At 40.2% G+C, this 1,011,669-nt stretch overlaps 3 protein-coding genes, 1 non-coding gene and 1 pseudogene across 16 annotated transcripts; 3 read left to right on the top strand and 2 right to left on the bottom strand.

The window, feature by feature from the left end:
- Nucleotides 1-33,437: 33,437 nt before the first annotated feature.
- Nucleotides 33,438-158,936, bottom strand: CNST (consortin, connexin sorting protein). 9 transcript variants are annotated; one of them, XR_012122760.1, is made up of 13 exons: nt 158,670-158,900; nt 125,558-125,986; nt 94,500-94,705; nt 87,131-87,161; nt 85,182-85,268; nt 84,639-84,753; nt 82,557-82,578; nt 82,302-82,398; nt 65,552-66,435; nt 55,639-55,774; nt 52,232-52,467; nt 43,129-43,171; nt 41,401-42,410 (listed from the first exon to the last, which is right to left on the bottom strand). XR_012122760.1 is itself a non-coding variant. In XM_037013620.2 (12 exons), the coding sequence occupies exons 2-11, from the start codon at nt 125,934-125,936 to the stop codon at nt 52,262-52,264; spliced, it is 2,163 nt and encodes a 720-aa protein (XP_036869515.2). In that variant the 5' UTR covers nt 125,937-125,986; nt 158,670-158,900; the 3' UTR covers nt 33,438-33,790; nt 52,232-52,261. The 9 variants fall into 9 exon arrangements, 8 of the variants coding, with proteins under 8 accessions (XP_036869515.2, XP_036869513.2, XP_036869514.2 ...); XM_037013620.2 differs by lacking the exons at nt 41,401-42,410; nt 43,129-43,171 and adding an exon at nt 33,438-33,790; XM_037013618.2 differs by lacking the exon at nt 43,129-43,171 and having other exon boundaries at nt 158,670-158,899.
- A 109-nt stretch (nt 158,937-159,045) lies between these two features.
- On the top strand, nt 159,046-176,937 carry TFB2M (transcription factor B2, mitochondrial). The gene is made up of 8 exons (XM_017669547.3): nt 159,046-159,501; nt 160,807-160,895; nt 164,941-165,094; nt 165,407-165,555; nt 169,609-169,698; nt 172,192-172,254; nt 174,922-175,082; nt 176,307-176,937. Exons 1-8 carry the CDS (start codon nt 159,189-159,191, stop codon nt 176,482-176,484), a joined length of 1,197 nt encoding a protein of 398 aa, XP_017525036.2. The 5' UTR covers nt 159,046-159,188; the 3' UTR covers nt 176,485-176,937.
- Nucleotides 176,938-200,720: 23,783 nt separating this feature from the next.
- Nucleotides 200,721-981,043, top strand: SMYD3 (SET and MYND domain containing 3). 5 transcript variants are annotated; one of them, XM_073216721.1, is made up of 13 exons: nt 200,721-201,031; nt 333,863-333,936; nt 399,244-399,307; nt 429,372-429,479; nt 430,209-430,266; nt 431,936-432,072; nt 800,470-800,537; nt 802,042-802,144; nt 810,071-810,181; nt 849,889-849,976; nt 854,530-854,704; nt 969,419-969,527; nt 980,728-981,043. In XM_073216721.1, exons 3-13 carry the CDS (start codon nt 399,257-399,259, stop codon nt 980,827-980,829), a joined length of 1,110 nt encoding a protein of 369 aa, XP_073072822.1. In that variant the 5' UTR covers nt 200,721-201,031; nt 333,863-333,936; nt 399,244-399,256; the 3' UTR covers nt 980,830-981,043. The 5 variants fall into 5 exon arrangements, with proteins under 5 accessions (XP_073072822.1, XP_073072823.1, XP_036869597.1 ...); XM_037013701.2 differs by lacking the exon at nt 333,863-333,936 and having other exon boundaries at nt 200,722-201,031; XM_073216722.1 differs by lacking the exons at nt 429,372-429,479; nt 430,209-430,266; nt 431,936-432,072.
- Nucleotides 258,375-258,477, top strand: LOC118971611 (U6 spliceosomal RNA). Its single transcript, XR_005060117.1, has one exon. It is a non-coding gene; the product is annotated as a U6 spliceosomal RNA (small nuclear RNA).
- Nucleotides 840,326-841,487, bottom strand: LOC140844290 (mitogen-activated protein kinase 9 pseudogene; annotated as a pseudogene).
- Nucleotides 981,044-1,011,669: the final 30,626 nt, after the last annotated feature.

Genomic DNA, 1,011,669 nt, shown 5'->3' with positions numbered 1-1,011,669 from the left:
CAATCAAAATACATAGAGTTGCTGAATGGATAAAAAAACAAGACCCATCTATATGCTGCTTACAAGAGACTCACCTCAAACCCAAAGACATGCACAGAGTAAAAGACAAGGGATGGAAAAAGATATTTCATGCAAACAACAGGGAGAAAAAAGCAGGTGTGGCAGTACTAGTATCAGAAAAAATAGACTTCAAAAAAAAGAAAGTCACAAGAGATAAAGAAGGACAATACATAAAGATAAAGGGGTCAGTCCAACAAGAGGATATAACTATTATAAATACATATGCACCCAACACAGGAGCACCAACATATGTGAAACAAATTCTAACAGAATTAAAGGAGGGAACAGAATGCAATGCATTCATTCTAGGAGACTTCAACACACCACTCACTTCAAAGGACAGGTCATACAGAAAATAAGTAAGGACACAGAGGCACTGAACAACACACTAGAACAGATGGACCTAATAGACATCTATAGAACTCTACATCCAAAGGCAACAGGATACACATTCTTCTCAAGTGCACATGGAACATTCTCCAGAATAGACCACATACTAGGCCACAAAAAGAGCCTCAGCAAATTCCAAAAGATTGAAATACCAGCAACCAACTTTTCAGACCACAAAGGTATAAAACTAGAACTAAATTGTACAAAGAAAGCAAAAAGGCCCACAAACACATGGAGGCTTAACAACATGCTCCTAAATAATCAATGGATCAATGACCAAATTAAAACAGAGATCAAGCAATATATGGAGACAAACGACAACAGCACAAATCACCAACTGCTGTAGGATGCAGCAAAGGCAGTTCTAAGAGGAAAGTATATAGCAATCCAGGCCTATATAAAGAAAGAAGAACAATCCCAAATGAATAGTCTAATGTCACAATTATTGAAATAGGAAAAAGAAGAACAAGTGAGGCCTAAGGTCAGCAGAAGGATGGACATAATAAAGATGAGAGAAGAAATAAATAAAATTGAGAAGAATAAAACAATAGAAAAAATCAATGACACCAAGAGCTGGTTCTTTGAGAAAATAAACAAAATAGATAAGCCTCTAGCCAAACTTATTAAGAGAAAAAGAGAATCAACACACATCAACAGAATCAGAAACGAGAAAGGAAACATCACTACGGGTCCCACAGAAATACAGAGAATTATTAGAGACTACTATGAAAACCTACAAGCTAACAAACTGCAAAACCTAGAAGAAATGGACAACTTACTAGAGAAATACAACTTTCCAAGACTGACCAAGGAATAAACACAAAATCTAAACAAACCAATTACCAGCAAAGAAATTGAAGTGGTAATCAAAAAACTACCCAAGAACAAAACCCCCAGGCCAGATGGATTTACCTCGGAATTTTATCAGACATACAGAGAAGATATAATATTCATTCTACTTAAAGTTTTCCAAAAAATAGAAGAGGAGGGAATACTCCCAAACGCAGTCTATGAAGCCAACATCACCCTAATACCAAAACCAGGGAAAGACCCCACCAAAAAAGAAAACTACAGACCAATATCCCTGATGAACATAGATGCAAAAATACTCAACAAAATATTAGCAAACTGAATTCAAAAATACATCAAAAGGATCATACACCATGACCAAGTGGGATTCATCCCAGGGATGCAAGGATGGTACAACATTCGAAAATCCATCAACATCATCCACCACATAAACAAAAAGAAGGACAAAAACCACATAATCGTCTCCATAGATGCTGAAAAAGCATTCAACAAAATTCAACATCCATTCATGATAAAAACTCTCAACAAAATGGGCAAAGAGGACAAGTACCTCAACATAATAAAGGCCATATACAATAAACCCACAGACAACATCATACTGAACAGTGAGAAGCTGAAAGCTTTTCCTCTCAGATCGGAACAAGACAGGGATGCCCACTCTCCCCACTGTTATTTAACATAGTACTGGAGATCCTAGCCACGGCAATTAGACAAAACAAAGAAATACAAGGAATCAAATTGGTACAGAAAAAGTTAAACTGTCACTATTTGCAGATGACATGATATTGTACATAAAAAACCCCAAAGACTTCACTCCCACACTACTATAACTGATATCAGAATACAGCAAAGTTGCAGGATACAAAATTAACACACAGAAATCTGTGGCCTTCCTATACACTAACAATGAACTGATAGAAAGAGAAATCAGGAAAGCAATTCCATTCAGAATTGCATCAAAAAGAATAAAATACTTAGGAATAAACCTAACCAGGGAAGTGAAAGACCTATACCCTGAAAACTATATGACACTCTTAAGAGAAATTAAAGAGGACACTAACAAATGGAAACTCATCCCATGCTCTTGGCTAGGAAGAATTAATATCGTCAAAATGGCCATCCTGCCCAAAGCAATACACAGATTTGATGCAATCCCTATCAAATTACCAACAGCATTCTTCAACGAACTGGAACAAATAGTTCAAAAATTCATATGGAAACACCAAAGACCCCAAATAGCCAAAGCAATCCTGAGAAGGAAGAACAAAGTGGGGGGGGAATCTCACTCCCCAACTTCAAGCTCTACTACAAAGCCACAGTAATCAAGACAGTTTGGTACTGGCACAAGAACAGAGCCACAGACCAGTGGAACAGAATAGAGACTCCAGACAGTAACCCAAACATATATGGTCAATTAATATATGATAATGGAGCCATGGACATACAATGAGGAAATGACAGTCTCTTCAGCAGATGGTGCTGCCAAAACTGGACAACTACATTTAAGAGAATGAAACTGGATCACTGCCTAACCCCATACACAAAAGTAAATTTGAAATGGATTCAAGGACCTGAATGTAAGTAATGAAACCATAAAACTCTTAGAAAAAAACATTGGCAAAAATCTCTTGGACATAAACATGAACAACTTCTTCATGAACATATCTCTCCAGGCAAGGGAAACAAAAGCAAAAATGAACAAGTGGGACTATATCAAGCTGAAAAGCTTCTGTACAGCAAAGGACACCATCAATAGAACAAAAAGGTACCCTACAGTATGGGAGAATATATTCATAAATGACAGATCCGATAAAGGGTTGACATCCAAAATATATAAAGAGCTCACTCACCTCAACAAACAAAAAGCAAATAATCCAATTAAAAAATGGGCAGAAGAGCTGAACAGACAGTTCTCCAAAGAAGAAATTCAGATGGCCAACAGGCACATGAAAAGATGCTCCACATCGCTAATCATCAGAGAAATGCAAATTAAAACCACAATGAGATATCACCTCACACCAGTAAGGATTGCCACCATCCAGAAAGACAAACAACAACAAATGTTGGCAAGGTTGTGGAGAAAGGGGAACCCTCCTACACTGCTGGTGGGAATGTAAATTAGTTCAACCATTGTGGAAAGCAGTATGGAGTTTCCTCAAAAAGCTCAAAATAGAAAAGCCATTTGACCCAGAACTCCACTTCTAGGAATTTACCCTAAGAATGCAGCAGCCCAGTTTGAAAAAGACAGATGTACCCCTATGTTTATCGCAGCATTATTTACAATAGCCAAGAATTAGAAGCAAACTAAGTGCCCATCAGTAGATAAATGGATAAAGAAGAGGTGGTACATATACACAATGGAATATTATTCAGTCTTAGGAAGAAAACAAATCTTACCATTTGCAACAACATGGATGGAGCTAGGCGGTATTTTGCTCAGTGAAATAAGCCAGGCAGGGAAAGACAAGTACCAAATGATTTCACTCATATGTGGAGCATAAGAACAAAGAAAAACTGAAGGATCAAAACAGCAGCAGAATCACAGAACCCATGAATGGACTAACAGTTACCCAAGGGAAAGGGACTGGGGAGGATGGGTGGGAAGGGAAGGATAAGGGTGGAGGAAAAAGAAATGGGGCCTTATGATTAGCATGTATAATGTGCGGGGTGGGGCATTGGGAGGGATGTATAACACAGAAAAGACAAATAGTGATTCTACAGCATCTTACTATGCTGATGGACAGTGACTGTAATGGGGTTTGTGGGGGGGACTTGGTGAAGGGGTGGATCTAATAAACATAATGTTCTTCATGAAATTGTAGATTAATGATAACAAAATGAATAAAAAAAGACATGTGTGCATTTCTATCAAACCTGTAAATATGCTGTCTCATTTAATGCCGTTCAGCAAGCATTTCCAGAAAGCCTATTATGTGTCAAGCCCTGAACTAGATCTTGAGACTACAGTGATTAATAAAACAAGGCCTTCAACCTCTCTAATTGAGCGATAAATAGTTTAATTGTAGAACATGTGGCAGATAAGGAGAGGAACTATCTCTGGGGTAAAAGAAACAAGAGAAGACTCTTGTCCTATGTTATACTGAGTAGTGATGCCCAGCACACCTGCCTGTGTGGTAACAGGTACAGCTGACTAAAGAGGGAGTCTTCCAGAAGAACTTGGCCTTGACTTAAACTAATAGGGCTTAGGCAGAAGAGGTTTGAGGGAAGGGTATTCATTTATTCATCACATAAGCATTCATTAAGTGTGTCAAATGCACCTGGTGCAAAAACTAGGGACAGATTTTTTAAAATTCATTTTGTTATCATTAATCTACAATCACATGAAGAACGTTATGTTTACTAGACTCCCCCCTTCACCAAGTCCCCACCACAAACCCCACTGCAGTCACTGTCCATCAGCATAGTAAGATGCTATAGAATCACTACTTGTCTTCTCTGTGTTGCACATCCCTCCCTGTGTCCCCCCACACACATTATACATGCTAATCATAAGGTCCCCTTTCTTTTTCCCCACCCTTATCCCTCCCTTCCCACCCATCCTCCCCAGTCCCTTTCCCTTTGGTAACTGTTAGTCCCTTCTTGGGTTCTGTGATTCTGCTGCTGTTTTGTTCCTTCAGTTTTCTTTTGTTCTTATACTCCACATATGAGTGAAATCATTTGGTACTTGTCTTTCTCTGCCTGGCTTATTTCACTGAGCATAATACCATCTAGCTCCATCCATGTTGTTTCAAATGGTAGGATTTGTTTTCTTCTTATGGCTGAATAATATTCCATTGTGTATATGTACCACATCTTCTTTATCCATTCATCTTCTAATGGACACTTAGGTTGCTTCCATTTCTTGGCTATTATAAATAGTGCTGCAATAAACATAGGGGTGCATCTGTCTTTTTCAAACTGAGCTGCTGCATTCTTAGGGTAAATTCCTAGAAGTGGAATTTTCTGGATCAAATGGTGTTTCTATTTTGAGCTTTTTGAGGAACCTCCATACTGCTTTCCACAATGGTTGAACTAATTTACATTCACTAAGGACAGATTTTGAAGTGATATTTTAAAACAAGAAGAAGTCACTTGTTAAGATTCAACATCCACTCCTGATTTTTAAACCTCTCATTAAAGTAGGAAAGATAGTTGACTTCTGGACACCCATCCCTGAGCAATTTCCTTCCCTATTACCTAGGTAGGTTGCCACCTAGGGCAAATTGGGTTGCCTAAATTTGTTGTTTTTATCATTCCTGCTCTTGTTTTTTTATTTCTGCTATGTATGTATGTATTTCTAAACATTATAGTATTGGTTTACATGTTGGCTTTTTTTTATAAATGCTAATCCTTCCACAACTTTACTTGGTCATAGTTCTTCAGCTTATTCTCAAATGGTTCAGCACAAAAAATGATGTGTCATATGCATGTGTAGTGGGAGAAAGTAATATACAATGCTATAATGCTTTTCTACAATTTCATGTGCTGCTTTTATACAGTAAGAAATGCTATAATGAAATTCTTGTGCATGTCTCCTTGAGCACTTGGTCAGACTTTTAATTTTTGTCCATCTGGTGGATGCAAAATGGTAGGCATTTGAGTGTTTATTGAACACCTAGGCGCTAGGAATAAAATGCTTGAGACACTACAATAAATAGAGCCCCTGCCCTCATGAAATGTATATTCTAATATAGAAAAAGTAAAAATAATCTTACAGATAGGAATGCAAAAAATATTTATGCAAGAATGCTCACTGCAGTGTCAATAAACTAGAAACAACTGAAATGTGCTTCGTCAGAGGATTTGTTATAAAGTGTGGTTTCATATCCATTCAATAGAGATTATGCAGTTTAAAAGAATGAGGCAGGTCTGTGTGCAGTGACATGGAAAATTGTCCAACATACATTGTAAATAGACAAGTTTCCTAACAATATGGAAGCATAAGTCTTTTATTTAGGATGAAAAGACTGTCTGTATATGCATACAAAATATTGGGGAAAATACTTGGTAAATTTTAATTAAAAAATAGCTGTAAAATGCTTAGAAACATGGCTTACGCATAGTAATTGCTCAGTAATTTTAATTATTAGGAATAGTAATAGTGATTATCATTGCCAAGTGGGTTTGTAGGAATTCCACAGGAAGAAAGGAACTTGTACTTTTTACTTCTTAACCTTTCTGTATTCTTCAATTTTCTGGGTTTTATTAATAAGTATGTACTAGTTTTAAAATAATTTTAAGAAAGAAGCAGGGGCTGACTTTGCAGAAGGGGCTGAAGAGTAGCTGTGGGAATAACCCCTCATCATCTGCAGTCCTGCCATGGAGGCCAGGTCCTGTTGCAACCAAGGCATGTGTTTTGGTGTGGTGAGCAGGAAGACCCCTCACCGAACACACCCGCACATGCATGCACACACACATCGCAACTGGGTCCAGGAACCCAAAAGGAGTTCACAGTGTGGAACACACCCCTGAAGTGTCTGCCTAAGAAAACTCAAGGCTGCCAAAAGAGCTGTTTGTTCCATCCAGCCCTGTCTGCCAGCCTCTGTGAGAGAGGGGGAGCCTAGTTTTGGTAAGCACTATTTAGCAAACCCAGGTGAGGTTCACATGGGTCATCCCACATTTGTAAGTTTCCACTCCCTGACTCTGCTGCACCCCTGCTTACTTCCCTCCCTGCTCCTCACCCTCCCTTTAAAATGCCCAGTCACCTCTGCTGAGTTGAAAATGTTTCCCTATATCAGCAATAATATATTTCTAAGTAAAATCTGCCCTTATCACTTTAACTAGTGTCTGGCTTTGTTTATCTTTGAAATATTAAGTCAGAAAGAGATAAATAAAGGAACATGGAGGTAATTGTAAGGGTCCATTTCAAGCCAAAAGAAAGAACTATACTTGGAATGTGTATGGTGTGTGTATGGAACCCAGGAGGCAGAAGGCAGGCATGGGCAAGCCCCACATTTGGAAATGGTATGGAAATTACAGCTAAATGTGAAGGGAGAAAGTAATGGGGAGTTCCTTATAAGCTTTTCTGATCGCAGAACTATTTGCTGATCTCTAATGGATAATGCCATGCCTCTAAATGTAAACAGCAGGAAAGTAGCTAATACAAGTCAGAGATTCCCTAACGTGCTGTCAACTTTAGAGCACTTCGCTGGTCTCAGCAGACTCAAGTTGCAGATGAAGAGGTATATGGAACGCTGTCAGGAAGGGTCCAAGCTCAGGGGCTTCTGTCCCTATGGAGCTGGTGTGTGTCACCCTCTTGGCATGTGAATGCTCAACACAGGTGCATCTCCCAACAGCCAGTCTTTCTACCAACATCTGCCGAAAATGCTAAAATTACTCCATGAAAGGGAATTAGTCTGGGTTGATCTATTAGGAGAGTAACAAACACTAAATCTTTTTTAGGTCTCTTTCCATTTTTTCTTCCCTTCTCTTTTATGTACCATTTTCTCCTTTTTTCTAACTAAAAATCTTTGTTAATTAAAATTGCTTTGTTCAAATCCTCAGAAATCAACACATTATTTTTAATGTTTTTATCTTTAAGAAACGAGGTATCCATGGCGCAATGAGGCCACTCTCACTGGCTCATGAGATCCAACTGTCGAATTTGCAGGAATTTTGTGAGCCGTTTGAAGTCACACTGGTAACTTGAAACCTGCTGTGGTGGGAGTGTTTAGTATTGTAGACCACACAGGTTAAGGGCTTGTTCCCAAAGACAGACACCCCCCCCACCACTTCAGATGCCAGTGGTGGGTCGTGGGCCTCCTGTACTTCTTATCTACTGGCTATAAACTGGGGGTTCTCCGACACCCTCCTCAGGTTCAATAATTTGCCATAATGTTCCCAGAACTCAGGAAAACATTGTACTTGCTATTACCAGTTTACTGTAACAGAGATTATAAAGGATACAAATGAACAGCCAGATGAAGAGGTATATGGAACATCGTCAGGAAGGGTCCAAGCTCAGGGGCTTCTGTCCCTATGGAGCTGGGTGTGTCACCCTCTTGGCATGTGAATGCACTCGCCAACATGGAAGCATACATAATTGATGAAATCATTGGCCATTCCTGGTGGGACTGAAAGTTCCAACTCTTTAATGACAAGGTTGGATCCTCAGGCAACTAGGCCCCATCCAGAGGAAGCTACCTAGGAGCCCTCCAGTCACCTCATTAGCATAAACTTAGGTTGGGCTGAAAGGTGCTTATTCCGAATAACAAAAGATGCAAACTTCTGTCTCTCTGGAAATTACCAAGGTTTTAGGAGCTCTGCCAAGAACCAGAGACATAGTCCAAACATTAATCGCTTATTGTATCAGAAGACCACATGTCAGAGGCACCTTTCAAAGTGCTAAGACCAGGATTAGGGGCTCTCTTGGCCTTGAATGCAAAAATGTAAGGAACTAGGAAAAAAACTCAGTTATCAAGATAAATAATATTTTTAAAAATAAAAATTAATGTACAAAATTCATGACAAACAAAATATGAACATTTCAAACAAAGATAGGACCAGTGTTACTGATTTTTTCCTTTGCTTCAGGCTCCAGAACGGCTCAGCTCAGCACTGTCACTGATGCAGCCTCCAAAACACACCTGATGGTACAAACATCAATTGTTGGACCCAGGTCTCCTGCCTGCCTTTCCTTCTTCTTTCTTTCCTTCCTTCCTTCCTTTCTAATAAAGGCATCAAGCCCTGTTGTAGGCCCTGGGAAACAGAGATGACCAAGACAGTCATAGCTCCTGATGGCATGGAGCTCTAATCTAACAGAGGAAACAGTAACAGTAAATTTTTTAATTATCAAAAGAATTATGCCTACCATCCCACCAAAGATTAACAGTAGTTGTTTTTGGCCCCTTCTGATCTTGATCCACACATGCATAGTTTATGTGGTCAGAAGTAGAATGTGAATATAATTTTGAGTTCTACATTTTTCTCCTTATGTTTTTGATGAGCATTTTTTCTGATTTCATAGGGTAGGGAAGGAATTTGGTTTGGAGGAGCAGGGAAGTCAGAATGAAAGATAAGGAAGGAATTCATTAAAGCGAGAATAGCAGGGAATGGCAGCTGCCTTGGAGAAAGGAAGAACAGAGGGAGGAAAGGGAAGCTCATTGAACTCCTGCTCAGCATAGGGCAAATACCTTGCCAACTCCTGAAGCTAGGGTCACCTGGCATCCAATGTCCACTTGAATCTGCCCAGTGTGAGAACTAAGCCCCCATGGGTAAAACTGCAATATTTCCATAATCTCTTGCCTGGCCTCAGTGTGTCTCCACATCAATAGGTGTTTCCAAGGGGTGGAGAGAAGTAGTCCATCTCCATATCAATATGTAATTACAAGGGCAAGGGAGGACTTATCTGGACCAGAGAGGTTGGGTGGGGCCTCTTCTACAACCGGGTCACCAGAGATGCCGGACAACTGCTTGCAAGAAATAAACGGGTTTCTCCCACTTTATTTCTCCCTTTGACTGATTTTGATTTCAAAGGTACTTTACTCTGGGATTTTCTCCCTGGAGTTACAGCCCCTAATATCCCAGTATTTGAGGGACCCATAGAGCACTGGATGGAGTGAGATTATGTTCTGAGAACTTCCCAAAGGCAAAGAAAGGAGACTTTCAGGCAGGCTACTAAAGAGCATGATCTTTCAGCTGCAGTCCTGTCTGGGTCACCCAGGCAATGGAAACTTGCAAGCCCAAATCAGAGACCTCAGTAGCCCCTCTCTACTTGTCTGAAGTAGGTCAGAGAGTGAAGGCTTGTGCTTAAGTCTAGAAAATAGAATGAAATAGCAAAGTAACAAAGAAGCTTACTACTGGAAGAGCACAGAGACAGAGCATAATAATTTGAGCAGTAAGAAGTCTTCATTTAAGGCAAAAGGTACACAGTTGAAGAAAGGGGAGTGTGGGTGCAAGTCCGGGGAAAGGAAATCCCAGGGCAAAATACCTCTAAAACCAAAATCAGTCAAAGGGAGAAATAGTTTAAAACCCATTTATTGCTTACAAACTGCAGTCCGGGCCATATTTCTTTCCTGCCCCAGTAGAAGCAAAACCAGCATTCCTCCTCGCCTCTCAGGTTCAGATAAGCCCTCAGTTGCCCAGGTAATCACCCACTGATATGAGATGAACTGCTCTCCACCCCTGAGGAATGCCTATTGATATGTAGATGCACTAAAGCCATACTTCTCTCCACCCCTAAGGATGTAGATGCACTAAAGCCAGGTGAGATATTCTGGAAATATTACAATTTTAGCCACAGTGGAAAACCTTAGGAGGCACTAAGGTAGGACAGGCACATGGGACAAGCACCTTGATTAACTTTTCCTGCCTATGATGCAAAATGCTGAGATATAAACCATATAGTAAAAACATGAGGGACCCCCATCTTAAGGCTAAGATTCCATTTTAGAAAGCAGAGAGTTAAGAAGTAAAATTCTTAACACATTCTTTAGCAACTAGACAATAACTCAGCCCACCTTGGGGGCAGGGCAGGCAGTCTTCATTGATATGTTCCCAGAGGGAACCTGCTGTCCTGGGAAGGAACCAGATCAGTATATTTCTTGTGTTCATTTTGCAGAATTACCCAGAGGACTGATAAATAGAGGAAAGAAGACATGGTGTCTCTCACCAGAGACAAGCATCTTGAGACCACAAGTCAAGCCTATGCCCAACAACAACCTCCTGCTCTTTGCCCTGTAGGACCCCAACCTCCCTGAGAAATAAGTTAGCCTAAGAGTAGCCATCTTGAAGCCCAAAAAGCCATTCTGATATATGACTCAGAGGGAACAACTGAAACCAGGTAACTCCTCTGGAAAAACAAGTTAATCAATCATGACTGCTGGCAGCGCTAACCTTTCGGTTAGTTAAGCATAAAAGCTGACCCTACCTTGCTACACCCCCAGGACGTGGCACTAACCCAGAAATCGTAGGTTTGAAAAATTACTGCCTTTGTAGTATTGTTATCTTGCTATGTAGTATTGTTATCTTGTTACTACAACATAATCTGTAACCATGGTAATTCTCTAGGGCTGAATGCCTCAGAAAATCCTATATAACCACTTAGTTGTAAGTACTCAGGGTCCTCGTTGAGACCTGCTGCGAAGGGCTGACTTGGACCCCAACTAGTTGGCTTCCGAATAAATTCCTCTTGCTTGTTGCATCAAGAAACGTCTTTGGTGAGTGATTTGGGGCGGCGCCTTCCTCAGGGGAATCCAACATTTGGGGGCTCGTCCGGGATCATGCGCTCACCCCGCTTCACTCCCGAAGTCGCTCTTGGAGGAAGAGGTAAGATTAGTGGCGCCTTGAGTTGTATGTGTTCTGTTTTCTGTTTCAGTGAGACCGGTCGGAGTTCTGAAGGGTACCCGCTGTCTGGCAGCCGTCTCAATCCCGTAAAGGGGCTGTGACTGCGGTCGGTAGACGTACTAGAGCACCGCAGGCTGCAACCCTGGGGGACGCCCCAGGGAGGTTGGGAGGCCAGGGACGCCTGGTAGCCTCCCGTCTGTTTTTCTGGCAAGGTGAATCTGATGAGATAGGGTTGATTTTCAGGCGCCAGGAATATCAACCCTCTGATTCCTTTCGGTTTCTGTTTGAAAATCTGAGAAAAAACAAAAAGCGGCCGCTGTGTGTCTAATCTGTGTGTGTCTCTGTTTTTTGTGTCTTTCATGTGCCTAATAATTGTTATACTGACAATGGGACAGACTCAGACAACCCCCTAAGTGTGTAAATGAATATATCTTTCTACCTCCGGATGGTATTAATGAAATTGATTTAAAGACAAGCGCTTGTGAAAATTGAGTGTTCTAAAACTTCCAGAAAACCTGATAAAAAAGTGTTAAGCATTAATGCTAATTTGAGTTTGCCTGAGGCGGGCATGTCCTGGTAGTTGTCGGCTGCCTGAGTTTACCTAGAGTCATTTGAGTCATGTTATCTGCTAAATCTTTTAAGAATAGAATGCTTAGAAGCTTGGCTTTGTCTAGTGTTCAGTGGGGGTCTTGTGAGTAGGCTAGCATAGTTGTTGCAGGTAGGTGAACTGGATAAGTGTGGCAAGTGAACACCTTTTTAATTGTGTGTTGCAGTGTGTATGCCTACCTGCAGCCTGAGAATCTTTGTAGTAACTTAAAGCCTTAGAGTTTTGTTAAGTTGAGAAGATGTGCTCTGTGTTTGCTGGGAGATTGTGCTGTGAAGCTCATGGTTGCAGAAATTGTAGAATGTGTTCGTAAGTTTGTCAGTCTAGGAAATGTTAGTTTGACAGTTTGCAGTGTCCTGCTTCTCAGTGTTCACTGGAGCTTGAAGTTTCTAATAGTTTTGAGTTCTGGTTAGAACTGCTTAAAGTGATAGAGAGGGCATTTCTCTATGCTAGAAGATGCATGTTTTAATAAGAAAAAGTATAAAAAATGAAAACTCTTCTGCATGCTAAAGAATGTGTTTTGTGATAAAAGAAAGTAACTTTGTTCTAAAGTACAGCTATTTATTTAAAGAGAGACAAAGAGAGAAAACAGCGTGGTGCCTTTTGTTGTGGAAGATCCGCTCAGCCTGTTGCTTTGGGGGAAGGGTTAGGGAGATAAACCCAGTCAAGCCGCAGGCAGGCCCAGGCATAATTCTCACCGGCTTATGTGCTTGGGACCATGGGGCAAATGAAGAATAAATTACTATATTCTTACAGATATAGTCGTGCCTAGTGAAATTAAAGCAAGTGAGTCTTGATATCAAGTGCACAGCAAAATTAAAATCTCATTTCCAGTTAAACAGTTTTCTTTAACTGTTAGTCTGCTCTTAATGTTGAAAGATCACAGCAGTTTCTCATGCTTAAAGTCTCAGTGAGTTGCCATGAAATCGTAAAGTTAAAGAGACTAAAAGCTAAAGTTTGTTAACAACTGTATAACCTTTATTTGCCTTTGAAATATTTTGCTATTAAAATTGATTGCATGGCCTGAAAAATTGAATTCCTAAGCAGAATAGTAACAAAGCTTTTTTCAGCTGATTAAATGCACTTAGTTAACAAACCAAAATTTATTAAACTGTAGAATCTGGACAAGATTATGTTTCTCCCAGAAAAACAGGTTTCACTGTAAAGGTTTAGATAGACGAACGTGTGACCACTTTTGAGAAAAGTTGTAATAGATTTTTTGAGAACCACCAGGTCTTCTTGTTTAATTTATATGCTGTATGTTTTAAAAAAAAAAAAAAAACATGGGGGACTCTCCATATTTTTTAATGCAAATAATCTTAGAGCTTTTAATAGAATTTGCATAGCAGCTTATATCTACTATTAAAGAGTAAAACATTCTTGAAGCTTTCAGGGAAGACCTGTAAACTTAAGCACTTTCTCTGCTTTTTTGTATCTGGTCTTAGACACTTATGCTGAGTTATGTTCTTATTATTTTCACTGTTTGTAAGCTATTGATTGTAAGCCAAAGGTCATCATTTCTCAGTCCCTAAATGAAGAAGTAAAATGCCTGATCTCTTTCATCTCAAATCATATTTCTGGTCATATCTGAAAATCTGTGTGAAAGAAAGAGACATTTAAATTTGAGATTCTGCTTAAACTTTTAAGTTGAATTTGACTATAGCCATATTCATTCTTTGTATGTATCTCTAACAAGTCTTTTGTATGCCTGGTGATATTATACTCTGCCTTGAGTTTAGACAGTTCTTTCAGCTAAATATGAATTCTTATTGTAGCTTTTTTCCCCTCCTGAAGATGAAAGCAGAAGAATCTACCATCTGCTACCATTCTCTCAAGAATGCTTAGTAACCTAGAATTAGTTTGACTTTCTGTATGTTGTCTTTAAAAATTGACAGCAGCAGTCTCCCCTGCTGCCCCACTTTTTAAGATACCTCGTTTACTGTGCTGAGTATATAGACAATAAATGTGTAATGATAGTTCTAAAAAAATTAAATGCAAAAAGGTGCTTTTACCTCTAGTTAACTCTGATATTTTCCAGAGGGCCCCTGGAACATGTCAGAAGAATTTTTTCTCACTAGAGAAAGTATTTGACTAATTTGGCTTATTTATCTGATATATATATATTTATTTACCAGGAAAGCACTGTCAAAGAGAATGATGCTAAACTTTGTTACTAAATGTTTTGTATTACAGAAATATCAGAATTTCCTTATGTCAACTGTTTTACAGTAAGCTCTCATCAGATCTTTAACCATTGTCATTTGTAAGTATTTTGTCATTTATAGTATTATCCCTAAACTGGTAAAGAACTAGATTTCAGCAGAACAGGTATTAGTTACATAAGATTACATAAACTAAAGAAAATGATTTTGTGTCTTTTTGTTTCAAATGTTGCTGGTAAAATGTTTTAACCTTGTTCTCTTAAACTGACAACAGTTTAGTAAATGACTATCTTTATGAGCAGAATTGAAACATCCTTCTCTCTACTTGATCCCTCCAGAGTTTAAAAACTTTCAGTGACTGTTTTTATATTCCATGGCAGTATGTTTATTTGCACGAGTTCAATAAGAATCTGCTTTCCTTGTGAGAAGACTACTTAAGAACACTGGTTATACTACCAGGGCTTTGACTGGAATGTCGTACCTGAGAGACATGTGCATAGACTCAGATGTGAACAACTTTAAAGAACTAAGATTGACTTTATAAAGCCAACAAAGCCCCTTGGAAGAACTGGCCTAGTACCTTGCTTACAGAGTTCCCAGCAGCCTTACCAGGTGAGTAAAGAAGGTCACTTCCTGGCAGGTGCAGAGACCTCGAGAAGAGAAGAATTCATCCAAATCTACAGGTACTGCAGGTAAAGCCTGATGGCAAGTCTGGCTTGGCTGTCTGGCCTCAAGAGGCCTTTAAAAGTTCAATCTGAAATTCCTTACAAAAAGTTCCAGCAAAGCATATTTAAAAGAGCCTGTGTAATCAATTGCTCTTCTTGCTGCACCTGTGCAAATAATCAAGCCAGCTGTTAATTATTTTCTTAACCTAGTTACTTCTAGTAAAAATGAGAGTGATTTTAGAGAGAAGTATCGTTTCAATAATGTAGCCTCCTTCCAGAATAAAAAATCCAACTCCAGATGTTGCTACATAACCTAATAACACAATTTGTTTTATCTTGCCTAGAAGCCACAAAACTGCAAATAGTAATAAAAATGAAACCCAGAATAGAAGCGCCAGCCTTCTGAAGCTCTCTCAACTGACCAGTGATGGAGACCTAGCTGCACCCTTTACTGCGCCCCCTTCTCAGCACGAAGCAGCCAGAGCGGTCATCGCCCCTTTTCCCTAGCAGCAGCTAGAGTATCTGTAGAAGAAAGAATGAGACCATACCCATAGCCTTCCCTGGTAAAAACAGGTATTTAATCCCTCCTCCCAAGGGATGGTGGGCTTGTAACACTGGAGTGACCCCATGTGTCTCTACTTCTGCCTTCAACTCCTCCCGTGATTTCTGTATCATAGTCCAGTTAGTACCCAGACTAATGTATCATGATGACTTATCATTCGTGGCAGAATTAGAACCTAAACTAAGGTATAAAAGAGAGCCAGTCTCACTCACTCTAGCTGTATTACTAAGAGTAGGAGTCGCAGCCGGAGTAGGACCAGGGGCAGCTGCAATTATACAAGAAAACCAACATTATGAAGGACTAAGAATAGCTATCGATGAAGATTTGAGAACTATAGAACAGTCTATTTCTAAACTTGAAAAGTCCCTAACCTCTCTCTCTGAAGTAGTGCTGCAAAATAGACGAGGGTTAGATTTACTATTTCTAAAAGAAAGTGGATTGTGTGCAGCTCAAAAAGAAGAATGTTGCTTCTATGCAGACCATACTGGAGTAGTAAGAGACTCAATGTCTAAATTAAGAGAAAGATTAGATCAGCGAAAGCGAGAACGAGAAGCTAACCAGAGCCTGTTTGAATCCTGGTTTTCTAGATCCCCATGGCTTACAACTCTAATATCCACTTTGGCAGGACCCCTGCTTATTTTTATATTGCTCCTCACCTTAGGTCCCTGCATTTTAAATCGAGTAATAACCTTTATTAGAGAAAGAGTAAGTGCTGTGCAGGTGCTAATGCTGAGACAACAGTACCATACCCTCACACATCAAGAAGACACCAACATTCCATGATTAGAATGTTCAGAAAAAGAAGTGGGGAATGTAGGACCCCAACCTCCCTGAGAAATAAGTTAGCCTAAGAGTAGCCATCTTGAAGCCCAAAAAGCCATTCTGATATATGACTCAGAGGGAACAACTGAAACCAGGTAACTCCTCTGGAAAAACAAGTTAATCAATCATGACTGCTGGCAGCGCTAACCTTTCGGTTAGTTAAGCATAAAAGCTGACCCTACCTTGCTACACCCCCAGGACGTGGCACTAACCCAGAAATCGTAGGTTTGAAAAATTACTGCCTTTGTAGTATTGTTATCTTGCTATGTAGTATTGTTATCTTGTTACTACAACATAATCTGTAACCATGGTAATTCTCTAGGGCTGAATGCCTCAGAAAATCCTATATAACCACTTAGTTGTAAGTACTCAGGGTCCTCGTTGAGACCTGCTGCGAAGGGCTGACTTGGACCCCAACTAGTTGGCTTCCGAATAAATTCCTCTTGCTTGTTGCATCAAGAAACGTCTTTGGTGAGTGATTTGGGGCGGCGCCTTCCTCAGGGGAATCCAACAGCCCCATTCTTGAAAGCCTTAAAAGCCAGAATCACCAGCCTTTCTGTGTGCTTCCTCCACTCTGAGAACACCAGCACTTTCCTATCTCTAAGTGCATACTTTCAAATAAAGCTTTCTCACTGCTCAAATTGTTGTGGTTTGTCTCTTTCGTATTTCATTTTATTTCCAAGTCTTCACTCTGTCTCCACTTTACTCCTAATAAGTAGGAAGAGGCTGCTAAGAGTTCAGATTTGGACCTGCATGTTTCTGTTGCCTGGGTGACGCAGATGAAACTGCAGCTGTGAGATCTGCTCTTAGTAGCCTACCTGAAAATCTCCTTCCTTTGGGAAGTTCTCAGAACATAACCTCACTCCATCCTGTCCTCCGCGGCTCCCCCAAAATCCTGGGGTAGTCCCCAGTGCTGTGCAGATCCAGCGGACACAGGATGTCAGGTGACCCAGACTTCAGGAATTGGCAAGGGAATCTGCCCTAGGCCAAGGACTTTCCCTCTGCACTTACCAGTTCTCTGCTGCCTGCAAGGCAGCTGCCATTGCTTTAATGAATTCCTTACCTACACTCTCCTGACCTGTTGGAGAATTCTTTCTCGTCCAGAGTCAAGAACCCTCCTCCATCCAGGTTGAGGTTTCTCCTCCTGATTCACGTAGTGCACAGGGAGAGACCTCCCCAGATGCAGCTGCCCAGCAACAGTGCCCTTAAGGGTTTAGGGTTTGGGGTTCAATAGGGCCTTTTGGTAGGGTTCCGCATAAGGCATGATATATACAGGGGATTCATAATTCCTTTGAAGTCTTGTCTTAAGAATGGGGTTATTTAAGTGACTGTTGGTCCAGATCTCAGTGTTCTTTAACCACATAGGTTCATCTTTACTTCAAAAGTCTATCTCCTGTCCTGGTTACAAAGTTGCTTAATTGATTAAGGAGCTGGAAGAAAAGGAAGAACAGCATATAGATTAAGTTAAAGTATAAACTGAGCCTTTTCCTCAGGCTAAGTAGATTTTACAATGGTATGACCCTTGTCCCACTTCATGGGGTAGGGCAAAGAAATCCTTGATTGACGACCTTTGTCCTTGGCAGTGTGATCTAATTGGTACAATGAAGACATGGGCTGTACTCTGATGTTTTTCTTTATTTGGGGAATTATTTTTCATCTGCGGAATATCTGGGCATTCCAAATCACTGCTGGCCTTTGAAACTTCAACTACTTAACTAATTAACTCTGTGAGTCCCTTCTGGCTCTGGTTTTATCTGGTTAATTCTTTGAGGTCCTTTTAGTGGGCTTTACTGGCTTGATTCTCTCTTCACCCTGCTTATGTCTATCTTTTTGCCTAACAATAGTATATTCAGATTTATGAAAAAATTCCACATAATACTGATAGACATAATTTAAATACATTTGTTGCTATTATAACTAATGGCCCTATGCACATATTTACAGATAAAACTTTTTCATTCTTTTAAATAATTTTATTAGGGTAAATTCCCAGACCTGAGGTTACTGAGTCAAAAGCTCTTGATAGATATTTTCTGCCTGTGCTGCGTAATTAAGGGTCCCTACTAGGAATGGCTAGAATTTATCTACACATATCAGTACTATACGAACCTGAGTTGCTTTGTATAGCCTGTGCAAAAGATAAGGTCTGCCCAAAAGCACAATATTGGTGAATGTACACTGTTTCCAGAATTAGGAGAGGGTTTCTTTGCATATGAATTTTAGCAATGAGGAATCGGCTATTTAGCTTTGCTAAGCAGAAAAAAAGATTCTGATTCATGCTTTATGTAGGGGAGAAGGATTCCCACAAAAGACTCAAGTATTGTTTGACATTGTTTAACTCACCAGTGCTTCGTTCAGTGCTGCTTTATTAGAAAAAGAGCTATTTTTTAATAAATCTTTTTTATTAAAGAAGGAGGGGGGGGAAAGTCATATCATTAAGATATTTTTACATTAAATTATTCTTCCCCAAACACTTATTTTTGGAATCTTTCAAACCTGCTGAAAAACAGTAATTCAGTAAATAAGCATATACCTTCTTCATTCATAAATTAACATTCTGCCACTTTTTCTATTCTCACATATGTGTATTTTTGCTGAATCATTTGAAAGTAAGTTGCAGACATAGCAAACTTCACCCCTAAATTTTCCAGCATTTATTTCCCAATAACTAAGACCATGTTTTCCAACATAACCATACACTTTTATCACACCCAAGAAATTAGGATAGTTACATAATATTAGCTAATATTTGGGACCTACACAAATTTCAAATTATCCCCAAAATGTCTCATAGGGTTTTTTAAACTTAAGATCCAGTTGAGGATCATGCCCTGCCTTTGGTTGTCATATTCTCTGTAACCTCCTTGATCTAGAAGGGTCACCTTGCCTTTTTAAAAATCTTTCATGACTTTGACATTTTTGAAGAGTTCAGGCCAGTTATCATGTAGAATGTCACACAATTTGGATTTGTCCGAGTATGTCCTCAGGCCTGGATACAGGTTTTTAGCAAGAATATTATGTTGGTGATTTTGGCAGGCAGAATTCTAAGATGATCCCCACGTGACCCTTGCCCTTGTGTTGTTACTGCCTCGAGTGTGGGCAGAACCTGTGAATATGAATACCTATCGCTCCTTTGATTACATTATCTTTTGTGGCGAGAAGGATTTTGCAGATGTAACTATGGTTCCAATCAGTTGACTTTAAAACACAGAGATCATTCAAGTGGGTCCTGATCTAATCACATGAGACCTTTGAAACTGAGATGGGAAACCAAAGATGTACATCACTTGGTTTTAATGCTGAAATTGGCTAGTGCTCTTGAAGCTACTTCTATACCTTCTTATTTTAATGAGGCAAATGTTATATAGAGTGAAATGTATACATCTTAAGTGTACAATTTGAAATTTAAAAAAAATTTTTTTTTAAGTGTATAACCAACACCCAAACAAGGCACAGAACATTTCCATCATCCCAGAAACTTCCTAATTGCCCTTGGTCAGTCAGCCCCTTCCTCAGTAGGTAGCCCTATTGTGATTTCTTACACCATGAATTAGTTTAGCTTGTTTCTCCTTTGTCTGTTCACATGTCCCCATTGTAAAGGAGTGCAGAGAGCATTAAGAGTCAGGAAAAAGAACTAATAAAACTTAGCTAAACCTTAACAGCAGACCATTCCGGAATAGTAAGAGATTCAATGTCTAAACTTAGAGAGAGACCAGATCAAAGGAAGAGAGAGCGAGAGGCCAGCCAAGGGCTATTTGAATCCTAGTTTACTAAATCCCCATGGTTTACAACCCTGATATCCACCCTGGCAGGGCCCTTGCTTATTTTTATACTGCTTCTCACTTTAGGTCCCTGTATCTTAAACCGGCTAATAGCCTTTGTTAGGGAAAGAGTGAGTGCTGTTCAAGTGCTAATGCTGAGACCGCAGTATCATTCACTCACACAGCAGGAAGAAACAAACATTCCATGATTGGAATGGTCAAAGGAAAGTGGGGAAATGTAGAATCTAAGCATTAGTAAGATTAGTAAATTAGCATAAGCATAGCCATCTTAGAAACCTAGAAACCATTTTCTGAGAGTGTGACTCAGAGGAAAAAAAAACAAAACAAAAAAACAAACCCTGGGCCTGGGTAAGGCCTTGAAAAACAAGTTAATCATGAGCACCGGGTGGTGGGCAGCTGTGACCCTTGGTCAGCTAACCTTGGTCAGTAAATCTTACATACCAAGCTTATCGTGCAGAACCTCCCTAACCATTGAGGAGTAGTCTTACCCTGCCCTTGCTTAACCCCAGGATATATGTCTTGCAAGAATAATGTATAGTTATAGAAAATTGCTATGAGTTAAGTGCTTTGAAATTGCTATATAAACCCTTGGCTCTGAGTGCTCGGGGTCCTTGTTGAGACCCGCTGCATCGGGCTGACTTGGACCTCAGCTAGCTAGCTGAATAAAGACTTTGCTTGAATTTACATCTCTATGCCTGTGTAGTTTGTTCTCTGGGGAAGCCTCGGAAGCCTGGACCCTAACACCCATTAGTGTCTGAGCATTTCCTTCATTCTGGCTGGAGATGTTTCAGGTTCACCTTGCATTTTTCTCCATCCCAGCCCTGGAATCAGCCATTTTTCCACGGATCCCTGTTTCTTTTAGAGAGAAAAATTAAAGATCTGAATATTTTCCTTGTTATTGGGACAACATTGCCCGTAAGTCTATTCAATGGAAAGACTTAGGAAAAAGCACTTATAGAAGAATGAGAAGTACATTACAAAACCAATTGAAAATAAGTTGCTGGCTTGATGTTGCATTATCCTGAATATTTTTGTGTGTGTTTTCTGCAAACGAGAACGTTCTTCTATATAACTCTACAACCCGGTAAAATCAGGAAAGTGACACTGATTCATCACTACTGTCTAATCCTTAGATCCCATTCAAATTTGGCTACAAGTCAAAAACCACCAGAAGCTGGAAGTGGGAAAGAACAGAAATATCACAAGATATATATGTGTGTATGTGTATATATATATATATATATACACCTTCATATGACAAGTTCATACTGATACTTCCACTTAGAATCCAATATCACAGGGGTTTCCATCTATGAAGGGTTAACTGCTATGGGAATCATTCTCATGCCATAAGCAACTAGGAAACAGGACAAAATACACTAAATAATTGCTCTTGGACTCTGGAAAACAGACAGGACAGGACTATGAACCCTGAGAGAAGGGGAACAAACAAGGCAAGCCAGACCATTGCCTTGGCGCACTGCCTGGGAGCAGCTTCCAGGCTGCAGCAGAGGGCAGGGGATTTGTCTTGCCAGTGGGTTTCAGCCTCTGGGAGACCAAGTGAGACCAAGAAATGACAGTGGAATGTTCTTGGGGTTAAAGGGCTTATACCCAGCTTTATTCCCATCGTGGTAGGTCAGTCACTAGAATCTGGTCCACACAGAGCAGGTCTGCATGCAGCAAGCCAGTCTCTGCCTCTGGGCCTCTCTGCCCCCATAGCCGTCTCAGTCTCGTCACTGCCACTCCTCGAGTCTTGTCTCTGCTCTCCTGCAGCTTTACAGCCATGCCACTGTGTCGTCCAGAGCACTGGGCAGAGCTCTTTATATAGAGTCAATAACGATGTGTTGCCCACACATGTGCAGTGAGCCAGCTGACCAGGGCCAGGTGGGAATTCTGGCACCAGGAACCTTCACTTTCTCCACAGGACTACACACAGAGAAGAGAGCTCAGGGGGCTGGGCTTAGACACAAACACTGTTCATTGTGTTAGCTATTTCTGATAGTAGCTGCCTCATCACAGTAACTCCAAATAATACACTTATACCATTATGTCTTCATTTATTAATTTTGATCATTATCTATTATCCTCCTGCTATGGCATAAAAATTAACTTACACCCTTTTCTCTCCTCCAGCCCTCCAACATATAGAATTCTTTTAAATTCCTCAATTGGTTAACATATCTGTTTATTTATATAACATCTATGTATGATTTAAGGAATTACAAAATTTATACCCACGTACTTATGGAGCTAAAAGAATAGAATATCACCATGGTCTTTGAAGCTCTTCCTGATGACATCCATAGATGCTTTGGTGTGTAACTCTAGTAGTTAAGAGATTGTCAGGAAAGGTGCAGGGAAGAGTAAAGGAAAATGTAAAGGGTCCCTACATGCCTTTTACCCAGATTCACCAAATATTCACATTTTGCCTCATTTTCTTTATTATCCTTTCCTTCAATAGCTATACATATTTTTCTCCTGAAGCATCTGAGAGTAAATTGCAATATATTCCTTTAACCCTAAGTATTTCAGTGTCGATTTCCAAAGGACTAGAATATTCTCTGACATAATCACAGTAGAAAGGTCAAAGTGAGAACATTAATACTGGTGCAATAGTATTGGCTCCTCAACCAACTGTATTCAAAGTTTGCTAACTGTCTCAGCAATGTCCTTATAAGTAGAGAAAATGAAATCCAGAATCACAAGCCCATTCTGCAGTTCCTCTTTGGTCCCCTCTAATGTGAAACAGTCCGTCAGTCTGTCCTTGTTGTTTGTAACCCTGACATCTGTGACGAGTACAGGCAAGTTATTGTGTAGAATATCCATCAGTAAGTGTTTGTCTGGTGTTTCCTGAATAATAGATTTAGGTTATGCATATTGTCAAAAAGACCCCTGAATGATGTTCCATTGATTTTTAGGCCTTGGTTTATCCTACTCCTGGCACCTTTGGGCTCTCACACATACACACAGGCACTCACACAGGTGCCAAAACATGAACTTCATTTCCAAAGTAGTATTTATTCATTTTTCTATATTTTGCATTGTCTCTGAACCCAGTGATATTGTTTTGAACAAGACCTTTTGTGAATTCTAGTAAGAAAAAACCCACAATTACTGCAAACTGGAACATTTCAAATAATAAATATTCTATAACTACAGAGATGATATGACTTACCAAAGTGATAAATACATTAGCACATAATATTTCACATAATATGGCTTTGTGTGAAAAAACTGAAGGTTCCTGTGGCCAGAATTCTCACGTGGCTCTGGTTGACTGGCTCAATACACACGTGTGAGCAATGCATTATTACTGACTCTATTTGAAGAGCCCCGCCCAGTGCTCTGAGCTGCAAGGCTGCAGGAGAGCAGAGGCTGGAGTGGTGGTAGCACCAAGGACAGAGACTGAGGCAGCTGCCGGGGCAGAGAGGCCCAGAGACAGAGACCGGCTTGCTGCATGCAGACTTGCTCTGAGTGGACAGGATCCTAATGATTGACCTGCCACTGTGGGAATAAAGCCCTTTCACCCCAAGAGCATTCCACTGTCATTTTTTAGGTCTCATTGAATCCATAGTGAACTTGTCTGGGGCTGAAACCTACTGGCAAGACACTCGGGATTACTAAATTAATGGAGATTATTTAATTGCCACTTTTGTTTTATGAACGCAAAACATTTCATTTTAGGAATATGATTCATTTAATTAGCAGCACTTTGTGGGTGATTAAAAAGGATTAAAAGGAAATAACTCATTTAACTAGCAGCACCTGGCAGGTTGGACACTCGGATCTCTGTTTTACACCTGCCTAAGGTCCCTTGGACTGTGCCCTGGCACTTCGTGTTTCATGTCCAAAGCCTTGGGTTTCTTTCTGGCTCTCTCCCAAGAAGAGGGTCTTGATTTCTCATGACTAAACAGTTTCGTCAGAATCAGAACTGGTGGTGGTGGCCAGGTGGTGCTTTTGGGTTCCTCTTGCCCAGAGGCTGCGTGTTCTGATGGGCTTGTGTGTTCCCTGGATAAAAGCAGCCCTGGGCATTCTCATAACTCTTCCTACTGTTCTGTCTATATAAACAGTGGCTCTGCACACTGCAGCAGCCTTAGTCGGGTTTGAATCCTAGGAAATCTGTTTCATTCTCTTCCAGAAATCATTCTTGTAAACATAAAAACAAGCATTTTTAGACCAGCAGAAACATTTACCAAAGATGAGATCTCGCTAGCCTTCCCCATACGTTTAGTTTGATACCGCGGAAACGCACATTGGGGCTGTAGGAAGACAGTGCAGCGCTGCAGCCTCACGTGCGTTTTTGTTATGGTTGCATCTCCCTTGCTTGTCCTACATCATTGCAGGAGGAGCACGGGTGGCCTGCCCTGTCTTCACCCCAGTGGGATGGGGTCTCCTAGCAGTGTAAAAACCCTTATTAATATCTAGCAGTCAACAGTAACATGAAAGAGGTTTATTTGTCCTCTCTCTGCTCCCCTCTGAATAGTGAGGGTCAGGCAAGCAGGGAAGAGTCTGCCGGAATGGCTGGAATGCAGCAGGCTGTGGGAGGTGAAGCTGGTAGGCAGAGAGGAGGAAAGGAAGGGGGGCTTCCTGCCCATCCACAGTGGTCTGAGCACAGGGTAGAAGGTCATCTCAAAGGAATAGTATAGAAATATTTGCACCATCCTCTAGCCCTTGAGTGTGTCCTTGGTCATCAACAGGTAAGAATGAGTGCTGAGTGCTTTGCCAGTACAGGGACACAATAATACTGAGGGATAACTGCCATTCTCCTTGGCTGACATTCTACCAGACCGGTCTCCTGCAAATTCCCTCTCTCTCCAGCCACACTGCTTGGAATCAAGACTGAGAAACTGATATGAGTGGCAAAATCTAGGTGAGCCATCTTCAGACACATTTCTGAGTTATCTGGAGACCCAAATCATCCATACTAGGCAGAAAACATCTGTTTGTATATATGACTTAAGTAAGGACAAGAATAAACCTGTGGAGGAGTGACCTCATCCAGGTGGAGACATAGATGGCTCAGGACTTCAGTCCCCCTCAAAAGAACACCAGCTGGCAACTAACCATGGACAAGACACAATTGTGGAAATCTCAGCCTGGGGCTGAAGCACCCTCCAGACCACAGACACCAGGGGGTCACATTAGAAGGGTAAGGGGTACAGCCACACTCTAACCATACCACCTCCACAGCCAACACAGCCTGCACCAGAGGGTCCTCTGGGCCTGTGGTTTCTCTGAGCCTAAGGTGGGCATCCAACTCTCCTGGGGAGAGGGGAGGCTTCTGGGGAGGCCCCCTTGGGTCTTCCCTCAGGGGGATCACTGGTGGAACCTGTGGGTTCAACCAGGGCATCAGATAGAAAGGAAGAAGGAGGCAGGGCTTACAGCAGCCAGTGCTTCTAGCTGGAGGACCTCACACCCCCTCTGGTAAAGAAACCTCTGCCCATCTGCAAAGTGGGGAGCCCAGTAGGCATTCCTGCCTGATTTAGATCCTCCATCACTTGGACTGTAGCAGACATGAAACACACCCTACCACCCTGTCGGGGCAGAAGCAAATTCACAGTCCCACCCAACTGCTCAGCATGGCCCAGCCTTGCCCTTCTGGGAAGCATGGCCACAGATGCCTGGCAGCCTCAGTGGACATTCTGCAGCCCACTGGGGCAGGGAGCCAAGCCAGCAGCCCTGCCCAGTGGCAGAGCACAGCCAACAGCCTACCCGACTGTGAAGCCCAGCTTGTGGCCTCCCCTGACTTTGGGGCACAGCCTATGGCCCTGTGACCTGAATGCAGATCTGGGCCAGCAGCAGCCAGGCAGAGAGCACAGTCTGAGACCCACCAGGAGTGATACAGGACATGAACCACAGCTCTGCCCTGTGGTGGAGTCCAACCAGGGCACAGCCATGCCAGGACACAGTGTGGCAGAGCCCAGGCGGCAGCCCTGTCCAGCCAGTCAGGGAGCTCATCCACTTGAACGTGGAACTCAGCCTCAGAACATGGCCAGTGGCCTTGCCCAGTGAGACATCCCTGTAGCCCCACCTGCCGTGAATGCTCCCAGCTGACCCATTCAGCACACCTGAGCTGACGAGCTGACAGGTGAAGATCCTTCCCTGCTGAAACAAACCTATAAAATCTAGAAAAGGAGAGAGAGTATGTAGTCAGATGCACAGATACCAGTGCAGGCATAAAAGGATCAGAAGAATCAGGGAAATGATCCCACCAGAAGAAACTATTGAAATCCTAATAACTTACCCAAAGAAATGGAGATCTGTTAGCTGTCTGACAAAGAATTCAGAATTGCTCTATTAAAGAGGTCAGCAAACTACAGGAACACAGACAACTAAACAAAATTAGGAAAGCAATGCATGAGCAAAATGAGAAGTTCAACAGAGAGAACCATTAAATGAAAAAGTAAAAATAACCCCCCAAAAATCCTAGAGTTGAAGACTAGAAGCACTGAACTGGAGAACTTAATAGAGAGACTGGCTTTGGGACTGAGCCAGAAAGGGACTTTCCATATGACTGTGGGGCTCCTAGTGTTCCTGGAGAAGGTGGCTCATTTCCGCTCAGCCATGTCCTCACCTCCGGTTCCAGGGCCGTGTTCTGCCTGTGCTTGAGCCCTCCTGCCCTCACCCTAGGCCTGCCTCTTCCTCTCTAATTTCTGAAGGAGGTGGAGAGGTGAGGCTGGGCAGAATTGTGGGCATGGGGAGCATTGCTGTGTGTGTCTGTGTCCATCCTTGCTCATCAATGCCAACAAATGTGGGGTTTGTCCCAGTCTCATATGATTAGTTAATGAAAATGTGGCCAGAGGATCTCATCTGTTTAACAACAATGTGGTTTCCTGGTTTATAATTTCCATTTGTATTTTTCACAGGATTCTCCCCATTCCCTGTGGGGATGGGACCATCTTTTTTGTTCACTTGGTATTGTTTTCCTCCTGTGAGGCCGGGAACCTCCGTAAAGTAGACAGGTAAATCACCAAGGTGCTAAGGCCCTAGGAGAGGTCTGCAAAGCAGCCGCAGTGTTTCTAAGTGGGCCCTCCTCCAGCCCCTCGCCCCGGGTCAGCCAGGACCCGCGCCTCTGAGCCCCACCCCACAAAGTTCCCCTGGGAAACCAGCAGGTGGCGCTGCTGAGCTCCAAGGCGGGAGCGCGCCCCCACCCCACGGCCTGCGCTAAGGCCTCAGCATAGCCTCTTTTGGCTGCCGGCTGCTGCAGTTCCGGGTAATTCCTTAATTTTTCCATCTCTTCAAACAAACGTTTGCAGAGTGCCGCTGGGGACCAAAAACTGGAAGCTGATGGTAATTAACAGTGGTATGTTACCTGACCACTTACAAACCCTTTCTCGGTAGCTACCAGTCCTGCAGGCAGAGCAGGGGAAGTTAGGAAAACTAGATTTTGAGGCATGAGCAGGTTTTATAGGCAGCTGGGAATACGGAAGGCTTGTGGGTGAGAGGCAGCCAAGCCTTGGCAAAGGGTGAGACTGAGAGTGGAGAGTGGCCCAGAAGGAGCTTCTCTGGGCCTCAGTGTCCTCGTCTGTAAAATGAGGGCTGGCTCTTCTCAGGAGCCCCAGCAGGTGCCTCCGTGCAGACCCACAGCCTTCACTAAATTGAGGGCAACAGCCAAGATGCCCAAGTCTTCAGAAGCTTCACATGTGTTTGCCTTTCTCTGGTAGGATGAAAGGTACCTGGGACAGGCTCTCAGGTGTGATGGGAATGCCTGAGATCATAGCATGGAGGGACCAGCATTTAAATCCCAGCTCAGCCAGAAGACAAGTCACTTACCTTCTCTGACCTGCAGCTTCCTCTTCTAGAAGATGGCATTGATGATATTAGCTTTTATTTGGGAGGAGCTATTCTGCAGGGTTTAAGAGCCCCAGAGGCCTGGGTTCAAGCTCTGTCTCAGCCACTCACTGACAGTGTGTCCTTGGGAAGTCACGGAGTTGAGTCAGGGTTTCTTCCTCTCTAATAGGGGGATATAAGATCTACCTCATAGGGTGGATGGAAAATTAAATAAGGAAACGTTTTTCATCCAGGGCCTAGAACACAGTAGGTGCTCTAGCAGTTACTTTTCCCCACTCAACACAGCACTTCTACCAGCAACACAGCTTAGCAATATAACCTGTCCTGCATTGCTCACAAACATCAGACTTGTACGATTTTGAGCTTTATGAGGTCATGGATCGTGTTGCCCAGCACTGCACCCAGCACACAGTAAGTGCAGAATAAACAAAACTCCCTGCCAAGTACCTGTGTCGGATACTCAGGCTTTGGTCCTTTGACTTAACCAGCTGTTATTTGAGGAGCTACTATATTCAGGCTTATAAATTCTGAAACTTTTCCTTTTCAAGACGTAAAGTTTCTCTGTAACAATACTCTGTCATAGAAGATGCTGTTGGGATCAGAGTCATTCTGTGGCTGCTACTGCTATCACTATTACTACTAACAATAACAGTAATACTAGCTAAACTTTATTGAATGTCTACTGAGTACCAGACAATGTGGTTTATATTCATTGCCGTATTTAATCCTCATAACATAAGATTAGGTGATTTATTATTATTCCCATTCTTCAGACAGGAAAACTGAGGCTCAGGAAGGGCAAGTAACAACCTGAGGTACAAAGGTGTGAGGCCTGGGATTCAAGTCCAGGCCTTCCAGGCACTGGAGCTTTGCGCATGGCTGCTCTGCCACAGAGCCTCCCAGGCAATTTGCATACATGTAAGCACCTCACAGAGTGCTGGGCATATAATAGGCACACAATAAAAGCTGGCTCTCTTCCTTCAAGCATGGTGTGTACACATGGACTCTAGGATGACACGGGCTCTGTGGTGAATAGGGTGGGGATGAAACCCCATCCCTGCCCTCAGGTGATACCCTATCAAGTTGTGAGTTCTAACCTGCTGCAGAAAAGCTCAGCTCATTGGAATTTTTCAGCCGAGTGTCTGGAAGACGGCTTTGCTTTGGCCAAGATGGGAGAGGGGTCATGCTGTTCGCATCCAAGCATGCGTGTGGCACACAATGGTGTCGTCATTAGGTGCAGCCTTCCTGGGAGGACTGCTTCCCAGGGGAGCACCCGGGGAGGCGAGGAGAAGTCAGAAGGGTCCCATGAGGATTTGGGAGCTAGGCTGGGGTCCTTTGTCCCAACCTGAAACCCAAAGCCTATGAGCCATATGTTGGTCTTTGGAACCTCTTCTTTGGGAAAACTAATGCGTGCCTGTCACAAACATGTTTACAAAACAAACGCAGAGCTATTTTGAGCAACTATCCCCAAGGGTCATTATAGCCCAACCGTGTAACTGGAGCTAGGTCACCCTGTAATCTCACCAGAGTCAGAGGACTGCATCTGGGAGAGAGAACACAAACTCAGGGAGGGGAGAGGGAGCCCTTCAAGAGCCCTTATAAATCTGTCCACATGACTGGGGAAACCCAAGGATGGGAGAGAGACAGGAGCTAAATGGACTGAGCATTTTCTTTTACAATTGGCCATAATCTGACCACAAAATAGGTAAAATCTACCAAGTCCTCTGGTTTTTGTCTTGGTGTTATCATGGCTGCTGAGGGTAGTCATGGAAACCAGCAGAGGTGTTAAATCACAACAGCTTTGAGAGGAGAACCTGAATTACTCTGATTGATAGGAGATTTGTAAAAATAGAAAACTGTCTTGAACCTGGACGAACAGACCTCAAAATTCTCCCTTTGCCTAACTTGAAATGTTGGTTCTGTTTCTCTTTTCTGGTCACACAGAATCTAATGATGCATCAAGAACTGGCTCTGGTGAGATCTATAAAATGTTAATTTAGGTCTCTTTTCAGTCACCAGAGGAAGAAACCTAAGTCAGCCTAGGTTATGTAAGAAAAAGGGGGGAGGAAAGGACTAAGCTGCCCTGAAAGGGCTGGAGGCCCAAAGGCGGGGCCTCCCATCCTGCCGCCTCGTCTCAGCGCTGTCTGTGGACCTCAGGCTCAGGCTCAGGCTCAGGCTCCTCCATGGCAGGGCTGGGACGGCGAGCAGTTCTGACATCACACCCTCACGTTCCTCCTATTTCTGTTCAAGGGGGAGACAGTAGCCGCAGGATGAAAAATATCTGTGTTGGCTCAGGTTGGGCTGGCCTACTCCTGGGCCAGTTGCCACCAGGGACATGTATGTAGTGGGACCAGCCAGGTCCTGGGATGAGGTCAGCCCACAAAACCATGCCAGTGGAGTGAGAAGGGCCACTCCCCACCCAAGGCTGACCAGCCTCGTCCCCGAGATCTCTCAGGCAGCCTGTGTTATGAAGCGTCTAAAGAACTAGTTTGTCTAAGGTGTGTGTGCGGATGGGGGAGCTAGCATCATCCACGTCCAGTCAGGAGAAATCACACGGTGATGGAAACAGGAAACATTCGATGTCAAAGTTACTCACCATACCGGGTCCAAGATAATGAGGGACTGGCTAGTGAGAAACCAGAGAACTCCAGTGAATGTAGAAATAGGAGATGAAAGGACCAGCCTCTTCCCATAGGACCAAAAGAGACCCTGGGGAGACCCCACTTCCACCCTGGCTGAGATTCCGCCTGTGCAGCTGCGACTGCCTGAATGGTGGCGTTACGGTGGGGGCTGCAGTGAAGGGTATGGGAGTGTGCTGTCCACGGTGTGGAGGAAAGCAGCTCTCTGGGCATGGACCTATCACTGGGACACTCTGCTCCAACACTGCAGGGCTGGGCCAGGCGGGTGCTGCTGGCTGCCATGCACCGCCCAAGCTTGAGCAGCGGAAGCTGCCAGCATGGGAGCCTGGTACCCACACCGCAGGAACCCTGTAGCCAGCACGCTGGAACCCGGACGCAAAGAAACCTTCTCTCCTTCTACAGTGCCTGGAGCCAGATGCTGACAAAACTTCAGTGCCAGCTCTGCAGGTCAAATATGTAAAGGCCAGATCCATTTCACAGTCCAAAAGAGTGAATAATTTGGAGTTATAGTCAATAAACTGATAAGCTGCACAACTGCAGATAATGACTCTGTTGGGGACATACATACTTAGATTTAGATTTAAAACCCATAAAGCAACTAATAAATATTTAATACCTTTTATGTGCTATGTTTAGATTTGAGTCAAATGAGAACAGGGCGCTGTAGGTCATTTTGACCATAATGTGATAAAGTGAATGTAGCTCTACCACATGAAGACTATTTTTAGATACTTAAAATTATCATATAGGAAAGTGTGCTTCCTCCCTGGTAAAAGAAACAAAGTTTAATATTACTTCATTGTACCATTTTTACATCTACTGGCAAACACAACTAAGATATGAAATCCAGTGGTGGGCAGAGACTGAACAGACACAGGCACACACTGCTGGCACCTTCAGTTTACTGCAGATGTACAGTCTTTTGGAGGAAAATAACAAAATAGCTTAAAAATAACCACATCCCTATCTTTTTTCAGTAAGCCAACACCTCAAATATGACATATTCCCAAGGAAGTGGTTCAAACTAAGGATTTATCTACATAATAATGTTTATAGTACTATATTAATTCTTTTAACTAACTCTATATTATATATTAAAATTATTCCTATTGTGATGACTACTGTAATTATACTTACTTACATCATAAATATGATTAATAATTATAGTAGGAAGCCCAAATGTCCAATGAACAGAAAATGGTTATGTAAGTGAAGGTATATTGACATGATAGACTGTTGTCTCCCCAATTTAAAATAAATGTGACAACTTCCTGGAAACAGGAATATGAGGATAGGGTTAGGCAAAATGAAGAAAAAGAGCAAAAAAATGCTTACATATCATGATTATAACTATGGGGAAAATTTTATGCAAACTTTTATACCTACTAAATGAATATACTAAAACCCACTCTACTGTACAGTTTAAATGATTAATGATATTTTCTTTCCATTAAAAAAAGTGCTAAATGAGGCTGCAGAGATAGTTAAAACATTTCTGTGATAAGGTAAGGTGATACCTTAATGTTTTCATCCAAAGTTGTTTAAATGTAAATTTTTTTTTAAGTTAAAAGTTTGACTCAGTCTCTGCCCTGGTGCTTGTATTGTGTCAGAGATGTCCTACTCACCTCACAGCCCTAGTAGGGTCACTCTGAGAGGATAAGGGGTCTTCTCCCCTGGTATGAGAAGTCAGGCGGCAGACGCTGAGCCCAGATCCCGGCTGATGAGCAGTGTTCCCTCAGCCTGAGTCTGAAGCTCATATGGGCAGTGTGGCCCTTCTCACGCAGAAGGGTTCCTTTCATTCCTGGGTCTGTCTGATGCATGCAGTGAGGAGCCTGGAGCCATACTTGGGCAGAGCCGGTCGCTGCACTGGGAGAGCTTAGCAGGCAGAGAGAACCGAAGGTCCCCTCACAAGACACCCCATATTTGCACATAACAGGGAGGTATGTTTACAGAGACTTCCGGAGACAGGTACCCTTTGGCTGGGTTGTACCATTCCCCGAAGGGCTGCACATCTACGTGTGAAATCTTACAAATCCCTGTTTGCAGTGTTCCTGCTTCTCTGCCAGGGACAACGTGAGGAGGGATGAGATGGTAATGGTGATCGAGAGCTGTCAGTCCCTGGAGAAAAGCTAGTCCACAGGCTCAGTGTTTACAGACAACACCCTCCCTCCTGTTCCAGGCCTGCAGGCTGTCATGAACACATTGAAGGTCCCCAGAGCCACTCCTGAGCAAATGAACTGCCCTAGTCACAGACTTGTGAGGTTTCTGCCTCCCTCCAAATATCCATTTTTCTCTTCTCCAGACCCTTGGGCTCATTAGTAGGGTGACTGTATGTCCCAGTTTACCGGGAAAACCCCCGTTTACATCTATACTGTCCTAGTGTAAGTGTGCCAACTCAAAAGAATCCTGGTTTGTATGATAAGCTGCAGGCCTCCCCACCTAGAACTTACCATGGAGTCAGTCGTAGCCGTGCTTCGAGTTAAGGCTGCCCTCTGGTGCTTAGGGACGCGCATTACACGTGCTCCAGGCACAGATGGCCCTGGAGGACCCCCCACCCCGGGGGGCCCCAAGCTTGTGGGGTAACGTCTGAGGTTGACTGCAGGGGTATGAGGGACAAGTGGGAGGAGAGGAGGTGCTGGCTTGGGGAATGGAGCGAGGGCCTGCTCCCTCGGAAAGCCCGTGATCACCAACAGGCAGCCCCCAGAAGGCAGAGCGCAGTCACAAAGGCAGGCAGTGGAGGACACAGACAAACAGCCTGGACGGCGTGCGCCAGGTCCACGCAGGCGTACATTATTGTTTATTTACTCAGCCAACCCTGAATGAAGTGTACTGGGCCAGCTGCCGGGGATATGCCGCCTTGTGTGAGTTACACTCCGGTTGGTAGGCACCGTAAGCCAGAGCTGTGCGGGGCTCACCAGGCCGCACTCCAAAACTACCTTGCAAAGATCTCACAAAACCCATTCCATTAATTTTCACATGAGAGTGAAAAGCATCCAACCCAGCCTCCTGGTCCGGGTGTTGGAAAGGAATGAACCCTCACGGGTTTGCTCGGGGAGCGGGACTCTGGGCGGTGAGGCGGGCCGGGGTGGGGGTGCGGGCGGCGCAGGGATGGCGCCGGAGCGCGGGACTCCTTTCCAGGAAAGTTTCGTTGCCAGGGAAGCCTAGCCTGGCAACTCCTTCAGGGTGCTCCACGTCTTGCGATCTCTGAACGTCCAAATGCTGGGAAATAGTAATAATTTCTCAGTAAGTGGGTAAATGAAAAGCCCCACGACACCAAAGCGTCAACTAAACTGTCCTCTGCCACCTGTGAACATTAGGAGGCAAGGGGGCAGGCAGCAGGGCCTGGTCTGGCTGCCAGGACGTGCGGAGGCCTCACTGCTGGCCGTTTGCTCCACCACAGGCGGAGGGCAGCTGGCCACGCAGGGTGCGCTGCGGCTCAGGGCCCAGGGCCGCGCATTTGTTCTGACCCTGAACCCCTGGCCCGCACAGCCAGTCCCTGCGCTCAGCTAGACAGAGCGGAGCCCCGTTGGAATGCCCCAGTGGAGAGCAGAGCTCAATGAGAGACATCTCAGGAAGATAAAGATCCACTGGAAGGGATTCACACGGAAATGTCAATGAGCCTCTGTCGAATTTAAAACACTGTGAGCTCTCTGAGCTGACTGGTGAGTGGAGGAGATTCTAATGCCAAGCATGTTCCCTGGGGAGGTGACCCTTCTCCTGGTGGATACTCAGATCACGAATTTGTACAACTGGGTCTACTTGTTTCCTTCGGGGTTTGAGGATCCCTCTGAGACATCCCACTTCTCTTCCCTGGCAGTGACCTGTCCAGCCACTTGCTTGGTGGAGATCAGGGCTGCCTAAAATGACCACAGGCATCTTCTGACCCTTCCTCTCTGTCCCCTCGACCTCACCGTGCTTCTCCTCCAATTCTGCGCTTCCCCCAACCTCTGTGCCTTTCTCTCCCTCCCTCCTCCCTGCCCATCACCCTCAATCCCTGTCCCACATCCCTTCTCATTCCATGCTTCTCTCAACTCTATTACCTAGTTACTTCCTCTATTTTAACCCCACACTTGGGTTTTTAACTATTTAAAAAGTATCGCTCATTGGAGAATTTTGGAAAATACAAAAGGGAAGGAAAAAATATCTATACTCCATTATCATAAGACAACCACTTTTAAATTAATAGTTCTTTTAATGCCTAAATTCGTGGGTGTGTGCATGTGTTTACAATATACATCTTCATAAAATCGGTAGTAAGTTGCATCTGAGCACCCCCTCAGTACCCCCCTGCTTTTCCAAAAACCCTCTCAGGACCTCCATCCAAACTGGGCCTTATCATTTAAAAAAATAGCTAATTTAGTTCTAGCCCCATGTTCTCACCTATTTTTTTCTTTATCTCTTGTCATTTGACAAGATCTCAAAGCTTTCCTAATCCAAAACTCCTTTTTAGTCCTGACCCTCCCTGTCCTTTGATGAGCTTTTGTTGGCCTCCTGGGGCTCCCCACCCCACCCTGCCTGGTGCCCTAAAGTTAACACCCTGCTCGGAATCCCTGTAGCCCTGCAGAGGGCCTCATTGTCAGCCTCCCCCATGTGCTTGACTTCTGGATGGCTGAGTCAGATTCTAATACACCCCGTGTCTGGATGGATGATCAATCTGTGTGCTCTGTCTCTGGCCTTTCCTACACCCTCTGCAGCCCTGCACTGACATGTGCCCCCCTCCCTAGCATGCTCCTCCTCCACCCCATTTTGGTGCTCACATCTCTGGGGCTCGCTCCCGAGTCACATCTCTAGCCAGGGACTCAACCTGAGGCCTGGACAATTTCCATGTCTGCTGAACATCTCCCTTTGGATGTGGGGCCACTGTGTCCATTCCGGTCAACAACTCTGATATCAAATTCAAGGACTCCCTCTTCCTCCAGGCCCCTTGGTGGGTAAAACTGCATTATCTCCAGAATCTCTCTCCTGGCCTTAGTACATCTCCATATCAATAGGTGTTTACACAGGGTGGGTGAAAAAGCAAGCAGGCTCTGACAGGAGAGGTTTGTAGGTGTCCCAGCCAAAAAATGGGAGAGAAATGGGAAGCAAGGGTGGCAGCTGGAGAAACGGGTGAGGGGGAGTAGACGGAAGGAGCCAGGATTCTTGTAGGCAGTAAAAGGCCTTCTCCCACCTAGTTTTTACCTCAACTGATTTCGGTTTCAGTGGTTTGTGTTTTATTTGCCCCAGGCTGGGAACACATTTCCCCCCCTGAGTTACACCCTCTTTATTCTTTCTGTACTTCTGTTTGAGGCTAAGTGGCCACGACGTATTTGACTGACTCCTGTGCCCTCTTGTTTTCTACCACCAACTGAGAAGAGCACCTTGCTGTGGGCCCCTCCAACCACAGCCCCTTGCCGGCCCCTTGGCCACTGCCTGAGCTCAGGTCCTCATCCTCTCTCCTCCAGTCAGTTTATCTGCTGCCTTCCTGCTGGCCTCCTCCCTGCCCTCTCCCCACTCCGGGTCAGCCCATCCTCCCAAGGGTACTGAACTGGCTCCTGAACCGCCTCCTTGAAGGCCCTCTGATGCTCTCTCACTTGGCAGGAGTTCCTCACTGACTCCACACCAGCTTCCTCCTCTTCAGCTCATCTTGTAAAGATGCTTCATGTCTTAGCTTCAACCATGTCCTCTAGTCTTAACAGCCGCTGCACCCCAGCCAAAGGCCCCATCCCGCCAGGGCACCTTCCTGCGGAATGAGCATGCCCTGTGGCCGGCCTTCCCCACGTCCTTGTTTACCTCATTCCTTTCACTCGGACTTGCTGTCCTGCAGGGACCAGATTAAATCTTAACGTCTTCCACAAAATCATTCCTCATTCTTAAAAAAAGAAAGTGACCCTTTCTCCTGCAGAATCCCTATGTTACTTACATGAATGTCCTTTAACATCCTGATGTAGGTTTTCCAGTACAGAGTGTTGTCCTGAGATGGAGGAGGGGAAACTGGGATCTGTTGGTCTCCGTGCCCTCAGGGTAGGTACCCACACACTGCCTTACTAACAGCTAACACTCATTGCGCATTTACAGGAGAAAACGTGTTGCCTGCATCCTCTCATTTAATTTTCACAGCCTAGAAGGCAAACTGGTACTTTGGAGATTTCTGGGTAGGAGGGCCTTAAGGGCTGCCATCTGATTGGAAGAGGGGTATGTGAACACCAAGTAAACATGCTGTTTTTCCATAGATTCCATACTTAACACAGGCAGCTGTGGAGGGTGCTGATGACAGTTACGGAAGATGGGGAAAAGCTTCCCCAAGACACCATTTGGGGGTGCCAACCGATAAGGTAAGTGTTACTATTATCTCCACTGCATGAAGGAGGAAACAGAGGCTTTTAAAAAGGCTGGGTGATTTGGTCAAGGCCACACAGCTGACTCAGGAAGGAGCCAGTCCTCATGACGATGAAGCCGTACTTTAGGCATCATTATAGCAGCTCAGCTTGTCTGACCCAAATGTTCCCTTTGGGGGTGGGATTTTTATTTTTACAAGGTTGGTTTTCCCAAATCAATTAGCACGATGCTTTCCATGTAATTGGAACTCAAGGAATATTGTTTGAATGGATGAGTAAATGGATACTGAATGAATCCAAGAGGTGAAGCCGTAACAGCCTTTTTCTTTCTGTACTCAGATGTTATCCCCAGAAAACCCAGTTACCTTATTGTATCTACAAAGGCCTTGTCCCTTGGGTATGGAGTATGCGTTTGCATAAACATACATTGGTGCAAATGTGTGTGTCTGCTTTGACTCCCCTGGCCAATGTTAAGCCTACCTAGATAAAGTACTGTAATATAATGGTAGCCATAGCTACTAGACCCAGGAAGCCAGCATTATTTCAAAGGTTACTAAGTGACTAATTGTTTAGCAGTTAAAATTCTGTAACTGTATGATTACTCCTTCAAACACAACTTTGGCCAACCCTGTCTTGTGTAGTTAAATAGTGAATTTGATCTTTTATAACAACATTGGGCAGGATGTGTGCTAAAGAGTACTATGTATCTGGTATACAATAAAACCCTGGAATATTGTTAAGGGCTGATCGGTGCCCCTTTCCCCATCCCCCATTCACATGTTGAAGTCCGTACCTCAGAATGTGACTATGTTTGGAAATAGTGCCTTTGAAGAGGTAATTTGGGTAAAATGAGGTTATATGAGTGGACCCTCATCTATCACAACTGGTGACCTTAGAAAAGGTGAGGACTCAGGGACAGGTAGCATCTGCAAGCCCAGGGGAGAGGCCTCAGAAGAAGCCACCCTGCCAACACCTTGACCTTGGACTTCCAGTCTCCAGAAATGTGGGAATACTCATGTCTGTTGTTTAGGCCATGCTGATCGTGTATTTTGCTTTGGCAGTTCTAGCAAACTGATAACACATGTTAAGGTCTTGATGTAGGAAGGGACCTTGTCCAGTCCCTCCACTTAGTTTTTTTCATTTCACCCCTTCACCCATCCCTCAGCTTTCCAATAGCATTTTTCTCGACCATCTCCTCACCCTCACAGGATGACTATTTAATTTCAGGCAGCTTTGACAAATAGAAAGTGCTTCAGATTGAGTAGAATCTTTGTCCCAATCCTGGGCAGCACTGCACATGTGATCTAACTAATACAGAGCAGAGAACTGGCATGAGTTATTTGCCGGCTGGGTTCCTGGGAGGCAGACTCTGAAGTGCTGTTTCGGTTGCTGGATGTTTATGAAGCAGTGTCCCAGAGTTCAGTCCCTGTGGGAGAGGGGACCAAAGCAGGAGTGGGCAGAGGGACATGCTTGGCCGACCCACAGGCATCTGCAGGCTGGGATGCTCTCCAGGGATGTCCTGATTTGGGCTAAGAGTGGCAGGTCTTCATACCCTGGCTTTGATCCATCACTGCATGTGGGAAGCTCTGGGGAGAGGGTGGTCCTGGAGAGGCAGCGCTTGGAAGGTGAGACAGTTCTGGAAGCCTACAACCAGCATGCAGCAGAGCAAGATCTCAGTCAAGGCCTGGTTTTGGAATCTCATTTGAGGAAAAACAATGTGAGCTTGTCACAGAGTTTATTTATGAAATAAACCTTTAGAGCTATCTTGAGTGACTGTGCCTAGGAATCCTCGTTCCCATGGAACTAGCTGAGTCACCAAGTAATCTCACCATGTCCGCAAACCCAGCTGTTGAGGCAGCAAGTCTTTCCTCCAGTGTACAATCCTGGCTTTATAAAGTAAGTTTTTATTAATGCAGCCTAAATCACGTCATTGGCATATGGAGTCATGTATCATTATTGGCTTTTGATGGCTGTCCTTTTAATGCCTAATTCTGTTTCACACATGCAGATCTCCACCTAAGCATAAGTCCTAGAAGCCAAAGCAGTTGTAAGACTTACTTTCTTAGAATAAAAATTAAAATTTTCTTTATAAAATTTATAACCTGCACATGTATCTCCCCTTTTCTCATCAAACTCCCCCAAACTAAAACTTCAATTGTACACCAGTATTATTGGCAATGACTTAGGGCCTTTAAATGGGGGCAGCAGTAGACAGTTTTTTTTTTTGATTCGAGATTTCCATTTCAAGGGGAAGTAAATTCTACTCACTGAACGGGATTAGGAACAATTTTCTTGCAGTATCAGGAGTCTCATGAACATCTAAGTTAGTGTCATTTTTTCAATTAATGTGCCTTCTTATACAGTGTGCAGGATGGGAGGAGTGATTCCCACCTGCCTCTCTTCCACCCTGTACTTTGTACTCTAAACACACAAGAGAATTAAAAACAAAACAAAAACAGCCCTGTTAAATTTAAACTCTAAAGATTGTCCTACCTTGTCCTGCTCTCCTCTGTCTGCTCTCCTCTAAACAACAGGAACCTAGTGACAAGAGACCTGCAGGCCCAACTCTCCAGGCAGGGATTTACCGTCCAGCTAGAGGATGAAGTGAATCCACGTGGGCTTTGATGACATCATTCTTTGTCTGAAGCCTTGATTGGTGACTAGTGGGAAGCTTGTCTCTGTTTGGCCTGGGCAGGGCATGGGGGAAGGGCATGGTGGTGCAAGCCTTGATTGGTGGAGAGGAGGGGGAGTCAGGCTCCGATTGGCTGGGAGTTCTCCAGGCAGCCAGGTGCATCTCTGTGCCTCTGGATGAGAATTCTCCTTCCTCTTCCAAGCATCCTCTCTCTGACTCCCCATATCTCCAGCATGGGGTCCACCTTGGACGCGGTCTGGGTGCCAGTTCCTCCCTATCCCAGAGGTGCACTGCAGGACCCTCTCCTGCCCTGTTTCTTCACTCAAGGAGGACTGGCTACGAGACGCCAGGCCTGTACCTGCTCAAGGATGAAGGCCCAGCTTGCCCCCAGAGATCAGCCACAGCTGCCCAAGGTGACTCAGTGACCACAGGAAAGACGACGAGCATTAAAATGGCATGTCAATAAATCTGGTGGCAACATATTAGAAAATACGAAAACTAACACACATTCTTCCTCATCATAGGTGGTCTCCAGATTTTAGAAACACTGCTGAGGAAGACAAAAGACTCTCCAGTGCCTGGGTTCTAACTGGTTTAACGGACATTTGGACAATGCAGCAGGAATTGTTGCAGGCAGGCTCTGTAGCCTCTCCAGCCACCAGCTCTAGCCCCTCCTCCAGCAGGCCACGTGCTTGCAAGGGGTCTCCAGTTCAGACTGGTGTACCCACAAAACATTCCTCCTTGTAATTTTGTGAGGCAAGAACTTAAGTCTCAGAAGGGATCCAGGAATTTAAGACGGGGGTTCTCTCTTGCTAAGGTTTCCTGAGGCTTCTGATTGTCCCGATTAGTCCTTACTTGAATAAGAAAAAAACACTTCATTTTTACCATATTATCCCACCAAAAAGTCCTATTGAGTAGTAAGTTAAGGAGGGAAGGACAAGGGCCCACATCTGGCAACCCCAGAACTCCCACAGTGGCAGGCTGTGCATTCCATTTCTGCAGCTAAGACAGCACTCAGCTAGGGAGGCTGCGGGAGGGTTGCTGTGGAAGCTTCTCTGGAGAAGTGCCTCTGGGCTCTGGGGAAGGGCAACCCAGGCAAAGGCCGTGGCCACGTGTGCAACTTCTGGAGGGAGGCTTTTGCAGACAGGTGTGTTTCTCATCCCCCAAGACCCTGCCCCCTCTCAGGTCTGCATTTGGTGAGTTTCGTTGTTTCACCATTTCAGCGTTTCCCTTGAGCAGTGTTATTTAAATTATTGATCCCAACTCAGTAGTAGCTAGCTAGATGGGAAAAATGTATCCACACACACACTCATCAATATACATAATTTCTAAAGTTCTATTATCTTTTATTGCCTTTCCTGCTCTTCTTTCATGCTTTTTCCTGACAAATCCAGGATGTTTTGCAGATGTGCAGGCACACACAGCATTTCCTGTGTCCTGTATTAAAATCTGCAGTGGCCAAGCAGCTCTGGGGAGGGTTCTTTCCAGGACACACAGAAGCTCACTCTGCACAAGGAGCCTGGCATCTGAGCACACAGGCTGTGGCTCTTCAGGGACAGGCTGCCCTGACCCTTCTCTTCCTGCCCTTTCGCCAGTTTATCACTCTGCACAGAAGGGAAGATGGCTTTGGCCACAGCTAACACTAATGCACTTCTATTTATGAGTAATCATTTTTAATAGAAAATGGGGTTTGCTGTCCTGAAGACGTCAGACAGAAAGACTACAGCTGTCATCCTGAGAAGCTGGTCTCACTTTTGAGAATAAAAAGAGTAGAAAATCCTTCTTTAGCTGTGAACAAAAAGGTAGAGGGGCCAATGGTTGCTGGTGAAAAGCAGGAGCAATCGAAAGCTAAGCCTAGGAATACATCAAATGAAAAATCCGTCTTTTTTCATGAAAGGAGGAAAATAATAATTTAATTTTGGCGAGGTGCAGCAAGCAATCTTTTATCTGGAACAAGGCCTGAATGAAAACCAGATGACCCAAGAGCTAAAATAAAGTGGGTATTATAGGTCATGTCGCATGTTTGTGGTATTAGCTGGTGCTAGCTGAAAACTGGGAGTACATCCAATGTAGACGGTGGAGTGAGATGGGCACTACGGCACACAGCATGCAGATTGGCATTTGGAATATTTTTCACTTCAGGTGAGGTACTACGTTAATTTTCTGCATTACATTCTAAGCTCTAAAGGCTTACTTTTGCAAAACACTACCAGCTTAAATTCTACAGACCCAGAGTTTTGAGTAGCACAAATGCCATCAAATTCTGGCCCCATTCTGCCCTTTGCAGATTTACTGATCTCACAGCTGTGCTAATGCCAGGCCTTTGGCTTACAGACCCAGACATTACAATGCTTAGCAAATCCAGAAAGGGGAGCAGAGCTGAGAGCTGCTCCCAGAGCTCCTTGTGTGCAATCAACCCCCTCTACCTCTCACTCTGATGAACCCCTCCCTCTGGTCCTGTATCTGTACCCACTTGGGCATTGATAGGACTGCCACATGCAGCAAGAAAAATATGGGATGCCCAATTTGAATTTGAGATAAACAAGTACTTATTTAGTATAAGTGTGTCTCATGCACTAACTGGGCATGCTGTATTTACCTGTCATCCCCAGGCACTGAGTGGGGACATCAGGGAAGCCCTCTGCCTTGCTGTTAGGACCTCCCAAGTCACTCACACAAGCAATGGAAGGGTTACACACCAACCGCCCCAGTCCTGTGGCTTGCAGATGTGGAGAAACTGCCTCTGCTGTCTTTTCTGTATGTAAGACCCAGACGAATGGTGAACCAGGCACAACAGTGTAACAGAAGAGCAGTAGGAGGAGGATGTAGTGGCAAATCCAGAGAAATACCTTATTTCCAACTTCTTGTTTAGAAGTAGAAAATCCTTCTTTAGCTGTGAACAAAAAGGTAGAGAGGCTAATGGTTGCTGGTGAAAAGCAGGAGCAATCAAAAGCTAAGCCTAGGAATACAGCGACTTACTGAGAAGGAACCGCACGTGGCAGTCTCTTCCTCAGAAGGGGCTTTGGGCACAAAGCACAAAGAGATCCTGACCTTAAGGAAGTCATGAAAACTCCCTGGATCCCAGCTTCATTTCTGAAACAACTAAATTAGTGTCCATACTGGCTAGTAACTCTAAGAGAACATGGATTTAAACAGCCAGGCAATAATTACACACAAGATCTGCTATGTAGCTGGCCTCTTGATTTGTAGGAAATAAATCCTTTCCCAGGCCACCTCATGTAATCAAGGATAATCCCCCAGTGCCAGGCCGCCCGGAACTCTGTTTGGGACATAGATCTTGGTGTCTCTTAAGGGTCAGACTTTCCAGCTCCATTCTAGAGGCTCTGCTGTTTGTGGGACTCCAGGCTTAGCTGTCTCCTGGTGTCCACTGGACATTTCCTCCTTCCTACTGCCAGGATTGGGTGCAGACTGCCCAAAATGCAAATGATCTGAGAGAGGGCCTGCTTGAGCAGATACTATTTACTAAAATTCCCAATTCTACATTGTTTTGGAGACTCAGACCTCTCCAAAGAACCCGTTCTTGTCCAGGTCACTTTCCTCCCTCATGTTCAGGTTCAAGGAGTGCATCAGGTGAGGCTATAGCAACTTACCGAGAAGGAACCACATGTGGCAGTCTCTTCCTCAGTAGGGGCTCTGGGCACAAAGCACAAAGGAAGCTTCGAAGTCTGTGGTGTTTTCCACCTCTTACCTCTATGTACACGTTCAAAGAGCCCCTATGCAACTAATCTGATGATTTCATTTACCCACCAAGTTGTCCTTTCTCAGTGACGGAAAGTAGAATGCTTTTGGATGTTCAAAAAATTGGAGAATTTTAATGTTTGAAGTACTCTTAGAAATTACATAGATGAGGAAACTGAAGTCCAGAGAGACTGAACAGCTAGTTAATGTGATCTCATTCACCACTGAGATTCCAACTCTAAGGACTTGCCTCCCTTTGTCAGCTCTTATGTACCTCCTAACTTTCCCATATCCTCAGTCTCTTCTCCAAGATTGACCAAATTACTATTCCTGTTCCAATAACTTAGTTTTTTCAATCAAGAAAAAAATGAAATGGAAAAACAAAAAAGCAGATTGCCTATATTTACAGCCACTTTGGTACAAAGTTCCTATCTAGAACAGAAGCTTAGCCAAGGACTTTTTTCTTCTTTAATTTGTATGATCTTGTCAACCCCCAATCTTGTACTTGGAAAAATAAGAACCAGCCTTTTATGGGCTGTCGTCATTCCCTTGAATGATGTGAGCTTCTCTGCTCCCTAAGTGCCTATCTCCTTCCTGACCCTTGATCTAAAGCAATTAAGAAAGGCAATAAAATCACAAAACTTCACTTTTGATCAATGCATTCCGGCCAGAGGGAGACTGGGTTGTTCTTACAGAATATCTGTAATTAGATTGGTTTTGGAATTTGAACTGTTATATTGAATAAAGTATAGTTTTAAATCATCATCTCAGTATGTCAGAAGGAACTAGAGGGATGTAAAAGCTTTGCACAGAATTAGGAGTGAAATCAAGGCATTCTGAACCAGCGACCTTATTACCAGACTTTACTAAGAAACAATAACAGAGGCATAAGGCATTATCAAAGACACTAGACCTTTGCCCCTCATAATACCTTGTGATGTCATGTAGCTACAAACTGAGCATTTTTTTCTTCCTGTGGTATAATTTATGTACATAACTGCATCTATGTAATGTGTATAACTTAATGCATTTTGAAAGACGTATATACCCATGAAATTATGACCTCAGTCAAGATATATAACATTTCTATCAATCCCAAAAGTTGTTGTCATCTTTGCAGTCCAACATCCTGCCATCCTTTGCCCTTTAAGGAACCCCTGATCTGTTACTGTCATACAGATTATTTTGCACTTTCTAAAATTTTATAAAAATGGACACATACGATAAATACTCTTTTGTTGCTGGTTTCTTTCATTCAGAATAATTACTTTGAGATTCATCCATGTCACTTGTGTATCCATCAGTTTGTTCTTTTTCATTGCTGAATAGTATTCTATTGGATTAGTGATGGACATTGGGGTTTTTCCACATTTGGGCTATTACAGATAAAGTTCTATGAAGATTTGTGGAAAAGTTTTTGTGTGGACACATTTTAATTTCTCTTAAGAAACCAGGTTTGGAATTGCTGGGTCATGCAGTAAATGTGTACTTTATAAAAAACTGCTAAGTTTCTTATATAAAATTATATTCCTGCTAGTTATATAATTTGGTTGTTCCACATCCTCACCAACACTTGGTAGTGTCAATCTTTTGGTATGTAACATAAGATTTTCCATTTTAGTGATCTTTAAGCACACAATTCAGTGGCATTAAGTATAATCACAATGTTGTGCAACCGTCACCACTATCTTTTTCAAAACTTTTTCATCACCCTAAACAGAAACACTGTAAACATTAACAACTCTCCATTTCCCCCTTCCCTCAGCCCCTGGTGACCATTGTTCTACTTTCTGTCTCTTTGAATTTGCCTATTACAGATATTTCATAAAAATGTAATCACACATTATCTGTTCTTTTGTGCCTGGATTATTTCATATAGCACAATGTTTTCAGGGTTCATCCACGTTGTAGTATGTATATGTATTCCATTCATCGTATTATGGTTTTGATACTTAATTTTCCTAATGATCAATTATGTTAAGCATCTTTTCATGTGCTTATTGCCCATTTGTGTATTTTTTGGAGAAATGTGTATTTAAGTCCTTTGCCCATTTCTTCATTGAGTTGTTTTTATTTTTTGTTGAATTGTTGAATTGTAGATGTTACTTATATATTCTGGATACTAAGCCCTTATTAGATATTTGATTTGCAAATATTTTCTCCCACTCTGTGGGCTGTCTTTTCATTTTATTGGTAATTTCTTTTGATGCACATATTTTTAAGTTTTGGTGAAGTCCAATTTATCTTTTCCTTTGTTGCTTGTGCTTTTGGTGCTATATCTAAGACTCCATTGCCAACCATAATCATTAAGATTTACCCTTATATTTTCTTCTGAGAGTTTTATGGTCTAGCTCATATTTAGGGCATTGATTCATTTTGCATTAATTTTTGTATATGGTATGAGTTAGGGGTCTAATTTCATTCTATTGCATGTGGAAATCCAGTTGTCCCAGAACCATCTGTTGCAGAGAATATTCTTTCCTCATTGAATGGACCTGATATCCTCATCAAAAAACAACTGGCCAAAGATGAATACTTCTGGATTCTCAATTCTACTCCACTGGTCCATATCTGTCATTATGCCAAGATTACACTATTTTGATTCATGTGGCTTTGTAATAATAATCTTTGAAATTGGGAAATATTTGAGTCCTCTAATTTTGTCTTTCCTTTTTTCAAGACCATTTTGGCTATTTGGGTCCCTTTGCAAAGCAATTAAATTTGGTAATTGGATTTTCCATTTCTGGAAAATAAAAAAAGGACTGGATTTTTATAGGGATTGCATTGAATCCATGGATCATCTTGGGTAGTATTGGCAACAATACTATCTTCCTATCCATGAACATAGGAAAATTTTCCATTTTTCTAGATATTAATTTCTTTCAGCAATACTTTGTAGTTTTCAGTGTCCTAGTCTTCTCCTCCTTGGTTAAATTTAGGTATTTTATTATTTCAGATTCTATTGTAAATCAAATTGCTTTAATTTCCTTTTTGGAATGTCAATTTCTCGTGTTAAGAAACACAACTGATTTTTGTGTGTTCATCTTGTACCCTGAAACTTGTCTGAATTCATTTATTTGCTCTAGTAGGTTTTTTGTGGGTCTCTGGGATTATACATATATGTAGTCATCTGCAAACAGAGAGTGTTACTTCTTTTTTTATTTAGGATGCCTTTTTTTTTTTTTTGGTCTGATTCTGGCTAGAACTTCTGGTACTGTGTTGAATAGCAATTTTTAAAGTAGCATCCTTGTTTTGTTCCTGACCTTCAGGGAAGAGCTTTCAGTCTTTCACCTTACTCACTGTGGGTTTATCCTTCTTCATGTTAACTAAATGCCCTTTTATCATCTTAAGTTCCCTTCTATTTCTGAAAAGTTGGAGGGTTTTTACCATGAAAGAATGTTGGATTTTGTCAAATGCCTTTTCTGCATCAATTTATATAATCAGGTCATTTTCTCCCTCTTACTCTGTTAATGGGATGTACTACATTGATTTTCTCATGCTGAACCACAATTGCATTCCTGGGGGTAGTGTCAGTTTAATTTTAGTCATTCCAGCAGGTGTATGATGGTATCTCCTTGTTTTAATTTTCATTTTCTGGATTACTAGTGATACTCAGCATCTTTTCATGTGCTCATTAGTCATTTGTATGTTTTCTTTTGTAGAGGGTGTTCAAAGTTGACTGGGTTGTCAAAATATCAAGTTGAAAGAAAACTTTTATATTCTGAATACAAGGCCTTTAGCAGAATAAATGTATTATGGATATTTTTCTCCAATCTTCAGGTTGCTTTTCCCTTTTCCTAGTCATGTTCAAAGACCACAAGTTTTTAAAGTCCAGTTAATTTTCTTTTATGCTTTGTGTATTTTGTGTTCTAAGAAATCTTAACTTACCCAGAGGTTACAAATATTTTCTATTTTCTTTTATACATTTTAATTTTACCTTTTATATTTAGATCCATTTATTCCAAGTTAATTTTAATGTGTTGTTGTGAGGTAATGTTCTAGGCTTATTTTATTCCCACTGGGATATGCAGTTGTTCCAGCAGCATCTGAATTTCCCCACTGAATTACCATGGCACTTTTGTAGAAGATCATTTGAACATATGCATGTGGATCTACTTCTGGATTATCCTTTTGCCACACCACAGTTTGATTACTGTAGCATTCAATCTGGAAATCAAAAAGTGAAAGTCCACCAATTTTGTTCTAACAGTTTCACTGACTATCTTCCAGGTCACTTACATCTCCACACAAACTTTAAAGTCCACCTGTCAATTTCTAGAAATTGATGGAAATATCAGGATTATGTCAGGTCTATCTATGGAACAATCTGGGAGAACTGACATCTTAGTAATACTGAGTTTTCCCATCCATGAACAGATCACATCTCTCCATTTATTTAGTCATTTTTTTCTTTTAGCAATGTCCGATAGATTTTATTGTACAGATTGTGCATATACTTTGTTAAATTTAGAAGTCTTTCATGTTTTTTATGTTAAGTGGAATAAATCTTTATTCATTTATTCATGAATTTTCAATTTCATGTTCAAGTTGTTCATTGCTGGTATACAGAAATACTACTGATTTTTTGTATATTGACCTTGCATCCTATGACCTTGCTAAACTCACTTTTTCTAACAGCATTTTATAGATTCCTTAGGACTTTCTTTATTACAGTCATATAGTTTGCAAAAAGTTTTACTTCTTCCATTCTAATTGGTATGTGTTTCTTTCTTTTACTTGCTATACATAGGACATCCAGTACAACACTGAGCAGAAGTGATGAGTGCCTTGTTGGAAGAAAAGCATTTGGTCTTTCTCCATTAAGTATTTGACATTATTTGTGATTTTTTTCAGAAATGCCTCAACCAAGTTGAAGAAGTCCTAATTCGCTGAATTTCTATCATGAATCAGGTATGAATTTTATGCATCTACTGGCATGACAATATGTTTTTTTCTTTTTTCATTGGTTAAAATGGTGAATTATATTGAGTGATTTTTGAATGTTAAAACTATTATATTCCTGGGATAAATCTCTGGGTCATGATGGTGTATTATCCTTTTTGTATTTTGCTAGATTACATCTAGTAATATATGTTAAGGATTTTTGTGCCTGAGTTCATGAGTGATATTGGTCTTTAGTTATCTTTCCTTATTGTCTTTGTCTGGTTTTGATATCTGAGTAATATTGGCCTCATGAAATGAATTGGTAAGTATACTCTCCTGAAAGAGTGTTTTGTAGGATGGGTGTTATTTCTTAAGTGATTGATTAGAATTTTTACTGGGGAAGCACCTGGAGTTTTGTCAGAAGGTTTTCAATTGTGCTCTTCAGAATTTCAATTTTGAAGAAGGCTTTTGCTGAGAAGCTTTTCACTGCTGGAATGCCCACCAGCTTTGCCACAAATGCTAACTTGATGCAGAAACTAAATTACTAGAACTCTGGCTGTGAGAAAATATTCCTGTCTATCAATCTGCTATACAGGTGGCCTAGATAGTATTTTACTTTTATTCCTAATAATGCATGCCACCCGGTAAGACAGAATGAACTTGTCCACTCTACTGGTAGCATGATCCTTGATTTCTTCATTTTTATTCCACCTTCAAATACATTCACCTCACCAGATACTTCTTTACGTTGGTACCATTTCTTGCTTCTGGAGCCCCAGCAATGATCTCAGGGCAACAGATAAACAGCTGAGTTTAGGAGTAACTCTTAGAAACAGGGAGAAGAGAGGCGCATGTGTAACCACACCTGTTCGTTCAGTAGCCTAAACCCAGGGAGATTTAAATTGTTCTAGAATTCTCAAGGAGAATTTTAACTCACTGTAGCTTTTACAGGGTTAGTACATGAGGCTTGATAAACATTTATTTTTGAGGTTGTTAAAATAGCAGAGAGCACTAGAATTTGTGCCATGAAAAATGAAATCATTCATTTTGAAGATGCTTTGAAGCAATATGACAGAATGGGAAGTATACTAGATTTGGGAATTTAAGACCTGGACTTATGGGATGTGTGTTTACTGAACTAAGCATCAAACAAATAAATATGAAACACTATGTATACTGCATAGAACGTATACAAGGGTGAGTTAATACTAACTGAGCCCATAGAAATGAATAGAGTCAGTGGAGAGACAAAAATTCAGTCTGTCTCTGGATTGGAAGTAAATGTCAAAAACCAAGCTTCAGAAAAACAAGTTAGTAGCTAAAGGATTTCTATGTTCTTTTCCCACCTTCCTTTGTTTAATTCTAAATTCTTACCCTTTCTCCATCCTGCCACTCCAGAAGGATTTCACATCTGTTCTTTCAAAATAAGGCCTACCTTCAAATTTCAAATCTTCTCAGCATAATATACAAAATCACAGCTCCCAGTGGATTTTGATTTTTAAATAGAATTTTTAGAGCAAATTTCAGTTACTACATCAGGCAGACAAGGGAGGTATTTAGAAGCAGAGGAGCCATTATGTAGAGATCAATTAGACTTCCCAAAATAGATAGCTATCTACTTGAGGGACCAGACCAACTTTTGAAAGTATTTTATTTTCACTTTAGAGCAGTTTTTCTCAACACCCCAGTTTCAAATGAACTCTCTGAGATATTTTGTTGATGTAGATTTTAAATTATGAGCTTGATCTGTTACCCTCAAATACAGTTCTTAAAGATGATTAGTTACAAATAGTTGTCAGTACTACTTTCAAATGACAGAAAAAATTACATTATAGTAAAATTGGATGAACTTTTTATGTGTGAGATAACAATTTTTTCATCACCAGATGGAATTACCCCAATTCATGCAATAAATGACTGTTATACTTTTAAAAGTTGCCCTAATTTTTCTAGTTGAGATTTCATGCCTATTTTAAGTCAAGAGATCAATATGCTCCTTGAGCTCACCTTACCCACCCTGGGGAGTGGTGTGGACACACATGGTTTTTCTGAGACTTAACTGGGCCCATGAGTACATAAAAAGGTATTATCTCAATCCTTTCATCTCAGTGTGAAACCAGGAAATCTTCCATTACAGAAGTAGTGGCTCTGGTAGCCTATAAGCAAATATGACACTACAGACTATTTGATATTCAATAGTGATACTAAAGCAGGAGGGAAATTTTTACTTATCTTGACAGAAAACCAGCAGGTATGGACATCATCAGATTCCTATAACTAGAAATCATGAGGGTAAAACAGAAGAGTTTGTCTAGATGGGGATACCCCTCATAGAGGACTTTGTGAATGTCTTTTCTAGAACCATGTAAGTCAGTACCATCAACATTTTATATACAATTTAAGTACAAATTCTTAAAATTTATAGTAGAACATTAAAATAATCTTCTAATTATAAGTATAAGGAATCTAAATTTCAGTATCTTGTATACTTCTAAATAAATATCTTTGATCTATAATCCTTGAAAATATTACAGTTTATGGTGACATGACAGAGACAAGACAAACAGTATTATAAGTGAAAATAAAACATCAACTTACAAACTAACAAGCCTAAAAACACACTGAATTGAAATTATAAAATATCAAACAGTATGGACATAGTAATTAAATATCTAGCATCGGGATAACCAAATGCATGCCTAACAACACACTGTCAACTTACATAAAAAGCCCTTTAAAAATTCATAGAACCTACATAAATAAGCAGAAATGCAAAGGGAGGTACTGTACCAGCCAGTAACAACTAGAAAACAATTTCTCCCTTTTTCTTTCAAATGATCCTAACAGAAAACTATGAAATAATGACCACTTGCTAAAAAACTATAATTCATGTGTTTTGTTTCTTTTAAAATGCTGCCTGTGATATAAAAAGCCAAAGCAAGGCCTCCTAAATGTTGGACAACTGTGTCTAAGAAAAGGAAATTCCACCTAACTGGCAGATTAAAACAAAAATCAGACATTTGCCTGTTTAAGATATGATTGAACTTTCGCTTAATGACCCCGCAAATAGGTCTAAATCAAGTCCAGGATATGAATGCATATTCAAAATCTGAGTGCATGATCTGTTAATACTGAATCATATGTAGTGATTTAATTCATGTACCCAAGTATCAGTTTATTTTATATAAGACCAGAATTAAAACATCTAGAGCAGGAACTAACATCTTATTTCTCTGGGTATTCTGGTTCTGAGCGGCTCAGAGCGTAACAGGTGCACAGTAAGTGTCTGATGAGCCGAGCTGAGTCCAGCACTCATCATGCTCCAGGAAGCACCAAACCCCTGATGACACGGTTGCCTGAGACTCAGAGGGAGCTCTGTAATTTTACCTCTAGGCTATGATTAATTTCTGGCTAGTTAATTGAGTTAATTGTCACAGATCTCTCACCATTTCTCTTTTCAGGACCATGATTTGTAAAATTTGTTCGTTCCACCATTAAGCCTTTTTTCAAAATTTGTGCCTGCACATCTATAATCAAGTTACAAGAATAATCTTTGCCATTTTATGTTGGGGATTTGCTTATAACTGAAACACACATGCACGCATGCACACACACATATGCACACACCCACACATAACCATTTCACAAATGGAGAACAGAATCTGGAAATAATGCACAAACCCTATATTACAGTCTCCAAGGTTAACTAGAAAAAGACACAGAAACCGTAAGGTACCTCCTTTTGATTATACACAAACTTATTGCGTGATGGCTAGAAGCAATGTCTTTGGACCAACACATGTAAACCAAAAGTGTACTTTACCCATTAGCTTGACAAGATAGCTAAGAATTGTGTGGCTCCAACACTGCCCTGCTCAGTTCTGCTTGGTGTAGCTCACTACACCAGGAAGCAGCAAGGAGATGGACATGCTCCCCAAAGATCATTCCCTCCATCCACAGTGCTCAGACTAGTATTTGCCTCATTATGTGGATTATTCTAAAAGTTCCTCTGGATTGCCATTTAAAGTTGCTGTTTCTGATATCTGTGGTTCCTCACTGGGGGAAGGGGTTGCATGTTACAGAACTCCTAAAATAAAAGCTGTTTAGAAAGTCTGACTCTTTGATTCTTACCGGCAGTGTGCCTGTCCCTCTTGCACGCTGCTAGGAGAGGTAGACCCAGTGTTTAAGTTCTGCCATTCCCTGCAGTAACTTCGTGTAGTAGAAGTCCATGTTATCTGCAAAGTCTGTGCAAACAGGTGACTCCATGTCACCAAAAGTGCAGTATAATGCAGTTCCTCCCACACTAAGGAAAACCGTTGCTATGCACAGCAGGACCAGTAAAATACAGGAACCACCTCCAACTTCATCTGCAAACATGAGAACAGAGTAAGGTTAAATTGCACAAAATGGAAATCCTAGCATCTGCTGCCTTCTCACTGATTAAGCCAAGTATGCATTTCTGGTGTGAGTCCTCTGGGGATAGGAGTCATCCATGGGAAGCCAGGACACCTCAAGACTCTGCAAGGACCTGCCTGATTTTTACAAAGCACATTCTTGTGAAGCCTGTTCAATGCTTAAAGTAAAACTAGCTCATTTATATGGTGAATATAATCACTTCCATAAAAAAATGAAGAAAGACAGTACTTCTCTGATGTGCTCATAGCGTGGTTTTAGGGTACAAATTACAACTTATTATAGTATCTTTGGTGTTCATACCAGGGGACCTTAAAGCAAAATTAATTTGATATTAAACAATAAAAACGGTGGGTGAGATCACTCTTACTTCTTAAATCTCAATTTTACTCATCACTTAGTGGAATAGTCAAGTTCTAGCTAGCACAGTGATTTCTTTTTATTTTGCTTAACAACTCTACCCAGTTTGATTTTTAATAAAAATGTCCACATCAATCTTTCTATACTGAAGAAAATAACTACTCTCTGGTTGAAAGTCTTAATGATAATTCAAAATTAAATAAAAAAGGTATTTAGAAAAGGCAAAAAAGTTTTGTGATCAACACAATGAGGGTGCACCAAAACCTTCTTGGAAAGTAACTGACATATTAATTTAATTTATCCTGTTAGCATTTTATTCTTTTGACTGTAACACTTTTGAAAGTGTAACTGACACAATGTTGAGACAATGGGTGTAGACCAGGCGTGCCTCAGCTGGTACCTACCGTTTAGCCCAGAAAACCTAGCTTCAGGAATTAGCCAACAGATTACACAATGTATTTACAAGCATTTTCACTGCAGCAAAGCTCATTATAAGAAAAGTTGAGAATAACTTAGTTATTCTAGTTATGGAATAGCTAAATAATTATGAGACACTTATATAATGGAACACTATGCAACTGTTTAACAGAATGAAGTAAATTTAATGTTTTCTTATAGGAAGATATCCAAGACCAATGGTTAAATTAAAAAGTGACCTAACAATGAATAATGAACCCATTTGTGTTTAAGAAAAAAAGGCACATAGCAAAAAAAAAAAGGCACAGGATGGAACAGTGCAGGCAGACACACACACACACATAAATATATACAGAATGTGCCTTTAAAAGACAATAAGAATCTCCAATCAATAACTGAGGGAAACTCTCAAGGGAGGGTTGAAGGGCTTACACTTTTTTGTTTCATTACTGTTTTGAGTTTTTTCATGATTTGCATGATTTACTTTTATGATAAAGAAACATTTTCTAAAACTTAGGAAACATCAAATAGACTTTATTTGGAAGATTTTACAGTAATATGTCGATATATTCTTCCTATGAAAATTCAAACACAAAAGTATCTGAGATTCTAAGGTACTCTCCCCTTTTCTGCCTACCCAGTCACATCCCCCTGCCACCCCAGAGGCAAATACTGTTAAATTTGGAGTGCATCCTTCCAGATCAAATGTGTGGTTTCAGGATTTTTATATAAATGGATTATGTCATCATATTCTTTTGTGATTTACTAATTTATAGTTTAATAGTTAATAGGTGCAAGTTTACGTGTATGTACACACATATATTTTTTATGCAAATGAATAAATATGATAATATCATTCATGTTGTGTTTTTTGGGTTTTTTTGTTTGTTTCTTAGTTTGTTTCTGTTTTGGGCCAGTTCAGTATTTTCACCATCTTTTCTTTTTTTGGCATGATTCCCTTCCACCTCCATCTATATTAATAATCTAGTTTATGTAGCTTCCTATATTTTTCTTCAGAATCATATATTTATATACAAACTCTTAAATACAGTTTACTTTAAAATACCTATTTTGTTTGTTTATCTACATGCATCGAAACTGTTGAGAGCTGCACTGCCCTATGTGGAAGCTGCAAGGCACAGGTGGCCCCTGAGCACAGGTAGAAGGACTTGGCTTAAGATGAGGTGGTTACTAATCAAAATAGGACTGTCAGTTCTAAATCCAGGGTTCCTTCCAGTAAGCCACAATTCGATGCCAATTACTTCAAACAAAGAATTGACCATTTTTTCTGGAGAAGACTGTGATAGCAAGGTGCAGAGGTAAAACAATGGGTGGGAACAGATTATTTCCAAGTCTCCTTTGTAACTGTAAAAACTTAGAAACCTCAACTGCAATCACTTTATGACACACTTAGAAAGCATGTCTACTCTTTACAGTGTTGCTGTGGGTAAAATTGTAATATTTCCAGAATATCTCTCCTGGCTTTAGTGCATCTGCCTATCAACAGGCGTTCCTCAGGGGGTGGATTGAAGTAGTTCATCTCCATATCAATGGGTAGTTACCTGGGCCACAGAGGGCTTATCTGAACCTGAGAGGTTAGAGGGAGGGCTGGTTTGTTTCTGTTGGAGCAGGAAAGAGAAATGGCTCAGACTGCAGTTTGTAAGCAACAAATGGGTTTTCAATTTTATTTTTCCCTTTGATTTCAGTTTTAGAGGTATTTTGCCCCAGAATTTCCTTTCCCCAGAGTTACATTGCTTAACAATGCAGTTGCTATATAAACACAAGAGACAAACAGGTTCTTGGCTACATTTATACTCACCCTTGTTTACCTAAGCCTCAGGTAAACCTAGCAACCACGTTGAATATAGACACAAGAGGGGAAAGTCAAACAATAGCAACAGTGTTAAATTGCTGCTCTTGAAAGACAGATACTTTCTTCTACAGAGTCAAGAAGAAATCACCAAAGATAACAGATTTGTAATGGTAAAAAGGCTAATTCAACTCAAAGACAAATATTTCCACACCTGTAAAGAAGGAGTATTAATTGCCACTGAAAAGATGACAAAGAGAACCTTAAACAAGGAAACTGAGCTACAGAAATTGAGGACTATCTGTTCTCAACAGGGGCAGGGAGGCCATGAGTTGAATTCTGCAACTTGCTTGCTTATTTGAGCAAACAAAAACCTTAGGAATAATTTAAGAGCTGATAACAGTGTGATTCTATGTATTTCTTTATAGAAGATAAAGAACGCCCATGTGTTTTTTACAAATCCTGTTACCAAACATCTGTCATACATTAATTCATTCTTGAGCAAAACACTGAGAATCAACTCTGGGTCAAAGTTTACCTTGATCTAAGGTATCATCTATTTCTTGGAATCTCACTCTTCGCTTAGATGGTTTCTGTTGCATCTGGGCAGAATGATCTCCTACAGTATCATTCCTCTTCTTTAATATAGAGACCAATCCCTCTGCAGGAACAACCTGTCAGAGAGTGTAAGAACCATCTGTCACCTTGTGGTGGGATGTAGCAATGTTTCACATTAAAGGTAAAAAGGCTAATTCAACTCAATGGTTAGTTGAATTTCCATTATAGGTTACCCAATTCCTGCAGGAAAAACATCACAATTAACCATCAACATCTAACAAAATAACGCTTTTACTTCTAGGCAGATGACTGCCAAAAACACACATCTAAAACTCTAACTCCTTTCCTAAAGCCATGAATGTGTGACATGTCATACAGTAGGCTGGAAACCAGGCGTCTTTTAACCACCTTGCTTTGTAGCACCACTTCCCTGGAAGTCATCTGTAAAATGATCACTTATGGCTCCACTTTGCTTAATTGTTAATGCTGGGTTTTGCTTTATAAGAGAGGCTGATAATCCACCACTGCTTTTTTCATTCACCACCAATTTCTAAGCAACGAACATGTGAGACTTAAAATACTTGAAACCAACTTTTAACATCAAAGTGAGTGCTGCCCTCAGTTCCTCTGAGAAACTATGATTTACTAAATAATGTTCTACTGCACAGAACAGTTGAAGGACTCCTCTGCCAGAACCTCTCTCAGACCCAGTTTACTAGGAACATATTACTTTGTAGTATGTGGAAGTCAGCAGACTATGGCTGGTAGATCTAAGGCTCAATGCCTAGTTTTGTAAATAAAACGTAACTGGAACACAGCTCAGCCCATTCATCTACTGACTGTATATGGCAGCTACAGTGGCGGAAACTGAACAGCTGCAACAGTCCAAAAATCCAAAATACTTAATTCTTGGCCCTGCACAGGAAAAGTTTGCTGTCTAATGTCTCTTTAGTCCCCCACTTCTACCCATTCCTATACTGTGTTCTGGTTTTCAATTGAGACACCTCTCTCCTGCCTCTGCCCTAGCCCTTATTAGGAACAAAGACAAAAAACAAAAACCCTTGCCATTGAGAAGTTAAAAGACTCCAAGATGTAGGAAGAGAAGAGGATCAGGTGGTAGGGCCAGTCTGGAAGCAGGGGGCCTTACCAAAGGCCCCCCCTGCCCCATACAGGAGACTGACTCTCAGAAGCTAACTTGGGAGTTGCCTTGCTTGGCTGAGCTGTAAGTGATGACACAGGTGAGCACTGTGGGTCTAACAGTGGAGATGCCAGTGATTTGCTGTATCAGCTACTGCCAGGCAGAAGACTGCCTGTAATGTCATCTATCTTATCGATGGAATAAAATACTTAATATCATTTCCAGTGCCACTCAGCCATCTCCGATAATGTGCTTTGCATAAATATTATATATCTATTAGTTCTTTTTATAACTCAAGGCTTTTAGGGCCAAATAACTCTATTATTAGTCTTTTTCTGGGCTTCCCTAAACATGAGTCTATAGAAAACCATTATCTCAAACAAAACAAAATGTCAGCAATTTATTCTTTTTATAGGAAATGTGTATCTGAGATGATGTCCTTCTTCTGAGAAAACAAAAGTACTTAAGTCACATTGAGATGGTAAGTGCAAATATGCAAAGGAATAATCTTTCAAATCTTTCTTTAAAAGCAATAATATTAAAGAGCTCTTTCACAAAACAAAGAAAAATTATTTTATAAGTGCCTTGCTGAAACTGGGAGGGAAAGAAGTCCTGATAATATTCTCAAGAACAAGAGATGGAAAATAGAAATATTAATGAATCTATTACTACTAAAGATGTATCACTGACATTTCTATTTTCAGTAAATGTAAAAAAAAGAAGGGGGGTCTAGTTTTCACAGACTCATTTGTTATTTTCTCCATAAAATAAAGTCATATATGTACATTTACCAACAGTGAATTCACCTACCACAGGCACTTTCAAGTTGCTTTAACTACTTAGAAAAAAAACCAGTCCTATTAAGAATAGTTCTGAGGGTGAGCCCCAGAAAGGCATTATTGTTATCTGTATATCTTTGTGATATGAATTTTGACCCAAATCATAAAAACACATTGCAAATATAAATAAATGGAATTTGAAAGGCTGAGAGAAATTCCCAAAGTCATTTGGAAAGGCACGGAATGTGCTTCTAAGACCTGGAAGACAGTTCTGGTGCAGCAGCGGTCATCCCCACCTCAGCTTCTGCTTGGCCTCAACTGGGGTGTTTGGCTGTGAAAGTAATGTGGTTAAGGGGTACAAGCCTTCCCAAGTGGCTCCACCTTATTTACTTTGGTTGGCAATGAACTTTGGCAAATTCTTGAAAGAGGGAAGAAGTAGGAGAAATTACAGTTGTGTGGGATGGACCAATAATTTGTTTTGACACCCTGCCCTGCCCCACCCTAAACCCTTGGCCCAAAATCTAGTCACACCTTACACTTTGCCTCTTCCTCTCCCACCAAACCCTTCTGTTTCAGAGGTCTGCACCAGTGTCTGAAGCAGAGGACCTTGCTCTTTTCCATTATTCCCCTTTCAGTCTTGCCCAGGGATCTTTTTTAATTGCCCCGCCCCCTGGTTGAAAGTCTGGAGACAAAGAACAAGGGATGGCAGGACTGAGTGTCGGCACAGGAGGTGCAAGCCAAGTGGTAAACTCTCAGAACACAGGTGGGTGTGGTCCTTTCTGTTTTGGCAAGAGTCTGGTCAAAGGTCATAAAACCTACTTCTAGCATAGAAATTCCTACTTACCACACCCAAAGCAGTCAAACATAAAAAGCTTAAGAAATTACTTTGGAAGAGTTGACTTGAATTTCTATGATAAACAGGCAAGCCAAAACAAGGGCATGGTTTTGGTTTGGGGTCTCACGCAAAAGACTGCCAAATGTTTCTAAATAGTTTGGGAAGCTGATCTGGGACACAAAGAAATTTGTCTAGAATTTTTTTTTTTTTACCATAATGTTGGTATTAAAAGGTTAAGAATGTTTAAGCTTTAAAAACTAAATTTAGTTTCCCACCTCAATTAACAAATTTCTTTCCTATCCAAACAAAATATACCAAGCCTTTCCACTGAGAACATAAAGAATCTCTAAGCTGTAATTAATGTAATTGTTCCTGGTAGTACTCTATGAATGACTGCAGAAATAAAAACCACCACAGAAACATCTACTGGCCTAGGCCTGTGTATTTGCAAATAAATAGTTCTTTTGCACTTCCCCTCAAACATCAATTATGATCTCAAATAGCATTTTAAGAATGACCTGGTTCAAAAGCGAAATTATTTTGCAATTCTACTGGCATAGTAAATGCTAATGTGATGGAAAACTGAGGTAGGGCAGGGACATGGGAGAAGCATCGAAGCATCATGATTGACTTTTCCTGCCTATGATGAAAAATGCCGAGATACAGGAGGGACTCCATCCTAAGGCTCAGACTCTATTTTAAAAACGAGGGAGTTAGGAGGTAAGACCCCTAACAGATTCTTTGTTAATCAAACAATAATTAACCCTATCTTAAGGCAGGGCAGCAGTCCTAATTGCTATGTTCCCAGTGCTTGAGGGAAACACTATCTTGGAGAGGAATCAGAGCAGTAAGTTCCTTTTGTTAAGTTTATTTTACAGAATTATCTATAGGACTGACTGTAGATGGTAACATAATGTCTCTCATCAGAGAAAGACATGATGAGACTACATGTCAAGCCTACACCACCCACCCCACTTCATCCCCCCACCCCTGCCCTTTGCCCTATTCTTGAAAGCCTTAAAAGACAAAATCCTAAGCCCTTAAGGGCGCCTCCTCTCTGAGGTTGCCCATATTCCCCTTTCTTCAAATGTGTACTTTTAAAATAAAGCCTTTTCACTGCTAGACTTACTGCATTTTGTCTGTGCTCTTCCAGTGGTGTGTCTTTGTTACTTCATAATTTCAGTCTATGTTCTAGGCTTACGTGCAAGTCTTCACTCTCTCTTTCCTACTATAGCTTCCTTGATCTCTGCTGCCTACAAGGCAGTCATTCCCAGCTACTCTCGCTTTAATGAATTCCTTCCTTACCTATACTCTTCCAACCTGCTCAAGAGTTCTTTCTCATTCAGAGCCAAGAACCCTCTCCCATCCACATTGAGGGTTCACCTGGTGCGCAGAGAGAGACCTCCCTAGATGCAGTTGTCTGGCAACAGAACCATTCAGAAAGGTCTTGCTGTCATAACTGCCTCCTCACAAAGTTAAAGGAGAAAGTAGACACTAAATAGTACTCTTTTAATAATGATGTAGACTTTACTCAATCCAGAATTGATAAATTGGTTTTATCTTACCTCAAAATTGGTAAACTTTGAACAAGTACATATGGTTTCCAACTAACTTGAGAATTAACATTCATAAATCATATTAGTGTATCATAAATAACTTAAATGCCAGTGATTTCACTGTAGAAGCATATGTCAAACCTATCACTATTGTTCTTCACTGATGGGACAAGTTATGTTGTCTGCCTGCTCCTTTAGATTTTGGTTCCATAATAAGAACCATAATTTGGTGAATCTTTATACTTTATGTAAAGACATTCACATAATAAGTCATGTTTAATCTTCACAACTCTATTTACACAGGTATACCAGTCCCATTTTACAGATGAAGAAGCCAAGCTTAGAACATGATTACATTTGTAGCACCAGTTACTGGTAGAGTTTAAATACAAACTCTAGATTAAACCTCTTGCCATTTCCCTAATTTAAAAATATTTTATTTCCTATGACTATTAAAATTTTGTTTAGTGCCATCTATTGTAATATATATTACAACTACAGTGAGATGAACAGTTCATTAAACCTAATACATGTCTTTTCCAAAGTACTTTGTATCTCCAGCAACAATCCTTACCTGATAGATAGCATAAACAGTGTGGAAGATAGCATATGTGTCCTATAATAACATGGGAAGATTACCCCTGGACAGGACTCTGGGAGGAATGATGCTCAAGCCCTTCCCTCATCTGAAGTTCAGAGGAGTAGTTTGAAAGGACTAAACATGGACTTCAGTGACCAGGGGAAAATGGCAGCAGCTGGTGTTTACTGAGTATTGCTTACAAGTCAGGCTTTGGGGCTGGCACTCCTCATGCTCAAAGGTATGACCTATTATCTTGAGGGTTGAGAAGAAATACGTATGTGGAAAGGAGGCCCATCACTCCAGAGCAGATCAACAGAGAAGTTAAGATCAGAGGGGATAGTAGGTAAGGTGTATCTGGGAGGCAGCGAGGAGGCCAGGTTGACTACAGCACAGGCTGAGGACAAAGGGACAGGAGATGATGGAAAAGTAGAGTGGGCCAGATTACCAAGTGTCCTGAATAGCAAGCCTCTGAATACCAGATTACCAAGCTCCTGAATACAGTCTTTATCCTGGAGCCAAATGTACTCTCAGAAGAGAATGACAAGGCAAAAATATTTCATGGCAGAGGTTTAATCTAATAGTCTATGTGTTAGACCAGACCATCAGGTGTGTTTGTTTCATCTATATTTCATATTTTAAAAGCTGAATACCTCTAGACAAGGTGTGGGAGCCTTCTTCCTACCATTCTACAACTAAGTCATTTCATTTACTTTTATTACCTAATTGGCCCCGTTGCATATCAGTTGGAGACCTGAAGTTTATATAGTACTAATGTAAGAGCATTTGGATGGGGAGAAGATGGTACAGCAGATGGGGAAACTTGTTAAGTAACTATTGTAAAAGTCCAAGAAAAGGCAGTAAAGATGTAAGTTAAAAGAATGATTAAATGGAAAAGAAAAGGAGCTGAGCACAATCAAGAGAAGCATTAATTAATTAGAAAATTTAGAGGACAGAATAAAAAAGAAAGGCAAAGATGAGACCATCTGGCACAAAGAAAAATTGGGTAATTCCTAGATAACCCTTTGGGGGCTCTTTAGACATGAGCATAAATCCTGGGTCAGCCATTTTCCATGAACCCTATGCTATTGGAAGACTGCATTTGCTCTATTCAAAGGAAGCTGGATGGACTTCCCCTGCTCTCCTCAAAAGAGCTATTCTGGGAAGATCAATAATGGCTGTTGCTTCTAAGACCCCTCCTTTGTAGGAGATCAACAGAACAGCTACCTACATGATTTCATAATCCTGCTACTTAGTCTCAAGCCTCCCATCTCTTGGTAAGGGAGTCCCACAGTGTCTAGTCTTAATGTAACTTTACCTCCCTAATCCCAGCGATCTAGATAAGAGACAGGGATGAAGCCTGTCCAGAAGTCACTTAGATTCTTTGAAGACAAGCCCAACAGCAATTCTGGGCTGTCATCTTTCTCCCTATCAGAAAGTTCTACCTGTGACACAGGTAGACCTGAAAATATCTAAGTAAATGTTGCCAACATAGACGGAGGGTGCCATGTTTTGCCCTCCTTCAGATTAGAAGCTTTCTAAAGACTCAAGCAGAGGCAAATCACCTGATGACATTATTCTAAATACAAAAGACACTTGTTTCTGAAGCATTTAATACATATGACAACTCTTCAAAAAGATTACACACGTGTATGTTAATGAAGATAAATGAATGGTTCATCTCCATATGGCATATCTTCTTGCTAAAACATGCTCACAAAGTAGATCTCTGAATTACATACTAAGATTATTTTCAATGTGAAAAGATACATTTCTGTAAAATTTACCCAACATTTGATGTGTCACTAATTTAGAGAATAAAACAACTCCCCTCCTCCCACGTACGTAACAGTCCACTGAGTAGACTTTTATTAGCATTATGGGGTTGGATTATAAAGCCACCATGAATTTGCAGAGCATATTTCTTCTCCCAGGTTTTCGTGCTAAGAACATCTGAGGAATTCAAAGAGACAATAATGCAACCCTTCCAAGTTCTAGAACCAAGGAAGTCAATGATTTATTAGTATTACCAGGTTCCTGGGTAAAGGGGTTTGAATTCTCATTAATCATGTCAGCATATTGTGGGTATTGCAATAAAATGTAGTCTTTTTTCAAAAATCAAGATACTCAGATTCAGCAAACAGAAAACACTTGCAGTCAGATGTGTTAGACTGTAGGCTTTATACACATGTGATTATGTGTGTGTGATTAAGTGATTATGACCTTACTTTTTAATCACTGTATCTTTAATGTTGTGACACACACACAGAAGCTACTCAAAAATTAATGAATAAGGGCATAAATGAGTGAATCTCTCAAATTTGCTATCTGACACTGTACATGTTATACCCTCTTTTTCTTAAAAATCTGTGAAATGAGCATGTTTTTTAGGCTTTTTTTTTAAAGCAGTGGAGGTATACTTTTGATGATAGTGTGTCAATGCTTTTCTTACATAAGGAAGAACAGCCGTGCTTCAGATATTGAGCTATCATTCTACTTGGCAAAATTGTTCTGGATTTGAAAAAGCTTCCCAAACCTAGAAAAGTTTCATTTATACATGCCTCTGTATTAATGAATTAAATTAGTACAGACACTTTTAGGTCTCTGTAGATTTTGCATAAATTATTTCAGTTTATGTGATGAATCTAATTGTTTAATAAAAGACACACAACAAATGCTTCTACTGGGCTGGTGATGGTTATCAAAGCCAAGTTCCGATGAACCCAGACCTGAGCGATGAAAAATACTTAAAAAACAATTCTGGTAAAATTAGCCAATGGTGGCAGCACAGAGTGAGGCCCCAAAAGGCCAAAACTTCACCTGCTTCCTCACTCTATCCTTAGCACCAGACATCCGGAAGATTTCTTTAATAAAGTTTTACTGAAAGCATGAAACAAACAGTGTTTGGCTTAAAAAAAATTTGCACTTATAAGCAAACCCACTATTACTTGGACATTTTGCTTAATCCCAAACCTCATTCTTAAGGTATTCAGAAAGTAGTTTTGAAAATTTAAAAACTCTTCCTGACAAAGTTAGGCATATTTTATTAAAGTATATTTCTCAGAATGCTGAAGGAAGTATTCAGAAACAACCTGTTCAGCACTATCATAGGAAGGCAAATAAGTTTTATTAATCATATGTAGCTTTTGGGGTTCTTAAAACAACACAACAGACCAACATTTTAGGAAAGGGGATCACTGCATATGAAAAATAACCTCACAGGAAAGATAAGTTTAAAATGTAACTACATAGTTTTCGCCACTAGGTACTACCTAATAGGAAAAACTGATATTATGAGTTTGGGGACGGGTATTCCACCTACTTGGGATACAGTGTTAATTCAACAGTAATCCCCAACAGAAATGGTCTTTAAGGGAGGGAAACTCAACAGGAGCCAGATGATCCTTCCAAACACTTTATGCACAAAAAGGTGGAACCACGTGTCTTTTTTCTACAAGGCCAACTGGGTTATTGGTGTGAAAGATGCATCGGATAACGGTAGTCTTTTGGTATTACAGGTAGATTTGAATATGGGTGTGACTTGCTTTGATAATTCCCCGTACCAGAGGTCTGCTGAAAATAAGAGAAGGAATATTGGGTCTGATGCTATTCTATCAGCTTCATTTAACCTTTTTTTTTTTTTTTTTATAATTTTTAGGACATGGGGTAAAATACATCACATAAAATTGCCATTTTAACCATTCTCAAGTGCACAATTCCATGGCGTTAATTACACTTGCAATGTAATCACCATCAACACTATTTATAAAGTTTTCATTACTCAAACCAGAAACCCTGTACTCATTAAGTGCTGTTAAATAATTTTAAGAAAAAAATTTAGAAGAAAAATCACAGTTGATGGAGAATTGCCTCTAAGTGGCAACAGAGGAAGCCAGGGATGGAACAGATATTTCAGAAAGCTCTCAGGGTTCTGTTTTCATGCATATTTTATTGTCTATTTTGGCTTTATTACTTTCCCATTTTCCACTGAGTGTTTTTTTTTTCCCCCAATAATGCAGAATTAGAAAACATGGATATAAATGGGACTTAGAACCTCACTTAGATAAAAATATACGATGAAGAAGAAGAAAGTTAATTAGGATTCTAATTTTCAGAGGAGAAAACAGGGACTTAGGTAAAACAGTACCTACATCAAGCTAGTAACTTGTGGAGTCAGTGTGTGAATTAAGACTATTATTACACTCTGCTCTTTGCACTCTACTAGCCTCCTTCCTGAGCAGGTATAGATTTGGTATGGCTTTCACCTTTTTTTCTTGAAATTTAAAAAACTGTAGTATCAAACAAAAGAGGATGGATATCTTGATCCTCTCTTTTTAACCTTGGTTCTGATTAGCTTCATTACTGTTAAGAGAAACTTTATAAGTTTGAATTATTTATAGTATTTGACTTAAACAAGTAGTAAGCATTAAGTCTGTTCAAACCTAAAGCATACAAATGAACACTGAAAGAGAAGACTCACAACATACAACTTAATGGCTTAAAAATCCATCCAATATCTCCTAGTCTTACTGTATTTTAAAATGTTTCCTTTACTCTGTTATGCTGTTTTAAAGATAGAAAACATATTAATAATAAGAAATAGTGAGCATATATTATATTTTATCTTCTAAATGTATGAGAAGAAAAATGAGATTTCCTTACCAGCATGTAACTAATCTTGTCTTGATCATAATTGCCAGGACTGCCAAATAAAAGTCACAGGAATATAAAAAGTGGTGTTCATAATGCTTACTGTACCCAGACAAATGCAATATAACTTCCTGAAGTATAAACATCTTGAACATGATGAATATAAATAAAAAAGCCATTTTATTCAGTACATGTAAACAAATAAAACTGCTAATGATTAAAAGCTTATGCTAACTAAAATTTCCTCCCATGTTTGAGATCTGGGAAAATTAAAAAAAAACTGCAATATTTAGCATACATGTACTTAACAAATTTTCACTTTAATTTTAGCTGTGCTTTTATGAAATCTCAAATTTACCTCTGCAATCTCTATCCTTTTTGCAAGATCATCGAGAGAAAGACAGCTATCATCCGAAGGCAGATTCTCCCGCAGACTGTAGGATGCTTCTTCAGGGGAAAGATCTTGAAGGAGATCAGAGTCTTCCTCTTGGTTATCTTCACAGGAAAGGGGCTCTTCAGTATCTTTTAAGCATCCTTCTAGAAGGCTGTTCAAATAGTCTTCGGTTTCTTTGCTGACGTGTTCCTCAGCTCCCTTTTCCTCTGGGGCCATATACACCTCTGGAAGCAGTGTACTTAACTCAGATAGTTCATTATTTCCACAAAGCACACCCTCAGAGCACTCTGAGTCAGCCTGCCCCTGTGGTGATTTTCCATCACAGTCCGTGAGGCCAGGTTGCTGCAGCTCATTTAATTCATTGTTCTCAAGCTGGTCCGTGGGCCATGCCTCAGAAGCACCCTGAAGTGGCAAGTGGAGTTCCTTTCTTTGAGCCTGTGAGTATTTACCATCAGAAATCAACACAGAAGATACGAGGTGAGAGGCTGGTAAAGTCAATGGCTCTAACATTGACCCCCTGGAAAGCGACGCCTCAGGGTCCTCAGCAATGGCTACATTGTGGCAGGCCTCCGTCTGAGCCAGCTGCAAGCTGCTGTCATCCTCACAAGCATTATCGGAAGAGTGTGGCACAGCCCTGCTCCCAGCAGTCTCCAAGGGCTGGGCGTGGAGCTCTGGGGTGGCTCCGGTGCTGCAGAGCAGCTCCTCCGTGTGGCGCTTCCCTGCAGTTCCCAGAAGGCTGCGGAGACCTGCCTGCCCGTCTGTCTGCTGAGAGCAGGGGCTGCTCTCCAGGGTCTCCTCTCTGTGTTGGCTTTCTTTACTTGGTTCCATGCCAAGACAAGCTTCACTCTCTGAAGATGAAGAAAAACAAGTTGTTGTAAGATCCAAAACAATACTTTCTACAGGGGGGGAGAAAGAACCTATGAACAATATGTGTGACATAACAATGTTCTAAACATCTCAGGTAGAAATTCTATCTGGTGGATGACAGGGTCTTCAGGTAGAGGAAATACTGTAAATATTCAGTAAATAGTCCTTTACATATAAAAATTAACAGAGATTATTTGAAATATGTTAAGAATATATATACATAGTCTTCATTAGTACTGAAAAACATTTTTCAAGGGTTTAAGAGATTCTCCTGAGCTTTATTGACCTTCTATATTTAAATACGTATTTTGAAGTACAGAAAAATTATTTTGAGCATATCTATGAAATGGCATATTAAACATTTTCACATAATGAACCTTTGTCATATATTTATGTACTTCAAAGTGTAAGAAAACAATATTGGTTATGACCTATTAAGACTAACCTAAGGAACATACATCTGTCATGGTCAAATTTATTTAAGCATGATATCCTTAATAACAACATCCTTAATGTGTTTGAAAATTACTTGCAATTTCTTAAAGGGAGGAAGCATAAAGCAGTGGTATAAAGCATAAGTTTTGGCACCAGGCAGAAACAGGTCTGAATTTTGATCTTTCAGCTTCTATTTTATATAAAATCAATTTCAACTATTTTTCTTTCACTGTAAAACTAAAACAGTTAAGAGCCTTCACACATACACTAGTGTATAGAGTGGCAGGTAACAGAGAAGCTTGTTCATGATTCAGCTAGTTTATTGGTCCATTTAAGCATTCCTTACTACCATGGAACTTGTAACTTTTTAAAAACAGTCATTTTAGTTAGTTTTTGTTTTACTGTTTAATTTATATGAATAATGGGCCAACGTTAAAGACAAAGGTGAAATAAAGAGATAATTACATTCTACTTGGGTTTTTCATTTATTGGTACTTCCATAATTACCAATCGACAATGGAGGCACATACCATACCAAAGAAAAGGCAGTACTTAAATATCACCTTCTGATTTTGATGCCAGGGTTCTTGTTTGTGGAGCCGAAGAATGAGCTTCACAAACAGTCAAGGTAGGAGAGCAAGGTACAGGCTTTTATTTAGAGATAAAGTGAAAGGACAGAGCTCCTGGAGAGTCCGCAGTGGTGCGTTGTCTAGGGGGTTTTATAGGCAGCTGAGGATTTTTCGAGAACATGAAAAAACTTAGGGGTGTGGACTTGTTAAGTGGTCCCTGAATATTTAGAATTAACTTAATACAAGTAATTTCCTCTGATGGTTTCTCCCTGAGATACCAGCATCTTGGTCTGGGAGCATATGAAACAAGGCCACCTGCTCAGTCCCAAGGTGGGCCGAGGTATTGTTTGCTAAAGAGTAAGTTAAGAATATCTAACGTCTTAACTTCTTGGGTATTAAAATGCAATCTTATCTTTAAGGTGGAATCCTTCCTGCCTTTTACTGTGTTGTTTATGCCTGGGCTTACTTGCTAAATTAGTTGCCCAGTTTGCAAAATCACTTCATCAGATCTGAAGGAGGAAAGACAGCACATAGGCCTGGGCCTTTTAGTATGCTAAAGAGAACCTTACACATGATTATAAATGGTTAGCATAATAAAATATGTGCTGCTCTTCTTTATTTGGGGAACATTAACTGATTTCACTGAAGAATGATTCTAGAGCTCAATGTTTAACACAGAGTTTCAACAGGGGGGTTTCCTTGCATGTAGTTACATTGCTATGACTGCAAATATCTTGCCCTGCCCCCTCCGGAGGCCCTCACCCTACTCTGACTACATCCACGGTCCCTGTCTCAATTTGAGAGTCAGATGGAGGACAGTCACCTGTACTCTGGACTGCCGAGTTTGGAGGGTTTGTATTACCATCTTGCATACCTTGACTCAAATATCAGAGGAAGAGAGGACAAGGAGAGAAAGCTCACATTTGGGACAATACCACATTCCTTCTCTCCTGTTACTCCAAAGAATCACAAAGTTTGGGAGACTAAGAAATCATGGGGACATTTTACCCCCTAGTTGTCTGCTTCTCCACCGAGCTTGCTGGTCTGCCTCTGTCTGAATGGTGGAGGGAGAGCAAACAGCACCATAGCCAGAGGAAAAGGCCAACCCCTTGTCTACAAGTTCCCTGTGCTCACAGAAGATGGCCCTCAAAACATACAGGAGGCAGAGAGTAAATGAGATGGAGGGCCGTGGTCTCATAGATACTTTGTTAAAGCCCAGGAAAAGAGAAGATGGGCATGCTGTCTCCAGCTGTGGGTCAGTTACCTAAGGGACTGAAAGTATCTAGGAGAGCGAAGTGGAAACAAGCTCCTCTTCAGCTGGTCCTGCTGGAGCCACTATACATTCCCAAAGAAAAACCTGGTTTTAGTCTCATACTCTAGTCTAGCTAGCTCCACTGAGAGAAGACCGTGCTCCCAGTTCCTGTGGAGCTGGAGGGCAGAGAAGAGCTTTGAATAAAATGAGATTTACGTGTTAAGATGAAGTTAGGAACTGAAAATGACTGAGTCTTAAGGAATCAGAACAAAAGTATTTAACAGCTATGAGAGAATGAAAAGCTGCAAAGTCAGCCTGAGATTTCATGTATGAGTGGAAAAGTGAGGTGTTTGATGGCAGTTACTACACAAAATAGAATAATTTTAAGTACTGTTTCTTATGAACCAAGATACCCTTTAAGTGGTAAGTAATAAAGACTGCATGGGTACAATGTGTTATTTACAAAATACCAGCCTGAAAACAGTTGCTTTATTCCATTATTAGGAACAATACAAACTATGGAAAACAAGGTACTAATTAAAAGGCAAAGGGCAAGAGTTCCATAGTTAGATCAGAGTAGTTCCAGTTCATGTTTGATGCCATATAAAATCTAAGTTATTACCATTTACAACAACATGGATGGAGCTAGAGGGTATTATGCTCAGTGAAATAAGCCAGGCAGAGAAAGACAAGTATCAAATGATTTCACTCATCCGTGGAGTATAAGAACAAAGAAAAAACTGAAGGAACAAAACAGCAGCAGACTCACAGAACCCAAGAATGGACTATCAGCTACCAAAGGGAAAGGGATTGGGGAGGATGGGTGGGAAGGGAAGGATAAGGGGGGAAAAGGAGCATTATGATTAGCAGACATAATGTAGTGGGGGGGCATGGGGAAGGCAGTATAACACAGAGAAGACAAGTAGTGATTCTATAGCATCTTACTATGCTGATGGACAATGACTGTAATGGGGTATGTGGTGGGGACTTGATAATGGGGGAGTCTAGTCACCATAATGTTGCTCATGTAATTGTATATTAATGATACCAAGAAAAAAATCTAAGTTATTTTTAAAACATATTCAGTCTCCAAGTCAAACATGATGTATACATTTTATAATTGTGTCAAATTATGCTTTTGGAAAAAAGCTAAAATTTGTTTTTATAGATAAGGAAAACAGTTCCTTGCCTCACCCTCCCATCTGTATGATTCCTGTTCTCTAGGGGCAGCCACTTTTCAATTCTTTTAGCAGTTCCCTCTCATTTTTACCTCCCTTTCTAGATAAGACTTATATTGTTATCTATTGATTTTTAAGTTTCAGAAACCACCTACTGACTTTCTCCTATGGAAAAAATAATTAGTTCTCTTAGTTCTTTTTATCCTGTTCCTCCCATTATATATTATTTCAACACAATTCTGGGCAAATCAATATTCAAATTGATTTGATATATTACTATGGCTTTATAAAGATTATTCACAGCTGACCCATACTGTATATTATAATACATTTTCCTTTCTCATTTATGTTTGATTTTCCTTGTTGTTGGTAACTGTCTCATTACTTCATTAAAAAATGTATCTTTATGTACCTATGTATCTCTAAACTCTGACAGATATATACAACTATGGCACATATACCAACAGAGCTATCAGTTTTAAAACATATCCTTCTTCAACCCTGATGAGGAGCTGCTCTCCAGGCCTGCCATGCAGGTATTGCCCTGGAATTCCCCTTCCCCGTGATGCTAGGAATTCCCCTTGGCTCTGTGTTGGAAATCTTGTTTTCTGAATCCCAGGTGTTCCTCTTTGCTTATTCTCTCTTACTAGAACATTCCCTAAGAAAAGGTACATAGAGGGTAAACTTTCTAAGACTGTTCACATGTGAAAGTCTTTATTCCTTCATCCCTGACTAAACCTTTGGTTGTAAGGTTTCCTAGGTTAGGAATAACTCACTCTCACAATTTTGAAGGCAGTGCTCTATCATGTCTAGTTTTCACCAGGGCTGTAAAGAGTCTGTCACCATTTTGAATACAAATCCCTTAAAACTTCCATTTTTGCCATAGAAGATTTTGGTTCTTTATTTCTAGTGTCCTGAAACTCTGACAAGTTTCTCATTCTCTATGTTGGGTACTTGGTGAAATTTTCAATCTGGAAACTTATGACCTTCGACTCTGGGACATCTTCATGCATTATTTCTTTGATAATTTGTCCCTTGCAATTTTTGTTCTCTCCTTTGGAATGCCTGTGTTTGGATTTTGGGCCTCATAGATGGATCACCCAGACCTTTTCTGTCAAACTGTTCATCTCTTTGTCTTTGGATAGTCTTTGTGGGATACAGCCTCAGTTTTATCCTTCAATGGTTGTAATTAATTTTTTATTTTGGCCATCACATTTGTTAATTCCTAGTTTTCTTTTTAATTCTCTGAATGTTCCTTTATTTAACAGCATCTTATTCTTGTTTTCATACATACAATATTTTCTCAATTTTCTGTGATAATATTCTTGAATTATTAAAAAGTTTTTATTTATTTATTATTTTTTATTTTGGTATCATTAATCTACAATTATGTAACGAAGATTATGTTTACTAGGCTCTCCCCTTCACCAAGTCCCCCCCACATACCCCTTCACAGTCACGGTCCATCAGCGTAGTAAGATGCTGTAAAATCACTACTTGTCTTCTCTGTGTTGCACAGCCCTCCCCGTGCCCCCCAGAAACTATACATGCTAATCATAATGCCCCCCCGTTTTTTCCCCGCCCTTATCCCTCCCTTCTCACCCATCCTCTCCAGTCCTTTTCCCTTTGGTAACTGTTTGTCCATTCTTGGGTTCTGTGACTCTGCTGCTGTTTTTTTCCTTCAGTTTACCTTTGTTCTTATACTCCACATATGAGTGAAATCATTTGGTACTTGTCTTTTTCCGCCTGGCTTATTTCACTGAGCATAATACCCTCTAGCTCCATCCATGTTGTTGCAAATGGTAGGATCTGTTTTTTTCTTATGGCTCCGTAATATTCCATTGCGTATATGTACAACATCTTCTTTATCCATTCATCTATTGATGGACATTTAGGTTGCTTCCATATCTTGGCTATTGTAAATAGTGCAGCGATAAACATAGGGGTGCATCTGTCTTTTTCAAACTGGAGTGCTTCATTCCTGGGGTAAATTCCTAGAAGTGGAATTCCTGGGTCAAATGGTATTTCTATTTTGAGCATTCTGAGGAACTTCCATACTGCTTTCCACAATGGTTGAACTAATTTACATTCCCACCAGCAGTATAGGAGGGTTCGCCTTTCTCCACAACCTTGCCAACATTTGTTGTTGTTTGTCTTTTTGATGATGGCGATCCTTACTAGTGTGAGGTGATATCTCACTGTGGTTTTAATTTGCATTTCTCTGATGACAAGCGATGTGGAGCATCTTTTCATGTGTCTGTTGGCCATCTGAATTTCTTCTTTAGAGAACTGTCTATTCAGCTCCGCTGCCCATTTTTTAATTGGATTATTTGCTTTTTGTTTGTTGAGGTACGTGAGCTCTTTATATATTTTGGATGTCAACCCTTTATCAGATCTGTCATTTATGAATATATTCTCCCATACTGTAGGATGCCTTTTTGTTCTATTGATGGTGTCCTTTGCTGTACAGAAGCTTTTCAGCTTGATATAGTCCCACTTGTTCATTTTTGCTTTTGTTTCCCTTGCCCAGGGAGATATGTTCATGAACAAGTCACTCATGTTTATGTCCATGAGATTTTTGCCTATGTTTTTTTCTAAGAGTTTTATGGTTTCATGACTTACATTCAGGTCTTTGATCCATTCTGAATTTACTTTTGTGTATGGGGTTAGATAGGGATCCAGTTTCATTCTCTTACATGTAGCTGTCCAGTTTTGCCAGCACCATCTGTTGAAGAGACTATCATTTCCCCATTGTATGTCCAGGGTTCCTTTATTGTATATTAATTGGCCATATATGTTTGGGTTAATGTTTGGAGTCTCTATTCTGTTCCACTGGTCTGTGGCTCTGTTCTTGTGCCAGTACCAAATTGTCTTGATTACTGTGGCTTTGTAGTAGAGCTTGAAGTTGGGGAGTGAGACCCCCCTAGTTTATTCTTCCTTCTCAGGATGGCTTTGGCTATTCGGAGTCTTTGGTGGCTCCAAATGAATTTTTGAACTATTTGTTCCAGTTCATTGAGAATGCTGTTGGTACTTTGATAGGGATTGCATTGAATCTGTATATTGCTTTGGGCAGGATGGCCATTTTGACAATATTAATTCTTCCTAGCCAGGAGCATGGGATGAGTTTCCATTTGTTAGTGTCCTCTTTAATTTCTCTTAAGAGTGTCTTGTAGTTTTCAGGGTATAGGTCTTTCACTTCCTTGGTTAGGTTTATTCCTAGGTATTTTATTCTTTTTGATGCTATTGTGAATGGAACTGTTTTCCTGATTTCTCTTTCTATTAGTTCATTGTTAGTGTATAGGAAAGCCACAGATTTCTGTGTGATAATTTTGTATCCTGCAACTTTGCTGAATTCCGATATTAGTTCTAGTAGTTTTGCAGTGGAGTCTTTAGGGTTTTTTATGTACAATATCATGTCATCTGCAAATAGTGACAGTTTGACTTCTTTACCAATCTGGATTCCTTGTATTTCTTTGTTTTGTCTAATTGCCATGGCTAGGACCTCCAGTACTATGTTGAATAACAGTGGGGAGAGTGGGCATCCCTGTTTGGTCCCGATCACAGAGGAAAAGCTTTCAGCCTCTCGCTGTTCAGTATGATGTTAGCTGTGGATTTATCATATATGGCCTTTATTATGTTGAGGTACTTGTCCTCTTTGCCCATTTTGTTGAGAGTTTTTATCATGAATGGATGTTGAATTTTGTCAAATGCTTTTTCAGCATCTATGGAGATGATAATGTGGTTTTTGTCCTTCTTTTTGTTGATGTGGTGGATGATGTTGATGGATTTTCGAATGTTGTACCATCCTTGCATCCCTGAGATGAATCCCACTTGTTCATGGTGTATGATTCTTTTGATGTACTTTTGAATTTGGTTTGCTAATATTTTGTTGAGTATTTTTGCATCTATGTTCATCAGGGATATTGGTCTGTAGTTTTCTTTTTTGGTGGGGTCTTTGCCTGGTTTTGGTATTAGGGTGATGTTGGCTTCATAGACTGCGTTTGGGAGTATTCCCTCCTCTTCTATTTTTTGGAAAACTTTAAGGAGAATGAATATCATATCTTCTCTGTATGTCTGATAAAATTCCGAGGTAAATCCATCTGGCCCGGGGGTTTTGTTCTTGGGTAGTTTTTTGATTACCGCTTCAATTTTATTGCTGGTAATTGGTCTGTTTAGATTTTCTGTTTCTTTTTGGGTCAGTCTTGGAAAGTTGTGTTTTTCTAGGAAGTTGTCCATTTCTCCTAGGTTTTCCAGCTTGTTAGCATATAGGTTTTCATAGTATTCTCTAATAATTCTTTGTATTTCTGTGGGGTCCATTATGATTTTTCCTTTCTCATTTCTGATTCTGTTGATATGTGTTGACTCTCTTTTTTCTCTTAATAAGTCTGGCTATAGGCTTATCTATTTTGTTTATTTTCTTGAAAAACTAGTTCTTGGTTTCATTGATTTTTTTCTATTGTTTTATTCTTCTCAATTTTGTTTATTTCTTCTCTCATCTTTATTATGTCCATCCTCCTGCTGACCTTAGGCCTCATTTGTTCTTCTTTTTCCTATTTCGATAATTGTGACATTAGACTATTCATTTGGGATTGTTCTTCCTTCTTTAAATATGCCTGGATTGCTATATACCTTTCTCTTAAGACTGCTTTTGCTGCATCCCACAGAAGTTGGGGCTTTGTGTTGTCGCTGTCGTTTCCATATATTGCTTGATCTCTATTTTAATTTGGTCGTTGATCCATTGATTATTTAGGAGCATGTTGTTAAGCCTCCATGTGTTTGTGGGCCTTTTTGCTTTCTTTGTACAATTTATTTCTAGTTTTATACCTTTGTGGTCTGAAAAGTTGGTTGGTAGGATTTCAATATTTTGGAATTTACCAAGGCTCTTTTTGTGGCCTAGTATGTGGTCTATTCTGGAGAATGTTCCATGTGCACTTGAGAAGAATGTGTATCCTGTTGCTTTTGGAAGTAGAGTTCTATAGATGCCTATTAGGTCCATCTGTTCTAGTGTGTTGTTCATTGCCTCTGTGTCCTTACTTATTTTCTGTCTGGTAGATCTGTCCTTTGGAGTGAGTGGTATGTTAAAGTCTCCCAAAATGAATGTATTGCATTCTATTTCCTCCTTTAATTCTGTTAGTATTTGTTTCACATATATTGGTGCTCCTGTATTGGGTGCCTATATGTTTATAATGGTTATATCCTGTTGTTGGACTGAGTCCTTTATCATTACGTAATGTCCTTCTTTATTTCTTGTTACTTTCTTTGTTTTGAAGTCTATTTTGTGTGATACAATTACTGCAACACCTGCTTTTTTCTCCCTGTTGTTTTCATGAAATATCTTTTGCCATCCCTTGACTTTTAATCTGTGCATGTCTTTGGGTTTGAGGTGAGTCTCTTATAAGCAGCATATAGATGGGTCTTGCTTCTTTATCCATTCTATTACTCTGTGTCTTTTGGTTGGTGCATTCAGTCCATTTACATTTAGGGTGATTACTGACAATATGTGCTTATTGCCATTGCAGGCTTTAGATTCGTGGTTACCATAGTTCAAGGTTAGCTTCTTTACTACCTTACTGTCTAACTTAACTTGCTTATTGAGCTATTATAAACACAGTCTGATGATTATTTCTCTCCCTTCTTATTCCTCCTCCTCCATTCTTCATTTGTTGGGTGTTTTGTTCTGTGCTCTTTTTAGGAGTACTCCCATCTAGAGCAGTCCCTCTAAAATACCCTATAGAGGTGGTTTGTGGGAGGCAAATTCCCTCAACTTTGGTTGTCTGGGAATTGTTTATTCCCTCCATGATATTTGAATGATAATCGTGCTGGATACAGTATCTTTGGTTCAAGGCCCTTCTCTTTCATTGCATTAAATATATCATGCCATTGCCTTCTGGCCTGTAAGGTTTCTGTTGAGAAGTTTGATGATAGCCTGATGGATTTTCCTTTGTAGGTGACCTTTTTTCTCTCTTTGGCTGCCTTTAATACTCTTTCCTTGTCCTTGATCTTTGCCATTTTAATTATTATGTGTCTTGGTGTTGTCCTCTTTGGGTCCCTTCTGTTGGGAGTTCTGTGTGCTTCTGTAGTCTAAGCAACTATTTCCTCCCCCAGTTTGGGGAAGTTCTCAGCAATTATTCCTTCAAAGACACTTTCTATCCCTTTTTCTCTCTCTTCTTCTTCTGGTACCCCTATAATGTGGATATTGTTCCTTTTGGATTGGTCACACATTTCTCTTAATATTGTTTCATTCGTGGAGATCCTTTTATCTCTCTCTGCATCAGCTTCTATGCGTTCCTATTCTCTGGTTTCTATTCCATCAACGGCCTCTTGCATCTTATCCATTCTGCTTATAAATCCTTCCAGAGTTTGTTTCATTTCTGTAATCTCCCTCTGGATGTCTGTAATCTCCCTCCAGACTTCATCCCTTAGCTCTTGCATATTTCTCTGCAGCTCTGTCAGCATGTTTATGATTTTTATTTTGAATTATTTTTCATGGAGACTGGTTAGGTCTGTCTCTGCAGATCCTCTCTCAGGTGTTGTCTGAACTATCTTGGACTGGACTAAATTTTTTTGCCTTTTCATGGTGATAGTGGTGGCTGTAGGCAGGTTGTGGGTGTGTCAGCTGGGAGAAGAAAGTCCTTTCCTGCTTGCGTGTTGTCTGAACTATCTTGGACTGGACTAAATTTTTTTGCCTTTTCATGGTGATAGTGGTGGCTGTAGGCAGGTTGTGGGTGTGTCAGCTGGGAGAAGAAAGTCCTTTCCTGCTTGCTGGATGCCTTGCCCTTCTCTGCTGCCTCTGTCGGTTACCCACACTCCTGGAGCAGCCACCAGGTTAGTCCCCTAGGCTGCTGTGGGTGGGGTCTCCATCAGAGCAGCACGGAGCCCTGCAGGGAGTGGCAGGCATGGCAGGTGCGCTCCTCTGTGATAGCGGTGCCCCTGCCGGGCAGCTGTGTGCCAGCAGCAGCCTTTGGGTTTGGCCCGGGCGGCTGTGCGTTGGGCTGGGATTTCGGTCGGCTGCTGGGAGCACGGCTGCTCCCTCTGGCACTCTGCAGGTGTGTGCGGGCCTCTCCTGTGCCCCTCTGGCGCTGCCGCCACTGGCACACGGAGGCCGCTCCTGGGCCACTTGGTCACCGCTGCTGCAGGCTTGCGTGGACCTCTCCTGGGCTCCTGTGGTGCCACTGCTGCTGGCGCACGTGGGCTGCTTCCGGGCTGCTTGGTTGCTGCCACGGCAGGCTTGCATGAGCTGCTCCTGGTTCCCTCTGGCGCCGCCAGTGCATGTGGGCCACTCCCTGTCCCCTCTGGTGCCGCTGGCCCCGGTGCGTGCTGCTATTCTCCCACTACTGGGCCACTGTGTCAGGGTCTGTGCCAGTTGGGGGAATGACTGGCAGGCTGCTTAGTGCCGTGAGGGGCTTCAGAGCTACGCTGCTGCCCAGGGATTTAGGGTGCCTAAAGTTCCCCGGGATTCCCAGCTGCTGGCTAAGTGTGCCGGGACGACTTTGGCCAGCTGTGTGGTCCCTGTCTCTTTAAGAGTTGCAAAAAGCACTTGCTTTTCTTTTGTCTCAGGGGCACTGGTTGCAGGCACCTGCCTGCAGGTTTTGCTTTTCCATTTCTCTAATATCCAGCACCCCATGCACCTTGTGTCTGCGATCTGGGTGCGGATTTCTAGAGCTGGTTGTTTAGCAGTCCTGGGCTTTCACTCCCTCTCCATTCTGACTCCTTTCTTCCTGCCGGGTTGGGGTGTGGGGGAGCGTTCGGATCCCGCCTGGTCATGGCTTGTATCTTACCCCGTTCATGTGATGTTGAGTTCTCGCAGATGTAGATGTATCCTGGCTGTTGTACTGTATCCAGTGGCGTCTCTTTTAGGAATAGTTGTATTTATTGTATTTTCATAAATATATATGTTTTTGGGAGGAGATTTCCACTGAACTACTCATGCCACCATCTTCCCATGATCCGCTATTAAAAAGTTTTTTATCTGTTCTCTGCATTTTATTTCCTTCAAGTTTCTTTTGGTTTGTCTGATTTGTTCTCTGTCTTTTTTATTTGAGGTTTTCTTAAATGAAGCAACAAGCTGCTCTGTGTTTAAAGGCAAGCCTTCTCCAGAGGTAGTCCTTGTCAATATGGGACAAAAAGGGCTTGGACAGTTTGTTGGGAGGCTTTTAATGTGTGTATCTCGAGGTTTTTTCTCCTAGACTAGTACCCAGTTTTCCAGAGAGGAGGAGAGAGACTTAGCTGCCAGAGTTCTAGATGCTAAATGTGGGAAACAGAATAAGGGTTTCGCCTTTCAGTTGGTAAGGTTTTCATTCAATCCTCATTTTCTATATAATACCTCCTCCTTGAGTTATGCCTGATCCCTGAGTCCATAATTCCTCTAGTTCAAGTTCTCTAAAAAGTAAACCTTCAGCTTGTTGCTTGGTAGGGAGGGAATATAAAGGCATAAATTCTTCTTGTATAGTCTCCCAGCCTAACCTCCTGTTTCCAGTCCAACCCTACATCCTCGACTTTAGAGGGACCATCTGTGCTTCCAAGTCACAAACCAGGCAGGAATCAGTATTTTCCCTGTAGACATTTAGCTTTCAGCTTTCTCTGGTGTGTTAAGCCAGTTGCCTCCCATCCATCTGCTTTCCAGCTTCCAAATTGTCTGGCTGTCACATCTGCTGCTGTTTCCTTGCCTGTTCTATCCTTGTAAATTTATGCCTTTTAAGAATCCCTTTGACATTCTAATGGTGTCCTAAGAAAAATGACACTATGTTTAACCAAAAATATTTTCTGAATTTTCTACAAGTATGTATTATATCATAAAACATACTACTGCTAATGTTTCTGTTAATCTTAACATGAATTTATTTTAACTGGCTCCTCTAAACCCAAAGATCTAGTGAGGTAAGTGTGCTACTCCCTACTGCATTAGCTTCACCCATAGAACAAAAACAACTCTGATGAAATAACAATAGAATAACAGCTAAGTGTGTGACAAATACTTAACAAACACCGAATGAAAGAAGTGGCTCTCAAATGGGAAGTTGAACTTAACTGAAGTTCTAGCACATGCTCCACAGAAAAGGATATGCCTTTGAGTTACTCTTTCATCTCCCAATTTCTCCATGAATTCTCGTAGGGGAAAATCTCACACAAAATCCATGATATGACAGTAAAGCATTCATGAATTAACATATTTCCTATATGTTCAGAGTATCTCACTAATTAAGTAACAACATATGAGTAGTATCAGGCTTGGAAAACATTTTCACAGTTATTTATTTTAGTAGACTGAAAAAAACACTTAAGCTAAGTCTGAAATGTTGATAAGTGTATAAATTAGTACAGTTTCTACTGAGGTTAATTCAAAACTAAAAATGTACATACCCAGTCATCCTAACTTAAAACCACAATGACATTCATATCCACTAAAATGACTAAAATAAAAAAGACTGACAACATTAAATGTCAGAAGGGATGTGGAGCAATTGGAATTCTCATTCCTGGTGAAGTATAAAATGGTACAACTACTTGGAGAACTGCTTGGTGGTTTCTTATAAAGTTAAGCATGTACCCTCCCCATGTAATTCCACCCTCACTTCTTTACCCAAGAGAAATGGAAACATATCTACAAGAAGACTTCTTAGTGGTTTTACTCATGATATTCCCAACATGGAAACAACCCAAAAGTTTATCAAAAGTATAAGGATAAACAAACTGTGGTATAGAAAAAAATGAATACTACCTAACAATGAAAAGGAATGAACTAGATATAGACAATAATATGGGTGACTCAGACACAGTATACTGAGCAATTCTATTTATTTTAAATTCTAAAACAGGAAAAACCCATTGATAATAACAGAAAGCACTAGGTTGCCTGGGACTGGAGGTGGGAAAGACTGTAAAGAGGACTGGGAGGAAGATTCTGGGTTGAGGAGTATATTCTGTATCTTGATTGGGGTAGTATTTACATGAGTGTATACAATAGTCAAAACATATCACATTACATACTTAAAATAGGTAAATTTTATTGCATGGAAATTGTACTTCAGTAAAGGTAATAAACTATGGAAAGAAATGACAAATATAAAACTCAGGAGAATCATTACCTCAGGGGTGAGGGGGAAACAGGGATGGGACAGAAAGGAACATAAAAGCAGTTGTAATAGAACTGACAACAATTTAATCCTTAGTTGGGTATTAGGTTCCAACTAATGATAAATTTTGTTATCATTTATTATAATGTATGCATGTAACATTATTTTTACATATAAAATATTACTTAATAAAAATAAATAAAAATATGAATTAATAAAAACACATGGACTTCAGGATCAGAAATGCAGGATCTGGATTTAAGTTCTAATTAGGTCTCTTCCTGAGTAAGTCACTTAGCTTCGTTGAGCTTCTTAAAATTACTCAGCCTATATTATACTGGTTGCTAAGAGGAACAGATGAAACAATACACATAAGAGCATTTTGAAAATATAAAATACTCTACATTACTTGCAGACTTTAATAACGGTGGGTTAATTAGAAAAGTAGCAGTTATACAGAGAATATTGAAACACTGATAGAACACTACTGTAGGGGTAGTTATGACAAAAGGCAGAGGAGGGAGAGCAATGAGCCTATACTGAGCTCTCACCTTGTGCCAGGGACTGGTCTAAACTTTTAACATGAAATTACTTATTTAATACTCCTAAGAATTCTATGAGCTAAGTACTATTACTGTCCATATTTTGGAGCTGAAGAATGGGAGGCACAGAGAAGTCAGGCAACTTGCCTAAGGTCACACAGCTTTAAGAGGTAGAGATAGGATTCAGATAAGTTTGGCTCCAGAAACAATTTCTTTAACCTCCTCACAAAAAAATAGCAAGTTACATATAATATAAGGAGCTTAAGACCAAGGAATGTAGAAAGAAAGAAAAAGGATAGGAAAGTCTAGATTGCACTACATTTCAGATTATTAGACATGAGGGATATGAGGTAAAACAAGAAAAAATACATTGAATACAAATCATTTCAAACAGTATTTTCATATTTCTTTTTCTCATATTCTAACATTTCTATGTATTTATTCACAGAATAACCAATCTGAGGAGACTAATTCTGAGAGATTTAACCTTTTTCTTTAAAAGATACTGTCTTATCAGACTTGGCAAGATTTCTTTCCCCACAATGTAGTCCCCACCCTCCTCACAGAAAATGGCTATCAGTGAGATGTCTGCATCGTTGAAGTCTCTGATAATCCATGCAGGTTACTTAGCAGAAGCATGCTGCATGCAACCAGAAACGTACTAAGTAAGGGATTTAAACATGGTGTCTCAGTTTCTCCATCTGTATCACCTACCTCATAGCAGAGGCCAAGTTAGTAGTGCTGAGCTGGTGCAAAGTGTCAAATCAATCAGCATGTGACTGCACCTCCCTATGTGCGAAAGGAGACACACCCACACCCAAACTAGATGGATATTTTGTGACTTTTCCTTCCTTAAGATTTTTATGAAGGTCTTTTTATTCTGATTTCCAATACAAAAATGACTGGAAATGAGGCAGGGAGAACAGAATATTATAGCAGGCTTGACAGAAAGCAACAACCCAAATTTGCCTCTTAAGAGAAGACAGGAAAAAGTAAGATTTTGGAAAAAGAAAAAGACTTTGCAAAGAGAAAAGGGCAAATAAATTGAACGAATCACCACCACCTTAACTCTTCAGGTGAGAACACCTGTTGCTCCTAATGGGTACCAGGGCTCTCAGGCCCAGGAAAACAAGCTCGGGAATGGAAGCACTACAATCACATGGGGGAAAAAATATACAACCTAAAATGTACTTATTTAGCTTTATTTTCTAAGTTTTTATAATGAACATACTACTAGTGTAAGAAAAAAAGTTTCTAAATGTTTTTAACTTTAAACATAAGACAGAAGTGGCATAAAATATATCAAAAGCTTTAGAATTGTATATATGCAAATTAGAGCACATCCCATGTTTGTCAACAAAAAAGGGGAAAGAAAACAGTAAATTGCTGTAGTATATTATCAAGATACACAGCTTTAAAATATCAAGGTTTACAGAGAAAATTTCTGGTAAAGAACATATAGTAATTTTTGATTTTTAAACAGAAAAGGAAGTCTGAATACACCAAAACTAATTCTATTTCAAAGCATTTTTGTACAGTCTTGTCATATTTTGTTAGATACATATTACCACTTACTGAAAACAGAAAATAACTATGTTTTTATAAGAATTTAGATTTTATAATTTCTACTACTAGATACCTAAAAATAGAGTATATAAAAAAATCTCACTTTGCTATTTGTCTAGGAGAGGTATATGCAAAACTGTACATAGAGAGCAATTCCTTCACAGTAATTCAGATATGGCATTTGTAGTATTATCAGAGGCATCTTACATCCCTTTCTAATTTAAAAACATACCCGGCTCTTTGGCTGTAGCTCCTCTCTCCTTTGGATCTTCAGACAATATTAACTGCAGAAGGCATTTCCTTCCCAGGGACTTTTCTACAGCTGCTATCTAAAAAGTTAAAAAAAAAACTTTTGGGGAAACTGTTGCATTAAATTAGGAAACTGAAAATAATTTGAGAAAGGTCTCATTACTTTCTAAAACAGTCCATACAATGGACTTATATTACCATTTTTCTTATAAATATTTTCAAAGAAACAATCTCTTACCTTATGTTTGGATAAAAGAGGACTGTAAAAAAAAATGAGAGAAAAAAAGAATTAAAAAAAATCACAGCAGCAATATGCTTCCAAACAAATGTTACTAAAATGGCTGTGAAAAAAAATACAGCTTCTCTGGATTCTAATATTAGCACAGAACATTTCCACTGCTGAAACATTACCACTGGTTCACACAGTTCAAAGTGCAGCTATATCATGTGTTAATCTCCTTAGATAGCCAATTATTATTGAGAAACCCCAAAGAAGCTACAATTGCTGAGATCCAGAAAAAAAGGATGTTGACCTTTTGGTAATAATATACTTAAAAAGTATTTCACACACACATATTTTTTAAATTTTGGTTTATGTCATTATAGTCTAAAATAGATTATGGCAAAATATAATTATATTGGCATTAGCCATGGAAACAGATAACAAAAAAAGTAACTTTTTGAATATTTTATTTTAAAGAATGCCCAAGATAACACAGAATGTATATACTCACCAAAAGGCATATACAAATTGTTCACAGCCACTTCATGCATAATATTAAAAAACTGGAAACAATTTAAATGTCTATTAACAATATAATGGGTAAATTGCTATACATTCATATAATGAATGAAACAGCAAATTACCATTACATGCAACAACATGTAACACAGACATAATGATGGACCAAAGAAACTAGATACAGAAATGTGCATTCTATGTCATCAGTCATATGAAATTACAAAACATAAACACACTGTTACAGAACTTAGCTGGTGGTTACTCTGGGGGTGGGCACTGACTTGGTACATGTGTGAGGGAGCTTTCTGAGGGGCAGGACTATTCTGTTTCTTGGTTACAGTGTAGTAACATAGACATACGTGTATGTTAAAATTCATCAAGCTTTTGTACTTCATGTATAACTCAAAATTATTTTTTATATTAAAAAAACCCAGGAATAATAGTTTGGAAGAATTATCCAAATTTAAAGCATAAAAATGCTATGCTCACATTATGCTCAGTAAATATTTTTAAATAATTAAAACATTTGTAACACATTAAAAAATTATTAGTTCCATGGAAAAGGCAGGGAAAGTATCTATACTGAATATTTTGCAATTAAGAAACAATCTCCTTTAACTATTTGACAATAGTCCATTAGTTTAAAACTCTATGAAATTGAAAGTTAACCTATTTAACATGCTAAGAAATTAGGTTATAATGTGGAATCCCTAAAAATACCGTTTTAAAGGTTCAAATTGATTAAAACAGGAAAACTGTCATCATGAGAGCTGAATGAAACCAGAATCATTCTTCAAAGGCTGGTCTCTAAAATAACCAAACCCAAAAGCAATGAGCTAAGCAACATTACTTGAGTCTGTTTCACTGTTAACAGATAGAGCTTAGTTTAGTCTTTGTAATTCTGAAGGAAAAGGAAAAAAGTTATCAACAGAATGGAGTCTTTTAGCTTCTGTACTGAAGACTCAAGTTGTACATCCCAGAAACCTGCACAAGTTTAACCCTCTCACCTTCAGAATTCTGAGTCTTCAATAATGAATTCAAAAAATAAATTTAAGTGCTTTATTATTACTATAATTTAGTTCAGAAATCCAACTCTCTGATAACAAATCAAACAATTTAAAATTATCTGGTAAATGGAGTTTTCCTTCTGTAGCATTTTGGTTAAATACGATACTGTTTGTTTTCCAATATTAGACTACTCTTAAAAATATGTTTCAAAACAACATACAAACACTGGCAAATGAATACAATAAAAAATCTTAATACACAACTTTTTCCATCTGAATTGCCTGATCTCTTACCCAAAAAGAGATCAAAATTAGAAGATACATTTAAAAATTTCCAATTAGAAGTTCCAATTTGGACTTGTGCAAAGTTGACCATTTACTAATAAAATCAGTGTAAGAAACAGATAAAAACTGACACAGGAACCTAGTCATTTTATTTTATCCATTTTAACTTCACCAGTGAAAACATGAACAGAACAAAGAAATGGACCTTGCATTTCAAATATTCAATGCTACAATGCTTTTCAATATTCTATTACGACTCATTCTAAACAATTACTGATGTACTTACTATTGATGTGTTGAACAAAATTTAGTAAGCTGTTCAAAATCTTCACCATTAAAGCCTTTTTCTGAATTCCTTAGAGATGTAACTGTATGTGGTTGTACAGTCTTCCATTTTGTTTCTAAATTTAAAAGATTTGTTAGTCACTGGCTATTACAAAACATATTTAGGAGGGAAAAAATAGTTAACTGGCACCACTGACAAAGATCAGCATGCAAATTATCTTTTCCAACAGACCAAGTTACCACAGAATTAGCTCTGTGATTACTTTTCAATACAAGTAAATATCACCCCAGAGGCTCAATGAGCTAGCAGAGCATGCAAAGAAGAAACACAAATAGTTGGCTTTGATATGAAGAGCAAAAGACATAGAGAAAATTTTTCTCACAATGACATGGACTTGTGGTAAAAATTCTACTTCCTTTGCAACATTAACTTGACTGTAGGAACATCTACTTCCTGACTTACAAAACCAGGTCAAATACATTAGTTTCTAGACAGCACTTGTTAGATTACTGATAATTCCATATTCTAACATAGAATACTCACCCCACTGTTCCTGAATGGTAGAAAGATTTACAAGCAATTGCTCATGATACAGTCGTTCAAGCTGAATGAATTTCATTGCTCTCTCATCTGAACAGAAACTTTGAGGAAAATAGAAATCCAGACTATTTACATTTAGCCTCAGTTTTGAAGAAGAATGTCCTATATAAATTGAGAAATTTGAAGCTTACCAAAAACTGAGAGGACTCTAAATATCTTTAAACTTAAACAAATCTTACATAAGTTTTCTTGAAGTACATAAATCTTAATGTGGCATATTATTCAGTGGCTATTTGGCTTCCATTCTATCAGCAAATAGTAGAAACTAGAAGAAGGGTTTAATGCTCAAGGAATGCCTGCTTGCTAATATATCTCTAGCAAATGTAACTTAATTGGATGGAAATAGGACTCACATGGAATCCTGGAATCTAAGTGTTCCCCTTTTTTTCCTCTCCTTAAATTATTTTCTGTCAAGCAGCTCTGTCACCCTCAAGTCAAATGTTTCTGATTTCAATTCATATTGATCCTTGACTTGTTTCTCACTGCATTTCTCTCACAAGACTAAAGGATTACATGCCTAAAGAAGGACAGAGCAAAACATTTTATCACGCTTTGGTAAAAATTTAATTAACTCACCACAGTGATTTTCATAATTATGTGATTTCACTTTTTTTGTAGATTTTCTTATAAACTTCTGCTTTCTCCATCTGTATCACACATTTTGCATCAGATGAGGTCATGATAAATTGTCCAACTGTCTACCTTCCTTTGGGCCATGTCCTAAATGTTGACCCATTTAGAAAGAAGGAAAAGAAAAAACTTGCTGTTTAATGCTTTGTCCTTCGCATGCTGTCCCCATGTCCTTCCCAGCACTCAGAGGCTCAGTTCTCTCTCTTCATTTGTAGCCTTAAAGTCATGCCAGGGATCACAAAATAGGCCCAGAAGAAACAGGGACAATTCCATTTCCCTCTGCCCAAAACTTAAAGTACACCAATGTTTCTCAAACTTTAGGGAACATAAAAGTTATCTGAAAAACTTGCTGAAATACAGGTCATGGGTGCGTCCCCCAGGAGCCCGGATTCCAAGGGATTTCTAAAAAGCTCCTTAGGATGCTGATGCTGGCCTGCACCACACCATACTCAGTATTTGCTTAGAAAAAAAATAATACAGTTCTAGCTTCACGTCCACAAGAATTAGATCTCATACAAACTCAGAAGTGAACTGCCTTTGTTTGAAGCTGTTAACCACAGTGTGCTTGACAGAGTTTAGGATAGTAACTGCTTATCTCTCGCTCTGCTCAGAGATGTGGTGAAAGTCATCAAGGTTAGGAGGAAAAACAAGTCACAAAAATGGGGAAATACAGGTGTTTAGGACACTTTCTACAGAGCATATATTGGGCTAACCCTGAAAAAGAAAAGCAATTTTAAAAAAGGGAAATTGAAAAACTAAGGAAAGAAATCTCACCTTTACAAAAGTTAATATGCAGTCTCACTTGACAGCATTTATTCTGTTTACTACTGGTGAAGAATGCAATCTTCCCTTTGCAGACAGATAGCTGTCACAAGACAGTTGCCAGATTTACTATGTGTAATATGCTTGACAGCCTGTACTGAATGAATATTACTCAACTCACACTTCTGTTTAATTCAGAAGAAAGAAAGTCCAATGGATTAAAACTATTTTTTTTGGCAACATGTTTTTTTCCCTCTCATAACATACAGCTACTTAGATCTGATAAAATTAGGGCTTATTTATGGAAGGTCAAATTTGGTGGTTCCAGAGAATTTTCTGGAGTGACAAAAATTCCCTACATCTTACTTTCTGAGGTGGTTACACTGTGCACACAGCTGTTAAAACCCACTGAAAACAGCAGATTTATACATTTCATTGTGTGTAAACCTCAATTTTTTTAAATGGGCAGTTCTCTAAGAGTTTAATTAAGAAAAGGATACAGTCCTCCTCCTGGAAATAGGACTCTGCTATCTGTTAAACAAAAAAACAGATTAAATTAAGTTAGCATTTGGATGAAAAGACAAATTTGGAATAAACAACACCTTTAAACTCTCAAAGCTTTGATATCAAACTAAGAAAACCCTTACTTAGCTACATTCACCAGTTCAGAAGCAATCTGACTGTAGGCATGGGACACATTTCAGAAGCCACTTATATCATGTAAAGCAAACACAGACCCTCTTTGCTCTTTTTACAGCCTCATTCTTCCTATTGTATTTCAAGTCAAAGCAAATGTCACTGGTTCGTCAGAATTGAGAACTCTAAAGAATGAAGGAAATGCTGAAGGGGTTTATAAAGGTATAACGAGTGAAAGTATGACTGGTTACTGTAAAAAGTTGAAATATGTCACGTTACATGAGACCTTAAAACCCCACTCATTTCATTTCTGTTTCACAAACTACCTCATGGGGCAATGACTTCTGGTTCTCTTTTGATATTCCAGAAAAAAACAAGTGTTAATAATTGAGCAATAATGTCTGGAGTATATATAATGTGGTGCACAGTATAAATGGCATTGGATGGGGATCCAGAAACTCAGGATCTATTTCCTGTCGAGGCTTATCACTTATCAGAGTCATTCTAAGGCTCATTTAAATTAAAAAATTCTTTGATTCTAAAAAATTTGACATCTTTCACTTAGATCTTTTAGATATAACATTTATAAATATCGCAGTAAAACTGAAAGTGTTCACTGAGAAATATTTGCATAAGTTAACTGTTACCATATTCAGAATATTTCATATATGTAATTTACACTTCTAAAAGTTTCCAAGGGTTCTTGCTAAGTGTCTAGTAAAAGAGATGTTCCATTTATAGATCTCCATTTTCCAGGTAGCTGCCAATGCAAAGAGCAATAAAGTGCTTGTCAAACCTACCAGCTAGAAATAGTTTTCCCAAGTCCCGCAGTGGAAACAGCACACTTTTAAAGGAAACTATTAGCTTAAAATTTATCCTACAGATCTATCATTTTTCTATGAGCAATATAGATAACTGGACTTAATCACCTCTTTGTAAACTTTTTGTTTGAGTCCATACTGATTTTCTATTCTGAGGACAGGATAGAAAGGATAAATTTCATGATTCTGATTGTCTTTTATCATCTCATTGTTCTAAGAGTATGTGATAATAATACTAGTTTGAACCAATCAAATTGCTGACCACTTTTTTTACTTACAAAATGAGAACTTCATATACTGCAAGGAGAGTGTTGATAAATATTTCAGGTGAGCTCTGATTTGTAGTATTTGTTCATTTCTGTGGTGTTGATACTCCCTTCATAGCCAATTTCAAGCTACCAACGTGACAGACATCCCTGAATATGGTTCTCACAAGCTAGTACTAGCAGTTTCCAGCACACCACTGGATCACACCTAATAAAATCAATGACAACATTTCATCTACCAACTTCCACTGAAAAATCTATGGTGCTCCATAGAATTTCCCTACTGTGCATGGCATGAGACGTAGCTTCAGGCCGCCCATTGAGGTTGGATGTCTGGCTCTTCAAAGCCATTGTCCTTGCCTTTCTGTGTCTGCGGGCCATTGGCACAGAGTCATTTATCAATAGCTCTCACTGAAGGAGTATTGATGGGATCTATACCTATTATGAACCACATTTTCTGGCCCTACAGAAATAGAAACTTCAGTTACCATAAAGACAGGATTATGAAACCCAATGCCTCATAAGTAGTAAAAGCCATTTCCAGGTGAAAGAGCAGCTTAAAAAGTAAATATAAAAACCTATCCCTGGCAAGTCTGGCAGGGCAAGGGATGTGATTATCTTTGACATCTCATTACTCTAAATCTGGGAGGGAGCCTCGTGGAGCAGAAAGAACATAGGGTGTGGAGGTGAATAACCTGACTACTCCTGTTCGAACTTGGCGACTACCAGCTGTGTGACTTTGGACACATCATTTCACATCACAAGTCTCAGCTTCCTTATCTGTAAAATAGGGACAATACTGCTGACAATTCCATGAGGCTGCTGTAGGTATTAAGTGAGGGAATGTGTATTGAGCACAGAGCCCAGCACATGGCAGGAACTGCTTAAAATCGTTTTTGAGTCTGAGTCTGAATGAGAAGCACAAGACGCAGAGCAGAATCACGTGAAGATGTTATATTGAAAATCACTTCATTAAGGCAAAGCTTGAAGGGTATCCTGGCTTCAGGATTCTTTTACCCAACAGGAACCAAACATAGGGAGTTAGGAAGGCGTATTTTGGGGGCACAGTCTAACAGAGTCGTTTTGAGAATCCCAGGGGACCCATTTCCTGCCTTCGGATGCTCGCTTCTGCGTGAGCTCACCAAGCAGCGGACAGTGCTTGGTGGTGTTCCTACCTGCGTGTGAAAAGCATCCAAGTTGATGACTTCAGCTACACACTTCATGCTGACCTGTAGTCATGTGAGATAAATTGGTGTATGAAAGACTACTCATACCTACAAACAGGATTCTTAAATGGAATCCTCAAGAGTTCCAAGAGCTAAAAATACAAGGATTTACCTAAAGTGACTGTAGGCTTACTTCCAACCACCTTTAGCACATATTCATCCACATAATATCATTTCAAAAAACACTGTCCTCAAATTGACTCTTCCTAATTCCTTAGTTCTGTCAGTGGTACTACCAGTCCTTTGAACAGGACATCCTAGAGGCATCTCTGCTGCTTCTCATCCCCTCTTTACTATCTACATCAAGTCCCAGCGTGCTTCCTTTGAGATGGCAGACTCCCTCTCCATTTCCACTGCCATCAATGGAACCTTGATGCTTTTCTGACCTTATGCTTGAGTTATAAATGTCTTCTTTCTTATCTTTATTAAAATTACACATGTACTTGGTCTAAGGAGTTAAACAGTTCTCTAAGGTATGTAAAGGAAGCCCCAGCCCTCTTAACCCATTCTCCTTCAGGGGCAAGCACTTAGATTTCTTTCACATGTTCATTTTTTTTAACTTCCATACCTCTAAACATTATGCTTTTATTGACTATTTCTTGGTTTTTCAATTTTAGAAGACAAGGGTTGAGTCTTTTGCTCTCCCTGCCCCAGCCCTACAAACACACACCACATACACTTCCTGTCACACACACACTGACCCCTTACACTCTAGTAATGGGTAGACAAACATTTAATGTTTCCCTTATTAGGAGCCAAGCCATGTAGAAAAATCATTTATACAACCCCAAAAATACCACCAAGAGTCTAAATCTTCTCAATACATTCAGACGCAGCAAATATTAGAAACAAGAAAGTGATATAAAAGTTTCTTCTCAGACTCTTTTGATCAGCTCTAAACAAAAGTGGATACTCTTGCCTGTTGGCACAGAGAGCTCTCCTACCTTCCTGCCCTTTGGTTTACTCCTTTCTTTTGGTGGCTTCTTGACAAAGGGCAGAAAGGAAATACCAAAGGCCCTAAAGTAGGAACATCCTTGATATATCTGAGTGGACCTGGAAAGGATGAGTCAAGGAGAGTTTTAGGAATTAAACTCTAAGAGGTAATAGCACCAGATCATGTAGGGTCTTTAGGCCATGGTATGGATTTTGGCTTTTACTCCGGATGAGAAGAGAAGCCACCAGAGGGCTTTGAGAAAAGAAGTGACGTGATCTGCCTTTTTATCTGGATCACGATGACTGCTGGATAGAGGGAAACAACTAAATGGATAGAGGGAAACAACTAAATGTCAGTAAGAGTGAAAGCAGGGAGGTTTCTACAGTGAAGAGTTTACTGCAAGAATCCAGGTGAGATTTGGTGGTGCCTCATTCTGAGATGGTGGCAGTGAAGGAGGTGAGAAGAAGTCACATTCTGGATATATTTTGAAGTGGATCTGCAGGACTTGCTGATTGGAATTGGATGTGGAGAAAAGTCACTAAAGGATTAGTGTTTGGTCTCAGCAATCAGAGGGATAGAGTTGCCACTTAACAAAGGGGCAAGATTAGGGAACAGCTGATTGCGATGAAAAACTAAAGTTTGATTTTACACATCTTAAGTTTGAAATGCCCATTAGACAGCTTGGAAGCTGGATATTTAAGTCTGGAGTTCAGGACTGAACCCTGAAGCACTCCAATGTTCAAAAATTAGTAATATTTGGAGGACTCAACAAATGAGTCAGACAATTCATAGCTAGTGAGGTAAGACATAAAAGCCAAGAATGAGGAATCCCAAAAGGAAATAAAGAAATTGCCTCAAAATAGAGTATGTGATCAACTTGTCAAAGCTTCTAATACCTCCAGGAAGATGACTGAGGACTGAGTCCTGGATTCATATGGATGGGCAACAGGAAGGTCACATGGGACCCTGACAATGAAATTTTGGTGGCTTATCAGGGGCAAAAGACAAACTAGAGCACATACAAGAGAGAACTAGGTATGGAATGTTACCTAAGTGGAATTCTTACCCAAAATGTTTTAACCTGAATCAAATCACAAATACATTCTCAGACAAATCTTAATTATGAGACATTCTTCAAGAATTCTTTGGCTCTTCAAAAGTGTCAATGTTATGAAAGTTAAAAAAAAAAAAAAGGAGGGGATTATTTTGGATTACAAAAGACTCAAGAATCTTGACTTGACAGCCAGATGCAATGTATGATTCTTCACTGGGTCCTGGATTAGGGGAACATTTGAGGAACAACTAGAGGGAATTTTAAATATAGGCTGTGTATTAAATAACATTATTGTACCAATGTCTCATTTCTTAGAGTTCATAATGCATTTTAGGTTATGTAGGAGCATGACCTTGTTCTTGGGAAATACATGTGCAAGTATTTAGGGGGAAGTGATAAAGTAATTTTTCTTTAAGATGTTTCAATGGAAAATATGCATCTGGAGGTGGGGAGGACACAGAAATTTGGCACAATGCCAACAACTGGCAAAATCCACGTGAAAGGTACAATGTGAGATGTTGGGAATTCTAAAGTGAATAAAATGTCACTCCATTGCTCCCTGATTTGGGTCTTCCTTGGGAAGTGACAGGATATTTTGTATTCTTGGTCTGAGGAGGGCAACCATCAGCTGACTACTGTTGCCCCGGTGTCTCAGTTTACTGCAGGCTTCAGCATCTCTTTGGTGACCCTGGCCTTCATCTCTAACAAGCAATCTTTGCGTTAGCGACAGTGAGGAAACAGTTATAATGCTTCATATTTATTCAGCTTTTTTCTGTGTACCAAGCCCTATGTTAAGTGCTTTTACATGCATTATTTCACTTAGTCCTCTACAACTTAAGAGATGAAACTGAAAGCCACTTAGCTTGTTAGTGGCAGGGCCAAAGCCCTCACTTCTAAACCACCACTATACTCCCTAAGCTCCTTTGTCAGGAGAGGACAGATTGCGGAGATATTTAAGAAGCATGACCTATAGAACTTGGCAAATTGGTATGTTCCTGGAGAGTGGAGGTGGAATTTTGTTTTGAAAAATAAAAAAATTAAATGATCTACAGGCCTGTTCAAGATTGTTATCATCTTCCTGCTTAAAATGTGATTTTCTACTAAATATGCTTTCGCTAGAGGATCCCTGCCAGTGGAAAAAGCATTCTTCTTACCTTTAATGTAACAACAGCGCAGAGACATAAATCCCTTGAAAATGTCTGACCACATGTGCTCTTTCCATCTTTACTCCAAATGCCCTTTTTCCCAACTTTTCATTGCAAGTCTACAGAATAATTGGAAGAACAGCACAACCAACAGCCATATACCTTTCACCTAGATTCCTCAATTGTTGATGTGCCAAATTTGCTTTCTCTCTCTTGCCTGTCTTACATTTTTTTTCCCCCTCTGCAATACTTTAAGTTGTAGGCATTATGTCACTTCACTTCCAAGTACTTGCATATGTATCTCCCAAGAACAAGGGTTCTCTCCTATATAACCCACAATTCCGTTATCAATCCCAAGAGACTGGACACTCATGCAGCAACACTATTTAATGTATAGCCCATGTTCAAATTTTGCCCAAGTTGTTCCAAAAGCAGGTGCACTGAACAGAATAAAGAAATTCTAGCCCCAGAATTATGAGGAACTTGCTTTGCAAGGGGTCTTAGTTTCCCCATTTGTAGACAGATGATGGTAATACTTGTCTAGGTTTTTTGGAGGATAAATTAATAAATGTGAATACCCTTTGCAAACTCAATTCACTGTACAAATCCAAGGAAGGCTGAAAGATCAGAAAGCTACCCGGGTGCTGGTGCTTTCTTAACTATGGCAAAGTTAGTGTATTTTAGAGGTCAAAACACAGTACACATTTTCTCAAAGGCATTCCTAAAGTCCACAAAGGAGGTATCGTAAACTTATCAGAACATAAAATTTTCTTGCCTTGTAACAAAAATTATTTTACTTCTTAAACCCTGAGTGACTGCACACTACAAAAGTTAAAATGAGACAGAAGTCAGTGAAATAAAAAGTGAAGCTTTTCCCATTTCCATCTATCAATTATTTTCAATTTAAGGGAAAATAAAATGCAGCTCATAAATATCTTAATTTTTTCTGAATTCAGTCTTGTGTAGAAAAGCTTCCTCATCACGGTCCTAAATGCCTCTTAGTCTCAGGCTCTCCATTTCATAATTTACCCCCCAATCATCAGAAGAGTACATTTCTAAAATTTAAATTTGATTTGACACTCCCTTAATTAAAAACTCCTAGACCCTACAAGTAAGGCCTTAATGTCTGTCACCAGGTATTCAATCTCAATGCCCACCTATATTCCATCATAATGTCCAACAATATCCCCGCCATGCTTTGAGAGGCAGGTCTTTCCTTTTGTACCAACTTACTTTGTTCATACAATAAGTGCCTATACATCTTGCAATACCCAGCTCAAGGGTCACCTTCTCTCTCCCTAATGCCCACAGAACAGAGTTAATCATACATTGTATGCTTTTGCTGAGCTTAAACATAGGTCTACTCTAACACTTAATACAGACTTCCACAATCATTTATCTATACAACTGTTTCTCCTATTCTACAGTAACTCTCCTAAGGACATACATTTTTAAGTAATCTTTGTTTCCCCGGGGTCTAGCATAATTTTTTGCATCTAGATGGTATTTACTAAGTGCTTGCTACACTGACTCTTATCCATGCACAGCTTCTTCACTAAATAAAAGAAGTTAGGTTATTGCTTGAACCACAGATTGATTATTCAAGGCCAATGTGTGACCACCAGTCAGTAATATGCCAAACTTCCCACAGCCACTGATTCAGGGTCACCTCCTGGGCTCACCAATGACAGGTAAGGAGAATCAATTACAGAGAATTGGATTTTAGATTATTACAAACACTGGTTCCACAACTTCATTGGGGCTGAAAGAGAAGGGTTTAACAGTACCTGATGAAGGCAAAGGGGAAGGGCTCTTGAATCCAACTGCTCAACTTCACCTCGTGTAAGTGAGAACAGAGATTGAAGAACTAGCTTTGGGGCTTCTGGCTGATCATTAGCATTTACTTCTGCAGACTCTTCATCACTAACTGCATGTGTGGCTGCATTTAGTATATTTTCTTTCATTAAAGGTGTGGCATCTCCTGAAGAAAGGCCTTTAAGAAATAAAATGACTATGTTAGGATAAATTTCCATCATGGTGGAATACCTTAAAACAATTATGCCTGTTAGCCATAAAATTTTCTAATAAAACTATGTGGAAAAAAAAATCCCAGAAACCACAAGTTATTGTCTTCATTAAATTAAGATTTTGCTGACATCTAATTGCTTCTATTAGCACACACATAAACTGGTTTTTTTTTTGCAAATAATTAAGAGTATTAATAAAAAGAGAGCTAAAGAAAAGTATGCAGGTTAAAACTTGATTCTCCTAAAGGAAAATGGATTAGCTGTATTTTGAAGTCCTGGCTTGCCCCAAATAAAACAGAATTGAACAGGAAGATAAATGCATTTATTATATGAAACAACTGAAGAAATTAAGCCTTCCTATTTAAACTATGGTCTGATAACTTTAGAAATACTTCTGGATCACAGGAGACCAGCAGGAATTCAGATGCCAGAGTTAATGGACACAGAAACTTTTCTCCTAATGAAAGGAGGTAACACAAATTTCTTTAAAAAAAAAAATCAGTGAATATATGATTGGCCCATTTGTCTGAAATAACACTCTGAATTTAAAAAATGTATTCATTGTGCATTTTAATTCTACCCTTTGCTGAAACCTCAGTATCAGTTCTAATTTTCATATTCAAATTTAAAAGCTGTCAGCATCTATATATACATTCAGCCAAAATGCCTCAGAAAAGATCTTTTTCAGTAATTTAGTGTATGTACAACAATGGAGGATACCCCCTGCAAGCCCTCCAGCGTGTGCCCAGAACCCGGTCTTCTACTGCCTTCTAAATAAACCCACTGCTCTAGCCAGAGTGGCTAGTTCTTCATAACTCTAGTAAAGTACTCTGTACTTTTCTGAGCAATTATAGATTCTAACAGGTGGAATATTTTTCTCCCATCTATGCCTATTTATGTTTTACTCTAACAAAATCTTTGTATTTCTCTATGAGCCTGAAGTAAACTTATTTTTCTCTGAATCCTGTATATATTATATTAAGCTGGACTGCATTATAGTAATTGGTGAAAGGTCTTATCTTTAATTAGATCATAACTCCTGCAGCACAGGGATTTATGTTCTTTGGTTGCGATTCTATCCAGCAGTATCTTTAACATTAACATTCCGAGTGCTGTGCTTTCTAAAAATGATCATCTACAGTGATTTCTTATATTTTAGAAAATCCTCTTCTATGAATATTATCACTTGGGCTCTGAAGGTACAAGGCCTGGTGATGGCCTGCTATTTTGCAGGGACAGTATTTGTGAAAACATAGATTGTTCTTCTGCTTTCTAATTTTCTAACCACAATTGTAGTAGTGCCAGTGTGGGACGAGAAGCTTTCCACAGAGGACTACAAAGAAACTAAGAGAACCACTGTTTTTCTTTCCCTTTCCCCAGCCATGATACTATCCCCAAGACATTTCATCTCATACAGACTGCGATAACACTAGCCTCCCAAATTCTATACTTGACTAACTTCTTCCCACATAGTTATCAAATATTACTCCATGCTCTTCCTTCAAAAAAGGTGAAATTTTATAATGCTTATTTTCAGTAAAGGGAAGTTAAATAAAATTCTTGAAGAATATTACCAAAGGACAGAATTATCAAGGGTCAGAAAAAAGGACAGAATTTATGATTCCCTTATCTAAAGGGACCTTGTTTTAAAACTCAGCAAGGTCAATCACATTAGCTCTGTATGTCCCTAACAGTGGATTTGGAGTTATATGAATTTTTAAAAAATGCACAACATAAAACTTACTACTTTAACCATTTTGAAATGTATAATTCAGTGATATTAATTATATTCACAATGTTGTGTAATCATCACCCCCATCCAGCTCCAGAACGTTTCATTACCCCAGACAGAAACTGCTCCCATTCAACACTAACCCCCCCACCCTCACCCCCACCGCCCCCCGTTCTGGTCCTGCTTCAGCCACTGGGATCCTCTATTCTACTCTCTAACTCAATGAATTTGCCTATTCTAAATACCTCACATAGTATTCCTCAGGGCTGTACAATTTAATTCCATACCTCTGGGCATAAGTTCTTGTTAATGGAAAACCTAAAGTTAAAAGGCCTTGAGTGACAAAAGCAAAATCAATAGAGTAAGCCACATCAAACTCCCATCCTTCCAGAAACATAAAAAAAAAATGCCAGAACGACCAAAGTCAATTTTGTCAAAACTCAGGAAAAATAGCCATAGGTATACAGCCACACAGTAAATGCTGAATCAAGAGAAGGGCAATGTGAAACTGGTAGGGAATCTTTGTGGCATTTTTAAATCCTTGCCTTAGCCTCAGCCCCTCTCCAACTCAACAACAGCCTTTATGACACCAGCACATGCTCCCCATGTGGGACCCTGGTCTCTGGTTCCAAAGGGAGAAGAGCAGACTTTACTTGCAAATTGATTGAGTTTGTACACTAAACTGTATGCTTAAAATGGCAAATTTAAGTTATATATTTTACTTTAATAAAAAAAAAGAAAAATGCCTTCCTTTCTGTAATTTCATGTTATGATTCTCTAAGCTACTGTATAACTGAATTCTTCAAACTGCCTTACTTGTTTATGCTTATGGAGTATCTTGGCCATAATTCTGGAAGATGGATCAGAACTAAATTTTAATAATGGTTTATGTAGTTCGTATGCCAGACTCTCTGGGCTTTGCTCCTAGTTTTCCTGCCAAATCTCCTCACTCTAAGATTCTGGTTAGTGAGTGACATGAAAGTAGACAGGAGCTTACCATTTAGTTGGCTGAACACAGTTAAGTAGTAAAAAGGAAATATTCCTTCCTCTTCCTCAACACTTAAGCACTAATATTATGGGTCAGATAAATCTGAAATGAGCCAACATCCTTCTGACCTGACCTGGGGTCAAAGGCATACCTTATGTAATTATAGGGCATAACTTGCCCTTTGCTTCACAAGGCATGGTCTCCTCCTGTGCCCTCTGGCGGCAGCCTCTGCCTTCAGAGGGAACAGCACACTTAGGAACTCTGGCTGCAGTCAAGCTGGCCCAAGGCCTAAGGTAAGTGACCTGACTCTTCTCACCCTGGCTGTTCATGGATTAATGGTGAAGGTGAAGTACACCTGCACACACAGTGCACTCAGCACTGGGAGGCACTCAGAGCAGCAGCACTGGTCTCTCCACTGAGCACTGGGTAAATGGTTTCTATGTTAGTACAGGGATGGAAAGACTTAGAACAGCTCCTGGACTTTATTTTAGGCAGCTTCTTAACAATTACTATTACTATTTCAGGACTGGGTGGAGGGACACAACTCAAACAAGGCTGAAGAACCACTCCTTTGATTAACTAAGGCATCTATGTTTAAGTGCTTTAGGAGAAATGTGCCATCACAGCAGACTCTTAAGGACAGCAACATATAAACCTTCAAAAGAATGTTCTTATTTTCCTATCAGGTAGATGCCACGAAAGGCATCTTTCTTGAGTGGAAGGAGTGGCCCATTTCACAGCTTGTTTGCTTTGATGAGCTCTAATTACTCATTAGAAATTTTAATGAACCACACTCAACCCCTGTCTAGATCTAGAAGCCTACATTTAAGTACCTCTGCCTCCAGCCAGACTGTCTAGAACTCAAAGACCATAATTTATTTTCTCCTTTCATATAAAAGGCTCACTTAGGATACACACTGAGTATCCTAAACTCAATATTTAGATTTATGGATACACAGTGGATCTGAAAAAGCACTTCAAAAAATGAACTTGGTGCAACACAAAGGGAATTTAGCAAATACATGCCCATAAGTGCTCCCCAGGCTTGTTTAAGGCCAGAGTCTCTGCATGTGTATCACTCTAAGTGGCCACTCCCAAGGGCAGTTACCCCCTTTCTATCACAGCGCTTATAGCTACTCCCTCAGGTTTGACCACTGCCTAGAGTTGCTCCAGGCTGTTTTCAATTCATATGCAAGGCACAGTTGGCACACAGAAATACTGCTGGGATTTAGGCTCTAAATTATGTGTAATATGTCAAGTGGCATCAATGTTCGGATTCCCTAATTTTCCTCTTAGAAGTTTGACTAGACCTGCTTTAACACATTTTATTAAAAACTAAAAATATGCAAGGGATTCCCTTAAGCATGCAATTGATTATGTTAAACTTCTCATCCAAATATACAGACAACTCGAGCACCAAAGTTTCCAATGCAATTAAAACATTAGTTTTCCATGAGAAGTGCTTCTAACACCCAAATGGCTAAATTTTACTGTAGCTTCCGGTTTATTCCAAGAACGCTGAATCTATCAGCTATCAAATACAATATATACTTCTTGGTTCTTCAGGACAAATAAAGATAAATAAAATTACCAATTTGATGTGACCTTATAAGAAACCTATCTTCTTATACATTGAATTACACATACTTTGTTTCTCTAACAAATATAAAGGCATACACTTAAATTCAAAACTTAAAAATAGTGTCTATCTCTGGAAAAAGGGGAAGAATCTACATATCCAAAGTGTAACGTTATAGGCACCAGAGGGAGGAGTGAGCCTGTCAGACACTGATGACCTGCCAAAGTCCCCAGTTGTTGCCCCCTCCCAACCTGAAAAATGTGCCTTAGGCTAGCCAATCCTTGCGCCGCTGTAAATCTAAGCTCTGCCTCCCCCTACCTTCTTTAAAAAACTTGCTGCCTGCCCTGCTGAGTGTGACTTCCCCAGCCTCCATTTCCATAGACTGGGGAACATTGCCCGGGAATTGCACTCAAATAAACTGCCTGGCCCTTTGTTGCCGCTCATCGCCTGCTTATTTCGGCTAGAATTTATCTTACATTTGGTGCCGAAACCTGGGAAGGAGTGTGAGCATGCGGCCCCAACCGGCCATCGGCGGCCCTGCCCCCTCCTTCCTCGACCCGGGACCTCAGCCTGCTCTCCACTTCGTGGACTATTTTCCGGTGAGTCCCTCAGTTTTCCCCAGTCTGTCTCCCTTCCTAACTCCATTTCATCTGGTCCATTCGAAATCATAGCTACGTCCAGGTTAGGGCAATCGGCCCACCCTCTGTGGGCATCTGGCCTGCCCCTGGCCCTGCGGTGTGGGAGACGTCCCTAACCCAGGCCCCAGGACATCTGTGGGAATCCGGCCCACCCCTGGCCCTGTGGTGTGGAAGTCCCAGGCTCCAAGGACATCTCCCCTGACTTGGCGCACTTGGGTCACTGGGTGCTCCTCTCAGCGGGATTAGTTGGGAGGGTGATACAGACATGGGGAACCAGCCCTCAAAAGCAGAGGCTCAGACCCCATTGCGGCGTCTCATTTCTAATTTGGCTACTCTATATTTCTCCTGGGAAGTTTGCAAATGGAAGCTACTCTTTCTTTGCTCTGAGGTTGGGCCTCAGTATCCCTTGGACAATCAATCTCACTGGCCCCCTGAGGGAACTTGCAGTTTTGGCCTCCTCACCGACTTGACTAATTATTGCCACTGAAGCGGAGAGTGGAGTGAAATCCCATATGTGCAGGTTTTTTGGACTTTGCGCTCCCACCCAGACATTTTTGTTAAGTGTTCAATGCCTCATGTTCTCCTGGCCCGATCTCCAGTTAAAGATTGTCAGCCCCTTACTCTGCCCAGTCCTTCTTCCTTTTCAGAACCACTGGAGGACGTTAGTCTCCCACCTCTCTCAGCTCACTACCCTCACCCCTCTCCGCCACCATCTTTAAGTTCTGTGTCCTCCCCCGCGTCGCTACCATATTCAGGTCCTTTGTTCCCAGCCATGCTGCCTTCCTGCTCCTCTCCTCTTCTGGTGGCTGCAGCACCCCCTCCCCCTCTCCTTCCACCTTCACTACCCTCTTCCCCCACTGGAACAGCTCCTCTCACCCTCCGGTTCCAGAAGCCATGGACAAGAAGCTAAAAAAGAAAGAAAGCAATTAAATATCAGTAACTCAAATCTTTATATCAGTTTGTCTGTCTGTGTATATGTTTTTATATGAAGAGTGTTGCTAACTGTAGTCGTTATGTCTCAATTTGTATGTTTGTGTGTCTAAGTGTGTAAATGAAAAATATTTTCCTACCTCCGGATGGTATTAATAAAAATTGATTTAGAGACAAGCGCTTGTGAAAATTGGGCATTCTAAAATTTCTAGAAAATTCTAATAGAAGATATTAAGCATTAATGCTAATTTAAGTTGAACTGAATAGACGTGTCCTTATGGTTATCAGCTGCCTAGGTTTACCTAAAGTCATTTAAGTTGATGGTATCTGTTAAATCTTTCAAAGAAAAATGCTTAAAGTGTAGCTTTGTCTAATGTGAGTACCTATTTAAGCAAGTGCCTTAAAACTTTTAAAAGCTTCCCAAAATCAAATTCAAAAAATTGCTTTTTACATCTAGTTCACTCTGATATTTTCCAGAGGGCCCCTGGAACATGTCAGAGGAATTTTTTCTCATTGAGGAAAATATTTGGCTAATTTGGCTTATTTACCTGCTTAATTACCTAGAAGGCACTGTCACAGGGAATGATGCTAACCTTTGTTACTGAATGTTTTGTGTTACAGAAATATCCAAATTTCCTTATGACAACTGTCTTACAGTAAGCTTTCATCAGATCTTTAACCATGGTCATTTGTAAGTCTTTTGTCATCTATACTCACTGTTTTATTATTCCTAAACTAGTAAAAAACTAGATTTCAGCAAAACAGATATTAGTTACATAGGATTAAGTAAACTAAGGAAGATGATTTTGTGGCTTTTTTTTCAAATGTTGTTGATAATGTGTTTCAAGCTTTTTCTCTTAAGCTGACAACAGTTTAGTAAATGACTGCCTTTATAAGCAGAATGGAAACTTTATCTTTCTACCTAATCCCTCCAGAATTTCAAAACTCTCAGTGACTATTTTTATATTTCATGGCAGTATGTTTATTTGCACAAGTTCAATAAGAATCTACTTTCCGTGTAAGAGGACCAATTAAAAACACTGGTTATATTACCAAGGCTTTGACTGGAACATCATACTTAAGAGACATGTGTGTAAACTCAGATATGAACAGACAGCTTTAAAGAACTAAGATTGACTTTATAAAGCCAACAAAGCCCCATAGAAGAATTAGCCTGGTAGCTTGCTTACAGAGTTCCCAGCAGCCTTACCAGGTGAGTAAAGAAGGTCACTTCCTGGCAAGTACAGGAACCTCAGAAATGTCTTAGAAACCTCAAAAAGAGAAGAATTCACCCAAAATGTACAGGTACTGCAGGCACAACCTGCTGGCAAGTCTGGCTTGGCTTTTTGACCTCAAGAAGCCCTTAAAAGTTCAATCTGAAATTCCTTACAGAAAGTTCCATCAAAGCACATTTTAAAAATCCCATGTAATCAATTACTCTAATTGCTACACTTATGCAAATAATCAAGCCAACTGTTAATTATTTCCATTTTTTTTTCTTTTTTGGAAATTTATTTTTAATGTTCATAGTAAGTTTATCTTTGGTTTTCCAAATCGTACCCTGTTTGTGGGAATCTTTTTTTTTTTGAGAGGGCATCTCTCATATTTATTGATCAAATGGTTTTTAACAACAATAAAATTCTGTATAGGGCACTCAATGCACAATAATTAATCAACCCCAAGCCCAACTCTCAACAGTCTCCAATCTTCTGAAGTATAATGAACAAGTTCTTACATGGTGAACAAATTCTTACATAGTGAATAAGTTCTTACATGGTGAACAGTGCAAGGGGAGTCATCACAGAAACTTTCGGTTTTGATCATGCATCATGAACTATAAACAATCAGGTCAAATATGAATATTCGTTTGATTTTTATACTTGATTTATATGTGAATCCCACATTTCTCCCTTATTATTCTTATTCTTATTACTCTTATTAATACTTTTAATAAAATGCTGAAGTGGTAGGTAGATGCAAGATAAAGGTAGAAAACATAGTTTAGTGCTATAAGAGGGCAACTGTAGATGATCAGGTGTGTGCCTATAGACTAAGTATAAATCCAAGCTAGACAGGGGCAACAAAACATCCACAGATGCAGAAGATTTCTCTCAAAACAGGGGGCGTGAGGTTCTGAGGCTCACCTCTGTTGATCCCCAATTTCTCACCTGATGGCCCCCCTGTGACCGTGCCTGTCTTAGGTTGTACCTCCCTTGAGGATTCTTACCTGTCTCTGGCTAAACAGTCATCTTCCAGGGCCATACAGGGAAATATAAAGTTGGTAAGTGAGAGAGAAGCAATATTCTTTGAAAAGGTTAGCTTTCTACTTCTTTGCAGATTTATGCCCTGTGGCTTCTATGCCCAGCATTTGTCTTGAGGTATCTTTACCACTTGGAAGAATTATGATACTCGGTAATTTCAATATGAGGCACGAATTCTACTTAAGAGTTGTAATTAGGAAGGAAGAAGAAAAGCTATAGAAGTAGAAGATGGAAGAAAACATGGGAAGATTGATTATTTCTTTGACATATGTTCTTGTAGAGTAACATAAGCATCTATGGGTTTTAAACTACTAATTAAATTGCGTACACACATTAACATAATAGGAATACAGCTACATAACCAAAGCAGACCTACAATTACAGGCCATCTCCAGTGAAACCAAAAAAACCAGTTAGGCACCCTAGGCATTTGTGAAAACTTATCAATGATATGATGGATATTGTCTAACTGAATTTGAATAGTTTGAGAAAATTCAGACAAATTAAAACAACACATTCCTGGGAACTGTTCACATCCCATATGTTCTTTTAACAGTAGATAGTCTATAGTCGCAAGATTTTGGAGTGCTGCAACTTGCACTTCTCCTAGTTCTTGGTTGAGTTCTGACAGTAGAGATCCAGTCAAATTTGTTTTACTGTATGCACAGGACAGCTTAGATATCTCCTTCTTCATTCCAATGGCAAGTCCAGGAACCAGTGGGATGAATGCAGCTACAACTGCAACAGCGCCAGGATCTTTGTTGATGTTTTTTGATGATCATCTTCTGGAATGACTCTTCCAGAGAATGTTGATGTTGGAAGTTCTTCTTCATATCGTATCTTAATTCATTTTCTGAGTAGCCAAATTAGGCTTTGATCCTCTGTATAAACACAAACAAACCCTTTGCCCAACTTTGATATGCCCTTTATACCACTGTGAAGAAGTTACTGGAGATCACCACACAGGAACTGCTTTTTTTTTTTGTTATCATTAATCTACAATTACATGAAGAATATTATGTTTACTAGGCTCTCGCCTATACCATGTCCCCCCCACAAACCCCTTTACAGTCACTGTCCATCAGCATAGCAAAATGCTATAGAATCACTACTTGTCTTCTCTGTGTTGAACAGCCCTCCTCTTTCTCCCACCCCCCCACTACACATGCTAATCATAATACCCCCTTTCTTCTTCCCCCCCTTATCCCTTCTTACCCACCCATCCTCCCCCGTCCCTTTCCCTTTGGTACCTGTTAGTCCATTCTTGGGGTCTGTGATTCTGCTGCTGTTTTGTTCCTTCAGTTTTTCCTTTGCTCTTATACTCCACAGATGAGTGAAATCATTTGGTATTTCTCTTTCTCTGCTTGGCTTATTTCACTGAGCATAATAACCTCCAGGTCCATCCATGTTGCTGCAAATGGTAGGATTTTCCCTCTTCTTATGGCTGAGTAATATTCCATTGTGTATAAGAACCACATCTTCTTTATCCATTCATCTACTGATGGACACTTAGGTTGCTTCCAATTCTTGGCTACTGTAAATAGTTCTGCTATAAACATAGGGGTGCATCTGTCTTTTTCAAACTTGATTGCTGCATTCTTAGGGTAAATTCCTAGGAGTGGAATTCCTGGAACAAATGGTAAGTCTATTTTGAGCATTTTGAGGAACCTCCATAATGCTTTCCACAATGGTTGAACTAATTTACATTCCCACCAGCAGTGTAGGAAAGTTCCCCTTTTTCCACAACCTCGCCAACATCTGTTGTTGTTTGTCTTTTGGATGGCAGCCATCCTTACTGGTGTGAGGTGATACCTCATTGTGGTTTTAATTTGCATTTCTCTGATGACAAGCGATGTGCAGCATCTTTTCATGTGTCTGTTGGCCATCTGTATTTCTTTTCTGGAGAACTGTCTGTTCAGTTCCTCTGCCCATTTTTTAATTGGATTATTTGTTTTTTGTTTGTTGAGGCATGTGAGCTCTTTATATATTTTGGAAGTCAAGCCTTTGTCAGATCTGTCATTTACAAATATATTCTCCCATACTGTAGGGTCCCTTTTAGTTCTATTGATGGTGTGTTTTGCTGAACAGAAGCTTTTCAGCTTAATATAGTCCCACTTGTTCATTTTTGCTGTTGTTTTCCTAGCCCGGGGAGATATGTTCAAGAAGAGGTCACTCATAGGATTTTGCCTATGTTTTTTTCTAAGAGTTTTATAGTTTCATGACTTACATTCAGGTCTTTGATCCATTTCGAATTTACTTTTGTGTATGGGGTTAGGCAGTGATCCAGTTTCATTCTCTTACATGTAGCTGTCCAGCTTTGCAGCACCATCTGTTGAAGAGACTGCTATTTCCCCATTGTATGTCCATGGCTCCATTATAATATATTAATTGACCATATATGTTTGGGTTAACGTCTGGAGTCTCTATTCTGCTCCACTGGTGTGTGGCTCTGTTCTTGTGCCAGTACCAAACTGTCTTGATTACTGCGGCTTTGTAGTAGAGCTTGAAGTTGGGGAGTGAGATCCCCCCTACTTTATTCTTCTTTCTCAGGATTGCTTTGGCTATTCAGGGTCTTTGGTGTTTCCATATGAATTTTTGAACTATTTGTTCCAGTTCGTTGAAGAATGTTGCTGGTAATTTGATAAGGATTGCATCAAATCTGTATATTTCTTTGGGCAGGACAGCCATTTTGACGATATTGATTCTTCCTAGCCACGAGCATGGGATGAGTTTCCATTTGTTAGTGTCCCCTTTAATTTCTCTTAAGAGTGACTTGTAGTTTTCAGGGTATAGGTCTTTCACTTCTTTGGTTAGGTTTATTCCTAGGTATTTTATTCTTTTTGAGCAATTGTGAATAGAGTTGTTTTCCTGATTTCTCTTTCTATTAGTTCATTGTTAGTGTAGAGGAAAGCCACAGATTTCTGTGTGTTAATTTTGTATCCTGCAACTTTGCTGAATTCCGATATTAGTTCTAGTAGTTTTGGAGTGGCGTCTTTAGGGTTTTTTATGTACAATATCATGTCATCTGCAAATAGTGACAGTTTGACTTCTTTACCAATCTGGATTCCTTGTATTTCTTTCTTTTGTCTGATTGCCATGGGTAGGACCTCTAGTACTATGTTAAATAACAGTGGGGAGAGTGGGCATCCCTGTCTTGTTCCTGATCTCAGAGGAAAAGCTTTCAGCTTCTTGCTGTTCAGTATGATGTTGGCTGTGGGTTTATCATATAGGGCCTTTATTATGTTGAGGTACTTGCCCTCTATTCCCATTTTGCTGGGAGTTTTTATCATGAATGGATGTTGAATTTTGTCAAATGCTTTTTCAGCATCTATGGAGATGATCATGTGGTTTTTGTCTTTCTTTTTGTTTATGTGGTGGATGATGTTGATGGATTTTCAAGTGTTGTACCATCCTTGCATCCTTGGGATGAATCTCACTTGGTCATGGTGTATGATCCTTTTGATGTATTTTTGAATTTGGTTTGGTAATATTTTGTTGAGTATTCTTGCATCTATGTTCATCAGGGATATTGGTCTGTAGTTTTCTTTTTTTGGTGGCATCTTTGCCTGGTTTTGGTATTAGGGTGATGTTGGCTTTATAGACTGTGTTTGGGAGTATTCCCTCCTCTTCTATTTTTTGGAAAACTTTAAGGAGAATGGGTATTATGTCTTCTCTGTGTGTCTGATAAAATTCTGAGGTAAATCCATCTGGCCCGGGGGTTTTGTTCTTGGGTAGTTTTTTGATTACCATTTCAATTTCTTTGCTCATAATTGGCTTGTTTAACTTTTGTGTTTCTTCCTTGATCAGTCTTGGAATGTTGTATTTTTCTAGGAAGTTGTCCATTTCTTCTAGGTTTTCCAGCTTGTTGGCATATAGGTTTTCATAGTAGTCTTTAATAATTCTTTGTATTTCTGTGGAATCTGTCATGATTTTTCCGTTCTCATTTTTGATTCTGTTGATTTGTGTTGATTCTCTTTTTCTCTTAATAAGTTTGGCTAGAGGCTTATCTATTTTGTTTATTTTCTCAAAGAACCAGCTCTTGGTTTCATTGATTTTTGCTATTGTTTTATTCTTCTCAATTTTGTTTATTTCTTCTCTGATCTTTATTATGTCCCTGCTTCTGCTGACTTTCGGCTTCATTTGTTCTTCTTTTTCCAGTCTCGATAATTGTGATGTTAGACTATTCATTTGGGATTGTTCTTCCTTCTTCAAGTGTGCCTGGATCGCTATATACTTACCTCTTAAGACTGCTTTTGCTGCATCCCACAGAAGTTGGGGCTTTGTGGTGTTGTTGTCATTTGTTTCCATATATTCCTTGATCTCTCTTTTAATTTGTTCGTTGATCCATTGATTATTTAGGAGCATGTTGTTAAGCCTCCATGTGTTTGTGAGCCTTTTTGTTTTCTTTGTAGAATTTATTTCTAGTTTTATACCTTTGTGGTCTGAAAAGTTGGTTGGTAGAATTTCAATATTTTGGAATTTACTGAGGCTCTTTTTGTGGGCTAGTATGTGGTCTATTCTGGAGAATGTCCATGTGCACTTGAGAAGAATGTATATCCTGTTGCTTTTGGGTGTAGGGTTCTATAGATGTCTATTAGGTCCATCTGTTCTACAGTGTTGTTCAGTGCCTCCATGTCCTTACTTATTTTCTGCCTGGTGGATCTATCCTTTGGGGTGAGTGGCGTGTTGAAATCTCCTAAAATGAATGTATTGCAGTCTATTTCCCCCTTTAGTTCTGTTAGTATTTGTTTCACATATGTTGGTGCTCCTGTGTAGGGTGCACATATATTTAGAATGGTTATATCCTCTTGTTGGACTGAGCTGTTTATCACTATGTAGTGTCCTTCTTTATCTCTTGTTACTTTTTTTGTTTTGAAGTCTATTTTGTCTGATATTAGTACTGCAACCCCTGCTTTCTTCTTTCTGTTGTTTGCCTGAAATACGTTTTTCCATCCCTTGACTTTTAGTCTGTGCATGTCTTTGGGTTTGAGGTGAGTTTCTTATAAGCAGCATATAGATGGGTCTTGCTTTTTTTATCCATTCTATTACTCTGTGTCTTCTGATTGGTGCATTAAGTCCATTTACATTTAGAGTGACTATTGAAAGATATGTACTTATTGCCATTGCAGGCTTTAAATTCGTGGTTACCAAAGGTTCAAGGTTAGCCTCTTTGGTATCTTACTGCCTAACTTAGCTCGCTTATTGAGCTGCTATATACACTGTCTGGAGATTCTTTTCTTCTCTCCCTTCTTATTCCTCCTCGTCCATTCTTCATATGTTGGGTGTTTTGTTCTGTCCTCTTTTTACGAGTGCTCCCATCTAGAGCAGTCCCTGTAAGATGCCCTGTAGAGGTGGTTTGTGGGAGGCAAATTCCCTTAACTTTGGTTGTCTGGGAATTGTTTAATCCCTCCATCATATTTAAATGATAATCATGCTGGATATAGTGTCCTTGGTTCAAGGCCCTTCTGTTTCATTGCATTAAATATATCATGCCATTCTCTTCTGGCCTGTAAGGTTTCTGTCGAGAAGTCTGATGATAGCCTGATGGGTTTTCCTTTATAGGTGACCTTTTTTCTCTCTAGCTTCCTTTCAAACTCTTTCCTTGTCCTTGATCCTTGCCATTTTAATTATTATGTGTCTTGGTGTTGTCCTCCTTGGGTCCTTTCTTTTGGGAGTTCGTGTATTTCCGTGGTCTGTTCGATTATTTCCTCCCCCAGTTTGGGGAAGTTTTCAGCAATTATTTCTTCAAAGACACTTTCTATCCTTTTTTCTCTCTCTTCTTCTTCTGTTACCCCTATAATATGGATATTGTTCCTTTTGGATTGGCCACACAGTTCTCTTAGTATTGTTTAATTCCTGGAAATCCTTTTATCTCTCTCTCTGTCAGCTTCTATGCATTCCTGTTCTCTGGTTTCTATTTCATCAATGGCTTCTTGGATTTTATCCAGTCTGCTTATAAATCCTTCCAGAGTTTGTTTCACTTCTATAATCTCCTTCCTGGCATCTGTGATCTCCCTCCGGACTTCATCCCTTAGCTCTTGCATATTTCTCTGTATCTCCATGAGCATGTTTATGATTTTTATTTTGAATTCTTTTTCAGGAAGACTGGTTAGGTCTGTCTTCTTCTCTGGTGCTGTCTCTGTGATCTTGGTTTGCCTGTAATTTTGCCTTTTCATGGTGAGAGAAATAGTTTGCAGAGCTGGCACGAGTGATGGCTGGAAGAACTTCCCTTCTTGTTGGTTTGTGGCCTTCCTCTCCTGGGAGAACAGCGACCTCTAGTGGCTTGTGCTGGGCAGTTGTGCGCAGACATGGCTTCTGATTCTTGACCGGCTGCTATGGAGTTTATGTCCCCTGTTGCTATGCGCGTGACCTGGCTCGGTCTGCTGCTCCAAAATGGTGGAGCCGTGTTGGAGGGGGAGTGGCTGGGAGGCTATTTATCTCCGTGAGGGGCCTCCGTGCTCCCTGCTGCCCAGGGGCTTAGAGTGCCCAGGGATCCCCAGATTCCCTGCCTCTGGACTAAGTGACCCGGGACGGTTCTGTCCGGTTTCGGGGTCCCTGTCCCTTTAAGACTTCCAAAAAGCAGTTGCAAAAAAAAAAAATTAAATAATTAAAAAAAGAAAGTTGCTCATTTTTCTTTGTCCTCAGGCGCCGGCCTCAGGGACCCACTCATAGGTCTTGCTGCCCTGTTACCCTAGTATCAGCAGCTCATGCATGCACTGTGTCTGCGCTCTGGTCCGGATGGCTGCGGCTGGGTGTTCAGCAGTTCTGGGCTCCCTCTCCTTCCCTGCTGCGACTCCTCTCCTCCCACCGGGAGCTGGGGGGAGGGGCGCTTGGGTCCCGCCGGGCCAGGGCTTGTATCTTACCCACTTCGCGAGGCCCTGGGTTCTCGCAGGTGTGGATGTGATCTGGATGTTGTCCTGTGTCCTCTGGTCTCTATAGTAGGAAGAGTTGTCTTTGTTATATTTTCATAAATACATGTGGTTTTGGGAGGAGATTTCCGCTGCTCTACTCATGCCGCCATCTTGGCTCCACCCCCTCTAATTATTTTCTTAATCTAGCTATTTCTAATAAAAATGAGGGTGATTTTAGAGAAAAGTATTGTTTCAATAATGCAGTCCTATCTATACTGAATCCTAATACTAGTCATTGAGATGTAACCTCGATCCAGAATTCTAGTTTCCCCATGATACCTGGTTATGTTTCTCAATTAGACTCTTCATATTTCTAGTTCTCATATTTACCCATGCATTCTTAATCTCATCAAATTTGTTCTTCCAGAATAGAAGCGCCAACCTTCCGAAGTCCTCTCAACTGACCAGTGATAGAAACCTAGCTGCTCCCTTTACTGTGCCCCCTCTCAGCATGAAGCAGCCAGAGCAGTCGTCGCCCCTTTTCCCTAGCAGCAGCTAGTCTCTATCTGTACAAGAGAAAATGAGACGAAAACTGTGGGCTAAAACAGGGTGAAGTGAGAGCCTCTAAAAAAGGCAGAGCAAGATGTTTGCAGTCAGAGCAATGTAACTGCATGCTAAGAACCTCCCCCACTTACGACGCCCCTTGTCAGCCGGAAGTAGCCACATCAAGTCGTAGCCCATTATGACCAAAAGGCTGGAATGTGAGGTTAGAGGCACTATAGGGAGGAATGAGCATTTCAGACACTGATGACGTGCCAAAGTCCCTGGCTGCTGCCCCCTCCCAACCTGAGAAATGTGCCTTAGGCTAGCCAATCCTCGTGCCACTGTAAATCTAAGCTCTGTCTCCCCCAACCTTCTTTAAAAACTCGCTACCTGTCCTGCTGAGTGTGACTTCCCCAGCCTCCATTTCTGTAGACTGGGGAACAGCGCCTGGGAATTGCACTCAAATAAACTGCCTGGCCCTTTGTTGCCTCTCATTGTCTGCTTATTTTGGCTAGAATTTATCTTACATAAAGAAAATCAAATTGCTAGATTTTCCTTACAGCCACCCCCCTTAATATTCTATAATCTCCCAAAGCTACTAACCCCATAAATTCTCTTTGCATTAGTGGAATCATAAGGAAGATTAAGAAAACTAGGAGTTAACTCTGAACTTGCAATAAGTTAAAACACAGAGAAACATGCTAAATGGCATTTAATTATTACATCAGTGTAATTCCAATACAAATTCCATTACATCAGTAATCTTTAAATTTTGCAAAGACAGAAGACTATATCCCAACTGTTTATCACCAAGCCAAATACCACCCCTAGTTGTGAAACAGTTTTATGGAGATACAGTATACATAAACGCAGTTCACCCACTTAAGGTGTACACACGGCTCAACTAGCATACTCAGTGCTGTGCACCCATGCCCACAATCACAGTTAGACTCTCTTCACTACTGAGAAAGAGGCCATGCACTCCCTTCAGTATCACCTCAATCTATTTCTGCCAACTTCCCCAGCCTGAGGCAGTCACAAATCTACTTCCTGTCTCTACCGACTTATCTCTGGGCACCTCATTCCAATGGAAGCATATAAAATGTGGCCTTTTGTGACTGCCTTCTTTGACTTGTGAAGTGCTTTCACATTGTAGTATGTATCAGCTTTATTCATTTTTACTGGCAAATAAGATTCTATTGTATAGCTGTACTCTCTACCTGCTTTTGATTTGTGTGGTTACATTTTTCACATGTTTACTTATATGCTTTTTTCAAAATTAGGGAGTCAGATGTATATAATAACTTCATGGAAAGTAAAACAATAAGGGAAAAACACTTTTAATGAATTATAGCTCTGATTCTAGGAATGATGTTTAGAAACTATTATTTTAAATAAATCAAGAAGATATCCACTCTTCATAGAAATCATGATCAAGCAAAAAGTTGCAGTTAAAAAAAAAACCCAAAAGGAGACTAATCAGAAAATTATTTAACATAGGGAAGCTGAACTTTAACAGTATAGAATTGAGAATCTCAGCCAAAGTCCCTAAACATCCCACGTAAATTTATGCTTCCATTAAGCTGAGTTCCATGAGATCAATAACAAAATATTCTTGATTTTTAAATAAAATTAAGACAAAGTCTTCATTCATGCCTGTGTTAATATATATTTAACTGTACTAATACTGAAATTTTTGGAGGTGCATTATTTCTTAAATTTTTAATATAAATATCACCTTTCTATATAGGCATCACATTTAAGCGCATGACTGAACTCGTGAAAAAATAACTAGGCAAGGAGCAGAAAACTGTCTGACTGTCCTGCCTATACCACCATATGTCCTGGGTTCCACCAGGCACTCTGAGAAATATAATGTGACGAGAGCTACCGTTACCTTCTCTCAGGGTGCTTGCCACACTCTGAGACATGGCCAGGCCAGCTGCGGTAGGCAGCCTCTGTGGTGCCCCTGGGACCCCTGCCTCTTGTATTCATGTCCTTGTAAAACCTTCTTCCAGTAAGTATGTACTGGACTTAGTTACCTGTTCTAACTGATGGAATATGGCAGAAGTGATGGGATGTCACTTTGAAAATTACATTGTGAAAACAGTGTGGCCTTTAACTGGAATGCCCTCTCTCGGATTGCTTGTCCTGGGGAAAACTACCTACCTTGCTGTAAAGCACAGTAAGGTATTGTGAGGTCAGCCACATGGGGAGGGACTGAGGCCTGCCAAGTGCCATGCGAGTGAGTTGGAAAGCACAGTCCCCAGGCCCAGTATAGCCTTGAGATGACAGCAGGCCTGGCCAGCAGTTTGGCCACAACTTCAAGAGAGACTTGGGACAGAGGCACCAAGCTAAGCCATGCCCAGATTCCTGACACAAGGGAATCATAAAATAATAAATGTTTGTTGTTTGTAGCTGCTCAATTTTGGGGAAATTTGTTATGCAACAATAGATAGGTAATATGAGATAAATAATATATAAAACAACTAATACACAGACCATGCAAAATTCTTCAGTCTTCTGCTTTTTGATTATATTCTCTTCTTCCCTTTCCCTACATGGTTGTGTTTTCACTCACAATGAACAGCATGCCAGGAGTCCTGAAATGGAGTGGTCTACTGCAAAGAGCTAGAGAATATGAAATTCCACCATTCCAGCTATCAAGCTGGGATCATTCTGAAAAGTAGGTGATATGTTAACCCAAACTATTAACCCTTAACTGAGCTTTCCAGTTTTTCTGGAAAAAAGGGTTTTCTTTCTTTAGCAGTCAGAACACCCAGGAGATCATACTTCAAGTTCATCTCCACCATCCTCCAAATTCTTCTCTCTGGTCCACACACAATGACCTGGTATCCATTCTACAAGCAAGTGGTGCTCCCTCCTGCCCCAAGGCACACCTCTCAGAACTGACTTAAACGTATTTTGCACTCCTGTAATGTTATTGTTTAATGCCTGCCTTCCCCCTAAACTCCATGAGTAGTACATAGGGTTAGGGCAAGATCTGTCTTGTCAGATTCAAACATTTGCAACAGTAGAAACTCAATAAAAGTTGGTGAATCACCATCATCATTATTATTAATCTTATCAAGAGAACCTCACTGCATAGCAGAAGTGGCACAGAAAACACATTTGGCTCATCAGGAGTCCTGGATTCACATCCTAATTCTTACCCTCTCCTCTGCAAAGAAGGGCAAGTCTCCTTCTGGATTAAAACCTTAACTTCCTCATCTGTAAGATTTATAGGGTTAAAGTATGTCAACTTTAAGATCCTTTCTAGCTTTCTAAAATCTACATCTTTAGCCAAAATCACAGTCCTGAGATCTAAACCAACTGCCTGTCCACATGTCCACTTAGGTGCTAAAGGACCTCAAACACCTTACCTCAAATCAATGCCTTCTGCCCTCTTCTCCCCAGACGTACTCCTTGTCTCCCTGTATTCCCACCTTCAATAAAAGGCATTAACATGCATCTGGGCATACACTAGACAACTGGAGATTATCCCAGACTTTTTTTTTCATACCTAATCTATGATTCAGTCCAGTCAATTCTACCTTTTTAAAAACTCTGAGTTCACTTACTTCTTTCCAGCTCCATAGCCTACTCCGTTGGTGCAGATCACCAGCATCCCTTGTTTTTACGAAGGGATTTTTTACAAAAAAATACTCCACTGATTATTACAAAAGCCCCTTAACCTGTTGCACTACCTCTGATCTATTTCCCCTAGATTCATCCTTCCTTTTATTCTGCTCCAGCCAAACTGCATGCTGACAGTTCCAAAACCCACGGTCTCTCCTCATTTTCTGGGTTTTAGTCCATGGTATGCCCGCTAATCTCTTATGTCCTTCCTCTCCTTGTTATCCCCAACTTCTACACTTGGTTAGCACTTATTTGTCCTATCTCAGCTTAGATATTGATTCCTCCTAGAGCCTTCCATAACCCTTCTTAGCATGTGTTTCCACAGCCATGTGCTTACTTGGTGCCAGTCATGATTCCCATCTTGAGACTCTTATACTTAAGCATACAAAACTCAAAGTCAGGATCAGCAACAGTTTAAAAGTGCCTGGCATACATTTCTCAACCACTATCTATTGACTTAGTAACCCTGTATGCTTATACAAAATAATGTATGAAAAAATTTTATAAGGGGAAGAATTCTTCTGTTATGTAAAGTCATCATCTAGTCTGTTCTAATAAAATCTTTTTGTGCTAGGAAGAACAATGGACCCCAAAGACATCCATGTCCCATTCCCCAGAACCTATAAATATGCTACATTTTTACATCACAAAGGGGGATTAATGTTGCAGATGGATTTAAGTTTGCTAATCAGTTGACCTTTAAAAAGGGAGATTATACTAAATTATCTGGGTTAAATCTACTGTAATCACAAGGGTCCTTAAACGTGGAAGACTTCAACAGGCATCTGCTGGCTTTGAAGATGGAGAAAGGTGCCACAGGCTGAGGAATTCAGGCAGGAGCTGTAAAGGGCAAGGAGGCTGATTCTCCTCTGGAATACTCATGTAGGAATACAGCCCTACTGACACCTTGATTTTAGCTAGTGAGACCATGTCAGATTCCTGACCTATAAGGTGTAAGGCACATCTGTGTTGGTTTTAAGCCAATAAACTTGTGGCAATTTATTACGGCAGCAATAGAAACCTAATACACTTCTGATACTGGGGCTTTTAATTTTAAAGAGAATTTTAGCTAGTTAGCTTAAGTCCCTTCTGATTCTAAAGTTTTTTGAATCTATATAAATCAGAAATTCTTTTATTCTATTCTTACATAGGAAACAGCTACCTTTCAGAGGATATATGATTTGTCTTTACTGATTAATTCCTTAATGAGGGAAGAGTAAATAGAGGCTGTAGGACCCCAACCTCCCTGAGAAATAAGTTAGCCTAAGAGTGGCCATCTTGAAGCCAAAAAAGCCATTCTGATATATGACTCAGAGGGAACAACTGAAACCAGGTAACTCCTCTGGAAAAACAAGTTAATCAATCATGACTGCTGGCAGCGCTAACCTCTCGGTTAGTTAATCATAAATGCCGACCCTACCTTGCTACACCCCCAGGACGTGGCACTAACCCAGAAATCGTAGGTTTGAAAAATTACTGCCTTTGTAGTATTGTTATCTTGCTATGTAGTATTGTTATCTTGTTATTATAAAATAATCTGTAACCATAGTAATTCTCTAGGGCTGAATGCCTCAGAAAATCCTATATAACCACTTAGTTGTAAGTGCTCAGGGTCCTCGTTGAGACCCGCTGCAACGGGCTGACTTGGACCCCAACTAGTTGGCTTCTGAATAAATTCCTCTTGCTTGTTGCATCAAGAAACGTCTTTGGTGAGTGATTTGGGGCGGCGCCTTCCTCAGGGGAATCCAACAAGGCTACTGTTTTAGAAGGTAATTTTCCAAAGAAATTTTAGTCTAGAAGAGCTAGAACGTCTACTAGGAGGAGAGATAAGGTAAGCCAGGACTTTGGAGTTACAGAAGTTCAGTGTATAGTCTGTTAAGAGTTAAATTATCCACTTTACCTACTTAATGAACAGAATGGGTTACAATCCCAAAATACCAATCCCAGTACCTTCATTCTTCCTACAGGAGTTTAGCCAGGCTTTTACATTTTTTTATTTGAATGCACTTACGTAAGGTCTGCACAATTCTATCCATCAAAGCCCACATCAATCCCAGCAATCTTAATTCTGGCCAGAACTACCAGTGTATAATTTACTGGACTGACTCCACGAGGAATTCAGTTTAGAGGCCACATATAAAAGTTTTACTGTGGTTGAAGTCAGGTATGTAAAAATGCAAATATGCCTCGAGGTTTCATACTTTATGGCATTACCAGCTATTACTTTAGATACCAGTCAGCATGCCAGCAGGCATGTTATACCAGAAATTCTACTAGGATGGCACTGGAAATATGTTTTTAGGAATACATATTAGGCGAGAGGGGCAAGAATAGGTAAGCCTGAAAACAGAGTATTAAGAAGTTCCCAGGAGATAAGAAAGATCCTAACAGAAGAGGTAAGATGGACTTAAAATCAAATTACTTAATTTTCTTAATTTTGCTGAATATTGCTCCTACCCACGCCATTCAAAAATCACCTTGTGACCAAGTGCTTGGGCACATGACAAAGTGCTTTATGTAAAGGATTACTCACTGTAAGGACAGTCTTTGCAAGACATGTAGAACCAGGTCTCCTATAGACAAGGAAAAAAAGGCTCATGGAAATGGAATTATTTTTCTAAGGTCACATACATAGGAGAGGCAGAGCCAATATTTAAAACCAAAGTCTTCACTCTTCTCACAAGCCTGACTGACTCCAGGCCACAGATGCACTGCCCTTGTTTTCCTCCAGCTCTCATGCTCTCTCTGGCATCTCCCTGCTGCCACATTGTGAAAGCCTCCCAGGAACAAGTCAGGGCACTGAATAGCATCTGGAAGGGTCTTCCTTTCTCAATTTGCATCTGCTGCCTATCTCTGGCTTCCTGCCACTTGGTGAGCTGTTAGGTCAAATGCTTAGATACTATGGTAACTAAATAAATAACTGAAGTATGTTGTTATGGCAACCAGACACTTAATCTGAACTTGTCTCTTCCCACCACACAGAATGTAAGGGTTAGTGGTTGCCAGGAGCTGGGGGGGAAGGGAGGAATGGCGAGTGGCTGCTAATGGGTACAGGGTTTTGTTGTAGGGAAATAAAAAGTTCTAGAATTAAATACTGGTGATGGTTGTACAACTTTGTGAATACACCAAAATCAGTAAATTGTATACTTTACATCAATGAATTTTATGGCATGTAAATTACATATAAAAAAATTGTAGCTAATAAAGAAATCAGATTTTAACAAGTGTCAGAGATGTAGAAGAATTGTAACCCTCATATATTTGCTGATGGGAATGTAAAACAGCATAGCCACTTTGGAAAACAGTTTGGTAGGTCCTCAAAAAGTTAAAAATAGAGTACTTATGACCCAGCAATTCTACTCCAAGGCATATAGAGCCAAAAAACCCCACATATGTCCATATGAAAATTGTCTGCAAATGTTCATAGGAGGACTATTCATTATAGCCAAAAAATAGATACAGCCCAAATGCACATAAGGTAATGAATAGATAAATGAAATGTATATCTATGTAATGGAACATTATTCAACCATAGGAAAGAATAAAGTACTGTCGCATGCTACAACTTAGGTGAACTTGAAAACATGTTAAATGAAAGAAGCCAGTCATAAAAGACCATATTATATGATTCCATTTATATGAAATGTCTTGAGTAGGCAAACCTATAGAGAAAGAAAGTAGATCAGAGGTTGTCTATAGCTGGGTTGACTCGGTGGCAGATGGGGAATGATGACAAATGGGTATGGAGTGGTATGAAACATTCTAAAACTGATTGTAGTAATGGTTGCACAGCTTTGTGAATTACTAAAAATCACTCCATTGTACATTTTAAGTGTATGAATTGTATGATATGTGAATTATATTTCAATAAGGCTGCTAAAAACTTACAGGCTCATTTTCATTTGTTTTTAGGATAATATTTACCTAAAGCAATGCTGGATTTAACTATAAGGCAAACTTGATATAATGCAGCTTGAGACCCTGTTTAGTCTATATCAAAGGGATTTAATTCTCTTAAGGAAAAAGAAAATCTCATAATATAATGACAACTGGACATCCCTGGGGCCCAGTTCGTGGTTATAGCAGGTCTACAGAAATTCTGCCTCCAGAAAACCTGTAAATAATGACATGTCTTCTAATACTTTGTTCAAAATTTTTCCAAGAACCAGCTTTTGGACACATGAAAAATTACTACAAATTAAACTAAGCAAGCATAAAAGTAAATAAATTCACTAAATGTGTGTTTCAAAAAAAAGTTGTGAGAGAGCATTTACCTATAAAAAACTAATTTCTGGTTTGGAATTGATTATCATGTTTTATATTTCATTTCACATTTGACAATCTATTTTATTATCACAAACGTACTCACCTGCAAAAGTTTGAAACTTTATTTGCTTAGGATCACAGAATTTCACAATAAAAAGAGTAAATATGCCCATGTTTAGACCTATAAGCATAACGTCTCTGCACTGTTAGTTTGGATTCAGATAATGGATTAGGGAGAAACAAGATGGAAGACATCTTTAGGGGGCTTTTGTAGTACTCCAGCTACAGATCATGACACTGAAGAGTGGCAACAGAGATGGACAGAAATCGACCAACTAGAGAGATCACAGGAAGATACAATCACTTGGACTTGGTGATTGGCTATGTACTGAGAAAAGACAGGCTCCAGTGATCTCTTGGGATAAACTGAGGAAAACTCCCCAGGCAATCCTAAAGCTTCCATTCTGGGTCTAGAAAGGGTAGTTCACTCTCAAAAGAATCTTTTTACTCAGTTTAAAATTCTTTTCCTCACCCAAACCTACTTTCTTTTAATTTAACAACATAACTTAGAGTACAAATAAAAATGTACCCCTTACACATTAAAAAACCCTACAGATATAAAAGTGAATTATCAAATAGTAATAAAGTTTACACTCTACCATCTCTATTCAGAAATTGAAGAAATTCACAGCTCAGAAAGGAATTTAATAAATAAATGAAGATGAACATTATCATTATACAGATGAGGAAACAAATACAGAATAGTTTAGTCTCACCAAGTGACCCAGAACCAGAAATAAAATTTGAATTTAGGTTTTACAACTCCTAATTCAGTTTTGTTATACTCTTAAACTCACTTTATATAAGATACATAAAATAATTTTTAAAATATTCTGTATAAAGACTATCCGTAAGTTATATAAATCATGTATTTCAAATATACTAGGGTAAAGTAATTCTATACCTACCTGCTCAAGGGATTATAAATACTAAATAACTAAATTATATAAGCACAGCTAAGGAAACTGGAATAAGGTCACAAGAAGAATGAATAAAAGGAGCCATAATCTTGATGCTATGACTGACCCTAATATGTATGCAGCTAGGTTTCAGGTATTATAAACATCACAAAAATAAATCAGATAGGCACAAATTGTCCTTGAATTAGTTATTGAATAAATTAATTTATATACAAATAGCACTATATACAACATCTGTTTACCTCTGAGTCTTTTTAAGAAAATGTTTTCATATCTTGTCAAAAATTATTTTAATTTTCAGTCCATAAGGGAAAGCAAAGACAAAGGGATAAGATAACTGGAAAGCCAAATTATAAGACACATTAAAAGTTATCAAATTACCTTACTGAATAAATAAGGATTTATCTGTAGAAACTGTAAAGTCTCACCTTTTACATCAAATAAAAAAATACAGATTCTCAAGATGGTGGTGTGAGCAGGGTGGCAGAAATCTCCCAAAACCATATATATTTTGAAAATACAACAAATACAACTATTCCTAAAAAAGTGACCAGAAGATACAGTACACCAGTCAGGCTACATCTACATCGGTGAGAACTCAACATCCCACGGAAAAGGGTAAGATACAAAGCTGTGACCCTGCGGGACCCAAGCACTCCTCCGACCTCAGCTTAGCAGCGGGAGGAAAAGAATCAGAGTGGGGAGGGAGTGGAAGCAAAGGACTGCTAAATAACCAGCCCTAGTAATCTGCACGGGAGCACAGACACACATTGCATGGTGTATTGGATATTAGAGGAATGGAAAAGCAAAATCCGAGACAGATTGTGAAAAGGTTGCCACAGACGGCTGCCCTGGGACAAAAGAAAAGCAGGTGCTTTAAAAGTCTTAAAGGGACAAGAGTTTAACAGGTGGACAAAATTATCCTGGTACACGAAGCCCAGGAGGCTGGGAACTTTAAGGAACTTCAGGCGCCCTAACTCCTGGGTGGCACCACAGCTCCAAAGCCCCTCCTGTCAATAAGCAGCATGCCATTCATTACCCCACATGGGCACTGCAAGCAAACCAGCTGACCCAGCATTGCTGGGGAACAGCAGGGGAGCAGCCCCGCTCACAGAAACCACACAGAGGCTTCTCCCTGCGCATGTACCCAGCCCAAACCCAGAAGCTGCACCCTGAGCGCGGTGGACCAGCACAGACAGTGGAGACAGCGCAGAGTCCCGGAGGCACAAAGGGGCTTTGTTCCCACAGGGAACACATGCTGCTCCCTGCCAACACCCGCCAATGCCCTAGGTCATCCCGAGGGCTACCCCATCTGCAGCAGCTCAGTGCATTAACCCAGAGGCGGCCCCCTGCACGTGGTTCACTGGCACAGGCAGCAGAGAAGGGCAAGGCGACCAGCAAGCAGGAAGGGTCTTTGTTTTCCCAGCTGACACATACGCCACTCACCAGCAACCACTCCCATCAGCATGAAAAGACAGAAGAACCTTGTTCAGTACAAAATCACTCAAACACCAGAGAGAGGGCATGGTGAGACTGAAATCACCAATCTTCCTGAGAAAGAACTCAAAATAAAAATCATAAGCATGCTGATGGAGCTATATAGAAACATCTAAGAGCTAAGAGATGAATTCCAGAGGGAGATAACAAATATGAAACAAACAATGGAATGACTTAAGAGCAGACTAGATGAGGTGGAAGAAACTGTTAATGGAATAGAATTCAGAGAACAGGAATACAGAGAAGCTGAGGCAGAGAGAGATAAAAGGATCTCGAGGAATGAAAGAATATTAAGAGAACAGTGTGACCAATCCAAACAGAACAATATTCACATTACAGGGATACAAGAAGAAGAGAAAAAGGGATAGAAAGTGTCTTTGAAGAAATACTTGCTAAAAACTTGCACAATCTGGGGAAGGAAATAGTCTCTCAGGCTATGGAAGTCCACAGATCTCCCAACACAAGGGACCCAAGGAGGACAACACCAAGACACATAATAATTAAAATGGCAAAGATCAAAGACAAGGACAGAGTATTACAACCAGCCAGAGAGAGAAAAAAGATCACTTACAAAGGAAAACTCTTCAGGCTATCATCAGACTTCTCAGCAGAAACCTTACAGGCCAGAAGGGAATGGCATGATACACTCAATGCAATGAAAAAGAAGGATGTCAAACCAAGAATACTGTATCCAGCAAGATTATCATTTAAATATAAAGGAGGGATTAAACAATTCCTAGATAAGCAAAAGTTGAGGGAATTTACCTCCCAGAAACCATCTCTACAGTGTATTTTAAAGGGACTGCACGAGATGGAAGTAAGCCTAAGGCTAAATAGCTGTCACCAGAGAAAATAAACCACAGCAAAGAAAGCAGATGAACAAAATACTACCGAATACAAAATAAAATCAACTATCCACAAAATTAGTCAAGGGAAACACAAAGAGTACAGAATAAAACACCTAATGTATAGAGGAGGAGGAAGAAAAAGAAGCAAGAGAAATAAAGATTCATTAGACTGTATTTATAATAGTGTAATAAGTGAGTTAAGTCAGGTGGTTAGATAGTAAAGAAGCTAATCTTGAACCTTTGGTAACCACAAGTCCAAGCCTGCACTGGCATTAAGTACATATCTATCGATAATCACCCTAAATGTAAATGGTCTGAATGCACCATCAAAAGACACAGAGTAATAGAATGGATAAAAAAGCAAGACCCATCTATATGTTCCCATCAAGACACTAACTTCAAACACAAAGACATACACAGACTAAAAGTGAAGGGATGGAAAAAGATATTTCATGCAAACAATAGGGAGGAAAAGGAGGTGTCGCAGTACTTGTATCACACAAAATGGACTTCAAAACAAAGAAAGTAACAAGAGATAAAGAAGGACATTACACAATGATAAAGGGCTCAGTCCCAAAAGAGGATATAACCATTATAAATATATATGCACCCAATATAGGAGCACTGACATATGTGAAACAAATACTAACAGAATTAAAGGAGGAAATAGAATGCAATGCATTCATTTTAGGACACTTCAACACACCACTCACTCCAAAGGACAGATCAACCAGACAGAAAATAAGTAAGGACACAGAGGCACTTAGCAACACACTAGAACAGATGGAACTAACAGACATCTACAGAATTCTACACCCAAAAGCAGCAGGATACACGTTCTTCTCAAGTGCACATGGAATGTTTTCCAGAATAGACCACATACTAGGCCACAGAAAGAGCCTCAGTAAAGTCAAAAAGACTGAAATTCTACCAACCAACTTCTTGGATCACAAAGGTATAAAACTAGAAATAAATTGTACAAAGAAAACAAAAAGGCTCACAAACACATGGAGGCTTAACAACATGCTCCTAAATAAGCAATGGATCAATGACCAAATTAAAATTGGTCCTTTTTCTCCCTATTGTTTGCATGAAATATCTTTTTCCATCCCTTCACTTTTAGTCTGTGTATGTCTTTGTGTTTGAAGTTAGTGTCTTGATGGGAACATATAGATGGGTCTTGCTTTTTTATCCATTCTATTACTCTGTGTCTTTTGATGGTGCATTCAGACCATTTACATTTAGGGTGATTATCGATAGATATGTACTTAATGCCAGTGCAGGCTTGGACCTGTGGTTACCAAAGGTTCAAGATTAGCTTCTTTACTATCTAACCACCTGACTTAACTCACTTATTACACTATTATAAATACAGTCTAATGAATCTTTATTTCTCTTGCTTCTTTTTCTTCCTCCTCCTCTCTTTATACATTAGGTGTTTTATTCTGTACTCTTTGTGTTTCCCTTGACTAATTTTGTGGATAGTTGATTTTATTTTGTATTCGGTAGTATTTTGTTCATCTGCTTTCTTTGCTGTGGTTTATTTTCTCTGGTGACAGCTATTTAGCCTTAGGCTTACTTCCATCTCGTGCAGTTCTAAGAGGAAAGTATATAGCAATTCAGGCCTATTTAAAGAAGGAAGAACAATTGCAAATGAATAGTTTAATGTCACATTTATTAAAACTGGAATAAGAAGAACAAGTGAAGCCCAAAATCAGCAGAAGAAGGGACATAATAAAGAGCAGAGAAGAAATAAATAAAATTGAGAAGAATAAAACAACAGAAAAAATCAATGAAACCAAGAGCTGGTTCTTTGAGAAAATAAAACAGAAAAGCCCCTCGCCAGACTTAAGAGAAAAAGAGAATTTACACACATCAACAGAATCAGAAACGGAAAAGGAAAAATCACTACAGACCCCACACAAATACAAAGAATTATTAGAGAATAGTATGAGAATCTATATGCTAACAAGCTGGAAAACCTGGAAGAAATGGACAACTTTCTAGAAAAACACAACCTTCCAAGACTGACCAAGGAAGAAACAGAAAATCTAAACAGACCAATTACTAGCAATGAAATTGAAGTGGTAATCATGAAACTACCCAAGAACAGAACCTCTGGGCCAGATGGATTCACCACTGAATTTTATCACACATAGAGAGAATACATAATACCCATTCTCCTTAAAATTTTCCAAAAAATACAAGAGGAGCTCACTGACCTGAATGAAATAAAGGCAAATAATCCAATTAAAAAATGGGCAGAGGATCTGAAGAGACACTTCTCCAATGAAGAAATTCAGATGGCCAACAGGCACATGAAAAGATGCTACACATCGCTAATCATCAGAGAAATGCAAATTAAAACCACAGTGAGATATCACCTCACACCAGTAAGGATCACCGCCATCCAAAAGACAAACAACAAATGAACATGTTGGTGAGGATGTGGAGAAAGAGGAACCCTCCTGTACTGCTGGTGGGAATGTAAATTAGTTCAACCATTGTGGAAAGCAGTATGGAGGTTCCTCAAAATGCTCAAAATAGAAATACCATTTGACCCAGGAATTCCACTCCTAGGAATTTACCCTAAGAATGCAGAAGCCCAGTTTGAAAAAGACATATGCACCCCTATGTTTATTGCAGCACTATTTACAATAGCCAAGAAATGGAAGCAACCTAAGTGTCCATCAGTAGATGAATGGATAAAGAAGAGGTGGTACATATGCACAATGGAATATTATTCAGCCATAAGAAAAAAACAAATCTTACCATTTGCAACAACATGGATGGAGCTAGAGGGTATTATGCTCAGTGAAATAAGCCAGGTGGAGAAAGACAAGTATCAAATGATTTCAACTCATCTGTGGAGTATAAGAACAAAGAAAAACCTGAAGGAACAAAACAGCAGGAGACTCACGGAACCCAAGAATGGACTAACAGTTACCAAAGGGAAAGGGACTGGGGAGGATGGGTGGGAAGGGAGGGATAAGGGGAAAAAGAGGTATTACAATTAGCACACATAATGTTGGCGGGGCGGCACGGAGAAGGCAGCATTGCACAGAGAAGACAAGTAGTGATTCTATAGCATCTTACTATGCTGATGGATAGTGACTGTAATGGGGTATGTGGTGGGGACTTGATAATGGGGATAATCTAGGAACCACAATGTTGCTCATGTAAATGTATATTAATGATACCAAAAAAAAAATACAACAAAAAACAGGCTATGGATAGAATGACTATATTCCTAATCAGCCAAAGCAGCAGAAGAGAGCAGAAGATGCAAGGAGGCACTCTGTGTCGGTCGGGGAAGGCGGTGGTGCTACACTACAGGGTCTCAGTCCAGGATGTACCAGAACTCTCCAGTTCAACATGCTTCTAATCCAAAATAACAAGGCTGCCTTTTCCTAAGGTTGCCCTGTGATTTAGGCAAAAACTCCATAGCTCCAAACTTTAATTGCCAAACTATTTACCAAATGATAACTACTCTGAATTACTTTGCAACTGAAGTGATATAGTGGCAACTAAAGGTAGATGTCTTATTCAACATTAGCATGAGATGTATATTAATATATGTTAATATATGTTATTCACCTACTAAGTGAGATGGAATATCTTATAAAGAGTTGAGTAACACTGTAGTAGCACAAAAATTCACGGGCTAGAGATGGAAGCCACAGTGATGACAGAAGGACAGTTTTAAGGCCAATATTGGTAGAAAGTGGTCTAATTTATAGAGGAAAGAGAGTGTACATTTAAAGTATCCAGTGTGAAAACATGCACAAAGAGTGTCAATTTCAGCACATCTGCTATAGCAAAATATTGGGAACAGCCATAATGAGGTGGTTAAATAAATGGTGGTGCACTTATTCAATAAACACTGTGCAAAGGTATCACATGCATGGCACAGCACATGGCTGGAGCCATATGTGCTACTTTAGAACCAGCTCCAGAATATATTCAGAGAAGCAAAACAAGATGCAGGACAGTGTACAGGGTATAGATGGAAAGACCATTTACTTTTCATCAAAGAACAGCATAAATGGTAATTTTCTAAAAGCACCTGCTGGTGTCTTCTTGGCAGCACCCCTTTTGCTTTTTGCACTTTTCTTTCCAGGTATTACTCTGTCCTTTTCCAAAAAGGCCTGTCCATCTCTGGGGCCTTCACGAGAAATGCTTTTCGAATTCTCTCCCGCAGCCACCTCACAGGGTGGTGTGCAGCCATCATTATTGTTGAGACTGTCCTGTGCAGACACTTCAGGCCTGCCCATGGCACTGTCGCTGCCGGTCAGAGGCTCACGCCCATCCCCACCAAGCTGATTCTCATTTTCGTCTGATGCAGAGGGCAAGTGTGTTACTCTACTTTCCACGCCGTCACCAGGATAACACCCATCTTGTGGTTCTATCTGCAGATTATATGTAGGCGTTTCGCTGTCATCCATTAGAGCATCTTTTGTTGAACCATTTATGTTTCATTAGAGTCCTTCCATGTCTACAATGACAAAAAGAAAAAAAGCAACTTCATTTCCTAAACCCTAGACTCTCAGTGATCTTTCATTTCCCTTTTCTCTTGGGTTGTCCTGATGTAAGTAGGGAAGAGATGGAAATGACCTAGGCTCTTCCCCACTGGCAACCCTACCCAACCACACCTAGTTCTTGCTCAAATATGGTTGTTCTCAAACCTGGCTGCAGGCTTATTACTTGTGGAGCACATCCAGATTCTCTCCTAGACCAATTAAGCCAGAATCTCTGGGGACTGAGCCCAGGTATGGATATATTTTTTTAAGTTCTCTAGGTTATTTTAACGTGCATTATGTTGGAACCACTGTCTTAACGGAAGAAATTACTGACTAAATAAGCTTATCTGCTAAAATCAATCACTCATGTTATCCCTGAGGACTTATCAGGCAAGTGAAAGTTGTATAAATCCTTGTCTGGCATAACAGGAGCAATATTTGCAAATGAAGACATTTAAAGATATTTTTAAATAAATTGCAAAAAGGCGTGGGGGGGGAAATTTAGGTAGCATATATTATTTATACCATATTCTCATTATATCTTTCACTTCCTAAAAATAAGCCCTGGAAAGTAACTTAGAATTGTCAGTGAATTCCTTTCATACAATAAAAAGGGGTGGAGGTGGTGGGAACATGGTTAACCCTAGACTATGGACTTTAAGACTTAGAAGAATCTAAATCTGAAAAGATACAAATAGATTCTAGGGACTTTATCAGTCATCTTTTATACCCTTTTATCATCCAAAAGTATGTTACTATTTTAAGGAAAATTCCGGCAGCCAGATTTAGAAATATTTTGCTTTCCAAGCATTGTTTTGGATTTGAATAAAATATAATGTTCCAGTAATTCTGATAAAAACCTCAGTGATAGAACTTTTTAAGTTCTCCAAGTTAATAAATAGAAATGCTTATTTGTGCTTAAGAACATGTAAATAAGGTACAATTCTTTAAAAACATGAAAACAAAGTATAAAATAAATATTAGCTCTGCACTGATTTTATCATATGCTTTCAATATATTTTGTAACTGAAATATCTTACTTGATTCAGACATAAAAGTACTACTTGGTAAACATAAAAAAAGTATCTAAATCTAGCTGGTTTAATTTCTTTAAACTATATACCACCTACCTCTACTAATAGGCATGTAATATAAAAAGTAAAATGATTTAACTTGAGCAGAATAACTTAGTTTAGCCCTAAAATAAATTCTTAATAGAGTATATATTTTAATTTAAAAAAATAGCTATTATTTTAATGAAGTGTCTTCAAGATCACTATCATGAGAGAATCCAAACTCAAATGACTTTTAAAGTGCATGAGGCTAATATGGTGCTAACAACCCAAATGTACAAAAATGGATGACCAAATAAAATGTGGTCTATTCATATAATGGAATATCATTTGGCCACGAAAAGGAATGGAATTCTGATATATGCCACAACATGGGTGAACCTTGAAAATATCATGCTAAGTGAAAGGAGCCAGATACCAAAGGAGAAGTGCTGTATGATTCTGCTGCACAGATGAAAGAGCTGTAACCGGCAGAGGTAGGAAGTAGACTAGGGGGTGAGGAGAAAGAATATTTTGATCCAGCTGTGGGATACCTCAAAGAAAAATCACCCTACAGCAGAAGACACATCTCAAATGACCACAATGTTTAAGTTCTTTTAAGTTCTTTCCTTCCCTGGGAACTGCTAGATCCACGCACGATACACTTTTCCTGCATGATCCACCTTACTCTGCTGAGAACTTTAATAAAAAAGATATACCAGTATACTATTTATGTAGCCATTATCAGTAAAGTAGGTATTCCTTCCTTTGGTCCCTAAGACATTTTGCCTTCTACTATTTTGTGATGATGTAATTAGTTTAATTCTCCAAAGGTATCTTTGTAAACTACTTTCTAATACTAACTCTTATGGTCTTTCCAAGGTGTAAATGACCTGTAATTATTCTTACAAGACACCTACCAATTCTTGCAGGCCTGGCTTAAAAATCACTCCAATCTGCCTTTCCTAACTTCTCCATTCCAAAAGACCTATACATAAAGAATCCTTCTGCAACACTCTACAACACACAGAGTCCTTCCCAACACCGAGCTGCGCTGTGCATTTTTGCATTTAAACCATTTGAATACCCTAAACCCAGCCAAAAACAATTTTTATTCTTCACAATGTCTAGTCCTAGGCCTTGTAACACATAAAACAGATACATAAAGTAGTAACAAGGGAACCAATTTTCTTCAATTTCTGAGAAGGGGAAAGCTAGGCATATGGATTCTCATCCACTCCTCCACTCCTACTCTAAGAAATAAAGGGCCAATTACATAACATTTCTATCTACATATTCCTAACACATTTCAACTGGAATACATTAGGCAATAGGATGACTTTCTTAATGGGCTTTCTAAACAGTATGTACTTAATGCTTTTGGAAATGATTGCTATTCTTGTCTCTTCTTCCTCCTCTTTCCTTTCCTTCAATGCTACAACAATAGCATTTCAAAAGGCTGATCTTTCAGTAGACCCCTATCTCCTTATATAAAAGCACTTGGGCAAGAGAAGGAGGCCCAGCTGATACACAGTATTTTTAAATATATTCTAACATTGCATGGGACCCTACAAGTTAGAAGTACAGTTGAAATGACATCGAAAGTCATTAGCTGTATCTCACTGTATGTCTACTTTGTACGAGTCCTTAGTCAATACCAATTCTCATGAAGGAATCAGCAACACACTGCAGTCACTGCTCAGCACTGACTGTCATATTTTGCCTTTCAAAAGAATGAGAGTGAATGTTGCCCAAGTCCCCAGCCTCTGGTGGCAAAACAACATTCCAAGTATGTACAGTGTATACAAGTTATTTGGCATGTTGACTCTGTATAGATGAAGAATTTCAAGCAAACATATTCAAGTGAGGTTTATACAAAACCAAAAACCCACAAAACTTTGAGAAAGAAGGCTTAAATAAACAAATAACTTAAGAGTAGCTGGACTAACAAAAAGAAATCTATATTTTGTCAAAAACATAATCTCAATCCCAACTATGATTTGACTTCATTTTTAGATATATCTTAATAGATATCTGATGAGATTAAACATCAGGTGTTACTAAAATTAAAAATGTATAGGAATGGTTAAATATATAATATTATTCAATTATCTTATTAAATGCTTTAAGGAGATACTGAGTGCTATTTTCTGCAATCCACACAAATTAGGCCAGTTTTACTTTTGAAAGAAGCCAAGATTCTTAAGAACTAAGATGTAACCCCAAGTTTAAATTGATGATGTATAGCCAACCCAAAACTTAGAGGAAGAACAGTTACCAAACCAGTAAATTATTCTATTAACTCCAAGTTCAAATTTGGCTACTCATAGTCCACATAGAATTAAAGAAGCAAGTCACCATACCCCTATGTTGTTTATTATGGTGATTATACATGACTTTACATTTTACCATCTTACTCACTACACATGTTTCAGTACCACTTACATCTCATCACAGGTCTACTGTTTTCTGTGATTAATGCTTTGTTTAGATAGATGTGCTTGTAGGTAATATTCAGAATATCAACAATCAAAAGTATGCTGATAGAAGAATGATTCTCAAAAATTTACAACCCAAAAGAAACTCATTTTTCACTGAGATCTTGTACACACAAAATACATATATATAACTGAAAACAAAGGTTTCTCAAAACGTAAACACACATGATACATTCCCTTATTCAATACTGTTTCAGATTTTTATAAAAATGCTTATCAAGGTATAACAACAAAGCAAAACTGAAGGAACAAAACAGCAGGAGACTCACAGATGCTATGGTTACCAAAGGGAAGGTGTTGGGGAGGGTGGGTGGGAGGATGAAGGGGATTAAGCAGCATTATAATTAGCACACATAATATAGGTAGGTCACTGCTTATGTGAAACCTTTGTAAGATTGTATATCAATGATACCTTAATAAAAAAATGCTTTACAAGATCCACTAGGTTGACTTCATACCCTGCTAATAATAAGCATTGGCACAGCAATATGTTATAAGGCAGTTTTTAAGAATTAATATTATCTCAACCTGAGGACCAGTATCTGAGGACCAGTGAAGTCTGCAATTGTCTCCAAGTTGCTTTCTGAAAATGATGCAGACCATATTAAACTCAGACATAAATTTCACTTAAAATATTGCCCCCATAATTTCAATATAATAATTCATGCTAATTTATATAATTCTCTCTGGTTTAATTTAGCTAAAATATTAAGCTTGAATCAGGGTCACTTAGCTGTCATGTGTAGCTGTGAGCTATGTTCTATGCCTATGCTATCCAATGTGGTAGCCACTAATCACCTATGTATTTGAAATATGAACAGTAAGACTGAGGAGTTAAAGTTTTATTTTTATATAATTTTAATTAATTAAATTTAAGAACAGATATTGATTCAGTCATTGAAAAACATGTTTGGAACAAACTGGGTATGTGAATCTGCCTTTTCACTGTAGACTTTGGGAAATCTAAATATAGACCAAGCATTTCCAAACAAAAATATGTCCACATTGACATGTGCTATATTTATAAATACACACCCTATTTCAAAGACTTACTATGAATACAAAGAATGTAAAATAGCTTATTCATGATTTTAAATACTGATCACATGTTGCAACATTATTTTTATCTATTGGGTTGAATAAACTCTATTAAAGTTAATTTCAACTTTAATCTTTTTTTAATACAGTTACTAGAAAACAAAACTCTATATATAGCTCACATTATATTTCTACTGGATAACACTGCTCTCCGTTCATGTCACAGTACTTCCACAGAAGCCAAAGTCATGGTTTATGGTGAATCACTCCATTCCAAATTCTTTCTTGCTAATACAAGTTATGCTGTAGGCATTTCCTTGCTATAGACATTATTATTACTATAATTAAACAAGGTAAATACTTACTGAAGGAAACAGACACTATACGCTTTCAAAATTAATTTGTAATTACTTGTTTATATCCTATTTTCAAGATATAAACCCCATAATCATGCTGTCCCTTTTCTGGGTTACCCCCCCATATTCAAAATATTAATGGCATTTCAAAAATGGTGAATAATGATAACTAGAAAGACAGCCTTCAGTAATCTTTCCAAATACTTTAATTTCTACATAGTACAGTACAAAAGTAAACCAGATTGTTTAAATTTTAAAATAATAAACAATTTTGCAGTAAGTAATTCATTCTTTAGGAATAAGAGAAAAGTCACAGAAGAGAAAATTCATGCCATAAGGATAAAAATATGACAAGATAGGTAACAAAACTACAAGAATATAAAAGAAAAAATCTAGAAAAATAAATGATCAATTATACTCGAACGTGAAGGTAATGATTCAAAGGTACAAACAAAGATGGATTTTTATGTATACAGAGAAAGTACTCTTAAAATATGAAAAAAGGAACTGAATCTATGTGACTCATAAGCCTAAAGCAACCACAGGGCAGATGAGCTGCATGAGAAACATAATTTGTTCATTTTCCTCAGTCCTTTCTCATAATAGGGCTTGGTTGAAGACAGCTTACACATCGACAGAGACTCTGAGTTCAAAAACTATTACATAAAATGAAGCGACAAGTTAAAAGCCCCATTGTGGGGCTTTGCAATCCAAGCATTGCAAAGATAGAGTCATCTCTCTAGTCTTCTGCCACTCTCTAACATATAGACATGTACAATTTTAAAGAAACAAAAAGAAGCAAATTTCTAAAACAGTTTGAGCTCAAGGACATCTTTAGGCAGCCAGAAATGTGTTTTTAGCAAAAATTTCTAACAAATTTTTCATTTGGCAATTGCTAATTAGAAATTTTGCCACTTCAGAGTGACTGACTTTATGATTCATGACATTCCTAGAAATTAATGACTTCTATATCACTTGAAGACAAAGGGTGGGCAAATCATAGTACATGAAGTTATCAGTAGCAAAACAATCATTTTCTAGTTAGTTTCACAGACTTAATACCACACACAGAGAGGGAATCATAGGTAGGAAGGAGGAGCCACAGCCATTAAGTTGTGTTTATTTGGTTTTAAATGTTTTTTTGTTGTGAAACATATTGCCATTCTTTGAAGCCACAACCAAAAGAAACTAAGAACTTGAAAATACTTTTTGGGTTAGACCATAATCACCCCTTTTAAAACAAAAATGATGTTTACTACATAGCTTCATATAAACTATTTTACTAATTTTAAAACTTTGAGCACTTGACTAAACAGCTAGCAATATAAAGCAATCTACCTACACTTTAATCATTAAATATACACATAAGACTTAATTTTGTATTAAAATGTTAATTCTTACTAATACAGTGGCAAGAGCAAACAGTTCATTAAAACCTTCCCTTAAAAGGTCTGACCACACAGCATTATCTGAATAAAAAGCTAATTATTAACAGTAAAAAACAGCTACTGAATATTTACTAAGTGTCAAACAGAGGCCCTATAAAGTAGTTCTATAATTATATCTGTATTATAGGAAAGGAAATAGAAGCAGAAAGATTAAATAAATAGGTCAAGGTCAGAGCTAGTATGTGACATCAGGATTCAAACTCAAAGAACCTGACTCTAGAGCCTGTACCCTTAACCAATATAATCATTTTTATATTAATTTAAAAATCAACTATTCTCAATGTAGTATTATTCAGCCATAAGAAAAATACAAATCCTACCATTTGCAACAACATGAATGGCGCTAGAGGGTATTATGCTCAGTGAAATAAGCCAGGTGGAGAAAGACAAGTATCAAAGGATTTCACTCATCTGTGGAGCTAAGACCAAAGCAAAAACTGAAGGAACAAAACAGCAGCAGACTCACAGAACCAAGAATGGACTAACAGTTGCCAAAGGGAAAGGGACTGGGGGGTGGGGAGGAAGGGAGGGAGAAGGGGAATAAGGGGCATTACGATTAGCACACATAATGTAGCAGGGGGCATGGGGAAGGCAGTATAGTAGCACAGAGAAGACAAGTAGTGATTCTATAGCATCTTACTATGTTGATGGACAGTGCCTATAATGGGGTATGTGGTGGGGACTTGATAATGGGGAGAATCTAGTAACCACATGTTGCTCATGGTATATTAATGATACCAAAAAAAAATCAACTGTTCTCAGATGTATGTTTTATAACACCAAATTGTTAGCTTTAAGGGGACAGCAAAACAATTTCTAGTATCTTGAAATATTTTTCAGAAACATGTTTTTTAGAAAATAGGTTGTGGCAAAATAAAATAAAACCCACGAGTAAGACTATTTTTGCTGTATTCCTTAAGTGTGATTAACTCATTTCTTTAGGTTTAGACATTAGTCTATGTAACATCCTTGTTAGACATCATCCTGAAGAATTTTACATGTACCTTCATACACACTGAATGATTTCTACTAGGCAGATCACAGCTCCAGAAGGGGAAATAAAGAGCAAGAGTCTCCATACTTTGAGAGTGTACCGCTAATGAACAAAGAAGTTGATAATGCATACACCATTTTATGTGAACTTGTTCATAATTTATATGGACACATCCTAGACTAATACATATGTATATATTCATTTTTAAACATATGAAAATAAATACTAAGAAAAGATTGAAGAATCCTACCTCTGGCAAGGGCAAACTAGTTCACTTCAAAAAAACCCCCCTACTGATAAAACTAGAAAAGCTGGCAATTTGAAGGCCAAAAAAAGCTCAACAGAGCTTTCAGCAGATGTTCAGAGCTTGTGGAAAAATGAGTATGGGGCCTGCCAAGAAGGGGGTAACCTTGGCTTTCAAGTGGGACCTAAAAGGGCTACTTCCTAGTGGTAAAGGTAAGTAAAAACAGACCAGTCTTCATAGGGAGAAAGCCCAGTACAGTCATCTTCATCTCTGGTTGAATTAAAGTGATCTGCCTTAACTTGGTTGCCCACCAGCAATTTATTTTTTATTTTTTTTAATTTTGCTATCATTAATGTACAATTATATGAGCACATTATGGTTACTAGACTCCCCCTATTATCAAGTCCCCACCACACACCCCATTACAGTCAGTGTCCACCAGCATAGTAAGATGCTATAGAATCACTACTTGTCTTTGTGTTATACTGCCTTCCCCGTGTGCCCCCCACTACATTATGTCTGCTAATCATAATGCCTCTTTTTCCCCCTTATCCCTGTCTTCCCACCCATCCTCCCCAATCCCTTTCCCTTTGGTAACTGCTGGTCCATTCTTGGGTTCTGTGAGTCTGCTGCTATTTTGTTCCTTCAGGTTTTTCCTTGTTCTTATACTCCACATATGAGTGAAATCCTTTGATACTTGTCTTTCTGCACCTGGCTTATTTCACTGAGCATAATACCCTCTAGCGCCATCCATGTTGTTGCAAATGGTAGGATTTGTTTTTTTTTCTTATGGCTGAATAATATTTCATTGTGTATATGTACCACATCTTCTTTATCCATTCATCTACTGATGGACAGTTAGGTTGTTTCCAATTCTTGGCTATTGTAAATAGTGCTGCAATAAATATAGGGGTGCATATGTCTTTTTCAAACTGGGCTCCTGCATTCTTAGGGTCAATTCCTAGGAGTGGAATTCCTGGGTCAAATGGTATTTCTATTTTGAGCATTTTGAGGAACCTCCATACTGCTTTCCACAATGGTTGAACTATTTTACATTCCCACCAGCAGTGTAGGAGGGTTCCCCCCACCAGCAATTTAAATAAATCCTTGCTGGAAGAAGAAATCCAAAAAGGCTCAAATTGTCTCCTTAAGTTTTCCTCTATAAGGCCCAGTACATACATCCAAAATAACCAGGCATATATGAGATCAAGATTTTACAAAAAACTGGAGGAACCTAGAAGATTTTATGCTAAGTAAAATGAGTCAGGCAGAGAGATACAAATACCACATGATTTCACCTCTACGTGGAATCTAAAAAACAAAACAAATAAACAAAACTGGCTCACAAACACAATAGACTGGTAGTTGCCATAGAAGAGGGGCTTGGGGAATAGGTGAAGTAGATTAAGGGGGAAAAAATTAGTGTGAACATTTGATATCTTAATCTGGGCGATGGTCAAAATAGTGTATACACATGTCAAAATCCATCAAGTTGTACACTAAGATGTATGCATTTTATCATATATACCTTAATATAAAAAAAAATTTTTTAAGGGAAAAAAAAAAACTGGGAGGAAGAACAGTTTCCAGAAACAAACTTTATGAGATCCACATATTGGAGTTAACTTATGGGAACTTTAAAATAACTATTATTAAAGTGTTCAAAGATTTAAAATGGATAGGAGAAAAGTTTTCAAAAGAGAACTAGAATTTATAATATAGTGGCAATATCAAATAGTTTATTTTGTTTTTTAATAAAATCACTAGATTTGATTTTATTTAAATCACTAGGTTTTTTCTAGATTTAAAAAATACAACTGAAATTACTCCAGATATGGAGCTCAAGAGTAACATTTATTAATTTCTAGAAGATTTTAGAATAATGAGATTAGTGCATGACTTTTGAAATCATTCAAAATGGTGTCTAATAACTTTTTAATCAATTTGAGAAACTTTACTTAAATGAGTTGCTAAGGGGAAAAAAACAAGAAGTAACTTTTCTAAACTTTCTTCTATTTTTTGAATCTAATCTCTGATATGCATGAGGCCTAGCTTTAAGCACACTGTACCATCATAAGCACATTTTTGCCTATAATATCTATTCCTTGTCATATACTGATTTATGAATATTTTCTCTCCAAGGTAGTTTTAGAATAAATGTGAGACTTAATGAGAATTTAGACTCCCAAACTTCTAAGCTATAACTAAATTAATGTGAGTTTAATACCAAATGCAGTCATTTAACACAGACACAACAACCTATATATTTATACTACTGTCACCAGGCCTGACATGTAAGAGCTGATACACTGCTAAAAGGCCCAGCTGTCATGTTTGTTTACTTATTTCAAATCTCTTAGGTATTTTAAAGTGCTATCTTTCAGTCTCATGGTTTATTTTGCACGTACTAAGAAACAGAACTAACACTGAATTCAATGATAGCAATGGATAGCATGGCATTATATTCAAAATAGCTGAAAAAAATTTTTTCACTACATTTAACTTCTAACAAATAAATAAATGTGGTGCTGTACTTTATAGGGAGAGAAAGTAAGACAAAAAGAAGTTGGCTAATGGCTACAATAAAACCATAGCTCCAAATCATTAATCATTAGTGGTAATCATTAAACATATTAGTAGGGATACTCTGAAAGATTTTAAATCAGAGGAGTGATATGATCAGCTTTACTTATTATAAAAATCACTAAGTTGATCTTTAATAATATGAGGTTCCTTCTTCTCTTTCCAGGATGAGAAGTTAAGGGTACAGGAGAAAGAACACTAAAAAAAGGGTGGTGCAAAGACTTGAGGAGGTGGGATGGCATGCAGGAACCAGGCAGAGGGTCAACCCTTAAACAGGAGAAGGGGTATGCTACCCACTGTGACCCACTGGAGTTAAACTGGAGGTACTTCCATTTCATAATGTATTTTTCTCAGGGAGTAGGGAGTAGGATATCTGCTGAAGGGGATGGGAGGGAAAGCTGAGCCTTGGGAAGCAAAGATGTTTTAAATAGCCAGTGGAAGATTACAAGGCTGCTCTGAGCTGCACTGAAATTAGTTCCACTGTAAATCCAGTTTCCATTCTACCTACCTGGTTATATACACTGTCTTCAAATCAATCTCAAATGTCTATTTTGTTGCAAATAGACAAAAAATAGCAGCTAAAAGGAGACTTTCACCGTAACCTTCTACATACATACAAAGTATCAACAGAATGCTGGGATTTTCTCAGTGTAATGGTGAGAGATTTCTTCAGTCTGTCTCAAGATCAATTTTTACTTGTACTCATGTTCTTTGTTCTGCACAATCCTGCCATTCTTTTTCCTGCCTTCTTAGGGAATGTAGGAACAAACAAGGGAATGGTGTTTGTAAAATCCTTGCCTCTGGTTTATTTCACTTAAAGGAAATGAATTCTTAAAATCCTGACCCATCACAATTTTAAAAAAATGTAGCACTCATTTTAACCTGTCACTTAGATTTCAGATGCTGTTCACTAAACTTCTGTGCTTTGCAGTTTACAGATGCCATAATTCTAACATGTAACTTCTTTTGTTAAAGTTAGTTTCAAATTTCATTTTATTTCTTTTTAGCAGTTTGGAGTTTTTCTAACACAGATAAAAGACTAAATTCTTACCTACATAAGAAAGTCAACATATTGATTTAGTGAATCAGAAAACTTGAGTTCTGATATTATCTCATTTCCTGGGATGTAAATTTCCTCTATGATTCCTCTAAACTTTAACATTTGATGATTCTGAATATTTCCCAAGTTCTCTGTTACATGTATTTACCACTTCAAGTCTACAACAAAAACACCATTTTCTAGTTCATTATTACATGAACTGAAATCACTTATCTACTCAAAAAGTATAGTTATAGGGACAGGCAAACACACTTTCTTCTGTCACTTTTATTTTTACCTTTCCTTATCTTGAAAAAGAATGATATAAAGTTGCTCTCTGAAAAGGAATATGATGCTCCTGCCCCACACCAAGAGAATACTAGTTTTGACCTTCTTATACAATACAGGTGCTAATTCTTTGCTTTTTATCCAGTGCTCTTTGTAATCAAAAGCAGATATTTGGCCAGCATCAACAGTTTAGTATCATGACATAAAACAAAGCAAGTAAATCTCACATAGAGACTGAACTTGGACTTTGGAAATGGAGTGCTTTAACTGAGCTAATCTGATGTTAATATAATCAATCATACTGTCTACTATGAACAAGATATACTTACTATATCTAGTGGGGGAAACAGAGAACAGATGAGATACAACCTGCCCTTAAGAGTTTATAGTCTAAAGGATTAGTATCCAAAATATATAAAGAACACATACAACTCAATAGCAAAAAAAAACACAAACAAAAAACAAACCAATTTAAAAATGGTCAACAGAACCTGAATACACAATTCTCCAAAGAAGGTTTATGAAAGGCCAAAGTACATGAAAAGCTGCTCAACATTACTAATCATCAGGGAAATGTAAATCACAATGAGATATCACCTTGCACCTGTTAAACAGTGTTATAAAAAGGCAAGAGATAACAAATGCTGGTGGGGATGTGGAGAGAAGGGAACTTTTGCCAGGTATCCCAGGTTGTGTTGCCAACCAGGGCCAGTTTTTATATTATTTCTCATCAGAGGAAATATGAAACCCCAAACCTCAAGGTTAATAGACACATGGTTACAAATTCTTAGGAAAGCCCCTCTCTTCAACAGAATGTCAAGGCAAAGGCAGAAAAACTTATTAACTCTTTGCTTCTAGGCAGAATCTTCTCCCAAATCCATCATTTTTAAGAACACAGATCTTCAAAGATCCTGGCTGTATGTGGAATTCTCAGTTCTAACACCACACTTAGGTTCCTTGGCTCAGTGCTAGGATTGTCTGCCGAGTGAACATATACTCCTTCCAATGTGTAAGCTTGTTATGGGAAATCCTAAGAATAATTAAGCATTTGATAGATCTCTAAGAGAAGAAATATTGGGTGTTACTTCCAGTCATGTTTTATACTTGAATTACAATATTAAAATGTCTGATTTATTATTTGTGAAATCATGAATTTTCTAGTGATAGCAAGATACATGGCATTAAGTGTTCAATAATGTTACATGTGTCATCCTTGTTCTCCTCACCATCATCAAGACAGAATCCTTTCCTGAGAAGAATTTATAAGCTAGAGGAAAGCACACAATGTTTAACAGAAAAATGCAAAGAGCGAAGAGTATAAGCTGATTAGGGTTGGCAAAGTCACAGGATGACAAATGCACATTTTCTGGTAACATCAATTCACCCCAAAAACTGAGGAGGGCAAAGCAGACACCATTTTTATGCTAAAACAGACATTATGGAGTACAATATAAAAAATGTAAAATTTCAAAAAATCTTTAGGTTCAAAAAGACGATCTCACAGAATATTTAAGTTTGTTGTCGGAATAACCATAATGACTAAGTATGAGAATAAAAGCAATTATTTACACTATGTTTACTCTGTGCCATGCATATATTAACTCATTTGTCCTCACAACAATCCTGTTAGGAGGTTATTATTAGCACCACCATTTTATGGGGAAGCAAACAGGCACTGCTAGATTAAGCAATTGATCCTAGGCCAAAGAGCTGTTGGAACTGGGAAGTGGACCTAGGTTGGCTGGCAGCAGAGTCTGCGCTGCCTCTGGTGGCCACACACAAGACAGAATTTGAGCTAGGTGTTGAAGATGAGAGTGGACAGGGTAAGAAGAGGAAGAAGGGAAATTGTGAGAGTCTTTATCCTTTGGCCCTAGAAAAGCCTAATCATAATTTGAGACAATAGCAAATATAAAATCTACACTAAAACGTTTTCAGAGTTTTTTTTTTTTAATTAAATAAGCACTGTAATTTGTAGAGTATCTAGTGGACACTGTCTCGAGTTTGCTTATTCATTTGCTTTAGGCTTTTTCACAAGTTATTTCTGCTTGTATATTATTTCCCAAGTAGAATTCAAGCGACTGAAGCAAAAGAATGCATGTTACTTCTTTCACAACTCAGCCCTAGGCATGTAATAGGTACTTAATAAATGCTTGTTTATTTGAACTAAAATATTAAAGTTTCTCACTACTTCTTACCTAGGAAATAAACTTAGAAAAAAGGTTACATCCCTGAGGGTGATGTCTAAAATTTATTTAACAACAAAAACCATAAATATTATCTGGTAGAAAATAGAAATAGAGGAGAAATTCTAAAACAGAGAGTATTTTTGTCACTGAAAGATTGAATATCATGATGACAAGTCAGGAAATTCCAAAAATGCATGAATTGGTTCAAAAAAATTAAACAGGCCCACTCCACTTTCTGACCTAGAAAATTTTTAGTCTATAATTACAAATCCTCACTGTTCATGCTATGCTAGTTAAAGGATAAAGTTTAAATATTGAAAGAAAATACATAAGAACTATTTTATCTGTTTGGTAAATCTGGTAAAACCTAAGCTTGACTAGCTCAGCCATGTTCCTTCTCTTCCTTCCTCAAGTGAGCCTGCCCACAGAGAACACACTCTGATCGCTTTGTTGTTTTAGCTGGGCAGGCCTCCTGGGCAGGAAAAGATACAGAGGAGGTAAGACTGAATCAAAAACAGAAAGAAATACTAGATAGATGGAAAACAAGGAGAGGTGGGATGGGACAGGTACTTCAGTGTAGACACAAAGACCAGGAGTTTTTAGAGGATACTGAGTGTGCCAACTTGGAGGGATGGGAGAAGCGTGAGGAGGAGCTGAAAGGCCTACCGCAGGTGCCTTTTCACACTGCGCTACTCCAGTTCACGCCCACTCCCCCCAGCCTTTCCACTATCTCGCAACAACCCATCTCTGACTTTATTCCCTCCTAGTTGTCTGCAAAACCTCTGCCCTAACTAAAATGGGCAATTCATTTGCCTCTCAAATGAACAAAGATTTTACAAAATGAGATCCATTAAACTGGTGAGGGCTCAGTGAAATACACATTGTCACACGCTGCTCAATTTGAATGTAAACTGGCACAACTTAGAGCAATTTCACAACACATGGCAAGAAAATTAAGACCTAGTAGTTTTATTTCTTTAGGTTTATGCTAAAGAAATATTCTGAATACCAACAAAACAGGAAGAAAAAAAAAGGAAAACCTTCTGTGTACAAAGATGAACACAGAGGCACTATTTTGTTCCAGGGACTGTTCTATACATTCTTTACATTATCTCGATTAATCCTTGTAACTCCTATGAAGTATTATTTCCCCCATTTACAAACAGAAAAACTAAGAAGGCAGTTAAATAGTTTGTCCAGGGTCACTGAGTAAAAAACTGGAAACTTAAACATTCAATAATAGGGGAACGAAAAAGTGAATTAGCTTATGGCCCAAATATTACAAGGTCACCAAGTATGTACATTATGAATTCATAAAAAGTTAGGGAAGTAGAATCTAAAACAAATAATAAATATGACCCCAACTATGTTCACACATACTCCATAGAGACTGAAAGTAAATAAACAAAAATGTTTACAGTTCCTGCTCTTGGCTGATGGATGTACATGTTAATTTTTCCCCTGCTTTTCTATACTTTGCATAAACATGTTTTTAGACTCAAAAAAAAAATTGAAAGCATGGAATCAAGGACATATGTTTATTTAAATCCCTAAAAATGTTAGTTTACCTAAATATTAATATCATTCACTTCTTTGAACAAAAAATAATCCAAATAAATATGAGGTTATTACAAAAGTTAAGGAAATTAAAAATAAAACACATCATTTACTGCTTTCTGTGTGCCAAACCCTGTGGAGGGATAGCCACTTCCACATGTATTACCTCATGTAATAAACATGTGGGGTTTTCTTTTGCAAAGTGTTTATCCACCATTTCAGAGGTCACCATTGCCCTGGGACCCCATTTTAGAACATAAGTCACCTGATTTAATTGCCAATAACCTACAGAAGCAAGAGTTCCTACAAAGGCAGTTGTCAGGGGCACAAAGTAGAGACCTCTATGGTGATACTCTACAGATATTACACAGGAACTCATCTGAATTGTTACAGAATTTTCTCTTGGTGTTTACCAAACCCTAGGTCAAAAAAAAGGGGCATTTAAAATTTTGGTAACGAAGAAATAAAAGTCTATACAGTATTTACTGAATTATTTATAAATGATACTAATAAGTTTTTAATGTATATTTCCTTTCCACTCTAAATAAATTTTTTAAAATCTGCATAAAGCTGTCATGACATTAAGAGATATAAAATTATGTATAAATATTTGGGACTTGTATTTTCATAAAATGTTTTGGTGAAAGGGTTAATTTCCACTGCAATTTTGTTCTTAGCACAATGCTGATCACTTACAGACTCAAACAGCCATTAAACTGATAGGAACTAATGCTAGAGTCAGCGTCATTCACGAGTCACCATATTTCAAAATTATTCACCAAAATGTCTATGGATGTTGTAATGTTTACATACATATATATATTGTAATGTGTAGGTACATAGTGATTATCAGTAAATGAAAATTATGAATTCAACCAGGATAAAGAACATAATAATCAATATGGCATCAAACACAATTATAGCACTATTTTTAAATTACAAAACCTAAGCTGGGACCTAGCTTACTTTCTATTCTTCTTTTGAACAAGTAGCAAAAACTCATTAATTCTATCATTTCAGAAGTTATGAAATTTCAAAATGAGTTTGGACTGACATGTTTACTATTAATTAAAGTTCTCATCATCTCACATAGCCTTTCAATCCATCCTGCGCACCATGGGCAGATTACTCTTCAGAAAATACTAAAATGTATTTTAAATAATAAAAATAGTGACTTGATATATTGTGAAATGAATATTTCTTCATATTCAAAGATCAATAATGACATCTGTCTGGTCAATTTAACAGGTGTCTGGTCAATTTAGCAGGTTTTACTCCGGTCATATTTTTACTGAGCTCAAAACAATCTATTTATCTCTGATAAGTCTCAACATTTCCATCATCTGACCACCACTATTCCATTATCTGGCTCTAAATTCCTATTTTTCTCACTCTCAATCCCTTACTCCCAGCTGCCGCTCTCTAGTTCAACCACATTAACTCTGGACTCCCGCCTTTTTCTTCACACTAGTCAGCCTCCTCCTGACATTACTTTTTTATCTTGCACCAAATCCTTGTATCATCTCTAGCTACTTCCTTAGGCCTCTTACTTCTACTGTGCCCACCCTGAAAAACCCCAGCCCCGACGGACCTAACTGCTTCTTGGTTTTATACTTAAGTTACTATCTATTGCTAAAGAAGTCACATCTATGAAGACTGGTAACACTCTATGAAAGCAGTATCTATCCAATCTCAGGTAGAGCCTTCAAAGTGGCCAGACAGCCTGCCTCCCAGGACCACATCTTCCAAAGCTATACTAACCCTTTACCACCAGCCTCCAGTCCCCTTCCTATTCCTAGCTCAGCAGACAGTCTTACCTGTACAAGTAAATAGAGATATGAGATGTTAGCTGGTAATCAGTATTTCCCCCTCTTATCTCAGTAGAAGAATGTCTCTATCTGCTATTCAAGGATACTCTTTTCTACCTGTACCCAGTCTCCTAGTCTCTTCCACTTTATCAAAGTTGTGTCGTCAACCTATCTATGGACTCATTCCTCTCCCTGGATAGGGAATCCTTATAAAACGCAGGTCTCCTTTACCTGATCCCAAGTGTGTCAACAACTCTTTAGATTTCCAGGAAAAATTCAACTGCAATAATTAATTATCTTTCTGTAAAATGTACAGAGGGCAAACAAATGATAAAGAACAAAGTATCCTGCAAGGTACTAAATAAGTATAAAGAGTAATTCTAAAGGTATAAAGAAAAAGGTAAGATATTTGAGGGAGCTTTGTTTTTTGAAAGAATCACTATGTTTTTCCTTATAATCCTTATTCTGATTGTTTGACATAATAGTGACATACTGATCTGTATCTTGAGCACACTGAAAGCTAACAAAAAGGCAGGAAAGGAGACAGATGTAAAATTGAGTATATTTTATTGTAATTAGCTATTCAAGAGAATGCATTTTGATGGAGTTTGGGAAAAAGAAAAAATTCCAGAATAAGGCAGTTTATTCTAGGTTAGAAAGTCTTAGAACAGAATAAGCCAACAGAGAAAAAAATTTGTCCTTTCCAATGCTTAAGACTGTGGTAGAACATACTTTTCTCCCAAAGATGTTTTATTTCAGTGTAGACTATTCCTTAAAGAAACATACATGACAAAAAGACACATTCTTAAATATATTCTACTATGGTCTCAGAGGTTTCCTTCATTCCAAGCTTCTTCCTGGCAAATCCATTAGACAGTGTAAGAAGAATGAGAGAGATCAACGGATTTTGACTGCTAAACTAAAGTTTCTGTTGAACATTCATTAAAGAAAAGAACACTAATTTTTAATAATCATATATTCTCCAAGTTGAAATTTATCTACTTTTTTCTCTTTTGCAGCATTATATTTTTGTAACAGAGAAGGAAGGAGAAGGAAGCATTAAGCTTTATACTCCTCCCTGCCACTATTTCAAGTTTATAATAAAAAACCATGACCTGTTCTGACTATTGAACTTTCCATGCAAGACAGAAAAGGAAAAAAAACAAAAGGTGAGGTAAGGCAGAATAAGATTTAGAGGCATCTTGGATAGCTTTTTACACACTCTGAAGAGCTACAAAAAATGGAAACTCTCCAGCAAAGGGTACACGAAACACAAAGTTTTATATAAAGTATTTACACAAATACATGGAAGTTTTAATTATAAGACAGACATTCTTAGAATATCTGTTTCCTCAGCCTAGAGAAGTGCTCCTGCAGCTGAATTTTTTCTCTTAAGTTTTTGCAAACCTATAATACTTTTTGAGACTGTCAGGGAGGGCAAGCCATATACACAAAGGTCAAAGCCCTGTTAGAGTTCACTAGGAAATCCCCAGACATTCAGTTGAAAAAGGACAAAAAGCCTGGAGGCATCAAAGCCCACAAAATTACAATTAACTGCTTGATACTACATAAACTATCTCCTTAATTAAATACTTTTTTACTTTAGGTGAATTTGAAATAGATCTCTCTCTGACTAGTGAAATTATGAGCTTTGGTGGACATAAAGACCTATTAGATCAATTTTGAAGCTGGAGTTCAAATGTAAAACTAAGACAAACCATCTTTCTTCTCCTTAGTCACAAAACATTTACTCTATGATTAAAAGAAGGAAGTCACATGACAGACAATGCTTCTAACTGTGGCTCTTCACAGCTTACCCAATGCTATAGGTGTAACTCTAATGTGCATGCAAAGAACTCCACAATTTTTTTAAAAAACTATTGGAGGAAAAGGAACCTAGTGATAACTTTGTAAATGTTGAGGAAAAAGTCTGATGACTGAATTTGGGTTAAGAAGTCAGAAATGGATATAAATAGGGCTTATTTCAGAAAACTAAATTTCATCATTTTCTAATCCACATAGTTTCTACAAACTTCCACTCCTCTTTTCATAGGAGTTTAACTTAAAGGGATAAATCATGTTGGTTACTTGATATGAATACTTTTAAGGCCTGATTTAAGTAAAACTTTTTCATACTCCACAAGTGGAAAAATGAAAACTAATCTTTGATGGTTCATAAGGTAAAAAAGAAATAAATCCAATAAACATCAATAAATAAAATACATTTCAAAAAATAAGTCCTCATTAAAAAAAGTTAAGCAATACTTTTTAATTCATCTAAAATTCTTTCAAAATTTACTTGTACAGTATAGTAACTACAGAGGAAAGAAATTGTGAGCAAGAAAAACAATGTATGCATAAAATTAAACTATTAAGCGATATGCTCTAAATACCCAGGAACAATAACATTCTTTATCTTATCATAAAGTCCACTTATTTTAAGGAAATTATTTCAAAATCTGTAATTAAAAAGGTGCTTTAAAATGTTTGCTTGTTCAAATTAGAAAACCACAGCCACCTAATTCACTGTGATTTCAAAATCCAAGTGATGTACAAAAAAATGTAATTATTTAGTCATGTAGTAGTTTTCCAGGAAAAACATACTAAGTATTCACAAAAGATAATTTAATAGATACAACAATTAAAAAATACTGTTAATTCCTAAATCTCCTAGCTACCATCAATTAAAATGTCAAATGCCCAAATGTCAACAAATCTATCAAAATTTGTTACTTACTGCTTCAAAATTCTTCCTACAGTCAAATGGGAAAAATAAACTTCATTTGTCAGTATTTTGACAGACACACAGTATAACTTTTTTTTCATATGACTAGTGATGAAAAATGGGAAGTCCTAAGAGATAGCAGGGAGGAGTGGTATAATGGCAAAAATTTTCCATCTCTAAAATGTGTTAAAGAGCAGAATCTCAGAACTGTGACTAAAGCAATTTAAGAAATCTCAGGGTGTTATAAGATCCAGAATTTTTTAATGATGTATTTTTTTTAGATTGTTTAGACAGATCTTTTTTAACTGAGGTAAAATTGACTAATGATATATTTCTTTAAAGAATTACAAATGATTTATTTCAAATGCAGGAAAAACAAAAGTATTCCCTGGTTAAAAGGAAATATTATTTCTCCTAAGGGAATGACTCCTAAGTAAAGGAAAGCCTGTATTCATGTGAATCTTTAAGGTGCTAACTGGAGAGCTCCATAACAGTAATCAAGACATATACTGAATACAGAATTTCTCAATAAAAATATAATCCTTGGGCGGAGCCAAGATGGCGGCGTGAGTAGAACAGTGGAAATCTCCTCCCAAAAACACATAGAGCTATGAAAATATAACAAAGAAAAATCTTCCTAAAATAGAGACCACAGGACACAGGACAACATCCAGACCACATCCACACCTGCAAGAACCCAGCGCCTTGTGAAGGGGGTAAGATACAAGCCCCAGCCCAGCGGGACCCGAGCGCCCCTCCCCCCAGCTCCCGGCGGGTGGAGAGAAACCGGAGCGGTTTTTTTTTTTTTTTTTTTTTTTGGCGAGTGCTTTTTGGAAGCCTTAGAGGGACGGGCCCCCGTTGCTGGGGAGGCAGGGTGGCGGGACCGGTGAGGAGGTGCCTGGGAACGGCGCCGGAGGACAAAGAATATCCCGCGTTTCTCCCTGCGGGACCTGGGGGCGGGTGCCTGAGACCGGTGCCTGAGGACGGAGGAGGTCGCGCGTTTTTCCCCTTTTTTTTTTTTTTCTCTTTTTGGCAAGCGCTTTTTGGAAGCCTTGAAGGGACGGGGACCCCAGTGCTAGGGAGGCACGGTGGCGGGACTGGTGAGCGGGTGGCTGGGACCGGCGCCTGAGGACAAAGAATATCCCCCGTTTTTCTCTGCGGGACCGGTGGGCGGGTGCCTGAGACCGGCACTTGAGGACAGAGGAAATCGCCCGTTTTTCCCCTTTTTTTTTTCTCTTTTCTGCGAGTGCTTTTTGGAAGCCTAAAAGGGACAGGGACCCCGGTGCTAGGGAGGCAGGGCGGCGGGACTGGTGAGCGGGTGCCTGGGACCGGCACCTGAGGACAAAGAATATCCCACATTTTTCCCTGTGGGACCGGTGGGTGGGTGCCTGAGACCAGCACCTGAGGACGGAAGAAATCGCGCGTTTTTCCCCTTTTTTTTCTCTCTTTTTGCCGAGTGCTTTTTGGAAGCCTTGAAGGGACAGGGACCCCGGTGCTAGGGAGGCAGGGCGGCGGGACTGGTGAGCGGGTGCGTGGGACCAGTGCCTGAGGACAAAGAATATTGAGCGTTGCTTCCCTGCGGGACCGGTGGGTGGGTGCTTTTTGGAAGCCTTGAAAGGACAGGGACCCTGGTGCTAGGGAGACAGGGCAGCAGGACCAGTGAGCGGGTGCCTGGGACCGGCACCTGAGGACAAAAAAAAAAAAAAGAAAAAATCGCTTGTTTTTTCCTTTTTTTTCCTTTTTTTTTTTCTCTTTGTTTCTGTTCCCTCTCTCATTGTTGCTGCTGTTGTTTTGGTTTGGAGAGTGCTCTTTGGAAATCTTAAAGGGGCAGGACAGGTCACTTAGACCAGAAGCAGGGAATCTGGGGATCTCTGGGCACTCTAACCCCCTGGGCAGCAGGGAGCACAGAGGCCCCTTACGGAGATAAATAGTCTCCTGGCTGCTCCCCTCCAACGGGGCTCCACCATTTTGGAGGAACAGCCCCAGCCAGGCCAAGCCCACAGCAACAGCGGAGATAAACCCCAAAGCAACTGGGCAGGAAGCAGAAGCCCTGTCTGCGCACAGCTGCCCAGCACAAGCCACTAGAGGTCGCTATTCTCCCAGGAAAAGGCTACAAACCAACAAGAAGGGAAGCTCTTCCAGCGGTCACGTGTACCAGCTCTGCAAACTATCTCTATCACCATGAAAAGGCAAAACTACAGGCAGACAAAGATCACAGAGACAACACCTGAGAAGGAGACAGACCTAACTAGTCTTCCTGAAAAAGAATTCAAAATAAAAATCATGAACATGCTGACAGAGATGCAGAAAAAAATGCAAGAGCAATGGGATGAGATGCAGAGAAAAATGCAAGAGCAGTGGGATGAAGTCCGGAAGGAGATCACAGATGTCAGGAAAGAGATCACAGAAGTGAAACAATCCCTGGAAGGATTTATAAGCAGAATGGATAAGATGCAAGAGGCCATTGAAGGAATAGAAGCCAGAGAACAGGAACGTATAGAAGCTGACATAGAGAGAGATAAAAGGATCTCCAGGAATGAAACAACACTAAGAGAAATATGTGACCAATACAAAAGGAAAAACATTCGTATTATAGGGATACCAGAAGAGGAAGAAAGAGGAAAAGGGATAGAAAGGGTCTTTGAAGAAATAATTGCTGAAAACTTCCCCAAACTGGGGGAGGAAATAATCGAACAGACCATGGAATTATACAGAACCCCCAACAGAAAGGATGCAAGGAGGACAACACCAAGACACATAATAATTAAAATGGCAAGGATCAAGGACAAGGAAAGAGATTTAAAGGCAGCTAGAGAGAAAAAGGTCACCTATAAAGGAAAACCAATCAGGCTAACATCAGACTTCTCAACAGAAACCCTACAGGCCAGAAGAGAATGGCATGATATACTTAATGCAATGAAACAGAAGGGCCTTGAACCAAGGATACTGTATCCAGCACGACTATCATTTAAATATGATGGTGGGATCAAACAATTCCCAGACAAGCAAAAGCTGAGGGAATTTGCTTCCCACAAACCACCTCTACAGGGCATCCTACAGGGACTGCTCTAGATGGGAGCACCCCTAAAAAGAGCACAGAACAAAACACACAACATATGAAGAATGGAGGAGGAGGAATAAGAAGGGAGAGAAGAAAAGACTCTCCAGACAGTGTATATAACAGCTCAATAAGTGAGCTAAGTTAGGCAGTAAGATACTAAAGAAGCTAACCTTGAACCTTTGGTAACCACGAATCTAAAGCCTGCAATGGCAATAAGTACATATCTTTCAATAGTCACCCTAAATGTAAATGGACTTAATGCACCAATCAAAAGACATAGAGTAATAGAATGGATAAAAAAGCAAGACCCATCTATATGCTGCTTACAAGAAACTCACCTTAAACCCAAAGATAAGCATAGACTAAAAGTCAAGGGATGGAAAAACATATTTCAGGCAAACAACAGTGAGAAGAAAGCAGGGGTTGCAGTACTAATATCAGACAAAATAGACTTCAAAACAAAGAAAGTAACAAGAGATAAAGAAGGCCACTACATAATGATAAAGGGCTTAGTCCAACAAGAGGATATAACCATTCTAAATATATATGCACCCAATACAGGAGCACCAGCATATGTGAAGCAAATACTAACAGAACTAAAGAGGGAAATAGACTGCAATGCATTCATTGTAGGAGACTTCAACACACCACTCACCCCAAAGGATAGATCCACCGGGCAGAAAATAAGTAAAGACACACAGGCACTGAACAACACACTAGAACAGATGGACCTAATAGACATCTATAGAACTTTACATCCAAAAGCAACAGGATATACATTCTTCTCAAGTGCACATGGAACATTCTCCAGAATAGACCACATACTAGCTCACAAAAAGAGCCTCAGTAAATTCCACAATATTGAAATTCTACCAACCAATTTTTCAGACCACAAAGGTATGAAAGTAGAAATAAATTCTACAAAGAAAACAAAAAGGCTCACAAACACATGGAGGCTTAACAACATGCTACTAAATAATCAATGGATCAATGAACAAATCAAAATAGAGATCAAGGAATATATAGAAACAAATGACAACAACAACACTAAGCCCCAACTTCTGTGGGATGCAGCGAAAGCAGTCTTAAGAGGAAAGTATATAGCAATCCAGGCACACTTGAAGAAGGAAGAACAATCCCAAATGAATAGTCTAACATCACAACTATTAAAACTGGAAAAAGAAGAACAAATGAGGCCTAAAGTCAGCAGAAGGAGGGACATAATAAAGATCAGAGAAGAAATAAACAAAATTGAGAAGAATAAAACAATAGCAAAAATCAACGAAACCAAGAGCTGGTTCTTTGAGAAAATAAACAAAATAGATAAGCCTCTAGCCCAACTTATTAAGAGAAAAAGAGAGTCAACACAAATCAACATAATCAGAAATGAGAATGGAAAAATCACGACAGACTCCACAGAAATACAAAGAATTATTAAAGACTACTATGAAAACCTATATGCCAACAAGCTGGAAAACCTAGAAGAAATGGACAACTTCCTAGAAAAATACAACCTCCCAAGACTGACCAAGGAAGAAACACAAAAGTTAAACAAACCAATTACAAGCAAAGAAATTGAAACAGTAATCAAAAAACTACCCAAGAACAAAACCCCAGGGCCGGACGGATTTACCTCGGAATTTTATCAGACACACAGAGAAGACATAATACCCATTCTCCTTAAAGTGTTCCACAAAATAGAAGAAGAGGGAATACTCCCAAACTCATTCTATGAAGCCAACATCACCCTAATACCAAAACCAGGAAAAGACCCCACCAAAAAAGAAAATTACAGACCAATATCCCTGATGATTGTAGATGCAAAAATACTCAATAAAATATTAGCAAACAGAATTCAACAGTATATCAAAAGGATCATACACCATGACCAAGTGGGGTTCATCCCAGAGATGCAAGGATGGTACAACATTCGAAAATCCATCAACATCATCCACCACATCAACAAAAAGAAAGACAAAAACCACATGATCATCTCCATAGATGCTGAAAAAGCATTTGACAAAATTCAACATCCATTCATGATAAAAACTCTCAGCAAAATGGGAATAGAGGGCAAGTACCTCAACATAATAAAGGCCATATATGATAAACCCACAGCCAGCATTATACTGAACAGCGAGAAGCTGAAAGCATTTCCACTGAGATCGGGAACCAGACAGGGATGCCCACTCTCCCCACTGTTGTTTAACATAGTACTGGAGGTCCTAGCCACGGCAATCAGACAAAACAAAGAAATACAAGGAATCCAGATTGGTAAAGAAGAAGTTAAACTGTCACTATTTGCAGATGATATGATACTGTACATAAAAAACCCTAAAGACTCCACTCCAAAACTACTAGAACTGATATCGGAATACAGCAAAGTTGCAGGATACAAAATCAACACACAGAAATCTGTAGCTTTCCTATACACTAACAACGAATCAATAGAAAGAGAAATCAGGAAAACAATTCCATTCACCATTGCATCAAAAAGAATAAAATACCTAGGAATAAACCTAACCAAGGAAGTGAAAGACTTATACTCTGAAAACTACAAGTCACTCTTAAGAGAAATTAAAGGGGACACTAATAAATGGAAACTCATCCCATGCTCCTGGCTAGGAAGAATTAATATTGTCAAAATGGCCATCCTGCCGAAAGCAATATACAAATTTGATGCAATCCCTCTCAAATTACCAGCAACATTCTTCAATGAATTGGAACAAATAATTCAAAAATTCATATGGAAACACCAAAGACCCCGAATAGCCAAAGCAATCCTGAAAAAGAAGAATAAAGTAGGGGGGATCTCACTCCCCAACTTCAAGCTCTACTACAAAGCCATAGTAATCAAGACAATTTGGTACTGGCACAAGAACAGAGCCACAGACCAGTGGAACAGATTAGAGACCCCAGAAATTAACCCAAACATATATGGTCAATTAATATTTGATAAAGGAGCCATGGACATACAATGGCAAAATGACAGTCTCTTCAACAGATTGTGCTGGCAAAACTGGACAGCTACATGTAGGAGAATGAAACTGGACCATTGTCTAACCCCATATACAAAGGTAAACTCAAAATGGATCAAAGACCTGAATGTAAGTCACGAAACCATTAAACTCTTGGAAAAAAACATAGGCAAAAAACTCTTAGACATAAACATGAGTGACCTCTTCTTGAACATATCTCCCCGGGCAAGGAAAACAACAGCAAAAATGAGCAAGTGGGACTACATTAAGCTGAAAAGCTTCTGTACAGCGAAAGACACCATCAATAGAACAAAAAGGAACCCTACAGTATGGGAGAATATATTTGAAAATGACAGATCTGATAAAGGCTTGACGTCCAGAATATATAAAGAGCTCACACGCCTCAACAAACAAAAAACAAGTAACCCAATTAAAAAATGGGCAGAGGAACTGAACAGACAGTTCTCCAAAAAAGAAATACAGATGGCCAAGAGACACATGAAAAGATGCTCCACATCGCTAATTATCAGAGAAATGCAAATTAAAACTACAATGAGGTATCACCTCACACCAGTAAGGATAGCTGCCATCCAAAAGACAAACAACAACAAATGTTGGCGAGGCTGTGGAGAAAGGGGAACCCTCCTACACTGCTGGTGGGAATGTAAATTAGTTCAACCATTGTGGAAAGCAGTATGGAGGTGCATCAAAATGCTCAAAACAGACCTACCATTTGACCCAGGAATTCCACTCCTAGGAATTTACCCTAAGAACGCAGCAATCAAGTTTGAGAAAGACAGATGCACTCCTATGTTTATCGCAGCACTATTTACAATAGCCAAGAATTGGAAGCAACCTAAATGTCCATCAGTAGATGAATGGATAAAGAAGATGTGGTACATATACACAATGGAATACTACTCAGCCATAAGAAGTGGAAAAATCCAACCATTTGCAGCAACATGGATGGAGCTGGAGAGTATTATGCTCAGTGAAATAAGCCAAGTGGAGAAAGAGAAATACCAAATGATTTCACTCATCTGAGGAGTATAGGAACAAAGGAAAAACTGAAGGAACAAAACAGCAGCAGAATTACAGAACCCAAAAATGGACTAACAGGTACCAAAGGGAAAGGAACTGGGGAGGATGGGTGGGCAGGGAGGGATAAGGGGGGGGAAGAAGAAGGGGGGTATTAAGATTAGCATGCATGGGGGGGAGGGAGAAAGGGGAGGGTGGGCTGCACAACACAGAGAGGACAAGTAGTGACTCTACCACATTTTGCTAAGCTGATGGACAGTAACCGTAATGTGGTTGTTAGGGGGGACCTGATATAGGGGAGAGCATAGTAAACATAGTATTCTTCAGGTAAGTGTAGATTAAAAATTTAAAAAAAAAAAGAAAGAAAGAAAGAAAAGGGGGATTACTCCTTAACAGGATAAAACTATTGGTAAATCAAAGATCAACGCATGCTTTAAATATCCTTAATGTTGATCACTTAAAGGGTGTCAGATGATCAGCTATGGAGGTACTCTTTTCTGATAATATTCCTTTCTCTTAATTAAAAAAAAAAAAAAAAAAGCAGTTACTGTGTGCTGACCTCCAATGAGTTCTGCACAGTGGTATAGAGGGCATGTCAAAGTGTGGGCAAAGGGTCTGTTTGTTTCTACGCAGAAGATCAAGGCCTAGCTTGGATACCCAGAAAATGAACTAAGATACGATATGAGGAGGAGCTTCCGGCATCAGCACTCTCTGGAGGACTCGTGCCGGGGGATGATCATCAAAAAGCCTCCACAGGGATCCGGACGATGCTGCGGTTGTGGCTGCATCCAGCCCACCGTCTCCTGGACTTGCCATAAGAAGGAGAAGGGAGATGTCTAGGCTGGCATGTGCATACAGTGAGACAACGAATTTGACTGGATCTGTACTGTTGGAACTCAACCAGGAGTTGGGAGGGGTGCAAGTTGTAGCACCCCAAAATCTCATGACTATAGACTATCTATGGTTAAAAGAACATATGGGATGTGAACAGATCCCAGAAATGGGCTGCTTTAATTTGTCTGATGGTTCAAGTACAGTTGGACAATATCCATCATATCATAGACAAATTTTCACAAATGCCTAGGGTGCCTAAATGGTTTTCTTGGCTTCACTGGAGATGGATGGTAATTATAGATTTGCTTTGTTTATGTCACCGTATTCCTATTATGTTAATATATGTGTGCAAATTAGTTAGTAGTTTAAAACCTATACATACTTAAGGTACTATACAAGAAGATATGTCAAAGAAATAATCAATCCTCCCATGTTTCCTTCATATGCTACATCTATAGCTTTTCTTCTTCCTTCCTAATTACAACCCTTAAATAGAATTCGTGCCTCATATCGAATTTACCGAGTATCATAATTCCTCCAGGTGGTAAAGATACCTTGAGACAAGTGCTGGGCATAGAAGCCACAGGGCATAAATCTGCAAAGAAGTAAAAAGCTAACCTTTGCAAACAATATGGCTTCTCTCTCACTTACCAACTTTACATTTCCCTGTATGGCCCCGGAAGATGACTGGTTAGCCAGAGACGGGTAAGATTCCTCAAGGGAGGAACAACCTAAGACAGGCACAGTCGCAGGGGGGCCATCAGGTGAGAATTTGGGGATCAACAGAGGTGAGGCTCAGAACCTCACCCCCCCTGCTTTGAGAGAAATCTTCTGCATCCGTGGATGTCTTGCTGCCCTTGTCTAGCCTGGATTAATACTTAGTCCATAGGCACACACCTGATCATCTGATCATCTATATTTGCCTTCTTACAGCACTAAACTATGTTTTCTACCTTTATCTTGCATCTACCTACCACTTCAGCATTTTATTAAAAATAAAAATAATAATAATAATAGGAGAAATGGGGGATCAACATATAAATCAAGTACAAAAATCAAATGAATATTCATATTTGACCTGATGGTTTATAGGTCATATTGCATGATCAAAACCGAAAGTTTCTGTGATGAATGCCCTTGTACTGTTCACCATGTAAGAATTTATTCACTCTGTAAGAATTCGTTCACCATGTAAGAACTTGTTCGTTATGCTTCAGAAGATTGGAGACTGACGAGAATTAGGGTTGAGATGGATTAATGATTGTACATTGAGCATTGACCCCCCTATACTGAATTTTATTGTTGTTAACAACCATTTGATCAATAAATATGAGAGATGCCCTCTCAAAAAAAAAAAAAATATATAATCCTTATACAGGCTACTTCATTCTGAAAGAGCTTTGTTAAAAATTGAAAATTGACAGACTATTAATTATCCTTCCTCAAAAAACTAGAAAAAAAGATTTTGTTAAGACTGATTCCAAGGAGTAAAACAATGTTTTCTTTTTCAACTAACATGGTTGAAAACATACAAATGAAAACATCTACTTTCCTACATTACGTGTCTCATGCAATAAGCACCATCCAATAACTCCTCCTTTCCCTAATTCTATCTTCCATCTTTTAATATGCCACATACTGCCAACACTGTGCCAGGTCTATAAGTTACTAGATTTTACAGATGGAGTTTGTTTACTGACCAAGTAATTAAAGATTTCTTTATATCATAAAGGTTGGGAAGGGGACCTTTTCTTTTACTAGATTACACTAAATATTAATTAGGCCTTCAGGTGAATTTTGATACTGAATTTTGAAATTAAATGTAGATGTACAACAATACAGCTAAAGTAGTGTTTAGAAAAGTTTTAGAGTACAGAGATCAAGGTAAGAACAATAATGGGCCCTACTGTGCCCTAGTGAGGTCAGTTAGCTGAGAAGTTAGCTTTCCAACAGGGTTACCTTTCAGTTTTGACAGCTCTGAACAAGAGATGGTACCATAAAAATCACCACCCCTGCTCCAAAAACAACTTAAAGCACATATTAAATAATGTGTCAGTAGCTTTCTATAAAAACTGCTTTATTTCCTTTTTAAATGTACCTAAACTACCATACACATGTTACTTTCACCATATTTAGGATCTCAGCATTTTAAAGCCAAAAAATAAACCCTCTTCCTTTCTAAATTTTGTTCAAAAGATTCTTTCCTTTGATAACACTATCATATAGAAAAGCACATTTACAAAATTCTTAGCCATCCCTGAAACTTACTCAGAAAATAAGTCTACAACAGCAGGTACTCTACCTGGATACTGTGAAAGTCAATCTTCTTAGAGGTCCTCAAGTTCTCCCTACTTAATACTAATACAGTAACAGACACAGACTCACACAGTGCCTTGATACACTGTTGACATGCAGATGTAAATAACTCTAACAATGACACCCCAGGAAATGACTGAGCACTCTACTCATCTTAGAACCTCACTAAACAAGAACTTGGGCATCTGTTTATTCTCCTCAATATTGATACAGTCAACACAACTAAAAAGAAAAGACTCTTCGGAACTTTCCTCCTGCACAGAAATTTTTTAATACTGCAGCCCTTCAGGAAAATAATTTTTAAGTTTACCCCATAGAATTTACCCCAGAGGAGAAAAACATCTTAAGAATCACACTCTAATCCTATAGATATGTGCTGACTAATGCGGTCCTAACCATTTTAGTGAGCTACAGGTAGCTACTGAGCACTTGAAATGTGGCAAGTCCGAAATTCAGATGTACTCTAAGTGCAAAACACAGACCAGATTTCGCAGATTTAGTAACTGTAAAATATCTCATTAACTTTTAAAAATGATTACATGTTGAGATTATACATGATTAAATAAAATATATTAGTAAACTTAATTTCGGCTCTTTTTTACTTTGTTAATGTGACTAGAAAACTTTAAATTGTTTATGTGGCGTGCACTATATAGTTCTATTGGACAGCACTGCTATAGATCTACACAGCCTTAATTCTGACAACAAATAAGAACTATCACATGACATTTCCCCCATTAAAACTGCCATTTAAAAGCCAAAAGAAAAAAACAGTATTTTCCCTTTTCTACCAATTGAGATAACAGTTAAAAAATAACTTAAGACGGGACTTGATGATGAGGGGAGTCTAGTAACCATAATGTCACTCATGTAATTGTAGATTAATGATACCAGAAAAAAAAAACCTTGAGTGTAAAAATAATCAGCAAAATCACTTTGCCCTGACACGATTTTAAAGACAGATTACTTCAAAACGGCAAAAATAGCACAGGATGCAAAAACCACACCTCTCAAGATGGGAAACATACAAAACAAAATTTTTTCTAATAAAGTTAAGTCTAAGAGCAGATTACAAGGATCATCCTTAAAGTGAAATAAACATTTATTTCATTTCCAGCACCTGGGGCCTCATAAAATGAAGCATATTAAGATTCTATTTATTATTCATGCAACCTTCAACCACAAACAAGCCATGAACACTAAGAAAATATAAATAATTACTACAACCTAATTCTCTTTTACAAAGCCAAAAGCAAAGTAAAAAACTACATCAGTTTCTCTAGGGCTGAGCAGGCTCCCTTTGGTGCACAAATAGTATGAAACAGTAAAGTATATTTTAAAATATGTATTTTTAACCACAATTTTTAAGTGTATTTTAAAAGTGAGATATTTAAACAATATATTTCTATGAATGAGCCATTTCTTCCTCTAGCATAAAACATCATTCTGCTTTATTTGATTTAAAAGTAGACCTCTAGGGCTCTTGGGGGGAAAAAATCTACTGTATTCTTGAATCTATGAAAATATTTTTTTAGGGAGACAGTTTAGTAAAGAATTGAGGCGTTGGAGATGAGGGAGCTTTCTCAGGTGTTCAGAGGATGCAAAAGTCACTTATGGAAAATTGTCAATGGGGAAACTATACAAAAAAAGAATTTAAGGAAATTTAGACCAATGAGTCCTCAGGACTTCCACAACAGTTGACCAGATATTTCCTATAATGTCCTAACAAATTTATAGCCCAAAAAAGGCCATGTTTGGTTGTCAATTCTTTACCTATTGGAAATTTGTCAGCTGAGTATAATCTTCAGACTTCTATTTGCTTTGCGATGCATTCCTTAGAAACCTTTTCCTTGTGCATTTAAACGTCAAGCTCAATTATGCTCCCAGTAAAGTAAACAGAAAGGATTGTACTTATTTTAAAATAAGGAGTTGATTGGCTGCAGTTTCCTGCCTTGGTGGAAAGGGTAATAAAGCTCTTTCTGAGTATAATCCTTAAACATCGAAATCACTCTCAAAGAATCAAGTCTTCGAACGTTGCCCAATAGGTAAAGAGACTGCCAAAATTTCCATTAGCACATCCTATTTTTAGAGTCTTTGTAATTAGTCTTTTAAACTGCATTCCACAGTACGTGTTTAAGTTAGCACCGGGAACTAAATAAGCATCCTAAGGTATTAATCTTTTTAAGCTTTGAAAGGAATTTTAAGCTTTTAAATCTTAATTTTTTAAATCTTCACTTTAAATCTTTTAAACACACCAAGTAAAAATAAAAACTAAGGCAAATACAGGCACAGAAGGAGGAACGAAAGGGAGACACTAGGCGGTTCGTAACCTAAGTGGTGGGGGGAAACGGGTGTGAGGGAGGACGAGCCCACCAACCCGGTGGAGGCCTCGGCGGCAGGACCCAGGCCAGAGGCAGAGGGGCGCGAGGCGCTGTCCCCAGGGGCCGAGCAGTGGGCACGCTCGCACGGGCAGCCCTCGGGGACCGGAGAGGAGAGGACGTGGGGCCGGAGAGGGGCGGCGGCGAGCATGGGTATCTGGCCGGGGACAGCGCGGGGCTCCGAAAGGTCCCCGGCCGGGAGCCGCCGGCACCCGCATCCCACTCTTTTCTCCTCACCTGGGAGCTCAGGCGCAGGAGCTACAGCCAGGCGCAGAGTCGGCCTTCAGCCCCGCTCGCTGACATGGCGGCCGACGAGCTGTCACAGAGCCTGCTCAGGTCTCCCGCCGCTCGGGCCCTGGGGAAGCCTCCGCCGGCCGCCCCGCCTCCCTCCGCGCACTCCTCCCGGCCGGCGGCTGGCAGCTGGCCACCCGCGACCGCGGGGCATCGAGCGTAAGCGGCTAGAGGGGCAGCGCAAAGAGAGCACGACCATAGAGTACTCGTCCAGTCGCAAGCCAGAAGGCCGGCTCCCCGCCCCCGGCTCATCCGTCCACTCACAATCCGCGGACGTCGCGGGAAGGAACCGGAAGTGGGGGTAAAGAAGGAAGGGGCGGTGGTGCGCTTGCGTAGCTTGCAGTGATTGCTTATGCCCGGCGTGGTCCTGCGGCGGGGAGGCCTAGCGGTTGGGGTGCTCTGGACAGAGTTTGCTGGCATTGTAACGACTAAGGGAGACACTGGGACAGACCTCGGAGGGTGACTATGTGGGCCCCAGTGGCCGGGCTTCCTCCGCGGCAGACGTTGTCAGCCTTGACTGGAGCTGTTCGCTTTTGCATTTTGGGGTCCGGCGTGGCGAGGCGGAAGGACGCCTCGCAGTGGAACTGCCGTGGTCTGTCAGACTTCCATCCTCAGCTATTGCCCAGTCTGGACCTCAGAGAATCGCCCTCGTGGGTGTTCAAGTACCGTTCAGAGCCCAGGCGTTATGTAACCAGTCCGAGACTGGCTGAGACCCTGGCGCAGGTCCTGCGGGGGAAAGGAGAAGACGCTTGCCAGCTGTTGCTGGAGTGCAATCCAGGTGAGTCCGTCGTGGATTGCATTTTCTTGGAAGTCCAGCAAGCTTTCATTGACCACCTGTGCTAAGGCATGGCCCCTTCCTTTAAACAGTTTATATGGCCTGTATTAATCGTGACGCCACAAAATATTTCCGTAGCAGTTTGCACTTCACGTATTTTTACAAAACATGCTCTTCCGTCTCCCCCCGCAAATTGCAGGCTTTATCTCCCAAAAGAACTTTTTTCTTAGCCTTTCCTTGCATCTGCTGTAGACCATAGGATGCTTGAGAACACACGATTTATAGGCGTTTTGAAAAAGAATTTTTTAAAGCACCGTTTACCATCATAAGGAGTTAGTTCTGTCTAGCTTTGACAGTATCTTCGAAGGTTAAAGCATCCAGATAGTCCATGAGTAAGTTGTAGGCTAGAGGCAACCTTTTTTTTCTTGGGAGGTGGTGAAACATTGTTTTTTAAAGTACAGGTATTAACCCCGCCCACTCTCCGCACTGCTGCTGGCCCCCTTCACGTTGCAGTTCCAGTTGGTGCAAAGCCCATCACAGCGGTAGCCTCACTTCTTTCCACCCTCCCAGTGCTGTCCCTACAGTCGCCTTTGGGAATCAAAACCAAGGGCGTCGTCAAGAAGTGCAGTAAAGACTGGTAACACGTGAAGAGAGGCGTGGGTGGCGGCACATCCTTTGCAGAAGGAACCCAAAGCACAAGCGGAGACAGGTGTAGGTCCTGTGAAATAATGGGCAAAATTGTATCATTTCCTTGGGAGGTGGTGCTACTTATCGAAAGAAAAATAAAATTTAAGCATTCTACTGTCTAAAACAAATTGACAGGAGCAGAAGGTAGAATAGTGGTTGCCAGGGGCTAGGCAGGAGGAATGGGAACTGTTTAATGAGTACAGTTTCAGTTTGGCAGGATGAAAAGTGTTGTGGAGTTGGATGGTGGTGGTGATAGCACAGCAGTGTGAATGTACTTAATGCCACTGTACACTTAAAAAGTGGTTAAGGTGGTAAATTTTGTGTTACTTAAATTTTATCACAATTAAAAATAATTTTTAAAAAGAAAAAAATGCAGGTTTTTCAGTCTTTGACGGATGGATTCAGATCCAAGCAGCACCACTTAAAAGTCGTGATGTTGGAATCAAATAACTTTATCCCCAGTTCCCTCATATGTAAATAAATATTCCTCAAAGTAATATCTACTTTGGGGATGTTGTGATAACGTTAGGTAATACATGTAAAACATCTAATTCCTTTGATATGGAAAGAATGTATGTTGTTTCATGTGCAAATAAACTTTTCCTTCTGTTGCTATACCAGGTCCTGGTATCCTGACTCAAGCATTACTTGAAAGTGGTGCCAAAGTGATTGCCCTTGAAAGTGAAAAATTTTATATTCCACATTTGGAGGTACATTTCTAGTTTATAAAAATGATTTGTTCTATCAGTTACCTTTGAGTGATTTAGGGAAGTTAAATTAAGCACACAGTTTATTCTTACAGAATCACTTTTAGGGACCAGGCCTTAAATATTTGCTTATCACCAGTGGCTAAACCATGGTTAGTGTCAGTGATTGTTAAATAATTAAAGATTGGAGTTCTGAGACTTGTTTTCTAGTTCTAGCTCTATTGTGTAACTCGCATCTCTAGGCTTGTTTCTTCATCTCTAGGAGGCTGTGCATTGCCCCTGCTTTTTCTGATCTTAGAGTCTTATTGGCATGCTAAGCTTAGGGAGATAGGACTGTGTTAACTCTGGATTTAAGGGTTTCAGAAGCAGGAAAGGTTTCTTACATTCTGATATAATTGCATGGAGTGAGGGCATTATTCAGATGGGTGTTTTGGTTAACTCTGCTTGTTATATAGAAAACAAGTGCACATTAACAGTAAAGTGGAAATTCCTTGCATCTTTGCCAGCCTTTTTATCTTTCTCTTCCTCCCTCCTTTATAAATCAATTTAGGAAACTTAAACTTCTGTGTGCCAACTTCCTGAAAACATGCACAGCCTCCTAAAGATGAGGAAACAAGCCTAGAGATGCGAGTTAAAAGTGCAGGATAATGACAGGAAAGCTATGAACATGACTAACAAAGCCAGCTATTTGTTTATTTTTAATAAAATTATGCACATTAGATGGTGGTTATTCCATAACCCACTGCTTTGAAAAGAATTCGATGTTTTAGCCAGGTCATTTAATTGATGCTAAATCTTCTGGAATTTCAAAAACATGAAAAGAAAACATGTAAAATGGTTCAATGATTCCAGGTTGTGAAATGTGATGTAATAAACCTAGTCATCTGTCATTTCAATTTACGAATTAAAAATAAAGTAACTTTTATCTTGATCTTTTAAAAAAGGCCTGTTTTTGGAGTTCTGCCCAGTTCACAAAATAATTAAGATGGCATTAAAATGTCTTTCTGCTTACAGTTTGTTACCTTGTAACTCAATAGTTGCTTTTCTATAAGATCAAGATAACAGGGCTATAAGATTTAAAAACTGATTGATTTAATGAGAAAAGAAGGCTTAGAGGCTAGAGAATTCTCCATACTTTTCAAGGGCCTTATAAATGGTGCTCTTAGCAGACAATGCATCTAGCCACCCAAAGGCTCTCAAGTTTGCTCCTAAGAAAATGAAAGAATTTTCAAGAAGGATGCTTGACTCTTAATTATTATCTAACTTTGACCTGCCCTCCCCAGCCTTCCTAGATAAAATTCCTAGGACTTCCAATGTTTCAAGCAGAAACAGTTTGTTTTATCTGGCTTTGGTAGAGATACTCATGTTGCAAATTGTATTCTGTAATAATAAATCATGATATATCTCTGTTTGAAAACTGTTGTAGAAAAAGCTGTACATGTTCAGTTGAGAAGGCATTAGCTTTTGTGGTAAACTTCTTTCAGCAAGGCTAGAATACAGTCTTTTCAAATCAGGCTGAATCTCAGCTCTAACAAATACTACCTTTAAAATCCTTGGGCAAGTAAGTAATTTCACCTGCCTGAGCTCCGTTTTTTCTCACATGTAAACTGGAGACTGTAATGTTCCACCTTTAAAGGATCCTGATGCCCTTTGATAAGATGACCTATGTAAAGGGCTTAACATGATGACTAGTGGAGGCTTAGGGGTTACTTCTCTTTCCTCTGTACTTTTGCTTACTGTTTTTGAATTTGAATCCTAAATACAGTCAAGTATTAAAATGTGATTTTACTATTTTCATATGAGTTCTTTATTCTGGAATTTGGGCTGTTAACTGTGTTTGAATTATTGAATGGTAAGTGACAGGTGCTAAAACAAAAATATATGTGCTCTCAGAAAAGTGTAATAAAGTCTTAAAGTATACATTCTTTTTAGATTTGATTTCATTAGCTTCCTTAATTACAAAGATTAAAGTATGACTCTTGGAATAACTTTTGAGATTATTTTATTGCTATACATGTAGAAGAATTTGTAAGAGTTTAAAGATAATCAGTTTTTAAGGTATGCATTATGGGTGCCCTTTTTCTTTAGTGTACATACCACCACATGTGTCTTGCCAGTGAGTTTCAGCCCTGGACAAGTTCACTATGGATTCAGTGAGACCGAAAAAATGACAGTGGAATGTTCTTGGTGTGAAAGGATTTATACCCAACTTTATTCCTACAGCGGCAGGTCAATCACTAGAATCCTATCCACTCAGAGCAAGTCTGCATGCAGCAAGCTAGTCTCTGTCTCTGGGCTTCTTTGCCCCCGCAGCCGTTTACCCTGCCCACCACCACTATAGTCTCTGCTCTCCTGCAGCCTTGCAGCTGTTCAGCTGTACAGCAGCCCCGACACTGGGCAGAGCTCTTTATATAGAGTCAGTAACAACGTATTGCCCACACGGATGTAGTGAGAAGCCGACGAGGGCCAGGTGAGAATCCTGGCCACAGGAACCTTCACTTTCTCCACAACACTCTTCTGGTTTCCTTCTGTACTGTTTTGGCTTATTCTTAACTTCTTGTCATGAGACTTTGGAGTTACTGCATTGTAGAGAAAATGAAAGTTCCTATGGCTAGGATTCTTACCTGACCCTGGTCTACTTGCTTACCACAAACATGTGGACAATATGTTGTTACTGACTATGTAAAGAGCTCCACCCAGTGCTCTTGGCTGCATGGCTGCAGAGGAGCAGAGGCTGGAGTGTGGCAGCAGCGAGGACAGAGACCATCTTGCTGCATGCAGACTTGCTCTGAGATGGATGTGATTTTGTGCTTAATCTGCCATCGTGGGAATAAAATTGGATATAAACCCTTTCACCCCAAGAGTGTTCCACTGTCATTTTTTGGTCTCACCAAATCAAGAGTGAACTTGCCCAGGGCTGAAACCCATTGGCAAGACATCCATCCTCAGCCTTGGTCCTCTGTACTCCTGCCTAGCGATCCATCTGCACTCATGGCTTTAATTACCTTCAACAGCCCAGATTCTCACAAATTTTTATATTCAGCCTGAACCTTGCCATTCATGTCTAGAGCTACCAATCTGGCATCTCCACTTGGATTCCCTAATCGGCATATCAGAATTGACATGACCAAAAATGTGATTTCAACTCTCAGTCTGTTCTTTCCACTATTGTTTTTCAGTGGTCCCCTTACAAGTGATCATTACAATTTACAAGACTTAGAAATAGAATAATAATTAGGTTGAACTCAAATACTAAGAAAAAAGGTTTTTGAATTCATAACTTTAAATTGCAAATTTGTCGAAACCTTGATAAATATTGATAGAATAAAATATTCCATCAATATTCTGTGAATGAGAACCTCAGTATGCACATCAAAACATACTATTCTCTTCTGTTGGATTTTCTGTAACTTCGAATTAAGTTTATGGAGTCTGCAGGAAATACTGCAAGGTGAGCGCATCAGGGCAGTGAAAAGATTGAGGTTTGTTGGACCTCTTCCCAGTGAACAAGGTCCTTTCCTTTAGCTGCTTCTGTTTTTGGAAAAAGTAAAGGAAAATGAAAGGGTAAATGGAGAGTGGCCTACACAATGAACTAAGTTCATTTGGTGAAGGACTAACTAAACTGCTCTAGAAAAAATAATCTGTTGAATCTATCCTTTGTTCACTTTAATATTTTCAGTCTTTGCCCAGGGCTCCAGGCAGCCACTGCTAAGCAATAAGGGATGAGTGTAAGGGAGGTTTTTTTGTTTTTGGGTGTTTTTTTTGACCAACTGAAGCCATTGAGATAAAGTAAGAAAGTAAAAGGGTAAGAATTTGTTGAAGGTTTTTTTGTTTTGGGGGCTTTTTCTTGGTAATACTGTATTTTCATAATTTTACAGGCATTGATTTCTATTAACTCTGTTAAATCTTAGGGTACAATAGTAGTGTTTTCTTTACATCTTTACTGAGGTAGTAATATTTTTATAGAATTATTTTTGAAGTAGATCTTTGAATTGTTAGTCTGCATAACACTGAAATTTCTAAACATGTTATTGCCATATTTCTTTAGTCCCTAGGGAAAAATGTGACTGGAAAACTCGAAGTGGTCCACTGTGACTTCTTTAAACTGGATCCTGTAAATTGTGGAATAGTAAAACCTCCCATTATGATGTCAGAGGTGCTTTTTAAGAATTTGGGAATAAAAGGACTTCCGTGGACAAATGGTAATTTTTGTCATTCACCTTGTAATTTGCCAGGTCTCTCTAGTAGTACAGCTGGTTTATTGAAGAGATTTGTGTACAATTTTTATTATATAATTTACTGGCAGTTGCTCTGAAGTTGAATATGGCTCTCCTCACCTAGACAAAATAATCAGCAGTTCCACAGAGGCCAAGTTCCATATCAAGGAAAGATGCTGAGGCTTCGTTCTAATTGGAATAAAATTAATGTAGTTAGCTTCATTTGATTCAATAATGTAGGTTCTTAGGAGAAAGTGTTAGGAACTTACTCAAACATTTTTGCTTGTGTCCTTACAGATATCCCTTTCAGAGTAGTTGGAACATTCCCAGTTAAAAATGAGAGAAAGATACTGTGGAAACTTTTACATGACATATATTCTTGTACTTCTGTATATGCACATGGACGAGTAGAACTAAATATGTTTATTAATGAAAAGGATTACCAGGTAGGTTATTAACAATAGGTTTGAAAGAGTTCTGCAATTTTTATCCAAGTAGTCTTGTGATTTTAATTTGGGCTCATGATATTTGAGAGTACTGAGAATGTTTTTAAAGTTCTGTAAAGCCATCTTTATGTTTGATTTTTTTAAGGTTTCTTTTTTAGTATTATGGTAAAATATCCATAACATGCAATTTACCATTTTAACTATTTTTAGGAGTACAATTCAATGGCATTAAGTACATTCACATTGTGGTACAGTTATTTCCACCATCTGTCCCAGAATGTTTTTCTTCCTTCATACTGAAACACTGTATCTTTAAACACTAACTTCCCTTTTCCCTCATGCCAAGTCCCTGGTAACTACTGTTCTACTGTCTGTCTCTGAATTTGGCTGTTCTAGGTACTTCATACAAGTGGAATTGTACAATATTTTACTTTGTGTCTGACTTACTGCACTTTTTTTTTGTCTTTAGGATTCATTCAGATCATAGCATTTGTCAGAATCTCATTCCTTTTTAAGGCTGAATAATACTCTTTTGTATATATACACACCACCTTTTATCCATCCATCAGTGGACATTTGGGTTGCTTCCATGTTTAACTATTATGAATAATGCTGCTTTGAACTTTGATGTGCAAGTATCTCTTCGAGTCGCTGCTTTCAAATCTTTTGGGTGTATACCCAGAAGTGGAATTGTAGGATCATGTGGTAATTCTATTTTTAACTGTTTTGAAGAACCAGCATACCATTTTCCATAGCAGCTGCACCATTTCCTGTTCCCACCAGCAACACACAAGGGTTCCAGGCTCTCCACATTCTCCCCAGCGCTCGTTTTCTGGCTTTTTTATGATACCCATCCTGATGGTACAAAGTGGTGTTCGCATTCCACTGTGGTTTTGGTTTGCATTTTCCTAACGATGAGTGATGTTGCGCATCTTTCCATGTGCTTGTAAACCATTTGTATCTCATCTTTGGAGGAATGTCTGTTAAAGTCTTTTGACTGGTTTTTAATCAGGTTCTTTTGTTTACTGCTGAGTTTTTTAGGAGTTATTTATATATTTTTGGTATTAATCCCTTCTCAAACATATGATTTTACAAATATTTTTTCCCCTTCTGTGGGTTGTCTTTTTACATTGTTGATAGTGTCTTGATTTTCAGAGTTCTTAATTATGATGAAGTTTACTTGGTGTTTTTCTTCTTTTGCCTGTACGTCTATACCTTTGATGTCATATCTAAGAAATTATTGCCAGATCTGATGTCATGAAGCTTTCGCCTGTGTTTTCTTGTAGGAATTTTATAGTTATAGCTCTTAGGTTCAGGCCTTTGAGCCATTTTGAAATACCTTTTTTTATATGTTGTTAGATAAGGGTTCAGCTTCATTTTTGCATGTGGATATTGTTTTCCCAGGATCTTTTATGGAAAAGACTGTCTTTCCACATAGAATGCTCTTGGCACACTTCTTGAAAAGTCATTTGACCATATACATGAAGGTCTTTTTTTGGGTTCTCTATTCTGTTGGTCTATATGTCTATGTGCCAGTATCACACTATTTTGATTGCCATAATTTTTTAGTAAGTTTTGAAATCAGGAACTGTGAGTCATCCTATTTTGTTCTTTTGAAAAAATTTTTTAGGCTATTCACTCAGCATTCCTTGAGATTCCATATGAATTTTAGAGTGGATTTTCTATTTCTGCAAAAAAATATCATTGGGATTTTGATAGGATTTGCATTGACTCTGTAGATCACTTTGGGTAATGTTGACATAACGAAATTGAGTCTTCCAGTCCATAAATAAAGGATGTTTTTCCATTTGTGTCTTTAATTTCTTTCAGCAAAAATGTTTTGTAGTTTTCAGTGTATGAGTCTTTCACCTTAGTTGATTGCTGAGTATTTTATTACTTTTGATGCTGTTGTCAATGGAATTGTTTTCTTAATTTTCTTTTTAGCTTGGTCATTGTTAGTGGACAGAAATACAGCTGATTTTTGCATGTTGATTCTGTAACCTGTAACTTTGCTGAATTCATTTACTAGTTCTACCTGGTTTTTGTTTGTTTTGTTTTTGGTGAAATCTTTAGGATTTTAGACTCTGCTCTTTATTCTGGGAAATTGAAGGCCTTCTGAAATCCTTTATTAGCTTTAATAGTAGTGTTTATTTTCTACCCACAATGCTTCAGATCATTAATTGTTTAATCCAGTATAATGGGAGTTGCTTATTTGTATTTAAGAAAGCTATGGGCAAGGGAAACAAAGCAAAGATGAACAAGTGGAACTATATAAAACTGAAAAGCTTCTGTCCAGCAAAGGACATCATCAATAGAACAAAAAGACATCCTACAGTATGGGAGAATATATTCATAAATGACAGATCCAATAAAGGATTGACATCCAAAATATATGAAGAGCTCATGCACCTCAACAAACAAAAAGCAAATAATCCAATTAAAAAATGGGCAGAGGTTCTGAACAGACACTTCTCCAAAGAAGAAGTTCAGATGGCCAACAGGCACATGAAAAGATGCTCCACGTGGCTAATCATCAGAGAAATGCAAATTAAAACCACAATGAGATATCACCTCCACCAGTTAGGATGGCCACCATCCAAAAGACAAACAACAACAAATGTTGGTGAGGATGTGAAGAAAGGGGAACCCTCCTACACTGCTGGTGGGAATGTAAATTAGTTCAACCATTGTAGAAAGCAATAAGGAGGTTCCTCAAAAAGCTCAAAATAGAAATACCATTTGACCCAGGAATTCCACTCCTAGGAATTTACCCTAAGAATGCAGCAGCCCAGTTTGAAAAAGACATATGTGTCCCTATGTTTATCGCAGCACTATTTACAGTAGCCAAGAAATGGAAACAACCTAAGTGTCCATCAGTAGATGAATGGATAAAGAAGAGGTGGTGCATATACACAATGGAATATTATTCAGCCATAAGAAGAAAGCAAATCCTACCATTTGCAACAACATGGATGGAGCTAGAGGGTATTATGCTCAGTGAAATAAGCCAGGTGGAAAACGACTCAAGTATCAAATGATTTCATTCATATGTGGACTATAAGAACAAAGAAAAAAAATACTGAAGGAACAAAACAGCAGGAGACTCACAGAACCCAAGAATGGAGTAACAGTTACCGAAGGGAAAGGAACTAGGAAGGATGGGTGGAAAGGGAGAGACCAGGGGGGAAAAGGGGCACTACAATTAGCAGATATAATGTAAGGGGTGGGGGCACGGGGAGGACTGTACAACACAGAGAAGACAAATAGTGATTCTACAGCATCTTACTACCCTGACGGACAGTGACTGTAATGGGGTATGTGGTGAGGACTTGATGATCGGGGGAGTCTAGTAGCCATAATGTCACTCATGTAATTGTAGATTAATGATACCAAAACAAAAAAATTAAAGAATAGCAAAAAAAAAAAAAAAAAAAAAGCTATGGGTTAGGATAGTGGGGCAAGAAATAAGGGATGATTTATTCACCAAGTCCCAAATAGTAAGTAACTGCTTATCCATGGAAAGGGAACAGGGGGCTTAGAACCTTGAGACTATACACACAACATATAAATGAAAGGATGGAGAAAAATAGGAAATGCTTCGTCAGATTTCGCATTGCTACTAGGAGAATGTCCTAATACTTCTTTAACCATGGACCTCTTCACATGTGGTTTCTTCTTTCTGTAATGGTGCCCTCTCAAGTGTCAGCCTAAACAACTCTTGACTCAAAATTTAGTAGCCCACTTGGTACATACTTCTAACACACTTATTCTTCTCAGTAATTTTACATTTTTGTTTCAGTTTTTCTTTAGTGAGATGTTCCCCTGAGAGGTGATGTAGTTAAGGGAAATCAGTCTCGAATAGATTGTGTTTTGGGTGTTCATGATAATATAGCTCAATATGAAAGTTTAAAAAGACTTTCTCTTGAAACAGTTACAGTTACGATTTTGCATGTAGTTCTCATTTTTAATTTCTAGATACTGTTCAGATTCAACATTAGATTTTGATTGATTATAGTTATGTATAACATGTAACTTCTGTTTTCCTTTTACTAGAAAATAACGGCAACTCCTGAAAATCCAAAGTTGTATCAAGCATTAAGTGTGCTCTGGCAAGTAGCTTATGAGATTAAGCTTCTGCATGTGGTGAGTAAAATCCTTCTAAATGTAAGCAGAGAATTTTATTGTTTTCAAAGAGGCTACATTTCTGTGACCAGTAATTGGAGAAAAATTAAAGATTAATTTTATTAGTTTTTCCCAATGATTGCAGATAACAGAGCAAGGTACCTTTGTGCTGATTTTTTGGTCATAAACCTTATATTATCTCTGATGATAAAAATAACATAGGTCCCCTGTAAATATGTGAGATAATGTTACAGAAAGAAAGAAAAGAATTTTTAAAAAAATTGCACTAGAATTCCACCATCCAGAAGTCATGACCATTGACATTTGTGGCATATTTTTAGTCTTTTATTTTTCCTATGGGTTTTTTTTCTTAAGGTAGTCGAGATTATTTTATATCTTATTTTTAGCTAATAAGTACAAGTTTCTTCCTTTGTCACTGAACATTTTTCTTAACATTTTAATGGCTGTTTAATATAATACCTTATTATATAGCCTTTCCCTTTTTAGCTTATTTCATTAGGTGAGATGAGTTTTCTAATAGAAATATAATGTGAGCCACATAACGTAATTTTAAATTTTTTAGTACTCACATTATAGAAAGTAAAAAACAGGTGAAATTTTTGTATTTTATTTAACCTTTCAATTCATAATATTCTCATTTCAGTGTATAGTCAACATTTTAAAATACTTATTACATAAAATACATTCTTTTTTTGTGTCTTAGGCCTTCTTACTACATAAAATGGTCTTTGTGTGTGTGTCCTAAGCCTTTAAAATCCAGAGTGTATTTTACAGTTACAGCATCTCTCAATTCAGATTAGACACATTTCAAGTGTTCAATAGCCACATGTGACTAGTGGTTCCCATATTTCATAGCAGCAGGCTAAAAGTGCAAGAAAAAAGAATAAGTGCCATTTCTTTCATACTATTATTTGCTCATTCTCTTTTTATTCTAGTACACTAGAGTATATTTCAAGTAGTTATTAATAGATTATATGTTTATATGTTTTATGAGCCCTTGTTCTTTCAAGGATGGATTGGTTTAATTTTTAAATTTTGCAATGTGTACCTTCATGTAGTTCTTCATTGGTTTTGTCCAGGAACACATCCAGCCCTTCCATGTGCATGCTTAGTGGTTAGAATGTTACTGCATTTGATTTTAGCTTTTGTTCTAATTCTGTTTTTTTCCTCCCAAACATACAAGGCTCTTAGGTTGTCTCTCATGGCTATCATGCACTCCTTGTTTTTCTGTGTTCCCAGAAACCCCTTCACACTCAGCCTTTACAGCACTGACCCTGCACTGCACACTGGAATTTTGGCACCACAGTTCTTGATCACCCCATTGATGTCTCCTTCTCAGCCTTTTCGCTCCTCATGGCTTTCGGCTGGTTTCTTATTAGCGACCTCCTGAGGACTAAGCTTTCAGGATGGTTTTCTTTTCTTGTTCTGCAATGTTTTTTTTCAAAGGCCCTGTGCATTAGTTTTGCCATTTACTAACCTGCGGAAAAGAGAGGTCTTTCTGGTCCCAGCTTTTTTAACATTTGTCTGATAAATAGTCTACAGCTGGAGGGTTGCTTGTGGAACTAGATTCCCAAGTTGTGCAGGTTTTCCTCTCCTGTGGCTTTGGTACGTGGGGTGAGGTCCTGTCTGTGCCCACTCCCGGGCCCTAAGTTACTGCTGACAGACCCTGTGTGCAGGAACCTGCAGTGCCTGCCACAGCTGTTGCTTTACCACATCCACTTAGTCACAGGCCTAGAATTGCTTTAATTTCAAAGGTGGGCATCAGTTGCATTTTCATTGCATTTTAGTTGCCACTCTGTACTTAGTAATAAATTACCATTCTGACAATAGTCTTTCAAACCTTACTTCCAGTGTTAAGTTTTAGTCTTTTAAGTCTGTGTCAGATGCTGTTTGAATCCAGTCTCATTTTAAAATGTAATATGTGTGTGTTTGACAGTAATTTTCAGATGGGTCATCTTTTAAAATTGCTTCACATACTAAATTATAGGTACAAAAGTTAGATACCAAAAAGTAAAGGATCCTTTTTAAAATTGACACAAGGATCTTTATTTGTGTATCTCTTTACATGTCCTAACAGATTCAAATGAGTTTGATTTATATGTGTTACCACTCAGGTAGGGCAAAAATATCCTCAGTATTGATCTGATAGCTCCTAAACTGATTATGATTCTAAAATGTAAATGTTGGCTGTTAAAAATTACAACTTAACCTATTTGTGTAATATATATTAAGAGTAACTTTTATCTAAGGAAGTAATAGAGTTACAAGTATTGGGGTAGGTCTTTGATTATCCTTTTCTTTAAGAAAAGCAAGAAGAAAGGCGAGAGATGTATATGATTTAATACTGTTTTTCTTAAATCCAGTTAGACTGGTGACTGGGAATTAATTCATGATGTTGTTTAGGCAAGACATTTTTAAAGGCAGAAATAATTTGGGGCACTTTGACCAAAAAGAATTACAAGAAGTGTTTTGTTTTTGTTTATCGTCCCTCAGGAGCCTAGATCATCATTTGACATATACTCCCAAAATGGACAACTGGAAAAGCCAAAGCGTAATGTAAGACTGAGTGACACCTTCTCTTTTTTTCTCTAAGTGAAATATCCTGTTTTCTTTAAGATTATCTGGTGTTCTGTATTTATTTAAATTCTTAATTTTAGAATATCTAGAAATGTTCTTGTAACACATCTTACTGTTTTTAACAAATTTGACTTCGGAAGAATCTTTTATTTTTCAGTGCTTTACAGTGGTTGGTAGCATAGTTAATAGGGTTAAACAGGGAATCTGACTTCCATTTTAATCTCTCTGGAAATGAAGATACATCTCAAATTTGAAAATACAATCATTTTAATATTCATCTAATTTGATAAACTAAAGATAAAATTTTGTATCTTACTAATAATACAGAAATTTGTAATATTACTAGTTATGATGGTTGAATTCACCAACAGGTACATTTTGTTTCTTACCCAGGGGTAGTGCTTTTATGTTCATTCATTTTTTTCCCCCGTTTCTAAAGAACCAGTGATGATATTATAAAATCATCCTCCATTTAGTTTATGTCAGGGCTTCTCATTGTGGAAATTGTAATACAACAGCTGAAAGTTTCAAAGATGATTTTTGGACTCAATTCAGTTTGCACTTCAGAATTAAATGCTGATGGTGCCCTAATCGCAGCTTGTCAGCTCAATCTGAGGTTTCCATTTGCTTGCTTCTTTGTTTTTCTCACTCTTGCCACTAAAGGAAAAAAGGAAAAATATCAACTTAGAAATATGATCTGATTTTAGAGTGATCAGTCATTGTTATCATTGTGATTATAGTTGGATTTTACTGTCATAAGCATAATTTATACAGCCTCACAAAACAGTATAGGAGTAATACATTTTGGCTTGCAACCATGAGGAACTTACCCAGATATCCCCAAAATGAGCAACCCTATATACATAAGATACGTTTTATTTTCTCAATGACAAAAACGCTAAAGCAGTGTTTTGACCAAATAAATAAATCAGCTTTTAGAGATGGAGATGAAATAAGCAAAGTCCATATTTCCTCTATCTACATAGAGAACCATTAGGCAATGTTATTTGTTCTTCTACCATCAAATTAAAAAACTAAAAGGAAAAAAAAAGAAATAAGCAAAGTCATGTTTTGTGAGAGAATTGTATGCAGGTATTTCACATGGATCCTTGATGTCAGCATGTTGATAATTGCTACGGAAGCACTTTGCAGCATTTAAATTTCTTAGAGCATATTGCCTTCGTCTGCATCCAAGTTGAGATTTTCTGCTTTTTGAAGCCATGTTTTTATGCTCTCCCTGGACTTTTGTTTAAGCAAATAACCATTCGTTTAATATCAGAAAAATTGTTTTCTTCCCTTTTTATCAGGTAAATCTGTATCTGTTACCATGTAGATTCCATCTATATCTGTATCCAAAACTGTTTACCAGGTCACATTTTAATGTTACCTTTAAAAGACTTGGTAACAGTAACATAATGAATACTTTCAGTTGCGAGGTTCTCCCTCTCCTAAATAATAATTACTAAATATTTTAAAATTTCATTGCCACCTTTTTTTACCATTCCTTTCAGCTATTGGCATCAAAAACTAAAAACTAGAATTAATTGCAGTTTTCTTTTTCTGGCTAATGTTCCCCACAAAGCAGTATTTATTTATTTATATTTGTGTATGAAATAAGTAAAGAATTACTACCTGATATGTGAGATTTCTTAAGGACTCAAACATAAGGCTTCTCCTTTTTTGAGGAATAATTTTGGGGGGGATATCTTAACCTTACATCAAGTTTACAGTTTTTGTTTAAATCTACATAGTACTGTATACTAATCTTAATAGTAGTATATACTAGGGTAGATTGGCAACCTTTTTCTGTAAAGGTCTGTAGATAGCAAATATTTTTTGCTTTGTACGCCACACATGGTCTCTGTCACTTATTTGTTGGTTTTGCTTTTTTTAAAAAAAACAATCCTTTAGAAATGTAAAAACCATTCTTAGCTCCAGACTATATAAAAGCTGGTAGGCTGTGGACCATAGTTTGCTAACCTTGTAGTTTTTTTAGAATATCCAATTAAAAATTATAGGTCATTTTAAAATGATATAATTATAAGTCATTATAACTATTTTAAATCAATTATATAATTTATATGCAAATTATAAATTATCCTTAGGATCTGGTATATTTGCCTCAAATATGGAAGAGACTCAGTACATGTTAATGTCATGTTTGGGATTTGAGTTTATCCCACTTACCAGTTAATAAGCTGTTACTTTTTCATGGGTGCTGGCCAAAGACACAGCCTTCTGGATCAGACAAAGGCTTTTATTTGCCAGTGGGGTCCTGTGGTGGAATGTGACATGGCTTGGTTTGATGCTGTGCATGCAGTGGGTTTATATTGTGCCTGAGGAGCACAGAGTGACGGAATCCACCTCGTGTGTATAGCAAACATTAATCAAATCTGCTTTTTATACTGGAGAGAGAAATTACCTCACCTCTCAAAGTGGCCACCATAGACAGCTGTGAGAAGTGGCCCAGGTAAGGAGCACTAGTACCTCGTGTTGTGTTCTCCGCACGCTCCACAGGATCATCCCAGACACCCAGGAGCGGAGGTAGTCGCCTCTTCCAGCAGGCAGCTGGAGTGAGTTAGGTGAATGATTTCGTGCCCTGGCAGTATTTTATGACTAACACAATCTATTTTCCCTTCTTTCCAGGAATCATTAGACCAAGCACAACAAAACCTGTGTTTTGTTCAGTTGATTCCTCGTAGAAACTTATTTACAGAAAACTTAACACCTATTAACTATGATGTATTTTTCCACATGGTAAGGCATTTTTTTATGAAGCGCAACGCCAAGCTGATAGACCATCTACAGTAAGTAAAAGGAACAAAAACAAGTATAAAAGTAGCAGTTGAATGTGAGGTTATACGTTCATGTTAGTCGTCCATTTTTTATGTCTTGTATATCTTGATTCCCAGTAAGGTACTGTGTTTTCATCTGTTTCATCAAAATACTTCCTTCTTCCTGTTGCACATTTAGAGTAAAATCGAATTATATTTTCCACATAATCAGGGATGCCTACAAGTTGCTTATCTTTGTCAGAGTGTGGCTCAGGGTTAACCCACACGAAGAACTAGCTGTTTGCCACTGGTGGGGTGGAGAAGGTCAGCACTGGTGTTGGCATACCTGCCCTCTCCCTCTTGTGTTGCCTGTCCTTGGTGGCTCTGTTTCCTAACCAAAGTAGGCATGAATCATAACACTCTACTCCTGCCCCGGACCAAACTTTATGTTTCTGCCTAAAGCTTTATAAAAAACATAGCTGTTACTACCTACTTTGTATCTGTATGATTTTTACATATGGCCGATGTGTATGGTTTTTTTTGTTAATGCTTTGCACTTCATAATGAGCAGCGCATAGTCATTCAAAGTGTTGTCAGAGGATGGGCAAAATGGTATAATCATTTTGGTTAATTTGACCATTAATAAATAACTGAGTTATTTATGTCAACAATGGACAGTATTTATGTTAAATGTTAAAAATGGCAAGTCTGGGAAATATTTTCCACCAGAATTTTTTATTACAGTTTTTAACTTATTATCAGAGGCTCACTGATGGTTTTTTGCTAGGCTAATATATAAGGCAGTTTTCTGCTTTGTCATTTACTCACCAGTAATTGTTACATAAAAATGTGAAAACTCCCTCCTTGAAAACTGCCAAACCGCAGTTTCTTCTGTTTGTACTTATTGAACTTTTACGTAAATCTGAATGGAGTTTGTTTTTGAGAGGAGAGTTAAAAGATGAAGTAAGTGAGAAAAGTTTTTTTAAAGAGCAGCATTAAAGTATAATTTTGTGTAAGAATTGATTAGAATATGCTAAAGCCTCAGTCTGCTCTTTTCATTACAGCTAAGCCATGATACTTCAGGAATAAGCAAAAGTTAAAACTATGTATTTATTATGTGCAAACTCTTAAACTAAAGAAGATTAATTATATATAATAAGTTAGACATTTTAAATTGGGCTTAGAGGCCATCTCTATAAATATTAACAGTTGGTGTGAAAAAGAATTAAGCAAATTTACTTTGTATTTCTTTTGCAGGTTACTGAGTCCAATTGATGCAATGGATATATTGAAGCAAATAGATGCAGATAAAAAAACAAAAGTAGTAAATATGCACCCTCAAGGTTTTAAACAACTTTTTGAAACAATAGAGTCTTCCAAAGAGCATTCCTGTAACTGGCTGTATGATGACTTCATGGAATATGTAATCACTTAGGGAAGTGGGCTACCAAGACATTATTAGCTAGAGCTCTTTATTTATTTGGAAATTATGACACAAATGAAAAAGAACAAAGTTTGAATAGCTCACATCTTTTCAACAGAAGATAACTGTTCTTTTGCACAGACTAGGCAAATCATTTCTTCCGGAGTTGACACCATTAGTATATTGGATTAAAACAATGGCTGCTATTTTATTCACAGTTGAATAAAATGAAAACTTTGGATTATATTAATTTAAATATACCACTTTCACTATTGATTTTTGCATCCTCCCAGGGTTGGGATGGGGTATGAGGGGCAAAAGAGTTTGTATATTATTAAGCTTAAAAAGTAAACTGATTTAAGTGGCTTTATTTTTTATTTTTTCAAGATATACTATCAATAACTGTCAATTATTTAAATTTTAATGTGGTTTAAGCTTTATTCGAAATTAAAACATTTTAAGTAACAGGATTTTGTCATTTCTTTTTTGTCTCTAATGACACATTAAATTGACCCCAACTTATTCTCTTTAAATTCTGTCATGTTTAGTCATTGTACTTTAAGTGAGTAATTGAGTCTGTGTTATTCAGAAATCTAGCTTTTTTTGTTCCATCAAGAAAGTTCATCTGAAGTGAGACCTTTACATGAACCTAAGTGGAATTAAGAATATTTTCTTAGAACATTGAAGAAGCTACTAGATTTTCTTCAGTTAGATTTGTTTGCTATTATTAAACTTCATAAGACCTAAGGCATATCAGTAAGTTGCTCTTTGTAGGGCACATTCTTAATAGCACTTGGCCAAACCGGTCCTTCCTGATTTCTCTTGTTATTTATTTACCCTTCAGTCTGGCTGGAAATCATGTTCTTTCTCTTGTAATTCCTATCCTGCCATCACATAATCAGCCTGATCTTCCTAATTTTGTTCCGGTCTCCAATTTCCTTCCTAATCCTGTTCCTTAAGTTCAAATTTCTCCCCAAGCTAAACTACTCTCCCCCCCTCTTATTTATTACTGCCATATTAATCTTTCTCAAACATCTCTCTGTAGACTCTTCTAGGGTCTTGGTTTCCAAGTGGGTAATAGCATCTGTCTCTTACGGTTGTTGTCAGGAGTGAGGAAAGGGGCTTAGAGCAGCTGACGTTGTAGTAGCTATACATTTCAGTATAATATGTCTTCCCTCACTCGCTCCTATATAGGCAGCCAGAGGTCTCTCTATTCTCTCCATTCTGCGTTCAAAAAAGTGGAATTTTAAAAGGAAGTGTTGGTGGCGCATTGTGAATGTTCCTTGGTCCTTCTCACCACCGCAACAAAGAATTGAAGGGCAGAGACATGGTAGTGAAGTAGAGTAAAAGTTTTATTTAAAGTTACTTAAAGAGAAAAAGTACAGGCCACCTCAGCAAAGAGAGGCACCCTGAAAGGTTTGGAGAAAGTTTAAGATTAAAAGGTTTCACACTTAGAAAGGGAGAGAGGAGTCCTTAGAAAGGACCTCAGAGAGAGGAGTGCCTGGAAAGGTTGGGGGTTCCCCCTTTTAAGGATTCTTTAGGAATGTGACTAAGGCCTGGGGGTGCAGACCTGTTAAATGGTCTTTGAGAGAATTAACAGCACAAGCAACTTCCTACTCTTGATTTCTCCAGAGTCTTGGTCCAGCAGTATATCAAACAAGACCGCCTGCCCAGCCTCCAAGGTGGGCTGAGTTATTGTCTGTTTGCTAAAGAGTAAGCTAAGAATCTTAAGTTTTTAACTTCCTGGATATTAAAATGCAATCTTTAAAGATGGAATCTTTCCTGCTTTTTACTGTGTTGTTTATGGCTGGGCCTACATGCTAAATTAGTTGCTTAGGTTACAAACTACTTAATTAGGGCTAGAAGGAGAAAAAAAAAACAACATATAGGTAAAGTTAAAAAATAAGTTGGGAAGGCAGAGCCAAGATGGCGGCATGAGTAGACCAGCGGAAATCTCCTCCCAAAACCACATATATCTATGAAAATATAACAAAGACAACTCTTCCTAGAATAAAGACCAGAGGACACAGGACAACATCCAGACCACATTCACACCCGCGAGAACCCAGCGCCTCGCAAAGGGGGTAAGATAAAAACCCCAGCCTGGTGGGTCCTGAGCGTCCCTCCCCCCAGCTCCCGGTGGGAGGAGAGGAGTCAGAGCGGGAGGGAGAAGGAGCCCAGGACTGCTGAACACCCAGCCCCAGCCATCCGGACCAGAGCACAGACACAGTGCATATGCAGGGCAGCAAGAACGGTGAGTGGGTACTGGAGGACAAAAGAAAAGCGAGAGGCCATCTTTATTTATTTTTGTTGTTGTTGCTTTGTGGTGGTGAGTGCTTTTTGGAAGTCTTAAAGGCACAGGGACTCCAATACTAGGGAAACAGGGCAGCAAGACCAGTGAGCGGGTATCGGAGACTGGCACCGGAGAACAAAAGAAAAGCGAGCTGCCATCTTTTTTTTTGTTGTTGTTGTTTTGGCGAGTGCTTTTTGGAAGTCTTAAAGGGATTGGGACCCCAATACTAGGGAAACAGGGCAGCAAGACCAATGAGCAGGTGCCTGAGGCTCGTGCCGGAGAATAAAGAAAAACGAGCAGCCATTTTTTTGTGTGTGTGTGGTCGTTTTGTTTTGGCGGGTGCTTTTTGGAAGTCTTAAAGGGGCAGGGCGGGACACTTAGTTCAGAGGTAGGGAATCCGGGGATCTCTGGGCACTCTAATCCCCTGGGCTGCAGGGAGCACAGAGGACCATTACGGAGATCAATAGCCTCCTGGCCACTCCCCCTCCAATGCGACTCCACCACTTTGGAGCAGCAGCCTGTGCCAGGCCACGCCCACTACAACAGTGGAGATAAACTCCATAGCAGCCAGGCAGGAAGCACAAGCCCTGTCTGCGTGCAGCTACCCAGCACAAGCCACTAGAGGTCACTCTTCTCCCAGGAGAGGAAGGCCACAAACCAACAAGAAGGGAAGTTCTTCCAGCGGTCACTAGTCCCAGCACTGCAAACTCTTCCTATCACCATGAAAAGACAAAATTACAGGCAAACCAAGATCACAGAGACACCAGAGAAGGAGACAGACCTAACCAGTCTTCCTGAAAAAGAATTCAAAATAAAAATCATAAATATGCTCATGGAGCAGAGAAATATGCAAGAGCTAAGGGATGAAGTCCGAAGGGAGATCACAGATGCCAGGAAGGAGATTACAGAAGTGAAACAAACTCCAGAAGGATTTATAAGCAGAATGGATAAAATCCAAGAGGCCATTGATGGAATAGAAACCAGAGAACTGGAACGCATAGAAGCTGACATAGAGAGAGATAAAAGGATTTCCAGGAATTAAACAATAGTAAGAGAACTGTGTGGCCAATCCAAAAGGAACAATATCCATATTATAGGGGTACCAGAAGAAGAAGAGAGAGGAAAAAGGGATAGAAAGTGTCTTTGAAGAAATAATTGCTGAAAACTTCCCCAAACTGGGGGAGGAAATAATCGAACAGACCACGGAAATACACAGAACTCCCAACAGAAAGGACCCAAGGAGGACAACACCAAGACACATAATAATTAAAATGGCAAAGATCAAGGACAAGGAAAGAGTTTGAAAGGAAGCTAGAGAGAAAAGGTCACCTATAAAGGAAAACCCATCAGGCTATCATCAGACTTCTTGACAGAAACCTTACAGGCCAGAAGAGAATGGCATGATATATTTAATGCAATGAAACAGAAGGGCCTTGAACCAAGGATACTATATCCAGCATGATTATCATTTAAATATGATGGAGGGATTAAACAATTCCCAGACAACCAAAGTTGAGGGAATTTGCCTCCCACAAATCACCTCTACAGGGCATCTTACAGGGACTGCTCTAGATGGGAGCACTCCTAGACAGAGCACAGAACAAAACACCCAACATATGAAGAACGGAGGAGGAGGAATAAGAAGGGAGAGAAGAAAACAATCTCCAGACAGTGTATATAACAGCTCAATAAGTGAGCTAAGTTAGGCGGTAAGATACTAAAGAGGCTAACCTTGAACCTTTGGTAACCACTAACTTAAAGCCTGCAATGGCAATAAGTACATATCTTTCAATAGTCACCCTAAATGTTAATGAACTGAATGCCCAAATCAAAAGACACAGTAATAGAATGGGTAAAAAAGCAAGACCCATCTATATGCTGCTTACAAGAAACTCACCTCAAACCCAAAGACATGCGCAGACTAAAAGTCAAGGGATGGAAAACATTTCAGTCAAACAACAGTGAGAAGAAAGCAGGGGCTGCAGTACTAATATCAGACAAAATAGACTTCAAAACAAAGAAACTAAAAAGAGACAAAGAAGGACACTACATAATGATAAAGGGCTCAGTCCAACAAGAGGATATAACCATTCTAAATATATATGCACCCAACACAGGAGCACCAGCATATATGAAACAAATACTAACAGAACTAAAGGGGGAAATAGACTGCAATGCATTCATTTTAGGAGACTTCAACACACCACCCACCCCAAAGGATAGATCCACCGGGCAGAAAATAAGTAAGGACACAGAGGCACTGAACAACACACTAGAACAGATGGACCTAATAGACATCTATAGAACTCTACATCCAAAAGCAACAGGATATACATTCTTAAGTGCACATAGAACATTCTCCAGAATAGACCACATACTAGGCCACAAAAAGAGCCTCAGCAAAATCCAAACCAACCAATTTTTCAGACCACAAATGTATAAGAGTAGAGATAAATTCTACAAAGAAAACAAAAAGGCTCACAAACACATGGAGGCTTAACAACCTGCCTCTAAATAATCAATGGATCAATGAACAAATCAAAATAGAGATCAAGGAATATATAGAAACAAATGACAACAACACAAAGCCCCAACTTCTGTGGGACGCAGCAAAAGCAGTCCTAAGAGGAAAGTATATAGCGATCCAGGCACACGTGAAGACAGAAGAACAATCCCAAATGAATAGTCTAACATCACAATTATCAAAACTGGAAAAAGAAGAACAAATGAGGCCTAAAGTCAGCAGAAGGAGGGACATAATAAAGATCAGAGAAGAAATAAAATTGAGAAGAATAAAACAATAGCAAAAATCAATGTTCTTTGAGAAAATAAACAAAATAGATAAGCCTCTAGCCAAACTTTTTAAGAGAAAAAGAGAATCAACACAAATCAACAGAATCAGAAATGAGAATGGAAAAATCATGACAGACTCCACAGAAATACAAAGAATTATTAAGGACTACTATGAAAACCTATACGCCAACAAGCTGGAAAACCTAGAAGAAATGGACAACTTCCTAGAAAAATACAACCTTCCAAGACTGACCAAGGAAGAAACACAAAAGTTAAACAAACCAATTACGAGCAAAGAAATTGAAATGATAATCAAAAAACTACCCAAGAACAAAGCACCCGGGCCGGATGGATTTACCTCGGAATTCTATCAGACATACAGAGAAGACATAATACCCATTCTCCTTAAAGTTTTCCAAAAAAATAGTAAAGGGAATACTCCCAAACTCATTCTATGAAGCCAACATCACCCTAATACCAAAACCAGGAAAAGACCCCACCAAAAAAGAAAATTACAGGCCAATATCCCTGATGAATGTAGATGCAAAAATACTCAATAAAATATTAGCAAACAGAATTCAACAGTATATCAAAAGGATCATACACCATGACCAAGTGGGGTTCATCCCAGGGATGCAAGGATGGTACAACATTCGAAAATCCATCAACATCATCCACCACATCAACAAAAAGAAAGACAAAAACCACATGATCATCTCCATAGATGCTGAAAAAGCATTTGACAAAATTCAACATCCATTCATGATAAAAACTCTCAGCAAAATGGGAATAGAGGGCAAGTACCTCAACATAATAAAGGCCATATATGATAAACCCACAGCCAGCATTATACTGAACAGCGAGAAGCTGAAAGCATTTCCACTGAGATCGGGAACCAGACAGGGATGCCCACTCTCCCCACTGTTGTTTAACATAGTACTGGAGGTCCTAGCCACAGCAATCAGACAAAACAAAGAAATACAAGGAATCCAAATTGGTAAAGAAGAAGTTAAACTGTCACTATTTGCAGATGACATGATATTGTACATAAAAAACCCTAAACACTCCACTCCAAAACTACTAGAACTGATATCGGAATACAGCAAAGTTGCAGGATACAAAATTAACACACAGAAATCTGTAGCTTTCCTATACACTAACAATGAACCAATAGAAAGAGAAATCAGGAAAACAATTCCATTCACAATTGCATCAAAAAGAATAAAATACCTAGGAATAAATCTAACCAAAGAAGTGAATGACCTATACTCTGAAAACTACAAGTCACTCTTAAGAGAAATTAAAGAGGACACTAACAAATGGAAACTCATCCCATGCTCGTGGCTAGGAAGAATCAATATCGTCAAAATGGCCATCCTGCCCAAAGCAATATACAGATTTGATGCAATCCCTATCAAATTACCAGCAACATTCTTCAATGAATTGGAACAAATAATTCAAAAATTCATATGGAAACACCAAAGACCCCGAATAGCCAAAGCAATCCTGAGAAAGGAGAACAAAGTAAGGGGGATCTCACTCCCCAACTTAAAGTTCTGGTATAAAGTCATAGTAATCAAGACAGTTTGGTACTGGTACAAGAACAGAGCCACAGACCAGTGGAGCAGACTAGAGGCTCCAGACATTAACCCAAACATATATGGTTAATTAATATTTGATAAAGGAGCCATGGACATACAATGGCAAAATGACAGTCTCTTCAACAGATGGTGCTGGCAAAACTGGAGAGCTACATGTAGGAGAATGAAACTAGACCATTGTCTAACCCCATATACAAAAGTAAACTCAAAATGAATCAAAGACCTGAATGTAAGTCATGAAACCATTAAACTCTTGGAAAAAAACATAGGCAAAAAACTCTTAGACATAAACATGAGTGACCTCTTCTTGAACATATCTCCCCGGGCAAGGAAAACAGTAGCAAAAATGAACAAGTGGGACTATATTAAGCTGTAAAGCTTCTGTACAGCAAAAGACACCATCAATAGAACAAAAGGAACCCTACAGTATGGGAGAATATATTTGAAAATGACACATCCGATAAAGGCTTGACGTCCAGAATATATAAAGAGCTCACATGCCTCAACAAACAAAAAACAAATAACCCAATTAAAAAATGGGCAGAGGAACTGAACAGACGGTTCTCCAAAAAAAGAAATACAGATGGCCAACAGACAGATGAAAAGATGCTCCACATCACTAATTATCAGAGAAATGCAAATTAAAACTACAACGAGGTATCACCTCACACCAGGAAGGATGGCTGCCATCCAATAGACAAACAACAACAAATGTTGGCGAGGCTGTGGAGAAAGGGGAACCCTCCTACACTGCTGGTGGGAATAAATTAGTTCAACCATTGTGGAAAGCAGTATGGAGGTACATCAAAATGCTCAAAATAGACTTACCATTTGACCTAGGAATTGCACTCCTAGGAATTTACGCTAAGAATGCAGCAATCAAGTATGAGAAAGACCAATGCACCCCTATGTTTATCGCAGCACTATTTACAATAGCCAAGAATTGGAAGCAACCTAAATGTCCATCGATAGATGAATGGATAAAGAAGATGTGGTACATATACACAATGGAATACTACTCAGCCATAAGAAGAGGAAAAATCCTACCATTTGCAGCAACATGGATGGAGCTGGAGAGTATTATGCTCAGTGAAATAAGCAAAGCGGAGAAAGAGAAATACCAAATGATTTCACTCATCTGCGGAGTACAAGAACCAAGGAAAAACTGAAGGAACAAAACAGCAGCGGAATTACAGAACCCAAAAATGGACTAACAGGTACCAAAGGGAAAGGAACTGGGGAGGATGGGTGGGTAGGGAGGGATAAGGGAGGGGGAGAAAAAGGGGGGTATTAAGATTAGCATGCATGGGGGAGTGGGAGAAAGGGGAGGGCTGTACAACACAGAGAAGACAAGTAGTGATTCTACAACATTTTGCTATGCTGATGGACAGTGACTGTAAAGGGGTATACAGGGGGGACCTGGTATAGGGGAGAGCCTAGTAAGCAAAATATTCATCATGTAAGTGTAGATTAATGATAGATAAAAAAAAATCAGTTCCTGTGTGGTGACCTCCAAGGAGTTCTACACAATGATATAAAGGGCATATAAAAGTGTAGGCAAAGGGTCTGTTTGTGTTTATACAGAGGATCAAAGCCTAATTTGGCTACCCCGAAAATGAACTAAGATACGATGGAACTTCCAACATCAGCACTCTCGGGAAGACTCATTCCAGAAGATGACCATCAAAAAACCCCAACAGAGATCCATGCACTGCTCCAGGTGTAGATGCACTCATCCCACCAGTTCCTGGACTTGCCATGGGAATGAAGAAGGAGATATCTAAGCTGGCCTGTGCATACAGCAAAACAACAAATTTGACTGAATCTAAACTGTTGGAACTCAACCAAGAATTAGGAGAAGTGCAAATTGTAGCACTCCAAAATCTTACAACTACAGACTCTTTACTGTTAAAAGAACATATGGGATGTGAACAGTTCCCAGGAATGGGTTGTTTTAATTTGCCTGATTTCTCTCAGACTGTTCATGTTCAGTTGGACAATATTCACCATATTATAGATAAGTTTTCACAAATGCCTAAGGTGCCTAACTGGTTTTCTTGGTTTCACTGGAGATGGCTGGTAATTACAGGTATGCTTTGGTTATGTAACTGTACTCCTATTATGTTAATGTGTGTGTGCAATTTAATTAGTAGTTTAAAACCTATACATGCTGAAGTTACTCTACAAGAAGGTATGTCAAAGATATAGTCAATCTTCCCAGGTTTTCTACCACCTGCTACTTCTATAGCTTTTCTTCTTCCTTCCTAATTATAACCCTTAAGTACAATTCGTGCCTCATACAGAATTTACCGAGTATCATAATTCTTCCAAGTGGTAAAGACACCTCAAGACAAATGCTGGGCATAGAAGCCACAGGGCATAAAATATGCAAAGAAGTAAAAAAGCTAACCTTTTCAAACAATAAGTCTTCTCTCTCACTTACCAACTTAACATTTCCCTGTATGGCCCCGGAAGATGACTGGTTAGCCAGAGACGGGTAAGATTCCTCAAGGGAGGAACAACCTAAGACAGGCACAGTTGCAGGGGGGCCATCAGGTGAGAAAATGGGTATCAACAGAGGTGAGGCTTAGAACCTCCCCCCCACTGTTCTGAGAGAAATCTTCTGCATACGTGGATGTTTTATTGCCCTTGTCTAGCTTGGATTAACACATAGTCTACAGGCACACACCTGATCATCTACATTTGCTCTCTTACAACACTAAACTATGTTTTCTACCTTTATCTTGTATCTACCTACCACTTCAGCATTTTATTAAAAAAAATAATAATAATAATAATAAAGGGAGAAATGTGGGATCCACATATAAATCAAGTATAAAAATCAAACATATATTCATATTTGACTTAATTGTTTATAGTTCATAATGCGTGATCAAAACCACAAGTTTCTATTATGACTACCCTTGTACTGTTCACCATGTAAGAACTTATTCACTATGTAAGAATTTGTTCACCATGTAAGAACTTGTTCGTTATGCTTCAGAAGATTGGAGACTGACGAGAATTAGGCTGGGGGTGGATTAATGGTTGTGCATTGAGCATTGACTCCCCTATACAGAATTTTATTGTTGTTAACAACCATTTGAACAATAAATATGAGAGATGCCCTCTCAAAAAAAAAAAATAAGCTGGGCCTGCATGATTAACACAAGGACATGCACTATGCTGAGGTACCCTTCTTTATCTGGGGGAATATTCAAACATTCCAGACCAAGTTGCTCCTGGCTTTTTGAGCTTCAATTGATTAACTTTGGGTCTTTTTAGGGGACTTTTCTGGCCTTTTTCCCTTTCCACTCCACTCATATCTATTTTCCTGCCTAACAGAAGATTTACAATTGTCTTTGCATTAAAAGATGTAAATAAATGAAGCTTAATATGTGGACATAGTTGTTTAGGGTAGTAGTAAGGTACCCTAAGAATTTGGAATTACTAGCTTTCCTCTTAAATACTAAAAACTCACAGGAGTTAATTATGTCCAAAGCCTTTGGAGAGGTCAGCTAAGTTAACTAAAAATGTGTGATCTGTTACAATTTAGCAATTAAGAAGTCAAGTTTCAAGGAAGTAGTGAAGGCACAACCCTGATGGGGGTGTGTGATATCACTTGTGATAACCTTGGCACTGTGAAGAAAGGAAAAGAAATGCAGAGTTCAAAGTAGGTTTCTATGTTTTGATTTTTTAAAGATGAGACATCTAAGCATACTAGTTAAAGTCAGCTGATACATTTTAAATACAACTTGGAGGGAAAAGGGTTACCTCCAATGCTGTTGGTGGGAATGCAAATTGTTTCAGCCACTATGGAAAGCAGTGGAATGTTAGCCATAAAAAATGAAGTCTTGGCATTTGTCACAGCATGGATGGACCTAGAGGATATTGTGTAAGATAAGTTCCAACCGAAATAAGCAGGTGATGAGAGGGAACAAAGGGCCAGGCAGTTTATTTGAGCACAATTCCTGGGTGATGTTCCCAGGTCTGGCTATCAGGCCAGGGAAGTCACACTCAGCAGGGCAGGCAGCGAGTTTTTCAAGAAGGTAGGGGGAGGCAGAGCTTCGATTTACAGCGGCACGAGGATTGGCTGGCCTGAGGCACATTTTTCAGGTTGGGAGGGGGCAGCAGCCGGAGACTTTGGCACATCATCAGTGTCCAACGTGCTCACCCCTCCCTCCAGTGCCTCTGACCTTACATATCGTACTAAGTGAAATAAGTCAGACAGGAAAAGATAATACCGTATGAGTTCATGTAAGGGTGGAATCTAAGAAATGAACAAAGAAGTAGAACCATAAACAGAAGAGACTGGTGGTTGCCATAGTGGAGGTGGGTGGGAGAACGGGTGAAAGCTGGAATTAAGAGGTACAAACTTCCAAATATAAATTAACCACAGGGATGAAAGCATAGCTTAAGAAATAGAGTATCTTTGATGATGGTAACTTGACTTAAGTGGTGGGAAGTTAGTAATGTATATAATTGTAAAAACACTGTTGTATGCCTGAAACGAATATATATCAACTATACTTCAGTAAAAATATGGCCCAGAGGGATTAACTGATGGTTTTAGGAAAGGGAATGTGGTCAAAAGACCAGAGAAGTGGCTCATAGATAAAAGGAGTTGAGTATGGATGCTTACATATGTAAGAGTCAAAAGGTGAGTTAATGCCTTATAAGTGGTATATGCTCTGAGAAGTATCAGGTATGCATACAGTGGAAGAGGGGACTTGGGAATGACAGATTTGTTAACTGCTGTGGGCAGTTGGAGTTAGGGAGGGCCACTAAATGATATGGAAGGTCTAGCTAAGGATGGAGGTAAAATTTACAGTGGCATTCTATTGTACATACTATTGTCATTTTAGTCCTGGAACAATGGAGAGCATGGATGATTAGATTAAAAAGGTAAAACTGTGTTAAGGAGATTAGCCTTTAGGTCGGTGCATGTGAATGATTTCCATTATGTGTAGGATGAGAAATTAGTCTGATGTTCATTGTCTTTAAGATGGGGTACAAGCAGCCTGAAAGCAGTGGACTTGGGACCAGATCTTTTGCAGGGAGCATAGCTGACTGACGTTCCCAGCTTCCGCACTGAATCTACCATTATGTATATGCCAGGGCTACACTTCTGCAGGCTGTCCCAGACAATGACTAAGCATGGTGGAGGTACTAAGATACCAAAGGTTGAGTGATTCTTGGTGATGACAAGGTCCAGTACCAAGTAGTTCAAGGTTAAGCTTTTACAAACATACTTTGCCAAAGGACCTTTCATTTTTGCTGGTGGTTGAGGGTAATGGATGGTCATTTAGTTCATGGAATCCCCTGAAGCTGAAGAGATTAGTAGAATGGAATATTGGGAATGTGGCCTGGTTTTCTGAAGAAGTTTTTCACCAGAAGAGATAAATAACTGTCCATGCAATTAGTTCTCCATGAGATCATGGAAACTAGAGAGGGCCAGGAGAGCTAAGAGCTTGTGTTAATGGCTGACTCTTTCCATGGTATTTAAGGATTTTTTTTGGGTCTTATTTTTGGAACACTGATAACTGTCCAATAAGAAAACAGATGTTTTTTCTCTAGAATGTGCAAGAATTTAGCAGTTTACTTACATGGACCTTGGCTTTGCATGTGCAAAATGGAAAGGATTTAATTACACGATCTTATCTGTGATATCCTATGCTTAATCTTTCACTGTTTTAAAAAATGTACCTCCTATAAGGCAGGAAACTTCTTATTTACCCACCAGATGGGAAAGATCTTCTGGAGAATGAAGTCAAGGTAAAGAAAGCAGAGCTAACACATGGAAATAGGGAGATATCATTCATTCTTTTTTTTTTATTAAAGTATCATTGATACACAATCTTATGAAGGTTTCACATGAGCAACACTGTTACTACATTCACCCATATTATCAAGTCCTCCACGACATACCCCATTACAGTCACTATCCATCAGTGTAGTAAGATGCTGTGGAGTCACTAGTTGTCTTTTCTATGCTATACTGCCTTCCCTGTGCACCCCCCTACGTTATGTGAGCTAATCATATTGCCCCTTACTCCTCACTCCCCTTCTCCCTCCCTCCCCACCCACCCTCCCACCCTCTTTCCCTTTGGTAACCGCCAGTCCTTCTTGGAGTCTGTGAGTCTGCTGCAGTCTTGTTCCTTCAGTTTCTTCTTTGTTCTTATACTCCACAAATGAGTGAAATCATTTGGTACTTGTCTTTCTCCACCTGGCTTATTTCACTGAGCATAATATCCTCCAGCTCTATACATGTTGCTGCAAATGGTAGAATTTTTCTTCTTATGGCTGAATAATAAATACTCCATTGTGTCTATATATCACATCTTCTTTATCCATTCATCTACTAATGGACACTTAGATTGCTTCCATGTCTTGGCTATTGTAAATAGTGCTGCAAACAGGTGCATAGGTCTTTTTGAATCTAGGTTCTTGTTTTCTTTGGGTAAATTCCTGGGAGTGGAACTCCTGGGTCAAATGTTATTTCTATTTTCAGTTTTTTGAGGAACCTTCCACAATGGTTGAACTAATGTACATTCCCACCAGCAGTGTAGGAGGGTTCTCCTTTCTCCATATCCTCACCAGCATTTGTTGTTGCTTGTCTTTTGGATGTTAGCTATCCTAACTGGTGTGAGGTGATATCTCATTGTAGTTTTAATTTGCATTTCCCTGATAATTAGCGATGTGGAGCATCTTTTCATGTGCCTGTTGACCATCTGAATTTCTTCTTTGGAGAAGTGTCTGTTCAGATCCTCTGCCCATTTTTTAATCTGCTTATTTGCTTTTTGGATGTTGAGGCATGTGAGCTCTTTATATATTTTGGATGTTAGCTCCTTATCAGATATGCCATTTATGAAAATATTCTCCCATACTGTAGGATGCTTTTTTGTTCTGATAGTATCCTTTGCTGTACAGAAGCTTTTAGCTTGATGTAGTCCCACTTGTTCATTTTTGCTTTTGTTTCCCTTTCCTGAGGAGATATGTTCGTGAAAAAGTTGGTCATGTTTATATTCAAGAGAGTTTTGCTTGTTTTCTTCTAAGAGTTTCATGGGGTCATGACTTACATTCAGGTCTTTGATCCATTTCAAGTTTATTTTTGTGTATGGAGTTAGACAGTGATCCAGTTTCATTCTCTTACATGTAGCTGTCCAGTTTTGCCAACACCAGTTGTTGAATAGTCTGTCATTTCCCCATTGTATGTCCATGGGTCCTTTATCATATATTATTGGGCCATATATGTGTGGGTTTATATCTGGGTTATCTATTTTATTCCACTGATCTATGGCTCTGTTCTTGTGCCAGTACCAAATTGTTTTGATTACTGCGGCTTTGTAGTAGAGCTTGAAGTTGGGGATTGTAATCCCCCCAGCTTTATTCTTCCTTGTCAGGATTCCTTTGGCTATTCAGGGTCTTTTGTGTTTCCATAGGAATTTTACAACTATTTGCTCTAGTTCATTGAAGAATGCTGTCTCTATTTTGATAGGGATTGCACTGATCTGTAGATTGCTTTAGGCAGAATGGCCATTTTGACAATATTAATTCTTCCTATTCATGAGCATGGGATGTATTTCCATTTATTGGTGTCTTTTTTAATTTTTCTCATGAGTGTCTTATAGTTTTCAGGGTATAGGTCTTTCACTTCCTTGGTTAGGTTAACTCCTGGGTATTTTATTCTTTTTAATGTAATCGCAAATGGTATTGGTTACCTGATTTCTCTTTCTGCTAATTCATCATTAGTGTATAGGAATGCAACAAATTTCTGTGTTTAATTTTGTATTCTGTAAGTTTGCTCAATTCAGTTATTAGTACAAGTAGTTCTGGAGTGAATTCTTTATGGTTTTTAATGTACAATATCATGTCATCTGCAAACAGTGACAGTTTAACTTCTTCCTTGCCAATCTGGATGCCTTTTATTTCTTTGTGTTGTCTGATTGCCATGGCTAGGACCTCCAGTACTCTTTTCAATGAAGTGGGGTGATTGGGCATCCTTGTGTTGTTCCTGATCTTAGAGGAAAAGCTTTCAGCTTCTCACTGTTAAGTATGATGTTGGCTGTGGGTTTGTCATATATGGCCTTTATTATGTTGAGATACTTGCCCTCTATACCCATTTTGTTGAGAGTTTTTATCATGAATGGATGTTGAATTTTGTCAAATGCTTTTTCAGCATCTATGGAGATGGTCATATGGTTTTTGTCCTTTTTGTTGATGTGGTGGATGGTGTTGATGAGTTTTCAACTATTGTACCATCCTTGAATCCTTGGAATGAATCCCATTTGATCATGATGTATAATCTTTTTTATGTATTTTTAAATTTGGTTTGCTAATATGTTGTTGAGTATTTTTGTGTCTATATTCATCAGGAATGTTAATTTGTAATTTTCTTTTTTTGTGTTGTCTTTGCCTGGTTTTGGTATTAGAGTGATGCTGGATTCATAGAATGAGTTTGAAAGTATTCCCTCCTCTTCTACTTATTGGAAAACTTTTAAGGAGGATGGTATTAGGTCTTTTGTAAATGTTTGATAAAATTCAGCAATGAGGCTCTCTGGCCCAGGGCTTCTGTTTTTTGATTTCCAATTCAATTTAATTGCTGGTAATTGGTCTGTTCAGATTTTCTGTTTCTTCCTGGGCCAGTCTTGGAAGGTTGTATTTTTCTAGAAAGTTGTCCATTTTTTCTAGGTTATCCAATTGGTTAGCATATAATTTTTCATAGTATTCTCTAAAGTTCTTTGTATTTCGCTGGAGTCTGTAGCAATTTTTCCTTTCTCATTTCTTATTGTGTTTATGTGTATAGACTCTCTTTTTTTCTTGATAAATCTGACTAGGGTTTCATCTATTTTGTTTATTTTCTCAAAGAACCAGCTCTTTGTTTCATTAATTATTTCTGCTGTCTTATTTTTCTTAATTTTATTTATTTCTTCACTGATCTTTATTATGTCCCTCCTTTTACTGACTTTGGGCCTCATTTGTTCTTCTTTTTCCAGTTTCATTAATTGTGAATTTAGACTGTTTATTTGGGATTGTTCTTCTTTCTTGAGATAGGCCTGTATTGCTGTATTTCCTTTTAGAATTCCTTACTTTCCTTTTAGAATTGCCTTCACTGCGTCCCAGAGAAGTTGGGGTGTTGAGGTGTTCTTTTATTTTTCTCCATATATTGCTTGATCTCTGTTTTAATTGGTCACTGATCCATTGGTTACTTAAGAGCATGTTGTTAAGCCTCCATGTGTTTGTGGGCTTTTTAGTTTTCTTTGCACAATTTATTTCTAGTTTCATATCTTTGTGGTCTGACAAGCTGGTTGGTACAATTTCAATCTTTTAAAATTTACTGAGGCTCTTTTTGTGGCCTAGAATGTCATTTATTCTGGAAAATGTTCCATGTGCACTTGATAAGAATGTTTATGCTGTTGCCTTTGGGTGGAATTTTCTGTAGATGTCTGTTAGGTACATATGTTCTAATGTGTTGTTCAGTGCCTTTGTCTCCTTACTTATTTTCTGACTGGTTGGTCTGTCTTTTGGAGTGAGTGGTGTGCTGAAGTCTCCTAATGTATAGGGATTCTTCTGAGTACTAAACATTAGCACCATCCCAAAATGATTATTATGGTTGGTTACCTCCATGCCACAAGCCTGGGCCTTTGTATTAACAGAGAAGGAAGGGATTAGTTTCATTCTGTGCCTTGTGAGTATATTATTTGCATCATTCTAAGGCTTGAAAGAGTAATTCTAGTTCCTGGGGAGAAATGTAATAGACTTAAAAAATCCAGTAATTCTTGGTTAAACATTCTTTCCCTTTATTACTAGAACTGCTGGGTAATTCTGTATTAAACATTTATAGATACTACTTCATTTGTGTCTTGATAATAAAATAGTGTGTTAAACTTCCAATAATGGTTCATGGGGAATTGAGGCACAACATTCTATACTCTTCTTGGTTTTTATCTGCTTATTAAAAATGAGTCTATGAAAGTAGTGGAACAATTAGGACAAGGAAGCATTTATCTTTTGTGTATTTTTAAAATTCAACAGATTCCTGATGAAAGCTAATTGTGAAGCAAATTAGTAAAGGTTTTCATTGGGAACATCAAATCTTCTCCAAGACTTGGGTAAAGATGGTTGGTTTCAGGATCTTACCCAGGATGTCCTTAATATTTGTGGTATAGAGACCTCTCCTCCATGTATCCCTCTCTGAACATCCTTTATTCCCTTTAAAATAAACTTTTAATGTTTGCACACAAGAGAAACCTTGAGAAGAATTTGTTGAGTGCAGGACAGGACTGAGAGCCTTGGGATTCTGGACTTCTATGTTTATAATACATTTAAATCAGAACACAGGGCCTCCCCAGCACTTTTTAAAGACATGGTATATTATTATTATGGAATTGTTTATTCCATTAGTGGGAACAGATCTAAGTTTTGTGGGTCTGTGGCTTATACAGCTTTAGGGAGCCCCCTTTTAAAATCATGACTATATAGATAATCACAAAACTTATCATTTAAACTACTTTTCTATTTTTAAAATATTTCCAGATTTGTTTTTTTGTGAGATACATACAATAAAATGTACATATCTTACTCTACAGCTCAATTAATATTTAAATATGTATACACTTGTGTAGCCATCAGCCAGATCAAGATATCAAACACTCTGACTAATTTTTTCTCTTTCACCTGTTTCACCTATCTGCCCATTCCTCTCCCTTAGGGCAACCACAAGTCTGTTCTCTGTGTTTATGAGTCTACTTCTGTTCTGTTTGTTCATTGATTTGTTTTGTTTTAGAGTTCACATAAAAGTGAAATCTTACGGTATTTGTCTTTTTCTGTTGACTTATTTCACTTAGCATAATTCACTCTAGGTCCATCTATGCTGGCAGAAATGGCAAGATTTCATTCTCTTTTATGGTTGAATAATATTCCATTGTATATATTTAACCCATCTTCTTTACCCACTCATCTATCAATGGACACTTAGGATGCTTCCATATCTTGGCTACTGTAAATAATGCTGCAATAAACATAGGGGTGCATATATCTTTTTTAATTAATGATTTTGTTTTCTATAAGTGAATTACCAGAAGTGGAATTACTTTGTCCATATGGTATTTCTATTTTTAGGTTTTTTAGCAACCTCTCTACTGCTTTCCATGGTGGCTGTACCAATTTGCAAGCCTACCAGCAGTGCACAAAAGTTCCCTTTTCTCCACATCCTCACCAACACTATTTATTTCTTGTCGTTTTGATATTAGTCATTCTGACTGGTGTGAGGTGACAACTTACTGTGGTTTTGATTTGCATTTCCCTGATGATTAGCAATGTTGAACATCTTGTTATGTGCCTGTTGGCCATCTGTATGTTTTCTTTTGGAAAAGTGCCTATTCAGGTTCTTTGCCCATTTTAAATCAGATTATTTGTTTTTTTGGTGTTGAGTTGTATGAGTTATTTATATATTTTGCATATTAGCCCCTTATTGCACATATCATTTGCATTTAAACCATGTTAAGTCTATAATTTAGTGGCATTAAGTACATTCATATTGTTGTGCTACAACCACCATTATATGTTTCCAGAACTTTTTCATCATCCCAAACAGAAACTCTATACCCATTAAACACTAATTCCCCACTACAGTCCCACCCCACCCCCCATTGTCTCCAACCCCTGCTCCATCCCCTGCTAACTTCTATGTTTTGTCTCAATGAATTTGTCTGCTCCTCGGACCTCATATAAGTGGAATCACACAATATTTGTTGTTTTATGTCTGGCTTATTTCACTTAGTATCATGTATTCAAGTTCATTCACTATATAACAGGTTAGAATTTCCTTCCTTATTTTAAGGCTGAATAATATTCCATTGTATGTATATACTACATTTGTTTATCCTTTCATCTGTATATGGACGCTTGAGTTGTTTCCATCCTTTGTCATTACTGTGAATAATGCTGTTATGGGTGTGTGCATCTCTTGGAAGCCCTTCAAAATTCTTTTGAGTATTGGGGAACCTCTTTTAAGAAAGAGGATACAAAACAATGAATACAAATTTAAGTATGAAAGGGAATATTTGGAATGAGAAAATAAATCACTACAAATTACAAATTTTAAAAAGCTATATGCTAAATACCACAAACATCACAAAATCCAGAAAAATACCATATTATTATTATTAACTGTGATAAAGTCATATCCTACTTCCTTCTTACTGATATGTGAAAAGCCATATGATATTACTTTCTTACTTATATTTTTGCTGTATACTCTGATTATTTATTCATAAGAGAATAATTTTATAATATCAGTTTCTACAGAGAGAATGAAAAGATAATTCAGTCTTTCCTCTAACATAGTTGATTTAAATCGGTTTTTTCTTATTAATAGTTTGAAGCTTTTCTTTCAGCCTCTCAAGTAATTATTGGTGATTCTGTCTCTAACTTCCACTGCAGTGCCTCACACTGGCGATGCTTCCTGCTTAATGGCAAGGCCCTGGGAGCTCCAGCTGTTTGGTCTTCTTCCCCACTGTCACAGGTCCAGCTCAGCCAAGTCCTTGAAGTGTTAGGCAGGAAAATAGATATGAGCAGATGGAAAGAGAAAAAGGCCAGGGAAATCCACTAAAAAGATCCAGAGTTAATCAGTTAAAGCTCAAAAAGACATGAGCAACTTGGCCTGGAATGATTGAATATTCCCCAGATAAAGGAGGGTACCTCAGCATAGCTCATGTCTTTAGTGTGTTAAACATGCAGGCCCAGCTTATTTTTTTAACTTTATCTATATGCTGCTTTTTCTCCTTCTGGCCCTAATCAAGTAGTTTGTAACCTAGACAACTAATTTAGCATGCAGGCTCAGCCATAAACAACATAGTAAAAGGCAGGAAGGATTCCATCTTAAAGATTGTATTTTAATACCCAGGAAGTTACAAGTAAGATTCTTAACTTACTCTTTAGCAACGGACAACAACTCAGTGCACCTTGCGGGCTGGGCAGGTGGTCTTGTTTGTTATGCACCCAGACCAAAATGCCAGTTATCTTTGGAAGAAATAAGAGCAGTAAATTCCTTGTGCTAAGTCAATTTTTAATATTCAGGGACCACTTAATGAGTCTGCACCCCCCAGCCCTTTGTTACATTCCTGAAAAATGCTTAAAAGTGGTATACCCCAACTTTTCAGGGTGCTACTCTCTCTGAGGTTGCCCACACTCTCTCTCCAACCTTTCAGGGTGCCTCTCCTTGCTGAGGTTGCCTGGTTGTACTTTTTCTCCCTTTAAGTAACTTTAAATAAAACTTTACCTGCTTCACTATTGTGTCTCTGCCCTTCAATTCTTTGTCATGGCAGGGACAGGGACCGAGGCAAATATACAATGCTCTCCCAACATAAGTACCTGGTCTTTCTCCACTCCCTGGACTCTACCTCTGCCAGGTTGGTCCTGGGTTGGTGAGTGAAGCCAGGGTCATAGTGGCTCCAAAGCAATGATATATTTAGATCTTTCTCCTTGTGGTCAAAGATAACTGGACCATCACTGAGGGCTGGTGGATGTATAGGTAGTGCTGGTAACTTTGAGACTGTCACCAGGGAATGGAGGTGATCCCCAGGTTAGGGCAGGGCTCCATAGCTTGCACATACCTAAGGCTGCTGCTTCCTTCCTTTGTCTATTGAGGAAAACAGAGGTCTGTGGAAAGGGGCTTTTACAGTGAGGGCCTCTGATTCTGAAGTTTCCTTAGCTTTTGTTCACAGGGTCATGCATGGGACAGTCAGTGACCTGCTTGGTAAGAAAAATGCTAGGCTTGGAGTAGCTTCCCAGTTCTCAAAGCCCTCTTCTCTCCCAGAATTAGGGCCCAAAGATCCTCAATTTCAGGCTTAGTGCCCTAGACCCAAATCAGGAAATGTTTAACTCATTCCAGCTTTACATTCTGTGGCTCCTCATGGTGTTGTCCTGGCCTCACAAAGCATCTGGATAACTGAAGCCCTACATTCTTTTTCTGCCTTGAACCTCCAACTGGGGAGCTCATGCCTTTCTTGATGGTGCACTCCTTAGTCACACAGTGCCACACCCAATTCCAAGACAGATAACCTAGAAAAATAGGGACCGAGCCCAGCCATTCATTCATTTGTTAAATCTCTACATGTTAATTGTGAGCAAAGCACCATTTACTAGTGGAAGAAGATGGGAATTTTCACACCTGAAATTGTCCCCCATGTCTGTAGATATCTGCTGATGGAAATTCCTGATGCCCAATGTTCGCTTCTGAGATCAAAAGCCTTGGGTCCCTGTTGTAAATATGGGTCCAAATAGAGACCTCTTTTCACAGCCTCTTGGATACAGCTTTTCTGGCAGTACATGATATTTTCTAGTGCAAGTAGCTGAATCAGAGTCCTTAACTTCTTTCTCTTGGCTCTGTTGAAAAAACTTGGCCCTTGGTTCAGGCATCTCTTTGCTGTCCTGGGTCCTACTGTACCCCCAACAATAACAATGAGCAGGGAATGAAAAAACAATAGCAAAGATATATAATATATTAACCACATGTGGTGTGCAAACCTCATTTGAATTCTGAATTAAACCAACTCTAAAAACATCCCCCAAACAAACCATTGATGAAACTATTATAAGAATTTCTAAAGGTGATATATTTTCCCTTCAACATTTTATTCTGAGCCTTTTTAAACATACTGTAAAATGGAAAGAATTTAGAGTGAACACTGTATTCCATCACAGATTCTGTCTGTATCATTTTACTCTACTAGCTTTATTCTATGTCTATCCATTTATCCATCTATTAATCCATTTTATTTTAGGTGCATTCAAAGTAGTTGCTAGCAACTAGAATTTTCAGAGCTTCTCAAGGTCTCCACAACTCTGAAATGGGTGGGTTTGATGGGCAGAGCTCAGGTCTTGTACTAGCACCCTAGCTGCAAAAGAGGCTGGCATATGATGACATTTGTTCTGTCTCTTTAACATAGAACAAAATAAGGGTTATTTAAATAAGATGTGTTTCCCATGGAAAGGTCCAACCAGGTGAAAAATTAGGGGTATAGGGATCTTCCTTTCTAATTCCATCACTTTCTGAGATAATGCGCTTTTCTTCATGGGAAATGGCTCACCACCATCCCTATATCCAAGTTCCAAGAAATGGGAAATGAAAACCACATATATGCACAGGCTAGGAGGTTAGACTGAAGGAATAGGACATTCCTATACAATTTGGGCACTTGGCTTTCTGGGTCATGGGGAGGGGGAGACAAAACATATAGTAGGGGATATAGTCCTGTCTAGGTAGCTGGAAATCACACCCTGGAATATAAAAGACTGGGTCATCTCATCTCTTAGTACAGGGTCCAGCATGATGTTTTCCTTGAAAACTCTCTCACACTCTTTAGTAATTAGAAATATTCCATGGTAGAATTAGCCCCTGGTTTTATGAAACTCCATATATATATGCTATTTATATTTATTTCAGTAAACAATTTTTGAGTTCCTTCTATATAATGCTTAACACTAAGAATGGGTATGAAATGATTATACTAGTAGTGCTGGTAGAATATTGTGTGCAGGCATTATCCTATACTTACAGTCTTAAAAGTTTTACTCAAAACAATGATTCCTTACATTTGTATAGTGCTTTAAAGATTTTTCAAAATACTTTCACAGGATTTATTCTCATTACTCTGAAGGTATTATCATCTTCATTATAAAGTTAATAAACATGATTTGAAAAGTTAACCTAAGGTCACATGGCAGAATCAGGACTCACTTCTATGTTGCTTGAAATCCTGGTCCACTCCTCATTCCACTAGACCACCTCAGGAAGTGTCTGTCTCTCCAGGTGGTTGGAATCAGACTATTCTTAGTGCCAGAGTATCACCCCACAGACTACCTACAAGCTGCAATGGTAAAATGTACCTTTACAATTAAGGCTTCTAGCAGCACTGCTTTAACTAACTGATCATACTTAGTTTTATTAATAATGGGGCAACCTAACATCATGCCCATTCGGATGTGATGTGATGTAGTATGAAGTGAATCTGTACAGCTAAAAACAAAAACAAAAACACACAACCTGAATCAACTGAGGCCTCAGACTTCAATGCATAGCTCTGGCTTGCAGTTTCCAGGAAATACAGGGAATAGAGGAACAAGTTAAAGAACACCAGGAGAAAAGAACCAGACCCACAGAATGTGGAACATTTTGCAAACTCCCAGCTTAGAATTGTTAGGCAGGAAAATAGATATGAGCGGGGTGGAAAGAGAAAAAGGCCATAAAGTCCACTAAAAAGACCCCAAATTAATCAATTAAAGCTCAAAAAGCCAGGAACAACTTGGCCTGGAAGTTTGAATATTCCCCAGATAAAGGAGGGCACCTCAGCATAGCCCATGTCTTGTGTTATTCATGCAGGCCCAGCTATAAACAACATAGTAAAAGGCAGGAAGGATTCCATCATAAAGACTTGTTTTAATACCCAGGAAGTTAAAAATCTAAGATTCTTAACTTATTCTTTAGTAAACAGACAAAAACTCAGCCCACCTTGGGGGTTGGGCAGGTACTCTTGTTTGATCTGTTCCCAGACCAAGATGCCAGAATCGCAGGGAGAAATCAGAGCAGGAAGTTCCTTGTGTTAAGTTAATTCTAAGTATTCAAAGACCACTTAACAAGTCTGCAGCCCCAGCCCTTAGTCGCATTCCTAAAGAATCCTTAAAAGAGGGAACCCCCAACCTTTTGGAGTGCTCCTCTCTCAGAGGTCGCCCACACTTTCTAAGTGTGTAACCTTTCAATCTTAAGCTTTTTCTCTCCAACCTTTCACGGCACCTCTCCTGGCTGAGGTTGCCTGCTGCTCTTCCTCTCTAAGTAAGTTTAAATAGAACTTTTACTCTGCTTCATTACTGTGTCTCTGCCCTTCAATTCTTTCTTGCATTGGGGACAAGGACGAAGGAAAATACAAAACTCTTACCCAACAGAATCTTAGAAGACTCAATGTCATGAAAAAGAAAATGAGTGACCTTTGACTGGATCCTGGTTTTTAGTAAAAAGTTACAAAAGTCATTCTTAACATGAATATAGTTTTGCTTGCTAGTAAAGAATAATTTTCTTAGATGTGATAATATTGTAGTTTTATAGGATATCATTCTTAATCTGAGGAAATGTATGCCCCAGTATTTAATTATGACATGTTATGATATAAAGTGTTAGTTATGAAATGTTATGATGTCTGCCACTTTTAAATAACCCAGCAACACAGAATTAACTTTCCAGTGTTTCACCAACAATACAGACTGGGAGAGAAATGAGCAGAAATAGCAAAATGCTGATAATTGCTTGATTTACATGGAGGGTGTACACTCCCTCTGCACTGTTCTCTCAACTTTTCATCACCTTAAATTACCATAACAGGAAAAAATTCCCGCCGCTCCTCGCAAAACCGCCTAGACAATTGAGGCTAGGTTGGCAGAGGAGCGTCATCGTCCCAGCTCCGGGTAGCCCTCTAGGTCCGCTCTCCGACTGCGCATGCTCAGAGCGCTCCAGCCCGCCCATCTCGGCCTCATCTGGGCATGCTCAGAGCCTTCCAGCCGGCTCGCCTCGGCCCCATCTGGGCATGCTCAGAGCTCCGCCGCCTGCCCGTACCCTCAGCTACGTGTGCGCGCAGGGGGCCGGTGCGCTACTGCCGCCCGGGAGACGCGAATTGCGTACGCTTCGGACGCGTTGGGAGCGGTGCTGCAGGGCGATGGAGCAGTTGAAGGTGGAGAAGTTCCGTACTGCCGACCGGGGGAACGGGCTGCGCGCCGTGGTTCCGCTGCGCCCGGGAGAGCTGCTGTTCCGCTCAGACCCCTTGGCGTACACGGTGTGCAAGGGCAGTCGCGCAGTCGTCTGCGACCGCTGCCTCCTCGGGTAAGTACGGAGCGCTCTCGCCCCCGGGTCCCGAGCGGCGCGGGTCTGGGGGCGTCGTGGGCGCCGCCCCGGGGCCCCGCCTGGCTGTGCCGCACGGGTGCCTAGCGGCGCGTCGCGGTAACAGCCGGGGGCTGGAGCCCTGGCCCCTGCAGCTCTACCCCGCGCCGCCTGCTTCGGCGGGAATGGGGGACCAGGGGCAGACTTCAGAGGAGGGTTGGGCAATTTTGCTGGGGAAAAAGTCTGTCCTGCTCTACAGGCTTCACTGGAGAGGCTGTGGAAATCTCAGGTGGCGGGGCGAGCGGGAGCAGGGAAGGATCGGCTTGCGCGGGGCCGAAGACCTGCTGTTGGGTACACTTTCTAGGGTCCAGGTTCTCTTGGGCCTGGGGATACGAAGATGAATGGCGTTCCTTAAGAATCCTTAACGAGCAGATAAGCGAGGGAGAGAATTAACAACAGTGTATCAGAAGGGCTGAAATAGATAGGCAGTCCTGTGCTGTGGGAGCAGCAGTTACTAAATTCCGCGGTGTGCTTCGCATTTAATGACTGACCGGCAAGTCTAATTCTCAACCACCCATCTAGGTGTGAGAACTCACGTGTAACTGTTTATAAGCCTGGAGGCAGTGGCATAATGTAAAGTGCTATGTGAGAGCAGTTTATGGCAACGTGTCATATATATATGCACAGTCGTAGGAATTGTATCCAAGCAACAAATGTTACTGCGCTCCTTTTGTCAGCCAAGGAGAAGGGCGCTTCTTGAGACGGTGGGGGTGATTTTTGCCTGACTGCTCTTCCAGACTTGTTAGTCTGGGATTTGGGTAGCTGGAGGTAAGTGCAGCGCTCCTATCAGTAGCTTGACTATTAACGTCCTTATTTGATTCATACTTGACAGATTGATTTAAGTTTGTATTTTAAACCAACCGAATAATAGTTGTATCTGTTGCTTCCTGAAGTAATCATTACAGCAAAAAAAAAAAAAAAAATTATGTTGAGGAGTGAGCACTGTAAACTGCTGTTAAAAGCAGCTCATTCCGTTCAAGAGCTAACTTTTGCTGAGGGCCTCCAGCATGGAAAGTCATAGGTCTTTGATTCTAATTCATACAAATGAGAGAAAGCTGGTCTCTTTATCCTGTTAAGTCCTTTGCAGGTGGATCTGGAGTCAAAGTCCAAAGTAGGGAACTTACTGTTACTTAGGTCCTATAATATAAATTGGTGGAGAAGATGTGGGTCATTTTGCAGGTAAAAGCAGAGTGCCAAGTTATTTAGTAGTCGGAATAGAAAAGTTTTGGAGTGAATAGTGGTGGCAAATTAGTAGCTGAATTAACAGAGCTATCATAGGAGACTTGGAGTTGACCAAAACAGACTACACAAACCTAACTCTTGGTGGGTGGGGTATGTCTTGATTTACCATACTGTTTCATTACTGCTGTCCATTATCCACTTTTTTCATTAGCAAGACAGGTAATGATTTAAGCCAAAAAGGTCAGTGGTGGGGGGATTGAATGAAAGTATTGGGGCTTTCTCAGCATTGCTTTTAATTCTAGAGGCAACCCAGCTCTGAAAATGGGCAGGAGCCAAGGAAAGTTCCACTTTCCGAGGAAAGTCATAATCGCACTTGAAAAAAAGCAGCTGGGCTGGGGCCAGGGGAGTACAACACTTTCGCTGCCTGGTAATGCCGGATTCTGCAGCATATATGATCAGGACTATGACAGCAGACCCAGCTGCTGCCACTGCACTGGCCACCACTGCCATGACCACTGTTTTGCTGCTCGGGAAGCTGGTTATGGCCGGGAAGTTGCTTTCTTAATCATGCTTCTTTGTGATCGCATTTATTAGCTTCTGATTGGACTCCTCAGTGGGTGTCTGGGATTGTCTGCGTGCACCCTAGCTGTGAGGGAAGTTGAGAAGTGAGTATGGACCTTTTTGGCTTTTAAGAATGGAGGCAGGCTCTACTTCTCACCAGTATTCCTATAGTGGGAAATCAGCACACCTAAACAGAGGCAAAGGGATAATCAGTAAATACCAAGCATCAGAACCAAACAAGCAGATTGGTTTTTCATACCAACAAACACTTATTTATGAGTACTTTACACAGAAAATACACTTGCATTTGTTAGGGGTTGGGAGGGTGGAGTTCACCTGTGCTGTGGTAGGAGGCTCTTTGTGGAAGTTTCACTTCAGTGATTGTGTTTCTGAAGTGCCTACTTGGGAATCACTGAAGCCTGAAAATAGCGTTGGAGAAATCAGACTTCTGTGCATTGTTTCATGTGGTTTTCTACTGCTGTTGAATGCCCATCATTGGGGGATACAGTTTTGTGTGACTTACCACCTCCTAAGTGAAAACAGTTGTGAAGTTCTGAAGAGTAAATAAGACATCAATGTTAGTAGCCCCAGTACCTGGCACATAGTAAGCTCTTCATAGTGTGAATGTCTGGCAGAATTTTCCTCTAGTTCTCCTTGCCTTTCTGCCCTTCCATTTGAATTAAGAAAGGGAAAGAAAATAATGAGTTTGTAACAGTTAACAGCTCTTCTGTGTGTGTGTGTGTGTGTGTTGGTGGGGGGGATAAAATAAAGGCAAAGTATTACAATTCATTAGTCTCCAACTGATTTATTTGTTATGAGATTCTGCCTGACCTCCTTTAACTTTGCGCTGGTTTGATTAGTGCCTTAGTTCTTGGATATTTACCTTTATTAATAGAGAAATTTGAACCTGTTTAGTGGCTTCTCTCACTTTTTCCCTCTCGTTAAGGCTTGGCGTCTGGTTTTTCCTGTTGTGAGTGGAAAAGAAAATGATGTAAATTGCAGAAAGTTTAAAGGGCAGTGAAGCTGTGACCTGAAATGACTTATATTATCCTTTATCTGCTGTTGCACACATTTTTAGATTCATGGAGCTGGAAAAGATTGACAGAGGGGCTATTTGTGTTTTCTGTTTGTTTTGGTAAATGTAGAACATAAAATTGCACTGTAATTATTTTGCTTATAGGTCTCCATACTTTAGTGACTTGATGTCTAATCTTTGCTATATCCCTGGAGCCTAGTACACAGGAGATGCTAACTGTGAAGTTGTGTAGGGTTAATATTTTCAAGAATTTTAAGGCACCGTGTATTTGTTTTTGGTTTTCTATGAAGTTCCAAGTTGCCTGCAGTTTTCATATCAAGTGTTAACTCTGCTAAACTCTGATGATAGTTTCTTCTGTAGGGTGAAGAAATCTCTTCGATCATTAAGGCTAAGCTTGAGCCTTAGTGCCTCTCAAGAGGAAGGAGGATGACTTGTAAGTGGAAAGTCTATATTTTTGAGCTCTGGTAGATTGTGAGAAGGAAGGGGACAGAGGTAAGGAGAACAGAGTGTGAGAAACAGAAGTTTTGTCTCTCCCTGTCTGGCCAAAGCTGTGGGGTTGGGGTGAGGGTGTTAGTGGATTGAGGGAACTGTCAAAAGTAGGCGGCCTTTGGCTCTACTCCTTATGTGGACTCTTGAGAGGAGGTAGCTATGTAAGCTGGTGCAGTGCCAGATGGGAGCAGCAGTGGCTGAAGGAAACGTTTAGGTAGGTAGCCATGGTAGCAGGAAATTCTGAGATGCTTTCCTACCACTATGAGGGATGTAGGGGGGAGCTTGCAGGCCTGCTGAAGCAGCAGGCTTCATGACAAAGGGCTATGTGAGTCTAGATGGATGCCAGAGATGGGAGTCAGCATGGTGTCCCAAAAGGTGAGGTGGCACTATTGCAGCCATGAGACTTGATCACCTCCTTGTAGCAGAGACTCCTTGTAGCACACCAAGTCTCTGTGGTCTTCCAATGTCTCCTTGCCACCAGTGTTCCATAAGCCCCATTTGGAGAAACACTTAACCTGAGAGCAGCTATTTAACCAGGTCCGGTAAAGAGTTAAACTCAAGTGTCTGAATATTAACTGGAGGAGACTGAGTTATTATTTGGCAAATTTAAAGTTTCTGGCTATTTACTAGGGTGAGTGTTCATGAGGAAGATCAATTATGTAGAAAACAGCCCCATGTTCAGGAGACAGATTAGATCAAGCACAGAAAGTAAAGCAGCTACATTTGAGTTACAAGGCGGGACCAGGCAACAAGGGCAAAGAAGTCTGTGTTTGGTGAGATGATGCGATGCATCTTGGCCACAGACTGAACCTGGGTGGGCAGAAGGGAATACCTTCACGTTTTGGGATAAGGAAAAGAGGTGCCAGAGAAGGCAGAAGTAGTGATGGAAAGGTTTGAGGACCGCTAGGCAAGTGCTCAGTCTTAGAGAGGAGAAGGTTTGAAGTATTCTAGGAGACAGGGTGCAAAGTAGAAGGGTTGCTGGGAAGTGCTGAAGGCCCACTGAAAACTTGTGTGCATTAATTTAAAGTGAGAGCAGTTAGCCAGGGGTGGGGTGGTGGTGGTGGTGGTGGTGCTGCTGCTGCTTTTCTTCTCCCAATGGTCAGCTACTTGACTGTGAGAGTTAGGTTTGCCCAGGATTCCAGGGTAGTATGATGGATGGAGAGAGAAAGAAGGAAGTGGAAGTTGTAGGCAAGGGAGGGTGTAATCAGGAACCACAACTTCTGAGCTAGGGGCTGAGTCATGAGGAGAGTGTTGGACAGTGAAATGTGGTACAATCAGTGGATTAAAGGAGCAGACGTGGTCAGAGAAGTTGTGGAGTGGTCAGAATGGGATGACTTGACACACAGGAGCTCTAGAAGTAATGTATGTGTTGGAACGAAAGGTTTACAGTGTGGCAGAAAGTGACCTAGGTGGGGAATAGGTAAAGATTGTTGCAATGATCAGGGAACTGAGAGATAAGATGTTAGATGCGTTTTTCTAAATAAAGTTACCAAGAATGTTAGGCACTGGAATGAGTAGAGGGATACCTTGTTTATTGTGCCCCCAGATACTGCGTTTTTTTTTTAATCAACTGAAGGTTCAAGACTTCAGTGAAGATGTGAAAATAGCAAGAGAACCAGAATTAGAAGTGGAGCCTGAAGATGTGACTGAATTGCTGCAATCTCATGATCAACTTTAATAGTGAGTTTCTTCTCATGGATGAGCAAAGAAAGTGGTTTTTTGAGATGGAATCTACTCCTGGTGAAGACGCTGTGATGATTGTGGAAATGACAGCAAAGGATTTGGAGTGTTCCGTAAACTTAGTTGATAAAAGAGCAGCAGTGTTTGAGAGGATTGATTCAGATTTTGAAAGAAGTTCTGCTGTGGGTAAAATGCTATCAAACTCTACAGAGAAATCCTTCATGAAAGGAAGGGAGAACTGATGCAGCAAATGTCACGGTTGTCTTATGTGAAGAAATCGCCCCAGCCACCCCAACCTCCAGCAGCCACCACCTGATCAGTCAGCAGCTGCCAACATGGAGACGAGACCCTCCACCAGCAAAAAAGATTACACTTGCTGGAAGCTGAGATGGTGGTTAGCATTTTTTTAGCAGTAAGGTGTTTTTAAATTAAGATATGCACATTGGTTTTTTTTAGACATGATGCTATTGTACACTTAATAGACTACAATATAGTGTACACATTAACTTTTATATGCACTGGGAAACCAAAAAATTCATTTGGCTCTTGCAGTGTTTGCTTTATTGCAGTGGTCTGGAACTGAATCCCAGTATCATCAAGGTGTGCCTGTAGCTTAAAAGCAATTCTCAAATTAGCTCCCTAATCCAAGACTGAAGTGCTGAGAAAGAGCCAAGTGGAGACAGGGAGGTACTTCTGTTCAAACAAGGGCTAAAAGGCATTCTGTGGGTTTGCAGCTGATCTTGTGAGCTATGTCAGCACCAGGTGCAAGTGGACTGTGGCAGTGTGGTAGACTCCTGGGGGGTGTTTGAGGGGCTGGACCCTGAAGGTGGAAGGACTAGTGAAATCTTCCCGGAGGGAACCTTGAGAGCTTGCTTGAAGTCAGGATTTGTGGATTCCTGGGCAATGGTAATGGGCTTACCTGAGGACTTGGAGTAAAGTGGAAGGATTGATAACAAGGTGGGTTGGGAAGGAACTCTATGGATATGACTTCTATTTTTTCTGTTTAAGTGGGAGTTATAATTCCTGTTTCTTTTGCTTCTTCCTTTTCTTCTGCAAGGAGGTTTGGGAAAGGGCTGTATGGCAGAGCCCTGAGCCTGAAAACATTGGGTCCGTATGAATGCCCCGGCAGAGGACTATCTTAAGCAGACAGGATGGCCTGCTCTGTGGATAGTAGTACATTGTTCTCCTTCTTCAGACAGCCTGCTGCTTGCTCAGAGGGCTCAGGAACAGCAACTGTGGGGACAGGGATGGAGGCTGGTGTCCAGAACTCAGCAGTACAGACTGCACCCCCACCGTGGCCATTGTGGCTTCCCCTGGAACAGAGTGCCCTGTTTGCTGCCAGTAGTAAGGGATCCTGAGTTCTCCAAATGGCAACACATCTTTGGGACCGGCCAGCCAACTGTTTTCGGGTTTTTATTTTAGACCCTTTGTCATGGAGGGATCACTGATTTGTTCTCATTGGAACACTCATTTTTTTTTTCTGCCCTTGGATTTGTTTTTTTTGCCTGAACTACCATCTCTGAGACCTACTGAAAATCTTCTGTAGAGCTGAGGTGTTCCTCGCAGATTGCTTCTGACCTTCACAGAGAGAGAATTGAAGCGATGGGCCAGTGCCTATGGCTTGACTGCTCTTGACATGTACTGTCATTTGAGGCAGCTGGTTTCATAGATGGGTTCTCAAACATTTCAGTCTCAGAATCTCTTTATACTCATAAAAATTATTGAGGATTTTGTAGAAGGGGTTTAAAAATGTTATTTGGGACTCTGAAGAGGTTTTGCTTATGGTTGTATCTGTTGATTTTACTGCATAAGAAAATTGGTAAGTTTTCAAATATGTATGTAAAAATAATAAATTATTACATTTTAACAGTGTTTTTAATGAAACAAACTATATTTCCCAAAACAAAAGAAAACTTGCTGAGAAAAGTTTTTTGCTTTACATTTTTTGCATATTTCTTTAATGTCTGGCTTTAATAGAAGATTTTTGGGTTCTCATAACTGTTCTGCATTCACTGTATTGCAAAATCACTTGTCACATAGCCTCTGGAAAACTCCATTTTATACTGAGAAGAGAATGAGAATAAAAAGGGCAAAAATGTCTTAATATTATTATGAATATTGTTTTGACCTCACAGGTCTCCTGAAAGGGTGTCAGGTATTCCCAGGGGTCCATGGACCCTACTTTGAGAACCGCTGTTATAAAACACAGGACATGTCTTTTGTATCATTTTGAGAGGATGGGGTTTGTTCTCTAGTAGATGTTGTGAACCAATGAACAATATTTGGTTCTGGTTTTCTTATAACCTGTCAGGATATGTATTGGGGCAAGGAACCAAGGTATAGAGTTAGTGCCTCTGAGGATGAATCACTCAATTTTTGCTTCTCATCCTCTAACTCTGGGCTGTTTCTGGTTGTTTAGGAATCAAGGGAGAGATATTCCTCTGAATTGCTTAGGGTCAAATATGGGATGGTGATTAACCCTGATTATCTAAAGAGAACCACTTTCCCTTTACTTGTTACCACAGTACATGACAATTGAATGTTATTATTCAGTAGCTAATATTTATTACTATTTACTGAGCAATGCCAGGTATGACTGTAACTGCTTTACCTTGTGTACTACTTAATTTATCTCATCATAACCTTACAAAAGTGTCTTTTCCTTATAAATGCAAACACAGGCCAGAGAGCAGCTGTACACTTGTAGGAGTATGAATTGGTGGTGCTGCTTTGGAGGGTATTCTGGTGGTATTTATCACCAAATTGAGCACTATGTTTTCTTGACCCTATCTTTGGGATTCTGACAAATAAAAATCACATAGTTGCAGAGGATACTTAGCATACCATTTTGGTAATTAAAAAAAGTGGGGGGAGAGAATTTTTAATGTCTACTAATAAGGGACTGGTTAAATTACAGTGTAGCCATATTATAGAATACAATGCAGCTGTTAAGATTGAAGTAGATTGTACAGATGTGGGTGGCTTTCCATGACATTGCTGGGTGAATAAAGTTGTAGAACAATGTAGGTATTTTAAATAAATCTTTGTGTATGTATACATGTACTTGTGAGTATAGGTAAGGTCTGGAATAACACTCTAGATTACTTCTAGATAATGGGATTTGGAGGGGGCAGGACATCCGTTTGTGCTTCATATATTTTGTATTATTCCCCCAGTAAAACCTGTATCATTTTTTTGTAATTAGAGATTTAAATAAATGTCTTTCTTAGACTCTATTTCATTTGGAATTGTATAAAAAGTGTGAACTGTTTAGGAATGAAGATGCCTTTGAAGTGCTTGCCAGCTTATGTCCACTTTTTTTTTTGATTGCTAGCTGATTAAACCAAGAGTGAACCTCTTGATAGGAGATGAGTCAGTTTACTTGGCAGGCCATTGGCTTTAGAACTGAACTGAGAGGTAGAACTCTGTTAATTGTCCTAATTCTAGCTCTGCCTTTGCTCAGGCCTGGTTATTCAACTTTCCCTTGGTATTTCTGAGACATCACAGTATCCATTAGTAAACGATTAATTTTCCTCAGTGGGCACACAGGACAATTACATTTCCCAGCCTCCTTGCAATTGGATGGGGGCCTGTGATTCAGTTTTGGCCAGTGGAGTGTGGGCTTGAGTTATGCAAGCCATTTCCGGTTCTGCTGTAAAATATTCTGTCATCTTCCTTGTTCTCTCTTACCCTGTCTTGATGATGTGGAGGCCTTGAGTTGAGATGGAGAGACAAGAAATGGGTCATGGCATGGAGAAGGGCTCTCCTGGAGAATTGCCTTACATGCGTCAGATTTAGTGGGAGCTAGAAATAAACTTGAGTTAGTCTTAGAGCAGAATTTTAATGTGTATATGATTCATCTGAAGATCTCGTTCAAGTGCAGATTCTGATTCAGTAAGGTCTGGGTTGGGTGTGAGATTCTGCATTTCTAATAAGCTCCTAGGTGTTGCTAAAAGCTGGTTGTTGGCTGATCACATGTAAGTAGCAGAGAGTTAAGAGTTAGGTGACATGACATACAGCCCACTGTAAGCACTTACCAAATGGGTATTACAGAATCCTGAAATAGCACTAACTGTGATGAAAAGGAATTAGGGACTATACATACATACCCAAATTTTAAATTATTCCTAAGCACACATCTACTCTTTTATGTATGATGGACTAGGATTTAGTATAAGTATTATGTGTGCAGAAAATTATGTGAAATTAGAACCTGGAGTCATTTTAGGGTAATTTTGAACATTTATCTTTAGACATACCATCATTTTGAAATAGTAATATGCTTCTCTAGGTACCTTGATGGAGAAATAATCTACCCTCTTCCTACTACAATTAAAAAAAATTAAAAACTTTCATTTGGAAATAATTTCAAATTTACAGAAAAGTTGCAAGAATAAGAATATTACAAAAGAAATCTGTGTACCTTTTTTATATATATATTTTTATTTTGGTATAATTAATCTACAATTACATGAGAAACGTTATGTTTACTAGACTCCCCCCTTCACCTTGTCCTCCCCACATACCCCATTAGTCACTGTCCATCAGCGTAGTAAGATGCTGTAGAATCACTACTTCTTCTCTGTGTTGCACAGCCCTCCCCGTGCCCCCCCCACATTATACATGCTAATTGTAAGGCCCCCTTTTTTCTTCCCCCTGCTCCTCCCTCCCTTCCTACTCATCCCCAGTCCCTTTCCTTTTGGTAACTGTTAGTCTTTTCTTGGGTTCTATGATTCTGCTGTTGTTTTGTTCCTTCAGTTTTTCCTTTGTTCTTATATTCCACATATGAGTGAAATCATTTGGTACTTGTCTTTCTCCACCTAGCTTATTTCACTGAGCATAATACCCTCTAGCTCCATCCATGTTGTTGCAAATGGTAGGATTTGTTTTCTTCTTATGGCTGAATAATATTCCATTGTGTATATGTACCACATCTTCTTTATCCATTCATTTACTGATGGACACTTACGTTACTTCCATTTCTTGGCTATAGTAAATAGTGCTGTGATAAACATAGGGGTGCATCTTTCTTTTTCAAATTGGGCTGCTGCATTCTTAGGGTAAATTCCTAGAAGTGGGATTCTTGGGTCAAATGGTATTTTCATTTTGAGCATTTTGAGGAACCTCCGTACTGCTTTCGACAATGGTTGAACTAATTTACATTCCCACCAGCAGTGTAGGAGGGTTCCCCTTTCTCCACAACCTTGCCAACATTTGTTGTTTGTCTTTTGGATGATGGGATTCTTACTGGTGTGAGGTGATATCTCATTGTGGTTTTAATTTGCATTTCTGTGATGATTAGCGATGTGGAGCATCTTTTCATGTGTCTGTTGGCCATCTGAATTTCTTCTTTGGAAAACTATTCAGCTCCTCTGCCCATTTTCTAATTGGATTGTTCACTTTTTGTTTGTTGAGGTGCGTGAGCTCTTTACACATTTTGTATGTCAAGCCTTTATCAGATCTGTCATTTATGAATATATTCTCCCATACTGTAGGATACTTTTTTGTTCTATTGATGGTGTACTTTGCTGTACAGAAGCTTTTGAGCTTAATATAGTCCCACTTGTTCATTTTTGCTTTTGTTTCCCTTGCCCGGGAAGACATGTTCATGAAGAAGTTGCTCATGTTTATGTCCAAGAGATTTTTGCCTATGTTTTTTTCTAAGAGTTTTATGGTTTCATGGCTTACATTCAGGTCTTTGATCCATTTCGAATTAACTTTTGTGTATGGGATTAGACAATAATCCAGTTTCATTCTCTTACGTGTAGCTGTCCAGTTTTGCCAACACCAGCTTTGAAGAGGCTGTCATTTCCCCATTGTATGTCCATGGCCCCTTTATCATATGTTAATTGACCATATATGTTTGGGTTAATGTCTGGAGACTCTATTCTGTTCCACTGGTCTGTGGCTCTGTTCTTGTGCCAGTACCAAATTGTCTTGATTACTGTGACTTTGTAGAGGAGCTTGAAGTTGGGGAGCGAGATCCCTCCCACTTTATTCTTCCTTCTCAGGATTGCTTTGGCTATTCAGGGTCTTTGGTGGTTCCATATGAAGTTTAGAACTATTTGTTCCAGTTCATTGAAGAATGCTGTTAGTAATTTGATAGGGATTGCATTAAATCTGTAGATTGCTTTGGGCAGGATGGCCATTTCGACAATATTAATTTTTACTAGCTGAGAGCATGGGATGAGTTTCCATTTTTTAGTGTCCTCTTTAATTTCTCATAAGAGTGTCTTGTAGTTTTCAGGGTATAGGTCTTTCACTTCCTTGGTTAGGTTTATTCCTAGGTATTTTATTTTTTTTGATGTAATTGTGAATGGAATTGTTTTCCTGGTTTCTCTTTCTATTAGTTCATTGTTAGTGTATAGGAAAGCAACAGATTTCTGTGTATTAATTTTGTATCCTGCATCTTTGCTGTATTCCGATACCAGTTCTAGTAATTTTGGAGTGGAGTCTTTAGGGTTTTTTATGTACAGTATCATGTCATCTGCAAATAGTGACAGTTTGACTTCTTCTTTACCAATCTGGATTCCTTGTATTTCTTTGTTTTGTCTAATTGCCATGGCCAGGACCTCCAGTACTATGTTGAATAACAGTGGGGAGAGTCGACATCCCTGTCTTGTTCCCAATCTTAGAGGAAATGCTTTCAGCCTCTCGCTGTTCAGTATGATGTTGGCTGTGGGTTTTTCATATATGGCCTTTATTATGTTGAGGTACTTGCCCTCTATACCCATTTTGCTGAGAGTTTTTATCATGAGTGGATGTTGAATTTTGTCAAATGCTTTTTCAGCATCTATGGAGATAATCATGTGGTTTTGTCCTTCTTTTTGTTGATGTGGTGGATGATGTTGATAGATTTTCGAATGTTGTACAATCCTTGCATCCCTGAGATGAATCCCACTTCATCATGGTGTATGATCCTCTTGATGTACTTTTGAATTTGGTTTGCTAATATTTTGTTGAGTATTTTTGCATCTATTTCTGCAGTTTTCTTTTTTGGTGGGGTCTTTGCCTGGTTTTGGTATTAGGGTCTGGAAGTATTCCCTCATCTTCTATTTTTTGGAAAACTTTAAGGAGAATGGGTATTATGTCTTCTCTGTATGTCTGATAAACTGCTGCGGTAAATCTATCTGGCCCGGGAGTTTTGCTCTTGGGTAGTTTTTGATTACCGAATTAATTGCATTGCTGGTAATTGGTCTGTTTACATTTTCTGTTTCTTCCTTGGTCAGTCTTGGAAGGTTGTATTTTTCTAGGAAGTTGTCCATTTCTTCTAGGTTTTCCAGCTTGTTAACATATAGTTTTTTGTAGTATTCTCTAATAATTCTTTGTATTTCTGTGGGGTCCATCGTGGTTTTTCCTTTCTCATTTCTGATTCTGTTGATGTGTATAGATTCTCTTTTTCTTTTTATAAGTCTGGCTAAGGGCTTATCTATTTTGTTTATTTTCTCAAAGAACCAGCTCTTGGTTTCATTGATTTTTTTTCTATTGTTTTATTCTTCTCAATTTTATTTATTTCTTCTCTGATCTTTATTACGTCACTCCTTCTGCTGACTTTAGGCCTCATTTGTTCTTTTTCTAATTTTCACAATCGTGTCTTTATGAAATGCTATATACGTTCCTCTTAAGACTGCTTTCACTGTGTCCCACAGAAGTTGGGGCTTTGTGTTGTTGTCATTTGTTTCCATATATTGCTTGATCTCTATTTTGATTTGGTCATTGATCCATTGATTATTTAGGAGCATGTTGTTAAGCCTCCATGTGTTTGAAAGCCTTTTTGCTTTCTTTGTATAATTTATTTCTAGTTTTATACCTTTGTGGTCTGAGAAGTTGGTTGGTAGAATTTCAGTCTTTTTGAATTTACTGAGGCTCTTTTTGTGGCCTAGTTTGTGGTCTGTTTTAGAGAATGTTCCATGTACACTTGAGAAGAATGTGTATCCTGTTGCTTTTGGGTATAGAGTTCTATAGATGTCTATTAGGCCCATCTGTTCTAGTGTGTTGTTCAGTGCCTGTGTGTCCTTACTTATTTTCTGTCTGGTGGATCTGTCTTTTGGAGTGAGTGGTGTGTTGAAGTCTCCTAAAATAAATGCACTGCATTCTATTTCCTCCTTTAATTATGTTAGTATTTGTTTCACATATGTTGGTGCTCCTGTGTTGGGTGCATATATGTTTATAATGGTTATATCCTCTTGTTGGATTGACCCCTTTGTCATTACATAATGTCCTTCTTTATCTCTTGTGACTTTCTTTGTTTTGAAGTCTATTTTGTGTGATACTAGTTCTGCAACACTTGCTTTTTTCTCCTTGTTATTTGCATGAATATCTTTTTCCATCCCTTGACTTTTAGTCTGTGCATATCTTTGGGTTTGAGGTGAGTCTCTTGTAAGCAGCATATAGATGGGTCTTGCTTTTTTATCCATTCTATTACTCTGTGTCTTTTGATTGGTGCATTCAGTCCATTTACATTTAGGGTGATTATTGAAAGATATGTACTTATTGACATTGCAGGCTTTAGGTTAGTCCTTACCAAAGGTTCAAGGTTAGCTTCTTTACTGTCTTACTGTCTAACTTAACTTACTTATTCAGCTATTATAAACACAGTCTGATGATTCTTTATTTCTCTCCCTTCTTATTCCTCCTCCTGCATTCTTTGTATGTTAGGTGTTTTTTATTTTTGTGCTCTTTTGTGTTTCATTTGACTGCTTTTGTGGGTAGTTGATTTTATTTTTTGCCTTAAATTAGTATTCGATTTTTCCGCTTTCTTTGCTGTGATTTTATTTTCTCTGGTAACTTCTGTTTAGCCTTAAGAGTGCTTCCATTTAGAGCAGTCCCTCTAAAATACCCTGTAGAGGTGGTTTGTGGGAGGCAAATTCCCTCAACTTCTGTGTGTCTGGGAATTGTTTAATCCCTCCTTCATATTTAAATAATAATCGTGCTGGATACAATATTCTTGGTTCAAGGTCCTTCTGTTTCATTGCATTAAATATATCATGCCATTCTTTTCTGGCCTGTACGGTTTCTGTTGAGAAGTCTGATGATAGCCTGATGGGTTTTCCTTTGTAGGTGGCCTTTTTTCTCTCTCTGGCTCCCTTTAATACTCTGTCCTTATCCTTGATCTTTGCTATTTTAATTATTATGTATCTTGGTGTTGTCCTCCTTGGGTCCCTTGTGTTGGGAGTTCTGTATGCTTCCGTGGTCTGAGAGGCTATTTCCTTCCCCAGTTTGGGGAAGTTTTCAGCCATTATTTCTTCAAAGACACTTTTATCCCTTTTTCTCTCTCTTCTTCTGGTACCCCTATAATGCGGATATTGTTCCGTTTGGATTGGTCACACAGTTCTCTTAATATTCTTTTATTCCTGGAGATATTTTTATCTGTTGCATCAGCTTCTGTGCATTCCTGTTCTTTGATTTCTCTTCCATTAATGGCCTCTTGCGTCTCATCCAGTCTGCTTTTAAGTCCTTCCAGAGATTGTTTTATTTCTGTATTCTCCCTCCTTAGCTCTTGCATGTTTCTCTGCAAGTCCATGAGCATGTTTATGATTTTTATTTTGAATTCTTTTTCAGGAATATTGGTTAAATCTATCTCCTCAGATTCCCTCTCAGGGGAGGATGTCTGGGTTAGTCTGGTCTGTATTGAATTTTTCTGCCTTTTCATGGTGGTAGAGGAAGTAGTAAGCAGTTGGTGCGTGTGTCAGCTGGGAGAACCAAGACCCTTTCCTCTTGCTCCTTGCCTTCCTTTCCTGGGAGAACGCGACCCCTAGCGGCTTGTGCTGGATAGCTGCATGCAGATGGGTTGTCCGATTCTTGCCTGGCCGCTGTGGAATTAAGCTCCGTGGTTGCTGTGGGCGTGGCCAGCCTCAGGCTGCTGCTCTGCTATGGCGGGGTGGTGCCGGAGGGGGAACGGGTGGGAGGCTGTTTATCACTGTGAGGGGCCTCCAAGCTGTGCTGCTGCCCAGGGGTTAGGGTGCCCGGAGTTTCCCGGGATTCCCGGCTGCTGGGCTGATTGTGCCGGGACGCTCCTGTTCAGCTGTGAGGCTCCTGTCCCTTTAATACTTTCAAAACGCACTCGCTTTTCTTTTGTTCCAGGGCACCAGCTGTGGGAACCCGCTCGCAGGTTTTTCTGTCCTGTTTCCCTAGTATCCAGCACACCACACACACTGTGTCTGTGCTCTGGTGCAGATGGCTAGGGCTGGCTATTTAGCAGTCCTGGGCTCCCTCTCCCTCCCTGCTCTGACTCCTCTCCTCCCTCCAGGGAGCTGGGGTGAGGGGCGCTCGGGTCCCGCTGGGCCGGTGCTTGTATATTAACCCCCTTTGTGAGGCGCTGGGTTCTTGCAGGTGTAGATGTAGTCTGGCTGTTGTCCTGTGTCTTCTGGTCTCTCTTTTAGGGATAGTTGTATTTGTTGTATTTTCAAAAATATATGTTTTTGGGAGGAGATTTCCACTGACCTACTCACACTGCATTCTTGGCTCCTCCTCCTGTGTACCTTTTAACCCAGATTAAATTAACATTAACATTTGACCTCAACTGTTTTATCACTTGCACACTGTCTTCCCTCTCCTCCTTTGAACCCCCATCTTTATTTATACACATCTTTATTTATACCTTTCTTTCTGAATATGTAAGCTCCATATATCCTGGCCCTTCATTCCTAAACACTTTAAAGTGTATATCCAAAGAATAGTGGAAGTTATCATACATATCTATGTCAGTAAATTTAATGTTACTATAATACTTTACTGTCTGTATTTCAATTTTTTCAAGTCACCCAGAGTTTATGTTTTTCTTTTTAGTACAGGATCCAGTCAAGACTCAAGTATTTAATTACCTTATTTCAGTTCTCTTTTATCTGGAACATTTCTACAACTTTGTCATGTGTAACACTGACATTTTTTATTTTCTTTTTAATAGAACTTTCCTCATTTTGGGTTTACTGAATGTTTCTTCATGGTTAGATTCAGGTCATACATTCTCAGCTGGCATAGTACATGGACGATGCATCCTCAGGGTATCACATCAGAGAGGTTCACAGGGTCCAGTTGCCTTTCAGTTGTTGGTGTTAATTGTGATCATCCAGTCAGGCTGTTGGCCTATTTTTACACTGTGCACTATTTGCAGCCCCACCCACCCCTGTAATCTGTGGGGAGACAGACCATGGAAATATCCTGCTCATTAAAATTTACACTTAGATTTAGCATCCATGGATGATTCTTTCTTGGTTGAATCTTTGGTGTGATAGTTGCAAGATGCTGATTTTCCAGTTTACACCCCTGTTCCCACCCCTCTGCCCTGCCACCTACACCTGCCACCAGTTGGCATTCAGCTCAGCATTTTACCAGGGCAAGAGCCTGTCTTTATTCTTCATTATTTATTTTAATTTATCAGGTGGTCAAACTTAATGTTACTAATAATAGACAAACTTACATCATATGTCTCTTGTTATACACTGAGTGGGACACAGTATTACTTCTGTGATGGGCAGATGCCAAAAAGTTTGTACAGCCTGATCAATCATAAGGAAAAGAGACAACCAAATTGAGGGACAGTCTGCAAAAATAACTAGACAGTATATAAGTGTGAAATCAGTATGTTGTGTACTTGAACTCAATATAATACCGTGTATCAACTATACTGCAATAAAAAGGTATGCAAATAACTAGACAGTACTCTGCAAATGTGTCAAGGTCATGACTGACAGAGACTGAAGAATCTCCCGATGAAAGGGGGCCAAGGGATCATGATAAGAAAATGCAGAGTTGGTCCTGCATAAAAAATTGGACATTAGTGGGACAATTGATGACATTTGAATAAAGTCTAGATTAGATAATAGATTTGAATCAATTTTAATTTTTTTATTTTAATACTTTGATTATTTAACATATTAACATTTGGGAAATTCTTGTGAAGAATGTATGGGAATTCTTTACTATTTCTTACACCCTTTTTTATGAACCTGAAATGATTTCAGAATGAAACATTAAAAAGTAATAACAATGACAGGTTTTATATTTTGAGATAGCTAATGGGTGAAGTGACAGGTTGGGGTTTGCTTTGAAATAATAAAGTTGGGAGGTATTGTTGGGGGAATTGGGTTATGAGCTTGGCCATATGTTAGTAATTTCTGATGTTGGTTGATGAGTTTTAATAGATGGTGGGGTTTCATTATATTGTTCTCTCAACTTTTGGCAATGTCTGACTTTTCCATGAAAAAATGGAATAAAAAGGATAAAAAGGCTATCTGTCCTCAAGTGACTGGTCATTTTAGGAGTGAAGCACTAAAATTCTTAGGTTAAAAAAACCCCAATTCTGGGCATTTGTACAGATTCTTGCCTGGGGGTGGGGTGTCTATATACACATAATCACCTCCTGTCTCTCAACTGTCAGGGCTATTTTCAGGGGCTGGTCAGTTCTTCCAGAAAGGGGTTTTGTCAGTTAAGGTTTGACCAGAGAAGCTGAATCGCTGAAGGACAAAGGAAGGGATTGCAGAGATTAGACCTTACATCACTGTGGGACTTTGTAAAGATGTTGGTGCTCTGCATTGGCTGGTGGGCCTGAAGACGCTGTAAGACAGCTGAGCTGGCAGAGAGGTGAGCTGGATATCAGCTGGGGGAAAGTAAGTCCAATTTGAAATCCAACAGGAACTAGTAAGGACCACTTGGAACCTGTGTCTATCTGCCCTTTCAAGGACAGTGATGGCCTGCAAAAACTGCTAATGCCCTTTGCTGTAGAACTGAACCCCATGAGTTGGAGAGGGAAGGTACACAGCAGGAGCTGGAGGAGCAGAGGGCTAATGGGGCCAACAAGGAGAGCCATTAGATCAGTGGCAATATACATAAGCTGCAACAGTACCTGACTCTATGCTGCCTTCAGAATATCACAACAGTTGCTTCACTTCTGCCTTCCAGACTGCACACATTTTTTTGTGGCCAGCCTTAACCTAGAATCACAGAGAGGGAATTTGGGGAAATGCAACTCCAGCTTGCTATGTTGATCTACTGTAGAAGCTACTACAAGATTAATCCCTTGTCAACTATACACTGTTTAACTATACACAGCCATACTTAGTGACTGTCACTAAGCTCACTGTCACCTATCCTTCGCATAACCAAAAACACACACAAAAAACACATCGCCTGGAAAGAGTATATCAAATAAGGAGGATATGAGAGGAATCACCACCTTTGTGTCTCAGATCATTGGTGGTGGAATTAAGCCCTCCAGAAATGCAATATTGGTTTTGGTTACGGTTTAGGTAGTTAAAGGCAGTTCTGAGTGTCTTCCACTGGGACTTACATACACCATAATAGCCATTATGGGTAAAGGAACATGAGAGGGGATTCTGACAGTTGCTGAGGATGTCTGTTCCAACTGTGCATTCTGGAACTGGACAATACAACCATAGGGTGGCTTGGGTGCCTACTGAACCCACAGTGAGATGAATCTGAGCCTGAACCCAAATGATCCCCTGACTTCCATTAGTTCGTATTCCTAGAGGTGGGATCATGGTGGTGTTTGGGTCTTTAGGAATTTACTTTACCTCAGAACCAATGTCCAGTAATCCTTCCAAGGTCTGATTATTTCTTCTTCCCCACTGCAGAGTCATCCTTGTAAATGGGCGTAGGTCCCTTTTGGGAAGCCTAGAAGAAAAATTTGTAGTATCCATATCTAACCCTACGGTAGAGTTCTTCCTCAAGGGGTCCTGACCTTCTCTTCATTCAAGAGAGTCTGTGTCTGTGATGTGGTTCAAATCTGGGAATTGGTAGTGGGGCACAACTCTTAATTCTTTTGGTGGTTTAAGTCATGCTTCTGTTTACCAGGCAAGCTTTTCCACTTATACTAACCAAGGTTTAAGTAGATGGCTCATCTCCATCTCTTCCAGTTCTAGTAACACTGTGATTAGGCAATGTCCAGAATCTCTGTAGTTCCAACCTCTCTGGTTACTATTCTGGCTGGAATATGGTATCTGCCCCCACCCAGTCTGTGGTGATCCAGTGCAGCTTGGTCCCTGTCACCATGATAGGGGGTCCCATCATCCACTCGATTGAGGGGGCCCAGTTTGATGGCAGGAGTCTCCACTTTGATTCTGGTACAGAGAAGAGCCATCACAGCTCTTAGAGGTTGCCAGGGTGCCTCCCATCTCCCATAGCTTGGTGCATGGAGTGTTTTGGGATCTGCCCAGCGACATGGTGAAGGGGTGGGTAAGCAGGACTTGCCTAGTAAATCAATTGCTCAGCATTCTGGTCTCCCTAAGCCATCAGTATCTTCTTATTCAGGACACCAAAGTAGTTGTGGTGGTTCAGTTCATCTTTGGGTCCAGCTTTCAGTCAGCCAACCAGGCGAACTGTTAGAGCCATTCCCAGCTGCTTGAACCAACATGTTGAATCCACAGTTTTTGCTCACTGCACCCATATTAGTGAATTCTGATTAATGCAGCATTACCTTCCACCTGAATGCAAACTCCACCACCCTTAGGATCCTTTCCCATATATGGCCCCTCAGTTTTGTTGACATAAGTCAGCAGTATCTTGCAGTTCTTCTGGTATGTAATGCACCTCATAATGGGTTTCACTTTTTAGGTTTATCCTTTGGGGACTGCCAGGACTTGAGTCTGTTCGTACATCTAGAAACACTGAGGTGATGAGGGTAGTTTCTGAGGAGGATCAGCCATTCACAGGGCACTGAGCTTAGGAGCTGCCATTCTTCAGGCAAAGGGAGACCAGCCTCTTCAGAGTGCTTTTACTGGTAAAGGGAGTTCAGGATTTTGGAGCTCAGGGGACCGAGTTTCTTGGGTACTTTCCCAAATGTCTGCTCCAAATGTAGGATCCCACTCCTTACCAGTTTCCTAACTTTATGTAAGAGTTAAACATGTGAATCTGAAAATTCAGTTCACATTGTCATTCAGTCCTAGCTGAACCAAGTGTGGTCTGTGGATGAGCAGCATCTTTATCAACTAGGAGCTTGTTAGTGAGGCAGAGCTTTATGCTGCCCACACACAGACTTACTGAATCAAATTATATGCATTTGCTGTCTATTTCAGATATGTGCATAGCTTGCGTTTACATTAAATGGAGACAAACTGATTTCTGTAAGTACTTTTTAAAGTCTCAGCATTGTAGTCATTTGATAGATATTTCCTTTGAGAATCTTTTGAGGATTCTGTGATTTGATTTTACATTTAATTCTATTTATGCTACATCTAAGGTTTTTGCAGTTCAAGGTTTAGACAATTTCGGCTTTCCATCTTGGAGATTTCCCATGAAGTCGTAATTAGATGTGATACTCCCTCTGGTGGACAATGGGAAGAAAAGCACACAAACATTTCCCAGAATAGTGACCTGGTTTTCAGCTGTTAAAACTTGTATCTGTGAGTGATCATCTTCATGAACCTCTTTTCCAAACCGTTCTCAACCTCTGGCTATTACCATAACTTTTGTTTCGAATTTGAACCAAAACAAGCCAAAAAGTCAAATTTTGTCATAAATATCTATATAAAACTCACTATAATGAAAGAGCACTGCACAAATTCATGTGGTAACAGTGTTTTATTAATAATGACCATGTTGTTCACATTAAGAGTCAAAACTCATGTCTGAAACTGATAGATAGATTTGAGTGTGTGACAATCTTGGGGAAAAATTGTACCTGTTGATCCACATACAGTGGGATTTATTACTGCAAAAGGTTTTGTTCAAATGATTCCTCACCCTTCCCCCACCCGCCTCCAATCCCTGGTTTTTGCTATAATAATAACTTGTTAGGATGAAAATAATAAATGTGACTGTGTAGAATAAACTTGTCTTTTATATCTCACTCTAATCTTAGAACTCATGTGATTGTTTTCCCAGCAACACAGCTCTATTTCTGAGTAGTTCCTGAAAAGGCACATAACCCATGTGATAAACACCTTAGACATTTTATTTTTAAAGTGAAAATTGACAAAGTTGTTAATTTTACTTGTTTAAATACAGTAAAACCAAGAAAGTATACTTTTAAAAGTTAACTTTTTGCTACTTTTACTACTTTTACTATTTTTTTTATTACTTTGACTATTTTGCATATGGCCTATTCATGTTTAATTTTAAACATTTAGGGGGCATTTATACTTCTAGGTTAATATTGCTTTTTTATTCTTTATTGTGGCTTAGAATCCTAATGTCAGGAGGTCCTTTGTTTTTCATTTTGTTTTTATTGTTGCGGTTAACCTTCAAGTTAAAATTATAAGAGCAGCCACACAAGGGAAAAAGATCGATGGAGAGACTGACAGATTTCACTTCATAAAGGTTAAAACATCTGTATGTCAAAGAACTCTTTTATAATGAAAAAGCCAAGAAATTGGAAAGTATTACAACATAGAAAGGTATACATATCCTTAATATATAAAAATCATTTGTAACTTAGTAAGAGAAAGCAACTTACTCATGAAGTAGTACCTGCTTTCTGGAACTTTTTGCCCTTTATCTCTGAATACTTTTGACCTTTAGATAGTTCTCTGAGAGATTCTCTTCTGATTCATTGGTTCTCAACATTGGCTACATATTGGAAGTCCCTGGAGAGCTTTAAAAAATACTGATGCTTGGGTCCCAGAGATCTGGTTTAATTGGTTTAAAGTGTGGCTTGATCATGGAAATTTTAAAAGCTCCCTAGGTTATTGTAATGTGCAGTCTGGGTTGACAACTACTATCTTTCTTTTTCATTCTAATTGACTCCCCTCTCTGCATCTTTATATTTAAGGGCTAAGGTGAAGTTGCCACAGCTGGGTTCACTTATGCTACTTATGATATCCATAAACAATTCTGCATGTTGAAGTACAAACTGGACATTTACATCAGCATGTTGTGTTCCCATTAAAATGCATGTCATATGTAGGGCAAACAATATTAAATTGAATTTTTAATTTGATTGGTTGTGATGTTTCTCACAAGTGAATTTGATGAGTATATCAAAATTCAATTGCTGTTAGCATTTTTCAGCTACTGTGTTTACCTCTTTATAGGAAGTAGATGTTAATTAGAAAGATTTATGATACATATGAGCAGGAAAAGAATGCTTGGATATTTAGGTAACAGTTTCTCTGTGCAGTTTAATTTTTTTACTTTTGGACTATATAGGATAATCAGTTTAGGTGCTGCAAAGTTATCCATCTTAACAAAAGATTTTCTTAAAACTTATGAATCATTGGTTTTCACTCTTTGTGCAAATTTACCCACAGAATTTTGAAAATATCCAGATGTTTGGGCCTCATCTTTAAAGCTCCACAGTAAAGCTAAGCAGAGCCTGAGTTGAGAACCTTTGGGAAAGGATAAAAGAAAGAAAAACAATATGACATAATAACTGTGGGGGAATAACTAGTGGGGAAATGCAGACAGGTTCTACAACAGACCATTGGACTTCATCAGAATATTGCTTGTGTAGGAGGTTAAGGGGATAGGATTGGAGTAGATTCTGGAATACAGAAGGCCTTGACAATCAGGCTAAAGAACTTGAACTTTATTTTGAGAGTATGGAGGAAACCATAAAGATTTTTGAGAAGCAATATGAAAGACCATAAAATTATAGGTTAGTGCAGGAGTACTGATATGGTGAATGTGACTGGGGAGAGAAGTTGAAAGGTGAGGATGAGCATTCCAGTAAGGAACATCTGCTTCCTCAGGGTGGGAAGAAATGAAGGCTGAGTGAGGAGGGCCTGGAGGTGGAACCAGTTCTTTTGAGAGAAGAGTTGACCCGCTTTGCTGACTGGAGGAGTGAAGGAGGCATATGGGGTTTGGAGGTCAAATTGTTGGAACAATGGTGATACTACTGCTCCTGGAAGCTGTTATGTGTGAGATTTCCAGTTGCTACAGTACTTGGAAAAAGATGGTGCTGCTAAGGACCAGGTGAAGAAAGCTCTCCTCAGGATTGGGAGACAAGAGAAGGCTTTAAATAAATTAATAGTTCTCTTTTTTTTTGACTTAGGTTTTACTGTGTAGGTCAGTTGGGTAAGTAATCTAATCTTCTGAGCCTCAATTTTACCTTTTTTTGAAAAAAAAAGGGATTGAAAGGGATTGAATGATTTGATACCCTTTAATTTTCTACAGTTCTTATGATGACTTCTGTATTTGCCTCCTCTTCATCCCTTTTTGTAAAAGCTTTATTGAGATATAATTTATACACAATACCGCTCACCCATTAAAGTAACATAAGGTAACATGCAGTTTACCATTTTAATCATTTTTAATTGTATAATTCAGTGGCCTTAAGTACATCAAAATGTTACGCAACCATCCCGGCAATCAATTTTAGAACATTTTCGTCACTCTCCTGAAAGAAACACTCTACCATAAGCCTGTCTTCTTCTCTAAATAAACAGAATAAAACATTAGATAAAACCCTTGAATTTAGCTCTTTACCACCTGACTTACAACCAAGTGAGTACAGAGCCCCCTAGAAATCACTTCCAGGTCAAATCGGCTCCTTGCCACCTTGACCCACTAGATGGCAGTGTGGGAGCTCCAGGTAGGAGAGCCGCTGGAGGGACCCCTTCTGCAGTCGCAGCCCCTTGTGCAGGGACATCCCTTTGTAGCAGTGGGTGTAGTTATTATGCAGGCAGCCTCGGAGGACTGAAAGTCTCCTACCTGAAGATTTTGCTAATGCAGAATGTCATCCTTACCAGTTGACTGGGGCCCCAGTCATCTAAACCTACTTAACATTCCTGTCTGGTTTCTGCCTCTCACTTCGCGGTGACCCCTCATCATTTTCATTACTCTCACTATATCAGGGAATCCTTTTCAGTCTTCAAGCCTTTTCAGTTTTATGCCCCAGTAGTGTGTCTCTTTCCCCTTGTTCTGTTGCTTTCCCTTCTTCCTCCCAGCTGTGAGCCAGGGGCATTCTCTGAGATACTGATTCTCCTCTTGGGCTGCACCTTGGAATCACCTGGGGAACTTTAAAAAACCCCGATGCCCACGCTACACTCAAGATCTATTAAACCAGGGTCTTTGGAGATGGGACCCAGGCATCATTATTTTTTAATCTCTGAGTTTTCTAATAATATTTTTCCATCTTCCATTTATTCAGTCTGTGAAAGATGAATGAATTTAACTAGACTCACTCTATGTGCATAATATTTCTGATGTCATCTACTCTCCCAAGTGGTGCATGAATTTGACTTTTTTCCCTCTATTTATCTGTAACTAATTATTTTCATTCTTACCTGATAATGTCTCTTTCCTCCACTGCTACTGCCACCAGCCTAGTACAGGCTCCCATGTCTGTCAGTGCCCTCTAGTGAAAGTCTACCAGGAACACACCTGTGGTTGAACAAAGTCAGGTTTATTTCTTATTGCAGTGAGAGAGCTCACACACCATGGCGAATTATGTGGTGTCTCAAGAGATGTTAGAAGGGATTTATTATAGGATGTGGCTTGTGTTAGGTGATTTGGGGAGGGTTTGAGGAAGTAAGGTTTTGCTCTGGATTGGATGCTGCCAAGAAGTGGGTGTAATTCCATGACTGGGTGTGTTAATGAATCTTAGCTAGAAGGCAGGAGAAATGAAATGAGGCCAAAGCTCTGATTGTTGAAGAAACAATAATCACCTATATTAGCCAGGATGGCAAATGTTTGATCTTTTTGTGGCTTGGACAATATTCATGTTTGTGCATGTTTAGGCATGATTATGGAGAGGCCTTGATTTTGTCTTGATCCATCCTGGCCACAGAGTGGCCTTGTCTGATGCCAATGTTCTGTGAAGTTTATGTTCAACAGTGGAACACCACAGCCTAACTGTGAGTGTCCGCCAGCTCCTAGCAGCACCAAAGCATAACTGGTAGTGCCAGGCCAGACAGTTAGGGGCAGCTTCTTTCCAGAGCTGTTTTATAGCTGGTTCTCTCTCTGTCAAAATCTTCCCAACTTCATCCTGTTCTGTGAAGTCCTGCCATATGAATCTTCCTTAAATATCTCTTTAATGAATGACTCCTATCTCAACAAACATAAATAATGGTCCTTTCTAATGTGGCCCACCTCTGGCCAACGTTGTTTCCCACTGTACCCCGGGTTAGTCCCTCAGGTTTGCTCTGCACCTTGTGAACCAGTCACCTTCGCTTTGGAGCTTTCCCTTGTGTTGTCTTTGCTGGTTATGTGGGTGGGGACAAGCTGCTTGGCTGCTCTGAACTGTGTCTTCTTCCTCTTGAACCCCACCTCTCAGGGCTCTTAGGAAAGAGAACACATGTGAAAGCCTTTGGTATATAATAGGCACTCGTACTTTATGAATATTCTTCCCTTGTTCCCCTTTGTTCTCACTGATTTCCCTCATTGATCTGTGGCATTAGGTCATATTACATAATTTTGGCTTTAACCTAGTCTTATTTTTTTTGTGTATTTCCAGAGCCTGCACCTTTCTGAGCATACACAGATGCTCAGTAAATGTTCAGTGACTGAGATTGGTGGGCTTATCAGAGCACTGTGTCTGCAGATAACATCTGGAACATTTCCCCGATACTCTTTGAAACTTCTCTTAATTAAGTATGACTCTTGATCAGTTGGTAGTATTGGTCAGGCGAGCTGGTATAATTTGGGACACAGGCCGAATTTGTAGTTTCAAAACTATAATTCTATGTAATCACCAAAAAGTTTATATCAAAATAAATGTAGATTAATATTTAATTCACCTATTAAAAATGACTTAAAGCCCAAAGAACGTAAATTTCAAACATAGATAACATCATACCAGTGTGCGTTTACCTCAGCCTACGTGGAGCTAACTACAAACATTGTAGAGTTGCATTTTAAATAAGTATTTAAACAGTTTTTTATAATTTCCAGTAGTGGCCTTTTAATTCTCTGTACCTTTGAGTGACACAAAGAATGAAGCTCTTTCATCTATTGTTATCTTTATTTTTAATGATTTTTAGAATGCCAGCTTCTTTATCTCGGTTACTCTGAAGTTGCTATCTAATAAAGCAAATTTCTATTCTGTCCTTTTTATTTCCCTTTAGTTGTTTAACTTAGGGCATCATTACACCTGTTTCCTGTTTCCTCCTTCATAACATCAGGACATCTGCCTCTTGTGATTTTTATGAAGATTAAATGAGAGTACACACGTGAGAGGACCTAGGATAGTGCCTGGAATATTGCATCGCTTCTCAAAGAAATGACCCACATTCCCTCCCTAAGAATTAGATGGGGGCAGTACTAGTAAAAACTGTTTTCCTGGGCTTTCCTCAGAATATCTACTATTAGACACAGGAATCTACACGGGTGGTGCTGGTACACAACATATTTTGAGACCTGCTTACCTACAGGAAAATACTCCTTTTGGAATCTGACCTTTGCCCACTTTGTCTTATTGGCACTAAAGTTTGAGAATACTGGGGTCAAATAAATACTACTTCAGTATGAATATTTACAGAAGTTCTCATTAATAGCCTGATTAAAGTCTTAGTACTTTTTCAGAGCTTAGTTCAGACTTAGCCAACTTCACTTCTTCCTGTCTTATATTTGCTTTTTGACTGAATTTCCTGAACTTGACCTTTTTATATCAGAGATCCCCAGTAAGATCTTTCTTCTGTTGGTTTCAGTTAGGGTAAACAACTCAAGCTGACAGATGATTCTAGAAGCCTATTTTAAAATGCCCAGACTTATTTTGAATTAAATTATCCCCATAATAACTGTATTTAATTATTAACTTATCAGCTACAGATCAAATGAATTGATTTAATTAATTTGGAGCCCAGCCCTTAATGAGAAGGACTTAATGAGTAGTGTACCTGCAGAAGATCAATACATTAAGAGGTCAAATGATTCGTGTAGCATCTGTCCACAGGAAACGGTAAAAGACTAATAAGTAGAGCCTAAGTCAGAAACTGAGCATGGTTTCCTCCTGTAGCTATTTTTCTTGTATTTTGGGGCATCCTCTATTTCTTCTCCTTTTTCTTTCTGTAGATGAACAAATTATTAGATTATCCTGTTTGTTTAGAGTTGTACGCTGTCTTGCATTCACTCATAGCATGTATCTTTAATCCCATTTACTACATTATATGCAATTAATTATTGGAACCAATAGTTCTTAAATAATTTTCTGCTTCCCCTTGGAAGCTCTGGATGCAGGAACTATGTCTTATATTACCACCAATATATGCCAGTTCTGCTGGTTCTTCCTTATGTGGATTAAATCCCATCAGTATAGTTCTAAGCAACATTTTATTTTAGAACAAATAGATAATTTTATTTATTTCATTATCTTGGAGACTATCTTCTCTCTTCCTTCTAGGCCCAGTTGCCATTCTTTTTAAACAGTGCTATGCTTCTCTAAATCTGTTCTTTCTTTAAATGTAGTTAGGAAAACTTTGTCTCTAAGGCTTTGATCATTGATGAGGATGAGTATGATGTGTGGATTCCTTTTTTGTTGTTGTTGTGGGGGTAGCTTACTTTTTTTTGAAATTAGTTTTTAATTAGTATTTTTAATCTGTTCGTCTACATTATTCTTGGAGCAAAAAGACTTAGTTTTGAGTCCTTCCTCCATTATTAACCAGATTTGTGAACTTTCTTTTTCTCATCTACAAAATGGGGGTGATAATTCCTATGTGTACCCATGGGATTGTAGCAATGATCTAATTAGTTAATAAACCAATGTATTATATAAATGTGATGTACTATCATAATCATCACTCTCATCCTTTAAATAGCTTTTAGAAAAGAAAAATTGGTTAATAAATCCAGAGTTGGAATTGGGTTTTGTTTTTTTTCTTTTTTGGCTGAGACATTTAGAAGTTAGTGTAGTTGTTTGTAGAATAGTATCACCTATAATATCTTCTGGGTAATGAACCTTGTGTGACCCCTTCTGGAGGAATCTGAACCTGTTAATACTTAGGTCATGTCTGTTATGGAGCTTTGTTGTCAAGTAGATTCTGGTTCATGTTCTGGGTATGCTGTTTACTAATTGTATGACTTGGAAACTTACAAGCTGAACCCAGTTTCCTCATTGATAAAATGGAGTTAATAATAATAGTAATAACAACAATGACACCTACCTGACAGGGTTACTGAAAGGGATGAATGAGAAAATCTATAGTAAAGGATCTAGCATCCTGTGCAATGGCTGGGATATTGTTTGTGACAGGTAAGTAAGTAGTTAATGGCAGCAGTAGCCAGAATAGGGACTAGCTGATCGTCAGCCCAGTACTTGCTTTGGGTCAGGAACTCTGCCAGGGGCTTTAATGTGTATCATCTCATATAATCTTGCAAAATCCTGTGAGGTCTTTATAGTATACTCATTATTCCCATTTATAGATAAGGAAACTGAATTTTAGGTAAGGTATAACTTGCCCAAGTTATATGGGTAATTTGACCTGAATTCAGAGCCTGTGATCTCTATTACTAATAAAGTGTTTCATTCCTCTTGGAACCCTGTGGATGTTAACAATAATTATACATTCTGCAATGCAATAAAATTGTTAATAAAATAATATATTTCTTAGAGATTAGAAAAAGTATGCAGATAAGAGTGAATATATAAAACCCTCTCTGGTAATGTGTAGCTAGTCCAATAGTTTAGAGATTTAGGTTGAAACTATGTATTTTTGTGTTCTTCAGTATCTAACATTTTTTGGTGAAAGGCATCTGTTAAAATAGTGAATAAATAATGGTAGACTCATTAAAATATCAAATGTCTTGGAATTAGCCACAAAGCTACTTGGACTGCATTGAGACTTTCTTTCCTTTTATCAGAAAGGTCCAGAATAACAGAGTGGGTGAAAGGGAGAGAGAAGAGAGAGTGTGTTCTGTGCATGCTTATTGCTGGTGTGTATGTGTATTTTTCTGTATTGTGCCATCTTAATTGCTGCATGCTCTTGTAAGAAAACTGATGTGAGAATCACAGTTGTATGAAAGGACATAATCACATAATCACACATCCCTCTTTCCCACAAATGATCCTTGAAGCCTTTAGGTCAGAAATAGAGATAACTTAGTGACTGTTCTTCCAAAGAAGTTCTTCAGTTTCATTTTTAGAGAAATAATTCTTTGTATTTGCATACAGCTGTGCTTTGATAAATGTTGTGTATTTTAGGGGAAGAATAGGGTACCTTTGAAGGCTCAGGTAAGTATTTTGATGTTAGTCTTAAAACATATTTTCATGCTGTGAACATTAACTTGTGATGAACTTATGCTCTGGGTGTCTTAATGGTTGTTCTTTTCATTGCCATGTTAGTATGACTCATTATGTAATGCTCTTTAATGTTTTGCTTGAATTAGTGTGAATGTTTTATGAGAATACCAGATTTCAAGGGCTTATCAACAGCTTAATTCTTAGTTTGATGTAAAGCACATCAGCTGAGGTATACATATCATCAAGGGGGAAATCCTCCTTTGATTACCTTAACTTGGTAACTTTAAAAGGAACATTAAAAAAAGTCATGTGGGTGCAGTAGAAAATCAGTTTTGTTGCTGTGAGCAGTAAATCCTTTGTAAGTGCACAACTGGTTTTGTTTAGGTTCAAGAGGGGCAGTGAGATCAACCTGGTGGTATAAGAACTTGTGGTCTAAGTTAGAAGAACCCTGACATTTGGGGTGACTAGTTTTATCCCTTTGGGAAATTTACTTATAACTATAGACTCTTGGGAATCTTAGAGACTGTCTGGTCTGTCCTTGCTTGTGGTGCAATGTTTGCTTCTCTTTGTCCTTGGCTGGCAATTTTGTAGGATCTTACTGGCCACAGCCCCATGAGAAGTACATGGTTTTCGTTTCCTTGCACCTGAAATTGGAGCGATACTTTCTTCTCACTGTGTCCTAAATTACTTTGTTTTTAAAACACATGAAACTTATTCCCTTAATTTTATTAGCTAAAGTTATGTGTCTCTCAGGGGCTGGCCACATCTTTAGAAAAAGTTGCTGTACTGAGATTGAGTGGCTGTTTATCCCTTGATACGTGATGGGGCAGGTGCTTGAGCCTCCGAGTGGGGGTTTGGAGAGCCCACTGCGGCTGCTCATCGGAGGCAAGGGAGGCAGTTTGTACTTGGCCCTGATCTAGGCCAGGAAAGGGGATGGGGTGGCTTCCATCAGACATTGTAGCTGCGAAAAAAATCTGAGTGACAAAATACCAGCTTGTACTACATGCATGTGATGGATACAGGTACGTGATGACTGAGTTTATAGGGTGATAAGTGCCAGATGTGTGTCTGCACCACTGAGGACTAGATAGGTGAGGACTGCTGTGGCTGCACACACAGCACCCTTGAGTGAGACCACGAGGGTGAAGGGCCTTCGCCCCGGCCTGCCCCAGAATCACGGCCTCTCCACAGCACTCTGAGAATTGCTTTGATGAGACAAGTTGTGCAAGTTTTTGAGCTCAGAAACAAGATGGCATATTGACCTTGAAGGCATTTGAGGCACAGTTATTACATCCATATTCTATATGTAACACTACTCCCCTATTGGTTATTTAAAATCTGAAATCCAAAGAGATGTTTAAAAAAAAAACAGGGTACTTGGGTTGCATTGAGATTTGCTCATTTTATCAGAAAGTCCTCAAATAGCAGAGTGGAAGGGGGCAGGGAAGTACTGAGTACTATGTTTTCTGTGAATGCTGATTGCTAGTAAATTTGTGTTTACCGTGCCATGCTGTCTCATAGAGAGAGCTCATTTGAGAGCCACAGTTGAATCAGAGAACCTAAACACACACTTCCCCCTTCTCTTAGCCTAGGAAGTAATAGGTATGTCTGAATAGGTAGGTGTTTATTAGTCTTACCTTGCTAAGGTTTTTGAAACACCTTAATACAGTAAAAAATGTGTTGATAATTGTTGAAGCTGGTTGATGAGTGCATGAATTATGCTTTCCTTCTTTGTGTCTTTGAATGTTTTATTCTACAAAATGCTCAGTTAGAAGTACTTTGAACATGAGTGACAGAAAATCTCATGTGGAGTCTCTGGAGCTGTGATTTCTAACTCTTATTAAAAATAAGAGAGGAGACTGAACGTTGGGCAATGCTTACAAATGCATATGCTTAAGAAGGCAGGATCCAAACAGGGATCTGGGGGAGGGGATAGTTTCTGACCCACCTGACACTAAACAGTTTATTCCGTATTTACTGCGAGCTTCTGCGTGTCAGTCTGTGTCCTCAGCGCTGAGGGCATAGCAAGGACAGCTTGGAGAAGAATGTCAGCTTTTTGTTGATGCAGGTCAGGCACGTTATATGGCTTTACTCCTAATCCATGGTGCCCGGCAAGATGCCAGATGGCAGGGTGTGGTGGCAGCAAAAGTGTGCTCAGTGAGTAACCTTGTAAGCTGTGTGTGATCTTTCTCCTCATCTGACAGTTGAGGTGACTGAGGCTTAGAGAGGTTGCTTGACCAGAGTCCCACAGCTGTGAGTGACAGAGCTGGGTATTAAGCTCAGGTCTTTGTAACCTCAGACTTGAACTATGAACCATTATCCTGTCCTGCCCCCAGGAGAGAGGACAGGTGTGCACGAACACTGTCTCACCCATTTTTATACAGAGCATCTTTAGTATTTAGCTGTACTTTTAGGTGAATGTCCTGAGATGCAGTTAAATCTATCATATAAAGCATCAGTTATTAGATACTCTTACTGTGTTTTAGGTTAGTTTATTTTTGTTGTTTTAAGTTGTCCTGATCTTTATTTGGTCTCAATCCCTGTCATAATGTGTGGTAAAGTATAACTCAGCATCCAGCACCATGTTCTTACAGTTGGTTTTCAACAGATGTTTGTTAGAATGAAAAACTGGGGGCGCCTCAGCAGTTGATTTTCTCAGTCATCTCTGTTCCTGGCTACATGTATATATATTAGATCTCTTGAGATTGACTTGTATATTTTTTTCCTCCAGTTAGTTGATATTTAATAATTGGTTGTCTCACCACGATAATGTAGATGTAGGTGGCTTTTGTGTTATAGCACAAGTGTGGGCTTTATAAAATTAGAGATCCATTCTTAGTGTGAGAAGGACTTGTTATCTCAGTTAAGCAATCAATAACTCCACATTAGAAATGTAATATATGAGTCAGAGAAGAAATCCTGGGCTTTGGAGTCAGAGCTTGACTTCAGCTTTTCCAGTTACTGTATGACCTTCAACAAGTCGCCTAAATTCTATGAGCTTTAATTTTTTCTTTTTAATATCTGTTGCCATAACTATGTAATTGAGTGTTTAGTATATGCAAAACAAAGAATTGTGACATAGTAAGTTTAGATAAATCTGCTTGTAAGCCACCCAGTCACAAAGAGGGAATGTAAACCCAGAATGTAAATCCAGGTCTGACTAAATGCCAAGTGTGTGCCTACTTTCTTGTAGGTATACCATCAATAATAGATGCCTTCTACATTTTTTTTCAAGCCGCTTCTCTAGGTTTCAAAAAAACCATTAGAATATATTCATGTTAACAAGTAATTTTAGAATGCAGGGATATTTTTTTGTGTTTTGTTTTGTAATTATGTCACCTGTTGGAGAAACCTATTGTAGTTCATTTGGTCAGTAAGACTAAAATTAAATTGTAAAGTCTAATAAATTCCTTGGCTACATTTATTCAAGTATCACACCAGCACGAAAAATAGGATACATAAACAGAAAACTCTGAATAGTCCATAAAAGGTCCTGTACAAATTAATTTTTAGAAACAGCATGATTTTGAGAAAGCAAAATGAGATTTAAGTATATTAGGGACTAATATTTTACTGTTGGTCTAGATTCAAACAAGCAAATGGGTTTCAACTTATGTCAAAGATGTCTTTAAATGTCAGGGCCTAAAGCATGTTTTTTTTAAATAGAGAAGCATGACTACTTGGAACAATTTCTTTTTGTAATCCCTCCTTTTAAAAGTTGCTGAGCTGGAGTAATCCAGAGACAAGCTGTCTTTTGCAGCATTTTGTGGCATATTTGAGGACTGAATAGTCAAGAGTTCTGTGTCTGTTTTTATATGTAATGTTCTGTCAAATGCTAAGTTGAAAAGCTTGTTTGTTCCCTCTGCCCGCCGCCCCAAAAAAGACTTTTCTTTCTTCTGTGGATTTACATGGGAATAGGGAGAAATACGTTTTGGTCCTAAGAGTAGACAAAACAACATTGCACAAATCAAGTGTATTTTAGGTGGGTCCTAAACTTCATTGCAAATTGAAACTATTCACATAGCTGGAAAATAGTACCTTGCTTCAGTACTTGACATTAGGTTATAAATGCTTTTTTGCCTTGGCCGCTAGATTCTAAGTTGTCATCACCCTCTTCTTAGTGCTTAGCTGAGCAGGCAGAGCAGAGTGGTCTAGAATCTTGTAACTAAAAGTGTGATCTGTAGACCCAACAGAACTGGTAAAACTAGATACTTTTTGGAAATAAATCTCAGGCCCAACCCTCTACCAACTTAATCAGACTGTATATTTTAACAAGATCTCCAGGTCATTAAGTCTGAGAAGCAGTAGTTGACCATGAGCTATGGAGCCAGACTACCTGATTTAAATCTGGAATCTGACACTTTCTGACTTTGTGACATTGGACACATTGTTTCACTTCCTGTGTCTCTGTCTCTTTGTGAATAAATCAGGGATAATGATGGTGTGTTGTGCAGTGCTTAGAGGAGTGTAGTTCACAGAAGTGCCCCGTGAGGATTGCTGAGATAATTTAAAAATGTAGGGTATACTACATGTCCATTCACAGATGAGTGGATATGTTGTGTATACATACAATGGAATATTACTCAGCCATGAAAAAGAATGAAACCTTGCCATTTGTGACAACATGGATGGATCTAGCAGGTATTATGCTAAGTGAAATAAGTCAGACAGAGAAAGACAAATAGCATATGATCCCATTTATATGTGGAATCTAGAAAATAAAACAAGTGAACAAACAAATAGAAATAGACTCATAAATATGCAGAACAACTGGTGGTTGCCATGGGGGGGGTGGGGGAATGGGTGAAGTAGGTGAAGGGGATAAAGAAGGACAAATTTCCAATTTTAGAATAAGTAATGGGAATGAAAATACAGTACAGGGAATATAATACTGTAATATCTTTGTGTGGTGACAGATGGTAACTGCATTTATCATGATGAGCATCTTGCAATGTATATAACTGTTCAATCACTATGCTGTACACTTGAAGCCACTATAATGTTGTATATCAATTATACTTCAAAAAAAAAGGTAGAGTACACTACATTTATGTATACATGTATACATACGCACTGTGTGTAAGATGTGTAATTACAGAATAAAATATCCATATTCATTAGCATGAACCCTAGTATAAGTTATTCATAAAGATTTAAAAAAACACTTAAAAAAATTTTAGGACCATATACTAGTACTGTTTTTCTGCGTCATATTTCTATATTACTTATGTGTATGTAATACATAAGTTATTTCAACAAAGTGAAATCTAGATAATGTAATGACTTTTGAGCATGAATAAAGTCATTTAAACTATTCCTTCACAGTAAAAACTTTTGATATACTATAAATCACTGTGAGGTAGTAGTTGAGGATTTGCCCATCTCTGCCAAATGACCAAAGGCAGTAGCTATTTATTCTGATACCACAGACGGGGCCGGCTTCCTTACTTCTGCCTTAGCAGTCCCAGCACCCAGGCTCAGCTCCCTTCCCTTTCTGATAGTTGACTGAATTGCCTTATGTAATAGCAGCTTCCTGGAAAGGGCTGGAGGGAAGGGAAGGAGGGAGTGCCCTGCAGACAGCACCGTCAACCCATCTCTCCTCCCCTTTCCCTCCAGGAACCTGGAAGAGTTGCTAACTTCTGCTCTGAATGTTGGAATCCTCTGTGTATATTAGCGATTTAAAAAAGAAAACCCCAGTGCTTACATTTTATGATTCTATATGTAGAATTAAGTTTTGCTGTTAATAATTGTTTAGTATCAGTTTTTAAAAAGAGTAGTCAAGCCTCAGTACTCCTGAATTTCTGTGAGAACTATGTAAAGTGAGTGCTTTCTTATCTGTGGTGGGGGTAACTATGGACTTCAAAGTTGAAGTAAAAGCTGAAAGCACCCTAATGTAAAATTAGAATATTTTGCATTTTATCCCAGTTAATTAATTTAGTTATTATTTGCGATTAAGCATATATAAGATTAGGTGAAAAATAAGTCTTTGGTAACTTTTGGTAGGCTTCAGGTATAGTTTGAATGGACCTACAGATTTTTTTTTCTGAAAATCAGAATTTCAGCTTCATTAGTGATAGAGCATGTGGAAAACATGGCTTTGGTGTATGGCAGCATGCAGATTCAGGATAGGCACAGAGGCAAATTCACTTAGTCTCTTGGCAATGCTGCACCACCACAGACTTTCCCCTGAGGTCAAAACCCACCTCTCTAAAACTTGTACACAGAGGCATTGTCTCCAAAAAGATTTCTAACAGGAATGAGTCATGTGTATTCAGCTTCCCAAACTCACTAATCATATAAGTCATCAATGACTTTTGGGTTGTCAGGATACAGTGTGTGTGCCGTGGGAGGGGTACAATTTTAGTACATAAGAAATGTTTTTCAAATCCTAGAAGGCCTGTTGGAAAGGCAGTAATATTCTGAGCTGAAAGCAACTGAACATGTAAAACAGTGTGTTTAGAAAAATCATTCTGAAATAAGCCTAGAGCAGCAATTTACAGAGCTAGTTATAAAAAAATTCTTCTTCCTCTGAGATGAACAGAACATCTATCAGCAAAAGTAGTAAGGAGCCAATGTACTTTTCCCAGTTAAAAAATATGTATCTGTGTAAAAAGATATGTATGTAATAAGGTAAGTAATACCATAATAAATCATATTTACTTAAATATATTCTGGACCCAAACTGGTGAAGTACTATTACTGGCTTTCCATATTGCTGGAACCAAAACCATGTGAAAAGATTAACAAAAAAATTAAGATACATATAAATAAGAGAATGAAAAAGATTCACCAGAGAAGACCAAACCAAACAGGAAGTCTTGTATGAATTTTTAATAATAATAAAGCTATAGAAAGCATGGAGAGGCTTTAAAGGAATTGTCTCACTCATTCCATCACCTACCAAGTGTAACAATATTCAATTAAACATCTAGCCTTGTCAGCTCTTCCTTCAAATGTAACTTGAATCTGTACATTCCTGTTTTCACTGCAGCTGAACTCATCAGAGCAGACACACACATGCACACACACACATATCTATATATCTGTATCTGTATGTATATACATGTGTGTGTGTATTTTAAGAGAAGAAATGGACTATATATGCACTATATTTGGGTTTGGAGAAATAAGCTTAAAACAATGTATTCTGTTCTCTCCCAGGTTTTGGTATTTACTTAGAGCAGAAAGCAGGGAGTCAAAACACACAGGGATGGATGTGTCATCAAGAAGAGTGACTCCACAGTGCACAGGACTCTGGATTAGCCTTATGAAGTGTGGAGAAATCATGAGTTGATCTTTTAGATTAGAAATGTCAGATCATGTCATGTATGCTACCACTCCTTTCCTCTGAGCAAACTTGACTAATCTCCTTTGATATTTTGGAATTGGCCTCAGAATCTTAATACCTTTCTCTTCCTAGCAAGCCATTGTCAGCTGACTTTAGGATATAATATGAAACTCTTCTGTACTTATTCTATAAGTGAGGGTCCTCGGCGGTTTCCTATCTCCCAAGACTTCACATACTGGTACTGTGTAAGTTTCAAATCTTTTCATCTTTGATCACAGTTACAATGCTGGACTGAAGCTCTAGGCTCTCTCCTGAAGCTCTAAAATCTTTGCGTGGTTCCTTTAGCTACTTGCCCTATCCATGTGTACTTTGGGGGATCAACCCAAAAATTGGGGTAGAGTTTATACTTACAATTTGGGGCACTCACTCCCTCTGGGTCTCTCCTATTTTGACTGTTGTGGTTGCCCCGGACTCTGGTTCTACAGCCAGTAAGACCGAGTTTTTATCCTGGTTTCAGCTGCCCGGCATAGCACAAACTGGGGCCTTTGATTTGAAGTCATTCAAGTCAACCAGCTCATCTGGAAATTCACCCCATGCTGGTCCCTTCTTCCAAGTGTGACCTCTGTTCCTCACCTCCCCAGTCCTCTGCCTTCTCCTGCGAGTTCTGCTTTTGGTTGCTCCCGGGGCCTTCAGGTAGTTGTTTTTAATATTTTGCTGAGTTTATAGTCATTATCAGTAGGAGGATTGCTCCATATGGGAGCAATTACTTATGACTTTTTGTTCTTTCATTAAAAAAAAAATTGAGGTGTGGCCTACATACCATGAAATTCACCCTTTGAAGTATATAATTCATTGTTTTTTAATATATTCACCAAACTGTGCAACCATCACCACTATGTTCTAGAACATTTTCATCACTCCAAAAAGAAATCCCATTAGTGATCACTCCCCATCCTCCCCTGCCCCGTGTCCCTAGCAGCCAGCCATCTATGTTCTTTCTCTGGATCTGCCAATTCTAGATCTCACATGTATATGGAATTATATATCATATAATTTTTATGTCTGGCTTCTTTCAGTGTGGTGCTTTCAAGGTGTGTCCATGTTGTATCACGTGTCATTACTTCATTCCTTTTTATAGCTGTTTTATATCTAGAACATAGATAGACCACATTTTGTTTATCCATTCATCAGTTGATGAGCATGTGGGTTGTTCCCGTTTGGCTGTTAATGGATAATGCTGCTCTGAACACTGATGTACAAGTTTTGGTATGGACTTATATTGTCAACTCTTGGGAAACCATAACTTTTAAATCTTTATGTGCATTCCATGTTCCTTTCTTGAGTTCCAGACTCATATCTGAAGTAACCTATTGGTCATCTCTTCTTGGATGGCTTGTAGACATCTAAAACTCTGTCAAAAATTCAAATCCTTATCTTTTCTTTAAACCAATACCTCCTCCTCTTTTCTTATATCAGTTGCTCAAGCCTTAACCCTGGGTATTATCTTACCTTAACCCTGGGTTTTTATCTCTTATTCTTCACTCTCCCTCACCCACCACTCGCAGACATCACGAGGTTCTCATTATTCCTCTCCACAAATACCTCTCAGAGCTTTCGCTTTGTTCTACCTCTGTTGCTGCATTGTTAGCTCAACTCTCTTAGCCACGTCTTCCTTTATCATTGCACAGCCAACTGGTCTTCCTGCCTCCGACCTTGTTCTCTTCATTTCCTTTTTCCTACATCTAGAATGATCTTTCTAAAAATAAGAATTGGTCATGCCACTCCTTTGCTTTCAGCCTCTTCTATGGTTTTCCATTGGTCTAGGGGTAATTTGTAAGGCAAATCTGGCTTCTTTTATCTCTCCAGCTGTACCTATTGACCCTCTTTACCCCCATCTTTGTACTCCAGCCAAACTGAATTACTTCTAAGTCCATAAATGGTCCATGCTTCTCCTTGTCTTTGGCCCTCATATATATTGTCTTTTTATCTCCTCCCCTACCTTATACCCTTTGCCTGGCTAATTTCTACCTATCTTTCATGTGTCACCTTACATGTTACTTCTGCCAGCAGCCTTCCTGCACCCTCCTTACCTGGGTTAAGTGCTCCTCTCAGTGCTTCCATAGCATCCTGTATTTCTCCCATGATAGCTCACTTTGCATTATATTGGGATTTCTCATTTCTTTATCTATGTCTTATAGCATACTGTAAGCAACTGTGTCTAGTTTATTATTAGAGAAATACTTAGCTCTTAGTTCAGGGACTGGCACAGTAGGTCCTCAGTGAATATTTAAATAAATAAATGAATAAAGTAGGGATGGGGTGTAGAAGTAATGGCTGTATTCAAATCCAGGAGTGTCTGACTCCAGAGACTGCATTTATCACCATTAAACCAAACTGTCCACCTGGAAGCTGCTGAAGGGGTTTGCCTGCCAAGGAGAACTTTCCAAACTGTCTCCAGGTTCCAGCCCTCCAGCTTTGGCCTCCATGCATCTGGGAGAGCCTGGGCTGCACCTGCAGAGCCGAGTCATCTTCACCATCTCACACTGTGGATTCCTGTTGGTGACCCAGGTGGAAAGGCCCAGACTTCAGCTCTGGCACATGCACTCCACTCTGTGGTCTGTTAGTACAGCTGATAGAGTCAGAGACTGCAACTCCTAGTGTGGCTTCTGCCCTGTAGGCTATGGGATGGATAAATAAAGGCAGCTCTAATGAGTAAAAAAAAAGTATGCACGCTAAAAAATAATCATTATTAATTTAATCAATGAATTAATAGATCATTAATTAAATAGGTTAATAAATAGATTATTAGTTCAATAAATATTTAGTAAATGTCCACTATATGCAAAGAACTATGTGAGATGTTGGGCAGGACATTAAACAAAGGGGAGATCGAGTGCCAGACATCAGTGACGAGCTTATGTTACACTTGCAAAAGCAAATGAAATGATTAGAAGACTATCACGAATGTTGGTTCTGTTGTACAGATGCTAAGTGTGGTGATGACTGGTTATTGGAGTATTCAGAGGTGTGTGTGGTGCAGAGGGAGGCTCTGATCATCTGGGGCAGAATAATAACCAAATTAATGAGCAATAATCATTGGTTAGTTTGAAATAACTCCTAATGCCTTCATTACAAATGGAGTACTATGAAACTATTAATTAAGCCTAGAAACAATGCTTTTCATGAAGTAATTCCTCAAGAAATACTTTAAGGTTGATTTAAGTGGAAAATATATGAAATTTAAGTAATTTCATCTTTTTATGAGAAGTCCTGATGATTATTCAGGCAGCTGGAGTATTGTTTAATGAAACGATTTGAATTGGTGATAATAATAAAAACATGACAGTCAGTTTTATAACTTTCCTATAATTTTGACAAGAGCTTAATGACATTTATACATTAAATTCTTTTCAGCTAAGAAAGGTTTTGAGATATTTGTTTAAAGCATGCAAGGCACAGAATTGAGAGATGATGGCAGATGTGTAGTTGCCTTTAAACTAGCAGTGTCTCTGGTGCATAATAAAGCATCTGAACTCACTGATCTCATGGGAAAAACATGGTAGGATGAAAGGATATGGTTGTTAATTGAATTATCCTTTGTGTGAGTTCATTATAATGACCAGTGTAAGACTAGGTTCTTTGCAAGGAAAGACTGTTCTTTGGATTTTGGTGCATCATACCTGTTTTGTTCCCTTCTATCTTCTTACAAGAGTTTCTGTCATTTACTTGAAATAGGTCTGCTTTCTGCTCCTACTTCTGTGTTTGGTCTCTGTGCTGCTTTTGCCAACTCTGCATTGTCTGCAGGAGTGTATTTATTTCAGCAAATATTTGTTGAGCAGTGTGTTAGGTACCGTGGGCATCATGGGCTGGCTGAGATAGCCCAGGGGGCACCTCAGGGTGAGAGCAGTTAGGTGTGGGGACCACGTCTAGAAGGGGACACTGTGTTGTCCAAGCATTGCAGAGGAAGAGCCAGCAAGAGACAAACAGAAAGAAAATAAGGAGATGGCAACAGAGGCCAGGAGAAGACAGAGTTTCAAGCAAGATATACATTGTGTAAATCCTTTAGAGACTACTGTTTTGGATCTGAAAATCCCGAGGTTATTATTGGTGGTTTGCAGAGAAGCAGTTTCATGGAGTGCTTGGCTGGGTTACATTAGATTGGGTGGGAGGGCTCACGTTTGGTGAAGATAACTTGTAGTCCCGAGGCAAAGGGGAGAGTTTGGGTACTTAACTGACTCCCCTTCTGGGCATCAGGAGGTTAGCTGATAGGGTTAGAGTTGTACACTAAAGAGAATAGGAAAGTTTATCCAATATGCATGCCTTGCTCTTGTGCAAGTGTTAGTAGAGAGGTTGGTGTTCAACTAACCACACATTGATTAGTCTATTCATGAGTGGTTTCCCTTGCTACCTCCCTTTAGTTTAAGAACTAAGTCTTAAGCATCAATCATTTGATCTATAAATATTTTCATATATATCTCTGAGCTATATGAGTCTTTTAAAGAACAGTCCAAATCTTGTCATAACTAAAATAACTGTGTAATTCTTTAATATTGCTTAACATTCATTCATTGCTTAAAGTTCTCCAATTGTCTCATTTTTTTGTTTGTTCCATTCAGGATCCAAATAAGGAATACATTGCAATTGGTTGGTATTGTGTTGTTTTTACTTTTTTTTTTTTTTAGGTGAAGTTTACGTGGCAAAATTAACCATTTTAAAGTGAACAATTCAGTGGCATTTAGCCCATTGACAATGTTGCCCACCACTGCCTCTTGATACTGGTTTTTAATTCTATTAATTCAGTCTTTTTCTTTTCCTTGCAATTTACTCTTTGAAGAAACTGGGGTTTTTGCCCCTAGAGTATCCCAAACTGGGGAGTTTTAGACTTTCTGATTGTATCCCCAAACTGTCACTTAATATGTTCCTTTTTCCCTGTAAATCATAAATTAATAGTTGGATCTAGACTTGATCCTTTCAGATTCAATGTTTTGCAAGAATATTTCATGGGAAATTTTGTGTTTTATTAGGCAACATATAATGTCTGTCAAATGGGAAACCCCTATATTCTCAGAGTGGGCTTCATCCACTGTCTTCACTGCAGTCTGCACATCTGATGGCATTGCTTGTAGTTGAAAAGGCATCATTTTGGGAGACTTGTACTGCTCCCCATCTGGCATTTCCTACTGGGGCTAAACCCATTGCTGCTCTAGGGAGTTGCCCCCCTGGTCTCACGGCTGTACTACTGGGAGTAGCCCTGAGTGTATAGCCCTCATCTGTCTCTCTCTTTCTTTTGCTTCGCTGTAGTCAGTCCACTAGCATAATCTGTTTGTTGGTTTTACCATTTAAAGATACTGAATCCACACCATTTTTCTCCATCTCCACTGGTTGCCTGAATCCAAGTCATAGTGTCTCTTGCCACAATAACTGTAATAGCTCCTATTTCTCTGCTTACATTCTTGCCCTTAGACATTTTTCCATAGTTGCCCATTGATCTTTATTATTATTTTTGCTGTTAAAATAACAAAATTTATTTTAACCATTTTTAAGCATGCAATTCAGTGGCATTAATTACATTCACAGTGTTGTATAACCATCACCATTATTTGTTTCCAAACTATTTGAATCATCCTGAACTGAATCTCAATAACCATTAAGTAGTAACTCCCCACTCCGCTCTTCTCCAGCCTCTGGTTACCTCTAATCTAATTTCTGTCTCTGTATTTGCCTATTCTGGGTATTTTGTTTAAGTGCATCATGCAATGTGTGGTCTTTTGTGACTGGCTTCTCTCATTTAGCATAATGTTTTCAAAGCTCGTTTATGTAGCAAGTGTCAACTTCATTCCTTTTTATGACTGAATAATACTCCATTGTATGTTTCCATATTTTGTTTATCTATTCATCTGTTGATGGATGATGAACACTTGGGTTGTTTCCACCTGTTGGCTGTTGTAACTAATTCTGCTGTGAACATATATGTACAAGTTTTTGTGTGGACATACATTTTCATTTCTCTTGGGTATATATCTAGGCTGGAATCATATTCTGTGTTTAATCATTTGAGGAACTGCCAGGCTATTTTCCAATGTAGCTGTGTCTTATTATATTCACACCAACATCTGTTAGGGTGGGAACTGCAATCTGAATTTTTCCACGTCCTCACCAACATTTGTTATCTGTCTTGATTGTGGCTATCGTGTGGATTAGAAGTATATTTTCCTGTGGTTTTGACTTGCATTTCCCTGTGGCCAATGTGTCCCTTATTCTTGAAATTCCTACTTCTCTTGACTTGTGCATAACACCACACTTTCTTGGTTTCTCCTTTACCTCACTGTCTACTTCTTCTTTTCTTTTGCTGCTCCTGCCTCTTTTACCTGCCCATGAAGTATGGAGCACCCCTGGCTATAATCCTGGGTCTTCTTGCCACTCTCTGTTCTTTTCTTAGGTGATATCGTCCGTTGCATGCATTTAAATACCTTCTGTAGCAGAGGCAACCCTCCAGGTCTGTTTTCTTTGGCATTTATGATACAATGTGACTCACTGAGGATGATCACCAGGTGATCGACCAAATTAGAATCTGTGGTTCTAAAATTGTGGGCATTTTGCTTATGGTATTGTTAAGTGTTGGTTTGAACTTTAGAGGAGTGTGTATATGGTAGTAGGGCAATGGAGAGGGAAGCTTTTGGTCACATCTGGTGGCAGCTGGAAATTCTGAGCATTTTTCTGGAGCTCCTCTTTTCTGGAGTGGGGCATGTACAGACCTGCTAGGATCTCCTCACTGTGCAGAAGAGCTGTTGCTTTCTGACCAAAAGAACCGTGAGGAGCCAGGGTGACAGGTGGCTCACTGGCTGCTGAGACTTTACCAACTTTCTTCCCTTCGTGTGCTGGCCTTACTGGTTATGAGATTGTGGGGCATTCCTTCTGACCAGGATGCTTCCTTCTGCCTCCTCTTGGGTTGAGGACAGGTGGGAGTAAATAATAAGTGAGTTTGCATATTTAACCTGCAAGTGTTTCTCGTCATTCTGTTATATCAAATGGTAAAGAACCTGAGACAGACCTATTACCAAGCCTACACCCTAGTGAGCTCTTAAAACATTGCCTGTAAGTTGATAACTCTCAACTGTGTATCTCAGTTCTAACCTCTCCTCTGATCTTCAGGAAACAAAACTACCCTGTAGTGCAATGAAATTCCAGAATGACTGCTTGTAACATGCATTTGATTCAAATTAGAAGAGAAGGCCATTAGTTTTCTAAGCTATAGATAGAATGAGTAAAAAGCACACAAAAAACATACAGGAAAACAAATTCTAAAGGAGGAAACAGTACAGTGTATTGTGACCTAAATATGAATCACATTAAAAGCTGGTGCACTCTGGAACAGTTGGTAGTAGGCAAAAGGAGACTGCATTTAATTGTGACACTTGGAACATTCTTTTCTGAGTGGCAACAGGGTCATGACATCACAGCTATGGAGAATGAAACGTTAACACACTGTTTGGTCCTTTGGTGAGCAATGTTCTCTATTGGTTTTCAACTTTAGAATCATTCTGTAGACCAGTGGTTCTCAAAGTTTGAGAACCAGACCAGCAGCATCAGCGTTACTGGGAGCTTTTAGAAATGCAAAGTCTCAGGCTGCATCCCAGGCCTGAGTCAGAAACTCACTGGGTGAGTCCCTCAGTCTGTTTGTACAAGTTTTCCAGATGGTTCTAATGCATTCTGCAGTTTAAGAACCACTGCCACAGACAGTGCACAGAAGACTTTTTAACTAAATAACAGATAGTAAATCTTGATAGTATGAAAACCCAAAAAGTACAGCTGACAGAAGGTGGGAGGAGATGTAGGAGAACAGGTACAGGTTCTGATAGCCTTATTTTATAAAGGATAAACCAAGATACTGATAGAACAAAAAATGAATTGGAAGTATATCTTAGAAGTAACAACAGAAGAACTAAATTAGTGATGTACATTGAGAGCAGGGGAGGAAGAAGGATTGTTCATGTGGGTGCAGGTTGGCTGAAGCATCATGTCCTAACAGGTCATGTCTCATAGAAAGCTCAAGGTGATAAATGAAGAAATATTGATAAAAGCATATTATTTAGAAAATTGAGAGTAACTGCCAGAAGCCCTCAAAATGAAATGATTAAATACGATTGCCTTTTGGGGAGCAAGACAACAGAGCCTTTTTGTACTCTTTTTAACTGTGTGCTATATATTGTTTGGATTAAAAATTTAAAAATAAAATGTGCTTCAAGATGTTGTGGAGGAATAGCCACTCAATAAATTGTAGAAAGGGCTGACTTTCTGGGTTTTCACAAGATTTGAAAGCCTCTGATTATTGTAATTATATATGGCACTTTATGTATGGGAGCTAGGTGAGTGGGTTTGGAGAAAGTAGGTGTGTGTGTCTGTTTTCTGAGGCCTTTTGTGGCTTGTGCTAGTAATTAACCTTTAGTTTGTATTCTCCCCATATTTTTATTACTTAAAGAATATTAGGAATTATTTGGAAAACTAAAATCAAGTATTTTGGTTGAATGCATATATTAAAAAAAATTGAATCCTTCATAGCTCACGACATCATAGTAACACCTTCTTTAGGTGTTTGATTCTCAGGATGGTCTGAGTATCCCCAGCTTTTGTATTTGCATTGTGCTTCCTGCTAATTGGCTTTTAGAGGCTAATAAGATTAGGAGCCACATTTGGTGCCTGTGCAGTTGACTTGTGTAGAACTTCTTTTTATCCAAATATAATGATCTATTTATAGATAAGAGATGAGTGTTTTAATCATACTCAGGGGATCCCTGATGAGCCCCAAATGAAATCCAAGTGAAACAATACACTGAGCACTAGTGCAAAACTACTCCACTAGGAGAAACTTTAATCCTCCCATAAGATATCTATGCTTTATATCACGTTGATTTTTAGATCTTTTCCACTGAAAAGTATATTTTGTAAGCTTGCTAATTATGGTTGAAATAAAAGATGAAATGTAAATGCAGTCTTATTTTCAAATATGTTTTAAAAATTGGTCAAACCACTTAAAAAAGCTTTATTTTGGAATAATTTCAAAATTATAGAAAGCTAAAGGAATAGTACAGAGAACTCTCACATGTCCTTTACCCAAATTCAGCAGATTTTAACTTTGCCACATGAGCTTAGTCAATTTGTTTTTTTCTCTATCTACACACACACAATTTTTTTCTAAACCATCTGAGAGTAGTCTGGATATATGATGTCCCTTTACTTAATAGTTTAGAGTGTTTCCTAAGAACAAGGGTATTCTCTTATATAACCACTGTCCACTTAATTAGCTCCAGGAAATTTAACATTCACAGAATACTTGTGTTATAGGCCACATTTCCAAATTTGCCAATTATTCTTGTAATGACCTTTGTTGCATTTTCTTCTTACAGCCTAGGTTCTGGTCTGGGATCATATGTCACATGTACTTGTCTTGGCCCTTAGATCTCCTTTAATCTGCAGTAGTTCCTCAGCCTTTCCTGGTCTTTTATGACATTAATGTTTTTATTATTTTTGATGATAATATTTTTGAATAATGTAGGCTGGTTGTTTTATGGGATGTTCCTAAATTAGGGTTTGTCTGACGTTCCCTCACGATGAGACTCGCGTTCCCTTTCCCAGTCAGAGCCGCATGTGGGAGCTGCTATGTCCTCCTCAGGGTTTCACGTCAGCAGGGATCAGTGTCTGTCTGGTCCTCGCTGGGGTAGTCGTGGTCATCGGGTCAGGTGCCTGCCTGGCCCACATAGTTACTGTTTTTCCTTTGTGACTAAGAAGCCGGTCTGTGGGGAAACACTTTGAGATAATGCAAACATGTATTCCTCATCGTTTTTTCTCCCTATGCTTAGCATCTGTGATTGGTTCTTGCCTGAACCAGTGTTTACTGTGATGGTTCTAAAAAAATTACTTTCTACCTCCATTAATCCCTTCACATTTATAAGAGTTTATTCTCTTCAAAGGAAGAGTCCACCTTGTCACTGATTATTCATTTTTATCAATATAGACTCATAGTAATAGGTTAAAGAAGTAAAAAAACCTATTTTAGTCAGTTGGTTGACCCATTATTGTTCTGTTTGTTTTGATGCTGAAATCATCGGCCTTGACTCCTGGGAGCCCCTTGAATCTGGCTCCTGTGTTTTTGATCTGCCTCTATAATTCTTTGGAACACTTTTCTTACCTCTGGCATAACACAGTGTTCTAGATTTATCTTGTATCTTCCTTCCCCATTCCCTTAGCTTCTATTGATAAACCCAAACATGTACTATGAGGTAGTGAAACTTACAATATTTTAGGGCTTTTTCCAACTGAGCAAAATTGTGGGGAAGAGGGAAAAGACCTAGATTAGAGAAGTACTTGGTAAGATGTCGCCTCTTTGGGAGATTGTTAAGCAGTGGTGGTGGTGGTGGTAGTGGTGGAGAGAAGATGGCCAGCAGCAGGGGCCACTCCAGTAGGGAAGTTGGCTAAATGTAATAGTCCTGGTTCTTCATGGCACGTACTTGCCATTCCGGAAGTTCCCTCTTGCTCTAGTGATGGACTACTGCAGCTACTCGGTGGGCCAGTGGTAGGCGGTGGCCTGGGCTTAGAATGAGAAGGCTACTGTGTAAAGACTTAATGACTCACTCCCATCAGGCAAACAGTTATGGTTGTGGATCCTGGTAGTGTGAGACACAGGGTCCCCAAAGGCCATTTGGCAGACATAGGAGGTGAAGAGAAGGAGTCCCACAGGGACTTTTGGGGATGATGGGACTGTTTTACATCTGTGCATTAATGAAAAATTATAGGATTGTATGTCAAAAAAGTGAATATAACTGTATGTAATGAAAAAAAAGCATATTGGGTAGTTTTTGTCAAGGCAAAGGTGCCATCCTACACTTTACGAAAACTCAGTTTTGTTAAATGTTCTGTCTTTCTTGTCCAAATAGAAAGATGCCAACTTCTACATGTCCAAATAGAAAGATACTCTTTCTCCCTTCTTTCAGACTTTTGAACTTCCTTCATCAATTTGTATTTTATGGTCAGCACTGGCTCTTTGTACCATAGGTAGAGTTCCAGGAGGAGGTGCTGTCACGTTTTGATCATCTGCAGAATGATGGCTGTTTACAGCTCCTACTGCAAGTGCATTGCTACCAGATTTGTGAAGTAGCCTGTTTTTCCTGAAACAAATCAAGTTGTTAGATAGAGAATCCAAAATCATTGGTAGGATACCATCTCCTGCCACATCCACTGGGTCTGATGAAACAGATTTTGACAGGAAATCATCAATTGTGTTTGGTCAGTTCCCCCATTTCTTAGTGTTGTTGAGGGTATTTTTCCATCTTCTTATTACTATCTTAAAGGATAGTAGCATCTGGAAAACAAAAACAGCATAAGAGGTTTAGTTGAGATACTTTTATTTTATTCATATTTTATCCCTGCATTTCATTCTCCAAAGATAAACCAAATGACAATCTCAGATCCCTCAAGTCAAGCTAAAAAAAGATTATGTAACAAAACTAGTGCCTTTATTTTTTTGCTTTAACATACAGGACCAAGTTAGACATTACTAGTAATAAATAAACATTCACAGATCCCTGAAAAAAAAAAGGGAAAAAAAGCCACACAAGACCATTTATTTGTACCTCAGTGGCCACCAGTGTAGATAAGTCCACATTAGCCTTCACACAGTAGGCTGGGACACTGTGGCTCTAAGGTGGCTGCATCAGCCACCCCCCTACAGCCACACAAACTGTTGTCTAGCCAGACAGCATCTTGGAGGGGGGTTGATCCCTCCATGTGGGTGCTGGAGCCCACAGTGTTCAGCCTTTTTGGGATTTACACTATTGAGTATCACATCTCTCTTGTATCTTTTTTTAAATAAACCATTTATTTTAGAATTATTTTATGTTCACAGAAGGATTGCACACATAGCAGAGAGAACCCGTGTCCACCCCCACACCCAGTTTTCTCTACTATTAACATTTGTGCATTTGTCACAACTGTGCACCAACGTTGATTTATTATTATGAACTAAAGTCCATACTTTATTTGTATTTCCTCACTTTTTACCTAATGTCCTTATTCTGTGGATGACACAATGCAGGATGTCACGTTACATTTAAGTCTTCTTAAGACTATGAAAATTACTTGGACTTTCTTTGTTTTTGGTGACCTTGACAATTTTGAGGAGTATTGGTAGGTATTTTATAAAATGGCCTTTAATTTGGATTTGTCTGATGTTTTTCTCATGGTTAGATTGGGGTTATATGTTTTTTGTCACATCTCTCTTGTATCTTTAACCTTTCTCTCTATACTGATTCATTCCCAGCAGCACTTAAACATGTTATGTCATCTTCCATCAAACAAATAAAACAGCACCTCTCTCCTTTAGCCTCACATCTCCCCTTCAGACTACTTGCTGTGTTATCTCCTCTCCTTCCCGACTTCACAGCTTTGTCCACAGTTGAAGAGTCCACTTCAGTGTCCATTGTAGGCTTATCTTAGCATCTCTCTAATGTTTAGATTTTAGATCTTTTGGTGCCTGCTCCTGGGCATTTCCAGACCTTTACATTCAACTGTCCACTTGGTATTTCTAGTGGCATATTTCAGAGGTGCTTGAAATTTAGCGTGTTTAAAATGCTAAATTCTCAGTCTCCCTTCTTAAATCTGCGTCTCCTTCCATTTCTTCCAGTGACTGGTAGTACTCTTTCTCCACTGTGAGGTATCTGGGAGGTTCCCTTGCCATCTCTCCTCCTCTCCCTGCCACATTCAGGTTTATAATCAGCAAATCCTATTGATTTTGGCAATGAAGTATTTATCAAATATATGTTTCTCTCACTATCTCCACTATCAGTATCCTAGTCAAATCCATGACACCATTATACCCTCACCTCTTGCCTAAATCTCTGTAATACTTACGTGGCTGCTGACCTGGCACCCATTCTAGCTCCCCTCTTAAGCTGCTGTTCTTAGTTTAGGGCTTAAAATCACAGCCCTGCTTCATGTCTCTCCCTGCCTCACATCTCTCCCTGCCTCACATCTGCCCCTGCCTCATGTCTCTCCCTGCCTCACATCTCCCCCTGCCTCATGTCTCTCCCTGCCTTCATGTCTCTCTCTCTCCGTGCCTCATGTTGAACCACCTCTTGGTCATTTCCTTTTCTCGCTCATTCTGGTCAGGCAACAAGTGCAGCTACTGTTACTTTCTAAGTTTTTCTTAAATTCTCCACCTTTCTGGGCCTGCTTCCTCTGTCACAGGGCAGGCCTCCCTCCTGTCACCTGGATATCATTCCTGCCACGGCCTCTGACAAGTGGTGTCCTACTGCCTTCTTACTCACCGGTCCGTCCTCCGTCAGCCCTGGAAACGATCTGTCCACGATCTCCCTGGATCCTGATTTCTTCTGACACGAAGTCTGAGCACCTCAGTGCGTTTATGTAGGTCTGCAGTTCTGGTCCCTCCCTCACTTCCAGGTTCTGCCCTGGGCTTGTTTCAGCTGCAGCGGGTCGCCCGAAGGAGATCCTGCCCCTCCACACCCAGCGGGCAGACTCTTCTCTGTGCTGCACTCACAGTGCCAGGTTTCCCACATCTCCACGCGCACACCTTTACCTGGACCTCCTTCCCTTTGTTGCAGGTCCACGTCCTTCTTGGGAGCCTTCCTTGCTCTCTGCAGTACTCACTGAATGAGGCGCCTTCCTCTGTTGCACTTTCCAAATTAAACTCCTGTTAGCTCTATGTGTTTGCTCCTTTTCTAAACCACGAGCACTCTTTTTGTCTCTAGAATTAGGCAGATGTGCAATTAATTTAGAATAAATGAGAATGCATGAACTTGGGTGTTCTGTGAATTATATATGTGCCACTGCAAAAATCAAACAATGGCAGAAAAAATGTGTTCATGAGTGCACTTTCTCAATTTCTCATCTTTTTCTTAACGTGCAGTTACATACTTCTCCCTAACAAAATGAATGAATCAGTGACAAGGGTATATATTAGAAAGAACGTGGAAATAGGCTGCCATGCTTTGTATGGTAGGTGTTTGGCAGGGCAGAGACAGGAAGAAACTTGTGACGTAACTTCCCGCTGCTAAAATTGCTCTAAGTTTTCATGCTAGATTTTAGCATACCAGGATTCCATGACACTGCACATTGTTTAAGTGTTCTGCGTAATTCCTTGGGTGGCACTCAGTGGCTGTTTAGTAAACATTCTTGCAGATTAATCAAGAGTATCATTACTTCTACCTGATAAAGATTGGTAGCCTTTAAATTGGAGTAAAAATGTGATACTTGAAATGAAATCAGATTCTTAGGCTCAAAACGCTTGGAAAATACAAAATACAACAATATGCCCAAGGCTGATTTGATATATTATTCTTACATTCTCTTCTTTCAAATTTTTTGTAAATTACCTTAAACAATTTGTAGTCATTGCCTGTACACACCTTTGAGCACAGCTGTCTTGTGCCTCATGGTCTCCTGTTTTCCGGGTTTACTGTCGTCTCTGCTGGCCTCACCGTCACCCTGATAACTGCTGGGCTTTGCCTGGTCAGCATTCATTGTGAGTACGGCAAAAACTTACTATGTTTATGCTTAGCTAATTAAGAGTTTCTCATAATTCTGACATGCTGACTTGAACTTTCTTTGTCCTGTTCATGGCAAAGAGAAAAGGATTTGCTTGGCTAATTAAAACTAACAAGAAGAAATGTTTAATCTAGTTGAGGCAAACTGGTAACTGTTTTCAGGCATGACAATGAACACAAACCATGGATATGCCAAGAAAATTATTTTTTATTAATTAAACCACTAATGGGTTCTCTAGGGCACACATTTTGTCTACCCTCTTATTTGGCATTTGTTCAAATTGTTAGGAAATAGGGACCCACTGGTATTTTTCAGACTCTGTTAATTACTCACAGTAAGAAATGCGCATTATATTGATGTGCAATAGAAACATGTGTGACTGAAACAAATATCATAGAAAAGCAGTATTTAACTTTACCTCTTCATTACAGAGTTCTTCTTGTGACCGACTAAGTTGGTTTTACAAATTGATCAAGACCCATATTTTGAAAAAAGTTCTGTACTAGGTCATGAACTTGAGCGCAGGGACCATGGCTTAGCCATCTTTCTGTTGCCAGGTGCCAGCAGTGCCTGGCGTGACATAGGTGCTCAGTTGATAGGAACTGAATGAATTGGTGGTTGGAAAGAGGAGTAAGAAATGAAGCAGGAGTTATAAAAGGAGTAGGTATTTTTGGCAATGAAGTTCTTGGATGTTATCAAGGCAGCAGAGGCAAAGCACTCGTAGTATAAATGTTTTGTTTAAGATCTCTTGTTTTCTGGTAACAGACACCAGCTTGGGGTAGCTTAAGCAAAGAAGAATATAGGAAAAAGGACTCCGGGTATCTCACAGAACTGAACTGAAGGGCGTGGTATACTTGGCGACTTGGGGAGGGATTGAAACCAGAGCTAGGAAGCCATCAAGAGCCCAGGCATGTTAGGCTCTGTTCTTTCATCTCCACTGGGCTGTTTGGGGTTGTTCTGTTGTTGCAGAATAGTTTCCTCTGATGTTCGGTCTTCATGCCAGATACTTTATGTTGAAAGTTCCTGATTTTATATTTCAGTTCACCCTGTAGTACTGCATGGGGGTTGTATATGGTAGAAATAAATTAGTTCTTTTGATATACATTGTATGCTAGGTAGTAGTATTTATTTATATATTTATTTTATTAAGGTATCATTGATATACAATCTTATGAAGGTTTCACATGAGCAACATTGTGGTTACTACATTTACCCATATTATCAAGTTTCACCCCCCACACCCTGTTGCAGTCACTGTCATTCAGCATAGTAAGATGCCACAGAGTCACTACTTGTCTTCTCTGTGCTATACTGCCTTCCCTGTGAACCCTCTACATCATGTGTGCTAATCGTAATACCCTCAATCCGTCTCTCTCCCTCCCCACACATCCTCCCCACCCACTTCCCTTTGGTAACCACTAGGTTCCTTCTTGGAATCTGTGAGTCTTCTGCTGTTTTGTTCCTTCAGTTATGCTTTGTTGTTATACTCCACAAATGAGTGAAATCATTTGGTACTTGTCTTTCTCCGCCTGGCTTATTTCACTGAGCATAATACCCTCTAGCTCCATCCATGTTGTTGCAAATGGTAGGATTTGTTTTTTTCTTATGGCTGAATAATATTCCATTGTGTATATGTACCACATCTTTATCCATTCATCTACGGAGGGACATTTAGGTTGCTTCCATATCTTGGCTATTGTAAATAGTGCTGCGATAAACATAGGGGTGCATATGTCTTTTTGAATCTGGTATCTTGTTTTTTTTGGGTAATTTCCTAGAAGTGGAATTCCTGGGTCAAATGATATTTCAATTTTTAGTGTTTTGAGGAGCCTCCATATTGCTTTCCACAATGGTTGAACTAATTTACATTCCCAACAACAGTGTAAGAGGGCTCCCCTTTCTACACATCCTCACCTGCATTTGTTGTTCCTTGTCTTTGGATGTTAGCCATCCTAATTGATGTGAAGTAATCTCTTATTGTGGTTTTAATGGTAGTAGTAATCTTAAGTCACTAGCTTTAGATTAGATCTCCTTGTGTTAAAGTTTAGTGTTTCTAATGGTTTTGTTTTACCTTTTGGGTCACATGAATACTTATTGCATGTATGTGTGTGTGTATAATCATTGCTTGCAAAAGTGTGAATTAATTTGCATACATTGCAGCACCCATTCCTAGTACTAGGTTAGGCTGCACAATGGTTACAAGATGAATATCATGTATTTAGAATAGTTTTGTCCCTTGAAGGTTATGTCCCATTCCAGCAAAGTGAGCTGTGATAAGCTGTGGTGATGACGTTAGTTCAAAGCTCGTCTTCAATTTTTCCCCATCTCACTTTCATCTCCACTCGCTCTGCCTCTTTACCTCTCACCTTTTTCATCTGATGAAACTGCTTTGACCTTTTTCTGCCTTTTGTTTCATTATTTGTATTCTCCATGAGGGCTCAGACCTTTATCCCGATGTCAGCCCTTGTAGCCTGATCCGGGACCTCCATAGCTACCAGCTGCCCTCAAGGAAGTGTTTACTCAGCAGAGTTTGGCATCCTGGACCCCTCTTGGACCCAAGTCAGAAAAACAAGAGAGCTGGACCAGAAAATATGGTTCTTGTCTTCAAGAAAAGCATAGACTGATGGAGAAGATAAAATCACAAATGCTTTTAATACAACATTGTAACTGTCATAACTGAGGTTTCAACAAAGCAGTATAAGGAATGTTTATGCCAATGCCTGTCACATAGTGGGGTCTCCAGAAAAACTCTTGGAAATAATCAGTAAGTCAGTGGAGGGGGGGTGTTCATCTGCATTTGAGCTGATTTTTGCAGGCTTGTAACATCTGGGTGATGGATTAGACATTTTTATTGTAAGCATGGCCTGTGTACAGGACTAGAGTTTGAACCAATGGAGAGCAGTTGGGTATGAAAGTAGCATTGATCATGGGGGAGAATTGCTGCAGGACAGGTACAGCCGGGTTGAGAAAGGCCTTTTAGGCCACTGCAGAGAATCTGGACTTCGGACTCTTAAGAGCTACATGAGCATTTCCAATGAAAGAGTAACCAGGGGAGACTGGCTCATTTAAAGGTACCTCTGGTCAGTGTTAGCCTGGAGTGACAGAAGATGGTCCATATGGACATGAACTAAGAAGCCATTTTAAAAGTCTAGGCAGAAGATGATAAAGTCTCCACCTAAAGGCCATAGGACTGAGGGTGAAATGAACTTAAATTTGATATACTTGGCGGAGGTAGACTTTTCAGGGCTCTTTGCTCCAACTCAGAGTCAGATTTAATCAATCTCATCCATTGAGTGTAGGGTGGAGGCTGATAAAGCTGAGGCTCAGGTACACAATCCCCTCCATCTGTGTGTCCTCCTTCATGAGTCTGGGCTGTGTCTACCTGACTTATCATCCTGTAGCCATGTCTGCAGTTTTCTGATCTTGCAGCTGCTTCTGAGACCTGACTATAGAAATTTGGTTAGTCTCTTTGGTTTTCGGCTATCACTCACCACCTGGTGTCACTCATTTAGGGGTGCTGTAAGTACTAAAATGAAATAGTCTTACATGGGGGAGATAGACATATACACAGTCAGACGTAATAGGTGGTGACAAACGCTTTACTGGAGGCATGCATAGAAGACTGGAAGCTAGGAGGAAGGACTACCTTGTGGTCTTGTGGTCACTTAAGGAAGAGGAGGAGGAAATGCTCTAGCCTGGTGCTGGTGGATAAGAATGTCAAGGGGAAAGAAGTCTGAGGGGCCTGTGGCTAGCCAGGGAGTGACCAGGAGAGGGTTGGAGTGATGGGCATAGAAGGGCAGTATTGGTCTGGACCTGAACTGCATTAGGGAAACTAAAGGAAACTAAACAATGAAACTATGCCCTGGTGCTGCTCATGGAGATTCTGCTTTAATTGATCTGGAAATAGGGATTTGACTGAGGTGATGCTGATGTGCAGCCTGGCTTGACAGTTACTTTAAGTCAGGGGAGAGCTTTTCCTGGAGATGGACTATAGGTGACAGCTTGAAGCCTTAGGTATAGATCAGTTTGGGAACAGGGAGAATTAGAAGAAAATAGAACCAGACAAAAATCCTGATTAGGGGACCCCAACATTGTGGTAGGCAGCAAGGAGGTGCCAGCCAAGGGGAACCTGCAATTATAATCCCTAAATCTTAATTGCACCCAGTTTTAATTTAGGTTATTAATGTATATTTTGCATAATCTTCCCTGTTATGATCCAGAGTGGATTGTCTATCAGGATATACCCTAAGTGCCTGATTCACACATATATTTTTGATTGATGGACTGATGCAACTGATAAACATTAATCCTTTTATCACTGACGTAGAAAATCATGACCTTTAATTCTTATCAGCAGCAAATACCTGTGTCTGCCTCCAAGTTTATTTAAAAGGAGAATATATGAAAGTAACAATTTCCAAGAATCCATTTTATTTTCTGAATTCAAAGTCACCTGTCATTTTGGCCATAAATTCTTTGAGGCATGAAATAGCCTGCCAGTTGTCTATTGCTCTCAAAGTTAATGAATGGTTATCAATTTATCATGGGTAATAACCTAGCTGCAAATTGTAAGGAAGGCGTTCTCTCACTTCCTAGCATTTTTGCCTCAAGGGTGTATCTGCCTCTTCTACAGTACCTGCCTTTTCTACAGGATTTGGAGGTTCAAGCTTTTAAGAGAGCACATTTCTTACTTGGACACCTCTTTACACTTGGTAATAAATAGCACAGTGAAATATTAGCTGGTAATATCTTGCTTTGTGTAATAGATTTTGTGTAAATAAAACTCCCTGGTGTAGAATGTCACAGTTTTACATTGAGCCAGGATGGTGTTATGGTGCAGGAGGTAGTTAAGGTGGTGGTGGGGGGTGGGCCTTTTGGGGGTTGGTTTACTTCCCGCTCCAGCAACTTCATTTCTGTGCTTGAGGAGCCCTTGGAGCCAGCCAGCCACTTCTATAAATGTGGAATTTGTATTCACTGGTAAAGTAGCAGAGTTGTAAATTTTTATTCAAGAAGGAACTGTATTTTATTTCCAGTTAGCTTTTTTTGGTCACCAGTGTAAATGACATCTTTGTTAAAAATATTTTTTCTAATTCTTATTGTTAACAGATGGAAATACTGTTGATTTTTAAACATGATTTTGTAACCAACCACTGTACTAAGTTCTTGTTTCTAACAGAATTTCAGCTCTTTTCTCCTTGGGTTTTCTAGCTACCTTCATGTATCTGTATATATGGATACTGTTGCCTTCTTCTTTGCACTGTAGAATTTCATTGTAGCACAGTGGCGTAGAGCATAGGCTCTGGAACCACTGCTTGGGTTTTAATCCCATCTCCACTAACTTGCTAGCTGGGTGACTTTGCACAAAGTACTTAGGTTCCCTGTGCCTTGGTCTCCCCGACTGTAAAATGGGACGCTAATAGTGCTACCTTACAGGATTGTTAGGAAGATCATATGAGTTAGATGATTCAATATCTATGCAGTGTTTAGAACAGTGCCTGACACTTAGTAAACACCACAAAAATATTTGGTAAATAAAAAAATAACATCTTTTTTTCCTTGCACTGCCTAGTACTTCTAGATCAATAGTTATAAATGATGGCAAACTTTCTTTATTCCTTCTAGATCACAGTAGAAATGCTTCTGATGCTTCATTGGTTCATGTTTTAATAATGTTTATAATGAAACATTAGGAAGTTATAGACCAATATAAAGTTTTTCATTTTTCAGTAATATTAAGGAAAATATCATCTATTGTTGTCTTGCTAAAGGTTAAAAATCAGGACTGGTTTAAAAATTTTGTCATATGCTTTTTGGCATATACTGATATGGTCATTAACTTTTCTTTTTTGACCATTTATAAGGTGATCTGAATGAGTACATTTCCTAATATTTAACTATCCTTGCATCCTTATCTTTCATTTAGAGCACTTCTGAGTTCTTTTTGTCATTTCTTTTAAGGTTTTTACATTAATATTCATAATATCTGACAGTAATTTTTATTGTGTTTGCTAGGTTTTGGTGTCAGTGTGATGGTGTAAGCATTGGACAGTTTTCCAACTTTCTCTATACCTGGAAAGTTTAAATTATTTCTTCTTGAAAAATTAAAAGAATATTAACTTAGGAAGGGAACTGAGTAATTTAGTCTAGCTGTCTTAATTTTACAGATGAAGAAATAGTGGCTTGTTTATAGCTTCTTACTGGCAGCTACTTGGGAGTAAGGGTTAGGGGTTATGCCATGGAGGCGAGGAAATAACATTTATTGAGGATTTGTTTAAGGTCTTTAAAAACAGTACCATACTTCTGAGGTATTCATTAGATGTGGGTTTGTTTATTTGAATATCTAAAGTCAGAGTAAAAAAGTCTGTTGATTTTTAAAAAATAGACTTATAAAAAAGCAGTTTTAGATTCATAGCAAAACTGAGTGGTGCTCAATTCCGTGGCACACATACTTAAGTTGGAATACAGGGCAGATTAGCATGACTGTGCGCAAGGGTGGCATGCAAATCTGTGAAGTGTTCAATATTTTTTAAAGAATATGATCAATAATATTTTAATGTCTTGGTATGGTAGCAGGGGATAATTACACTTACTGTGGTGAGCATTTAGTAAGGTATAATTATTGAATCACTATGCTGTATACTTGAAACCAATACAATAAAAAAAAGGAATATACACAGAGAGTTCCTTTTCCTCTGCTCCCTGCCCCCACATACACACAGACTCCACCACCATTAACATCCCTGTCACAGGGGACGTTTGTTAAAACTGATGAACCTACATGGACACTTCATCATCACTCAGAGCCCGTGGTTTACATTGCAGCTCACTCATGGTGTTGTACATTCTATGGGTTTTGACAAGTGTATAATGACAGGTGTCTACCAATTACAGTATCGGACAGGATAGTTTCGCTGCCTTAAAAATCCTGTACTCTATGTCTGTTCATTCTTCCCTCCCCACTGGCAACCATTGATCTTTTTACTGTCTTCATAGTTTTGCCTTTCCCAGAAAGTCATATAGTTGGAATCATATAGTATGTAGCTTTTTCAGATTGGCTTCTTTACTTAGTAAATATTCAGTTGTGTGGCTAAAATTATATTGGTTTTGGGTGTCTTAATGTCTTTCCTGAAAATTATGTCTCAGTCTCCTTTGAATCCCCATATTCCAGTCAGTCAGCTAACAAATATTCATTGAAAGCCAACAATGTTTTGTCACTTTCCTAGGCTCTGGTGATACAGCAGTAATCAAAATACATATGAGCTATGCTGTCCTCATGGAAACTGCCATGATTTCTAGAGCCTAACAGGTGCCTGGTGAACGTAGTTGAAATGTATTTGCTCAAGGCCCATCAACCCATTTGGAGATTCTTTTGTCTCCTCTAAGGAGTTTCCAAACATGGTAATAGACATTTTCTTCCACTAGGTGGTAGCAGAGTCATGTATATGGAACCGTCTGCACCATAATTAAGTCCCTAATTGCTTATTAATATAGTTCTCTTTATTAATATATAAAATTTAAATGTTTATATTAATTAATTGAAAGGTAATCTCTAATTAAAATGAAAAGTGAACACATCTTGTAGAATGAATCGCAATAAGTAAAACTTCTAAAGTTCTTACATTTGTCTTCTTTTGTTTAATAATTAAACATTTATTGAGATTTGACTACATGCTAGGCATTGTGTTGGGGATTCAGGGTTGAATATAATTCCCTTTTTGCCTTTGATATGTCACAATTTAGTGAGGGAGACAGACATGAAAAGAGATCCAATAATACAGTGAAACGTATACATCTTGAGTGTACCATTCAGTGAGTGTTGACAAATGCATACACCTGTGTAACCAAAATCCCTATTAAGTTATTGATCATTACCATCTTGCGGTGGCTACTTAAGGGCTGTGTGGAGACTGAGTAAGTGGAGGAAGCTAGTTGAGAGAAGAATGGAGATGATCAATCATTTTCTGAGAGAGTAACCTGGCTTCTTGAGCTGTTTTATCAGTTCAAATTTAGTCCTTATGGGCCCTGGAAGTACTTTGGGGTCCATGAGATTTTACAGTAACTGGTTTCAGTGATTCTTACATCACTTGGAGTCAGAGCAGTCCATCCACGCTCTTGGAATGCCCATCCTTTACTTTCTAAGATGAGGGACTTAGCTCTATACTCCTAGTAACATAACTTAAACAAAACCAAAAATTACTCCCAAACCTAATAGCAACAGGTTATTGAATGGCAGGATTAAATGTTCAATGCTGACAGCCACAGGCTTATCAAAGCAGCTGCCATCTCTGGGCACATACTCTGCTCAGGCCCTGTTCCTCTTTGTGTTCATCATCCCTCTGTACAGCTGTCCTAAGAAGTAGGTGGTTATTGTGTCCTCGGTGGGGAACATCAATGAGAAAACTGATGTGCTAAGAGATTGTAGAACTTGCATAAGATCATAGCTTGAGGAGTCAGATTTTGAAACCCAGATCTCTCTGGTTCTGAAGCAGGGTTACCCCTGTCTCCCAGCTATCCTGTGTTGTCTTAGAAAAAGGAATTGTTATGTTACAGAGCAAAAATACCATAAAAAATAAATGAGGATTTTTACTTATTTTATCCCAGTTGTGGCAGTAAATGAAGACAACCAAATGAGAATGGCCAGCGGCCTTCAGAGCTTGTGTAGCAGGGGAGTCAGCCACCACCACTGGCATTTGGCAGAGGTTCAGAGTCAGGCAGAGGAGTGGGAAAGCTTTGGAGTGGAGAAAAGGGAAGTGTTCAGGTGGCCTGACTGGAGGTGTTTGTGTGGGGAAACTTTAGGCAGGCTAATTAGAGGTGACATCCTGTGTGGATGGTTATGGATACACTTCGGCTTCCTGTGTTGGTCCTAAATTGAAGAAAGGGCAAAAATGAGAAAGCTGTCAGTTATTAATCCAGTCCTGGCCACTTGGGGCTGTTTGGCTTCTTGGACTGATTGTCAGAGAACGTGGTCTGACCTTGTTCTCTAACAATCAGACTATTGTCCATTTATTTGTATATTGAGTGTCGTAGTAGATGGGGATGGGCGTTTCTTGCTAAATGATTGATTAGATTGTGTGTGTGTTTGTGTGTGCGTGTCTATGTGCATATATTTTCAACTATATTTAATTTTCTTTGGATAATGACCGTTTGACTTCAGGGAAGAGAAGAATAGAGGAAGAAGAGAGGAGCACTTCAGAGCATCTGTTTATCCTAATCGCTGTGAGTTGGTTCTCTGTGTTCTCAAGAGCTGAAGCTTCAGCATCCTGTGCGGCTTGTTAGCGACGTAAATGTCAAGCGCCACCCCAGACCCACAGAATCAGAAACTCGGTGGGTGGGACCCAGCAACTGATGTTTTCACAAGCCCTACAGCTGGCTCTGGTGCATGCTAAAGTAGAGAACCATTCTTTGTGGTCAGACTATGTCCCCATTGTATAGGTGAAACATTGCTGACTGGTAAGTAGGAACTGATAGATGCAGGAGTGGAATCCAGGCCAGTCTGACTCTTAAACTCATGCTCAGGTGAACTTTATATTATGTGAATTTTACCTCACTGAAAACCAACCAAGCAAGCAAAAATCTGTATTAGTATCCTACGGCTTCCTTAGCGGATCAACACAATTTGGTCACTTAGAGGAGAAATTTCTTCGCCCACAGTTCTGGAGGTCAGGTCTGAAATCAGGGTGTTAGCGGGGCTTTCTCTGAAGGCTGTATGGGGAGCCTGTCCCTGACTCTAAGAAGCCTCTGATGGCCCCCAGCAAACCTCGGCATTTCTTAGCTTGTTGCTGTGTAACTCCAGCCTGTGCCTCTGTTAAGTGGCTTTCTTCCTGTGTGTCCTCTCTGTGCGTTCTTTTCTTGTAAAGACACTAATTATTGGATTTAAGACCCACCTAATCTAGTATGACCTCATCTTGACTGATGACATCTGGAAGACCTTATTTTCAAATAAGGTCACATTCTGAAGTTCTGGGAGAGCATGAATTTTGAGGGCACGCCATTCAATCCATTACAACACCATTGGAGAAAACTGACTGACAGTACATGAGAGTCTGTTGCTGGACACTGTTCTGCTCCATTGATGGATATATCTATATGTCAGTGCTACCTAAAATAATCACTCTGGCTTTATAAGTCTTGATAGGTAGTGGAGTCCTCCAACTTTGGGCTTTGTAAAATTGTTTAAGCTATTTTAGGTCATGTGTTTTTCCATATAAATTTTAGAACCAGTTTGTCAACTTCTATAAAAAAGCCTGCTGGGATTTTGATTGGGATTGCTTTGACTCTATTGATCAATTTTATTTCTTAATATTAATTGAGTTTTCTGACTCATTTATTGAGGTTTGCCTTTCCCTAGTGTTTAAAAGTGGCTTGAGGTTTATTTAAAAGTTCCTTCGGTTGTGGGTGCATAGCTACGATCTTGTCTCCATGTTCACATGCCCTTCTGTCCTCTCTCTGTCTTCTCACAACTGCTAGTGACAGTTGTCATGAGATTTAGGGCACACCCAGATAATCCAGGGCGATCTCACCTCAAGACCCTAAACTTAATTATATCTACAAATATCCTTTTACCAAATAAGGCCACATTTCACAAATTCCTGGAGTTAGGACATGTTTGTATCTTTTGGAGGGCCACCATTCAACCTACTCTGAGAACCATGCTCAGTCCCCTGCTTGGAAAATTGTTACTTTATGGTAAAAAAACATAAACAGAAATGAATCATGTTTGCACAGTGAATATATGAGGATGTCAGGCTGCATTCTTTCCTAATCGTACCTCATACTACCTCCAACACACTGGACTCCAGCCACCTGTGTTCTTGCTGTTTCTCCAACACTCCAAACGGGGCCTTTTCCCCATCCCCATCGCCTGGGTTTGTCATCCTTCAGATGCTACAAGCTGTGCCTCAAATTCATTTGGGTCTCTGACCACTGTCCTCTTAGTGGAGGAGCTCTCTCTATCCTATCTAAAATGTCAGCCATCTCTCATTCTTCATCCCCTACACTGCTTTGTGTTTCTTCTACACACTTACCACCATCTGATACATTACTAATTATTCTCTATTGTGTGTTCATAAACTATAATATAAGCCCCATGATAGTAGGGACTATGATATATATATGATTAATATATCCCGAACACCTGCATCTGGCACATTGTAAACACTTAGCAGATATTTTTTAATTAATTTAAATGAATGAGTGGGTGATTTTCTTCAGTAGAGAAATAACCTTTAAAAAAGGAGATAACCTTAATCACATTGTATTAAAATCCAGTTTTTAAAACACAGTAGATGAAAGAAGCTACTGTTTGTCAAATTTGGGACAGTTTGAGTGTTAAGAAAGAATAATGACTAATTGGTTGTGACATTTTGAGTAAGTAAAAATCCATTAAATTAATCCATAGTGGCACTCAAAATAGGTAGTGGGGTGGAAGGGAGGAGAGAGAAAAACAAAAAGCAAGGCTCTCCTTACAGAAGAATGCCTTCTACTATGTATTGATGAATGAAAGAAAATCGCCATTTTGAAGTATTCTTGCAAAAATGTTTAACCTGAATCTAATCAAGCCTGTACTGAACTTCAACATTTTAAGGACCATAGGAGATAGAGAAATAAGGTAAATGGAAGAAGAACAAGAGGAAAACAGTCATATAAGTTCAAAATGCATGACATTTAATAAGACAGTTTTCTGGGACTTTTCAAAAAGTCATTGTCTTAAACAGTGTGTGTGTGGGGGAGAGAGAGAGAGAGAGACAGAGAGAGAGAGGGAGGGAGAGAGACTATTCTCTAGGCTAAAGGAAACTAAAGAGACATAATTACAGTTGTGATGTATGAACTTGGATGGGATCCAGGTTGACGGGGGAAGGTATAACATTCTTTCACTAGTTGTTGAAATCTGAACACAGACTGCATGCTAGATAATGTTATGTAATTATTGTTTATTTTCTTGGGTGGGATACTAGTATGTGATCATATAAGAGATGTGGTTCTTAGGAATCACAAGCTGAAGGATTTAAGGGATGAGTTACCGTGATTTCTTCAAAAGGATGAGCAAAAGAACATACACATTTATGTATATGTAGTGAGATGAAGTGAATATGACAAATTGTTAACCAATGTTGAATCTGGGGGAGGGTATATCAGTGATCATTGTATCTTTTTCCCCTCAACTTTTTTACTTGAAAAAACTTTTTTACTTGGAAAAAGTGGGAGGAAAACATGGGAAAAAAATCAGTTCTCTTAAAAGAGCTCCATAGTCTAAATGATGATTACATGGCAGTTAATTCCCCAGAGGAGATGAGGCTGCCTTGAACTGGGAAAGGGTGTCAAATGAAGAACTGTCTAGACATGAAGCTGACTTCTCTGCCATGATGTATTATGTCATGTTCTTCTAGCTCTCCTTTTGTGGGTATTTCTGTAGACTATAAGGTTGAAAAAGAAATATTGGAAAGACAATCATCCCTGTATTGAGAAAATCAATCTTAAAAGACAGGTGAAACAATTCAGGTATGTGGCCTGTAAGTCAGTGTCCCCACCCCAAACCCCTCCTTGGGGTTGTAAGAGAAACTACTGGGTTAGGTGTATTTTCAAATATCAAATATTTTTCATATTTTCAATGTCATAATCCCAAAACTTACCTCTGGCTTTTATAGCTGGTAATAAATTTTTTGGTCTCAAAGCAACCAATTATTTGCATTACATACTGATTTTACAAGTATACTTTTTCATACTGCATTTTGTTACTCACCATTAAGTGTAGTGCACATTATAGTTCATTTATTTAATCACCCAATTTCTCAGGAAAAGCATTGCAGATCAACATACAATTCGTCTAGTTTCCAAAGGAAACGTTATACTGATGATAATGCATTTAACACTTTAATAAAATTTTCATTTATAGGATTTGGTAATGCTTCTTGAAAGCTGTATAGCTTAAAATAGAGAACTTGCTCTCAGTTATGGTGTGATAAAATTAGCCGGGATGCCATTTCTAAATTACTGTGCTACTGCAGTAATAGAAAATTCCTTTTACTAATGCAGTGTCATCAGATGCTTCAACTTATAGAGGTTCATAAAATTTACCCCATATGCTACCAATCAAAATTAGAAATAAGTTTTAATAGAATTTTTAGCAATGAAACCTCTCATAGACAGAGATCCTGTTGCAAGCTGAAAAAGCTAGTGTGAATGGATTTAGAAAAGTAACACCTGTTAGATAATATATCTAATGTGAAAGTTGCATTTATTAAGATTAGTACATTTTCTCCCCCAAATCACAGAATTTACTGGATAATATAACCTTTTAAAATCTTTGACATTCTCTGAAGGAAAATGTTTACATATATGAAGTTGTCACATGTTTTCATATTAGATAAATAGAATTATGTCTAGAGTTGTTTTTAGGACAAATGAGGTAATGCATTATCTTGTGGGCATGGCACTGTGATGCCTTGATTCTCTGCTCTGTGTGGTGTGGGTTACTGTTTCACGGTTTGTCAGTAGTAAAATAAGGCATGATTTGGGCTGTTTCCCCAAAAGCACTGGGAGATTATGCTGTATCCTCTTCACTATTTCAATATTTGGTCTTTCTTCTTAGAGACATTTGATAGAATTACATCTTGGGTCTTCTGATTCACCTTAGCAAGTGGGGAGCTAGAGATGAAAAAGTCGTAGCAAAGTTTTAAAAGTATGAAGTGGAATCAACAGCTTATGATCTCGAAGGAACTTGATCTGTTGGCAGTTCATTGGTTATGTGTTTAATGTTAACAGATGTCTAGTAGTGGTTTGTTTTTTGTGAGTCATAAGGTTAATACCTTCATTTCCAAGGAGATATATATATATATATATATGGATATCCAATCAAAGGCAAAACTCTAGGCTTATTTCAGAAGTGAGAATGTCTGTGAAATTAAGGCTAGGCTATTCAGGCAAATTAAGTTCTTATCTGCACTAAACTCTCCCAGACCAGTGACAGGAAGTCCCCTGCATAGTTGCACAAATTAAATTCCTTATCTCTTGGTTTGCAAAAGACTATGTCTTAACACTCGTAGGGGTTTTCTAACTCAGCTCTTGAGTTCATTTTCTTTGTTGTTAACTGTGTCCTATGCTGTTAGACTCTGGGCACCTTAAATGCAATTTGAAATTCAGATAAAGATTTGACAGTGGCATAAAAAATAGCAGAATCTCATTAGTGCTATTTATCCCTTAGGTTAATAGTAAGAAGGGAACATTCCTGTGTGCTCCTTGCACGGTGCTCTGATTGGGGTCACATTCGTGGAAGGCTTTTTAAGAGGCACAGAATAGCCCTGTGGTTGAAAGAATCCATCTCCATTTTGTCAGAGTAGACTTGGTGCTGTTGACAGTCCCCTGCTTACTCATAGCTGAAACTGCTGGCCGTTGGCGTTTATCGAATGTTTACCACATTCTAGGTTTTATGCGGAATGCCTCATGGTATCTAATCCTCACAATTCAGTGAGGTAGTAACTTAAAACATGGTTGTCATGTCATCACTGTCATCACTGTCACCACCACCAGTCCTGTTTTATAATTGAGGAAATGCCTTAGGGAGATAAAGGACTTGTCGTAGATGGCCTTTGTTATGGTGAGGTACATTCCTTCTGTACTCAGTTGTTTGAGTGTTTTTCATGAGTGGATGTTGAGTTTTGTCAAATGCTTTTTCTGCATCTATTGAGATGATCATATAAATTTTTTTTTTGGAGAGGGCATCTCTCATATTTATTGATCAAATGGTTGTTAACAACAATAAAACTCTGTATAGGGAAGTCAATGCTCAATGCACAATCATTAATCCATCTCAAGCCTAATTCTCGTCAGTCTCCTATCTTCTGAAGCATAATGAGCAAGTTCTTACATGGTGAACAAATTCTTGCATAGTGAATAAGTTCTTACATGGTGAACAGTACGAGGGCAGTCATCACAGAAACTTTTGGTTTTGATCACGCATTATGAACTATAAACAATCAGGTCAAATATGAATATTCGTTTGATTTTTATACTTGATTTATATGTGGATCCCACATTTCTCCCTTTATTATTATTATTATTTTTAATAAAATGCTGAAGTGGTAGGTAGATGCAAGATAAAGGTAGAAAACATAGTTTAGTGTTGTAAGAGAGCAATTGTAGATGATCAGGTGTGGGCCAGTAGACTATGTGTTAATCCAAGCTAGACAAGGGCATTAAAACATCCACAGATGCAGAAGATTTCTCTCAAAACAGGGGGTGGGGGTGAGGTTCTAAGCTTCACCACTGTTGATCCCCAATTTCTCACCTGATGGCACCCCTGCGACTGTGCCTGTCTTAGGTTGTTCCTCCCTTGAGGAATCTTACCCGTCTCTGGCTAACCAGTCATCTTCCGAGGCCATACAGGGAAATGTAAAGTTGGTCAGTGAGAGAGAAGCCATATTATTTGAAAAGGTTAGCTTTTTACTTCTTTGCAGATTTATGCCCTGTGGCTTCTATGCCCAGCATTTGTCTTGAGGTATCTTTACCACTTGGAGGAATTATGATACTCAGTAAATTTGATATGAGGCACGAATTCTATTTAACAGTTGTAATTAGGTAGGAAGAAGAGAAGCTATAGAGGTAGCAGATGGAAGAAAACATGGGAGGATTGTTTATTTCTTTGACATATCTTCTTGTAGAGTAACTTCAGCATGTATAGGTTTTAAACTACTAACTAAATTGTGCACACACATTAACATAATAGGAATACAGTTTCATAACCAAAACAGACCTATAATTACCAGCCATCTCCAGTGAAGCCAAGAAAACCAGTTAGGCACCCTAGGCATTTGTGAAAATATGTCTATGATATGATGGATATTGTCCAACTGTACTTGAACAGTCTGAGAGAAATCAGACAAATTAAGACAACCCATTCCTGGGAACTGTTCACATCCCATATGTTCTTTTAACCGTAGATAGTCTGTAGTCGTAAGATTTTGGAGCGCTACAACTTGCACTTCTCCTAATTCTTGGTTGAGTTCCCACATTATAGATCCAGTCAAATTTGTTGTTTTACTGAAAGCACAGGCCAGCTAAGATATCTCCTTCTTCATTCCAATGGCAAGTCCAGGAAATGGTGGGATGGATGCAGCAACACCTGCAGCATCGCCTGGATCTTTGTGGAGGTTTTTTGATGATCATCTTCTGGTATGAGTCTTCCAGAGAGTGCTGATGTTGGAAGTTCTTCATATCGTATCTTAGTTCATTTTCTGGGTAGCCAAATTAGGCTCTGATCTTCTGTATAAACACAAACAGACCCTTTGCCCACACTTTGATATGCCCTTTATACCATTGTGTAAAACTCATTGGAGGTCACCACACAGGAACTGCTTTTTTTTTTTTTAAGAGACAGGAATATTATCAGAAAAGTGTACCTCCATAGCCGATCATCTGACACCCTTTAAATGATCAAAATTAAGGATATTTAAAGCATGTGTTAATCATTGACTTACCATTAGTTTTATCCTATCAAGGGGTTCTTTCATTCTTTCTTTTTTTTTAACCTTTAATCTACACTTACATGAAGAATATTATGTTTACTAGGCTCTCCCCTATACCAGGTCCCCCCTATAAACCCCTTTACAGTCACTGTTCATCAGCATAGCAAAATGTTGTAGAATCACTACTTGTCTTCTCTGTGTTGTACAGCCCTCCCATTTCTCCCTCCCCCCCTATGCATGCAAATCTTAATACCCCTTTTCTTCTTCCCCCCCTTATCCCTCCCTGCCCACCCATCCTCCCCAGTTCCTTTCCCTTTGGTACCTGTTAGTCCATTTTTGGGTTCTGTAATTCCACTGCTGTTTTGTTCCTTCAGTTTTTCCTTTGTTCTTATACTCCACAGATGAGTGAAATCATTTGGTATTTCTCTTTCTCCGCTTGGCTTATTTCACTGAGCATAATACCCTCCAGGTCCATCCATGTTGCTCCAAATGGTAGGATTTTCCCTCTTCTTATGGCTAAGTAGTATTCCATTGTGTATATGTACCACATCTTCTTTATCCATTCATCTACCAATGGACATTTAGGTTGCTTCCAATTCTTGGCTATTGTAAATAGTGCTGCAATAAACATAGGGGTGCATCCGTCTTTCTCAAACTTGATTGCTGCGTTCTTAGGGTAAATTCCTAGGAATAGAATTCCTGGGTCAAATGGTAGGTCTGTTTTGAGCATTTTGATGACCCTCCATACTGCTTTCCACAATGGTTGAACTAATTTACATTCCCACCAGCAGTGTAGGAGAGTTCCCCTTTCTCCACAGCCTCGTCAACATTTGTTGTTGTTTGTCTTTTGGATAGCAGCCATCCTTACTGGTGTGAGATGATATCTCATTGTAGTTTTAATTTGCATTTCTCTGATAATTAGTGATGTGGAGCATCTTTTCATGTGTCTGTTGGCCATCTGTATTTCTTTTTTGGAGAACTGTCTGTTCAGTTCCTCTTTCCATTTTTTAATTGGATTACTTGTTGTTGTTTGTTGAGGCATGTGAGCTCTTTATATATTTTGGACATCACGCCTTTATCGGATCTGTCGTTTACAAATATATTCTCCCATACTGTAGGGTTCCTTTTTGTTCTATTGATGGTGTCTTTTGTTGTACAGAAGCTTTTCAGCTTAATATAGTCCCACTTGTTCGTTTTTGCTGTTGTTTTCCTTGCCCGGGGAGATACGTTCAAGAAGAGGTCACTCATGTTTATGTCTAAGAGGTTTTTGCCTATGTTTTTTTCCACAAGTTTAATGGTTTCATGACTTACATTCAGGTCTTTGATCCATTTTGAGTTTACTTTTGTGTATGGGGTTAGACAATGGTCCAGTTTCATTCTCCTACATGTAGCTGTCCAGTTTTGCCAGCACCATCTGTTGAAGAGACTGTCATTTTGCCATTGTATGTCCAGGGCTCCTTTATCAAATATTAATTGACAATATATGTTTGGGTTAATGTCTGGAGTCTCTAATCTGTTCCACTGGTCTGTGGCTCTGTTCTTGTGCCAGTACCAGATTGTCTTGATTACTATGGCTTTGTAGTAGAGCTTGAAGTTTGGGAGTGAGATCCACCCTACTTTATTCTTCTTTCTCAGGATTGCTTTGGCTATTCGAGGTCTTTGGTGTTTCCATATGAATTTTTGAATTATTTGTTCCAATTCATTGAAGAATGTTGCTGGTAATTTGATAGGGATTGCATCAAATCTGTATATTGCTTTGGGCAGAATGGCCATTTTGACGATATTAATTCTTTCTAGCCATGAGCCATGAGCATGGGGGGGATGAGTTTCCATTTGTTAGTGTCCCCTTTAATTTCTCTTAAGAGAGACTTGTAGTTTTCAGGGTATAGGTCTTTCACTTCTTTGGTTAGGTTTATTCCTAGGTATTTTATTCTTTTTGATGCAATGATGAATGGAATTGTTTTCCTGATTTCTCTTTCTATTGGTTCATTGTTAGTACATAGGAAAGCTACAGATTTCTGTGTGTTAATTTTGTATCCTGCAACATTGCTGTATTCCGATATCAGTTCTAGTAGTTTTGGAGTGGAGTCTTAAGGGTTTTTTATGTACAGTATCATATCATCTGCAAATAGTGACAGTTTAACTTCTTCTTTACCAATCTGGATTCCTTGTATTTCTTTCTTTTGTCTGATTGCCATGGGTAGGACCTCTAGTAATATGTTAAATAACAGTGGGGAGAGTGGGCATCCCTGTCTGGTTCCCGATCTCAGAGGAAATGCTTTCAGCTTCTCGCTCTTCAGTGTAATGCTGACTGTGGGTTTATCATATATGGCCTTTAATATGTTGAGGTACTTGCCCTCTGTTCCCATTTTGCTGGGAGTTTTTATCATGAAATGATGTTGAATTTTGTCAAATGCTTTTTCAGCATGTATGGAGATGATCATGTGGTTTTTGTCTTTCTTTTTGTTGATGTGGTGGATGATGTTGATGGATTTTCGAATGTTGTACCATCCTTGCATCCCTGGGATGAATCCCACTTGGTCATGGTGTATGATCCTTTTGATATACTGTTGAATTCTGTTTGCTAATATTTTATTGAGTATTTTTGCATCTACATTCATCAGGGATATTGGTATGTAATCTTCTTTTTTGGTGGGGTCTTTGCCTAGTTTTGGTATTAGGTTCACAGAATGAGTTTGGGAGTGTTCCCTCCTCTTCTATTTTTTGGAACACTTTAAGGAGAATGGGTATTATGTCTTCTCTGTGTGTCTGATAAAATTCCGAGGTAAATCCGTCCGGCCCCGGGGTTTTGTTCTTGGGTAGTTTTTTGATTACTGTTTCAATTTCTTTGCTCGTAATTGGTTTGTTTAACTTTTGTGTTTCTTTCTTGGTCAGTTTTGGGAGGTTGTATTTTTCTTGGAAGTTGTCCATTTCTTCTAGGTTTTCCAGCTTGTTGGCATATAGGTTTTCATAGTAGTCTTTAATAATTCTTTGTATTTCTGTGGAGTCTGTCATGATTTTTCCATTCTCATTTCTGATTCTGTTGATTTGTGTTGATTCCCTTTTTCTCTTAATAAGTTTGGCTAGAGGCTTATCTATTTTGTTTATTTTCTCAAAGAACGAGCTCTTGGTTTCATTGATTTTTCCTATTGTTTTATTCTTCTCAATTTTGTTTATTTCTTCTCTGATCTTTATTATGTCCCTCCTTCTGCTGACTTTAGACCTCATTTGTTCTTCTTTTTCAAGTTTTGATAATTGTGATGTTAGACTATTCATTTGGGATTGCTCTTCCTTCTTCAAGTGTGCCTGGATTGCTATATACTTTCCTCTTAAGACTGCTTTCGCTGCATCCCACAGAAGTTGGGGCTTAGTGTTGTTGTTGTCATTTGTTTCTATATATTCCCTGATCTCTATTTTGATTTTTTCATTGATCCATTGATTATTTAGGAGCATGTTGTTAAGCCTCCGTGTGTTTGTGAGCCTTTTTGTTTTCTTTGTAGAATTTATTTCTAGTTTATACCTTTGTGGTCTGAAAAATTGGTTGGTAGAATTTCAATATTTTGGAATTTACTGAGGTTCTTTTTGTGAGCTAGCATGTGGTCTATTCTGGAGAATGATCCATGTGCACTTGAGAAGAATGTATATCCTGTTGCTTTTGGATGTAGAGTTCTATAGATGTCTATTAGGTCCATCTGTTCTAGTGTGTTGTTCAGTGCCTGTGTGTCCTTACTTATTTTCTGCCTGGTGGATCTATCCTTTGGGGGTGAGTGGCGTGTTGATGTCTCCTAAAATGAATGCATTGCAGTCTATTTCCCTCGTTAGTTCTGTTAGTATTTGGTGCTCCTGTGTTGGGTGCATATATATTTAGAAAGGTTATATCCTCTTGTTGGACTGAGCCCTTTATCATTATGTAGTGTCCTTCTTTATCTCTTGTTACTTTCTTTGTTTTGAAGTCTATTTTGTCTGATATTAGTACTGCAACTCCTGCTTTCTTCTCCCTGTTGTTTGCCTGAAATATGTTTTTCCGTCCCTTGACTTTTAGTCTGTGCATGTCTTTGGGTTTGAGGTGCGTTTCTTGTAAGCAGCATATAGATGGCTCTTGTTTTTTTATCCATTCTATTACTCTGTGTCTTTTGATTGGTGCATTAAGTCCATTTACATGTAGGGTGACTATTGAGAGATATGTACTTATTGCTATTGCAGGCTTTAGATTCGTGGTTACCAAAGGTTCAAGGTTAGCCTCTTTAGTATCTTACTGCCTAACTTAGCTCGCTATTGAGCTGTTACATACACTGTCTGGAGATTCTTTTCTTCTCTCCCTTCTTATTCCTCCTCCTCCATTCTTCATATGTTGTGTGTTTTGTTCTGTGCTCTTTTTAGGATTGCTCCCATCTAGAGCAGTCCCTTTAGGATGCCCTGTAGAGGTGGTTTGTGGGAAGCAAATTCCCTCAGCTTTTGCTTGTCTGGGAATTGTTTAATCCCACCATCATATTTAAATGATAGTCATGCTGGATACAGTATCCTTGGTTCAAGGCCCTTCTGTTTTATTGCATGAAATATATCATGGCATTCTCTTCTGGCCTGTTGAGTTTCTGTCGAGAAGTCTGATGTTAGCCTGATGGGTTTTCCTTTATAGGTTACCTTTTTCTCTCTAGCTGCCTTTAAAACTCTTTCCTTGTCCTTGATCATTGCCATTTTAATTATTATGTGTCTTGGTGTTGCCCTGCTTGGATCCTTTCTGTTGTGGGTTCTGTGTATTTCCGTGGTCTGTTCGATTATTTCCTCCCCCAGTTTGGGGAAGTTTTCAGCAATTATTTCTTCAAAGAGGCTTTCTATCCCTTTTCCTCTCACTTCTTCTTCTGGTACCCCTATAATACGGATATTGTTCCTTTTGGATTGGTCACATAGTTCTCTTAGTATTGTTTTGTTCCTGGAGATCCTTTTATCTCTCTGTATGTCAGCTTCTATATGTTCCTGTTCTCTGGTTTCTATTCCTTCAATGGCATTTTGAATCTTATCCATTCTACTTATAAGTCCTTCCAGGGTTTGTTTCACTTCTGTAATCTCCTTCCTGGCATCTGTGATCTCCCTCTGGACTTCATCCCATTGCTCTTGCGTTTTTCTCTGCATCTCATCCCATTGCTCTTGCATTTTTCTCTGCATCTCTGTCAGCATGTTCATGATTTTTATTTTGAATTCTTTTTTAGGAAGACTGGTTCGGTCTTTCTCCTTCTCAGATATTGTCTCTGTGATCTTTGTCTGCCTGTAGTTTTGCCTTTTCATGGTGATAGAAATAGTTTGCAGAGCTGGTACGAGTGACAGCTGGAAGAGCTTCCCTTCTTGTTGGTTTGTGGCCTTCCTCTCCTGGGAGAATAGCGACCTCTAGTGGCTTGTGCTGGGCAGCTGTGCACAGACAGGGCTTCTGCCTCCTGCTGGGCTGCAAGAGAATTTATCTCCGCTTTTGCTGTGGGCATGGCCTGGCTGGGGCTGCTGCTCCAAAATGGTGGAGCCCCAATGGGTGGGGGAGCAGCCGGGAGGCTATTAATTTCTCTATAAGGGGCCTCTTTGCTCCCTGCTGCCCAGGGGATTAGAGTGCCCAGAGATCCCAAGATTCCCTGCCACTGGACTAAGTGTCCTGCCCTGCCCCTTTAAGACTTCTAAAAAGCAGTCTCCAATCCAAAACAACAACAGCAACAACAAAAGAAAAAAAAATTAAGTAAATAATTAAAAAAAAAAAAAGAAAAACGCAGGATTTTCTTTGTCCTCAGGCGCCAGTCTCAGGCACCCACTCACCAGTCTTGCTTCCCTGTTTCCCTAGTATTAGGGTCCCTGTCCCTTTAAGACTTCCAAAAAGCACTCGCCAAAAAAATAAATAAATAAATAAAATGGGGGGAAAAAAAAAAGGCTGCTCCCGTTTCTTTGTTCTCTGGCATCGGCCTCAGGCTCCCGCTCACCAGTCCTGCCGCCCTGGTTCCCTAGTATCCAGGACCCCACGCATGCACTGTGTCTGCTCTCTGGTCTGGATGGCTGGGGCTGGGTGTTCAGCAGTCCTGGGCTCTCCCTCCCTGCTGACTCCTCTCCACCCTCTGGGAGCTGGGGGGAGGGGCTCTCGCATCCCGCTTGGCGGGGAATTGTATCTTACCCCCTTCGGGAGGTGCTGATTTCTTGCAGGTGTGGATGTGGTCTGGATGTTGTTCTGTGTCCTCTGGTCTCTATTTTAGGAAGAGTTGTCTCTGTTATATTTTCATAGATAAATGTGGTTTTGGGAGGAGATTTGTGCTGCTCTACTCATGCCACCATCTTGTCTCCCCTGCTCATATAATTTTTATTTTTTATTAATATGATATATCACATTTTTGATATGCCTATGTTGAACATCATACTCAATGGTGAAAAGTTGTAAGAGTTTCCTCTAAGATAAGGAACCAAACAAAATTGCCCACTCTTACCACTCCTATTCAACAAAGTACTAGAGGTCCTAGGCAGAACAAGTGGGCAAAAAAAGAAATGAAATGTGTTTGGATCGGAAAGGGAGAAAGAAAATTGTCTCTGTAGATGACATGATCTTACATATAGAAAATCCTAAGGACTCCCCAAAAAAACTGTTAGAAGTAATAAATGAATTCAATAGAGTTGCAGGATATGAAGTCTAATCTAATCTAATGCACAGCATGGTGACTATAGTTAATAGCACTGTATTGTGTATTTGAAAGTTGCTAAGAGAGTAGATCGTAGAAGTTCTTTAAAAAATTGTAACAATGTGAGGGGATGGATGGTTAGCTAAACTTGTGGTTGTCTTTTCACAAGATATACCTATATTAATCATTATGCTGTACACTTTACACTTAAGTTATGTTTTATGTCAACTATATCTCAATATAGCTGCAAAAGATAGGAGATAGAGGAATTTATTCAAAGTCACATGACTGGTAAATGGGAGAGCTGGAATCGAAAGCCTGGGCTTAAAGATGCCAGAGTCCAAGCCCTTTACCCCTCTGCTGAACTTACATACCCTGGAGCTTTCACCATGTTGCCCTGTATCTTGATTCTACATGCTTAGGACCTTGTGATTGACAGGTTTTGCCAGTTGTGTGCCTGGCTTTAAATTTTGATTTCAGCTCTGGAGCTGTTTCTTAGATTGGTGGTCTTCAAACCAGAGTATATATATGCCTGGGGCTTTATGAAAATGTTCTTGGGATTTTGCATGCAAAAATAGTTTAAGTGGTATTTACATGCTCAAGGTCCATATTTCCTTTCCTAGTACTGGTTGCCTGAGAGCACCTGTGGCTGGCTGGTTCCCCTTTCCTACTTTTCCATTCACAAATTGCTTTTCTCTCAAGTGACAAAGACAGTCAGTCACGCTCTTGTATCCAGCATAAATCTTTCAAGAGTTGATTGCCTCAGGGAGTAAAAAACCTCTGGTTCACCCAATAAAGGCACCATTAAGAATTCTTAGCTCCTGAGTGAGAATTTGTAAATAACAAAGCAAAGAGAGCTTTGGTCAGAATCATAGATGGGGCAGAGCCTTATTTTATCTTGGTAAGAAGTGCATGGTGGAATTCCATGCCTTATTTATTCCATTTAGAATTGGACTTGATCATTGTGTGTTTGTAGAGGGGGAAGGGGGCTTACAGGGAAGGCAGATTAGCACATTTATTTGAATTGAAAAACGAAGTGAGGCTTTTGTGACAGAAAGGAAGTTTGATTTGGCTTACTTATTTGACAGTGAGGACAGGCTTAGCAATTAGATAGTTTGGTGCACATATTTCATTAAGTGAGTGAAATCTATGGGTTCCAAGGTTGCAACAATAATATATTTAAAATACATATATACTGTGGTATTTTATATATAAATATTATTCAGCCATAAAAAAGAAGGAAATCCTGCCTTTTGAGACAACATGGATGAACCTAAGGACACTGTGCTAAGTGAAATAAGCCAGAGAAAGACAAATACTATATGATGCCATTTATATGTGAAATATAAAAAAATTGAATTCATGGAACCAGGGACTAGAATGGTGGTTGCCACAGGCTGAGGGGTAGGGGAAGTGTTGAGATGGGGAGATGTTGGTCAAAGGGTACAAACTTTCACTTATAAGATGAATTAGTTCTGGGCGTAAGATAAATTCTAGCTGAAATAAGCAGGCAATGAGAGGCAACAAAGGGCCAGGCATTTTATTTGAGCACAATTCCCAGGCGAGGTTCACCAGTCTGCAGGGATGCAGGCTGGGGAAGTCGCACCCAGGAGGGGAGGCAGGGAGTTTTTAAGAGAACAGGGAAGGGAGGGGTAAGTGAGCTGTGCTAGGGGTATGTGGGGAATTTTTATTGGCTCAGCGTCGGGTGATGGACAGCCAGAGGTCTCCTCTTTCCAGATGGAGGGGGTCTGCATCTGGGGTTTGTTGGCAAGTCATGGGACTGGAATCCAGGAAGAGCTGTTTGTTCCTTCCCCATATGGCACAGAGCTACTTGGTGCTGTCTCTGCTCCACCTGTATTGTCCTTGCCCTTCTCCCTCTGGTACCTCCAGCCTTACATTCCAGCCTTTTGGTTATAATGGGTGACGACTTGATCTGGGTACTTCTGGCTGACAGGGGGTGTTGTGTGTGGGAGGGTGTTGAGGCTGGTATTAGACCGAAGGAGAGGGTTTAGTGGGGAGAGGTGCATAACGATGGAGCAACATCTGATTAGTGGTGACCCGGGTCATCTCAGTTAGCTTCTGTTGGAGAAACTTGAAGACACAAGGGGCAATTAAGAGTAAACCACAAACCGTTATTAAGAGGCCCAGTAGAGGCATTCGCCAGGCCATCATGGGGGACTGAAGCCACCCATAAGGGCTGCCTTCAGGTACTCGTGTTTTGTAGAGGTCTTTTTATAGTTCTTGTAATTTTTTAATATTTTGTCCTGCGGTCCCAGATTCATTGATATAGTAACAGCATTCTTCTTGTAGGTTTCCTGGTATCACCTTTTTAGCCTCAAATGGGCTGGCTCCCAGACATCATGATTGGGTGTCTTGTGAGGTGAGTCCTCTTAAGCTGCGGGTTAGTCATGTCAAGTGTACCCAGCCAGATGAATAGCCTGGTGGTCTCCAGGCAGAGCTACTCTGCATGGAAGTTTAAGCTCCAACTAGCTCTTCCTCACGGAACCGAAGTCCGAGAAGTAGGCACCCAAAGTTCCCCACGTGCGGGTTGTCAGACACTGGTTCAAATACCAGTACACACAGACATCTTAAACACCTTCTCAAACCCAACGCTGTGCTTTCCATATGACCAAACCTCTCATACATGTACTTTCCAGTCCAACATGTACGCGGGATGTCATCCTGAATTAGACACATGTAGGGTTCATACAGTAGGAGATACAACAAGATGTTTGCCAGACATGTTGTCTGACAACATGTTTGCCAGAATACAGGATAGGCTATACATTACCATTAGTGACCCATGGTATCAACGAACGCTGGGAGAAAGGAGTACAGGGCAGGCTATATGATAGTTACCAAGCCCAGCCACAGGGCACAGTATACATCAAGAGGGAATGAACCACTGTGAATCCCACTCACGGAGGTTCTAAACACCCAGGTACAGATATCAAGTAATATTCTACAGACAGAACAGGCACTAAAACAGAAGATTCAGTCGGACCCCTACCCCCGCTCCTCACGACCAGCAGGAGCACCACTTTCCTGGACCGGAGTCTTTGGAGAAACAGTGCAGTTTCTTAATGCTTCACATATCCTCAGCAATGTGTCCAATTGTTTCCTCTGCGCCTCCCTCCAACGCCCCCTGGTGGTGGCAGTTTCCGTTAGTTTCTTCCAGGCTCAACCAGTAAACTCCTCTGAAAAGGACTGCGGCCTCCTTTTGAATGAGATACCAATGTGGAAGACAAGCCTTGAGCCCGGGGCTCAACATAGGTCCATGGGGTTGTCATAAAACTAACCCCGCCTCTAATCATTTTATCCACAATAGCACTCCCACTCACCCCCATAATATCAATCCTAAACCAGGGACTTAGGCTACACAGACCGAGAGCCTTCAAAGCTCTAAGCAAATACAAACTATTTAGTCCCTGATATAAAGACTGTAGAAATTCAACCTACATCACCTAAACGCAAATCAGGCGCTTTAATTAAGCTAAATCCTCACTAGATTGGTGGGATACAAACCCACGAAGTTTTAGTTAACAGCTAAACACCCTAATCAACTGGCTTCAATCTACTTCTCCCGCCATAAAACAGAAAGTGGCGGGAGAAGTCTGGGCAGAATTGAAGCTGCTTCTTTGAATTTGCAATTCAATGTGTAAACACCTCAGGACCTGGCAAGAAGAGGGCTCCAACCTCTGTGTTCAGATTTACAGTCTAATGCTTACTCGGCCATCTTACCTATGTTCACCAACCGCTGGCTCTTTTCAACAAATCACAAAGACATTGGCACACTGTATCTCTTATTTGGCGCCTGGGCCGGAATAGTAGGCACCGCACTAAGTCTTCTAATCCGCGCTGAGCTAGGTCAACCTGGGACCCTCTTAGGGGACGACCAAATTTACAATGTGATTGTTACTGCACATGCATTTGTGATAATCTTCTTCATAGTCATGCCAGTCATAATTGGGGGCTTTGGAAACTGACTAGTGCCCCTGATAATTGGGGCCCCTGACATGGCATTCCCCCGTATAAACAACATAAGTTTCTGACTGCTCCGCCCCTCTTTCCTACTCCTTCTGGCCTCTTCCATAGTCGAAGCAGGGGCTGGAACCGGATGAACTGTATACCCCCCTTTGGCAGGAAATTTAGCACACGCGGAAGCATCAGTAGATCTAACCATTTTCTCTCTTCATCTAGCAGGTATCTCGTCAATCCTCGGGGCTATCAATTTTATTACAACAATCATCAACATAAAACCCCCTGCAATAAACCAATACCAGACCCCACTATTCGTGTGATCAGTCCTAATTACGGCCGTGCTTCTGCTGCTATCTCTGCCCGTACTAGCCGCTGGCATTACCATACTGTTGACCGACCGTAATCTAAATACAACCTTCTTTGACCCCGCAGGAGGGGGTGACCCCATTCTATACCAACACCTATTCTGATTCTTTGGGCACCCCGAAGTGTATATTCTCATCCTCCCTGGATTTGGAATAATCTCCCACATCGTGACCTATTACTCCGGGAAAAAAGAACCCTTTGGATACATAGGCATAGTCTGAGCAATAATGTCCACTGGCTTCCTGGGCTTCATTGTATGGGCACACCACATGTTCACAGTAGGAATAGACGTTGATACACGAGCCTACTTCACATCAGCCACCATGATTATTGCTATCCCCACTGGAGTAAAGGTGTTTAGTTGACTAGCAACCCTGCAAGGAGGAAACGTAAAATGAGCTCCAGCTATACTATGGGCCCTGGGCTTCATCTTCCTATTCACAGTCGGGGGTCTAACTGGCATTGTGCTGGCCAACTCATCCCTAGATATCGTCCTCCATGATACCTACTACGTAGTAGCCCACTTCCACTACGTTCTCTCCATGGGGGCAGTTTTCGCCATCATAGGAGGCTTCGTCCATTGATTCCCCCTGTTCTCAGGATACACACTCAACAACACATGGGCAAAAGTTCACTTTACAATCATGTTCGTGGGCGTAAATATGACCTTTTTCCCCCAACACTTCCTTGGGCTGTCTGGAATACCTCGACGATACTCGGACTACCCGGACGCTTACACAATGTGAAACACTGTGTCCTCCATGGGATCTTTCATCTCATTAACCGCCGTAATGCTCATGGCCTTCATAATCTGAGAGGCATTCGCCTCTAAACGGGAAGTCCTAATAGTGGAGTCCACAAATACCAATCTCGAATGACTACACGGCTGCCCACCACCCTACCACACATTCGAAGAACCTGCTTTCGTAAATCTGGTCAAAACAAGAGAGGAAGGAATCGAACCCTCAAACAATGGTTTCAAGCCAATATCATAGCCCCTATGTCTCTCTCAATCACAGAAGTATTAGTAAAATTTACATAACTTTGTCAAAGTTAAATTATAGGTTCAAGCCCTTTATACTTCCATGGCGTACCCGCTCCAATTAGGCTTTCAAGATGCCACGTCCCCAATCATAGAAGAATTGCTCCATTTCCACGATCACACATTAATAATCGTATTCTTGATCAGCTCTTTAGTACTATACATTATCTCTCTCATACTAACAACCAAACTCACCCACACAAGTACAATAGACGCTCAAGAAGTAGAAACAATTTGAACCATCCTGCCCGCAATCATCCTAATCCTAATCGCCCTACCCTCCCTACGCATCCTCTACATAATGGACGAGATTAACAACCCCGCCCTGACCGTAAAAACAATGGGCCATCAGTGATATTGAAGTTACGAATACACAGACTACGAAGACCTAAGCTTCGACTCATACATAGTCCCAACTCAAGACCTAAAGCCCGGCGAACTCCGACTTCTAGAAGTAGACAACCGACTTGTACTACCCATAGATACAACCATCCGCATGCTCATCTCATCTGAAGACGTCCTGCACTCTTGAGCCGTCCCATCCCTGGGCTTAAAAACAGATGCTATCCCAGGGCGTCTAAACCAAACAACTCTAATATCAACCCGACCCGGCCTATTCTATGGACAGTGCTCAGAAATCTGTGGCTCAAATCATAGCTTCATGCCAATTGTCCTCGAGCTGGTACCCCTAAAAACATTTGAAAGCTGAACTACATCTCTACTGTAACTCATTGAGAAGCTAATAGCGCTAGCCTTTTAAGTTAGAGATTGAGAGCATGCCTCTCTTCAATGACATGCCTCAAGTAGACACTACAACATGATCTATTACGATTGTGTCCATGATCCTGACCCTCTTTATCCTGTTCCAATTAAAAATCTCTAAGCATTACTACCCACACGATGCAGAGACCTCAACAAAAACACACCACAAAACACTCACCCCTTGAGAAAAAAAATGAACGAAAATCTATTCACCTCTTTCATTACCCAGTAGTAATAGGGATCCCTAGTGTAACAATTATCATTATGTTCCCGGTAATCCTCTTCCCAACATCAAATCGACTAATCAACAACCGCATTGTATCCATACAACAATGACTCCTAAAACAAACATCCAAGCAAATAATAAGCATCCACAACTACAAAGGACAGACCTGAACCCTAATATTAATAACACTAATCATTTTCATCGCGTCTACAAACCTACTAGGCCTGCTACCCCACTCATTCACTCCCACAGCCCAACTGTCAATAAACCTGAGCATAGCCGTTCCTCTGTGGGCAGCCACCGTAGTCACAGGTTTTCGACACAATACAAAAACATCTTTGGCCCACTTTCTGCCCCAGGGCACACCAACCCCTCTTATCCCAGTGCTAGTGATCATTGAAACAATCAGCCTGCTAATCCAACCCATAGCGCTCGCAGTATGACTAACAGCCAACATCACCGCCGGCCACCTGTTAATACACCTAATCGGAAGCGCAACTCTCGCCCTGATATGAATCAACCTCACCGTGGCCACAACTACCTTCATCATCCTAGTCCTGCTTACAATCCTTGAATTCGCAGTCGCACTCATTCAGGCCTACGTATTCACCCTTCTAATCAGCCTCTACTTACATGATAACACATAATGACCCACCAAACCCACTCATACCACATAGTGAACCCAAGCCCTTGGCCCTTAACCGGGGCCCTATCCGCCCTCCTAATAACATCGGGCCTAGCAATGTGATTCCACTTCAACTCTACAATACTACTGCTCCTAGGACTAACAACAAACCTCTTAACAATATATCAATGATGACGTGACATTGTACGAGAAAGCACCTTTCAAGGCCACCACACACCCACAGTCCAAAAGGGACTACGGTATGGCATGGTCCTGTTCATTGTCTCAGAGGTATTTTTCTTCGCTGGCTTCTTCTCCTTTCTCCTTTCTCCCAGCGTTTGTTGATACCATGGGTCACTAATGGTAATGTATAGCCTATCCTGTATTCTGGCAAACATGTTGTCAGAGACTCCTCTTGTTGTATCTCCTACTGCATGAACCCTACATGTGTCTAATTCAGGATGACATCCCACATACATGTTGGACTGGAAAGTACATGTATGAGAGGTTTGGTCATACGGAAAGCACTGCATTGTGCTTGAGAAGGTGTTTAAGATGTCTGTGTTTACTGGTATTTGAATGGGTGTCTGACAACCCGCACATGGGCAACTTTGGGTGCCTACTTCTCGGACTTCGGTTCCGTGAGGAAGAGCTACTTGGAGCTTAAACTTCCATGCAGAGTAGCTCTGCCTGGAGACTACTGGGCTAGTCATCTGGCTGGTTGCACTTGACATGACTAACCTGCAGCTTAAGAGGACCCACCTCACAAGACACCCAATCATCGTGCCTGGGAGCCTGTTTGAGCCTAGAAAGAATGCCCGTGTAGTTTGACTGCTGAGGGCATGGTGAGGATTATTGTATAAGGCCCTGTCCAGCAGGGTTGGAGGGATTTTGGCTGAAGTTCTCTTAGAATTACCTTGTCCACTGGCTGAAGGATTGCTGTGTCTCCTAGGTTGTTGGATGATGTAGGTTGGGGTAGGAGCTGGTCTGCATGTTCCCTGAGAAGATGTCTCAATAGTGAAAAGTAAGGAAGGTAGGAGGCTAAAGGAGGAGAGGTAGCAGGCAGGCCTGTGCTCAGTAAGAAGGGCCTGCTATACATTAGCTCAAATGCGCTTAGTCCAGCTGGTCCCCGGGGGACAGCACACAGCCGAGTGAGAGCGATAGGGAGAAGATTGGGCCACGAGAGCTTTACCTCCAGAGACAGCTTAGTTAGTTGGTCCTTTAGGAGACCGTTAGCCCTTTCGACCTTACCCGACGATTGGGGGTGATAGAGTATATGGAGGTTCCAGGTGATATTGAGAGCCCCGGCTGTTAGCTGAGTGACCCAGGAGATGAAGGCAGGTCCGTTATCGGATTGGAGTGAAGTGGGGAGCCCAAAACGAGAAATGATATGTTTCACCAGCACCTGCGCCGCCACTGATGCAATCTCTTGGTAGGTGGGGAAGGCCTCGATACACCCTGAAAAGGTATCAACCAAAACTAGTAAATACCGGAACTTTTTATGCCTAGGTACATGGGTGAAATCGACCTGCCAGTCCTGTCTGGGGATCATTCCCCTCATCTGGTAGAGGGCCATCTGGGTCTTCACAGCACCTTGAGACAAGACGTGATGACAAGTAGCGCAGGTCTGGTGCACCTGATCTGTTGCCTTGCAGAGACCATAAGGGGCAAATATGGGGGAGAGAAACCGGTGCATGGCCTCCGGCCCAATGTGTAGAAACTGATGAATTTTGGATATGATATCTCTGCCTTGGGCTTGGGGGAGGGCAATTCGTCCCCCAAGGTATATCAATCCCTGATCTCTCAACGTCCCCCCTTGATGTAGAAGCAGTCGCTGTTCGTCATTGGGGTATTGGGACAATAGAGAGGGTAAAAGAAACAGCACAGAGGGTTGGCTAGACCCGGATGTTAACTGTCAGGCCATGGCATCTGCCAATACATTACCCCTGCTTACTGGATCGTTTCCAGTCTGATGTCCCTTACAATGCACGATGGCCACCTCCTTGGAGTCTTGTAGGGTCTATAATAGGTGGCTGATAGCTCTGTCATTGATGATCGGGGTTCCCTTAGTGGTAAGGAAGCCCTTTTCCTTCCAAATCGCAGCATGAGTGTGTGTAATTAGGAAGGTATATGTAGAGTCAGTATAAATTGTGGCCCTCTTTCCGGCTGCCAGCTGTAATGCCCGGGTAAGAGCTACTAATTTGGTTTTTTGGGAGGTGGTCCCAGATGGGACTAGGTTTGCTTCTATCACCTGTGACAGAGTCACCACTGCATAGGCTGCCCTTTGCACCCCGTCACTCCCCTTCACCGAGCTTCTGTCCACGAAAAAAGTCAAGTCAGGGTCTTCGAGGGGCACATCTTGTAGGCCGTCTCTAGATTTTCTAAGAGCCTCTACAATTTCTACACAGGAATGAGTGGGCTGATCTGCTGATCACTGACGGGAAGCAAGGAGGCTAGGTTAAGGGGTGGAGAGACTTGTAGGGTTACCTGTGGTTGTTCAGTGAACAGAAGATGGAATTCCTGTACCCTTGAAGGACTCAAGGAGGCCAGGGATTTATGACTCAAAAGATCTTGTAACTGGTGTGGGGAATACACAGTAATGGGCTGTTGGAGAGTTAATTTCAGGGCTTCTTGGGCCAGACTTCCCGCAGCTGCCAGGGCTCGGAGGCAAGGCTGCCACCCCCTGGCAGTGGTATCCAACTGTTTGAAGAGAAAGGCAATGGGAAGGTACTCCGGCCCCACTGGCTGTACCAGCACTCTGGTTGCCACCCCTGCCCTCTCTGCTGTATATAGGGTAAAGGGCTTAGTTAAGTCAGGGAGCATCAATGGGAGGGGGGTGAGAGCAATGCATTCCGCAACTGATTGAAAACAGAAGCCACCTTGGTGGGTGAAGTTAGCGGCCCAGTAGGAGTCTCTGTGGCAGCTGCATAGTGTCTGAAAAAACCCTACCAATCCTAGAAAGGATAGTATCTCAGCTCCTGAAGCAGGTGGCAATAGAGCTTTAATTGCAGCTGCTTGGTCTGCCATCAGGGCTTTAGTGGTGGGAGTTAGAGTTAGCCTGAGGTATGTAACCTGGTGTAGAGAGAGCTGTGCTTTGGCAGGGGGTTACTCTGTATCCCATGTCTGCCAGGAAATTAAGAAGGGTGTGGTGTCCAGAACCGAGGCCTCCTTTGAGGGGCTGCAAAGTAAGAGATCATCTATATATTGGAGGAGAGTACTCTTTTTTTTTTTTTTTTTGGTCAGACAACCCTCAGTAACAAATGACTGCTATCATCACGGTTTCTTTTGTCACTCGCTCCCACAGACTCAACTGGTCAGGGGTAGGATAACTCCTTTTTATTTTCCAGAGGGCATCTCTCATATTTATTGATCAAATGGTTGTTAACAACAATAAAATTCTGTATAGGGGAGTCAATGCTCAATGCACAATCATTAATCCACCCCAAGTCTAATTTTTGTCAGTCTCCAATCTTCTGAAGCATAACAAACAAGTTCTTACATGGTGAACAAATTCTTACATAGTGAGTATGTTCTTACATGGTGAACAGTACAAGGGCAGTCATCACAGAAACTTTCGGTTTTGATCATGCATTATGAACTATAAACAATCAGGTCAAATATGAATATTCATTTGATTTTTATACTTGATTTATATGTGGATCCCACATTTCTCCCTTTATTATTATTATTATTATTATTTTTAAAAAAATGCTGAAGTGGTAGGTAGATGCAAGATAAAGGTAGAAAACATAGTTTAGTGTTGTAAGAGAGCAAATGTAGATGATCAGGTGTGTGCCTGTAGACTATATGTTAACCCAAGCTAGACAAGGGCAGTAAAACATCCACAGATGCAGAAGATTTCTGGAGGAGAGTACTCTTGCCCATTGAATGTCGCAAGAGGTCCTCTGCCAGGGCCTGTCCAAAAAGATGGGGGCTATCTCTAAAACCTTGAGGTAGAACTGTGCAGGTCAATTGTCTAGATCAACAGGTGTCAGGGGCCTCCCACGTGAAGGCAAATAGCGGCTGCAAGTCTGAGTGGAGAGGTATAGTGAAAAAGGCATCTTTAAGGTCCAGTACAGTAAAATGAGAGGTACTGGAAGGGACCTGAGACAGAAGAGTATATGGGTTAGGCACTACTGGGTGTAAGGGAATAACAGCCTCGTTAATTATTCGGAGGTCCTGAACAAGGTGATATGCTCCAGAAGGCTTTTTTAAAAGTCATGAGAGGTCCTCCACCAGGGCCTGTCCAAAAAAGATAGGGGCTATTTCTAAAACCTTGAGGTAGAACTGTCCAGGTCAATTGTCTAGATCGACAGCTGTCAGAGTCCTCCCATGTGAAGGCAAATAGCGGCTGTGAGTCTGAGTGGAGAGGTATAGTGAAAAAGGCATCTTTAAGGTTCAGTAAAGTAAAATGAGAGGTATCAGAAGGGACCTGAGGCAGAAGAGTATATGGGTTAGGCACCACTGGGTATAAGGGAATAACAGCCTCATTAATTGTTCAGAGGTCCTGAACGAGGCGATATGCTCCAGAAGGCTTTTTTACCAGCAAGATGGGAGTATTGCATGGAGAGTTAGCCAGCACTAAAAGCCCCTGCGAGAGCAGACAATTAACAATAGGCTGTAGTCCCCTTTGGTGATCCTGTGAAATAGGAAATTGAGGCTGAGAAGGGAAGCGGGATGGGTCTTTAAGGCATATTAAAACCAGGGTGTGGTGGGTTGCCACTACAGGGGTGGAGATGTCCCACACGACTGGATTGACAGCAGTCCAGGGAGTTGGGATACTCAGGTCTCTGTCTTCCAACCCTCCTTCGCTGACTAACGCAATGAGGGAACCTAAGCGTTCCAAGTGGGAGGGAAATAGAGGCTCCTTACTTATAGAATAGATCCTGTCCTAACAGAGGGGTAGGACAGGAAGGCATGACCAGAAAGGAATGGGTAAATGGGATGCCTTGAAAAGTGCAGGCCATTTGGCCCATCTCTAAAGGCTTGGAGAGGGTTCCCATGACCCCGACTATGGAGACCCTGGCAGGGTATAAAAGCCCTTTAAAAGAGGGGAGAACAGAGTAGGTAGCCCCCATGTCCACCAAGAAGGAGATTGGCTTACGCACTACCTACAGCTTGGCCCTGGGCTTGGCGAGGGTGATCGGGGTGTCTGAGTCCAGGGATCTTCAATCTTCGAGGATGCCCAGCAGGTCTGAAGGGTAGTCTTTCGAGGGTGTCCATCCCCCATGGGGCTCTTCCACCATAGGAGGACCACCCCCTAGTGGACAGTCTACTTTCCAATGACCTCACTTACTGCAGCTGGGGCATGGTCTGGTCGGTCTGCGTGGTTGGTTGGGGCACTTCCGTGCCCAGTGCCCTTCTTCGCTGCACTGAAAGCAAGGGCCTGGAGGTTCAAGTCAATCTTCAGGGACACCCCGACGATCTCTATGAGCCGGCCACAGAGCAGTTGTTATGGTGCAAGTCTGTTCTGCCATTTGGGCAGGTGACCTCGCTCTCATCCTCTTGGGCATGAAAAACTTTAAATGCCATATCTACCAGGTCTCCTAGAGGGGTCTGGGGACCATCTTCAGCCTTTTTAAGCTTGCCCCTGATGTCGGGAGCTGACTGAGTTATAAAATGCATGGCCAGGAGAGAGGAACACAATGCTGAGGCTGGGTCAATCTTAGTAAAAGCCCCTGGGGTTTCCTTGAGGTGCTTGAGGAATTCTGATGGGTTTCATCAGGCCTCTGGGTAATTTCTCTAAGCTTATTGTAATTGATGGCCTTTTGGGCAGTTGAGTTCATACCTGCTAACAAGTAGTGAACCATACAATCCCGGCATGCCTCACCCTCGGGAGAATTATAATCTCACAGGGGTTCCTGTAGAGGAACAGCCTCCCTGCCCATAGGTTCTTGTTAATCTGTGGCATGGGCCTCATTGGCACAGTACTGTGCTGCTGCTGTGACACGGTCATATTCTTCTGGGGTTAGAGTGGATTGGAGGACTACATATACATTGTGCCAGGTGAGCTTGTAAGCTTGAGTGAGACATTTAAGCTGTTTAGCGAACATTACGGGGTTGGAGGAAAAGGACCCCAATCACTGTTCCACTTGGGACAAGTCAGGGAAAAGGGAACATGAACCTGTAGTACCCCTTCAGCCTTCACCACCTTCCTCAGAGGAGCCATCACACGAGCCTGAGACCGCTGTGACTTAGAGCAGGTTACAGAGAGGCTAGACCATTTGGGTGCCAGCTGCAATGAGTAGGATGGTGGCGGGTTTGAAGGAGGGGATGGAGGAAGTGACACTGGCAATGGGGGATACAACCTGGGAATTGATGCGGAACTTGAAGGCAGGGGACCAGGATATGGGGGACTTTTATCCATTTTTTCCAAAGTGGAGTCAGCACCTGTGGAGCAAGATGGTGGCATGACCGGAAGAGAAGGGGAACAAGATGGTGGAGAGACCAGAAGAGAAGGGGAACAAGGTGGTGGAGAGACTGGAAGAGAAGGGGAACAAGATGGTGGAGAGACCGGAATAGAAGGGGAACAAGATGGTGGGGAGACCAGAATAGAAGGGGAACAAGATGGTGGAGAGACCGGAAGAGAAGGGGAACAAGATGGTGGAGAGTCCGGAAGAGAAGGGGAACAAGGTGGTGGAGAGAGAGAGAGAGAGAGAGGAGGAGGGGTGAGGACATGAACATTGAGGAAGGGAGCTGTCCCCCACGGTGGGCCTGGAGGAGCGGGAAGGGGGTAGCCAAGATCCTCCGCCGAGTCCATCAGAGAAGAGCCTCCCAGTAATAGGAGTGGTAGAGATGGGCGGTCCTTGGCGGAGGCCTGGGCTAACAAAACTTGGGAAGGAGTACACTTAACACATAGATCTGGGTGGGTATGCAAAGTACAAAAGGCCTTCACATATGGGATTTCACCCCACTCTCTGCTCCGATGGCAATAATTAGTCAAGTCAGTGAGGAGGCCAAAATTGAAAGTTCCCTCAGGGGGCCAGCAAGATTGGTTGTCCAAGGGATACTGAGGCCTGGCCTGAGAGCAAAGAAAGACTAACTTCCATTTGTGAACTTCCCGGGACAAATATAGAGCAGCTAAATTAGAAATGAGACACTGAAACGGGGTCTGAGCCTCCCTTTTGAGGGCTGGTTCCCCATGTCTGTGTCACCTCCCCAACTAATCCTGCTGAGAGGAGCATCCAGCGTCCCAAGTGCGCCAAGTCAGGGGAGACGTCCTGGGTGCCTGGGTGAGGGACATCACTCACACTGCAGGGCCAGGGGCGGGTATCCCAGATTCCTGCAGAGGGTGGGCCGGATGCCTCTCGGATGTCGCTATGATTTCGAATGGACCAGGTGAAAATGGGTTAGGAAGGGAAACAGACTGGGGGAAACTGAGGGACTCACAGGAAAATAGTCCACGCAGCAGAGAGCAAGCTGAGGTCCTGGGTCGGGGAAGGAGGGGGCAGGGCCGCTTGTGGCTGGTTGGGGCCCTGCACTCATGCTCCTTCCCGGTTTTTTTCAGCACCAGATGTAAGATAAATTCTAGCTGAAATAAGCAGGCGACAAGAGGCAACGAAGGGCCAGGCAGTTTATTTGAGCGCAATTCCCGGGCGAGGCTCACCAGTCTGCAGGGACACAGGCTGGGAAGTTGCACCCAGGAGGGGAGGCAGGGAGTTTTTAAGAGCACAGTGAAGGGAGGGGTAAGTGGGCTGTGCTAGAGGTATGTGGGGAATTTTTATTGGCTCGGGGTCGGGTGATGGACAGCCAGAGGTCTCCTCCTTCCGGATGGAGGGGGTCTGCATCTGGGGTTTGTTGGCACGTCATGGGACTGGAATCCAGGAAGAGCTGTTTGTTCCTTCCCCATATGGCACAGAGCTACTTGGTGCTGTCTCTGCTCCGCCTGCATTTTCCTCGCCCTTTTCCCTCTGGTACCTCCAGTCTTACACTGGGGACCTAATGCACAGCATGATGAGCAGAGTAAAAAGACTATATTGTATGCTTGAAATTTGTTAAGAGTAGATTTTAAATGTTCTCACCACAGAAAAGAAGATAACTATGTGAGGTGATGGATGTATTAATCAGCTTGATTGGGTGGGTAATCATTTCACAATGTATGTGCATATGAAATCATCATGTACACCCTGAATATACAATTTTTACTTGTCAAATTATATCTCAATAAAGCTAGAAAAATCAAGTAAAATACGCATATACAAGTCTGGAAATTATATTGTCTGTCTCTGTTGAATTTATAAAAATTCAAGATGACACCCTAAAAATGTCAGAGGAGTACATCATTCTTTTAGGAGGTGCAAAAGCAAAGATATTGAAGTACATAGTGTCAGTTCACTTACCCCTATACCAGCTTAACTTTCCTGACCCAAGACAGGGTAGAACCCTTGTTTGTCCCAAGTGTTTTACAATTAGATAGTCTACTTGAAGCTGAAATTAAATTGATCTTAATTGCTGAGTATCTTCCCTTAGAAGCTGCCTCTTACTGTTACATGTCTATTGATTCTGTAGGAGACTGTTGAGGAGTTATGTTCTCCCCCTGACTCTCTGGATTCAGATTCAACTAACTTTCACTGATGTTCAGTGGTGTATTAAGTTTTTTTAGAGAAGTTGGTGAATATTATGCTGTACTTATAGTAGATGGAGAAATGTCTAATTTGAGGATCAAACTCAAAGGTATTAAAAATTATAATCTCACTCCTTGATGAAACCAGTAAAGTTGATTAACAAGGGGAAGTTGAGCAAAATTTCTCATGCCAAAATATGTGTAGGTGAGCCCAGTGATAATGCAAGTAGTAAGAGAGTACAGAACAAAAACGACTACAAGGGATACACAAAACCCAAAGTAGACAGAGCTACACGTTTTTCATTTAAATAAGAATATTTTAAACCCAGTAGAGCTTCAAGTCTGAAGTCAGGTGTCTGGAGCAGTTTGTATGGCAAGAGTCGCAGGCGGTAGAGAAGGTAGCCTGAGGTTAGGTGGCCAGTATGAGGTGCTAAGTGGGAAAACTAACCTCAAGGCATTATTGCTGCCCCTGTTTATCTGCCATGGCCATCTGTGCATTAACCAGAGTTTGCCTCAATGGTTCTGCTTCTGCGGAGAGCTATAGCACGTGTTCATTTGGAAGCTATAAACCTCTGGCCTGGTTCAATACCCTGTTAAAAAAAACTTTTTTTTGAAACTTAGCCTTCAACTGGTCTCCAGCCCCTATCAATATATTTCCTTATTACAAGACTGCCTTTCCTGTTCTCATTTTCTGTGTGACTACTTTTATTCTTTTCATTAAACCTTTTCAATACTCTTTTAATGAAAAATGTGCCTTAAGGGCCCATTATTTTTGTCTCCTGTTCTCTAGCTATGATGGATTATTACATTATCCCTTCCTTGCCTGATGAAAAGGTGCTTCGTAGTATCACTCACCTCCTCCATTGTGCTCACAGAACGCCCATATGTTACAGCCCTTTTCATAGGGTGTGGTATACGGTGTTGTATAAATCGGACTGCCCGGCTAAGTTGTGAGAACCTTGGGAGTGTGCATTATCTATGACTCTTCAGTGCTTTCTGTAGACCCTAGCACATGGTAGGAATTTTATGCTTGTCAACTGAATAAATGGATATATGAACATAAAAGACATTAAAAAAGAAGTGAAAAAAAAAAAGACTAGTCATAGTATTAGCCAACATTTATAGTGTGTTTATATGCTGTAAGTGCTTTGTGTGTGCTGATTCACACAGTCCTTACAGCGACTCTGTAAATTACTTCTCAGATTTTATTTCGTAGATTAAAGACAAGTTAGGGTGACTTGGGGACTCAGCTTTGATTAATTCTTAAGTGAAAATACAAAATAAGCTTTCACAGTCTATTTGACTCACTTCAGGTGAATTATAGCATAGGGATTGAGACTATGGCCTCCAGAGCCAGGGTACCTGAATTCAAATCCTGACTCGAACTTCAGTTAGCTGTGCAAGTTAACAGGCAAGTGTGCCTTAATTTGCTCTTCTGCAAAAAGGGGATGAGAATAAACTGTGCCTTACATAATTTCTGGGGACACTCAAGAAGTTAATCTGTGGGACATGCTGCAGTTCTGCCTAGCAAAAGTAAACAGCCATCAAGTGTTAAGTGTCATTGTTCCATAATTGACTTTATCAACACTTGTACTTAACACAATTAAATGTCCTGAATGTCAGACTTCTGGCTCTTCCTTATTTCCTTTTGCAGATGAGAAGGCTTTAGGGGAGTATATTATTTATATGATTTAAAAGTTAGACCCAAAGTATCAGTGTTACTAATTTAGGGAAAATAAGAAGCCATTTTTTTGTCCTTGCTTCACTGCTTCTACTGAGCCACTAAAATGTATTAAAGTTTCTTGTAAATTTTAAAGTTCCAGTGACATCAGAGAAGGAGTGACCTGGCCAATTCTTAAATAAAGGTCATTAGTAACAAGTAATGTCAGCTTACTGGTTTTAAATTTGCTCAAAAGCATTGTGGACCAGTGGTGTACATCTTGCAGAATTCTGATGCAGGTGAAACGGTGTAACATGGGGACACTGTAACCACAGACCTTCAGCATTGCTACAAACCATGACCTTGCCCTGTAAGTGAAGTGACCTTGAAACAAAGCTATTTTCGTACTTTAATAAGTAAATGCCTGTAAGTGAGATCTCAGAAAAAAACCACCTTAGAATAAGTTTTACTTACAATGATTGTTCCTTAGAGGTCTTCTGAGCCTCCTAGTAAGGTCTTTCAAAGTCTTGGAAAATGCTCCTCCCTATGTGTCTGGCATATATGTATGTGCTTATGAATGGCAGGCCAAGGCCTGAAACTGAGATTAAGGGTTACCTGTAATTTACTTCCGCATGATCTGACCAGACTGGAGGACATGTTTCTTCCCTAGCAGGTGTGCACAATTCCCAAAGGCTTTAAACTGAGCAACAGGCATGGATAGTCTTACTGCACATGGCACCGGGGGTATTGTTCCATTCACGGAGGGATTTCTTCCTCTCTTAGGAAAATACAAAGGAAGGGTTATACCAGGACATTCAGAGAACTCCAGCCCTGTCATTATGAAAGGGATTTTGGGATCGTTTTCTTTGAAAGCTCATGCTGCCTGTCTGAACTGCCCTTCTCTACTCCTGTATAGTAGTAGAGTAGGAAGATTTCCAATTGAGTCACATTAAGGGCAAGATTTCAACTTCACCTTAAATATGTCTGCATACTTATTTTAATTTGGTTTTTGTATCCCCAAACTTTTTTTTTCTCCCATAGACATGTGTTTGTTAATTTGAGGAGAGGGTTCTTAAATCACTAGGTTCTGCCTGAAAAGACTTCTATAAATTTGACTTCATAATAACAAAATAGTACTATTGTGATTATTTGCCCTGTAACTCTAAATTTCATGAAATATTAACACTTAGTTTGTTCATCAGTCTAATGGCATGCTAATACCTTCCTCCAAGGGTTTTTTTGGGAGAGTGAAAGAATGTACAGAAATGCTAAATCTAATGCTCACCAAATGGTTAAGTACTCAATATGTGGTAAATGTTTTTCATTGTTCATTGTAATTATATTGCATGACCTGGGGCAAATAATCCTATTGAGTGATAAAATCAAATTACAACACCTTATCCCAGGTTTTGAAAAATGAAATTATATATACTATATATATTGTGTGTGTGTTCATTTAATAGTGATTGTCTTTCTGGGTGATGGCATTATTTTCTTCTGTATGTTTTTCTAACTGTTTCACAGTTGAAACAATACCCCAAACATGCTAATTTATTTGAGTGAAAGCTGTTTCTTTTTTTTAGGAATTCTGTTGAAAACTGTCAAAACTGCCTACAGAAAAAATGTTTAACTCTATTCAGCCAGAGGGCAAATTGAAGATATCCACCCTCCCTTTGGGGTAGGATCTGTTTGCTTTACGGGGTACATGGGTGACATTTGGTATTTGGGGCACTGCTTATATTGACAAAAAATGGAGAATTGTAGAATGGCTGATCATCATAAACCTCTTCCCAAATCTATTTTGACTTCTTGAAAAATTTCTAAATTAGATTTTTGACCTGTCTGAGGTAATATTAGATGATCTGCCAATCAAATTTTTATTTCTCCTGTATTACATTTGGGTTAAGAGAAGATAAAATACTGACTGATCCTATGGTGATAACATTTCTGTCAGAATTTAACATAAAAAGTACAAAGTAGCAATTGCTGTCTCCATGTCAAGATATTAAAAAATTTAAGATATATAATATAGCCACTTCATTTTCAGCATTTGTTAGCGTGTCTTTAATAAAATACAAACTGTATTCACTGTAACAGTAGGAAACTATGCAGTATTGCTGGACTAAATTAAAAAGTGTTAAGTTTAAGGGAAAAGTCGACCTTTTCTTTTTACTTACATAATTTAATTCAAGAAATGGTAGTTGTAGATTCGGAGACTAGAAGCATAATAAATGTGCTGAACGTGCTTAAGAAAGTTCTTTGATTTCTTAAGTAGAGCATGTATATTCTCCATGTGTCAGTACACACTTAATAGTTACAATAATTAGGGGGAACTGAAGTTTTTCCTTGGGTTATTATAAGTTCCAAACGAGCAGAACTGTAGAAAATGAAATCGTTTTAGTCCTGGGATTTGCTGGTCCTACGACTATATTTGTATCCGTATCTGGCTGTCTATCCTCAGTGGCAGGGGTGGTGGTAAGGACAATGGCCTGGCAGTCACGATGTTCCAGGCTACCTCAAGCACTAACCTCAGCTGTATAACCAGTAAGTTCTGATAGTCTGCTTTTTTTCTTTTAAATTGTAGTAAAACACACATAACATCAAATTTATCATCTTAACCATTTGTTTTTAAAATTTGGAGATCTAATTGGTTTTATTAAGCGATTCATGAATTGGACATCATTCCCCCTCGCAAGTAGTGAAATGCCCCTACAAAGGTGTACAAAATGGAGTTTTTATAGGAGGGTGGGGCAAAAAGTTATTAGCAAAAGAAAACATCATTCTTTCAAGTCAGGTCACCCGCCCTCAGGAGCAGCAGAGGGTCTTATGCAGATGACCTCACTAGGAAGTTCCCAACTGATTAGTTTAAAATCCCACTCCTGGGAGAGGCTGAAACTGCAGTGACGTTGGGCACGAAGCCCCAGTTTGGTAATAGTCTGGGAGAAGTGACTCCGTGCTGGGCCTGCGTCTTTCTTTTTCCTTTTTTTCTTTTTTTTTTTTTGAGAGGGCATCTCTCATATTTATTCATCAAATGGTTGTTAACAACAATAAAATTCTGTATAGGGGAGTCAATGCTCAATGCACAATCATTAATCCATCTCAAGCCTAATTCTCATCAGTCTCCAATCTTCTGAAGCATAACGAACAAGTTCTTACATGGTGAACGAATTCTTACATAGTGAATAAGTTCTTACATGGTGAACAGTACAAGGGCATTCATCACAGAAACTTTCGGTTTTGATCATGCATTAAGAACTATAAACAATCAGGTCAAATATGAATATTCGTTTTATTTTTATACTTGATTTATATATGGATCCCACATTTCTCCCTTTATTATTATTATTATTTTTATTTTTAATAAAATGCTGAAGTGGTAGGTAGATGCGAGATAAAGTTAGAAAACATAGTTTAGTGTTGTAAGAGAGCAATTGTAGATGATCAGGCGTGTGCCTGTAGACTATGTGCTAATCCAAGCTAGACAAGGGCAATAAAACATCCACGGATGCAGAAGATTTCTCTCAAAACAGAGGGGGTGAGGTTCTAAGCTTCACCACTGTTGTTCCCCGGTTTCTCACCTGATGGCCCCCCTGCGACTGTGCCTGTCTTAGGTTGTTCCTCCCTTGAGGAATCTTACCCGTCTCTGGCTAACCAGTCATCTTCCGGGGCCTTGCAGGGAAATGTAAAGTTGGTAAGTGAGAGAGAAGCCATATTGTTTGAAAAGGTTAGCTTTTTACTTCTTTGCAGATTTATGCCCTGTGGCTTCTATGCCCAGCACTTGTCTCAAGGTATATTTACCACCTGGAGGAATTATGATACTCGGTAAATTCGATATGAGGCAGAATTCTATTTAAGGGTTGTAATTAGGAAGGAAGAAGAAAAGCTGTAGAGGTAGCATATGGAAGAAAACATGGGAGGATTGATTATTTCTTTGACATATCTTCTTGTAGAGTAACTTAAGCATGTATAGATTTTAAACTACTAACTAACTTGCGCACACATATTAACATAATAGGAATACGGTAACATAAACAAAGCAAATCTATAATTACCAGCCTTCTCCAGTGAAGCCAAGAAAACCATTTAGGCACCCTAGGCATTTGTGAAAATTTGTCTATGATATGATGGATATTGTCCAACTGTACTTGTACTAGGTCTGTTTTGAGCACTTTGAGGAACCTCCATACTGCTTTCCACAATGGTTGAACTAATTTACATTCCCACCAGCAGTGTAGGAGGGTTCCCCTTTCTCCACAGCCTCGCCAACATTTGTTGTTGTTTGTCTTTTGGATGGCAGCTAGCCTTACCGGTGTGAGGTGATACCTCATTGTAGTTTTAATTTGCATTTCTCTGATAATTAGCGATGTGGAGCATCTTTTCATGTGTCTGTTGGCCATCTGTATTTTTTTGGAGAACTGTCTGTTCAGTTCCTCTGCCCATTTTTTAATTGGGTCATTTGTTTTTTGTTTGTTGAGGCATGTGAGCTCTTTATATATTTTGGATGTCAAGCCTTTATCGGATCTGTCATTTATGAAAATATTCTCCCAATCTGTAGGGTTCCTTTTTGTTCTATTGATGGTGTCTTTCGCTGTACAGAAGCTTTTCAGCTTAATATAGTCCCACTTGCTCATTTTTGCTGTTGTTTTCCTTGCCCGGGGAGCTATGTTCAAGAAGAGGTCACTCATGTTTATGTCTAAGAGGTTTTTGCCTGTTTTTTTCCAAGAGTTTAATGGTTTCATGACTTACATTCAGGTCTTTGATCCATTTTGAGTTTACCTTTGTATATGGGGTTAGACAATGGTCCAGTTTCATTCTCCTACATGTAGCTGTCCAGTTTTGCCAGCACCATCTGTTGAAGAGACTGTCATTTTCCCATTGTATGTCCTTGGCTCCTTTATCAAATATTAATTGACCATATATGTTTGGGTTAATCTCTGGAGTCTCCAATCTGTTCCACTGGTCTGTGGCTTTGTTCTTGTGCCAGTACCAGATTGTCTTGATTACTATGGCTTTGTAGTAGAGCTTGAAGTTGGGGAGTGAGATCCCCCCTACTTTATTCTTCTTTCTCAGGATTCCTTTGGCTATTCAGGGTCTTTGGTGTTTCCATATGAATATTTGAATTATTTGTTCCAATTCATTGAAGAATGTTGCTGGTAATTTGAGAGGGATTGCATCAAATCTGTATATTGCTTTGGGCAGGATGGCCATTTTGACGATATTAATTCTTCCTAGCCATGAGCATGGGATGAGTTTCCATTTGTTAGTGTCCCCTTTAATTTCTCTTGAGAGTGACTTGTAGTTTTCAGAGTATAAGTCTTTCACTTCTTTGGTTAGGTTTATTCCTAGGTATTTTATTCTTTTTGATGCAATGGTGAATGGAATTGTTTTCCTGATTTCTCTTTCTATTGGTTCATTGTTAGTACATAGGAAAGCTACAGATTTCTGTGTGTTAATTTTGTATCCTGCAACATTGCTGTATTTCGATATCAGTTCTAGTAGTTTTGGAGTGGAGTCTTAAGGGTTTTTTATGTACAATATCATATCATCTGCAAATAGTGACAGTTTAACTTCTTCTTTACCAATCTGGATTGCTACATACTTTCCTCTTAAAACTGCTTTTGCTGCGTCCCACAGAAGTTGGGGCTATGTGTTGTTGTTGTCATTTGTTTCTATATATTCCTTGATCTCTATTTTGATTTGTTCATTGATCCATTGATTATTTAGAAGCATGTTGTTAAGCCTCCATGTGTTTGTGAGCCTTTTTGTTTTCTTTGTAGAATTTATTTCTACTTTTATACCTTTGTGGTCTGAAAAATTGGTAGAATTTCAATATTTGGAATTTACTGAGGCTCTTTTTGTGAGCTAGTATGTAGTCTATTCTGGAGAATGTTCCATGTGCACTTGAGAAGAATATATATCCTGTTGCTTTTGGATGTAGAGTTCTATAGATGTCTGTTAGGTCCATCTGTTCTAGTGTGTTGTTCAGTGCCTGTGTGTCCTTACTTATTTTCTTCCCGGTGGATCTATCCTTTGGGGTGAGTGGTGTGTTGAAGTCTCCTAAAATCAATGCATAGCAGTCTATTTCCCTCTTTAGTTCTGTTAGTATTTGTTTCACAAATGCTGGTGCTCCTGTATTGGGTGCATATATATTTAGAATGGTTATATCTTCTTGTTGGACTGAGCCCTTTATCATTATGTAGTGTCCTTCTTTATCTCTTGTTACTTTCTTTGTTTTGAAGTCTATTTTGTGTGATATTAGTACTGCAACCCCTGCTTTCTTCTCCCTTTTGTTTGCCTGAAATATGTTTTTCCATCCCTTTACTTTTAGTCTATGCTTGTCTTTGGGTTTGAGGTGAGTTTCTTGTAAGCAGCATATAGATGGCTCTTGTTTTTTTATCTATTCTATTACTCTTTGTCGTTTGATTGGTGCATTAAGTCCATTTACATTAGGGTGACTCTTGAGAGATATGTACTTATTGCCATTGCAGGCTTTAGATTCGTAGTTACTAAAGGTTCAAGGTTAGCTTCTTTAGTATCTGACTGCCTAACTTAGCTCACTTATTGAACTGTTATACACACTGTCTGGAGATTCTTTTCTTCTCTCCCTTCTTATTCCTCCTCCTCCATTCTTCATATGTTGTATGTTTTGTTCTGTGCTCTTTTTAGGAGTGCTCCCATCTAGAGCAGTCCCTGTAGGATGCCCTGTAGAGGTGGTTTGTGGGAAGCAAATTCCCTCAGCTTTTGCTTGTCTGGAAATTGTTTAACCCCACCATCATATTTAAATGATAGTCGTGCTGGATACAGTATCCTTGGTTCAAGGCCCTTCTCTTTCATTGCATGAAATATATCATACCATTCTGTTCTGGCCTATAGGGTTTCTGTCGAGAAGTCTGATGTTAGCCTGATGGGTTTTCCTTTATAGGTGACCTTTTTCTCTCTAGCTGCCTTTAGAACACTTTCCTTGTCCTTGATCCTTGCCATTTTAATTATTATGTGTCTTGGTGTTGTCTTCCTTGGATCCTTTCTATTGGGGGTTCTGTGTATTTCTGTGGTCTGTTCGATTATTTCCTCTCCCAGTTTGGGGAAGTTTTCAGCAATTATTTCTTTAAAGTGACTTTCTATCCCTTTTCCTCTCACTTCTTCTTCTGGTACCCCTATTAGACGAATATTATTCCTTTTGGTTTGGTCACATAGTTCTCTTAGTGTTGTTTCATTCCTGGAGATCCTTTTATCTCTCTCTATGTCAGCTTCTATATGTTCCTGTTCTCTGGCTTCTATTCCTTCAATGGCCTCTTGCATCTTATCCATTCTGCTTATAAATCCTTCCAGGGTTTGTTTCACTTCTGTGATCTCCTTCCTGACATCAGTGATCTCCCTGTGGATTTCATCCCATTGCTCTTGCATTTTTCTCTGCATCTCATCCCATTGCTCTTGCATTTTTCTCTTCATCTCTGTCATCATGTTCATGATTTTTATTTTGAATTCTTTTTCAGGAAGACTGGTTAGGTCTGTCTCCTTCTCAGGTGTTGTCTCTGTGATCTTTGTCTGCCTGTAGTTTTGCCTTTTCATGGTGATAGAGATAGTTTGCAGAGCTGGTATGAGTGACAGCTGGAAGAACTTTCCTTCTTGTTGGTTTGTGGCCTTCCTCTCCTGGGAGAATAGCGACCTCCAGTGGCCTATGATTGGCAGCTGTGCCAGACAGGACTGCTACCTGCCCTTTTGCTATGGAGTTTATCTCCGCTGTCGCTGTGGGCGTGGCCTGGCTGGGGTGGTCCTCCAAAATGGTGGAGCCCTGTTGTAGGGGGAGTGGCCGGGAGGCTATTTATCTCCGTAAGGGGCCTCTGTGCTCCCTGTTGCCCAGGGGTTAGAGTGCCCATAGATCCCCAGATTCTGGGCCTCTGGTCTAAGTGTTCTGTCCTGCCCATTTAAGACTTCCAAAAAGCACTCTCCAAACCAAAACAACAACAGCAACAACGAAAGAGGAAAAAAAAAAAAAAAGTAAAAAGCACACGATTTTCTTTGTCCTCAGGCCCCGGTCCCAGGCATCAGCTCTCCGGTCCTGCTGCCCTGCCTCCCTAGCACCGGGGTCCCTGTCCCTTCATGGCTTCCAATAAGCACCCACCAAAAAAAAAAAAAAAAAAAAGGGAAAATGCGCGATATTGTTTGTTCTCATGTGCCCGTCCCAGGCACCCTGCCATCCTGCCTCCCTAGCACTGGGGTCCCTGTCCCCCTAAGGCCTCCAAAAAGCACTAGCCAAAAAGAAAAAAAAAGGGAGAAACGCGTGATTTTCTTTTTCCACCAGGCACCTGCCCACTGGTCTTGCTGCCCTATCTCCCTGGTAATGGGGTCCCCGTCCCTCCAAGGCTTCCAAAAAGCACTCGCCAAAAAAAGGGGAACAACGCGTGATTTTCTTTGTCCTCAGGCACTGGTCCCAGCACCCGCTCACCGGTCCTGCCGCCCCGCCTCCCTGGCATTGGGGTCCCTGTCCCTTTAAGGCTTCCAAAAAGCACTCACAGAAAAAAAACAACAACAAAAAACTGCTCCGGTTTCTTTCCACCTGCCAGGAGCTGGGGGGAGGGGTGCTCGGGTCCCGCCGGCCTGGGGCTTGTATCTTACCCCCTTCGCGAGGTGCTGGGTTCTTGCAGGTGTGGATGTGGTCTGGATGTTGTCCTGTGTCCTCTGGTCTCTATTTTAGGAAGAGTTTTCTTTGTTATATTTTCATAGATCTATGTGGTTTTGGGAGGAGATTTCCACTGCTCTACTCATGCCCCCATCTTGGCTCTGCCTTCCATCTTAACCATTTTTAAGCATATAGTTCAGCGATATTAATACATACACATTGTTATGCAGCTATCTATTTCCAGATGCGTCTTGCAAATCTGAAACTTTGTACTCATTAACAATAACTACCCCTGCCCTGTGTTCCCTCAACCCCAACTTTCTGTTTCTATGAATTTCATTCTTCTACGTACCTCGTGTAAGTGGAATCATACAGAATTTGTCGTTTTGTGACTGGTTTATTTCATTCAGCATAATGTCCTCAAGGTTCATCCTTGTAGCACATCACAATTTCCTTTTATTTTTAAGGCTGAACAATATTCCATTGTACATATACAACATTTTGTTTATCCATTCATCTGTAGGTGGACATTTGAATTGCTTCCACCTTTTGACTGATTGTGTATAATGCATTTATGAATGTGGGTGTACAAATAGTTTGAGACTGTGCTTTAAATTCTTTTGTAAATATGTCCAGAAATGTAATTGCTGGATCATATGGTAGTTTTTTTTTTTTTTTTTAATGTTTTGTGGAACTACCATACTGTTTTCCACAGTGGCTGCACCATTTTACATTCCTTCCAAGAGTGCATAAGGGTTCCATTTTCTCCACATCCTTGCCAAAACACTTGTGATTTTCTGTTTTTTTTTTTTTTTTTGCACTCTGGTTGCATGTATGTGTGACAGCTTGTGTAAGTTTGTGAATATATTGTCATAGATTTTTGGATACCTTGAATGAACTAGACCAGTGTTTTGTAAACTTGCTGGACCATACGACTTACCTGGAGTAAGATTCCTTGCCCTAGACTTGTTGAATCAGAATCTCCAGGCCTAGACATCTCTGTACAGTTGACCAGTGAATACACTCAGGATTTAGGGACACAACCATTGCCAACCTACACCCTCCCCCAACTGGGAGTTGAAAATCTACACATAACTTTTAACTCCCCAGAATCATAACTAATAGCCTACTGTTTACTGGAAGGCTTACCTATAACCTAAACTGATGATTGATGTGTATTTTGTTTGTTATACATATCATATACTGTATTTCTACAATAAAGTAAGCTAGAGAAAAGATTTTTTTTTTCAAATGGTCACAAATCTCTACCATATTTTCCAATACAAAAAAAAAAGCCTGTGCATAAGTGGACCCATGCACTTGTTGTCGCTCCTGTTGTCGAAGGTCCAATTGTATTCAACAAACACCCCAGGCAATTCTTCTAAACAGGCAAATTTGAGAAGTAACTTCAGAGCTTTATTTTCCATGATTATTGGTCAGATAGGTTTCATAAACCTTCCATAATCTCCCTCTTGGAGATTCATAATAACCATTAGCTTAATAAAGGATATGTAAACATTTCCCCATGAAAAACTATTTTATCTCTACTTAATATTTCCCAATGTGACCATGAGTATTCTTTGGCAACATATATAACTCCTTATACTATTATTCCTTAAAATGTAATTTGGTAAATACTAATTTAGAGAAATATTTCTTAACTCTCATTCCCTGGAAAATTTTACCACTCTGAATATTCTACTATAGAAAGGTCTTATTAGACATAGTGATTTACAGCCTTACTTAACATATTCAGGCCTTAATGATCAATTAATTCACAGTATTAAAGAGGTCTTTTGTTTACTATGTACATACCAGAGCCTGTCTGCTTATTATTAGTGAGTTGTTCTTTTTAGTGTTTTTTCTAGGTTGTTTTATTTCAGTTTTATTCATTGTAGTCTTTTGATACCAGTGAAACAGAAGGATGATTTTCAAATGCAAGGGAGAAAATATCCAGAGATCCTTGTTTCTGTGGCTGTAATAGTCAAAATGAGGCAGGTCCTTCAGAATGTTCTATGACTAACAAAAATGAAGCAGAGCATGTTGGCAAAGCAGAGCCTGCTAGGTGTTATTTACAGCCACCATGTCCAGCTCATTATTATTGTCCCCTTATGGTTATTTAAATTAAATTAATTAAAATTTAAACAGTACTTTGATCATATACCTAAATTTTAAGTGTTCAATAGCCACATATGATTAGTGGCTCTAGTGTTGGCTAGTGCAGATAATAGAACCATTTCTCTCCTTGCAGAAAGCTCTTGAATACAGTGTCCCTCTGGATGATCTATAAAATATTATTAGGGTTTGTTGGGTGACCTACATGAAGTATGTCAGAACGGCCACGTGTCATCTGTAGAGTTAATTTGCTGAATAAAACCATGGGGCTGGAAAACTTTTCTCCATGTCTGAAGATAGATATTTAGAATTAGAAAATAAACCTGTCCAAGAAACTAAACAAAATGACAGGCACAATATACTCTTCAGAAAACTCGAACTCTCATATATGGGATTTGTTTATAAACCTGTAAGGTCTTAAAAAACTTTTTATTGAACTAATATATATATATTATTAGTTCAATATTAGTTCAATATTATATATTGAACTAATATATATATATATTACCTATAACCTAAACTGTTGATACACATGTATTTTGTATGTTATATGTATTCCTACAATAAAGTAAGCTAGAGAAAAAATTTAGGTGTTATTTAGAGCCACCATGTCCAGCTCATTAGTATTGGCACCTTAATGTTATTTAAATTTAAATTATATATATATATGTTGTGTATGTTTTTTTTGTATCTTTTATTTATTTATCTTTTTTAAAATTTTGGTACCATTAAACTACAATTACATGAGGAACATTATGTCTACTAAACTTCCTCCATCACCAAGTCCCCCCCACATACTCCATTACAGTCACTGTCCATCAGCGTAATAAGATGCTGTAGAATCACTACCTGTCTTCTCTGGGTTGTACAGCCCTCTCCCTGCCCACCCCCTACATTATATCTGGTAATAGTAATGCCCTTTATTCCCCTTATCCCTCCCTTCACACCCATCCTCCTCAGTCCCTTTCCCTTTGGTAACTATTAGTCCATTCTTGGGTTCTGTGAGTCTGTTGCTGTTTTGTTCCTTCAGTTTTTTTCTTTGTTCTTATACTCCACATATGAGTGAAATCATTCGGTATTTGTCTTTCTCCACCTGGCTTATTTCACTGAGCATAATACCCTCCAGCTTCATCCATGTTGTTGCAAATGGTAGGATTTGTTTTCTTCTTATGGCTGAATAATATTCCAGTGTGTGTATGTACTACATCTTCTTCATTCATCTACTGATGGACACTTAGGTTGCTTCCATTTATTGGCTATTGTAAACAGTGCTGCAATAAACATAGGGGTGCATATGTCTTTTTCAAACTGGGCTGCTGCATTCTTAGGGTAAATTCCTAGGAGTCAAATGGTATTTCTATTTTGAGTTTTGTGAGGACCCTCCATACTGCTTTCCACAATGGTTGAACTAATGTACATTCCCACCATCAGTGTAGGAGGGTTCCCCTTTCACCACAACCTTGCCAACATTTGTTTTTGTTTGTCTTTTGGATGGTGGCAATCCTTACTAGTGTGAGGTGATATCTCATTGTGGTTTTAATTTGAATTTCTCTGATGATTAGCTGTGTGGAACATCTTTTCATATGTCTGTTGGCCATCTCAATTTCTTCTTTGGAGAAGTGTCTGTTCAGATCCTGTGCCCATTTTTTAATTGGATTATTTGCTTTTTGTTTGTTGAGGTGCATGAGCTCTTTGTATATTTTGGATGTCAACCCTTTATCGGATCTGTCATTTATGAATATATTCTCCCATACTGTAGGATGACTTTTTGTTCTATTGATTGTGTGCTTTGCTGTACAGAAGTTTTTCAGCTTGATATAGTCCCACTTGTTCATTTTTGCCTTTGTTTCCCTTGCCCGGAGAGACATGTTCATGAAGAAGTTGTTCATGTTTATGTCCAAGGGATTTTTGCCTGTTTTTTTCTAAGAGTTTTATGGTTTCATAACTTACATTCAGGTCTTTGATCCATTTTGAATTTACTTTTGTGTATGGGGTTAGACAATGATCCAGTTTCATTCTCTTACATGTAGCTGTTCATTTTTGCCAACACCAGCTGTTGAAGAGGCTGTCATTTCCCCATTGTATGTCCGTGGCTCCTTTATCATATATTAATTGAGGATATATGTTTGGATTAATATCTGGACTCTCTATCCTGTTTCACTGGTCTGTGGGTCTGTTCTTATGCCGGTACCAAATTGTCTTGATTACTGTGGCTTTGTAGTAGAGCTTGAAAGTGGGAAGTGAGATGCCCCCCGCTTTAGTCTTCCTTCTCAGGATTGCTTTGGCTATTCTGGGTCTTTTGTGATTCCATATGAAGTTTAGAACTATTTTTTCCAGTTCATTGAAGAATGCTGTCGATATTTTGATAGGGATTGTACTGATCTGTAGATTGCTTTAGGCAGGCTGGCCATTTGACAATGTTAAGTCTTCCAGCTATGAGCATGGGATGAATTTCCATTTGTTGGTCTCCACTTTAATTTCTCTTAAGAGTGTCTTGTAGTTTTCAGGGTACAGGTCTTTCACTTCCTTGGTTAGGTTTATTCCTAGTTATTTTATTCTTTTTGATGCAGTTGTGAACGGAATTATTTTCCTGATATCCCTTTCTGCTACTTCATCATCAGTATATAGGAAAGCCATAGGTTTCTGTGTGTTAATTTTATGTCCTGCAACTTTGCTGAGTTCATATATTAGATCTAGTAATTTTGGGATTTTTTATATACAATATCATTTCATCTGCAAATAGTGACAGTTTAACTTCTTTTTTACCTATCTGGATGCCTTGTATTTCTTTGTTTGGTCTGATTGCCATGGCTAGGACCTCCAGTATTATGTTGAATAACAGTGGGGAGAGTGGGCATTCCTGTCTTGTTTCTGATCTTAGAGGAAAAGCTTTCAGCTTTTCACTTTTAAGTATGATGTTGGTTGTGGGTTCATTGTATATGGCCTTTATTATGTTGAGGTACTTGCCCTCTATACCCATTTTGTTGAGAGTGTTATCATGAATGGATCTTGAATTTTGTTGAATGCTTTCTCACTGTCTATGGAGGTGATTTTGTGGGTTTTGTCCTTCTTTGTGTTGATGTGGTGGATGATGTTGGTGGATTTTCAAATGTTGTACCATCCTTGCATCCCTGAGATGAATCCCACTTGATCATGCTGTATGATCCTCTTGATGTACTTTTGAATTCGGTTTGCTAATATTTTGTTGAGTGTTTTTGCATCTATGTTCATCAGGGATATTGGTCTATAATTTTCTTTTTTTGTGGTGTCTTTCCCTGGTTTTGGTATTAGAGTGATGCTAGGTTCATAGAATGAGTTTGGAAGTATTCCCTCCTCTTCTGTTTTTTTTGAAAACTTTAAGGAGGATGGTATTAGGTCTTCTCTATATGTCTAACAAAATTCAGCTGTGAATCCATCTGGGCTGGGGATTTTGTTCTTGGGTAGTTTTTGGCTACCGATTCAATTTCTGCTGGTAATTGGTCTGTGTAGATTTTCTGTTTCTTCCTTTGTCAGTCTTGGAAGATTGTATTTTTGTGAGAAGTTGTTCATTTCTTCCAGTTTTCTAGTTTGTTAGCATATAGATTTGCATAGTATTCTCTAATAATTCTTTGTATTTCTATGGTGTCCATAGTGATTTTTCCTTTCTCATTTCTGATTCTGTTTATGTGTGTAGACTCTCTTTTTTTTCTTGATAAGTCTGGGTAGGGGTTTATGTATTTTGTTTATTTTCTCAAAGAACCAGCTCCGGCTTTCATTAATTCTTTCTATTGCTTTATTCTTCTCAATTTTATTTATTTCTGCTCTAATCTTTATGTCCCTCCTTCTACTGACTTTGGGCCCCATTTGTTCTTCTTTTTCCAGTTTCATTAATTGTGAGTTTAGACTGCTCATGTATGTTTGTTGTTCTTTCCTGAGGTAGGCCTGTATTGCAATATACGTTCTTCTTAGCATGGCCTTGGCTGCATCCCACAGATTTTGCAGTGTTGAATTATTGTTGTCATTTGTCTCCATATATTGCTTGATCTCTGTTTTATTTGGTCATTGATCCATTAGTTATTTAGGAGCATGTTGTGTAGCTTCCATGTGTTTGTAGGATTTTTTAATTTCTTTGCATAATTTACTTCTAGTTTCGTACCTTTGTGGTCTGAGAAGCTGGTTGGTACAATTCCAATCTTTTTGAATTTACTGAGGCTCTTTTTGTGGCCTAGTATATGATCTATTCTTGAAAAATTTCCATGTGCACTTGAGAAGAATGTGTGTTCTGCTGCTTTTTGGTGTAGAGTTCTGTAGATGTCTGTTAGGTCCATCTGTTCTAATGTGTTGTTCAGTGCCTCTGTGTACCTACTTATTTTCTGTCTGGTTGATCTGTGCTTCATAGTGAGTGCAGTGTTGAAGTCTCCTAGAATGAATGCATTGCATTCTATTTCCCCTTTAGTTCTGTTAGTATTTGTTTCACATACATTGGTGCTCCTATGTTGGGAGCATACATATTTATAATAGTTATATCTTCTTGTTGGATTGACCCCTTTATCATTATGTAATGGCCTTCTTTGTTTCTTGTGACTTTCTTTGTTTTGAAGTCTATTTTGTCTGCATAAGTACTGCAACTCCTGCTTTTTTCTCTCTATTAGTTGCATGAAATATCTTTTCCATACCTTCACTTTTAGTCTGTGTATGTCTTTGGGTTTAACGTGAGTCTCTTATAGGCAGCATGTAGATGGGTCTTGTTTTTTTATCCCTTCAATGACTCTATATCTTTTGATTGGTGCATTCAGTCTGGTTCCATTTAGGGTGATTATCGATAGGTATGTACTTATTACCATTGCAGACTTTAGATTTGTGGTTACCAAAGGTGCAAGGTTAACTTCCTTACTATCTAAGTTTCTAACTTAACTCACTTAATATGCTATTACAAACACAATCTAAAGGTTCTTTTCTTTTTCTCCTCCTTTTTCTTCCTCCTTCATTCTTTATATATTAGATATCATATTCTGTACTCTTTATCTATCCCTTGATTGACTTTGGGAGTAGTTAATTTAATTTTGCGTTTGCTTAGTAATTAGCTGTTCTACTTTCTTTTCTGTGGTTTTATTGCCTCTTGTGACAGCTATTAATCGTTAGGAACACTTCCATCTACAGCCGCCCTTCCAAAATAGACTGTAGAGATAGTTTGTGGGAGGTAAATTCTCTCAGCTTTTGCTTATCTGGAAATTGTTTAATTCCTCCTTCAAATTATTTTATTTTATTTTATTTTTTTCCCTCCTTCAAATTTAAATAATCTTGCTGGATAAAGTAATCTTGATTCAAGGCCCTTCTGCTTCATTGCATTAAATACATCATGCCACTCCCTTCTGGCCTGTAAGGTTTCTGCTGAGAAGTCTGATGATATCCTGATGGGCTTTACTTTGTATGTGATCTTATTTCTCTCTCTGGCTGCTTTTAATAGTCTGTCCTTATCCTTGATCTTTGCCATTTTATTTACTATATGTCTTGGTGTTGTCTTCCTTGGGTCCCTTGTGTTTTCAGATCTGTTTAATCTCCATGGCCTGAGAGACTATCTCCTTCCCCAGATTGGGGAAGTTTTCAGCAATTATTTTCTCAAAGACACTTTCTATCCCTTTTTCTCTCTCTTCTTCTTCTGGTGCCCCTATAATGAGAATATTGTTCCGTTTGGATTGGTTACACTGTTCTCTCAATATTCTTTCATTTTTAGAGATCCTTTTTTCTTTCCGTGCCTTAGCTTCTTTTTATCCCTCTTCTCTAGATTCTATTTCATTTATCGTGCCCTCCACCATATCGAATCTGCTTTTAATACCCTCCATTGTGCTCTTCAGTGATTGAGTCTCCAACCGGAATTCATTCCTGAGTTCTTGAATATCTTTCTGTACCTCCATGAGCATGTTAATGATTTTTATTTTGAACTCCCTTTCAGGAAGACTCATGAGGTCCTTGTCATCTTTCTCAGGAGTTATATTAATTTTACTGTGAACCAGGTTCCTTTGGTGTTTCATATTTTTATATGGCGCCCTCCAGTGTCCAGAAGCTCTACTCTCTGGAGCTGCTCAGCCCCTGAAGGAATGTCAGGGGTTGCAGGAAGTGGTATAGGTGCCTGGGGGTGGGAAAGAGCTGTTTGCTGCTTCCTGGCTGCCGTGCCTGTCTCCACTGCCTGAACCAGTGGGCCGAGCACACAGGTATAAGCCTCTATACTTCGCGTTTGTATTGGCTGTAGGTGGGGCTTCCCTCTGGCTGGCCTAATGCCAGGGTAGGGTTTGCCGGTTTGCAATCCAGGTGGGGCTGGCCAGGGAAAGGTACAGTAGGCTGTGTATCATGGAGGGGGTCCTTGGAGCTGTGTAGCGAGCCAGGGAGCTGGAGCACCTGGATATCGTGAAAGCTCCCAACCTGCTGGGAAGAGTGCACCTGGACAATTTTGTCTACCTGTCCTTTCTCCTGAGCAGTAAGCTCTGTACCGTCCTTGCCCCTTTAGCAGCCCTCTTGCTGAGGGCTTCCTTGTTAGGAAGTCTCTCAGACTGCCTACCTTTCTTTTGTCCCAGAGCAGCCGGATATGGATCCCTGCTTTCCACAAGTGGCTGGAATCTCAGTCTCCCCCAGAATTCTGCCTGTCTTAGCTCCAATCCCCTAATCCCAAAAGTATCATGAAAGCACCATGAAATGTAGGTTTGTGCTCCCAGAGCAGATCTCCTGAGTTAGGTATTCAGCAGTCTCTGGCATCCACTCCCTCCCCCACTCCATTTCTCTTCCTTTAGCCAGTGAACTAGGGTGTGGGAAGGGCTTGAGTCATGCCGGGCCAAAGTTGTCTCCTCTTTTCTCCAGGTGTATGCAGTTTGGTGCAGTCTTATTTCCTGTTTCTCTTTCAGGATTAGTTGTATTATGTTGTCGTATTATATGCAGTTTTAGGAGGAAGCCTCTGTCTCACCTCTCATGTCGCCATCTTTAATCCTATCCATGGGATCTGTTGTGTTATGTTTTTTATATATGCAATATATATATATATATATATATATAAGCATGTAAGTTTTATATATATATATATATATAATATATAAAAGTGTATAAGTTACAGGCTGATGAACTTTTACAGATTGAACACCACTGTCACAAGTACCCCATATTTTTTTCTTCCTTTTGTCTTGAAAGTATTACAGAACCTGCTTATTTATTAACGAATGTATCTAAATATTAAATGAATTTGAGACATTGTGTCACAGGAACAATCTCCTTCCATCTGTGAAATAAAAATTGAAGTTTGAAATAAAATTGAAGTTGTGTCTCCTATCCTTTGTAGTAAATACTATCTTTAATTTGTGAAAAAAATAGACATTTTTAAAAAATAAAGATTTTAGTTGAAATGCACATAGAAGAATAACTATAAAATGCAGCTTTAGAAAATTTTCTTTAATAGACATGAATATAAGAAACAAGAAAAGCACTATTTGTGAACATCTGGGGAAACTTTCTTGAATATTTAATATCTATTGTGTGTTAGAGGACTTGTGTTTGGGAAACATGGGGCTTACCAGTTACTTTATTAATCACCAAAATAGTCATTTCTTGTATACTGAAGAAGAAAAACCCACAGAATTATCTTCAGATTTAGAATTACAATAAATATTTAATAAATGAATGTGACAAGTCAGAGTGATTAAGCTCTCCCAAAATGGGACAATAAAAATATTAGTCATTTTTCTAGTCGTAAAGCAAAGTTTGGGGCTTTGATGATGATGAAAACTAAAGCATAGAAGTGGGTTGGTTTCTAGACTTGTTGTTTCATATGTACATATTTAACTCCCCAAATAGGAAAGTTAGTAGGAAAATAATAATCACATGAACATTTTTAGTTTCAGCAACTTATTTTACAGATATTTCATGTAACAGGTCTTTAGACACAACATCTTGCATATTTATGGGTTAGTTAATGTGTAAATCTTTTATCCTATTTGCTAAAGAAGTTAATAGATTGTTTTATACCTATGTATTATTAGTAGTTCTGTAGCAGAGACTTATACCAGCTATTGTAGACTAGTTTTTCTTCAGATTTTTTTTTGACTAGAATTCACAAAAATGTATTTTGCATCTTGAGTTAGTATGAACATGTATATATTTATAACTGAAACCAGTAAATAACCCTTTACTGTACCTATTATGATCTGTGATGTATTTTATTCTGTTTATCTTTCATCCCTTGTTGAGTTCATTAAAAAAAAATACCCTAAGTTGATTTTACAACCCACTGACGGGTTTGCATCTGCTTATGTTAAAGTCGTAATCTAATCTTCTACTGAAGCCAAAGTTCAGGGGCTGAACTTGAAGGACTCTGCCTTCCTCTATCTGCATGTGGGAATGATGGTATTGGTGCTCCTCTCATGGCTGCAGTTTACTGTCTGGATTCAGGTCTGCCTGAATTTGGTAAACACATGAACTTCCACCACCTTTTAGATCTTGTGGCCATCACTTCCCACTCCCGCTTAACTCCTGTCTGCTTAAAACTCTGACAGTGGTGGGAGGTGTGCCCAGTGTCCCCGTGTGCTTATTGTGACCCCAGAGAAGAGCCATAGTGAGGGCAGTTCTCAGGGGACCGTTCTCAGGAGTCAGCAACCTGGGTACCATCACCCCATTCTCCATTTTTGTTTTAACTTTTTAAAAAACTGAGATAAAATTCACATAACATACAACTTACCATTTTAACCATTTTAAAGTGTACAGCTTTTAAAAAAAAACCATATTCAGTGTTGTGCAAGCATCACCATGATCTAATTTGAGAATATGTCCATCACATGCTGTACCTCCCAATTTTTCTGTTCCCTACCCCCTGGCAACTACTCATCTACTTTCTCTAGGGGTTGCACATTCTGGACAAGGCCTGTATAAATGGAATACACACAATGTGTTCTTTTGTGACTGGTTTCCCTTAGCATGATGTTTTCAGGTTTCATCTGTGCTGTACCATGTGTTTGTGCTTCATTCCTTTTTTAGCGAGGTGTAATTGACATATAAAACCATATTAGTTTTAGGTATACAACATAATGATTTGATATTTGTATATATTGTGAATTCATTCCTTTTTATGGCTGAGTATATTTCATATATATCACCACATTTTGTTTACCCATTCATCAGTTAATGGACATTTGGTTTTTTTCTTTTTTCTTTTTTGTTTTTTGAGAGGGCGTCTCTCATATTTATTGATAAAATGGTTGTTAACAACAATAAAATTCTATATAGGGGACTCAAAGCACAATCATTAATCAACCCCAAGCCTAATTCTCAACAGTCTCCGTTCTTCTGAGACATTTGGGTTTTTTCTACTTTCTGTTATGAATAATGCTTTTGTGATATTTGCGAACAACTTTTTGTGTGGGCCTGTGTTTTATTTCTCTTGGGTGTATACCTAGGAGTAGAATTCCTGGGTCATATGGTAACTCTATCTTCATCTTTTTAATGAACTGCCAAATTCTTATTCACAGAGGTTGTACCATTTTATACCAGCAGCGTGTGAGGGTTCCAGTTTGTCCACATTCTTAACAACACTTGTTATTTACATTAAAAAAAAGAAAGTTGTTATAGTTATCTTAGTGGGTATAAAGTGGTATCTCATTGTGGTTTGATTTGCATTTCCCTAATAATAAATGATGTTTAGCATCTTTCATATAAAATGGTTTATTGGCTATTTTGTATCTTCTTTGGAGAAATGTTCATTTTTAGATTGGGTTATTTATTGTTGAATTGTAAGAGTTCTTTATATAGTCTGGATATTAGACCTTTATCAGATATATGATTTTTCAAATATTCTCTCCCATATTGTGGGTCATCTCAAAACTTTCTTGATAGTGCCCTTTAATGCACAAAAGGTTTTAGTTTTGTTTGAAGTCCAACTTACCTACTTTTTCTTTTGTTATTCGGTGTCATATTTAAGAAACTTGTCTAATGCAAGGTCACTAGATTTATGTCTATGTTGACTTCTAAAAGTTTTAGCTCTTTTATTTAGTTCTTTGATCCATTTTGAGTTAACTTTCATATATGAGGTGATGTCAGGGTTCAGATTCATTCTTTTGCTTCTGTTTATTAGTTGTCCCAGAACCATTTATTGAAAAGATTATTCTTTCCCTTCCTCCATCATTTTTGACACCTATCTATATTCTGTATACAGGAAGGAGAATAGAAATTTGTAGATTTACTTATTGATTCAGTAATACTGGTTCCAGTAATATTTCTTTTTTTTAAAGTTACAGTTGATATACAACCTTATATTAGTTTCAAGTATACAACACGCTGGTTCACTGATTATCCACATTATTAAATCCTCATCCCAACTAGTGCAGTTACTATCTGTCAACGTAGGAAGATGTTACAGAATCATTGGCTACGTTCTCCATGCTGTACTACCATCCCCGTGACCAACTTGCATTATGATTGAGAATTTTTGTGCCCCTTTACCCTCCCCACCAGTCCATCCCAACCCCTCCCCCATGGTAACTACCAGTCATTTCTCAATGTTTGTGAGTCTACTGCTATTTTATTTTATTTTATTTGTTTTTAGATTCCACAAATTCTTTTTTTCTTAACTTTATTAAAGTATCATTTAAATACCATGCAATTAACCCATTTTAAGTGTACAGCTCAGTGATTGTGAGAGGAGAGGGAAGGTACCAGGAAAGTTGCCATTCTAGAATACTTTCATGGATACCAAGGCCATAATTATAGGTATGCTTATGAGCATTTATCTCAGGAGATGGACAGTGCTGCTGCTGTTTGGAAATTTCTTCTGGAAATTTCTTAATTGTTCCCAAGGTGAAGACATAGAACAGAGCTTCTAGGTTTTTACATGAAGGAAAGTCCAGGAAAGCTGTGAATTGTTGGCCTATACCAGGAAAATAATTTCTTTGGGCCCGAGTTAACTACATCTTTCACTTCTTTGTTCCAGCTGTCTCTCATCATCCACCCATAAGCTTGTGCTTGCTTATAAAGTTGAAAATTTATTTGCTATGTTTAGTTTTGTAATAGAAATCTGATCATGTGATACATTTTCAGTAAGAAAGAGGTAAGTAGGAGAGTACTTTACTGACTTGATTTTATATTCCTATTGTTGATATTGTTTATATTTTTACAAAAGAAAGTTGGATCTCATACAGAAAATTTCCCTGTGAACATTTGCCAGAAATCAGTTTACTGTCATTTCTAGTTAAAAAGGTTTTTTTTTTTCAGAGTTAACATACATCTCCTTTTTGCATAGCAGATGGGAAAGATCAATGGGCTGCTATAGAGAATTACATGTTTTTTTTTCTCTATTTGATCTTTGATCTTATGTCAGCTTTAACCCTGTAGTGATCTCCCAGGAGATTCAAGAAACTAGTTTGTGAAACAGAATTATGGGAACCATGAATACATAATTGGTGTTCTCAGAGCATTCTGTCAAATGTAAAGTAAATGGTTTTAAGAAAACATTATCAGCTGTTAAGTGTTTTTTATTAGGCTAAATTCTCAGTGTAGGTTTGTCTAAATGCATTATTGCAATTTAGTTTTGAATTTATTATATTTGTTAGTGAAATAATGAGACTTTTCTTGATATATCAACAGTTGGCAAACATATGAATGTACAGCCAAAATCTAATTAGGGTTTTATGACTAAAATCATATTAGAGCACTTTTATTTGGAATTTGGAGTGTTGCTTTTAAGTTGTTTTTCTAATAAGCTTTAAATTTATTTCATTGTCTTATCTTCTACAATTGTTTGTCTAATAAGCAAACAAGTTTAGTTATTAGTAAAGAGTAGAAACTAAATTGTGGTGCAGAAAGAGCATTGTTTCTACCCAAAACAAAAAAAGCCAGACAACTTCAAATTTATGACTTTTTTTGAACCCAACAAACTAGCTTGAGGTCTAAGGAGAAACAGGTGTCTGCAGAGAGAGACTGTAGCACTTGCTTGCCTGGGGCAGACACTGCTGCACACTGGTAGGAAGTTACGTAGAACAGTTAAAGAAACTGATAGATGCTGAATGTGTGCTGGCAAGAGAATGTGAAGTTCTTGGAGGCTGTGCATGTAAGGGGAGTTTTTATCCATTCGTAGGCTTTTAAAAAAACTCTACCAGGTTATGGCTCCAGGAGGAAGGGGGTTCCCCACCCGGGCCATTTCCCTATGAATTTGATTAGACCTAAGGAAGACAAGGGTGAGAGTTTGGGGAAAGAGTTGTTTTTTATTTCTCACAGCTCCATCTCACTCCCAAGTCCTCCCTCTCCTGCCCTGGTAGCAAGCCAGCTCCCTCCATCCCTGTAGCCAGGGCACATGCTCTTCTTCACCCCCACCCCTTCCTCTGGGAGGAACTCTGTGAGTGGGTCCCTAGTGACTGGAGGGCATCTGACCAATTATGTACCAGCAATGGAGGGGAGGAGAGAATGGCTGTTACTCTCCACGTCTTACCCTGGATTGACCGGAGGCTCTGCTGTGGTAGACATCCCATCAATACACAAACAGGCCCTTATATGCGTATCACTCAGGACCAGGTGAGAAATTCTAGTTGAAAACTTCCATTTATCCCACACAGTGTTCCCACAAAAGACAGGTGAGATTACTGAGAAAGTGTCCTTTGGTCACACAGGGCTTGGGGAGGACGGCAGCTGCTGCAGAAGGAGCAAGGATGCTGACAGGCCCTTCTTCCCTATCTTCCCTTTCTCCTTTACTGAATGTAAGCAGGAGGAAGGATAGAAAAATCACTTTGCCTTAGGCACTGGTGCAAAGTCATTGCACCTGTGGGTACAGAATAGTGTCAGGCCTACTGTTGGGTGGTATGTTGGGTCCAGAACCACAGCTGGGGAAGGGCAGGAGCTCTGAGAAGGCCACATCTCTAAAACCCAGGGATACAGCCACTGTTTAAGATTGATGCTTAATCAGATCAACAGAAAATCCCTATTTCTGTAACTGTCACTGATGCAGTAAGTGTCAGGTAACAAATAACAATGGGATACTGCTGGGACAGTGGCCAGACCATGTGGACAGACCTTCTCTGAGGTGCAGCACAAAGGGAAGACATAAAGCTGAGTAGAGCAGACATTGAGAAGAAACCTTGGACTGATTTGCAAATCAGTCCCCACTCTAAACACAACTTACCAGTAGAGGAGCTGAGGACTTGTGCACAAATGGTAACCATATTCATAATAAGCCTCAAACCCAATCCAACTCCTGACTAGACTAACTTAAATTCCCTCCCTAAAGCCATAGCAAAAAAAAAAGGCATGTTGGTTTCCAGGCATACACACTATTACTTTCTCAAGATGCTCAGGAGGCATACAGAAAGGCAGCTCCCCTCTACCCCACCCCCCGCATTGCCAAGAGACAAAGTAATCAACAGAACCAGATTCAGATATGACACAGATTTTGGAACTGACTGATAGATAATTTAAAGTAAGTATGATTGCTATATTGAAAGCACTAAAGAAGAAGGTTAACAGCATGGTAAATTAGTTTTATCAGGAAGATAGAAACTACAAGAATTAAATAGAAATACTAGAAGTGGGAAAAAGCAAAAAGAAAGAATGCCTTGATGGGCGTATCAGTAGTTTTGACACGGCCAAGAAAAGAATCAGTAAGCTTGAGAAGAGGACAATAGAAATTACTGAAAAAGAGGAAAAACAGTAAGGAAAAAACCCAAAACAGAACAGAGCATCTAAGGGCTGTGGAACAATATCAACAGATCTAGTATAAGCATAACTGGACTACTGTAAACCACTAAAATTAAACCAGAAAAGGTGGACCTAAAGGGAGGGAAAACAGATTAGGTGCTTTGAGGGTTGAGGATGGGGAAGAGATTGATTCCAATAATTTTTTGGGTAATGAAGCTATTTGGTATCATGAGGTGGTAGATACCTGACTCTATGCTTTGATGAAAGCTCATAGAACATACTTCAAAGAGTGAATTTTACTCTATGTAAATTAGAAAAAAACAAAGAATGTGAGGGGAAACCAAAATGGAACACAAACTATTACTGACAAGCCCAACAAATAAATAACAGAACTTTGCTGAAGGGAGTGAGGAAGAAAAGAACTAGCCTTATTTATGTTGAAAATAGTATTTTCACTAGATATTGTATGGCTAAAGACAAAAAGAGCCACACACAAATACTGTGGTTAGTAAATTTATTCCTCACAGAAGTAGGGATTAGCAATTCTTTAACTATATATACAGTAGATAATACAGGAATACAGGTTTCTGACTGTCAGAGAAATTACAGCACAGGAAAGGTTATTACATCAATAATAGTATTACATCAATGTTTATTTCTTTGTTTTGAGAGGTTAGAATGAATCTGTGGTGTTGGATTCATTCAGGAATATCTGAAATCATTCTGAATATTTTAGCTGTTTATGTAAATAGATAGATACAGAAATAAATGTGTATGCATGGGTTACTACACATACATATGTTTCTTGTCTGTCTGCTGAGAGGGTCTAGAAGCAGAGATACCCTACTGGCAGTGAGCACACCTAGTTCCCACATCTGCTTCTAAGTACTATTCTCCATTAAAAGGAACCAGGGTTCCTTAGAGAGGTGATTGATTCCAGGACTGGGTTAAAGAGAATGTAAGATGAGGCTGGGGCATCTTGTGGTGCCAGAACTAAGGAAATTCTTAAAAAAAAATGGGGGCATGTTGAGAGGCACAGGGGCCAACCTGAAAGAGCTCTTGGTGGCCAAAGCTGGAATGCATTGAGCAACAAAATGTCACAACAATTTTGGGTTATAACCCAAATTGAATACCTGTGAGTCCCTTCTGATATATGTAAATGATTAAATGAATCAATAAATGGGGAGGTAGCATACAGAATTTGAATTACAAATGTAGAAGGAACGAGGAAAATAGAAAATCACTATTAGAATACCACAGTAGTAATTGTTACAGGGAAGATCCGATGATTGTGGCCAAAATTAGTAGATGAAACAGGATACTCGCAGAATCTTAGAGTGTCTCTTCTAAGATATTAATTATAAGGGAAAGAGTAAATTTATAGTGGATAAACCTGGCAGATACCACCTTCACCAAGAGAAGACCACATTACTTTTATGCATAATATCAACCTAATTGTGAGAAATCATCAGGCAGACCCTAAATATTTGATCATCACTCTTCAAAAATATCAGATGTCAAAGACAAGGAGAGATTTAGGGATTGCCACAGTGGAGAGAAAGTAGATAGGAAACCTAAATACATTGTGGACTCCTGGACAGAGCAGAGAGCAAGGACATTAGTGGAAACATTTATTTGGATGAAATCTGAATAAAGTCTGTAGCTTAGTTGATAGTATTACATCAATGTTTGTTTCTTTGATAGTGATGGTATGTTTTGACAATTACAGTATGGTTAAGTAAGCTGTTAATATTAGGGGAAGCTAGGTGAAGAGTATATGAGAATTATCTGTACTATTATTACAGCTTTTCTGTAAGTGTCGAATTATTTTAAAATACATAGTTAAAGGGAAAAAATTGTAGGTTTTTTTCCCCTGCTGCATGCTGCCTGAGATAGTCTGTAAAAAGAAAGCGCCCACCCCAATTACTGGAGATTTAAATCTGTAAATTTTAGTTCCCTTCAGGAAAATTTGGTTCTTTTTCATTCCCCTACTATTGTTTTATAGGTTTATTAAACCAAGGAAGATGGTTTCATAAAAAAGTTTTCTGCTGAAATTTTAGGGCCTTTACATTTTCTCTCCAAAGTTAGTGTGGAGGAAATCTGAACATGTAACTGTTACTAAAAGCTTCAAGTTTAAAAACAATTTGGCACCTACTTCCAACTCCTATTTGCATTATTGATTCACAAAATGTTGAGTAGCAACTATGTGCCAGGTGCTGAGCTGGGATGCATTGTACAAAGTTTATCAAGGTAGGTCTCTCCCCTTGGTGAACTTGCAGTTTTTGGAGGATTGTAGAAAAAACTATAGTAAAGTTCAAAGTCATGGGAGACATCCTAATCACTGTGGTTTCACTGAGTGTGTTTTCTCTAGTTTTCTTGTACCTTCTGCTTGGAATTCTTCTGTTGCTTAGAGTCTCAATACAATTATTCCCTTTGTGGCTCCACTAAAGCCATCTTGGCTCTCTTACACTTCCTGACGGTTTTCCTAATGCAGGGAAGGGTGGTAGTCCTTTGCCCTGGCTGTGCATTTTCCAGTGGTATGGTTCTCAGAACTCCTTCTTGCGAAACACACTAGTCTTACCACCAAAACTTTGGGAGAGTAAAGAAAATGCCTTCACTTCACATTCTGCTGATTTGTTTGCTTTGTTCCAGTCTGTTCATGGAATAAGAAAATAACTTATGAAACTGTGGACTCTTTTAGCAGAAAAAAATGTATCTACACATTCTGTGATAATTTCAGAGAATCAGATCTCATTGAAGCTTATCCATTGGCCCTAGGTAAAGAACCATGTTTTTGGGCAAAAATGAAGTATCAGTTTATCTTGGTGCTTGGTTTAGTTCTTACCACATTAGTAAATAATTTTTGAGGGGTGATTATGATAACTTAAGCAATGAAAAGTTATATAAAAAAAAGATTATGGAATGTGGTTTAATAATGGCCCTGAAGGCATGCAGCAGAATCATTGTAAAATAGAAGGCTGCTTTCAGAGTAGGAATATAATTTAGAAAAAGGTCTGCCATTAATTAGGCAGCCAAGACCAAGCAAATGAATGCTCTTCTCATTTCTTCAGCAGAATGAAAAAAGGACTATAGCTGAAGGATGATCGACCTGGGGCCCTTTTACATTATCCTGGTGTCTCACCTGCAATCATGCTGTGAAGTCAAATTTCTCTTCTCCGTTCTTGATGTGTTCCATTTACTCTAATGCTATTGCTATGACATTGTTCTAATTTGATGTTAAATGTGAATTTTCTAGTTCTTAATGTTTTGGTTTCAGAGGGGATATGCTGAATTCAGATTCCAGGTGTTTATTAAATGTCTACTATGTTGCAGACTGCAAAATCCACGTTCAAATGCCTTATTTCATTTGATCTTAATTAAATGGGACTTTGAAATAGAGGTGGGGCACAATACCATTTTACTGTGGGCGCTAAATTGTCTTGAGAGAGGATGTGTGTGGGAAACCTGAATTGGTATTTTAAGAGTTACTAATGGGATTATGGGAGGGAGTGGAAGAATGACATAACATTTATATAAAATAGCATACAGCAAGGCCATAATAGTGGAAGGTAAGGTTGTGTGTATGATTTTAAAGTTGCCTCTAACACTAAATGCTAGTGTTGACACATTTGCCTACATAAAACCATAGTGAGTTTATATTTTAAGATAGAATACTCATCTATAGAAATAAATTGCTTATTATTAATGAATCTTGGATGAGGAAAATGTATACTACAGGTGTAGCACATGATTTACTTGCTGATTGGTAATATGTTGGATTCTATTATGAGACTTTTCTTATAATTTAATTTGTAATGTGAGCTCATTTTGAGCTTTGTTAGTCATAGATCATGATTTTGTTTACTTTTGTCTCTTCGGAATATTCTACAAAAAATTCTAGACTAGTCATTTTACTATGCTGAAGTCTCATGGTATATTTGAAACTCAACCTAACATAGTGAAGTGAAATTTTTCTTCATAAGTGAACGTGAGTTAAACTCATTAAAGAGAATCTCATGCTGTTTCCTGACTCCATGCAGATTACATATTTTGAGTTTTTGGTAAACTTTATTTTCTGGATGATCTCTCTTACTGGGCACCCTCTAATTAACTTTTAAAAAAGCACCAACCACTCCCACCTCCCCACCTCCTTTAAAATCTTCTTGTGATAACAAGGAGAATGATTAACTTCCTAATTGATGTGTGGTAGCATAGCTATCTAAAACACTTTCACTAAAGCAACTTAATTTTTTTCTAGATAACCAAATTAAATATGCAATCACTCTCTGGAGTAATTAAAATGAAAGAATGGATATAATTAGAAATTGTGTCTGTCCTTTTATAGGGCATCCCACTACTGAGAGTTCTGCTGAATACATGCAGTTGATAATAGGTGGTTCTGATAGCTTCTTGCAGAAAGTGCTAGAAGAGGTGGTACATCCACACTTACATTCCAATCCAAGTCTGATGTAACTTTTGCATTACTCTTGTATTGCGTCTTTGGTTATGCTGTGAGGACAAAACTGTACATGTATATCGTGCTGTTTTTTCTCTCCTAGTATAACCAGAAATATGAGTTGTTAGGAAGTTGGATTTTCTCAAGTCCAAGAAGTAAAGGCAATTTAAAATTTTTTAGTGGCTCCTTTTATTATAAAATATTAAGTCCCTCTTAAGAAAAGAGGAACTGAGTAAAAATGAAGTATAAGGTTGAAATTTGTTGCCTAGAGTCAGCTTGAGTGGAGTGGCTGAACTGGAGACTAATTTATGTAGCAGATATGCAGAAATGCGCTCCTGTTAGAAAGTAGTCATACAAAAGGTGTGGCCTCATTTACATACTTTTTCATCATATTTTGCTGAGCAGTGTATTTGCCAGATTTTTTATTGTTTTTTTTTCTAAAAAAAGTTAGCATTGTAATTAAGGCAAAAGATTAGTTTGTTATGCTTGTTAGATTTGGAGACCTCTTATGTGTGCCTCACAGCTTCTTTCTGTTGGGGGTAAACACCTTGGAATTAGAAGCAGCCCATCCTTTGCAGATACTATTTTCCTTTCCTTCCACCTGATGACTCTCCCTGTCCATCTGGGTGACTTCAGCTCAGCTCAGGGGCAGTCTTTTCTGATCTGCCTGTATGTACTTCACCTCCATTCCTGCCACTCTACTATACATGTGCTGTCAGCTGACAACCTGTTTTTATCCACGACCTAAATCCTGGGGGATATATTTTAGTTCTTATTCCGCCTTGTGAAGTTTGTCACCATGGACTTCTCTTTTTCTTAAACACTGCTTTCCTACTCTGCTGATTCTCTCTCCTTACTTGGTGGCTGCTGCTTATTCTTTGTGAGCTCCCCTTCTGCTCATCCCACTAAGGTTCCTTGGGTTATTTCTCTGGTTCCATTATTTTCTTATGTGTCTAATCCTTTCAAGGAAATGTTTTTAATTTTTTAGGTTCAACTATCAACTGGCCCTGATGACTGTCAAAGAAAAATTCCCAGCCAGATCTTTCTTCTGGATTCCTGACTTCTATATAGCTGGCTTCTGAGCGGTTCCAATAAATGAGAAAAATCATTAACATATCCCGTAACCCCTTTAAACCCAGGGTCTCCAAACAGCTCCTTGGGAATTGTCTCCCAGTTCTCTTTCTGCTCATGTCATTTCTCTGCTTGAAAACGTTCAGTGCCTCTTCTTGCCTACCAAATGCTCTGTCCCCAAACTGTATTTCTAGCTTCGTTTTTCTTTGTGCTATATAAATCTTTGCTTTAGTGAAAGTAAGATACTTGGCTTCCTACCACTATACCAGGAACCACCATATCCCTGTTATTTTCTCTATGCCTGTCTTTGATCCTCATCTCTTCCAGGTACTCAGATAGCTCTGGTGCCAGCTTGATACCAGAATGTTCCCTGATCCAGTTACTCTGTTACTTTTTGTGAACTCCTATATTTTATCAAAACTCATTTAATGACATTGCCTCATTCTGCTAGTTGTGCATTTAGTACTTGCCTTTTCTTCTCCGCAAGTCTGTCATATCTTTGAGGCTGGAGTTAAGACATTTTCCCTTATAGGACCCTGTCTGGGGCCCGGTCTATGGTGGGCATGTCCTGGCCAGGTGGGGTGTTTGACTGGGGTGCTGAGGGCTGATACTTCTGACAACTCTTAGTCACCATTCATGTTAAGTCCTGGGCCACGACCGAATTGATTTCTGTTCGATTTCTCAGGCTGTGAAGTCAGACTAGACTTGTGCTCGATATATGTGGGGAAGCACTTGTGGAATTTTAGAACTCCAGCTGATGGCATTTAAATATTTTTTGACTCTAAGATGAACATTTCCCCCCACATTTTAACGTCTTTGAAATTAGGATGAACTTTTTAGTTGGTGACCTCTCACAATGATAATTGGCAATGTTACACTGTTTGCTGTAGATATTTAATAATGACATGTCATATAATCCATTTAGTAAGTAGTCTGACTTCTTCAAAACTACATATTTTACATAATAGATTAAAGGAACTCTAGAAATGGGAAAATTGTTGTTTTATAGACTACAAGAATCAGTCTTATGGTATTTTAGGGGAACTAACTGAATTTGTCCCCCCACCCCTTTGAAAAATAAGCATTGATAATGATATTGGCTTTTAGGACCTACATTATAAAGAGATCTTATTTTATTTTTTTATATTTAAAAGTAGAAAAGTAGATACTCCTAATTACTTCCTGTGTCATGCTGGTATACCCATCTCTATGTTTGTACTTAGAGATGTTGGAGTCCATATATAATAAGGATTTAAGAATCTTTTAACCTTTCAGATACAGCTCTAAATTCTAAGTCCTTGAAATGGAAACTCTTTTACCTTTTTCTTTTTCAATTATATTTGGTTCTTACAGTGTTCACTATCTTATAGGTACTGGATGTAACCCTTGGTAAACATGTAGTCACATCTGGTGAGTCAAGCTCTCTAACGACATGGTTTTTGACTTTCTGTTTCTTCTGCAGTTTTATTGAGATATGATTGACATGTAACATTTATTAGTTTTAGGTGTACAGCATGACTGATTTTTTGAAAACATTCCTTTAAAAAACAGCCCTTCCTTATTGCACCAAAATTTTTTTTCATTTTATAAAAATTTGACCAACAGGTGTGATTTGGATTGTAAGTTGTCTATCATATTACTATCATACTTGGTTTACATAAGAATATAAGGAAAAGAGACTATACCATTCTGAGGAGGGCGTAGAAACTAATGTATTCCATTGCGAGGTTTGCTGTCCATAGCCAGCTTCCTTCCTTCCTTAGACACAATCGCAAGACTAAAGGATCTAGGTTCCTGGTGTCTTGTCTACTCACTCCTTTCTCCTTGGTAAGTTGCTAAAAATATGTCTTTTCAAAAGAGTTTAGTAGTTTCTAAATTTTTTTTAATGGATAACATGGGTTTTTAGATGTATAGAAAGTTTTACTGTTTGTAAAGCATTTCATACCAATGATCTTTTTAGGATCTCTGAAGCATAGGTAAGGGGACATTGATTTACTTGTCCTAGACTTCTAATTAACACAAGTGTGGATGATGGTAGGTAGAAATAAGGTTGTACTCTCAGAGTTGAACTGTCAAATAATTACTATCTTACTTTAATAGGAAAGCATTAGAAGTATTCCCACTCAGGTTAGAAACATTGTACTGGAGGTATTAACAAGAGAAGAAACAACTGGAGGCATCATAATTGAAAACTATTTCTATTTGCAGTGGATAGGGCATTTTACTGAGAAAACCCAAGGGAAGCAGTGGTAAAACTGACTCAGGCAGTGAACCTGAAGCATTTTGCTAAATGAAAGAAGCCAGACAGAGATGACCACATGTTACATGATTCCATTTATGTAAGATGTTCACAACAGGCCAATTTATATAGAGGGAAAGTAGTTTGCTGGTTGCCTAGGGCAGGGAGGTGCGGGTAGGGTGGGGATGGGAAGTGACTCCATGTGGGCACAAGGTTTCTTTTTGGGGTGATGAAACTACCTTAAAATTAGATTGTGGTGTATTGACTGTACAACTTGGTAAGTATACTAAAACCTATTGAATTGTATACATAAAAGGAGTGAATTTAGTGCATGTAAATTATTTCCTAATAAAGTACTTAAAAAAACCCTAAAGCAGTAAAATAATTCAGTAGGGTAATAGGATATAAAATTAACATACAAAAATCAAAAGCCTTCATATATATAAATAACCAGTTAGAAGATACAATGGAAGAGAAAATCCTATTTATAATAGCAGCAAAAAGATAAACTACTTAAGAATTATACTTTAAAAATGTGTAAATATTGTATGAAGAAAACTTTAAAACACCCCTGAAAGGCTTGAAGGCAGAATTGAACAAAACTAAAGTAAAGCCTTGTTCTCAGATAGGATGACAGCACTATGAAGTTGGAAGCAAGGGTTGTTTGAGTGCAGGAACTTCATTTGGGCGGTGCTCCCTAAGTATCTGTGAAGGGGTTGGGGTTGGGAGGAGGGACGGGATGGAACGAAGCCGTACAGGGCATGTTAACGGCAGTGCTGTTGGCAGCGGTGCTCAGACCTCTGCGCAGAACCCACCTCACCCAGGGCAAGAAGTTGGAGGATTTAGTCACCAGCTCCCGTCCGGCTTTTGATAGCTTCTCCCTGATATCATGGCTGCGTAAGAAGCCATAATCCTGTGAAGGAGTTCTGAGCAGATCAGCAGCTTATGCTGCGTGGCAGTCCTGCCCTGGTGGGTGCTGCTGTGATGTGCATGACACTCTAGTTGCCAGCCAGACTGAGCAGATGGGTGAACTCTGGTCTTTGCCATCTATTTGGTATCGTATCTCCAGTACCTGAAGAGCTATGATCTTCCTTGGGTGGGACTGTAAATGAGTCAGGGAGCAGTTTTGCAGTTTTTGTGTTGAAGAGTGGGTGGGCCCCTTGCTCTCCACACCTGCCCTGTCCATGTCTGCCAGAAGTCTGGACCGGCCTTGGAAAGGGAGCTGAGCTATTCTTGCTTTGACCAGTTTTATGCTGAGACTGGGGTTTTTGATGATTAAGTTAAATCAAAAAAGATAAATTGTAACATCAACAGGCCAATTATTTATTTTAAAAAAGCAAACAAATTTTTTTCTTTTGCTCCATTAGGCTCTGCCAATAGGAATTCTAATATATTTGTTACTCAATCCACATTATCACAGTATGAAAACAGGAGAGCATAATTGCATTTTGCAAATAGATATACTGATGTATATTTGTATATATATTATACAAATTTTATATGCTGATTAAGAAACTATATAATGCATAAGATATATATGAGTTCTATGTGCCAAAGAATCAGGATTTTGCAAATAAATTGTTTTAATTCAGTATTTAACCTGGTTTTTCTTCTTACAAATCCTCAACTGCTGTTTTTATTTGATGATGCCTATTATTTCAAAAGGCTTATTTGAATGAAAAGATATCAGTAAACCTGTTAACTATGTAAAAATCTCTCTTGATTTTGAGAACCATCGCATAGATATTTTGTAACAGATTGAAAGGGAAGCAATGCAAAATGACCATATCACAGTAAATCATCTGTGAAACCTGTAGGCAGACATTTATATCCATTAGTAAAGATGGTGTTTTTTCAGCTTTATTCCCAGCAGACACACTAATACAGACTGCCTGAAATATGTTGCTTGGTAGGCAGTTTTCTTGCCAACGTGATTAAATATACTTACTTTCTGTTTTTGTTGTCATTTTTGTCCTCTTTTTTTTCCTACCTTCCTTTGAAATGAGTATTTTTTTTTTTGAGAGGGCATCTCTCATATTTATTGATCAAATGGTTGTTAACAACAATAAAATTCTGTATAGGGGAGTTAATGCTCAATGCACAACCATTAATCTACCCCAAGCCTAATTCTTGTTAGTCTCCAATCTTCTGAAGCATAACGAACAAGTTCTTACATGGTGAACAAATTCTTACATAGTGAATAAGTTCTTAAATGGTGAACACTACAAGGGCATTCATCACAGAAACATTCGGTTTTGATCACACATTATGAACTATAAACAATCAAGTCAAATATGAATATACGTTTGATTTTTATACTTGATTTATATGTGGATCCCACATTTCTCCCTTTATTATTATTATTATTTTTATTTTTAATAAAATGCTGAAGTGGTAGGTTGATGCAAGATAAAGGTAGAAAACATGGTTTAGTGTTGTAAGAGAGCAAATGTAGATGATTAGGTGTGTGCCTGTAGACTATGTGTTAATCCAAGCTAGACAAGGGCATTAAAACATCCACAGATGCAGAAGATTTCTCTCAAAACAGCGGGGGAGAGGTTCTAAGCCTCACAACTGTTGATCCCCAATTTCTCACCTGATGGCCCCCCTACGACTGTGCCTGTCTTAGGTTGTTCCTCCCTTGAGGAATCTTACCCGTCTCTGGCTAACCAGTCATCTTCCGGGGCCATACAGGGAAATGTAAAGTTGGTAAGTGAGAGAGAAGCCATATTGTTTGAAAAGGTTAGCTTTTTACTTCTTTGCAGATTTACGCCCTGTGGCTTCTATGCCCAGCATTTGTCTTGAGGTATCTTTACCACTTGGAGGAATTATGATACTCGGTAAATTCGATATGAGGCACGAATTCTATTTAAGGGTTGTAATTAGGAAGGAAGAAGAAAAGCTGTAGAGGTAGCATATGGAAGAAAACATGGGAGGATTGATTATTTCTTTGACATATCTTCTTGTACAGTAACTTAAGCATGTATAGGTTTTAAACTACTAATGAAATTGCACACACACATTAACATAATAGGAATACAGTTACATAACCAAAGCAGATGTATAATTACCAGCCATCTCCAGTGAAGCCAAGAAAACCAGTTAGGCACCCTAGGCATTTTTGAGAATTTGTCTATGATATGATGGATATTGTCCAACTGTACTTGAACAGTCTGAGAGAAATCAGACAAACTAAAACAACCCATTCCTGGGAACTGTTCACATCCCATATATTCTTTTAACAGTAGATAGTCTGTAGTCGTAAGATTTTGGAACGCTACAACTTGCACTTCTCTTAATTCTTGGTTGAGTTCCAACATTATAGATCCAGTCAAATTTGTTGTTTTACTGAAAGCACAGGCCAGCTTAGATATCTCCTTCTTCATTCGAATGGCAAGTCCAGGAACTGGTGGGATAGATGCAGCTACAACTGCAGCATCGCCTGGATCTTTGTTGAGGTTTTTTGATGATCATCTTCTGGTATGAGTCTTCCAGAGAGTGCTGATGTTGGAAGTTCTTCTTCATATCGTATCTTAGTTCATTTTCTGGGTAGCCAAATTAGGCTTTGATCCTCTGTATAAACACAAACAGACCCTTTGCCCACACTTTGATATGCCCTTTATACCATTGTGTAGAACTCATTGGAGGTCACCACACAGGAACTGCTTTTTATTTTTTTAGAGAGAGGAGTATTATGAGAAAAGTGTACCTCCATAGCCGATCATCTGACACCCTTTAAGTGATCAAAATTAAGGATATTTAAAGCATGCATTCATCGTTGATTTACAGTTAGTTTTATCCTATCAAGGAGTAATCCCCCTTTTCTTTTTTTTTTCCTTTAATCTACACTTACATGAAGAATATTATGTTTACTAGGCTCTCCCCTATACCAGGTCCCCCCTATAAATCACTTTACAGTCACTGTCCATCAGCATAGCAAAATGTTGTAGAATCACTACTTGTCTTCTCTGTGTTGTACAGCCCTCCCCTTTCTCTCCCCCCCCCCATTCTGCATGCTAATCTTAATACTCCCCATCTTCTTCCCCCCCCTTATCCCTCCCTACCCACCCATCCTCCCCAGTCCCTTTCCCTTTGGTACCTGTTAGTCCATTTTTGGGTTCTGTAATTCTGCTGTTGTTTTGTTCCTTCAGTTTTTCCTTTGTTCTTATACCCCACAGATGAGTGAAATCATTTTGTATTTCTCTTTCTCTGCTTGGCTTATTTCACTGTGCATAATAGCCTCCAGCTCCATCCATGTTGCTGCAAATGGTAGGATTTGCCCTCTTCTTATGGCTGAGTAGTATTCCATTGTGTATATGTACCACATCTTCTTTATCCATTCATCTACCGATGGACATATATGTTGCTTCCAATTCTTGGCTATTGTAAATAGTGCTGCGATAAACATAGGGGTGCGTCTGTCTTTCTCAAACTTGATTGCTGCGTTCTTAGGGTAAATTCCTAGGAGTGGAATTCCTGGGTCAAATGGTAAGTCTGTTTTGAGCATTCTGAGGAACCTCCATACTGCTTTCCACAATGGTTGAACTAATTTACATTCCCACCAGCAGTGTAGGACTTTCTCTTAAGAAGTCTGGCTAGGGCTTTATCTATTTTGTTTATTTTCTCAAAGAACCAGCCTTTGGTTTCATTGATTTTTTTCTATTTTATTCTTCTCAATTTTATTTATTTCTTCTCTGAACTTTATTATGTCCCTCCTTCTGATCACTTTGTGCCTCATTTGTTCTTCTTTTTCCAGTTTCTATAATTGCAAATTTAGACTATTCATTTGGGATTGTTTTTCCTTCTTTAAATAGGCCTGTATTACTATTTACTTTCCTTTCAGAACTGTCTTTACTGCGTCCCACGTAAGCTGTGGCTTTGTGGTGTTGTTGTCATTTGTCTCCATATATTGCTTGATGTCTATTTTAATTTGGTTACTGATCCATTGATTATTTAGAAGCATGTTGTTAAGCCTCCATGTGTTTGTGAGTCTTTTTGTTTCCTTTATACAATTTATTTCTAGTCTTATAATTTTGTGATCTGAGAAATCGGTTGGTATAATTTCAATCTTTTTTAATTTACTGAGGCTGTTTTTGTGGTGTAGTATGTGGTCTATTCTGGAAAATGTTCCTTATGCACTTGAGAAGAATGTATCCTGATGCTTTTGGGTGTAGAGTTCTGTAGATGTCTGTTAGGTCCGTCTGTTCTAGTGTGTTGTTCAGTGCCTCTGTGTCCTTATTTTCTGTCTCGTTGATCTGTCCTTTGGAGTGAGTGTTGTGTTAAAGTGTCCTAAAATGAATGCATTGCATTCTATTTCCTCCTTTAATTCTGTTAGTATTTTTTTCACATATGTCAGTGCTTCTGTGTTGGGTGCATATATATTTATAATGGTTATATCCTCTTGTTGGACTGACCCTTTTATCATTGTGTAATGTCCTTCTTTATCTCTTGTTACTTTCTTTGTTTTGAAGTCTGTTTTGTCTGATACAAGCACTACAGCACCTGCTTTTTTCTCCCTATTGTTTTCCTGAAATATGCTTTTTCATCCCTTGACTTTTAGTCTGTGTATGTCTTTGGTTTGAGGTCAGTCTCTTGTAAGCAGCATATAGATGCGTCTTGCTTTTTTATCCTTTCTGTTAGTCTGTGTCTTTTGATTGATGCATTCAGTCCATTTACATGTAGGATGATTATCAATAGATATGTACTTATTGACATTGCCAGCTTTGGGTTCATGGTTACCAAAGGTTCAAGGCTCCCTTCTGTACTATCTAACCGTCTAACTTTAACTCACTTAAGATGTTATTATTAACACAGTCTGATAATTCTTTATTTCTCTCCCTTTTTATTCTTACTCTTCCAGTCTTTATATGTTAGGTTTTTTATTCTGTACCCTTTTGTGTTTCCTTTGACTGCTTTTGTGGATAGCTGATTTTATTTTTTCCCTTTAGTTAGTATTTGGTTGGTCTCCTTTCTTTGCTGTGATTGTATTTTTTGTGGTGACATCTATTTAGCCTTATGAGTACTTCAGTCTGGAGCAGTCCCTTTAAAATACCCTTTAGAGGTAGTTTGTGGGAGGCAAGTTCTCCCAACCTTTGCTTATTTGGAAATTGTTTAATCCCTCCTTCACTTTTAAATGATAACCTTGCTGCATACAGTATTCTTGGTTCAAGGCCCTTCTGGTTCATTACATAAAATACATTGTGCCATTTGCTTCTGGCCTGTAAGGTTTCTTTTGAGAAGTCTGATGCTAACCTGATGGGTTTTCCTTTTTGTGTGATCTTTTTTCTCTGGCTGCCTTTAATATCCTGTTGTTATCTTTGAACTTTGGCATTTTAATTATGATATGTGTTGGTGTTGTCCTCGGGTCCCTTGTGTTGTGAGTTCTGTGGGCTCCCATGGTCTGATAGACTGTTTCCTTTCCCAGCTTGGGGAAATTTGCATCAATTATTTCTTCAAAGACAGTTTCTATCACTTTTCCCTCTCTTCTTCATCTGGTACCCCTATAATGTGAATATTGTTCCATTTGAATTGGTCACACTGTACTCTTAATATTCTTTCATTTCTAGAGATCCTTTTATCTCTCTCTGCCTCAGCTTCTTTGTATTCCTGTTTTCCAATTTCTGTTCCATTAACAGTTTCTTGCACCTCATCCTGTCTTCTCTTAAGTCCTTTTATTGATTGTTCCATTTTTCTTATCTCCCTCTGCACTTTATCCCTTAGTTCTTGTGTATTTCTCTGCAGGTCCTTCAGCATGGTTATGACTTTCATTTTGAATTCTTTTTCAGGAAGATTGGTTAAATCTATCTCCTCACGTCCCCCTCTGGCATTGTTTGAGTGAATTTTGACTGGACCAGGTTCTTCTGCCTTTTCATGGCAATATAAGTGATCAATGACTGGTGGCATGTGTGTCAGCTGGGAGAACAAAGTCCCTTTGTGATTCCAGGTTGCCTTGCTCTTCTACAGTGCCTGTGCTGGTTACCCGCACACTGGGAGCACCTGTGGATTAATTCCCTGAGCTGCTGTAGGTGGGGTGGCCCTATGGATAGCTTAGGGCACTGTGGGGGTCACAGACACTCTGGGTGTGTTCTCCTGTGAGAATGGCACCCCTTCATGCCTTCTGGACCTTGGTCCAGCTTCCTTTGCCTGTTCCACACAGCTGCGCATAGGCAGCAGCCTCTAGGTCTGGCCCAGTTAGCTGCATGCTGGGGGAAGACTCTGTGTCATTCCTGTGGCCAGGGATGCTCCCTGTATGATCTGCAGCAGTGGTGTTCAGCCAATTTGTTTGCAGTGCTGGTGGTGGGGATGAACGACAGGCTTCTTATTGCCATGAGGGGCTTTGGAGCTGCGTTGCTACCCAGGGTTTAGGATGCTTGAAGTTCCTTAAGATTCCTAGCCTGCTGGACTGAGTGTGCCGGGACGATTTTTGTCCACCTGTTATACCCTTGTCCCTTTAAGACTTTTAAAGCACCCGTTTTTCTTTTGTCCCAGGACAGCCAGCTGTGGGGACCCACTCACAGTCTCCATCTTGGATTTTACTTTTCTGTTTCTCTAATATAAAGTACACCATGCAATGTGTGTCTATGGTCCCAGTTCAGATTACTAGGGGTGGTTATTTAGCAGTCTTATGCTTCCACTCCCTCCCCACTCTGATTCTTTTCCTCCCACTGGTGAGCTGGTCAGGGGAAGTGCTCAGGTCTCACTGGGTCATGGCTTTGTATCTTACCCTTTTTGTGGGATGCTGAGTTCTCACAGATACATATGTAGCCTGGCTGTTGTACTGTATCTTCTGGTCTCTCTTTTAGGAATAGTTGTATTTGCTGTATTTTCAAAAGTATATATGGTTTTGGGTGGAGATTTCTGCCACCCTACTCATGCCACTGTCTTGAGTGCCTCCCTGAGCACTTGGGGTTCATAGATATTCATAATGGTTATATTATCTTGTTGGACTGACCCCTTTATCATTATGTAATGTCCTTCTTTGTCTGCTGGTACTTTCTTTGTTTTGAAGTCTATTTTGTATGATACAAATGCTGCAGCTCCTGCTTTTTCTCCCTGTTATTTGCATGAAATATCTTTTTCCATCCCTTTACTTTTAGTCTGTTTATGTCTTTGGGTTTGAAGTGAGTCTCTTGTAGGCAGCATAAAGATGGTCTGTTCTTTTATTCATTCTGTGACTCTATGTCTTTTGATTGGTTCATTCGGACCATTTATATTTAGGGTGATTATTGAAAGGTATGTACTTACTGCCATTGCTGGCTTCGGTTCGTGGTTATCAATGGTTCGAGGGTAACTTCTTTACTACCTAACAGTCTAATTTAACTCAGTATGCTATTACAAACACAATCTTAAGGTGCTTTTTTCTTTCTTCCTCCTTTTTCTTTCTTTTCCATTATTTGTATATTAGGTATAATATTCTGTAGTTTTTGTCTATCCCTTGACTGATTTTGGGGGTGGTTGATTTGATTTTTCATGTGCTTAGAAATTAACTGTTCTACTTTCTTTACTATAGTTTCATTTCTTCTGGTTGTAGCTATTTAAGCTTAGGAACACTTCCTTGTATCACAGTCCCTGCAAAATACACTGTAGAGACAGTTTATTGGAGGTAAATTCTCTCTCAGCTTTTGCTTATCTGGAAATTGTTTTATCCCTCCTTCAAATTTAAATAATAATGCTGCCAGGTAGAGTATTCTTGGTTTGAGGCCCTTCTGTTTCATTGCATTAAATATATCATGCCACTTCCTTTTGGCCTGTAAAGTTTCTGTTGATATGTCTGATGATAGCTTGATGGGTTTTCCTTTGTGTGTGATCTATTTTCTCTCTCTGACTGCTTTTAATGGTCTATCTGTGTCCTTGATCTTTGCTACTTCAATTATTATATGTCTTGATGTTTTCTCCCTTGGGTCCCTTGTGTTGGGAGATCTGTGCACCTCCATAGCCTGAGAGACTATCTCTTTCCCCAACTTGGGGAAATTTTCAGCAATTACTTCCTCAAACACATTTTCTATCCCCTTTTCTCTCTCTTCTTCCTCTGGTACCCCTATGAGGCAAATATTGTTCTGTTTGGATTGGTCGCACATTTCTCTCAATATTCTTTCATTCCTAGAGATCCTTTTTTCTTCTTGTACCTCAGCTTCTTTGTGTTCCTGTTCTCTAATTTCTATTTCATTTACTCTCTCCTCTACTTCATTTAGTCTCCTTTTAAATCCCTCCATTGTATGTTTCATTTCAGATACTGTATTCTTGAACATTTGTATCTCATTACTAAATTCCTCCCAGAGTTCTTGAATATTTTTCTATAGCTCTGTGAGCATATTTATGATTTTTATTTTGAAATCTCTTTCAGGAAGATAGATGAGTTCAGTTCACTTGGCTCTGTTTCTGGTGTTTCTGGAATTTTGGTTTGAACCAGGTTCCTTTGACATTTTCATATTTGTATTTGACATTTTGTATTTGTAGGTGGGGCCCTGTATTGCCCAGAAGCTCTACTGTCTGGAGCTCCTCAGCCTCTGGAGCAATGGTGGGTGTCATAGGTGAGTGACGCTTGTGCCTTTGGGAGGCTAGAGGTCTTTCCTGTTTCCCGGTTGCACTGTCATTCTCAACTGTCAGGGTCAGTGGGCTGAGCATGCAGGGGAAGCTTCTATGCTTTCCACTTGTGGCTGCCATAGGGGCTGCCCTCTGGCTGGGCTGGCCCAGTGGTGGGGGCAGCTGGTTTGCGAGCCAGTGCTGTCTGGGAGGAAGGTGCAGGAGGGTGTTTTTCACAGTGGGGGGTCTTGAAGCTGTGTAACCAGCCAGGTTTATTGAGCACCTGAATCTCCCAAGAATTCCCAACCTGCTGGGCAGAGTGTACCTGGACAATTTTTTCCACCTGTCTTTTTTCCTGAGCAGTAAGCTCTGTGCAATCCTTGCCCCTTTAGCAGCCCTCTCGCTGTTAAGAAGTCTCTCAGACTGCCCACCTTTCTTTTGTCACAGAGTGGCCGTATGTGGATCCCTGTTTTCCACAAGTGGCTGGAATCTCAGTCTCTCCAGGTATTTCTCCTGTCTTAGCTTTCAACTCCACTAATCTCCAGAGTACCATGTTAAGTAGGTTCACACTCCCAGAGCAGAACTCCAGGGCTGGGTGTTTGGCAGTCCTAGGCTTCCACCATGTCCCCACTCTCTTTCACTTCCTCCCTCCAGTGAGCTGGGGTGGGGGAAGAGCTTGGGTCTCCCCGGATCACAGCTTTGGTACATTACCCTTTTCCTTGAGATATGCTGATTTTCCCAGGTGTAGACAGTCTGCTTTCCTGTTGCTCTTTCAGGACTTGATGCATTTGTTTTATTTTCTTATTATATGTGGCTTTGGGAGGAGATTTCTGTCTCACCTCTCATGCTGCCATCTTTAATCCAACCTCCTCTTTCCTATATAATTGCTTTTAATCATCTTCTATTATTTTCAGATACCTCTAATTTTTTCTTATGATTGTTTTTAGTATTTTAAGTCCTTTCAGATTGGCTTTAATATAGACCGTGGAGCTTTATGACTTCCCATAAAATAAAATCACATTAGAACTCTAGTTTTAAGGCCATCTTATTTTTTTCTCCCATCTCTCTGAAAGTTTTGAAGGTTGCCTTTTGATTTTATCATTATTATACCTTATTGCCTTCGGTGTTTTTATATGAAGGGCTTCTTCAAGCTCTTTTGATAACCTTTCCTGGTTTTCCAATATCAGCAAAGGAATCTTTCAAAAAGAAAAGGAATTTACCAAGACATTTACTATACTTTATTGTGAGGTTGTGTGTACATCTATTTTACATTTATCAGTAGTTTTGTTTGTTTAATACAGTGACATATTCAATATAACCTTGATATGAATTGAAGAAGCTTCTTCCTGTAAGTAGTAATTTGGATTACTCTCTGTTAATGATGGAGGCTTGACCCTTGCCTATCAGAGATAACAATATAAACATTGGAGAAGATGGTTATTTGAGGAGGTTAGAGTGTATTTCAATGTAGGATATCACACTGTTACAAGACCATATCTTGACAAGTAGTAACTGGACTGCCTAAAAAGATCTGTTAGATAGAAATAGGCATGGTTCAGAATCTGGACAAGCAAAATAGTAAAGTTCATCAAATAATGTATTCCTACCAAGTACAGTTGACTGTCTTTGCAGTTAATCATTTTTGCTGTTTTCTACCACACTTTCTCTTCTCTCACCTATGCTAAAATTTTAATGGGCATCACCCTATTAGCATTTCCATTTTAATGCTCTTTCTGGACCCTTATTATCTAGAAAGCTTTCTGTTAGTGGGAATTTGATGCATTAGAGTGAACTGATAGATCACATATTTTTGGGCAGCTGAATTTTTCAGCTCCCTGGGAAGTCAGACCAAGGATGTGGGTGTCTTCCCTGCCCATTCTTAAGATCAGCTCTGAATGAGGGTGATATATTCTTGGAAATAAAGCTGTAGTTCTTCATGTATCATTTCCAACTTGTTAAATTATTTATGAATGAACCTTAGATGAGGATGATTCCAAACTAACTATAGTCTGAATTACCACTGACCACAGTGCACCATAGGAAGAAGTAGGTGCTTAATACATGTTTATTGCATGGCTGTGGTATGATGGCTCACTGTGCCTGGCTATGTTTTCTAGCCCCAAGCTATAGGAGCATGCTGGAATCAATTTCTTTTTATTGTGTTTTCTGAGAAACTTCAACTTTATCTTCTAACCTTATTGAGCTGTTTGTGGGTTAGTTTCTTATTGCTGTTATAACAAATTACCACAACTTTATTTGTTTAAAGCATCACACAGTTATCCTTTTATGGTTCTGGATGTCAGAAGTTGCCCTCACGTTGTTAAAATCAGTTGTCAGCAGGCTGAATTCATTTCAGAAGCTCTCAGGGAGAATCTGTTTCCTTATCCTTTTTAATCTTTTAGAGGATGCCCACATTTCTTGGCTTGTAGCCACCTCCCCCATCTTCAAAGCTAATAGTGTAGTGTCTTCAAATCTCTGACTTCCTGCATCCCTCTTCTGTCTTTAAGGGACCCTTGTGGTGATGGAGGGCCCACTGGGATAATCCAGGAATAATCTCTTTTTTAAAGGTCAGATTAGCAACCTTAATTCCATCTGTGTTCTTCACTGCTCTTTGCCATATAAGGTAACATACTCATAGGTTCCAGCATTAGGATATGGTCAACTTTCAGGGCGTTATCCTGCTCATTATTGCTTGCTTCTGCTCTTGTGCTTTAATTTCTAAGAATAGTGGTTTCTTCAGTGTATTAAAAAAAAGGGTTGTAGTAACTCCCTGAAGATAACAGGATAGTTTTTTGCTGTTTTTCTTTCTGTCTTCTTGCAGCAGAGACTTTTGGGGGAAGGCTTCACTCTAGAGCATTGCTTTCCAATAGAAAAATGTCATTTTAAGTTTTCTGGTGGCAACATTAAAAGGAAATAGGTCAAATTAATTTTAATGAAATATTTTTTAATCAGTATAACAATTATTATGATGTTTTTTACATTTTTATATCACTACACTTTTAAAGTATAGAGTAAACTTCATACTTACAGTCCATCTTAGTTCAGAGTACATTGCAAAGCTTGGTAGCCCTGCGTTGCTAAGTGGCTACCATATTGAGCAATGCAGGCCTGGAGTGATTTGGGGAAGGTCTGACTGTTGGATTTGGGGCTGGCCAAATTCCCCAGAAAAGCAGAAAAGTCTTCGCATCTTCTGCTGTGGGAGTAGAAGCCTGTCTGCCGTTGTTCTGGGATTCAAGCATGGGGAGGGGTGGGGCTCAGGTAGACTTGCTCCTTCCCCCGTGTTTCATCCAGGCACCCTTATCCTTAGCTATGCTGATGTCCCAGAGGGTTGGGTCCCAGGCTGGGAGCATCAGGGATTGCTGGGGTAGGGGGCAGGGCTGGTCCAATTAATCCTCTGTTATTCTTTCAACAAATCTTTAGCCTTTTTTCAAGATTTTTTTAACATTCGTTCACTCTTGCATAGGTTCAGGGTGCTACTAATCCCTTGTTTTCTGCAGATTTTCAGTTTAGATTTCAACTTCTTTTTCCTTCTGAGTGAGTCTCTGGATTTAAAGCCAGCTTTGGCAATTATTTTACATTATCTCCTCTCCTGTCATCTGTTTATCCATGTTCTCCCCTTCTTCCCCCTTAAAAAAAACTTTGTTAGTTTTAGTGGAAGTTTGAGAGAGTTGAAAGTAGATGCAGGTATTCACTTAGCCATTTTAAACTATCAACTGCCCACACCTTTTCAGGTAGCTTCAAATGTCTCTCTCCTTTGTTGTTTGAGCTGCCAGAATCTGCCAACCAGAACTCTGTGATAAACCTTCCCTTAGTCCCGGTCACTTCACCCTTATTTACTCAGTTACTGAGTCCCTTTTATGTTGCAAACTCTGAGAACACAGAAGTGGATATGACCCAGTGTTTGTCTGTTAAGGGTTTCAGGTCTAGTGGAAGAAAAATGCTTAAACAGTACAGAGAGGAATGAACAGTGATAGGTGCTCGTCCAGCATCCCAAGGCATGTTGCCTTCCTCTACTGCCCGGTCTTTTTTTTTTTTTTTTTTTTTTAGCATCAGTTGTCTCATTTTATTTTTCTTCTTTCTTTTCATTCTTTTAAGACTTTAAATTTGCAAATTTTCATCTCAGTCTCCTTACTCTGGGTCAGCCAGCTCCTTTCTCAGCCCACAGCATTTCCGAAATCGTGCACTTTTAAATTTCGTCTGTCCTCCCCAGCACTCTCTTGTCTCTGGCATCGGCCCTGAGGCATGCCGTGCAAAGCCAGCTCCTGGGCAGAGAGTATGCCTCTGGCCAGGGGCACACACCTGGTTCACTGTCTGCGAAATCCCTTACTTTCTTAGTTCAGACGTTGAAGAAAAGTTCATATTTCCATCCCAGTAATTCATGGTTTTAATTGAGGTAGAATAGATATAACAAAATTTGCTTTTCTGACCACTCTTAAGTACAGTTCAGTGGCCTTATGTTCATAATCTTGTGCAGTCATCACCATTTCCAATTTTTTTTCATCACTCCAAGCAGGAAAACTCTTTAAGCAATGAATGCCCATTTCCTCCTCTTCCCCCCACCAGGGGCTGGTAACCTCTAGTCTGCTAGCTGTCTCTCTGAATTTGCCTATTCAAGTTATTCACAGAAGTGGAATTGTACCATATTTGTCCTAATTTCACTTAGCCTAATGTTTTCAAGATTTATCCATATTTTAGTATATATCAGAAACTTAATATATTGTTTTTTGATCTTGGACAGTCATAGTAATTTTCTGTTGAAGCATTTGTATGATTTTCAATGCAAAAATGAATTATTTTCCTCCTTTTTCTTCCATGTTATATGACCTTAGTAGCAGCTTTTTTTTTACTTTTCCCAGTGGATACTGTTATAATTGTGGGCTTGTTGATTCATGCTGATGAATAGTAATTTCTTGCAAGTTATCCTGGCATGTCGGGTTCATTTTTCATGTGATCTGCATAAACATAGTGGTGGTGAATATTAATCAAGTAGGAATGCAGATTTGAATGCTCAACTTGGGGTTGGAGGTAGCTTAATTAGAATACACAATTCACATTAGCAGTCCCTCTGCAGGTAAAGTATGTTCAATTACTTTTGTAGCTTAAAGTTTTTTCTTGTTCTGTCCTGTAAGTTGTTAAGTGTCACTGTGTGGATGAGAAATGGGGGTGGGATGGTTGCAGAACTGCTGTGCTCATGGAGTTCTCAAGATTGTTTGCTTTTGTCAGTAAGTTGTATATTTTATATAAAATTAAAATTGCTTTCCCCAGGACAAATCTACAGGTTTATTTAATGAGTTAAGCCTAGCTTGCTTGTTGAAAATTTATATGTGAAGGTACTGCGCTGGGCACCACAAAGGAGATACAAAGAATGTAAGTTCTTCAGGAACTTCCAGTCTAATGAACCTAATCTATTGGGAGTTAATACCTAAATGGATGCAGTCTAAGACGTAATTGTGTCACAAACATGCAGAAGTTAAACAACAACAGAATTAAACAGTGCATCCAGATTGCAATAAAAGTGATATCTAACAGTAAATAATAATTAAATGAACAATGTAGGCTGTGTGTTCAATGTTTTTATTTTAAATAGTGGAACCAGTTTTTCTCCAAATGAAATCTTAAAACTAAACCCAAATATTAAAAAAAAAAAATGCAAGCAAAAATTTTTTTATTGCCAGAAGCCAGAGTTCCAGACCCAGTTCTGCCACTATGACCTGGGACATTTACCTATATTCTAGGTCAATTTACTTACTAGCAAACAGTATTTATAATGGGAGTGTTGTGAGAATGAAAAATAATGGAGTGTGTAAAGCATTGTTTATGTCTGGAACATTCTAAGTACTAAATATATTTTTTGTATTAATGTTTCTGTTATATTAGAACAGAATGGGTGAGTTGACACCACTGTCCTCTCTCCTCTCATCTGTGGCTTCCTAAGTCCAGAGCAATAAGTGCTGTATGAGTCTAGGGGAAAAAAGATCACTTAAATTGGCATGGGACTTTTTGGGCAAAAATTATTAAGAGAATAATTGTGTTAACACTTCCAAAGATTTGTTAGTTTTATTATCCTCTTTTGGATATTATCTTCATTTGTAACAATTTGTCCAAGGTGGGTGTCAGGAACTTGGCTCCAAGATTCAGGAATGGCATATACATATATCTGATCCAGATATATATTTTCATTTATTTATGTGTATATGTATCTATGAATATATATATGCTCTTACATATATGTAAGAACATCTATGTATGTATTCTGTCCACATGTAGTTATGTAAATAAAATACACACATAAAACCTTCAGAATGATGGCAATGAGAATCCTTTACATCACACACACATTACAGAACTTTCGGTTCTTCTAGCATCTTTATGGTAAACCCTAACCCCATGTGGAGAGAATGGTTCTTCTGCCTGGACTCTTCTGTGCCCCACATGGGTTCTGGGTCTTGCTTCATGGGTTTATTAACTTATCAGATAATATTTTTAGCTTTTCCTTACTTAGATATTTTCCAAGAACAATCTTTAAGTGACTTACAAGCATTGGTGTATTTGGCATCTATTGCATCCCTCTAATTCACTGACATACCCTTCACATTTCTCTCTGCTGGTTCTATACATGGCAGTGCACGATACCCCAGCCCTGGTGTTCTCTCTCAGAAGATGACCTACTCTATTTTGCATTTGGTAGCCAGTTTATGACTACTGTAGGAATGGGAGGGGGCTGGAGTCAAGGAAAAATGTATCTATAACTGGGCAGATAAAGTGAGACCATTAAATATCAACCCCCACCTGCTTTTCCACCCATAAATAGCAATTACAGGAATTATTGTTTAATCACTTCATAGTCAGTGTTTACATTAGCACATTAAAAGAAGATGTTTCATTCTTAAGGTTAATTTTTTTTTAAAGAGTTTTAATGATTTGTGAACTAAAAGATCCCACTTTGATTTCCTAATGCACCACATGAAGATAGCTACTGTTAAATAAATAAACCACTCTGTTGGGAACAGAACTGTTATAATTTCATCAGTAACCTTTACTAATGAAAATTAGCTATTTATTCAGTTTTTGCCTAGTGCATTTTAGCCCCTGCAGAGAGATATCTTAATGATTAAGAGGATAGGTTGTGTAGTCTGACTGCCTGGGTTTGAATATAAGCTGCACTATTTATTATGTGACTTTGGGCAAACTAACTTATTTTCTTTAGGCTCAGTTTTCTCATTTGTAAAATGGGGCTGAATTTGGTACCTACTTCTTAGGGTTATTATGAAGATTAAATGAGATACCTGGCACAGTTCCTAGCATGTTGTTAGCACTAGTTATAATTACTGTTGAGAAGCAATATGATGTAATGGACTTAGACAAACATGGTTTATAATCCTAGTGTGGGGCAGTGGTTGGGGGGAGGTATCATTATACATGACCTTGAGCAAACTGTTTAAACTCCCTGTATTGGTTTCTTCAGCCTATAAATTGTGGGTGACCTTCCTTATTGGGTAAGGTCTGATACATAGCAAAAATGTAAAACTGCCACTGTATTATTCTTTTTTCCCTTTCTTTGCAGGTCTTAGTTCAGTTTAGGAATGCAAATTCCAAAAACATTAATTTCCTGAAAAAAAAATCAGGCTAGTTTACTTTAATAATACTTGTGAATTAGTTGTTATTCAGTATGTTTAGCTTTATTGGAATCTACTTTTTTAATGTCTGCCTTATTCTTTAACTGAATTACAGAAAACAGAAGGCATTGGAACGAGGTCAAGTATTAAAGCACTTGAAGGTTTTATATTTAAGTAATTAGAAAATGAAAGAACAAGTTATTTGTTCTCATTAGCAGGTCTCAGGGTGAGAAACTAAACCTATGCCACGGTGATGGGGAAGTGAGGAGTCCTGTGGTTTGTCTCTGATTCGCTGAGGAAACGTTACAGACATTAGGAAACTGTATTCAGACTGGGGGAGTGCTGCAGGACCACTACCCGAGGGATTGTGAAATCCTCTTATTCACTGGGCTGGTAAAGATGCTGAAAGGTTTGAGAGGATCTGATGGTGATCAATCCAAGATCATGGGCTTTTTCTGTAGCCTTTTGGAGATGTGCTGAGAAGGGTAGTTAAATCAAGTTGACTCAGCTGGGAGGGGGTGGGAATGGGCAGGCAGATAATAGACGTGAGAACAGTGGCACTATTCTCCAAGACTTGCTTCAGGGTAGAGATGAATACAGGGCAGGGCCAGGACCATATGGAGAACTCCTGAGTTTCATTTTTCCCTCTGTTTAACACTTGTAGGCAGTCAGAAAGCTGGCATTGGGGACACGATGCTCTGATTTTCTCATATAGTAAAATATTTATTGATGGGAAACAGCAAGGTGAGGTCCCTAGTTTATGTGAACCACCAGTTTTTTTCACAGATCATCAACCCTGTAAGTTCCCTTTCCTTTTTTTAAAATTTTTATTTTGGTATCATTAATCTACAATTACATGAGGAACATTATGTTTACTAGACTCCCCCCATCACCAAGTCCCCCCCCACATACCCCATTACGTAAAGTCACTGTCCATCAGTGTAGTAAGATGCTGTAGAATCACTACTTGTCTTCTCTCTGTTGTACAGCCCTTCCTGTGCACCCCCCAGACATTATACATGCTAATCTTAATGCCCCCTTCACCCCCTCTCTTATCCCTCCCTTCCCACCCATCCTCCCCAGTCCCTTTTCCTTTGGTAACTGTTAGTCCATTCTTGGGTTCTGTGATTCTGCTGTTGTTTGGTTCCTTCAGTTTTTTCTTTGTTCTTATACTCCACATATGAGTGAAATCATTTGGTATTTGTCTTTCTTCACCTGGCTTGTTTCACTGAGCATAATACCCTCTAGCTCCATCCATGTTGTTGCAAATGGTAGGATTTGTTTTCTTCTTATGGCTGAATAATATTCCATTGTGTATATGTACCACCTTTTCTTTATCCATTCATTTACTGATGGACACTTAGGTTGCTTCCATTTCTTGGCTATTGTCAGTAGTGCTGCAATAAACGTAGGGGTGCATCTGTCTTTTTCAAACTGGGCTGCTGCACTCTTAGGGTAAATTCCTAGAAGTGAAATTCCTGGTTCAAATGGTATTTCTATTTTGAGCTTTTTGAGGAACCTCCATACTGCTTTCCACAATGGTTGAACTAATTTACATTCCCACCAGCAGTGTAGGAGGGTGCCCCTTTCTCCACAACCTCGCCAACATTTGTTGTTGTTTGTCTTTTGGATGGTGGCGATCCTTAGTAGTGTGAGGTGATATCTCATTGTGGTTTTAATTTGCATTTCTCTGATGACTAGCGACGTGGAGCATCTTTTCATGTGTCTGTTGGCCATCTGAATTTCTTCTTTGGGGAACTGTCTGTTCAGCTCCTCTACCCATTTTATTTTTATTTTATTTATTTTATTTTTTTATTTTGGTATCATCAATCTACAATTACATGAGGAACATTACGTTTACTAGACTCCCCCCTTCACCAAATCCCTCCCACAAGCCCCATTACAGTCACTGTCCATCAGTGTAAGTGACTGTAAGATACAGTAAGATGCTGTAGAATTACTACTTGTCTTTTCTGTGTTGCACAGCCCTCCCCGTGCCTCCCCCCACATTACACATGCTAATCGTAATGCCCCCTTTCTTTCTCCCCCCCTTGTTCCTCCATTCCCACTCATCCTCCCCAGTCCCTTTCCCTTTGGTAACTGTTAGTCCATTCTTGGGTTCTGTGATTCTGCTACTGTTTTGTACCTTCAGTTTTTTCTTTGTTCTTATACTCCACATATGAGTGAAATCATTTGATACTTGTCTTTCTGCACCTGGCTTATTTCACTGAGCATAATACCCTCTAGCTCCATCCATGTTGTTGCAAATGGTAGGATTTGTTATCTTCTTTATCCATTCATCTACTGATGGACACTTAGGTTGCTTCCATTTCTTGGCTATTGTGTGTAAATAGTGCTGCAATAAACATAGGGGTGCATCTCTTTTTCAAACTGGGCTGCTGTATTCTTAGGGTAAATTCCTAGAACTCTATTTTTTAATTGGACTATTTGCTTTTTGTTTGTTGAGGTGTGTGAGTTCTATATATATTTTGGATGTCAACCCTTTATCGGATCTGTCATTTATGAATATATTCTCCCACATTGTAGGACACCTTTTTGTTCTACTGATGGTGTCCTTTGCTGTACAGAAGCTTTTCAGGTTGATATAGTCCCACTTGTTCATTTTTGCTTTTGTTTCCCTTGCCTGGGGAGATATGTTCATGAAGAAGTCACTCATGTTTATGTCCAAGAGATTTTTGCCTATGTTTTTTTGTAAGAGTTTTCTGGTTTCATGAGTTATATTCAGGTCTTTGATCCATTTCGAATTTACTTTTGTGTATGGGGTTAGACAATGATCCAGTTTCATTCTCTTACATGTAGCTGTCTAGTTTTGCCAACACCAGCTGTTAAAGAGGCTTTAATTTCCCCATTGTATGTCCATGGCTCCTTTATCATATATTAATTGACTGTATATGTTTGGGTTAATATCTGGAGTCTCTATTCTGTTCCACTGGTCTGTGGCTCTGTTCTTGTGCCAGTACAAAGTCATCTTGATTACTGTGGCTTTGTAGTAGAGCTTGAAGCTGGGAAGCGAGATGCCCCCTGCTTTTTAGTTCCTTCTCAGGATTGCCTTGGCTATTTTGGATCTTTTGTGGTTCCATATGCTTTTTAAAACTATTTGTTCCAGTTCATTGAAGAATGTTGTTGGTATTTTGATAGGGATTGCATTGAATCTGTAGATTGCTTTAGGCAGGATGGACATTTTGTCAATATTAATTCTTCCTACTCAGGAGCATGGGATGAGTTTCCATTTGTTAGTGTCCTCTTTAATTTCTCTTAAGAGTGTCTTGTAGTTTTTAGGGTATAGGTATTTCACTTCCTTGGTTAGGTTTATTCCTAGATATTTTATTATTTTTGATGCAATCGTGAATGGAATTGTTTTCCTGATTTCTCTTTCTGTTAATTCTTCAATAGTGTGTAGGAAATCAACAGATTTCTGTGTATTAATTTTGTATCCTGCAACTTTGCTGAATTCAGATATTAGTTCTAGTAGTTTTGGAATGGAGTCTTTAGGGTTTTTTATGTACAATATCATGTCATCTGCACATAGTGACAGTTTGACTTCTTCTTTACCAATCTGGATGCCTTGTATTTCTTTGTTTTGTCTGATTGCCATGGCTAGGACTTCCACTACTATATTGAATAACAGTGGCGAGAGTGGGCATTCCTGTCGTGTTCCCGATCTTAGAGGAAAAGCTTTCAGCTTCTCGCTGTTCAGTATGATGTTGGCTGTGGGTTTGTCATATATGGCCTTTATTATGTTGAGGTACTTCCCTGTATACCCATTTTGTTGGGAGTTTTTATCATGAACGGATGTTGAATTTTGTCGAATGCGTTTTCAGCATCTATGGAAATGGTCATGTGGTTTCTGTCCTTCTTTTTGTTCATGTGGTAGATGATGTTGATGGATTTTTGAATGTTGTACCATCCTTGCATCCCTGAGATGAATCCTACTTGATCATGGTGTATGATCATCTTGATGTATTTTTAAATTCAGTTTGCTGATATTTTGTTGAGTATTTTTGCATCTATTTTCATCAGAGATATTGGTTTGTAATTTTCTTTTTTGGTGGGGTTGTAAGTTCCCTTTTGATAAACATTTATTTTGAAAGGCACACACACAGTATCCTGAAGAAAAAGTCTTAGCTGTGAAAACTACTTGTGCACACAATTTCAAAATATCACTATAGTGCCCTTATGATAATACAAAGAAGAAATAAATGGGAAGTTTAAAAATTGTGTATGTGTATTAGTGTGCTATGTTGATGTTTCAAATAACATGACATTATCATCTGAAATGATGGGCAAGTCTTGGTGGAGTTTTGGACAAAAAAGTTCCAATTTCCTGCAATATACCTAGTAGTTGCAATTGTGGAAAATTCAGCGTGTGTTAAATATACTAAAACAATAAAAGGGCTGCTTTGGCTTATATGTAAAAAGGAATTAGGTCCTAGACCTAAATGTCCTACTTGGGCATTTGAAAGCTGTTTGGGATTGAGATGTGTATTGTAGGGTGTGCCAGAACCCTTGTCTCCTTCAAAGTGGGAACCACACCAGTCTCAAAACTTTCTACCACCCTTCTCAGAGGTCAGGGCCAGCCCTTCTGAGAAGCAGAGCTGGGTTCCATCCACATTTGCCAGGGGATTGAGAAGACAGGATGAAGTTACTACTATGGTCACACTGAAATCCCTAGAGACTTCCCCCTGTTCTGTCAAATACGTTAAATAAACTGTTTCTAATAACATTACCTAACAAATAGCTTGGAAATGTTTGTGTGTTTTAGAAGGGAGAGGTCAGCATAGAGAGATGATATTGCATAATGGCTCTGAGCAGGAACTCTGGACCCAGACAGTCTGCAATCCAGGTCAGTCACTGCCACTGACTAGCTATATGTGTTCTTGGACAAGTTACTTGATCTGCAGTGTCTCAGTTTCCTTGCTGAAAATGAATGGGTGCATTGAGTTAACTACTATATAGGGTTGCTCTGGGGATTTAATAAGCTGCTGGGTGTCATGTGCTTTGACATATAGCACTGTGCACACAGTGTGTGGAAGAGACTTACGAGATTAGTGATTAGGCAAGGGCAGGCTTTTTAAAGGTTAGAAAGGGAGTTACTAAGTTATAAACATACAGTGCAGAATATTTAAAAAGATAGTATATTTTCATTTTCTCTCATGGTGTAACTTTACCGTAGTGCTATATAGATTTTAATGGATGGAATTGACCATCACTTTTTCCTTTTCTACTGTTATGACAGGGATCATAAGGGTTAGAGGTTGACAAGTATAATGTCCTTAACATGTGCCAACATGGTACTGACGGGTTTCTAAGTATCATTTAATTTTGAAATAAACCTATGAAATTCTTACTAGTACTAACTCCCCTTTTTTTTGTACAGAAAAACCAGACAGGTTATGTAATTAACTCAGAGGCTCATGGTTTGGAGAGTCAGCCTCAAATCCCCTAACTCAGAGTCTGTTCTCTCATCATGCAGCAACACTAAGTAATGAACTGGGCAACTGCAGACCTGGCTCAAGAGCAGCTTCAGCATGCGAGCCTGGGGACAGTCAGTTTAGTGGTGCTGGGCCGCTGACCCTTGACATTTGCTGTTCATTCAAGGATTCTTAGATTCAGCATGCTGTAGATGAGGATACCAGAACTTCCTGTGGTGATGGAAATATTACATACTTGCTCGGCCCACTACAGTAACCTGCCACCAGCCATATGTTGCTGTGGAGCACTTGGTACATGGCTAGTGTGACTGAGGATGTTAATTAAAACATTTTATTGAATTTTAATTCGTTTACTCTAAATAGCCACACGTAGCTAGTATTGAACAGCACAGGTGTCTTGCCAGTGGGTTTCAGGCCCTGGGAAGTTCACTATGGATTCAGTGTGACCAAAGAAATGACAGTAGAACGTTCTTGGGATGAAAGCGGTACACCCAACTTTATTTCCACCATGGCAGATCAATCGCTAAAATTCCATCCACTCAGAGCGAGTCTGCATGCAGCAAGCCAGTCTTTGCCTCTGGGCCTCTCTACCTGCGCAGCCATCTCAGTCTCTGTCCTTGTCGCTGCTCTCCTGCAGCCATGCTTTTTTAATGTTTGAGTTCTGAACACTGATTGGAGCTCTTTATATAGAGTTAATAAAAACATATTGCCCACACGTGTGTAGTGAGCTAGCTGGCCAGGGCCAGGTGAGAATCCTGGCCATAGGAACCTTCACTTTATTCACAGCAGGTCTAGATAAGTCAAGGGGTGGCAAAGAGAAAATGCTTATGGGGCATTCTGAATTTTGCAGTTCTGATGTCTTTCCTGTTTCTGGACTTGTAATAGTCAGTGCATTTGAATAGGAGCCAGAGCCTGCTCTAAGGTGTAGAAATAATACACATAGGTAATGGGACTGACTTCTGCCTTTTTGGATATAGAAACCTTAGTGCCATATTTCTAGAAGTGGCCTTTGTTGAGCATGTGGGTGCCCGTGTGGCATCCTCTGGTGTGCTCAGGTCACTGGCTTCAGCAACCCTGTACTGCTGAACCAGGCTTGGCTCAAGAAACCTTTTAATTACTGAGCATATGTACTAGTTTTCAGGCTGGAGGAAATTTATTCCCTTCTGCCTGAAGTCAGCACAGATGGGATCTTGAGACAAGGCCTCAACATGAAGGAACTAAATTGCTCACCCTTCCACGCTGCCATCATGCTGCTGACCTCAGCAGCTGTGGTTGCCATGGTATGTGGGAAGGTTTTCTAATAAAAAGCAAAAACTTTCCATTTATAGCCATTATTGTGATTTGAATTCAAGGTAGGTAAATGGAGGGTAGCATGTGTTCCTGGCTTTATTTATTTGTTAAAAAAAATCAACAGCATTAAACAGAAGTAGGTTGTTTATATTTGGTGTGACCATGTATATTGCAGTAAACATTTCAGTTCAGGTGTGTAGCCAAACATTTTTGGGGAAATGTTGACTTTGAATCAGGGATCCAAGATGTTCCTATGCTTGGTTTTACCAATGTACATTTAGACATAGTTACAGATTTTTTTTTTTTTTTTTTTTTACTTTTTGGGCTCTTTGAAATGGTATTGCTAAATAATTTTATGGGATTTCTTTTTAATTCAACATTACATTTTCAGGGTGCATCTGTAATTGCACATAGCTCTAGTTCACTCATTTTTCACTGCTGTATGACATTTCAGTGTGGGGCATATACCACACTTTATTTACCCCTTCCCTGCCAGTGGATTTTTGTGTTGTTTCCTAGTTAAATGTTATTTCAGTTGAGGATACTTTCTGTTGCATTATTGTTTGAAGGTAGCAAGGTTAGGGAATAGATTATCCACATCTCAGAAGGAGGGCCCAGGAGGAAGAGGGATCAGGAATATAGGATATATTTAAAATAGGGAGAAGAGAGGGGAACTGGCATGTATTATTTTCTGGATGTCCAGAACTGTCCCATATGCCATCTCTTTTAAACTCTTATAATTGTCATGTGAGAGCTTTTATTATCTTCATTTAATAAGTGAAGAAGTGGACCAATAAAGAAGAAAAGTAACTTTTCCAAGACTGCAGCTCGTAGAGATGGAGTTAAATGTTCAACTTGAGTTTTTCTAATCCAAGTCCTTTATGCTCTCTATGCATGGCTGACTGGAATAAGCAGGGTTATATGGCAGGAGGGAAGACAAAGTAAAATAGAAAGTGGTTACATTGAGGGTGTGCACTTAAAACAACAAAGTAAACACAGATCCAGGGAAATTTGGAGTCAAGATAGACAAGTGAAAGAAAGTGAACAAAAGGAACTTCACATTCGAGGCTCCTGCATATTGCTCTCCAACACAAATCCCTGTGACCCTACATGCTGACTTGGGCTCCGATTTATCCAACTACTATGTAGTCCTTACTCTTGTAGTAAATTCCCTCTACCAGGGATAGATCAAAAAGCCACATTGTCCCAGTTTCACCATTAATCAGCTGCAAATAGAATAAGTTGACCCTGATTTATCAGCAATCTGCCATGTGAGGTTTAATGGTAAATCTTTTTGGAATTAGGATAGAAAATCAGTCTAGCAAATTAGAGAACTGCTTTTTTTGGTCTGTAACATTTTTGACTGCTACCAGTGCAATCCATAATGGAATGTAAGTCCATTTTCAAAATTTATTCCCATGACTTTAAATTATTGACTTTTACTGCTGGCCCAGGGCTCATAGAGCCGGAGTGATTGTGGAGCTGAATAGAGAAAAACCTCCTTTGGTCAACAGAGGCTGGAAGTGGGCATTGCTCTTTGCAGGTGGCTATTGTACTTGCTCATGTTTTATTTAGGTGTTTAGCAGTGCCATTTGAGTTTCTAATTAAAGTTGTGCCTGCACTTCAATTGTTTATGAAGCCTCATATAGATTTAATTATCAGATTAGCTTGATGAAGATTTGCAAAGGCAAGCTTTATTGCTTCACACAGTGGCTTATAGCCTCTGTCTTGAGTGTGAGGAGAGCATTGATTCATAAGAACATTGCAAATAGCCCAGTGATCATTGGAGTATATTGAGTGCAGACTGAAATGAAGAAGTCTATTACAGATACTCTGTCTCTATTAACCTCTCTAACCTTTCCATTTAGTTTGATGGATAGAGGGATTTGTGCCCTGAAATCACAGAGGTGTCACATGCTCAGATGAGGGATCATTTTTAGGGTGGTGGTATTAATCATTTTAGCAGATCAAGATTCAATTTGACTGTTCTTTAACAGTTTTATTTTGCATTTTATTATGGTAATTTCTAAATTGGGGAAATAAGTCATCAGCAAACTAATCTTGAATTTACTCATTAGCACAAATAAATATCTATTTTGATACTGACTTTTGTATTTTGATGTGTTAGCCCTACATATATTGAGTTAATGTTCCTATGATTACAATAAAAACAGTGCAGTTCTGCTTTTTGCCATTCTTTTGGAAAAAGAAATGATAAAGGCAGTTTGTCCTATTTAGAGAGGTTATTCTTATCCTAAGCTAGAATATATTATAGCAGTAATCTTAAAATAACATGAGTTATCTGGCTTTAAAACATCATTCTTGGGATGTTTTGAAATTCTACATGATTATTATACACCTTATTTTTGGAGTTTAATGTTAATGTTTTCCATATAATGACTCTCCTTGGTTACTATGAAATATTTCTTTTAGCTTTCAAAGAAAGCTTTGTTTAGCAATGCTCATTAAATTAATCTAAGGCAATCTGAGTATTAAGATACTATGATGATGTTCAGCTGCCTCACTTTTTAAAAGGTTAATACTGTATTCATTGAGTAGGACCAGTTTCTTTTGATTTCAGATTTTGTGAAAGTTTTGAATTTCAAGTGTTTTTGAAAAAAGAAAGTGGTTGGAATAAATGATTTTTTTCCACAAGAATGTTTTTGTTTTTTATTGTTTTCCAAAAAATGCACTTCTGGATAGCATGTAATTCATAGTGCTATTTTATTTTCTGTGTCTAGGATAATTAAATATTAAAGTACACTGGGTCTCTTATCCCCTGGCTTATATTGCTTCCATAGCTGTTTTGTTTTTGTTTGTGTTGTTTTGTTTTTAAAAATATCTTAAGTTTTCCATCTCAACTGCAGTAGCCAAAAAAGGCAAGAAGTCATCTTTTGGAAATGGCTAGGGAAAACTATACTGTCAAAATATTAGAAAATATTACATACTATAGTAAAGCTTACATTATAATTATCATAATATAATTTATGTGTTATAAAATAGCATAATTAATGACTGACACCAACCATGTTACTGTTTGTTAAAGTTGTCTGAATACCTCAAGTACTTTTAAAAAATGGACTTGAAGTGAAATGTTGAAATGCAGGTGGTTGCTGGCGTAGCTAGAAAGATTGTAGAAAGCACTTATTAGGCTGTGTTTTTGTTCCTCGTTATTTTCCTGCTAGAGTAAGCTGTGTGAAGGCAGGTACTGTTTCTGTCTTGTTTTATGGTTATTCCTTACTTATTCCTTACTGCCTATCATGGTATCTGGCTTAATAAATGATTGTTTGATGAATACATGAATGAATGACTTCTTAAACAGATTAGTCTCTTAGCAGCTGAGCATTTTTTGGGGGGTCATTTATCTAACATATATACCTTTTGATCCTGGAGGGGTTTCTTTGCCTTTTCTTTTCTTTGAAAAATAATTTAAGAAAATAAAAGGACAAAGATGAAAATTGTAGCATAAAAATATGACTAAACTTAGTGGTGGCTTATTAACGTCAAAGAGTTTTGAGTATTTGGATGCCGTGAGAGTATTACATAAATTCATAATTATCATGTGCTGATTTTTAGATCAGAATCATTAATTTCTGTGCTGGAATTTCATGTTTGTTCACACAAACAATTTTAAAGTTGATGTTAATGCATCTTATTTGTGGACACTAAATGTCTCATCTGTAGTCTCTGTAATAAAATTTACCAGATGACATATTACTGTAAACCCACAGATGACTTTATAGGATATAAGACCCTTAGGGTTCGGCATGTGTCTTTCTCATCTTTGTTTCTTTTTCGCAGGACCATTTTCAGTAGTAGTTAACTTAAATATATATGAAAAATAATTGAAATCTCAAGAGAAAATCTATGACTATCTCAAGATTAGTCATTTATGCTGTGACCAGTTATGTGAGGCAGTTGGCTACATGTAAATCAGTTTTTTCTCTTAATAGTTGAAAGACAGTTGGGTATGAGATCTATATTGATTCCACCTATTTTATATGGCTGTGTCTAGACTAAATTCTCCATTTCCTTGACTTCTGTGAGTGATCTCACCTGTTTGTCTTCCTCCCTTGGTTCTTGTCTGGCCTCCTCCTCAGGCTCCTGCCTATCTGATTAACCTTGGCCCTCAGTGTCCCCTATTCATGTTCTGGGTGTTAGTCATTCTAGACTCGCTACAGTTCCCTGAATGGACTGTGATCTGCCTCTACAGCTTTGCACATGCTTTTCCTTCTGCCTGGAATGTCCTTCCTTTTCCTTGTCAGCTTGGCAGAGAACTCTTACCCTTTAGAAACCACCCCAAGTATTTCATCTGTGAAGCTTCTCTTAACCAGAGTTCATTACCACTGCAAGCTTTTACCAGGCTTTACTATCATTTGTGTGTAGGTATAGTTTTCCTGTTGGACCATGAACTTCTTGAGGACCTGGCAATAGTAAACATTTATCATTTTTGATAGTGAAGAAGTAAAGGGTTTAGGGCTTGCCTTAAAAGAGCTCTGGCCTTCCAGACAGTTTTCCAATTCAGATTGCAAAAGGTATCATCTCAAGTAGTTAGGAAGACCACAGAGCTAGTATATGCTGTTGACTGTGTCCTTAAAATTCATAGTCCAACTGGTAGATCAGAAATTGAACAGTTTTCCTAAGAGATTGTGAATTCTAAGGATTCCTAGTAATCTCTGGAAGATTGGGATTGTGACTACTCCCTTCTTACATTATTTTCAGCCACACTTGGGGAAGAAATATTTTTACTACCTGTTCACTTGGTTAAGTAGTTTTTGTTAAGATATTTGTGAGTATATAAAGGCCCAGCTTATCTTATAAATATATCCAAATAAACTAAGATTGCATAATGGTTGATTTTTTGGTTTTATGAAAGTTATCCTGAATTAGTCCAATATGCAGAAAATGGAGAGCTCATATGTGTTAATGCCATTTACCCAGTTCTAATTCAGAAGCTCTCTGATGACCCAAATAGGGTGATAAGGAGAAGCAGAAACTCAGAGCTTTATGGCTCAAGATGTATTTGTTCCTGTGGAACAGCCCCTTTGAATAATAAGCAATCAACTTGCTGAGAAGATAAAACTAAAATTCCTGGAGGGCGTAGGATAAAGAAAACTGGAGACATGTTGTAGCAGTAAGAATCAGATGTCAAAATGCCTATACAGCCTTATTTTCAAAAGTAAATACATCTGTATCACTTAGGTATACTTCCATCCCAATCTTAATAGTTTTTTCTCAAAGGCTTCTTCTATTCTGGGTGTCTTCCTAAGGCCCCCACATGATGAAATGCAGAGATCCTCCTGCCCAGGCACACTCTTCACCAAGCTCTTACTTGCTCCAAGCAGCTTCTTTTTTTCCTGGCAGACTATCTCATACATTTTACTTACTTTATATTCTTAAAATAAGGTTTAAAAAGCTACTTCTACACTCTCATATACCTGACATGCATGTCTTGACATCTTCAGGCTCTTGGCCTGTGATGTTCTTGCTCATATTCTTCAGGTGGTGGCAGAGTATAGAGCCCGCTGTTGGGGTCCCCTTCCTGGTTCCACAGTGGTTGTCCCCATGGAGTAGTGATGCACATAGTCCATTTGTGAAAATGGAGGAACTTTTCAAAGACACACTGCCACCCAGTGTTTGGCTCTGTCTACAGTTAGAGAACCCTTAGGGCAATCCAAAGAACTTTTGAAAAGAGTCAGTTTGTTAGAGGCTGAAGGGAAGTCGAAAAACTTCCCCTTAGGACTACATGAGTCATGTTGGTATTGAGGTTGGCATTTGGCTGATGCAGAGCATTTCAGGGATGGCGCAAAATGACACAGTTCTGTATTGTATTTGGCCTATATGTATGAATTTGTACACTAATATTTTTAAAGTCTGCCTCATTCCAAACACTTATGGTTTAAGATCCATGTTGGTTATAGATTCTTTGCTTGGGGATAGTGGTTGAAATTCAGTCTTTTGTTTTGTTTTAAAATAGGGGAGTTTGAACCCCATTATTAGTGTTAAGACAGGTCATCCCAGGTGGTTCTACCTAACAAGCGACCACATTGTCACCATTACATAGTAAAGCCCACGTAAAGTCATGATTTGGTTGTTGCTGTTTATTGTTCAATCTCTTTGCAGCATAGGACTTGGGCTTGATTATCTGATATTGGTCATTTCCTGTTTTGATATTCTGATCTGGCGTTCACAGAATGATTCTGAAGGTTGGTGGAAATGATTAGGGCTCTGCCTCTGCCAAATTGTAGTTGTTCAGGTGATGTATGGCCCACTGTATGTTTGTGTTGTAAGGCCCCCTGTTTTGTTGTGTTGACATCAGGGTCTTTTCTGTGCAGTCAGGTTTGTGTACAGTGAGGTCAAGCTTCCTATCATTATGGGGAGGAGGTGCATGGGAGGTCCTCTCAGTGTATATTGGTTAGAACTGGCTGTTTGGGTTACATTCCTCAAGGAAATTAGTACTTGACTCAGTTTCAGATGCATTAGACATTGTTGGTTTTAATAGTTACACACCTGTGTTACATGAGTTAGTTTGTCTAATATTTTACGTAAATACTACTAAGAGCAATAAAAACACCACACACCATTTGTCTACCAGTATAACCCCTCCTGGATGGACACAGGGTAGCAGTTGTTTATGGGATGTGCCATGGGGGAGGAGTAATATAACTGATTAGGTATACTTGCTTTCTGTTTCTAAAAAATAAGTAAAAATAAAACCAAGTAAGGTAGAATCCATCTGGAAAAATCATCTGCTTTCGAACAGTTGCTGCTAGTTTTTATTTGTTAGTATAGGATGTCACCAAGTGAAGAATGTAGGTTGGAAATAAAGTAACTGTTTCTTTTAGAATTTTCTTTAATATCATAAATTTTGTCCTATGCTACTTAGCTTTTAAAAAGATTACACCAATAGAAGAATGCTTATACTAAAATTTATTGCTTTGCTTCAGTTATTTGGATGAAGTTCTTTATGAAGATGCACTGATGACATTGCTTTTCTTTTTGACTTTGTGAAGTATTTTATTGATGTAAAATTCATGCCCTCTACAATTCACACATTTAATTGTACCATTCAGTGTTTCTTAGTGTATTCCCAGAGGGGTGCAGCCACTGCCAATCTTAGGACATTTTCCTTCCCCCTAAAGAACACCTGTAACCGTCAGCAGCCACTGTGTCATCTGGTGTATCATAGGGTACCTCTGTGTTGAATGTTCTGAGGAACTGCCAAATTCTTTCCAAGCCAGTGCATCGTTCTGCTGTCCTACCAGGAGTGTGTGAGGGTTCCAGTTTCTCCTCCTCCTTGTTACTGTCTGGCTTTGTCATTAGCTTGCCTAGTCTGTTTGAAGTGGCATATCACTGTGATTTTGATTGATATTTCCCTCTCTCATGGTTAATGATACGGAGCATGCTTCTCAGCTTTTTGTATTTTTTCTTTGGGAAAATGTCAATTTATTGTAGTTGATTTCTTGTTGCTGCTGAGCCTTCTCTAAATGGTGAAAAAACTACTACCTGTCTAATGGAGTTAATAGGAAGATTAAAAGAATTACTATAGGCAGAATGCTTAGAATAGTCCTTGACACATGGTAAATTTTCCTTTAATGTTGGCTAGTATTATTGTTATTATCACTTATAATAATTGCTGCCTGTGTAACATGCTTCCTAGTTAGTCTGATCTAATTCTTCTGATGAGAGTTGTGGAAAATAAACTTGATCTTCAATGTCCAATTCTACCAACCATGGTCTTTGCTACATATGTTCAGTTGTTGATTCATTCTTTCATTCAGCAGGCATTTGTGGAACACCTATTATGTGCCATATTTTGTGAAAGAACAAAAAAAATGCTTTTTTTCCCCCATAAACTCTGGAGAGAGTGATACCAAAATGGTCATCAAAGAGCAGTGAGTGCATTCATCTGTGTGTGTGCACAGTGTTGACAGCCTGGGCACAGCACTCAGGAAAGGCTTTGTAGGCGGGCTGAAGCTTGGAGTTTCAAAATGTTGGGTCAGTTTTCTTGATGGTGCAAGGGTCGTTCCAGTGCACAGGAATTTGAAAACACTGATGTTCAGGTAAAATCAGAATTACAGGACTGCTGCCCACTGCAATGCCAAGAGGGAATGGTGGTATAATGCTATCAGCATGAGAGAGGGCTGCAGCAAATAGGAAAATACCTCTCTTACTTCTGAATCTTTAATGCTCAGAACATTCCTCTCTCTCTTCTTAAGCACTCAGTTTTTCATTGTGAAATGTCTTACTTTTTATTATCAAATATCCTTCTTTATCACTAGTAATATTCTTGTCTTAAAGACTGTTTTGTCTAATGTTAATATAGTCATTGTAGTGCTCTTATGATGACTTTTTTGTTTTCAGCCTGCTTGTCTCTTTGAATCCAGAGCATACCTCCTCTAGACAGTATATAGTTCCATTTCTAAAATGCAGTCTGGAGGATGAAAGATGGTGGCTTGAGAAGTGAGACAGGAACCTCCCAAAACCATATATAATGTGAAAATACAGCAAATATTTTTCCTAAGGAAGACAACACATGCCCATGGAGCTACAGAAAAATATTCAAGACCTCATGGAGGAATTCAAGAAAGAGATAGAAACTTTGAAAAATACAGTATCTGAAATGAAATATACAATGGAGGGATTTAAAAGCAGATTTAAAAGTTGGGAACTTTTGGGAGCTTCAGGTGCTCTATGCTCCTGGCTAGCAACTCACACCATGATATGCAGCATGCCACTCCTTTCTCCCAGTCAGCACCAGCTCACAGACCTGCTGCCCCCACCATTTCAGTAGACAAGCCAGAGAGTGGCCCTGCCTATGGCAGCTACAGGGGCATAGCATACAGGCTGCTCTCTGCATGCTTGGCCCACTGGCCCTGGCAGTTGAGTCAGGCACTGCAGCCAGGAAGCAGGAAAGAGCTCTTTCCTTCTGGCAGGCACCAGTGCCACCTGCCTGTGACCCCTGCCATCACTCTAGGTGCCGAGCAGCTCCAGAAAGGAGAGCTTCTGGGTACTAGAGGGCACCGCCTTTGCAAAGTGATTATTCCATATTATTCACTACAAACATGAAATATCAAAGGAAGCCAGTACAAACCAAAATACCACAAATACTAGAAAGAGGGCCCAGTGAAACTGAAATCACCAATCTTCCTGAGAAAGATTTCAAAATAAAAATCATACACATGCCCACAGAGCTACAGAAAAATATTCAAGACCTCATGGAGGAATTCAAGAAAGAGATAGAAAATTTGAAAAATACAGTATCTGAAATGAAATATACAATGGAGGGATTTAAAAGCAGATCAGATGAGGTAGAGGAGATGGTAAATGAAACCGAAATTAGAGAAGAGGAATCCAAAGAAACTGAGGCACAGAGAGAAAAAAGGATCTCTACGAATGAAAGAATATTGAGAAAAATGTGTCACCTATCCAAATGGAACATTATTCGCCTTATAGGGGTACCAGAAGAAGAAGAGAGAGAAAAAGTGATAGAAAGTTTTTCTTTGAGGAGGTAATTGCTGAAAACTTTCCCACTCTGGGGAAGGAGATACTTTCTCAGGCCATGGAGGTGCACAGATGTCCCAACACAAGGGACCCAAGGAAGACTGCACCAAGACATATAATAATTGAAATAGCAAAGATCACAGATAAAGACAGAGTATTAAAAGCAGCCAGAGAGAGAGAAAAGATCACCTACAAAGGAAAACCCTTCAGGCTATCATGAGACTTCTCAACAGAAACCTTAGAGGCCAAAAGGGAGTGGCATGTAATGAAAAAGAAGGGCCTCGAACCAAGAATACTCTACCTGGCAAGATTATCATTTAAATGTGAAGGAGGAGTTCCAGCTTTTAAAACCTTAAGTCAAGGGAGGATTAAAGATGGCGATGTTAGAGGTGAGACAGAGACCTCCTCCTAAAATCATATGTAATATGAAAATATAATTAATGCAATTAATCCTGAAAGAGCAAAAGGAAAGAAGGCTGCGCCAGACTCCATACACTTGGAGGAAAGAACAGACCTCATAGAACAGGGTAACATAACAAAGATGTGACCCAGCAGGACTCAAGCCCTTCACCCACCCCAGCTCACTGGTGGGAGGAAGAGAAAGAGAGTGGGGAGGGAGCAGAGGCCTGGGACTGCTGAATACCTAGCCTTGGAGATCTGGTCTGCAAGCACCAACCGACATTGCATGGTGCTCTGGTGATTAGTCGGGTTGGAAACCCAAGACAGGCGGAATACATGGAGAGACTGAGATTCCAGCTGCTGGTGGAAAACAGGGATCCATATCCAGGTAATCTGGATGGGCAGTCTGAGAGACTTCCGAACAGTGAGAGGGCTGCTAAAGGGGCAAGTATTGCACAGAGCTTACTGCTCTGGAGAAAGGACAGGTAGACAAAATTTTCCAGGTGCACTCTGCCCAGCAGGTTGGGAACTTCCAAGATCCTGAGGTACTCCATCCCCCTGGCTGGCTATACAGCTCCAAGGCCCCCTACTGTGATATGCAACCTGCTGCACCTTCCGCCTGGCCAGCCCACAACTGCTCACAAACCAGCAAACCCTGCCCTGGTGCCAGAGCAGCCAGAGGGAAGCTCTGCCTACAGCAGCTATAAACACAAAGCAGAGAGGCTTACACCTGTCTGTATGGCCCACTGATTCTGGCACTGGAGACAGGTGCAACAGCCGGGAAGCAGGAACTAGCTGTTTCCTCACCGCACAGACCAACACCACTCCCCTCTGACCCATGACATCGCTCCAGAGGTTGAGCAGCTCCAGAGAGTAGAGCTTCTGGACACTAGACGGCACCACATACAAATATGAAACATCAAAAAAACCTGGTTCAGAACAAAATCTCAACAACAGCAGCAAAAGGGTGAGTGGGACAGAACTAATATATGTTCCTGAAAGATATTTCAAAATAAAAATAATAAACATGCTCATGGAGGTACAAAAAATATTCAAGAACTCAGGAATGAATTTAGGATGGAGATCCAATTGTTGAGGGACACAATGGAGGGTATTAAAAGCAGATTAGATATGGTAGAGGAGATGATAAATGAAATAGAAATTAGAGAGGAGGAATACAAAAAAGCTGAGGCACAGAGAGAAAAAAGCCTCTATAGGAATGAAAAAAATACTGAGAGAATTGTGTGAACAATCCAGGAACAATATTCATATTATAAGGGTATCAGAAGAATAAGAGAGAGAAAAAGGGATAGAAAATTTCTTTGAGGAAATAATGGCTGAAAACTTCTTCAATCTGGGGAAGGAGACAGTTTTTCAGGCCATGGAGGTGCACAAATCTCCCAACACAAGGGACTCAAGGAGGACAACAACAAGATATGTAATAATTAAAATGACAAGGATAAGGACAACTATTAAAAGCAGCCAGAGAGAGAAAAAAGATCATATACAAAGGAAAGCCCATCAGGCTATCATCAGACTTCTCAGCAGAAATCTTACAGGCCAGAAGTGAGGGTCATGATGTATTTAATGCAATGAAGCAGAAGGGCCTCAAACCAAGAACACTTTATCTGGCAAGATTATCATTTAAATTTGAAGGAGGAATTAAACAATTTTCAGATATACAAAAGCTGAGAGAATTTACCTCTCACAAACCATCTCAGCAGTATTTTGGAGGGACTGCTATGGATGGAAGTGTTCCTAAGGTTAAATAACTGTCACCAGAGGTAATAAACAGGGATACACAAAGAGTACAGAATATGACATCTAATATGTAAAGAACGGAGGAGGAATGAAAGGAGGGAAAAAAAAAGAACCTTTAGATTGTGTTTGTAATAGCATACTAAGAGAGTTAAGTTAGACTGTTAGATAGTAAGGAAGTTTCCCTTGAACCTTTGATAACCATGAATCTAAAGCCTGCAATGGCAATGAGTACATACCTATTGATAATCACCCTAAATGTAAATGGTCTGAATGCACCATTCAAAAGACATAAAGTCACTGAATGGATAAAGAAACGATGCAACTATATGCTGCCTACAAGAGACTCACTTCAAACCCGAAAACATACACAGACTAAAAATGAAGGGATGTATAAACTAATGATGAAATAGCAGAAAGAGAAATCAGGAAAACAATTCAATTCACAATTGAATACAAAATAATCAAATACCTAGGAATAAACCTAACCAAGGAAGTGAAAGACCTATACTCTGAAAACTACAAGACACTCATGAGAGAAATTAAAAAAGGTACCAATAGGGGGGCGGAGCCAGGATGGAGGCGTGAGTAGAGCAGTGGAAATCTCCTCCCAAAAACACATAGATCTATGAAAATATAACAAAGAAAACTCTTCCTAAAATAGAGACCAGAGGACACAGGACAACATCCAGACCACATCCACACCTGCAAGAACCCAGCGCCTTGCGAAGGGAGTAAGATACAAGCCCCGGCCCGGTGGGACCCGAGCACCCCTCCCCCCGGCTCCCAGTGGGTGGAAAGAAACCAGAGCGGTTTTTTTTTTGGCGAGTGCTTTTTGGAAGCCTTAAAGGGGCAGGGACCCCGGTGCTAGGGAGGCAGGGCGGCGGGACTGGTGAGTGGTGCCTGGGACCGGCGCCTGAGGACAAAGAATATCACGCATTTCTCCCTGCGGGACCGGTGGGCGGGTACCTGAGACCGGCGGCTGAGGACGGAGGAAATCGCGCAATTTCCCCCTTTTTTTTTCTCTTCTTGGTGAGTGCTTTTTGGAAGCCTTAAAGGGACAGGGACCCCGGTGCTAGGGAGGCAGGGGGGCAGGACCGGTGAGCAGGTGCCTGGGACTTGCACCTGAGGACAAAGAATATCATGCGTGTTTCCCTGTGGGACCGGAGGGCGGGTGCCTGAGACTGGCGCCTGAGGATGGAGGAAATTGCGCATTTCCCCCCTTTTTTTTCTCTTCTTGGCGAGTGCTTTTTGGAAGCCTTAAAGGGACAGGGACCCCAATACCAGCGAAACAGGGCAGCAAGACTGGTGAGCGGGTGCCTGAGTCCGGCGCCTGGGAACAAAGAAAATCGCGCGTTTTTCCCAATACTAGGGAGGCGGGGCCTGGGGCCGGCACCTGAGGACAAAGAAAATCGAGCGTTTTTCCTTTTTTTTTTTGTGGCGAGTGCTTTTTGGAAGCCTTGGAGGGACGGGGACCCCAATACCAGGGAGGCAGAGAAGCAAGACTGGTGGGCGGGTGCCTGAGGACAAAGAAAATCACGCGTTTCTCCTGTTTTTTTCTTTTTGGCAAGTGCTTTTGGAGGCCTTAGGGGGACAGGGACCCCAGTGCCAGGGAGGCAGGGCGACAGGGCGGCAGGGCGGCAGGGCCGGTGAGCAGGTGCCTGGGACCGGCACCTGGGGATGGAGAGGGTCGCGTGTTTCTCCCTTTGTTTTTTGGTGAGTGTTTTTTGGAGGCCTTGGAGGGATGGGGACCCCAGTGCCAGGGAGGCAGGGCGGCAGGGCGGCAGGACCGGTGGGCGGGTGCCTGGGATTGGCGCCTGAGGACAAACAATATCGTGCGTTTTTCCCTTTTTTTTTTTTTTTTTGGTGGGTGCTTTTTGGAAGCCTTGAAGGGACAGGGACCCCAGTGCTAGGGAGGCAGGGTGGCAGGACCAGTGAGCGGGTGCCTGGGACCGGCGACTGAGGACAAAAAAAAATCGCGTGTTTTTTGCTATTTTTTTTTTCTGTTTCCTCTCTCATTGTTGCTGTTGTTGTTTTCATTTGGAGAGTGCTTTTTGGAAGTCTTAAAGGGGCAGGACAGGACACTTAGCCCAGAGGCAGGGAATCTGGGGATCTCTGGGCACTGTAACCCCCTGGGCAACAGGGAGCACAGAGGCCCCTTATGGAGATAAATAGCCTCCCGGCCGCTCCCCCTCCAATAGGGCTCACCCATTTTGGAGGAGCAGCCCCAGAGGTCACGCCCACAGCAACAGGGGAGATAAACTCCATAGCAAACGGGCAGGTAGCAGAAGCCCTGTCTGCGCACAGCTGACAAGTATAAGCCACTAGAGGTCGCTATTCTCCCAGGAGAGGAAGGCAACAAACCAACAAGAAGGGAAGCTCTTTTAGCAGTCACTCGTACCAGCTCTGCAAACTATTTCTATCACCATGAATAGGCAAAACTACAGGCAGACAAAGATCACAGAGACAACACCTGAGGAGACAGACCTAACCAGTCCTGCTGAAAAAGAATTCAAAATAAAAATCATGAACATGCTGACAGAGATGCAGAGAAAAATGCTAGAGCAATGGGATGAGATGCAGAGAAAAATGCAAGAGCAGTGGCATGAAGTCCGGAGGGAAATCACAGATGTCAGGAAGGAGATCACAGAAGTGAAACAATCCCTGGAAGGATTCATAAGCAGAATGGATAAGATGCAAGAGGCCATTGAAGGAATAGAAGCCAGAGAACAGGAACGAATAGAAGCTAACATAGAGAGAGATAAAAGGATCTCCAGGAATGAAACAACACTTAGAGAACTATGTGACCAATCCAAAAGGAATAATATTCGTATTATAGGGGTACCAGAAGAAGAAGAAAGAGGAAAAGGGATAGAAAGTGTCTTTGAAGAAATAATTGCTGAAAACTTCCCCAAACTGGGGGAGGAAATAATCGAACTGACCATGGAATTGCACAGAACCCTAAACAGAAAGGATCCAAGGAGGACAACACCAAGACACATAGTAATTAAAATGGCAAGTATCAAGGACAAGGAAAGAGTTTTAAAGGTAGCTAGAGAGAAAAAGGTCACCTATAAAGGAAAACCAATCAGGCTAACATCAGACTTCTCGACAGAAACCCTACAGGCCAGAAGAGAATGGCATGATATATTTAATGCAATGAAACAGAAGGGCCTTGAACCAAGGATACTGTATCCAGCATGACTACCATCTAAATATGATGGCGGGATTAAACAATTCCCAGACAAGCAAAAGCTGAGGGAATTTGCTTCCCACAAACCACCTCTACAGGGCATCCTACAGGGACTGCTCTAGATGGGAGCACTCCTAAAAAGAGCACAGAACAAAACACACAACATATGAAGAATGGAGGAGGAGGAATAAGAAGGGAGAGAAGAAAAGAATCTCCAGACAGTGTATATAACAGCTCAATAAGCGAGCTAAGTTAGGCAGTAAGATACTAAAGAAGCTAATCTTGAACCTTTGGTAAGCACGAATCTAAAGCCTGCAATGGCAGTAAGTACATATCTCTCAATAGTCACCCTAAATGTAAATGGACTTAATGCACCAATCAAAAGGCACAGAGTAATAGAATGGATAAAAGAGCAAGACCCATGTATATGCTGCTTACAAGAAACTCACCAAAAACCTAAAGACATGCACAGACTAAAAGTCAAGGGATGGAAAAACATATTTCAGGCAAACAACAGTGAGAAGAAAGCAGGAGTTGCAGTACTAATATCAGACAAAATAGACTTCAAAACAAAGAAAGTAACAAGAGACAAAGAAGGACACTACATAATGACAAAGGGCTCAGTCCAACAAGAGGATATAACCATTCTAAATATATGTGCATCCATCACAGGAGCACCAGCATATGTGAAACAAATACTAACAGAACTAAAGAGGGAAATAGACTGCAATGCATTCATCTTAGGAGACTTCAACACACCACTCACCCCAAAGGATAGACCCACCAGGCAGAAAATAAGTAAGGACACACAGGCACTGAACAACACACTAGAACAGATGGACCTAACAGACATCTACAAAACTCTACATCCAAAAGCAACAGGATATACATTCTTCTCAAGTGCACATGGAACATTCTCCAGAATAGACCACATACTAGCTCACAAAAAGAGCCTCAGTAAATTCCAAAAGAATGAAATTCTACCAACCAATTTTTCAGTCAACAAAGGTATAAAACTAGAAATGAATTCTACAAAGAAAACAAAAAGGCTCACAAACACATGGAGGCTTAACAACATGCTTCGAAATAATCAGTGGATCAATGAACAAATCAAAAGAGAGATCAAGGAATATATAGAAACAAATGACAACAACACAAAGCCCCAACTTCTGTGGGAGGCAGCGAAAGCCGTCCTAAGAGGAAAGTATATAGCAATCCAGGCACACTTGAAGAAGGAATAACAATCCCAAATGAATAGTCTAACATCACAATTATCGAAACTGGAAAAAGAAGAACAAATGAGGCCTAAAGTCAGCAGAAGGAGGGACATAATAAAGATCAGAGAAGAAATAAACAAAATTGAGAAGAATAAAACAATAGCAAAAATAAACAAAACCAAGAGCTGGTTCTTTGAGAAAATAAACAAAATAGATAAGCCTCTAGCCCAACTTATTAAGAGAAAAAGAGAATCAACACAAATCAACAGAATCAGAAATGAGAATGGAAAAATCATGACAGACTCCACAGAAATACAAAGAATTATTAAAGACTACTATGAAAACCTATATGCCAACAAGCTGGAAAACCTAGAAGAAATGGACAACTTCCTAGAAAAATACAACCTTGCAAGACTGACCAAGGAAGAAACACAAAAGTTAAACAAACCAATTATGAGCAAAGAAATTGAAACAGTAATCAAAAAACTACCCAAGAACAAAACCCCGGGGCCGGACAGATTTACCTCAGAATTTTATCAGACACACAGAGAAGACATAATACCCATTCTCCTTAAAGTGTTCCAAAAAATAGAAGAAGCGGGAATACTCCCAAACTCATTCTATGAAGCCAACATCACCCTAATACCAAAACCAGGCAAAGATGCCACCAAAAAAGAAAATTACAGACCAATATCCCTGATGAATGTAGATGCGAAAATACTCAATAAAATATTAGCAAACAGAATTCAACAGCATATCAAAAGGATTGTACATCATGACCAAGTGGGATTCATCCCAGGGATGCAAGGATGGTACAACATTCGAAAATCCATCAACATCATCCACCACATCAACAAAAAGAAAGACAAAAACCACATGATCATCTCCATAGATGCTGAAAAAGCATTTGACAAAATTCAACATCCATTCTTGATAAGAACTCTCAGCAAAATGGGAATAGAGGGCAAGTACCTCAACATAATAAAGGCCATATATGATAAACCCACAGCCAGCGTTATACTGAACAGTGAGAAGCTGAAAGCATTTCCTCTGAGATCGGGAACCAGACAGGGATGCCCACTATCCCCACTGTTATTTAACATAGTACTGGAGGTCCTAGCCACGGCAATTAGACAAAACAAAGAAATACAAGGAATCCAGATTGGTAAAGAAGAAGTTAAACAGTCACTATTTGCAGATGATATGATACTGTACATAAAAAATGCTAAAGACTCCACTCCAAAACTACTACAAATGATATTGGAATACAGCAAAGTTGCAGGATACAAAATTAACACACAGAAATCTGTAGCTTTCCTATACACTAACAATGAACCAATAGAAAGAGAAATCAGGAAAACAATTCCATTCACCATTGCATCAAAAAGAATAAAATACCTAGGAATAAACCTAACCAAAGAAGTGAAAGACTTATACTCTGAAAAGTACAAGTCACTCTTAAAAGAAATTAAAGGGGACACTAACAAATGGAAACTCATCCCATGCTCATGGCTAGGAAGAATTAATATCGTCAAAATGGCCATCCTGCCCAAAGCTATATACAGATTTCATGCCATCCCTCTCAAATTACCAGCAACATTCTCCAATGAATTGGAACAAATAATTCAAAAATTCATATGGAAACACCAAAGACCCCGAATAGCCAAAGCAATTCTGAAAAAGAAGAATAACATAGGGGGGATGTCACTCCCCAACTTCAAACTCTACTACAAAGCCATAGTAATCAAGACAATTTGGTACTGGCACAAGAACAGAGCCACAGACCAGTGGAACAGATTAGAGACTCCAGACATTAACCCAAACATATATGGTCAATTAATATTTGATAAAGGAGCCATGGACATACAATGGCAAAATGACAGTCTCTTCAAGAGATGGTGCTGGCAAAACTGGACAGCTACATGTAGGAGAATGAAACTGGACCATTGTCTAACCCTATACACAAAAGTAAACTCAAAATGGATCAAAGACCTGAATGTAAGTCATGAAACCATTAAACTTGTGGAAAAAAATATAGGCAAAATTCCTCTTAGACATAAACATGAGTGACCTCTTCTTGAACATATCTCCCCGGGCAAGGAAAACAACAGCAAAAATGAACAAGTGGGACTACATTAAGCTGAAAAGCTTCTGTACAGCAAAAGACACCATCAATAGCACGTAAAGGAACTCTACAGTATGGGAGAATATATTTGTAAATGACAGATCCGTTGAAGGCTTGACGTCCAAAATATATAAAGTGCTCACATGCCTCAACAAACAAAAAACAAATAACCCAATTAAAAAATGGGCAGAGGAACTGAACAGACAGTTCTCCAAAAAAGAAATACAGATGGCCAACAGACACATGAAAAGATGCTCCACATTGCTAATTATCAGAGAAATGCAAATTAAAACTACAACGAGGTATCACCTCACACCAGTAAGGATGGCTGCCATCCAAAAGACAAACAACAGCAAACGTTGGCGAGGCTGTGGAGAAAGGGGAACCCTCCTACACTGCTGGTGGGAATGTAAATTAGCTCAACCATTGTGGAAAGCAGTATGGAGGTTCATCAAAATGCTCAAAACAGACCTACCATTTGACCCAGGAATTCCACTCCTAGGAATTTACCCTAAGAACGCAGCAATCAAGTTTGAGAAAGACAGATGCCCCCCTATGTTTATCGCAGCACTATTTACAATAGCCAAGAATTGGAAGCAACCTAAATGTCCATCTGTAGATGAATGGATAAAGAAGATGTGGTACATATACACAATGGAATACTACTCAGCCATAAGAAGTGGAAAAACCCAACCATTTGCAGCAACATGGATGGCGCTGGAGAGTATTATGCTCAGGGAAATAAGCCATGTGGAGAAAGAGAAATACCAAATGATTTCACTCATCTGTGGAGTATAAGAAGAAAGGAAAAACTGAAGGAACAAAACAGCAGCGGATTTACAGAACCCAAAAATGGACTAACAGGTACCAAAGGGATAGGAACTGGGGAGGATTGGTGGGCAGGGAGGGATAAGGGGGGGAAGAAGAAGGGGGATATTAAGATTAGCATGCGTGTGGGGGAGGGAAAAAGGGGAGGGTGGGCTGTACAACACAGAGAGGACAAGTAGTGATTCTACAACATTTTGCTAAGCTGATGGACAGTAACCATAATGTCGTTGTTAGGGGGGACCTGATATAGGGGAGAGCATAGAATACATAGTATTCTTCATGTAAGTGTAGATTAAAGATTTAAAAAAAAAGAAAAAAAATAAGAAAAAGAAAGAAAAGGGGGATTACTCCTTGATAGGATAAAACTATTGGTAAATCAAAGATCAACGCATGCTTTAAATATCCTTAATGTTGATCACTTAAAGGGTGTCAGATGATCAGCTATGGAGGTACTCTTTTCTGATAATATGCCTTTCTCTTAATAAAAAAAAAAAAAAAGAAAGCAGTTCCTGTGTGTTGACCTCCAATGAGTTCTGCAGAGTGGTATAGAGGGCATGTCCAAGTGTGGGCAAAGGGTCTGTTTGTTTCTATGCAGAAGATCAAGGCCTAGCTTGCATACCCAGAAAATGAACTAAGATACGATATGAGGAGGAGCTTACGGCATCAGCACTCTCTGGAGGACTCGTGCCGGGGGATGATCATCAAAAAGCCTCTACAGGGATCTGGGCGATGCTGTGGTTGTGGCTGCATCCATCCCACCATTTCCTGGCCTTGCCACTGGAATGAGAAGGGAGATGTCTAGGCTGGCATGTGCATACAGTGAGACAACGAATTTGAGTGGATCTGTACTGTTGGAACTCAACCAGGAGTTGGGAGGGGTGCAAGTTGTAGTGCTCCAAAATCTTACGACTATAGACTATGTACGGTTAAAAGAACATATGGGATGTGAACAGATCCCAGAAATGGGTTGCTTTAATTTGTCCGATTTCTCTCAGACTGTTCAAGTACAGTTGGACAATATCCGTCATAGCATAGGCAAATTTTCACAAATGCCTAGGGTGCCTAAATGGTTTTCTTGGCTTCACTGGAGATGGATGGTAATTATAGATTTGCTTTGTTTATGTCACCGTATTCCTATTATGTTAATATGTGAGCGCAAATTAGTTGGTAGTTTAAAACCTATACATGCTTAAGTTACTCTACAAGAAGATATGTCAAAGAAATAATCAATCCTCCAATGTTTTCTTCCATATGTCACCTCTATAGCTCTTCTTCTTACTTCCTAGTTACAACCCTTAAATAGAATTCGTGCCTCATATCGAATTTACCGAGTATCATAATTCCTCCAGGTGGTAAAGATACCTCGAGACAAGTGCTGGGCATAGAAGCCACAGGGCATAAATCTGCAAAGAAGTAAAAAGCTCACCTTTTCAAAAATATGGCTTCTCTCTCACTTACCAACTTTACATTTCCCTGTATGGCCCCGGAAGATGACTGGTTAGCCAGAGACGGGTAAGATTCCTCAAGGGAGGAACAACCTAAGACAGGCACAGTCACAGGGGGGCCATCAGGTGAGAAATCAGGGAACAACAGTGGTGAGGCTGAGAACCTCACCCCCCCCTCTTTTGAGAGAAATCTTCTGCATCCATGGATGTTTTGCTGCCCTTGTCTAGCTTGGATTAATACTTAGTCCATAGGCACACACCTGATCATCTACATTTGCCCTCTTACAGCACTAAACTATGTTTTCTACCTTTATATTGCATGTACCTACCACCTCAGCATTTTATTAAAAATAAAAATAATAATAATAATAAATGGAGAAATGTGTGATACACATATAAATCAAGTATAAAAATCAAATGAATATTCATATTCGACCTGATTGTTTATAGTTCATAATGCGTGATCAAAACCAAAAGTTGCTGTGATGAATGCCCTTGTACTGTTCACCATGTAAGAATTTATTCACTATGTAAGAATTCGTTCACCATATAAGAACTTGTTCATTATGCTTCAGAAGATTGGAGACTGACGAGAATTAGGCTTGAGATGGATTAATGATTGTACATTGAGCATTGACCCCCCTATACAGAATTTTATTGTTGTTAACAACCGTTTGATCAATAAATATGAGAGATGCCCTCTCAAAAAAAAAATATATTAGCTTTTTCCAGAAATCAAAAAAAAAAAAAAAGGTACCCATAAATGGAAACACATCCCATGCTCATGGATAGGAAGAATTAATATTGTTAAAATGACCATCCTGCCCTTAGCAATCTACAGATTCAATACAATCCCTATTAAAATACCAACATCATTCTAAAACGAAGTAGGGAAAATATTTCTAAAATTCATATGGAATGACAAAAGACCTCGAATAGCCAAAGCAATCCTGAGAAGGAAAAATAAAGCTGCGCAATTACACTCTGACTTCAAGCTCTACTACAAAGCCACAGTAATCAAGGCAATTTTGTACTGGCACAAGATCAGATCCATAGACCAATAGAATAGTGTAGAGAGCCCAGATATAATAAACCCAAGCATATATGGTCAATTAATATATGACAAAGGAGCCATGGACATACAATGGGGAAATGACATCCTCTTCAACGACTGGTGTTGGCAAAACTGGACAGCTACATGTAATAGAATGAAACTGGATTATTGTCTATCCCCATCCACAAAAGTAAACTCGAAATGGATCAAAGACCTAAAAGCAAGTCATGAAACTATAATAGTCTTAGAAGAATACAAAGGCAAAAAATCTCCTGAATATAAACATGAGCAGCTGTTTTCTGAATGCATCTCCTCGAGCAAGGGAAACAAAAGCAAAAATGAGGACATGGGACTATTTCAAACTAAAAAGCTTCTGTATAGCAAAGGATACCATCAACAGAACAAGAAGGCATCCTATAGTATGGGCGAATATATTTATAAATGGCATGTTCAACAATGCGTTGACATCCAAAATATATAAAGTACTCCCATGCCTCAACAACCAAAAAGCAAATAACCCTCTTAAAATGTGGGCAGTGTACGTGAATAGAGAATTCTCCAAATAGGCAATTCAGATGGCCAACACACACATGAAAAGATGCTCCACATCACTAAATATCAGGGAAATGAAAAAAAACCCCCACAATGCGATATCATCTCTCACCAGTTAGAATGGCCAGTATCAATAAAATCAAGAAGAACAAATGCTGGCGAGGATGTCGAGAAAGGGGAATCCTCCTATGCTGCTGGTGGGAATGTAAGCTACTTCAACCATTATGGAAAGCAATCTGGAAGTTTCTCAAAAAACCAAAAATAGAAATATCATTTGACCTTGGAATTCCGTTTCTACAAATTTACGCAAAGAATATAATTTCTCAGATTCAAAAAGACACATGCACCCCTATTTTTTTGCAACACTATTTACCATAGCCAACATATGGAAGCAATCTAAGTGTCCGTCAGTAGATGAATGGATAAAGAAGAGGGTACTTATACACAGTGGAATACTACTCAGCCATAGGAAAGTAACAAATCCTACCATTTACAACAACATGGATGGAGCTTCAGTATATTATGCTCAGTGAAATAAGCTAGGCAGAGAAAGACATGTACCAAATGATTTCCCTCATTTGTGGAGTGTAACAATGAAGCAAAACTAAAGGAACAAAATAGCAGATTCACAGACTCCAGGAAGGGACTAGTGGTTACCAAAAGGGGAGGTCAGGGTGGGCAGGTGGGAAGGAAGGGAGAATGGGATTAAGAGACATTATGATTGGCACACATGGTATGGGGGTGGGTCACAGGAAGGCAGTGTAGCCCAGAGAATACAAGTAGTGTCTCTGTGGTATCTTTCTATGCTGATGTACAGTGACTGCAGGGGAGTGTGGGGGGACTTGGTAATATGGGTGACTGTAGTAACCACAGCATTGCTCATGTGAAACCTTCATAAGAGTGTATATCAATGATACCTTAAAAAAAAAGTTAAGCAGAGGCCTGTGAGAAGCTAAGAAAGGAGACTTGCACATATCTGGAGAAGGAGCACATGGCAAAGAGTGTTGTAGGAATGACTTCTTCTATAAAAAAGCCTTTTAAATTACCTTCTGGAAAGAGGCTATGTACAAATCAATCATAAGAGCTTTACCTACCCTACAAGGACAAACAACGTAAGATGAGGAAGAAATGAGGTGAATATGGAAGAGTTTTTTAATGCATGGAAGACTATATAAATAGAAGGTAATGCTATCTATTAGTCACTTGTTTCTACTCCACAGTCACAATAAAGTATGCATGTATGTTTGAAGGCCTTATCCACAATAAAATTGTTGTCTGAGTTCAAAAGCCAATTCAATTGCAAAAATAAAAATAATGAAATGCAGTCTGACAATATCTTCCTTTTAATTAGAATGTTTAGTCAATTCACATAAATAAAATTTTTGATATGGTTGGATTTATACTTTGATTTATTTTGCTCTTTGTTTTCCATAGGTCTCATGTCCTTTTTTTCCCATCTATTCTTTGTAACTTCCTTCTTTTGGGTTAAATAAATAAATATTATTTATGGGTAAATATATTTTTATATTTTTAATGTAAATTTATAAATAAAATTAAATATTGAATAGATATTTTCTGAGTGTACCATTTCAATTTGTTAATTTTTTTAAGTCACTTTCTTTGTGTTATTCCTTTTAGCCATTGCTCTAGGGCTGTGCTGTTCAATACAAGAGCCACTAGCCACATGTGGCTTTTGTGCACTTGCAGTATGACTAATTGGAATTGGTAGATGCTAAAATGAAATGCAAACCAGATTTCAATGACTTGGCATGAAATGCAGAATGTAAAACATCTCATTAATCATTTATATATTGATTGCATATTGTAATAGTATTTTCATTAAGTAAAACTATCAAGATTTTACATAAAACACCTTAAAATATGAACAGAAAGACAAAAATTACATATTTGACTTTCATTTGTGGTGTTTATATTTGGACAATACTGCTTTAAAAGGGTTGCAACATGCATTTTTGACATATAACAATCTATTTCAGTGTAATAGTGATGTAATTCTGTTCAAATATAGCTATTTTGCTCCAACATAGCTCCATTTTCTCTCCCTTTCTTTATTCTGTTTTTGTCATATTTGGTACATCTATATGTCAAAAAACCAAGCAATACATAATTTTTACTTGATGTGCTTTTAAGAGTCAAGAGAATGAAACAATATGTGTCTGTATACAGTTTTTGACATTTGCCTACATACTAAGTATTTCTAGTGCTCTTCATTCCTTCCTCGTTGTTGAGTTACTGTCTAAAGTATATGTTAGGTTTCTGTAGTATTTTGTGTGATTCAGGTCTAGTTGGAATGAATTCTTCCACTCTTTTGGTTGTCTGGGAATGCCTTTACAGCTTCTTCACTTTTGACGGATAGTTTCCTGCATATCTGTTAATTGGTTGAAATTCTCTTTTTCTTTCAGCACATAGAAAATGCCATTTCATTTCTTACTGGCCTCTATTGTTTGTGCTGATATGTCAACCATTAATTGCGCTGCAGTTCCCCTGTACATGAAGTTGTTTTTCTCTTGTTGCTCGTCAAATTACCTGTTTGTTTTTGAGTTTCAACACTTTACGTATGATATGCCTAGGAGTGGTATTTTTTGTGTTCATCTTATTTGGAATTCACTGAACTTTTTTGATGTGTAGATTTTCCAGCAAATTTGGGACCCTTTTGGTCATTATTTCTTAAAATACTTTCTGTGTCCCTTTCTGATATTGCCCCCGCTTCCCACACCACTGAGGTCGTGTTCATTGTTCTTAAATCTTTTCTCTCTGTTCTTGACAATAGATAATTTATAATCATCTGTCTTCAAGATAAGCAGTTCTCTGTCTGGTACGTTAGTGTGCTGTTGAGAATATATAGTGAACTTTTCATTTAGGCTATTGTACTATTCTGTTCTAGAATTTCCTTTTTTAAAAAATAGTTTTAAGTTCTTCATTGAGAGTCACTATCTACTGAGTCATTTGTCATATTTCCTTTAATTCTACAAGTATAGCTTTTAAAATTCTTTGAAATCAAACATCTGGGCCAACTCATGTGTTGGTTTCTATTAACTGCCTATTTTTTCCTGTGTTGGGTTCATTTTTAGGTTTCTTTGTGTGTTTTTGTTGAAAACTTGACATTTTAGGTTGTATATTTCAACAACTGTGGATTTTATTTTTTTATGTGATTTTTTAAAATAACGTCTCTGAATTGAATCTGAAATATATCTCCTTAGTGGCCTTTGTTGCCAATGTTTGTCAGTCTTTTGTTTTTATTTTCATTTTTTGGGCTGGGTTCTTCAGGGTTGTTCCTATGCCTGCATAACTTAGAGATTGATAATGATTTGGGTAGAGGTACTTTGAGCCTTTGAAGCTTCTACCCTCTGGGAATCTATCACTGTGAGTTAGGGAGCACATTTAAAAGTTGTAGCCAGTTCTCAAGCTCCCCTTGGCTTTTACTATATTTGAGGCTTCCTTAGTTTACCCCTTACATCACACAGTTTCCTAGCCAGCCAAGGATGTGTGGTGAGCTTATCTCAGCCTTCTTGTGACCCTCTCATTTCTAGGATTTTTCCATTAAATTTCTGGCCGGTCTACTACTTGCCACAGATTGGACCACACAGCCTTAGCTAGCAAATGTGTGGGTTTTCCCTGTCTGTCTCCAACGTTGTTTCCTACTTTAACTAGTGTGGATAAAGTGAAGTTTCCTCTGGTCAGGATTCTCACCTGACCCTGGTCAGGTAGCTCACTACACATTTGGGCAATACGTTGCTATTGAGTCTATATAGAGAGCTCTGCCCAGTGCTCTGGGCAACATGATGGCATAGCTGCTGCACAGCTGCAGGGATGCAAGGCTGCAGGAGAGCAGAGACTGGAGTGGTGGCAGTGCTGAGGACAGAGACTGAGACAGCTGCAGGTGCAGAGAGGTCCAGAGGCTTGCTGCATGCAGACTCAATCTGAATGGATGGGATTCTAGTGACTGACCTGCCTTGGGAATAAAGTTGGGTATAAACCCTTTCACCTCAAGAATGTTCCATTGTCATTTTTTGGTCTCAATGAATCCATAGTGAACTTGTCTGGGGAAGAAACACATTGGCAAGACAGCTAGCAAAGACTTAATGTTTTACCCCCTTCCCCAAATCAAGTCTTCCCCTTCTAATAGCATAGCTGCTGGTTTTTGCAGACAGCCCCAACCTTGTCAAAACTAGAGAATGACAGTTCCAGCTGAGGTGATGTAGGATGGGAGCAGTCTAAGCCAAGAAGGCCATAAACTTCTGCTCTTCTTACCTAAACTTCCAGTGGATTTTCAGGAATAAATGCTTTTCAATCTGTTGCCTGCATTTTGGTATTTATCCAGTACTCCAAAACATTGTTGTTATTTTTAATATAATTTTGCCCAGTTTTACTCCTGTTTTTTGCATCACTGAGTTACTAATTTATGCAGCCATAACTTGAAGTTTCTCCAGAATTGTTGCTTGTCTCCATACCTCTCTGCTCCTTTAGTTTTTTCTGCTCCTTCTTCTGGTAACATGTCAAATTAATTGTTTGTCATTATGCTAGATTGTGAACTCCAGGATGACAGGTGCCTTTAAAATACTGTTTTTCTTGCAAACACAGTGCCTGGCACGTAGTAACAAATATTTGTTGAGTGAATGTATGTTGAACTGACATTTTTAATGTTTTGATGGTATGTGAACTCTAAATGCTAATGAAGATAACTTAGAACATGGTAAGAGCTGCCCTTTATGGAGGGCCAACTATGGGGCTACTTACTGCATTAAATGTTTTGCATATATTGTTTCATTTACTCCTTAATACTGTTAGCAGTATTGCCTCCATGTTACAGATAAGGAGTCTGAAACCAGAAAAATTAACTAAGTTGTTGGGAATCATGTAGATAATAAGTGTGAAGCCAGGATTCTCATCTTGAGTCCAAAGACTTTATTATATACTATATGCTATATAATACATTGCCTGACTCACTGTCTATAAGACTTACTTATCCAGAGAGTTCTTTTTATTTAAAGATAACTTCTAAATGCTGTGGTATTTCTTTATCAGGTTCCCTAGCCATATACAAGGCAGTCGGCTTGCTCTGCTCTGTGCCTGCCTTCCCCTTGGATCCTTTGCCAGAGTCATGTGACGTGGGTAGTACACTCTCCCACCCCCCAAAGCATATTATTTTGCTAGCTGGTACCTCAGAACCCTTGTTTATTGTGTTGCACTACCTCCATGTTCTGTCCACAAAAGGTTGATTTTTCTGACGCCAGACCATTAAGTTCATAGTATTCACATCATACACAAGGGAAAGGGAATTGTATAATAATGTGGACAGTTCTTCCCACTGTTTCTCTCATTGAGCATCCTCAGTAACACAAGTGACTTTCTATTGCTTCCTTATCAACTCTAGCCCCTGTTTATTCCTCCTGATTCCAGAAAAAAATTAAAATGTCCAGTCAACAAATTACTGTTGGTTCTTGAAACATCAAATTCAGAATGGGCTTCCTTTTTCTTAACCCTCTCCCAGTCACCCAACATGAGCCCAAAGCCCTAGCAAGTTCGTTCTCACTCACACTCACAAAGAAAGCCAGTTTCCTGAGCTGTGTGCTTACCCTTCCTGCAGCAAGCCAGCTAACGTGACTGCTGGCCTTTGGGCATGACTTCAGTAGCTCCAAATAGGATGTGGACTTTCTACTCCCCTCCCACTCAAAAGGCATAAATCAGCATTACTTGAAACCTTGTTAGAAATTCAGAAAAGCCCTGCTCTAGACTTACTGAATTAGAATTTGCATTTAAAATAAGATTCCCAGGTGATTTGCTTGAAAAGCACTGTGGGTAAAGTGAAGGTTCCTATGTCCAGGATCCTCACCTGAACCTAAACTTCTTGATGATGTAACTGGCCTGCTGCTAGGCTACTGCTTCACCCCCATAGGCAATAAGCTGTTAGTGACTGAGTCACTACAGAAAGAGCTCTGCCTGGTGCTCTGGGTGGAGGCAGAGACAAAGGAGGATTACATACCTGCAGACTGTTGGATGCAGATGTAATTCTAGTGCTTGACCTATCTATTGTTGGGAGAGCAAAACCGGGTAATAAACCCTCTCACCCGAAGAACGTTCTGTTGTCATTCCTCGGTCTCACTGAATTCATAGTGACCTTGCCTGGGGCTGAAATTCACTGGCAAGACAAGTAGTGTCTACTGGATTACTGGTTCATGTCTATTTCATTTCTTGTGTTTGGACACTGTTACATAGTTGGGAGAAGGAGTGCTGTTTGTACAGGGGTTTTCATTGAATCCTTTCAGGCAGTGTCTTGCCAATGGGTTTCATCCCTGGAAAAGTTCACTCTGGATTCAGTGAGACTGAGGAATGACAATGGAATGTTCTTGGGGTAAAAGGGGTTTATAATCCGGCAATAGGTCGAGCCCTAGAATCCCATCTGCATCCAGCAGTCTGCAGGTCTGTAATCCTCCTTCATCTCTGCCTCTGCCCAGAGAACTGGGCAGAGCTCCTTGTGTAGTGATTCAGTCAATAACGGCTTATCGCTTGCCGGTGTGGAAGCATTAGCCTAGCAGTAGGCCGATTACATCAAGTAGTTCAGGGTCAGGTGAGGATCCTGGGACATATTTCTAGTGTTTGTTATAGGTAACAAAGGCTGGCTTCTTACTCTCCAAGGAACATGGCTTACTTCAGTATATCAAGATTTGAGGTGGAAGCAGAATGTAATAAGGAATTTGCTCTTAATATTTTTCTTAAGTTAAAAATATTGAAGTAGAGTTGATATACAATATTATATTAGTTTCAGGTACATAACAGTGATATGACAATTATGTATATTACAAAGTGCTTATCACAATACTTACTAGTGTGGGGAAGTTGGGGTTCCTATGGCCAGGATCCTCACTGAACTTAAACCACCTGATGATGTAACTGGCCTGTTGCTAGGCTACCACTTCCACACCTTTAGGCAATAAGCTATTATTGTGCTATACAGAGAGCTTGGCCCAGTGGTCTGGGTGGAGGCAGAGATGCTAGTGCTTAACCTACCACTGAGAGAACAAGCCGGGTAATAAACCCGTTCACCCCAAATAATGTTTGCTATCATTTTCTTTGGTCACATTGAATCCATAGCGAACCTGCCTGGAATTGAAACCCGTTGGTAAGACAATTGGTGAAGTCAGCAGGGTTCATTGTTAACCAAAAAAAAAGACAGGCTGCCTTTATAGGAAGGGTGCTTCAGCGGGCTACCCCTGTGAGTGGGGAGACAGTGGATTGTCACCCAATGGGTATGTGGTCTGAGGTTGCTTGCCTCCTAGAGGACTGGGCCCCACCCCAGGACTGGAGGCAAGTGGAGGTGATAACTGAGGCAGTAGGTATAGTACTGGTATAGTAAGTAGGTATTTTGAGAGACAGAGTGCCCATTAGGCAGCGGGGACTGTGGGTTGACTGCTTCTCACTGTTTAAACATTCTACAGAAGAGAAGGACATGCTCCTTCATACCCAAGAAATGGCGGCACGAAAATGCAAGCTAAAAACTTCTGTGGATTCCCTAAAGAAGGAAAACAGCACTGATGCGAGAGGAAGCAGTACAAGAATGTTGACAGGAAGGTACCATTGAAGACGTAAAAGATTCCTTACAGAATGAGACGGCAGTGCTGCCAGGTGCTCTGAAGGAGGAAAAGGCCATCAAGGAAAAAGACAAACTCCTGAGGGGAAGCACAGGTGGAGGTGGCACTAGAATGCCAGCTGTGAAGCTGAAGGTGAAGGTAAGAGAGCTGCTGAAGACTGAGCTAGCATTGCTGCGAGGCACAGTAGAAAAAGTAAAGGTTGTAGCAGAGGAGGCATTCAGCAGAGAGGAGAGAAAGGTGCCATCAGCCCCAGAAATGGAGGAGCTGGGGAAGGATGAAGGGGTGGTGCTGGAGGCACTGGCCCCTCCTGTATTGAAAGCATGCCCAGTGGTTATAAAGAAAATAAAGACCCAGCAGCTGAAAGTTCCTCAAGGAGAGGAGCAGTCCCCTCCCTAGGTCATGGAGCACTCTATGGTTCATCCCTGTACTCAGGCTGAGCTGGTGGATTTGGGTTCCCAGATTAGGCAGAAGCCCTTGGAGTCAATATCATCTTGGCTCTTGCATCTGTGGGACTTAGGGGTGGATAGAATTGTTCTCTCAGGATCAGAGATGGGAAAGCTGGCTTTCTCAGTGCAGCCTGCCTTGAGGCAGTGATTACAAAATGCACATCATACCCCCAGGGAGTCACTCCCTCCTCGATTGGCTTATGGCTGCACTTTGTGCTGTGTGGCTCAATCAGGGTGATCTGCCATCCTCTCCTGTTAGATGACAGACATATGCAGAACTCCAATAGGCATTACAAGAGCTAGGCATAAGAAATGCCATCTATAGTCCAGAGAATTATGGCCCAGATGAAGAGATTTTCACTACTGGGATGAGAAATATTGTGCTTCAAATGGCTCCCACATCCCTCTTTGGGTCTCTAGTGACCGTTCTTTCCCCTCACGTGGGGCATCCCATAAGCAAGGTGACACATTCAGTAGCAGACTTAGGAGAGGCTGAAGCAATGAGAACCCTGAAAGAAATAAGGTCTGCTACTCATAAGAATAATTTAAAGGGCCCCATGAAGGTTACAAGATGTAGGTTGATTTAATATGGGCAGAATGTAGGTTGATTTAATATGGGCAGGAGCAGGTGGAAGGAAATTAGATGGGAAGTTAAATAGGTCCTACTAGAGCTATGGCAACAACTGAAACCAGAGCAGCAGTTCCAGCCATTAAGACCAAAGAGGCAGAGGTCAGAGACAGAGCCACGAGTCAGGCCTGTGTGTTTGCATGACTTCCTGCTGGAGAGCGAGCCAACCTCACTTGAGCCCACACAGGAAAGTGATTAGGGAACATGGTTTGACTGAGGGGAAGGTTGAAGTATCTTCCCTGAGGGACTGGGGGGGACCGTGGGCCACATGTTGAAATAGCTATCCATTGGTCCCCAGTGAATATACCATATGTCCTGGCTCTGGTGGACATGGGCTGAATGTTCACTGATTCATGGTAACCCTGAGTGGTTCCCCGGGACCCCCAGTATCATAGATGGATACAGGGGTAAGGCTATCAGAGTGAAAGAAGCCCAAATCCTTTTGGGAATAGGGCACCTACCCCTAAAAGAGTATACTGTATATAGTATATCTCCTATCCCTGCATATATTTTGAGGATTGATATCCTGCAGGGTCTATGGCTGCAGACCACTGCAGGTGAGTTCAGACTGAGAGTAAGTGTGGTGAAGGCAGTTCTGAGGGGACGTGCTAGGCACCCACCCATAGCTTTGCCTGTTCCTCAGTGGGTGACTAATACCAAGCAATACAAACTGCCTGGAGGGCATAAAGAGATTGGAGAAACTCTCCAGGGGCTGGAAAAGGTGGGTATTATAAAGCCCACCCATAGTCCTTTCAATTTCCCAGTGTGGCCAGTAAAAAACCAGATGGCTCCTGGTGTATGACTGTGGATTACAGAGAATTGAATAAGGTCATACCCCTATGCATGCTGCTGTCCCCTCTATTGCAGGCTTGACTGATACCCTCAGCCATGAACTAGGAACATACCATTATGTGGTAGATCTTGCTAATGCCTTCTTTTCCATTGACAATGAGCAGAAAAGTCAGGAACAGTTTGCCTTCACATGGGAAGGACGGCAGTGGACTTTCACCATCCTCCCACAGGGATACCTACAGCCACACTGTCTGTCATGGACTTGTAGCCCAGGACTTGGCTACACAGAAGAAACTGCCAAAGGTGTGGCTGTACCATTATATTGACGATGTTATGCTCACATCCGATTCTCTTTCACATCTAGAAGGTACAGCACCTAAACTGCTGCAACATTTACAGGAGAAAGGATGGGCTGTGAACAGTACCAAGGTTCAGGGACCTGGTTTGTCTGTCAAATTCTTGGGGGTCATCTGGTCAGGTAAGACCAAAGTTATACCAAAAGCAGTTGTAGATAAAGTTCAGGCCTTTCCTACCCCTACAACTGTAGCATTGCTGCAGGAGTTTCTGGGTCTTCTAGGCTATTGGAGAGTGTTCATCCCGCACTTGGCACAAATTTGGACGCCCTTATACTGGTTGGTACAAAAGGGCCTCAAGTGGGACTGGGATGAGACATGTGCATCTGCCTTTACTACAGCAAAATGGGCAGTCAAGGCTGTGCAGGCCTTGAGTGTGATAGACCGACCCATCAAGGCCCTGTGAGCTGGATGTTTATGTGACTGAATATGGTTATGGCTGGGGTTCCTGGCAGTGACTTGAATGAACTCGTCAACCTATTGGATTCTGGTCATAACTCTGGAAAATGGCAGAGTCAAATACACTTTGATAGAAAAAGAACTGGCCTCTGTGTATCACGCCTTGCTGCCTACAGAACGCATCGCTGGAATGGCCCCCATAAAGGTAGTAACCACCTATCCCATCTTGGGGTGGGTACAAGACTGGATGCAAAAGCCAAGGAGTGGTGTGGCACAATCATCCACCTTGGCCAAGTGGGGTACTTATCTACAGCAACATAGTGCCCTCTCTATTAGCCCCTTGAGTGAAGAACTCCAATGCTTATTGGGACCAGTGACATATACTAGTGAAAAGCAGAAAGAACTTGCTTTTGAACCATTAGCATCAGAGAGGCCCTATCGGGAGGGAAGAACTCCTATACCTGAAGATGCATGGTACACAGACGGCTCCAGCCATGGGCAGCACCCAGAATGGAGGGTCATAGCTTTCCATCCTAAAACTGAGATAATATGGATGGAAGATAGTGAGGGGAAGACAAGCCAATGGGCAGAGTTGTGGGCCGTGTGGCTTGTGATCAGCCAGGAGCCCTCCCCTATAGTTGTCTGCACTGACAGCTGGGCTGTCTATTGGGCTTGACCCTGTGGCAACCAACCTGATACCATGCCAACTTGCTGGTTGATCACCAACCCCTTTGGGGGCAAGAACTGTGGCAAGACTTATGGGCCTGTGATCAGACTAAAATAATTACAGTATACCATGTGACAGGTCATTTGCCACTGGCATCCCTAGGAAATAATGAAACAGATAAATTGACTCAGATACGTTAGTTAGAAGGAAAGGCTGCCACTGATGTAGCCCAATGTTACATCAGCATTTGTTGTATTTGGTGCAAAACACAATGTGGGCTGTAGCCTGTCGGTGGGACTTGCCTTTGATCTTTGAAGAAGTTAGTAGAGCCTGGCAGGAGTGTGTTGTGTGCTCCAAAAGAGACTTACACTGAGTTCGACAGCAACATGGGACAGTAGCTAAGGGGCCTATGCCCTTTGTCAGGTGGCAGATAGACTATGCTGGGCCTCTATGAGTGTCAGAAGGATATCGGTATGCCATGACTTGTGTGGACACAGCTACTGGACTTCTGGTTGCTTTTCCTACCCATTGTGCAGACCAGCAGATGACCAAAAGAGGCCTGGAGTGTCTCTTTGCTGCCTATGGCTGACCACAGGTAATTGAGAGTGATCAGGGCACCCATTTTGCTGGTCATACACTGCAAGAATGGGTGTGACAGCTGGGAATCAAATGGAAATTTCATGTGCCATCCTATCCTACTGCAGCAGGCATGATAGAGAGGCACAATGGCTTGTTAAAGTCTGGACTAAAGTCAGATACCAATAGTCTGTGGGAATGGTCACTCTGCTTATGGACTGTGCTACAGCGTTTGAACGAGAGACCCCAAAAGGGAGCCCTGAGCCCTGTAGACATATTAACACATCTGGCTGCCTCCCCTATACACCTGCAAGTACAAACTAAGGAAGAATCACTGAAGCCGAGTTTCAGCCACCAGAATAACATCTTGCTGCCAGCACCAACTGCACTGAACCCTGGAGACTCCATTGAGTGGATGTGACCTTGGACCTTTTGACACATGGACCAATGATGGCTGACTCTCCTGGCACCTTGGGGACAAGGCCTGGAAGCTGGCCTCCTGTGTATTCCTGGAATAACAGCAGAGTGGTCACCAGAGGTCACAGTAATATATCCTGAACGGCCAGAAAGTAGGAGCATCTTACTGGGGAGTTTTGTTTTATCATTATGGCCAGTGCATGCACCTTCAGTAGCACTATATATAGACCCTTCAGTAACCCCCATGGGGAAAGGAGTAAAAGTATGGTATACTAGACCTGGAAGGGACCCCCTTCCTGCTACAGTCCTATCACAGGACCACTCTCTTACATGCATCCTACCTGATAGACAAGATTTGCCTATGTTGGTGTCATTAAAACATGTGTCTTATTGCCCCTAAGGTCTTTGTGGATTGGGAACTTCCTCTGGCTTGAGGATTATTATAATTTTTGTTCTTAGGAACCTCCTCTGGCTTGAAGAGTATTATAATTTTTGTTACCTGTATAAAAATCTTGTTATATCTTAATTTTTGTTATTATCTCTAAGTTGTTGTTATCCTCTGTTGCCGTTGTGGAATCTGGTTCCAGTGCTCCAGCTTTCTCATGCAGGGACCATTGCGGAAGTTTGAAAGAGTGTAGACTGTAAGGTGAGAATCTTGGGGGGTGATTTGGGGTTCCTATGGCCAGGACCCTCACTGAACTTAAATCACCTGATGATGCAACTGGCCTGTTGCTAGGCTACCACTTCCACACCTTTCAGCAATAAGCTATTATTGCACTATACAGCTCGGCCCAGTGCTCTGAGTAGAGCCAGAGATGCTAGTGCTCCTCCTGCTGCTGGGAGAACAAGCTGGGTAATAAACCCTTTCACCCCAAATAACATTTGCTGTCATATTCTTTGGTCACATTGAATCCACAGCAAACTTGCCCATGGCTGAACCCCATTGGCAAGACACTAGATAAATATATATTTATATTTAGAAAATAAATACTTATATTTATTTTAGTGTTTATAAAGTCCTTTAAAGCTTTAAGATTTTTAAGTACTGTGGGAAAAATGGAAATTCCTATGGCCAGAATCCTCATCAGACACTACTCTACAAGATAATGTGATTGGCCTACTGCTATGTTACTGCTTCCACACCTGTTAGCAATGAGCTATTATTGGCCAAGTCACTGTATAAAGAGCCCTGCCAGTGCTCTGGGTGAAGGCAGAGATGAAGGTGGATTACAGACCTGCAGGTTGCTCGGTGCAGACGTGATTCTAGTGCTTGATCTGCCACTGGGAGAACAAAGCCAGGTATAAACTCTTTTACCCCAAGAACATTCCATTGTCATTTCTAATTCTCACCGAATCCATAGTGAAGCTATTCAGGGGCTGAAACCTTCAGGCAAGACAAGTACTAAGGATAAATAGAAATATTTAGGACATATGCATATTTTTTCATATGGTTCAAATGTTTCACTGGCTCAAATGTTTTGAACTTATCATTTATTTGGATCAGTTTGCAATTCTTAGGTACTATGCTATGCATACAGAATTTAAATAATTTATCTTTTAAATTCAGTTTGAAAGATATTTTATAGATAAATTTTCATTATTTGAGCACATAACAAAGGCTAGTGTTGTAATATCTTTCTCAGTAAAATGTTCCATACAGAAGATACCTAAGTGTTGTCTTCTAGAGTCTTATCTTACCAATTTATTTTCTTTCTATTTTATTATTTTTATGTGTGAATGTAAGGTTTCTTTGTTAGAAATTTGGTCAGGTTTTTATCACCCTTTAAGTCTTGGGCGATATTATGTAATGTCCCTTGGGTGAAATATTTCCAAGGTAGAAAGAAAGTGAGGTCAGTCTACCTACTACAAATAACGTCTTTGACAGCTAACAAATAGGAGGCTCAATTAATACCCTAGTTTTCTGTTACTGAGCTGTTGAAGTATGTTTTACATTATAATTTCCTTTTCAGAACAAGGCTTTTTAAAGACAGTGAATGGCGATACTTTTCTTGATACCCACACAGACACATATGTTATATATAAAATATCTGAACAGCAGAATTATCTTGTTCATCAGTTACATTTTCTTCCTTTTATATTCATCTCTGTTTGGAACATTATGGGAATTAATTTTTCTGAATTTAGTATCAACTGTAAATGAAATGGGATTTGGAAAGTTTTTGAGATCTGACCTTAGAGAAAGATGACAAAATAAATTATTCTTGTAATTTGTAGTTTCACATGTAAGGAGCTTGGATGACATCATTCCATCTTTTTTTTAAAATTAAGGTATCATTGATATACAATCTTATGTAGTTTTCACATGAGTAACAACACTGTGGTTATTACGTTCACCCGTATTATCAAGTCCCCCCACACCCCACTGCAGTCACTGTCCATCCATGTAGTAAGATGCTATAGAGTCACTGCTTGTTTTCTCTGTGCTATAGTGCCTTCCCCATGACCCCCTACCTTATGTGTGCTAATTATAATGCTGCTAATACCCTTCTCCCTCCCTCCCCACCCCACCTGCCCCACTCCCTTCCTTTTGGTAAACTCTAGTCCCTTGGAGTCTGTGCATCTGCTGCTGTTTTGTTCCTTCAATTTTGCCTTGTTGTTATACCCCACAAATAAGCGAAGTCACTTGGTACTTGTCTTTCTCCTCCTTGCTTATTTCACTGAATATAATACCCTATAGCTTCCATGTTGTTCCAAATGGTAGGATCTGTTTTCTTCTTATGGCTGAATAATATTCCATTGTGCATATGTACCACATCTTCTTTATCCATTCATCTACTGATGGACACTTAGGTTGTTTCCATTTCTTGGCTAATTGTAGATAGTACTGTGATAAACAAAGGTGTGCATATGTCTTTTTCAAACTGGGATCCTGCATTCTTAGGATAAATTCCTAGGAGTGGAATTCCTGGGTCAAATTCTATTTTGAGTTGTTTGAGGAACCTCCATACTGTTTTCCACAATGGTTGAACTAATTTGTATTCCCACCAGCAGTGTAGGAGGGTTCCCCTTTCTCCGTATCCTCACCAGCATTTGTTGTTGTTTGTCTTTTGGATGTTGGCCATCCTAACTGGTTTGATGTGATATCTCATTGTAGTTTTAATTTGCATTTCCCTGATAATTAGCGATGTGTAGTATCTTTTCAATGTGCCTGTTGGCCATCTGAATTTTTTCTTTGGAGAAGTGTTTGTTCATATCCTTTGGCCATTTTTTAATCAAGTTATTTGCTTTTTGGGTATTGAGGTATGTGAGTTCTTTATATATTTTGGATGTTAACCCCTTGTCGATATGTCATTTATGAATATATTTGCCCATACTGTAGGAAGCCTTTTTGTTCTACTGATGGCATCCTTTGCTATAGAGAAGCTTTTTAGTTTGATATAGTCCCATTTATTTATTTTTGCTTTTGTTTCCCTTGCCCAAGGAGATGTGTACAGGAAAATATTTCTCATGTTATTTGTATTCAAGAGATTTTTGCCCGTGTTCCCTTCTAAAAGTTTTATGGTTTCATGACTTACATTCAGGCCTTTGATCCATTTTGGGTTTACTCATGTGCATGGAGTTAGATAGTAATCAAGTTTCATTATCTTACATGTAGCAGTCCAGTTCTGCCATCACCTGTTGAAGAGGCTATCATTTCCCCATTGTATATGCATGGCTCCTTTATTGTATATTAATTGACCATATATGTGTGGGTTTATATCTGGGCTCTCTATTCTGTTTCATTGGTTTGTGGGTCTGTTCTTGTGCCAGTACCAAATTGTTTTGATTACGGTGGCTTTGTAGTTGATCTTGAAGTCAGGGAATATAATAATCTCAACTTTATGTTTCTTTCGCAGGATTGCTTTGGCTATTCGGGGTCTTTTGTGGTTCCATATGAATTTTAGAACTATTTGTCCTTTTTGTTGAAGAATGCTGTTGGTATTTTGATAGGAATTGCATTGAATCTGGTATAAGTCTTTCACTTCCTTGGTTAGGTTTATTTCTTGGTATTTTATTCTTTTTGATGCAATTGTGAATGGAATTGTTTTCCTGATTTCTCTTTATGTTAGTTTATCATTAGTATATAGGAATACAACAGATTTCTGTGTATCAATTTTGTATCCTGTAACTTTGCTGAATTCAGTTATTAGTTCTAGTAGTTTTGGAGTGGATTCTGTAGGTTTTTTTATGTAAATTATCATGTAATCTCCAAACAGTGACAGTTCACTTCTTCCTTACCAGTTTGGATGCCTTTTTCTTTTTGTTGTCTGATTGCTGTGCCTAGGACTTTCAGTAGTATGTTGCATAAAAGTGGGGAGAGTGGGCATCCTTGTTTTGTTCCCAATCTTTGAGGTAAAGTTTTCAGCTTTTTCTATTAAGTATGATGTTGCCTGTTGGTTTGTCATATTTGCCCTCTATACCCATTTTGTTGAGAATTTTTATCATGAGTGGATGTTGAATTTTGTCATCTACTTTGTCAGCATCTATGGAGATGATCATGTGGTTTTGTCCTTCTTTTTGTGGATGTGGTGGATGATGTTGATGGATTTTCAACTTTTGTTCCATCCTTGCATCCCTGGAATAAATCCTAGTTGATCATGATGGTTGATCTTTTTGATGTATTTTTGAATTTGGTTTGCTAATATTTTGTTGAATATTTTTCATATATGTTTTCTTTCTCCTCCACTCTTTATATATTAGGTGTCATATTCTGTATTCTTTGTGTATCCCTTGACTGACTTTGTCAGTAGTTGATTTAATTTTGCATTTGCTTAGTAATTAATTGGTCTGCTTCCTTTACTGTGGTTTTATTTTCTCTAGTGACTACTATTTAGCCTTAGGAGCACTTGCATCTATAGCAATGCCTCCAAAATACATTGTAGAGATGGTTTGTGGGAGGTAAATTCCCTCAACTTTTGCTAATGTGGCAATTTTTTAATCCCTCCTTCAAATTTAAATGATAATCTTGTCAGGTAGAGTATTTTTGTTTCAAGGCCCTTCTATTTCATGGCATTAAATACATCATGCCACTCCCTTCTGGCCTGTAAGGTTTCTGCTGAGAAGTCTGATAATAGCCTCATGGGCTTTCCTTTTTATGTAATCTTTTTTTCTCTCTCTAGCTTCTTTAGTACTCCGTCCTTTTCCTTGATTTTAATTATTTTGATTAGCATGTATCTTGGTGTTTTCTTCCTAGTGTTCCTTGTATTGGGAGATCTATACACTTCCATGGCCTGAGAGAGTATTTCCTTCCTCAGATTGAGGAAGTTTTCAGCAATTATTTCCTCAAAGAGGCTTTCCAACTCTTTTTTTCTCTCTTCTTCTGGTACCCCTATAATTCAAATATTGTTCTGTTTGGATTTGTTGCACATTTCTCCTATTATTCTTTCATTCCTAGATACCCTTTTTTCTCTCTGTGCCTCAGCTTCTTTGTATTCCTGTTTCTGATTTGTATTTCATTTACTGTCTCCTCTATCTCATGTAATCTGCTTTTAAATCACTCTGTTGTATGTTTCTTTCAGGTACTGTATTTTTCAAAGTTTCTATCTCTTTTTTGAATTCCTCCCTGTGGTCTTGAAAATTTTTCTGTAGCTCCATGAGGTGAGCATTTTTATGATTTTTATTTTGAAATCTCTTTCAGGAAGATTGGTGATTGCAGTTTCACTAGGCCCTCTTTCTCGTGTTTGAGGGATTTTGGTTTGTACAAGAATCTTTTGCCTTTTTGTGTTTCTAATGATTACTATGGAATAATAAATTTGTGTCGGAGGTGCTCTCTAGTGCCCAGCTCTACTCTCTGGAGCTGCTAGCTCCTGGAGCAATGGCGGAGGCTGCAGGTGACTGGTGATGGTGCATTTCAGGAGGAAAGAGCTCTTTCCTGCTTCACAGCTGCAGTGCCTGATTCCACTGCCAGGGATAGTGGGCTGAGATCGCAGGAAGGAGCCTCTGCTTTATGCCCTTGTAGCTGCCATACATGGTGTTGCTCTCCAGGTGGATGGCACGATGGTGGGGGGCAGCAGGTTTGTGTGCTCTACTGGCTGGGAGGAAGGAGTGGCAGGCTGCATATTACAGTGAGGGGCCTTGGGGCTGTAGTGCGAGCCAAGGTGTTAGTGCACATGAAGCTCCCAACAGTTCCCAACCTGCTGGGCTGAGTGTGCTGGGATGATTTTTCCCCCCTGTCCTTTCTCCTGAGCAGCAAGCTCTGTTTAGTCTTAGCCACTTTAGCACCCCTCTTGCTGTTGGGAAGTCTTTCAAAGCGCCTGCCTTTCTTTCATCCTGGAGTGACTGGTTGTGCGTACCTGTTCTCTACGAGTGGCTGGAATCTCAGTCTCTCCTACTATTCCACCTGTCTTTGCTTTCCAATCCTTCTAATCTCCAGAGCAACATGTAATCTGGGTTCGTGCTCCCAGAGCAGATCTCTGTGGCTGGGTGTTCAGGAATCCTGGGCTTCCACTCCCTCCTGCTCTATTCCTCTTCCGCTGGTGAGCTGGGCTGGGGGAGTGCCTGTGTTTTGCCAGATTGTCGCTTTGCTACTTTACCCTTTTCCATGAGGCTTTCTCCAGATGTAGGCAGTCTGTAGTCTTTTTTCAGGTCACTCTTTCATGATTAGTTGTATTTGCTGTACTTTGGTGTTACATGTGGTTGTGGGAGGAGGTTTCTGCCTCACTTCTCAAGCTGCCATCTTCTTTCTGGTTCTCGTTGTCACTCCATCTTAACAGCAAATAGAAAGCTAAACAGAATGAGAAAACAACAACTTCTAATGGATTGGTAGGAAAGGGAGGACACAGGGCAAACTGCTGTCCCTAAAAGTGAAAACACAGACAAGTGAAGAGTCATAGTTACCTGAGCAGGGACTCCTGAGCAGAAACCATGCCAGAATAGGGGAACCTGAAGTGTAATTGATGAATTTTTGCATGGTCAGTGTGGACAAATCTGAGTCCAGAGCTCCATGGGGACCCAGTCATCAGTCCTATCTCTTCCACTTTTGTGAGCTTTACCTCCAGGAGCTTGACTAGGTTCTCACAGTAAATAATGGAGAAAAGTCCCTTGGGCTTCTGGCAGAGGGGAAAAGAATCTTTTTGAAATATAGCAGAACCCTCTGTACTGTTTAACAAGGCCTGCCCTCAAGAGAATCCAGTTAACACATCCTAACCTGCTGGAATGTGGTTGGAGCCTTACTGACCTGGGGTAGGGGAAATGCCCAACTCCAGGCAACTTTAGCTTTCCATGGCAAATGGAAAGTGCCCAATTCCAGACCCCTCTAGCCATTCTTCTGCATCGGAGGTGGCAGAAAAAACTGAGAAGCGTGAAGTTCACAGTCCAGAGGCATAAGCTCATCAAAACAGTGAGGTGTAATCATAAGGCAGTAGAACACTTCCCCACTTCCCACATCTCACTGCCACAGTACCGAAGGCCTATTTACAGCAGTTTCTTCTACCTGGTATGTCATGTCTAGCTATCAAGGAAGAAAATCACAAGACATACCAAAGGGGGAAAACCACAATTTGAAAAGAGGGAAAGCACTGGAACCAGACAAAGGAGGGATGTTAGAATTATCAGACTGGGAGCTAAAACACCCTGATCAATATGCTAAAGGTCTAGTGGATAAAGAGACAGCAGGAAGAGAAGATGGGCAATGTAAGCAGGGAGATGAAAATCCTAAAAAGGAACCCAAAAGAAATGCTAGAGATCCAGAACACTGCAGGAGAGATGAAGCGTGTCGTTGATTGTGTATTAGTAGACCGGACACGGCTGAGGAAACACTCTCTGAGCTCGTGGGATATCTCAGTAGAAACTGAAAAGCAGAGAGAACACAGGCAAAACAAAAAAACAGAAGAAACCCAAAACAGAACAGAATATCCAGGCTGTGGGACAACTTGAAAGGTGTAACATACATGTAAGGGGAATATCAGAAGGAGAAGAGAGAACAGAACAAAAAATTTTTTTGAAAAAATAATGACTGACAATTCCCCTCAAATAATGTCAGACACCAAAGCATAGATCCAGGAAGCTCAGAGTACACCAAGCAGGATAAATATTAAAACAAAAACAAAAACAAAAAAACCCAACACCAAGGCATATCATTTTCAAACTATAGAAAATCAAAAATAAAGGAAAAATAATCCTTAAGTAAGACAGAAAAAAATCCCCACCTCACTTACAGAGGAGCACGGACAAGATTTGCATGTGACCTCCTCTCAGCAAGCGTGTAGGCAAGACGACTTGCTTGGACAAGTAATAGAGTGAAATACTCCAGGTGTTGACGAAAAATCCCAGCAGCCCAGAATTCTGTATCCTGCGGAATTAATCCTTAAAAAGTGACAGGGAAATAGACTTTTTCAGACGAGGAACTAAATTGCAGGAATTTGTTGCCAGTAGACCTGTCTTGCAAGACATGTTAAAAGAACTTCTTTAAAGAGAAGAAAAATAACATAGGTCTGCTCCTTTGATCTCTGTCAAGAAGGGAAAAGCCCTGAAGAGAAGGAGTAAGGGAAAGTAAAATAAAATCTTTTATACAGATAACAGATTACTCAATAAGAATAGCACCAATGTATTTAATTATGCATGCTTATGTATGTATGCAATATATATACATGTACTTATTTATATGTTAGTGAAATGAATGGTAGCAGTGATAGCAAGGAACAGGATGGAAGAATTAGGGTTATTATAAAGTACTCATACTACCCATAAAGTGGTATAGTGTTCTTTGAAAGTGGACTTGGATTAGTTTTAAATGTATATTGCAGACTCTAGGGCAACTGCTACAAAAAGTGAAAAACAGAACTACAGGCATCCCTCATTTTGTTGTGCTTCACTTAATCGTGCTTCACAGATACTGCGTTTTTACAAATTGAAGGTTTGTGGCAACCCTGCACCGAGTAAGCCTGTCAGCAGTGTTTCCCCCACAGCGTTTGCTCACTTCGTGTCTCTGTGTCATATCCTCGTAATTCTTTCAATATTTCAAACTTTTTCATTGCATTATATTTGGTATAGTGACCTGTGATCAGTGATGTGCTGAAAGCTCATATGATAGCATTTTTGAGCAATAAAGTCTTTTTGAATTAATGTATGTACATTGGTTTTTGACATCATAGTGTAATATGCTTAATAGACTACAGTACAATGTAAACATAATATTTATATGCCCTGGGAAACCAAAAAATCCATTAGACTCACTTCACTGAGATATTCCCTTTATTGTAGTGGTCTAGGACTAAACTGCTATGTCTCTCAAGTGTACCTATAAACAGTCAGTGAATTTGGCTTTTGGTTTTCTCACTGTTAATGCTAAAATAGAAACATGGTGTTATTAGTGTCATTTTCTAAATAGAAGAAGCATGATAGATAATTCATCAATAGTGACAAACTATTTCCTGGAACTGAAATGAAGGTCAGCATCTTGCCATCTTGAAGGTTCAGGTCATAATATATTGATGCAATTGCTGATAAATATTCTTATGTCTTCTTTGAAATTCTACCCATTAAAATTTTTTTTATGTATATGCTGTATAATATTTACACTAACAGTATTTACATATTTAAAGAGTATCTGATTTCAGTCTTTGGGTGAAAACAGATTTTTCTTCTTCCTTCTATTTTTATTATTGTGGATTGTAAGAAGACTTAGGGATATTGAATACATCTCTTAGATGAGAGTTGTATCATGAGACTAGGCTGAAGAGGTTTCCTATTTAGAAACACAGATAACTGTTAGAGCAAATCTTTCTTCTGCAGCTCATTTTGTTCAGAATTTGCTTCAGTCTACTCATGTGTGCTCTGCCTAAAAATACGTACAAGCCACCAGTTTTAAGCATGAAGAAGGCCCTCAGCCCACAATGTCCAGTTTTGTAGAGAAACATAGTATAATGAGAAAAGTATAAATCTGTGCTCTTGTGAAATACTAAGTTTCTCCTTAGTTTGTAATAGACATTACCTGGCATAAAGCAAACAGAATATTAGGAGTCATCGTTGCCTTTAAATAGTACTGAAGATAGAACAGTCTTCTCTGATTGTAATTTCCACAAATGAAACTTTCACAAAACCTTTTTAGCTTCCTGAACAATACTTCTTTGAAGCTAATCATTCTGATCAAATTAAGAATAATAGTAATTGAAACTTCAGTGGATGTAGACTTGGCAGTGAAAAATTTATGAGGCTAGTCAAAATTTGAACTTAGAACCAAGTGTTATAGGTACATGTTAATTGCTTGTGTGCCTGCGTGGAGATGGAGATTTGTGTCATTTGTGCATTTTGCTTTTTTTTTTTATCAACCATGGAAGAGGTGCATAAGAAACTCTCTTCAGATATGGCATGAAATATACAAAATTGTCTTGAACACTTTGAAAATGTGCTCAGCAGCCTTAGTTTTAACTCGGCAGATGCTTCATTTGTCACTTGTGTTAGCGGGCCCTTTATAGGGGTTATCTTGTGGAGTCAGTTTTATGAGTAGTCATTTTCCATTTTACAGAGGAGGAGATTAAGGCCAAGAGAGGTTACAAGGTTACACAGCAGGGAGGGAGTAGGTTTGGTGTTTCAGTCCGTTACTGTTGCTCTAACAAAATATTACAGACTGGGTGGCTTATAAACAACAGAAGTTAATTTCTTAGGGTTCTGGAAGCTGAAAAGTCCAAGATCAGGGTGCCAGTTGGGTTGCATTCTGGTGAGGGCCCTCTTCCTGCTTCATAGCTGGTGCCTTGTCTCCATGTCCTCAAGTGGGAGAAGAGATATGGGAGTTCTATGGGGTCTCTGTTGTAAGAAAACTAATCCCATTCATGAATTTTCCATCCTTACCACCGAAGCACCTCCCAAAGTCCCCACCTCCGAACACTATCACCTGTAGAGGTTAGGCTTTTAACGCATGAAATTTTGGGGGACAGATACAGACTATAACTGCCAATTTTGAGTTCTAAGCCGCTAACGCATTTTCCCTCTTAGGTATGGGCACTTCCCTTTTTCCTAGAATAGCCCTCCCCTCCTCAGGTTAGGTGGATGCTGGATATGAATCTCTTTAAAAAAAAAAGCCTTTGGACCTATACCAACCTAATTACCAAATCAAAACAAAAATGGAAGATTCCTTTACTGTATTATTATGACTATGTCAAAGGGAGTTCATTATGTTTAGCATTTTTCAGTGTATTTTATTTGGTCAGAGAAAAAGTGATTGCACTGCCCTTGATAGAATAACATGACTTTATTTGGGATCATCTCTTTTTCATGGCGTAGAAATTCATTTCCTTCAGAAATTTCCATGGGAAAACAGCCAAGCACTTGGTTACAAGGCATTGACAATTCTAATGAATCGGGATTCTGAGATTTCACAGATACTTACAAACATAAATTCATTAAAGAAATATTACTTCTGTGACCTCATTGTTTTAAAAATTATATTTAGCCTTTATTTGTTTATTCATTTAAGCTTTTTGCCAATTAAAAAAATGGAGCTCTTTATTATTAAGAGCTCACCCACGTGATGTTTCTATTCCTCATGCAACACAGAACATCATATGTCTTAACTGTGTGCAAAGGAATTTTCCTAGGAGTTCTATTCAGAGAGTCTTCCATAAAACTTGTAATAAGGCAAATGGTACGAAGGCAGACATCCTGTAAGTCAACACTCATTCTTTAGAACTGTAGGTGCAGACTCTATCTAATGAACTCTGATCTTTTCTTTAGCTCAGATTCCTCCCCAAAAGTCACAGTGATCAACCACAAACTAAATTTCAGTCCTGACAATAATGTGCAAAAGATTGCTGGGTAGGAGACTTCAGCTTTAAAGAGGAGGTTGCAAAGACACACACTGGGCTTGGGGGTCGCTTCTGATCATCCGGGGTGGTTCTCCATCCGAACCAGTGTGCTTCAGAGGGCAGGAGGGCCACGCAAACTCCCCGTGGTTCTGAGCCTCTGCCTGGTCAGTAGTGAGTGTGGAGAGTGCTAGAGGGAGAGCTTCAACCACGAGGCCCACTGGGAGATGCTAGGGACCAGGAGCCCTGAATATAAGCACAGTGTGTATGAATGTAGTGTACGTGCACTTTTTCTCTACAGTGAGTTTAAAATGGATTCTGCAGGTGCCAGCCCTCAGAGAAATGTGAGACAAACTAGGATTTGCTTGTTTTCTGTATCTTTTCCAGGAAACCTCTTTCCCTCTGCCTAGAAACTGGCCATATTATTTTAGGGTAGAGTTTCAAGCAGTGCACTAGGTTTCCCCCCTGGTAACCAAGGACAGAGAGCTAGTCCCTTAAATAATACCCAAGTTGCTGGGATTTGAGGGGTCCAGCTAACCCCATTCCTCTTTGATTTCTTAGAGACAGTGGTTTCACTTATGTGCTTGTATAACTTTCAAATTTGTATAATGGAAGAACAAGTAATTCCGCTCTGTTTTTATTTCTTTTCCACATTTCAGTTGCCTAGGCTGTTGGAGAAACTAATTATGTCCCAGCCCTCATTTGGAAGGGAGGCCCTACCTTTTGCTGTATGAGCTACTGTATTTGGAGTACTGAGCAATCTGAGATTTTTCTGGTCTGACACTGTGTTCTATAGCATATCAGAGTTTATATGAGCAAGTGATAAGGGATTCTGTCTTGGTTTTTTGAGGGGGAGAGCTAAAGAGCCCATTTATTTTATTACATAATAATTTGGAGGTAGAAAACTACTGTTTATCTCCTGAGTGGAGGGGAAAACAGGAAAAAAAATTAATCATGTTTCTGTCAGTGATACATTCCTAACCTGCTTTTTTAGATTGCTCCTTATTCCAAAATTCTCATTCTGCATGGACTCCTGAGATAACCACTTTGCAAACAGGATGTTTCTGCAGTCTGTGAAATTGCGTATTTGTTACTTCTCTACTCCTTTGAACTACATACTTTGCTCAATAATGTGGACCACTTCTGTCATTATCAAATTTAGTTTATATCTGGGTTGCCCAAGAGAAGCAGAAACATGCCAGACTTTCCCTCACATCATGCCTAGTGAATGTGCCTACAGGTTCTCCTTGAACGTGGCAAGTGACCTAACCTCCTCTCAGGCACGCCACTGGATTTTTGAACAGTTGCTGTTGCAAGGAAGACCATCTCTACCTTTAGACAAAGTTTGCCTTCTCTAACTTCCATTCAGTGTTTCTTGTTTTTGCCTCTGGAGCTACCTAAATACATGGTCGTGTTTCTGTAGGACTGCTATTAATTCTGCTTTTTATTTGACTTGAATATTCCAACTGCTTTTTTTTTCTAAGAGAAGTGTGGGTTTATCTTTCATTTGGAAATGATATGCTGTTTTTTCTTTTAAGATTATCATGATAGCAGTGAGTTATCAAAGGTGAATTGAAGAATGGATTCCTATGGCACCTTAAGCATGACCTTAGTATTATGTTATCAAGTCACCTCTAGGAATACCCTGAGATGGACAGATAACAAGCCACTAAATCCCAAACAATGTGATTTTTTTTTTTAAGAGAAAAGGAAAAATATTTTCATGAACTGTCTGGGGGCTGTGTTTCTCCTATTTCTTTTCCTCTCTCACTACTGCCCACATTTCTTCTCTGCAGGTAAACCTTGGCAGGATGCTATTACCCAGAACCTTACTCCAAAGAGAAAAGCAGTAACTTCAAAGGCTCAGTGGTTGGTCTAATGGAACATATACAAATTTTCTTTTGGATTCAGTTGACCATGTTTTTTGAAATTTGAGAACTTAAATTTATTTGTTTAGTTATTTGATAATAACCCTAAACATTAAGGAATTTCTTTCACTTATCAAATAGCAACTAAGTTATTTAAGTACTTATATGCATCTTGCTATTTACTTTGCTGGATTTTTATGTTAAAATTCATTAAAGCCTGTGGTTGGTAGCTGTAGGAGTCTGAAGATGAAGTTTTAATACTTAATAGTGTGTTCATCCATAATCTGTGTATCTTGATCCTGCTCATCTTTTTAAAATAGAGAAGAAACACATTATAGAGTTGGAGAATCTTCATTTGTGAGCAATGGATTAACCTCCGAATAACTGAGATGAGCAAAAGGGAGATGAGGGATAACCTGAGGAACCAGGTCCGAGGGAGGCAGGATTCAGGGGAGGCGCCTGACCTGGGAGGGTCCTGCACAAGCATCCTCGCCCCGTTGGGGCTGCCCTTCTCGGATTGCATGACACATTTTCCCCTGGATAATTTTTGGCAGTTTGAGGCTTTTCATGTTTTTAGGTCCACTGGAAGCCCAGTTGTCCTGTTTATTTTCTCCCACAAATATATTGATTTCATTTAAGTCCCGGAGCTACCAGTGGTTTTTTTCTGCCCACTCATGTTTTCTGACTTGTTGTAGATGTTTTCCAGGGTGAGGAGTGGTGGGTGGGTTTTGCTGTCCTTGTTCTGTCATTTTTTATGGGAAAACTTAAGAGATTTGAAAATCATATCACTGCTTTCAGCACCCCAGAGTTCTCACTTCTATATTTTTAAATCTCTACTGAATGTAATGAATATAATGAATTATATTCCATTTTATTCCTAATATTATTTATTTGTGAACTTTCTCTTTTTTTCTTAAATAATCTTGCAAGAAGTGTGTTGATGTTATTTATTTTGGGTTTGTCCTTGCTATAATACCTTTGTATTCTACTTCATTTTGTAGATTTGTGTTGCTATAATTTCCTAACCTTATGCATTCATTGGTTTTCTATTTTTAAATTAAAATTTTTGACTTGTATGTTTAACTTACTTATTTGCAGTTTTTCTTCTTTTAGCATGAACATCTATCTAAAGCTATAAATGTTCCTGCAAAGATTACTTTAGCTTTATCTCACAAGTTCTCATTTTTTAAATTATTTAATCTGATATATTTCCTAATTTCATGATCATTCTTCTTTGATCTGTGCATTACATAGAAGCATGCTTTTAAATTTTCGTACATATGAGATTTTACTGGGCTTCTTTTTATTACTGATTTCTAATGTAATTCCTTTATCATTGGAGGAAATTATGATATTGATTCTATGGGATTTTTGAGTTTTGCTTTGTGGCCTAGTATGTAGACACTTTTTGAGTGCATGTGAACGCACATTCATATCACCTGTTCAAGTGTCTGTGTTTTGCATGAGATCAAGTAAATTATATCCTGATTCTTTATCTGATTGATCTATGAATTCCTGAAAAAGACTTTATATCTTTCTATAATAATAGGTAAGGCTTATATGCTACTTATGTTCCAGGCACTATTTTAAAGGCCTTACGTGTATTAGCTTATTGTTTATTGGTCATTTTTTTTCTTAGATCAGTTATTTGTACTTTATATATTTTGAGACTGGGCACATTTGTTACCAGGTACCTAACACTGGGCTATTGTTAATATCTTTAACCTCAAAGTCTTTTTTCTGATACTGATGCATAGTTACACATAAGACTTTTTTCTAGTTAATATTTCCTGGCCTATCCTTTTCTTCCCACCTTTATATGTTCTTTCATTTGAAGTGTGTCTCATAAACATTCTGTGGGTAGATTGTGTTTTGTCCAAGAGTGGTGATACAGTGTGATAGTTAAAAGCAAGAACTTTAGGGCCAGATTAGGCTTGGGTTAGGTTTACCGCCTGGGATGTTGGTAACTGTCAGCTTTATGTGGGGGTGGGGTGAGGGTGCGTGGGAGGAGTTTTGACTTTGCTCTGTTTAGACACTTAACCTCTCCCTGTATTTTATACTCTCTATCTCACTCCTGCTTACTCAGGGGCCAGTACGTAGCATATTTCAGTTCTGATTGTCTATGGGATGCTGTTCTCACTCTTTCAGCACCACCTGCACATGCATTTCATGGTGTGTTTCCATAGTCAGTTTGTACTATTCTCTCTACTTTTTATCTCTTGAACGATGTACTGAAGCATATCTAAAGTGGGCATAGTAAGACCGCTTACTTACAGCATTGTGTGAAGTTGAATGTCGACAACTATCAAGAAAACTTTGAACAGTACCTAGCACATGAGAAGTGCTTAGATTTTTTCTGGTTTTGTCATTGATGTTAATATTATAGTTTAACTTTTAATGTTCTCAGCAACTGAAATTATTCACAGCCCTGTCTTTTTGTCACCATCAGATTTTATCATCAGCTTTATATTTTTATTTTATAATTCAGATTTTAAGATCATTTCCCAGGAGGAGTATATTCATAATTAAACTCTAAATTAAGACTTATAAAGTTTTTATACTTGAAGGGTTTAGGATACTTTGAACTAACGGACTAGATTCTGAGTTTCGTATGCAGAAGTTAAAATCTCTGAAGTGAAATATTTTTGTTTAAATGGGAATCTCTGAATTTTAATTAAATTTATGTTAAAATAAACAATAGTGGTGGTGATGGCTGCACAACAATATCAATGTGCTTAGTGCCACTTAGTGCCACAAAATTCAACTGAGTAAATTTTAAAGATCTTTATAAGCTTTATTCAACAGTTCATGAGTTGGGTGGCATCCAGTCTAGCAGATAGAAAGGAGCTCTGGGGAGCTGTGCAAAATGACCGATTCATACAGGCAGAAGGGAGGGGGGACAAGGACGTTATAGTAGCTGGAAAAGCAAGGTGGTTATTGCAGAGTCCTTATTGCACCTTCCTTTGGGGGATGGCAGGGTCTGTTGGGCAGGTCACCTCACTCGTGCCCATCAGGCGATTCCATTTCTGGGAGAGCAGAAACTGTAATGAAGTCTTGGCTTGATCATGTGGGGCTTAGCATGAATGACTCTACTTTTGGCTTTGAATTGTCATTTCAACACACTGAGGTATCTACTTAAAAATGGTTAATCAACATAATAAACTTTATGTATATTTTACCACAATAAAAAAAAAGAACGTTAGTTATTATGTACATTTCAAACTCAGGTGGCCATGTTCATAAAAGGGAAAAATCTGAATTTTCAGGGACCATACGGATGGAGAGAGCAGAGCATACTGGCGTGAATATGTTGATTCATGTTTTCTTCCTTTAGCCACTTTATGGTTCCACTCATTTCCTAATGTGAGATGCATTTTTTTTTAACAGGAAGGAAAAACTGATGAGGTGTTCTCAATGCCGAGTGGCCAAGTACTGTAGTGCTAAGTGTCAGGTAAGAATGTTCAGCCATCCAAGTGGGGCCTCCTGGTTCTCTGCTCTTAAATTTGTCTGTTGGCCTATTTATGTTTCTTCACAATCTTTGACTTACTTTAACTTGTTATTTTACTTAAATTTAAAAATTACGTCTGTGGTTAAAAATTATATATATATATATAAGAACTATGTAACATCATGAAAGAAAAGTAAATATTTACTCCTCTCCATCTTCTTGTCCTCCTGACTTCAATCCTGTTTCCCAGAGATAACAACTGTTATATTTCTTGTGTGTTTCTAGCGTTTTCTAGTGGAAAAATAGTCATATATCTCTATTCTTTGTTTAAAAAAAACCACATATAGGTTATGTATATATAGGCACAATTCTTGTATGTTTTGACTTTTATTTTCATTGCATAATCTGTCTCAGAGGAACTTTTGGTATCATCCTACTGATTTCATTATATGAATGCACCACAGTCATAATTTCCCCATTAAAGAAAGACCTACATTTTTTCCAGTATTTAGTATTGCCGGCAATGCACCAAACAGCCTTTTGTGTACAGGGATGCACACTTCTGCAATTAATTGTATGGTAAATTTTTACCAGTAATATCGATTAGCAAAAGGATATATGTATTTAAATTTTTACATGATAATGCTGAATTGCCTTCTAAGTGTCAGTTAATTTATACACCTGACAGTCTATTAGAGTGCTGCTATTAACATCTTTGAAATTCTTTAAAGGATGTATAATTAACATTCAACATGACCTTTTCTTCTAACCTTATGATTAATTATTTAATAGGAAATGTAATTATGTTTTAATGAATTGCATCCTAATAAAAAGTCTAATTGGAGGCTTTGTGTCTGTGTCACCCCCACCACCCCCAAATTTGGTTTCTTATTTTGGTGTGTGTGTCTGTGCTCAACAGACCAAAGTTCCTCCTTTGCTTCTTTCAAATCTAGACCGTGCTTATCTGAGGGTTTTTTTGCTGTCTCATTTCCTTGAAAGTAATTCCTCCAGACTAGAAATAGAGTAATAAATAGAAAAGAAACCAAAACATCCAAAAAGAAGTCAGAGGACCCGAGTTGTAATGACAGTTCTGCCATTAGCTGGTTAGATCATCCCAGAGAGAGCACTTAACTCTCTAGGCCTTAGTTTCCTATTCTGTCCTACTAGTGAGAGCTAATATTTATTAGACACCTACTGTGTGCTAGGCACTATTTTATCCTATTTACTCTTGCAAGACTCCTGAGAGGATTAGGCACTATTATTAGGCTCATTTGACTAATAAGGAAACAGGTATGGAATGGCAAAGAAACTTCTGACCATCCTATAGTTTGTAGGTTCTGAAGTTTGGGACATGAACCCAGCTAGGCAGAACCCAGACTTCTAATTTCCTTTCTAATCCTAAATCTTATTCTTGTTCTAAATTATGATTAGTTGTAGTCTTTCTTTTTCTATTTTATTCTCTTTTTCCCCCTGGCTTTTTGTTTATTTTATTTTAAATAAGGGATGCACTCTATTCCCAAGGAACATAAAACAAAAAATACAAAAATAGAAGGTTAGAAATAACACGTTCCTAATAAAAATTTGGAATGTGAAAAACAACTGAATTATTTTTGCTTCATTTTGTGAGCAAATTAGGAAGATACCAGTTTTGTATAAATTCATGAGTAATAATAAAACTAAAAAGCAGAAAATGAAAACAAACCCATGCTTTTTTATCAGATAAATGCTAGAAAGTCTATTTTATGGTGATGTTTTAGCTCTTCTCTTAGTGTAAAACTGAGCTATATGTTTCAGGGAACTTCAGGTTAAAAAGACTACACATAGAACCAGTGAATTACCATATTATTTGACACAGATCTTCTAGACAAACTTTCTTTTATTCTCAATGACCTAAACATTTACTTTTATGGTCCCCAGTTTTTATGAATGTTTCTCCCCAGTGCCACTTCTTCCTTGTGTAGTACACTCAAGGAAGAAAATCTAAAAACGCTTTATCTGATTAGAATGCATTGAGAGAGTTTGGTGGGTGGGTACGTCATTTTGATTCATTATAGCACATGTATTTTTACCACTTACATTAGCTGCTTACTGTAGCATCAATAATAATGTCATTGGATATGCTGTAGAAAGTAATAGGAAAATAGCTGGTAAGATGAAAGATATACACAACAGCAGCTGGTACATATGCTTGCATGTGTGTGGGTGATGGGTGTGTGTGTAGATGTGGGTTGGGAGTCAAAGTGGGCAGAACATATGCATTTAAACGGCTCTGTTTAGCTCAACTTTTAGGTACAGCATCAAACATTGTAATTATTGTGGATACCTATAAAGCAGCACAAAATTAAACTGACAAGCTGAACTATAAATGGGAGGCAAAAGCACTTGGAATGGAAATTGACATAGAGGATGTGAATTTGTAGCATAACATACAGAATATGTTTCCCCTAAGGGGACTTGGGCTCACTAGCTCTGCATTTGGTGTGCGGGGCCATGGCCTCAATGAATTGTCTGCAGGAGTCTATGAGGAATTACAGTCTCTAATGTCCCCTATGCCCATAAGAATGGTATCACTGCCTCAATTTTCACATTTCATTTTTAAACATAAGCAACACACAGATACATTTCCATTATAAAAATAAACAATATAGAGTAAAAAGTACAAGTTTTCCTCCGGCTTCCTTCCCCCATTCCTACTTCCATTTTCCAGAGTCAGTCTCTGTGTATCTGTTATATGAGTGGAGGCTCCACACCAAGCTGTTGGTCTGTTCTTTGAATATAGTGTGCACATACCTGTATCTGTTTATTGCTGTGTGTGTATACTATCTCAGACTGACTGAAATGTTTTGTCATCTGTGCCTCTGTGTTCAACCTTACCATGAGGTGTCATATAATGTAACAAGAGGGATTTTATATGAGGTCATCTTGTTTCTATATTGGCAAAATCAGAACATCACAGATGATTATGGGATCAAAGAGGAAGAATAGACTGAGTTTTGTTATAAAAAAATCCTCAAAATTTGTGATATTGATAGCCAGTAAATCAATTTCAAGCAGATTCACCAATTATTGTTTCACCTCTGCTGGATTTAATTTGATTCATAGTATGTACATTTCTAACTGAATTAATTGCTGAGCAAAATAAGCACCTGGGTGCTGCATCAAATTGCAGTTTGCATACTTTCAAAAAGTGCTATACTAGCAGAGAGAGGCTCTATTTTATGTTGATAATTATAGACCTCTTTAAAAATGTGAATCATATTTTTGGGTTTACATTTTATGCTTAGTTGTAGAATGATTTGATTAATTTTTGATGAACGTCACATTAGCAAGCACTTAACAGGGTGATTCTAGAGTATCATTGGCAAAGTGGCAGTAATGAAGAAAGCCAAGCCCTTGGCTTATTTCATAAATAGCTGTGGGCCGGGCTTCAGACTGATAGACGTGTGCTGAGAGTTCTTGCAGAGAAGTTGGCCTCATATCTAGTTGTAGGCAAAAAGGAAATACCGTGTAAAGGTTAAAATTTCATTAGATTTCATTTTAATTTTTGACTTCTACCTCATCTGGGTCCCTGAGCATTTCTTTCCTCACTTTGCATTTGCTCATGGAGTAATCCCACCTACTGGTGTGACTTCAGCTGGCATATGTGTATTAATCATTCTTGAGACTGCATCTCCCGCTGCAGCCTCTCTCCTGAGCACTAGCTCTGTGTCTCCTGGGACATGTCCCCATGTGTGTGGAGTAGGTAACTCAGATGCCCTGTCCCACCAGTGCATTCCTCAAACCTGCTTCCCTTCACTTTTTCCAGTCTCAGTGAGTAACCACATCAGCCACCCAGCAGTCGGAGCTGAAAGGGTGCTGTCCTTTCTGATTATGTCCTTTTTTGGCCCCAGTTCCAAATAACCACTGTTTCCTGCTGATCACCACCTAAAGGTCTGAGCTGGCTCACTTTCTAGCTTGTCTACCACTGCTCTCATACCTGCCACCCCGATGTCCTTCCTGGAGTAACTGCAGTGTCTGAACTCCTGCCAGCTTCTTTTTTGTTTCTACACAAGAGCCAGTGATTGCTTTATTCTAGAATGTAAGCATGATCCGTCCTCAGTAGCTTAAAGCCCTGGCCCTCTAATCCCTCAGGGTGCTTTTACTTTTGGGCCTTTGCCTCTGTGGGTCCTTGGGCCTGGACGCAGATCTCGTCCCCTAACACTGAGGTCCTATTTTATCCATTGTAACTCAGATTAAATGTCTCCCCCTCCTTTCCTAAGACTGAGGCGAGATTGTGTCCTTCCTTTATCATACAGAAATTTAAGTATCTTTCTTATTGGTTCAATTGCCTGTTTCTGTAGTTAGGGGGTCAGTCTCCTGGAGGGGATGCTCTGGGTGTTGTCTGCTGCTGTAGAGGCAGCAGAACTTGCTGAGTTAATGAATGAATACATTCATGATGCTTGTTGGTTTGAATTAGATTCTAAAAATTATATTATCTCTAAATAATCTACAGGGTTATTTAAGAATGAAATAAGACGGAAGACAAAGAGAATAGTCAGACATGACTTTTAAGTTTGGGTCAATGGTGGTGTCACCTAGTGACTTAAAAAAGTGCTGACACAAGAGCAGGTTCTGAGAGGATAACTCTTGTTGCTGTATGTATCAGTTGTTTGTTCCTTTTCATGGCTGAGTAATAGTATATTGCCTGCATGTGCATGTGCATGGTGTACCTAGGAGTAGAATTGCTGTATCACTTGGTAAGTGTACATTTAACATTTTTGGAAGCTACTGAGCTTTCCCAAAGCAGGTGTACCATTGCACATTCCCATCAGCAGAGCATGAGGTCCAGTTGCTCCATACCCTTGTCAGCACTCGGTTGTGTCAGTCTTTTTCATTTTAGCCTTCCCAGAAGGTGTGTGATGGTATCTCATTGGGGTTTTATTTTCATTTTCTGATGATTACTGGTGTTGAGCATAAAAATGGTATATCTTATTGAGATGTCTTTCAAATCTTTTGTCCATTTTACTAGGTTCCTTACTATTGACTTGTAAGCATTTTTTTTTTTGAGAGGGCATCTCTCATATTTACTGATCAAATGGTTGTTAACAACAATAAAATTCTATATAGGGGATTCAATGCTCAATGCACAATCATTAATCCACCCCAAGCCTAATTCTCAACAGTCTCCAATCTTCTGAAGCATAACGAACAAGTTCTTACATGGTGAACAAATTCTTACATAGTGAATAAGTTCTTACATGGTGAACAGTACAAGGGCAGTCATCACAGAAACTTGTGGTTTTGATCATGCATTATGAACTATAAACAATCAAGTCAAATATGAATATACGTTTGATTTTTATACTTGATTTATATGTGGATCCCACATTTCTCCCTTTATTATTATTATTATTTTTAATAAAATGCTGAAGTGGTAGGTAGATGCAAGATAAAGGTAGAAAACATAGTTTAGTGTTGTAAGAGAGCAAATGTAGATGATCAGGTGTGTGCCTGTAGACTATGTGTTAATCCAAGCTAGACAAGGGCAACAAAACATCCACAGATGCAGAAGATTTCTCTCAAAACAGCGGGGGTGAGGTTCTGAGCCTCACCTCTGTTGATCCCCAGTTTCTCACCTGATGGCCCCCCTGCGACTGTGCCTGTCTTAGGTTGATCCTCCCTTGAGGAATCTTACCCGTCTCTGGCTGACCAGTCATCTTCCAGGGCCATAAAGGGAAATGTAAAGTTGGTAAGTGAGAGAGAAGCAATATTGTTTGAAAAGGTTAGCTTTTTACTTCTTTGCAGATTTATGCCCTGTGGCTTCTATGCCCAGCATTTGTTTTGAGGTATCTTTACCACTTGGAGGAATTATGATACTCGGTAAATTCGATATGAGGCATGAATTCTATTTAAGGGTTGTAATTAGGAAGGAAGAAGAAAAGCTATAGAAGTAGCAGGTGGAAGAAAACATGGGAAGATTGATTATTTCTTTGACATATCTTCTTGTAGAGTAACTTAAGCATGTATAGGTTTTAAACTACTAATTAAATTGTGCACACACATTAACATAATAGGAATACAGTTACATAAACAAAGCAGATCTATAATTACCAGCCATCTTCAGTGAAACCAAGAAAACCAGTTAGGCATTCTAGGCATTTGTGAAAATTTATCTATGATATGATGGATATTGCCCAACTGTACTTGAACAGTCTGAGAGAAATCAGAAAAATTAAAACAACCCATTCCTGGTAACTGTTCACATCCCATATGTTCTTTTAGCAGTAGATAGTCTGTAGTTGGAAGATTTTGGAGCGCTACAACTTGCACTTCTCCTAATCCTTGGTTGAGTTCCAACAGTATAGATACAGTCAAATTTGTTGTTTTACTGTATGCACAGGCCAGCTTAGATATCTCCTTCTTCATTCCCATGGCAAGTCCAGGAACTGGTGGGATGAATGCAGCTACAGCTGTAGCAGCGCCTGGATCTTTGTTGAGGTTTTTTGATGATCATCTTCTGGTATGAGTCTTCCAGAGAGTGCTGATGTTGGAAGTTCTTCTTCATATCGTATCTTAGTTCATTTTCTGGGTAGCCAAATTAGGCTTTGATTCTCTGTATAAACACAAACAAACTCTTTGCCCACACTTTGATATGCCCTTTATACCATTATGTAAAACTCATTGGAGGTCACCACACAGGAACTGCGATTTTTTTTTTAAGAGAAAGGAATATTATCAGAAAAGTGTACCTCCATAGCCGATCATCTGACACCCTTTAAATGATCAAAATTAAGGATATTTAAAGCATGCATTAATTGTTGATTTACAGTTAGTTTTATCCTATCAGGGAGTAATCCCCCTTCTCTTTCTTTCTTTTTTTTTTGTTATCTTTAATCTACACTTACATGAAGAATATTATGTTTACTAGGCTCTCCCCTATACCAGGTCCCCCCTATAAACTCCTTAATAGTTGCTATCCATCAGCATAGTAAAATGTTGTAGAATCACTACTTGTCTTCTCTTTGTTGTACAGCCCTCCCCTTTCTCCCCCCCCCATTATGCATGCTAATCTTAATACCCTGCTTCTTCCCCCTCCCATCCCTGCCCACCCATCCTCCCCAGTCCCTTTCCCTTTGGTACCTGTTAGTCCATTCTTGGGTTCTGTGATTCTGCTGCTGTTTTGTTCCTTCAGTTTTTCCTTTGTTCTTATACTCCACAGATGAGTGAAATCATTTGGTATTTCTCTTTCTCCGCTTGGCTTATTTCACTGAGCATAATACCCTTCAGGTCCATCCATGTTGCTGCAAATGGTAGGATTTGCCCTCTTCTTATGGCTGAGTAGTATTCCATTGTGTATATGTACCACATCTTCTTTATCCATTCATCTACCGATGGACATTTAGGTTGCTTCCAATTCTTGGCTCTTGTAAATAGTGCTGCGATAAACATAGGGGTGCATCTGTCTTTCTCAAACTTGATTGCTGTGTTCCTAGGGTAAATTCCTAGGAGTGGAATTCCTGGGTCAAATGGTAGGTCTGTTTTGAGCATTTTGATGAACCTCCATACTGCTTTCCACAATGGTTGAACCAATTTACATTCCCACCAGCAGTGTAGGAGGGTTCCCCTTTCTCCACAGCCTCGTCAACGTTTGTTGTTGTTTGTCTTTTGGATGGCAGCCATCCTTACTGGTGTGAGGTGATACCTCATTGTAGGTTTAATTTGCATTTCTCTGATAATTAGCAATGTGGAGCATCTTTTCATGTGTCTGTTGGCCATCTGTATTTCTTTTTTGGAGAACTGTCTGTTCAGTTCCTCTGCCCATTTTTTAATTGGGTTATTTGTTTTTTGTTTGTTGAGGCATGTGAGCTCTTTATATATTTTGGACGTCAAGCCTTCATCGGATCTGTCATTTACAAATATATTCTCCCATACTGTAGAGTTCCTTTACGTGCTATTGATGGTGTCTTTTGCTGTACAGAAGCTTTTCAGATTAATGTAGTCCCACTTGTTCATTTTTGCTGTTGTTTTCCTTGCCCGGGGAGATATGTTCAAGAAGAGGTCACTCATGTTTATGTCTAAGAGGTTTTTGCCTATATTTTTTTCCACAAGTTTAATGGTTTCATGACTTACATTCAGGTCTTTGATCCATTTTGAGTTTACTTTTGTGTATAGGGTTAGACAATGGTCCAGTTTCATTCTCCTACATGTAGCTGTCCAGTTTTGCCAGCACCATCTGTTGAAGAGACTGTCATTTCCCCATTGTATGTCCTTGGCTCCTTTATCAAATATTAATTGACCATATATGTTTGGGTTAATGTCTGGAGTATCTAGTCTGTTCCACTGGTCTATGGCTCGGTTCTTGTGCCAGTACCAAATTGTCTTGATTACTATGGCTTTGTAGTAGAGCTTGAAGTTGGGGAGTGGGATCCCCCCTACTTTATTCTTCTTTCTTAGGATTGCTTTGGCTATTTGGAGTCTTTGGTGTTTCCATATGAATTTTTGAACTATTTGTTCCAGTTCGTTGAAGAATGTTGCTGGTAGTTTGATAGGGATTGCATCAAATCTGTATATTGCTTTGGGCAGGATGGCCATTTTGACGATATTAATTCTTCCTAGCCACGAGCATGGGATGAGTTTCCATTTCTTAGTGTTCCCTTTAATTTCTCTTAAGAGTGACTTGTAGTTTTCAGAGTATAAGTCTTTCACTTCTTTGGTCTTTGGTTAGGTTTATTCCTAGGTATTTTATTCTTTTTGATGCAATTGTGAATGGAGTTGTTTTCCTGATTTCTCTTTCTGTTGGTTTCTCTTAATGTATAGGATTTCTCTTAGTGTATAGGAAAGCTACACATTTCTGTGTGTTAACTTTGTATCCTGCAACTTTGCTGTATTCTGATATCAGTTCTAGTAGTTTTGAGGTGGCATCTTTAGGGTTTTTTATGTACAATATCATGTCATCTGCAAATAGTGACAGTTTAACTTCTTCTTTACCAATCTGGATTCCTTGTATTTCTTTGTTTTGTCTGATTGCCATGGCTAGGACCTCCAGTACTATGTTAAATAACAGTGGGGATAGTGGGCATCCCTGTCTAGTTACTGATCTCAGAGGAAAAGCTTTCAGCTTCTCACTGTTCAGTATAATGTTGTCTGTGGGTTTATGATATATGGCCTTTATTATGTTGAGGTACTTGCCCTATATTCCCATTTTGCTGAGAGTTTTTATCATGAATGGATGTTGAATTTTGTCAAATGCTTTTTCAGCATCTATGGAGATGATCATGTGGTTTTTGTCTTTCTTTTTGTTGATGTGGTGGATGATGTTGATGGATTTTCGAATGTTGTACCGTCCTTGCATCCCTGGATGAATCCCATTTGGTCATGGTGTATGATCCTTTTGATGTATTTTTGAATTAGGTTTGATAATATTTTGTTGAGTATTTTTGCACCTATGTTCATCAGGGATATTGGCCTGTAATTTTCTTTTTTGGTGGGGTCTTTGCCTGGTTTTGGTATTAGAGTGATATTGGCTTCATAGAATGAGTTTGGGAGTGTTCCCTCCTCTTCTATTTTTTGGAAAACTTTAAGGAGAATGGGTATTATGTTTTCCCTGTATGTCTGATAAAATTCTGAGGTGAATCCATCTGGCCCGGGAGTTTTGTTCTTTGGTAGTTTTTTGATTACTGCTTCATTTTTGTTGCTGGTAATTGGTCTGTTTAGATTTTCTGTTTCTTTCTGGGTCAGTCTTGGAAGGTTGTATTTTTCTAGGAAGTTGTCCATTTCTCCTAGGTTTCCCAGCTTGTTAGCATATAGGTTTTCATAGTACTCTCTAATAATTCTTTATATTTCTGTGGGGTCCATTATGATTTTTCCTTTCTTGTTTCTGATTCTGTTGATTTGTGTTGACTCTCTTTTCCTGTTAATAAGTCTGGCTAGAGGCTTATCTATTTTGCTTATTTTCTCAAAGAACCAGCTCTTGATTTAATTGATTTTTGCTATTTTTTTATTCTTCTCAATTTTATTTATTTCTTCTCTGATCTTTATTATGTCCCTCCTTCTGTTGACTTTAGGCCTCATTTGTTCTTCTTTATCCAATTTCGATAATTGTGACATTAGACCGTTCATTTGGGATTGTTCTTCCTTCTTTAAATGTGCCTGGATTGCTATATACTTTCCTCTTAAGACTGCTTTTGCTGTATCCCACAGTGGTTGGGACTTTGTGTTGTTGTTGTCGTTTGTTTCCATATATTGCTGGATCTCCATTTTGATTTGGTCATTGATCCATTGATTATTTAGGAGCGTGTTGTTAAGCCTCCATGTATTTGTGGGCCTTTTTGCTTTCTTTGTACGGTTTGTTTCTAGTTTTATGCCTTTGTGGTCTGAAAAGTTGGTTGGTAGGATTTAAATCTTTTGGAATTTACTGAGGCTCTTTTTGTGACCTAGTATGTGGTCTATTCTGGAGAATGTTCCATGTGCACTTGAGAAGAAGTGTATCCTGTTGCTTTTGGATGTAGAGTTCTGTAGATGTCTATTAGGTCCATCTGTTCTAGTGTGTTGTTCAGTGCCTGTGTGTCCTTACTTATTTTCTGTCTGGTTGATCTGTCCTTTGGAGTGAGTGGTGTGTTGAAGTCTCCCAGAATGAATGCATTGTATTCTATTTCCTCCTTTCATTCTGTTAGTATTTGTTTCAGATATGTTGGTGCTCCTGTCTTGGGTGCATATATATTTATAATGGTTATATCCTCTTGTTGGACTGAGCCCTTTATCATTATGTAATGTCCTTCTTTATCTTTTGTTACTTTCTTTATTTTGAAATCTGTTTTGTCTGATACCAGTATTGCAACACCTGCTTTTTTTCTCTCTGTTGTTTGCATGAAATATCTTTTTTCATCCCTTGACTTTACGTCTGTGCATGTCTTTGGGTTTGAGGTGAGTCTCTTGTAAGCAGCATATGGATGGATCTTGCTTTTTTATCCATTCTATTACTCTGTATCTTTTGATTGATGCATTTAGTCCATTTACATTTAGGGTGATTATTGAGAGGTATGTACTTATTGCCATTGCAGGCTTTAAGTTAGTGGTTACCAAAGGTTTAGGGTTAGCTTCTTTACTATCTTACTGTCTAACTTAACTCGCTTGTTGAGCTATTATAAACATGGTCTGATGTTTCTTTATTTCTCTCCCTTTTTATTCCTCCTCCTCCCTTCTTCATATGTTGGGTGTTTTGTTCTGTGCTCTTTTTAGGAGTGCTCCTATCTAGTGCAGTCCCTGTAAGATGCCCTGTAGAGGTGGTTTGTGGGAGGCAAATTACCTCAACTTTTGCTTGTCTGGGAATTGTTTAATCCCTCCTTCATATTTAAATGATAATCGTGCTGGATACAGTAGTCTTGGTTTGAGGCCCTTTTGTTTCATTGCATTAAGTATATCATGCCATTCTCTTCTGGCCTGTAGGGTTTCTGTTGAGAAGTCTGATGAGAGCCTGATGGGTTTTCCTTTGTAGGTGACCTTTTTTTTTCTCTCTGGCTGCCTTTAATACTTTGTCCTTGTCTTTGATCTTTGCCATTTTAATTATTATATGTCTTGGTGTTGCCCTCCTTAGATCCCTTGTCATTGGAGTTCTGTGTACCTCTGTGGTCTGAGAGGCCATTTTCTCCCCTAGTTTGGTGAAGTTTTCTGCAATCATTTCTTCAAAGACACTTTCTAGCCCTTTTTCTCTCTCTTCTTCTTCTTTTACCCCCTATAATGCAGATATTGTTCCGTTTTGATTTGTCACTCAGCTCTCTTAGAATTCTTTCATTCCTGGAGATCCTTTTATCTTTCTCTGAATCAGCTTCTCTGCATTCCTGTTCTCTGTTTTCTAGTCCATTAATGGTCTCTTGCATCTCGTCCATTCTGTTTTGAAGTCCTTCCAGAGCTTGTTTTATTTCTGTATTCTCCTTCCTTAGTTCTTGCATATTTCTCTGCAAGTCCATCAGCATGGTTATGACTTTTGTTTTGAATTCTCTTTCAGGAAGACTGGTTAAATCTATCTCCCCAGGTTCCTTCTCAGGGAAAGATGTAGCAGATGCCGAAGCTGTCTGGGTTAGTCTTGTCTGGATCATATTTTTTTGCCTTTTTATGTTGATAGCTGCTATTGACTGTTAGCTGGGAGGGCCAAACTTTCCACTTGCTACTGGCCTTTCTTTACTAGGACAACTGCGACCCCTAGTGGCTTGTGTTGGGTAATTGCGTGTAGACTGGGTCTTTGTGTCTTGCCGGGCTGGTATGGAGGAAGCTCCCTTGCTGAGGGCGTGGCCATCCTTAGGCTGCTTCTCTGCCTTCGGCGGCCCTGGAGGGGTAATGGATGGGGGGCTGTTTGGCTGTTTACCTCTGTGAGGGGTCTGAGAGCTGTTGCCCAGGGGGTTAGTGCGCCTGGTTTTCCCTGTAATTTCCAGCTGCTGGACTGTGACTTGCGTTGTTTCTGTCCAGCTGTTGTGTCCCTGTCCCTTTAAGACTTTCAAAAAGCACTCGCTTTTCTTTGTCACAGGGGCATCAGCTTCGGAACCCGCTTAGAAGTCTTGCTGCCCTGTTAACCTAGTTTCCAGCCCTCTATGCATGCACTGTGTCTGCGCTCTGGTGTGGGTGGCTGGGGCTGGGTGTTTAGCAGTCCTGGGCTCCCTCTCCCTCCCCATTCCGACTCCTCTCCTCCCACTGGGAGCTGGGGTGTGGGGTGCTCGGGTCCCGCCGGGCCGGGGCTTGTATCTTACCCCTTTCACCAGGTGCTGGGCTCTCGCACGTGTGGATGTAGTCTGGCTGTTGTCCTGTGTCTTCTGGTCTCTCTTTTAGGATTAGTTGTATTTGTTGTATTTTCAAAAATATATGTTTTTGGGAGGAGATTCCCATTGTCCTACTCATGTCGCCATGTTGGCTCCACCTCCAACTTGTAAGCATTTTTAATAAAGTCTGTATATAACTTCTTGGTCAGACATATATGTATTGCAAATATTTTCTCCAAGTCTGTAGTTTGACTTTTCATTTTCTTAAATGGTTTGTGTGCAGAAGGGTTTAATTTTGATGAAGTCCAATTTATCAGTATTGTATGGTTAGAGCTTTCTGTGTCCTGCCGGAGATATGTTACCTGCCCCTGGTTCAAAGATTTTTCTGCTGAGCTTTCTTCTAAATGTTATATAGCTTTAGCTTTTACGTTTAAGCCTATAACATGAGACATTTTTGGTGGGGTATTTACATCATTTCTTTTCCATGTGCACATCCTTCGCAATTTGTTGAAAGGACTATCCTTTCAGCATTGAATTACCTTGGCGTCTCTTTGAAAATCAACTGGCCATATGTTTGTGGGCTGTATTATTTATGTTTTTTATTTTCTTTGTATTATTACATTTTGACATTTTAGAAACTTTTCTGGCTGGGGAGGGCCTGCCTGTCCCTGGGCTAGACAATTCTTATAGGAAAGGCTCCATGGACAGCGTGAGTTTGATATGCGAACTGAACATTCCAGCACCCTACCTCCTCTGCCTCCGAAGCCCTGCATCCCAGTACCAGGCAACGGGGGACCGCTCCCAGCCCAGAGTCCTCTGGAATCATTCACTCCAGCCAGTCCTAGACTCTTTACCCTGCCTTGCCTTGCCTTTCCTGAGAAACCTTACTAAAGTCTCTTGGCCCAGTTTTCCCCTTGCTCCTGCTTTCTGCCTCTTGACTTCCATGAGGCTCCCCTGGAATCCTGTCTGCCAATCCAGGCCTCCTGTTTCTGGGACTGAATATGATCAATTTGTTTTCCTGTCCTATGTTGGGGCTGCACCTGAATATTACAGAGAAGAACACAAAACAGGACCTGTTTGGACTCCATTCTGCTCATTGCCTGATGTGTCCATCCCAATACCAGTACTGCACTCTCTTCATTACAGTAGCTTTAGCATTAGCCTTTAAATCAGGGGCTCTGAGTCCCCAACTCTGCTCTTGTTTTACATGAAGGACTCTGTTTGTGTCTTCTGCATTTTCATGTAAATTTCAGTCAGCCTATCAATCTGTGAGACTTTGAATGGGTCTCCTTTGGATTGAATCTATAGAATCATATTTTAAAAATCACTTAATTAAGATTGTTTACTGATTTTGAACTTCTAGAATCAATTAATATAACTTAATTTTGTGTTCTAGAACAAAATGTAAATACTGTTAACCTTGACTATATAGAGGAAAGGTAATCCCAAATCATGGGAAACAGAGGAAAGAGCAGGAACACTACTTCTTCACCTTAAAAGATAGGGAATGAAGAGATGCTTTCTGGACAGCAGATGCCTGAAGCCGTGGAGAGCACCAAACCCTCTCTACACTATGTTTTTTTCCTGTACATACATACCTATTGTATATGACCAACAGGTGGGTAGCATCTACAGGGCAGATTCATTGGACAAAGCGAGATTCTCGTTCCAAGCAGGATGGAGTGGGACAGTGTGAGTTTTCATCATGCTACTTTGAACAGCATGCAATTTAAAACTTACCAATTGTTTATTTCTGGAATTTTCTACTTAATATTTTCACTCCACAGTGAATGGGGTAACTGTCTTTGATTCTAGACAAAGTGTCTTTGATTTGAGATCCCATTCCTATTGAGTTTCTGCTTGGCAGGGGAACCCCCTTTCTCAGAAGAGACCTTGAAGGTAACTGTGCTTCGAGGTAGCCTCCTCTGCCTTGTTTCTGCAGCCTCTTACCCCCACTGTCTTCCTTACAGAAATTAGGTCAAACCTGTCGCCCATTGATAGCCTTCTAGTTCACGTTGGGAGTTCACTTGATAATTACTTAGGTTGCAGAGATAAAATTCAGATGCCCTATTGTTATGTTCAGCTAGAACGCAGTGTTGATGTTTTAATCAATCTAGTATGGAAGTTTCATTCCAAGAAGATTAAAGTCCACAGAAGTGAATGATTCATTTTGCCCTTCCAGCTAAAATACATCATTAGGTCATTCCATCTCGACATGATCTCTCACTAGATCAAAGGTTGGAAGCTTTTTCTGTAGTGGGCCAGCTAATAAATATTTCAGGCTTTGCGGACCATGGGATTTCTGTCATAACTACTCAACTCTCTTGTCAGAGTATGAAATGAGTGAGTGTGGTTATGGTTACAGAAACAGGTGGCAGAGTGGACTTGGTTGGAACCCTACACTAAATGACGATTGACTTACTTAGGGGCGCTAATGTTGTTATTTATTATATGGTTCCTCAGTTAACCAGGAGACTGTAATTCCCATTGTCCCATGGCAAGAGTAATGTCATCTTGACAAATCTGCCATGGTGATGCAGGCTCACCTTATCCCCTCCCCACATCGCATGAACGCAAGCAGGGAACACTCCATAGGGAAGGGTAACACACCAATGGCCCCCCTGTGTGTAAATCCTTTCTCCTTGCCTCTGTAAATCAGCTCCTTTAGCCTTAAGCGGTGTGGAGATCTATACATCCTGTGCCGCTCAGGACAAGCTTCTGTGGGTAACATCTCCTCAGATAACCTCTGTGGATTCCAGCTGGACTTGCCAGCCTCTTTCTTTGCTCTCACAGCCCCTTCAGCTTTCGGGGGTTGTTCTACTTATACCTACCCCAAGTGAAACACCATTTTCCTAAGAAGTAGTAATTTATTCTTATTTCTTTTTCTGTCAACCTCATGCCCTGTGACTATCCTCCTGCCTTCTTCTGTTTTTATATGTGGACCTATCTGTCTAATTTGATTATGGCTAGTGGAAGGCACTCTATTCTCCATACTTTTAAAGTGGGAATTCTGACGTTTATCACTAAGTCTCTCATGTGCTCTGAAGAGATTTATGCAAGATTTTCATCAATTCCTGTCAGTCAGTGTAGCTTGTTAGACAGCCTGCTTAGCTTTCTGGTTTTCCTTTTCTAGATTCTAGCTTTTCAGATGTTCATTCATCTGTCAACCTGTGATTGGACTACATTAAAAGCATAAAGGAGGAGATATTATTTATTTGCTATTAAGCAGCCTCTAAGTGAATGACCAACTGCTTGGTCTCTTTCCTGTCCTGAAGTTGCATGGCAACACAGCTACCCTAAATTTTGTCCATAGGAAACATCTGTAAATGATTGGGACTGGAGCAATCATGAATCTATGGTAAAAAAAATCATGATGATATTTCACAGACAAGATGTTCAATTAATGGTAGCTATTAATCACAACTGAGGTTGTCGAATAAGCTGGCTTAAAAGAATTCATTTTCTTTTTTCATATTTTAAACAATTTCTTCATTCTTAATGACCCAAAATATGAGGAAAATACTGTTCCAAATTTTCATTTCTATGTAAGCTTAACAGGAAGGTTTCAAGCCTATTTGGATATAATTCAGACATTTGTTAGGAGGTGTTTTACAAAATTAGGGATTTTACCATTCAGAGGCTGCCTCAGATCTGAATCTAAGCCCTTTTATAAAATGTCTGGTGAGCCCAAATCATGAATTAGATGTGCTTTACCCAAACCAGGCTCCGTGTATGTTGACTCTCCCCATGCTGTAGCCACAATGCTGTAACATGGGCAGTTACTTTGACCTAAATCCATGTTCAACAGTATTTATGTTTGGGATTGTTTTGTTCTCTTCGGTTCTTGTCCCCTCTGCAACAAAGAACTGAAGGGTGGAGACACAGTAGTGAAGCAGAGCTAAAGTTCTATTTATTTATTTATCTATTTATTTACTTTATTAACATATCATTGATATACACTATTATGAAGGTTTCACAAAAAAAATGTGGTTACTACATTCACCCCTATTATCGAGTCTCTCCCATACCCCATTGCAGTCACAGTCCATCAGTGTAGTAAGATGCCACAGAATCACCATTTGTCTTCTATTAGCTACACTGTCTTCCCCATGACCCCGCAGAAACCATGTGCACCAATCATGATATTCCACAATCCCTTTCTCCCTCCCGCCCCACCCATCTTCCCCTACCCCTGCCCTCCCATTTGGTAACTGCTAGTCCTTTCTTGGAGTCTGTGAGTCTGCGTCTGTTTTGTTCCCTTCAGTTTTGCTTCATTATTATACTCCACAAATGAGGGAAATAGGCTGATATTTGTCTTTTTCCACCTGGCTTATTTCACTGAGCATAATACCTTCTAGCTCCATCCATGTTGTTGCAAATGGTAGGATTTGTTTCTTTCTTATGGCTGAATAGTATTCCATTGTGTATATGCACCACCTCTCCTTTATCCATTCATTTACTGATGGACACTTAGGTTGCTTCCATATCTTGGCTATTGTAAAAAATACTGCGATAAACATAGGGGTGCATATGTATTTTTGAATCTGAGAAGTTGTTTTCTTTGGGTCAATTCCTAGAAGTGGAATTCCCAGGTTAAATGGTATTTCTATTTTTAGTTTTTTGAGGAACCTCTATATTGCTTTCCAGAATGGTTGACCTAGTTTACATTCCCACCAGCAGTGTAGGAGGGTTCCCCTTTCTCTGCATCCTTACCAGCATTTGTTGTTCCTAGTCTTTTTGATGGTGGCCATCCTAATTGGTATGAGTTGATATCTCATTGTGGTTTTAACTTGCATTTGCTGGATAATTAGTTATGTGGAGCATCTTTTCATGTGCCTGTTCGCTGTCTGAATTTCTTCTTTGGAGATGTGTATATTCGTATCCTCCACCCATTTTTTAATCTGCTTATTTGATTTTTGGGTGTTGAGGCATGTGAGTTCTTTATATATTTGGGTGGTAACCCCTTGTTGGATATGTCATTTACAAATATATTCTCCCATACTGTAGGACGCCTTTTGGTTCTGCTGATGGTGTCCTTTGCTGTACAGAAGTATTTAGCTTGAAGTACTCCCCATTTGTTCATTTTTGCTTTTGTTTCCCTTGTCCGAGGAGATGTGTTCAGGAAAAAGTTGCTCATGTTTATGTTCAAGAGATTTTTACCTATGTTTTCTTCTAAGGGTTTTATGGTTTCATGACTTACATTCAGGTCTTTGATCCATTTTGAGTTTACTTTGTGTATGGGGTTAGACAATAATCCAGTTTCATTCTCTTGCATGTAGCTGTCCAGTTTTGCCAACACCAGCTGTTGAGGAGGCTGTGATTTCCCTATTGTATGTCCATGGCTCCTTTATCATATATTAATTGACCATATGTGCTTGGGTTTATATCTGGGCTCTCTAGTCTGTTCCATTGGTCTGTCTGTTCTTGTGCCAGTACCAAATTGTCTTGATTACTGTGGCTTTGTAGTAAAGCTTGAAGTCAGGGAGCATAATCCCCTTGCTTTATTCTTCCTTCTCAGGATTGCTTTGGCTATTTGGGGTCTTTTGTAGTTCCACATGAATTTTAGAATTATTTTCTCTAGTTTGTTGAAGAATGCTGTTGGTACTTTGATAGGGATTGCTGCATTGAATCTGTAGATTGCTTTAGGCAGGATGGTCATTTTGAGAATATTAATTTTTACTATCCATGAGCATGGGATGTGTTTCCATTTTTTGGTATCTTCTTTAATTTCTCTCATGACTATCTTGTAGTTTTCAGGGTATAGTTCTTTCACTTCCTTGGTTAGGTTTATTCCTAGGTATTTTATTTTCTTTGATGTAATTTTGAATGGAATTGTTTTCCTGATTTCTCTTTCTGCTAGTTCAATGTTAGTGTATAGGAATGCAACAGAGTTCTATGTATTAACTTTGTATTCTGCAACTTTGCTGAATTCAGATGTTAGATCTAGTAGTTTTGGAGTGGATTCTTTAGAGTTTTTATGTACAATACCATGTCATCTGCAAGCAGGGACAGTTTAATTTCTTCCTTGCCAGTCTTGATGACTTACATTTCTTTGTGTTGTCTGATTGCTGTGGCTAGGACCTCCAGAACTATGTTGAATAAAAGTGGAGAGAGTGGGCATCCTTGTCTTGTTCCTGATCTTAGAGGAAAAGCTTTCAGCTTCTTGCTGTTAAGTATGATGTTCGCTGTGGGTTTGTCATATATGGCCTTTATTATGTTGAGGTGCTTGCCTTCTATACCCATTTTGTTGAGAGTTTTTATCATGCATGGATGTTGAATTTTGTAGAATGCTTTTTCAGCAGCTATGGAGATGGCCATGTGGTTTTTGTCCTTCTTTTTGTTGATGTAGTGGATGATGTTGATGGATTTTCGAATGTCGTACCATCCTTGCATCCCTGGAATAAATCCTACTTGATCATGATGGATGATCCTTTTGATTTATAATGGAATTCGGTTTGCTAATATTTTGTCGAGTATTTTTGCATCTATGTTCATCAGGGATATTGGTCTATAATTTTCTTTTTTCCTGGTGTCTTGCCTGGTTTTAGTATTAAAGTAATGCTGACCTTGTAAAATGAGTTTGGGAGTGTACCCTCCTCTTCTACTTTTTGGAGGACTTTAAGGAGTGTGGGTTTTAGGTCTTCACTAAATTTTTGGTAAAATTCAGCAGTGATACCATCTGGTCCAGGAATTTTGCTCTTAGGTAGTTTTTTGGTTACCAATTCAGTTTTGTTGCTGGTAATTGATCTGTTCAGATTTTCTGTTTCTTCCTTGGTCAGCCTTGAAAGGTTGTATTTTTCTAGGAAGTTGTCCATTTCTTCTTGGTTATCCAGTTTGTTAGCATATAATTTTTCATAGTATTTTCTCATAATTTGTATTTCTGTGGTGTCCATAGTCATTTTTCTGTTCTCATTTCTGATTTTGTTTATGTGTGTGGACTCTTTTTTTCTTGGTAAGTCTGGCTAGGAGTTTATCTATTTTGTTTATTTTCTCAACGAACCAGCTCCTGCTTTCATTGATTCTGTCTATTGTTTTATCCTTCTTGATTTTATTTATTTCTGCTCTAATCTTTATTATGTCCTTCCTTCTACTGACTTTTGGGCCTCATTTGTTCTTCTTTTTCTAGTTCTGTTAATTGTGAGTTTAGACTGTTCATATGGGATTGTTGTTTCCTGAGGTTGGCATGTATTTTAATATACTTCCCTCTTAGCATGGCCTTTACTGTGTCCCACAGATTTTGTGGTCTTGAATTATTGTTGAAGGTTTAATTTGAATACATTCCAAGGGAGGAGTAGGCTAGATTCAAGGTTGACAAAGGCAGGTTTACTTGAATATGCAGAGAGGAAGGAAAAACAGAGGGAGGAAAGGGAAGCTCATTGAACTGCTGCTTGGTATCAAGCATTTCCTTTGCTAACTACTAAAGTCAGGGTCACCTGGCATCCAGTGTCAGCTTGAATCTGCATAGCATGGGAACTGAGACCCTACCACCCCAGGATTTGGGGGAGTTGCAGAGGATGGATGGAGTGAGATTATGTTCTGAAAACTTCCCACAAGCAAAGAGAAGAGATTTTCTGGCAGGAAACTAAGGAGCATGACCGTATAGCTGCAGTTCCATCCTGGTCACTCAGGCAACTGGAACTTGCAAACTTAAATCAGAGCTTTCAGTAGCCCCTCCCTACTTACCTGGACTAGAACAGAGAGAGTGACATTCTCAAAGAAAGGCAAGTACAGGCAGCCTCAGAGAGGAAGCATGTTTAAGGGTTAGGGTTTGGGGTTTTATAGTACATTTTGTGTAAGGGTCAGCATAAGGCATGATGTGTGCAGGTGATTCATAATTCCTTTGAAATTTTGTCTTAAGACTAGGGTTATTTAGGTGACTGTGTTGGCCTGTATCTCAGCATTCTTTGTCCATGTGGATTTATTTGCACTTCTGAGGTCTGTCTTCTGTCCTGCTTACAAGGTTATTTGATTAAGGGACTGGAAGAAGAGGAAGAAGCAGCATTTAGGTTTAGTTAAAGACTAAACTGGACCTTTTTACTGGCTAAATAGATTGTATAATGGCATGATCTAATTGATACAATGAAGACATGGGCTGTGCTCGGATACTTTTCTTAATCTGGAAATATCTGAACATTCCAAGTTGCTCTTGGTCTTTGAAACTTCAATTAATTAACTCATTAACTCTGTGAGTCCTTTCTGGCTCTCTAGTTTTATCTGGTTAACTCTTTGAGTCCCTCTTAGTGGGTTTTGCTGGCCTTAATCTCCCCTCACCTGCTCATATGTGTTTTTCTGCCTAACATTTAGAGGAGTAGTTATTTTTTATCTAGAGGGGAGGGAAATTTATAATAGTGCAAAGGTGATTTTGTTTAAAAAAGAAGAAATTTCTCTTTTTATTGTAACATCTCATGAATCCTCTCCTTTCATAATGAAGCAATCAAGACCATCTCAGACTGGTACATAAAGAATTGTTAGGGATTTTACCATCCTTTGTTCTTTCTGGATGGCCTTAATTCCAAATAACCAATGAGAAATATATAGTAAATTATATCTCCTAAATGGTACTGGTTTTAGAATAAATCATCAGCTATCTATTGAACACCCGTTACACGTAAAGTGTACCTAAGTGGTGGTATACTTATTTAAGAAAACCAGATATAAACAAAGCTAACTGATGAAGCCCTTTGCTGAATGAGTCTTTTGGTACTACAAAAGAATTCATTGAAGAGTTTTTTAACATTTAAAAATTAATACAATTAAACCATTCTTGAGTAACAACCAGATTTTCCAAAATCTACATTAAAAAGTTGTGTTCATTAACAGGTAATTTTACATTCTCCTTATATTAAAATGCTTCTTCCTGAATCAGTTACTAGACATAAAAAATATAATTTGCTTTTATTTATAAGTATAATGCATGATATTTGTAGGAAATTCAGACAGTCTTAGAAAAGTATAAGGCAAAAGAGAAAAATAACTGTTTCTTTTAAGAAAGCCTAGAAAAATTATTACCCATTTTTCAGTATTTCAAACACATCTACAGTGAGCATTCTTAAGCTTATTCTGTACATCATTTAAATTTGCTAGGATTACTTACTTTACATTATTCCCATGCCAAAAATATGCATATTAACGTTTTTGATGTTCATTACTAAACACACATGAAAGATTAGAGAAATTTAACAGTTTTACTGACAAGGCCAGACAATCCCCATTTCCCTGTATCCTAGAAACTTGTAAATACTGTTAATTTCATTCCTCTTTGCTAATCTAATGCTAAATTAAAGTAATGGGTCATCTGTGTTATTTTGCTTCTGTTGGCACATCTTTGATCATTGATTTGGTTTCTAATTTTTGCTTTTTGGTTTTTCTTTTGTAGGCATGAATTTCTTATTCATGTCCTTTACCTTTTTTCTACCTTTTAAAAATTGAAATATAATACTTTTCTTAGTTACTCTATAAGAACCTCCTCATATTTTGGAGACATTTAAAGCTGTCTATGTATATATTTTAGATTCTGTTTTCCTGGTTTGTTGTTTATCTTTCAACCTTGCTTTTGTATTAGTTTTTCTTCCTACTGACATACAAAAGTTATTAATTTTTACATTGTTTAATGTATGCATCTTTTCCTTTATGGTATCTATGTTTTATGTCCTGCTTAGAAATACTTTCTCCACCTTAATATTCATTCCTGTAGGGCAATGTTTTAATAAGTATAAAATACTATTTTGTTGTTTCACCTATTTAATATATACGGCAACCTCCTTTTTAATTTAGTCTAGTTCAGTGGCTTTTCAACCTTAGCTACATATGGAATATCTGCAGTGATTATAAACAATTTAGACAGCTGATCGTATTTTATCTCTACTGTTTGAATCTTTGAGGTTGATCCCAGGCTGTGTGTTTAAAAATGAGTTTTTATGCATGTGTATGATGTGTGACTGTGTAGCATTGTCCCAGACCTGGGGTTTTCAGATCTCTTTATGACAACTCCACCTTTCTATGATGATTATTTTTATCATTCTCTTTACATCTGCTTACAATTCCATCGGGAATTCACTCTACCTCACTACATATGTTCAAAATTCAATATAAATAGAATGCCATAACTGGAACATAAAGGAGCAGAAGAGTTAAAACAACTTATAATAAAATAATATATATTTTAGCACATAAATGCTTGGATATGACCAGACTACAAGACTTAATTAAGGGCTTTTATACTTGCACCTCTACAGAGTCACTGTGAAAAGGGCAGTATAAAATGCAGATCAGAAAATGTATTACATTGGTAACACAAATACTGCCGGTGGTGTTGCTTCAGTGATATGCTTGCATGAAATGTTGAATAACTGGCTAAAGATCTTTAAATGCAGTCTTCCCTTATTTTGCCTAAACAATTCAGTGCTATTAAGACTGTACAAATAATCTTTGTTTTTATATGTAAAAGGAGGTTTCGTTCTGGGCTCAGATAATTATAAACAAGTCTTTATAGAATTTCTGATGAGACATCTCAATGTCATGCTGTATGTGGAACAATTCTTCATTGTATGGAACTGTTCTACCCAGGATATCCAGCATCTCTGGCACCTGGCCACTCAGAGCCCATGGTGCTCCCTGAGCATTGTAACGAAAATATCCCTGTACATTCATTCCTCCAAGAACCTCCAAAATTGGGATTACTCACTGGGAACTGCTGGTTCAGATCATCAGTTTGTATTCTGAATCATGTCAAACATAGGAAAATGTATAGATTCTGAAGTTTTGAGTCATGCATGTACTGATCCGTGGAACTGAATGATAGACAACTGCATTTCCTTTTTTTCCATCTTAAACTTTTCTACCATTGTCTTTGTTTCTTAATGCAATATTGTAATTTCCTGTCTTTTATGCTAATTTGTGCTTATTGTATGTCATTGTTAATTTTCAACTATGAGAACAGAAAACATTGCAGCCAGTACTGTGAATGAAATCTTAATTACATCCTGTATTTGCAGTAATGGAAGAAAATAGGAAAAAGTAAATCAGGAAGGTTGTCTCTGAGAAATCAGCAGATAAATAATGTGCCATTGAGGTCTAGACCAAAGTTAAAGTTTGTAGAGTGAAGGTAATGCCTCATAATGTATGAGTATGAGGCTGTTCTTCAAAGTCCAGTGCAGTTACTTGAAAGATTTCTTTGCAAGCCTTTTCTGTGGCATGCTCCTGTTGGTAAGCCTAATGGTAAGATGTGATGGGTGAAGCTGAACAATAAATCCTAATAATTAATGGCTTAAAAACTTGATTTTTAATATCATGGTAGGAAATTGAATAGGGTATACAGTTGACAAAGTGTTATGATTGCTTTCTATATTTCTATAGATCTGATTTTGGCTTTCAGATGAAAAGAATGGACATCTTTTTTGGTGAAGCAAATGGGAAGATAAGTGTTTCCAATGTCTTTTTGTAGTGACTCAGGAATACGCTTGAGAAACATTGTCTAGCTTCTAGTCACTGCTGAGAAATAAGAGCTCAGTATTAAGTATGTTAAAGACCTAACATTATTTTTTAGTAAGAATTCTCCAAAATTTGGATGTTTAATTCTAAGTAATGTCATCTAACAGATCACTTGGTTTGTTGCCGAAGGGTACATTTTGTAGTTCTTCACCCTGGTAAGTTACCAAGGGGCTGAGCTGCTCAAAGCTGGATATTTTAACAAAGGTATTATGGATGATCTATTGTAGTTGAGACACCTGTGGATTAAGATCTGCTCTGAAGATCTTTTGGGTCAGACTGTCTCAGCCTTACTAGGTGTGATTCTTTTTCAGCTGGGCACTCAGTCTGAAAAAGGCTGTCATTTTTTCTCAGAGACTCCTTCCTGCTCTCTGTGCTTCCTTCTTGCTCCATTGTGGCCTGCAGAGGGCATCTATGTCAGGCTTCAGAGCTGATGAAAACTCTTCCACCCAAGTTACAGTTCTCCCTTCAGTCAGTAATAAAAAATACTAACACTTCAGTTGCCTGTCAGTGTGAATGACCATGGATTTGTCCGCTTACCCCCGTCTCATTCAAAGACCAGATGAAGGAAGGAAAGTATATAGGGCTGAGTCTGTCTGTAGATGCCAGCCTAACTTCCCAATGCCAACAACAGTCATGGGAAACTCTGTGTTAACTAATTCATACACGTTTCTTTAATGCGGAGCCTTTTATAACTTCTAGTAAGCTAAGTATATTTCAACTCTCTAAGCAGGGTCTACATATACTTGAAAAAGGAACCATATTTTTTAGGGATCTTACGCACTATGGTAGTTGCTAATTGCTAGTCCAAGACTAGCCCCCTGCGCAATAGTCATATTTTCTCTGAGTTATATTTTAATATTATGCCTTTTATTGGGTACTGACATTAGAAGCAGCTGTATGGAAGGCCACTGCAGTTGTGAACTATTGTTGAAAACCTTGTCCAGTATGTTGATTAGCATTCTCAGAATAAATTCCTCCTATGATTTAGTACTTGGTAAAATGATGTGTTTTCTTTCCTGTCAGACAAGAATTATATAAGCCTATGCTTTCTTATTTGTCTTGCCTGTAAGACAACTCAAATAGATGTAGTGCACAAACATGGTAATTGTTTAGCTGTCATGTTTAACATACTAAGAATTTTTCCTCTTCTCTTTTATATTTATGTAGCTTGGTAGTTAGATCCCAGCTGTTGAGCCTTACTTTTTTCATCTTTAATATAAGGATACTGTCTACCATTTGGATTATTGTGAAAGTGAAATGCAATATCCTTTTTTAATTGCTTAGCAGTGTGTCTGACAGACTGTAGAATGCTACGTAAATGCTAAGGGACTCCCCCTCCCCCCAATTTTAACATTTTATCTTTCTAATTTTTCAGCACTATCTCATATATATGTTTACTTTGAAGCAGCTCAGTCTTATTTAGACGTGAGTAAAATTCTTAAAAAAAAAGATTACAGATGTTAGATTAAGAGTATTATCATAGTGGATTTGAAGGAATAAAGCAAGGCAACCATGAGTGGAATTCATCAAGGAAATGATGTACCCCTTGTAAACAATGTCTCAAGGGTTTGGGTTACTGGGGAATAAAAGGGACACAGCAGGTCCTAACATCTCACCAGGTGCAGCCTTTCTAGCCAAGTGCTGGCCTGAGCTTGAACTGAGTACAGTTTCAAGGTAGCTGCAAGTTCGTTGAAATCTTTGCACTCCACGTTTGTACTACAAGTAGAAAAAGAGTCCCTCCTAGGGGGATTGTATAGGCCTGGAAGTTGGAAAGCAGCATTACCATTTCTGAAATAAGAAGGAGGGTGAGCCTCAGGCATTTCAATGATAGAGCTTCCACCTTTCAGTTGGAATAGAACATGTTAGACATTTGGTCTGTCTCCCACTCACCAGGGCTAAATATTAGGTACTCCGGATTTCACACCCATATAGGAGTAATCATATGTTTAGGGACCCATGGCTTTTCTGGCCCAAGACTCAGGGGGAACAAGTCCTTCCCTTTATTCCTCTCATCCCTTGTGTTGCAAGATTGGTGACTGTCTCACTGGTCTTTTCTGTCACTCCAGCATATGGTGAGGATCATGGGTTAAGTGACTATGTAATGTATCATCCAAACCATACTTTTTGGAATGAAAAAGCTGCTATTAATAATGAGGCCAGGACAACATAAATAAACCAAGGTAGTCCTGGGCAAACAAGTCATTTGATCATTTTAGTTAATAACCCCTTTCTGTGTTGTCCTAAAAACCAAAAAGGTTTTATATTTTTTATGTTAGTTCTCCTGATATTTCTATACTTGCCATAGCAGCACTGTAATTCAGAAGGCTGTCTGCCTGCCCTGCTTTGATTTTCCTGAACCCTGTATTTCATTTTATTTTATATATTTTTATTATTATTTTTTATTGAAGTATTGTTGATATATAATCTTATATTGGTTTCAAATACACAGCAGAGTGGTTCAGCAGTTATCCATATTATTGAATCCTCACCTACTCTAGAGCAGTTATTATCTGTCAACATAAGAAGGTGTTACAGAATCATTGGCTATATTCTCCATGCTGTACTACTATCCCTGTGACTAACTTAAATTAGGATTGATAATTTTGTGCCCCCTTTTCCCCACCCACCAACTATACCCCCTCCCACCATGGTAACCACATGAACACTGTGTTTTCTTTTCTTTTTTTTATTTTATTAAAGTATCATTGATATACACTCTTATGAAGGTTTCACAAGAAAAACAATGTATTTACTACATTCACGCTTTTTATTGAGTCCCACCCTATATCCCATTGTAGTCACTGTATATCAGTGTAGTAAGATGCCACAGAGTCACTACTTGTCTTCTCTGTGTTACACTGTCTTCCCTGTGACCCCCCACACACCATGTGCACCAATCATGATACCCTCAATCCCTTTCGCCCTCCGTCCCCACCTGCCCTCCCACACCCCTCCACTTTGGTAACCGCTCATCCCTTCTTGGAGTCTGTGAGTCTGCTGCTGTTTTGTTCCTTCAGTTTTGCTTTGTTGTTATACTCCACAAATGAGTAAAATCATCTGATATTTGTCTTTCTCTGCCTGACTTATTTCACTGAGCATAATACCTTCTAGCTCCATCCATGTTGTTGCAAATGGTAGGATTTGTTTCTTTCTTATGGCTGAATAGTATTCCATTGTGTATATGCACCACCTCTCCTTTATCCATTTCATCTACTGATGGACACTTAGGTTGCTTCCATATCTTGGCTATTGTAAAAAGTGCTGTGATAAACATAGGGGTGCATATGTCTTTTTGAATCTGAGAAGTTGTTTTCTTTGGGTCAATTCCAAGGAGTGGAATTCCCGGGTTAAATGGTATTTCTATTTTTAGTTTTTTGAGGAACCTCCATATTGCTTTCCAGAATGGTTGACCTAGTTTACATTCCCACCAGCAGTGTAGGAGGGTTCCCCTTTCTCTGCATCCTTACCAGCATTTGTTGTTCCTAGTCTTTTTGATGGTGGCCATCCTAGTTGGTATGAGTTGATATCTCATTGTGGTTTTAACTTGCATTTGCTGGATAATTAGTTATGTGGAGCATCTTTTCATGTGCCTGTTTGCTGTCTGAATTTCTTCTTTGGAGATGTGTATATTCGTATCCTCCACCCATTTTTTAATCTGCTTATTTGATTTTTGGGTGTTGAGGCATGTGAGTTCTTTATATATTTGGGTGGTAACCCCTTGTTGGATATGTCATTTACAAATATATTCTCCCATACTGTAGGACGCCTTTTGGTTCTGCTGATGGTGTCCTTTGCTGTACAGAAGTTTTTAGTTTGAAGTACTCCCCATTTGTTCATTTTTGCTTTTGTTTCCCTTGTCCGAGGAGATGTGTTCAGGAAAAAGTTGCTCATGTTTATATTCAAGAGATTTTTACCTATGTTTTCTTCTAAGGGTTTTATGGTTTCATGACTTCAGGTCTTTGATCCATTTTGAGTTTACTTTGTGTATGGGGTTAGACAATAATCCAGTTTCATTCTCTTGCATGTAGCTGTCCAGTTTTGCCAACACCAGCTGTTGAAGAGGCTGTGATTTCCCTATTGTATGTCCATGGCTCCTTTATCATATATTAATTGACCATATGTGCTTGGGTTTATATCTGGGCTCTCTAGTCTGTTCCATTGGTCTGTCTGTTCTTGTGCCAGTACCAAATTGTCTTGATTACTGTGGCTTTGTAGTAGAGCTTGAAGTCGGGGAGCGAGATCCCCCCTGCTTTATTCTTCCTTCTCAGGATTGTTTTGGCTATTCAGGGTCTTTTCTGGTTCCATATGAATTTTAGAAATATTTTCTCCAGTTCATTGAAGAATGCTGTTGGTATTTTGATAGGGATTGCAGTGAATGGAAATTGCTTTAGGCAGGATGGCCATTTTGATGATATGTTAATATCTCTCATGAGTGTCTTGTAGTTTTCAAAGTATAGGTCTTTCAGCTCTGTGGTTAGGTTTATTCCTAGGTATTTTACTGTTTTTGATGCAATCATGAATGAAACTGTTTTCCTGATTTCTCTTTTAGTTCTTTGTTAGTATACAGGAATGAAACCAATTTCTGTATATCAATTTTGCATCCTGTAACATTGCTGAATTCAATTATTAGTTCTAATAGTTTTCTGGTAGATTTTTTAGGGTTTTCTATGTATGATATCACATCATTTACAAATAGTGACAATTCAACTTCTTAATTTACCGATTTGGATGCCTTTTATCTATTTGTGTTTTCTGATTGCTGTGACTAGGACCTCCAGTGCTATGTTGAATGAAAGTGGGGAGAGAGGCATCCTTGTCTTATTCCTGATCTTAGAGGAAAAACTTTCAGCTTCTCGCTGTTAAGTATGATGTTGGCTGTGGGTTTGTCATATATGGCCTTTATTATGTTGAAGTACTTGCCCTTATACCCATTCTGTTGAGAGCTTTTATGATGAATGGTTGTTGAATTCTGTCAAATGCTTCTTCAGCATCTGTGGAGATGATCATGTGATTTTTGTCCTTGTTTTTGTTGATGTTGTATATGATGTTGATGGATTTTTGAGTAGTGTACTATTCTTGCATCCCTGGAATAAAGCCCACTTGGTCATAGTGAATGATCTTTTTGGTATATTTTTTAATTCAGTTTGTTAGTATTTTATTGAGTATTTTTGCATCTGTGTTCATCAGGGATATTGGTCTGTAATTTTCTTATTTTTTGTAGTGTCTTTGGTTTTGCTATTAGAGTGATGCTGGCCTCATAGAATATGTTTGTAAGCATTCCCTTGTCTTCTACTTTTTGGAAAACTTTAAGGAAGGTGGGTATTAGCTCTTCTTTAAATGTCTGGTAGAATTTGCCTGTGAAACCATCTGGACCTGGACTTTCGTTTTTGGTAGTTTTTTGATTACCAATTCAATTTCATTGCTGGTAATTGGTCTGTTCAGATTTTCCCAGTGTTTTGTTTTCTACTTTGGATTGATATTTTCTTTTTGCATTAAAAATCAATGTCTGTTATTGAATCCTATTTAATCCAGCAAAAGATTATTTTGTAAATTAAGTAAGCCATAATGATTCTGTTTGGTCTACACCAGCCAGGTAATAACCAAGGATGCAAATTAAAGGACTGAGATGAAGCAATAGCTCTAGATGTCCATGCCTGGTAATTGCATACTTGGCAGAGACTTAGTCCTGGATCATTAACAGTATTAGAATACTGCTTTCATTTTCTGTAGTAGTTATATTTAGGCTGTTGAAATTAAGTTAATGTTGATGACTCTCAATGTTCAAAACCAGTGTAAATGAAAGTTAAGTTTCTATGTCTTGTATGCCCTCCCTACTCTTATTGTATCAGAAAAAAGCATGGCAAGACCACAAGCGGGAATGCAAATGCCTTAAAAGCTGCAAACCTAGATATCCTCCAGATTCCGTCCGACTTCTTGGCAGAGTTGTTTTCAAACTTGTGAGTATAAAACCTATTTTAATTTAACAGAAGCACTTGCTGTTGCATGTATTATTCATAGTTAAGGCTAAATTTAAGGTAGGAGGTGGATTATTGAAATACAAATTTATTTCAGGTCATTAAGAAATTCAGAGCAACTTTGTCATTATGTATTTCCTTAACCACTGGATATTAAAAGTTTAATCATTATTCTATTTTAGTCCGGATTTTTTTTTTACTTTATTAATATTGAAAAAATAGAGAACCCTGTTAGAGCAGTAATGCATCACTTCAGAATCACCCAAGGTACTAGTTCTCCATTCCCACCCCTGACGTACCAAATCAGAATCTAGTAGAAAGCAGTTTTGATAATAGTTACCCTACACTGAGCAGTCAACTTTCTCCAGGTCCTGTGTGTCCTGGCAACAGCCCTGTGAATCAGGTGATGTTTTTACTCCTTTGTTTCAGACTAGGAAATTGACTTCTTTTGACTCAAGGTGAAGGAACTTGCCCAAGACCTCCCCTTTGGTAACCACTAGTCCCTTCTTGGAGTCCATGAGTCTGCTGCTATTTTGTTCCTTCAGTTTTGCTTCATTGTTATACTCCACAAATGAGGGAAATCATTTGGTATTTGTCTTAGAAAATGTGTCTTTTAAATAGACTTTTATTTAAATTTCTGTAGATACTAACACATACTCATTTTTATATTGGGGCACTTGAAATTGTTTTTGGTGTTTTCCCCCTACACAGATGGAAGAAACACCCTCTGAATCGGAGAAACTTTACTCATTTTATGATCTAGAGTCAAGTAAGTGATTGTCTATCAGCACCAAAAAAAAAATAAATGCATATCATTTATTTGCTAGTAAATTGCTTTCTTTTTAACTTTATTTTTCTGTCTCTTTATTATGCAAGGCAAATCTAACAAAACATTTCATGTTTTTATATGTAACTGACACACAACTTGTTTAATTTATTCCAGGGTACCTTTGGCCAAAGAGGAGTTTGTAAAGCACCCTGAAGGTGTTCAGGTTAGGCAGCGAGGGGAGTGTAGCTCTTGTCCAGTTGGCAAAATAATTTTTTCTGCCGTTTCTCCTCCTTCTTTCCTTTCTTCCAGCTCTTAGTTTCTTTTTGATGTTGGGGGACAGTGGTGATGTGAACAGGGGTTTTCCAGGGAACATTAAAGTTCATTGGTCTTTTAGATAAAAAGTAGAAGGTAGAGATGACTTAGCCACTTCGATGGCAGTGGGAGCTGCTCTTTTGAACTCCCTGGCAGTGGCCAGCCTACTAGAGGTCACTGAAAGGCTTTCCAAATCTGAGTGGTAAGTAAATGTAGGGTTTATTTTTCTTCTCTATTGGCACAGATCCTCTTCTTTGAGGTTATAAATGACTTTAAACCAAAAGTAGCCAGAGCTCATTGAGTGAATTTGCTACACAGTTTAATATTTCTGGATGGAGACAAGTAAGAAGAAGATCCAGTACAGATTTATGGTTATGGGATCCTAAGTGTCAATGATAATAAATTATTATTTAAGAATTCATTGGGTTAATTGTCCTGTTGAACAAGTAATTTAAAGAAAATATGTAGACCTGACATGAGCAACAGAGTTATGCTACAGTTGTGCTTGATGTATCTTTTCAAGTTTTAATAGAGAACTAATTAGTCATTTTTTCTTTTATATTACTGCTAGGTAATTAACATCTCTCCCTGTGAGTTTTACCGTTAACATTAGCCCTGCTCAGTAGCAATGTCATACATGCTGCCTTAAGTGAAATGCTCTCAAACATTACTGATTGAACTGTATACTCTTAGCCTTAACACCCCTTTGTGGTAAAAAATTAAACTGAGATTTTTTAGGGGGTGGAAGCTTAGGGAACCTTCTCCTTCTGTTTGGGTTGAAGCAGCTCCATATATTGCTTATTGAACCTGGAAATAACTTGAAGTTGAGATTTCTTTGGATGAGTTACATTTTCTTCTTCCTGTACTTCTATATGACAAATTTCACTAATTTAAACTTAGCTGAGCTTTTCAGTTCTCACTTCCTTGGTTGTCTGCCTTTGAGATGGCACAGTTTACCAGTCAGTGATGACCTGGTTGGAGATGGTTTCATGGAAAAGTCTGCTTCAGTTCACTGACTTAACAAGCATCTATTATGGAACCTGTGTACAGGATGATGTAGAAAATCTGGTAACACATCTTAACTGATTTTGGTTTTAATGATTTTTTCATATGCACATCTGTTTATTTTGTTTTGATAGGTGTTTGAGCATATGTTGTAGATGACGTTTAGTAGAATTTAATTAATGTGTGTATCCTGATTTGCAGTTGTCAAAAAATAAAAAGATATGCATCTGCTTTCTGTCAGAATAGAATCTGAGACAGGAAATATTTGGTTTAACAGCTACTATTGAACACCTGAAAATTATCCATTAAAAGTTTACTGTGTGATTGTGCTATTTATTTTCTTTTTAAAAAGATATTAACAAACTTACTGAAGATAAGAAAGAGGGCCTCAGGCAACTTGTAATGACATTTCAACATTTCATGAAAGAAGAAATACAGGATGCCTCTCAGCTGCCACCATCTTTTAACATTTTTGAAGCCTTTGCAAAAGTAAGTATTAAGTTTGGTATCTTTGCTAATACCATAAATCAGCCCTTTACTCCTTTTTTTGTTGGTGATCCATAAAATCCAGGATTCTTTATGCTTTATATCGCTACCCCCTCTTAAATAGTAGAGAATAAGAAAAAGTATTGCTTATTGAAAAGGGTATTACTTTTTCTGTTTTACCAGTGTTCTTATTAGTGGCCCAAATATTTTCATTGTCAGCTCTCAGAGTGCACTCTTTTCTCAAAAGACAGCAGCATATTCTGTTATCTCACTAACGGATTGAAGTTTGTCATTGGATTCGTTAGCTTTCTGGTGGCATTTCAGCCATAGAGCCTGTCTTTGAAGTGAAGCATGTATTGGAATCCATTTCTTGATTAAATGATTTCTAAAGAATATGAAAATATAACTGTTTTTGATTAAGAAATAATTACCTAAAGTGTATTTAATGTTTCAAGTCATTAGAATCCTCCATTAGGGATAGAAAAATAGGTCTAGCTTAATATTTCATCTGTGGACTCTTGGTAGTGGCTACCCGAAGTGCTGTTTTTGGAAATAATTCTGAGGGTTGGCTTGGGCATAGGGAGAAAGGATGCCAAAGCTGATTCTTGACGTCTGGCCCGGGATGGGGATGAAGGGTCAGATGTGTTCCATTACTGCCCTGTGTTTGCTGTTCTTGTTCTCTCATATTGTGTGTTTGGTTTGTTTAAACATTGGTCACCTTTTAATAACAAGTAAAGTTGTACATTTGAGGGTGGTTTGTCACTTATTTTATATATTTTATAAGAGCACATCTGATGATGTATTTGTCCATTGAATATTTTTAGGTTGTGTTTTTGTGATCTACCTATTTTCTAAGAATTTAAATGTGATTAGTTTGATGGCTAGAGATTTAGTCTTATTTTTCCCATATGTATTTTTATTCCTTAAGGTTTTTTTTATGATTTCCTGGTAGTGTCATCTTAGCATTAAATTCTGGTTTGTCCGCAATTTAAAATGGATTTCAAAATGTAATGGTTACTTATAATACATCTGAGAACTTTATCCTATGCTTGTTTCATCTGCTTCTGAAAATTATAGCCTATGGTAGTACCCTGTGTGCAGTGCACCAAAGGCTCTTTTGGTGTTAAAACACTGTATGAAGTAGCACCTGCTGAACTATGACAATATGCCTTATGATGACTGTAACTTCATTCCCAGTGTTAAGTCTGCGGTTATTCTATGACAATAGCTTCTGTTGTTGAAAAATGTTCAAGTGCTAATTACTGGTGTTAATAGTATCATGAAAAGTATTTAAAAACACTTTCTATTGCTCAGTGTAAAATGTGAATTACTATCTTATTTCTCTTGTTTCTTTTTAAATAATTTCGATTCCATGCATCTTACAAGGAAATTCTCTCCCTCTTGCTAGGGGGAAATGTGTTATGATGATTAAGTGGAAACATTGCTAATAATATGCTCTCCTTCTCCTCACATACTTGTATTTGTTATTGCTACAAAAGTAGACCATATACATCCTTGAGATATTTTTGGACTAAGCTGCATGATTTCTGCCTTAAAATGTAGGTTAATAATCAGAGGAAAACGATATTAATCTATGGTTCCTGCAGTTCCTTGTGAAAGTTTTGTTAATATTTTATAATTGTAGTTACTTTTCTGCTTATAAATTCGTCCTTAAAGGAGATCAGTCTCCTCCTCCTCATCCTCTCCCACCCCCTTCTTCTTCACTGTCATTGCTCTTTTAAAGAATAGAATAGTCTAAGTTAAGCTAATCGTGTCCTACAAACTTCAGGGATGAGCTGCTGAGCTCATAGCACTGCACGTGTGTGAAGATGTCAGCCATGACGAATGCATTAGAAGTGGGGAGAGAACACGCAGAGAATTCCCTCCCCATCTACTGCCCTCTCCCTGTCTTAGGGGCATAGAATTCATCAAAGAGAAAAATGGGCTCCACAGAGCCTACTGCTTACAGGAGTTGCTTTGTCTGTGTGCAGACTGTCAGTAGTTCTGCGCTCATCTGCCTTTCTCAACCCAAGAAACTAACTTTTGAATCTATGCTTTGAAGAAAGCTGGCCTCAATAAGAAAAACCCTATTTTATATTTTTCTTTTGGTCCCACTCATTTATATTCATTCAGTTTCTGTGCAGGTACTAGATAGTTTAAGCTTACATTTTAACTCATCTCATTGTCATTTAAGGCATGAGGAATTTTGAGAGCTTTTCTAAATTTGCTGATATATTAATTTTTTTGACTTTTTGATTATGGACCTTTCCAGCAGACACAAAAGTAAAAATGATGAACATAATGAGCTCTCAGGTCTCTATCACTTCATTTCAATAATTTTCAAAATTGGTTCCCAGCTAATAATTTTAATACTTAGACTTCACATAGGTGCTTTCCCCCTTTATTTGGATCTCTGAACATTCCCTCTGACTAGTCTTTTGTTATCAAGCCTCTTGGGCACTTGTGAGATTGATTGTGAGAGAATGCACTTACAGAACTAACCAGATGTTTTTTTTTGTGTGTGGGCCTGCTGTGTACAAAGTACTCTTGATACAGAGTTGTAGAAGTATATGGTTAATTATAAATCTGAAAATTATCTGGCAAGGCAGAAAAGCTAGACTGAGTCAAAACTTTTATTTGGGGATATGTGTCTATTTATTTATTTATTTTGGTATCATTAATGTACAATTACTTGAACAACATTATGGTTACTAGACTCCCCCTATTATCAAGTCCCCACCACATACCCCATTTACAGTCACTGTCCATCAGCATAGTAAGATGCTATAGAATAATTACTTGTCTTCTCTGTGTTATACTGCCTTTCCCATGTTCCCCTCCCGCTACATTATGTGTGCTAATTATAATGCCCCCTTTTCCCCCTTATCCCTCCCTTCCCACCCAATCCCTTTCCCTTTGGTAACTGTTAGTCCATTCTTGGGTTCTGTGAGTCTGCTGCTGTTTTGTTCCTTCAGTTTTTGCTTTGTTCTTATACTCCACAGATGAGTGAAATCATTTGATACTTGTCTTTCTCTGCCTGGCTTCTTTCACTGAGCATAATACCCTCTAGCTCCATCCATGTTGTTGCAAATGGTAGGATTTGTTTTCTTCTTATAGCTGAATAGTATTCCATTGTATATATGTACCAACTGTTGCTTATCCATTTATCTACTGATGGACACTTAGGTTGCTTCCATTTCTTGGCTATTGTAAATAGTGCTGCGATAAACATAGGGGTGCATATGTCTTTTTGAAACTGGGCTTCTGCATTCTTAGGATCAATTCCTAGGAGTGGAATTCCTGGGTCAAATGGTATTTCTATTTTGAGTTTTTTGAGGAATGTCCCTACTACTTTCCACAATGGTTGAACTAATTTACATTCCCACCAGCAGTGTTGGAGGATTTTCCTTTCTCCACATCCTCCCCAACATTTGTTGTTGTTTGTCTTTTGGATGTTGGTCATCCTAACAGGTGTGAGATGATATCTCATTGTGGTTTTAATTTGCATTTCTCTGATGATTAGCGATGTGGAGCATCTTATCATGTGCCTGTTGACCATCTGAATTTCTTCTTTGGAGAAGTGTCTGTTGAGATCCTGTGCCCATTTTTTAATTGGCTTATTTGCTTTTTGTTTGTTGAGGTGTGTGGGCTCTTTATATAATTTGGATGTTAACTCCTTATTGGATATGTCATTAATGAATATATTCTCCCATACTGTAGGATGCCTTTTTGTTTTACTGATTGTGTCGTTTGGTGTAGAGAAGCTTTTTAGTTTGATATAGTCCCACTTGTTCATTTTTCTTTTGTTTCCCTTGCCCAGGGAGATATGTTCATGAAGAAGTAGCTCATGTTTATGTCCAAGAGATTTTTGCCTATGTTTTTTTCTAAGGGTTTTCTGGTTTCATGACTTACATTCAGGTCTTTGATCCATTTTGAGTTTACTTTTGTGTATGGAGTTAGACAATAATCTAGTTTCATTCTCTTACATGTAGCTGACCAGTTTTGCCAACACCAGCTGTTGAAAAGGCTCCCATTGCATATCCATGGCTCCTTTATCATATATTAATTTGCCATATATGTGTGGGTTTCTATATGGGGCTTCTATTCTGTTCCATTGATGTATGGGTCTGTTCTTGTGCCAGTTCCAAATTGTCTTGCTTACTGTGGCTTTGTAGTAGAGCTTGAAGTCAGGGAACGTAATTCCCCCTAGTTTGTTCTTCCTTCTCAGGATTGCTTTGGCTATTCAGGGTTTTTTCTGGTTCCATATGAATTTTAGAACTATTTATTGTAATTCATTGAAGAATGCTCTTGGTATTTTGATAGGGATTGCATTGAATCTGTAGATTACTTTAGGCAGGATGGTCATTTTGACAACATTAATTCTTCCTATTCATGAGCAGAGGACGTGTTTCCATTTATTAGTTTCTTCTTTAATTTCCCTCATGAGTGTCTTATAATTTTGAGAGTATAAGACTTTCACCTCCTTGGTTAGGTTTATTTCTTGGTATTTTATTCTTCTTGATGCAATTGTGAATGGAATTGTTTTCCTGATTTCTCTTTCTGCTAGATCATCGTTAGTGTATAGGAATGCAACAGATTCTGTGTATTAATTTTGTATCCTGCAACTTTGCTGAATTCAGATATTAGATCTAGTAGTTTTAGAGTGGATTCTGTAAGTTTTTTTATGTACAATATCATGTCATCTGCAAAGAGGACAGTGTAACTTCTTCCTTGCCAATCTGGATGCCTTTTATTTCTTTGTGTTGTCTGATTGCCATGGCTAGGACCTCCAGTACTATGTTGACTATAAGTGGGGAGAGTGGGCATCCTTGTCTTGTTCCCGATCTTAAAGGAAAAGCTCTCAGCTTCTCACTGTTATGTATAATGTTGGCTGTGGGTTTGTTTTATATGGCCTTTATTACGTTGAGGTACTTGCCCTCCGTACCCTTTTGTTGAGAGTTTTTATCATAAATGGATGTTGAATTTTGTTGAATGGTTTTTCAGCAACTGTGTAGATGATCATGTGGATTTTGTCCTTCTTTTTGTTGATATAGTGAATGATGTTGATGTATTTTTGAATAGTGTACCATCCTTGCATCCCTGGGATGAATCCTACTTGTTTATGATGGCCGATCTTTTTGATGTATTTTTGAATTTGGTTTGCTAATATTCTGTTGAGTATTTTTGCATCTATGTTCATCTGGGATATTGGTCTGTAATCTTCTTTTTTTGTGGTGTCTTTGCCTGGTTTTGGTATTAGAGTGATGTTGGCCTCGTAGAATGAGCTTGGGAGTACTCCCTCCTCTTCTGCTTTTTTGAAGACTTTAAGGAGGATGTGTATTAGGTCTTCACTAAATTTTTGTTAAAATTCAGCAGTGAAACCATCTGGTCCAGGAATTTTGTTCTTAGGTAGGTTTTTGATTACTGATTCAATTTCTTTGCTGGTAATTGGTCTATTCAGATTTTCTGTTTCTTCCTGGGTCACCCTTGGAAGGTTGTATTTTTCTAGGAAGTTGTCCATTTCTTCTTGGTTATCCAGTTTGTTAGCATATAATTTTTCATAGTATTCTCTCATTATTCTTATATTTTTGTGGTGTCTGTGGTGATTTTTCCTTTCTCATTTCTGATTCTGTTTATGTGTGTAGGGTCTCTTTTTTTCTTGATCAGTCTAGCTAGGGGTTTATATATTTTGTTTATTTTCTTGATGAACCAGCTCCTGCTTTCATTGATTCTTCCTATTGTTTTAGTCTTCTCAATTTTATTTATTTCTGCTTTAACCTTTATTATGTCCCTTATTCTACTGACTTTGGGCCTCATTTATTCTTCCTTTTCTAGTTTCATTAATTGTGAGTTTAGACTGTTCATATGGGATTGTTCTTCTTTCCTGAGGTAGGCCTGTATTGTAATATATTTCCCTCTTAGCACGGCCTTTGCTGCATCCCATGGATTTTGCTGTGTTGAATTATTGTCATTTGTCTCCATATATTGCTTGATCTCTGTTTTTATTTGTTCATTGATCCATTGAGTATTTAGGAGCATGTTATTAAGCCTCCATTTGTTTGTGGGCTTTTTCATTTTCTTTGTGTCATTTATTTCTAGTTTCATACCTTTGTGATCTGAGAAGCTGGTTTGTAGAATTTCAGTCTTTTTTATTTACTGAGGCTCTTTTTATGGCCTAGTATATGATATATTCTTGAAAATGTTCCATGTGCACTTGAGAAGATTGTGTATCCTATTATTTTTGGATGGAGTGTTCTGTAGGTGTCTGTTGGGTCCACCTGTTCTAATATGTTGTTCAGTGCCTCTGTCTCTTTACTTATTTTCTGTCTGGTTGATCTGTCCTTTGGAGTGAGTAGTATGTTGAAATCTCCTAAAATTAATGCATTGCATTCTATTTCCCTCTTTAATTCTGTTAGTATTTGTTTCACATATGTAGGTGATACTGTGTTCTGTGCATAGATATTTATAATAGTTATATCCTCTTGTTGGACTGACCCCTTTATCATTATTTAATGTCCTTCTTTGTCTCTTGTTACTTTCTTTGTTTTGAATTCTATTTTGTCTGATACAAGTACTGCAATTCCTGCCTTTTTATCTCTATTAGTTGCATGAAATATCTTTTCCCATCCCTTTACTTTCAGTCTATGTATGTCTTTGGGTTTTAAGTGAGTCTCTTGTAGGCATCATATAGACAGGTTTTGGGTTTTTTAGTCCATTCAGGGACTGTGTGTCTTTTGATTGGTGCATTCATACCATTTATATTTAGGGTGATTATTGATAGGTATGTACTTATTGCCATTGCAGGCTTTGGATTCATGGTTACCAAAGGTTCAAGTGTAATTCCCTTAATATCTAACAGTCTAACTTAACTCACTTTGTATGCTATTGCAAACACAACCTAAGGGTACTTTTTTCTTTTTTTTTCCCTTCTTTTTCTTCCTCCTTCATTCTTTGTATGTTATGAATCATATTCTGTACTCTTTACCTATCCCTTGGGTGGCATCTGTTTAGCCTTAGGAATACTTCTATCTACAGGAGTCCCTCCAAAATGCACTGTAGAGGTGGTTTGTGGGAAGTAAATTCCCTCAGCTTTTGCTTATCTGAAAATTGTTTAATCCCTCCTTCAAATTTAAATGATAACCTTGCCAGGTTAAGTATTCTTGGTTCAAGGCTCTTCTGCTGCATTGAATTAAATATAACATGCCACTCCCTTCTGGCCTGTAAGGTATCTGTTGATAAATGTGATGATAGCCTGACGGGTTTTCCTTTGTATGTGATGTTTTTTCTCTCTCTGGCTGCTTTTACAAGTCTGACGTTATCCTTGATCTTTGCCATTTTAATTATTATGTCTTGCAGTTGTCTTCCTTGGGTCCCTTGTGTTGGGAGATCTGTGCACCTCTGTGGCCTGAGATACTATCTCCTTCCCCAGAATAGGGCAGTTTTCAGCAATTATCTCCTCAATGACACTTTCTATCCCTTTTTCTCTCTCTTCTTCTTCTGGTACCTCTATAATGCAAATATTGTTCCCTTTGGATTGGTCACACAGTTCTGTCAATATTCTTTCATTCTTAGAGATTCTTTTTTCTCTCTGTGCCTTAGCTTCTTTGTATTCCTCTTCTCTAATTTCTATTCCATTTACTGTCTCTTCTACTACATCTAATCTGCTTTTACATCCCTCCATTGTATGTTTCTTTTCAGATATGGAATTTCTTAATGATTGAATCTCCATCTTAAATTCATTTCTGAGTTCTTCAATATTTTTCTGTATCTCCATAAGCATGTTTATGATTTTATTTTGAACTCTCTTTCTTGAAGATTGGTGAGTTCAGTTTCATTTGGTCCTTTTTCTGGGGTTTATAAGATTTTGGTCTGAACCAGGTTCTTTTGACATTTCGTATTTCTATGTGGTGTACTGTAGTGCCTAGGAGCTCCAGTTTCTGGAGTTGATCAGCCCCTAGAATGAGGTTGGAGGTCATAGGGGAGCATGCTGGTGCCTGGGGGGAAGAAAGACCTGTTTCCTGCTTCCCGTCTGCTGTGCCTGTGTCAGAGCCAGTGGGCTGAACATACTGGTGTAAGCCTCTGTGCTTTGCATCTCTAGCTTTTATAGGCGTGGCCTCCCTCTGGCTGGCCTGATGCCAGCACAGTGACTGTCGGTTTGCAAGCCTGTGCTGTCAGGCCAGGAGGAAGTGGCTCAGCAGGCTGCATGTCACAGTGGGAGGCCTCAGAGCTGAGTAGGCAGCCAGGGGGATGGAGGACCTGAAGCTCCTGAAAGTTCCCAATCTTCTGGGCCCAGCACACCCAGAGAACCTTGTCCCCCTATCCCTTCTCCCGCGCAGCAAGCTCCATGCAAATCCTGGTCCTTCAGCAGCCCTCTCGCCCCTTGGAAGCCTCTCAGATTGCCTGCCTTTGCTTTGTCTCAGAGTGGCTGAATGTGGATCCCTGTCCTCCAGAAATGGCCACAATCCCAGTATCTCAAGCACTCCACCTGTCCCAGCTCCCCAACCTCCAGAGCACCACACAATGTAAGTTTCTGCTTGCAAAGCAGATCTCCAGAGCTAGGTGTTCAGCAGTCCCAGGCTTCCACCCTCTCCCTGCTCCATTTCTCTTCCTCCTGCTGGTGAGCTGGGGTGGGGGAAGGGCCCGTGTCCTGCCAGATTAAGGCTTTCATACATTACCCTGTTTTGTGAGGTCTGCTCTGTTTGTGAGGTCTGTATGCAGTCTGATTCAGCCTTCTTTCTTGTTGCTGTTTTAGGGTTAGTTGTATTAACTCTATTTTCATTACTATTTGCAGTTTTGAGAGTTTTCTGTCTCACCTCTCATGCCACCATCCTGAATCCCTGTATGTGTACGTTTATTAAACATACACTTGCCTGGAAAGTAAAAGGGTCACTGGAGGATAAGAATATTCTTCTGTCATGAAAACATGTCTCATTCACTGCTGAGCTGATGGCTTTTTCTAATAGGAGACCATGATTAATTCATAAGAAGTTGGCAGTTTATATCTTGAATGCTCTGGGTTTTTCTGTTGGAAAATAGTGTGCATCTCCTATTGGACTGTTCTCAGCACTGAATGTGCTTCTGTTGCTTCCAAGTTGGTTTTACTTGGAAAACTTGTCCCCTACTCCAAGACATTATTGTATAGTCATTTTTTTGGTCATCTTTCCAAGTGTTCCTCTTTCTCCTCCACTTCTTTAGACCAGTATTAGTCTCCTAGCCTCCACAGCCACATAAACAGACACACACATAGTAATCAGCAGTTGGGGTTTAGTTTGTAGAACCTCGTTGTATAAATATATCCTGTCCACTTAAGAATTTGTTGCTGGCTATAAAAATTAAGTAGCATTAGATAGAGGGAGGAGAAATTTTTCTAGGGTAGGGTATTAGGAGTTCACATAGGTATTAGAAATGAATGACACTGATTTCAGAAGATGTGGTGGTATTGGAAACAGATATGGACAATGGTCTTCACATGCTGGTAGGGAGTGTGGGTGTGCTGACTCCCTGTAACCTGTGAGCTGGAGAAAAATAAATTGAGCACCCCTGGGGAAGATTTGAAAAGGTAGTTCTTACCTATGGAATACATATTTCAGTTATATTTAGTTACCAGAGTAGGAGTTTGCATTATTGCTTGGTGCTTACAATGTTTGTTTTGCATTAAGTGGTATTAGAAAATTAGTGAGGGAAATAGTATCCCCAGAGGTTTTGTGGAGGGGGCAGCAGAGTGACGATCTGGATGGTTGGGGAAACTGGAGTGATTTGTGGGAAGCTTTATTTACATAGCAGTTTGTTTTTTAAAAATTTAGATTGTATGTTACTTGGGCTTTGTGGCCGAATGGAAATAAAGTGCGAGGCATGAGGAGAGTGACAGTTGTCATGGCAGTGATGATGGCTGAAGGGCGGGGCATTAGCTGGAGGTACTTGGTCGTGAGAACACAGGGCACATGCCATTATTTATATGTTCATGAAAAATTGAGGTCAAATTCAGGTTGTTCAGAGAAGATGCATGTCTCTACCTGTGCAGTGGCCCCCTCCTTCTCACCTCACACCTCTCTTCCTCTCACTTGAATCAGAAAATAAAATTTTGGGTTAGGTTTCAAAATGGATTTATCTTGGCATGACAACTGCTGTGGTCAATCTGCTGATTGAGTTCTAAACCTTTGCTACAAATAGAGAACAATGTTTATACTACTAGTAATAAGTACCAACTTTATAAGGTGAGAAGATTACAGAGAGAGGACAAATTTAAATGGGATGCTGGATACTATGATGGTTAAGTTGTCTTCTCAGACAGTAAATGAAGTTCTCTCAACCTCAGTTTCCTCGTCTGTTAACGGGGATGATAGTACTCTCGACATCACAGAGAAAAGTGAGGATTAGCTCTATAGTACAGAGAGTGTCTGACACATATTACTGATTTCTACTACTGCTGCCCCGACCCCCCAGCTTCATTAGTATTTGAATATGAAGCCCCTGTGGTTTTGTCTCCCTGTCTCACAGAGCCAGGAGTGCAGCCCGCGGCTGGTAGTAAACCAGGCTCTTAGGTGGTTGCTCTTGGTTGTGCAGGAGCTGGTGTCTCTTGGGGTGCTGAGAATCACCTGTTGTGCTGAGGAGAAATTTTAAAAACAGGAAACAGTACCTTTCCTTCAGGAACTGGCTTGGTTTCAGCCCATAGCCAATGTGGACAGAAATCATTTACTTTTTTGTGCATTCACAGCAGCTCCATGATTTCAGAGGAGTTCCTTGGGATTTCACCAAGGAAACATACAAATAAGCTTTTTATGTGATCAATGAAATGTCTGTCCCATGTACATCTTAAAAGGAAGGTAAATGACAGAAGTTCAGTAGTTGCCATGTTGAAATTCACCGAAATGGCATGGAATATATGGTATTTCTCTATTCCATCCCTTGAAGTGTATATTGATTATTATTGGTAATGGTTATTACTAGCCTAAACTCAGTGTCAGTAGACCCTGTTTTAAGTTTATTTTCTGTGCAGAGAATAGACTATTAGAGATTATTGTATAGGGTTCTAGAAAAATATACTTACTTTTCTGGACTTATAACTTCCTTTTCTAAAAATGTATTTGGTAGACTGATTAGAAATGTGACAAGATCTGAACAATAAAATAGAAATAAACTAGTTTCATAAAACATTTCAAACCTCAGATTGGAAGCAACAAGAATAAAAATGACCTTCCTAACCACAAAACATATGTCATAACTAGTGTTTCCAGAGCTCTGCAAAGTACTTTTTAACTTTATAGTATTGTACAGTCTGCTACAAAATTTTTTGTTTAGAAATTCCACATATGTTTGAGGAGATATTCCCTTTCTTTTCTTTTCAAATACAATAATAATTCTCCCAGCAGCATGTTATTTTTATTCTTTAGGGCACACATGTGACCTCCAGAGCTTGCCTTCCTAAACTCTTAATTTTTAATTCCATTAGTGGCAGCTAGTTTCATAACAATGCTGTGACTGTATAGATTTGAAAGACTGTAAATATTTTTTAAGAGGTGTTTTTTTGTACTATGATACTTAAATTTTATATTCTGTTTCTTTCTGAGTAAATTCCTTCTTATTGTGGGAGAATTCTTTTTTTATTGGAAAAGCAGTAGAGAATGTGTTAAAACAAGAGTCTTGCTAATTCTTAATATGAAAAGATAATTTAATATTTTTGATTGAAATATGTTAGAAATAGGACACAGGAAAACAGTAATGATATTATATTCAAGATTATATCCTTGTATTTAGGCTGGTATGCGACTTTAGACTGAGAGTGTTAATAATTTATGTAATGTTCTGCCTTAACTTCATAATTTTAGTAATAAAAATCAGCACAGAGGAAAAATTACTAAATAATGCTTTTTTTGGTCCTTTTTGTTTGCTAAAGAATGGTGTCAGTAAAAAGCAAGAACAGAGTTGTTCATGACATATTCAGGTTTTAATCTTAAATTTTCAGTCATGCTAGACCTGTCATTCTGGATATACTGGTGCTTTATGACTTCAGTGTCGCTGGTAGGCTAAGTGGTGGGAAGAATGTTACCTCTCTTGTTTTGAAAGGTCAGGAGTGTATGTGTGTTTGCCACTTGAGTGTTTCAAGTTCATATGGAGCCAAAATTTAGAGCCTTTTTGTTGATCTCAGTTGGGTTTCACTACTGTAGCATGTTATAAAGTAGTAAAGAAAGCAATCTTTTGAATTAATAAAGTGATGAATTATCTAATTACAAAGTTGATGTGAAATGGCAGTATGATAACTTTGACTGCATTACTAAATGATCCCAGTGACTGATCAGATGTGCCTGGGTTCCATTAAGGAAAAATATGCCATTAAATATTTAATACTAAAAGCGAGCAGACACACCAGGGTTGCTAACCTCTGATCACCGGGGTGCATGGATCTATATGTTTGGAGGTAGCTGCTAGATGAGACATCTCTCTCATCTGCTCAGAACAGCTCCTGGAAGACTTAGTTATTGGGGTTGTACTCCTCTGGTTGTAAGTGAAGCAGGCAAACAGCCAAGATACTTAACTGCCTGTAGATCCTGGCATTTTAATTATAAGATGCTGATGCATGTATGATTTATATGTTTATTTCTTTATTATTATAGATTGAATCTCTGCACAGATTCAAGATACAATTATTCTCAAAAATGTTCTTCCAAGTAAAGTGATATTTGTAGGGCACTTGGGCTTTCAAAACAAAACAAGTCATTGTGTTTGTGTGTGTTTCATGTTTTTCCTTTTTAGCCATTCACTTACTATTTCTCTTCATTTACGTGTAAATAACCTATAATTAGTTGGTGTATGCTTATTATAGTTAAAGACCAGATGCTAGGTAACTTCTGAAGTTGGGAAGGATAATTAGTAAATTCTTAATCAGCATTTTTATTTATGCTTGTGTTGGTCAAGGTTAATTGCTTATGTAAGGCTACTGCTGTAATTCAAGCTTTGATGGATAAATGTGTTTGCCAAGCCTCGTTGCCATATCTATTTGAGTGTATAACTTGCCATTAATTTAGATGGGGGCAATATTTTTTAACTGACAATATGTCGTTGTGAAATGACAGAGGTTGCTTTCATTGCTTTGGCCTTCTCTTTAGTGGCAAAAACCTCTACTGAGGACTATGGCTCCCTACTAGAGTGACTTTTTCAGAGTCAGGAATTACATTTTGTTTATTTTGAATCCCTGGCAGTCAGCATGGTAGGCTCTAGGTGTTTAATTTTGACTGAATGAAGGCATGCATGAAAAATGTCTCCTTTCAGTTTTATATAGCTTGCTTTGTTAATGTATTTAAAAATTAATATCTTACTATAAATATACAAGGCAAGGTAAAAAGAAATCCTTACTATTATGGTAAAATTCAAGAAATTCAGTAAGTTAGCTGATATGTCAGAATCACAGAGGCAGTCATTATTCTAAATTCTTCAGGAAATAATGAATCATTATATTAATTGTTCTGGAATTCAGCAAACCATTTCTGTAAAAGCACACATAGTAAATATGGTTCTGCAGGCCAAGAGGTAAAAGTGAATTATTACTGCACCATGGCAATTTGTAGTACCTGATGAGAGCTTCTTACTGTGTCTGACAAACTCAACTCTGCCTTTATAGCCCCAAGGCTTCCAGGGCACAATGTATGTGAGTGGGCTTGGTTGTGTTCCAATGAAACTTTGTTAATAGACACTGAACATTCATATTCATATAATTTTCATTTATTCTCAAGTATTCTCCCCACCCCCCCACCCACCCACAGCCATTTAAAAATACAAGAAAATATTCTTAGCTTACAGGCTGTGCAAATACAGATTTGGCCCATGGACCACTCTTTGCCAATAATCTTTGTGGATTTTTCTTTGCAAGCTGGAAGATTTTTTGCTAATGGTAGGAAACAGAATGTATGCTATTATAAAATTATCCAATTAAAAGAATAGGATAGGATTTTATCTGTTAAGCTCTATAGTTTTACACTGCTGATCAGATCTGAAAGCACATTATATATGCAATAATTGGTTTTTGAGTTGTTTGTTTTTTTTACTCCAAGAAGATTTAAATCAATGATGTAAAAAAGGTTTCAGTCCAGTTATATAGCAGAAGAGATGCACTATTTCACTAAGGAATAGAAATAAAATTGTTCAATAGAAGAAACTATACTCTTTAAATTACTGTCTTATATACTTAAACTGTTATTCTTAGTTTTTTGTTTAACTACAGCCTTGTAGTTATTTTACCTTGAAATAAAATGTAGAGGTATGAGTAGAAATGTTTTCTGGTAGAAATTTTCTAGTAGAAATATTTTCAAGTAGGAATTTTTGGCCATATAACTCAAATTCAGAAAGGTTTTATTGTATTCTTCAGGTTTTTTCTTAGATTATGAATATTGTCCTTAGACTTTGCATTGTAGTTTGACTATTTTTATTAAGAATGAGAAGAGCCCTCATGAGAGAAAAAATGCCAAATATGTTTTAGGGGACTCATATTAATACTAGTAAAACTTGTGATAAACTGCTCTGTTAAATTTTATAACTGACAGAAACAGAGTGATATTTTATGACATAAATTAGACATTGCTATTTGATGTGGAAAATAGGTGACCTGGTGTATCATAAAGATAGCAGCTGAATTTGGGGATGGCTTCTCCAAGCTGTACTAACTCAGGTGTCCTGACCAAGAGAGGCACAAGCCTCATTACAATCTGCAAGGGTCAATTTTCATTAAAATTTTTATTTTCAGCACTTCCTGTTATATGCTTCAAGAGCCCTGCTCAGATAAGTCTTCATTTATGAAACATGATGAAGGAAGGACAGAAGCCCTGTCGCACTGGGCAAGACAGTTTGGCTCAGTATCTTGAAGCGCTTTATCACCGAGTGGTCTTATGATATTCAGGCTGCTCTGGCTTGGCTCGGACCTGCCTGTCCTTGGGAGAGTTTCACCCCCTATTAGAATCACGTGTCAGAAGCTGTCCCTATGAGCCTAAAGCAAGGCTAGATGATACGTGAAGTGCTCTTTGAGATTGTGCTATTCATAGTATTTCATGTCAGGCTGTGTAGTATATCATCCCCCATCTTCTCTGTCCAAGTCCTGCTTATTCCAAAAGTTTCACCTGAAATCTTTGGTGAAATCCATCTGACTAGGATTGATCCTTTCCTGTCATGAAATCAGCAACCCCTGGTATTTTTAATGCCAACCATCTGGCAACTGTGAGGATTCTCTATTTTTAGTAGTCAGATGTCTTCATTTTCTGTGTTCCCATTTAGATTGTAAACTTTGTGAGAACAGGAGTCATGTTACCCAATTCCTTCCTCAGCACAGTGGAACTTATACTATTTTAGGGCTGAACAGATCACTGAAACCACCTAGTTCTGTAGCTTCCTTGCTCCCTATTCTCTCCCTCTCCCCGTGAATCTGCTGTGACTCAGAGAAGGGTGAGCAGTCACCGAGTGTCATGGCGAGTGCTGAGTTAGGTCTTCTGAGCTCAGTCTACTGCTCTCCTGCTAGTTGATGCCCAAGTGCTCAAACGCTACCTTCTAAGCTGGTGTGACAGTGTGATACAGGGAACAGAATTTATACCATTACAAACAACTTTTCAGCAATGTCTATTCTTTATATGTTTTTTTTCTGGCTTTATTGATATGTAATTGACATGTAACATTGTAAAGTTCAAGGTGTTAGTTTGATACACTTGTATATTATATTGCAAAATGATTCTGCCTATAGGGTTAGCTAACATCTCCATCACATCGCATAATTACCCTTTCTTTTTTTGTGTGTTAGGATCACATAAGATCTATTAATGTAGCAACTTTCAAGTATATAATAGAGTATTATTAGCTATAAAACCATGCTGTCCAATAAATCCCCAGAATGTATTCATCTTATAGTTAGAAGTATGTGCCTTTTGAGCAACATCTTGTTCATTTCCTCTACTCACCTCTGTTCCTTATATTGAAGGTTATCTGTATAAAGTAAGAAAATTAACAGTAAGTTACACCATAGGATTAGATTACTCTTACAGCATTTGAAACTAGATTAGATTGTCTCTGTAATGACGAGTTTCAGTCTCAGAGATCCTGCATGGCAGTGTTTAAATGATTGTGGCTTTCCAAACTAGCTGGATCCCTTCCATTCAGATAACTCATAAACAGAACTGCTGCACTATATATTTAAAGTATGTGGGTTTGTCTTGGATTCTTTATTTTTTGTCCTATAATTGACCAGAAACCAAGGGAGATTAGACACTGGTCTTTGTCTTACATCGCTAGATCAAGGGACAATTGAGGGATTTATCACAAGCTTCCCAGGGCTGTACTACCCCCATTTTATTTTTAAATATTTTTTCCCTCTACAACGTACTTTAACAAATGTAATCACATTTGTCTCCTACAAGAGCCTTCTGAGTTATTATTGTTATTATTCCTTTTGCAGATTGGGAAATACTCAAGGTCACACTATTTTTAAATAAAGGATCCCGAGCTTTAACTTGGCTATCTTTACTTCAGGTTTTCCCCTATTCCTCCATACTATAGTCTGGATTATATTAGTTCAGAGATAGAGCTCTAATTATGAACTGTTACAAGCTGTGGGGCAGAATCCGGAGTGAGAGAAATGAGAATATTTGATCAGATTTGTATCACTGATGCTCAAGCATTGCTATAGGCAAGTCTTTAAATTATTTAATTAGGATTCTGCTATTTTCATACAGGTGCTGTGTTTTACACAGTAAACCTCTCTCCCTCACATATTCAAATCTAAATAAGTGCTGGCAGTGTGGGTGGGAGGAGGGTGGGTTTTTCATATCAAATGCTCTGGACTGATGCTGCCATGTTCTATGTGAAATGAAGGTGACTGAATGGAATTCGCATGGAATTTAGCTACTTTTTGAAAACTGGATTCCACAGCCTTGAAGTACTGAATATTAAAACATTAATTATTTAAGGGCCTTCAGCTTGGGTCTGTCTAGTTTTCAAGCCATTATTGGACATGCTTTTTTCTTATGATTCTATAAGTGTTTGCATATATAGATTAAAATATTTTATAATGCAGTAGAAAGTATATACAATATAGAAGAAAGTCCTCTTTGCCCTTATTGGCACCTATGTTTCTTTGAGGGGTATTTATTTGGCCTTAAAATTTTTACCTGGTATTAATGACATAGGTTAACTTAGAAATACTATTTTTGAGCCAATACTTGTCAAGTAAAATAGAAGCATCGAAACTGCGTGTGACCAGACTCGGCAATTGTGGATCCTGTTTCGAGTTCCTATTAATATTTGGCTTTAGTTTTGATGCCTATTGGAAATATTTATCAATATTTATGTTTATGCAGAGCTGTTTCATTAGGATCAGGATTAAAAATACCCTCACAGCACTTTCTTTCCTGCCATCCTCGCTCCTATGGCAGCAGCATTTTGTTGAGATAGCAGAGCCACATCTGAAAAGGTCCACGTGACTTGCTGGTTGATGTCGTGGGCCCTGTTTCATCCTGCACAGCGTTTCTGGGGCTCTTGCTATTTCAGGTTTAGAGCAAAAATTGCTAAGGTAGGTGGTTTTGGGGCCTGAGCAATCTTTTGTAACAGTGTGTCTGTGGGTTTTCTTATTTTCCGCTTGTCCAGGATTCCATAGAACAGTACCACTTACCCTCAATCATGCAGATTTAAGGTGGGATACCATCCAACCTTTAGAAAAGTCTTTTAATTGGCTCTTGTGTCATGGCCTGCCCCTGATACTCCGGTCTTTCTTACTGTTTCGTTTAAACAGTTCTCATTCGCTGGCCCTCTTTTTACCTGTGGCATGGCAGTATTCCCAGGCCCAGCTTTGCGCTGCCCGCTTGTGTGCGGGGCACCAGTACTCTTCAGCCTCGCCATTCCTTCTGGTCTCCAATATTTTCTACTTACTAATAGAAGTGAGTCCGCTGAGCCAGGCACCTCAAGGGTGTCTGATTCTCCCCTCTGCTTCCTTCTTTATGTCCTGCTTGTGCTGCTTTGAAGCATCTCTTGACTCTGCTCTTTTCTGTTCTTTACCACTGACCTTGTTCAGACCCTTTAATCTCACCCAAGTGGCTCTGCCTAATCGTTTTGCCTCTTACCCTTTCCTGATATCTCAACCTCTTTTTATATCCTGCCACTAGGGGGACATTATTTCAAAAAGCAGATCCAATCATTTGTATCTCCTGCTTTAAAAATGTTTATTGATTCCCTATTGCCTACTGTATAAAATCAAGGTTTTAAAATATGGTATTTGAGGACTCTGGGAGCCCTTGTCCTCCCATGCTACTTCCCTGGTCCTGGATGTACTGAAGCTGCCTGTGTATCTGGGAACACACAAGGAGAGGTCGTTGAAGCCCCCAGTGAGTCAGTGAGGCCTGGCCAGGGCTGCTCCGTGTTTATGTGTATGTGTGTGTTGGAGGCAGGCCATGCCACAAGAAACAATTAAAAGATTTCTAATGATTTGACCATATCGCGCCTTAAATCTGCATACTTGAAGGTAAGTGGGTGCTGTCGTGTGGAATTTTGGACAAATGGAAAACAAGAAAACACACAGTCACTTGCTGTTACAAATGTGTGAGCAGGGAGGTGGAAATCAGTGTATTCCTTTGGCTCCTAAGGTAGCAAGCTTCTACCTATAAGTCATTCTGATTTGATAGAGGGGGTTTAGCATTGAATAATAATCAGAGCAGTAGTCGAGCGGGCTTCTGCTTTCTCAATGCTGCTGGGTTTAGATAATTAGATAATTACAAGGATGTGATCAGATTTTGGAAACCCATTCCTGGAAGATAGCCATGTGTGTTTGCTAGTGGTTGTCAGGCAGGCTTCTAGCTTTTCTCTAGAGCAATGATTCCTACAATGATAATTTTTTTGTGTTGAAAATATTTTCCTCACATCGGTGAGGTTGGATAACACTGTCATGTCTCACCTCGTCAGTCAGCAGAGAGAAGCCTGCAGAGTCCTTCACATTTTGTGGAAGAAAGGCATTATGACTCCATGGTTAAAGATTATTATCTTTTAGTTACTGAAGTAGGAAGGGTACTTTCCACACGACAAAAAATGTTTCGACTTGGATGATTTGCGTATTTTAATGAGTTCCTCGGAAAACAGCTTCATGTTCTCAGTTACACAATAATAGGAGTGAGTGTGATCAGTCACATATTTTCTAACAGTCACCAGCAGTAGGTGAGTTGGATACATGGTAGGCTAAAGCTGTGCCATTTGTCAGTCTCCCTGACAGTAAGGATTGCTTTCCTCACTGCAGCCTTTTGCATGGAGAGTTCCTTCCATTCTACTTGGCAAATTCCTTTTCATCCTTCAAGATTCACTTTAATTGCTACATTTTCTAGGAAGCCTGTCTCAGCTCCCTTGGACATGTTGCATTATGACAGGAAGCAAAAGTAGAAGTGGATTAAAAAAGATAACAGCAGGCACTTCTGTTATTTTACCCCTTGAGCCAGGTGCTGGTGTCATGAGTTGGCCAGTTCATCACCAAAGGGAGCAGCCAGGAGCGCCAGGACATCAGAGCTGAATGGCTGCCAAAGATGAGTGGCAGCATCTCATATCCAGACGTTTTGGCAACCTTTCTCCAGTCTGTGTGCCAGCCTCTCTTTTTAGGTAGTTTTATCTCTTATCATTCTGGTCCTCTGTGAAGAATCAAAGGGTTCATGGTTTTTGAAAAAGCAGATCTAAAACTGCCAAGTTACTAATTGTAATTGTTTTTGTAGCAAAATGATAAACACAGGGATTAAATGGTAGATTGCACAGTAGATTTTTTTCCTAAAAACCTCACTGCAAATCCAATTTCTGTAAATAAGATATTAGGTTATGTGATGTAGGAAAATTTGGAGACTAACTGGGTTCTATCATGAATTTTTTTGTGGAGGAAGATTCAGTTTGATAAGCTCATCACTCTGTTTTAAAAACCCAGATTTCTGCACATTGTGTCTCATTTTCCCTAAAGCAGAGTACATTTGTGATGAGTTAAATCTGCTTTTTTTGTTCTTTTGCAGGGAACAATTGTTTCTTTAGTGGAATTCACCAAATTCTTGGGGCCTGCTCGCACTTACGTTTTTAGGATCAGGGTAGATCTTGTTGCTAAATTGTGACTCCTAGGAAGATGTCTCGGAATCGGCTCTTAAAGCCTTTTGGTCATGAAGATGCTCAGCAAGTTACTTCTCTTTTTTGGAAACCTGGTGTCCCTGGGAGCATGTCTGTGTGGCATATGTATCCCATACTCTAGCTGGCTCTTGTCTAAATGGAATTTCAAAGCCCAGTACCTTTGGCAAGTTTTTAGATTGACCACAGTAGACACAGAGCATAAGAGGTAAGATTGAATCCTGAGACTTTCTACCTGGTAAGTAGAGGAAATAAAGATAGTATTCACACTGTCCTTTATCTTCAGGCAGTCATTCAACTTATTTCTGCTGTATTTGACATATAGGAGCTTTTGGCTGTTTTGTTCCTTTTTGTGATAAACTGGTCAGTTAACTGTACTGGTGTTTGATTGGAGGCATATAGTAACCCAAGCACTTGTTCTTCTGTTTTCTTTTTATCAGCATATGGTTTATATTTTGACTTTTCTTTCATGTCATAATGTGATGTTTTGGTAAATGCTTTGTTTTATTAGAATTCGAGCCTATACTATGACATGGAAAGCTTGACAGGAGAGTGCAGGCTAATATACGTGTTACCACTGTTTTTGAACACTTTAAAAATACTGATTTTAGAAACAATTTTGATGTTCTATTAGTATAGAATGAATGCCTTCAAAAAGTTAAAAACAACTTTTTAGTGTAATTAAGCTTTTAAAATCTTAGGCAAATAAGTAATTTTACATTTTTCTGGATGAATGCAAGTTTGGATGCTTATTTTGATGCCGTTTTTCTAGAATGTCAGCATTATAGTCCTTTCCATCTGTATTTTTAGTGACAGTAGAATCCCAAGTAAAAGAAAATGTAATTAATTCTCTCATATCGAAGTCATTTCATCGTTCTTTGCCTAACAGCTGCTTTTTATTCAGTACATTGAACATAAAATTCTTTGTGCTATCATAAATTTTAAATGTGAACCATTCTCCCTCTTCAGCATCGTATGCTATTGTTATTTTGAATTTATCAGTTTAGTGGGTGGTTTTGCTAGAGATTGCTATTGTAGTTGGCTAGGGGGGCATTCTTCTGGGACCAAACTCTTTCCTCAGCCGTGTCTGTCATTATGATGTTTAGCATTTGCATTGGCAATAGAGAAATGGTGGGAAATTGGTTTGGCATATCATTCCTAAGTTCCCTTTATTTCTAGAACATTTTGGAGAAGTGGAGAAATAGAGTCAATCCAAAGAATGTGGTTTTTACTTGAATATTTGTGGTCAGAAAGAAGCAGCTTAATACATTTCACCTCAACAGATTTATATTGACTCTCTCCACAGCTCTCTGTGGAAAAAGAAGGGTAATTAAGACTCAGTTTCTGCCCTGTCTGGTAGGAGACATTAAAGAAATGTATAAATTACTTAAATACAACTAACTACATTAAAAGTTTCTTGAAAGCAGCACTGTGCCATATATATTTTTTTAAATTTTGCATGCCAAACTCAATACGTTATAGATACTCAGAATATCCTATGCAGACTGTGATAAGCGTGCAAACAGTCTTGAGATGGAGATTTGGTGTGTGAAGATCATTTGTTTTGGGCCTTTAATGAAGGTATTGTAGGTGGAGGAGTTGGTGCTCATCTATAATTGAGCAGCTGCTGCTCCAAATCGGCCAAGAGGGTACTTAGAACTAAGAATTCGACTGTTATGACTCCGGATGCCAAAGAATGGAAGCACTCCAAGGAGATTTTTGCTGCTGGTTATGCTTAATGAATGTGACTGTTTTTGATTAGGAGAAGTTTATTTAAGATTTTCCTTGAAATTTGTAGCTGAGGCTGTTGCCGTTTCACTCCCCTGAATGAGTCTCCTACATGCCACTTGCTCTTCCCAACCCTGAAGGAGTGCTCTCGTGCAAGACGGCACTGTTTACAAGTGGCACATGGCTGTACGCTTCCATTTGCTTATTCTGCTTCTTGTTGTCTGTTTTTCAAAATAAAAGAATAATATTTTAAAAGACACGGAAAGAAAAAGTAGCCTTACGTGTTTCAGGAGCTACAGTGGTGTCAGGTTGTTTGGGATCCAGGAGAGAAGAGAGTTTAAAGCAGACATCTCCAACATATAAAAGAGTTCGAGACAGTAGGGAGGGAAAAATTCAGCATTGATTTTAGCCATGGGAAATTCATTGGTGCAATTTTTATTTTGCATGGACTTAAAGTGTGAAGACATTTTTTTTTTTAACTTCAGAATAGAAGTTGAGTGATTAGGCCTTTGGTATTTTTACCAAAATGATAAGTTGTTTCTTAGAATGTGTTGCTAAAGAGCTGAGTTACTTTTTTCTCATTCATAGGAAGAATCACTCCCTGCATTTGCACTTGAAATTATGTTTATCAGAATTAGTATGTTGGTACATTGGCCTGAAAATCAGCCAGTACCTTTTGAAGAATTTCATGAGGTGCTCCAGAGTCCTGGTCATCCAGGATTTGACATATTTGGGGACTGTGTAGTGTTCTATAAGGAAAGTATCCAGCATGAGGAAGAAGGAAAGTCAAAATGGTCTTATCTAAGCAGTCCTTTGCTTCAGTTAATCCTTTGTGAAGCATAGTTTTATAATATTAACCTTAAAAGTGGTATGCAAATCTAATTTTGGGATCACTTACACCTTAGTAAATTGGAAGTGTAGGTTTATTATTTATTTATTTATTTGTTATTTTTATTTTAAAAAATAATTAAAAAAATTTTTATTAAGGTATTATTGATATACACTCTGATGGTTTCACATGAAAAAACAATGTGGTTCCTACATTTACCCATATTATCAAGTCCCCACCCATACCCGAATGCAGTCACTGTCCATCAGTGCAGCAAGATGCCACAGATTCACTATGCGCCTTCTCTGTGCTACACTGTTCTCCCCGTGATCCCCCACACCATGTGCACTAAACATAATACCCCTCAGTCCCGTTCTCCCTCCCTACCCACATGCCCTCCCATCCCTCCCCCTTTGGTAACCACTAGTTCATTCTTGGAGTCTCTGAGTCTGCTGCTATTTTGTACCTTCAGTTTTGCTTCATTGTTATACTCCACAAATGAGGGAAATCATTTGGTACTTGCCTTTTTCCACCTGGCTTATTTCACTGAGCATAATGTCCTTCAGCTCCATCCATGTTGTTGCAAATGGTAGGATTTGTTTCTTTCTTATGGCTGAATAGTATTCCATTGTGTATATGTACCACCTCTTCTTTATCCATTCATCTACTGATGGACACTTAGGTTGCTTCCATCTCTTGGCTATTGTAAAAAGTGCTATGATAAACATAGGGGTGTATATGTCTTTTTGAATCTGAGAAGTTGTATTCTTTGCATAAATTCCAAGGAGTGGAATCCCCAGGTCAAATGGTATTTCTATTTTTAGTGTTTTGAGGAACCTCCATATTGCTTTCCAATATGGTTGAGCACGGGATGTGTTTCCATTTATTGGTATCTTCTTTAAGTTCTCTCATGAGTGTCTTGTAGTTTTCAGAGTATAGGTCTTTCAATTCCTTGGTTAGGTTTATTCCTAGGTATTTTATTCTTGTTGATGTAATTGTGAATCGAATTGTTTTCCTGATTTCTCTCTCTGCTAGTTCATTGTTAGTATATAGGAATGCCACAGATTTCTGTGTATTAATTTTGTATCCTGCAAATATGTTGAATTCAGATATTAGATCTAGTAGTTTTGGAGTGGATTCTTTATGTACAATATCATGTCATCGCAAACAGGGACAGTATAACTTCTTCCTTGTAAATCTGGATGCCTTTTATTTCTTTGTGTTGTCTGATTGCCGTGGCTAGGACCTCCAGTACTATGTTGAATAGAAGTGGGGAAAGTAGGCATCCTAATCTTGTTCCCGATCTTAAAGGAAAAGCTTTTAGCTTCTCGCTGTTAAGTATGATGTTGGCTGTGGGTATGTCATATATGGCCTTTATTAGGTTGAGGTACTTGTCCTCTATACCCATTTTGTTGAGAGTTTTTATCATGAATGGATATTGAGTTTTGTCAAATGCTTTTTCAGCATCTATGAAGATCATCATGTGGTTTTTGTCCTCCTTTTTGTTTATGTGGTGGATGATGTTGATAGATTTTCAAATGTTGTACCATCCTTGCATCCCTGGAATAAATCCTACTTGATCATAATGAATCTTTTTGATGTATTTTCGTATTTGGTTTGCTAATATTTTGTTGAGTATTTTTGCATCTATGTTCATTTGGGATATTGGTCTGTAATTTTCTTTCTTTTTGTGTTGTCTTTGCCTTGTTTTGGTATTAGAGTGATGCTGGCCTCATAGAATGAGTTTGGAAGTATTCCCTCTTCTTCTACTCTTTGGAAAACTTTAAGGAGGATGGGTATTAGGTCTTCAGTAAATGTTTTATAAAATTCAGCGGTGAAGCCATCTGGTTTGGGGGGTTTTGTTTTTAGGTAGTTTTTGATTACCAGTTCAGTTTCGTTGCTGGTAATTGGTCTGTTCAGATTTTCTGTTTCTTCCTGTGTCAGCCTTGGAAGGTTGTACTTTTCTAGAAAGTTGTCCATTTCTTCTAGGTTATCCAGGTTGTTAGTGTATAATTTTTCATAGTATTCTCTAATAATTCTTTGTATTTCTGTGGTGTCCGTAGTGATTTTTCCTTTCTCATTTCTGATTCTTTTTATGTGTGTAGACTCTCTTTTTTTCTTGATAAGTCTGGCTAGGGCTTTATCTATTTTGCTTATTTTCTCAAAGTACCAGCTCTTGCTTTCATTGATTCTTTCTATTGTTTTATTCCTCTCAGTTTTATTTATTTCTGCTCTAATCTTTATTATGTTCCTCCATCTACTGACTTTGGGCCTCATTTGTTCTTCTTTTTCTAATTTCGTTAATTATGAGTTTAGACTGCTTGTATGGGATTATTCTTCTTCTCTGAGGTAGGCCTGTATTGAAATATACTTTCCTCTTAGCATGGCCTTCACTATGTCCACAAATTTTGTGGTGTTGAATTATTGTTGTCATTTGTCTCCATATACTGCTTGATCTGTTTTTATTTGGTCATTGATCCATTGGTTATTTAGGAGCATGTTGTGGAGCCTCCATGTGTTTATGGGATTTTTTGTTTTCTTTGTGTAATTTATTTCTAGTTTCATACGTTTGTCATCTGAGAAACTGGTTGGTACAATTTCAATCTTTTTTAATTTACTGAGGCTCTTTTTGTGGCCGAGTATATGATCTATTCTTGAAAAAGTTCCATGTGCACTTGAGAAGAATGTGTGTTCTGCTGCTTTTGGGTGTAGAGTTCTGTAGATGTCTGTTAGGTCCATCTGTTCTAATGTGTTATTCAGTGCCTCTGTGTCCTTACTTATTTTATGTCTGGTTGCTCTGTCCTTCGGAGTGAGTGGAGTGTTGAAGTCTCCTAGAATGAATGCATTGCATTCTATTTCCCCTTTTAATTCTGTTAGTATTTGTTTCACATATGTAGGTGCTCCTGTGTTGGGAGCATAGATAGTTATAATCATTATATCTTCTTGTTGGATTGACCCCTTTATTATTATGTAATGTCCTTGTTTGTCTCTTGTGACTTTCTTTGTTTTGAAGTCTTTTTTGTCTGATACAAGTACTGCAACTCCTGCTTTTTTCTCTATGTTAGTTGCATGAAATATCTTTTTCCATCCCTTCACTTTTAGTCTGTGTATGTCTTTGGGTTTAAAGTGAGTCTCTTGTAGGCAGCATATGAATGGGCCTTGTTTTTTTATCCATTCAATGACTCTATGTCTTTAGATTGGTTCATTCAGTCCATTTCCGTTTAGGGTGATTATCGATAGGTATGTACTTATTACCATTGCAGACTTTAGATTTGTGGTTACCAAAGGTTCAAGGTTAACTTGCTTACTATCTGAGAGTCTAACTTAACTCACTTAATATGCTATTACAAACACAATCTAAAGGTTCTTTTCTTTTTCTCCTCCTTTTTCTTCCTCTTCCATTCTTTGTATATTAGGTATCATATTCTGTATTCTTTGTTTATCCCTTGATTGACTTTGGGGATAGTTAGTTTAATTTTTTATTTGCTTAGTAATTAGCTGTTCTCCTTTCTTTACTGTGGTTTTATTACCTCTGGTGACAGCTATTAAACCTGAGGAACACTTTCATCTATAGCAGTCCCTCCAAAATAGACTGTAGAGATGGTTTGTGGGAGGTAAATTCTCTTAGCTTTTGCTTATCTGGAAATTGTTTAATCCCTCCTTCAAATTAAATGATAATCTTGCCAGATAAAGTAATCTTGGTTCCAGGCCCTTCTGCTTCATGGCATTAAATACATCATGCCACTCTCTTCTGGCCTGTAAGGTTTCTGCTGAGAAGTCTGATGGGCTTTCCTTTGTATGTGATCTTATTTCTCTCTCTGGCTGCTTTTAATAGTCTGTCCTTATCCTTGATCTTTGCCATTTTAATTACTATATGTCTTGGTATTGTCTTCCTTGGGTCCCTTGTGTTGGGAGATCTGTGCACCTCCATGGCCTGAGAGACTATCTCCTTACCCAGATTGGGAAAGTTTTCATCAATTACCTCCTCAAAGACACTTTCTATCCCTTTCTTTCTCTCTTCTTCTATTGGTGCCTATATAATGCAAATATTGTTCTCTTTGGATTGGTCACACAGTTTTCTCAATATTCTTTCATTCTTAGAGATCCTTTTTTCTCTCGGTGCCTCAGTGTCAGTGTAGGTTTATTTTTATGTATGTGTGTCATCTTTTAAGTATGGTCCTAAGGTGCCAACTGTAATGATTATCCATTGAAAAGCCATAATCTGTTAGTGGCTCTATCTATTCACCCATCAGCAGGTGATGTAGACAAATGTAAACCAAATCATGCTGTTTTGAATTGGGAGCTGCTTGAATGACCAGAAATGTTCATATTTGTATATAGAGAATATAGTTTTATTTATGAGCATTGAAATATGATGTATTGGTCTTAGTTTCAGTTTAATAAAATATTTAGAAGGAAAATAATGGCACAGCCAAGGTAAAGCTTAAAGATACATTCTTTTGAATGGTTTTAACTGGATTTAGAAATGTATATAAGCCTTCAATTCTGATCTTTAATGAAGGCAGGAACAGAAATAGCTTTTATGGTGCCTCTGAGGGGGTTCCCCAAACCTGTGGGGAGAACAGCTCTCTCACCTATCAGGTCTCAGTCCTCACAAGCTTGAAGGGAGTGAGATCCTTTGTAACTTGGTTTGGTGGAAGCTGCTGTTAGGTGTCAGGGGAGAGAGCTGGGCTGTTAAATATCATACACCTTTATTAAGACAAGATAATAGTTAAAAAATTGTAGCACCAGCTAACGTTGTATGCTTGTTAAAGAATGCGGCCTTCACATGTTTCTGGTTCATATTAGATCATCTAATTAAAAATTCTGTGGTAATTAATAAGCCAAACTTCAGTTAGAATTTTCCTTGTAAATAGGACAATGGAAGTTTATATGCTAATTTCAAATTATCTTTTTCAAATGGTTTTGTTCCCTTTATCATCCCTTTTTAATATTAATTTCTTACTATCTTTATGAGAAAGTAGCCCATATCTACATTTTATAAAATGGAAGCAGTCTGACTTAACCATTAAAAATTTTCCCTAATGCAATAAAGCTGTGAAATTATCATGACCCGTAATATTTTATGTTAAAAGGGCGATTTGTGTTATATTGAAGATAACAAGGGAGCTTTTAATGCTGAAATGAGGTTTTCTATAATTCTATTAAGTTGTTGTTTAACAGTTTTCTTGAGGCAATTTTGTATCTTCATGTAAGATTTTGGAATTAAATGTGAGAGAGAATCTTTAATCATTGTTTCCCTAAATGAAATGAAGTCTGTACTCCTCCAAAGGCCAGCTCTGAACACTTTTATATGCAGCAATTATTGTGAGAGATTTAGAACACCTTCTCATATAAGCTTGAAGGAACCCCAGGAAAAGTGAGTTAAGCAGTAGGTTTATTTCTGTAAAATTACACATTACTTACTCAAAAAATTGTATCAAAATTGTCCAACATAGTATGTTCCTATTATAGGGATTCAAGACCAGGCAGATAGATGTACACTAGTTTTTCTGGGCTGAGCTGCACAAAGCTGCTCTCAGTGGCGAGCCCAGAAATGTAATTATTTTCAACTAAGATGAAAGTTTCATATCTCACTGGTAATTTTTAAACAAGCAAGAACACGAACCTCAAACTACAGGGATTTATCACAGGGCCATTCATCTGTTATTTGAGATATAAATTTATTAATTTGTAGCCTACAGCTCAAAAGCAACAGAGGCATTGATAGAACATTAAATTCAAGCTTATAGTCACAGGTTTCTAAAGTGGTTGTGCTGTAAAATAGCTGACCCTTGAACAACATGGGTTTGAACTGTTCGGGTCCATTTATACATAGATTTTTTCAATAAATATATTGGGAAATTGTTTTGGACATTTGCAGCCGTATGAAAAATGTATTTTCTTTTCTCTAACTTACTGTATTGTAAGAATGCAGCATATAATACACAGAACTATAAAATATGTGTTAATCGACTCTTGTGTTACTGGTAAGGCTTCGGTCAGCAGTTGGCTATGAGCAGTTAAGTTTTGGGGGAGTCAAAAGTTATACATGGATTTTCGACTCTGGGAGGGTCAGCCTCCCCCTGAGCCCTGGTGCCGCTCAAGGGTCGTTTGTATTTTCAAGATAATGATGACTTGTTTAAAGCAATGGATGCTGGGAGGGAAGAGCAGTTCTGTCACTTCCAGCCATGTTGGTTGGTGAGCTTTGAGGCTTTGAGATGCGGTTTACTTGGTTTTAAGAGTGAAGAGAAGGAAACATTTATGATGCTCCTTTCTCACTGTTTTATTTCTGCTTATGTGGTCATGAACATCTGTTTTACCATATTTCCAGTTTTCTGTTGCTTGCATTTACTAATATTCAGAGGAATATGTGCTTTTATGGCATGTATGTACAGCACAGTGGAATTTTTTCAAATTCTTCAGATTTCTGTATGTTTTATACTAGTTTTTTTTAACTGAAACATATTTCTATATGTACTATGGCTATTTCCATAGGAATTTTTTCACATTTATTGTATTTTGCTGCCTGCTTTGTTCAGATTTTTGCTATAGTATTTCTTTTGTATATGTGCTATATAGAAATTCATTCAAATGTACTCTAAGTTATAGCTTGTTTTCTTAATTACTGGTATCATCTAAAACATGGTACATGGAAATAATATGGGATTTCATTTACCAATAAAATTATTATTCTTTTTTTCATGCTAAGTGTTTGTTGACCCAGTATACTTTAAAATAACTTCATAATGTTATATTTTATTTTTAGGTTAGTAGACTGTCACTGCATACCCTGAACTTGTAATTTCCAACTGGATCCCAGCCTATAGTATATGAACATAATGATTAGTTTTCTCATACAAAGTCACTTTAAAATCACTCTGAACACATGTATTATAAAAAGTATTTTTCTACATTTTCTGCCCTAGTTCCTTGTATCATTGGGATGTATTAGGTTTCACCAGAGAAGTAGAACTAGTAAGATAGATTGATCGATAAATCAGTAGATCGATTGATAGGTAGGTAAGGAGATTTATTTTAAGAATTTGTGTACTCAGTTGTGGAGGTCAAGAGCTTCCTGATGTGCTGTCTGCAAATCTGATAACCAGGAAAGCCAGTGGTGTAGTTCAGTCTGAGTCTGAAGACTTAAGAAACAGGGGAGCATATATTTTAAGTCCAAGCCCAAAGGCCTGAGAGGGGGCAGAGGTGAGTTAATGTAATTCAAGTCCTAGTCTGAGTCCAAAGGCCTGACACCCAGGAGCACAGATGTGTGAGGGCAGGAGGTTGATGTCTCCGCTCAAGCAAAAAAATAAACTCTCCCTTTCTTTGCCTTCTCTTTCTATTCAAGCAGATTGGATAATGTCCACCCACACTGGTAAAGGTGGCCTTCTTTACTTGGTCTGCCAATTCAAGGCCAGTTTCTTCTGGAAACCCTTTCACAGGCACAACAGAAGAAATGTTTTGTCAGCTATCAGGGCATCCCTTAGCCCAGTTATGTTGACACACAAAATGAACCATCCCATGATGCAACTTATATACCTGTATATCTTCTGTGCCAGCCAATATGATATGGGCAAACTAAATTTTAGTAGTTAAAACCCTATTTTAAATGCACTCGAAGAACATTAATGGAATCCTGTAATAATAATAGCTGATATTTATTGAGGACTTTTACATGGATTTGAATTTAATTTCTTGGATTATTGAGTAGACTCTCAAGTCACAAACTCAACTGTATCCTGTCCATAGACTTGTTTATTTATAGTACACATTGCTATTAATTCATTTTTTTGATATTAATTCTTGCCAACACTTTTAAAGTCTGGATTGAACTTTTTACTGAAAACTTCAGAGATGTGGCCGACTGGCTTCATTCCCACATGGCAACAATGCAGTTTAGCTGGACAACAGCTACTTCTTTAAGTGAAGTGTGAGCCATCCACTTTGCATTACTCAACCCACTGAGCTAACCCCAGGCCATTCTTTCAGACTTAATCTAAACTTAAACTTGAGCTATAGATTAAAAAAAAAAATCATTATAACTGAAGCAGTCTTCTGTTTCTTTACCTTATTGTTTGCATAATTCTTTCCACCTGGAATCTCCTCCATGTTGAAAACCCACCATATTTTTCAGTGATAAATTCTAATTCCCTCTTCACATGAAAACCCTTACAGCTTCACATAACAGAAAATTCAGCATCATATTGAAGGATACAAAAAAGAGATTTGTTAGCTATGAACAGAAAAACACCCCCTTTTAGCAGTGCCAAAGCCAGTGGCTCAAATGATGTCATTGCGATCTGGGTCCCCTCCATTGTTAGGTTCTCTTTCCATGAGTTGCCTCCATTCTCAGAGAGGCTCTCCCCTTGTGGTGGCAAGACAGTGGTCAGAAGCTCTAGGATTTCATCTTCTCAGTTCCAACCCCAGCATGAAGAAAAAACCTTGTCTCTTGCTTAGACAAAATTCCCAGTATTAGCTGTGATTGTATTAATGAGCATGGCTTGGGTCAGGTATGCATTTTTGAGCCAATTGCTGTAACCAAGGGGATGTAGTATTTTGATTTGCTTTGTCTAGGTCACACACGCCCTGCCCCCCCACCCCCCCACCCCCCCACCCCACCCCTGCAGCCCTTCCCGCTCATGGGAATTAGCTCCAGGGAGCAGGAAACTAGGAGCTGGGAGTACATACCTCCATCTTCCTTGCTTACTCTATTTCTAATGCTGCATCCCCGTGATAAACTTCTCTAATCTTGATCATCAGTGGTACATATGATATTCTACTTTGTATTATAGTCATCTGTTTATTTGTTTGCTAGACATTTATTTAGTATCAGTGATGTTGCAGGCATTTTGTAAGGAGATGGGAATGCAAAGACAGAAAAGACACATCAGTTGCCCTCAGGGAATTCACAATACAATATGAATGATTTGAACCCCAGCTGGATTCTAAAGTTTAGGAGTTGTGGAAATATTGTGTTCCCTTATAGCCTATAATTTCCACAAAATAGGCTCTTGATAGGTAGTATAAAATGTTTGCATGCAGCTTATTAAAACATAGTTTCATTTCTTCAGACTTGCTAAATGAATGAGTCTCAGTTCATGATCATGTTTGTTTGTACTCACACCCGGAAAGCATTCCCCCTGTTGCTGCTTGTACTCCTTCGCCCTGCAGGAAGGGTACTGTCTTAGGAGCTTGGTCATTCTTGTGTCACGGTTACTTGTTGGTTTATCTTGGCTCCTGTAGTAGAATAGGATATTCTTGAGAGCAATGGATTGCTTAACATGTTTGAATCTGTTGAGTGATGGGAAGTATGTGCTTTGATCTTGGGGAACAGTGTTAGTCCTTTTTTCACTATGTCTTTATAATCTATTTATTCATAAGACTTTGTCTAGATTTTCCTTCAAGTTCTCATTTGTTATTAGGCAGATTCAGTTTTTGTTCTTCATTCCATTTTCTACATGTACATTTTGTAACTGGCATTTTAATACTTGTCACAAAGTCAGGGTTGGTGTGGATAATCAGAGAGGACTTACGTCTCTGGAAAGCTCAAACTGTCCCTAGGATGGGTAGCATTATTAAAGAAAGAAAATGAACTCCACTGGCAGGCTGGGTGTTTCCTGTTACCCAGTCTGAAGTAAGTATCCCTTGTTTCTATTTTGTTTGCAATAAAATTCAGACATTGATTTCCTGAGGTCTTTGTAATCATTAATAAAAAACCAAATTTGTTGTGCTTTGAGAAGGGTAAGAGCCAACATTGAGCACTGACCATATGCCAGGAACTCTGCCTTCTGTGGATTATCTTTTAAATCTTCACAATTCAGTGAGATAAGTGTTATTATTATGTCTTTATTGCAGGAGATAAACTGAGGCTCGGAAAGGTGAAGGAAACTGCCCAGGTTGCATAGCTAGTCCGTGGCAGAATTGGGCCCCTAAAACCCAGGTGCCTCTGAACCCAGGTCTAAACACCTGGAAAAGCACAAAGGCATATAAAAACTCCAAATTCACACCTTGTTACCTACACCCACCCTACCCCTAAGGCTGATGGCATATTCCTACTTGTAATACATTAAACATTTGCTAATTTCTTCACCTATATTCCCAAGAAGGCAATATTGTATATTTTTAAAGTCTCTTCTGTAATAATAGTAGACTATAGTACATGTTACCTTTTGTATTCCTAAACATCTTTAATCCTCCTACACAAACAAAAGCATTGTCTAATATATGCTAATATGTATTTTTCAACTGTGCTAATAAATTTCATCACTTATTTCAGACACTTATTTAGGTGTTTAAAGAATTTTATGTGCTTTATAAAAATTTAAATAGTAAATGAAAGCAGAGATAGAAATTCAAGTGTCTTGGAAATCCTACTTCTTAGAGACCACCATTGTTAACAGTGGGTTGACATCTGCATATATGTCATATATGCACATGCATGCCTACCATGTATAATTTTCTTTGTTGCATACTATTCCATTGGTTATATACTTTACCATTGTTTGAAACATGTTAAAATGTAATTAACCAGTACACTATTGGGTTATTTCCAACTTTTTTTTTTCATTGCAAAGAACATCAATATACATGTATCCTTATATCATAAAGTGCTGTTTGCATAAGATAAATTACTAAAAGTGAAATTGCTGAGGCAGAATTTGCATTTTTACATATATTGCCAAGTTGTCCTCCAATATATATTGTATTAATTTTCAATCTACCAATACCATAGGAGCACATTTTTGTTACAGTCTTGTTAGCATAAGATATTATTAGTCTTTTAAATCCTTGCTGATCTTATACATGCTGTAAGTAATATCTCTTTATAATTTTAATTTTAATTTCTTTAGCTAATAATTCTGGTGGGAGTTACTTATTTATTTAAAATTATTTTATTGAAATATAGGTGATATATTAATTTTAGGTGTACAACATAGTGATTCGATATTTATATACATTACAGAACGCTCACTATGATAAGTGTAGTTGTCATCTGTCGCTATACAAAATTATTACAGTATTATTGGCTAAAGGTGGGTTATAAATTGTGAAATTTTGCATGATAAGACCTTGCAACTTTGACAGTTTTTCCCTGTGAAATTTTTGAGTCCATGGTAATTCTAAACAGATTTAGACATTTTTGTCTGGTTTTTAAAAGTAGAACTGTTTCTTCCTTCTTTATGTGATAGGATTTAACATACATGGACTATTATATATTCTTGAGACATTTTTGTCTGGTTTTTAAAAGTAGAACTGTTTCTTCCTTCTTTATGTGATATAATTTAACATACATGGAATATTATATATTCTTGATGGGCTAGTCATCTTCACTGCATGATGGTAGCTTTGTGTTACAGCCTAATTTTTAAAAGCCATTAGGTCTAGAAAGTTTTAAGCTGGGGGAAGTATATCTCTTGGGGAAAAACTTCCATTTTTTCTGTGATATTTTATGAAGGAATACTTGGAACCCAATATGGCCACTCCTGCATGGTTTCTGAAATGACACTGCAGACACAGGAGAACCCTTGTACTGTTCACAGATTTCCTTTTTACATTCAAATACTTTGAATTTAAATGAGCTTGTCAGACTTCAGTTGAGTTTGTAAGCTTGGATATGCTATTTGGTTATATAAAAAAGATTCATATTCAATATTTAGATTTTTTTCAGTTTGCTACCTTTATAGTGCTTGATATTAATATGCAGTTACATTTTACTTACCTCCTTTCTTTCCCTGCTGTAATGGCCGCTAATTATTACTTTTTTTTCCTCAGTAAGCACATTCTTGCCTTTTACGAATACTTCTCATCGAAGTTCCTTCCTATTTCTCTTTGGCTGTTGACAAAGTGTCTCTGAACCTGCAGGTTTAAAAAGACAAAGGAAAAAGCTGCTGTGGTTTATTGTCTTTCCAGAAGAGGGTGTAGCACAAGAGGAAAAGAGCAACTATACTGTACTTTGCATTAAGCATCTCTTAAAAATTAAAGATGATGGAATATTCCTCATACTGAAAAACACTCCTGCAGTTGTAATTCATAAATAATATTGGCAGTTAAATCCAAGAAATCCTGTTAACAGGAAGCAAAAAGTAAAGCTGTCTGTCTACCTCTGAAATATGGCAATCATTGTCCTGTGAGACATGGATGAATGGTGATAACACATATTTAGGACTAAAATGGAGGTCTTGGAAGGAAAAATCTTTTAGTTTAATTAAAAGCATTACTAATCCCTGCTAGATTCATAGCATCCTGATTGATGCAGCGGATCTATGGCACTTACATATCAAAAAGGAATGAACTTTTTACATTTGAGGCTTGAGAAAATATTCTTATTTTTGCCAAGAAATCTATTTATATAGCCAGGAAAAGAAAAAGAATGGGTTGCTGCTTCCCAGTACAAGTCAGTAATTTCAAGTTCTTGACTTTAAAAACAAATTGTTATTTGTCTTTAAAAACAAAATTTAAAAACAATTTTGAAAACAAATTGCTGCTATTACTTCTTTTTCATAAGAAGGGTTTAACAAAATCTAGAATCACCAAACTTTATTTTTGGAGGTTTCTGATTTTAGTATTGAGAGCAGAGGACATAGTGTTCAATGCATTATTCCCACCTTCTCCCTCATCCAGCCACCTTTTTCTAGGCTAGTCTTGGCCTCCACTACTGTGTTGTGAATGACTTCCCTCATATAATGAGTTGTGACTAAGTGTAGATTCCCGTATTCTTGTCCTGTTCCTGTATTCTCTCTGCACTCTCTGAGACACGTATGGTTGAGCGCTCTCTTCTTGAAACCCTCCTCTTATGACCTTCAAGAGATGTTTGTAACCTGGTTTGTTAAAACACCACTGACTTTCAATGTTGATCTCCCTCAAGGATTATCCTTGTCTCTCTTAATTACCCTCTTTTTTACATTCTTTTCCTAAGGGTGTAATCCTCTTCTGTATGATTATTGCTTATTTTGCCAATGGGTAAACCTTTGTCTCTATTTCAGATCTCCTGACCAACCCTGTATTTCCAATTGCTGACTACTTTCCACATTCTCACCTTATCATCTAATCTATTTAAAGCATAGGTGATTATCCAGCACTTGGCCCAAATCTGCACTTGCTCAGGTGTTTCCTTTACCATTTAATGTGTTGTCCTCCATCTAAGTTCTTCATCCTAAAAACTTCTGAATTGGTCTTAACATTTCCAACAGCTCCATGATCTTTAATAAAAATAAGCCAAAGTTATGTTGCCTATGCTGGCTATAGATGTTGTGATTTAAATGGTTAAATTTTGTCTGAATTTAATAAAATTTAAAGCACTTGATTTTATGAGGTTTGCTGTAATCTTAACGGTGATTTAAAAAAATATCTTTAGCTAATCCTTTTCTGGGGACTTGGGGGACAGTTCTATAATTTTACATTGAAAGTAGAAGGAAATTGTGACTCGTTATATGGAAAATGGGATTACACATAATTTTTCAGGACCATAATTCAGAAGTAAATGAGTTATTTTTATACATAAGTATATATACTTATGAAGAAATATGTATTACCTAAGTAGATATTATAATATTACATATAATATATATTGTTAAAAAAAGTTTTTACATATAAATCTGCACTGACTGTACAAGCTGGCTAGTGAGGAAAGAAATTTCTTCTATCATGAATGTTGATATTTTCTTACAAAATCAAGTTATTACTGAGATGGGGGAATGTGATTTTGTTCTGGTTGTCTTTGAGGACATTGAGCATGAATATGCAGTTCTGTAAAATCATTACAAATAGTAAAAAAAGTGATTTGTTCACAAAGTTGTCAGAGAAAGGTTACCATTTCTTGGATAGCTGTAGAAACAAATACTAGAAAAGCTTAACGGGAGAAAATTTGTGTAATTTTCATAGTCATGACTGAGTTTCTGCTCATAGTGTAGAAACTGTCCCTGTCTGCATAAGCAGTCTACGTGTTCAGACTTCAGGATCTAATTAATAACAATAACTTCCTTTTTTGTTTAGAATCAATTCATTTTGAATACGTCCTCTGACATTTTCTAGATAAAAGTGGAATGTTAAAGCATCCAAGATGCCCTGCAGTTCAACCCGCCCCTGCCTCCCCTGCACATACATACGCAGACAAGAAACAAAACACTGAAAGTGAAACCTTTGAGCTTTCTGTGAGAAACTTAGTCTTTCTAATTCATACTTCCTTTGAGGATTGATTTTGTTCTCCTTTTGATGAATTCTGACTTTCTTGTTCCATGTCTGTCATCTCAGTTGTTTAATGATTTATTTTTCTTGCTCAGAGAATTGAGTTTTCCGGATTATATGGTTATACCCTGTATTGGTGTCAAGGTCAAAATCTTTTAATTTTATTGATGGAACTGGTATTATAACCTGAGGGTCTCTTGCTGTATATTTAAATCCTGTCTTATTGCCCAGAAATGGTCCTATCTTGGCTTTTGGTCTGGCAGATACCTTTATTAAATTCCTTGGCTACATGTAGTTTACTTTTCCTTGAGAGAAATACAACAAAATACCACCAGCATCATGATTGCAAATAATTGTTACCATGGCAACCCAACAGTTTTTAATATTAGAATTTTCTTGTTAAAGCCAAACATTGGGGACCTTTCACTGTGAAAACTTATGCAATCTCTTAGAGTTGGCCTACTTGTGTCCAGGACGAAACTCGTTATTTTTTAAATTAGGAAGCAATTAATTTAAAGACTTTGTTCACTCTCCTCTCCTCCCAGCTACTATGTTAGGAAGACTTGTGCTTTCTCGATGGTAGTCCCTCTCTTTGGTGTAGGACTTTTATAGTTAGGTGCCAGTGAGATTTGTAACAGACACAAAGTAAAGAGAATCACAGTTTTGTATGTGACGCCAGGGAACACCTGCTAACTGCATGAGTAGTCTTGGGAAAATTGCTTAGGTTTCCTGGAACTGGTTTTTAAAATTATAAGTGGAAGTATTAATCCCTGTCTTATTTGTCTCATGGGCTTGTTTTAATAAAATTACCCACAAAGTATTTATCACTACTTTTTATTCACAGTGGATAACAGGAATAACTAATATATTGCACCATATTGGTTTTATGTTTTATCTAGTTTAACCCCCACAATAACCACATGAAATGTAGATGTATTATTCTTAATTTATGTATGAAGACATTTATAGGCCAAGAGCTTACTTGGTTTGCCTAGATCATACAGCAGTTACATTGGACTTGGAACCTGAGATGTCTCTTCCCATTTCCAGTGCTTTCCCTACTAGTTCTTGTGCCCACAGTAGCCTGACACACAGTAGGCACTGGTTATTGGTTGAAGAAATGAAAACTGAGCCAAATACTTGTAGGAAATGGTAGTGTGTCCTTAGTAAGACTGACTGTCTGCAGATAAACTGAGTCTGGACTACTCAAGAAATTAATCACTAACTCGGCTACAGAGTAGGCTCTAGTTATTTCTATAATTTTCTTTACAACTGCTCAGTCAGCAGGCCTCCATCAGGCCTATGCGGCAGGGACTTGCGCACAAAGATGAGGAGACAGCTTCTGCCACCCGTGGCCTGGTTGATGATATGGGTGGTCAGCCCCTTTTGAAGGTACATGAACCCCTTCAGGAGTAATTTTGTTCAACATTTACTACATTATCAAGATAACTGATTCTAAGGCCTAGAGAGTGTTGTCTTTTGACCCTTTATTGGTATTTAAAAACAGCAAGAAATATATTACTCTGAAGTTTTGAGTAAATACTGTTTGATGTAGATTCCTTAGGTGCTACAGGTATATATCAGATGCAAAATTCAAGCTAAATTATTATGCATGTATCTTAAATTCTTTGAATAAAAGTTACTGAGTGCCCATTACACAAGTCACTTACTGTCTTTGTGTGAAGATCATGAGCTTTTGGTCCATTTCCTAAAATATGACAGGCACAGTGCTATTATGCATAGGGCTCTTTCCCTTAGAGCACATGGGAAGGCCGTCACACGCAGGCCGTGGGCAGCTGGGGAGGCTGCAGGAGGGGCTGGACCTCTTAGCTGAGTCTCCAAGTCTTTGTAGCTGGACAGGGTCAAAAGAAGTGTTGCCAGTTAGAGGAGGCAGTGTATACCAGGGCAGAGGTACACAAGATGTTGCTTTGGGAAAGTGTGAAGCCGTTCCATATGGCCAGAGCATAGCCAGGAGGCAGGAAATTAGTCAGAAGTGAGGCTAAAGATAGGCAGGAGCCCGGGCTTTGGATGTTCTCTTGAGGGGTAACTGTTTACAGTGTTTCATTTGACAAGAGACGTGGGATTTGGTGAGTGAGATGTGCACTTGGAAACCTGTTTCTGAGGAGAGTCAAGCTGAGATTGAGACACGAGAGTGGCTGTCACATCCAGAACGATGCAGTCCTACACTGTGCAGTGGGAACAGCGGCTGTGTGCAGGGAGGGAGGACTGCTGGTGCTTGGGAGTAGAGAGAAAGGCCTCAAAGTGGATGCCCATGTTCATAACTTGGCAAACTTGGGGAGTGATTGGTATTGCCTTTCAGGAAGACAACATATACCACGAGGACTTGACAATGTGAAGAAGTGAGAAAGAGCAGAGGGAGTTGCATGTACAGATCGTGAATTCCATTTTGAATGGTTTAATGAAAACCATGCCATGGCCGCACTTGTATTAGGGCAGCCTTCTAAAAGCCCCAGAGCCCTAGGGTGAGCACACAGGTACACACAGAGGAGGCAGAAGACTTGAGGAATTTGTACAAGCTGCAGAGCCGGCTCTGCTTGGGGGCGGCCTGCCAGTGCCGGGCCCACACAAGGAGGTTGTCCACAGGGTCGTGGACCCATAACTTTCTTCAGGGGTGATGTGATATAGTTTAGAGAGCCACAGTCCCTGCTTTGATGGCCTCATGGTTACCACTATGTATAGAGTGGAGTTGTACGTGGTCCCGTCGGTCTGCAGCGTCTTTCTGTACAGATGCAGTGGGAGGGATGGGCATTCACCCGCTGGGCGTTAGGGTACGGGGCTGCTGTTCTTCATGGTCCTCCTTGATTTCACCCACACATTTTCTCTACTCAGGCTTTGGTTTTCAATTTTAGCACTTAATCAACTAAAATTACTTTCTTGAAAATGGGTATCTGTCAACTTTTTTCCCCTGTGAATTCTCATTATCCCCTGTACTTCCTGCCTAATCTCCCTCTGTTGGGCATTTGCTCAGCAATTTATGATGCTTTGTGCTGCAAAGACTTCTACTTCAGCTTGACCTTTTCACCCCCAAATGCTTGCAAGTAATAGTTTGACCATAGCTGCTCACAATATTTACTTTGCTTAAGGTAAGCTTATAATGTGTCCTGCTTTTACCATGTCCCATGGTTTGCTGCAGCACATACCTACAGAAATTACATTGTGCTCTTCTGCAGTGACTAGTATGCTGGAGTAGATTTTTATTAGCAATATATTTGCCCATATAATGGTCATATCTGCTTAATATGTGACAGTTATTGTAAGTTTAAGATACAAACACCTCAGCTCAGGTTTGAAAGTAGTAATGTCTGTACTACGTACCTGTATGATGATCAAATTCTTTTTTTCCCAAGACCAGTATTTTCTTCTTTCTACTGTAATTAGCTTTCTCATTCTGCAAGTTAACTACGATAATAAATACTGAGTACTTGGCATGTTTTCTCAAGTATGAAAATAAAAGCTTATACTTAATGTGTAAATTACAGCTGAACATAGGTCCAGACATATGGTTATTAGTGTTGCTTAAATCACTGGGACTTCTTGCTGGTGCCATTACAAATGTTCTCAAAGGGCCTTCAAATTGCTTCCCTTTCTAGTCTCTGTAAGTAAAATAAATACATTCATAAATGCATGAATTTTGAATTTATGTGGCCCTTTATTTGGAAGTCCATATATAAACAGCAACAACTAGTATCGAGAAGTCCAGATGTACAGGGCTGGCTTAGGTGCCTCTTGGTCTCTAAACATTTGGTCTAGTGTTTCTGGCTAAAAGCCAGCAGCAAATTATACTTTCCATGCAACTATTAACTCACTCTCTCCCTTTTTAGAACATGCTCTGCAAAATGTACTCATAAGACATTGAATTTGAATTGCAAATTTGTGTGTGAATATTATTTTACAAGTAGTCAGGAAATAAACCAGAGGGGAACATTTCCTTAATTTGTTAGCAAGCTGCGCACATAACTTGTAAGCGATGCTCATCTTGACCATGTAGTCATCAGTATTCCGCAGGGTCTGGAAATGCCAATATTTTCAAGTCCTTCTTCTCTTTTCATCAAAATCACTTTACTAACCTATGTATTTTCTGTTTTACTTAAAGTAAAAGCTTTTTTAAATGTACCATCACAACAAAATAAATAGTCTCATTTTTTCTTAAACAGGAGAAATTATATATTATTTTAAAGCATGGAAAATTGCCTGTTTCAGAAGAAGTTCTAAGCTCCGAAATTTATTCATTAATTATTACTTTTCTTTCACTGCTTTGTATTTGGTGATAGAGTAGTGGATGCAGATGTCCATGCTGTAAATTATGAAGACTATGTGTGTTTGCTTCAGAATAAAGCTAGATTTTTTTTTCTCCCCCTATATGGGCAAAACAAAAGAGATGGAGTGAGGAAAAAGTGTCGAGTTTTCCCCTTCATTTCGCGAGGCTCCTATGCTTTTATTCCTTCTGTCGTGCCTGTCAAGGCATTATATATTGCTATTAAGGAAAACTAAACTCCAATACTTGAAAGAAAAGCAGTGGAATGAAGGGTCACCCCATGGCTGTGGGCTGGACAGTGTGTTGGTGTGTCTGAAATGCTCACCCTCTCAGTTAAAGTCAAGCCTTGAAATTCCCTCTAAGCCCAATTCTAAGGTTGTACAAGTTACTGTTTTCACAGGTGCACTTCATCCATCAAGAAACTTCCTCTAGAGAAATCATACCTATGGCATTTATAATTTGAGAAATGAGTATACTATCCTTCTTGATAAGTTTTGCTCCCTCCCTTGACTACTTTCCTCTCTGCTCACATGCTTTTCCTCCGATAGCCAGGATTGCTCACATATGGAGGAATACACTTGGTCTCCAGGGAGATGGCTTCTTGTGGGTCAGTGTACTTCATTTTGCTGTTATTACTTTCATAATCAAATAGGCCTCCACCCTTAATGTGATAAATATATAAGGGATTCTTACCACCTGTATTGATGTATGTGAACTGTTTTGAGCAGAGTGGCTCCCATATTCATAATATTCACAGCTGGCCACTATGTAGGAAGCCTTCCATGGAACATGCTGACCTGGGTTGCCCCCAATAACTGTGGTGGATCTCTGTTGTGGAGCCAAGTTAAATCCCTTCTAGCCACTAGCAGCTGTGAAAATTGACAGATTTATTGAGCATCTACTGTGTACCATACTGTGCCAAGCACTTTATTTGGATTATCTTGTAAAGTCTAACCATTTGCGATCAGTGTCAGTGGGTGCTAGATTTACATACATTATTAGATCTGCAAAGAAAACACATATCGAAGTATAGTTTTCAAAAACTTAGAACTGACTCTCATAGAAATACAGAATGAAATGTGTCAATGATTTATTACCATACAAGGGAACCAGTAAGGGTTAATGCTGATTCCAAGAGGGTTTTGGCATTAAAAAATAAGTTAGACTAAGATTGCTAGATTGGAGACAAGAGTGGCCATGATCTGCAGGCAGTAAAACACCAACTTTTAGGGTTATTCTTTCTATTGGAGTCAGAAACCTTCAAGTTAATGTGTAGTCGCACTAACACTGGGGCATTCTTCTAGAGAGGTGAGCCTCGGTGGCCTATTCAGTGGTGCCCCAGTGCGACACTGAAAGGGCCTGTGGCTCCCTCACCTTCTCATTTTTTGTGTTTTGGATAATTGCAGTGACAGATCTTTATATTCTGTAAATGCTCTGCCTTGGTCACAAGCGTCCGCCTCTGCCTCCTGTGCTGAGGAAGGTGCAGGGCTCTGGCCGACTTGCCAGTTCATGGTGCCTCTGCTGCTTCTGGTTTCAACTGCTTCTCCTGGGTAGCTCAGCTTCTTCCAGGTAAATGCCCAGCCCTTTGCATTTGCTTCTTCCTCTGGTCTCTTTGATGCTGGGGGCAAGGCTGTCCTCTGCCCACGGGTTTACCCGTCTCGTCCCTGCCCCGCCTTGGCCACTGTCCCTGGGATCTCTCCACCTTGGCCTCAGACTGCTCTCTGCCCATCCTGGCCATGTCTCCACCTTACCCTGTGGGGTTACAGAGAGGGGCAGGATCCCCTGCACACCACACACATGTGCCTGTAGGGGCCTGAGGCCACTGCTGGATTTTGTTTCCTGATCCATGTTGGTGACAATTTGAACCAAACAGGAAGCCTCTCTTAGAGCTGTTCTGAATCCAGGCTATACATTAGGATCATCTGATGTTGCTTTAAAAAAATTACTGATGCCCAAGTATCCCACTGCAGGCCAATTGACATGTCTGGGGGTGGGGCCAGGCAGGAGAGTGTCTGAAGGCTTCCAGGTGATTCTCTGGAGCAGCTGAGCTCAGGCACTGCGGTTCCCGTGCTTTCTTCCTCCCCAGTTGTTAAAACTGATGTTTAAGGGGCTGAGAAAAGGCACTCTCCCAACCAGACTTGGCTTTCAAGAATGTTGTCTTGCTGTTGACTTAAAATAATGATTTCTCCATGTCAAACTGAACATCGAGCTTTTTTCTTTGTAGTCCTGTTTCAACAAACTTAATGTTCTGTAGGCAAATGGATGCCTTTGGCAAAACAGAGTCAGTGTCAGGTAGAAGGAAACAAAAAAAAGTCAAATTAATATATTTCAAGAATAATATTCCCATAACTTAGAGCTGTTATCTCCATCTTTGAGGTGTGGTAACTGAGGCAGAGCATTAGTGTAACTTCAGCAAGGTCACTTAGCAAATGATGCAGCTGGAATTTAAACCAAATTGGCTTCACTCCGTCCCTGTTTGGACAAGGAGGTAAGTTTTTCTGGCGTCCTGACTTAGATAAAATGCCACATACATTTTTAGAAAATATAAACTATTAAATAGTAATTAGATTCATGGGCACTTGTAAACTTGTAATGAAATTTAACTTGAAATCTTTAGCTCATCTGACCTAATCATTATTCAAAACACCATTTATATGAGAAAATATATTCTAAGTTCAGAACGGCTTTGGACTTTAAGTATCAGGCTTTTGGGGATTGTCTTTATTATATTTTCTTATCAACTACTATTCATGAAGTTCTGAAAGGACTGTTGCTTTTTAAAATGTGATTTTATTATGTCTTGGGGTCAGATGTTTTCCAAAGATACACAACCCCTCTTTAGAAATGAAAGTCAACAGGAGAACATTTTTCCATTTGAATTTGGAATTCAAAAAATCTGATTATGAAACATTTGAGAGGTAACAAGTCTATTCTTTAGTCAACAAATACTGTATGTCTGGTATGTGCCAGGCCCTGTAGGTAGGTGCTGAATATATAGGGATGAACAAAAATAATGTCTTTTGCATCCAGTTACATTTGGTAAGTTGTTACTATATACAGATTTCTAAAATAGAGGCTATTTTTCAAACATTCAGGGAATTGGTTGAAAATGAGTGTGGATGTTCTTAGAAAGTGAGCAAAGAACTTGTCAGTGTTCTGTCATACTCAGAAGTTTACATGGAGCAAAAACTTGGGGAACAATTTTAGCAAATTTTAAATGAATTTGGACTATGTAAGACTAGAAAATATTTGCTAGTAAGAGCCATTGATGGGGGCAGGTTTGTGTTTGTCAAATTAAAGTGCTGGCAAGCGCCAGTAGGTGAGGTTTTATTGTTATCCTCCATTAAGCTCTTTGTGGGGTGGAGGCTTGCTTTAGAATCAGAAACCTCAGAGGATGGAGATTACTCACGTTTCACATTGGGAGGGGTTCACCTTGAAGGCCAGGTGACCCTTGGAAGGTAAGTGTTGAAGCGCTACAGATGGCAGCGGCAGGCTGCAAGGCTCTGAGTCTGCCACTTTCTTTGTTCTGAATTTGTGACGTAATTCCAGATGCTGGATGCAGAAGTACTGCGGCGCTTGCCTGCCTAACAGCTGACGCAGCGCTGAGGAGCAGCGCCGGACGGCATTGTGTGCCCGCGTGCAGTGCCTTCACCAGCGCTCTTGATGTTGGCTCTTAGGAAGTGGTTTAAGGATGCAGGTGACTTGGAATGCATCTCTTTAGCAGGATTCATTTCTGAGAAATGTTTGTAGGTTTTTTCAAGGGCAGTTTACAATGTTTAATTTTTCTACCGATTGGTTTGCTATTTTACTTAAATATTGATGTGTAAGATGTAAACATAACATTACTCTGATGTAAACACCTCCCTTTGTTATTTTTCAATCAATTATTGGGAGCTGGACTGTTACAAATGGTGTGTGTGAAGGTTGTATGTCGGTCACAGGTGTCACGGGTCTGAAATCTGGCGTGTGCTGTGCTCTTTGTCTATGACTGCGTAGTGTGAAGAGGGGCAGATACAAATTCTAAAGATACAGTGAGCAGGGATCCTGGTGGATTTCTGTGAGGGCTGTAGGTTCTATGCACAAATGATCTTGTGTTTTTGATGTTAAAAATGTTATATTTTTTCTGGTCTCGTAGAAGCAAGTGTCATTAAGGCGGCAGTGGAGGAGAATATTTGAAATTTGGGCCGTATTAGTTAATTTGAGACCTCTAGTTACCAAAATAGGACACACAGTACATGCGAACGAGAGCTTCCGGTGGTGCTGATTGTTATAGGCAGAGAAAAGGGAGGGAAGAAGGCAGGCAAGTGGGCCCATTTAAGACATTCAAAGCGCAGTTTAGTGAGAGAAAGGATTCTGAAGTCCTGTCTCTTTGTTCAGAGTGAGATTCAAGGACAAGACTTAAGGAGGTAAGTCACAGAGGGGTCGTACTAATGGTCACAGCCCACGTTTATCGAGTACATATATTCCAAGGAGTATGCTAAACTCTTTGCATGGGCTTGATTTACAGTCAGGGCCGTCTTCTTGCATTTGATTTAGAAAGGTTAAGTGATTTGCCCAACATGACAGCTGGAGAACTTCAGTCTGCACCTGAGCAGTCTGAATGCAGAGCCTGGGGGATTGACCACAGCTTTATTTTCTGTTGGGGCTGTGTGTTTGCTCAGTAAACTTCAGGTTTTTAAGGTGACATTTGATGAGCAGAAGAACCCAGTTTCTCCTGTTTTGTGCTCTTACTGTACCAGGGAAGGTGCAAGAAGAGAAGGTTAAATTCTAGTCCTGGGAACGATTTTGCAGCAGAGGATTGGCACAGGCTAAGACAACATGAAGGAATGACAGTCTTAAGAGTCTGGGGTTATTCAGTCCTGGTTGGGAGGAGATGGGATCTTCAGTTCTACCTTAGATGGTTAACAACCACAGCAAACCAAATCCACTCAGAATATTTTCTAGGCAGTTTTTGTTGACTGTTTAGTTTTTTAGTCATGAATGCATTGTTACCATTTTTCCATAACATATGTTGAAGCAGAAGTCTCATCTGCTAGGAGCAACATTAAAAGTGCTTACATAACAGTAATGTTGATACAAAAAATCATTTGTATATAAACAAAGAAGTTTAACTACTGTACTTCACTTATCTTCATCTGTCTGAAGTGGCAAGTAAAGAGATGTTGAAAAATAAGGAAAAGTAGGAAAAGAAAAAAAATACATTAGCTTTTGGGGAACATAACAGAAGACCCAGAGCTTCTGGGTCTCTACATTGTTCTTGTTTTCATGATTATCTTTATTTTTTCCATGGTGTCTTTTCATGATTGTCTTTTTTTTTTCCTTTTTCCTCCTCCTAATAGGTTTCAGGTTCCAATAAAGTCCAGCACCTGTGTGTGTCACCATCCTGTGATGCAGGAGTTCTTTTTCTGTCTGGTTTTTAACTGACTAGTGTGAAGCTCAATTTTCAGAGCACTCTTTGTACTCATATCTTGGGACTTCTCCTTTTCTTGCCATAGTTATTAAGTTTGGATGCCTGTGCTCAGCAATCAAGACTTTTTCCCCCCCACCACTTTCTCAAGGCTTAAGCACATGTCATGCACATAGTATGTATGCATTCAGAAACGACTTTGTTCAAAAGTATACCTATTCATATGCTGCGACATTTTGTGAGTGCCTACTATGTGCCAGGTTTGGGGGAGGTGCTAGGGTCTGGGCAAGCAAAGGTGAAGCAATCCCTTATGCTTACAATGCTCACTTTCTTAGGAAATGTCTGTTTAAAAGAAAGACGTTGTAGTGTAGCATAATCAGTATTAGAACACTCCTCATCCATGAAATGAGCATAAGAATACTTATCTCCTAGAATTATCAACTGGGGAAAATATGAGAGTACCTTGAAAGCACCAAGCTGCGGTTCCTGACATGTAATAGGTCATCAGTAAATGGCAGCCATTAGTGTTGATAAAGTACAGTGGGTTCACAAAGATGGAAGAGATTAAAAACTTTCCTCAACTGGTTCAGTAAAGAACGTCAATTGAACTGAGGCCCATGAGGCAGGATATGCCACCAACTTTATGGCAACCTTGCTTCCTTCTCACCTTTGGTATCCAATTGTGATGCTTGAATTTAATTCTCAAATGTATTTTCCCAATGGCTTGTGAATGCCTATGAGTACCCCGGTGGGTAGGTGCTGTAATTCTAAGTATCTTCTCTGGTCTTTCAGAAATCTGTAAATATTTGTAGAGTGAATTAATTTTTAGAATAAGTCAGTAGGCTCTAGGGAACACTACTATGGAATACTAGTGAGATTGTAACACGGGCTTTGGCAAATACAGTTGCCAAAGCTGAGGAAGGCAGGCATCCTTCCCTTGCAATGGACTAGCCATTTTTTTCCTGTGACATGTTTTTGATCTGGCAGAATGATCAAATGCAGGTTTAACTGCAGGGCACAGTTAGGTGTTGTAGTGTCTGATAATGCTGAAACAGAAAAGATGAGGCCAGCAGGAGTCAGTTTTATTCCAGCTTAAGTTGCAAACACAGTATTTTTACTTTTCTGTCAAGTGGAATGAGAATAGAAACTGAAATGTATAGTCTAAATATAAACTTTATAAATTTCAAGCTGTAGTAGAGAATTGCCAAAAATTTAGGTAGAACTCTTTAACCATTTTTAATGGCCAATAAAGACTACTATTGACAGAAGATAAACTATGGAAACTAAGATAAACTATTGGCTCTCTGTTCTCCAACATGGCAGCATAGCTTGCTTATGAAATGTCAGTATTGCACAGAATTATAATTGTAATAAGAAACTGGACATGAAATGATGACTTCTCGCCACTACAAGTAAAATAACAAAAGAATATTGATATAATAGCCAGAGGTTATTCTTAGAGGATTTGAATGGCCTTTTCTTTGCAACCTAGATGTGTGGAGTTGACATAAATAAGACTAGGCTCCCAAATGTTAAGAATACAATGTGTGCTGAAACTCAGTCTTGCCTGCTAATCTTTGTTACTGGGGATAAGTACTCATAGAAGATAGAATAGTCATTTTCTTGATTGCTTTTTCTTTCCCCAAGATAATAGCTCCTTGTTACTTATTATAATTATTGAACTAGAGATTCTTATGTTAAGACTGGAGAAAGACAGGCTATTAGACCTAGAAGACACCTTAAGGGTCATCTGCTCCTCGTTGTAGGAGGCTGTGCGATGTGTCTTAGGCAAGGCTGTCACTGGCAGAGTACTTCAGACTTATGTTCTTTCCACGGTACCACACTGTCTTTTTCTGTCCATACTGTGTTTTCCTGTTCACTATGCTGCATATTTGAGTTTATGCTATGTGTATTCTGGAAGCTGAAAATCTGCCTTTGTCTTGCACTCCACTTAGTTGTAGACTAGAACTCTAGGCACGTATGGCTCTTTGAAATTGTTGCGAGCCTGTCCTCTGGGGCCACTTAGAGCCAAGAGAGTGTGTGTCTCCCAGAGGGAAGTAGGGCACTGGCTGGAGGGACAGCAGGTGGCATGTTCCCTGCAGGGCCCCTAGGGACCATTGTGAGGTCTGTGGTCCATGGCTAGAAACATTTTAGAGCCTATAGGTGCTGGACTAATGAGGTATCAGGAAGGAGAGTACATGGCAGCATTACTTGTTGAACCAAGATGTGGCTGTATGGTCTGGACAACAGGCAGGCAGCTCTGGCCAGCCCTTGTGTTCTGAAAAAGCCTACTTTATTGGGAGCCTTAATATTTTTCTTTTTAACTATTTAAGTATCTCCTTCTCTGTCTGCATTTTCTACTGTGACAAATTGCAACAAATTTGTTGGCTTTAGATAATATATATTTACTTTATCTTACAGTTTTTGTGATTCCAGTAATTAGCTATGTTCATATTATTTAAAATTTACAAACCTCTGATATATTCTTCCCTTGGTTTTATTACTCTAAGTTTCACACTTGGGTTTCCTACATTGCTTGACTTTTTTAGAAAAAGACATAGTCATATAATAAAAAAATACTGATGCGAGCACATCGACATTCAACCCAGTTAATGAGTTATCCTGGGGCTGTTGCTTTAAGCCACTGCTGCTGGATGCTATGAACTCCCTTCTCCAAATGTCCAAGCTTATTTCCTGCCTTAAAAAAGCTGTATTACTGTATGTAATTGAAAACAATGCAGTGACTTTAAAAAACTTCAGTAACTCAGTATTTTTACTAATTCAGGCTGGGAGTCCTTCCATCCAGTCCAAATTCACCTGAGTTTTATTGAATAGCCTGTAAGCCCTGTGAAATAAGATGCCTCAGCACAGCCTGTGTGGCAGTCATTCGGACCCCGTGGGAACCCAACAGAAAGCATCTCTCTCTGACAATACAGAGAGCCAGAAACTACCATCTTAGTCTTTCTCCCCTGATTTCTCCTTACATCAGAATTCAGTTTTGCAAGTACTGTTCTGCCAACACTATTAGGGTTATTCAAGTATAATACTTGGCAGAATAAATTTGAGTGTCATACTCTTAAGTCGTATGGAAGAAAGTATATGAATTAATAAGTTTGATCTAGGTTCTGATTCTGGCCCCATCACTTGCCACCAATTATTTGACTTCTGAGCCTCAGCTTCCTGATCTAGAAAATGAGGATGCAATACCAACATCACAGTATTAAGAGAATGGAACTGATTCTTGTAGTGAAAACATAGAAGTCATTGCATTTGTTATTTGTTGAGTTGTTAATATAGGCTGTTGTTATGTTTTAAGTACATCTACCTAGTGTAATGGAGATGTGGACAGGTGCTGTTGGTCAAAAGTGAGCAGGAAACTGTGAGCCTTCATGAAGGAGACAGGGCTTAACTCTGGACCTTGAAGGGCATTCTTTCTGTAGGTGGCAGTGGCATGTGTGGGATGACTAGCATTTAGTAGGTGGTACAAAGGGAAGACTACCAATTAGGTGCAGATACACACATTTGTTGGTCTTTATTGATCCTAATTTAGTACATTGCACTTGCAAATTTTCATTCTTCAGCTCCTTCAGAATAACCAAGTTATTGGGTTAATGGTGATGTTAATTTGGGCCACTTTATTAACAGTGATATGATTCCCAGTTGATAACTGATACCTTGATAAAATGTCTGAGAAATGATAGAGAAACACAAGTTTCCCCAAATTAAAGGTATCTGGAGAGAAATCCGAGTGTGTATCATTTTATATAACCCCACACCGGGGAATGGTGAAGGCATGAGGCCTGCCCTCTCTTCTGTTCATAGAATACTGAAAGGCTCTTGCTGCTTTGGGGATTGACAGAACAAAGGTGAAGGACTGTAGGCGTGGTCTGGGAACAGAAGTCTGTTGAAATGAGGAGAAAGCGGGAATGGAGTTGACTAAAAGCCTATTCTCTTAATTCAGCGAGTGTTGTTGAGCATGTGACTCCATTTCAGGCAACCGTCAGCTTTTGGGTTGCATTTCAGGAAGAATATCTCAAGGTTTGTAAGAGAGATACAGAAAGAGTGGTCTGAGGGTTTATAGGCATAATGTACAGTTGGGTGGTGAGGAGAATTAGGGATGGCTTCTAAGCCTGTGACCTTGGAGCTGGTCCTTAAAGAATGAGTGAGATTTCAACAGACAGAACAGGAGGACGAGGCTTTCTTAGGTAGAGTTCTTTGATAAGATTTCTGCTCCTATATACCAGGAGCAGTTTACTGGCATATGTTCAAGTGAAAATTTGGAAGTGTTTCCCCAAACCATTGTTCATACAAGATTTTAGGGATTTGCCTATGGACTGGGAATAATCAAATGACATTAGCCATATCTTTATTATTTTTAGCCTAGCATATATCACCTGATAAAACTTCAATTCATCAACTTCAACTCATATGTTAACACGAATATTAGCTCTGTAGATAATCTAGGTTATATTTATAATTGTGATCCATCTTCTCCCTTGGACCAAGCATGTACTCAGCAATCTTGAGGTTTGTGTTTAGGCTATGCAAATTTATTTTAATACTGCTCTATTCTGTCTTTAAAAGGCAGGAAATATTCTGATAAGTTGCAAAGTGAATTTTGTATTATTTAGTGCTATATGTATATATTCTGTAACTTTGAGACAATATGTTTGTCAGGTTCATAATACTAGACATTACTATTTATAAATACCTCCTTGCCCCAAGAGATGTTTAATGGAAGAGAATTAAGAAACCATGGAAAATGAGGGAGATTAGGAGAATAATATTTTCTGTAACTTGTATTTTTATGTGGGGTTACACTCCAATTTGATTTTTTTACTTAAAAAGATTTTCTTTTTCTTATTAGTCTTTCAAAGACTAATAATGTTTTCTCTAAATAAAACAAAATTACTATGAGAGATTTTGAGTCACTTTAATAAAATTATTTAACAAAATCTGAGTACCCTATATCAGTTCTCTTTGGACATATAAAGATAATGATTTTTTTCTTCATATATTTCATTATCTGGCATATAAACAATTTGCTGTAATAAATATATTAGTACCCTAATGAGTGAACAAAGTAGTTTGGGGATGCAGAGGACGGCACTGATAACTCTGTTAAGGTGGTTTGGAAAGGACATCGGAACTGGTCCTTGCAGGGTGAATATCAAGTTGCCTCGTGGAAAGAAGATGGGGTGGGGAGAGAAAGGCATTCGGGTTCCTGGTAGAGTTCTCTCCCTGTCCTTAAACACTGAGCTTTTTAGGGGTCAAAAGCTTTGATAAACGGAATGCAAAAAAAAAAGTTCATTAGGAGACCAGTAAAGATGGACTAACAGAAGAGCTGCTCAAGGCAATTCGTGTGATTCCCTTTGGAAGTGAGATTTTCAGTGCACAGAAGATCAGAAAAAGTTAGTGGTGTCTTGAGGAGCAAGCTCAAAATTCTAAGTAGATGAGATTGTTGTATCTGCTTTTCCATAAATAGCAAATATGTGGACCTTAAGTATTAAAAACATTTGTGAAAGATTAGCTGTTGCAGAACAGAAGATTCTCAAAGCCAATACCTTGGGGAAAAAAAATCCATTTTCTCATTAGCTGGAAGACTGTCAGTGTAAGGGGTTGGGAGTAATTCTCAGTTACTTTCACATAATCCTGCTTAAAAAAACAAGCACCATGGGAATATTTTCTGTTGATTCTTTGGTTCATCAAGATGCCCCCATAGGAGAAGACTTACACAAGCTGGACAATAGCTCATTTATTAAGACATGCGATGGGCACTGAACGCTACCATGTTTTTGACATGTTTCTTCCTCCTGCTGATTTGCTGGCTTTTCCTTGTTCCATGTTTATATTGAGACTCACTGACATGCAAGTCTCCCAAGAGCTACCCTCCCTGAAAGATGTGTTCTTTAACAATGAGGGCTGCAGGCTCTCTGGAGTCTGTCTTGTTGCTTAATGCTGGCTCATGTTCATGAAACGAGAGTTATTTATAAGGAAAGAAAAATAAATAAATGTTTGCTGACCAGAAGCCTCGTCTGATCCATTGTTACTACAGAACTGTGCACAAGCAATGAACTGGTGTTGAGTTTATGTTCAAAAATCAGGAAAGCAGAAACTAGCAGGATTATTTCTTAGGCATATTTCCTGTTACAGGCACCTTTAAAGAGTTTCAAAGTCACTCTCTTCCAGATTTTTATTTCTTCAAAATTATCAGTTGGAAACTGACTTTCTTCATCTCGTACTAAGGTTCTGGTACTGATTGCATCATAGAATTGCAAGAATTAAGCAACAAAGCCCATGTAAAGTGTTTAGAACATGGTAAAACACTTCATAAATACTAGTTATTCTAGTGATAACCAGAACACACCACTACCATCATCAGCTTTCTTTGTAAATGCTTACTTTCACTTTCTCTTTTACTGCAGAGTCACTGAGAGGTAATGGAGAAAACTGGCCAGGTAGACCTCTGTCCAAAACTTGAAGGGATTCTTAAATTTCTCCAATCTGAGAAGGATCTGGTCCAGACTGCATGCTCTTAGCCTGTGAAGGCAGTGCACACAGTACCCACAGAACGATTATGAAGCCCTGCATGGCACAAGAGGCCATGGCAGTAAGACCTTGAAAGACATGGTCTTTTAATCTTGTTGAGGTGTGAGAATAAAATATTGAAAAAAAACTTAGAAAACTTACTGTGTTTCATCAGTTCTAAGGGGCAGATTTTTTCTCACATTTTTTAAATGTCTGAAATCAGCATGTGTTGTAAAGTCAATGGCATGTTATAGGTTAACTGACAGCATGTTTTCTTTCTTGGTACATAAATGAGAGTGGGTCTGAATATCAGGGGCACCTTAGGTTTGCTGGTATCTGGTGCATGCGTAACCCCGAGGCACTCACAAGAAGGGCGGTGAGAAGGGTTGGGACAAGACCTTATGAGGAGGTCGTGGGACTTGGATATAACTTGTGAGTCTGACTGGGGTCAAACACTCGGCGTGACTTCTGCTGTGTGACTCATGTTCATGTCCATCTAGTGCAGTGACCTGTTTCTGTTTTATTTCAGGCCAGGTTTATCATCTGGGTGTGGGTAAAATTGTAACATTTCCATAATATCTTGCCTGGCTTTGGTTCATCTGCATATCCTCAGGGGTGGAGTGAAGTTCATCTCCATGTCAATGGGTAATTACCTGGGCAACCAAGAGTGTGTCTGAACCTGAGAGGTTAAGGGGAGGGACTTGCTTTGCTTGCTTGCTTCTTCCGGAGCACGGGAGAGAGATGGCGCTGGACTACAGTTTGTAAACAATAAATGGGTTTTAAACTTTATTTCTCCCTTTGACTGATTTAGGTTTTTAGAGGTATTTTGTCCTGGGATTTCCTCTCCCTGGATTTACACTGGGTTACTTGGGTAATCTGTTGTCTGTCTTCTCTAACCTGCTCTTTGAAATGCTCCAAGGCTCCATTTTAACATGGCTCAGATCTTGTTACTACTCTCCTCAAAAGCCTCCTAAAATTGCCTCCCTCCCCCATTTTTCTTTGGCTCCCCAATAAAATGGCCACTATTTTGTCATAGCAGGTGTGATTTGAAAGCATGACCTGGTCCTGTTCCTGAATCTGCCGCCTGCTAATCTCAGGTCACTAGGCAAGTCTCTAAACCTTTCTGAATTTGTTTTCCTAATTAGAAGTTATCATTTGCCATAATGATAACTCTTCATGGCAGAAATTCATGTTTGCCATCACCTTACAAAGGGCTTGGTGCAGAGTGGTTGTTTAATAAGTGTTAACTCCCTGGTGAAATGGGGTTGATCATTTTTGTCCTGCTAACTTGGTTGGGTTCCTCAGTTGATCAATGGAAATAATTTACATAAAAGCCTAAATTATTTTTTATACTTTAAAGTTATTCTTTAAATTACTATTTTATAAACTATAAAGTGTTCTGTCAAATTAGGGGTTATTTTTATTTTGAGGATTCTAGGCTTTTAATTAACTGATTCCAAGGTTTCATTCCAGATTAGTGCTCCATTCATTCTACTCCAGCCACAAAGCTGCCTGCACATCCCCAGAATAGCCCAGGTCTTTTGCCACATTCTTGCTTTTATATATTATGCTCCGTTGTGCAAGAAGACAACATGGTGAGGCCGAGAGTCACATCTGGGAGCAGTGTGATAGGGTGATGGAAGAGGGCATGTTTGATTTTTTTTAACTGCTTGATTTTCTTTCTGTGTCACCTCAGAACAAGTGCTGGTTTTCACAGATTATCCTGTGGCATACTTTTTCCTAACTCCTTTCAGAGATGCTGTTTCAGTTTGCTAATCTTTCCAAAGGTGTATGGAGCTGAATGCCTAGATGTCTGACTCTCTGACTAAATATTTTCCAGGCTGTCGAGACCTGTCCTGCCTGCTGACATAGCAAACCTGTGCCAAGCTTTGGCCATGTCTGTAATAGGGGACAAGATCAGTGTGTACCCCTCCTATGTTCTAACTTATGTTTTGTTCTGTACTACTGCTGGCTCAGAAAGTTACTTAAAATGAGCCCTTGGGAAGATGACTGTATTGAATTATTGTACTCACGACAATTGATACACTAGTTATTAAAAAGGAGATGAATATCCAAGTAGTAGAATAAAAAAAGAGCTGTTGGTTAAGATACAATATGTTTTGCCTCTAAAAGGAAAGTTTCCCATCTATCCAGCTTCCCTCAGAAGCCTGTATGCTAAACCCGAGTTTTCTCATACCTATATGTAGGTTATAAAGTTAAAAAACAAAACAAAAGATTTGTTTCTGTCGTACTGGGGTAATAAGGTCTTTTGGCTAAGACTCAGATATTAAAAACTTGATAGATCTGTTGGTTATATAGGCATCTTACATCCAGTAATAAGCTTGGCTTAAATTTGGAGATAAAAGATTAAGTGTGTACCACCTAAGAAGGAGGAATATAATTATTTAAGCCAGTTACAATCTTACTATTTTTCAGTTAAGATATGAATGAGTGGTTAATAAAATTTCTTTCTTTTTCTGAGATGTATATTTTTTAAATGTTCAGATTTTTCACCATTCTTTGGATTTGTTCGCGCCTTTGGAAAGAACTCGTATTTTGTTTTTATAATGAAAAGGCATAATTTGTTGAAGGAATAAAGAATACAGAAGGAAATCAGTAATTTTCTGATTTTTACTACTAAGGTATATCAAATAGTTATTTTGAATGGCAATATGAAAAAGTCTGTATGTTTTAAGCAGGAGATAGTTAAATTCAGAAAAATGAATACAGTGGAGCCCCACATTATGCAGATCAGCTGACTCAGGAGCAGGCATTTGTTTTTCTGCATACTGAGACACTCCCCTGGTCAGAGAGGAGAATGAAGGTGGTCAGGGTGTAGTCTGCTCTGCCATCCCACCAGGAAGTTTATTTCCCAGCCTCCCAATGGTTACTCCAATATAGAGCTGCTTATGTGCCCCAGTTCCCACCCGGGCCTGTGCTCAGTATTTTGCATACATCATGCCATTTAGTCCTCACAACAATCTTTTAAGTGTAGACTTGGTTTGATTATAATTATCTGCATTTTACAATACAGAAACAGGCTCAGAAGTGGAATAACTTTGCCAAGATGAGGCAGCTGGGACATGGCAGAGGTGGCATTCAGTCTCACTGATGCCTCACTAAAAGTAATCATGCATTAATCTGTACCTGCCATACCTGTTCCCTATATTTGTCTGGCCAACATGATGCATTATGCCTGAAGTTTATGAAAAGCATTCAAAGACCATGCCCATGTGATATTTGTAATTGAATTGGGAATTCACAGCACACACTCTTGGAATAATTAGATTATGTGTGTGGTTTATTTGCATACTTGGTTGGGAGAATGTGTATGATCTGTCCATTATCATACTACATCACGCCTCCTTTCTCTGGCTTTGTTAGTTTGAAGTGTAGGTATTTGCCACCTGATATGGGCTGTCTAGGTGCCCATAATCAGTGAAATAATTTCCCTTTTTAAAAATAATTTTTAAAATATATGTTTTAGTATTGAATAGCAAAATGTTTTAAAATACTATAAACCTGGAGCCAAGTGTCTGTGTAAATGTTTATTTTGTAGATACAAGTAACTTACTTAACTGCATAATTCAGTAAACCATCACTGAGAACCTGGTATAGGCTGGACAGTGTGCTGGGTGTCAGGACTGGCAATGTGGTGCCCTCAGGGAAATAGGTACTGTGCTAAGCAAAGGACGTGGTGCACATCAAAGGCCCTTAAATATTAAGTAAAGGAAGAGCAAAGTTGGTGTCATGGTCTACCTAAATTAATGTCTCTAAGTTTGTTTCTTCATTAGAAATAGAGAGTGATAAAAAGCCACATCCCAGGGATTGGTGTCAAGATGAAATGAGTTAAAGTAAGGAATGTCTCCAGGACCGTGTCTGGCACATATTAGATGGCTGATAATTCTTAGGCAAACAGTGAAAAACACATAACACATTGCCCCTATTCTCAAGGAGCACCAAGGTTAGAACTGGGGGGTCCTATGCACTATAAAGTTGAACTTGACTTGTCATATTCCTGCATTTGCTTTAAAATGCTGCTTGACCTTCACTGATAATCCCACAGGCTTTTGGACTCTAAGAAAACACACATATGCAAACATACCCACACCCTCCCCTGCTTCTGCACTCATATTTAATTCTCTTGTTCTGTGAGAAGTTCACAAGGTTATTGCTTAACGCCATCAAATTTTTTTACATTTGGATGCCCTCTATAATAACAAGAACACAGGAAATGCTATATATGTATCATAGGATATAATTTTAGATATAGAAAGAGATATGCAGGTATGAAGACTTCAACAGCTTATTTTTCATTCACTTCCACATACAATATGCTTCTCATAAACAGATTTATTGCATTTTTTTCTTGTACTTGAAAATCAACAGAAATAAAGCTGAGTGATACCAAAGGATTGTGATGTACGTATGACACAGACTGCAGTTTGTGCCACCTGTACAGAATGCCAGTCATCTTAAAGACCTTTTTCCTCTTTCCATGAGGAAGGAAAATGGTCTGTTTTTCCTTCCAGACAGCAGTGTACTGATTTGTTTTAGTCTCTGGTTGCTGTTTTTGTGAAAAACTGCTAGCATGAATATACTAGTTGCAAATCTGTGTTTTCATTTGTTAAGGTCAATTCATATTTATTTATTTATTATTTTTTAATTTTTAAAAATTTTATTTTGGTATCATTAATCTACAATTACATGAAGGACATTATGTTTACTAGGCTCCCCCTTTCACAAAGTCCCCTCCACATACCCGTTCACAGTCACTGTCCATCAACATAGTAAAATGCTGTAAAATCACTACTTGTCTTCTCTGTGTTGCACAGCCCTCCCTGTGCCCCCCCCCCCACTATACATGTTAATTGTAATGCCCCCTTTCTTTTTTCCTCGCCCTTATCCCTCCCTTCCCATCTGTCCTCCTCCCCAGTCCCTTTCCCTTTGATAACTGTTAGTCCATTCTTGGGTTCTGTGCTTCTGCTGCTGTTTTGTTCCTTCAGTTTTCTTTTGTTCTTATACTCCACATATAAGTGAAATCATTTGGTACGTGTCTTTCTCCGCCTGGTTTATTTCACTGAGCATAATACCCTCTAGCTCCATCCATGTTGTTACAAATGGTAGCATCTGTTTTTTTCTTATAGCTGAGTAATATTCCATTGTGTATATGTACCACATCTTTATCCATTCATCTACTGATGGACATTTAGGTTGCTTCCATATCTTGGCTATTATAAATAGTGCAGCGATAAACATAGGGGTGCATCTGTCTTTTTCAAACTGGGCTACTGCATTCTTAGGGTAAATTCCTTGAAGTGGAATTCCTGGGTCAAATGGTATTTCTATTTTGAGCATTCTGAGGAACCTCCATACTGCTTTCCACAATGGTTGAGCTAATTTACATTTCCACCAGCAGTGTAGGAGGGTTCCCCTTTCTCCACAACCTTGCCAACATTTGTTGTTGTTTGTCTTTTGGATGGTGGCCATCCTTACTGGTGTGAAATGATATCTCATTGTGATTTTAATTTGCATTTCTCTGATGACAAGCGATGTGGAGCATCTTTTCATGTGTCTGTTGGCCATCTGAACTTCTTCTTTAGAGAACTGTCTATTCAGCTCCTCTGCCCATTTTTTAATTGGATTATTTGCTTTTTGTTTGTTGAGGTGTGTGAGCACCCTTTATTGGATCTGTCATTTATGAATATATTCTCCCATACTGTGGATACTTTTTTGTTCTATTGATGGTGTCCTTTGCTGTACAGAAGCTTTTCAGCTTGATATACTCCCATTTGTTCATTTTTGCTTTTGTTTCCCTTGCCCGGGGAGATGTTCAAGAAGAGGCCACTCATGCTTATGTCTAAGAGATTTTTGCCTATGTTTTTTTCTAAGAGTTTTATGGTTTCATGACTTACATTCAAGTCTTTGATCCATTTCGAATTTACTTTTGTGTATGGGGTTAGACAGTGATCCAGTTTCATTCTCTTACATATAGCTGTCCAGTTTTGCCAGCACCACCTGTTGAAGAGACTGTCATTTCCCCATTGTATGTACATGGCAACTTTATCAAATATTACTTGGCCATATATGTTTGGGTTAATGTTTGGAATCTCTATTCTGTTCATTGGTCTATGGCTATGTTCTTGTGCCAGTACCAAATTGTCTTGATTACTATGGCTTTGTAGTAGAGCCTGAAGCTGGGGAGTGAGATCCCCCCACTTTATTCTTCCTTCTCAGGATTGCTTTAGGTATTCGGGGTCTTTGGTGTTTCCATATGAATTTTTGAACTATTTGTTCCCATTCATTGAAGAATGCTGTTCGTAATTTGATAGGGCTTGCATCGAATCTGTATATTGCTTTGGGCAGAATGGCCATTTTGACGATATTAATTCTTCCTAGCCAGGAGCATGGGATGAGTTCCCATTTGTTAGTGACTTCTTTAATTTCTCTTAAGAGTGTCTTATAGTTTTCAGGGTACAGGTCTTTCACATCCTTGGTTAGGTTTATTCCTAGGTATTTTATTCTTCAATTCATGTTTTAATAATGTATTTTGTGTGTTGTCTATCTTCAGAATTAACAGTTTTAAAAAATTTGATTACTGTTCTGATCATTTTTATATAAAATTTTAAAAATTCCATAAGTCATACTGATGACCTTTCTATAGTTTTTGAATGTCTTTGTTTAAAGATTAGTATATCTTTAATGCTGAAAAACCCCCCACATTCTCTGAAATGGATTTGAAACATAATTAAAGGGTAAAAATGCTATGACTATAAGGTGACATTAAAAAGACAGATACCTTTTTTGAAATTTAAAATACTACTTTCAGGCACACATTTTCAACCCTTTTAGGAATCCTTTTGAGTTAAAATTGAAATGTCAAAAAACAAAATTTAAAATACACATTTGGTTTAGTATTGCCGTCACACAGTATTAAATATTAAACATTAAGTTGTTTCATGCTGCTGGCAGGTCACAATGATTCAGTGTTTAATGAAAAACTATTGTCTGCTTGATGACGTCTATGTACTGTAATAGAACTGTTTGTGTTTATTTACTATAGATTAATAGGTAATTGTTTTGCTAGTGTATACTTAAATATGATTTATAAGTCCTGTATGAATATGCTTATTTTAGACCCAATATGAAAGTGAAATCTACAAATTCTGTAATTTGCGGTAAATACATCTTTGTTTCTGAAGGAAATACTTATGAAAAGATTCCTCTACCTGCTATGCCATGTTCCATACAGTAATCAAGGCAGCCTCATTAGAACCAGGTGCTTGGCACCCAGTGTTAAGTTTAGTATAGGTAGTAAAATCTTGCTATAAATCTGAAAAGAAAGCTCCTTTAAGTAAAGGGGCATGACTCTAAAACAATGGCACATATATTACTTGGAGCAGAATTAAACAAATGTTTAACAGAGAATAAATTTATTTTATTTTATAGTCAATGCAGTTATGTATATGGTTTGTTCATACCACCAGCTACGTGACCTTTGCAAGATAACTAATTTCTCTGTGCTTCATTTTTTAATCTGAAAAATGGATATAATAACAGTTCCTACCTTATGTAGTACACCTGGAATTATGCCTGGCACTTAGCCAACACTACATAATTGTCTTCTGTTATCATTATACATGATGTTTGATCATTCCTACAGTAGGGAAGAGAACAGGAACAGATGGATGAACCACTCAGAATCAACCAAAGTAGCACAGTGTTTGGGGGGCCTGCGGCAGCTGCAGGCTGGGTGATGGTGGGCTTGCCTCGAGGCCCACTGGGAAATGGTAGCCTGCTGTGGAAGGGGTTTCACATCTACAGCTTACCTATAAATATCTTAAGGAAGATACTGCCATCTGAAGTCAGTTCAGTTACTTTTCATTATTAGAAATAATTGTGTCCCCATGAAACCTCATCAGCCCACCTCCAGAACCCATCCACAGCAACATGATCCTCACCTCAGCCCCGACTCAAGTCTGTGTTGGTTCTACCTCTTGTTTTTTTTTTGTGTGTGTGTTAAGAAATCACATCTGGAATGAACTTCCAAACCTGTATGTAGGGGGTATTTAATTTTTAGAAGAGCTTAAGATAGTTGGCTGTCATGTTTTCATTTTGGTGTATTGATTCTTAGAGCTATTAACTTCATTGAAAGATGGCTGCATTTTTAAAAAGTTGAGGTATAATTGGCATATATTCATTTCAGGTGTACATCATAATGATTCAACATTTCTATGTATTGTGAAATGATCACCACAAGAAGTCTACTTAACAGCCACACAATACAGTTACAAAATTTGTTTTTCTTGGGATGAGAATTTTTAAGATCTACTCTTTTAGTAACTTCCAAATAGGCAATACAGTATTATTAACTATAGTCACCATGCTATACATTACATACCCTTGACTTATTTATTTTGTAACTGGAAGTTTGTACCTTTTGACCCCCTTCACCCATTTCTTTGGTAACCACTTATCTATTCTTTGTATCTATGATCTTATTCCTTTTTTGTTTTTGTTTTTTAAGGTTCCACATGTGAGTGAGATCATACAGTTTTTGTCTTTCTCGCTTGACTTATTTCACTTAGCATAATGCCCTCAATGTCCATCTATGTCATTTGTTACATATGGCAAAATTTCCTTCTTTTTTATGGCTAAGTCATATTCTGTTGTGTGTGTATGTATGTGGATGTATATATTTTCCCACCAATGTACAGGACGGTTCCCTATTGTCTACATACTCACCAACACTTGTTATTTCTTGTCTTTTGGATGGTGGCCACTCTGGTGTGAGGTGACATCTCATTGTGGTTTGGATTTGCATTTCCCTGCTAATGAGTGATGTTGAGCACCTTTTCATGTACTTGTTGGCCATCTGTATGTCTTCAGTGGAAAAATGTCTATTTAGATCCTCTGCCCTTTTTTTTTTTTGCTATTGAGTCATATCCGTTCTTTATGTGTTTTGAATATTAACCTCTTGTATATAATTTGTAAATACTTTCTCCTATTCAGTAGGTTGCCTTTTCATTTTATTGATGCTTTCCTTTACTGTGTAAAAGTTTTTAGTTTGATGTCATCCCATGTATTTATTTTTTATTTTGATGTCAGATGGCTGCATTTTTGAAGTTTGATTGAGAAGAGTTGTATTTATCTTCCAAAGTTTTGTAATCTTCTAAAAGTGTATGGCAAGCTTTTTTCTTCTTTTGTTTGGTAGAATTCTAAGTGCATGAAAATAGCTTTAAGAAATGGGACTAAACTGATTTACTATTTCTGATGTTATCCATGGGTTGCTTTTGGATTATTCAAGGTGCTTTATAAATGTAATAATGTCTTACTGGTTTTCTATAAACCCATGTGTTTGGTCTGGTGAAAATTTAGTTTTCAAAATAATATATTCTCTTATGAAGGGTGAACATTATCTGTCTTTACACCTAGCTTATGTGAAGAATTATCTGCACTGTGTGCTAAAGTTCTGCACTCATTGAAAATAGAGTCCTGAGCTTAGTGGCTTCTAAGTAGATCTACCATGACAATCAAATTTGTCAAGAAACAGTTGAATTTCTGAGTATTGGACTATGGAAATATGATTTCAAAGAAGTCACAGTAAACCCAGGGTGAGGAAATATTAGATAGTGTTGCCAGATGTGTAGAGAAGAGAGTGTTAGACTGGAGAACCAGTAAGGAGGGATTTAAGAATATTGAGAAGTCCCTTTTTGAATTTCAGATTTCATATGATTTTTGAGTAATTTTGCAGGTTATGTACCAAAGGAGAAGAGCTGGGGGATATCAGACATGGTAGGAGAGAGAGGAAAAAGAGGAGGGAATGGAATACATTTGAATTTACCCTGAAATGCTTACAACTATTAGTGAACTCCAGCATGGTATCATGCCAAAGGTGACTCGATTTGAAAACAAGCTAACATGGGATAGATATGGTTCCTGGGGGAACTGCTTTCAGCAGAAAAACAACAAAAGGTTAATATTATAAGGACAAGATTACTTATCTGAGGGGAAAATAACTTGAGAGTTCATAGAACATCGTATCTAAGAAAGAGTTGCCAAAGCAGATATTGCAATGAAATGCGAGGGCAGTAGACTTAATGTGACCTTATCTTATCTTATCTATCTATGTATTTATTTATTAAGGTATTATTGATATACACTCTTAAGAAGGTTTCACATGAAAACCAATGTGGTTACTACATTCACCCATCTTATCGATTCCCCCCATAGCCCATTGCAGTTACTGTCCATCAGTATAGTAAGATGCCACAGAGTCTCTATTTGCCTTCTCTGTTACACTGCCTTCCCCATGATCCACCTCACACTATTCATGCCAGTTATAATACCTCTCAATCCCCTTCTCCCTCCCTCCCTACCTGCCCTCCCCCACCCCTCCCCTTTGGTAACTGCTAGTCCCTTCTTGGAGTCTGTGAGTCTGTTGCTGTTTTTTTCCTTCAGTTTTGCTTCATTTTTGTACTCCACAAATGAGGGAAATCACTTGGTACTTGTCTTTCTCTGCCTGGCTTATTTCACTGAGTGTAATACCCTCTATTCCATCCATGTTATTGCAAATGGTAGGATTCATTTTCTTCTTATGGCTGAGTAGTATTCCATTGTGTATATGTACCACATCTTCTTTAACCATTCATCTACTGATGGACACTCAGGTTGCTTCCATATCTTGGCTATTATAAATACTGCTGTGATAAACATAAGGGTGCATATGAGGTCTTTTTGAATCTGAGAACTTGTATTTTTAGGGTAAATTCCTAGGAGTGGAATTCCTGGGTCAAATGGTGTTTCTATTTTTAGTTTTTTGAGGAACCTTCATACTGCTTTCCACAATGGTTGAACTAGCTTATATTCCCACCAGCAGTGGAGGAGGGTTCCCCTTTCTCCACATCCTCGCCCGCATTTGTTGTTCTTAAATCTTTTCAATACTGGCCATCCTTACTGCTGTGAGGTGATATCTCATTGTGGTTTTAATTTGCATTTCACTGATTAGTGATGTGGAGCATCTTTTCATGTGCCTGTTGGCCAACTGAATTTCTATTTTGGAGAATTGTCTGTTCATATCCTCTGCCCATTTTTTAATTGGATTATTTGCTTTTTGGTTGTTGAGGCATGTGAGTGAGTTCTTTATATAATTTGGATGTTAACGCCTTGTAGGATATGAATGGGAACTTATTAAAGGATAAGAAAAACTAGTTTTGGAAATATGTAAATATATACACATGTATTTTTTAAAGGGGAGAGAAACTGGATTTCTGGAGTTTCTTTTAGGTTAACTGTTTTTATCATGCTGCACAGTGATTCTCAAATATGACTTTAAATGAAAATTTTTATAGAAGCCATTATTTTCAGAAATATCTTACAGTACATTGAGGACATGAAAAAAACCTATATGGAGTCCGTGCTGGGTACTTTTTCATGAATTAAAAGCTGGAAAAAAAATCATATTAATTTTATGTCTTTTCTACATTTTGTGTGGAATATTGAGTCCAATAATACCATTATCCTATGTTTTTATTGCACTTTACAAATTTTCACATCTTGTTCATGATCCTTAGAACAACATTATAAATCAAGTAGATGGTTTCCTCATTCTTTAGATGGGGAAACTGAGGCCAGATTGGTTACATGACTTGCCCAGAGAAAGTGGTAGATGTGGGTCAACAATGCAGGCTTCCAGAGTCTTACTGCAAAGCATGTAAGGAGGAGAATGTAAGTACAAGGGATCCCCAGAGAAGCTTTGACTTAAGAAAAGAAATACAGTTGAACTTGAAAAATGCAGGGGTAACGGGCCCCCATCCCCCGCAGATGTTGAACATTTGTGTATAACTTTTGATTCCCCAAGAACTTAACTACTAATAGTCTGCTGTCAATTGGAAGCCTTACCGATAACATAAACATTCAATTAACACCTTTTGGATGTTATATGTATTACGTATTCTTGCAATAAAGTAAGCTGAGAAGAAAATGTTTTGTTTTTCCAAATTGTCACAAATCTTCACAAAATTTCCCAATATATTTGTTGAAGAAATTTCATATATAGGTGGACTGATGCCTTTCAAACCTCTGTTGTTCAGGGTCAACTGCATTTAAATGCTGGTCAGTAATTAATTGATGGTGGAAGAAGTGACTCAGGCTAAGCTTTATCAGGAAAACCATGCAGAAGAAGCAGTCTTCATGAATTAATGGAAGCATGTGCTTAGATCTGAGCTGCAGTTAAGTTTCCAGACTGAGATATATTAGTTTATGTACACTAATTTGGCCAAACTTTACAATAAAAGATTGCCCCTGTGTTTGGAGAAGTTTCAGGTTGGAAGAAAGAGGAATTTTTGGATGAGACAGGAACAATTAAAATCTTGTGAAATGTTTTCAAAATCTCAAAATCCCAAAATCAGTGTGCCAGAGCCCGGTGTCTGTTTTGTGACCAGACTTCTCCTGCGTCTGTTCCATGGGCGAGAGGCCGTGATGTGACTGTGGTTGGGAGCAGTCTAGGTAAAATCGTTAAGTCATCAGTTTTTGCCTTACTGGCCCCCACCTCACTTTCTTGTGGTTTTGCAATTTGTGAAACACTTTACCCTCAAACATCTCATCAGTGACTCAATGTCCTAATCTTTTACTTCAAAATCTGTTCTCAAAAGGAGAGATGTACCTCATGAACTACTTCCATCGACAACCAAACGCTATGGCAACAGAATGAATCTTCCTTCAACTGTAGGTTTCATTAAGTAGGAACGAGGGATGTTGGTGAGGGACAGTAAAAGCAGGAAAGGATATGTTCACTTTATGAAAACACAGTCTAGTTCTGAGCTAGCATTTACCCGTAACAACTGCCCACTCAGGCAGTAATCCAGATTCTAGCACTACCTGGATACTTTTAGGAGGAAAAGATTACCAAAATTTTGAAAACAAACATTGCAGCCTACTAGAAGAATTAATTTTGTGCAGAAAATAGGTGACACATAGCTAGAAAATAATGTTACCATTGCTTTTGTTTCCTTTAAGAAATATGTGATTAAACAAAGGTCATGTATTTAGTAGAAAGAAATGAAATTTGAGTTGTTAGCATTGCGCTTGTAATACCTAAAGTTTGAGATCCGGGGTCCACAGTATTTCTTCCCAAAGTGCTCACATACTTTGAAATGCTGTTTTAGTCTGGTGCCTGGCAGTTTGTTACACTGAGCAGCTAATTTTTCAATGCAGTTCCTCTGGGGCTCAGCGCCAGTCATACAATGCAACTGGCACAAGGAGGTAGCAGCCTGATCCCAGATCAGGTTCCAAGTGAATTTAGGACTCTATGAGCTTCAGGCCTGATAAGAGAGGTATTTACAAAACAGCATTTGGTTTACTAATGCATTTAGTAGTTTGTGTAATCTGGGCATTTTAACATCTATAATAAGACATATGCTGAATGTTACTTCTTAAAAACATTTTAATTATCTGAAGAATTGGAATTTAGATGTCCTCACCCTTATTTGAGATACTGTAGTCTTATTCAACAGAGTGAATATTGGAATCAAGGAAATTTGGTTTGAATTTTGGCAGACACACTGTTATTTGGGCATTTTTTTTATGCCTCAGTTCCTATATCTGTTGTGGGGACTAAAGAAAATCACACATACACTGTTAGTACACATTATAAGTTGTCTAACAGGTGATATCTTACTTCATTTGATATAATTTATGAGTGTGAAGCGTCAAGCTTCTTTGATCACAATAAATGCATACAACACATAGTATGAGCAATTCTCTTTATCAGTTATACTTGCTCTGAAATAATACAAAGTATCAATTGAACTTCTCCACTTAACAATAATAACTCTACTTTGAAACCTCATGACTTGGGATTGATGCCCTTTCCACAATTTCAGGAATCCTAGCTACTCAAATAGACTCAACTGCACTATCCAGTAGGAGAGTGTATATTTACACTCCAGGTAGTGTCTCATTTGAATAACTAGAGCAATGTCCCGTGTAGTATAATCACATTTCCAGAGCTATAGTTTATGAATGATATTGCTAAGAAATTCCATAGAGTATACTTCAAGTTCTCCATTTTCCTTTATTCATACATTATATAAGTATATTTATATATCTTTATGACATTGATTTTTTTTTCTGTAAATAGGGTCCTAATTATAGGCTGGGCCTTGTGAGCTGGAGATTTGCATTTTTTGGACTAAGGGCCATGGTTATCAGGGAGTCTGCTTTTTTTTGCTAAGTCAGTGCATGTTCATTTTCGGTAGAGTGCTCTGAGCCTGGTACCACCCTAGGTGCCAACATCAAGAAGGTAATTTTATCAAAGAAATAAAAGTACCTCTTTACCCACTCTACTCTCTGCCCAAACTCCATCTCAAGTGAGCATTATACACCCTGATTTGTGGTCTTTAAAAAACATATTTTTAAGCTGTTGGGAAACAAATTCCTTTGATTTTGAATGACATTTCTCTTTTGGGTCAGAACATCTCATCAGTATTCATGCTGCAGCTCGGATGAGAATGCTGTGTGAGCGTGTAATTCATACTGAGCACAGGTGGCAACACGACCTCAAGAAGGTGAAAGCCCTAAACCCCTTAGATTATTAAGTAGAAACCCTCCCCTTCCCTAAGTATTTAGCCATTTGTTACCTGCATAGCGGAGAAGATAGCTCTTCAGTTCAGTCTAGCCCCTTACATTTGATCTCGTCGTGAAGGACGCTGTATCTTTGACTCTTTCTCATTTGCATTCTGAGTAGGTCAGTGAAGCATGGTAACTTGACTGTCACCTCCTACTCTGCAGTTTCAGGATTTGATAACCTCTCAGGATTTATCATGTCTTGAATTGCTTGTTCTTTTTTGTGTGCCATGTCAGTGGTTGATCCCCGTGTGACCTGCATCATCCAGGCTTCGTGGCCGCAGTTACCTGCCGTAAGCCTTATTACAAATTATTGATCTTGTGGTAGATAATCAAACACCATGGAGGGAGAGATGGCCACTCCTCTTTTTGGGGCATGGTCCCAGTAATGAGTTTGTTAGATAGGGCTTTGGTGTGTGTACATTTCCATATGTATGTCTGGCTGGAGAAAATCTTCATTCACAAACGTTCTTGACTTACATAATAAATTAGGGAGATGATTATTTGTGATGGAGGAGGATGCACCACAGTGTTCCCTTAAATTGGAAACCTTGCTGAAACTTAGGTGTTTCAACCAATGAAGGGAAGAGGAAAAGAAAGGGAAAGGGAAGTGTGAACATGCCTACCCCACAGTGCGGTATGCCTGGGGTCATCCCACAGTTGTACTGTGCTCATCTGGCACTCTTGAATTTTGGTTAAAAAGAGACGCACAAGGTATCTTTCTTTGCATTCAACAATAAATGCTCTAGCTTAGTGAAACCAAAGCTTGTGTTCATAGATCGCTCTTACATTGTACTCAGGAAACCACAGCTCAGTTCTGCCTACTGGACAGCAATGGGTTCACCTTGGTCCCACATTCAAGGTCTCAGTCAGTTCCTGCCATGTGACTTCACTCTCTTTCCAGTCCAGCCACAACCGTTTCCCCAATGTGGTATGTTAATGAAGAGACTGTGTTGAAAGTAATAGAAGCCAGCTCTGGCTAGCTTAAGGAAAAGGGGAATTAGTTGTCTGGATGCTGGAATATTTTATAAAATCAAAGAAATTCCATGGTAGGCAAGCCAGAACTGTGACCTGCCCATCCCCAGAATGCCACCAGAGAGGTGACCCTTCCATCGCTTTCCTGTGTCTGTGTCTCCGTTCCAAATCTCTGCACCCTAGAATCGGAACCTATGTTGCCCAGCTTGGGTCAGGCATCAGTCAGCAGGGCCATGTGGCTCAGAAATGGCTGGTGGTAAACATTTCAAGAGAAGAGGACATTGTTACAGGAAGGCAGCTGTCTCTGGACATTGCTGCTCCTTACACCAGGTGCTGTCCAGCTTCATCTCTGAGTTTACAATGTTCCATTTGCATTGTCCCCTCTTCTAGTCAAATGCTTCTCCGTACAGCTTGCAGTTTACCTCCTCCAAGAATGCCTCTCCTGATCATCTGGTCAGAATTTCAGCATTCTCCTGCTGTTTCCCCATTATCTGGGCCTTTATATAGCACACCACTGTGTGTTATATATTTAGCTTTTTACGTATGTCTTGTCTTTGTTCCAGTCTGTGCCATCAGGCCTGTATGGTGCCATGTTCTGAAGAGATGACAAGTGGTGGGTTGAACTGAGGATTGAATTAGGTGACAGTGACCACTTATTTATTTGTTGTGTCCTCAAGTTCTCAAGGGCTTTAAGTGGAATGCTGTATGCTAGCTGTAAGACAACAGTCGGTTGAGTTTAAGACTGGGATACTTATAAGAAGTAAGAAGAGTTATGCCATTATGACAAAATTTGCATTACTTATTTTAGAAAAAGGGCAATATTGAGAAGAGGGAGTTGGGGTGCAGGTGTGGGTCCCTGGGCCTAGCACTTTTCACCTGTCCCAACCCCTGCCTGTGGCCCTGTCAGACCCTGAGCATCTCCTGCCAGGCTGCTGTACCAGGTGGAGCACCCCTCAGCCACGGTGGCCCTGGAATAGGAGGGTGCTGTGTTCAGATTCCTCACTTCTAACTTACAGTCAAACTTAGGTACAATAAGATCAGGATTGTACCACAAAAACAAAGACAAATGCCAGGTAGTAAAGGGGAAGGCAAGAGAAAAATTATATTAATTTTTTTTTTTTACTAAGGAAAGCTTTAATAATTGAATGTAAACCTTAGCCCTGACTTTCCTAGAAGCTAGAAAGGAAATGAAATCATTTCATTGTCTGGTAGCTGTCCACATCTCAGTTTATCAAAAGAACAAAATATTTGCTGAACTCAAGATCTTAAATCTTTGAGTTTTGGGGTTTCTTCTGGTCTTAGTTAAGTTCTATTTTCCTGGTCCTGGATATTTTTAATGCATCATATGATTTTACTATGGATTTTCCCAAACCCTTTAAGGAACCAACCAAAGCACAGATATGATTAAATAACCAAATGAAAGACAAATAAATGCATAAATTAAATTTTGTTTACATTTAAATGTAATACATTTCTTCCTTTTTTTTTTTTTTTCCTTTTCCTGTAATTATCACCATCACCAAAAACAAATGAATTTTCTGGGTAGGAAAGCATTGCTGAGTTCGTAATTGACTGAAACCTTGATCTTCTATATTATCTATGGTTGCAAGTTATTTCATATTAAAATATGAAAATAAATAATTATAGTATATACCACTGTGCTTTCAGTTTGCTGTTTTGCATGAGTTAAATCCTGTTTATATGGGGGCATTATCCAAAGTGAGGGGGAAAAGCCGCCCAGACAGTCCACACTTCTGTCACCTTCGCAAATTATTAAACTTATACTTACAGAGTTGTAAACAGCTGTGTCTTCATACAGTTTCGAGTGTTGGTGGCCAAGTATGAGCAAGAGCGAATCGCCTTGGCAGCCTTGAGGAATGAGGCCTTCAGGGGTTGGTTGGTGTGGAACAAATGTTAATTTAACAAAGGGTGACGCAGGACTGTCATAAGGCTTATTCAGAATCACAGCATTTTCAAAATATTCTCTACTTTAAATCTGGTTTTAATTTCTTAGATAAAAGTCTCCGTTATATTGATGAGGTATTTTAGCCTCTTTTTTTCTTATTTACAAAATGCCTTTTTCACTTTGTCTCTGCCCTTTAGGGGTGGGGATTATCCTGAAGGGGTTGACTGTTCGTTTCTTAATATGGTAGAAACTATATATCCCAACATGTTCCAAACTACGTTCCCAATTTTTTTCTTATTTTCAAACTCCACTTCGTTTAGAGATGAAACTAAAAGGAAAAATAAAAGCTTGTGACTGTTTAATTCCTTTAGGAACTTCACAGAGTCCAAGTTCTTGGTATGTTTGGCCACAGCAGCATTTATGAAAATCTAAAACATTAATGATGCCTGAAAGGCAGGCTGCCACACAGAGATGAACGCATTGCCTGGCCTGATAGCAGGACTATCCAAACTTGAAGCCTCAGCATTTTGAAGATCACTGAGATAACACATACCATTTTTGTATGTGTTCAGAATATTTCATGGATAATGCTTAGATGGAGTCCATATAAACCCCAATTCATATTAGAACAGAAATCTGTTGTAACTAGATAGTAAAAGAAGAAATATTTGAGTGTTTATAGTAGGCAACAAAAAACGCTGAAAAAAAATCCAGTGAAAGCAGTATTAGTTGTGCTTCCCGTCCCTTTTTATAGTACTAAAAACAGGAAGCAAAAAGAATTTTGATTATGTATGCAGGAGATCTGCTCTTACGCTGTATATTTTATATCTGCCATTACAGACCAACATAGCATCTTTCACTATCAAATTGAGTTAGCTGTGGTACATGTCGTGGAAGCTTTAAAACTATTTTTTCATTAATAATAAGGCATTTTAAAATATGAAAATAAATAATTATAGTATATACTACTGTGCTTTCAGTTTGCTGTTTTGCATGAGTTAAATCCTGTTTATATGGGGGCATTATCCAAAGTGAGGGGGAAAAGCGGCCCAGACAGTCCGCACCTCTGTCGCCTTCGCAAATGGAAGCCTCGTTCTCTCCAATGAAGTGAGTCAGCCTTCAGAATTAAACATTCTGATATGTGGATATATAGTCCCAAGATGCATTTTAAAATGGGGTCACTTAGGAAAGTGGAAAGTGCAATGAATTTGCATTTTAGTGTCCTTAGACTCTTTCAGGTGTGCGAGGCGAGGGATTAGTAGCTGATTTCATGAACTGTAGCTAACCCCTTTTATAGTGCATTTTAGAGTCTAATAAAAAAGAGGAAAATGTTCTGTGTGAATCTTTCCCATGCGTAACAGGTGATAATAAAATGATTTTACATGCAAACTAATTTAACAGGCACTCTCTTAATACATTTCTTCCTTTTTTTTTTTTTTTCCTTTTCCTGTAATTATCCTTCTCCTAAACTATGGGGTTTTGGCAGAAATCTGCCACCGTGGTTAGTTGACTAAATGGTTGCCTGGATTTTTCAGTTTGACTACCCAGAAGTCTGCATGCACAGAGTATGAAGTCTTTATTGATGGTAGCTACATTTCATGTATTTCACATTAGATTGGGAGATTGGTTGGCTTTTATACTTTAAGAAAAACCATCTTTTACCTCCAAAGCAGAGGAAAAGAAACATTAAAAAAAAAACAACTCTAAAACATTTCTTTCTGACTTAACTCTCAATCTGTTTTGTTCTTTGTTTATGAACTGAGTTCTTTCTTCACCAATCTTTCAAAGTAGGAGTCAAAGCAATATTGAAGTAGTTAAAAATTTCCCCAAGAATTGTAGTATGATGTCAGAAATAAAAATGTCAATGTATGGACCAACTAATAGAATAAATATATCCAAAGCTGGACTTTTAAAGTAAAGCACAGGAAAACTCCAAGAATATGTAGGCAGAGGGGTAAACTAATGGATAATTTTGTAAATGAAAGACTTAGAGGTTAGTGTCTAGGAAGATGAACATCTTTCTATCAGCATTTCCAGAAACAGGTAGTAGTCAAAATAGACGGGTAGACATAATCAATGAGGTCATAGAAGAATTCTTCACAAAGCTGGAAAAAGCCATGTTAGTCTTTAGGTTGAAAAGACTCATTATGTGGTGAGCAGATGAAAAAAAAATACTCAGCTATTCCTATTTTTAGAACTCCATGGATGAAGAAATACATATATCTGCTTACTTCTAGACAGGAAAAAATGCATTAAAAATATTAGAACTAGATTAAAATCACATTCCTCTCAAGCTAGACTGGATTCTAGAAGTTAATGGAGCAATACTTTCAAAGTTCTCAGGGAAAATAACCTTGGACAAAAAATCTAATGTAGCTAAAACTCTGTTAATTAAGAAGACATCAATGAAAATATATTCAAATATGCACAGATATAGGCTATTTATTATTCAAGCTTTCTATATGAAAAAAATATTGGGAGTTACTCCAGTGAAATGATAAAGAAATTGATGAAATAAGGTAACCTGAAATGTGAGAAAATTGCAGGTCATGTTAGAAAACCAGCAAGTTAAATCTATTTGACTTCGATTCTTAACAAATCTTCCTTTAAACAGCAGCGGCTTAGTGACATAGGATTGCATTCCCTTCTCCTTGCATCTGTCTTCAATAATTAGTTCTGTGGTAATAATATTTATATAATTATAATATTATAAATTCTGTCTATTGGTTTTTAGTTTCCTAAAGTCAACTACTCAGAAAGCATGGAGGACTGAGTTCTAGTAATGGAAATGCGCTTAATGGTTTATAAATAAACCCTGATACTGTACAATAATACTGTAACAAAAATCAAGAATTATAGGAATATACTATTTAAAACTATAATGGTAGTGATCAGCAGAACAAAAGAAACATATATTTTAGAAGGGTTTTTTTTCAGAGACAGAGTAGAAATGAAAAATCTTTATTTTATGTTTAAAAAAATCCTATGTTCAATATATTACTTTCCTAATTTTAAGAAAAAGCTTAAAAAATTTAAATAGCACTTTCATAGGTAGGGAATTGTTACAGCTTTCCCTCAGAAACAGTAGATAAAACAAATGAGAGAGATTTTATATAATGTACTGAAATCAAGATTTTAAGTGAATAAAATAAACTAAGTTGTAGTATGGTATGAATGCCATGATGCTAAAATGCTTTTCTGTTTATATGTATTCATGTGAGGAAAATTCTAGAAGGCTACATAGCTACCCTCACTTCTTTTTTCAGTTCTTCACATACTGAAAGGTTTACAGGGGTTTTATCCTTTTGCAGTTTAACCCTCACTGAAGATATTTTGAGAAATGAGGTTGTTTGAAGTGAAGAGAAGCTAAATGACTTGCCCAAGATCAGCCACGAAACAAATGGCAGAATCCCGACTAAATCCAGTTAGTAGGATGTTTGGGATTGGTTGAGAAATTTTAGCCCTCTGCTCCAAGTTTTCATCATCCCCCCTCAGGCACCGTTAATAATAATAATAATAATGATAATAATAATAATAATAATAATAATAATAATAATAATAATAATAATAATAATAATAATCACCAGCAACAGTGATAAATGTATGTGTTACACCTTGTATAAGGTATGAATAAAAGAATCTTCAGGAAGAAAAAGTCTGTATTCCTGCCATCTTGGTGGGAATGATCTGGAAAGGCTTAATAAAGGAGGTGGCCATTGAGCAAAGCTTGAACAATGAGCACAGTTTTGACAGACCCAGATGGGAGTGAAGCTGTGGCCAGAGATACTCATTCCAGACAGTGCAAAGGCGCCAGAAAGGACTTGTATGACTAAGTCTTTTCTGTTACTATTCATGTTTCAGTACACGAATTCATTCATATCCACTTGGTAATAGTGGGATGATGGTGAAGTGCTGCGCAGTCTCTTTGGTTTGTAAGCGATTTTTCTTGGCATGTTAATGTTTTTGTTACCAAGTGGTCGTAGCTGACCCCAGAGCACGGCAGCCGCCCAGCGCAGCCCAGCCAGAGTTCAAGGACGTCAGTTAGGAAGCGGAGGCCCCTTACAGCCTTCTTTCAGGCGACCTTCCCTTTACTTTACATGTTGTGCTGTATATTTGCTGTAGTACTTATTAAGAATTAAATATGTTTTTTAATAGTGTTAATATTTTTGTTAGGACTTTTTTAGGACTTTGGTTACAATAGTGTGTAGGGCTTGAGTGTTCTGCCTTAATCCCTTACATTTCTAGATTTTACAAACAATGAGCTTTTCTAGGAATGTGTAGGTCTAATTATAAACCCCTAGTTTAGCTTATAGAGCAGGGCTGTCCAGTAGAACTTTCTGCAATGGTGGAAATGTCTTTGTGTGTTTTAATATTGTGGCCACTCACCACATATGGCTATTTAATTTTAAGTTCACCAAATGCAGGCCCTCTGTTGTACTAGTCATGCTTCAATGCCCAGCCATTGCTTGTGGCTCAGGGCTCCTGTGTTGGACACACAGCTACAGGGAGAGGTTGGAGCATGTGAGGATCTCTGAGGCCCTTTTACTGACTCCAAACCCTCTCTGCCCAGCTTTCCCCTGCCTAGTGTTTAGGAATTTGCTTTAGAAGAGAAAGTAAGTGCAGGTTCTAGGACAGCGTGAGGAACCTGGAGCCCAGGGAAGGGGCACTCTGATAGGAAGAGGCACTGCCCAGGGCCTGGTGGGTGGAGGTGGCTCATCCAGGGTATCTCCCCAGAGCCCTGGTGCTGCCCAGCTGAGACCACACTGTATTTACTTTTCCTGTGTAGTTATGTATGGTTTGTGGCCCTAACCAGGTTATAAGTAACTTGAACGTAGGGGTTGCATTTTATATTCTGTGTCTTCCTCAGTAGCATTTGAGTAACATGTAGGGGACATTGTTATCTGGCCTGAAGACAACGTGTTATTCATATTCCCGTGGAAACAATAATTCTCTAATGTCAGTGAACTGGAAGGGGTTATATATAGGATGATTAGTTTAGGAACTAGTAGAGGGCTTATGACACTTTCCAATTATAATGGATAAAACAGTGTTAATGCTTTTTCTTCCATGATTGTGCACTTTCTGCCGCAGACTTACACTTGAGAACAAGTCTGTTAATGAGATGTTTGACTTTTTCTTTTTTTCTAAGTTAGTAGTTCAGAAACCCTACTATTTTTAGAGCTGGGAGAATAGGAACCTAATGCAAAGTAGAATATAAATCTGCATTGTAAAAATCTGATTTAATGTCATGTTTCACTTTGCAGGACTGTCTGCATCTCTGTGCCGCTCCTCCCCACCAGCCCTCCTCCCCACTTTTCTCCATTTGAATGGAAACTGTCTCATAGGTTATAATCTGATTTTTCTTGCTGTGTCCAGGTTTTAGTCCACTCTTTATGTTAGTTTTGTATCTGTTTAAATAAACACATAATTTAAATATATGTCTAACTCCAAAGGTTTCTTGCACAAGTTTTACCTGATTTATGGAACTATATTTTTAAGTTAGCATTTACAATGCAGCGTGGTTCACTCCTTCAGCTATTTAGCATTTATCATCGTGCAGGTTAAATGCAATATTCTATTACATGAGGTATTTTAAGCCACTAAAATGTAAAATGCATAGTGGTAGGATAGGCCAGGAACCATCCCAGTGAGAACTGAGAAGTGCTTTTTCTCTGGATAGTGTATGTGCTCTGAAGGCAGTAGCCATTGCTTTCTACCTAATTGTAATTCATGCTGCATCCAGCCCTACTGGAAAACTAATGAAAATGCTAGGACTACAAGGCTTTATTTTACTGTTGAGAATTCTCAATGGTTACAGTACTATGTAGTGCCTAATTCTCTTGGTGGCACATTTTTCTTAATAGTGATTTTTGCTTTCAGCCAAATGATCCATTTCATTCCTTAACCCCCTAACCACTGAGTAAGCTCATGTCACAAAAGAGCTTCCAAAGGCAGAGGGCATGCTTTGAATTTATTATAAATGTAAGTGTTCTAATCATCCCTAAATCTCAATATATATGTTCTCATTAGCATGAAAAACTATGGCCTTTCAAAGTCAAACTATAAGAAGATCAAAGTGCTGGAATAAGAGAATAAATATGGTGTTTCTCCTAAAGTATGATCTCAAGTGATTAACAACTGTTGCCATGGCAAAATTAGGTTAAGTTTAATAAAATCTGTTCATTGCTCCCAAGGAAAAGCTAAACTAGGGCATAAGGATTTTACTGTCACTCATTCCCTTTTCATTTGATTTCTCATCCTTAACACAAAATAAACATTGAGTGTACCCTTCGTTTGGAAAATTGATTTGCTACAGGAAGTTGACTGGTATTAGGTCTGGTGTGTGATCTGTACAGATTTACACCCCAAACAGTAATTGTCATTCATGCCATGCCTTTGAGTTGTTGAATGCTGGATCTGATGAACCATGGCCCCAGATGACTCAGGGCGGTTTTGAAATGTAAGATCATTAGACATATATGTCCTATGATCTCACTTTGACTTTTTCTCCCTTGTAATTTAAAGCAGTACTTTCTTTTTCTGTATATCAACGTGAGTGTGTGTGTGCATTTTAGTAACTACCAGAAACTAGTTTAACATGGAGTTTAGAATTAGTGTGTTGATACTTGTGTGAGCACTAAAAATACTACAGCAGCATTTTGTATGTTACGCTGTGCCTTGTAGCAGGGGTGCTTACTTTGTTAAATCCAGGTATTGCTCATGCTGATGTCACCTGCCCAATACTACAGAAGCTGCTTTCTGGACAGCATCTTTATTACACTCTGCATGTCCACAAGCCATATCAAAAAAGCAGGAAGCAGGAGAGCACACCTCTTTGAAAGTGGAATGTCAGGTGAGTGAGAGGATAGGCATGATTGATAATTTAAGAGAATGAAAGATTGTGTTGAGGAATGAAGACCAGAACTTAGTATGTCAAATACCACGCTTAGCAACAAGTCAGGGAGAACTATGTCCATAAGGTGAGAAATTCTCATGAATCAAATGCATTAGTTAGAAACTTTACAATGTAAAGTATTTAGGTGAATATGTACTTTATATGAAAAATATTTCTGAGGAAGCTGAGTAACTGACAAAGATACCACCACGGGAGACAAATTTATACATACACACATGTGCGTTAGAGCTGCACACAGTAGCCACCAGCCACATCTGGCTACTTAAATTTAAATTAATTAAAACCCAAATCAAATTAAAACTTAGCTTTTCAGTTGCACTAAGTGTGTTTCAGGTGTTCACCAGCCACGTGTGACTACCGGCTCCCATGTGTAATTGTGCAGATATAGAACATTTCCATCATTGCAGAACTTTACATAAGCTAGTGCTGCTCTGTAAGAAATTCTTCTTTCTCAAGAGAGGCCAAGGATCATGTACTATTCTCTAATGATGCAAGTAAGCCAAACAGTAAAATAGGGTATCTTTTACAGCCAACTTTGGGGATGTAATGGTAACCTGAGAATTGTAAATGCTGAAGCCACCCCAGCTCTGCTATAAAACTTCTCTGTGGTATCTTGGTCCTACTACTGGATCCATGCAAACCTGTGACCTGCCCTGCATGTGTTTTGTACACCAGTCTGGGTCCTGGTTCCCTATTTCCTTTCTCATTTTCCTTAGGTTATGCTTTCTTTATGTACCTTAAAAAAATTTTGTTTTAGCTTATTGTATTGAATGTGTTTATGCAAACTATGTTAAATCTTTTGGCTGTTGTGGGGGAGGGGACTTAGAAACGACCCACTCTTTTCTTTCAACCCTAGTTACCCCTACTTGTTACAAAAAAAAAAACGATTTCTCGTACTAACCTATACAGATCATGGCAGTGTAAGAATTGGATTGATGATTTGGAACAGTTGGAAAAATTTAAAACATTACATATAGAGTGGCATAGCTGTCTGGATAAGACCTTGTAAGGAAAGCAATGGTTCTTAAAGGGTTGGTGAATTATCAAATTAAAAAATCCTAAGGCATCCCACAATTATTGTGTTTACGTACGAAGATGTTAACATTTTGTTATGTGCCTGGACAGTGACTGGAAGTTAATGCCTCATTTTTGGGCTTCATCTGTTTGAACACCTGGTAAAACCCGTGATGCTTAGGTATTTAGGCCTGAAGGTGTGTGTACATGTGTGTCAGTGTTCACAGACGTTGAAATAGTTCCAATAATACATCATATTCTGAAAAGCTCAAAATACCTGAAAGACAAATTTTGAAATGTCTTTATGGGACAGATAAGGGGCAATTATTATAATTATCCTTCTATAAAGAGTTAACATTTAAAAATTTTTTCTTAGGATTAAGTTGGTATTCTGTAGACTGAAGAGGTAGACTGAAGCAGTGTAACTAACACCTATTACCACCGTGAAACTCATTATTCAACAGGTTATTGCTAGTTATTGTATTTAAATGGGCACTCATCCCTCTTTTCTTTTTAGTAAGACAAACTGATTTCAAATAATTTTAGTAGAATGATGACATGAAGGACAAAAACCAAATGAAGACTTTCTCAAGAGAAAGAAAGTGTAGAGTTTTTGTATATAAGCAAAGAAAATTTATTAGCACATGTACTAATAACATTTATCCCTACAATGAATTTAACTTTTAAATTAATGAACTAATTGAAGACTTAGAATAGTCATCATTAATGAATATAAAAAGAATATTGGAGCTTTAGTTGTGCATATTATTTCAGGCAACTAAATTGCTTTTCTTGGTTTAAACAATGTTATGCCATTTCTAAATTTATCTGGAAAATTTAAAATACCAGGTTCAAAAATACCACTTCATTAATTCATTAATTTTTGCTTTTACAATCGATATTTCCAAGGATAATGGTAACTTACTAAAAGCAATGGAAGTATCTAAAACAATATATATGGTTATAAAGGAGGCCTTACTTCTTTTTTTTTTTTTTGAGAGGGTATCTCTCATATTTATTGATCAAATGGTTGTTAACAACAATAAAATTCTGTATAGGGGGGTCAATGCTCAATGCACAATCATTAATCCATCTCAAGCCTTCTTCTCGTCAGTCTCCAATCTTCTGAAGCATAATGAACAAGTTCTTACATAGTGAATGAATTCTTGCATAGTGAATAAGTTCTTACATGGTGAACAGTACAAGGGCAGTCATCACAGAAACTTTCGGTTCTGATCACGCATTATGAACTATAAACAATCAGGTCAAATATGAATATTCGTTTGATTTTTATACGTGATTTATACGTGGATCCCACATTTCTCCCTTTATTATTATTATTATTTTTATTTTTAATAAACTGCTGAAGTGGTAGGTAGATGCAAGATAAAGGTAGAAAACATAGTTTAGTGTTGTAAGTGAGCAATTGTAGATGATCAGGTGTGTGCCTGTAGACTATGTGCTAATCTGAGCTAGACAAAGGCAATAAAACATCCATGGATGCAGAAGCTTTCTCTCAACACGGGGGGGTGAGGTTCTAAGCTTCACCACTGTTGTTCCCCAATTTCTCACCTGATGGCCCCCCTGCGACTGTGCCTGTCTTAGGTTGTTCCTCCCTTGAGGAATCTTACCCATCTCTGGCTAACCAGTCATCTTCCGGGAGGCCTTACTTCTTTTAGAAGAAAGAAATGTTGAGTCTGGATGATAATTTTAATGTTTTTCATAAAATCAGGTGACTGTGCTACCAGAAAACACACATCTTGTTTTTCTCTCTCTGTGAAACTCAGATATGAAGGAATATTAGTAGAATAGAGGTTTTTGAATTTTTTAATCCGTGGAAAATAAATTGCTACTTCAGCTACTATACAAAAATGGGATCTTCAGATATTAAGATTTTAATCTTAGATATTAAGATTTATGGCCATTTGGGATGTTCCTCTGCTGTTCAGCAGGAACTAAAGGGAGGCCTTGAGATGGGTTTGAGGGCAGGTCAGGTATCACCAGATAAAAATGTAAGAAAGAATGTGTGGGGAATCAGAACCAGGTATTTAATTTTCTCATGCCTCAAAATGTTAGAGATTAGGGTAGAAGGCATGCCACACAGTCTAATAATCTATGAATTTTCCCTTCTCTTAAAAATGATAAAAACCCAAGAGTCCTATAAGATAAACTGCTTAGTGGTAGTTATACATGGACACTTAAATTGCCCTTCTTTAGGGTCTTCTTCTAAAGTAAACTTTGTAATAAGGGAACATATTATGTAAGTATAAACAGCAGCATGTGATGTTAAACCTAGTTTATAAATGCATTTATTACAGATTTTTAGAGGTATGTGGGACCTTAGAAAATTATTTCAATGATCATGTGTGAACTAGTATTATTTTCATTTTATGTGTAAAAGTAAAGGGGCCAGAGAGCTTGTCTGCTCAAGTCAAAACCATTAATAAAGAGCCAAAGGGAGCCAGTTCTCCAAACTGGCATCTTCAGTTGGAGCTTCTCCACTTCCAAAGCTTCATTTAGTCTTTCTGAGGGCTTTGAGTACATGAGCTGGAAAGGAAGCATAGAGGATAGAATATATAACCGCCATTTCCTAAGATAGAAACTCTGTCTCCCAATAGTATAAAGAGTAAAAAGGCATCGAATCATGTATTGTGATGTGTTCCAATAAAGGTATTACCCTATTGCTGCTTGGGGTCTACTGTGTACCATGTGGTGTATGAGAAGTTGGACTTGGTTAATACTCCCCATGAATTAAGATTATTTTAGTTGTTGAGGTATAGAGTTGAATATGTCAATCATCATCACAAGCAGTTATGTATTAATTATTAATATTAAAGAAAATTAGGGAGAACAAATAACTTCACCTAATAGTCAGATGCTAAACAAATTCAAGAATATATTTTGAAACCAAAGAGGATGAACTACATGATTTATAAGGCCTTCTTGAGCTTTAAAATTCAGTGGTAATGATTTTAGGCACTTTTTGTTTACTGTCTTTCATATAAAGTATATTTAATTTTGTTGTCTTATGGAACATTTGCTCATCTCCAGTTTATTCAAAGATTAGGTTGATATTCTTATAATAGAGTTTCTAGTTTTTATTCCAAATATGGATTAAAAAAATCACAACAATGAAATAGAAGGATGAGAAATCACCTTTCTTCCCAGTTCCCCTCTAACTACCCCATAGGTGAAAGAAATTGGGTACATCAAAGATGTGAATTTCTAGGTATAAATGGTAACACAGATGGTGACTGGTGCTGCAGCTCTTGACTTAAGTGAAAAACTTTTAATAGGTTACAAGCATCAAAAGATGGAATCTTAGCAAACTGTACTACTCACTGAATGTTTTATTTTAATATGATTTAAAATTATCCTTGCAGCAATTGTAAGATAAATTCTAGCCAAAATAAGCAGGCGAAGAGGGGCAACAAAGGGCCAGGCAGTTTATCTGAATGCAATTCCTGGGCGAGGTTCCCTGGTCTGGCTATCACAGGCTGGGAAAGTCACACTCAGCAGGCCAGGCAGCAAGTTTTAAAGAAGGCAGGGGGAGGGAGAGCAAAGGTATACAGTGGCGCAAGGATTGGCTCACCTAGGGGATGTGGGGGTCTCTCATTGGCCTTTAGCCAGGTACTGGAAAGTTGCCACTACTCTTCTAGCTTAGGGGAGGGCTCTAGTTAGGAATGTTGTCCGATCAGACTCTAGAATGTTGTCAGACTGGAACCTGTTGGTCTCTTCGCCTTGTTAGGTGAGGCCTGAGCTTGTCCAGCAGGCTCACCCCTTCCCCTGGTGCCTCCAGTCTTTCAGCAATCATTGGTGAAAATATACCCTATGTCCCACATAGGCTAAATAAACCTGTAGCACATGACACCATTCACTTGTCTTCAGATAAAATAAAAAAATTCTTTTTAACTTACACAATGCGTGTTTAGTTGAAAAAGAAGGACCTCTGACAAGGTAATGGAAAACTGTGAAATTACACTTATGTACATTTTGGAGCTCAGTGTCACTATGCGATGGTAATGGGCTCTCCCATCCCACTGATGTCAGTGCAAAGAAAGTCACTTCCTCCCTCGTCTTTCTCTATGAGGATAGTGTCCAGTCCATTTATGGAGATGGAAATGCTGCACTTGGTTTAATTTAATAGGGCAGTTGTAGGGAAGCTAATTTTAGGGAAGAGGTAACTTTCTATAATAAAATGGGAGCCAGAGAGTGTAAAAAAGAGCAAATAAACATATTAAGGATATTTAATCTTGTGAAAGTGACTCGAACATAGATTGACTTTCATTATTAGAAAGAGGTAATCAGATTCATAATGAAAGCTCTCCCATTCTCAAGTAGAAGAGAATATTTAAATGTTTTTATTGTGTCCCATGAAGTATGTCTATTCTTGCAATCTTTTAATACTCATAAGATTCTGCTAATTTGCATGTATTTATAAAAATGAGGAATATAGTGGATCCTAACCCATCCTCAAAATTCCTGATTAGATTTGGCAGAAAAATGTATTATGAAAAGAGAGGTTCAATACAAGAAATACTGGAAAGTTGTGTGTTGTGGTCTGTTCAGGAAGGATATTTTTAGAATTAGACTTCAGCAGGTTGATTTGAATAGGAAAACAAAGGGAGAGCATGAAATATGTTGTATTTTGTCCATTAATATCTGCTGTTACCTTTCTGAGTGCGCGCGCGCACACACACACACACACACACACACACACACACACACACACACACACACACACACACGGTTGATGTTCTTTGCAGTTGCTGCTGTGTTTCTCAACCTCTGTTTCTGTGAATAGCGAAGAACACTTTTTTCCTGATGTGATTAGGATGAATGGAGTGCTATGCACTGACCCCTCTTTTCTAGTACCTGCCACTGATTCTGTTGGTTCTCCAGGCTTCAAGGACAAAGAGGAAATATCTCAGGAAACAAAAGCTAGTATTTACTAGTTAAATCACTCAGCAAAAATAATTCAAACAATATCTCATTTAAAAAGAGACAAAAAGTGACATGGTCTCTGGTTGGAATTCTCTGCTTTGACCCTGATTTGACCAGTGTTTTCAGTGGAGAATGCCCCAGCTCTTAAACATCACATGAATTCCCTCATTGCTCTTAGCAAGGTAGCAAACGTCTGTGTGTATAAAGATGATGAGGGCAGCCTCCCATACCACTAATGTCAGTGCAAAGACAGATTTTGTGGCAGCAGACCTTGCCTTTGAAAGGAGCCACAAAATGCCTGTATTTCATCATTTCTGATTCTTTCCAGGTCTTGGGAGCATCTGCCTCTCTTCTTTCACTCTCTGCCTTCTTGTGTCAAAAGCATGAAGTGGAGATTGATGGAGCTAGAGTTAGCTTTTTGTTTTCACATAATTCTTTTGGATAAACTTTGGGTGAATAAATTCAAGTTACTCAACAACTTAGAGCTGCTCTGAGCCTGGTCTGAAGCGAACAATGTTTGGGCCAATACAGTGAAACTTTTAAAGAGACTTGTATATAGTTACTGTCTTCTTTCTCACTTCCATTCCCTAAGGGGACTCTCCTCCCCCATACTGCATTGACGCTGTGCTAATGAGGTCACCAGAGGCCTTCCATCTTGCCCGTCCGGGTCTCACCGCCATCCTCTGGACTTTGTGGCAGCCTTCCCCACTGCTGACCACTCCCTTGCCTGTAACAGTTCTTGTGTCTAGGCTCCCGCACCCCATGCTTGCCTGGTTTGTCTGTCCCTGGATAGCCATTTCTTTTCAATGTGGCTTTTGCTTCTCTCAGCAGCCTTTAAATACTGGAATTCCCAGAGGCTCAGTCCTGGGTGTTCCCCTCTTTTCTTCCTAGTTAAGCCTTTTCCTTAAGGGTTTCAGTTCCATGGGCTTACATGCCCTCTTTTATGCAAATATATCTTGAAATTTGTAACTCCAGTCCTGACTGGTACACTGAACTCCAGATCTGTGAATCCAGCTTCTTACTGGATATCTCCACTTGGATACTGAAAAAAGCATATCAAACTCCACAGAGCCAGAGTGGAACTGTGATCCCCACCTCCACTCCCCCCTCCCTGCCCTACCCCTCTCATCCCACCAGTGCCTGACAGAATCTGTGCATGAATGCTAAGGGTTGCTTGTGTGTGACGTGGAGCTCATTGCTTAACTGCGTAGAAAACATACTCATGTGTTAGATGTCAAGTAACAATATTAGAGCATAATGCTTTAGTGTCAAATGAATCATAATTAAAATCAGGATAAAAACAGTTCTGCCCCTTCTGAACTGCGTGATGACCCACTCGTTAGATTCTGCACATTTCTGCGGGATGTCTGTTGGAGCTGCCGACATGTGATATAGTGTGCTCAGCAGCCTCAGTTTTGGGTGTGAACTTTTCTCTTGCCCCCAACCTCTGTCACCTGTGACTCCTTTTGAAGGAATTAAAGGTGAAAATTTTTGGTTTTCTTTTTCTTGTTCATTGGGGCTTCATTTTTAAAGTAAGAATCTATTTATTGAGAACCTACTCTAGGACAGGTACCCCTGTTAGGCACTTTTGTACATAGGAAGGAACTTTTGTACATAGGAAGGAACTTTTGTACTTCATAGGAAGCTTGTGCATTAGGAGTTATTGTTCCTGTTGACAAACAAGGAGATGGAGGCTCTGAGAAGCTCAGTTGCCTGCTGATGAGGCCCAGAGGAGCTCAGATCCCAGGGCTGGTTTCTGAAATCAGTCCCTTTTTTATGAAAACATGGTATCTCCCTATGCTTTGTGCCTTGTCTACATAAAGTCATGATAGTAATATCCCAATATCTCTCTCATCAAACTATGAGAGCATACCTACACAGACTCCATGCTCTGTTATGGTTATTGGTAGCATGAATTTAATAATGTTGCCAAAGTGTTCTTTAATTGACTGTCATTTTATACCAAGACTTCTGAATATATGTTGTCTTCTATGAAGACTTCTATCTGCAATACTGGGTATTTTAATTATATAGACTCCTTGTGGTTATGTTTGGGTTTCTTAGAGAATGAGTTTTACACCCTTCCCGTTGTTGGCAAATATTCATACTGGAGAAAAATCATCCATCTGTTCAACTGCCAGCCAAAACATCACAGTCAGAACAGCAGATTCAGTTCTAATATGAATTATGATGAGCCAGTATAACACAGAATATAAGTCATATCCTAGTCAATAGGTAGGGAATGAGGTAGTATCAGTCTGGGAAAATTTGAGATTTTCATCATACAAAGTTACAGCTGGGTTTAGAACAACATAACATATGATAGAAAGTGTACTTACAGATGCCATTAGAGTTGAAATTAAATGTACAGACATGGTGGGAGAAAACAATTACTAGTAAGTTAACTTAAGCCCAGCCTAGATTCCAGATGGGCTTGGCAATGCTTAGCATCCACAGAAGGCAATTGGCGCTTATAGGATGTAGGTCTGCTTGAGAAGATTGGTCATTTACTTTCCACAGTATCCTATATATGTTCTAGGAGCACACGGATGTTTTGCTATGATCATCCTGAATGTTACTAGTTCTTTTTTCGAAGGCATGTTTCTTGCATGCCGAGGTAGTATAACTTTATGCTTTTGGCCAGGATACTCATGCATGTTACTGCTTTTTTGTTTTGTCAAATAATTTTTAACATTGAACACATAGAGAAAATGTTAATAACACAAGTGTAAGCCACAAACAACAGTAAAGAAAAACTTGTATAGCAATCAACCAGCCTAAGAAATAAAATGGTACCACTACCTCCTTTGTCTTCCCTCCCTCTCTCCCAGAAAGTAACCACTCTTTCAATTCTTCTATTGCTTACTGGTTTTCCTTTATAGTACATATGCATTACAATCAATATTTGGTTTAGTTTTATATGTTTTTAGCTTTATTTAAATGAAGTCAGATGATGCTTATTCTTTTTTTCTTTTTACTTATTTTTGGCATAGTATTCTGAGCTTGATGGGTGATGGTGAATATGGCTGCAGCTTAGTTTCACTGCTGTATAGTTTTCTATTATGTGACTACATCATGGTTTGCTTTCTGTTTTTAACTATTACACACTTCACTGCCTTGAACATTTGTAAACTTAATTCCTGTTGAACATATAGGAGTGTTTATAGCATGGAATTGTTGGACCATGGTTATCTTACCTCGGCTTCACTAGATTGTGTCAAATTGTTTCCTAAGGGACTCTATGCATTTATACCAAACCATCTGTGTATCAGAGTTTGCATTGTTTCAAATCTTTGCCAATATTTGACATTGTAGGATTTAAGGATTGTTGCCAGTTTTTTAATTAGCATTTTAAATTATAATTGTATTTTGCAGTTCCAAAAGTTTTTTTTGGCTTAGACATTAAAAAATATTTTATCCTTATATTCTTGGTCTCTTATTTCTTTAAATATATTAAATATTTAACTTTAAATTCTGACAATCCAAACTATGAGGTCTTTGTGAGCTTAATTCAGCTATATGATATTTCTGCCTAGTCTTCCTTGCTAGTCTTTGCTTCCTTGTTTTATTTGTGATTTTTTTATTTTGAACTGTAAGTTCATGCTCCTTTGAAATTCTTTGAGGTATGTACTGAAGGTGTATTCATGCAGACCGAACTTGCTTTACTTTACATTCTGGTGGCTAACTAGGTCATTTGCAGCCCTGGCTCCATCTAAGGTTAATTTCTGTGCTTGAGGCTTCTTGAACCAGAAGGATAATGCTAAATTAGGTTGCGTGCTTGGTTGATTGTCAAGTTATGGTTATGAGTTCTTTGGAAAGAACTTATCCCACTCTATGCAGTGCTACGGTCTAGATGCGGGACTTCCTTGCTGCCCTTCCTTTTGTGGAATAGTTTTACTCATTCATTCTAAGGGTGAAGTCCTTTGGAACCCAGTTCTGCTCAGGAGTTTGGCTTTACACCCTCCACTCTGGGCATGGCCCAGACACAGTCTACAGTGTTTTGCACACAGACGACCATCAAAATGGAAGTTCAGGGTCCCTTGGTCTCCGGGTCTCCAGTGAGACAGCTAGCTTGACAATTCACTTAACCTCTCTGGTTTGCTGGGTTTGCTTGTGTAATCATCAAGGATATTTTTCTTTATTGTCATCTTAATGAAGTGTGTCATTTTACTCTTTAATTTTCTTTTTTTTCAATAGAATTTCTTATATGCCTTAATTTTTCTTTATCTTTTAATTATAAAAACTTGCGCTCATTCTGAAAAGATGAAGGGACAGGATAGGAAGTGTATCACTAGATTAATGAAGTGTTAGCATTTTGCTACATGTGCTGTGCGCGCGTGCGCGCGCGCGCGCGCGCGCGCGTGTGTGTGTGTGTGTGTGTGTGTGTGTGTGTGTGTGTGTTTGTAGGTGTTTCTTGAACCATTTGGAAGTCAGGGGAAGATATCATGATGCATGACTCTAGATGTTTTTCTGCACATCTTCTAAAAATAAGGATGTTCTCTATAACCACAATGCTGTATCACACTTTAGAAAATGAGTAAGAATTTCTAATAATTTATCGGTACCTGGTCCATATCAAATTCCCCAGTTGTTCCTAAATATCTTTTCTGTATTCTTCCCTGCCCCCAAATGAGAACACAAGTAATGTAGTGACACATTTTATTTGTCAGTAGGGCTATTGAGTTACTTGGTTCACCGCACTCTCAGAGATGGAACTATGCTTTATTGTTTGGCCTTTGCTGAAGTTTGCTTTTGCCTTTGTTTTTCCTGTGCTGGAATTGCTCCATCTTTTTCTCTCTATTTACTTCCCTTATATGCAGTTAAAGGACTACAATTGAGTTGAAAACATATTTTGATGTCCTTTTTTAAGGAGTTGTACCTCTCAAGTAGAAGATCCAGAGGTTGTAAGCTCATTGATTTTCATCCAAATAGTTAAACATTTTAAGTTTTCTTAAATAAATGGACTGACCTCACCTAGGACTCCACCAATGGGTATCCTTAAATAATAGTAATAAAAAAAAAGACATTTGGCCTTATGGAACAAAATCAGTTTGTCCTTGGACTTTTCTCTGGGTAGCTGAATTCTGCTAACCTTTGTTGTGTCCTGCTGTTGGTCAACCTAGCTGCATGAAAATAGGACAGAGAATGGTGAAGACGAAAGTGATCCAAATTACTTTGTGGGGAAAAGACAGTTGGATAAAGATTTCTTAATTACAAAGGTAACCTAATGTTGCCATTAATTACTGGGAACTTTCTGTAGGGCTTAAAATGATGGATTTAGTGCTGCCTGACATATTTTTGAGATGGCTCAGGATTAAAAAAATATATTGCTGTTGAATAATAGACACCAAGAAAGAAATATGGTTCTGCTGCTGCTTTCAATGATTTCAGAGTTATTTATGTATTTAGCTATACACATGAAACCTTCATGTTTGTATTTTTCTTTGTCACTGACATTGCAGCAGCTCAGTTGGATTTTAAATATTTATATTTTATGTTTTCCTGCACCTGCCCCATGACGATATGCATAGACTGTGCAAACAAAGATGTATTTAGTGAAGAGATTGTGAAACTGTTCTATTACTGTCCTGATCTCCATCAGAAATGAAGCTGCTTTTTCAAACACTGTTTAGGCCTGCTATCTAGCAGTTAGTAATTGTGCAGATTATAATCATGAGCTTCTCTTCAAAATGTGTATGGCTATTGTGATAGTAACTGGTGAATCATTGCATTTTAATTTGAATGAATAAAGAATAGAAAGCTCAGCAGAAACATTCTTTAGAGAGGTAAAAATCTAATATATATATATCCATGAATTTTAACTTAGTATATAGTGAAAAAATGACTTTGATAATAGAATGTGTGTGTGTGTCTTATGCCTTTATGGTACTGCTAATATAAACATGGACATATAATTTTTTGAGTTCAGCTGGTTTGGTTGCAAAATGCCTTTTCTCCCTCTGTGTTTTTTTATTATCATTCCTTTGTAATCAGGAGGGTCTGTTTCTTGATTTAAGCTTTGGACTCTGATTTATTCATCTATAGTCTGCATTGCAGACACAGTAATCCGTATTAAGTGGGGCATTTGTTGTAACTGAACAGATAACTGAGAAACTACCTATAATCTTCTCTGTTACTTGTATTACTTACTGATGTCACTGTTTTCAATGAGATTGTACAGGGGTCACATTTTACCCATCTTTATGCTGCCCTTAGAGATTTGTTCATAGTAGGTACTCAATAAATGTAGAAAATAATTATTGCATAATTTCCATCTGGATGGATTCCACCACTTACTGACATATTTGTGCATATACTTTAGGTAAATATTAACTCTTTCTATTGGAAAGTGTCACATAAAGTTCTTGGGTCTCTTTCTTGTTTTTGTATGAAGAATCTATTCATTGGTAGAACCTATATTGGTGTATAAGCCAGTGCTAGTATTATGTGTATTTAATTTAGCTTTGTAAAGTATATCAGAAGCACCAGGTCATTTAGCCTGTAAGCATTGCCCATCTGAAAGAAGCCTCTGTCACACTGCCAGGGGAGGGAAACTGGACAGTGGTGCTAGAGGTTAGTAAGGCTGTAACCAAGACATGAGCTATAGCAGAGCTGCAAGATGTATATTAAACCAGCTTCTGAAAATCATTTGCTTTTTGTGCTTTATGGCAGTACCTTGTGGGTCTACATTTAGGATGGTAATTCATGCTAATGGCTTTCATCTCCCAGGAGGTAGCAGAAATCAGCTCTAAAATGGCAGAATGAAAGGGTATAGCCAATAAAGTCAGTGAGCTGTCAAAAAACTCCTCTTCATCAGAAAGGTCCCAAGGCACAGTGGTTATAGTGACCTTCTCTTCTTCTTTCCTGGATCTTATGCTGATTTGGTTTATGACTTTTTTTCATAATAGAAAAATTAAGAAACACATTTCGTCAGTGAGACAGAAGGTATTTGAAAATAGTACCTTGGAGCAGTGTCTCAGTCTCCAGAAAAACGGTGAAGAGGAAGCACAGCATTGATTCCTGTTGCTAAGCAACGGCCTTTGCAGCAGATGTGCTGGGAGGGGGGCGGCGGGCGCCAGCTCGCTGTGCAGGCTGGAAGGCAGCACAGCGTCCGACGTGTTCGGGAAGTCAGAACCATAGCCCTGTGTTTCCTCTCTCCTCACAATTTTCTGTGATCGATATTTGACAAGTTAGGATCATACTGTCAAATATAAAAGCTGAAAATTTTGAAGCACTTGGGAATTTTTAGAGAGCTGTGAATGGATTTGTAAGTTAGGTCTAATGGAATCAGAATTCGTTTTACTTCAGAAATACAATTTTCCCATTCATGCCTTTCTCTGTTCATTCACGCACATGTTCACACATTGGTTCGCACAGTGTTCAAGGCACTGCACTGCTCTTAAGACGCTGGAGGCTCTTGTATTGCTGACAGGTGCACTGGAGGCCTGATGGTAGGAAATTAGAGGTGCCCCTGGCACAGCGCGGAATGAGCCTCCTCTCGGCCCTTCCTCCTAGGACCACAGCTCCCGAGCCTTAGGGCACACAGGAATCTCCTGGGCGACTGGTTAGAAGATTTCTCAGCCTTGCTCGTGGTGGTCCTATTACCAGAGGTCTGGAAGGTAATTAAGAATATTCATTTTAAACAAGCTCCCTGGGTGATACTGATACTGGGAGAGAAGGACCACTCTTGAGAAATACTGAGGTACATGGATGAGTGAAGATTTCATCACAGTCACCAGGAAAGATGTTACTTATCAGGTTTAATTCAGTAATGGGGAAACTATTAATTGTTCAATCTGTGCCTCATCCAGCTTGATTCTTAGACCTCTCCATACTGGGACTGCTGTTGATTCAGTAGAGTCAGACTCGTTTGGGCTCCTTCCATAATCTGCTCTGTGGATATCCCACTGGAGGATGTTGAAGGGCAATCCACCACCATCACACTTAGGACTCAGCAAGTAAAGAGCATGGGAGTACATGCGTCAAGGACACAAGCGTTGATCCAAATGGTGGGCGACACAGACCCCAAAAACTGAATTTTCAAGCAGCCTTTCCTTGAAAGCAAACAGCAGACTAATAAACACCTGAACTGACTGGCCACCCATTTTTTTTTATTCCAAAGCTGATAACATTTCAGTACTCTGTCAATTGTGAATCTGGCCCATCCTTTAATACAGTCTTGTGTGTTTATAAATTATTTGCATAAATTAATGAGTAATTATTGCTTATACAATTTAATAAGTTACTTATTTCCTTCTTTCTCCAGTTATATATGCTCCAAAGCCCAGTTTTGTTCTTAATTAGATCATATTTGAGACCTTGGCCTCATGCCATGTCATAGTATAAACTAACATATGTTTCTTATTAATGTAGTTCTGTCTGTGAAGCTAAATGATTTATAGATGACTTGTACATTTAAAACTGTTCAAAAGTTATTAAAGTCTGTAATTTATCATCACTAATATTTCTGACCTTGTTTATGGTCCCTCACCAGAGTGATGTTCATTGAATATATTCAGCGCAATAGAAAGAAAATTAAGTTGCACTGAAGGCATTGCCAGTATGAGTGGGGAGATTTAGGATGTTGGCAGTAACCAATAGTATAACTTAATTTATTTACTTTATAATGGAGAAATTTTTCATTACATTTCTATTTTCCAAATTGCTTCCATTTTTAAATTAGTTGCCCTCATTTCAGACCATACTCAACAGTGAAATAATATATTTCCTGAATCCAAACCATCTCATATGGTTTGACCTTTAGCTGAATCAAGTAGTAAAGATCAAAATGAATTATGCTTGAGCAGAAAGGGATTTTAATGTTGCTCTGCACTGTGTTTTCCCTCATCCCACATGCTGTTTAGTATTATTAATTCAGCTTGAATGATGATGAGCCAAAAAACGTCTGCAGTTGGTTTTGGCTAATGTATTTCTGGATGTTATAGAAGTGCCTGTAACACCTGAATGGTTCCACATAAATAGCAATGCATTCTTATTTTGTCCACGAGAGACGGAGCAGAGAACAGTCTTCTAGATGTATGTTCTTCCCTTGGTGCAAATATAAAACTTCCATTAGCGCTAATAGGGCCTGTGTATTTGCATCTAAGAATTCAGTATTTAGAATATGACAAGCAATAGATATTTGAGGAGTTATTACTGAACCTCTCAAATAAGTTGAAAGACATAAATGACTTTTGAGTATTGAGGGAGTGTAGTAATCCCTTAGAAATGAACTATTCAGAATATGTAACTGTTATCAATGAAGTGTTAATGAGAAGGGAACTATCCTTATGTTTAGGTTCATTTCAGCTTAATCAGTGTGTCTATGTTGCAGGCATATGAATCACCTCCACATAAAGTCAGTGGAACAGTCTCAGCTTCGTTCCCAATGCCTGGGCCTCTCAAGCTCCCCTTGTTAAAGGGGTAAAGATAACTACCATTCTAGATTATTTCACATCATACAGACATACAGCGGAAGTGTATGATCTTACCTTATAGGAAAGAACCAAAGTGTTCCCCATCATCTGAATTTTTGTGTATTGAATTGATTCTACTTTTATTTTCTTCATACAGCTAGAGAGAGAATCATCTAGATGCCAAGTCATTATACCAAGAGATAGGCAGTATTACAGTTAGAATGCTTCAAGTCTGAAGACTTTAGAAATCACAGATTTACAGGGAAATAATTTTTTTAATAAAATATGACAGCTCCCATGTAGCTAAGCTTATTTATACATTTGGCATATTCAAGGACAAATGACTCACTGAGCTGTGCTGGAGAGTCACATGTGAAAATCTTGCCTGCCTTGCCCTTTATGAGGCTGTGTCCTGGAGGAGTTTGCAGGTCAGCTGGGGTTAAGTGAGACAGTGGTTTGAAATGTAGCATTGACTTAACAAATAGGTTCAGGACAATTACTGATCACTCATCTCAGAAAACTTGAAAATTACATGTTTCTTGTTCTGTAAATTATTCAAGTTCAATGTTCTGTTTTTAATAATATGCTTGTGTAGTTTAAAAAATGCGTCAAATTTTTCTTAACTGTACAAGCATAATTAATAGTACTCAAAACAGAAGTTGAACCTGAGTAGAGTTACTGTGAAAGGTCAGAGCTGAATAGATTGGTAGCTGCCAGAGATGGGGGTTGCAGGATGTGTGAAATGGATGGAGGGGGTCAAAAGGTACTAACTTCCGCTTATAAAATAAGACATGGGGATGTAATGTATGGCATGGTGACTATAGTTAAAAATACTGTATTGCGATTTTGAAATTTGCTGGCAGAGATCTTAAGTCTTCACCACAAGAAAAAAAAATTGTAAATATGTGTGGTGATGGAGTTAAATAGATTTACTGTGGTGGTCATTTCACAATATATACAAATGTTGCAATGTTGTACATCTGAAACTGGTAAGTTATTTAGAGCTCAATAAAAAAGGACAGGTGAGAGCTGCATTCTAGTACTTGGCGCTCAATCAGTTTAAAAATATTGCAGTTTTCTCCTTGATTATAAAAGTAATACCCAATTTAGAGAGTGGGGAAAATCCAGAAAAATGTTTAAAAATGTTATTCTGTTTTAACCTATGAAAGTAACTGCAGTTGTTTTTCTATGTTTTTGTGTTTTTTCTTTTTTATTATGTATTTGGCATCACACTGTATATAACATTTTATATGCTGCCTTTTCATTTCTCATATTAAAGACATTGTCATATTTCATTAAATTTTTATAACTATGGTTTTCAATAGCATAAGAAATCTCACTAAAAAGATTTGCTAAAATTAACATAGTTCTCTGTTGTTTAAGTTATATCTAGATTTTTTACTGGTATAAATACCATTACTATAAAGTAATGTTTTTTGGTCTCCTGTTCAATTAAATAATGTATATTTTATTTTCTCCTTACTCAAGATTTCCTTAAAGCCTCTCTCCTCTTGATAACTTGAAGTTTAATATGTTTGCCTTCCTTTTAAAAAATGTTAATAAAAAAAGTCTTTAAGGGTATGAATTTAATTACAATCACAATGTTGGCTGCAACTATACTATGAATTCTTTTATGGTATTTCCTAAAAAATAGGGTTTTGTAGATCTACTTTCTGAGTTTTCAGATGGAATTTTATATTTAATTTTAATAATTTCTGGTTTTCAGAATCCATTCATTACATTTATGCTGACTTACAGTTTTCCAATTAGTTGTTCACACTCTTCCATGGATATTTATTCAAGAAGTATGGTTTTGTTTGGTAGGTAGAGTTGGTGTAGTTATGATCCACCATTGCAGGTGAATCGTCCCAGCCATGTTTGTGGATTGATTGCTGTGTTCCAGTTTTTCCCTACAATTTGGCTTTTGTTCTAATTTCCACCTGCTTTTGATTTTCATATCTTGATGTTATATTCCTAAACTATAAAAGATTCATTGTTTCATTATAGGATTAGTATCAATACAAATTGACCTATAGTCTTGGTTTTTACTTCAAGTTTTATGTTTTCTAATTTTGCTAACCCTGCTTTTGTTCTGATTATGCTTGATATATCTTTGCCTGCTCTTTAATTTTTAACTTTTCCTCATTTTGTTTCTTGACCCTATTTTAAGTTCTTTATCCTGGTGAAAGAAGAGTTAAAATAATTTACGTTTATTTTAGCAACTGCTAGGTGTTTTATGTTTTCTATGTTCAATGCTCTCCTACTGTTTTGCAATGTAAGCTTTGTTTTGTTTGCTTTTAATGTTTTCCTGTGATTAGAAGTTGAGTCTAATTATGAAATATAAGAACTAAATTTAATTTTTCAATTTATGTATTAAAAAAACCTATTTATTATGACTTTTCTGCCTTAGTTCCTAAAAGTTTGTCTTCTAAAACCACATCATTACTGAATTTTTATTGTTTATTATGTATTTTCTCCTCCAAGAATTAAGTTTCTACTTTACCACATTTATAATCATCATCTAGACTTGACTGTTTAACTGCCTTGTTGACCATCAGTGCTTTAACACTTGAAATTCCTGATTTTTCTAGTTCTTAATTCCCTTTTATTGGCTGGTCAGCCAGATAATAACAGTGACAACTCCAGGTAGCCTGAATAAGTATTTTACAAAGTACCGCCAGCACCTGCTCATCCCTTTGTATGTTTAACCAGCTCATGTTTAATTTTCTCCACATTGTTCTAAGGTAGTTTCCCTTCATATCTCCACTGTATAGATGAAAAAATGGAGGCACCGAGAGCTGAAATAATTTGTCCGTGGTCACAGGTCTTCTGGAAGGTTCTTCATTGGTCCCCTGTCCTCTCTTCCCTGCCCCAACCCTGCCTCTATGTTCTTAGCATTTTTTTCTTTAACCTTAAAATTAAAAAATTTTGCTAAGGTTTATCTGAGTATGAGTCTCTTTGAATTATTTTTGCCTAAAACTCTGAAATCCCTTTTGAGGACAGATTTAGATATTTTCTAGATCAGAAAAGATTCTTTATTATATCTTTCTTTTGTTCATTACCTCCACTTTGGTTGGTCTTTGGAAATACTCATTACTGTTGGCTGGATTTCTTCTCCCTACTCCATAGCCTAGTGTGGAGCTGTCTTTCTTTCCTCTAAAGCAGAGACTGGAAAACTTTATCTGTAAAGGTCTATAAAATAGTAAATATTTTATGCTTGTGGAGCAAGAGGCAGAGTTGAGAATATTATGTGGTTACTTATATAATAAGAGAGAAAACAAATTTCTACAGATTTTTATTGATTAAATTTAAAAGATCTGGACTATAAAAGGAGGAATAAACCTATGAGTGACTTAGACCCAGGAATTCAGATTTGTGTGATGTTTCATGTAAAACATTTATTCATATAGTTGAGTATGGCCAATAACTTAAATCTAATTTTTATGTCCAGTGTGCATTGTATAGAAGTGACCTGTCATTATGTTCATTTTAGGTAATCTGGAGTTTGAGTACCTCACGGGCATAGGGTGGCATTCCCTGCTAATGCCCAGTGTGGAAATGTTTGGGAAACTCAGTTGTGTTATGTTAGTTAACGTCTAAGTCAGCCAGCACTTCTGGCAAATCACTGTTTGTGAAAAGTGAATTGAAAAATTAATATGGGTTATATTACTATGAATTTGGCTCTTTATAGTTGTTAAATCAGCTGACATGATATAGTTTGTCAAACTATATTAAAATGTAATTACTTGTTCTAAAGCAGCTAAGGTTTTAAGGTCTTCCCAACCTTTCCGGAGTTTTGCTAAAGCATCAAATTAACAGAGTTCTCTTTGCTATTATATGATTAGCTATATATTGGTCAAAATGACATATTTACTTGTCTGAAAATATGCTGAGTTAAGAGTTCTATTCAGACAGTGCCCAAATTGACTGTATGCACTTCCATGGATACAAATCTTGAAATAAAATTGGTTATTGATTTCACTTGTTTTCATTTGTTGGAAGAGAGAAATAATACTTGCACTCTTTCTTTCAAGCATATAAGTGATGTGTAGACTTTTCTGCTGTTGGTTTTCTGTGGCTTTTTGTAACATTGGAACTTTATGTATGATGCGGAGTCAGTTTGTTTCCAGTATGTGACATTCATCATGCCCAGCCAAATACCTGTTTGATTTATTCAACTACTTCGTTTACCTACAGAACTCATGTTGCTTTTGCTTAAGAGAGAATTCAGAACACCTTGTATCTACTTATAAGAAATTTTCATTTGTAGGTTTATGGTGAAATATTGACCTCAAGTAGATTTACCCCCTATTTTCTGCTTAGTTTTGTATCATCTGGATTAATTTTTCTTCTTAATTTGTCATGTTTTTTTTATTAAGGTATTATGGATATACACTCTTATGAAGGTTTCACATGAGAAACAATGTGGTTACTACATTCACCCATATTATCAAGTCTCCCCCATATGCCATTGAAGTCACTGTCCATCAGTGTAGTTAAGATGCCACAGATTCACAATTTGTCTTCTCTGTGCTATACTATCTTCCCCTCACCCCCCATACAACATGTGTACTAATCATAATACCCTTCAATCCCCTACACCACTCCTCACTAACCCCCCACCCACCCATCCCCTTTGGTAACCGCTAGTCCCTTCTTGGAGTCTGAGTCTGCTGCTGTTTTGTTCCTTCAGTTTTGCTTAGTTGTTATACTCCACAAATGAGGGAAATCATTTGGTTCTTGTCTTTGTCTGCCTAGCTTATTTCACTGAGCATAATACCCTCTCGCTACATCCATGTTGTTGCAAATGGTAGGATTTGTTTTTTCTTATGGCTGAATAGTGTTCCATTGTGTCTATATACCACCTCTTCTTTATCCATTCACCTACTGATGGACACTTAGGTTGCTTCCATATCTTGGCTATTGTAAATAGTGCTGCAATAAACATAGGGATGCATATGTCTTTTTGAATCTGTGATCCTATTTTCTTAGGGTAAATTCCAGGGAGTGGAATTCCTCGGTCAAATGGTATTTCTATTATTAGGTTTTTGAGGAACCTCCATATTGCTTTCCAGAATGGTTGAACTAGTTTACATTCCCACCAGCAGTGTAGGAGAGTTCCCCTTTCTCTGCATCCTTGCCAGCATTTGTTGTTTTTAGTCTTTTCGATCCTGACCATCCTGACTGGTGTGAGGTGATATCTCATTGTGGTTTCAATTTGCATTTCCATGATAATTAGCGATGTGGAGTATCTTTTCATGTGCCTGTTGGCCATCTGAATTTCTTCTTTGGAGAAGTATCTGTTCATATCAGCTGCCCATTTTTTAATCAGGTTATTTGTTTTTTGGTTGTTGAGGCATGTGAGTTATTTACTGGAGTTATGTATTTTGGAAGTTAACCCCTTGTCAGATATGTCATTTACAAATATATTCTCCCATACTGTTGGATGCCTTTTTTTTTCTGCTGTTGGTGTCCTTTTTCTGTACAGAAGCTTTTTAGCTTGATGTAGTCTCATTTGTTCATTTTTTATTTTTTTTCCCTTGTCTGAGGAGATGTGCTCAGGAAAAAGTAGCTCATGTTTATATTTAAGAGATTTTTGCCTATGTTTTCTTCTAAGAGTTTTATGGTTTCTTGACTTATATTCACATCTTTGATCCATTTCAAGTTTACTTTGTGTATGGGGTTAGACAATAATCTAGTTTCATTTTCTTACATGTAGCTGTCCAGTAATGCTAACACCAGTTGTTGAAGAGGCTGTCATTTCCCCATGGTATGTCCATAGTTCCTTTATTGTGCATTAATTGACCATATATGCTTGGGTTTATATCTGGATTCTCTAATCTGTTCCATTGGTCTATGGTTCTGTTCTTGTGCCGGTACCAAATTGTCTTGATTACTGTGGCTTTGTAGTAGAGCTTAAAGTCAGGGAGCATAATCCCCCCAATTTTATTCTTTTTAAGGATTGCTTTGGCTATTTGGGGTCTTTTGTGTTTCCATATGAATTTTAGAAATATTTGCTCTAGTTCATTGAAGAATGCTGTTGGTATTTTGACAGGGATTCCGCTGAATCTGTAGATTACTCTAGGCAGGATAGCCATTTTGACAATATTAATTTTTCCTGTCCATGAGCATGGGATGTATTTCCATTTATTGGTATCTTCTTTAATTTCTCTCATGAGTGTCTTATAGTTTTCAGAGTATAGGTCTTTCACTTCCTTGGGTAGGTTTTTTCCTAGGTATTTCGTTCTTTTTGATGCAATTGTGAGTGGAATTATTTTCCTGATTTCTCTTTCTGCTAGTTCATTATTAATGAATAGGAATGGAGCAGATTTCTATGTATTAATTTTGTATCCTGCAACTTTGCTGAATTCAGATATTAGATCTAGTAGTATTGGAGTGGATCTTTTAGGGTTTTTTATGTACAATATCATGTCATCTGCATACAGTGACAATTTAACCTCTCCTTACCAGTATGGATGCCTTTTATTTCTTTGTGTTGTCTGATTGCCATGGCGAGTATGTCCAGTACTACATTGAATGAAAGCAGGGAGAGTGGACATACTTGTCTTGTTCCAATCTTAAAGGAAAAGCTTTCAGTTTCTTGCTGTTAAATATGATGTTGACTGTGGGTTTGTCATATACGGCCTTCATTATGTTGAAGTACTTGCCCTGTATACCCATTTGTTGAGAGTTTTTATCATGAATGGATTTTAAATTTTGTTGAATGATTTTTCAGTATCTATGGAGATGATCATGTGGTTTTTGACCTTCTTTTTGTTCATGTGCTGTATGATGTTGATGGATTTTTGAACATTGTACCATCCTTGCATCCCTGGAATAAATCCTACTTGATGATGATGGATGATACTTTTGATGTGTTTTTAAATTCGGTTTACTAATATTTTCTTGAATAGTTTTGCCTCTATGTTAATCAGGGATATTGGTCTGTAGTTTTCTTTTTTTGTGGTGTCTTTTTCTGGTTTTGGTATTAGGGTGATGCTGGTCTCATGGAATGACTTTGGAAGTATCCCTCCTCTTCTACTTTTTGGAAAACTTCAAGGAGGATGGGTATTATGTCTTTGCTAAATGTTTGATAAAATTCAGCGGTCAAGCCATGTGGTCCAGGAATTTTGTTCTTAGGTAGTTTTTTGATTACCAATTCAATTTCATTGCTGGTAATTTGTCTGTTCAGATTTCCTGTTTCTTCCTGGGTCAGCCTTGGAAAGTTGTAGTTTTCTAAAAAGTTGTCCGTTTCTTCTAAGTTATCCAGTTTGTTTGCATATACTTTTTCATAGTATTTTCTAATGATTCTTTGTATTTCTATGTTGTCTGTAGTTATTTTTCCTTTCTCATTTCCAATTCTTTTTATGTCTACAGACTCTCTCTTTTTTCTTTATAAATCTGGCTAGGGGGATTATCTGTTTTGTTTATTTTCTTGAAGAACCAGCTCTTGCTTTCATTGATTCTTTCTATTGTTTTATTCTCCCTAATTTTATTTATTTCTCCTCTTATCTTTATTATGTCCCCTTCTACTGACTTTGGGCGCCATTTGTTCTTTTTGTAGTTTTGTTCTTTGTGAGTTTAAACTGTTCATATGGGATTTTTCTTCTTTCCTGAAGTTGGCCTGTATTGCAATATACTTCCCTCTTACAACAGCCTTTGCTGCTTCCCACAGATTTTGTGGTGTTGAATTATTGTTGTCATTTGTCTCCATATGTTGCTTGATCTCTGTATTTATTTGGTCATTGATCCATTGGTTATTTCGGAGCATGTTGTCAAGCCTCCATATGTTTGTGGGCTTTTTCGTTTTCTTTGTGTAATTCATTTCTAGTTTCATACCTTTGTGGTCTGAGAAACTGGTTGTTACAATTTAAGTCTTTTTTTAATTTACTGGGGCTTTTTTTGTAGCCCAGGGTATGGTCTATTCTTGAAAATGTTCCATGTGCACTTGATAAGAATGTGTATCCTTCTGTTTTTGGGTGTAGAGTTCTGTAGATGTCTGTTAGGTCCATCTGTTCTAATGTGTTGTTCAGCACCTCTGTGTCCTTACTTATTTTCTGTCTGGTTGATCTGTCCTTTGGAGTGAGTGGAGTGTTGAAGTGTACTGCATTCTATTTCCCCCTTTTATTCTATTAGTATTTGTTTTACATATGTGGGTCCTCCTGTGTCGGGTACATAGATATTTATAATGGTTATATCCTCTTGTTGGACTGATCCCGTTAGTATTATGTGATGTTCTTCTTTGTCTCTTGTGACTTTCTTTGTTTTAAAGCCTATTTTGTTTGATACAAGTATTGCAACTCTGGTTTTTTTCTCTCTATTAGTTGCATAATATATCTTTTTCTATCCCTTCACTTTTAGTCTGTGTATATCTTTGGGTTTGAAGTGTGTCTCTTGTAGGCAGCATATAGATGGGTCTTTCTTTTTTATCCATTCAGTGATTCTATGTCTTTTGATTGGCTCATTGAGACCATTTACATTTAGGGTGATTATTGATGGGTATGTACTTATTGCCATTGCAGGCTTTAAATTCGTGGTTACCAAAGGTTCAAGGGCAACTGACTTACTATCTAACAGTCTAATTTAACTCACTTAGTATGCTATTAGAAACACAGTCTAAAGGTGCTGTTTTCTTTCTTCCTCCTACATTCTTTTATATTAGGTATCATATTCTGTACTCTTTGTCTATCCCTTGACTGTGTTTGAGGATAGTTGATTTGATTTTGCATCTGCTTAGTAATTAATTGTTCTACTTTCTTTACTGTGTTTTTATTTCCTCTGCTGACTACTATTTAGCCTTAGGAACACTTCCATCTAGAACAGTCCCTCCAAAATACACTGTAGAGATAGTTTGTGGAAGGTAAATTCTCTCAGCTTTTGCTTATCTGGAAATTGTTTAATCCCTCTCCCCTTTTTATGTCACCACCTTTAATCCCCTCTTCTGTCATTTAAATGATAATCTTTCCAGGTAGAGTTTTCTTGGTTCAAGGCCCTTCTGCTTCATTGCATTAAATATATCATGCCTCTCCCTTCTGGCCTGTAAGGTTTTTGTTGTGAAATCTGATGATAGCCTGATGGGTTTTCTTTTGTATGTGATCTTTTTTCTCTCTCTGGCTGTTTTTAATAGTTTGTCCTTATCCTTTATCTTTGCACTTTTAATTATTATATGTCTTGGTTTTGTCTTCCTTGGGTCCTTTGTGTTGGGAGATGTGTGCACCTCTGTGGCCTGAAAGACTATCTACTTCCCCATATTGGGGAAACTTTGAGCAATTACCTCTTCAAAGACAATTTCTATCCCTTTTTCTCTCTCTTCTTCTTCTGGTACCCCTATAATAATACGAATATTGTTTCATTTGGATTGGTTACACAGTTCTCTCAATATTCTTTCATTCTTAGAGATCCTTTTTTCTCTCTGTGCCTCAGCTTCTTTGTATTCCTCTTCTCTAATTTCTATTTCATTTATCGTCTCTTCCACCATTTTTAAACTGCTTTTAAATCCCTCCATTGTATGTTTCATTTCAGATACTCTATTATTTAATTATTGACTGAATTCTTCCCTGAGTTTTTGAATATTTTTCTGTATCTCCATGATCATGTTTATGATTTTTATTTTGAAATATCTTTCAGGAAAATGGATTAATTCTTTTTCACTTGGCCCTGTTTCTAGTGCTTTTGGGATTTTAGTTGAACCAGGTTCCTTTGAGGTTCGTATTTGTATGTGGCTCCCTCTAGTGCCCAGAAGCTCTACTCTCTGGAGTTGCTCAGCACCTAGAGCAATGGCGGTGGTCTCAGGGCAGCGGAGCTGGTGCCTGTCAGGAGGTAAGTGCTGTTCCCTGTTTTCTGGCTGTAGTGCCTGTCTCCACCACCAGTTCCAGTTGGCCTAGTAGTCAGGGAGAAGGCTCTGTGGTTTGCGCTTGTAGCTGCTGTAGGCGGGGTCTCCCTCTGGTTGGTTTGGCACAAGGGCAGAGGCAGCCGGTTTTCGAGCTGCTGGTGGCCTGTAGGAAGGTGCAGCAGGTTGAGGTATCATGGTGGGGGCCTTTGGATCTGCATAGCCATCCATGGGAATGGAGTGTCTGAAGCTCCTGAAAGTTCCCAACCTGTTGTGCAGAGTGTATCCGGACAATTTTGTCCATCTGTCCTTTCTCCTGAGCAGTAAGCTCTGTGCAATCCTTGCCCCTTTAGCAGTCCTCTTGCTGTTAGAAAGGCTCTCATCCTGCCTACCTTTCTTTTGTCCTAGAGCTGCTGGATGTGGATCCCTGTTCTTTACAAGCAACTGTTATCTCAGTCTCTCCAAGTATTCTGCCTATATTAGTGTTCCAACCCCACTAATATCCAGAGCACCATGTAATGTAGTTTTGTGCTCCCAGAGCAGATCTCCCAGGCTGTGTGTTCAGCAGTCCTAGGCCTCCACCCCCTTCCCACTCTGTTTCTCTTTCTGCCGCCAGTGAGCTGAGGTGGGGGAAGGGCTTGGATCCTGCCAGATCATGGCTTTGGTACGTTACCCTGTTCTGTGAGGTCTGTTCTTTTCTCCAAGGTGTATGCTGTCTGCTACAGCCTTCTTTACTGTTGCTCTTTCAGGATTAGTTTTATTAACTCTATTTTCATATTATGTGTGGTTTTTGGAGGAGTTTTCTGGCTCACCTCTTGTGCCACCACCTTTACTCCCCTCTTCTATCATGGTTGTTTTACAAACTGGGGGAAGGATTCATACCTCTGGAAACTAAGTAAAACTTCTCAAGGTTGATATGAGGCAGCTCCTCACCAACTCCCTGTCATTTAAGAAAATCCCAATATTGTCAGTTTTCTGTAAATCCTGCATGTTTTATAGTAGTTTGAATTGATAATGTATTTTAGATTTTTTAAAAGGTATCAAAACAGTAGAGTACATATAATTCAAATTTGAAAGAAGGCCCAACATTTAAAAAAAAGAAGAAATTAGGTGGTGGGCTTTTTTTGTTTTTTTGGTATACCTTTTTTCTTTTTAATAATTTTAGGCTTAAATTTTTTGCAGTTTTTTTAAAAATACATTTTCACAGTGTTCTATTTTTTCTTTGTATTTCCTCATATAATTGAAACTCTCTTTAGACTAGTTAAATAATATTATTTCATGAAATATTTCCACTAGATAATCTGATTCTTACCGTGAATGACACACCAGGGATAAATTTGAGAGTAATTTCCTTTATGTCTGATATGAAAACCTTAACTGTGGTGGTGATTCTAATGTGGAAAGCTTGATTTTTCCTTCTGAAATTATAGTGAAGATAGGATGTTAGGTACATTGACCTAAATAAAAGGGTAATCTGAGGCAAGATTAAAATTGTCAAAGGGAAAAGTTTATTTGGGATTTACGGAAGAATTCCATTCTGGGAGAAGCAAACTATAGCAAGCAAGCTACAGGTGCATCCATTGAGAATTTGGTGGAGGCTGAAATTATGGGCAGGAAATGTAAAGAGGGAAAAGTTCAGTTAGAATCTTTTAACATAAAAAACAAATGGAGACCAGCTTTGAAAGTCCCCTGAGTAGAGAAAACCAGTCCAGTCATACAAACAAAGCTCAATTCAGGTTATCTTGTGAGACCAGCCCCATCTGATCATTTCTTATTCATGCCTCTGGAAACTCAGTAAAACTTCCCAAGGCTGATAGGAGGCAGCCCCTCACCAACTCCCTATCTTTTAAGCAAATCCCAATATTGTCAGTGTTCTGTAAATCCTGCATTTACAGCCCTTGGTCTCTCTCACAGCCCTTAAGCTTCATTTTCCTGAGAGCACATGTGTGAGATTTTCCATTTCCTATTCTCTGGTTTCATTTCAGACTGAAATTGTTTCACAGGTAACTAATCATTTCACTTAAATTGAATATTTTCTCAAGCTTTGTCAGCTTTAATTTAACATTATGATCTGCATTGTACAGCTGAGGACACAGGCTCAGGAAAGCTAAGTAACTTGGCTTTCCACTGTCGTGGAGCTGGGGCTATTTTCATCCATTTGGGTCTGAGTCCTGCTCTGCAGGAACTGGACAGAAGCAGAACCCTATAAGAGGGTATACTCACTCACATTCCCCTTTTCCCAGAGGGATGTGCTTAGGCTCCTCAGCCTTCTTTTAAGCAGAGAACCCCCTTTACTGGCCTCTTCATGGATCTCTGGAGTGCTCAGACCATTCACAAAGAGGCAGAGGAGAGGATGAATTCAACCTAGTCCAGAGTGAGCTCAAAAGACTCTCCATTGGACTGAAAACTGGGGGAAGGATTAAGTTTGGCTTTCAGGCTAATACAGAAGATAGTTCTGGCTAGATATATTTTCCCTCCAATTAAAAGCGAGTAGATTCTGAATGAAGGCCTTGAAGGGTGCACTTATGAGTGAAACTGATGAACCTAACCATCTGTTTTGACAACTAGTAGAATTTTTTCTTAACTCCCAATGCCTGATTGTGTTTTAAAATGTCAAGTATGTAGACATATTACTTTACGAATAAATGAGATGGACTCATATCAGAATTTCTCTCTTACGAAGCTAAATTTTTCCATTTGGAAGAAAGGTGGCGATTTAAGCTCTCAGCCATGCAGGAGTATGTACATGACATGATAGGCAGGAATCTTGCCAACACAATTAAGTGAAGAGATAAGTAATTGATGAGCCTTTACAATATTGTTCCAGGTAGGATTCTGTGTACTTAACTGTTCTTTTGGTGCATTTGGGTTGTTGTAAAGAGATAAGACAATGTTTACTCAGTAATCACCACACACTCTACTGGACACAGTACTAATAGTAAGCACTGGAAACACAGAGATAAAATACACACCATATGCCTTTTAGGCCCGCACATACAAGACGGCGAGGATGACATGGGGACCTTAGCAACAGCTGGTTCAGTAGAGTGTGGGGAAAGGAATTGGTGCTAAGAAACATGGTTTCAGAAATGTGAGAAGTGAATAACAGGAAATGGGGAAATTAAGAGATTATAGGAAAAGAAAGAGATTACAGGCCTGTTTGATTTGGCCTACCTAGAGTTATTTGTTTTTGTCACCAGCATATAAAACGTAGGGAATTTCACATAAATATATTTCTAGGTTCTCTTGAAAGTTGGAAGAACAGGATACCGCAAGCTGTTTTCACCCTTGCCTGGGGTTAGTGACAGCGAGCTGAGGGGCCACCTTTCCATGGGACTGGTGCTCTCCGATTCTCTACCTGGCCCTGATGCCCTGCCCCTCGAAGTGGGGGCTCCTAGTTCAGAGTATTTTCACATCTTGGCAGTTAAGGGAAGCAGCCAGATGCAACAGGAAGAAGATATGGGCTCAAGGCAGCTTGTTGATGTTTTGAATATGAAAAGAATTTGACAATGTTACTTACTGAGGGAGAAGAGCCAGGACCACATGAGACCCAGGCCCAGGGGAAGTAGGGGGAGTGTTCTGAGCTAAATTGTGTTCTTTCCAAATTCATATGTTGAAGTCTTAATCTCCCGGTACCTCAGAATGTAAATATTCTTGGAAATAAGGTCTTTGAGTTAAAATGAGGCCTTTACAGCAGAGCCTTCATCCAGTGATTACTGGTGTCCTTATAAAAGAGGGAGAGATACCAGGGTTGTGTACACACAGGGAGATGACCACGTGGCAGCCGAGCAGAGACGTCCCGGAGAAACCAACCTGCAAGTGCCTGATCTCAGTGTCCCAGCCTCCAGAACTGAGGGAAAGTCATGTTCTGTTGTTGTAACCACCCCGTCTGTGGTATTCGTTATGGCCATCTGAGCTGATTTTAGTAGGGGAGTCCTGCGCAGGGGGAGGATACCTGAGTAGCAGAGACTGTTGGCTCTGTGAGGCCGGGACCTCTGATTGTTCTCTAGAAGGATGCCCAGGACCTGTACGCATCTGACACAGAGCTCACTGAATGTTTATTGAATTAATTTCACTGAAGAGAAATAGCCTCATGGTCAGAGGGGTTCATGCTGGCATAGTCAGAGACACTGGGAGGAGATCTTAGTTTCCAGCCTTTATTTTCTTTGTGAAGAGGTTGAGGAGCTATTCGATTGGATTTGTTATCTTGGTTTCCACATACTGTGTCACTAGCCACGGAGACTTCAGGTTTTTCTGTAGGCAAATACCATCCATTTACTGAACAGAAAAGGATTTGGACTATATTCCATTAGATATATGAGGGCAAGAAGTCCTTGCTATCAAGAACTGTTATTTTCATGGAAAGACTTGCATTTCTGAGACTCTGCCTGGATTTGTGCTTCACATCCTGATGGTTTAGTTGCAGAGAGGTAATGGATTAGAGGAATCGAGGAAAGGGGACATCTTTGGAAAGGCCTTTAGGAAAAGGGGAGGGAGCTGACTTGGCTCAACAGGACTCTTGCAGGGAGGCTGGAGCCCAGTCTGCTCAGCACTCACTAGGAGTCCTCTCACTGGGCTGGGAGAATGAGGCACTAAGGTATTAGAAGGCTTCAGAAAGGATTATAAGAAAAAATGGATTTGTATGACATTGTTTCAGGAACTTAGGTACTGTATATAAAAAAAAAGAAGAAGACTTAGACATGTATAAGTGGTTGGCTTTTAAAATTAAAATACTTCAACTCATTAAAGTATGTTGTTGAAAATACTAGTAAGAGAAAAATCACCCATAAGCTCACCATCTAGACATATAATAATCATTAACATTTTGAAGCACATATGTCCAGGGTTTTTTCTATGAAAAGAGTTTTTTTTTTATCAGTATAAATCATTTAAAAAATGTGTTTAATAAACCCAGAGGGCCTGAAAGTGAGTGATTTGAGCCAGATTACCTTGTTCAGGCTGGCATTTCTTGGCTGGCAATGTGGCAAAGTTAGAGCAGCTGATAGTTTCATGAACAGTCTCATTTCTAGGTTTCATCTGAACATTGTCATCACAATTTTGCGGATATCTCCTACTTTACCAAGGTCAGCAGGCCATAACAGCTGGTGCTAACATTCCTGATGGCCTAATTAAATATTTCACATAAAATGCATGTACCATCTGCTTAGGTTACAGATATAGTGACCCAAATAATCAACTGAACTGCATGTTTGTGCTTAAGCTGATCTGGACATGAACTCACATTTTCTATGTAATGGAAAAATGCTGGGCTCACACTGGTTTTAAAAATCCTCCTGCTTCTGACTCTCTGCTAGTAGGGCTGACTATTTGCTATTAGAGATTAGTGATTTCTGCTTATGTGTCTGTATTCTCACCTGGTATCTCTTGTTACCAGTACCATATATATGTCCTGGTAGAATTTTTTAGAAGGGCATTCTGAGCTTGTAGAGATGAGCAAATTCATTAAATGTATCTGTTACCTTGGTATCACCATAAACTGTCAATAGCCATGGAAACTGCATGTTTATATATAAGCAAATAACATATTTTTGTTGAATGAAAGGATTCTGTATGTATTATGTGAAAAACTCTGGAGTATATGAGGGTAAGATGTCTTTATCATCTAGAACTGTTTCCATACACACATGAAAGACTGTGTGGATGTAATGTTTCACATCTTAGCTCTTGATAAAAACTCTTATTTCCTTTGAGTGGTAGAAGAGAATGGAAAGATGTAGGTTTGATTCCCTGCGACTTCAGCTAAGTAACTTAAACTCTTTGATAGCTTCGATTTCAACTGTACCATTGTCCCTTGAACAACACAGGTTTGGACTGCCTGGGTCCACTTATCTGTGGACTTGTCAATAAATATATTGGAAATATTGTTGCAGATTGTGACAATTTGGAAAACTTGCAGGTGAACCATGTAGCCTAGAAATATAAAAACATGAAGAAAAAGGAGTGTCATGAATGTGTATGGTATGTGTAGATACTAGTCAATTTTATCACTTACTACCATAAAGTCAACAGTAGGTTATTAGTAATCAGGTTTTTGTGGAGTCAAAGGTTATTTGTGGATTTTCGACTGTGAGGGTTCTATACCCCTAACTTCTGCATTATTCAAGAGTCAACTATAGTTAAAATGATACTACCCACCTTACAAGGTTGTTTGGAGAACTGATCAGATCTATGAAAAGCCAAATGCCTGATTGTGTCTGGAGATGGGTTATTCCCATGACCTGCTCCTTCTGCATCAAGATGGACATCTGAGTCCATGCCCTCCTAGCATCCATACCACCCTCTTCTATGAATAGCACCCACATGTTTGTTTGGATAACTTCATTCTACTTTGGATCAAGGTGGCATAATTGTCAGTCAGGATCCTTGATGAATACACAGCTGAAGCCAGCCCATCATATACTCTCTTTTAAATCTTGAGTCTGTGACATGACACTGCAAATGTGTAGAATAGTGTCCTGATAGGAAGGGCTATCCAGCAATTTCTGCTACATAGAGCCCTGCAACTGCTCTGGACCCTTAGAGTAAATAAGAATAAATGCCTTTTTTTTCTTCTAACTTCAGTTAGCTGGGTTGTCTCTCTCCTGACTGGCACACTTGATTGAATAATTTCATAAGCAGATACATTCACTTGTTCACTGATTCTTCTCCATTGTACATCCAGTGCTGGGTGCTGGAGTGCATTTGAAGAAGAGAAAGGTCAGGTTTTCTGCACCCTCAGTGCTCAGTTTGGGGCTTTGCAGAGGGTATTTGCTCCTAGCACAGTGGCTCACGTGGAATATGGCTGAGGCATATGCCCAAATTAATTTGGTATTAGGTAGTGATGGTTAACCTAACTCTAAAAAATAATTTTAAGTTAAAAAAACCCCTCTCATGCCCCTTAGTTAATTATGATCTTTGAAAAGAGTAGGTGCCACTCAGCCTTTTTGTTTGTTTCATTTGTTTTTATTTGTTTTGCTTAATTTCATCTTTTTGTTCCATTTGGTCAAGAAAAGAGTATCTTAATAGTTTTATATTAAAAGTTGGTGACACTAGAAAATTCTGAGCTTTTGCTGAAAATTGAGACCTTCAGTTATTCAAACTGGTAATTTTTGTTTGTGTTTTATGTTGCTGTTACAGCATTTAAAGATGTAGACTAAGATCTAATAATTTGGAAACGCCGAAGGCATTGTTGGACCAAGATGACAAGGCTTTAATGATGGTCTTAGATGTTAAAGCCACAGCAGTTGCTTCATGAATATTCATGAAGCATTCATTGCTAGGAAAGTTGTAAATCCTATAACATGTAAACTTTTTTTTTAAACAAATAATATGATAAACCCTGGCCATTTTTTATTAAAAGTGTCTTCAGTTATTTTCACTAAATTCATTTTGCTCCTGTTTCTTATAATAAGCTTTGCTTGTAGAAAGAATATAGGATTTCATTAAGCTCCTTTGAATATTACAAGTAAACAGGTAGTGTTCGATGGCTCTTAAAAATCTCTTTGCTCAGAGGCATGAGTCACATTTCTGGTTACAGTTGTTTTGGGCAAAGAACCTTCCTTGACTGTGCCTGGGGACCAGGTTGCCAAAGGCTTATTCCTAAGGTTGTTCAGAGCCCCACATTAGCCTGATCATTGCTAGATGTGACTACCCTGTGATAAGGTAAGACTGGGCCTTATTTGTTTATTTGTTTTATTTTCTCTTGCGAGAAATACATAGGTTGTGTTGAATATAACCAAAATCAGGTTGGGCCCATGTTAGCTATGCCCTGTGTACAGGGCAAGCACAGAGCTGCTAAGAATTGCTATGGACAGTTGAGCTGGATTCCGATCCAAATGGTTTGATCCGAGGCCATATTCCTCACCACAATTACAATGCCAAACAGATATTTTAAAAGCAAACCAAAGATGGTATGTCAGATGATTTAGTGGTGCAAAGTCATATGCACTGTTAAAATAAACTTTAAGTTTTAGAAGAGTTTAGATTTACAGCCACATTGTGAAGGTGCACAGTGCTCCCCTCTGTAACTGGAGCCTTCCCCTGTTGTGAACCTATGTTAGTCAAAATACTAATACGATACTGATACACTGTTATTAACTAAAGGCCCTACTTTATCCAGATGTCCTTCATTTGTGCCCAGTGTCCTTTCCTGTTCTAGGATCCCACACAGGACACCATGCTACCCTTAGTCACCATGCTGCCCATGGGCCTCTGGGACAGTTTCTAACTAGTGATATCTTAGTTTTCTGATATCTGGACAGTTTTAAGTACTGGTCAGGTACTTTATTGAATATCCCTTAAGTAGAAAGAAAGAGTCGTTCTGAAGTTTTCTCCTGATTAGAGTGGAGTTTTGGGCTTGGGAGATGAGGTAAAGTGCTGCTTTCCTCATATCACATCACGTCATGTGTACACACAACCAACATGACTTTCTGTTGGTGGTGACCTTGACTGTGTGGCTGAGGTAGTGTTTGTGAAGTCCCCCCCCCTCCTTCCATACTATTCTCTTTTAAAGGAAGCCACTGTGTGCAGCCCACACTGAAGGGATGGGGAGGTAGGTCCCCCTTCTTGGAGGAAGGTATTTATAGAAATACTGTGATTCTTCTGCACAGGAAATTTGTCTCTGCTCCTTTATTTAGTCATTCATTTATGTCAGCATGGACTCAGGGACATGCACTTTACAGTGTGGGTCATAATCTATTACTGCTTTATCTGTGTTTTTGCTACAAGTGTTCAGATTTGGCCAGTTCTTTCTGTTGACGCCTGTGTCCCTTTGACATATCCCCAACTTTATGTTTTTTTTGTGTGTATTTCTAGCACTTTATCTCTGGTGCTTCAAAGTGCTCCAGGCTCATCCTGAATATTTCCTACTGTAGTCCTTGAATCAGCCATTTCTGCAGTGAGCCCTGGTTTCCAGTCTTAGAGAATGGTGTTAGAAACAAAGAGCTGGAAGCATGCTGTGCTGGGTACTGCTGGGTGTCTTTGTCCCTAGGCCCTGTCTCAAAGTTTTAACTCTCATTAAAAAAATTTTTTTTTTATTAAGGTATTATTGATATACACTCTGATGAAGGTTTCACATGAAAAACCAATGTGGTTACTACATTTACCCATATTATCAAGTCCCCACCCATACCCCAATGCAGTCACTGTCCATCAGTGTAGTAAGATGCCACAGATTCACTATGTGCCTTCTCTGTGCTACACTGTTCTCCCCCGTGATCCCCCACACCATGTGTACTAAATATAATACCCCTCAGTCCCCTTCTCCCTCCCTTCCACCTGTCCTCCCACATCCCTCCCCTTTGGTAACCACTAGTCCCTTATTGGAGACTCTGAGTCAGCTGCCATTTTGTCCCTTCAGGTTTGCTTCATTCTTATACTCCACAAATGAGGGAAATCATTTGGCACTTGTCTTTCTACTCCTGGCTCATTTCACTGACCGTAATACCCTCCAGCTCCATCCATGTGGTTGCAAATGGTAGGATTTGTTTTCTTCTTATGCCTGAATAGTATTCCATTGTGCATATGTACCACCTCTTCTTTATCCATTCATCTACTGATGGACACTTAGGTTGCTTCCATTTCTTGGCTATTGTAAATAGTGCTGCAATAAACATAGGGGTGCTTATTTCTTTTTGAATCTGAGAAGTTGTATTCTTTGGGTAAATTCCAAGGACTGGGATTCCTGGGTCAAATGGTATTTCTATTCTTAGTTTTTTGAAGAACCTCCATACTGCTTTCCACAATGGTTGAACTAATTTACATTCCCACCAGCACTATAGGAGGGTTCCTCTTTCTCCCCATCCTTGCCAGCATTTGTTGTTTTTAGTCTTCTTGAGGCTGGCCATCCTTACTGGTGTGAGGCGATATCTCATTGTGGTTTTAATTTGCATTTCCCTGATGATTAGTGATGTGGAGCATCTTTTCATGTGTCCGTTGGCCATCTGAATTTCTTCTTTGGAGAACTGTCTCTTCATATCCTTTGCCCATTTGTTAATCGGGTTATTTGCTTTTTGATTGTTGAGGCGTGTGAGTTCTTTATATATTTTGGATCTTAACCCCTTATTGGATATGTAATTTACAAATGTATTCTCCCATACTGTAGGATGCCTTTTTGTTCTGTTGACGGTGTCTTTTGCTGTACAGAAACCTTTTAGTTTGATGTAGTCCCATGTGTTCATTTTTGCTTTTGTTTCCAATGCTCAAGGAGATGTGTTCAGGAAGAAGTTGCTTATGCTTATATTCAGTAGATTTTTGCCTATGTTGTCTTCTAAGAGTTTTATGGTTTCATGACTTACAATCAGATTTTTTATTCATTTCAAGTTTACTTTTGTGTATGGGGTTAAACAATAATCCAGTTTCATTCTCTTACATGTAGCGGTCCAGTTTTGCCAACACCAGCTGTTGAAGAGGCTGTCATTTCCCCACTGTATGTCCATGGTTCCTTTATCATATATTAATTGACCATATATGGTTGGGTTAATATCTGGACTGTCTAGTCTGTTCCCTTGGTCTATGGTTCTGTTCTTGTACCTGTACCAAATTGTCTTGATTACTGTGGCTTTGTAGTAGAGCTTGAAGTTGGGGAGCATAATTGCCCCAGCTTTATTCTTCCTTCTCAGAATTGCTTTGGCTATTCAGCATCTTTTGTGGTTCCATATGAATTTTAGAATGATTTTCTCTAGTTTGCTGAAGAATGCTGTTGGTATTTTGATAGGAATTGCATTGAATCTGTAGATTGCTTTAGGCAGGATGGCCATTTTGACAAAATTAATTCTTCCTGTCCATGAGCATGGGTTGTGTTTCCATTTATTGGTATCTTCTTTAATTTCTCTCATGAGTGTCTTGTAGTTTTCAGGGTATAGGTCTTTCACTTCCTTAGTTAGGTTTATTCCTAGGTATTTTATTCTCTTTGATGAAACTGTGAATGGAATAGTTTTCCTGATTTCTCTTTCTGCTAGTTCATTGTTAGTATATAGGAATGCCACAGATTTCTGCATATTAATTTGTATCCTACAACTTTGCTGAATTCTGATATTAGTTCTAATAGTTTTGGAGTGGATTCTGTAGGGTTTTTATGTACAGTATCATGTCATCTGCAAAGAGGACAGTTAAACTTCTTCCTTGCCAATCTGGATGCTTTTATTTCTTTGTTTTGTCTGATTGCTGTGGCTAGGACCTCCAGTACTATGTTGAATAAAAGTGGAGAGAGAGGGCATCCTTGTCTTGTTCCTGATCTTAAAGGAAAAGCTTTCAGCTTCTCGCTGTTAAGTATAATGTTGGCTGTGGGTTTGTCATATATGGCCTTTATTATGTTGAGGTACTTGCCCTCTATACCCGTTTTGTTGAGAGGTTTTATCATGAATGGATGTTCACTTTTGTCAAATGCTTTTTCAGCATCTATTGAGATCATCATGTGGTTTTTGTCCTTATCATTGATGTGGTGGATGATGTTGATGTATTTTAGAATGTTGTACCATCCTTGAATCCCTGGGATGAATCCCACTTGATCATGTTGGATGATCTTTTTGATGTTTTCTTGAGTTCAGTTTGCTAATATTTTGTTGAGTATTTTTGCATCTATATTCATCAGGGATATTGGTCTGTAGTGTTCTTTTTTTGTGGTGTCTTTGCCTGGTTTTGGTATTAGAGTGATTCTGGCCTCATAGAATGAGTTTGGACATATTTCCTCTTCTTCTACTCTTTGGAAAACTTTAAGGAGAATGGATAGTAGGTCTTCACTAAATGTTTGATAAAATTCAGAGGTGAAGCTATCTGGTCCAGGGGTTTTGTTCTTAGGTAGTTTTCTGATTACCAGTTCAATTTCATTGCTGGTAATTGGTCTGTTCAGATTTTCTGTTTCTTCCTTGGTCAGCCTTGGAAGGTTGTATTTTTCTGGAAAGTTGTCCATTTCTTCTAGGTTATCCAGTTTGTTAGCATATAATTTTTCATAGTATTCTCTAATAATTCTTCGTATTTCTGTGGTGTCCATAGTGACTTTTCCTTTCTCATTTCTGATTCTGTTTATGTGAGTAGACTCTCTTTTTTTCTTAATAAGTCTGGCTAAGTGTTTATCTATTTGGTTTATTTTCTGAAAGAAGTAGCTCTTGTTTTCATTGATTCTATTGTTTTATTCCTCTCAATTTTATTTATTTCTGCTCTAGTCTTTATTATGTCCCTCCTTCTACTGACTTTGGGCCTCATTTGTTCTTCTTCGTCTAGGTTCGTTAATTGTGAGTTTAGATTGCTCATATCTGATTGTTCTTCTTTCCTGAGGTAGGCCTGTATTGCAATATTCTTTCTCTTAGCACGGCCTTTGCTGTGTCCCACAGATTTTGTGGTGCTGAATTAGTGTTTTCATTTGTCTTCATATATTGCTTGATCTCTATTTTTATTTGGTCATTGATCCATTAGTTATTTAGGAGCATGTTGTGAAGCATTCATGTGTTTGTGGGCTTCTTCATTTTGTTTGCATTATTTATTTCTAGTTTCATACCTTTGTCATCTGAGAAACTGGTTGGTACAATTTCAATCTCTTTTAATTTACTGAGGCTCTTTTTGTGGCCTAGTATATATGATCTATTTTAAAAATGTTCCATGGACACTTGAGAAGAATATGTTTTCTGCTGCTTTTGATTGTAGAGTTCTGTAGATGTCTGTTAGGTCCATCTGTTCTAATGTGTTGTTCAGTGTCTCTGTCTCCTTACTTATTTTCTGTCTAGTTGATCTGTCCTTTGGGGTGAGTGGAGTGTTGAAGTCTTCTTGAATGAATGCGTTGCATTCAATTTCCCCTTTTAATTCTGTTACTATTTATTTCACATATGTAGGTGCTGCTGTGTTGGGTGCATAGATATTTATGATGGTTATATCTTCTTGTTGGACTGACCCCTTTATCATTATGTAATGTCCTTCTTTGTCTCTTGTGACTTTCTTTGTTTTGAAGTCTATTTTGTCTGATACAAGTACTGCAACTCCTGCTTTTTTCTCTCTATTAGTTGCATGAAATATCTTTTTCCATCCCTTCAGTTTTAGTCTGTGTATGTCTTTTGGTTTAAAGACATACATCTATATGCTAAAGGCAGCATATAGATGGGTCTTGTTTTTTATCCTTTCAGTATCTCTATATCTTTTGATTGGTGTATTCAGTCCATTTACTTTTAGGGTGATTATCGATAGGTATGAACTTATTGCCATTTCAGGCTTTGGATTTGGATTCTTGGTTAGCAAAGGTTCAAGGTTAACTTCCTTACTATCTAAGAGTCTAAATTACCTCCCTTAGTATGTGATTATAAACACAATCTATAGGTTCTTTTTTTCTCCCCCATTTTCTTCCTCCTCTATTCTTTATATATTAGGTATCATATTCTGTACTCTTTGTCTATCCCTTGATTGACATTGGGGATAGTTGATTTAATTTTGCATTTGCTTAGTAATTAACTGTGCTACTTTCTTTAGTGTGGTTTTATTTCCTCTGTTGCCAGCTATTAAACTTAGAAACACTTCCATCTAAGCAGTCACTCCAAAATACACTGTAGAGACAGTTTGAGGGAGGCAAATTCTCTCAGCTTTTGCTTATCTGGAAATTATTTAGTGCCTCCTCCAAATTTAAATCATAATCTTACCAGATAATGTGTTCTTGGTTTGAGGCCCTTCTGCTTCATTGCATTAAGTACATCATGCCACTCCCTTATGGCCTGCAAGGTTTCTGCTGAGAAGTCTCATGATAACCTGATGGGCTTTCCTTTGTATGTGATCTTATTTCTCTCTCTGGCTGCTTTTAGTAGTCTGTCCTTATCCTTTATGTTTGCCATTTTAATTACTATGTGTCTTGCTGTTGTCTTCCTTGGGTCCCTTGTGTTGGGAGATCTGTGAACCTCCATGGCCTGAGAGACTATCTGCTTCCCTAGGTTAGGGAAGTTTTCAGCAGTTACTGACTCAAAGACCTTTCTGTCCCTTTTCCTCTTCACTTCTTCTGGTACCCCTATAATGCAAATATTTTTCCGTTTGGATTGGTCACACAGTTCTCTCAATATTCTTTCATTCTTAGAGATTCTTTTTTCTCTCTGTGCCTCAGCTTCTTTGTATTCCTCTTCTCTAATTTCTATTTCATTCATCATCTCCTCCACCATATCTAATCTGCTTTTAATACCCTACATTGTCCTCTTCAATGACTGGATTTCCGACCAGAATTCATTCCTGAGTTCTTGAATATTTTTCTGTACCTCCATGAGCTTGTTAATGATTTTATTTTGAAATCCTCTTCAGGAAAATTCATAAGGTCAATGTCATTTGAATCTTTCCCAGGAGTTGTGTTCATAATTTTACTTTGAACCAGGTTCCTTTGGCATTTCATATTTGTATATGGAGCCCTCTAGTGCCCAGAAGCTCTACTCTCTGGAGCTGCTCAGCCCCTGAAGCAATGTTGGGGATTCCAGAGGAGTGGTATTGGTGCCTGGGGGGAGGAAAGAGCTGTTTCCTTTTTCCTGGCCTGAACCAGTGGGCAGAGTACACAGGTATAAGCCTCTATGCTTTGCATTTGTAGTTGCTGTAGATGGGGCTTCTCTCTGGCTGGCCTAATGCCAGGGTAGAGTTTGCCTGTTTACAAGCCAGGTGGGGCTGGCTGAGAGAAAGACACAGTAGGCTGTGCATCATGGAGGGGGTCCTTGGAGCTGTGTAGCCAGCAAGGGAGCTAGAGTGCCTGAAGATTGTGAAAGCTCCCAACCTGCTGGGCAGAGTGCACCTGGACAATTTTGTCTACCTGTCCTTTCTCCTGAGCGTAAGCTCTGTGCAATCCTTACCCCTTTAGTAGCCCTTTTGCTGTTAGGGAGTCTCTCAGATTGCCCACTTTTCTTTTGTTCCTGAGCAGCTGGATATGGATCCCTGCTTTCCACAAGTGGCTGGCGTCTCAGTCTCTCCTGGAATTCTGCCTGTCTTAGCTTTCCACTCCCTAATCTTGAGAGTATCACGCAAGCCCCATGAAACGTAGGTTTGTGCTCCCAGAGCAGATCTCTGGAGTTAGGTATTCAGCAGTCCCAGGCCTCCACTCTCTACTACTCTGTTTCTCTTCCTCCTGCTGGTGAGCTGGGGTGAGGAAGGGCATGGGTCCCGCCGGGCTATGTCTTTGGTATGTTACACTGGTCCATGAGGTTTATTCTTTGTCCAGGTGTATGCAGTTTCACACAGTCCTCTTTCCTGTTGCTCTTTCAGGATTAGTTGTATTAATTATGTTTTTGTATTATATGCAGTTTTAGGAGGAAGCCCCTGCCTCAGCTTTCACTCTGCCATCTCTAATCCAATCCTCTACTCTTAACTCTCATTTTTTACGCTGCCTGAGCTTCTATACTGACTGGTACTATGTATTTTTAATGTTGTAACCAAAAATGTTAAATAGTTTTAAATTAGTTTCTCCTTGGAAAAAGAATGTTCTATTGTAGCTGTAGTCAGGAGTTGCCAAAAATGAAATAAAAATACATATAACTTATAAGAACTCACATTCTCATCTTGCAATTGCATACTTATCTCCATACATTTGCCTTTTTAGTTTTTCAAGATGTTTTTTAATGGTTTTACACAAAGCAATGATTCCCTGGATGGTGACTTTGAAGAGTGCCATTGTGCTTTTCTTTTACAGTAGATGTTCCATTTATTTAACCTGGATTAGAATTAGAAATGCAAACAGGTCAGCAATTGAATATAGCACTTGCAGGTTGGACATTCACTGTCTAAGTTTACAATGTAGAAAAGACAGGATGCGGTGTCTGTGTGTAGGAGTGATTTTCAGAATATTTAGTAGCTAGTGCTGTACAACTGCTGATGAGTCAGAACAGAAATGACCAGGAGATCGTGTCAGGTGCATTCTGCACGAGCATCATGCCTGTCCAGGCCTAAAGAACTACCAAAGATCTGAGCACTTTTGTCTTATAAATATTTTGAAGTAAAAATCTTTTAATTATCAGTATTTTTAAGAGGGAAGTTTTTCTTTTTAATGTAGAAATGACAATAACATTTATTTTCTCCAGCTTTTAAGACAGTGTTGTCCTCTGCATGGTGATACATTACTCTTCACTGTTTCAAGTTAAAAAGGCAGCCAACTACTGCAGCAGCTGCTACCAACAGGGCTCCAGTACTTCTGCTAAAAATTCAACAAAATCAGAGTGCCCATAGAGCTTCCCAAGTTGCTGTTGAGCTATCCAGAAGAACCATTCACCCATCACAATAACCCAGGCATGTGAGGATGTATTCCAGTGATCTGCAGAATAGTAATTTAGTGAGAGGTAGTCTGTGTCAGAATAGGGAAAGTCAGAACCATAGAAGGTAAAAGTTAGAAGGAAGGTAGGCTATAGTATAAGTGTGTGTGTGTGTGTGTGTGTGTGTGTGTGTGTGTGTGCTTGAGTGATATGTTACAGGCATAATTCCTTAGCTGGGCGTGAACATGCTTGCACACTGACAGAATGATGGATGGCCTCATAGGTTATTGGAATAGAGCCCAGATGTGTTTATGAAAATATACCTATTGTCACAGAGGCCAGTGCCACTCTACATTTGAGAGCTGACGCTGCATACTCGAGGACGTCAAAGGAAATCTAACTAAAATTGAACTGTTTCAAGTATAGTCTTTCCTTTTTCGGTTTGATAATGACATTACACTCATTTAAATATTCTTTGGTATATTCATTTTATAATGAACTTACTTGCTGCGTAGTCAAGTCCTTTTTGTCTTCTGGGTGAAGCAAAACCTTGGGTAGTTTACGTTTATTTCTGTTGCCACCTGGGAAGCATGCTTCATGGGGGCCAGTGAATTTCCAAAAACTATGATATTGTTTCGTATGTCTACAATTTGATGTCTTTTTTGATCCAAATCTTTGCCACATGTTCAGGAGAGGTTAGGATGGGGTCAGAGGTAAAATACTGGCGCCCCCCTCCAGGCAGGTATAGTGTAGTACAGGGCTCCAGTTTTGGGTGCAGTGCAAGAGGATTCAGTCATTGGGCCAGAGGGACCAAGGGAAGTCTTCAGAGAATTTGTGGAAAATCTTCAGTAAGGAGAAAGGGCAGCGGTATTGTCCAACAGAACTTTCTGTGATGATGGAAATTTTCTGTCTCTGCTGTGCAATATGGGAGTGACTAGCCACATACATCTACTGAGCCCTTGAAATGTGACAAATGAGTCGGAGGAACTGAATGTTAATTTAATTTAAAATTTAAATAGCAGAGTTCTAGACGGCTTTGTCTGTCATGTCTATTTATGAGATAATGTCCAAAAAACCATGGCAGAGTAGATGCTTAAAAAGTGTTTATTTTTCCCTATAGAAAGTGTGTAGACCCACATGATACTTGCTTTAAATAACAACTTAGAGGAGAATAAATCTTCTGTTTTAACTTTCCCAATATAGTACCACTGTACATATGTCTCTTAAATTTCAAGATGGAATCTGGAACCTTTAGAACTATGACACTAGAGAGAAGTACATGAAAACAATACATCTCTTAATCATGTGTGTCCCCAGGTGAAAGAGAATGTGGATGGTAAATAGTATCCATTTTGTTTCCCCAGCACAGGACTGGCTGAGTAAGATTCTGGATGCCTTGCTACTTTTGCTATTTTTGTATATATTCCCCTCCTCTCATGAAAAGGAAAGTTTGAAAAGGGACACAGAAATAGGAAGGAGAGAAACAAAGGCCTGGAATGAAGGAATGAGGAAAAGAAGGGAAGTGCCTGCAGAGCTCAGGCTAGCTGTTGGCCTCCTGGAAGAACTGCCTGGATCAGCTGGATGTTTGCTGCAGGCTGTCGGCTCCTTCTGGGGCTCCCCCTGGGGAAGAAGGTGGCCAGGGATGTATCTGACATACATGCAGGTCCTGCCTGTGTTTTGTGTCAGTGATGATGAGCAGGTGACTTGGCTGTGGGAAAGAAGCCAGCAGAGAAATGTGCAAAGGACCGAGTGACGGTGGCAGGGGCGAGGGGTGGCCTTGCTGCCTCTGTTCCACAGGGCTAACCGCCCGGCCGCTGCTGTGGCTGCCTTTCCTGCCAGCCACACATCATGTCCCGGCCATTGCACAGCCAGCATGTTTCCCAGAGGGTGCATTGAAAGATGCCTTACAGATAAGCGTGTTCTGAAGCTGTATAAGTCAGCTTTAAGTTCCAAACAGTTGGTAATTTAACTTTTCTGGACAAAGCCTTTCATTAGTTATGCCTATTCCTAGATGATCTGACTGTTTTAAATATTAATTTATTCTTCACATCTCTTCTTCCTCACTTTTGCATCTCATTTTCTTCAGACGTGTATCATTAGCCGTGTACCTCTCAAGTTGCCTCCAGTGTGTCAGGGGCCGCGGGGCAAGCTTCTCTTAGCTGGAGGTAACAGCTGAGATATGAAGATAAATACAAACTAAGAATATTTCTAATAAAGGATATTTTTGTTTAACATGTTTTACTGGGCTTAACTAAAATGTCCAATGAAAAAATAAATCTAATACCACCTCTCAGTTTTCTTAGCTTATTTTGTTTTTCATTTAGTTTTACTTATTAGAACTTTTCAAAGACTTCCTATAATTATTACATTAAAAAACTCCATTGTCAGTGGAAATGCATTCTTTTAACCACATTCCTTTTATTTTGATTTTGTGTTTTACTTTTTTAAAAGCAATGAATGTATTACTCTTGTTGAGAAAATGTGAAGATCTCTCCTCAAGAGAAAGCCAATGTTAAATTCATTCTTTAATTTATTAATAACTGGATTTAAATAAGTATTGTCCAATATTTACTAATTTAAAGAACATGTAATGATTATTAATTCAATTTCTTTTCCCTTAGGCCTTTTGAAATTAGGACTAAATAATAGTACATTATAACATTGATAGGTACTGTAATTTCAGATTTCATTTTATAGTATGTATGGTAACATTTATTAGGAATGTGACTCTGGGCATAAAACACATACACACAGCCTTACTGTATCCAATTATTTATAAATGAAAGTCCTTAAAATCTTCAAACAAATGTAACATTCTTAAATTTTTCTATAATAATACCTTTAAATTTAGTGTTTTAAGGTGTTATGATTGTTTTCATTTATATTTTTGTAGTGGTTCTCAAATTTTAGGGTACATCAGAATTATAGATTGTTGGAGTTTCTGACTTAGTAGGTATAGAGTGGGGCTCAAGATTCTGCATTTTCAAAAAGTTCCCAGGTTGCTGATTCTGCTGGCATGGGGACCACACTTCAAGAATGACCATTTTTAAAAATTGAAGTATAGTTGATATATAATATTACATTGGCTTCAGGTATATAACACAGTGATTTGACAGTTACACACATGATGAAATGTTCACCAGTACGTGTAGATAACATCTGTCATTATACAAAGATATTACAGTATTACTGACTGTATTTCTTTTCATTCCCGTGACTATTTTATAACTGGAAGCTTTTACCTCTTAATTCCCTTCACCTATTTCATCCATCCCCCTTCCCTAGCAACCCCCAGTTTGTTCTCTTTGAGTCTATTTCTTTTTTGTTGTTTTTAAGATTCTACATATAAGTGAAATTGTATAGCAGTTGTCTTTCTCTGACTTACTTCACCTAGCGTAATACCCCCAGCTCCATCTATGTTGTCACAGATGGCAAAATTTCTTTCTTTTTATGGCTGAGTAGTATTCTGTTGCATATATGTACCACATCTTCTTTATCTGTTCATCCACTGATGGACACAGGGTTGCTTCCATATCTTGGATTGTAAATAATGCTGCAGTAAACAGAGAGGTGCAGATATCTTTTCAAATTAGTGTTTTTTGTTTTCTTCAGGTAAATTCCCAGAAGTGGAATTGCCGGGTCATGTGATAGTTTTCTTTTTAGTTTTTTGAGGAACCTCCATTCAGTTTCCACAGTGGCTGCACCCGTTGACATTCCCACCAGTAGCATGTGTGGGTTCTCTTTTTTGCATGTTCTCGCCAACGCTTGTTATTTCTTGTCTTGTTGATATTAACTACTCTGGCGCACAGTGATACCTCATTGTGGTTTGTATTTGCATTTCTCTGATGATTAGTAATGTTGAGCATCTTCCCATGTGAAGAATGACTGTGTTCTTACAAGAACCTAGTGTGGTCTTGGGCAGACCTAGATAAGGAAACTGAGGCTTAAAGAAATTTATGATTTTCCCAGGGCATGTAACGAATTAGTGGTTCAACATAGACTAGAACCTGTGAAGACCTGCCAGGTTTTCTCCTGCTTGGTGCAAGAGTTCAGTTCCCAAAAAAGGCTTTGTGATTTTGTCTCATTCTTTTCAGAGACATTTAAAAAAAATTTAGATACACCCTCTCCTAGATGCACATTTAATAAATATGTTTAAAGTTTTCTTCCCTTTTGAAGATATAACTGATTTTTGTGCCTATAAAATGTTCTAAAAATGCAACATTTTCCTGTGGAAAAAAAATGCTTTTATAACTTAAGGACACCCAAGGTTGATCATGAGGAAAGGTATTGATTTTTTTCCCCTGTTAGTCTAGTACTCTGGCATTTTTTTGTGCTAACTTATGGTGATGGTTTTAATCATGGCTGTTATTTGTGGGTCCAGCAAATGAGGATGGATCATGGATGATCCAGGCAGGACAAGAAATCTGCAAACCACACACCAGTTTGAAGGGCCCTGCATTCAAGGGCAGTATGATCTGTTGCAGCTTCCATGGAGAACTGATGGTATGTCTTTCTGTAGTTGGTACTGAACCACTTAAACTGAATGTGTAAACCAGTCTATCCAGAATGAACTATGAGGTTTGCTTTCTCTATGAACTAGTTCAAGGTGTTTAGTAAACAGGGTGTGTGTGGAATGATATCTCAAACTCAGTATTTTGAGGTACTTTTTGAATATTGCACACTGATCTTTGCTAATATTATGAGGAAAAAGTTGCTGCACCTTTCCAGTACCGCTTTTTCTAGCTCCTGCCTGCTGTTTTCTCTTGTTGTCCTCTTCTGTCCTTCTGTTCTACTTTGACGTTGGACCCTTGAAATACCTTAATCCAAAAAAGAGGTAGTTAGAGAAAAATGGTGGCTGGCAGTGGTTCTGTAACATCCTCCTATGTTGACAGATAGTAAATGCACTAGTGGGGGTGAGGATAGTAAGTGGGTAACTGTTGAATCACCATTTTGTATATTTGAAACCAATATGACATTGTATTATCAACAATACGTCAATTAAAAAAGCAACTGAAAAAAAAATAGGTGGCGAAGACACTGAAAATCATAATCATGACTATCTTCTATTGTGGTTTGTTTTTTTTTTGCAGGATGAAGGAAGCCGTATGATGTTTTACGTAGTATTGTTGAGCATTAATTAAATCATTATGCTTTTCACACAGGAAACTAATTCTGTGTTCCAGCTGCTCTTCTCTTCTTCCCAAGCTTTTTAAAGCTAATATTAAGCTTTGCATATGGGCTAGGCTGTGTGGTGCTTTAAATGCACTATTTGACTTAATCCTCACATCAGCCTTAGGAGCTGTTATTTTGAGGAAGCAGATTCAGAGAGGTTATGTACCTTGGCCAAGGTCACACAGTTAGTGTGTGGTAGAACTAGATCTGGGTGTCAAAAGCCTATGCCTCAAAGGACTAGTCTGTATCACCTTCCCTTTGAAATCATTGCTCAGATGGGAGTTGTATTTAATAATCTAGACTTCTTGAAATTAATTAGGCTTCACAAAAAACAAGATCCTGACTTTAAATAAACCTGTTTATTTCTTTAAACTGAAATAAATACAATTCCCCTTCTCACCTGCCAGTTCTTAAAAAAAAATTATTGCAAAGAAAAGCAAAGAGTTAAGACTGTTTTCAGAGATAAATGCCTCTCCTAAACACAAACTGATAGTCTCTTGCCTTTGCTGTACTTGTGAGTTTTTTATTCTAGCCATTTGATCTTTAAAAGCAGCCTGTGATGGAGTTCCAGTTTCTCTTAAAACCATGGAGTGCTACCGTGATACAAACACCCACAACTGCAGGTGTACATCAGGCTGTGTCTCTTTATTTTGCCCTTGAGATATTTGGCAGCTTTCAGAAAAAAGGCAGCCACCCGAAGTGACTGAGGTGACCTGCTTGTAGGGAGGTAGAGAGACTATCTCCCAAAGCTCATCCATTTAAACTCATTTCCTAGTCTCTCCTGGGTCTTTAAAAAAATATTTTCATCTGTCCTATTTTTTTCCTTTTGTGTCTCTTCTTATTATATCGGTATGTATTTTAACAACCGATTTAATATGGTATTCAAATTTGGAACCAGGGATTAGTGATTATTATTACTGGTAACTCTATACCCAAACCAAACATGCCTTCTGCCTCCCTCCCTCCTTTTCTCCCATTGCTCCAACATAGAATAACTGGTATTGATGCTTGGATTTTTACCTTAGCCGAGTAGCCTTAAGAAAAATCATTCATTCCTTAGAGCCTCAGCTTCCTTATCTGTGTACAAGTGATGATAAGGTCTCTCTAGATATTTGTAAGAGTTGGATATTCATACACCATACAAGAGAGCCTCTGTGTTGTCTGGGTGAGGTGAGGACATGCCAATGAGGTGTCTTTCAAGACATAGTGTGCTTTCTGGAAACCAATTATAAAATCAAAAGACGGTAGCTAAAGTAATGCACAGGCTCAAGGGATAGGTTATAGGCAGGTCAATAATCTTTTTTTTTGACAATTTATTTTTTATTTTTTTATTTTGGTATCATTAACATATAATCACATGAGCAACATTATGGTTACTAGATTCCACCCATTATCAAGTCCCCACCTCATACCCGACTACAGTCACTGTCCGTCAGCATAGTAAGATGCTATAGAATCACTCACTACTTGTCTTCTCTGGGCTATAGTGCCTTTCCCATTATGTGTGCTAATTGTAATGCCCGTTATTCCCCTTCTCCCTTCCTTCCCACCCATCCTCCCCAGTCCCTTTCCCTTTGGTAACTGTTAGTCCATTCTTGGGTTCTGTGCTTCTACTGCTATTTTGTTCCTTCAGTTTTTGCTTTGTTCTTATACTCCACAGATGAGTGAAATCATTTGGTACTTGTCTTTCTCCACCTGGCTTATTTCACTGAGCATAATACCTTCTAGCTCCATCCATGTTTTTGAAAATGGTAGGATTTGTTTTCTTCTTATGGCTGAATAATATTCTATTATGTATATGTACCACATCTTCTTTATCCATTCATCTACTGATGGGACATTTAGGTTCCTTCCATTTCTTGGCTATTGCAAATAGTGCTGCGATAAACATAGGTGATAAACATAGTGCAATAAACATATATCCTTTTGAAACTGGGCTCCTGTATTTTTAGGGTAAATTCCTAGAAGTGGAATTCCTGGGTCAAATTGTATTTCTATTTTTAGTTTTTTGAGGAACCTCCATACTTCTTTCCACAATGGTTGAACTAATTTACATTCCCACCGGCAGTGTAGGAGGGTTCCGCTTTCTTCACATCCTCGGCAACATTTGTTTTTGTTTGTCTTTTGGATGTTGGCCATCCTAACTGATGTGAGGTGATATCTCATTGTAGTTTTAATTTGCATTTCTCTGATGATTAGTGATGTGGAGCATCTTTTCATGTGCCTGTTGGCCATCTGAATTTCTTCTTTGGAGAAGTGTTCAGATCCTCTGCCCATTTTTTAATTGGATTATTTGCTTTTTGTTTGTTGAGGTGTGTGAGCTCTTTATATATTTTGGATGTCAACCCCTTATCGGATATGTCATTTATGAACATATTCTCCCATACTGTAGGATGCCTGTTTGTTCTACTGATGGTGTCCTTTGCTGTACAGAAGCTTTTTAGTTTGATATAGTCCCACTTGTTCATTTTTACGTTTGTTTCGCTTGCCTGTGTGGAGATACGTTCATGAAGAAGTTGTTCATGTTTAAATTCAAGAGAGTTTTGCCTGTTTTTTTCTAAGAGTTTTATGATCCATTTCAAGTTTCTTTTTGGGTATGGAGTTAGACAGTAATCCAGTTTCATTCTGTTACATGTATCTGTCCAGTTTTGCCAGCACTAGCTGTTGGAGTGGCTGTCATTTCCCCATTGTATATCCATGGCTCCTTTATCATTTATTAATTGACCATATATGCTTGGGTTAGTATCTGGACTCTCTGTTCTATTCCACTGGTCTGTGGGTCTGTTCCTGTACCAGTACCAAATTGTCTTGATTACTGTGGCTTTGTAGTAGAGCTTGAAGTTGAGAAGTGAGATTCCCCCTGCTTTATTCTTCCTTCTCAGGATTGCTTTGGCTATTCAGAGTCTTTTGTGGTTCCATATTAATTTTAGAACCATTTGTTCCAGTTCGTTGAAGAATCCTGTCATTATTTTGATAAGGATTGCATTGAATCTGTAGATTGCTTTAGGGAGGATGGCCATTTTAACAATATTAATTATTCCTACCCAAGATCATGGGATGAATTTCCATTTATTAGTGTCCTCTTTAATTTCTCATAAGAGTGTCTTGTAGTTTTCAGGGTATAGGTCTTTGACTTCCTTGGTTAGGTTTATATCTAGATATTTTATTCTTTTTGATACAATTGTGAATGAAATTGTTTTCCTTATTTCCCTTTCTGCTAGTTCATTGTTAGTGTATAGGAATGCAACAGATTTCTGCATATTAATTTTGTATCCTGCAACTTTGCTGAATTCAGATATTAGTTCTAGTAGTTTTGGATTGGATTCTTTAGGGTTTTTTATGTACAATATCATGTCATCTGCAAACAGGACAGTTTGACTTCTTCCTTACCAATCTGGGTGCCTTTTATTTCTTTGTGTTGTCTGATTGTCATGGCGAGTATGTCCAGTACTATGTTGAATGAAAGCGGGGAGAATGGGCATCATTGTATTGTTTCTGATCTTACAGGAAAAGCTTTCAGCTTTTTACTGTTAAGTATGGTGTTTGCTGTGGGTTTGTCATATATGGCCTTTATTATGTTGAGGTACTTGCCCTCTATGCCCATTTTGTTGAAAGTTTTTATCATGAATGGATGTTGAATTTTGTCAAATGCTTTTTCAACAACTATGGGGATGATCATGTGATGTTTATCCTTTTTATTGATATAGTGGATGATGTTGATGGATTTTCGAATGTTGTACCATCTTTGCATCCCTGGGATGAATCTCACTTTATCATGGTGTATGATCCTCTTGATGCATTTTTGAATTTGGTTTGCTAATATTTTGTTGAGTATTTTTGCATCTATGTTCATCAGATATATTAGTCTGTAGTTTTCTTTTTTCATGGTGTCTTGGCCTGGATTTGATGTTAGAGTAATGCTGGCTTCATAGAATGTGTTTGTAAGTATTCCCTCCTCTTCCATTTTTTGGAAAGTTTAAGGAGAATGAGTATTATATCTTCTCTAAACGTTTGATAAAATTCAGTGGTAAATCCATCTGGTCCAGAGGTTTTGTTCTTGGGTAGCTTTTTGATTACCCATTCAATTTCATTGCTGGTTATTGGTGTGTTTAGATTTTCTATTTCTTCCTGGGTCTGTCTTGGAAGGTTTTATTTTTCTAAAAGTTGTCCATTTCTTCTAGGCTATCCAGTTTGTTTGCAAATAATTTTTCCTAGTGTTCTCTAATAATTTCTGTGGTGTCTGTACTGATTTTTCCTTTCTTATTTCTGATTCTGTTTGGCTTTTTCTTGATAAGTCTGGCTAGGAGTTTATCTAGTTTATTTTCTCAAAGAAACAGCTCTTGGTTTCATTAATTTTTTCTATTGTTTTAGTCTTCTCAATTTTATTTATTTATTTTCTGATCTTTGTTGTGTCCCTCCTTCTACTGACTTTGGGATTCATTTGTTCTTCTTTTTCCAGTTTCAATAATTATGAATTTAGACTATTAGTTTGGGATTGCTCTTTTTTCTTTAAATAGGACTGGATTGCTATATACTTTCCTCTTAGAAGTGCATTCACTGTGTTCCACAGAAGTTGGGGAATTGTGCTGTTGTTGTCATTTGTCTCCATATATTGCTAGATATCTGTTTTAATTTGGTCATTGTTCCATTGATTATTTAAGAGCGTTTTGTTAAGCCTCCATGTGTTTTTGAGCCTTTTTGTTTTCTTTGTACAATTTATTTCTAGTTTTATGCCTTTGTGATCTGAGAAGTTGGTTGGTACAATTCCAATCTTTTTGAATTTGCTAAGGCTCTTTTTGTGGCCTAGTATGTAGTCTATTCTGAAAAATGTTCCATGTGCACTTGAGGAGAATGTGTATCTTGCTGCTTTTGGGTGGAATGTTCTATAGGTGTCTGTTAAGTCCATCTGTTCTGATGTGTTGTTCAGTGCCTCTGTGGCCTTACTTATTTTCTGTCTGGTGGATCTGTCCTTTGGAGTGAGTGGTGTGTTGAAGTCTCCTAAAATGAATGCATTGCATTCTATTTCCTCCTTTAATTCTGTTAGTACTTGTTTCACATATGTCGGTGCTCCTGTGTTGGGTACGTAGATATTTATAATGATTATATCCTCTTGTTGGACTGACCCCTTTATCATTATATTATGTCCTTCTTTGTCTCTTGTGATTTTCTTTGTTTTCAAGTCTATTTAGTCTGATACAGTTACTGCAACACCTGCTTTTTTTCTTCCTATTGTTTGCATGTAATATCTTATTCCATCCCTTTACTTTTAGTCTATGTATGTCTTTGGGTTTGAAGTGAGACTCATGTAGGCAACATATAGATGGGTCTTGCTTTTTTTATCCATTTTGTAACTCTACATATTTTGATTGGTTCATTCAGTCCATTTACATTTAGAGTGATTATCAAGATATATGTACTTACTGCCATTGCAGGCTTTGGATTCGTGGTTACCCAAGGTTCAAGGGCAGGTTCTTTACTATCTAACCATCTAACTTTAATTCACTTATTATGCTATTATAAACATAGTCTGATGTTTCTTTTTTTCTCTCCCTTCTTTTTCTTCCTCCTCCACCGTTTATATGTTAGGTGTTTTATTCTTTACTCTTTGTATATCCCTTGACTGAATTTGTGGATAGCTTATTTAATTTTGCATTTAGTTTGTATTTAGTTGGTCTATTTCTTTTGCTGTGGTTTTATTTTCTCTGGTGACACTTATTTAACCTTTGGTATACTTCCATCTAGAGCAGTCCCTTTAAAATACACTGTAGAGATGGTTTGTGGGAGGTAAATTCTCTCAACTTTAGCTTATCTGGGAATTGTTTAATCCCTCCTTCAAATTTAAATGATAATCTTGGCAGATAGAGTATTCTTGGTTCAAGGCCTTTCTGTTTCATTGTATTAAATATATCATGCCACCCCCTCTGGCCTGTAACCTTTCTGCTGAGAAGTCTGATGGTAGCCTGATGGGTTTTCCTTTGTAGGTGATCTTTTTTCTCTCTTTGGTCACTCATAATACTCTGTCCTTGTCTTTGATATTTGCCATTTTCATTATTATGTTTTGGTGTTGTTCTCCTTGGGTCCATTGTGTTGGGAGATCTGTGGACTTCCATAGCCTGAAAGACTATTTCCTTCCCCAGATTGGGGAAGTTTTCAGCAATTATTTCTTCAAAGACACTTTATTCCTTTTTCTCTCTCTTCTTCTGGTATCTCTGTAATCCAAATATTGTTCCATTTGGATTTGTCACACAGCTTTCTTAATATTCTTTCTTTCATTCCTAGAGATTCTTTTTCTTTCTCTCTGTCAGCTTCTCTGTATTTATCTTCTCTGATTTCTGTTCCATTAACAGTCTTCTCCACCTCATCTAGTCTTCCTTTAAATCCCTCCACTGTTGGTTTCATTTCTGTTATCTCCCTCCTGAATTCATTCCTTAGCTCTTGAATATTTTTGTGTACTAACATTGCTGGTCGACATGTTCTTTCTGAAGTAATCTTCCTTATTAGTTAAGATTATTGGCCCTCTATTGGCAACTTGGGTGCATTCAGTCCATTTACATTTAGGGTGATTATCAATAGGTATGTACTTATTGCTATTGCAGGCTTTGGATTCGTGGTTACCCAAGGTTCAAAGGCAGGTTCTTTACTATCTAACCATCTAACTTTAATTCACTTATTATGTTATTATAAACACAGTCTGATAATTCTTTTTTTCTCTCCCTTCTTTTTCTTCCTCCTCCCTCATATATATGTTAGGTGTTTTATTCTTTACTCTTTGTATATCCCTTGACTGAATTTGTGCTCCATCGGCCTGCTTATGACTTTTATTTTGAATTCAGTCTCACTGAGCCCTCTTTCTGGTGTTTGAGGGATTTGGGATTGAACAAGGTTCTTCTCCTTTTTCATGGTGATGGGAGTGGTTGCTGGTGCGTGGTACATGTGTCAGCTGGGAGAACAATGTCCATTCCTGCTTGCTGGTCACCTTGCCTATCTCTGCTGTCTTTGCCACTGGGTTAATCCACTAGGCTTCCATGGGTGGGGCAGCCCTTGGGTTGGTCTATGGCACTGGTAGGGTTGTAGGCCAGCAACGCTTGTAGGGATTGGGTGCCTGAAGCTCCTTAAGTTCCCAGCCTGCTGTGCTGAGTGTGTCAGGACAATTTTGTTCACCTGTTAAGCCCTTGTCCCTTTAAGACTTTAAGACTTTTAAAGGCTTTTCTTTTACCCCAGGACAGCCAGCTGTGGGAACCTGTTTGCAGTCTTAGTATTGGATTTTGCTTTTCCCCTCCTCTAATATCAAGAGCACCATGTAATGTGTGTCTGTGCTCCTGGGGCAGATTACTAGGGCAGTTATTTAGCAGTCTTGTGCTTCCAATCCCTCCCCACTCTGATTCTTTTCCTCCCACAGGTGAGCCCAGGTGGGAGGAGTGTTTCGGTCCCACCAGGTCATGGCTTTGTACCTTAACCTTTTCCGTGAGATGTTGGGTTCTTACAGATATAGACTGGCTGGTGTACTGTAACTTCTGGTCACTCTTTTAGGAATAGTTGTATTTTCAAAATATATATGATTTTGGGAGGAGATTTCTGCCACCCTACTCATGCCGCCATCTTTTCCTGAGTTGCCAATAGAGGGCCAATAATATTAACTGATAAGGAAGATTACTTCAGAAAGAACATGTCGACCAGTAATGTTAGTAATCTGTGGTCCTTTTAAGAAGCAGTTGTTAACAGAGTTTCTTTCTGGGATGATGAAAAGCTCTTGGAAGGAGTGATAATGGTTATACAACATCGTGAATTTAATGCCAATGAATTGTATACTTAAAAATGATGAAAATGGCAGATTCTGGTACTATAAAAGAGAAGAACAAGAAACTTAGACTAGGTGAATACTCACAGCATGCCTTTGGGCTTCATCTCAGTAGACAGAGGCTGGAGCAGGGCCATGCAGCACAGTCTGCAGCTGGTACAGCTGGGAGCTTTTCAAGCCAGAGACTGTCACTCCACCAGGACGGGGATCTGCCCTCCTGGTCATGCTAGGCAGCATCTGCTGAATGAATGGAGTGCCCGCACCTTTCAAGTTATTATGTGTGCTGTTGACTGCTTTTGCTCTGGTGCAGTGAAAACAATATCCTGAGTGCTGTGTGGCTTCCTCTGCAGGGAGAGAATATGCTGGCTTGAAAATGTCTGGTGCTTTCTCTCATCGTCTTTTCACTGTCAATGAATAAATTGTTACTTATGAAACAGTCATAATAATACTAAAATGAGTTAACGGCTTAATACATCCTGCAAGAAACCTATTAGGAACGTTTTACCCCCACCCTTCTTAGCCCATGTGAGGAGTGGAGTGTGTGCCAAAGGCTGTTACAATTTTTCTTCTTAGCACAGCAGTGAAGACAGCTTTGGGTCAGGGTAGAGGTGTGAAGTAGGTGAAGGGGATAAAGAGGCACAGAACCTCAGCCATGTATACAATAGTCATGGGGATGAAAGTACATCATAGAGAGTATAGTCAGTAGTTTCATAACATCTTTCTGTGTTGACAGATAGTAACCATGCTAGTTGGGGTGAGCACTTAATAATGTAGGTAACTGTCCAATCACTATGGTGCATATTTTAAACCAATATAATGTTCTATATCAACTATACTTCAATAAAATATAACAGTAATAAAAAGATTTCAACAGCAATATTTCCATCAATAGGTACTCAATGAAATTAATAATTGAGTATTTCATTTTTTTTTTGAGAGGGCATCTCTCATATTTATTGCTCAAATGGTTGTTAACAACAATAAAATTCTGTATAGGAGGGTCAATGCTCAATGCACAATCATTAATCCATCTCAAGCCTAATTCTCATCAGTCTCCAATTTTCTGAAGCATAACGAACAAGTTCTTAGATGGTGAACGAATTCTTACATAGTAAATAAGTTCTTACATGGTGAACAGTACAAGGACATTCATCACAGAAACTTTCGGTTCTGATCATGCATTATGAACTATAAACAATCAGGTCAAATATGAATATTTGTTTGATTTTTATACTTGATTTATATGTGGATCCCACATTTCTCCCTTTATTATTATTATTATTATTTTAATTTTTAATAAACTGATGAAGTGGTCCTTTTAAGAAGCAGTACATGCAAGATAAAGGTAGAACACATAGTTTAGTGTTGTAAGAGAGCAATTGTAGATGACCATGTGTGTGCCTGTAGACTATGTGCTAATCCGAGCTAGACAAGGGCAATAAAACATCCACGGATGCAGAGGCTTTCTCTCAAAACAGGGAGGGTGAGGTTCTAAGCTTCACCACTGTTGTTCCCTGATTTCTCACCTGATGGCCCCCCTGTGACTGTGCCTGTCTTAGGTTGTTCCTCCCTTGAGGAATCTTACCCGTCTCTGGCTAACCAGTCATCTTCCGGGGCCATACAGGGAAATGTAAAGTTGGTAAGTGAGAGAGAAGCCATATTTTTGAAAAGGTGAGCTTTTTACTTCTTTGCAGATTTATGCCCTGTGGCTTCTATGCCCAGCACTTGTCTTGAGGTATCTTTACCACCTGGAGGAATTATGATGCTCGGTAAATTTGATATGAGGCACGAATTCTATTTAAGGGTTGTAATTAGGAAGGAAGAAGAAAAGCTGTAGAGGTAGCATATGGAAGAAAACATGGGAGGATTGATTATTTCTTTGAAATATCTTCTTGTAGAGTACCTTAAGCATATATAGGTTTTAAACTACTAACTAACTTGCACACACATATTAACATAATAGGAATACAGTGACATAAACTAAGCAAATCTATAATTACCAGCCATCTCCAGTGAAGCCAAGAAAACCAGTTAGGCACCCTAGGCATTTGTGAGAATTTGTCTATGATATGATGGATATTGTCCAACTGTACTTGAACAGTCTGAGAGAAATCAGACAAATTAAAGCAACCCATTTCTGGGATCTGTTCACATCCCATATGTTCTTTTAACCATAGATAGTCTATAGTCATGAGATTTTGTAGCGCTACAACTTGCACCCCTCCCAACTGCTGGTTGAGTTCCAACAGTACAGATCTGGTCAAATTCGTTGTCTCACTGTATGCACATGCCAGCCTAGACATCTCCCTCCTCATTCCAGTGGCAAGGCCAGGAAATGGTGGGATGGATGCAGCCACAACCACAGCATCACCCGGATCCCTGTGGAGGCTTTTTGATGATCATCCCCCAGCACGAGTCCTCCAGAGAGTGCTGATGCCGGAAGCTCCTCCTCATATCGTATCTTAGTTCATTTTCTGGGTAGCCAAGCTAGCCCTTGATCTTCTGCATAAAAACAAACAGACCCTTTGCCCACAATTTGACATGCCCTCTATACCACTGTGTAGAACACTCATTGGTGGTCAGCACACAGGAACTGCTTTTTTTTTTTTTTTAATTAAGAGAAAGGAATATTATCAGAAAAAGAGTACCTCCATAGCTGATCATCTGACACCCTTTAAGTGATCAAAATTAAGGATATGGAAAGCATGCGTTAATCTTTGATTTACTAATAGTTTTATCCTATCAAGGAGTAATCCCCCTTTTCTTTCTTTCTTTCTTTCTTTTATTTTATTTTATTTTTTTATTTTTTATTTTTATCTTTAATCTACACTTACATGAAGAATACTATGTTTACTATGCTCTCCCCTATACCAAGTCCCCCCTAAAAAACACATTACAGTCACTGTCCATCAGCATAGCAAAATGTTGTAGAATCACTACTTGTCCTCTCTGTATTGTATAGCCCTCCCTCCCCTTTCTCTCTCCCCCCCACTTATCCCTCCCTGCCCACCCATCCTCCCCAGTTCCTTTCCCTTTGGTACCTGTTAGTCCATTTTTGGGTTCTGTAATTCTGCTGCTCTTTTGTTCCTTCAGTTTTTCCTTTGTTCTTATACTCCTCAGATGAGTGAAATCATTTGGTATTTCTCTTTCTCCGCTTGGCTTATTTCACTGAGCATAATACTCTCCAGCTCCATCCATGTTGCTGCAAATGGTAGGATTTGCCCTCTTCGTATGGCTGAGTATTATTCCGTTGTGTATATGTACCACATCTTCTTTATCCATTCATCTACCGATGGACCTTTAGGTTGCTTCCAATTTTTGGCTATTGTAAATAGTGCTGTGATAAACATAGGGGTGCATCTGACTTTCTCAAACTTGATTGCTGCATTCTTACGGTGAATTCCTAGGAGTGGAATTCCTGGGTCAAATGGTAGGTCTGTTTTGAGCATTTTGATGAACCTCCATACTGCTTTCTACAATGGCTGAACTAATTTACATTCCCACCAGCTGTGTAGGAGGGTTCTCCTTTCTCCACAGCCTCGCCAACATTTGTTGTTGTTTGTCTTTTGGATGGCAGCTGTCCTTACTGGTGTGAGGTGATAACTCATTGTAGTTTTAATTTGCATTTCTCTGATAATTAGCGATGTGGAGCATCTTTTCATGTGTCTGTTGGCCATCTGTATTTCTTTTTTAGAGAACTGTCTGTTCACTTCCTCTGCCCATTTTTTAATTGGGTTATTTGTTTTTTGTTTGTTGAGGCGTGTGAGCTCTTTATATATTCTGGACGTCAAGCCTTTATCGGATCTGTCATTTTCAAATACATTCTCCCATACTGTAGGATTCCTTTATGTGCTATTGATGGTGTCTTTTGCTGTACAGAAGCTTTTCAGCTTAATGTAGTCCCAGTTGGTCATTTTTGCTGTTGTTTTCCTTGCCCGGGGAGATATGTTCAAGAAGAGGTCAGTCATATTTATGTCTAAGAGGTTTTTGCCTATATTTTTTTCCAAGAGTTTAATGGTTTCATGACTTACATTCAGGTCTTTGATCCATTCTGAGTATACCTTTGTATATGGGGTTAGAAATGGTTCAATTTCATTCTCCTACATGTAGCTGTCCAGTTTTGCCAGCACCATCTGTTGAAGAGACTGTTGTTTTGCCATTGTTTGTCCATGGCTACTTTATCAAATATTAATTGACCATATATGTTTGGGTTAATTTCTGGAGTCTCTAATCTGTTCCACTGGTCTGTGGCTCTGTTCTTGTGCCAGTACCAAATTGTCTTGATTACTATGGCTTTGTAGTAGAGCTTGAAGTTGGGGAGTGAGATCCCCCTACTTTATTCTTCTTTCTCAGGATTGCTTTGGCTATTCGGGGTCTTTGGTGTTTCCATATGAATTTTTGAATTATTTGTTCCAGTTCATTGAAGAATGTTGCTGGTAATTTGATAGGGATTGCATCAAATCTGTATATTGCTTTGGGCAGGATGGCCATTTTGACGATATTAATTCTTCCTAGCCATGAGCATGGGATGAGTTTCCATTTGTTAGTGTCCCCTTTAATTTCTCTTAAGAGTGACTTGTAGTTTTCAGGGTATAGGTCTTTCACTTCTTTGGTTAGGATTATTCCTAGGTATTTTATTCTTTTTGATGCAATTGTGAATGGAATTCTTTTCGTGATTTCTCTTTCTATTGGTTCATTGTTAGTGTATAGGAAAGCTACAGATTTCTGTGTGTTAATTTTGTATCCTGCAACATTGCTGTATTCCGATAATCAGTTCTAGTAGTTTTGTAGTGGAGTCTTTAGGCTTTTTATGTACAGTATCATATCATCTGCAAATAGTGACAGTTCAACTTCTTCTTTACCAATCTGGATTCCTTGTATTTCTTTGTTTTGTCTGATTGCCGTGGCCAGGACCTCCAGTACAATGTTAAATAACAGTGGGGAGAGTGGGCATCCCTGTCTGGTTCCCGATCTCAGAGGAAATGCTTTCAGCTTCTCACTGTTCAGTATAATGTTGGCTGTGTGTTTATCATATATGGCCTTTATTATGTTGAGGTACTTGCCCTCTATTCCCATTTTGCTGAGAGTTTTTATCATGAATGGATGTTGAATTTTGTCAAATGTTTTTTCAACAACTATGGGGATGATGATGTGGTTTTTGTCTTTCTTTTTGTTGATGTGGTGGATGATGTTGATGGATTTTCGAATGTTGTACCATCCTTGCATCCCTGGGATGAATCCCACTTGGTCATGGTGTATGATCCTTTTGATATATTTTTGAATTGTGTTTGCTAATATTTTATTGAGTATTTTTGCATCTACATTCATCAGGGATATTGGTCTATAATTTTCTTTTTTGGTGGGGTCTTTGCCTGGTTTTGGTATTAGGGTGATGTTGGCTTCGTAGAATGAGTTTGGGAGTATTCCCTCCTCTTCTATTTTTTGGAACACTTTAAGGAGAATGGGTATTATGTCTTCTCTGTGTGTCTGATAAAATTCCGAGGTAAGTCCGTCCGGCCCTGCGGTTTTGTTCTTGGGAAGTTTTTTGATTACCGTTTCAATATCTTTGCTCGTCATTGGTTTGTTTAACTTCTGTGTTTCTTCCTTGGTCAGTCTTGGGAGGTTATATTTTTCTAGGAAGTTGTCCATTTCTTCTAGGTTTTCCAGCTTGTTGGCATATAGGTTTTCATAGTAGTCTTTAATAATTCTTTGTATTTCTGTGGAGTCTGTCGTGATTATTCCGTTCTCATTTCTGATGCTGTTGATTTGTGTTGATTCTCTTTTTCTCTTAATAAGTTTGGCTAGAGGCTTATCTATTTTGTTTATTTTCTCAAAGAACCCAGCTCTTGGTTTCATTGATTTTTACTATTGTTTTATTCTTCTCAATTTTGTTTATTTCTTCTCTGATCTTTATTATGTCCCTCCTTCTGCTGACTTTAGACCTCATTTGTTCTTCTTTTTCCAGTTTCGATAATTGTGATGTTAGACTATTCATTTGGGATTATTCTTCCTTTTTCAAGTGTGCCTGGATCGCTATATACTTTCCTTTTAAGACTGCTTTTGCTGCATCCCACAGAAGTTGGGGGTTTGTGTTGTTGTTGTCATTTGTTTCTATATATTCCTTGATCTCTATTTTGATTTTTTCATTGATCTATTGATTGTTTAGAAGCATGTTCTTAAGCCTCCATGTGTTTGTGAGCCCTTTCGTTTTCTTTGTAGAATTTATTTCTAGTTTTATACCTTTGTGGTCTGAAAAATTGGTTGTTAGAATTTCAATATTTTGGAATTTACTGAGGCTCTTTTTGTGAGCTAGATATGTGGTCTATTCTGGAGAATGTTCCATGTGCACTTGAGAAGAATGTATATCCTGTTGCTTTTGGATGTAGAGTTACATAGATGTCTATTAGGTCCATCTGTTCTAGTGTGTTGTTCAGTGGCTGTGAGTCCTTACTTATTTTCTGCCCGGTGGATCTATCCTTTGGGGTGAGTGGTGTGTTGAAGTCTCCTACAATGAATGCATTGCAGTCTATTTCCCTCTTTAGTTCTGTTAGTATTTGTTTCACATATGCTGGTGCTCCTGTGTTGGGTGCATATATATTTAGAATGGTTATATTCCCTTGTTGGACTGAGCCCTTTACCATTATGTAGTGTCCTTCTTTATCTCTTGTTACTTTCTTTGTTTTGAAGTCTATTTTGTCTGATATTAGTACTGCAACCCCTGCTTTGTTTTCACTGTTGTTTGCCTGTACTATGTTTTTCCATCCCTTAACTTTTAGTCTGTGCCTGTCTTTGCGCTTGAGGTGAGTTTCTTTTAAGCAGCATATGGATGGGTCTTACTTTTTTATCCACTCTGTTACTCTGTGTCTTTTGATTGGTGCATTAAGTCCATTTACATTTAGGGTGAGTCTTGAGAAATATGTACTTATTGCCATTGCAGGCTTTAGATTCGTGGTTACCAAATGTTCAAGATTAGCTTCTTTAGTATCTTACTGCCTAACTTAGCTCGCTTATTGAGCTGTTATATACACGGTCTGGAGATTCTTTTCTTCTCTCCTTTCTTATTCCTCCTCCTCTGTTCTTCATATATTGTGTGTTTTGTTCTGTGCTCTTTTTAGGAGTGCTCCCATCTAGAGCAGTCCCTGGAAGATGCCCTGTAGAGGTGATTTGTGGGAAACAAATTCCCTCAGCTTTTGCTTGTCTGGGAATTGTTTAATCCCAGCATCATATTTAGATGGTAGTCGTGCTCTATACAGTATCCTTGGTTCAAGGCCCTTCTGTTTCATTGCATTAAATATATCATGCCATTCTCTTCTGGCCTGTAGGGTTTCTGTCGAGAAGTCTGATGTTAGCCTGATGGGTTTTCCTTTATAGGTGACCTTTTTCTCTCCAGCTGCCTTTAAAACTCTTTCCTTGTCCTTGATCCTTGCCATTTTAATTATTATGTGTCTTGGTGTTGTCCTCCTTGTATCCTTTCTGTTAGGGGTTCTGTGTATTTCTGTGGTCTCTTCGATTATTTCCTCCCCCAGTTTGGGAAATTTTTCAGCAATTATTTCTTCAAAGAGACTTTCTATCCCTTTTCCTCTTTCTTCTTCTGGTACCCCTATAATACGAATATTATTCCTTTTGGATTGGTCACATAGTTCTCTTAGTGTTGTTTCATTCCTGGATATCCTTTTATCTCTCTCTATGTCAGCTTCTATACATTCCTGTTCTCTGGTTTCTATTCCTTCAATGGCCTCTTGCATCTTATCCATTCTGCTTATAAATCCTTCCAGGGTTTGTTTCACTTCTGTGATCTCCTTCCTGACATCTGTGATCTCCCTCTGGACTTCATCCAATTGCTCTTGCATTTTTCTCTGCATCTCATCCCATTGCTCTTGCATTTTTCTCTGCATGTCTGTCAGCATGTTCATGATTTTTATTTTGAATTCTTTTTCAGGAAGACTGGTTAGGTCTGTCTTCTTCTCAGGTGTTGTCTCTGTGATCTTTGTCTGCCTGTAGTTTTGCCTTTTCATGGTGATAGAGATAGTTTGCAGAGCTGGTACAAGTGACAGCTGGGAGAACTTTCCTTCTTGTTGGTTTGTGGCCTTCCTTTCCTGGGAGAATAGCGACCTCTAGTGGCTTATGCTTGAGAGCTATGGGTAGACAGGGTTTCTGCTACCTGCATGGTTTCTATGGAGTGTATGTCCACTGTAGCTGTGGGCGTGGCCTGGCTGTAGCTGCTCCTCCAAAATGGTGGAGCCCCATTGGAGGCGGAGCCGCCGTGAGCCTATTTATCTCCATAAGGGTCCTCTGTGCTCCCTGTTGCCCAGGGGGTTAGAGTTCCAGAGATCCCCAGATTCCCTGCCTCTGGCCTAAGTGTCCTGTCCTGCCCCTTTAAGACTTCCAAAAAGCACTCTCTAAAGCAAAACAACAACAGCAGCAATGAAAGAGAGAAAAAAAAAAGGGAAAAATGCGCGATTTTCTTTGTCCTCAGGCGCCACTCTCAGGCACCGGCTCACCAGCCTTGCTGCCCTGTTTCCCTAGTATTGGGGTCCCTGTCCCTTTAATGCTTCCAAAAAGCACTCACCAAAAAAAAAGGGGAAGCATGTGATTTTCTTTGTCCTCAGGCGCCAGTCTCAGGCACCCGCTCAGCAGTCTTGCTGCCCTGTTTCCCTAGTATTGGGGTCCCTGTCCCTTTAAGGCTTCCAAAAAGCACTCATTTCTTTGTCCTCAGGTGCTGGTCTCAGGCACCCGCTCACCGGTCTTGCTGCCCTGTTTCCCTAGTATTGGGGTCCCTGTCCCTTTAAGGCTTCCAAAAAGCACTTGCCAAAAAAAAAAAAAAAACCGCTCCCGTTTCTTTGTTCTCCAGCATCAGCCTCAGGCACCTGCTCACTGTTCCTGCCGCCCTGTTTGCCTAGTATGCAGGACCCCACGCATGCACTGTGTCTGCGCTGTGGTCCGGAATCCTGGGGCTGGGTGTTCAGCAGTCATGGGCTCTCTCTCCCTCCCTTCTGACTCCTCTCCACCTGCCAGGGGCCCGGGGGGAGGGGTGCTTGGGTCCCACCGTGCCCAGGCTTGTATCTTACCCCCTTCGTGAGGTGCTGGGTTTTCGCAGGTGTGGATGTGGTCTGGATGTTGTCCTGTGTCCTCTGGTCTCTATTTTAGGAAGTGTTGTGTTTGTTATATTTTCATAGATATATGTGGTTTTGGGAGGAGATTTCCGCTGCTCTACTCACACCGCCATCCTGGCTCCGCCTCCTGAGTATTTCATTTTGTTACCCCTTCCATTTGCATTTTTATTATCTCCCAGGAAGTGATTTCATTTGTTTGTTTGCTCAATCTGTTTTATTTATAGTTTTCAAACAGTGAATATAAGCATGCTTGTTTCAAGAAAGAGGGATTGAAATTCTCTTAGAGCTTCATGCTTGCTTAAGAATGCACTGAATTCCAAAATATTTTAATTAAGATATTTATAATTTTCAAAGCTTTAGCTTCAACATGTGTGTGCTCCATGGTGGACCAACTAGGAAACCCCTCCAGCTGCCCACGTTACTGTTGGTTTTCCAAAAGTTGTCTGCAGTGATCCTCTTGAGCATTTTGAGGAAATTTTTGAGAAGAAAGAAATAGGGCTAAATTAAGTATTATTCCTTGATTCACATTCTCCTCATGTCCACGTCCTGCTCATTGCCTCAGCATGATTCATATGGACAGTCCCTTCTTGTTCCTCTCCTGCCTTTGACTTCTCATGTTTGACCTTCTCTGACTTTCATCCCCATATTTCTTCTTTCTTAACCATAGATTTTCTGCCCAGAGTGATGGAAGTGGGGTCACAGTAAAAACGTGATCAACATGTCACTCAGTTGTTTATCATATTACACAATCTTTGTATGTTTGTGTAGTTTCTTATTTATTCTCCTGTCTTTTTTCATTTTATGTTTTATCTGAAGACCCGTTGTCTTGCCTGAGGGTTTCAACTCTGGGAAAGTTCACTGTGGATTTGGTCAGACCAAGAAATGACAATGGAATGTTCTTGGGGTAAAAGGTTTTATACCTGGCTTGTTCTCCCAGTGATAGGTCAAGCACTAGAATCATATCTGCATCCAGTAGTCTGCAGGTCTGTAATCCTCCTTCATCTCTGCTTGTGCCCAGAACACTGGGCAGAGCTCTTTTTGTAGTGATTCAACCAATAATAGCTCATTGCTAACAGGTGTGTAGGCAGTCTCCTAGCGGTAGGCCAATTACATCGTTAGGTACTTTAGGGTCAGTTGAGGATCCTGGCCATAGGAACTTTGAAATTTTCCGCACAGAGATTTAATACTCTCTAAGCCTGAAGTGCACTATCATAAGTTTGTTAATAAAATCAAGGAATGTAAGCTTATCTTATTCATATAAAAGTTCCAAAAAATTCTTTGTAATATTTTTAGCACACATGTACACATAAACTATCACTACTGAAGGTATTTTATTTTGGTGTTTATATTTCTCAAAAGGAGTTATGGTACTTGTATTGCTATGACAATTTTCAGATGTGAGTAAAGGAAGGGTGAGCATTCTACAGTCTATTTTTAATATGAAGAAAAATTTGCTTATAAAAATGATGTCTTGGCTCATAACACTCTCAGTACTTACAGAAAATTGTGGGTGTTATTGTAGTCAGTAGTATTTTTTAATCTAACTATATTGAATAAAGCATTTCTGAAGCACCAGTCCCACAGAGCATTGCATTAGGAAATGTGAAAAACAAATTAAAAATGTCCTTCTAGCTCTTTGGGAAGTCACTGTTAAACACTGTGAGTGCATTTAGGTCGTGGTTCAGGCTGCTGTAACACAATACCACAGACTGGATGCTTAAACAACAGACATTAATTTGCTCATAGTTTTAAAGCCTGAAAGTCCAAGATCAGGGCTGTGGCCAATTTGATTTCTGGTAAGGACTCTCTTTCTTGCTTTCAGGTACTGCATTCCTGGCTGTGTCCCATGTGGAGTTCACTTCATGTGCACTCATGGTGAGAGAGAGCAAGCTCTCTCTGGTGTCTTTTCTTAGAAGGACACTAATCCTATTGGATCAGGGCCCCACCCTTATGACTGCATCTAACTTAATTACTCCCTTCATGGCACCTTCTCTAAATATAGCTGTACTGGGAGTTAGGGCTTCAATATGTGAACATTGTAGGGGTGACAAACATTCAGTCTGTAACAAGGTGTGATACTTTAGGAGCAGAAATCACACATCTGAGGTACTGGGGGATGGCAGCACATGCTACCCCCTGAGTCAACCAGGTTAGTGTTGAGCACCTCAGCCAAGCCTTGATGAAGTCAATACTTCATGTGTGTGCTGACTTGGAAGATGTTACTTATTCTTGATGCTGGGGTTCTTGTTTGCAGAGTTGAAGAGTGAACTTAGCAAACACTCAAGGTAGGAGAGCAAGGCAGAGGCTTTTATTGAGAGATACAGTGAAAGGACAGAGCTCCTGGCTCACTCCGGGAGGGGCCAAGGGAGCCCATAGTTGTGCCTTGTCTAGGGGTTTTATAGGCAATTAAGGATTTTTAGGAATATGATAAAAGGCTTAGGGATGTGGACTTGGTAAGTGGTCCCTGAATATTTAGAATTAACTTAGCACAATGAAAGTCCTGCTCTGATTTCTCCTGGAGATACTGGTGTCTTGGTCAGGGAGCATATCAAATACTGTCTGCCCAGCCCTCAAGGTAGGCTGAGGTATTGTCTGTTTGCTAAAGAGTAAGTTAAGGATCTTACTTCTTAACTTCCTGGGTATTAAAATGCAATTGTATCTGTAAGGTAGAATCCTTCCTGCCTTTTACTATGTTGTTTATGGCTGGTCTTGCTTGTCATTATTAATTGCCCAGATTGTAAATCACCTCATCAGGTCTGGAGGAAAAACAGCATATAGGCCTGGGCCTCTTAGCATGCTAAAGTGAATCTTCTTTATTTGGGGAATATTAACTGATGCCACTGAAGAATGACTCTAGAGCTTAATGTTTAACACAGAGTTTTGGGGTTTCCTTGCATGTAGTTACATTGCTCTGACTGTAAATATCCTGCCTTGCTTTTTCCAGAGGCCCTCACCCTACTCAGACTATACCCATGGTCCCTGTCTCATTCTGACCCATTATTATTCGTCTGTTCTCATTTGAACTGTTAGCTTCCAAGTATTTCCCAATAGGAAAAAAAGAGCAGTGTATTGCTTTTCTTTCACTTTGAATTTAAAGACTTTCCGGGTCAAGGTATATCTTCAGATTCTTTTGCCATGTGTAATAGTATCTCAGGAAGGACAAACGCTTTGTATTCTTCTCGTTCTTAGTTTTTCCACCTAACTGGCTTCATTGGCTTGATGCAATGGAAATACTGCCTCATAGAGAAATGTAGAATGTCTTTCATGCATCTTGGGGTGGATTACTTGGTTTAAAATAATCTAGTATGGGCATATATGAAGTTAATTTCAAGTCCTCTGGCTTTACTTCCATGCCTATTGCTTTTTCTCATTTATTAGAGCTAGCTTTTCTGACTTTGATATGTGTCATTTCAGCCCCTTGTAAATCCTTTTAGTAATACCTTTCTATTACTAAGATGTAAACACTGTGTTTCTACCCCATTTGCTTCTCTCTCTTTGTTGTTTTTATAGGGCTCCTTAACCTGCTAATGTTCCAGGACATTAATTTAAAACAGTCAGCCAAATAATGGAAACCTCCTCCTTGCCTATGATGAACTGACCTCTTTTTACCTCTTTCCTTTTTAAATTCAGTTTGGAAAGCTCAATTTTCATAATCTTTAGAGTTAGTCCTTTCCTGATGCTTGCAATTTATCAGCCTTATTATTTTCACAACTTTTTACCAAGAGCACATACCCAACTACTATTATTATTGTTATTTTTTACTGAACACACTCCCCTAGCTCAGTCAAGATTTTTAATTTTCTTTCTTTGCCTTGTAGGAAATGGAATCCATTTGTATTTCCCCTAATTCCCTTGCCTTGCTTCTTCTTAACTTTGTTCTGTTAATATTTAAGGGATTTAGCTTGGACATTTCTGATTTTTACTTCTAAGGCTAATAACCTTCTCATATTTAGCTACCAAATTAAATGATGGCTAATAACTGTATTTGGGTTTGTGCTTGAAAATATTTTTAAGACTCTTTTGATGTTTTTGGTTATTCCTTAAGTTTACAAGTTTATCTGAAAAGTCCTTTTGTCTTTAATGCTGCCTTTTTTGCATACAGGTTTCATTGATTACTCTGGACTTACAGAAACTTTCTAATATTTTTGTTGATGGCTTTTCTCTAATATTAAGGACTCTGTGTACCTGTCCTGGTACTAGACTCTATCTTTCCAAAAGCAACATGGACAAACTGAAGGGACCTTAGACAAAAGCCTGAAATATCATTGAAACATTGATAAAGTCAAAGGGGCTAAAATTATTTAACTTGCCAAAGGTAAGGCCCTGGGGACATTTCACCATGTGCTCTCACAAAAGTTCCCATCTTCTCTGTGTTGATGGTGCCCACATACCCTGAGGAGCTTGCTAGAGGGCCTTTGCAACCTTGTGACTGTGCTCAATATCACATTTAAGAATCGAGGGCCATTTCCTACTTTAAGGACTTAAGTTTGATCCATGGAAGATACTCTCCAGTGACAACTGAGCCCTGGAGAATCGTTGGGTGAGGGGCACTGGAATTGACCTCTCAAACCTTACTGCCTGGTTGAGATGAATTAATTTAAGGGTGGAGAAAGTTGAACTTTGGATATATCTTCCAGATATAGGATTCTAATCTGATGTGGTCAGTTTTATCTTATTTTTCTAATAATTCTTGAGGCCCTTCATGTGCTGGAAGAACAGTGAGATGTACAGTCCAGGCCTCAGATCCATTTCTTGGGTAAGAGGGGTGCATAGTCCCGTTAGAAGGCAGTGTGGTACAGGTGATGCTGGGATACTTGTTTGTGGAGTAGAAGAATGAATTTAGCAAACAGTCAAGGTAGGAAAGCGAGAGACTTTTATTGAGAGATACAGTGAGAAGACAGACAGAGCTCCTGGCTTAGCCAGGAGAGGACAAGAGAGCCTGGGGTGGTACGTTGTCTAGGGGATTTATAGGCAGTTGAGGATTTTGGGGAATTGAGGGCTTAGGGTGTGGACTTGTACCACCTGCCGTGCCCTCAAGGTGGGCTGGGTTGTCTGTTTGCTAGGGCTGTTCACAGTGAAGTCACAGGTTATGCTGAGATATGCTTGCAGAACACTCAAACATTCCAGGCCAAGTTGCTCCTGTCCTTTTGACCTTTAACTGATCTCACTGAAGATGTCTATATTCCTAGTCTGGTATCTTTACCCTAGAGAATTAGTTCGATAGGCATTTTACATTGTTACATTGCTTTGACTGTAAATATCTTGCCTTGCTTTTTCCAGAGGCCCTCACCCTATTCTGTCTAAGCCCATGGTCCCTGTCTCACAGGGGCAGGGACTCTGTACTAGGAGTCAGAGGCCTGATGAGGACCCAGCTTTGCACATGGTGGCTTTCTGAGCCTGTGACTTTATCACTTTATTTTTACTCTGCAGGAGCTTTATTAGAATTCTGAGATCCCCTTGGGCTGAGCCCTGTGGTTGACAGTGGGAGGGAGGTTTATAACTGTAGAGGGGAGAGAGGCTAAAGCAGGGGCAATAAAAGTGATAGAGGAGTCAAGAGATAGGAGTGTATATGTGGGGGGAAGGGGATGCCAAGGAGAGGGGAGGAGGTTTTAATTGCAGTGAGGGATTGATGAGAAAGTGTTTGTGGCCACTTATAAGTGGCTGTTTTCCTAGTCCTAGAGAAGGGTTGATCTCTGTCTTTTTATAATTGAATTAATTGGGTGGGATTCGAAACTGTGTTCAGATTTGTCTTTCTGTTTCCTTCATAATTAGGTTAGAATTGTGCTCTTCCTTTGAAGATTTCAAAGAATTATTTTTGTTATTAGGCAATAACCCCTGTAAAATAAGGGAAGACAATTAGCTCTATAAAATGGAGAATGAAGGTTAAGCAATTTATTCAGGAAGTCAATATGCTCATATTAGAATGAAGTTTTTCAACTCTTTCTATTAGGCTTTTCTGCCTTCATTTTTGTGGATATAGTATTTGGACTACTGGTGCCTGGCACACAGGTGGAAGTAATATTGTGTCTCAGTGATGGGTGTCTCCATCCTCTTGAACTCACACTGGGGAATGCATTGCAAACCAGACCACCTTATCTACTCACCTATTTCATAATTCAGTAACTTGGATTCTGTCTCCTGTAAATAAAACTATACAAATTAAGAAAATATCCATACTCTTGGGGAACAGAAGTTCTGAGGTTTCCTGTGTTTGTGTGTGGAGGGGATCTTTGGTTTCCCAAGTGCCATTCATGAAATTATACTGTAACTTGGGGGAGAGGAAATCCTGGAGCAAAATACCTTTGAAACCAAAATCAGTCACATAGAGAAATAAAGTTTAAGAAATCAATTTATTGCTTACAAGCAGTCATCCCACGTCTCTCTTGACCGAGCTGCTGCAGCAGTGCAGGGAAAACCCCATCCAACCTCTCTGGTCCCTTGCTGGTCCTTGTTTACCTATTGATATGAAGATGGCTACTTCTCTCCACCCCTTGGAAACACCTATTAATATGGAGATGCACTAAAGCCAGGGAAGAGATTCTGGAAATATTGCAGTTTTACTCACAGATACCATTCATAGTATTTCCCTTAAATTTCGTGAGTGGTGTGTGTGGCAAATGGGATGTCACATGAACTGCTGTTACTGATCATTTCACCTTTGGTGGGTGGAGAGTGTCAGCTGATAGTCTGAAATACTTTTCATTAATTTTGTAGGTAGACAGATTTCTTACATCACAGCTGCATATAATTTCAAGAACACCTTTCCTTTACTCTAAAGTGGAGACCAGGGTGTTTGAAGGTGGGAGTAGAGAGAGGATAGGACAAACGTTTTCCTCCATTCAGTCCCTTGTGTGCTCTGCGAGGAGGTCCATCTGCCTTGCTCTCTGGAGACGCGGCATTGCATAGCCGTTTCTCTCAGTGGAAGAACCTCCACGAACTAGTTCTCTCTTCGCAAGAGCATTTGTTTGCACTCCACATGAGCCCATAGTTCCTACCATTTCTCAGTATGGGAATGTGTGTGGAGAGATAGATGACAGTAACGTTCATAGCTTAAGTAATCACTTTACCTCTAGGAGAAAACCATGGAACCCATATGATGTACGTCCTACAGAAGAACACGTCCTTGCATGGCATTTGGTTGCTTTTATCACATCTCTTTAGGGCTCCTTACATCTCATGCCCTCGTTATGTCAGTTCAGCAGTATTCACGGAGGGAGGCATCCTGTGCTGGAACTAGGGATGGGAGTTCTGTGCATTTCTTGTCTGCCCTTGCAGGTTCTACAGTCAGGTGATGAGCATCTGCATCATAACTTTGAGACAGAGGAAGGTATTAGATACTTAATGTTCTTAAATAAAGACACAGACTCTTTTGTTTATTAAAACTGACTTGGGGATGTTCAAAGTAAGAAAAATGGTCTGCTTGCTGAAGACGTCCTTAATGAGACTGATGGCCCTAAAGTACATTTATATCTTTGTTTTTCCTCACCCACCAAACATAATTGATAATGGACAGTTTTGAATTTCTGGCACAGATGTGGGCCGTGTTCTCCTCGAGGAAATTTCAGAGTTGAAACTAAAACCCTGTTTGATCATTTTTTAATCATATCAGGGAATCGCCTCATTATTTTGAAACCTGATAATCAAAGGGAAAGAATCCAGTATTTTAGTTGCTCTCCTTTACAAATTGTACCTCAGAATAACCAAACAGTTGATGACAGAGTCTCTCTTTGGAGGAACAGCCCAGCTAACAGATGAGGAAGGCTTCAGAAAGTCAGAGTTCATCATTTTGCGACCCCTGCTGAGTTAATGGCAGCATCATGGGCCAGCATCACACAGAGAGGCAACTAGAGGTGTTTTGTCCACTGATGAAGTATACCGCCTATGAATATTCTTGCCAACATTTCAAACTGTAATCTAATCTGACCTCTTTCTCTGACTACCAGTTAACAGGAACTACAGAGGACAGGAAATACAGGGCACAGAGTGAATTAAACACTATGGAGATACAATTTTTAAAAGTCTATACTGGGCAGCTCTACAGGGCAAATAACTTTGGCTCATTAATGAATAAACGAAAAAAACAAACTGAAGTGAAAAAGAAATGGAGGGGGAAATCTATAGGTCAAAGAACTTCAGAGCCATATCAACTAATCCTAATGTCTGGATCTTTTATGGAGTCCAATTTATACAAACTGCAAAAAAAAATTGTAATAACATTGGGGAAGATACAGCATGTAAATACTTGATGATATAAAGGAATTCTTATTAATATATTTAAGCAGATATTACACTGAGGTTTAAAAATATGAGCCTGTAAATATTGAGAGATGTTATGATATCTGGGATTTGCTTCAAAATAAAACAGGAAGGCTAATAATATAGGACATGAATAAAGAAAGGTTCGCCATCATTATTAAAACTAGAAGATGGGTGAATGGGGCATTCTCTCTTCTTATGTGTATGTTTGAAATGATCTGTCATAAGATGTTTCTTAAAAATAATTTTAGGTAAAGATACAGAGTAAGGCTTTGGGTATAATGAAAAGCAAATTGGGAGAAGAGAAAAAATATAATGTGGTTAGCATGGTCCCTGATATGACCTATGTATTGAATACTTATTGGCTATAAGTATTTCCAAGCCAGACCTGTACCCATCCAGTTATCTATCCAATCACTCATTTTATTATTTCTGTAAGTATTTATTGAGCAGGTATGTTGTGGCTAGCATCAAAATACTTCCATAAATCAAGTAACACAAGTAGAACCCACCCTACCCCAATGGTATTTTTGGCCCTTGCTTTTCTGGAGTCTCTGAACTGTGTGTGAATAGCTCCCAGACAGGGGAGTTTAAAGTGACAGACACTGTGTGTGGTGTCATTCCCAGACTCATTCAGTTTAGTCTTTAATATTCTTCTCAGGGTAGCTCTAACCATCTGCTGGGGCTTTGCCTTCCTCTTGAATCATGCAGCTCTTGAAGGTCATGGGTTCTACCTCCTTGATCCCAGAAGGACCACCACCTCTGATCCCTGGCGTGGTTCATCCAAGCAACTGTCAACTGAACAGCCAGCCCCAGATTTACAGTTGAGGTTCCATGGGAAAGCTTCACCCCCGCCCCGCCCCCCTGCCGTCTCACCTTTGGAGCTGTTGTTACACTCTGGAAGATTTTCCAATTACTACGTCTAATTACAAGAAAGAGTAAATTGCTGAAGCAACTTAAATTATCTAGTGTGTCATAACAGTAATTAACATTCAAATAGGAAACTGCTGCCATTTTTATAAACATCACTAAGTGGAGGCAGCACCCCTTTGGAAAGCAGGAAGCAGGAGGGTGGGTGCTCTGCCACACCGAAGCCTGGTATAAAGTGATGGGAGAGTTGGGAGGTTGACTGTTTAGAAAATTTGTCTAGATGAGATTGATGTCCTTGGAGAGGTTACTTTTTGAATTTCCCCATTTTTATCTAAATCCTTAGAAATAGCAACTTTTCTCTGCATTTATCATCATCTATTTTCTTCTGATGGCCCTGTATGTTTTAATCTTATTTCCTTTTCCTCATATTTCAAGTAGGACTAGACACCATTCTGGCCACAAGACATTTTCTGGAACAGGCTTTTCTTAGAAGACACATCACAGCCTTTTCAGATTCTACTTTTCAACAATTCCATGTGCATTCTTTGCCCAGCCAATGCTCTTCTGCCGTGAAAAGGATTCTTCTTCTGTGTGTTCCCTCGATTCTATTTACACCCTTGAGCTCCTTTGTAGAGTAAACATGTTTTGGCTAGGTATGGTTTCTGACATGAGCATTATCATGTATGGTATTTAGTAATTTTTAGTGGTGGTACTAAAGTGATAAACTCAGAGAATATTGGAGGAATGCCTTTTAAATTACAGAGAAATGGTATCTGGAATTAATATAAATGGTACATAGGTACTTTTAGCCTTATTTGGCCAGTAATATGGACAGTTAAAATTCAACAAGGTTTGGTAAGATTGTTCTAGTCTGCCATTGGTTGTTGGGATTATGAATTGTTTTTATGTATTCAGTGGACTACTATGTCTAGAATTTGTACTATTGACACAGCAGCTCTGTGTATAACTCTGCCTTTGTAATATTGAGTTATTTTCATTTTTGCTCTTGTTCTTTTAAATTTTCAAACTCATAAATGATGTGAGATTGTGAGTGATGGGATATACTTTCAGAGAGCAGTAAAGTTGTAAATTTGCTCATAGCCAGAGTTTACCTTTAACATATGCTGATATTTTTCTGTTGAAGGGAACAGTGCATCATCAGAGTGTATGAAGGTTTAAATCATTTTTCTTCTTAATATCATATGTAAGTGGCTCTGGTGTAATGGAAAGAGTTTACCAAGTCATGGATGTAAGCACAAATCTTTGTACCCTCAGTCCAAATACAAATCACAGTGATCCTATAATACTCAAATCACAAACCTGAAAAATTTTTCAAAATTTCTCTCCTTCTTTTCTTTATATTGAAATAGAAATAAATTTCTACCAGTTTTGGTTAAAGTGTGTGGTTTGGGGAACCATACCTTAATGTTTGCCCATTATGCATGTGTTCTTTTAGCTCCAAAGTGACTAACCTTACCACCCAAGGGGGAAAGAGCCAGTATTTACCAGTATCATTGATGAAAGGCCAATATATGTGTTATTTGCATTGCTTTGAAAATGTTTTTCTGTTGTGGATGGTTAGGCCAGGTATGTAATTTCTTTTTTAACCAAATATTACTTTTTGGTCACAGTATCAGTTCAATTTTAAATAATACTGTTTAAAATATATATATATTTTTTCTGCCTAGGGCTCTGATTGGGTTACCTTTCTGGATCTGGGAAGCTATGGGAGAATGAAGTAGGACTGGCCTTTATACACTGCTACTACTTAGTGTCGTTGAGAGAGGCTAATTTTGTTTACTGATTTCCAGTTTTGCCATGTGACATTTCACATGCCAAGTGTCATGTGAAAAATAAGAATTATTTTGTGGTTACTGGTAAGGGGTTGTGTTTGGGCCTGGAGGAGGCAGTGAAGAGGAAAGGAGGGTACTAGGATGGAATGAAAAATGATCTTCTTAGTGATTTTATGTAACATTAACTTAGACCAGAAGACTTATTTTCCATTATCTTGATGCTTTTGTTAGATATCTATTCTAAAAGGACCATGGAAGATGTAGTAACTTGGGTCAATATAAGTTGCTATTCATGGAGAATGTATTTAAGATAGGAAACTCCTTTGAATAAATTATGTATTTTGAAAAAGGTTTTTGTTCTGTGTTTTATACAGTATAATACATTTGGAATTCATGGCTAATTTACACATTTCACTTACAATGTGTTTAAAAGCTCTCTTCAAATGAATGGTTGGTAATTAGGTGACTGACATACTCTCCCACTTGACAATCACACACACTAGAAAATTGCCCTCTATTTTCCAGGAGTATCTTCAATAAATGTTTGAAACTTCCCCTAGCAAATAATGAACAGCAAAATTGTAGGGGACTGAAGGATACTTTATTTCTGCTAATTGAGTGAATGTTCATGCTGGAATGCCCCTATCTTCCTGGACGGCTTATGAAGTACTTCCAGATCTGTGATGGGAAGTCTGGTTCAACTGAAGTAGTTAGACTTGCATATACAAAGTGTGATAATTCTCAGGTAGTGAAGGAATTTCAAAGTTTAGCCTAGTACCTCTATAGTGTACAGGTTACTTATAGAAAAAAAGACCCTGTGTGTTTGTTTGTTTGTTTAATACATGGATAATTGCTATTCATAATCTCAAAGACCAAAGCAGTCATTTTACTTGATTGGTAAAGTTATTTCAGGGATATGTTTTGTTTTATCTCATTTGTCAGTAAGAAAGTACTGTTTATTGTGATTTATGTAAAAGTCATCTTGAAACCTAATTTTAATTTTTCGTGCAACAAAGGGATAGGTTACCCTATCACAAAATACTGTGACATAGTATTTTTTACTCAAAATACGATTTTATGAATAAAATTAATATGTATGTTTGTATCAATAATTTCTCTCCTACATGGGGCACAGGTAAAACTAGTCCTCAAGCCAAAAATACATTTTTCTTTTCTTTTTTGTATGGAGTTATAATTTACAAAAAATAAAATATATAGATTTAAACACAATTTTATAAAAATTGAATATTGCTCGTTATGTACCCACACTCCCATCAACACAGAAAATATTTTCATGACCTTAGAAAGTAATATAATATTTTAACTTACAGTATTATAGTATTCCTAATTGTAAAGGTTGCAGAGAACCATGGAGGAATGACCAGAGAAAACCTCACTGCTGTTGATGAGGTGCTAACTAGATGAAAGAATGATGGAGAAAAGTGGATGTATTATAATTAACAACTTAATAATTCTTGAGACTCTGTTCTGTGTCAGGTACTCTTTTAGCTCCTTGTAGCCTCCTTCCCCCAAAATATTGTAGTTAAGGTAAGTTTATAGGCAAAGGTGTATCAGGTAAATTAAAACTAAAAGGAAGGGATTATAATATCAATGTCACATACATAGAATTCAAGATAAAAAAACATTACATGGAATTAACTTTATATCTTTCATAAAGGAAATATAACTTTTCTTCAATTTATCTTTGAAAAGTTTAGCAAAATTGATTCTTGGTCAGACATAGGCAGTGTTGGGTGAACCCCACTATTGCTTGGGAACTAAGAAACTTTATTGGACCAAAGTGAAATTAAAACTTCTTAGAAAATAAGACTAGAGAACCATAAAACTGGTAGAAAACATGCAAAATAAAATGCAGAAATTCGTAATTTTAAAATAGTTTGATGTGATGACTATAGAAAATTTTCTGGTTAAAAAAGACAAGGATTGGAGGATGGTTTTTGCATATAAGAAACTCTGAGGAGTCTTGCAACAAAGTAGTTAGAGGCCACAAAGGCCACAAAGAAATCTACAAACATTAAGAAATGCAGAAGAGTAATTGGAGAGTAATTGGAACATACATACTATGTTCATAGATAATAAGCATCATAAACATAGCAGTCTCTCAAAACTAAACATTTTTCAGGTGTTTTTCCAGATAATTATTTAGTGCTGATTTGGAAGAATGAACAGACAAGACAGTGCATTATATAATACACAGAAAATCCACAAAAATTTACAGTTAGCTTACAAATATATGAAAAAAAATTAACCATACTGTTAGTCAAAGAAAGGCAGATAGTGAGATGCCGTTTGGCAGAATTTAACAAGAGATTTAATGCTTAAGTGTTAGCAAGAATTAAGGAAGACAGGCACTCTATTACTACTGCTGTTGAGTAAATTTGTTTATATTTTAAAACAAAGCAAATTTAGAAATATCTACCAAGAGTCTAAAATTATTCACTTATAATGATCCTTGTTTGGTGAAACTAGTAATTGTATTCTTTTAAATAGCAGAAAAATAAAAAGTCTGGCAATGTAGAAGTGGTTAAATAAAAGTAAAGAGGATTTATATGCAACAATTAAGCATATTTAATAATGTGGGAAAATAGCCAGGCGCAGTGTTAGTTGAATGATATATGTATAACATCATTCTGATATTTTTTTAATTGGACATATTGCTGGGAGGGAGAAAAATCACAGAAAATGTTAAATTCTTAATTTTAAGATAATGCAAAATATGTTTAATTCTTGCTTTTGATAATCAAGAAATACATCAAAAATATTTAAGTTTTAGTGTATCAGATTTCCTTTCTTTCTCCTTTGTATTATTCCATGATTATTTATATTTTCCATAATGGTCAGACAACAAAAAATGGTGTGATACCCAGAATCAAACTGCAAGAAATTTGGTTGTTACCAAACTTGAAAATCAAGATCATTTCAATAATCTGTGGAAAATGAGCCTGTAGGTAGAGCTAGTTTCTTTAGAGCTGAAACTCAAACCTGGGATTCCCCCTGCTGTGCATTGTATTATTCTTAAATGTCCTCCTTTAACTGTGATCAGGGACCAGCAAAAACGTTTTAATAACTAATCCAGGACTTACTGCTATTTATTTGCTTTTCCAGGAACATGATTTTTCTTTTTAGAGTAAGTTCACTTGTTAAGCCTGCCCATTTCATGTATTATATTATTAGAGGTTTCTCAAAGGAAGGAAGTTTTTTGGTCTTTGACAGACTTTCTGTAATTTCTCTCTTCTTGGTAAATTAACTTTGGCATTTTTCCTATTGATTTACTAATTTCTGACCATCTCTTCATCCTGTGCATTTGTTCCAGTATTGAGAATAAACATGAACTACCCATGACTCTTAATTCTTTGCCATTAGTCCTTCTCAGAGCTCATGGATTGCTATCCAAGTTAATTGGTAGGTCAGGGTTTAAATTTGCTGGGTGGAGGGGATATGGATAAGGACATATAAGCTTTTAGAAAAGCCAAGCTCCCTAAGAAATTCAAGGGAAGAGGGGACTTCATTCCTTATTAAAGCAATCAAAGTGACAGGAAAATTACAGGTATGAAAATTGTATATTCAAGTTAGAAATTTAATTGGATCGGAGTGTAAGGTATATGATGTTGAATCCCCACCCTGGAGCAGAGGCCTTTGTATATGGACACTGGGTTGGTGCCACATGTTATGATGAATGCTCCTTTCTAAAGACTGTGAAGCACAATGGCAGCAATGGCGCAGAACGATCCATAGGACTTTTGGTCCCGAGCAGGTGTTTGCTCGATATGATGCCTCTGTGTTTGATGAAACTTTTCTTTGTACAGAGAGGAGAGCCTCTTGGAACTTCTCAACCATATGCTATGGTTCACTGTCTTTAAACTCACAGTGACAAATTGAGATTTTAAAGAAAGCACAATTATAAAACAGAGCAGGCTGCAAACTTTCTCCATCTTGTTTTGTCAGAAGGTTTGGTCCCTGTTTAGTATTTGTATGTCCAAACTTTCTTGCCAGACGTGGGTTCTGCTTTCTGTGCCATGGTGTAAGTGCTTTCCCTATGTTGTTAAAAAGATGTGAAGAACAATATGTTATGTGATGTTTTCATTATTTTGAGATAATTTTAAGTTTAACACGGAGGCAAAATACTGTGATTTCTTCCCTGAAATTCCTCGTCTCCGGTGTGGCTGAATTGGCCCAGGTTCTCTAGGATCTTCCCTCCCCCAAGAATTAACAAAGCGACAGACAGAATACGAAGGCTCTGTGCTGATGGAGCAGATGCTCAGTCAGTCAAATCTTACACTCCCGGTAAGCAAAGAGACAACGTGCTCTTTCCACAGCAGACGGAGAAGGGAGAAGGGAGTCCCCATACCTCCGTGCGTGTTCAGGCAGCATGATGTCACCTTTCTTCTCAGCGGGGTGGGGTTCAGCCCTGCGCACTGGAACGTATGACTCAGGTGAGAGAAGTGCTCAGGGCGACCCTACACAGCCTCACCTTTGCTGCCTCATGAACGTGAAGGGTCACTCCAGACTGTGGGCCTGGGCAGCCCGTGCCCCGGACTCTTCCAGTGCAGCGTGGGCCTCTCACGTTCGGAGATTGTTTTCTAAGTTGCCCAGAGGCTTTAAATACACTCTGAATTCATCGCCAGAGTTTTCCTCGGGGGTTGAAAGAAAACACTTAGTACTTTTATTTTAAAGAAGTAAATGGAAAGTTGGGGCCCAGTGAGGTGAAGCAGTGCGCCTGAAGGGAAGCGGATGTGGGCCGCAGAGGCTTGCTGGCCTCAGTCCCTTCTCTTCGATTCACATGCACACATGTAGGTACAGTTGCTTCCATACAGTCCTCTTCGGTCCCTGAACTTGTTGATTTGGCAATATCCACATTTCTAGGTTTTCCCTTCAGACTTGGAGTGATAAATGGCAATGTTTACTTACAAATGTGTGAATCATCATGTTACCCAACTATTGTTTACTGCCTGGTTGGACAAATTTTATATCTCCCTCAGTTAAGTAAGTCGAATAATCAAACAATCCACCTTCTTTCCTCCCTAACCCGCCCATCCACCTTTACTAATTGTCAGCTAACCTAACCTAAAACAACTATTAGCCACCGTTTACGAGAATATAAACTTCAAGTGAGCAGAGGCAGGGTACGTCGTGTGCCCAGGCATGGTAGTGCTCAGTGTGCGCAGACGGACGAGCGGGTCCTCCAGGGCGACCCTGGTGCTGGGCAGCACTCCCCTGCGGGCCTGGCTTCCTCTGCCACTGACTTTCCCCTATCCCCTGGTGCTCCCATGGCTGTCACCCAGCACCACAGCCCTGCACTCGTTTCACCCCAGTCCCTCCAGTTCTTCTTCTGCCTGTGTTAGGTAGAGGATAGAATTCGTCCTAAGAAATCTTCCTCCTTCCCTTCCTGCTAAGCCCCAGCCCCCTGCCTTCTTTTTTGATGAAGAGGAAAGGATTCAGCATGAAGGGTTCATAGAGGTGCAGGACCTGATGGAACTTTGTGATGTCAGACCCCTGAGGCATTCCATCCCCTCACTAGAGCAGCTCATTTCCATACCATCCTCCTCCAAGCCTTTCCCAAAGGGACCTGCTGGGAGAAACCAGCTCAGCCCCTGGTGCCTGTTTCAGCTTTGTGATATGAGGTGGCTCTACCAGGGTGGGGGTAGAAGAGGAGACCCAGCAGGGAACTTGAACTAAACTGAATAATGCTTCCTCTCCTGAGTATTCCTTTTATCAGAACGATCTCTTCTTGAGATCTCTGAATGTTTGTTCTTCCACTCTTGGAGATTCTGGTTTTCTGGGGTCTTTTGTCAGCACTCCTGTGTCCTGAGGTCCTTAGTCTGGCTGAATGTGACTTACTGGGCCCGTTCCAACACTGCAGAGGGCACTCTCAGTTGTACACAGGGGGTCTGATAACATCCAGGTTTCAAAGTATTTTCTCTCCATCTCATTGTCTATTTTTTTTTTTTAGCTGTACTTGTTCCTTTTATAAAGTGACAGCAGCTAAATTTGTTTATCAAGATGCTTACATGTTCTGTTCTAAAGAGCATTAAATTAATAAACATTGAACAGAGAAAGCTAATCTGAATTTGTGTTTTTACTGAGAGCACTCTAATTAAACACAGGCTGGAAAAAAAAAATCAACCAGACCCTTAAGCCTCTTGCAAAATCTGATCTTTTTCCCAGTCTTGTAGGCCGGAGCCTGACTGCCTTAATTTCCAAGTCCAGGACACAGGTAAACAAAGATTAGAATGGCCTTGTAGTGAATATGCATAAGCCTGTAAAATACAAATATAAATCGGTTAAAGAGCAATAAAATCTCTATGTCATAAATGCTTAGCAGCCTTATAAAGACATTGCCATATTTCAGTGAGCTGCCTTACCACTTGATATGCTGAATTATTTTCAAGGTCATTTCTTTTTATAAAATCAGGGCAAGCTGGAAAATGTCAAGCAGCCTACAAGGATAGAATGAACCCTTATTTTCATTGTCATTTTATAGTCACATATTGTTGTGGTTTTGAGTTTCCAAGTTACAACCAATCATTGAGTAGAGAATCACAGTAATTTATAATAATAGGAACATGGCATCCATGATCTCTCCAACCATTAATGTTCCAAGGATCTTATTAAATGAAAGAATGGCAAAAAACCAATTGGTGTGTTGTGGGAGTATGAATATTTAAAGCATCTGGTTAACAATTCAGAGGAAGGGTGACTGTGCAGGGAGTAGCTACAATAAGATAAATATAATTGAGGCATACTGCTGAAGGGGATTATGTCTTTAGCCCCTAAGCCATTTAGGATATATATTAAGTAAGCTTCTTGTAACCTCCCATTTCAGCAGAAAATAATTTTTCCTTGCATAAAGCAAATACCTAGTAACATAAGGTCTTCAATGTAAATTGTATTGTAACACTTAAATAGTAAGTCTAAGTTGTTCATTATGGGTATGTGGTATGGGTAGCCTTTAGGAGAATCCTGACATGTCAATGACCTCTGTACATGTGGAATAACCCTCACATTTTATTGTGCTTGGGAGTTTGAGGTGATTCTTAACTAGGCATCGTCACTAAGAAATCTGATCCCAAGATTCAGATTTTTGCTGCCACCAGCTGTTAAGAAGGGCCAGTTATTTTGTAATGATGCCTGGAAACTGCACTCTTTAGCCTTATGTAAATTTGGATTCAAAGGTAGCACAAACAAAAATTCCAGATCCTTCTAAACAAGAGATAAGAATTTAAAATGACCCAACAGCCGTCACACCCATTCTATTTGTTTAAAAAGAATTGCTATGCCTGGAGTGGCAAGTGTTCAGATCAGCTGGCTGCAGTCTTCAGAACTACTTCTCTGTGTGGCTTTAGCCCAGCCTAGGCAGTCTCTGAGGGAAACTCCCGCTGTCACTGGGCTGGACTCTGACAGACTTGTTTTATGAGCAGTCTCGTCAGCTCAACCTAGTTTCTCAGTGCCGGAGTAATTGAGGTAAGTGTCTCTCTTCATTTGGCCAGTTTAGAGGGGCTGCCTCTCCGCTTGGTCATTTCTGTCTTGCATTGCTTCATGATTATGCTTCTGTTTCACTTGGGAAGCATGGCTCCTGCAGATGTGGCCTGGATGGTTAGTCGTCTCCGACAGACTCACCAAGCGTCTCATTTAGCTTAGCCCGCCAGGCACAGCACAGCCGCCTCAGCTACACTCATTCTGGGAGCCTACAGCTCAACCATGCTGGCTCCTCAGTTCCTGGAACTCTCCGGCCTCCCTCAGACTGCACACAGGCTTTATCTCCGCTTGTAATACTCATCTTTTCACAGTCCCTGAACCAACACCCATGTGCACACACACGCACTGTCGCTGGCAAACTCTTGCTTCTAAAAGGAATCTTCCCTGCTTTTTATACACCAATACTGGCCAATTTCCTGTGCCTGACCCCGACCAGGTTAGGTCCCCTATTCCACTCTCCATATGGCCCTGTCCCTTCCATCAGAAAGCACTTTGCACAATTGTGATATTTCAGACATCTATTCATTGGTTTAATTCTACTAGGTAAGACTAATGTCAGTTTTGTGCACTAGTGTATCCCCATAGCTTAGCACCATGCCTTATGTATGAAACACCTCTTGCATATTTGTTGAATGAAAGAATGTTATTCACAGTCTGCCTTCATATTTTTGGTTTGAAGGCTACTATTGGCTTAGCTGGTGAAGAATAATCTGAGGGTCTGGGGAGAGGCCAGAAGATCCACAGTTATGTGTTCAAGGAAAACAAGGACTTGGAAGACATATTCATGTCTGACGTCATGTGAAATATACTCTTCTTGAATAGATCTGTATTTGATTATCATTTTAGGATTTTCAAGAAAAGCTTTTAGGTCAGACATTTATTGTCAAGAATTTATTGAACAATTACGGTGTTGTAGTCACCATTGCTGATAGGCTCTGTGGATACATCTACTGGGGAAACATAGGAATAAATTCATGATTATAATAGAACAGGGTGGGCTGGGGTAGACTTTACTCGGGAGCTGGGGGAGTGGAAAGGATGCCATGTGAATCAGATGTGGAGGCTGTGGGGAGGCATTCTGGAGGCCATGCTACCTGGATTGCTCTTTGAAGCCCTCATAGCGGATAGTTTATGAAAGCTGGTGCTGGTGGGAGAGGGCAGCTCATGTGAAGATGGAGGACAGTATAAAAGCGTGCACATGTAGCTGTCCTGCTGGTGTTCAGGGGACATGTTGGGAGTGGCACCGGTTGAGACTGGAATATAGGCAGGGGCCTGTCAGAAGCACTTTGATACACAATGAAATGACTGAAGTTTACAGTGAAAGCCACTGGGCCCCAGAGAAGAAGAGGCTTTGTTGGGAAAACAGGTGTTTTTAACTGCAGTGAAAACAGTCTGTCAGGGCAGCGTGCAGTTGAACCACACCTGGGGGGCCCTGCCAGCTTCATTTGTATTTGCAGAGGACTCTGCTTTGAGGTGCTGGGGGCACCAGGTGCTGCGGAGTGAGGGGCAGGACTGAGGTTCCTAAAGCAAATGCTAGAATTCTGGGCTTTTCTGATGTCGCTGTCTTGTCTCAGTCTGCAGGGCAGTCCTGTTCAGGGGGAGAGGAGAAAGTGAACAGCCCCACCTTCTGTCTGCCCCTGCCCTGAAGAATTCCAGAGGAGCCCCTCAGGCCTCTTGGAGTTCTTTCAGACTCAGCATCTCCTCTTAATCTTCCAAATTTTTAGATGATGGCTTGTCCGGGGTGTGACCTCAGCATTTCCCCAGGGCCTGCCCACAGGAGTCCCCTGCAGTCCTTACTCCCTGGGCCTTTTCCCTCTCAGGGGACTGGGGACCCACTGGAGCAGTGCCACCTGCAGTGTGGGTCAGCCAACAGTCGCCTCACAGGCCCCTCCTCCTCCTCTTTACCTCGGATTCCTCAGGAGGCTCAGTTACCTTCAGTTCACTATGCAGAGCAATTCAACTCTCAAACATCCCTCTGCTCTGGGCCCACCGTTGCAAATCCAGAGCACGTTAGGATTTCACTGCGCTGGAGAACTGGCAGGAGCTGGGAAACTTCCATCTTTTCTTCCTCCCCAGGTATCTCAGAGTGCACAGAGATTGACTTTCCCACCAACAAGGACTTCACACCTCCAAACCTGAACATGAGGAAGAGATACAGTTGGTTTCAATTTTGAGAATTTCTTCCCTTCCCGTTCATAGTACAGAGGTAAAGGATCACATGGAAATTCCTCTACCTACCTACCTACCTACCTACCTACCTATCTATCTATCTATCTATCTATCTATCTATCTATCTATCTGTCTGTCTGTCTGTCTGTCTGTCTGTCTGTCTGTCTGTCTGTCTGTCTACCTACCTACCTACCTACCTACCTACCTACCTACCTACCTACCTACCTACCTATCTATCTATCTATCTATCTATCTATCTATCTATCTATCTATCTATCTATCTATCTATCTGTCTACCTACCTACCTACCTACCTACCTATCTACTTTATCTTCCAAATAAAGAAGTAGTTCTGAATGTTAGTGACCAGGACATTAGGTAGTAAACAGAATGGATTTGGGAGGGTGAATTCTGTCATTCAGTGCAGAGGCACACAGGCTAGGGAGGGAGTGAAGACAGCAGGAGACAGCTGAGGAGCATGGGCCAAAGAGTCAGAGCAAACCAGGTTATAATTCTGTTTCTTCTCCTTCCTAGTCATTTAACCTAAGAGCTTGCTTCCTCATATGTAAAATAAAGGGAAGTCTGCCTCCGTGGGTTGTGGGCAGGTTTGCATGAGGCGATCTATAAAAACACATCTGGCTAGGAGCCCACCACCCAGTGGCTGTCTTTCACCTGCTGCGTTCCCTGGCTGTGTGCTTCGTGTTCCCTGCACCCACAACAGCTGGGATTTTGTTTTACAAGCCACCCCTGTCGTCATGTCAGGGACTTCACACTTGGCATTGCCCTGCCTAGAATGCTTCAGCAGATATTGCTCATCACAGGCCAATACCATGCAAGCTTTCTCCTCCTAACAGAGTTCCAGGGTTTGGGGGGCTACAAAGTCCCATGACAGGTAAAAGCATGCAACTTTGCAAGCTGCTTTGGGGCCGTTCAGAGCAGACATCAGTGGTGGTTTATGGGCAGGCTTCTAGAAAAGCTCCTTTTTCTGATGTGAAGGAACTGACTAGGCTGGCAGAGCCTTCTGTCCTGCACTCTCTCTTCCTCTTTTCCAGAGTTCCCACTAACAGCCCTCTGGGTGACAGGACGGAGTAAAGCCGCATGCCAGGGGTGGTGAGGGGCTGTGACACTGTGGGGCCCCACAAGGAAAACAGCAGCTCTGTTGAGAAAACCGTTTTATTTGGTACATATTCAATATGAACTGCTGAATTTAGCTCTCCCTGTGACACATTCTTCCCCCAACATTTTTTGAATTATATGTTTTTTTTATGGTTGACTCCTCATGAGTTAGAATTCAGTTGAAAATGACCTCACAAAGAGCTCCTCCCTGGTCACCCCTCTAGAGTAGCTCTTCCTAATAATGTGTTTCCTTATGTTTCAGGAAACACTTTATGGTAACGTAGCTTCGAACAAACCCACCTTTCTGGACATTGATAAAGTCATCTTTTCTTCATGTGGTATTTCATATAGGAATACTTCAGATATGCTATTAAAAGTGGCTAATTTCAACAAAGTCTGATTAGTTTGTATGAACTGGTTACATATTATGTTCATAGTCCTTTGTGAATTACCACCTATTTATTTAAAAATCACCTGCTTTGAACCTTTGTATAGGTGCACTGCTGTGTTTGTGACCAAAACTGAAACAAATGTAATGACTATCAGAAATGTTTGGTTTTAGTGAGTAACCATCACTGTATTGGTTTAACGTGAAGGTGGACACCTGGCATTCAGTGCTGTCTTCCATAAAAAGTAGTAAGAATTTCTGTTAAAAACAAAAAAATATGAGTAGCTCTTCCTTTCATATTCTTGTGACATCGCTGTCTTATTGTCATCCCATTATTAACATTTCTGGAATTGTCTTGCTTGTTTATTTGGTATTGTACATCTCACTCTGTAGAATTGAGCTGCATTAGATTAAGGATCTTGCTCCTGCTCTGTTTGCTCTGAGAACTGTCTGATATGAAGTACATTCTCAGTAAGTATTTCTTAAATGAACATAAAATGTATTATCTAGATGAAAGAGCAACTTCTTTGAATAAGTCAGTGGTTTATTGAGAGGGGAAAAGTAAATTGAAGTGGAATTAATGAATAGACTGATGACATATCTATATATTTATATATTCTGTGCTTGTGTGTATATGTATGCAATTCACATCCATAAATTGAGCACTTATTAGTATGTGCTAAGAATTCCAAACACCTCCTAGCTTTTCATAGTTTTCAGTAAGATAGTTTCTATAATAAGAGAAAATATAAAAATGTATACCTTTATTGGGTGTTTCTACATAACAAAAGTAAAGCCAATTTCCTGTTTTGACCATTGGTATGTTTGTTTATCCTAAAGTGTTTCCTCAGTGTGAAATTCGAAATGTGTGGTGAACTTTCAAATGGAACTGTATTTCTGTCCCAGTAGAAAATGCTCTTCCACATATATGTCAATGGCTTCATGTCAAAACGTGCTATTTTGCATGTCAAGACGATCTTCTTCCCTTACCATGCATTCAAAGGATGGCAGTACATAGAATGAAATTTTAGTGTCACACACATCAACTACAAACCAATGGAGCTGTTTCGTTTTTCACCAGTGATGGAGAAAGAGAGTCAGGGGAATAATGAGTCTATTTTTACCTTCAAGTGGCAGCATTCAGGAGACGACATCTTCACTGGGAAATCAGGCATGCTCTTTCTTGACTGTGGCTCAGTGCAGGCTTTAATAATTCATTCTGAAACCTGCGGTTCCCTGGTCGGTGCTTCCTGGCTCTTTACTTATTTAGGGATCTGCTTACCTCTCAGTTTGCACCTACGAATGTCCATTCTGCCTGTTGTGCATCACCAGTGGAAAATAAGTCCATTTGCCTAGAATAATTTAAGCATCTCAGCTTCTTGCAATATTCAACCTATTGGGATCTCACTGGCAACATATTTCTTTATAAAGCTCACCCTCCATCTGAACCATGGGTCCAGATCTTTAATGCAGTGAGCATGTGGTCCTGTGACACTTGAGAATTCAGAAGCCCCATATATATGGCCTGGTTTGCAGTCTCAAAGCAGTTTCAGGAGGAATCGATATAGTTACGCTTGTCTCTTGTGTCATTAGCCACAACAACTGATTGTAGCAGAATACAAAAAAGGAAGCAAGACCTGTGAGTAGAAGACAAAGCTTGTTGTGGCAAGGGGAAACTCAGTCCTGTTAGGATGGGTTACCCAGGTGAACCTGTAAGGGCTATAGAAAAATCTCGGTATTAGAAAGGGCCTTTTCACATAACAAAGAACGTGATTAAAAGGAACAACTTGAATCATCCTAACGTCTGTTTCCTTGGTATCTTAGTGACTGAGGGTGACTGCAGAGAGCATGAGTTCATAAGAAAATTACTGCTGTTGCTTAAACTAGGCAAGGTGCCAGTGCAGCGAGGGTAGGAGGTCCTTGTGCCTGCTGTCTGCTCCTGGGCAAGAGCTCGACCATCTCTCCGCCTCCGTTTGCTCAGCCAGAGCTTCCTGAAGCACACGTTGCTAACAGGCAAAAAAAAGAGAGACTGTGATCCACGTGGAATTTGGGGGCGGGGGGCCAGGTAACACCTGTGCACCTCACGGCAGAGGCGCCAGCACAGTGCCTTTCCTCTGCCTCACACCACCTGATGCCACAGGTTTACTGATAGAGGCCCTAAGGGGAAATCCCCCGCCGTTCAGACAGAGGTAAGGCCGAGGTCGGGACCGCACCGTCTGTGTGCGGACTAATCGTCTTTGCCCTCACATCTCCTATGAATCCCTTCTCCGTGACTGGTGCCCACATTAAATCAAAACCTGAGTCAGCCATTCTGGGCCCCTTTGTGCCACCACCTCCATCATCCATCTGGCCATCAAATCGGGTTCTTTTTACCAACTACCTCCTTTTTTGTGTAGCTAATTCCTACTTGGCCTTCGATTCAGCTTGAACGTGACCTCTTACCAGGTAGCATTCAATGACTCCCCTTTTTGGGCTGATTTGGGTGCCCCCTTTCTTTGCTCTCCCAAACACCTTGTGAATATTCTAGAACACATGTAGAACACTCTCCTGTAAACCTTAGTTTCTTCCACTGGACTCTAAGCTCCTTTGGGCAGAGACTGGGTCATATTTGACTTTATATCCCTAACTTTTGGCACAATGCCTCTCAGGAGTTTAATATTTATTGACATAGGTCTTTGTGACTTAACCTTGGATCATAACCATGATGTAGAACTTATTTTCACAGGAAATAACTTAAGAGTTACAAGCTTCTGAGTTTTAGCTGATGGTATTCTACAAGTTCCTTGTTGTTTGTAGTCTAAATTATCTAAAAAATGTAATTCTGTGTAATGGTGAATAGCTTGTCCTCTGCCCTCATCAGCAACCTCTCAGTGGCAGGATCCCAGTGGCAGAATTTTCAGTCTTTTTCACATTGTTATTTTGCTGCTTTTTCCCTTTTTTCTTACCATTTCTCAGATTTCTGGGACTGAGGGCTGTCTGATGAAGGACCATTTGGTGAATTGCTTGAAATGACGAACTGTCCCAAAAAAGTCTTTTTGCATGTAGTAAACTTATAATAATGGAAGTATGTATTTGAAGTTAAGAGTCAGGGGAAACCTCCCAGATCTTAACATTGATTTAAAAAACTCTGTCCCTAGAACTGCCACAGCCTAGGGTAGACAGGTACTTGCCATGTTGTGGTTTGGTTCCACCTTTCCCGCTGACTGAAAATCTTGAGGGCAGGAAGGGGAGCCCAATAAATGTTTGGTGAGCGATGAATAAGTAAAGGAATGATTATGTTTCCTTCTCAGCTTTGATGAGAAATGATTTGATCAAACTCTTTGGTTTGATAACTTTTTCTTTCTAGTGAAGGCAGTTTTGATTACTATAGAGAAGAACTGGTTCATGGGTTCAAAATTTTATATTTTTATTTAATCAAAATATATAGAAACAATCAGTGGATTGTTCCTACTGGGTTGCTGTGTTAAATCAAGAAAATTGTGGAGTGAAAGAGATGAAAATGATCTGCTCTGTGCTTTTTAGGTCCTAAAACTATCAGAGTTGGCTGTGGAGAAAAAGCGGAAGATTAAGCAGTGATCTTTACCTTTTAAAAGTAATGCCAGACTGTTTTCTGGAATTATGATACTATTAAATTTCTTAGTCCCTTTCAGTCTCTTTATTGGATGCATGGCTTGTTTAGGGTAAAGGAGTTTGGGAGTGAAGAAAACTAGTCCGCTCTTCATTTTGCTGGTTCACTGTGATGTTCATTTTAAGTAACTCCCTTTCTTTACCACACTGTCACTGCCATTAGACACTTCGGTAGAAACAGTAAAGCAAGAGCCCTTTCTGTGTCATGGTGCATCTTTCAAAATGTGTGGCACGCTCAGCCTTAGGAAATCTTTTTGTAAAACTACTTTGATACTTACAAAATGTAAAGTACTTTCCTATTGCTTTTAAAAGAAAGGAGAAAATATGGGGTCTGAGACTACTAAAATAAAGATTATCGAGGAGGCTGCTGGCTTCAGCTTATAAGATCACTGTAACCCCACTGATGAAGCTGTATAGCCTTGAAGCGCGTGCTGGGCATCCTTCAGTGCGGTGAGCAGGGCTGAGACTTTGGAGGCTAAACCCTTTCCCAGAGTGAACAGACTTCCTGCTGGAGCAAAACCTAGAGGTGAATGGAGTCACATCAGGGAGAACCTTGGTTCCTTGATTTCTTACTTTGCTGAAGAAGTCATTTACTGTACTTTCTTAAGTTGTTAGCAGAGGTGGAACCAGAGTAGGCAGCTCACCAAAGCCTTTGGAGCCGCCGAGACTGACTGTTTTCATTGGTTCACTCAGTGAACACAGCTCAGCATGTTATATCCTTGGATATAGAGACAGAACTATGCAGGATTTTGCTGTTAGTGACCTTGCAGTGTAGTGAGCTGCAGACATGCAGAAGAGAGAATTATTCAGGGATGGGAGAGTAAGCAACAATACAGATGTTAAAGTCTTCTGTACTTGGCATGTCAGAGGTCATCGGAAACATAAGCAAGATTAGATTTAGTGCTTAATGATGCACAGTGCATATGAAATACTGAAAATTTGGGAGGCAGAGATAACAAGTACAGAGATTTTTTCCCTGCAGCCTGTCTGTGAAGGGAGAAACAATGTGTTGTAGCCAGAGGTGAGTAGAATTAGAGGCGGGTTGTGTTGAGCTTTGTCTTATGATGGAAGACCCTGAGCAGGTTTTGAGGCTGAGGGAAAGTAGTCAGTGGAGGGAGAAAGAGAGATGGGAGGTAAGGAAGCAGGAGTGAGGGTCGCTGAGTGGGATCCACGAAGGGGTAGGAGAGTGAAATGTAGATAGCGGGCCATGGGTTATCTGCGCAGGAGGAGGGCTGGTCCTCTAAGAAGCGGGAGAACTTATAGGATGGGTGCAGTGCTGTTCATGGGGTTGACAGAGGGTTGTGGCTTCTGTTTTTTCTGTGAAATTGGAACCAGGATCATTTGCTGGGGGAGAAAAGCATGCACAGAGGTTGGAGCTTGAGCAGAGATTTGAGAAAACTTCTGAGGGAACAAACCTGGACCATGTGGTAGGTTCCTGGGCCATGAGCGGTTCTAAGGATAGAAGTGGGCATCATACTTGTGTAGCGACACTGACCTACGTGGCTCCATGATGCTCCCCACTGGAGCTTAGCAGCCTGGCATTATAACAAATAAGAATAGCAAACACATGCCAAGGGCCTACCTGGTGCCAGGCACCCACCATGTGGGCCAGCTCGCTCGATCTGCACATTGTATGAGATGAGCTCCTATGAATGCCACCCCATTTTGCAGATGTGACTGAAAGGTTAGCTATGCTGCTCAATATTCCTCAGCTAACGGTGGCAGGGGTGGTGTTCAAGCTCAGGCAGCTCTGCCCCGGAGCTGGCACCCGTCTGGGCCGTCCTGGCTGGAGCAGGAAATACACGGTTGGCCACTCAGTGTTGAGTTCTGCTGAGTAGATGAGACACAAATACAAAAGAGCAAAGGAGCGGATGGTGCTAATAGAAGGTCGTAGGGATGCCTGTTGGGGTCCAGGTGGGTGGGAGAGGGAGAGAAGATGGGGGAGGATGGGGTTAGGAGTTTGGTGTCCTTGGAGAACAGGGTATCCGAGTGCAAGGGGCATGGTTATGTAAGGGGAGGAAGGTCACAGTGCATCCACAGGGTGGGAGAAGGTTTGTCAGCCAAGATACCTGTTTGGAAGTTAACTTTTTCTGAGGTATTCTATTTTCTTTAAAATGTTTTGGCCATAGTAGTTGTTCTTTTGGCACTGTTTTTGGACTGATGAATCTATACATGTTTTGTTACCTATAAAGGAAGCACATAGTACTTGAGATATTTCAAGTTGCACTCAGTTGGAGGACCAGGGGCAGGATATGCTTCCCCAGGGGAATGTGCTGGCGCTAATGGTGCTCTGTGAGGAGGTGCAAAGTGTGAGCAGTAACCTTGCTTCATGGAGTCCGTCCAGACAGTGGACTGTGTGATGAAGTTATTAAACTTCCTGGCCTTCAGACACCTTCCCCCATTTCCCCCTTCACCCTGCCTTCTTCACCCACCAGTTTTACACATCTCCTACTGGAGGTGACAGAACAGTGACTTACATGATTGTGAGGTCATATCAGTACAGAATGATATGGGCCAAATTAAAAAATGGCACTTTACATATGTGGAGACTTGGCAGCCATCAGTCAAGAACTCGCTCCAAAGCAATTGAGGACATAGGAGGACATTTTAGACCTCGTTTTATTCGTACTCTCTGTGTGATTCAAGAGAACACTGCATTTATAGAGCAAGAACAGACAGGTTCGAATAAGGAACATTTAGGAGTTCATTTGTTTTTTTTTTTACATGATCATAGAACTATTACAAAGTTTGATCATGTGTTAAATGAAAATCTCAATAATCTACAGCACAGAAAACCTAGAAACTAATAGTAAAACATGCCTCCCCAATCTAACAAGCTGTTAATTTAAAAAATGCTTTCTATGTATCTTAGAAAGAAGTACAACTCAGCTGGAAAAAGCAAATAAGAAATGACATGTATTCCTTGATCTTTGTAGAAAATTGAATTTCATGTCATCCCGGGCAAAGTCAGCACGGAGTGGTCACACCATTTCTTGATATCCTGTAGTTAGGATTGGGAGGAGAGAGATGAGCTATGGTACCCACTAACGAGGTGCAAACTTTTGATCTCAGGATCCCTTAGACCCTTCAAAATTGAGGGACCCAAAGATACACTTTTATATGGGTATCTATCAATCTTAATCATGTTAGAAACTTAAAAATGAGAAATTTAAAGTATTTAACTCCTTTAATAAATCCATTAAATTTTACTATAAATATCTTTATGAAAAATAACTATTTACAATCACAAAATATTAGTGAGAAATGTGACATTATTTTTATAGTTTCACAAATCTCTGTAATGTCTGGCTTAACAGATGACAATAAATTTCTGTCTACTTATGCATGCAATCTCTTGTGATACCACATAACATGCGGCCTCTGGAAAACTCCTGTGTCCACTCATGGGATGATGGGAGGGAAAAAGATAAATCACATCTTCGTATTATTATAAAAATTTCTCAGGTCCTCTGAAAGGTCTATGAGAGCTATAGGTATGCACAGTAATCGTTTCAAAATAAATACATAAAAATAGTTGATGTGAGTTCTAGGGTAGTTTATCTTTTTGGTGATATACTCAAAGAATATAAATCAAAATGAAATATGCTTTCATTCAAAAGCTTTTATTGAAGAGGTATATCTAATCAAATAAAATTGTTTATGTCTTCTGTAGAGCAAAATTACATGGAATTAAATCAGAGAGAGAGACTCACTCATTGCCTAAACATAGTAAGTGCATAGAAAATATTGGTTCCCTTCCTTTTTTGTCCACTTCCCTCTTAATAAGCATCCAGAATGAGGTGACATTAGTCTACAAGCACATAACTCTTGCTTTACCAAGTGACACTAATTTAGGATAAAAATAGTAACAAATGGTACTTGCTGTGATTGTTCTCCACATATCCAGTGGCAAGTTCCTCCAAGTCAGCTCTGAAAGTCCTGTGCTCATCTGCTGCTGTACACTGTGAGTGTCATCACCCCTGCTCTCCAGGTGCAAGGCATCCTCACCTGCCTTTTCTCTATGCAAGATGCGGGCTGCCTGCCGGGAGCCTCCCCTATTCCTTGCCCTGGCTCGCTCTCATTTTGTTTCCTCCTCCAGCGCCCATAAGGCCGGGTCCTTCTCCTTAGGTGGGTGTGTTTGCTTCATAGGCTCCAAAGGAAGCAGTGCTGTCTTTTGCTTCCAGAAACAGCAATTTTAGTAAAGCACTTCTTCATTTTTTGTTGTTTTGCCCCCCCCTAAGCCCAAGAACACTGAGTTCAGAAATGGGGGTCAAGGTGGTCTACTTGAAACTCCCCTCTTCTCTTTACTCTTCCATTGTCCCTTGCTCAAATTTGTAAGCATCTACTTCTTCCCTGAGATGACTATTTCTCTCGAAGATCTTCTGTTTGTCTCACAGGAAGATTGTTGGAGGGAAAGTCTGCCAGATCTCAAACATGCCTAGATGTGTCTCAGTTTTTGGGTATATACAACATGGGCTCTTAAAATACCTCCTTACAGTATTGAATATACTTTTAAGATAGAAATGGACCTTCAAGATAATTTTACTTACCTACTCAAGTGCTTGCTTATCAAATTAAATAATGTTTGTACCCATCTATGAGTGGAATGGGGATTGTGGGAAAAAGATTAGAAAGTATTTATTGAGTGTCTGCTGAATGCTGGCCCCTAGGCTAGTCCCTTTTCAAGTCATATTTTATTTTTATTCTTCTAGTAGTCTTCATGGGTAAACTGAAGGTCACAAGTTGAAATTACTTGTTCATTCCACTATATTAATAAACAGCTGAGCCAGGATTTTAAACTGCTTGGCCTCAAGCCAAGCCCCATACTTCTGCTCTATCAGAAAGACTCGCTGCCTAATAGAAACTCCATCCTGCACATAGAAGGGCATAATGGACTATAGAAAGCTGGTGATTATGGGGCTATTTTCCCCCTTCAAAGATTATTCTATGAGTAATAACTTCTGTAGAATATCATGTCAACCTGGTGGAGCCAAGCTTCTAAGCAAAGCCTCTCCCTCTTATATCTTTCAGGACAGTAAACTAGAGGCATTATTTTAAAATCTTCATTTTTTGGATAGGGCTTCAGATGGGGAAGTAAGCCATTAGGGTATAAGCATGGTAACATGGATAGGATTTTTGGTTCTATTTCCCTTGGGTCTCAGTCTGTCCCCTCCATGGCTACAGAGGAGAAATCCTTGGTTTGGATCCCAGTTTGTCCACATGGGTTATTTTTTTAAATTAAAATATCACTGATATACAATCTTATATTCATCTCAAGTATAGTACACAGTGGTTCAACAGTTACCCATGTTATTAAATCCTCACCCCTTCTTATGCGGTCACTATCTATCAACATAAGATGTTATAGAATCATTAACTGTATTCTCCATGCTGTGTTACCGTCCCTATGACCACCTTATATTGTGATTGCAAATTATTGTGCCACGTGTGCTATTCTTAGGATTTTATAAGAATAAACAGATAGAAACACTGGTGTGTCTAGAGTCAGCAATATAGTAGTAAATCATCATAACTGATAGATGTGAAACGTGTTCCATCAGGCCTTCCCACTAAACCTATTTAGAAGATGGGGATTGTCTGTGTCCCTTGTTCCAGTGGGAACTCAGGACAGCCTGTATTAGCAACTGTGGAGAGTAAGATGTAATGGAATCTTCTAGGAAATGATAAACCATGTGGTTGGCCCCTCATTACAAAAGGCTTAATTACTATTCATTTGATTCATTTCCATATGAATTTAATATTCATATTGATTTTAAAATCTATATAGTACTCTGTTATAAATTTTGGGTACAAAGGATTTTGCAACTGATGTCCTGTATTCCAAATCTGGATTTTTAGTGATGTTTTGGGGGTCACTGAACATGACATAGTCATTTTTTGATAGCTGGGACAAGGCTTAGGAATAATTTGAAGTGAGTAGTTTTAATCACAAATCTGTAGGAAAGTGAATTGAACTTTTCTTCCAAGTTTAATTATAACGACTGCTGTACTCTTGCTGAAATTAAAACTGAGCCTGAGATAGGAGTTTACCTTTCTTGTTGAAATAATGTGTTCAGCATGAGCGAGCTGTTGTAAAAAATACAAAACCTCAAAATAAGTGAAGTGCAATTAACTTCGCCTCATCAAAGTCATTTTTGCCCCCATAGTCACCTGAATGCTAATTTCCAAGCTCCTTGTGTCAAGACTGTAACAGAATGATGAGAACCGAATAGCCAAGAAATGTGATATATTTTGAGAAAGAAGGGTGTATGATTATAGGTGTCCTATACATTATACTTTATTTGGGTAACATTTCTTTGGGCATTCCAGTTGTTTGGGAAAGAAAAATTTTGATGTTTTCTCCTGAGACTTGAAATATTAAAATGTTAAACGTTTGTGTAGCAAAGTTACGTTTGTGCTAAAAGTTACTATAGTGTTTTCTTTTTAAGAATCAAACCCACTAAGGGGAATTAGAAACTGAATTTCTTTTTCTATAGCTGCTGATGCAAAAGAACAAAGAGGTTAAATGGGCTTCTCTATATGCAGAAGTAAATGGTTGATTCGGATTTTAAAAAGGCACAGAATCATACGTTTCTTAGGATATGATTAAATCGTAGACAGAAATCTTTGGGTTAAATTGTAAACAGAAGAGCCATCTTTGCCTATCAGGAAGCTGTATGTCTTACATATGGTACTTTCAAAGATGGTCCTTAGAATATTGGTCTCTATTTTGAAGATGCTCAGCATTTGAAGTTAGTTTTAATTTTGTATCTACTTTGCACATTTTGGATTTTGTTTGATGTAGCAGAAAAATTCCTAAACAGAATAATTTTTAAAACATGATTACATTGGATTAGAGCAGTGAACTCATAGCTTATTTCCATAATGCTTCCAGCTTTTTGGACTCATTAAAATAAAGCTTTTCTTTACCTACCTCATTATTTTTAATGTAGTTCTGTCACAGAACAGACTTAATCCCTTTGTTGGTGAAGCTAGTTAAAATTTCCCTTTGGAGAGGAAAAAAATTCACTTCTTCTAGTTAATCTGATACCTTTATCTTTAAGGTCTTTTGAAAATCGTAGTGAAAACGAAGCCAAAATTAAAATTGGGGGGTCGGTCGCAGTGAAGAGCGGAGGAGGCTCGGAGGCGGTGGGCGGGGCTGCGCTCCTGGTGTCCGCGCGCTCCCGGATCCCGGATCCCGGATCCCGAATCCAGAATCCAGAATCCAGCATCCAGCCCCTCTCTTCACTCTATGTTTTGGGCAAGAAGTCCCCTGAGCTCTGGGTCTCAGTTTCTTCATATGGAAAACATGGACTTCGATTTGATTTAGCTCTCCAGGCTTCTTTTCAGAGCTGACTTTTATCAGATAATGAAAATGCCGCGGCAGGTATTTTTAACCAGATCTTGCTTGTTTTTCATACCTCTTCTGACCTCGTCCTTGACCAGTCACGGCCCCGTTTCTCTAGTTTCCTTCACAGAAGCACTCCTCAGAAGAGGTGTCTCTACCCCTCCACTTTAGCTCTCCCCGTTTTCCTTGGACCCACTCCATCACCCTGTGGTCCCACCAGGCTACTCGACTTCCTACCAAGGTAACTGTATCACTAAACCCAGTGTGCTGGTCTAGGACCTGCCCTGAGCAGAGGGTTGCCTTGCCACCCACCCCAGAGACACGCCAGGCCCTCAGGTGCCCACAGCTGGCAGGTACTGCAGGAACTCTGCCACACTGTCCCCCTGATGGCAGTCGTGACAGATGCCTCCTCACCTTATGATTACACACAAGCAGAGGGCTGGTTCCAGGAGGTTTGGGGGCTCGGAATGGGAATTAGGCTTCTAATTTCAGATGTCCCTAGGTACCCTGTCCTTTAAGGGCACCTGTGTGGCATGCCCAGTGCTGCTTGGGGAGCAGCAGGTGCTCTATGCCAGTAATAATTTCTTCCATCTTTTCATCCTTCTGTCTTTCCTCCACCTTTTAGTCTTGGCATCTGAATCACAGCGAGGAATTATAAACACCATGCACATCCCGATTCACATTGCTTTCAGCACGTAGGAAAGGCATACTCTTCATGGGGCTGTTTCCAGCTTTTCTCCCCCATCTCACACTAAGTAAGGTCTGCTCCCTGGCTGTGCCTGCAGCCCAGGACTTGGATCTTCTGAGAAATAGCCTTTCTCCAGCAATAAATCATCTGTGCTGTCCTGAAGGCAAGCCTTTCCTGGGCCCGGGAAATTAAGAGCACAGGATCCCCTCCTTTCCCATAGGGTTTGCCCAGGTGGTTTGTTTACAGTGAAAAATGTGCTGTGCAGCTCCAGCTTTAACCTGTCCGATGAACATCTGGATTCAGATGGAAGCTAATGAGGTATTGGAAATATATTGGGTGCTTCTGCCACCAAGGCAGGATGTGAGGGGAGTCTCATTATTCTTGATAGACTGCCCTCTGCCAAGCACTGTCATCCATGTGTGCAGATTAACAAGAGCATGGCCTGAGTCTAACTCTGAAAGCCACACAAAGGTGCCATCCTTCTCCCCTCTCCTCTCAAAGCGTTTTTCTGTCTGGCTAATTAGGTTAATCATATGTCTGTGGCTCCAGACAGTGTGGGTGCACAGGCTCCATTACTTAGATTCCTCAGCCACTTCACCTCCTTTCTCTTCTCCCTGCTTCCAGGTCCCTCTATTCTGTCCTCCTCAAAACTCACTCTCCGGTCAGTCGTTCACATCTTACTGTGCCTCAGGTCTGTGTACTGCCTGTCCTAAGAGAGCTGTTTACATTTAACGTCTCTTCCTTTCACTGTAGAAGACAGAGTTTTGGTCCTTGTTTGAAGAGGCTGGCCTTGGTGAGGATGATACAGGTGTGTTTGGACAGGGGCTCTTTCTCTAACCCTGGATGGTGCCCTGCATGTACCTAACCTGCTGAGTTCAGTCCATATGAATTTCCTTCTTTTTGGTGCATTTTACACACCTGTGGCTTGAATCCTTGATACTCACATGTCCTGAGCTCCTGGATGTCTCTGAAATGTTGGTTTTGAGAACAGGTCAAGTGTGAGATACTGTAAGCAGTTTTATTACCCGTATCATCATCTTCTGGCAATTTCCATGTTCATTCGCTCTCCTGTCCTCCCGCATGGTGCTCCCCTCACCCTGTTGTTTCTCCTGCTTGTCCCATAATCCCCCTTCTCCTGTCTGTTTCTCCTGGATATGTAAGTTCCCTGAGGCCAGAGATGCCCTTCAGCTTGTTCATCATATCCCCAACAATAACACTTTGATTACGACATTGTAAATACTCAATAAATATTTTTTAATAAGTAATGATTGAGCCTAGTTTAAGAGTAATTTAGTAGCATAAGAATTGAATATGAGTTTTGAAGTCAGACAGACCTGGGATAAAATTCCCACCTCTCCTCCTTCATAGCAGTCAGACTAAACTCTCTGAGCCTCAGTTCCTCATCTGTCACAGACGTGACTCTGTCCTGTCACTGATTAGATGACAACAGCTAAGATACACAGAGTGCTTACTGTGGGCAGGCCTCACTCCAGGAAATATACATGGACTGTTTCATTTAACCCTCAGAATGTCTGCCAGGTGAGTAGTGTTATTTCCTGCTTTTCTGGGATGAGAGAGTCAGGGCTTTAAGGTGAGCTAGATCAAGGCAGCACAGCTAGAAAGTGTGGATGATCTACAAGTTAACACTTAGTCATTGGACTCGAGCCTGTGCGAGTTAGCTTGTGGGTTTCTTGAAGGTAGGGACGTTTGGTGGGAAAATAGCAGCTATTCAACAACCACACACTGATAGTCCAAACAAATGAAGGGCAACTTTAAACATTGCCTTTAATCTGGTGAAACTGAGATCCCTACAGTGCTTTTAATTGTCTAAGCACTTGCACAAGATTATTTAATTTGATTCCAACAACTCTTGAGTATTATTAGTCAAGATTAGTATATATCCTTGTGAGATTAACAGTTGCTATTTATTGAGCAGCTACTTACTGCTAAGCACTTAACGTACTTCATAACTAATTTCCACAATAACCTTGTGAGTTAGGTGTTTGCATTATGCCTTCATTTTACAGAAAAGAACCTGAAGCTCAGAGAAATTAGTGACCTTGATCAAGATCAGGCTGTAGCTATAGTGGCAGAGCTCAGATCTGATCCCAAGCCTGTGTTCTTCCCACTGCACAAACCTAATAAATCAGGACCATGACTAGAGACCAGGAGGTCTGACTGTGAGGGATGCTTCCTCGATGAAACCACCGTAATACTGGAATCTTATAAGCACAAGAAACCTGCTGCCTAGGGTAACTCCACAAAAACTTGGTCCAGTTCCTACAGAGTTGTATGTGGATGAAAATGTTATGAATTGAGAATAATTATTTTATTGATATTTCTATTTTAAAAACCTACTTCCAAGGAGCTTGACATTTATAAAATGAGTGAGCATACCTAAACATTATTTTGTAATTTTTCAGTTCCACAGCCTTTGCTTCCTAAAAGAGAATGCAATTTACAGGAGTCACACATCCACATACATACCACGTACCCATACTCTCCTACCTCCAGTTCCCAGAATAATATTTATTTTCTAGAGACTGACTCCAAACTATTTTCAAGCAGATTAACTATACATTTTATCTTAAGGCCGTGACATAATATTTGGTGACAATCACATTTCCCCTCTTTTTTTTTTTCTTAAGAAGTAGTTACTACTCTAATCAGATTCGACAGTGACAGACTCAGTCAGCTGAAATGCTCCTCATGGTCCTCATGGAGCCTCACCTCTGAGTCCCTCCACATCATTAAGTGAGGCCCATGTGAGGTGGGGGCCACTGACTTTTTGGCAGTTCTGTGCTACCCGGGCACCTGTGTCATGCTTCCAGGATTAGCTGTGCACGTACACTGCAAGGGAAGTTCTATGTCCCCAGTCTTCAAGTGAAGTGGGAACATAGTGTCTATGTCTGATTGTTTTATATCTTTCTATGACATTTCCAAAGGTCTTATTTATGAAGGTTATTAGTTATGCAAAATCTGCCTTTATAGATCATTCTGTGAAATGGTTCCAATTAAAAAACAGGGGATAGATGGCCAGCCACTGTCAGCTAATCAAATTATGATATGCACTGTCATTAAGAACAGCTGACGAGGGAAAAGAAAGAAAAAGATAAAAGCAGATTCTTCAAATTTGCTGTTAGGGAAGTTATATTACTCTGTCCATTTCTTATATAATTAGAAGAATAAAACAGCAGCTTCCCGTTATGTATTTGAAATAGGAAGGTCTGTTATTACTTTCTTCTAGGGTGTAATTAATCAATTTCAGCAACAGTATTTTAGATGTTACGGTGAAATGGAGTTTCATTAAAAACTGTAGTTTAATAATGATGGGTCAATCAAACTGACAGCCTTGCAAACATACAAATGAGCTTCAAATACCAAAATCGCACTGCTTCTTCTGTGTTGCCCAGAGAAGAAATTGCATTGCAAAGGGGCTAGGTTAGAATTGTAAGGCTGGTTCTCTCTGAGTTTTGCTGCAGCTGAAGGGGAACCCTGTGTCCACAGGATTGCACAGAAGAGTGTCACGTTCAGGCACAACAGCTTCTAAATCCTCAGTAATACTCTGGCTGGTGTATCTGTCACTGCTTGTCAGCTCTGCAGGGAGGCTGTCCGTCCAGGCAAGGAGTGCCTTGCATGCTGCAGTGTGTTAGCTTCCAAGAAAATCTCCAGCTTTTCTTCCAGCTGAAGTTAAAAATCTTTATAGGAGCTTCTAGAGGCAGTGAATTAATGGTGCCACTACTCTGTGAGGAAGAAATGCCTGGCTGGAAAGGATAAAAGCCTTGGAAAAGTAACTTTTTCTGCATTAAATAAACATTTCTGTATCTTGATCCAGTGCCGTGCTGTGGGGTTACGTAGCTGGGTGTTCCTCCAGACGTGCAGATAAGTGATGTTGTCTTTCTTACCAAATAAGGATCCAGGGCAACTCTGAGATGGGTGGTGGTTGCGGAAGGTCTTGGGGGTTCCCAGTCATAACCAAGCAACCTCTTGAGAATTTACTAATGTGACATTTATGAACATTCACATAGGGCTGCTTTGATATTTTTTTTTTCAAAATGTATTGTAAAGGGATCTAATTTGGAATGCCATTGTGAACCAAGACTGCAAGGAGACTGTCCAAAGATTCTAAATCCACCTATATTAAGCCTTTGCGGTGATGCATTTCATGCAGTAATATGTGACTTACAAATAGTCCCTATGCTTTAAGCAGATCCCAAATCTCTGCACTGTGAGTCTGAAGGGTGTGTGTGTGTGTGTGTGTGTGTGTGTGTGTGTGTGTGCATGTTTCCTTTAAAAAATGTACTGTAACCCAGGCTTACTTTTTTGCCTGTTAACACACATTAGCAATATTTTGTTTTACTTTGTGGTGGCAATTATTTCCCATCATATGATTCCTTGTGGGTCTGGTCTGATTAAGAGAAGCTACTTGCACAGCCAGTGTAACTTGCACAGAACTTCCTGTTCTTGTGTTTATTTCCATAATGAAAAGCTACCAAAGATGAGAGCTAAGATCATTAAGCCCCTCTCACTTGGTCTTTCAATGTCCTTCCTGATGCTCTGGCTGGTTTGTGCTTTTAGATGTTCAGAAAGAGCAAATCCTTATAAAGAGTCACTACTGAGAGTAGGTTTTGTGATTGCTCACTAAAGCCTAGGCATGAGGGCATGACAGAAGGTTGAGTAGGTTTGGTTTTAGTGTTGAGAAAGAGCAATTCATCCTTTTGGTGCTAAGGGGAAGAAGAAAAAGGATGTGGTTACACTTAAAGGGTGGTGATGCCTGGTTATTTGTAACTACCTGCACCCAAGCATCCCTTTTTTGCTTTAGAGGTGGATGAATTATATATTTTAAGTTACTATGCTGTGATTTTTATCCCCCTGACTTACTTATTTTATAATTGGAAGTCTGTCCATCCTTATCTCCTTCATCTATTTCATCCCGCACCATGGCAACCACCAGTTGGTTCTTTGTGTTTATGAGTCTGTTTCTGTTTTCTTTGTTTTTATTTTTTAGACTCCACATGTATGCAGTCATATGGTATTTGTCTTTCTCTGACTTATTCACTTAGCATAATGTTCACAAGGCTCATCCATGTTATCACAAATGACAAGATTTCATTCTTTTTTATGGCTAAGTAATATTCCATTCTGTAGATATACCACATCTTCCTTGTCCATTCATCTATCAACAGATATTAGGTTGCTTCTGTATCTTGGCATAAAGGTGAATTCTTAAATGAGAGAAGAAGGAAGAAGGAAAACTCTCAAAAATGGGAAGAGTAGACCTAAGCATAACTTTTCTTCTTTATAAGAAACTTAACATTGTTCCAAGTAAGTCCTCATTGTTTTTGTCTAAACTGTGCATCCACTGAATGCTGCACTCAGTTAACAGGATTTTAGCAGAAACTAGTACCGTATTCTTGGTTTTTGAATCCAGAAGATAAATGGGTTTTTGGAGTTTTTTTACTTTGGTTTGTGAATTCTGGATCAATTAATAAATTTAAATGAAAAATTAAAAAACATGCATTTACACTGCATGCTGATCATTCACTTTGTAAATTCTGAGTACGTTCAGGAGAGCTGTGGTTGTTTAGGACTTATCTCAGTTTTTAGAACATGCTACATGTTTAAGAAACATAAGCCGTTGTTGCTGTCATTAGCTGCTACAACTATGAAAGAGAATTTAGGACAGTAAAATGACAGCAAGTGGTTACAGACATGTCCCACCTGACCACCTTCTCTGTAACCTGCAGCAAGCCTCCAGGAGGCCTCTCCTGTAAAGGTGTGTTTAAGAAGTTCAAATCTGACTATCAGCACAAACTAGACAAGACTGGAGAAGTAATTATCTTCATTTTAGTGTTAGGCTTGTTGGTAGCTGTGGCCTGTGACCCTGTCCAACCTTTTGTCAAATGGAATTCAAATCCCGATGTCTCCTTTGGAGAGTTTCTAGTGCTCTGGTTTCAACACAGTGACAACGGAGCACAGTATGGAGTCCTGTGTGGAGCACTGGCTCCCAGGCCAGACCCTTTGACATTCAAGTCACTGTCTCCTCATATGTTAGCTACGGGTGACCCTGGGAGATCTTGTTTCCTCTGAACCTTTCCAAGATTTCATTTTCCCCAGAGTCACCAGCTTCAAGAACAGCCTAGCAGTTGAATGGCTAGGCCACCGGAAGCATCCCCACATGGGTACTTCTGGCAGCCCCTCTGCTCTGTCACAAGTTACACGAGACAGTCACTATTGATCTTGAAGGTGGTCCTGATTCACCAAGGAAGGTCCTCACCACCCTGTTAAGCCGGGCACTGTGATAGGTACTTAGGAAGCATTTTCTTCCAAGTGGTTGGTATAAAAAAAAAAACCTGATGCTTAAAAAACTATGCTTTAGTTAACAGGAAAACAATCCACTGGGTCAGTGAAGCCGATGGTGTCACGAGGCATCACGGTGAGCACTGCTCAGCCCTCTGTTGTACAATTGCTGGTGGTACAATTATTTGTACTAGTATAATAACAACAACTGGGAACAATACCAATGAAAGAATATGGGAAAAAACCAGCTAACATTGATTCAGCCATTTTGTTTGCTAGAAAATGTTATGTCTTTTTCATGGGCTCTATTTCTTAGTCTCACAGAATTATATGAGATGAGTAGCATTAATATTTTCCAGATGAGGAAACTGGGGCTTAGAGAAAAGTTTCTTGCCCAAGATGACACATATCAAAAGCAGTGGCAGTGGATTTGAAACGAAGGCCCCTGGTCTCCAGGGCACAACCTCGTCCCTGTTTTACCAAGCACCTCAGGAAGGACCAGATGCCTACCTCATTGGCCGTCTCTCCTTCAGGATGTATGTGCATTCTTCACTTCATTCTTCCCCTTTAAAAGAGATCTTGGCTTTAGGTACTATTCTTATATGATTAAAGAATGATTTATCCATTCTTACGTCTTATTTGTCTTCTAATCGACCAATAAGTAATGAAAAAGCTATCAGAGCATAACAAAAGGGAGAGCTACTTCACTGAATAATGAACACAGGTACTTCTCCCATATCTTTGTGAGGGTGGTCCGTAAAAAAGCCTAGATGAGCCACTCTACTTACCAGCAAGATTCTTGGCTGCTGCTCCCCTCAAGGTGTGCTGAAGTTCAACATCTTTTGAACACCAGAATCAACAAAGTTGAGGAACTAAACCTATCCTTGAGGTCTTCTATAAGCCACCATTGTTAACCATTTCAGATTTTCTATGGAACATGGCACATAACAACAATTTTGAATTTAAAGATGGGTAATCATTGTTCATCATTTTTGCTTAAAAAATCAGAATTCATCATTTCTGCTTAAAAATATACATCTCAAATTCAGTGATTCTAATGCTATGGAATACAGCTTGGTTGTTTTACTATTTGTTGACAAGGGAATTACTAGAAAAGGAGAAATAAGGTACAGAGTACTCTCAGTTCCTTTTCTTGAGTGTAGGGAGTTGGCATTTGAAAAATGAGAGTGTGTTTTAAAGTACCTGTAGGACATTTTTTAAAATAATCACTAAAGATGCAAAAATAATCTAATTAAGAATGTTTTAGCTAAGTGTGAAGTGAAGTAAGTTCCATTTCTGGTGTTCTTTGTGATCTGAGCAAATCTCCTAGGTATTGAAATATTCATTTTAGTCTCCTGCTTTCATTAAAAGTGTTTTTTAAAAACTTCTTGTTCCCTTGGGAAAAATCCTTTATAAACATAAGGTTAAAAGGTTAATTTTAGGTCTTTGGTCTATGAAAAATTAAATTTTCCCAAGAAGTTAAGTCAGGTATTAATATAACACCCGATCAGTCTTCTTGAACCTGCTGTGAGTCTTGCTCTTACTCCTCCCTGATGAGACTATGTTGCTTTTTGCTGCTCATGAATTATTGATGGAGACCCCCTCCAGGTACCCAGGCACTGTGAAGCGAGAAGATAAAAACCTCATCCCCTGAATGGCCCAGGCTGGGGGCTTCGTGGCCGCGGTGCCTGTGAAAGCCACCTTGCCTGGGTCTCTGATGTCTCAGCCACACTACAGTCTTACAAAGTCCACAATGGCTGGAAAGACATTTAAAGGGGACCAGATGGTGCTGAGCAAAATGGATGGACCTGAAAACTATAGGAAAGATTTTTCACCTGTACTTGTCTATAGAGAGGGGTTCAAAGAAGTTTAGGTGCTATAGGAAATAAGTATTTAAATGTTTAAAAAAGAAAACAGATTTCTCAAAATTAGGTAATTGATGGAAAGATGAACTGACCAAAATATATTCTTAATATTTTTTAGTTTGGGTTCTATTTTTTCATCCCAGAAGCTGAATATCATTGAAACTTTTAAAAATACTAATATCTTTTGTAAGTTGTGTGTGAATATGTATTGGTCCTTAGAGTACAGCTTTTGGGGGCAAAGTGGGGATGGATAGATGAAAACAGTGTCCAACATCTGTCTACTTTGTAAATTTAGTCTTTTGGGCCATATTTATAGAATGGGGAAAATAAGTTAGACTTACATATCATTTTTGTTCAGCCTGATTTCATTAACTTGAGAAATCTCTCTTTAAAATAAAAGTATTGTGCATTTTTAAGAGAATATATAGAGAAAAAGAACGTGTATGTTTGTAGGGATGGGGAGGCATATGTGTAAAGCTGACTGAGATTTCTCCTAAAATTCAGGGTAATAATGATCTTTGAGAGAAATTTGGAGATAGCTTAGTTTAACATGGGCTGCCCAATATCAAAGAATAATCCCAAAACCCAGTAATAGAATTATATACGAAATTTAGGAGGTGCATTCGTAGTTGACCTTAAAAATGGAAAAAAATATCAACTAACCTTATAACCCACTAATTCCATCTATGGACTTGCAGAAATACCTGTACATTCTGAAACAGAACCTCCATTTCACTCTGTGGCTTGAAGGAAAAATCAATTATGATCTAAGGCTGCGGTTGCTCAAGTGAGTGATTAGTTTGCACCATCCACTTGAACTATCTTTTGATCTGGCCTCTATATTTAGGTTATGATATCCAAAGGGGAGAAAAAAATCTTAAGCTTTTACAATTGGGAAACCAAACGATACGTCAGAAAATGTAATGAACCTTGAAAATTGCTATGGACCAAGTGAAAGTAAAAATGCCACATCAGGCAGGTAGAAAAAAAAATTGTCTTCTTTAATATTTCCTGAGTTTGGCAGGAATTTTAAAATAAATAATCATTTATCTTTTACTGAGACTCTGCTAGTGTGTAAAATCTCTCCATATATGCACTTTGAGGAGATACAAAAAAAGAGAAATCTGTATTAAGATTAAAACCTGCCAATTCCATAGCCTGGAGGTAGGGGAAATGGGGAGTGATGCTAGTAGATACAGAGCTTCTTTTGGGGTGATGAAAAGTTCTGGGGTTAGATAGGGTGATGGTTGGATAACTTAGTAAATATAGTAAAGCCCACTGAATCATACAATGTAAAAAAGCTTGGCTGTTTTGGTATATAAATTATAATCTCCATTTTTAAAATAATCATTAATTCCAGAATTCTAGTTATCATGTGCATGTCACATTTGGTTTTGTGTAGTCAAAATGGTGACCTAGATTGTAGTTCACGTTCCCAATGTAAGGCTTCCTTTCTTACATTTTACCTACTGCTTCTTCAGTCACTCATTTTGTAATGATAAAAACTTGCAGTAAACTTGCACTGCTTTTAGGCACATCTGTGAGTACAGATGGCCAGGCTGTGCACTGCATAGCTCTAAGGTATGCCCTTCTCATGCTGCTTTTTAGAATGGATTTGAACTCATTGCTTGGCATGTAGGGCTATTTGCATCTTAATTTCAGCCTACCATTCAGCAACCTCCTTCCTTTATAGGCTTACTCATTCACTTACAATTCATTGGTTCCTTTGTTAGTCCATTCATTCATTCACTTATTTATTCGATAAACTGTATTCCTCATCCTGACATTGCCCACTGGAGGGTGTGTCCATTTTGCCCAGTCTGAAGAGCTTGTGCTATTCTTTATCCCAGCCCTCTTCCCAACCTCTGCCTTCACCCCTGGTATTCTTGAGGCCCTGCTTACACCCCACCTCTTTTCTGTCACTGTTCTTTGCCATTGATGAGCCAGTATTTCCTCTCTGTAAAGTGCCCAATAAATACAAAGCAGGAATGGGGGCAACAGGAGATTCATTCTTCCCGACAGTCCCTGGGCTCCTCCAGGAGGTGTGTAAAGTATCTGCCTTTTAACTTCCAGATCGGAGCATGAGGACCTGTGCTTTTGGAACTGATAGTAGATATCAGACTGAAAAATGAAGATGTCCTCCTCACCTGAATAGCTAGTTTTTATGCTAGTGCAGGGTAGTAACTATGAATCAAGGAACATCTACATGTTCACCAGAGCTGGCCTGAGCCTTACACTCAGTGAAGTTGTTCTCTGTATAGTTGTTACCAGAGATGTGTTGAAACTATGTTGAGATGGTCATTTGGGAGTGTGTGCAACTCCTGACATGTTTGAGAGGATTTCAGAATATAAATGCTAGAGAAACCAGTACCAGGGACTCTGGTCTGAGAATCCCAGTGGGCACTCCCAGATTTGAAAGCCCTCTTTTCTCAGTTTTCTTTCCTGTTCGCATAAGTGAACAAAGAATAATTTTGGAAAGCTTTATACCTAATAAGGCATTATATCATCGTAGAGGCCTTTCAAAATGACAAGAAACTTACTTTAAATGATAAATGGCTAGACTGGAGTTCAAACTGGATGACTCCTAGCAGTTCCTTCTCCTTGCACAATCTTATATGCATCTTTCTTATTTAAAATTTAATTTTGGCTTGAACATGAAAAGAACTTCAACTGTGTTTCTACTCATATATATATAAATATAAATATATATAAATCTGTTATCTGTCTATAGGTCTTTATATTGGTGACAGTTGTCACATTCATTTTAATTAAGAAGCTTTATATTGATATAGGGATCTCTTACTGTCTATGTATTTTAAGCAAGTTTATGTTCTCTGCCCAGTTACTCATATGTTTGTTAGCATTGGCTTAGTATGAAACAATTCAAGGAATGTTACTGTAAGTGATAGTTCTATGGAAGAATTTGACACATGTCCCTAAGATGCTTGTTTTATTTATGACTGTCTGTCATTTTGGAGTATCTTGGAACTGTCCAAATTGGGATAGCTTTCAAAACTTTAAATTATAGGATCTAATCAGGTCATACAATATTAATTAATCCAAAACTATTTGAATAGCCTGTAGAAGCAGGCACTGTGTTTGGCACTAGATGTGGAAGGATGAAAGACAAGCAGCCCTGCTCTGAGGCGCACACAGAGGAGCAGCATAGCTGTTTAAAATGGTTTGCATGGAAAAGCGTCCAGGTAGGTGCCCGAGCCATGGTAACTCTTCAATACATCAAGGCAGAAGGAAGATTTACTTTTTGAATCTTTATTAGATTAATACTAGATATTAGTATTATTAATATTAATTATTATTAATACTAATATTAGAGTAATACTAGAGTATTATTAATACTAATTATTAATTAATACTAATAATTAGTATTATTAATACTAATTATTAATTATTATTAATACTAATATTAGAGTAATACTAGAGTATTAGTAATTTCCTTGTACTGAACTATTGATATTTTTAAGTGAGAGAAGCTCTTTTACAATTCCAGATCTTACTGCCTACTTCATCACTGACCAAGGGACCAAGAGCAGCCCCTCTAGTGTACGCATGTGTCCAATTTTCTTTGTGGTTTGACTGAACATTTTCTAGGGTACATAATTTTTAGATTGGCTTAATGTGAAAAATGAGCCATTGAAAGGAAGTAGGAAAAAAAGAGTATTTGGTAAACCCATTCCAATGGCATATAGGTGTAGTAGTATAAATGGGAAGCTATGTGGTTATTCAAGCCCTCTAAAAGTCATAGAGGATTCTGTTTTCAGAGATGCTACTTATAGATAAATAATGTATTGGACATTTGGGAATAACTCAGTGATTCTTAACTTTTTTTGGTTTACAAATTCTTTTGAGAAACTGTTAAGAGCAAAGCACGTATACATATACATAGAAAACATGTATATAATTTCAAAGGGCCTGAAACATATTAATGGGACTGCTATGGGCATATAAACAGTAATTTATGTTATAGAAATTATGGATATATAATTTAAAATTTACATTTATAAAGTTTATAAATTATCTAGATTATATATTACGTAAATGGTTTAATGCAGTTTAAATTCTAAGAGAAAGTATTTCCAAGTAAAGGCTATTCCTCTGGATACATCAGTCATATGCCACTTTTAGGTAAGAAAATAAAAACATTTTTTGTAATGTAATACAGCAAGTGATAAAGTGAGCTGACATGCTTATGAAGCTAGGCAGGAGATGTGGTTTGTAAAGGAAGATTAAAATGTTATTTTATCTGAAGGTTCACTAGTCAGTTCCCCACAGCTATCTTTGTCTCTGTAAGGAATGGGTTCTTCTGGTCTAAATATCATGCATTTTAAAATAGTTGATCATAAAAACAGTATGTTCCTTTTGAAGTACTTTTAGCCTCTAGATGGCAGTGGATTAATTATGGAGTTTAAAATGAAAACTTAAGTTTGGATGTAATTTTAATTATAATAGTAATAGCCACAGCAGTGTCAATTGTTAACTTAGCTCTGGCTGTTACATAATAGTAAAACATTTTTCAAGCATTATTTTGATAGCAGTTGAGTTTATTGCTGTCTCTTTCTCTTTGCTATTTTTTTTTTTAAGAAAACAAGTTCATGAAAGGAAGTTTTAATTTCCTTAAGAGGCTATTTTCTCCTGCTTCTCCCAATAAAGCCAGCCTACCTCCTCCATTAGTCACTGCCCATGTGGATGACATGAATCAAGAATCATAGTTCAGGTTGAGGTAGGCAGTTATGCCAGGTGGCCCCCAGGCCCTTCTTTCTGTATTAAGTTCTTAACTAAAGAAAATGAAATGGAAAGCTACCAAAGGGACAGTGAGATGTTACTATGAGATAGCAAGCTTTATAACATTCAGGTTTCTGGAAAGTATTTATTTTGCTTTTTTATTAAAAAAACAAACAAACTCAAGCTTCTCCATTTTTAAAGCATGGAGATAAGCTGTGGAAACCATTCTCATCCTTTCCTGGCTTCCTGGGAATTGGACCACTTGCCACTTTCAGTAATGCCAAGAGCTCCTGGAATGTTCATGATGTCCTGCTTTCCCTCAGCAATGCCTTATGAGTTGATGTAAATGACCTGCTTTGGGAGAGTTAGTTTTTCTGCATCAGTCAAGTGTTGAATTGTTCTAACTGTTGAGTTTTGAGAATTATTTATTTATGCTGGTACTAGTCTTTTATCAGATATATGGTTTGCAAACAGTTTCTATTGGTCTGATAATTTGTCTTTTCATCCTCTTAGCAAGCCTTTTTCAGGGAAAAAGTTTTTAACTTTGATTAGTCTAGTTTATCATTATTTCCTTTATTTTGGATAGTGTTTTTGGTGTTGAGTCTAAGGGCTCTTTGCCTAGTCCTAGTTCCCAAAGATTTCATCATTATTTCTGGGCTCTCTATTCTGCTTCACTGCTCTTTGTGTCTATTCCAGTACCACATAGTCTTGATCACCATAGCCATCTGATATGTTAAATTGAGGAGACTGAGAGCACTCCCTTTATTCTTTTTCATAACTGTTTTAGCTATTCTATTTCTTTTCCCTTTCCAAATAAATTTTAGAATAATCTTTTGTTTATCTATAAAATCCTTGCTGAGCTTTTGATGGTAATTACACCAAACCTGTATATTAATTTGGGGATAATTTACATTTTTACTCTGTTGAGTCTTCCAGTGAACATGATATGTATCTCCATTTATTTAGATCTTCTATGATTTATTCACCAGCATTTTGTAGTTTTCATCATACAAGTCCTATACATGTTTTGTTAAATTTATAACTAAGTATTTCCTTTTCTGAGCAATTATAAATGGTCTAGAATTTTAAACTTTGGGTGTCCAAGTGTGCATTGCACACATGCACAAACACACACACTTGCTTTTGGTATATTTGTCTTGTATTGTGAGAAGTCTGTGGTGATGATGTGTATAAATGCTGGCGTGCGAAACTCTATCTTTACCTCTCCTCCTCCTCACCGAGTCATTGGTTGATTGATTGATTCATTCATTCTTTCATTCAGCTAGAATTCACTGCACAGCCACCATGTACATAGTTCTCTATTAGGTACTTCTAGTTATTAGGAATTAAACAAGATCGGATCTTTGATCTCAGAGAGTAGTGGGAAAGAGTGCATGCAGGCATCCGTCCACCTTAACACTAATCCTGGTAAAATAATCATCATTCTAGAGATAAAACATATGAGGTGGGAACACAGGGAAGAAACAAGTAATTGTGACGGTGAGTATTGGGAGCATCTTCATTCATGGGGCAAGGCTGATTTTAATTTCAGTGGCAGACAAATGGAGGGACTGAGGAAAGCATGTGGATAAAAGTCCCAGGCTCATGGAAGGGACTTGGCGGGCCCCAGGCCTTGGAGGCCAGGGGTGCTGAGCTTGGCTGTGCACAGGGGACTGGGAAGGTGGGCAGGCTGTGGTGGTGGGGTTTCTTGAGTGCTCTGGCAGGACGTTTGGACTTTTTTCAGGAGAATAACATGATTATGATGGTTTAGCAAGATAAATCTGGTAACGGTGTGAAAGATAGAGTAGAAAATCAAGTCACTAGAGGGAAGAAATCCGATGACCAAGCCATTGTAATTGTGAAGGCAGGAGAAATGGAGATGCGAAACTGGGCTTTTTCAAAAAGGTCAGAAACATCTGAAGTGCAGTGAGTGGCACCTATCTGCTGCTCTTAATCGAAATAACATTTTCTTCTTGTGATTAAGCAGAGATTAAAATTCTCTGTGCTGTAAGAAAGGAAAAATTGGATGTTTGAAAACAAAAATGCACCTTTTTTCTCATAATGTTTCTAGCTTTTTTTAAAATAGTAAAGATAGGTTATAACTTTCTTTGACCAGTTTTGAATTTTAAAGGAGCTGTTACTCTATAAGATTCAATACTTCTTAGTATAAGTTAGTCTTCCTCCAGGAGGCAGTCACTTTGAGTTACCTGTTTTGTTAATTTAAAATTTTCAGTTTTTGAGGAGTATAAAATACATATAGTACTTGTGAATAGGAACTGAATTTGAGAAAGTTCTACCTCTGTTCACAACACTAAAGGTGTAGAGGTCTGAGGACTACATGAAAGGGCAGACAAGCCTAAGCATTTTGGTGAAATTTTGTTTCTGTATTAAGCATTGAAGCCTTAATCCTAAATGGTAGCCTACTGAAGTGATGCACTCCATCCATTCATAACTGAGGTGGATTCTGAGGTGCTAGAAAAACCGAGTACCACCTAAATCACTCTGCTGGAGACTCTTGGTCGCCTGCCTGGCGAACCTGTGTTCTGGGAATACACGTTCTTATCTTGCACTTTTAACTCAGGCTGGAATTCTGGCATCACTTAGTGTTCTGAGTTTCCTATTCTCTCTGCCTTTACATAGGAGTAGACATAGCTGCAACTGTATGTTTGACTCACCAGAACTTTAAGTTTTAAACATACTTGAGATAATTCAGTGAAGGGCATGCTAAAGAACTATTATCTGTTTTGGGCTCATGAGTATTTCTATGGCAAGGATTTACAGTCTTTGCCTTACCAGCTAACAGGTGCTGTACACTTGTTACCTCCATTTTCAGTCTTAAAAAAGAGAGGAAAGAAATGTGTTCAGAACTGCCGCAACCCTGATGGAGAAATTGCTCCTTGTATGTGAGCAGATGAGTCCTCCTCTGGCAGCCTCTTCATGGAACCGCTAGCGAGCCCCCTTGGGCTTTTCCCTTTGCTTACGCACATGCGTGCTTTATTCAGGTTTGATTAAATGGCAAAGTAATAGCTGCAGGCTGTCATTGTTCCCTTTGGTCTAGTTTGAATAGTGAACATGCGGCAGAAGATGCTGCGAGTGGAAAGGAGAGCATGCTGAATGTCAGAAGGTTCGTCCCTCAAAGATAGTTTGGCCAAGTGAGAAAATATAAAATGTCACTTTGGGAAGCTGAGATCAGCCCTGCTTTGCTCTGTTCTTAATTTTAATTTTTACTGCGTTTGATGAATACATTTCCTTTTGTCTCAAGGATGTTTAGGTGCAAGTATATCTTTGTTTTAAAGGTGTTAAGTCAACAATTATCTGTGAAAGTTTTCATGATCCCAACATTGAGGTATTTAGAGATATAGCCACATTTTCATCTTGCATATTTTCCCCTAGGGTCCCAGTGAGCAAAAATGGGGTTAGTATTGGGGTTGATTAGTCCGGAGACCTCGCTTATTCCCTGAAGGGAGAAGGACAGTGTCTGAGCCCCACTAAGACCCGCTGCACTGAATAGATTAGGGAATAGGCTTCCCAGGCAGACTGCCCAGACTTCACTCGAATGCTGGTTCCACTGCTCACTGGCTATACCAGATTGAACAACTTTCTTAATTCCTCTAAATTCTAGTTTGCTCATCTGTAAAATGGAGATTAATAGTATTTATCTCACAGACCTATTTTGTAAGGACTAAAAAAGATCTTCTATGTGATGATATGTCTGGCACTTAGGAACCATTGAGTGAGTGGTAGGTGCTATTGGTCATTCTTTCTACAAATATGTATTAACTACTGTGTTCCATGCACTGTTCTAGATGCTGAGATATACAGTAAACCAAACAGGCAAAGGTTCCTCCCCTCGTGTGTTTTCTCATAACAGGAGGCAACAATAACCATAATAAATAAATTACACAGCATGCTAGAAATTTATCAGAGCTGTGGGACAAAATTGTTATAGGGACTGGGAGTGTAGGATTCTGCAGTAGGTTGCAGTTGTAAATAGGAAATCATTTAAGCCTCACTGAGAGGATGACATTTAAACAAAGACTTGAAAGTATTTCACTGTTAGTACTACTAATTCTGCCAAATAGGGTTTTGTTTTGTGTTTGTATTTCTGCCCTTCCCACGTGTAATACAACTGTATAATTATAAAAAATGAATACTTAGTACTAATCAAATTTAACTCTAATAAGAGAAATCACAATAACTACATATGCATCCACTTAGCTGCCTCTTCTCCCCTCTTCATGTCTCTGCCCTGATGTAGCGAGTTTACAGATTAGACTAGTTTAGAAATGAGTTCTTCAAAAACAAAATAATACAGAAACTGAAGAGTTGTTCTGTAGATTCAAGGTTTCCCGACTGTCTTTTGTCAAACGCTTTCCAACAGAGCACCATCACACCGAAACACCAGGATTTTTGATAACGCTCGGGTGTGTCTCAGTTGCCCTTGTGGACAGAGAGCTCCCGCCTTTCCAGTGCGTGAGGAGCTGCCCCGTAGCCGGTTGCTGATGCCCTTTCAGGTCCTGGTAGCAGTCTGACCTGGGAGTGTTTCTCTTTTGTAGTCATAGTTAGGTGTTTTCTTTCTCAGTGCCAGTAGCAACATATGACACATTTGCCCTTTGCCTTTCTCCATAGGAATAGATATCGGGCTCCACTGGGTAGCTTTCTCTGATGCATCTGATGCAGTCATTACCAACTCCATTGGACTCGGTGCCCTCTCTTCTTAACATAGTTTGAAATGTTCCCCTTTATTTCCAAAATGAATCTTATAGGAGATATAAATACCTGTGCACTGAGGAAAGTATTTAAAGTTTTAAGTATGCTGTTATCAGTATCTTTACCAACTAGAATCAAGTTCTGTAATTACTGACATATAAGAACAGAACTAAGGGAAATATGATCAGATTTTGTTTTAAGTAGAAGATCACACTTCACTGCAGTGTTAGGTGACCTGGGGTGAGGGCTGTCCAGGTCTCTGTGTGTGACCATGAGATATATTCTAGCTTGAGACGTTCCATCCAGTTGTTATCCTGTGTAAATTATGCTATTTTGCCCCTCCAGCACTTACCTCATCTACCTTGTATGGGAGTTGTTACTTATCCATCTCCCCCATTGGACTGAAAGCCCTCAGAGATAGTCTTGTGCATTTTTGTGCACTTAGATTGCCCAGTGCAGTGTACTGCACTTAGGAGGTGATCAATACATGCTACAAAATAGGCTCTACTCAAACTTCACTTTCTTTTTGGTGCAAAGCATTTTTTAATTTTATGCCATTTAAAAAATTACCTTTAAGTGCTTTTAGACACTGATTCTGTTAATATAGCCTTCTTTAAAAACTCATAGAATTATAGACTTTGTTGCTGTAAAGAATTTTTTTAAAAGTTAAGCTGGGCCAACTTTGCATTTAACAGGTGGGAAAACAGAAACCTAGAGAAGTTAGGGACTTGCCCCAAATCAATAACCAGTCAGCAACAGTACTGAGACCAACTACAGGTTCACATACCACAGACAGATTATTTTTCACTAAGTGAAACTGAGTGCTGCTCTCATAATGATAATAGTAGAGTAATTCACCACTAAGTAAACAAGTATTTATTATTTGTTATGCACAAAGTGTGGTACTAAGTCTTAGCAGTGAGGTATATACAAAGACAATTAGAAATTTTATTCTGAAAAAGATATTAAATGGAGAGATTAAAAAAAATAAAGAAAATGTAGTATATTTAGAGATGAACATGGTAACCGAACATGGTGACAGGGCTGAGATGACCTGTGTGAAGCATTGATAGGAAGAGAGGCTGATGGCAGCAGATGGAGACCTAGTTTCAACCTCTGGTACTGGAGGTACTGATACTTTGGCAGTTCCTATATAAAGCCACACATTTTTGCAGAAGACAAAGACACCAGGAAAATCTGACAGCATGCCTTTCTGTGTGATGGTTTAATTAGGTATTTTGAGTTACTATACTACCTATGCAAAACAATAAAGGCATGTGATACAATTTTAATAGCTTCAGGCTTGTTAGGAACACAAATAGAAAGCTGCAAACCATGGACTGCCACCAGCAGGAGGGATGATTTTGTAACACAGAATGATGTCAGCTTCTGTATCATATGGCTCTTCTTAGGTTTTGGTCCTCAGATGCTTGCGTCATGAAATTCTCTAATTTTGGATTGCTTTGAACATATTCAGCTCCAGTTATCATCTGACAGCTGTTCCGGCACTTCAAAATTTCAAATTTCTGTGGTTTTGAGCTCCATGGTTGACTAAAGCCATTTAGTTTGTGGGAGAGAACAGGGTGAGTGAGGAGGAGAATTCATGGTAAGGGCCGTCTCCTCCCTCCCCTTTATCCACACTTCACTGAGTATTACAGAGATGCTGTTCCCTGGAAATCAAAGTAAAAGACAAAACACTCAAAATGTGTTTTCCCGCAACAGAAACTTCCTCTGGATCCATACATTTTAAATTATGCCTCCTTTGGGAACCATATGACTTGCCTGAAGTTAATTGTTATACTCCACATGGTGTTTTTCTTGTACAGATATGAAAACTGTTCTGGATAGCAGGGGGCATGTTTACATGGCTTCCTCGTTCGGGACATCAGCCACATTTTGGCCTAGTCACCACATGCATGTCATAAAATTGGACTGAGAACAACCACCTAGAGTTCAGTGAAAAGAAGCAGCCGAGAGTTGAATGAAACATGTCCTTTAGTCAAGTATGTGATATTTTTCTTTAATGAGTTGGTGCATTTTTGAAAATTACTTGGCAACTGGGGATATTTCATTAACATGTAATGGGATTAATATTTAGTGAATCATTTTTTAAATATATGACAGATGTTTAGAGCCTTAGCAACTTAACATTTAGCAGCAAGGAGTAGTTTTCAAAATCCTTAACTTCAAAATGCACTCTCATAAGGATGTGTGGATGTGTTTGGTTAAGATGAACACATGGTATTATCTTGATATTGTGTCTACTTAATAAAATATTGTAAGTTCTTTCTCTTTTTTTCTTTTCTTCCTTTCTGTGGTTTCAACCTTTCCTCCTGAAATATACTACAGAGCGTGCTTATTTTTGAAACTTGAAAGAATAAGAGGGGATTTTCTCTAGAAAATAAAGGTGCTTTTGAATATCACTATAGGTAATTGGAAGGTGGTGTACGTTATTATAAAAAGAGGATATATGTGTCATATTAATTGAAGTTTTGTTCTGAACATGAAAATTTTTAATTAACTTGTGATATTTTGTTTGATTAGACATCTTTTAGTAAAACTCTTTGTTGTGTTGTGGTCCTCCTGTCACAGGTGGTATTCCCAGATGCCACCATTAATGCTGTATTCTGTATCCCAGAATGACATAATCAATTACTCATTTTACAGCCTGTTTTTGAATACATCCTTCCTACTTCCTACAGCAGTCATAATGTAGTGACTGCCCAATAAGGCAGATTTTTATCTGTCATTAAAAGAGTCTGCTATTAGCTGCTATTAATTCCAGGACATGAAAGAAAAATAACAATGTTGTTTGTCTGTGAATAAACTGAAAATTAAATATGTAGGCCAAAAATATATTGTATTTCAAGGCAACCTCTGTTTATTTTAACAGACATATTTAGACGAGTTTTGTGCTCTTCCGTTTTTAAAAGATTACAATTAAAATGAACAATAACTAGGAAAGCTATGTCCTTGGCAAAATGGGAGGGGTTTCCAAATTCACAGTAATGCTGAAAAATTAAATAAAACAAACTTGAGGGAAGAACCTCAGCTGTGATGTGACTCAGTTTGTGAGAGAATAAATAATAGCTTCCAAACGGTTCTTTGTTACTACACATTTGCTAGGTGGATTTTTAAAATACTCAGAGAACAAGAAATATCATGTATTAGGGATACATCCTGGTAAAAGATTACTTTTGTTTTTTCTGTAGTATTACAAAATATTTAAAGAGTAGCACATGATACAGGCTGGAGACTGCAGATACAGAGTGATGTTTTGTCTTAAAAGCTGTATTTATGTGTTGTAATTATGATTTGATGTAGCCTTCTCAAAGCAGGGACTATATCTTACTCATTTTTGTATCCCCACTGTAGCGATGTGCAATGAACGTGAGGTTAAAGAAAGCCATTCTTCATTTAGTTTTTTTTTTTGTCAATGCTGAGTAAATATTTGTTGAGAAGGTGGTGTAAGCTGGGCACAGTGCTCTGTGTTGGGGCACCGACTTGTGTAATGCACGGTCCCCGCCCTGTGGATCTCACAGTCTGGCAGGAAAGCCTCTTGTGCAAACAGCTAACCCCAATTACATTATTCAGTGGTATGCACAGAGTGTTCTGGAAGCACATAGGAGGGAGAACAAGTCACATTCAAGCTTGGCTGGCTTGTGACCCATTATTTATAAATCAAAATTCTGGTCCTACAGTCAAGGTCCTAAGCCAGGCACTGTACCAGGCGCTAAGGAAATAGAGATGAACATGCCATTCTCCCTGCTTCCAAGGGTGGGGATTTGTAGCAGACAGACAGACAGTTGGCTAAAACCAACAAATGGAGCTGTAAATGGGATGCTGATGGAGGGAGAGGATGGAAGAGGAGACCCTCACTTGGGCTGGGAAGAGAGAGCCAGCAAAGCCCACCCAGGAATGATCCTTGAGATTAGGACTGGAAATTCAGTAGTGGGTGGGTTGGGGTCCAGTTCCAGGCAGAGGAACCTGATCTATGAAAATATAGGGCATGATGGGAATAGCACCCTTCAGAAGGGTGGTAGAGCATACTGCAGGAGGTGAAGCTGGACGGGGAGCAGGGTTCGTATCCTCTGACGGGGGATGGAGAGTGCTCAGGACGACGTGTATTAGAACCAGTGCTTAGCGGCTAGAAGCAGAGACCCAGCCACAGTGGCTCACATGCAGGCCTTTGTACCCTCGCATAAAAGAAGCCTGGAGGTGAGTACTCAGGGCCAGAGAAGCAGCTTCACAAATGCGTCAGAGGTTCTGTCTCAGTCTCTCTTTCTCAGCTGTGCCTGGCTTTCATTTCTAAGGTCTGCCATGGTTCAAGGGGGCTGTTGGAGCAGCAGCCATTATTTCCACATTGAGGAAGAGCAGAAAGGTAGAAAACCTGAAGAGGGCACATGCTCCATGCCTTTTAAATAAGCTCCCCCGAAGCCTCACACACTATTTCCATTTAACACACACTAAAAAAAAAGTAAAGTTCTCTTATGAAGGAAGATGGGAAAATGGGCATTGAAGAGTAACTGATGTTCTCATGGATTTCCCTGGTAGAGGATAGAGGATTTGTTGGAGGGGGAATAAAGAAAGCTGGCATGAAATTGGCAGAAACAGGTTCTCCTTATCTTATTTATTTATTTATTTATTTATTTATTTATTTATTTATTTATTTATTTATTTGAAAGGGCATCTCTCATATTTATTGATCATATGGTTGTTAACAACAATAAAATTCTGTATAGGGGTCTCAATGCACAATCATTAATCAACCCCAAGCTTAATTCTCAACAGTCTCCAATCTTCTGAAGCATAATGAACAAGTTCTTACATAGTGAATAAGTTCTTACATGGTAAACAGTACAAGGGCAGTCATCACAGAAACTTTCGGTTTTGATCACGCATCATGAACTATAAACAATCAGGTCAAATATGATTATTCCTTCTATGCCCAGCGTTTGTCTTGAGGTGTCTTTACCACTTGGAAGAATTATGATACTTGGTAAATTCGATATGAGGCATGAATTCTACTTAAGAGTTGTAATTAGGAAGGAAGAAGAAAAGCTATAGAAGTAGGAGACGGATGAAAACATGGGAAGATTGATTATTTCTTTGACATATCTTCTTGTAGTGTAACATAAGCATGTATAGGTTTTAAACTACTAATTAAATTGTGTGCACACATTAACATAATAGGAATACAGCTACATAACCAAAGCAGACATACAATTACCAGCCATATCCAGTGAAACCAAGAAAACCAGTTAGGCACCCTAGGCATTCGTGAAAACTTATCAATGATATGATGGATATTGTCTAACTGAATTAGAATAGTTTGAGAAAAATCAGACAGATTAAAACAACACATTCCTGGGAACTGTTCACATCCCATATGTTCTTTTAACAGTAGATAGTCTATAGTCGCAAGATTTTGGAGTGCTGCAACTTGCACTTCTCCTAATTCTTGGTTGAGTTCTGACAGTATAGATCCAGTCATATTTGTTGTTTTACTGTATGCACAGGCCAGCTTAGATATCTCCTTCTTCATTCCCATGGCAAGTCCAGGAACCGGTGGGATGAATGCAGCTACAATTCCAACAGTGCCAGGATCTTTGTTGAAGTTTTTTGATGATCATCTTCTGGAATGACTATTCCAGAGAATGTTGATGTTGGAAGTTCTTCTTCATATCGTATCTTAATTCGTTTTCTGGGTAGCCAAATTGGGCTTTGATCCTCTGTATAAACACAAACAAACCCTTTGCCTACCCCTTGATTTGCCCTTTATATCATTGTGAAGAACTTATTGGAGATCACCACACAGGAACTGCTTTTCTTTTTTTAAGAGAAAGGAATATTATCAGAAAAATGTACTTCCATAGCTGATCATCTGACACCCTTTAAATGATCAAAATTAAGGAAATTTAAAGATTAGATTAATCGGTGATTTGCAGTTGGTTTTATCCTATGGGGAGTAATCCCCGTTTCCTTTCTTTTTTTTTTTTTGTTATCATTAATCTACAATTACATGAAGAATATTATGTTTACTAGGCTCTCCCCTATACCAAGTCCCCCGCCCCACAAACCCCTTTACAGTCACTGTCCATCAGCATAGCAAAATGTTGTAGAATCACTATTAGGGTGATGTTGGCTTCATAGAATGAGTTTGGGAGAGTTCCCTCCTCTTACATTTTTTGGAAAACTTTAAGGAGAATGGGAATTATGTCTTCTCTGTGTGTCTGATAAAATTCTGAGGTAAAACTATCTGGCCCGGGGGTTTTGTTCTTGGGTAGGTTTTTGATTATCGTTTCAATTTCTTTGCTCGTAATTGGTTTGTTTAACTTTTGTGTTTCTTCCTTGGTCAGTCTTGGAAGGTTGTATTTTTCTAGGAAGTTGTCTATTTCTTCTAGGTTTTCCAGCTTGTTGGCATATAGGTTTTCATAGTAGTCCTTAATAATTCTTTGTATTTCTGTGGAGTCTGTCGTGATTTTTCCATTCTCATTTCTGATTATGTTGATTTGTGTTGTTTCTCTTAATAAGTTTGGCTAGAGGCTTATCTATTTTGTTTATTTTCTCAAAGAACCAGCTCTTGGTTTCATTGATTTTTGCTATTGTTTTATTCTTCTCAATTTTGTTTATTTCTTCTCTGATCTTTATTATGTCCCTCCTTCTGCTGACTTTAGGCCTCATTTGTTCTTCTTTTTCCAGTTTCAATAATTGTGATGTTAGACTATTCATTTGGGATTGTTCTTCCTTCCTCAAGTGTCCCTGGATCGCTATATACTTTCCTCTTAAGACTGCTTTCACTGCATCCCACAGAAGTTGGGGCTTTGTGTTGTTGTTGTCATTTGTTTCCATATATTCCTTGATCTCTATTTTGATTTGTTCATTGATCCATTGATTATTTAGTGGCATGTTGTTAAGCCTCCATGTGTTTGTGAGCCTTTTTGTTTTCTTTGTAGAATTTATTTCTAGTTTTATACCTTTGTGGTCTGAAAAGTTGGTTGGTAGAATTTCAATCTTTTGGAATTTACTGAAGCTCTTTTTGTGAGCTAGTATGTGGTCTATTCTGGAAAATGTTCCATGTGCACTTGAGAAGAATGTATATCCTGTTGCTTTTGGATGTAGAGTTCTATAGATGTCTATTAGGTCCATCTGTTCTACTGTGTTGTTCAGTGCCTGTGTGTCTTTATTTATTTTCTGCCCGGTGGATCTATCCTTTGGGGTGAGTGGCGTGTTGAAGTCTCCTAAAATGAATGCATTGCAGTCTATTTCCCCCTTTAGTTCTGTTAGTATTTGTTTCACATAAGCTGGTGCTCCTGTATTGGGTGCATATATATTTAGAATGGTTATATCTTCTTGTTGGATTGAGCCCTTTATCACTATGTAATGTCCTTCTTTTTCTCTTGTGACTTTCTTTCTTTTGAAGTCTATTTTGTCTCATATTAGTACTGCAACCCCTGCTTTCTTTTCTCTTTTGTTTGCCTGAAATATGTTTTTCCATCCCTTCACTTTTAGTCTGTGCATGTCTTTGGGTTTGAGGTGAGTTTCTTCTAAGCAGCACATAGATGGGTATTGCTTTTTTATCCATTCTATTACTCTGTGTCTTTTTTTTTTTTTTTTTTTTTGAGAGGGCATCTCTCATATTTATTGATCAAATCGTTGTTAACAAGAATAAAATTCAGTATAGGGGGGTCAACGCTCAATGTACAATCATTAATCCATCTCAAGCCTAATTCTCGTCAGTCTCCAATCTTCTGAAGCATAACGAACAAGTTCTTACATGGTGAACGAATTCTTACATAGTGAATAAATTCTTACATGGTGAACAGTACAAGGGCATTCATCACGGAAACTTTTGGTTTTGATCATGCATTTTGACCTATAAACAATCAGGTCAAATATGAATATTCGTTTGATTTTTGTACTTGATTTATATGTTGATCCCACATTTCTCCTATTATTATTATTATTTTTATTTTTAATAAAATGCTGAAGTGGTAGGTAGATGCAAGATAAAGGTAGAAAACATAGTTTAGTGCTGTAAGAAGGCAAATGTAGATGATCAGATGATCAGGTGTGTGCCTATGGACTAAGTATTAATCCAGGATAGACAAGGGCAGCAAGACATCCACGGATGCAGAAGATTTCTCTCAAAGCAGGGGGGGGGTGAGGTTCTGAGCCTCACCTCTGTTGATCCCGAAATTCTCACCTGATGGCCCCCCTGCGACTGTGCCTGTCTTAGGTTGTTCCTCCCTTGAGGAATCTTACCCGTCTCTGGCTAACCAGTCATCTTCCGGGGCCATACAGGGAAATGTAAAGTTGGTAAGTGAGAGAGAAGCCATATTGTTTGCAAAGGTTAGCTTTTTACTTCTTTGCAGATTTATGCCCTGTGGCTTCTATGCCCAGCACTTGTCTCGAGGTATCTTTACCACCTGGAGGAATTATGATACTCGGTAAATTCGATATGAGGCACGAATTCTATTTAAGGGTTGTAATTAGGAAGGAAGAAGAAAAGCTATAGATGTAGCATATGAAGGAAACATGGGGGGATTGATTATTCCTTTGACATATCTTCTTATATAGTACCTTAAGTATGTATAGGTTTTAAACTACTAACTAATTTGTACACACATATTAACATAATAGGAATACGGTGACATAAACAAAGCAAATCTATAATTACCATCCATCTCCAGTGAAGCCAAGAAAACCATTTAGGCACCCTAGGCATTTGTGAAAATTTATCTATGATATGATGGATATTGTCCAACTGTACTTGAACCATCAGACAAATTAAAGCAGCCCATTTCTGGGATCTGTTCACATCCCATATGTTCTTTTAACCATAGATAGTCTATAGTCATGAGATTTTGGAGTGCTACAACTTGCACCCCTCCCAACTCCTGGTTGAGTTCCAACAGTACAGATCCGGTCAAATTCGTTGTCTCACTGTATGCACATGCCAGCCTAGACATCTCCCTCCTCATTCCTATGGCAAGTCCAGGAGACAGTGGGCTGGATGCAGCCACAACCGCAGCATCGTCCGGATCCCTGTGGAGGCTTTTTGATGATCATCCCCCGGCACAAGTCCTCCAGAGAGTGCTGATGCCAGAAGCTCCTCCTCATATCATATCTTAGTTCATTTTCTGGGTATCCAAGCTAGGCTTTGATCTTCTGCATAGAAACAAACAGACCCTTTGCCCACACTTTGACATGCCCTCTATACCACTGTGCAGAACTCATTGGAGGTCAGCACACAGTAACTGCTTTTTTTTTTTTTTTTAATTAAGAGAAAGGAATATTATCAGAAAAGAATACCTCCATAGCTGATCATCTGACACCCTTTAAGTGATCAACATTAAGGATATTTAAAGCATGCGTTGATCTTTGATTTACCAATAGTTTTATCCTGTTAAGGAGTAATCCCCCTTTTCTTTCTTTCTTTCTTTCTTTTTTTTTTTTAATTTTTAATCTACACTTACATGAAGAATACTAAGTTTACTATGCTCTCCCCTATATCAGATCCCCCCTAACAACCACATTACGGTTACTGTCCATCAGCTTAGCAAAATGTTGCAGAGTCACTACTTGTCCTCTCTGTGTTGTGCAGCCCACCCTCCCGTTTCTCCCTCCCCCCCATGCATGCTAATCTTAATACCCCCCTTCTTCTCCCCCCCCCCTTATCCCTCCCTGCCCACCCATCCTCCCCAGTTCCTTTTCCTTTGGTACCTGTTAGTCCATTTGTGGGTTCTGTAATTCCACTGCTGTTTTGTTCCTTCAGTTTTTCCTTTGTTCCTATACTCCTCAGATGAGTGAAATCATTTGGTATTTCTCTTTCTCCGCTTGGCTTATTTCACTGAGCATAATACTCTCCAGCTCCATCCATGTTGCTGCAAATGGTTGGATTTTTCCATTTCTTATGGCTGAGTAGTATTCCATTGTGTATATGTACCACATCTTCTTTATCCATTCATCTACCGATATACATTTAGGTTGCTTCCAATTCTTGGCTATTGTAAATAGTGCGGTGATAAACATAGGAGTACATCTGTCTTTCTCAAACTTGATTGCTGAGTTCTTAGGGTAAATTCCTAGGAGTGGAATTCCTGGGTCAAATGGTAGGTCTGTTTTGAGCATTTTGATGAACCTCCGTACTGCTTTCCACAATGGTTGAACTAATTTACATTCCCACCAGCAGTGTAGGAGGGTTCCCCTTTCTCCACAGCCTCGCCAACATTTGTTGTTGTTTGTCTTTTGGATGGCTGCTATCCTTACTGGTGTGAGGAGATACCTCATTGTAGTTTTAATTTGCATTTCTCTGATAATTAGCGATGTGGAGCATCTTTTCATGTGTCTGTTGGCCATCTGTATTTCTTTTTTGGAGAACTGTCTGTTCAGTTCCTCTGCCCATTTTTTAATTGGGTTATTTGTGTTTTGTTTGTTGAGGCGTGTGAGCTCTTTATATATTCTGGACGTCAAGCCTTTATCAGATCTGTCATTTTCAAATATATTCTCCCATACTGTAGGGTTCCTTTTTGTTCTATTGATGGTGTCTTTCACTGTACAGAAGCTTTTCAGCTTAATGTAGTCCCACTTGCTCATTTTTGCTGTTGTTTTCCTTGACCGCGGAGATATGTTCAAGAAGAGATCACTCATGTTTATGTCTAAGAGGTTTTTGCCTATGTTTTTTCCAAGAGTTTAATGGTTTCATGACTTACATTCAGGTCTTTGATCCATTTTGAGTTTACCTTTGTATATGGGGTTAGACAATGGTCCAGTTTCATTCTCCTACATGTAACTGTCCAGTTTTGCCAGCACCATCTATTGAAGAGACTGTCATTTTGCCATTGTATGTCCATGGCTCTTTTATCAAATATTAATTGACCATATATGTTTGGGTTGATTTCTGGAGTCTCTAATCTGTTCCACTGGTCTGTGGCTCTGTTCTTGTGCCAGTACCAAATTGTCTTGATTACTATGGCTTTGTAGTAGAGCTTGAAGTTGGGGAGTGAGATCCCCCCTACGTTATTCTTCTTTTTCAGGATTGCTTTGGCTATTCAGGGTCTTTGGTGTTTCCATATGAATTTTTGAATTATTTGTTCCAATTCTTTGAAGAATGTTGCTGGTAATTTGAGAGGGATTGCATGAAATCTGTATATAGCTTTGGGCAGGATGGCCATTTTGACGATATTAATTCTTCCTAGCCATGAGCATGGGATGAGTTTCCATTTATTAGTGTCCCCTTTAATTTCTCTTAAGAGTGACTTGTAGTTTTCAGAGTATAAGTCTTTCACTTCTTTGGTTAGGTTTATTCCTAGGTATTTTATTCTTTTTGATGCAATGGTGAATGGAATTGTTTTCCTGATTTCTCTTTCTATTGATTCGTTGTTAGTGTATAGGAAAGCTACAGTTTTCTGTGTGTTAATTTTGTATCCTGCAACTTTGCTGTATTCCGATATCAGTTCTGGTAGTTTTGGAGTGGAGTCTTTAGGGTTTTTTTATGTACAGTATCATATCATCTGCAAATAGTGACAGTTTAACTTCTTCTTTACCAGTCTGGATTCCTTGTATTTCTTTGTTTTGTCTGATTGCCGTGGCTAGGACCTCCAGTACTATGTTAAATAACAGTGGGGAGAGTGGGCATCCCTGTCTGGTTCCCGATCTCAGAGGAAATGCTTTCAGCTTCTCGCTGTTCAGTATAATGCTGGCTGTGGGTTTATCATAAATGGCCTTTATTATGTTGAGGTACTTGCCCTCTATTCCCATTTTGCTGAGAGTTTTTATCATGAATGGATGTTGAATTTTGTAAAATGCTTTTTCAGCATCTATGGAGATGATCATATGGTTTTTGTCTTTCTCTTTGTTGACGTGGTGGATGATGTTGATGGATTTTCGAATGTTGTACCATCCTTGCATCCCTGGGATGAACCCCACTTGGTCATGGTGTATGATCCTTTTGATATACTGTTGAATTCTGTTTGCTAATATTTTATTGAGTATTTTTGCATCTACATTCATCAGGGATATTGGTCTGTAATTTTCTTTTTTGGTGGGGTCTTTGCCTGGTTTTGGTATTAGGGTGATGTTGGCCTCATAGAATGAGTTTGGGAGTATTCCCTCTTCTTCTATTTTGTGGAACACTTTAAGGAGAATGGGTATTATGTCTTCTCTGTGTGTCTGATAAAATTCCGAGGTAAATCCGTCCAGCCCCAGGGTTTTGTTCTTGGGTAGTTTTTTGATTGCTGTTTCAATTTCTTTGCTCGTAATTGGTTTGTTTAACTTTTGTGTTTCTTCCTTGGTCAGTCATGGGAGGTTGTATTTTTCTAGGAAGTTTTCCATTTCTTCTAGGTTTTCCAGCTTGTTGGCATATAGGTTTTCATAGTACTCTTTAATAATTCTTTGTATTTCTGTGGAGTCTGTCATGATTTTTCCATTCTCATTTCTGATTATGTTGATTTGTGTTGACTCTCTTTTTCTTTTAATAAGTTGGGCTAGAGGCTTATCTATTTTGTTTATTTTCTCAAAGAACCAGCTCTTGGTTTCGTTGATTTTTGCTATTGTTTTATTCTTCTCAATTTTGTTTATTTCTTCTCTGATCTTTATTATGTCCCTCCTTCTGCTGACTTTAGGCCTCATTTGTTCTTCTTTTTCCAGTTTTAATAATTGTGATGTTAGACTATTCATTTGGGATTGTTCTTCCTTCTTCAAGTGTGCCTGGATCGCTATATACTTTCTTCTTAAGACTGCTTTTGCTGCATCCCACAGAAGTTTGGGCTTAGTTTTGTTGTTGTCATTTGTTTCTATATATTCCTTGATCTCTATTTTGATTTGTTCATTGATCCATTGATTATTTAGTAGCATGTTGTTAAGCCTCCATGTGTTTGTGAGCCTTTTTGTTTTCTTTGTAGAATTTATTTCTACTTTCATACCTTTGTGGTCTGAAAAATTGGTTGGTAGAATTTCAATATTTTGGAATTTACTGAGGCTCTTTTTGTGAGCTAGTATGTGGTCTATTCTGGAGAATGTTCCATGTGCACTTGAGAAGAATGTATATCCTGTTGCTTTTGGATGTAGAGTTCTATAGATGTCTGTTAGGTCCATCTGTTCTAGTGTGTTGTTCAGTGCCTGTGTGTCTTTACTTATTTTCTGCCCAGTGGATCTATCCTTTGGGGTGAGTGGTGTGTTGAAGTCTCCTACAATGAATGCATTGCAGTCTATTTCCCTCTTTAGTTCTTTTAGTATTTGCTTCACATATGCTGGTGCTCCTGTATTGGGTGCATATATATTTAGAATGGTTAAATCCTCTTGTTGGACTGAGCCCTTTATCATTATGTAGTATCCTTCTTTATCTCTTGTTACTTTCTTTGTTTTGAAGTCTATTTTGTCTGATATTAGTACTGCAACCCCTGCTTTCTTCTCACTGTTGTTTGCCTGAAATATGTTTTTCCATCCCTTGACTTTTAGTCTATTCTTATCTTTGGGTTTAAAGTGAGTTTCTTTTAAGCAGCATATAGATGGGTCTTGCTTTTTTATCCATTCTATTACTCTATGTCTTTTGATTGGTGCATTAAGTCCATTTACATTTAGGGTGACTATTGAGAGATATGTACTTATTGCCATTCCAGGCTTTAGATTCGTGGTTACCAAAGGTTCAAGGTTAGCTTCTTTAGTATCTTATTGCCTACCTTAGGTCGCTTATTGAGCTGTTATATACACTGTCTGGAGATTCTTTTCTTCTCTCCCTTCTTATTCCTCCTCCTCCATTCTTCATATGTTGTGTGTTTTGTTCTGTGCTCTTTTTAGGGGTGCTCCCATCTAGAGCAGTCCCTGTAGGATGCCCTGTAGAGGTGGTTTGTGGGAAGCAAATTCCCTGAGCTTTTGCTTGTCTGGGAATTGTTTAATCCCACCATCATATTTAAATGATAGTCGTGCTCTATACAGTATCCTTGGTTCAAGGCCCTTCTGTTTCATTGCATTAAGTATATCATGCCATTCTCTTCTGGCCTGTAGGGTTTCTGTCGAGAAGTCTGATGTTAGCCTGATGGGTTTTCCTTTATAGGTGACCTTTTTCTCTCTAGCTGCCTTTAAAACTCTTTCCTTGTCCTTGATCCTTGCCATTTTAATTACTATGTGTCTTGGTGTTGTCCTCCTTGTATCCTTTCTGTTGGGAGTTCTGTGTATTTCCATGGTCTGTTCGATTATTTCCTCCCCCAGTTTGGGGAAGTTTTCAGCAATTATTTCTTCAAAGAGACTTTCTATCCCTTTTCCTCTTTCTTCTTCTTCTGGTATCCCTATAATACGAATATTATTCCTTTTGTATTGGTCACATATTTCTCTTAGTGTTGTTTCATTCCTGGAGATCCTTTTATCTCTCTCTATGTCAGCTTCTATACGTTCCTGTTCTCTGGCTTCTATTCCTTCAATGGCCTCTTGCATCTTATCCATTCTGCTTATAAATCCTTCCAGGGATTGTTTCACTTCTGTGATCTCCTTCCTGACATCTGTGATCTCCTTCCGGACTTCATCCCACTGCTCTTGCATTTTTCTCTGCATCTCATCCCATTGCTTTTGCACTTTTCTCTGCATCTCTGTCAGCATGTTCATGATTTTTATTTTGAATTCTTTTTCAGGAGGACTGGTTAGGTCTGTCTCCTTCTCAGGTGTTGTCTCTGTGATCTTTGTCTGCCTGTAGTTTCGCCTTTTCATGGTGATAGAGATAGTTTGCAGAGCTGGTACAAGTGACCGCTGGAAGAGCTTCCCTTCTTGTTGGTTTGTGGCCTTCCTCTCCTGGGAGAATAGCGACCTCTAGTGGCTTGTGCTGGGTAGCTGTGTGCAGACAGGGCTTCTGCCTCCTGCCCGGTTGCTATGGGGTTTATGTCCGCTGTTGCTGTGGGCTTGGCCTGGATGGGGCTGCTCCTCCAAAATGGTGGAGCCCCGTTGGAGGGGGTGTGGCCGGGATGCTGTTTATCTCCATAAGGGGCCTCTGTGCTCCCTGCTGCCCAGGGGGTTAGAGTGCCCAGAGATCCCCAGATTCCCTGCCTCTGGTCTAAGTGAGCTGTCCTGCCCCTTTAAGACTTCCAAAAAGCACTCTCCAAACCAAAACAACAACAGCAACAATGGGAGAGGGAACAAAAAAAAAAAAAAAAAGGACAAAACGCGATCTTTTTTTTTTTTCATTCTCAGGCGCCAGTCCCAGGCACCCGCTCACTGGTCCTGCTGCCCTGTCTCCCTAGCACCAGGGTCGCTGTCCCTTTAAGGCTTCCAAAAAGCACCCACCCACCGGTCCCGCAGGCAAAAATGCAGAATATTCTTTGTCCTCAGGCACCAGTCCCAGGCACCCACTCACCGGTCCCGCCGCCCTGCCTCCCTAGCACCGGGGTCCCTGTCCCTTTAAGGCTTCCAAAAAGCACTTGCCAAAAAGAGAAAAAAAAAGGGGGAAAAACGCGCGATTCCTCCGTCCTCAGGTGCCGGTCTCAGGCACCCGCCCACCGGTCCCACAGGGAAAAATGCGCGATATTCTTTGTCCTCAGGTGCAGGTCCCAGGCACCCGCTCACTGGTCCTGCTGCTGTGCCTCCCTAGCACCAGGGTCCCTGTCCCTTTAAGGCTTCCAAAAAGCACTCGCCAAAAAGAGAAAAAAAAACAAAGGGGAAAGACGCGTGATTTCCTCCGTCCTCAGGCGCTGGTCTCAGGCACCCGCCCACCGGTCCCACAGGGAAAAATGCTGGATATTCTTTGTCCTCAGGCGCCAGTCCCAGGCACCCGCTCACGGGTCCCGCCACCCTGCCTCCCTAGCAACGGGGGTCTCTGTCCCTTTAAGGCTTCCAAAAAGCACTCGCCAAAAAGAAAACCGCTCCCGTTTCTTTCCACCTGCCGGGAGCTGGGGGGAGGGGCGCTCAGGTCCCGCCGGTCCGGGGCTTTTATCTTACCCCCTTCTCAAGGCGCTGGGTTCTTGCAGGTGTGGATGTGGTCTGGATGTTGTCCTGTGTCCTGTGGTCTCTATTTTAGGAAGATTTTTCTTTGTTTTATTTTCATAGCTGTATGTGTTTTTGGGAGGAGATTTCCACTGCTCTACTCACGCCGCCACCCTGGCTCCACCCCCCTACTCTGTGTCTTTTGATTGGTGCATTAAGTCCATTTACATTTAGGGTGACTATTGAAATATATGTACTTATTGCCATTGCAGGCTTTAGATTCGAGGTTACCAAAGGTTCAATGTTAGCCTCTTTACTATCTTACTGCCTAACTTAGCTCGCTTATTGAGCTGTTATATACACTGTCTGGAGATTCTTTTCTTCTCTCCCTTCTTATTCCTTCTCCTCCATTCTTTATATGTTGGTTGTTTTATTTTGTGCTGTTTCGTGTTTCCTTTAACTGCTTTTAGTGCGTAGTTGATTTTATTTTATTTTTTGCCGTTAGTTAGTATTTGGTTGGTCTACTTTCTTTGCTGTGATTTTATTTTCTCTGGTGACATCTGTTTAGTTTTAGGAGTGCTTCCATCTAGAACAGTCCCTCTAAAATACCCTGTAGAGGTGGTTTGTGGGAGGCAAATTCCCTCAACTTTTGTTTGGCTGGAAATTGTTTAATTCCTCCATCATATTTAAATGATAATCATGCTGGATTCAGTATCTTTGGTTCAAAGCCCTTCTGTTTCATTGCATTAACTATATCATGCCATTCTCTTCTGGCCTGTAAGGTTTCTGTTGAAAAGTCTGATGATAGCCTGATGGGTTTTCCTTTATAGGTGACCTTTTTCTCTCTAGCTGCCTTTCAAACTCTTTCCTTGTCCTTGATCTTTGCCATTTTAATTATTATATGTCTTGGTGTTGTCTTCTTTGGGTCCTTTCTGTTGGGAGTTCTGTGTATTTCCATGGTCTGTTCAATTATTTCCTCCCCCAGTTTGGGGAAGTTTTCAGCAATTATTTCTTCAAAGACACTTTCTATCCCTTTTTCTCTCTCTCTTCTTCTTCTGGTACCCCTAGATTACAGATATTGTTCCTTTTGGATTCGTCACACAGTTCTCTTAATATTGTTTCATTCCTGGAGATCCTTTTATCTCTCTCTTTGTCAGCTTCTATGTGTTCCTGTTCTCTGGTTTCTATTCCATCCCTGGCCTCTTGCATCTTATCCATTCTGCTCATAAATCCTTCCAGAGTTTGTTTCACTTCTGTTATCTCCTTCTGGGCATCTGAAATCTCCCTCCGGATTTCATCTGTTAGCTCTTGTATATTTCTCTGCATCTCCGTCAGCATGTTTATGATTTTTATTATGAATTCTTTTTCAGGAAGACTGGTTAGGTCTGTCTCTTTTTCAGGTGTTGACTCTGTGATCTTTGCCTGTAATTTTGCCTTTTCATGGTGATAGAGAGAGTTTGCAGAGGTGGCACGAGTGACGGCTGGAAGAACTTTCCCTCTTGTTGGTTTTTGGCCTTCCTCTCCTGGGAGAACAGCAACCTCTAGTGGCTTGTGCTGGGCATCTGCGTGCAGACAGGGCTTCTGATTCCTGCCCGGCTTCTATGGAGTTTATCTCCACTGTTGCTGTGGGCGTCGCTTATCTCGGGCAGCTGCTCAGATATGGTGGAGCCCTGTTGTAGGGGGAGCGGCCGGGAGGCTATTTATCTCCGTGAGGGGCCTCCATGCTCTCTGCTGCCCAGGGGTTTGGGGTGCCCAGAGTTCCCCAGATTCTGTGCTGCTGGACTAAGTGTCCCAGGACGCTTCCATCTGGTTTTGGGGTCCGTGTCCCTGTAAGACTTCCAAAAAGCACTCGCAAAAAAAAAAGTAATAATAATAATAATAATAATAATAATAATAATAATAATTAAATTTTTTAAAAAGCCCCTCACTTTTCTTTGTCCCTGGTTGCCGGCCTTAGGGACCTGCTCTCAGGTCTTGCTGTCCTGTTTCTCTAGTATCCAGGACTCCCCCACATGCACTGTGTCTGCGCTCTGGTCCAGATGGCTGGGGCTGGGTGTTCTGCAGTCCTGGGCTCCCTCTCCCTCCTGGCTCGACTTCTCTCCTCCTGCCGGGAGCTGGGGGGAGGGGTGCTTGGGTCCCGCTGGGCCGGGGCTTGTATCTTACCCCCTTTGCGAGGCGCTGGGTTCCCACAGGTGTGGATGTGGTCTGGATATTGTCCTGTGTCCTCTGGTCTCTATTCTAGGAAGAGTTTTCTTTGTTATATTTTCATAAATATATGTGGTTTTTGGAGATTTCCGCTGCTCTACTCATGCTGTCATCTTGGCTCCACCTCCCATTCTCCTTATTTTTAAAAATGTTTTCCAACCATTGACATTCTTTAAGAGGCAAGAGAGAGAGTTCTAGCCTGATTCATTAGATCAGTGGGTGAATGTGGACCAAAGTCCTTGTGATGCCGTCACAATTTAATAGCAGCTTCTACAGTATCTCCGTGCATCTTCAGTGTGTTTGAGATGAACGATGCAGTTGAGTTATATTGCTTGTAATTTTTTTTTGAAATGACCCTCTATTTGAAAAAAAAAGAACTCATCATCTGTTTTAAAATAATTCTTGCCCTTGGAATGGCCTTCATGTTAGCACCTAATTAGAATGTTTTCTGCTTCTCTTTTTTAGTGTAGTGTTTGAATTTTGGAAAAATAAGCTAGAAGCTGATTTGTGCTCAGCTACTTTTTCCCCTTGAATTTCTCCTCTATTGCATATTTAAAATAATTATTTGTAAAATTTTTCAGTGCTTTGGGTTTTTATACGTGGCTGCTGGTAATATACCGGCATTTTTGCAACCACTTACTGTTCTTGTAGTCCATTTCCTTTAAAAGTTCATTATCATACAGCAGAACAAAAAGCATCCTACAGTACAGGAAGAGAATATATTTGTAAATGACATATCCAACAAGGGGTTATCATCCAAAATATATAAAGAACTCACACACCTCAACACCCAAAAAGCAAATAACCCTATTAAAAAATGGGTGGAGGATATGAACAAACACTTCTCCGAAAAAGAAATTCAGATGGCCAACAGGCACACAAATAATCCTGCTAATTGTCAGGGAAATGAAAATTAAAACCACAATTAGGCTATGGATTAAAGATGGTGGTGTGAGAGGAGAGACAGAGGCTTCCTCCTAAAACTGGATTCAATTAGAAAATATACTTGGCACAACTAATACTGAGAGAGCAACAGGAAAGAGTACAGCGCCAGACTGCACACAGCTGGAGAAAAGAGCAGACCTCACCGAAAAGGATAACGTACCAGAGCTGTGGCTCGGTGGGACCTGAGCCCTTCCCCCATCCCAGCTCACCCCTGGGCGAGGAAGTGAAACAGAGCAAGGAGGGAGTGGAAGGCTTGGGACTGCTGAATATCTAGCTCCGGAGATCTGCGCTGGGAGCACAAACCTACATTTCATGGTGCTTTCATCATACTCTTCTGATTACCGGGTTGGAAAGCTGGGACAGGCAGAGTTCCTGGGGAGACTGGGATTCCGGCCGCTTGTGGAAAGCAGGGATCCATATCCGGCTGCTCTGGGACAAAAGCTTATATCTGTGTGCTCAGCCCACTGGTTCCGGCAGTGGACACAGGTATAGCAGCCGGGAAGTGGGGAACAGCTCTTTCTCCAGGCACCAATACCGCTCCCCTGCGACACCCAGCATTGCTTCAGCAGCTGAGCAACTGCAGAATAGAGCTTCTGGACACTAGAGGGTGCCATATACAAATATGAAACGCCAAAGGAACATTGTCCAGAGTAAAATTATTAATTCAACTCCCGAGAAATATTTAAATGATATGGACCTTGTGACTCTTCTGGAAAGGGAGTTCAAAATAAAAATAATCAACATGCTAATGGAGGTACGGAAAGACATCCAAGAACTCAGGAATGAATTCATGTCAGAGATCCAATCATTGAAGAGCAGATGAAGGGTATTAAAAGCAGGTTGGATATGGAGGAGATGATAAATGAAATAGAAACTAGAGAAGAGGAATACAAAGAAGCTGAGACACAGAGAGAAAAAAAAGGATCTCTAAGAATGAAAGAATATTGAGAGAACTGTGTGACCAATCCAAGTGGAACAATATTTGCATTATTGGGATACCAAAGAAGAAGAGAGAGAGAAAGGGATAGAAAGTGTCTTTGAGGAGATAGTTGCTGAAAACTTCCCAAATCTGGGAAAGGAGATAGTCTTTCAGGCCATGGAGATCCACAGATCTCCCAACACAAGGGACCTAAGGAAGACAACACCAAGACACATAGTAATTAAAATGGAAAAGATCAAGGATAAGGACAGACTGTTAAAAGCAGCCAGAGAAAGAAATAAGATCACATACAAAGGAAAGCCCATCAGGCTAACATCAGACTTCTCAGCAGAAACCATACAGGCCAGAAGGGAGTGTCATGATGTATTTAATGCCATGAAGCAGAAGGGCCTGGAACCGAGATTACTTTATCCAGCAAGATTATCATTTAAATTTGAAGGAGGGATTAAATAATTTCCAGATAAGCAAAAGCTGAGAGAATTTGCCTCCCACAAACTATCTCTCCAGTCTATTTTGGAGGGACTGCTATAGATGGAAGTGTTCCTCTGGTTGAATAGCTGTCACCAGAGGTAAAAAAAAAACCACTGTAAAGAAAGTAGAACAGCTAATTACTAAGCAAATGCAAAATTAAATTAACCATCCCCAAAGTCAATCAAGGGAGACAAAAAGTACAGAATATGATACCTAATATATAAAGAATGGAGGAGGAAAATAAAGGAGGAGAAACAGAAAACAACCTTTAGATTATGTTTGTAACAGCATACTAAGTGAGTTAAGTTAGACTCTTAGGTAGTAAGGAAATTAGCCTTGAACCTTTGGTAACCACGAATCTAAAGCCTGCAATGGCAATAAGTACATACCTATCGATAATCACCCTAAATGTAAATGGACTGAATGCACCAATCAAAAGACATAGAGTCACTGAATGGATAAAAAAACATCTATATACTTCTTACAAGAGACTCACCTCAAACCCAAAGACATGTACAGACTAAAAGTCAAGGGATGGAAAAAGATATTTCATGCAAACAGCAGGGAGAAAAAAGCAGGTGTTGCAGTACTAGTATCAGACAAAATAGACTTCAAAACAAAGAAAGTCACAAGAGATAAAGAAGGACATTACATAATGATCAAGGGCTCAGTCCAACAAGAGAATATAACCATTCTAAATATATATGTATGCAACACAGGAGCACCAGCATAAGTGAAACAAATACTATCAGAACTAAAGGAGGAAATAGAGTGCAATGCATTCATTTTGGGAGACTTCAACACACCACTCAATCCAAAGGACAGATCCACCAGACAGAATATAAATAAGGGCACAGAAGCACTGAACAACACACTAGAACAGATGGACCTAACAGACATCTATAGAACTCTACATCCAAAAGCAACAGCATACACATTCTTCTCAAGTGCCCATGGAACATTTCCCAGAATAGACCACATACTATCCCACAAAAAGAGTCTCAGTAAATTCCAATAGACTGAAATTCTACCAACCAACTTTTCAGACGACAAAGGTATAAAACTAGAACTAAATTGTCCATAGAAAACAAAAAGGCTCACAAACACGTGGAGGCTTAACAACATGCTCCTAAATCATCAATGGATCAATGAACAAATTAAAATAGAGATCCAGGAATATGTGGAAACAAATGACAACAACAACACAAATCCCCTACTTCTGTGGGATGCAGCAAAAGCAATCTTAAGAGGAAAGTAGATAGCAATCCAGGCATATTTAAAGAAGGAAGAACAAACGCAAGTGAATAGTCTAACATCACAATTATTGAAATTGGAAAAAGAAGAACAAATGAGGCCTAACGTCAGCAGAAGGAGGGACATAATAAAGATCAGAGAAGAAATAAATAAAATTGAAAAGAATAAAACAATAGGAAAAATCAATGAAACCAAGAGCTGGTTCTTTGAGAAAATAAACAAAATAGATAAGCCTCTAGCCAGACTTATTAAGAGAAAAAGAGAATCTACACACATCCTCAGAATCAGACATGAGAAAGGAAACATCATGACAGACCCCACAGAAATGCAAAGAATTATAAGAGACTACTATGAAAACCTATATGCTAACAAGCTGGAAAACCTAGAAGAAATGGACAACTTCCTAGAAAAACACAACCTAGAAACAGAAAATCTTAACAAACCAATTACCAGCAAAGAAATTGAAGCAGTAATCAAAAAACTACCCAAAAACAAAACCCCCGGGCTAGATGGATTTACCTCGGAATTTAATCAGACATACAGAGAAGATATAATACCCATTCTCCTTAAAGTGTTCCAAAAAATAGAAGAGGAGGAAATACTCCCAAACTCATTCTATGAAGCCAACATCACCAGGCAAAGACCCCTCCAAAAAAGAAAATTACAGACCAATATCCCTGATGAATATAGATGCAAAAATACTTAATAAAATATTAGCAAACCGAATTCAAAAATATATCAAAAGGATCATACACCATGACCAAGTGGGATTCATCCCAGGGATGCAAGGGCGGTACAACATTCGAAAATCCATCAACATCATCCACCACATAAACAAAAAGAAAGACAAAAACCACATGATCATCTCCATAGATGCTGAAAAAGCATTCGGCAAAATTCAACATCCATTCATGATAAAAACTCTCAACAAAATGGGCATAGAGGGCAACTACCTCAACATAATAAAGGCCATATATGATAAACCCACAGCCAACATCAGACTGAACAGCGAGAGGCTGAAAGCTTTTCCTCTGAGATCGGGAACAAGACAGTGATGCCCACTCTCCCCACTGTTATTTAACATAGTACTGGAGGTCCTAGCCATGGCAATCAGACAAAACAAAGAAATACAAGGAATTCAGATTGGTAAAGAAGAAGTTAAACTGTCACTATTTGCAGATGACATGATCTTGTACATAAAAAACCCTAAAGACTCCACTCCAAAACTTCTGTAACTGATACTGGAATACAGCAAAGTTGCAGGATACAAAATTAACACACAGAGATCTGTGGCTTTCCTATACACTAACAATGAACTAATAGAAAGAGAAATCAGGAAAACAATTCCATTCACCATTGCATCACAAAGAATAAAATACTTAAGAATAAACCTAACCAAGGAAGTGAAAGACCTATACCCTGAAAACTATAAGACACTCTTAAGAGAAATTAAAGAGGTCACAAACAAACAAAAACTCATCCCATGCTTTTGACTAGGAAGAATTAATATCATCAAAATGGCCATTCTGTCCAAAGCAATATACAGATTCAATGCAATCCCTATCAAATTACCAACAGCATTTGTCAACCAACTGGAACAAATAGTTCAACAATTCATATGGAAACACCAAAGACCCCCAATTGCCAAAGCAATCCTGAGAAGGAAGAATAAAGGGGGGGGTGGGGAGATCTTGCTCTCCAACTTCAAGCTCTACTTCAAAGCCACAGAAATCAAGACAGTTTGGTACTGGCACAAGAACAGAGCCACAGACCAGTGGAACAGAATAGAGACTCCAGACATTAACCCAAACATATATGGTCAATTAATAAATGATAAAGGAGCCATGGATATACAATGGGAAAATGACAGTCTCTTCAACAGATGGTGTTGGCAAAACTGGACAGCTACATGTAAGAGAATGAAACTGGATCACTGTCTAAACTCATACACAAAAGTACAGTCGAAATGGATCAAAGACCTGAATGTAAGTCATGAAACCATAAAACCCTTAGAAAAAAACATAGGCAAAATATCTTGGACATAAACATGAGCAACTTCTTCATGAACATGTCTCCCCGGGGAAGGGAAACATAAGCAAAAATGAACAAGCAGGACTATATCAAGCTGAAAAGCTTCTGTACAGCAAAGGACACTATCAATAGAACAAAAAGGTACCCTACAGTATGGGAGAATATATTCATAAATGACAGATCCGATAAAGGGTTGACATCCAAAATATATAAAGAGGTCACATACCTCAACAAACAAAAAGCAAATAATCCAATTAAAAAATGGGCAGAGGAGTTCAACAGACAGTTCTCCAAAGAAGAAATTCAGATGGCCAACAGACACATGAAGAGATGCTCCACATGGCTAGTCATCAGAGAAATGCAAATTAAAACCACAATGAGATATCACCTCACACCAGTAATGATTGCCACCATCCAAAAGACAAACAACAACAAATGTTGGCAAGGTTGTGGAGAAAAGGGAACCCTCCTACACTGCTGGTGGGAATGTAAATTAGTTCAACCATTGTGGAAAGCAGTATGGAGATTCCTCAAAATACTCAAAATAGAAATACCATTTGACTCAGGAATTCCACTTCTAGGAATTCACCCTAAGAATGCAGCAGCCCAGTTTGAAAAAGACAGATGCAACCCTATGTTTATCACAGCACTATTACAATAGCCAAGAAATGGAAGCAACCTAAATGTCCATCAGTAGATGAATGGATAAAGAAGATATGGTACATATACACAATGGAATTTTATTCAGCCATAAGAAGAACACAGATCCTACCATTTGCAACAACATGGATGGAGCTAGAGGGTATTATGCTCAGTGAAATAAGCCAGGTGGAGAAAGACAAGTACCAAATGATTTCACCCATATGTGAAGTATAAGAACAAAGAAAAACTGAAGGAACAAAACAGCAGCAGAATCACAGAACCCAAGAATGGACTAATAGTTACCAAAGGGAAAGGGACTGGGGAGGATGGGTGGGAAGGATGTGATAAGGGTGGGGAAAAAGAAAGGGGGCCTTATGATTAGCATGTGGGGGGTGCATAGGGAGGGATGTGCAACACAGAGAAGACAAGTAGTGATTCTACAGCATCTTACTATGCTGGTGGACAGTGACTGTAATGGGGTTTGTGGGGGGGACTTGGTGAAGGGGGGAGTGTAGTAAACATAATGTTCTTCATGTAATTGTATATTAATGATAACAAAATGAATAAATTTTTAAAAAAACCACAATGAGATATCACCTCACACCAGTTAGGATGGCCAACATCCCAAAGACAAACAACAACAAATGCTGGGGAGGATGCAGAGAAAAGGGAACCCTCCTACACTGCTGGTGGGAATGTAAATTAGTTTAACCATTGTGGAAAGCAATATGGAGGTTCCTCAAAAAACTAAAAATATAAATACCATTTGACCCAGGTACTCCACTCCTAGGAATTTACCCAAAGAAAACTTCTCAGATTCAAAAAGACATATGCACCCTTACGTTTATTGCAGCACTATTTATAATAGCCAAGATATGGAACCAGCCTAAGTGTCCATCAGTAGATGAATGTGTAAAGAAGAAGTGGTACATATTCATGATGGAATACTATTCAGCCTTAAGAAAGAAACAAATCCTAGCTTTTGCAGCAACACGGATGGAGTAGTGGGTATTATGGTCAGTGAAATAAGTCAGGCAGAGAAAGACAAATACCAAATGATTTCCCTCATTTGTGGTGTATAACAGTGAAGCAAAACTGAAGGAACAAAATAACAGCAGACTCACAGACTCCAAGAAGGGACTATTAGTTACCAAAGGGGAGGGGTGTGGGATGGTGGGTGGGGAGGAAGGGAGAAGGGGATTGTGGGGTATCATGATCGATGCATATGGTGTGGGGGGTCACGGAGAACATGGTGTAGCTCAGAGAAAACAAGTAGTGAATCTGTGGCATCTTACTACACTGATGGATAGTGACTGCAGTGGGATATTGTGGGGGGACTGGAAATTAAGGGTGAATGTAATAACCACATAATTTTTCTTGTGAAATCTTCATAAGAGTGTATATCAATGATACCTTACTTAAAAAATAATAATAATAATAAAGTTCTTTATCTCAATGACACAGTTACTCACCTCCTAGGAATTTATATTGTTTGTGCTACATTGTGTTGATAGATGGATACATAAATAATCATAGCACTGGTAACTCTCACCTTATAAATTCCTAGCAAAAGGAAATCTTGTCAGGGAGGAATGTGTACATTCAACCAGTGGTGAGAAGTAGTATTATTCCATGATTTTTCAGGCATAAAGAAAGCCAATCTTTAAAGTAGCACTGTTTTTACTATAAATGTGAAGTTGCTGACTGCATGCATGACAGAATGGAATTCTAAATTGTTTCCCATTTAGCAGAATTAAGTACAAGGGAGAGGAAATCTTTTCTTGGCATTCCTGGGTTTGTACAACCTGACACATGGATCAGATTTCAGAATGCATATGAAATGATCTTGAATACAAAATGAAAAACTCTTTTTTAAAAAATGCAATAATCAAGTCTCAGTGCCAGCCTGGATTTTGCACTCTTCACCCTGTTTCAGAAATTTTTGTGACATCTGGGAAGCTTGTTGCCTATGTCCTGCATAAGCAGAAGGGGGCAGCAGAGAAATCAGTTGGGAAGTCAGTGTCCTGGTTTGCTTCCTTCTAATGAAAGTGGTTGTGTGATGTAAATATACTGAAAGGAAATGAAAACTGAAATTAATATCTTTTATTTATTTAAACTTAGAAATTATTAGAAAAAATTAAATAATGTGGTTCATATTTCTGCTTGTCAGCTTTAGCTTAGTTTTACAGATGTTGCCAAGTGGTTGTAATATTTGTGGGTTTTGGTGTTATTCTAAGATCTGACAAGCAAATATAGAGTGGATTATTTAATGCAGTCCAGCTTTTGATGCGGCTTATTTTCCACAAGATACCCTGTGTGTTTATAGGAAAGCAGATGTTCCAATGGGTTTGTGAGGTTTGTTCTAATATGTTTACCCATTGGAGTTAGTGTTTCTAAGGAAAACCATTTCATTTTTTGTTAAAACAAAGGGAACTTAATGCCTTGTGACTGAATTTTGGTTTTGAAGTCAATGGTCTAATTCTGCTGTCATTTAAAAAATATTTCCTGTGTAAGTTTTTTTTCCCTATTTGTTGAAAGTAATGAAAATTAAGCAGGCTGATTGGTTTCATGCCCTTGACCTTTGAAAATGCGTTACCTAATTAATTGACACATACATTTTTTTTCTGTAAAGGATGGCTTAAGTCATGTAGATGGGCCTAGCTAGCTGTTTTTATTTGCTATGTATGAATGATGTGCTATTTCTCGTTAATATTTGGTATTTCTTTCTCCATGATTAAGGAGAGTAAAACAGCATAGCTAAGGGCTTCTCCTGAAAGGAAATCTAGTATTTCTATGTGTTCTCTGTATAAGATAAAGAATGATATTTAGTGCTGACCAGGTCACCAGTGCTTCTGGTCACTGGCCAGCAAGAGGAAAGAGAAACCATAAAGTTAGGAGGTGTCATTCTCTGGAGGAACCAATGAAGATGAAGCCCCAGCTCGGTTTTAAATCCATTATGTGTGTTATTTAATATTGTGGTAAATTTAGACTATTAATTTCTTTGTGATAGTCCTATTTTATAAGATAAGCAATGAAATAAATAACCTCAGTGTGGATTACAAAATGAGAAGGTGTTAGTTGTTCTCTAATGGCAAGGATGTATAGCACAGCGCGGTGTTTAGCTGAAAGTGAGTGAGTGAGTGAGTGTGTGTGTGTGTTGCAGCCTCAAGGCGCTGTACACACAGGGTCACGGCGTACCATTCCTCAGAGCACTTAGTGGCTCATCTGGTCCATGTCCTCTTGATCCTAGCCTTTCTCAGCCTCTCCCTGTGGGGCAGGTGTTATTTGATAAGTGCTAACTGTACAGAAGTAATGGGTTTAAGTTCATCAAGGAACTGCAACCTTTGTTGTAGAGTAGCCAAGGAAAACCATTTCATTTCTTGTTAAAGCAAAGGGAACTTAATGCCTTGTGACTGAATTTTGGTAAAAGCTTCACCTGTTATCCCAGACCACATCCTTGTCCACGTCATGGGACAACTATCTGGGGAAAATGTGCTCAAACCCTAATTCTGTGGTGAAGAGATCAGTAAAATCACCTAGAAATAAAGGGAGAGTTTTATGTGAGCCCAGACTGAGGACTAGCACAGGAGACAGCTTCTCCTACACAGGAGAAATGTGTTCTGGAAGGGCTGCAGTCATATGAAGGCTTTATATCCTCAAGGAGACAGGCAAGAAAGACAGATGTCAAGGGGGACATGTCATTTATGTGATGTACGTGATGCAGAGTCTGGGTGAGGGGGTTCCATATACCTCCCGGTGCAGAAGGAAATAAAAGGAAAGACACACTATCTTTTAGCAGGAATGCACATACCAGTTGGTTTAGCTTTTGACTTAATTAACAGATGATATTACAGAGGTAGAGAGCTGAAGTTTTCACAGGTGGCCATTTTTATTTTTAGTACTTTTTTATTGAAATATCATTGATATATAATCTTATATTGGTTTCAAATATACAACACAGTGGCTCAACAGTTACCCCTATTATGAAATCGTCACCCCCCTCTAGTGCAGTTACTATCTGTTACCATAAAAAGATGTTACAGAATCATTGGCTGTATTCTCCCATACTGCAGGATGGGTGGCCATTTTTCCACTCCCAGAGTTAACGAATCCTTCAATACTATTAGGCACAGGGCACATTTAAGTTGGAGGCCCTGCCATGAGAAACTGGCCAGCATCCCAAGAAACACCATCACCATGCCGCCTGGCAGACTTCTCTTCCTTTTGTGGATTCCTAACTAGGTTTCCAGGGAGTTAAGAGGATGGCTCATCTGTGTGTTTGATGGTGGCTCAGTGGAGTGGGCAGTATGAGAAAGAGCAGAATGAGGTGGCCATTTCTAAGCAAATGTTGGTGTTCACCTACCCACTCTTTAAAAAAGGTTCAAGGATGATACTACGTTGCTATACTTTTAAAGTCTCTCTGTGCCAGTCATGACCAGACAGGTGCCAGAGACGGAGGAAGAGGGAGAAGTAGGCCTCCTAGCCGGTAGGAAGCCCACTGTCTAAAGGCGAAACAAATACACAAAGGAAAACTGTGATACAATGTGATGAGCTCTGGTTTTCCTATTTAAAGACTTCCAGGGGCCTGAGACATTCTCTGTCCCTGCTTGTGCCATTTTATTAACAAAAGTGGAACTATACATCCTGGTGCTTTTTTGTTCTTTGGATTTCTTGGTGAAAACAAGATTCTCTGTTTTATTATCCACCAACAAACCATCAAAAAAATATTTCAAACATTTCTTCTTACTGAGGCTGACTTTATCTCCAAGTGACACTTTGTACTAATTTATCTAGTTTGCAGCCACCTAAGTAGAACTTGCTGTTTATAACATTTTTCAGATTGGTGATGGGTTTTATTCTGTTTAACAAGTGGAGAACAATTCTAAGCCTTGATCTTTAAACTATGTATTCCCTTTGGTAGCAATTCTAGTGGAAAAATAGGATTGTCTCTTTTTATTAAATTTCTATTTTTTATAAAACAACCATGAAAAGGTCTTCATTAGTGTTTTTACCTATGCTTTCAAAAGCAGAATTCTGTAAAAACACATTAGTGAAGCATTGCTATTTTCCAAGATAGCATTTAAATAAAATAGTTTCTTTTCTAGGTGTATTTGAAAAAGCACATTAGTATGCCCAGATTTTAATTTCCTTTGTTTTGTCTTTTGATACCAAAACAAACAATATTCTTTCTCACAGGTTGGGGTGTGTAAAGCACCCATAATTCACAATGTGACATTTTCAGTAGCCTTGCTTTATGTAGCACATAAGGGGAGAAAAACTGGACCCATTCAGTTTTGATTCTTTTTTTGGTAGCAATCTGTGTGTATATTGTCATTGATTTCTCTTAAAGAAACTTAATCATTAACCTAGTTCAGGAGACTAGTAAAGAATTGGCTTGGGAGAAATCAAAGTAATCCAAATTCAATCATTATACAACCAAAAATTTAACATAGATTTCTTAGAACATTTGGCTACTTTCAAATTTCTTCCAAAGTTGACAGATACTGATTTTTGTTTTTTACAACAGTCAATAGAAATCTAGAGAAAACAGTTTAAATTTTGGTGAAAACAAGAAAATAGGGATTGGCTCCTCAATCTGCCTGGTAATTTATCTTACTATTGGAGGATTAACTCGTAAGTGCAAATTTGGAGGTACTTGTAACAAGCAATACAACTTCAATCCTGAATGATTTAGCAGTTAGCCATTTTAAGACTGCAGGGAGTATGCTGTCCAGCATCCAGGGTAAACACCCCTGATCAAAAACCAATAGAATCCTTTGCAAGGTTAAGTAAGCACAGTGTAATACCAGTGATATTCCTGCAAACTAATTTCTATGCAGTTTGTATACACTGGTCTGTAAGAGCTTGTTAGTAAGTAGCACTTGATGGTCTGTCATAAGCAGGGTCGTGTATCAGCCAGAAGCTGAACAGACCTGTTGCTGTACTGTTCCCTCCACAGTAAAGTGCTGTGGGAAGGACTGTCACTGGTCTACTCCAGACAGGAGGCTGTAACCGTGGCACTGAGTAACTAGCAGGAAGCTGTGGAGTGCAAAGGGGATGCACATTGTTTTGGTGAATGGAGGGCATGCCTCCTTGTCCAGAGGAGTCCAGAGGGAAGGAGCATATAGTTAAGCCTGGAGCTGTGCAGAGACACTAGCACATGAGTGAAACCAATCCTCCTGATGTAGAGGAGCTTGAATAGAGGAATAGTAGATGTGCACCTTGAGTAAACTCCTTTTTGAGCAAGGATACCCAGAAGAAGGGTGGTAAGGCAGAGCTGAGGAGCCTGCAGACTGCACTGAGCTCTGTGCCCATAGTCATTCCTTGGTTGTGTGGCACAGAAAGGACCCAGTGTGGCTTTTTCATCTCCAGTGGTCCATGGGGGTTACCTTCCAGATCATTTGATCCTGAGTCAAAATAAGTGGGCAGTAAACTTAGTACACCTGAGGATAGGTCTAACAGTGGTAGAATTGGTTACTACAGGACCCCTTAGAGAGTGTCAGTGATGAAACCATCTGGAGTCTCTTAATTAAGAAAAGTCTAAGCATTGTCTTCTCTTGAGAATGAAACTTCTTAATGAGCTGTTAACGGAAGTTTGAAAGCCCCAGGTGTGTTTCTGTCCTGGGAATGCCATGCTCAAAGAGTGTGGGCAGGATGCTCAGATACTGGATGAAGGTCTTTGGTGAGGCTTACCTATCACTTCTGTTGTATTTTATATTTGTTTCTCTTTGTAAGAGGATTTGGTGATTTTTCTCATGGGTAATGAAACAGTAAACATCCTCATGAAAGGTTATCTCTTAAATTTGTATTTGAAAAATATCTAAAATCCTAACATCTTAATTTTCACTTAGACTTAGAACTCTTGCATGGAATTATAATAGGTCAGGAGAAGGGACCTAAGAGAGTATCTGGTTGGGCTCTTGACAGATGGGCCGGAGTCTCTGAATGGTTAACTGACTTGTCCCAGGCCACGCGTCTAGCTAGGAGCTAAGCCGAGACAGAACCTGGTTTCTGACTTTTAGAACTGTGATTCTTGCTCACTGGCATGTCTTTGGCATGCAACACAGGTTTTCACATATTAAACAGGCAGGAGCCTTCAAAATAACATTTATTACCATTAAAATGTTAGTGACGTGTTGCTGAGGTCTGCCGCAGCTGCTGGTAGGAAGACGCTTGGGCGTGTGGCCGGTGACAGTGCAGCTGGAGCTCCTGCTGTTAATACCAACATCACCACTGCTGGTTTCCACCGCTGCCCTCACCCCAAGAACTCTGCCTTCCTGGAGCAGCTGATGGCAGTCCCTGGCAGCCTGCAGGGCAGCCACTACTCCTGAGCCCTCGCCTGAGTCGGCCTCTCCCTCCGTGCTTTCAGACAGCAAGTCTGCATCCTCCCAAGGATCTATAATCAGTGGTTTGGTGATAAGTGAGAACTGCGTCCAGAGGCTTCTATTTATTTTCCAATGAGAGCTGGATGTGAGTCTGTTGATGAAACCTGAATTTTTAAATGCAGGTTAATGAATTTCCTGGAAGCAAACAATTATGATTTTCTTGACCATATGAAGATTTCAGTTGCAAAGAGAGGTTTAACAAAAAAAATATTCTGTTACGACACATAGTGTTTTGGTGTTTTTTCCTAGTAAAATTTGACCTTTAGCTTAAAAATAACGCTTGTCATATGTCAATCCTGTTTTCCCTGGAGCAAACTTCAAACTGTAAATGGACCAGAAGCTGCAAAGTGACTGCTGTGGGGCTGTTCCTCTGTAGGCTGGCACAGCTGAATTGTGAGGAATCTATTTATAGAAAACCTTCCATTTAGGTGATGTCCAAGACTATAGCCATATTTTTTAATTAGACCCAGAATAATTTTATCTTTGTAATATGATACAGTACAAGCCTGATAGGTAGCAATTTCCTTTATTAGACTTGTATTTAGGAAGGGTTAGTAATTCTCCTTGTTCATATATCAGATTTTTATCACATACATTCTTTATGTCATGCATTGTGCTTGGTTCTGGGAGATGATTAAGAAATGGCCTTTGCCTAAGAAGAGAAAAGACAAATAAAATGACACCAATATATATTTTTACGGCTTATGGCATACGCAGAGTGTCATAGTTGCACAGGGTCAAGATATAAATTTCCCTGGAACCAGAGAAGACTGCACAGAAGACAGTGCACTGGAAGAGAGAGAAAGAAATGACTGGTAAGGTCAAGGGGAAAGGTCTTCTAAGAAGAGGGAACAGCATGTGCAAAGCAGTGGAGGCCTGAGAGATCATGGTATGGTCTGTTAATACCGAGCTCAGCGTGACTGTCACTGTCAAAGCTTGCTTGGGGGTAATAAAACTAGATGTGCTTTGCTGGCTGGGCTGAGCGGGGCTGGGTAGTTTGAACTTCTATCCTTTACCCAGCAGAAATTATTAGAGGTTTTTAAGAAAGGAACTCAGATTCTTGTTTGCGGAAAATATTTTAGTAACTGAATGGTAAATAAAAAGGGTGTGGACACTGGAAATGAGGCAGTTTGGGAAGCATTGATTATAGAGAGAAGTGTTACGAAGCAGGCAGCCATGGAATGTCAGAATCAATCTGGATGGTATCTCAGAGGTAGGTCTGGAACTCAGGAAAGCAAGGAATTTAGAAGAAGGTGAATGACAGCATCAATTATAGGAGGGCATAGTCTCTTTTTCCCTAGAAAATACTGTGATACCTGCATTCATAGCTAAACCATGTCCCTCTCTAGCACAGTTCTTGCGCTTTTGTGTTGTAATTGTCAGTTTCTTCCCTAAATTGTTGACTGCTTGAGGTCAAGGACTGGTTTTAGTTTGTTGTGGTTATTCCAGCTCTTGGCAGAGTGTTTCGTATACAGTAGGTGCTTGGCAGATACTTCTATGTTGAGATAAGTGCATCAGCCGCCTGCATAAGAATTTCCTCTGTTGAATTCTTCCTGTGCCCAAGATTTTTGTTTCTTGCCAACAATAAGACTGTCTGCTCTAAAAGGAGTTACAATTTTCATCGTATGGGCAATTTTCTCTGGACTTTCATTTTCCAGAAACTACTCAGGCTTAGATCTGTTTCCTTGGTGACAACTTGCTGAGGTTCTTACTGTTTAGAGATTACACCGTGAAGTGGATACATACATACATATTTTTTTTTCTTTTTCAACCTTGGCTCTTTGAATCTGTGGCTCTGTGATATAAACAGTAATTCCTTTCTTGATTTATTTATTTGGGAGGTTTTTTTTTTTTAAAATCTTGTATTTCTGGTCTTGAGTTAAATATACTTATAATTGCCTTATAATCGTAGTTTTTGCTATAGGGGTTACCGATGGAATTGTCACAGCTCCAGGGCCTTTGTAAACGGCATTTGGAAGAATGATTAGTTTGCCAAGCATTAGCAATCTTTCATATCATTCCCATCTGCTTTTTGTCTAAAGAGAAAGTGTTGGGATTTTATTTATTTAATGGACTTTGAGTTAGCTAATTTTTCCACTGTCCAAAATTACTGAAGGAGGATATGCAAGGACTGACTTTATCCATTTCTTGTGGGCAGAGCAGGGGACATCACTTGTCACCATCAACACTTGATAATTGATCTTTTCTATGATTGAGTTAAAAAAGAATCTCCGTGAACTTGCTTGGTGCTCGTACAAGGCCATAGATTTATAAAGAACAGCAGTGAGCTATGTTGGCTCTATGTTTTGGTTTGCTTTCTAAAGAAGGGAAAGAGAGATATATTTACATTTTAGAAGGGTTTTCCTTGAGAGGCTATAATGTGCCCGGCTCTTGGATTATTTTCTCTTATTTTACATTCTCAGGAACCCTTCCTGAGCCCTGTGGTTTATCCTTGCTCATCTGTTTATAAGTTATTTTCAGAGACCTTAAGAACTCCAGGAAGCTCCCTTAGCAGTTAGTATCAGAAACCCTTTCAGACTCTGGTCCTGGGACACAACACCTGCTCTAGCCAGGCTCCAGGGCTCCCCTGGGCTGATAACACTGGTGAGAACAGAAGCTGATGGACTTGACCTCAGTTGGAAGGGGTGACGGTTGTGCTGTGAAAACCAACCAGAGGGGCACGTTTCAATTCTTTCTTGGTCACCATGGAAATCATAAAAGAATTACAGTACTTCATCCTATTAGGGCTTCTCATTTGGAGAAATTTAATAGTCTTTTGTCTTTTCTCTGTCAGTACGATGTAGGGACATGCAGCCACTGACTAGTTGATTTGCTTGGTACTGTTGGCAGACACGGGAGCAATCAGTTTTACTCCCCTGCTGTTTAAAAACTATGATAATTTTTGCACCTCTCATTGTGAAATGGATGGGTTCAGAAAACAGTTTGGGGAATATCTGTATTAAGCCAAAGAATAAGAGATCTCACCTGTAGTAATTTTAATTCCTAGCTTCAATCCCACCTTGAGTAAATTTAATTCCTGGCTTTGGCTTTAGACCACAGAAATCTTAAATGAGATATTTTGGTCCATGCTAATAACCTCGGGGATTTTATCTGCTGCTGTTGTGGTCTTTTGAGGAGGATTCTCCCATTGCAAAGGTTGCCTAAATAGAATGAATGGCAGGAAGTGTCAGGAGTATTTCTGAGGGCTTAAAGCCATCTGAGGTTTATTCATTTTCCAGATACGGATTAACATGGTTCCATGAATAAGCACGAGGCCTAGAGAGTAGGATTAGGATGGTTTCCAGGGGGCTCCAAACTCATGTCAAGCAAAACTGGCATGCTAGGCAGCTAAGTCAACTGAACAGGGAAAAGGCTGAAGATGCTTTATCTCACTGCATAATATTCGTAAATTTTATTCAATTAATTTACAGCTGCAGGGCTCATGAAGCTGAAATTAAAGTTTTGTGAAGTTTCGATAAGGAGGCAGCCAAACAGCTTTGATTAGCAGTGGGTGTTTTGGAAATGAATTGGCAGTAATGCAAAATTAGAAGGTTTGCATTTCAGAAGGCATGTTGGCATTGCAGTGCCCATTTGATTAGCCATGGAAAACCCATGTTTTCCACCTGTCATTTCAGGCATTGCTTATGTCTTCTCCAGGCTAACCTCTACCATTGAAATAAGTATCTTTCATAGTTAAGTCTCATCAGTCCAGTGTTCTTAGAAAGCCTGTTTTTATTAGTGGAAATATTTTTCTATTCCTTTAAACTCTGAATCTTCCTTTTCAGGTTGTGGACATTTTTTTAAAGGACTTTCTCATCTGAAGGATGAAGTGTCGGTTCTTCTTCTTGGGGCTCAGGTCTGTCAGTCATGGCTGAAGGATCACAAGTAAAGAAAGGGACACAACACAGGTTTTCACATAATATGAAATAGGCAGGAGCCTTCAAAATAACATTTATCACTGTTAAATTTTAGTGTTTTTTGATGAAAGGAAACACTGCCCTACACGTTACCTGGAAAATTTCACACTATTAAACAGGGTTTGGTAGCCTATTTAAAAAGCCATGTTGGAGGCTGTCTGGAGAGGGAAGGAGGACGCAGGGATTGGGGAAGGACAGAGGCTGCTTCAACTATATCCACACTGTTTTATGCCTTGGGGAGAGAGGTCTCAAGCAAATACAGGAAGTAAATATGGGGAAATTGGTTGTGGTACATGGAAATTTGTTATGTCATTCTCTTTGCTGGCTGTTTTCAGACCGTCTCTGGTAGAGGCCTATTTATTTATTTATTTTATTTTCATTTCCAATCTCTCGGACCCACATACAGTCCCGTGGAGCCTTATCTGCCCTGCAGCTCTCGTGCCATGTGCCACTGACCACTTTGGTTCAACAGGACCCAACCAGCCTGTACCTTCTTTAGTGAAACAAGTCCATTGATTGTGCACTTGGGTGTCTCAGTCTTGTCAACTTGCGGTAAAAGTTTCTAAATTCTTATTCTTTATTTGAATTTTTTTCTCACAGTAACAGAATTCCTGGTCAATGGCATACTCTGAGTGGCCCTGCTTTAATCTTCACATGCCAGAAATAATTCATAATAAAAGTGTTTAAATCATTTTTGGAAATATTTATGTTTCCAAAATATTTCACATTAGCTCATTTACCTCTTCTGTGTAGTGGTACCAAAGTGGGTCATTCCACAAATATTTCTGCATCTGGGAGCTGTGCTTGACACCACTGAGAAATACAGTGATGAATAAAGTTTTATTCCTGATTTTGAGTTTGTTACATAATGAAGACAGCTTACTTTGACATGATTTTTTTTTCTGAGCCCTCATTTTTTTGCCTTAGGTTCGGTCTTAGGCAGCGAATACTCCTGCATGTGTAATCCACAGACTTCTCTTCCATGGAGTCTCCATTTTATAGTGGAGGTAGATCCGATATTTTGTGAGCCATACCAGATGTATAAACTAAGTGCTGTGGAATCCCTGAAAATAGTCATGATTTGTAACTGAGCAAGTTGAGAAGTGTTATTGAGGAGAAGCTTATCTGAACAGGGTGATGAGTAGAGTTTTTTTCAATTGACAGAGGGATAAAGTCAAAGGAAACTGCATGAGTAAAATTGGAGAGATGTAGCCCATAGCTTGACAAGAAGTGGTCAGTGGTTGGCAAATTGGTCAATGTCTCTAGAACTCATTGAGGAAGGTGAGGTTAGAAAGAGAGGATGGGGTGAGATGGTGCAGGGACTTGAATTTTGGCCTAGAAGCTTGAACTTTTTCTTGTTCACATGAGAAGATTTTAAGTCATGATCAGATTGTGGTTGGGGCTCAGATGATAAAGAGTGGGTTATTAAGGGGAGAGGCTACAGCAGGGAAGACTAGTTGGGAGGTTGTTAAACTAGTCCAAATGAGAGATGATAAAGACTCTGGAAATAAATTGAAGGGCCATTTCTGAGAGGAATGCAGGAAGAGAGAGGGGCCAGGTGAGGGTCAGGAGCTTGTTCACACTGACTCACAGGGGGACACGTTTTCCTGTGGATGAAAATATAAATAATTTTCTCAAGAATGAGGAGAGAGGATAAAAGGATCACTTTCAATGGCCTTGATATTCTCAAAATAATTGAAGTTTATTTCAGGAATGTGAGAAGCAGTGAAAACATTGAAAGTGAGAGCTATGGAAAAAATATAAATTCACCATGGCAATATACTAGGTTTTCTTTCTTATTGCAGCTAGGATCTTTGACTTATCATTTGCTGATACAGATTTTTAATTCTCACTTTTAAACTTGACATATTCATTCATTCTTCAGTATTCATTGAAGGCTTACCCTATGAGAAGCCTTGGATTATGAGCTGGGGATATAAATGTCCTGCCCTCAGTAGCTCACAGCTGCCTATGGAATGTGGACACATGGACACAGCAGGTGTCTGGGTGGGCGGCCTCACAGGGGAGGTGGCCAAGCTGGCTAATCAGACTGTGGGTGGGGCCTCAAAAGGCACTGGAGGATATGAGTTTTGAGAATTATGTAAAGAAAAGAGTATTTTAGGTGAAAAGAAGTAAGAGGGACCTTTCAAGAAGGGGGATGGTGGTGCAGAGGTTAGGAGGACAGGAAGGAGGGGCCAGGCTCTTGAGGGCTTAGTATTACACATGAGAATTCATGGTTGAGGAAGAACCTTTGAAAATTTTAAATGAAGGTGTTAATAGAAGAAATCTAGGTTTAGGAAGCTTGGGCTGGCCTCCATGAGGAGAAGGTGGCATAAATTCTACCTTGAAAGGGCAGAATCAGCCTGGCTGGGCGACACTGCGGGGGTTCCGGTGAGAGGTGGTTGGAATGTGAACTAGGGCAGCAGTAAGGGAGATGTGTGAGAAGTTAGCATTAGAAACAGTGAGAAGGAAACCGATAGGCCACAGAGATTGATTCAGGGCAGGAAGCGAGAGGAAGGGGACAGTCAGATGACATAGGTTTAAGTTTGAGTGATGAGCTCTACTAGGAGCCTGGTGCAATGAACCCATGTTGAGGAGAAAGACAGGTCAGCTTTAGATACCCTACAAAGTACCTGGAGATGCCCAGCAGGTGGAGAAGCCAAAGCCAGAGAGGACTTCAGGGAGCCATCAGCGTGTTAGAATACAGAACTTAAACTGATAATGGGTGAAGATTTCAGAGGCCAAGCTAAGAGAATTTCAAACATCTTCATCTTGTTTCATGCTTTAGTCAAAATTTACTAACAGCCATAAAAGGTAGGAAGTAGGGCTGATTTCAGAGAATTGGCCTCAAAAGACAAAAGTAGCCAATTTAAGTCTAACTGGAGGGTGTTTATCTTCTGCTTGTCTTCTGGGAAATGTGCAAAGATGCCAAAGGAGAAGCAGAAGGAAACTTTCTTTCCTTGAGCTGTTCAGTTGAAGAAACTTTAAAAAAAATTAAACAGGAAATAATTTGAGAACAGGAACAGTATATTAATGTAATTTACACATAAAATACCATTTTAAATGTACAATTACATTCTTTTTCTAAACTTTATTCAAGCCATAATTTTTAAAGTTGAAAGGTACAGTTATAAACTAAGCCTTTACTTGTGATGATTTAGAAAAAGGTAAAAATACTGCAGGTAACATTTAATTGGGGAAATGCCCTGCAAGTTTGAAGGCTGTGTGGATGGGGATGGGCAGAGATTTAAGGAGCATACACTTTGTGCCAGATGCTCTTTGGGAAGAGGGAAGGATGGATAGGCAGAGTCTGGAACAGTTTTAAACAGTTTTTAAAAGATTAAATACCCTGTCTTCAACAAACCATTAATATGAATGTGACACTGTTATATTTGTTCCCGTTTGTTGACTTTTGCCCATAATTGGAACATAATTGTACCAGCATTTTTTTTTCCACAGCCAGGTATTATATAATAGCTGGTTCTGTGTAGAACTGTGCTGCTCTAGGAGGAGAGGGTTCCCCGCCCAGGGCAAGTTCCCCATGAAGTCATTGAGAATGAATAACAACAAGAGCAAGAAGTTGAGGGGTATCAAACAGGGTTCATACTGCATTTATTCTCAGAGCAGTAGGTCCTAGTCTCTTCGGGCTCCAACAGGGTTCCCTCTGGCTCTCCAGCGTAGACTGAATCCTCTCCTAGCACTAGGGCTCCTCGGCCTCCTTCTGCCAGCCGCTGTTCTCTTCTACTTGTTCCTCCAGACTTCCCTTCTCTACTCTCTCCTGTTCTCACAGCTCGCACACTCACCACTGTCCCCCCACTCCCCCAGCACCTTCCTATCCTGCCCCTAGCACCTGAAGGAACTCCGTGGGCAGATCTCTGGTGGACACCTGACCAATTATGTACCAGGAACTGAGGGGAGGAGAGAATGGGTGTTTCCTCTCTATCCCTCCCCTGGGCTTGTACTCCTCTGACTGACCAGATGCTCTGCTGGTAAACATCCCATAAATGTACAAATAAGGTCTTACTGTATATGCAATGGGTGCTATTGGGGCCAGGCAGAAATCCTGGTCAGAAATTTCCATTTGCTCTAGTGTAATTCGAAGCAGAGCCAACCTGGGCATCTCAAGAAATGGTTGGCAGAACTTCACATTTTACAAGCTTTTTAATCCATAAAAGACATTGGAATATTTCTGGTAACATATTCATTGAAATAAGTTTTAATAGTTTGGTTTCTGGAAGAGAATGAAACTTAATAATTCCTTTGCTTCAGTACGATGACCTATAGTATAAGTTCAATGGTAGTTTTTATTGATCTTGCTTTATTTTGTTTTCTATTCTCAAAGCCTGTTTTCCCACATGATAATATCTGTAAGACTATATGGGGAAAAAAAGGTGCTCAGAGACTAGAAATATTTGCAGAAGTCTTTGTGTAACATTGTAAACAAAGGTGGTGTCAGGTATGCCCATGGATCTTCCTCTGGGCATTGGCATTCACTTTCTCAGAGGACCACAGTCTGAGGACACTCGGCAATGCAAGGAATACAAGACCAAGTACAGAGGGTGCAGCAGAGCTGCGAGAACAGGGGGTCCTCTATGGCACTGCGCTTGTCAGCCTCTATGCAGATGTCCAAGCCTCTCCTGAGTGGGGTGATTCAAGTCATCACACTGGTGGGCAGCTGCAGCTCCCAGATGACATAGGCTTTCTGATTCCATCAGTACCAACCTGGCCTTTTCATGTAAATGAACTCTCTCTTAATCAACATTTCTGCACTGTGTGTATTGAGGGTCTACAACAAGGTTGTGCTAATCTAAATATTAACCCCAGTGAAACAATTAGAAAGGGTGATGTGTTAGGTAAATATAACCTAATGCATCCCAAAGAAGAATGGAATTTAGTATTTTTAATTACCCACTCCAGTCTTTCTCTTCTGTTGGCATGAAGAAATGCAAGCTGCTTATCTGGGTTGGACAGTCTGTAAATACCTACTAGGCATTGTGCTGTTAACAGTTATTTAATGATTTAATCAGAAAGGGCTGGCTTTATATTTCTGATGAGGTAATGAGAATTGGCATTTAACAAGTTAATTGGAATTGGAAAGAGCTATTAAAAGGCCATGAGAAGGTCTTTCATGGAACTCTTGAATATGCTTCAATCTGAAGATCTTATTAAATTATGCTAAGGGTGTTTTTTCTTTCATGTTAAATCACCCATTAGGATCATCTAATCAACTTTCTGAATGTTGCTGCAGATGAGATTATTATTAACATCCTTTCTGCAGTTTATATTTTCTCTTTCCAATGTCAGTGAATCAGTGTTTAATGGACAGTTTCTTTAGTCCCACCGGGACGAAACCAGAATCAATTCAGATTTTCTTTACATTGTTTTGAGTTTAAAGCTTTATTTTTCTGGATATTGGTGATAGTTTTCTGTGCTCAGTTTCAGCACTGCTTCATTGAAGCCATGGTTCCGTTTCTTTTGAACACATGGATTTGCTGTAGTCATGGGCTGAGTGCACATCAGTTATTACCACAGAGAAGCCTGTGGGTGGATGATGTGCTTGAATTTTGCTGTCCCTTTATTAATATCTTAGAGAAAACTGTTTATTTCACAGACAGCCTTGGGACAGAGGAATTGCTTGTGTCAAAGTAAATATCAAATTAAATATTATTCTGAGGAAATGGCTTTCCTGTTAGGTCCAAGGGTATTAATTGTAAGGACTACTTTTTGTTGAAGTCATAGGTACTTGTTTGGGACCTAGATTCACAATGTAAGGTTCTGTCAACACCATGAGACAGCTTACCAAGCAATGAAGTATGAATATGGTTTCTTTTTCAGATCAATAAAGACCTTAGAAAATAGTTTAGCAGACATTTCAGTAGGTGTAGACCCAGCGCCACCTGTTGAATTCAAGATTGTTGGTCAAATGAAGGTTGTCTGCAGTCTCCGTGCCTGTTGTAGCATGTGAACTGTTTGGTGATTGCCTTTGTTCTCAACTCAGCCATCCCAGAAAACCAAATAGATTCAATCTGTTAGTTGAAAATCACTGCCGGTCATCAGTATTTTAGACTGAGACTGGACTGGTTGGAAGAGGTTGGCTGAAAGTTCACTTTTTGTCACTCAGAGACAGTCTGAAGATAGTTTGACAATATGGCATTTTAGTTATTTTGGGGATTTCTTTTCAGTATTTTAATATGTGTTTATATTAAGGTTTACTTTTTAATCAAAGGATTAAAATGTATGTGTGTGTGTACACACACACATAGACATTTCTGTCATATAATAATGTTTCTGAAAAGTTGAATATGATAAAATTTTTATAATTTAAAAACCATCTTAATAAGACATTGGGATCTGACTGTCTGAAGAAATACAGTGTCATATTCTGAGCAATGAACATAATTTTGTTTTTTAATGTAAAATTCAGAACAATGTAGGTAAAATAAGTTACTCAACATGAAAAATTATCTGATATTTTCTAACAATCATCACATATTCATTTCATAAATGAGGTAAAACATTCCAGGACAATTTGAAAAGATTTTTAAAAAAAGAAAATAATAACTCCTAATTTATTGACTTTAAACATTTACATGTTCCAACACTGGGCTCTTTCTAAGTGAACGAAATATAAAATACTTTCTCTTAAAGTCTGTGCTGGTTGTTTTGGACCTTCATGAACTCTCTTAACCATAGGAGGTCCTTAAATGTGCAGGACAGCTGGAAAAACACAAGTCAATCATACAGAGCTTTTAACTTAGAATTTTGTAGGTTGATGTGGACCAAATATTTTAGATACACTTATTGGTGTACAAGAAACAGATGAACGTGAAGGTCAGCGGTTTGAAAACGAATCCCATGTACCTTCTTGTTCTTGATGTACACCTTGACTGTGAATCATGTGTCTGTCTGGGTGCAATTGTAGAGAGAGTTTTCCCCCAATTGCTTGTTATTTTTTAAGGGCACATATTTATATCTTATTCATATTTTTGATGGAAATAAAATATATAAACAACTCTAGTGGTAATTTACAAATAAGACACAGGAAGGAAAAACAACATTGCAACTAAGAAGAAACACGCTCCAATAAAACTAAGAATGTTGGAAAAGCAAGCGGGTAAAAATGCCCCTGGTGTTCATAAAATGCAATAGAAGTTAAACTTCTGACTACATAATTTCAATCAGACAGGCATACTTGAAAAAGAAGTTCTTGAAGAAAACCAGCTAGACTTAGAGTTGTCACTAAGGAAAGTCTGTGCAGGTGCCTAGCAAGGTGACCTAGGTGTCAGACACCAAATAGTTCTCCACATTGTATGTAGGTCAAAGGGCAAGTCTGATTTGAGCAGTGGGGAGGTGAGATGTGTGACTGCCCAGGGAGTAGTACAGTCCTCCCAGGGGGAAGCGCTGGTTGGGAACTGGGGTGGGATGGAGGTAGAGGTAGGAAGTTAGAATTAACAGTGGGAACAAAGGAACAAGGGCTTTGGGGGCATGCCTGTCTGAGAACACTGGAGTGTTAAAGACTTGGTGCTTTTGCAGCTAACTCTGGTCAGGATGGTACAGTTTGTATATGCACATGACAACTGTGAGAAACCTTTATTTCATGGAGAGAACTACAGCCTGGGAAAAGTGGAGTGGCTCCCTGAACCCTATGGAAGTTAGCTTGGAACCATCTGGATAGCCTGGTCCTTGCCACGTGCTTCCTGCCTTTTCTCTCCCTTCAGAGGGTTGGGCTCCCCTGGAGTGAGGTATACAACAGGGAATTGACATAGTTATAATAACCCCTCCCTACTTCAGCTCAGCGTCCTGCACAAATTAGGAAAACAGTAAATTGAAAGGGAATATGTGAAGTGGATTCTGTTCCTGGGGAGAATATATAAGGTGATCAGAGTGATGTTTCTTTGTTGGAAAAACTACCTCTTTTGTACGTTTTATACATTTCCCAAATACTTACGAACTCAAGAAATGAGCACTTTATATTGGAAGAACATTTAACTGGCCTTGTGGGTCAACCTTAAATTGTGTATCTGTGTAGTACTCAGATTCCTGGGTTATGTATGAGGAAATATATTGAACACATACATATCAAAGACTTGGAAAACAACTGTTTGCGCACTAGCAGAGAGCCCATTGCTGCTTGCCTTTGATAAGATGGTCAGAACATTTGGCAGTTATTTTAAGGGTCTCCTCTCATAAGCTGTCTTTGTTGTCATATGATTGGAAGTAGAATTAAGATGATAAACACTTGCAAGAGCCATGAACCTTTCTGCTCAACAAAAGTTTGCTCTCATATCTTTTACCTATATACTGTTTTCTTAGGCCAATAAACTCTTATTAAACCAGGTGGAGACTGAGGCTCAAGATCACAGTGTATTCTAGTTGAGTCTTTGTGGTCCTGCTCCAGGGTGCTCATACTAATCAGAGTATCTGAAAAGCCTTCCCATAAATACAACGGCTGAGGTTGCCAGATTTCTTAGGCAGAGCTAAGATTATTGCTGTTGAAAGGATTTAGACCTCATATCTTCATTCTTCCCCCTGTAGTAGTTTTCTTAGTTCTAAGACATTGCAGATCCTGTCTGTGTTGATTCAGTCATACTTTTTTGCCAGCAAAGAGGCCTGGAGTAAGGAGTAATGGAGCTTCTGCTAAGCTCTCAGCTGCCCCCGTCAAGGGCAGTAAGGACTTAGTGTTTCACCTTGTCCATTCCGCCTGCTCTGAGTTTGCTGATTGAAAGCAAGCTGTAGGCACAAAACAAGATCTGGACACTTGAGATAATGGGGAGAAGCACGAGGGCATGTACATAGTGCAAGCCTTCCGCGTTGTCTCTTAGCAGTTTCCATGTTCGACAAACAAAAGATGCTTCAGCTTATTTCCCAATTTTAGGGAAGGTGCTATTTGAATATTTACAAGTTTTACTCAGTTCTTACAGAACTGCCTTTCAAGTATTCATATGGAAAATATTTTGTATACTTTCATTAAGGGGAAATACTACCATAACCCTGGTCTGACAGGAGGGGTCTTTGTATGAAGAGCTGGAGTGTGGGTTGTGACCCTGATGCATGAAGATGATAGTGGGAGTGGAGCTGCTGTTGCAGATCATTTCTCCTTGAGAGCCGGGTCTGCAGGGCTCTGTTGTCGGCTTGACTGGCTTGGCAGTGACTGGGGGCTGCGGGCCACCATGCCCTCATTGCCTGCTGGTGGACTCCACCCAGTGCCGCAGTCCTCTGCTCTGGCATACAGGCTTTTGCACTGTCCTCTCCAAGTCTTTAGGCATGATTTGTCTTCCCAGTCTGCGTCCTCAAGAACCTTGTGCACACCTCTTTGTTTTGCAGTTGAGTTTGTGTGTCTGACTCCTTCACTGAATTGTGCACTGCTGTGTCTTGATCCTCTCTGTCCTCGGAGTGCAGAGCAGGGTGTAAGTTCAATAAGCATCTGTTAAGTAAACTATTCAATCGCTAAGGCCTAAGAAAGATTAAGAGATAATAAGTGAATAGGGGGCCCTTTCTCCTCCTGGACATTCTCACACCGTATTCTTGATTTTTTTTCTTCTTGTTGAGGAAAGACATGTGAAGTTGTGTTTGTGCTAGCCCCCAGGAAACCATGGTATAGAAAGAAACAAAGAAACAAATTGTAATCCTCTACAGCAGTGAAATGATATGTCTGGGGGCTTGGAAGGCCAGAGGACAGCACCCAGTCCAGCCTGAGGCTCCTGGGAGCAGCTGGTGCCTGAGAGGCAGAGAGGGCTGTGGGCTATTGGATAGAAGCCATTGGAGGGTCTACTAGACACACCAGTAGGTTGCTTCCTGCATATATCCAAGGCCACAGAAAGAGAGGTCTAACAAAGGAGGTGAATTTGGTATGGTGGAGCCAGACTGGGGAATGTGACAGGTACAAAATTTCAGTGCTCATTAGAAATGAAAAATGGGAACAGTGACATGTTAGGTTTGGGGGAAGACAGACTTGCTTGTGTGGTGCATGGCTTTGAAGCCCTGAGGGACAGCCAGAAATAGCCAAAAAAAGACACAAATTCTCTGGACATTTGTGTACCTGCCCAGGCCCTGAAGGGCGGTTGTAATCCAAAGTTCTCTGAGAGTGTGGGGTGGGATGAACCATAGGAGGAAAAATGCCATCTGGAGGATCAGTCTGAGGAGACTTCAAACAGACACTCCCAGTCACAATTACGCAAAATGTAAACAGTTGGTAGAGTGTGTGCAGTGAGCAGAAATACTGGGGTGGGCCTATGTGCCATCCTCACTGTCACTTCTTACTGTGTGAGCTTAGGAAGTCACTTCACCTACTGAGGCTGCCCAGGACAGCTTGCTGAACCTCCTGCCTAGAGGTGTGTGGGACTGAAGCAAGCAGTGTCTGCAGAGCCTCAGCCCAGAGCCGGGGTATCCCGGTCGCTTTCTTTCTTAGTTGTGGTATAAGATTATCACCAGCCTTCACAGTAGTATTCTTCCCATGGCCAGACATAATGTGAATATTAAAGCCGCTGCATAGTCTTGGGGGGTCTTTCCCTGGCTGTCACCCTCGTGACAGGGGCTGGAGAAGTGTCTGGGGAGAGAACAAACCATTTTCCTGTGTGAGCTGATTTCCCTTCCCGGTGCTCCAGGCAGCTTTGGTGTTTTGTCACAGTCCTGCCCCGTTCTTTATGGTGGAGCACATGCCACACTTATCTTAAGTAAACCAGGAATTTGGTATAGATTGTGTGTTTCTTCTTTAAAAAACATTTTTTTGGGGAGGAAGGGGGTTGCCAATTAATGAGATTTATTTACATTTTAAGTGTATCCAAATAAGCACAGGGTCCTTTGATAACATTTTAGAATTTTATCCCCATGCAAATATAATTTCTGTTGGAATTGAAAAAATAAACTAGCAAATTATTGCTCAAAGATACTGTTTTTCTAGTGTTAGAAACTTCAAAATTTTAATGTACAGGTTTGTTTCCCAAAAAGTAGGAATGTGTTTATTCCTGGTTCTTCAGCACTTTCTTCTTACCTGAGAGGCCCTGAGTGATTGGGAACAGCAGTTTAAGTTTGCACTGGGCCCGAAGAATTTTGAAGCTATTTCAGCATTTCCTCTTTTGGGAGAAAATAAACACTTAAAATGACCCCAACTCTGAAAAAGTAAGAATACACCACAGTTACACATTTTAATGAATCACATTTTATCCTAAGTATAATGCCACACACATGGCTTTTCATCTAAATTAACGTTTTGTGTTTGAAGATTTAAACGGATAACATGTGTAATTAGGACAGAATTTTGTCTAACATAGGTAAGTAGAAGCTACATATGCTTTTAAAGAAAACGTTGAACTATTAAATGGTTAGAGGAAATACGCAGCTTTCTCTGGGTCTGTGATTATTACCAGCTTTGCTGTTGACAAACAGTGATAACTTGATTAAGAAACCTATTTTTTTCTCTGATTTGCCTTCCATGGCCAATAGAAAGGTTACAGGTATTAGGAAGGTTAATGTTTTTATAAATAACCTTTGAGATTAATGTTGAAAGTAGCATTTGAAGCACAAAATTAATATTCCTGCTGCAGAGTTATCACCAAGCTAATTACTCATGCACTATATTTAACCCACTGAACACATACTTTCCCAAGAGCTATTAGGACTTCTAGTGAAGCAAGCTACAGTCATACACAGAACCTCGTCTAAACCACTCAAGTATGTGTTTAAAAAGAGTTGCCTGTCTGTGTGCAGTGAATGCCAATGCACAAATCAATAGCATATTCTCCTTGACCATTGGGGAAAAAACAACCATACCAAATTTAAAGCACATTTTCCCAGTGTGAGCCCAGAACTGATTTCAGTTCTTGGCTGACATGAGGGTTTTGTTCAGAAAGAACACTCCATTCTCCCTGTTTCCCCAGGGCCCATTTAAGGACCAGCTTTTAGCTGTCACTGAAGGGCTGGAAGAGAAGAGCTCTTGTGTGTGATTATAGTAACTTTTATTTCCCCCCTAGCATTGGCTTCTCTCCCTTTTAGGACACATTGAGTGCTCATGCAAAAGCTTGTATGTTTTTCGTTTTTCCATTTATATGCTTCTTTGTAGAATTTTTCTACATTTTTTTTACTTTAATATTTTATCAGTCTGCCATTTAAGCCTAGACTTGAAACAGTTTCACCTTGTTTGATGGGAAAGTGATCTTATCCAGTGATAGTAGATTGAAAAATGGGTGACTCTCTGAAGGTGACTTATATAGGACCAAGGGAGAAAAAGAAAAGGAAAAAGAGCTGAATAGGTGTTTAGAATCTCAGTCACTGGGAATTGGAAAGAAATTGTCTCCCTACCCACATTTTCCCCAATGTCCCCTGTACAAACACCCTCTCCCCACAGGAGGTACTGATCCAAGAGGTAGGTCTTAAATACGTCACCCTGAGAACTCCGGGCCATGTGGGGGATGAGACGACGTTGTCCGTGTGTGCGGCTGGCATTTGGAGTGCAGGCAGGGGGTAAAGGTCTGTCCCTGTGTTGGCTGCCTCCTTTGTTACTCATTCCACTGTAAGAGAAGGGGAGGTTTGTTTTTTCACCAGAGACCTCGGTTGAATAGTCAGGAACCTGTTTTCATGGGCATACAGAAGGTATATAAGATGAAATCATGATGAGGTGAAATGAAACTATTTTTGGAAGCTGGTGACATCATTGAGCCTCTGTGAAGTTTTCATGAAGATTGGATATGTAACTTTGTGGAGGTTTTAAAGGAACTGTTTAAGTGATTTGGGGCAGTTTAAGTGATTCTAACTGGAAATTAGGGTGACTTGGATACACATTCTTTCTAAAATAATAATTCTCTAGACCTAAAATTTATATTTAAAATGGGAAATAGGAAATAAAGTATCTTAAGATATTATTTATGGACATGGATAATATGACTGATGCCTGATGCCTTGTGTTTTAGTTTAGGAGAAAGAATGTATCAGGGAAATGTAATATTTAGGCATTGAAATTTCAAGTAAGGTCAAGTAATTATCCACATAATAGCCCAAAAATTAAAAGCCATTGAAACCAACAATGTGGTTAAAATCTTCCTGGATTTAGCATATATGTATATAAGTACCACACACACACACACACACACACACACACACACACACACACACATGTTCTTTAAGCACGTGACTTCAATTAAAATCATAAACTTTTCTTAAATTATTAAGATGGGTGCGATATACAAAGTATATTATGGCCTATACAAAGCTATTTTTTCAAAACATTTCGGAATATTTTGCCAAAATACAAATGGGTGATTGTCAATCTCCTCAGACTTACTGCTTGGGTAAAAATCCAATTTTAGATATAGACTGCTTTGCAGAATTTCTCTCATTCCTCTCAACTTTCAAGCCAGAGGGAACAAGAAATTGAGAACTCCTGAAGACTCTGTGTGTGTGTGTATGTGTGTGTGTGTGTGTGTGTGTGTGTGTGTGTGTGTGTGTGTGTGTCTATGTGCCTTTACGTGAGGTACATTTCTGTGATAGTTATGGGCTTTGTCCAGTGCGTATTGACTGCTGACAATTTTCATGTACCCCTCTCCCCTTTAGATGTAGACAGCCTGCACTGGAATGTCAGAAGTTAAAGTCAACTTGTGTATCAAAGGGGTCCATAGAGGGACAAGAGTGGGCATTTATTGTTCTAAACCAGTAGTTATTCTATTCTTATTTTTTTTTCCAGTAAAAGCTTGGTTAGTGTACAAAATAGATTAGAAATGATACTTTAATTTCTAAGTTTAAATTTAAACATTAACTCTCTAAGTCTAGTCAGATAGAATTGGGAGACTGATTAACTGTTGGAGGGCACAGAGGAGCGGGTTTCCTGTGGAACCCAGAGCCGCCCTCGTCATTGGTGCTTTAAACTTATGGTGATCTTGTGACCACAGCAGTACTGGAACCTTACCTCACCAAACTGGGGTGTGTTTTTTCTGTGTGTTAAAAACTAAAGTCAAGATGGACAAGCAGGCACAGTCACATCCCATTTGTTGGTAGAGTTTGCTCTGTCTTTGGGTAAAAGTATTCCTTACGACCACTTTGCTCATTTAGGGGAAAGTGTCTTGGGTGCAAAGGAGAACAGTCACTAAACTTTTCTCTCCTGAAGCTTTTCTAAAAGCCTCTACCCCTGAAATTTTTTCCTGTCATTGCTTACCCGTTGTTTCAAAAAGAGAAGAGCAACTATCAAATTCCAGGGGAGAAACCAGGAAATCTTTTTTATTTACTCATTCAACAAATATTGATTAACGAGTCTGTGCCGATGTGCTAGACCCCAGGGATGTGGGGATGATTAAGGGAGGCGGTGGTCCTGACTTCATGGAGCTCACGTCTAGTGTTGGAAGAAAGATATCGGACAAGTAATAAAAAGTAGCAAGAGATACTTAATCCCTCATGACAAGAGTGACAGGATAGATCTGGAAATAGGCACATGGAATGTAGACTTGGTGGCAAGAATTTGAGGGCACTTCCGTGAGAAGTACTATTTTCTCTGAGATGTGGGAAGAGTGTTCATCTGCTGGGGATTACAGGGTAAAGGGGGAATTTGGATTTGAGAAGAGTCAGCAAGACCTCAAATAGGCCTTAGAGAATGAGGCGGCTAGAATTGCAAGACAAAATTTAGGGCCAGTTGAGAGTGGTGTCCGTGACTGTAGCGGGGTGCTGACATCTCAGACATGTGGTTTCCCAGATTCACTGACAGTCTGGATGCAGATGAGGAAAGACATACGCTGAGAAATTCTTGCTCTCCCATCACATGAGGATACTGATATCAGCACCTCTCCTTTGCTAGTCAGTTATGACAATATGCAGAGGGCTTTTTCCTTTGTTAAAAACATTTGAGTCAGAGGAAGTTTTCAAGAGTTTATATGATCAAGTAAGTTGGCAAAAATGGTCAAAATTGACATTGTGTGCAGTATAGAAAGCAATAACTATTCAGAAAAAATACTTCTAAGGAATACTGGCTAACAATCCCTTTTTTGGGAGTCAAGGATAATATTTTCCTGTCTGAGAAATAAGTTACAAAAGTAGCTAATTTAGAATGTAACTAAATGAAAGAAGACATTTTAAAGATGCTTACTTAATAAATGTACATGCTCAGTAAGTTTTTTTTTCTTGTTTATTTTGATCTCTTGTTCCTTTTTATATAGTATGAAGACATATGAGGTATTTTGTATAAAGTGTATTAGTAAGTCATGCTATTCTGTGCTGAACAGGTATTCTAAGACAGCACTAAAAAATGTTCCATTTTTCTTTCCAAATATGAGAATTCATAACAATATTTTGCCACTGAGGACTTATAAGTGCCCTGGCCCCATTCCCCTGGTTTTAGTTTCACATAGTGTTTTTGTCTGGGTGCGCCCAAAACCTTGTCCCCAGGAGCACTGACCCCAGGCTTGGGGTGGGAGTGGCAAGCAGCTCTCTGAGGCTTTGCTTGGGGTCCTGATCAGAAAAAAAGCTTGTCAAAGCTTGTTAGAACTTGTCATTATTGGCCATGCCAATCATAAACTAAGGCAAAGTTCAGCTTTAGAGATCAATGTATCAAGGGGAATATTAAGTTGTGTTTGACTGTTCCCATAGTTTGAAATCAACTTCAAATCCATGATAATACCTCTTAGGCTATATCTATGATGTTTTAAAAAAATTATATTGATATTATTTATCTTTTATATTCTACAACATTCTTACTGGTTTTATACACACACACACACACACACACACACACACACACACACAAACACATTTTTTTATTTACGTAAAATTAGACCTTATGTCAACATACAGCTTAATGTACTTGCCCTAACAAAATATTATTCAAAGTTGATGAAACTGAGGAATTTTTTGGAAGTATTTTGGTTCTCTCTGTATTGCTCCAAGGATGTAAGAGTCCTGAGTGACCTTTGCCTGTAAGATGCACACACACGACTGGAGGCGTGTGCAGAGGTGGTAAGGGTGAAGGCAAGAGTGAAGCGCTGCCTGCTCGGCACTGTCATGCTCTTATGCCTGCGGGGTGAGAGAGGCGAGGAAATCCTCCTCGGTGCCTTCATGGAAGAGAGCCACACTCCTCTGAAGAGCTTTAGTGAGCATTCTTGGTAGTCCTGCTCTATTTCATTTATGCTGTATTTGGGTCTGTAATTATCCAGCTCATCACAAGTTTCCAGCTCAGGAGTTGATTTGGTTCCCAGAGCTAGAGTTTTTAAGATATTTCACTCATTTTGTTTGTGCTTGTGATGTTGCTGTCTCAGGGACTGAAGCATTTCTCTGCTTTCCACACTGAACTTTTTTGTAAATGTACCGTCCCCTTCTGTCACTGTTTTGCCATTCAGCTCTGTTTTCATGGCTTTTAGGTATAGGTGCCTAGTGGTGAAGTTCATGATGTCCTCAAGGTATATCTCTATTGCACACTGACATGAGCAGACTGATCTGTTACTGGTTATTTGGCACTATGTGGCATCCCATAGTTAGAGGTAAAGGAGCATCACAGGGCTTGTCCCCAGCAAGGACAGTGGCAGGCAGTGTGTTACAATGGAAGCAAGTCTCAGACTGGATTATGCACAAATACAATCACTTATTATCAAGAGGCACAAGAAGTGTCACACAACCTATTCTATAAATTTTTTGGAGCCCCCAGCTCTTTGTCCTTCTAGGTACCTCACAAGGAACCATTTACTCGAAGCAGATGGAATAGTATTTTAGCTTCAGGATTCAGCTATTACCTAGTTGCAGTTGGGTGACAAAGATCCATATAGGTTCCAGCATACTATTAACTACCGGGTCCTTCAGAAGGGCATGCTGTATAGGGTGTCCATGTAGTTTATTGTCCAAACCAGAATAGTTCCGAGAACAAAAGGGGGACTACTTACACTGGGTGAGTGGTGTAAACTGGGACTGTTCCAGGCAGATTGGAACCTATGGTTATCCTACTACTAGGCATACTGGATGCTTATACTCTGCTTAAGCAAAGCAAGCATACCTGTATATGGTTTTTGCCCATACACGTATGTTAAGCCCCCTTGTTCTATCATCTATAATGCAAAGTAACAAACCCTTTAAGCTTGACCAGAGACAAATTTATTTGACACCTTTTTGTACCTATGCCTGGCGTTGTGGCATATGATTAGAGAATTTCAGGTAATAACTAGCTACTCCTGGAATAATTCCTCATTAGAATAATACAGCTGCTAACAAATGCCATTAGGATGTGAGTTGAAACTCACTAAAACACATAAATCATACTTCAGTATTGAAATACTTAGAAATTACTACTGAAAGCCTAATGGTGCCTTTGCTGGAAGATAAAATCAAATGGTTTTTAAGAGAAAATGCAGTATTCTTTAGTGTGTATGGGTCTGAAGTTGCATCAAGAGGAGAGAAAACAGGTAGTTGAACCATTTAGCAGCAATGTACTCTTTTATATATTCTGGGCTCTCTAATCATAAAACATTAATGTGTATCTTCAGGACTAAGGTAATATACTCTAAAGAATACAGATAGCCACTGATAATTTGTAATTATTTACTATATTTTTTAAGTAAATAATTCAATAACACAATAGGATCAGTAATCAGCCTTGTGAAGCATGAATAAAGCTCTATTTCCATTCTTTTCCTTTCGCTGATGGAGAAATAACAATTTACCTTTTCTGTATTCTGAAGGCATCTAAGAAGAAAATATGTCAAAAATTTAAGGTATCAAACTATATTTTCCCAAGAAATATATAAAAATATGTCAAAATTTTAAGGTATCAAATTGTATTTTCCCAAGAAATATATAAAAATAGGATTCTCATGAGGGCGGAGCCAAGATGGCAGCATGAGTAGGACAGTGGGAATCTCCTCCCAAAAAATATATATATTTTTGAAAATACAACAAATACAACTAATCCTAAAAGAGAGACCAGAAGACACAGGACAACAGCCAGACTACATCCACACCTGTGAGAACCCAGCGCCTGGTGAAAGGAGTAAAATACAAGCCACAGCCCGGTGGGACCCAAGGCCCCTCACCCCAGCTCCCGGCAGGAGGAGAGGAGTTGGAGCAGGGAGGGAGAGGGAGCCCAGGACTGTTAAACACCCAGCCCCAGCCATCCGCACCAGAGTGCAGACACAGTGCATGCGTGGGGCGCTGGATACTAGGGAAACAGGACAGTAAGACCTTTGAGTGAGTCCCGAAGCCAGCACCCCTGTGACAAATAAAAACGAGTGCTTTTTGAAAGTCTTAAAGGGACAAGGACCCCACAGCTGGATGGAAGCATCCTGGGTCACAGTCCAGCAGCTGGAAATTCCAGGGAACTCCAGGTACACTAACACCCTGGGCAACAGCTCTGAGACTCCTCATGGAGGTAAACAGCCAAACAGTCCCCCGTCCATTACCCCTCCGGGCCCCGCCATAGCAGAGCAGCAGCCTGAGGCTGGCCACGCCCACAGCAAGGGAGCTTCCTCCATACCGGCCCGGCAAGATACAAAGACCCAGTCTACATGCAATTGCCCAACAAAAACCACTAGGGGTTGCAGTTTTCCCAGTAAAGAAAGGGCAGGGGCCAAGTAGAAAGAACTTGACTCTCCCAGCTGATAGACACATTAATAGCACTCTATAGCACCTATCAACATGAAAAGGCAAAAAAATTTGATCCAGACAAGACTAACCAAGACAGCTTCGACATCTTCTACATCTTCCCCAGAGAAGGAACCTGGGGAGATAGATTTAACCAGTCTTCCTGAAAAAGAATTCAAAACAAAAGTCATAACCATGCTGGTGGACTTGCAGAGAAATATGCAAGAACTAGGGAGGGAGAATACAGAAATAAAACAAGCTCTGGAAGGACTTCAAAACAGAATGGATGAGATGCAAGAGACCATTAATGGACTAGAAAACAGAGAACAGGAATGCAGAGAAGCTGATGCAGAGAGAGATAAAAGGATTTCCAGGAATGAAAGAATTTTAAGAGAACTGTGTGACCAATTGAAACGGAACAATATTCACATTATAGGGGTACCAGAAGAAGAAGAGAGAGAAAAAGGGATAGAAAGTGTCTTTGAAGAAATAATTGCTGAAAACTTCCCCAAACTAGGGGAGGAAATGGCCTCTCAGACCACAGAGGTACACAGAACACCCATGACAAGGGATCCAAGGAGGGCAACACCAAGACACATAATAATTAAAATGGCAGAGATCAAAGACAAGGACAAAGTATTAAAGGCAGCCAGAGAGAAAAAAAAGGTCACCTACAAAGGAAAATCCATCAGGCTATTATCAGACTTCTCAACAGAAACCCTACAGGCCAGAAGAGAATGGCATGATATACTTAATGCAATGACCCAGAAGGGCCTTGAACCAAGAATACTGTATCCAGCACGATTATCATTTAAATATGAAGACGGGATTAAACAATTCCCAGGTGAGCAAAGTTGAGGGAATTTGCCTCCCACAAACCACCTCTACAGGGCATCTTACAGGGATTGCTCTAGATGGGAGCACTCCTAAAAAGAGCACAGAAAAAAACACCCAACATATGAAGAAGGGAGGAGAAGGAGTAAGAAGGGAGAGAAATAAAGAATCATCAGACTGTGTTTATAATAGCTCAATAAGTGAGTAAAGTTAGACAGTAAGATAGTAAAGAAGCTAACCTTGAACCTTTGGTAACCACAAACTTAAAGCCTTCAATGGCAATAAGTACATACCTTTCAATAATCACCCTAAATATAAATGGACTGAATGCACCAATCAAAAGACACAGAGTAATAGAATGGATAAAAAAGCAAAACCCATCCATATGCTGCTTACAAGAGACTCCCCTCAAACCCAAAGACATGCACAGCCTTAAAGTCAAGGGATGGAAAAAGATATTTCATGCAAACAACCGAGAGAAAAAAGCAGGTGTTGCCATACTAGTATCAGACAAAATAGACTTCAAAATAAAGAAAGTAACAAGAGATAAAGAAGGACATTACATAATGATAAAGGGCTCAGTCCAACAAGAGGATATAACCATTATAAATATATATGCACCCAATACAGGATCACCAACATATGTGAAACAAATACTAACAGAATTAAAGGAGGAAATAGAATGCAATGCATTCATTCTGGGAGACTTCAACACACCACTCAATCCAAAGGACAGATCCACCAGACAGAAAATAAGTAAGGACACAGAGGCACTGAACAACACACTAGAACAGATGGAGCTAATAGACATCTACAGAACTCTACATCCAAAAGCAACAGAATACACATTCTTCTCAATTGCACTTGGAACATTCTCCAGAATAGACCACATACTAGGCCACAAAAAGAGCCTCAGTAAATTCCAAAAGATTGAAATCCTACCAACCAACTTTTCAGACGACAAAGGCATAAAACTAGAAATAAATTGTACAAAGAAAGCAAAAAGGCTCACAAACACATGGAGGCTTAACAACATGCTCCTAAATAATCAATGGATCAATGACCAAATCAAAATGGAGATCCAACAATATATGGAAACAAACGACAACAACAACATAAAGCCCCAACTACTGTGGGATACAGTGAAAGCAGTCTTAAGAGGAAAGTATATAGCAATCCAGGCATATTTAAAGAAGGAAGAACAATCCCAAATGAATAGTCTAACGTCACAATTATCGAAATTCGAAAAAGAAGAACAAATGAGGCCTAACGTCAGCAGAAGGAGGGACATAATAAAGATCAGAGAAGAAACAAATAAAATTGAGAAGGATAAAACAATAGCAAAAATCAATGAAACCAAGAGCTGGTTCTTTGAGAAAATAAATAGATAAGCCTCTGGCCAGACTTATTAAGAGGAAAAGAGAGTCAACACAAATCAACAGAATCAGAAACGAGAAAGGAAAAATCATGATGGACCCCACAGAAATATAAAGAATTATTAGAGAGTACTATGAAAACCTATATGCTAACAAGCTGGGAAACCTAGGAAAAATGGACAACTTCCTAGAAAAATACAACCTTCCAAGACTGACCCAGAAAGAAACAGAAAATCTAAACAGACCAATTACCAGCAAAGAAATTGAAGCGGTAATCAAAAAACTACCAAAGAACAAAACCCCCAGGCCAGATGGATTTACCTCGGAATTTTATCAGACACACAGAGAAGACATAATACCCATTCTCCTTAATGTTTTCCAAAAAATAGAAGAGGAGGGAATACTCCCAAACTCATTCTATGTAGCCAACATCACCCTAATACCAAAACCAGGCAAAGACCCCACAAAAAAGAAAACTACAGAACAATATCCCTGATGAACGTAGATGCAAAATACTCAACAAAATATTAGCAAACCGAATTCAAAAATACATCAAAAGGATCATACACCATGACCAAGTGGGATTCATCCCAGGGATGCAAGGATGGTACAACATTCGAAAATCTATCAAATTTAAATTTTGTTTTGCTGGCAAAACTGAACAGCTACATGTAATAGAACGAAACTGGATCACTGTCTAACCCCATACACAAAAGTAAATTCGAAATGGATCAAAGACTTGAATGTAAGTCTGAAACCATAAAACTCTTAGAAAAAAACATAGGCAAAAATCTCTTAGACATAAACATGAGTGACCTCTTCTTGAACATATCTCCTCCCCAGAAAGGGAAACAAATGCAAAAATGAACAAATGGGAGTATATCAAGCTGAAAAGCTTCTGTACAGCAAAGGGCACTATCAATAGAACAAAAAGGTATCCTACAGTATGGGAGAATATATTCATAAATGACAGATCCGATAAAGGGTTGACATCCAAAATATATAAAGAGCTCACACACCTCAACAAACAAAAAGCAAATAATCCAATTAAAAAATGGGCAGAGGAGCTGTATAGACAGTTCTCTAAAGAAGTTCAGATGGCCAACAGACACATGAAAAGATGCTCCACATCGCTTGTCATCAGAGAAGTGCAAATTAAAACCACAATGAGATATCACCTCACACCAGTAAGGATGGCTACCATCCAAAAGACAAACAACAACAAATGTTGGCGAGGTTGTGGAGAAAGGGGAGCCCTCCTACACTGCTGGTGGGAATGTAAATTAGTTCAACCATTGTGGAAAGCAGTATGGAGGTTCCTCAAAATGCTCAAAATAGAAGTACCATTTGACCCAGGAATTCCACTTCTAGGAATTTACCCCAAGAATGCAGCACTCCAGTTTGAAAAAGACAGATGCACCCCTATGTTTATCGCTGCACTATTTACAATAGCCAAGATATGGAAGCACCCTAAATGTCCATCAGTAGATGAATGGATAAAGAAGATGTGGTACATATACACAATAGAATATTACTCAGCCATAAGAAAAAAACAAATCCTACCATTCACAACAACATGGATGGAGCTAGAGGGTATTATGCTCAGTGAAATAAGCTAGGTGGAGAAAGACAAGTACCAAATGATTTCACTCATATGTGGAGTATAAGAACAAAAGAAAACTGAAGGAACAAAACAGCAGCAGTAGCACAGAACCTAAGAATGGACTAACAGTTACCAAAGGGAAAGGGACTGCGGAGGATGGGTGTGAAGGGAGGGATAAGGGCAGGGAAAAAAAGAAAGGGGGCATTATGATTAACATGTATAGTGTGTCGGGGGGCACGGGGAGGGCTGTGCAACGCAGAGAAGACAAGTAGTGATTTTACAGCATCTTACTATGTTGATCGACAGTGACTTTGAATGGAGATGTGGGGGGGACTTGGTGAAGGGGGGAGCCTAGTAAACATAATGTCCTTCATGTAATTGTAGATTAATGATACCAAAATAAAATTTAAAAAAAATTTATCAGTGAAAAAAAAAAGTAGGATTCTCTTACAAATACAAAGTGAGCACATGTTGTCAATTCCTTTGCCTAATGAGTGTGGGAATCAAGAGGATGGTAAAACTGCTTCTCCCCAAATTCCAGAGATTCAGTATACATAGCACTTACAGAATTCTGGAATAAGGTTACAAGAACAGTAAACTGATTATTATCTTATACAGCAATGAAGCTGCAATCTTTGGGGTTATCTTTCTACCATAGAAAGATCATTTGCATTGTATGGACAAAAATCTATAAGCTAACAAGTGACTTAACATTCTGGACCCTGATAGATAATGAATAGTAAGCCAAGCAACGGGTACACTACTCCAAAGTGTTAAATAATCCTTGGGTGGGCCTGCTAGACAGTCATGTAGTCTGACTTGAAAGGAAATGAACTTATTCTTTTGACTTATTCCAGTTTTTCATAATTTTTCCAAACAAAAGGCTTTTGTTTAGTTTGGCTTTGGTTTACATAGAATTACATGATTCTTGAGCAGATACCTTTGTATGTGTTTGTGTGGTTTTTGTTTATTTGTGTGAATCAAGGAGCAGGACTCAGGATCCAGTAAGGGAAGGGGCTAATAGCTTTGATTTATCTGCGATGGAAGCAGCTGTGTTCTTGGTTTGGCGCTTTTATTCTATGTGAAGGGAGCTTTTCAAAAATCTAGGAGGAGGAGCTTAATTTGGCCTTCAGGTCAATCTGAGAGAAGTAGATGTATTTTAAAGTTTTTCTAACAAAGGAAAAGACACATTCTATTGTGAGCTGGCACACTTGTAGTTAAAAGACAGAAGCTAGGAAAAAAGAAAATAGTCCTATTTTTAACCGTATTTTTAGCTTGTAAGAAATATTATCTTCTTTTGTAGCTCATAAGCAGGTAACCACAGAGTGAAACAAAAATGCCTGCTTAGGAGCAGAGATGTCTTTAAGATTTTAGGTTTTAGATTTGATTTCCGATTTTAAGGGTAACCACACACTCCCCAGGTGGAAACCAACTGACTGTACTTAGATTGCGTTGCTCCATCAAAGCTAAGGTCAGGAATTAAATGCCTCCCATTTTTCTTTGCGTGGATTCTATTGTTTTACAGTTTGTACTAATCAAACAGATCAGTAACTTACTTGCATTGGTAATGGACTTCTTTGAGAACAGTTTTGCTTCTGATTAACACACACTAATTATGCTTTTGAAAATATACATGCAGTCCACAAATGGGATGTTTAGCCATTTAAGCTTTAATCCTTTCCAATCAACAGCTACTCCTGACCACCTATTATTTGCATAGCATTATTCTAGATATTGGGGAGATAGCAGTGAACAACACAGAAAAAAAAAATCCCTGCCCTTAAAGACTTCACATTCTAGTTGAGGAGGTAAATGTTGTGTGTTATATAATGAAAGGCACACTGAACTTGGACACTAAATTCAAATGTATCATAGGGTTTCCCCCTTTGTGTAATAAGAAGAGAGTCCTTGATAATCTTTCCTTTAGTTGTTTTTCTTTCTGTATCCTCCAGCTATCTTAGAGGACTTTTCCGACAAAAGTAAGGTTCCCCTAAGATGTTGACTTCAGAGTCAATGAAGAAACTGGAAGAAGAATTTAGAGGTCATTGCCATTGCGTTTTTGTGCGCAGCACTAATATTGCAAATTGCCCCCAAGGATCTGAAATTAAGGCCTTTCTCCCTGCAAACTGTGTGTTTCCTTACTTGATCTTCCCCTTCCTCATTCTGCCTCTCCCATCCTTTTGTAGTTACTTGGTGTTAGACTGCTTTACAGTGAGTCATTAGAGATCACACATTCTGTTGATGACAAAGGTGATTTTAATTAGTAACAGCACCTACGATTTTGTGTGTTTATTAAAGTTTGTTCTTTTATGAGACACATTTCATCTCCTTGCTCTGTTGCTGACATTCCCTAGTTTGATTTTGACTGTGGCTTTTTGTTTGTTTTTTCACTGGATACCAGAATTTGCAATGTTCTATACATTGAGTCTCATCACTTTCCACTCAGCTGGTGTTTACTGAGGACTTCATATGTGCCCGGAACTCTGCTCATGACCGTGGGGATTGTGAAGACATGCAAGACACAGTTTTGTCTTCCATGAGCCTCAAACAACTTAGCTACTGGTGTTATTTTGCATTTTAGGACCTTTTAGTAGATGATGTATTTTTGCTGATCACAGCAAAAATTGATTCCTATAATCTCTCCTTTTTTATTATTTGAAATTATTTATTCTTCCTTTCATGCATCACATGTAGACCAGAGGGCTTGAATTAGGTAAGGCAGCCCAGTCTTGGCAAGCCTGCTACACTGAGCCATGGTGCACTCTGTTCCCTGCACTTCTGCTTGGGAACTGATTCATCTTGACCATGTACTTTTCTTGAGATGGGACTTTGTGGGATTCAGTTTTGTACTCCTACTTGGTAGCACAGCTTTGGGCACATAATAAACTCTTAAAGGATAATTGTTAGTCAGTGATGAAGCATCTTAATCCACAGTTTAAAAAAATCTCCAGTGAACCCCACTGCCTGTCAAATGAGGTCCAGGCTCGTTAGGCCAGCATGAAGACCTAAAATGACAAATCCAGCATTTTCTGTCCCACAGCTTCACCTGTATGCTCCAGTTACACTGAGCTGCCCACGTTTCCCTCAAGTGCCGTGCATTCCCCTGATCTCCTGTCTACATTTTGCTTCCCCAACCCATCTCATCTCTCAAACACTCATTCTCCAAGAGCCAGCCCCTGATTCTCCAACTGAAAAAAATGTTTCCTTTTTTCTGATTCTCTGCGAGTCAGCCTTGTTTTAGATCTATTTGTATATATAGCTTATTTAAGTCTTAGAGGATAAGGGCTACGTTATTCACCTATATTTGCCAAATAATAGTCTTTTAATAAACACTGTTATGATAAATATATTCAATAAATGCAGACTCATTGTGAAACAAAGCATTTTTTTTTTACCTAAATCAAAGGGAAGACAATTGAATAGTTTACCAGCTTGACCATGGCAAAAATGAGAGGATGCTAGTGGAAGCAGTTCAAAGAAACCAGCCAGAAAAGAGAAAGTGACTGACATACCTTTGACTTATTTTTTAAAATATTCTAGCCAACAATGCTAATGTTTTTAAATTATTAGTTCATACATTAGTTAACCAATCATACAATAAAGTCCAAGATTTTGAACTCTTGCAAATGAAATTTGATTCTTCCCTGAATAGAGTGGGGTTGTATTATAAAGACACTGAAACCAAACAGCATCACTCTGCCTTGGGAGTTTGCATTGGCAGCACATTTTACGTGGATGGACAGATGGCTCACATTGAACTGAAGAAGCATTGCCTGGCTGCATATGTAGGAAATGAAGTGTGTTGATGTTCTGTGGTTTCTTCTCTTTTCTTTAGCTTTTTCTTTCCTCAATGGGAATTACAAATGGAGCAGACAGCAGCACTGAGGTGGATTTGTTATTTTGCCTTTTCTATAGTTCCATTCTTCTTTAACGGAATGAGAAGTAGAAACCAAAAACATTTTAATGGACTTGTTTGTGTACATGTTTAATTAAATCTGCCAGTGCATCTCATACCACTTCTTATGCAAATGAACATATTGGCAAGGAATAGATGAGATCATTGCTGGCTGGGACTTTATAATAGCATTTCCAAAAATATTTTCCCAGGAAAACTAATCCTATGTGATGGTATCAGAGTAAAGGGTCAGGATTTGCTGTGTGGTCTAACCCCTGGCAAGTGCCAGTGTATGTTTGTGTTTTAAAGGATGAGAAGTTCTCCAAAAACACTTGTTTAACTTTGTTTATCCTAACAGTTCTTAAGCTCACATGATGGCAGAGCACTTTTTTCAAGTAATGCTTATGTTTCAGCTTAGGCTACTATAACTATTGGCCCCAAGACAGGGCGGCCTACACAACAAATATTTATTTCTCACAGTTCTGGAGACCGAGAAGTCTGAAGTCTAGCTGTGAGTAGAATCAGTGTGGCAGAGGGCTGCACCTTCCAGGGCTGCACATGGCTGCCTTCATGCTGTGTCCTAACAGGGCACAGACACATACCATCTCTCTTGTGTCTGTTCTTGCAAGGGCTGTAATCCATTATCAAGGCTCCACCCTCATAACTTCAGTACTTCCTAAAATCCCACCTCCAAAACCCATCACATTGGGGATCAGGGTTTTAATATAGGAATTTTACACATATGCATTAGTCCATAGCAGTTTATTTGGGGAAGTGTGGTTTTATTTTAATGTGGTTGTTAACGCTTTTAGGTCTACCAGTTTGCTGTTTCCTTTCTGTGTGTCCCATCCACTTTTTGTTCCTCTGTTGCTCCTTTCTTATCTTCTTTGGATTAATTGAAATTTTTTCACTGGGTATTGTCCTTTGGGTTTCTGGCTCTACGTCTTCATATTCTTTTTTAGTGGTTTCTCTAGGGAATACCTTACACATACTTAAATTTTCACAGTCTACTTAGAGTTAGTATTTTGCCATTTCTTGTAAAATGTAGAATGCTCTCCATCTTTATATGTATTACATTTGCATATTTAAAAAGCTTAACGATGTTTTCTTCTTTGTTTAAATAGTCACATATATACTTTGAAAAAAGGCAGAGGAAGAAAAACCTTACATTTACCCACACATTTTACCATTTCCAGTGCTCTTCATTTTTTCATGAAATTCCAAGTTTCCATCTGGAGTCATTTCCTTCCAGCCTGAAGAACTCCCTTCAGCACTTCTTGCAGTGTGGAGGTCTGTTGGCAATGACATCTCTTAGCTTTCTGTTATATGAACATGTATTTATTTTGCTTTCATTCTTGAAGAATATTTTTGCTGATACAGAATGATGGAGTGACTTTTTTAGTTTTCCATTATTTTTAGTTTTCTATTATTGTTGCTGTGTCAAGTTACCATAAACTTAGTGGCAAAAAGCAATATAATTTTTTTATCTCAGTATTATGGAAGTCAGAGATCCAAAAATTGATCTCTCAGACTAAAATCAAGGTGCTGGCAGGGCTGTGATGTTTGCGGAGGTTGTAAGAGAGAATCTGCTTCCTTGCTGCTGCAGGTTCTAGAGGCTGCCTGCATTTCTTCACTCAGAGCCCCATCATCAAAGCCAAGAATCTCAGGCATACTCTTATCATGGTCATTTCTCATGTTCTTTCTCTTCTGCCTCCTTTTTCACTTAGGAAGAACCTTGTGATGATATTGAGACTAGCTGGTGATCTATGGCTCATCTCCCTATCTCCAGGTTAGCACCCTGCATTCCATCTGTGATCTTGATTACCTTTGCTACATGGGATAGTCTCTTGTTCTGGGGATTAGGACTTGGAGGGACCATTTTTATACCTATCACAGCACTTTAAAGATATTATTCCATGTCTTTTAGCTTCCATAGTTTGAGATTTCAAAATAATTTTTATAGATGTTTCCCTGTATATATGTAATATGATGTTTTTCTTTTTTCAAAATATATTCTCATTATCTTTGTTTTTCACCAGATTATAATTCCTAAATATGTTTTCTTTGTATTTGTCCTACTTGTGGATTACTGAACTTCTTGAATATATATTTTTATGTCTTTCGCCAAATTTAGAAAAGTTTTGGTCATTATGTTTTCAATTAAGTTTTCCTGCCCTGTTTCCTTTCTCCATTTTTGCTCTTCCTCTAGGACTCCAATTATACATATGTTAGACTTTCTGATATTTTCTCATAATTCTCAGAGCCTTTCAAGAGTTTCTTTAATCTTATTCTCTCTGTTCTTTAGATTGGACAATTTCACTAACTTTTTCTATTATTTCCAATTTGCTGTTAAGCTATCCAATGAATATTTTATTATAGATGCTGCAGTTTTTAGTTTTAGAATTTCCATTTGATTCTTTTTGAATTAAAAAAGTGTAATTCTCTGATGGTATTTCCTATTTGTTTGCTTATTACAAGCATACTATCCTTTCCTTTTTTGTACATAATTATGAAAGCTGACTGAAAACATCCTTAGTTAGTTATTGCAACATCTGGATCATCTTGGATTGGTCTCTGTTGATTGCATTTTTTTTTCTTTGAGAATAGGTCACCTTTTTCCGTTTCTTCACATGTCTAGTAATTTTGGGTGAACATTTTTAATATGTCTCAGGATTCTGGATTTTGTTATATTTTTCAGAAGAGCATTGGATTTTGTTTTAGGAAGCTATTAACTTGGCTGAACTCATGTTCTAAACTTTGTTACCCCTGTGAAGGGCAGGCTTTCAGTTCCTTTAGCCTTATCTGGGCTGCTTAGTATCTATCTGCCTGATGCACATGGGTTTCAGGATTAACTAGAGATTCAGATGGAGTTTATGTAGTAAATTTAGGGTTTTCCCGCTGTGTTGTCATTGGGATATTTCTTTCTTCTGTTTCTTCGAGTTTTATTTGCCTCAGTTGGCATAAACCTTCTTTCACCAAAAAGCCTTAAAAACAAGAAACTCATCTAGTATTATTAATTTATATCAAGTGCTGACTCCCAGTTTCTGTCTGCTTTTCCTTACTCTCCAGTGCCTTCAGATAGTTGTTTTTTCAATATTTTATCCAGATTTATAGTTAAATGTGGCAGAGTTGGTATGGTAGGAGCTACTTCACCATAACTAGAAGCCTTATTATAACTTTAAAAAACTATTGCTTCTAATATACATTTACAGCTTTTTGGCACACCAATAAGAAAAGGAAGTTTTTTCTACTCCTGCTTTTATTTGAAAAATGTTTTACTCAGAATTAGATGATTCTCAGAAGTATCAAAAAAATTCTTTGGAGCTGCAGACCACATTTCTTAATTAAGTGTGATCTTATCTAGATCATACTCTGGTATTAACAACCGAGGCCACAATCAATTTGCCAATCATTATACTTGATTTCTTCTTGGGAAATTGTCCTGAGACCTGGATCTCTTGAGGTTGAACAAGAATGAAATCATATGCTTTAGGAACTTCTATAGCATCTGCCATAGTTCTTTCCTAGTGCCTCTAGGTACTTGGCTTCCTCAATAGTGAGCAATCAGTACTTGTGATTTGCAACTGTGCGTTGTAAATAATCTTATATTTTAATTTTTAATAGCAAGAATAATACATAAACACAATCACTGTGTACACACACACACACACACACACACACACACACACACACACACACACACACACACACACACACCCCATTCCATACAAAGCTAAAATCCCCCTTGATTGTTGTCCTCCCCATTTCTTTTCCCCCTTCACAGAGGTAAAGCAATGTCACCATTGCTAACATTTTGGCATGTGGCCATCAAGATTACACAAACACACACATGTGAATATACACAAACCCTTTAAGCAAACAGAGAATTGTTTTGTACTACTTTGATAAGTAGCATCAAATTGTACTTGTAGCTGTGACTTTTATTTACTAATGTTTTAGATATCTTTCCATGTTTACTACATTTATATTTTATACTCCAGTGTTTCTATAGACAGAACTAATTTATCCTATTGTAATTGCCTTAGGAAGCCCTTCAACTAGTATTCATAATTGAACCAGTAAAGCTTCATTGTTTTGAAGCCTACGTACTTGAAATTTGTGATAATTAGACCAAGAATAGAATTGAGATGTATGGTTGCCAATTGATAACTTAAAAGAATATTTTTTCTAAGAGATAAATAGCTTTTAAACACTAGTTTAAATGTACCAATTACACATAAATTAGTATCTGATTAGTTATCTAGCAAAGTAGTAGCTTCTTCTGCTTACTCTGTGCATTTGAAAGTGACAAAAGGTACATGCCATTAAAATAATTTCCCAGCTCAATTTGTCAGTAATTAGGACTTTGCCTTTGTAAATTTAAATACAATTATTGCCTCCCTTTTTTATCCCACCACTTCCCTTGGTTATGTTGCTTTCTGATTAGAGGTCTGACAGATCCATTGTGCGGAGTCCTTCCCTTGGAGCTGATTCCTGGGTGGTTGGGGATATAGGAACTTTCTCTTTTGGTGCTCTAATAGCCTGAAGCATTTTGCTATTTTGGATATAATTTTTAAGAGAGAAAATAGAAATGAATAAAGGTGTCAGGAAACTAATAACTTAAAGCCCATTATTTTGGAATAGATACACTTATAAAGCCTCTTACAAATTGCTACAGAAATGCCCAGATGTATTTCTAGCTAAAATGAAGAAAGTAAAATTGGACCTGATCGCTATTAAATGATGCTTCTCTTTCTCCTTCTTTGAGAATTAAACTCACCTGTGGCATCTTTTCTCCTCTTGCACAGAGGTAAGGTGAATGTCATGAGTCCAGCCCTCAGGATGGAGGGGGAACAGGAAGGAAGAGGATCTGAAAGACATGCTGCTGCATGGATTTAGGAATTGCCAGTTCATACTGTGTGTTTTTCTGTATGTCTTTGGTTGTCTTGTGACTCTCTAAGGCTTCATGTCCTCTCAGCCTTAACAATAGATTAGGAAGGGAAGGTTGAGCATCTCTCAAAGCTTGGATCCTCTGTCTGAGCATAGATGCAGGCCTAAGAAGTGGACACCCATCCCCGGGCATGCTTCACTGAAGGAGAGAGAAAGGTGTGTTAAGATTTACTTCTCACAGTGAGGATGTGGGGGATGATGGTGTCTGAGGCAGTACCAGCCCAGTGTACCTAAGCTTCTGTTGGAAAGACTAAACCGGTGGCTGCCCAACTCTAACTCCAAGTGGAATTCAGCTTAGCAGGTGGCTGGAGTGGTGAGAGATACTGCTGCCTCTGATTCAGGAATGAGCCTGCAGGGAATGTTGATTTCTGTTAGGGAGAAGCAACGAAGCAGTTCCTACATACTTTGCAGGTTGGAGAGAGATGAGTTTGAAGGCAACATGATGAAAATCTTGTGGTGATATATTTTCAGGTTAAAATACAATCTTACTCTTTCATGTTGGCTTTGTTCCTTGATTTGAGATTATGTCTATTTGTTGGCCTGTGAACATTGAAATGATCATGAAAAATAATAACATGCATTTAGGAACTTGTCTCATGTTTAATTTCTGGCAATATTTTTGTCTTTAGATGGTTTGCATGGTTTACTTGCAGAGACAAATACAGTGCATCATTGTAGGTTAACAGATTAACATCTGCAGACAGACCTGCTTTCAAGGTTTTATCTAATTTAGGAGCATAATTACTATGACGGCATTCTTTTGTTTTATATGAAATGTGTTGATATTCATGTTGAGTTAAAGGTATCTGGTAAGAGGCTTTCCTTAAACAGAAGAAACATTTCACTGTCTGGCATATTCTCACTGTTTTCTTTTATCACAAATGAAAACATTTTGATTTAGACATTGTTTCAAAATTATTCTTTTCATGGCAGAATAAGATGGGGCAGCTGCAATGTCATGATGAAGAACACAGGGCCCAGAGTCAGACTGACTTGCTGTGTGACTTTGGGCAAGTGGCTTATCACTGTGCCTCAGTTGCAGTATCTGGAAAATGGGGCCAACAATCCAAAAGGTGCTCTACATAAAATGGGTCACCACCATTTTATTTTGAGATGGGAGCTATCTTGTTTCCTGTTCAAACAAGTGCTAGTCTGTGATTCTTCTCCCCATGTTAGTTTTGTTGGCGTTATTTTGGTAGGGAGATCCCCTTTCCATTCTCTTTTTAGGCAGAGTCCGTGGGAGCAACCATGCACATAAGACAGCCTCTTCCTGCTGGAGCAGGCGCAGCAATTCTGGATGGATGGCTTTGCAAGCATGTGGTAGTTACGCCTGCAGAACTGGCTCCCTATCAGAAGCCATTTACCCTGATTCCATATTATGAGGAGATGCTTTGATTTGTTATTAATAAGCCTGGTATTTATTATTGTGGTTTTATTAGCATAACAATAACAAATACTTGCATAGTTCATTACTCTTGAGAATATCCTTATGTGCATTATTGTGCTTTTGGTAGACAAGACAACGATGGCTGGGAACTGGACTGGCTGAAAAGACTCTTGGGTGGCAAGTTGCTGGTACACTTTCCCTCTCTCTTGCCCAGCCTTTCAACTGCCCCCCAGCTGTGTCCTCCCCCGGAGCATTCACTGGTCAGCACCTACAGATAAAGTTAAAGCATTTAGTTTTGTTTTATTATTATTTTTAATTTCTCTTTTTCAATTGTCTCAGAAAATTAGGCTTTGTTAGGAAGAAAGGATTATAAAACATGGATTAGAAGGAAGCACGGTTGTTCCCCATAATAAAGGCGAAGTTTGCTGCTTCGGTGTTCCTTTTTTGCTGACCTATAGTTTGATTTCTAGTGTCTAGGCTTAATAGATTTAAACACAAGACATATAAACAAAATCATCTGAAACTGATTTTTTTCACACTAACTCCTTTTTGATCCTAGTTTCCAGGAGGCTCTTCCCTCCAACCACACTTCAGATGAAAATCACGTAATTAACCAGGAAAGATTTAACTGTCCTTAATTGGTTTTCTAAGGTCACCCATATTGGGTTCATTTATGTTGAGAATTGACTAGCCAGTTGCAAGCCACAAATTCTTTCTCGTGGGCCCTTCACATGGTGTCTTGTTGCCCCTAAATAGGGTTTGTTCAGGACATTTGCTCCTTTTCCAGCAGTACCAGCTCAGTCTGGAGTGTGTGGCCTTCTACACGTGTGGTTTGCCTGCCACATGATGCTGACTGAGCTAGATCTCTCCTGGCATGGTGCACATACCATAGTAGGCACCGAAAAGCTCTAGTTTCACCTCCAGGCTGCTGTTATGTATGTGCTTTTCATCCAAACAAAATAATGGGGTAGATTTAAGGTATTTATAAAATTACATGTCTAATACAAATACTGTCACTAGATTCATGTCTAGGACAATTTGTCCTTTGCCGTGGTTTTGAGCTCTGCCTTCCTGGCAGAGCAAAGCTGTGAGCCATGGGGGGCATTAATGGGCGGAGGAGGATCTGTTATTTGTACCAGGCAGCACTTGTCTGCAGAGAGAACATTAAGATTTAGAACAAGAAGAAACTTTGCAAATCAGGACACATCAGGTGATAAAATCCAGAAGTTCTCTTCAACCCACACCTTTCCCTCTCCAACTCCCTACACTGACTAGATCTTCCTCTTTTAGCTCAAGAGGTAGGAAAGAGAAGAATGGCGGAGAGAGTACAGTGGTAGGGGCATCAGTAGAAGAATGCTTGGCTTACTTGCACATCAGATAAAAATAGTGTGCTAATGAAGAGTGAGACCGTTCTCCCCACTGGCAAACCGGGATGCAGGGACACAGGGAGACATGTAAGAAGAAGTGCTGTGTGGGAGCTTAGTGAATTTTAGCCTGATGATAGGGTGAGTTTAGTTTATCTCTGATGATAATCATGATCTTTGTGACATGCAAGTCGCTGTTATTCTTCTAGCTCCATCTTAATTGAATTACACTGTTTTCAAATGGCTGTTACAGAGATCTCAGAAGGACTCTACCAGGTCTTACTCACCAGAACTTTAATTGTCTCTCTCCAGAAGTCCACTAATTCAAAGAAAGATTATTCCTACCAAAATAAAGTACTCAATTCTGCCATCTTCTCCTTCCATCCCAAACATTAATTATAAAACCACTATCACACCAGTTAGTGATCCTTAAATATTTTAACATTTTTCCAGCAGGGAGGCAGCAGCACAAAAAGCCCATATGCAATTATCCTAAAAGATTTATTTGTCTCTGACCCCGGAGCTGCGTCAGTGTGTTAAGATGATGAAGTCTGCCGTTGCCGCCCTGTGGGAGCTAATGAATTAGCAGATACAGCTGTGAGTAGGTTAAGTACACACAGTGTGACAGGTGACAAGATGAGGATGACTTTAAATAATTAATAAGTATTTTAAAACATTGATCTCTCAGATGTTCTGGAAAATACTTGCTTGTAAATTCAGATTTCAGCTCACATTTTATTGAGGAGGTTAAATGGCACCATCTTTTCCCTCCAAGTCATGGCTCACTGTCAAATTCATTCATAAGAGAGTTTCCATCTAATCATACTTATTTTATAAGTTGTCATAATTTTGGACATAAATTGGCTAACATCTTTTCATTGTTGGTAAAAAATGATTTGAAGAAGAAATAATGTCAAAAATATTGGGGGACTTCTGAAACTACGAAAAAGAACAGTTTTCAGTTGCTTTCTAAAATGTCTTTTTATACCCAGGTTGTTGAGAAGCAAATTACAAATCTAATAACTCATTAAAATGAAATTTCCTAGGATGTCCACGAAGCTACCTTTGATTGGCCCCATTTGACTTACTGTCTTTGCACTTGAGATAAACTGAGTTTCTTTGAAAATTCAAATTTGTAATTCATCTAGAATTTATATTCAGTAATTCAAACTAGGAATATTTAGCATTAAGATATTTATGGGGTCATGGGTTTTACATTTCCTTCACAGTTTTCCTGCCTCTATATTTTGTCCTCCCTGTGGGCTCCCTTTGCTCTGGAGTTACTAGTTAGGAATTTCATAAAGCAAATAAATCAAGATTATCCCCTGCCCAGGAGTTTCTAAAACAAAAGCATGTATAAAGGAGAAAAAATAAAGAACCTTGGATGAAAGAAGGGAGAAAAGTCTGATGTCAATAATAGATATTCTTGTAATAATGAAAAACAGGGAGACAGAACAGAATGAGGCTGCTCATTAGGTAGCAATAAGTTCCTTGTGGGCAAGAACTGCACCTTCATTAACTGAATCCCATTTGACACCTAACGCAGTGTTTTGCTTGTGATGTTATCAAGGAATGTTTGCCTGAGGTGGGGGCAGGGAATTAACAGGGCTTTGAGGATGTTCTCACATTTGAGGTGCTCATAATTTCTGGCGTGAATTTGGTGAGAACAGTGTTTCAGTATTAAATATTAACATGAGTTTTCTGGCTGGTTTTGAATGTGAGTTACATTTAGAGGTGGTGAAACAAATTAAGGAGATTGCATGTTCATATGCAGGAGGGCCTGAGAAGGGTTTTCTAACAGTCCTCTTTTAAATAGCCTCAGGGATAAATATGGGATTACAAAGAAGAGAAATTTGGGGGTGTTTACCCCTTTCACTTTGCAAATCCGGACACATCAGGTGATACTTCACTGATTTACCATATAGCATCCCTTTGAATAGTGAGCATCTCAAATTTAGATGTTGATTATGTTGACACAACTCATTTTACACATCGCCTTTCAGTAGCACATTGACTGAATAAAGCAAGACGCACATTTGCACTCATTTCTTTGAGTTTTGTTTGAAAATCCTGTGAGGAAAGTATGGGCACACCTGTGCATGCTTTTTATTAGACTGACAACTGTGTGAAGTTGAGCGAAGAACTGAGAGGAAAATACTTCCTTTTGGAAGCTGTACTTCATGGTACGCTGGACTCAACCAGGGACTGGTTACTGAGAAGCCTCGAGGGTTCAACTTCTCAGAGAAAAATCATATCTCTGGGACTGTATAAATATTTATTGACTCTGCCTTGTTCCAGAAAGAATTCACATTGAAAACAACAAGATGAAGGGTAAGTGAAGTAATCAGGGACAGAGGTTAAGGAAAAGAGGTTGAAGTCAGGAGTGGAAATAGCACACAAATCCCACACATGGCGACTTGCACAGTCACAAGATGTGGATTGGATCGTACTTTCGGCTGTTTTTGAACTAAGCCAATGCAAAGAGGGTGATATGAATGATGATGTGCTCCCCAGATCTGTGACAGGACTAAGGTTAGGCTTCTCCCAAAGCCTAGGCGATGGGCTGGCCTCAGCAGAACCCCACTTAATAGTGACACTCAGTCAACAAGTCAGTCTGAACACTTTGTCAGTTACCATACTGGGCATTACGCATGCTTAGACCATCCCCTTAAGGAATACTCAGTTAACGAGTGGGGAGACACCCATGAAATAGACTAGGAAATTGTGGTGCAATTGAATAAATCCCATGGAGGGGAGTAAAGGTATGGAGACACTGAACCCCTTTGGGTGAGGGAGCACACCTCGGTGGTGGTGGGGGTTCTGGGGGAGTTGGTGTCTCAGCTAAGTTCTAAAGGATCTGTCCTCCTTAACCCTGCCTAAAGTAGAAAATGTTCCTGGTAGAGAGGGCAAGTAGCCTGTACAGAGTGACAAAGGCTGGGGAGCGCCAAGCCTTCTGAGCACTGTGTGTAATGGTTCCATAGGACTGGAATAGAGAGCAGGAGAGGGGAAGGTGTTGGGCACTGAGACAGATGAGCGGGCATAGTGAAAAGGCTGTCAGGATGTGCTGGGGAGACTGAGGGAGGGGATTCAGACCTCACAGTCTTAGTGGAGGGAAGAGCCTCCGGAAAACACAGGGAGACCCGGGGGAAGTTACTGCAGGGACTCCTGGAAGGGATGGCAGAGCCTGGACCAAAGCTGTGACAGCAGGGGGACCTGAGGGGGAGAAGTGGGGCAAGGGAGAGGAGGGGTGGGGTGAGAGTTTTTAAGGAGTAAAACTGACGGGTTTGGCCTTGAATAGATGAAGGACAGTAAGAATTCGTCAGTATAAATGATGCCTGATAGAGATATGTGTGCCAACCTAGGAAATGACTAAGCAACCATAAAAATATATTAAAATATATAATTTGTTTCTGTTTGGCTTTTTCTATGTTATTTCTTACTGTATCTCCAGAAATCAAGAAAGATATTCTGCTACTTTGGGAATGTCATTTCATTTTTGTTGTTAAATAAAAATGTTCAGATTGAAGATATTATTAGGATAGGGGACAACTTTATGATATATTCTTTCATGTAAATACAAAGAACCCAAATCAGCTGCTCAAATGAAATATTTATATTTGGCAGATCATGTCAGATATATGGCATTTTTAAAACTTTGTTTTAAAGCAATATATTTTATGATGTCTGGAATAGTTCTATTTGTTAACACTGCCAAATTTGAAATTATAACTTCAGCATTCAGTACTGTCTTCTCTATTTTAACTTTCATATTAATGCTTAAATGCCTTCTGTTCCAACATAAATGGCTTTGCTTAACAAATATTGGTAGTAATTAAGTTCTTACCAGTTTAAGCTGGCTTTTGCAAGCAAGGGACATATTTCTTCTTCATTAGTTTTCCTAATTGAATTCTAGAAATTGAAATATTATTATGCCACAGAATAATTGTTTTATTTGCTTTTTCTTGAAACTTCTTATAAAAATTTTAAGACATTTTAACAGGAGAGGAACTTTTTTTTCCCCTCAAATCCGTCTATCCCTCAACCTCAAGCCTAAGATTACTTCTTGTTACTTCTTTTAATTTTGGTTCTCAAGTCCATGCAACATTTCTGATAGGACAAAGGTCAGATCAATCTGCTGCTAATAAATATGAATAAAAGGATCCAACTTTCAGTGGAGTAGCAGGAGATAAACACCTCCAGTTAGTCAACTATCTATTCAGTTTGAAGAACCATGAATTTACCTAGAGTTTAAAAGTTCTATTATTATAGAATATTTATAGTCATTTTAATTTGAATAGTTCTTTATTTTTCTTCTAAGTGACTGTCTTTTATTATCTCTGACTCTGCTAGTTTGGAAAACCTACTAACAGGATGCCACCCGCCTTGGATGTAACAATACCCCAAGGATCTGTTCCCTTTCTCGTGTACTTTTACCACCTGCGTATTCGGAGCTCATTAGAGATGGGGATTTGAGTAGGCAAATGGGCACATTTGTTCCCTTTAAGAAACATTATCTATACATTATTTGTATTACACTGAGAGTCTTTCTATACTATGATTTTGAAAATTTCCAACAGTTTTACTGTTTCCTTAATAAAAATAGTTTTGCTTTTGTGAGCTGCTACAGTTTAAGTTCCACAGAACAGCAAAATGTTTTTACATGACCCTTCAGACTGCCAGCTGTAACACTTGGCTGTAATAAGACTTCCTCAAGTTTCCTCACACTGGCTTTTCAAGAGTAATCTTTCAAGTTTTGGGGAAAGAGTAAAAATTTTATTTCCCTAGAAAGAGGAAGGCAGGGAAGAGACCCAATTCTGCCAAAGGGAAATGAATCATTTATTTTTTCATAAGATAATGTGCTACTTTAGGTTACTGACTGAGGTTTGCATTTTTCGTTCATAGTTTCCATCATACATTTTTAATGTGAAAAACTATTTAAAGATGTGTAGTGCTTGAGGAACAAGGGAGGGAAGGAAAGAAGGAGGGAAGGAAGAAGGGAAGGATGGAAGGGGAGCACCAATGAATCCAAATGACCACCTAAGTTGCCACATTTTTCTTTTTCATTTTTGTGTGTGACTCCGTGCTTTTGGTACCTAACTCTTACAGGTGTTTATGGAAAGTAAGCTAGTATTTATTGAGAATTTATTATGTCTGCAACATTATGTTATGTGTATCACATCCCTTGTTTCACTTAAGCATCTCAAAACCCTTTGAGGTGGAAACTATTATAATCCCCATTTTGCAGTTGAGAAAACTGAGGCTAGATGACATCACATCAGGTCACAGCACCAGGACTGGGACCTGGGGGTGTGACCTGGGGCTTGTGCTCTTGACCTCTGTGCCCTGCTGCTGTTAAGTAAGGAGAAATTGCCAAGGACAAGTTTTGAAAAGAGGTCCTTAGAAGGGAACAGAAGTCCTGTTTTCCACACATGGTATTTTGATGGAGAATGCATGATTGTCCCAGCTGCGCATCTTGCGTCTTACCACTTCCCCTCCTCCAGGTGAGACCCTGCTCCGGCTTCATTTCTCCTCACATGTGTAGTCCTGGTGAGATCACAGAGAGGGAGAAAACTTTCACAGTGCCCATCTTTGAAGACTTTGAACCACAGACAGGGGCTGCAAATTGAACTCTACCATTTACCCTCTGGTGACCTAGATAAATTGCCAGGTTAAGCCTTAGTCACCACATCCATAAATCTGAAATACTCAGTGTTACTGGACTAACAGTTGAAATAGTTGCTCTCAAATATTTGTTGAATAAATGAATATTTTTCTTCATTACTGACTTCTTCTGCTTCCCATGGTTGGGGGAGAAGGGCGGTATTAGGCATGGCAGGATGTAATGAAGCCAGGGAGGAAAGGCATAAGTTATATTCTTGATTATTTGTTAGTGTATTTTTCCCCTAATCAACTTTAATATGCAATAATATTATACAATTAAATGAATCTATTTAATTGGATGAGCTTTGACAATTTTATATACCCATGAAACCATAATTGTGCTCAAGATACAGAACATTTCTATTACTTTTCAAAAGATTCCCTGTGCCACTTTTTTCCTTTGCACTGATATTGTATTGCAGTAAAGTATACATAACATGAAATTCACCATTTTAACCATTTTAAAGTATAGAGTTCATGGCATTAGTTACATTCACAGTGTTGCATAACCATCACCATTATCTGTTTCCAGCAATTTTCATCACTGCAGACAGAAACTCTGTCCCCGTAAAGCAGCTGCTCCTCATTCTCTCCTTTCCTCCAGCCTCTGGTTTACTTTCCTTCTCTATGAAATTGCCTGTTCTAGATATTTCCTGTAAGTGGCATCATACGATATCCATCCTGTTGTGGCTGGCTTCACCGAGCGCAGTGTTTTCAGGGTTCTTCCATGTTCTGGCAGCTCTCAGAGTTTCATTCCATTTTACGGTTCAATAATGTTCCATTGTATGTGTAGATCTCAGTTTCTCCATGCATCTGTTGGTGGATAGTTGGGTTATTCCCACTTTTTTGTTGTTATAAATAATGCTGCTGGGAACATCGCTGTACAAATACCTGTGTGAGCCTCTGCTCTCAGTTCTTTTGGTTGTAACCCAGAAATGGATTGCCGCATCATACAGTAAGTCTGTGCTTAACTTTTTTAGGAACCACTCTACTTTTTTTCCACAGCTGAATCATTTTGCATTCTCATTCAACAATGCACAAGTGTTCCAGTTTCTCCATGTCCTACCAACACTTGTTATTTTATTTTATTTTTCATAGTTTTCCTCACAGCCATGAAGTCGTATCTCATTGATGTGCATTTCCTTAATGATTAGTCATGTTGAGCATCTTTTCATGTGCATAGTAACAGCCATTTTTATGTCTTCTTTGCACCTATACCCTTTTTCAGCCCAGCCCCAGCCCCAGGCAACAACTGAGCTCCTTTTCGTAACTACAGTTTTCACTTTTTATACATGAAATCACTCACTGTGTTCCCTTACATTTGACTTCTTTCACTTAGCATCATGGCCTGGGATATACTCCTGGTTAGGTTTATCAGTAATTTACTCTTTTTTATTGCTGAGGAGTATTCTTTGGGTAGACATAGCACATTTTTGTTCATCTAGTCACCTATTGGTGGGCATTTACTTTGAATCGAGCTACTATGAATATTTATGTGAAAATCTGTATACAGATACATTTTTTCATTTCTCTTAAGTAAATACCTAGGGATATAGTGGCTAGGTTATATGGTGCTTATGTTTAACTTTATTAAAAACTGCCAAGCCACTGTCTGAAGTACTTGTACCATTTTATGTTCTCACTAGCAGGATATGAGAGTTCCAGTTGCCCTACATCTTGATAATACTTGGTATTGGCAGTCTTTTTAATTTTAACCATTGTGTGGGTATATGGTATACCTCACTGTGGTTTTAATTTGAATTTCTCTGATTAGCTAATGATGTTGATCTTCTTTTTATGTGTGGTTTTTTTTGGAGGGGGGGGCACTTGGATGTTTTCTCCTGAAAAGTATCATTTGCCTATTTAGTTTTGGGTTGTTTGTCTTCATATCATTGAATTGTAAGAGTTCTTTATGTATTGAATAGGTACAAGTTCTTTGTCAGATATGCACTGCACACATTTTCTCCCTATCTATGATTTGCCTTTCTGTTTTCTTAATGATATGTTTTGAAGAACAAATGTTTTTAAACTCTGATAAGTTCCAATTTATCAATTTTTTCTTTCATGGTTCATTTTGTTTTGTTTTGTTTTATTTAAGAAATATTTGCCTATGGAAAGTCACAAAGGTTTTCTACTAGAAGTTTTATAATTTAGTTTTTACATTTAGACTCATAATCCATTTTAATTAGATTTTGCATATTATGATGTGAGATAAAGGTTGATGGTCATTTTCCCTACAGATACCCAATTGTTCTAACATCATTTGCGAAGAGACTTTCCTTTCCCCATTGAATTACCTTGTCATCTTTGTTGGAAATCAGTTGATCATACATGTATAGCTCTATTTCTAGATTCTCTGTTCTGTCCACTCTTTTTCCAGTACCACACCTCTTGTCAGTGTAGCTTTTTAGTAAGTCTTGAAATCAAGGAATGTATGTCCTCTAATTTTTTTCTTTTTCTAAAAATTGATTTGCCAATCTAGGTTACTTTTCATGTAAATTTGAGAATCTGTAAATTTGGTTTTTTAAAGCCTTCTGATGTTTTAATTGAAATGGTATAGAATATAGATCACTTGAAGGATATTTGACATCTTAATATTGAATTTCCTATCTATCATCACGGTGTGTATTTATTTAGAGGTGTCCTTTAATTCTGTCAAATGTTATCTTCTCTTTTGATTGTGGTTTAATTTATTGAACACCTACTTGAGGCCAGGTGAAGTACAAAGTGCTCTGCACTAAGTCCCCCATAATTACCCGATGAAGCAAGCATTGTTCTTACCATGTGCAGTGGGCAACTGCAACGGAGAGAGGGTAGGTCACTCACCCAGAGTCACAGAGCTAAAAGATGTTGGTGCTGGGATTTAAAAGTGGTCTTCTGACCCCAGAGGCCATGCTCTTCCTCACTGCTAGTGGAGCGGCTCTGCTTGGGAGCCACAGACACTAATTTAAAGAGATCCTTAGGAATTGTTGCACTTATTCCTACCTCTTGTCTCCCCCAACCTACAATAAATATATAAACTACATGAGTGGATAGACATATCCATGGAAGGATGGATAGATCTTTAGCCCGCCATCTCAAATTCACGATGGACTTCCTTACCATGGGAAAGTCACATCAGGTTATCTCTGAAATGCGTTTTAATTTGCATTGATTTTTTTCTTTTCTCTTGTCTGTCCCATCTAGACCCCATCAAGCAGAAAATAAGTCTTGTACCTTCAGTATCATGTGGGAAATCATTAAAATTTCCCACAACTGTCTGATCACATGCCGTCCCACTGAGGGGGTTGCTCACTGGCACCATTATCAGGCCCTGTGTGTGAGGTCTTGGAACTCAGCAGACTTGGGTTTCACTTGTTAAAAGTTGCCTGGAACTTTAGTTGCATCTAATGTTTCTTTCTTCCTCCTTTTAAAAGACAAGAAAAGTAAATGGGCTCTTTTATAACCCCTTTTGCAACCCTCTAATCTTAAGAGAGGAAAATGTTGAAAGGCATGGTGCAGCTGTTTTATGTTGCAGCTTATAATCTAATTAAATGTACTTTATCCAGATCACCATGGACTTCATTAGAGCTGGACTTTTAGTAAGAAAGATGATGAGGTAGATGTATGCAGAATCATCTGGGTCTTTGAAATTTTGTGATCATCCCAACAGTGCCTGATGAAAAAAATTCAAATCTTCCCACTTGATTGAGTTGGTCATTTATATTTAGAAAGTTCTTGCTTCCAATCACTTTTTTGTGAGCATACAGTTTTCAGAATGATTAATAAGTGAGGTTTGTTGTTTCAGAGAGAGTGGCATTTGGGCCTGATGCATAGTCTTCTTAGAAGCCTGTGGTTCATTTGAATATCCTGGTACATATGAGAAATAAAGCTTCTCCAGTAACTGGTATAATCTGGGTCAAAGATGAAATTACCTTTTGCTTGCTGTGTTTTTATATGGAAGAGGAAATTAGGTTTATGGTCTTCAGTTTAATTGCTAAATTTACCAGTATCAGGGAGAAGTATCTAAGCTAGAAATTGATTTGAAAAGGGAAAGTGACTCATGTTAGTCTTAGTTACATAATATGTGAATGAAGATTTGAGAGTATTTTTACTGTTTTAGACAATGACTAACCTCCATGTGACTCCCTAGTCTGTTACATGAAAAAAGGCATTCATATTAACAAAAATCTCATCTTTCCAAAGAATTGTACTTGAGATGTCTTCCTCTTTGTAAGTTTATATTTTCTGAGTCATGTTGTGTCTGTGGCCTTGAACTTGCCTGTCCTTCTAGTTCTGATCATGTGATCCTAATGACATTCATTGCTTTCCCCACTGGATAATTTATTCTATTAGTTTAACCATGTGTAGTTGGTTGCAAGCAATCCAGAGTTGTTATTTAGTAAGGGACAATGTTAAAATATAATTTGATGGTTGATATTCAGTTGGAACATTGGTCTTGCCCAACTCCTTGGAGCCATAACCCAGCGCTGCTCTCCCTCCCTCCCACTTTGGTTGTACACATGGGGGCTGCAGAACCACAGAGATACCCTGCAGCCCGCCCACTATGACAGAAACCCTCCTCTGTCTTCACAAGGTTCATTCTGAACTGCCTGCACCGACCCACGTTTTTTTCTCCATACCCTTGAACTCCTGGTCTTCCTTGAGTCTGGTCTTGGAATGCCTTTTGCTTTTTATGACCTCCTCATATACAGCAGACCTTATACTCCAAACAACTTCTTCATTCATGTGCTCTTGTTCAGCCCTGACTAAGAGTGTTCCTCCAGGCAGACTACCTGTGGTTCTTAGGTACATCTGGCCTGTCCGTGGGACCCTCCTCCTTTGCCTAGTTTCCTGTATATGATGCCCTCCTCTTGATTTAACTGGATGCTGTTATTTAACAAATATCTTGTACACTGAGGCTCTTTGAATTCATATTCATAGTTGGCTAAGATTACATCTAGGAAATGTTTTTTGTGTTAGCCTGGCCTATCTGGCTAGAGACCCTCATGGGGATAGGTCTTTATAATGAAACTCTTAATTGAAGAAAGATAAAAATTCTAGATATAACTATGGGTCCGAAGAAAGCCTACAGTGAAACTTTCATCTTTGATTTTGAGATGAAAAGGATTTTGTCTCATAGGTTATGGCTCTAACCTGTGCATTTATGAAATGCCTGTCCATTGGCTGTATTACTGCATTCACTGCTTGCTCTCTCATTAATATTAATTTTTATTTCTTACTGGTATTTCTTCATACAGATCTTTTTTTTCTTTTTTACTATATTTATTCCATGTATCATATGATATGTATTGCTATGCTTTTTGTATAATATCTTTCTTTGAACTTTTCAGTTGTTCAGTGTATTGAAAAGTTAATGATTTTGGGGGTATATTTTATGTCTATACCTCTTGGTATATTCTCTTATTTAAGTTTTTTAAAATTAGACCTAGATTTTCAGAGTATGTCACCTTACCATCTGATGCAGAATTTTTCACTCTCCCTCTCTCTCTCTCATATATATACATAAACAGTTTTAGCACTTAAAAGTCTGTTGACTTTTTCTAAATTGTCTTTATCATGCTTATTAATTGTCATCTTCCCTATTAAATGTTTTAAACGCATGTATTTATTGATCTAATTTGTTGTATACATACTGGTCTCCACAAGGGGTACCTGCTCTGTTTTTCATAATGGAATTGTGTGTCTCATAAAGAGGTCTGGAAATTTCTACCCCAAACATAATTTGTACACCCAAACCGTCCCTTTATATGATATTCTTTATACTGACATAATTATTAACAGGTTTATGCACATTTCTCTGATGGTAAAATGGATGTCATGTGTTATCTCCATTTTATGTGGAGTTCTAGTTTTTACTGTAGTATGCATACTTATGTATTCATACAGATGTTACTTTGGTGTGTATGGACATGGGCCTATTTAAGCTATTTTCTATATATTGAACCATGAATCATTGTAATTTGCACTAAGAACTGAACCCAAAAGTAATGAATTTTTATTGCACAATGAACTCCTAATTTAGAAAAATACACTGTGAATCAATTCAAGTTAGATCTGTGTTTAATTATTTACAAAGCTATTGAATTAGAAGAAAATTGGAATATATATTATTTTGTGGAATGATTTGCTTCCACTTTTCGAGCACAAATCTTGGATGAAAGAGGCTGCATGAGAACTCTATCAAGATCTGGGAGAAAATCGAAACACAGGGCAACTGCCCTTCCCACTAGGAGCAATGCAAGGACACTGCAGCCATTATATTCAGCCCTGCATATTCCTAAATCCAGTGTCCTAACAGGTTCTCCATTACCTGGAGATCCCAGAAGTTACTGGTGAGAATCATTATTTAGTCTATTGTCTGTGTTCAGGATTTTTGCCTGTGTTGCTGAGAAAGGGAAAAACAGACTGTAATAGCTTTGAGAAGCTGCCAGGGAAAAACTACCCACTCTGACAGTTATTTTATATCATCCTTTCATGCACATGTGATACATTACTTATCATTTTCTAAGTATGTTCATATGAATGCTGTTTAATCACATCTTAAGGCTAAACAGTGTTTATCAAATTATCATTTGACATCCCACTCCAAGTTAGCACTGATTCTTCACCACAAACTTGTGCCCTGCAGGGGAACATGTGTGTTCATTTTTTGTCCATTATCTGTCCAAAGGCTGTGAACCCCACCCATGTCCCACTGAGTGATTCCATATTGTTCAGGCCATTTCCCCATATTAAAATAATCATCTTGTTTTGGTAATCTTGGTTCTATACCAAGATACGTTTCAATTACGTGCAATAGTGAACTCTGCTTTTCTGGACCTTTCTGAATGTGTGATGTTCTTCATTTTGTTTTCAGAGTACGTTGAGTATCTTGATTTGCTTTTCGTGTTTTACATGGTGGTGTGTGCTCAGCGGGTGTTCATGGGATTGCGTGGCAGCGATGCGTGGTGATACTTTAGGGGATTATGCAGTTTGTGTGCATTATCGGAAATTGTTAGGTTTTTGACTCCCCTTTGCCTATTTTTGTTATTAATAGTGGTGAGTGAGGCAGTGTTAGTCCACAGAGAAGATAGAAGGGGTGATTCATCATCATGATATATGGTGTAGTTGTTGGTGTGTGTATGTGTGCTCAGGTGCTCATCTGGCATGTATTTATTTGTCCAGAGGTAAGAGTGAGGATAAAAAAGTAGTGAGAATGGCTGAAAAAAGAGAAAAATTTCCCATTGTGTTCTGGAAATGGTTTTAAGTCATTCAGGCCATTTGGTTTTTATCCCTCAGGACACAATTATTAAGCTTCTGCTAAGATCAGGCACTATATAGAGGCCTGAGGATAGCCGCCAAGGACTTAGATCAGCGGAAGAGATAGAAGGGAAATGTGTGGTCAGGCTCTGATAAAGGTGAAGAGCGAGTTCCCTGACTGGGGGATAAAGTCGGGCATCCATCCTGGAATGGAGTTCCAGAAGGGTTTCAAAAAGTGAGTCTTGGGTTTGTTCTTGAAGATTAAGAAGGAGATGACTTACTAAAGAAGGCAGGAGGGGAGGCTCTAGGCAAAGGCAATAGCAAACGTGAATGATTCAGGAATATAGCTTTAATTTTTCTTGGGGGATAGAGGGGAAACGTTTTGAACTTAAGAAGTCACACCAGGTGCCTGTTTTAGAGTTGGATCATATGCCTCATATGTCATGTTAAATCCTCTCGTAGGGGTAGGTAATTGAGCAGTCCCCACAAAGAGCAAACTATTGCTATTGAATATTCTGTGATTTGGAGCGTACACTGCTTAAGCTGCCATGCTCCTGTTGCTTAATTTGCAATTAAGAATTTATAGATGGTCTGAGTATATGGCTCTTGAATTATGATGATATTTCTATAAATTCTCCACAGATGCCTTCCCACAATTTTTTCTTATACTGATTTGTTTATAACCTTAATTTTTCTCCATTCATATAATATGTAATATATATCGGTGAATATAGAGGAACATCTTCTAAATATTAATTTACATTGAAGAATATCAGAAATTCAAAGAATCTGCATAAGGATAGAGTTTGGGGGGGAGTAGTTAGTTACCCATTTTCTTTTTAGCTGTGCATTTCAGAACATACAGGTAACCTGTCTCAGCAGCCTATTGTAGTTGGAAGACCATGGGCTTTGGAATCAGATGTACCTGGGGCCACATCTTCAGATGCCACTTATCAGTCATACAATTTTGGATAACTTCCTTAATTTTTTTGATCCTGTTTCCTCAACTATGAAATAAGCACACACTAAAACTAACTTTGTAGGGGAGGGTGTCAGAGGAAGTACTACAAAATATCTCATAAGGGCTCAAGAAAGAGTAGCTACTCTTATTGGTAGTTTGTCTAGGAGTACAAGTTATGGTTAAAGCATCTGTATTTGGCCATATCTTTATTTTTCTCATAAAGCTATCATACCATCTAAATGAAGAACATCTGATTCCACTGAAAAAGTGATTTTGACCCCTCAAATTGTCCTTCGGAACAATAAAGAATGATTTTTCTAATATACCCCATGTACTTGATGGCTGGCTCTCACTGAATGTTTTGCTCTCTCTGCCTTTAAGATTACTTTCTTGTAGAGTATAATTGTTGTGGAATCACCTGCTGGGCATGTCTCAGGCTTACGGTATTCATGCTTTTAGGCCCCCAGTGGCCCTGGGATAAATGTGCAGGCACATACACATGTATACACTTTCCTTCACAAACAAATTCAACGCTGAATAAGTTAACCAGAAATTTACTATTATAAACCCCAAAAAGATGTTATGTTAATTTCAGCCTCTGCAGCATTTTGCGTTTTGATAGGTAGCGTTGTTTTAATTTTGAAATCCACACTGGAGAGAGAGAGGGTGAAGAGCACCAAATCTTTTCTCTGAATGGGGACTCTGAAGATTTTATTCCCACCCTCAGGAGGATAGGTATATCTTAATTAGGAGGTTGCTCCTAGCATGTAGTTATTCAATAATTGTATGTCAGAGATGGAAAAAGCTTAGCCATCTTTCTTCCAGTCACTTGCCATTTGTGCAATGCTTCACATGATTTTCACACAAAATTGTAAGCAGCAGATAATAAGATGCAGTGAGTCGGTGAAGCGTAGACCACAAAATGTTAGTGCACTATAGGATTTTAGAATCAGCTAGTAGAGAAGTTGTCAAAAAATTTTAGCATGGAACATTTCTTTCAAATGAGGAGGATACAGGAACCCACTGAGCCATTTGGTAAGAATATCTAGATGCTTGCTGAGGGGTGTGTGAGAGCCTCAGGAACTGGCACCCCTTCTTGGTTGCCCCCCACCTCAGCCTTTTGGGCCCTGGGGACCTTCTGGGAAACAGAGTGTGGAACTATGGTTTAGTAAAAATAAGCCCCAGCCGAGAACCATGACACCCCGAAGGATATATCCCAATGTAGCTAAACTCCAGTCTCTGGGAGCTGTATTTTAAATTAATTTGGCAAATTCCTATCAGAAAGCAATGTTCAGAGGGCAGTATCAGCTTTATTGGGATATTTCATCTGAGGAAAGTAGCGCATTGTGTCAAAGCCCTTTCAAGCCCCAGTTTGTATTTGTGTGAGAGGGAAGATAAGCAACAGCCATTCCCAGACCTGCGGTTGGGAAGGGCAAGCAGGACGGATGAACAGGCTGTGATGGGGTGTGTCAGGACCGAGAAGTTTCCATCCTTCTGGTCTCACCACTTCTTTAACCTTTCAGCTGGAGCTCAATAAATCCTCTTCTATTTTAATCTTTTAATGTTAATAATATTTAGGTTGTGTATGTGATGCAGCAAATACCCGAAACAGCCCCAAATCAATTGTAAAGCAAAACATTTGAATATATCCCTTTGAAAGGTGGATACTTCTCCTGTCTTGTTACAGGATCCTATAAGGTTGATAGCATAAATTCAGTTTAACATTAGTCAGGAGAAATGTGTTAGTTTTACATAGCCACAGACTGTGTTGGACATTAACTATGATTTCTACTAATACAGTGATACTCATCCATGCCGAATGAAGGGGAGCTAGTTTTCCAGTACTTGGAGTGAATCTCGGCTCAACCACTCTTTTCTTCCTAAATCTCTGTTGATATCGTGGTAAGGTGTTGAGAACTCTCAGGCCTGGTGTGTGTCTTTGAAATACAATAAAGATAATGCGCAGGGGGGAGATTGAGCCTGTGACCTTGCCTCCATTACCACACTACCTAATCAATTGAGAAAACGCCCATCCAAAGCTTTTGAGTGTTGTTTTCTCTTTATTGCCATAAAACTGATGTTTGTCATCTTGTGACTCAACTAAATGGTCATCAATTACTCCTACACTTTTAATCCCACATGGTATTCTTGCACATTTGGTGCTTAGTTAAAATTTATTGAGTCAATCAGTAAATGGAGACATGAGGTCTTTAACCAGTTTGTAAGCATCAGTTATTCCTTTGAGGAATACAGCAATATTATGGTCGCCTTTCAAAGGCTGCCTCAGCTCACTCGTGGTATTGTACTTAGTGCTGAGCTGTGTCTGTCTTGTTTCCCAAAGCCTATATTTGCCTTGGCTACTTTGGTTCTACATGTCAGCCTTTGTAAATATACATTTTCCAATATATATTTTATAGGCAATATAATGAGATGGGATGGGTATATGTCTGCATATATCTATATGTTTACATCTGGATGAACATATACATAAAATATACATCTGCATATGCACATATATGAGGAGCAGGGCATCTGAAATGAATAAATTTGTTCTGCCATGGACAGAGCAACCCATTACAACTTCAAGGATTATTTTTATAACTCAACTGAGAAATTTCAAATGGTTATTACTCATTGCTAGTATTATTATTTAGGATGCAGATCCACATTGAAACCTCCCCATTTCCCCCAGGCTGCATTTTGTTTCTTCACCTATAATTGTATTTACATCTTCATGGGCATAGAAAATATGCAAAAGCTAATTGTAGCCTTAAAATATTAACCCCAGTAGGGACTTGCATGTACAATATTTTAAGAGAAAACCCTAGCCTCATTTGTGCAAATACCAAGTATTCAAGTTGGCAGTGTTTTACTTTCCCTCTGTTTTCTACTTACAAAATTTTCCTGAAGATACTCGTTTTTTAACTTATAGAAGGCAAAAACCAGATTCAGTACCAATGAGGACTGAGAGACTTTACAGCCTGGAGCAGAGTCCTATGGGCACCAACAGTGGGTGTGAACTGGAAGCACTGAGCCACCACTTAGTGACGAGACCTGCAGCAGGTGCCAGCATATCACTGCTGATGAGAGATGCGGGAGCCAGCAAGTCAGGGCTCTGGACATGATGTAGTGGAAAACCCTTGGAAGTTTTACATGGACATGATGCAGAAAACCCTCTTCTGATTTCTAGAGTCCTTAGGATTCACATAGAGAAGTGGTTTTTAAGGTCTAGAATCAAGTAGCCAGTGAGGCACCCAGGTACTTGAGGGTGTGTACCTTTGCCTAGCCGGGTGCTTGCTCTGTTTCATGTTGCAGCCTTCCGTGGGAGGTTTTATGTGAGCAATAGGTTCCACTAATTAAGACATGTCAGAAACATCCCTGGTCTTAGAATGCTGAGGGGTGGTCTCCTTAATAACTCTTGACAGTGGTATAGGCTACCTGATTCAGCTTAAGGTGCCGTCTTTCTGCTTTGAGTTTCTTGTGGTTTTACTCTTTGTTCTCTTTCCAAGTGTAACACAAAATCCCAGAGCCATAAAGAGCAGATAAATATCATTATGTTAAAAAAATTTTTTAAATCTGCATGGCAAAAGCCTTTTTAAGAAAAGAAAAACACCAGACTGGGAGAAAAATATTTGCAGCTCATATCACACAGAAGAAATAACTTCCCTAATGCTGGTGTTGGCAACTACAGCCCTAGGGCCAGATCTGGGTGGCAGCCTGTTTTTATAAATCAGGTTTTATTAGAACACAGGCACACTCATGTGTTTGCATATTATTGTGGCTGCTTTCACCCTATGGTGGCAGAGTTGGGGAGTTGCAACAAAGACCATATGGCCTGCAAAGCTGAAAATAGTTACTGGCTAGCCCTTTACAGAAAACATTTGCCAGCCCTTGCTCTAATGAAAAATAAGCTCCTACAGCTACAAATCAATATGAAAAAGACCAATGACCCAATAGGAAAATGGGCAAGAGGTACATAAGAATCTCAGCAAAACAAACTTTAACAGCAAACAGATTCCTCCCAAATGGTCAGATGAAGAGGCATAAACAAAAGGGGATTAAGGTGACAGACAATGGATGGTGAGCTATTCAGAGGCCAGCATGAGCAGGAAGCCATGACCAGCCCTGCGACTGAAGGCACAGCAAGAGCAAAGAGTGCTGCCGGAGCTCAGTGACAGCTGGGCAGGGGGGTGCAGATTGGCCAAAGGGAGCATGGTCATGGAGGGGGGGTGGCCCCTATGAGACACTGGGTGCTGGAATGAGACAGAAATAGGAAAGACATACCCTGACATCTCTCTCCTCCCACCTTCCAGTCTCCTGCTGGTGCCTCCCAGTTATTGAACCTAAGCTGAGGCCACCAGGCAAGGGAGCCCAGACAGTGCTGTCCTCAGGGGTTGGCATCCTAGGACGCAGATGAGAAGATCCTCAACCTCACTGATAAAAGAGCAGTGCAAATGCAAACTGCACTGAAACTTCACATTTTACCTATTATAGAGGAAAAGAACAAGATGTTCCATAGCATTTATGTTTGATTCATGTCAGTGTATTACCTATTTAGAAATAAAAGTTAGAACAATCAGGTGGGCTGTGAGTTGCAGTATTAAACAGATAGCTTTCACTGAAAATATAATTAGGAGAATCTCAAATTTCTAGACTCTGACTTGTGACTCATAATAACTTCAAAAACGATCTGAGAAGCTGACTGGAAGATGCCGTGTGATACAATGGCTTTGATGGCTTCAGTGTAGAAGCTCTATCTCCTCCTCCCTCATTTCAACCTTCGCCAGTTGGTATTGATCCCAGGTACTGCCTCTTAAATCATTGTTTTCCTCAATGTACTTGATATCAGTAACACTGTTTATTTTCTAAATGTTCTTTATCATTCGGGTTTTCATGGAGTTCAGCCTACCCCCCTCTATTGGTCCTATTTATGGAAATATCTTTTGTATTTTTCCTTTTATTTTTTTATGGAAACATTTTTGTGCATGGGTCATGCCTCCTCTTAAGATAGGTGGGTTAGTTATTTGGAGTTGTGTCCTTTGAGTATTTATTTCGATACAAATTACGGATTATCAACAAGCAAACATTTGGACAGAAGATCAAAATATAGGAACAAATCTTGACTTCTCAGCTGTCTTCTTTTCTTTTCTTTTATTTTTTTCTGGGCAATATTTGCCCAAAGTGGAAAGAATTGAATATGGATGAGCTCATGTTGCAAACTGATTTTCAGCCATGATTGCTCTGCAGTATGAAAATAGGCAAAGAAAGTAGATTGGGAATATAGGCAATCAGAGATGAGAGTCTTACACCTGCCAGATACCATGCGTAGCACATGAGCATCCACATAGAAATTGAAATGCTGCTCTCTTGTGACAAGAGGTGGTTCCAGTTAATGTGATTTGGATGCCTCCGTCTGCCAATAGCTCACCTCACGAAATGACAGCACAGGCAAAGGGCTCAGTGAGCGAGTGGTGCGGGTGTCATCCCAGGAACTTTGCTGTGGGACTGTGACCCTCGTTCCTTTCCGTTTACTTCAACTCAGGAGCAGCAGCTTACCAGGAACTCTCCTATCTGGAAGGCAGGCAACAAGATGGCACTTACCCAATAATGACCTTTCTGAAAGCCTTCCTGTGTTGCGCATACACATGGCTGTGGAATCGGACTTGAACAGCAAACTGCCGGGTTCTGATCCCTGAAATAAAGATACATTTGCTTCCTTAATTTTGGCATGAACAAGATTTGGACAGTGTGTGGACCACTGCAGGCTCTAATTTAGAACTGAAGAGTTTAAACAGGGTCACCTGGGAATAATATATCCTGAGGCAGTGACCTGGAAGAGAACGGATGGTAGTGTTTTCTCTGCCAAAAACTGCTCCTGATTTTCAGGCCAGAACACTATGATGATTGTTCCTCTGCACATGTGTATGTGTGTGTGTGTGTGTGTGTGTGTGTGTGTGCACGCGCATGCACACGTGTATGTGTGTTTTTGCTTGCTCATATAACTAGGAGCTGCCTACAAGCTGAATTATGCAGTAGGATCAGGAAGTAGAGGAGAGAGAACTCTGGGAGAAGTGGGATTACTTCCATGCATGAGCACAGGGCTGCTGCAGTCCTTCAGAAGGCCACGGTCATAGTCCCAGGAATGGTCCTGTATGGAGCCAGCAACCTGCTAGACATGCCCCACCTCCCAGCCACCGGCCACCTCTCTAGCCTCGCTTACCCCTCCCTTCTCTGAAGGCTTCTTTCTCCCAATGACTTGTTCTCTGACTCTTCCAAATGAGATCTTTCCTTTCTTAACTAGCTGTGAACTCTTGAGAACAAGAAACTGTATTTTATCCTTTCCATTTTCTTTCATCAGTGTCTATAACAACATACTAATTAATTTTTGGCCGTGTTTTTTCTCTTTTGACTATGTATGGCTCTTGCCAACTGAATCACAGTCCACTACAGCCTGCCTCACTATTCACATTTTTGTTGAAGAAATTTGGTGTTGTCTGAATTGCACAGTTTTTCCATGGGAACTGGACTGAAGCTGTTTAGTATGAAATAATACACATTTCCCCAAAAGTCCAGTTTACAGAAAAAAAGGCTAAAGGAGCCAGGAAGTATTTTTATTATGATCAAACCCTTCTCATGGAGTTAAATTTTCACTTGATCCACAAAAATCCATTGGAACACATTTGTCAATGTACAATTTCCTAGAGGAAGGGAAGGGGCATTTAGTGAGCCTCTGTTATTACCAAGAACTAACTGGGATAGGTGACCTTCCAAATAATAATTATTTAATTTGATAACTATTTAATTCCTAAGTCCATATATTATTTAATCCTTATAGTGATCTTCTTAAATATGCATTTTTATTTTAATTATAAACCTTTTATTTTGAGATAATTATAGATTCACATGCAGTTGTAATAAATAATAGAGATCTCTGTACCTTTCACCCAGTTTCTTCCAGTGATAACATCTTAGAAAACTATACTGGGTACAGTGTCACAACTAGACCACTGAAATTGATAAAGTTCAGAAACAGAGCATTTCTATCACCCCAGGAAACCCCCATATTGTGCTTTATAACTACAACCACTTCCCGCCCCACCCCCTTAATCCATACAACTGCCGGTCTATACTCATTCATGTGATTTTGCCATTTCAAGAATGTTGTGTAAATAGAAACACATGGTATATAACCTCTTGGCTTTTTTTCACTTCATATGATTCTCTGCATACCCAGCCATGTTGTTGCAAATATCAGTAGGTTCTTCCTTGTTTATTATTAAATAGTATTCTGTGGTATATTGGATATACCCCAGTTTAACCTTTCACCCATTGAAGACATCTGGGTTGCTTCCAGTCTCTGGCGATTACAAATTAAGTCACTATAAACATTCATGTTCAGGTTTTTATGGGAATGTAAGTTTTTCACTTATGTGGGATAAACGCTCAGGAGGGCAAACACTGCATTGTGTGTTGGTGGCATGCTTAGCATGTCATTTGCAGCAACCCTCTATTTTATTCTTATTTACAGATGAGGAAACTTAAGCTTAGATAGGCTTGGGCTCAGATCTGACTCTCCAAATCCATGCCTTTTGCAGTCAACGACTCTACTACAATTGTAGCCTTTACATGTAACAGTGTTTGGAGTAGAAAACTGAGGATGTCCTTTCCACCTGACCCTAGGTCACTAAAATTGAGGTGGTGATATCATAGTCATTCTAAGGTACATGTTTTTATCTCAAAGAGCAGAAAGCAAACATCAGTACAGAAGGCACCAGTGACCACAATAGACAAGGATCACATTAGGACCCCTGGCATTTCAGTACAGAGGCAGCAGGCTGTGAGATCCCATCTTTGCTGAGAGGCTGAGGGGCTAGGACTGCTCACGCAGGGAGGCACGGCAGAGCCAGGACTCGGGTGGCTGGAAGCTCTCCGCCCCTCTTCTGCTGGGTTACCGTTTATCCTTCAGCTTGGACAGCCTGCAGTGCTGGGGCAGGCAGCTGGTGACTGGTGACCTCCAGAAAGGCTGACACCAACAATTATTGCAGTGTTTGTGGGAGAGGGTGGGGAACAAGATCATGAGACCATCCTAGGTGCTGGATGATCTGACCACAGCAGTTATTGAGCCTCTGATGGTGTTTACAGCTATTAGATGCATGGTGGGGAAATCACAGCTCCTTGTAATCTAAAGGGTTATTTCTTGGTGACGTCTTGACAGGAAGCTGTCCTTTGGGAGAAGAGTGCTCGCTTATGTGCCTGACCAACAGTTAATTATTAATACTTCATGCCCTGATAAATATAAGTGTGTTACCTGGGCGTCTATTGTAGAACTGTTGTCTATTTGGTTTTCTTCTGATAAAAAGGAGGAGGTTTTATTAAGCAATTTGAGAAAATTGCACATTGCTGCAAGAGTGAAAGGGCCTTTTCCACATAACTTCAGAGCCTGTGTAATTTATGCTGCTGCATGAAATAGCCCTTCTGTTTCAGAGATTGTAAATGAAGGCAGAATGGTTATCATTGCTTTCTGCAGCCTAAATAATTTTTTTCTGGATTAAAATGGCTGATTTCAGTTGAGTCCCTGCAGACTATGATGAAGCCAGAATGAAAACGACCTAATTCTGTATTAATAGCAGCAAAGCCTTTTGAAATTGGCTTCTTCCATAACTTAACATCCTTTTTAGCCAGAAATAATGTTTATTTCCAGAGGTCAATATTATTTCCAGTATAGTAACAGATTATTCCAGTAAATAATACATTCAGTTTCTGATCTCAAAATCTAATATATAATAAATGCATAAATAAGATTCCAGAAGTTGGTCTGATTAAGCTCTCATTTCCCCTTCTCTTGGCAGGTCGATACTTTGCTACCAGGAGTACTTAGTGTGTTCTGTTGTAATGACTACCGTGCCTATGATCCTTCCTTCGTTTATATGATTTCCTATGAGGACCCTGTGGAAAGTCATAAAATGTTACTGCTAAAAGCATATAGAAAAAATTTCAGCTAGTCCAGACGCCTCCTTTTATGTATAAGGAAATTCCTTACCTGGTGGGTGATCCCCAGCTTAATTTGGTCTGGGAATGAGAAGCTTATCCTGTGTTAGTGATTTTCCAAAGATAGACAGGGCATGCTCACATGCCCCCCAAAACACACACAACATCTTCCTTCTGTCACATCAGATCACTGTTATCTTGGGGTTCCACTGCAAAAAGTTTTGAAAACTGTAGTCAAGATGCTTAATAAGGCTTCTTAGAGCTCTGTCATCAGTGACACAGAGTAAGTGACATAATGTGTATGTGTGTGTGTGTGTGTGTATTCTGTGTGACAACTTTGGCAACAGTGGAACATTGAAGAGAGCTTATTTTTTAATATATATATTTTTTAGGCTACTTATGTGGGTTGGCTGCCTAGAATACGATGTGCCCTAAGCATTTGCTTGATTTTGCATGTCCCATAGGATTCTGAGTTTTGTATATGTGATTAATGTAGATATACTTTGGGGAAAAAAAAATAAAACAACCAACCTGTCTTCTCCCGAAGACAAACAGGAAAACTATAATTTTGGTAGGTGAGTGTTTTAGGGTTGTGATTAAACTATGTATATCCCATAGAAAAAGTTGATTATTTAAAAGGCACTGATTGAAATGAGAGTATGTGATCCACAAGCTCTTTATGATCTCTTCTGCAGCACTTAGGCGAAGTCAGAAGGACTCTAATCTCTCTGGGGTGGGCTCCTTTTGGTACACTTGTGGCTCCAGCATGTAGCACCCTGCATCGTTGGCGGGCAGTTGGTCCCTCTTGTAGCATCTCATGTCTGTAATGTCTCTCTCTCTCTGTCTCTCTTGTTCTCTGTCCCTCCCTCCCTCTCTCCCCTGCCTACCTACATAACTACCTATAAGTGTTAATCTACTCAGACAACAAAAGGGGGAAATCACATTGTCTTCATCAAGACAGTATGTTGCTGAGGTTAAGGCCTATGCTCCTCTCTCTCTGGAATGTGCTGGTATTACAAAGTCTGTGTCCTCTCAGTGGCTTCAACCGGCAGCATGTACAAGATACACAGCCACTTTAATTATAAGCTCTTTGGTCTAACATTCCTATCCTCGTGATTCAATCAGTTAGCTCCAGACACCTGGCCTCAAAGTCACTGATGCCTCTTTGCTTTTACACGGAAATTAGGGGGTCTCTGTGTTTAGCACACATTTAGATGGCAGAGACGGATCCTTTTTGACAGGTGATCTTGGGTTCAAGGTGATTTGTTTTATTTTGATTTTTGTTTTCCTCCTCAGTCAGATCTGTCATCACTTCCTAGGAGCTGCCTACCAATATAGTCTTTAACCTTTTGTTGTTCAGACATTTTACTGAGGTTCTCCTTCCTCTGAAAAAATGATGAAGTGTAAGCCGTATGATGTATCTAGGACTGTATCCTAGAATTCCTGTTGTCCCTCCTACACATCGGATGGCAGAGTGTGGAATCTGATGTGGGATGGGTGAGAAAATACCAGACTATGATGTGAGACCAGATTTCTATGCCTGCTCTCCTAGGTGACCTGCCCAGGACACTGGCTGGCCATATATTCGATGATCTGTGTAGTTCTTTATTTTATCCCTTCTCACTTAACAACGCTAGTCCTGCAGTGATTTGAAGGAGTTAATCTGTCATTATACTCTTCTTATTTTCTTTCTTTTTTTTTTAATTCTGCATTTCTCTCTATTTAGGACTTCAACACCTTTAGAATTTTTTATGTTGCTTCTTTTTTTATTAAGGTATCATTGATATACACTTATATGAAGGTTTCACAAGAAAAATAATGGTTACTACATTCACCCTTATGATCGAGTCCCCTCCATATCCCATTGCAATCACTGTCCGTCAGTGTACTCAGATGCTACAGAATCACTACTTGCCTTCTCTGTGCTACACTGTTTTCCCCATGATCCCCCACACCATGTGCACTAATCATAATACCCCTCAATCCCCTTCTCCCTTCCTCCCCACCTGTCCTCCCCCAACCCTCCCCTTTGGTAACCACTAGTCCCTTCTTGGAGTCTGTGAGTCTGCTGCTATTTTGTTCCTTCAGTTTTGCTTCATTGTTATACTCCACATATAAGGGAAATCATTTGGCATTTGTCTTTCTCTGCCTGACTTGTCACTGAACATAATACCCTCTAGCTCCATCCATGTTGTTGCAAATGGTAGAATTTGTTTCTTTCTTATGGCTGAATTTGTATATGTACCATTGTGTATATGTACCACATCTTCTTTATTCATTCATCTACTGATGAACACTTAGATTCCTTCCATATCTTAGCTGTTGTAAATCGTGCTGCAATAAATATAGGGGTGCATATGTCTTTTTGAATCTGAGAACTTTTTTTCTTTGGGTAAATTCCTAGGAGTGGAACTCCCAGGTCAAATGGTATTTCTATTTTGAGTTTTTTGAGGAACCTCCATATTGCTTTCCACAATGGTTGAACTAGTTTATATTTCCACCAGCAGTGTAGGAGGGTTCCCCTTTCTAAGCATCCATACCAGCATTTGTTGTTCCTACTCTTTTTGATGTTGGCCATCCTAACTGGTGTGAGGGGATATCTCATTGTGGTTTTAATTTGCATTTCCCTGATAATTAGTGATGTGGAGTATCTTTTCACGTGCCTCTTGGCCATCTGAATTTCTTCTTTGGAAAACTGTCTGTTCATATGCTCCACCCATTTTTTTAATAGGGTTATTTGCATTTTGGGTGTTGAGGTGTGTGAGTTCCTTATATATTTTGGATGTTGACCACTTGTTGGATATGTCATTTACAAATATATACTCCCATACTATAGGATGACTTCTTGTTCTGCTAATGGTATCCTTTGCTGTACAGAAGCTTTTTAGTTTGATGTAGTCCCATTTGTTCATTTTTGCTTTTGTTTCCCTTGCCTGAATAGATGTGTTCAGGAAAAAGTTGCTCATGTTTATATTCACAAGATTTTTGCCTATGTTTACTTCTTAGAGTTTTATGGTTTCATGACTTTCATTCAGGTCTTTGATCCATTTCGAATTTACTTTTGTGTATGGGGTTAGACAATAATCCAGTTTCATTCTCTTGCATGTAGCTGTCCATTTTGCCAACATCAGTTGTTGAAGAGGCTGTCATTATCCCATCATATTCCATGGCTCCTTTATTGTATATTAATTGACCATATATGCATGGGTTTATATCTGGGCTCTCTAGTCTGTTCCACTGGTCTGTGGGTCTGTTCTTGTGCTAGTACCAAATTGTCTTGATTACTGTGGCTTTGTAGTAGAGCTTGAAGTTGGGGAGCATAATCCCCCCAGTTTTATTCTTCCTTCTCAGGATTGCTTTGGCTATTCAGGGTCTTTCGTGGTTCCATATGTATTTTAGAACTATTTGTTGTAGTTTGTTAAAAATGCTGTTAGTATTTTGATAGGGATTGCTTTAGGCAGGATGGCCATTTTGACTATATTAATTCTTCCTATCCATGAACACAGGATGTATTTCCATGTATTGGTATCTTTAATTTCTCTCAAGAGTATCTTGTAGTTTCAGGATATAGGTCTTTCACTTCCTTGGTTAGGTTTATTCCTAGGTATTTTATTCTTTTTGATGGAATTGTGAATGGAATTATTTTCCTGATTTCTCTTTCTGCTAGTTTATCATTAGTGTACAGGAAAGCAACAGATTTCTGTGTATTAGTTTTGTATCCTGCAACTTTGCTGAATTCAGATATTAGATCTAGTAATTTTGGAGTGGATTCTTGAGAGTTTTTAATGTACAATATCATGTCATCTGCAAGCAGTGACAGTTTAACTTCTTTCTTACCTATATGGATGCCTTTTATTTCTTTGTGTTGTCATATTGCTGTGGCGAAGACCTCCAGAACTATGTTGAATAACAGTGGGGAGAGTGGGTGGGGGCATCCTTGTCCTGTTCCCAATCTTAAAGGAAAGGCTTTCAGCTTCTCCCTGTTAAGCATAATGTTGGCTGTGGGTTTTTCATATGTGGTCTTTATTATGTTGAGGTACTTGCCCTCTATACCCATTTTGTTGAGAGTTTTTATTGTGAATGGATGTTACATTTTGTTGAATGCTTTTTCAGCATCTGTGGAGATGATCATGTGGTTTTTCCTTCTTTTTGTTAAAGTGGTGTATGATGTTGATGGGTTTTTGAATGTTGTACCATCCTTGCATCCCTGGGATGAATCCTACTTGATCATAATGGATGATCTTTTGGATGTATTTTTAAAATTCAGTTTGCTAATACTTTGTTGAGTATTTTTGCATCTATGTTCACCAGGGATATTGGTATGTAGTTTCCTTTTTTTTGTGGTATCTTTGCCTGGTTTTGTTATTAGGGTGATGCTAGCCTCATAGAATGAGTTTGTAAGTATTCCCTCCTCTTCTTCTTTTTGGAAAACTTTAGGAGGAAGGGTATTAGGTCTTCACTAAATGTTTGATAAAATTCAGTGGTGAAGCCATCTTGTCAAGGGATTTTGTTCTTAGGTCATTCTTTGATTACCATTTCAATTGTGTTGCTGGTAATTCGTCTGTTCAGATTTTTCTGTTTCTTCCTGGGTTAGCCTTTGTAGATTGTATTTTTCTAGAAAGTTGTGCATTTCTTCGTGGTTATCCTGTTTGTTTGCATATAATTTTTCATAGTATTCTCTAATAATTCTTTGTATTTCTGTGGTATACGTCGTGATTACTTTTCTTATTTTTACTAAATGGCCAGTATTGGCACTGTTTTTAAGCTTTTTATATTTGTTCATGATCCTGAGAGCAATCCGAGGAAGGGGACTCTTGTAGTATCCTCACCTAACTTGTGGAAGACACTTAGCTCTTTTTCCCTGTTATCTGCTGCTCTTTGCCTCAGAGTTGAGACATTTTTCAGCCAAGACCAGGATCCCAAGTGACACAATTCATTCTCAGTGTCACCCTGCACATTGCAAGGAAAAGGAATGAAACACGTAGCCTTTTTTCTTACAATTGTAAAATAGTAATGACTTTGGAAAATGATCAAGAACATCCCTTCTCCAGTGAAAACTGTTTCAAAAAAATAACTCAAGCAGCTTCACTTGGTCGTTTTCAGACATTCGATATTCTCTACCATATCTCTGAATTTCATCTTCGAGTAACGACACATTTGATTCATCAACTATATATTGCTTTTTATCTAATCTCTGTTTTCTACTTGCATATTGTAAAGGATCACAGTTATGCATAGACACATATTCCAACCCATGCTTTCCATCCATGCTCTCAGCATATCATTTCTTGAGACTCTTCTCACTGCTTAGCAAGAGTTTGCCTTTTAAATAGACGTTTCTTTAATTCCCAGCATTTGTGCCTCTCAGCTGTCTGCATTCACCATGGTTACTCAGTCTGAGATATTTACCCAGTGGGTTTGAGAGGAACAAAAACCTGCTTGTGTCCCAACTGCAAATGCTCACCTGGTTGGGAAGTTTGGACTGCGGGTTGGTAAGGAAGTGAGTGGAATAACTTAGTGCTGCTTTAAAAATTCACAGGCCAACATGTGACCTCACTCTTCTTAAATTACATCCCACCATCCTTATGTGAAAGGGAAAGAGAAAATTCTTTGCAGAATTACAATTTAGATGAGAAAATTTAGACTTGAAGTCATTATTATTGCTGTTTACTATTGTGACATCAGATCACCCTGACTCTGTGGAAGGTGTAAAGTGAAAACCTGCTGTGTCCCCCAGATACTCTGCATTTTCCAGGGGAATCCACTCTGGCTCTGTGGTATGTGTCCCCACACCTTCCACATGCACACACGCATGCACACATGGCGTTACATTGCTCACACTCATCTGCAGTTTGTAACTTACCTTTTTTTTTGCTCCACAATGACTGAAGAGCATCTTTCTGTGCTAATAGAGATGCATTTCATCTTTATGTGGCCATCACATACATAGCATAGTATAAATATAAGACAATAATAATTGCAAACATTTTTGAGCTCTTATTCCATGTCATAGGTTATACTGAATCCTTTGTATACAGATGAGGTGACCAAGATTAACTTGCCCAAAGTCACACAGTAAGTATGTGGTGGAGCCATGTGGCACCAGAACACATTGTATTCATGTAACCAGTCCCCTACTAATGGATGTTGCCTCTCACTTTTCACCAAAAATATTTCTATAATGAGCTTCTTTATACACATATGCTTGTGAACATATTTCTCTCTGATATGTACCTTGTAATATTTGAGAGCCATCTTCTTTTTTAAAAATGATTTTAGTCCACATTGTCTTGTGCACAGAGGTCGCAGCCTATCTACAGAGGGGCTGGTGCCTTAAGCATAGCAATGTATCATCTTGATAATGACAATGAATTTTGATTACCTTGTCATTTGATTAGACTTTTATTTATTGAACATGAGACCCACCAGTCTTTGGCTGTGTTCAGCAGTGCACACTCTTGGTGGTGCTGGAGCCCATGTTTTCAATGATCAGTGTCATTCCAGGCTGAGGAAAGGAGATTCTGATTATGTAACAATTTTGGGTACTGCCCAGGAGTCAAACCATCAGAGGTCACAAGCAGAACGTGAAGTCATGTGGTCATGCGGCACTTACAGGGCAGGAGCTGACACTGTATGCTCCGTGTCATGCTGTAACATGCACCTGCATGTTTCTGTTTTCCATTTGAATGGGTTTTGATTTGCTAAAAAGTGAATAAAATATATATAAACAAAGACCTTGGTCTGTGAAATTTTTGCCCATATTGCTGAGAAAGCAACAGAATTCTAATGTTTGTAAAGCTGAGATGGCTTTTCATCAACAGAGTGATTAATCATAACATCAGAGAGTCTGGTGGCCAGGCAATAGGATAATGATTGATAAGTGAATTTCCTGCCTCTGAGAAAGCACATCCTTTCCCCTTCTTTGCTCATATCTACATGACAGATCCTCATACGGGACTGGTGGCTGGTAGACCAGGTAGGTGTCTGCGGCTGCAGGCTCCAGACCCATGGGCTTCAGTCCTTGTGCGCGTGAGGCCAGTTCGCACTCTCCCCTTGCCTGACTTCAGACTGCCCTGTGGCGGGGGCGCTGTGGGGCAGTGGGGTGGGAGGGAGTCAGAATGCATGGAGACTGACTTGGAGCCTTCCACATGGTGGTAGAGTTATGTTCTGCTCTGAAATAGAAGGACAGTGGAATTCTGCACCTGGGTCACAAGGCTTCAAGGCTCCTGTCTTCCCTGATCTCTGCTAGGGGCAGTAAGGGCAGCAGAAGGTACCTCCTGGTCTTGGCCCCAGGTGGAGAAGAGGAGGTCACAGAGATGGGCTTTCGCCTGAGGTCGCTGAGATACCCCTGCTTGTATTTTTCTTAGATAGCTTGGTGACCACCTTGTGATAGTCACGTGTTTCTGCTGTTGGCATTGAGAATAGTTGCCCACATATTAACAAGGGAAATGATGTTCTTTTTAGCTTTTATTTTTGTTATCAAATTTGCCACTGACCTAGACAAACCTATAAAGATCTGTACTGGCAACTTTATAAATGTGAGGCAGGTGTGTGCTCATGCAGTTGGGCCTTGTGGAAAGGGTCTTGCAAAGCGTTTCGTGCTTTGAGGAAAGCTGAAGTTTCAGATTCAATCAAATATGGAAGTTGAAGAAAGCTTTCATTTTTTTCCCATTAAAAAAGTAACATTTCTTTTAGCATATAAGTTAAGAGAACCTGAAAGAGAAACGCTAAGGCTTTGAAGAGGGTGGAAATCAGAGAAGCAGAGTAGTGGTTAAGCCATGGAATTTATGATCAGGCTTTCTGATTTCAATCCTGGTTCTGACCTAGAAAAAGGCATTTAATCTCCTGGCCTCAGTTTCTTTTATCTTTAAAATGGCACTAGTAATTATAATAATAGTATCTACTTTGTAGTTTGCCATGGGATTATGTAAGTTAACACATACAAAGCATTTAGAATAGAAGCTAGCATGCAGTAAGCCTTCAATAAATGTTAGCTACTAGTATGATTATTGTTATTTTGTTAAAATAATTACTTTGTCATTCTGACAGGCTACTTATAATGGGTCAGGAAAGATACCAAAACATTTAAAGCAGAGTGGTTAAAAATTTGACCTTGAAGCTGGGTTTAGTACTTTGGAGGAAAGGAAACAGAATTTACAGACTTTGTAGGCTTTTGAAGCCTAAATAAACCAATAAGAGTTCTCTTCATTATGTTGGTTCCCACAGCTCATTAGGGAATCAGACCACAAGAAGCCTCTCTGATGAGTTTAGCAGTTTCTCACTGAAATTCACCGTGTCTGAGAACACTGTTTTACACATGGTATTTTCTAAAAGGCACTGTGCTGAAAGAGAGTCAGTGCGGGGTTCGGTTTGGCTGTTAGCCTCTGGGCACGTCTTACTGGATGCTGCACACCGCTCTGCTGCTGTGCAGCAATGGCAGAAAGTAGACATCAAATCTGTCAGTAGGACAGGATTATGCTAGCATGGATCCGGGACCCAGACTTTGCTCTGATTGGGCAGAGGCGCTTGTGAAATCCCTTGGTTCTAAGAACTGAATGCTTGTGAAAATGACAGTAAACCATTCTGGCAGGCCAGTAACAATTCTATAAGCAGACGTTATGTGCTGTGTGTGTAACAAGAAAAATGTCTTAAAATCTCCTTTCTTTCTAATATATCTTGCTTCATTTCTTTCATTCCCTCAGCTTTACTGGTATACAATTGACTCTTGCTATGTTTCTTCATGTTATTCTACTGTATAAATAATTCCTTTCAAGGACCTGATTCTGAGAAATCAAGGATTTTAGTTTTAATGCTGTTCTTCATTTTTAAAACAGATATTTATTAGCTTTGTTTTGTTTTAGTACTAAGGTTCCTGGTACTGGCATTACAGGATGTGAAAAAATTACTCATTGCTTTTTTGTTGGCATTTAAGATAGAGGAAATCCAGACACTCCAGATAGGAATTCTTGACAACATAACACTGATTGAAGACTTTATGGAGCAGATGAATGTCCTTATGTCAAGACCTCAGCTAAGAGAATCCTTTGTGGAAATAATAATGGCAGCTTCTGTCCTTGTGACAATGACTTAGGATTATAGAAGGTTCTATGACCAACATTTGTAAACCAAACCTAGCATTTGGACAAAACCATCATCTACATTAAAGATACTTCCTATGTTAGTCCTTCTTCTTCTCCAATATCTTGTTTCAGAAGAAATCAAGAGTCATTCAACAAAATTAAAGTTTCTGTTAAAAAAAAAGAACTGACTTATAGTTTGTATTAATATAATAAGCTTATTACATACATAAATGTGTAATATAAAAATAATTATATAATAACAAAAAAAAAGAACCAAAGAAGGCATCGGGAAATTATTTGCAACACTTATGCCAAAGTATTTATCCCTGTACCACACAAAGATCATAAGCCAACCAATAAGAAATTGACAAAAATTCATATAGATAAATAGGCAAAGCACATGAAACCCAGTTTTCACAAAGAAATACAGTACAAACATGAAATGGTCAAACTCATATAAAATCAATAATGTCTCTCTTTCTTACTGTTTCTATACAACTAAGTCCATGAGGCAGAGCAAATTAGGTGCTGGGAAGGGGTCCTGGGAGAGAAGAGAGCCACAGTAGCCCAGAGCAGAGGGTCAGGACTTGGGGAAAGTGAGGAGGCCATTCACAAGGTCACGCTGGAGTGGGACGCGGGAGCACAACAGAGACATGCCTCAGGATGAACTTTGTTTATTGGTGATGCTGGTGTGAACTTACACTATTCAATGGAAAGGTGTGTTGAATTAAATATAAATGTAAATCTTCATGTGTTCTGCATACATGTACTTCCCATCTCTATCCACTGGGGGAGCCCGGGAGCAGTGACACCTAGTGTACACCTTGTCCTATAGGTTGTTGTCTAAATGCTGTTTTCCCTTCGGTGTTCTCCTTGAAGAAATGCTGATTTTAGGACTGGGACAGAAAAAGCAGGAGATAAACCTGGAACATTTTGTTCTGTAAAGTAAGGAAGTGCTCCAAGACAGGGGATTTATAAAAAGGACATAGGAGCCAACTTGAAGAGGCTCCCGCAGCCAAACCTGGGGCGATTTGAGCATCAACATAATGATATTAGTAGGTTATAACCATTAGATAAAATAGGAATTCACATGTCCATACTAATCTGAATAAACCAATGCTTAAAGTTTGATGAGAATGGGATATTTGCATAATCTCAACTCCCCCTGCCCCCAGATACTTATTAATTACAAAGGGAAAATGAGGAACTTGGCAGTGGCGAAGGCTGGCAGACACCATCTTAACCAAGGGGTCACACTTAATAGCATCGGTAATAAGGCCAACTGAAATTTTGTACCACCTGATAGGATATAATGAGAAGAGTAGAGCATCACTACTGGGATATTCCTGCCAGAGATGGAAATCTAATCATAAGGGAACATCAAGCTCAAACTGAGGGACATTATGCAAAATAACTGGCCTCTAATCTAAAATGTCAAAGTCATAAAAGTCAAAGAGACATAGGCTTTGAACGGGATCCATTCACCATGGAGTCATTATGGAATGACTGGTGAACCTTAAACAGAGTGTGAGAAGTAGGTGATAATAATGCGTCTGTGTTGATCTCCTAATTTTCATGGATATAGCATAGGATAATTCTTTGTGTTTGGAAATGCACAATTTGGAGGTGATGGGGCAACTCAGTCTCAAATGGTTCAGAAAAACTTAATTGTACTGTTTTTGCAACTTTTCTCAAAGCTTGAGATTCTTTAAAAAAGGTTTTTTACAATAAATATTGGCAGCGCTGGCACCTTCCTGACAACAGCCTTTGGATGGCAAATTAAGAATATGTATCAAAAGCTTTCTAAGTGGAAAAGTCATATTAGTAAACTTCATGCAGTGGTCTCTTGACTATTTACAAAAATGCTATAGAAAGGCTGGCCCCCACTCCCCACCCCCAACCCACTTCTTAGTGTCAGCCCGTCAAGGGAGGATGGCTCTGATTGGCCACACAGTGACTAAACTGTTTACCCATTCTTTCTAGTCAGTGTATATTTGATTTCCATTAAGGCAGCTTACTGTGCGCCCTCGCCCTGCCTTCATCCAGCCCAACCCAGCCCCTCTTTCACAGGAGCTCTGCCTCCTTGCATCTCTCTGAGGACAGGATTCCTTCTGTTTCTTGTGTTGAAATATGTTCAGATGTGCTTTTGTTCTGTAACTTCGACAACACGGCCCCTCTCCCTTATACTGTACAGACTCCGTGTTAATGCTTTTCTGTGCCTGCCAATGGATGGTTGGGAGCAGCATGGCTGTGAGCAGCTCAGGACGCCCACTTCCATGGCAGCAGGGACAACTGCTTGGGCTCTGCATCTTAGATTTCAAAATGCCAGCCGGTTGTTAGAAACTAGAACACTCATTCATCTCAAAGCAAACTGTACTTAAAGGAAACTCCTCAGTTTGCTGAGTATGGGGTCTCATTTTGGTTTCTAGTGCTGTGGCCAGATGCTATAATGGGAAGTTTAAAGAAGGTATCTGCTGACGTCCACAAGGCCTGAAACTAGGGTTTTTTTATTCTTATTAAGGTATCATTGATATACAATCTCATGCTCAGGTTTCACATGAGCAACACTGTGGTTACTACATTCCTCCTTATTATCAAGTCTCTACCATATACCCCATTACAGTCACTGTCCAACAGCATAGTAAGATGCTGTAGAGTCACTACTTCTCTTCTCTGTGCTGTACTGCCTTCCCTGTGACCTACCTATATTGTGTTCACTAAGCATAATACCCCTTAATCCCCTTCTCCCTCCCTTCCCACCTACCCTTCCCCACCCCTCCCCTTTAGTAACTGCTAGTCCCTTCTTGGAGTCTTGTGAATCTGCTGCTGTTTTGTTCCTTCAGTTTTTGCTTCATTGTTATACTCCACAGATGAGTGAAATCATTTGGTACTTGTCTTTCTCTGCCTAGCTTATTTCACTGAGCATAATACCCTCTAGCTCCATCCATGTTGTTGCAAGTGGTAGGATCTGTTTTTCTCTTATGGCTGAATAATATTCCATTGTGTATATATACCTCGTCTTCTTTATCCAATCATCTACTGATGGACATTTAGGTTGCTTCCATGTCTTGGCTATTGTAAATAGTGCTGCAATAAACATAGGGGTGCATATGTCTTTTTAAATCTGGGATCTTGTTTTCTTAGGGTAAATTCCTAGGAATGGAATTCCTGGGTCAAATGGTATTTCTATTTTGAGTTTTTTGAGGACCCTCCATACTGCTTTCCACAATGGTTGAACTAATTTACATTCCCACCAGCAGCGTAGGAAGGTTCCCCTTTCTCCGCATCCTCACCAGCATTTTCTGTTGCTTGTCCTTTGGATGTTGGCCATCCTAACTGGTGTGAGGTTTTAATTGGCATTTCTATGATGATTAGTGATGTGGAGCATCTTTTCATGTGCCTATTGGCCATTGGAATTTCTTCTTTGGAGAAGTGTCTGTACAGATCCTCTGCCCATTTTTTAGTTGGGTTATTTACTTTTTGGGTGTTGAGGCATGTGAGCTCTTTATATATTTTGGATGTTAACCCCTTATCCGATATGTCACTTATGAATATATTCTCCCATACTGTAGGATGCCTTTTTGTTCTGTTGATGGTGTCCTTTGCTGTACAGAAGCTTTTTAGTTTGATGTAGTCCCACTTGTTCATTTTTGCTTTTGTTTCCCTTTCCTGAGGAGGTATGTTAATAAAAGTTAATCATGTTTATATTCATGAGATTTTTACCTATGGTTTCTCCTAAGAGTTTTATGGTTTCATGACTTACATTCAGGTCTTTGATCCATTTTGAGTTTACTTTTGTATATGGGGTTAGACAGTAATCCAGTTTCATTCTCTTATATGTAGCTGTCCAGTTTTGCTAACACCAGTTGTTGAAGAGGCTGTCATTTCCCCATTGTATGTCCATGGCTCCTTTATCATATATTAATTGACCACATATGCTTGGGTTAATATCTGAACTCTCTAGTCTTTTCCATTGGTCTGTGGGTCTGTTCTTGTGCTCGTACCAAATTGTCTTGATTACTGTGGCTTTGTAGTAGAGCTTGAAGTCAGCATAGTCCCTCCTGTTTTATTCTTCCTTCTCAGGATTGCTTTGGCTATTCAGGGTCTTTTGTGGTTCCATATGAATTTTAGAACTATTTGTTCCCATTCATTGAAGAATGATCTTGGTATTTTGATAGGGATTGCACTGAATCTGTAGATTGCTTTAGGCAGAATGGCCATTTTGACAATATTAATTCTCTCTATCCATGAGCATGAGATGTATTTCTGTGTATTCGCATCTTCTTTAATTTCTCTCAAGGGTGTATTGTACTTTTCAGGGTATAGGTCTTTCACTTCCTTGGTTAGGTTTATTCCTAGGTATTTTATTCTTTTTGATGCAATTGTGAATAGAATTGTTTTCCTGATTTCTCTTTCTGCTAGTTCATCATTAGTATATAGGAAAGCAACAGATTTCTGTGTATTAATTTTGTATCTTGCAATCTTGTTGAATTCAGATATTAGTTTTAGTAGTTTTGGAGTGAATTCTTTAGGGTTTTTAATGTACAATATCATGTCATCTGCAAACAGTGGCAGTTTAACTTCTTTTTTACCAATCTGGATGCCTTTTATTTCTTTGTGTTGTCTGATTGTCATGGCTAAGACATGCAGTTATATGTTGAGTAAAAGTGGGGAGAGTGAACATCCTTGTCTTGTTCCTGCTCTTGAAGGAAAAGCTTTCAGCTCTCGCTGTTAAGTATGATGTTGGCTGCGGGTTTGTCATATATGGCCTTTATTATGTTAAGGTACTTGCCCTCTACACCCATTTTGTTGAGAGTTTTTGTCATGAATGGGTGTTGAATTTTGTCAAATGCTTTTTCAGTATCTCTGGAGGTGATCTTGTGATTTTTGTCCTTTTTATTGATGTAATGGATCATGTTAGTGGATTTTTGAATGTTGTACCATCCTTGCATCCTGGGAATAAATCCCACTTGGTCATGGTGTATGATCTTTTTGATGTCTTTTTGAATTCAGTTTTTGCGAATATTTTGTTGAGTATTTTTGCATCTATGTTCATCAAGGGTATTGGTTTGTAGTTTTCTTTTTTTGTGGTATCTTTGCCTGGTTTTGTTATTAGAGTCATGCTGGCCTCATAGAATGAGTTTGTAAGTATTGCCTTGTCTTCTAATTTTTAGAAAACTTTAAGGAGGAAGGGTATTAGGTCTTCACAAAATGTTTGATAAAATTCAGTGGTGAAGCCATCTGGTAAAGGGGTTTTGTCCTTGGTAGTTTTTTGATTACCAGTTCAATTTTGTTGCTGGTAATTGGTCTGTTCAGATTTTTCTGTTTCTTCCTGGGTCAGTCTTGGAAGGTTGTATTTTTCTAGAAAGTTGTGCATTTCTTCTAGGTTATCCAATTTGTTGTCATATAATTTTTCATACTATTCTCTAGTAGTTCTTTGTATTTCTGTAGTGTCTGTAGTGATTTTTCCTTTCTCATTTCTGATTCTGTTTATGTGTGTGGACTCTCTTTTTTTCTTGGTAAGTCTGACTAGGGGTTTATCTATTTTGTTTATTTTCTCGAAGAACCAGCTCTTGGTTTCATTAATTCTTTCTATTGTTTTATTCTTCTCAATTTTATTTATTTCTGTTCTAATTTTTATTATGTCCCTCCTTCTATTGACTCTGGGCCTAATTTGTTCTTCTTTTTCCAGTTTCATTAATTGTGAATTTAGACTATTCATTTGGGATTGTTCTTCCTTCTTTAAATAGGCCGGAATTGCTATATATTTTCCTCTTAGAACTGCCTTCACTGTGTTGCACAGAAGCTGGGACATTGAGCTGTTGTTTCATTTGTCTCCATATATTGCTTGATCTCTGTTTTAATTTGGTTATTGATCCATTGATTATTTAGGAGCATGTTGTTAAGCCTCCGTGTATTTGTGAGCCTTTTTGTTTTCTTTGTGCAATTTATTTCTAGTTTCATATCTTTGTGATCTGAGAAGTTGGTTGGTATAATTTCAATATTCTTGAATTTGCTGAGGCTCTTTTTGTGACCTTGTATGTGATCTATCTGGAAAATGTTCCATGTACACTTGAGAAGAATCCTGTATCCTGTTACTTTTGGGTGGAGTGTTCTGTTAGGCCTGAAACTAGGTATTTTATTAAACATGTACTATAAATAAATAATCCTTTAAAAAATTCACAATAGCCTTATAAGGGATTTGTAATATTAGCCCTTAGCACACTAGGAAGGTGGGGTTCACTGAGGTTAAAAATGTGACTGGTTAACCAGCTTGTAAGTGATAGAGTCAGGATTAAGCCAGATCTCTTGGTTCAAAGTTCATGCTGTTTTACGAGACCTCAGTTCCACCACAAAGCAGACTGCAATGTTGGATGACCCACAGGAGAGCATGTGGGCTACAGTCTGAAGTTTATTGCTAAGAGCACATACGTTCTCTCTCTCTTCATTTTTTGTGCCTGAAGTTTTTTTAAATTGAAGTATATATCCTATTAGTTTTTGTATATAGGTTTTATACCAAAAAGATGTTAATTCTTATGTTTTGTATATAGTTTTGTATATTGACATACAATATCCTATTAGTTTCATGTGTATGTAATAGTTATTTGATATTTTTATACACTGAAAAGATCCCAGGGTAAGTGTCGTTACCAGCTGTCAGCATACAAAGTTACTACAATATTACTGACTACATTCCCCATGCTGGCTGTACATTCATACTTATTTATATTATAACTGGAAGTTTGTACCTCTTTATCTCCTTTACCTATTTATACATCCACTCCCCTTCCAGTAACCAACAGTTTATTTCCTATTCTGTGAATCTGTGTCTAGTTTTGTTATTTAGATTCTACATGTAAGTGAAATCATGTAGGATTTTCCCCTGGTTTATTTCACTTAGCATAATATTGAGTAGGTTGATCCAAATAGTCACAAATGGCAAAATTTTGTTCTTCTTTTTATGGCTGAGTAATATTCCTGTGTGTGTGTGTGTGTGTGTGTGTGTGTGTGTGTGTGTGTATACACCACACCATCTCTTCTTTATCCATTCATCTATCAGTGCACACTTGGTTTCTTCCATATCTTGGCTATTGTGAATAATGTGGTGATAAGCATAGGGATGAATATATCTTTTCAAATCAGGAATTTTGTTTTCTTCAGGTAAATTCCTAGAAGTGGAATTACTGGGTTGAATGCTATTTCTATTTTTAGTGTTTTGAGGAACCTCCATACCGCTTTCCACAGTGACTGCACCCACTGACATTCCCACCAACAGTGCACAGGGCTCCCTCGTCTCCTCATCCTGCCAGCTCTTGGTATTTGTCAACTTTGTGATACCAGCCATTGTGACAGGTGTGTGGTGACATCTCATTGCCGTTTTGATTTGCACTTCCTTGATGATTAGTGATGTGGAGCATCTTTCAGTGTGCCTGTTGGCCATCTGTTTGTCTTTGGAAAAGTATCTATTCAAGTCCTCTTCCTACTTTTTAATGTGGTTATTTGATTTTGGATATGAAGCTGTGTGGATATATATACTTTCTCTCAATGACAGAATTGCTGTGTGTACCCTAGATTTCTCCAATGCCTTTGAATTTTCGGTGATGTATTTTGATTATTTTCCCATATTCTTCCCTCCTTTTCTTTATTTATAAAATAATATAAGATAGTATAAACCATATGCCAGAAGGCCTCTCAGGTGAAAGTTTTCAGCCCTCTGTTCTCAGAAAGCAAGAGTATGGACATCTGATGCTGTATAACAGAGACAGTACAAGAAGAAAACACCATCTCTTTGTTCTTTGTAGTTCAGACTATGATTTTTCATATAATTTTCCTCATACCTACTCACTGCTTCTACACCAGTGATTTTTGAGCACTTTTGCAATGAAACATGCCAAACTGTCTCATACTTGGATGTCCCTAAAGGTTTGTAAGCTGCCCATCAGTCACTTTGATCTCATTCTTGCAGTATTGACAAGATTTCCATTGTTAGATTGTCCTGATTAAATAAAAAACCAATATCTTTTACTTTATGGTCTAGAAACCATATAGTAACTGCAGCTACATAATAAAATTATGCATGTGGATAAAAAAATGAGCAGTAGGTGTTGAATGAGAGATTCTTGACATGGCAATTTTCTCATACTTGCAGCACGTGCAAAAAGCCTATGAACTATTGTTAATAGTGGGGGGGACTTGGTGAAGGGGGAGCCTAGTAAACATAATGTTCTTTATGTAATTGTAGATTAATGATAACAAAATTTAAAAAATAATAAAAAAATTAAAAAAGCCTATGAACTGTTATCTGTCTTCTCGGCATATTTGAAACCAGTCCTGAATTCCATTTTTCCTTATGGAGATGTAAATCCTGTACCTGTTTGTTCCTTCCACATATAAAGTGTGCTGTTTTGGTGTGGAGGAGTGAAGACAGTGCTTATGAAAAATGGACAGCAGAGCATGTTTTCTTCATGTGAATTAAAAAACACAGCAGACTCCTCAGGTCATAGATTTCTCAATCATTTGCCAGAAATGTGCCCCAGGACCTCATGATGTTCTCCTCCTCTTGCACGTTTGCTGGGAATTGGTGGGGGACACACACATGTACAGTAATCGAAGATCAGCACGTGTGACAGAATCTATTTCCCTTCTGCAGTGTGTCCTTGAAGGAAATGATACCTGTGTGGCAGATCGTGTTGTGAGGGAGAGGGTATGCGGAGGGTGGTGGTTAGTAAAACTGCATGTACGCAAATTCCAGTGTTTCCCCACTTGTTTGCATTTACCATGTAGGAACATATGTACATACCACCGATAGAGGAGATTGCAAAAACTGTTGATGCTTTCTGGAAGGTGAAATCATGAACTGCAGAGGTTTCCTGCCAGGGGAATGTAGAAATGATACCACTTGTTGTTTAACCAGAATAGCTCCATGTTCTGTTGTACAAATATAGGGGCAAACAGTAGGCATAGACACCCTGTGAGCTTTTTTCTTCTCCCCTCACAGGGGAACTCTGACTCGTTATCTCTGATCTCATACGTTTGTTATAAAGTGGGCTGTCACATGTCGGTTTTTACAGTGTAGAGGAGGATCATTTAAGTTAAAAACATACTGTTGGGTCGTTGTTTATGCTGTACATGATTTTCAACACTTTGTTACACTTCGCAGGGCTGAGTGCTCTCCATTGTGGGTGCTTTTTCCCCTCAAGGGAACAAAACAAAAGGAAAAGAGGAAATTATCTTTCTTATGGCTACTGAAGGATGAAAAAGTAAGAAAGTGTTTGGGACTAGCAAGTTACCTTCTGTCATTGGCAAGCAAGTCTTCCACAGTTTGTGACAGTGAATACCAGTTGCTTTTATTGCTGTCTGTATATGGACTCATTTAGGTATTAAATAGTTGCTCTGTTACTGATCCTTCTGCAGGAAGAAAAGGATAGCTTTGGGAGGCATTCAGAGCTGGGATTAAGTTTATGCAGTAGAGCAAATGTGAACTGAGCAGGAAGAAGTGTCTCTCACAGATGACGGGAGATCAGGCAGGTTGCCGTAAGTCTGTGTGTTACCAACCCACTTTATTGCTAGGGACCAATGCCTCCTGTAGGGATTACCATGGTAATATAATTCGGTGGCCTCCACAGAGTTAACAGACACCTAGGTCAGAAGGCAGCACAAGGCCAGACCTTACAGGATTTCTGTCTCTGAGGCTGCTGCTGTTTTTCTAGACCATTTCCCAACATCCTAAATTCTAGTGAGCTTGCACTGGGATCTTGGCGAGTCGAGATTCCCACCCACAGCAAAGGCATTCTAGCTTTCTAAGTTCTCTCCCTTCCTTACATTCCTATTCTCAGTTTCCCATACACATGTGTCAGACCTCTAGTGCTACCTGCTGACCTGGCTAACCCACCATCAGTAAACTTCAAGCTGTCTTATTGAGGACTGACACCAATCAGTGGTGTTCATCATGGCATTTTAAGTTCAAGAAAGCTACAGGGTCCTGCAGAGTAGTAGTAAAGGAAATGTAGAAACAGTGTGAAGTAGTAGATGGGATGCAGAAGACATTTAAGGGCTGGTTCTCAACCTCGGGCAAGTTCATAACTCTGAGAGGCCTTGAAATCCCCATCTATAAAGTGGAAAATTCGGATCAGACCAGGAGATTTTGAGGTTTCTTGTACCTGCAATTATGTGTACGATGTATTTGGAATTTATCTTGCAAATATACCATTAGATATCGAAATTTGCAATCCAACTGAAATGCAGATTTCTAGTCCAAATGCAATCTAGAGTTTCAAAGAATGTGACAAGGCAACCTCTCCAGTCACCATCTAACCTCATGGTCTAGGAGAAAGTTATGTGTTCTTTCCACCTCAACAATCCTCCCGAGTTTTTCTAGGACACTCACAGATAAACTAAGATAACCACAGCTGTGCTTGAGAAACACCATCTTCCCTTAACCCTCTGTAGCCTAATATTTTTGATCTTCAGGACATAATATCTAAACAGACAACCCAATTTTATATCCATAAAGAACATTCCATAGTCCACCTCATATGCCTTCTAACAGCTCTGGTTTGGAGCAGTTGTTTCAGAGCTCTGAACCTTAAGCATGAATAAGATTTTGTTAAATCTAAGAGATATTGTATGATGGCTATTTCAAGATGGAGACATTAATTTTTCTCCAGCTCCCTTTTTCTCTTTCCTATTTGGATTTTCTTCACTGTAACTATTAATTCCACGAATCAGCAAAGATAATTTAGTTACCAGCTGGCCAAATGCACTCAGATTTCTCCTGCAAGAACTTGTGTTCAAGCACACCAAAGTAGTAGGAAATGAAGAAAACTGACAGGGAGTTTATTAAATTATGTGTAGCTCTCTTCCTGACACCGCTGGCCTCCGGATGCATGTTATCTGGCCTCTGTGTCAGTGGACAAGTCTATGCAGGGACAAAAGCTGGGCACAGCTCTCATTGGGAGCGTTAGGCCCTTACTACCCTGTACAGGGAAGCTTATATCTGGGCAGAGGTCTGACAGTAAACTGGTGGAAGGGAGGAGAAAAGAGTAAAGGCCTATTTTTAAAAGTCCATTTCTATCCATTTTACGCATTTTTATACTTTTACACAGCAACCAAATTGTCCCAAGTAGAAAATAGAAAATATGATTCTGTATCATTTCCCACCAGAAATACAGAAAAAGGAGAGAAGCACCTTATAATACCCACAAATAACATCTTCAATGTTAGTTTTAAATTAATGTTATTATTTTAAGCTTATTGTTATTGGGGATAATCCCAATAGAGCTTTATAACAAACTTTATAATATACATGGTCTTGTGTGAGACAGTATCACCTCCAGTAGCTTCTTCCCCTTTGTTCTAATTTTTCTTGGGGTCACAATGACGTTCTGGAGGTATTTTTAATATTTCTTTCTTTTTTCAAATGATGAGAGTACTAAGGCATGATCAGGTGTGCCTGAAGACTCCTGCCATCTTCAGTATTGGAATCCAGTTGTCTAACCTGGAACCTGATATTCCTTCCAGTATTCATATATGCAAACCAGTGTTTCATCCTGCTTTGTTAGCCTTTCATATATGTGTGTGTACATATGCATTGTATAGAATAATCAAGGTTCCAGTTGAAATACGTGTTCATAAACATTCCTGTGACTTCACAAGGAGGGTGTGGAAATTCCTCCTTTGGTTGAGAATGCATTAAAGTCAGAATGCTTTCAGTGTAACATCACACTGCAGCCCAAAGTCACATGCTCCTGTAGATTTTTTGTTAGTTTTGCCCATTTCATGTAGTTAACATTTACCAAGTGTTATTTCACAGGAGCCCCATTTTCCTTGGTTTTCAACTAAGGACAGGAAACTGGGACTAAATGACTTGCCTAAGGCCACATTGCCAGCAAGGGACTTGGCTGGTACTTCAACTTGGGTCTCTGACTCCAGAGTCTACATTCTTGGTCCTTGGACTTTGCCTTCATCCTTGGAAAAGATGCTGTGGGGTCTCAGGATTCGCCCACAGTCTGTAGGCCTAAACAGCATCAAGCCTGTGGTTTAATTTCTTACCAGGAATGCTGAAGGCAAAGGAGAGGCTCTTATTTTCAAAACAAATGACTTTGGCATTCACAAAAACACAAGCTAGCAGGTTGCCAGCTCCTCTTTTGTGTGCGAACATTAGGGCTTTGTTTCCCCACATGCAGCTCCTGGAAAGCGGCTCCCCCTCCGTGTTTCTGGGGACAGAAGGAGAACTTCAGAGGTGCTGCTGCTCCCAAAGTGCTGTTGTTGTCAGAGCTTCTGGTATTTACTTTTCAGAATTTGAAAAATAGTGGTGGCATTCCTCCAGCCTTCCCCCCCGCCCCCGGGGTCCCAGTGGATTCCAAGCTCGGAGATGTTCATGGGGCAGGTGGTGGGAGGGCGGCCTCCTCCCTAGACACGCAGGGCCAAGCCTGTGCTCAGCTGGGGGGCACAGGCTTTCCCTGAAGCCTCCTGCAGTTCTTGCGCAGCTATAATGCCTACAGGGCCCTGAGACATCATGTGGGCGAGCAGCCACTGCTGTTATCCCAGTGTGGGCTCCCAGCGTGTGTGGGCGAGGGTGCACTTCCCACGTTTTCTCTAAGGTCACTTGGACACGATACTAAGCATAGCCTATGGTTCCTCATACCCATCAAGGTTTAGAAGCCCTGAGCATTTCGACTTTCCTCTCTTTCCCTGTTCACAAAGAGGGTAAGGCCGAGAGAAGTGAAGGGGCCTCGCTCTTGTCACACAGCTGCGATACCATGAATGACCCCTGCACACAGCCAGCATCCTAGTGCAGCAGTAGTTCGGGGGCATCACTTTGTTGTAAGCGCCTATGGGCAGGGACCTTGGCTTACACATATTTTATATATAAAAATTTCTTTTTTGTAAACATAAAAAACATACACATTTCTTTAATATAAAATTACCCCCTTACACCTGGGGAACAGTTTGAGAATAACTGATAACTCATTTTCAAAATTTCCGTTTGGTTCTTTTCTAATGAATTTAATCGTGTTTCTCACCTCTGAGCACAAATTGCCTTGAAGTAGAATTGTCCTACCCGTCTGCCTTCCCTTCCATTCTTTTCTTTTTAAAAGTCCAGTTGTGGTAAGAGCACTTAATATGAGCGGTTGTGAGGGAAGGGCTCTTCACATTATCAGCAGGATTTCCATCCAGGAAGCGGGGGTGCGGCTGGAGCTGTGCTGGGTGGACAAGGCACATGGGTGGGTCTGCCAGGATGTTCTTGGGCTGCACTATCCACACACACGAGCTCCCCACCCCTGTGCCCACTCCCCTAGCACCCTGCCCAGCATGCACACTCCATCTGTCTGCTCCTCTCCCCCTCCTCTCTCCATTGTTAGTCAGTTATAAGGTGGAATGACAAGGCTTGCTTTTCCTACGAAGTAGACTTTTACTCCAGCAACTTAAAAATTCTCCTCAGGGACTGTTGCATATGGTTAAGACTTCATTTAGCCTCCAGGGCATATGCCACTGTGCAAGCCGTGCCGACACCAAGGGCACACAACCTTCGTGTTTTTTAAGCCAATCTCAAAACATAGAATTGATTCCCAAATGAACAGTCAAGACCCCCCTTTTCTCCTTTCCCTTACCTTCCAAATACCTAGATATCTTTAGAGTACTGTAACCCCACCCCTCACGGAGCTGGGGAACAACAGATTCTCAAAGAACACCCCTAGTGCGGAGAGCAGCGCTCTAGCGAGGCAGACTGAAGGTAGGCCTGAAATGTCAAGGACACACGCTCTGACCTGTAACAGCTGCATCCTGGGGCTGGACTGACAGAGACCCTAAATCAGTGTGGCTGGCTAGAGGACTTGGCCTGCCCTGTGCCTGGTTTCTGTACCCCCTTTGCAGTTTCCAGAGGGTTCTGTTTGTGAGAGGATGCTAGAGTAAGCAGAGACTCATAGTAAGTATCATTTTGAAGGAGCCTCCTCACATCCCCAAACCGTGGCCATGTGGAGCACTCGCAGCAAACTGGAGCTGCTGCCTAGGCCTGCCTCGCTGCCATGAGGTGAGGGGGAGCCCTTGCGGGCAGCTCTGGCCCCCTGTTCTCACATCCTCTGACTTGAGCTTCATGGCAGCCCCTCAGGGGTGACTCCCTCTAGTTTACATGAGCAACCGATGTACAGGGAAGTTGTCTGGGGCCCAGACAGCAGGTAGGTGAGAAATCAGGCCTTAAGTCCAGCTCTGACTATAGTCTGCGCACCTTCATGTGTGACAGTTTCTGAGCTCTAAGCACTGCTTTGCTGCTAAGAGAAAGGTCTCTACGTTCTCCCGGGCCTCAGGCTGAGGACTGTCTCAGGCCAATTAAGAAAAGGTAAAAGATAGGAAGAGCCCACACTTCTGAAGGCTTTCTTTTCTTACATTCTTAGTGCAACCCTCTTACTTTTATATGTTTTCATTATTATCCCATTTTAACATTTTTGTTACCATCTGTTGTCACCACAAGGGCATGGTGCACACTTGCCATTTTATGGGTTGGCCCCAGCCCAGCTCAGTTCTACAGGCCATCCTGCTCTAGTCCAAACCCACAGGACCCTTTCTGTGCACATGTGTCTTGGGCTCTTAAGGACAGAGTCTCCTGCATGTGAAAGCTGGATGGAAGCCTGGAAAGGTCATTTTGTTTAAATTCTTTCCTTGAAGTGCCTTTGGTGAAGGAGCCAGGCTGGAAATCACACCAGAACAGTTGTGTTTCATAGTTACAGTGTAATCGGGAGACTGTAATTCATGGCCATTAAATTGCTTCCTTTGAAGTATAAGAAAAACCAGAACAACTTTTATGGCCCTTTAACCCACAGGATTAGAGTACACATGAATTAAAGTCAAGTGTGTTATGAACTCTCCCAGGCACAGGCTGGCAGAACTCCATCTGTACTCTAGTGCTCATTAATTGGTTGACTTTCAACTGAAAACAGGGTGGGGGTATCAGAATCTTGGAAAGCTTTTTCTTCTCTCTCATATTTGCATCATTGTAAGACACATCAGAGATGAGATTTACCACAGTAGCTCAACTCAGAATGAGAATTGTTCTTTTGTTGCTGGGTCTCTTCAGGAAAGAGCAACAGAAAAGAATTATTAGGTGCTTAGCACTCCTAAGCACCAACACCAAGCCGGCCTCTTGGCACACCTGTTTTCATCAAGTCCTTACAGCAATCCTATGCAGTGAATGTTAGCCTCCCCATTTCACAGATTGGAATGGGACAGGCTCAAGAAATTAAATAACAAGTCTAAGGTCACTTAGTAGGTGGTAGTGCCTGGATTCCTGCTGATATCTGAGCCAAAGGTCTGTGCTTTGTTCCCCACCCTAAACTGCCTCCAAAATTCATACCTGAGGCCAATTGACAGTCACTAATTCTGCTGGTGCTCCATGGCCTGGGTTCTGATATCCCTGGTGTGATCAGTTGCATGATGAATCATGGAGATTTACATTACTGGGACTGTTCCTAAGGAAATTTCATGGGAAAACTGGAGAAAGAACAGCAAAACTCAGTATTAGTATTTACTGACTACATACATGACATGTTGATACTGTATATTTAATATGGATGAGAGTATTTGATGATGTCTTTCTGTCTGATTTTGAGAGATGCTTAAAATAGATTTCATCAGAAAAATAGAAGGTGGTTTTATGTTGCTAGAAAAGGTACATCTCATAAAAGACAATGGTCTTCTCATTAAAATTTTTGTAAAAAGTGGGTTTTGGGATGAATCTTTCAGAACATGGAATATAAACTTATGGTCCACTTGTTCTGAGAGGAGGTAGCCCATAGGATCTAAAACTTTGTGGACTTAAATTGTTCTCAGTAATAGAGTCTGTTTCCTGTGCTTATGCTGGACTACTTTCAGAATGGACTTAGCCTAGACGGTTCCGCTTGGACCATCACGGTCACACCACTCCACTAGATGGCGCTGTGGTAGCATGGATACGCCTCATGCCCCCTCCAGGGGTTTGAGAAGCGGATGAGAGCTCTGCGTTCAGCTGGGACACCCCAAAGCCTAACGCTGTGTGAATCAAAGCCCCATAGTATAGTTGTTTTTTTTTTTTTACTGGTTTTCTGGTTCTGGTCCAAGTTCTTCTGTGTGTCTGCACACCTTCACTTGGTATTTATTTGCTCCTTTACCATCTTTCCCTCTATCTCTTCCAACATTGTTCTCCCCAAAGCCTGCCCAGCAATCCCCTTACCTAACCTTCGCTCTTCTCTTCCTTGCCCTGCACACCTTTTCTCTTTGGTGGGCGTACAGCACTCGTATGCTGCGCTGTGCTCAGCTGAGATGATTCTCTGGGAGCCCTGCCGGGAACCAGCACCGGGGTGCTTTGCAAGGATATGATCGTCTCGCCCCTCAGACCGGAGTCTTTCCCCACACCCAGCACGGTCCAGCACGGTCTAGCCAGCGGGCTCAGCTTGCTTTTCCCTACAGTGGATTTGGACCTTTCCCAAAAATGATGGGTTTGGCTCTAGCCAGTAGAAGGACAGAGACTCCGGCATGCATGTAGAATGTGGGAGGCATACAAAATGTCCTCGTGTTCTCGGGCATCACGTGAGCAGAGCTGCACCGGAGCTGCGGGAGCCTGTGTCCAAAGGCCTCCGTCGGGAGTGAGGGAGAGAGCTCCACAGGGCCCCGGTCCCCTCCGGCTCTGTTCGGTGCTGTTCCGAGTAGCTGCTGGCCCCAAGGAGGGAGAGCCCTTGTGGGCTAAGAAAGGAACCATCGGTGGGCGTGCGTGTTGCAGGGTCAGATACTGAAGATTACTCAGACGTGACCTCTGTTTGACTATCGCTTGTGATTCAGAAGAGGATCATGAAAAACATTAAAAATATTTCCAGTCTTCCCCATAAAGTGTTTGTCGTTGCCATATGGGGTTATTACCGTCTCCATCTTAAAACCACAGTTTTGCAAATCTGGGGATCACGTGATGGGAAACAGGCGTGCTTCTTAGATTTCTGGCAAGGGCGGCTAATGTAAAATCTCCCCATCTTCAAAACCTGATGAGTTCCTCATATCCTGTGGTTTCCAGCATGAAGCTTGACACTGTACCTAGTAGTCAGAGTAAGGAAAACTTTCCAAATGTCTGCACCCTGTAAGGTTAAAGATGGGCTGGCAAGAGGAGGAGGTGCTTATGGAATCAAATTTGTAGGTGGGCAGACGTGGCTGGGCTTGCCTGGTGTCTGTTCTGTTTGGTGCAATTCATCTGTTGAAATAAAACTTCCTCACTAGTGAGCAGCAACACTTTCCACGATGTCACTTAATTCTCACTAACAAATTACAGTGAAATTCAGTGAGTAGGTTGGAAGGCATTGTTTTGAACTAGCCTAAAATGATCCTAAATGTAGTTTGTCTGCTGACCTGAGGCGTATCCTTTGCATAAACCTTTGCTTCCCTCCTGTTAGAGGTGCAGGGTGACGGCCCCATTTCATAGGACGTGGGTGAAGTCATTTAGATCTGCTGTCTCCTGCGCTTTTCCTGGCCACCACGTGACTTTAAAAACTAAAATCTTAGGTGAAATAAATCAGTCTCCATTGAAGCTATCTGGAGAGTCCATCTGTGTGTATTTTTTCAAAGAAATGTGATCTTTTTGTTTTTCAACACAGTATCAACCAAGGGTGAATATAATTCTCATTGATAGTATGTTGTATTAAAACATGTTCTCTGCCTTCCAGAATCCTACAGTTTACAAGATGAACTCAGTGAATAACCAATGATGAACAAAAGGCTCCCAGGCCTAGTGTTTGAGTTCTCTGTCACCTTGATTAGTGAAGGCTATGGGATGAACCCCTTAATGACTGCTTTGGCCATGATGCACACTGAAGGGTCATAATTTTAAATGTCCAAAGCAGGTTTGAGGGTCTAGAGAACATCTCATGTGATCTTCAGTTTTGGGGCATGGGTGATGACGCTGTGGGACATTCTAGAGACAATGAGAGGTGGGAACCCCCAATAGACCTCAGGCCCCTCTCTGCCACTGGGAGGGGAGGGAAAGAGGTAATATCCTTTCTCTGTCTCCGCATCTGGTTCCCTTTACTTCTCCACGTTCTTTCCTCCCTCCTTTCTCTCCTCTCTTCTTCCCACCTCTTCTGGGAAGAATAGGAAAGAGCTGACACCTTACCAGAGCTCTACCATGTGTCACCATCTGGCTGGCTTGAGCTAGAAAACAGGGAGGGGCAGGAGAAACAGGGAGCTGTTTGTTTCTATTTGTCTGCAGCCTGGCAGGCGCAGAGCCTTCTTTGGGAAAACAAGCACCAAGATTATATATCTGATCATTATCAATCTTTACACTGTGGAATTAAGCAAGAGAAAATGCCTACAACTAGCTACTGTTGAGTTTAAGTCAGAGTCAAGGACAATCACAGCTCATCTCATTGCACTTTTAGAACAACCTGGTGAGGTGGATATAATTATTAATTAATACAATTAGTATATAATTATATAATAATTATATAAATTACATAATTATAACCCCAAGTCCAGCACTCTTTCTGCTTTCTTGTTAGTCTTTCTGGGAGGGGCTTGGGTGAGCCTGAAAGATCAGTGGCATCCTGTGCCATTTATTCAACAGTCAGTGTTTGATTTTGAAAGCAGCAGAATATGTTGGTTTCATTCACCTTTATGGTCTCTTTGACTTTAGTGGGCCTGTACTGACTTACACATGCCGCTCCTGCTCCTGAACCTCCTTCCTTTTTGGTCTCATCTTTTATGACAGCAAGTGGCTTAGTTGTTAAAAATACAGATTCTGAGTCCAGATTTCTGAGCTATGCCACTTACTAATTTAGTGATGTTGGGCAAGTTCTTTAACCTATAGGCGTCTCAGAATCATTAACTTTAAAATGGGGATAATAATGGAACCTACAATAAGGGATTATTGTGAAGATTTTGTAAGTTAATATATGTATAGCCCTTAAAACAACCCGTGGTATAGAATAAGTACTCTGTAATTATAGTAAATATAGCACATTGTGAATATTATCATTATCCTGTTTTCTCTGCCTTTGGAAATAAGTTTTATGATAACAGAGTGTGTCATTTATCACAGTCTCTTTTTTAAGAATATTTCTTAAGTAAGTGCTTAATATTGTTCATTTTTAAATTTCCACATTATTTTCTCTCATGTTTTGGTCTATGTTGGTTGGTTGTTTTTATTGCGGTAAAATATACATAACATAAAATTTACCTTTTTAATCATTTAAAACTTGCAATTCAGTGGTTATACTTATATTCACAATACTGTGGTACAACCATCATCACTGTTAGTTCCAAAACCTTATCACAACAAACTGTATCCCGCTAAGCCATAATCCCCACTCTCCTCTCCCCTGGTCCCTGGTAACCTCTAATCTACTTTCTGTCTCTATGAATTTGAGACAAAACGAAACCTCTTTTCTATTTATCCCTCTGTGCCTGGCTTCCCTCGCTTAGCATAATGTCTTCAAGGTTCATCCGTGTTGTCGCATGTGTTAGCAAGTGGCTGACACTTCATTTCTTTTTTTGGCTGAATAATAGGCCATTGTATGGATATACCACATTTAATTTCTCCATTTGTCTGTCCATGGGCATTTGGTTGTTTTTGCCTTTTGGCTGTTGTGAAGAATGCTGCTGTGAGCTTTGGCACAATGGCATACATGTATCTGTTTGAGTGCCTGCTTTTAATTCCTTTAGGTATGTAACTAGAAGGGGAAGTGCTGGGTCATACAGTAATTCTATTTGTTCCGTGGGGAGCCACCAAACTGTTTTCCACAGCAGCTGTACTATTTTACATTTCTGCCAGCAATGCCCAAGGGTTCCGGTTTCTTCACACCCTGCCCAGCATTTGTTATTTTTCTTTTTTTTGAGAACAGCTATCCTGATGGGTATGAAGTAGTATCTCATTTGGCTGTCATGTAATCTCTTACTGCAGTTACAGCTACTAAATGAAATGAAACAAATGTGTAATAAAAATTGAAGACATCAAACTGTATTTCGTACATGAGTCCCTAGTTAGGTCACTGACTTACAGCTGTTTGCTCAACAAGATTCATTCATGTCTCAATAAGAGTTATCAGGGTTTTGAAACCATGCGAGTTTAAAAAGTGAAGTTTCATTGTACTTTTTACCCAGAGCTAATGCTGTCCATCCCTCCTGCAAGGCAGTCAAGAGATGGGTAGGTGGTCACCTGCATGGAGCTGTTAGCAGAAGGAACCCCCCTTGTCTTCATGGCTCTGCGATGAAACGCTGTGAGCTGAGCCTTAGCGGGGCCAACGTGTGACTGTACGTTTTGGAATTCACTTGCTCACAGGTGTCGGCAGCCCTGGTGCAACTCTAGCACAATGTTTTCCCTGGAAGAATGCCACTCTTAGGATTTCCTTGTCTGTAGTCTATGTTACTGTCAAACCTTTCAGCTGGGATCAGGGGGAGGTTATAGGTCTGGACGTTGCCAGAACAGTGTCTGCACATGGCCTCTTACCTGAGCACTGCCACAGCAAGCGGTCACATCTGCAGGGCAGTCAAGGGCTTGTGGATGCCCTGGGGTGCCGGCCCCTCCCGTGTTCTGCTCACCCCCTGACCTGCAAGGCCTCTGTCCTCACCCCTTCCCTTGGCGTGCCTCCCCCTCCTCAGTGCTCCTGGCTGCCTTGGGTTGCGTCTTGCTTCTCTGGTGCTGCTGGATGCCGGGAGGTTCAGGGGAAGGGCTAGGAATCATGGATGTGGGCCGCAGCCTTGCTCGCAATGTGCCGTTTGCATAGCTGGGTGACCTGGTGACGGTCCCTCACCGTGCAGCATGCCCTACTTCCCCAGCCCCGCCTCAGTGTTTCTCAGGGAAGATGACCCTGGCCACTGCTCACCCACCCCTTAGATCAAATGAGGCCATGTGAGGTGAGAATGCCTTGCTAGCCACAAATGTTAGCTACCATCTATCAAAAGCTCCCTGAGGGGAGAGAGGGAATCTTCAGTGTCTTAAGCTCAAAATGTGCTCAGAGTAGCTGTTGAGGACTCCCCACCCAAAGAAGGTGATCATGCTCTTGAATTCACAATGGAGTCAGGTCCCCAGGGGTCTGTCCCCCAGCCACATCCCCAGTTGCCTGTGGTTAACACTTAGGGGACTCAGCTGCTCTGAGGCGTCTTTTAACAAATCAGTCCTGTTTTCTCTTCCTGTGCCTTTTCTTCTCCATTTAAAGGGGCCTGTCCATATTTGGCATCAATAAGTGTGGCATTGTGTTGGGCCAGTGTGTCATTCCTTTAACGACCACCACCCCTGAAGGCGGTTTGGGAGCTGCCGCTAGGTGCGCCCCAGCAGACGCCGTTGCCTTCTGCACGAGCTGATGTAGTTAGTAGTCCTGGATTCACAATCAGAACTTTTCTGGAGTATGGGTCACGTTAGGGCTTCAGAATCTGCTTCATCCAAAGCACAGAGGCATCTTACTAAACGTAGGAAGAAGCTGGAGGAAGTTTAAGCCTGCGGATGGTAAACAGCTCTTTCCTTGTCCCTCTGTCCACTCCCCACAGGCTATGAGCTCTGTGTGTCTCCACTGTCCTGGTGTGATTGGGCTCTTGAACCCTGGGGTTGGCTGCGCTTGGCTGGAACTAACCCGCTTCAGATTTCACATTTGGAGGTAAAGGCCTGTGTCTTCTGACTGTCTTTCAAAATTTGTCCAATACCTGTTGAGTTCCTACTATGTGCCTAGCACTCTTCTGGACTCTGGGAACGCAGTAGGTCATGAGACAGCAAGGCCACCCTCCTGGGGTCATCTGTTTGCTCCATTCTTAAGTGGTTAGATTGCAGCGTTTAAACTAACAACGCTGGTATCATGAATTCTGTTCTCTGCAAATCCATTAGCATTGCATGGAGGAAAGGTCCACTGAGCCCAATGCACTGCACCTCTGATTCCCTGCAACTGGGTGGCAGGTTTGTGCTTTGATCACAAGGGTCTCGGGAATCGGGAGCTGCTCCAGACAGTTTGTCATGAATCAGCTGGCAGGCTTTCATTGCATGATCTCTCTGTGCCAGCTTCATATAGAAAATCTGTTCTGAATGTTCCCCGCCTAGTGCCCTCTTCACTAGAGCACCACACTATGTGTTCTGTAGTCAGAGGAGATGGCTTATCTGTATATATTTGTAAAATTTGTCAAACATTCGTGACACAGAGCATTGTTAATTACCAGAAAGATATTAAGTGCTGACAATTAGACATGATAATGGGAATTAATCTCAGTCCCAAAACTATAGTGTGCCAGAAAGAACATTAAAATATTTCTTATAAAGTTGTCCACCTTCTGGCTGATTGGTATGGTGGAAACATAACCTCCCTCTCGAGTCCTGGGTTCCCCCCAGAACCAGGCTCCTGGGGCTTGGGCTTTGTGGCTGTCTGACTCTGGGGTCCCCTGTGAAGTTGCACATGGCTCAGTTTACCCACTTCTCCCCCCGGGGAGGCTGTGCTGCCAGTGTGACAATGCTCTCAGGAATCGGGCCCAGGCACCTGCTCGTTCAGACTTTCCAGCTTCCCGCTCCCCTGCTGCCTCCCTCAGGCCCCACACAGAGCCAGCTCCATGGCAGAAGAGGAAGAGGCCGTACGGAGAACATGTCTCAGGACATCAGCCAATCCCACATTCACATTGGTATGATCTGCAAAAATTTACCAGACATGTTGGCATAAATTATTTATTGAATCCTCACAGCAGTTGTTTGAGTTTGTTATTGTTCTATTTTTCAGGTGCATTAACAGGCTTAGGTTAAATACTTGTCTTGTGAGTGGACTTCATGCTGACAGTACATGACTTAGCAGGAAATTCAGGCGTCCAACCATGTGGTTTTGCTCCGTGCACAGGGATCTTGCCAGTGGAGTGCCTCTCTTGTCCTGAGGTTCATGAAGCTCCTCTGGTGAGCAGCAGGAACAATGGTAGCTTGTTTAGTAAGTGGACAGTGGAAGCATCCCAGTAAATGTGTGTCACTTCCTCTATTTGTATTTTTATAGAAGTTAATTGTTTGAAGTTTAGGTTTGCCTGTGTCCTGTTACAATATCTTTTCCTTTTTTAAAAAATTTCTGCATCATTTACTTTCTGTCTCACTCTATGCCACCTCGTATTGTGATCTGCTGATGGATAGGGAGAAATGATTGGTGAATTACACCACATGTGTGCCTAACTAAGGGCACAAAGCCTCATTTCATGACGAGGGTCTTCCCTGTTTCAGCGATGAGGCCAGAAAGCCTGCACGAAGTATAACTTCTGTCCCAGACTTGGTGGCTGTGGTAGTGAGGAAGCAGCAAAGCCCCTGGGCTGGGAGCCCCTGGCTGCATGATGCTCCAGGAGGAGCACCCAGGGATGAGGACAGGGAAAGGATGGTGACCCAAAGGGCTGACGTTGAGAGAGGGCAACCTTCCCCTGTCCTCTGTCCCGTCTACTCAGCCAGCACGTCTCAGCAGTTTAGTAAGAAAAACCCCAATGCCAGGGGCCCAGTATTGTCATGTGCCTTTACCTGAAAGTCCCAGCACCCCTCAGCTGACTGCACCTTGCAGTTTGGTGGGCCGATCTCTGACTCTTGAAACGCACAGCAGACGTCTGGTGAAGGGGTGTAAGTGATGCTGATCACGGAGTAGTTCCTAAGTATAGGCTACGAAGCACTGAATAGTGTGGGTAGGTTTTCCTTTGGATGGGACTGCAGTTTCCACTTTAAACTGCCACTTACATGACTTGGGAGATATGAGCTTAGAGAAAACTATTATAACATCTTATTTTTTGTAAAGAAAAGAGCAGCCAGAGAAAGATGATAGACCAACCATCATCCATTTGGATCCCTTTCCATGCTTTAGAACCGAAGTATTTTCTAAGCTTCTGAAGTGATTAAATATGTGGGGCTTTTCATTTTGAGTGAGCCTCTGGATGGAATGTCAGATCCTGAGTTTAATGTCTGTTTATTTTTTATTGTGGTAAAATATGCATAACATAGAATTTACCATTTTAACCGTTTAAGCACACTTAAATGGTTAGGAGCATTAAGTGAATCACAGTGCTGCGCAGCCATCACCTCCGTCGTCTCCAGAACTTTTTCAGTTTCCCAAACTGAAACTCTGCCCCATTAAACACTGACCGCCAGCCCCACCCACAGTCCCTGGCGCCCAGCAGTCCACTTTCTGTCTCTATGAATTTGACTCCTCCAGGTCCCTCATGTAAGTGGAGTTGAACTATTTTTGAACCAGCTTTTTTAGGTGTGACTCTTTCTTTTCAGTTTCAGGATTGCTTTTATAAATAGTCTGTTTACTTGCACTATTTCCATACTCTTTGTTAGAGAGCTGGGCAGGCTCAGCAGCTGAGGACACGGGTTTGGGGGCTGAACCACCTGGTTCAGATCCTCTGCCTGGTGACGGAGCTGTAGGCCAGTGGTGAGCCCTCCGTGTTTCGGACCCCTCAGCTGTCAATGGGGTGAAAGCAGTACCCGCCTCTCAGGCCACAGTGAGGAGATGTGAGCGATAGGAATGTGGTGCTTCAAACGTGTCCAGCACATGATGAACTCTGAGTAAGTGTTAGGTCGGAGGTGTATCCAGTGTCACGAACAACTGGGACAGTTACGGAAAGTGAGGCCTCACAGGTCATGCTGTCGAGAGAGGAGCCGATGCATGACTACTCCCGATCTCGTGACCACCACTCTAGAGCTGTGTTTTGTCCCCTTGGCATCCCATGGTGAAGTGTTGGGAAGAACTTGTTGTTCCACGAGCCTGCAGTGTGGTTCCCGCCTCCAGATATTCACATCCTGGCCATGGTCCCATCCCTCCTTGGACCAGACTTGGTCTGTGTGGCCAGTAGAATACAGCACGAGGGGCGGTATGTGATTCCTATATAGGTTATAGACTACGTTGGCTTCTGTTGGTTCTCCCTCTTACTTGGGTTGCTCACTGGGTGGGAAGCCACCTGCCTTCTCGTAGCAGCCCCGGGAGAGGCCGGCATGGTGAGTGACTGAAGCCTCTGGCCAACAGCCAGTGAGAAGCTGAGATCTGCCTGCAACCACATGAGGGAGCCGGGAAAGGGTCCACCAGCGTTTGTCCATCCTTGGATTGACTGCGGTCCCTGCTGGCAGCTTGACTGCGACCTCTGAAACACTCTGAGCTGGAACCAACCAGCTAAGCCACTTCCAGATTCCTGAGCCTCAAATCTGTGTGAAATAATGTTTGTTGCTGATGCTGCTGATGTGCTTTGCAGCAAAAGATCACAAACACACCTGCTTAACTCTTACTGTATATATCTGTCTACAACAACACAACATTTAATTGTGGTTCTACTATTGCCTATTTCAGCATTGGTGCACTGTGATGAGAATGATCTACCTGTGCTTGCCCTCGTCTGCATAGATTATAAGCACCTTGAGGGTGGGACAGCTTCAGGAACCTTCCGTGTGCAAGGCACATGGAAGGTGCTCTGTGAATTATGTGTTGAATTAATGAATAGATGCATTTTATCCACACAAAGTCAAGAAGGCATTTTAGTTAAAGAAGGCATCTATTTATTCAGATCTGTGAATATGATAGGAACATTTGATATTCGTATCTGAGTAGTTATCTGAATTTTCCTCTTGTTTGAATTGTCGATAACTTTTAATATTTTCTTTTTCCTTACTTCACCTCAACTTATGGCCAAGATTTATAAACTTAACATGTTTGATAAACCTAACAACTTCTTTAAGTGGTACCACTTAGTTTGGAGAGGGGCTGCATAGCTACCAAAGAGCAGAAGTCAGTAAGTTTGTTTTCTGTTACTGTCATAGCAAATTACCACAAACTTAGTGGCCTTAAAAACTGCAAATTTCTTATCTTAACGGTTCTGTGGGTCAGAAGTGCAATCCAGGCTCCCCTGGAGTAAAACATGGAGGTCTGCTGTGTTCCTCTTTGGAATCTAAGGAGAATCTGCTTCCTTTGCCTTTCCCAGCTTCTAAAGGCCACTCTGGACCCTGAGTTTCTGACCCTGTCCTCCAGACCAAGGTGATCTGTATCAGTGAGAAATTTGCATTGCAGGAAATACCCCAGTTATTGAGAACATGATTGAATGTTAGACTGTGAATAACAAATCCACTCCAGTTTGTTCTGGGTGTTTTCTCCCTTGAAGGAAGGTTCCCTGTGAAATGATGAGAGATCAAGGATTTCCTTAAAGGTCCAGATAGCTGGATGATCAAATCAGAGTAGGACTAGGGACCAGCTCTCCTCTCTTATTACTTTTCTCATGTTAAAAAAACAGCGAAACGAAACAAATGTGGGAAAAACACCTCCCAAATAAATAATCCAAGATGCTATTAGAGTTTAGAGTTGTGAGGTACTAAAGAAGAGGTGGTCTTAACATCTTTTCAGAGATCACTGAATAGGTGTCTTCTTTGGCATGTGTAGTATTTGTAAAAATTGAGTTTTTATACCTTCAGGCAGGGTATCTCTAGGATTTGAGTTTTCCACCTTTTTTGTACATGTTAAGCTCTGAATACATTTAATAAGGTTGGAAAAGGCTATAAACTACCTCCACCTCACAAACCCTATCACACTTAAATTGACCTGTAAGCCTCTGGGGGAAAATACCACTTGTAAGTGGAAATCAGCCTTGCAGGATGGGGAATGTTTCTCTTTGATTCCTTCAAGGCATGAGGCAAAGCATCTAGGAGGCTACGGTGGTGTCATTGCCTCCTGCTATCACCTAACCAGTCTGGCATTTAATGAATCAGCAGTAGTTTACTGCGTGTCCAACCTCACGTTAAGCATTGGATATGCACAGTAGGGTAGATTTGTGCTATTTGCTGCAGAAGGTGCTTTTAGCCTACATTTAGAGGGAGATAGTCATGAGAAATATTCATAGTGAAACTGGGGATAAAAGGAGAACAGTAACGTGTTTGTAGGAGTGTACAGGGAGACTGGCTAAGTGATTCCTCTCAAAAGGCCTTGCAGCAATGGTGGCATTCCAGTTGGGCCCTAAAAGGTGCGGAGGATTTTTTAGGAGGAAAAGGGAGACAGGACATTCCACGCTGAAGAAACCAGTCTTCATAAGCGTTGGGAGTTATAAGACAGATACTAAATATGTAAATAGTCTAAGGAGTTGTGGGATCATAAAGCTCAAAATGAGCTGAGTGATTTTATCTCATCACTCCCATCTAGGCAATTCTATATAAGTTGGAGTGTTTTCAGTCTTGATAATAATATAATTTCAAACCAGTTTGAATTATAAAATAAAGGGAATTTTTCAGCACACAAATCTCAAAAAATAAAGAGGTAGGCCAGGCTTCAGTTAGAGTTTGACAAGGGCTCTTCATAGCAAAATGGCTGCTGAGTGCCAGCTCTCACATTAACATTCCCCACAATTTGGAAAAGGAAATAAATACTCCTTCTTCCCAACTCCAAACAAAATTCTTTGGGTTCATTCTGATTGGTCCAATGTAGGGCACAGACCCAGCTTCCTTTCCCAACCAGTCTCTGTGGCAGAGGAACACCATTTGCTGATTGGTTAGGCTCTGCTTATTGCCTATCCCTGTGCTGTTTCTGGTGACAGGGTACCTGGGCTGGGTCCTGCACCACCCCCACTGTCTACTTACAGAGGCCTGCTGCTGGAGCCCGGGGACAGCAGGTCTCACTTGTGTGAGCATGATGAGGGTTATTATGGAGCACCCACCTCTTGCCAATGATGAATTTTACCTAATTGTCTCCCATTCTTAATCAGAATAATCTTCTGTAATTTCTAGTTGAGAAAACTGAGACTTAGAGACTATGACTTAGCTGGGGCTGCACCCCTAAAGATGGCCAGACCAGGGGGTTTCCAGAGACTGTGTTCTTTTCCTTTATATCATGATGTCCTAGGAGGTGGCTGCTGCCATATTTGGGAAACTCTGGTTGTTAGGGTGGGGGTTGTTAGTGTGTGTGTGTGTGTGTGTGTGTGTGTGTGTGTGTGTGTAATTTGGTTTGGCATGTCTATTTAATAACGTAAAAGCAAATCTGCCTCCTAGCACCTGTGTATTTGTGGTAGTTCTGAGGTCTACAGCAGTTGGTCTTAGATCCAGCAGAGCATTCCTTTGGGGGACCATAATAAAAGTACAATTTCCAGACCTCAATGCTAGCTCAACTGAGTCAAAATCTTGGGGTGGGACCTTGGAAACTGTGTTGTTTTAAAAAGTTCCAGAGCTGGTTCTCTAGTGCAAATGGGTTTAGGAACCTCTACTTAAGAGCATAACCAGTCTCTCTTCTCTTCCGTCTGAGTCTTCAGATGTTAAAAATAGCTGTTGCACTTCCCTTGGCCATTTGTTTCTTCAAGTTCTTGTGTGAAGCTAAACTTCTGCACTATTTTAAGTCATATACCTTGGGCAAGTTCCTTAATATAACTCTAAGCCTTAGTTTCCTTACTTGTAAAGTGGGAATTGATCAACCTGTATTAAAAAAGTTGTTTTGAGGAGAGGAGAGCCAAGATGGCGGCGTGAGTAGAGCAGTGGAAATCTCCTCCCAAAAACACATAGAGCTATGAAAATATAACAAAGAAAAATCTTCCTAAAATAGAGACCACAGGACACAGGACAACATCCAGACCACATCCACACCTGCAAGAACCCAGCGCCTTGTGAAGGGGGTAAGATACAAGCCCCAGCCCGGCGGGACCCGAGCGCCCCTCCCCCCGGCTCCCGGCGGGTGGAGAGAAACCGGAGCAGTTTTTTTTTTTTGGCGAGCGCTTTTTGGAAGCCTTAGAGGGACGGGCCCCCGTTGCTGGGGAGGCAGGGTGGCGGGACCGGTGAGGAGGTGCCTGGGAACAGCGCCGGAGGACAAAGAATATCCCGCGTTTCTCCCTGCGAGACCTGGGGGCGGGTGCCTGAGACCGGTGCCTGAGGACGGAGGAGGTCGCGCGTTTTTCCCCCTTTTTTTTTTTCTCTTTTTGGCAAGCGCTTTTTGGAAGCCTTGAAGGGACGGGGACCCCAGTGCTAGGGAGGCACGGTGGCGGGACTGGTGAGCGGGTGGCTGGGACCGGCGCCTGAGGACAAAGAATATCCCCCGTTTTTCCCTGCGGGACCGGTGGGCGGGTGCCTGAGACCGGCACTTGAGGACAGAGGAAATCGCGCGTTTTTCCCCTTTTTTTTTTCTCTTTTCTGCGAGTGCTTTTTGGAAGCCTAAAAGGGACAGGGACCCCGGTGCTAGGGAGGCAGGGCGGCGGGACTGGTGAGCGGGTGCCTGGGACCGGCACCTGAGGACAAAGAATATCCCGCATTTTTCCCTGTGGGACCGGTGGGTGGGTGCCTGAGACCAGCACCTGAGGACGGAAGAAATCGCGCGTTTTTCCCCTTTTTTTTCTCTCTTTTTGCCAAGTGCTTTTTGGAAGCCTTGAAGGGACAGGGACCCCGGTGCTAGGGAGGCAGGGCGGCAGGACTGGTGAGCGGGTGCGTGGGACCAGTGCCTGAGGACAAAGAATATTGAGCGTTCCTTCCCTGCGGGACCGGTGGGTGGGTGCTTTTTGGAAGCCTTGAAAGGACAGGGACCCTGGTGCTAGGGAGACAGGGCAGCAGGACCAGTGCGCGGGTGCCTGGGACCGGCACCTGAGGAAAAAAAAAAAAATCGCGTGTTTTTTCTTTTTTTTTTCCTTTCTGTTCCCTCTCTCATTGTTGCTGTTGTTGTTTTGGTTTGGAGAGTGCTTTTTGGAAATCTTAAAGGGGCAGGACAGGTCACTTAGACCAGAAGCAGGGAATCTGGGGATCTCTGGGCACTCTAACCCCCTGGGCAGCAGGGAGCACAGAGGCCCCTTACGGAGATAAATAGTCTCCTGGCTGCTCCCCCTCTAACGGGGCTCCACCATTTTGGAGGAACAGCCCCAGCCAGGCCAAGCCCACAGCAACAGTGGAGATAAACCCCAAAGCAACTGGGCAGGAAGCAGAAGCCCTGTCTGCGCACAGCTGCCCAGCACAAGCCACTAGAGGTCGCTATTCTCCCAGGAAAAGGCTACAAACCAACAAGAAGGGAAGCTCTTCCAGCGGTCACTTGTACCAGCTCTGCAGACTATCTCTATCACCATGAAAAGGCAAAACTACAGGCAGACAAAGATCACAGAGACAACACCTGAGAAGGAGACAGACCTAACTAGTCCTCCTGAAAAAGAATTCAAAATAAAAATCATGAACATGCTGACAGAGATGCAGAAAAAAATGCAAGAGCAATGGGATGAGATGCAGAGAAAAATGCAAGAGCAGTGGGATGAGATGCAGAGAAAAATGCAAGAGCAGTGGGATGAAGTCCGGAAGGAGATCACAGATGTCAGGAAAGAGATCACAGAAGTGAAACAATCCCTGGAAGGATTTATAAGCAGAATGGATAAGATGCAAGAGGCCATTGAAGGAATAGAAGCCAGAGAACAGGAACGTATAGAAGCTGACATAGAGAGAGATAAAAGGATCTCCAGGAATGAAACAACACTAAGAGAAATATGTGACCAATACAAAAGGAAAAACATTCGTATTATAGGGATACCAGAAGAGGAAGAAAGAGGAAAAGGGATAGAAAGTGTCTTTGAAGAAATAATTGCTGAAAACTTCCCCAAACTGGGGGAGGAAATAATCGAACAGACCATGGAATTATACAGAACCCCCAACAGAAAGGATCCAAGGAGGACAACACCAAGACACATAATAATTAAAATGGCAAGGATCAAGGACAAGGAAAGAGTTTTAAAGGCAGCTAGAGAGAAAAAGGTCACCTATAAAGGAAAACCAATCAGGCTAACATCAGACTTCTCAACAGAAACCCTACAGGCCAGAAGAGAATGGCATGATATACTTAATGCAATGAAACAGAAGGGCCTTGAACCAAGGATACTGTATCCAGCACGACTATCATTTAAATATGATGGTGGGATCAAACAATTCCCAGACAAGCAAAAGCTGAGGGAATTTGCTTCCCACAAACCACCTCTACAGGGCATCCTACAGGGACTGCTCTAGATGGGAGCACCCCTAAAAAGAGCACAGAACAAAACACACAACATATGAAGAAGGGAGGAGGAGGAATAAGAAGGGAGAGAAGAAAAGACCCTCCAGACAGTGTATATAACAGCTCAATAAGCGAGCTAAGTTAGGCAGTAAGATACTAAAGAAGCTAACCTTGAACCTTTGGTAACCACGAATCTAAAGCCTGCAATGGCAATAAGTACATATCTTTCAATAGTCACCCTAAATGTAAATGGACTTAATGCACCAATCAAAAGACATAGAGTAATAGAATGGATAAAAAAGCAAGACCCATCTATATGCTGCTTACAAGAAACTCACCTTAAACCCAAAGATAAGCATAGACTAAAAGTCAAGGGATGGAAAAACATATTTCAGGCAAACAACAGTGAGAAGAAAGCAGGGGTTGCAGTACTAATATCAGACAAAATAGACTTCAAAACAAAGAAAGTAACAAGAGATAAAGAAGGCCACTACATAATGATAAAGGGCTTAGTCCAACAAGAGGATATAACCATTCTAAATATATATGCACCCAATACAGGAGCACCAGCATATGTGAAGCAAATACTAACAGAACTAAAGAGGGAAATAGACTGCAATGCATTCATTGTAGGAGACTTCAACACACCACTCACCCCAAAGGATAGATCCACCGGGCAGAAAATAAGTAAAGACACACAGGCACTGAACAACACACTAGAACAGATGGACCTAATAGACATCTATAGAACTTTACATCCAAAAGCAACAGGATATACATTCTTCTCAAGTGCACATGGAACATTCTCTAGAATAGACCACATACTAGCTCACAAAAAGAGCCTCAGTAAATTCCACAATATTGAAATTCTACCAACCAATTTTTCAGACCACAAAGGTATGAAAGTAGAAATAAATTCTACAAAGAAAACAAAAAGGCTCACAAACACATGGAGGCTTAACAACATGCTACTAAATAATCAATGGATCAATGAACAAATCAAAATAGAGATCAAGGAATATATAGAAACAAATGACAACAACAACACTAAGCCCAAACTTCTGTGGGATGCAGCGAAAGCAGTCTTAAGAGGAAAGTATATAGCAATCCAGGCACACTTGAAGAAGGAAGAACAATCCCAAATGAATAGTCTAACATCACAATTATTAAAACTGGAAAAAGAAGAACAAATGAGGCCTAAAGTCAGCAGAAGGAGGGACATAATAAAGATCAGAGAAGAAATAAACAAAATTGAGAAGAATAAAACAATAGCAAAAATCAACGAAACCAAGAGCTGGTTCTTTGAGAAAATAAACAAAATAGATAAGCCTCTAGCCCAACTTATTAAGAGAAAAAGAGAGTCAACACAAATCAACATAATCAGAAATGAGAATGGAAAAATCACGACAGACTCCACAGAAATACAAAGAATTATTAAAGACTACTATGAAAACCTATATGCCAACAAGCTGGAAAACCTAGAAGAAATGGACAACTTCCTAGAAAAATACAACCTCCCAAGACTGACCAAGGAAGAAACACAAAAGTTAAACAAACCAATTACAAGCAAAGAAATTGAAACAGTAATCAAAAAACTACCCAAGAACAAAACCCCGGGGCCGGACGGATTTACCTCGGAATTTTATCAGACACACAGAGAAGACATAATACCCATTCTCCTTAAAGTGTTCCACAAAATAGAAGAAGAGGGAATACTCCCAAACTCATTCTATGAGGCCAACATCACCCTAATACCAAAACCAGGCAAAGACCCCACCAAAAAAGAAAATTACAGACCAATATCCCTGATGAATGTAGATGCAAAAATACTCAATAAAATATTAGCAAACAGAATTCAACAGTATATCAAAAGGATCATACACCATGACCAAGTGGGGTTCATCCCAGGGATGCAAGGATGGTACAACATTCGAAAATCCATCAACATCATCCACCACATCAACAAAAAGAAAGACAAAAACCACATGATCATCTCCATAGATGCTGAAAAAGCATTTGACAAAATTCAACATCCATTCATGATAAAAACTCTCAGCAAAATGGGAATAGAGGGCAAGTACCTCAACATAATAAAGGCCATATATGATAAACCCACAGCCAGCATTATACTGAACAGCGAGAAGCTGAAAGCATTTCCACTGAGATCGGGAACCAGACAGGGATGCCCACTCTCCCCACTGTTATTTAACATAGTACTGGAGGTCCTAGCCACGGCAATCAGACAAAACAAAGAAATACAAGGAATCCAGACTGGTAAAGAAGAAGTTAAACTGTCACTATTTGCAGATGATATGATACTGTACATAAAAAACCCTAAAGACTCCACTCCAAAACTACTAGAACTGATATCGGAATACAGCAAAGTTGCAGGATACAAAATCAACACACAGAAATCTGTAGCTTTCCTATACACTAACAACGAATCAATAGAAAGAGAAATCAGGAAAACAATTCCATTCACCATTGCATCAAAAAGAATAAAATACCTAGGAATAAACCTAACCAAGGAAGTGAAAGACTTATACTCTGAAAACTACAAGTCACTCTTAAGAGAAATTAAAGGGGACACTAATAAATGGAAACTCATCCCATGCTCATGGCTAGGAAGAATTAATATCGTCAAAATGGCCATCCTGCCGAAAGCAATATACAAATTTGATGCAATCCCTCTCAAATTACCAGCAACATTCTTCAATGAATTGGAACAAATAATTCAAAAATTCATATGGAAACACCAAAGACCCCGAATAGCCAAAGCAATCCTGAAAAAGAAGAATAAAGTAGGGGGGATCTCACTCCCCAACTTCAAGCTCTACTACAAAGCCATAGTAATCAAGACAATTTGGTACTGGCACAAGAACAGAGCCACAGACCAGTGGAACAGATTAGAGACCCCAGAAATTAACCCAAACATATATGGTCAATTAATATTTGATAAAGGAGCCATGGACATACAATGGCAAAATGACAGTCTCTTCAACAGATGGTGCTGGCAAAACTGGACAGCTACATGTAGGAGAATGAAACTGGACCATTGTCTAACCCCATATACAAAGGTAAACTCAAAATGGATCAAAGACCTGAATGTAAGTCACGAAACCATTAAACTCTTGGAAAAAAACATAGGCAAAAACCTCTTAGACATAAACATGAGTGATCTCTTCTTGAACATATCTCCCCGGGCAAGGAAAACAACAGCAAAAATGAGCAAGTGGGACTACATTAAGCTGAAAAGCTTCTGTACAGCGAAAGACACCATCAATAGAACAAAAAGGAACCCTACAGTATGGGAGAATATATTTGAAAATGACAGATCTGATAAAGGCTTGACGTCCAGAATATATAAAGAGCTCACACGCCTCAACAAACAAAAAACAAATAACCCAATTAAAAAATGGGCAGAGGAAATGAACAGACAGTTCTCCAAAAAAGAAATACAGATGGCCAAGAGACACATGAAAAGATGCTCCACATCGCTAATTATCAGAGAAATGCAAATTAAAACTACAATGAGGTATCACCTCACACCAGTAAGGATAGCTGCCATCCAAAAGACAAACAACAACAAATGTTGGCGAGGCTGTGGAGAAAGGGGAACCCTCCTACACTGCTGGTGGGAATGTAAATTAGTTCAACCATTGTGGAAAGCAGTATGGAGGTGCATCAAAATGCTCAAAACAGACCTACCATTTGACCCAGGAATTCCACTCCTAGGAATTTACCCTAAGAACGCAGCAATCAAGTTTGAGAAAGACAGATGCACTCCTATGTATATCGCAGCACTATTTACAATAGCCAAGAATTGGAAGCAACCTAAATGTCCATCTGTAGATGAATGGATAAAGAAGATGTGGTACATATACACAATGGAATACTACTCAGCCATAAGAAGTGGAAAAATCCAACCATTTGCAGCAACATGGATGGAGCTGGAGAGTATTATGCTCAGTGAAATAAGCCAAGCGGAGAAAGAGAAATACCAAATGATTTCACTCATCTGAGGAGTATAGGAACAAAGGAAAAACTGAAGGAACAAAACAGCAGCAGAATTACAGAACCCAAAAATGGACTAACAGGTACCAAAGGGAAAGGAACTGGGGAGGATGGGTGGGCAGGGAGGGATAAGGGGGGGGAAGAAGAAGGGGGGTATTAAGATTAGCATGCATGGGGGGGAGGGAGAAAGGGTAGGGTGGGCTGCACAACACAGAGAGGACAAGTAGTGACTCTACAACATTTTGCTAAGCTGATGGACAGTAACCGTAATGTGGTTGTTAGGGGGGACCTGATATAGGGGAGAGCATAGTAAACATAGTATTCTTCAGGTAAGTGTAGATTAAAAATTTAAAAAAAAAAAAAAGAAAGAAAGAAAGAAAAGGGGGATTACTCCTTAACAGGATAAAACTATTGGTAAATCAAAGATCAACGCATGCTTTAAATATCCTTAATGTTGATCACTTAAAGGGTGTCAGATGATCAGCTATGGAGGTACTCTTTTCTGATAATATTCCTTTCTCTTAATTAAAAAAAAAAAAAAAAAGCAGTTACTGTGTGCTGACCTCCAATGAGTTCTGCACAGTGGTATAGAGGGCATGTCAAAGTGTGGGCAAAGGGTCTGTTTGTTTCTACACAGAAGATCAAGGCCTAGCTTGGATACCCAGAAAATGAACTAAGATACGATATGAGGAGGAGCTTCCGGCATCAGCACTCTCTGGAGGACTCGTGCCGGGGGATGATCATCAAAAAGCCTCCACAGGGATCCGGACGATGCTGCGGTTGTGGCTGCATCCAGCCCACCATCTCCTGGACTTGCCATGAGAAGGAGGAGGGAGATGTCTAGGCTGGCATGTGCATACAGTGAGACAACGAATTTGACTGGATCTGTACTGTTGGAACTCAACCAGGAGTTGGGAGGGGTGCAAGTTGTAGCACCCCAAAATCTCATGACTATAGACTATCTATGGTTAAAAGAACATATGGGATGTGAACAGATCCCAGAAATGGGCTGCTTTAATTTGTCTGATGGTTCAAGTACAGTTGGAAAATATCCATCATATCATAGATAAATTTTCACAAATGCCTAGGGTGCCTAAATGGTTTTCTTGGCTTCACTGGAGATGGCTGGTGATTATAGATTTGCTTTCTTTATGTCACCGTATTCCTATTATGTCAATATGTGTGTGCAAATTAGTTAGTAGTTTAAAACCTATACATACTTAAGGTACTCTACAAGAAGATATGTCAAAGAAATAATCAATCCTCCCAAGTTTCCTTCATATGCTACATCTATAGCTTTTCTTCTTCCTTCCTAATTACAACCCTTAAATAGAATTCGTGCCTCATATCGAATTTACCGAGTATCATAATTCCTCCAGGTGGTAAAGATACCTCGAGACAAGTGCTGGGCATAGAAGCCACAGGGCATAAATCTGCAAAGAAGTAAAAAGCTAACCTTTGCAAACAATATGGCTTCTCTCTCACTTACCAACTTTACATTTCCCTGTATGGCCCCGGAAGATGACTGGTTAGCCAGAGACGGGTAAGATTCCTCAAGGGAGGAACAACCTAAGACAGGCACAGTCGCAGGGGGGCCATCAGGTGAGAATTTGGGGATCAACAGAGGTGAGGCTCAGAACCTCACCCCCCCTGCTTTGAGAGAAATCTTCTGCATCCGTGGATGTCTTGCTGCCCTTGTCTAGCCTGGATTAATACTTAGTCCATAGGCACACACCTGATCATCTGATCATCTACATTTGCCTTTTTACAGCACTAAACTATGTTTTCTACCTTTATCTTGCATCTACCTACCACTTCAGCATTTTATTAAAAATAAAAATAATAATAATAATAGGAGAAATGTGGGATCAACATATAAATCAAGTACAAAAATCAAATGAATATTCATATTTGACCTGATGGTTTATAGGTCATATTGCATGATCAAAACCGAAAGTTTCTGTGATGACTGCCCTTGTACTGTTCACCATGTAAGAATTTATTCACTCTGTAAGAATTCGTTCACCATGTAAGAACTTGTTCGTTATGCTTCAGAAGATTGGAGACTGACGAGAATTAGGCTTGAGATGGATTAATGATTGTACATTGAGCATTGACCCCCCTATACTGAATTTTATTGTTGTTAACAACCATTTGATCAATAAATATGAGAGATGCCCTCTCAAAAAAAAAAAAAAAAAAAAAAAAAAAAAAAAGTTGTTTTGAGAAATAAGTTTAAAAAATGTGTTCTTAGCCTAATATTGGCACACAGAAAGGGCTCAGTGAATATTACTTATTAATAATTGTTAAGTTTCCCCTGGTTCCTCCAGCTCTTTTTAATGATGTGTTTTCTAGATCCCTACCTTTATCCCTAACTTCCGGTGCACTCTAATTTTCTCTTCGACTGTGATTCCCCCACATTCTCTAAAAGGGTGGTACAGTGGGAGGGTAGGTGTTTGCACAAAGCTCCTCATGTCTGATCACATCAGCGAACAATAGGACTGTAATTCCTATGGTCTGAGGGCAGTTTCTGTGCATGCAAATGTTCCCTGAACATAAAACATCTAGGGATTTCCCATCCTTTTTTTTAAGTTCTTTTCACTAGGGAAATTTATCAGTGGATGTGTACAGGAACATCTTGATTCTTCAAGATGTTTTGGACGTTCTTCTACTTGATTTCAGGCCTGAGCTCTTCTTGGAAGCATGGGGTTGAGAATTGGTTTCATCATAAATGTGTTTGTTTCTAAGACTGCTATGATCTGTTGTATCTGGTACAGATCTGTCAGCATTTTCCTAGTCAGCTGCAAGTGATGGCTAATTTGAAAGGAGGTGGTGTCCTTTCCAGCAGCATCAGTTTGCCCCACGACATGTGCATCGACATTTGCACACAATGCAAGTATGTTCATTTAATTCCATTTTACTGTTGTTGTTTCTGGATCCCCGAATGCATTTTATTTGCTGTGTCCATCTGAACTGGCTTTCTTTAAAACATCTGCGAATAGGACTGTGACTGTTTTAAGCTTGAGAAATGCAGCGCCCCACCGGCTGCCCGCGCTCAGCACCTGTCCTCCATGAGGCGGCTTTACAGGCAGCCCTGCTGCCGGGTGCCGTGGGTCCCCTTTATCCTGGGAGGACCAGGAGAGGCTTCCAGTCTGCTCTAAGGGTCAACAGGGTGGGCTGTTTAGGGCTTTAAGGCTTCGCTAAAGACCATGAACATGCCCAAATGTACGTGTTTCTGCCAGCTAATTGGGGTGTTTGCTACTGGTCTTAAAGTTTCATAGAGTTTTGTTTCTGGCAGCGTAATAGTACACACAGAAGCAGGTGTGCTCACTAAGGGGCTGCTGAAGGAGGCCGTAAAACCGGGCCAAGCCATTGGAATCACAGCATGTTTCACATGGCAGAAATGCACGTTGAGGAGGCCTTCTTTGACTGGAATGTCAGGAAGCAAACTCAGGCACTTACAGAAAATGGAGAATTTCCACCTGCCACTTCCCTTCACTCCCCTCATCCTTGTAATGAATAGAAGAGAAAAACTTGTAATCAGAAAATCTCTTTAAAAAAAATCTAACAGACTGCTAACCATCCGCAAGTCCAATTTCAGTGGCTCCTTCTCAGAAGGAATGAATAGGAGATTTAACATGCACAAATTGAGCTGATATAACTACCTGACACTGGCTGGCTGAATTTAGTGTTTGAGGTGACCCTGCCAGAGTAATGTGGCCAGGGTCCCTGATACATTATTTAAACATAGTTTTTAGTAGGGCTTGTGTTTTGAGCCAGATATTATTCTCAGCATTAGGAATTCAAAGTTTGACTTCTCAGAACTTTATAGTCTAGGGCAGGGACAGGTTAGGAGCAGGCAATTGCTTTAATGGAGGCATGTTCTCAGTGGAATGGGGGAGGAAAGGGGCCTAAATCCAAGAGGGCTGGGAAAGGTTTGGGAAAGAACAGTATACTGGTGCAGGGGTTCTAAGGATAAATAGCCTTCAGGCACAAGGAACAGAATATTCATCAGTTTTTAGACATGAGAGAACACAGTATGTTCAAAGGTACATATGAGTTTGGTATTGCTAGAGCTTCAAGATCAACTCCTGAAGGGTGAGAGTCTGAGCAGGTGCAACCCACCCATAGCCGTATCCCTAAAGATGGGGTAAAATCAGGCGAGGAGGAGAGGATGTGCATCTTTGGACCTTCGGTATCGGTGTCCTCAGCTGGTAGCAGGGTGGTGAGGTCATGTTGGGGCATCAGCCTGCCATCATGCACAGCCTGGTGCCTAGAGATTCCTTTAAGAAATGCTTGACCACATCTGTTTTGGTGAGACTATGAAAGAAATAGGGAGATCCAACTTCTAAATGGACTATGACCCTCCTCAGAGCAGGTCCAGTAAGTCAATCCTTGTCTGATTTTTTTGCTCATCCAGTAGAATAAGTACATTTTCTTAATACTATTGAAACAGTTTCTATGGACCATGCACATTTTTTTGTAGTACTTGGGCTTTTTTGTTATGGGGCATATAAATTAAATATGAATGAAGCGGGTTTAGGAGGGGAGGTTAATTTTAAAAACATGCTATATCAAGCTTTCTTTGATATAGTATTCAACTTATAGATAATCCTTTCCCTGTTATATTAGGTTAGCCTTCAGACTGACATTTTGATTGTATCATGTTCGATCAGAAACTGTGACAATAAATGCCACTTTTATTTATATGCTATCTTATGTACTTAAAACTCCCTCTGTCTTTAAAGATGCTGATTCAGTATTACCCAAAAGATGTTAAGGGTGGATATGCCTGGATATTGGGGAGTGTCGCAGCATTAGACACCTTGGGAAAGGAAGACACTGCAGATCTAAGGACCATGGATGTACCCAGAGCCAGACTGGAGGGCGATGGGCAGAGTCGCCTGCCCACGCCTGCCTTGAAGACATGGGCATGGAAGCAATAGTTCTTTGAGTGAGAAGAAAAAAAACAGAAAGAGAAAAATAATACTGAATTCTTTCTTTATGCAACAAGTTCTGTGTGATCATTTTCCAAGTTAAAGGACCTGTTCTTGCTTTACATCTAACCATAAACAGTTTTATTGGAGCCAGAACTTGCACATGCTTTTAATGTTAACACTAAAGTATCTTTCTCAGAAATGTCTGGCTCTTCTGTTTCTTTCTTTGCTTTTGTTAGAGCAGGTCAGATTGGGCTTTTTCTTTCAGATCTGAAAATCTTTCTTTGCCCCATACCTTGAGCATTTGTGTTTATAAATGTTTGGCTTCTGACAGCTGTTTTGGGTCTAGCTATGTAAGGGAACCCTTAAATTTGAACTGCTTTGCAAGTGTTTATTCCCTTAAAACATTTTTAATGTAAATGTATATATATAGGAAAAGGATTTTGAAAGGTTCTTCTTAGTTATGTTTAATCTGTCTTGACAGTTCAGCTTTATTGAGTTCTTATAATGATTATGTCCTGTTGTTTGTCCCGCCTGGTACTCTCAGAGGCCTTCTAGGTGGTTATCCAAGACCTCCAGGGGCAGTGCCGAGATGCTCATGGCTTCCCTCTGAGAGGGCAGAGCTTCTGGACACTAGCCTGGCCAGGGAGCCTCCACTGGGACTGGGTGGGCTCCTGGAACTTGCTGTTGTGGACTCTCAACATTTCTTTGGCTGTGTCTGCATTCTTACTCAAAGGTTCATTCAGTACCTGCTAGGAACCAGGTATTCTAGGCATTGAGATGGGGGTCTCAGCCAGTCAGGCAGTTTCTGTTCGCTCAGAACTTAATTTCTTAGTGTAATCTCAGTGTCATGGTTCAGATTAGGGGTTGGTACACTTTTCTGTAAAAGACCAGGAAGTACACGTTTTAGGCTTTCTAGTCTTTGTTGTAACCGTTCTACTCTGCCCTTGAGCACGAAAGCAGCCACAGACAATATGCAATGAATGGGCAGGGCTGAGTATCAATAAAACTTTATTTACAAAACAGTGGGCTGGTGTACCACTGGCTTAATTTGTCCAGGTAGTACCTGTGGCCCACTGGTCAGCCTCCACTCATGCAGTCTGACCTAGGATGTTGTTTTCCGGACTCTTAATGTATCTCTCCAGTCAGCATCAGGCAGCCACACAGAATCAGTGCCTTTCTCAGCATTTTCTAGTTATTGTAAAGTGACTGACTGCTGCATGTGTCATGTTCTTGGAATAGTTTTCTCTGTCTTGGGTTTAATAGGCTGTCTCAGAATCCTCAGTGTGGGACTATCACCCTGATTTTCTCTGTATGTCATGTGTGTGATAAGCAGAAAGGAACCCAGGGCCAAACCCTGAACTTGGAGGGAAACATTTGGTTCCTGCTGTCCTTCCAGGTTGGTAGGAACAACATAGCCACAGATGTCCCTCCAGAAAGGTGGGCACAAGCCCTGTGCGTAGCCTGGTTGCTGACGCTGGGCACTGGGATGATCCAGGACCTAGGCTTTGCCCCAGAGAGTTCACATTCACAGACGTCAGATAGCTGGAGTAAATTCCCGCCTTCCTTCCCCAGCTGTGTCTGGGTACCTATCAAATATATGGAAGAAAGTGAGAATGACCAGGGTCCAGGCCCTGTGCTAGCTGAGTGCCCAGTAAAGCAAACAGGAAATAACGTTCAGTAAAATGCAGTTGAACATTACAGCCTGTGGGAAGGACCGCACTGCTGGGATTGCCGAGTTCTCCCTCCTCTATGTGACTCCGCAGGCGCCATGTAGGCATCTGGGAGGCAGGCCGCATTCTCTTTCCCATTTACAGCTGAGGACTGAGGCACCTCAGCCTGAACCCCACAGCTAGAAGACCAGCCCAGGCAGTCTGGCCGTGGAACCCATGCCTCTAACCTCCAGGCTCTGGAAGATAATTCTGCCCTGTACAAGTGTATATACTGGTGAGTAACATCAGGAGATTGCAATTTTGGCCAAAAAGAACAAACAGTTTTACAGCAGCATTTTTGTTTTTCAACAGTGTGACTGCCCTGACATTAGAGGCAATCTGGCTGTAGGAGCCTGGATCCAGCCCACAGATGTGTTGTTTGGCCAACACAGGCTTTTTTAGAACATCCATTTGGGCACACTGTTCGTTTTCTGGGTTTGCCGTAGCAAAGTACCACGTGGTAGGTGGCTTGCAACAGCAGAGATTTATTCTCTTACAGTTCCGGAGAAGAAGTCTGAGACCAGGGAGTCAGTCGAGTCTGCTCCTACTGAGGGGTCTCAGGGAGGGTGTGTCCCATTCCTCTCTTGCTCCTGGTGATGCTGGCGGACCTCCGTGTCCCTGGGCTATAGTGGCGTTACTCTGATCTCCCCTGATCTCTGTGTGCCGTTCTCTGTGGGCGTCTCCTCATGCCCCATCCTCAGCAGGGCGGCCAGGACATTGGCTTAGGGACGCGCTGCTCTACCATGACTCATCATAACGAGTGGCATCTGCAATGACCCTATTTCCAAATTTGGTCATATTCTGATATCCTGGGGGTTAGGACTTCAACTTCTCTTTTTCAAGGGGGGCTTAATTCTACCCATGGCAGGCACCTTCAGACAGGACAGCGCTTCCCTGCTCACCTGTGCCCCCAACGCCGGTACTTTGCCCTGGAACCAATTCATAGTCTGCTGTGGCTGGCCTCCTGGGGCGTGTGGGTGGACTGCTCTTGCCTCCAGGATGTGTCTGTTTGGTGGTGTGGTGGTGGTTAGAGAGAAGCGTTAAAGGACAAATATCCAGTCATCTGGATTTTCTACAGTGTGAAGCTGAGTTTATTCTTTTTACTAAAGGCAATTCCTACCCATTCATGGAGCAGAAAGTCTCATCCTACAAGGACTCCCTCGTCTGTTACAATAGCCCCATGCTTCTAAAAACACACGCCCGTTGTGAGAGGACAGTCTTACCGTGCTTCAGGTCCGGCTGTACTGCTCTGAATCTGTCCTTCCCCCAGTGTCTCCCAGGAAGGCACTTCTTTATCAACAGAGTAGAAAGGCCTTTCCAGGCAGAGGACTGTGATTTGGTTTCACAGAAGATGGAGTAACAAAGGGCAGTGGGAGGAGACTGGGAAGCAGGGACAGAGGTGCTGATAAGAAACAAGAAAGGCTCTCAGAGGGTGAGGCCACCCTGATTTGCTCGGAGGCTCGTGGTGGACTGGCCAAGCTCTGAAATACAGCGCCACGCTGCCTGCCTGCTCTGGAGGATTTAGGGTAGTCAATAGAAAGACTTTTGAAAATAGTTCTCCATCCCCTCCCCCCTTAATTTTTTCCAATAAAGATGATTCCTCCTCACTCATGGAGTGGAAAGCCACACCCCATAACATGGCTCTTTAATTTTGGACACCCTGAAAATACTTGTAGGATTAAACTCTGTCAGGGACTAAAATAAACAGTGACCACTGGACTTATTTTTTATAGGGGCGCTTGCTGACTTTCAGCTTTATTGCAATTTTGGCTAATTTCTAGTAACTCCTAAATGCTAGCATGCCTTGGGCAGTCTTATCTGAGCTCCTGCCTTTATGTTGGAGACATGGAGACATGGAGAGGGGTACAATGTGCTTCTTGCCCTAGAGGAGCTCAGAGATTAGTAGGGGAAAGAAAATGCATTCCAGCATAAAGTACAGAACTAGGAAAGGCAGGGGAATGCACACTTGAAGGCACCAGCACGCTCTGATGTTCAGGCCTAGAGAGTTTGCTCCCAGGCACTGTGCATGTGGCTCCTGCAGTAGCTGGGCCCAGGCAGGGGTGCAGGGGATGCAGGGACATGCTGCTCAGCTCTGACTGGGCTCCACTTCTTCCTCGCTGTGGGCCCCAGGGAAGTGCTTTAGCACGCCTCACCTCCGCTTTCTTCCTCAGTAAAATGAGAATGGTCTTCCCGTGTAACAGGGTTTTGGAGAGGATTAAGTGAGCACATGTGGGGGGGATGGGAAACAAGCATGGTTGTGGAAGCAGGGTGACCCCTGGCCTCCCAGCTCACCTTCTGAAACGTCACAGGCATGGCAACATGGGAACGCAGGAGCTACTACAACGTGGGCAGGGGAGGACAAATGAAGGGCAGTAGTGCCACGCAAAGGATGGACAGTTAGAGAGGGAACTACCGTAGCCTTGTTATCAGGGGTGACTCCCTACCTGGGTGGTGGTGAGCCTGGGGGAGAGGGAGAGGAGATGGGGGGGACGTGGAGATGAGGAGGCGGGGGGATGGGATGGCCAGGGGTATAGGGGATGGGCCTGGGGTAGCAGACAGACTGGATCAAGCAGAGCCTCGTAAGCCATTTGAAGAACTTAGGATTTTACTGCAAAGCAGTGGGAAACCATTGAAAGGGCTGAAAGACAAGTGTGAGAGGGTCTAATTCATGCTTTTAAGAAGGTGATTCAGATACAGTGCAGAGAATGGATCCGAGGGGCCCAGAGTGTAAGCTTGAGGGCAAGGCTGTTACCGCTGCACGGCAGCAGAGGGTGGCTCTAACTAGGAGGTCATCGTGGAAGGTAGAAAGATGGCAGCAGACTCAGGATGCTTTCTGGAGGCATGACTGCCAAGCCCCTGGTGGACTGAATGTCCTGGGTGAGAGAGAGGAAGAGGAAAGCTTAAACTCCATCTCAGCTCCCTGGCCTGAGCATTTGGGCTGAGGAGAGTGGGGGGTGGGTGAGGCAGGAACAGGTTCGGGGGCAGCACTTTGACATGTTAAATTTGAAAAATGTCATTTACAGCATGATCACTGAAAAACCTATTTTAGAGCAAAGAAAAGTCAGAGCCAGGGCACCCACAGGTGGAGAGATGTGGGCAGTAAGGAGATAGGTGCCTGAGCAGACTGGCATGGTTTAGCAAGTCAGCGTTTTGGAGGGAGGGGTGTGACATTAGTTTGAACATGATTGAAACTGCTTAGAAGCACTGGCGTTCATGATGACGATCTTGCTGAGATGCCAAAGTCTATTTTACTTTTGCAGAATGACCCTCAGATGAGAAAATATTCTGAAATTGAGTTAATTTTATCCCCAAAACATTCTATAGTATTTAAAACTTATTTTTCTGGGGACTTAATGTGAGAATGATTTGGTAAGAAATAGGTGTGTAGCCAACTCTGTGAGCCAGAAAAGGACCAATACCAGCAGAATTCCTCGTGCAGGTCCAAGGGTATTGTGGGGAAGGTGTCCCTCAGCCAGGACTCACTGGGGCAATTGCCTTTGCCCTGGGATGGTCCGTGTCTGGTTCCCTGAGCAGCTGATGATGGCATGTGTCTCTTTTACTAAGAAAATAAATAGGGTTCCTTGGTATTTTTGTTCTCTCCCTCCCTTGCCCTTACAAGTAGGGTGGTGGTTGCCCCTCTTTCTTTTCCCCTTCCAGATGGACACAATTAGCTACTTCTTTCACCAGGTTTAATTTGGCTAAAACTCCTGTGAAAGTAGAGGAGGAGCTGATATCTGTACCTCCATTACTTGGCAAACTCTCAGTACCTACTTGGTGTTCAATATTTGTAGATGTGTGACTAGCTGGTGCACAGCATAGACACCGCAGTTATATGGCCCTGAAATTCCTTGTGGTCTCTGTACAGACTTCCCTGCAATAACCTCAAAAACCCAGTTATAATCCCAGCAAAGCAGCAACAATCGTGGAGGTTTATCTAAGTGCTATGCACTTCAGAAGAACTCAGAGCTGTTTCTTCTGCTGTTGGAAGTTTTGTCTTTCCTTGTCTCCTGAGGCACTCCCATGTTATTGTTTCCTTCTGTCACTGTGGCGGTGGCATCTGTGGCCTTGGGGCCACTCTCCTGTGTGGGCAGTGAGCTGCTTTGCGCAATGGTTGTGCCACAAGCGCTGTCGTCATCTGTTTACTGGGTGCCTGCTCTGTGCCAGGCACTGAGATAAGTGGTGACTAAGTCCACTGGTTAAGCTAAGGCCAGGATCCTGAAATGAAGGGCCATAACAATAATTCAGCAACACTAAGGAGGCACACGTTTCTTTCTTTCTCAACAGTGGTCCAGTGTGAGTGTCCCGGGTCGGGGTGGCTCTGCTCCATGCTGTTACTCAGGGCCAGGTCCCTGCTGCTTCTCCACCATCCCTCAGGCATTGTCGTCGTGGGCTCTCCCCAGCTGTAATGGGAAAGAGGCACAGAGGGTACCAGCCCGGTCTCAAGGCTCAGGCTCCCCGAGCACGTCCAAAGCTTTCACCTGCATCCCCCTTGGAGGGAACTCAGTCACATGGCCACGCCTGACCCAGGGGTGGGGACGTGGCAGAAATGTGGTTCACACTGAGCCCTAGGAGCAGGAAGAGCAGATGTCAGTGAACAGCTGGCAACCTCCAGTACCTCTCAAAAACTGGCATTATTCTGTACATTATGCAGATAAGGAAATTGAACTTTGAGAGGTTAATTAACCTGATTTGCTGGAGATCACCAGCATGTAAGTAGGAGGGTGCAGATTCTAACTCTGTTGTATCTGATGCCAAATTCCATGCTCTTTTAACCACCACATCGCAACTGAACACTTTATTGTTGTCCCAGAGCCCTTTGGAGTTGACAGCGGGATTTCGGGTATGTAAACCATGCTTATGGCTGCAGAAGCACATCTCCAACCATTGGACTTCCTGATGAAGCTGAGCTGTTTCGTGACCTAGTATCAGAATAAAAATACAGTATCCTAATGAATCAAAATCTGATTTCTTTGACTTCTACTTTCAGGACAAGATATTACAGCCTTATTAAAATGTCCTAGAACATGGCCTGGGGGCAGAATGCACACAGATCAGTGCTCCCTGCTCCCTTGGCCCTATTAAGGTGAGGAGTCAGTAGTGCCCAAGTCCCTGCAAGATCAGCTGGTCATCAAGGAGAAGGAGGCTCGGCGGTGGAAGGTAGTGCGGGCTCATGTCAGACGTGCCTGCCGCCAGGCCTTGGCGTTTGAGTCTCTTTGAGTCACTTACCAGCTATGTAGCCTTGGACAATTTCTTAATCTTCCTAGGCTTGAGGTGTCTCATCTGTAAAGTGGAGCTAATTAAACCTATTTCACAGCGTTGTTTTAAATATTAGTGATCATGTAAGCCAAGGGCCTGCTGCAGAGGAGCCTCCGCTTCCCCCAGGAGGAAAGCGGTCTGATCGGACGGGAGTGTGTGCCGCATTCACAGACTGTGGGAACTGAAGTTGTACAGTCGCCAGTTTGGGTGCAACTAGGTATGCCAATGCAACACTGATGTTTTTATATGTTGTTTTAATAGCCCTTATGATAAATGTCAACAAAATAATACTTTTTAGAGACACTTGGTTTTTACACACACATTGAAAGGTCATAAAGTCTCCAATTTATGTTAACAGCATTCTGACAGAGTGAAGACTTACTGGTGTAAAAGGGAGTCTCCTTGCTCTTTCCTGAATGTAATCTGAAGTCTAACACGACACAAAGGCATGCTGTTGGTATCTATCCAGGGATTTGTGTGTGCATTTGATAGATATCGTTTATCTCCAACAGAGGAATCCACACTCCTGGCCTTCTTTACCCCCAGCTAAGTTGAATTTCCTCAAAACCCTTTGCCCTTTGAAGGGTTATGTGCTATTTAAATAAACAAGTGGAGTATATTTCTGGGTTTGCATCAACTGGTTTACAACAGGATGGCAAAAACTCACAGAAAACAGGGTCAGACAACTACCCTGGCTGAGAGAGTCAGCTGTTTGAGACGAGGGATGTGGCTTAGTGCTCTTCCCCCACAGTAGAGGAGGTCTCGGCTGAGGCCTCGAGCACAGCGTCCTGTAGCTCTGCAGACCTTCCTACATCATTTGTTGGGAGAAGCAGTTGCAGTTGTTATATTGTTAATGATCATGTTAATGTAGGCTGACTTTCTGTTCCACCCGAGGAACAGTTATTAATTAAGTATTGTAATTCTCAGTAACCCCATGTTAATTTTAATCCAACCAAGGCTCTTAATTTCTTAATTTAAAAAAGAAACCTAGCAATTATTTTCATTTTGCCTCCCCTTCTGACTTAACACAGAATTTACAAGTACCTATATTTTTGAGAAGATAGATAGGTTTACATACTGTTATCAGGGTAATACATTGTCAATGGAGACAGAAATCAGAATCACACAAATTCTAGCAGTCACTTTCATAGGGCACCGAAGCAGCCCCTGAAGGCTAGAAGTCTCACCGCTTAAGAGAGGTGCAGACCACTAGCTTTTCTTGGGACCAGGGTGGGGAGCATTTCCTCCACAGCCTGTGGGGACACCTTCCACCAGCACTTGACACTAAGCCTCCATCGGGGAACAGCAGAAGGAAGAGAAAGACCTGATAAGGCCAAAATCTACTACCCAGGACATGGGCCACACAGAATTATTAGATGGAGCACAGAAATGTGTGTGTCATGTCTGCCATCTACATTTGTGATGTAAGTATCGCTATGTCCATTTTATGGAAGAGAAAATTCAGTATCAGAAAGGTTGGATAACTTAAACACGGTCACAATATTAATAGGTGTCTGAGCCAGGATGTAAACCCACATGTGCCCTCTGCTTCACATCATGGCAGTTTATATAACACATATTGGCAACAAAATTGATTTGGCCTTGAACTCTCCCCTCTGCTTTGGATAGTGTCCTTCTTCAAGCTAATGCAAATTCTGAATAATTTCGTTGAAATGGGAAATTCTAACCATTCCTTCTCCAGAAGGGCATTTGGGCCTTGAAGGATGGTTGCTGTTTCAGTTGTGCGATAAAGGGCATTGCAAGTGGGAGGCAGCGTGGGCAAAGGCTTGAGGTGCGGGAGGCGCCAGTATAGTTGGGGAAGGAAGAGCAGTTCGGTCGGAGGAGGTCTGAGTGGATCAGTTGGCCCAGTGGCTGGTAAGTAGAAAGCTGTTTTTGAAGGGAGGATTGCCCAGCTTGGAGCTGTGTTCTCCAGCTCTCTGACAGCCCTGCGCAGAGGGAGGTGATTCTGAGAAGTGACAGAACCTATAGAAGCAGCTGGGAAGCAACAGAAATCTGGATTCTCATTTATGTGGTTTGGGAATCATCGCCATTGTCACAGATGTTTCCCAGAGCTGTGCTGGTCCTGCACATGCTTGTCAAGGATGCAAAGCTTGGGGAAATGAAGGAACACCCTTAAGTGACAAGGTAGAGGCTCAGAAATTAATGGTTCCCTAGAAGGAGTAAGCAGGAAGGAGAAAACATTAGTTCATGGCACCCCTGCCTGTTATACACCAGCCATTCCAGCGAAATGTGATTTCTGCCATGGCTACGTGGGCGACTAGTCACAAATGGAGTTTTCAAGGGGGTGTCATGTTTACTTTGCATTTGATGCTCCACCATCACCCCTCTGTTTAGGCCTTTGATCCCTGTTGCTTTAATTAAGGGGACATTCTTGAGTTATGTCTGCCCCTGGTCTAAGGGCCCCAGGAAGTCTGTCACACAGTTACCAGCCCAGTGGTGAGCCCTCCAGGTGGACTAAGACTATATTACAGTGCTTCATCTTTTATGGCCAAAGAGCATCATCTCCGTGTAGACACCAGCTGGGGTTCTTTCTGGCTTCACAGACTGAAACAAACTCATAGTGCAACAGGATTTCAGGGACAACCCCAGGTTTCTGTAGATGCCCCTCTGCTATTGACTTCCCCCAGACAGCTTGTTCATAACCACTCAACAGGTACTGATCACCAGTGATGTACCTGCCATTATCTTGAAGCTGATGGAGGGGGTTCCACATGTGCAAATGGTGTTCACCACATCTAACTTCCTTCTCGTTCATTTATCTGGAAAGTTGTTCATCATTTTGAAAACAAGCAAACAAGACTTCCAAACAGAAAAACTCATGTTGGAAATGGGTATATTCCTACTAAGCAGTGAAATAGACAAAAAGCTGTAATACAGAACACACAGCACTAGAATATACCATGTAAGAACAATCATGGCAGAATAAAGACCTTTCTGCCTCTTTGTTCCCTCAAAAGTCACCCATCCCCCTACATGGACAAGGAAAATGAGGACTAAAAACACACATTCTACCTTTGATGTGACCAGGACTCACCTGTAACATTGCTTCCCCAAAAAAGAAGACAGAAAACCACTGGAGGCCTGATAGCTGTATTACCAGGATGAAATCAGTGAGCTCGAAGTGCCCACAGGGGTGGCTATCCATGAGAAGCAAGCAGATTTCCTCCAGAACTCTGGGAAGGTCACGAATTCCTTCCAGGTGCCGAGGAGGATGGCTGATGTGAGAAGTGGGATGAAATTGCCCTTGACCGCCACCACCAGGCTGGCGCCCCCTCTTCACAGTTAGCTCCCGAGCACAGCTCCAGACCTCGGGCACAGCAGAGGGTCGGGGGACGTAGAAGCAGCATTAGAGTACCTGAAAGTCTGTCTCCCCAAGAGTCAGGTCTTTAGCAGCCAGGTTTACACCTGGTAATTAAAACAGACTTTTAAAAAAAAAAAAAAAAGCTATCTATGCCTAGAAAACAGATTGGAAGGAAATATTCCATGATTGTAGTCCCAGTTGGAGAACTCTTGGTGATTTTTCTTTTCTCCTTTATTTCTCACATTTTATTTAATGTGTACATAGTATTTTCATGCTAAAAATAGCAAAACAGTACAGAAAAATAATCATGATGAAGAAGAAAGGAGAAAAAACACTTATTAAGGCTTAATGAATATGCTCTTGAAAATCATCTTTTTTAACATAACTGAACTTTATTTTTTTATTAAGGTATCATTGATATACAGTCTTATGAAGGTTTCAAATAAGCAATATTGTGGTTACTACATTCCCCCCTATTATCAAGTCCCCACCACATATCCCATTGCAGTCACTGTCCATCAGCATAGTAAGATGCTAGAGAGTCACTACTTGTCTTCTCTGTGCTATACTGCCTTCCCTGTGCCCTCCCTACACTATGTGTGCTAATCATAATACCCCTTAATCCCCTTCTCCCTTCCCACCCCCCTCCCCACCCACCTTCCTTTTGGTAACTGCTAGTCCCTTCTTGGGTTCTGTGAGACTGCTGCTGTTTTGTTCCTTAAGTTTTTGCTTTGTTGTACTAAACTTTATTTTATAGAGCAGTATTAGGTTTATAGCAGACTTGCTGGGAAAGTACAGAGAGTTCCCACAGACCAAGTCCCTGTCCCCACACATGCACAGCCTGCCCCACTGCTGACATCCCCCCGACAGTGCTGTGCTTGTTCAATCCATAAGCCTGTGTCAGCACATGACTAGGACTCACACTTGGTGATGCTCATTCTGTGGGTTTGGACAGATGTACAGGCGTGCTTCCACCAGTATAGGGCCACACAGAGTAGTTTCACTGCCCTAAAAATCTCTGTGCTCTGCCCGTTCATCCTTCCTGTCCTGCTAACCCCTGGCCACCACTGATCTTTTTATTGTTTCCATGGTGGTTTTGCCTTTTTCAGAATTGTCATTTCATTGGAATCATCCAGCATATTGCTTTTTTAAATTGGCTTCTTCACTTAGCAAATAATGTGCATTTCAGTTTCCTCCATGTCTTTTCATGGCTTGATAGTTCATTGCCTTTTACTGATGAACTCTTTGTCTGGATGGACCACAGCTTATTTATCCATTCACCTGCTGAAGTATGTCTTGGGTTGCCTCCAGAATTTGGCAGTTAGGAATAAAGCTGCATTTTATATGATTCTATTTTCTCTGTTTTCTTAACATATCAAGTATACTTCTTTTTAAACTTTTTTTAATGGTTGTTCTATAGTTTGCAATATACATTTACAACTAATCCAAGTCCACTTTCAAATAACTCTTTACCACTTCATGGGTAATGTAAGTACCTTATAATAACAAAGTAATCCTGATCTCCTGCCCCTGAATTCATCACACTTGTATATAAGCATACGTAATTGAATGCATTGTTGCTATTATTCTTTTGAACAAATTTTTGCTTGTTGGATCAGTTAAGATAACTGAAAGTGTTTCTTTGACCTTCCTTGTTCCTTTTCTGATGCTCTTCTTCTTTTTATGTAGATCCAAGTTTCTGGGCTACATAGTTTTCCTTTTCTCTGAAAAACTTATTTTGAAAGTTTCTTGCATGACGTGTCTACTGGCAACAGATTCCCTTAACTGTTGGTTGTCTAAGAAAGTTTTTTTCTTTCTTTCACTTTTGGAGGATAATTTCACAGGATAGAGAATTCTAGGTTGGTGATTTTTTTTTCCCTCAACATTTTAAATATTTTGCTCCACTCTCTTCTTGCTTGCATGGTTTCTGAGAAGTCAAATGTAGTTATTATCCTTGCTCTTCTCTAGGTAAGCTTCTTTCAAGAGTTTTTTCTTTATCTTTGATTTTAGAAGTTTAAATATAATATGGCTAGGTGTAGTTTATTTGGCATCTATCCTGCTTGTTATTCTCTGAGCTTCCTGGATCTGTGGTTTGGTGTCTGGCATTAGTTTGGGGAAAATTCTCAGTCATTATTGCTTCAAATACTGGCTCTGTTCATTTCTCTCCTTTTCCTTCTGGTATTTCCATTACACCTTTTGTAGTTCCACAGTTTTGGGGCATTCTGTTATGTTTTTTCCAGTGTTTTCTCTCTTTGCTTTTCCATTTTGGAAGTTTCTATTGTCATCTCCTCAAGTCCAGAGATTTTATTATTCATCTGTGTCCAATCTACTAATGAGCCCATCAAAGGCATCTTCATTTGTTACGTTTTTTTCACCTCTAGCATTTCTTGTTCTTTCTTAGACTTTTCATCTCTTTGCTGACATCATCCATCTCTTCTTTCATGTTGTCTAGTTTTTTCCATTAAAATCCTTAGCATATTAATCAGTACTTTTGAATTCCTTGTCTGATAATTCCAACATTGCTGCCCTTTCTCCTCTGGTTCTGATGCTTATTCATTCTGTTTAAATTGTGTTTTATCTTTTAGTATGCCTTGTAACTTTTCATTGAAAGGTGGACATGATGTCATGGGTAAAAGGTACTGCTGTCAATAGGCCTTTAATACTTTAATGGTAAGTTATGATAGACTGGGAAGCTTTCTGTAGTCCTATGATTAGGTCACGGTCTTTAGGGTGGGATGTGCTCCCAAGTTGTGCCCTTCACAGTGCCTGTTTTCCCCTTCTTAGGTGGGACATGATGGCTAGAGTCAGTTAGGCTCTGACAAAGCCCCATGAGGGGAGGTCCTGAGGGCAGGCCTCATAAGGAATCGAATCTGTGGCATTTTTCAAAATGTTTTTGTTTCCCATCCCTCTTCTGGAATCATGAGATGATTTTTCTCCCATATTAACTCTGAGGGTCTGACAGAACTCTTGGAGGTAAAACTCACAAATGTGTGGGGTGCCCACAAGACTGGGCTGCCTGGGACTTTCTCTCTCAGGCTTGTCCCCACTGAGTTTATACCAGTCGCCAGTTACAGTTCAGGTTTCCCTCCCCCAGCACTGGTTCTGAGGAGGTTACTCCCATAAGCCATGATTCCCTGCACCTGTCTCTCCACTTTGGGGGCAGCAGTCTGCCCTGTGACTTCACTTCTCTGATGGCTCTAAGAATTGTTGATGTTTCAGTTTGTTCAGCTTTTTACTTGTCAGGCTGGAGTAATGACTTCCAAGCTCTTACACACTAGGCTGGAATCAGAAGTCTTGTCCTGTTTTTAAAACAGAGCTTTGGACATCTTTATTTTCCTGAACACAGTGCCAGCAGCATACACTGCATGGCCATCCAGTGGTTTCTAGTTCTATAAGAGCCTATAAAGAAGGACCTCATGACTCCCCTTGACTCTTTTATAGTTCAAGTAAAATCCCAATTTCTGGCAAAATTCGAAACTATAGCCTTTGTTTTTTGTCATGTATTTAAAATACCATACCAGCAGTAAACCCATGGGAGACATTATCATGTATTAAAAGCCACTGTGATTTTTCCTCTATGAGTGTTTCTAGAAACAGTAAAACACACAGATGACTAGTTTTGCAGCTGTTAAGGTCAAAACTTGGCCCAAGATTCTGTGTGCCTGTTTTTATCTTTACTGTCCAGGACACCCAACAAGGGTTCTGTTTCTCCCCTTCCACCTCACCTGGATGACGTGTTGATAGGAGCTTGGCCCAGTTGCCTGGCAACCGAACTGGAAGCCATGTTGTTGGAGGTTGAGTTTGTTCTCCTTGGTTCTTGTCCCTGCCGCAACAAAGAATCGGAGGGCAGAGACACATGAGTAGAGAGTTAAGGTTTTATTTGCATACACTCCAAGGGAGGAGCAGGCCAGAGCCAACGTAGACAAAGGCAGGTTTACTTACATAAAGTGAGAGGAAGGAAAAACAGAGGAAGGAAAGGGAAGCTTATTGATCTCCTGCTCAGCATTGGGCATTTCCCTTGCCAAATCTTAAAGCCAGGGTCACCTGGTGTCCAGTGTCTGCTTGGATCTGCACAGCCTGGGAACTGAGTCTCTACCACACCAGGGTCTGGGGTAGCTGCAGAGCACTGGATGGAATGAGATTACGTTCTTAGAACTTCCCGAAGGCAAAGAAAAGAGATTTTCAGGCAGGCTACTAAGGAGCATGATCTATAGCTGCAGTCTTGTCAAGCTCAAATCAGAGCTTTCAGCAGCCCCTCCCTACTTACCAGGACTAGAACAGAGAGAGTGACACACTCGAAGAAGAGTGAGTGCAGGAAACCTCGGAGAGGAAGCATGCTTACGGGTTTAGGATCTGGGGTTTTATGGGCCTTATGGGTAGGAGTCAGCGTAAGGCATGATGTATACAGGTTATTTTTAATTCTTTTGAAATTTTGTTTTAACACTAGGGTTATTTAGGTGACTGTTGGCCTGGATCTCAGCATTCTTTGTACACATGAATCCCTATTTATACTTTGGAAGTCTGTCTCTTGTCCTGGTTACAAATTTACTTGATTAAGGCACTGGAAGAAGAGGAAAAAACAGCACAGAGGTTCAGTTAAAGAATAAACCCGGCCTTTTTGCAGGCTAAGTAGATTTTTACAATGGCATGATCTAATTGATACAATGAAGACATGGGCTGCACTTGGATACCTTTCTTTATCTGGGGAGTATCTGGACATCTAAGTCACTCCTGGCCTTCGAAACTTCAACTAATTAACTCATTAACTCTGTGAGTCCTTTCTGGCTCTCTGGTTTTATCTGGTTAACTCTTTGAGTCCCTTTTAGTGGGCTTTACTGGCTTTGTTCTCTTGCCACCTCGCTCATGTCTATTTTTCTGCCTAACAGTATGTCTTGTCCAGTCAGAAAGGATGTTCAGGAATAAAGGAGCCATGTGGACAGGGCTGCCGTGTGGACAAGGGTGTCAGTCACAGAGCACTGAGCTTTAGGATTGCGCCCATCACCTGGTGCTTCCCCTGTGTCACAGTTCTGGACTCAAAACGAATTTCTGATATCAGGATTCTCTAATCATTTCATGTCTAATAACCTTGCAAGATAAGTGATAAATTGAGATGGAGCCTGAAGCAGTAAGAAATTAGGCCACCTAAAGTCCCAAAGGTAGTGGTAAAAACAGAGCAATAAGTCAGGTTTGTGACTTCCAGCCTTTGAATCTCACCACAAAGTCAGTGTTCTTTAAATGTATTATTTCTCCATTACCAATCCTTCTTTAGCCCAAGTGCTGGGAAATCATGTGTGTGGAGCAGATGAGAAAAGCTGCTGGCCCATGTGGGAGGCTAGGCAGTGTGATTAGTATTTAGGAGGGAGAATCCAAAGCAGGATGCCTGGGCTCCTCTGTAAAGTGACGTTAACCACCCTACCTGCCTTAGAGGGCTGCAAAGGTCAGCGAGAACCATGCCCAGTCGTGGTAGGAATGCAACGCATCGGTCCTTCCATTTGGCCATTTGGAAAGGTTGCACACAGCACCATTCTAGCCCTGTTTTAAGCACCAGATTATGTCAGTGAACAAGACAGAAACCTTGCTTTCATGGAGCTTGCATTCTCATAATAAAAATTAATTATAGTAAAATGGGTTTAGGAGATAGGGAGCCTCTCCTAATGACGCCTCCCCTCTTCTTGGCCCCAAGGGTTCTCCAGAGCACAGTGTGAGAGCCACTGCAGAGCCGGACACTGTTCAGAGCTGGAGTGGAAAAAAATTGGAATTATATAACAGCATTTAACTTTTCCATGACTGAAATAAATGCTTCCAGAAATAGCAGTAGGAGAGGATGACCCCTGTGTTTGAGGGTGCACTCTGCAGAGCCAGTTGGTGGCCTGTCTACCTTCCCTTACTGAGCCCTCATGAATGCTGGCAGCTGTGTGGCTCACTCTGCATCTTACGCAAGCTGATACGTTAGGGTGAAAGGTAAGATGGAAATTCAGATCCAAAATGCTGACAAGATAAAATGCATTCTCTCAAAACTCATTTCCCTTGAAGATGAAATTATAACCCAGATATCTTTTCTTAGACAACTGATGTGGGGAAAGTGGAAAATGTAAGAAAATTGTTTGATTGAAAATTATGTTCCTAGAAATCAGGGTTGACTCAGTTTATATCAGGAGAATGAGCCTGTGCAGCTCTGCTGAGAGAAATTTCTTTGTTGTAGAGGCTGAGAGAGAATTAAGAGTGGAGAATGAACCATAACTTGTGATTATCTTCAGTTCTTTTCAGATACCTACAAACATTTAAACTATATTTAACTCTGTCTGCTCTCAGTAATTGTCAAAGACATCTGGTAGAATTTGAATATACTGAGTTGATTTTTGCGGGGAGAAAGGGATTAGATTTTGTTTTTTGTGTTGCCATTTTAAGGGGTTGAGTACCACCCAGGAAACCTTTGGCATTCATGTGGTATTCCGAATTTCCAAATGTGAAAATGCCATATAACATATAATTCTCCATTTCTCACTCCCTGAAAAATGTTGTAATTGAAAAAGTTAAGTAATCCAGATATGTAAATGGTTCTTTATTAAATCAGTGTTAAAGTGATTTATAAAGCTAATATCTGACTGTTCTTTCGACTGAGACACTTCTCTCACCAATGCCATCATCATGTCACGATCATCCTCAGGCAGAAAAGAGATTTTTGCCACTTTACCCAAGTTTCTGCCCTTATCACAAAGAGCCAAGAATAACAAAGCCTATGAATCATATTCATTAGTTAATGGACCTTTTCCTGTGGACACCAACCTTATCAGAAGGGGATTCAAATAGCTCTCAATAACAGTACAGTTGATTATATATCATGTACCTTCCATGTCAAGCGAAGCCAAAGATGCAAGTGTTAAGTCCATGGAACTAAGTGTCTACTAGAATGAGGCTGATTACCTTTTGTGAGTCAATGCTGATTACCCTTTAGACTCAGAGTTTTCCTGCATTCGTCTTATTAATTTTTTTCTAGAAGTTATCCTGTCCCATGCATGCAAATAAAAGAGGTACATTTTACTCATTTTTTCCTGTGTGTATTACACCTTACTGTTTAGAGAAAGGAACCAACAGACAGAGAAGAAAGTGTGGGTGCAAGATGGACAGGCCAAGGGCTTTGGGCATCAGTGCATCATATCAGAGCCTGGCGAACGACCAAAACGAGCCAGAACCTTCCTTAGACACAGAGCAGTCAGGCATTCGAGAGGTCAACTGGTTGGTCACCTCTGCCTCTTTCCACCTTTCATTTTATAAATGGGGAAACTGAGATGAGATGACTTATATTCTGAAGTCAGAGACAGGACTAGAACCCAGGTTTTCTGATCATTATTGTGCCACACTAGCTTCTTAGACACTGGCTCATGTCTCAGATGCTTTGATCAGAGCAGCCGGCAGCCATGTGTGGGGGCCAGCACGGGTGTTCCAGCTCCCCTCACACCACGGCTCACCCGTGTCAGGAGCGGTTTACCACCCCTGATCGGCTGTTATCCAGCTTCTGCTTTAACGCTGGTCATGAGATAGATGTCTCTGGTTTGTAAAGACTTTCCATATGGGGATCCCAGATGTAATACACTGTGATTTCTGTCCACCTGCCCAGTTTTCTTCCTTGATGTGTCAGTCACGGTGCTGTATGCTAGAGCTGCACCGTGAAGCGCCGTGTGGTTCCTCCATCCCAGAGCAGATGAGCAGTCGTGGTCCGTGACAGGGGAGCACTCTGTTCTGGAGGCGGGGCGTTTGTACCCAACTGGAGGCAAGGAAGATCTTCCTGAAGGAGGGGACCCTGGAGCTGAGATCGGAGTAGGTGCTGGGGAGGTGAAGCTGGAGGAAAGGGCCTTCAGGCAAGGGAAGTGCTGTGGAAAGGCCCAGAGCCATTCATCAGCACAGCGCCTGAGAGAAAGCATGATGCTCTGTGGGGCTGGAGAGGGGAGATCACGGCAGGTGAGGAGGAGAGAAGGCGAGGTAGGAGGGCGGGAACCAGACAGCAAGGGCCTCCTGGCCAAGCCATGTGCCTCGTGTGGCTGGAGGGTCAGAACAGTCTCTGGCCTCGTCCCTCCAAGATGCCTTCACATTGAATGCGCAATGCTTTTGAGCAGGAGGGTCAGAAAAACCTGGGTTCAGATTTTGACACCGTTTGTCCTGAGCCCTACTCTCCTCATTCATTGGTAAGCTGACGTTGGTGGTAACTCCTCCCAACTGCCGGGCAGATAAAAGAATGCATGGCTATGCCTGGTTCACTGCAGCTATTGGAAACCATTGGTTTCCCTTCTTTTCCTGAAGTCTGTGTTAATCACGTGCAGAATCCCCTGCCTTGGCTGTTTTGCCCTCTAACACTGGATCGGCGTTTTTTTTGCAAGGGCCCCATCATTTTGTATCTAACTGCACAATTCTACATTTTGGTGTTAAAATGTTTCCCTCATTACTTCCAAAAGCTTGAGAGATAGAGAGAGTAATTAGGAAGGTAAGTTATGGCTTTTCCAGATACCCTGCTTCTAGCAGGCTAGGCGAGTTGGAACATGAGGCTCCCTGGAAGAGAAGGGCAGACACAGAAAGGTCAGGGAAGCTGTTGGACTTAATTGAAATATGTGGAGGAGATAGTATTGATAGGACAGATATTTTATTGAAAGAAGGATTTTGAGTCTGCTCAAATACAGTAGCAATATGTCCAGAGCAGAGGGTGTGCATCAGCTAAACACATGGGAGATATACAGCCACTCTAGGAGAGATCCGGAGCACCAGAGCAAGAGTTGATTCCTTTCCAGTGAAATGGTAGCTCACACTAAGGGAAAGATATGTCCAGAGAAAAGCTGAAGTTAAGGAGTGAGGACTGGCCATCTTCAGTCCCTTCCCAGCATCCTCACCGAGAGGTGAGGGAAATGCAGAGGGGGGCATGACAGTGGAGGGGTGGGAGGGAGAGAGGGGGGACTTCATTGTGGAAACAGACGTGAAAAGGATGATTCTGCGTCTCTTATGTCTCTCATGTCAGAATAATGGCTCTGTTCCTTCCTTCCTGACTGCCTGCCTTCCTTTTTTTTTGTTTACTTTTTGTTTTTGGCTAAACTGTCAGGTCTACATTATGACTATGGTAAAATGATGAAGTCAAGTCAGAGTGAGATGAACTGCTGTGAATAATACTCAATTTCACGAAAAACTTGTCTGGAGCTGGCAGTCTTTTCTTTACCTTTGGATTTAAGTTCCTTTTCATTATTTTCTGTACCAGTTATTTTGAAAGTAATTGGCTGATAAGCACATACTCATTTGGTTTGCTGTGATTTGTCTCCCCTGCATCTTTACAGGTGGTGTTACCTGAGGATTAGTTTCTATTTCAGTGAAATGAAAAACAGACAAATAGCATGCCAGAATGGTGATCATTTTTCGAGGGGGTTAGTTCTGTGCAGAGCTGACACTGAATATGTTAAAAAGGCAATAGTCAGGGTAACTCAACTGTCTTACAATGGGTCTGCAGTGTTCAAATGGTGACACAGTGAGAGACAAATTGAGAGACAAATTGTTTCCCAACAGAATGTAATTATCACTGGACTAATCAGAGCTTGAGGTGGGTAGGCAGAGGAAGGAAATCAAAAAGTCAGTTCTTACACCCTCCCTAAATCCTTCCCAAGTGTACCAGAGCAGACTCATGTCCAGAAGAACAGAATACCAAAGATGATAAAGGAGGGGGATGGGGGGTGCAGGAGGAAGAGGGATATCTGTGAACCGCAGTGGTCGGTAGGGGTTCAAGGCAGCAGTTAGAAGTAACACCGTTGGAAATATCACACTGCCCAGCTCGTGGGACATGTACCCCTATCACAGTTCCCATTTTGTTCTCCACCTGTCATAACTCAGTTTTCCTGGGTATCTATCAGCCCGCTGCTGACCTTAGGGGCCAATGTAGTTTTGCAGATGAATGTCAGATACTTGCTGTACATCTAGCATGTGCTGGGCTCACAGGAGGCACCATGATGAATCACTTGTATTTTTCTCTCAAGTCCATTTATTCAAAAAAATATTCATGGAGGGCCCACTGTGTGTCAGACACATTAGTGGGCACGAGTGTAGAAAATGTCATGATTGATTTGTGGAGCCTCCTGATAGTGAACGTTTGGGTTACTTGCAGTGTTTTACACTTACAGACCATGTTACCATGGACATTCTTCTCGTATGTGCCTTCTGGAGCTCATTTGCAAGAGGTGCTCTTAGGTAGTGAAAGTGAATGGACTCTAGTTATGTGTTTAGTCAACATATGCAAACAGGAGTCTTAGGAACATGATGTTGAGCCAAAAAAACAAAAGCAAAAGCAAGTCACAAAATAATGAATGCCATATGATTCTGTTTATAAGAAACCAAAGCATGCAAAACTAAACAATATGTTGTTTAGAGATACATGCATATGGGTAAGAGTATTATAAAAACAAGGGAAGAAACAAAATCAAGATAGCAATTACTTATGGCACACGGAGAGGGATGAGATGGGAGACAGCACAGAGGTAGTGTTCTGCCAGTACACCAGGGCATGGGAGATTTCTGTTTATTCAGTGGGTGGGAGGTAAATGGAACCTTGACATAAAGGGTAAATATTACCCTTTATAATATGAAGGTTTCCCCTGCTATCTATTCCTATGAAACCTTTGCTAAGCTGAAATGGCATAAAGTGAAGAAGCAGTTACTATTAATTTATATGGAAAAAAATTTTGAGCATTCCCAGACCCAAAATATCACCTCTCTCAGGCTCTCTTTGGACATTTTGTCTTTATAATGTCCCATGGATATTATCTGTGATTTTATCACACCAGTGAATTAACATTAAAGGTGCCTGTTATCTACATGTTAGTTTCTTTTCAGTTAAAAGTAGTACAACCGTTAGGTATTTTATTTTTAATTATCCAAGGTGAAGAGGATTGTTATGTTCAAAACATTCTTTTACTTCAACAAAAATCATTGTTGAAAATCTTAAGTTCTATAAAGGACAATTTAATAAGAACTTAGTAAGTACAATTTACTAAACACATTTTAATCTTGCTTGGTGTTTAATGTTTAGGCTTCATCCGTGGTAGGTAGCTTCATCCATGGGATTGACAGACAGGCAGAGGACTCACCACATGATACATTGTAGAAAGTGTTAGCAGACTTTCTGCTATTGCTGCTGTTAACTCTTTACAGCCTAACCCTACATCTTAACTGGTTTTCTGGAGATTTGCTTTGCCTTTCTCCTCTGCGCAGAGTAACAACCTGGAAAATATTTTCAGTTAATTTAGAGATTTCATATAGTTGGGAGTCTAGTACTATATCAGTGTGCAGACAAGTTTCCCAATGTAGTAAATTTAATTATGGAAGCAGAAGAAAAAAGGACTCTACTCTTGCTTGTTTGTGTCTCCTACTACACTGATAATAGTTAATATTAGGACCAAAGAGGTTTAACTATCTTGAATTCCTCTTTGGGGAAATAACAGCACTTAACCCAGAGATATTTATCTTTTCCACTTCCTGGGATGTTTGGGAGTTTCATGATTACATGCCTATCAAGTTCCTTTGTTTTAGATTCTTACAGCCTCCTGCTCAGTCCTTAATTGCTACCTACTCTATTTGAGAACTACTTTTCTGTTTGGAATCTAGTGCTTTACTGAGACTAAAGATATTTAGTCTTCACCTTGACATAGCACCTAGATATGCACCAACCCCTGCATAAGGATATGTCGTTGGAAATGTTCGAAGGTTTTGGTAGGACATGATGTATACAGTTGAGGACATTTGGGGAGTTATGGCTCATCATTTAGGAACTCTCTGCTTCCATGGGTAACCAATGGTGTATCTGCCTTTGGCTTAATAAAAACCTGGTGAGTCTATACCATAATAACACAGAACATACTATGGGCACATGTTGACGTTCAATGTTTCTTTTGCATGGAACACTAGCCCTGCTGGAAGCAGGGGCAAACCTTTCATTAGTCATTAACAGGAGCGTCTGGGGGGCTAGTATCACAGTCTTCCCGAATCAGTTTTGTCAAACCACACTAACAATGGTGCCCATCACCCAGTACTCTCTTCATTTGCCTATAAGCTGCCTCTTCACTCATTTGCTTCGTAAATCAGTTTTTTAATTGACTGGACTGAACTCTCAAGCAGCCATGTAAAATCATTGTATCTTTTTTTTCTATTCTTGTCCATCTTTTATTTTTCCTCATGACAATCAAAATGCATACTGACATTCAGTGCATCTCATGCTTCTCTTTCCTGTGAGTCTTTGTAATGTTTTTGTTGTCAACCCATTGTCCTTTTAATTCTCTTCTTTTCATGCCTTGTTTACTTCTGTTTCATTTTTTACTCCACTTCCCAAAGCAATTCTTGTATTTCAGTGTTTAAGGCTTATCTTTTACTGGTAGTGTTTTGGTTTATTTTCCCCCTTCAAATAGGCTTTACAGTAATCTTCACTTAGGGGTATTTCTGTGTTATTTTCTTTGAAGCCAGCATTTCTTTTCCTGCCATTGATAAGTCACTGAATTTTTTTTCAGAAACAGCAGATTCTCATTTGGACTATTCGGCTATTCATGTCTCTGAATTCCAAATTGGAAACTTCACATATGCTAATTCAGTTATGCTTGCTGTAATGATCACACTCTGATTCCTTTAGTGAATTTGTTCTGTTTTGCATTTAGATGTTAGGGGAAAATGAGGAGAGAGTATGTGCAGACTAAGGCTGGAGGGAAAGGAAGAATGATTTGGAGTTTTATTATTAAAGATAACTAATCTGTGTATAACCCAAGAAAGGGAAAACTGGACTCTCTTACTTGTAATAGTTAGCAGTAGGGTGACTGTTGAATCTCACAAATTAGGAAGTTGAGATTTTTTTTCTTCACTGGGGCAATATTGAGGATGGTCATTATGAAGGAAAATACAGGGGAAGCATGGAGTTTTAATGGTCAGACCACAGGCAGCATAATGTCACTTTTAATAGCTAGAATTTGTCTGTAGTCATGAAAAAATATTAAAAGAAAATGTCTGAAGAGCACACGCACATCATGATAAAGTGACCATGGAGTGGATAGTTCACTCTCAGACCTTCGCATAACCATGGAATGCAGTGGGCTCTTGGCCACCAGCGGCTCTGGCTGGTGTTCCAGAAGCTTAGCCACCACTGGCATTGCTGTGGGGAGTGCGATGCTGACACAGGACCGCATTTCTTCAGGTTCTGGGCAATATCATCCCGGTATATGGGTTTGTATCTCTCTCTTCAGTTCTCTTCGATGCAAAATGGACTTGAAGACCAGTGCTCTCAATAAAAAGCAGCGAGCCGGGCTTCCAGAGCACTCAGCACCTGTCTGTGCAATTTGTCAGAATGACTTTGAACTCCACCGTGGCTACTCTACCCAAATTATCCTCACAGGTGCCTTCAGGTGGTTATTTAGAGAGAGCTAGGTGGTAGGTGGGGGGAAAGTGAACTTGGGTTTTAAAGTCACTAATTTGAATTCCATTCCAAGGGAAACTGCACTGTGTAAGGCAGTATTGAAAGTTGATGCTGGGAACATACGTGCATTCAGTCACCTCTGGAGTATAGCTAAATTTGGCAAGATGATTGACGTGGCACAAGCAATGTAACTTTATATCAGGGCCTTATTTTGGGTTTTGAATGACTTATCATAGTCTGTTCCATGATAACTGCTTCAGTGGATGGTGAAAATGATGGGAAGTGGTGGCAAATGCCTGAGGATGGCACTGGGAGTCAGGAGAGCAGCCCGATCTGTGTAGTGGGAGAGGTTCTGGGAAACGAGGTCTGGTCAGAAACTCAGGCCTAATGTGGCCAGGGGACACAAAGGTCTTGTCCTCAGATCCCAGTTATGTAGATCATGACATGTTCTTCTAGGAACGTGGAGGTGTACATAGTGATATGTATTTCATTAACTCCAAGATGCGTATTTTTTCATAATTTTACATTTCTGAAACTAGAATCTGTTTACAACTGATAGACTGACATAGTTTATTAGTGGTTTTTATTAGGGCACCATGACATAATGGTGCATCTTACTATTTACTGAGTGATATTTTTAAATGTGATCAGATGGGAAGGCAGAAGATATTCATGAACTAAGAGAAAACAACTACATTTATTTGGGGAGGGAATATGGGGGGAGGGCTGGGGTGGGAGGGAAGGGTTTTTACCAATTCTGTTTCTGATTGTTCCATGTATGAAAACCTACAGATACCATGACATTGACAAGACAAAGTGTAAAGCTTCATTTTCTCTTTCCTCCTTTAGCCATGTGCTCCTTTGTAGCTGATTTATCTTCCCAGCCTGAACTGGGGAGAGAAGATCCCTCTGTTTGTGGCACTAATTTGGGAATGGTGTCTGGCTGCAGTTAGACAGTGGGAGAACTCAGAGGCCATCCATTTCACTTCCTTCTCCCAGCTGGTCTTCGTTAATCCCCAGCAATCCTTTGTGTGGATGATCAGAGAGCAGGGGAAGGCCAGCGTGCTTCCCAGGGCCCTGGAAGAGCAGCAGACTCACATGTTCCTAAATTGATCTGACAGGTTAGAGTGCTGCCCTGCATTACCGCAACTTGTGTTTTGACAGAGGGACTTACAGAGAAATATGGCCAATAGTGAGGAAATAATCTTTGGCTGGGGAAGGCTGAAATTTATCAGAATTAGAGAGAAACGTGACATTTTTTACATTCTGTTTTTGTGTGGATCATGAGGCCAAAGGGAGAAAGGGGCCATTTTCCCTCAGTCCTTCCTAGTATCTAGCACTGTGCCTGGTATATAAAATGGGCCCTTAGTAAGTGAATGAATTAACCCGTTTTAAGGCCCAGGGGTACAACTCTGTGTTTGAGACCTTGTCTTTCACCTAATCTGCCTCCCATTCTGTCCTGTATGTAAATCCTTCAGGACCGAGTTTTCTGCTAAGAAGGTTATTCTGACAAACTACATTTTGCTGATGTGTGAGGGCAGCCTTGGAACTGTGAATTCACTTCCCTTAGGCTTCCTCTCTGCACTCCTCAAACGATCCTGTGCAAATAACTCTCTGTGAAGTGGGAGAGATGGCAGATGAGAAATGCCCACGACTGTGGCCCCCGAGAGGCAGACATTCCTCTTAGGCAACATGTTTGGGCCGCAGTGACGGCTTTGCTCTATTAGCAAACAGTGGGTTTGTTGGGGTGCTTTGCAGGTGGCCCCAGAAAGTGGCTGGGGAAAGCTGGGAGGGCAGGGGCCCCCCAGCTCAGAGTTCTCCTCAGATCCGCCCCTGCTTGCATTCCTGCGTCTCCTTTCTGGCTCTTCAGAGGAAACAGCTAAATTATGGCATTTTAAGCAATATTGTCTTTAATGATGCTATGCTTTTTTCTCCCCTCCACTTTCAGCAGCATGGAATGAGAACAGGACACATTTCAGAGGTCTGAGAGTCCTTTAGGCTGAGGGTGCAATGTCTGGGTGTTGGCTCCTTGGCCCACGGCAAGCCTGTGTCCCTGCTCCCTTGACTTCTCAGTGTTCACTTTGCAATGTCTGCTCATTGTCAGCGGTCACCACCCTCACCACCTTTGACTTTTGAAAGTCAAAGCAGTCTTCTAGGTATCAAGTTTATGCCAGTTTTCTTCAATCTAGTGAAATCTTTTTTTTAGAATTCATAATTAAGTTGGCAGTTTCCTGCTATGTCACATAAAGCATAAGAAGCTGGAGTCCTAAGCGTGACCCCGGACTCCACCCCTCTCTCGGGCATCCCCTCTTCAGGGAGCGGGCCCAGCCCTGCCCCAGCCAAGCTCTGGGCCCCCTGCATGGCTTTGCCAGCTGCTGTGGCTCACTGGAGGGCAGGGCCCTTACCTTACACCTTCTCTTAGCTCCAGAACCTAGTCTGTGTACATCCCCCGAGGAGTGTTGCAGGAAGGGATGGAGAGGGGACAGGAGAGAAGAAGAGAGGACAGTAAGAGAGCATTTTTTTTCTTTTTTATGGCTATATAATGATGATTGCCTTGGTTTATTAACGATTCTAAATAGAAGTCACCAAGGCTAACAAAGTCACTGACGCTAAATGGTCTCAGTCCATCTTCATTCATTCAGCAAACATCTGTCGAGCATGCTCAGTGTGTCAGACCAGCCTGAGCTGGGGCAAGAGGAAGAAAGAATTCTCCCCTCTTGGAGCTTGGATGTGAGGACACAGCTGCTATCCCCGTACGAATGTGGAGCGGGCCCTGTAGGAGCACCGGCCAAAGGCCCCCTGCAGAGGAGCCCAGAGTCTCCCCAGATCCGCAGCGCTGGGAGGGGGACATTTCCAGCAGAGGGCCTGGCCTGCCCTGCAGAGACATGCAGAGACATGAAGGTGTGACAAGTAGAACATTCAGAGGACGCCATGAGAGGGCAAGTGCCAGAGGAGAGACCGGCAGGTGTGGTCAGGACCAGACCAAACCCACCGGCCGAGGAGGCCAGGGCATCTGTCTCTTTTGAAGCCATGCTTCTAAATTGTTTTCTTCCTCAGGAGTCCCGCTGAGTAGCCTAGGGGAGTTTGTCACTATCAGCAGTGCGTATTGCAAAGAAATTATGTATTCCATCTGAATCTCCAATTCCCTCTTCACATTCTGATGAACTCTGAGCAGGCAAGGCTACCTCCCTCGGTGTCCCTGTAGGTCCCTCCTGAAGTGGTTCAGGGGCAGCGTGCTGGTATTTTATGTAGTTGCCAACTCAGGAATCTGGTCAGGAGAGGAGCCGGGAATAGCACCATTGATGTATTCAGTCTGGTGATTAATTTAAAACAGTACCAGAAAATGCTCACGTTGCACCCTTGCTTTGAAATCCTGCCAGTCCTGTTGGTGTACCCAGCTGTCTGTAAGAGTGGCTGGAGGAAGGGGAAAGGGCTAATTATGGGCTCCCTCGAAAGCAAGGGGTGGGGTGGGGATAGGAATGAAGCATGATTTATTTTCTCTTTATTTTCTTCTCTATTTCTGAGAAGCAGGGAGCACACCTTGACAGGCCACAGGAGGGACTGTCTGACCTCAGAGCCTAATTTCTTGCAGCCTCTGGACTGTGTGATTAGAGCTATGACTCGCAGTCTGCCTGGTCTCCTTTCTTCCCTGGCTCCTGCCCCCAGGGGTCACCAGGGGGTGTCCAGGGATGGGTGTGCGTGGGTATCTGCAGGACTGACCCATCGAGGGTCTCCCTCATCTGACACCACTGGCTGCCTGAAATAGCCCGGGTGCTAGTCCCCAGGATGCCCTCATGCAGACCCCTGGGCTTGCAGATGGGTTGGCACGTGTCCCTGCTATAAAGTGAAATACCTCCATCTGGGGCTTCTCTCAGTTAGATGTCAAGTGTGATAAGTGTAACAAACACTTGCCAAAATTTCTCTTAGAGAGAATATTCACCTCAGTTTCTACATAGTGCCAGGAGAACTTGAACTCACACTTGAATTCATCTTTCATTTGGGGATTACATTAAGCAGTTGGTTAGTGTGCAGTTTTTATCTTTCACACAGAACCTTTTCTGTAGTTTCCTTTTCTCCACTAACTTGTTGGAAAAGCACAGATGATGTGAGCCACACTCTTGCTTCATCCAGTTCAGCCTCAGTCAGGTGATGCATACCACCTCACACACTTTGTTCAGGAATTTAGTGCTGGAGCTAAGAAAAATTACAGTGAAAGATATTCATACTAACTTGGGGCAGACTTTTGCACTGATTACCTGGGGAGAGGAGAATGAAACTAGATTATCATTTTTGAAGATTCAAACTGAACAAAAGAATATTTAAGTGTGATCTATGGGAGAAAGCTGAGTTCATTGTAATAACTTTTTGGATAGGAAGATGACAAAATGAAATTTTTAACAGAAGAGACTCTTATGGCAGAGCTGTGGAAACCTACAACAATATCCTGTAATAAATTATTTAAGAGTATCATAGCAGTTCTAAGCCTCAGGATGTGGGAGGAAAATTAAACAATGGAAACCATGTTACAGAGCTTTATACTTTTTTTATACATATTTGACACACATCTATAGTAAGTGCTTTTTTCATCAGATGACTTAAAGGAGGTGAAATGCCAGATAATATCCTCAAGGCAAGAACAATGGGCATATTTGTGAATATCATCTCTGTTTTGCTCCCTATTATGAGGGACAATTGTTTAATATATAATAGGTTCTGGTATGGGGAAAGCTCTTAGGAAAATGAAAATGTGAGCGGGTTTTAGAAAGCACACATATTATCTAACAGAGCTTCTCTCTGTGACTCCTCATTTGCTAACATTTGGTAGTTTGACTTGGGAAAAAGGTAAAATAGGAAGCACGATTTGGGGATCACTATTCCCTCATTTATGATATAGTGCCCTGGATATTGAGTTTTAGCCTTGAAAGTCATTGTTGAGTACTTCGTATGTCTAGTGTGTACTCTTGGCGACCACAGCCTGAGCTGTGATGGACTCCATTGCAGTTGTAGAAACAGATGGTACTTGAATGTCCCAGGGTCTGGAGGTTGCATTTCCAAGTATATTATTATGTGGGATGTGATGAAGAAATTTCCTTAAGATTATTTTTTATTTGGCTTGTATTACAAGGTACAGTGGCAAAGTCTTTAATAATAGACAAACTTTTAATTTTCCCATTTAACAAGTGGCATATCTAGTTTAATTTGCTTTAAGTTAGTTTTATATTAAAGGATTATTTATGAACACGTACATTTTTAAATGAGTATTTTTGGTTTGGGCCTTAGACATCATCGTGTTTTCAGGACCTGATGTCTACCATTCTTAAAATTTACTCTAAGAAACTAGCTTAATATTCACATTGTGTTTCTAAATGATGAGGTAAGAGAGAAGATTTTATGTAGCTAGGTTTTCAGATAACACACTGGAGGCTCTAATAGTTTTCATGCCATCTGCTAAAAATAAGGCTCTATAGTCATTGCATATTCCCTTTCTAACATTTTCTAAATACTAGAGACGTCTTGTGATGCTATGTAAGAATTTTAACTGGATAAAAGTCATTATATGGAGCATCTTGAGTGAAATTTATAGAATTATCATTTTTATGCTCTTCTTTGTTTTCCAACACCCTTGCTTGCTGTCTGAAACCAGTGGCCCATAGGCTTGCAAATGAAAAGCACATGGCTGAAAAACATTAGAAAACTTTATAATGTGAGACCACCCAAAGGCCAGCTGTGGAGCAAGGAAGCAGCTCAGCGGCAGTCATGAGCATAGTCATTTGCCCCCCACCACCTTAAAGCCTGCCCACTGATCGGGCACAGAGGCTCTCCAGCTACTTCCTGAGAGAGGGAAAATATATTGCACTAATTGTTTCATGTATTGATTTTAAAAACATCAAAACATGTGCCATAACCATCCTTACTGTTGTAAACCTTCTGGAAACACTTGTGAATCCTGGAATTTGTGGCTCTGTCACTTGCAGAGTGCGGTCTCTTGACTCCTAAGCTGACCTCCCTCCCAAGTCTGGTCTCTTCCCATCGTTCTGGTTTGAGACTGCAAACCCTTCATTTTCAGGGCTCAAAAAGGATAGTAAATGAGGGACGAAAGGCGGAAGTGGGATATTAGGAAAGGCCAAATTTGAGTCATGAGAGATGGGCAAATATTTGCCATGCAACTGGGAGGGATCCAGAGGTAAAAATTTAAATCTGTAAGGTTTCTGAGAAAGATTCTGAAAAAGTAATTTTGTATTTAATCAAATGTCTTATTCCACGGGAAGAGAATATACACTGACTGAAATATTTACCATGCATCTAAAGTTTGAGAATTACTAGCTCTAAGGAGAGGAGGGAGGAATAATTATTTTGTTTGAAAACCTCTGCTTTTGTTTCTCATACCTGCCAATTCTTCCTACTTCCTTTCCTTCTATTCACAGTCTTAATAAAACCAAATGCAGTAAACTCCTTTTTGAAAATTTACCTTTAGTTCCTCTAATTAATAACCACTACATGTCACATTTCTGTGTCTTGAACATTCTACTTAATGCTTTAAATAGAGAAATTTTAAAGGAGATGCAGACGGTCTTTGAGGAAAGTGGTTGCTCTCTGTGTTCAGACACAGTTCTCTTTCATTTAAGTGTGTTTTAAAATTTGTATTTTTTGAATGGAAAGCATTCTTCAAAGGAAGCCAGAAGCCAGCTAATGCTCTGGGCATCCAAGGCCAAGTTCTCTGTAGAAGTGAGCAGTTGGGGGTAGGGGCTGAGAAGTGACTGTGGTGTAGAATTACTCTGTTCTGAATGGGTTGTAAGTTTTCTTATGGCTGTTCAACTTTGCTGTTAAAAGATAATAGTGTGTTGGTGACTCCCTTGTGTCTCAAAGTATCTTATCTGCTGCTACAATAAAAAGCTTTGGTTGAGAAAATTTGAGAAAAAAATTATGAAATTTAAATAGATATATATATAATAAGAGCCTGAGGTGTTTACTTTGTGTTTTGGTATTGCTACAGGGGAATTTTTAACCCCAGAATACAAATGTCAGGTTCTGGACCCACAACCTGAACCAAATGACATAAGAATTTACTTCATAGAATATTACTAATTTTACTTTAGTTGTTTTTATAAAATACAGAGGTTCGCTGGCTGCTTGTACTAGCCCACTAGATCTTTATGATCTAGAAAGGCTCCAAAGTTATGTCATAAAGGCTTTTGATTATTTTAAAATAAAAATTATGAAGAGTAAATATAACTTGATATTTAATACATACATATAAAATAATTTTATACTTTTCAACTTAACTTTATTCAAAACGTACATATAAAATAATTTAAGTGTATGTTTTAATTGCATGTCACAGAACTATTTTAAAAATAATACTCAAGCTTATAAATGTTTAAACTAATTACTTTTTTACTGGAATAATCTTATCAAAATGCTTTTCTAAATGTATCCTGTGTGAAGTACTAATTCATTAATTACTTAACCTGTGTAATTTCTCAAGAAAACTGTTTACACAAGATAATACTTTGAAAAATATTTAAACTTTTATTCTCAGCTTTATTTCCATTCTTTTATTTCTTGATATAAAGAACAATTCCTTTCAATTTTTCAGTTGAGCATATATGGACATATATACTCAATTCTTTCATTTAGAAAGAAAAAGCACAAGAGCACCCCATACCCACTATTGCTCTCAGTTATTAATATCAGCAATATTTCCTGTAACATTTTTCTAATTCACATCTGCCGCATGGAGCAAATATTTTTAATAAAAGAGGGACTAGGTTAAAAGTTAAACTTTTTCTTCACTAGCTCAGAACACTAGTCTAAAACACCTCTCAGAATAATACAAATGGGGAACTTGCCTGAAATTTGTTCAGTTAAACTTTAAAGCATGCTACCTACACTGTGGAGTGGAGCAGAATGAGAGATAAGGATGACAGACTGATGATTGTGAAAACAGGGAAAGGGAGAGAAGGAAGGAAAGAATTAAAGGAAAAGATGCAACAGTGAAAGGGAGGAGGAAAATGTGGGGGCCATCATTCATTCATTCATTCATTCTTTCATTTGTTCTGCAAATACTGCCCTAAGTATCAGGCCCCTGGCATTTTAAGTAGAAATCAGCAAGTCCTTTGCTCTTCTGATGGATAAGACTGTCTTCCCACCAACTGGACTAATGGCAAAGAGCATTACACAAAAGATGAGCTGGAGTGGAGGAAAAGGATGGACTGAGCAATGTGAGCAGGGACATATACAAATTAGATGCCAGAGCATGACAGATGCAAGATCAACTTCTACTCCTTTTCATACAACAGAAGTACATCCATCTTTCCTTTTCCACACCTTCAGGGTACCAATGACTTGTTTCTGGTGTCTTCACTGAGCCTATTCTAGATAATGATGCTCTGGCATTGCTAAGGACCACATCCTGCAACCATCCATACATCAGAAAAATGTTTGTTACTGTCTGCCACACGCCAGGAGTTGTGCTAGGAGTACAGTGGTAAATGAAACACCATCACTGTCCTCTAAGCATTTTACCATCTCATGTGTATGGTGTCAAGTATGTGGGTAAACAATGATCCGGTGTGGTAAATGCTGCTAGAGAAAAGTGAAAGTCAGCTAAGTTTACGGATCACGGAAAGTTTCCTGGAGGAAGAGGCAGCCAAGTTGTCATTTCCCCTTGTAAGCTCTTCCTTTTTCAGAATTCCATCAGAATAAACCCTATTTTGGAAAAATCTTTAATTGGCTTCATAGTTGAGAAACAACTTTTAAGTTATGGTTTGACTCAGAAGTTAGCAAATTGATCTGTTTGACATGGTTTTTCATTGGTGGACTGCTTCAGGTAATGTCTTGAGTATGCTTTCAAAACAGGCATTAAAATTCATATCCTTCCCCACAATTCATACCCATTTAAAAATGTTTAAAGTTTCAAAAAGAAAACACAAGATCTTTTGTCCTGTGTTTTTACCATCCTTCCCATACATAAATGTGGATAGATAGTATACCATTGCAGCTTAATATGAAACAGATGCCATTAATGCAATTTAACTACTATGTGTTTAAATTACGTGTATGTGCACCAATTTATTTCCTGATTTGAAAATGCAGTTTTATCAGACCTTTAGAGGAAAAATGTCAAATCACAATCAGTTACACCAGATTTCATATCAGGGCTATTTGAATCAGTGGAAGTGTCTCAGAGGACTGTGTGCTTTTTTAAACTCCATATTCCCTCATATAAACCTGCTTTAGAGAAAATCTGCTTCCTCCTTTGTGGAAACATGACAAGGACTCGGCCTCCACTTGTAATCGCTGCTCCACCCCAACTCAGAGTGACCACCTCTACTTTGTTCTCAATGGGCTTTGGTCCTGTTTCATCCTAAATGTGGATCTCCAGCCCTTTCTGCTCCCCTGAACTCCTGTTGCTCATTCTCAGTCTTGGCTTGGACATCTACTAGGCCATTTCAAACATACATTAATGGTAACAGAACCACCAGACTTCATCCCAAATCTCCTCAACCAAGGGGGATTATTCCTTCTGCAGCCTTCTCCAGCCTCCCTCATCTTAATAAATGGCACCTCAGTCTTCTTGATCAGGCCCAGAACACTGTCCTTGACTCCTTGTCCCCCATAAGCAGTGGTCAGGAAGTCCTGCCGGCAGCACCACTGACTTCTCCCCACTTAGCTGCCGGCGTTGAGCTGTCATGTCTCACCCTGGCTCCTGTTTCCTGTCCTTCCGCCCTTGTCTTTGCATATCCCATTCTCTACCGCGGCCAGAGCGAGCCTTTCAACATGGAAGTCAACCCAGTCACTCCTCAGCTTTCTGTCTCAGTGTAAAACCCAAACATGGCAGAGTCCCTGTTGGATCTCGCTAACCCCTCTGACCTCCTGCCTTTCCCCTCCTGTTCTTCCCACCTGTGCAGCCACACCAGTCTTCTTGCCATTACTCTGCCCAAGAATCTTCCCACCTCAGGGCCTTTGCACTTGCTATTTCTCCTGATAGGAACCTTCGTCACCTAGATGGGCACAGGTTCATTTTCACAGTTCGTTAGGTCTCTGATTAAATGTCACCTTATCCTAAAGAGCTTTCCTGAGCACATTTTCCTGTCCCTTTACCTTATTTCTTCCTTAGCATTTATCCACATGTGACATTTTTTCCATCATTGAGTTTTTAACTGTCTCCCCCACCAGACCTTAAGCTCCATGAGGGCAGGAATTTGGGGTTTTTTCTTCACTGCTCTATCCCCTGTGCTGCCTGAGGCAGTGACATGTGGCCAGGACCCAGGTGTCTGATACCAAGTCCAGGGCTCTTTCCATGATCTGTGAGGCCTTCATGGGTCTGCAGTTCCCTGGGTACAGTGATTGTGGCTTTCTCATTCCTTTTGCCCCGTCCCCCTGTAGGGCATGAGGCTGTGCTGCACTCTCAGTGGGGTTCCGTTGCCTAATAAATGCCGTGGTTCCACCGAAAGCCTTCCTGTGCTCATTGTGGTCTGTCCTCAACTTGGATCACAGACACACTCAGGATGCGCTTCACTCTTTGGAGCAATGAAAGGCAGACTGGTGTTACTCACCAGATGCACAGTGGCATGTGGAAACTGCTTGCAGTTTGAGTGAAAACTCCAACATAGTGGAAGTCTAGTTCTCAATAAATAATTTGTATGCTGAATTTGGACATTCCGTGTAACTGCATTACTGTGGGGGAGAGGATTAGACTGAAATTTATGACCTTGTGCTGGTTTAAGCCAGAGGTTTTTTTTTACAGGTGTTGATATTTCTGCATTTAAGGGAAGTGTGTTCCTGATATGTTCTTCTGCAGATGAAAGGACGTCCACACGGGGGTTGGATCTTTCCAAAGCAACTCTTCAAAGGCTTCTAAATTTTATTTTGAAAATTTTTGTGCTCTTGCCTGTGAGCTTTCATAGATGACTGGTCATCCTGAGTGTCTCCCCCTTGTTCTCACAGGTGATCTGCAACACTTTCACCATTTGCAATGCAGAGACGCAGGAAGTTGGTGTTGGCTTGTATCCTAGGTATGTGGATGGTATTTCATTAACTGGAAGAAACAACTTTAATTCCCACCCAGCTCCCCAGCCTTTTGGAGGTGGTTAGGAAGGCTATTACAGCAGCTGGTTAAAGGGCCAAGCTTGAAACATATGATAAATTACAAGAAAATGGAAAATGCTGAGTTTAAAGAAAACGATTTTAGAAGCCCACATTGTATGCGATGGTATTTCTGGAGGCAGACCTCAGACCTAAGTCTTGTTCTTAAGAATTTTGGGGTAAGAAGTAGGGGGTTGTGGGCACTAATAAACCATCAGGATGGGATTTGGTTACTGCCTAACCCTGCCCTTCTGGGCTGAAGCACATGATTATTTCTCGAGACTCACTGAATTGCACCAGCTGGGTTCATCTGTCTCTTGGCCCAGCAAACTCTGAGCCCCGTTGTCCCAGGAGGTGAGAACATTTCGGGCTTCGGCCTTCTGAGTGTTCTCTCCACTACCCGGAGGTGACCTTCCTCACTGAGGTTCTAGATGCCCTTCACAAGCACCCCAGAGTCACTGCTAGCTTCATTTTGTTTTCGTACCCTTAGAACCATGTCCAGATACAAATGTAGTCTTCCTTATAATTAATCTTCAGTCTGAGAAGTCAGCTGCCTTTCTTATTTCTCACAAGTGTTATAAACCACAGGTCTGTGGGTATTGATCAGAAAGCAGTCACAGTGGTTCTGAGCATGGGCTCTGAGTTCGGGCTTCCTGGTTCAGATTCAGTCCCCACATTCAGGGACGTGTCCTGGGGTATGTATCCTAACTTCCACATACCCCTTTCTTCATCTGCAAGGGATCCTCATAAGATTATTGTGGTGATAACATTTGATAAACATGCACCAGTGCTAAGGACATGCTTTTATGTGGTAAATGCTCACTGAGAGTTGTTCTAATTATTATCAGATTTGGTGGCAGCTTAAATCCCTTGCCTGTCCCAGATGGTAACAAAAGCACTCCAGTAATAAAATGCCCAGGCACACCCAGAACATGCCAATCTGGTTAGCGAGGTAACAGGATTTATCCATTTGTGAGCAGGTGTTCCTAACTATTCTTTGATCTAGGTGAGGTGGCAGTTCTTCCAAAGGAGCCCAAGAAGCGATACCTAGGGTGGGATGGCCAGTGGGCAACCTGCTGCCGTGTCTATCTTCTCAGAGGCTACTGCTCTGCAAGTCTGTTTTCTCCCCCATCCTCCTGCTGGGGTGCCTTGTTGGTTGGAATCAGTGAGAGAGCTACCTCCCCACATCCACCCACATAAAGGGTTCAGAAATGCTTTTATTAACAACTTCCCTAATTAGCCTCAGTCCTGGGCAGCATTTCATTTACATGAAGTGAGCTGGTGCCATGTGGGTGGCTCCCCCAGGATGCTCGATCCCCGGTGCACCCAGCCTCACCCAAACCCGCCCCTTGAGCCCACTAGAGTCATGAAATGTAGATGTTGGACTCTGCCTGCGGAGTAATGGTCTCCCTTTCTTCTTACTGTTTCCTCCAGTGTGTCTTTGCTCAACCACAGCTGTGACCCCAACTGCTCGATTGTGTTCAATGGTCCTCACCTCCTGCTGCGTGCGGTCCGTGACATTGAGGCGGGAGAGGAGGTAAGGAACCTGTTCCCCACTACCTGGCCTCCTCTTCCCTCTCAGGTGGCCCTTCCCTAAAGCCAGCTGTGCCTGGAGGACAATTTTCTGTTCTCCTTCTGCCAAGAAGGAGATAGGCAGCAGCCGACTTACCCATCATTACTTCTCCCAGATTATAGGTGGGCTTTTTTAAATTAATCATAGTTTTTCTAGGTGATAACAATTCCTGTTGTGTGTGAGAGACAGATGCATGTGTGATGGAGTGTGTGTGTTTTGTGTGCATGGCAGCTCAGCAGCCCCTTCCACCTCCACAGGTGCCCTCCTTCCCTGGCCGGGAGGGATACAATAGGTTCCAGAGGCTGTCTACTCCCAAGGCCACTGATTGCATTTTAAAGGTGACTCATTTTTACCTTCTTGCCAAGCAAACACGTATTCCCCTTTCAAGTTGTCACTGGGCCTTTACAAACCGACCAGCATCTGGGGTGATTGTTTAAGTAAAGATGTGAAGGGAAAAGAGGCCAGAGCATAGCCTTCAGCAGTGAATTGGCCTTGACCCTTCCAGTTTTGCAGGCTGCTAAGCCAGTCTCTTTTGATGAGGAGCCTTCTCAGCAGTCTGAGGCCTTGTGAGGCAGCTGCAATGAGCTGCCCCAGGGCTGTGGAACCTGAGTGGCCAGGGTTTGCATAATCACTACCACTGTAGAACCCAGTTTTCTTCTGCCTTCCAGTTTGCTCAAGTAGATATTTACTGCAAGGCAAACAGTGTCATAAGCGTTTACTGCATTTATGCTGCACTTAGCCAATAAAACCTAAACCCAAGGGTGCCATATTTTATGGAGACTGAGCTTTGGCTTTGATAAAACTCCCCCCATACTGGTTTTCAGCAGAATAAGCTGTCTCTTATGCAGCCACCTACTGAATTTCCAGCTTCTCGGAGAGATGTACTAAGTACGCGGGGATATCTGTCAACAGTATGGGGACTTAGATTTCTCCCTCTGGGGCCATGTATGACTTCAACGCAAGTAAGAAAGGGAACCACTGTCCATTCTCAGCCATTAGTTTGGAGGCTGAGTGTGGCTCTTGTTGAGATGATGATTTGCTCATTTAAAAAAACAACTTGACCACACAGAAAAAACATTACAAGTGGTTGGAATTTTCAGAAACAACAAAGAACTGTTCTTACTATCTTATTCTCTAGGCTTGGCTGCCCGTTGTTTTCATTGGTTGGTTTTTCATTTAATTGAAAGAACACAGTGTCTTCTGGTACTTCTCCCTCTGGATCCATGTCCTTCTCTCGCCACCACTGAGGCACAAGCAGGCCTCTCTCTCACCCCACACAGAACCCTTCTGCTCAGCGTCTGGTCCTGCAGACTCAGATATTTTCCCCAGGGGTGCTTATCAGAGCAGCTTCTCAACAAAGAGAGGGTTCTCCCATAAGTTTTGCTTATCCCATCATGTTCAGAAAAAAGTATTTTATTGAGGCAAAATTGATGTGCAACATTCTATTCGTTTCAGGTGCAAAGAAAATGATTCAGTATTTGTGTATATTGTGAAGTGATCACCACAGTAAGACTAATTAACACCTGTCCCCACCAACAGTTACAGAATTGTGTGTGTGTGTGTGATGAGAACTTTTAAGATTTATCTCTGAGCAGCTTTCAAGTATGCAATATAGTATCAGTAACCATGGCGCCATGCTGTAGATCACATCCCCAGGACTCACTCATAACTGGAGGTTTGTCCCTTTGGACCCCCTTCAACCATTTTGCCCACCCTCCACCCCCACCTCTGGCAACCACCAATCTGTTCTCCGAATCTGAGGTTGGTTTTTGGTTTTGTTTTTCTAGAAAATAAAAGACCATTACCCAAGTCTTAGTGCAGGAGATTTTCTCGCTCGGTGGCGCCCCCTCTCTGCCTGCCCTTCTACCTGTATTAATGTCAGCCCTCTGAAACACCATCTCTTCCACAGAGCTTTTTCTGATTTCCAAATTAAAGAAAGGTCTTTCCCTCTGAGATCTCCTTTGTAGTTGTTATTAATATTTCTTTAGCACCCTTTCTGCCTCCTTTGGTGGCTTCTCTACCCAGCGAGGAGTTTCACGAGGACAGGAAGTCATTTCTCTTCTGTGTCTCCTTAAGTACTGAGCACTTTGCCTTGCAGCCAGAAGCGTTCAGTGAGTTTTCGTTGACTTGACCAGCGGTGTTCCTCTCTGAGTTTGTTCCCTGTGTAGGACTGCTGCATCTCTGAGGAAGGCTGGTATCCGCAGTCCTGGTCAGTTAATGCCCGTGGCCACGCCCAACAGCTAAGATACATCCTGCTCATTTAAAACTGGCCCCTTGATTGCAGAGGGAGGGGCGCGGAAGCACCGTCAGAAAAGACATTTTGAAGTTGATTAAGAGGGGCAATTCCTTTTTATTGTGCAAATATTGGCTTTAGTTAAATCAGACAAGAAAGTAAACATAGAAATTTGGTAATTTCACAGCTTCAGCTTTGTGATTTGACTTTATTGCCCATTAGGGCAACCCCAGTTGTGATGTGTTCTGTTTGGGATGTAAGTACCAGAATGTAGGCTCTGTGGGGGAAGGCTGCACTGTGCCTGGGATACGGAAGACCCTCAGTCTGTATTTGTTGGTGGAATGAATAAGGCTAGTGAAAGACAAAACTGGAGGTGGAGTAGAATCCTCCAGCCATTTTGAAACTACCACCAACCCTCAGATGTGTGTTCCTTGGACCCCAGAAAGAACCAAACATGAAAACCAGCCATTGCTCATGTGAGATGGGAACGTTTCAGACAGGCAAGCTGGACAATTGCCAAGGGTTCCTCAGTAACAGAAGTCCTTGGGGAGGCTTCTCACCTTGTTTCTCTCCACATATAGCTGTCCTTTGGGCCACTTTTGGACCATTTCTGTTCACACCAGCACCATTTATAGCACTTTGGTATTGAAGAGTTTTCAGTGCAATGCTGAGTTGCTGGGTTGGGTTTGGGATTTGGGTTTTTGTCTCCTCATCCAGCACGTCCTTCAGAGAGATGTTTGTAGTTGGCTGAAGTCATGGCTCACGCTGGATTGCTGGTGGCTGCTGCTTCAGGGTTTTGTTAAACCATATTTGAAAATGCATATTCTCATCTGGCAGTCTTCTAAAACCTGGATCAAGGAAGAAGGCTGGATGGTGCAGGCCACCCTTGGGGGAATTCCTGGCTAGGAGAGGGTGTGGCCGTCACCAGCAATGCCTTTGGCTGCCTGCACCCTCTGGGGGTTGGAACTTTGGTTTGCATAAATTGAGCACATCAAAATCCCTCCCATTTTGATCTAAAGCATTTGGAGGTGGAGACCATCCGTTTCTTCTCTCAGTCATCTTTACTTACTTCTTACTTCTGAAGTCATTTAACAAGGTCATGTCATGCTGACTGTACAGGGTATCATGTACTGGAGTGGGCCTTGGGGATACAAGGAGGAGTTTGCATGAGTTCGGAGCAGGGGCACCCATGCAGTGGTAAGGGGCCGGAGTTTGGGTGCCATCAAGGAAGGCTTCCCAAGAGTGACTCCTAGACGTTTGAAGGATCCACAGAGCTAAAGTTGGCTAAGATGGGAAAGCATTCTAGAGCAAGACACAGGCCAGAAACAGGCTGGTGAGTTCAAGGAGCAGGTAGCAGTCCTCATCAAAGGACTGAAGGATTAAATATGACCAGCAGTTGAGGGAACATTCAGGACCAGACTGACGATCTCACAGGTGCCTTCTGAAGGAACTCTGTTTATCTGAAGGCTCCCTCACAGTGTCTGGTGTACAGGAGACACTCAGTAAATATTGGTGGAAGCAGGGGGCAGACAATGGGGCATCACTGAAGGGTTTAAGCAAAGGAGCCTCATGGTAAGATTTTCTGTGTGTCTGCAAGGTTGGGAGAATGAACATCAGCGTGGTGCAGTAATCCAGGCCAGAGGTGAGGACGGTGCCTAAAGTCAGGAGGAACTTGGGGAGGAGCATGATGGAGGATCTGAAGAATATGCTATTTAGAAGCTAAAATGAGCAGGATTTGATAATTTACTGACTATGAGGGTGTGACAAAGAGAAGAGTGGCACTCTTAATAACAAGATTGTCTTTAGTGAGATTCTCAGCCCTTTTGCAGTTCAAAGCCAGTATTAGCAGAAAAAATTATAATTGTGACAATGTAATTCCAGAAATGAAAACAAAGGCCAATTTTAATTGGGTCTTCTTATCCACACATAATGAAAAGATGGGCTTCACAGAAAAGGGGTTCATTTTGCCTTGAAATTCTCTAGTAAGCAACATATTTAATATCCAGCTAATATTTCACAGTATTACTCTAATGTTGGGAATTCTTTACTGCAGTTTCCATAAGAGCTGCACTAAAATGGCAAAGAAATGGTCAGTGGCATTAATATTTCAATGCAATTTTGTTCTCTGCTGTTGAAGTATCTACTGATCAATGGCAAAGTTTCATATCTATGTTCCCGCTAAATGAGCCCTACATTCAGTGAGCAGATTCTCCATTAAAGCTGGTGAGTCAGTGATTCTTTAATAAAGGTTTTTATCTTTGGCTGATAAAATGATTTGGCTGTCATTACCAGTTAGTAATCTATATATATATTTTTTTCCAAAAGAACTATGAAAAAAAGCTTTTGCCACTGAGACCTGCCGCTGTGATACAGTGTATTTTGTGAATTGCAGTGTCAAGAAAGAGGCCCAAAGTGGCTAGTGGGGCAGACTTCATTGGGAGAGGGGTGTCTGAGTCAAGCCGGAAGCATGGAGAGTTATGGATAAGCTGAGAGCAGAGGAAAGGGCATCAGCCAGCTAATGCAAATTAGGTGTGTAAAACAGGGGTGCCCTGTTTTAGAGGTGTAGCAATGTACACAACTGACAGATGCAAGATGGGAAGGTGTTGAGACTAGAAATGCAGACAGGATCAGATGGGAGGCATATCCTGTGTGCCTGTAGCCCACAGGCAGTGAGAAACCCTTGAGGTCTTCATGCAGAGAGATGACAGGATCAGAAACGAGTGTAGGGAGATCTCTCTCAAAGCAGTTTAGAAGATGGAAGCCAGTTGGAAAGCCATTGCTTGCCTGGGTAATGGTTACCAGCAGTTACCAGATAGTGAGGGAGGTGCTACGAGCCTGTTTATTGGGGATAAATGAAATATGTAGCCTCCTACTGCCCATTCACTGACTGTCATCACCACTTGTGGGTTTCAGTCCTTGTCACAAAGTTGTGGCTTTGCCAAGCACGTTTCTCCAGTGCCATAAGCCCTAGATCTGTTGGCTTCACGTGGGCACCTTGTAACCACCCAATAGCCACCACCAGCTGATCCAGTGTGATAGCTGGGGCTGCTGGCTAACATGGGCTGGACTGAGAATTAGGGTCCTAGAGTTAACCCAAGAGGGGACAGAGAGAGGGAAGATTTAGGGGATTAAGAAGTGGCTGTAGTCCCAGCTGAGGGGGCCCTCTTGTCACAGTGCATCACTCAGTAGGGCTGGAGCATTTCTGCTGGGGTGATGCTGCAGTGGCTCCTTGAGAAACTGGTCCCTCCTGCAGCCCCAGGAGCAGGAGAAGCAGCTGTGTTACTGTGAAAGGAGTATCGAGAGATGTGGGTGCCAAACCCAGAGGGATCCCAGACTTTTGCTGGTTTCATTATCTCCTGCTGCCTTGCTAGGTGAGTGCCTACTGCATAGCAGATGTCTAATGCTGTCATTGTCTACATTGCTTAAGCACAGATACCCTTGCTTCTGTGTGTGGAGCAGCACGATATCATTGCCTCGCACGTGAAGTGTTTAGGGAGAGCCGCCAGCCCGATCAGCCTGCTGCCTCTGTCGCCCTGGCGAGGGCTGCGGTGGCTCTGACAGCCCGGCTGGCTGACCAGGCCTCCTTTCCACAGCTTCAGTGAGGCCATCCTTAGGCTGTCTTCTGTCAGAGAATGGCCTTCTCTGCTCCACCGGGTTTTCAGACAAGTAAGATCATGCTCTGTAGACATGAGATGCGTTATTTTAAGTCCATGGAGGGTTTTGCTCCAGGGGAGTCTGTGTCATCTCCTTCAGCAGATAACCCATGCTCTTCTCCACCGCACACACCCCCGTCATTACCCTGTACAGGTACAAGTGAATAAAGAAGTAATTCACACAGTTGTGGGCTGACATGTTGCGGAAAAAGAAACACTAGAGCAGGGTGAGGGAAGTAGGGCCCTGGGATGCGGTGGGAATCAGATCATTGTTTTAAATAGGGTGGCCCGGTTAGACCTCTGGGAGAACTAAGGTCTGATTGAAATTCAGAGGAGGGGTGGACGGTCACTGTAGCAGATTCTGGAGGAGGCACAGAGGAAATGGGGGGCGTGGGAGGGCATGAAGACAGGAGGAGGCTGGCCCGCTGGGGCAGTGGGAAGGGTGCAGGAGGACATGAGTCCCCAGAGGAAACCAGGCTGGGGTCTGTGGAGCCACTGCTGCTCTTACTGCCTGTGATGAGGGCCAGTTTATTATTGTTAGTAGTAGTAGTATCACTCCTAATCCAAGACAGACTGATATTTTTGTAAAATCTAATGAAAATGAATTACTAGAAAAAAAAATGAAATTTACAAAACATATAAAGTAAAAAGCCCAGTGTTTTGTTATTGGAGTCACCTAAAATTTCCCTTACCAAATTGCTATAAAAGTTTCTAAATCTTAACTACCATTTGTAAATCTTCCTTACTCATTTCATCACTGACTAGTAACCCACAGGGTGTTACCATATGTTGAGTCGCACTGCAGGAATCCATTGTGAGGCCTTGGCCTTTAAGCAAAAGGGGAGCTGCTGGTGTTTGGAGCAGAGGAGGGGTCTGCTGTGGCTTACATTTTCAGTGAATCACTGGCTCAGGTTTTGAGTGCAGGGGGCAGAGGGGAGAAGCAGGGAGACTTGCATTTTACAGGCAAGAGATGATGGTGGCTCACACTAGGACGGTAGCATTGGGAAAGGTAAAGGGGGTTGGTTCTGGATGTGTTATTAATGTCAATCCCACAGAAATTCCCAGTGGGTTGGATGAGGGGTGTGAAAGAGAGAAGGCAAGGATGATCCTGAGATTTCAGCTTGGATGACACAAAGGATGAATTACTGTCAGCTGAGATTGGGAGGCTCTGGCTGAGACAGAACAGGTTGGGGGGAAAATCAGGGACTCCATTCTGTATATTTTGAACTGGACCTTCAGTGCATCGGAGATAGTCAAGTGAGAAATGTTTAAGCATACTGGTGTTACCTAAAGACCTGTGGCTGGAAGTGGAATCTTAGTGCCAAAGAGAAGCTTGAGGACTCTGAATTGTGCCCTCTCATCTATGACCTTCCCCAGTGACTATATTTGAAAGGGTCCAAGGAAGTCAATTTGCAGCCTCCATTGGTGATTGTACTCTGACATTAAATTCTCCCTATTTAGAAACTATTCCTTTTTAAAAAAAAAAAAAAGGTAGTTAGGAGTAAGAGAACTGTCTCCTAATTTCTAAGATGCCAAATGTGGTTGACCTTAAATTCCATGAGGCAGCTATAGAAATTGATTAGGAGTTAAGAGCAGTGTGGCTGTATCATCTGTCACCCAGTTGGGTGCTAGGATTAATTTGGCTTCTCTGATTGCCAGTGGCTATAGAATTTGTTACCAAACCTTAGTAATACCAAACATACAATAGCTCCTGATACTTTACTATTTATTAAATAAGAAGTAAGGCATAAGAGTATCTAGCGGTTATGAGTCCAGTTCTTTAAAATTACTATATTAATGCACATGTGCTCACCACATTACCAGACTGGAAGGTAACACATTAAGATTTTTACACGTGACTGTTTGGGTAAAGAATCTTCTATCGTACACTTTTTTGGTTTGTAGAGTAACTATGTTCTACTTAATAATCAGCAGTAGTAATAACCATTTGTTAAAGGCATGAGCACACCCACCATGTGGCCCTTCCCTCTCTGGCCTCCACAGCTCACCATCTGCTACCTGGACATACTGATGACCAGTGTGGAACGTCAGAAGCAGCTGAGGGACCAGTACTGCTTTGAATGCGACTGTGGCCGGTGTCAAACCCAGGACAAGGTATGGTGCGTGGAACCTGCTTGGAGCATCTTGCAGACAGTGTCCCAGTGATCTTTCAGAGAACTCTGCTTTTGTTTCATTAATCTAAAAGTAAATGACCCTCAATACAGGAAACAAAGGTAAATAAAGTAAAATAATGCATTGTATTTTATTTCTTGGAACTTCAATCACCCACCAAGCAATAAGGTTTAATCTCAGTTAAGGATCAGGAAGCTTAGAGTCTAGAGGGAGTGTAGGCATTAAATATGTAATTAAAGGGATATTGCAGGCCAGAGTGCTATTGGAGCTTCTAACAGGACAGTTTAGTTACTGGATTGGTAAAAGGTATTGCTCAGCAATAAACACACCAAGTTGTATCTGGTTTTCTATTTCTTCAGAATTTGTCCTGTAAGGTTTTGCTGTGACCCTTCATCAGATGGAGATCACTTACCTGGCAACGTTTACTCTCTGAGAAGGAAGAAGAGCCAAAATAAATGCCATAAAGTTAATGAATGGACTTTTCCCATATTACTCCTGTACTCATATACTCACCTCACATCGATCCTATTTACTTTTAGTTTGCACACGATCAGATTACTGATGAATTCTTACTTCTGTAGAGTATTTTACATTTGTTGGAATTCTTATAAATTAGAAGGCAGAACTCAGAAAGGTTCAGAGATGTGTCTCTGGGATAGGAAGAAGAAAAAAGTGACAGAACCAAGTCTCAAACTCAGATCTTTGACTAAATCCAGTGCCTCTTCTGTTCCACCACACTACCTGTGACTTCTGGTGCCAATCAAGGTTAGAGATGTCACAGGTTTCACTGTATGAGAAAGGATCATCAGCACATTCTAATGATGCAGGTATCGGTGACATGATTGATTCTTAATTAAAGGGGACATTTAGGAATAAGGAATTAAATGGAAAAAGTTGGATCCACTGCTAATAGTTCCCTAAGATTCAGTCCACTTTAGTGTCAGCTTTTTGCCACCAGCAGGGCTGCCAGAAATTATGGGGATCCCCTGGGATTTCTCCCCGGGCTGTAATCTGGAATGGCAGGCTGCAAGCCAGCTTCCCACCAGCATCTTTGGTTGTTGAGAATGGGAAGGCCTTTGAATTTGGTGCCTCTTACATGTCTTCTATACAGGAGCCCCACAAAAATTTCCTGTATAAGTGTTTACATTTTACTGAAATTGGGTCATGTTCATTTTTGGTTTATTGATGTCATTGAAATCTGGCTGGAACAGTGTATTAGGAAAGAGTTTGACTACAAATAACAGATAACCCAACTAAAACTGGCTTCGGCCTATTTGTTTCAAGAATTCGGGGGGAGTCCAAGGTGGAGGGAGCAGCTACTCACAGATCTCATCACAGACCCAAAACCCTCTGTCTTTCCCCTTGGCCATCCCGAGCCTATGCCTCTGTCCTCGTGGTCCCAGGATGGCCATGCCCCCAGCCCCCAGTTGGTGTGTCCAGCCCTGCATGTGGGGAGGAAGGGGCACTACAGGGCAGAGAACAAAGGGAAGCCCTCCCAGGAACTCCCATCTACATCTTACTGCTTGGAACTGTCACCTGGTCACCTGGAGCTATAACAGAGGTGAGGAAACTACATTCTAGGTTTTCAGCCTTTATACTCGAGGCAAACGAGAGGAAGGCTGTGCATGGCTTTGGGCAGGCAATCTACAGTGTCTAATCATATCTGCTGAGACCATTTTCTTTCTTCCTTTGAGCTAAATGTTTAATATTGTATTAGACTTCTCCAGAAAAAGCCAGCAGGATGCTCATGCATGTGTGTGTGTGCGTAGAGAGAAAGAGAGTGGGGAGAGAGAGATTTATTAGAAGGATTTGGCTCATGTGATTGTGGATGCTGAGACATCCCAAGATCTGCAGTTGGTAGATGGCAGACTCAGGGGAGCTAGTGGCACAGTACCAGTCAGACCCAGAAGAACCAGTGTTTCCGTTTGAGTCTAAAAGCTGGAAAACAAATGTCTCAGCTCAAAGGCAGTCATTGAGTAGCCCCTTCTTACGTGTAGTAGGGTCATCCTCTCTATGCGTTCAGGCCTTCCACTGATTGTGAGGCTCACCCACACTGGGGAAGGCAATCTGCTTTACTCAGTTTACTGATTTGAATGTTAATCTCATCCAAAAACAACATCACACACATACCAGGAATAATGTTTAACCAAGTCTCTGAGCATGCTGTAGCCCAGCCAGAAGATACTCGATTACTCTGCTGGATTCAGTCCATTCTGTATCTTAACAAGCTGAGTGATCTTGGGCAAGTCATTCAGCCTCTCTGATATGTTCCTTCATCTGCAATAAAAGGCCCTCAGATAACTCAATAGCATAAAAGAAATCTGATTTAAAAATGGGCAAAGGATCTAAATAGATATTTTTCTGAAGAAGACATACAGATGACCAACAGGCATCTGAAAAGATGCTCAACATCACTAATCATCAGAGAAATATAAGTCAACACCACTATCATATATCACCTCATACTTGTCAGAATGGCTAAAATCAACAAGACAAGAAATAACAAGTATTGATGAGGATATGGGGAAAAGTTGCACTGTTGGTGGGAATGTCAGCTGGTGCAGTGAGCATGGAAAACAGTATGGAGGTTCCTCAAAAAATTAAAGATAGAACTACGGTAAGATCCAGCAATCCAAATTCCAGATATTTATCCTAAGGAAACAAAAGCACTCAGAAAGATATCTTTACACCTGTGTCCACTGCAGCACTATTCACAATAGCCAATGGAAACAACCTAAGTGTCCATCAGCAGGTGAATGGATAGGAAGATGTGGTGTTTCTGTCTATGTATCATGGACTATTATTCAGCCCTAAAAAAAAAGGAAATCTTGCCATCTGTGATAGCACAGGTGGACCGTGAGGGCATTATGCTAACTGAAATACATCAGCCAGAGAAAGACAAAAACTGTATGCAATACAAGGGAATTAGACAAGCTGGTCTCAAGACCCCCTCCAGCTCTATTATCTCATGTTTCCTAGTAGAAGTGAGGAGGGTATGTATTTAGATGAGAATATAAACTTGATTGCAATTAGTCCAGCAGTTATATTTTCAAGATTCTATATATCTGAGAATTTTGCTCTGTTTAGTGCTATAAACATCACTTCTGAAATCAATGTTGGTGATTTGCTTTGAAAAAATAGTACAGAGGTAAATTAAACTTGATGCATTCCCCAAAGATCATATATTCAAAATTATTTGAGTTGAAATTAGATTTACTCCATTTTTTAAATTTAAATTTTCAAGATTATTTTCTGCTTTTCTTAAAATCTAGAAAATTCCTCTCAACAGATTTCTGCACCAAGCAATATTTATTGCATTCCTACATCTGCATTTTACTGGACTTGCATGATATCATGTTTCAGGAAGGCAAGAGGCCTTTTAATAGATAGTGTAATTTGCATGTGTGGAGTCATCTGTAGTCATCAGCAGCTTAATTTCTGGAAGAAATAAAACTTACCTTCTAAGCGAGGTTTTGGAATGACTTGGCCTCTCCTGTGGCTTGCCCAAGTCAGAATCCCAGGAAAGAGAAGCAGAACAGACCAAAGGGACTTGATTGTTTCCATATGTTTGTAGATAGAACATGCTTTTTTGCAAAAAAAACTCTATATTTACTTGCCATGTCACTTTTCCTTCCCTAAAGCCTGTTATATTTGATCCTTCTTTTGAAACACAGTGTCCATCAATTCACTCACAGCCCTATCACCTTGCTCCTAGATTACTGAAGGTGGCCCTCACTTTCTTCCCTTTCATCTTGTATACTATTCTAGAGCAGTTTTGTGAAATACCACTGTTTCTATGTCATTGCTTGGCTCTGAATTTTTAAATTATTTTTAGCATTATCTTTGGTCTTCAGGACAAACTTCAAACTCTTAGCTGATGTTCTGGATCTTCCAAAGCCGTGACTTCAAGCTCTAGCCCACCTTTTTTCCTCTCCTCTCCCCTCCCCTTTCCTGCCCTCTCCTCTCCCACAGTGTGTTTTATCCCACTCAAAAGATTCTAAAGTGGCTTGCAGGTAACACACACACACACACACACACATATATATGTGTGTGTATATAAGTATATACATGTGTGTGTGCAATACAGAACAATGAATTTTATTTTGTTTTGTGAAATAGGAATGACAAGAAATAAGATGAATGCAGGTTAGTACCCAGAACTCATCATATGATCTTGTACAGTGACAAGAAATAAATCACAAATTTACTCTACATTTCCCAGCAGCCAAAGCTAAAAGGCTAATTCAAAGTGTACAGTAGCTGTAAGACTGGACACACTTATGTTTCCCAGTTTTTCTACCCCGAGGCCCAAGGCGCTCACGAAGGGTCCCCCTGAGATTGAATGGTCAACATTCTTGCCAGGCTTTCTGCAAGGATTCAGATCGCTGATTTTTATAATACTCCTCAACATGGCTCCTTGACATAATTTCAGTTGTAACTTAACAAAACAACTGACAAGAAAGGCAAAAATTATGTAATCTTGGTTCTCTCTCTGATCGTTTGCTTCATGTCAAGAATAAAATTGAGGCTATGCAGAGGAAAGGCAGGATTGCATAGCCTTCAGATAGCCCCTCATTAATGCTTCATCTTGCAAGCAGTCTTTTACAGTTTGTATTTTAATTTCTACTAAGGTGATACACATGTACGGTCTGAAAATCAAAGCACTGGGGCCCAGTTGAGAACATTTGTGCCCTGTCCCTCTCTGGCTCCTGCTCCTGCCCACGTCCTAGTCCCCAGAGAGACCCCTGTCCTGTCTCTTCATGTTTCCAATCTGACACTCCCATAAGTCACATCTGAGGGGATGCTTTTTGCCACTGAGTTGGCTTAATGACTATTTTTGATTTCCAGGATATCAAACTCGCTTTTCTACCGTATCGCCCAGTTTGTGTTTCACTGCTGTTTCTGTTTCATAACTCTCAGTCCCTCCTAATGCATACAACTCTATTTTTGTCCATTTGAGCATTCTAATCATTCTTGAAGTCTTGGTCAGTCAGCGCCATAGCTTATGTACGGGAGTGAAATCATGTCCGAGTGTTGGCTTTTGCTGGCGTTTTGCTTAGCACTGCATCTCACTAAGCACTTTAGGATCTTGCATGGCAGGCTCTTTTTTAGTGGAAAGGGTTGGGCTTTTGTCCCTTTCTGTCCTTCTGTACTCACCTCTTCTGTCTGGTTGCTTTGCATTTGCCTCTCCCAGAGCCCTGAGGCCCCAGTTCAGAACCAGGGCTCAATGGCCTTGGGCCCTGTTGCACTGCAGTGACATTGGGGCTAGTGCAGATCCGGTTACTTAGCTGGTGGGCATCTGGGCATCTCAGCTCCATACCTAGAGAGATTCTGTGTCTTCTTGCCTTTCCAGGCCCAGAGCTGCCTATAAACATGTCAACCAAGGGAACAGATCCTCAGCTGTAAATTTTCAGCCTCTTCATAAACAAGGGAGCTCCAGCTCATCACTGGCTTTTAAGCTTTAAAGCTGACTCCACTCACCTTGCAAAGTGAAGCAGTTTTAGTCTCTCTTAACTGCAGGAGCTGAACTTGGGTCTCTGCCCGCTTGCAGACCCCAGGCCCCAGCTTCTTCTGTGCTTACTGCTTTGCGTCTGTTCTGCGTTTGGTCCAGGGAGATGTTTATCTTGTTTTTGAGTTAGTAGAGCTATTTCTGGTTTCTTTTTTTAGACTTTACTTATCATTACTATGGATCTGAAGTAGAGAGGAAGCACATCAAAGTCTGGGCATCCAGCATCCTGACTGGGAGTCTGCAATTTGCCTTTCAAGTACATAGGTAAATGTTCAGGTCCCTGGAAGCAAAGGAAAATGTGAGGAGAAACAATGATGTCATCCTTCGGGGCTTTTGAGCATGTGTGTGCAACTCCCACCTGTTACTGGCCTGTCTGGAGATGGAATCTGTATCTTTTTCTTTATCGCAGGGCCTTACATGGAGAGAGATTGAGTGGAGTCCTTCTGACAGTGGATCCATTCTGAAAACAGTCTAACAAATAGCTCTGTAGGGGGAAAGCTCCAAATAGCTTTTCATTCCTCGATGCTACACCACTAAGTCCATGCCTTCTTATAGAAATGCCTCTGTAGAAATAAAGCAGTGTTAATTATTGTCTGTGGTAGTTATTTCAGCCTCTTTCCAGAGATACTCTTTCCTTCAGTCCCTTCTGAGGCCTCCATGCCATTCGTGCGTTATGGAGCCCTGGGGAAGCCCAGCATCCTACAGAGAAAGGCCTTTGGTGCTGGGCCTCAGTCCTGTGTGTGCTGCCCCTCAGCCAGGCTCTTATAGCCCAACTGTGATCACTGGGGGCAAAGGCAGGATTGAAGCAGACGAAGGCACAGTGGATGTCTGAGAAGGCAGAAAGGAAGGTTAGTATTAAAGCCGCATTCACAGGAAGTGAGTGTTCTCTGCCCAAGACAAGTTTATGGTAACTTGAGTCTACTTGAAATATGAGCAACTTCTTAAAGGTCATTAGTAGATCAAGACTTTTTTCGGCTGCCTTTGCTCTATTTTGCAAAATTAATTGTAAGCAGACATGCCTTGTGGTGGGATGATGAGCTCGACCAGCTCTGAATTGTTTTGTATTTCAAGTTTTAACAATCTAAGCAGAATGTATTTCCTGTTTCTTAAGTTTTCATCATAACTGAGTTATGTTATCTTCAGGAAGATTAGGAAAATTTGGCAGGGGATGGAAGAACTGTGTGTGTGTGTGTGTGTGTGTGTGTGTGTAAGAGAGAGAGCAAGAGAGAGAGAGAGAGAGAGGGAACAAGACAGGGAGAGGTTGTTTTTTGGTAGTAAAACCTGAAGTCACTGTGTGTTGCTTGTCTTCTCCAGACAACCGGAAGGATGGGTTTCCCTGGAGTGGACAGAGTGCTGCCTGTCATTACTATTTAAGTGGGGAGAGAAATTTATTGACTTCACCACCACGTAATCGCATCTGCCGTGTCACCATGAAATACTGGGAGAGGTTTCTGTGCACGGCACAAGGGGCCATAAAGGTGGCTGGGAGAGAGACCAGGTGGCTGTTGTGTTCGCCTTGGAGTAGGGCTGCTCCCCACCTCACGGGATGCAGGCTCTGGTGTTTCTCCCCAGGAAACTGGCCCCTGTGTTCCCCAGGCTGCTTCAGGGGGCTCTGGTTTGTTCAGAGTCCACCCAGGGGTGAGAAGAGGATCTCTCCACAATTTGTGGTGACATGAATTCCATCACATAGTCTTTCCGATTCTTGCGCAAAAATTCTTTTCTTCTGGCTTGTGGTTGACAAGAAGCTCCAGCTCAGGGAACAGATGGGTGACAACAGCTACTATGTGACACAAGTGTGCATGCTTGTGAGCCAGGCCTAGTCCCCAGCCCAGCACAAAGCACACTGTATTCAAGAAGTGTCGTAGAATGAGGTGATCTTCCTCCAAGAACGTTATAAGCATGATGCCTGCGAAAGTTCTGGGGCCCCAACGGAGTGCCAGGTGCTCTGCTGACCGATGACACACCTCTTCCCATTTAGTCTCCATGACTTTATGAGCTGAGTGCTGCTCTTACTCCCACTTTGCAGATGAGGTAATTGGGGTTTTAAACAGCAGAGGCTTAACCACTCCACTGCTGTCTCTATAATTTTATAAATAACCGATATACTTTCCCTATCTTATTTTAAATATTGAAATATAATTTCATTCAGTGAAGTTCACTCTTTTCAATGTACAGGTCTGTGAGTTCTGACAAATGCCAGCCTGCAGCCACCACCACTGTCCATGGGTGAACAGTCTGACCACCCACACTAGGTTCCCTGTGCAGTTTTGTAGTCAACCCTGCCCCCCATTTCCAGTGCCTACCAACCTCTGATGTGCTTCCTGTCACTATAGCTTTGCCTTTTCCAGAATGTCATATAAATTGACCCAAACAGCCATTTGATTCTGTCTCCCTTTACTTAGAACTTAGAATAATGTGCTTCATGTTCAACCATGTTATTTTTACACACACTCATAACTCTGTCACCTCATCACTTGGTTCCTTATTATTGCCAAGTTGTGTCCTACTACGTGGATATACCACAGTCTCTTTTATCCATTCACCAATTGAGGGACATTTGGGTTCTTTTCCAGTTTTTGGTGGTTATCAATAAAGCCACTGTAAACATTCACATTACAGGTTTTTGTGTGAATATAAATTTTCATTTCATTTGAGTAAATACCCAGAAGTAGGACTGCTGGGTTGATGGTAAATATATGCTGAACTTTATTAGAAGCTACCAAACTGTCTTCCAAAGCAGTTGTACCATCGTGTATTCCCCCAGTAACAAATGAGAGTTCTAGGTAGTCCACATCCTTTTCAGCACTTGATTTTGTCAGTTTTCCTCTGTTCTTGTTTTTTGTCATTCCAGCAGATGTGTAACAATATCACATTGTGGTTTTAATTTGCATTTCTTTAATGACAAATGATGCATTTTAAAAATTAAATTGAATTTAATCTTTTTGACATTTTAAGTAGTGTTTATTTCCAGAAATGATGTATTTTTTATCATGCTTATTTGCTGTCTGTGTATCTTATTTTATGATACATTTGTTCAAATCTCTGCCCACTTTAAAAATCAGGTATTTTCTTCTTACTGAGTTTTGAGTTTTTTATTCTGTATACAAGTCTTTTATGTATGTTTCATAAATTTTTTTCTTAGTCTGTGGCTTGTCTTTTCATTCTGTTGACAGTCTTTTGAAAAGCAGAAGTTTTACACTTGATGTAGTCAGTTTTCAATATTTTTCTTTTATAGATCATCTTTTGATGCCATATCTAAGAAATCTTTGCCTAATTCAAGGCAATAAAAATTTTTCTCCTATGTTTTCTATTAAAAGTTTTATAGTTATAGGTTTTTGCATTTAGACTTTTTATCCATGTTCTCTCTTTTTTTTTAATTAAGATATCATTGATATACAATCTTATGAAGGTTTCACATGAGCAACAGTGTGGTCACTACATTCACCTGTATTATCGAGTCCCCTTGCCATCCCACTGCAGTTACTGTCCATCAATGTGGCAAGATGCCACAGAGTCACTGCTTGTCTTATCTGTGTTGTACTGCCTTCCCCATGCCACCCCTACACCATGTGTGCCAATCATAATGCCCCTCAATCCCCTTCTCCCTCCCTCCCCACTCCCCCTCCCCCACCTCTCCCCTTTGGTAACTACTAGGCCCTTCTTGGAGTCTCTGAGTCTGCTGCTGTTTTGTTCCTTCAGTTTCACTTCGTTATTCTACTCCACAAATGAGTGAAATCATTTGGTACTTGTCTTTCTCTGCCTGGCTTATTTCACTGAGCATAATACCCTCTAGCTCCAGCCATCTTGTTGCAAATGATAGGATTTGTTTTCTTCTTATGGCTAAATAATATTCCATTGTATATATGTACCACATCTTTATCCATTCATCTACTGACGGACAACTTACATTGCTTCTGTGTCTTGGCTATTGTAAATAGTGCTGTGATAAACATAGGGATGCATATGTCTTTTTGAATCTGGGATCTTGCTTTCTTTGGGCAAATTCCTCGGAGTGGAATTTCTGAGTCAAATGGCATTTCTATTTTTAGTTTTTTGAGGAACCTCCATACTGCTTTCCACAATGATTGAACTAGCTTACATTCCCATCAGCAGTGCAGGAGGGTTCCCCTTTCTCCACATTCTCACCAGCATTTGTTGTTCCTAGTCTTCTTGATGTTGGCCATCCTAACTGGTGTGAGGTGATATCTCATTGTGGTTTAAATTTGCATTCTTTATCCATTTTTGAGTTAATTTTTGTGTATGGCACAAGGCTCATGTTTTGCATATGCATGTCCCACTATTTTAGTACCATTTGTAGAATCAATATCTCACTTAAGGCAGTAGGGTATTACAGAAACAGTTCAGAATCAGACACAAGAGAGATTAGGTTCTAGTTCTGGGGCATCTACTTGTGACACCAATGACAATAGCCAGAGATTGAATGTGAGTGGTGGGTAGCTGGGTAGCTGATGCTGTGGGAAGAGCACATGCTCTGCAGCCTGATAGTCCTGGGTTCCACTGCTTCCCAAACATGTGGCATTAGCAAGTTTCCCTATTCTAGTCTTAGCTTTCTTTTTTTGTGAAAGGAGAATAATCTACATGGCATAGCTGCTTTCAGGGTTCAATTAGGGAATGTAAGTCTAGCTTGGGAGACAGGAGGCACTTAATAGTGGTAGCCATTATTGTTATTGAATGTCTGAGGAAACAGTCTATATGGAAAGCTCCAGGAATTACAGCATCCTAAGTTCCCCTCATTTACTGATCAGGGTCCCTGAAGTGCTCACATAATCTTTTTGATAGCTTTTTAAATCTTCTAACAATTTCCACTTCCTTCCCTGTTTTGTTCCCAGTGCCTTCTGTGTGCTTCCCAGGGTCTCTGTGCTGGGGTAGTTGGGGTGTGTCATTTTTGTGATCTCCTTGGCATACCCCTCTCCCTAATGCCCCATCCCCAGGCGGGGCTCGCCCTCCTGAGGAGTGAGCCAACCTTTGTCTAACTCCAGGGGCATGTCACTGCCCTGCATTGCTGCTCACCTGGGCTTGTGCATGCCTCCGTTTCTGACAGTGCTCACTCTGAGGGGTGTGGAAGGGGGAGCTGTACACAGGAGTGGGGGCTGTGCAGGAAGATGGAGGACACCATGAGGCAGGCTGCCCAGAGCAAAGTGCTGGATCATTTCTCTCCTTCCCCCCAGATCCCTGAACAAAGGAGATGTCATTCTGGTGCCTCTCTTAGGGTTTGCCATGCAGGAATTCTTCTCTCTTCCTGAGTGAAAGCACACTTGGAAGCTTTTGCTCATAATGAAACAGCATGGGACAGCAACCAGATAAGGCTTCTCTTGCTGCTTACTCCTCATTCATGCCAGTGCAGGGGACCGTCACCCACATGTCCTCAGCCCCCAGCCTAAAAACAGCCACTTGAGTGGGCACCTAAGGGCTCTGCCTAAAACCTGTGACTGGTCCTGCAGGATTATGGGAAGGATGTCCCAGAGGTCAGGAGGGGGAGGGTGTTCTAATCCCTTTAATTATCCTACTCTGTGTAGAAATTAAGGGCTCATGCTGCCATATAAAATAACTTTTTATTTTACTTGCAAAATGCATTTCCTCCTCATCTACTTGCTAGGCTCAACAGTGAACTTGAAGATTGACATTTCTGGTCCACAGTGCCCAAAGCCCTTGAAATATGACTTCACAACAGTTTGGACTCCTACAGCTCTCTGCTACCCAAACCTCCACTAACAACTCACTGTGGGACTTCGGAAAGATGCAAACTAATAGTGAATTTCGTGATAGCTCTGTGGGGTCACCATCACCTAGTCATAGACGTTTCCCTGCGTTTGAAGGGTGGAGCCAGGAATGGGTGCCATTGTGAGCCCCAGGAGAACATATAAGGCAGCTGTGTGGATTGGAGATGGTACCCTAACAAGTGTGGTTCCACTTTCATAGCCCCCTGCTCTGGAAAGTAGCTATTGAGCTCCAGGTAAACATGGCAGATTGAGCACATGCATTTCTCCACGAATCTCCCCAAAAACCCACTGAAGTCACAGTCAGATTGGGCGCTTCCTACCATGCTGTCACTAGCATAACTTCTGAGCCTAAAAGGTGGACATGAGAGAGCATAATTTTTACTTAGATCCATAAACAAATATCACAGAGGCTTACTGACATGTCAGAGGGAGCCAATTGCATTTGAATAGCTGGAGGAAGCATTAGGCATCAGGTTCAGCATCTTCATTTTACAGAGAAATGACTTGTACCGGTCACTAATTGAGTGACACTGGAGAGACAGGGCCAGAAAATGTGGGTTTCCTAATTCTGGGGCAGTGGCTCTTTGATGAGGCGAGTGAGCACTGCAGCTGGGTGTGGAGGCAGAGGGAAGAGGTCAAAGAATGAATTGGTCTAGAAGCCCTGCTTTGATGATTTTTCTTGCAAGATCATTTACATTTGTTTACTCCTCATTTTACAGTATTTAAAATACTTTCTTCATCCAAATCCGCAAGTCCTTTAGTTAATAGAGCTATGGAAATGAAACCAGAAAATGTATATATTTTAGATTGGTTTTACCACTAGTTAATTGAGCACATTTTTTTCCATACCAACTTATAATAATTACTGACTGTATTCCCTGTGCTATACATTTCATCTCCATGACTTACTTTGTAATTGGAAGTATGTACTTCTTGATCCCCTTCACCTATTTCACCCATCCTTGCACCCCTCTCCCTCAGGCAACCACCTGTCTTTCTCTGTATTTATTAATCTATTTCTGGATTTTCATTTGTTCATTGTTTTGTTTTAGATTCTACTTCTAAGTGAAGTCATATGATATTTATCTTTTATCTGTCTGACTTATTTCACTTAGCGTCATACCCTCTAGGTCCATCTGTGTTGTTGCAAATGGCAGGATTTCTATTTTATGGCTGTATAATATTCCATTGCATATATGTAGCACATCTTCTTTATCCATTCATATATTGATGGACACTTAGGTTGCTTCCATATCTTGGCTATTGCAAATATGCTGCAGTAAACATAGGGGTGGATATATCTTTTCAAATTAGTGTTTTTTGTTTTCTTCAGGTAAATACCCAGAAGTGAAACTACTGGGTCATATGGTATTTCTATTTTTCTTTTTTGCTTTAAGGGTCTCCATACTTTTTCCCACAGTGGCTACACCAGTTTATATTCCTACCAACAGTGCACAAGGGTTCCCTTCTCTGTACATCCTCACCAACACTTGTTATTTCTTGTCTTTCTTTTGAATACTAGCCATTCTGACTGCTGCGTGGTGATATCTCACTGTGGTTTTGATTTGCATTTCCCTGATGATTAGTGATGTTGACATCTTTTCATGTGCCTGTTGGACATCTATTTGTCTTCTTTGGTAAAATGCTATTCAGGTCCTCTGCACATTTTTTATTCAGATTATTATTATTTGGTCTTAAATTGTAACAGTTTTTTGTGTATTTTGGATGTCAGCCCCTTACTGGATACATAATTTGCAAATACATACTCCTATTCAGTAGGTTGTCTTTTCATTTCATTGATGGTTTCCTTTGCTGTGCAGAAGCTTTTTAGTTTGATATAAGTCCTACTTGTTTGTTTTTGCTTTCGTTCCTCTTGCCTGGGAAGACATATCCAGGAAAAAAACTGCTAATGCCAATGTTCAAGAGTTAATTGCCTATGTTTTATTTTAGGAGTTTTATGATTTCCAGTCTTTAATCCATTTTGAGTTTACTTTTGTCTATGGCATAAGACAGTGATCCAGTTTCATTCCTTTGCATGTAGCTGTCCAGTTTACCCAGCACCGTTTATTGAAGAGACTGTTAAGGAGACTGGATAATTCAGCACGTTTTAATTATGTCTGTCCAGGGCCCTAGACTAACATTCACTAATGCTTCCACTACCCACCTAGGGGGGCTGAGACTAAGTATATCTTGTAAGAGACTAAACTGTTAGCTACTGTGGGATGCCAACAGTCCCTGACTCCCACTCTCCAACCAAGACTGTGATTCGGAGAAAGTCTTTTCTGTTCCTAGCCGGAGCATAAGCCCTCAGAAAATCAGACTTCTGCTATTGCTCAGGATGTGTGTAGACCTAAGTATCCTTGTTTTGCTTATTGTTTATCTGCAATTACCATTTACCTCCTGTGGTTCAGCAGACCTGCCCCAGTATTTCCTACTCTCCTTCCTTTTTTCCTTCTTTTCCTTCCTTCCTCAAGTATTTAGTGAGGTGAAGCCTACAATACACCAACTGTGGGAATCCTAAGGCCTCACTTCCTGCACAGGGCCTACATGCGACTGTAGAGACAGACACAAGACACACAGTTCAGTTCATAGTGGCCATTATCTTAATAGAGGCCTGTTTGAAGTTCAGTGGAAGCAGAGGCAAAAAACAATTTCCCTTGTAAGTTAGGGAAGACCTCATAGAGGAGAAGACAGTGATCTGGGATGTAAAGAGTGGGCAGGAGTTTTCAGTGAGATGGGTTCAGCAGGAGCATTCAGACAGGGGTCGCCCCCTCGTGAATTGTCCAGAGACTTGGAGAGAGCGGTGTTTCAGGGAGCTGCACATGTCTCTGCATTCCTGGAGGGCACAGGCTGCTGAGGCTGGTGTCAGGGCCAAGGGGTGAAGCATGCCAGGCAGTTTGGATGCCCATCGTGGGGCTGGGAGCCACTGAAGACAGTGAGGGCGGGCTTTTGACCAGAATAGCCAGAAAGATGGAATAGCGTATGTGGAAACAAAGTCAGAGACCACTCCACCAGGAAGGGGAGTCAGAATCCCGAAAACGGCCAGGGAGCTAGCCTGGTGCTCATGCCATTGCCCCCTGGAAGAGGGGCTTCCTGGAGTAGGCATGTCTGTAATGCAGCCTTTCTCCCTCCCACAAAGAATGAGATTTATTGGGTCCAGGTAACACCCGGGGATGTGGCAAATGGTTTCTTTCAAACACTTATCTGCTTACAGTCTGTTTCTGGGTGTTTCAGTTACAGCTGAGAAAGTTTGCCGGTTGTACAGAGTATTAATTGCTACAGGGAGGGTTGATGGTTCTCCGCACTAACAGACACCAGCATATCTTGTTTTCTTTCCCTTCAACCTTTATTGCCAAGTCTTTTTCAGACCCTGAGAACTCTGAAAAGTAAAGGGCAATGTGGGCTTTCTCTGGGCCTTGTTTTGGTGTATAAATTGGAATCCTGTAATTATTAAACTGTTGGTAATGCTTTCCTGTCTGTACAATCAAAATTTGAAAGCTGCAGCTAAAGGCCCAAAAAAAGAGTCATCTCCACATTTGTCATCCAACCCCACTATGCAATAAATTTACTTACCCATAATTTAGAATCATCTTGCTTGTTTAGGATTTCATCAATTTTGGCATTTTTTCAGTAGCTTCTTATGTTAATTTCTTTATTTATCTCACCTCTTAAGAGGTAACACATAAAGCAGCAGCCAACTAATAAATTATATTTTCTACAACTGAAATAAGAGCATGTTAATTATGTACAAACAATTAGGCTGCATCCATTGTGGAAGAGTTCCTCCGTGGGGCTGACAAGCGTAGCCTCAGAAGATGAGGAGAATCGCCTGAGTTCAACATTATATACAATGTACTTGTTACAACTCCTTCATGTTATGCATAAGGTCAACTAATGTCCTTGTACAAATTACAGCTACTAACCCCCTTGATGTCATAGCATTGCCTCTTAGCTCAGTGAGACCCTAGTACAGTGCTCCTCATCAGCTCTTCTCTGCAGCTGCAGTTCACTATGTCCAGCAGCCCCCCAACCTATTAAGGGACAGGAGAACCTCTCATGTGCTCAGAGGAGCATCCAAAATAGGATGCATAAGGAAAGCTGGAGGGGACAGGGCCTCTTGGGCCTGCAAGAACGGGCGCAGTGCCCAGGCAGGGAGAGGGCTGAGCCTTCACTCTGGGGAAGAGGCTCAGCTGTAAGCATTTGGATTAGAGGGACCAGCCTTCTGAACTTTTTTCTCGAAGACCTGGTGGGTTTCTGCTGTAGGGGTCTCCTCTGTGGGGTCTTCTAAGAACAGCCTTTCTCACTTTCAGATTTCTTGAATTCCTAAGATGCTTCCTAGCCCTCAAGTTCTGGAATCCTTCTGTTGGATAAGTCCCTGGATAAGTCTCTGGATAAGTGAGATATTTTGGAATTTTTAAAAAATCACACAGTCTAATACTAGAAAAAGAATTTTACCTGATAAAATTAGATGTGCTTTATGTCGCCCGCTCTGGGTTTGGGCCATTTTCACCTTTACCTGTTAATTTCCATGACAATAAGTAAGCCTTTGCTGAATACCTACTACGCTATGCATGCAGAGGCCTAAAAGAAGACCCATTAGCTGGAGCTACCTGGAAGGCAAGGCAGAAACAGTCACAGTGAAAGAAGGACTGAGCCTGTTGGGTTTGTGCCTAAACTCTCACCATGCCAAGTCCCATGCTGGTCCCCATGGGTAAAGGCTGCCTTCCCTGAGGACAGTATCATGCAGGGGGCCAAGTGTCAGGGTGCTGCTCCCCCAGGTCCCTGAGCTCTGGCACCCCAAAAGGAAACACATCACCGCACAGGCAATGAAGTTCATTCACTTCTTGACTTCTGTCCCAAGAAGTTGTTGTTTGTGTTTTGTGTTCTGTGATTTAAGCAAGATAGAGTGGCAAGGAGGAATGAGGGGGGTGTTTAAGAACGAAAGATAAGTGGTAGGCAGTTCTGTTCCATTTCCAAATCGGTGTGGAGCAGCAAAATTATGACTGGGTGTCTTACATTTCAGAGTTTGCTTTGGGTGGTTTCAGGGCTTGAACAAGACGCTCCCATCAAGTTTATTATAGTGTGCCCCTCATTCGCAGTGCTGGGAGCCTACTTCAGATATTATCTGAATTTTTCTGAGGTAATCTAATACCACTATATAGTTTGAAAACTGTTTCCATAATGCTCTTGGTTCAGTGTCTAGTTACCAAGGGTATACACTCAGGAAAGAGCAGGGTTTTTAATATTACTGGCAGATCAGGGATTGTTCATATGCCTTTTTTTTAATTAATTAATTAATTTTGTTGTCATTAATCTACAATTACATGAAGAACATTATGTTTACTAGGGTCCCCCCTTCACCAAGTCCCCCCCACAAACCCCATTACAGTACTGTCCATCAGTGTAGTAAGACGCTGTAGAATCACAACTTGTCTTCTCTGTGTTGCACAGTCCTCCCCGTGCCCCCGCCCCACATTATACATGCTTATCGTAATGTCCCCTTTCTTTTTCCCCACCCTTATCCCTCCCTTCCCTCCCTTTCTCCCCAGTCCCTTTCCCTTTGGTAACTGTTAGTCCATTCTCAGGTTCTATGATTCTGCTGCTGTTTTGTTCCTTCAGTCTTTCTTTATTCCTATAGTCTTTGGGTTTGAGGTGAGTCTCTTGTAAGCAGCATAGAGATGGGTCTTGCTTTTTTATCCATTCTATTACTCTGTGTCTTTTGATTGGTGCATTCAGTCCATTTACATTTAGGGTGATTATTGAAAGATATGTACTTATTGCCATTGCAGACTTTAGATTCGTGCTTACCAAAGGTTCAAGGTTAGCTTCTTCAGTACCTTACTGTCTAACTTAACTCGCTTATTGAGCTATTTTAAACACTGTCTGGTCATTCTTTATTTTTCTTCCTTCTTATTCCTCCTCCTCCATTCTTTATATGTTGGTTGTTTTATTCTGTGCTCTTTTGTGCTTCCTTTAACAGCTTTTGTGGGTAGTTGATTTTATTTTTTGCCTTTAGTTAGTATTTAGTTGGTCTGCTTTCTTTGCTGTGATTTTATTTTCTCTGGTGACATCTATTTAGTCTTAGGAGTGCTCCCATCTAGAGAAGTCCCTCTAAAATACCCTGTAGAGGTGGTTTGTGGGAGGCAAATTCCCTCAACTTTTGCTTGTCTGGGAATTGTTTAATCCCTCCTTCATATTTAAATGATAGTCATGCTGGATATAGTATTCTTGGTTCAAGGCCCTTCTCTTTCATTGCATTAAATATATCATGCCATTCTCTTCTGGCCTGTAAGTTTTCTGTTGAGAAGTCTGATGATAGCCTGATGGGTTTTCCTTTGTAGGTGACCTTTTTCCTCTCTCTAGCTGCCTTTAAAACTCTGTCCTTGTCCTTGATCTTTGCCATTTTAATTATTATGTGTCTTGGTGTTGTCCTCCTTGGGTCCTTTCTGTTGGGAGTTCTGTACACTTGCATGGTCTGATCGATTATTTCCTCCCCCAGTTTGGGGAAGTTTTCAGCAATTATTTCTTCAAAGACACTTTCTATCCCTTTTTCTCTCTCTTCTTCCTCCCGTACCCCTATAATGAGGATATTGATCCTTTTGGATTGGTCACACAGTTCTCTTAATATTGTTTCATTCCTGGAGATCCTTTTATCTCTCTCTGCATCAGCTTCTATGCATTCCTGTTGTCTGGTTTCTATTCCATCAATGGCCCCTTGCATCTTATCCATTCTGTTTATAAATCCTTCCAGAGACTGTTTCATTTCTGTAATGTCCTTCCGGACATCATCCTGTAGCTCTTGCATATTTCTCTGTAGCTCCATCAGCATGGTTATGAGCTTTATTTTTAATTCTTTTTCAGAAAGACTGGTTAGGTCTATCTCCTTCTCAAGGTTTGCCTCTGTGATCTTGGTCTGTATCAATTTCTTCTGCCTTTTCATGGCGATAGATATATTTGTGGGGAGCTGGTGTATGTGTTGGGTAAGAGAAAGTCCCTTCTTGCCAGTTTGTGGCCTTCCTCTCCTGGGAGAACAGCGGCCTCTAGCGACTTGTGCTGGGCAGCTGCATGCAGACGGGGCTTCTGATCTTGCCCGGCCACTATGGAGTTTAGCTCTGCAGTTGCTGTGGGCGTGGCCTACCTCAGGCTGCTTCTACAATATGGCAGACCCGTGTCAGAGGGGGAACAGGCGGGAGGCTGTTTATCGCAGTGAGGGGCCTCCGAGCTTCGCTGCAGGGGGTTGGGCACCCAGAGTTCCCCAGGATTCCCAGCTGCTGGGCTAAGTGTCCCAGGGCACTTTCATCCAGCTGTGGGGTCCCTGTCCCTTTAAGACTTTCAAAAAGCATTCGCTTTTCTTTTTCCCGGGTGCACCAGCTGCAGGGACCTGCTCACAGTTCTTACTGTCCTGTTTCCCCAGTTTCCAGCACCCCACGGACACACTGTGTGTCTGCGCTCCGCTGCGGCTCGCTAGGGCTGGCTATTTAGCAGTCCTGGGCTCCCTCTCCCTCCCCGCTCTGACTCCTCTCCTCCCACCGGGAGCTGGGGTGAGGGGCGCTCGGGTCCCGCCGGGCTGCGGCTTGTATCTTACCCCCTTCGCCAGGCGCTGGGTTCCCGCAGGTGTGGATGTAGTCTGGCTGTTTTCCTGTGTCTTCTGGTCTCTCTTTTAGGATTAGTTGTATTTGTTGTATTTTCAAAGATATATATGGTTTTGGGAGGAGATTTCCACTGCTCTACTCATGCCACCATCTTGGTTCTTCTCTCTGTTCATATGCTTTTTGCATTTGTCATTTCAGAGCCTAAAGAGTGAACAGACACACTTAACTGTAAAATCACTAATACTATCAGTTGTGGGCAATGACTGGATACCAGTCTCAGTTTCTCTGTAATCATCACAGTGCTGCAGTGCTAGCATCACACAGGCACCGGCTACCCTTTCTAGCAAGTCTGTCCCCTCGCAAGCAGTTGGCCTACGTCAGTCCTGTTTTTGATTCAGCTTTTCCTGCTACGCTAAGCTCATCTCAATAATTTCTACCCAGGAAAATTACTTCTCCTGCCACCCAACCCTCCAATTAAGTATGCTTTGCTATGAGACGTATCATTTAGATTTTTATTAATTTAAACATTTTGTGTCAACAGAAGGTAGATCATTATTAACTGGTGCAGTGTGGCGTTGCACAAAATGTATTCATGTCATGGAAAAGTAATTAACTTGCTCATCCCATTGCCGAGCAGATGTGTAACTGAATCAGAACTGGGGCCCAGGGGGACTGCAGGACATTTATTTATTTAAGTCATTAAATTGTTGACTCAGAGACTTCATTGCAAGCTTCCCAAACTTGGTTCTGTTTTTTCATCTCTGCATTTCCCTCTTCCCCACTATGGGTGAAAATAGGTTTAGAACCATTGCCCAAAATTACAAATTCATTTTTGGCCTAGTGTAGTCACTTTGAGCTGTGGGTGGGCTGGCTCTCTGGAAGATGAGAGAAAGGTTTGAAGAGTAAAAGTCAGAACATGTGAGGCACACAGGATTTCTGTTATTGAAAACCTGGGGAAGTCAACCTAGAACCATGTACCCCGCAAAAATATTCCTTAAAGGAATACTCATACAAACAAAAGCCGAGAAAGTTTGCCAAGAACACACCTGCACTGAAGGACATTCTAAAGGAAATATTTCAGATAGAAAAAAAGGGATCATTGTAAGGTCTGAGATCCCAAAAGGAAAGATGGCCAAAGAGTGGTAAATATAAATCTAAAGAGTAAATCTAAAACTTTAATTGTATAGGACAACAATAACGTATGAAGAATTTAAAACGACGAACTAAAATATGTAACTATAACGTACAGATCAGGATATCCTCAGAGCCAGGTTTTGTATTATTCAGGAAGAGAATAAAGATTTTCATTAATGTTAAAAAAGAAAAGAAAACCTGGGGAAGGTTTAGCAGCAGCTGTCTGGGGCATCAGGGGCTGAGTTAATAAACCAATGCATGTTTGCAACACGCATGCCAGACCGGGTTCAAGTCAAGAACTGACCCCACACCATTACCACTCCTTCCCTTCCCATATCAACCCTAAGTCCATAAGCATTTCTTCAGCACCGTTCTCTCTTGCCTGAACTGCTGCAAGACTGTCCTGATGGCCTGTCTGTCTCTTCCTGCTGCTCTCAGTGTTAAGTTTTGAATGGAAGCCAGAAGGAGGTTCAGGAGGGACCTGACCAGCAGCTTCCCGTGCACGTGGAAGAGCAGATGCAGGTTCATGACTGTCTTTGCAAGTTCTTTGACTACCCCAGGGTATAATTCATCTGGAACTAAATGTGAACTTCCCTGAAATACATTGTTCTACTCTGTCCTGTTTTACAATTTCTTTAGGGAGGAAGGAAAGGGGAAAACCAAGAATCAAGTAGCTGTGTTCTTTCTGGATCTACTGATCTTTTGTCACTTGCTCCTTGCAGTAAATCCACCTTTTCTGTGCCGTCTTCCTTGCTCTAGAAGTGGATAAAAGAAATGTGAGCTTAAGTGACTATCAATCTTCCAAACTCGGTTTTCCAATCATTTACTGATGACTATGTCCTTGTAATCAAGACTGAAGCTGCTTTGTTACAAAACAAAAACCAAAAACACATGAGAAGTGGAGAGATGGGCAAGCAGTTCTAAAATCTGTTAACAGCATTGTGAAACCTAGTCTCCAGAAGTGTCACGAGACTTCCTGGAGGCCATACAAATATGCATCCGTTCCATAGGCTGAACTGTAGCTGGAGAAAAGAAGTCATTTGCTCCCTTGAAAATCTCACCAAGTCTGGCTGGCTTCCTCTCCTCCTCTGTCTAATCTCCCGTTTGCTTCAACTCCCTTTCTGCCGTCTGTGCGCCCTGATCCCCAACCAGGGTGGATTCAATGGTGTGCTCCTGCTGTTCCGGCACCTGTAATGCAGAGCAGTGCTGGTGAAAATCCCAGGACCCTTCAGAGGACCCTGCGGCAGTCAGGGGCCTTCCTTGGCAGGGCCCCCACCTTGCCCAGTTGTCCTGCATGTCCTCAGGTGACCCCTTCCTCACTCTCCTCCAGTGTTCCCAGTCTTCACTACTGCTCCATCCCCCCAGCCCCTGCTCACCCTTGATTTCAAGTAGATACAGAAAAAATAAAACCCGTCAGGCATTCTACCCCTGAGCTCCTCGCCGCACTGCCGTCCTGCTGTATCTGCTCCTGTCCTTCTCTGTCTGCCTCTTGCAGCAGAGCAGATGAGCCCCTTCTACCACCACCTGTGCTTGTGACTCCCCCCCAGCCACTTCCTCTCTCTTGTGGGCAGCCCTTCCCTTTCCTGACTCTTTCCCTGTAGCATAAACAGGCTCATGACATTCCCATTATTACAACACAACCTTGGCTTTTGCCTCTAGCCACTGTTTCCATTTCTTCAGTTCCTGAAATAAAGAGTCATCTGTATACTTAAGGCCCTGTCTCTTCTCTTAACTCCACGGACAGGCTTCCACCATCGACACCTGCTGAAGCCATCTCTCTCCGATGTCATCAGTGAGCCCCTGATTCCACATCTGGTGGCCTGGTTCAGTCTCTTCCCACCTGACCCCTTGGTGGCAGTGCCCGCCATGGATTCCTCCATTTCTTACCCGGCTTGGCGTCTGTATGTTCCTCTACTTCTCCCCCTTTGCTCCTGAAATGTTGGGGTTCTCCCAGACTGGGTGATTTGCTCCACTCTCCCACCTTCATGTTCCACCCACATGACAGTGACTTCCAAAAGCTCTTTCTCATCTTTGCTTGTCTTCTGGGTCCATATCCTATTTCCAGCTCTCTGTGGGACAGCCCTATGTGGACTTCCTGTGAGCATCTCATAGCCAACATGTGCAAAGGAACCTTGCCTTTCCTGAACATCCTTCTATACCCCTGTCCCCTACCCCCACCCGCCGCAGCCTCACAATGTCCTCAGTCACCGAAGGCAGGTGCTTGGCAGTCCCTCTAGCATCCTCTCTGCCAACCACCTGTGCCCCCGCCATCATCTTCCCCAGCTCTCTGGATTGGTCCCTTCTTCTGTGTCTCTGTCCCTAAGGCCATTGCCTTATTCAGGCTGGTGTCAGCACTCTCTGGGCTTTGCAGCATCTCCCTAAGTGGTCTTCCTGCCTTCATTCCCTCTGCCTGTCAGTGTATTTTCCATGTCAATATTTCAACATTTGTAAGTGGTTATGCTTACAATCTTCCGTGTCTCAGTGCTCCCCATGCAGGACCAGTGTCTCCTGTTTATCTGGCCCCTGCCCTGCTCTTCACCCTCATCTCTGCCCTCTCCTCTCTCTCCTTTCCCTCCATTAACACCTAATTCAGCCTCCCGTTTTCAGTGTGAACATATTGTAAAGTAGTTCTCCAGGTTACACTCCCACAAGCTGCAAAAAAATAAAAATAAAAACTCCAAGCAGCAAATAACAGCAGAGGCAGAGCAGGGAGGGCCAAGGTGTGCCGCCCGCCTCGCCTCATGCCCCTGCCGCGCAAGCCACCAGGAATTCAGGGGTGCATCTCCTCCCTACCTTCGCCATCTGTGCCCCTCCGTTCTCTCCTGCTCTTCTGCTGGAGGCTAATACTTCCATCACCTTCAAGCCTGAACTCAGGCCTTGTCTTCTCTATTACACCTACCCCAAATTCAGGTTGGACAAACGGTCCTGCCCCTTTGCCCACAGAGCCCCTGCGCTTACCTTTCTCTTATCACATGTGATGTTTAGAAATGACAGGCTTACGTGGCTCTCAGTGCCTGGAGTGAGCCCCCTCAGGGATAAGCCATGTCTCGTCCATGCCTTGCAGCCAGCCCCATGCCTAGCTCCGGGCACACTGGGAAGAGGTGGCATGTACTGAATTAAGGAGAGTCTGAAGGGCACGATGATTCATCGTGCTATGGACTTGGTCACTTTTTGTGTCTGTTCTAAATAATTTGTGCAGAAGCAGGACAACATGGGATGCACAATTGTAGATTAAGCAGATGAGGAAAAAATCTTAAACCACTGAGGCCTTGCAGGACATCTTAATCGCAAAAGGTTGACAGTGTGATCATGGAGATCAGACGTGACCAACTGAGGTGGCAAAAAGTAAGCTGGTGGCCCTTGGTCCCGACTGTGCAGTAGAGTAAGCCAGGAGCTTATGGAAACACAGGTACCTGCCTGCTCCCAGGAGATTGTGCTGTCATTTGCCTAGATGGGGCTTGGGCCTCTTTTTTTTTTTAATTCTCGAAGTGATATACCCACTGCATGGGACCTGACAGCAGAAAAGAGAACCCGAGGTGGAGGAAAGTCATAGAGCTCAGGATCCCTCCAACCATGGTCCTGGCTTGGATGCGGGTATGGGGGCACATCAGGGTATCTGTGTGAGGTACATCGCTGGGAGGCCGGGGAGGAAGTCTGCGGTTGGTAGCCTCCTAGAGTGAAGGCCTCCAGTGTGTAAACAGTAGGCATGTCCCAAGCAGTTCAGCTCCCATTGGTGAAGGTTTTCTTCTATGGTAAACTCTCTGATATTCTGTCTACTCCTGCACAGAGCAAGAGGGATTTTCTTACGTGTTGACATCCAGAAAAGAAATCCTTACATATTCTAATTGATTATGAGCATCAACCAATATTAGAATCTTACTTTCAAGCAATCTAGAAAGTTAAACAGTAAAACAGAAATGTTAAAGGAAAACAGTTGGGGCCAAATACTTGTGACCCACAGAATTTGACTCAAAAAGAAAATAAACACTGAGTAAGAGGTAGTGATGCCATAAATGGCTGGCACCACAGCATTCCCTGGGGAAGGGGTATGAGAAGAGAGAATTATGCCCCTTTGTACACCCAAAAGGCTGTTTGGGACATCCAGAATTTGCTAAGGACCTTGCCTGACATCAATACACAGATTATGCCTGAACCTAGATGCTTGGGGCAGATTTGAGACTTCTGTTGCCAGCGTGCCGGGTCCTAATGAAAGATGCCTGTGAGGTGGCGGCTCAGAGAACAGCCTCTCAGAAGCGGGGGTCCTCTGAGTGCACACTTGAGTGTATGTTTCCAGTCCTCCCCGCTGTCTCCAGCCGGCCCCCCGTGAGTCACTTGCCCCTCCCTATACTTCTTACTCTTCTGTGCAGTGGGGACACCTTTGATTATCATCTGGTAATGTTTATGAAGCTCCACCAGACTTTGTCTGAAAGGCTCTGTTAACAGTAAAGCATGCTTGAGTTATGAGATGGTTACCAGAGAATGGAGGTGGGGGCTGGGTGCCAAACATGGCCAGTGCTTTTATCTTTGACATTGTAAAGTGGTCCCCGGGCCAAGGGCCAGATTGGAGTTTACTGGAATATAAAATGCAGACATGTGCTTTCTGGGGTGCTGGGGGAAAGCTGGCTGTGCACTCAGCTTGCACAGGAGCAGACTTGCCAGGAAGAGCATCTGAGTCCTGGGGATTCTGTGCAGGGTCTTACGGGTATGAAGTGGGGCAAAAGCAAGCTGAACATGAGATTTGGTCCCTCCTCTCCTTCCCTCCCAGACCCTAGAAGGAGTGGAGTGGTCTCCGTCCCAGGCCTTCAGTCCAGGGAATTGCCCTCTGGAATGACCCTCCCACCCCCAGCTTCCCAGAACAGAGCTCCTTGTGAAATAATTCACAGACTACAGAATTGTTTTAGAATAGCTGGAGGAACACTGGTTTTTCTCCACTGAGAGACACATGCAATTCTGGGCTCTTTCTTTTTGAAAATATGACTGAGATATTAGAGCTAGTTATCCCCCTCCAGGTGGGACATATTCCTTTGGAACCTTTTGTTTGTTTTGGCATATGGTCTGGGGGGTTCAGTGATGCCTTACAAGAGCTGGTGAATTTGTGCAAGCTCATTCTGGAAAGGTAAGGGCAGCTGTTGGAAGTTGCATTAGCTTGTGTTAAGGGACAGAGTCTGATGTCACATAAAATGATTTCCTGTGGTTACCCTTATGAATGCCTCCTTAAAAAGCATGTCTAGACTTCTGTCCAGGACTCATTATCTGAAATTGTTAGCATGGACCCAAACTGAAATATTCCCTTGGTTTGGGACCACAGATTAAATAATTTGATGTGCTTTGCTTGCTTTAGCAGATAAGCAAATGCCATGTTTGCTTTGGACTGCCCATGTGACTTTGGAATGGTGCCCACTGTAATCATTATACACACAAATGTGAAAGGGACTGTGGGAACTCAAAAATCACTGTCAAATTCTTGGATTGGCAGAGCGCAGTCCTGGGGTGGGTACAGTCTCTGTGCCGTCCCTTGCACGCTCCCAGTGCTCTGACTAGGGAATTCCATATGTAAGAAACTCCACTTTAGAATGAAGGGGAGAAAACAGAATGAAGGTATTGCACAACCACAAATCCCCAGGTCTCTCCCATCAAAATATCAAGTCTCTCTACATGCAAAGCGGATGCCGTAGACAAGGTGATTAATGGAGGGCAATGAGTAGTTTCATCTCCATGGTAACCTTAATCAAGTTCTCACCTGCAGAAGCTGAGCCATGGGGCAATGTTAGCCTCTGGGTCTCCCCACCGGCCCATGGTGGAGTGGGAAGGGGCACTAGCCCCCTTATTTCCACGGTCATGTTGCTGCCCGTCACACACTCCTGCATGCACAAGCCAGATAATGCTGCTGTTCATCCTATTTTTAGACATCTCTGGAGGTTCCTGTAACCTTCACTACCGGAGCCCTGCACCTTCTATCTAACTCGAATTTTCCTCTCAATCTACAGAGGAGAGTAAACACAGCAGTTCCCAAGGAAGAACCTTAGAAGAGATAATGATGTGGCAGGTTGGAGGGGGTGAGAACTGTGGTCTGGGCCTCTGTTAAAGCAAAACCTACCCTGAAATTTGAGGGTATCCTGTATCTTAATGACCCTTGCCATCAGAACAATTTTTCCTGTTACATCATTGCATTTTCCCAGTCTCAACTCCCCTGGCTTGTGGTGCGTACAGGACTCTGCTAGGAGTTGTGAGTTCGCAGCAACACCAGCTATCCATTCGCTAGTCTCTGTACAGCTGGGCAGGGAACTCGCCAGGAGTGCTTCTGTGAGCTGAGCCTGTTGCCTTGTGCTTCCTACTGTGCCCATGCTGAGCTCTCAGGAGCCAGACTGCCCAGGATGGGAGGAGCATGCAAGGAGACACTTCCTTAAATGTCTTCACGTGATTTTTAACCACCGCTGTATCGCAGCTTCTCAGAAGCACTGCTGACACAGGTAGGGTCTCACATGGCCCCACGTGTGTGGATGCCAACTGTTTTTTATTTCCTCTAAATTCAGCTGAATGAGCTTCTTTCTCTGAGAAGGAGTTTTAGTCGTGGGATAGGAGTACTCAGCACAGAGGGAGGGAAGGCGCTGAGCTTGGAGCTGGAAAGGCCTTTGGTGCCTCTAGATGGTCTAAGGCCACATACTCCAGGCTGTTGTCACTTTCCTGGAAGCCATGAAGGGGATGTTCCCCTTCCTTCCTGCAATTCTGCATACCTGGTGATTTAACCTTCAAACTGCAGGTAGTTCCAGCGAGTAACCTCGTGGAAACTCGTGGCTGCAGTCAAGTCCTGATTTTGCTGACAAATAGAGTTAGATGGGTGCTGGCAAATGCTGACAGCTGCAGTGGGGATGGAAGGTTACATGGTAGGGAAGTGGACAGTGCTGCTGAGGCTCAGCTCAATTCAAGAGTCCTCCTCAGTCAGAGCATTTGTTCAGGGTGGGGTCAGTGGCCCTAACCCCTGTGATCAGGAGTCAACTGTGAATGAAAAAAATAGCCTTGGCAAGGGAATTTTATTTACTCTGTAGACTGATAATAGCACCTGGATGACATCTGTTAGTCTGCATCACAATTACACCCTGTGGATAAAATGAGAGTTTCTGTGGCCAGGATTCTCTCCTGGCCCTAGTTGGCTAGCTCAGTACACATGTGTGGGCAATATGTTGCTACTGACTCTATATAAGCAGCTCTGCCCAGTGCTCTGAGTGACATGGTGGCACTGCTGCAGGAGAGCAGAGACTGGAGTGGTGGCAGCACCGAGGACAGAGGCCCAGAGGCAGAGAACAGCTTGCTGCATGCAAACTCACTCTGAGTGAACAGGATTTTACTGACTGACCTGCCACCTGGAAATAAAGTTGGGTATAACCCTTTCACCCCAAGAATGTTTTACTGTCATTTTCTTTGGTCACATTGAATCCATAGCGAGCTTGCCGGGGGCTGAAACCCGTTGGCAAGACACACCCATTGCTACAATTGCCGTGGGCATAGGGGATTGTGCCTGTGGAGAACAAATGCCCTTTGGTCTGGTCTTGGTGGGTGAGAGCACTTTGTCTCCCTGACTCAGTGGAGCCTTCCGGGCAGGGAATGGGATATGCAGAGATGTGGGCACATGCTGGGTTCTTGCTACACTGTGATTTGTTCCTTCCCCCATTAGGATAAGACTGTTTTTCTCCCTCCCACCAAACCAAGCAAGCTCCAGTCAGAGCCCTAGTGGCCTCCTCCCCTCTGTGGTGGGAATTCAAACTGAGACCACTGCGCCGTTCATGACATTAGTGCTTCCAGAGGGTGCAAAGGAAAGGTGGGGGGTGCATCTCCTCAGATAACTATTACCACTCAAGAAATGTAGCTTCAGGGAGGTTAAATAGCTCACCAAGGTCACACAGCTGGGTTGGGGATTCAGTCCACATTTTATGACCCTAAATCCAGAGTTTCTCTCACTAAGTTCTCATTATGATGTACAGTTGCTTGTTAATTGCTCATTAGAAGATTCTGCAAGTTGAACATGCTTCATGTCGAGAACATGCCTGCCTTCCCTTCTTCTCCAGTCCCCAATACCCGCTGACTGGTTTGTGGTTGATACGATAACAGTCAATGCTCTATTTTTAACCACTGTTTTTCCACTTTATGAAAGAACCACTTTTTCCCTCAAGTTAAATCTGAACTGCTTTCAATTGTTTCACCAAAGGAAGTGGAAATTGGTTCCAGCAGAGATGTTTCCTGGGTATTACAAAGGTTTTGAATGATGTTGTGTATTCATCTATTAGTCCCAGTATATTATCCATGAACCAGAATACCTCAGCCAAAGGCATTGAAAATTAAACGTTATTTCCCTCATGATTGTGAATTTCAAGACTTCCCCATCTCTTTCCTAAGTGCAGACACCATATTTAAACCTCATTCTGCTTAAAAACAAAATAGAACACAAAAAACCTCTCCTTTTAAGACACTAGAATTATTGAATTACCGGAAAAGTTTGTGAGTGTTCAGTAATTTTATTTCCCCATCCTCTACTCATCTCTCCCCAATCCAATTTAATTAGAGTTTGCAGGAGGATTGGATAACAGGAAGTACTGGAAAGAAGATTGCCTTTCTCCTTTTCCTTTTAATGTGAACCATCTGAAATTAGCCCAGTGTAAGAGTTTCAACATCAAACACTTATGAGCCAAGTGAACACATGTGTTTAAGTGTTCCAGATACAAAGTCTATCTGGATGGCTGCATCTGATGTTTGCTCCTGATAGAGCCAATGGTCACTTTCCCAAAGATATGCTCAGCCAGTCTTGCTGGATTCCCACCTTACCTGACTGAAGAAATTCAGATTTCTAATTCATGGTACCTGCTGGCATCTTGTAGGGATGCTTCCTACCCTGAAACCCAAAGGAAGCATTTGGCCAATTGAATGTAATTGTGTTGAGTGGCACCCTTCTTTATAATGGAGAGATTATATCATATCATCTGATATACCTATTTTTTTACAGTTAAGGGAGTGATGCTAGGGTGTTGATTTAGCAGCTATGTGTGATGGCCTTACTGATCCATCCAGGGATGGATCAGGGCATGGGCCTCGGGCTGAGAGGCAACAGGAGGCTCAGGATGATGTTGGAGGTAGAAGCCAGGAGGTTCATCAGAGCCCACTCTCAAATGGCCTTGCTGTTGTCAGAGCTAGAATGTCCTGAGCTAGAGTGGGATTTCTTAAGCTGTGGGGAGAGGTCATGTTTAGGTCCTAGACTGATACTGGGGCATTTGGCAAATACCAACAGCTATAGTGGGAACATACCCTTTTCCAACATAATTATGTTAGAAACAAGTCAAGAAAGAAATACGGTGTGAAAAAGAACCTTTTATTTCCATGGGTGGGATTCTCCTTCTTACTTTTGTGGGATTAAAGTATTTGATTCTTGTAGCACTGTCACTCGTGGATTATAGGTCACTCCTCTGTCTCTGTTCATTTACTCTGTTAGCAAACCTTTTCTGAGTAACACACCACCCTGGCTCTGGGGATATAGATATGGTTAGTCATGGTTCCTCATGGGGAGAGAGGCTACCTGGGGACACAGGTCGATCATTGGTGACAGCTTGGTGCTAAGAGAGAGGCACGCACACTGACCAGGGTGGCTCTGGAGGGTTGTGCTCACTCAGAGGGCAGACTTAGAGAAGATTTTCTGTTACAGTATATTTGAGGTGACATCCTAATGGCACAAATGGGAAGAAAGCTGAGGAAGTAGGTGCAGTGGCGACCCCAGGAAGGAGTCGGAGGCTGCGACCCAGGTTGACAGAATCCAAAGGGAAAGGGTACTGTTTGGAAGAGTAGGTATCGCAGGGGTAAGACAGAGCCAGGAGTGGGCCAGACTTAGGGAGGGGTGCCGAGAGCAAAGAATGAGGGCAGACGTGCAGGAAAAATAGAGGATCTGCTTACTAGACAGAACAGATATTTAATAAATGATAATTCATGCTTTTGTTGGGAATTGCTTTTTGAGTTAGAGGGATTATCTATTTTTTTTTTTTGCATTTTATATTTATTAAGACTTTCCCAGTATGTCACAAAATAACCTTCTAGATGGATCTTTTAAAAATTTCTATGGCACATCAGCAGAGTAACAGGAAAAAGATAACATAAATTGTTCCTCATACACTTTTCATTTTAATCCTTTTCACTTAGGGCTTACGTTGGGTGCTTCAGTTCTTGCTTCGGGGGAAATATTTTAATGCATACTGATAACTAACAAAACTGCATATTAATTAAATTACAGATGAATACTGGCCTACTACATTTCCTAGCTAAATTAATCAAATAAACTAAATCAACAGTATTTTCACTTAATTATCAGAACACATTTGTCAAGGAGTAAATCAATTTCTTTTAAACCATTTTTGGTGAGATGAAGAACTAATATTATTATTGGTTTAACTTAACTGTAAGCCTCAGTAAAATCATTACAGGTAGTCAAGTGAAGAAGAACACGTAAAACTGAACCATTTGGCTTGTGACTCTGTGATGAGCATAATAACGATCCCCTCATGACAGAGTCTAGTTGCACCATCTTCCTTTTGAGTTCCTGCTACCATCTGGTATTTATGGAAAGCATGGCTGGGAAGGTCCCGGGAAGGATACCACCAGTGCCTTGCAATATCACACAATCTTTCACCAGCTCTCCCATGATGCAACCCACTGACCAGATATCAACGTTCTCTTTGTAGCCCATGCCCAGGATGACTTCAGGTGCCTGATAATAGCACGTTACCACATAGGGGGTCATCATGAAGTTGGTGGACGCTGTCTGGGCCAGGCTGAAGTCAAGGATCTTAAGTGTGCAGCCTGATTTTACTATGATGTTGCTAGGCTTCAAATGTCTGTGAATTATACCAGCTGAATGCAGATGTTTAATACCACAGAGCATCTGGTAAAGAAGATAGAACATTCTTTCATGGTGCAATTCCATATGAATAACCTGACATAAGTTAGCATTCATTAATTCCACAACCAAATACAGATCTTGAAATTCTTCTAGAGTTTTTTGTGGTGTAAACACATTGAAAAAACTAATTATATTTTTACAATTGACACATTTTAAGAGGACGAGTTCACAATAAGCTCTCTTTGCATGAGTTTGATTCTGAAAAGGACGGCTTGGTTTTTTGACTGCAACATTTATTCCAAGAACTGTATCAAAAGCAGCACAAACAATTCCCCGGGCCCAGAGCCAATCGGTTTCAACTGCTGGTAACGTTTCAGGACAGTGAAAGCTGAGTCTGCCACTTGCATACTGTAAAACTGTCGCATTTGCTGTCACTCATAATGTGGTGTCATCCAATGTACCAAAGAGCTGGTACCGTCGTCAGAGAGTCCTCGCCTCCCTGCAGCCGCGCCAGGGACGGCGGGCGGGCGGGTGGACCGGCGGCGCTGCGCGCTGGCCGCTCGCGGCTCCGCTGCCCCGGGCTCGGCCGGCCGCCCCACCTCGCTCCGCGCCTCCGCCGCAATGGGTGTGAGGGGCGCCCGGACGCTGCGACCCTTTCGGTCTGGCTCCCTGCTCCGCCGCTGCCACCTCCCCGTTTGGTTCATTTTTTAAAAGTTCTATTTTCCGGTTTACTAATTCTTTCTTCAGCTGTGACTAATCTTTTATTTATTCCATCTAGTAACTTTATATTACAATTATTTTCATTACTGTTTTATCATTGGTTGTTTAGCCAATCTAACTAGTCAATAATAAACTCTCTTGTTCCTTCCTTATATTTTAAATTACCTTTTATGTTTTTAAAAACATATTAAACATATTTATTTTATACACTGTAACTGAAAATTCCAATAACAGTTATCTTTACAGGCTTAAATCGTTTTTGATAACTTGTTTCTTTGTGTGTTCAGTGACTTTGTATTTTCATGGTTCATGCAACTATAGCTATAGGAATTATTTGAGGCCAAAGAGGTTTTACATTAAGCTTGGCTAGGTTCCCAGGAGTACTGTACCAACTTGGGACCAAGTTTTTAAATAAATTTTTGTCTTGGAATTTCTTTGGCCACTCATGTGGTATAGATTCTGGACCCAAACTTGTGTGAGTACAGGCTTATTATTTTGAATTATCAGAGAGGAATTTTCCCCCACTACACCCAGAACCAAGGAGAAAGACTTTATCCTTACTGTTTCCCTCTATGGGGAGCTTTTTTTTAAAGTTCACTCTCTGGGGGTGTTACTCTTTGAGTATTCTGACTTTATATGTGTGTTGGATAGTTTTCCATTCCAATTTTCTCTGCTCAAATCTATATTTTGTCTTCTGTCCTTACTTATGGTCCTTTAAACTGGTTCCAGGCCACAAGTACTGGCATAGCCAACAAATTGGGATTATTTCAAATATATAGATTAATATGGAAGTAACTTATTTATGACATCAAATTTTCCTGTTTATGAATGTTCTATATCTCCCATTTATTTAGGCTCTCTGTAAGATCTTCACATATGATTTTATAATTTTGGATTGTGCACATATTTTATTATTTATTGCTAGGTGCATTTGTTTCATTTTAAAGATTACATTTTTTAACTTTTCATTGTTGGTTATGGAAATTCAACTGATTTTTTTTTTTTTAGATGGTCTAAAAATGTCTTTATTTTGTTTTCATTTTTTTTTTTTTTTGAGAGGCCATCTCTCATATTTATTGATCAAATGGTTGTTAACAACAATAAAATTCAGTATAGGGGGGTCAACGCTCAATGTACAATCATTAATCCATCTCAAGCCTAATTCTCGTCAGTCTCCAATCTTCTGAAGCATAACGAACAAGTTCTTACATGGTGAACGAATTCTTACATAGTGAATAAATTCTTACATGGTGAACAGTACAAGGGCAGTCATCACAGAAACTTTCGGTTTTGATCATGCAATATGACCTATAAACAATCAGGTCAAATATGAATATTCGTTTCATTTTTGTACTTGGTTTATATGTTGATCCCACATTTCTCCTATTATTATTATTATTTTTATTTTTAATAAAATGCTGAAGTGGTAAGTAGATGCAAGATAAAGGTAGAAAACATAGTTTAGTGCTATAAGAAGGCAAATGTAGATGATCAGATGATCAGGTGTGTGCCTATGGACTAAGTATTAATCCAGGCTAGACAAGGGCAGCAAGACATCCACGGATGCAGAAGATTTCTCTCAAAGCAGGGGGGGTGAGGTTCTGAGCCTCACCTCTGTTGATCCCCAAATTCTCACCTGATGGCCCCCTGCGACTGTGCCTGTCTTAGGTTGTTCCTCCCTTGAGGAATCTTACCCGTCTCTGGCTAACCAGTCATCTTCCGGGGCCATACAGGGAAATGTAAAGTTGGTAAGTGAGAGAGAAGCCATATTGTTTGCAAAGGTTAGCTTTTTACTTCTTTGCAGATTTATGCCCTGTGGCTTCTATGCCCAGCACTTGTCTCGAGGTATCTTTACCACCTGGAGGAATTATGATACTCGGTAAATTCGATATGAGGCACGAATTCTATTTAAGGGTTGTAATTAGGAAGGAAGAAGAAAAGCTATAGATGTAGCATATGAAGGAAACTTGGGAGGATTGATTATTTCTTTGACATATCTTCTTGTAGAGTACCTTAAGTATGTATAGGTTTTAAACTACTAACTAATTTGTACACACATATTAACATAATAGGAATACGGTGACATAAACAAAGCAAATCTATAATTACCATCCATCTCCAGTGAAGCCAAGAAAACCATTTAGGCACCCTAGGCATTTGTGAAAATTTATCTATGATATGATGGATATTGTCCAACTGTACTTGAACCATCAGACAAATTAAAGCAGCCCATTTCTGGGATCTGTTCACATCCCATAAGTTCTTTTAACCATAGATAGTCTATAGTCATGAGATTTTGGAGTGCTACAACTTGCACCCCTCCCAGCTCCTGGTTGAGTTCCAACAGTACAGATCCGGTCAAATTCGTTGTCTCACTGTATGCACATGCCAGCCTAGACATCTCCCTCCTCATTCTTATGGCAAGTCCAGGAGACGGTGGGCTGGATGCAGCCACAACCGCAGCATCGTCCGGATCCCTGTGGAGGCTTTTTGATGATCATCCCCCGGCACAAGTCCTCCAGAGAGTGCTGATGCCGGAAGCTCCTCCTCATATCGTATCTTAGTTCATTTTCTGGGTATCCAAGCTAGGCCTTGATCTTCTGCGTAGAAACAAACAGACCCTTTGCCCACACTTTGACATGCCCTCTATACCACTGTGCAGAACTCATTGGAGGTCAGCACACAGTAACTGCTTTTTTTTTTTTTTTAATTAACAGAAAGGAATATTATCAGAAAAGAGTACCTCCTTAGCTGATCATCTGACACCCTTTAAGTGATCAACATTAAGGATATTTAAAGCATGCGTTGATCTTTGATTTACCAATAGTTTTATCCTGTTAAGGAGTAATCCCCCTTTTCTTTCTTTCTTTCTTTTTTTTTTTTTTTTTAATTTTTAATCTACACTTACATGAAGAATACTATGTTTACTATGCTCTCCCCTATATCAGGTCCCCCCTAACAACCACATTACGGTTACTGTCCATCAGCTTAGCAAAATGTTGTAGAGTCACTACTTGTCCTCTCTGTGTTGTGCAGCCCACCCTCCCCTTTCTCCCTCCCCCCGATGCATGCTAATCTTAATATCCCCCTTCTTCTTCCCCCCCCTTATCCCTCCCTGCCCACCCATCCTCCCCAGTTCCTTTCCCTTTGGTACCTGTTAGTCCATTTTTGGGTTCTGTAATTCCACTGCTGTTTTGTTCCTTCAGTTTTTCCTTTGTTCCTATACTCCTCAGATGAGTGAAATCATTTGGTATTTCTCTTTCTCCGCTTGGTTTATTTCGCTGAGCATAATACTCTCCAGCTCCATCCATGTTGCTGCAAATGGTTGGATTTTTCCACTTCTTATGGCTGAGTAGTATTCCATTGTGTATATGTACCACATCTTCTTTATCCATTCATCTACAGATGGACATTTAGGTTGCTTCCAATTCTTGGCTATTGTAAATAGTGCTGCGATAAACATAGGAGTGCATCTGTCTTTCTCAAACTTGATTGCTGAGTTCTTAGGGTAAATTCCTAGGAGTGGAATTCCTGGGTCAAATGGTAGGTCTGTTTTGAGCATTTTGATGCACCTCCATACTGCTTTCCACAATGGTTGAACTAATTTACATTCCCACCAGCAGTGTAGGAGGGTTCGCCTTTCTCCACAGCCTCGCCAACATTTGTTGTTGTTTGTCTTTTGGATGGCAGCTATCCTTACTGGTGTGAGGTGATACCTCATTGTAGTTTTAATTTGCATTTCTCTGATAATTAGCGATGTGGAGCATCTTTTCATGTGTCTCTTGGCCATCTGTATTTCTTTTTTGGAGAACTGTCTGTTCAGTTCCTCTGCCCATTTTTTAATTGGGTTATTTGTTTTTTGTTTGTTGAGGCGTGTGAGCTCTTTATATATTCTGGATGTCAAGCCTTTATCGGATCTGTCATTTTCAAATATATTCTCCCATACTGTAGGGTTCCTTTTTGTTCTATTGATGGTGTCTTTCGCTGTACAGAAGCTTTTCAGCTTAATGTAGTCCCACTTGCTCATTTTTGCCGTTGTTTTCCTTGCCCGGGGAGATATGTTCAAGAAGAGATCACTCATGTTTATGTCTAAGAGGTTTTTGCCTATGTTTTTTTCCAAGAGTTTAATGGTTTCATGACTTACATTCAGATCTTTGATCCATTTTGAGTTTACCTTTGTATATGGGGTTAGACAATGGTCCAGTTTCATTCTCCTACATGTAGCTGTCCAGTTTTGCCAGCACCATCTGTTGAAGAGACTGTCATTTTGCCATTCTATGTCCATGGCTCCTTTATCAAATATTAATTGACCATATATGTTTGGGTTAATTTCTGGGGTCTCTAATCTGTTCCACTGGTCTGTGGCTCTGTTCTTGTGCCAGTACCAAATTGTCTTGATTACTATGGCTTTGTAGTAGAGCTTGAAGTAGGGGAGTGAGATCCCCCCTACTTTATTCTTCTTTTTCAGGATTGCTTTGGCTATTCGGGGTCTTTGGTGTTTCCATATGAATTTTTGAATTATTTGTTCCAATTCATTGAAGAATGTTGCTGGTAATTTGAGAGGGATTGCATCAAATCTGTATATTGCTTTGGGCAGGATGGCCATTTTGACGATATTAATTCTTCCTAGCCATGAGCATGGGATGAGTTTCCATTTATTAGTGTCCCCTTTAATTTCTCTTAAGAGTGACTTGTAGTTTTCAGAGTATAAGTCTTTCACTTCTTTGGTTAGGTTTATTCCTAGGTATTTTATTCTTTTTGATGCAATGGTGAATGGAATTGTTTTCCTGATTTCTCTTTCTATTGATTCGTTGTTAGTGTATAGGAAAGCTACAGATTTCTGTGTGTTAATTTTGTATCCTGCAACTTTGCTGTATTCCGATATCAGTTCTAGTAGTTTTGGAGTGGAGTCTTTAGGGTTTTTTATGTACAGTATCATATCATCTGCAAATAGTGACAGTTTAACTTCTTCTTTACCAATCTGGATTCCTTGTATTTCTTTGTTTTGTCTGATTACCGTGGCTAGGACCTCCAGTACTATGTTAAATAACAGTGGGGAGAGTGGGCATCCCTGTCTGGTTCCCGATCTCAGTGGAAATGCTTTCAGCTTCTCGCTGTTCAGTATAATGCTGGCTGTGGCTTTATCATATATGGCCTTTTTATGTTGAGGTACTTGCCCTCTATTCCCATTTTGCTGAGAGTTTTTATCATGAATGAATGCTGAATTTTGTCAAATGCTTTTTCAGCATCTATGGAGATGATCATGTGGTTTTTGTCTTTCTTTTTGTTGATGTGGTGGATGATGTTGATGGATTTTCGAATGTTGTACCATCCTTGCATCCCTGGGATGAACCCCACTTGGTCATGGTGTATGATCCTTTTGATATACTGTTGAATTCTGTTTGCTAATATTTTATTGAGTATTTTTGCATGTACATTCATCAGGGATATTGGTCTGTAATTTTCTTTTTTGGTGGGGTCTTTGCCTGGTTTTGGTATTAGGGTGATGTTGGCCTCATAGAATGAGTTTGGGAGTATTCCCTCTTCTTCTATTTTGTGGAACACTTTAAGGAGAATGGGTATTATGTCTTCTCTGTGTGTCTGATAAAATTCCGAGGTAAATCCGTCCGGCCCCGGGGTTTTGTTCTTGGGTAGTTTTTTTATTACTGTTTCAATTTCTTTGCTTGTAATTGGTTTGTTTAACTTTTGTGTTTCTTCCTTGGTCAGTCTTGGGAGGTTGTATTTTTCTAGGAAGTTGTCCATTTCTTCTAGGTTTTCCAGCTTGTTGGCATATAGGTTTTCATAGTAGTCTTTAATAATTCTTTGTATTTCTGTGGAGTCTGTCGTGATTTTTCCATTCTCATTTCTGATTATGTTGATTTGTGTTGACTCTCTTTTTCTCTTAATAAGTTGGGCTAGAGGCTTATCTATTTTGTTTATTTTCTCAAAGAACCAGCTCTTGGTTTCGTTGATTTTTGCTATTGTTTTATTCTTCTCAATTTTGTTTATTTCTTCTCTGATCTTTATTATGTCCCTCCTTCTGCTGACTTTAGGCCTCATTTGTTCTTCTTTTTCCAGTTTCGATAATTGTGATGTTAGACTATTCATTTGGGATTCTTCCTCCTTCTTCAAGTGTGCCTGGATCGCTATATACTTTCCTCTTAAGACTGCTTTCGCTGCATCCCACAGAAGTTGGGGCTTAGTGTTGTTGTTGTCATTTGTTTCTATATATTCCTTGATCTCTATTTTGATTTGTTCATTGATCCATTGATTATTTAGTAGCATGTTGTTAAGCCTCCATGTGTTTGTGAGCCTTTTTGTTTTCTTTGTAGAATTTATTTCTACTTTCATACCTTTGTGGTCTGAAAAATTGGTTGGTAGAATTTCAATATTTTGGAATTTACTGAGGCTCTTTTTGTGAGCTAGTATGTGGTCTATTCTGGAGAATGTTCCATGTGCACTTGAGAAGAATGTATATCCTGTTGCTTTTGGATGTAGAGTTCTATAGATGTCTATTAGGTCCATCTGTTCTAGTGTGTTGTTCAGTGCCTGTGTGTCTTTACTTATTTTCTGCCCGGTGGATCTATCCTTTGGGGTGAGTGGTGTGTTGAAGTCTCCTACAATGAATGCATTGCAGTCTATTTCCCTCTTTAGTTCTGTTAGTATTTGCTTCACATATGCTGGTGCTCCTGTATTGGGTGCATATATATTTAGAATGGTTATATCCTCTTGTTGGACTGAGCCCTTTATCATTATGTAGTGGCCTTCTTTATCTCTTGTTACTTTCTTTGTTTTGAAGTCTATTTTGGCTGATATTAGTACTGCAACCCCTGCTTTCTTCTCACTGTTGTTTGCCTGAAATATGTTTTTCCATCCCTTGACTTTTAGTCTATGCTTATCTTTGGGTTTAAGGTGAGTTTCTTGTAAGCAGCATATAGATGGGTCTTGCTTTTTTATCCATTCTATTACTCTATGTCTTTTGATTGGTGCATTAAGTCCATTTACATTTAGGGTGACTATTGAGAGATATGTACTTATTGCCATTAGAGGGATTATCTATTGTTTTCATAGTTTTTGCCAAGGTCACACTGGGCTCACTTGAGTGCAACTGTACTCACCTTACATTATTCTGTTCTCACTTTAATTAAAGGGTTATCTGGAGGTCTCCTAACAAGTGATTGTTTCTCTTGCCCCCTTCCCCTTCCTGATATGTTCAGCTTTAATGAGATACAATTCACATACAATGCAATTGAGTGTGTTAAAATGTACAGTTCATTGGTTTTCAGTGTATTCACAGAGTTGTGGAACCATCACCACAGTCAGTTTTAGAACATCTTCATATCTTCAAAGAAAACTCCATACTCATTAGCAGTCACTCCCCAGTTCTCCCTAACCAACCACCATGCCACTGCCAGTTGCTAATCTGCTCTCTGTCTCTGTGGATTTGCCCCTTCTGAACTTTTCATTTCAGTGCAATCATGTAATATGTGCCCCATTATGACTGGCTTCTTTCACTTAGCATGATGGTTTTCAGGTTCATCCATGTTGTAGAATGTACTAATATTTCCTTTTTTTTTTTTTTTTGCCAACTCATATTCCACGTTATGGATATGCCACATTTTATTTATCTTTTCAGCAGTTGATGGACATTTGGGTTTCCACTTTGTTTTCTATTATGGGTCATGCTGCTATGAACATTTATGCACCAGTTTTTGTGTGAACAAATGTTTTCATTTCTCTTGGGTGCACACACACACACACAAGAATCAAATTGGTAAATGATATAGCAACTCTATATTTAGCTTTTTGAGAAGCTGCCAGCCTGTTTTCCAAGTGGCTGCACCATTTTACACTTCCACCCATAGTGAATGAGGGTTCTAATTTCTCCACACCCTCACCAATGCTTGTTACTATCTGCCTCTTTGATTACAACCATCCTAGTGGGTGTGAAGTGATATCTCACTGTGGTTTTGATTTGTATTTCCCTGATGACTAATGATGTTGAGCATCTTTTCATGTGCTTATTGGCCATTTATCTATCTTCTTTGTAGTAATGTTCAGATCTTTGTCTAATTGAGTCATTTGTCTTCCTTTCTATTCTTTTAATGTGGCCTGATTAGGATGCTGATATGCTAGCTGGTGATGAGCAAGTATGGAAGGAAGTTCAAGAATCCCTGAAAAAAATTGAAGAATTGAAGGCACAATGGAGTATCCTTTTACTTGTGGATTGTGTTGGGATGGCTTCCTTTTTGGTTGGAGCCTGGCGTTTACACAGGTCCAGGGTTTGAAGTCTTCAAGAGCCAGTGAGCTTCATTCTGTTCCACGGCCACAGGCTGATCCCTGACCCCAGCCAACAGTGTGGGGACTGGCTAGGGCAGACTGTGGCCAGAGCAGCATGTGTACCTCACCACCATTAGGTAGAATGAGAATCATGGCCAGTAAATAGTAGGACAGGAGGAAGTAATCTCTTTAGATGTACAAGGTAACACATTTCTGGATCCCCTTCCTTCCATACCCTACATATCAAGGAAAAAATAGCTTAGAATCCTTATATTTTAACATCATTGACCTTCAAATCTAGAAGCTTCCTATCAAATCAACCATGATTACGGGGTCCCTGAGGGTTACTGCAAAATAAATTTTCTTGACATGAAGAGTAGGGACCAAGAGTGGGTCAGAGTTCAGAGTAAGAGGGGATCATTTATGGTGGAGGTCATCTGGGAAGGCTCCGGGGATACGACACTGCGTGAGAGGTAGCCTGAATCAGGGGCAGAGGCTGACAGGAAGGTCACCTCCAGTAGAGGAGTTCACTTGAGCAAGAATGTGACAAGGGAAGCCACACGGTAAGAAGAAATAGACCAAGGAAGATAGAAAAGATTGTTAAAGGTCATTAAGAGGCCTTGGGTAAATTATATCCAAGCTCTAAGAAAATCTGTAAATGAGGTTTCTAATAGACAGTGATTTTTAAAGAATTGTGAAAAAGTAGGAGAGGTAATTAGACAAATGCTCCTATTTTTAAAGGTGAAATAAGTTAACTTCTGAAATCTATAGTCCAGTGAGTTTGTTTGTTTTTTGTTTTCTGTTTTTTAAGCAGTTTTTGTAAAGCACCTGGAATCAGGTACTGAAGGAGTGGAGAAGGAAGCTGTGACCCCCAGGTTGCACATGGGTTCACTAAGAGCCAGGGGCCCCTGGAGTCATGACTTTCTTTGGTGAAGTTGACATGTAGATTCAGGAAAAAGCAGGCCAACAATGCATACTAGATGCCGGTGTAAGCAGACGTCTTTCTAAATGGTCCAGTAGCTGTACTGAAAATGACGCCAGCTGGGTCACTGTGGAGCACTTTGTCCCCATCTCAGTCCTCTTCCACCTTTGCTTCTGTGCCTTGAATGGAGATACAGAACACAGGCTCATCATGTTCCCGAATGCATAGTGATGGGGAAGTGGCGGAGGTGGGGACAGCAGATTCCAGAACTCCAAAAGACCCATGATGGTTTGAATGATGCCCACGTCTACAAAGATGAAATTCAGCTAGAGTGTATGTAAAATCTTCTAGTTGGGTCAAAAAATTCAAGTGTGAATAGAATAGAAATAAAGCTTAGGAGCAGAGCATGTGAAAGAATTTTAGGGTCTCAGTACTTAGCAAAATTTAATGAATTTTGAGTATTCTCTAACTCTCCCACCCCAAATGACTGTGATCTTGGGCTGCATTAACAGAATTAGAGAATAGAAAATGGAAGCAGTAGTAGGGTTGGTTAATCTGATCACATCTGGAATTTTCTATTCAATTTGGAGTAGGACATATTAAGAGAGATATAGAAAAATTATTCTCACACCTAGTGGGGAAGGAAATACATAAAATTAATACATGTTTTGGTAAAATATGTATTTGAAAGGCATCAAAGGCACAATATTCAACTTTGGGAGGTTAAAGCAGGTTCCTCGGAGGCGGCCGAGCAGAGATCCTCAGGCCTGCCCAATGGGGAAGGGGAGTCTCAGGTACACAGGACGTGAGCTAGTGGGCTGCCCTGCAGCTGCGGGGCATGAGGGGAGGGGAGCAGCAAGGCCCCCAAATGCCAGGCACAGGGGGACCAGACTTCCAGGAAAAGGGGGGCTGCATGAGGCTTTGGAGCAGTACGATAGCATGATGAGGTAGGTAAAAGCCCTGTAGTCCCACAGTCTGTGAGTCAACTTGCTGATTAATTCCCAGATGGATTCACTTTGCTCCCCTTTCTCTTTTCTCCTAATCCTCTCATGGACACTTGAAAGTGTTGAGAAAAAGAGGTATGTGTTCTGTCATTGATAGTCCATTCTCTGCTGGGCTGTCAGCCCTGCTGAGGTCCAGAGCTTGGCTCCTCCCTGGATCAGAATGATGAGGCAGATGCCAGTGACTAAACTTTTGAGCAAATACATGAAAGCATTAGCTTGGGGGAAAAGCCTCTTAGTTAGAATGGTTCCTTTTTTTTGCTCAGTGGGGTGTTTCACAGGAAAGGTTTGTGTCGGCTGCCAATGTTGTGAAGGGAAATTGGCGTGCGGTCCCTTCCAGCTTGCTGGGCAATCAGTCAGGAGACGTATTCCTATCAGTGGCTGCAGAATGTCACGTCTGGTTTTCACTTCTAAGGCTTATCACCTCATGCCTCTTTAAAGTGACTTGGAGCATAAAAATGAATATGCAAATAGGGAGGTCAGATAGCACAATGTTAAAGTAAGGGGCACAGTCTTGCCACAGAACTGTCTAGCGTTGTGAAAGAGACAGTCTTACCTCATGACAGTTTTTCAAATATCTAATCCTAGAATGAAAAGCCAGGGAGGTCAGCCCCGCCATGGCCGATACCGCCTCCCCCAGGAGACACATTCACCAAACTTGAAACATGCAGACGAATGCAAAAGACTCACGAACTCGCTGCTCTGCAATAAATGTGCCTCTTTGGAGATCAGAGTCAACACCTTAGAGAACGGCTCACCCTGAAATTGTAGAGTAAGGGACAAGAGGTCCAGTAGAAAGGTCCTCAGCCTTAAATTCTTACTAAGGAAGCGGAGCTTTGGAGGTAAAGGATTAGGCCTCCAGGAGGCCCCCACTGGCGGGTTCATGAAGATACTGTCCCACTCCCACACAGGACTGGTTACTGCAGTGTTTGCTCGTGTTCTGGAAAGCAGAGTGTCCTGAGGGCATGGATGGATTTTGCTGGAGGGAGGGATAAAGAAGCTTCTGCTGGGGTGGGTGTGCAGTGTCAGAGCCTCCATGAGGAGGGCTCTGGGTTGGGTCGGGGTGGAGAGAGCCCTGCACTGTGAAGAGGAGGTATGTGGGCATGGGGCAGGGCAGCTCCATCACCCTCAGTCCACTGAACCATTGTTCTTAAGCCTTGTCATGCTCAGAGGTCGTGCTACTGAATGTTTTCTCACTGTGTCCCTCTACCCAGGACTCTGCCTAGCTCACCATGAGCACAAAGAATTTCTTTTTTAATTTTACGTATAGTATCTTACTTAAATCTTACAGTGGACATTAGGCAATTTTATTTCTGGCCTACCTCAAAACATCAGTGATCTTCCCAGAACCTCAAATCTGATCAGTGACAGACAAGCTTAGATTTAAATCCAGCTTTCTCCAGAGGCCATGCCATTTCTGCGGTATCTGAAATCGGCAAACTTTTTCACCCTCGTGGGATCCCAGCCTGTGAAAGCAGATGACTTCAGAGCTTCCCAGGCTGAAGGTGGGGAGGGGTGGGAGCAGGGCCAGTCCCATCCCAGCAGCCTCCCAGGCCTCCGCCTGGCCTAACACAGCAGAATGGGGAAGAACTGGGAGGCCCCAGGGACTTGAACCCTTTCTTCCAGCTGTCCTGTGTAGGGAATTCATCTCAAAGGGATTCAAGGCATGCTTCCTGTGTCATGTTCTCAATCCTTCGACTCTCTCTGGAAGAGGACAGGGAGTGGCAGTATTAAAAAGTGAGGCCCCACCAAGGCTCCATGAGAGTAAGTTATGGATTCCAGGCTAGTCAGAAAGTCAGTAGCTCAAAAGTGGGTATTGGGTCTCCTGCCCATCCTTTTAATGCATTATTTCCCTGTGTCCACCATTTATGTGCATAAGCAATGTTCTTAATGTTATCTTTTATTTTGAGGATTTAAATAAAAATGCCTCTTGGAGCTCTTAGAGGGGAGGTGAAATATAGGCTTGGATCATTTTTCTTCATAATAAAAAATTGTAAATATCAGATCTAGTGGAAATGAATTTCTTCAAACAGCTTCCCCTAATATGTGCCTGTGGTTGTATATTTGGTTTCAGGTATGTCCCAGATTTGAATGGCACAGCAGCAAAAAGGAATTCCCCCTTTTTACAAAGGAATCTCCCTAAGACTTTTTAAATTTCAGATCAGATTTGAAACAGAAACTAACAGGGTAAATAATTTAAACTGAACCAAATTAATCTCTAGTTCAGTTTAAGAAACAGCTGCATTCATTTCATGACTGTGTGCCCAGAGAATACATACAGGAGTACAAGGGAAGAATTGCTCTTTGGAAATCTTAATTCCCCCGCCAAGCACAGGCTTGGTTAGAAGATGCTTGTTGATGTAAACAGAATTTACTTCTCTGAGATACCACTTATGTGTTTTTGTTGTTCAAGAGTGTTTTCAGGCAGCTCATCTGTGCAAAATAAAGGGCCCTTCCTTCCCTCCTGTGCCTGGAGCTCTTCAGCCTTTTAGAGAATCTCATTTTACTTCTGTGTTTTCTGGGGAAAACAATGACTCCTTAACCAAGGCTAATAACAGAGTGGGAAGAGGTTCTGGCCATGTGCCAAACGATTATAAGCAGCAACTCTGAACGGCTTCCTGACATCAACATCTACCAGCTGAAGGTCCTGGACTGCGCCATGGATGCCTGCATCAACCTTGGTCTGTTGGAGGAGGCCTTGTTCTACGGCATTCGGACCATGGAGCCCTACAGGTAAGTCCCTGCTGACTGAACAGAAGGCTGTAGTGTTTCCAGTTTGGGCAAAGGTTGGATGTGAGGGGGTCATGGAGCTTATTACTTTCTGCTGAATGTTCCCATCTGCTCCTCCATCAGCAGATACAAAGGTTTTGTAAAATCAAACCTTGTTTTGTTCATTTTGCTCTGTGTGCATTTATTTGTGGCTGGTAAAGTTCCTTTCATGTGTCAGGCCCTGTGGGTGTGCAGAGACTCGAGATGGTGTCTCCACGTGGAGCCGATGTAGCCGGTGCTTATGACACAGCACGCCACTTGCAGTGACAGGACCAGGCTCGGGGCGTGGGGGTCAGGAGGCGCGTGCACAGCTCAGCCTGGCTTGGAGAGGCTGTGTCACTAGCCTCTGCTGATCCGGGAGAGGATGCCCAGGGTGGGGACCTCAGTCTGGCTGACTGATGATGGTCTCTTCTGTCAGTCAGGGCTTCAGGGTTCCCAGGGGGCCTTCACTTGAATCATTGGACCTCATGACCACCTTATGACCCAAGGAGGACAGCAGAAAGTCAGCCCTGCAAAACAAGCCACTGAGTCAGAAGGAACTGTGGTAATTCATTGTTTCTTGACTGGCCTCAACTCCTCCCAACCCATGGTGTCTTGACCCTAGATGCTCTTGCAGTTCAGGGGAGCATTGGCTGCATGGAAGCCTGGTGTTTAGAGTTTGGTGCTGGTGGGTGTGGATCCCTGGTTTGTATGGGGGGCTAAGAACATGAGTTTGGAAGTTGAGGCAGATCAGTCCAAGGGGAAGAACGCACAGATACATGTACCGTCATCTGAGGTCAGAGTAACCATTGCCAGCAGGAAACTAGGTCACTCAGTGCTGGGAAGGTGCCCCGAAAGCATCCGGGACACGGAGAGGGCTGGAGAGGTCTCAGGGAGAAGGAGTGCTGTGCTGGATAGTTCTGAAGATCCTGCAGACATGCCAGCCCAGTGGAGTGGAGCAGTGGGAGGATCCAGGTGGAGGAGAGGTGCAGGCAGACGATTGGTGCAGGTGGAGGAGGGGTGCAGGTAGATGATAGGTGCAGGCGCAGGAGGGGTGCAGGTGGAGAGGCGCAGGTGCAGGAGGGGTGCAGGTGGAGGAGAGGTGCAGGTGTAGGAGGGGTACGGGCAGAGGAGAGGTGCAGGTACAGGAGGGGTGCAGGCGGAGGAGAGGTGGAGATGCAGGAGGGGAGGAGGCAGAGCCCAGGGCACTGCCTGTTCCCACTTGAGGAAGAGCCTCAGGAGATGACTGAGAGGGGAGTTACCAGGATCCACATGATAAGAACAGGAACAAGTCCAGGGTCTAGGATACCAGTTCAGGCAAAGGTAGCAAGCTGGACATGCGACCCTTGGTCAGGAAGCCAAGTCTGGGCCAAGAGTGTGGTGCAAGCAGAAAGGAGCTTCCAGATGGCAAAGACCCCACCAGCCAGGGGGATGACAGGGGTTCCTAGGCCAGCTGTGCACCAGGGTGACCCTGAGGGTGTTCTCAGAACTTCGGTAGGTGGTGTCTGCCACTGCCTTGTGGTTGAACAGCTTTGGAATCCAGACTGTGAGTCAGCTTTTAATCAAACCTGTAAGAGATTGCCTTTAGGGCTGAGACTGTAGACTTTCCCATGAGCATGAAATGTCTCTTTGGTATGATGAATCTTGTGGGTTCTCAGAAAGTATGAATTGAACACAAAAAGATAAGGCTTCATTTTCTGAGCCTCAGTGTTGCAGTGAGGGGCAGGTCAGGGATGGTTGGTGTTACCTCTGCGCTCCACAGCCGGGTCTCAGGAAGCCAAACCATGGGCTGCAGGGGGAGTGGAGGCCTCCAGGCTGCTCAGCACAGGAGCCTGGCATTGGCCCCTCCACTGCATAAAGAAGGCCACATGCACTTTGAGGGTGCTCGTTTTGCACAAATTTGTGAATCCTCTCTCCATACCTATCAAAGCTCCTCTGAAGAACTAACATTCCTTAATTGACTGGCAGTTTCACCTACTTAAGCTTAAGTCAAACAAAGAGGCCTTTCTTGTGAGGCTCAGGTCACCCACATATATTCCGTGTTCTTAGGAATACAGTTCGGATTCTCTTGGTATTTGGCAGGTCACAATCTTTCTGCGAATGTACACTCTGTAGGCTGGGTGACACTTTTCCAAGCCTCCCTTGGTTTCTCTTCCCTGGAGCTTATGGAGTTGCTCTGTGGTGTTCTGTATTTCAGGAAATCCAGTCTGCATTGATCCACTTCAAGCAAATGAGGTCTGAACCATTTGCTTTCAAAGGTGTAGTGGAAGGAAAGGCTATAAGTAAGCCAGACCCCACAAAGTAAAACGAAAGGAGAGGGGTGGGTGCTGGCATGCTCCCTTTTCCCCTTCAGCTCAGGGAAAAGAGGAAAGAAGGAGCAAATGGGTGAGATGCCCTGCAAGCCCCTACCAGTCTTAAGATGGGAGGCAGGAATGGGGATTGGCAGTGGTTTCTGCCCCCCAGGTATGCAGGAGGAAATTCACACCATGGGCACCGGCATCGGCAAGGTCTCCCCCAAATGCCTTCGGTGTGCCCTGTGTTTCCCCTTCCGCCAAGGACACAGGCAGTTAGCTAGCTTTGGGTTGCCATCTGTTGTAACAGTTTTACAGCATTAATATACTGTTGGCAACAAGGAGATTGAGGTCTAGTCTCTAGATGGCTTTGTCACTCCTGACCTCAGCTGACTGCATTGCAGCTCAGAGAGGCTGGTGGCGTGTCCCATTTGTATCCACATCTCTGTGTTGCCCCAGCTCCCTTGTTGCTCTGTTATTTTTACTCAATACAAGTAAGTTCTTTTCATGATGCAACATAATAACATGTTCTTTATGTTTCATAAAGCAAGTTGGAATTCACATACAGCAAAATTTACAGTCTTTAGCTCATGATAGTTCTTAGAGTATCTGGGTGTGTATTTGTGATAATGTGTGCATGGCATCTGTACTTCAGCATTATATACATTAAACAGAATGAAAGTAATTTTAACAGTATTTCATACATGTTATTAAAAAATTTAATTCAATCAAATCGTAACCATAAGATGAACTGGGTTCCAAAAGTTGGTTTGCCAACTGGCAGTTTAGAACTTGGACAGCATTTTGGTATTGAAGAAGGTATTGAGGATTATGGTGAGGTTACCAGCCTAGCCCTGGGAAGGCTGCTCAGCCCACAATATCACCAATGTATACATTTCTTGAAAAAACTATAAAAGGAGAAAGAAATACAAAACCAAAATTGAACATAGCTTGAAAATTAAGATTTAAATTATGTTGAGTACAAATTAAAGCTGATTTTCTTTATGAGTCAGAGGATGATAGGGAGAGACAGAGGCTCTTTAAGGCCTTGAGGAGAACTTTCCTATATTCACACAAGTCCTGTTAATTTCTGTTGGCAGACTAGTGTATACTTCTAGGAAAGGACGTTTACAAAAGAAGACAAAGGTGAAAATCACCTTCATCGTTCAGACTCTTTTCCTGCTCCCTAAAGAGACCCGGGGCATGCTTCTTTCCTGAGCCCCTGGTGCTGCCCGCCCGCCACCATGAACAGTAGGCCCCTGGGCTCCTCGGCCCGCGCTTTGGCACTGTTTCCCGGCCGCTCTCACCCCCTGGAGGCCCTCCTCCTCCCCTTCCGCGCTCCTCCCCTCAGCAGCGCCCCATGGGCTCTGCTGCTGCTCCTCTTGCCTGCCTCTCCTCTGCTCATCTGGCTGGGGAGATTCTTGATCCGTTGAACATGCCCAGTAAGGTGTAGGGAGGGAGGCGCGTGAGAAAGAGGGAAGGGGCGGAGAAGCCATGAACGCTCCTCAGTGGGCAGAGGGAAGAAAAAAATAGGATCATCTCTACCCTGTGTTCTACAACCTACTTTTTTCACTTTACAACAAAGTGTGGACATCTGTCAAGGTCAGCTCCTGAGTGTCTACCTCATTCTTTTTAACACATGCATGGTGTTTCATCTATGAATATGCCACAACTTGTAGATCAGTCTTCTGTTCCCATTTGTGTTTTACTATGTCAAACAATGCTGTGATTAGCATCCATGTGCTGTGTCTTTGTGTCCGGATGTGACTGAATCCATTAGGTAAGTCTACATGGTAAATTCCCAAGTGCTAACTAGCTACATCCAAAGTTAGCTTCCTTTTCAATGTAGGAAACTCTCCCCAAATTGTGTCCCCCGTCCACCAAAATGCCACTCTTTTCTGAAAAGAACTGGGCATGGATGGCATGGCTTTTATAACATCTGCTCTAAATTCAGTTCAAAATATATAAGGGCCTTTTCCTTTTCCTTGATCAAGGCCTGCTCTTATAGGGTGAGATTTGCTGGTATTGATTTTGTTGTCTTCAAAGAGTATTTTTGTAGTAGTGGGATGACATTTTTATGAGTTTCCTGGAAAAGAAAGAGGAAGGGACCCTGGGTGATGTGAGTGCAAGCATGATGGGGGGCAGAGGTGCAATAAAATCCCCCCAGGGAGAAGGGAGCTGGAACGAACGCACTTTCAGCTCAGTTTCCTGCACTTCGTTGTCAGAAGGCACCATGGAAGAGAAGTCAGATGCAGCTGGTAGTTTGTGTACATGACACATTTACAAGTCAGGTGTTTATAACTCAGAGATGCCAGTAATTACAGAGCAGCCTTACCCATCTTTATTCGGCAGTGATTTTTTAACTTTTCCCTCGGGAAGTTGATAAAATAAAAGGCTCAATCCCAGCAGTATCTTCCGCTGCTGTTTCCAAGCTCCCTTTCTTCTGCAGACCTGCAGCTGCTCTGCTGTGGATCTTTGTCGTCAGTCGGTGTGATGTTCCCTTCCAGAGCGAGTGGGTGTGGTTCCAGCAGGTGGCCCGCTCACCCAGCACTGACCTGGCCTGCCTCTGTCGTCTCTCCAGGTGGCACACAGTGGCTAGGCTGCTCTCCGGGGGTGCTGGTGTCAGTGGACGTGCCCCATTCCTAGAGGGCAGGGTCCATGGCCGGGGTGCCCAGTGCCACAGCCACAGAGCAGGCCCTGGACAGTAAATGCAGCCACTTCTCTACCTGGGAGGGGAGATGAGTGTCTGCACTTCAACCAGTGTCCTGTTCACTTATCTCATTTGCCATCTGTCTTCTGTGGTGAGGTTTACAGAATCATTTCAACCAGTGAATGAACAAATTTTTTTATTCTCTGCTTACTGATGTGGACAATAATCCTTAGCCACTTAATCACTTTCTTCCACACAGCAATTTTCAATCACAGTGTCTTTGGTGGCTAAACCCCTGTACGTGACTTTAGGCATTGTGTGCATTTATGTAAAACACTGAGTTACCTGATATATCTGATTTGGGCCTCTTTCTCTCTGCTGCCAATTTCTTCTTAGACAAGAAAATGAAGATCTACTGTTCCTTCTCCCGTCCCAAGTTTGTGGGGGTGCTTACACATCCGCAGCAGCAGATGGGAGCCTTTAGGAGAGCAGATATCTGCAGGAGCCTCAGTCTTATTTGTGACCTTTGGTTAGCCTTGTTAGAAGGAGACAGACCATGAATTGTGTGGACTGCCAAATGACTGAGCATCTCCCACACTCAGTGAACAGCTGGTCCGCTGTGTGCACAGGGTCAGGGATCATTCGCATGGAAACTTCTCAAGCTCCTGGTTCGGGAACTTATTCACTTTTTCAACAAAAATATTGATACCTGCTACATGCACTGTGCAAAACAAATATTGATAAATAAAAGAGCCAAAACAAAACAAAGGCCCAGCTCTGGAGGAGCTTATTAATAGTCTTCGGCTGCCGAAGTGTCACCTGTGGCAACCACAGTGTCACCTGTGGGTCCCTCCAGAAAAGCAGGCATTTGAGCACCTGAGGAGGAATTCTAGGGCCAGATCAGGCCTCACCAGATTGAACAGGCTTTAATGGTGCTGGAGTAGGAGCCCTTCAGTGGGTCAAGTACTTAACACCTCCTGCAGTTCACAGATTGACTTTATTCATTGTGCTCTCTTAAAGCCTCATGCAGAGGAGCTGATGTTTGTTTTCCTGAGCCCTCTTCACAGTGTTCTCGGAGCCGATGTCCTCACCCCATCACACTCCCACCAAACCTGGCTGTTAGTCTTCTAGAAGAGCTGCCAATAAAAAGCACCACAGATGCGGGGATTACACAACAGAAATGTGTTCTCACAGGTCTGGAGGTGGGAGTCCAAGGTCAGAGTGCCCGCAGGGTTGGTTTCTTCTGAGGCTCTCCTGTGCCTTACAGATGGCTGCCTTCTCACTGTGTCCTCATGTGACTTCCCTCTGTGTACACCCACCCTGCTATTTCTGTGCGTGTCCAAAGCTCCTCTGTTTAACAGGACACCAGTCAGGTTAGGGTCCACCCTCAAGGCCTCGTCTAACTTAATCACCTCTTTCAATGCCCCTTCTCCAAATACAACCACCTTCTTAGGTACTGGGGGTTAGGGCTTTAACATAGGAATTTTACAGGGGCATAATTCAGCCCATGACGCTGGCTGTATCTAGCCCAAATATTGCCTCCTGATTTCCATTCCTGGAGAACACCAGTGCCAGGGAATAACTCCCCCAACATTTATTTTGCATGAATTTGGACCCATCATCTTGGCATAGTAAAATAAGTCAACTGTCTTGGCTTAGTAAAATAATTTCTTGCTCTCAGGGCTTCTACTTGAGCTCAGGAGCTCTAAGGATACCCAGCAGCCAAGGCCTAGCATGCTCGGGTCTCTAGGAGTCAACCTCAGTACTCTGCATGATCAGCCCAGTACTAGTCCTAGTGGTGGGTACTTGTTGGTTACCAGAAGCCAGCATCCTGGGGACACTGATTGGGAGAGGGCCGGGGGCAGGGATATAATAATTTGGCATGGCATTTTTTTTCCTTTTTTATACATGCATCTTTATTCATTCATTAGTATACAAATACATACTTTTTGGTTTTTTTAGAAATGATTATTACTCAGAAATTCTTATTTGCATACATTTGAGGCATTACTGCTATTCACATATCTAACTTTATACTCGGTGACCCAGTAGTCCATTGGTTTGCTTTAGCATAGTTCGTTTTGTGATTTCTGTATCTTCAAACATTTATAGGTCACTTATTCTGCTCATAAAAAATGAAGTCACCAAATGAACCAGTACCCATAAGTTAGTGCTTTAAGGTGGGAGATTAAATTTTTCTCCTAATAGCCTTCACCAGGACCAACCCTCCATGCAGAAAAAGCTGTCGATTGTCCAATGCTTACCAAGGCTCAGGCAGCACAATGATTCCTGGGACATGAAAAGGACCCCATGTAAGTGGCCACGAATGGTCACTACCTGCCCACACTGGCATGGCTTTTTCATGCAACTATTTTAATACAGCCTTAAAATCAAATCTTTGAACTCTCAGCTACCTTTATTATAAAATAATATGTAAGACAGAAGTTCTGCTGTGAGAGATAATCTGCCTAGAGAGGTTCTTCAGTCCCATCTGCAACTAACCAGGTGGTTAAATATCAACAGAAATTAAACACATACATGCACAGGCATTCTGAGTGCCCTGGAGGCCATGGGTGATGCTGAGAAATCCGGTAGAATGAGGTTAGGTGGTTGTTCATTCTCCTGGGTGATCTGTGACATGACACCACTTGCATTTTACATTTGAGATCTACCCTTACTTCCCATCCTTACTTGGGGCAAGAATATGAATTCCTCTTTGCCCCAAACCCCACAGCCATGGGGCAACCCTATCCATTCCAGCAATCTTTCTGGCTCCCCGGGAATCACGTACCTTTTCCCTGTCATCATCAGAGTGAGAATATCAGAGCTTTTCATTTCAAATCAGAACTCATATTCCTACATCACTGCCACCCTTCCATTGAACTTGAACCCAGACCAAAAACTAGACCACAGTCTCCATAAGAAGAGGCATCCCCTTCTGACCAGGGCACACTTGTGGGAAAGAGTTACCCTGGCATGAGTGATGCTGTCCTCATGGTAGTAACATCTCTGCATGGCACTCCTGTCCTTAACACTTCTACCCAGATCATTTGACTAAAAAAATTTGCTCTGTCTTTGTGGACTCCCCAGCTACCCAGCTGCCAGCTTTGGCCACCTGCTTGGATTTTTGTTTTGAAATGTAGTGCTAAAGGCCCCTCCAGATTCATATCCACTTACCTACTAAGATACCTGGGCAAACAGAGGTCCCTGATCAGCACGGGTTCTAGAGAAAGTTCCTAAGTGGCCATGCCATCTGACTCAGCTCTGGCCTGTGCTCATTACTGTCCTCTGCTGGAAGCTGGAGGATGCACTGGAGCCTCTTTAAGTTAATTGGTATTCCTCAAACCTTTATTTTAGAGCAATGTGGAAAAACCCACCTGACACCACTTTCCCCTTGTATCCTTCCCCAAATCCTGCTGCCTCTTGCCTCCAAGCCCCTCCTTTACCACCCAGGCTCCAGGTGAGGACGAGGTGGGTGTATGGCAGCACTCCAGATGCCCCGTGCCAGCGTGACTCATTTTAGCAGTTAGTCCCCTGAGAAAGGCCTAGACCATGAGGAGAGCCACTGGAACCTGCCTCCCACCTTTGGATAACTCTCTGGCTTAAGTTTTTCTCCAAGCAAACCCGCAGGGCCCCAAGCCTTCTCCCTCCCCTGGTGGCGATGTCCAAGGAAAATTCAAGCTCCCGCTGACAGCCTTCATCCAGGGCACAGATGCTCATGCTCCTTGAAAGGCTTCCTGTTCTCTCATCTCTGAGGCTTCCCGTGCTAATTCCCAGATCTGTCTCCAGGTTTCAGCTGTTTTCCTATCTGGGTCTGTCCTCCTTGGAAATCTTTCATTTGGGCCCATATACTTTCTCAATCAAAACTCAAAGGTTTCACATCGCAAACCCTCCCTTGCTTTCCGTCCTCACCCGGGAAAAGAATACCGACTCCCCTTTGCCCCCAAGCCCCACAGCTGTGGGCCAACCCCGCCCATTCCCACACCTACACCCACCTTGACTCCTGGGACACTAGACCAGGATGGAGGAAGTACTTTCCTCTGTTGCATTTGCTTGATTTCCAGGAAACACTCCCTGCATAGCAAGGTGAAAACCATATTCCCCCAGGGACAAGGTCACCTGTTGGGGGAAGACACTTAGTCTTCTCGTCACCAGTGTATTATGAGCAATGTATCTGCTCTGATAAGTGGTCTTTAGTTTTCCTGTTTTTGAAAGCATTTGCAGAATGTAATCATTTCCCATTGTAGTTCTCTGTCTCTCCCTCTCTCTTTTTTTTTTTTTAACACTCACAAGCCATCACTGAGCACTTTGACTTTCCTGACAGAAAATCTTCAGTTTCTTATTATAACAAATTGTACCCTAAGCAGCAGGATATCAAATCCTAGGGAATCTTTTGGGATGCATTGAATTTCTCCTGTTGAATCAATCTCTTGCTTGGCTGCCCCTGCAGCTACATGGCTGCCATCACTTTTCTTTTTTCTTAGCTCTTCGAAGAGAAAGTAGCGGGAAAAAAATCCCATTTTCCCCTGTAGGGAGCCAATAGAAAAATCAGGCAGGCCTGAGGAATGGGAAATGATGGATGTAACTGTGAAAGGCTCAAAAAGAATTGATTAAAACCAATTTCAATCTCACATAAAGTATATATTTTGTGATTGAAAAATTTTTTTTGATCAGCATCCTCACATGCTATTTATCTGTGTATTTTGAGAGACATCCTTACTGAGTCTTCAGAAATTCTTCAAGGGTAGATGAATGGACCTTCAATTAAGTTGCACAGTGAAACTGATTTTGTCAAACCTCATAAATTTGATCACTGAGAGAGAATGGTGATCACATTTGTAGGGACCAGTAAGAGGTCCTTGAAAGAAATGAAAGATAGGGAGTAAATGGCCCCCAGAATGACAGCTCCTAGCATTTGAGATAGTCAAGTTAGTTATTCTGAGCACAAAAAATACCCTTTGGACTGAATAGTACAAAGCTCGTTGGCTCCTGAGAGCATACTGGTGAGAAATATGTCATGTTCTCACTGTTAGATAGGCTCAAGGGAAGTGGCCCGACCAGGTGCTAGGACACTGGAGCCCAGAGAGCGGTGGGCTGAGACCTCAAGCAGGCAGAGGGAGGGGCTTGGGAGCAGGGAGGGGGAGCGGAGGCACACCCTACAAAGAGTGAGTGGGTTGCAGGAATTGCCCTTCTCTCACGAAGGACACCAGTCAGTACCACGCTGCCCTTCGGAATTAAAGAGGAACAAATCTGCTCTCACTTGTAATGGGAAATATCACAGCAATATCCTCCCAGAGTAAGATAAATTGGCTTCAGGAATCGTAAAAACATCAACCAGTTATTTGTTAGCGTCATCTGTAGAGAGGGGTAGGGGAAAGGACTTTAAGAACTCTCTCTACCTTCTGACTTTCTTAAACTGAAAAGGAATTGCTGTTATTTATTATGTGCCTACTGTGGACCTCATCCTTCTACTCACAGCCATAGTGATGAAGAATTAGCCCATCCCGCCTGGGCATGGGGAGGCGGAGGCCAAGGCCTGTGGGGCTAGCCCACCTGCGGCAGAGCTGGTGTTCAAACTCAGGCCTCGGGATCATTTATGTTGTGGTAATTTACAAAGAAGCATTTGAGTCCATTTGCTTGCAGATTTGCTTGGTTATGAAGGTCTGGACTGTTAGCAGTGTGACGGGAAGCGCTCTTTCCAGATACACCACCCTGCCTTCCTACTGCACGAATCTATTCTTTTTGTCACAAGTGACAGAAGTCCCCTCGGGCTGCCTGAGCACTGGTGGGACTTTGCTGCCACATAATTGCACAGCCTGGGACAGATCTGGTGTGACTCAATTAGGGGACATAGTCTGGTCATCGGGTTCCCCCAGCAACACTGCCAGCCGTCTCTGTCTCTGCCTCCTTCTCTCCCAGAGGGCCTTTCTCTGCCCTGCTCCTTCCTCTCCATCATCCTTGTTCTTTCCCACACAGGCAGCCTCCCACAGCATAGAGAAGGTGGCTTCCAGCAGTCCCCAGGCTATGCTCTTCTAGCTGTGTGACAACAGGAAGGGCTGTTCCCTCCAGTCCCAAATGTAAAAATATGTATTTTGGACAGACTGTTTTGGCCTCTCTGGGTCTCCTGCCCACTCCTGCCTGGATCAAGAGAGTTGACGTGCTGGCGGCCCCACCAGTAACATGGACTTGGAATGGGACAAAAGTTGTTCGAGAGCTGGGAGGGTGGGTGCATGGTAGACCAACCAGAAGAATAGATGTTCACTGCACTATTTGACTTGAAAATAGTAACATTTTCAGAAAGGAAAAGATTCAGAGGTGGTAAAGAGAATCCAAAGGCTGATAAACTTGCAAGGTAGAGCAGCTGCATTGGGAGTGAGGTTCTGAGTTCAGGTTGTGGAGTAGCAGGGCCCACTCAGGCCAGAGGACAAGCGAGCTGCCTGGGAGGAAGTCTGTTAGTCCACGAGGAGAAGATGGGCTGGGAGGCTGGTGAGGCCCCACCCATGGAGCCGTGGAAGGGCCCGGCATGCCTGAGGGCAAGTGTGTCACTCTGTGCAGGCCCTTTGCCCCCATGTACCTTACAGATTTCTGGCTGCAGGCAGGAAGGAGCATAGCTGGAAGACTACACTCATGTTGGAAAAGCTACAGAAAGAGGGCACCTGGATTTCAGCAAGGCGTTTGACCACATCTCTTGCTCCATTTTCCATACATGGAAGCATACGGGCTAGTGAGGTTTATTTATACTTTCTAAACAGCTATTTCCGAACTGTAGTCCTATACAAATTGATAAAGCTGTTGGGGAAATATATAATGGTCTTCTGAAAGGTTTGTTTTTTGGTTCTGAGTCATTTTTTATCAAAGACTTAAGGAGATGAATATGTAGAATTCACATATATCAAATTTGTAGGGGGTGTGCAAAGCTGAGAAGAAGAAGTAACACTTTGGGGGACTAAACCAAAATTCAAAACTATCTCAGAAACATTTAACCAATAACAAGATGAACTTAAGCAGGAATTCATGGACGAGTCTGCGTTTGTGTTAGAAATTCAACAGCCTGGAGGATTTTCCCCATGTTTTGTAGCGGATCGTTTGGTTGCCCCATGAGTGTTAATTCCTCCATTCTCTTCCTTAACAGCGCCTCTTACATCCTAGCCATGCACTCTGCATGTAACTGACCGCAGGGGCAGCCCGTGACTCGCTTAAGCTACAGAATCGCATTTCCCTGGCCCCCAGATCCAAGTCACACCAGTTAGTGTGGTCCATTTGTGGACTTTTATTTGAGGTATTAAGAAAGCTGACTTCCCCTCTACTGTTGCTTATAATTGACAAAGCATGTAGCCACAAGAGATGCAGGCTGTTAGGTCTCCTGGGACCACTAAGAGAGGGAGTGGAGATCAAAACCAAGAAGCAAAGGTGAGAAATGTAGAGAGATCCTGGTCACATTGTTCAAGCATTTCTCAGAACCAAATTTACCCCTGTACTATGGGGTTATGTAAACATTTAGGCTGATAAATAACATTTTTTTGTCAGCAAGTTCAAACTGGGTTTCTTGTTCATACAACAGAAAGAGTCCTAACTGATGTGTGTGGGGCAAGGGAAGCTGGGGGAGACGAGCGCAGTGTGGCCAGTACAGCCTTAGGCTGCGTTATTGTGCGTATAGCGTCAACATCAAGGGATTGGGCGCAGGCATCCACCGCACTGTGTCTAGAGTTTCTAGTTGAGAATAATCTGGTGAGAAGGATCTGGTAGCCCCAAAATGAGTGGCTAGGCTAGGCTGGGCTAGGCAGCAGTGGTCTTTTGAAACCAGGCACATGCTGTCTGTTTGCTGTGGTGCCACCACGCCCCACCAGGCCGCTCCAGTCATCCACCTCCTCTGTATTCTCCCAACCCAGTGGGCTCATAGGTGTGTGGTCCTGCCCTAAATCCTGTTTTTCCCTACTAGCACTCTGCTGGCAGTTGTCCCAGGGACCCCTGTGAGTGGGAGAACAGTAAGACATGAAGGCATCCTGCTTTTCAGAACCAAAGAACATGAGAGAAAGAAGGCAAACATCTCATTCTCACCCACGGTTTCTATGAAAATATATTGTTTTAATTCAAAAAATTAATAGAAAATGTGGAATTATTTGCTCTTAGAGATGGGTGAATAGAACAGAGTCTGACGATTCATAGAAATATAACATCTGAGTCAAAGTTAAGTACTTTTTCTCATTAGTTACCCTGTCATCAGTTTTTACTTAATATAACCAAAGTTTGCTACTCCCCAGGCCTCAAGTGCAAGCAGCTGAGCCCGCCCTTGTTCTGTAGCGTTTTCCAAAGTATGTTCCCAGAGATAGTTGTTCCACTGATATGACATGAAAAAGGATCTGGTCAGATGAGTTTGAGAAAAGCTAGTTTAAATAAAAGAGCTTCAGATCAATTTGCTGAAAATCGATTACTGATAGCCCTTTCATCAAAAGTCAGTTTACCAAATACAAATTCCAGGAAAGACTTCTTTGCTGGATATGCTGAATTTACCAGTGGTGACTTAGCAGCTTTTTCAGAATGTTCAGTCTGTATTACTGATAGTGAGAGGTGCTTACCTGAATATTGACTAAATTCATATTGAGATGCTTCCTGAGATATCTCTTTAAAAAAAAAAATCCCAAAAATGTTGGGAGGCTGAAAAAATGGAATTCAGTATTATTTGAAAGATTCCTATTTGAAATACAATTTTTCTTTGTAAAGGTTAGGCATTTCCTATGTAATAGAATTATTTCAGCTATGTTTGATTTCTTTATTTTTGAAATTTCATTTTCTTTTTTTAAAAAATTAAGCATTTTTAGTGTTTTTTAACCAATTCTCAGTAGCTTTGTAGCCTTAATTTTGTATTTTTGGCAATTTAGAATTTAAATCACATTTAGATTAATTTAAAATTATGATATCTTTGGGATGCTTTTGAATTTAAACTTAAGGGTTTAATTGCTAGACATACTAAATTAAGGCTGATAGCCACTAGAGGAATTGTGGGGAAAAGTTTTCTCTTAATGCTTCATTTTTTAAACCAAGTTAAAAAGGACATTTGAAAACATCAAGAGAAACCAAAGGCAGTCTAAGCAATATCATTTGTGGAAGATTATCTGTTTATATCAATTTATGTTTTACTAACTTTTTGCATGTTTAATATGCTTCTGCCACTTGCATATTCATTTCAAAGCTTTGAAAGCATTCTCATCACAAGTTAACAAATCTTGGAGAAAAAAATGGCAGTTGGTAAATTTATTAAAATCAGCAAAGAATTCATCAAATAGATCTTTCCCTGAATTGACCGGTTTCAAGTCAAGTTAAACTGATTTCTTTTTTGCAGAACTTCTCGGAGTTTTTAGTGAACGAATGTACATTTTGAATCTCCAAAAGAGGCATTTAGAATAGATGGCATTTCCCAAACTGAAATAACTGTAACAGCTGTGAACCGTAGAGAAGTTAGTTTCACTTTGGAGCAGCTCTCTGGTGGCAAAAGGGCTGGGCTCTTAGGGGCTTCTGGGCTCTGTATTTAAATCCCATTAATTAGATTTATAAACTGTTTTTTTCACCTCATATCTCAGTTTTAAGATAAAAACAAGAGGTTCCTGCCTCCCCACATTCAGGCCTGCTTCTTAAGAGCAACTTGTAAAAACCATTTCTGTTTTCAGTACTTCTAATAGTTATTTTTTACCTCTAAAGAATATTTTTAGACATATATTTCTTAGATATCAGCTAAAGAAGTGATCAGCTCCAACTATAAAAGTAAAGATCTAGCTCATACCACCATTTTTCCTTCCCATTAAAAGATAATAATGATTCTTTAATTCTTTTTGTACCTACCTTGAGACTTCAAACAACACACGGACATTTGTGTGTGTCTCGTTCATCACTATCATCAGCGTCCCTTGACTTCCCACTATATTAGGAGATGCAGTCCTCTCATTCCTGATGGGGAATTAGAATATACAACTCTCAATTCAAAATCATTTTCAATGACAATTTTAAAAACCTGTTGCACAGTCTTCTGAAATCTATTATTTCTGATGGTGGTTGAATTTGGGTTCCTTTCTGATCACCCATTTCATTTTTCTGGAAGTCTTTAGGTGCTACTCTGCCCTTTGATATTCCAAAGGTTCATAGTGACGTGTCTAACATAGGTGGCTTTCCATTTATCTGCGCCCCTTTTATCTTAGGACTCTTGTCTTCCTTTATCTCTGGGGACATTTTTCTTTATTTTTCCCATTTTAATCTCATTTCCTCTACTTTCTCTGTTCTTTCACTCTGAAAGTCCTGGTAGTCAAGTGTTAAGTTTCTATCTTTCCAGTGTCTCCAGCCTTTGGCTTCATGTTCTGAGAGTTTTCCTTGACATTATCTTTCAGATCTGTAACAGATGTTTTACATCTTCAAAAATCTTTGTTTTTTAAACTTAGAGGAAATTCTTGAATGGTTCCTTTTTCATAGATCCCTGTTCTTATTTTTTGGATTTACCATCGCCTGTCTAACAGTAATTGGTCTTTTAAAAAATTCTCTTCCATTTTCTGTGATTGCAGTTTCCTTCAAGTTCATTTTTCCTTTTTCCTGTTTATTCTGGTCTTTTTCTTGCTATAAACTTTTCTTGCATTTTACATGCTTCTTGGTTGTCCACTCATATTTTTTAACAACTTTATTGAGATAAAATTTGCATGCCATATAATCACCCATTTATAGTTTGCAATTCAGTGGCTTTTAGTATGCTCACAGAGTTGTGCATCTGTCACAATTTTAGGACATGGAAGAAAATCCCATGCTCCTTAGCTTTTACCCCCTAGTTCTCTCACCTGTCCTTGCCAGCCCTCTGCCCAGCGTAACCATGTCCATGGTTGTAAGGGATTAGAAAGGCTGGCTTATTGCTCTGGAGATTTCAAAATGGAAGTAATAAGACAATGGTTAGGGAGGGGGCAAAGGCAGAGGTTGAAACTAAGTGGAACCCAAGTCCCAGAAAGCCAGGTATGGAAATCAGGACCTTGGCGAGCCTGAGAGGGGCTGGTGTTTCAGGTAAGCAGTCAAACCTCTCTATGCTGATCAGCTTCACCTATGTGCCAGGGACTCAGAGGATGTCCCACCATAGATGATGACGCAGTGCCAGTAAACTTTAAGTCTCATAGGTGGGGGAACATGTCTGTCTATTTGCAGCTGTCCCTAGCATACAACTTAGCACACGGTTGGTATTACGTGTTTGTAAAATAATCCCATGTCACATTTATATAATGCCTTACAGTTAGTAAAGCACGTTTGTATGCTCATCTCGTTTGAGATGGGCAGGTGTTCAGAAGTGGATTCACTGTGGAGCTAAATGAGGTTTAAACTGTGGAGCCCTCACTTGCATGAGGCCCTAGCAAAATTCTGTTCTCAACTCTTTATTTGTCAATTTTGCATTCTTTTTCTTAAGGCTTACAAAATTATATTTTGTCAAGTCAAGCATCAGAAAACTGACCTTAAATCAACCGCTCTAATAACAAAAGTTATTAGCACCAGTTTAGAATGGTTAAGGTTGTGGCTCAGAGAGTTGAGTGCCTTGCACAAGGCCACATACCTAGTAAGTGGCAGAACATTTCATACCTGAATGGTTTCTCCCACTGCTTGTTACCCCCAGCCCCCAAGAGGGTGGCATGACTGCCTGTGCCCAGGTTGTCAGCCATGGAGAGCCACACAGACCTGGGCATTGTATAAACATCTGTCAGCAAGGGCCAGGCCCAGGGCGATGCTGGTGATGGCTGTCAGTGGGAGGTGTCTGGTTCCCCTTGGCTCACAGGCTGCCTCTCTGCCCAACACAGACTGAGCAGGGAAAACCACACACTCTCCCCTCCCACTCCTGTACATTTGAATCTTAGTTATGAAATACCTTCAAGAGTGTTTTCTCTGAACAAGGAGAAATACTGAATGTTCCTTTCCCCTTCTTCATCTGAATGAAACGTGAGTCTCATGTTGTTTCATGGTTTTAAAATAAAATGTAAGATCTAAGGGGAATGGAAAAAAAATGTTGGAGATCATATTTTCAACTACCGAGTAATCTGGTGATTCTCCCAGGTGGGAAAGTCAGTGTCTGCCCCGTGGAGGCGAGTCATGTGTTCCATTGTTCCATGTTGTGCTGTGGCTTTCTTCTTTGAAAATTAATGTACCCTCCATGCTTTTCAACTTTTCAGTGAGGTATAATTCATGCTTGCTTTTCCCCAGACACAAGTGTACGTGTTTTAGCTGGTGGTACCTGGAGGAGATGGTCTCAAGCTATTGGAGGGTTGAATGGAATTCCCTGCTGGTAGACCAGCAGTCTTCCAATGCTCAGGTCTGTCTCTCCAGGGCCTTGGGCTAATGTGGAGCTTGGTCCTGGGAGGAGTTTTATTCTTGCTGGGACTTCTTTATTCAGAAGTTTTGGAACCGGTAGCAATTTAAGGGGACCAGACTCTTTTGGGGATTAACATGGTGTGAACAGAAAAGCAAAGGTTACAGAGGCTTCTTTTCTTCTGCACTTCTTCCATCCATGCCCAGGCCCTCAGCCCCCAAACCTCGTCACCACTGAGACCTCCATCTCCTTGGCTTGGTGCTGACTACTGCCCATCATAGCACTGGGCTACTCTCTTCCCAGCTGGCACACAGCCACTCAGGCTCCTGCATGAGGTCTTTGCCACAATCTATGAACCAGAAAAGGGGAGGGCCCACAGGAGACTCCCTGCTCTGCTTGGCACCATTTCTGATTGGCCAGCAACCATGCTACATCACAGGTCATTTGATATTTTGAAAAATCATGCCAACTCCTGACAAAGTCCGATCATAGGGGGGGTGTTGGAATGGGTAACAGGTTCCTATTTGATTCCCCAGTTCATTGGCAGATCCGAAGCAAAGTTGTTCATTTAAAGGTCAGTTCTCAGGGACCCTCTCAGGGCTCCCTTGCCTTTTGGCTTTGCTCTGTCAGGGTCTCCTCCATGCTGGTCCCAGTAAAGACACTGAGGCCTGGGAGCCATGCAGTTCGGGTGGGGATGTTGTGAGCACAGTAGCTGTCCCCCGGCTGTGAGTGAGTGAACACTCTCTGAGCTCCACTTCCTTATAAGAGCATGCATGCAAACTGAAGAATGTATGCCACAGCAAGGCCAGCTCTCATCTGTCAGCAGCTTACAATGTTTAGGACAGTCCACTCACTGGCTGGAAGTATGCACCTGGGAGGTGCTCGGCAGCATATGGAACACGTGAGGCCCGACAGACACACTCCAATGTCAGGTGGCCTCTGCGTGAGCCTGGAATTGCCCTTTGTAAACACACATTTCTCTCAAGATGTCTTGCAAGGAAAGAGGTTCCCCATGTTCAGCCCAATGCATGGCCAGTCTCAGGATAGAAGAGGGTAGAAAGCCCAATGGCTGAGATAAAGGAGCACCAGAGAGACAGATTCAGCCAAGCTGGAAGCCAGCCTCACTTTCTCCTCAGCTCAGCTTATGCCAGGCAGAATCATGGCTCTGGCTTCATCCGATTGCTTCTTCTTAATCCCCCGTGTCTGTTTATATCTAACCCCAGTGGTATCATTCTTGTCTCCTGGCTGCAGAAATTTTTTAAACTAACCATACTGGCCAGAATTTCTCTGTGCCAAAAGGTGTTTTTCCAGTGGCTTTTAGGGATTCCTGTGAGGGTCCTACCCTGCAGAGTGACTGTTTGACAGGGAAGAGCTTGACGCCAGGGTCTCAGATGCTGCACCCAGTAGGCCCCTCTAGATGATACGTGAAGGATCCAAACATTTGAAAATGGGGAGCTTTCAGTGCCTAACAGAAGTCCACTGATAGCCATGGTCTGGGAGAAGGGAGGTCAGAACAGGATGCAGAGCTGAGCCCTGTCAGCACCCCCAGCAGTCAATGCAGGAGTCAGTTCATGGATACTGGTGCTGGGGGAATCTGTGCAGCAGACCTGGCTGGTGACACCACCACCCTCGCATTCAGTGCCATTCCTCTTGAACCCTTTTCCCGCCTCCCACTAGTGGTGGCTGCTCTAATCCATCAGGGTCCCACAGCCTCGTTCTTGTCTCCCTTGAGCCCTCTCTAAACCCACTCTTAGGTCCCTCTTTCCTACTAGGGTCTCTTGACCAGCAACCTGCTTTAAGCTGGCTTTCCCAAGGACCCCTGCATTTCTTGGGGAATCAAAGGTGTGAGCTCAAATGTTGAAGCTCTGATGATCGCAGTCTGGCCATGAGGCACAAATCAGAGCAATAATCTTGGACCTTGAAATCTCTGCATGCTAATCTCACCACTTGTGCTGGAAACCCACCTGGGGATGCTTGAAACTGGGGAGCCTTTACTCTCCTTGCCTCTCAAGCTCTCAGAGTACACTGGACGTGACTGTAGTGGCAACACAAGTTGGAGCTGCCCTCCCCATTCCTGCCCATTAGCAGAATAAATGCTGCCAAGCCATGAGGGCAACAAGAGACCAGGGAAGGGAGGTAGGTAGGCCATCCTGATGTCTAGGGAGAACAAGACACCTTAGCCTCTGGGGTGACATCTGGATTGTTGACATGAACCCGCTTCTGGGCACCGACATCCGTATTCTCCTGATGACGCCTATCATCCAGAGGCTACTTTGAAAGGTCTCTCGCCTCTGTAGATTGTTCAAGGCTGGGGTGGTAGAGCACCAAGCTTGTGTGAAATGAAGGCTGTGACATATGGCCTCAACCATGAAACAATCTCCAGTGAAAACAAAGCTTTCAGGGAAAGGGAATTCCATGTTTATTAGCCATCTTCTCTGTGCTCAGCCCTGGCTAAGCTTTAGACAAATTATTTCATTTGATCCTTTCCAATATTCTTGTCTATAGGTGTTATTGTAGCCATTTTTTTTTTTTTTTGAGAGGGCATCTCTCATATTTATTGATCAAATGGTTGTTAACAACAATAAAATTCAGTATAGGGGGGTCAATGCTCAATGTACAATCATTAATCCATCTCAAGCCTAATTCTCGTCAGTCTCCAATCTTCTGAAGCATAACGAACAAGTTCTTACATGGTGAACGAATTCTTACAGAGTGAATAAATTCTTACATGGTGAACAGTACAAGGGCATTCATCACAGAAACTTTCGGTTTTGATCATGCAATATGACCTATAAACCATCAGGTCAAATATGAATATTCATTTGATTTTTGTACTTGATTTATATGTTGATCCCACATTTCTCCTATTATTATTATTATTTTTATTTTTAATAAAATGCTGAAGTGGTAGGTAGATGCAAGATAAAGGTAGAAAACATAGTTTAGTGCTGTAAGAAGGCAAATATAGATGATCAGATGATCAGGTGTGTGCCTATGGACTAAGTATTAATCCAGGCTAGACAAGGGCAGCAAGACATCCACGGATGCAGAAGATTTCTCTCAAAGCAGGGGGGGTGAGGTTCTGAGCCTCACCTCTGTTGATCCCCAAATTCTCACCTGATGGCCCCCCTGCGACTGTGCCTGTCTTAGGTTGTTCCTCCCTTGAGGAATCTTACCCGTCTCTGGCTAACCAGTCATCTTCCAGGGCCATACAGGGAAATGTAAAGTTGGTAAGTGAGAGAGAAGCCATATTGTTTGCAAAGGTTAGCTTTTTACTTCTTTGCAGATTTATGCCCTGTGGCTTCTATGCCCAGCACTTGTCTCGAGGTATCTTTACCACCTGGAGGAATTATGATACTCGGTAAATTCGATATGAGGCACGAATTCTATTTAAGGTTTGTAATTAGGAAGGAAGAAGAAAAGCTATAGATGTAGCATATGAAGGAAACTTGGGAGGATTGATTATTTCTTTGACATATCTTCTTGTATAGTACCTTAAGTATGTATAGGTTTTAAACTACTAACTAATTTGCACGCACATTAACATAATAGGAATACGGTGACATAAACAAAGCAAATCTATAATTACCAGCCATCTCCAGTGAAGCCAAGAAAACCATTTAGGCACCCTAGGCATTTGTGAAAATTTATCTATGATATGATGGATATTGTCCAACTGTACTTGAACCATCAGACAAATTAAAGCAGCCCATTTCTGGGATCTGTTCACATCCCATATGTTCTTTTAACCATAGATAGTCTATAGTCATGAGATTTTGGGGTGCTACAACTTGCACCCCTCCCAACTACTGGTTGAGTTCCAACAGTACAGATCCGGTCAAATTCGTTGTCTCACTGTATGCACATGCCAGCCTAGACATCTCCCTCCTCCTTCTTATGGCAAGTCCAGGAGACGGTGGGCTGGATGCAGCCACAACCGCAGCATCGTCCGGATCCCTGTGGAGGCTTTTTGATGATCATCCCCTGGCACGAGTCCTCCAGAGAGTGCTGATGCCGGAAGCTCCTCCTCATATCGTATCTTAGTTCATTTTCTGGGTATCCAAGCTAGGCCTTGATCTTCTGCGTAGAAACAAACAGACCCTTTGCCCACACTTTGACATGCCCTCTATACCACTGTGCAGAACTCATTGGAGGTCAGCACACAGTAACTGCTTTCTTTTTTTTTTTTTAATTAAGAGAAAGGAATATTATCAGAAAAGAGTACCTCCATAGCTGATCATCTGACACCCTTTAAGTGATCAACATTAAGGATATTTAAAGCATGCGTTGATCTTTGATTTACCAATAGTTTTATCCTGTTAAGGAGTAATCCCCCTTTTCTTTCTTTCTTTCTTTTTTTTTTTAAATTTTTATTCTACACTTACCTGAAGAATACTATGTTTACTATGCTCTCCCCTATATCAGGTCCCCCCTAACAACCACATTACGGTTACTGTCCATCAGCTTAGCAAAATGTGGTAGAGTCACTACTTGTCCTCTCTGTGTTGTGCAGCCCACCCTCCCCTTTCTCCCTCGCCCCCATGCATGCTAATCTTAATACCCCCTTCTTCTTCCCCCCCCCTTATCCCTCCCTGCCCACCCATCCTCCCCAGTTCCTTTCCCTTTGGTACCTGTTAGTCCATTTTTGGGTTCTGTAATTCTGCTGCTGTTTTGTTCCTTCAGTTTTTCCTTTGTTCCTATACTCCTCAGATGAGTGAAATCATTTGGTATTTCTCTTTCTCCGCTTGGCTTATTTCACTGAGCATAATACTCTCCAGCTCCATCCATGTTGCTGCAAATGGTTGGATTTTTCCACTTCTTATGGCTGAGTAGTATTCCATTGTGTATATGTACCACATCTTCTTTATCCATTCATCTACCAATGGACATTTAGGTTGCTTCCAATTCTTGGCTATTGTAAATAGTGCTGCGATAAACATAGGAGTGCATCTGTCTTTCTCAAACTTGATTGCTGCGTTCTTAGGGTAAATTCCTAGGAGTGGAATTCCTGGGTCAAATGGTAGGTCTGTTTTGAGCATTTTGATGCACCTCCATACTGCTTTCCACAATGGTTGAACTAATTTACATTCCCACCAGCAGTGTAGGAGGGTTCCCCTTTCTCCACAGCCTCGCCAACATTTGTTGTTGTTTGTCTTTTGGATGGCAGCTATCCTTACTGGTGTGAGGTGATACCTCATTGTAGTTTTAATTTGCATTTCTCTGATAATTAGCGATGTGGAGCATCTTTTCATGTGTCTGTTGGCCATCTGTATTTCTTTTTTGGAGAACTGTCTGTTCAGTTCCTCTGCCCATTTTTTAATTGGGTTATTTGTTTTTTGTTTGTTGAGGCGTGTGAGCTCTTTATATATTCTGGATGTCAAGCCTTTATCGGATCTGTCATTTTCAAATATATTCTCCCATACTGTAGGGTTCCTTTTTGTTCTATTGATGGTGTCTTTCGCTGTACAGAAGCTTTTCAGCTTAATGGAGTCCCACTTGCTCATTTTTGCTGTTGTTTTCCTTGCCCGGGGAGATATGTTCAAGAAGAGATCACTCATGTTTATGTCTAAGAGGTTTTTGCCTATGTTTTTTTCCAAGAGTTTAATGGTTTCGTGACTTACATTCAGGTCTTTGATCCATTTTGAGTTTACCTTTGTATATGGGGTTAGACAATGGTCCAGTTTCATTCTCCTACATGTAGCTGTCCAGTTTTGCCAGCACCATCTGTTGAAGAGACTGTCATTTTGCCATTGTATGTCCATGGCTCCTTTATCAAATATTAATTGACCATATATGTTTGGGTTAATTTCTGGGGTCTCTAATCTGTTCCACTGGTCTGTGGCTCTGTTCTTGTGCCAGTACCAAATTGTCTTGATTACTATGGCTTTGTAGTAGAGCTTGAAGTTGGGGAGTGAGATCCCCCCTACTTTATTCTTCTTTTTCAGGATTGCTTTGGCTATTCGGGGTCTTTGGTGTTTCCATATGAATTTTTGAATTATTTGTTCCAATTCATTGAAGAATGTTGCTGGTAATTTGAGAGGGATTGCATCAAATTTGTATATTGCTTTCGGCAGGATGGCCATTTTGACGATATTAATTCTTCCTAGCCATGAGCATGGGATGAGTTTCCATTTATTAGTGTCCCCTTTAATTTCTCTTAAGAGTGACTTGTAGTTTTCAGAGTATAAGTCTTTCACTTCCTTGGTTAGGTTTATTCCTAGGTATTTTATTCTTTTTGATGCAATGGTGAATGGAATTGTTTTCCTGATTTCTCTTTCTATTGATTCGTTGTTAGTGTATAGGAAAGCTACAGATTTCTGTGAGTTGATTTTGTATCCTGCAACTTTGCTGTATTCCGATATCAGTTCTAGTAGTTTTGGAGTGGAGTCTTTAGGGTTTTTTATGTACAGTATCATATCATCTGCAAATAGTGACAGTTTAACTTCTTCTTTACCAATCTGGATTCCTTGTATTTCTTTGTTTTGTCTGATTGCCGTGGCTAGGACCTCCAGTACTATGTTAAATAACAGTGGGGAGAGTGGGCATCCCTGTCTGGTTCCCGATCTCAGTGGAAATGCTTTCAGCTTCTCGCTGTTCAGTATAATGCTGGCTGTGGCTTTATCATATATGGCCTTTTTATGTTGAGGTACTTGCCCTCTATTCCCATTTTGCTGAGAGTTTTTATCATGAATGGATGTTGAATTTTGTCAAATGCTTTTTCAGCATCTATGGAGATGATCATGTGGTTTTTGTCTTTCTTTTTGTTGATGTGGTGGATGATGTTGATGGATTTTCGAATGTTGTACCATCCTTGCATCCCTGGGATGAACCCCACTTGGTCATGGTGTATGATCCTTTTGATATACTGTTGAATTCTGTTTGCTAATATTTTATTGAGTATTTTTGCATCTACATTCATCAGGGATATTGGTCTGTAATTTTCTTTTTTGGTGGGGTCTTTTCCTGGTTTTAGTATTAGGGTGATGTTGGCTTCATAGAATGAGTTTGGGAGTATTCCCTCTTCTTCTATTTTGTGGAACACTTTAAGGAGAATGGGTATTATGTCTTCTCTGTGTGTCTGATAAAATTCCGAGGTAAATCCGTCCGGCCCCGGGGTTTTGTTCTTGGGTAGTTTTTTGATTACTGTTTCAATTTCTTTGCTTGTAATTGGTTTGTTTAACTTTTGTGTTTCTTCCTTGGTCAGTCTTGGGAGGTTGTATTTTTCTAGGAAGTTGTCCATTTCTTCTAGGTTTTCCAGCTTGTTGGCATATAGGTTTTCATAGTAGTCTTTAATAATTCTTTGTATTTCTGTGGAGTCTGTCGTGATTTTTCCATTCTCATTTCTGATTATGTTGATTTGTGTTGACTCTCTTTTTCTCTTAATAAGTTGGGCTAGAGGCTTATCTATTTTGTTTATTTTCTCAAAGAACCAGCTCTTGGTTTCGTTGATTTTTGCTATTGTTTTATTCTTCTCAATTTTGTTTATTTCTTCTCTGATCTTTATTATGTCCCTCCTTCTGCTGACTTTAGGCCTCATTTGTTCTTCTTTTTCCAGTTTTAATAATTGTGATGTTAGACTATTCATTTGGGATTGTTCTTCCTTCTTCAAGTGTGCCTGGATTGCTATATACTTTCCTCTTAAGACTGCTTTCGCTGCATCCCACAGAAGTTTGGGCTTAGTGTTGTTGTTGTCATTTGTTTCTATATATTCCTTGATCTCTATTTTGATTTGTTCATTGATCCATTGATTATTTAGTAGCATGTTGTTAAGCCTCCATGTGTTTGTGAGCCTTTTTGTTTTCTTTGTAGAATTTATTTCTACTTTCATACCTTTGTGGTCTGAAAAATTGGTTGGTAGAATTTCAATATTGTGGAATTTACTGAGGCTCTTTTTGTGAGCTAGTATGTGGTCTATTCTGGAGAATGTTCCATGTGCACTTGAGAAGAATGTATATCCTGTTGCTTTTGGATGTAAAGTTCTATCGATGTCTATTAGGTCCATCTGTTCTAGTGTGTTGTTCAGTGCCTGTGTGTCTTTACTTATTTTCTGCCCGGTGGATCTATCCTTTGGGGTGAGTGGTGTGTTGAAGTCTCCTACAATGAATGCATTGCAGTCTATTTCCCTCTTTAGTTCTGTTAGTATTTGCTTCACATATGCTGGTGCTCCTGTATTGGGTGCATATATATTTAGAATGGTTATATCCTCTTGTTGGACTGAGCCCTTTATCATTATGTAGTGGCCTTCTTTATCTCTTGTTACTTTCTTTGTTTTGAAGTCTATTTTGGCTGATATTAGTACTGCAACCCCTGCTTTCTTCTCACTGTTGTTTGCCTGAAATATGTTTTTCCATCCCTTGACTTTTAGTCTATGCTTATCTTTGGGTTTAAGGTGAGTTTCTTGTAAGCAGCATATAGATGGGTCTTGCTTTTTTATCCATTCTATTTCTCTATGTCTTTTGATTGGTGCATTAAGTCCATTTACATTTAGGGTGACTATTGAAAGATATGTACTTATTGCCATTGCAGGCTTTAGATTCGTGGTTACCAAAGGTTCAAGGTTAGCTTCTTTAGTATCTTACTGCCTAACTTAGCTCGCTTATTGAGCTGTTATATACACTGTCTGGAGAGTCTTTTCTTCTCTCCCTTCTTATTCCTCCTCCTCCATTCTTCATATGTTGTGTGTTTTGTTCTGTGCTCTTTTTAGGGGTGCTCCCATCTAGAGCAGTCCCTGTAGGATGCCCTGTAGAGGTGGTTTGTGGGAAGCAAATTCCCTCAGCTTTTGCTTGTCTGGGAATTGTTTGATCCCACCATCATATTTAAATGATAGTCGTGCTGGATACAGTATCCTTGGTTCAAGGCCCTTCTGTTTCATTGCATTAAGTATATCATGCCATTCTCTTCTGGCCTGTAGGGTTTCTGTTGAGAAGTCTGATGTTAGCCTGATTGGTTTTCCTTTATAGGTGACCTTTTTCTCTCTAGCTGCCTTTAAAACTCTTTCCTTGTCCTTGATCCTTGCCATTTTAATTATTATGTGTCTTGGTGTTGTCCTCCTTGGATCCTTTCTGTTGGAGGTTCTGTATAATTCCATGGTCTGTTCAATTATTTCCTCCCCCAGTTTGGGGAAGTTTTCAGCAATTATTTCTTCAAAGACACTTTCTATCCCTTTTCCTCTTTCTTCCTCTTCTGGTATCCCTATAATACGAATGTTTTTCCTTTTGTATTGGTCACATATTTCTCTTAGTGTTGTTTCATTCCTGGAGATCCTTTTATCTCTCTCTATGTCAGCTTCTATACATTCCTGTTCTCTGGCTTCTATTCCTTCAATGGCCTCTTGCATCTTATCCATTCTGCTTATAAATCCTTCCAGGGATTGTTTCACTTCTGTGATCTCTTTCCTGACATCTGTGATCTCCTTCCGGACTTCATCCCACTGCTCTTGCATTTTTCTCTGCATCTCATCCCATTGCTCTTGCATTTTTTTCTGCATCTCTGTCAGCATGTTCATGATTTTTATTTTGAATTCTTTTTCAGGAAGACTAGTTAGGTCTGTCTCCTTCTCAGGTGTTGTCTCTGTGATCTCTGTCTGCCTGTAGTTTTGCCTTTTCATGGTGATAGAGATAGTTTGCAGAGCTGGTACAAGTGACCGCTGGAAGAGCTTCCCTTCTTGTTGGTTTGTAGCCTTTTCCTGGGAGAATAGCGACCTCTAGTGGCTTGTGCTGGGCAGCTGTGCGCAGACAGGGCTTCTGCTTCCTGCCCAGTTGCTTTGGGGTTTATCTCCGCTGTTGCTGTGGGCTTGGCCTGGCTGGGGCTGTTCCTCCAAAATGGTGGAGCCCCGTTGGAGGGGGAGCAGCCAGGAGACTATTTATCTCCGTAAGGGGCCTCTGTGCTCCCTGCTGCCCAGGGGGTTAGAGTGCCCAGAGATCCCCAGATTCCCTGCTTCTGGTCTAAGTGACCTGTCCTGCCCCTTTAAGATTTCCAAAAAGCACTCTCCAAACCAAAACAACAGCAGCAACAATGAGAGAGGGAACAGACACAAAGAGAAAAAAAAAAGGAAAAAACAAGCGATTTTTTTTTTTTTTTTTTTTTTGTCCTCAGGTGCCGGTCCCAGGCACCCGCTCACTGGTCCTGCTGCCCTGTCTCCCTAGCACCAGGGTCCCTGTCCTTTCAAGGCTTCCAAAAAGCACCCACCCACCGGTCCCACAGGGAAGGAACGCTCAATATTCTTTGTCCTCAGGCACTGGTCCCACGCACCCGCTCACCAGTCCCGCCGCCCTGCCTCCCTAGCACCGGGGTCCCTGTCCTTTCAAGGCTTCCAAAAAGCACTCGGCAAAAAGAGAGAAAAAAAAGGGGAAAAACGCGCGATTTCTTCCGTCCTCAGGTGCTGGTCTCAGGCACCCACCCACCGGTCCCACAGGGAAAAATGCGGGATATTCTTTGTCCTCAGGTGCCGGTCCCAGGCACCCGCTCACCAGTCCCGCCGCCCTGCCTCCCTAGCACCAGGGTCCCTGTCCCTTTTAGGCTTCCAAAAAGCACTCGCAGAAAAGAGAAAAAAAAAAAGGGGAAAAACGCGCGATTTCCTCTGCCCTCAAGTGCCGGTCTCAGGCACCCGCCCACCGGTCCCGCAGGGAAAAACGGGGGATATTCTTTGTCCTCAGGCGCCGGTCCCAGCCACCCGCTCACCAGTCCCGCCACCGTGCCTCCCTAGCACTGGGGTCCCCGTCCCTTCAAGGCTTCCAAAAAGCGCTCGCCAAAAAGAGAAAAAAAAAAAAAGGGGAAAAACGCGCGACCTCCTCCGTCCTCAGGCACCGGTCTCAGGCACCCGCCCCCAGGTCTCGCAGGGAGAAACGCGGGATATTCTTTGTCCTCCGGCGCCGTTCCCAGGCACCTCCTCACCGGTCCCGCCACCCTGCCTCCCCAGCAACGGAGGCCCGTCCCTCTAAGGCTTCCAAAAAGCGCTCGCCAAAAAAAAAAAAAAAAAAAAACCGCTCCGGTTTCTCTCCACCCGCCGGGAGCCAGGGGGAGGGGCGCTCGGGTCCCGCCGGGCTGGGGCTTGTATCTTACCCCCTTCACAAGGCGCTGGGTTCTTGCAGGTGTGGATGTGGTCTGGATGTTGTCCTGTGTCCTGTGGTCTCTATTTTAGGAAGATTTTTCTTTGTTATATTTTCATAGCTCTATGTGTTTTTGGGAGGAGATTTCCACTGCTCTACTCACGCCGCCATCTCTGTTGTAGCCATTTTACTGATGAGAAAACTGAAGCTCAGAGAAATTAGGAAACTTCCCACCCAGGAGCCAGGATATGAACGCTTGGTCTGTCTGACTCTGAGTCTCATGAATTCCTATCATATCATTCTTCTTTTGATAAAAGACAGATTTTTTAAATATAATGAACAGCTGCTCTCCTTGACCTCCAAGTTCCCCTTGCCATATAATTGAAAAGGCCCCCATTTTGTGGGATTTTTTCCCCAGAGACTCCCCATGTGAGTTGTTCATTTGATGGATGGTCCTCTATGCTGTGCATGCATGCTACCCACCAAATGCTACTGTCATTTTGTAGGAAAAATGTCATTCCATGTCCTGAAAGACCTTGTGATACTCAAGGTAGAGCCTGGGTCTAAATGCCAGTAGAATCTGCCTCTTTGGTCTCCTGCTTATGGGCCAGAGTGGTGGTTATTCCCTGCTCTGCTGGGATCTTCTCAACCGGGAGGTTGTTCCATTGGGTACTTAGAACTGGGCACTGAGCTTGGCTAGGATGTCTATTGTTATTTGCTCCAAATTTTTAGCTTACCAGCCTGCCAAGATGGTGTTCTTCAGAGGGTGTTAATGGTCCTGTGCCATAGAATAGGAGCCTGTCCTCTGATGGTGGGTATGAGTCTGGTGGTTGGGGGCAGGAGGTTAGTAGGGGGCTGGGGCACCAGAGCATGGCGTGACTGCAGCCCACCCTCCCTCATAGCAGCACAGTGTGTCTTATCAGTTCCATGCCCATTTAGGTGGTTTTTTATGTGTCCATGCCCATCTAGATGACACGGTTGCCTCACAGAGGACTGTAGACACGTCCATACACAGCTCACAGAAGTGCAAGCATAGCCTTCCCTGGGATGTGAGGGGTCAAAGAAATCCATATGGTTGCATCACAAATGTGGCTGCGGATGTCAGAGGCTCTGAAGAGCATTCCTTTAGGAGGAAACTAAGCCCCAGGCCAGGCAGCTGGGACTCAAGGCAGATTCGGGTCCAGACACAAGGGGCTGGACACCTCCAACTGCCTTCCATTCTGTTCTCCTTTTCCCAGACAGTATTAGTAAGTTTAGGTGAAGAAAAGGCTCTTAAGTGAAAAAAGGCTCTGTGATCAAATTAACTTGAGAAACAGGGAGTTAAATAAGGGACTGCAGGACATCCCAGAGCCTTCATTCTAAAATAAAAAGCGTATCTTTTTAAATTCTAGCATTTCTGAAATTGGACTGAGTCCCACTATCGGTGTCAGAAGCAGGCCTGGACGAGGGTGAGGCAGGTAAGGTATGTAAGCATAGGTTTTAGGGAGCTGGGACCTAAGAGCAAGTGTGCCCAGCCCCAGCTTCCTCGCCAGAATGAACCCGCGTGGCACCCAGCTGAGGGTGCAGGGGAGTGAGGATGTCCCCACTTTGAGCGGCAGGGCCCAGCCAGCCTTTGCAGAGGCCTGCTCGTTTCATGGGCCCTCAGTTGAATTCTTAAAATAGAGAGCCCACCAAGGTCAGATTTTTCACTTAGGTCCTTTCATTGTCTCTTAAAATGCCTTCTAAAGGATTATGTTATAAAAGAAGAAAAAGAAAAAAAAAGATGATTAATTGCAGGGGGAAAACCTGACCAACACCACTTTTACCAAGGAGGTCGGCATCATGAGTGGTGTCCTGTGCCTATCATGTCCCCTCTGACATTTTATATAAAACCCGTATCCCCCACTTAGTCATGTGGAAAACCAACCTCGTATTGTACCAAATACTAGGCCAGGGCCCTTCCTGTCGGAGGAAGATTGAGAAACTGCCACTGATCAGAAGAGCCTGGGGAGACAGGACAATGGAGTGCAGCCTCATCCCCGCATTGGGTTCGGGATCAGGAAGAAGACACTGACTGGGAACACTGGTAAAACCCAAATAAAGTCTGGAGTTCAATTAATTGGAATATATCAACTTTGGTTTCTTAGTTTTCACAAGTGTTCCGTGGTAATGTCAGATCTTAGCAACAGGGGAAATTGGAGAAGGCTTTAGGGAGGGGAACTCTGTACTACCTTTCAAGTTTTCTATTTAATCTAAAATTATCACAAAACAAAACGTGCAGTTCAAAAGAAAAGATTATGAAGTTGCATTATAAAGGCAAGTTTTGTCACACCCCAGGCAGTATTTAAAAGTGATAGAAATTGCCAGATTTCTAGGGGTGGGTCTTAGAGCATCCAGTTGAGAAGGTGGTGTGACAGTTCTTGGCATAATGATTCCTTCATATGAAGAGCCTTCACTCCGCTCCAAGCATCTATCAAAAGTTTCCAGCTGACACATTGATAACACCTCAGTGACATGTTATTCATTTAAGGAAAAGATGAAATGATAAACAAGTCAAAAAGAAGAGGTACATTAAACTAATACTGCTTTATAGGATTCAACATTTATAGGAAGAGATGAAACTATAAACAAAAAGAAAAGAAACATTAAACTAATAATATTGCTTCATACAATTCAAAATTTATAGGATTCAAAGTAAAGATGCGAAAGAGATCAGATCATGAAGAGCTTATAAAAAGCAACTTACACTACGATATTGAACATAACTTCCAAAGGTCAAAAGTAACTCAGAAAACCTTTAGACTCTGAAGGCAGAGTGATCCCAAACCATACTGGGATAAACCATGAAGAAGAGTCTTACATGCCTGTATAGGCAAATGTAGGCTCTTAGAATTTAAGAACAAAACTGTGTACTTGTAATTAGGTATTTTTCCCCATCTCCCTACAACCCCAAAAAACTGCTATTAAATCAATGGGGAGCTTACAATTCTTCGTGTCTTAGAATCCCAGAATTAAGGCAGGGTGCAATATGTTTTTCCAAACCTAACTGCCCATGGAACTCTGGAGTCCGCAGGGCACACTTGGGTAAAAGGATTCTACCCTATTTCCTGCCTACCCATTTGACACTGGGTGAATTCTCAGCCTGAAGGCTGTCAAGATTGTAGGTTTTAAATTTGGGAATGAGTGTGCTGCACATGTGCTGATTGAGTTGCTGAACCCAGAAGGGCTCTCCATATATAGAGAAGAACCCTCAAGAGAGAGACCCAACCTCTTGACTGATTACTGAGCCAGGTGTTAGGTTAGATGAGACATCCAGGTCCTTCTCAGATCCTTTGAATGTGGTAAGGATTCCCCAGACTTGCCCATTTATCAGTACATATGCCTGAAAAGCATGGCATTACATGTAATCAGCCACGACCTTCTCCACCTCCTGCAAGAAAGGCCGCGAGCTCAGGAAGCCCACATGGGTCGCTGAGGGGAGAATCTCCTCTAACATTGGCTTGGGGGATGTGAGCAGTGTCTCCAATTCAAAACTCCCTAGTGAGAGGTACGGTTCTCTTCCTGCACACATTTATAACCCTTGGCCTCCCCCCCAGCCAGCGCGGTCCAGCTGAGGGCCACTTTGAAGGCCGTTTGCCCACAGAGCCTGTCAGTAGCGCTTTCTGCTCCTTGGCCAGGGAGGGTTAAAGGGTCATTTCCGCAGTTCTCCCCACAAGGGCTTTAATACTCCCCTGCTCCAGACTTGACCTTCAATCACTAGAAAACAAGAAAGCAACTTGAGCCAAATGAAATGTACTATGTCAGACTCTGCTTGCCCGTTGGCAGCCTTCGTGCAAGTGGTGCAGTGAAGTGGGTGGCGCGACAGGTGTGTTTCTCGTTGATGGAGACATCAGGTTTATTAATGGCTCTTCCTGCAAGGCTGTAAGGGCAGGGTTGGCCCCCGCTGTGGCAGAACAGCAAACAAGGGGCAGCATTACTGAGGTTCAGGCTGTGTCCCAGAATAGCCTTGGGTGGAGGTTCTGAGAGGACCCAGTCCTTCTCAGGTCTCTGTCTTGGCCAGGTGCCAGCTCCTTCCCATGGGGGAAGCTGAGGAGAGACTCTCAGTTTCTTGCTGATGTGAGTGTCATGGCTACAGATCCCTAGCTATGTACAAACAGCTACATTCTAGCGAGTCATCATTTGTGGTCCTCCTTGTAGCTCCATTGTAAGACAATCACTTATTAGGCTCGATGAGAGAGAGGACTGTCATCTTAGGACAACAGTAATGGAGGGTGGGCCCTGGCTCAAATACTAAGAAGTGTGTCATTCACATGAACATGTGGACTCAGACTTCTGAAGTTCAAGTTCCGTTTACTTGGGATAAGCTCAGGTTTGGTTATGAAGCTGTGGAATTGATGGGGCTGCTGATATGGCTGTTTGTGGTGAGAGAAACCAGGCTGACACCTGTGATGTAAAGAGGGATATTGGGGCATGGGTGTGAGCAGTGGGGCCACCCACCCAGAATCTGCATGTTATCTAAGTGCCAGTTCAGAAACTCAGGAAGCTTTGTGGGCTGGGGTGACATCTGGAGAGGAAGAAGAGAAAAGGATCTGTCTCTTCCAGTTTAAAGGCAGCTGTTACCTATCTCTCATGAGAGATTAGTGAATCTGCACATGGCATGTGCCACTGCAGGAACTGTAAATCTTACCAGTGGCTGGGTGTTGCCAGGAAAATCAGTCATCTGTAAGCTTTCTACTCTATATTGTGGTCCAGGCAATGTTTTGCTGATTACTCCCTGTCACAGATTTTTCTGAGGGTCCAGAAAGTTCCCCAGAGGAGCATTCTCTGTAGGTTTGTAGGTGATAAAAGACAAGTGGCCTACTTATACACCTAGCGTCTTTCACTAGCTCTCAGTATATATTCATACCAGATTATACCTCATCTTTTCTTTGTTAAAAGTTTTATTGAGATGCAGTTCACATATAATTTGTCCATTTAAAATGCATAACTCAGTGGCTTTTAGTGTATTTATAGAATTATGCAACCATCTTTTTTCTGCCATCAATCATAGAATGTTTTCATCACCCCAGAAGAAACCCTGAACCCATTAGCTGTCACATACCCTTCCCCAAGTCCCCTGACCCCTAGGTAACTAGAAATCTGCTTTCTGTCTCTCTAGATTTGTCTATTCTGGACATCTTATCTAAGTGGAATAATGTAACATGGCCTTTTTTGACCAGCTTCTCTCACTTAGCATGTTTTCAAAGTTTACTCATTTGTAGCATGTATACTACATCATTTTTTTGTATTGACAAATAATATTCCTTTTTACAGTGCTACTACATTTTATTTACCCATTCATCAGTTGATAGACATTTGGGCTCTTTCCATCTTTTGGCTATCAAGAATAATGTTCCTAAGATCATTTGTGTGCTAATTTTTTATGGATATATGTTTTAACTTCTCCCAGGTCTATACCTAAGAGTGGAATTGCTAGCTCCTATGGTAATTCTATATTTAATATCTTGATGAGCTGCTGAACTGTTTTCCAAAGTGGGTGCATAATTTTACATTCCTGCCAGTTAATATGTGAGGGTTCTAATTTCTCCATACCCTCACCACCACTTGTTATCTGTCTTTTGATTCTAGTCATCCTGTGGGCATATAGTGGTATCTCACTGTGGTTTGGACTTGCCTTATTGGCCATTTATATTTCTTCTTGAGAGAAATGTCTGTTCAGATCCTTTGCCCATATTATAATTGGGTTGTCTTTACATTACTGAGTTCTAATAGTTCTTTATATGTTCTAGAAGCAATCCCTTGCCCACATGATTTGCGACTATTTTCTCTCATTCTGTGGGTTGTCTTTTTCCTTTTTTGGAGCCCTGTAAGCTTTTTAATGATGTCCGGTTTACTTATGTTTTCTTTTGTTGCTTGTGCTCTTGGCACCTTATCTAAGAAACCACTATCTAATAAAGGCCATGAAGATCTATACCTGTGATTTCTTCTGGGAGTTCTATAGCTTTAGCTCTTACATTTAGTTTTTTGACCCATGAGGTTCAACCCTACCTCATGTAGATATCCAGGTGTTATATATGTATGTATGTGTGTGTGTGTGTGTGTGTGTGTGTGTGTAAGCTACATCCCACAGTTGAGGAGGAACAGGTATCAGGAGAGCAGAGACTCTTGACTTCAGAGGAAACAAACACCTACCCATGTGAAGCAGGAATACGCTGGAGCCCAAGGAGCTGGAGCTGACATCCCAACCCCTGGTCCAAGCCCCACCCTCCTGCTCACTAACTGAGCTACATGGGCAAATCAATTAACCCCATCTAAGGCTTAGTTATCTAACCCATGAAAGGAGAGCTAATTGGAATATAAACTCCAGGAGAGCAGGAACTTCTGCTTTGTTTAATCTTGTATCTCTGGGCCTAGAATTGTAACCAGCACACAGTAGGCACCCACTAAACATCTGATGATTGGTTAAATAATACCTTGATTATATAATTCCCCAGGATTATTGTAAGGCTAAGCACTTTAAAAAATAATGTGTTCAAGTATTTTGTGAACTATGAAATGCCACAGAAATGTATGATTTCCTACCTTTGCAGTAGAGAAAGGTGGGTAGCCCTAACAATACAGCAAACCTGTAAATGAGGGGATATTTATTTTCTGGAAGGTGTCATTTCATTTTCAAGGTACTAAAGAGCCAGCTATCCTTTAATAAAATTAATTTATTGAAGAATTTTGAGGTCATAAAATGTTAATGCCCCTGTCTAGATGTTCACACCTCACCCTGGAGAGAACTGGCCTTTCTTAAGAGCTAGCAATATGGGGTGGGAGGAGGCAGACGGAGAAGGACAGAGAGACTGTCTTGTCTCAGCAGTTTACTATCTGAATATGGACTGGGAATCTGCACTACTCTTCATTCATTTTTTCCTGTTCAGTATTCCTTTCCACCTTTTTTCCCTATAGAAATAAAAAAGTAACCCTTTCATGTCCACTTAATGTGACTGAATGTAAGATTTAGCCTTTCTTTCCTTGTGTCTGTCCACTTACAGCCTTAAGGCAAAATTCTGATGCAGAGAAATCCTAAAGAATCCTGGTTAGATGGGGTCCAGCACCCAGAGCAGTGGGAGGGGACCCACTGGGAGGCAGGAGACTGGGTTCTGGACCTGTGTCTTCATTATTAGCTATGTAATGGCAAGTCACTCTGCATCTCTGGGTCCCAGTATCTCATCTGGAAAATGAGAATGTTAAGCCAGATGCTCCCTAAAGGCCCATCCAGCTCTTAAATTACCTAGTTCTCTGGTGTGTCCAGTCAAAAAGCATTTATTTGGGCCATGCACACCAGAACGCAGTTAGGTGGTGTGGTGGGAAGGGGAGCACATGGAGGGACCCTCCATGGAGGGTCATATGGCAGCACATATATTCTGTAGGTGTAAAATGGGAATAATTCATGTCCATCTCACCCATTGTTACAGGAATTCAATGAAAACATATTTAAAACAACAGCATATGCTCAACACACTCAGCAAATGCACTTAATATCTTGTCCTCTTGCTCTTACCATCAATTCCTCTCACAAAGGAGCTGACAGTCTCATGGGAGAGTTAAGAGAAAGACATGTCTGTAAGAAAAATCACAATGGCACTGAGAAACGTGGATGTCCAGGGAGGGCCAGAGATGGCCTCATCCACCTCTGAGCCCTTTCTAGCTGGAGACAGGGAGGCCAGGCAGATGAGGGGTCCACTGTTGCAGAGGTTTGTGTGACGCTCCCACCCCCAAATTTCTTTTGTTGAAGCCCTACCCCCCAGTGTGATGGTGTTTGGAGGGGGGCCTTTGCAGGTAATTGGTTTAGACAAGGTCATGTGAGTGGGGTTCTCATGATGGCATCTTAAGGAGAGACCAGAGAGCTTGTATGCTCTCTGCCACTGAGGACACAGCAGACAGATGGCTGTCTGTGAGCTGGAAAGGGGACTTTCACCAGGAACTGAATTGCTGGCACCTCGGTCTTGTATTTTCCAGCCTCCAGAGCTTCGAGAAACTACTGCTTGTTGTATGAGGCCCCCAGTTTATAGTCCTTTGTTATAGCAGCCCAAGCAGATTAATACAGCCACCTGTAAATTTCATCCCCATGACTCACCATAGTCAGAAGCAGGAGAGGAAGCTGACCTGTTAGCTTGTGTCTGTCCACTTAGGGCCTCTGGACCCTTCCACTGGCAGAGCTGGTCCCCTGCTGTCATTTGGCCATGTCGTCCCCTGCACGCTATGCCTGCCTGGCTGCACATTATGCCTGCCTGGCTGCACGTTCTCTCTTTCGTGCAATCAGCTGTGCGAAGCCGAGTCTGGGAACCCTGCCTGCCGCACAGAACCTGCTCCCCTGCCACTTTATCCCAGAGTGAGGCTGCTGCTGAATCGGGGGAGTTCTTGTGGTTTTCTTTCCTCGTTTGGCATTCTTTCTACTTTGCCGGCCCCTCTTCTGCAGAATGAGAGAGGAGAAATCCCTGTCTCAGGCTTCTCTGAAAGGACCTGCGACAGCAGAGGGGAATGACCTGGGGGGAAACACAGATGAGAGAGAGTCGGCAAAGTGGGCGTGGGTAGAGGGAGAGCTTCTTGAATGAGCTCCTGAGAGAGCTGTCCATGTGGCTGCGTTTGACAAGTCCACGGGGACTGCTGACCTGAGTGGGAGCTCTGCCCACACAGGGCGGTGGGCCTGGAAGCCACAGTGTGTGTGGCCCCCAAGCTCAGAGGTTTGCACTGAAATGACACAGGCTCTTCTTCCCCAGCTCCAGTGCCTTCCTAAGATTTGCTGCTCCAGTAAGACACCTGAGGTGCACATGCCCTCGCGTGTGTGTGTGTGTGTGTGTGTACACGCACACGCATGTGTGTCTATACACCTGTGGAGGGGGCTATGCCCACGTGAGCTGGGGAGAGCATGAGCACACAAAAGCTTTGGGAAGGGGTAGAGAGAAAGGGAAAAAGAAGAAAATGGATTTTTAAATTGTCCTGAAGATGGGAAGGAAAGAAGATCTGAAGCAGGTCCTCTAAACGACTCTCACAGCCTTTAACTAGCTGTGTTCCCTTCCATATGTCCTCATCCAGCCCCATTCTCCTGAAGCTGATGGCCTCTATCACTCTGTATCTCACCCTGGGGAACTGGGTTCTCCCTCCGAGGGCTTGTGCCTGCGGGATGCCGATGGAGGATATAGCAGGAGGGGCAGGGAGTGGAAGCCCTTTGCTCTCACCAGTCCGAGCTCTGAGCATCGCCTGCCCAGGACAGGCCAGAGCAGGGACACATCTACCCTGCTGTCCAGTCCTGTTGGTGAAGCACCCCCTTTGATTCAGCCCTGTTCTAGTGGAGATTTGAAGGCAGTCTATGTTCAGGGGAGGATTTTTTTTAAATGGGCTTTATACTAGGTGAGTAAAAATGTCTTTTCATTGAGGAGTTAGAGGAGGTATTGAGAGCCAAGTACAAAGTGGGCCGGCCCAGGGAGCCACACTGGAGGGGCAGAGGTGGCCAGCAGGACTGCTCAGAGGAGGGTCGGTGGGGCTTGTACTCAGCGGGGAGGTGAACATCATCAGAGGATGCCACAGACAATACAACGTCAGCAGTGACACAGCTGAGCCCTTGGGACCGAGGCAGCAGCTGGCGGCACCTGGCTGTGGCTTTTTCTGCGTAGATGCAGAGGACCTCTCAGAGTAGAGGTCACTGGATTGGGCTCTGTCTGGCCTGGCAGTGGCTCAGCTGAACTTTGCATTGCTCCGTCTCCCCCTTCTGAAGTGTGTGCGAGGATCCCGGTGTCTGCTGAACTCCTTGCAGCAGTGCAGGCCCCCGCCAGGTCCATCCAGACAGAGTGGTGGTACCATGTTCCCAGGAGCACTCCTACCACTGCTTTCTGTACCGAAACACACTTGATTTTCTCTTCTTCTGAGTAGATGCTCAGTTGTAACCCATTTGAAGACAATTCTTGATTTCTTGGAATAGAAATTGAGGAGAGGCAGAATATAGGCAGGGGCTTCTGGATCTTCTTATCTTTCCCCATTGAGCCTCACTGGACACATGGACTCCCATCCCACACCCAGGGGCTTTGACCAAAGTTTTCAAGGTGCCCAGCCCATCTTCCACAGCAGCATGTTGCTCCTTGAAAGGAGTGATGGGGTGCAGCTCACCCACTCAGCAGAGAAGGGAAGCATGGTGGGGCAGTGACCAAGAGACCCAGGGGCAGTTCCCATGGATGGAAGGCTCATCAGGCTTGGAATCACCAGACCCAGAATCAGGCCTCAGCTCTGTGATTTGCCAGCAGACTGTCCAGTGTTTTTAGGGCCATGATTTCTGAGTTTGTGAAAATAGGAATTCTAACTCCTACCTCAGACGGGTTGGTGCAGTGAGACAGTGGCTGTGGAACAACTTCGTAGACTGTGAAGTGCTAAAGAAATCACCTTTTGTCACTGTCCTTATCTGTGAATCATGTTCTAGTGCCACTAAGCAGGATAACAACCACACAAAGGCCATGCTGCAGAACACAGTGGCTTCTGTCCCATTCATGGTTGCTGCTGACAGCAATTCTGAGCACCTCTTGGGTGGGGTGCTCACATCATCATATGCATCAGAACCAACCAGGAGTAAAACCACAGATTCCTGAGGCTCTACCTCTGCAAAATCTCTTTGGCCTGGGGTCTGTATGCAGTCAGTGCCCCATCTGTTCTGGTGCAGGATATCTAAAAGCTACAGTTCAACTACAAGACACTCTTAAGAGAAATTAAAGAAGATACCAATAAATGGAAACACATCCTGTGCTCATGGATAGGAAGAATTAATATTGTCAAAACAGCCATCCTGCCTAAAGCAATCTATAGATTCAATGTAATTCCTATCAAAATACCAACAGCATTCTTCAATGAACTAGAGAAAATCATTCTAAAATTCATATGGAACCACAAAAGACCTCGAACAGCCAAAGTAATTCTGAGAAGGAAGAATAAAGCTGGGGGTATTATGCTCCCCAACTTCAAGCTTTACTACAAAGCCACAGTAATCAAGACAATTTGATACTGGCACAAAACAGACCCAAGACCAATGGAACAGACAAGAGAGCCCAGATATAAACCCAACTGTATATGGTCAATTAATATACTATAAAGAAGCAATGGATATACAATGGGGAAATGACAGCCTCTTCAACAGCTGGTGTTGGCAAAACTGGACAGCTACATGCAAGAGAATGAAACTGGATTTTTGTTAACTCCATACACAAAAGTAAACTTGAAATGGATCAAAGACTTGAATGTAAGTTATGAAACCATAAAACTCTTAGAAAACAACATAGGCAAACATCATCTGAATATTAGCATGAGCACCTTCTTCCTGAATGCATCTCCTTGAGGAAGGGAAACAAAAGCAAAAATGAACTCATGGGAGTTCAAACTAAAAAGTTTCTGTATAGCAAAGGATACCATCAACAGAACAAAAAGGCATCCTACAGTATGGGAGAATATATTTGTAAATGACGTATCCAACAAGGGGTTAACATCCAAAATATATAAAGAACTTACATGCCTCAACACCCAAAAAGCAAATAACCCAATTAAAAAATGGGCAGAGGATATGAAGAGACAGTTCTCCAAAGAAAAAATTCAGATGGCCAAGAGGCACATGAAAACATGCTCCTCATCACTAATCGTCAGGGAAATGCAATTAAAACTACAATGAGATATCACCTCACACCGGTAAGGATGGCCAGCATCCAAAAGACTAAGAACAACAAATGCTGGCAAGGTTGTGGAGAAAGGGGAACCCTCCTACACTGCTGGTGGGAATGTAAGCTAGTTCAACCATTGTGGAAAGCAATATAGAGGTTCCTCAAAAAACTAAAAATAGAAATACCATTTGACCCAGGAATCCCACTCCTTGGAATTTACCCAAAGAATACAATTTCTCAGATTCAAAAAGACATATGCACCCCTATGTTTATCACAGCACTATTTACAATAGCCAAAATATGCAAGCAACCTAAGTGTCCATCAGTAGATGAATGGATAAAGAAGATGTGGTACATATACACAATGGAATACTATTCAGCCATAAGGAAGAAACAGATTCTGCCATTTGAACCACATGGATGGAGCTTCAGGACATTATGCTCAGTGAAATAAGCCAGGCAGAGAAAGACAAATGCCAAATGCCAAATGCCAAATGATTTCTCTCATTTGTGGAGTGTAACAGTGAAGCAAAACTGAAAGGAGGGGTGTGGGAGGGCGGTCGGGAGAAGGGGACTGAGGGGTATTATGTTTAGTACACATGGTGTGGGGGATCACGAGGAGAACAGTGTAGCACAGAGAAGGCAGGCACATAGTGGATCTGTGGCATCTTACTACACTGATGGACAGTGACTGCATTGGGGTATGGGGTTGGGGACTTGATAATATGGGTAAATTTTGGAACCACATTGTTTTTCATGTGAAACCATTGTAAGAGTGTATATCAATCATACCTTATAAATAGATAGATAGATAGATAGATAGATAGATAGATAGATAGATAGATAAAAGCTACAGTTCAAGAAAAATTAGGGTGCTCTGTGGGCCTGGGTAACCATAAGAAAGCAGAGCAGAGTCGATGTCCATGTGCACCCTTGCGTGGGATGCAGAGCGCGTTTCATGCTGAGTTAACCTGAGTCCCCTCTGGCTTTGTCGCCAGGTGTCCCATTTGTTAGGAATAGATTCCTACACATGTTCCTGTTTTGCCCTGGTTGGGATATTTGGCTTCTCCTAATTGTGGGTAAGAAGATCCTGGATCGTTGTTGCCAAGTTTTGAATCTATTTATAACTTCAGAGGTAAGGCTGGAGCACATCTGAAAGCAGAGCTTCAACACCTGGCAGTCAGTGGGAATTCTGAGTGTTCACCCCTGTGTGTCGTGGAGAGGGGCCTTGGCTTTCGGGAGCAGAGGGAGTCACAGGCCGAGAGTGTCTTGTTTCTTACCCTGACAATCTGCTATTTGGTAGCAGGAGTTGCCTGGCTGGCCCTCATGTCCTTTTCCTCGGAGGTGCGCCTGGAGATGTACAGGAGGGATCAAGGCCGTGGTGCTGCGTGCACCTCCTCCAGCCTGGCAGCGTCTGTGGGCTCAGTTCACCCTCAGGCACAACACGAAGGTCCTCTTGTGAGGGAAATGTGTTGGGAGACTTTAGTAAAGAGTTTGTGTGATGGAGTCCATGCCAAGAGGCATTCCTGAGGATCTGAAGCCGATGAAAACATACCTGTTGGGAATTCCAAAACTTTGTCAGGTGGAAGGTCCGGAAGTTCCACATGGGAGCTCCTAGCCAAGCCAGCATGAGCTAAGTGGCCTCAAATCCCTCACCAAGAGCAGCTCGTCAGCAGTGCCAGTCACACAGCACAGGAGCTCAGACATCACCTGGATAAAACCCTGCAGCAGCATCCATCTCCCAGGTCACTAGGGCTGCACCTGTTTGGTACTAGAAGGACAACTCTTTAAAATGAGCATAGGATGTAACAACAGAGTTCCCTTTTGCCCCCAATTAAATGAGAAGATCAAGAGAAAGAATCTTCTTTTAAAAAGCCAAGCTGGATCTGTCCTCACCCTTGCTGCTGCCCGACAATTTTTTCCACCTTAATTTTCTAATATTTCCATGAAGACAATGGCTTGGATAATTGGACATAGCTATAAAGGACATTACTGAATTGTTTCCAGTCAAAGCAGGAGGACACCTAAGTTCAGGTGCTCTTGGTCAGAACCGCAGCTCCAACCGCATTTGCTGGTCCATGTAAGCCTCCTTTGAGAGACAGGAAGTGCTCTGACATTGACTTCTGTTCCTTTAGTAGCCCCCACAGTTCACAAAGACAGCAGTCAGCCTTCTGTTTCCCCGCCTTCTTTTTCTTGGTCATAACAGTTATGCTCTCATATTGTTTTTTTAAAAATTGTACAAGGTGAAGCAATGAGGACACTGCAGCCAATCCCATTGCTTGAAAGCGCCTGCAGGGGCTGCTTTGGCTCCTTTCATACCAGCGACTCATCCACAGGGGGCTCCATGCAGGACCCCGAAGGGGAGAGCCATGCAGGATCTTCGTGCTCCCACACTTTCCTCACAAGGACCTCCGCTCCATGGCCCTGGTCCTAGTGGGTTCCAGAGCCTCTCCCCAGCCCCCTAATCTTATGTGGAGGCCTCTGTGCAGCTTCTAGAAACCATAGTAAACTCTCTGACCTGAAGGGCCATTACCCAGCTAGTCTTTAGACCGGTGTGAAGGTCAAGTAGATCAGTTAGATGAGGGCTTGCCCTTCTAAACCTTGGTTATCTCTTCTCAGATAACTACTATTCAGTACTTCTCCCAAATACCTGAGGATAGAGAATAGCTTCCTTTCTTGCTGTCTGTAACGTGTAATTCTTCTGCCTGTGCAACCTCCCTCCCCTCGCTCCATAGTTGGGGTCATTTAACTCTGATCTGGAGGCCAGCTGCACTCACACCTGAGGGGAGGCAGTTTGCCCGTCAGGGCCTGTGTGACCTGTAAATGTGGTCTAGGGAGCCTTTTTGCAGGAGGCAAGCAGTCTGGATGCACTGCCCTCCTCCACCCCTTCCTCCTCCTTCTCACTCTAGCTGCATCTCTGTTCCTTGCTCACATCAAATCCCTGGCTTGCCAGTGGGGTGCGTTTCACTCACTCATAGTAGGTTTTACCAAAAAAGAAAAGAGGGCGCTAGCTATTCTATCCCCAATAAGTGGCGAAGTGCTTCTTCCCCACCCCAACCCTGGAGGGAACACCTCTGTCTCTTTTATTCCCAGTACTGGGTGAGTTTCCTGTTCTTGTCAAGTGATGGGAATATTCTCTGTCAGGCTACTGCAACAAAGGGATGGTCCCTGGATCCAACCCCAAGCATGCTTTCCCAGAAAACCCCCCACACCCCTCCCCAACTCAGAATTGATTCAGTCTATAGAGGTTACATTGGTCAGGACTGAGGAAACTGAGAGGGCAGCGATGGTCAGCACAGCCGGATGTGTGCGTGATGCATTCACTCCTGGCCTCATCCGCTCATTAGACGGCAGGGAGGTAGTGGAGCAGGGAGGTGTTACTACTAGAGCACCTCCTGCATGAGGAGGGCCGGCACATTCAGGGAACCGAGGTAGGCAGGCCCTTGTAATTGCAGGCCTGTCCCCATCACTGCAGAGGGTGAAGCAATCAGACACCCAGAGAGAGATGGAGTTTTAGAATTCAAAGGAATGGTAAAAACCCTCTGATCCATTCTTACAAGAGAGATGCACTGAGGTAAGTGACTTGCCCACACATGTGACTGACCGATGTGCCTGCAGCCCAGTCCTATGTGTGGGGTGACTCAGGTCCCACAGCAAAAGCTAATCTCAAGCCACTGACAATAGGCATCACCGACTTCCAGAATGACATCCCATACCCCTGTGAAGGGAAAACCGGTTTTGAAACAGCCTATATAATGCAGAAGGGGGTGTCTTCTCAGCTGGTGTGATGTAGTAGAAAGAAGAAGGGCTTGGAGCCAGGCCAACCCACGTTCAAATCCAAGTTCTTCCACCTGCTAGCTGGGTGATCTCAGTGTACTTAACCTCTTCAAACTTCAGTTGTCACCATTTGTAAAATGAAGATGACACTGGCCTTCAAGAGTTCATCCAAAGTGTTAATGAAATAATATCCATAGAATCTCTGTGCCACACATCACCTAATTTTGAACATTGAAGAAATGATGGATATTGGTGGCCTGTGATTTGAGATGTGTTTGCTCTTCACTGATTTGTGTTTAGGAAGATAGCTTTCTCCAAATACAAATACAAAGCTTGTTATGTATCTGGTAGAGAGGGAGGCTGGAAACTGAACTGTGTTTGAAAAGGCATAATGACAGTAACACCCAAATTTTACTGTTCCAAAAACCTCTGATTGGAGGGTTTTCCAAATTCTGAAGCTCCGAAGCCCCAGTCCTTTAAAGAAATAATGTTAAAAGAATAGTGTTAAGAAACCCAAGACTTTCAACATCTCAAATGTGTCTGGGAGTACAGTTACTAAAAAGCATAACAGATATTTAATGGAATCTGTCTTTTTGATGATAATTACAGCATTCTGAAATAGGCTTTAAACACATCTGTATACATGAACTGCTGCTTCAAAATTACATGCTTCAAGGGGCCATTCAATCTCTTGCTCAACTTTCAAGTCAGATAACTACTGTTTAAATTGATAGCAGGTGTCTGATCTATAAATAAGAGTTATACTTTGCACTTTAGTACCTGTTTACCTGTTGCACAGCGTGTGTTTGCATCACACCAGGGAGTTCAGAAGGCTGCAGGAGCACACATCAGTGCATCTGCAGGGCAGCCCCACGCTTGCGGATTCTCAGAGGGACCAGTTCTCCTTGCAGACAGGAGGCCCTATAGAATTGGAAGCTGCCCAATGAGCCTAAAGGGAGGTGGGAAGTCAACATTGGAAGGATAGTGACACTAGGGACTTGGGCTGGAATATCTGATCACCTCAATAGCTACTTGAAGGTCTCCCTGATTATGTAGTTTTCAGTCTGCCTCAGCATGGCAGCTGCATGTCCTCAGTTTCCCAGGCCATGTGTGTTAGCAGCCATCGTGTTTCAGTTTTTCATTGAGGATTCTTTTGGAAACTGGTGCTCTCTCCACATTTCCCAGTTCGGTTCAGTCATCCCAAGTTCCCCATTGTGACACTGGTCCTGGGCCTCACACAGGCCAGACATATAAGCTCAACTGGCTTTCCCTTTCCAGCCTCCTCAAACTGCTGTGCAGTTGGGCAGCAGGCACCCTTGGGTGCTCATGAAGACAGGGCTGCTAGGAACATGGTGCAGAGGGCAGACTCTTGGCCCAGCCCACTAGGCCTGGGGGCAGTCTGCAGTGGAGCCCAGAGTCAATGACCTTACAGATCAGCCTCGCCAGTTCCCACCCCATGTATACAAGGACCTTTATGTTTCTGGAAATGGAGTACGGAGGACATGGGTTGTCTGGGCAGGTGCCTGACCTTAAGGCACCATAGTGCAGCCAGTCAGCAGTGTGGGCTGCCCTGTGGGGAGCCCCTCTCACACCAGAGCAGAGCTCTAGGGCCTCCAGACTCTGCATTGTGTTCTATGAACACGAGTCCGTGACAGCCTCTCCCAGTTGTTAGGTGAGAGGCCTCCGCTCAGTTCCCAGCAAGGGAGGAGGTGGTGTTGGCTCACCAAAGCTGCTCGGGCTGGGAGCTGCGCTATCCCATCATAAACCCACAGAGCACAGGTGAAGGTGAGGCTGCCCGGCACCCAGACAGCAGGAGAAGAGCTGCCAGGCTTGGTGAAACTGGCTTCTGGTGTTGAAATGGGTCATGCCCGAAGAGGGTGGTCACCTAGTCTGCCCACCAAGACCAAAATCTTGGCTCCAGTGGTAAGTTGGGTGCCTCCACTGCAGCTCCCGAGAGGGTCTCTTTATCTTGGGGCTTGGTGAGGATGAGAATGAGAAGAAACCTCTCCATGTGTAATGAAGACTTGATCAGTTTACTCCGGAAGCTTATAAATCATAAATTGTCGAGGATCTTCTGCCCCCAGGACCCAGAGTTCCTTGTCACAAGGGAACTACCCCTGAGCAGTGTGGTCTGGGGGCAGCCTCAGCTCTGTGCTGGCCTGGGCCCACTTTTCTGCCCCCACTGCCACCCTGCCAGTCAGCTTGCCTGCACTGGTACGTCTGCTGTGACTGGCTTCCTCAGCCCCAGGGCTTGTAGTGCACTTGGCGTTCTGAAGAATGGTGTCCTGATGCTGCCCCCCTCTTTCTGTCTAACCGGAGAGTTTTGTGTCTGTGACTAGCTGCCAAGCCAAGGGGGTCAAGGGCACGCACCCTGAGAAGGGGCACCTCCAAGTATTGGGTACAAAGTCGGGCAAACTCTACTCCTTTCTCCTTTTGAACCCATTGGGCTCAGGAAGAAAGGGTCTGTGCCACTTGTCCTGTAGTTCGGGACTCACATGGGAGGAGTGGGGGAAGCTCAGCCCTGCTGTGGGGACGCCAAGAGACACAGGCAGATCCCCCTCCAGAACAGCATCATGTGGGGCAGGCTTGATGCAGAGGCTTGGAGAAAGCAAACGGCTGCACGGCAGATGGTTCTGAAGGGTTTTTTCTTGTCTTAATTGCCTGGCACACAAATTGGGAACCCAGTTACTGAGCGATCACTAATACCAAAGTGTACACCTGTGATCAATCTGGTAGTAATGAGCAGCCAGAGCCAGAGGCAGTGTAGACCTCGGGGTTACTCGGAGATCCACGGCATGTCGTGTGTGACCCAGCATGACTTTAAATTTCTTTCCATATAAAATGTCCTGCCCTGGGGTGTGACGATGTCCCCAAAAGAGGCAGAGGGCCCTGCAGCCCCGACGGATGGGCACACACGCAGCAAACACCCCAAGACCTTGGACCGTGCAGGAGGCCAGCGTGCGCCTGAGGAAGGACAGACGCCGTCAGCGTCCGCCGCCCACACACACCAGCTCTCACAGCCTGCTCCTTCCGGAGGCGGTCAGTTCTGAGAAAGTCCGAGTGTTTGCTGGTAAACTTGCATCCTTTTGGATTTTCACCAGAACCATCTGATTTCCAGTTTTGCTAGAGACTTGCATGGTGGTGTCACTTCCTTCCCTTTTTCCTTTTGAAATGATGTTTTTGAAACGTCATGGAAATTGGTAGAAGACGGCACATGTGGGCCTGTGTGCATGTGCTACGTAAGAGCTGTGCAATGCGAGGACATGCCTACTGGTACGCAGCTCTCGGAAACAAAGAAGCAAGCAAGGCATCTTTGGATCTGGTTTTAAAAAATAAAAGAAACACCCCAGCAAGAACCTTTATCTGTTTAATGCACCAGAACTCAACTGCAGGAAACCGGTTTCTGTATTAGCATATCACGAAAATGTGCAGTGCAGCCGCCTGGGAAAGGCCAGTTTATTATTGCTGGGTACCATCCTGGGTTATGATCTGGAAGAATTTGAGTCACCCTTTACATTTTTTTTCTGTTCTCATTTTTATTTTGGCAGTGGCAGGAGAATAGAATACTCCCTAGAGATTCAATTATTTCCCTTCAAAATTTTCTTGGAATCATAATGACTATTAAAAATTGAAGGCCCCCATATCTCATGCTCTTCAGCCTAACTGGTAATTAAAGTGCAATTAAATTTTTCACGGTATAGATTGTGTCTGTTTTTTCAGGGAAACTCCAGGCCCTTGAGACTTATGGGATTAATCTATAGACATTTAATAATTCAGCTTTGATCAGATGCAGCCACTGATGGGACTCTGGAAGGGAAGGGAGGATTGTGAAATATTGTTTTGTCATTAATGGTACATTTTAATTTTATCTGGTTTCTTAAGAGACCAGGAAATAACTACCATTGCATGAATGAGAGGCCGCTTTGCAGCTGGCTGTTAAACTGCTCTCACCGGTATGTGCCAGGAATTCTCTCTGCTGCCAGGCCTGCTTTCCTCTCGTAGCTTTGTGAAACTTAGGAGAGCATTGAAGAGATGGACAGAGAGGAAAGCATTTGGCTGAGGCCAGAAAGGCCTTTCCACTTAATTAAGCCTCTCTACTTTCAGCCAAATGTTGATGCCTCTCACTGCTGACAACTCAGGAATGTACCCTGTTTTTTTGTTTCTTTGTTGGTAATAATGTCTGCCTTGCAGAGTTGGACTAATACATAATTTCTTATCTTGTTATTTCTTGGCCTTTGATCTGAGGTCAGTGACCCTACAGAGACCAGTCAGCTCCTGGGCCTCTGGGCATCCCTGGTTGGTTCAGGCAGGTGTGGAGGTGAGAGGCGCCCACTGCAGCACCGTAGAGCTGAGCTTCCTGCCTCCTGCACCCTGGTGCTGCACTGTGAGGCACTCAGAGCCCTGTCCACAGGGGACCCAACATGGACAACAGCAGTGGGACCATCCACCACTCACGGTTGGTAGCAGAGGCCCATCTTCTCGGTGAGGCCTTGTCCCTCATCAGATCCATGTCTCTTTATTCACTATTAACTTTTGGAAAGAGAGGCCTTACTTTTTTTAAACCCATTTTGAAAATGAGAAGGACCACATATGCCCAGTTGGCAGGATATGAGTTTAGGACTAAATTGGTACAATGTAGCCATGGAGAGTTTAGTTTTGGGGGTCAAATAGGTCTGTGCTGGGCAATGCCATTTATTTGACATCTCTCGTCTTAGACATTTTTAACTTCTCAGAGCATCAATTTTCCCAGCTCTAAAAGGGGTTTATTAACATTACCTGCCTCTAGGGTTGTACTAAGGATTAAGTGAGAGAAATATTAGCAAAGTGCACGGCACAGAATGAGTACTCAGCAGGTGTTATTAACAGCTGATGTTTTAATGATCTATGGGATAAGAGCATTGGTGATTTTTTTTTGTTTTTTGTTTTTTGTTTTTGGTAGATTCTAATTCTGCATCCCAACTTTTGAGTAATTTTAGAATACATTGTGACACCTCTCCAGGCCAGAATCCTTCCTGCCGTCATTCCCTTTCTTTGATTTTTCCTATGAGTACTAAAGATGTTGAACAACTTGAAAGACTCTCTTATTTGTCACCATCTTCACAGCAGCTGATTTTTCCCAGGGCACCCAGTAGGCACTCAGTATGTAACAGATGGCTCCCGGGGTGGAAGGGACGTCAGGGGCCGAGCAGTGGGACAGGAGGGAGAGAGCACCCTTCTCGGTTCTTCACTCCTCTCTCTCAAGCCATATGTTGCCCACACAGGAGCGGCAGCAAGGTGCTTGGGAATATAAATTATGCTAAAGTCTTAGGTGCAGATCCCTCAAGTAATGTGCCTGGGCCTGCATTCTGAAGGCCTATTTGTCAGGTGAAATAGCAGCTACTGAATCTCATATTAGGTCCCAGGATAATGGCACAATGCATCATCTGCCTGAATTGGGAACAGTACACGATGTCTTTTGGTTGTCTGCAGCCATAGGCGGGGTGAATACTGAATATTGATTTTCAAATGGTGACTAATAGATGGTAAAAAGCAAAATATTTTTTGGTTCCAACTTATCCTTTGTCTGTGTCACAGATTTTGGCAGTAAATTAAAATCAATCTTTATTTGCCCCAAACAGATAAATTATAAGAGCAGAAGGTGGGCAGGAGGGCTTAGGACACAAATGAGCAGATGGCTATTACTTTATGTCCTGTACATCAGCAAATGTCTGACAGCTCAGAAAAGAGAAAAAACTAATTTGGAATACTGAGTACTATTATAAGATTTTACTAGATAATATGAGGATATTCTAATAACTTTAATCTAATAACAGTTTGCTCATTTTAATCCAATCTTAGCTCTTTGCTTGTGATATTTTAAGCAGTTCCCCCAACCTCGAGCTGCTTGCCTATGATGAAGGCATAATAAGCTCCCTTCTGTCTCATATTCTGCAGACTTGGATAACACAGCCCAATTCTTCCCTTCTCATGTCTGCATTGGACATAACATACTAGCCGAATCTACAGATGTGAGCAGCTTCTCTTTCATTTCTCCTGTTTTGCCAGGCACATTCTTTTTTCTTTGACCCAGAGTCTTAGATAAACATTCTTCTCTGTAGCTACCTGGGCCTTGACCTCATGTATTTGTAACTCAGACTAGAGACACCCAAACTTTTGTGAATTTTTGATGTGAAATGCATCCTGCTTCTAGTGATTCAGTTCAATGTTATAAGACTGTTTGACATAGCACCAGGGGCTTTTAGATGTGTCACAAATGTTACTGTGTGTTATACAGAGTATGTGTTTTACTGGGAAGAACTATATCAATTTATGAAACTGGAGTTCTGGGGGGGTGTCTAGCTTCAGGCATAGCTGGTTCCAGGGTTCCAAGGATAAAATAGGACTTTGTTCCCATGTCTCGGTTTACCTGTGTGCTGACTTGATAATCAGGCACATTGAATTTTTTCAAACTTTTTAAACTAATGGGGGCATGTGACTTTGTCATTTTTCTATTAATCTTTGTTAACTCTAGAAATTATGAATTTGTTTTTCTCCTTAAAAATCCTAACACTTCTGGAAGTTACATTTACACTGTCATCCTGTTATATGAGAACCATTTGGCTTCTGTGTGTCCAGGCTCTGTGTTCAGATTGTCACCTGTCATCTTACTGTTGTCACTGTGCTCAGAGGAAGATCTGTAGAACTCCACTTTCCCAGCCATCAGGGATCTTTGCATACATTTAACCATGTGGAACGACTGACAGTCAATCACTTTTTTTTTTTTTTTTTTTTTTTTTTTTTTTTTTGAGAGGGCATCTCTCATATTTATTGATCAAATGGTTGTTAACAACAATAAAATTCAGTATAGGGGGGTCAATGCTCAATGTACAATCATTAATCCATCTCAAGCCTAATTCTCGTCAGTCTCCAATCTTCTGAAGCATAACGAACAAGTTCTTACATGGTGAACGAATTCTTACAGAGTGAATAAATTCTTACATGGTGAACAGTACAAGGGCAGTCATCACAGAAACTTTCGGTTTTGATCATGCAATATGACCTATAAACCATCAGGTCAAATATGAATATTCATTTGATTTTTGTACTTGATTTATATGTTGATCCCACATTTCTCCTATTATTATTATTATTTTTATTTTTAATAAAATGCTGAAGTGGTAGGTAGATGCAAGATAAAGGTAGAAAACATAGTTTAGTGCTGTAAGAAGGCAAATGTAGATGATCAGATGATCAGGTGTGTGCCTATGGACTAAGTATTAATCCAGGCTAGACAAGGGCAGCAAGACATCCACGGATGCAGAAGATTTCTCTCAAAGCAGGGGGGGTGAGGTTCTGAGCCTCACCTCTGTTGATCCCCAAATTCTCACCTGATGGCCCCCCTGCGACTGTGCCTGTCTTAGGTTGTTCCTCCCTTGAGGAATCTTACCCGTCTCTGGCTAACCAGTCATCTTCCGGGGCCATACAGGGAAATGTAAAGTTGGTAAGTGAGAGAGAAGCCATATTGTTTGCAAAGGTTAGCTTTTTACTTCTTTGCAGATTTATGCCCTGTGGCTTCTATGCCCAGCACTTGTCTCGAGGTATCTTTACCACCTGGAGGAATTATGATACTCGGTAAATTCGAAATGAGGCACGAATTCTATTTAAAGTTTGTAATTAGGAAGGAAGAAGAAAAGCTATAGATGTAGCATATGAAGGAAACTTGGGAGGATTGATTATTTCTTTGACATATCTTCTTGTATAGTACCTTAAGTATGTATAGGTTTTAAACTACTAACTAATTTGCACACACATATTGACATAATAGGAATACGGTGACATAAACAAAGCAAATCTATAATTACCAGCCATCTCCAGTGAAGCCAAGAAAACCATTTAGGCACCCTAGGCATTTGTGAAAATTTATCTATGATATGATGGATATTTTCCAACTGTACTTGAACCATCAGACAAATTAAAGCAGCCCATTTCTGGGATCTGTTCACATCCCATATGTTCTTTTAACCATAGATAGTCTATAGTCATGAGATTTTGGGGTGCTACAACTTGCACCCCTCCCAACTCCTGGTTGAGTTCCAACAGTACAGATCCAGTCAAATTCGTTGTCTCACTGTATGCACATGCCAGCCTAGACATCTCCCTCCTCCTTCTTATGGCAAGTCCAGGAGATGGTGGGCTGGATGCAGCCACAACCGCAGCATCGTCCGGATCCCTGTGGAGGCTTTTTGATGATCATCCCCCGGCACGAGTCCTCCAGAGAGTGCTGATGCCGGAAGCTCCTCCTCATATCGTATCTTAGTTCATTTTCTGGGTATCCAAGCTAGGCCTTGATCTTCTGCGTAGAAACAAACAGACCCTTTGCCCACACTTTGACATGCCCTCTATACCACTGTGCAGAACTCATTGGAGGTCAGCACACAGTAACTGCTTTTTTTTTTTTTTTTTTTTAATTAAGAGAAAGGAATATTATCAGAAAAGAGTACCTCCATAGCTGATCATCTGACACCCTTTAAGTGATCAACATTAAGGATATTTAAAGCATGCGTTGATCTTTGATTTACCAATAGTTTTATCCTGTTAAGGAGTAATCCCCCTTTTCTTTCTTTCTTTCTTTTTTTTTTTTTTTTAAATTTTTAATCTACACTTACCTGAAGAATACTATGTTTACTATGCTCTCCCCTATATCAGGTCCCCCCTAACAACCACATTACGGTTACTGTCCATCAGCTTAGCAAAATGTTGTAGAGTCACTACTTGTCCTCTCTGTGTTGTGCAGCCCACCCTCCCCTTTCTCCCTCCCCCCCATGCATGCTAATCTTAATACCCCCCTTCTTCTTCCCCCCCCTTATCCCTCCCTGCCCACCCATCCTCCCCAGTTCCTTTCCCTTTGGTACCTGTTAGTCCATTTTTGGGTTCTGTAATTCTGCTGCTGTTTTGTTCCTTCAGTTTTTCCTTTGTTCCTATACTCCTCAGATGAGTGAAATCATTTGGTATTTCTCTTTCTCCGCTTGGCTTATTTCACTGAGCATAATACTCTCCAGCTCCATCCATGTTGCTGCAAATGGTTGGATTTTTCCACTTCTTATGGCTGAGTAGTATTCCATTGTGTATATGTACCACATCTTCTTTATCCATTCATCTACAGATGGACATTTAGGTTGCTTCCAATTCTTGGCTATTGTAAATAGTGCTGCGATAAACATAGGAGTGCATCTGTCTTTCTCAAACTTGATTGCTGCGTTCTTAGGGTAAATTCCTAGGAGTGGAATTCCTGGGTCAAATGGTAGGTCTGTTTTGAGCATTTTGATGCACCTCCATACTGCTTTCCACAATGGTTGAACTAATTTACATTCCCACCAGCAGTGTAGGAGGGTTCCCCTTTCTCCACAGCCTCGCCAACATTTGTTGTTGTTTGTCTTTTGGATGGCAGCTATCCTTACTGGTGTGAGGTGATACCTCATTGTAGTTTTAATTTGCATTTCTCTGATAATTAGCGATGTGGAGCATCTTTTCATGTGTCTCTTGGCCATCTGTATTTCTTTTTTGGAGAACTGTCTGTTCAGTTCCTCTGCCCATTTTTTAATTGGGTTATTTGTTTTTTGTTTGTTGAGGCGTGTGAGCTCTTTATATATTCTGGACGTCAAGCCTTTATCAGATCTGTCATTTTCAAATATATTCTCCCATACTGTAGGGTTCCTTTTTGTTCTATTGATGGTGTCTTTCGCTGTACAGAAGCTTTTCAGCTTAATGGAGTCCCACTTGCTCATTTTTGCTGTTGTTTTCCTTGCCCGGGGAGATATGTTCAAGAAGAGATCACTCATGTTTATGTCTAAGAGGTTTTTGCCTATGTTTTTTTCCAAGAGTTTAATGGTTTCATGACTTACATTCAGGTCTTTGATCCATTTTGAGTTTACCTTTGTATATGGGGTTAGACAATGGTCCAGTTTCATTCTCCTACATGTAGCTGTCCAGTTTTGCCAGCACCATCTGTTGAAGAGACTGTCATTTTGCCATTGTATGTCCATGGCTCCTTTATCAAATATTAATTGACCATATATGTTTGGGTTAATTTCTGGGGTCTCTAATCTGTTCCACTGGTCTGTGGCTCTGTTCTTGTGCCAGTACCAAATTGTCTTGATTACTATGGCTTTGTAGTAGAGCTTGAAGTTGGGGAGTGAGATCCCCCCTACTTTATTCTTCTTTTTCAGGATTGCTTTGGCTATTCGGGGTCTTTGGTGTTTCCATATGAATTTTTGAATTATTTGTTCCAATTCATTGAAGAATGTTGCTGGTAATTTGAGAGGGATTGCATCAAATTTGTATATTGCTTTCGGCAGGATGGCCATTTTGACGATATTAATTCTTCCTAGCCATGAGCATGGGATGAGTTTCCATTTATTAGTGTCCCCTTTAATTTCTCTTAAGAGTGACTTGTAGTTTTCAGAGTATAAGTCTTTCACTTCCTTGGTTAGGTTTATTCCTAGGTATTTTATTCTTTTTGATGCAATGGTGAATGGAATTGTTTTCCTGATTTCTCTTTCTATTGATTCGTTGTTAGTGTATAGGAAAGCTACAGATTTCTGTGTGTTGATTTTGTATCCTGCAACTTTGCTGTATTCCGATATCAGTTCTAGTAGTTTTGGAGTGGAGTCTTTAGGGTTTTTTATGTACAGTATCATATCATCTGCAAATAGTGACAGTTTAACTTCTTCTTTACCAATCTGGATTCCTTGTATTTCTTTGTTTTGTCTGATTGCCGTGGCTAGGACCTCCAGTACTATGTTAAATAACAGTGGGGAGAGTGGGCATCCCTGTCTGGTTCCCGATCTCAGTGGAAATGCTTTCAGCTTCTCGCTGTTCAGTATAATGCTGGCTGTGGGTTTATCATATATGGCCTTTATTATGTTGAGGTACTTGCCCTCTATTCCCATTTTGCTGAGAGTTTTTATCATGAATGGATGTTGAATTTTGTCAAATGCTTTTTCAGCATCTATGGAGATGATCATGTGGTTTTTGTCTTTCTTTTTGTTGATGTGGTGGATGATGTTGATGGATTTTCGAATGTTGTACCATCCTTGCATCCCTGGGATGAACCCCACTTGGTCATGGTGTATGATCCTTTTGATATACTGTTGGATTCTGTTTGCTAATATTTTATTGAGTATTTTTGCATCTACGTTCATCAGGGATATTGGTCTGTAATTTTCTTTTTTGGTGGGGTCTTTGCCTGGTTTTGGTATTAGGGTGATGTTGGCTTCATAGAATGAGTTTGGGAGTATTCCCTCTTCTTCTATTTTGTGGAACACTTTAAGGAGAATGGGTATTATGTCTTCTCTGTGTGTCTGATAAAATTCCGAGGTAAATCCGTCCGGCCCCGGGGTTTTGTTCTTGGGTAGTTTTTTGATTACTGTTTCAATTTCTTTGCTTGTAATTGGTTTGTTTAACTTTTGTGTTTCTTCCTTGGTCAGTCTTGGGAGGTTGTATTTTTCTAGGAAGTTGTCCATTTCTTCTAGGTTTTCCAGCTTGTTGGCATATAGGTTTTCATAGTAGTCTTTAATAATTCTTTGTATTTCTGTGGAGTCTGTCGTGATTTTTCCATTCTCATTTCTGATTATGTTGATTTGTGTTGACTCTCTTTTTCTCTTAATAAGTTGGGCTAGAGGCTTATCTATTTTGTTTATTTTCTCAAAGAACCAGCTCTTGGTTTCGTTGATTTTTGCTATTGTTTTATTCTTCTCAATTTTGTTTATTTCTTCTCTGATCTTTATTATGTCCCTCCTTCTGCTGACTTTAGGCCTCATTTGTTCTTCTTTTTCCAGTTTTAATAATTGTGATGTTAGACTATTCATTTGGGATTGTTCTTCCTTCTTCAAGTGTGCCTGGATTGCTATATACTTTCCTCTTAAGACTGCTTTCGCTGCATCCCACAGAAGTTGGGGCTTAGTGTTGTTGTTGTCATTTGTTTCTATATATTCCTTGATCTCTATTTTGATTTGTTCATTGATCCATTGATTATTTAGTAGCATGTTGTTAAGCCTCCATGTGTTTGTGAGCCTTTTTGTTTTCTTTGTAGAATTTATTTCTACTTTCATACCTTTGTGGTCTGAAAAATTGGTTGGTAGAATTTCAATATTGTGGAATTTACTGAGGCTCTTTTTGTGAGCTAGTATGTGGTCTATTCTGGAGAATGTTCCATGTGCACTTGAGAAGAATGTATATCCTGTTGCTTTTGGATGTAAAGTTCTATAGATGTCTATTAGGTCCATCTGTTCTAGTGTGTTGTTCAGTGCCTGTGTGTCTTTACTTATTTTCTGCCCGGTGGATCTATCCTTTGGGGTGAGTGGTGTGTTGAAGTCTCCTACAATGAATGCATTGCAGTCTATTTCCCTCTTTAGTTCTGTTAGTATTTGCTTCACATATGCTGGTGCTCCTGTATTGGGTGCATATATATTTAGAATGGTTATATCCTCTTGTTGGACTAAGCCCTTTATCATTATGTAGTGGCCTTCTTTATCTCTTGTTACTTTCTTTGTTTTGAAGTCTATTTTGTCTGATATTAGTACTGCAACCCCTGCTTTCTTCTCACTGTTGTTTGCCTGAAATATGTTTTTCCATCCCTTGACTTTTAGTCTATGCTTATCTTTGGGTTTAAGGTGAGTTTCTTGTAAGCAGCATATAGATGGGTCTTGCTTTTTTATCCATTCTATTACTCTATGTCTTTTGATTGGTGCATTAAGTCCATTTACATTTAGGGTGACTATTGAAAGATATGTACTTATTGCCATTGCAGGCTTTAGATTCGTGGTTACCAAAGGTTCAAGGTTAGCTTCTTTAGTATCTTACTGCCTAACTTAGCTCGCTTATTGAGCTGTTATATACACTGTCTGGAGAGTCTTTTCTTCTCTCCCTTCTTATTCCTCCTCCTCCCTTCTTCATATGTTGTGTGTTTTGTTCTGTGCTCTTTTTAGGGGTGCTCCCATCTAGAGCAGTCCCTGTAGGATGCCCTGTAGAGGTGGTTTGTGGGAAGCAAATTCCCTCAGCTTTTGCTTGTCTGGGAATTGTTTGATCCCACCATCATATTTAAATGATAGTCGTGCTGGATACAGTATCCTTGGTTCAAGGCCCTTCTGTTTCATTGCATTAAGTATATCATGCCATTCTCTTCTGGCCTGTAGGGTTTCTGTTGAGAAGTCTGATGTTAGCCTGATTGGTTTTCCTTTATAGGTGACCTTTTTCTCTCTAGCTGCCTTTAAAACTCTTTCCTTGTCCTTGATCCTTGCCATTTTAATTATTATGTGTCTTGGTGTTGTCCTCCTTGGATCCTTTCTGTTGGGGGTTCTGTATAATTCCATGGTCTGTTCGATTATTTCCTCCCCCAGTTTGGGGAAGTTTTCAGCAATTATTTCTTCAAAGACACTTTCTATCCCTTTTCCTCTTTCTTCCTCTTCTGGTATCCCTATAATACGAATGTTTTTCCTTTTGTATTGGTCACATATTTCTCTTAGTGTTGTTTCATTCCTGGAGATCCTTTTATCTCTCTCTATGTCAGCTTCTATACGTTCCTGTTCTCTGGCTTCTATTCCTTCAATGGCCTCTTGCATCTTATCCATTCTGCTTATAAATCCTTCCAGGGATTGTTTCACTTCTGTGATCTCTTTCCTGACATCTGTGATCTCCTTCCGGACTTCATCCCACTGCTCTTGCATTTTTCTCTGCATCTCATCCCACTGCTCTTGCATTTTTCTCTGCATCTCATCCCATTGCTCTTGCATTTTTTTCTGCATCTCTGTCAGCATGTTCATGATTTTTATTTTGAATTCTTTTTCAGGAGGACTAGTTAGGTCTGTCTCCTTCTCAGGTGTTGTCTCTGTGATCTTTGTCTGCCTGTAGTTTTGCCTTTTCATGGTGATAGAGATAGTCTGCAGAGCTGGTACAAGTGACCGCTGGAAGAGCTTCCCTTCTTGTTGGTTTGTAGCCTTTTCCTGGGAGAATAGCGACCTCTAGTGGCTTGTGCTGGGCAGCTGTGCGCAGACAGGGCTTCTGCTTCCTGCCCAGTTGCTTTGGGGTTTATCTCCACTGTTGCTGTGGGCTTGGCCTGGCTGGGGCTGTTCCTCCAAAATGGTGGAGCCCCGTTAGAGGGGGAGCAGCCAGGAGACTATTTATCTCCGTAAGGGGCCTCTGTGCTCCCTGCTGCCCAGGGGGTTAGAGTGCCCAGAGATCCCCAGATTCCCTGCTTCTGGTCTAAGTGACCTGTCCTGCCCCTTTAAGATTTCCAAAAAGCACTCCCCTTCACAAGGCGCTGGGTTCTTGCAGGTGTGGATGTGGTCTGGATGTTGTCCTGTGTCCTGTGGTCTCTATTTTAGGAAGATTTTTCTTTGTTATATTTTCATAGCTCTATGTGTTTTTGGGAGGAGATTTCCACTGCTCTACTCACGCCGCCATCTTGGCTCCCGCTAGTCAAGTCAATCACTTTTAATCTACAAAATTGGCAAGTTCATATAGTTCAACCTAAAATACCAGACTTGGAATGGCTGGTGTTCTGCAGCAGGTGCAATTGTGTCTTGAAAATGTTTCATAAAGTGGTACTGTTTTTTTGTTGATGGTTTGTTACTAGCTCCTGTCCTGTGCCTCAGTGTGTTGTACAAACAGCTGGAGGCAAATGACACAGTGCTTGAGCATATGGCATGCCATTCATAACGGAGCCCCATGCCCAATATGACCATCTTTCATGCCACAGTCAGAAGGCCTGGCATGCCATCCCAGAATCTCACTGTTACATGAGGTTCTGTGAATCAGATCATGAGGAAAGATAAGGAGACATTTTTAGATTAGAAACCATAGAGCCTCTCTGCCAGCCCTGTGAAGCCTTGAACATGCGTGCTTAACCCGCTTCTGCCACCATTGGTGGGGGGATGTGGGAGGACATGGAGCATCCATAGGTCCCAAAGGCCTGTCCATCTGTGTGCTGCAGCAGTGACAGAGTATAGAATTTCAGAGCCAGAGAGGACTTCAACGACGGTCTTGCTGCAGCCCCTTGCTTTGCTGATGAGATTAACGAACCATCATGAATTAAGAAATTTGCACAGCGTCACAGCTAGGACAGGGCTCAGGGCTCCCATTTCCTGGTCCTGTGTCCTTCATCCTCTTTGGTTATTTCAGAGCAGCGCCAGCCTTCCAGTGAGGAGTCAAGCTCACTCTCCACCCTCTTCTTAGCTTGCCTTTTGTTCTTTTAGTTACCCTGTCTCACATACGCAGTGGTAAGATCGGAATTTTTAGGAAGTCTCAAGTTGGAAAAATGGACTGAAATGAACAAGTATTATATCAGAATAAAAGGGGAATCACAGAATTCCCAGGACACATTTTTTTTTTTAAATCACAGCACTTTAGCTCACAGACAGATCCATGAGGAAACGTTTGAAACTAGATCCACCTTAGAAGTCGGAAACCTTCAGAGCCCAGAGCCAGACAGCTCTGCTTTCTGGAAGGCATAAGGCATTAAAAAAAGAAAAAATCTCAAAAACAACAACCAATCAGTTTGTAAGAGATTAAGTAAACAAAATAGTTTATGGTTATTAAATAGCTAGTTTCATAATTTACAGTAAAAGAAGAAGGAAGGATCACCTTGTGATCTGGGAAGAAAGAAAGGGGTTAGTATTTAGTTCTCTATCATGCCAGCTGAGGACCGCACCAGCCTCCTCCCGGCTGTCTCCTGCCTGCTTTTGGCCAAGGAAAACTCCTAGAACCATGTCTCAGGAACATTGTTGTCAGGTCAGATCTCTCCCATTCTGTAAGTTGTCAGTAATTTCTTTGCTTATATGCAAACTAACTCTGAAAGTAACTCTTTATTTTTATCATTTGCAGCAATGTTTATATGTTCCTAAAGTCAGTACACCAGGATTCTTTGTATTAACGTAAAACACGCAAACTTCCTTTGACCAATAGGATTGATTGGTATAGCAAAGCCTTACTCTGGATTCTGCAAATGACATTGTTATATTTTGGAAGGGCATGACTTGCAACACTGTTTTGTTTTTTTTTTTAAACTAAATGCAGGGTTCCCATTTTACCTTGGCATAATACTTAGTTTCAGCCCATTTTTCCAACTTGAGACTTTTTAAAAATTCTGATTCCATCACTCTGTGTGTGAAAGAGGATAACTAATTTTACCATATTTTTAGCTCCTTAATTCTAAACAATAACCCTATGAGATAGGAATCATTATCCCCATTTTATAGATGAGGAAATTGAGAGGCTGATGGGTTAAGTAACATGGCCAAGATTCCGGAGCTATTATCCCTGCTTCTGGGCTTCGTAGCAGCTGCAGTTTCATAAACATGTCTTAAATATCTTCATCTAGATCATGACTAAAAATGTTGAATAAATCCAGGCCAAGGATGGCCTGCTTCCAGTGCCCTTCAGGCCGGAGGGAAATGCTAATCAATGTCCTCTGGGAACCATCTTTTCAACCACTGAGTAATCTACCTTGTCAAATCCAATACTCTGTTTATTGACATTATTATTGTTTTTGAAAACGCTTTTACATATAAAAGCAGCAAACACTTTTTTTTAAGTTTAGCTATTTTAAACATTCGTAATTGGTTCTGGTATAATATGTAGCACACCCAGACAAAAATAAACTTCTTTAAGATTGAATTCTCTAAGTGGGGCCATTTATTTGGTTTGTCCACCAGAAACTTGACTTTAAAAGCCAAATTGGCCAAGTAAGTTCCAGGCTCCCCAACATAATAATATCTAGAGGGCATCTTCAACTCAGGCTTGTATGTGATGAACCATGTATTTGTTGAGAATCTCTAAAAGCCATGCACTTTATGAGAACTGCTTTAAATTCCTGCTGCATAATTATGGACACCGAGCCACAAACATGCCCCACTATGTTACTTTCTGTTTCTTCCTCATGGAAGGTAGTGCTAATCCTTAGCCACAGTGTCCAAGAAAAGAGTGTTTGTCATCAGTCAGCCTGAATCCTCCTTCCAGGTCTGGGGACACACCCCTGGGAGTCTCTCATTTGCCCCTGGGTTGTGCTGGGTTTTCCCCTTTGCATTTTAGAGCCCTTATTACTAATTGCCAAGGACTCCTAGTCTTGTCTTGTGCTTTTGTATATAACATGGTCTTTAAGAATAACATTTCCATCAGCTGTTATCCATAAATTTCATTTGCCCTATCCAGTATGCTCAACAGAAGGTCACTGCATGTCATGTGGGCACCTCTGAACCCCAGGACGCTGGTCTCTGTCTCAGCTGAGGTCTCTGGTACCGTGTTCTTACTGCCATTCACCTTTAACCTCACAAATATTTAAGTATTTATTGAGTACCTCCTGCATTTCAAGCACTGTTAAATATGGTTGTTTCTAAAAAAGCATATAGGAATCCCTCCACCGGGACCCTAATGGCGTAAGTATAAGAGCATAGCATGTGGTTATAAACTGTGGTAAGAGCTGTGAGGGGTGGGGGCAGAAGGACCCCTGAGGTCTGAGCTAGCCCCCAAGGGGCCCACCCAGTGGCAGAGAAAGCTGGCCCACAGGCTCTGAGCAGCAGGCAGTGAGGCACGTTCAAGAACCCGCACAAAGTTTAGCGGAGTCAGGCCAGGAGGGAATGAAGGATGTCCAGGACGAGAGGCTGCTTAGGTGGACATGTGCCCTGGGCCAATGGCTGTGTGGCAAGTATCTCACGGTTTTTGTTATTAAGTACAGATGCCACCCAGGGGGTGATGCCAGCTGCTCACAGTGATGTGGATTCCTGGGTGCAGCACGAGGTGTGCAGGTAGTCAGATGCAGCCCGGCTGGAGATGCCCAGGCCTCCTCCCCAGCTCACTAGTTCGTGAACAGACATCACAGAGAACTTGATCCGGGCTGCCTCTGTCAGCGCTGTGGCCAAACACAAGGAGAACAATGACCCCTGCGTGGTTTACTCCCATGATCAGCAGTTATTTACATGCTACAGCAAAGCATAAAATTCTTCATTTGCATAAACTCACTCATCATTTAGTCAGCTTCAGGGCGACTAAATCCATTTCTTGCCATACCTATCCCAGATGCCATGCATGTAGGTTCATCTGGTTTTCATTCAATTGGAAAGGAGAGGAGAGGGTCTCTGGAGTGGAAGAGGGTGCCACCTGGAGCTACACTCCCTGGTGACTGGTGCATGAGCTGTTTGCATATCCTTCACAGAAACTCGTTTTGGGGTCCTAAACAGGCAAGGGTGTGTGCCGCTTTGGTAATCAGCATTTACAGGACAGAGTCTGTGGAAGTGTAGCCCTGCCACCTTTCTGCGTGGCCAACGCAGCCTCCCTCCCTGGCCTCCCTCTTTGACCTCCCTCCCTGACCTCTCTTCCAGTGGCCTTCCTCTTTGACCTCCCTCCTTGGCTACCCTCCCTAACCTCACTCTCTGACCTCCCTCCCTGATGTTCCTCCCACTGACCTCCCTCCCTGGCCTCCTCGCTGCACTCCTCGCACAGCTATGTTGGAGGAGGAGGGACTGTTGCCAGCCCCCTCCTGTCTTGTTTCTACAGCTAATCTGACCAGGACACACACACAGCTCTGATGCTCCCCAGGAATGCTATTGCTTCTTAGAGGAATAGCAACTTCTCTGATTGTGGAAAGGGCTGCTCTGCTCTGGAAAGAGTCTGGAGTGTGGGACAAGTGGCGAGAGAGGGGAAGGGTGGGTATTAGGTGGATGGCATGAGGATTGTGAAAAGTAACAATAGCGGAGACATGGAAACAACCCAAGTGTTTGCTGACAGATTAATGGATAAAGAAGATGTAGTGCACATAGGCACTCGCATGCACGCGTGTGCACACACACACACTAGAATATCATTTGGCCATAAAAACATGAGGAAGTCCTACCGTTTGTGACAACCTGGATGGACCGCAAGGGCATAGTACTCAGTGAAATAAGTCAGACCGAGGAAGACAAATACTGTATAATCTCATTTATATGTGAAATCTAAAAAAAAATAATAATAATTCACAGGAAAAGAGATCAGACTTGTGGCTGCCAGAGGCGGGGTGGGGGTGGGGAGAGAGGAAATTGGAGGAAGGTGGGTGAGGTACAAATTTCCCGTTATGAGATCCCTAAGGACGGGCTGTACCGCACAGCACAGCGACCATCGCTCCCCCTGCTGTCTGGTGTGTAGGAAAGTTGTTAAGAGAGTAAAGCCTGAGAGTTCTCATCGCAAGTGAAAAAACTTTCTTTCTCTCTTTTTTGTATGTGTGTGTCTATATAAGGTTATAGATACTAACTAAACTTGCTGTGGTAATCATTTCACAATACACATGAGTCAGTCACTGTGCTGTACGCCTTAACCTTGTACAGTGCTGTATGCCAATTGTATCTCAATAAAACAAAGAAAAACGGTAAGGGCATCGTCAGCTGTAATGAGGGACATGGGGGCCTCAGGCCGGGTCTGGGGCAGTGAGGGGCCAGCAGGACTGAAGGGAGAAGTCACAGAGGGTCAGTCACAGGGAGTAAAGGCCGGAGTGGCGACCTGAGGAGGTGCTAACAAGGGGAGTGAGGAAGGAGGAGTGAGCGGTGTCTGGTCAAGGAGAAAGGGACGGATGGCGGTGGCTGCGCTGCTCCTGTCCAGCCTTACAGGGTCCAGCCCCGCCTGGAGAAAACTCAGCTAGGGCGTGAGAAGGAGCTTCGGAAGCCTCAGAGGCCCTGAGACTTGCGTCTCTGTTTCTTGCTCACAGTGGGCAGGCGGAGAAGCTGGGTGACTGGGCGTGGAGAAGGCTCGAGGGGTGTGTGCCGATCCGTCCAGACTCCTCCCTCCTAAGGCTTTTCAGTCCTCAGTGCCTTGCTGGCTGGAGTCCCTGCTGCTTATGCTGGAAGCTGCCTCCTCTGTGGAGAGTACAGCAGCGCTGAAACGGTGGCCGAGCATAACACAGGCTCCACTCTGTCCATGTAAGAGGCAAGGCTGGGAGCTGGGGGCTGCCATGCTCTCCTGCAGCAGCTTGATGCAAGAATCCTCTGTGGTTTCCTGGAATTTGAAATAGCCAGCAACAGCCAAGACTTGTATATTTTTCAAAAACTAGAAATGTCTCTAGACTGTGACTCATTTACTTTGGGAAACATTGAACATTTATGCCTAATCTTTAGCTGGTTTCTGTGCCCCAAGCTGTTCCTCTCAGATACTGAGCATCCTTGAACCCGTATCATGAAAAGCTCTTCAGCACTGAACATGGAATTCCCGACAACACACAAGAAACAGACACTAGTAATGAGCATTGACAATGTCTTCGTCTCAGCTCTCTTTTGGACCAGAAGCAGCTGAGAGGACACATCTTGGCACAGTTTTGAAAACCTGCCAGCAGAGGGCATTTGCATCCGACCTGAAATCTCTTTAGAGTTGGCAGTTGCCCATAGGGACACCAGAGCACTTGAAGTAAAGCCCTGTTCAAAGGAAGATCCCCTCACAGTCTGTATCCTGCAACTTGAACAGAAAGTTCCTTGTAGTGACTGTTCTGAAACCTTTGCTCCTGCTACCAAATAGCAGTTGCTTCCATCCCAGAGTGCACCTGCTCGTCCAGATACATCTTCGCCAGTCCTTCCAACGTCATAATTTCTTAGGAGTTTTGCCCCTTAAATTATGGCCTCTCATTTTTAAACAGCTTAATCAGAAGAGTGATGCTTTCTGTAGAAGGAGCAAGAAAAAAAGAAAAAGACACACTGAGACCCCTCACTTCACTCGATATTTGCTGTATGTTTGAAATGGACCAAATGCAGCAGTGATCTAGTTGTGGTAAAAGAGCCCCCTGTGCATGCCGACTGTGGCTGGGAGGTGGATGTGACTACACTATGCTGCCTCCCAAATTCAGGTCAAAATATGCAAGAATGTTGTGTATATCAAATCCCATTGATCTGGCCTCACTGGTTTGAATTTACAGTAGTTTAAAGAGGGCTTGAACTAATGTTCACACTTCCAGAATCTATACAAGAAAAAATTATGTTTCCTAAGGAAATGATGAATCCATAGGAAGTTATAGGGAAAATGCTAACCCATTCTTGCTGCCTCTGCAGTATGCTATAGAAAAAAAACATAGTTAATCATAGTTCCTTGCTCTTCATTAAAGCAGGTTCTGGCAGAGTGTCTATGTGGCAGTGTCCTATTTTACTCTGTTAGGATTCAGGCTTATTAAAAAACATCACTCTCTATTTTACTAAAAGAATGCAGAATTTCACATTTCCATTATGGAAGACATTTTACCATCCCAATTAGTCCTAACTAATAAGGTTTTACTATATTTCCTTTTTGATAAAACTTTGAAACCACAGAATCGTTGCTCATTGGATCTAATACCAATTTCCAGATAATTCTGTCATCTAAGTCTTGAAAAGAAAACCAGACTTCCCAACCCAAGAAGTATTCTTCCTTTCATATCAGGGTGTTCCTGTGTATACTCTTGAACTTTATATTTGTAGATAGCACCATCAGTATAGGTAAGTTCCACCAAAAAGACAGGCATGTGGCCCGTGGGTGCTGTTTTGGAGATCTTGTGGCTATTTGCAACTTTGCTCTGAAGAAATTTAACTGGATACTATAATAAATAGTTGGGGGTAGAGGGTATTGAGATAGGTCAGAAAAAAAATCTCTAAGATGAGGTATTCAAGCTGAAACATGGAAGCATTTGGGGAGAGGAAGGATATGGAGGTTTCAGTGCTTAGCTGTTTCTCTCCAGGCATGTGTCTGGTCCTGAGGAAGAGAAGTTTTGGTAGACCAGACAACTGAGGAGATGCTAAAGTAGGCAACTGGAACACATGGGCCATTGGCAAGAAATAAAGGTTATAAAGGCAGTCAGGGGATTTCGTGATAAGATGGCATTGCCAAATCGTGCTTTAAGCCACAAAGGACAAAATATAACAAGGGGAAAATATATATATATAATTAGGCTCAAAGCAAGATGAACTTCTCTTTGCATTCTGAAAGTAAAATGCAAAGCAGGGACAGAGCTGAAGCCACTGGCTGCCCTGCTCTGGGGTAAAGAAGGTGAATGGCTGGTAATTTGGCTCCTGCAACATTAGGGGACCAGATGTGCACCATATAAAGTGGGAAGTAGAGTCAGGCTCACTGCTGAAAACCAAGGCTGTCTATAAGTGGGAGAAGGCACCCTCACTTCTGACAGGAGGCTAATAAAAGTGACTACCAACCAGTGCCTAGAATGATGGCATATGTGAAGCTTGTCTATCTATGGAGGTATAGACACAGGATCCTGACCAGGACCTGAGCAAAACCACCTGTCAGCTCAGCAACTGATCTGCAATATCCCTATCACTGAGGGGAGGATCCCTGAGCCCTCATTTAAAATTCCATTCAAAATGGGGGCCCAGGTGCTTGTGAGGCTGGGTGCCAATGGGAACAGAGACAGGTGAGACAGATGTCCCACTGAAAAAGAATTTGTACACCAAAATTCCAAAACGTGTTAGGAAACATAACATCAATAAAGACAACTGGGTAAATCCACAGTCAGAAGATAAACTCACTCCACAGGGATATAAAATTAAGAGATAAAAATTTTAAGTATATTTTAAATACTTAAAGGGAAAAATAATATCTGCTGGGGCAGGCATTAATGAAACAGGGTGGGTTAGAAACAGAACCAGTTAGAAACCTTATAAATGAAAACTATAGTTCTAAAATAAAAACTCAATATAGATATATTGAATTTAAGGCAGGCAAATTTGCTCAAAATGGAGCTGAGAGAGAAAACAATTTTTGGAAAATATGAAAAAGCAGCTAAGAGGCATGAAGGATAGTTTGAAACTCTCCAATTAAACTTCTAATAAAAGATTCTAAACAAAAGAATAGAACAAATGGACAGCAAATTTTTTATTTGCAATAATTTCAAAAAGACATGGGTCCTCAAATTCAAAGCCTACCCCTAAGTACTAAGTAGAATCAATAAAATAAACCAAAACTGGGACACATTGTGGTGAAACTTCAAAACATCTGGGACAAAGGATCTTAAAGCCTGATTTCAATTAGGCTGACAGGCTATCCCTCACCCGCTGCCACTGGCGCCAGAACACGTGGAATAGTATCTTCAGTATGCTGAAGAAAGTAATTGTCAAGAAAAAATTCTGTCTGTAGCTAAACTATCTTTCAAGAATAAGAACGAAATAAAGATGTTTGAAGAAGTACAAAGAATCACTTTAAAAGAATTGTTGAACAATGTATATTACAGGAAGAAAAGTGATCCAGAGAGAAGTTGTAGGATGGACAAAACAATGGTGAATATTCAAGGTATTGAAATATCAATAAATATAATTAATAATGACTGCAAAAGTAGCTATGTTTAGATCAAAAAGTGAAACTAAAATTCTAGATAACCAGGACAATAAAGAGGTTATAAATCCAGAGATACTACTATAAATGGATTAAGATTAGCTTTACATATTAAAAGATAGAGATTAGCAGATAGGCTAAAAAAAAACCCAAGTTACATGCTGTATGAGGAGAAAACAACAACAAATGGTTAAAAATAATTAGAAACAGATACATCAAGATGACATTAACCAGAAGAAAGCTGGGCTAACTATCATTATCAGACAATATAGATAGCCTTTAGGAAAAAAACAAATGCATTAATGGGGATTAAATTCTATGTAGTTATGAAAGAGAAAGAGGTAGGCATGAACCAGGTCATCTGGGACTTGTGGGCCATAGTTAGGGGTTTGCATATCATCCTACATTATGTGGACTGTCCCTGCAGAAAGTATCTGTGGAGGGCAGGGCAGGAGGGTGACACATGCATCTCATGGATGCCAAGAGGGCCTGTTTTGATGAAGGAGTGTTGGTGAAATAGTGCATGCTGCTGGGGGTGAAGTGAGGCATGGATCTCTGGATGGCATTCACTACCACGTGACAGTGTGAGAGGGTCAGGAGGCAAGCTTGAACCTTGCCAATAAGAAAGTTGCTCCAGCCATTTCATTCCCACCCTAAGTCTGATCAGGGAAGCATGGTCAAATTCGTACTTCCCTATCTGCCACCCCAAAAGATTTGCAGGGAGACTTTAGATGGAAGGTGGTTTATTTTTCTTCCCTCTTTTTTTATAGACTATTGACTATATTCTGTATGCTATACTTTCATTCCTATGACTAATTTATACTATGATTGAGATTTTGTGCCTCTTTATCCCCTTAACCTATTTCACCCACCAACTCTAACCCCTCCCCCATGGTAACCATCAGTCACCTCTCAGTGTCTACGAGGCTATTGTTCTTTGGTTTTTAGATTCCACATATAGTGAAATCATATGATATTTGTCTTTCTATCACTGGCTTATTTCACTTAGCATAATACCCTCTAGGTCCATTCATATCATCACAAAAGGCAGGATTTCTTTCTTTTTTGTGGCAGAATAACATTCCATTGTGTATGTGTGTATACACACACACACACACACACACACACACACATTTTCTTTATCCATTCACCTATTGATGGACACATTGGTTGCTTCCATATCTTGGCTATTATAAATAATGTGGCTATAAACATAGGGGTTCATATATCTTTTTGAATCAGGGATTTTGTTTTCTTCAGGGAAATACCTAGAAGTGGAATTAAAGTCATATGGTATTTCTATTTTTAGTGCTTTGAGGAACCTCCACACTGCTTTCCACAGTGGCTGCACCAATTTACATCCCACCAACAGTGTAGGAAGTTTCCTTTTAAACATCCTTACCCACACTTGTTATTTCTTGTCTTTTGGATAGTGACCATTGTGACTAGTGTAAGGTGATATCTCATTGTGGTTTTGATTTGCATTTCCCTGATGATTAGTGATGTGGGGCATCTTTTGATGTGCCTGCTGGCCATTTGAATTTCTTCCTCGGAGAAATGTCTGCGCAGGTCCTCCACCCACTTTTTAATCAGGTTATTTGGCTTTTTTTGGTATTGAGGCATATGAATTCTTTATGTATTTTGGATGTTAACTCTTTATCAGATATATGATTTTCAAATATATTTTCCCATACAGTAGGTTGCCTTTTCATTTTGTTGATAGTTTCCTTTGCTGTACAGAAGCTTTTTAGTTTAATGTAATCACATTTGTTCATTTTTGCTTGTTTCCCCTGTCGTGGGAAACATATCTAGAAAAAAATTACTCATGCTTATGTTGAAGAGATTTTTGCCTATGTTTTCTTCTAAGAGTTTTGTGGTTTCATGTCTTATATTTAGGTCTACAATCCTTTTCAAGTTTATATTTGTGTATGGTGTTACATAGTAATTCAGTTTCATTCTCTTGCTTGTAGCTATCCAGTTTTCCCAACACCATTTATTGAGGGACTGTCTTTTCCCCATTGTGTATTCTTGCCTCCTTTGTCATATATTAATTTACCATATATGTGTGGGTTTATTTCTGGGCTATCTATTCTGTTCCATTGATCTATGTGTCTGTTCTCATGCTAGCATCATACTGTTTTGATTACTGTAGCTTTGTAGTATAGCTAGAAATCAGAGAGTGTGATTCTCTCCCCCTCCCCACTCCACTTCAGCTTTGTTTTTCTTTCTCAAGATTGCTTTGGTTATTTAGGGTCTTTTGTGATTCCATATAAATTTTAGGATTATTTTCTCTAGTTCATTGAAAAAATACCATTAGTCTGGTACCCCCCAAAAAGGAAAAACAAATGGAATGTCAAAATTCCATGCATACTAAGAAGTAAAGAGGGATAGAAATTAGTTATTTCAACTTGTTCACATAGTGATCAGGATGTTGCCCATTGTTATCATCATTAATAAACCAAATGTTGAAGTCTACCATGGCATGAAGAATTAGGCATGTTATTTCACTGAGTCTGATTACAAAGAGAGTCCCTGTCTGCCATCAGTTTATAGTGTCATAAAAAGGTGATGAGGGGGGCGGAGCCAGGATGGCGGCGTGAGTAGAGCAGTGGAAATCTCCTCCCAAAAACACATAGAGCTATGAAAATATAACAAAGAAAAATCTTCCTAAAATAGAGACACAGGACACAGGACAACATCCAGACCACATCCACACCTGCAAGAACCCAGTGCCTTGCAAAGGGGGTAAGATACAAGCCCCAGCCCGGCGGGACCCAAGCGCCCCTCCCTCCGGCTCCCGGCAGGTGGAAAGAAACCGGAGCAGTTTTTTTTTTTGGCGAGTGCTTTTTGGAAGCCTTAAAGGGACAGGGACCCCGGTGCTAGGAAGGCGGGGTGGCGGGACGGGTGAGCGGGTGCCTGGGACCGGCGACTGAGGACAAAGAATATCCCGCATTTTTCCCTGAGAGACCGGTGGGCGGGTGCCTGAGACCAGCACCTGAGGACGGAGGAAATCGCGCGTTTTTCCCCTTTTTTTTACTCTTTTTGGCGAGCGCTTTTTGGAAGCCTTAAAGGGACACGGACCCCGGTGCTAGGGAGGCAGGGCGGTGGGACTGGTGAGCGGGTGCCTGGGACCGGCGCCTGAGGACAAAGAATATCCCATGTTTTTCCCTGCGGGACCGGTGGTCGGGTGCCTGAGACCGGCACCTGAGGACGGAGGAAATCGCGTGTTTTTCCCCTTTTTTTTCCCACTTTTTGGTGAGTGCTATTTGGAAGCCTTAAAGGGACAGGGACCCCGGTGCTAGGGAGGCAGGGCGGCGGAACTGGTGAGCGGGTGCCTGGGACAGGCGCCTGAGGACAAAAAAAAAATCGCGTGTTTTTTCCTTTTTTTTTTTTTTTTCTGTTCCCTCTCTCATTGTTGCTGTTGTTGTTTTGGTTTGGAGAGTGCTTTTTGGAAGTCTTAAAGGGGCAGGACAGGTCACTTAGACCAGAGGCAGGGAATCTGGGGATCTCTGGGGACTCTAACCCCCTGGGCAGCAGGGAGCACAGAGGCCCCTTACTGAGATAAATAGCCTCCCGGCCACTCCCCCTCCAACGGGGCTCCACCATTTTGGAGGAGCAGCCCCAGCCAGGCCACGCCCATGGCAACAGCAGAGATAAACCCCACAGCAACAGGGCAGGAAGCAGAAACCCTGTCTGCACACAGCTGCCCAGCACAAGCCACTAGAGGTCGCTATTCTCCAAGGAGAGGAAGGCCACAAACCAACAAGAAGGGAAGCTCTTCCAGCGGTCACTTGTACCAGCTCTGCAAACTATCTCTATCACCATGAAAAGGCAAAACTACAGGCAGACAAAGATCACAGAGACACCACCTGAGAAGGAGACAGACCTAACCAGTCCTCCTGAAAAAGAATTCAAAATAAAAATCATGAACATGCTGACAGAGATGCAGAGAAAAATGCAAGAGCAGTGGGATGAAGTCTGGAAGGAGATCACAGATGTCAGGAAGGAGATCACAAAAGTGAAACAATCCCTGGAAGGATTTATAAGCAGAATGGATAAGATGCAAGAGGCCATTGAAGGAATAGAAGCCAGAGAACAGGAACGTATAGAAGCTGACATAGAGAGAGATAAAAGGATCTCCAGAAATGAAACAACACTAAGAGAACTAGGTGACCAAGCCAAAAGGAATAATATTCGTATTATAGGGATACCAGAAGAAGAAGAAAGAGAAAAGGGATAGAAAGTCTCTTTGAAGAAATTATTGCTGAAAGCTTCCCCAAACTGGGGGAGGAAATAATCGAACAGACCATGGAATTACACAGAACCCCCAACAGAAAGGATCCAAGGAGGACAACACCAAGACACATAGTAATTAAAATGGCAAGGATCAAGGACAAGGAAAGAGTTTTAAAGGCAGCTAGAGAGAAAAAGGCCACCTATAAAGGAAAACCCATCAGGCTAACATCAGACTTCTCGACAGAAACCCTACAGGCCAGAAGAGAATGGCATGATATACTTAATGCAATGAAACAGAAGGGCCTTGAACCAAGAATACTGTATCCAGCACGACTATCATTTAAATATGATGGCGGGATTAAACAATTCCCAGACAAGCAAAAGCTGAGGGAATTTGATTCCCACAAACCACCTCTACAGGGCATACTACAGGGACTGCTCTAGATGGGAGCACCCCTAAAAAGAGCACAGAAAAAAACACACAACATATGAAGAATGGAGGAGGAGGAATAAGACGGGAGAGAAGAAAAGAATCTCCAGACAGTGTATATAACAGCTCAATAAGCGAGCTAAGTTAGGCAGTAAGATACTAAAGAAGCTAACCTTGAACCTTTGATAACCACGAATCTAAAGCCTGCAATGGCAATAAGTACATATCTCTCAATAGTCACCCTAAATGTAAATGGACTTAATGCACCAATCAAAAGACATAGAGTAATAGAATGGATAAAAAAGCAAGACCCATCTATATGCTGCTTACAAGAAACTCACCTTAAACCCAAAGATAAGCATAGACTAAAAGTCAAGGGATGGAAAAACATATTTCAGGCAAACAACAGTGAGAAGAAAGCAGGGGTTGCAGTACTAATATCAGACAAAATAGACTTCAAAACAAAGAAAGTAACAAGAGATAAAGAAGAATACTACATAATGATAAAGGGCTCAGTCCAACAAGAGGATATAACCATTCTAAATATATATGCACCCAATACAGGAGCACCAGCATATGGGAAGCAAATACTAACAGAACTAAAGAGGGAAATAGACTGCAATGCATTCATTGTAGGAGACTTCAACACACCACTCACCCCAAAAGATAGATCCACCAGGCAGAAAATAAGTAAGGACACACAGGCACTGAACAACACACTAGAACAGATGGACCTAATAGACATCTATAGAACTCTACATCCAAAAGCAACAGGATATACATTCTTCTCAAGTGCACATGGAACATTCTCCAGAATAGACCACATACTAGCTCACAAAAAGAGCCTCAGTAAATTCCAAAATATTGAAATTCTACCAACCAATTTTTCAGACCACAAAGGTATGAAAGTAGAAATAAATTCTACAAAGAAAACAAAAAGGCTCACAAACACATGGAGGATTAACAACATGCTACTAAATAATCAATGGATCAATGAACAAATCAAAATAGAGATCAAGGAATATATAGAAACAAATGACAACAACAACACTAAGCCCCAACTTCTGTGGGACGCAGCGAAAGCAGTCTTAAGAGGAAAGTATATAGCGATCCAGGCACACTTGAAGAAGGAAGAACAATCCCAAATGAATAGTCTAACATCACAATTATCGAAACTGGAAAAAGAAGAACAAATGAGGCCTAAAGTCAGCAGAAGGAGGGACATAATAAAGATCAGAGAAGAAATAAACAAAATTGAGAAGAATAAAACAATAGCAAAAATCAACGAAACCAAGAGCTGGTTCTTTGAGAAAATAAACAAAATAGATAAGCCTCTAGCCAAACTTATTAAGAGAAAAAGAGAATCAACACAAATCAACATAATCAGAAATGAGAACAGAAAAATCATGACAGACCCCACGGAAATACAAAGAATTATTAAAGACTACTATGAAAACCTATATGCCAACAAGCTGGAAAACCTAGAAGAAATGAACAACTTCCTAGAAAACTACAACCTCCCAAGACTGACCAAGGAAGAAACACAAAAGTTAAACAAACCAATTACCAGCAAAGATATTGAAACAGTAATCAAAAAACTACCCAAGAACAAAACCCCAGGGCTGGATGGATTTACCTCGGAATTTTATCAGACACACAGAGAAGACATAATACCCATTCTCCTTAAAGTGTTCCACAAAATAGAAGAAGAGGGAATACTCCCAAACTCATTCTATGAAGCCAACATCACCCTAATACCAAAACCAGGCAAAGACCCCACCAAAAAAGAAAATTACAGACCAATATCCCTGATGAATGTAGATGCAAAAATACTCAATAAAATATTAGCAAACAGAAATCAACAGTATATCAAAAGGATCATACACCATGACCAAGTGGGGTTCATCCCAGGGATGCAAGGATGGTACAACATTCGAAAATCCATCAACATCATCCACCACATCAACAAAAAGAAAGACAAAAACTACATGATCATCTCCATAGATGCTGAAAAAGCATTTGACAAAATTCAGCATTCATTCATGATAAAAACTCTCAGCAAAATGGGAATAGAGGGCAAGTACCTCAACATAATAAAGGCCATATATGATAAACCCACAGCCAGCATTATACTGAACAGCGAGAAGCTGAAAGCATTTCCTCTGAGATTGGGAACCAGACAGGGATGCCCACTCTCCCCACTGTTATTTAACATAGTACTGGAGGTCCTAGCCATGGCAATCAGACAAAACAAAGAAATACAAGGAATCCAGATTGGTAAAGAAGAAGTTAAACTGTCACTATTTGCAGATGATATGATACTGTACATAAAAAACTCTAAAGACTCCACTCCAAAACTGCTAGAACTGATATCGGAATACAGCAAAGTTGCAGGATACAAGATTAACACACAGAAATCTGTAGCTTTCCTATACACTAACAATGAATCAATAGAAAGAGAAATCAGGAAAACAATTCCATTCACCATTGCATCAAAAAGAATAAAATACCTAGGAATAAACCTAACCAAAGACTTATACTCTGAAAACTACAAGTCACTCTTAAGAGAAATTAAAGGGGACACTAATAAATGGAAACTCATCCCATGCTCATGGCTAGGAAGAATTAATATCATTAAAATGGCCATCCTGCCCAAAGCAATATACAGATTTGATGCAATCCCTCTCAAATTACCAGCAACATTCTTCAATGAATTGGAACAAATAATTCAAAAATTCATATGGAAACACCAAAGACCCCAAATAGCCAAAGCAATCCTGAAAAAGAAGAATAAAGTAGGGGAGATCTCACTCCCCAACTTCAAGCTCTACTACAAAGCCATAGTAATCAAGACAATTTGGTACTGGCACAAGAACAGAGCCACAGACCAGTGGAACAGATTAGAGACTCCAGAAATTAACCCAAACATATATGGTCAATTAATATTTGATAAAGGAGCCATGGACATAGAATGGCAAAATGACAGTCTCTTCAACAGATGGTGCTGGCAAAACTGGACAGCTACATGTAGGAGAATGAAACTGGACCATTGTCTAAGCCCATATACAAAGGTAAACTCAAAATGGATCAAAGACCTGAATGTAAGTCATGAAACCATTAAACTCTTGGAAAAAAACATAGCCAAAAACCTCTTAGACATAAACATGAGTGACCTCTTCTTGAACATTTCTCCCCGGGCAAGGAAAACAACAGCAAAAATGAGCAAGTGGGACTACATTAAGCTGAAAAGCTTCTGTACAGTGAAAGACACCATCAATAGAACAAAAAGGAACCCTACAGTATGGGAGAATATATTTGAAAATGACAGATCCGATAAAGGCTTGACGTCCAGAATATATAAAGAGCTCACATGCCTCAACAAACAAAAAACAAATAACCCAATTAAAAAATGGGCAGAGGAACTGAACAGACAGTTCTCTAAAAAAGAAATACAGATGGCCAAGAGACACATGAAAAGATCTCCACATCGCTAATTATCAGAGAAATGCAAATTAAAACTACAATGAGGTATCACCTCACACCAGTAAGGATAGCTGCCATCCAAAAGACAAACAACAACAAATGTTGGCGAGGCTGTGGAGAAAGGGGAACCCTCCTACACTGCTGGTGGGAATGTAAATTAGTTCAACCATTGTGGAAAGCAGTATGGAGGTTCATCAAAATGCTCAAAACAGACCTACCATTTGACCCAGGAATTCCACTCCTGGGAATTTACCCTAAGAACGCAGCAATCAAGTTTGAGAAAGACAGATGCACCCCTATGTTTATCGCAGCACTATTTACAATAGCCAAGAATTGGAAGCAACCTAAATGTCCATCGGTAGATGAATGGATAAAGAAGATGTGGTACATATACACAATGGAATACTACTCAGCCATAAGAAGTGGAAAAATCCAACCATTTGCAGCAACATGGATGGAGCTGGAGAGTATTATGCTCAGTGAAATAAGCTAAGTGGAGAAAGAGAAATACCAAATGATTTCACTCATCTGAGTAGTATAGGAACAAAGGAAAAACTGAAGGAACAAAACAGCAGCAGAATTACAGAACCCAAAAATGGACTAACAGGTACCAAAGGGAAAGGAACTGGGGAGGATGGGTGGGCAGGGAGGGATAAGGGGAGGGAAGAAGAAGGGGGGTATTAAGATTAGCATGCATGGGGGGGAGGGAGAAATGGGAGGGTGGGTTGCACAACACAGAGAGGACAAGTAGTGACTCTACAACATTTTGCTAAGCTGATGGACAGTAACCGTAATGTGGTTGTTAGGGGGGACCTGATATAGGGGAGAGCATAGTAAACATAGTATTCTTCATGTAAGTGTAGATTAAAAATTAAAAAATAAAAGAAAGAAGGAAAGAAAAGGGGGATTACTCCTTGATAGGATAAAAGTATTGGTAAATTAAAGATCAACACAAGCTTTAAATATCCTTAATGTTGATCACTTAAAGGGTGTCAGATGATCAGCTATGGAGGTACTCCTTTCTGATAATATTCCTTTCTCTTAATAAAAAAAAAAAAAAGCAGGTACTGTGTGCTGACCTCCAATGAGTTCTGCACAGTGGTATAGAGGGCATGTCAAAGTGTGGGCAATGGGTCTGTTTGTTTCTATGCAGAAGATCAAGGCCTAGCTTGGCTACCCAGAAAATGAACTAAAATACGATATGAGGAGGAGCTTCCAGCATCAGCACTCTCTGGAGGACTTGTGCCGGGGGATGATCATCAAAAAGCCTCCACAGGGATCCGGACAATGCTGCGGTTGTGGCTGCATCCAGCCCACTGTCTCCTGGACTTGCCATAGGAATGAGGAGAGAGATGTTTAGGCTGGCATGTGCATACAGTGAGACAACGAATTTGACCGGATCTGTTCTGTTGGAACTCAACCAGGAGTTGGGAGGGGTGCAAGTTGTAGCACTCCAAAATCTCATGACTATAGACTATCTACGGTTAAAAGAACATATGGGAGGTGAACAGATCCCAGAAATGGGCTGCTTTAATTTGTCTGATTGTTCAAGTACAGTTGGAAAATATCCATCATATCATAGATAAATTTTCACAAATGCCTAGGGTGCCTAAACGGTTTTCTTGGCTTCACTGGAGATGGATGGTAATTATAGATTTGCTCTGTTTATGTCACCATATACCTTTTATGTTAATATGTGTGTGCAAATTAGTTAGTAGTTTAAGATCTATACATACTTAAGGTACTCTACATGAAGATATGTCAAAGAAATAATCAATCCTCCCATGTTTTCTTCCATATCTACCTCTATAGCTTTTCTTCTTCCTTCCTAATTACAACCCTTAAATAGAATTCGTGCCTCATATCGAATTTACCGAGTATCATAATTCCTCCAGGTGGTAAAGATACCTCGAGACAAGTGCTGGGCATAGAAGCCACAGGGCATAAATCTGCAAAGAAGTAAAAAGCTAACCTTTTCAAACAATATGGCTTCTCTCTCACTTACCATCTTTACATTTCCCTGTATGGCCCCAGAAGATGACTGGTTAGCCAGAGACGGGTAAGATTCCTCAAGGGAGGAACAACCTAAGACAGGCACAGTTGCAGGGGGGCCATCAGGTGAGAATTTGGGGATCAACAGAGGTGAGGCTCAGAACCTCACCCCCCCTGCTTTGAGAGAAATCTTCTGCATCCGTGGATGTCTTGCTGCCCTTGTCTAGCCTGGATTAATACTTAGTCCATAGGCACACACCTGATCATCTGATCATCTACATTTGCCCTCTTACAGCACTAAACTATGTTTTCTACCTTTATCTTGCATCTACCTACCACTTCAGCATTTTATTAAAAATAAAAATAATAATGATAATAGAGGGAGAAATGTGGGATCAACATATAAATCAAGTACAAAAATCAAATGAATATTCATATTTGACCTGATTGTTTATAGGTCATAATGCGTGATCAAAACCGAAAGTTTCTGTGATGACTGCCCTTGTACTGTTCACCATGTAAGAATTTATTCACCATGTAAGAATTCGTTCACCATGTAAGAACTTGTTCGTTATGCTTCAGAAGATTGGAGACTGATGAGAATTAGGCTTGAGATGGATTAATGATTGTACATTGAGCATTGACCCCCCTATACTGAATTTTATTGTTGTTAACAACCATTTGATCAATAAATATGAGAGATGCCCTCTCAAAAAAAAAAAAAAGATGATGAGCTAGAGACAGACCAGTTTTGCACTGTAGTAGTGTATGACTTAGGGCAGTGACTTAGCTTCTTTGAGCTGCTGGGTCCTCAGATATAGATGGGCTAATGGTGTTTACCTGACTCAGATGTAAGAACTAACAGAGGTGATACTTCTCTAGAACAGTACCCAGCACCTTATAGCAGTGCTTCAATAAGTGTAGGTACTCAAATATTCCTGGGAGGGATGGGGGTGGATTGTAAAGCCCCTAGGCATGTTGCACTCCAGTGTCCATATTTAAGAGCAAACCAACAATATAACCAAACAGAAATAGAATTCCAGTTTTTTGGAAGAATTTACATATGCTGCTAACACACACACACACACACACACACACACACATACATGTTTAAGGTAAGAATGTTTAAAAGACATCCAAGCAGGTGGTTCTGTCATTGGGCCTAATGATGATAACTAATAAGGGAGAATGGCAGGAGGGTGATGAAGCAAGTCCAGGGTGGCTCAGAGAGAGGAGAGGCAGGCAGTAATTCTGGAGCAGGAAATAGGGAGGATGAGAAGGGGAGGGGAGGGAGACAGGGAGTAAGGGAAGGAAGAGGCTGGCTGTCCTGCAAAGCTGCTCCGTGTCCTTCTCCAGTAGCTTCAAAACACGTGTGACCTCTGAGTAGCAAAACAATCCGTCTGGAGGCTAAAAATGATCAGAATTTCTATTTAATAAATTGAATTTATACAGGACAGATGTCCGTTGATGCTCATATGAGCATGCCCACATTCTCTGTTTCCCTCTCTCTCTCCATTTCTTTCCTAAGAGACAGATAAACTCATTAACTATAGAAAATGATAATGCATCTGGCAGAGCCCTGCTCCACAGCCCTACTCAAGAAAACAGACAGAGCTCATAAACCTTGGTTACCAACAGAGACACAGTGTCACAATGCTCCCAGTTTGGGACTCCTGCTGTTTCCATATGCTATTCCACCATGTCCTAGAGTTAGCAGGGTAAACCAATCCATTGCATTAATAAGTATTGCAAGTAGTACTTGGTTCCCAAGAGGGATTTCAAAAGGCCCTTGCTGTGCTCTCCAGACCTCTTTCCTAGGTGAAATAATAGGTTCTCTTTTTCTCAGCTGAGATCATTCCCCACAGAATGCCCAAAGAAGTTTAGTAAAGACATCCCTTGCGGATGAGGAAGAAGGTGGCAGTTTGAGGAAATGACTGAGTTCTTGGGTGCTGGGGGGGAGTTGCTCATCTGATTGGGCCATTGCTTTCCAGTGGCACAGCCTACTAAAGACACATAGCCTGGTTGGTGAGTTCCACCGTGGCCACCTCCTGCTTCCTGTCTCCCAAAGACCAAATTCACATCCGTAATTACTGAAAAGCTCCATTTGTATCACCCACATTTATTTTCCCTGGGTTGGCAGAGTAGATGCAATACTTTTTTCAACTGAAAAATCTTTACTCAGTAATGTAGAATGGATTAAGAAAAAAAACACTTCATTATTTTATAGTGGAAACAAATCGGCCTGATGGTTAGATGATACAGAGAGCCTCTCTAGTATCTTGGATTCCAATTAGCTTGATCACTAAGATTTCAGTTTTGGTTGAGCCACAAAGATGTTCAACTGTCCTTCCTCAAATTAACCATTTCAGTGCAGAAAATTCAAGTGATGGGAATCACTGGGTCCCCCCACCTCCCACCACCATGGCTTGTCTGTGACAATCCCTGCTTCAAAATTTGGGTCACTGCTCTTCCTAAAAGGTCTTTAATTATATGCTTGTGGCTCTCTCCCCTTGTCTGAGAGCATTCATGTTATTGGGTCTGGCATGGTTTGGAGCTGGGAGTAACAGGTACAATCTCCTGCCAGCCCCACCCCTGCCCTGGAATAGCTTTGCTGACCCTGACTCTGGCTATGTCCCTTGCCTGGATCTGACAACAAGTGGGTGGATGAGGGGGGGCTCTGTCCTGTGTGCCCACTCGTCACCCGGGTTGATTCAGCTGATCTGGCAGATAGGGTACTGTGCTCCTCTGGCCTCCTTGCTGATCAATATCATCTATATCCCCTCACTTTATATCCAGGATGCTCTAGACTTTTTCTCCGTTCCTGAATATTTAGTGTTGCTTTGTGCCCAAGGATCTTTGCACCTACTCTTGTTTCTGCCCACAGTGTCCTTTATCAGTGTAATTTTGACTCATCTATCAGCCACCGACTAAAATGTCTCCTCTTCTGGGAGGTTTCTGCCAACCCTCCAGTCTAGAGTAGGTCCTCTTGTTGCAGACTCCCTTAGAAGCCTACCAGTAACCACCAGACCTATTAATATGTTTCAATGACTAGACTTCCCACAGTGATGTAAACTTATCTATGGTTCCTGGCACAAAATGGGTGCTTAGTAAATGTTGAATGTGTATGTCAGTGGATAAATGGATGAGTGAATAAATGACCTGGTAAATGGATTCTCCTGGTGTGTCTCCGCCAAGGGTCTATACCACATCCAATATGGGGATTTTTCTTTGATCAAGAATGTATAAAGAGAATGCTGGGATTAAAAATGGTGACATGAGAGCTGAGACAGAGGCCTCCTAAAACCACATATAATACAAAAATATAATTAATACAACTAATCCTGAAAGAGCAACAGGAAAGAAGGCTGTGCCAGACTGCATACACCTGGAGAAAAGAACAGACATCATGGAACAGGGTAACATACCAAAGCTGTGATCTGGCAGAACACAAGCCTTTCCCCCACCCCACTCACTGGAGGGAGGAAGAGAAATGGAGTGGGAAGGGAGGGGAGGCCTAGAACTGATGAACACCCAGCCCTAGAGATCTGCTCTAGAAGCACGAACCTACATTGAATGGTTCTCTGGTGGTTAGTTGGCTAAGTTAGAAAGCTAAGACAAGCAGAATCCTGGAGAGACCGAGATTCCAGCCACTTGGGGAAAACAGGGATCCATATCCAGAAGCGCTGAGACAAAAGAAAGGCAGGCAGTCCGAGAGACTTCCTAAAAGTGAGAGGGCTGCTAAAGGGGCAAGAATTGCATGGAGCTTACTGCTCAGGAGAAAGGACAGGTAGACAAAATTGTCTGGACTCACTCTGCCCAGCACATTGGGAACTTTCAGGAGCTTCAGGTGCTACATCCCACTGGCTGGCTATGCAGATCCAAGGCCCACCATCATGATATGCAGCCTGCTGCACCTTCCTCCTGGCCAGCCCACATTTGGCTTGCAAACTGGCAGCCCTTACCATGGTGTCAGGCCAGCCAGAGAGAAAACCCACCTACAGCACCTACAAACACAAAGCACAGAGGCTTATACCTGTGTGTTTGGCCCACTGGTTCTGGCAGTGGAGACAAGCAGAGCAGCCAGAGCTCAGGAACAGCTTTCTTCCGCCCAGGCAACAGCACCTCTCCCCTGCAACCCCCAACATCGCTCCAGGTGCTGAGAAGCTCCAGAGACTAGAGTTTCGGGGCACTACAGGGCACCACATACAAATATGAAAAGGCAAAGGAACCTGGTTCAAACCAAAATCTCACAAACACCAGAAAAAGGGTCAAGTGAAACTGAACTTATCAATCTTCCTGAAAGAGATTTTGAAATGAAAATCATAAACATGCTCATGGAGGTAAAGAAAAATATTCAAGAACTCAGGAAAAAATTAAGGCAGAGATCCAATCATTAAGGAATACAGTGGAGGGTTTTAAAAGCAGATTAGATAAGGTGGAGGAGACGATAAATGAAATACAAATAAGAGAAGATGAATGTAAAGAAGCTGAGGCACAGAGAGAAAAAAGGATCTCTAGGAATGAAGGACTATGGAGAGAACTGTGTGTCCAATCCAAATGGAACAATGTTTGTATTAAAGGGGTACCAGCAGAAGCAGAGAGAGAAAAAGGGATAGAAAGTGTCCGTGAGGAGGTAATTGCTGAAAACTTCCCCAATCTGGGGAAGGAGATAGTCTCTCAGGCCATGAAGGTGCACAGATCTTCCAACACAAGGGACCCAAGGAAGACAACACCAAGACATATAGTAATTAAAATTGCAAAGATCAAGGATAAGGACAGACTATTAAAAGCAGCCAGAGAAAGAAAAAAGATCACATACAAAGAAAAACCCATGAGGCTATCATCAGATTCTCAGCAGAAACCTTATGTGCCTGAAGGGAGTAGCATGATATATTTAATACAATGAAACAGAAGGGTCTCGAACCAAGAAAACTCTACCCAGCCAGGTTATCATTTAAGTTTAAAGGAGGGATTCAACAATTTCCAGATAAGCAAAGCTGAGAGAATTTACATCACACAAACTGTCTCTATGGTGTATTCTGGACAGACTTCTCTAAATGGCAGTGTTCCTAAAGCTAAATAGCTATCACCAGAAGTAATAAAACCACAGTAAAAAAAAGTAGAACAATTAATTACTAAGCAAATGGAAAATTAAATCAACTACCCCCAAAGTCAGTGAAGGGATAGACAAAGAGTACAGAATATGATACCTAATGTATAAAGAATGGAGAAGAAAAAGGAAGAGAAAAAAAAAACAACCTTTAGATTGTGTTTGTAATAGATACTAAGGGAGTTAAATTAGACTCTTAGATAGTAAGGAAGTTATCCTTGAACCTTTGGTAACCGCAAATCTAAACCCTGAAATGGAAATAAGTACGTGCTTCTCAATAATCACCCTAAATGTAAATGGTCTGAATGCACCAATCAAAAGACATAGAGTCACTGAATGGATTAAAAAAAGAACACCTTTCTATAGGCTGCCTACAAGCAACTCACTTCAAACCTACAGACACACACAGACTAAAAGTAAAGGGATGGAAGAAGATATTTCATGCAACTAATAGGGAGAAACAAACAGGAGTTGCAGTACTTGTATCAGACAAAATAGACTTCAAAACAAAGTTACAAGAGACAAAGAAGGACATTACATAATGATAAAAGGATCAGTCCAAAAAGAGGATATGACCATTAGAAATATCTATACACTCAACACAGGAGTACCTACATATGTGAAACAATTACTAACACAATTAAAAGGGGAAATAGAATGCAACGCATTCATTCTAGGAGACTTCAACACTCCACTTACTCCAAAGGACAGATCAACCACACAGAAAATAAGTAAGGAGACAGAGGCACTGAACAACACATTAGAACAGATTGACCTAACAGACATCTACAGAAATCTCCACCCAAAAGCATCAGGATACACATTCTTCCCAAGTGCACATGGCACATTTTCGAGAATAGATCATATACTAGGCCACAAAAAGAGCCTCAGTAAATTCTAAAAGATTGAAATTGTACCAACCAGCTTCTCAGTCCACAAAGGTATGGAACTAGAAGTAAATTATGCAAAGAAATAAAAAAATCCCACAAACGCATGGAGGCTTAACAACATGCTCCTAAATAACCAATGGATCAATGACCAAATAAAAGCAGATCAAGCAATATATGGAGACAAATGACAACAATAATTCAACACCGCAAAATGTGTGGGGTGCAGTGAAGGCCATGCTAAGAGGGAGTATACTGCAATTCAGGCCTACCTCAGGAAAGAAGAACAATCCCATATGAATAGCCTAAACTCACAATTAACGAAATTAGAAAAAGAAGAACAAATGAGGCCCAAAGTCAGTAGAAGGAGGGACATACTAAAGATTGGAGCAGAAATAAATAAAATTGAGAATAAAACAATAGAAAGAATCAATGAAAGCAGGAGCAGGTTCTTTGAGAAAATAAACAAAATAGATAACCCCCTAGCCAGATATATTAAGAAAAAAACAGAGTCTATACACATAAACAGAATCAGAAATGAGAAAGGAAAAATATATGGACACCACAAAAATACAAAGAATTATTAGGGAATACTATGAAAAATTATTTGCTACCAAATTGGATAACCTAGAAGAAATGGAAAGCTTTCTAGAAAAATACAGCCTTCCAAGGCTGACCTCAAAAGAAACATAAAATCTGAACAGAGCAATTACCAGCAACAAAATTGAATTGGTAATCAAAAAACTACCTAAGAACAAAATCTCTGTACCAGATGGCTTCAATGGTGAATTTTATCAAACATTTAGTGAAGACCTAATATCTATCCCCCTTAAAGTTTTCCAAAAAGTAGAAGAGAAGGGAATACTTCCAAACTCATTCTATGAGACCACCAGCATCACTATAATACCAAAACCAGGCAAAGACACCACAAAAAAAGAAAACTGCAGACCAATATCCCTGATGAACATAGATTCAAAAATAATACTCAACAAAATATTTGCAAACCAAATCCAAAAATACATCAAAAATATCATCCATCATGATCAAGTAGGATTTATTCCAAGGATGCAAGCATGGTCATTAGAAAGTCCACCACATCAACAAAAAGAAGGACAAAAACCACATGATCATCTCCATAGATGCTGAAAAAGCATTCAACAAAATTCAACATCAATTACTGATTAAAACTCTCAACAAAATGGGTATAGAGGACAAGTACCTCAACATAATAAAGGCCATATATGACAAACCCACAGCCAACATCATACTTAACAGCGAGAAGCTGAAAGCTTTTCCTTTAAGATCAGAACAAGACAAGTATGCCCACTCTCTCCCCTTTTATTCAACATAGTTCTGGAGGTCCTAGCCACAGCAATCAGAAAACACAAGGAAATAAAAGGCATCCAGATAGGCAAGGAATAAGTTAAACTGTACCTGTTTGCAGATGACATGATATTGTACATAAAAAGCCCTAAAGAATCCACTCCAAAACTACTAGATCAAATATCTGAATTCAGCAAAGTTGCAGGATACAAAATTAATACACAGAAATCTGTTGCATTCCTATACACTAATGAACTAGCAGAAAGAGAAATCAGGAAAACCATTCCATTCACAACAGCATCAAAAAGAATAAAATACCTAGGAATAAACCTAATGAAGGTATCTATACACTGAAAACTACAAGATGTGAGATAAACTAAAGAAGACACAAATAAATGGAAACACATCCTGTGCTCATGGATAGGAAGAATTAATATTGTCAAAATGGCCTTCCTGCCTAAAGCAATCTACAGATTCAATGCAATCCCTATCAAAATACCAATGGCATTCTTCAATGAACTAGAGCAAATATTTCTAAAATTCATATGGAACTGCAAAAGACCCCAAATAACCTAAGCAATCCTGAGAAGAAAGAATAAAGCAGGGGGCATCTCGCTTCCCAACTCTAAGCTCTACTACAAAGTCACAGTAATCAAGACAATTTGGTACTTGCACAAGAACAGAACCATGGATCAGTGGAACAGACTAGAGAGCCCAGATATAAACCCAAGCATTTATGGTCAATTAATATACAATAAAGGAGCCATGGAATACAATGGGGAAATGACAGCCTCTTAAATAACTGGGGTTTTCAAAACTGGACAGCTACATGCAAGAGAATGAAACTGGATTATTGTCTAACCCCATACAGAAAAATAAACTCAAAATGGATCAAAGAACTGAGTATAAGTCATGAAACCATAAAACTCTTAGAAGACAACATAGGCAAAAATCTCCTGAATATAAACATGAGCAACTTTTTCCTGAACACATCTCCTCATTCAAGGGAAACAAAAGCAAAAATGAACACATGGGATTACATCAAGCTAAAAAGCTTCTGTATGGCAAAGGACACCATCAGCAGAACAAAAAGTCATCCTACAGTATAGGAGAATATATTTGTGAACAACATACCTAACAAAGGGTTAACATCCAAAATATAGAAAGAGCTCACACACCTCGACAACCAAAAAACAAATAATCCAGTTAAAAAATGGGTGGAGTATATGAAGAGATAATTCTGCAAAGAAGAAATTCAGATGGCCAAAGGCACATGCAAAGATGCTCCTCATCACTAATTATCAGGGAAATGCAAATAAAAACCACAATGAGATATCACCTCACACCAGTTAGAATGGCCAACATAGAAAAGACTAGGAACAACAAGTGCTGGTGAGGACGCCAAGAAAGGGGAACCCTCCTTCACTGCTGGTGGGAATGTAAACTAGTTCAACTATTGTGGAAAGCAGTATGGAGGTTCCTCAAAAAACTAAAAATAGAAATACCATTTGACCCAAGAATTCCACTCCTAAATATTTACTCTAAGAATGCAGGATCACAGTTTCAAAGAGACATACGCACCCCTGTTTATCGCAGCACTATTTATAGTAGCCAAGAAATTGAAGCAATCTAAGTGCCCATCATTAGATGGATGGATAAAGAAGATGTGGTATATATACACAATGAAATATTATTCAGCATAAGAAAGAAACAAATCCTACCATTTGCAACTACATGGATGGGGCTAGAGGGTATTATGCTCAGTGGAATAAGCCAGGCAGAGAAAGACAAGTACCAAATGATTTCATTCATCTGTGCAACATAAGAACAAAGCAAAAACTGAAGGAACAAAACAGCAGCAGACTCACAGAACCCAAGAAAGGACTAACAGTTACCAAAGGGAAAGGGACTGTGGAGTGTGGGTGGGAACGGAGAGAGAAGGGGAATAAGGGGCATTTTGATCAGCACATATAATGTAGGGGGGTAGCATGGGGAAGGCAGTATAGCACAGAGAAGACAAGTAGTGATTCTATAGCATCTTACTACGCTGATGGACAGAGACTGTAATGGGGTATATGGTGGGGACTTGATGATGGGGGGAATCTAGTAGCCACAGTGTTGCTTATGTAATTGTATATTAATAAGACATATATAAAGAAAGAAAGGAAGGGAGGGAGGAAGGAAGGAAGGAAGGACCACAGTGAGATATCACCTCACACCAGTAAGGATGGCCAGCATCAAAAAGAGTAAGAACAACAAAATGCTGGTGAGGATACAGAGAAAAGGGAACCCTCCTATACTGCTGGTGGGAATGAAACGTAGTTCAACCATTCTGGAAAGCAGTATGGAGGTTCCTCAAAAAACCAAAAATAGAATACCATTTGACCCGGGAGTTCCACTCCTAGGAATTTACCCAAAGAAAACAACTTCTCAAATTCAAAAAGACACATGCACCCCTATGTTTATTGCAGCACTATTTACAATAACCAAGATTTGGAAGCAACTAACTGTCCATCAGTAGATGAATGGATAAAGAAGAGGTGGTACATATACACAGTGGGATACTATTCAGCCATAAAAAAGAAACAAATCCTACCATTTGCAACAACGTGGATGGAGCTGGAGGATATTATGCTCAGTGAAATAAGCCAGGTGGAGAAAGACAAGTGCCAAATGATTTCCCTCATTTGTGGAGTATAACAAGGAAGCAAAACTGAAGGAACAAAACAGCAGCAGATTCACAGACTCCAAGAAGGGACTAGCAGTTACCAAAGAGGGGGAGTGGGTGGTGAGGAAAGGAGAAGGGAATTGAGAGGTATTATGATTAGTACACATTGTGTGGGGGGATCACGGGGAAGACAGTGCAACACAGAGAAGACAAGTAGTGACTCTGTGGCATCTTACTACACTGATGGACAGTGACTGCAATGGGGTGTGGGGGGACTTGATAATATGGGTGAATGTAGTAACCACATTGTTTTTCATGTGAAACCTTCATAAGAGTATAAATCAATATTACCTCAATAAAAAAAATATGTATATATATAAGGAGTTTTGCTTTCCACCTAGAAAGTTCAAACCCCTGAGCAGGGAAATCTATTAACCCACTGACAATCCTTGTGCCAGCAACATTTGAAAGCAGCTGAGAGAAGTTGGCTATCAGTGTTGAGTAGAGTTAGAAAATAGTTGAAATAGGTTTAGTGGAGTGCTTATGAAGTTCTTTTTACTTTAGAGCTCATATGTATGGCACCTGTGTTTATTCTGAAGGCAATTTCCAGAACACAGACCATATGACTCTATTCAGATATAAGTAAAAATAATACTCTATTGCCACCATAAAGGATCTCAGGTCACTCCCTCCAGTAATCAAATTAGTATTTCATTGTTGACTACAGATTGGTCTAAACTTGATTTTTTTAACTAGAATCATTCCTTGCCCATAGTTTGCAACTTTGCAAACTACCAATAATTCCTGGCCTGTGCTGATATGCACTGGGTTCCAGTGCCGTTCCTGCTGCAGTGTGCTTGGAAAGCCCTCGTCCCTTTATAGGTAAGCATGAAGACATTTGCTTCATTAGAGGGCCACCTACAAAAATGTTTCTAAAAGGAGTTATATCCTAACAGGCATCCTGTTCCCTAACAGGCATCCTAACAGGCATCAAAGATGATGCGTTATCATGCCATATAACCTAAAGCAACTTTTCTTCGCTATTATATCTTTAGATAGGTGGTGTTAAAGTAGTGATTTCTGATTCTTTCTCGCTCTAAACAGGTCATTATTTACTTTAACAATTGTAAGCAATTGTTTTACCCAACCCTTTACCCTAACAGGCATGTGCCCAGAATATCACCTGGCCATCCCAGTCATGTGAAAGATGGGTGAATGGAGGGGAAAGCAGATGCCAGAGCTCATCTTGTGAAATCTTTGAAAATACCAGTAACATGGAAAGTAGGAGAAGACCCTGCAGGTACCCCAACACCCTTCCTTCCCACTGACGGTGGTGGAGCCTGGTCAGATGGTATCAAGCCTGCAGGCATCTTACATTTGCTTCACAGGACTAAGCTATACAACATGATGGACTTCTCAGTAACAAGGCTTAGAGTGTGACCAGGGTATTGTTCACCTCAATGACACTGTGCTTGGTTGTAACTGCCACTCATGAGCCTCAGCTCGCTACAGTTCTTAAAAATCCTGGGAGGTACTTGCACCCCAAAATATTTTTCTTCCCATTGATGAAAATTCATCACTTAGTTACAGTGTTTAGATTTTTATCCATTAGAAATTCTTTTGAATTAATAAGGATTTCTCCTTCAAAATGCAAATATCTCTATGAAATTATCAATCATTAACAACTGTAAGTTCATCTGATGAGATTGCTTTAACATCTTGGTGAAATCAGATTATTCTAAAAGAAATTTGGGAATTTTGATTGAGTGAGGAGGGATTTTTTGGAGGGGGTGCAGTGGGAAGCAGCATTTGTGAGGCCCTGCTGAGAAGACCATTGGATCCTTCAGCCTAGGGAGAAGGGAAAAGGCCCTAGGACATGGGAGAGATGAAAAGAGTGAACACAGATGGCCCTCGCCTCAGGACCTTGATGTGGGCTGTTTGGCAGAGAACTGGGCTTTAGTTGATTAAGGAAGAGAACTCACCCCCCACAAAACTTATGAGTGTAAAGTAATGGGAGCTGCATGTAAACAAAGGACACACAGACTGGCAGAGAGAGTTCTTTTCCCCAGCAGCACAAATTAGCCCTTTCTAGCAAGATAGCTGTAATTTGCAGAAGTGCTAAAAATCTACTTCCAACTGTAAAAACACTGACATATCCAGGGCACTGCAAGGAGACCACTGTGCCCTGTGATATGATGTGTGATCTGGAAAAGCAATGAAAATGGAAGAAAGCACTGTAAAGATATTGCTCTAATGAGCACAGTTCTCTTGGCCAGCTTTTTTTCCTGCTGTAAATGGTGTTACTCCATCAGCTTGGTGGAACATCAGTAATGTCTTCAGAGAATAGCTTGTGAGAGCTGAGTTACTCTATGACAGGATTTGTGAAGACAATGTAATTTGGTGTTTCTCAATTTTCTTTGATTTTGTACAGAGAAGATGGAAGACTGTGATAAATATTGTCCACAAATGGTGTCTTAAATGGAAACACAGCTGGTAACAACAGTATTCTATTTATCTGAATGCTGGATTCTGAGTTTTCTTTGCAAAATAACCATGTTGGCATAGTCAATGGTTTCACATTTGTCCACCACTCTGCCCCCCCACCCCACCCCCCTGCCACCCCACCCCCCTGCCACCCAATTAGACGGTGAATCTGGTTTCCTCCGTAGGCTTCTGATGGGGAAATGTAATGCCAGGCTGTGGGTATGTCTGCACTCAGTGGAATCAGAGTTGTTTGTTAGGGGCTATTGAAATTGATAGGAAATGTTTTGATTACACTGTAAGAGTTAACAAAGTACACAGAGCTAATCTAAAGGAAAACTATTAGACTGGCCAGTGTCAGTGAGGCAGTGAGGTACACTGAAAAGATGGCAGTTTCAGGAAACAGCTGCTCGGTTCTGAACTCAGCTCCTCCCTTTACTGGTTCTACCACTTTGGGTGAATTACATGGTGTCTTGGAACCTGGGGTCTTCATTCATGTATCTGTATAATCAAGATGATTGCACAGTTATAACTATGGATGAGTGAAATCACAGATATGAAGCTGCTTTGTGTTGTACGCAGGGAGTTGTTAGTATGGCCTTTGTTGCCTTGGCACCCTGCTTGGCTTTCTGTGACCTTTATATTCTCTGTGCTCTATTGCCACCAGAGGCTACTGACCCCACCCGTCAACTCAGAACTTACTCTGACAGGGTTCTGTTCTCTGGAAGACTTAGAGGAACCCTTGCAGCCTCTGCCTTGGTCCCTTGGAACACTTGCTCCGGAGATGCTCATGCTGTGACACTCCCTTTCAGAACAGAGCCACCATGTTTTGAGAGCTACATGGAGAGACCACATAAGTACTCTGGTCCCTGGTTCCTGCTTGAGCTTTTCCTTCAGCCACTCCAGCTCAGGGCCAGAAGATTGAAGAAACCCACCTTGGTATCTTGATGCCATCAAGTAGGTCCTGTGACCCCAGTTGTTCAGCCTTCAGCTATTCTGAGACAGCTCTAGCCATTTAGGCCATCCCTGCAGAGGTACTGCCTACAAAGCAGAGATCTCCCTGCTGCACCCTTTCATAATTTATGATGTGCAAAATATGTAAAAATAAGAAAATGATTATGTTATACCATTACATTTTGGAATGCCTTTTAACACAGCAGTAAATAACTTGAACAACCATTTGTCATCCATAGACACTCTGATACCTACCCTTCCTATTTTATTTTCACACTAGGTTTGCCAGGGTACAGTGGGTGCCAGGGAATGGGGGGAAATGTGGTAAGTGAACGTGCTGAGGGCTAGGAAGGGGGCTAAGGTTTGCTGCTTCTGGTCTTGATTATTGTGTTATTGTGCTTCTAGAGAAATCCTTGAAATCAGATAGTGTGAATCCTCTGTTTTTCTTTTTTCTCAAAATTGTGTGAGCTATTGCAGTTCCTTTGCCTTTCCATGTAAGTTTTAGAATAATCTTGTCTATATCTACAAAAACTCTCACTGGGACTTTTATGGGAATTGTGTTTAACCTATAGATCAATTTAGGGATAATTGACAGTGTTACTATATTGAGTCTTGTAATCCAGGAACACAGTATGTCTTTCTTTATGTTTATTTAGATCTTCCTTGACTTCTTTTATCAGTGTTTTGTAATTTTCAGCATATAAATACTGTGTGTAGTATTTTTAGATTCATACCTAAGTATTTCATTTATTATAGTAATTATAAGTGGCATTGTATCTTTAATTTTGGTTTTCATATGTCCATTGCTAGTATATAGATATATGATTAATTTTTGTGTGTTAAGTTTATATCCTGTGACTTTGCTGAATTCATTTATTAGTTCTAGGAGGGCTTTTGTGAATTCCTTAGAATTTTCTGCATAGGTAGTCATGTCATCTGTGAACAGGGACAGTTTATTTCTACCTTTCTAATCTCTTTTCTTGCCTTATTGCACTGCTTCGTAGTTCCAGTACTATGTTGAACAAGAGTAATGACAGCAGATATCTTTGCCTTTTCCCCAATTTTAGTCAGAAAACATTCAGTCTTAGTTTTTTGCCAATGGACGTAGTATATAAATTGCCTTTGGCCCAGTGTTCTTTGGATCTCCTCATCAGATCTATAACCCCATAGCAGGCTGGTATTACAGCCAGCTCTCATAATCTAATGGGTTTTCATCAGTTGGTAACTAGTGGACTTAAATGGCATCTTCTCTCATCCTGGCCCTCTGGGGCATGAAACAGATAAAGAACACTGAAAACTAAATGCCCCAAGCATTTGTCAAGGCTTGTCATATCTCAGCCTCCACTTTCCATATGTTATTTAGGGCACTGCTCTTGTCGGTATTCATTATGACACACCTACTCCTCCACTCTTACCCCTTAACTCCACTCTGTACACCCTGTTTTTTGCCCTGGGAGGTATAGTCTATACATGGAATAAAGATCTGAATTAGTTACAAAGAGTGAGGGGTTCCAGATGACTGACTTCGGCTGCTAGAGAAACCAGCCCCACACAGTGCATGGACAGTGGCACAGATTCCCACTTGGTCCAGACCTGGTTTCTGCCTATGATTCAGACTGTGGGAAGGGGCCTTCCTGCCACTTTCAAACAGACAGGCTTATCCAGATAGTGCTTCACTGTGCATTGCACTCAGCAACATTGTGGATAAAACTTCCTAGACTTATTCTAGATATTATTTGATTGTCTATTAGTACTAGTTCTAAGTTGTATTGTGACTTTTTAAAATCTATATTTATGCATTGATAGACATTTTAGTAATATACTGGCAGTGTTGTATCAGAGGTAAATTTTCAGACACCATTTTAACTGAGTACATTGACTGACTGCTGATTTTATCACAGGCAGTCACAATCCCTGCTTTAAATGGGCAAAATTGCCAACAGATCACTAATTATTCTCTCAGAAGAAAAGCATTGCTAGAAGTTTCTTGAAGCCATTAAGTTAAACCCAAACTTCTTTATTCTGTGTTTGAATCCTTTATTCGCTTCCCTTTGGCAATGGCAAAATAAACAGCTTCCCAAGGAGGAGGAACCCTTCTTTTTGTGAAGATTTACTCTTCGCTGATCTCCTTTCCCTTCTTCCTCTCTTTGAAGAACTACCATGTGTGCAGTATTTGTGTCTGTGTATAATGCCTGCCTTACTGAAAACTGTCAAAAATCTTGCAAGTTGATAAGCATGAAAAAAGATTAGTCATGGATGCAGTGGCTCTTGTAGAAATAAGATTAAAGGAATAGAGTAATTTGACCTCTAAGTAGGGATTTGATGATGCTCTTAAGTATATAAAATGAATCTATATTCCTGTAGTCTAGATGGAGTCCTGGAGTCTAGATTGGGCTCAGAGGAAGGGGTAAAGAACCAGCCTTTCTGTGCCTTCAATACAGTAAAAGGAGGCTTCATCAGCAAAGAAAGCTTCACATACACAGGTCTCAGAAAGATATTTCTCTTATAGACATGGTTTTGGAATTCAGAAACCACTAAAAAACATGTAATTTTTATTTTTTTCTTAAATTATATATTTTAATGTAAAAAGGCCAGACTTTGTTATCACATGAGGAGATAACATGTTTAAAAAAGGAATCCATTTTGGAGAGAAACTGGGGTATTATCCAAAGACTTTGGAGTCAGCCCCTGGTTTAACTCCCATCCAAGTTATATACTAGCTGTGTGATCATAAATAAATTATTAATTTTTCTGTGCCCCATTTCCCAGTTTGTAAAATAGGGGAGAATGGTAACTCCCTTGCAAACTGCGGTATTGACTAGACAGTATGGAAGGCAAGTTCCTTGTATAGGACCAGGCCTGGAGGATATGCTCACTGTGTGATAGCTCTATTCCTGTCATACAGAATAATGGCCCATGGGAAGGAGGCAGGACTGGTGTCTGTGTGCCTAGTACTGGACTTTCATAGTTAGCAAATTACACTGGATTAATATGTGGTTAAGGACACTATCATCATTTGCCTGGCTCCATTCACAGCTCTGCCATTTCCCCAGCAAGTTCCCTAATCTCTCTGTGCTTCAGTTTCCTCAGTGATGAAATGTGATAATAGGACCTACCTCATAAGGTCATTTAATATCTCAACAGCTTTACTAAAGTATGAGTCACACACTGTAACATTCAACCATTTTAAGTGTGCAACTCTATGAATTTTAGGAAGTTTTACAGTTGTGCAATGAGCACCACAACCCATTTTTAAAGTATATTTTATCTCCAAAGGTGCCTGCCTGCTGTTGGTTCCTATTTCCACACCCAGCATCCACATATCTGCTTTCTATCTCCATAGTTTTGCTTTTCCTAGAAATTTCACACAAATGGAATCATACAATATGTAGTTTTATTTGTCTACTTTCTTAGGATGTTTCTGAGGTTCCTCCTTGTTGCAGGAGATATGGGCACTTCATTCATTTTTATTGTGGAACAGTATTAGATTGTTTGGATATATCCCATTTTATTTATTCATTCACCAACTGGCTATTTGGGCATTTTCTACTATTTTGACTACTTTGAATAATAATGCTATGAACATTTGCATAGTCCTTGTGTGGACATAGGTTTTTGTGTTTTTTTTTTCACTTCTCCTGTATGTATTCCTTGTAATGGAATTCAGTGGCTGTCTTAGTCCATTCAGGCTGCTATAATAAAATATCACAGACTGGGTAGACCATAAGCAACAAATACTTATTTATCATAGTTCTGAGCTGTGGAAGGGCTGGTTATGCTGCCAGCATGGTTGGGTGAGGGCCCTCTTCTGGTTTATAGCGGCTCCTTCTCATGTACTGTCACATGGTGGAAGGGACCAAGGACCTCTGTAGGGTCTCTTTTATTTTTCTACTTTTAAATTTTTTAATTTTTTTATTGAAGTATAGTTAATCTACAATGTTAGGTTGGTTTCAGGTGTATGACATAGTGATTCGACAGTTACATACATTACTGAGTGCTCGCCATGCTGAGTGTGGTTACCAGCTGTCACCAAAGATATCACAGTGTTATCGACTATATTCCCTATGCTGTATTTTTATCCCTGTGATTAATTTATTTTATAATTGGAAGTTTGTGCCTCTCTATCCCCTTCACCTATTTCATCCACCCTCCTCTCCCCTCCCCTATGGCAACCACCAGTCTTTTCTCTGTGTTTAATGAGTCTGTTTCTGTTTTGTTCATTTATTTTGTTTTTCAGATTCCATATTTAAGTGAGGCATATGGGATTTCTCTTTCTCTGCTTTATTTCACTTAGTATGATACTCCATGTTGCAAATGGCAGGATTTCTTTCTTTTTATGGCTGAATAATATTCCACTGTGTATAGGTACCACAGCTTTATCCATTCATCTATCGATGGACACTTAGGTTGCTTCCATATCTTGGCTGTTGTAAATAATGCTGCAGTGAACATAGAGGTGCATATATCTTTTTGAATTGTGTTGGGTACATTCCCAGAATTGGAATTACAGAGTTGTATAGTATTTATATTTAGTTTCTTGAGAATCCTCTATATTGCTTCCAAAGTGGCTGCACCAATTTATATTCCCACTAACAAGAGGTTCCTTTTCTCCACATCCTCATCAACACTTGTTATTTCTTGTCTTTTTGATAGTAACCATTCTGATTGGTGTGAGATGATATCTCATTGTGGGTTTAATTTGCATTTCTGTGGATCTTTTTTATAAGGACACTAATCTCATTCAGAAGACTCCACTCTCATGATCTAAGTACTTCCCAAAGGCCCCATCTCCTAATACCATCATCTTTAGGGGTTAGGATTTGAACATGAATTTTGGGAGGACACATTCAGATTATAGCAAGGACATATGGTATCTTTTCAACATTTTCTAAAAAATTGAGCTACAACTCACATACTCTGTACTTCAAAGTTGTACAATTCAATGGTTTTTAGTATAGTCACAGAGTTGTAAACTATCACCACTGACTAATTCTAGAACATTTTCATCACCCAAAAAGAAACCCTATACCCATTAACAATCACCACCAATCCTCTTGTTTCTCTCTCCACATCTCCTGGAAACTACTAATCTACTTTCTATCTCTATGGATTTGTCTATTCTGGACATTACAACAAATGGAATCGTATAATACACATAAGGATAGTATCTGCCAGACTATTTTCCAAAGTGACTATACCATTTCACATTTCCACCAACAGTGTATGAGGGTTCCAGTTTATCCACATCCTTACCAACACTTCCTATTATCTGTCTTTTTCATTATTGTCATAGTGAGTATGAAGACATAGCTCACTATGGTTTTGATTTCCATTTACCTAATGGCTAGTGATGTTGAGCATCTTTTCATGTGCTCATTAGCTATTTGTGTATCTTCTCTGGAAAAATGCCTACTCAAACCCTTTGTCCATTTCAATTGTGTCATCTTCTGTTTAACATTTTAAGAAATTTCCAAAATGTTTTCCAACATGCTTTGTACCATTTTACATCCAGTAGCAATATTTGGGAGTTCTGGTTCCTCCATATCCTTGCCAACACAAAAAAGTTGTATTGTCAGTCCCTTTAATTTTAGCTATTCTAGTAGATATAGTGATACTCATTATGAACCATTTACCTAGTGACTAATTATTCTAAGTATCTTTTCATATACTGCAATTCACATATCTTCTTTGCCCATTTTTCTTTTTCTGTTTTTGTCTTATTATTACTGAGTTATAAGAGTTCTTTTTATATGTTGTATAGAAGTCTTAGGTGTATAATTTGCAAATAATTTCACCCAGTCTGTAACTTTTCATTTCTCTTAATGGTATCTTCTACAGGACAAAAACTGTTAATTTTTATGAAACACTGTTTGTCAGTTTTTACTTTTATGGATCATGTGTTTGGTGTCATATATAAGAAATCTTTGCCTAACACAAGATCATGGAGATATTCTACTGTATCTCTTTCTAAAAGTTTCATGATTTTACATTTTACATTTAGATTGATAATCCACTTTGAGTTAATGGATCTTTGTATAAGGTGTGAAGTTCAGGCCAAGTTTCATTTTTATTTCTTTGGATGGTTGAAAAAACTATCCTTATTCCCTTGAATTGTTTTTGTGTCTTTGTCCAAAATAAGTCGGCCATATTTGTGTCATTCCATTTTTAGAATGTCTGTTGTGTCTCATTTATCTACCTTTTTCCCAATACCACACTGTCTTGATTATTGTAGCTTTATAATCTTAAACTTGGGTTATTGAGTCATCCAATTTTATTGTTTTCCAGAATTGTTTAGACTATTCTAGTGTCTTTGAGTTACCATTTACATTTTAGAACCAGCTTGCCTATATCTATAATTAACATGTTGGGAATTTTATTATAGTTGTACTATATATGTGTATGTATGTATATATATATATATATATATATATATATATATATATATATATATATGTCAGTTTGAGAAAAATCAACAACTTTACTACATTCATCTTTGCTTTTGAAGCATAGGTTCTCAATATCAATTTCTTGACTTCTTTTTTTCAGCATTTTTATTCTCCTGTCTTCTGTCTCCATTGTTTCTAATAAGAAGTCAGCTGTTTCCCTGCATGTGATGAGTTGTTTTTCTCTCACTGCTTTCAGGGTACTCTCTTTACTTTAGCAGTTTCTGATGTGTCTAGATGAGATTTTACTTTGTTTAAATGCTAATGAGATTTGGGAAGATTTGGGACATTACTTCTTCAACTCTGTCCATTCCTCTTTGTCCTCTCACTTTGGGATATCCATTACACATACACTGAAGCAACTGACTTTGTCCCATGGATATTTGAGGGTTTTGTTCATTTGTCTTCAATTATTTTTCTCTCTGTCCTGGAGATTTGATATTTCTATTGATCTATCTTTCAGTTTACTGATTATTTCTCCTGCCATAACAAATCTGCTGTCAAATTCCCCTAGTGAACTTTTCATTCGACTCTGCATTTAGTTCTTTTTCATAGCTTTTATTTCTCCATCAAGATTTCTTCCCGCTTTAGTTAACATCCAAAATATATAAAGAACTCACATGCCTCAACAACCAAAAAGCAAATAACCCAATTAAAAAATGGGCAGAGGAAAGTAGAGGGGTGTGGGAGGGCAGGTGGGGAGGGAGGGAGAAGGGGGTTGAGGGGTGTTGTTTAGTACACATGGTGTGGAGGATCCCGGGGAGAACAGTGTAGCACAGAGAAGGCACATAGTGGATCTGTGGCATCTTGCTGCACTGATGGACAGTGACTGCACTGGGGTATGGGTGGGGACTTGATAATATGGGTAAATGTAGTAACCACATTGTTTTTCATGTGAAACCTTCATAAGAGTGTATATCAATCATACCTTAATAAAAAATGTTTTTAAAAAATGGGCAGAGGATATGAAGAGACAATTCTCCAAAGAAGAAATTCAGATGGCCAACAGGCACATGAAAAGACACTCCATATCACTAATTATCAGGGAAATGCAAATTAAAACCACAATGAGATATCACCTCACACCAGTTAGGATGGCCAACATCCAAAAGACTAAAAACAACAATCGCTGGCAAGGATGCGGAGAAATGGGAACCCTCCTACATTGCTGGTGGGAATGTAATGTATTTCAACCATTGTGAAAAGCAGTATGGAGGTTCCTCAAGAAACTAAAAATAGAAATATCATTTGACCTGGAAATTCCACTCCTAGGAATATACCCAAAGAAAACAACTTCTCAAATTCAAAAAGACATATGCACCCCTATACTTATCGCAGCACTATTTACAATAGCCAAGATTTGGAAGCAACCTAACTCTCCATCAGTAGATGAATGGATAAAGAACAGGTGGTACATAGATACAATAGAATACTATTCAGCCATAAGAAAGAAACAAATCCTACCATTTGCAACAACGTGGATGGAGCTAGAGGGTATTATGCTCAGTGAAATAATTCAGGCAGAGAAAGACAAATACCAAATAATTTACCTCATTTGTGGAGTATAACAATGAAGCAAAATTGAAGGAATAAAATAATAGCAGACTCACAGACTACAAGAAAGGACTAGAGGTTACCAAAGGGGAGGGGGAGGGGAAGGTGAGGAGGGAGAGAGAAAGGGATTGAGGGGTATCATGATTAGTCCACATAGTGTGTATGGGGTCACGGGGAAGACAGTGTAGCTCAGAGAAGACAAATAGGGAATATGTGGTATCTTATTACACTGAAGGACAGTGACTGAAGTGGGGTATGTGGAGGGACTTGATAATAAGGGTGAATGTAATAACTACATTGTTTTTCTTGTGAAACCTTCATAAGAGTGTATATCAATGATACCTTAATAAAAAAAAGATTCCTTCTCCCTTTCTTATTTTGCTATTTTCCTTTATTTCTTTAAACATAATTTACTTAATTCTTGGAACTATTTTAATAGCTTCTTTAATGATTTTGTTTTCTAAATCTAACATCTAAGGTCACTCAGAGTCAGTTTCATTTGACTCTGAGTTTCCACTTTCAGCTGTTTTCCTAAATCTGGTTCCTACATTCCTGTTTTTTTTAAATATACATATGTATTATGTTTCCCTTTGCTGCTGTAATGAATCATCACAAACTTAGTTGCTGAAGACAACACAGTTTATTATCTTATAGTTTTGTTGGTCAGAAGCCTATCATAGGTCTCACTGGGCTAAAATCAAGGTGTCAGCAAGGCACACTCCTTAATGAAGGTTCTGTGGGAGAACCTGTTTCCTCACCTTTTCCAGTGTTTAGAGGGGGCTCACCTTCCTTGGTTCGTGGTTCTCTTCCTGAATCTTCAAAGCCAGCAACATAGCATCTCTGAGACCCTGCTTCCATCATCCCTCTCCTTCTCCTACGGCAGCTGGGACTGGGTCTCTGCTTTTCTGGATTTTTGTGGTAAGAGTGGATCCACTTGGATAATCCAGGATAATCTCCCCATGTCAAGGTTTTTTTTTTAACTGTAATCACATCTGCAAAGTTCGTTTTGCTCTAAGGTAATATATTCACAGGCTCTGCAGATTAGATTGTGGATTTATTTGGGAGCCCCTTTTTCTCCATTCCATAGCATGTCTAGTGATTTTTTTTCTTAAAAACTAAGCGTTTAAAATAACATGTAATTCTGCATTCTGTTTTATTGTACAGAAGGTTGTTGGCAGTTGTTCAGTTGTGTATTTTTTTTGTAACTTGCCTAGGTGTAAACTGTGGCATGTGCAATACAGTTGGTTTATGATGCCTTTGCTCAGTTTTGTTTTGTTTTTAGCCTAGCTTCCCAGGGGTCTCCCCTGTGTCTGCGCAGCTTAGTGGTCAGCCAGTGACATGAGCAGAGGCAGTGCTCAAACACCTTGAGCCCGTATGGCTTTCCCCGTCTGCTCTGTGTGAGGTCTATGTACACAGAGTTGTAGCCAGTCCTCAGGTCTTTCTAGGCATGTACTTTTCACCAGGGTCTCTTCTGTTTCCCTTATGTATGTGCAATTTCCTGGTTACCCAGATGATATGGAAAGCTGGCCTCCGGCCTTCTCTGGCTCACTCAGGTGAGAGTAGTGGATGGGAACAGGCCCAGGCAAGCAGGCTGTAGTCTCCCACCTTGCTTACCCTAAGCTCTAGCCGCTTTTCAAAAAGAAACACTTCTCAATTTGCTGTCTACCTGTGGTCAATTTCTCTTGCCCTGAAGCAGTTTCTTTTGTCAGTTTTGTCCAGTTTTGTACTTGTTTTTTGCAGAGAAGACTCTCTGGTCACTTCATCTCATCATTGCCAAAGTCTACTTGCACAAGGTTGTTTTAGAATAATTTGAGCTAAAACAAAGCCCTTAGAACAGTGCCTGATATGTAGCAAGGGCTCTAAGTAAGTATATTATAATTATCGTTCTTATTAGTGACAAGGACAACTAGATAGTCACATTTGCAATACATATTCATAGTTATCCATTATAGAGTATTTTTATGTATGAGATCTGCTCTCCAGCCTCGTACTTCTAGAAACTCCTTTACTATAGACTAGGTGTCAGCAAACATTTTTTGTGAAGGGCCAGGTAGTAAATATTTTAGGCTTACAATCAGCTGCTCAATTCTGCTGATGTAGTATGAAAGCAGCCATATACACTGTGTAAATTTGTGGCTGTAGGCCAATAAAACTGTTTTAAAAAACACCTGTAGGTGCAATGTGACTTTCACACCATAGTTTGCCAACCCCTGCTATAAATTCATTTTCTCATGGTTCTACATCCAAGCAGTGCTAACAGGCACTTTATGTATATATATATATATGTGTGTGTGTGTGTGTGTGTGTGTGTGTGTTATGTATTTCTTTTTTCTTTTTTTTAATCACCAAAGAAGAGAACATCTCTGCTTCCCAGCATTAAATTCCAGTACCTCCAACACCTATGCTCTGACTTCTTCAAGGCCCACGGGCTCTTGAGTGCTTGGCCTCAGTGTCAGCTGATTTCAGTAAAAGTACCAGTCATACCTGTGGAATACATGTCCACAACAACATTCACAGGGTTGTTAGATATAAACACACTACATTATAGAAACAAACACACAGCTTGGTAAGCTTATTGAAGGCAAACTATACTTTATCTACTATTTAAAACTAGATTATGTAGCTTTTTATTAGTTTTTAATTTTTGTTAATCTCATTCTTTTTCCTTTCAAACAAGGAAAAGGTGTATACATTTTTAAAACCACAATGTTCCCTTTTTGATTTAACAGTCTTCTGAGATCATTAAATCCCTAGGTTATCTATTCATTTAATTGTTCTTTACACACTGGCTTTGTAGATAGAATTTAAAACAAAACATTAAATCAGTTTTCTAAGGTGACTCTATCACACATTATCATTAAATATACATTCCTCAGATAAATAAATCATACATGAGCTCTTTGAAGATTATAAAGCAAATATGCATATAACCAGTTAATGTTCTTCCTGGATATAGAAGGACTTCAGAGTATTTGAGTCTTGTTTTCTTCCCTACTGATGTATATGCTATGATTATTACATGTTTTTATTTTTACCATATTTTAACCCCCCAAATTAGTTTCGTTTGTCAGTATTCATAGATTGGCCCATACAGAGCATTCCTTTGCTCTGCAATCCTTCTTGCACCTCAGGCCTTCCATCTTGGCCCAGTTTCCTTCTACAAAATGGACACTTGAGAAACTCCTTTTGTTAACATATGCTGTGACGAATTCAGGTTTTCTTTGTCCAAAAATGTCTCTATTTGACCTTCATTCTTTTTTTATTTTCATTAAGACTTAATTTTTTTAGAGCAGTTTTAGGTACACAACAAAATTGAGCAGAAAGTACCGAAATTTCCCATACTCTCCCTGCCACATGTGCACAGCCTCCCTCACCACGCAGTATCAAATGCACCATCCCCCACCAACATGACGCATTTGTTACTATCAGCGAAGCTATGCTGGCACATCATGGCCACCCACAGTCCATAGTTCATATTAGGGGTCACTCTTGATGTCACACCATATTTGGGTTTGGACAAATGTATTGTGGCATCTGTCATTATGTTATCATAGAGAATATTTTCACTGCCCTAAAAATCCTCTGTGCTCTGCCTGTTCATCCTTCCCCAACCCCCTAACTCTTGGCAACCAGTCATCTTTTACTGTCTCTAGTTTTGTCTTTTCCAGGATGCCATGTAGTTGCCATGTAGCCTTTTCAGGTTGGCGTCTTTCAGTTAGTAATATGTATGTAAAGTTCCTCCATGTCTTTTTATGGCTCGGTGGGTCATTTCTTTTTAGCAGTGAATAGTATTTCATTGGATGTACCATAGATTATCACTTCACCTACTGAAGGACATCTTGTTTGCTTCCAAGTTTTGGCAATTATGAATAAAGCTGCTATAAATATCTATGTGTAGGTTTTTTGTGTGGACATAAGTTTTCAACTCCTTTGGGTAAATACCATGGGACACGACTCCTGGATCCTACAGTTTAGTTTGTTTTGAGAGAAACCACCAAACTGTCTTCCAAAGTGACTGTACCATTTTGGATTCCCACCAGCAATGAATGAAAGTTTCTGTTGCTCCACATCCTTGTCAGCATTTGGGGTTGTCTGTGTTCTGGATTTTGGCCATCCTAATAGGTACTTTGTAATATCTCATTGTTTGCCTTTGTCCTGATGACTGATAACGTGGAGCATCTTTTTGAAAACTTATTTGCCATCTGTATGTTTTCTTTGGTGAGGTGTCTGTTCAGGCCTTTGGCCCATTTTTTAAATCAGGTTATTTTTTTCTTACTGCTGAGTTTTAAGAATTTTGTGCATATTTAAGGTAACAGTCCTTTAGCATATGTGTCTTTTGCAAATATTTTCTCCCAGTCTGTGGCTTATCTTCCCATTTTTTTTAAATTAATTTATTTATTTTGTTGTTATTAATCTACAATTACATGAAGCATATTATGTTTACTAGGGTCCCCCCTTCACCAAATCCCCCCCACAAACCCCCATTACTGTACTGTCCATCAGTGTAGTAAGATGCTATAGAATCACTACTTGTTTTCTCTGTGTTGCACAGCCCTCCCCGTGCCCCACCCCCACATTATACATGTTAATCGTAATGTCCCCTTTCTTTTTCCCCACCCTTATCCCTCCCTTCCCTCCCTTTCTCCCCAGTCCCTTTCCCTTTGGTAACTGTTAGTCTCTTCTTAGGTTCTATGATTCTGCTGCTGTTTTGTTCCTTCAGTCTTTCTTTGTTCCTATAGTCTTTGGGTTTGAGGTGAGTCTCTTGAAAGCAGCATAGAGATGGGTCTTGCTTTTTTATCCATTCTATTACTCTGTGTCTTTTGATTGGTGCATTCAGTCCACTTACATTTACAGTGCTTATTGAAAGATATGTACTTATTGCCATTGCAGGCTTTAGATTCATGGTTGCCAAAGGTTCAAGGTTAGCTTCTTTAGTATCTTACTGTCTAACTTAACCCGCTTATTGAGCTATTTTAAACACTGTCTGGTCATTCGTTATTTTTCTTCCTTCTTATTCCTCCTCCTCCATTCTTTATATGTTGGTTGTTTTATTCTGTGCTCTTTTGTGCTTCCTTTAACTGCTTTTGTGGGTAGTTGATTTTACTTTTTGCCTTTAGTTAGTATTTGGTTGGCCTGCTTTCTTTGCTGTGATTTTATTTTCTCTGGTGACATCTATTTAGTCTTAGGAGTACTACCGTCTAGAGCAGTCCCTCTAAAATACCCTGTAGAGGTGGTTTGTGGGAGGCAAATTCCCTCAACTTTTGCTTGTCTGGGAATTGTTTAATCCTCCCGTCATATTTAAATGATAATCGTGCTGGGTACAGTATTCTTGGTTCAAGGCCCTTCTGTTTCATTGCGTTAAATATATCATGCCATTCTCTTCTGGCCTGCAAGGTTTCTGTTGAGAAGTCTGATGATAGCCTGATGGGTTTTCCTTTGTAGGTGACCTTTTTCCTCTCTCTAGCTGCCTTTAAAACTCTGTCCTTGTCCTTGATCTTTGCCATTTTAATTATTATGTGTCTTGGTGTTGTCCTCCTTTGGTCCTTTCTGTTGGGAGTTCTGTACACTTCCATGGTCTGATCGATTATTTCCTCCCCCAGTTTGGGGAAGTTTTCAGCAATTATTTCTTCAAATACACTTTCTATCCCTTTCTCTCTCTCTTCTTCCTCTGGTACCCCTATAATGCAGATATTGTTTCTTTTGGATTGGTCACACAGTTCTCTTAATATTGTTTCATTCCTGGAGATCCTTTTATCTCTCTCTGCATCAGCTTCTATGCATTCCTGTTCTCTGGTTTCTATTCCATCAATGGCCTCTTGCATCTTATCCATTCTGTTTATAAATCCTTCCAGAAATTGTTTCATTTCTGTAATCTCCTTCCGGACATCATCCCTTAGCTCTTGCATATTTCTCTGCAGCTCCATCATCATGGTTATTAGCTTTATTTTTAATTCTTTTTCAGGAAGACTGGTTAGGTCTATCTCCTTCTCAGGGTTTGCCTCTGTGATCTTGGTCTGTATCAATTTCTTCTGCCTTTTCATGGCGATAGATATACTTGTGGGGAGCTGGCGCGTGTGTTGGGTAAGAGAAAGTCCCTTCTTGCCAGTTTGTGGCCTTCCTCTCCTGGGAGAACAGCAGCCTCTAGAGGCCTGTGCTGGGCAGCTGCGTGCAGACGGGGCTTCGGATCTTGCCCGGCCTCTATGGAGTTTAGCATTGCAGTTGCGGTGGGTGTGTCCTGGCTCAGGCTGCTTCTCCAATATGGCAGAGCTGCATTGGAGGGGGAACAGGCAGGAGGCAGTTTATCATGGTGAGGGGCCTCCGAGCTGCACTGCAGGGGTTCAGGTGCGCAGAGTTCCCCTGGATTCCCAGCTGCTGGGCTAAGTGTCCCAGGGCGCTTCCATCCAGCTGTGGGGTCCCTGTCCCTTTAAGACTTTCAAAAAGCACTCACTTTTCTTTGTCCCAGGTGCACTGGCTGCGGGGACCCGCTCACAGGTCTTACTGTCCTGTTTCCCTGGTTTTCAGCACCCCATGCATGCACTGTGTCTGCACTATGGTGCATATGGCTAGGTCTGGGTGTTCAGCAGTCCTGGGCTCCCTCTCCCTCCCCACTCCGACTCCTCTCCTCCTGCTGGGAGCTGGGGGGAGGGGCGCTCGGGTCCTGCCAGGCCAGGTCTTGTATCTTACCTCCTTCGCCAGGCGCTGGGTTCCCACGGGTGTGGATGTAGTCTGGCTGTTATCCTGTGTCTTCTGGTCTCTCTTTTAGGATTAGTTGTATTTGTTGTAGTTTCAAAAATATATATGGTTTTGGGAGGAGATTTCCACTGTTCTACTCACACCACCATCTTGGTTCTCTCATCTTCCCATTCTTTTGACATTGATTTTCACAGAGCAAAAGTTTTTAATTTTAATGAGGTCCAGCTTATCAAATATTTCTTTCATGGATCATATCTTTGGTATGTTATCTAAAAAGGTATCACCATATGCAAGATCATCTAGTTTTTCCCCTATGTTATCTTCTAGGAGTTTTATAGTTTGCATTTTATATTTAAGTCTGCAATCCATTTTTTAGTTCATGTTTGTGAAGGGTATAAGACCTGTGTCTAGAATAATTTTTTTTTTTGCATGTAGAGGTCCGGTTGTTCCAGCACCATTTGTTGGAAAAACTGCCCTTGCCCCACTGTGTTGCCTTTGCTCCTTTGTCAAAGATCAATTGAGTATATTTATGTCAGTCTTTCAGAGATCTCCATTCTGTTTCATTGGCCCATTTGGCTATTTTTTCACCAATACCACACTGGCTTGATTACTGAACCTTTATAATAAGTCTTGAAATGGGGTAACGTCCAGCCTCCAACTTTTTTCTCCTTTGGTATTGTTTTGGCTATTCTTACAGTCTTTTGCCCATCTACGTGAGCTTTAGGATCAGTTTGCTGACATCCACAAAATTCACTTGCTGGGATTTTGATTCGTATTGCATTGAATCTATAAATAAAGTTGGGGAGAACTGATATCTTGACAACATCAAGTCTTCCTAACAGTGAACATAGACTATTTATCTAGTTATTTCTTTCTTCAGTTTTGTAATCTTTCTTAAATAGATCTTGTATATATTTTGTTAGATCTATACCTACGTATTTCACTTTGGAGGAATACTAATGTCTCATTCTTTTTAAGAAACAGATTTATTGAGGTATAATTCACATACCATACAATTTACTGATTTAAAGTGTACATTGAGTGGTTTTTAGTATATTCAAAGATATGTGCAACCATCACCACAGTCCATTTTAGAACATTTTCATGACTTCAGAAAGTCATGAAACCCTGAATCCTTCAGCTGTTCATCCTGATTCTTGAAAGATATTCCTGAGGACAGAATACTAGACTAGGAACTCTTTCTTCTGAGCACATTGAACATACTGTTTTACTGGCTTCTGGCTTCCACTGTTGGCTTCTCTGTGACTGTTTTGTGTGTAATCTGTCTCCTGTAAGTGACAGGAAGGGAGGATGCCCTATTCGACCCCATAGTGTGGGCTTGCTTTTCTGCCCCCAAACCTCCAAAAAGCAGGTGAAGCCAGAGGCTCCACATACCAGCAGTCTCACCATTCCACTTAATTCCTCTCCACTTAGATTTTGGCCTGACAGTTCCTTATTATCTTGTCAGCATTTTATTACTTTCAAACATGTTTTCTCTAGCATTTTATATCACTTTCAGTGAGAGAATCAGTGAGTCTACCAAGCTGCCATATTACGAAACGGCATGCAAACCAATTTCCATAAATTTGAACTAACGGTCTGAAAAAAGAAAACAATTGTTGAAAATAAATTTTAAACTTTCTAGTCACAGGCTGCTTCTTGGGAAATGACCTCTGAATTTGATATGCCCATCTGTGTATTCAAATACTTAGGGGCTTCAGAGTTCACATCCAGAACTTCAGGGGTGTCTTTTATTTGCTATATAAGTAGATAAGTAGACTTTATGCAGAAGAAGTGCAACTTTTATAATGAAAATCTCATGGCCATTTTATTCTTATGGACCTAATAACTAAATTTCAGTTATAACGTAATTCAGCTGTGCTGGTTGGCTCTTTGAAATATTTCTAAGTATTAAAATATGTCACACCATAAAAAAAGAGTGCTAGAGGGTATGAGACAGGCAAAAAGCCAGACAAAGGACAGACCTGTGACCATTATGAGCATTAGAAAGAAAACCATTTGCATACCTGCCTGCCTGCCTGGAAGATTCCGACGAGTTTGTCCCACTGTGTTGCAGGGCCAACTGCATGGAGGGTACGAGGTCTCCGTGTTACTGAGACAAACTGCAGGTGGTCCCAGCGGCACATGAGCAAGTCTGGCAGGGGCGTGAGGAAATTTGTGGACCAGCCCAGCATTAAATAAAAATTATTAAACACACTTTATCTGAAAGTTATGAATGTGATGTAGGCAATGTCTTCTCAGTTCATTTATCACAAAGAAAAACAAAACCTCAAGCTTTGAGGGTCAAAATTGGACACTGAATCCTACGTGCCCCATAAGTCTTTCCGTGAAGAGGCAGCTCCTGGTTACTCACCCAGTGTCCTCTCAACTCTTCTGTTTCCTACCAGGCTTCTTTCTATGTCACTACACACTCAACTTGGATTTCAAAAGAAAAAGGAAACATAACAGATGATCCAAGTGGGTCTTTTGGCTGTTGGAAAAGAACTATTTTAGTGGTACTAGGCTATTTTTTTTTAACTTTGACACAAAATCAGGTGGATTTTTTCCCACTGTTTATCTCAATATGGATGTAACAGTGCCTTGCAACTAGTGATCATACATTCACCAGCCCTGAAAACTTAATACTTGTGTTTATATGTCTGTGTACATTTCCCAATGTTCTCCCATCTCTTTTCTTAACCACCAGGATAACTGCCAGGTGAAGTGGTCACTCCACTAATTACTTGGAAGAGCCAGGCCTTGAACCCAAGTACCCTAACTACTTCATTTTAATTTATCTGTTGGAAAGCCTCTGTTCCTGAGCCTGAATTAGATGAACATTTACAAAGGGCAAAATGCTCTTTTGTTCTTGTTAGAAAAGCCAATGTTGAGCGTCTTTCTGATGCATCACATACAAATAACTATGTCAAACTTCTGGGAGTCATAAAGTCCAGCCTTTTGAGCAAAGGACCTATTTGGTGTAAACTAAGAGAAGTAGAACTGTATTCTTCATGTAAGGAAATGATCCTGCTAACTCATTTTATGGGCTAAAATAAACCCAAGAAAAACCTCATTGCGATGAGACAAAAATCTCACTGCAGCACTGTAAAATCCTGTTGCAACGTGTGGTGGGATTATGAGCCACTGTGAAGTTTATTTCTCACACTCAGGTGGCAGGAGGTGGGGCAGATCCACCTTCTCAGTCATGTGGGCCAATGACACATAATGTAGGCAAAAAGAGCAGGGGTGGAGGGCTCAGTCGTGGCTGGCACCTAGGATATTTCCCTTTGAGGCACAAGTCTTCAGAGGTGGTAGAGAAGGAAGGACTTATCAGCCCACTTGGGGACAGCACCTCTCAGGTAAATTGTGTGAATTAATTAAGGCCATGGTGAGAAATAGTTCTCCTTGTTCAGAAGGGGTTTCTTAGACAGGATGGTCTGTTTGTTCTTTCTCTGGTTTTGTTTCCTGATGTTAGGATCTTTTTTTTAAAAAACTAACAACAAAAAATGCATCGTATTACAAATAAAGTTACCCTACCATAAAGACATTTTAAATAAGTTCCATACAACAGCTGGTTTAACTTAAACAGGAACATCAGATGGCTCTCTGTGCCTTTTCATCTTCCTTGTCCTGGTTACCCGTGGTGTATGACACTGAGTTTCTACACGTGAGGAAGACCTACAGCAAAGCCTCTTCATGCTGACTGTGAGCTGCTGCTCTGTGGGCTGTTATTCTAGCTGTCAAGTCAACATCTCTCTGATGTCTTGAAACAGTGTGTAAGGCCACCATATGCCACTCATTATGTGTGTCCTTTGATTTCTGTATAAGGCTTAGAAATCAGTAAAATCCCAAAATCTTCTGAAACAAGGCAGTTATCTACCAGAGTCTGTAAGTTCTCAAGGTAAAAAAGTAAAACCCAGTGTAATGCTATTTTTTTTAATGAAAAATTTCAAACATACAGAAAAAATAGTATATAATGAACCTTAATATAGCCATCATCCAGATTCAAGTTATCAAGATTTTGTAACATTTATTTTATCTCCCACCTTCCCCCATTCTTTCCTTTGTTGAATTAATTTATTCTTTATGCAACTCTTAGCATTTCTGAGTTGTGACTTGTTGCCTTTCATTACTTTTGGAAACTATCTGCCATTATTGCTTCAAATATTGCTTCTGCCCCATTCTCTCCCACCTCTCATTTCAAATTCCAGTTAACATATACAAGACCCTTGTGCCTGATTATTTTCCATCTTGTTGTCTCTCCATGTTTTATAACTGACCTATTCTTTTGACCTGCTTCCATTTCACTAATCCAATAACAAATCTGGTGTTGAACTACTGAGTTCTTAATTTTGGTTTTTCTATTTTTCAGCTCTAGAATTTTTATTTGGTTATTTTTTATATAATTTCTAATTTTCCCTAATATTCTTTTCAATTAAGTTTCAAACACCCTTACTGCAGCTATTTTAAAGTCTGTGTATGAGAACCTCAATATCTGAGTACTTGTATCTTTTGTTGTCCATATTTTTCTCTTCATTTTCAAAAAGTCCTTGTCTTTTTGTTTACCTGGTTATAATTTTACTAAATGTAGCACGCTGTGAAGAAAAAAATGAAGAGATAATTTGAGATTCATGATGATGTTACCTTCTTTCAGAGAGAATTTGCTTTTGCTTCTGGCAGTCAGGGTAGAAACAGATCACCTAAACCCAATCAGAGTTTGAACTGATTCAGTCTTTGTGAGGACTAGTCCATTTCTGGCTTACCAGTATTCCTACAGTGTAGGAGCACAAATGAAACCCAGGGATGTTTACTAGGGTTCTCTCTAATCTTATTGAGTCTTGAACTCCAATTTCCCTGTCTCTGTATCTGTGATACTGCCCAAACCTCTGCTCAGCTTTTGAGACTTTCTGCCTCTTCTTTCAAATCAGCAAAAAGAAAAATAGCTGTAATGTGAAGATCACCTTCTTGAGCTTCTGTTCTTTCTGTAATTTTGACTCTTCTAGATCCCTCTGCCTCACTGGGTCTTTGATACCTTCAGATTTAAAAAGATATTCTCTCTAACTTTTCTTGCTCTTAGCAAGTTTGGTCTGAAACAAACTAATCCACCATTGCTGGAAGCAGAAATTATGCTGAATAAATTAAAATAAAATCTTATCATTTCATCCATGCATACTTCAATTGCTGACTCTGAAAAATGTGTATATTTTTCTTATTTACCCACAGTGCCATTTCATGTTCAGATTTCCTAGATTATCCCAGAAATGTCTTTGCATAGTTGTTTTATTTAAATTAAGATGCACAAGGCCTACACATTACATTTGGTTGTTGTACCTCTTAGGTCCCTTTTAGTCTAGACTGTTCTCTTCCCCTGCCTCCTTTTTCTTTTTATGCCACTAACCTGATGAAGATCCTGGGTAAAGGCCCTGTAGAATTTCCTGTATCTCATATTTAGCTAATTGTGTTTATTCCTCTAGCACTTGTATTTCCTATGAAATGGGTTTTAACTTTATGCGCTTGATTAAGTTAAGTTTCTTCCCTTTTTTGGGGCAAGGATGCTTTATGAGTAGTGCAAAATAATGCCTATCGCATCATATCAGGGAGCATGCAATGGCTGGCTGTTCCACTGTAGTGGTGCTGAGATTGCTCAGTGGGTTCAGGTGGTAGCAATCTAATTCATCCATTGTAAGACTCTCCATCATTCTTTGATCTACAGGTTTCATGTAGTAATGCTTTTTTTATGGATCAGTTATTTCTTCAGGAGTTGCAAAGTGATAATCTTTCTAATTACATTGCCATTTCACATTTATCAGCTAAAATCCATATACTAAAACTCTTTGGTCACTCTGAAATACAGTTTATATAGACAAGCTAAGCTCTCCTCTTAAATTCAGTAATGTATTTTACATCAGTTCTAAAAAAAAAGTCCTGAACAATAAATGGATATCACTGCCCTGTAAATGCCCACACTGCTACCCGTAATGAAGCAATGTGTTTGGTAATTGCATCATGTAGAAAAGCTTCATCAAGGCCAACAGTGACAGTCCTGCCATTAGGTATTTTCTTCTTTCCGTCCTGTTAACTTGAGACACTCCAGTTCCCTGGCTCACAGCCTCTTTGTGAAGCGTGGCTGCAAGATCTAGGTGCTCATGGGTCTGAGCTTAAAGCTCGGATATGTGCTGCTGCTTTTTCCTGCTTGTTTGAACACCTTCCTGTGCACGTATTCACTGTAGAAACACCAAAGGCGGTTTTCCATTCCAGGCCCGGTTCTGGAGCATGTGACCTCTGACTGCGCACCTAAGAGAGGAAAACGTGTAGCACCCAAACGTGTAGCACCCAAACAAGAGGGAGGCTTTGTCTGATGAGTTCATTGTCACATGGTCAGCTTGTATTTTTTGTGTTGGACCCCAGCAGTCTGCAGGTCCTGTTGGATCAGCTGTGTTAACATTTTTTGCAACAGGTTCTTCTTTTCTGTTTTCATTGCCACCATCCTGCCTTGAATCTGTTTGTCTCTCGGGTCTCTTTTCCAGTTTTTTATTCTTTCTGTTATGTGAAGACGCTCTCAGCCCCTGTGGGAGCACCCAGCTGCCTAGAAGCAGAACTCCAAGCTTCCTAGCTTTGCATTTATTAATTTGGTCTGAAACAAACAAGTCTGCCATCGCTCGCCAGGTGTCTGCACAGCCCGGCCTCCAGCACACCTCGGGTCCACATCCCCCTCTGCCACCCAAACCAGTGCACTCACTGGCCCTTGGTATTCAGCCTCCTGTACTGTTGCCACAGCTACCCTTCCCTTCCTGTGCCCCACACACTTGTCGAGGAGCCCGTTACCTCTTCTAGGCTGAACCACACAAGCTCTGCCACTCCCAGAAACCTCCCCTGGCCACCGCGGTCCCCGCAGCTTCTGGAGCACGGGCCACCATCTGGCGGCTGTCAGTCCTCTCGGCATCATGATTTAATTCACCTCATTTCTGCAGGGACTACAGTAACCAAGAGCAGGGACCTAGCGGACATCCCCATGCAGTGGGCCTGGAACCCAGCATCTGGAGGTGCCCCTCTCCTTCCCCCCTCACCCGGCTGCCATGTCAGGCTTGCAGACCCACCCTGAGCTTGCAGACCCACCCTGAGCTCTGACAGTTATGTCATCGAAGACCCCACTCCGGCCCTCCTGTCCCTCATGGCTGTCATACGGAGGACAGCTGGTGAAAGCCTGCCCTCGGTGGAGAACATCTCCCAGAAGGGGTGAGCTTCCCCCATCTGTGAGGCCTGTCCAGCAAGTTGTGGTCAGTGTTAGCACATGTCAGCTGGGGACCCCAGAACAGTCCAGGCATGGTCCGTGTTCCGCCGGAGCCAAGAGGCGGAAGCCACCTGCACACGCTGCCTCTTCATCCTCTCTACTTAACTCCACAGGTACTGAGGCGGGTACCTGTCATGGCATGATTATGCACCACTTCCTCTGCCATCATAGAAGATTTTCATTCCTTCTAACTGACATGACAGACATCCACTTAGTGGAATGACTATTAGTATAAAATTACTTTTTGACCTTTAAATTTAATTATGTCACATTCATGGCAATAAAATAAAATCCCAAATTCAGGTGTGCTTTTCAAGGAGAGCATCCAGGGCAGTTACCTCCTGACAATGGCGCCTGCACTCAAGCCTCTTGTCTGAGGACTTCATTCCTAAGCCTAGTAGGTAACAATGCTCATTTTGTAAGGGGTGGGAGGTGCAGGGACTGGTCTCCAGGCACAATGGGGAGATGAAGGACACTGCTGGGCTCGGGCATCTCCTTTGTTAACCCGCCCCTCCCTCTTCAGGTCTTGAGAAGAAGCAAGGCCAACCTTCTCTGGATTAAATACCTCTCTCTCAGGGTCTGTATCCCCCTTTTTAAGAGCATGAAGGAGAAAAGTTCCTACAGCACATTTCATGTGGGGAAGAGTTGAGGAGAGGCAGAGGAATGGTTTGCAGGTATGAGAACACTTGTCAGAGAACATATGTGTCTCTCCTGGTAAATCCACATCATCTCTGCGACACAGCAGGCCCACAGGGGGATGCCATGAGTTCCTCAAGGAAGAGCGGGTGGAACAGGGCTTGGCACGTGGCAAGCCCTGTACACGCCGTGACTCAGCATTGCCTTATTGACACCATCAGGTAGGCACCCGTGGTCTCTGGATAAGCAGCATGGGAACTGTGCTCATGGCTGGGGCGCGCTGCCCTTCTCCCCACCCAGCCAGGCTTTCCCAGACCCTTGGAGCCCATTTAAGTCCTGTTTGCCTCCTCCAGGAAACCTTCCCTGCCCATCCAGTCATCAGTGCCCCTCTCTCTTCCTAGCTCCTGTGTCATTTTCTCAGCTCAACTCAACAAGCTCAACCTGAGCATTATAGTGTGAGAGTTGGGCCCCAGTTGGGCACTAAATCATGTCTATGCTGTAATATTTTTTAATGTTGTATGAATGTCTGTCTTATGACCAGTGGAATAGCTGGGCCTTTAGGAAAAGTGTGATGTGCGCATGTATGTATATGTATATGAGTGTGTTTATATGTGTGCATATGTATTAAGTATATCTGTAAGTACATGCACACATACACATGAGTGCTGTACCCCAGCCCCAGGAACAATCCTGCCCGAGCCCAGTAGACTTGAAGAACAGAGGAAGGGGGCAGAAGAAGCCAAACTATACCTTTTGTTGAACCTGATGTAATAAATTCTTGTTAAATCAAGTTGAGGTAATATCAGTTCTGAAATGTAGCCCTAAATGTTCATTCTTTGGTCCACTATAGCACCCTCTACGATTCTGTCCTGCAGAAAAGAGGTCCTGGGTTCCTCCCACTGGCGAGCCATCATGGCAAACAGACAGGGTGGCTGAATTAAAATCTCTATAATACACAAGATAATAAAATAGGCACAAGGGCCTGTGAGAACGGTGGAGCGTGCTGAACCTGCAACTGAGAATCAAAGGCTTTGCAATGCAGAGAGGGACATGTTGGCATCCAGATGGGGAGACACGAAAGCTTTCATTGTTCACTTAACGAAGTATATTGAGAGGCCGCCTCCTGTTCTGAGGCCGTCCCTGGTGCTGGAGCTTCAGAGGAGAGGGTGGAGGAAAAGCCTTGCACCTGCTCCCCTAGCCCACGCCCAGGTGTCAGTGCCAACGTACAGACTGGCAGCTCTTCCCCCAGATTATTACAGAGGCATTCCAGCCCTCTCACATTTCCTGAGGAAAAGGCGTCAGGGGAGCTGGCCACGACACTGTGCTGACCCAGGCTGCCGTCTCCCAGCCGTGAAGCCCACCTCCTCTCAGTAGCTCACTGACATTCCCACCCAGCCTTCACCCCCACTTGCAGCCTCCTGATGAAATGCTGATGCAAAGGCCACAGCTCTGACGATTTGCCATTTGGTCTCTTCCAGGATGTTTTTCCCAGGCAGCCATCCTGTCAGAGGTGTGCAGGTAATGAAGATTGGCAAACTGCAGTTACATCAAGGCATGTTCCCCCAGGCGATGAAGAACCTGAGGCTGGTGAGTGTGCCAAGATCTCAGGCAGTCCTGCGGCATGCCTTTTTCTGGCTGTTACCAGGCCTCTTCCTTGTGGTTTCAGCCACTCTGCATGCATACGCACGCACACACGTGCCCATAAATGTGTAGCAACCAGTTCTGGAAAAAAACATGATTTGTGATGTCTACTGATTTCTGTGGCATAAACCTGTCCACCATGGCTGATTTTAAACTACCAATGTAAAATCAACCAGCTCACAAAAATCATGGAAATTTAACAGCTGACTCTCACTGACTGATACAAACTGGCCTCATGACACCACTACAACTGTTCCCTCCCCCGTGTCACCAGGCACCCTTCTCCGTGCCCTACTGCCAGCTGCCCATGGGGCGAGGCTGTGCCCCCTACATGCTGGCTGGCCTGGCTATCTGTCCTCAGCCCATCTTTGCAGCCTCTGCCACCACCCCCACAGCGAGGGTCCACGGAGCTGAGGGTCCACTCAGCATCGCCCAGTACACCCTGAATCTGCTCACCCATAGATCTTCCCAAGCTATGTCTGCTGCCTCAAATGCCCTCCCCACCCCACCCCCGGGCCTACAGACTACTGATCCTCGAAGACCCAGCTTAAGTATGTTTGCCCTGCTCTCCTCTGCCTCTTGGCTCACTGCACCAGCAGAGCAGTAACCACGTGGCAGTAGGAGTACCCAACGCCCACTCCCCCAGGGGCCTGTGAGGTATTTGTGGCACCATGCAAGGCACCTGGAACTTGGGAAGTGTTCATTGTTGGAGGGAATGGGAAGGAAGGGAGGTCAAAACAGTGCCAGCAACACGTGCCAGGAAGCTAAGTGGGAAAACGTTACTAAAGAGTGATGTTTGCTTTTGCCCTCTCCATGGGTGTCTTCTGCCCCTAGACACCTAGTGCTCTCTTCTGTCCTTGCCCTCCTGCCCAGGCAGAGCCCCCATCACCCAAATCATGGCTTCCCACAGCAGTCCCCATGTGCTCACCTAGTCCAGGCGTCAGCAGATCGTGCAGAGACCTGTGGGAGGTGTTTCACAGGGAGCACCTGACTTTTTGACAGGGTCACCTGGGCCACATCACCCAAATCATGGCTTCCCACAGCAGTCCCCATGTGCTCACCTAGTCCAGGCGTCAGCAGATCGTGCAGAGACCTGTGGGAGGTGTTTCACAGGGAGCACCTGACTTTTTGACAGGGTCACCTGGGCCACATCACCCAAATCATGGCTTCCCACAGCAGTCCCCATGTGCTCACCTAGTCCAGGCGTCAGCAGATCGTGCAGAGACCTGTGGGAGGTGTTTCACAGGGAGCACCTGACTTTTTGACAGGGTCACCTGGGCCACAGTGCCCAGGTCTGCTGAAGAGCTACACTGGAGAGATCCAGGCTCTGTGTCAGGAACTCTCTGGGAGACCCCAGAGCTGGCTGGGCCCCTAACATACCCACATTTAGATGAGAAAAATAACCAGTGCCCAAGGCATCCTGAGAAATGACATTCCCTAATGCCAGTCATGGTGGGACACTAGCTGTGTCGACTTTCCCTGACCTCTAATTGAAACAAGCCCACGATCAGCAGGAATAGTGCCTGGTCCCTGGAGGCACACAGCCCCTCCTGTCTTTGCTCCTTGTCTGGCATCTATACCCAGACTGGCAGAGGGGACCTTGCAGTCTCTTGCTGTCTCAGGAAAAACTCCCCCTTTCTGGACTGACTAAAGTTTGTCAGCCAGTCAGATCAGTTAGGCAGAGAATACTGAGGGTGTACTGTGTGAAAGCTTTGCCAGAAGAACGTGGAGGAAATTTCCCAACTATATGATGTACCCAATCCAGGGTCACCCACAAGGAGGTGTTTTACAAGTGATCCAATTAGCCCTTTGTGTTCATATGGGACTAAAGAGTATTAATACTGCTCTTGCATACCTGATCTGATCTGGTCCTCACGACAGAGGACAGCCATTTGAGGGTGGCGGGCCCTGCATTTTCGTTCCCATTTGAAAACTGCAGGAGCCAAAGCTGGGAGACAGTGGAGCCTGTGTGACATCACACTGAGGCAGAGCCAGGTCCGTCTGTTCAGTCTGATTCAACACATGTTGATTAAATGCTGCCGTTGGTCTGGATATGGCCCAGTGTCATCCTTACAATTTAGTGGAGCAGACAGATATGTGAATGTGTCATTTAATCCAGCCCGGAATCCAGGGCTCTATTGTTCCTCTAGTCTAGCCTGGTGAGATAGACAAGACTTTCCAATAAGACTCCATGTGCAGAAGTCCCTTCTGATCCCCTGAGCTCCTGATGCCAGCTCAGAGGAGAATGTGGGAGAGAAAGCAGAGGTGAGCTGGGTCGGTTAGGTACAGCCTAAAAGTCACCTAATAACACAACGAGACAGCATTATGAATTCCATCACTCAGGAAATTCCAAGGGTTTCTGTACCAGAAATGGGGATGAAGACCAAATACATAGTTCTTATTACAAGTCACAGCGTCACAGGGGGGTGGCCTGGACACTGCCCTCTTTGCAAGCTCCTAGGGCTTGGGAGTCAGAAGTGGGTCTGTTTCGTTCTGCAGAGGGAGGGCCTCCCTTCCTGAGCTTTGTCAGGGCTCAGGTAGCCCAGAGGAGGGGAAAGGAAGGTGTCTTCTCTGCCTTTTGAAACTGATGTCCTCTTTAGACTGGCACCCCTAGATATTCTTTCTTAGAAGCTCTGGAAATAATAGGATGAAAGAACTTGAATAAGGGTTTTGAAGGCTGAGTTTGGAACAGAAATGAGAAAAGCTTCAGAAACAGAAATTTGTTACAGATTCAATTAGGCCCAGCCTTCCCCAGGAAAGGAATCCACTTAGCCCAGCTCTGATTTGGTTTCTGCTCCTGTCTCCACAGGGCTCAGCTGAAATTCTCATGACTGCTGCCACAAGACAGTCCTGGGGTTCCTTCACAGTGTGCTCTCCTGCTTCCCCCTCTTGCTAATCTGTTTTCATTTCTTTCCACTTATTTCTTGGAAGAATTTTGTTAGCCATTCATTTGACATCTTGGACCTCAAAGGCAACGTCCTCAGCTGGGCGGTCTTGTCAGTGAGCCCGTTTCTTTCCTGTGAGCTCTGCACGCTGCGGGCTCCCTCACCAGGGCTGGACCAGCTGCTTTGTTAGTAGTGGTTTCTTAGCTGAAGTCAGTTGGAAAAAAGCAGACTTCTTCCCCCTCAATTACCATTTTTATTTAGATGTAAATTTCTTAAATTTCACTTTAATGTTTTTTTTTCCCATTCTGTTTCATTCTGCTGAAGCATTTTACATTTTGAAGATCCGTCTAGCTTTCTCTGAACAGGAAGTGCAGGTCACAAGTCCTGTGTATGGCTCCTCTCACTCGCTCAGTTATTAGCTATCCCAGCACATCCGGGGAAAGCCTAAAGCACAGCCATGCTTGTCTCTGTATACTCCAGCCCATGCCCTGATTTCAAGCCCCCCAAAGTGACTAAGGGCATGCAATTGTATTGTTCCCATTTCTTAATGTGCTACAGTGATTCTTAACCTCTTTGGTCAAGTTCTTATTTAAGAATCTGTTGAGAACCAGTAACTCGGCAGAAAAAAATGCACATACACACAACACTTCCTATATTTGGTGCAGAAGGGGTCTTAAAGGACCACCTGAAGCATCTCCATGGATTCACTAAGTGCCTGTAGCCTGCAGGTTAAAAAGCTCTCTTCTAAATGTGTAATATCGCACTTACATGTGGTCAGATGAGAAGGAGAGCAGGAGGACAAGAGGACATACAAAGGTGATATGCCATAATCATCAGTACTGCTTTCAAAGAGTGGGTTTGCAAGTCTCTGGCTCTGTTATTTATGAGTGAACCCTGCTGACCTCCAAATAGAGAATATTAGTTTCAAGAATATGTTTCTGAACAAAAAAAGGAGATGATAAGTGAGAGAATGGATTGTAAAATGAAAGCATAGTGATTAAAGATGGAAACAGGCAGAAATTTACCTACCAGAAAGTGTAAGTCCAGTGGGAGCCAAGTGGGAACCTGGACTTATACCTCCTCCACCTGGAAATAACAATGTGTCATTACACCCATCCTCCTGCTGGGACAATGTCAGAGAAAGCCAGCTAAAACAGAAGATTTAAATAAAATTCAGAATCTCAGCAGAATACCGAAGGTATCTAGATTTCAACTGAGTACCACTCATCATACCAAGGGAATTGCAATCTTAATGAAAAAAGACAATCAATAGATACCAAGTCCAAGATAACAGAAATGTTAGAATCACCTGACAAAGATTTTAAAGCAGCCATCATAAAAATTTTTCAATTAGCAATTATGAAAATCCTCAAAATAACTGAAAAAATAGAAGGTCTCAGCAAAGAAATAGAAAATATAAAGATGAAGCAAATAGAAATTTAAGAACTGGTAAATGCAGTTACCAAAATAAACAGACTAGAGCTTAACAACAGAATGGAAAGGACAGGGGAATGACATAGTGAACTTGTAGAACAATAGAAGCTACCAATCTGAAAATAAACTGACTGAAAAAAAGTAAAATTGAACAGAGCCTGAGTGACCTGGGAGACCAATAGCAAATATGTAACACTGGAGTCCCAGAAGGAGAAAAGAAGGAAGGTGGGAGGAAAAAGCACTTGAAGAAATAATGGTGGGGGCATCCAAATTGGAAAGAAAAAAGTAAAACTATGTGTGGCTACAGATTATATGATCTTACATATAGAAACCCCTAAAGATTCCACCCCAAAAAAACTGTTAAAACTAATAAATCCAGCAAAGTAGCAGGATATAAAATCAATGTGCAAAAATGAATTGCATTACATACACTGATAGTGAACAATCCAAAAAGGAAATTAAAAAACAATTTCATTTACAATAGCATCTAACAGAATGAAATACTTAGGAAATAATTTAACCAAGAAGGTGAAAGACTTACACACTGAAAACTAAGACATTGCTGAAAAAAAATTAAAGAAGACGTAAATAAACAGAATAACATCCCCTGTTCACAACTGCAAAATTTAATATTGTTAAAATGTCAATGCTATCCAAAGCAATCTACAGATCAACTGCAATCTCTAGCAAATTCCCAATGATTTTTTTCCAGAAATAGGAGAATCCATCCCAAAATTCTTATGAAACCTCATGGAACACCAATAGTCAAAACAGTCTTGAGAAGGAAGAAAGTTGGAAGATTCACACTTCCTGATTTCAGAATTTACTGTAAAGCTACTGTAATCAAAACAGTGTGGCACTGCCATAAAGACAGACATATAGATCAAAGGAATAAAATAGTAAGCCTAGAGATAAATCCTCACATTTTTGGTCAAATGATATTCGACAAGGGTGCCAAGTCCACTTAGTGGGAAAAAGACAGTCTCTTCAACAAATGGTGCTGGGAAAACTGGATATCCACATGCAAAAGAATGAAGTTGGACCCTCACCTAAAGCTATTTTAAAAAGCAACTCAGAATGGATCAAAGACCTAAATATAAGAGCTAAAACTATAAAACTCTTAGAAGAAAACAGAGGAGAAGCTTCATGATTTGGCAGTTTCATAGATATGACACCAAAGGAACAGGCAACAACAGAAAAAAGACAAATTGAACTCCATCAAAATTAAACACTTTTGTATATCAGAAGGCACAGGTAACAATAACAAGGCAACCCAAAGGATGGGAGAAAATATTTACAAATCACATATCAGAAAAGGGATTAATATCCAGAACATATATAGAACTCTAAATACTCAATAACAAAAATGCAAATCATTTCAAAAGCAGGGGAAGCACTTGAATAGACATTTCTCCAAAGAAGATATACAAATGGCCAAAAAGCATATGAAAAGATGCCCAATATCACTAATCATTAGGTAAATGAAATCAAAACCACAAAGAGATACTACTTTTTACCCATTAGGATGACTATTAAAAACAAACAGAAAACAACAAGCATTAGTGTGGATGTGGAGAAATTGGAAACATTCCACATTACTGGAAGGAATGCAAAATTGTGTAGCTGTTGTGGAAAACAGTATGATGGGTCCTCAAAAAAATAAAACATAGACTGACCATTTGATCCAGTAGTTCCACTTCTTCTGGGTATATACATAAAAAGAATTGAAAATAAGGACTTGAACAGATAGTTGTACACTAATGTTCTTCATAGCAGCATTATTCACAGTAGCCAAAAGGTAGAAACAGCTCAAATGCCCATAGATGAATGAAAGGATAAACAAAATGTGGGATATATATATACGATGAAATATTATTCAACCATAAAACAGGAAAAATTCCAATGGCTGCCACAACATGGGTGAATATTGTGCTGAGTGAAATAAGTCAGAAGCAAAGGAACAAATGTTGTATGATCCCACTTACATGAGGTCCCTAGAGTAGTCAAAAACAGAGACAGAAACTAGAGTAGTTGTTACCAAAGGCTGGAGGGAAAAGGGAGAGGGGAGTTATTGTCTAGTGGGTACACAGTTTCAGTTTGGGATGATGTAGAAGTTCTGGCTCCAGAGAGTGGTAGTGATGGTTGTACAACAATACGAATGCACTTAATGTCACTGTACTGTACACTTAAAAATGGTTAAAATGGTAGCTTTTTGATGTTATGTATATTTTACCTTAATAAGGCCTTTTAGAAAAAGAAATAATGATAGAAGATTCCTGAAATTGGACAAAAGACATAAACTTCAGATTCAAGAAGCTAAATTCATCCCAAACAGGAAGAATCCAGAAAAATACACACTGAAATTCATAGTCAAACTTCTGAAAATTAAAGGCAAAGAAAGTACCTTAAAAGCAATAAGAGAAAAATGACACCTTGCCTAAAGACAGAAAACAATAAGAATTATAGTGGTTTTCTCATCAGAAACCATGGAGGCCAGATTAGAGTGTCACATTTTTCAAGGATTGAAAGCAAAGAACTGTTAACTCAAAAATCTATATTCAAAATATCCTTCAGAAATGAAGGGAAAATCAAGACATTCTCAGATGCAGGAAAATGAAGAGAATTTGTCACCAGCACAACTATTCTAAAAGGATGGCTGAAGGAGTTCTGTGAACAGAAAGGACAGGATAAAAGAAGGAGTCTTGGAACTTCAGGAAGGAAGAAAGGGCATGGTAAACAAAAATATGAGTAAGTAAAATAAGCCGTCCTTCTCCTCTTGAGTTTTCTAGATCATGTTTGACAGTTGAAGCAAACACTGTAACGCTGGCATATGTGGTTCTAAATGTATGTAGTGGAAATACTTAGGACATTTATATTTCAAATAGGGGAGAATAAAAGACATAAAGAGGGGCAAGGTTTCTAACTTCACTTGAACTGATAAAAGAAGGACATCAGTAGGGTGTGGTAAATAATGTGTACATCATGTGAGACCCAGAGCAGTCCCTAAAAGGGGTGCACTCAAAAACACATGGAATGGAATTCCAAAAACAAAAAGAGTCTAAGTAGCCCAAGGGAAATACTAGAAAAAGAAAATAGGAACAAAAAACCCTAGGATAAGTAGAAAACAAAAAATAAAATGGCAAACTTAAACCTAATATATTAATAAGCGGTCTATGTAAAAAAGGTAAATTATCTAAATACACCAGTTAAATAACAGAATGGATTTTTTAATCACCTAACTATATGCTATCTATAAGAAAGTCACTTTAAATACAATGGTATTGGCAAGTTGAAAGTAAAAGAATGGACTAATATATCATGAAAATGTTATTAATCAAAAGGAAGCCCTAATGACAGAGAGGGACATTATATAATGAAAAAAGGACAGCTTACAAAGAAAGCATAGCAATTCTAAATATGTTTGCACCAGACAACCCAGTTGCAAGATGTGGGAAACAAAAACTGATAGAACTGAAGATATGTGGATACCAGTGTAGCTGGGGCATCTGTACAGTCAACAGGTGACAAAGCTAGACAGAAAATCAGCAAGGATAGAGAAGAATTTAACACCAGCTACCTACAGGATCTAAGTGACATTTACAGGAGTGCCCCTTATCTACTGGGATATGTTCAAGAGGAAACCAGGGATAGTACTGAACCCTGTACATGCCTGTATTTTCCTGTACATACACACCTATGATAAAGTTTCATTGATCAGGCACAGTAAGAGATAAACAACAATAACTAGTAATAAAATAAAACAGATTACGTTTTGTAATAAAATACTGAACATTGTCTAAAGCAGCCCTAATAATAAAAAAAAATTATACCAATAGACTGTAATACAGTTATGTAAATAGTGGTCTCTCTCAGAATACCTAATTGAACCACATTCACCCTTTTGGTGGATGATGTGTGCTGAGATGAAGTGAGGTGACTGACGTAGGCATCGTGACGTAGCGTTAGGCTTCTGCTGAGCTTCTGAGGATACATCAGGAGGAGGATCACGTGCTTCCAGAAACTGTGGAAAGCAAAACCATGGACAAGGCGGGATTGCTGCATAAACGCTGCATCCAAAAGAGGAGAATATGCTATTTTTAAGTACCCACAGAGCATATACCAAGAGGGACCATATTCTGGGCCATAAAAACAAATCCCAAAAATGTAAAAGGATTTAAGGCATACAAAGTTAATTCTCTACCAAAGTGGGATTAATTAGAAATATCAATAACATGATATTTGGAAACAAAACCAAATCCATACATTCAGGCTCTGGCTCTGGGACTTGGTTTGCCCCTAGAATTTATCTCGTCCAAACTCCTCATTATTCAGCTGAGGAAACTGCAGCTCAGGGAGGAGACAGGACTGCTTCTTCCGGGTCTCAGGTGCTCAGTCAGTGCTGGCTGGATTGGCTGATTAAACATGGCAGCACAGCAGCAACTCTTCCCTGGAATAGCTGCTAGCACTGGAGGGCACACACCCGAGCTCACCACACCTGCACCCCATCCCAATGTCCCCCTGGGCCGCGCTGGGCCCTCCTCCGGACTCCCCAGCACTTTACATCTTTATGTGCAATTCCTGGAATCATTCTGTCTTGTAACTGTGCCAGAGCCTCCTCCAGGGGAGGGCGAAGCTTGTCTCATTAGAGCTGCTTTAGACAATGTTCAGTGATTGAGTGGATAGTTGTTTACTTTAAGGGAATTTTGCATCACAGGTAGCTCCTTCCAGCCCATCCGGCCGTGGGAGTTATTCCAGGTGTAGGGCAGCCTGGAGCCCACAGGGGCGCTGCTGTGCTCAGGCTGGTCATTCAAGGCTTGGCGTTCACTGTGTTGTGGGTCAGGCTTCCTCCATTTCCAACTTTGGATGCCCAGCCCACATGTCCCCTGCCCTCACTTCTCAACTCTACTTTCATCCTAAGGTGGGCAGACGAAGGAAACTTGCATGCATTTTTCCCTCTTGTGGTCTGGTTCCAGAGGTTCTTATCATCTGTACATTTTTTTCCCTCTGATTTTATATCCATATTTAAATCATGCTTGGGAAGTCATTTATTGGATTCCCTCAGGCTCGTCATGGTAGAGAGTATATGAGATCCTTAATAAGCTTAATATATTTGTATTAAAAATTAATAAGAAAGTTATATTGTTTGCAGCCTTAAATCATAATTTGATTTAGTTCATTTTATTTAAAATATGATCACAATTCTAAATTACTTTAAAAAAAAAGATGTGATGAGATTGAAATCAGTCCTGGGGACCCTGTCTTTATTCCTGACTGAACCACACCTGTCATGGGGCAGACAATCTGTGCTGCCATTTCTCGTGTGACATTTAGAGTCAGCACACGGGAGCCGCAGCCTCCTCGGAGGCTTCAAATGAGTCCTCTGTGAAAGATTATGTGCAGGCTCTTTTTAAATGCTACCATTAAAAAAATAAAATTTAATGGGAAGAGATAAGCTTTTCCCAGCACAAGCCGGCTCTGATTTTATATTTCCTTAATCAGTTTTATATACTGCTGCAGGAAATTAAACCAAAATTGTCCTCTCTGACATGTGCATGTGTGGCAGGGGAGGGGCTGAGAGAAGGGAGACGCAGAGCTGCAGGAACCAACTGCCCTGGTTTGTGAGAGATTCAGTGTAGCTTTACTTGGGGGGAAGAAGTCCTCATCTTCCTGCGGGGCTGCAGGGCTGTGGCCGCTGTGGAGAGCCAGCCTGTGCCTACAGCCCCAAAGGGCTCTCCCCTTACATCACTGAGAGCTGCTGCCCCACACACTGTAGGCTCAGGTGATTTCCAGGACAGGGAACAGATGTCCTCTGTCACTGACTCTGAGTTACGACTTCCTGTCCACCCGGTGAGACACACACATGCACAGAGGACAGTGCCTGGCATGTCTGGCTACTTCTGCATCCTGCTGCTCTCTCTTCTTCCTGCCTGTTCCCTTCTACCCAGCCCATCACTCAGAGAAAAGGACGTCTGCCTGTTAATCATACCTATATTTAGTTTTACCTTGCAGAGAAATGATGTAGATTTGTTTTAGTATCTCCAAATTGGTCCTCTGTCCCCAGCTGTACCGCCTCCTCTCTGCTTCCAGCCACCCCTGTGGCTGGGCCCTCTAATCCAGCATCTCAGATCTTACACACAGATGCCCAGGTATCACCACTGGCAGCATCTGAGACCCTCAGGGGGTCTCAGAGACACATCTGGGTCTCAGAGATGCCCTGGGCCCTCCCCTGGGCCACTGCAGACTATCTGCCGTGGAAGCAGCACAGAGCAGTCAAAGAGTGAACACTGGGTTGTGTCCTGAGGGCTGGGTGCTGACCCTGGGCCCACCTTTCATGCTATAGCACGAGGATGTTTTAAGTACCAACAAGGCATTTCCCAGCTCTCAAGCTTTCGGCTTTTTGCCACTGAGTATGTTAGCTGTGGGTTTGTCCTATGGGGCCATATCATGTTGAGACGCATGCCCTCTGCACCCACCTTGCTGGGAGTTTCTATTTAAGGTGGTGGTAGCATGGTGCTCCATCTTCCAAATCACTTAACCGTTTTAGTTCTTCTTAAACATCTGTAAACAATCTAGCAAGACTACACACTGACAGTCCCTGAAAATCACTGCATTCCAGGCCCCGCACGGCTCTGGTGCTGAGTCTGCCTTTGGAATGCCACATTAAAAAATCCCCGTCGCTCCATGGTCTGGCTCAGAGAACCATGGTGCTGCTCACACCTTAGACTGTAGGGCTTCTCAGGCCCCTAGCATTCCAGGGAAAAAAACAGGGAGTGGACAAGGACCCACCTCCTTTGGGATCTAATCTGTCTCCTTGCTTTTCCCTTTAGGCTTTTGATATCATGAGAGTGACACATGGCAGAGAGCACAGCCTGACTGAAGATTTGATTCTTCTCCTAGAGGAATGTGACGCGAACATAAGAGCATCCTAAAGGAGCCCAGTCAGGGGGAGAGATGGCCTACACCTGTGCCGGCTGCCTTACTGAGGTCAAACACTGTGTACTTTGCTGTGTGAACCTCCTCTGCTGGAGATGCTATTATGTGTTTACATAGGGAAATACAGACAGATATGTGGTTTTCAGTCTGCAAGTATCATTAGCTGTAGCAAAACACGATTATAATAAATATAAAAAATTTCATTGAAAATGCCTTCTGGTCATTGTTTTCTTTGCTTACTTATTGGTAATTTCAGTGTTTAAGATCTCAACATGGAAGAGCAAAGATCCTATTAAAAACATGACAGAAAAGTTGTAACTTTCTCCTTGGATATATGTAGGGATACTTGGGTAAAAATCAAAGCTTTCACATTTGCTTCCAAGCAAAAACTTAATGTCCATTTTAGCAAGAAACAGCATTTTCAGATGTTGTCTTTACTATTTGTGGCAAATGATATGCATATACATTATTTACTTCCAAATAATCTCCAACACAAGTTTTATGCTAAATCCTAGAAATCATGTTAGGTATTATTAGAAAAGGATTGGAAGTCTTAATGGAAAAGAAAAACATGTTTTTTCAAATATCTCCCAGCTCTTTGTGGAACTCTCTCATTCTCAGCATTTTATATATACGGCTGTGGTCCGACCATGTGCTATGAGCTCCGTTATCCTACAGGAGGCAGGGTTCTGCTATCCCAGCTCAAATCAGGCTGGCTGGCTTTTCTTTTTCCTATTATTTCCCAATTCTGTGGCCTGCTTTTCCACCTTTCTGTGTTAGACAAATACAGAAAACCTTTCTTTTTCCTCTGCCAAAAAAAAAAAAAAGGTAAATTCTTCTATGGCTCAGTGATCTTGTGAGCAATTTAGTCCCTCACGCTTAGATGAAGCACTAGCAGTAACGGAAGCCTCAGATTCCTGCAGTGGACAGGCTTCTTAGAGGGCCTCCCACCATCCACACCGTATAGTACAAGCAAGGAAATGAGATACAGAGAGTGATGGCAGGATCCAGGATCCAGGATCCCTCACGAGGGAGTGGTAAGTCCTCCGGCCACATGGCCACACAGCGGCAGCGGGCACTGTCAGAGTGACACACAGACAGCTGATGAGCCAGAAGGAACCAACCTCATTTTGCAGCAGAGAGAGCTTATCCCCGGAAACGGGGCTGCCCGCTGAACAGCTGGTGATCATGTTGATCCTGTAACGTGGAGGGCATCCTGCATGCTGACGAGTTCTGCGGCCTTCTCCCTGTGCGCGGCGGCTTGAGATGCCATCTATCGAGTGAGTATCAAGCATGTCTCCCAAGCACATGGATCTCTAATAACCACAGTAATACAACGAGCTGGGTGTTTTGAAGTCCGTTTTATAAGTAAGAAACTGAGGCCTGGAGTCAGGTGCTCTGAAATCCTTCCTGATTACTATCCTTGAGAATGTGGTTTAATTCCAGTCTAAGAGACTAATTCTACCCAATTCAACAAAGATACATTTAGGAAAAAGCAATTCAAAGACTGTATAAGTTGTGCCCCTTGACCTCAGTGTGCACACAGTTTGGTATGATATTTGTATTAATTAGCTTTTCCTGTATAAAATTACCAAAACTGAGTGGCTCAGAATAACACTTCTTTCTTTCATGAATTTGTACATCAGCAATCTGGGCTGGTCTGGCCCAGGCCTGGCTTATCTGGGCCATGTAGCTCACTGGGTTAGTCCAGCCTTTATTCACATGACAGCAGGTCTCTACAAACAGTATGCAGGAGGCCTGATGTGAAAGCACTTTCCAAACCTGCTTGTGTCCCATTTCTCAACATCCCATGGGCCAAAGCCAATTACAAGGCCAGCACAGGAGCCTGTCAATCAGAGGAGCTATGGAGCCCATTGCAAGGGCATGGGTATGTGGAGAGGAATATACTGTGGTCATCTATGCATCCACCATAGCAGTCCTCGGGCTGTTTCATTGTTATGGAACATTTAGTGACTTTGATGAAATCCACAGACCTTGCTAGAACATCACACAGGAACAATCTGCTTTTAGGATCAGGGATTCTTGGTGAACTCCTGATAGCCTATTAGTGGCCTCCCTGGGGTCCTTCATCTAATGAACAACAGACTTGCTACCTTTCAAAAACCCTGGTGGGAATTGTATTTTTAATTCCTCATTTTTAATTTATCAGGGGGGGAAAAAAAGCCATAACAGAAGGTGGGGGTCGTAACTTACACACCAAATGAGCAGAGTTCATGATAGAACCCTGTGTTTGTCAGTTTTCTGGATGAAATTTATCAGTGATGATCCTGGATTAAGAGATCTGTCTTCATGCCTCCTAGAGAGAACATGGTAGGCTTTTAAATCCCTGTTTTATGAGAAGAGGGTCCATAAGAGGAAGGGCCCTGCTTTCATCAGGTTTTAATAGAAAGCAAACACTGAAGCCATGGTTGACATTTAAATTGTACAACAAAATAATTTTGGAGAAGGGGGCTGGGGCTGGGGCTGGGGAACATAATCTGAAATCCGTGTCGCTGGTGGCTGATGAGTCATTGCAGCCCAGGCCTCTATGACCGCTGTCTCATTAATCCTTAGTCTTCTGGTGGCAGGCTCGTTCACATCAGTAACTTGACGCCATTAGTTGCTCCTCTGGGATGAGAACACATTTAAACTGAAAATGAACACGCTGGGCATAATTTATAGCCATGCCACATGAATGCCCGGAGTGTGGGGGGAGGAAGGCTGCACTGTACGGGGGCTCGGGGCAGGCTTCCTCCAGCCAGGCAAGAAGGCCGGCGGGCAGAGGACGGCCACAAACCACAGAGGCCCCCAGTCCAGCCTCACTGCAGGGATGGAAGAGAAATTCATACGTGGGAGCCCGCCCCTGAGTTATGTCTTGAAAATTCCTCTCTGGCCCAATGAGGAAGTGATGTTACACACTCAGAGAGGCCCACTGGGACTCCGCAGGGAGGGAATTGCTGCGCATTGTCTACGGAGCATCATAAAATTCTATGACACACAGTCACTGGCAGAAGCTTCAGGAAAATGCTGGAACCCTCCTTTTGCCTGAGGTCTGTAAGAAATCAAACTGATTGAGAAGGACCAGCAACACACCCCCAAACTGGGTCACCCCCTCCACCTTTCTGAGGTTTAGAAGCATCTAAATGCTATTGGCTCACAGTGAACAAAACCAAAACCAAATCAAAACATAAAAAGCCAGTTCTGACCTTCAGAGTCAGCTCAGCACCATCAGCCTTTCACCTTTCACAGAAACGCAGTCACTGGCCCTCCCTTCTCCTTCATCAAAGAAGGGAGTCCTGTCTTTCATCCTCTGAGGTGCTTTTTAAAATTTCAGCCACTTTTTTCATTATCTGTTTCCAAGCTTTTTGCAGGACCTCTTCCTCAGCCATGCAAGACCTCTTTATTGAGTTCCTCTCATGCTATCCCTCCCTTCCCTGTCCTCCATCATGGCTGCCCAAGTCATCTCCCCAAAATATCTATTTCATCATTTTGTCCTGTAACTTCTCTGCTCAGAAGCTCACAGTGGCTCCTCAATGCCAGTAGACTCAAAGTTCAGTCTTCACGTTGGCTTTCATGGTCTCATACTACTGAGTCTTACATTTATTAATCCTGCAGGAACCTGCCACTCTAGCTGGACCAGCCCCCACCCCCTTCCCTTACCCCCAACGATTCCCATCTCCTGAATCACACGTCTTCTTTATCAGGTCCTTGTGTTATTTGTACGGACTACACTTCCTTCGTTCTCCATCTGTCTAACTCCTATTCTTTCTCAAATATCTAGCGCAAGCCACCTTCTTCCTTTTTAAATTCAAATATGCTGTAGTCTGTATTCATTTTGATGCTGAAGTTGTATCAGCTTTGGCTATTGTGATCTTCAACTTGGATCCTATGTCTTATGTGTTGCTATCATTTTGAAAGCCTTTTTTTACATAGAGCCACAGCAAGAAGTCGTAGGTTCAGCTTATACTTTCCCACACTAGACCTGGGACTTGCTGTTCTCCAAGGAGCCTGGTTGCTCATAGTAAGGAATGGTATTTAGAAACCCTGATCCAGGCATTCTGTTTGCTTATTGATACTAGTGTGTTATAGCTCTGTAAGTCTTTCTAAAATCATGAGTTCACACTGAAACAATCAATTAAAATCCAACATCCAGGATTTTTCTTATCTTTCTGGACTCTTTGTTCAGTTCCATTGAGCTATGTCTCTAATTTTGTGCCAGTATCATACTATTTTGATTATGGTAGCTTTGCAGTATAGTTTGAAATCAGGGAGCATGGTACCCCCAGCTTTATCTTCCTTTCTCAAGGATATTTTAGCTACTTGGAGTTTTTTTATGGTTCCATGCAAATTTTAAGATTATTTTTTTTAGTTCTGTGAAAATTGTCATTGGTATTTTGATAGGGATTGCATTGAATCTGTAGACTGCTTTGGGCAGGACAGCCATTTTAACAAATTAATTCTTTCTATCCATGAACACGGGATAGATTTCCATTTATTTGTAGTGTCAATATTTTTCATCGTCTTAAAGGAAAAGCTATCATCTTTTCACCATTGAGTATGATGTTAGCTGTGGGTTTGTCATATATGGTCTTTTTATGTTGAGGTATATTCTCTATACCCACTTTTTTGAGATTTTTTTTATCATGAATGGATGTTGGGCTTTGTCAAATGCTTTTTCTACCTCTGTCAAGATGATCATATGGTTTTTTTATCCTTCCTTTTGTTAATGTGCTGTATTATATTGATTGATTTGCAAACAGTGAATCACTTTGCATCCCTGGAAACTCACTTGGTCTGGTGAATAATCCTTTTAATGTATTTCTGAATTTGGTTTACTAATATTTTGTTGAGGATTTTTGCTTCTGTGTTCATCAGGATATTGGTCCATAATTTTCTTTTTTTGTGGTGTCTTTGGCTTGGTATCAGTGTGATGCTGCCTTGTAGAAAGAATTTGAAAGCCTTCCTTCCTCTTCAATTTTTTGAATAGTTTGAGAAATACAGGTGTTAACTCTTCTTTGAATATATGGTAGAATTTTCCTGGGAAACCATCTGGTACTGGAATTTTATTTATTGGGAGATTTTTTTTTTACTGACTCCATTTTGTTAATTGTAATTTGTCTATTCAGATTTTCTGTTTCTTCCTGGGTCAGTCTTGGAAGATTGTATGTTTCTAGGAATTTATCCATTTATTCTAGCTTCTCCAATTTCTTGACTGGACATCTGTTTCCTTCCCCAGGTTAAGGAAGTCTTCAGATATTAAGTCTCCTCCTTCTGGGACTCCTATAATGTGAATGTTAGGATGTTTGATGTTGTCCTAGTAACTCTTCCTCATTTCTTTTCATTCTTTTTTCTTTCTGCTTTCAGCTTGAGTACTGTCCATTGCTCTGTCTTCCAGATCACTGATCCATTCTGCTGCATCCTCTCATCTGCTATTGATCCCCTCTTGTGTATTTTTCATTTCATTTATTATATTCTTCATCCCTGTTTGGGTCTTTTTTATATTTCCTGTCTCTTTGTTGATGTCCTCCCTGAGTTCATCCATTCTTCTCTCAAGTCCATTGAGCATCTTTATAACCATTACTTTGAACTCTTTGTCAGAACTGTTTAACTCTGTTTCATTTAGTTCTTTTTCAGAAATTTTGTCTTGTTCTTTTGTTTCAAACATATTTTTCTGTCTCTTTATTTTGTTTGACTTTCTGACTTTGTTTCTATGGGTTCAGTGCAATGGCTACCTCTCTCAGTCTTGAAGCCATAGCCTTGTATAGGAATGTCCCCTGGGTAGACTGTGTGTGCTTGGTGGTTTTGTAGCTAGGTGGGTAAGAGTCTGTGTGTCGCAGTGTTGGGGCTCCCAGGGCATGGTCTGAGGGTCTTGCATGTGGCTGCTGGATGAGCCACAGTGGCAGGATTGCTGTGGGCAGTGGGGGATGGTCTGAAGGTCTCCTGGGTGGGCACCAGCTGGGCACACTGACGGGGTGGCCGGTGTCAGAGGGGCATGGTCCAGAGGTCTCTCAGAATGGTGCCCATCAGGGCTGTGCTAATGAGGTGGCTGTGAATGGAAGGGGTGTGGGAAGACTGAACCCATGCAAGCACCATACTAGTGCCACCTTGGTGGGTCTGCTGGATCTCTTGTGGGCATGTTTGTGTGGAGGTGGGAGCTGCGAGGCCACCTCAGTTATGTGTAGAGCTGGTGTGTGCACCCTCACTCTGCTCTGGTACACACTATCAACATGTAGGGGGAATGTGAACAATGTTACTCACCAGTACCTCTGGTACCAGAGAGTTCTAGCAGCTTCACTGCTGTTTGGCAAGTGTTTTCGTTTTAAAACTTGGTTTCCTTCACTTACAGTGTGGTTGCCTTTTAAGCTGCAGCTTTTTTTCTGTGCCCCGGGGCAGGCTAATTTGTGCGCAGGTGCCTCAGTGATGTCTCTCCCAACTGCAGGGCTATGCTGGGTGTGGGGTCCCCTTCATTACTGTCTCCATCTCTTCTGTAGTTTGTTATGTGATCATTTTATCCCTCATTGTGCAAAAGGTATTCACTCAGGCTTCAGTTCTTCCTCAGGAGGAATTGTTCTCTGTGTAGGTGTTGATTCAGTGGGTACATGGGAGGAGGTGTGTTCGGGCTCTTTCTATGCTGCCTCCTTGAATCCACCTCTGCCCTATAGATGTATCTTCAAGCATTAAGTTCACTAATAAATAAATAAATGGTAGGCCTTTTTAAAATACAGAGAAAAAGGAATTATAAAAAGTGACACATTTGAAAAAGTCATACTAATTTTAGTGATGAGAAACACAATAATTGTGGTAAAAATTGCAGTGAATATCTTTGGCAGCAAATTGGTCATTACGGAAGGGAAAATAGTGGACTGACCAGTCAGAAGAACTTATTAATAATACATCACTGAGAGAAAATACCAAAAATACAGTAAATAAGTTAAGAGATAAGGAGGAAATGGTCTACCATACATTTGACCTAAGACCCATAAGGAAAGCATAATGAGAACATGCAGAGACACAGGACAGTTGAAAATTTTCCAAAACTGATGAAAACACTAACACACAGATTCAAAGGTCTAGTGAATCACAAGCATGATAAATAACAGGAAATCCACAACAGAGACATCATTGTGAATTTAAAGAAAGCAGAAGAAAAAGAAAATCTTAAAAGCAACCAGAGTAAACAGACAGAGTACCTTTAAAAAAATGCCAGTTAGGTTTACAGGTGATTTCTCATCAGTACCACTAGAAGTCAGAAACAATGGAATGGTGTTCTCATTTAATGAAAGAAAGTTAAATGGTACCATAAAATATTATACACTGCAAAGGTATCATTCAATAATGAGGGTAGGATGAAGACATTTAAAAACAGAACCTAAGCAGGCTTAGTACTAACAGACCCAGACTGAAAAGATGCCAAAGGAATGCATGATCCAGAAGGAGAAGAATCACAAATGGAAGGTCACAGATTGCAAGAAGAGATGGAAGAGAAAGAAAATGGTTAATATTTGGACAAATATAAATGAAGTTTACCTTTACAGAACATAAATGATAATTGTACTAGGGCTAAAAAAAATAAGACATAAACACTAGATAATAATAACAGCACATAAAGACAGAGTAAATAAAGTTGAAATATTCAAAGGTCCTTGTATTTTCCAAATTGAAGGTAAAGCTTTTTTGTTAACTTAAGACTTTGATAAGTTAATCATATGTGTTTCAATTTCTAGGATAGGCAGCAAAAGAATATAGAGTTAGAGTGTATAACTTATAAACTCTTAGAAAAAGGGTAATTATTCAAAAAATACTCAGACATCTCCTCTCATTAAAAAAGTGGGATGGGGGAGGACAGGGGAGGAGGAGGGGTGAGCAAAAGTTTAAGAGAAGGAATTTTTAAGCACGAAACAAGGTATCAGGTTTAAATATAAATATATCAATAATTAAATGTAATTTAGTAAACAGAATAAATGTTTCCATGAAGACAACAGACTGGATTTTAAAAGTCCAACTATATGCTGTTAATAAAAGACATCTAAAATATAGGATACAGAATGTTTAAAGTAAGAGAAAAAGGTATATTATGCACATACTAACCAAAAGAAATCTGTTGTGGTTACTCCTAATATAATGTAATATGACTTTAAGGTAAACAGTATTACTAGAAATAGAGATGTTAATCAGCAAAAGGTTCAATCTATCAGGAAGACACAATTCTAAAATTTCTAGGCATCTAATAATATAGTATTAGCAGAGATGAACAGAATTATTAACAGAAACAGACATCTCAACAATCATAGTGGGACACTAACTCATGGATCAAAGAAATTACAGTGAAATCTGAATATACTCTAGCTGAATGATAAATAAAAATTTATAGGATGAGTAGTACTTAAACAGATACAGGTAGTCTTAAGTATATAGGGTAAAAATGTTCTAAGGTCCTTGTATTACCCAAACAGAAAATTAAGCCACAAATATATGCACTAAGAACCCAGCTCAAGAGGTTAGAAAAAACTCAGCAAATATACTCAACCAAAATAGAAGGAAGGAAATGATAAAGCAGAGCAGAACTCAGGAAATACAAAGCAAGCACTAAATAGAGTGGATCAACAACAATAACAAAAACACAAAGTCGGGTTTTTGAAAAGACTAATAAAACTGAGGAAACCTCTGACAAAATTAATGGAGAAAGAAAGGTACAAATATCCAGTATCAGGAATAAAAAGGGAGAATCACTGCAGATGCCTCAGCGTTAAAGAAATGGTAAGAGCATATTAACAGCTTTATGCCAATGTTTTTGGAGGTTAGGGAAAATGGACATACCCTAGAAAAATATAACTTACTAAAGCTGACTCAAGAAGAAAATTTTTTTAAATCTGAAAATCATATAACCATTAATGAAAAGCAATGAACGATTTATACACTTGAATACCCTTTCTGCAAAGAGAACGACAAGTTGAGCTGGTTCCACCAAAATATTTAAGGAAGAAAAAAAGTCAACCCTTAACATTCTTTTCCGGGGAAGAAAATAGTAAGGAATATTTCCCAACTAATTTACTCATTTTACCTTAATACCCAAATCTGATGGTACAAAATGGAAAAATACAACCTGATTTCACCCAAGCATCTGGATGTAAGAATCCTTTAGAAATATTAGCAAACTCACATTAGCAATGATCATATTGCTAAGCCAAAATTAGCAACACACAGAAGGGATAACCCACCCAGTTACCCATTACATGAATGCATTAGAGAGAGATTATCATGTGAACATCTCAGTATGTACAGAAAAAGTATTTGGTAAGATGCAACATCTTTTTGTGACAAAGAAAAGTTGAGCAAACTAAGAACAGAAAGAAACTTCTTAAAAGGTGAATCCATAAAACCTTTAACAAGCATCATACTTAATAGTGAATGTTGAAAGTTTGCTTTTACTAACAAATAAACAAGTCCTGGAAATCTAATGCACAGCATAGTGAACATAGACAACAATATTGTATTTAATCATTAAACCTGCTAAGAGAACAAATCTTAATTATTCCCCCCACAAAAAAAGAAATGATAATTATGTGACATGACAGAGGTGCTAAATGCTGTGAGGGCAATCATATTACAATGCATAAATGTATCAGATCAACATGTACACCTTAAACATATACACTGTAGTGTGCCAAATATATTTCAATTTTTTTAAAAGTTTGATATAAAAAAATACTCTTCTCAGCACTGCATAGGACATCCTAGCCAGTGTGGTGTGAGGCAAGAAAAAGAAGACTTGGTGAAAAACACACTTCAAACATGTAAATACAAACCATGAAGTTACAGAAGACTAGTATCCAGAATGTTGAACAAACTCATTTATATTATTAATAAAAAAACCAATTCAAATGGCAGAAGGCCTAAACAGATATAGAGGAAATGCTAAAAAAGCATAAGAGTTTGTGTTCAACTGCATTAGTAATCTAAGAAATGCAAATTTAAGCCACAATAAGGTATTAATATACATTTATTAGATTGGATAATTTTTTTAAAATCTGACAGTACAAGTGTTGGACAGGAAGTGGAGTAACGAAAACTCCCATACAAAGAAGTAAAATTTATACAATCACTTTGAGAAGCAGTTTATTATCTAGCAAAGTTAACATTATCTTCTTCTAGGCTCTTAATTCCAAACTTTTACTTTTTTATCATTCAGATATATCTCTTATAAACAGCAAAGATGGTTATTTTTTAAATCAAGTCATAACCTTTTTTTAATTGGAGCATTTAGCTTATTTAATGTAATTACTGATTTATTTGGGATTAGATTTACCCTTTTACTCTATGCTTTCTATTTATATCTACTGTTCTATGTTCCTTTGCCTTCTTTCAGATTTTTTTACACTGTTTTTATCCCCTCTATTACCTAGAAGTTATACTCTCATACTGTTTTTTAGCAATTACTCAAAAATTACAGCATGCATCCTTGACTTATCAAAGTCTAATGTTTCTCAGTACTTTTTTTTTTTTGAGAGGGCATCTCTCATATTTATTGATCAAATGGTTGTTAACAACAATAAAATTCTGTATAGGGGACTCAATGCACAATCATTAATCAACCCAAAGCCTAATTCTCAACAGTCTCCAAACTTCTGAAGCATAATGAACAAGTTCTTACATGGTGAACAAGTTCTTACATAGTGAATAAGTTCTTACATGGTGAACAGTACAAGGGCAGTCATATCACAGAAACTTTCGGTTTTGATCACGCATCATGAACTATAAACAATCAAGTTAGATATGATTATTCATTTGATTTTTATACTTGATTTATATGTGAATCCCACATTTCTCCCTTATTATTATTCTTATAATTATTATTTTAAATAAAATGCTGAAGTGGTAGGTAGATGCAAGATAAACGTAGAAAACATACTTTGGTGCTGTAAGAGGGCAAATGCAGATGATCAGATCTGTGCCTATAGACTAAGTATTAATCCAAGCTAGACAAGGGCAACAAAACATCCACGGATGCAGAAGATTTCTCTCAAAACAGGGGTGGTGAGGTTCTAAGCCTCACCTCTGTTGATCCCCAATTTCTCACCTGATAAACCCCTGCGACTGTACCTGTCTTAGGATGTTCCTCCCTTGAGGAATCTTACCCGTCTCTGGCTAACCAGTCATCTTCCGGGGCCATACAGGGAAATGTAAAGTTGGTAAGTGAGAGAGAAGCAATATTGTTTGAAAAGGTTAGCTTTTTACTTCTTTGCAGATTTATGCCCTGTGACTTCTATGCCCAGCATTTGTCTTGAGGTATCTTTACCACTTGGAAAAATTATGATACTCGGTAATTTTCTATATGAGGCACAAATTCTACTAAAGGGGTGTAATTAGGAAGGAAGAAGAAAAGCTATAGAAGTAGCAGACAGAAGAAAACATGGAAAGATTGATTATTTCTTTGACATATCTTCTTGTAGAGTAACATAAGCATGTATAGGTTTTAAACTACAAATTAAATTGCATACACACATTAACATAATTGGAATATAGCTGCATGACAAAAGCAGACCTACAATTACCACCCATACCCAGTGAAACCAAGAAAAGCAGTTAGGTACCCTAGGCATTTGTGAAAACTTATCAATGATATGATGGATATTGTCTAACTGAATTTGAATAGTTTGAGAAAAATCAGAAAAATTAAAACAACACATTCCTGGGAACTGTTCACATCCCATATGTTCTTTTAACAGTAGATAGTCTATAGTCACATGATTTTGGAGCACTGCAACTTGCACTTCTCCTAATTCTTGGTTGAGTTCCGACAGTATAGATCCAGTCAAATTTGTTGTTTTACTGTATGCACAGGCCAGCTTAGATATCTCCTTCTTCATTCCAATGGCAAATCCAGGAACCGGTAGGATGAATGCAGCTACAACTGCAACAGTGCAAGGATCTTTGTTGATGTTTTTTGATGATCATCTTCTGGAATGACTCTTCCAGAGGATGTTGATGTTAGAAGTTCTTCTTCATATCATATCTTAATTCATTTTCTGGGTAGCCAAATTAGGCTTAGATCCTCTGTATAAACAAAAACAAACCCTTTTCCCACACTTTGATATGACCTTTATACCATTGTGAAGAACCTATTGGAGATCACCACAAGGGAAGTGCTTTTTTTTTAAGATAAAGGAATATTATCAGATAAATGTACTTCCATAGCTGATCATCTGACACCCTTTAAAAGATCAAAATTAAGGATATGTAAAGCATGCATTAATCGTTGATTTGCAGTTAGTTTTATCCTATCAGGGAGTAATCCCCCTTTTCTTTCTCTTTTTTTTGTTATCATTAATCTACAATTACATGAAGAATATTATATTCACTAGGCTCTCCCCTATACCAAATCCCCCCCACAAACCCCATTACAGTCACTGTCCACCAGCATAGCAAAATGTTATAGAATCACTACTTGTCTTCTCTGTGTTGCACAGCCCTCCCCTTTCTCCTACCCCCACATTATGCATGCTAATCATAATACCCCCTCTCTTCTTCCCCCCCTTATCCCTCACTACCCACCCATCCTCCCCAGCCCCTTTCCCTTTGGTAACTGTTAGTCCATTCTTGGGTTCTATGATTCTGCTGCTCTTTTGTTCCTTCAGTTTTTCCTTTGTTCTTATACTCCACAGATGAGTGAAATCATTTGGTATTTCTCTTTCCCCACTTGGCTTGTTTCTCTAAATATAATACCCTCTAGCTCCATCCATGTTGTTGCAAATGGTAGGATTTGTTTTCTTCTTATGGCTGAATAATATTCCATTGTGTATATGTACCACATCTTCTTTATCCATTCATCTACTGATGGACACTTATGTTGCTTCCAATTCCTGGCTATTGTAAATAGTGCTGCGATAAACATAGGGTTGCATCTGTCTTTTTCAAACTGGAGTGCTGCATTCTTAGGGTAAATTCCTAGGAGTAGAATTCCTGGGTCAAATAATAAGTCTATTTTGAGCATTTTGAGGAACCTCCATACTGCTTTCCACCAGCAGTGTAGGAGGGTTCCCCTTTCTCCACAAACTCACCAACACTTGTTGTTTCCCTTTTGGATAGTGGCGATCCTTACTGGTGTGAGGTGATATCTCATTGTGGTTTAAATTTGCATTTCTCTGATGACTAGCGATGTGGAGCATCTTTTCATGTGTCTGTTGGCCATCTGAATTTCTTCTTTGGAGAACTGTCTGTTCAGCTCCTCTACCAATTTTTTAATTGGATTATTTGCTTTTTGTTTGTTGATGTGCATGAGCTCTTTATATATTTTGGATGTCAAGCCTTTATCAGATCTGTCATTTACAAATATATTCTCCCATACTGTGGGGTACTTTTTTGTTCTATTGATGGTGTCTTTTGCTGTACAGAAGCTTTTCAGCTGAATATACTCCCACTTGTTCATTTTCACTTTTGTTTTCCTTGCCTGGGGAGATATGTTCATGAAGAAGTCACTAATGTTTATGTCCAAGAGATTTTTGCCTATGTTTTTTTCTAAGAGTTTTATGGTTTCATGACTTACATTCAGGTCTTTGATACATTTCTAATGTACTTTTGTGTATGAGGTTAGAAAATGGTTCAGTTTCATTCTCTTACATGTAGCTGTCCAGTTTTGCCAGCACCATCTGTTGAAGAGACTGTCATTTCCCCATTGTATGTCCATGGCTCCTTTATCAAATATTAATTGACCATATATGTTTGGGTTAATGTCTGGAGTCTCTAATCTGTTCCACTGGTCTGTGGCTCTGTTCTTGTGCCAGTACCAAATTGTCTTGATTACTATGGCTTTGTAGTAGAGCTTGAAGTTGGGGAGTGAGATCACCCCAACTTTATTCTTCTTTCTCAGGATTGCTTTGGCTACTCGGGGTCTTTGCTGTTTCCATATGAATTTTTGAACTATTTGTTCCAGTTTGTTGAAGAATGTTGCTGGTAATTTGATAGGGATTGCATCAAATCTGTATATTGCTTTGGGCAGGATGGCCATTTTGACTATATCAATTCTTCCTAGCCAAGAGCATGGGATAAGTTTCCATTTGTTAGTGTCCCCTTTAATTTCTCTTAAGAGTGTCTTGTAGTTTTCAGGGTATAGGTTTTCACTTCTTTGGTTAGGTTTATTCCTAGGTATTTTATTCTTTTTGATGCAATTGTGAATGGAGTTGTTTTCCTGATTTCTCTTTCTATTAGTTCATTGTCAGTGTATAGGAAAGCCACAGATTTCTGTATGTTAATTTTGTATCCTGCAACTTTGCTGTATTCCGATATCAGTTCTAGTAGTTTTGGAGTGGAGTCTTTATGGTTTTTTATGTACAATATCATGTCATCTGCAAATAGTGACAGTTTAACTTCTTCTTTACCAATCTGGATTCCTTGTATTTCTTTGTTTTGTCTAATTGCCATGGCTAGGACCTCCAGTACTATGTTAAATAACAGTGGGGAGAGTGGGCATCCCTGTGTGGTTCCCGATCTCAGAGGAAAAGCTTTCAAGTTCTCGCTGTTCAGTATGATGTTGGTTGTGGGTTTATCATAGATGGCCTTTATTATGTTGAGGTACCTTCCCTCTATACCCATTTTGTTGAGAGTTTTTATCATGAATGGATGTTGAATTTTGTTGAATGCTTTTTCAGCATCTATGGAGATGATCATGCAGTTTTTGTCCTTCTTTTTGTTGATGTGGTGTATGATGTTGATGGATTTTTCAAATGTTGTACCATCCTTGCATCCCTGGGATGAATCCCACATGGTCATGGTGTATGATCCTGTTTATATATTTTTGAATTCAGTTTGCTAATATTTTATTGAGTATTTTTGCATCTACTATCCCTTCATCAGGGATATTGGCTTGTAATTTTCTTTTTTGGTAGGGTCTTTGCCTGGTTTTGGTATTAGGGTGATGTTGGCTTCATAGAATGAGTTTGGGAGTATTCCCTCCTCTTCTATTTTTTGGAATACTTTAAGGAGAATGGGTATTATGTCTTCTCTGTGTGTCTGATAAAATTCCGAGGTAAATCCGTCTGGCCCGGGGGTTTTGCTCTTAGGTCGTTTTTTGGTTACTGCTTCAATTTATTTGCTCATAATTGGTTTGATTAACTTTTGTGTTCCTTCCTTGGTCAGTCTTGGAAGGTTGTATTTTTCTAGGAAGTTGTCCATTTCTTCTAGGTTTTCCAGCTTGTTGGCATATAGGTTTTCATAGTAGTCTTTAATAATTCTTTGTATTTCTCTGGAGTCTGTCGTGATTTTTCCATTCTCATTTCTGATTCTGTTGATGTCTGTTGATTCTCTTTTTCTCTTAATAAGTTTGGCTAGAGGCTTATCTATTTTGTTTATTTTCTCAAAGAACCAGCTCTTGGTTTCATTGATTTTTGCTATTTTTTTATTCCTCTCAGTTTTGTTTATTTCTTCTCTGATCTTTATTATGTCCTTCCTTCTGCTGACTTTAGGCCTCATTTGTTCTTTTTTTTTCTGGTTTCAATAATCGTGATGTTACTCATTTGGGATTGCTTTTCCTTCTTTAAGTGTGCCTGGATTGCTATATACTTCCCTCTTAAGACTGCTTTCGCTGCGTCCCACAGAAATTGGGGCTTTGTGTTGTTGTTGTCATTTGTTTCCATATATTCTTTGATCTCTATTTTAATTTGTTCATTGATCCATTGATTATTTAGGAGCATGTTGTTAAGCCTCCATGTGTTTGTGAGCCTTTTTGTTTTCTTTATAGAATTTATTTCTAGTTTTATACCTTTGTGGTCTGAAAAGTTGGTTGGTAGAATTTCAATCTTTTGGAATTTACTGAGGCTCTTTTTTGGGTTAGTATGTGGTCTATTCTGGAGAATGTTCCATGTGCACTCAAGAAGAATGTATATCCTGTTCCTTTTGGATGTAGAGTTCTATAGATGTCTATTAGGTCCATTCGTTCTAGTGTGTTGTTCAATGCCTCCATGTCCTTACTTATTTTCTGCCCAGTGGATCTATCCTTTGGGGTGAGTGGCGTGTTGAAGTCTCCTCAAATGAATGCATTGCAGTCTATTTCCCCCTTTAGTTCTGTTAGTACTTGTTTCACATATGCTGGTGCTCCTGTGTTGGGTGTATATATATTTAGAATGGTTATATCCTCTTGTTGGACTGAGCTCTTTATCATTATGTAATATCCTTCTTTATCTCTTGTTACTTTCTTTGTTTTGAAGTCTATTTTGTCTGATACTAGTACTGCCACACCTGCTTTCTTCTCCCTGTTGTTTGCCTGAAATATGTTTTTCCATCCCTTGACTTTTAGTCTGTGCATGTGTTTGGGTTTGAGGTGAGTTTCTTGTAAGCAGCATATAGATGGGTCTTGCTTTTGTATCCATTCTATTACTCTGTGTCTTTTGATTGGTGCATTCAGTCCATTTACATTTAGGGTGACTATTGAGAGATATGTACTTATTGTCATTTGAAGCTTTAGATTCGTGGTTATCAAAGGTTCAAGGTTAGCTTCTTTAGTATCTTCCTGCCTAACTTAGCTCACTTATTGAGTAATTCTGGAGATTCTTTTCTTCTCTCCCTTCTTATTCATCCTCCCCCATTCTTTATATGTTGGTTGTTTTATTCTGTGCTCTTTCATGTTTCCTTCAACTGCTTTTAGTGGGTAGCTGATTTTACTTTTTGCCTTTAGTTAGTATTTGGTTGGTCTGCTTTCTTTGCTGTGATTTTATTTTCTCTGGTGACTTCTGTTTAGTCTTAGGAGTACTACCATCTAGAACAGTCCCTCTAGAATACCCCGTAGAAGTGGTTTGTGGGAGGCAAATTCCCTCAGCTTTTGCTTGTCTGGGAATTGTTTAATCCCTCCTTCATATTTAAATGATAATCGTGCTGGATACAGTATCCTTGGTTCAAGGCCCTTCTGTTTCATTGCATTAAATATATCATGCCATTCTCTTCTGGCCTGCAAGGTTTCTGTTGAGAAGTCTGATCATAACCTGATGGGTTTTCCTTTATAAGTGACCTTTTTCTCTCTAGCTGCCTTTAAAACTCTGTCCTTTTACTTGATCTTTGCCATTTTGTCCTCCTTGGGTCCTTTCTGTTGGGAGTTCTGTGTATTTCTGTGGTCTGTTCAATTATTTCCTCCCCCAGTTTGGGGAAGTTTTCAGCAATTATTTCTTCAAAGACATTTTCTGTCCCTTTTTCTCTCTCTTCTTCTTCTGGTACCCCTAGAATATGGATATTGTTCCTTTTGGATTGGTCACCCAGTTCTCTTAATATTGTTTCATTCCTGGTGATCCTTTATCTCTCTCTGCGTCAGCTTCTATGCGTTCCTGTTCTCTGGTTTCTGTTCCATCAATGGCCTCTTGCATCTTATCCATTCTGCTTATAAATCCTTCCAGAGTTTGTTTCACTTCTGTAATCTCCTTCCAGACATCTGTAATCTCCCTCCGGACTTCATCCCTTAGCTCTTGTATATTTCTCTGCATCTCCGTCAGCATGTTTATGATTTTTATTTTGAATTCTTTTTCAAGAAGACTGGTTAGGTCTGTCTCCTTCTCAGATGTTGTCTCTGTTATATTGCTCTGCCTGAAATTTTGCCTTTTCATGGTGATAGAGATAGTTTGCAGAGCTGGCACGAGTGATGGCTGGAAGAACTTCCCTTCTTGTTAGTTTGTGGCCTTCCTCTCCTGGGAGAACAGCGACCTCTAGTGGCTTGTGCTGGGTAGCTGTGCACAGACGGGGCTTCTGATTCTTGCCCGGCCGCTATGGAGTTTATCTCCACTGTAGCTGTGAGCGTGGCCTGCCTCCAGCTGCTGCTCTGATATGATGTAGCTGCGTTGGAGGGGGAACAGCTGGGAGGCTATTTATCTTTGTGAGGGGACTCTGTGCTCTCTGCTGCCCAGTGGGTTAGAGTGCCCAGAGTTCCCCAGATTCCCTGCAGCTTTACTAAGTGTCCCAGGACGTTCCCTCCGGCCGTGGTGTCCCTCTCCCTTTAAGACTTCCAAAAAGCATTCGCTTTTCTTTGTCCCCAGGGTGCCAGCTGCAGGGACCCGCTCACAGGTCTTACTGTCCTGTTTCCCTATTATCTGGGACCCCATGCATGCACTGTGTCTGCACTCTGGTGTGGATGGCTAGGGCTGGCTATTTAGCAGTCCTGGGCTCCCTCTCCCTCCCCGCTCCAATTCTTCTCCTCCTATCTGGAGCTGGGGTGAGGAGCACTCAGGTCCTGCCAGGCTGGGGATTGTATCTTACCCCTTCATGAGGTGCTGGGTTCTCGCAGGTGTGGATGTGGTCTGGATGTTGTCCTGTGTCTTCTTGACTCTCTTTTAGGAAGAGTTGTCTTTGTTGTATTTTCAAAAATATATGTGATTTTGGGAGGAGATTTCCACTGCTCTACTCATGCTGCCATCTTGGCTCCACCCCCCCCCCTCTGTTTCTCAGTACTTTTATACTCCTGCCAGACAATGCAGAAATCTTAGAATTTCTTAACCCCATTCCATTTCTCCTAAGGTGCATGCTGTCTTTGATGTGTATACACACACACACACACACACACACACACACACACACACACAAATCTTTTATATCCCATGAGATTGCTGCTTTATGGCATTAATGTTCATTTACATTTACCCATTCAGTTGCCCTTTTTGTTGCCTATGGCTTGTGTTTCTGAAATTCCAGCTGAGGTCACTTTCCTTCTTTTTGCCAAAAGGATTTCTTAAATGGTGGATCTGTTGATGATGAATTCTCTCAGTTCTTGTTCATCTGACAATGGCTTCATGCACCTTCAGTTCTGAAGTATGTTGTTATTGAAATTCTAGATCAGCGTAGCTTTCTTTCAGCACTTTGAGGATTTCATTCTATTGTCTTCAACTTCTATAATTTCTGTTGAGAAATCATATATTATTCTATTGTTGCTCCTTTGATGATAGTCTGTTTTATCTCCATATAGCTCTTGTATTTTCCTTTTCAGCAGTTTTACTATGATGTGTACAATTTGGTATTTCTTTTCATTTATCCAAATTGGAATTTTTAGGTCTCCTTGAACTAATGGTGTTTTGATCTCTTTTATCTGTTATGGAATATTTTCAGCAAATATCCAAATATTGCTTCTGACCCATTCTCTTCCTTCAGAGACTCCAATTCCATGTATGTTAGACCTTCTTTCTGTGCCCTCTTTTCTCTTGCCCTCTATTCTATTTTCCATTCTTTTGCCTCTCACTTCATTTTGGATATTTTCTTCTCAATTCTCTTTCAATTTATTCTTTTTTCAGCTGAGTCAAATCTGTTGTTAGACTTAACCAATTAGTTCTTTAAAAGAAAATGTTATCTTAGCTAGGTGAACTAGCAGTCTTGGATCACTTTAATACAATTTTAAGAATTGAGATGATTTGTAGCTGAGTTTCAGTGTACCCCAGTTCACCCTCACACCTAGTGTGTAGCCCTTTGGTGTCTCAACCCAAAGTAGATGCGGTTATTAGGCCCCTCTTGTTGAGCCCTAGACTCTAGTCTTTGCCCTGTAGTTCCACAGAGCTATCAAAAGTGCTGCTTATCTTTTCAGCTTCTCACAGCCTCTTTTGAAATAGGCGTAGTGGGGGGAGTCAGCTCCAAAGTATAAAATGCTTTCAACACTGTGATAAAAAAACATTGATGTGCTCTCTTGCAAGGAGGATTTTGCTTAATTAAATGTACTCTCACAATTATAAAGTACATCATGATCATACTGTGTCTGGTCACATCAGATGACCAGATAAGTTATTGGAATTTTTTTTTATAGTAGAATCATCTAAAAGTACCTTGTGTGCTATGGCTTATAAATTCTATCACTGGCAGTGCAATATTGGCTCTGATCTGTACAACACAACATATGAAGGAATCCTATGCCTGGGTCTTATAACTTGGGGTGAGGATGGGGAGGTTATACCTGAAAGTGGAGGACAGTACAGAAGGGCCTTGAGCAGGCTATCACTCTCTGATCAGCTAAATTCAGAATCAAGAGAGTCACCATAAAAAGAAAGAACAACAGAAATACCTGTTGTAGAATGAGGCTGCAGGTAGCTGATTTGGCTGAAGTTCCCAATGGAGCCCACAGATGCACAAAGGTTAGTGTTGGCCCACTGTGCAGCCCAACTGGCATTGTAAAGGTGCACAAGTCACCACTGTGTGCTCCACTGGAGACAGGCAGACATTCCCCTCACTCCATCTCTGTGGCTCTGCCTGCATCTCCCCTGCACTGGTCTTGAGCTGGCTTACCTAGAACACAGTTACAAGGTGACCATATGAATATCTAGATTTTTCCAGGGCATTCTCATATTTTACACATTTTGGGTTTTGTTCACATAAGCAATTAAGATAACTCTGAACTACTAATATTTTTACAAACTACCTTTAAAAAAAGAAATTTGGGTAAAATATATATATATATAACATACAATTTGCCATTTTAACCTTTTTTAAATATATAGTTTTACAGCATTGGGTACATTCACATTGTTGCACAACCAATCCCCAGAACTCTTTTTGTCTTGCAAAACTCACACTCTACCCATTAAACAACAGCCCTCTATTCCTGTCTCCCCAGCACCAGGAATCCACCATTTTGCTTTCAGCCTCTATGAATTTGACCCCTTTAGGGGCCTCATATAAGTGGAATCATACAATTTTTTTCCTTTTGTGTCTGGCTTATTTCACTCAGGATAATATCACCAAGGTTCATCCATGTTGTAGCAGGTGTCAGAATTTCCTTCCTTTTTAAGGCTGAATAATATTCTTTTGTGTCTGTACACCATAAATATAACATTTTGTTTATCCACTGATCTGTCGATGGTCATTTGGGTTGTTTCTACCCATTGGCTATGTGAACAGTGTTGCTATGAGCACTAGTGTACAAACATCTGTTTGAGTCCCTGCTTTCAATTCTTTTGTGTACATACCCAGAAGTGGAGTTGCTGGATCATATGGTGGTTCTGTGTAATTTTTTGAAGATCTGCTCTACTGTTTTCCCCAGCAGCTGCACCATTTTACATTTGCAATGCACAAGAGTTCCAATTTCTCCACAACCTTGTCAACACTTGTTATTTTCTTTTTGTTTCTTTTGTTTTGTTTTAACAATGGCCATCCTACTGGGTGAGAAGTATCTCTTTGTGGTTTTGATTTACATTTCCTATTGATTAACCAAACTACCTTTTGTTTGTCTGGACTTGACATCTAAACTGCCTTTTATATGTGGAATCAGAATTAGAAGCCTTTGCTAGTTGACCCAGGAATTCCACCTCTAGGAATTTACCCTAAGAAAAATACAGCAGCCCAGTTTGAAAAAGACTGATGCGCCCCTATGTTTATCACAACACTATTTACAATAGCCAAGAAATGGAAGCAACCTAAGTGTCCATCAGTAGATAAATGGATAAAAAAGATGTGGTACATGTACACAATGGAATATTATTCAGCCATAAGAAGAAAACAAATCCTACCATTTGTAACAACATGATGGAGCTAGAGGGTATTATGCTCAGTGAAATAAGCCAGGCGGAGAAAGACAAATACCAAATGATTTCACTCATATGTGGAGTATAAGAACAAAGAAAAAAACTGAAGGAACAAAACAGCAGCAGAATCACAGAACCCAAGAATGGACTAACAGTTATTAAAGGGAAAGGGACTGGAGAGGATGGGTGAGAAGGGAGGGATAAGGGGGGTGAAAAAAGGGGGCATTACAATGAACATGTATAATGTTGGGGGAGGCACAGGGAGGGCTGTGCAACACAGAGAAGACAAGTAGTGATTCTACAACATCTTACTATGCTGATGGACAGTGACTGTAATGGGATTTGTGGGGGGTACTTGGTGATGGGGGGAGCCTAGTAAACATAATGTTCCTCATGTAATTGTAGATTAATGATACCAAAATAAAAAAAAGTTAAAAAAAAATAAAGCCTTTGCTAAGTCACACAGGGTTATTTGGCTAAAAAGAAGTGCCATTGAAATCAACCACAGAGGTTGCTAGGTTGACCAGTCTGTTGTGCTCAGCCTCAGAGTATTCACTGGGGAAGGCTCGAGTGCTCCAGGGCCCCTTAGGCCTAGCTCAAGGAATATGGGTGAACACCCTCTTCTAAACTACTATCTCTGAGGCACAGCAAAATTCACATCACAGACAATTGCTAGTGCTTTTTTACTACCGGGGACAATTTAACATTCATTTCCAAGAGGTGCCATCTTTCAGTTCAATGTGTTTCATGGGTCACATGATCTCCGATTACTAAGGTGACACTTAGGACAATTTTATGGCAAATTGAGTCCCAAATTACAGCCCCTGAAGGGGTCTGCATTAATAATGGTCTGTAAGAGCACAGCAGGGGACCTAAACCAGGTTACTAACGTAACATTTCAGTAAAACCAAGAGGAATGTATTAAGACACAATGCCCTGATCTTCTCCTTTTAAAAAAAGAGAAGCCGAATTACCATATAGACACCACTGGATTGTGGAATAATGAAGACAGATTTGTTTTTGCATGAATTAGGATTTCCCTGTAGCTGAGTTAGAAGCATGACCCACTATGAGTGAACTGGAGTTGATAATTTTTCTTTCCTTTCTCCAAAGGATCATGCACTGTGATTGTTTTATTTCTCCCGTAGGCATTTTACTTCTTAGATGTGAGAAACTAATGCCTCTGGCATAACAGAGTGTGAGGAAGTCTGACTGGGTAATTACTAAGCAAAACCTGTAAAATTAAATAACAAGCACCTCCCAAAGAACACTTTAATTTCTAAGAGATCTCAGGATTTGAATCACCTACACATAGTAACGTGCTGAGTTTTGTAAGATGCTGGAAAGGCAGACAGGTTTCCTGTCTTCTGAGAAGGTACTGTAGAAACCAGATACTAATGGTGATGTCCACATAGCTGTGCATATTCACAGTCATGAATGTGAAGTGAAAATAAGAATTAAATAAGATTGATTGTGCCCCATCAAGCAACATTGCTCTGGACTTAGGCAGCTTCTTCACACATTAAATAATTGGACTATTACTGGATTCTTATGAGGTTTCAGGGAACACTGACTCAGTGTGTTTCCAGTGCATGTAGACTGCTCTGCAGTCCCTCGATGGGCATGTCCTTCCCTGTACAGAGTGCACATTTCTAATATAGGAGATTAAATGCTATCTGGTTCTTTGCTGTTCCAACTTTCTTTAAAGCCTTCAGATTCCCTGTTATGTGACTAGTGACACCATTCATCCACTGAGAATATACTGAATATCCCTACTATGCAAGACCTTGTGCTGGACAGATGCCATTGTGCCCAATCAAAATCACTGTCTAGCAGGGAAGGCACATTTGGGTGTGCAAAGGCCATAATGAATGCCAATGGGGCTTTGTCCATCATGCACCCATTCCCTGGGTGCTGAAGACTTAGCTTCTGGAGACTTTCACTGTCAATCCCCAGGAGATAGAGGGTATTTGACTTATGAGAGGAGATAGGAAAGCAATAAATGAACATAACAATGGGCTGAACATAACAATGACAGAAGTGCCTTCCTCTAAATTAATCTGGCAAATCCTTAACCCCAGGACATCCCAATGTGAATGTCCTTGGGCGTGAGCCTTTACAGAGGGGATTAAATGGAAATGAGGCTACTAGGGTGGGCCCTAATCCAATCTGACGGGAAAAAGAGGAAATTAAGGAAACAGCAGGCGCATGTGTGCACAGAGAGGCCTCAGAGACCAGCCTGGCTAGGACCCCGATCTTAAGATTTACAGCCTCTGAGCTATGAGAAAAGTCATGTCTGCTGTTTAAGCTATCCTGTCTTTGGTTATTTTGTTAGTGCAGCCTTAGCAAATGAATACAGTAAGCATCATTTCTACAGGGATTTTTAAAAAAACAACTCCAAATTCCAGAGACGTTGCAAGGATAAGAGCAAAAATGTTTTTTTCCATGAACTATTTGAGAGTAAATTGCTGGCATGCTAGAAAATCTTTCAGCATTTTCTGTAAATGAGGCAAAGATTCTAATTGAGCTGGAGAGGTTAGCTTCCTAGAAAAGTTTTTTTGTGAGAAGATGAAGGTTCAAACACCACCTGGAAATAGTGATTTGAAAAGGCCAGAGACCTCTTGCGTCCAGTCTTTACTGTAAACTGTGTGCCCCTGGATAAATCACCTCCCAAGCCAGTGACGCTTGGGCTGAATAAATAACCTACATGTTTGCTTCCAACCTAAACATTTTGAGCATTTATGTCTGAGTGGCATTTTTTCCTACCATGAGGTCCCAAAGCAGAAACTATTTAGTGTCCGCCAGCGCCAGGTGGCCTTGCCGGCCATTTGCCCGCGTTGTCAGCCTGAGTCCTCTCCCAGGGCTCCCAGCCTCATCTCCAGCCCTGCCTGCAGCCCCCCCAGCTCCCCAGGCCATCCTGTCTTCATGCCTCTGTGTCACACTGCCTGCTCTGCCCAGTGACTTTCTCTCTTCTGGTGCCCCTGGAAACTTTCTGCTCCCTCTTTCTGACCTGTCCAGGCATCTCGTCTGTACTGCTTGATGCCTGTTCATAACCCTGAAAATGCACCACATCAATTGCTTCTTTATTTATCTTTCTCCCCAGGATATACAAATCTCTGGAAGAAAGGCTGGGGTTTCTTCTCTCTCTGTAGCCTCAGCTACTGACACGGTGCCTGGCTCTAGTAGGTCATCACTGGATAAACACACCCTGAGAACTGTGGTTCAGACTCTGTGCAGGGCTGTGGGGGAAAGACCCTGCCCTCAGGGAGTTCTCAGGCCGGCAGGGGGAGAGATGATGAGGCACGCCCACAGTGGTGACTGTGGTGGAGGTGCGCCTTGAGATAAAGGAGCCCAGGGAGGGCACCCTTTGCACTCGGGAAGCCTTCTGTGAAACAGGGCCGTATGCATGGGCTTGGCCAATGGTACCCTCCCTGGGGGGCCATTAAAGAAGCATTTGCCAGCCTGGAAGCTCCACCAGTGTTTGGTCCATGCCTGCCTTATTCGCTGTCTGCTGTCTCCCAAACTTGTAGCACCTCTGCCTCGTGGTGGGAACCAGTGAATGTCTGTGCAGTGAATGTATGAATGAACCAGCGCCAAGTCCTCACAGTTTTCAAATGCCTCTCCCACCTCCCCTCCCACTTTCTTGACTCCCCTGGTCTGAAGGTCACACTCACCTCAGTGATGGAGACTAAAGGCAGCAAGGAGTAGGAAAGCACTTAGCAGCTTAGCAGAGTACAGTGCTCTGTAAGCAGGAGTGTCACATGCCTCTCCCTCTCAAGGGGTGCACTGGCTGAAGCTGTGCAGGGCTGACCCAGGTGGAGTTCAGATACCCTCAGGACCTATTTATGCTCCTGTTGGTGCAAGAGACTCAAATACTCGCAGTTTGCCTTTCTTCAGAAGTTGCATAGGTTTTAATAAGGACCAAAGAGATTCCTTCCTTTGCCACTGGACAAGAGTGACTCAGGTAGTAGTTCTGGGTCGGTACGGGTACTGCAGGGTCCTGAGGGGCTTTGCTCTATTCTTGTTGGGCTTTCTCCTAGGCAGTGCTTATTAGTGAACAAGGAGCTCAGGGTCCTGGTGGAAGGTGCCTGTATTAGCCAGGGGCCTCTGGAGAAAGAGCCAGTACGATGTGCACCCATCCAGAGAGAGCGGGCAACGCACTGCACACCTCTGGCTCTGCAGGGGTGCGGAGGGGGCTGGCCCAGACTTCAGTAATGAGGGGGTCTGCAGGGGCTGTCACCCACCTGGAGCCTGAGGTGGCTCAGGGAGCAGATCCCAGGTCTTGTCTGTGCCTCGGTGGCTGAGCCAGGACACCACAGAAAGGGAGACATCCACAGGGCGTGGAGCTGAAAGGGGGCTGTTAGTCAGCTGGAGAAGCACAGCTTCTGGGGGACAGGGAGACAGCCGGTAACCTAACTCCCGGGGCCCCTCAGCTTCCTGGGGTCTTCTTGGCCTCTTGGCCCACGTGGGGAAGAGGCTTCTGAGCTACAGCTGGAGGCCCTGGCTGAGTGCTGATTGGTGAGCCTGGTGGGGCCTCTTCTCCTCCCCAGCACACAGGACTGGAGCCCCTGGGGGGTGAATGCCCATTGCTGAAATGAAGGGACCTCTTCCCGCCCACCCTGCCCTCCCAACCCGGCCCTAAGAAGACTTCCTGGAGGTGAGGCCTGGCTAAGGGCCAGGAGAGAGGAAAAGGGGCCAGTGTTGGTGGGCAGGCCTTCACCCCACAGCATGGAGAATGTGTTTGCCTGTTTGCAGTGGGGTTTCTGTTCCCCAGTCTTGGGAACGTAGTTCTTGAAGCCCAGCATCTGCTTTACTTATCAGCAGCCAGAAGAGTCTGGGACAAAGCACATGAGTGCTCAGAGAGGCTTGTGTGATGACTGCCTCAAAACGTGGAGCAGGAATACAGTGCCTGAGCACCATCCACCTTCACCTCCTGGGCAGAAAATGCTTCAGAAGGCCGCAAGGCCAAGGCTGCTCAGCAGTCGAGGGGTCAAGGCTGTGTACACCATAACCAAGGGCATGGGTTTGGTCTGGTGTGTGTCTGGTGCCCCTTCCCCACTGTGAATCAGGGACTTCATCCCACTGGGCAGCACAAACCCAGACATTTCTGTTCCCTCTTCTCCCAAAGGTGATCCTTTCTCTTTCCCTCTATCCTTCCCTTTCATCCAACTAATAGTGTCTGAGTACCCACTGTGTTCTGGGCTCTGTTCTGGGCCTGGGATAGAGCAGAACAGGCAACACCCTTGCCACTGGGAACCGCTGCTGGCAGACCAATGCATTTACCCTCCAAGTGTGCTGTGTGTTTATAAGGATTTCTAGAAATAAAAGCCTTCCACAGGAAGAGGGAGTGGAGCATCAGACAGTGCAGCAGACCCTACCCAAGGCGTGGAGGCCGTTTCTCCATGCAGATGCAGGAGTGGTGCAGTCTCCTGGGGAAAAGGGTGTCACCTTGCTTTGCCTTATGTCTTCCAGTCCCCAGAGGTACCTGGAAGCGTGTGCCCTGGTGGTAATGTCCTCCCTGAGACAAAAAGTCAGGATGGAAAGGAAGAGAAGAATAAAAGTAATATTAATAACAATTGTGAGAGTTGAATAGTTTCAGAGACACAGACAGCTACGGTCACATATTTAGATGGTTCTCCTGCACCAGGAGGTGTGGGGAGCCAGCCCCATGGTGCGTGCTACCCATGTCCCTCCTCTCCAGGGAGCAGCCAGGCAGAGCACCTCCACTTGCTCTTCTACTGAAGGCCTTCTTTCTAGAAACCCTATGGCTGATGGTTTTTTAAGAATGTATGACTTCTACCAGAATGGCCCAAAGGGAGCTCAAGGGAGCCCAAGGAGGTCAGGGGTAGGATTTGGGGAGAAGAAAAGCAGGAGCCTGGGAGGTGCACCTGTGCGGCTGCTCAACAGAGTAGGAGGCAAAGCCCAGAGTGGGGCCAAGTGGGGAATCAAGGGTGTGCGTTTGCTGCGAGCCACCGCTGCCCTCTCTCAGGACCACGGAGCACTCAGCTGATGTGGTACTGTATCTCAGGGAGTATCTCACTGCTGCTCAGGGGGACATATCTGTGGTGGAAGGGAAGAGATGGTTCTTATGGAGGCGGGGACCTAGAGGAGCTTTTCCCAGCAGCCGATGCGTTTCCGCTTTCCTACCCGAGTGCACCCTGTACAGGTGCACTAAGCCGAGTTGTAAGCAGGGCTGTGTGTCCAAGCCCAAGAAATCTGCAGGACTGAAAATGCCCCTGTTCTGTGCGATCCCAAAGGCACTGCAGAGGGAGGCTCACAAGGCCTGAGGAAGCACCACCACGCCAAGATTCTCACGCTGTCCCCAAGGCCACCAGCTGACTGCTGGACACAGAACAGTGCTGGCTCTGTGACCCAGCCCACGTCCACCCACCTCCAGCTGAGCTCCTGAACTTGCTGGGGGCCAGGCCTGCAGTGCTATGAGGCAGACCTCATCCCAGGCAGTTTAGGGGCCCGGGAAGAACTCAGCCAAGGTATTGCTCTAGCAAAGCTATCCCGCCCCCAGGCCTTGCATTGCTCCCCCCTCTGTAAAGAAGGATACACCAGATGAAGAGGAATCCGTGACTCTGAGTAGAATAAAAGTGAACATTTAATGCCACCATAGTTTGATTCTTTAAACACCAGATTCTTTTCTGACAACACTTTACACCTCATATGCCACAAAAGTCAGAGATCATAGCCAGCAAACAATGGCACACAGCTGAAGGGGTACATGTCCCTGGTTTTTGAGAGATAACTTTCTTTTCCAGACTGTGTCCTCCTGATAGCCTGCTCATATTTATCATGATCAAGCCAACAACTAACTTTTATATAGCTATGGAAAGGCCCACACACAAACCCAGCCTGTTTGCCAGTAGGCTGTTGGGACCTGCCCAAGTACAGAATAGTTAAATTTGATGTTAGCAAATGAACTTTATTTTAAAAAATTTTAACAGCAAACACTTCTAAGCTAACAACTTAATTTTTAAGATGGCACCAATCTTTTATCTAGTCAAATAGTGAATTTAAAACAATGACATTAAATACCACCACTGCATTTTAAAACAAGGTTTTATGAACTTGTTTGTGAATTCACTGTTTCTGACATGATAAATGCACTTGGGCAGGCCTTTTCTCCAATTTGCAAATTGGCCCACTTCTACAGATGAGCATATTATATTTACATACATACATTACCAGCGCTGAAGAAACCACAAAGATCATTTAGCACAACATTCTCATTTTACAGATTTAGAAAACTGAGTTCTGGAGAAGTTAGGGAATTTGTCCAAGGCCACAGGACCTACTATCCTAACTGGAATTAGAACTCGGGTTTTCGGGCCTCTGCTCTTCCACCACACCACATACCTTATGTGCACACACGTCAGCACACAGTGGGATGTGTGTTCACATACACACACTGTGCAAAGCACCTCCTGGGGAGAGTCCAAGAGGCTGGACTCAAGTCCCAGCTCTGCTGTAAAACTACTCTGTGAACTAGGGCCAGCTGTGGACTCCTGGCTTCAGTTTCTGTCTATAAATGATTATCCCAGCTCCTATGCAGAGATTTAATCTCATCACAGTACTCCTACCAGTTATACCATTTTCTCTCCACTGTCACCCAGAAGGGCAGTGATTGTGGCCCCCCCATATCCCCCTGGGGGGCCTGAGGCCCAGCAGTGAAGCAACTTGCCCAAGGTCACATGGCAGGTGAGGAACCAGGCCTGGTGCCTGTGTCCCTTACCCCAGCTCAAGGCTTTTTCTCCTCGGTTGACCTGCCTTTCAAATGAGACTACTGACCCCAGCCCCTCCTGCCTCACAGGGGGTGACAAGATGCCTTAGGTATTACGGGTTATAAGACTCACTAAAGTGCTTTGGTTTTTCCAGGGAAAGCAGGCCCTCCATCTATCCAGGCCAAGGTAGGAGGCTGGATCCAGCCACATTTCCAGGCCCCATTCCAGAAGCAGCAAGGGGCGGGTGGGGGTGTCAGGGAAAGGTGGGAGCCTAATACACATTTCTCTCAGAAATTTAGTGTTGAACCAGCAGGAAGAGGCTGGATCTTCTTGCTTCCAGGCTGGAGGCGAATTTTCAAGCCCTTTACCATCAAATTCAAAACAAAGGGGTCTTTCCCCTTCAACCAATTCCTACAGACACAGCTCAGATGCTGAGCCAATCAGCCCTGGGCTCCGAGGCTGGAACCCCTGTTCTCCGGATATGTTTATCTTTCCTCCCCAGGCCCATGTCTACTGACAGGCCTCACTAGAGTGATGGAGAAAACAGCCCAGAGCCCAGACTCTCACTTCCATGCAGAGCACTGAGAGAGCGTGTCCAACCAGGACGTATAAATAAATTGTAAAACACAAGCAATGCTATAAAACAACATCCTGAGTTCACAAGTAATTCACACCTTCATAAATTAGTATGACAATGTGGGGGTATTGGGTAGGTGGGGGGATGAGGCGGTGAGCCTCATTAGTTTTGAAGATGAATTTTTTTTTTGAGAGGGCATCTCTCATATTTATTGATCAAATGGTTGTTAACAGTAAAATTCTGTATAGGGGACTCAATGCTCAATGCACAATCATTAATCCACCCCAAGCCTAATTCTTGTCAGTCTCCAATCTGTTTTGAAGATGATTTTTATGTCTTCGTGAAGTAGGTATGTGTGTGTGTGCTGGCATTTCAGCATTCACCCCTACCCCTGAGGGCATGGGGACATCCATATCTAGAGAATATTAATTCTGTGCAGGGAAAGAGAAATACCGTCTCCAGCCTCTATGTCCAATATAATGACGTCATCTCCAGTTCTGAGTAGGGCCACCCAAAAGCAGAATGTATCTGTTTAGGGATGGGTAAACTAGCTTCTAAGAATTTCCAGAAAGCTTTTTTTGAGATGAGCTTCTCCTGGATTGGAATTACACTTTTATTTGGAAATTGTGAATAGTTTGTAATTTTTAAAAAAGTATTTTTGTCAGGATGATTGCTAAGTACCACAGTTTGTGAGTTTTCACTCACAAATGTTGACAAACATTACCAGGAGGAGGAGAAAGATCCTATAACCCAAAGGAACACTTTATTTCTATGACCTGTCCCCTGACTGACCCCCAAGACATTTAGACCATTTACTGTGGTATTGGTGAGACAGAGCCCTTGGCGTTGCCTCACCAGGTGGAAGGTAAGGCCCTGCACCAGCCAGTCAGTGTGGCTAACCCCGCCGGGTTACAGGGCCCCTGATGTGGAAACAGAGCGGGGAGGCCCCAGGGCAGTGGGAACGGATGACTTAGCATCAATGAGTCACAAACACGACTGTCAATCTGTTTCTTACTGGCATGACTGCAGGGGTTAACATATTGCCTTTAAGAGTGAGGAGTA

The sequence above is a fragment of the Manis javanica genome, chromosome 11 (genome assembly GCF_040802235.1).
Source record: "Manis javanica isolate MJ-LG chromosome 11, MJ_LKY, whole genome shotgun sequence".
In the NCBI taxonomy this organism is placed as follows: Eukaryota; Metazoa; Chordata; class Mammalia; order Pholidota; family Manidae; genus Manis; species Manis javanica.
This window is presented reverse-complemented; position numbering and strand designations above follow the sequence as displayed.

Excerpts from the sequence above, each read along its gene's own strand:
- CNST (XM_037013620.2), bottom strand. The coding sequence starts at position 125,936 with ATGGATGACAGCGAAACGCCTACATATAATCTGCAGATAGAACCACAA. Across the intron at positions 87,162-94,499 it reads TTCCCCTTTGCCTTCATCAG|ATAGCAGAGTCCTATTTCCA; the intron begins GTACTGTTAAAC and ends TTTGTTTAACAG. Across the intron at positions 85,269-87,130 it reads CTATTTCCAGGAGGAGGACT|ATGAGAGAGCAATGAAATTC; the intron begins GTATCCTTTTCT and ends GTTTCTGTTCAG.
- TFB2M (XM_017669547.3), top strand. The coding sequence starts at position 159,189 with ATGTGGGCCCCAGTGGCCGGGCTTCCTCCGCGGCAGACGTTGTCAGCC. Across the intron at positions 165,556-169,608 it reads TTAATGAAAAGGATTACCAG|AAAATAACGGCAACTCCTGA; the intron begins GTAGGTTATTAA and ends TCCTTTTACTAG. Across the intron at positions 172,255-174,921 it reads TGGAAAAGCCAAAGCGTAAT|GAATCATTAGACCAAGCACA; the intron begins GTAAGACTGAGT and ends CCTTCTTTCCAG.
- SMYD3 (XM_037013701.2), top strand. The coding sequence starts at position 200,739 with ATGCTCAGAGCTCCGCCGCCTGCCCGTACCCTCAGCTACGTGTGCGCG. Across the intron at positions 802,145-810,070 it reads ACATTGAGGCGGGAGAGGAG|CTCACCATCTGCTACCTGGA; the intron begins GTAAGGAACCTG and ends TGGCCTCCACAG. Across the intron at positions 810,182-849,888 it reads GGTGTCAAACCCAGGACAAG|GATGCTGATATGCTAGCTGG; the intron begins GTATGGTGCGTG and ends TGGCCTGATTAG.